General features: G+C 42.5%; 20 protein-coding genes, 1 long non-coding RNA gene and 9 other non-coding genes across 84 annotated transcripts; 21 read left to right on the forward strand and 9 right to left on the reverse strand.

The window, feature by feature from the left end:
* Nucleotides 1-408: 408 nt before the first annotated feature.
* On the reverse strand, nucleotides 409-4,268 carry CLDN5 (claudin 5). The gene has a single exon (XM_049806373.1). It carries the CDS (start codon nucleotides 4,187-4,189, stop codon nucleotides 3,539-3,541), a length of 651 nt encoding a protein of 216 aa, XP_049662330.1. The 5' UTR covers nucleotides 4,190-4,268; the 3' UTR covers nucleotides 409-3,538.
* Nucleotides 4,269-14,121: 9,853 nt separating this feature from the next.
* On the forward strand, nucleotides 14,122-54,642 carry LOC126041377 (septin-2). Of its 3 annotated transcripts, none has more exons than XM_049806947.1 (13): nucleotides 14,122-14,215; nucleotides 19,905-19,957; nucleotides 21,087-21,186; nucleotides 22,708-22,794; nucleotides 23,448-23,571; nucleotides 28,364-28,498; nucleotides 28,973-29,090; nucleotides 35,241-35,342; nucleotides 36,181-36,326; nucleotides 37,364-37,447; nucleotides 38,459-38,516; nucleotides 45,626-45,719; nucleotides 53,847-54,642. In XM_049806947.1, the coding sequence occupies exons 2-12, from the start codon at nucleotides 19,931-19,933 to the stop codon at nucleotides 45,692-45,694; spliced, it is 1,050 nt and encodes a 349-aa protein (XP_049662904.1). In that variant the 5' UTR covers nucleotides 14,122-14,215; nucleotides 19,905-19,930; the 3' UTR covers nucleotides 45,695-45,719; nucleotides 53,847-54,642. The 3 variants fall into 3 exon arrangements, with proteins under 3 accessions (XP_049662904.1, XP_049662903.1, XP_049662905.1); XM_049806946.1 differs by lacking the exon at nucleotides 14,122-14,215 and adding an exon at nucleotides 14,253-14,327; XM_049806948.1 differs by lacking the exon at nucleotides 14,122-14,215 and adding an exon at nucleotides 14,253-14,327 and having other exon boundaries at nucleotides 53,850-54,642.
* A 2,926-nt stretch (nucleotides 54,643-57,568) lies between these two features.
* On the forward strand, nucleotides 57,569-106,141 carry SEPTIN5 (septin 5). 4 transcript variants are annotated; one of them, XM_049806945.1, is made up of 11 exons: nucleotides 57,569-57,693; nucleotides 94,086-94,182; nucleotides 94,715-94,801; nucleotides 95,372-95,495; nucleotides 95,668-95,802; nucleotides 96,471-96,588; nucleotides 96,916-97,017; nucleotides 97,936-98,032; nucleotides 99,401-99,536; nucleotides 102,047-102,149; nucleotides 102,488-106,141. In XM_049806945.1, the coding sequence occupies exons 2-11, from the start codon at nucleotides 94,173-94,175 to the stop codon at nucleotides 102,542-102,544; spliced, it is 969 nt and encodes a 322-aa protein (XP_049662902.1). In that variant the 5' UTR covers nucleotides 57,569-57,693; nucleotides 94,086-94,172; the 3' UTR covers nucleotides 102,545-106,141. The 4 variants fall into 4 exon arrangements, with proteins under 4 accessions (XP_049662902.1, XP_049662900.1, XP_049662899.1 ...); XM_049806943.1 differs by lacking the exon at nucleotides 57,569-57,693 and adding an exon at nucleotides 74,888-74,995; XM_049806942.1 differs by lacking the exon at nucleotides 57,569-57,693 and adding an exon at nucleotides 88,560-88,862.
* Nucleotides 106,142-106,445: 304 nt separating this feature from the next.
* GP1BB (glycoprotein Ib platelet subunit beta) lies at nucleotides 106,446-110,313 on the forward strand. Of its 2 annotated transcripts, XM_049806952.1 has the most exons (3): nucleotides 106,446-107,915; nucleotides 108,302-108,346; nucleotides 108,625-110,313. In XM_049806952.1, the coding sequence occupies exon 3, from the start codon at nucleotides 108,795-108,797 to the stop codon at nucleotides 109,407-109,409; it is 615 nt and encodes a 204-aa protein (XP_049662909.1). In that variant the 5' UTR covers nucleotides 106,446-107,915; nucleotides 108,302-108,346; nucleotides 108,625-108,794; the 3' UTR covers nucleotides 109,410-110,313. The 2 variants fall into 2 exon arrangements, with proteins under 2 accessions (XP_049662909.1, XP_049662906.1); XM_049806949.1 differs by lacking the exon at nucleotides 108,302-108,346.
* A 451-nt stretch (nucleotides 110,314-110,764) lies between these two features.
* Nucleotides 110,765-117,700, forward strand: LOC126041379 (uncharacterized). Its single transcript, XR_007506814.1, has 3 exons — nucleotides 110,765-111,217; nucleotides 113,848-114,005; nucleotides 114,144-117,700. It is a non-coding gene; the product is annotated as an uncharacterized LOC126041379 (long non-coding RNA).
* Nucleotides 117,701-261,714: 144,014 nt separating this feature from the next.
* LOC126041234 (TRAF3-interacting protein 1-like) lies at nucleotides 261,715-273,117 on the reverse strand. Its single transcript, XM_049806633.1, has 4 exons — nucleotides 272,743-273,117; nucleotides 270,905-271,500; nucleotides 270,640-270,799; nucleotides 261,715-261,796 (listed from the first exon to the last, which is right to left on the reverse strand). The coding sequence occupies exons 2-4, from the start codon at nucleotides 271,434-271,436 to the stop codon at nucleotides 261,715-261,717; spliced, it is 774 nt and encodes a 257-aa protein (XP_049662590.1). The 5' UTR covers nucleotides 271,437-271,500; nucleotides 272,743-273,117.
* On the forward strand, nucleotides 270,707-289,769 carry TBX1 (T-box transcription factor 1). Of its 6 annotated transcripts, none has more exons than XM_049805996.1 (9): nucleotides 270,707-270,725; nucleotides 276,028-276,156; nucleotides 277,362-277,824; nucleotides 281,279-281,380; nucleotides 282,806-282,977; nucleotides 283,218-283,373; nucleotides 284,786-284,853; nucleotides 285,055-285,155; nucleotides 285,966-289,769. In XM_049805996.1, the coding sequence occupies exons 2-9, from the start codon at nucleotides 276,123-276,125 to the stop codon at nucleotides 286,415-286,417; spliced, it is 1,548 nt and encodes a 515-aa protein (XP_049661953.1). In that variant the 5' UTR covers nucleotides 270,707-270,725; nucleotides 276,028-276,122; the 3' UTR covers nucleotides 286,418-289,769. The 6 variants fall into 6 exon arrangements, with proteins under 6 accessions (XP_049661953.1, XP_049661951.1, XP_049661952.1 ...); XM_049805994.1 differs by lacking the exon at nucleotides 270,707-270,725 and adding an exon at nucleotides 272,272-272,362; XM_049805995.1 differs by lacking the exon at nucleotides 270,707-270,725 and adding an exon at nucleotides 272,668-272,686.
* An 8,514-nt stretch (nucleotides 289,770-298,283) lies between these two features.
* Nucleotides 298,284-343,671, reverse strand: GNB1L (G protein subunit beta 1 like). 6 transcript variants are annotated; one of them, XM_049805682.1, is made up of 7 exons: nucleotides 317,947-319,784; nucleotides 316,995-317,122; nucleotides 316,623-316,748; nucleotides 314,435-314,597; nucleotides 310,546-310,644; nucleotides 305,562-305,777; nucleotides 298,284-300,766 (listed from the first exon to the last, which is right to left on the reverse strand). In XM_049805682.1, exons 1-7 carry the CDS (start codon nucleotides 318,214-318,216, stop codon nucleotides 300,500-300,502), a joined length of 1,269 nt encoding a protein of 422 aa, XP_049661639.1. In that variant the 5' UTR covers nucleotides 318,217-319,784; the 3' UTR covers nucleotides 298,284-300,499. The 6 variants fall into 6 exon arrangements, 5 of the variants coding, with proteins under 5 accessions (XP_049661639.1, XP_049661641.1, XP_049661642.1 ...); XM_049805684.1 differs by lacking the exon at nucleotides 317,947-319,784 and adding an exon at nucleotides 343,547-343,671 and having other exon boundaries at nucleotides 298,285-300,766; XM_049805685.1 differs by lacking the exon at nucleotides 317,947-319,784 and adding an exon at nucleotides 342,987-343,050 and having other exon boundaries at nucleotides 298,285-300,766.
* Nucleotides 343,672-365,685: 22,014 nt separating this feature from the next.
* TXNRD2 (thioredoxin reductase 2) lies at nucleotides 365,686-402,228 on the reverse strand. 4 transcript variants are annotated; one of them, XM_049805431.1, is made up of 17 exons: nucleotides 402,083-402,227; nucleotides 400,860-400,925; nucleotides 400,094-400,150; nucleotides 399,305-399,449; nucleotides 398,919-398,993; nucleotides 397,979-398,057; nucleotides 396,907-396,969; nucleotides 396,310-396,380; nucleotides 391,524-391,543; nucleotides 391,050-391,141; nucleotides 389,106-389,280; nucleotides 380,375-380,511; nucleotides 374,867-374,962; nucleotides 374,523-374,615; nucleotides 373,120-373,191; nucleotides 371,204-371,301; nucleotides 365,686-368,919 (listed from the first exon to the last, which is right to left on the reverse strand). In XM_049805431.1, the coding sequence occupies exons 1-17, from the start codon at nucleotides 402,150-402,152 to the stop codon at nucleotides 368,796-368,798; spliced, it is 1,533 nt and encodes a 510-aa protein (XP_049661388.1). In that variant the 5' UTR covers nucleotides 402,153-402,227; the 3' UTR covers nucleotides 365,686-368,795. The 4 variants fall into 4 exon arrangements, 3 of the variants coding, with proteins under 3 accessions (XP_049661388.1, XP_049661389.1, XP_049661390.1); XM_049805432.1 differs by lacking the exon at nucleotides 373,120-373,191; XM_049805433.1 differs by lacking the exons at nucleotides 399,305-399,449; nucleotides 402,083-402,227 and having other exon boundaries at nucleotides 400,860-400,872.
* On the forward strand, nucleotides 402,149-429,100 carry COMT (catechol-O-methyltransferase). 6 transcript variants are annotated; one of them, XM_049805436.1, is made up of 6 exons: nucleotides 408,450-408,645; nucleotides 409,974-410,058; nucleotides 420,455-420,737; nucleotides 422,505-422,698; nucleotides 424,679-424,810; nucleotides 427,388-429,099. In XM_049805436.1, exons 3-6 carry the CDS (start codon nucleotides 420,455-420,457, stop codon nucleotides 427,565-427,567), a joined length of 789 nt encoding a protein of 262 aa, XP_049661393.1. In that variant the 5' UTR covers nucleotides 408,450-408,645; nucleotides 409,974-410,058; the 3' UTR covers nucleotides 427,568-429,099. The 6 variants fall into 6 exon arrangements, with proteins under 6 accessions (XP_049661397.1, XP_049661396.1, XP_049661391.1 ...); XM_049805440.1 differs by lacking the exons at nucleotides 408,450-408,645; nucleotides 409,974-410,058 and adding an exon at nucleotides 402,149-402,240 and having other exon boundaries at nucleotides 427,388-429,100; XM_049805439.1 differs by lacking the exons at nucleotides 408,450-408,645; nucleotides 409,974-410,058 and adding an exon at nucleotides 402,293-402,923 and having other exon boundaries at nucleotides 427,388-429,100.
* Nucleotides 429,101-436,128: 7,028 nt separating this feature from the next.
* On the reverse strand, nucleotides 436,129-733,914 carry ARVCF (ARVCF delta catenin family member). Of its 12 annotated transcripts, none has more exons than XM_049806998.1 (23): nucleotides 730,965-730,982; nucleotides 730,431-730,485; nucleotides 703,938-704,006; nucleotides 617,635-617,700; nucleotides 608,814-608,914; nucleotides 604,020-604,257; nucleotides 529,046-529,204; nucleotides 520,228-520,835; nucleotides 510,998-511,497; nucleotides 502,075-502,258; nucleotides 487,487-487,604; nucleotides 486,043-486,214; nucleotides 483,734-483,751; nucleotides 479,185-479,256; nucleotides 452,854-452,981; nucleotides 451,749-451,899; nucleotides 450,193-450,385; nucleotides 448,883-448,994; nucleotides 448,195-448,285; nucleotides 446,947-447,000; nucleotides 441,498-441,589; nucleotides 439,256-439,369; nucleotides 436,129-437,825 (listed from the first exon to the last, which is right to left on the reverse strand). In XM_049806998.1, the coding sequence occupies exons 6-22, from the start codon at nucleotides 604,233-604,235 to the stop codon at nucleotides 439,268-439,270; spliced, it is 2,970 nt and encodes a 989-aa protein (XP_049662955.1). In that variant the 5' UTR covers nucleotides 604,236-604,257; nucleotides 608,814-608,914; nucleotides 617,635-617,700; nucleotides 703,938-704,006; nucleotides 730,431-730,485; nucleotides 730,965-730,982; the 3' UTR covers nucleotides 436,129-437,825; nucleotides 439,256-439,267. The 12 variants fall into 12 exon arrangements, with proteins under 12 accessions (XP_049662955.1, XP_049662952.1, XP_049662954.1 ...); XM_049806995.1 differs by having other exon boundaries at nucleotides 604,020-604,264; XM_049806997.1 differs by lacking the exons at nucleotides 730,431-730,485; nucleotides 730,965-730,982 and adding an exon at nucleotides 733,820-733,914 and having other exon boundaries at nucleotides 604,020-604,264.
* TANGO2 (transport and golgi organization 2 homolog) lies at nucleotides 731,923-777,274 on the forward strand. Of its 6 annotated transcripts, none has more exons than XR_007506828.1 (12): nucleotides 731,925-732,122; nucleotides 734,406-734,542; nucleotides 744,282-744,403; nucleotides 750,496-750,584; nucleotides 752,521-752,640; nucleotides 753,626-753,740; nucleotides 763,491-763,561; nucleotides 765,765-765,918; nucleotides 769,170-769,274; nucleotides 771,040-772,868; nucleotides 773,426-773,518; nucleotides 774,279-777,274. XR_007506828.1 is itself a non-coding variant. In XM_049807010.1 (10 exons), the coding sequence occupies exons 3-9, from the start codon at nucleotides 744,348-744,350 to the stop codon at nucleotides 768,114-768,116; spliced, it is 639 nt and encodes a 212-aa protein (XP_049662967.1). In that variant the 5' UTR covers nucleotides 731,923-732,122; nucleotides 734,406-734,542; nucleotides 744,282-744,347; the 3' UTR covers nucleotides 768,117-768,134; nucleotides 769,170-769,275. The 6 variants fall into 6 exon arrangements, 2 of the variants coding, with proteins under 2 accessions (XP_049662967.1, XP_049662966.1); XR_007506829.1 differs by having other exon boundaries at nucleotides 771,040-771,178; nucleotides 771,957-773,518; XR_007506826.1 differs by having other exon boundaries at nucleotides 771,040-773,518.
* Nucleotides 777,275-783,191: 5,917 nt separating this feature from the next.
* Nucleotides 783,192-806,985, forward strand: DGCR8 (DGCR8 microprocessor complex subunit). The gene is made up of 14 exons (XM_049807008.1): nucleotides 783,192-783,335; nucleotides 789,051-790,048; nucleotides 790,481-790,643; nucleotides 792,108-792,250; nucleotides 792,986-793,268; nucleotides 794,936-795,133; nucleotides 796,572-796,673; nucleotides 798,633-798,731; nucleotides 799,956-800,038; nucleotides 801,205-801,305; nucleotides 801,753-801,859; nucleotides 802,079-802,206; nucleotides 802,618-802,731; nucleotides 803,085-806,985. The coding sequence occupies exons 2-14, from the start codon at nucleotides 789,326-789,328 to the stop codon at nucleotides 803,166-803,168; spliced, it is 2,328 nt and encodes a 775-aa protein (XP_049662965.1). The 5' UTR covers nucleotides 783,192-783,335; nucleotides 789,051-789,325; the 3' UTR covers nucleotides 803,169-806,985.
* Nucleotides 806,986-808,146: 1,161 nt separating this feature from the next.
* On the reverse strand, nucleotides 808,147-816,575 carry TRMT2A (tRNA methyltransferase 2 homolog A). 2 transcript variants are annotated; one of them, XM_049804960.1, is made up of 11 exons: nucleotides 815,845-816,575; nucleotides 815,007-815,115; nucleotides 814,335-814,516; nucleotides 813,366-813,480; nucleotides 812,990-813,105; nucleotides 812,224-812,335; nucleotides 811,069-811,191; nucleotides 810,346-810,421; nucleotides 809,729-809,845; nucleotides 809,410-809,506; nucleotides 808,147-809,080 (listed from the first exon to the last, which is right to left on the reverse strand). In XM_049804960.1, exons 1-11 carry the CDS (start codon nucleotides 816,453-816,455, stop codon nucleotides 808,792-808,794), a joined length of 1,947 nt encoding a protein of 648 aa, XP_049660917.1. In that variant the 5' UTR covers nucleotides 816,456-816,575; the 3' UTR covers nucleotides 808,147-808,791. The 2 variants fall into 2 exon arrangements, with proteins under 2 accessions (XP_049660917.1, XP_049660918.1); XM_049804961.1 differs by lacking the exon at nucleotides 809,729-809,845.
* Nucleotides 816,576-817,141: 566 nt separating this feature from the next.
* RANBP1 (RAN binding protein 1) lies at nucleotides 817,142-828,629 on the forward strand. Its single transcript, XM_049804963.1, has 6 exons — nucleotides 817,142-817,279; nucleotides 819,354-819,490; nucleotides 821,384-821,541; nucleotides 823,546-823,674; nucleotides 825,627-825,692; nucleotides 826,658-828,629. Exons 1-6 carry the CDS (start codon nucleotides 817,265-817,267, stop codon nucleotides 826,780-826,782), a joined length of 630 nt encoding a protein of 209 aa, XP_049660920.1. The 5' UTR covers nucleotides 817,142-817,264; the 3' UTR covers nucleotides 826,783-828,629.
* Nucleotides 825,777-825,909, forward strand: LOC126041414 (small nucleolar RNA SNORA77). The gene has a single exon (XR_007506854.1). It is a non-coding gene; the product is annotated as a small nucleolar RNA SNORA77 (small nucleolar RNA).
* An 8,599-nt stretch (nucleotides 828,630-837,228) lies between the features above and the next one.
* Nucleotides 837,229-960,402, forward strand: ZDHHC8 (zinc finger DHHC-type palmitoyltransferase 8). Of its 4 annotated transcripts, XR_007506726.1 has the most exons (14): nucleotides 837,329-837,444; nucleotides 902,430-902,486; nucleotides 902,576-902,603; nucleotides 931,355-931,476; nucleotides 935,758-935,915; nucleotides 939,105-939,277; nucleotides 939,982-940,084; nucleotides 943,411-943,502; nucleotides 945,196-945,328; nucleotides 946,236-946,353; nucleotides 947,089-947,198; nucleotides 950,171-951,207; nucleotides 954,189-955,118; nucleotides 957,534-960,402. XR_007506726.1 is itself a non-coding variant. In XM_049805796.1 (11 exons), exons 1-11 carry the CDS (start codon nucleotides 837,341-837,343, stop codon nucleotides 954,358-954,360), a joined length of 2,322 nt encoding a protein of 773 aa, XP_049661753.1. In that variant the 5' UTR covers nucleotides 837,229-837,340; the 3' UTR covers nucleotides 954,361-957,518. The 4 variants fall into 4 exon arrangements, 1 of the variants encoding a protein (XP_049661753.1); XR_007506725.1 differs by lacking the exons at nucleotides 902,430-902,486; nucleotides 902,576-902,603 and having other exon boundaries at nucleotides 837,229-837,444; nucleotides 957,534-957,687; nucleotides 958,355-960,402; XR_007506724.1 differs by lacking the exons at nucleotides 902,430-902,486; nucleotides 902,576-902,603 and having other exon boundaries at nucleotides 837,229-837,444.
* An 11,997-nt stretch (nucleotides 960,403-972,399) lies between these two features.
* On the reverse strand, nucleotides 972,400-988,242 carry COG4 (component of oligomeric golgi complex 4). 4 transcript variants are annotated; one of them, XM_049804288.1, is made up of 19 exons: nucleotides 988,061-988,241; nucleotides 987,406-987,488; nucleotides 986,575-986,689; nucleotides 985,665-985,839; nucleotides 984,865-985,058; nucleotides 984,294-984,399; nucleotides 982,845-983,002; nucleotides 982,224-982,282; nucleotides 980,709-980,842; nucleotides 980,062-980,180; nucleotides 979,499-979,665; nucleotides 978,671-978,836; nucleotides 977,104-977,166; nucleotides 976,513-976,629; nucleotides 974,757-974,849; nucleotides 974,378-974,461; nucleotides 973,952-974,053; nucleotides 973,428-973,556; nucleotides 972,400-973,173 (listed from the first exon to the last, which is right to left on the reverse strand). In XM_049804288.1, exons 1-19 carry the CDS (start codon nucleotides 988,238-988,240, stop codon nucleotides 973,039-973,041), a joined length of 2,379 nt encoding a protein of 792 aa, XP_049660245.1. In that variant the 5' UTR covers nucleotide 988,241; the 3' UTR covers nucleotides 972,400-973,038. The 4 variants fall into 4 exon arrangements, 3 of the variants coding, with proteins under 3 accessions (XP_049660245.1, XP_049660246.1, XP_049660247.1); XM_049804289.1 differs by lacking the exons at nucleotides 978,671-978,836; nucleotides 979,499-979,665 and having other exon boundaries at nucleotides 988,061-988,242; XM_049804290.1 differs by lacking the exons at nucleotides 986,575-986,689; nucleotides 988,061-988,241 and having other exon boundaries at nucleotides 987,406-987,480.
* A 105-nt stretch (nucleotides 988,243-988,347) lies between these two features.
* Nucleotides 988,348-1,018,620, forward strand: SF3B3 (splicing factor 3b subunit 3). Its single transcript, XM_049804286.1, has 26 exons — nucleotides 988,348-988,593; nucleotides 989,365-989,477; nucleotides 989,910-990,236; nucleotides 991,412-991,584; nucleotides 991,964-992,105; nucleotides 993,187-993,299; nucleotides 994,083-994,220; nucleotides 995,240-995,343; nucleotides 996,575-996,740; nucleotides 997,256-997,351; nucleotides 997,871-997,943; nucleotides 1,003,325-1,003,476; nucleotides 1,003,898-1,004,053; nucleotides 1,004,465-1,004,620; nucleotides 1,005,313-1,005,456; nucleotides 1,006,405-1,006,527; nucleotides 1,008,013-1,008,167; nucleotides 1,009,277-1,009,451; nucleotides 1,010,073-1,010,278; nucleotides 1,011,212-1,011,368; nucleotides 1,012,754-1,012,879; nucleotides 1,014,029-1,014,241; nucleotides 1,015,196-1,015,294; nucleotides 1,015,746-1,015,889; nucleotides 1,016,607-1,016,711; nucleotides 1,017,704-1,018,620. The coding sequence occupies exons 2-26, from the start codon at nucleotides 989,408-989,410 to the stop codon at nucleotides 1,017,842-1,017,844; spliced, it is 3,654 nt and encodes a 1,217-aa protein (XP_049660243.1). The 5' UTR covers nucleotides 988,348-988,593; nucleotides 989,365-989,407; the 3' UTR covers nucleotides 1,017,845-1,018,620.
* LOC126041415 (small nucleolar RNA SNORD111) lies at nucleotides 990,564-990,645 on the forward strand. The gene has a single exon (XR_007506855.1). It is a non-coding gene; the product is annotated as a small nucleolar RNA SNORD111 (small nucleolar RNA).
* On the forward strand, nucleotides 993,495-993,574 carry LOC126041416 (small nucleolar RNA SNORD111). Its single transcript, XR_007506856.1, has one exon. It is a non-coding gene; the product is annotated as a small nucleolar RNA SNORD111 (small nucleolar RNA).
* Nucleotides 1,018,621-1,021,444: 2,824 nt separating the features above from the next.
* Nucleotides 1,021,445-1,030,615, forward strand: IL34 (interleukin 34). Of its 2 annotated transcripts, none has more exons than XM_049806563.1 (7): nucleotides 1,021,445-1,021,545; nucleotides 1,022,449-1,022,696; nucleotides 1,022,805-1,022,908; nucleotides 1,023,211-1,023,288; nucleotides 1,023,388-1,023,561; nucleotides 1,028,215-1,028,353; nucleotides 1,028,464-1,030,615. In XM_049806563.1, exons 2-7 carry the CDS (start codon nucleotides 1,022,669-1,022,671, stop codon nucleotides 1,028,481-1,028,483), a joined length of 543 nt encoding a protein of 180 aa, XP_049662520.1. In that variant the 5' UTR covers nucleotides 1,021,445-1,021,545; nucleotides 1,022,449-1,022,668; the 3' UTR covers nucleotides 1,028,484-1,030,615. The 2 variants fall into 2 exon arrangements, with proteins under 2 accessions (XP_049662520.1, XP_049662521.1); XM_049806564.1 differs by having other exon boundaries at nucleotides 1,021,509-1,021,545; nucleotides 1,022,514-1,022,696.
* On the forward strand, nucleotides 1,023,948-1,024,018 carry TRNAG-GCC (transfer RNA glycine (anticodon GCC)). The gene has a single exon. It is a non-coding gene; the product is annotated as a tRNA-Gly (tRNA).
* Nucleotides 1,024,454-1,024,524, forward strand: TRNAG-GCC (transfer RNA glycine (anticodon GCC)). The gene has a single exon. It is a non-coding gene; the product is annotated as a tRNA-Gly (tRNA).
* Nucleotides 1,025,290-1,025,360, forward strand: TRNAG-GCC (transfer RNA glycine (anticodon GCC)). Its single transcript has one exon. It is a non-coding gene; the product is annotated as a tRNA-Gly (tRNA).
* On the forward strand, nucleotides 1,026,365-1,026,435 carry TRNAG-GCC (transfer RNA glycine (anticodon GCC)). The gene has a single exon. It is a non-coding gene; the product is annotated as a tRNA-Gly (tRNA).
* On the forward strand, nucleotides 1,027,170-1,027,240 carry TRNAG-GCC (transfer RNA glycine (anticodon GCC)). Its single transcript has one exon. It is a non-coding gene; the product is annotated as a tRNA-Gly (tRNA).
* Nucleotides 1,028,074-1,028,144, forward strand: TRNAG-GCC (transfer RNA glycine (anticodon GCC)). The gene has a single exon. It is a non-coding gene; the product is annotated as a tRNA-Gly (tRNA).
* On the reverse strand, nucleotides 1,030,472-1,032,886 carry LOC126041194 (C-factor-like). The gene is made up of 6 exons (XM_049806562.1): nucleotides 1,032,749-1,032,886; nucleotides 1,032,254-1,032,305; nucleotides 1,031,827-1,032,014; nucleotides 1,031,584-1,031,742; nucleotides 1,031,366-1,031,476; nucleotides 1,030,472-1,030,585 (listed from the first exon to the last, which is right to left on the reverse strand). Exons 1-6 carry the CDS (start codon nucleotides 1,032,884-1,032,886, stop codon nucleotides 1,030,472-1,030,474), a joined length of 762 nt encoding a protein of 253 aa, XP_049662519.1.
* Nucleotides 1,032,887-1,033,254: 368 nt separating this feature from the next.
* On the reverse strand, nucleotides 1,033,255-1,047,078 carry MTSS2 (MTSS I-BAR domain containing 2). Of its 7 annotated transcripts, none has more exons than XM_049806329.1 (15): nucleotides 1,046,932-1,047,078; nucleotides 1,043,060-1,043,121; nucleotides 1,042,879-1,042,952; nucleotides 1,040,862-1,040,946; nucleotides 1,040,600-1,040,691; nucleotides 1,040,436-1,040,510; nucleotides 1,039,517-1,039,674; nucleotides 1,039,316-1,039,423; nucleotides 1,039,134-1,039,231; nucleotides 1,038,399-1,038,525; nucleotides 1,037,375-1,037,494; nucleotides 1,036,909-1,037,085; nucleotides 1,036,646-1,036,811; nucleotides 1,034,942-1,035,692; nucleotides 1,033,255-1,033,387 (listed from the first exon to the last, which is right to left on the reverse strand). In XM_049806329.1, exons 1-15 carry the CDS (start codon nucleotides 1,046,998-1,047,000, stop codon nucleotides 1,033,330-1,033,332), a joined length of 2,220 nt encoding a protein of 739 aa, XP_049662286.1. In that variant the 5' UTR covers nucleotides 1,047,001-1,047,078; the 3' UTR covers nucleotides 1,033,255-1,033,329. The 7 variants fall into 7 exon arrangements, with proteins under 7 accessions (XP_049662286.1, XP_049662282.1, XP_049662284.1 ...); XM_049806325.1 differs by having other exon boundaries at nucleotides 1,038,399-1,038,606; XM_049806327.1 differs by having other exon boundaries at nucleotides 1,037,420-1,037,494; nucleotides 1,038,399-1,038,609.
* Between the last annotated feature and the right edge of the window lie 760 nt (nucleotides 1,047,079-1,047,838).

Below are 1,047,838 nucleotides of genomic sequence, written 5' to 3' on the forward strand. Positions count from 1 at the left end.
ACTTTTTAAAAAAAAAAGGGTGGCAGAAAGGATTAGGGTATCAGGTCAGATTGGGACTGATCCAAGGTGCAGCGGGGTTTTTTTTCTTTTAGTTTAAATGTGTAGGAATTGAAAGCTTAAAAAGCTTCCCAAAATAGTTGGGACTCACACTCCATTTCCTAATGTGCTCACATCACAAGACCAACCGCCAGTGCTTGTTCTTTTGTCTGAGGCTTCAGTGGAGGGCTGAGATGCTGACTGCTCTGCAAAGGAGCAGTCCTTCCTTCTTCCCCAGAGGTGACCCAGCTCTCCCCTGCCCAAAGGTAGCCCAGGTAAGGTTGCCCTTTGGGCACCAATGACACACCCTGTCTTCCTGAGCCCAAACAATCCCGTGCCTTTCACAAAAAACAGTAACCCTGTTCAGGGATTGGTTTAGATGTTTTTATTTTTATGTGAAATCATAAATACAAAATAAAAATAGTAAACAAGTGCTATAGATTTCTTTTTTTTGTTGGGATGAGGTTCAGGCCTGATCCTGAGTACTTTCAAGTCTTAAAGTTCAGGACTAGGTCTTTGCTCTTGGAAAACAAAACATAGCAAAAACCAAGTAAGACTTTTACCCTGAAGCCAGTGACGTCAATAACAGCATTCTCTCGGGTTATTTTTTAAAGCACAGCAACAAGTAAGTATACCGAAGGATGAGATAAAATATAAAAATATTTTTAAAAATGGGCCCTACTTCCTGCTAGTATTGTTGGGCGCTGCCCCACTGACCTCAGCAAAACCTTGTTACATTAGCAGTGAGTTATCTTTTCAGTAGGATGATGCTGTGTTTACTAGTACATACACAGTTAGTACTGGCTTCTTCCAAGAGGTCTTGTTGTGTAATTTTTTCAGATTTTGGTTATAAGAGCATCCAGCCCTGCCATGACACAAAGCTATATATCAAGAAATTTGGCTTGTTAAAAAATTTCCCTTCTCAGATGTGCGTTTCCCTCCCTTTCCCCAAGACACCAGTTTTGGTTTGATTTTAAATGCTAGTGATGCACTGCCCAGAAAGATTTCATCTTTTGGTCAGAGCCCAAATCCTGCAGCACTTCTGAAGGCTCTACACTATAGATACACATGCAGGTATGTCTGTCGGTGGGGTTTGTTTTTTAGTTCTTGAATTTGAGACAAGAGAGACTGAGGTCCAGGATTTGGGCCAATATTTGTTGACTCGTTTGCTAGACACAAGAGAGCTGAGTGAGGGTGTAGTGTGTCTATGGGCTGGGTGACAAACAGTTGGACGTTATCATTTAAAATAAAGTAACCATGAAACAAATAAAGGCACCAAACCACATAACAAGCCAACTTTGGTAGATTTCTTGCAAAATATATGCATTTAAATACATTTACAGTTTACAAGGTTACATTGTTTAAAAAAAAAAGTTGCAATGATGAAATACGGAATATTTCATTCTTGTACCAAAACTACATATCACATCATAACAACAATATTATAGCTTTTATTTAAATGCAGACAGTATAAGAACTGCACCTCTTTATAGAACACCACTAGTTTTAGACACATTGCTCTGCTTTTGTATTCTCTGATGGGCTCAGACCCTGCAATTTATATGTTTAAAAATAAAAGCAGTTATCTTTAAAAGGGTGAATCGTGCTCAATATTCAACATCAAAATTTGCAGGGGCAAGGCTTTAGTCTCTTATTCAGGTCTGTGTACATATTGATACCACCGGGGTTTTAAGTTTGCTAAGCAAGGCAAGAACACAGTTGATGTAAATCTGTCACAAACCCACAGTTATGGTTAGTCCATAAGTCTCGGCGTTATCAGAAAGTTGTAGGAGTTAATGCTCAGGTTAGGTGTGCACTGTATGGCTACGTGGTTGTGAGGCATCCACGAGGTTGTAGCGTTGTGCTTTGAGGAATATAAACAGCACATTTCCTCGCTAACTCTTGGCAGAAATCTTATGGCGATACAGATGCTGCCACGGTCTGTAGCAGAATTCTGCGTTGATTTAGAAGTACAAGCAATTCTCATGGAAAACTATCGCACCACCCCTTAACCCCTCCTTTTAAAAAAAGTTTGTCTCTGCAGTGTAGAATGGAAAGGTGTGTGCTAATGTTCCAGGTTGTGGCAAAGTTTATTTAGCAGGTGTCAAGCTCAGAAAATGAGAGTTATGTTACCCAGAGCATCTTCCTTCCAGTCTGCACAGTGTTACCAGCGCAATATGGAGGAGCCGAGAGCTGTGAGAGCCATGACTTCAGATCTCCTGATTAGCCTGCATAAAGTCTCAGTCAAGATATTTGGTAAAACTCTTCTAGCGATTTCTTTGACCAATTTGGTAAATGAAGGAAAGCACATGTTACAAAATTATGGGGAGGAGCCAACCCAGTGCACATCCAACTGAACACACAATTCAAAATTGGCAGCAAGCAGGGCTTGGCAAGAAGGCCATGAAAGCCATCTATAATGCCAGCCATCAACATCTGAGGCAATTTTTATGTTTCCAGTCTCCTGTAGTGCAGATAAGAGGATGCAGAGGGATGCCCCGCTGGAGCCAGACATATAAAGATGGCAATCTCTGAATCTAGTCCTCCAGTAATTCTGGCAACGCGTTCATATTCAAGTAAAAACAGAATAGAAGCTGATGAAGGAGAAGGGATGAAGAACCTCGAGGGGCCACCTAGTGTAATCTGGTTTGTACTCCACTGAACGACTGCAACTACCCGAAATGCCTTTCAGAGGTCTCAGACACACAGATGAATGCGCTTATCAAGACAATCAAATACCCTTTTCCAAACAGTTACTTGCCTGTGGGATTAAGGACCAAGGTTAGTATCATGCTTTAGACAGAATCCCTAGTTTAGTTGCCCAAATAGAAGAATAAAAAAAACCCTAACCAGCGAAAGTCCCAGCGGGAACAGCCAGACGCACGTTCTCAGGAGAGAAAGGGAAGAAGGGAAGCTTCTCCTCGGCGACAGTGCACACCCGACGGCCCGGTCCCACCAGCCAGGCGAGGCACCAGCAGCAAGAGCGGGCGCGAAAGTACTCACAAGTCTCTCGGGGTAACACCGGGGAAGGGCCGGGAGCCGGGCGGGCAGGCGGCGGCGGAGCCCGGACGGGGCGTCCCGGCAGACGCCGCCGCGGCTCGCCCGGGCTCCTCGGTTCTCCCCACCGCCCCCCTCCCCGCGCTGCCCGGGGCCGGAGAGACGCTGGTTCGGCTGCGCTGTGCGGCCGTGGAGGGTTTTGCTCGCCCCGGCACCGCGGGCGGCGAGTACCGGGTCTCCGGCGGCGCCGAGCGCGGCGCTGCCCGCAGCGGAGCGGCCAGACCCGCCGGTGGAGCCGGGCTGGCGGGCGGCGGGGCGCTGCCCTGCCTAGGGCTGCCGCTTTACGGGGGTCCCCGTTAAGAAGAGACTCTAGGCAGGGGAGCGCCGGAGCTCACCGCAGACGCTCCCGGCGCGGTGCCGAGTGCCGGGCGGCGGAGCGCGGCAGCGCCGGCTCGCAGCCGTCTGTCCGTGTCCCCGCAGGGCCGGGGGAGCGGGGCGGCCCCGCTCAGACGTAGTTCTTCTTGTCGTACTCGCCGTTGGAGGTGGGCCGCCGCGGCGCCGAGTACTTGACGGGGAAGGAGGTCTCGTCGCGCTGGGAGCAGGAGCAGCAGCAGATGAGGCAGCCCCCGAAGAGCAGCAGGGCCGTGGCCGCCCAGCCGATGTAGAGCGCGGCCCCCATCTCCCGCTTCTGGGAGGGCGGCACGGTGGGGTCGTAGAAGTCGCTGATGACGATGTTGGCGAACCAGCAGAGCGGGACGAGGACCAGGACCCCGCAGAGGATGTAGATGGCCCCGCCGGCGATCACGATGCGGGACTTCATCTTGCCGGGCCGGATGCAGTTGGTGCACTGCGCGCCCACCACGGTCACCATCAGGGCCACCAGCCCCAGCAGCGCCACGATGACGGTGAGCGCCCGGCCCGCCTGCACCTCGGGCGGCAGCGCCAGGATGGAGTCGTACACCTTGCACTGCATCTGCCCCGTGCTCTGCACCACGCAGTTCATCCACAGCCCTTCCCAGATGGTCTGCGCCACCACGATGTTCACGTCGATGAAGGCCGACACCTGCCACATGGGCAGCCCGCAGGCCAGGATCACTCCCACCCAGCCCAGGATGCCCAGCCCCAGTCCCAAAATCTCCAGCGCCGCCGAAGTCATGCTGCCGCCGCTGCCCCACCAAAGCCTCCGGAGAAAGGACGGCGCGCCGGCTCTGCACCGCTCGCCCCCGGGCAGCTGCCGATCCGGCTCTGAGCGCCGCCGGCCCCGGGCAGGGCTATATGAGGAGCCGCAGGGCGCCCTCCCACCGCCCGCCCTCCCGCCCGGCCCGGCCCGGCCCGGCCCTGCCCTGCCCTTCCCTTCCCCGCCGACGGGGGGGCTCGCACGGCCAGCGGTGGGCGGGCGGGGGGCGGCAGCAAGGGCCGCGGCCGGGGCTGCGCCCCGGGGCCGGGGGCGCGGAGCTCCCCCCGCTGCTTGCGGCTGCCGGGGGCGCTCCCGGCGGAGCCGGGGAAACGTCCGTCTGCTCGCCACGGCCCCCGGCCGCCGGAGGAGCCCGCAGGGACGCTGCCCGCTCCCAGTTAAGCGTGGGGCTGGAGGAACCTCGTCCCACATTTCGGCCGCTCAGACTTCTTCCTCCTAGCGCCGTTGCCTGGGTGTTTCCGACTTACTGATATCGTCCACAGCCAGACCTTCGGAGAGGTCCTGCCAATGCAGGCACCCGGCGGTATGGACGTGCCGATTATCAAGGCTAACTGATCATCTCCCAGAAGACTGAGCATCCTGACTGACCTGCGTCTCTCTCTCTTGCACACTGTGACAAGCAAAAGTGTAAGCAAGCACCACCAAACGCCTCAGGAATCACCTTGAAAATGAAAGAGCTTTGAATACAGGATCTGCACATCATCTGTCAGTACCAGTAGCCAGATTCTTAATTCGGTCCAGGAAAAATACTCGCTCTTAGCTTACACCAGGCATGTAACTCCATTCCTTTTGATACGGGAGCCAAGAGCAAGGCATACTATTTAAATATGTAGCCACAAAGATTTCCAACTTCTCGTTACTGTTTTAACGGCTCAGGTACATTTCAAATCTTTATGGTGTGTCCATGAGTTAAGTTCCTGTATCAAAAAGAGTGTATTTGCAAGAGGTTTCCGTCATCAGGCCACGCAGACATTGTAATTACTACAGTCTCTTCAGGGAGCACTGGCGTTTTGGATTGTTCTTGCAAAGAAACCTTGGTTCAACCCTTGCAGGCCAACAGCAGCTTACAGCCCCCCCCCAGGCTAGCAGATGGCAGCAAGAGTTTGTGATATGAATGCTGCTGTTACAGCTGCAGTAGAAAGAGAACAGACCTCACTGCCTCAGCACTCACAAGGAGCTGTGGTCCAGTGGCTTTCAACTGGGTGCCCTGAGAAGCCTTCTTTTGATTTAAACCAGGATTGTTTTGGTTTATCTTAAATAAGTTTAAATGTTTTAGATAAAATTGAAAGTTATGTTCACACTGACTTTTGAACTGGTTTGGCTAGATTTGGTTTCAGTTAGCCCAAAGTATCCTTCTAGTGTCAAGGAGATCAGAGTTTAAAATAACACATTTCCTGTCCCTATGTAAGCAGTTTTCTCTGTTGTACTGTAATTTACAGCTTGTATTACGGCATGCAGAGATTTGTGATGGAAATATTAAGACTGATAAGAATGCAGCATGAATGGAAAAGTCCCTGTGTGAAGCAGAAGCAGCAGAAGAAATGATAAGCAAAGGTTAAAGGAATCACATGCATCAACAGCTGAGGAAATGACTGATGGGTTAACGCTGAACAATGCCCTGCTTACATCCTGACGGTGGCACTGATGACTCTTCTGCAGAGGACCCCAGCGCTGGTAACAGGAGGATGGCCTCAAGGTCACAGTGCACTGGATGTGGCCCTTCACTACTTCTGTTTTTCCAACCAGAAGACAAACTATAGCCACAAGACACCCAAAAAAAGAAACAGAAGAACATCAGCAGTTTGTGAATCGTCATGGTGTGGACATGCTGACACATGACGACTGCAGCCTTCCATTGATTATCTCTGCCTAAGGAGCTGTAAACATTTCTAGCATGGAAAATGTCTTCCTAACAGAGGCTGCCTGGTAAATGGAGTTAAGAGGAGTTATCTCCTCTTCCAGCTGTATATGAAATACATACAGTTTACTTCAATTATTTAAAACTGTAAATTCCAGTGTGCAAGTCCAGAAGGAATGTGTGACTGGGGCTGTGCAGTCTGTCAAACTGAGGCTGCTTGCAATCACTCAGAAAAGTCCTTGGTGTCAGGGAGAGGAGAATGTGCAAAAGCACCAGCCACAGAGACAGAGATATCTCAGAGGTGAACAGGAAGAAACCCAGAACACAGGCTGAAACTGCCTAACATCTGTATTTATGATGATAATAATGATTATATAGAAAACAGCACAGAAGAACAATTAAAAAAAGGGGGGAGAAATGCCAGTTATCTTAGCCCATAAGCACAGGAAAGCCCCACCCTTGCCACTTGCCCGGGAGCACGGAACTCTGAATTTCCTCCGATAAATGGCCTGTGTGTGCTCCTGTGCCGACTGGGAGGCACTCATGGGGCCTGAGCAGCTGCCTGGGTCTTTGGGCTGAGGAGGGAAACCCGCACATGGCTTGTTTTAGCTCTGCAGCCCTCATGCCACCTTCCCTTGCTACCTGTTACCGAGCAACTGATTCCTACAAATCACTTAATCCAAGGCAATTATTTCTCTGGGGAAATACATGCTTAATAATAACAGGGTGGATGAAACTTTCTGCTTAGAGGCATTTCCATTCCTGGTATTTCACCTTCATCTGTTTGTTTCTTTTCCTTACCCCAGATACTAGCTTTTATCCTGGCTACTGGCAACAACCTCCATCTTTAGTTACTCTGTTCCCTGATCCTGAAAGTGAGTCTGTTGCACAAACTACCTTTAATGAGCCCATCGGTGCAAGATGCTCACTGGTCTGCTTGCTTGACTTACTGGTAATTTGACTGATACAGCTTCTGGGGGGCCTGAGGACCCCATCAGCTTTAGCACATTGTGGCTTCTGATGGTGTTAATGTCACAACACCGGGAAGTAATTTAAACTCCCAGAAAGGAAAAGGTTCTAATTTCTTAAAAGGAAACAAAAATCAGCACGATGTTTTACTTGGGATGTTAAGTAAAGAAATCTCTACTTATCAATTAAATACTTGCTGGTAAAGTCTGGATTCCTTTAAATTCAAAGATGTGGTGTTCTTGCAGCAAAGTAACTCATTAGCAAATGACTGATAATGTCGTTACATCTATTACTGCTCCAGCTATGTATTTATTAAATTATTCTAGGGGGGATTCATAGGGGGGCTTTGCAGCCTGTGAAAATGGGCGGAAGTGGTATTCAAGCTGAGAACAATTGCACAGAAGCCATACTATGGCAAGAGGGGCTTTGGGATTAGAGGTGATTGTGTTTTCACTCTTTTCCTGACATAATCAGGACAAATACCAGGCGCAGAGTTGCTGGGAGGGCTGCTAAGGGAGGTCCAGGCTCTTACCAGCATTGCTTGTTGTGGCGCATGAGCCCTGTGCCACGGCACAGAAGAACTGCTGTGCCCAGCCCTCCGGTCTTGCTAGGGCTTTGCTCAGCCCTGAAGCATCCCACCAGCAATGTTTAGATAGATTTGCCTTTTGGGACCTGAAATGTAGTCTGCAGAGCATGCTTGGTTTATAACTTGTGGAGTGTCCCTTACCTATGTGCTTCTGCTCCTTCTCATCCCTAAAATGTTAACCATCTGGAAGACAGAGAGGAAAATTACGTTTGGCATCAAGCTTATGCACAAACCTAGTATTGTTTGTGTGAATAAAACAGAGTACGAGTCAAAAGATGAATTAAAAGCCCAGCGATCTCAAGACAGCTCACCATAACTTTTGGATGAGACAGAAGCAAAGGTGAAGAATCAGGAATCCTATTAGAGACAGATTTTGTGCCATATTTTGTCTTCTAATTAGTGCTGAAATAAAGGCAAGGAGATTTCCAAATACAGAGGTGTTAGGCAGGGGCTGTTCTTTATTTAGAAAGCTTGAGCTTTCTCAGTGAAAATTAATCCTTTCTGAATCATCCTTTAAAATGCAACTGGTTTTCCCAAGAGAAGAGATTTAGTTGGAGCTTGAGTGCACATACCATCTTCCACAGTATGATAGGCCTCCATGAAGTTCCTGCATGTCAGCAGAGCCAACATGTCTTCAGATCAGTGTGACACATCAGAAGACTGGCACGTAGGAATGATTCCTTGTCAAATGAGCAGGTTATTACAAAATGAAAGTGCACAATTTCACCACAGGTTTCATCTCAAGATCATTTCTTTTGAAAACAAGCTGAAGTGCTTAACATGAAATTGTCACTTCCTCTCTTAGTTCATCTTTTGAACAAAGAGAAGCAGTGAGTTAAAAGCCACACCAGAATTTTGCAAGAGGGACCAGTAAAGCTCTATGACTGGTGCTAATGACGTAGGATCCAACACCCTTTTTTAGTACAAGTGTTGCTGCTGCCCTTCAGGATTGAGAAATGGATGCCCACACTACTCTTCCCTCTCAGTGGTGATGCGACAAGACTCATGTAAAAGAAAGGAAGTAAACAGATACACGTAGTTGGAAAAACAGTGAAAGAGGTTACGAATCTGCTTCCAGCCTTCATATATTTTCTGGTGTATATCCCTTTCCAAACAAAGTTGCATAGCCCTCTATTAGTCTTTGCACTTGACACAGACCCTCTGCCTGGGCTTTTTTTTGTGAACTGCCCACTGGCACTGCCAGGGAGCCAGGAGCAGGGGGTTCTGGCTGGGCTATACATGGTGGGAATACTGAGACAGTGTTACAAGTGCTTTCCTCACACAATGAAGAAATTAATTGTGCTAAACCATCATTAGAACTGAGTTCCTCCCTGCTTGAATTCCACTACACACAAACCTCTGGATCAGCATTTGAAACTTCCCCTTGGTTGGAATTGATCTTTGTGTCTCAATGTCTTACTAAAGCACCTCCCTGACAGGAACTTTTCCAGTCACCACTGTCAGGACCAGCTGGGCTGCACTGGTGAGCTGCTGTGCACCTAACCCTTCAGCACCTTGTTTTCTGAATTTGGCTTTTGAGTGGATACTGAGGTCTCACTGGACAGCCATAACCAAGGCATTTCAGGGCAGCGGCTATGGTGAACTGTGGCCCTTTCTCAAAGCTTAGAATGTCCCAGCTGTAGATGAGCATCTAAACAGCCTGATCATCCCACTCGCCAAGAGATCACACTGAACATATGCTTAGGCCGTGTCACTTCAAATACTTCTCTTTAATGCTACGGGCAGCTCTTGAGGATGTATTGAAATTTGGACAGGCGGGGGGGGAAAGCTATAGGAAATATACATTGTTTCATGCCTAAGGGTCCATTCTATATCATGTTTCCTATCAGGAGAGCTGTAGTTTAATTTTGTCCTCTTTCAAAGTTAGCCTCCTTCCACAGATTGTGGTGTACCAGGATCCTGGTAGATCTCTTTCCCATGTAATTGTTGGGAAATCACATCAGATGTCATTTTCTAAAGAACAGCGTCAGCAAGGACAAATGCCATTGTTTTAAATATACCTCGCAGATGTTGAAAGTAATTAGTGAAGACATGACCATGAAGTTATTGAAAATTGTTCAGGGCTAGCGATAGGAAACATACTACATTTGTCTAGTTCCACATAAAATTTACGTTCCTGATGACATGTGAGAGGTTTGGGACACCCGAGTATGAGAATGATTAATTCTCAGCAGAGCTGTCCCTTCTTAATGAGATATATCTGAGAGAAGCCCCGTCTTTGGGGGAATAGTATGCATCGGTTTTGTCAATCCTGGTTCCCTTCATAAAAGTGAAGTTGATTTCCAGTAAGAGGAAAGGATGGCTTATTCCAGAGAAAATTTTGCTTTGTTGCCATAATTAGCATCTTGAAAAGGGGGGCTTGTGTGTGCTTGCAAATGCAAAAGAAACACTTCTATTCCTCTGAGACTGCTATAATTCAAATATAATGTTCAGTTCCTGTAGTGCATCACAAAAAATGCGTTTGTTTTTTTTTTTCAGCAAGGGAAAATACTTATCTGTTGCAGATTTTCTTATCAATTACTAAATAGCTTGCAAGGTAGCTTCTGTCAATAAATCCTGGTGCATCCACAGATACTGGTTTCCTGTTTGTACGCTACCAGAGCTCCGGCTCTGAGCTGCACACTTCAAAAAGGCTCAGCAGTGAGACCAGCTTTCAGTGGACCTGACATTTCCGATTCCCAATGCAGCATGTCTGCAAAACTACAGAAAATTTGAGATGTTAGAATAGTTTACCCCATTAGTGATTCCATAGATAAAGCACTACACAGAAGAGTATTTTGATCAAATCACCAGTTTACCAAATACGAACAAAGAATGGGAAGTTCACTCTTAAATTTCTGTCTATCACCACACCCAAATACTAAAATTAGCCCAGGGAATATCTAAATGACGGTATCCGACATTCACACTAGTTATGTTCAAAGTACTTTTTCTCTGGCAATCCTTTAGAAGAGAATGTCGCCCACAGTGTGTAGCTCATATATATTTATTTCTAAAAGGTTTGGTCCTGGAGCCATGTACTGTAAATTAGCACAGCATACACAAATATTCTGAATCAAACACAAATCTTATGGAAATGAAAAGGATTTATGCATATGCTTAAGAATAACTTGTTTAATCAGGACTTGAGTAATTTTATCTCCAGGGAAGATTGGGAGATCTTCAAGATGCTTAGTGTCTTACAGTAGTGGGCCAGTATCTCCACGAATTGCTCTTATAGTACAGCTATTACAGCAATCACACATCATTTTGGGCTCAAATTCCAAATATTTAGCTATGTGAGCAACAGACTTGATTGAAAGAAAATCAAATTAAAAGAGATCTCATAACTGAAAAGAGACAGATTTATTTTGTCTAAGCAGCATATCTTTTTTTATTTTATTTTTTATTTAATAGGAATAATGCCAAGGAACATGGGGTTGGTTTATGTATCAAAACTCAGTTTAGTTTTCAGTTAAATGGTGATATTTATTTTATTATAATCAGTATCATACCATTTTCTGTGTTAAGGAGCAGAACAAAAGATACATAATGCCTTTTGCTGAATGGATGAGGTATTTCTAACTTGCTAAGACGTGACTCCACACAAAGTTAAGATTTGAATTCAAGGAAGGACTCTTATTATACTTTTGATAATGTAAACGTAGATGTATCAGGAACTTTTGTAAAAGGCATTTGAGCTTCCAAGGGAAGAATAAAACAAAATTCTTTCAGAAATAATAATTATGGGAATGAGTGATTCACAGTCAGACTGCTGTTCACTGCATTAACGTTTCTAGACTACTTAACCATTTAGGAGTGTTCTTCAATACGATTTCTCCTGTTTGCACCTCTGCTAATACCAGTGTGAAAAACAACAAATATGCGGTACATCTTTTGTGGGCATGCATTCTCTGTAGGTTTCTGCAATGCAGCATTTCTCAGTTGCATGCACCAAATAGTTCCAGTTCTGCTGCTCGGTGATCCTGCGTACTGCGGTTTCATAACAAGTCTCATAACAGGTTTCAGAAGTAACAAAAGTACATTTTTACCAAGTGCGTAATGCACTGTAAAACTCATTGTCACAGGATGCTCTTTAATGCCAAAAGTTGAGATGGGTTCAAAAACCAACAGGAAAAATTCATGGAAGAGAAAACTATCAAGATAAAACTTCTGGCTCAGGAAGCTGCTGAGCTCCAGATTGCCGGAAGCTGGGAGGATACACAGACACGGTGCTACTTTTATCTTTTTCTAAGCATCTGCTACTGGGCACTGCAGAGGTAGGGCACTGGCTGGAATTGTCCTTTGCTCTTACCCGAAGTGCCCTTCCTTATATTACTTTCTGGCATAATGGGACTGCTTTGGGAGGATTGTGACTTCCCTGAACATTTTGTGTGACAGTTGGTCAGCCATGACTTGGGAAAATTATTGGTATGCCTCAATAATGAGGCATTTGAAATTTCTGGAGAATATTTCACCCACAGCACTAAAACCTGCCAAAGGAAAGGAGTGATAATCGTGGGAAAGCACTGACTTCCAGTAGACTCTGCATTGATGCCAGTCTGTAGTTTGGTATCGTCCATGCTAATGTCTTACAATTTCTTCAAGTGCTAAATAGTTATTTGTAATAGCAGTTTATGTGTGTAAAATATTGTGTGCATCACAATGTTCTAATTTAGTGAAAGAAAAACTGCCACTGTTGTTCCTTTGGTGATAGTGCAAAACACCTATATGGATATCCATGGAATAATTTAAAATAAGACCTTAATTTCTAAAGAAGACTGAAATGCCACCTTTTAACTCCTCCAAAAAGGTGGTGTATAACAGTACTTTGTGTTATAACATTACACTTTGTCCTAGGAAACGGAACTTGGTTGCACTTTCATTGGCTTTTATCTTGTTCTTACTCAGATCACATCAATGCTCGGTTGATAATACAAGCACAATGTGAATTAGCAAATAATGCCAGTCTGCCTTCAGTAGCATTTGTTTCACTTCCACATTTTCCTGTTGTGAGCTGCAACCATTTGCTTAATGGATGGAAATACAGACAAAACAGAAATGTGCTTCTTGGTATTCAAAATTGTAATTCAAAAGATTTGCTGCTGGGTCACATATACAAACTGCCCTCTGCAAAATGTTCAGATGGATTACTAGGAACTTTCCTGAACCTAGTTCTTGCAGCTGGAAGGTTGGAAAAAGCCTTCCCTGAACTTCTGCTGATACTCAGTTTTAATCTTGTCAGTGTTGTATTGAGTGTTTGAGCTATGTAACACTGTTTCACCATGACAAAGTGGTCTGGTTCTGTGACCTGGCTGCAGGTATGAGTTACTCTCTAGGTTTATGTCCGCTGGAGTCCCTGATACCTCAGAGAACTTGCTGACGAAAATCCCACTCCCCGCTTCAGTGATGAATCCTTCCAAGGCAGAAAGGCTCTCACTTAACCAGAGGGAATGCTGTCATGAACGAGAAGATAGCAATAGTGTAGGTAAAACAAGTACATTGGTTTTTTTGCATTTTGGGAGGGAAATTTGCTTCATATGTGGACAAGCAGCTGAAAACCAAACGGGCTTATATTACATACTGCATCACAGTCAAACAGCACGAAGTTTAAACTAGATTTCCCCCTGGCTATCACACCTACTGTACCAAAAGATTTTCCACTGTGAGGAGTATCCCTAAAACCTGCTGCAGGTGGAGGCAATCTCAAAGGTCAATGGTACTTGGGTAGGAAATAGGAATCAAACAATTTGAGAAGGGATATTTTAAGCAGAACGGGCTCTGACTGTGTTCATTCTTGAAGGTTAACTTGTGTGCGTAGCTCCAGACGAAGACAGTGTACAAGAAGGATGCCCAAGTGTACTGCTGGCAGGATGTGAAGTCCGAGTACAGATACAGACTTGTATCCTTTCAAAGTCGTTACCACTGTAGCACTGGCTACCATGTTGCGTGGTCGGGGTGCAGGGACCTCCGTGAGGGGTGGCTCTGTCAGGCGAGCCCTTCTCCCACGTCTTCTGTTGTGGGAAGTCAGCAGGATCAGGAGATGCTCCGTATTTTGGAGCAGGGCCCTCAGGGCCAAAGCCGGTGGAGACCAGCTCCGGCTGTTGGCTGCAGAACCCCCGGGGACATCCGCAGGCCGCAGCGGGCTGGCATCGCTCCCCCCTGGGGGAACGAGGGGCCAGCCGGTGGGAACCGTTTTAGGAAACGGCGGAGCGGCTGCTTGGGACCCGGCATCCCCGGGGAGGGGAGGCCGTTAGTAACCGGCGACGGGAAGGCCCGGGAGAAAAGCACCCGCCGCTGAGCCGCTCCCCCTCCCGACGGCCCAGGGCCGGACCCACGCCTGCGGTCACGGCTCCCACACCGAGTCCCCGCCATCCCCACCGGGACGGCGGCCCCTCCGGGGGTTGAGGGGAGGTCGCCATGGCGACGCCCCGCCCGCGCCATCTCCCTCCCCGCCGCCACTCAGGCAAGCGGGTGGGGCGGGGGAGACGCTCTATCCCTCCTCTCGCTCGTCTAAGAGCCGCGCCTCGTTGCTCTCCTGGGAAGCGGCCTAGACCATAGAGTCGTGCGGAAGGTAGGGAGGCGCTCGGCCGCGGTGGCGTGTGGGATGCGGGAGGGCTCCGCGGGGGGAGGTGGCGGATCGCGGCCTGGCAGCCGGGCACCGGCGGAAGCGGCCGCAGGCTCAGGTAAGCGCCGGGGGGGCCAGGCCGCGACCTCCGGCCGGCGCCTCCGCCCGGCCAGTGTCCGCGCCCCGCGGCCGGGCTCGGCTTGGCCCGGCCCTGCCCGGCTTGGCCCTGCCGGGCCGCAGCTGCCAGCGGGGCAGCGGTACGGGCTCGGCCCCGGCCCCGGCCCGGTCCCCGGAACTCGTCCGCGGCGGGGTGTGCTCCGTGCGTGGGCCCGGCGGCCTGGCTCCGGCCTCCCTCCGCTGCCCGGGGCGAGTTTTTTGAAGCTGAAGTATGAGGAGGGGAGAAGAGTGTGGGGGCAGACCCCACGACACCCCGCAGTCGGGTCGCGGGCCCTTCTACCCGCACGTTTATTTGCGTGTAACGCAAGGCACGCGTGACTTTTGAGGTGTGGACAAAGCCTCCGTGCTGCTGGGGTCTGCCCGGCGTAATGGAGCCGGAGATGGGGGGCGCGGTTGGAAGAGGAAGTTCTGTCTCCATGGGGCATTCCTCAGATGTTTTTAAAATTGTAACACCAAGCCTGGCCAGCTGCTGGGAACCAGGGGTGCTGCAGGAGAAACGCAGAGGCCACTGCTACGCGCAACGACATATACGTGATTTGGCAACAGGCTGAGCAAGTGCTGGTTTTATTTTTTATTTTTTTTTAGGTCTTAAATTAGTGGTCACGCGCAGGTTAGAGACTCTGTGGTGTCATGAGACTTAAGCCTGATGTGGAAGTGATTTAAAGTACTAACTTATCACTGTTTGCTGTGCATTGACAGTATGTACACAATTATAGTTAAGCTTTGTGGGTGTGAGGCAGAGCTGCCTATTTCCTGATGAGTTATCATGGCTAATATGTTTAGCTTTTTAATAATAATAATAAAAAAAGCCGCTGCTTTTCACGTTTACAGGTTTGTTTTACAGTATTTTTCTCTGACACGGTAACTCTGGGAAAATATCGTCAAAAGCTGCTTGCGTAGGAAGCACATAATCACTAAAACTGATCATTAATGTGAATGGTATCATTGCCTCCTTTGTGCATTTATGTGACTGTAGTCATTGAAACAACAGTAAGAAAGGAAGCTGTCTAGAGTAATATTTTAACATTGAAATAGAACTTTAAATAAAATATTTAGGATTAGAGCTCTAGATTCGTGTATTGTTTTTTCTAGACCTTTTTCTTTTAAGAACAGTTTTCATACATGGTTCTTCGCTCTTAACTTGCTTAGTGCTTGCCTTTTTGTCCCTTTAGACCCTTTGCTATGCATATGTGTGCTGTTAAGTCACAGAAACGTTACAAGTTTTCATGAACAGCAGTTCATTCCCAGTAGTAATCTATATGGTGTGTCACTGGTTCAAATGCATTATCAAAATGAAGTCATGGCATACACTTAGCTTGGTCTACCTGCAAGTGCCATAGCTGGGTTGTATTTGCTGTTAAATTCTGTATTTGCTGGAAGTGACATAGTCATTTTCCTGAATAAGAGTAATGCAGAAATGTATTCAATTGTTAATGTGTAAAAGACGATTCCTTCAATTGGTAACATCTGTTTCTAATGAGGAAAATGGAATCATCTGGGATTGTTGATGTAGAGGGAGTGACACTTCTCCCTGGGACCTTTTGGGAGGGGGTTTCCAACTGCAGAGATGAGGATGTGCTACGAACAAAGCATGACACAGAGAACAGGCTCTGCTGGACCAGCTGTTGTTTGACAGAATTGGGTGATTCATACAACTATGATAGTGTAAGCTTCCAAAAATAAAAGTTAACTGCTTTGTATTTGAATATGCCTATATCCAGTTTGGAATACAATGAGGACATTTTTAATTATCACGTAACTTCCTTGTTTCTCTGTATGCAAGACACTTGGAGAAGTTACATTTTTTAAAAAATTATGTGCCTCAGTACTTGTCTCTGACATTTCTTTGTAGGTTTTTGTAGCTCTTTTTGTGAGAAAGCACAAATTTTACTGGTATTTTACTGACATGTTCTTGGTGTTTCTCTGTCTGCTTTAAGTCTGAAAATGTGGCTTCAGAGTGCTAATGTTGTTGAGACCATTTCCAGCACTTGGAAACCTACTTAAGTCTGCTGTTTTCTGTGGTTCCTTATTAGGTTATTAATTACTTTTTTAAAAGTATCAGAGTTATATAATCTCCAATGGAAAGAAGGAGACCTCATTTGATAAATCAAGAGGGCTATTCTGCTTGTAGAGGTGGTTGTTAAGGTCACTTTAAAGCAATTATTTTAAAATGTTGTTTAATATCCTTATATGGTAACACTCTTTGAACGTTTTTCATAGCGTTTTCTTTGTGCTGGTTCCTATTAAGAAGCTCCCAGTCTGCCTGTTCCTAACAGTTTACTTCTTGCATCCTGACAGGAACAAAGGAAATGACCCATTTTCCTTCCCCTCTATTTCTCTCTCACTGGAATACTGTTCTTAACAGAAGACGGTAGGATGGCACGTTCCAGGCCTCTGTATTTGTAGTGGAGGCAACTGTAGTGGAATTTAGTGGTAATCTGCTCCCTTTGATTGCTGGACAGCACATTGTTTAAGATAGGAATTTGTTGGGATCCAAAATGAAACTTTGTGACATTATCCACTGTTCAAAAACAGACTCGGACACCCCTATACTGTAGCATAGCGTCCCTTTTTTCTGCTAGACTTGCTAAATCGGGCCAACAATTGTTTACAAATAAAGTTTTGCTGCTTTTTGCAAGTTAATGCAATTGTATCCTGTCTATTCCTTTCTCTTTGAAATATTTTGCATGTGCTGCTTTGCTTATCTCATAATGATTCAGATAGTCCTTTGAAAATCTAAAGAAAACAGAACAGCTATGGCTTGCTCCTTTTTGCCATAGTTGTTTGTTTTTTTTTTAATTTTTATTATGGAAAATTGATGAAAAATGAAATGTTACAATTTCCAGATGTGGGACTATCCAGAGTGTTGTCAGACACTGAACTTCACATTGGTTTAATGTTTGAATCGGTTGTATGCAGTTGGACATCAGGATTTCAGCAGCCGTTGATGCATAGTGTAGTCTGGTCCATTGACAAGTTGATAACTTGTCAGCAATGTTGTAAGTGCTGCAGTTATTTGATGCTGTAAGAAGGTGTAACGTACACTATTTTGCTAATTCTAAGGTTTTGATTTGTAATGATATGGTAAAGCTTCAGGAAGACAGCTCATGGTCATTGGGGGAAATTTGGTTGGTTGAATAATTTTCTAGGAAGCCTCATGAGGGCAGTATTATGAATTGCAAAATGTGTTGAGGCTGAATAACTGAGGCTTCATTTGAACCTCAGTGCCTTATTTAGGTGTTGTGGAACAGCAGGGGGTTTTTTTGTTTGTTTGGGGTTTTTTTTTTTTTGTTCAGCAAACTTCTCGTTAGAATATTTCTGTTCTAAGAAAATACAGTGGGGAATAACTAACTGGATGCTTGTACACAGACAATTAAGCATGCGCTGCAGTCGTGATGTGATCAGAGCAGCTGTCCTGCAGCTTTGGCTACAGCAGCTTTTTGGTCAGAGTAAGACACAAGGTGAATGTAGTTTGCCCGGTTGGAAACAGGCTTTGTCAGTTATATTCATGGAATGATTTATTATAAATTTAGCTTTTTATGAGATGACAGACTAATTTTGAAGCCAGATGTGTCATAATCAGTTGACAACAATTTTGACTCTTCTGCTTTTTAATCAGTAGTTTGGGTAATGCTACAACGGATGTGACTATACTGTCAGTTTAAAGCAGAAGTAATTGGAGAATTTGCCATACGTATTTAAATCTGAATTGTTCCCCCTTCTCACCTTTAACTATAGGCAGCTGCTCTGGGTGGCTTCTTATCTGGCATTACTGTGAGAAATGGGCCAGAAAGTCTATCTACATTAGCACTCAGTGACTATTTATGAACTTTTCTAAACTCTTGAATTATGTTACTGATTTTATAGACAAGGTGATGACAGAGGTTTCCAAATGTAGAATCAAGATGTGGACAGAGCAATGATTTACATCTGTCAGTGAGGCTGTGGCTGTCTTTAAGGATCTCTAACACTGGTTGGCTGGAAGCTGGAATGAACCCTTGCATATTGGTCAAAGACAAATAAGTCCTGTTTTTTTCAAAACCATTCTTAAGGGATGTTTCCCAGGCTGTTTTAAGGAATACCCAATTAGAGGCTTTCAGAAGATGATTAGGATCAGGACCTCCCTATTTGCCGGTCAATGGCTGTATTAGGCTTTCATTAGCAAGCAAATGAACTGGGTATGGGCGGAAAAGTAGTTGTAGGGGGAAAAAAAAACCCAAAACCTTTCCTTGCTCACAGGGTGGCTGGTGTCTGCACAGCTGCCAGGATTTGAAATGCCTGCTTCAGGGCAAATGAAATGCCATGTGAGCTGAAGACATGTTTTCTTTAAAACTCCGAGTTGCAATTATGCCAACTTTGACTTTTCCTTTAGTCCAAAGGTTCATATATTTCTGCTAGGATTTGACTGTCAAACTGCGGGTGTCAGAAACTGGACTGTATCCTGGTAGAACGACTCCTGCTACCCAACAGGAAAGCATTTCTATCTGAACACACAGGTGCCTGCATAGGTCACTTCCCTGCTTTCCCAGGCCAAGAGCTGCGTTGTCAACAAACTAAGCTGTGAAGTGCTCCTGCCACTTCTGTGTTTCCTGGCAGCTCTGCGGCTGTTCTGAATAAAAGGGCCTCGCTGTTGCTGTGATAACTAATCTATAGCACAACTAACATCCTTGAGTAAAAAGATAAGGGCTTGCCAAAACCCAGCTGTTCTGGGTGTCTGAAACTAAAGAACAAATCTTTTTGATAGGCCTTCAGATCAGGGTGAATTTTCATGTCCAGCATGGGTTAGCCAAGTGCCAAGGTTCTGCGATGTTTGGTATAGTGTTCACATTCAGCGATAGTGCTTTGAAGTGACTGAAAATGATGTTATAACCTTTACCTGGAAATCCTATAGCTGTCCTGTTCTCAGGAGAATTTTTGTATGTGATCATAATTGTCAAATATAATTTTTTGGACAACAGTTAGATTACATTCACCTATTTGTAAACCATCTTTAAGAAACGTCTAATTTGTAAGTGGAAAGGGTAAAACTTGAAGGAAGAAGGACCTCCTTGTCTGTTCTGTGTAGGGGGGTTTGGAACCAAGAGTATGAATTTCAGGTTTTGTTAGCTAATTACAGAATCGGAGAACTTAAAAGAAAAATTACGTCAGGAGTACCATGTATACCTAGCATTAGCTTTCAGTTGATACTTTTCCTTCTTTAAAGACAGGATAGATGAAAGATGTTTAAAGATACTGAATTTCAGTATTTTGAGTTTTAAAGGAATCTTTCTGTTTTAAAACTTTTAAGTATTTAAATGAGGTATGCTGGTTTGATAATTCTGTGTAATTTCTTTCCTGTGAATAGCTTCACAGAAGCAGCCATTTTGATTGTGGCTTGTTTATTCTGGTAATCTTTGAGTATGTGACATTTCATTCTACTAGAATAAAATGTGTTTATTATATGCAATTGACCAGTCTGAAGTTAAAATGAATGTAATCTTCAAGTCAGCTAACATGCACTATGGATTTTGTTTTCCAGTGTCTGAAACTTGGAGTGACGAAAACATGTCTCAGTCGGGTGAAAAAGTAAAGGTAAAGAGACGGCTGCATAGCCAAAATTTTGTTTAGAACCTATTCATCTTCTTAAAATACTTGTGGTTTTACTGAAGTGGTAAAATAGTGAATAAATGATACCTTATTGCTTCAGATGTGTTTTTTAAAAGGCACTGTTCAGTAGAAACAGAGCTTGCATGTGATTTTAGTAATAGGCTTTCAGATGTTTGCCAGCCGTTCAGTGTTTGCTTACACATTTAGAATGGTGCCTTCACCTAAGGAAATTTCATTTGAAAAACCTTCATTTCTAATGTTTTTGCCCATCTGGGTGAGTTTTAAAGGGATTGTTAGCAAATAACTAATTGCCTTGTAAGTGATTTCCCCTGTATCCCCCCCCCCCCGCCCCACTGGAAGTGTGGTATTGTATAAAAACTGTTCTCATCACAAACTCCTCTGTGCAGCAAACATTTGGTTCCAGCTAGTTCATAGGTCCCTAAATCAAGTGGCTGCAGCTCTTGTTTAGACTCCTATTAGGTTTTCAGTCAATTGGTAACAGATGTTGAAGCAGACTGCCCTTTTTATAGCCCAAATCTCTTTAATAAATTTGTCAGGCAGATTTCTTTTTCCTGCTTTTGTGTTACAACTTAAGACATTGTGAAGATAGGTGAACAGTTTAACGAATAGATGATAGATCTCTACGTGATTGTATTTTGGTAATCTCTGCATTACTATACAACGTTCTTGTTTTTCTGCATGTGAGTGTATGCATTATTGATTTTTATAGAAGCAGATACCAAATTTGAGCAGGCATTTTGGACCCCTAGCTTAAAATCTTCAGTATTTTTAGCTATGTTTACGGTTTAAGGTTAATAATAGTGTGTTCTTGCAAGCTTGCAGATTTTTATTTTTTTTTAATCCAAGAGGAGGCTTTTGTTTATGTGTATGTAGCTCAAGGTACTTAGCAGATTTCTATTGATATCAGACTGCTTGGTAAACGGACCTGTTTCAAGGTCTGCCTTGCTATAACAGCAAAAAATTGATTCATTCTCTATTTTTCCATGTGCTTTATATACCTCTGCACTTTATTGTATAGAATCAACTGAACTCTGTTTCAACTTTTTAGAGGGAAGGGGATCTCATTTATACTCAACTTCTGTTTTCTTGTCAGTTTTCTGACTCAGCAGGCTATGTGGGATTCGCTAATTTGCCCAACCAGGTTCACAGGAAATCTGTGAAGAAGGGCTTTGAATTCACACTGATGGTAGTTGGTAAGTGACTTGTTTAAGTATTTTTGACTGTTAAACAACAACAACAATAATTTCTTTTGCATAGACATATATGTCTTCCTACTTAGCAATTGCCTGTTACACAGAAGAAAAAGTTTTCAACCTCTATACGCTCTCTAATTAAATATCTTACTATTTTGTCATGTTTGGTAGGAGGGAGTATTTGTAGTGATTAAAGATGATGATTTTGAGCCAACAGGACATTCTTGTATTCCTGACTCATTGTCAGATGGTAGGGATAGTTGCTTTATCTTTGACTCCCATTTCCACAACTGAAGGCATGAATGCACATGGTGAATATCTTGCTGTTGAAATGGTGATGCTATTCTGTTTTCTGCTGTTCTATACTGACTCACTCTGGTATTATAACTGAACTTTTAATTTGCCTGTTCTGTGAATGAGCACCTGTAGGAGTTTTTGATGAGAAGGCCTTTAGGCACAAAGCTGTTGTAAGTGACATGTTGAATTATACTTGCATTGAATCAGTTTAATGTTATACAAGTGCAAGCAGAGTCCACAGTACTATCACCTTTTCGTAGTAGTTAACCATGGAATTGCATGTTATTGAAAAATGGAAATAAGAAGAGATGCATAACGCTTCCTTCTTATTCTCTGTGCTCTGTAGTACCGTTTGGGATTATTTGGTGACAGCATTCAGCAATGTCTGTAAAATAAATAGGCAATTTGTGATAAGCGTAGAGTTTTTTATTTGATGTAGTTTGTGATGATAAATACAGATACCTTCACCATCTCTAAGATTAGGTTAGTAGCATCTAAAATAACATGGCCAGTTGTTCTAAATGCTGACTCCTTTGATTCGTTGGGTTAGGAAAAAAGTGACTTTTTGAAATTCAGATTTAGTAATTGCATTTGTAGGTTTAACTTTATTATTTTGATGTAGGACAAAATTCATATGATCTGAAGTTCTAGAACTATGCAACTTCTTAGGTGAATTTTGAATAATTTTCTCATGATTTTCTGTTTCATGTTTCATAGGACATATGTATCCTAACCATAAGGGTGCAAAGCTGAACTATTTGGGATTGCTTTATTCATTCTTCCTCCTAACAGTGTTCCATGTTCAATTTCTAGCTTAGGAAAACCTTAAAGCTGTCAGAAATTTTCAACAGGAGAGTTACAGCTCCTGATTTTGTAAGTTTAAATGGGGGGGGCGGGAAAAAGGCACTTTTATTTCCCTGAAGTAATCTAACTATCTCTAGATCTATAGTCAGTGCTGTATGACCTTTCAGCTTTTATTATGAAATCTGTTACAGTAAACTTAGCATTTTCATGTAACATTTATAAAAACACTGGAGGCTTGTTTTTCCTGTGTTTTTGAAAGCGCTTAGCTGAACCTTTGATGTTTTTATCTCAAAAAGTAAGGTGTGATCCTGATGAACAAATTATTTTTCCTCCATAATGTGGGCTTGGGGAAAGAGGAGGTGTTTTAAAAAGCCTGGAGTAAAAGTTGTACATACTTAACCTGAATTATTTTGTTTGTAGGTGAGTCTGGCTTGGGAAAATCCACTTTAATTAACAGTCTGTTCCTGACTGATCTTTATCCAGAACGTTATATTCCTGGAGCTGCAGGTAAATGTGGTTTTGCAGTTCCTCCAGCACATGCCCTATGAAATTTCATGTTCTTTCAGTTCATGTTGCTTCATTCTGATGATAACTTCACATGAGACCCTTTCTTCATGCTGCCTAGATGTATTTTAACCCTCCAAATTATATTTTTTTGAGCTGTCACTTTCTCATTTATATTTCCTTTCAGAAACTCAGCTTTTGTTGTTTCTTCATCAATTGTTATTAAAAAAAACCCCAACCAACAACCCCCCCAAACCTTTTAGGTGTCAATATACCTAAATATGGTTTTGCTCTAATCCCCATTTGCTCTTATGGTTTTTTTGCCTGTTATGCCTTAAATAGTGGTTAGAGGCCTAAACACCTTTTGACAAAGAATCTAACATGCTTCTGAGTATTATAATTTTATTTTTGCATATTGTCATGAGTAAATCCCCTTTTTTTTTTAGTTCATTGCTTCTTGTTTATTTACAAAAATATGGTGGTAAACTTTGACTAGCTAGCTTGGCTTTTTCTTTAAAGTATTCTATGTCATGTAGGTTACAATATACTTCAGCTTGCATTTTCTCTTCTGGTGCCGTCTCCTGCAGGGGTTTCTGCAACAACTGATAGGCATAATAACAATCAAAATGTTTGTTTTGTTTTGTTTTTTATTTTAGAGAAAATAGAGAGAACAGTTCAAATCGAAGCTTCTACAGTAGAGATAGAGGAGCGAGGGGTGAAACTGCGTTTAACGGTGGTTGACACACCAGGATATGGAGATGCCATTAACAGCCAGGACTGGTATGTGTGTAGATACTACTTTGCTTGATAGAGTTTGTATCTTATGCAAACACTACTCTAGTGTATCTGTCTCTCTGAACTTAAGTGATTCAGTTGGTGATCTTTAGATAACTTTGATGTACTAAAAGGAAGCAACAGGTTTTTTATTCTTAACATTAATTGAACGTTATCTTGAATTCATGTTAGAGGGTCTTTTTCTGAGTCCTTGCAGTTAAACACAATTTTTAAGTACTTCAGCATTCTGGGTGCTCATCTTCATATCATCAGTGGCATGATCATTTAGTTTGTGTGAGTTTTCAAATCAAGTTTCTCTTATAATTTTTGTTGCCTAAAATACACATATCTAGTAAAACTGTATTACTTTGTACAACTTCCTGTTTCAATTTTCTAACCACCCTTTTATGTTTCCAAAAGGTTTGGCTAGCGTTCTCTAGGTTGTCTGTGATTCTCCCTCAAAATTAATGGCCTTTCCTCCAGTAAGGTTCTCTGTGACAACTGTAGTCAACTTTTTGTCTCCATAGCTGCTCTCATAGGCCAGAATTCTGGTGGAGGGCATTTTTTTGTTTGTCTTTTACTTTCTGTGTCTCTGCCCCATCCAGTTTCCGTATTTTAAGACTGTACTTTTCATTCCCTGTCCTTTATATGTACTACTAGCAATTTGGGTATAACTGCATTTTTTTCATGATCAGTTACTACTTAGCTCTCTCTGACCTAAATATCACTGATAATCTTTAATGGCTGAAATAATTGTCTGCAAATATACTGGACAACAAACGTAATTGCTTTAGCATAAAGATCATGAGAAAGAAAATGGTAAAATAGCTATGAAGGAACTGGGCAATTTGTAACAAAATTAGAATTAATAAGTTTGTTCATAAATGTAATTTCTAAATCATTGTCCTCATGCACTTTTAACTGTGGAAAACTGATCTTGTGATAACCTTTTTCAAATAAAGATAAGATATATTAATGTGCTTGCTAGGATGCCTGAATTATTCCAGTGCAACTAGAAGCTAAACTTTGAATTTCCATTTGGTTGTCTTTTAAGAAGTGCTAATAATATTTATTTTGCTTAGCCATTGATTTTTATTGACACTTTTTTGTGTTGGTGGTAGCAGTCCTAAGGCAAACAAAGAGTCCCTGTGCAGAGAAAGGGAGCATAAAGCTAATACTGGTTGATTTGAGTTCTTCACTGTAAGTTGAAGATCAGGAAGGAGGCAAATAGCTGATAAAATAAACATCTGTAATGCTAATAGAATGTTTTGTAATTTTTTTCTTGATAGAATGCTGTGTTATATGGCACATTCTGAAGAATTATCAGATGTGTTTTTTCTTTTCTTTCTATGGTGTACTGTAGCAACAGCAAAAGTAAAGGCAGTGAAGTTATATAATATACTAAATGAGCGTTTGAAAGTGAAGCTGTAGTGGGATTTTTATTTTCCTCCCACTTTTCCTACTTTATTTAAGTTAAAAATAATTGAACTTTTAGAATAACACTAAGGCATCTTTCTGGACTGCAGCATGGTCTTGCTTATTTTGTGCACTGTTGACTAGAGCTTCCTTCCGCTGGAGCTAAGAGCTCTGCAGCCCATGTATTGTGTTACGTAGAGCTCTTCCTGTTGATTGTGTTCTAATGCCCTTTGTTTATTCTGTTAAGATGTTTCTTAGAGACCTACGTGTTCAGATTTTTCCCCTTTCTTTTTAGAGGCTTGCTAAATAGAGTCATTCCATGATGATTCAGACCAGTAGAACAATTTACTGGTTTATACTTCGTTTTCTGTGACAAATATTAATCATCAAAATACAGTACGGGAACAAATAGTACTTACATACTACAAAATAAAAAGATGCAATTAATTTTAGTTGTCTGTCTGTAGTCTAATTTTCTTATGTCACATAAAAGACTTTGAGCCATGAGGAGTGTCACTGTGACGCAGTCTGTTAGTCTTTACAGGATGTCATAGGGACTTCGGTGGATAGATTCTTTGTTTAAAACTGTAGTCAAGACTAACCCACTTCAACTACCTTCCTTCCTTCTTAGTTCAGAGGAAGCAGCAAGTTCGTGTTCTTGAATTTATGTTTGTGTTCAGGAGCATTTACTGCAATTATGGTTAACAAGTAGATGGTGCTGCTCTTGATCCAAGTTTTATAAAGTGCTTTTTTTGGGGGAAAGCTGCAATTTGTGCAGAGACTGTTTTCCAGAGTGATGAATTTTACTGAGGTTAGTTTTGAACAGAGGTAAATCGAACTGACACGATGTCTCTAGGAAGCAGCAATCACTGGTCCTGTTTCAAGTATCTTCATCCTGAGCAGGCTTCCTAATGGCTTTTGATGTCTGTCTTTGTGTTGACGAAGGGGCTTAATTTTAGAGTTTGACTTTCAAGGATGGGAGCTGGGGGTCAATTCTATGTATTTTCTATCACAGAAGTGCTAGTAAGGATTATGTGTTGTCAGGAGTTTGGCCAGTGGGTCTCCTGGCTTGGAAGAATAACAATGTTGGACTGGTAAATGAATTATTAGAGAATGTGTTGTACTAAATCTGTAAAGTTGATTATTTTTTGTTTTCCAAATGCTATTGTACTTAAAATAGCCTGTAAGAAGAGGTAGATGGTAACTGCAGTTAACCATAGTGATAATTGTTTAGACTCTGTGTGAAGCTTTAGTGCTAGCTGGAGTTCTGTATTCTAGACTCAAACTACACCTAGGATTGCTCTTGGCATCAGCTTAGGCATGTGTTTGGAGAACAGCAAAATTCTTTGTGGTGGGAAGTTTGAAGCATAGAATGGCTCTTCCGTGCATAAGGACATTGCGATCATGAGAAAAGCATGTCCTTAAAGTAACATCTTTCATCAGACAGAAGAGAAGGGATCTAAGGAGGGGATGAAAAAAAAAATTGCTTCATTTTGGGATCAAATCTGGCATCAAAAGGATGGTTGACAAAAACAGTCTACAGATTAACTTGTTAGATGTTGCTGATCATATACCTCATTTCATCTTGGTTGCAGTGTCACAGGTCATTCTTTGATAACTGCTTTCTGGCTGCTGCTAACTTTCTTTTTTTACTGGTTTATGTTAAGTTGTATTTTGTGGTTTCTGGCAGCTTGGTAATATCGTTCATTTTCCCCCAATGGGCTTAAAGGCAACCGTTGTGTTGTTTGCTGTTACAATACAGGATGTGCTATCTCCAATGTAATGATAGCACAGTGGTGTGAGCCAGGTGTTTCCCGGAAGTCAGGAGGTACAGGACACTAACGCCATATTTATAGGGAAAATTATAGCTGTTAGAGCTAGAAAACTGCACGTAAACTAATTACATTGCCAGGGAAGTGTGTGATAGTTGTTTTCCCATTGTTTGTGCTTGGTTTCTGTCCTAATATTTGTAGGTCTTCAGTCTTGTTACCTTTCACCAGCTAAGATCAACAGGAACATAAACCATGTTGTCCTTTTTCAACATATTTAGGTATTAAGGACCTTAAGAATTGAGCAGCGCTAAGGTCAAAACTGAATAAATTCCATGTTTCGCTGTGTTGTCTTCTGTAGTGTGGCTTATAACGGTGCAAATCTTGCAAAGGTGTAAATGTGTGTGTATATATTCTACTATGGATTTATTCTTCCTAAATTCAAAAGCTCACTCAACTTTGGAAAATCAAATTCCCTCCAGGATCTCTTCCATCATTCTGGTTACTTTCTTTCATGATCTTCATTACAGCCACGCAGCCCAGGGTTGAATTTCACTGCCTGTCACAGTATTTGCCATCAGTCTATGTGTTCGTTTTCCAGATTACTAATTCTTTTTTTATGATCTTTTGTCTGTTTCCTCCTTAAATTTCTCTAGTCAAGTTTGCACTTTCTCATCAACAGAAATACTATTTTTCAAGTTAAGCTTTCTGTTCAGTTTTTCCCCAAGTAGTTTAAGATATGTTCATGACACAGTCATCTGCCTAATCTTATCTTCATCAGTGTGTTCATTTCCCTTCCCCTGCAGTACTTAATATAAAGTGTCCTTTTACATTAATGTTGTTTGCAGGTGTCTACATGCTCTGGAATATCTTGAAACAATCTTCTTGGTGTAATGCATTGTGTTTTCTTTTCTCTCTCTAGTCACTGCTCTTTGTATCTGATTAATCTATGTGTATAAATTTTGTGTTCCTTCACTTCTTTGTAGCGCATGTTTTAAATTGCCTTGAACTGAGTAGGAATTATGTTTCTTTGCCACCAGAAAAAGATTCTGTAATGTAACCAAAATAGCTTAAAAAATCGTGATGCTGTAGTGCATGACTTGCAAATGTATTTGTAGTTAATTCAAACAGACTAGACTACCAGAATTTTCATAGGTAACTATAGAAACCTAGCTCTAGGGTCAGGGTTGTAAATCAAGAGGATATCCGGGATATGTCATTTGTCAGCTGGTTTAAAAACAAATCCTCACCCCCTACCCCCAGAAAAAAAAGCAGAAAAATCCTCAATCTTCTGTTCCTGTCTGTGTTGTCTCAGCACTGAGTGCTTTTTTTACTGAGCTTGCACTTGACCTTATTATCCAGTGGACAGAGTAACACTTGAAAGTAGCTCTAGGCATAAATAGATACTTGGTGGTTGCTATGAAAATATCTTTTTGCATTATCAAAATACTTTTCCTCAGTAGTAGATACAGTGCTAAGAAGTTGAATTTGGTAACAGAAACGTTCTTAGAAGTGTGATTCTCCTCCTGTTCTTATATTTTCATAATTCTTTTCTTTATTATTTTAAAGCCGATCTAAGATGCCTCTCTTTCTTCCCCCACCTCATACCACAGCTTCAAAACAATTATCCAGTACATTGACAACCAGTTTGAAAGATACCTTCATGATGAGAGCGGTCTAAACAGGCGCCACATTATAGACAACAGAGTCCATTGCTGTTTTTACTTCATCTCTCCCTTTGGGCATGGGTAAGAAAAAGCTCTTGAGCTCTTGTATTTTAGGGCGTTATATCTTGTTCGTAAGTCTGTTCATTAATTTAACTGGAAACTTAAATTTAATGTTAACTGAGTTACTTCCCCCACTGTCAGTTAGCCAATGCAATTAAGATGGTCTTTGGGGATTAATGCTCTCCTCTGCTTTGTCCCCTTTTTGGCATTTAATATTGTTTTGAAGCAGTCAGTATTACGTTGTTTATCACCCAGAAACATAAGAGCTTATAATACCCAATTTATCTTATAGTGACAATTTTAATTACACTTCAACCTTTACACAACCATGCTGATAAGCAAGTGCTCTGACTTAATTTATTCTGGAAACACTATTTATGTAAATACTTGAAATAAATAATTTTTAATACATTTGGTCTCTTAAAAAAACTAAACAAACAAAAAAACCACACACCCCTTTTTTTTTTTTCCATTTTTTTTTCTACTTGTTGGCAGGCTGAAACCATTAGATGTAGAATTCATGAAGGCTCTTCATGGAAAAGTCAACATTGTCCCTGTGATTGCCAAGGCTGACACACTGACGCTCAAGGAGAGAGAAAGGCTGAAGAGAAGAGTAGGTCTAACACTTGATCATGAGTTTGATCATGAGTTCAATGCAACCCGTACAGTATTAAAGCCAAATATAAAGTAAATTCAAACTGAAGAGGGCTGAATGATATTGGCCAAGGACCTAATCTTCAGGAAGTGTGAGGTGGGAAATCTTCACTGGAGTCTGATGTGCTTTACCAGTTACGTTTGCTAAGTGTCTGGCCATTCTTGGCTCATCTATCTTAGCAAGCAGTGCACCCCAATAGAACACGTTTTGAGCTAAATGATTGTAATGAGGGCTCAAATCATCCTGAAGTGCATGTAGTGTGTAGAAGTTTCAGACTAGCTCTCATTTAGTCCAGTGGACTGGATGCCCATTAGTGGTGGCAGTGCATTAGATACGGTCTGAGAGTGTATCTTTAGTTTCATCAAAAAGAAACTTGGTTTGCCTACTCTAACTGTGCTGCATGGTTTGTAGCAAAATGCTGTTAAGTTGGGGTGATTGGAAACTTGCTTAATAAGTGCCCCCGTGATAACAAACTAAACCACTAATATAGAGGCAGGACAGTTAGGCTAATATATTAGCATGATGCTTTTTGTAGCTCCGTTGTTACAGAAACATGTATGTCATCTTGTATATGTTTTTTTCCAACTAGGTTATCTGTTCATGTGAACTACCAGGACATAGTCAGCATTGCATTGGAAAAGGGCTTTCCAGAGAGTGGTACTAAAGTAAATCTTTTTGCATTGGAAGGTTTACTTGCAGTCTCGAATTTTTTTTTGCCAAACCTTTCCAAGACAGGCCAGCCGCTGCCAAATATGGCATTGTAGTGAATTCTACAGGAATAAAGTACATATTTGTGGTTGTACAAGCCTTTCACCTTAAATTTAATTTCATTTAATATCATAGAATAATCTGGCCAATGAATGCAAATGTTCAGTCTTTCCTGGTTTATTCTCTTGATTCAGAATGACTTCATGCACCTTCCTTGTTAAAGAAAGGAATAGGTAGGTTGTGAGATTGTATTATGCTGAGAGGTGGTTCAGTAAAACTTATTGAGATCAGAAGCTTTTTTCAGGTTCTATTGACTCAAACCCAGTACATTCAGTTGTAAAGTCTAACAGATTTGAACTCTACAAAGCCTGTGAATTTTTACAAGTTTAATAACTTATGCCTTGAGGAGTATAGAGATAATTAGTACTTCTAAAACGCAGTCTATACTTTGCACCAGAGTATGCAAACTTTTTTCATGGTAAGTTTATATCTTAATCTTTTATATCTTAATATCATTTTATACTACCACTTTTTGATTTTCATGGAGGGCATGAAGGATTTTTTTGATTGTGATCCTCTGGCTTCCAGTAGTCCTTTAGCACGGCTATTGGATCTTTATTCCAATGGCTTTTCTGTGTGGGTATTTTTCTGTTTTCTTGAAGAGGAGGGAGTACAGCTTTATTAAACTGGGGAAATACTGGGGAAAATCATGCTTACAAAATAGTACGTTAGCTGAACTCAACCTAAATTCAGAAGATTTGTTTGGGGTTTTTTTGAGGTGGACCAGTGTCACAATCAAAGGTATGACTGTGGTTTGTGTAGGCATGTAAGCAACTACAGTTTGGCAAGGTAAGGTACTGCTGGTGTTGCTGTTTTGTTTGTATAAAGCTCAGTGATATAAGAAAACTTGCCCAAGAAATGGAATAAATCCTCTGTATCTGAAGAAGTATAAAGTGAGGACAGTTGTGATTGTAGGAACCTTGTACACAATGTAGGCAAACGTTCACTGAAGGGGGGAGAGGTGTTTATACAAAAGTGACCAGATTTATGGTGAACTAGGTGAAAGGAGGAAGGAAAAAAAAAAAAGTCATTCATATTCATTGAGTTAAAAAGGACCTCTAGTTCTTGCTGGGAGAAATTCTGGCCAGGCTCTTGAGCTTTTATTTTGTTCCTCCACAAATGCTATGAGGAGATAACAGGTACTGTGGGCTAATTGAAAGAACTCAAAGGGAAATAACAAAGCAGAGATGTGGCTGCTTATGCTGGTTTTATTGCTTCTCTTTTTCTGTGTCTGTACTAATTGGGTGAAAGATTTTTATCTGATAGTAATATTGTTTGTGGAACTGCTACTTTTTATAAAGAAACTGTATTTGATCTTTCAGCAGTGTCCTTCAGGCTCAGTTTTCATAGGTACTTATTTTTTAGTTCAGCATTTGATAGCAGAATGATGTTGAAAGATTTGAAGTAGTCATTTAAATGGAGCGTTAATTATTTGACAATATAATTCAGTGGGAATCTGAATGTTCTGCTTTGTCAGTTCAAAAACATAAAATAAACTGATATAAAATAGGTTCTAGCTACAGTCATCTTTCACAAAAGCAGTTCTTAAGTGAAATGAAGAGGAATGTACTCTTACCAGATTTCAATATTTGCTGTAGTTGTTTTGGGCTCCTTCTTCTGTGCTGTTTTTATCTGCTGCTTGGTGGTGTCTCTTAGGGTCAAGAACAGTATAGCGCAAATGCTGTTTGACTTTTGCTTCTGTGTGTTGTTAAAACTGAATTTTAGCTGAAATATGGCAGTAGCACAAGCAAATATGTTTCCCAGTGTGAATTTAGAATTGCTTGTTTTTCAGTACAATTCTGTAAGTGATATTAGATTGAGGGTTTATGATGCACAGTTATTGTGGAAGATGGAGATGAATCCCAGTTTACACATCCTGTGATAAACAGATTAATTTAAAGGCAAACTCTGTTCACCATATTCAGTGCCAATCCATGTCTAGTTCTTTCTAGTTTGAGCAAAGTTACTTTTAACTGACTAGTCTTTAAAACAGTCTTGACTTACATACATGGACACCACATTTATGCATTGGCTAAATATAACGAGATGAATGACACTTATACCGTAGTCTGAGGGAGTGGTTAGGAAACAGGTAAACAAGCCTTCATTATTTTTGTACTGCTGGCAAAGGTCACTTTACAAACTGAGTTTATACTAAGTCAAATGTATAATGTGGTTCCAAAGCTTTGAAAGTCTAGCTACTGTATATTGTTCTAACTCAAAGCCTCTTGGCTAACAGAATCTCTAATCAAGAATAGGAATCAAAATCCTGCTTTGCTGACGCAGCTTGAAGTCTTTTTCTTTTTTTTTTTTTTTTTTTTTTAGATGTTTCTGCCATTTGGCCATCAATCTAAAGTAAAATGTTTTTGTTTTGCCACTTTGGACTAAGCAGCAAGATCAGTTTGGGGTGCTTGCAAAGGAAACCCAGCTTGCAGTAATTCCTGTTTGGTCTTTCTGGAATTCAAAGTTATTTTTTAAAACTCTTAAGTGGGAAGAAATGCAAGGCAGTTTCACAAGCTGTGCCATGCAAGGCTGCTAAGGAAACCTGCTCAAAAGAATGACTTCATGAGAGGGGAACTAATATTTTGACTTTTTTTTTTATTTCCCATGGGAAGGCTAATCTTTAGGAACACAGAATCCTCTGAGGCCAATAAAATTGAGATTTGAAGAAGCAAAATGCTGTTTCATTGTTAGGACCATAAAATACAGTTTGTTTTTATTGCAATTCTTTTTCCTTTCAGGAAAGCACTAGGTTTAACAGCTGTAATATATTATTCTAGCACCCCTTGTTGTCGGCTTTCCCGTTATTGTTTCACTTGCATTTTATCTTTAAGATCTCACACAGGTTAAATGTGCTTTCTTGTTTTATGCAGCTACTTAAAGGCATCGCACTGCAGCACTGCCCCACCTATCCCAGCTGTGCATCTTTTATTATCATTTGGTGACAATTTAGTTAACTTCCATTTTGCAAAACAGTAATAACATGCATTGATTTAAATGTAATTGTGTGTATGCAACTGTTAATTGCTTATTGGCAACACATATTCCCAAATTTCTTTTTTCTTTTAAAAATATTGCTCTCTGTGTAGGTGTAGGCTCATAATATTTTATTCAGTGTGCGCATGTGTATGAGTGCGGGGGATGTTTATATACCTGGCAGGAAAACATTGTCATGGGAATAGCTGTGGTTCATACATGGTCATTCCTCTTCTAATAGTCGGAAGGGTTGTTTTATTTTAAACAGCAGTTTAATAATCAAGCTGTGGTTGGACAAGTTTTATTTATACCATAGCTATTGGTTGCCATCATGACAGAGGATCGAGGAACCCAACAGTATTATGAGAAGGCTTATTAAGACCTCTCATCTATTTGAAGTCTGGCTGTAATTGTGTTACCAAGTTAATGTCCAGTTATATAAGTAGTAATGACAGCACAGGTCCATACATAGGATTTTCTGAATGTTTTTATGATTACCTCAACTTCCCCCAACCTTGATTTTGCCCAAACTTTGTCTACTGTAAGAGTTCCTTACTGCAGTAATAATGCTGCTGCTTGATTCAGGTGCCGGTTGTGGGGATACAGTTGTAATTCATTAGGGAATGCTAATCGAGGAAGTTTGCAGAGTTAACCTTTTTCTGCTGAGACATCTAAGATCCCTTTGAAGAGAGTTGTTGTGGAATCTCAGCATTCTTCATGCTCTCCTCATACCACCGTACTTTCTTCAGTGAAAGAAAATAGTGCATTTGATGGGTTTTCTGACTTAAATATTTTTCATAGTATGGCAGTAGAAGCATTCTCTTCAGTTTTGAAGAAAGGATTGACTTTGTACCACCTTTTGAAACTGCCAAAGGACTGGAATTATGCTAGCTGCTTACCCCTGCGGTGGTTTCATTAGGAAAAGGATGTATACAGGAATACAGATAGTCTATTTATTATGTTAATCTTGGACATTAGTGACAATAAAGAAAAATGTTCATGCATGGTTTTTCTCTTAGTGGATTTTGAATAACATTCTCCAGTTTAAGTGGATAATAAGCTTTTGTCTTTCTGATTCAAGAGACAATAGGCACTGTCTCTTAAATTTTTGCACTTATCAAATACATGAAAATACACTTTGGCTGCATGGTTTTGATGCTGTAACTAATGAATCCCTTCTCCAAATTCATTGCTTTTACTTATTTTTTCATATTAACTTCACTTTAGTTTTGTCTGCATCTGTATTATCCTCCATGTAAATCTTCTGGGTTTTTTTTAATTATTTACTTGATATGTTTCCTAAAAATGCATTTCTCTTTTGTGCCTTTTTAAAAATCTTTAAGCCTGTGTTATTTGGCACTTTGGACACTGAGTCAGGTGTATATTTGTTAATCTTCAAAAAGTGCTGTGCAAGAGTACATTGTATTACAAATATTTTATTAGTTTTGCAGCTAACATTCATAGCAAATAGTGTTCTAATTCTGATGTTTATTCCCCAAGTATAGCTACAGATTGTTGTCTGAAGGCCTTGGTTGCATCTTGATATGCTTATTTTAAACCTGTTATTTCTGTATCACTGCACAAAAATATGCTAGTTAAGGTCATATGCAAAGAAGCATTCATTAGGAACATCACAAAATGCATTTAGTCAGTGAGTCTGTTTCTCTTTGAGTGGACAGACAGGTGAGCTGCTGTTCACGTTTAGCCATTTCTGATTTTTCAGATTGTATCATAGATTACAAACATTTACCTTTAATTCAGAGGTAATCTCAGCAAATGTTTTGGCTTTTTAAAATGCCTGTTAGTAAGCTCTTCAAAAGAGAACCTCTGTAGTTAGCAAATCTCAGCAATGTTTTTAAGATACTTTTTTTGCAATAATAAAATAAAACCTTAAAAATCCAGCCAGGTCTAGCATACGCTTTCTTTCTTCGTTTTAAGGATGTGATTGATTTCCCACTTAGTATTCCTTTCTTACATCTCAAAACATGTAGGTTGCTTGTGGAGTGCTTGTATACCTTGTACTGTTCTTTCCAGGATATTTAAAGACTTGAGGTTCAAGTCTCTGTTGAATGAAGAAAAAATGAAAAATGCTGGGGTTTTTTCTTCGTTGGTAGAATGGAATTAATCCATGTAAGATAGTCTTCTAGGACATAAACTAATTTGGTAGTACATAAACTCAAAGCGTAAGTAATAGCAATTTCTGCTAATGATTTTTTTTCTAAGCACTGTTAAACTAATTAAAGCAGAAAAATGTTCTGAGTTTTCTAGATGTGACAGTCTAGTAAATCAATTGTATATGTTTTCAACTTAATACCTCTTCAATGAAATAAGAATTTATTATTCTTCCTTTTTTGTAAACTTCAGGTTCTGGATGAGATTTCTGAACATGGCATTAGGATTTATCAGCTCCCTGATGCAGATTCTGACGAAGATGAGGAGTTTAAAGAACAAACCAGAGTTTTAAAGGCAAGTTTCGCTCCTAATTTATTATTTTGCTGCAGTATTTCTTCAAGCCTACAGTATGTTTAAAGGTACTTTATTCCTTTATAAAGTGTTGAAAGTTCAAGTTTTCTTTGGATGTTGACTCTGAATTATAATACTTTTTATTCCAGTCTCTGCTTCATCAGAATTCCAAATGTAGAGTCATGACTATCTTTTCTTTTCTCTTTTAAATGTAAGCAACTGTTCACCAAGAACTGTGATTTGCAGTCTGTTTTCTGACTCAGACCTTTTAACATGCAAGCAAAGAGAGAGAGTGTGTGTGTGTGTTATGGTTACTATACTAATTAACAACTTTCCTCTTGTTAGAGCAGATAATAAAGGTTTTACCAAAGTCATTTCCTCTTTGTGCTGTGTAACTTGCAAAGGTGCTTGAAGAATGTATCTGAAATTCTCTCAGTAGCTACTTTAATCTGTATCTAAAGTATGTTTCTGTTGGCTGTTCTCCATGCATGATGTTATGTCAGATGACACATTATGCCCAAACTATACTTCAACAACAGTCAAGTGTTCCTAAAGCAAAGTGTAATTTCCTTTTGTGCCTCTGTTAAGACAAACCGATCCTAACAAAACTACAGGTGTTGTTAATGAGAGGTTGCATTGCCTAGAATAGGATTTGTTGGTTTTCTGATGTGGAAGGATTTTAGCAGGGTGCATTTGTCAGCATTTCTTTTCCCTCTCTTCTGTCTGTTACTTAAAAGTCTTTGTGCTTTCTTTTAAAAAGAAAAAACAAACAAAAAAACACAGAAAAAGTGTAACTAGTCCAAAATCAAAACAGTAACTTTTTTTGCTCTATCTCAATTAGGCTAGCATTCCCTTTGCTGTTATTGGATCCAATCAACTTATTGAGGTGAAAGGGAAAAAAATCAGAGGCCGTCTGTATCCCTGGGGAGTTGTTGAAGTTGAAAATCCAGAGCACAATGATTTCCTTAAACTGCGCACAATGCTGGTGTAAGTAATGGTAAAATTATCCCATCTCCTGTGGTGACATAACTGTTACAATGACTAGAGTTCTAAGAACATGAACTCCTTAATTCAAAACTAGCTCTGATGACAGTGTAGAGTGACTATTTAGGCCCCCTGCAGCTTGTTTTGCTGCTGTAATCATCTGATCTCTGACTTCAGAAAGTATTTTCTATATTTTACATTGCCAGATATACGTGACAGTTTTTATGCCTTATGTGAACTGATTTGATGGCTTTACATGTAAATTGAAGTTTTGTTATAGTGCAGTGGGTGGGGCAGAGAGGCTTTTAAAATACTACTCAAAGTGATTGATTGAACTGTGAAGACTATTCTAAAGGCAAAGCTCAGTTTTCTTGGCAGTATAGGAAATCCTATGTTAAATATGATACCCCGCCCCTTATGATTTTGGCTGATACGGGTATTCTGCCTGTGTGGATGAAGTGGTTTTTTTAATGATGTCTCACTATTGTTGGAAATTGAATTCTGTTGTGCATTTCTGATTTCAGTCTCTACTGGGCAGGGATTGCCCTCTGCTGGTCATTGGTAGCAAGCATTCTTCTTTTTTTTTTTTTTTTGACAATTGGAAATTGTTAAGCAATATCGGCTGTTATGTGAGCTAAGGGAGCTCCACCTAATTCTCAGTTACAAACTATACTTAATAGCACTTAAGAGTCATAAAATGCTTTAGGAATTAAAGTATCTTTCTGAATAACTGTCTTTGCAAGGTTTTTAATACTGCGAAGACTGGCATAAACAACCCCTATAAAGTAATTAGTTAACAAGAAGAGGACAGCATACTTTGGGTCTTTGAAGAATATTGGTGGGAGGGCACTTAAGTATGAATTGAAGACCAATAAAAATGAAAGCAGTGTTCTGGCTAGGTTTATGGCAAGCTTGGTCTGTAAGGATTATCTTTCCGGTAAAAGCATCCATTGTATACAACAAAAATAGAAGATAAAAGGGTGTTTTTCTTCCCTTTGACAAGAAGGAGAAAGTGTTCAATAGCCCTTTACATGTTCTAGAACACACATGCAGGATCTGCAGGAGGTAACCCAAGATTTGCACTACGAGAACTTCCGTTCAGAGAGGCTAAAACGAACTGGCAAGTAAGTATGTGTGCACCTTTGGGCTCTGCTCCTTGTGAGTCTCTCCATCCACTGTGATGTTCGACTTGCTTGTCCTCTTAACTGATCCCACCTGTAACTAATTATTTCTCATGAGATTTCAATCTATGGAGTTACTGAAATTTGTATGAAATGCTCTTCTTGAAGAGGAGTAATATGTAGCAAAGTGCCATGCTTACAAACAGCGGTTCTTGTTTTGTATCCATTCCCTTTTCTCTATGCTTTTAATGTGCATAAAGAAGTAGTGGGCTGCAAGCAAGATAGGTTTTTATTTAATGATGACTACTTGTTAAAAATAAACTCTAGTGGGCACATTTAAATAGGCCCCAGCCTATCTGATTGGGTAGGATGTTGCTTCTCCAGTTATTGCAGCACTGCAATGGTGGCTGTTCTCTTGCCCCTTCATATAGGGCTAGAGAGAGAAGTTTAGACCAAACAATCTTTTTTTGGTAATGTGTGTGGGTTTGGGGTTTTTTGGGGTTTTTTTTGCTTTTTGATTTGGGTTTTTTTTTTCTTGGAAAGGCTTCTGTCCTTCGCAGCTTAATGCAAAAAATCTGCATCGATCTGTGCTGTATCTTTTTTGATAGCAACTTATTCTTGTCCCCACTTTACTTGTTCTGTAAGTATTCAGCCAAGCATTTTGATCTTAAAGAAGAAAAAAAAATAGCCTACACAGCTTTTTAATGGTTGATTTCTGTACCGTGTATAGATAGTTGAGGGAATCTCTTGATTAGAGTAAATGGTAAAAAAATCCACATAGCAGCGAAGAAATCGAATTTTAAGAAATGGAGAGTGAATAACAGGAGTCTGTGAGGTAAAGATGGCATTTTACAAAAGGGAAGCATGGGTTTAAGAATGTCCTAATTTCCCCTGTGCGGAAGCATGTAGACTTTTTTGTTGTCGTTATATTAACTGAAATAGGAGCCTTGAATCTGTTCTTGGAGATTTTCACTTCTGTATCTTATACCATCAATGTGTTCTTTTGTTTAATAGGCCTGTTGAAGAAGAAGTGGTAGACAAGGATAGAATCCTCCAGCAGAAAGAGGCTGAGGTAAGAAGGAGCTTCTAAAACTGTTGTTCTTTAATATAACACACTATGTTCCAATTTCAGTATTCTATGTCAACTACTGGCTACAGAGTGTAAGATTGGAGTAATGAAAAATGACAGACCTAATTTGAACATACAAGATGGCCATACAAAGTGTTTTGTTTATAGTCACTTGTGGATTGTGGATGGTAGCATGTGGACTCCTGGTTGTAGGCAGGGTATTTATTATTTCCAGTTTGTATGCTAATTTTCTGTAAGGATAGTTGCTATTTTTTTATGTATTGAAATCAATTTACGTTTGTCAGCTACATGTGCTGTTTTAAACTTAGTATGTTGGGGTAGACTGATAGTCTAATGTAATTTCAGATGTGCATGGCTTACTATGAGCGTGTTACCAGTAAATTTCTTCTTATGCCTTGTGGCTATGGAGTAGAAAAAGGTTGTTGAGTGTTAAAAATCCCATGATATAATTAATGTGCATGTTTTTGCATCTTAATCTTTGACTTGCAGCAAAATTCATAGTGTTTCTGTTGTACCAGCCAACTTATGGATTTGATGTTTTCAACCTCTGATTTCTTACTCTAGTTTCAAGTTATTATTAGGCCTTTCAACTTAATATTTTTATGCTAAAGTTCTAAAGATTCAGAGAATTTTAGCCTACTATTTAAATTCAGGTATTACACTGCCAGTGCTTATGACTGCTTGCACTGTGAAACTTAAGACTTGCTGCCAACTGAAAGATAGTGTTTTTTCTGTTTATCCTTCTTTTATCCAATTCAGCTTGGATCCAAGTCCATAAATGGAAGAAGGTAGGATTTAAAAGATCAATGCATACATGCAGTGATTTGGAGTAAGAAATAAAAACCTACAGTTTTGTGTGTTTCTGAGGTGAAAGATTGACTCCCATATGTGGAAATTTTTGGAATATAGTTACTTTTCTCTGTGCATTTCCTTTTTCCTTTATAGCATCCATATTTAAAAATAGCTAACCCTGGTTAGCTATTGGCTAACCCTGGCATATTGACATAAATAGCAAAAAATCTTCCTAAAAGGAAACGCAGAAGCAGCTGATTATCACCATAACTAGTAGCTAATAATATGAGTTACTGGAGACTAAATGAGCTGCATCTTTATCACTGTGTAACTTCATTTCAGCAACATAAGCATGCTTGATGGCCATGCACTTAGAGTGGAACTTCTGCTAGTATTCTGTACCCGGATTAACTGCCTCCCATTTACTGATGTATTTGCAAAACAACAGTAGACCAGCTGATAGCTAGGCATACTAGATGTTTTGAAAATGTCAAGAGTATCATTTGGAAATGTTTTGTGTGTTTTCCTTTTTTTCTTAATGCTTCCAAGATTCATGCAGTAGACTTTGAGAACTTAGGTCATAACTTCTTCTCCTGTTATTTGAACTATATAAATTGTACATGCCTAGTAGTTAAATAGAAACTTGGGTATTAGTGTAGAACTATTTGTCTTAAGGCTTACATGTGAAAAAATTCCCCTATAACTGTTTCGCCTGGAAACTGTTGATATGGCAGGGAAGTTATTATATACTAGTCTCTTCTAACCGCTCTTGTGTTGAATGTATTTATAGTATTTTTATATCTATATATGTATGTAATATATTATTTTTTGTATAATATGGCGAAAGGGATGAAGTCTTGAATTTCTTGGAGGACAGTCTCTGAAAGTTTCCTCTGGGAGTAATCATCTCTGAATAACTGCTGCTGAAGTTGCAGAGGATTAGGTTAGAACTTGAAAAAACAAATAAATTTTTAACTTCTGCGTTCTATTGTCCCAAAGAGATCAAGAGGCTTTGCTGAATCTTCTGTAGATAAGCCGGTATGAAATCCCTTCATCTCCATATCATCCCTAAGGTTCAGACTGGGAAAAGTCTGCGGAGGAAAGAGGCACAGAGGAAATGGGCTTGCATTCCATGGCCTTTGCAGAGAAAACAAATACCATTTCCCCTCCTGTTTTGCATTCCCATCAGTAACGGTGCTTGAAGTTCTATTTACAGTTTTGTGAGGTTTATATAACCTTGGAAGGAATGAATGCTTGGGCTAGCGCCAGGATCATCTTTATCAAGGCATCACTTTTGCTAAATGATCTTTTATTATGTTAAAGGATGTGGTCCCCAGTTCAGCAATTTGGAATTGCTATCTGTCATTTTGGATTTATTGCTCAGTCTGGTTGTGCTTTTTGCTCATTTGCAAGTGATGACCTGTTTTTCTGAGCTGGGAAGTGAAAATAAGAATAAAGACATCCATGTTCCTTACTGTAAATATGCTGCAGTTCACCTTATTTTGACGTTGTGGGCACAAACTTAAAAGTTTGTAGTCTTGTGCCATAATCTTCCTACTCCAAAAATGTCTCATAATAAAAACCTTTCGAAGTTTTGAGAGGCAATACTTCCAGAAAAACGTTAAGGCCATGATTACATGAAATGGCGAGGAAAGAACTTCCTCTGATTTTTCCACTGAGCTACCCTGAGGCTTTGGGCAAATCCCTTTGCTCCACTGTCTTCAGTGGAATTGGTCAGCAGCAGCCTGAATATAGTAGAATTAACTGCAACATTGAAATTGTTTTCTCTCTGTCCTTCAACTTTCTGAATGTGCTTAATCCTTTATCAGATGACATGAAGAACCCTGGTTTACTGTGTGAGTCAGTGGGGGAACAGCCTGCAGTGGCTGGGGTGTATCAGCAGCTCTGTGAGTAGATGAGGATATGATGAACTCTTACGTGTGCGGGTAACTGCCTGGTATTGCAGGTATTTGTGTAAGTGTTTTCTTGAAAGTTAAGGTGAAAACTTCTATGTGGAGAGGCAGCATGACTGCTGATGAAGGCCTGCAGCCCTGAGGGGAAATAAAAACAGCTCTAAGGTTTAATTTGTATTGTGGAATGTTATTGCCCTAGTGCAGGGGGAAGGAGGCATGCTTTATGCAGAATGCTTCAGCCTTCCTCTGTGAAGTGATGTAGTCTCAGTCCTGGGAGAATATCATGAGAAGAAAACCCTTAGTAAGCAATTAGCAATGGGAATCCCTCAGGAGCTGGAATGAGGAACACCTTTTTTTTTTGTCCTTTTGAGTTGTTCTTTGAAGGAACAATGCTTGCTGCCCATGTAGTGCGATGGCTGTGGCCATAGTGACTTCTGCTATTTATAATGTCAATGTGTCCTATGAAAGACATTTATCTAGTTGGTAGCCCCTTTTCCAATATAGTACCCTTGTCAGGAGTATTTTTATTGTCTTAGGTTAACAAGATTAGTTGTACTCTTTGGTATTGGGAGTATCTTTAACCAACAACAACTGTCATGGGAATGTCCTGGTATGCTAGAAAATCCACTGTCTACAGCTTTCTATCTTGCCCTATTCTTGCAACCTCTTCCCTTATGAACTTTCTTAGGTAGAGGCATGGGCAGAAATAATCATGCTTGGTGTGGGGAGGGGAAGCGGATTAGTGGGAAGTAGATATTGTTCATTTTTTAACATTTATTTTCCTGTGATATCTGTAGGGTTGTCGCTGAAAAGCCACTCTCCTTGTTCAGACAGGAGTAGTACTTGTTGGTATTCTGGGCAAAACATACCATAGATGAAATCTTGTAGGTAAAGCAAAGCTGTGTATCTGCGGTTTCTGTTAATGGTGTGGAAGCCATTAGGAAGCTGTATGGTTCACTTTTAACTCTGTAACCTTAAGTCTCATTTTCAATGTTTGTTTCCTTTCTGTGTTGCTACAGTAGTTTTGTGTGGTCACTACCCAGTAGTTACATGGTAGTTTGAAGTAAATTTTAGTCCTGACATGGTAAGTAAACTAAGTTGAGTTTATACCAAGGTTAAGTTTACTCTTTTGATTTTTGTTATCTGGGAATTCACAGGAATTGTTTGTTTTAACAGATTTCCAAACACTGTTTCCTAGCTTCCTTTTCACCATGTGCATTGACCCTGCGCTATCATGTTGCAGCATCCTTTCTTTAGGGGATGAATGCAAGTTCCCTGCAGAATATGTTAATGCTGCTCTTACAAGTGAGAGGGCTTACTGCTGAGCAAGATCAAAGTCATGGTATGCCCTTGATGCTTGCAATCCCCAACAGCGAAGGGAACACAGGTGTTGATATGACATCAGTTTCAGTCTTTTGTGTGGTCTTTTACAATCACCTTTATTAAGAGGAAAGACTGTTTATGTCTATCCAGTAGGTCTAATAAGGTGAAGACACACAAGTTGTTTTTGGCTTGTATTGTAATGTGTAGGAATGGTTCTTATGACCTGTCCTCTACTTGAAGAGTAATTGTGGAAGAGACTGACATGGTTACCACTTTGAGTACAATACAGCTTGATTCTTTTTTTGGGTTTAATTTTAATTTTACACTTGAGCTGATAGGATTCTTACTGCGCACATTACTTTCTCCGAGATATTTGTGTGCATTCTCCCCAAGTTCACTTATTACATCTAACTTTAGCCCTGTAGTTATGCAGCCAGGTTTTAGTGTGTGGTATCTATCATTAGTCATAGTTTGTCTGCTAAGAATACTGTTACGAAACTGATATTTGTGAGTTTGCTTAGAGCTCTTGAGAAGCCACAGTTTTACAGCAGAAAGCAAGCAATCTGGATTGCTTGCATATCAAGTGCTCAACAAAAAAACGAAACAAAATGCTGATGCAGCTGGGGATGCAGTGAGAAAGATAGGTGTGTACCTGTTTATTTTTTACTTGCCAACTTTCCTTATGAAAAGGAAACTTCAGTGTTGACTTACCTACTAATGGCCATAGGAGACAACAATGTGCCTAGTTTCTTTAGCAGGCTTTGTGCCTGAGTTTTTCTACTGAATTATGCTAAAATAGATTCAGAAACTTGCCATTATTTAGCTAATGGATGAGACTAACACTCCACCAGTAGATCTCAAAAACACCACATGAAAATAGAAAAGGAAAATCTTCTTACAATCTTAATGTTAGAGCAGAGTAGGTCTCCTAGTGCTTTTGTCCTACCTTACATTTGAGTCATATGCAGCATCCAATTTCTTTCATGGTGTGGGCACATTTTACCAATTAAGGTTAAGAAAGTGTGAGACTCGACATTGTATTTAAGTCTTAAAATGTGATGTTGGCTGTTAACAGAATGCTGTGTTTGAGCAATCACCATAATACATGTGCAGCAGTATCTTCCCCTGTGATTACTGAATGGTTTCTATTTTGGGAATGTTTCATGGCTCAGCTTGGAGTGCTCTTGGGAAAGCTCAAGTAGGCGAGCTTCCAAAAAGCTAGTTCTATTCTGATAGTAAATCGGCAGAGAGGCAGTTCAAAAGACCAGGTGTCTTACGTTTTTACAAGTTGATCTTTGAAACTTTTCTCTTTTCTTGGACCATGGAATCAATGCAACTCTCATTTCTGAGACTTCCTGCTTTTTTTTTCCTCCTTCATGCAGCATTATGCCATCTTTTTGATCAGAAGCTTTTAAGTCTTTCGCAGAAAGATGTAGATGGCTATACAATAATCATTACAGACAGCTGTATCTCGCTCCATTCCTGTGTGAATCGCCTTTTGTCAGAGTGTATTTATGCTGCAGTCACAGGAACCTGAATTAGCCTTTACTGAACCCTGTGCTGCCGCAGCAAGAGGATAAGTATCAGTATATAAGCCAGCTAGTTTTAGGCAACCTCTGTTATCTCTGGCTATGCTGCAAGCTTTGCACTTCAGTTTCTTACGCTTTCCCGAATCAGTATCTGAGGCCAGGCAAGAAAAAGTGATATAGGCATCTGCAGGTAATTTTTCCCTGTTCTCTGATGCTTCTTTCAGCTTTAAAAAACAACAACAAACAAACAAAAAAAACCAAAACCCAAGAACCACACCCCCCCCCAAAAACCAAAAAACCTCCCCCCAAATCCAGCTCGATGCCACATACATATAGTCAAACATTTATCACAGATTTTTTTTGTATTGAATCTGATGGAGTAACTGGTATCACAATAGCTGATGTGGTTGACTGGATGAAAATACAGTATACTTGTTTAAACATAGCAGTGTTTTTTGAGTTGAAGAGTTTCTTTCATACGTGCACACACCTCTGGAAAACAAATGAAAGCAGTTCTCCAACTACTTTTTTCCTAAAGGGGGAAAAAAGCTGGATATATTAAAAGCTACGCAGTTATTCTTAGAATAATGAAAATTTGCTATAAAAGCCTCACATTATTACATTATGACATGATCTCCAGTTTGAGACGGACTCATATTTTATACAATGCGTACAGAAATTGCAGCCTATTTCTTTTCCAGTTTGTAAGATAGGGCACTTGCAATTGTGTATGTGGAACTTCCCCACCTGCATTTGGAAGGAAATATTTAGTCATTTTTAAACCAAATTAGAGGTATTTGCATATACATTTTGAAAATCTGTATTGGTGTTTCTTATTCTTTCTTAGGAACATTTATTTAAATTAATGGGGGGGAAGCATTATATATAACTAGCATTTTATGAGATGGAAATTAACTTAGAAGTGTCATAAGAAAATGCCTTTAAGAAAACAGTTATTTCCAGGAAAGGTCATTGTTTAGATGTAAAAATATTGGTGCTTAATATGTTTAGTCTGTGTTTCCAAATTTTGTAAACATCTTTCTGTTTTGCTTTTGAAGTAGTTTTTAAATTCTGTCTGCACCTTGGGCTGTTAACTCTGCAATTTTTTAGCAACAGTATCTGGCTAGCCACAAGATGAGTATTAATACATGATTTTATGCTTTGAGCACTTGTATCAGAACAAAGCTGCTTCAGCTCACTCAAGCAGTGTATCTCTTCCACACAGAAAGGCCATGTCTTCTTTATTGTAGATTAAATTCACAGGTCTGCAAGCTTCAAAAGATTTGGATTTTATTGCTTAATTTTCACTATAAGTATTCTTACAAATTTTTTGTGAAAGTTAGGTGTAATGCATTAAAGGATCTGTGATGGGAAAAACAAAGTATTCAATCATGTGAATTAATCTAACATTTCCAGTTTATAAAGAGGCAAATTGGATCTGCGTTCTACCATGGAAGAAAAAGATTTAAAGTTTCCTGGATTTTGGATTCCTCATGAAATTGTTTTAAACATGTGGGGTTTTTTTCTCTTACAGCTGCGCCGCATGCAGGAGATGATTGCACAGATGCAGGCCCAAATGAGGATGAAGCCTGGAGATGATTAAGATGCTTAACATCTGGATGTATCAGGTATGACTTTTCTTACTAGTTTACTCTTTATATAAGATTTTCACAATTATTGTCAATTTTGCACTTTGGACTTGCTTTTACAGTACTTAGAAAAAATTGAATGATGTTCTGGGTAGACTAGAAATAAAGACCTATGCAGATGTTACCTTTCCAGCTGTTTTTAAGACCTGTAAATACTTATCTTCAGTGCCTCATTTTTGGATCATGCAGCTTTGTTTCTGTTAGCAAAAGCTGCTCAGAAAATTAATTTGACTATACATAAACAAAAGTTAGGGTGTTTTGGGGTATGTAGGCTGCTGAATTTATAGCAATTTTTTCAAAGAACCAAACAAAATTTTAGACAAACTGGTTACATGTACTCAATACAGAACTCCCTTGATGCATATATGATATATTAGGTGGGATCTGAATGAGTGGAAAAAAAAAAAAATTCATGCTTTCTTCTGAATGGAGCTCTTCTGGCATAATTCTTATTTTAAATGCAAGAATAAAAAAATAGAAGGATATGAGGAGTCTTATTGCTTAATACTTAAGTTTAATACTCTAGTTGTGATTGCTGGTCTTCTGGAATGTAAAGCTTGAATAAAATGGATTGTATTATCCCTTATGACCTTGTGGCAGCTGCCAACATTCCAAGCCTAAAATAAGGAGATTTTTTGTTGCCTTTATTTGAACCTTCAGTCTTCCTGTTTATATTAAAAAAAAAAAAAAAAAAATCTCCAAAGGAATAAATTTATTCACTGGATTCCTATTTAAGCAGATGTTGATGATTTTACTGGTATGCACACTGTGATCTTTGAGTGAAGTAGTTAAGGGGAAAAAACTAGTTCAAACTCAGGTTTCTTGCTGTCATAATTCCAAGTCTTGCAGATAGAAGAGTCTTCACATCATGTCTTCCAACTTCCATACTAAGATATATTTTCCCAGAGTTGGAAATCTAAACACTGAGGATAATTTTGTGGCTGACCATGCAGTGTATGCGATAGTGTCTGAGATAAAGCTCTTGCTTCCCCAGACAGTAGCTGGTAATTATGTAGCTTGTTAAATATTTTAGACTGAACTGAAGGTCCCAAGTTTTCATGGTGACTTTGTTATCATATGGCCAAACTCTGACCGCTTGTGAAAATGGCTGTTTGATGCAGGAAACCTTATGTAGTCTAAATTATTATTATGTTTTTTGCGAAGGAGCTCAATTCTTTCTGCGACTTGCAAATCACATTTAATTAACATGGCATCCTTTAAACTGATAATTGGTAAGAAAAAAACCCACCCTAAACCTAACAGGCTTGTCCATAGTTGTTGCTTGTAGAGCATAGGATGGCAAATGATACAAATATATTCAGAGCTTTTTCTTCAGTTCCTAGATACTGGATTTGCTGTGAAATCAGTATCTGAGGGCTAATAGGATGCAGTATTCCCACTAATGGTTAGCCAGTAATGGCACCAGAATTCTCTGTGTTTCACAGCTTCTGGCAATACTGGATATGATATTTATAAAAACAAATTGGAGCAAGGTTTGTCCCAGGCTGAATTTGCAGCCATGGATACATAAGTAAACAGAGTTCCGAGCATGCTCACGTGCATCCAAGTGAAATGTTATTGTGTAGATGCTTTACATTGCTAATTTGGAATACATCTTGGACTACTAAATGTGTTAAGCAGGAGAGCTTTGCAGACTTAACTAAGCATCCACATGATGTTGTGATTTCGTTTGAACTAAATCTTAAGAAAGTTAGTTGGTCTGAAATATTGAATGTGAACAAATTTGAGAAGGATTTGAATGAGATCGTCATATGTGGAGGTCCTGCTGTTTCTCTGGAATCTGCTAAACTGTGTTTCTGCAGCTGCTTTGGAAATCATGTCATTTGTCAGATTGCTTTCAGGAAAGAATTTTAAACTCCTGTTTTTCTTACCCTTGAGATATTGATTGATAGGCTTTTACCATAATTTGTTGGCTAATATGCACAGTCAGAACTGCAGTTGCAGTCCTGCTAAACCGGAGTGTTGCTGTGTGATCCTGTCAACACGCTGAAGTGAATCCTCACCTAGAACTTAGCCTTAGGGAAGTTTCTTTTATGCTTGCTAACTGATTTTGCAGTTTAGGAGGAACGATAATTTTAACCTGCATCATTCCCATCAGATTTATTTGCTGTATTTTACTGAACTCACTATTTCCAGAGATACCAGGAAACTTGTAATTAACACAGTGGTTAACAAAACCAAACTGTCAACAAATTTAAATATACTCGAGATCAATCTTCTTGTTCTACCACAGCTTATCTTGAACATCTCTCGGGTTCTAGTTTTACAAGAAATTTAAATTATCAGCTCTGCTACTGAAAGCAGTCTCTCCTCCAGTTGCTTTTTTGCACCCTTACTTATCCTTGTGCTAAGAAAAATATGTAACTTTATAACTTATGTAAAAATTAATGTTTTCGCTCTTTATTTTTGATAAATACTTATTCATTAATTTTCTTCAAAAGTCCCTTAAAAATATTTTTCCCTTCATAAAGTACAGGTATAAAGATGTTTTCAGATATTTTGGGAAAAGAGAAGTATGGTGTAAATACCTTCATAGATACAAGCTGGAGACTAAACAGTAGGATAATGAAATGTGGTAATATCCATTTATGTGAAATATGCACTTCCAGTTTCAGTTGTATTTTGGGGTGGGGAGAAGATAGCTGAATGCTTTGGGGTTTTCTGGAAAGAGTCTGGCATTGTATAATGATTAAGAAGTGCTAAATTCAAATCCTTGCCAAAAAGACTTAACGAGTCTGTATTACCATAAAGTGCTACACAGATGGGATGACTGGAAGGTCTGGTTTTCTTGATCCCTTTTGAATAGGGGCATCTTTAAAGGGTTTATGGAAAGAGCAAAGGGAGAATTTACTTCAAGCAGTTTCCTTTACTTCCAAGACTGGAGTAAGAGAAGCATAAGGGGAGTGACAAAGGCAAAGATTATATGCAGGGAATATACTCAGAGTTTCCAAAGAGGATGGACAGATTTCTTGCTGTGGAGAAGTAGAAGCCTGAAGGAGAATGAATAGCAGCGCTGGTGGAGACTGGATTAGAGGTAGGAAGGGAAGATGATTTTGGAAACAGTAGTGACCAGTGTGCCAACCGCAGTTTTTGACAAAAGCCTGCCAGTACAGACTTACTTTACAGGATGGTGCTGATAAGAGCTTTTCAGAGCATCCCTAACAAAGGTGTGTTGACCTACACTTTTGGCCATTTCCTCTAAACATTTCATAGCTTCTGTGTACAAACAGTGCATGTGGAGGTGTTTACAGCAGGCAGTGAGGGCGCTGCTAGACAGCAGAATACTCTTGGAATAAGCAGGAACAATTTTTTTACCCTAACTTTCGTTATACTAATCTTACAAGTCCATGTGAAGCATGGTAAAGACTTCCAAGACAAGCTTGATTTTTCAGATTTCTAAAATGCAAGACACTGCTGTAAAGTGTAGGAGCTTATTGCTTCTTGTATTTGACAGTTCAAATGAAGGATTGGACAGGAAGGAGATGGCCGGGTGGAATAAGTTACTAAAAACTGAAACAGATTTAGTTTTATTTGGATACGCCAGTACAAAATGCTTTTGAAATAAGCCTGCAGTAATTCCAACAGCATATTTACTGGTTTCTGAACTTGTCCATCTCAGATGAGCAATTATTACGAAAAGCTGGAATTATTTTTTTAAATGAAATGGTTATTGATGGGTGTTTCGTCCCTTTTTCTTCTCTGTTTCTGAAAGTGTATCTCTTTGCAATCTGTTTTCCTCTTTTTTATACTTACAAATCTGGATTGTCTTGTCTTCTGCTCAGCTTCAAGATCATACTGGGACAAACCAGTAACAGAAGCCAGGCTATGGAAAACAAATATAGCCAGCTGGAAATGTAGTTATGGTTAGGGAAATGTGTTCAGAAAAAAAACCAAGCATCTTGCACTTAAAATATCTGTAGGATGTTGAAAATTCTTCTAGTATAGCTCATGATTTCCACAAGTATTTTAAAACCTCCTGAGCTCACTAACACTGTTCTGATTCTTGATAAGAATAGTACTAAAGGCACCAAACAGCTAGTTCTTTCTACCAAGGTACTGACATAATTTAACAGAACAACACAAAGCATTGTCATAGCAACCAGCCTTCTAAAACGATGCTGCTGAATGCTGAATTGATCTGATGAGAAATGTCATTTGAGGAAGTAAAGATCATGTTGTAGTTTTTGGCAGCTGAAATTGAGAGCCTAGAGAATGTGAAGCTTGGGCAAATTTGTAGTATTTGGAACAACTGCCTGGCGCTGCTAGTGGATGTTTCTCTGGCTAGAAACTAGACTCAAAGAGCGCCATCGTTCTCCAACATTTTTCAGCTCTTCTAACCATGGACTTGTTCAGCAAACCCTGCCTTGATGGGCTAGCACAAGTTTTCATTTCCCCTAGAAAGTAGACTTCTGATAGAAATTGTCATTTTTCCTCTGCTACTGTATAACTGAAGTGCTGAACTTGTGTAGCTCCATAGGACCTTGAAGTTGACTTGTGTAGAAAGACCTTAGCAGGGTCCTCAAGAGCTACCCTGTAGCTGGTGCCCATCTGCCCTTGTGTATAATGTGCAAAGAGCTAGGCAGACTTCAGGTCTGAGTCATGTTATGGCTTTAATCCTTGATGTATAGAACAATAACGCTTTCATTTGAGTGTGTTCATCTAAGAATAATATCTTACATTTCCCTGTTAGTCCATACTGCTTTCAGTTGGTGAAACAGTCATGTTCCTGGATTGCAAGTAGAACATAATAAAAGACCATGTTGTACTTGGATTGTGACCTTGGCTGTTCCGCAGCATCTCTGTTTGTGGCCTTTGACAAAAATAAATTGCGCAACTCTTCCCAATAGGAAAAAGGTAGTACTTTGTTAAAATTGTAGTCTTCAAAGTATTGTACAGAAAAAAATATGTATCATTAATATGATATGTAAGTCTGAAGTATTAGTCAGGTCTGGAAAACCTCCTGTACCTAAATATTGTCTGTCTTTTGGCTCTTAAAGAATCTGGCTTGGATTTCTCTCAGTCTGCATTTTTTGTATGCAAAACTTCCAGGAGTTTGTCTGAACTTATTTCTATAAGGAAAATTTTCCCTTAGAAATAGTGGTGTATCATTCTAACACTGTAGGATTTATGCATCTTGAAAAGCCCATTCCCATTAAGACCAATTTCCAGAACTGCTATGCTTATAGAAGAGAGGAGAGCAAAATGGCCCCCCCCACCACCCCAAAACCAAAACACTCTTTACTTTGCAGACTTAAAAGCTTTTGAAGGAATGATGCAATGTTTGCAAAACATAAAATGAAGAAAATTGAAACACACAATAACAAGTTTTTCTGATACCTTCACCATAATTGCCGAAACTGTATCTCGATAAATTTTACAAATAAATGGATTAATGCAAATTGGTTCAATTTTTGCCAAGTGATCCCAGAGAATATAAAATAGAGAGAATATAAAATTCCTAATGGGTCACTGCAGCAGTCCTGTTTTGTGGGGAAACGTCAGGGGTGAGTGGAAATGTATTTATTTTCTTTTCACTGATGTGTCGATGCCTTGGGAAAGATGGAGTCCACAGTGCAGTGGCTACAGTGGCATTCTCAATTCTTGTGAGTATGTGCAGTGGCACCTTGCATTCTGCCTCCGAGAGGCTTGATTACCAAGGAATGTTAAAATTGACATATTCCACCTCTTCCTGTGTCTCAGTGACAGCTGTTGGATGCATGGGATGCAGGGGGTGAGGGGAGGTGTTTGCTGCCAGAATTTCTTGGGCATTAGTGGGCCTGAGGAGTGGAGGACGTAGACCTACCAGGTCTGTGCCAAAGCCTGATGTGGTATCGCAGGGGACCTGTAAATGCTTCAGGCCACCTGTTGCTAAATAAATATTTTCAGAGGAACATTTCTTATAGTTCTGGAGCTTGGAGCCTGGTATGTGTATGTGACTCAGTGGATATTAACTGTATTAGCATATTAAATTAACTGATAAACATTGGAAAGCAGTTCAAAGGCCAGTTTAACTTTGTATATACTTGGCTGATGACATTTGCTATGAGGAAGTATAAGGTATTGCTACAGAGTAGCAAAAGGAAAGGGAACAAACTTGAAGCAGCAAAATCAACAGAGGATGACTGAAATATCAGAAGCCCCAAATTTTAGGGGTGTGAGTGACAAAATGAGTCAAAACTAGCTAACAATGGGATATTGGTGTCATTCGATACTCCTTTTGGAGACACCATTTTTCAAAGTTCTTGCTAATGGTTGGACACTCAAAGAGCTGTAGCTACAACATAAAATGGATGCTATTTGATGAAAAAGAATTTAGGTCCGTGAGAAAATGTAACTGCTAATAAAGCAAATTTCTCTCACTGGGAATTCAGAAGTGTACATGGAGAGATGTCAAGTTGCCTGGCATTGTAGCGGTGTTCTTGGAAGCAGCTGAGGGGAAGGCAAATCCATTCCTTCCCAGGGCATTCAAAACCTTTACAAATACAGGATTCTGAGCTGTCTGACCATGTGCGTCAGGTTGCAGGCATATGTAATGTTAGTTACGCTATGTACTGAGAAATTTTTGTTTTAATGGCATACTGGAGAAATGTATTGTCTTTCTTAAATGATGGTATGAATTCACATTGCAAATGGAGGCATTTATTAAAGCTCTGTATTGGTAAAAGGAATATGGGGGACTGTAAGGTTAGTCTAATAAAACTGGAGATCAAATTTGTAAAGAACAGTATCATAAAATATTGTCTCATAAGGAGATTTGGAAGAAGGAGCGGTGAAATGAATCCACACTGAAAATGCACAAACATACTTTGCCCAAGTATGTTCTACGAGCATATAAAATGTGGATATCGTGTTGCTAATGCTGGTAACATCACTGCACAGCTGTGCTTATAACCTGAGCCTTCATGTTTATTGGAAATTCCAGTCTTTTTGTGAGTCTGAAACATCAATTATGGTTTCCTCTTGAGGTATCTTCTGTAACAGATTAGAGTTAGGCAGGCAACGGCAGAAATTCAGTTCCCGTTTCATAGTCGAAGGAGCAGTGTAGCACAACAGGGTAATTTTGAATTTGAATATTGGCTTTGGTTAGCAACGTATGGACTCTGGCTTTAAAGCCTTAATGCTGGCTTGCTTGTTCTGGTTGTTATGGAAATTGATGGCCTCCTTAAAATGTTAAGTAATTGCGTATTGAACACAATTCCCACTGTGAGAATGACAAAGAGCAGAGGACCCTGTTGTCAGCTTTCCTTGCTCCTTATCCTAACTGGAGTCAGCAACTGTAGTCTGGATGCGTGTTGCACTGTACTTTACAAGTGAGTTGACACAACAATGTTTTGTAGGATATTTCTTTTTTTCATCCAGATGAACGTTGAGATAAAGCTATTTTTTCCTGTTGGATATGAGTATTTTTGGAACTGGAGAATTTGAGGTGTCTCCTGAGTTCCAAATCTGACACAGCTTTTTAAGTAGGGCCCAATTTTCAGGGAAAGCTGGGATTCTGCTTTCTGTGTAGCAGCCATTTCAGTTGGCAAGTAGCTATAGAGACATCCAAAACTGGTAGTTGTTTTTGAAATTACAGACTGGTATCCCTTCTTTCAGCTGTATGAATGCTTGGGGAAAATCTGCTTGCTTTCCTGTTTTACCTAAGCAGTGTCACAAGCGTCCATGGCATCAAACTTGCTGCTTACCTTTAGCCCCATTTTAGATAAGTGGTTTTCCTTTTCCTCAGCAGAAGTAATGCTTCACGTAACAGGTGGAGGTTGGTGTATTGTATGCGTTACTGTTGAGATGAGCTGTAACACAGTTCTTGTATTCTTGCAGATGGAGTGGCGTGTGGGTGCTTAGGAAAGTGTGTAACTAAAAATAAAATCTCATTTATGTGCTCTTATTAGACATTCGTGATAAATATTTGCAGCCAAACTGCATCTGACTCAGTTGATCTAGTCCTAATGCAGGTCTGTGTGATGCAGTATCTGAAATGCCCTGTTTCTTCGATTACCCTGCTTTGCTCAGAGGGGCTCAGACTGCTCCAAACACCGTGACAGTTTGTCCTTTCTAATGCTCTTTGTTTTCCACTTTTGTTCACAGCAGTATACAGTTCTCTAAGTGGATGGGTGCTCTGTTTTCTTTGACCGAATGGTAACATTCAAATGCAAAAGCTGGATGCCGCAGATCAAGACCCACGTTAAAACCAAGTCTGAAGATCATGTTGTGAAATGGCTTGTTTTATATATTCAATGTTAATCAAGTTATATTGTATCTTTTTTTATTCTTTTGGTAACACTGTCTTCATACTTATAAATGTGGTTTTATTATCCTTCCTATACCTTTTTATACAAAAACTGATAGAGTACTCTGCTTGGACTAGTCATTGTGATGGGTTTAAGGAGTTAATCGTGTACCTGCTAGGTTATTCTGAACAGTTTCGTGATTAATCCTAAAAGACTTTGTCGCCTGTTTACAGTAAATGTATGTGTGTTTGCACAGTATCATAGCTTTCACTTGCCATTTTAAGTCATTGTGTATCATATCAGTTTTTCATAACTCTCTCTGTGCTTTGGTTACTTTTGAAGCTTCATCTCTGGTGATTTATGTTTGTGTGATGTATGAGAAAAGGTACAAAAACACTGATGACTCACCAGTGATGCAAAGAAGCTGACTTTTCTAAATCATCGTGCCTTAACATACCATAAACACTACACATGCCAACAACTTCTGTGGATGCCTCTGAAGATTTGTCTTCAGGTCTCAAGTATTGATTGCAAGAATTTCTGTCACAGGCATTTTTATCTGTCAGCTGAGCGATGGCATGTACGGAATTTTTTATATACCATAACACTAATTTTCATTGAAGTTTTGTAATAAATTGTATGAATGTGGAAAACGTTGACTTTTGGGGAGGTTTTTGTTGTTTTTTGGATTTTGGCTTTTTCAGGCTAATCTATGAAATATTGTAATGGCATCATGCACAGTGCATATTCAAAGGAATCATGATGTTTACCCTGGGGAATGAAGGCGTTTTCTAGAATTCATCTACAACTGCTTTGATTTCATTTCAAAACAACTTTAAAAATGTTTTAACTGGAAGTTAGGTAGCAAGACTTTGCATCCACTTTTTTTCCCCTCCAAAGTTCATTAGACACCTACTGACGTCTTTTAGGTTGGTAAATACCTTGGAAAATCTGATCGCACACCTTAGTTTATAAATTCATAAATGTTGCTGTTTATGTCATTACTGAGTGTATAGCTCTCTTCTGCATGCTTTTTTAGTCTTGCATGTATTATATATGCTTATGCATATATTATTTTGTAACTATGGGATTGAGACACTTTGTCTTCTGTACTACAGTGGGGTGTCTTTCATGTAATGATTAGCCCTAATTTTGCTGTCTAGCAATGAGCGTTTAATCAGGATAGGTTTAACAAATTATTTGCGTCACAGGAATGCATATTTGGTTTGTGTTTGGAGTTGGACTGCACAAAATGGACATTACATCGTTATCTCAGTGGCTGCTATAATGAAGTTGAAAGAAGAAATGGAGTGACAGATTTGTGTTCATACAAAGTCTCTTCAGGTTTTATGAAGATTTGAACTGTAAGCATGTCTGTCAAGAGGGGCCAAGGTGAGAGACTTAATGGCCAACACTTTCTCATTAATTGTGTGCCATTTTGTACAGCTTTCTTGTTTTTTCTTCCAGAATCTTGCATCATATTTTGCAACCTTCTTAAAATTATGTGCTGTCCATTTGTGCTTGTGAAAGTCAGGACAGCCACGCCCCTCCTGAGAAACCAAGACTTTAGTTAGATTAGTTACATACTGGATTAGCTCTCTGAATAAAGGTAACATGAAAGGTTCATCTTTCAAAGCAAATTAGGACAATGGGGAAGTAGGCTTTCAGAAGCACCTAGTCTTTAATTTTATTAAAAACAGAGGGGTTTTTTCCTCCCCTCTTTTCAAAGCCAGGCACCTAAAGTTACTGTCACAATTCTTGTGTGGGAGCCTCAGTGAATGGATTTTTTACTAGCAGATATTGATTATTGATTGATAGTCTCTGCCTTCTTTGGGCTTGTGAATTCCAGCTGGAGCATTTTGGCTCAAAACCTGAGATCTATTTTAATAATTGTCCAAGAAGGGCTTGCAGTACTGCTGATGCCACACGTGAGTGCTTTTCCTTTCAATGTAGGCTTAATCTTTATGCCTTTTACCATTTCTTTGATGTTGTCTGATGTTAATCTTCAGTTACATTTGAGCTTGGTTTTGTTAAAATACTTCACAGCTTAACAAGGGAAGGTGTAGTTTTTAAGCCAAGTCTTTGCTACTGTGAAGATCTCTGGATAGAGGACCCTGGCTAGAACCTAATTTCAGACCTTGCATTTCTACTCCCGTTAGTGTTGGCAGTGCCAGGGCCATGGAAGACAAGTCCCTTTCTCTGATTTCCACCCTGGCCTTCTCCAGGCTGACATTTTCCAGCACTGTGACAAAGTGCCCACATGTAACTATTTTAATGACTGTTCAGCAGGATCAAGGAGTGGTTGATTGCCATCCTTTCAGTCTTCATTAGATTTAAAACACTGTGGCAGACTATAAAACAACTCATGAAAGGCTGATTGGCTTGTTGGTGCCTTTAATTGTGCTGTAGAGTCTGTAATGGTCTGTGGCTCTCTAGCATTTAAAAGCAAGCAAATATGCTGACAATTACCTGATTTATTTATTTTTTTTTTTTCCTGATGCTTTGAATCAATGGCTAAAAGTGAACTGGGCATGAGCTAATGGGGTTTTAAAATGTACGTGCCTAGGATTGCCAGTCTCTGGTCTTGGCAGTGTCTCCTTGTTTTGATACGAGGGACGTTTTGAATGAGAAGGTGGAAGAAATGGCAAGATAAACACTGTGATGACTACAGGGGTTTGAGAAGTTAGTGTGACACTGTGGCATCCGTGTCAGTTTTGTTCCGAGGGAGGGGAGTGTCCTTGCACTTGTGCAGCCATCACCCTGCCAAGCCTGTCCTGTATTCAGAAGAGTTTCAAGTCTGATTATTTACCTGTCCTTGAAATGTGGAAGATGCGGTCCCTCCCTGCAGCTGTGGAAGTTGTGGAAAGGATCCGGGTATCCTGAGGCTTCGCATCCCACTCTTCTTGCTCCTTTACTCTTGAGGTTCCTATGAGCTGTTCTTAAATCATGTGCTGCTGCTGCTGCTTGTGGAGCGTTTAAAATTTGAGTTCTCTCCTGCCTTTTCTGAAAAAGTTATACTGACAGCTTTTACCTGAAATGACTTTCCCTATCGCCTCTTTCAGACGTCTTAATGGAAACAGAGCACGCATTCCTACTTCGCACAGTACGGTTGCAGTATGATTCAGGCCTTCCCACTGTATTTTGAGATGCTAAATCTGGAACCACATTTCCTATTTATTCCATTTGTGTGTGTTGTGTGGTGGGGTTTTTTTGGTTTTGTGTTGGGTTTGGGGTTGTTTAGTGTTGATTTTTTTTTTTTTTTTTTTTATATGACTTATTCCTCCTCCTGGCTGTTGTGTTTCTGTCCCAAAGGACCGCTTCCTCCTCCAGCCTTCTTCCACCCCTGAGCGAGGAAGCCGTGCTGGGGGCTGGCGGGGGCCCTTGCGTGCCCTGGGCCGCTGCGCTAACGCGGGGGTCGCCCACCCTTCCACGCCCCCCCCCCCCCCCCCCGGGGGCGGAGGAGGGCGGTGCGGGGCCGGCACCGGCACCGGGGCGGGCGCGGGGCGGGGCGGGCTCCCGGGATTGGCCGCCCCGGGCCGGCCCCGGCCCCGCGGCGGCGGCGGTAGCGGTAGCGCTGGGGCGGCCCTCGCCGCGCACTCCACGCTCGCCCGGGCGCGGCGTTCTTGTCGGCTCCCGGGAAGGCCCGGCCGCCGGCGGCACCATGAGCACCGGCATGCGGTACAAGAGCAAGCTGGTCAACCCAGGTGAGGCGGCGGGGGGCACCCGCGGCCGCTCCTCCCCCGCGGCCCGCCGCATCCCTCACGCCTCACTCTTCTCTTCTCTTCTTTTCTCTCCCCCGCTGCCGGCTCCCGCCGCGGGCATCCCGCCCTCGTCGATCCGCCCTTGCAGAGGAGAAGCAGGTAGGTGGGCTCGCTATGGCCGGCCCCGGCCCCGGCCCTGCCCGGTCGGAGCTTCTCCCCGCCGTGATGCGGCAGCCGTGGGGTGGTGTCCAGCTACCTGGGCTTTCAGCCTTGGGGCTTGGCACGCTGGCCCTTTTTTAGCTGGCTACGTCCGAGAAATAGGCGGTTTGGCTCCCGCGGCTCCCTGGGTTCGGGGTTGGGTTTCTCTTTTTTTCGGTGCCTTTGGGTGTGTCGAGTAGGTTCGGATGGAGAAAGGCAGCGCCAGGGGCTGGCGAAGGCATTTCAGTATTAGGAGCACGTCTCCCCGTCGCTGTCTCTTCCCTCCGCAGCACAGATGCGCAGGCACGGACCCAGTCCTGCCGCTCGCCGCTCCTTGGTGGTGTAGCAGATCACCGCCACCTCGCAGGCGGCCGGAATTTGGGCGTTAGGGAACATCTGTTTTGCTTTGCGAGGCATATAGCTATTTGGAGACATGTCTTTGAGTCCTGGAGAGAGAGGGGGGGTGATGCAATCGGATGGCATCGACAGGGTTTTTTTGTTTTGTTCACTGTTTGGTATTTGGAGGGATTTAGGGTGTTTGACGGGAAGAGGAATTCTCCTCTGCTGAGCTTGAATGTCTAGGTAAGGGTATCGGCAGACTCCCATGCGTTCCTCGGCACCCATCATCACGGCGTAGGCAGCGTCTGCTGTCTATGGAAGAGCTTTTCTGCCTCACAAAGGTGGGGATGGAGGTGATGGTTAACGCAGCAGGGCAGCGCGATGGGTCCCTGCGGCGGGAAGAAGTCCACCCATTCCTAGCCTGGCTTGCGCTTGCCTTTCGGTCCAGTCTTTCTCTAAGGCTCGAATTCCATATGCAGCAAACGCCTTACCTGCTGAGACAGTGCTACTGCACAGCCTTTGTGGACCACAGAAAAACAAACTAGTGTTGCAGCAGCTTGGGCATTCACCCGGCCACTGCAGGAGATGGTGTTTCCCTATATAATGCAGACTTGGGCACTGTGAAGAGACACCTGTGCATTTTTGTGAGCTGCTGATTGCAGTGATGAGAGGAACAAAGTAAATCCAGGGGTAATAGGATAATGGGGTCATCAGGTAGATTTTTCCCAAGCTACTTAGAGTTTTGCTAGTATTTTGTAGTTTATTTGTGAGTATTGCTGTTCATTTCTTGTTTTATTTCTAGAGGAAAACAACCCAGAATGTGTTCTGAGATTGTAGAAGATTCGGTGCAAGCTGTGAATTGGAGAGGAGCTTTGTGACACCACCCCCCCCCCCCCAAACCATGCTGTTCTTTAGTTCATTTGTTTTTAAATAAAAAGGGAAGCAGATTATGTATAAGGCTCCTTTCTGCTCGTTCCCCAGGGGAAGAAATGAGGTAGAGATCAGAGTAGTCTGTTGTAGATATTATCATAATTCCTGAATGCCCTTGTCACACTGCATAGGCAAGAGTGGGCTGGAGCCTGTACCCCAAAGAGGTTCTGTCTGCAGGACAGTGTAGTGTTCTGCTGGGGCCAAGGAGGTCTTCCCTCAAATGCGGTGGGTGGTGTATCTGCCGATCTTATGCCGAGGGCGTAGAGTGGGTCTTGCGTGACAGAGCGCAGTTCATTATGAGTTTGTGCCAGCCATGTTACTTGTGGACGGTGGAGGGAAACCAAGCTATGAATACAAACTAATCTGTTAAAATTAAAGTGAACATACAAAATCACAAGTGATCTTTATTTAGCATCCTTTGACAGCAGGAATTTTCTTCCCGTGCTGCCTTGTTCCAATCCACTCGCATCTGGCAGCAGGTAACGATTTAGAAGGTTTACTGAAACTGTGATTCTTGCCTGAACCAATTTTTCGAAATTTATTATAAAAGTTATTTTTAATAAATAGTTGGGGAATGAAGTGGGCTTCTGAGGGCAGTACAATAGATTGCATGTAAGTAGGGTATCCTTCTGTAAAATCTTAATAATACTGATGACTTACTGAGGCCAAAAAATGGAACAATGTAGTGCCAAAGAATGGGTCTTCATCTTCCCTCATAGTGTAGTCAGGGCTGATGCGTTGTCTGGGTCCAGGGGACTCCGATTTGCAGGTTGGACTCCTAATTGCTACCATTTATGAAGAAAAAATAATGGTAAATTCTCCATCTCTCTGATTTCCAAGGAATGACCTCTTAATTGGTGTATTTAGCGCCAAACTCACGTGCTATTGAAGTCAGTGGAGGTTTGATCCTCGTTTCTGTGTTCAGAGCATCCAGCTTTCCAAGGGGGAGGGTTGTGGTTTAAGGCCCTGGACTGGGGGGAACCAGTTTCTGGTCTGAAGCTCCACAGCAGGTTGCCTGGTGAGACCAAGCTCCTCAGTCTCATTATACCTCGGTTCAGCACCTCTCAAAGAGGGATGGTTTCTCTCCTAGCAATTCATACACAGCTGGAGTGCTAAGAGGGATTCTCGTGGTGAAACTGGGTAGGCAAATGAAGCAATGAGTAACATCCCATGTGCAAAAGAGTAGGCCCTCTGTAAGGGAAAACTAGCAATTTGTCAAAAACCTATTGACTTGAGAACCAAACAGGGCAAGTGCAGCAGATGGATGTTCTGCCAAAGCCCGAGGTGTTGCAGTGGGAGGAGTACAGGTGAAACTTCCCAAATACCTAGTTAAACTGGAGTCTCCTGGCACACTCCTGCAGAACATGCCTCTTAGCTCCTGGTGTTGGCGTGTGTTTGTTTGGGGTGGTACCTTGTCCTGTCTCTGAAGCTGGTTCCTGCTCATTCAGGCCCGTGTCTCTAATGTTCTTTGAAGTCATTGTTTCTTTTTAAATCAGGAGGATGGGAACCTCTCCTTCCCAAGTTGATCTCTCCCCGCCCCACCAACTTGCAAAGTTGCTTGGGTGTGGGAGCAGAGACTATCTGGTGGATCCAGTTCTTTCAGTGGGTTTGAAATTAAAGGGCTGTGCCTTTTGCATTCAGCGTGGTCCTTTTTTCAACTTCAGTGTATTTTGAAGTGGCCTGCTTGTCAGTAAAAGTATGTATGGGGGGTACTGCGTATAGGGAAGATGCTGTGCAAAAGGTAGTTTGACTGGAGGAATGGTTTCAACGCAGGTCATTGCGAGGCATTGAGAACTCTTGAATTCATTGCCTTTGTGTTTCAGTTTTTGAGAATCTGGGCTTGATATCTTAAAAATTTATATTCAAACTCCTTTGCTTTTTTTCTTAGGAAAAAAAGAGAGAAGCAGAGATTTCCATCATTCTTGGAACAGTAGATATTACAACAGTAGGGATGTCTTCCATCTAAAATAGCAACTGTGCTAACATAGAGCATCATTTTAAGGTCAACCTTCAGCCCCAGCCTTGCCTACCAGAGGACACTGGCTGATGGGAATCCCCCTGTTCCCTGTTAATGTGTACTGAACCGCCTTCTCCTTTTCTCTGCTGTGCTTATGGAGAGATAAGCCCACATGGGCTTACAAGAAAGCGTACCCCCTGAAAAAGTTATGCTGTGCATAGTGCAGAGGTACCCAAGATACTTGTAGATACTGCCCTTGATGCACTGAGGACAACGCCGGTGCAGGCAGTTGCTGATGACAAAGAGCAGATGAAGAGGAGGGAGGAGTGGTGATTCCTGTGTCTTGAGCTGGTTGGGGATGACCTTAATGTGACCCTTAATTTCTGCGTAGATACCTATGTGGTGAAAACTGATGAGCTGAGTTTTGTGAAATATGTGATGAAAAGTATCACGTGAGTGGTAGGTTCCTTTGTACAGCAATTGTACAACAAAAATGAGAAGCAGATCTTGGTCTATATAGAATCCCCTCAAAGTCGGTACTGGAGCACCTTGGAGGATTCGTACCTGCATTATATGTTTGCGGCATTGCTATCTTTCACCTAAGTGTTTTCCTTACAGTAACGGTTCTGTAATCTTGTGACTAGAGGAAAGTTCTTGCTTCTGCAGAAAAGCATGGAACCTGGAAGGCAAACAGAGTACCACTGACTTTTTTTAATTTTCTCAGAGTTAAACCAATTATTTTATGGTTCTGATTCTGAGTCATTGGGAGTGGCAATATGGATCTGTGTTCCTGTGCTGTCTGTCATGCTCTGTATCAATTCAGACAGGGTGGTTGTGGTGAGGGTTTTTTTGCTCAGAGAAAGCAAGATTATGTTTGCAGCTGGCAAATGGGATATTTCACCACAGCTGGATAGTCTCTCACTGTGTCATAGATCGCCCTGGGTGAGGCTGTTTCTCTTTGACTCCCCATTTTAATGTCTCTTCCAACCTCTGTGTTTTCCAACCCTGGTCTTGCATCCTGGCTACCGAGATGTGCCTGCCAGAAAGGGAGTAGCAAATTAGTCACAGAATCTGGAGGTAAATACTGGAAACACTCTTAAAGCAGCACATCTCTGCTTGTTTTTCTGATGTCCCAGTGTATCTTGGCCAGACGTAGCATAGGAGTGGAAGCTTCTACTTCTCTGTAAAAAGCCTTGTGTGGTTCGTTAATTTTTTTTGGCCCATTTCAAAAGACAGCGTTGGTCCCTTGCCCTCCAAACTGGGCAACGGCTCGGTGCTCAGAACAGTTTGTGAGGAGCTGAGTGGGACTGCAGCAGGTCAAGAGGTTCAGCCCTGCCTGTCCTTCTGCCGCGCATCTGTCTAAACAGTCCTACTGGAGCAGGCCCCTGTGTCACACATGGGCTATTTTGGGCTGGGGAGGGAAGTCCATCCTGGGCACTTTGACTTTTTTTTTTTCTTTTCCCCTACTTTGTCTGCTTGCTTCTTGGAAAAGGGCTGTGAAAAGAGGTCAGCACAGGGACTGCATGGTGAAACAGAACTGCTGGAGAGCTGGGCACAGAATCTGCCTCCTGCTGCTGCTGATGTCTCTCTTCAATTATTTATGCTCCAAATGGATAAAATGGTTGTTAGTACAGGGTAGGGGAGAGGTTCAGCCCTCTCAGTGCAAGTAGCAATCTGCAGTTTATGAAAAGGAGAAGTAAGTGTTTCCTGCACAGGGATTTTTGTCCCTTGAATTTCCACGAACTGCTCAGCTACTTGTGCGCGAGTCCAAAATTCTGCTGCTCTTGTGTGAATTGTGTAGGGCTGTTTTGGGCATGTTAGCCAAATGTCTAAGTGTGACAGATGTTGTGGCCTGATCTTTGCTGATGCTAACGAAGTAAGAGCAACCTTCATTTAACCCCAAGATATGCTTGTGACGCTTGCTTAGCTGCTATGTTGCAGCCTGCTGGGGCATTACAAAAGGCAGCTCCCAATTGCAGAGGTGCAAATGTTGCTGCCATCCGAATGAAGGGGAAACCCAGTCCCTGGATGCTTTTAGTCTCCAAAGTCAAGGAGTCTTACAACCGCTTAACACTCTCAAAAATGATACTGGCTTCACGCTGATGCCATTCTTCATTTGATTGTTCAAGCAATAAATGTATGGAGGCTGACAGTTCCTTGCAAAAGTTGAGGAAAGGTAAGTCTAGAAAGAGAAACAGCTGGTGGAGTTCAGTGTCTTGTAAAGCCCATATTACGCACCCTCAGTTTCAGTCTAAGTTGCTGTTCATTAAAAACCAATAAAATGGACATCTGGGAAATCCAGGGGAGATTCCACCTACAGCCAGCTGGTTGCTTGCTGTGCCAGGCCAGATTGGGTCTCTGCTCTGTATCTTCAGAGCTTTGCCAAATTCATTTTAAATGTTCAGCCCAAGGGGTTTCCCTAGCAGTTTTGGGACACCACACTGCCCACAGCGGTGGCTCCTACAACCATGCTGCAGCTGCTCCTCGTATATGCTGAGACCAAGCCTGGAGAGTTCTGCTCCATCTTTAACACTTAAATCTTGGCTAAGCCAGGAGGGTTCCTCTCCTGTTGTTTCTCCTGCAGTTCAAGTGGCTTCTGTGTTACTTTTTTCCTGGATAGCAGAGCATGAACTGGAGGGCACCTTCTGTGCTTACCTGCAGACCAACACTTTCTTGCCTGACCAACACTAAGACTTAGTCCCCTTCTTGCCCAAGGCGGAGATTTCCCTGAGACAGTGAAACCACACAGAATAATTCTCCAAAGCTCATGAAAGAAACGTGTGTCATCTCTAATACATTGTGCGACTTCAGATTTTTGTGAAGCGTATGCAAGTTGTTTCATAGCATACTGGAATAATTCCCATACGGGCTGGAGTTTGTCTGTGTGCGCGCGCGTGTGTGTATGTCTACAGTGTGGTTAGCCTCGAAGCGCAAGAAAAAATGTCTGCTGTTACACATTCCTTTTCTCCCAGAGAATTGTCCCTGGAGCTGTGAAGAGGTTTGAAGTCATCTTGTTCCCACAAGTGTGCGCAGGAGCCGGATTTGTGTGTGGTGCATCAGAAAAGCTGGGATCAGATCCCAGGACACGTGCTCCTCATGAGTATGTGTTCATCCACTACTTGGTATCCCAGAAACATTGTTTAAAATGAACAGTGGAAGGTGGCCCTCAGCGTGGGGAGAGGAAGGGTTTGCACGTGCAATGTTACCCATAGGGGCTGGGCTGCAGAAAGTGAAAGATCTTCTGTTGCTCCAGACTCACGTAAGCTTCCTTTCTGTTTTGAGGGCTGAATGGGTTAATATTCTTAATTCCTTCTCTCTTGTGTGAGTGTATTTCCAGTGTATTAATTGAAATCTATTATGGCCTGCTAACATTCAGCTCTAGACCGCTGTGCCTTCCCTCGGTCTGTCACTCCTAGCCCCTTCCCGTGTGGCTGTTACCCCCAGCGGTGTCACAGCAGCCACATGCTGGAGGTGGCTGGGAGAAGAGTGCGCTGGAGGGCTGCAGGGACTAGCTTGCTGATGAGCAAAGCTTGGCTAAATGTTGGCCAAGACCTGAAGAGGAAGTGAAACCCAGCACAAGCATCTGCAAGGCTGTAATGCCAAGAAGGGGAGGAGAATTGTTTAGTTTCTGGCTTTAGTACAACTGTCCACTCCTGAAGTCAAAAGAAAAAAAAAAAAAAAAAAGGATAAGTTGAGGCTGAAGTTCAGCTCTAGAAGAGGGATATAGCTATGCTGTGCAGGGCAGCACAGCGCAGGGATGCTTGAGGCAACACAAACCTCTCTGGGTGCAGCTGTGCAGCCTTCAGACTGCACCAGCCTGGTGCCGTGCCGTGGCAGCGAGGGCTACAGGAGGCTCAGGGCTGACACCCAGAAGTGCAGCATGCTGGTGGAGGGTCTCGGGCTGTGGTTCATGCTAGCTCAGGACTCTGTGGGATTGTCAGTCAGAGGCGGAAAACCCTTAATAGAAAAACTCCAGTTTTTCACTCACCTCTTAAATTTGGGCTGGTTGCCTGCACAGTGGCACTAGCTGACAGCAGTAGCGGCCGGTGCCAGGACTGAAGTGCTCGCCCTGAAGTTAGCTGATGGGGAGAGAGGAGCAGCGCAGTGGCTGACCGGTCCCTGTGTGCCACCGCGGTGGCTGTACGGCGCCACTGCTCAAGAGCCGAGGAGCAGGAGAGCTGAGGTCCTTCACTTGCCAGCTTTGTTCAGCTCAGCTCTTTGCTCTTCCTGGGAACTTTGGGAGTGCCCTGTTTGTTTTGAAGCTCGTTATCAAGTGTGTCCAGGGTGTGTGTATGGAGCTGGGATGGCCTGTCTCTGCCTGACCCCACCTCTGGGGCAGCTGGTGCCGTTCTCCCAGAATGACTCCTGGCAGGGGGAACCGGGAGCTGGGAGCGCAGGCTGAGCAAATAAACCACAGGATCATGAGTGCTAGCTCCTGGAGACTGGCCATGGGGAGCGAGCCCATCCCACTGACCTCTGGACATTCTCAGTGCAGAAGCAAGGGAGGGGAAAAGAGATCCACTCGGTTAGCTTGTGGGAAAAGAGGCTCCAAGGGCTTAACGTCTTCCTTCTGCTTTCTGTGAGGCAAAGCCCATGGCGGTACAGATGTGGTCTGGGCTCCAGTGACTATGCTTCGTTTTTCCTTGCAGACCCCTGGCGCTTGGAGCTGTGTGAACACACATGAGAGTGCAGGCCAGGCCTTTTACTGCTTTAGTTTGTATTGCAATTATTTTTAAGATCACTTCCCAGGCAAGTCGCTTTGCTTTCAGCCTTTTGTAATGTCTCCTGGCTATTTCCTCAGTGTGGGAACTATTCTAATCCTGCCTGCCGCACTGAGCTCATTCTTGCTGTGATACGTATACACATGAAGTCTCTTTAGATCCTGCAGTCTTACGTCCACTTTTATTTTCAAGTAAATTACATACTACATTAATTATATATTCAGGTGAAATATGAGTCACAAAGACATCTGCTATCTGCCTGCCCTACATACGTGGTCCCCTTGGCTGTGCTTCTTTCTTTTTAGTTTAAAGCTCTCCTGAGTCTCTGCATGGGGTATTAAGTGATGTGAAGTCCTGGAAATGCCGATAAGCACTATGGAAAGGCCCATCTGGACCAATAGTAATTTCCCTCTGCCCAAGGCCTGCCATAAAAAATGTCAGGGAGGTTTATGGCTTTTAGGATCCTATAGATTCTCAGAGGCTCCTGCTGCTTAGAGGAGCTGGTGCCAGCTGGATCAGACAGTAATGGAAGAAGCATCACAGCCTTCGGGAGCTGGTATTTGCCCTGCTTTATAGGCAGTGGGCTGAATCAAGGCAGTGGGGGTTAAACTTCAAGTGATGCAGCTGGCCTGCAGCAAAGCCTTGCTGCTGTGATTGCACAGTGCCGAGATGAGCAAGAGTGTGTCATCAGGACAGCAAGAGAGATGCTGGCTGAGATGATCTCTCGTCTCCCGGCAGTTGCGCTTACAGTCTTGACTCTCTGTAGATGGTTTCTGCGACACAGCCAGAGCAGTGCTCAGGAGCCCTTAGCTGGAGCACGCAGAAGGGAAACTGCTCGTGTCTTGCTCCTGAGATTAGTACCTTTGCTGTTCATCTGCTTACTTTAAAGAGCTCTTCTCCCCTTGAAAGGAGCCTTGGCAAAGCGGGTATTTATGAGGGAAGTGGATATCAGAGAGGACAGTTATTTAACAGGACTTGGTGCTTTTACCGGGCAATTAATCCAGGCATGTGCTTGGGAAGGAATCCAGGTCTACTGAGCAGCCGAATGCTCTGGATCTGCTCTAGTCTGCCAGCAGCCCTTGGGTGGCACTTCAGAAGCTCAGACCAGGCCCGCAGAAGCGAACAAGTTAGCAGCATGTTTTCTGCTCCAGCACTGTCACATTGATCTGCTTAGGGATCCTCCTAACCATCCCTGTGCAGCAGGAGTATGTCCTCTTGTCACTTGGATAAGCCTCATCGGCCCTGCCCCACCACACTCAGCTCACACCAGGTTCACGGCATTTGACTTAACAGCAATTTAAATAAACCAGAAGCGACTGGATGGAGCCCAGCATTCCTCTTCCTCAGTGCCTGCTCTGTTTGGCTTGCCGGTCTTCCAACAGAAAGGCTGCATGCCATCTCATAGCTGTGTGATGGCATTATTTTCAGCAGCTCTCATTAATGTCAGTGAAAGCCTTTCTGTTTGAGGTGGTAGGGCTGGTCCTCAGCAGCTGCTCAGAGGTTCCAGCCAGTGCCAGGCGTTTTGCTGCCTAGTTTGAATAGCCAATGTAATCTGAACATCTCCCTGCTCCTCCCGTGGTCGCACTGTCATGGGCAGGTGTCAGTCAATAGCAGAATTGTTCTCTTGGTAAACAAGGAATGGTGTTATTGGAGCTGCACTTCATGTAGCAGCAGCGCAGAGTGTGCATGGGGTTGCTAACGAAGGATATCGTGGGGCTTGTTAGTCTGAAAGCTTAATGAGCCCTCTTATGTTTCTTTGCAAAGTGTGCGGATGCTTCTTCAAGTGTGCTGTTCCTGTGTTGCGTCTTGCACTCGGGCATGTTTAGTACTGAAGTGTGTCCCTGCGAGGTAGAGCTCACAGTCCAGATGTGGGCTTTTATCGTGGCATTAATCAACAGTGGATGTCCAGGAAACGTCTGGATGAGACCCCTCCTCTTGCTTCCTCAGATACCCTGTGTACTCCCGAGGGCTGAGCTAATTTGTGGCTCCAATGAATCTGTGTGTATTAGGCACCTATAGCTTGTCCCTTAGCGGTTTATGGCTTTTTCTTCATGACAAATAACTATTTTCCTTTCTTATTTAAAAAAAAAAAATTAAAAAAAATTAGGGCATCCACCCACCTTTTGGCTGGCATCCTGCAGTAATAGGCCAGCATGTGTTTCCTCTAGCAGAGGAGAGCAGGTCTTGCTTGGTATTTGTAAGGCAATGGTTTATAAATGAGCCTGGAAAGAAAAACTGATTTCCCCACTTACGGCAAAATTACATCAGCAAGAAGTCCCATCAAAATTTCTTAAAGCTGGGCCATGAATTTGGCCTGACGCTGTTGATTTGATGACGTACAGTGGGAATAGTCTGTTCCAGAGGTGTGCAGGTGAGGGAGCGTGTTCCCTTTGTGCACATAAATCCAGACCTCCTCCATCCTTGCCCTGTCCCTCGGCGCTGGAGGTTAGAAATCCTCCTGTTACAGATTTTTCTTTCCCTTCTTATCCCCTTGAGGCTGGAGATAAGAACGGAAAGAACTTGACTTTGTGTAGTCCGAGGGCATGCAAGGCTACTGCGAGCCGTGGGGACAGCCACGTTGGGCAGAACCGTGTCTCTGGGTTAAGCTGGTTTTGTCTGGGCTGGGGACTCAGAGGAGGGCTGCCGAGTCTGGCCAGTACGGTGTGACATTTAGCGTGTCTGTGAGGGGATGGTATGTTTCTGACAGGCCTGTGAGGGGCAGCGGGTGAGATCCCACAGCAAAACACAACTAGAGAATAACTCCCAGAAAATAAATCCCAAGAGATTGCTGTTTGGCCTGGCAAGTCAGAGCCCAGGCTGGGAGCCCAAGAAAATTCCTCCCTGTTCTGCATGTGACATTGGTTCTGGGATTTGCTTGAAGATGGTTAGCCTTGGATTCTTAAAAGATATAAAGGTTTGGCTTCATGCTGTGCTGCAGGTCCCAAGAGCTATTCGTGGGTGTCTAATCTGATTTTGTACCCTGTTCTTGTTAAAGGGCTGTGAGTGACAAGTTACTCCTGGCCTCCTGTGGCTGTCACTTGAGCTGACATTGCATGGGGGTGCTGGCAGTCCGTTAACCTACTGTCTGAACTGAGCATTCCTCTTCCTGCCCTACTCTTCCTTCTTACCTGGCAAATGCAATTTTTCCACTCTGTTGCTTCCAAGTTCTTTCTAACATTTGGTATTGCTGCGCCTTGTGTGTCCAACCACCACAGCGTTTACAGTCAAATGACTTTGTCTTGTCTAATATCTTCTTTAGTCCAGTTTCATTGCTCTGACTTCCAGAAATTGGTTATAATCGTTAGAAAAGTGACATTTTCATGAACTCTGCTTTTCCAGTGCCTACTGTGTTACTGTCTCTCATCTTACATCTTGTGCGCTTTACCATTCTTGTTATTTTCAGGTGGAGCCCAGAAAGAAATTTATGAAATCAGCAACACCACTAAAATAGCCACAAGAGCGAGGAGTTTACAATTATCTGTTCCTTCAGATCAGGACTGTATTAATGAGTCTCAGTTAACAGTTTTGCTAGAGGGCAAGTAGAGATTGTATTGATGACTCTGACTGCATAAACTTTGAAGTAGAAATTAAAACTGAAATAGCAGCAAGACCAGTGTCACAGCTATGTTATTTGCAAAGAACAGATGTTATCAAGAACCCAGTTTGTTCTGTGTGATTGGGCTGTGTCCCTGATGCAGTGGCATTAGTTATTCAACTTGGGGCAGTAACCTTTTGTGATTGCTTTCTCACTCAATTTTTGAGGGGAGAGAAATTGTTACCTTAAGGTGGAAAGGATTTTAGGAGGATTAGGACAATATGATTCAGAATGTGTGCCCTTTAATGACCCTCTACAAGATTTAGGGCTTTGTTCTCTTGTCTCCTGCAATCCAGTTGGATGCTAAGGTTTGTTCTTAAGGCTGTGAATTTTGACAAGGAGACCGGAAAAATGCCTTTCTCAAATCTGGTAGAAAATACCATCCCTGAGACTTCGTCAGGACAATACCAGTATTCCAGGTCTGTCCTGGTCAAACTGAGTTGCCTGGTCTGACTGCAGTATTTTACGTTGAATTATCGCTGGTGAAATTTGCCAAAATGGTGAGTTGGGTTACAAACCTGTGTACCTTCTTTGGAAGATCCTAATGGCAGTTCTGACGTTCTCATTCCTAAGCTCAATGGGGCCTCGTGGCGAGGTGTCGGGGTTATTGGGTGTTTGCATGGTGATGGTACCTGTGAAGCCCTCTCCTGGGCCGAAGCCCTCTCCTGGGCCACAGCCCTGCAGTTTCACGTTGTGCCAGCCCAGAACTGTGGGCTGTGCCAGCCCAAAATTAAGCGATCCCACTTGCAGTGCCTCTGAGATTGTTGGCATATTCTGGATTAACCGAGGAGCTGACGCGTTCCTCTGGTCTGGGTTGGTGGTGTGGAGATCAAAGATGATAGGATGAAACATCAGCTCTTCCACAAAGGCCTTTGTACAATGTAGATAATTTAAAGGCAAATTTTTTAGGCAGTTTGCGATAATACAAACCAAGGGCCAGCTTTCTTTAAATAAATACGGATTAAAGTGCCCAAGTCCTTTGAAACCGAGAGGAGCTAGGCACCTCCTATGTCTTTAATAAATTTGGCTTCGGTGAGCAGCCTTGCCACTGTTCTTCCCCCATCATCACTCTAACTGATTTCAGTTGCTGTGTAGCAAGAGCTCTCACCATCTCCCATGAGCAGGCTGCTGCAGAGGAATTTACGCACCTGGTGCCAAGCTTAGAGTTGCCTTTCATGTGCTGTGGTCCATGGATTAGGTCCAGGAAAGGGGCTGGTGAAGGAAAATAACTGGGAAAATACTGCAGGAGGTGGGTTCTGGGCTGCTCTGAATGGGCCTTTCATCTTTGTCTCAAAAAAATCAGTAAGAGCCATCGCTCTGTGAAAATGGCCTTGAAAGGATTATGGCTATGCTCATGAGTGATAGAGCCATCTAAGATTTTTGTTTCTATATTGGAACTGAAACTTTTACAATGCTGCTTCTTTTTTAGGGACTTTGGCAGAGAGATGCTCTGTTGTGGATTAGTGTTCTTAACATCTTATCCTGCCTTGTTTCTTCTGAAAATTGTCCTCTTTATCCTCCTCCAAACTCTTCCTTAAACCCCCCCTGTGCGTACTTGGCAGCAGCTAGCTAGTGGATAGTCACTGTTTATCATACTAGCTGTGCTGCTTTTTGACTGATCCGTGCGCCTGTTAGTTTTCTTATATGCTTCTGATTGCAACCCCTTTGGGCTGGGATTGCCTTTGTGCTCCGGTTCAGCACCCTGCACATGGGGATGCGCTCTTTGGGAGCACGTAGCTGATTGCAATCCCCTTCCTGGGTGACAAATCCGGGGCTGAAGAGCTAGGCAGTGCTTTGCCCTGAGGCTGGATGCTTCTGTATCCCATGTGCCTGTCTCCGCTTCACCTAGACTCTTCCCAGCGTGAAAAACTCATGCAGGCTTTGCTGTTGCAGATCTCTTCTTACCTTTTGCAGTGTTGATAATTGAGGCCATTCTTGCCTGGTTGAACTCCTGTGCCCTGATCTTTCTGGATGTGCCAGTGACAGCAAGGGTGGCAGGGCAAAGAATTAGAGAAGTGCGACGGAGCAGCTGTTTGCTATAGCAAGAACATCTGTATTGACTGGGCTCCCTGCAGTTTGGGAGTGGGTGCTTTCACCTTTAAAATCCAACTCTTAAGGCTCTTGCGTAAACAGTGAAATAGGATCTGCTCCCAGAGGAACAGTTTATATAGTTAAATCTAAGTATTACTGGAAAAGGAAAATACAACCTTCGTCATCTCTAACTGTGCCAGGGCACTGATGTCCTTACGTCTGTGGAATTCCTTTGCATAGAGGAAGCCTGGTTTGCCTGGGAAGAGAGTTTTTTCTTGAATTAGGTTATTTTCTGTTGCTCTTAATACACTAATGATTTCACAGCATCTCCTCCATATCCTCAGATCCTGCTGTCCAGAATATTCAACAGTCCCTCAGCGAATCTTTCCTGCCTATAGTTTTGGAAAATATAGGGTGTGGTTTTGTATGTTTACCTGTATCTTATCTGTGGGTTCCTCAAATATAGTACAGTCCGATTCTTACTAAGCTGCCCTGTGTGAAGCCTTTTCTTTCAGTCTGAATGGCTTTTACAGGCTTTTTTGCCTGTATGTTAAGCAATTTAAAAATAAATAAAAAAACCCCAGAAGAACAACAACACGCAGGAAAACTCTGTGGGAGCATTAGTGCATGCCTGCTGTCACTTGCAGGAGTATTCATGTACAGTTATTTGCAAACAAAATGGCTGTCCATTCCTGCACGCAAGGAGCAGTTGAGTACTGGAAAAGCGTGAAGCCTATAGCAAGCAGAAGTCTCCTACAAACAGTGTTGGTGGGTTTTTTTGGGGAGACAGCTCTCCAGGGTGTCTGGGTGCAGGGTGAGGAGCACAACCCTTCCTGAATGCCTTCCAGCCCAGGATCCTGGAGGGCTCGGCAGGCATTGCTGGCCCACCCAGGGCAGGTGTGGGTGGTCATAGTGAAGTTCTCCCCACTGCTGTTTTAGAGGTGGCAGAACTGAAGCCTGGGACATAACACCTCTGTCTAGAGGCATTTCTGTCTGGAGGCTGTGATTTTTAGGGATGTGCAGCAGCTACTTTGATGGTGTGGCTCCATTCCTCTCTGAGTCAGTCACACCACAACTGAAACTTCCCAGAGGCATTTGAGCCTCAGGAATCCCCTTAGCCGAAATGTTCAACTTCAGACCTGTTCCTTCCACGTAGTGGTTGCTGTTTCTCAGGGCAGTGGGGTGTGAAGCATGCCCTGCTCAGCTCACTGCTGTTGGAGCTCTCCTGTTGGGAGCTAGCAGGCACTGCCCAGGAGGAGGTTTGTGGCTCCTCATCTCCCCAACAAGGCAACCTGTCTGTTGGATATTTGTTTCCCCACTGGGTCCTCACTATGTTGCTGACTTCTGCTGGCATCTTACCAAGTTACAGGTGTGAAGCCAGAACTGGCAGAAAGAAGCTGGTGGGAATGCAGCCAGGTGGGAACAGCCGGCTGCTTCCTCTACTGAAATATGTCTGTCCCGCAGAGTATTTATTCCTAGTCCGTGCTGAAGAGGAACCACCTGTACAGCCCAGGTCTGTGCCTGGTGCCAGGATTTAAGAGGGGTTCCCTTCTCTGGTGCCCACTGCTTCTAGAAGGGCTGAGGCCCACAGAGAAGAAAGCTTTTGCTTTCATTGTGTTTTCGGCTGGTTGGTATCCAGGGCTGGCCTCTGGAAAGAGGCTGGGGAGCAAAGTGCTCTCTGGGAGAAGCCGTTGTGCTGTACTTTTCCTACTGTTCAGCCCCAGGGGTGTTGCGTGATCCAGAGAAACTAGCACAGGATTGGCAGTGCGCATGGTCATGAGCTCCAGTCTTCCATCTGCTTGAAGGAAGTCCTAGAAATATGCAGCATGTGATCCATAGCTGCGCACTCAAGCATACCCTGCCCCTTGCTTCTCTATCCACCGCATTTGCAATAGCTCCCATTACCCCACGGTACTGAGACGTTTTCATGCCCAGCATTGCTTTGGCCAGTCACCGCTGTGACGCGCGTGAGGCCAAGGCCATCTGCATGGGCTGCACTTGGATTGGGTCCAAACAGCGTATGGATCGCAGCAGCTGTATTTGCTGACAAAATGGCCCCATCCAATGGCTGCCATTGCAATGAGACTGGGAATTCTGGAGGAGACCCGCAAAACCTCAGTGCCTTCCTGTGTAGAGCAAAATCTGGGATGAGGGGAAAAAACCACGACCGTGTAGGAGGGAACTGTGTGACAGTGATGTGTCTTGGCCGTTACTGCTTGAGGCACTGTTGGATACTGCAGTCAGTTTAGTGCTTCCAAGAATGAAGCACTGATTCATCTGTGGTCGATGTCTTTTTCAAAGAATGCCACTAAACTGTCAGTCTGGTTTCTCCTGGCCATGTGTGACCACTGCAAGGCTCTTTTCCTTAGGAATCCCCTGTGCTGGTGACCTGAATTTCCATCCTTCTTGCCCAGCCTGGTTTCTCAGGCGTTGGGTTAAGTGCTGCCTGATCCAGGTGTGAGAATCCTGCTGCCACCTTGGCCAGTGTGGCCACCTGGACAGTGGAGAATGGGGCTGTGCTGCAGAGGCCACAGGGTTGTGCTGTTGGTGCTCAGTGCAGCGTGGATAGGATCAGTTGCCAGTACAAACCATTTCCAACGCTATGTGCATGGGGAGAGAGTTCGGCTGTTGCAGTGCAGGCGTTTGGAGGCCAGCAGTTGGAGCTGGGCACAAGGTGGAGCGGTGTGGCTGAGCTAGTCTGACTGCACCAACCTGCGATTTCTCCCCACTGCTCTGCTTGGCTTGGATTTGGGGAGTCAGGGGTCGAGCATAGTCCTATGCAGCTTATGCCATACCCTGCTATTAACCCTAAGCAGTTCCTGCCAGGTTTGTTCTTGCAGGCGAAGGAGGGAGGGTGGAGGTTTCAGATGGCAGTCTGCTGGGAGGCAGAGATTAATGAAGTGTTGAGCTCCTAATAGGGAACATGCTCCATTGATTTGGGTTTCCCTCCCCACCCATCCCGCTCTTCTTAATCTGTGGCACAGCCTTGAGAGCAGCTCGAGAACGGAAGTGATTTCAGACTGGAGGTGACCTCATCCATCTCCAGCTCTGAGGTGGAGCAGCATTTGGAACCACGGCTTATGCTGCTCTTTGAACGATGCAGGCGAGGGGCTGAGGCTCCAGGGAGAGCCCTGTGCTTCCTACTCAGCAGAGTGCTCTTGGCATGTACGGCGTAGGATCTCGCCCGGAGGCCTCCCGCAGTCTGCCAGCTCCCTGAGTGTGGCTGTCGGTAAGATGCAGCTCCAGCCCTGTAAGGTCCTGGCATCTCGCCCCAATTACCAGGATTTAAGGCTGCTTGGTGATGTCTGAGCTGTTGTGCTGCTGTCTGCAAGGGTTGCGACTTCTGCAGGGAGGGGGCAGGGGGTGTGACGTGGCCCCTTTTGTGCTGGCGGAGGGAACAGCCCCGCGGAGGAGCAGCACCAATGTTGGGGATCAGCCCTGTGCATCTGCTTGATGAAAGGGGGTGTACCTGGGTGCTCCCCAGCCCCACGACAGAGGGGCAGTGCCCTGCTGCCAGGCGGTACGGTTGTGCAAGTAAGGTGGGAAGTGGGGGTGGGAAGTGGGTTTTTTTATCTTTTTGTTCTCATCTTTCGACATGCTAGAATTGGGGGGAAGTAGGAAGGAGAAGATGACAGAGCGGAGTCCAAAAACCACAGATGGACAAGAGGCCTTTCTGGAAATTGCACATATCAGAGCACTTCCCTGAAAAGTTCAGGCTTGTCCTGCAGGATGCTGAGCCGTGCCTGGCTGGAAGACATGCTCAGTGCAATAGTGTGTTGGTGCAGGAATGTGCTGAAGGTATGTGCATGGATGGAAGAGTCCCTGCCGGGATCTTTGTATCCGAGGGCCCTGTGGATCAGTGGGAAAGGGGATCAGAGCCCTCCCGGAGGCTTTGCTTTCTAGGAGCAGAGATGTCAGTGGGTGCACAGAGGATTTGGAGCGTGGGGTGGGAGCCAGCTGGGGTGTCAGCTCCAGGTCCCAGGCAGTGGCAGAGAGCTCAGGAGACCACAGGCAGATGCTGCTTGCAGAAACTACCAGAGAATTCTCCTTCCTGACATGGCAAAGGGCCCTTCTTCCTCCTGTCTTGATGTCTGCTACTCTGAGACGGCCAAGATTTTCTCTTGCACAGTTGGAGCCTGGAGTCCTTGGACTCTGCTGGCGTCCAGCAAGCCCAGCTCTACCCTGGCTGCTGGAGCTGGTCTGCCAGGCGCAGCTCTGGACTTCAGTAAATGACCACATGCTCCAGTAAGGACAGCTTCCAAGTGCTGTCTCGCAAGCTGTGGGGGGGAGTCCAGCCACTTCCCCTTAAGCCTGGTTGTCTTCTGGCTCGAGCTCAAGCTGGAGAGATGCTAGGCTGTGGCAGGCTATGGGTGGGAAAATAAAAGCAATCTTTTCTCATGTCCCTGTGGCTGTGTGGCTGCGGAGGAAACTCCCTGTAGCTGGGTAGGCAGTATGGGAGGGGGATAAGTTCACTGGAGGAATTTGCTTTTCTCTTGGCCTCATCCCAGGTGGTATCAAGACTCTTGCTTGGAGATAAATCCCCTCCCACCACTGCTAAATAGGGAGAGTTTAACCGTTCATGGGATCTAGCAAGAGACTTCTCCCAGCCCTCCTACCCCTCTTCCCTCTTGCACTGGAAGCAGGGACTGGAAACAGATCCCATCATGACTGTGCAATGGTGAGGACAAGAGTTTAAAGTCCCATTTTCCTTCTTCCTGCCTCAGAGTTGTCTCCGTGCCTGTACAGGATGGAACAATCTGAAAGTGCATGGACAGGCAGGGATTTTGCACAAAAACGTCCCTTTTGTCCCCTCTGCTCAGCAGCCCACAGCTGTGCCGGTGACATTGGAGTGCAGTGGCAGGTGACTGTGGCCGGCTGGGTGACAGAGGAGCTCTGCCATGTCTGTGAGAAGGGCTTTGGGACAGCAGAGGCCCAAAGAAGGCTCGTGCTGCTGTCAGTGGTGAAGGACACACGGTACCAGTGCTCGCTGCTTGGCAGGGCTCAGGACCTTGGCAGTTCCCTGCCATCTGCGACCTCGTGTGTAAGCCCCAGCAGCATCCCAGAAAGGGGCCATTGAGCCCCGAGCCCTGCCTGTTGCCGGAGTCAGGAGGGCACAATAAAGAAGATGTGTCCGGGCGGCAGCCTGGAATGGGCTCATGTGTTGGGAACAAATGAGCCTTTGTACCAGGCGCTGCCTTCGGCGGGAGGTTTGTCAGCTTTGGAGCTGGGATGCTAATGCGGGGCTCCGTGCCCAGCCCCGCTGTGCTGCTCGGGGCCTCCCCCTGATTCAGGGCTAATAGGCAGCCTGGTGGCAGGGTTGGTGGTTCTTCCTTCGCTGTGGGAGGTCTTTGCAGCAGGTCCTGCTTGCCCGAGCATGGCTTTGCTCGGTGGGCTGAGTAGCTGCAGGAGGCAGGAGTCTTCTGGCCTCTCAAGTCCCAGCGTAGAGCAGCCTGGCTGCTCTGTGCCGTGTGTGTGGCCTGAAGCTGTGCGTGTACAGGCTGTGTGTGTTCCCTGCAATGCATAAAGTCCCCAGGAGCGGTCTCAGGGTGACTGGGACAGGGCTGTAATGGACCAGGATGGCAATGTCACTGTATCTGGGGCTTTGAGGAGAACTATCTCTTGGGAGGAGTTCAGCAGAGCAGGGCTGAGTGGGACAGCTTGACAATATGTGACAGCAAAGCAGCCAGATTGGAGTAGTGGCAAGGGAAGCTCCTATGCTTGGGCTGTTACACTAGATGCACTCATTACAGGAGGATACGCTTTAGAGAAAGCTGTCTTTTCCAGCTATTGAGAACGGACTTGAGGTCTGGCCACTCTCCCGTCTCTGGTTGCAGCATCGGTGCTGCACTGGTGCGGAGCTGAGCGTGGCTGTGCCTGCCGGGTGATTCAGAGCCGCCCTCCCCAGAGCGGTGTGGTTAGTGGTAGGGTATGCGAAACCACAGATGGGCTGAGAAGCTGGTGATGGGATTGGGGTAGTAGGACAGGACCATGTCGGGAAGGTTCCCCTCCGTGAAGCTGTGCAGGATGCTCCAGGCTTTTGATTTTGTGGAATTTTTGTCCAGCTGATTGCTGCTGCTGCAGTATCACAGTGTGCTACTGGCTGCTGCATTTTGTTCATGGTACGTCCTGATATTTCATCCTGTCTCTCCTAAGAGCACTGTTCTGCAGGAAAAGTCGGTTCAGCTCTCTCCAAGCAAGACTATAAAGATTTTTGGGGGAAGGAAAACTTAGTGCATGTTCTGCCACGGTTGTGAACCGCAGGCACCAGCTCTTCCAAAGGGAGGAATTGCTGAGGGGAATTGCAGGGCCTGGGGGGCAGACTGAGAGGAGCGTAATGTCTCTTCTGGCTCTGAAAAACACTGTGTGTGCTCAGAGAGGAAGCAGCAACCACAGAAAAAGCGTAGTTGCTGAACTCAAATTGCCAAGAATTAAGCAATCTGTTTCAAAGCATGAAAACTCCTGTTGAGCAAGAGGACTATTTATTTTCCCTCCTGAGGCAGGTGTGACTGGTAAAACAAGGTGGCAGAGTCCTCCTGCAGTTCAGCTGCCAGACAGGGCCAATTCTTTTTAGCCCTCCCCACGCAGGGTGTCCCCCATTTTTATCCCTTTCCTTATGCTACCGTTTTTGGAAGCAGCCTAGACACTCCCATGCTACATGCTGCTGTTTTTATCTGCACTGTCTGCTCTGTGCTTTTGTGCTGGCTAGGGCTGCGTGGGCACCGCTGGCACCGCTGGCATGTGTTGCCCCTTTTTGATGCAGGTGGGTGTGTGGTTGCCGCAAGCAGCTCATACGTAAAAATGAATAGATGAAAAAAGTGTCTAGGTAAAGATTTCTCTGCACAGTGTGATCTCTGCAGGACCCTGATATAGAAAGAAAGAAGGCCTGGTAGCTGTTGATTTGGGGATCCTGGCTTATCAGTGGCAGATTCCTTTTGGCTTTGTAGAGGGCATACCAAGAGATGTGGGAACACCTTAGTCAACCCCTTCTCTGCTGCGGTGCCATGCAGAGCAGTAAGTCAGTGCAGCTGTGCTGTCTGCTGGGAGCAAGTTCTCTGTGCCTGCAGGGAAGCGGCCTGTGGGTAGGTGTATGACTGAGCTTGATAGCAAAACCAAAGTGCGAGGGCCGCTGTGCCTCCCAGGTGTGTAGTTTGCACAGAGGGGAGGTGCTGGGTTGCTCTGAGAAGGGCAAATTCAGACTGTCTGTCCCAACCAGCTAGCTGTTCAGTCCCTGTGCGCCTAGGAGAGGAAAGTCTCTCTGCAGTCCTTTACTCTGTAGCTGCTCCTGCAAGCCAGGACGTAAGTGGAAACAGATGGTACCATCTCAGTGGTTAGTAGGAATCTCTCACTGCTGCAAAACTGCTAATGAAGTTTGGGGCTGGACTGAAGCACACCGAGGCTGCTGTGCTGACGGGACATGCTGTGCTGGGGTGCCTGTTACGGCCTTTCTGTTGCAAGAGCACTGTGATTGCTGAGCTGGCCTTGTAGCCTGGCAAGTTGCAGTGTTCCCTGTAGCAGCCTCAGACGGGGTGTTCATCTGGGTACCACAGAGCCATCAGGACCTGTCAGTGTCCTTCAGTCTTGGTAAATGATCCGTATGGTCATCCTCACTGTGACTTCCAGACCTTGCATATCACACCTGCGTTATGGAAGGGCATGGGTAGCTCTCTGTTATCCAGCCCAATCTCTGCTAGGACTCTGAGCCAGATACTTCTCCATCCAAGAAGGTCTTTTGCTCTGTTTCACTTCAAATTCAGACTAACTATTCTAATTTTTTCCCCTACTGGTCAGCATCTCTGATAAGGAAAAGCAACACTCAGCAGTTACTGACTATTACTCTTAAGCTTGGAAGAAACTTTGTTTAATTAGCTTTGACAGCACAATTTGATTTAGATATTCAGTGACTTGAAATTTTCTCCCATCATCACAGCATTTAACAGAATGTGAATCTCCAGTCACACTGCAGGGCACAGAGAAGTGATGACTTGTGCAGCAGAGGTGTAACGAGGCTTGGTGTTCACTGGAGCAAGTAGATGGGGGAGAAGGGGAGAGAAAGGTGTTGGAGAGCATCTCTGATTCCCATTTTGATTATTCTGACGGCATCCTCCCCAGCCACAGCCTCGGTGTCTGCTCTGGCAGGGTGCAAGGAGCCAGTGTGAACTCTGGATGGCTGCACAGCCACAGGGAACTGGGGAACAATCCTGGTCCCCAGCCTCTCTCCAGTGGCCTGAGCTCCACAAGCCGTAAGCTGTAAAAAAATTGTACAGTCTTTGAAGTCTGGGAGGAGCACAACCATTTGCTGCCTTGCAGCCCTTACCTTTTCTTCTTCTTTCATGCAGCAAACTGCCAGACTTCGTGTCTGCCTGGCCAGTCCCACAGCTGTGTTGGTGGCCCACAACACAGCTGTGGTGGGGACCTCTTCGGGTCAGCTGGGACTGTGACGCCCTTCGGGAACACCACCAGGCCATGCTACCGCCGTGCAGCAGCAGCGCTGATCCGCTGCGGTCGCTGGTGTGCGAGGTGTGCCAGGCCCTGGGAAGCCCGGCCAGGCCACAAATGGTGGAAGAGGCACCGACTGCTCAATGGCTGCAGTGTGTCAGGCCTTGTGGTCTGCGAGCCGGCCAGTGGCACAGCTGAGTGAGACTCTATCCAGCGCTTGGTGGGCAGCCAGTAACAGGCTGGCATGGATCTGGGGGAGAGAGTCAGCAGCAAGCTCCTGAAATCTTCCGAAAGTCTTTTCAAAGCCCTCACCATGGGGCAGGCGGCAGTTTGGGTTTTGCAGCCAGGTGGAGAGTAGAAACTACCCAGCCCAGGCAGCGATGCGGAGCTGCTGGAAGTCTCAATGGTTTGTATCGGAGGGCTGTGAGACTGGCAGTGCTCTGCATGGGCTCAGGACATTGCCTGCGGAGATCACAGTATGCTACAGGGTACAAGAGGTCAGAATTGACAGATCAACTCTGAAAACCTCAGTTTGTACATTTCCTGGAGGGGGGGATCTGTGGAGGAGCCCTAAATCCCAGCAGGATAACTCCTCTGCTGTCCTCTGTCAGGTGGAGATGATGTGTCTGTGTGTCTCTGCAGGTCCTGGGGATGCTTTTGCAAGCATCAGGGCTTCAGGTACCAGTACTGCTTCCTAGAAAGCCACTGCTTAGTGGCAGGGGAGGACAGACATCTTGTATGTTCAGTGAGGATCTCTGTTGATACTTCATCTGGGCACACACTCCTTCCCTTCTCTGGGAGCTCTGAGAGACAGCTCTGTGTTGATTTACCCCAATTTCATCGTGGCTCCATCTCTTTGCTCAGGTTTCCTGCAGGAGAGTGTTATGATCTTTTTCTGAGAACATCTCACACCACTGCTGATAATCAGGTGTGCTTTTTTAGGCCCTACCTGAAAGGAGCTTTTAGCACCACTGCTCATAAATTGAGGTCTGCTGCAACCCCAGTGCAGCTGATTGCTTATTGCTGCTGATTAGCTAATTGCTTCCATTTGCCAACAACATCACACTCATTTTAACCAGGCGGGGAGAAGGGGCAGGGTGCAGGTGTGGGAGGGAAAGCCGTGTTTGCCAGACTGAAAAGGACAAATGCTTCTGCAAGGAAGTACTCAAATTGTTGCGCAGTTCACTCTGCTGTTTATATTGAACCAAGAGAAGCATCCAGGGGAGGAAGGGAACAGAATTTCCCTCTGACTAATGCTGCTGGATTGTGCAGGGCTGCGGGGGAACTGCCAGCCAGAGAAACCATCAGGAGGAAAAAGGAAATGGAAAGGGAATCTAATTACCCATCTGCAAAGACAGATACTAGTCGCGATGCAGGGCTTAACCCTGATGTGGGCAGCGAGGTTTGCGTAGACTGGTCATATGGTGGGGCTGGGAAACGGGCTCCCGGGGGTCCCCTCTGGGATGGCAGATGGTTTAGTGCATATCACGGGGAGCCGGGTAAGACTAGAAGCCACATAGCTGTGTTCGCTGGGGACGCTGCCCCATGCTTGGCTCCCAGGGGAAGCACTTTGCAGCTGGGTACAGCTGTGTCGTTTCTCGGTGGAGGAGGACTGTGGGCAGAGTTGTGCAGGTGCAAAGGGAGGAGGGTAAATGCCTGGCACCCTCTCAGCAGGCTCGTCTCAGTGAAGTGGGCTGGTGGTGCAAGCCCGGGGATGAGGGAAGGAATTGTGGAGGTCCCTGCGTGCCTCTGCCATCTCAAGGAGCGTGCACAAGGACCGTGCTTCATGTTACTGCAGCGTGACTGCGCGGGGGCAGCTGACAACAGGGAGAGAGGGTGGGAGACTGGAGCCTGGGGGTCTGAGCGCTGGATGGAGACCTGCAGGAGACCCCCAAGGAAGGAGGAGGTGCCTCTACCTCCTGGTCATGGAAAGCAGCAGTCTGTCTGGCCTTGAAGGGTGCAGTCTGCAGAGGTTTTGGGGGGGTTATTCCTCACACAGGCTGAGGCTGGCTTTTCTCTGTTTGGGTGCCTCCCAGGACTGAAGGTTGCTTTAGACATCTGCCTTTTTCCCCTTAACTAATGGAATTAAAAATAACCTGGTGAGCTAAGAGTGGGTTTATTCTCCTCTCCTGTGGGCATCAGCTACTCCTAAAGTTATGTTAATTGTAGCTGGGAGACCCAGACAGAGGTTGGGAGCTGTCCCAAGACAGCTGGCTTTCGTTCTCCCAATATTGTTTTCAGGAGCCTGCTGGGAGGACAGCAGGGTTAAGAAAGACCTCCTTCCAGAGTTGGGAGTATCTGTGAGACAGGCGTACTGGGGATGAACCAGGAGCATTCCTGCTTGGGTGGAGCATCCCTTTTCCAGCCTTATTTGTCCGCTGCCTTGCTCTCCACGGTCCGTGCTCGGTGTGCTGTTTGCAGGTGTGGTGCCCCAGCCTGGACTGTCTTCCCTGGTGATGCCCTTGGACTAGGCCCTGCTGGACTAGGTGTGAGTGTCTCACAATGCTCAGAGGCCGTGACGCCCTCTCCGGTTCAGGATTCAGCCTCTTTGGTAGACAGGCCTGATCCTGCATCCCTTACTCACGTGAGCAGTCGTCTCTATTTCAAAGGGACTACTCGGTGAGTAAGGATCGCAGGATTGGGACCACTACCTATAACTTTAAAGTTGGACCTTCTGTAAGATCCTGTCCCCAGCCTTTTTCTGTTCACATATGTTAATATGCATCAAGAGCTTCCAAAACGGCTGATGTTTTTGTCATTTGGATGGAGAACCTGAGAGCTGGAGCAGCAGTGCCCTTCCATTTCGGAGGATAAATCACCATTATTTTCCACCCTCTCCCACCAAACGGCTCCCAGCCCAGCCAGCTTCCATGCCATGGAGCAATGTGTACCTGTTTGTCTCCGAAGCATTCCTGTTCCCAGCTTCTCGGGGCTGGCAGGGCTCTGCTTTGCCTCTCTCTGGTTTCCCTAGCTGTAGCTTTGAGATGACGGGCAGGGAATCTATTTAAGCCTGATTTGTGCTGCAGAGCTGGAGGATGAAGCAGAGGGAAAGATGAGCAGTGGTAGTGCTGAGAGACTGCTGCAGCCCCTCTTGTGCCACCTGGTTTCTCCTCCTGTCTGAACAGCCTAAATTTGGAAACCTCTGTCCTTCGCTAAGGTTTTGAACGCGTTCGCAATTGGAGCCGCCGGTGCCTGCGACCTTGGGTGAGGTGGAAGCAACGAGGGTTGCGGGTTTGATCTGCAAATTGATTTCTGTCTGGCCCTGGTCCCGGGAAGCCACCGTGGGAGCTCCCTCTTCCCTGCGGGAGCCGTTCTGCTGCGGGCCGGCTTCTCCCTCGCGTGGAACATGTCGGTATGGCAGCGGGGAAGGTCTGGCTGGCAGGTCTCCTCTGGAGAGGAGAGCAACCCAGCGTTTTGTGGAAGAGTTCCAGCCAGCTCCGCATCTGCCCGGTTTGTTACATTTTGCAGATTATCCCTAAATGATGAGCAGAGGAGCTGGGTGTGACAAGAGCTGTGAATTTGCTCCAGAGGGAGTCACGAGTTTAAACGAGCGGGAGGCAATTTGTGGTCGTCGGTTCTTCGGCTGAGCTGGAAGTGGAGGCATCGCTTGAGTCACACGGTGCCTCTTGGGAAGCGTGAGGTGCTTCGAGTAGAAGCAGGGAGCACAAATACCTTTAAAATGGAATTTGATAAATTTCCGCAGGGATTATGTGACAAAGCAGCGGTGATCCTTGAGCGGAAATTAAAGCTTGACCTGTGGTGTAGGTAAAAGAAAAGACAGGCGATCTTGTTGCTGTGTTGATTGTGCTTGTGGCACTGTATGTACAGGAGGTTAATCCTGTGCTTTGGGATTTCTGCGGTTCTGGTCTGGTATCTTGCTTTTCCCTGAGTATCAAAGGAGGAAGCCTGGCTAAAGTGTAAGGGCTCTGATGCTCCCAGTAACCATTTACATCGAGCCTTGCTTGCAAGTTCAAGGTTAAATTAATCACCAGAGTTTAGAGCAGCAAGGCATTTTCTCTTGGGTCAGGAACCTCAGGGTGAGCGTGCAGCTCTGCAGGTGATGGAGCAGCAGAGTCCAAACCTTGTGATACCCATGAGATTCATCTGTCTGAAGTCAGCACTGACTTTCCACATAGTGGGCGAGGAGGCAGCGGGAGGAGAAGGTGGAAACTGAGCCATGGAAGTTCCCAGCTGTGCACCCCAGGGAAGACACCTGCAGCTCCTCAGCCTCCATTGCCCTGGTCCAAGCTGGGAATGGGTTTACTGCCTGCTGCTGCTCCCATTCAACTTGAGCAAATGGCTCCTCTGGAACTGCCCTTCCCATCCTGGTAGAAAAAAGCCAGACACCAAATTTCCCTTCTGAGGGGAATTCTGAAAATAGCTTTATCTGCTTCAGAGGAAAAAACATAAATGCTGTTATGAGGTGACTGTGCTGACCCTGCAGAGCCATGGATATGCAGAGCTTCACCAGTCCTATGCACAGGCCAGGCTGGCTGGGTGCATCCCTCATGGGACTCTATTGCCTGGCTCTGTGCTGCTCAAGAGTGCCTGTCTGGACCAGGCTGAAGATTTTCCTTCCATGACACGGTCCTGGTTGTTCACCAAGGATGGAGCCTGAGCACTGAAGTCCTTAGGCTGTAGCATCTCTGCCAGAAACCAGCTCCCCTGCGGGTGGGGGACCTCTCCTGCGAGCTGGCTGAAGCCCTGTCTTCTTGCACTGTGCTGCCGTCTCTCAGTCTCCTTCCCCTAGGTGCTCTGGTTGATGTGGGGGGAGAGCTCTTCACACCTGGACCTCTGGATCTAGCTCCCCTTCATGTTATCTTCGCTGCTCATAGTTGAGCTTCTTGGCTAAGCCCACGCAAAAGGCTGAGCATGGAGGCTGTCAAGGAGAAAGCCCCTCTTTGATGGGAGCTGGGGGCTGCTGGGAGGAAGGTGTGTGGGGCTCTGGTTGTTGTGGCTGGAGACTGGCCAGGACGGTGTACATTTAGCCGAGGACAGAATTTCCTCTCCTTGCCCCCATCCCCATCTCTGATCTGTGCTGGTCTCTTCTCGCTCATCCTTGCGTCGTTTCTGCTCCTTGCTTTTTGCATTCGCAGCCACCTCTACCAACTGCACTGATGTTCGTGTGGCAGATCTCTGTCCATCACTGCTGCCAGGTCCCAAGCACTGGGTGTTTTTCTTAATGGGGTTTATCGCTTCTAGCTCCAATGACTGTGTAATGGCACAGCACTGTGTCTGTGTTTAATTAGCGCTGTTGGTGAAGTGTGGCTCTTTGTTCCCTGGGTCAGCGGTGTGGACTGCAGCACGGGCATTCGCTGATGTGCTGCTCTCGGAGAACATTTCTATGTGCTGGCCAGCTGCCCGGTGGTGAATTTTGCCTTAGTTTACATCTAAAAACATTAAATAATGCGTTTTCTCTCCTCTTCTCAGAGCCTATCTTCAGCACCACAGGCTAGAAATCCCCTCTAACAAAGGGAAAAGTAGGACATTGCTCTATCACTGCAGCTCTACCCACGTGTACTGCGTCCCCTGCCCAGAGCAGCTCTTGAGGCTGCGCTTGCCCTGAGCTGGCTTCAACGAGCCAAAGGAGAGGGATGTTGCAGAAGGGTAGGTGTGTGGTTTGGCTCTGTCCTGGCCCTGTTGTTAGCGAGCAAGTGTTCAACATGGCAGCAACGCAGAGGGGCTAGGCTGTGCCAGACGGCGCTCATTGATTATTTCTTGTCTTTCTCTTTTGCTGTCATACTTTGACAAAGAAGGGCTGGTCCGTGAGGTTGAATGGGCTTGGTGTACCCCAAGCCTGCATTTCCCTTGCTGAGTGCTCGGCAGGTTTGGGCCGGGCAGAGCTCTGCTCTGGCAGTCAGAAACCTGGGTTCAGCTTCACCCCTGAGCTGCTGCTGCTAGCACCTGCCCGGAGAGGAGGTTAGAGGTGCATGTGGCCCGCAAGCCAGTGGAAGAAAACATTTTGGCTTTGCTCTAGATCTTGAAAGGGCAAAGATGTGCATTTCCCTGCTGAGTTCTGCTGCACACCACGTGTGAGATGTCCTGTGTGCTATTTTTCATGTTGTACATCAGATTTCTTGTTGGAGGAGCAGGCCAGGGTTTACACTGGGCATTTCCAGGGGCTGCATGGAAAGGGAGAGGGGCAATCAGAAAGGACAGGGGCAAAATAAGGTTTAGCTTGGCTGTCTTTGGGAAGTTTTCACATGGACCAACGTGAGCCAACGGCTCTGGGTGTGTCATGTGGCACATCTGAGGGACACAAACCCTTCTTCGGTCTTCTCCGTGGCCCGTCATTTCTGGTTTGGTGACTCTTGGTAGGAGAGGAGCCAAGATGAGTGTCTCTAGGAGAGGCAGAGGAGGCAGAGTGTGGGACCAATTGACCCTCCTTCAGCATTTTGAAAGCCATAACATTGGCCATGCGGTCTTAAGATGCTCTCTATAGCCAAGACCTACCCTTCTGGGTTTCTTTTCCTAATGTGCTCTCTGCGTTCCCAGGCGTGGCCTCCTGGCTGGAGTTCCTCCCTGGCTGCCAGTCCTGAGAGTGAGTGTGATGTGTGAGAGCTCAAGGTGCTCAGGAGACAGTAGCTCCTTGTTCTTCTCTGCACTGTCAGCATGGCTCCTGGGGCCATGAACAACACTGTGGTTTCGTTGCAACCAAATAATTGTTGACTTCATCCGTGATCCCAGCTCAGAAGAATGCTCTGATTTGGTGCAGTGGGCTTGTGGGGACACAACATGTCTCCATGTGCCCTTGGAAGATGCTTGTGGTTGGTGGCCATGTGGCCTGTGTCCTCAGACAAGGGTTTACCAAGCCATGAGAATTCATGGGGCTTGGAGAGGGTTTGCTTGCAGCTACTGTGGTTTATGGTATGGAAGGACTGGTGAAACCTCTGTGTTATCTCAAGTAAGTTTGGATGCATTTTTGGTGTGCTACAAGCCATTGCTCTTGCTGCCCAGTGCAGACAGCATGGTACCTTCATTGCTTCTTAGTCATGCACAAGGTGCAGACCCCAGTGGTGGAGTCCTCTAGTCAGGAAAGCAAGGATTAGGTATTGTGAACGTAGGAGGAAAAAAACGAGCATCATGAACGTGGCCTGACCTACCACTGGGCTGGGAAGCTGTTGTAGGGTTATTGGCTTCCTGAGGAATGGAGAAAAGCTGCAAAGCAGGGACAGAGCCACTGAACGGGGACATGTTCTGAGAGGTGGCAATTCTTGCCACACCTAGATCTTAGTCCAGGCCTTCTGTTACATGCAGAAACACTTGGGAACAAAACCCCGTGGGCGTAATTTAAAGGTGCTGCTGGCAGAGCAGGGTGGCTTGGAAAAGGGCTTCCTGCGTGCGATATGACAGCTGCTGTATGGCGGGAGTTTTCCTGCTCTGGGAGTGTTTCCTGGTTCTTCTCCATTTATTTTTCTTAGCCTTTAGGACCTCATGCCTGCAGCTTCTGGGGTTGCCTTCCTCAGCTTGCAGGATGGCAGCATAGGTAAACCACTGTTCTTTTTCTTTCTTCTTTCCTTTTTTTCCCAGCATGTGGTGTGTTTCTAAGACCTTTCCACTCTCACAGCTGCCCCCAGACTTCAGGCCACTGGAGACCTTGCGGTAACTTAGTACCTTATGGCAGAACCTGGTGTCAGCCACGCTTGGGGTGCTCGGTGGAGGCCCTGGGTTGTGGCCCAAGGGTGACCAGCACAGACCCTGCTGGTCAGGTGTTCTGTGGAGCCGCTGATGGAAACCCGCAGTTCCCAGAGAAGCAGCAGGAGCTCTGGCTGGGAGCAAGGCAGGAGTGTGGCAGCAGCCTGCATCCCTCCCCATTTGAAAGCAGAAAGCTGCTCAGGAACCCGTGTGGCAAGTGACAGGTTCCTCCAGCACCACCAGTGTTACCATCTCATGTGACTTTATTATATGTGCTGTTATATTAATCCCCCAGTTTCTGGAGTCATGTAATTGTATGAAATCGTCAGCTTTTGTCTGTTTCAGATAAATTCCTGTTCAGTTTCTATGGCTGCATAGAAAAGCTGGAAAGCAGGTCTTATGCATATGTTCAGAACCCAAACTTGAGGTTTGAATGACTTTTCTGTGCATGCTGGGCTGTTGCTGGGCTGGGTTCTTACGCTTAACAAATACACGTACTTCTTTATTTTGAAAAGCCTTCAAAGCTTAAATGGTTGCTATAAGGTCCAGAATACGTCAGCTGCTATTCCAACTGAATTCAGAGATGAGGCTGCAATAGAGCCTGGACTAGACAACAGATGGACCTGCACCATGTGGAGGCAGATCCACGTCAACCAGGACTAGGATCTGGGGGCTAGATTTGGACTCTGCTTTTTGGGAGCTTTCTGGACCCTTTAGACCTTCACACGCACAGCCAGAAGCAGCACACTTTTGCCGAGAGCAGGTTTCCTTGCAGCGAACCTTTGTCTCGGCTGCGTCAGTCAGGATATCTAAGAAATCCTCCGGCTGAGTAAGCCCATCTGACAAAAGGAGTCAGACTCATGGCTGAGACGGCATCCGGTACGTGCACAACCTCTCCGCGGGACACTGGCAGAGCGAGAGACATCGCCTCTGGCCTGTGGCCATGGTGGCTTTTGTCCTGTCCTTGCTGGCAGGCTCCTCCTGCAGCACAGGCGGAGGCAGGAAATCCCGGGCAGCTGCCGTGGGAGCCCGCTCGCCTCTCCTGGCTTCTCCTCTCCTCTCCTCCTCGCCTCGCCTCACCGGGCCACAGCGCCGAGGCGAGCTGAGCCAGCCCTGCGTGTGTGTGCATGCGTAGGCGGGGGGGCTGCCGCATGGATTTAGCGAAGGCTGGGAGGGAACACATGGGTTGGGTTTTTTTTTTCTTGGCCCGCGGTGGCTGTCCATCCTGCCGGCCGCGGTTATGGATTCGATCATTATTCAGGAGCGGTTAGTGGAGCGGCTGCTTTCTCCCCGGACGCAGGCACAGCGAAGCCACCCAGCCAAGCTGAAGGTACGGGGATGTATTTATAGCCCTGTGCAAACCAGGGAGCAGCAGGGACAGGAGGGGGGGAGGATGGTGCCCGAGAAGACGTGTGCAGCAGGAGACGAGACCTCTGAGGAGCAGAGGAGCGGAAAGACGCTGGTAAGGGAGAGATGGCGGGGACAGAAAAGAGGGGAGCAGCCCCGGTGGGAGCGGGTCCGAGAGGCGCGTTGGACAGCTGGGAGACGTGCGACATATTTTTGTGCGGTTCTTTGATGCAGTGATTCCCTGCCTGGATGGTGTGTGTATGCTTGGGGGGGGGGGGGGTTGCTCAGGGCAGGAGTTAGCACTGTGTGTGTGCCCAAACGCAGTCTGGTTTGCGTTATCATGTTAATGCTGTGCTTTGCTAGCTGGTTTTCCTTCTGCTGCAGCAAATGCTGGCGGGCGAGTAGTTTTGCTGATACTCCTGTGTTCAGCCCCAGGCCTGAGGCAGCAGATGTACACGGGAGATGCCCAGGGGATTGTTTGCGTGATGAATTTATGCAGCTTTTTGGCAATGAAAGGAAGCGAAGGGTCTGCCTCTCCTCTGGGACTGGGCTGTGCTGGTTCGTGCAGACGCAGATGTGGCGGCCGTGCCTGGCCAGAGGGAAACGGCTGGAGGAAGGGCTGCCTGGGAGGGAGCTGGATGGTTTGCACTGGAGGCTGCAACACTGAGAGGGTGTCCCCCCCAAAGAAGTGGAGGCAGGGGCACCAGGATCCCAGCACAAGCTCCATCGTTTCTGGTGTTTGCTCCGGACCTGGAGTAGGGGCTATTCTTCAAATGTTCTGTGGTCCCGTGGTGTTTAAATTTTTGCCCTTTTGAATATACCCAGCAAGACCCCATTTATCCCCAGGCTGAACGGTGCAGTGACACGAGATCAGGATTGGTTTAAACAGCACATCCACCAGAGAGGCGAGGAGGGAATGGGGAAGGACAGGAGCGATGGAGGCCATGCTGTGCACCCTGCCTTGGAGGTGTAGACAGCCCTGCGGACACCTTGGTACTGGGGATGACTTCTCCTCTGTGCAACAGATCCCAGATTTTTCTACCCCTGATGGGAACAGGACTTGAACCCACCAGTGCTTTGTTCTGTGGCTTGAACTCCTAGGGAGATTACTGCCTTCCAGGGAGCCTTGGCTGCCTCAGCTGGGTAGTGGAGGATGTGAGGACGCAGCGTGTTGCTGTGATGTCCGGTGAAACAGCGAGTGTGTGCCGAGGAGAGTACAGACATGTTTTGCTTAGCCTGGGGTGCTTTGGTTTGTAACAGGGCCCCAAATGTCGGCCACATCTCTTGGTGGCCTCCACTGCGGTGCATGGGGCACATTCCCAGGCACGTGGGAGTGGGTCATCAGCGGGAACAAAGGCAGCATGTGGAGGAGGTGGTGGGGAGAGGGGCTTTTCGTGCCGGAGTGCCTCTGGCATGGCCTGCCGGGGCCCTTTCCCGACAGCTGGGGCTGGTAAGGGAAGCACGGTGCAGCAACTGGCTGTCCTGTGTCAGCTTGATGGGAGCTGGCTCACGAGGGTCAGGAGCGCGCGGAGGGGGCTGTGATATCTCCAGGAGCTCCGTCAGTCCAAGTCTCTCATCTAATTAATGGATTTTAGCTTTTCACAATCCTAAAAGCCACCTTCCTCCTTCAGTAGCCCTCCCAGCCCTCTACATCCCCTTCAGCGCTCTCTGTCCTGTGCATAGTTGCTCAGCAGATAGCGTCCCTGTTGGGTCCTAATGAAGATGGTGAGTGGTATAGAGCTTTGAGCAAGGCAGACACCAGGATCTGGAGGCTACTTGGGCTCCTTAAATGTGATGTTGATGTTGGCACACTAGCAGAGATGGTAGCACATGCCTGTCACAGTGACTGGGATGGGAGCACACGTTGGGTAGTCTCAAAGCCAGGATGAGGAGCCATGTGTCTATGCTGGCCATGGTGCAGGGACCACACTGTTGTTCCTGAGAGAAAGCTGTTAGAAGAAGGGGATTTTCCCCGCCCCGTCCCGTCCTCCCCAATTTCCCCTGCATCTCTTGACTTCACCCTTGACAGATACGCTGGCTACCAAATTCCACCAGGGCTCTTCAGTGCATCCATGGCTGGTCAGAGGAAGGCATGACTGGGGACAGGGCTTTTCCCGTTGCAACTCTGGCTGCCTCCCACTGCAAGAGAAGCTCTTTTGGTATTGCGCTCACCACCGACCTTCCTTACTGCGAGGGAAGTGACTGCATGAGTCATGGGCAAAGGGCAGTGACCTGTGCCAGCTGGGATTTGCTCATTTCAAATGTCGTGATTCCACCGAGCTATGCGGAGGTAACCAGAGGTACAGTAAATCCAGGCTTTCTTGGTTGGGCTGAACAGAAACGAGAGATCAGGTTCAGCCAGTTACATTTGGCTGAAGTAAGTGGAGTTGCACTAGAGCTCAGCTCCCCAGTGTCTCTGTTGTCAGCCCTTAGTAATCTATGTTAAAAACAAAGAAAATAAGAGAAACACACCCCACGCCTCAGCTATGGTTTTATTAGCACATCACTAGTACCACTTCACATGTCACTGGAGAGAGCAGGTGATTGTTGTCGTTGTCTTTCCAAAGTCTGGTAAAGATTGGGGCAGGTCTCTTCCTGCTCCGACCCAAAGGTTGGCCGTATGAGAAGCACAAGGGGAAGGATGTTGGATATTTGTGCAGCTCGCTGAGCAACGCTTGTCCTTGCACTGTGAGCCACAGGCTGTTGTGTGCGCACTTTGGTTGTGTTCATGGATATGTTTCACCAGGAAGCAAAGCAGCTGGGAGGCAGCCCTGGCACCGAGGGGCATGGGCTGGAAGCAGCCTTTTTCTTCTTGTTTTCTTGATCTTGATTATCCCATTTCTTACCCTGCTTTGCACACCTTGTGTTTACCCTTTACTGAGCCTTTTGGGTGGCGGTTCGCAGTGTGCCCCAGGCAGGCATTGCTTTGCAGTGTACAGCTCATGAGAGCTGCCATCACTTTTCACCCTGGGGTCTCGCCGCTGCTCGGTGCACTGCTGCTCTGGGATGCCACTGCCTTTTAGCTCAGCCATTAGAGCTGCCAGTGGAGCGCTTTGGGCACTCTCTGATTTTCCTTACTTCTCCAATTTCATTTGCCCTGTCCCTTCCTGCCATTCTGGGCTGTGGGGTGGTGAAACAGCATTGCTTCAGCCATGTTAGCAAGCGGGGGAGTTGAGGGACACCAGAGCCCACGGTCACTCTGTTAGGGCTAAAGTGACCAAGTCTGAGACCCAATCCAAACCTAAATTTCTAGAAGGCAGTGACCATGCTAAAGACCAGAGTCCTTGGGCCACAATGACCGTCAGCCATGTCTGTCCTGCTTGAGTAGGCAGCTCCAGAGCAGGCATAAATTGGGAGGAGGAGACTCTGTGTCCTCCCTGCTGTGTGTCCCCACCAGGACTTTGTAGTCTGCCTGGCTGAGGATGTCCGAGGATGTTCATGCATGTGGGACGTGCAGTCAGAGGCTGTAGAGGTCTGCTTGGGAGCTGCATTGCCCACTTGCAGTATGGAAATAGATGTGAGTCAGCATTGCCCTAAGCTCCACACACTGGATTGTAATTTCTGTTTCTTTGAGTGTGTGCTCCAGGAACGGGGATAGTTAAACTTAGGAAGAGAGTTCTTCCTTGCTGTGCCTGGAGAACCAGTGCCAGAGAGCTGTGGGGTGAGGACAGCCGTACGCTTGACAGCATCCGTGGCCCGGTGGGAGCTGGGACTGGTTTTGAGGAACTCCTGGCTCCGTGGATTTGCTTGTGGTGTGAATCGCAGGGGTCTGTTTATTTTAAGTGATGTTGAAAAGCAGAGTCTATGATGCCTGTAGCTCAGGCATTTGTGAATGGCTGCTTCCCCTTGGGCCTAGCTTGGAAAGTATGTGAGAAGGGAGGCGTTTGCCAGGGTCCGTGCCCACCCTCCCTCTGTGATGGGGCCTGGGGAGGGGTATGCACTGCCGTGGGGGTGCGGGCTGTGAAAGACCAAGGGTGCTCAGGTGGAGGCTGGATGGATGGAGCAGCCGGGCTGTGTGGCCCACAGTTACCTGCAACCGTGCGAGCTGTGAGCACTGGACCACGTGGTGACCCCAGTCTGAGGGCAGTACCTGGAGCAGGTCTGTGAAGCCCATAGATGAGCTGTGTTTGCCTTTCGGGGACGTACCCTGCACAAGCAGGGTGTGTGCCCCTGGGACGCAGCGCAGGCTGCGTGTTTGCTGCTGGCTGCAGGATGCATGCTGTGTGCTTGAGAAACACACCATTGGTCATGCGGCTCCTTGCGTGCACTTAGTGCGCTTCTACAGAGTATGAGCAATGCTTGTGGGATGGCTGCAGCTTTTATGCTGTAAGAGAGCACTCAGTGACGGGGCTGCATCTGGGGGGTGGTTAGGCAGTAGGTAACATTCCAGTAGTACTATATGTAATACCCTCACCAAAAGCATCTCACCTGTGTTATCAATACTTTACATCTTCCCACTTCTCATGCTCCTTGAACTTCTGTCTCTTCAGAAATAACACTAGAGATTATTCAGGATTTCCTCTTACTCAGCCAGGAGTGGCTGTGACACAGCAAGAAATAATCCTGTCTCAGGTCAAGCAGAAGCCAAGCCACTGCACCTTCCTCTAGACACAGCTCAGGACACCACAAGCCCTGGGGTTCTAATTACAGAGAGCTCTTCATCGTGTACCGCACGCGGAGGGAGAGGGAGATGTAGAGAAGGAGGGAGAGATGTAGTACCGCACGCACCTCTGGAGGGAGAGATGTAGAAATGACTCTAAAAGACCTGGGGAGAGGTGACATTTGGTGACCCTGCTGTGAAGGGAGCCTGCAACTGTGCAGGAGAAGCAAAGAGTTAGGAAGGTTGTGTGTCAGTAGCAGCCCCAGACGTGCTCTCTGGTGGGAACGGCAGGACGTGCCTTTTCCCTTGTGCCTTCTGTACTGGGAGGCTGCCGTAAACTGCTGTGTCGGCTGGTGAGAGCAGCCGAGCAGGGCTGCGGCTGGAAAGGAGGTGGCCCTCTGTGCCCACCTGTGGGAAGGGCAGAAGTCCCTGAGCCTGGAGGAGGAGCGTGCCCTGCCCCGCACCACTGCCAGGGCAGGGACCGACCTCTCCTCCAACCCTTGGGTCTGCCTCGGGCTTTTTGAGTCCAACTCCCTGTCGCTGTGTGAGGCTTGAGCAGGAGGGGTGGCACACCCTGACCTGCTCCCATCCACCTCTGCCCTGCAGGACCATGAGAAGCAGTACGTGGGCTTTGCCACTCTACCGAACCAGGTCCACCGGAAATCCGTGAAGAAGGGTTTCGACTTCACCCTGATGGTCGCAGGTGAGACTGCCCGTGATGGAGGTGACTGGGTCACATGGTGGGTGCGTGGAGGGGACCAGCTCTCCTCGCTTCCCTTAGGTACTCCCTTAGCACCTGGATCCTCCCCTCGCTCTGTTCTGGTCCTTGTCTCAGACCTTGCTTTGCTCTCCAGCCTCTGTTGCAGTCAGACAGTTCTCCCAGCAGGAACGGGCCCCTCCTGACCACTCATAAACCACTCGAGCAAGCTTCTCCTCCAACAGAGTGGCTGGTCTGGATGGTGAAGGCAGGGCTAACCAGGGGCCGAGGGAAAGGAAGGGGTAGGAGGAGGATGGAGGCGCTGGGAGATCACATTTGTACAAGGATTGAGACATCTTGCAGCAGAAGTCCTCCCACTGCTGGAAAAATGTAATGCCAATAAACAGTTTCTGACAGCTCATTTCTCTCACTTCCTCTGGCTCAGGATTCAAAGCCTTGTTCAGAGTTTCATTTGTAAGTCAATTAGTGGGTCATGTTGCTTGCTTTTCCCTCCTCCCCTTTGCACTCTGTCCATTAGGAGAGTCGGGTCTGGGCAAATCCACGCTGGTGAATAGCCTGTTCCTGACAGACCTCTACAAAGACAGAAAGCTCCTCAACGCAGAGGGTAAGTTGGGGACAAAGCGGGGTGAACAGTTCTTGTGCCCGCAGATCTAGACTGTCCTAAGGACTAGTACTTTGGTTCCTTATTTCAGTAGCAGCTACAGGCTTGGCTGGATCCGAGGCCTGTTGTTTGTTGCTCTGCCCTCCTTTGCTGGCTGCAGAGGCACTAGCATTCAAGCAAAAAGGGTTTGGCTGTAGGGCTCTTCTGTCCTATGAAGGGAAGATGAGGCTGCAGAGCAGCACTAGCCCTTTGGGTTGAGATGTTGAGATTTGTCTTTTGTTCTTGGGTGCTGGAAGGTGGTAGGGATTCCCCTTCCCAAGTGACTGGACAAAATGTTCAGAACAGCTGGGCTACAAGCACTTCAGAGGTTTGCGTATCTTCTCAGAGTCTATCTGCCTGCTGCTGGCTTCCTGCAGTACCACTCCCTTGAGGCTCCTTAGCGTTGGATCAGGGTTTTTTGAAACCCATGTTACTTCCTGTGCTCAGTGATAAGGAGGGAGCCGGCTTGTCACGGGTGTGAGTGGGCATCCCAGCGTTACTGCCTGGCTTTAACTCACGTATTCCTGTTCAAAGAGAGAATCAACCAGACAGTGGAGATTGTCAAGCACACGGTGGACATTGAGGAGAAAGGTGTCAAGCTGAAGCTAACCATAGTGGACACACCAGGCTTTGGAGATGCTGTTAACAACACTGAGTGGTGAGCAGGCCACCGCTGCCTTCCTCCTAGTCCTTGGCCATGTCTGTTTTCTGTGGGTGCTTCACAGGAAGGGGGTCGGGAAGTGGGAAGGGGATGCTGCTGCCTCATAGTCCTTAGGAGACTCTGTCCTGTTAAACACATGATTTTGTTTTGATTGAATTTACCTTCCCAGCTGGAAGCCCATCACTGACTACATCGATCAGCAGTTTGAACAGTATTTCCGTGATGAGAGTGGCCTGAACCGGAAAAACATCCAGGACAACCGAGTGCATTGCTGCCTCTACTTCATCTCACCCTTTGGGCATGGGTGAGAGCCCCTACACCAGGGCTGGGGTGTGACTCAGTCCAGAGGGAAGACCCTTGTCCCCCAGGATTGCCCTGTAGCGGCTTGTACCTTGGCAGAGCTGTTGGCACAGGAGAAGAGCCGTCCAGATGCTCTCCCTCAGCTGAGCATCACGCCATCTCCCTCCCCCTCACTGGCATGACAGACTGCCTGTGATCAGGCAGAGTGGATCTCCCTCAGGCCTTACAGCCTGTTTTGGAAATCAGAAGAAATAATGCCACACAGACTTGTATCTTCCCATCTAGCTAAGCCTGACCGATAGGTAGGAAAGGGAGTTTTTAGCTGCCTTCAGTCCCTGTGCCTTGCTGGCTTGCATGCCAGCCTAGACTGGAGCAGCTGGAGAGGCTGTGTTGGCTGCCTGTGGTGGAGGGCAGCTGGAGTGGGGCCCTGGGCTATGGCCTGAGCTGTATTTGGCCTGAAGAGAGCAAATACCCAGCCTGTGTGAGACCTTCAACAGCCAAAATCTGAGGCAGCTTTCCCAAAGATACAGCCTTAGCTGAGGGCTGTCCCAGTGCTGCCGCAGGCTTTTGTGACAGTGCTGTCCTTTTGCCTTCGTGCTGGGTGGGAGAGGCTGGAGGGGGAGCTGCCCAGTGTGTCCTTGCTAACAGTGTTCCTCCTTGTCCCTGCTGCAGGCTGAGGCCTGTGGATGTTGAGTTCATGAAGGCTCTGCATGAGAAGGTCAACATTGTGCCCCTGATTGCCAAAGCCGACTGCCTGATCCCCTCCGAGATCCGGAAGCTAAAAGAGAGGGTTAGATGCTCTGTCTCTACAGGGGTATACTTGATGTGGTAGCAGCGATGGGCTGAGGAGGGAGGGGAGATTATATATATATGTATATAGCATATGTGTATGTATATTTATATATACACACACAGTATCTGCAAATCTAATTGCAGCAGTGCTCTGCTGTGAGAAGGGAAGTGGTGTCTGCAGAGAGGCCAGTTCTAGAAGAAACATCAAATCCTTTTGCCATCTGTAGGCTACGGTAAACCCATGGTAGCGCAAACAGGGAATATACCCAGCGTTTCTGTATTGTTCAGTGTTGTGTCCTTTTGTTTTTGTCTTGTGTGGACACAGATCCGGGAAGAGATTGATAAATTTGGCATTAAAGTGTACCAGTTTCCCGAGTGTGACTCTGATGAAGATGAGGAGTTCAAGCAGCAAGACAGAGAGCTGAAGGTAAGGAACCAGCTCAGCAGGGGACTGGGAAGTCAGGCTCACGGGTATGTCGGTTGCTCCAGAAGGAGCCAGAGCTGCCCTGTGTGTGCCAAAGGCCTGTGCTACTGATACCCAGGGGACAGCCTATACATCACATGGTAGATGGCCTGGAGAAGGTGCTGAAGTCCTTGCTGGTGCCATGAATTCAAGTGTGGCACGAAGACATGGCACTTCTGCTCTCCCACCAGGCAGTGTCAGTCTTTCCTCAGTCTACCCCAGCCTGTATGTTTAAGATGAAGGCTGGGTTGTAAGTAGAAAGAAAATCACCAATTTCTGAGTGATGCCATCAGCAAGGAGGAGTGATTTGTGAGTGATGAGGCACCACTGTGACACATTAGTTGCCTGGGGGGAAACAATATGATCATACAGGCCTGTCTGGAAGCCCCAGCAGCCCAGGCCTGACCCTCTCCCAAGCTGAGCCAGTCCTGTGTGTGCGTGCAGTATGGCCTTGTTTCTCCTGTCAGAAAGGTGGAACGGGCTTTGACTCCCTTCTGAGCAGAGGAGCACAGCCTGTACATCCCTGCCTGGACAAGCTCTTGGCCTATATCGTCCCACTTGCTTGGTGTACCAGCCTCTCTGCTCTGGCTTTCTTGTAGAGCTTCCCCTCAAAGAAGGGATGCAGGCACCTGCAGAAACACAGCTTCCCTCAGGACAGCTGAGAAGGTCAGGCTGGGAATTAGGCTGCCTGCAGATCCCAGTGCCTTAAGCTTTTCTCTGCAACTGGGTTGTGCTGTCCTGTGCTGTGGCACCTGTGGATGTCCCTGTGCCTTTCCTACCAGCACCTTCCTCCTGTACCGCTCCACCTGAGCTTGGTCCTTGTGGGAGGGATCCGTGGGCAGCCCTGGGCTGCGCTGGGCTCAGTGACGCCTCTCATTCCAGGAGAGCGCTCCCTTTGCCGTCATCGGCAGTAACACTGTGGTGGAGGCGAAAGGCCAGCGAGTCCGTGGTCGGCTCTACCCCTGGGGCATTGTGGAAGGTAAGCGTGGTGCCTGGGAGGCAGCACTGTGAACGAGGGGCAGGCAGGGACAGGGGAAGGACAGGCAGGTACTTGCAACAGGGGCGGCAGGGGAGAGCTCACCTCTGCACAGCCGTGACTGTCTGTGCCACCTTTGGCACATGGCAGGGAACAAGGTAGGGTAGAGACAGAGGTACTGGGACCGGCTCAGGAGGTCTGTAACTGGGGGTGTAGCAATGACTCTGCCTCTGAAGCCATGACAGACTGAAGAAGAGAGGCTCCAGTGTGAATGGAAGAATGCCTGGGCTGTAATGCACTAGGATATGGCTTCTTATTAAGGGGGGAGGCTGGGCATTGCCAGTTTAGTTTCTCAGGAGAAGCCGTTGCCCTCAGCCAAACTGAATTATAAACCCTTCTGCACTCCCTCCTCTGCTGCCACTCCTGTATGTGCTGGAGTTGCTGGGCTGGAGGGTGTGCTGATGCACAATGTGTTTGTCTCTAACTTTCTTCATTTCTAAAGGGAGACATTTCATAAAGCCCGTAAGCAGAATAACCCTGCAATGGCTTTTGCTGCTGTTGCTGACTCCCCCACGCTGGCCCATTGCTTTAAGGTCTTGCAACTTTAGCTCCCAAAAGCTTTTGTGTGCACTCGTGGGCTGGTGTCGCCTGCTTGGGCTGCCCAGCTGCTGGCTCTGCTCTCTTGCTGGCTCCGGAGGGGGCTGTGCCTGTCAGGGTGCTGGCATTTGGCAGCGGGATCAACTTTGTGAAACCCTGGGCCTGACACAGCCGGCTTCCCTCAGCCTTGCAGAGAGCTAAATGGAGATCACTACGGCAGGCACCCAGCTACCCAGCACAACACTTCCCTGAAGTCTCACAGCACTGCCTGGAGCCTAGCTCCCTGTGGTAACAGCAGCCCTTTCAGCTCTCCATACCGTTGCCTCCTCATGGCTTTGCCTCTCAGGGGCTGATTTTGCCTACAGAGGCCTTTCGGTCAGTCCTAAGTTCTGAGGAGATGAGCAGTTTGCCTCCAGCACTGGCTGTGCTCACTGTGGTTATAACAATGACATCCCGTGTACCTGAGAGCAGCATCCTCTTTCAGGGCTCTGCTGTACATGCTTAATTAATCCTCTTACCCAGAAAAAGTCCTGGGAACACAGTGACTTTAGCAGCCTGGCTTCAGCATCAAGAAGCGCAGAGCATCATTGAGGCCTGGGCCAGGGCCAGGGGGAGAGCCCCAGGCAGTAGCAGGGGAGAGCTGGGGGGAGGATGAGGGAGGAGTCCCAGGGGGGAGTTTTAGTCCAGCCTGGGTGGTGGGAGGTGAGAAGGAGCTCTCTGGAGAGGGCTGGTGAGGTGTGAGATCCAAGCTCTCTCCTGTTGTTGCTTCTGCAGTGGAAAACCAGGCACACTGCGACTTTGTGAAGCTGCGGAACATGCTGATCCGGACGCATATGCATGACCTAAAGGATGTCACTTGCGATGTCCACTATGAGAACTACCGAGCTCAGTGCATCCAGCAAATGACCAGGTGGGTCCCCACCGCTTCAACCGGAGCTGGCAGGGGTGTCTCGCTCTCTGCGGAGTTGGGGTTGCTCTCAGAACAGCTTGTCGGTCAGGAGACTGTGAGTCTGCTGGGGACATGCTGGGCTGCAGCTTGGGGTATGGCACCGGGAGGTAAAATAGCAAATCCAAGCATGTCTCCCACAGTCTGAACCCATGGTGGGGATGCTTTTGAGAATCCATGTTCCTGTCTGAGGATTCCCCATGCAGATCTTGGAAAACAGGCCTGGAGATTCTTTTGAAGATCTGTTCCTAGCACTGGGTGAAATACATCCAGCCTAATGAAACAGAGGATAAAACCATCTCTCTCGTGGGTGATAGCTGTGTGCATTGCCAAAAAGGAAGGCATTCTGCAGTCTGCAGTTCTGTCCAAATGACAGCATGACCCTTGGGATGTTTCTCAGACAACAGAGCCCAGGCAATTAGTAAGACTCTTAACAGGTCTCCAAAGATTTCTCTGCATTGTCTTCCCATTGCATTTGATTCTCTGTGGTTTTAGTCACAATGATCAGAAAATAGAAGAGAGAACGCTTGCGGGCTTCTCATTTGAAACATCTTCTTTTCCTTCTCCCTTCTGTGACTGAAATACTGGTGACAAGTTCTAGATGTAAGTCTCGGCTCATCTGTTGTAAACCGTCCCCTTCGCTTCCTGTCTGTACTGGCTGGGTAGCTCTGTGCTGCCACGTTGCAGAGCAGAAATGGCTGCGTTTCACTGAGGAACAGTCCTGCATGTGTGCAAACGTGCAGGTTGGCACATTCTGTTCACACACAGTGTATCTCAGTACTTTTGCATAGCAGACGAGCCTGTCTTTTTCAACAGTGAGAATACGGAGTCCCAAAATAACTATGTTAAATGCTAGAGATCTGTGAGAAGTGTCACAGCTGCTATTTAGGTAGGCTATGTATCTATTAAAAGAAAAGCACGATGAAAAAGCAGTTGCTCAGCTTAAGAAAAGCTTAAGTTCAGTACTGTTTCTCACGCCTTGGCTAGTTCCTTGCCAGTGAACAAATCTTGTAAAACAAGAGCGTGGCCATTTCTAGCAGTGGGATAAAGGGTCATTCCCTAGAGAGACGTCTTGAGAGGAGATCCCAAGCTCCAGGGTTGGAATTGACTCAATAATGAGCCAACGGTGACTCCAAGTGGTGAACGCCTGCAAGTGGCATCTTGAATTCCCAGTTTCAGCCCAGGAGTCTTTGGCCACTACCACCCCCTCTTCACCTACTGAGAGCTCCTCTGACTTTTGGAGGAAAATCACCTCCTTTCTCTGTCCCCTGCCTGCGCTCCTGTGCACCCCCAGCCCTCATAGCAATGCTGCTGTGCCGTGCCTGTTGTGTCTCATGTCTCCCACCTGAATGTGAGGGCAGACTTTTTTATCAGACTTGCAGTGATAGAACTGCTCCCATGTTTTTATCTTCCTGGAAAAAAAAGGACCGTGGTAAGCATGTGGTGCCTTAGGGATGCTGATAGTTTGTGTTGATGCTGTATATATGTGTAGGCACATGCACAGAAGAGCCAAAGGAGACCAGATAAATGTGTGTAAATGTCTCTGCTAAGCTTGCTAACGCAGTTACAAAAGGTGGTCAGAAACATCAGCCCTTTCTGTGTTTGCTCTCAGTGTAAGCCTGGTTTGGATTTTCTCTGTTAGCTACCCACAAGCTCCTGTTTTGAAAACTTTTGTCACCTTTGGTCTCATTCTGCATCTGAGTGCATCCCACACCTCTGGGCTAGATTGCCGCACAGCCCCTTGTGTGGTTTCACCCCAGCTGGCAACTAAGTACCGCAGAGCCGTTTGCTCACTCTCCCCTCGGTGAGATGGGGGAGACAATCAGAAGTGTAAAAGAGAGAAAACTCAAGGGTTGAGATAAAGGCAGTTTAATAAGTGAAATAAAACTGTGCATGCAAGCAAAACAAAAACAGGGATTAGTTCACCACTTCCCATGGGCAGGCAGGTGTTCAGCCATCTCCAGGAAAGCAGGGCTCCATCATGCATAACGGTTACTTGGGAAGACAAGTACCATAACTCCAAACGTACCTCCCTTCCTTCTTCTTCCCCCAGCTTTATATGCTGAGCATGACGTCGTATGGTCTGGAATATCCCTTGGGTCAGTTGGGGTCAGCTGTCCCAGCTGTGTCCCCTCTCAACTTCTTGTGCCCCCCCCCACCTACTTGCTGGTGAGGTGGGGTGAGAAGCAGAAGAGGCCTTGACTCTGTGTAAGCACTGCTCAGCAATAATGAAAACATCCCTGTATTATCAACGCTTTTCAGCACAAATCTAAAACATAGTCCCATACTGGCTACAATGAAGAAAATTAACTCTGTCCCAGTCAAAACTAGCACACCCTCTACCTGGCTGGGTGCATGCTGCTGCATTGCTGGCAGGTCTGCCATCGTGAGTGACAGCCATCACATGGTGACACGAAAGCTAGCAAGCCTGAACCACAACTGACTGCATTTTTCCCCTTTCTCCATCTCTTTAGCAAGCTGACTCAGGACAACAGGATAGAAAGCCCGATTCCTATCCTGCCTCTCCCAACACCAGACACTGAGACAGAGAAGCTGATCAAAATGAAGGATGAGGAGGTGAGACCCATTTCTGCCTGGATGTCCTTGGTGTTGGAGCTGGAATCTGAGAAATTTCTCCAGGATTGCCCCATAGAGGCTGTCCTGGGGCTTCCCACTCCTGCCTCCAGCCATCATGAGCTCCTGGTGTGGAGGACAGGGTGTGAAAGCTGTGGCTTCCTCTGTCAGGGAAATGTGGCTCCATACCACCACAGATACAGAAGCTTCTGTGCTCAGGCATGAGTTAATACTCTCTGAGGGATCCCTTTGTCAGCTCCACGGGACTGCCCCCAGTGCAGATCACCAGCTCCCAGCCACAACAGATCCTTTTTTGACTCTCTCTTCTCTGTCTCATGCAGTTACGGCGGATGCAAGAGATGCTGCAGAAGATGCAGCAGCAGATGCAGGATCAGTGAGAGGCAGGTACTCGGAGGGCAGAGGGAATCCCCCAGTGACCATCTGAGGCCTGGCAAGAGCTGTGGACGTTTAGAAAAGGTTTCCTGTTGTATAGAGACTTGTGGGCAAGAGCTGCACCCGCACCCTCTAATTTATTAGCAGCAATGCTGGCTTTGCGGTCAGCTGGATTGTGGAGGAGGCTGTTCACTTAACAGTTTACTGATGTGTATTTCTTTTTTAATAATTATTCTTTCTTTTCTTTTTTCTTTTTTCTTTTTTTTTTTTTTTTTTAAAAAAAAGAAAATAGCCTGGAAAGTCTCTAAGGCATCCTAAAAAAGAAAAAAAGAAAAGAAAAAGATCTCCCTTTCCCATGTACTAATTTCTTGTTTGGGAATGCTCTGGTATTTAAAGTCCTGGTTTCTCTGGTGTACGAACTTGAAGACTATCTGTGTCAATGCACGTAAATGTTTACTCCCAACTGAGGTGCTGTGCCCCCCTCCCCATTCCCCTTGTCTGGGGCCAGCAAAAGCATTGTAAAGGCAGCCGTACCCTCCCGTGAGTTTGACCTGTGCTGCTCGGGCTCCTCAGCCTGGGGCCAGCTCTGGCCCAAAGAGCTGGAGCTGGGGGTTTCTCTGTGCACTGACTTGTTCAGGGGTCCTGATGGTTGCCTGGTTTCCCGCCTGGGTTTTTCTGGGTTTTTTGTTTAGTTGGTTGGGTTTGGTTTTCCTATCAAGAAACTCCAGGATCTTTGCACTGAGCAGCAAGGGACTGAGCTTCTCGAGGTTGGTTAGAAGAAAACGTCTTCTACTGGCCTCAGTTATGTCTTTCTGGCAGAGAGGATGAGTTGTTGACTATTGCCTGCAAGGAGGAGACGATGGGAGCAAGCACCTTCCCAGCCATGGTTTTGTCCTACAGCAGGCTGGAGGTGTTGGTAGAGGTACCCCAGGGCCCTGCAGTAGCTGGGTTGAGGGTATCTCATGGTTTAGCTCCGGTCATCCAGCTGCAGTGTGTCTCCAGTGTCTGCTCTGAAAAGCACCGTGGCAGCCAGTGCTTGGCCGGGACTGCTTTGGAGGGGGTAGAAACCCTAGGGCTAAAATCCAAGCTCAAATGAAGAGCTGTGCCCTACCCCTAGGCTTTGCAGTCCCACAAGTGCATTGCTGGCTCTGAGCTTCTCCTGGGGAAAGGGGCAGTTTTTGTAGGCTTGTACCAGAGATCTGCAAGCCGCCTGTCCAGGCAGGTGTTGGGTCAGCATGGCAGGTGCAGGAGTGTCACTGCATGGGGCTGAGCGCAGCCCAGCAGACTTGGCACTTGCTTCCCTGCCCTTCCCCTGGGACTCAGCCCTTCTCCCCCTCCCCAGACCAAGGCTCTTCCTGCCTCAGTGCTGGGAAGGCTGGTGGATCTGCTGGGCAGAGATAAGAGCACTCTTTGGGCAGCAGCTTCTGTCCTGTTCTTGCTTCCTGCAGTATTTTTAACTTTAGTCCAGCCAGAGCAGAGCCTTGGAGTGTGATGTGCCTGACAGGGCAGGCCTCACCAGCGACACTGCCGCGCTCGGAGGGAATCATGGCTGTTGGAGGGAGAGACACTTGGCTCTTCCCTCCGACTCCAGGGAGTGCTGCCATGGGCTGGGCCCTTCAGCTCCTCTGGCTCCCGGTCCCATTTCTCTGTCCCCTTACCCCTTTTGTATCTGCTCCTCCATCTCTGTCTCTCCCCAGAAGATCTCCCTGGATAGGAAGCACAGTGCTGGCCAGGAATAGTCAGGCCCTAAGTTCTGTTATTATGTGCTGCATTTGTCTGATTCCCCCATGGGGCTTTAGAGTCCTGATCAGGGCTTGTCCAGGTGGTGAGTAGGTTGGCTGGTTCCAGTTACTCACTGTACAGAGCCTCTGCTTAGCCAGAACATGGGCTGTACGGGCAGGGGAGAGACTCTGGCACAGTGTGGAAGGACAAAGCGAGGGTGGAAGCCCCTTGGCAGAAATGTGCCAGCTGGGCAGGAGCAGTGTCCAACAATGTTTTTTTTTTTTTTCTTTCATTCTCCTCTATGTTGGGCTCATGAGTGACAGTGGCAGTGCCAGCCTAGGAGAGGGGAACAGTTCAGCTTGTCTTCAGTAACATGCAGGACCAAGGTGCTTAAGGAGGAAATAGAACCTTTCTTTGTGCGGTGTGCTTACTTGAGCATTGGAGTAGCCTGAAACAGAGCTTCCTCCAGGTTTTCTGGAGCTGGTTTGCTGCTGTCCAAACAGAAGGACTGCTGAGTTCTCAGTTTTATCCACACTAGCATAACGGGAAACACCTTGCAGTACTTGTCCCCTCTTTTCTTACACTAGTCTTGTCTGTGAGGAGGATGTTCTGTTGCAAATGAGCCCTGTCCAGCTGGAGATGTTCCTCTTTCAAACAGATTTATTCCTAGAAGATAAAAGAGACCTTTACTCTTTAGCGTGGACATAGAGGAGGTGACAGCTTTTATCCTGGGCTGTGTGTGGACATGCTGTGTGCTGGTGAGAGCACAGGGTACACTGGTCACAGGCAGGCATGATTGCTGAGGGTGAATCTGCCCCTGTCCCTCTGGGTGAGGAAGTCTTCATCAGCTCCGTGCACATGGCTCCTCCGTCAAGTCGATAGTCACAAGTCTGTCCTCTACAGAGAGCTGAAGCCTTTGGCTACCAGCTGGCAAAGATTGTTCAAGTTGCACTTAGAAAAAAATGCACAGGAGTGAGGCACCAGAGATGTCTTCTACAGAGGGGCAGTGGTGCCACTGAAATCATATCTCCATGTAGGAGGTTCCCTGCCCAGAGCACCAGAGTTTGGGGGCTGCCTGGAAAGGGATTAGAGACTGACTGTGGGGGACACCAGGGATTCTGACTCTGGCCTGGAAGTTGGCATCTGTTTATTAAAGGAGGAATGTTTTGTACTGTTGCACTGAGCTACGCAGTAAGCAGAGAAGAGACTCCTGAACAAATGTAGCTTGGCCATTTGGCTCTGGCAGTGAGAAGTGTGAATAGGAAAGTAATGTAACACCTCCCCTCACGCAACCCTCCACAGCCTTATATGCAACCCCAGCACCCCCAGGCACATTCCCATGCCTCTGCCAAGATTTGCCCTGCTGAGTGAGTTGCTGCAGGGGTGGTGTCCCACTCTGCAGAGCTGTCCCAGGCTGCAGCTGGGGCTGTCGGTACAATGTCTTGGACCTTGTGCTTGACTGGGGAAGGAGCCGTGGCTTGAACTCCTTATGTGCCGCTGCTGTGCTGGTCCTGCCTGTGCAGTCCTTGCTGCCTCCCCGCATGCCTCCCCCCCCAGAGAAGGAGGGGTCCCATACTTCACGCTCTACGATGGCATTCCCTGCTCTTCCTCACAAACCTTGCTGTGCTTTAATGCTGGCTTGCTCCTGCCATGCGACTTCCTCACCCCTTGCTCCATTCCTAGGCTCTTTGTTTCTTCTCCATCTGTTGGTTTATTATAATATATTTTTTTTGTAAATTTCTGTTTGAACATTTTGTCATTGTGAACAAAGAAAAATGAAACCTTTTAAAACATACCCATTTTATTAAATGATTATTGTTATTATTAATAATGTTTACTACCTGAATTGATCAGTGAAATAAATACATTCAAAAAACCAACCTCTTTCTGTTCAATTTTCAGTCCCCTTGAGCAGCATTGGTGATATATTGTGGGCAGGAGAGAGCAAAACTGTCACTGTTTCTCCTTTTATCTAATTCTTTCAGAGCAGTCTCCAGGCAGGGCTTCCTGCATGGGATTTCTGGCCTGTTTATGTCAGAAGCTAGACAAGATGATCTTCAAGTTCTTCTATCTTTAAACTTCCCCTAGGAGCTGTGTCTAAATCAGCAATGGGCAGCTGGGCAGGATCCAGTCTCGGGAAACCCATTTTGTAAGTAGCCAACGGAGCATTGCTGAGTCCATGCTGCATGCAGAGCCAGAATGGGTCTGGCTGTAGATCAGTTCCATGCCACACCTGGCCTGAACCACCTGCCTGTGAATAAATGTAGCACCAAATGAGACAAAGTAAGTTTGCTGAGCAAACTTACCCTGCAGTAGTCAAGCTGCTCCCAAGTGGAAAGCAGGCCCTGCAGGAAAAACTGGGATCGTTTGTTAGCCTAAGATCTCTTTCCCACTCTGCCTGCCTGCCACAGTGAAACAACTGGAATGATCTGCTCCAACTTACTAGAAATTTAAAGCTTAATTGTTTTGTTTAGAGCATCAGAGATTTTCCCTTGGTTAGGGCCAAATGCTGCTGTTACACCCTAAATTCTCTTAACATCAGCACATTCAGGATGTTCATAATTTCTGCTCTGTATGATGTGCACAGTACAAGGTAATGGAGAGTGGGGCCCAATGGGGCAACAGTTTCGCAATGTAATTCTGATGGCCTTATCCTAAGGAGCATAGTCAATGCCTAGAGTCAAGCTGATGGCAGAAAAATGTCTGTGAAGGTGTGATGGCCTGGAGAAGGCAAGATTCTATCTAAATGTAGTTTTGACCTTGGACTTATCTGTTCAAGTATTTGTGTAATGCAACTTCTGAATAAAGGATGTGGCCAATCTTTCTCAATAACTGCAAGCTGCGCTTGTCTAGACCTCCAACTCACTTGGCTATCAAAAGAACAGTCCCTCAGAGCACTGTCTTTCCTGGTCTGTCATCTTCCCCATGAATCTAAACTAGTTTATTTTGATGTAGACAGTGAAATGCCAAGAGTTATAGTTTACCCCTATAACAATCATGAGAGGATGCAAATGCCTGGAGGATCTTTCTCCTTGGCTCAACGGTTGATACCAGTGTGGTCATTGGAAGTCCATTTCTTTCAGCAGATCTTCCACTGCTAATTAGGAGTACATTTGTGTCACTGCTTCAAGGGAAACCTCAGGGTCAGCACACTGCAAATTGCTAGGTCTCACCACTCTGCAAAATACAGTCTTCCTGATAAGATGGGAAACCAAAGGCCATAGTGCTCAGGGAGTGTGGTACAAACCAGTAACATCACCTTCCAGATTGAAAGGCATTTTGAGTTAATACTTTGCAATTGAGACTTTGTGATGTTTCTGTTGGACTGAACATGTGGGCCCAGAATCACAGTTATCAGTACTGCCAGCATCGCTCCCAGCAAACATGTTCTTGTGAGCAGTGGCAGCTCCCATTTCTTGGAAGACTTGCTCAATGAAGCCTCAGCTTCTGGTGACATGCAGCAAACTTGCAGGAAGGCCTTGTGTGGGAGGTGTCCCTAGGATGAGTCTGACCCTTATCTTGCCAGCCAGCTGCAAGGGTATTATCCGGGAGCTCAGCTATGCAGCTGCAAACACTCTTGCACTGGCTGGACTGCCTTTAGACCTTCCTCTTGTGTTGTAAAGCCAGCAAGGAAGCAAGGATTGAACTACTCTGGTAAGTCAACAAAACTACCTTGTGGTTTTTTTTTTTTTTTTCCTTTTCATTTGGTTGACAGATTGCACAGAAAAGCGCTGCCTTGTTGCAGGTATGTGTAGTTGTTCTCCTAAAGAAGTTATAGCAGCTCATGTGTTCAGCAGTGGCATGAGACTGCAGTACAAAGACAGCTCATTGATCCATGTCTCCCAGCATGGTCACAGCTCCAGAAGGAGATTATTCACCTGCTGATTATTCACCTGCTGGAGCAATGTCTGGCGTGGAAAACTCCACTGACCACCACCCTCGGTGCTGGCCAAGGACTGTTTATCACTTCTTTTCAAAACTGGAAAGGCTATTTTTTACTTGTGGTAACAGTAAATTTATTTCTGAATCTTGTCTTGCAGTTTGCATGAACAAAGCTTTGCTTACAGATGTAATTCAGAGCTATGGTAAGGCATGAGCAGTTTTGTATTCTAATTTTTGATTCCTTGACAAAAATTTTCTTGATTGCCCTAGTAATGCACCTCCAGTAATGCTGAAAATATAAGCAGCTCTTTTACACTTCTAAGGACTAGTGAAAATAAATTTGATGGCTGCATCTAAGCCTCCCAGTAGCCATCTGTTCATATCCCACCTCAAATCCAGGGTTGGAAGACCAGGAATCTTCCCTCTCCTGTAGTGAGAGGCCAAAAATTTGCACAACACCTCTTTTAACTGTTCTTTTCAGAGCTCTCGCATCTCCTGTGAAGGACACCAAATTCACCCAACTTTAGAAACTCATCCTCAGAACAAACCAACGAAAGACCTGGGCTGTGGTGTCAGTCCTAGAGTGTGTGGTGTCTACTTGCCTGGTCTCCACCTCATCCAGTCTCACCAGGGGAGTGTTTGCAGGTGAAGATGAATGGTGGAATTCTCTTCTTGTCCGTTCTTGGCTTCCTTCCACTTGTGATACCCACATGCCCTGTGCCATGCAAGTGTGCCACCAGCATTATCGACTGCACATCAAAAGGCCTAACTGTAGCAAAACTACCAGTTGCTTTCCGCCCTTCGGCTGAAATTATCCACCTTGGTTACAACAAGCTCACCTCTATTCCCAATGGGCTCTTTGACAACCTGAAGAGCCTCCAGATAGTCTACCTGCAAGGCAACCCTTGGGACTGCAACTGTGACATCCTCTACTTGCGCTCCTGGCTCCAGTGGCAGCAAAACCGGACCTTATACAGGGATGTGAGATGTACCTCCCCAGCTCACCTGCAGGACCGAATCATTGCCTATCTGACAGAAGACGAGATCATCTCCACATGCCAGTACTGGTACTGCAGCCTGGCTCTCCTCTCTCAGCTCTCTCTCTTCATCCTCCTTTTCCTCCAGGGTATCTTGGTTATCTTCATCATTGTCTACTTGCAGAAATTTCGGAGAATGACTGCTGAAGCCCAAAGCACCACCCAAGACCTATACCAGCATGTAGACACCTGGGCATCTTCTTCAAGAAGCCCTTACAATAGTGATTAACATCACAAGACTGAAGACCCTGGTCCGCCTTGGGTGATGCTGTGCCAAGGTGATGTGTTTTGTGATATCCAGAGGGGACAATTCAGTGCAGTATCCGATCCTGACTGCAGTCCAAAGCAGGGCTTGAAATGATCAGACACTTGCTGTATTTTCTAAGACCTGATCTTGTGTTTTTTAATGCTTTAAACTCTTTAGCATGATCTTGATTGCTTTGCTGAGATGGGAGGGGTTCTGGTTTGGTAGACCAAGGAAATAATAAACTACAGCAATCAGAACTGACTCAAAGTGCTCATAAGCTCATAGGGGCGATGGTGCTCGATCCCTCCTGTGCTAGAGAATTTCAGCCATACTTTCAATGATGCTTCTGGCTGCATTGGGTCAGGTGAGGACAGAGGTGGACAGTGAATAGTTAAAGTACAGATGGACTAGGACAATGGAGAAATACAGCTTCCTTGGTGCTACCACTGATTGCCTTAGTAACTTTGAACAAGTGACTTAGTCTTCTGCCTCAGTTTCCCATGAGTACAAGGCAAAGGTTGTTTCTTCGTGCCTGATGCATCTTTTCTAATGTTATGCCGGGGGAAGGAGAGGGAAATGTTTAGAAGCCTACCCATTTTACCTGTCTTCATTCCTTTTAATCTGCTTGTAGTTCTAATACTGACTTCAACATGTACTGAGTCAGACTGGGGCCCTGAATGTTTATGAGAAATTCGCCCTGAAGCCAAGAGTTGTTGAGACCAGAGGCTCTTTCTGACTGTGCTTGTATGGCACCTGGCACAAGAGATCTGGTCATCTTTGGAGCCTCAAACTGCAAAACCCACTAACCTGCCTACTGCTGATTATGATGTCCCTTAATTATTTTTGGAACGAAGCAAAACTGAAATAAAATAACGATGCATGATGATGTAAATGGCTTATTTTTCCATTCTACACTGGGTATCTTGCGTTCTCTCACGCTCCCTGGCAGTTTCTCACACTCCCTTACGCTCAAAAGTTTGTGCCAAGCCAAACAAATACCAAAGGCAGGTGGTGATGTTACCCGAAGCGCTCCATAGGGTTAAACTCCGACAGCTACTGGCTTCCAGAATGGGCCAGTCCAAATGTGGAGTTTCTTCTAGTTCCACTAAGTTGCTGCTTATTTTGTCTTGATGAGGGCTGGGCAGGGCGGGGTGTTTCTTGGTGCAAGCGCACCTGCAGGGCGGCGGCCCTGCCCCCTCAGTCCCCAACCCCAGTCCAAGGGGGGTTCCCGTTCTCCTCCGAGACCCTCAGATCACGTAAAAACGGAGCTCAACCGCGAGGGGAGCCCCTCGCCTGCTGACAGCCGGCGGTGGCGAGTGGCAGAGGGCAGCCGGGAGGCGGCGGTGCCTCGCGCCGACTCCAACGGTCGCTAACGGCCGCCAACGGCCGCCAGAACGCCTCCTAACGGTCCTGATTGGCCCCGACCGCACCTTCAGGCACGAGGCTGCTGAGGGAAACCTGTGAGGAGGAGGAAGAAGGAGCCGGTCTGGGCGCTCAGGGGGGTTTGCCAGAGGAGAAAAGGAGGGTCCTGGGGCTTCTCTGCCTCAGGTTGCTTCACCTCGGCTCAGCTTATCTCAGGGGTCCGTGCTAGCCCCAGAAGTATGAAGTATTGCATTGGAATAAACCTCTGGTGCTTGGGTGGTGGCTGAGGCGGGAAGATGGGGTCCTGCGTGCAATGTGAGTCCTCCTCGCCGTGCTGACGGAGGGCTGGAGTGCAGCGGGGTGGATGGTGTCAACAGCTGAGAAGGACGTTTGTCATGCTGTGTGCGCCTGGGCCAGCCTGACGTGAGGTAAGTGATACACGGCTCTGCCTCGGGGGGCCTCTTTCCTCTTCTTCCTCTCTCTCCGTGTCCCTTCAACACTAACCCTCTGTGGCATTAGCCTGACTGGATGTTGCAGTGTAGCACCCAAGGCAATGGAGTTCCAGCTCAGATTTGTTTTTTCTTCTGGGGATTGGACTTTGTAGCCAATGCACCTCTTGCTAGGGGTTGCAACATCCCCTGCAATATCACCGGTGACTGTGGCCTCCAAGGGGGGACACAGCTCAACTGAGGAGCCTACTCTCTGGAGGTGCCCAAATTGATGGTCCATGAGGCCCCCTGACACTCATATCTCTGACTTTTAAATACTGTTGTATTACTATCCTCCCCCACCCCCCGGCTCCAAGGAACAAACTTTCCATAGGAATAGAAAGCCTGTTTTCTGGCTTGTTCTTCCCCAGTGTCCTTTTCCTGGAATCATAATGCAGATGTGTAAAAAAGTAGCACAACCCACTGTCTTCCCTTCACTCCTTCCTTCTTGTTTCTTTAGGTCATTTATACCGTTATTTTAGCTGTTTCATGCCTGTTGTCGAAGTCCCTTTCCTTTACTGATACATGCAAGGGATGTAAAAGGCCCTTTGCTTTCCCAATACTATTGCAAAGTGTGCTAGTGTGGCAGAACGAATCCCTGGTTTTGCCTACAGATTTTTAGCTGAATTTACCTGGGTTAGAGGATGTTGCTAGTGCATGTGGGCAGGTACTGACAGTGCTACAGGCGCAGGCTCAGTTGCTGGGAGAGGCTGGACTGGGAGCAGGCATGGTCCCAGCCCTGTGACTGCTCAGCTGCCTGCCTGTCAGCACTGCCGCGAGGTGCTGGAAAACCTTCAGGAGTTGGTGTGCCTACAAAGACAGAACAACTGCTGACTTTGGTTTCACGTCCCTGGGGAGGCAGGAGGGGTCCTGACTCTGCATCATTAAGTCTTGGCACATGAAAGGTAAAAGTCTTTTTGGCATCATTTGCACCTGTGAAGAATGTGACCAGCCATAGCAATGTGATAATGAATTGCACTGAGCGTAGAGTGATTTGTGTGCCATGGCAGCATGTCTAATCCATAAATCTAGAGCCTGGCTCGGAAAGCTGCACGTCACAGATGCTTTCTTACTCTGCTGGCCTGTGGAGGATCTGCTGTGCTGCTGCTGCTGCTGAAGGGAGAATGGGCTTTTTTTCTGAAGGGAAGGCCTGTCCAAGGCTGCACAGTGGCTTCAAAGGGGAAGCAATGGTGAAATATGGCAAATATAAATGCAAGTTATTAAGCTGCTTTGTAAATCACTTCCTAGTATCAAGGCTGACCCAACACCTGGCCGTGCAGCATTGGGCTACCAGGCCTGCTGCACAGGCAACTACCCTGCCAAAGGTTCAGGGTGCTTCCAAACAGCTCCTTTCTCTGAAAGATACCAGGTTAAAAAACCCTGGGAAACCAAACCAAAGTGCGTTTACATCCTCTGTAATGCAGAGCTCCAAACCTGTTTTTCATGTATGTGCATGGTGACTCTTGTATGCTTTGCAGAGTAAAAAAGTCTTGAAAGCAAAGCAAGCTGATTTTGGAGCCTAGAGAATTTTAGCCAAAAATCCCGCAGAGAACCAATTTTTTCAGTCCCTGTACCTTATGGTGATAGTGGTTATGTTTTGCTCCAAGATTGCTGCAGTTGCTTGATAACAGATTGTCTGGGTTCGTGTGACACCTGGGAACCTACCCCAGTTGTTTTAAATACACTTTTGTAGTTTCTTCATCCTTGTATGTGGGATGAAAATATCACATTTGTACACATAAAGAACAACTTGTTATCATCCACGGCAGGGCTTGATTACTAAGACAGACCAATTCTATGCAACAGATTAAGCAGTGTTTGGAGGTCATACGGAGGAAAGTCCTGAAGAAGCATGGCATATCCTAGTCTCATGTAGTCACTGCTCTATGCTGTGCATCTGCCCAAGTGAGAACATTCAATAGATGCCTCGGTGGCAGCCTGATCTGGGATTTGTTGCATTGCTTACAAATCAAAAAAGACATTTTTCATGGTTGTTAATATGAGGCTACCTGGTCTTCTTCAAATCCCTCATTTCCCTTCAGGATTGAAGTATGCAGGGCATCCCAGAGAGAGTGCCAAGAAAAGCAGTGTTGATTTCACATCATGGTACATCTTGTCTGTCCTAGGGTACATGGAAGAAGAACTATTTTAGAAATGGCTTTTACTTTTTTTGTATATTTGCCTATGAAAACTGAGGCTCACAAGCCTGATTTTAGAGGGCTTTAATGGAGAGCACATGGTCTAATTTAACAGGTTTCCACAAATGACTGGATAAATGCCTTGAAAGCAGCAGGTTGCAGTGCTAAGGCTTGTTCTGAAGATAGTATGTGCGTACATACTGTATGCCTTGATAAAGGTATATGTTCCCTGGAAGGACAGGATAGAGCACTGCTGGGGGACATAAAAGATTTAAGTGGTTTTAGTCCACACACACCCCATCTCCCTCTTCAATCTACAAGTGATTTTTTTACTATTTCTTTACATGTCTCGTGGTCTACTTCTGCTCTGAAATGTTTGTGACTATTGAGAACAGAATGTGCTGAGAGGTATTTCTTTATATTTCTACACAGGAGGATTCATGGGAGAGTTATGAAACCAAAATGCCAAGAATGCCCTCTATGGATACCTAATGGCCTAGGCTGCATAGCACTGATCTGCCGTCCTCGTCTGTAATAGCTGATGATCACTTCTAACCTACCCTGTCACAGCTGTTTGATGCCACATCAATGTAATTAATTTTGCATGGAAACAGAGCTCTACTTTTTGAATGACAGTCTCCAGACCCGTTTCCCATATTGACGTGTAATTCGGATTTGCTCGGAAGAGGGCAGCAAATAGCTTTTAATCTCTTGTTTGCTTTTACTAGTAAAACCGAAGTGAGACGTGGGCCTGGGAGAGGATGAAGGCAAGCGTGATGTGTGTCTACCCAAAAAGACTGACAATGATGCTCCAAACTTAGTTGCCCAAGCAGCAGACATTGCTTTTTGAACGTGTAACTACTAGTTTAAACAGTCCTTTTGTTGGTGTTCCAAATCATCGGACTGAAACCAAGAGGAGGGGAAGGTGGGCATCCTGTTGCGATGGCCATGGTGGAAATAGTATTGGTTCTCTGCGGGGTGTTTAGTCTGATGAGCTTCGGAGGGCTGAAATCCACCACTTAGAAGATGGCGGGGGGTGGGAACTTGCCCATCATCGCTGAGTGGTGAGCAGTAGGTTTCTGCTGGTGTACCTGTTAGAGATGGGAAGGTGTCTGGAAGATGGGTGGGAGGTAGCTGCTCTGAGAATACCCCAGGGATAGGTAGGATGGAGGTGCCGAACAGCTCAAAGTTATTGGGTTGGTTCTGTGCATCTGTGGGACAGAAAACGCAAAGGCTGAACAGGCAAACGTGTAAGCACCCAGGGAACATAAATGCCCCTGCACTGGGCAGGAGCTGTGGGGAGCTGAAGTCTGGATTGAAGTATTGTGAAACACCGACATCACCTGTTACAAATCATAGTCCTTAGCTTGGTTGTCTCTCATGGAATATGATAAGGGCTGTGCCTGGGGAGCTTTTTCTACCAGGTGCTTTTACCTCTGGTATTCTCAAGCTCACCAAGAGATGGTGTGGGTGCACACGCTTGCTCTGCATCTCCATTACCTGATCTTTCAACACAGTGTTAGCAAGCTAATTTTTTTCCCAGGATGAGACTTTAATTCCCTCCCATTGATCGTGGCCAAAGAAGAGAGCTCAAATGGAGATTTTATTCCAGAAACAATGGCCCCCTTATGTGCTGTGTCGTGCTCTCTGTGAATGAACATGCTAGTGAAATGAAGGCTTTTCCCCAGGCTGTTTTGTACCTTTCTCAGGTGAATCTTCATATTAGATCAGGTGCTTGGATTCCTGCAGGGACAGAGAAGGGAGGGAAAGCATGAAATCTTTGTTCCATGGGGACATGAGACAAAGTGACAATCAGTGGGACTTGGTCTTCGTATTTAGTTTCCATAAATCCTCATGTGCTGCAGTGAAATTGTCCATGTTAAAACTTACGAAGCGGAGGGCAGTTTCCCTGTGCAGCTGTACATGTTTTTCTGCCTTGTAATGCTTCTCTCCAGGTCCAGTCCAAAGCCTCCACCCTGGGCTGGCTGTTCGCTTCAAACCAAAGCTGGCGTCATCCTTCTTGCCTCATCCTCAGCTCTGCTGTGAGCTGCTGCCTATTCTGTTGGTACCTGCTCTTCCCCACCCTTCCCAGTGCTGTCAGCATTTCTCAAGTTGTACATAAAATATAGGTTGCTACTTTCCCATGTTTGGTCCTTTGCTGGCTGAGCTGCACCAAAACCATCAAACTGATTAATTTGATGATCCAATGCAGACGGCTTTGAGAGCAAGGCATTGGTGTTCTTGATCACTTCCTCTCCTCTTGTCCCCTCTGCCACTATCCGTCAAGAATGGCATTTTAATGATCCTTTTACTGCTTTTCCTCTTTGCCTGAGACTTGCAGAAGTGCAAGAAGCAATGTTGTAATTTCTGTGCTGCCTACCCCTAAATGAAGGGAAACTCCCTCCAAATGCTGTGCCTGAATTTCAGTGTGAAAACTTCCCTGCAGTTTCCTACAGTGCTTCAGGTGGAGTGGTTTATATCTGTCTATTGCTGGTTCTTGGTCTGAGCAAAAAAAGGACTGTAATGTTTCTATTTCTGTGTTGAGTGAGTGAGGCACATGGAGAGGAGGAAAAGAGATATGCTTACATAAGTTAAGGGTGGAGAGAGAAGGAATTGCATTGTCTGTAATTTGAAAATATATCATGAGAGATATTTTCATGTGTGGATCTGAGACAAGGCTCCACATTAAGTGTAGTGTGGTTTGATCTATGTGGTGGTGTTCACACTTCGGGAGAAGTCATGCTTTGGGTAAGTCACTGTGTGTTGCAATAAACCAGTGCCCTAGTTTATGTTCTAGATGTGCAGGGGAAAAGAACGATGTGGAGCTGCAATTGCTGAAAATGTGTGTAACTTGAAGGCAGTGGAAACAGGGATTGAAATCCTACCCCTGTTCTGTTCTGCCATTGACTTCAGTAAAGCCAGGGTTCACTGAAGGAACCTTTGGAGTGTGTGCTAGGCCATGCACACAAACTGCCAAGATGAATCTCTTATTTAAAGAGATCCAATGGAGGAAGGCAGGGCTGTGGAGCAAGGGCACTTGATTATGCATGTCTTGGTAGTGTAATATTAGTTATGTACGGTAAGGCAAGTATTTTTAAAACCACCGAAAGCATCTGAGTCCTGTCAAAATGAGAGGAAATTGGGATGAAAATTGGGCACTGTGTCCCCTAAACTTGTTCCAGTAGTTAATTAGTTGTGGGGAAATTAGCATGTAATTTCAATCTCCATTTGTCTGTTTCCAGCATTCCTACCTTGCATGTCTTTATCTGTAGATGTCTGTGGGGCCCCATGTGCTAGGTACTCCATGGTGCCAGGGATGGGAAATTGTGAAATCCATGTGGGATGGGAAATTATCTTAGATGTTTCCCATCCTAGATAGGGGAAAAAGAGTCTATCTTGGAAACAATTCAGCTGAAACCCAGGGCATACAACTGGTGCATTGATCTCCATGCTCACCCTCCTGCGTACTAGCAACCCACTTGAATTTCTAAATGAAAAATTACTCTAATCCAAAAATTGAAGCTTCAATATTTGTGAACTGGAAAACAGACATCTAAACAAGTCCACTGATTTATATATATTTTTTTTAATCCATGTTTTAAAAATAGACAGTTATACCAACTGTTCTTGGTCTTGACAAGTTGGGGGTTTCATATTAAAATAATAATTCACTGAATGGTTTCCACCAGCTTTCTATCTTGCACAGTGAAGAAGGTCTGTCTGCTCAAGTGTCTTTCATTGCATGTGGTGAGACAGCAGAGGAACAGAAAGAGGAGGAGGAGGTAAATGATCTTTTTTACTAGGACTACCAGTGACCTCAGTGCCTAGTGGGCTGCTGCTGTTGAAGAGAGGTGGTTTATGGTTCCACCTGGAGCCAAGACTCTGTGGCATAAATCTTCCTGCAAGAGACTGGATCCTGCCTAAGTTACAGCTTTATTTTTGCTTTGCTGTGCAAGTGGATCCACCTGATGGAAGCAGTGCAGGACTGACATTTGGGCGTTCTCCCCTGGAAAGCAGAAGACTTTTGTTGCTCAGAGGCTGAGAGTTTACTAACCATAGTGATCCAGCAGGTCTTGGAAGGACTCCCAGGACCCCTGGAGGTGCTGAGCTGCATGCGTTGACACACTGGGAATCAAGCGCCTGCTGTGTTTCTCTTATTTCAAAGGAAATGTCAGTCAGAGAGGGAACATCTCCTCTGTTGGGAAGCAGCTGGAGTGCATATCAAACAGGAGCTTTCGCTGAGGTAGGAGGGCAGGGCAGGAGGCAGCTTCTTGCATGGAAAGGAAGGGAGCGGAGCAGGCAGGGATCCCGATGGCTGATCCAGCACAGGGATGGCCTGGAATTAGTGCAGTCAAGGGCCTTAGGCTCCCTGCCCACTGTGATAAGGCTGCATCCCCAGAGATGCTGGGGTGACATCTCCTTGGGCTGTGCTGTGGCGGCTGGTGGGGGAAGCAGGTGGGACACGATGCCGAGCTTGGGTGCTGGACAGTTAACAGCTGTGCCCTGTCAAGTCCCTGCATCCCTCTGCATTGGCATCAGCAGGGTGTAAAGTAACTCAATGCTGAAGTAGGGTGGTATGGAGATGGACATCTGTGCCCAGGACAAGAAGCATATAAAGCTGAGAGGTTGTATAGAACTGCTCTCTTTCCTGCTGTTAGAGCCAGCAGGACCCTTGTATAAACTGTGCTGTGGTTTTAATCACTACCCGTTAGAAGAGATAACTTACTACAGTATGGGGCACTATCTTGTACCCTTCTCTGGAGCACTTCTAAATCCTTGAGCCATGAGTGGATTCACCAGTGTTCCCCGTATTGAATGAGATGGGCTATTCTCCACCTGGCAGTTGCAGGATTGGACTGATGCCACAGGGAGTTCACCAGGGTTGCTGGAGAGCATTGTGGCTGGGGCATCCTCACTAGCTGCCCAGGGTGGCTAACACTAACCCATCCTCAGAGGTCTTTCCCCTCGGCTTCCCTGAGCAAGGAAGGTCTGAACTGAGCTCTGCAAAAACAAAGAGGGCCCTGGCAGGCACGTGGGAGCATTCCCTGCTGGCAGTTTGTTTGCTCTTGTGAGCTGCCTGGAAAAGGTTTCCTGGCTCGGCTAGGTAGGAAGAACCTCACTGCAGAGTTTAGCATCAGTGCTACTGATGCTCAAAGCAAGCTGACAGCAAACAGCCCTCAGGATGATGTCTGTGCACACAGAAAACAACCAGGAGTAAGCATAAAAAAGGGCTAGACCTGATGGGCAGTTTCCTGGCAACAAGGAGTTTGATCTGGGCCGATTACTGAGTATTTACAAATGCTGAAGCAGTTGTTGCCTACTGAGCTGGCCTAGTTGTATCCTCAGCTATTCCTACAGATGGAGAATGAGTGGCAAGAATAACAGAGGAGGGGAGGATCTGGTTACAGGCTCAGAGAGGAATGCCAGGATTTCCTTGCCTGTCTTGGCGCTGGCATTCTGTTCCTCTTGCCCTCCTACCTTTCTGGCTAATCCAACCCTAGTTCAGAGTCCAGCACGGCAGGAAAGGGAGGCTCTTCTGCTCGAGTTCTGCACCCAAGTCAGTGTATGCCAAGCTGTACATAAAATATAAAATATATTGGAACTGCTGGACTTAAGCTTGCAATGGAGAGAAAAACAGTAGAACTTGCAGGCTGCTATAAGGCACCCTGTAGCTTCATAGCAAAGCAGCTTTTGCAGTGACTTTGTGAGCAGAAGGCAAAAGCTGAAGTCTTTTATCGAGTAGAGTTATCAAGAAACCTAATCTAGAAAGTTAATCTTGGAAGTATGCTAAGTTTGAACATCTGTAAGTGCTTTGAGATTTGTGAGTGAAAAATGCTGGGCAAAAGGAGAGGATGTATCTGTGGTTCAAAGCAGGGGCAAGGATATACCTCCTGCCTACAGCCTGACTATGCAATAACTTCTGAAAAACTATTTCTTTGCTTTTGAAATACATTTGACAACACTAAGTAGCATGGTGTTCTCAAAATGTTTTCCTTGGCTTGTCCAGTGCCTCCTGGCCCCTATTCCTTCTCTTTTCCTTCCCTATTCTTTGCAAACAATTCGGTTTGAACCTTACTTTACTTTGTTTAGGTTTAGTATTTCCCTCAAATATTTAAGGCTATGATACTTACGTTGAGTAGCAAGCCAAGCAATCACAGAAAATTCTGTGTTAATGTCTCACTTCTGCTACACAGAGGCTTCCCTGAGCAGACTTGTAAGCTCCCCAGCTGCTGCTTATTCCATCCTCAGGCAGTGTAGAGGATTTGGTCTGTTACCTTTTGGATGGTGGGGCACTTTAAAATTGCTCCAGGCACTGTTCATCCTTTTATCTCACTTGTGATGAACCTGCTGTTTTAGGAAGTGTGGAGAACATACGTAGTAAAATAAAGTATCTGTCTCATAGATACTTCTCATCAACAGATCTCAGAAGGCTTTGCCAAGCTGGACAGCAGTTGCTACACCTATTGCAAAGATGGAGAAACTGAAGCAGGGGAAGTTTTGGGACATGCCTGCTCTCACAGAGCACATCAATGGCAAATCTGGGATTGAACAACCCAGCATCTTGCACCAGCTTCCTGGGAAGTGGGAGGAAAGGATGCACAGCCCAAGTAGCTGTCTTGTATGTAGCTCTTTTTTGCTTTCTCTTCGATAATTTGCACACTGCAGAAGAGGGACCGTGTTCCCCTGTTCTTCATGGTTAAGTTAATCATCAGGTTCTCTCTAGGTTTCAGTGGGTCTGAGGCTGTAAGAGTTGGTGTTACAGGCTGATACCAGGGTCCTGAGGGCAGTGTCTGTCTCCAGGCCCTGTGCTTAAATGGGCAGCTGCTGCCACCTCACAGCAGTCTTGTAAAATGATGCCAACAGTCTTCTTAAAATATTCAGATTCTGGGTGTTAGAGAAATGACAGGGAACAAGGGCATTTTTTGATGTGTGGTGCAGTTGGGAGCTGCTGCACTGGGAAGACTTCTCTCTAACTTTGGTCTTGTTGAGCATGAAATGTATCCTGCAGTCTGGCAAGGTGCAGAACTAGCAGAGGGAACAGAGGTCTCCAGTCCCAAACACATTTCACTCAAGTGTGCATGGAGATATGGGACAGTGTCCTCTTTCAGTGTGCAAGGGAAGCCAAATCCTGCTTTCATCAGTGGCCTTGGAGTAACTTCATTTCTCTTTGCTATGCCACAGTGATGCACTCAACTCCCCTACTTGTGAACCACAACACCCACTGAGGGATGTATCTTCAAGCCCTCAGCCATTTTTCCTGGAGGCTGAGATACAAAGGCACTTGTGATGCTTAGAGAAAGGAGGGCAGAGTGCATGCCTGCCCCATAAGATAATGTGTCTCCACCTACGCCTGGCATGGCTGTGTTTTTCTAGCTCTTTTGTGGTTTTGTTGTTCTCCTCCTGCACCCACAAGACCTTGCTCTGGCTATAGTAATTGGCTAAATCTTTCTTGTGTTCCTCCCACAGGACTCAGGCACAAGCCCAGCCAAGCTTTTCATGCATGTCTACAGATAGACCTTTGCCCCTATGGTTTGCCTGGCCCCCTCTTCACCCGTGGACAGGCACTCCAGTGCATGAAGTGGACATTTTCCAGCCCTGAGCTGCCAGAGTTAATTAACCTTCTGCTAAGGCCAGACCAGTCTTTCTGGGAAACTAGATCCATTGGGCTGTGCATTTCACAAGCCTCTCTTTGCCTGGCGTCTCGTGTATCTGTATAGGAAAAATCCATTTCTTCTTTTATATACTTGTGTTTTGGGATTGGAGGGGGCAGAAGCCTGGGGAAGAGAGAAGGGATCAAGTTCCCCAAGTTTCCCTGATGTCAGCAGCTGCCAGGAACTCACCATGGGAGAAAAACAACCCAAAGCTGCTGGAGATGCCTTGGCTCTTCCTGGGCAGAGGATGCACACATGCAGTTTTCCCCATCTCCTCTGAGAAAGAGCCAAGTCTCTCCTTCCTTGCAGCAGAACTGTCTTTATATAAGGCAGCTGCCATAGTTTCCTAGGAACTACTTGGCATGACTGGTCATAATGTTGCTCTCCAGTTTAGTCCTCGTCCTCTCTCTTCCAGCAGTCTTGCCCCACTTTCAGAGGAAAACACTAGGTTTTCCTTTGGGTTCTATTTAATTTATGTTGTACTACTGGTCAAATGCCTGCAGAATAATGTTCCTAATGCTATTACCCTTTCGGGCTGTAGGGCCCAATTCCCTTCTGTGCCTTGAGGTTTCAGAGGTCCTTGAGATACTGTTCTCCAAACAGCCTGTGGAGACAGAGGTCAAAGATTGACTGGAGTCTCACTGAAACATGCTGGGCTCCAGTGGCTGAGTTCTTGGGGCAAACTGTAGAGATGAGTGTTGAATTCTTCCCTGGCTGACCTTTATCTTAAAACAAAATACCCATTTTGCACTGTGCCTGGTGCATCTGTGTGTTTTCAGGTTCGTACCACCTGTGTCACTGTGCTTCATCTTGTGATGGGTTAGTGCTGGTGCCAGAGGGAATAAATGCTGGGTTGTTCGGTCTCCCAATACATATGTGCCTGACTCCCCTTGGTATCGTGCTGTATGAGGCTATTTATCTCCTCCTCTGTGGGGCAAAATGCTCCCCTCCAAAAGGCCCTAATCAAGCAGAACGCGGGCCAGACCTGTTCCCGTTAACTGAGCCTGTCTTTCCTTGTAAGAAAAAGAAGTCTGATCGTGCTGTCTTCCAAAAATAATAATTAAAAAGTATAAGCTTGCATGAAAGCATGTTATGCTCTGGAGAAAGAAAGATAGTGACCTTTTTGACTGGTGCTGGATACAGAGAGTTGTTTGCTTAATGTGAAAAAAGCCAGAATTTACCTGTATGGTCCACTCCTGTTTGGATAGAGGTTGCAAATCCCTCTCTCCCATCCAGTACTGAGCTGCAGTAAATCAGGACAAGCTGAGAGGGGGTTTTTTGGGGGGTGTGGGTTGGTGGTTTTTTTTGGTGCGGTTTTTTTTTTTTTTTTTTTTTTTTTGAAAGGGCCTTGATTGTCCAGCTATTTTTCTCCCTTGGTGCCATTTCACGCCACTTCTGACTTTGATTAATAGGTCTCTGAATAAAATGTTAATCTAACTAGGGGTCCTTGGCCCAGGCCCCCCGCTCTCCATGCTGTGCTCCAGAAATATCAGAGAAAACACACAGAGGTTTTGTCTCCCTGCAGAGCACTTGTAGCTTTTGATTAATGGGTGGAAGGGCCCAGCTCCAGGTTTGTGGCATCTCTCCCGACTGCAGAAAAATAAGCAAAAAGTCACCAAACATGACACAGAGTAGGAAAGTCCCAGGAGCTGCAATGAGAAGAAAGAAAGGAGAGAGAGCAGCTTATAATTCAAGATGTACCTCACTGTAAGCCTTGGTATTTGTGAGTCTGAGTTCAGACCCTCATCTCCACTTTAACCTTTCTTTATAATGAGCTCAGACCATGTTGCTGGATTCAGCAGTTTCCAAGCTCTGGGATGTCTTAAGTTCTAATATCTGCATCATGAACTACTCTGCACATTGCCCTGGGCTGACACTTCATGTGCATGTGTTAAGAGTGGCTAAGATGGCTTAATAAAAAAATGAGACCTTACACTTCAAACAGGACATGTGTTTCCCCTCTTCCCCTTCAAACTCTTGCCCATTCTCTGAACCAAACTTCTTTTGGAGCTTCTGAAATTATCAGAAACATGTGTTTCATTCCTGTTTTCTGGCCAGTACTGAACTCAGAAAGGCTGTTCTTGTATTACTTTCATGTGGAAGCCAGACCTGCTGGAAATTTGCTTGCTCCCTCAAGGTGGATGATCTGGTGGAACTACATATATAAGAAGCTACTTGTGCAAGGGCTTGTCTACATGGGGCAGTTAGGCTCAAGTGGGTTGGGAAGTCAAACTGAGCTACTGTGTTGGTCTGAAATAAGAGTATCCACTGAAGGAGCTCATCAGAAAAGCTATTCCCAAGGCAAGCCTTAAGTAATGGTGTGGGATGTGCATAAAGTCTGAAGGAGCGTGAAGACTGACACGTGTACCACCTTACAGATCCGTTCCCTTGCAACCCTTCTGTTGAGCAGTTAGTGCCCTGCTGCATTCCTCCATTTTGTAATGGAGTAACTGGAGCAAAGCTTGAATCACTTAGCTGCCGGACACAGAGCTGGAAGGTACAGGCTGGGCTGTAAGGCAAGTGGGGTTTCTTGTACGTGTGCTCAGTATTATAACACTCTAACTAGGGAAAGGCTCATACCATTGAGAAAAGAGGGAAAAAAAATATCCCTGAATATTTTGAGCCTGGATTTTCTGGTCAGAATATGTAAAGGACTTTAATTTGTGAAGTTGCAATACACCCTTGTGCTAAGGAACTCAGCTACTGGAGAAATCTTTCAAATAAGAAAAATCAACCCTAATATCAAGAGATTTATGCTTTTTTCACCTGGAAGAAATCTGTGAAGCAGCACGGCCTTTCCTGGCACCAGTGTACGATGGAGACAGTCGCTGTATGGCCTTTCTTCTCCTCTTGGCACGTCCCTGGAGGCTTCATCCGTCCCTGAGGGGCCTGTCATCCAGCTCACTCGACAACTGACATGCCTGGAGGATGCGGCCATCCCTGCTGACAACAACTTTGTTTCCCACGTGATGAATGGCTTTGTGGCCCAAGCCTCATCATTGTCCCCTCGCCTGTGGCCTTGCTTCAGTGATTCTTATCTCTGTCCTGGGCATCCACTCCCTGCAGAGGAGGTGAGCAGTTGCCAGTGCTGCACCTTCTCCCTAGGTGCCTCTCCAGGACTGGCGTGGGAGGAAGGGCAACGGGCATCCCCTCCAGATTGAGTGAAGCCAAACTGTGCTGTTTACTCGGGCCTGTGTGGCATTTGGCTCTTATCGACTAGGGGAAGGCAGATATGAGGGATTCTTTTCGTTAGTCAAACAGTCAGTTGTATAGGCAGTGTGGAAGCGCTCGTGTAATTACCATTCTTTGGCTCTCACACACCTATCTTGTACATCACCAATCCATCACAGCCCCCCTCCTCGTATTGTTCTATAATTAACTGGACAAACTACAGGAGCATTGTTGTAGCTCCCCATTTACAGAGGAAGGACAAAGACTTGAAGGAAGATTTCAGTCCCCTTCAGCTTTTTTTCCTCCTCTCTTGAACTCTTTTTTTCTATATCTTCTGATCCATCTCATGACTAAAGATGTCTCACCTGCTTCTCTGAATGAGCACTTATTTGCGAACCTACAATCAACACAGAAGGAGTGGCCACAAAAGGACAGACCCAAGGATTTTAACCCTTCTTGTTCTGCTACAGATGTGTGCACACGTGCTCATTCGTTCCCTAGTGCAAGGAGCAGCTCAGTTCTGAACAGGCTTTGGACCCTCTGCTAATGAAAATGGGCTGCAGTTGCCTCATCCATTCCTTCCTGAAAATATGCTGACGATTTAGCTCCTAGCAAACAGTCTGCTTATGAGTTAGACACTCCCTGGGGCGGGCTGGATTATGAGCTACAAGGGAGATGGAAGACTTCCAAAGGGTGTGGTAGTGCAAAGATTTGGGGAGTCACTGATACTTTGGTGTTATTGACCCAGGAAGGTAGATAATAGATTTCAAAGTTCCATATGGCTCTGAAGGCTATACAAAAGTTTGATGTGGGCTCTGGAGCATAGAGAGAACTGGCAGTGATTTGGGGTAGTAAAGCTGGTTTCTGTAGGCCAGGGGAGTGAAGCTACTGTGCTGCTGGGTAGCATGGAGGGTTGGTTGAACTCTGCAGGAGGTGGAGGCAGAACTTTCCCTAAACTGGGTCATCTTACTTTGAAAGACTGCTCCCCACAGGCTTTGGAGTGGGTATCCTGCTCCATAGCCCAGTGAGAGAATACAGGGCCATGGGTGGATCAGGACAACTGGGCCAATGTTCTGCTCTTCTTGCTTTATCTTCTTTCCCCCTCTTGCCTACAGGGATTTCACTACTTCAGAGCAGGGTGTTTCTCTCACTTCAGCTTACAACACCTGGCATGCTCTGGCCCTGTTTTCAGCTGGAAGCTTTAGACACTGGAGCACTACAAATAACAATGGTTTATAGACCCTCTGTTCTCTTCCTCTGCAAATTTTTAGAAAAGGTCACAGTTCTCACAGCTGCTGCTTTGACAGCAGAATTTAGTCCTTTGTGTTGATTATGTCACGCAGCCAACTTTGCTGACCCTATGGGCATCCCTTGGAGCAGACTTTGGCTCAGAGTCTGAAGATCTACTTTTCTTCCTTATTTGAGGTGTTGGGTAGGTCTGCTGGATTAAATATATGCCTTTATGTTCTGTTAGGCCAGGCCTTATAATAAAAAACAACATTGCTTATTTAACCTCCATCTCTAAAATCTTCTTTTACAGCTCACAAGAGCTGTAAATTAGACCTGTCCACTCCATGGAAACTCTGGAGAAGCGACCTGAGGCTGACCTCCAAGCCATGGGGCACTTCTTAGTGCTACCTGCACCCCAGTGACCAGGACACCTGTATTAATATCTGAGCACATTGGATTCCCTCTTGTGAGGCCAGTGAAGCACAGGGTGTCTAAGCTCCACTTGGAAAACGGCTTTGCCACTTCAGTACATTTGAATGGAAAGGGAAGACCTGTTCGTGTTTATTTTACAGCCCCTTTTATTGTCTTGATTTATAGCCTGAGGCTGTGAGTTAATTGAGGTCTAGTCCAGGAGAGGGCACCTGGGAAGGGGAGGTGCTGCAGTGGCACTAAAGGGAAAACACACGGAAAGTGCTTTTATAAAGCACCATTTGTTGCAAGCTCTGGCTGCTCTTGCTCTGTGACAGCAAGCCAAGCTCTTGCCACCAGAACTGGTTGTCCTAGCTCAGGGAATATCCTTAGCTCACTGTGGGTGGCAAGGACCAGGGGGGCAGAGGTTAACCAAGAGAAGGTGCTTTTTCTTGGTGTGCCCTTCATTAAAGCATGCTTCTGCCTGTTTCTTATGGGTGAAACCTAGTCACCTGTACAAGTGCGACTGTCATCGCCTTCTCTAACGGAGACCTGATAGGGTTGTTCCCATAGCCCGAAAGCAGTTGCCTTTCAGTGCACACCTACTGGGCCTGCAGAGCAGATGCCAAGGCCAGCTCTCTTCTTCAGCACCTAAAGTGTGGGATGCAGTGAATGATGCACATTCACATGCAGAGTGCGTGCACTGAAGCAGGCAAGGAAGCAGGGCTCTTACCCAGGTTAGCTGGCTCCAGGACAGGTCTGGGAAACGGCTTCTTCAACCCAGTGCCACCCTAACAAACAAAAAAGGAAGTAATATTGCTGTGGGTGGCCAAGGGCTAAGCCTGTTGTAAGCTGGAGGGTGGCAGATTGATCTGGAGGGTCTGGTTCACCCTTTTCTGTGTGGGAAACTGTTGTGGCTGTGGGGTTTTGCACAACCCCTTAGTGCAGGTGCTCTGAGCTTCTCTGACTGCTCCTGAGCTGCTTGGTATGGGGACAGGCTAGAGCTGAAGGGAAGCCGGCATCTCTGCTTGTTCTTCTGAGCTCAGGGGGCATGAAATCTGTGTGCTGTCCCCACTGAAGCTGTGCCAAGAAAGCAATGTTTCTATCCTGGAAAAACCCCTGACAGGTCAGGGGCAAAGTTACAGCAACTTCTCTTGCTAGGCTGGCTCTGCCACAAACACATATGCCACTCTTTCCTTTCAGCTATTTGCAGTGTGCATGTATCATAAATAGTCCCTTCACATCCCTTTCCTGCTCTGGGAAGGCCTTTTTAGTCTGGTTTGTGCCAGGGAGGGCAAAGGGAGTAGATGCTGTCAGATGAACTGCAAGGCTTTCTTCCCTTCCCAGGCTTGCATGGAGCAAGCACCATGTCTTCATTCCTAGCACCCAGTCACTCCTTGGATGGCTGGTTCAGTAAATTCCAACTGAATGGGATGGAGCAGCCATGTGCTGCAGGTATGGAAATCAAAAGAAGGTGAGCTTATTGAATGATGAATATTGCCATGTCCTTGCACCCTAATGTTACTAAAAGGGATCACCTAGCCCACCTCTCTCCTTCCACATAATGCTATCCTAAAGCCTGGCAAGGAATGTTGGGTTTCTACGGAGAGACAGTATCCTTTTTCAGATAAAGTGATACAGCCAGGAAAAGCAGAAAAGCTTTGGATGCATTAACCCTTCTTAAAATCTGAGCACATTCTCAGTAAGCTTTTCCATCTGTAGGATGTGTGATCTCATTTCCAGGCCTCAGTGGTATAGTTTGGGGATTACTTTCTTTGTCTTGCACAAGCGTGGTACTGAGCACTGTAGATCGAATCCCCTTTGCTTCAGGAAGCCCTGTCCTGATGGAAGGAACATCTAGCAAATGCCCAATGTCCTTTGGGCCCTAGTTGTATTTGCACTACAGCCCTGTGACAAAGTTGTTCTTTGTCTGTTTTAAACTACGCTGCTTTTTGGAGGAGCCCCTTTGGAAAGAGGCCTTGCTGGAAATGAGAACCAATTTTGTAACTTCGATTTTGTCTGAAAAGAAATGTTGACCTCAGCCAGGCCAGAGCGAGCAGTGCATATTGATCTTGGATTATTGCTGCACTGGCCCTTTCCCTACCCCAGAAGAAAGGTCCAGGGTTCAAAGGCTGGCACACCTTTAGCAAAGAGCCCCTCTTCCTCTCTCCTCATGCACTTCATCAGCCTCTGGGGGGAAGCTGCCCTGCCAGTCATAGCAGCAGTCCCCACACAGCTCCTGCTTCTTTACCCAACCTGCGGTGAAAACCTGAGCCCACAGGGAGCTGCAGCAGGGTGCTGCTGGACAAGGCAGCCCAATGTGTCCCTGAGGAGATGAACCTCCGAAAATCTCAGCCTGTTGGTCAGCTCACGGGAGCTCTTTGGCAGGGATTCATGTTCCTTATTCACCAGCAGGAAATGAAAAGAGCAATTTACCCTTCATTTCTCCTGTGCCATAAGCCCTTTTCTTTAAGCCATGAGCCCCTTTATCTTATGCCATCAGAGTAGCCGCAGTATACCTTGTTTTAATCTGTCTCTGGACATCGCTTGAACTTTCAGGGCACTTGTTTAGCCCCAGTCAGACAATTCCCTCTTTCACTCTGAACAAACAGAGTGCTCCTGGGCTGTGCTGCTTTTCCCCTGCTCCATTGTAGTTCAGGAATATAGGGGCTGATACACTTCAGTATGTGCTGAGGGGCCTGCTTATTGAAGACAAACCCACAGATGCTGGTGATTTTTTTAAATACCTTTGGCTCAACCCTGCCCTTGCTGACTGGAGAGTGGCTAGGAGCGACAAGGACGCTGAGGTTCAGAATGGCACTCGCAGTCATCCCATGTGCATAATTTTACGGCGGCCACATCATCCCTTTGCACGTGTGTGGCTGCGTCACGTACCCGGTCAGACTGGGGAGAGGGAAGGAGTTTCCAACGCCGGGGAAGAGTCTGTATATTGTGTTTGAGGCCTTCTGACACAGGCTGGCAGAGGCCTGGGGTTTTTCTTCCCCTTGCTGCTCCCACCAGGCGAATCCTCCTCCCGCTGGTCGGCAGGGGGCACCAGTAACCCGGAGAGAGTCCTTGGGATGCACTTGCTCCGCTACTTCCACTGGCGAGCAGGCAGGAAAACTCTGTGGCAGATTTCTTTGCCATTTGGATAGAAATGTCTCCCAGCTGGATCTTCCCTCCGGTTGCTCGCTCCAGCCAGCCAGTCTGGGGGAATGGCTCCAGGGAATGTTGCCACAAAAGGACTCTTTGAATCTATCGCTGGCCCACGGGGCTTGTACACACAGACACGACTGTGCCCTGATCATCTCTGCTGCCAGTGGCTGAAGCAAATGTTGACAGGTCAGTGGCTGGATAAGACCCTTCTGCCTTTCCTTTGCTTCATGCTTCAGGTGGTCTGGAGACGTTTTACAGTGAACATATCCCCAGATCAGGGTGCAGCTCTTCTGCATTTCCCCATGTGAATTGCCATTAGATCAAGAGAAAGGCAATTTAAGAGTTAGCACTGACTATATGAGCGCTTCCTACTTAACCTTCACTTGGTTTTTTGAAACTCCATCCTAAATCTGACCATCACAGCTCTGCTAGAACTGTTTACTGCTCTTTTCTACAGACACAGATGAAAAAACACATGCAGTGCTGCAAGGGCAGCTTTGAAGCCATACATGCTGCGCTGACTGGTGCTAACAGCATTCCTTATAGCTGCCTTGCCTTGGTTTTAAAAGCATGTGGTATCTAAAAAGACATTCCTTTTTCCTTGTTTTTGTTACATCTCAAACTCTTACTTCCCTCATGGCCTGCTGAACTCCTTGTTGTATGGCCCTTTTAATGTAGGATCTGGCTCCACGTTACACATAATTAAGCTGCCTCTGCAAAGAAAACCCTATTTCCCTTTTCCCTGGTCCCTCCTTTGCACTAGATCGAAAACATGTAATTTCAGGGAAAGTTGATAGAAAACTAAAAAGACATAAATTTTATTTTTTTCTGCAAATTGTTTTCCCAACAAATGAACAGTGGAGAGTGAAGCCAGGTTCCCTTCTCATTTCACACTGCTTGGCAGGCGGTGTGTACACAACCTTGGCATCCCTCAGTGTGCGATCCAAATGAAGCAGTCCAACCTTCAGAGTCCAAACCCGTTCTGACTCTCAGGCTTCAGTTTTTTATAGCATCTCCCTGTCAGAGAGGCATGTGTTTCAGTACACCAGCTGCAGTGAAACTAGTGATGATATTGCATGCCTTCTGATTTATTGACAGAACTACCTTCTAATCTCTGTTTCATGTATGTAAGTTTGGAAGAATGGCACTGATTTTAGCAGACTTATTCCAGGTTCACGTGCTGTAACTGAGGTTGGGGTCAAGCTGACTGATGTCTCAGCTTTTGTTCCTTCGTGGTTTTCTGTCCCATTTTAATTCCATCTGTTGTTTTCCTAATTGCAGTTGATTAAGGATGAGCAATGAGTCATACAGGAAGGTCTCACGCATCTGCTCATATATGTCACCTAAATCCCAAACCAAATCTGTCAGGTGCTTGATTTCTTTTTCATTCATTTCTATGTACTGTGGCATTTTCTAGCTTGAACTAGAAAAGCAAGAGAGCCTGGAAGGCTATGACAGCCATTCCCTGGAGGTTTCTTTTTCCACACGGAAATATGGGAAAGGATCTCTATTAGAGGCTATTTCTTTCCAGCCTTCTGGCGTGTTCTTCCTCAAACTACAAGCGTAATGTAACTGACTTTGAATTATGTTGGCTGACTAAAACAAGGAAGATTTGGCTCAGTGTTGGAAATGACAGACAAATTTGTAACTGTATGTAATCTCTATTGATACCGGCATGCTATTTAATTTGTGTAAGGAATCTTTGTACCAGCCAGTACAGAAGTGTTTATCTCAAATTCGTTGATTATACATAAATGCTAGGCATCTCTAGATGTGCTTTTCCAGAATTCAATTAAGGATGCTTCTGTAAACTCCAGAAGACAACAGTACTTCTGGAAATATATAGAGCTGGTGGGTTGGGAGTAGTAAGCTCTGTAATGTGGTCTGCATAAATCTACTGGATGTGGATCAAACCAGGAATGTGTTTGTGGGTGGAGGGACTGGGCACAGAGAACCAATCACAGATGATTTAGGTTAAGGTAAGTTTCTCTGGCCATGATTTAATGTCATATAAGTTCCTCAGAACAGCTTTGTTTGATCAAGAGAGCAGGTCTTACATATTCCTATCTTCAGTACGTCACCAGCGAAGTCTGTCTATGTGTCTCTTCAACTCTTATCTTCAACTCTTAGCTTGCTGTTTTTGTTTCTGGAGTCGATTGTCCCAGAATAGTATAGTTCTTCATTACTTCCCTGATTTCTTTCATCTCCTCACAGTTGTCGCTGACTAGATCGCCTGTACTGTGGAAAGTTAAATAATAACCTAGCTTTATGCTTTGGATTTGGCCGGTGAAGACCATGTGAGCTCAGAGCTGATGTTTTCTGTTGGCATCTGCTGTTCATCCACATCTGGCTATTGCTAAAACTCTGACACTGGAAAGTGGTTTCAGTCTTCTGGGCTGGAGTCAATGTTTAGATTGTACTGTTTCTTCTTCATGGAAAATCTTGGTGCTGGAAAATATTTCCAGGAAACTGTATTACTTCTAGTGCAACCTGGAAAGAAACACTAGTATATTACCTTTGTGAAAATTGTGCTTCAGTCCTAAGTGAGAGTTGGATTCTGCTATAGAAAGTGCCTTTTACAAGGTAAATACTTCCTGGGACATCATGCTGTCAAAGCAGATTGTCCTTTGGACACCTGCTGTGGAAGAGACTTCATGGATTCACTAATACTTGGTTTAACACCCTACATCAGGATCTTGTGAATGAATTTTTTTAATCACAGTTTAACGCAAGACTACATAGAAAAGTCAAAGGATGCTTTTGTTTAACCATCATCTTTTTAAATGCTGAAGGTTGTCTTGATTTTATTACAGTTGTGAAAGCTTTTTGGTTTAGATGTTCTAATTTGGTGTGCTCAAGTTAATGCCAAGGGGAGGTAGTGAAAATGCTCTTTTCATATTCTCATGCCATCCTGTTTGCAGAAGTGACTGTGCCAGGTGTTGGATTTGTTACACAGGAATGAGAAAGAGAGCTAAGATACTACACGTTCTGCAGAAACAAGAAACCAAAAAGGATGAATTTTCACCTCCTTTGCACTTGGTAGTGTTTCTTAGGAGTAACCCCAGTTGTGTGTTTAGTCCAGTCTTAGAGTGGTTATTGCAAAACAGGAGTCAAAACGATGTAAGGATTATGGTTTTTCGCCTGGTTCTGTGATCTGCCAGGTACCACAGTCCCTGGATTTTAGAGAGGTTTTGAATAGAATGCTGTGAATCCTGTGGCTTTCTTGGGTGGCCAAGGGTTGATGGGTTTTGAGGTTGTTCTATGCCCAAGACAGAGAGTTCCATATTCTGCTTTGCCCCATTTAAAATAAGCCATGTTTGTTTAAAATGGTGCTGCTGATATAAGAGAGGTTAGGGAATACAGAACGCTGGTACAAAGATAAACCCTGCAATGAGGGCACTGCTCCAGAGGGACTGTGGGGAGCGAGGGCAGAGAGAGGGAAACAGCCCACACAGCTAATTGAAAGCGCATCTTCCCGTCAGTCATGGGGCTTGCCCATCAATCATTCTGGCACCAACAGGATCTGACATCAGTAGGGAACTGAATAAACTCCTCTCTCTTTAGGGACCTGCTGATGGAAACCCGTAGGGGGGAAGTGAGCAGAGAAGAGCAGGAAGCGTGTGCATGGGGGAGGAACAGCCTCAGCAGTCCCCTGGGATGGTACAAGTCTGTGTCCTTCCTCTTTCTCACACCAGCATGTACAGCTGAAGGCGTTTTTCAGTGAGTCCCCAAAAGGGTGAATTTAAATCAGGTAACAGACCAAGCTCACCTCAGCTTAAATAAACAAACTGCAATAACAGTATCCTATGGTGAGTGCCCTGAAAGCCGAGTGATGCTCTGTGCAGCTGAAAAGTAGTTTTCACCCTTGGGTGAAATTAGTGTTACTGGACTACAGTAACTGAGAGGTGAATCTGGACCAAAGTGTCAGAGCAAAACACTGGGGAGAGAAAGTGGACTAGAGCAGAGGTTTAGAAGCTGAGACCCTGTTTGCTATCCTGCTGTGAATCCATCTCTATGGTGAATTAGGATGTGATGTGAATTAGGGTATTACAGATTGGACCTGGCTGAAATCAGGGGTTCAGTGCAGATAAAGTGACTTGTATCTCCATTTGCAGCACTATCACCAGTCAGTTGGCTGAAGTGGGTAAGTGTCAGGGTGCGTGCACGTGTGCTTGTGTGGAGGGCCATGGAGCAGCTGGAAACCATTCGGGCACTGACAAGTCCCCTGATGGACCTCTACTGACATGGAGCGGCTTTGGTTTCAGGAAAGCTAAAGGGAACCTGTCACTAATTAGACACACAGCTAATTAACGAGAAGCAAACAAAGAGCAGCAGCTTGTGTTTTGGGAAAGCTCAGCTTTAGTAGCCAAGGACGTCTGCTCCTCCCTTTCAAACCATTTCAAAAACAAACAAAGCGGGGGAGACTTGCATTTCAAAGCAGTGCAAACACTGCCAACCTCAGAAAGCCTTCCAGAAGGGACGCCCAAGAGTGGGATTTAGCAGTGAAAGGAAAAAGGGCTTTCCAGGTGTAATGAGACCTTCCCTGTCCCTAGACCAAGGCCCTCTGAATCCCCAGTGTGCATCTCTTATCCATTAGCTTTTAATTTTTCTTTCTCCAAATAAACACTCCTGTTAGAATTTTGGGTGGGTGGATGAGGAAGAAAGGCAGGTGTGGAAACATGAGCTGCCATTTTGTGCTTTGTTACTTCCCAGGTCTTACAGAGATGTGTGGTATTTCAATTTAAAAACCTTTTTTGTGCTTTGTTTTTACTGATGTTGTATGCTGCTTTATTATTGCAGGGTTGGCTAGAAGGGTAGGTCAGTAACATAAATAAGTAAAAATCACCTAGACTGTGTAAACAGATGCTCTAGAGTGGATGAGGCTCTGTTTGAGCGCTAATAACTTTCATAAGAGAAGTGTGCTTTCAGGACAGGAGGAATCCAAAGCTGTAATCCCAGTTATGAGTCCTCCAGTGACCCTGAGACAGCTTGCTTAGGGCCTGATCCTCCAATGAGCCTTGTCAGGGTCCCAAGTCCTGTTCAGAGCAATAATTTTTGACTGCCTCCAAATACAGAAGTGCTTGCAGGATTCATTAACTGAGGTTTGCAAAGTCCTTTGAACATGAAACACAGTAAGAATGCCAAGTTATGTGATATTTGGTGTATTTCCTAGAGCCATGCACGTAATTAAGGGAGAATGTCAGCTTTCAAAAAACCAAGGCAGTTTCTAACCCTTCTTGTCATAGGAAAAAAAAATCTGGAAAACAGGACTCAAGGCTCAGAAATTAGGAGGCAAATTTAAAATAAAACAACAATCTACCAAGTTATGCTATCTTAACACTAATGTCATGATTTTGGGGACTGAATCATAAAATTGAGTGCTTGGGTTTGATACTATGTGACTATGCTTTAAATATTTATTAAAAGAAAAAGCATTATTAATCTTCTTGTGCATTCAATATAGAAATCATTAAGTCTTTGTTATCACTGTCTAATATGGAAATTTAGTGCAGCATTTGTCCTCAGATTAGCCTGTCAGCATACCTTTGTCTATTCTCCTCCTTCATCTTGGAGGAAAGACTGTATTCCCAGTTAGGGAAAAGGGTGGGAGTTGCAGGTTCAGTCCCAGTGCTGTCAATGGCTTCCTGGATGAGCATCCTGTGGTCCTGCTGGGATCAGAGTCCCCAACACCACAGCGGTGGGAACAGGCATCGGCTCTCTACCAAACTGCAGAGTAGAGTGAAGGATACCTCCCTGCTTCCATGGGATGCTGCAGTGTTTAGCTCATGCATGTTTTTAAATCACTCTAACCTCCTTGACCAGAAGGAGTTATCAGAGCACCTAGCGTTACACCGCAGTAGAGATCACCACATGCACTTACACTAGGTATGTTTTTTTCAGCACTCATCTGGTTTTGCTGCTTTATGGCCTGATTTGAAATTGCCTTATACTCTGCTATCAGCATGGGTGTTTATTGCTGTCAAAGGACCCGTTCAAAGAATCAACAAAGCCACAGCAGGATTCCTTCTAATATCATTTTGGCTCAGGTCTCAAATATGTACCAGTAATTAAAAAAAAAGGGGGGGGGGGAGGGGGGAGAAGGCAATGGCTTCAGGTTACAACAAGTAAGGAGCATATCAACTTTTCCAGACACAGATTGATTTCGCTGTGTTTCTCCCCATGAATATCCTTAGCTTCTACGAAAAAGCCACTGGAGGTAAATACATGAAGGACTTCATAAAGAAAACATTGTGTGGCACTTGAGTTTCTCTTTCTGGGATTCTACTTAGCTGTTTTATTATTGAGACACTGCAAAAACCCAGCAGGGTACAAAGCAAGATAAGAAGATAATGAGAATTTTCTGTGCAGCCAGCACACACTGACTGAGGGCTGTTTCAGATGGCATCAGGTTTCTTTAGCCTACTCAGAGCTTGAAAATGTGCCCTTGATTTCAGCCCACAGGAACGTGGGCTTGGGCTGCTTTATTGTCTAATGGATCTTTCACTTGATCTACTCATACAAACACGTTGAGCATGTGCTTGGGTCACTTAGAGAAAACTGAACCCCACTCATGTTCTTAGAGTGTAATCCCTTAATATTGATTACTGTGTTGCACAGGGGCAACAGGTAACAAAATCCATGCGGATTCAGACTGGCAGCTGATCGTCCCACACACGCACAGTTCAGCTGGTGAGCTCTTTGCAGTGTTGGGACTGCTTTGCCTAATCGCTTACCACTGATGTATGAAACACATAAATATGTTGGAACAGGAATACCGGATTGCAGCAGTTGTTCATATGAAGTGAACAGATGCAATGGAGGATTTTACTATGGAGTGTGCTCCTCTAGATTTATCTTGTAGGCAGCTCATGTTTATCTTTTGCCAGCTCACGTTAGACCAGAGTAGGGTAACCTTTAAGCCAGCGCGTGAGAAAAGTATTTTGTGAAATAAAGGCAAGCAACTAATTATAAAATATATAGGGGGCGATCTAATTATTTGTAAAAACAGCTTTCCAATGACCAGAACAACTCTTTGATTGGATTTTACATGCAGTTAAGGCCATGTCTTCCATTTCCTGATTTTTTTCTTTTCTTTTTTTTTGGCTCAATGGAAGCTTCATTCGTCTCTGTGGCTTTTGGGGACCATGCAGTATGAATTTGTAATTGAAGTGATTTGTGAGGGATACATTATATACTTGGGTCTGAAGGGAGTCAGGAATCTCAAGAACTGTTGTAGCCTGAGGCTGATTTCTAAATATAAAGTATCCTGAGATGATCTGTAATGTTTGAATGTCTCCTTGGTAAAGTTTAATGGGAGCTCAAATGCTGAAGGTGTGAAACACAGGAAAATGGACTAATGGGAACACTTACAAACACTTGAGTCAAGATGAGTGACTGGTTAAAGGTATGGTCTAGTACTTGGTGACTGCTGGGCTATAAAGGGGCATCTTGTGGGGGGAAGGAGGGGTGATGCCAACTGGCTTTCTCCTCTACTTCCGAATATAGCAAGTGCAGATTTTGCACCCAGATGGGTAGAGCTGCACATACAATACTGCTCATGCAATAACCATGCACTAGAGTATGAAGGTGCAATCCAGCATACTTATGGGAAATGTGTCCCTTAAGACCACTGTATCATGTTACTCCCAACAAAAAAAAAAAAAAAGGAGATATGCTCTTAGGTTCATCTTACATGAAGCATTTGCCAGTTCTCTAGTGTTTGATAATTAAGAGTGTTTCTGTTAAGTCCCACATGCACCCCTTAAATGAGCCTGTGATTTCTAAAAGCTGTGTTCCCAGCAAAATAACTCAAATTATTCTGGCACTCTCATTTCCTAACTAGACACCCTGAGACTGGATTTTTTTCACAGCATTTTTATTTGGGGTTGTTTTGGCATGAATTTCAAACCTGAATGCATCAGTATCCCCAGGCTATCTTGAGGATCTGATCTAAGAGGCATCTTTACACTTACCCTAAAAAGGTTGGAGACGGTATGTGCTCTTAGCTCATTTAAGACCTACAGGTTTGTAATAGACTTGCGCTTGCAGGTCACTAAGGATCCCTTACTAGCTAGTGAAAAAATGACCTTGGCTTTAATGCCAAACACTGCTGAGAATCATTATATCCACCACGATATTCATGACTTGCACTTTAAAATTGTGTTTTCCTTTGGGTGACAGTAGTCTCAGGGACAACTGTGTTTGAACATGATGATAAGTGAAGAAATCAAAATGTAACACACTGAAGGGGTTTGTGTATATGGCATTTAAGACTGATATTGCTGGCAGATGATATGCTGTTGCTTAGGGTATAACAGATTTGTTATTAATTATTAGTTCATTGTTAGCTTTATCTAGTTCTTCACTCAGTTCTGTTGTATTACAGTCAGTATGTAATATTTGGATCTCTATCCAGACTTAAACTTCCCCCCTCTTCTCACTCCCCAATTTGGAGAGATTATGAATTGAGACAAGATTTTGTTAATTTATTAATCTAGAGCTGTTTAAAAACCCATTCATCGAGATGCTTATGGAGTGGAGAGGTAAGTCACCAGTCAGTCGGCCATCTCAGCTGCCCCCAACATAAAAAAAGGCATCAGATTTCATCAAATGATTCTTGCATCAGCCCCCCATCTTTTAGTCAACCAATTACTATTAGAAACCAGCATTTACAGAATAGGGAATGCTCCATTTTCTTAGGGCAAAAACCTTGTTAGTCTGGATTTATAGAGAGAAATTGTGCCACTTTTTGCCATTTCCTGAGCAAAGCAAACACAGGAGAGCATTCCATTAGATTTTCTCCGGCTTGAGACATATTCAAGATAAATGTACACTGGCAGTGTTGCAAAATGGAGGCTTTGCATAGCTCTATGTGTTCACCTTCTCCCTACTTCTTTCAAGCTTCAACAGATGTGATCAGATCAGGAGATTCGGTGTCTAAGTGACATGGTTTACATGAGAGCAGCCCAATCTCGACATTTGCAAACTCTCATTGCTGAAGCTACAGTCATATTTAGAGCCTGCTTTTTCAAAGTTTGGCTCCCCTGTCCCCAAATATTGTTTTTCATACTGTATTCTAATATCCATAGTTGGGGCCACAGATTACAGGAATTTAAGCTGCCACCTTATAAAATGTTAGAAGAATCCAGTGGGACATTCAGAACGTGAGTGAATTGGAGCCAGCTGGAAACAGAATACAGGAGGTGGATTTTCTCCTGGAGGGGTGCTAATAATTCCTGGTAAAGATCAAAATGAAGGGCAGTTGGGTTGGTTTTGGATGGCACGTGGCTTCGCATGAAGAGAATCCCTCTTCAGTCACAGCTTAACATCAGGAGGTTTTTTGCTTTCTAGTGGAGGTCCACTTTCCTGTTCTTTTTGCCACCTGGGGGAGTGTATTTGCAGGTGTGTGCTCTTCCTAGGGCATGCCACCCAGACACAGAGAATTGCATGTGATGCCCAAAGACATCAGTTCAAATGCCAGACTCGCTTAGTCTGGGTGAGTCTTAGGGCAAGCAGAGCTCTTGGGGGGATCCCAGGAGTGGTTGGCAGCACAGTGCATGAGTGACCCTCTTTTGTGCTGGGGTAGCCACTCCCCCCAAGGAGTCCAACACTGCCTCTGAATTGCACTCCACTGCACCTTTGTGCCACATCAGCTTCCCTATGTGGCAGCAGGACAACCTGGATGCCCTGGATGTGAGGGTTGGAAGAGCCCTGGCATGGTTGTTCCCTGCTCCACTTCCAGTCTTGCTTCTGAGCTCAGGGATCACAGCCCTGCTCCCAGGTCAGTAGGCCACTGGGACTTTCTTTCCTCACTCTCTTGATAATTAGGAGCCTTTAAAACATCTGTTAGCTGTGATGTCTCTTGCCACCGACTTTTCATCCTGTGACTTGAATCTTTACGAGTTTTGTCCCTAGCTGCTCACACTACTCTTTTATGCTCATTAGCACTGCTCTGCCCTAGTGCCTACTTTCTGTTTGCTGCCCATGCTTTGAGACAGGGATGCACCAGCCCTAGGAGTTACCAATGGATTAAAGCTGCAGCAGTCACCAAACTCTGAGGCAGAAGACTTTGCCCACTGGTGCAGGGGGTCAAGATCCTCATTCAAAGAGTGACAGCTAAAATCCTTGATTCACTCACGCAGCCATCTCAGCAGTGTGCTTGGGCATGTGCTTAGCTTTGGCATTGTCCTCAGAGGGCCTTAATCATATGCTGAAACACTTTTCTGAATTGATGCTGAAAGATGGCACAAATGGTTGTACCACGTGCACCAGTGCATTAGATGAATGGTTTTATTAGATAAGGAGGGATGGGAAGTCTGTGCATCTTGTGATAATCTTTAATCAGTAGCAGGGTGGGGAAAGGAAGAACACTTGGATAATTTTTATATTAGCTTAAGTAAAACCTGTGAATTGATTAGATTCCTTATAACAGAATGATAGCAGAGTTTGCTGCTGTGTCTCTGATGTTTGCCAAGCAATCTCTACGGCAGCAAATACAGCAGAACTGCTGTCAGGTGTGAGCATGCACACAGCCTGGGTAAGGAAATTTCAGGTATGCAGGATTTGCTACGCAAATATTCACCATGAACAATGTCAGGGAGACCAGAACACTGAGGATTCTTCTGCTTTTCTTAAAAAGTTGTAAAAGCCCTTTTCTTACAGGGATGAGAAAGACCAAGTACTTAGGTGTCTACTGCTGCCCACTGTGCTTTAAACATGCAAAAGACCTCAGCTGTAGCTCATTTATCTTCCTGGCCCAGGTTGTGCCTTTTCTGATGAAATAAGTAACTGAAGCTCACTAAGTAACTTATGAATAAAGGGAGGAAGAGACTTTTTTTGTCCTCACATGGGGTGCAAAGGCAAGGAAGCAATTCCCCAGTGACTGCATTGCTTTGGGTTCAATCATTTTTCTTCCCTATTACCCCAATCCCAATTGTACATGTTTACAGAACAGATTAACTACGTCCTCTTTGCATGCAGGGTGCCTCCAAGAGGCTGCAAACCATACAGGTACTTTTGCTGTGGTTTATGTGTAGATCTCAAGTATATGATGCAAAAGGAGTCACTTCACTCTGCTTCTTGTTCTTTTCCTGCAGTGAGCCCACTCTGTACCAGTGATGCCTCAGGCTGGTAAAAACTTCAGGGTCTTTGTCTGATACACTGAAATCCACTTTCCTCTTCCTCCCACTGCCAGTTGGCTCTGAGCTAGCTGTGGCAGACACTACCAAAGAGATCCATTGCAAGTTCTTTTATCCTATGCTATTCCATAATGCCCCTCTATATTGCTAAACAGCCATTATGGTCTTCTCCACAGCAAACCAGTCATTTAAAAAAGAACTTGCCAGAACTCACATTTTTCCTTCTGAAGCATGATGAATGTCAGGCTACCACCTAGTGTTTCCATCCAGAATATCAGGGCACATGGGATGCTAGGGATGTGTTTCTTCTCCCTCAGTATCTTCTGTATGGCAGATACTGTTCTAAAGAGGATCACAGAAGTAAGCCTCTTTTCTTCAGCCTGTTTCCTTTGAAGAATTTAAAGCTGCAGCCAGACATGATTCAAAGAAGCTCCTCATTTTGATCAGCTCACTTGAGTTTTATGTACATTCAGGTATATTTAGATGACCTGTTAGGTTGGTTAATGTTAACGCAAATGCCAAACACTTGTGTGTTTAATTGTGATGTCCTGGTAATTTCTAAACCTTCAAAATACCCGATGATCCTTTGGGTGGGTTGTATTAGCACCTAGAAGCCCCAGAATCTCATTGTCCCGCAGCTAAACAAACATACCACAACGTACCTGTCAAGTACAGGACATGCTTCATCAGTGTATAGTATCCAAGTACTTACAGAAATCATCTGTCTGCTCATTACTCTGAGAAGTTTTGCTTGCTGTTGTCCCTTTCTAAAGCTCCAGATCCAGAAAAGGATCTAATTTTAAACATGTAAGTTTTTCTAAGTTATCAATATCCGTATGAACTTTTGAGGCAGTGTGATGTTTATGCGACAAGGAGGATTTCCATTTTTGTTGCAGAAGGCTTTTTGCCAATTTTTTAAAGCCTTAAGAGAAAATTTTTTGCAGGGGCTTGGTGAGAAAATGTTCTTTATTGTTTCAACATGTCTTGGGACAAATAGAAACTGGTCCTGAGGCAAGACACTATTCAGAATTAAATTCATTCTCTTAAATATGTTATTCCAAGATACTGTTGATGTTGATGTGTCTCCCAAAGTGTGCATGGTACTGTTGGCTATGTGTCCCCTCCTTTAATTGGTATTGCCTTATTCAGTTGATTAGAAATGAGAGTAGATGAATTTTACCTTAATTTTATTCCCTTCAGACAGTAGCTCAGAGATAGCGTACCCTATATACTTGGTACTTATTCTGCTAAGTATGTTTTGCAAGCTTGGGTTCACTCTGGCCCATACACCAATACATTATTATTTATTGAGTGCAGTGCATTAATGCAAAGTGACATGGCATGGTGGGTGCTTGGTGTTACCAACATGTGCAATGAGGCAGACCTTGCCCTCTGTAGCTTGTAGGCTGAGGATGGGCATCTTTGAAAAAATTTTGGGGCTGCCTCTTCCTGCTCCCACTGTGGTGTGACGACACTACATGCTTTTCCGTGCAGAAGGCGGAATTGCCATGTCCAGGTTGGGACACAGATTCACAAAGTCTGTGACTTGGCCATAACCTCAAAGGAAATCTGAAAAGCAGAGCTGAGATATAAGCTTGGAGCTTGTTGCCTTAACCATGATGTTTCAGACAGTTTAATAGCTAAGGTGCAGGACAGGATCCTGAGAGATGAGTGACTTGCCAAGAGGTCAGGGGCAGGAGGAGATTACAAGGCTCCCCAGTTGGTTCAGAGTGCCCTGTTCTCTGTGCTACACATCCTCCTGGGAAGACACATTTTTGGTACCTGGAAGCAGCACCTGGGGCTTAGCAACACTTGCCAGTTAATCTCTGCCCTGTGTGTGTGCAGCTGGGATTCCTCAAAAGCACAAAGCACTGAGAAACCCAGGGCTCTGCCAGTGTATGGGAGACAAAAACACACAGATACCTGGGAAGGGAGAAGAGGTGTCTGTCTGGAGAAGCAAGAAGAGAGGCTGGGAAGTTTCCAGGAGGCAGTTCCAGGCTTGCTAACACATATTCTCCAGTGTGCCAAATAGCTCCGTAGAAGCCTATGGTGCTGCTAACAGATGTGGCTTATGGCTCTATTCACCTGCAATGTATAAATGTGGTACGAGGTGCTGCTTTGTAAATTGGATTACAGGATTGGGAAGATTTGTTTGTTGTGTATTGCCAAGTCCCAGCTGTTCCCTCTTATTGCCTACAGCAGGGAAACTGCTCTGTGGGGACACTGCAAGTCAACTACGGGGGTGCTCGCCACCATGAAGTGCCAAATCCCAACCCAGCTGGGGGTGACAGTCTGGCAGGATGAAGTGATCGGGAGGAGACAGTTAGCTGCATGAGCTTGATAAACTGTCCAGAGGGACGCAGCTCTCTGGATGGGCATTTGCAGATTTATGGAGCTAGATAAGCATCGGTGAAGATGAGTAACGATGCCACACAAGGTGATGGAAAACTGCTTCCAGGAATATGAATTGTAAGAAGAACACTGAAAATAATGTCAGAAATAGTGTCTCTTCCAGCCCTGTAGGTATTTGGCAATAAAAATGTATTGATTAGCTGACATTCTTGCTAACAGATGCTAACAAAGAGAGCCTGTACTAGGCTGATTTTTATACTGAATCATGGCTTGTGCATTGGAAACTACTGGAAAGAAATTCCTAGTGTCTTATATTCATGTGGGCCCTGCTCCTGGTTCTGCAGCTGAGCCTCTTACCTGGAAGGGCAAATGGATGTGGTACTTCCCTCTTCTGCCACTTGGAAATAGTGATCTACTTTGTTCTAGGCAAATCTCTGACTCTGCACTTCCCATTCTTGCTCTTCTATCTTTTGTAGCCTTTGTGGGTTACAAGTCCCTTGCCTCCTAAAGCCTGTGTGTTAAAGTAGAGCCTTTTCCTGGCACTTCTTCTGTTTGATGTGTTAATGCTCACTTGCACTCAGGGATAATAAACCACAGTGACCTAACGCATGGTCACAACATGCAGCAGAACAAAGAGCAAACAGCTCAGGCAGTGAAGGCTGGAGTGAGCACATAATTTCAGGAGCTGATGGAGCAACTGTAAGATCTGTGCAATCATGGTGGGTGAGATGTATGCCTGAGTGCTGCAACTTTTTCTTATCTGTACCCAGTAGCTTAAGTATGACTGAGGTTTTGGTTCACGACTTTTTATCAAAGTATATCTGTATCTCAGAACACCCAAATTATCAGCCCAGAGAGACAGCACAGCAATTGCAGGTGGCTGCCAGCCTGCCAAAGCCCCGTGTGTTGTGCTTTGGCTTAAGCTCACTGCAGACAAGAACCGTATAGCTTCCCTTTGCTGTGTGCCTCACTCATCTCCATGCATCAGGAGGAGCAGGCCTGCTTCTCTGGGCATAGCTGGGGTTTTAGGGAGAGATTAGAGAGGAAAAGTGAAGACAAGAGGATTGCAGCTTTCCTTCTGCCCTGTGGCTCACTGCAGCATATTAGCTCTGTGTCATGCAGATTTTGGCTGTATTAATTTCTGGTTGAATACAGATAAAAAACTCCAGTACAGATGTCCTCTCTTTAGAGGTTCTGGGTCTTCTTTCATAGAAAATGAGAAACTTGCTATTGAGACACAGTTCCTTGTCCAAATTCTAAATTTTGCAGTCAAATTCTGCAGCAGTTCTTCAAATTAAATCCCCACTGAAGTAAATTTTTATTCAATCAAGGGGTGGAGAAATGGTTCACTCTGATTCATGGCAGCAGAACTCCCTAATCCTGGCTGCTCAGCTGATATTAATGTCAGTCTTTCAGTTGCATTCAATAACATTTTGACTTTAATTCCTCTGAGGGATCTGTCTCTTAGATGCCTAAAGTAAAAGCCCAATCCCTGTGTCAGCTGGGCTTCTGCTGTTTTGTGGGCTTGATGAGAAAAGGAGTTCTTTATAGGGAGACAAATCAAAGCTGCTTTCTTGCCAGGTGTAGATGAATTGGATGGCTAAAGAAAAGTGGCTTTTTAATGCAGAGGCGTGTGTTAGCTTAAACAAACAAACAAGAAAAAGAACAACTAAATCTGGGCATGAATTATAGCCTGCTTCAGATTTCAGTGTGTCACGTTTTGAATTGAGCTGGAGTACCTATGGGTTTTTTTAAATTGCATTTGAACAAAAGTAAATACAAAGAGAAAGAAACCAGGACAGCAAAAGCCTGCAGGAAATTCCTCTACTGTAAACAAAGTCACCTTATGATTGATGTGAATGTACAGCCCCTTGTAAACATGTCTGTTTACTTGCAGGAAACCAGAAAGAGCCCACATTGGGCACTGCTGATTTTATCTAGCTTTGCTTAAATGCTTTTGGCTTCCAGTAGTCACTGCAGAGGGAGCACAGGAGTGATGGCTGCTCCCTGCTAAAGTCGAGTCTACTGTACTTTAATATCTGTGCCAAATACTGCAGATGGGCAAAGCTGCACAGGAAAGATTGATAATAACATTTTGTGGCTATCCTGAACCTCAGCAGTGAAAGCTTATTAATAGTGGATGTGAAGCATTAATCCTTTGAGAAGGAGCTCTAGTTTTCAGTGCGTCTAATGAGGGAATTTTATTATTAGCACCTCTAAAAAGGTGGTAATAACCCTGATCCTACACCCTGAGGTTCCTGTAGGCTCCCACTAAAAATTCATTGTTCTAACAAAGATTGTCAGTGCAGCTGAAGTTAATGAATTTTGTGTTGATGGAAAATGCTGTAATTGTTTGTCGGACACATTGTTTTTGTTTAAAGGTTTGGTCATATCTGAGAGTGAAATCCTGGCCATGTTGAAGTCCTTGGGAAACTGGTCATAGCCTTCAGGGGGCTGCAAGTCATGGCAAGCATATCTGGGTTTTTTTGTAATGGATATATCAGAGAAATGATGGGGAGCTATGAATTGTCTCCTGCTGAAGATGTGACATGTGGCTACTACAGAAAAGCTTTGCATTATAGAGACAAAGCTAATTACTTGGGTGATGATTTGGTTTTGATCTAGAAATCCCCACTGCCAGTTGGTTGTGATCTGTCTCCCAGGAATGAGTGCATTTCTGGGTTCTTCCCAAAGACCTTGTTCTGTCTTCGCATGGGCAGAGGTCTCACTGTTTTGCAAAGGTGTTTTTTTTCCTCAAATAAGAATTGCAGTTTTGAGATGCTCTGAATGCTGCAAACAATTACCACGAGTAAAATACATCAAAAGCTGCAGATCTATTCCCATGGGAAAATGTTACACCTGGGATTGTTCACAAAAATGTGCCTCTGGTTTGTAAATTGCCTTGCCATAGACCGTTATATAGAGGGAAAATAGGGAGGGAAATATTTTTTGCCCTTTGTGCACGTGGATTTGGAATTTGAAAGAAGCTTTTCAAATATTTTAGGCCAACAATCATTTTGTACCACAAAGGATATAACAGCATATTTGCATCTGTGCCTTTGCATACATAATTTTTCAATGAAAAGTATTTATGTGCGTAGGAGAGTTCACAGGCAGTGTTAGTCACTGAGACATTACTGCATCGTGCTACCACACAAGAACCAGTGCATGCCAAGGGGGCTCCTGTGTTATCATTTTGTGAGCTGAGTAAAACCCAAAAGATGAAGGTAGCAAAGGGGGATTGAGATAACAACAGGGAGAGCCTGAGCCTTGCCTGAGCCACATACTTAAGCACACATTTAATTTAAGCTTAAAAATGGTCCCCCAACTTTGCCTAGTCAACTAGTAAATCACATTTGCCAATTCATTACAGACCTCTACTATATCCTCCCATACTTGTCTGCTTTCCAGCTGAAAAGTCCTATCTCTTTAGTCTTGCCTTACATGGAAGCTATTTTCTGTTCATCCTTATTGCCATTTGCTGTATGCTTCCTCTTGTATCCTTTTAGAGGGAATGAACAGCACAGCGGGCAGTGGTCAAGGCTCAAATCCAGGCATAAGGAAGTTTTCTATTCTGTTCTCTGTTCATTTCCTAACAATTTTTAACATTATAGGAGTTTTTTTTGGACAAGTACTGAGCTGATGTCTTCAGTGGACTATCTCCAGGGATTTCTAAATCTCTTTTTGTCAGTGGTAATACCTAACCCAGACATGTCAAAGGTTTTACAGAGTTTGGGTTTCTCCACATGTGCATTACTTTGTAGTTATTGAAATGTAATTCAATCTGGCGCTTCCATACCCTGTCAGTCAGTTTGTTGAGATCTCGCTACACCTCATCACCCTCAGTTTCAGATTTGACAATCTTGAATGATTTGGGAATCAATTGCAAATGTCATTTTCCTAATCACTCCTTTCCTGCATTTTTATGGATGAGTTGCACAGGAGAGATGCCAGGACAGGCCTTTGGAACAATGTCTTAGCAATCCTGTTCTGCTGTATAAAATGAGTTTCCTTCCTTTTAACCAGTTACTAATCTACAAGAGGTTGTTCCTTCTCATACCATGACAACATTAAGAATCTTTGGTAAGGGACCTTCTTGAAAGTTTTTCTTTTAAAAAATCCCAACATTTGAACAGTATCAGCTAGGTCATCCTTACCCATACACACAGTGAATCCTTCAGAGAGCTCTAAGGGATCAGTGGTACCATTATCACATATTTACCCATGCAATTAAGTCTGTTACTTAGCATAGTTTCTACTAATTTCCTCAGTACAAATACCAAGTCTAAGTACTCAGATTCCAGGATCACCCATAACTATGTGTTTTGGTGAAGAGACATTTATGATGCCCGGAAATTTAGTTCTACATCTTGATTAAATATGACATTTACCCATGCTTTGTGAACACAATCAGTCTGCCCCTTCAATTATGTTTTCTGGTTTTGCATTTTTTTTTAAGTCTCTGAACATGTTATAATCAGGGTTGTCATCTTGATGGGACAGTTGAGAAAACAGTCCTAATGGTTCATATGTAGAATTAGTAATGTTTATAGATTGAGTTTAGAGAAGAACAAAATTAGCTTCAAAGTTGCAGCTTTATAAGGAAAGTCCAAAGCCTGAATATTGGTTCTGAGACATCTGCCAGGCACGGGAGCCGCAACAGCCATCTCTGGTTCCCTTCAGGGTAATGCCAGGCATGAAATCCTTGCACTGCTGAAGTCAATGATGGCACTAAGAGTAATGAGCTGAAAGTAAAAGGGGAATTTGGGCTAATTACAGGGAATATTATGCATGTCACAATTAATATAGACAGATAGATGTATTAGCCAAATAAATAGTTGTCTAGAGGCTGATAGAGATTTCCCTACTTAGAAGAGAACTGAAGTCAAGGTCTGTAGGTGCAGGGTAAGTTTGCTTTTTGTGCTGAGAGAGAGCCAGGTCCTCTGAGCAGGAGCACTTTGGTTCTGTGCCAGTGCTGTTTCAGAGGCAGCATTCTCACTTAGTCAGAAGTATGCCATTTTCTGACTACCAGCATTGCTGACCAACCTTTTGCTTCTTTACTCATGTGCTCTTTTGGTTTGTTAAGATGGTGAGGACTGAACAAGAGGAGAATTTATGCCAGACTGAGAACAAACATTGCCTCATGTGGGTGGTTTTATACCTTGGAGGCCAATCCCTCAACTTTCTGACTTGTTTGCCCGCTTCTTTATTTCTGATGGGAAAACAACCCAGAAGGATGTAAATCATGATGCAAGTCTCTCCACACCATGTAGAAGTGAGAAACTGGAGCAAGAGGGGCTGCCACATGCATGCAAAGAGAGAGAAAGGGAGAGACAGCAGAATTAATTTCTTCTTAATAAATTTGACACAGAGACTGGGAGCGTGTTTATAAAACCCTAACTGAGAGTAGAGGAGGGTTTGTATCTTTGTTTTTTTAAAGTGCAAAATCAGGGCTGGTTTATTGGACCCATGGGATTGGACAGTGTGTAGAAGGCCACCCATATGGAAACCAGCTGATCACTGTTGAAACTTTCTTCCCAGGCTCTGTCCCTTCTCTGACAGGGTGCTGGGGTTTTATGAGAGGCCGACAGCAAGCCTTTTACAGACCGTAACTCCTTGTCTCAACAAGAATTGCTATAAATTAGCTGGAGAAAGGACCTGAGGGGATTGTCCCAAGGCTTGGGGTCCCAAGTCCAAAGTCAGCAATTTTAACAGAATAATCTGAGTTTTCAAATCAATTGTGTCTGAAAACAACCTTTATGGGAAATGGGTGAGTGGGAGGTAGAAGGAGACAGTGAAAGGGAAGCAGGGAATGAGAGGAGGTTATTTCTGGGTGGTGAAAGTGTAGATTATGTAAGTCTTTTTCCCCCAAAGACTTTTCAGGGTTTATAAAGGAAATCAGCTAGTCTTTGGTTCCCCAGGAGTCCTTATTTCCTTCAAGCTGAGGCAGCTTCTACATAGAACTTGTACTCATGCTCTGAGCCTGAGTATCTGAAATTTTATAAGCATTCATTGCATATGAGATTCACAGTGGATCCCATTTTCACAATAACCTAAATCTAATACATCTTGGAACACTCCATTCCCATCTGAAAGATGTGGCAAAACCCCCACCTTTTCTTATCCAGATAACCAATCTGATACGAGGCTTGTATCCCAGAGTGGTACCACAGTAAACAGATAGTTTCAGGATGGAAAGAGATTATCTTGAATTGTACATTGAACACAGCTGAGCATTGTGTCTGGTCCTGTCAGCTCTGCATGGAGTGTGAAATCAATGGGGTGATGCTACAGGAGAGAAAGCAAGGAAGTTTCTGCCTTTCAAAACAAGGAAGTTAAGTACAAGCTAAAACTTTAATGAGTACTAACTTTGTTCAGGAAATTAAGTATTTTGATACACTGTAGACAAGTAGTTGCTCTATTCAATGCCCAAGCAGTGTTTCCAGGTAAGCAGACTGGATACTTTCTAATGAAAGCTATTTATGCCACAGTTTATTCTGGAACTTTTGAAAATATCAATGAAATAGAAGGAAAAAAAATTGCCATTAAAAAGCATCAGAGAGCAGTTTGATTGGGTTGAACATAAAAATTGCCATAGCAAACTTTTGCAGTGTACTTTCACATTTTATGGTAAACTGGTTGGCTGTTCTTTTGCACAGAAGTCTGATGATCTTGATTTTTGCTTTCCAGAGTGGCTGAGTGACTGAGCCAAGCAGTTGAGGAAGAGGATGGAAGCCGCTTGGACTTCTCGTCTTGGAGGCAGGAGGACATCTCTAAGCAAATTGGGAAACTACTACTTGTGACCAGGGATAACTGCAAGAAGCACTTCTAAGCTGGAAGACAGAAGGAGAGGAACACCTAGCATCTTGCCTGGATGTTAATGGCAGTTAACGGCCATGTCCTGTCTGGAAGAGAGCAGATCAGCAAAATGTAATAAGCAAGAAAGCCCTTTTGGATCCTTCTCTACGTGAAGACAGCACCAGGTAGGCTGGAGAGGGGTTTGGCTGGGGACACTGCTGGCATGTGACTTCAAAGATGCTCTGTGAACTGTGGAGTTTTCTCAGACATTTCACATTGTCTTTGTCTGAACTTAGTCTGGTTTATGGAGTGATGAGGTCAGTCTGTTGTAAGCTGTGGCATTTGGATATGCTGATGCTGGGCTTCGGCATGGTATGAATCAGTAGTAACTAGGGCATGTTGTGGTTTTAAGATTCTTCTTTCCCCAGTCATAGCAGTAATGTCCATTCTGCTTTTAGCTGGAACATGTTTCATTTGTGGATCCAAACACTGCTTGAACTGCAATAATTATTACCAGGTTTAAAATCAAGTCTGGCTTGCATAGGAATGTTGACAAAGACCCATGCCCCAGCTAGAGCATAAACCAGAAGGGCAATATCTCCAGATGTTACTATCCTGGTATGACCTTTTGGGTGTTAGTAGGTGTATGTGCCTTTTGTGTGTGTTAGTGCATAGGACTGTGTGACTGTGCTCTCTCTTCCACAAGATACAGCTGGGGAAAAGTCACAGATAGCAACTCAGTGCAGAATTTTGGATATGCAGAAATTGCGGCAGTTTGAATTTGCAATAAATTTCTTAAGCTATTTGCAGGAACACTTGGAGGGTCTCAAAATGTCAGAGAAAATACACACTTCCAGTGCGTGAAATGTCCTGGCAGAAAGCTTAGCATAAAATTACAGAAAACAAAGCAAAACTTTCACCAACTTCCACCAGCTGGAGCTGTTACTGTAGCTGGCAGTCTGCATTGGTTCAGAAATTGCCTACTGCTGGTTGATCTGTAGCACCGCTGTGGTTGAAAGATACAGTGAAAGGGAGCTCTTTAAGTTCTCAAAATGTATTATGTGTGAAAACATTCAAATATACACATAATTTAAAACAAAACTATTGAGAATCAGGTTTTTTGCTGTGTGTAGGCATGCCAAGAACTCTTTCTCTTGCAATAGCTAATTCTATAACTTAGTCTGACTGGGGCTGGTCCAACTCCTATTAAAAGCAGTGGAAAACTGCTGGTGGAAGCTGGATTGGGCTCATCTGGTGCTCTGTTGAAATTTGTGGTGATATACCAAAGCAGAAAAAAGATAGAAGCCTCAGACTGTAAATTCGTTGGGGCAGGGACTCTCTGTTTGTATGCATTGTATAGTGTTGAAGACATTTGTCGACACTTGAGAAATAATGAATAATGCCAGTGTGAGGAGGAAATCTCTCCACTCAACCCTAGGTGTTTCTGCTGCTAAGTGTTGAAAGAGAAACACAGAGCCCTGAACTTTGAAGACTTGGCAGGTGAGGAGAAGGAAAAATCTTTTAACTTCCCATTTAAATTTAAGCTTAATCTGCATTTGTTGGATCTGGTAGAAATATTTGAGCTTTTAATTTAATGTGTTGGTTTTGGGGAAACTCCTTGGGATGCATGGCATGAAAACACCTTAGATATGTGACAAGGTTTTGATTTAATTTCTGCTTTCATCTGTTTTCCATTACAAACCAGACAAATTGCAGTAAGATTCTCTGTGGCAAAAAATACTAAGGGAAGTGTGAATTTGGAAGTTTTCTCACTTCACAGTAACTGTAAAACCAGTCACCAAACAGGCTTTAAAATGATTTAGTATGGGAGAGAGCAAAGCCTGGTTGTCTTCATAGTAGCAGGATTTCACTGGCACTATCAAGTTTTCAAAGCTCTCAAACTCAGTCTATTCATATTTATAGAAATTCTACTTTGCACTTGAATTGCATCTACTCCTATTTTAGAGACTTTTAAAATTCTAGCACAAGCTGACATGCCCCTGGTGTTTGGAGTGCCCACATTAACTGTCCATATTTTGCTGTTAAACAGCTGACTGATGGATATGCTCGTGAAAGAAAACTGCTTGTTTAAAAAAAATAATGAAAAAAGAAGCGGGGGAGGCTTTAAGCCGTGCTTATGGAGGAGGACTGAAGAGTCCCTTGGCGTGGTTTTTCTGCATGCTGTGTCCAATAGGGTTTCCCCAGGGTGGTGTTGGCTGGGTTCCCTTGCCTGGGCGCTGGTGTGGTGGCTCAGTGTTAGGCAGTGAACATATTTCCTCCTGTTCCCCTCTCTCAAACTACTTGTGCTATAAACACGGGCACTGAATGATCCTGGTTTTAAAACAATGCTCCTATAATAGCACTATGGGAACAGGATGAAGCAGTGAAAGGCAAGGGTATCTCCACTGCCAGAGACAGTGTGCCATGAGTTTATTGCCTCAGTGATACTTTTCTTTGGATACAGACTTGTCACAATTTTAATTTTATTTCAGATGATGTCCTAATGGGCAGTCCCAGGATTTTGAGCTGCCATAAAATGAAACTGGCATTAAATGTCTCCACTACAAAATAATAACATTGGGTTTGTATTTGTGCTTTATTTTGCTATTCAGGTTGGTTTTTTTTTAGAGAAATGTTTGAATTGACTTTTGCATTGAGGAAGATAAAGAAACTGAAAAACAAGACACCTCTTAAGAACATGACATTTTGCTGTGATTTATCCTATGATAGATTGGTAAGGGAAGTCTTACAGGACTGAGATAAACTATCATTACCCACAGATTTGGTAGTGTATGTGCATACAAAATTCTCGCTTGGAGTGTAAATGTCACATAATGTGTATGTGTGTTCAGTATGGTGAGCTGGGCTGTGGTCCTGTTCCTTCCTTCAGGCATAGCAGAAGGTAAGACTCCTGGTGACTGTGACGACTGAGACACAGCTGTGGGACAGCTCAGTTTTCTCTTTGAGAAAGCCCGGGTCTACCTAGTTCAGCTTTCTGTTTTGCAAGATCCCTCTACATCGTTTCTAACCATTGATCCCAGCAACATCTGGGACCTACAACACAACAGAGCAATAAATTCTGGCTCCATTGTTTCTGTGAGAATTACTGATTCTATACATTTTTTTAATGCATGCAAGTCTCTTTTTGGGAATCGCCCTGTGGACACAGGCTCCTGTGCACTTTGTGCTTACCAGCTCATGATAGGTTATTGTTCTGTATGTGTTGACATCATTTGTGTAGCTGTTGAGAGACGCAGGAAGGAAACTGAAATACCAAGTGAATTTCAAAGTTGTTATCACCATGTGGAAGAGGGACAGTTGTCATTTGAAAAGTGACAGAATTGGCAGGACTGGATCTTGTGGCTTGGTACTTCTGAAACACCAAGTAAAAAGCAAACAAGCAGTTAAACAGAGATGTGGAGAAATGGGGTGTCAAATTTGCTGTGTTCAGGCTGATTTGGGAATCCAGGCTTCCAGGCTCACAATGGATGCAGCTGATTCTTTTAAAAAATCTTTTATGCATTGTATGTATAGAAACATGCTGCTCTTTCTGCAGTGTCTGTGTTGGTGTGGTTGGTTGAGCTTAGTATTTGCATGTTAAAAAAACAATTACAGATCCTTATGTAGTGGAAAGCTGGGTTAGAACTGTGAAGTGTGAATACATCTGTGGAGATTTCCAAGATTTGGGATTCTGTAATTATGAGGTTTTGGTCTGGGTCTAACTGTAGCTGAACAAAAACCTCCGCACTGTAAACTTCCTTTCACAATAGAATACAAACCTCCAAAAGCATATAAGCCACAAATAACCTCCCTGGGTGACCTAGTGAGTTGTCATTAGGAGGTGATTCTGCACCCTTGGCCCTGGTTCTTGTATGGCTTGGACTTAAGCTCTGCCAGAAAAAAGTATTCTTTCTGGTAGTATTTCCTATATCCTGAAAGATAGAGTCTCTCCTTTTGCTGGATGTTACACCCCTTCTTTCCCCAAAGAGTTCATCCTCATACAATAGAGAATAATTCTAGTTTGGCAGTGAACTACATCAGCTGATCGAGTAAGTCCTTTCTGTAGTGAATCTGTGATGCTGCTGTACTAGAATGTATAAAAGGAGCCAAGAAACAGTTATGGGAGAGTAAAATTGCAGTATTTGTTCTGGAGACGGGTAGAAGTAAAAAAACACATACAAAGCAATCTATGTATACATGTATATGATAAAAGCAGAATACTTTTTAGGCACATGACACTTATGATTACATTAAAAATCCTTGTGTTCCCTTTTCTTCCCTTGCTTTTTATGTTGGGTGTTGTTCTTGCTCATGGGATGAAGGATGTAGATGGGGTGTTGGACCTTCAAGCCTTCTCCATTGCTGAGCAGGCTGATCAGCTGCTTTTTCATTTACTTCTAGGACAGCAGATTTTTATTTATTTATTTATTTATTTTCAGTATGATGTATAGGAATATCTTTGGGATAGGGAGCTCCTGCGACCTGACTGAGCCAGGTTCTCTGAGAAAGAGATAAAGACTAGAAATGTATAGGAGATAAATGGGGAAGGAAAGGATATTGCCACCTTTGCTTTTTTGTTCTTTGGGGTCCTTTTGTCCTGGTTATAAGGGGTGACTTGTACATATCAAATAATTATTGGCAGATCTTCATCCTCTCCCCTTCTTTGCCTATGCAGAGCAGGGAAATACCTGGTCCCACCCCAATGCTCTTTGGGCCTGCCTTGTTACTAGTTTTGAAATCCCCTGCTGATTGCGGGACCTGCAGAGATGGGAGCTCTGCTCAATAACATGCTGTCCCGGCTCTGTGCCCTCTTCTGGGGCTCTACTTGTCAGCACAGAGGATGTGGCAAATTTTCTTGTTTCCACCCTCATGGGGAGAACTGCTTGTGGTTAAGATGATTTGCAAGTGTGGTGTTTTGTGGTTATGTTATTGCTTCCTCATATAATCCCACAGGTTCTGGCGCACAGGGTGTTTAATAGCATCCTCAGGTTGACTCCATGATGACTAATTTGCTCAGACCGCACAGACTGTTTATATCCTCTGGTAAGAAGCTGAGTGGTAAGGATTGATTATAAACCTTAGTGCAGGCTCATGAAATACAGCCTTCACTTTATGATAGAGTTGGTGTGTGAGACCAGATATCCTTCAGATGAAAGCAGTAAAAGAGTTTGTCTGTGCCAAGCAGTGGCCTGCATAGACATCTCCAGAGGGGGCTAGCAGCTGACCCAACCTGGCTTATGAGATGTGCAGATTGTCAGTTCTCCACTCCTTGATTCTCCAAAGGGACCTTCTATCTAGAATAGTCATCACATTGGCCATTCTCACCATCACCAAGACTGCTCCTCAGATGGCATCCTAGAAACCACTTGCAAGAGCAGCCTGAACAAAGCCTCAGACCTTGTCATCCATGCTGCGAGTCCCACAGCTTCTGCAACTCTCTTCAGACTGGTGCAGTGGGGCTGGCACTAGTGAAATTTAAAGGAAAAGCAGAGGAACACATGCTGGTACCAGTTGAGCTGTATCTGATGTAGCCCATGTTTGCACTGGTTGACTAGAGAAGTCAACCTGTGTGCACAGGACCTGCCTTGTGAAGTGAGTAGGAGTGATTTCCCCTGCTGGCCTAGGCTGAAAGAGAAATGCAGCCAGGCTTATGGCCCTCTGGCTTCACTCTAACAACCCTTGGTGGCAAAGTGCAGATACAAAGGCCACTTCTGTCTGCAGAGTTTTCTGAGCAGCCAAGAGCACATTACCCTTCAGCAGCCCAGCCAGAGTCCTTCCTCTCCCGCTGGCAGATTGATAAGGAGGGACTTTCTTCCTCCACAACTAAGTGCTGCTCTGATTTACTGCAGCTCTTCCTTGAGCACTTCCGGAGGTCAGAGGGCTGCAGACATTAGCCCATAATGGAAGACCCGAGGTCATTTGCAACCAATACCAATGAACCTGGGTGCTGTGCTGGAGTGCTGCTGGGGGTAAATAAACCTGTCCCCTGACTTGCTTTGTAAAACCTCTCACTAATGTGACATAGAGAGGAGGATGGAAGAATAATGGATGGTTCTCATCAGAAGAAATATAGTGCCCAGTGGCTTGTGAAGCGTGCATGTTTATCTGTTATTCTTGCAGGACATTGATCTGCAATGCAGCTGTGTTTCTTGAGGAGGCTCTGGTGGCCGCAGTGGAGACTTGGAGGGCTGCACTGCTTGTGCCCAGGCAGCCTTCCCTCAGCCTACCTTGCTTCAGCCTTGATATTTACCATCTACAATGGAAACTTAGAACATTTCTAATGAAAAGATTACTTTTTAGTTCAAAGAGGACTAAAAAAATCGTGTACTGCAGTAACACTAGTCTGTATCAGAAGACCTGGGATCATTCATAATCAGTACAAACTAACCTGAGTTAGGTTGTGTGTGATAAAATTGCTGCTGGTCTTTGCTCCACTAGCATTTGGAAACTGCCCAGCTGCAGTGACTTTTGATAGAAGGAATTAACATTGTGGGTGTCTTGCAGGCAGAAGTTTTGGTGGAGGTAACTGAAGGACTGAGCACCACGTGCAGGGCAGTGGACACAGACAGCGTGCACTGCTGTATGTGCAAATGAAGGGACTAATCCTAAAGGCAATGAAATTTTCTGCATTTCAGTGCAGTAAATCCCACTAAAATCCATGGCAGGGCTCTCAGAGGCTGGCTCTGGGGGTCAGCAGCTGCACACTGCTATCCCTGAGCAGCACAGCTGAGCAGCTGTGGTCTAGGCTGGCCGCAGGGTTGTGCATCTGAACAGGAGGCCTGAGAGCCAGCCACTCTTGTGCTGCATCCAAGAGCAGAAAGGGGAAAGTGCCTAAGGCAGGGGAGAAGAGCTCAAATGGTGATGGAGGTATGTTTAAGAATATTGGCTAGGGCTGGAGCGCTGAAAGCCTGTACTTGGTGGTGCAGCTGTCTCTCTTTGTTGATTATGAGATGACCTCTCTTGGTATGACCCATGCTGTCCATGCAATGGTCTCCTGAGCTGAGCTCCTGCAGTGGTCACAAAGCCTGGAGCAGTCTGAGTCACTCATAGTGTGAAAACCTCTAGTGCAGTGTCACCATGAGATGGGCAACTGTTATTCCTGGGTGCATCTGGGAAGCAATTCCCAGCAGAGCTACGGAAGTGTCAATGCCATCGGGAGACCTGGGAAATCCCATCTTTGTTACTGTGTTCAGTACTGGTTGACCCACACCCAGAAGAGGTAGATTTAGACTGCAGGAGGTACAGAGAAGGCCTTCTAAAATGATCAGGAAAATGTGCTTTTTGTCCTATATACAAAATTTGGCTTACTTTGTCTAGCAGAATAAATAAGAGGGGGCTGTGGCTGTGCTCTGCCAGCACACTAGGGAAGCAGATGATGTATTCACACTAAAAGATGATGCTTTGTATTTTAGTTAAAACCTTCTCAAAGACACATAAGTGAGCGGTAGACATTCCCTTCTGTGTTTTGTTTTCACCTTCCTGGGCACTTCTGTAAAAATCTGGCACATCCACGCCCCCCCATTCTGCAGAAAATTTACAAAATGGAGTTAGGCAGAATGCCTTCCCTTGTGCATCAAGCCTCTGTGTTATGTCATTGGGACAGCGGTACAAAAATCCCATGAAAATGCATTTGGCTCAATTGGGCAGGATTTTTACATCTGAAAATAGGAGCTCAAAAGATCAGAAACAGTCTTTTTGAAACTTACCTTGAAAACAATGGCCGTGCTTAACACCTCCATCCATCCAATAATCCCACAACAGGACCTGTCATCAAGTGGTACTCAGACCTGCTCGTGTCTACTCCAGCTACATTACTGGAAATTAGGTCTATTTATACTGCTTTGAATGCTCCACACAATTCAAGTCCAGAGGAGAAAGACAAGCTCAATAGCTTGAGCAGTGTTTGTTTGCCTGGTCTTATCACAGTCAGCAAAGGAAGCAATTTTCATAAACAGCGGGGAGCAGGAAGCCCCTCCCCAGCGTGGCTGTTGATCGCTGCAGTGGCTGTACCTTGAGCGCCCCGTGGACCGCTCTGCACCTGAAGCCTGCCCTGGCGGCACAGAGGTGATGACAATGGGCCTCTAAGATAAACAAAATAACTGAATAAAAAGTGCTGAAAGCCAGCAGCAGGTGAACTGCTAAGAACAAACCTTGCATGCCCATCACCCCGCCTGCGAGGCAGGCTGAGCTGTGGCAGGGCAAAGCTTATCATTTAGGTTAACACATGGTCCTTTTCCCCCCTCCTGCCCCCAGACCTCCCTTCCCAACTTTCAACAATCATTTGATTACTTGTGTGATACAGCTTGAGAGAGAAAATGATTAGCTGCCCCCCTTCCTCTTTCACAACAAAACAGAGAGGAAGCGGTTTGACCAGGGCTTTGTACAGCAGCCAGGTGCTGTTGGGTGGCTGGTCACGGCTCTCTTCAGGAAGGCAAATATTGGGCTAGAGACAATTACAGCTGTGTTCAGAGGAGACCCACATGGGCGGCAACCTTCACGCCATCACGGGAACCCCGTGCTCCAGCATGCATTTGCATGTCTTGCACTGAACCAGCTCTTGTTGCTGTGTCTTCAGCAGTAATTGGCTCAAGCCTCAAGTAAACATTTGGCTCTGTTAGTTGGAGAGATGGTGCACATATGGAGGTACTCTTTGCAGGGTTTGAAGTGGTGTTTATCTTTTGCTCCAGCCTGGTTAAAGGCAGCTGTGTTAGGAAGCGAGTAGACAATCCAGCTGAGATGGCCTGTGTTCCAAAGACAACTGGTCTCACCAGGACTCTGCACTCCAGCAGTCTCTGAAGCATATTCCTCTCGTGCCACACATTGACAGTTACTTGCTTTACTTCACTTACAATTTCTAGGAAGATAAATAGAATGAGAAAAACTCTGGAAGTTTTCTCTGTGGTAACACACTTCCTAAAGCACCTCTTGTCTAAGAAGCCAACAGCACCTGGCTGCAGAGGCACTGGGCTCCAGGAGAAGGCCTTCCCTGAGGTGGAAGCAGTGACTCTTAGAGATAAGATGACAACAGTTGGAAGGATTTTTGTGTCATGCAGTCTGTGTTCATGGGTGATGGCAGTGTCTGTACTTGCTCTTACCAGGTTTCACTGTCTGCTGTGGAAAGACAATCTCTTGCTCCATTGTGAAGAGTTGTGCAAAAACTGGCTAGCAAATGTTAAAATTATGACAAGTATCAGCCCCTGCCTGTGTCATCTGTAACAGGTACTAGCAGACATACCCAGCACAAAATGCTGACAGGGTAAACAGGCAGGCCAGATAAAGTAGTGCAAAGGGAGCAAAGGCACAAAGAGGTGAAGTAACGTGGTCAAGGTCACACAGCAGGTCAGAGTGGGGCCAACCTCTGGGTCTTGTGGGTCCCAGGCCAATGCACTGCCCAGTGCAGCAGGCAGCCTTGCACACTCTGTTCTACATCAAATACAGGCACCCTCTGGGAAATAGTTTGCTGTTTTAACAGCTGCAAACTTTGCGCAGGATAGATTCAGGTTATGTGACGCTTTCTTCCAGCTCTTTAGTAGGAAAATCAAAGTAGCACAATGGAAACTCAGGATCTTTTTGGAACAGCTTAGCATGGTGTTAAATCAGTTTTCTCCTTGAGCAGCACTCTTCACGCAGTCTAGAATATCATGAAAGCCCAGCAGGGCCACTTCATTGCAACCCTTGTAGCTGCAGGAAGAGGAGAGTAAATCTGGGATACACACAGATTTTTAGAACTTCTGTCAATCCAAATGGAGCTTGGGGCTGGCAAGGCAGGGAAACCTTTTTATATTTTGTCCCTGCCAGATACCTGGGTGGTATTGCCCAATGATGAAGGGAATAGAAAGGGATCCATTTATCAAGTCTTCTATTTTCTCTTTTTATTTATTTTTCTTTTAAAAACACATTAAAAAAATTAATTCAGTGCTGGGGAAAGGTGACAGATTAACAACCCCAGAGATTTCAGCCCTCTGTTTATCCTCTGAACTGAGAGCTTATAAGCACATTCCCGGAGCTGCTCCGGCACTGTGCCCCAGTCCTGACCTCAGGGACCAGCTCCCAAGAGAGCAGCTACCCCATCCCTCCAGCCCTCTGACCCACTGAAGCTGCATCCCCTCAGATGGAGCAAGGAGTACTGCACAGGGTATGAGTCTGTGCTGGGGACTCCAGCAAGTGAGGAAATGAATGACAATCCACCCTGTAACCCTGTGTTGAGTTGCATGGTCTCACAGCCGTGGTGAGACTGCTCAGCAATATGCTGTGTTTGTGCAGGACAGCTGTACAGCTGCACAGGGATGTTGCTCCAAGTCCTCCAGGCCAGGCAACACACTTTGAGGTCTCGCTCCATTTTTCATTCCAATTTTCAGTCCTCCACCTCCAATGAAGGCAAAAAAGCTAATTCTGTGAGAGCACAGTAGAAAAGGCCTTTGGCATGCCCAGGTGTCTGTGGATGGTGCTTTTCACCTCACTGAAATGCAAAGGAGACAGTGTTTTCATATCAGCAGGTAGAGTAAGACAACCTTGAAGCTATGGTGTGATTTTGAAAGAGTCTGTGCATTTGCAGCTTCTGATGGCCTCTGGAGAATTTTCAGATGCTCTATAATCAGACGGTTTTATTTAGGGAATAAACATGCTGCATGGATCCTAGCATTAGGTCACCAATTTTGAAAAGGTAAAATTTATCCCCCATCCCTCTAGCGTTTCTCATTGACATACTTGGTTGGATTTTGTTTAATAATTGTCACTATGGGTCATTTCAGATTCCCACCATAAAGGCCTTGTGTAGTTTCCTTTTAATCAGCTCTGGTGTTTGGAATAACCCTTTGCAAACTAGGTATTTCCCTCTGCCATAAAGCAGGAGTGTTTGGGAGAAGAGAGGAGATCATCCTTCACAAACTAGTCAGTGTGGGTGAGTATGGGGGTGGCACTGTGGGGGGTAAGGATTCCTGATGCACACGAGCGATACGTCCTTGCAATTAGTAATGCTGCCACTGCCCTCTCCCCTCACGCAAGAAGTGACATTCCAAGACATGTATTTGGCATTTGAACTACCCTGTCTCCTGGACCCAAGGGACAGGGGCTAGGACAGCTCTGTGGGAGGCCCTGGTGTTGAATCCATTTGGCTGGTGTGCCCAAGGGGCCTTCCATCATCACCTGCCTCTGTCGGAGGAAGGCATCCGTTGCACCAGGTGGTACTCAGGAATTTTATCCAGTGTGAGTTACTTAGGGAAGAAACCCTTGCTTTGCTGTTTCTGCCTGTGATATTGGACGATTGACCCCATCCCTCCTTTTTGCTGAAGGGGCAGAAATCTGATAATGGCCATAATTATGTCTGAACATTAAACAAATGCTCTGGATCATCACTGCTGTATCCACTTGTCCATAATTACCAGCAATGGACATGGTGGCTTCAAAGGCCACCCAGTTATCATTTATGTTTACTATAAACACAGCAGCTGTTTTGGGTTACGAGGGTGGTCATTTTGCTGGAATTTGATGAGCCAGAGCCTGAAATCCTCACCTGACACCAGCTTCCTGCCTCCTTTGGGAAGAATATTCAGTATAGGAGTGCTCTGTACCTCATAAAGTGGGAGGATGGATGGGCTGTACCTCACACACCCCTGGGATTTGCAGTTTCCTCAAGCTCCCTCTGAATCCCAGGGAGCTGGTCCGTGTTTATGGGGCTGTTCCATGTTTGCTGATGCTGTCTCCCCCCAACACCACTGCCATCAGCTTGAGGATGCCAGGAGTGCAAAATTGTAATGCCAGAGACAGCAAGAACGCTTAACGTTAACCAGGGGTTCTGCCTGGCAAAGCCACAAGCAGGCATAGCTCTGATGGGGACGATGTAACAAGCTACACAGAGTTTTAACTTTATACACTGCACTGCAGAATGGAGAGGTATATGGGGGCAAAGGGGTGATGGGACTGCTGGTTTTGGTTATGGCTATCTGCTCCTATGGGACAGTACAACACCTCCCTGCATGGAGGGACAGCAGCCGCAGGACAGAGGTGGGGGGTTCTGGACCATCAGCAGTGGTAACTGAAGGATAAGCCCAGCAGCTGTTGTACTGTCTGAGGTGAGAGGATTCATTTCTCCTTCCATGGGCTCCACAGACTCTATCAGTGCACAGCCTATTTATCATGCTATGCACTGGGCCACGATTCGGGACTCTGCCAAAGTCATCAGAAAGCAAATCCCTCCCTTACAGAGCTGTATGGACACATAGAAGTGTGACACCACAGGGCAGAGAAGGCTGTAGCCTCCAAGATAGAGAAACCTTGTGAAACCTTGGCCTGCCAGATTCAGGGGGAGCACGGACACTTGTTTCTGTGGAAGCAGAATCCCTTGGGAGGGATCCAGACAAGACCAGGGTGTGTGTAGAAAAGCCAGAAAGGGAAACTACAGAGGCAAATCATATGGGGACAAGCAACAGGGAAGCACCGGAAAAAGATAATTTAATTGCATTAAAGTCAAACCATTGCATCAGTTGGTGAACATCTGCACAAACTATAATCGCCTATGAAAGCAGGTTGGACCAGAACAGTTGCCTAAATTCCTACATCGAGGACTAGGTCTTTAAACAAGTGGCTAGTCACCAAATGCTCAAAAAAAGAAGGTTTTGGATTTGGCCAAACTTCAGTAAAGTGTTAAGAACTTCTGATAGCTTTTTTGATTCACTTTGCAAAATAGGTGAAAATCCATCTTGCAATCATACAAACTGACGTGTCTTATGATGTGTAGCTCACAAACCTCGTGCTGCTGTGTGCAAAGTGGAGCTCTGGATTTCAGAGTGTGCCTGGTGTTGCTCTGGGCTATGCTTCCTTAAAAGGGGGCATGCGTTATAGCTTATCCATGCCACTAGCAATGACACTGTCCTGTCATAACTTAATGCACAGGCCATTCAAAAATATGTTCTGTGTGGCTAGCACAATCTGAAGCAAAAGTCAAACCCTGCCACAAGGTGAGGAAGAGACAAGAAAGCTCAGACAAGTAAAAAGCTTTGGAGATCTTGAGAGCTCATGACAGGCTGATGTTGCCCATGGCTTTGGCATAATCTCTACCAAATCACAGGTTGGCAACTCACGCCTGATGGTAGCAGCAGTGTGTAATTTATGAACCACCTCTAACTGCCTTTTGTGTCAGTAGGATGGAACTTACAGTTGCTCACAGTCATTCAGCCAAGAGATGGGAGTTTTCCAAGTTTTTCTCTTAGCTTAAAGTCTTCCATTGGGCACAGCATTTAAGAAATACCATCAGAGTGGATTTTTAAACTAGTTTTTTGCTGGTGTGCAATCCTTCCTGATTTTTGTTCTTGCTGGTTTTTTACCAGAGGAAACTACAGTTCAGTGATTATAGTATGGACTGTAAACACTGATGGACTGAAAGAGAATGAACTGAAGGCAACATACTTTGTTGCTATGTCAGCACCACTTATGAGAACTGAGTTATAACATGGGGAAATATCATACTACTGCTGGGGAATAAAACTGTGCCCATGCATAAGCTTTGAGGCCAAACACAGACTCCTCCCTTGGGAAGAGAGGCACAAAGGAGCCACTGCTGTGCAAGGCTTATGCTTTCAGTGAGTGGAAATACTGCATTCAGCCTCACCTTACAGCTTTCTTTGAAGTACCTGGGAGCAGTTCAGTGGAAAGGCTAACCACAGCAGCAGGGGGGAAGTGGGCTAGAGACGTACAGCAAGTAGGCACCTGCAACTTGACTCCAGGTAATATGGTCTGACTCAGTTATTCATCTTCACTGGAAAAAGATGATTCATCTTATCTCTAGAGGAAAGAGAAAATTGGCTGGTGTTTGCAGCAGATAACACATATGGGGGTGACATATTTATAGGGGGAGGAAAGAACAACACAGTCAGTGCCTGTTTATTTATTGTTTCATGAATTACAAAGGCTAAATAGACTAAACACTCCTTCACTCCAGAAAGAAAAGCAGTGCCAGTATGTGTGATTGAGAAATTAGCCCTCCAATAAGGTTCAGACCATTATAATGCTCTCCTCTGAGTCAATAACTAAGATACATCATAGCTTCAAACAATAATATTCACGGAAAAGCCCTGGAGACGGAGACCTACAAAGCCAGCCTTGTGATAGAAAACCCTTCTCTGTCTACTAATAGATACATTAGCTGATGTTGTCATGCTATGGCACGTGTATATGTTCTGTAATGTGTGGCATGTAGATTATCAGCAGTTTGTGGGTTGTCAATATTTGTAAGTGAATGTTTCTTGTAAATTGAGAAAGATGTGTTACACAGCCAGAGCGCTGCGTCGGGTCTTCTGCACTCTCCAAGGCTTTTTGGCTGTGCACTAAAGCCAGTGACAGTTAATATTTTCATGTTCTCAAGGTGAAGATTTCAGCAAAGTCCCCAGAGGACTAGAGAGGGATGAACAATGCCATGCTCTCCTGCACAGATACAAGTTCAAGGAGTATAAGGAATAGGGAGCTGAAAGGACTGAGTTGTAAGATAAAATGTTAAAAAAGCAAAAGAAAAAAGTGTCTAGCGATACTGTACTGAGAAATGAACTTACAGTAGGAGGGAAACATCAGACAGAGGAGAACACACTGCATAGCGTGACACAGGAGGATACATGGGGGGAATTCTCAAGGAGGAAATTTTAGCCCACATAGCAGGACATGTTCAATAAAGCAAGGTACATCAGACTGGAAGGGAGAAAAGCAAAAACTAGCTTGAGTGATATGCTAGAAAATGTATCAGAGGCATATTCTGCCTTGGCAGCATGAAAGAATGGTTGCCCGAATATTTGTTTTTTTTCATTTTCAGCCTTTGCAACAGCAAAGAGCCAGATCAGACACACGAAATGTTATGCTTGTTCTCAGGACCTGGCCCACCTCCTCTTTAGCTGTCAGCCCTCCAGCCCTGTCAAATTGCAAAGGACCAGCTGGAGCAGGTGTCAGCAGAGATGTATCAGCACAGAGTTTTGCTGGGGTTTCTCAGAGCAAGTGGCAGGATCTCTTTTATCACGCTGAACCTTCTCCTGTCAGCAAAGCAGCCAGATGAAATTTCCTTCTCTGGAGACACCCTCTCTGTTGCTGTGTAGCCAAAGGATTTCATAGGCTCCTTTACTGTCTTAATTCTTATCAGATTTGCATCATTATTCAGACCTGGAAAAAAACCCATAAAGCTGACTAGAACAAAAATCTCTCCACAAAGACCTCACTAAGGACTTCTGACTTTGACGTGTTTGAAAATATTTTGGGATGTTTTGCTTCTGAGCATTTGGAAAGTCTGGACTGAGCTGTTTTGTAGGAACTTTTACAAATCAAATATCTGGCTCTTCTGACATTACTTCAGGTATTAATTCTGAGTCATTTAGTCTAGAGTGTGGTTGAACTTATAAAGAGCAAAGGTGTTTTCTGTATTTCAGTAGATGTGCTTAAAATGCAGAATGGTGCCATGGGTCAAGATTTGGGATGCTGTAGGGAAAACCTGGAACTAGAATTTCATTTCAGCCCTCTATAAAAAACAAGCTACTTGGCAATTTTGAACAATGTTTGAGTTTGATTTTTTGAGTGCTTTAATTTTGGGGCATTTTAGTCTGGATTGTCTTAATTTCCAACCTTTTGAGACTAGGTCAAAGACTGCCCAAGTGCCAAAATGCATTGAACATGAGATTTAAATCCTCGCCCATAAACTTAGTTCTTTCTCTCAGGTGATTTGTAGTTTCAGTATTTACATGGCAACAAAAGTTCACATATGGGAGGCACAACGAATTACAAAAAAGGATTTGGCAATCAGCTTTAGAAAGGGAATGAAGAAGACACAAAAGGTGCAGCAATGGTACTTCCTAGGTGCTGGTGTTTCCTAGGGGTGGTCTTCTGTGGTTCTTGTCATCATAAAGCAAAGTAGATGGTTTGGGTTTACGCTTCTTTATAGGCTTAGTTAAACACTAATGAAAGTCAAGAAAAAGATCACGTAAATTGGAAAGTAAAGCATCCCTGATGCCCTGCGGTGGTTAGCTAGCAGGACCGCTCTGTTTCAAGGCTATAAAAATAATTATGAGAGCAGGAGAACTGAGCTAGTGTTTCACGGATTCAACCCTGTCATACTCTGGGATGCTGAATTGCACACTTGTGTTACAATCATTGCTAAAATGTGCAACAAAACATATCAGCTCCTTGACAGGACATTAGGTCTGAATGAAGAGAGTCTTGAAATGAGGAGCTCCTGTTACAAGACTGGCCAGGCCTCGCATCCATGGAGGAATATACAATGCAAGTCCAGCTGTACATTGCTTGTTGCTGCCCACACAGTTTTGCTCTAGCACCAAAAAAAGTGTTTGTCTTGTTGGAGAGCCATTGCAGGGCAGGAACCCCAGAGCTATTTTACCTGTAATGTATCTGGGATACAGCCATTCAATAGCCTTTAGTTCATGGACACCCAATGGATTCTGCAAGGACAGGGAGAACTAGGAGGAAGGTTGGGAGCTCCAGTTGACAGCTGCTGCCAGGAGGCAGGAATTGGCTTGTATTCATTTGATTTATTGTCTTCTCTTCCCTAAATGTAAGTTAGGAAATTCTTGCATTGATTTAAAACAAATAAACTTTCCCTACTGAGTAGGAAATCAGACTAGCTGAATCTCTGTCCAAAGCTGTTATTCCAGGCAAAGGAATTGGTATTTGATATACGGAGGTGTTTATTAAACACTTCTGATTGTAAGAAGGAAATTATCAACAATCTCTATCTGTAAAAAAGATACGTTGCACCATGGAAGTTGTGAAACATCACATAAAGGAACAGTCCCACAGTCCAGCTACAAACACCTTTGCAACCAAATGCCAGTGCAGTCTTTTGAAATGCCAGGGTTAATAATACATGGATTTAATTTAACTTTTTTATTATAACTTTGAAAAAAATCTTAAGTTACAGTAGAAACAATAAGGGTGGGGGAAAGAAAGCAGTTGGGAAAAAAAAAAAGTTTAACTGAAGCATAGGATTGAGGTATGTTTATTGGGCTGTATGAGACCTGTCCAGCTGGAATCGGCATCAGCAGTCACATTGACGGGTGCTGTTCAAGTGATGTCTCTATTCATATGGGATTAGACGGCTGTCTGGCTGCTGGCTGAAAAATCATTCTTTTTAGTGCTGTGTCCCTCTAGTCGGTCTTCATTCTCGTCCTGACAACATGCAGTTGGGATACATTTTATCTTCCCTCTCCCCTTGTACCAGGTTTTGAACAAATAGAATTCTCTCTGGTTGTTAAGCAGTTTTCTCTGGCCCTTTTTTCTTGTTTCCTACCAGAGGATGATGGATTTGGTCATTTCTAAGGACCTTCCCAGCTGTTTTGGACATGAAGACAAAAACAAGCTTGGAGAGATTAATCGATATTATGGAAGATTAGCTTGGGGGTTTAAGGATTTCTTTCAAAAAGAAAACCTTTTTTCCAGTTTGACTCTTCCCTGGTGTGCCTGATAAAAACACCCATGATATGGAATCAGTGCAAGGACCAAGGGAGCTAATACTCAGCTTCTGTAAACCAGCATTGCCCAGTAAAGTTCAGTGCAAGCTACTCAGGTTTACACCTGCTGGCAAACCACCCCCAGCAAAGGCTGTGTATCTGTCTGGGGCATGGTAACGTGTACAACATGGCATTCCCTCTCTGATTTTTTTATCAAGAGCCAACAACCATAGCAGCGGCAGTCTCTTTTCTTTGAGTCAGGGGTCCAAGTGTGGCAGTTAATTGGTGGCATTTGTTTTTTCTCTGTCCTCCCCCTCCCATGCTCCTTGCAGAGCCAGGCAAACTCTCCCAGCAGCACTCGGTCTATGGTTGGAGGGCATAGCTGTCATTCCATTAGGCTTGGCTAGGCCTGCGTTAAAGCGTGTCATACAAATTGAGGGGATCCAGCATATTGACAGACAGATATTTAGCATGTAATTGCACTGAAAGTGCAGCACAAAAGCTCTGGGAGGTAGGAGAGTGGAGGATTTGGATTGCATGAGATCTAGTTGGAGTGAGTTTTGGACTTTTTTTCCAAAGCACATTTGAGCTCCATAACAACAGGTGTGATGGTAAGGCAGAAATACATCATCCCACAGCCACTGGGGCACTGTGTTAGTCCTCCTTCAGCCTGCCTCGTCGCCCTGAAGAAATCCTGTTTGAGGCAGTATCTGTTACAGGGCAAGCAAAACCATCCCATGGGCTGGTGCACAGCTCCTGCACGCTTATACACAGATTCATTTCTCAAAGGAAGCTGAGGTACACGTTTCTGGCTCTGTCAAAACACGGCCTCCTGCCCCTTAGCCTCACCCATGCAGCAATGAATCCCAGATGGTTCACGCACCACAGGTTTGATATCATGAAGATGGAACATAAATTTAACATATATTTGGCAGTATATAGAGAGGATCATTTTAATTGCTGGGCTTTAACATTGGTCATTAAGGACCAATTCCATTTCTGCTGAAACTCCAGCTCCTTCCTCCAGATGCAATCAGGTTGTTCATGGCTTCATGCTCTTGGGGCCAGTCTGCACTCATCTGCCCTAATATGGCTTCTAGGAGCCAAGGCCTCAGGGAAAGTCATTGGGTCTTAGAGTCCAAAATTAATCAGTGACTTTTACAAAGACAGCTCATGCTCCCAAGTCATGTTATTTCTAAAAATTTTGCACTGAGTGGCTGTCAGCCAGTAGCATAGCTGGGACATGGGTCCCAGGTCTTCTGCTGGCCCAGGTGCTGCTGTCACCTGCACCTGCCATTCCCCTCCTACAGGTGTTCTGAAGGATGGAGCATAGGTGTCTGCAGACACTATGAATTATCTCAGGCTATAGCAAAGCTATAGTCACAGAGTAAAAGTCACAAAGTGACTTCAGAAAAAGCATCTGAACTGGAACATACTGAAATAATCCCTCAAACACCCAGGGGTCTGAGAGGGGGAGAGCTGTTCAAACTTATTTGTTGGGCATGGTCATATGGTGTGATTGAAAAGAGAAGGAATCACTGGCCGTTAAGTCTTTGTAGTAGGACAGATTGCAGATTAAACACCTTATGTCAACTACTGGAGAGGTAACTGGTTGCTGGCTCTGCACTGGAGTCAGGACCAGTGGTGGGAAAACTTACAGTCTTTTGGGGCTGCTTCTTTGCACTGTACCTCTGCTTATATGTTTAGGTGAACTTTATCCAACTATCCCTCAGCTGGAGTTTGTTAAAGGTAAACTTACAAGAGGAAGCTTTTAAAACAGGCTACTGAAATCTGATTCTATTTTGAGCATTCCTGATGTTTAAGAGTTTAAAATCCATGGGTTTGAACCTGGTCAGAAGGCAGAAGGAGAGAGGTGCAAAAGTGGTGGAAAGACATTAGTTAACATTTAAATTAACATTTAGTAAATTAACACTGTAAATGGGCATTTAACAGAGCCCTCAGCTGACACTCAGAAGATCCAGGTTCTGTGGTTTCCAAGTTCTGCTACAGATCTTGTAGGGTGTTTGACTGCTCTTCTTTCCTTTGTCTTTTGCTGAAGATAAAGTATCCCTTATTTCAGTTACATGGTGTTCACTAATGCTTTGGAGACTTCAGGGACAATGACCAGGCCATGGAAATCCTAATTGAGTTTATTAATTTGCATGAAGAGGTTCCTTTCCTTAACTCCTGCCAGCAGCTGAGCAGAGGCTGCATTCCCCAGTGGTCAGACCCCAGGACTGGGTCTGGAGGTGTGTGTTAGGTGTTGTACACACATGTAAGAGGGGAGTGTTCCTGTCACTGTGCAGCCTACGTGGATGATATAATATTGTAAGGAGCTGGGTGGAATGTAGCAACAAGCAGTGTGATTGATCATTGATGATAAGCTCTTGTCATGTTCACTTGATTTAGATTGTTTTAAGTGTATCATTTACCGATGTACCATTTACTGTCTCTGTGAGAGAGAATAGATTCCACAACCAAGGTTTTTTGTAAAAAATGATGTTGTTTAGCACCTCCATTTTTTAATTCCCAAATGGAGAAAGTTTAAAGGGATCTAATTTCTACAGGTACCAAGTTGTCCAAAACAGGAAGACATATTTGAGGGTCTGGGTCCACAGATCTCTTCCTTGTTGAAGCATAGCTTTTCTAAAACTTGTGGAAGAACGGCAAGTGAATCAAGAAGTGCAGATAGTGCATGTCCATATGGGCACATCCCAGGGAATATGGAAGGTGTAAGCAATGATGGGATGCACCTCGGTCTCACCTTATTCCAGGCGAGTTTGCAGCAACACCATTGACTGGGATGGCAGGACTCAGTTTATTCCAGTTTAACTGAGGTCAGAGGGGGACTGGAGAATTTCTGTGATGCTCCGAGACCATCCAGAAGAAAAAAGTGCCAAGCAAGTGTAACATGTACATTACTAATCAGGGGCTGTTGCTCTGCTGTTCGCAGCCACACCTTCTCTATGCTTCCTCTTTGCACAGCCCAGGTCATGGTTGCTGTCAGGGAACATGATAAAGGAATAAAGCTGCAAGTGGGATCACGTTTCCCTTTGCTCCTTGTGTGTATGTGTGTGTGTCTTTGTTTTTTCTGCACTGTAGCTCAGGGGGGCTCGTAAATCTTGGAGACGACTGCGGTTTTTTTCTCTCCCCCTGTATGACTGATGGTGCGAATTTATGTGTGGTATTTCTCTCCCCCAACCTTGCTCTGTTAAAACGAGACAGGATGCCAGTAAATTTGCAGTGGGAGCTGTGCAGGGTTGTGGGTCCCTCACCCCCTCCTCTTTGCAGCCTCAGGGCTGGCTGTTCCTAAAAGATAATGATTTTGGGGTTTCAGCTGGGGGTGGGATGCTGTTTGCATCATTTTATTTTGCTGGATGAGCATGCATTGACCCTCTGCTTCAGCACCAGGTGGTGTTGAAGAGGAAGGTGCTGTCAGGGAAAAGATACTCTCCTAGGTTAGTATCCAGCATGGGGAAGGGGAAAATCTTGAGGTATGAGTTAGAACAAGGTATCCCATACAAGAGACCCTGCTGGAGTGCTCTTCCTGCTGGATTTCACCTTCACTCTAATGATGAGCTAAGACATGTCAAAGGACAGAGTCCACCACCTCTTGTCTCTTCTAACTGCAGCAACTGAGCTAAGAAAAAGAGTTTCAGTGTTTCAAAAGCCTATTGTGTTACAGGAGGGAGCAGGAGGTTTACAAGCTCTTCTAAAGTTATGTCATAAAAGTATTTGTGTCTGCTTCTAATTCCTGAAATATTCCTGAGAGGGGCCCTGCCGGTGCCCCTTTCCCCAATGTGGAGGGATGCCCTGCACCCAGGCAGTGTTTCCTGCCTTTCCTCTAGCTGACTTCAGCTCAATCAAGCCCACAGAGCTCAAGCTGTGACTGGGAAATCCAGCCTGAAGTCTGAATGCCACCTTGAATTTGAACTCTGATAGGAGTATTTCTTTTGAAAAATAAGTTGTTGTTTTCAAAGCATATTCCAGGTTCATTCCAGTGCTAATTGCTTTAGCAGCAGGAGCGAGACCCGTTTTCACTCCTGGATAGATTTGGACAGGAATTTTAAATGAAGATGAGATTTTTTTAGAAAAGTATCTTTTTTTCCTGAAACAGAAGGATGCCCAGGTTCAGAGTGGAGTTTCCCGTCAAGACAGGTAGGTCTGAGCTGCACTGAACAGCTCAGCGGTTACAGGCCTTGTACAGAAATGGGAGGAACAGATTCAAATCTCTGCTCTCCATCAGGGACTTGAACCTCTGCTACCCTACCCTCCACAGCATGCCCAGATGACTGGTCTGTGGCAGTTTTGCTGTCTGTCTTTTTATAAGCTCCCTGTGTGACTGGTGAATCTCAGGACATGGAAGGGCCTGGCTATTCCCAGCTTGCAGTTTCCTCTATACTTTACCTACCCATGAAACATTTCTGCCTACTTCTTCCCAGAGGATACCTCCTGTAGTTTGTAAGCGCTCCAAGGCCCCCTGACAAAAGGAGTCAGGTGAAATTAATAGTTTTCTGTGGGGGTTGCTGCATAGCCCAAACCCTGTGAGGTTGTAGCTCACACAGGTGGTGGAATTTGTGTCCTCCTGTTGCTAAAGCAAATGCCCAGCTCCTGCTGTGGGAGGAGAGTTAGAGGGGTCAGTCCTGTGAGGAGCCAGTAGGGCCACATCCAGCAAAGGGAATGTAGCTGACATGCAACAAACGGTGGTATTGGAAAATTCTGAAGATCTGTCAGACCATCACTTACTCAAGTTTTAACTGAAAGGGCATTAAAAGTTCCCCTTACAATGGTGACTGGAGCTTGCTGCACTCTCTGTTGTAGTATCTGAGCAAATAATATCAGATACTTATTCTTCCCATGAACCATTTAATGCCAGTAATGCAATACTTTTTTCCATACGTGGCCTGGCTGGTTTATGCCTCTTCAGCTGCCCGGCATTAGTCTCCTCCCATGCAAAGAGAGTAATCTGCACTCTCCCCCATACAGAGGAGCTCCTGCTCCAACCTGAGCTTTAGGGAACCATCAGTATTAAGATTCACAGACATGCCTCTGATTTGTATTTAATAACAAGAAAATTAAATACATTCCATTAGACTATTTAAACAGTGTTTAGATTAAAAGATTTGGATGGTCATGGGAATTATTTATAACTCTCATACATCTGCACCTATCTGTGGCCTAGCCACTAAACCTGGAAATGTGTTTTTAACAATCAATTTGTCTTTTGTTAATATGCAATAAATATTCTATTAAAACTAAGCTAGGCATTGTAGAGCCTTAGCTTACAGGTTACTCAGTTTCATGCTTAGTGCTTTCCTATCTATAAAGATGCATTGCTAAGGACAAAAGAATTCAGGGACCAGACTCACAGATGAGGTTTAACTGTTATTGTGTAGTTTTCCCCACAGACCATGGTTTTTCACATCTTTATCAGCTTGCGTTGGCTTTCCCCTGCTCTCTGAGTGCAAGAAACAATACAAAATGAGGAGGGTTAGAAATGTTTACTATAAGGCTTTTGGCACTGTAGAGATGTAGGGACAGAATGGCCTAACACACCACCTCCCAAAAGCTCTTTCAGTGATATAGAAGAATGATCCCTCAGCCACCAGAAATTTGTGTCCCCATGACTGCAAGGTGTCACCTAAACCCTGTGGTAGTTGTTCCTGGGATTATAACGACAGGGGCTGGTGGCAGAGACCCCGGAGGAAACGGTTAACCCCGCCACAAGGTTGTGTCGTGGTGCCAACCAGGGTTTATCAAGCCGGGAAGTCTTAGTCTGCCCTTTCTGTAGGCTCACATGTCTGCTGTCATTAAAAACTCTTCAGGGTCCCTTCACAGTCTTGTTCCTCACTTTCTGTTTTTTACTGAGGAAGCTATATATGTTTATAAACCCCGCATATCCCTGCTCCTACTTTGAACCAGAGAAGACTGTCGTAGAATCATAGAATCAGCCTGTGGCATGTGCCTGCTTCTGTACATCAGAGCAGCTAAGGTTCAGGTACTTGACTCTGTCCTGCTGATGGACTGCCTGCTACTGACTTCCCTGGCATCCCGAAAGCCTGGCATCAGAGCCAGGTGGTTTCCCAAAGCACCATACAGTTGCTGAAAAGCAACGGTGCCACCAGGCATCCCAGTGTCAGGCTCTGCATTGGTCCCCGTCCATGGCCCTGCTCTCTGAAGGGAGATGCCTGGCCAGAGGAGCAAAGCACTTCTCTGGGAGACCAGCCTCCTGCCTGTCCTCTGCCCCAGGTGCCCCAGATGGTGTATCTAGGCCTGGAGTGCAGGCTGAACCTAAGTGTTCAGCACAGTCCTCCAGCCCTGTGTAGTGCATAAAGCATTTTCACATCAGTGCTTTCTAGGTTCCTGGAGGAGTTTGGCCATCACAGCTTGGCAACTTAGCCTTTCCCTCCTGGGGGGCTCTCAGTTAAGAGGCAGAATGATCATTTAAGGTCTCATCTCCACCTGAAGGCACAACCATGTCACATGGCCCAGTTTAATCAGTTTAAAATGTCTTAAAACCAATCTGGTTTTAGCTAAGCTTATTAAATGCACTCAGTGAACTTCATCTGCAGCACAGCAGAGTTGTTCTGAGTTCTGCAGCATTGAAGAGAGCATGTACAGTGTCCCCCTGGGTGATAACACACCTGACGCACACAAACTTTGAGCTGTTTGTATAATCTGAGTTGGTTCCAGCCTGAGCAGGAACACAACCAAACTTTTGTGCTGCTGCCCAAAGCTCCAGGTAGACTGTCAGGGCTGGGCTTCACCTGGGACAGTGAGGAGCTGGGCATACTGGATAGGACAGGGGAAACAAGTGAGTGCCTGTGAAGTTTGGGCTGGGGCACTGGTAGCCGTCACAATTTATAAGAAGGTCAGATAACACTGCGCTGGTATGTTTGTTTCATTTTTGTCTTTCTGATTTGGAAATAACAGGGGTTCAGGGCCAAAATCTAGGACTTCTGTCCTGCAGGGTGGTGCCTTGTTCCTTCCATTAGGATACACATCAAAACTGATTAAACAAACATTATGTTTTATATTAAAACACTAGTGTGAATCAGAAATATGGGCAATAGCATCCCACAGCTGTGTCTCTGTGTGAGCCCAGTGTGTTGTGTCTGTAAAGTCCACAGGTCAGATTCTTGTCTTGGCTCTGCCCTGGGTCTGTTATCAGACTGTGGTCTGTCCCTTAACCCTCTGGCTGCCATTTTAAAAGGCACTTAATGGCCAACTGCAACTAAACATCCAGAGAGAAGTGACTCCCCAGGGCAGCTTTCAGCCTTAGCTGCTGCCTTGAAAGTGTGCGGATAACAGTGCTCTCCAGCCGGGCCAGACTGAGTGAATGCATCTGAGCTCTGTTATCCTTCCAGAGCGTGAGGCTCACCTACCCTGAGCAGTATTTTGTTGCTGGAAGGACTATCCAGACACTCATAAATCTTTGGCGTAACTCTGAAGCGGCTTTGCTGACAAATTGGCACCCACGTCCCCCCCTTTCCCCGCAATGTGACTCTCACACTCAGGGCTGCTAAGAGCTATTTCAGGCCCCGGAACAAATGAAATATTTGTCTCCCCTTTGCCCTGGCAGTTGCCTCCATACCACCCCTTCCCCCTGAGCCGAGTGCTTTAGCACAGAAACCCTAAGCCAGCGGTGGCAGCTGCAAAGGACGGGAGCAGGCTGGATGAATGCCACTCTCCAGCCCCTTAACGTTGCTGAGCCCTGGCCAGGCACCCTTCCTCTCCACATCCCCCCGCTGCTTCTCAGACCACCTACTGCTGCTTCAACCCTGGCTAAGAAGCTGGTCCCAGATTTCCTCTCTCCTTGCCATCACTCCCCCATTAACAAACCATTCCTTTTTTATGGCACATGATCCAGAAATGTCTTGACTGTTCTTTTGGTCTCTTCCCATCCATGTTCACCAAGAGCTGGGGCACCCAAGGACTATCCTGTGACAGAAGAGGGGGTACATTGGTAAAGGGGACTTAAAGAGCTATTAAGTGTGAGGTGTATGTGTAATAGATGCACAGAGAAAGAAGACATTGTATATGGTCATTGTGCTCCATGCCATTGCGAAACACCAACTGCTGTGTAGCACACAGAGTAAAGACAGCAGAGACTGACCTTCTTTGAAGCCTTTGCGTTGGCTATTTTTTTTTCCTTCTGCTGTGCCAAAATGCTCTTAGACACACATCTGCCTCAAAAACAACAATCTCCCCTTCCATTAGCTCAGTTAAATCTTTTCTGCAAGCTTTTCATTTTGAAAAGACAAGGAAAACCAGAGAAAGAGCCCAGGACAATCAGACATGTGGTTCTTGTGACAAAAAAGTAAATTGAATTTTAGTCAAGAAATGTGAGAGATTTAGAACAATACAGTTAGTACTTAATGGAATAGCTGCCTGACAAGCAGGTAAGACTAGGGTAATCCTCCATCAGTATGTAAAGCAGACACAGAACAAGAGCAAAGAAAATAGAGTAGGCTCTTTGCTTGACAATTTAAATCCTAAGGGTAAAATAGCTATATAGAGCAGAATCAAACACACAGCAGTAGCCATGAATGAGTGTACAATAACTTTTGCCATGGGACGTAGGTATAACCTATCTAACGCCAGTCAGTGCCAATGTGGATGTGGCCATAAAATAGACTTCTCTTGCCAGTGCACCTGTGTATGTCTTCTTACTGTGTGGCACCAGCAAAAGCTTTGGCAGACCTGGGGCAAATGAAGTTTGCAGAAAAGAGCAGGGGGGCAGGCAGCCTTGCAAGAAGCTAGTAGCGTTAGTTACTGTATTCACAATTTCTTCCTTTCTTCCGGAAGCAAGTGATGATTTGGAAAAACTGAGGAGGATGCAGCCCTCCATACTGCTCCATGTGCTGGAAACCTCTGGTACAAAAAGCCTCTGAAGTTTCATTTTCAGAAGTCACATGGGAAGAACATATTTGTTCTTGCAAGAAGCTGTGTTTCAGGTGAGACAGCAGTATTACTACAGTCCTGTGCAAAAAACACTAGCTCCTGTAAAGCCAAAGAGTATTAAAGAATTTCTTGCTCAAAGAATTCATGATACGGCTAGGCCAGCACAAGTTTATTTAGCAAAGTATATTTGCTTCTGCAAAAGAAACACTACATGTCTGCAATGCTTCTGAAGGCCAGGTTCTCAAAAGGGGAACCTCAGGCTAACTCACAGACTATCACGTAATTGTCTCAGGTAGGATGCTTTTCTGTACTGGCTAGTCATTTTAAGCCTCAGATACAGCTGGCTGCCTTTGTCTTCCAAGCGCCTGTGTGTACAATAAGAATTACCTGTTATGTTATGACAGACAAGTGATTAACATGAGAAAGACAAGTTGGATCTGGTGCTGAGCTTCCTGCATATCTCCCTTGCATGCCCTCCCAGACATTTCCTCTGAAGCAAAAGGAACTGTCTGTGCTCTTGGTTGCTCAGAGGAAAACATTCGTGATGGAGCTGGACTCTTCCTGTGTTGCTACAACTCTCTTGCTGAAGGACTGAGATGTCCATGAGGGCCACTGTAATGCAAACAGGGATGGTCCATTGATCAGCTGCCGCCTCCACTCTGTGTGGAGCGTTTGCAGCTAGAAAAAAAGAGCTTGGATTTGTGCATCATGCAAATTCTGTGCTTTGGTACTGTACCTTCTTCCATTCCTGAAGACCTTGCAGTATACCATCTGGCAGTAGTTCTCAGTTCAGGCCGAAATGAAAACCCAAGATGGCTTCAATCCTATGAGTGAAGGTGCTCTCTGTCTCTAGCCCTGCAATGAAATGTAATTGAAAATACTTTTTTCCTATGAATGAAATATAATTTGTGAGTAATAAGATCATTTAAGTACATGCTTATTTTTTTTATACAAGCAGTTAGGCTTCTTTATTGGGTAAAGATGCTTTCCTGAACCGGGCATTAAATTGGCTTTTTTGTGGCCTTTTCAATGATTTTTCCATTCAGACTATTTCTACAAAGACATCTGCTTTGATAATTTTCAAATTATTCCTGTAGATCCACTGGTACATGCTATCTTTTATGACTTATTCAATTTTTTTTCTTTTTGTAATGATGGCACTTTATACCTTTTGTCCAAGAATGTCCAGTAGTTTTCAATTAATTATTTAACAAGCCAAAAATCAGCCCAAATGTACCTGATATCATGTGTCATCTCTTTTTTAAGAGGCTAGGAAGCAAAGGAAAATAAATTAAAAAATCAGGTACCAAGCAAAACAGTCTTGAGGGTAAGACCAGAGGGCTAACATCCCACACCTTCCAGGCACTCGCTGCCCATTGCAGCATTGTCCAAACCCCTGCAGAGTCACAGCTGTGGTGGCACCTGCGCAGCTTGCCAGCCCACAGTCCCTGCGCAGCTTGCATCTCTCCTCCCTGCGACCTGTGGGATGCAGTGATGGAGTTGCCATTTACCATTAAAAACAAACAACAGGCTGTGGGAATAGGAGCAGCTTCCTTTTCCCTCCAGCCTTGTCAGGCCATTTTGGTGCCGGCTGCACTGAGTGGTTGCACTGCGAGGAAGCCTGGAGCGGCCCAGGGCTCCCAGGCGCAGCGCTGGCAGCCGGGGAGGATCAGGAAGTCAGGCAGGGGCAAGGTCACCTCTTGACCTCCCATTCGGCAAAGAATGCAACTTGCTGTCAGGCACTAGGGAAGACTTTTTTTTCTTTCTTCAGCTTAAGATCCCCATGGTTTCTGATGGGAAGAAGCATAATTTTTATTTTTTCTCAAGTGTTTTTTAAAAGGGTAGATGCCAATGAAATTGTGTAATCACCAGAGAGATTTGGAGAGCGGCTGTTCGCTCAATGGGTATGCAAGGGCAAAATGCTATGATTAGTATTCATTATGCCATATGAAGCACTGAAGCTCATTACTGATCTCAGCATAACATGACCGTAATCTTTCAAAATAAAATGTTGCAACGAAGAGGGAAATCTCTAAACCATTTGTAAGTACCACTAATCTCTCAAAAAGAAAAATTGTGCTCCAGTTCTTCCTTGAAATGACATGATTCTATTGCCATGTGGGTTTTGTATCCATATAAGCCAGAGCAAAATCGGGTCCCAGTGGATGAGTCTTGGTTCAACTCCTACAGTTGGCTTGTGTCACCTTGTCTCGCCCTTTGGGTTGTCAAACTTGGCTGGTGTAAGGCGAAAGGAGGGAGCATCTCAGCTCTCTCAGATCATATTTCTAATATTATTGCAAATCTGTCCATTGCAAATCTATCTTAATAGGGATGCTAAACTACCACCACACTTTTTTCAGAGATGGGGAAACTGGGGCTGAGATGTTTGCCATGACCTATCTGGGATCACACAACTACTCAGGGATATAGTCCAGGTCCTCATCATTCTCCTCCTGTCTTCCCAGCTGGAGCCAGTTTTGCTGCTATTGTAGGACAAAAACAGGGCTGTGTGCTTTAGAAATTGCTGTTTGCTTTCCTTAGTGAACCCATTGCCAGTCTTGGCTGGAGGAAAGCTCTGCAGTGAAGCCATTCTTCCCTGGTGTCCCTCTATATCCCACTTCATTGTTACTGTCAAGAAGCTGTGACATAAGTAAAAGGATCTATTTCTAACTCCTTTTTCAGCAGAAAAACCTTCCCTCCGGGTCAGTATCTGATACTGTGTCACAGCTACAGAAGAGCATGGTCAGGCTTGTCCCTCCAAGCACTTTGGAAATGTCAGCCCATCCGAAAGTTGTTCTTTTGCAGAATTATATATGGCCAAGAAGCAAACAACCTGATTTGAATGGAAACCTGCTAAAGAGCAAAGAGAAAGACAGAATGAAAGTCACAGTTTGTGAGCTGGATGCATAGCAGAGCTAACCTGGAAAGTATCTTACTAATAGTCATCAGCTCCCTGAAAAGAAAGCTGTCTGACTGTTTTGGTATTGTCTATTTTCCTATGAGAAAGTAAAAACCTAAATATGAGGGCTCAAAAGTATATTATTCCTAATGCTGGTGTAAACCTAGCGCATATTGAACAGGTTCATAGATTTGCTCTGGACTAAATCCAGTGTAACTTTGAACAAGCATTGGCCCTGGTCTAATTTAATTAGAATTTAGAGGCAGAAGAGACCTGCTTTGTAACTGCAGACCAAGGTCTTCAGCTCTGGCAAGAAATCCAACAATAGCTATGGACATGTAACAGCTCCCCTGCTCTAGTGCAGAAAGATCTCCATTTCTATGTTTTAACAGTGTGAGTGATGACAAAGTCACCTCTGCTACAGTTGTGAATACCACTCACAATTAAAAAAGTGTCCTATTTCTCATATTAATTAATCTAACTTGGGGCTTAAATATCATGAATTTCAGGATGCCTTCTCCTGCAAGAGTGAAAAGCTAATCCAACTTGCTGCCAGTGTTTTCTGGAAATTTTTCCAATGCTGGTATTATATTTTCTTCCAGGCTATTAAAAAAGAATAGTGAAAAAAACAAAAGCACAAGAATACGTCCAGGATAGTTCCAAAAACTCCCCAAATCCCTCCCTCTTAAAAATTTTTCTTGAATCCTGTCTTTGAAGTGGTTTCAGGCTATTTAATGCATCCTGCACAGATTTTTGTTAGCATTATTTTCACTCACAATATGATGAAGAACTCACTGACATGCTTCGTAGAAACAGAGGTGCCAATAAGGGGTACATTGCTAGAGCAATCTGCTGCCCTGCTATTGTCGGCTCCATGCCAGAAAGTGTTGTGTGACATCTGCTTAGGGGTGTGAGTCTCCCTTTACCTGGCACTGCCTTATACCAGTGCTCATGCCATTCCTAGTTCAGCTGCAGAAGCTTAAAGGGGCATTGTCAGCAATTGTGATTGATTTAGATTTGCTACCTCCAGGAAAGGGGAGTGGTTCCACATTAAATATTGAGGTAGCCTAAAATTAGAATATATTTAATTTGCATCAAAAAAGGTCAGCTGCTTGATCACAAAGTTGGAAGCACAGTTACAAAAGAAAAGCTTAACTAAGAAAATTAATTCTTAAAACATACCTGAACCCTAGCAGTGGCACAGTGAGTCTGTGTAGCTATCGCAGGTGAAGAGCCAAAATCAGTGAAGCTCCACCTCAAGGGTACTGCACCCTAGAGCAGACCAAGGTTTCGGACTCTCCCATGCTCTTCTCATACCAAAGGATTATGAGTAGTGTTGTGTCTAAATGACCCTTCATAGCAGCCATCCCCACCCACAGCCATTCCTTTTTACTGGTCAATTTAATGACAAATTGCTAAACTAGCAGCTTTGGTGAGTGCTGCTTATTTGTGAGAATGTACAGGAAACTTTGCTCACATTTGTTTGGCATTCAGAAATAACTTTGCTCAGTCTAAAGTTGTCCTTGTTTTGGTATCTAGGAGATTAATTCTGTATTCTCCCAAGACAGCATGATGGAATATGAACCATCTGACAATATTGTTCACTTTATTTTTATTAAAGCTTTAAAGCAGGTAGGAGCAGCTGCAGACATCTCTTTGGTAAAGTTTTGGGAGAAGGCTGAGAGGAGGTTTTCCAGGGTGACCAGTGTTGGTGGGAGACCTGCTGGCTGTAAGGATATCTATAATGCTGTGGGGATTGCGTTGTGCAAGTTAAAGATAATGTAGGACACTTAGGCGCAAATCTTCAAATACATGTAGGAATTCACACCTCCACTCAGCTGGTACATGAACATCTACATCTGCTCTGAAACAATATATTGTACAAAGCAGAGCAGCTCCCACAAAAGATATGATGTCCCCATGTCTGATGAGAATCATGGGTCTTTCAAGAGGTAGGATGGGGAGGGAAAGAGGTCTCACACTCACATTCAGCTTTTACTGCCTGCACTACTAACAGCTGGGGAGAGCTCAGGGTCCCAAGCAGGAGAAGGGACCTGAATCTTTCTCTCTGATGACTAAGCCCTGTCTATTACCTCTTCATTTCATGGGTGCTTACCCAGGCTGTAAGTGCACTGGGGCTTTATGGCTGGTGGAAGTGTCTGGGGACCAGCTCAATGTCCCAGTGCTGCTGTAGCACGTCCCCACTGGCTTCTCACATGTCCAGGCTCTGTCCTCTCTTTTGCCTGCAGCAGACATGGCTATGTTTTTATGCTATTTTGTGATATCCTAAATGTCAAATTGCTTTTAATGAAGATAGATCTGAAACCAGACAGCCTACCAGCACCCTTCACCTTGCTCTGGGCATTCACTAAGAACAGGACAGTCCTTGCACCCAGGGAGACAAGCCTAGAAGATCTGCCCATCTTTAAACAAGATTTTACAACAGAGATGGCTGAGTCAGGAATTCTGTCCCTCATGGAAAGAGAGAGCTCCTTTATATGCAACCTCTTGAAGTCCTCAGTTACCCTTTGAATATCTTAATTTCTGTCTCTGGACTAGTGAGTATGATGGGAACAGTTGGGCTGGGTGGATCTGCAGCTTTGATCCTCTGCTGGAGATTAGGAAGCGTTGTCCCTCCACCAGGCTGGGTGAGACATGCAGGTAGGCACAGCCCTGAACTTTGGGAAAGTTCATACCTGAACTTTGCATCCATAGCCAAACTGTCCTGTCCAGACATGCTCTGGGAGAGAGTTTGGTCAGCGCCTGTAGGGCTTGGGTGGTGGTGGGGGTGAGGAGCTCTTGAATAAAATTATGATGATTAATTATTATTTCATAATGAGGGATTATCACAGGCTTTGCAGCTAAATAACACAGCACTTAGCATTTCTGTGCTGTGGCACTGTGCACGTTCAAAGCGCTGTACAAACACAACTAAATTACTAAAATGAAGAGATTATTTAATAGCCCGTGTCTTTGCATTTCTCAAGGAAGGGTGGGGAGTGTTTAGAAACTTGCTCTCGACATTACCATGCAGTTACATTCCAAGATTGTGGCTCATGTTGCCAGGCCTGCGATGTGCTTGTTTGGCTTTTATATTTGGGAGACTGTAGTTACGAAAATAAAACTAATAGGCTTACCATGTACAAGTGCTTCACAGTCTTTCCCCTAATGCCCTGCCATGGATGACTGGGTGGAGAACTCACAGGATGAGCTCTTTGGCCCAAGCAACATAAGATGTCAACCTGGCTTTAAAGTCCCTCCAAATGTATTTTGAACCAGCACACCCCGCTCACTCTGTCCTGCAGAAACGCCCTGTGCTGCCAAGTGGTATCAGATTATCTCCAGTGACAATGTCTGGATCCCAACTCAGTGTCCCACTGTTTCTTCTGCAGCAGAGCTCTCCACAACTCACAGGGTGTTCATTTTTACAGACTACACTATTCATTATTCCTGGGTTTGTCCCATATTGCATTGTATTCCTGGTCGTCTCAGAGGGAAGAGTATCATGGCTTTTTTTGTTGTTGTTTTTTAACCACAACCCTGCTTGTTATAGCAGCAGCATCTTCCTTTTTAAAATATGAAAACCTTAATGAGGAAGAAGAGATTTAGGATATTCCATGAAATAGCTATATGGACTATCAGTAGGCCCCATGCTAGCAATGTACATTTGTTCAGACACCCTTTTTCTCAGCCATGCTGGTCTACAAAGCTATTAATGGAAAAGAGAGTTCCAAATCTGCAGCTCATTTGTTTCTAAGACTATGAGCAGCCAAGAAAGTTTATTCCATCTCAGTGTTTGTTTTTCCTATCTTTGAAGTGTTTGGGTCAATTCATACAACCAGTATTTATCCCCCAACTTATGCAGAAAACTTATGGAGTCAGAGCATATTGAAATTTCATTTATGAAGTTTCTTCCACATCAACTGATTGGGGATGAGTTAATGCCAGCAGAGAGAGCAGGAAGGCAGACAACAAGCTCTCCAAAGACATTTGCAAGGCCAGGTACATGTTCAGGAAGAGACAAGGCACAAGTGTCCTGGGCTTACTCAGAACAGAGTTTTGTAAGAGAAAGCTATTCATGGATAAAGAGTCCATTACTAACATGTCACCCCTTTGCTCCCTTCCTCCCAAACATCACGTCATCAAAAATCTAGCAGACGCTAAAAGCTTCAGGCCATCACAGAGCTAACATTACCTTCTTCAGCTCCTTCTCTTGTAACAATTCACCCTGTTACATGATGAGCCATCCTCCATGGATGCTTTCAGAGGTCTTGGTTTACTCCTCAGTACTTCTTTTCATTAGACACTGAGCATAAATAAGATTTTAGGGTCTGCCAGAGGGACCAAACTGTGATAGCTGCAGACCAGATGAGTAGGAGAACATACTGCAGGGATACTTAAAGTGGTTAGATGTAAACCAGCTTGGATTTGAATGTGATATAGTTGCATTAGCCCGATACATCTCGGGGTTTACTAGCTTGTGTGCAGTGCTTAGCCCACCCAAACAGCATATCATGGCATTGGAGGTGCTGGTCTGTGCTGAACCTGAACTTACAGCTTGTGTCTCTGTGGTCTCCAGTGTCTGTACCACACTCCATTTCACAGGGTAAACGCACCAGAGGATCCCAGCCACAGCTTAGATGTGTGGTATTTCTCTGTAAATCTCCAATGCCTTGAATTATCTTTTGTTAACTGTATTGCTACATTAATTACTTTGGCTTGTGTGGGGAGTGAAGTTCATCTTTATGCAGCCCCTGCAGTAACTGCTCACGCCATGATGCATATGGCTGAGCTTCCACCTTTTCTATGTAACATCAGTTTGTAATCAGATTTTGTTTGACACTAGCATAGCTAATGTATTGACACAACAGTTGAGGTATTAACATAAAAGCATTGCCGTCATTTCCTATTTAATCCTGACAGTAAGAGCTCATAAAAAAATGATTATTTCAATGCCACTTTTCAGGGGATTTGGTTAGCAATTACAAGTGTTTCTTTTCAGCAAAAGGTGCAGTTAAGTTCCAGAAATGCTGCAATCCAGCAGAAGTGTAGAATCATGGTATTTTTTCCTATGGGGGAATGTATTTTCAAACTAATTTTAAAAGATCTTCTGAACTTGGCTGATAAGTAAAATTATTAATTGCTCTCTCGTGAGCCTAATTGCTGTTGTAAGAGTGCACTGGGGCACAATTCCTGTTGCCTGTTGGAGCAGGAATAAGCTGATAGGTGCTGACACAAAGGCTGGATGGTTGTCTGAGTTCCTGTGAGGTGTTAGAAGTCCCATACGTGCTTAATTTGATGGGGTTTCATACATTAATTCCATCTGCTCTTGGGCTTTTTGGAGGATTTGGCTCTGTTCAAGCTCCAAGGCTGCTGGGGAAAGAAAGGTAAGGTTACACCTTAGCTCTGGGTGCTGATTGCCACAGCCCCAAATTGTTTCAGCTACTGTGAGCCATTAGTACTTTGCAAAGCTGGGAAAAACAGTAGAGTATTGAGTTTCCTTCTCTTTTCTAGACTGAACCATGCTGACTCCTTCAACATTTTAGTGAATGTTTCCTTCTAAACCTCTCCACTCTGTGCAGTTGGTCCATGTCACACTCAAGCCCAGCATCCAAAAACTGGGCATGCCTGGCAGGCAGGGAGGAAATGTGGTCTCACTGACCCTTCCCCCCTTCATACAGCCCAACCCTCTCTGCAGTAGCAGGAAACTCCTGTCTAAGACCCACTTGTGTTCCCCAACCCCAGCATGGCTAGAGAACACCTCTGTGCCGGACACTGTTCCTGCAAGGGTGGATGGTCCCTGTTCCTGGTGGTCCCAGGGGAAGATGTCCCTAAGCCTGATCTGGATTTGCTCCGGCAGCACTGCTCCATGGAGGGCCATATACCTGCTGGGTGAGATCAGGTGTCAGGCTGATGCCTCCACCAATCCATACTGTGAATTTGGGCAAGTCCCTTGTGCCTCAGTTTCCCCACCTACAAAATCTGTGTGTATGTGTTAATGCCTTTGAGAGTCTAAGGAGAAAAATCACGTTAAAACTACTCATTATTTATTAAATGCAAGTCAGAAGGCACTGTGTAAGATTTATGTAGCCATAGGAAAAAACAAGGCATCTTGTTTCCAAGACAGAAATGTACCATTCCTAATTCTAAGAGAAAATTTTAACCCTCTCTGTAAATAGCATAGAGAATTCTCTTATAGACAAGGTGAGCTTCGGTTTCAGAGTTGGAGATTACCGGTGTATCAATATCTTTAGGAAAATCTGGTTCTCGCTCTTGTGTAGACTTGATAATCTACAAAAAGTAAGAGGAAAATATGAGAAACATAAATGTGGTCCTGTGGCTGGTGATAATTATTATTTTGTTTTGATTTATCGTTCACAGGAATTTTTTTATGAGAGCCTCACAGGCATAATTCTTTCTCGTGCATAGTTTATTTTTTGCCAAAACGACAAGAGGACAGGATATTTAGCAGAATATGTCTGATGGGTGGGTGGAGAACAGTGAGGATTTGGACTTGTGCCAAACATTGGGAAGGCAAAAGAATGAGAAGAACCCAGCTTACTGCAATAGTGTATTGCTCTTTATCTTGGAAAGGGGTATTTGCCTGAAGTGGCACTCCTAAGTCATCATGGGATGTTATTACAGGTATCGGTCTGTACTCCAGCTCAGCCGCAGCTTCAGAGGGCTCTTCAGCCATTTGCATAATTGCAAAACCCCCAGTGATTAAAATGTATGTAGCAGGCCAAAAAATCAAGAGTTTAAAAATATAATGTTCCTTTTGGCATCTGAGCCTTTAGGATATGTTTGGTTTCCATTTTTAGGTGTTTCCCAGTAACCATGAAGAGAAGCAAGGTGCTCTGCTGTTCACGGTCTTTGATCCAGCAGCTGAGCCTTGGGATAGTAATGAGTAAATAATGTGATAGCTGCAAAAAAGTCACAAGGGTTGCTACCCAGCAGTTGGGCATAACAGAAAGTTGCCAGATGTTATAAAAAAAGCACAGAAGTCACTATGGAGATTTTCAAAGGAGCACTGCTAGCTGCCCAAGTGTTTTGGAAGGGCTGTTTATTATTTTGGATATTAAAATAGAAGTTTTAAATTTTGGGAGTGCTTTTGAAAATTCTCCACTTGCATTTTAGCAGAGTGCAGTGCCAGTTGTCAAGAGCAGAAACTCATCAATAAGTTGTCCCAAAGCCAGGTGAAGACTCAGCTTTCCAACCACAGCATTGTGGCTACAACTTCTCACCTTGAAAAGGTTTTAATCCTGTGTAAGAGGTGCATAGGCAGTTATGGGATTTATGTATGCAAGAGAATTGTGAGGCCTGCCCGTACTTGCAAAATTAGAAGAAAAAACGTATGTTCAGCTCACCTGCTCCCTGATACCACAGTGACCTCAAATCACTGGAGAATGAACATGTTCATTAGAACTGATCCACCCATTCTCCTAAAGTGAAATCAGTTTGTGAGAGGGTTTAGGGAAAAATCAAGCAAATTAGAAAAAAAAACAAGGGAAAAAAGCATTGACTAAGTGTTTTTATTCCCTTTCTGGTTATGTTATTATCTTTATAGTTTTAGTATAAAGAATTTTTACACCTGATTTCTATATGTAGTCCTGAAAATGAAGCTGAAAGAGAGCAAAGAAAGCATAGCTCATATTTTGTGACATTTTATCAGCAATTGCCATAGTAAGCTCCTGTCATGTGTATGCCAGCAAATCCTTCCCAGGGTTTCCATCTCAAAGCCTGAAGTTGCTGCATTTAGGGAGGCTGCAAGATGGGTTTCCCTCCCAGAGAGCCACCAGGAGCATCACAGAGAGTGTGCATTGCCCAGAAACATTAGAAGTGTGATCAGCTTGCTGCTAGGAGCAGGCATGCTGAACGCATCACCTCTGCACGCAAATGCCGCCTCCAGGCATGGCCCGTTGCATGTTTAACTTCTGGAGGGATTTTTGCTCCGACTGACAGCTAAGGGCCACAGCCTCAGAGGTGCTGAGCACCTCAGCGCCTGATGCCTCAACGAGACGTGAAGGAGTTCAGCATCCTCCAGACTGAGCCCTGGGGCCAGCTTTTCAGAGGTTTGTAATGCTGAGCACCTGGGGGTACTGCACATTTCTGAGAATGTGGCTGTTCAAGGGATATTAATAAAATACTCTGCAGGAAATTAATTTCAAGGCTGTTAGTAGCTTCTGTAGAATTTCCTCTATTGCTCCCATTGGAGACCAAGGCCAGAGTCTCCAGAGCTCTTGTATACTTGACCCCAAAGTGAGTTTTTGCCTTCACAAGAATAGTTTTGGAGTGGTAACTGTATCCTGGGATGGCCTTAGGGTTACCCTCGGGCTCTGAAAAGGGATCAGCATGGAACAGCAAGGAGGGGATTCTGGCACTGTGTTACACTGGTGAGACTGATGCTAGGACCTGCTGGTTGGCCCATATTTGGGTCACCTTTAAAGGGTCCACACCTTTAAAAATGGTGGTGGGGTGAACGGCAGGGTACAAGGAAGATTAAAAAAATTTTTCCAAGCTGAGTGGTGTGAAGTATTCAAACAGCTCACTCCATCTGGCTTACCAAAATGAAGTCTGAGAGGTGACTTGGTTACAGGCAATGAACAATTTTTCAGAAGGAAAATACCAGGTACTAAAGGCTGTTTAATCTAGAGTGGAAAGGCAGAACAAGAATTAATGGCTGAAAGCTGAAGCCAAACAAATATAAAATTAGGCACATTTTTTTTCTTTTCAGCAGTGAGAATAATTAATCATCAGAACAAGGTTACGTGTACATTTTTGTGTTTCTTGGTTTTTCAAATCAAGAGGAGGTGCTTTTCTGGAATACAAGCAGTGAGTGGCCAAACGGTATTAAACACTGTATAGAGATACCTAGGTGAAATACTGGGGTAGGGAAAGGTTCTGATTGGAGCCTCTGATTCTCTCAGCTGGTTCTCTCTGACTCTATAAAATTGCCATCTTCTGAAATATCTCAGTGCTCCACAGCTGTTATTTCAAACACGGTGCATGGATTTAAGGTGGAAAGAAATGCTGCTCAGCACCACGTAAGAGCTCAGAGCACTGAAATGAAAGTGGGCATGGCTCTGCCTCACAGAGATGGGAAGGTACTTGCACAGCTGTACAGCCTCAGAAATTCCTGGTGATTCTGCAGAGGTCAGTCCTTCACTCAAAAATGTGTTTCTGATTACATTCTGCCCCCTTGCAGATAACAATGCAGTCAGTGACAAATCTAGGGGAAGAGAGGCTTTCGGAGCAGCTACCATGCATTTGGCTTCCACTGGGCTAACACAGCTCATCTGGTTTAACTTCGGCATGGCAGCTGGGTGCCAATCAAGCCTGTTGCAACTTCCCTTAGTGCAGTTTTCCTCAAAAACAGTATGGCTGCTCCACCGGTGAAAGGATCTGCTCTTCTCTCAGTAATATGACAATTACTTACAGTGACTGATGTCTAAGTCAGACAGATAGGAGAACTCTTTTGCAAATAAGCAATGCTTTTGCTCTGCAGCCAAATCACGTACTGTACTGAGCAGTACAAAACAAAATGGCTCTATCTCAGAGCTCTCCATCTGATATTTTATAAAGCACTCCTGGGCCCTCTTAAATGGGGCAGAAAAGCTTGGCAAAGACATTTATGAAATGCAGCTGGACCCGGTGAGTCTTTTACCCTCTTTTCTGGGAGAAAACTCCTGTCCTGGACAGCTGTGGATGGAGGAATGGATGATCCAGCAACTAAGACCCTGGTTGAGGAACTGTGTGACCTGGATTCAATAGGTCAGATCTTCTGTCTGGCCCTGGGCCGGCTGCTGTGATTTGTTATGCCCCTGTTTTCCTGTTGAAAAATGGGGATGGCAGGATTAATTTGTCTGGCAGAGGTACAGAGGGATAGGTGATCCAGGGTGCTGGGCTATAAAATAGAAAAACTGAAGAGTTCTCAGAAAAACAAAGCTGCAGCCTCTGCTCCAGAAGCCTTTTGAGAGTCCAAAATCCAGCTGACACAGGGAAACAGCCCCGTGACAAGGGAGGCTGGAAGGTCCCAGGTGGGGATCTCTGCAGAGCCCTGCCAGCGAGCCCACTCGCTACTCACCAGTGTGCTTGGGTGATGATACCAACACGACAGGTGGGCAAGGCTCAGATGCCAGGTTTGTACCTTAGCCACTGGCCTCACAGAGTCAGTAGGTCTAAGACAGACGCAGCGCCCTAGGGTTTCTCCGTGGCTTGTGGCTGCAGGACAGTTTGGCAAGCAGAGTGGCTGCCAAGATCCAGAGCTGCACTCCCTTCCTGCCTATGTTTCAAAATGTTTTGGTTTTGCACTCAGTCCAAAACTTAATATCCAAATCCTCCATGGAGGAGCATTAGCATTCCTGCACCGCTCTTCTAGATCCTGATCAGCTCTCAGATATATCATTTCCACTTTATAGCATTCATTCTCTTTGTTTTTTCATTCACAACCAATTTTATCTGGAGTTTAACTCAGAAAGTTGCCAGTTAGTTCTAATTACAGGTGACTCTGAGCCAAAGCCTCAGATATTATCATGTGTGAGCGGGTGGGAAAGTCAGCAGGGAGAGCAGCACGCAGGCTTCCTGGCCTCAGCATCTCACTCAGGGCAGGCACAGGGCTGGGAGTCAGGGGCTGGAGTCTAACCCTTGCTCCCCACTGCCCTGAAAAAGATGCTCCAGAGCCAATCTCCCCACTTGATTTTGGGCCATGATATGATCACTACATTTTCATGCCTGTAGCTTGCACCCCAAGAAGAAAGTTTTCTGAAAGCAAGCCCAGAGATAACCCAATATCAGGTGCAGAGAGAAATTAAAGGCAGGAAGGTAAGGGAGAGGCTGCTGAGGGAGAGGCAGAGGGTTTCTTACAGGAAGAGTAAACTGGGTCTGCAGGCCACATGGGATCAGGTCACACAAGTTTCCACATCGATCAGCCTGAATTCCCGATGGGTATTCTCTGTCCATTCCCAGCTGCCTCATTTCCTGGTGGATTTTAGTTGGAGTTTTTAAATCTTTTTTTTTATCTGCAGTACTCTGCTTGAAGATCCTTCCCCACCTTTGGTCAGGGATGCTGACAAATTTCACTGAGCCATCAGTTCCCCAGTCTTTTCCCTGCAAGAAGACAAAAGGTGGTTGAAAGCACCAGGGTGGCTGATGCTGTTTTATTTTCAGCCTTCTTTAGGGGAAAAAAAAAGAGCATGGAGAAATGCATGGAGCGTGTCTGCGGTGGTGACTAATGACTATTAGACCCTTATTGCTGTCAGGTGAACTAGTAGCCGAGCCTCAGACATGTGGTCATTGTCAAGAGGAATTTTTGACTCCTCTCTTAGGAGCACCTCCTCCTCCCCTCCCCAGCCATTAATTACTTCCACCATCCTTCCAAACTGCCAAGGAGTGAGGAGCAGCAGAGCTGGAGATGAAAGGAAGCAGCGGCTGCCCTGGTTTCCAGGTCTTTCAAATAACCAGTCCGTAATAACTTCCACAGCCGAGGGAAATGGGCGAGCTGTGGGAGGAAGGTCAGCGCTGAAGGGAGGAAGGCTCTCGCGTAGCAGTGATGTAGTGGCTCCTAATGGAAGAAACCTGTGGAATTAATCAAGCATTGTGCCTCATTTGTTAATGACAGCACGCCTGAAACGTGCACCAACCTCTCTTGGTGGGTAGCTGGGACCCTGGAAGAGCAGCCGGGCTGTTAGCATGGGGACTGGGGTCTCAGCATGATGGACAAGCCCAGTGGCAGTGGACGCTGAGAGTGACAGGGTGCTGAGACAGGACATGGCTGTCTGTGTGCCTCATCTCTCCAAGGCGGCTGCGAGGGAGCTCGGAGTGAGGCTGGTGCTGACCTCCCATGCTTGGCTTCCAGGCTGTCATGCATGAAGTCGGTCACGCTCAGTTTCCCCCAGATTAGCACAGGGTATTGAGATGACATTGTTCTGGCTTGCTCACTGCGGAAAGCAGCAGCTCTGTGGAACCAGTTAAGGCAGTTTGGGCCCAGCTTCCATCTCCTCACCCCACACACATGCTCCAGAGTTTGGCCTTGATTTCATGGGCCAGAGATGAGCAAGAATCAAAGTGGAATAATTATTGCTAGTGCACGGGACAAGTCCCCAGGCTGCATCCACAGGCTGAGCACGCAGACTCAGCAAGCGAGGTGGGCTAGGAGAGCGGTTCTCCTCGCATCCTGGCAAGGGGTGCTGGCAGGTAGAACCCACCACAGCTTCTTGATTTATGGGAGAAATTGCTAACATGATTTTGGGGAGCACTTGATGTTTGCACACACCCCCAAACACTGTTTCTACTTTGCACATGGGTATGCACATCTTGGGAGTAGCAAAGTCACCCACAGCTCCTGAAGGCTCCTGACCGTTGGTGTCCCGGTAGCAAACCAGCACAGGGGATGTGTCCGGGCTACCTGCACCCTCACGCCCTGCCTTGCTGCTCCCAGCTGTACTCTCACCTCTGTCAGTGAATAACTGCCAGAAGTGTCACTGAGGTTGCTGGGGGCCTGCTCTGCTCCTGAGGAAGGCGGGCAGAGAAACAGACTGGACTTGGCATCCTGACCTGCCAGGCCTGCTGTGCTGCGCTGCACTCTGTGCTCCCTGGACAGAGGTGAAGCTTTGGCCCTCTGTGTGTCTGATGTAGTTAACATATTAGGCCTATGGGAATCCATAGAGAATTGCAGATATGAATGGATAGCAAGTAATGAGTCTTCTCAGATATTATAGTCTTCCAATGTATATAAAAAATAGCGTACAGTCTTATTATAGGAAACACATGTGTCCTCTCTCCATAGGCTGGGCAGATTTCTGTTTGAAGAAATGACAGTCTGACCAAAATGCCAAGCCCCATATAGTATCACATTACACCCAGGAGAGGGGCTGCATTTTCTGAACCTAAGGCTCTTTTTAAGCTCCAGTCCCCTTCAAAGCAGTGCAGCTGCACACTGCCTGATGGGGAAGGGCCTTCAAAATATCTGTGAGGTCACTGTCTGAGCTTGTATTAGTCATTTACTGCCCCATCAATACCTCGACTTCTCCGCTGGTAAAATTACAATAATACCTATTGACCTTTCAGAAGATTTTCAAGATCGACTGCAGAAAATAGTACAGGGTAAAACCACAATGTAAGGAAATGTAAAAAGGTAGATTTTCCTGTGCTTGTCAATAGTTCTGATTCCTTTTTAGGTAACTACATTAATTGTTGCAGTAGATTAGGAGCTTTGAAAAGTCAAGTGATTGGAAATGATTCCTCTGAAAGATTGGTGCATGTGGGGACTCTTTCAGAAGCTGTAGTCAGAAGTGCCTTAAAACTCACTTATCTGTGGCACAAACATTGCTATGTAGTGCTAGCACACTTGAAAAGCTGAAAATGAGATTCAGTGGCTTGGGTTCGTATTTCCCAGCCCCAAGAAATACCAAGAAGTAGAGAAACATCCCGTCTGAGGAAGATGGGAGGTGCTGAGCTCTGAGCCCCATGAAAACTTGGCCATTAAAAGCCAGCTAAATGCCTTGCAGTGTTCCTGTCACTGCAATAATGCTGGGCAGGGCTGGCTGGTCATGGCTGTGGGCCATGTGCCAGTGATGGGGCATCTTCAGTCACACACTGCCCCGAAATGGCAGCTTGCAGGCTCAGAGCTTGTGCATTTGCAGGTGCACCAGGATACCTCCAGACTCATCCCTGGGCTGATGCTGCAGCGTGAGTTGGACAGCCCAGAAATATGGCTTCATCAACTCAGAAAAACTTCTTTGGGAAGAGGTGAAGGTACCACATACCTTTTAGTGGGATGATCTCAAGCTATGCTTACGCTTTAGGCAGGTAACATGGAAATGTGAACAACTGCAGATTCCCCTTTGTGCACAGTGTGCTCTGACTGACAAACTTGACACCCTGGGATTCTTTCATAATTGGCTCGTGTGCATATGTGCATCTCAGAGTCAGCCCTCATGCTTTTTTTCATTTTCAGCCCAGTGATAAATTAAAGTCTTTAGTCCCATTAAAGTATTAAATTTTAGCTAAGTCCTTAATTAAGCCCTCCTTGCTTTAATTAAGGCATTAAGATTTAATTAAAAGTTAACACATTGGCAAAATCTCCCTTGTCTTCTGCCTTAACTCCACTGGAGCAGGTTGTGGCCCCAAATGTCAACTGATGCTATAAAATTAGGGGAACCTTTCTGAATGTTTTCCCTGGTGTGCGTGAGCAGGCTGAAGTGCACGCCAGCACTTGTCAACAGAGCCCTGCGACTGACTGGTGCATCCAGCATAGCTTTTCACAGCACATGGGGATGAGTGCAGTGCATTCAGCCTCTCCTCCCAGCTCCTTTCCTCTGGTCAGTGAGGCAGAGCCCATCCAAGCCCCCACTCTGGGCAGCATTCCCCAAGACACCACAGGGAAAATCTCCGTGTGCAGCTTTGCCCACAGCTCATCCAGGGCAGTCATTAAGCGCCCATTCACATTGCTCAGTCTTGTCTGTAGGTGCAGATTCTGGTCCCTAGACTGGTCAGGCAGATGAGAAAAAGGTTTTCAAACAAAAAACCTTGTCCCCTTCAAAACCAGATTGTTGCTATTTACCTGGGCACATCCAAGATCTTGGCTTTACTTCAAGCCCCAGAATTATTGGGCACCGTTTTTTATTTTAAATGGCATGTTGTAAACCAGACTTTCGGCTGTGACAAAGACCTACACTTGGAGCAAGGAAGGATGGTCTTTCAGCTGGCCCTGGGTGGCTTGGTGCCGCTCCTATGGAGGTGCATGAAGGGGAGTCAAACTTGGAGGAAAATCCTACCCTTGGTGTAAAATTAAAATAAAAGCAGCAGAATTTTTAGCAGCAAAAATATCAATTCTAGAAAGTGTCAAGTAGGTGTGAAAATCTGCCTTGTAATAAATCCACTACCTGAAAACTATAGTGAGTTGTAAGAGCTGAGATTATCAGCCAGGACATAGTTGGCTCAGTTCCAGGCTGGTCCAGCAAAAAGCCCAGTGGGAGAATATGCTGGAGAATTTATCTGAGCAAACGTATTCCACGTGTTCTCCTGGACTTGCTGGTGCCTTGCTGAAATCCAGCATGGGTTTCTTGACACTTCAGTGCACCCTGCCTTCGTTGTTTCAAGGGGAGGTGAAGCACCTGGGCATGGAAGGCAAAAGCACTGTACTTTATCTTAGTCTTTTAGTCATGTTTCACTTAAATCTTCCATCAAAATCTGCATAGTCTGACTTGTCAAAACCAGCTCATCCCAGCTGTCATTGCAAAAGCCCCTTTCCTTGAAGCAGAATAGAGTTGGCAAGGAGAAAACTGCATTTTTAATAGGTTGCATTTCTCCAGTTCTTCTTTTCCAGGGACCTCAAAGATCTCTGCAATGCTAATGACACCCTTGCAGGTCATATATTACTACCTTTTTTTCAACTTGAGGAAACTGAAGGCGTCGGGTAGAGCAACTCCCAGCAGCTCCTCAGCATCACAAGTCTCAGCTCCCAGCATCTCATTTTCACAAGGACCCTGGCTGCTCTGCTGCAGAGGTGTACATACGGCCAGCATCAGCAGCAAGCATGCTCTCTCCCCGGCCACATAGTGGGTGATCACCTTGCCCCTTTTGGGAGAGAAATTGCAGGTTCCAGAGGGTTCTGGCCAGATCCATACTGACAAAGTACAAAGCTGTGTGGCCTCTTCTCCACAGGAGAACTAACTCCTCAGCTGTGATGCAGTGTTTTGCATCATCTCTTTTCTCAACATTAAGAAGAACAACTTTTATACCCTATCTGTGTAGAACAGAAGGCTGTCCCAGGGTCCTCTGTGTTTTGGGCTGCTACAGCAATGACAGCTTCTTGAATACTGATTCTGCAGCATCTGCTTTGGCCAGCAGACTTGAACATCTTCCTGCCCTTGGCCTTCTGCCTGGCTAGCTGTGCTGCTGCTGGGCTTTGAGTGCTCCTGTGGGCAAAACACATGCTCACTTACCCACTGCATTGCAGAGATTAACAGCTTTGGCCCTTTGAACTTTAAGATGCTGGGTCCAGCACTGCTTGCATTTATGCTTGGACAGTGACTCTTGGGGCCAGTGGGGCTGGACAGGGAGAGGGAATCTGGCACACTGTGTAGTCACAGCTGCCAAGTTTTTCCTCAGCAGAGATACTGTGAAAATTGTAATGCTTTTTACGTTATCTTCCTATGTAATTGCTTTAAAATTCTGACAGAAGTAATTAAAGGTTGTGTTTGAACCAGTACTAGATGGCAAGGGACCTGAAACCAGATCTGCAATGGAGATTTTTCAGTGAAAATGGGGAAAACCCCATCATTGGCAGCAGCTCTGCAAAAACAACCCTCCTGGCCTCCCAGCACTCAGAAGGGCAGAGGCAGAGGTCAGCCCGTGTGCTCTGTGAGCCGGGCACTGTGCTGTTACCTGGTCTGTGTGTGCCCACGACAGAGCCCTCGACACGGAGGGCAGCAAGGGGACCCCCGTGGCGACGTGGCACGGAGCGCCGTGCCGTGCTGCGGGCTTTCCCCACTAGATGTCTCCGTGTGCTGCGCAACAGCGACCGCCGTCATGCCTGGTAAACGGTGGGGACAAAGCTGGAGCTGGAGCGGTGCAGGAGGCTGCTGGGCGGTACCTGCGGCTCTTCTGGTTTTAATGCACACAGTAACTTCGTGTAGAACAGGTAGTACGAGGCAGCGTCGTCTGAAATATTTCCTGTAGATTTAGGTTGGTAGGAGTTAAGCAGAGCCCACCTTCCCTCTTAACACCAGGGGCCTTAACAGGCCTCTCAGCAATGGGAAGTGAGTTTCTTTCTTAAATAAACTGGAATTCATACAGAAATATATTTAAGTGCTGTCAGCACCCCTGGGAGCCCAGCAATGGAAAGCAAATGAGAAAACAAGTAGCTAACAGCATTTGGAGACATAAATTAAACTATGCAGCCTATTGGCTGATAACCTGTAATAACCAGCCCAGCAGCTTGTTTAGCTTGTATCCACCTCTGTGCATTGCCCATTGGTTAAAATGCCTGAAAAAAACTCCTGTTCTTTGCAGGCTGTCTCTGACTCATGAAGACAATGGTGGCTAGAGCCACAATGGGAGGGAATTTCACGGGTCTCAGCTCTCTGAGGAGAGGAGAGGAGAGGAGAGGAGAGGAGAGGAGAGGAGAGGAGAGGAGAGGAGAGGAGAGGAGAGGAGAGGGGCTGTGTGAGTGAGAAGGCTGACAGCATGATCCTGGGCAGTTGGGGAGAGCCAGTCAGTCTGCATTGGAGGCCCTGCACTGGTTCCCACTGTGGAAGCCCAGCAGGGCCAGGGGAGATGATGAGATGCAAAGTGCTGCTGTTCTGGACTATGCATACACGCACCAAGGTAGAAGGCAACACAACACATCAGGGAGGTGAATTCAGCCCCGATACATCTTGGCAACTGTTCCTGGAGAAAAGCTTAATGTTCAGACACTCTCACCTGAGCCTGATCTAGAAAGATGCTTAGAAACTGTAATATCCTTGTGTAGCAGCAGAGCTCATGTGTGTGAGGCCACCTTAGACTGCACCGGCTTTCTCAGTGCTGGTAACTACTGGGAATCGGGTCTCTGCCATAAACCTGGGAGCACGTCTCTGGAGTCCATTGAGTTTAGTGTGTCATTTCTGAAAGGCTCTTCCCTATATTTTGTCATGCCTCATGCAGTGTTTGCCCCAAGGGCCCTAGTAACCCTCCAGCAGTGTCCCAGGTCAGATAAGGGACTGCACACTCTGCAAGCACCTGCTTGTCATCCTGAGGTGTCTGGGCACTCAAAGCAACCAAAAAGAAACCTGCACTTCTCTGCTCCATCTTTGCATGGGATACATGTGATGATAGGAAGTGGGAAAACTGCCAGGGTATGAAAACATCTCATCCTTAAGGAAATAAGTCCCTGCGGGGAGCCATTCCTGAGGAGTGGGCAAGACAGCTTGGGAAGCGAGTCCAGGAATGTGGGACGCCTGCTTGCCAAGGAAGCGCCGCGTCTGCTGGCTCAAAAGGGAGGAATTACTGGAATGTTTGGGGGATCCAAGCTATGTCATTGTGAGATAGGAACCGACAGGATTAGGAATAAACCCTTAATGGAGAAAGGTTACAAACTACCCCGCGTTCAGTGATCATGGGAACTTGGCAGGCTCTGGAGGAGAAGAGCCAAGATTTACAAGTGATCTAGGGCGGTTCACTAAGTTGGGCACTCAGCAGAAAGACTGTTTTAAAGGCCTGTGTTGTGTGATGGCACTCAGGAAATGACACATTTTTATAGTGTCTGATGTTAGCCCCTCTGCCCTGGCTCACTGGAGCAGCTCTCCCAGGTAGAGGGGCTGTCATGCCTCGGCTGAGGTGCTGGATGATGGACAGCACAGAGACAAAAGAGCCTTTTTCAGATGGTTTAGCTACACTGAAACGAAGTCTTTTGCCAGCATGTCTATGTGACCTGAAATTTTTTTCAGATCCAAAACCAGTTCCTTGGTGCTAGTGTGATGTCCCAGGGAAGGCAAAGTCTGGGATACCACATCACATCAGCTTTGAGGAAACATTTCGAGCTCCATAGTAAAAAGAAAGACCACAGTGTCTGTGTTAATATTCCCACTGTGTGACAGTGTTTAAACACTGGCTGTTCAGCAATTCCTGGCCTTGAGACAATACTGGTGCCAAAGGATTCAGAAAAGGATCAAATATATATGTCACTCCTGAAAATACCCAGAACCCTAGTATTAACTTTAAGAAAAAAAAGTTTTAAAACCCTCCTACTCCAGATCATACATGCAGCTTTCAGGGAACAGGGAAAGAGGCTTGTGTGCATTTTAGCCCCCAGCTGTCTGCTGCAGAGCGTGTGGGTAGGTTGTTGGGCTGTAACAGCTGAATTTCCATATGCCGTTTCCTGATTCCAGTTATCCAGAACTTCAAATGCTGTAAGGTGTCCTGTAGCTGGACACTGAACAGAGCAACCTGAGACCCACTCAGCTTTGCAGCCTTGTCCTAATAGCCCCTGAGACCACCAGGAAGATATGATACAAAAACCACATATGCAGCATCATGCCACTTCTGGGGAGATTCCCGTGAGTTCTGCAAATGTCTTTGGCTGGCTGGGAGAGGCACAAATGTGGCTATGCTGCTGGGTACACAGGACTGTGCTCTCATGGAGCACTTGTGTAGCAGAACTGGTATTTTGCTTTGAAAGTACACCTTGCACCTTGGTTTGAAGAGTGTGAAAAGGAAGGAGAAGGATTAACAGGATGAGGGGGAAGAGCTTTTCAATTAGTAGGAGTGGGAGTTGCATGCCAGTTCTGAGACAGCAGCAGAGAGCAGGTCCCACCTACTTACTAGATAGGTGTTTAGCAAAGGTGGTTTGTGCCTTTTTTCCTGTAGAATTAGGTGGGTTTTCTAGGAGGCTGAGCTCTGTTTTCCCACCAGGGTAAGATCTGTTTCAGGCAATACTCTTGAGTATATCTCAAGAGAGAGCCTGGGCAGCACAGTGGTGGGAGTGGCTAAGGAAGAGGCTGTGTTGCTTGCATTAGGATACCTTCACAAATGATAGCTCAGCTGTGGAGCAATGGGGATTTCCTTTGTTATGAATTAATATATCTGTCCTGTCTTCTTCTACCCAGACACCTTAGATGTACTCATTGACTCAGAGAACAAATTCCAAAGGTCTATGCGGATTAGCATGATGCTAACAACCTAAAACTAATATTGAGGTGAAGGGTTGGTTTCAAAGAACCAAAAAACCAAATATTTTGGAGTGTTTAATATATGATTAAATACTAGGTCAGCTGGATGGTGAATTTCTTGTGTTTGGGGTTCAGTTCCTAGAACCTGTTTTTCATAGACCTGTGGTGTCTGCCTAATGAGCAACTTGTTGCACAGGTGGAATTTGAGCCAGAAGGCTTTATAAGATTACAGGGCACCAGATGTTAGGCAACCACAGATACCAGCTTATAATACACTCACATGTCCGTAGAAATTCTTGCTCTTTGGCTTTTGAACTTATTTGTACTCAGTTCAAAGACTGCCTATGGAAATTGAGAGGGACAGTGCCCTGGGAGCAGAAGGGAGAGAGGGGTTACGAAGGATGGGCTCTGGGAACAGAGGCGAGAGACAAAGACTCTCTTCTCCCCTGAGAGCTATGAGCAGGAGAGAGTCTGGGAGACATTTGGAGCACAAGGAGGCAGCCGGGTTCCAGGAGTGCAGGACGATGCTGGGTAGAGGCAAAGGGAAAGCTGGGCAAAGAAGAGTTGGAGGGAAAAATGGATGGGTTTCAGTGGGCTGTGAGTGCCAGGCTGCAAATATCTATGGGGGAAAACAATCATAGGAAATTTACTTTCAATGGCCAGCTTTATACTGTAAATCCTTTGCTACAAGGTCTGTAATTGCCTCGGTTTCCATAATACACCTAACTTCTCCACTACTTGACGTCATCCTAGAGCACTTTACCAAGGAGATAGCAAAATTCCCAGACCTAAAGCAAACAGAGAAATAAAGTGACTCATTTATGTTTCAACAGTGATTCTCCAGCAGGTGATGTGGGATGTGAATTCAGATTCACAAATACAGAAATTTTATTACATATACTGATTCTGTGAATTAGCATAATTCTACACAATGATTCTATGCACTAATGACTATAAAGATATACCCCCAAATTTTTTATTTTCTTGAGCTTTTTGGAGAAGACTCTCTAACAAAACTGAAGTCTAGGCAGAAGGATGTGACCCCTACTTGGGAAAGGTTCACCCAAAGACTAAAATTCATCAAGTCATGGCCATCTTGAAGCTTGTAGGGAAAGGATAAGAGAATGGAGTTTGAAAGAAAAAAAAACCCTGTTTGTTGGTTTTATTAGGAAGGCATTTTAATGATAATTTTCCCCTCTGTTCTTTCACAGAGTGATAAGAATCTCTTTTCTTCTTGTTTCTTGGAGGGCACTGGAAGGCATCATGGGTCAGCTAGAGTGCCCTTTATCCTCTCTCATCCATCACGGTTCTGGCTGGTGATGGGTTCAAGGTGTTGCAGGTTTGAGATCCTAAGCAGTTCCTAATGCCTCCTCCACACTCTGAAGCCTGCCTTGTTTTTTCAGTAATCCAACCTTTCCCCTTCACCCACGAGAGAGTTTAAAGCATCTGCTACCACAGCTTTCTGAAGAAAACAGGGAAACTGATAAAGAGTTTTTGTTGTGCTTTGATTTCCAGGGGAAAATTTCATCCTAGTAATAGTGGCACACTGATACATTGTTCTTAAAGGGTAAAAAGGAAGCATGAAAAATCCCAAGAAAATAACTTATAGCTGGCTTCAGTGCTGTTATACTGTTATAAAGGACAAATAGGGCACAATCATAAATATGCCCAAAGATTTTATTTTTCAGGGTCATAGATGAGACACAGAAGCTAAATCCTACCTTGTGCAGCCCAACAACTTTAATGACTTCTGAATTGTCATGTCTTGATATAAACCAGGACTGCCTATAGAGAGAGAGCTCAGGGTGTTTAGCTCAGTCCAAAGGGACTGAGAAGCAACTGAGAATGACAGTGTCAGCATGTTAGCACTGAGTTTGTGAAGCAAACCCCAAGGTTTCCAAATGCTATGTCAAGACAATTTTTTACTTGGCAACCATACATTGCTGTAACAGCTCATGCAGTCTGATGTAGTACAAGGTGAGGGAGAGCTACCACAGGGGCACCTGGGAACGTTAGAGAGAGAATATCATCCCTAATTTGTTCAATGTTAAGCATCACACCCTTGCCATTATTTAACTTTACCTGATCTTTAGTGGGATAATTGGTGTTTAACATCTGTATTATACATCCTTCTTGAGAATGGTGTTGACAGTGCAGCCTCTGACACAGCCTGACTGGTAAATACGCTGTGGGGTGCCCTGCCCAAGATAGAAATCTCTGATCTTTCCTCCAGCCAGACTTGCTTGTTTCCTCTGAGGTGTAACTTGTGAGTGAGCTGTGAAACTATGGGGTTGCTGCTGTAAATGTGAACAGACAGAAATATGTAGATGTTAAGCAGGGAGAAGTTGCCAAATAGATCCTTATGCCACTGCCTTGAACTTAATGACAGTGAGATTATAAACCTCAGTACCCAAGACTGCAGGGTAATTCTTTTGGGACCAAGCATGCTATGTCTGGATCAATCTGGTCCCAGGTCTCAGTGGATTTTTGTGAAAGTATGGTTGAAGATTTTAAATACAAAACATTGTGGGGACAATGATGTCAAAACTCCTCCCTGTTCCTTAAAACAATCCCTAGACACCAGGCTGCCGATGGCCGGATCTAGCAGGGTGTAAGCCATGTGTTTGGAAAGGCTCCATAAATCTTGCTCGCACCTTTGGGGCACTCCTCCTGGTCTCAGACTGCAAAGGGAGCTTTCTGCAGGATCCCTTTGTACAGGGTGCGCAGACAATGACATTTTTGTCTTGGTTTTCATTTCATGTTATTGCACCAGTTGTCCTGGATAAGATCATAAACTTGTCCTCACTGGTAATGTGCTTTCACAATGTCTGGAGGAGGCGGGAGGAGTTTAAAATTAATGCACCTCCTAGCATGAAATTATTCATGGCTCAACACTTGTAATTACCAGGGCCAGTTTTAGGAAGCGCATAGTTATGAGGAATTTGATATTTTAAGACTTAAAACAAATGTTTTACAAGCTTTATCCTTTGCCCACTGCAGAATACATTATGGTCTGGTAAAACTGCAGTGTATGTGTACCATCCCCAGCCATTCCCATCAGCTGATCACACCTGTCAGTCATTCATCATGGAACCATTGCCCGTTAGATAATAAAATTCAACTGGGGGGGGAGGGGGGGGGAGAGGTCAGCCCAGCCATTGTGCTAATTCTCCACCAGAGCAGCGGCCCCTGCAGGCCCAAGGCATCCTGTGCAAAGTTCAAAGCTTTTGGAAAAAGTAATCAGATCAGACCAATTAGGGCCTGTCTGCCTACACTGACAACTGTGTCAGGAGACCTGTTCACCCCATTCCCTCCTGGGCATGCCCTGACCGCATTGCTGCCCTGGCTTCAGGCTCCTCTCGCCATCCCAGGCTTGTTCTGACATAACTCTGTTGCAATTCCTCCTCATTCCCATTAATGCCGGAGCAGAATTTGGCCCCCAGTGCCATTTTATAGCAAAGAAGGGACTGGCTGTAGGCTGAATGGGGAGTAGGGCTTAATTCAATATTTAATCCATGTTCTTAAATCGTGTATCATATTACCACCTTTTAATTCCCTTTGTTACTCCATGATTTGTTATGTGTTCTGGGGGACTCCCACACAACTCCTAAGTGCTTCTGCAGCTGAGTCAAAGTGTTTTTGCTTTCACTGGAGATCGAAATACCATGGACCCACAGCGTTTGTGTGGGTACATTTTCACACCAAGACTTGCAGCTTCTTTGCCCCATAGAGCAGGCAGCTGGCCTGGCCGGTGCCCCAGCGCCCATTACTGCTAGGTTCTTCTTCCACCAAGCAGTGCCACTCTTCCCTCTCCCACCATTTTGTTCAGTGAAAAAGGATTTGGAGTTCAATTTGTATTAAGAAATTGTGGTGTTGCATCACTATCAGGTAAATAAATACTTTTGACTTTATTTAACAGCTAAAGGACATGCATTTCACTTCACATGTCCCTTTCACATTCTTCTTACACTTTCAAACCAGGAAATCTATGAATGTCTCAGACCTGTCTGTAAATGTTAGTAAGTTAATTTTGAACTACATGTTCCAGCTTACCTGGACTTTTAGCAGTAGCTGAACAAGGCCCCCAAACTGCTTGGTGTGTCGGAGTTTGTTTGCTTCATGGTTGTGATTTGGGCTGTGAAAGGGAAACAGGTCAGAGTTACTGTTCCTACTTGTGTGGCGTCTTGTGGTCTTTGAGGAGATCCAGTGAGTTAGAATAGAGGATTCCTCAGACTGCAATATTATCACTGAAAAGAGAATCTGGTTGTATTTTGTATTTTCCACTTATACATACAATGTAAGTTGTCACTAAATGACAAATAGGGCAGATAGTGATTGCTATAATGTCCAAGAGGTACTCCAAAACATTCTGTGATATCTTCCTCTCATCTGGTTCTAACCATTCATAACATACTCTATTTATATGTATAAAATGCATGGGTTTAAGCATTTACACTCTTTAGAAGTCATTTATAAATGGGACCTTCATATGAAACAGCCAAAATGATCCAGTATTACAGCATCAGAAACCAAGCCAGTATTTATGGAGAAACCACATCCACTGACAAAGTCAAGCTTTTGAGGGCTGCATGGTTTTTCTGGAATGAAGAAGGAAGCAGGCTGGATTGCAGACTGCAGTGTTCGGGCACTGCCAGCCTTTGCAACAGAATAGCCCAGCTCTGCTCCTGGGGAAGATCTGTCCCTTTCTTGATTTATAAATGAGAAACTCAGTTGATCAGGAAAAAATATCTTGCTCTGCCTCTTTCAGTTAATGCTGAGTTTGCCACAAGTATAGGACTCACACATGCTCTATAATGTGTCTGGATATCGCAGGAAAAAAATCGTTAAAGCATATACTGATGAAAATGCAGGAAAATACAACAATGTACCAAGCTGTTAGTTCCCTAATGAGCACAATAACGCAGCCCCTCACCAGGCTCTAAGTCCAGAGGCTAGTCTGCCAGAGCAGTGTACACAAGGCATTATACACCACGGAAGGGAAGGAATTAAAAATGATTTAAGACAACATGTCCTACTTGGGCTGAGGTACTCTGAGGGCAGCCAAACAGCATCACTCAAGAGATTTGTGTTATTCTAGGAAGGACAACTCCTGGAAACGGTGCATATGAGAACCACACGGGCAGACAAACACAGTCCCATCCAGACATTTTGAATTAATGCCATGGCCAAGTGTTTGGATTTTAAAATGCCTGTCCCAGTTTCAGGCTACCAGATGCCAACTCCCATCTTTCCAGGAGCAGGACTTGACCCTTCATAGGAGGACCTGTCAAGATCGCTGCTTTAATCATCCCAAATGGCCAAAAGAAAAATCAATCTATCATACTGAGAAAAAACTTTTGAGATCACCCCTCAAGGAGGATTGCAAGTAATCCCTGTGCAAAGGCCCTGTAAAGTGATCTCTTTCAAAATCATATGTATGAAATTAGTTATAATCTGCATGGTAACGACCCAAATTTTCAGCTTGACGTGCATGGCACGATAAGGAGAATACAGATGGTTCTAAACAGGGGGGTTCTACATACCGTTTAATTTGGCCATATTGAGATCTTCACTGCATCTTAAAGGCTGTCCCATGAAAACATGCACGATAAATTGAGGGTGACTGTGTTTTTCTGGTAGAGCCTGACCCTATGCCCTTTGAAACTGGTGACTAATCTCTCACTAATTTTAGTGGTACAGGATCAGCACTTCATAATTTAGGGCCTAATTTTTGTTTGCATGAAGGTGCTTTTATGTTCTCAGAGTCATGAACTCTAATGTAAAAAAAAATTGAGCCTACAGCAGGGACTGTTCAAAGAGCTTGCCTTTGCAAGCAGGTCACCAGAGAGCTCTCTGATGCTTGCTGATTCTTTTAATTTTATGTAATTTAATAAAAGCAATTTTTAATTAACATTCAGACTACTGCAAAGGGACAAAGTGCAGTGAGATGGGAGGCCTGGCTTAAATAGGGCACCTTGCATGGAGGAATCATATTCCAGTGCCACAGGGAGCAAGCAGCACAGCTCTGAGCTGGGACTGGGGATATTCACAGAAGAAAATATGAGGGCATTCAAAAACAGGGATGCTGATGAGAAAGAAAGAATTTGGGGGACTATTCCACATGCACAAGGCATGTGGATCTCTGGACACAGAGGAGATCATAGACAGGCTGCCTAGTGGCTGGATTTGCACAGTCCTGGACTCCAGGCCCAGTTCTCTACCAGTTCATGTCTCACTGCATACAGAAATGACAAGGAAAGGAGAGCTCTAACTGTGTACCTGCAGAGCGGGAACACACCCTCCTCTTCTTGGGGAATCATCTGATGGAAATGCACAGAACATAAATCATGAAGTTGCTCTTTCCCAAGTACACAAGAGGACTATAGGATCCACATTAAATAATGCTTATCAGATAAAGAATAGAGTTTTGGATGAAGTGCAAATTGTCCTATTTGCTGCTGTCACTGTCGAAAACCTACCCCCTAGACCAGCATCTCTGTTGAAAGAGAGACAACAGAAGGCAAAAGACTGTAAAAAAATATGCAATCAAAACAACCTGACACTGGCATGAAATGGATCTCAAAGAGAGAAAAACGATGCAGCCAAACTGAGGACTTCAGAGGGAAAATCCACTTACTGGAAGAGGAAAAAGGTCAACTTGTTAAGAAAAGGGCAAGTGAAAAGAACCTGTCCAGGAAAAATAAAATGCTATCAATTCTGTATATAATATTATCAGAAAATTATAGTAACAGCAAGGGACCCTTCATAAAAGAGCTGATAAGTGTTCTATCTCCTCTGCTATCTGACTGGAGGACCAGCGTTATGTTTTTGCTAATAACCTTATCTCTTGTGGTCTAACGTCTCTGATAAGAGGCAAAGCAAATGCCGTGTTTTCTTCTGTTATGTTTGCAGTAGGCAAGCAGCTTGCTAAGCTAGTTCCCTGTTCTGCCACAGACTTCAGAAATGGGCATCTCCCCAAGACGAATGGGGAGAAGCGGACAGCCAGCTGAGGATGGTTAGGTCACGTGAGTAGGTCTTTGGACACCTGAAAGCCAGTCTCTGGTTCTCTCCCAGACCTGCTGGGTGCCTTCAGCAAACTCTGTCCATCTCCTTGCACCTGTATTTACCTTTAGTCCATAGCAGAGACAGTTTCTGCAGTACCTGACAGAATAGGACTGGGGTCTTGCAAATAATACATCAGAGGAACACTTGGATATCAGAGGAGATCTTGTCTCACTAACTTGAGGGCCATGGGATACTTAGACAAGAGTACAACAGTCCTGTCTACCATGACCTGTTCAGCAACTGGAAAGAGAACCCAGGAGTCCTGCTCCCAAGTTCCTCACTCTTACAACACGGGAAATATTTTGTGTATATAAACCCGTTAATTAAAACTTTGCTAGTAGACACTTGAAGTAATGAAAACCAATACACACCTGCCAGGTCTAAAGACATTTTCTTCAGAGAAACTATTAGATCAACATACACTAAAACCTGGCCTGTAAATGTTTTGGCCCCAGGGCTTTTCTCATAGTACATTAAAAAAAATGTCAACCCAAGTTAATCCTCCTTCTAACAGTTGGTAGATATGGTTTATCTGATCAGAACGACGGGACAAAGGGATTTGACTGACTTTATTTTCATTATCATTAAAGTAAATGTTTTCGCATCTCTGAAAAAAAAAGTTATTGGAAAGTTATCTTGTGCTGTGGAATAGAAATTGTCCCATGCAAATCTTGATTCAATATTATTATACACTACTGTAAATAGCATGGTGTTGATTCAGAGAGATCAGGAGGAAGGTATATTTCAGTTAGTCTGTTCATTTGTTTCCAGTTCCTGCTGGGGCAGTTGAATTCCAGCTGCTGGGTCTGATGGTTACGCTCCCCTTTCCCTAAGCCTGCAGGCTCTAAGGTCAAACAGCAACTGTTAAGGACATTCCATGTTCTGTGGCTGTATTCTCCTGCCCTGTGGTTTGTAATCCCACCTCCTCCCACAGGAAATTACAGATAATGAGACAGTGAAACTCATCTACCTTATTTGTAGTGGACTGATCATTGAATTGGTCCTAAGCATAAATTTAAATAGGTACATTCAGCCCTGGGCAGGAAGGAGAATATTGCAGGTAGGTGAAGTAAACCGCTCAAGTAAACCTGTTCTCAAGAGCTCTTTTAGGTAAGGAAAGTCCTGCACAGCACTGAACTTGCTAAACAGTTAACCCTCCACACTTTGCCCTCATTACAATTAAAGTATGTTACTCATGAATGAGAGGCAAAGTCCCATTCATTCCCAAAATGGGAAGACAAGGCAACGGGCAGCTCTCTCAGGAGGAGCCTGTTCAAACTGACTTTGTATTTGACTCCATCTTGAGGTAGGTGCCCACTGCCTTGTCTTTGCTAGGATGTCACTGCTGGCACAGCTACACCAAGGGATTAAGATGTTAATCCTCTCTTCCCATTAGCACTGGCCAGTGTTGAACATAACTTCCAAGACCCGACACATAGCTGTGCAATACATCCCAGGGCAAGAGCCTAGCATGCTTTCCTAGTGAACACAGCACAGCGAGGTAAAACATGAAAAATGTTTGCACAGATCTCTGCAAAGCACAGGCACGGAGGGGAGAAATGGCCCCAGACCTCCTTTTCATAGCACTGCTGCTTGGCCCCATAAAAAGGGATCATTAACTAAAATCCTTTGGCCTCCCAGGCTTATCTCTCTCTATAAGGCTGTATTTAGGAATAGAAATGGGATCTGACAATTTTTAAAGATTCAGATTCCTTAATCATTCATGGTGGGAGAATGTCACTGAATGGGGATCCGCACATAAGCCCTCAAGATGGGAAAATACAGGGAGCTTTCAGTTGCTAAGGAATAAATGAGGTTAAACAGTGCACATATCCTTTCCTCATGCAGTGCCTGTCTGGTGGGAATGAGAAGCCCTGAGTTTGGTATGCACTGGTTTGGTGTCTCTAGAAACATCTGGATGGCAAGACAGGACTGTGACTTTGAATATTGTTCTGCACATTTCTTGCTGCAAAGCCCTGTTTCCTCTCATCCTCTCATTCCTCTCCCCATGGCATGATGGGGGAATCCACCTTCCAGTGGGTTAAGAGATTTATTTCACAGCAGCTGTGACAGGGGTGTAGGTAGAATGTACACGTGCCATTACGGGGCAACAGAGCCCAAAGAGCAGCTGCTCTGTACACACCTGCCGTGGGGACATGAGGGAAAGCAGTGATTTATCTGCCATCATCAATGGAAAAAAACACGTACCAACCAGGCACAGTCTGCCTCTCTTATTTTCCAGCTCTTCTGTGAAGGCTATTCCCTTCTCCCAGCCTTCCCCTTGCTTTTAGCCCATTACAGTTGGGTTGCACAGGATGTGAAGCCACAGTCAGGTGTCCATAGCAAAGGCCAAGATGTTTAAATCCACTAGAGATATTCATATCCCCTGCTGTAGAAGGCAGCTTCCTTCCCATGCAGATCTGGATACCAAACATATGCAGTGCTATAGCAGGAACTTAGCCTGTTTTGAACCTAAATGTGCAGATCACATTTCTGCTTAGAAATACTTAGACGCGGAGGAGCAAGCCAAAAATGGTAGTGTGGAAACAGGAGAAGCAATGCTACAACACAGCCATCCTTGGGGCCTTCTCTTCAGTTTTCTCTAGTAGGTTTGTCTCTCCTGTTGTTCTCTGTGTAATCTACAGCTGTCTGAGTCTAATGAGCTAAATGAGTGTATGAGCCTCAGTTGGGTGCCCGTTGGCTTAGCAGCTACAGCTGCACACAGGGGAGCAGCAACGCATCCTGGGATGGCTGGGCTGTGTATAAAGGGTGGCACCAGCTGCAGCTCTCTAACTGTGGGAAAGATGTGTGGGGAGGGTGAGGCTGCTTAGGCTTGTGGCAGTGCAGAGAGGGACTCTTAGGACTAGCACCTGTGTATTGTTAGTTTTCTCCCCTATGCACAATTAAATGAGGTTTAGATTTTCTTTGATATAGCATTAGTTGATATCAAAATGTTGAGGGAATTTTAGCTGTTTGCCAGGCTAAGGAAGAGGCCGGGCGAAGCGAATGTGGAATCCAAATGCAGGGCGAAATGACAGGCAGTTTCTGGGAAATGGCTTGAGGCTACAGCAAATACTCATCCGGACTTTCACAAATTGGGATTTACCCTTCAACAGGGAAATGTGGTTTGCAGCCTTGCATATATCTCTCTGAATACAGAATATTCTGTACACAGACTGATGACAAAGCAGCAGCTTTAGTCGGCACAATCTAGTACACGCAGAGGGCTTACCCAATAGAAGGAGTCAGATGGGAAAATGGAAAGTAAGTTTTATTATAGATCCAATGAAATGAGCTAAAACTAAGCTTTCCAGGGAGAGCAGGCTCTGATCTCCTCTCTTACAAGGCATAGATACACCCAAGAACAAGATGAAAAAACAGAATGGCACATGCTTGTAGATAGATAGCAACATTAGATGTAAAATACATCAGCAATGTTCAAAAGATATGAAACAAAAAAAAAATCAAATAGCAATAGTCTTTTAGTGCTTGTAGAAGGGCTACATCAGGAACCCTGTCATTTAAAATGCTACAAAAAGAAATTAGAAGCGGGCAAAAAGGCTCATTAAAAAACTGATTCTGTTTCCACATGCTTTAAAGGTCTGTTCTTATTTGGAAAACTGGAATAATAGCATTTTCAAATGTTTATGAGAATGGGATTTATTTTAAGAGCAAAAGGATTTTTCCATGTGCCAACCATTTACAGGATCTTGAAAATAACCAGAACTGAAGAGATCCTAATATTTCAGATAAGTTTTCATATCAATGATCACTTTGCCTTAGTGAGGCCACATTTATAAGAACATGGAGGATTATCTTGTAACCTAAGAATATAGTGTATGTGAAAAGGTTATGGTTGGAGGTTTTTATTCCCGTCACCCCCCTGCTGCAGTTCAGCTGACAAACACTCTGGCAGCTAATAGAGGAGAACAGTGCTGGCTGTTCACAGTGTGTTCAAGACTATGAATTGCAACAAAAGACAAAAGGCTGGATGTTGAAATATTTATTTTAGTGACTTTAAGGCTTTAGAAATTATGTATAACCATTGGTACACATGTAGTGGTGCATATGGGTGAGGTTCTACATCCTCTGATAAAGTTTTCTCCCCAGTTATGATTTTCAGGAAAGGTAGCTAGAAAAATCTGATGACAAACTCATTGGCTTCAGTTCACTGTCCTATTGGGTGTACGATACCACAGAGAGAACTGGGGGGGCTGCCAAGCAAAAATGGGTGAAAAGCACTGGGTGGGATTGATAGGTATAAATACACTGCATCAGCCACATGATCAAAACTTGAACCTCTTGGGGTAGTGTGTGTTCAGCAGCATCAATAAGAGCAATTCAAGAATAGATACAGGGAAACAAATTATCCACTGTAAACTCCAGTGGAAGGCAGAGTTACACTAGGTTTGAGCAGATGGATGAAGCTGGTGTTTCACCAGGGAGGAAGGAACCATGGTAAATGACCCAAAGGGCAGTGCTAGTTTAAGGTTAGAACAAGCAGGTGGATGTCTATCCTAAGAAAAGTTATAAGGAGCACAAAAGTCAGCTAATTGTCACAAAATCTTTACTATTCAACTGTAACTCAGTTTAAAATTAACTGCCTGCCAAATGAGAACTAGAGATTCCTCGATATGCTTAGTAAAGAGCAGTTAAGATGGGAGAGTGGCAGAAACTCTCCCCATCTGTCCTTGAAAACAGGCTAAAGTCAATTCAGAAGTCCACCCAGAGACAGCCCTTCCACAAGTGCCATTACCCAAGCTCCAGAAAGGCTGGCTCCAGAGTTATTTCATGGGAAGTCTTTTGGATGCTGAGTCAGCACCGCCACTTCTGGTATCCCTGGGTTTTCTGTGGATGGTTCCTGTGGGCTGAACAGGACTTGTTTATCTGCTATAGCCCAGCCCAGCACGGCAGGATTGCAGGCAACATGAAAAATAAACAGGGGATTCTAACAGCATTATGTCACTCAGGCCAGCCCAAACGCTATAGAGTAGCTGCCAAGTTAGGTCACTTAAGCAAATACTTTGAATGGGTTTAAGAGACAGCTAGACATTTTTACGAGGAGAAAGGAGATTTGCAGATGCAAAGACAAAGCAAGGAGGTGCGTTTGAGATAAACTTAAAGGGCCAGGCTCATTGGGCCAAGTGGCCATTTCCTGCTTTGCAATTCTTTGCTTCCTCACATCTTACAGATGAGAGTATGCTGTGGTCCAGTGCATAGCCAGTGCCTGTTGCAGAGCACAGAGGGATCATTATCAAAAAGAACACTTTTCATGGAGGAGATGGCTGAAAATGGTCAGTAGGACAGTCCAGATTCAGTCAAGGTTGCTCCTCAGATTAGATTTTACTATCCCATGAGTCATTTAAAAATTCCTCACTTTCTGCACTAGTGCAAATAAGGATAAGATGGCGGGTAGGAACAAGTCACCAAACTAGTGAGCCCCTGGAAGAATTGTTCCTCCTGGGATGTGTCCAGCTGGCACTAGAGAGACAGCATTTTTTGGCATGGTGGAGGAAGAAATGATGGCACTAGCTGCCTGGGACTGTGTGGCTCCGTAAGGGCCACCACAGAGTATCTGGTAATGGTATTTTCTTTACTTTATTCCTAAAGTATTCTTAACTTTATGAAATGAAATGGGTAATCGACCATCAAGTGTAGAAGACCTTCCAAAGACCTCCTCTGTGAAATCTGGTAGAAAACTAGGTCACAGTAGGAAGGAAGTGACATTCTTGCTATATACATTTGATGAAAGGAAGGAAATTACTTGCAGAATTCAATTTCTTGGGACAGATTCTGGATCTCCACTGTATCATCTCACTAGAAGTCTGAAATATAAGATTGTCAGGCCTCTGAGACCTGTCTCCTTCTCATTCCTCTTCACTTTTTGGATCCTCTCAGAAGCACCTACTGGCCTGAGGCAATGAACTCTCACAAATCATACCTTTTTCGTAAGATTCATAGCCCACTTTCTAGACAAATGTGGTTCTCCTCCAAGCCTAATTTCTTAAACAACCCTTTCCCCAGCCATAATAATCAGAGCACTTTGCATCAAAGAAATGCCACTCACAACATCAATTGAGCCTTACACCCCCCTACCGTGACTGCTTACCTGATTACATCAATGTCATTTTTAAAGCTGGCAGTGGAAAGAAGGCATACCATAGGGATCTCTCAATTTGTTTTTCATTGCTGCTGCCTTTATGTCTGGCAGAGGCATCCAGGCCCAGCCCAGAGTGAAGCCTCCCAGGCCTTCAGCTCCTTCCTCTTTTTGCCTGGTAGGAGTGATTTTGTTCTTGTTCCTGACCAACAGGTCTTCCACAGTGAAAAGTGAGGAGAAAGAAATGATGTAGTTTGATGCCACAGAAAATAAGGGATAAACTAATTTTTTGTTTCTGTCCCATGTTCATGTCATTGTCTACTGACTTCATAACATATGTCTCCATGGCTTTGGAACAAGGACCTATGACCTTGTCTTTTCATAGAATCATAGAATGGCTTAGGTTGGAAAAGACCTTTAAGATCATCGAGTCCAACCATAACCCAACACCACCGTGCCCACTAAACCATGTCCTGAAGTGCCTTGTCTACATGTTTTTTGAATACCTTCAGGGATGGTGACACCACCACCTCCCTGGGCAGCCTGTTCCAATGCCTGACAACACATTCAGTAAATTTTTTCTAATATCCAGTCTAAACCTCCCCTGGCGCAACTTAAGGCCATTTCCTCTCGTCCCAAATTTTTTTTTGACAGAGGACCATCTATACATTGATGACACTCTTAAATAATAATTTTCTTTTAGTAAAGCCAGAGCTTTTCCTCTTCACTTGAGCTACAGGGACATAACAATATCAGTCATGTTGCTCTCCCTTGGCCAGGACACATGCAATATCTTCTGCAGGAACAACCGTGACAGACCGGGTATTTGTGCCAGCCTCCTTGCTGGCCCAAACCAAAGGAGAAAGAACCAAACCTGTCTTCAAGTTTGGAAAAAAAATGTTTACTTCCCATCTTCTTCCAACCCTTGTTCACTGTGGTAGCACTTGAAGAAGAAGTCTCAAGAAGTTCTTTCATGTCCTGAACAGAGAAGCAACATGAAAATACTGGAGACTCCTGGCAGAATCTCTTTCCAAATCGATTTCTGGCCCAACCTTGCAGGCATAGGCAGCTCAGATACTCAGGTACTTGTCTTGGGTCTGGCTGAGATGGAGTTAATTCTCCCCATAGCAGCCCTCGTGGCGCTGTGCTCTGCATCAGTAGCTAGAAGGGTGTTGATAGCACACCAGTGTTTTGGCTACTGCTGAGCAGTACTGGCACAGCATCAAGGCTGTCTCTCCAGCATGTGCCCCCCTCCCCCCCCCCAACAGCAGGCTGGGGCAGGGCAAGATCTTGGGAGGGTACATAACCAGGACAGCTGACCTAAACTAACCAAACAGATATTCCATACCATATGACACCAGCTCAGATATAAAAGCTAAGTAAAGGGGGACGGAAAGGGGGCGGTTTTGACTTCCGGAGGAACCACTATGCGTACTGAAGCCCTGCTTCCCAGGAAGTGGCTAGACATCGCCTGCTGATGGGAAGTAGAGAGTAACATCATTTGTTTCTCTTTGCTTTCGCGCACAACCTTTGCGTTCACTTTATTAAACTGTCCTTATCTTGACCCATGAGCCTTTTGTTATATTCCGCGCCCCCCCCCCCCCCCCCCCGCCCCGTCCAGCTGAGGAGGGGAGTGATAGAGCAGCTTTGGTGGGCACCTGGCACCCAGCCAGGGTCAACCCACCACAGAAAAATTCAAAGCCATTTTCCCCAGTGAGCTGACCGAGCTAGGTGGTCAGTCTGTACTGACACTGTTACAGGTTCTGTTGTCCATTTTTAAGAAAAATTGTTTCTTTTGCTCTTCGAAAATAATGACAAATTTGTCTCATGTCAGAGTGGAGGTCACATCTTGGAACAGTTCCTCCAGCTCCACAAGGAAAGGACACACGTACACACACAGGCAAAAGACTCAGATGAAAACAATTCATTACACAGCTTCCAGGAACTTCTAACTTTAAGCTCCTTTATCTTCTGAGCATGAGTCTCCAAGGCAACCCCTTAACAACCACAGGTTTTCCAACATGCTACACTTCATATAATCTATCTCTTTCTCCAAAGTTTGAGTTTAGATCCTTGCCTAAATACCTCAGAAATATTTAAAGAAAAGAGAGTAAAGAAAAAAGAAAATAACTGTGCTGTATTTTTAGCAAACAAGCAGTACTGACTTACATGACAGTGCTGAGATAGAGGTAAATTATTATTGATACAGAGCAAAAGACTGGAAATAATTGGTATAAATGCTAAACTTATCTGACCCATCCCCTTTCTCTGTGTCTCCTGGGTCTTCAAACTGAGTTAGAAGTCCCAGGAGGACTGCAGATTTTTGTTACCCCTTACTTCTGATTAAGCTCAAATACCTCAAGATGAAGTGTGTTGCTCTGTTAATTTTTGTTCATGTTCTGTTGAAAACAGAAATGGGCTTAGAAATAAAAAGTGGAAGGAGAGAGCTGCCTGGCCTTTTCCGGGTAACAGCAGAGTTCATTTCATGTTGATTGGAGCTCAGAGCATGGATGAGTTTGGCTGCAATCATTAATATGTTAGAAACTTTTACAGATCTAATATTGCAGAAGTTAGAAAGTATGGCAGCCCTGCTACCCTTTTCTGTTGTCAGCTATCAGGTTTATTACCCTTATCTCAACCCAGAGCTGATCTTTATCCCCTCTTCCTAATTGATGCTGTAGATAAAGCATCATATATTTACTCTTGTATATATTTACTCTATTCCTTTCAGGCAAAAGTTCAGAGGTCTGGTAGCTTAAAAAGGGAATTCAGTGCTGAAGGGTGCTTGGAAGATCTATGTGCTTTCTTGGCTAATGAAGGCCGTGACAGCATATTCAGTCCTCTGTTGAGAACAATAGAGGAAGTAGAGTTTTCTAGGATGAAAGTTGTTTGTGCTACTTATGTTCTGTTGTCCAGTGTTGTACCAATCCATGAAATGAACCTTAATGCGCCTTGCATTCTGCAGCACTGTGCCTTGCGGCAGAAAATCCCAGGATACATGACCTTAGATTTTGAGAGTGACATGTTAATTATTCCAAATGTACAAAGACAAGATCAGTTTTGAAATGCAGTTCACTTCGTATGAGACATTCACTCCTTTCCAAGATACAGTTCTACAGGTTCTTTCCATTAGGGATAAAATATGAAAAAAAATGCAGTGGGAATTTTCAAACAGTGAATAAAGGGAAGAAAATCGTGATCTAGTTCTGATATTCCATAACAACAACAAAAAAACCCACTAGCAGATTATTCTATGAGTAGCAGGACTAAGGAACCAGACTTGCTTCAGATTTGTGGTTTTGTCCTCTAACTCTTGCACAAATACGCAGAAATAACTGCAGCTCTCCCCATGTCCTCCATGAGCCTCAATGGGGCAAGCAGCAACATGTGCTGCGGTCAGCCTGGGAGACTGTGCACGTGGCTGCCAGGCACTGTACAACAGCGGAGTACTGCCTGCCTTTCCCTTGTGGGGCAGTGATTGAGTCTCTTACCCCAAATCCCTACTTTCACAGAAGTCATGGAAGCTCTGTTATCTTTGTGTCATTGTAGTGGCTTAATCCCAGCCAGCAAGTAAGCACCACACAGCCACTCACTCACTCTTCCCCCGTCCCAGTGGGATGGGGAGAAGAATAAAAAAAAAAATAAAAAATTAAAACTCATGGGCTAAGATAAGAATTATTTAATCAATAAAGTAAAATAAAATATAATATGAACAATAATAATAACAAAATAAAATACTACTAATAATAATTGTAATGAAACGGAATATAACCAAAAAAAGGGGGGAAAAAGGAGGAAAAAAAAACAAAAGAAGACAAGTGATGCACAATGCAATTGCTCACGACCCACTGACTGATGCCCAGGCAGCGATCTGCCCCTCCCATCCAACTCCTGCCAGTTTATATACTGAGCATGACATTCTATGGTATGGAATATCCCTTTGGCTAGTTTGGGTCAGCTGTCCTGGCCATGCTCCCTCCCAGCTTCTTGTACACCTGCTTGCTGGCAGAGCATGGGAAACTGAAAAATCCTTAACTTAGGATAAGCGCTACTTAGCAACAACTAAAACATCAGTGTGTTATCAACATTATTCTCACACTAAATCCAAAACACACTGTACCATCTACTAAGAAGAAAATTAACTCTATCCCAGCCAAAACCAGGACAGTCGTTCACCATGTTTTTAGAATTTTGCACCTGATGAACCAGAAAATAAAATCATACTCTAATACCAGCTAATAATAATTTTAATCAGATGTTCCAAGTCCATAATGTAATGAATATTATCAATTAGAGAAGCTGCATTTAAGAAAACCCTAATTTGGAATCAGTGTATAAGAAGAGTAGTTAGGGAAGTGGCAGTGTGTTAGGCCAAACAGATTGTCAACACACAGGTGCTGAGTCTCCCTTGCATGCTGAGTAGCATCTCTCTCTGCTACAGAAGTGAAGTGCAGGTGTTTGTAAAGTAGGAAGGATTTTGTATGTTATTACCATTAAACTAGGATTGTATTATAAAGCTGGGATGTTACTGCAGTCATCTTTCTCTTCTTAGAAGAGAAAAAAGGCACTTAAAACAAGGGAAAAGCTTCATCTGGGCACAGTGGATATAAACTTTATGTACTATAACTAGCTATTTAACCTCTGCAACCTTATCTATATGGAGACCAGTTCACATAGTATCCATGAAATGAAGGCCTGAGGCAAATGGTTTGTTGAGTGTCTGTGCAGACTCTCAGATGTACACAAAACATCATGAGATACAAAGGCATAGAAAGCAGAAATTGATTTGTAGAGAAGGACAGATCTGCCAAGCCCCCACCCTGGGACTGTAGGACCTCTTGTAAGCATCATTTCCCTTTGTAAGAATATAGTACCCTTTTTATTACACTTACCCACAAATGTTCCATAATGAGCGAGTCCAGAGGAGTTTGACAGGGAGGTAAAGGCAGACATTTGAATTTTCACCATTTTTCATTCTCCCTTATGTTCTTACTTGGGCTTTTCCAACTGTCACAAATCCTCCTTTGTGGATCTGATGAAGCCAGGGCACCCATTAGCTGAAATCCCAAGAGGATTTTTTATCACAGTGTCTGGGTTTCGTTCCTTGCAGAAGAAAAGCAATGCCTGATTATCTGCATCTCTTGTTCAAATTTCAGTAATGTGAACAATGGAAACAAAATGCCCTCTTTCGCCTGACTTTGCAAGCCACTGTGTGCTGCTGGTGATGCTTTCACAGGGTAACAGTCCCCAGGGAAGGAGGAAGTTACTGAGGTTGGGAAAGATGTCAAAAGGGGAATCCACTGCAAACTGTGATCAGGTTTAGTGGTGGTGTACAACTGCTTCTTCTGCAAAGCTAGGTGCAGAGGCACCCTTACAGAAAGCGACTGCAGTAACAGAGCCCTTTGCTGCCGTTTGAAGCCACATAGTCTCCACAGTTGGTCGTGTCTGTAAAGGAGAAGCTGTAGCCAGATGTAGCCGGAGGAAGTGCATCTCTCAGTAGTCACTGTTGTTTGTGCTCTTGGGGAGACTGTTTGGGGCTCAGCCTTTGGGGTTTTATTTTAGAGCCAGGAGCAGAGCTGCTGGCTTGGCCACCCTAGCTGCCCTCTGGGTTGCAGAAGGACATTTGCTCAGAGACATCTCTTCATTTCTCCCGGGCTGCACTGCTGGGAACACTGCAGTGGTTGCAGGTGACACACCAACAGGCTGGTGGGATTTTTGGCACACGCTGGCAGTGTGCTCATCTCTGCTCTTTGGTTTCATTCAGACTGATTTTTGCTACATGTGGGGCAGGTGTTTTTGTAGTCTGGAAAGATCTGTATTCAGCCTAGATTTGTCCTACAGACACTGAGTTAGCTGGAATGCATGAGGCAGATTCCCTCCAGTTGCCAACAGGCCTCTTTCAGGGAATAACATTTAATGGGCTGCCATTACTAGTGGCCACTTCCCTGATCGGTGACTGAGAGCCACCAGCAGCAGCTTTTGCAGCAGTGAGAACATCAGCACTGTGTGCAGAGAAGCATGGCAGAAACCCCAGCCAGCTGAGCCTGATGAGCATTTAAACCAGATCCCTTTACAAATGGGAAGAAGTCATAAAATCTGCTGTGAAACCTTAGTCCTAGCTTCAGCTGTTAGTGACTTTAATAGCAAAAGTGCCCTGTCTTCATTTTGGAGCCCTTTATTCCATTGTCTAATTCCCCAGGGGACTGGGAGCAGATTGATCCCACAGTAGCACTTCAACTAGTAGCAGAGCAATAAAAAAGGGGGAAGGAATAAGAAAAAAACCCTGTGTGCTAACCAGCAGCCATTCTGCTTCTGGCTTTCGGCACAGGCAGGTGCTTATGGGGTTTTCAAATCGCCTTTATGGGAGCACTGCAGTAATGCTCCTCTCGGGATGTGCAGAACCTTCAGCCAAAGGAGGACCTGCCTCTACCTGTAGAAAATAATTCCTACTCCTCAGTGACAAGCCAAAATTCTTCACAAGTATGCACTAGGAATTAAAAGGCCCAGCCCTATTAAGAGCAATAAATTTGTACCAGGGATGTTCTTGGCCCAATAGCGAGAGTAAATTGACACTTTCTGGCGCTGTAGACTCCTGCCAAAGGGTGGGAAGAAGTAACCCAGGTAATAGTAAAGTGATCTCAAAGGGGTTTTTTCTGCAGCCTGGCTTTCAGAATGAAAGCCAAATTCTAGCCTTGCGTGAGTCTCTCCAAAGTTTCTTGGAGCTAAAATACTGTGCTTCATTTATTGCAAGCTGATCAGAAGTGTTTCTTGATCCAACATCAACACCCTCAGAAAGGAAAAGACAGAAGGTGGGAGCAAAGAGCTGGAAGGGAGACAGAGCAGCCACAGACAGGCGTGCACACAGCACACAACGCTCTGCATGGGCCATGGTGGGGATTGCACGGGTGGAAAGAGCCCTTCCGTCACTTACTGGGGACTGATCCCATCTGAACTTATAAAGACAGAGTGTCAAGCTCACAGGCTGGGGCACAGGTCCAATCCAGCTGATGTATTTATGCAACATAAAGATGTCCCGAGTGGCAGCTGGGAGATACGTCCTGATCATAGCTGCTTGGAAAAATAAAGAGGCACCTACCAGTAGTGTGGGACTCGCTGCACCTTCTTCATCTCCTTGTGCTAGGAGAGATGTCTCCACAGCGCTGCACGTGCCTTATATTAATCTCCTGGTGTTTTGAGAAGTAGCTGTTCAAATATTTTGCTGGGAGCGGTTTTGCGGATGTGAAAACTTGCAGCTTGAGGAAGGTGGCAGGGCGCTGAAGGCTGAGTAATGGACCAACCTGCTGACAAGGGACTGGAGGAGGACTGACAGGACCTGCAGCCTGCACAGGGCTGGCAGACAGCACAGGGGAGCAAGCATCGGAATCCTCCTTTTGAGTAGGGGTTAGGGAAGAGGTGCTCCTCTAGCCTGTGCCTTCTCCAAATGAGCAATATTTAGACTCCTTTTTCCAGAGGGCTGAAGACTCCTGGAGCCCCAGCAGCTGAAAAGCAGGCCCTGGCTCTGCCCCAAGGGCTTTGCAGTACCAGGGTACTGCAAAGGGGCCTTTGACTCTGCAAAGGAGATGGGTGGAAGGGATGGAGTCTGGGGCAGCTCCCTCTGCCCCAGGCTGTGTCCAACACTGCCAGTCCCCAGCCCAAGGGGATGTGCAGGGGGCTCAGAGTCAGCTGCTAGGTGCACCCCAAGGAGGAGACGGGCTCTCACCCTGCTGAGAGGTACAGCTGGGTGTGCTCCCTCCTTGGGGGGCTCACCCAAAAATACTGGTGAAGGGCGAGGCAAGTAAGTGGCTCCAGTTGTGGGAAACAAGCTGCTGCTGCTTCTCAGACTCATTGTCATCCAGAGCTGGGAGCTATAAGTGATGCCTGCCTGGTGATCCCAAATCCTGCCATTGAGATTGGTGTTTCTAGCATCTCCTCTGAGGGTACCGCAGAGTTGGTGGCTTTGTTCTCGTTTCCTTTTTTCTCTCTGGGGCCAGGTGTATTGTCAACTTCTCCCAGCCACCATCACTGGGTTCCTTCACTCAGAGCTGAGAGCACTATGAACCCTTTCCATGCATGGAAAATCATTTCATGGCTCATGAAAAAACAGAATTTTAATGAGATAAAAGTGCTCTCTGAAAATCCCATGGACAGGAGCCAGCAGTTCCTGAGGGACAGAGATGCCTCTTCTACTTCTCTGCCTGCCCATGTGCTTGCTTTTAAAATTATTTATAAACAAGTTCCTGAATTGATGGAACCACTTTTTGTGTGTAGCACATAACACTACGGATAGTTACCGAGACCCTAATAGATTCAATTTCCTGTGCAGGTGGAGATGGAAGGCGAGGTTCATTTCAAAGGGAGCTGTTTATGTAGGCTCAAGCAGTTCAGACCTCATGTACAGAGCTGGGACAAATGGGGCATGAGGAATTTAGTGCTCTGGGCAAAGGAGGACGGTTAAAACACAGCAGCCTTGCTGTGCTTGAGCATGGTTTACTCTGTGCCTGTAAGCAGTGCCGTGTGTCTGTGATGACATTGCCTGACCCAAATGCATCAGATTTGAGACCCATATTTAGTTTTCCCCCGCTCCCAGTGACATGGGCGCTGCTGTACAAGCTTCAAAGTGGTGTAAATGAGAAAAGTTCCCCGCGCAGCTTTCGTATACATCTGTGTCATCTTCATGCTGAATTCAGTTCAGTGGATTTGCTTTTGCTCTGGGAGAACAGGCTCTTTATGATCTGCCCAGTGGCCTGCTACACACTGGAGTCTGAAACAAATCAGTTTGATAGCCAAGGGTCTGGCTCTTCACCTGCAGATCTCAGAGCAAACCTACCTGGGAAACATGGTGATATTCCAAGTTACAGGGCTGATTCCCTCAATCTCCCCACACCTTAATCCTCGTCCCTTTGTGTAGAAGGCAAAACCGTGGTATCAGTTGCACCCTGGGATAAGTTAGTCAGGAAACCGCTGTTGTGAGGGTATCTCACTGGGGTTTGGCATTCAGTGGGTGTGTGAAGCTCTCCCACACCTGCAGAGATGCTGTGTACTACAGGAAGAGCGCTAGACCAGAGTATATGATGTGTGGCATCACCCCACAGCCCTCCACCTCCACGTGCGGTCATCTCTGTGCCCTCCCAGGGCTCTTGCAGAATCCCAGCTGGGGTCAGTTACACACTGCATATCTGCCACATGCCAAATCAGTGCTTTGCCACTTACACCCCTTTTCTGACCAACATGCACCCAATGTGTAACCTACACTGGCATTTACATCACCTCTGAATTTTCTCTATGGTGTCAAATGTATTCAATTTATCATCTACTGTCGGTGGAGCAGACAGGAGCAAATGGGGGAATCCACAACTCACTTCCCAGTGGCAGAAGAGTCTCCATCACAGGAGCAGCAGGAATGAAAAGCGTTCCTGATCCTGCCTTAGTGCTTTGCGGAGCCTCACCAGCCTTTGGTCAGCTCCCCCTTGCAGGTGCAGAAGCTGACACCTTTCCTAGGAGATCAGCACCATCCATCTCCCCCCAAAGGCCATGCAGCGCCCTGGAGGGATTCCGAGGTCTTGGTGTGCTGTACATAGATTTGCACTCATCTTCCAGGGTGGACAATACACACCCTGTCCTCCTGGCTCCACAAGAGGAACCTGTATGACCAAGAGATCACGCCTCACACTGTGGGCTGAGACCAGGCTTCCCTGGGAGGCTCTCTTTGTTAAAACAGTCACTTTCCTCGGCCACAAATAACTTGATGCATGAGAGAGAGGGAGGGAGGTGGCGTGACCGTATCTGACAGCTTCCATTCTCCTGTGCTGATTGGGACCTTAATCTTCACTGTTTCGTGTAACTTCCTTCTCCTTTCTTGTTTGCTTCGCTGGTGTGACTTTACCTTCTGTCTGAGCAAATATCAGAGAGAAATCTCTTGTAAACAGGGGGACATGACATTTTTACAAGCTGAGTTCAAGATGCATGCTCAGTTATTTGCTCTGGAGTCCATAGACAGACTAGACAAGATAGACAAATGGTGTATTACCCCAGTCTTTGCCCCTGGAGGGAGCCATGCTCTGTACAGCCTGGCCCAGGGTGTGCGGGTTCACCACTGGTGTTGCATTGGACCAGACCCTTCAGTTTTTCAGTAAGGGCAGCACAGAGTAAATCACCCTGAGCTCCCCATGCTTTGTTCCTAGAAGCCACGCAGCTCTATGTCTGTGTCCAGGCAAACCAGCTTGTATACCTTTGCTTCCTGCTGCAGTTTTTCACCCAGATGGATTCCTCATTCTGGTTACAGACCCCTTGTGTGGATGAGTCTCTGATGCCATGTAGCACTACAGGGGCATATTGTTACTTGATTGGGGTAGGAGTGTAATTTATCAAGTAGAAAATATGCCTGGCAACCTGGACTCCTAGTTCCTTTCCCTGGCCAGTCAATGGGTGACAAGTTACTGCTGTCACAACTCTTCCCTCTTCGAAGTACTGTGGGGCTGTAGTGAAAAATTGTGCTTGTTAGATGTGGCTGCTCAAAATGTGCTCGGAGCTCAGATAATATTGCCCAGCCAAGCACCAGCCTTGTGGCTCCTCTGGGAATACATTTGCAAGAGGGGCTGTTTCTACCAGCCATAGCTTTTCAGGACACTGGTCCTGGCTTCCCTGTGTCTCACTCTTCCTGTCTCTGCTCCGTCATGGGATTTAATGGTCAAATAATATTTAAGAGGCTTCAAAACCAGATACTTTCATAGTGTGAATAATGACAGAGGGCTTAGCGAGGAGCAGTGAGTAACAAGCTGAACCAGGACTGCTGAACCAACAAGCTGCTTTGTGACTTTGAACATCTTTCCACTGCTCTCTGCCCTGGCTGCCTCCCTTGCTCTTCATCCATCTTCTCTGTTTAGGGGTGAACCAGTTCCTATTAGGAGGCTGTATAACCCTAGTGTAGTAACAAACAGACTTTAAGTGGGACCTCAAAGTGTCACCAAAGTAATGAATTTTTCAGTGTTATTGATGCTATTTATTAGGCTTGTATGTAAACCATCAACAGCAGCTCTGGTTGTTTCTAGAGTGCATCCAGGACAAATAAACACCCTTTGCTCTGCTGCAGGGCCTGCCAGCCCAGCCCCTACAGTGCCTTCAAAGACCAAGTCCTTCAGCAGGACTTGCTAGAGAAGAAACCATTCCTTTGTCACCAATGTCATAACTCAGCACAGTTGATTTATTGCTTCCTGAGTCCCTCCCTCCAGTTCCACAGTGTTATCGTAGGCTGGTTGTAGTGTGCGCTCTCCGGCAGGGTGACTTAAACCAGGACCAGTTCTGTCATCTGCGTCAAAAGGAACAAGATCGTGTTTTATTAGAAACAGCATGTGGACAGTCTGAGCAAAAACAGCATTATGGGCATGTCTCTGCCACTGCTGGCAGGGAGGACGAGGCATGCAGCAATGCCTGGCACACTCTCACAGGCTCTGGCTGAGCTGGGCAGGACACAGCTTCAGAGCCAGGCCAGTTTGGGGCACAAACTGGGATTATGTGATGCTCAGCATAGTGAGTGAGTGGAAGGGGAGAGACAACCAAACACTGAATGGATCAAAAAGTTTACCTTCATGTTCCTTTAGTGGAAAATAGACTTTTTTCCCCTCTACCTGGAAATCCCCAGAGGCAATTTTTTTTTTTTACCATCAAAATTTCCCTTTAAAAGTATTTGCCCCTCTCCTATCACTAAAAAGAAATTAATTTTAAAAAAAAAAAAAATCAAAGCAAGCTTTTAAAGAAAACAGAAAAGTATTTTTTCTTGGGCAGCAAATCAACCTCCTAAAAACTTCTAAAACAGATACTTTATAAAGCCACATTTTTCCTCACAGTGCATAATACATACCTGTGCAACAGCACCAGTGCCTTTTTATGTGTGTGGGTGACATTCAGTGCAAATGGAAGTAGAAAGCTCATCTCCAGCAGAAGAGCTGACAGCTTACTGATACATATTGATCTCTCACTCTCACTAGGGTTTGTCTTTATATTTCTTTTCTCAGAGCAGACGGGTTTTCCTGATTGGGTGTGGAATGTGTATTTACTGGTCCCACTGCCCTGGGGACTTTCATTTTGGCAAGGAAAGTAAAGAAGACGCCAGCAGACAAGAAAGGGTCTAAAACCACTCCTGGTAGGTTTGAAGGCATGAGCAGCATAGTTAGCAAAACTAAATGGTTTTATATGACATGGTTGTCTGTGATTGCAGAGGACTAGACTCAGCATGCAAACGATCTTTCCAGGCCTGGTTGCCAACTTGGGCATGTCATTCAGGTTCGGCTGTAAATGCAGCCAGGAGAGCCCCTCTCCACACTAGTGTCTGCCACCAACCTGCTTGGGCAAGTCACTTCCCTGCTCAGAGATGCTCAAAGAGGAAGTTATATTGGCTTCAGTTGAACTTTCTTTTTATAAACTAGTGTGAGCTGCCGTGTTGACAGCTCTGTTTCAGTGTATTTCAGTGTGACCTGTCTCCCAGGGACATCCACACAAGGGACTGAGCCGCTTTGACCTCAAGTGTAAAGTGGTACCTTAGGTTAAAGTGATGATGGTGAAGACAATCTCTTCAAAGCCAAATCTTCCCCACCTAGATGCCATCTGCTGAGCTGCACCGTTGTGCATGGGACAACTCCCGGTGAGGCTTTGCCAGGCTTAGGCTTTCTCTAAACAGCTATTTTTAGGGTTGATACTATAAATCCCAGTCTCTCCCTCTTGCTGCTGCTGCTTATCTCCTTAAATCAAGCATAGTAGCAGCTGCTTGGCTCTACCTCTGACTTCTCCCTCCAAAGGGAAGGGAAACTATTTTGAAATGTAATCCTTTTCCTCTTTTTTTGGCTGGGAAAGACCTGACCTGCAAAATGTGGACCACTGAGTAACACCACCTTTCTGGTACCTCAAAACTCCAGCCCTGCCATGGGATCAGGGGGAGATGGTGAGTTGTGCCACTCCTGGTAGGTCCCTGCAGAGTGCCGTCGAGGCAGCGCTCATCTGGGCACTCAGCTGCATGGGCTGCCTGCCCTGCACAGCCCTGAGCATGCAGTGCCAGGAGCAATGGCAGTAGGCAGCTATTCACCAGCTCTTCCTATTTGCTGAATGCAAGCAGGGTCCTTAGCTGGGACTTGCTGTCCCACACCTTGCAGGCTAACTACCTGGCTGCACCACAAGCGTGCACAGAGGATGCTCACTATGCTGCCCAGCCTTGATTTCCTCACCTCTGCCCTGGTCCCTTCCGGAGGCCCAGGGACAGTGCAAGCTCTCAGCACAGGGACTCTCAGGCCAGGCTGGAAAGGTCTGGTTTTGGTTGTTGAGGTCTGGAGGAGTTCTGGGATTTGGGAGGATTTACAACACACGTCAGAGCTTGGCCTGCTGCGTCAAGCCCACTGCGTCACTCCGGATGTCAAGGCAGGTGCTTAGGTGTTGGGCCACCATGGCTTGTTCCTTTTGGTGTCAAATTATTATGATTCATGTGTTGCCATGACATCACCTCCCATTAAAAACCTGGGCTAGTGACCCAGCTCATCTTCTGCCAAAGCATCTGGCAAAACGCCCAGCTGCCTGTCTCCTTTCACCAGCGACCTGTGTGCTGGCAGTGCAACATGCCGTCAGCCCCTACCTCACGGTCCAGGGCCCTGACTCAGGGGCTAGTGGCTTGTGAGGGTGGCTCATGTGGCTTACAGTGCCTGGTAGACTAGGAGAAGAGACCATGGCTGGGTGGCTCTCGCAGCGTGCTTGGGAAGGGGTTTGTGTGCCGCATGTGAACCTGTGTACAGTGGTGGCGTACAAACTAGCCAAGGTACGGCTGTGGGTGGGAGTATAGGTGCATTTTTGCAGCTCCCTCTGCTACTGTTTGTTCGGCTAACACAGTTGCTTTCATTCAAGAGCTAAATCACAAGGGGATAATTTGCAAATAGTAACTGTATGTTAAATACTAATTTGTATGTACATGTTTGGGTTGCTTTCCAAAGTCCATTTATCATCTCAGTCCCCCTGCATCTGTTGCTACGAGGCTTTCTGCCAACTCAGCAGAATGGGAACTCCAGCTAACCCTGCTCGCACTTGTCTTGCTCCCAGCACCTCCGGATGAGAATTGAACATGGCTGGGTCTGCCATGTGGTGAGCCGTACCAGTGCTCGGAGCACGTTAGGGTTTCTATCCAAGAGAAAATGCTAAACATGTAAAGTTTATCCGGGCTTGCTGGAGTCTGTACCCATCTCCTGTTGTCACTATTCTAAACTTGGAAAAACAGCCCAGACAGTTTAGCTGGTAGAAACCACTAATTTCTCAGGACCCCTAAACTCAGTACAAATTCTGGATGTACAGAGAAGGCTGATGTTAGACCCTCAGCCTGTGCCAGTGTGTCAGCTTGTGGATTTGCAGTTCTGCTTCTTTCCACGGGACCTCCCACCAAAAAGCACGACTCCATGTCACGTGCAGCACAAGCCCAGAGCCAGCTACTTGCCCAGAGAGCTTCGGTGCTAAGTTATATCTGGACCAATATCTAATCTGGGCAGGTCTAAAACTAACCATGAGAAACAGCAGCCCTGCTATAAAACAGATGGAGGCAAATTTACTACTATTTCCTACAAACCATTTAGGATCAAATCAAAACAGTCCCTGCTGCCTGTGGGCGTGCAGGTGGTGAAATCACCAGCACCACCAGTTGCACAAAGCAGATCGACACAGCTGAGCCCAGAGCCCATTTTCTGGGGAGACTGGCATTGTATGTGAACTGGAATTTCCTGTAAACCAAGTGCCCCTGCAATAGAAAGAAATGTCCAGGAAACAGCTGCGCACATGCAAAGCACTTTTACTACTTGCCTGATGTTTTCCTCAGCATCACGTTTTCATAATTTTTTTTAAATGCTTAAATCCTGTGCAAACAACCTTTTTCTCACCAGCTTCCTGTGTGACAGTAGCCAAGAGAAACAGCTTCATTTGGGGTGATCCGTTTAAGCCACACACCATATTGTCTGGGAATATGGGGACCAGGGATTATTCAGTGGAGGTTGAAAAATGTTAATATTTTATCAGCCACAGAGTAAACAGATAAAGCGGAAACCACTTTATATTTTTCTGAAATGTTAATAATGGGCTGATAATCTCCAAAGCCTACATACTTCCTGTGATTCAAAAGGGACTGCATGTACTCAACATTCACAGTGCGGACCTGGCACAAGTTACACACCCTCTACAAGAAAGGATATCACTGGTCTGGATGGGAACATGGCACAGAAATCAAAAAGTTGCTTTCTATAGTTTCTTAATGGAAACTGGAGAGCCACAGGGGAGAGCAGACAAGGTGACTGGCAACCCTAGATACCTGCCTGGAGCCTGACCCACACATCTCCTTAGACCTGTGATCCAGCAGCACTAGTTTGAATCCTAGAAAGACCTGTAAGTGGCTTGGCAGCTGTGTGCAGATTATCTTTAATTATCTTTAATTGTTAAATTGTGGAGGGACTTGAAGATTTGGGTCAATCCTGAGTTATTAGAATGAGATTCACAATGAGGCCCATGTAAACGGCATCCCACCACACATCTGCTGCAGGACAGTTTTGTATCTTCCTCCTTGGCACTAGGCCACTCCAGGACCTTGTATCAAAGGCCCTGTGCACTGCTGGGCTGGAGCCAACAGGCCAGCTTTGATGATGACTGGAGTTTGCATCCTACATTTAGCCCAAACAGAGAGGCTAGTCCCTGCTTACATGAGAAGGCAGAAAATGCACAAATACCATCATATGAATCTGGAGAGCACATGCATGGGGAGGACAAAACTGCAGGTCACCTTTGCCTTGGTGTTTAATGGTGCTTGGTCTCCAGTTCCAACATTGTAGCTCCTGAGAGGTCAAATTAGACTTTTCCAAAACATCAATGATTATAAGTAGCTTTTAGATATATCTCCTGAAGAGGCTTATGTTGGTGTTTATGCGCTAACAGGCTGGTCTGAGTGCAGAAATGTAAGATGTAACTCTCCATACCAAGAATTATTTCCATTTGAGATTATATCAAGTCTCTGCAAACTTATTCAGCTCTTACATTCAAAGTGCCTGTACTGAAATCAAAATCAAATTCTTGTATTTGGTCTAGATGTATCATTTCTCTGGCTTTGTATCTGGGAATGCTGATGCTTTTCTGGCAGAAGTTGAAAGTTTCTGCCATTTACAGACCTGTGCAAAAACTGACAGGTATAAAATTCCTTTCTTGTGCCAACTTAATGCCATTTTTCTTTTGCAATCAAGGATCTAAATACACACACACACACACACACACACATATTTTCTATAACTATTGCCAAAGCCTGGAGGGGGTGTTGCAGTCTCCCCTTTCTCCAGGGCTTCACTGAGACTTGGCATTTTTTGACAAAGGGTAGTGTCATACTGAAAGACTAGAGCCTGAGCAGAACAAACCCTGCAGCCCTAACTGGCAGCACAAGCTGACCTCTCTTTCAGGTTAGACTTCCTCAGGTCTCTGCATGCACATCCCTGTATCTTTATTCAGGATGTACCCATTGCCAAGTGCAACAGATAATAACTACTCTTCACTGTATTGATGGTTCTTCCTCCAAATCACAGCTAGATCCCTCTTCCACTTTCAACAACAGAAACAAAGGAAACTTCCCCTAATTTGTTGGTATATATGAAGCAAATAATATTCCTTGGAGATCACAGTCACCGCATTTTCTTTTTTTTTTTTCAAATTTAATATAACTCAAATAGAAAACTGATGGAGTTTTCCCATGTCCTTTCTTGTAATTAAAATCCAGTATTTTCCCAAAATCATTTAGGTTTTCTTATGCAGCAGGTACATATTATCAGCAGCAATTTAAATGAAGTTTAAAAAATGCTGGGCAATTTTTTGTATTACTCACTGAAACTTCATTTGTAACCAGCGTTTTGTAGGTCTTACCAGCAAAAGTCTTTTGAGTATTATCTTTTTGTTGTCGCAGCTTTTTCAATGCAAGTTGCATATGAACGGGAAGGTCAGGAGCCCTAGAATTCCATTGCCTCTTTGCTGCTGATGGATGGAGAGATCCCTCCAGCACTGCTCAGTTACATAGCTTTGATCAGAAACTCTCTCAGGAGATGCACAGCCCACAAGCATCATGTGCTTTGAAGCAGGGCAGGGCAGACACATAAGCTGATGTTAATGGTCACAGCTCCTCTGTATTGGCCTCCAGCATCTAACGTAGGAAGCCTTAGCATTTCACCAGTTTGCCCCTGCAGATATCACCCACCCAAAAGCAGAGGAGCTGTGGAGAGGAGCTGTTATCTGTGAGTGAGAGGTGCTATATTCTTCCACATCCAACCCAGTGAGCCTCAGATTCCTGTATGTGTCTCTGGTCCTTGCTGCCCACCCTTAGCTCCGTTCCAGCCTGCCCAAGGCCCTAGCATCAGGAAAGGAACTCCTCCAAGAGAAGGTCAGGCTACCCCAGAAACCCTGGAGAGAAGGGGAGGTGGTTGAAAAGACAACAATTCTGTTGCAGCATTGGTCCTAGGCAGCTCTTCCAGGGAGCTGTGCATGCACAGAGGATGCCTGATGGGATTCCCAGACGTTCTGGCTCCCACTCTTGCCCACAGTTTCAAGTAAACAATTTGGTACCACTTCCCTTTTTAATTCCTGTTTCCTTTTGCAGGCACATGGGCAAAACGAACTCACATTCCTGAGTCAAATGGGCAAACACAGCCAAAGTGGTTGTGCCTTAAAATACTGTTTTCTGTTCTTTCCCTCCTCTTTTATTTTCCCTTTCCCTTTGCATGTGTGTTGCTGTTTCCACAGCAATGACTAAATATTGACATGCAACATTCACCAAACAAGAAAAACGAGCACATGAATAAATATGAACTGAAACGGAGGGCTTTCCAGTGGCAGGGTTTGCTGCTCTGCTCCAAACCAGAGGGTAGCAAGAAAGTGCCTACCACCCGTCAACCTTACTTGGGGCAGTGGGACTGCCCAGGCTGTCAATCCACAGAATTCAAATCTGGCTGCTGGCAGCACTGTATGTGCTATCACCGTGAATTTGATGCTAGCGATGCTACTGGAATAAACTGATCGTCAGGGAAAAGCCTCTCCCCCTTTATCCCTAAGAATCCATGTGAATAGTGTGAATTTACAGTATTTGCAACAATTTCCATCCATCCGCTTGCCTGCATTCCCCAGCAGGTCTTTTCACTGAGTTACTTTTTAGAAATGTAAATCTCAGCCAAGATGCAACATCTGTTTTTCAGCAAGATCTTGATTTTTGCACAGTTCTACAGCTGGACTGGAGGCTGAGGGGGTTAAGTGACTTGCTCAGGTTCAAAATATTGGGCAGGGGCTTAGGTGGGATTAGAGCCCAGGATGCTCACAGCTTAGTCCTCGCCTTCTCTAACCACTTCTCAGCCACATGGCCTTTTTGGGTGCAAGGAGAAATTGTTCATGACATCAGGGTGTGTAATTCTGTAGCTGCATGCACCAGCAAATGATTTGCCTAGAAAGAAATGTAATCAATCTCCAGTTAAAATTCAGCTTCATGTTACCCTTGGCATAGGATTCATTAGAGTTTAGGATCACTGTGATGAGAACAGCTCAGAGAGCAGAAGATCTATTTCATGAAAGATGTCAGGTTTTAAAATTTGGGTTCACTCCAAGCAAAAACGAATACAGAAAAAGTTGCAGCTTTCCTCTAAGTCTGTTCTCAGCTTCTCCTCAATGAACTACATAGATTATGTTCCATAAGCCTTTTATTATCTGGTGTAGTTTCCAAACCTTGTCTCCTTTAGATATACATTTTTGAGTGCATCCCAATTTTTTCCACATCCTTTTGAAGGGTAGGTCCAGGAGCAGGACAGAATATTCTTGCAGTGGATTTCTTGCAGGAGTTCACTAATTCCTCAGGCAAAGATAATATCATTTTCATCTCCCCTGATAGTCGCTTCTTTTTGAGTTCAAATGCTCTTAGCCATAGTTTTGTGATGATGTTTTTGTGCTCCACAGGTCCCTTCTAATGTTTTTAGGGTTTCACATCTTAGAAATGGGACCTCCAGTATTCACACTGGCTGTTTCTTTTTTTCATTTGGTCAAATTCAAGTGCGTATTGATCAAATGAGCCAGAGCTCCACAGCAGTCTATGGAGCTGCTCTTCATCCTTGTTACCAGCTACCACATTCACTTGCTAATCCAGTTCTAGGTGTTATCCCTACTTAAATTTGCATTTGATTCAATATACTTAAGAAAGAAATTGGCTAGTATTTGGTCAAGAGCAGTGCCTGTTAGGAAGCCACCAGAAACAGCCCCATTTCATCACAGTTCCTCATTTACATATATTCTGTGTTCTATCAGTTCCCTAATTGTAATCAACTTAAGAAATGCTGCACTGCTTTGTAGAGTGCTTACTATTTTTATCAAAATGCCTTGCAGACAAACCTTATGCCTTACAGGAAATTCTCTGTATTATATCAAAACAAGAATTTTTATTAATGAAGCTTGTAATTCCATCAAAAAACAATATAATGTTAGTTTGGCAAGACCTATTTTCCACAGAACTATGCTGATTGGCATGAAATATGCTACCTTTAACTTTTTCAATGCTTGTATCCAGTATCAGTCTTTCCACAACTGAACCCAGAATCAAGATCAGATTAACTGACTTAATACCATGTGGGGTTTCCTGTCTACCCCTGTTCAAATGTTGGCACAATTTGCAGTTCTTTTCAGTCTTGTGAAATTTCCCTGATGTTTCAAAATTTCCTTGAAACCAACAGTAGCAAGTCACACAGCTCCCAATTCTACTGATCTTAAAGCACTTGACTGCTTCCTGTTGAAAGTTCCCCCTGGTTTCTGATGGACCAGAGAGTCTGTCATTATCATTGAAAGATATAAATATGCCACTTTTCTTTCTTTTCAAATTCAGAACAGAAGTAGGTATTTACGAGTGCTTCCTGACTGAGGGACTGGTCATAATTGGCTATAATGGGGTTCATTACTTATGGATATGTTTCTTAGTTTTGCATTACTATTCTTACTTTGAAAGGCAGTTTTTAGTTTCCTCTCAACCAGGGTAAAATTGGTTATGTTAATAACCCCAGTTAATTGCACTCCTAAACGCCATTAAACTGGAGGGGCTTGGTTTCCATTGCAGTTTGTCCTTGAATAGCTTTGATTAAGCATATGTTTAAGTACTTAATTAAGATCTGAACAATTTCTTAACTCCCAGGTGGGACACCAGCAAGTGTTGAACTCTCATGCAAAACAAGTTGGTCCTTTCTGCAGAACTTAATATCCACTGTCTGTGGACAGCGTGACATTGTGTTATCTGATCTCTACTGTGTAAACTCCATTCATGGGCTTTGGGAGAGCCAGGACTCTATGCTTCAATTGTCTTTATTGAAATAGATCTTACTTTATATAGTAAATACTTACTTTAAATATGCCATTTTGAACTCTTCATTTCAGGTACAGATGCTTGTGAGTAAACATTTTGTCTCACTGCCAGATCTGTGCGTGTAGACAAGTATAGAGGGCTTTAAGTAGGATCTGGCTGACTCACAGAAACATGTATTTTCATCCAATAACCAACATGGAAGCCCAGTATTCAAAATTGGGTTCTACTGAGTGCGGAGAGTAGTTTTCTGTAACAGGAAGTTTCAGGTTTGCCAAGCCAAGGAAGCTATCTCAAGCTTATCTCATCTGTCTGATCATATTTGTCATGAAAAAGGCATGATTCTCCTTTGTCAGGTCGTGCCATGGCATAGACATGAACAGAGACTCCACGTGTTGCTCATCAAAGTGAATGGAGAGAGTTATAGCCTGATGCAGGTTTGCATTTGTGTTGAACACTGCTATAGTGTTGCCTGTTGAAAACTTAGCTAGCCTTTGCAGAAGTGTAAGCCCTTTTCTTAATCTGTTCCTAAGTAGAACCTTTGCCTCTCGCTGATGTTACCCAGACAAATCTCTGACTATGGGTTATTTGCAAATGATAGCGTGTGATTTGCCACCTTAGGCCCACATAGGTGTTTTGCTCTGCTTGGCCAGTGGCATTGTTCAAAAGGGAGGATATACAGAATTGTTTGCGAATAAAAGTCATCGATAATCATGTGTGTAAAGTTCATGAATTTCCTGACACTTGCCAGTGTTTTCACATTAAGCCAGGGGCTGTCCAAATTCTTGTAAGTAATAAATCACATGCCTCACCCTCCACACAACAGCAGAGCCAAGTTTATTGAATAAAATATTCACACAGTGCCTATTCATCTCCTTGTGGTTAGGACCCATTCAGGTGAGCACAGGCATCCAGTTAGTAGCTGGCGTGCTGTTTGCTGGCTCAGGTGAAGGCAGCCTGGGGTTCCCACTTACCATACCCTCTGATGCCCAAGTGGCAATGGTTTCCTTGATGCCTTTGAGAGTGGATTATGCACAGGGCAGAAAGAAGCCAACAGCCAACCTAAACTGCTTTCTGTACCTGCTAGGGGTGGATTTAGTCCATTCCTCTGCTTGCAAAGATGCTATCACCAGACCGTTCATCTCAGGCTGTAAGTCCTCTAGTCCTTTGTGCAACTCTGTATTCAAACAAAGCAAACTACCTGCTGCATCCAGTAAAGCAGACTGTCACAGTAAAGATTTAACAAGAATATTATTGTCATTGGCTAGAAAGAAAGATGCTGTCTAAATGATTGTTTTCCTTGAGTATTTTAACAGAAGTTTTAGTTCAGCGTGAAGAGCAGCTTTGCCTTCTTTTATAAGAATTGGCAGGAAGAGGTAATATTTTAGCTGACGCGTAATCTATCTTGACTCTATTGCTTTTTTATTGTTTGTCAGAAAGGCCCTGGGGGTAAACATTATTTCTTTGTCTGTTTGGGCCCTGGCTTTGTGCCAAGGACACATTTCTCACACCAAGCATGTTTCTGCATACCGGTGGGGGATAGACTGGGTGAGGACAAATTACCAGCTCTGCACACAGGCCTCTCAGGTGCCATTTACACATCTGCAGAGAGGTCACGGGAGTCAGAGAGTGTGAGAGGGAACAGACTGCAGGGAGCTTCCCAAGCTCCACTGGAAGTTGTCAGCTGACAATTTCAGTACAGCATCTCACACCTTGCTCCCAACACTTGTAGCTGAAGAGCTGCAAACCACTCAGCCAGCACTTAGGGAAGCCAGCGAGCCAGACAGATACTCTTGCTGTGAGTATGGATAAGCCCAGGCAGTGACTTAGCAATGATTTGCTGATTCAGGTGAAACAAATTCTCTCACTTGGTCTCCTGCAGCATTTGATAAAGAAAGAGCTGACTTACATTCTCAGCAAAACTCTTGAGCTTTACAGTTTGGAGAGCTCATTTCACTAGGCGCCAGCTCTGGAGTCAGTTTTCCTGGGACGCCAAACACACAGCAATTGCCTAGCGCGTTTGTTATCATCCACACCTAATAAAAGCTTACAATTTTATGCCCTCTGTCCCACCACCTCTCTATCACCTTCTCGGTGAGTTGTTGAGATGTTAAGTCTGTGCTTTTCTGGCCTCTTCAGTCCTTGAGGCTTGTATGGGCAGTCCTCTCTTAAACTGAATGTGAACATTCCCAAGGCACAAGGTTTCCTATTCAGGAGGTACCATTGCTCTACTGCTGAAATCCAGCCCAGTTCTCATCTTTCGCTGCTCCTACCACTGAGGTGGAGACTGTTTGGCCTGATTTGACCAATGAAAATACTTCCTCTCTACATGGCAAAACCAGTTGTTCTCACTCTTGCCTCTTGACTTTAAGATGGTTTCTAGACCAGGTTTGGTTTATACCTGTTGCCAAAACCAGGTTAATTCCTGATAATCATCCACTGGACTCATTGGTATTAAATGCACTCTTATGCTTGGTCTCAGCATCTGCTGTGCACAGCACAGTATCATGCAGATGTGGACAGAAATCCCTGAGAACAAGTCCCCAAGAAGGTGTCAACTACCCACCCTTCTCTGTAGACATTGGATCTCTCTGCAACAGAAGATGTAGAACAGAGGTCTGATCTTACTGAAATGTGGGATGTTAACTGTTGATAGTTGTAGCCATGGACTCTGCTTTTCAAGAGAATGGAGCATAAAGGAAGCAATGAACAGCTAGGTGTTGTCAGTGAAATCCTGGGTTTTCAGCAGGGTCAAGGTCTTTCAACCAGATCAGAGGCCCCAGGTATCCATAGCCTCTCTAGGTTTCTTTGCCAAGCAGTGAGAGCCTTTTTGTCCAATGAACTCAACAGAATTCAAAGCAGAGCTAGCCAAGCTATAGGAAAAACTGGCTAGCAACACCTTCTGAAAAGGTAAAGGAAAGGAAAGGAAAAGGAAAAGGAAAAGGAAAAGGAAAAGGAAAAGGAAAAGGAGGATTAAGAAGGAGAAAGAAGGAGAAGGAAAGGAACACAGGAGAAAATGGAAACACTTCCAGGTGCTGAGGTGCTTACCCAGCAGGGAGTTGTTAGGGTCTGAACCACCTATCTCCATGGGATGGTTTTTTGGATGGTTTTGTCTCCCATCACTTAGAGTCACAGCAGCCCACCCAGCTTCCCTCTCCCTCTCTGCTGCTTTAGAAAGGTTTTTTTCTCTTGTCTGGCACCTTTCTGCCTTTCCTCTCACCAAAAGGACTGGAGGTCTCATCTGGGTGTATCAAACTTTCCAATTTGGCTCTCTAAGATTGTCTAAGACTGACAATATGGAGAGATCCTAGAATCCTCCTTCTGCTCAGCAAAGGGATCCAACAGCCCCAGCTGGGTCCTGCCGGGTGGGTAGGAAAGAGAAGGATGCTCTCTACCCCTGCTGACTTTCCTCTGAGATGAGCAAGATCTGTGTGTTCGAACAGCTGAAAGAGTATTCCCTAAGAAAACCAGAGGAGGAAAGAGTCCATCTGTCTGTGTATGATTGGTATTTCTTCACCAAACAAACCCCTGTTTCAAAACTGGCTGCTGACTGTGGATTGCTAGAAGCACTGGACACCTAACCTGGGACACTCTGCTAGCAGCTACTATGAAACTTGTTGGTCCTAAGGGTGGGATAGCGTTAGTTGGCTTGCTTGGATGTAGAATTAAATTGCTTTTTCACATCAAATATCTTCTCAAATCCCACTACTTAATATTGCTGAGCAGCAAAGTATGGAAGAGAATACCAAGTTGCTTTGGAAATGGCTCAATCTTTTTTCAGTGTAAGAATTGATGGCTCCTGTGGATGGCATGTAAGCTGAACCTTCTCTCCAAACACAAGGACAGAAGACTCTGGGGTATATTCCATAAAACATCATAATCTGAAAACCCTACATAAACTCACAAGAGTCTCAGTCAATAAGACATTTCCAGCATCCTTCTGAGTATCTATTTAGTACCAAAAAGTGTTAGGGGATAAAAAATTTCTTCAGTTATAATGAAGCTCACACCCCAACCATGAATATTCCTCATGATTTCTGTTCACTCAGGTTTTTTTCAAACAAAGTCATTTAGGGAAGTCCCTCTCTTTTCACAATACAGACAGCAACAGGCATTTTATTAGAATGAAGGTGAAGAAAGTCATGTCTACTGTGCAGAACATAAACAGTCATCCTCCAGACATGGGTTCAGTTCCTGGCTCTCCCACAGACCTCCTGGGTGAGTCACAAACTAACCCTGCCCTGTCCTTGTGTGTGTATGTGGTGGCTATTGAGTCCTACAGATCACTGAGGAAGGGAGCTTACATAGCCAGCATATATGTAAAATCTGCTTAGATCCATCTATAATCTGGTTAGAGGTCTCTGTCTCATGGGCACCCTGTGCTTTACTCTACTACACCTTGTAGTAGTAAGCTAGCCTCAGAGCAGTCCCATTTTACAAGCTAGCAGTGCTCTGTTGAACAAGAGATTATGAATTTCTCATTGAAAGCAGGCAGTGATGAGAGTTAGCAGGAAATGGGCCTTTAGATCAAGGGGTTTCCTTACATTTCTTTTACTACATCCATTAAGCTTGCTTCCTCCACATCTGGCATGTTGGGGCCTTCTAAATCTTAAATCAGCTGTAATAGAAAGAATGGAAAAGAAATTGAAATTACAAAGAAGAACATGCTCAGAGCTGCTCCTTTTGTAGGGGTAAAAGCAAGGAGAGTGAAGCAGGAGCAGATTTTAATATATTTGCTCTTTCAGGGATGGGTGCAAGTACTGGGCTGTTGTTTTTATTGAAAGCTCTGAGGGCAAAGGGGTTCATGTCAATGTTTTACAAGTCTCTGGATGACGGTTTGAAACTGCAGCAAGAAATGTGATTCCTGGCTTAGCAGACAGGTTCTGCAAGTCAAGCTTTCTGTTTATTTTAATATTTCAGGGATCCTTCAGTGTGTGTCACATGGACAAAAAGGGGGAAACTCCTCCTCCTCCACGAACATGGCCACAGAATTGTCTTAAATGTGCTGAGTTCCTGCAAGCCACATGCCAACACACATTGTCCACTCCCCAGACAGGGAATTCCTGCTGGGCCAGCTCAGATGTATGGATACACCTCGCTGTGGACTTGTACTAACACCATGAGTATGCTTAAGCTAGATAATAAGTTAAAACAAAAGGACATCCAGCTGATATATTCTAATCATCTTCCAAGACAAGCAAGAGAAACCCCTTGTCCAAGACTTTTAAAACTCTGCCAGCACCAGTTGCACATAGGACTGTAAGGAAGGGTTCTGTACCAGGCAACTCGGCAGTACACACAGGGAGTCTTCTCCATCTCTAATGTAGGTGATCTCCCAAATCAACTACATAAAGACTGCAGAGCCAACTGTAAGAATGTAAAAATATAACTTCTAGCTCTAAGTGCCTCTTTCTGTTTTTAATGGCTATAACTTGCAGTTGCTATGAGGACCACAGAGGGTTTGCTCCAGTAACTGAGGCTGCAGTATAGATAAGTGTATTACCCTAGGGATGTGGTATATGTCTGTGGTCAGCCCATCTTTGCAGTTAATGTTCTCACATGTTTTCTAGAGATGCTCATGAAGACTGTGACCAGTCAACTGCTACATGGTGGGCTGCATAAGCTAAATTGGCCAAGCTTTTGCTGTCCAGATCTTTGGACTGTTTTAACAACTGGGAAGGCTTTTGCTAGGGATTCTACCATTTTGGTTGTGATTTCTCCATATTTATGGTTAAGTGATTAAATTAATTGACTGATGAGCTGCTTTGAAATTCCTCTGACATTAAAATGGCTCTCAGAAGTACAAATGACAACTGGGCAGTCAGCTGTTGAGTCTGTATTGCTATCAGAAATAGGAGAGTATATTTTCTGAGCAACTAGTTGATTTTTGTAAAGATTTCCCCAGCTCTAAACTGAAGTGGCTTCTTGAGTTTATGCAGTTTCCTGCACACCTCCATGTTTCTTTTGCATCCTCTCTTTCCTTCCACATCATGATATCCAGTACACTTTATGCTTCATCACTGAATTTTGAACATATTCCTGCCAAAGTGGAGCTGTCTGCTGGGATAGGTTATGGACTCTTTTCAAATAAAAGGAAAAGATGTGATGGAAGCCTGTGTGCTGTAGATGATGCCACCTGAAATATAAAAATGAAGAAAGGATAGGAAAGTCATGCATCATTCTCAGAGAAGGACAAAAATGAGGCACAGACCTCCTAGATAGGAAAGATTAGCCAGTGAAATTATAATCTAGATTCCTTCACCTTGGCAAGCACCTTTGCCAGCTCTGACCACCTTGTTGCATCCCTGAGGAGGTTTTACTTTTGAGCTCCAAGCAATGAAAGGTGCTACAGTGACTCTAAAGAGAAGGAAGGTAGATCTGAGACAAAGGAAGCACGTGCATTGTCCCCGTCCCCCAGCCAAGCCCATTCCTCTATGGCAGTGAATGACTGAACAGCATGGTGATAAAGGACAAAGGGGAGTTACAATGTTTTGAATAGCAAGCAGAAATGTCTTTAGCCTTGATTAATCTGATTGAGTTCCCAGTTTCGAAGGGAACTGGAGGGCAGACCTGGCAATTTTAGTCAAATGAGGGAAAAAGGAATCCTTGATCCCAACAGGTAATTTATTTAATTTTACAAGAATGTTGATACTTTACACCTACAAGTGCTCCTTCATAACCCATAAAAACTTCCCCGGTGCACAGATGGTTTGCTCTCAGAAAAACAAGTAAAAATGTGGTCCATTTGATTAAAATAAGCCTCCCTACTGAGGGGAATTATAAGACAATAGAGTAGAAATCTGCTAAACACATAATCCATAACAATAATGAAAAGCAAGAAGCTAACAGAGCTCTTTGTCCAGTAATCTCTTTTCGTTGTGTGTCACACTTTCATGTATGAACATCCTTCCTAGAGGAGCCAATGCCTTCACTGGGTTTCCAGGTTTGGGAACAGTTTTGACTTGAAGTCATTGGACATATCAATGTTTCTTGTCGGGGCTTCACAGGGAATTTGGATGGATTGACACAATACTGAACAGATGGGATTTAGCCCTAATTTTTGAACATAGACCCAGGTAGGTCCTGGGTTTCCTGCAACTGAGGAGCGTGCAGCTTAACTAAAGCCTGGTGCAAGCAGTTAAAGACTGTTCTTTGCTGACTATGCCTCCTGGCTGATTTATGGAAGGACAAAGAGAAGTTAACAGAAATTACTGCTGCAAGCTCCCCTCCAGAGATAAAATGGTACAGTGGCGGCCAGCAAGATCACTCGGAGAGCTTGCACAAAACAGTCACCCCATGCCCAGACCATTAAGACAACAGATGCAAAGGAAGTCCTGAGAGAGGCTTGAGGTGTTTTCTAGCTTAAACCACAGTCTTCCTCAGTCATAAATGGACTGAAAATTTGAGAAAAGTCCCAGTAGATACAGCACTTTGTGAAAATGAAATTATGAGCCTCCTACATAGGAGGGATGTATTTAGGAAGTGGCTGGGGTGCTCAGAGCATTGGTGTGTGAGCCAGAGAGAGATAGGCCTGACAGAACAAACACCTGACATTCCAAAGAACAGCTGGGTGGAAAAAGGACAAATTAGATGATCCTCTCTCACACCAGCTGGACAACAATTCAAGTTCCCCAGCATGACCTCAACCCAAGCACCCACCAGAGCAGAGTCAGGTGCAGGTCTCCAGCAATAACCAGTATGCAGCATCCCTTCTCCTCTACATGTGAAAACAAGCCTGATCAGCAGCCCATGCTCATGGGGTCTGGAAATTTAAAGGTCTTTTCAAGGCAAGGAGCAAATCCTCAAATACTCAATGATGTCACCTCAGGATGTGGACACTCAGCCAACAAAAACCCAGGCACCTGCAGATGGGTCACAAATCAGGGAATGTTTTTATGAGAAAAATAGGGTCCAGGCTGGAAACAAGAGTGTGTTTTAAGCATTGGAGCAAATGCCAAGTAAATATTCAAATGGCTCTTTGGACCTTTCTACCTGCAGTAAGGAGCACTCCCTCCCCTTCCTCTTTTCTGCACCAGAAAAATATCCAGCAGTGCCAAGTCAGTAGCTAGGCAATTGCAAGAATAATTCCCAAGCCAATGGGAGTTACCAAAGGGCCTACATGAGACCTTTTAAGTATGTGAGAGGTTAGTTCTTTCCATTGGCAAAAGGAAGGAGGACATGATACGAAGAAATCTTTTTCTGTTGTGGCAGTTAGATCATGGAAATAATTCCTGAAAGATCCACTGGAGACCAGAGTACCATAGGATAATAAATGGTCATTTCATATCAAGAACACAAACGTTTTCATCTTTGAGAAGGATAGTTACATTTATTGAGTTAGGGCAGAGATAAGTAGACAGGATAGATGGATTGATCCTAGAAACACTTATGCCTCAAAGCAAAAAGTTAACTAATTGCCAGTGTTAGGAAAAACATCTTCCTTTCTGTATGAACCATTCAGTTCTTTATTTTTTTAATCCCAGAAAAGGATTCTTGCTTCTCCTTTGATGTACAGGTCCTAGTCTGCATCAGAAATAAAATACTCAATTAAACAATAAATGGTCTAATTCATACTGTCTAAATAAGTGCTGACTTGGTTGAAATATCCAGGTTTTGGCTTTTTTTTCTTGCTAATGCTTTGGGCATTAGTAACCTAAATGTAAATTACTTCTGTTTGCAAGCTTTCAGTTAAAGTGGAAAAGCAGAGGAAAATCCAAATGTATCAAAGAGTCTAGAGCTTAAGGCCATATTCTTTTTCCTCAAAGCTATATATCCCTTCTCTCACTTTGCTTGTCTAAGCAAGTGCAATCAGAAGACAAATGCAAAACAAAATGAGGGAATAATAGAAAAATCATGGTGAGAACTCCTCAAAAGAGCAAGACAATTAAGTCGCTGGAGTCTTATCTGCAGCTGTTTTGGGAACTTGGGGGCAACTGGGTAAGCCAGAAAACTGCATTCATCTGGAACAACAGAGGAGAGAGATCTGACAGCTCCCCAAAATAAGGGGCAGGTTAGTCTGGTGTTGCCCATGTCTCTCACACTGAGTCTCCACGAGTTCATATGGAAGGTGCTGAGATCCAGCAAATTGTTTGCAGACTTCAAAGAAAAGAGTTTTGCACATCAGCTCGTGGAAGAGGCTGCCAAGAACAACACTCTAGCTCTGGGATTTACATACATATCAGACCATTTATAACACACCCCTGCACAGATTAATAGTCTGTGTATGAGTGAATGGGTGACAGGAGAGCAGGTACCACATCTGGTTCTCATGCTGAGGTTCTTCTGATGGCACTATGAAGAATGGGAGGTGTTTTGAGCAAAACTTGGATATCCAAATAAGATCAAGAGAGGATATTTAAGGTCAGGAGAGAGCATGGGCCCACCTATAGTACTAGATCAAGCTTAGGGGCTTGGCAGCTGGCACGGGTTAGATCAGCCCACAGGTGGCTCCAGTCTGTGTCAGAACCTGAGCAGTCTCTGCATCCTTCGAGGGCCAGGAGTACGCAAAAACAATCCGGCCACTTTGTGCTCCAGCTGCTCCGGCTTTGCTGAGCCAGGGGCTCTGAGCTGCAGGACCGAGACACAGGCTGTCTAGACTGCACGTGCAGGATCACAGGCTCTGATCTGGGAGTTGGATGACAACATAGAGGCAATATTATATTTTCTGTGTTGCCCAATAGCAACAGCTCCATGTCGGGAGGACCCTTGTGGGGGCAGCTGAATTCCTGCGGGGAAAGCTGCTGAGCTGCTTCAGGGGATTTCCCGCGGCGTGTGGGAGCTCAGCAGGCTGCCCAGAGCCCGGGATCCTGCAACCACAGCCGTCCGTCAGCACATTGCCCCATGTGTGATTACAATGGTTTTCACCACCCTCACCCCTCTCCGTCATGTGTTTATAATCACTCCCATTATTCTAGAGTTACAGAGCAGAAGCATCTTATGCAAATCAGGGATGCCAGGGTCAGCTAATGAATTGGTTACACACTTTCCTTCCAAAAAAACCTGAGCCCTTGGAGGGATACTCACCGTGTGCCATAGGAAACACAAATGCAGTGGAACCCGTAAAGAGCTGAGTCACTATTTTTTTCATAGCACAGCTTTGCCCTAAACAGCTGAGTTTCAGATATAGGAGCATGCTGTGTTGCAGTGAAATAATTTCAGAAGTTTTCCTTGGTCTCACAGTTATGTCCCTCAAGTCTCACTCGAGAGACAGGCTGAGCTTCTGGTTCTACACATGCTGGCATCACACCCACTGTATCATCTTGTTTTGCCTTTGTTTCCCCCATGCATAATCTCTAGTAATAGTAAAAAAAACACTTTCTCAGGGATAGGCAGGCCACCCTAAATGCAAATATAGCATCTAGTGCAAGTATAGTCCCAGCAATGCTATTGCAATTAAAATGGAGGAAATTTTTGTTTCTTGAAGTTTTAAGAAAGTCAGTGCTTAAGTAACACAATAGCAGGATATCATTCCCATCTGCCTCCCCTCTTACTTATATAGGAGAAAGATAACTAAACATGACACACGGCCCCTGGGATGGCATCAAGACATATTACCCATGCCAACCTCATCACATGTGGCCACCACACAGTCCCCAGCTGAGAAGAAGAGGGTGCTGAGCCTCAGAAGTTTCCTGGCTTCCCCTTAGGGCTGGGGTTTGCAAGATTGTCCCCACTGGCAGAAGTTGCTGCCAAGGTCATGCATGTTACTTCTATTTAGCTTTGCCATTACACTCTTGTTCCTGCAGCCCTGGATAAGTGAGCTCATGTACCAGCTAGCTGCGTGGTGGGGACTGGTTCATCCACACAGAGGCTGGTGAGAGCTAGGAGGAAGGAGAGCCCCACACCAAACAGAGCCTGGCTACCAATAGTGACATGCAAGCCCCTTGCTAAAGTGACACACAAATATCACCCCAGTATCTGAAGCCTTTCTGTGGCATCTGCCCCTTGCCATGGACCTCAAATACATTGCTCTGGGGTTCCAGCAGTGATGGGGCCCTAGCCCCACCAGTGCATGTCCCAGTGTGGAGAGTAACTCAGCAGTGCCCTTCCCTGTGGCTTGGTCCTGTCTCACAGCACCTGGACATCTCTGCGTTCAGGTTGCCTGTCTTACTGCCCAGCCAAACCCCAGTGTGATAGTGTAGGCAAAAGTCACACCGAGAGTAGCACGAGAGAGTCTGTGGTCCTGCTACCAATGCAAGTTTCTGTATGACATGTTGTCATACCAGAAAAGGTAGGAGACACTGCTCAGGACACATTAAACACATGCTCCAGTTAATTTATGTGACCTGGCACTCTGAAAACTAATAAAACCAGTTTATACTTTCACTTGCACATGATTAATGGGAAAGCTCTCCATCATATATCACAGACCATGCCCTAGCTGGGACAAAAATATACAGATTATGGGAGAAATTAGGAATTAACAAAACAGCTGTTAACTGAGCTAGAAATAGTCTGCCACAGTTCCATTGTAAATCACAAAATCACCCTGTGACAGTTCTCCCTGGCTCTTTATGCATTGGGCTGTTCAGAGCATGACAAGCAGACAAGAGCAAGAGGATTCCTCTCTGGTAGGTCTCAGGCTGGTGCCTGCTCAGTGCAAGATGCTGGCTGGACCCATGGTATCCATATTGCTGTCCTCAAAGAGTTTGTGACCACAGCAGGGAAAGACAATGGCACCAAGCTGGTGAATGTCTTTCCTGTATTCACTGGGCAGGCTGGTTCTCCCCTAGCTAGCAGTTTGGTGTATAACTCTCAGAAGGCAATTAACTTGCAGTAATATTTAATGTATTTCCAAAGATGCAAAGAAAGGGAGCTTCCCCTCTCAGCATAGACAGCATGCAAAGTGCAAGAGCTAAATTAAAAATGTTGCAGTAAAGATCACTCCAGGAAGATGCAGGTTTCTAAGAGGGAAGGGGTCAGCTGCTAGGATTCAGCAAGCTGGAGTCACTCTCGATCACAACAGCCATACTCGTGTGAACTCATATTCTCACAGCGCTTGTCCCGGCTGACACACAGTGCCCATCTTGCTGTGGACATTTTGCACAGGCAGCTTAATAAAAGTCTGCCTTCCTGCCACTTTCCCAATAGGTTTATTTCCTGACCCAGCCAATATCACTGGGGCGGCAACAAAAAACACTGGCAAACAGGCATATCCTTTGCCTGATTCTCAGAGGGACAGAGGCAGACCTTGCCCAGCAGGATGTGGGGAGCCAGGGCACTGCGATTGGTCACCTACCGCCTGCAGAAACAAAACAAAAAAGATGCTTCACAATGGTGAAAAATAAAATAGAGAGTAACAAGGGTATTTATGTCATTTCCTGATGGGCCATCGTAGAGCATGATAACAGGATGGGGTCCCACTGTCAGTTCCTGGATAGCTCAGGCTATTTCCCATAACCCCAGTGACTAAACAGTGCCATGAGGGGAGCCTGAAGCCATGATGCATCCTGCTTCCCCATGCAGATTTCCCCAGGCACCGCAGCAGACACCTGGTTCATGCAGGAAGTGAGGAACCATCCCAGAGGTGTCGGATGCACCCTGGGAACCAAAAGCCTTTCATTGGCTTTGAAAGAGAGTCAAGAGCAAGTAAAAACATCCAGCTTTGGAAGTATTTGCCCTGCAAAGTGGCCTGGAGACACTGTTTCCTACCGAGTGCCCTTGCTAGTCAGGGCCTTGGCAAGGTGCAGGGAGATAGCACTGGGTCCAACCACAGCTCCACCAAAGCCCATCTCTTGCCTCTAACAGTGGCCAATGCCTGAGGAAGAGCAAGGCAAGCTTGCACCAGAAACGCTCCTATGGCTCAGCAATCTGTGGCTCAGATCACTCTAAATTCCTGACCCAGAGGTTATCTTTGTGTAAACTGCAGGTTTTCCACTTGAATTATCTGAAGGGCTGCTTAGACTTTGGGGATTGCTCTGCTCCGAGTAAGGCTTGCAGAACGGAGCCCCACTTGCTGATCGTGGGCAAAGGCAACATTCTTTTGTCTGTGGACTATGAAGATGGCCACAGAAAAGCTGGTCCTTCATATCCACATCATTTTAGGAGCAAATGACAGGATTGTTGTCACAGGCCTGGCCAGAGATGGTCCAAGCAACATCATTCAGGTGACAGGCAAGGCTTTAAATACCTGCCTGTATCCAGCAGGGAATTTACAAGCTCTTATTTTCCAGTCCTATTACCCTACTTGTTTTTTTCCAGTAGTTTGACGGCAAGGAATTGCAGCTCTGTTCTCTTCAGCTACATTCTGCTGTATCACAGCAGCAGGAGCCCTGGGCAGGGCAAGAACGCATAGAGCAGTTGAAGGGCTGCACTGGGGCCAGCTGCCTGTGGCAGAGTCCTTGCTCTCACAGCAGGGTTTCTTGATGGATCGTCTTGAAAGACAAACCCCCATAAAGCTTTCTAAGGGTTCAGATAAACCTCTTCTGGCCCATCAGGGCATCTCCACTTGACATGTTCCTCTGGATCATGTGTTTAAGTCATCATTTTCTATCCCCATTTTCCAATTCCGTGATTTGCTGGTGGTGCACCGTCCATCCTTAGAAAAAAACTGCCTATTTGCTCCACTGACACCCCACAGTTTCCTTTCCCAAGTGCCCATGATGAGCCCTTCCCCTGCTCCTGGAGAGCCTTAGCCTGCTTAGGGAGCTGTTGCTAAAGTTGTCCTGAGACCTGGTCACTGCCCAAGACATGTTTGTGGCCAGTTCCCAGCAGAGTTACTAAAAAAACCACCCTAATTTCAGGTGAAGGTAGCAGACATTGACAGCATTTTTGCAGGGACTTTTTGGTGTCCAAAATTGGAACTTCATTTTGTTAAGACATGTCAGCCAAGGTTTTAAAAGGTCTGAAGATATAATCTGGAGATTTAATCATATGATAATGGGGTTTTTTCAGTTTTGAGATGGATGTTGTTTTGTGGTATTAACTGAAGGGGAATTAGGCATGATTTCAGTCACACGAAAATGATCTGCTTCAGAAATAAGTACATATCCCTTTTGCTCCTCAATCACATAGTTCAATATACTCATAAAAAATTCACAACCAGCTGTACAGGCTCTTACCAGTAACAGAAGCACTTTACTAGCACCTCTGACATTTTAATAGCTGCAGAGATACTAGTAAAAAAGTTAGAGAGTATTTTTTAAAAGTTGGATTTTGTTACTCTCTTAAACGCTGTTCTCCTGAGGGGCAGGTACTAGGGGACTAATGACCTGGTACTAGTTACGCCATTAATAATATTCAGCACTGTAAGATTGATCTCTTTATGAATTAACACATCTGTATGGCATAAGGAATTGCTGACCACAGACCAAACCTCCTCGCTTGTGGAGGAGTGACAGAAAGGGCCCTAGGCTGGGCTGCCCTGGAGATCTCATCACTTCGGCCTCCCCTCTGCTCTGAGGCCATTTCTTTCCAAACCTGCTTAAAGCAGAGAGCCTTAGTACAGACAGGCAGGTCCTGCCAGCAGCCCAGAGCCTTATCATTAGAGCCCCATCCTAGAAATGCAGCAAACACAATGTGATCATCCCTGATGGGAAAGTTGTCCCTTGCTGGTGATGATGAAGAGAGAAAAGTCCTTCCTTCCTAGCTTGTCCCCTACTTTTGCCACTACAGACAAAAACAGCTGGACCAAAGCAGCCTGGTTCTTGGTCAAAAATAGCAAAGAAATTTGAAAACTTCTTTTATGAAACTAAAGCCAGGCTATCGGACACAGATTTTTTTTCTGTGCCATACGCTGCAGGCCAGCCACTGTGCAAAGATGCTCCACTAGCCTGACCCCTGCCAGGAGCCCTGAGCTTGGCTCTGTTGGCGGCTCTGGTCCTGCAAAAGGATTTCCATCCCTTTGAGAGACAGGCATTTTTTGCCTTGTATATGATGTAAAATCAGTTTCATAATACAAGCAAAATCTATCATAATCTCTTCATGCTCGGTGCTTATTTCAGAGCCAGCTGCAGCTGTCACAGCCTAATACTCTCTGCTTAGGGTCCGTGTGTGCACAGCTGGCTCCGGCCCGAGCACCTGCCCTCAGCCCTCAGAAGCGAGCTGGGATCCCCCAGTTGGGTCTGGGCTCTGGTACTTGACTGCTGGTTTTATTTTGAAACTCCCCATTAAAAACGTGCTGAGGGGAGGGTGCCCTATTCAGAGACAGCCTGGTTGGATTATTTGAGCTTAGAGAGCAAAGTGTCAGGTTTGTGTTTAATGAATATCTCCATCAATCATCCCAGCTGCCCTTGGAATAATTACCTTGCAGAGCCCACAGTGGCAGGTAAAGCACTTGGCTCAGGACACAGAGCAGGCTTTATTAGAAGCCCCGCTGTAATACTCACCGTTATTATCATTTGCCTTCAATTACGTTCATGGTTGGTGCTTTGCAATAGATGGCTATTTATTCCTTCTTGGGGGCTGCTTCAGCAGGTACCTTACATTCCTGTGGTGTCGCAGTCCAGGGGCACTCACCCCAGCCTTTGAGGCATATAAACAAAACTTGCCAGAGGTGTAAGTTGTCTCCTCAGATGCCTTCATATTTGGTGAAGTGCAAACCAAAAGCACTTCATTTGCGTCCTTCCAGTCTCTCAGCTGTGCTGTCTTGGAGTCTTTTGTGCTCACATATCCACGCGAGGATATAACTAGCTCTGAGAGGCTCTCAAGAGCTGCAAGGGATACCAGCTAGGCTGATTTTGTAAAGCTAGTGGTTGAACAAAAAACAAACTAATTCCCTGTGTAAGCTCCAGTGTCTGCAGTCATCTGAGCAATGAATTTGGCCCCTTTCACCTCTGCCCTTGCTGGCCTTTATCCCTAAGCATGAGTAGGATGAAATGCCCAAGCTATGGGCTTTAAAGGACTTTACAAGTTCAGTTTACAAGCTCCATAAAATTACAAATTCTCCCTCCCCACCGCAGAAGTACCTTGTAAAACATGTCCTGTATTGTTTCAGTCTGACGGGTCAGGCAGCAAAAGCAAGGCAGCATCTGAGTGGCAGCAAGCAGTGGAGGGAGCGCATCTAGTACCAAGTGGAGTCTCTGGCTGGGAGAGAAGCAAGCAAGAGGTGGACATGGTTGGCAGCAAGTAGAAATAATTCTCTGCCTTGTGCTATGGGAAAGCCCAAGGGCTAGTTCCACCTTGTTTCTCCTCTCTTATTGAGCAATTATTTGCAATGTACATTTTGGTCTGTTTGCTTCAGGGTGTGACATCCATAAGCATCTCTGCACATGCTTACATCCTAACCTAGCCTCAGCATCTGGGGCTGTACCAGGACCGTACCTGGGACAGTGTGGCTCAATCCTTAGCTAAGCATCTGGCACTCTGGAGAAAACTGCAGTGACCCTCCACGGCAAATGCCTGGCACTAACCTGGCACCAGGGCAGTAATCCACAAAGCCCATTGCCCTATCTCAGGTAGTTCCTGCTGCTAATCGTATGCCACAGGTCTGCAGAGGTCATGTACTTCAGCTTTCTGTGTTTCGGTTTGGGCTGCCTTGAATAGCATCAGAAAACAAGCAGCAGCCCCAGCAGATGCACGCAAAACACTTTCACATCTTAACATACGTCTACACCCAGAATTATTTGGTCTCAGGCTGAGCACAATGAGTCATAACTCACCTTTTCACTGGAGCTGGAAAAAATACTCTGGAGTTGTTGCCAGTATCAGCACCATTGCCGATATTTTTAACGCCAAGGGAAAGTGTCAGTTGAAGAAGAAATCAAATAAGGTCCTCCCAACATCAGCTGAAAAGACTGCCAGCAAAAGATGGAAAGAAAAATTCTGGGTTCTGCTGATGGCCTATGCCAATCCATCACATCCAGAAAAACACTCAAGGACCTGTTAGGATGGCTGGGCTCTGCCAGCACACAGTGCCTGTCAGTCAGGACTGGCAGGGAGGAGCGTGGAGGCATTGTGCCACATGTGACAGCAGGGGAACTCGGGCAGCCGAGGCATCTCCAGAGGGAAAAGCCTGAGGGAGCAAACACTGCCCGTAGAGAAATCTGTGGTTCGGTTTACTCAAATGCATTCTGGGCAATGTACGAATGGGAGCCTGTCGCTGGACACAGTTTTAAAGATGTCTCTTACAATACACTTGTTCCCAGAAATGATGACAGGTAACACAGTCCTGGAGCACCCTGAGAAGAAAAAGAGATAGAAAAAGCTTTGCCAATACAGATGGCCAGCAGATGCCCCCCAGCCCTGTTGCGCCCAGTGCTGTGGCCCCTGCTGCTCTTCCTAAGGGTCACAAGCTCTGGCTGCCCTAGATTTGAGGTCTCGTGTCAGGGCTACACAGTCTTGCAAAGCCTCTCTTTTACACCAGCTCAGGTGTCTCCAGGGATCACTGTCACAACAGCTTCATGCAAGGGGACTGAGCTCTTACAGGGGCCAGACCATTTCAGGCTGTATAGGAAAATCCTATTTCTAAAATCCAGAAATCGTTTATGCAGTAATGACAAGATTTTATTCTTCCCCCCATTATGGTGCAGGATGTTTATGGGCATTTTTTTGCAAGCTTTCTCTTTCCAATACAAAACTCAGCTGGCTCTGAGCAGGGACTTGTGGTGGAAAGGAGGACAGGGAGGGACCCAGGGTCTGTATCTTCTTTTCAAGGCTGGATACTGCAAGAGGCTCAGGACCATGGGGAGGGGAGTCAACACTAGGGTTCAAGCCCAGCTTTATGCCACTCCATGGCCACTCAAGCCCTTTGCAGGGGGACACCAGGTTTTCCAAAGTGCTTCTTACTCTCAGCCTCCTCAGCACTTACCCGCCCTGCAGCTTCTCAGCTCTGACTGCTCCTATCAGCCTCTGCCTCCTTCCTTCCCCAGAAAACCTCCTCCTACTGGTCTCTACCTGGCCGAAGGCTCTGCAATTAATTTCAACCTGAGCAGAGGCAGCACGTGTCTCCAGCAGGCCGGCATCTTGCAGGGCTGCATCCCACAGCCCTGCTCCAGCGTGGTTGTGTGTCCGCAGGCAGAGGCAGGCATGGGCAGCTGCCTGATGGCTACTGGCCTTTTCGGCTGACTTCTTAAATCTGCAATGGCAATGCCAATGTAGCTGCAACATTTTTTAGATGTTCAAGAGGGCAAAGTTGATACGTGATTCCCCTGCTCAGCCCTCTGCTAACTTTGGATGCAAACTGTTTACAAACAGCTGTTGTAACATCCCTGAGGTCCAAAGGAAAATACTCTGCTAGAGGGAAAAAGATCTTAGCATGGACTATGTCCAGGAATTTCACAAACAGAGCCAGGAGCTTGTTCAGATGTTTCCCTTCTAGGCTCTGTGTTAACAGGGTCTGTGGAGTTGAGAGGGTTTATCATTCGTAACAGCTGTGACTGGAGAAGGGCTGCAATATGGCCTGGCATGGAGGACAGCCTTGAGCAAGGGTGGCCATCAGGGAGGACAGCCATCAGAGGTCCAGCCTGGCTGCAGAGACTCCCATGACAGCAGCAGCCACGACTGTCCAGGTGATTGCTACTTGGCCAGGACCCCATAGGCTGCAGTGGCATCTCTGCTCCTTCCATCAAACGCTGAGGCAGGGGCAAGTGTGGTCCATGGTCCCCAGGGTGCCACCAGGAGTTCTGTAACCAGCTCTGCTGACAGCAAAATCTGGCTGGCCATGCTGTGCTACACCAGCGTGCAGACCCTTGGCCATCATCTGTGGTGTACAGCCGTTGACTGTGCCTGTAGCAGCCCTGTCAAAGGATAGGGTGCTGCCCCCATGCTCCCAACACCAAGACCCCTGGGGAAGGGAAAACACAGGTTTTCTCTCCCCATAGAGCATAGAGCAGAGCAAAGACAATGTAAACTAGGACCATCAACACTACCTCTGCCCACCTGAGCTGTCACTGCCTCCATGGCCAGGGCTGAAGGGGCCATGCACCAATCTCACTCACAGCTGGTGGCTGGGGTGCTGTGCAGAGGGTCAGCATGGGTGCTGGGACCCAGCCCACTGCCTCCCTCCTCCCAGCACGCAGCACACTTGCTCCTCCGGCTGCCACACCATATGGGTGTCATTCCCACTGTATTTAAGAGAGAAACCCTCCTGTCTTCTCAGCCCTTGATTCCATGAATCCATGAATCTCCCCTCTCTCTCTGCCCCACGGCATTCACTTTCCATCAGCACGATCGGCATGAGGAGCTGCTTTCTCACCCTGGAGAAAACCGTTGCTCAGCCACACAACAGGGGGAAAAAATAGCTTGTGAAAAAGAAGCAACCAGATCCCTCGAGCTAAAGTTAAATTTTCTTTTAGAGTCCCCCTTTCTGGAAGCAGTTTCCTGCTTTTCTAATTGGTGTTTCTGAAGGGAGAGAAAGAGGTCCCTGTTCCAGGGGTATTAAGCCCTTTAAAGATGCTTTAACTAACAAAGCAAAGATTAGAGAACACGGATCAGATGTTTTTTCTATCAAAGCCTTTTCTTTTCTTTCTTTCCTTTTTTTTTCCCCCACTGTGGATGTTTTGAATCTCCTCTGGGCCGGGCTTCATTAAGGCTGTTAACTTCGTAGTGCTGATGTCTCTTTGCCCAGCTCACAGTTTGGGTGGCCTGAACTAAAATCTCCCACAGGGCTCATTACAGGTGGTAGGCAGACAGAGCTGGAGCCTGGGCCACACCACATATCCCTGAGAGAAATGTGTTTCCCTGACCAAAAAAGCACAATATTATATTCTTAAAACATTCCAGCCCCGTCTGGGTGTTCTCTGCATGCATTCCTGTACGTGGGATTATTATTGTAGAGAATTTATAAAGTCATTCATTTCTCTGGAAGTGTATGACATGGGTTTTGGTTGAATGGGCCCAGTGCAAACTTAGAGCCATGTGGTGCTATAAAAACACAACAGTAAATAAATCAGCAGGGAGAATTTACACTTCAGCCTTCTGATTGTTTTTACATTCGGAGGCTCAGACTCAGAGCCAGAGTGTAAAATAAATACCTGTAGCACTGAAAATGCAGCGTCACACTCTTGCCTGCCAGCAATCAAACTGGTGAAGCTGAGATAGGTGCAAAGCAAGGGTGTTTACAGCGAGCTTGTGGTGACCTTTTTTTCCTTTGGCTGCTTCCTATTTTTCTTGGTGATACCTCAGATCTTTATTATGGTATTGTCGGTCCTAGTGCTCCTGTGAGTTGTGTCAGACCTTCAAGGGTTTGAGTGCTTGATTCTTTATTTTCCCGGGGGTTATTTTTATCACAGCTCTTTAGAGCAAAAAAAAAAAAATCACTCCAGGCTGAAACTTGCCAGCTCCTGGGTGTTACCAGGAGGAAATCATGCTTTTCATCTGTGAAAAACAGAAATGAAAGGAGCCAGGAGATGGACATCCGGGCTCTGCACGTTCATGGTCCTGCCATTGCACAGGGAGCTCAAGGTGGGAGACCTGAGTCCTGGGAAGCAGCCACATGGGTCAAGGCCTCTCTCAAACCTGCCTTCAGTAGGAGCCAAATGGGGATCTCCTCGCCACACTGACAAGGTGACCCTGCAATTTAGCACTCAGTCAGAGGCATTTCTGCTGCGCTCATCCCTGCATAACATGAGAATGTCACTCAGCTGCAACTTCACCCATGAAGAGGCAAAGGGTGAAATCATCTTTGATGACATCAAATTGTTTTCGGAAAACCAAAGCTATTCTGAGACGGGTGGAACTTTCCTATAGTGAAGTAAACCTTTTCCGGGCACAAAAATGGATCACAAATCCTGCGAAGCAGTAAAACAGCCCCTGGATTAAGCCTCCCTGGGAGCCCCCATGCATACCCCAGGTTGCTCCGGTTGAGTTCTCCTCTGCTGACCATTGCACAAAACCAGATTTTTGCTTTACTGCCAAAAAAGCACTAGGGTTATTTACCACCTCAGAGCTGGGGCCATTGCCAGTTCCGATGGACCATTTCTCATTAGCAATTAGCATCTATCTCACCACCAATGTCTCCTCCAGGACCGATCTGTAAGAACGCCTGATTTTACCTGTCAGGCTGAAATCACCTCTTCCCACACAAAACAGATGTGGGGGATATATGCCAGCGTTGAGGTGACTCTAGGTGACCTGTGGCAGTGCAGTGCTTTTGTAACCCTCTGGCTGCCTCTGTCTCATAGCAAGGGACTCTGGGGCAGCTGTCCTCAGGGATGGTAGCAGTGGCTCTGCAGAGCTTTCTTGCTTTAAGAGCCTGCTGTGCTTTTTGCACACTAGACAAAATAATGCTGCTGGTGAAGGTATCTGAGAGCGTAAGAGAATGTGGAATTTGGCTCAGTTAAAGGAACATATTACTGCCATTTGCATTTTCCATATTTTCTTAGTAAAACAAATCTCTGATCTAATGAAAGGATGAGAATTAAGATAGTGTGGCTCCATGCCTTTGGTAAAAAGAGGTTGTTACAAACACACCTCCCTCGACTCCCCAGCACATGCAAGGGTGAATGAGCCACCTCTTTAGGCAGGTTAAGACCTTGACAACTCTATTTTGGTGGCTAAGATCAGATTTAAGCCTGCAATTCAAATGCACACACAAAAACATGAACACAAACTGTGTCCGCAAGAAAGCTCATCCCCACAATCATGCTGATATTGTGCCTTTTAGTCTCTCTGAAGGTATAGAAACTCTAAAAGCTGGAAGTACATGAATCACTATGAATGCATTATACAAGCCAGATTCCTGTTATCTTTAATAAGGGATTATTTTTGTTAGCCAGGCAGTAGAGTTATCGGATACAAAAACTGAAGTATTTTCCTCTGGTCGGTCCCAGAACGCCACCCTCCAGGAACAGCTCCCCCCTTCTCCAAGCCCCATCCCCAAGATCGTCCTCCGCTGTGCATACACTTTTCATGGGTGAGGAAGATTTTGTTGAGTTTTTGGGTAATGGATCCTCTATGCTCACTTGCTCTCTGTTTGGATTGTGAAGGAGCCTTTCTAGCAAAGCAGTATTCGGTGGTGGTCTCCAGGAAAAGGCATTTCTTGCATTAAAAACAATAAAAGGCCCAATGTTTTACAGACAGATGTCCATCAACAGCTGGCGCTGGAGGGGGAAGAGAACACCGGATCTTCTCCATCGTCACAGTGCTGGGGCTCTGCATAGCCACTTGTTTATTTAACAAGCTACATTATTAAACTGGACCTTGGGTTGTGAGTGGAAGCTCAACCCCCTGAAAAGCCACACAGACGCTTTGATCATTTATAAAGACCTACTTGAGGGAACGTGCACTTCACCAGGGCTGCAGGGAAGGAAAAGAGCAAAGTCTGTATTTCACCAGCTTTCACTAAGTTGGGCCATTGATTCAGCTTGTCTTTGACTCAGATGTCTTTGGACTTGGTCTCATTTGCAAACTTAGCCATATCAAAATCATGTAGCTGGAGCAGGGTGCTCTGCAAGGAGTATGGGCACCCAGATGGGCAGAGGCCTCTGTCCCTGTCCCAGTCCAAGCTCTCTACTGCAGGAAGTGCTTCAGGTAACGATAGCCCCTCACCTGGCCTCGAAAATTCCATTTGTACTTGGCTTGAGCCCTTCTCCATCCCGCTGATCCCTCCACAGCCGGGCACTGGTTCAAGCTATACCAAAGCCCAGAAAGGCTCTTGGGTCTCCCAGCACGTGAATGAGCCTTTCGCAGCACGGCCTCCTGCCACCAGGTACCTGGCCTCGGGCAGCCATGTGCCACAAATACGGCAGTCCTCTCAGCATGGCAGCTGCCCACTAACTGCCACAGCAGCTGTTTCCCAGGACACGGCTACGCTTCCAGCCAGGAAGGGAACATTTTACCCAGCTGAGACTGGCCAGCAGTTTAAATGGGGAAATGTAATTACCCACACTTAAATTTGGCCTTGAGATGGCATCTGATGTCTTTGTTTGCGGTGAGCACCTGTCATGCTCCGTGTCAGCCCTCCCTTGCCAGGACACCTCACCTGTCCATTGGAGGCAGCGCACGCACTTGAGATTAAGAGTCCCATGTCCAAAGATGCCCTGATAATTCAAGGCAGAAGTTAAAACAAGACTTTCAGAAATAATACACTGAAAATCTGTCATTGCCAGGGGTTGTACCCAGTCTCCCATCATCTGCAGGGAGGGACTTGTGAGGGAAGCACCATGGGGGCTGCAGGGGGACCTGTCCTGGGGCAGTGCCACCCCCCACAAAACTGGCATGAGGCCCTTCAGTTTGGGCCCCAAATTACTCCCACAAAGTCTTGTTCTCTTCAGTCACAGTCACCATTGCTTTTGCTTAGGCATTTGTCCCCTGGATTTCCCTTGATTAAAAAAGTCTCTAGGTAAAGCTGGGATCAGCTGAGCCACTCTTTGCTGTGCCCTCCCTACCAGACCCCTGCTTGCAGAGGCACAGCACATTGCTCTGGGGGCAAGGCAGGGTCTGCCCCCCAAAACTACTAAGCTTTTCCTACTGGATATGGCAGTAAAAGCAGAGCCCTTCCCTGGTGCTGTCTACAGGCTGGAGGTCAAATTTGTCTGGATCAGCCCCCCACAGACACTGTGAATACCTGCCAGATGCCTGCCGAACTCGCTAAGCCAAAAACCCGCTTTCAGCGACAGCAGCACCCGGCCCCTCCCTCACCAGGGAAGGCTGTTCCCCCAGGAATTTGACACTTTGACTTGATAGCATTGGTTCGGCCACCTGCTAAAGCCCCATTTACGCCACAAATTGGGCAAGGCAGGCTGATGCCCAGGCTGCCGCAGGGACCTGGAGGAGCTTTGTGGTGACCACGTACCTTGGACAAAAGATTTTGCAAGGAGGCAGATTTTCCATAAAGGACCCCAAAGCTGACTTAGTTGCCAGGCCAAAGGGGAGGTTTGTACAAGCCTTTGAGCACGGAGTAACCATACAGAAAAGCTGTCCTGCACCAAGATCTCCCTCTGTGCACAATGAGAGCGAGCACTGCACTAAAAGCTGAGCATGTTTTCCTGCCTCCACTCGCCTTCAGAGCTGCTTGCCTCTTCTGGCACAGCACAACGCTTTACCTCGGACCAGACAAAACTCTTGCAGGTTTGTCAGAGCATGAAACAAGGTGGAAATCATGAAAACCTGGCATTGAACTAGAAATGCTCTCAGCACAGCAGCACCAAGAGAAGCACAGTTTCTGCAGATTATTTTGCAACGGCTGCATACTTTGATTGTTTCAAAGAGATTTTACATTTAATTTTTTTCTACTTAGCAAATTTATCCTTTGTCTGTGTTTTCAAGAAGTGTAAAATCACTACAGCACAACCCAGCCACTGGGCTGAAAATGTGATATTCCCAAAGCTGTTATATAGTCCTAGGTATTTTGGACTCTACTCCTGACACAAGTAACAAAAACAAACACTTGGAACAGATGCGTAATTTTAACTAGAAGACAATCTAAGTTTTAGGATCATAAACAGCATAATCATTATTTATACTTGACTAACTTGTGTTTCAGTGAAACCTAAAAGTTTCTGTTGTGTGTTCACCAAGGTTGTCAATTCAGGTTGGCCACAATATGCTTCTGCTAAAGCAAGCAAATGGAAAGTAAGAAAATCACACTCCAATGGTGCACCAAGGCAGAATAATTCAGCATTGGATACAAAGGTTGTGTTTACTCACTCTGAGCCCGAAGTTAATCCTATTCTATATATCGGCTGCTGTACTGGAAAGATTGCAATGGACAATTCACTTTATTGGATTAACTTCATGCGTGCAGAGCCACCAGTGAGCCCCATTCTTGGGGATTTCCATTATTCAGCACCAGACCTGTGCTGCACTTTCTTACAGTCCCATATTTCTGTTTCTGTAGTTTCATTCTTGATGAACAACCCTCAGAATATATTTAGTCTGTTGAGCAGCAGGCATTCAGCACTGTTTCACCCCCATAGGGTCTTTCTGCTGGCAGCAGGGACTTGGAGAGCTGCTCAGAAATGATGGGACTGTTAACAAGATGTGCTGCAGCACCAAGCAGGACAGCCTCATGGGGAAAGGAGCTTCCCAGTAGCAAAAGGCTGAGAATAGATATGGGATCTGGCACCATCAACATACAAGTTACATCCCATCAGCTGAGCTACTGGAGCTGCTTTTCACACTTCTACCTGCACCTGCAGGCAATGCACTTCAGCTGGACCCTGAAGAAATGCACACTTCTTGGCTGGTGTTTCCAGAACTGACTTAACAGCATAAATCCCACTGAGAGTCAGTGAGACTCAGGATGGTATTTTCAAGGGATTGTGAGCATTTTGACAGCCTGCATCACATCTGCAGAAGTGTATAAAGGGTTCTTATTCATGCACATAGTGCTTAGTGAAACTAATAAACCAGTCAAGAGATCATGAGCAGTATTGCTCTGATTTATTCATCTTTACTGGCCTTTGTTCTCTCTCTCCATCACTGACCAGTGTCTGGATACCTTCAGATGGCAAACCTGTGGGTACTCAGCAAACATGCACTTAAGTACTTTCTCACCTTTGAAAACGGGGCTCCACCTCCTAAATCACCATGGTCTTGTTAGGAAGTAACCCATCATGTATAACAAGCAGATCCCTTGCATCTGCATGGAAATCAATGCAGCCTCACTGACTCTTGACAGCTTCAGCAACCTCCATCAGCTGTCCCACATCATAAGCAATTTAATTATCACTGTTTCTGCTGTAAAGCATTCAATGTCACAGCCAGACACATGGATCTATGTGAGTTTATCGCTGCATGCTCTCTACACACTGTTTTCTCTCCTGTTTCAAGAGACCTTGCTGTACCTCTAAGAAACTCCACCTCAGAGAGCCCTGCAGTGTCTGTCCCTGCCCTGAGGTGGGTTTGCGGCTTTCCCTGGAGGCTGAGCTGTTAATGGGGAAATCGCTTGGGCTTGGCCTCCTGGCAGACTCACGTTTCCATCAGCAGACACAGTCTGGTGCAGACTCCCTGAAGCTTCAGGCAGATTTTCCGTGCACTGCTCAGCTCTCACATAGCAGACTGATGCCACACAGGGGTGCTAAAACTTCTTCTATAAAACATCTTCTTGCAAACCCCATTGTTCAGCTATGGGAACCTGCCCCTCTGGAAGGCAGATCCAGCAAAGCCACTGCGGGGAGACTGCCCCTGACCACCCAGGGGCTTGCCTTAGCCCCCGTTCTGCAAAATTAACTGATACCTCTTAGACCACAAAAGTAGAAATAAGATGATTAGTGGGGAGGAGTGGGATGAAGCGGGCTTGAAAGGAGGGATAAAAGGGAATTTTGTGTTTATAGAGAGATACAATATTTTTTTAGAAGAAATGCACACTGTCTCCAACTTGCTTTTCTCAAGAAGCTGTAGTTACCTGATGGGTTAGAGATCTCTTACATAAAAGAAAACTTAAGTCAGTCAAACCACTTGCTGAATAAATGCAGGTCTTCTGCAGTTATTTTGGAGGACAAACTCAAGCCAGACAGAGGATTTTCCTATCTTAGAGCATTAACAATCCAACAATCCAACAGCAAGTGCTGTCTCGTTGTGAATAAGCAAGTATATAATAATGCAAATACAATATGTAGAATTAATTTCACTATAATATGGCTCAGGGATATTTTACCTGGATCCCTTACTGTGTAGGGCTATATACTTCATTACCTTAAAGCGTGAATTCATATCCTCACGGCTGTCACCAGCTTGGGGACCATGTCACCCACCATGATGCTCCTGCTTGCTGCCAGGGAAGGACCAATGTATTTTCCCAGCAGCAAGGAGGAACACGGCAGCCACCCCAGCCCCAGGATCCCAGCCTCCAGCCTTGCTGGGAGAAAGGCTGGTCCCAGAGGCCACTCAGCAGCTGACCACTTCCCGAGCAGTAATGCAAGCCCTGGCAATGGCTACAATTGTAGACAAATAGTAATAAATAAGCAGCAAAGCACTGTGACTTGACAAGCCTTGGGCATCCCCAGGGATTTGTAATGGGATATGGAGGTTTTCACCTCCTGGTCTCTGGTTCACATTTCAAATCCAGCCCGGCTCCGAAGTGACCAAAGGTCATTACCAGGCTCAGTCGCCCGTGTGAAGACATAAATGGCCTCATTTCTCTAATTCCTCAAGTAAAGCTGGGGGGAGGACTGGATTTGTTTGGTTTTCATGATCCTGATGGAACAGCCTGACAGCAAGGCTATCTGTGCACCTCCCTGTCCAGTCCCCATCCTGGCTGTGCCTGGTGTCTGGACACATACCTGGCAGATCCCATGCACTGCGCCTGGCCCCAGCCCATAAAGCACAGAGGAGCTGGCTTTGCTCTGACTGAATCCTGCACCTCATTTTACTTTTTCCATCTATAAAGCTAAGCAAGATGCATTTTTGGTGCATCTTCTGTACAGCGCCTGGGAGATTTGCAGAGCTTGCTGCAAGTGTGAAACTCTGCTATTTAATCACAGATCCTCAGCCTGTCCCCAGAGCTTGGTCCTGGTCCCTATGGCCCAGATGTCATGGGAGGGCAGCAAATGGGTCCTTCTAACCAAACCCTGCATAAAAGGCGATGGCATTGGTATAGCCTCCCTTGCCAGCTGCACCCTGGCCCCATGGGCAGTCCTGGGGAGCCTGGGCATGGTCACGCTGCCACGGATCATGCCAGCTTTGATTTCTTCAGTGGCATCTCTCTTTCCCCCAAACACCAAGCTGCAGCTCTTCCCCTGTTTTGCTCTGCTAACAGGGAGATGGCCAGGCCTGGGGTACCTTCCTCCATGCCCTTGCAGGACCACAGTGCTAGTACTCATATCTTGCACTGGACCTTTGCAGCGGCCCCTCCAGCCTGCGCATTTCTCATACCATTCAATGGAGCATAGGGTTCATTTTCCCTTTGTGGTGATCACCAGAGTGGTTCGGGCTGATGGACAAACCTGCATAGGTTTGCAGATTGCTCTGGATTCCCAGGCACAGAGGTGTTTTATAAATATCCCATATTATTTCAGTGCTCTATTAATAACCGCCTTGGGGAACAATGGGAGCACGCAACAGCTTTGGTCATCTGATGCCAACCAGCCGAGCCTCCGCGGGGCCATGGGACATTCCCAGAAAAGCATCTATTTGGGGAAGCATAGCATTTACACACAAGCCCAGGGGATGCGTGAAGCCCTGGAGGAAGCCAGGCCGTGGTGCCTGCTCCTTGGCAATGCACTGCCTGGGAGCATGGATGCTCCTCACCATCCTGGGCCCTCACCACACACAACATGGGGATGTGGTGGGGCCCAGCCTGTCCACAGACCTCCCCTCATCCCACTGTGAGCGATGCACCAGGGCTACAACCCTGGGAATCAGGTCTTGCCTTTCCTCTTCCCCCAGCTGTGCCAGACGGACAGGCAGGCAGGGAAGGAGCATGGCTTGTGGTAAATTCAGTTCTGCCCAGACAGTCCTGTGATTGCAGCTCTTGTAAAATTTGTTGAACAGTCCCAGAGACATGTCCTGCATGTTGTCACTGCCACAACGTCTGCATTGACATGAGTGGTTCAGGATGAGACAGCTTTGGGGCAGCCTTGATGCTCAATCAAAAGGCATTTTGGGGGTGAGTCGGGAAGTTAAAGAGGCTGATGGAGTGACGCAGCATGTGTCCTTCTGCAAGCCACTGCTTCCCACTCGGGCCAGAGACAGGGAGCTCATTGGGGACCCCCTGTCAGCATGCCCAGGCAGGGTGAGACATCCCTCCTCATCATGCTGGGGACATGGCAGCAGGGTTCAACAAAGGAAGAGCAGAAAATGAAAGGAGGGAGCCCAGCCCTCATTTCCGCATGAGGGGCATGAGGGAGCCCCGCTCCTGCCGGGTGTTACAGTCCCTGCTTGGGATCCCGCCAGGTTCACCAGGGAAAATGGTACCAGGCTTTTTTCACATTGTTCCTGATGGCTGGGCACTTCCTGAGCCTTTCCAGCCTCGTGGGGAAGGGGAACGAGAGGAAAACGGAACCTTTTTTTATTTTCCTTCCTTTCGCAATTTCTCTGCGATCACAAAAAGCCATATTGCAGCTAATTTTCCTGCCTCCGTTCACACGGGCATTTTGCAAGGGCACAGGAATTCCTCTATGAGGGACGTGGGCTCTTCTGATGCCCCGCAGCCGGCACCGTGCCTCCCTGCACTCCCTGAGCCACTGATTTATCAGATTCCTACACTCAGGAGCTTGGGATGCAGCATCGGGTCCCACATCCCACCCACTGCCCTGGCCTGTGGTGGCAGAGGCAGGGAGCAGAAGCAGAGGCAAGTGCAGAGCCCGCAGCCCTAGGACCTTCACCGGGCAGAGGTGGGAATGCAGAGAGGCAGCGGAGAGGCTGCACGATAGCACAGTGACTCACCAGCCCCGGGGCATCAGGAAGGGCTGCCATCCCTGCAGGGTCAGGGAATGGGATGGTGCTGAGAACTGACATAACTCACCAGACATCACTTGTAGCTGCTGTAACTGCAGATCTACTGTTCTCACTGACTCTGCACTGCTTTACCCAGCTAAGGAGAGAGGTCTAAAAATATGAAGGGAAATAAAAGTTGCAGAGGTTTGTGCTCTCTTTTCATGACCCAGTCACTCAGCAGCCATATAAAGAAGTTGCAGAGGTCAGCAGGTACCCAAGGGGACTTTCTGTGTGATAAGATGAAAAATCTTTCAGTTCATCACTTCTGGAAAAACAGAGGTTTTGCCTAACATTCAGGTTTCCAAGGCCCCAACAGGAGTGCAGCCCTACCCTTGGTGCAGGTGGGATGCAGCACAGATGCTCTTGCTCTCGGGAGAATGTGTGTGGCCGCGTTGGTTCTCCCTCGCCATGTTGCAGTTTGCCAGTGAAGGAAAGCCAGTGACCCCTAGGGTGTTTCAGCAGGGTCTGGGCTGGGAACAGGCCTTCTTCTTGCCCCGAGCGTTATCAGAGCCCTTAGCCAAGCAAGGGGACACGGCTCCGAGCATCCACCACCCCCTAATTCCTCCCCGGTTCAGCTTTCACTTGCTTTCCCTTAGTAAGGACATTCTTTTTCTCTTTACCAACTGCAAAGCTGGGGAAACCTAATGCCAGTATTAAGAAAAATACTTTTCAAATTATCCTTTAGTTCCAACAGCTTAATGTCCTTACACATGCTTAGTGTGGAGTTTCAGCCTCATCCGTCTGCAGCGGGACAGCCCGCCCCAGTTGGGAGCAGCAGGACCCCTTTCATGTCGATGTGCCGGTCCCCCGGCCAGCTGCGGGGAGGAGAGGCTGCGTGGAGCATCAGGCCCTCCCAGGAGGAGACTCCCAGGAACGGCTGAGCACAAATAGCTGGTTAGGTTTTTAAGGTTTTATCCATCCATGCTGGAAAAGATGCAATGGGTGGAGCAGTCCTTTCACCGTGTGTGTTGTTGAGGGTTTCTACAACCCCTGTGCTCTCATGTTGGCTCTGAGAGCAGGACCTGGTGCCCCTGTCTTCAGCGTGGGCATAGCTGTGCTTCATGCTCTGTGTGTGTACAGCACTGAGCGCAGGGAAGGACTAACCCATAGCACGAGCCTGGGGATTTCATGCTTGCCTGGCTGGAGGCTTTGCCATCGTCCCCTCAAGGTGGGAATGTGAGTTATGTGCCAGATGAGCCCATGGAGAGCCAAGCGGTCGAGGCGATGACATCCAGGGGGTCTGTGCAGGCATAGATGATCCTTTTGGAGAGTAACAGGACAGGCAAGAGCAAGGCTGCAAGGTGGTCTGCTGCTGAGCCCTTCCTAGCTCCCCACAACACTGGAGCCCAGATGAAAGCAGCCGTAAGCTGGTGGGGATGGCTGGAAGCTTGTCAGGTGCTTTTCCAGTTGCAGTGGTTAGAACCTGCACCCTCGAACCCGAGCCACCCTGCCTGTGCAGCTCCTCTGCATTGCATGGCTGTACAGCCTGCCTTACCCGGCATTTTCTGGGTGAGGGAATGCATCACCCCAAAGTGGGGCTGCCCTCTGCCCCCTCTCCACTCCCCCTCCTGCCCCTTCCTGCTCCGCAAATAAACAGGGAGGTGCTGACAGCTGCCAGGTTTGGCCAGAAGACTTTTGACAGAAAATTGAAGCCCCCGCTGCGAGAAGGGAGAGCTAGGAGGGCTGCATGCTTGCAGGGCAGCCAGGAGTGCAGCCGGGCTGAGGAGGCTGCATTTTTAAAGCAAATTCAAATACCAGCCCAATGTTCACCTGAGCAGGGAGAGCTGTGAAAGCCCAGCCCAACATTTAATTTCCTTTTCTCTCCTTTTTTTTTCCGTGAAGTAACTCATACGTAACATCTGGCATTCATCTTTTCTTTCCTTCACAGGCATAGCAGAAACCCTGGTGTGAGTCATGTCCATTTAAATATGGAAGCACATCATAAAACCTAATGGAGAGTCCAAAAGGTGAGCTTTTATGTGGTTAAAACTCATAGAGAGGTCAAGATTGTTTGGTTTAAACATGGGGGGTCATTCTGCGCATGAAGGTGGTCCTCTAAACCTTTAGAAAGGCTTGTTTGCTCAGCACAAGAGCTCAGCTCAGCACCCCGCGGTTTTACTGTCTGGCTCCCGACAGTGCTGTGACTGCTGCAGGGAAAAGCTGTGTCACCGCAGCGTTCCCATCGCCAATGAAGAGGAAACATGGGGCATGGGCCACATCCCGCAGCCATGGGGAGCCCACAGCCTCATGGAGGGGTCCCCAGCCAGCAGCAGAAGTGGGAACAGCGACTGTACTGTTGATGGGGTTTTGGGGTTGTCACCTCACTCACAACAAAAGGCAGCAATGGTCACGCTGCCTGTCCCACAAGACCAGAGGAGCTTTGCTTTCGCCTGCCGCCTATAAAACCTGACATGTTTTATAGGACAGGGAAGGGGAGGAGTGTTAACAATTCATTTCTCCTTGTTAAACTCAGTTTTTGTTTTATTGACTCTGAAATAATTTTTGGTGACCATTTATTACTACTTTATTGGCTAGTTTATTGTGACTAAGCGCATGATAAAGCAAACCTTCTGGTCGGGGCTGGCGTAAAGATGCTGTTTGATCTCCAAATTCTTTTGCCTGATGTACATTAGCTTGAGCCAAAACCAGGCATCTGTAGCCCGTCTGGGGTCAGACAGTCCCTGCCTGTCCCTGGGACAGAGTCTTGTCCCAGTGACTATTCCAGCCATAGGCATGAGTGAGCCCCAGCCTGGGGAAGCAAGGGCAGGATCTGCCCCTCTGCTGCTGGAACAGACCAGCTCAAAGCTTCAGGCTCCTCCTTGCTGATTCCCTGGACAGAGATGATTTTTGGCTGTAAGCAAACAAGTCAGTCAGGGTTATTAACCCTGATTATATCAACATGGATGATCGGTGTAGCCAAGATCACATCCAACTCTCTCTTCAGCACAGTCTTGGCTGTGGCAGGCACCAGAGTCGATCCATCCCATGTCCTCAGACACCTGCTCCAACCAGAGGCTGCAGATTTAGGATGCAATTAAAATAATGACAGCCAGGGGCAAAGTCCCTGACAACTTAGAGGGATTAAGTACTTAGGGTCTGCTCTGTGGTCCTCCCTCCATCCTTGTTTCCATTACCATAACATCTCTATTTACTGCTGGTGTCCCTGGTCATCTAACACTAGCATGCTGAGTGTCTTGACTCATATAAGCCCCTTCCTCAGCTGTCTTTCGAATTTTCCACTATTTAATCGCCAGTTGTCAAGCTGGCGCTGGATTGGATGATGGTAACCTGCACAGTCACCTCTGAGAGTGAAGGAGGAGGTGATGGTCCCTGCTCGAGACTCTCCCTCTGCCCCTGGGCTCTGCCCCAGTATCATATGGCTGCGAAGGTCAGTGCAGTCAGGTTTGGGTGTGGGAGCAGCCCTTGAACAGAATCAAGGAGTAATGGCTGGTCCCCATGGTGGTGGGGAACCTCCCAGGTAACCAATTGGTATATCCTGCTCCTGACCCCAAAGTCTGGGGTCTGATCAGCAGAGGCTGGACACCTCCCCTTGCCCCAGGGATCCTGGGGATACTCTTCATACCTCCTGCTCCCTTCCTGCAAACCCAAGGGATAAATAATACGCTCATCTCGCACCAACCTGCTCTGTATCCGCTGCACTCGTGTTTATCCATCGCCTGCCAGGCTGCTCTCAAGGAGAGCAAACCAAAGCTGGGTTTCTGCACTCTGGCTAATCTGTGGTTTCTCCTCTGCTGAAGACATTTAAGTGCTTGGGAGAAGGTGCGATTTCATTTAACGTCGTTCTGTCCTGTCTCTTGCTGCTTCCTGCCAAGAAACTGTCAGTTCCAGCCAAGCTTCCCGTTTGCTTGTTCTTTGCCATACCATGAAGTCTGGGCTCAGTTTGTAGCTCCTATAACTGCAGGAAAACAAATCCATCCTGCCCTTGCAGCCCAAGGCTGTGCCTGAACTTCCCTGGCCCCTGAGTTTTCTCGTTCACTATTCCTTCTGCCAGCCTTGCCCCTGCTTGCTGCCAAAAGGCAGAGAAAATGGGATCTCATGCTAATAAGCAACCCAGCTCAAGGTCTTGTTTGAACACAGTCAAAAATGGCCCCTGTGGACAGGGGCCTGACTTGCAGCCTTTTGCCTTGCCAAAGCTGAGAGAAGTGGAGGAAAGTCTGTCAAACCAGCCTGCTTTTAGACCCAGACTTGTGCAGAAGGGAGACAGGGAGCAGGACGCTGACACCGAACCCCCATTGCCCTAGCTTCTCAGCAGGGCACGATCATGGGATTTATCTTGTTCCCTCAGCCCCATTCCCCTGTCACTGTCTCCCCTGCTCTTTTTTCATTTTCAGGTACAAGGTCTGCTAGTCCTTCCAAGGGGTTTCCATGCAGGTTTGGCGGAGACGCTGCCATATGTTTTTCATTTTGATAACTCCCCTATGGTGTCTGTTATCACCCAAGTCTCTATTAAGATTTATTCCTGTTATTGTAGCAGTCATTTTCCCCAGTACATGTGCATTGTATTTGGAGAGAGTCATAACCACTCTCCACATCCAACAGATGCTGTAGTCAGAGCGACTCCTGCTTCCATTTACCAGACCTTTCTACTAATATGGGATTTCACCAATAACCACAAGTGCTGTTCGCTCCCCAAGATTTCCGCGCTATCATTTCTTGACTGCGTTAGCAGCAAAACACCCATCAGAGCTCCAGTCCCTCACAAAGTGAAAGTTTTGCTTGGCTTTGCTTTTCAGCCACTTTCCCATTCAAAGCAGTGAGAGACTCCTGCTCCTGATGGCTGGAGGGCTGAGCAAGGACCAGGGTGTGCAGACCCAGGGTGGGCAATGGCCGGTGTGAGAAGGGCAAAAGGCTGGTTCCCCTCGCTCATAGGATTTGATGAGGATGGGTTGGGGAAGAGGATGCGATCTGCTGGACCTGGCATATGGGTTTAAGAGGAGGACAAGGTGCCTTGCACGGGGCTGAATGCAGCCAGGAGGGGTCAGTCTTTGCTGGCATCAGTTTGGTGGTGCCCCACCACAGATCTGCCTCTTTGCAGGAGGGTATGAAAGAGATGTCCCCCCTCCCTGGGGGCTGGCAGCAACCCTGGCCCCGTGTCTGCTTTGCTCTGGTCCTTATCACACGCAGCAATGCAATTTGGGCTCCCTAAGCGAGGCAGCCTACCAGCAGCATCTACAGACCCTTCCAATTTGCCCCTCTTTCATCCCATAGCAGTTTGGTCAGCTCGTACGGAAGAAAGGAGCTCCAAATGCTTTCCGGGCCTAATAATATCCATCAAAGCATTTCCACGGCTGAGGCAAGGATATACACTGCAGCACGCAGAGCAGGAAATGGGCTCGGGTTTTCCAGAGCTGCCTCTTCCAGCCAGAGCAAACCACAAGATCACGGGAGGACAAGAGCGCTGCGCTCGTGGCTTTGTTTGCCCCAGAAGGAATTGATTTGATGAGAAAGGAAATTGGCTTTCTTTAATCTGTCCTTGTGCTAATTCCGCAGAGGAAGGCGTGAGCATTGGCAGTTCCCGAAACTGAACCACCCTTCAGCACTAGTCGGTTTGTGCTATTTGCAGGGATGGTGGTGTTTCCCAGGCCATGGCCCATGGGAAGCACCCTCAGACCACAGTGAGCTGTGCGTGGCAGAGGTGGAGAGCCCTCGCCTCTAGGGCCAGGGGCAGCTGGGGCCCCCACAGAGCCAGTGGCAGCACAGCTCAGGCCCTTGGTGTGTCATGTGTCCCCTTACACGTGTGCCTTCCTCATATGACAGGGGTCCCGCTACTGTCTTCACCAGGGCCAAGTTTTCTCCAGCAAATGCCATGAGGAAGGAAACAGCTGTGCTTCTCATCTCTGGGGAGTCTGACTGTGAGCCTTCACATCTCTTTTCCAAACCCTGTCTCTGAGCCCAGTAGGACAAGAAGGAGGATGTTCCTCATGCATCAGCCACGTGTGCAAGAACAGGTTAGATTTGAACACACTTTTCCATTAAAAATATTCTTTGAGAGAATCACAAGAAACGTAAACAATCCATGGGAACGTGGATTCCTGACTGGCTCCAGGCTGGCATTTCAACTAAAAAGGGGGAAATGGAATTAATGAGTAGGAAGAACAAGAGCTAACTAAGATGTCAACAGAGAAGAACTAGAAATGGTGCAGTGTTATTTTATACAAAAAAAATCTAAAAATACAATAAATAAATTCTACAAAAACCTAAGCCAAGAATATCCTGGATCCCTTTCAATGCCAAACAGCTTTCCCAAGGTGACTAAACATCGTCACTGTTGCTTGCACAGAATGACACTGAGATGCAACAAGCAAAGGGATTTAAATGTGCCAAGGGACCCTCGGCACCCTGTGTTGAACTTGTTTGAGGCATCACAGAGGCAGGAGTGGGAGCACTGAGCCTTGCTCCACTCTGCTTTGCTTCATTATGCTAAGTTAGTTTAGTAACACACCATTGCCCTTAGCAGGGCTTGTGCAGGGATTACAAAGCCTATTGTAAGGGCTTCCCGGCACTTGGAGAAGTCCCTGCCTCTTCCTTGCCATGAGATGCCTGTTAAGGGTTGCCATGTGTCCGGCCAGGACTCTGCAGGCAGCAGCACGAAGGGTGCAGGGTGCAGGGCACGTCATGCCTGCAGGCAAGGCTGGCCACCCGGCTGGCTGGTCTCTGTGCCTGGCAGGCCCTGACCACAGTGGCTGCCTGATCCAGCAGCCTTGAGCTCCAGCAGAGACAATCTGCCCATCCCCAGCACTTGCAGCAAGGTATCTGCCTGGGTTGATGGGGTGGTGGAAGCAGGAGCCAGAGCTGAAATCCTCAAATTCCTTGTGCCCAGTGACAAGGATGTGCTGTCAGTAATATCGGAGCGGGTCTGCAGGCAGGCAGAAGGGACCACCGTTCCTACCTCTCCTGCCCCGCCACAGTGCTCTGAAAAGGGGTGAGGTGTCCCCCGGGGCACAAAGAAATAGCAAATGGAGCTGAGAACAACCCACAGATCACAAAACCCCCTGAGAACAGACACATCCACCACCGATCCAAGTGGGTAAAGTGAGAAGGAGAAGGAGAAGGAGAAGGAGAAGGGAGAAGAGAAAGGAGTGGAGCAGGCTGGCAGAAGCAACACTGCTTTTTTGCAGACAAACATGGGCTCCAAGAAGGGCCCTGGGTGCATCTTCAGTTCTGGTCTCTGCTCTCAGAGACTGCACTCTTCCATAAGGCTTTAACATGCGCGAGCTACCCTCGGTGACAGTGCAGAGCCCGCTGCCTCCCAGCTGGACGCATTCCAGAGGGTACAGCTCCAACATTAACGCAAGAAGAAAAAATCTCCAGGATGGAGTTAGTCAGTTTTTATGCTGGATTGGATTTGAAGAAGCAACTGACATCAGCTGAAGCATCTGTTCCTTACAGTGCTTGGGTTAAGTTTGCAACATGTCCGATGAAATACCCAGCAGTGCACAGAAAGGATTTATCGCAGTGAGAGCTGTGTAGATCGTGCAGCCTCCCATTAGCATGTTGAGCCCTATGGTTTATTGTGTTAATTTGTTTGTGCTAACATACTGTCTTGTCTTAGTGTTTAAAATATAACACCATCTGACACACCAAAACGCCAAGAAAACATATGAGCTCCAGAACAATTGAGGTTGGTCTGTTCTTTGCTGTGACAGGGGACAGGGTGGAATAATAAGGAATGTCAGGGGCATTTTACTGGCCTAACAAAAAACGGGAAAAGTCCTCGCAACGTAAAAATCCCCACAGGACAGTCTACAGCAACTGCAGGCAGGGAGCTTTGGGGGATACCTCATCTCCTGACAGTGACTGAGCTCCGTAATGCCCCTCTGTGCAAGGACTGTGCCTGTTTAACTGCAGCCCAATGTGGGGTGGCACCATCTGGCCCCCCCTGCATGGAAACGAACCCACACACAGCCAACCTGCATGGCATGGCCATAGTGGCTTCACCGGCACACGGTGCCCGTGTGGGTCAGGCCTCAGTGCCTGCATCCAAACGAGAACCAGGCTGCCTTTAGCCAAAATAAATGTCTGCACAGGATGCTGCTGTGGGACTGAGTGAATATAAACCTTCCGTGCAACAACCACAACCAAGTCACGGCGAAATGCCTCCCCTTCCCTCTAGTGACTTGGTTGCAAGTAGATGGCTTGAAAACGACTCTTGCTCCACAGAAAGGATCTAGCAAGAAGCAGAGAGGCGGCTACTTTCCCTTCAGATGCAGTGCAGCAGCAGTGTCCTCCTGTGCTCTGTGTGGCTCCTCGCTGTTCTTTCCTAAACTTGTGCTGAGATAAGGAAACACGCTTCAACTGAGCCATTTTTGGCACTTCAGTAGTAGGTGGGGGGATCCTTCTTTCAAACTAAAAGCACCTCATTCCCCTGTAGCTGCAGCCCCGTTTCCCTGCGCACTCAGGGATTGCAGGCAGCCGGGCAAGAGCTTCCCCCTTCTCGCCAGAGCCAGGGTGCGAGCAAGGAAGGAAAGGGCCAGACCAGAGGGGACAGGGACAAATTCACTCGCACATATTAAGCGGCAGATATGTGTGTAAGCCCCAGGCAGCAGAGCAGCATCCCCGTACAGAGATTTTTGACAGCATTAATGAACATTAATGAGGACAGGAGTGACAGAGAGTGACTGGTTTTAGGGCAGCTCCTGGTGCACTCGAAAGCAGACGAGCTGGGGTGGGCTCCTGGGGGAGCACCAGGCAATGACCCCAACTGCCAGGTTGCCTTGCCCAGGCCACCTCAGAGCTCCCAAGGGAGTTCTGCACTCCAGGGCTGGGCAGGGGTCCCAAAAACTTCACAGCCCCAAACTGTGGGCCACACAGGGCAGCTGCACTGCAGGAGAGCACTGATATCTCACTGGAGAGGCATGAGCAGTTGTCAGGGGGAAAGAAAAAAAAGAAGAAAAAAAAGGAAAAGGAAAAAAAGAGAAAAAGAGGGGGAAAGGGAGAAACCCCGCCGGCTGTGTGCTGGGGGAGAGTGGCTGACAGTTTTATTTCTGAGAATTTCCCTGTGCGTGATCTCTACATTGGGATCTGCAGGCAAGTGACCCCATAAAACCAGCCTGAAATCCCCATAGCAAATAACGCAGAGCCAAGGCTGGCAAGTGGGAGCCAGTGGGGGTCCGGGAAGTGTGGGAGGTGTGGGAGCCCAGCCCCACTCCCCTGAGCACTACGGTGCCCCACGTACAGCCACAGGCTCCCCACCGTGCCCATCTGCAGGGTCAGGCAGCCCACGGAGCCCCACAAGCCCCAGCTTTCCCAGGCATGTCACTGCCTACTAGCAAGAAAACAACTGTTGTTGATGAGCATTGTGCTGGTTATTACAATAATTATTTATTATTGGATACTTTTTTCCTCAGGGTGTTTATCTCTCTTCTTTTTCTTTCATTCGTTCATGCTTTCTTTCTTTGTCTCTCTTTTGGTCTTTTCCTTCCTCTCTCTTTCTCTCTTTCTCTTTGTTTCTTTAATTCTTTCCTTTCCTCCGTCTTCTCTTCTCTTCTCTTCTCTTCTCTTCTCTTCTCTTCTCTTCTCTTCTCTTCTCTTCTCTTCTCTTTTCTCTTCTCTCCTCTCCTCTCCTCTCCTCTCCTCTCCTCTCTTCCCTCTCCTTTCATTGCCTCCTTCCCCAGCCCAGAGTCCCAAACGCGCCCACCGGTGGAGCACAGCGCGGCTGCCGTGCGGAGCCGCGGACCCTGCCAGCGGCGGCCCGGGCAGGAGCTGCTCCCGGCGCGGCCTCAGGTGCCCGGTCCCGTCGCCGTCGCCGTCGCCGCAGGGGGACGAGCCGCGCTCCCTGGGGCCGCGCACCTGCCGCGCTGCCGCGGGATGGGACGGGACGGGACGGGGCGGTTCAAATCCCCGCTCAGCACCAGCGGCGGGGCCGGGCGGGAGCGGGCTGCCGCGCCGGGCCGGGGCAGTGCCGCCCGGTGCCGCCGCTCGGGCGTCCCGGCGGCCGGAGGGGAGCGGCTCGGGGCGGCCGCGGGGGCTCTGGAGGCCGCGCAACGGTAGCGAGCGGGGTCGGGGCGCCCCGGGGAAACCAGCGAGCTGCAGCGGGGGAGTGAGCCCCGACGAGCGCCGGGGGACCCCGCGGGGCCCCGCGCCGGGACGGGCGACTGGCACCGAGCCGTGGTGCCAGCACTCCCAGCCCAAACCGCTCCAGGTGCGGGAAAGCGGGTGGGCAAAGGGGCAGCGGCAGAGCACGGCTCGCCTTGCCTTGCGTTTCGTTCTTCTGTCGTTATCGTCTGGCCGTCTTTCCGATGTCTTTTTCTGGCTCTCTTTTTCTTTTTGCTTTCTCTTTCTGTCTTTGTCTTCTTTCTTTCTTTCTTTTTCTTTCTTTCCATCCTTTTCTTTCTTTTTCTTTCCATTTTTCCTAATCTTTCTTCTCTTTTCCTTCTTTCTTCCTTTCTTTATTTTTCTCTTTCTGTCTGTTTCTTCCTTTTTTCTTTCTTTCATTCTTCTTTCTTTCTGTGTGTCTTGTCCTACTTTCTCTCCTTCTGTCTGTCTTTCTCGGTGAGACCTGGTTAACACATTTGATTTTTTCATTTGTTAGATACATTCGTTAATTTCGGTTCCTATAGTTGAAACGTAAGTAGCAAAATAATACTAATAGTCGCCGTAGTCGGAGTAATAACGAGGATGACTGTAATGATAATAACAGTCTTCATCGATAACGGTCTCAAATCAAACGCCAGAAAATCCCCGTTTTTCCGGGGACCCGCGGGAACCGCAGGCTTTTTTCACCTGCCGAGATGTCCCCGCTTTCCTCTTTAGCTCCCCTCCTACAACGAATCTGTAAATGTCCGCTGCTCCCGTTAGCTGAACCTCTACGAATTATTATTGTTTCGCCAGCACCATCGCTACCGGCAGCGTTAGCCTTTCCCGTACCGTTCTTTTCCATCGCTCGCAGCGCACGGGCGGTGCTGCCGCGGCGGGCGGGGAAGAGCGGGGGCCGCGGGGTTCACCCTCCCCGGGCCCGGCCGCGGGAACCTGCCCGGGGCACCCCGCCGCAGGGCTGTTCATCAGGGAACTGTGCGGAGAAATAAGCGCGTGCGGACGTGTGCGCGGAGTGCGCTGCCGCCTCCCCCGGCCCTGCGTGGCCCCAGCCCCGGCTCGCTGCCGCTCTCCCCCCCGCTAGTCACTTGCTGCCCCGCGGCTCAGCGGGGAGCCGGGGCTGCTGTGCCAAGCCCGAGCCGGGCCGCTCCCAGCTCCCCTCCAGACTCTGCACCCCCCCCCCCCCCTCCGCAGCCCTGGCTCGCCGGGGGCCCATCGGGGCACAGGGGTTGGGGGGCGGGAGGGACGGCGGGGCCGGGCAAGGGCCGGGAGAACGGGCAGAAAGGAGGGATCGCGGGAGGGACGAGAGGAGACATGCGGGCGGAGGGGTGAGTGCGAAGAGCGGACGGAGGGAAGGCGGCGGGAGCTGGGGCTGTGTCCCAGCTGGGCCCCGGGGGAGGGGGGAGAGCCCGTCGGGGCCGTGGAGCATCTGCAGCACAGCCCGGGCTCAGGGTGCGCGGGGGGATCCAGTCTGGGGGACCCGGGCACCCCCGCAGCACAAGGGCCGCGGCTCGGTGTGAGCACGGCCCCGGCGCTGGAGTGGAGCGGGGGTGTCCGTGCCCGGCCCGTGGGTTACGGCGCCGGCGGGGAGACCCCTGCGAGGGAGGACGAAGGCAGCAGCCCTGGGTGTCCGCCCCCACCTCGCCTGAAAGGTCTGGGGGATTGCGGGGTGCGGGGCCCAAACGGGGAAGAGTGCGGCAGCGGATACCTGCTGCGGGGAGAAGCCTCGCCGGGGCCGGGGAAGGTGGTGGAGCGGCTGGGAGGCGGCGATGCTCGGGCTCCGGGGGCTGTGCCCCGGCTGGGGGCTGCCGTCGGGGGGATGGGGGGACGGGGAACTCGTTGCAACGCGTTGATTTCCTCGGTGCCGCCACGGGCTTTTGCACCGCCGGGGCCGGAGCGTTTCGGGGCGAAGCAGATGTGTGTCCTCGGAGGGCGGGGGGGGGGGGGGGGGGGTGTCTGCCCTTCTTCCCCGTCGAGCTCTCGGCGTTTCCGCAGCGTGGAGCCGTTCCCGGCGGAGAGGCGGAGGGACAACCCCGACCTTCCCTTCCACCTGTTCGGGCGAGGTGTGAGCCGAGAGGAGAAGCCCCCCCCTCACCCTCTCCCTGGTGCCCTTCCGACAGCCTCCGGGCTCCATCCATTTCCCCCCCGCCGGCCCAGGGACGACCACAGAGCCGGGGGCAAACTAGTATCGCTAACGGCGGGGTCAGCAACCGCTCGTCGAGGCTGGATGCGCCTTGCAGGGCTCCGGAGATGCGGAGCGGCCGGCGAACGGGACAAGCGCCCGCGGGGCTGAGCGAGACGCCTGGCAAACGCGGCCTCTGGATTTAGGCCCTTTTGGGGGTGCAGGAGAGGGGACAACCCCGTTTGCAGCACAGCGCCGTGCTATCCGCTCACTCGGGTGTGCTCTGCCGCCGCGGGGTTCCCCCGTCGCGGGGGAGCCGGGGCTGGTTTCGCCTTCCCGTCGTCTCAGCTCCGCCCGGCGCCGCTCACGCGTGTGCGAACCCCGCGCGGCCTGCGAGGCCGGGCACGGGGTGCGGGAGCGGGGCGGCGGGGTTTCCTTTCAGGGATTTGGGGTTTCGGGGCTGCAGCCCCGCGGCTCAGCGGGGATCCGCTCCGCTGCCGCCCGGGGGCCGGCTGGCAACGATCCCCGGCGGGTGCCGTATCCCCGGCAGGCACCGCTCAGCCCCGACACCGCCGGGCGGGTGGACAGGCCGGGGGGTCCGTCCGCGCCCGGGCTGTCCCCGACGTGGCACCGCTTCCAGCTGGGGCTTTACCTAAGGAGCAGGGAAGGAGAAAGGCATAAACCTAGGAAACGGTGCGGGCAAGCAAGGCACGGGCAGTAGCCCCCCGCTCCCCGACTCTGCTGGGGCGCTGGATTCGGGGCTTTTCTTACTTTCCGGAGGGGGGGGGGAATATTTTCTTTCCTCCTGGGGCAGAGGCTGCCCAGAGCCGAGCACACCTCGGGGAAGGGGCTGGCGCCCCGTGTCCCGCTCGCATCAGCCCTTGATCTTCCCGGAGGCGGCTTGCAGCTCGCACCCGCGGCTCCTCGCTTTCCTCCGGTATTGCCCCGAGGTGCCCTAACGAAATCCCTTCCCCTCCTCCTTGTATTGCCGCCAGGTAAGCAGCGCGGGTCAGCACTGGGACACTCTTCTCCGTGGCGTGTCCCTGAGCTCGGGATAGAAACTGCCCCGGCCGGGAACCGCGCTGCCAGCAGCAGCGAAGAAACAGAACACTGATCGTGTCACGCTCTGCCCTTATGCCGTTAGCTGCAGGAACATATGCTCAAATATGTAAGAGTAGTCTAGATTTTTCTCTGCAAATATTTTTACCACATCCAAAGATAATATTTCAACAGAAGAATCAAGCCCCGCAGGCTACAGACAGGGCAGCTATATATAACCCGCTTGCTCACTCCGGCTCTCCGCGCATCGCTCGGGTTATGCAACCCCCATCGCGCCAGTAGCCACCGGCGCGCCCCACGGCTCCGCCCGCCCCGTTGGGGCATTTCCCCCGGGACTTCGGTGCAGCCACCCGCCCGGAGGGACCGGCACCGGGACTGGTACCGGGGCCGGGCCGGGCCCGGCGGGGTGGGCGCACCGCGTCGCCCCGCGCCGATGCGGAGGAAGGGCCCGGGGGACGCCGCGGCGCTCCGAGGGGCCGGTGCCGGGCGGTGAGTAGCGCCTCACCCTCGCCGGGGCAGGGAGGGGAACGGGGGCGGCCCTCCCCGGCGGCGGGCCGTGCAGGTGCTGCCGACGGAGCGGGCTCTCACGCCGGGCCGGGCAAGGGCTCGCCTGCCGCCCGGCCGGTTGCTTTCCGTTTTCTCCGCTTTATTTTCGGCGAAGGAAATGCTCGAACGCCGGCGGGTGCTTTGGGGATTTGGTGGCCCGGGGCTGGGGGGGGGGGTGTCTACCCCGCACCGGCGAGGCGCCCGGCGGTACCCGCGCCCGCAGCGCACCCCGACGTGCCCGGCCCCCGCCCGTTGCGGCGGTTCGGGCTGCGAATCCCCGCGGGCGCCGACGTCCCGGCGGTCGGACCGGGGCAGCCCGCAGCCCCGCGGTGGATGCGGGCTGGAGGAAGGGAGCAATCCCCCCCTTCTCGGTGCCGGACATCCGCAGCGTGACGCCGGGCTCGGCTCGGCTGGGCTCGGCTCTCTCTTCCCTTCCCGTCGGCCGGCTCCCGGCGCCGTGATTGACACCGCCGGCCCCTCCGCCCGCCCCGCAGCACATCCCATCCCTCCCCGCCGGCCGCTCGCCGTGCCCGGGAGGCGGGGAAGGGCCTCCCCAGCCCTTTGACACCATCTCGGCAGGAGTTTCACTTCGCTTTCGCCGCCGCCGCCGCCGCTTCTGCAGGCAAACACCCCCGGCTTCCATGTGACGCCTCCCAGCCACTGAATGGGGGAAAGCGCCTATAAGGGAGCCACTTTCCCTACGTGCAGGAGAAAAGGAGGGGACGGGGGGGGCAGAAGCAGGAGGTGGTGGTTGGGGGGAAGGGAAGAGAGAAAATAAATTAATAAATCGCAGGGAACGAAGTTGGGGGGACAGAAACTGAGACCCCGGGGAAGAAATTCGTGGGGTTATTTATTCCCCCGTCCCCCCCGTCCCCCTCCCGCTGACAGGGCTCGATCCGGCCCGTTGCGGCGCTCGGCGCTGGCTGCAAAGGGCCCCGGGGAAGTTTCTTGCTCCCCAACGCCCTTCCCGGGGGGGGGACGACGACAGAGGGTTTGGGTTGTTTTCTGTTGTGGGATTTGTTTTTTGTTTTTTTTTTTTTTTAAGCTTCCCTCCCCCCCCCCCCCCCCCCGTCTGGAAGGAGGGGGGTCTCGCTCGCACCTCCCTGGATGGTGCGGTAGAAAGGAGGGGAGTGAGGGGGTGGGAGGGGGGGCTCGTGGTGGGAGGCTGCCGCGGCTGCTGCTCCTGCATTGGTGTCTCCCCTATGGACGAAAACAGCCCTCTGTCTCCCAAGGCAAATGCTTTCAGTATCGCCTCTCTGATTTCAGTCGCCGCCGCCGCCGAGCAAGCAGGGAAGGGAGCGCTGGAGGAGCGCCGCGGCGGCCGCAGCGCGCCCGCCCGCCCCGGCTGCCGCCCGCAGAAGATGCACTTCAGCACCGTCACCAGGGACATGGAAGGTGAGCGCCGCGCTCGGCCCCTCAGGGCTGCGGGGACGGGACCCCCCCGGGCCACGGCGTCTCGGAGGGTTTTCACGCGTCCCGGCCCGGCGGCAGGGCCGGAGGGAGCGCACGGAGCGCGGCCTGGCCGCGGCGCCGGTCGGAGGGGGCTATGCCGTGCCCCCCCCCCCGGCAGGCCCGGGCCCCCGCAGTCCTCCCTGGGAGAATAAGGCTCTGCCCGTGCCCCGGTGGCGGCTTCCGACGGCTCCGCCGCTTGGACCCGCGTCTCCTCGGAGGTGCTGGAGCATCCTCCGACAGCGCCGGCCGTGCCCAGGGCAGCGGCGGGCCGGGGCTCGGCTCCCGCTGGCTCTGCAGTCCCTGTCCGGCTCGGGGACCGCGGCGGAAATAACTCAAGACACCCCCAGGACCTCGAGGAGCCTTTCAGCATCGGAGGGGATCCGAGGGAGCCGTCCGTTCCCCGGGGCGGCCTGTCATGCGCCGCAGGGCCCGCTCGGGCCGGCGGCCGAGGGCTGCGCTGCCGGGGCCGTCCCGGCGCTCCTCGGCGCGGACCCGGAGCTTTGCTCTGGTCCCCGTCTGTTCCCCCTCTTTCGCCCGGGGATGGAAAGAAGGGGGGATTGCCAAACCAGATTCGCCTTCCCCTGTCAGCTACGGCCCCGCGGCCCCAGAGCGAGGGACATTACCTGCAGCACTGTAGCTACACGGAAATAAGAACCGGTTTCTTTCTTTGAGTTCCCCCCCCTCCTCTTTTTTTTTTTTTTTTTTTTTTTCGGGGGGGTGGGGGGTAGTTTGCTTTGTCCCAAATCGTGTGCGGCGAGGGAGGGCTTCTGCAGAGATAGCACGGGCTCTGCACCGCCGCGGCTCTTGGCAGATCTCTCGGGTTTGCAAAGGAAAAAAAAAAAAAAAAAAAAAAAAAGAAAAAGAAGAAGAAAAAAAAGTTAAAAAAAAAAAAAGAAGAGCCGAGGCAGGCAGGCAGCGGGAGCAGCGAGCTCCCCGCCTGCCCCGGGGGGAGCGGGGCTGGGGCCAAGCAAAGCGGAAAGGGGGAGGCGCCCCGCTGGGCTGGGCGCGGGGCAGGAGAGGAGGCGGAGGGCACCCCGCGGAGCCGGCGCGGCGCGGAGGCGGGGGCCGCGCGGAGCGGCGCGGAGCTCGGGGGGGGAAAGCGGGAGCCGGAGCGGAGCCCTGACGGCCTGTTTTTGGAATGATTTCAGCTATCTCCAGCCCCTGGCTCACCCAGCTGTCCCATTTTTGCGATGTTGCAGCTTTCACGGCCAACAGCCTGAGCAGCCTGAACGCCTCCGGGGGGTACCACCTCTCCCCCTCCCCGGGGGACCCGTACGGACAGCATGAGCCGCCGCACTACGAGCCCTGCACGGCTCAGCAGCACCCGCACCCGCCGCCCCAGCCCCAGCACGGCTACCCCTTCGGCGGGGCGGCGACGGCGGCCGGGGCCAACCCGCCGCCCCCAGGCCCCGAGCCTCCCGAGGGCGCCGGGGGAGCCGCCGCGGGGCCGGCCGCCGTCTCGGGCTGCTCCGCGGGGGCGGCCGCCGCGGCCAAGGCGCCGGTGAAGAAGAACCCGAAGGTGGCCAACGTGAGCGTCCAGCTGGAGATGAAGGCGCTGTGGGACGAGTTCAACCAGCTGGGCACCGAGATGATCGTCACCAAGGCCGGCAGGTCAGTGCGGAGCCCCCGAGCGGCCCCGGCTCTCCAGCCGCTCCCCCCGGCCGCGGGCACCCAGACTAGCCGGGGCGGGAGACCCCGGCCGCGGGCCCCGCCGGAGGCGGTTGAAGTCGCGGTGTGGGGGAGAATCGAGGCTGGCCAGGGGCGAGCTGCCGGGCGGTCCGGCCCGGCGGTTGCCGTCATTCGATCCTAGCGCCTCTCCCGGGGCGAAGTCTGCGAGTTCTTGCGGCCCGAAGGCCTCGGGTGCTGCGGGGAAGAACGCGCGGCTCCTGCGGGCTGCAGGCGGAGGCGTGCGGGGGACGGCGGGCAGGGCGGCCCGGCCCGGCCCGGCCCGGCTCGGCTCGGCCCGGGGGAGCCGCGCCGTGCGCTCCGCCGCCGGGTTGCACTCCCGCTGGAAAGGGCGCTGTGCTCCGCCGGGCGCCTTCGGCTTTCGGTTACCCCGCACGGGACTCAGATCCCTGTTTGCGGAGGACACTGTGCTCCCGGGGCGGACAGCAACGGCACGGGGGGGGGAGAGAAAAAACTAACAAACCGACCCGTGCAATACCTGTAACTAAATACATTTTTAGCACGGGCAGATCTTTTCCTGCCGGCGGGGACGCAAACAGACCCCAACTCTGCACCTTGAAACGTCCTCCAGGACTGTTGCATTTCCCGACTATCGAGTGACGAGCCCGGCTCAGCCCGGCTCTCCTCGGCCCTGCTCCGGCAGCCGAGGCGCGGTTCCGCCGGCGGCTCGGCTGGGCTCGGCGGGCCGGGACCCGGCTCCCGGCCAGGGAACAAAGGAAACGGCTGATGCGACCGCGTTAGAAACGAGCAAAACATATGGGGGGAAGAGGAGCCCCATTTACGGTTGTTAATTACTGCATTTAATTGCGATCGCCGGGAAGCGCCGTGGCGGCTCGGGCAGAGCTGCGGAGCTTTCCCCGCGCAGGCTCTGGGCAAACGCTGCCTTCGGCGGGGTGGGGGGGGGGGCGCATTGCTCGGGCTCTGGTCTCTTCCCTCGATTTAAAGCGATCCGGCGGTGAGGGAGAAAAGAAAAAGAAAAGCAAACAAATTAACAAATCCTCCAGTGCTTGCTCGCGGTTAGCCCCGGGGGTGGCTGCAGCGGCGGCAGCTGGAGCCCCGGGCACTGCCGCAGCCCCCGTCGCCGGGGGAGAAGGGCGCAGCGCGGCTCGTCGGGGTCCGCTCCGAAAGGGCCCAGCACCAGCGGTGACCGCGGCCGTGCGCTCCCGCTCTCCCTCCAGCGGTTCTGAGGGTCCCGAAGGTGCAAAAATTGAAATATTTTATACGTACACGGTTGCTTTTTTTTTTTTTTAATTAGCAATTTGCTAAAATAAAAAAAAAATCACCGCGGTGCTCGGTGGAAAAGCAGCCGGCGGAGGGGCCGGCGCTGCGCTGCGGGACCCCGGGCGTGATTTCCCGCAGACGGTGCCTGTCTCCGGCCGCGGCCCCTGAGCCCGGCGCCGGGCTCGGCGCTGCTTTCCTTAGCGGAAAAGGTCGTTCAGGCTCCAGGCGGAGGCTCTCTGCGAACAGGAGCTCTTCGATCTGGCGTTCTTCGCTCTCCCGGGACAGCGAAAGGATTGCAAATACCCCACTCCAAAAGGGCTCGGAAATGAACCAACTCGATTTGAATCAGGGGCTTTTTTCCCTCCTCTTCGTTTACTTTACGACACCGACAAATCTCCAGACATGCAGCTAAAAAGAGGACAAAACGGGGTAAAACCAGCAGGGAAAGGTTCGGGGAAGGCACTGTTCTCTCCCAGCGCCTCCGGGCTGGCCCTGCTGTTTGTCTAGGTGGGTCTTATCATCTCGGGTTGTTTGTTTTAAAACTAAGTTTTAAAACAAGAAACACCGGAACTGAAGCTAATGGGGGCTTTAACACCTTTTAAAATAATAATAACAGAGGGAGCGATTGGAAACGTCCTCCAGAGTTTGCTAAAGCGTTACAGAGAGGGAGACGCAGCCGCCCGATCCTGATGCTGCCCGGCAGTGCCGGGCCCGGACTGGAAGGAGCTGCGGGGCCAGAGCCCCGTTGCTCCACCGCCCTGGCAGGCAGACTTTCCTCGGCGGAGAGCAGCGGCGCACAACCAAAAAAGCCCCGGGAAGACGCACAGCAGCTCCGGCCGTGCCCCCCAAGAATGAGCCCGGGGGGGGCTCTCGATGTCCGCGTTTGATCGGGTTGTTTTTTCGGGGGGTGTTGGGAGTTTGGTTTTTCAACGGCTGCAAACCCCCTTCTCGGAATGCCGCCCGCTGTCGCTCGCTTGGTTTCCTACTCGGGGGGAAAAAAAATACAGGGAAAAAAAATTACATCAAACAAAACCGAAGCCGTAACGAGCCCCGGCGCGACGGCGCATCTTCGGCGTGTCCCGCCGGGGAGCCGCGGGCCGGGCCCTGTCCCCGGTGTGTGCAGAGGGAGGGAGGGAGGGAGGGACGGGGGGGGCCGCCCTAGCCCCTTCCCTTAACCCACCTCCGATCGCATTTGCCCCGCAGCCCCTCGAAGGGGTCGTGCCGTTGCTGAGCGTGGGACCCGCGCCCCTGGCTTAGACTGGGGTCCCCGGGGGCCTGCGCGGAGCAGAGCAGTGGGAACAGCCCCGGGGGCCAACCTGCGGGCTCCTTCCCGCTCTGCTTTTGCCCCGCACACTTACGGGGACCGGGAGCCTGACCGGGTTCTGGCAACGAAGCGGAGCCGGGAGCTCACTCGCTGGGAGGTCCCCGTTGCCCTCTAGTCCCTGCCCGCCGGGGGGGTGCGTTTGCCCCTCCGGGCTGCGGGAGGTCTCCCGCTGGCCCCGGGGACCACACTGCTGCTGTAACTGCTGGGCAGATTTGGGGAGGCAGAAACTGCAGAAGTGGGAACTCGGTTCCCTCGCGTTGCCCACAGGAGATTTTAGACGTGCCCTCACAGGCTGCCCGAGCCTCCCGGGGCTCTGCCCCTGGCTTGAGTGTGGGTCCGGAGACGGGGTAGTGCCTTGCATCTACCTCAAATCAGGTCAGCTGGAAGGATGGGGAAACTGCGAGGAGGAAATTCTTTTCACTTGTGTCTCCCCACGGCAAAGGCAGTTGTGTTGCTTGTTCCCCCTTTGGCCTCTGCGTCCCGCCACAGCGGGGCATTTCGTGTGTCCGACACAAGCGGCCCTGGAGCCAGCAGAAACGCAGGACTGCCCAGCTCGTCCTCCAGGGCTGAGGGACACGCAGCCCCTCTCCTAATGCTGCCCGGCTGCATCTGCCTTTTCCTCCCGTTTCAGCCGGCAGTTCCTGCGAGGGCACCTGACGTTGCAACCAGGCGTACGCCGGGGCAGCTGGAGGGAAAGGGCCGGGAAGGCTGCAGGGCTCCCTCACCCAGCCCTGAGCACCCCTGGCCCGGGGAGGGTGCGGGTACCTGCACCGGCTCCTCGGGGCTCCCTGCTGCCCCTCAGCTCAGCTCTCCTCTCTCTCCTCTCTGTGCCAGGCGCATGTTCCCCACCTTCCAGGTGAAGATATTCGGGATGGACCCTATGGCTGACTACATGCTCCTTATGGATTTCGTCCCCGTGGATGACAAGCGATACCGGCAAGTAACACCCTGCCTGCCCCGCCATGCTCGGCGCTGTAGGGACTGGCGGGTCGCTGCCCGCCCCTTGCCCCTCCCGGGGCTCGGGGATGCGCCCCTGGGCCTGAGACGTATTGGTGCGAGACGAGGGATGAGACACGGGATGTGGCTGCCCTGGGGTCTGTTTCACACTGTTGCAACGAGTTTGGGGCCAGGAGTGGTGTGAGGCGCAGACCCACGGGGTCCCCCTTGGCTTTCTCACAACACCCGCAGCGGCTGGGACCAGACTGGTGCGGGGCAGGCAGATGCACATGTTTCTGCGGGGTGGCAGGGCAGGAACCGCCTTGTCCTGCCCAGAAAAGCCCTCCCCATCCCACTGCTCCACATCTCTACCCAGCAAACGCCCATTCCCCCTAACAAAAATCCCCCCGTGCTCCTCAAGTGCCGTAGCCTCTCAGCTGGGGCAGGTGGCCCACTGGTGCTGGCCCCGTGGGCATTCCGGGGCTGTGCCATGCCCGCCAGGGAGCTGGCTGGGTGCTTGGGTGAAGAGAGCGGGTTTTGTGCTCTGGAGAGGCACCCGCCATCTGAGCCACAAAACCCTGCCCTTGTTTCCAGCGGCAGCGTAGGAAGGTCTTGGAAACTGGTGACTCGCAAGGCAGCGATGCGGTCTGGTTGGGAACCCCTTTAATTTAAAGACAATGAAAGGCGCATTATGTATTTAGCTTCAGATCAGGACGCCGAGCAGGCAGCCCGCGTAGGAATCACAGGGTCCGATATATAAATATTTAGACAGATATCCAAATTCTCAGGGCGTCCTAGAAATGTTTGCTTGTCAAGGGAAGTGGGATATATAACATCCAATTGAGTATATCTTTAAAAAGTAATGTTTCTGCTCGAGTCCAATGGTGTCTAATTCCCCCTGTGCAAACACTGGCTTTTAAAGTAAACACGCATATAGAAGATTGGATTCTCTGTTTTAAATGTTACAGTTGAATATGTACTTTGAAAGAATGAAACAAGGCTGCGAAACTCTGGACCTGCTATTAATCTACACGTAACTAACTTTCCACTCTTCACTTAAAGCCAGAACATTACTGTATAGAGGGCTCCCTTCCACCCGTTTTTTTAGAGGAGCTTTTGTGGCTTCTCTGCCAAATCTGCGCAGGTAGCTGTGCATTTTCTCCGCCCTGCAGATTTCTCTCCCACCAGTTCCATCGGGGACCTGATAAGATATTATTTTCCCCCCGCAACGCCTCTGGCTGTGGAGGAGCGCTCTCTCCTCTTGTTGCCGTAGGAAGTGGGACTGGGGGGGCAGCCGGCGCTTCCCCCTCCCCGGGCCGGGGGCATCCACCCGGGCCGGGTCCTGCGGGGCCGCGGGGAACCGCTGCGGGGGGACGGTGGCGGGAGCCCCCGGGCTGCGGCTGAGGGTGCCTTCCCCTCCCTCAGGTACGCCTTCCACAGCTCCTCCTGGCTGGTGGCCGGCAAAGCCGACCCCGCCACCCCCGGGAGGGTGCATTACCACCCGGACTCCCCGGCGAAAGGGGCGCAGTGGATGAAGCAGATCGTTTCTTTCGATAAGCTCAAACTGACCAACAATTTGCTGGATGACAACGGGCATGTAAGTGTCCCCCGGGAAAAGGTGTCGAGCACGGGGCTGCCCCGGGGGGGAACTCCCCGCGCCGTGATTCCCGTGGGGTGCCCCTGCCCGCGCTCCTCCCCAGGGGCTCCGCGGCCCCGGCCTGCCCCAGCCCCGCGGCTGCCCCCGGGCAAGGGAGCCGGCAGGGCCGGGGGCTGCGCTCTCCTCTCTCGATGCTCCGCCTGGATCAGTTATTGTCTCCTTGCTCGTTTTATCATTCAGATCATTTTGAACTCCATGCACAGATACCAGCCGCGTTTTCACGTGGTCTACGTGGACCCCCGGAAAGACAGCGAGAAATACGCGGAGGAGAACTTCAAAACCTTCGTCTTCGAGGAGACGCGCTTCACGGCCGTGACCGCCTACCAGAACCACCGGGTGAGGCGGCAGCGGGGCCCGAGACAACGAAAAAGGGGGGGGGGGTGTCGCCCCGGAGGTCCCAGGGGTGCGGGCGCGCCGGGCGCTGGCTCAGCCCCTTCTCCCGGCTCCCGGACAGAAGGCCGGGCTGCGGGTGTCCGTCGGTGGCGGGGGTGTCTGGGGGTATTCCTGCCTCCTCCTCCCCGTCTGCTAAACCCATTCCGGGGCAGCGCAAGGAACCCGATAGCCGGGGAGCTGCGCAGAGCTGCATCGCTGCGCGCCGAGGAAGCGGCGTGAGCTCCAGCCCCATCGCCCGCTTCCCCCCGCCCGGGGGGACCTCATTACCTATGTAAACCCGAGACTGGGGCTAGTTTGGAAACTACAGGCTTCCCGCTGTGAAACGTCACTCACAATTTGTTTGGCTAAACCTGCTATTTTACTTCTCTAAACTCGTAGCGGTCTGTTCCTCCCCGGAATACAATTGTATGTTAAAAAAAGAAACAAAACGAAACAAAACGACCCAGCCCCCCTAATGTGATGCGGATTTCTGGGCAGCAGTTAATCCAATTGCTGCTTTAAATCGCATCAGCGTAACGTGAAGAGCAGGAATCCCAGCCGCGAGTGCAAATACGATTTCATAGCGGGGGCTTTTCAGCGCTGCTCCAAAACCGCCTCGCTCCGCGCTGATGCCGCAGCCCCGCAGCGGGGCTGGATCGCGGGGCTGTCCCCGAGCAGCCGCTGGCGGTGCCACCCTCTGCAGTGGCTCCGAGCAAACCGACCCGGGTCCCCCCGGGATGCTGCGGTCGGACCGGCACCCCGCCCCAGAGAGGCGGCGGGGGCCGGAGCAAGGCTGTGCCTTTAAGGGGCTCCGGAGTCCCTCCCCGGCTGGCATTTGCCTGATGGCTCTGGACAGCTGCTCTTTCTCTCCTGCTTTCTATCAGTTTGACCTCTAAGGCTGGAACTGTCACTGAGGGGCTTAACGTTTGTTTTTCAACCCATTCCGGAAACTCACAATCGCATACTTTATCCGTGGATTTGCTTAAATATAGAAAATGTCCTGCCTTCTCCCTGGCGAATTAAATAAATACATAAGTATGATTTATCCAGTGATTTGTTTTAGCTGCTCCGGTGGTGACCCATATAATATGGCATTTTCTTACAAGTGCATTTACACAGCTTTTGCAGCCAACTCGGGCTGCCTCTCCCTTTGCCTTGAACTCCTATTAGATAGCGTACTAGCCGCATTTTCTAACAGAGGGAAAGCACGTTTGTGCTCTGTGGCAGAGCGTGCCCTGGCTCCACCGGCCACCTGGGCCCTCTCTGTTACACTAGGCACTGCTGACTCCCAAAGCCCACTCAGGGACACCCTCACTGTCTGACCAGGGAGCCCCGTGCAAACTGCTTTGAGACATTTACCCCGCTTTTCCTCACAGATCACGCAGCTGAAGATTGCCAGCAACCCTTTCGCCAAGGGATTCAGAGACTGTGACCCTGAGGACTGGTAAGGCTGTGTCTTTATTAAGTATTGACTGCACCCCACTTTCACATGCACCTGCCCGGCTTACACTTGCACAAGGCTTGCATGGAATTCAGGGGACACTGGGTCAGGCCCCCGTTTGCCAGCTGCGGCTCACAGCGGCAATGCTCCAAGTGCTCATTCTGTTGGACCATCAGCTCTGTATCACTTCTCTCCTTCTTCCAGGCCCAGGAATCACAGGCCAGGGGCCCTTCCTCTAATGAGCGCTTTTGCCAGATCCCGGAATCCAGTCTCTTCCCCAGCCCACCAGAACGGGACAGAGAAAGGTGAGAGCCCCCAACGGCTGGGCCAGCCTGTCACCCTGGACCTGCTGGCCTGCACGGCCGGCCTCAGCGCGTGCATGCTTGGGGCCAGAGTTGCACACCATGCTGGTGCACAGCCACCTGCAGCGGGCACGGCTCCATTGCTAATGAGCTTTGCACTACCACCTATTTTTTAAACAAAAGTAGCCACCTTCGTAGCCTAATTTGTTCTTCCTAGGTCTAAAACACTCACTGCTGTTGTGCTTAAGCAACTTTGCTGCTTTGAATGACACTGCCCTTTTCCTTTAGTGTCCCATTTTTGACTTTTCGGCAGCAGGTTCAGCTTTTCAGGCAGGGATGCTGTGAGGGCCACTGTCTCCTCCTCCCGTTGCCCTTTTAACGCTCCTCAGCAGCGCGTTCAGGGCCGACCCGCTCCCATTCAGGAGCTGCAGTCAGGTCGAACAGCACCTCTGCCCATTGACTCCTTTTCCATTACGCAGAGCAAACAACTGCAAAGACAACCGAGGGCCTTTCTTCCAACACACTCCGGGCCTGCAAAATAAAGGGAAGTCTGTATTTGTTTAGTGTTACACAATTGCAAAAATTTCAGGCGTGTACCAGCTTGTCAGTCAATTCAGCTCCATTTATCGCAGTCAGAAGGTCCTGCCCCACAAGCCCCGGTTCCTGCTGCATGCTGCTGCACACTTCGCTTGCAAGCCTTGCTTTTATCTTCGCGCGCCGCTTTTCTTTTTTTTTTTTTTTAATTGATTTAAGTTGATTACCTGCAGCCCGGCCCGTCGGGGGCGGCGGTGCTGACGCTGTGTGCCCCCGCAGATGCTGCCGAGAGCCGGCGGGAGTACGAGCGGGAGGCGGCCGGCGGGACGCCGCTGCACGCCGAGGCCGCGCACCAGCAGCTCATGTCCCGCGTCCTCAGCCCCGCGCTGCCGGGCGGCGGCGGCGGCGGCGGCCTGGTGCCGTTGGGCGGCGCGGGCGCCGGCCGGCCCAGCCCGCCCCACCACGAACTGCGCCTGGAGCCCGCCGCCTCGGAGCCCCTCCACCACCACCCCTACAAGTACCCGCCGGCGGCGGCCGCCGCCTACGACCACTACCTGGGGGCGAAGAGCCGGCCCGCCCCCTACCCCCTCCCCGGCATCCGCGGGCACAGCTACCACCACCACCATCACCACCACCACCACATGAACGCGGCGGCCGCGGCGGCGGCGGCGGCCGCCAACATGTACTCGTCGGCCGGCGCGCCCGCCAACTACGACTACGGGCCCAGATAACGGCGCCGCGCGCGCCCCGCCGAGCCGCCGACGGCGCGAGAGACTGGCGGCGGCGGCCGCGCGTGCCGCGACCGTTACCGTCCTTCCCCCCCCCCCTTCCCGCCTTTCCCTCTCTTCCCGCCTTACGAGTGAGCTGATAGGCCACCTTGACCTGATCGACAATCGGAGAGCCCAATCGCAGGAAGCCGACCCCCCCCCCCCACCGTCCCGCTCCCCACCCATCGGCGGGCCGTGAGGGCGGGCGGCGGCGGGATGCGGGTTGGGGGGTGCAGGAGGCTGGTCGGGGCGCGCCGGGCGCTTCCCATCGCGGTGTGACCCGCAGCTGCACTTTGATAAACGAAGCCATATGTGGTTATCTCCCTATCCCCGCGCCTCCGTTCTCGCGGATGCCTCGCGAGTGCGCCGGGCACCGAAGACCGTAGGGCCGCTGGGAAGCGGCGGGAGGACGGGGAAGCGGCCGCGGTGAGGTGACTTGCCCCCTTCTCACTCGCCTGCCGGGTTGTCTGAGGGAGATTCGGTGTTGCCGCCAGTTTTGGCGTTGCCGCGGCTGTTTCCCAGCCCAGCGGGATGTGTAACGTTAGCGCCGAGCGGGGAGGGCTGCGGGGCTGGCTGTGAGCACCAGCGGACACCAGCCCCCGGCAGCGGCGGGCCCCCCGGGGATGGAGCGTAATTCTGCACGTGTCGATGTCTCTCTTTTACCTCGGGCACGCATGGCCTCCCTCACAGTTGGTTCAGGTGGTTCTTTGAGGAGTCTGTCAGAGGAAGCAGGGTTTAGCTTAAGGGAACGCTTTGAATCTTCACTGTCAGAACAAATTGTCTGCTTCTCCTCCGGTCCTGACCTGCTTGTGAGTTCTGGGGTTCATTGGGGCGGCTTAACCACAACAGCATTTTCTGGAGCTGTTGAGAAGAGCCCGTGGCCAAGAGCACAGCCATGTACAGCTTCTTGTTTTCACAACGATGGATGCTAAGGTTTAAAAAACAGCCTCGGGGTGGGGGGAATACCTGCAGAATTTAGGCTGTGTATTCTCAGCAATAGTTTGTGAACTGGCTGCTTCCCAGGCAGCCTCACAGTACTGCCTTCCTACATCCTTTTCCGAGCTCTTGATGCTCTCCCGTTGAGAGGTGCCTTTTAGAGGAACTTAAGGGTTTTTTTTCCCAGAATGCCTCACCCCTTATATTTGGCTGACCCAAACTGCAGTAGTCCCAAAGCACCTATTCTGCACCTACCTGCTTGCTGCATCTTCCCTCTTAAAGCTGGTAAGTACTTTTTTCTTTTTTTCCTTTAATATCTTCCTTCAGTAGTCTTTCCTTATTGTTTAAAAGATGGGCCTGTTCATCACAGTTTCTCCAGTGATGTGTTTTGAGTAGCTGGCTTGTGGTTTTTGTCAGATGTTCACCGAACAGCCGTCCTTTTGTGTTCAGAGAAGGTATTGAACAGCTCCTCAGCTGTGTTGGTATACAGTATTATGAACACTTTTCTGATTCTTCCACATGACTCTATGAAAAGAAGGGTTTTTTTTGGTTTGGGTTTTTTTTTTTTTTGAAGCCCTCTATTCATCCATGTTTGTGCATTTTTCCCTACAAACCTTTTAAAACATAATCTTTCCCTTGTGCAGGTGGCAGTGTTAATAGCAATGTTTATACCGTCTTTGGCAGTGGGCTTTGGGCTTCGGGCTTCCAAAACTTTTTGGAAGGGTTTAAGAAGGGATACAGGCTAACATGAATATTTTATGTAATTTTTTTTCTGTTATAAAAAAATATATCTGGATCCATGAAAAAAGACTTGTGCAAGAAATATGTATTTTATTTGACATTTGCAGTGAATTGTGAGATTCTTAGTGTCTGACTAAACCATAACTAATGTTCTCAGAAAGGTTGATGTAAAATACCTTGTGTTTATTACTAGTCAGTGGGAAATGGCTCTCGGATGTGCTCTGTTGCTTTGCCGCTGTTATATCAGAGTTTTCAGTATGATTTGTTATCTGTAAACTGATTAGTGCCAAAGCTTTGGTCAAACGTTTGATGAAGTTGTTATATTTATTATTTCCTTCAAAGATTATACAAACGCTTTTTTTTTTCTTGATAGTTGCAGTGTAGGAAAAAAAGTGAAGACAACCAAAGAATCATATCTGCAAACAGTGTAGATACATGTAGATATTTGTAGATATTTGTAGATAATCTTATTTCATTTAAATTGAAAAGACATTGGACAGTGACATTTATAAATGTTTTTCCTCTTCTTTCTTTCTTTCATTTCTTGTTTGATCATTTGTTTATATTTGTCTGCTCTGAAGTCTAAACCTCCCCTACCAAATGAGGTCATTTAAATAAGGAGGGATACTAAACTGGAGTTGTTTAGTCTGAGCGAATAGTGAATCTCCATAGGTGATTGCTCCCGCCCTTCTCTCTCCGGTTGCTGGAGCTGCCTGGTTGTAGTGATCTATGGTTATGCAATAACTTGCAGGGTTGGGGTTCCGGGCTGAAAAGGATACCGTACACTTCTGTTTGTGTTGGTGAGCACCTATTTTCTTTAAATATACATAGACTGCTGCAAGAAGTGCCGCTGGCTCTCAGTGCAGACTGGCCACACACCTTTTCAAACGTACTTTACTGCACAAGAGCTGAGGGGACTGCATGACCCAAGATGCCAGGACTAAACGGTACTGTTACAGAAAGTGGATTGAGGTCCTTGCTCTGACTGTAGGAATTTTAATTTATCTCCATTAGAAGAAGAGAAAATTACAGAACTCCAACCTATGGCTGCAGGCAGCGGGCCTTCAGGATCACTAGTCTATCCTCTGTGCTAGAAGAACCACTACAGAAATCTTGTGTCTGAGTTGAAAAGAGAGACCATGCAGCTGTATCAAGACTACAGTTTTAACTATGAAAATGGTATTTCTAACCTTGCTTTTAGGCCATCAGCATGCAAGGTGCTTATATATGTTAGTATTAACCATATTAGCAGTCCATTTCATGTCATGTTTTAGTCCTTAAATCAGCCTTTCTCGGGACTTTGACTAGTGTTTCCTCCTTGTGTAGCTATGTCTGTCTCACTGGATGGGAGTGTTCCAGATACGGAAAGGAAGCAGGGGTATTTTTGTATCACAACAAAAAATCCACTTCAAACAAACAAAAAACCCCACATAACACTGCACATTGACTAGTAAAAGCCTTTTGAAAATCACAGAAAATCTGTAAGTTTAATTTCATGTTACCTGTCAGCCCCCAGTTAGTCAAAGATATGTCATGTACAGGTCATGCCTTATCTATATGTACTGCAGTTTCATTTGAAAAGTGACTTTGTATGATTTGAGTACATGTATGTTTAAACTTCACTCAGTACATGCTGTCACCAAGGTCCATGGCACATACTCAGAAAGAAGGCTGCAGCATTTCCAGACAATATTTCCACTTATGGTCGCCTCAAGTCACACATAACACTGTGTATTTAAAAGCTGCTGGTAAAACAGGCCCAAGCACAGAGGTTACAAGCACCCTTTGTCTCTTCCAAACAGGGCTAGAGAATAAATTAGCCATGTGGCTCCATTTTCCAGAGGTACAGGCTGAATTTACTGATTGCTCCAAAGGTCTGAAAACCGCATCACTTACCTCAGTGGATAAATATAGGATTAGGCACCCACAGGTGAAACAGGGAAGGTCTTTGCTTGATCACTTACCCCAAACACTGGGGATAGCTCAGGTTTTCAGGAATGGTTTTTTTGGTGGTGGTGGTTTTATTTTTTCCTTGCTAATGGATCTGACTAAATGCAATGTAGGATAGGAGCATGGGGATGAGACTTCTGTGTGCTTGCAGCATCCATGCATGCTGTTTACACACTTCATGGACGGTCTTTTTAATCTTTTCTCCTGTTCAGGGAGACCCTAGAACTGCTTTGGGTGGAACTGTGAAGGTGGTCCCCAGTAGATGCCTCTCAGCATCCTGGGGCGCTGGCATCTTCAGTCAATCTCAATCAGGCATATGCATGGCCATTGCCAGGGGAGCAAGTACTTTGGCTTCCTTCATGCTACAGTCTGTGTAACAGTGGCTTGCAGTCTGGAGAATGACTCAAGGACTGCAGTAAGCATAGAAAGGTATTTTGCAGCCACCAGGCCACTGAGGGACAGTGTGGGTCTCCCATGAGCTAGGGGCTTCCCAGTGCATCCGTGGCTAGTGGGTCTGCATGGCTCAGGGCCACCTCAGCTGGTGCGCTGTCCCCCCCAACCAAACAGACCTCATTCTCTCCAGCAAGTGGATTTCAGCTTGTGATGCCTGGATCCCTGGCCAAGGGGCGGTCGCACCTTGATCTTGTCTGAAGGGAATATGAAAAGCAGGTTCATTCGTGCTGTGCAACATTCTGCATGTGTAAAGGGATCCCTATGGCTGTTGGAAACAAGTTAGGCATCCACAGGTTAGGTTTGGGGGGCAGAAGCTGAGCCCAGCTGCCCAGAGGAGTGCTGGAAGAGCTAACACAGCAGTACTCGCAGAGCTAGTTTTAGCACCTTAATCTAAGGAGCTCAAAAAGTTGCTGTGAGCCTGTTGAACACGGCTGGGGTGGAGAGTGGGGGAAGAGTGTGTGTGTGTGCGCGCGCGCGCACATACAGGTTCTGGTTCATGTTGCGTTTCCGTATGTTGTTAAGTTCCATGATGGGTTGAAAACAAACGCATTTTTGCGGGCAGAGCGTTGAGACGGTGTGTGCGATGGTCTGACCCGCCGTTTATGTTAAGCTGCCCGTGTAGCCAGGAGACACCGTGTTGCCCCGGGGGGTGGGCTTTTGGGGGGTACATGTGTGTATCGCTGCACCGCGGCTCCGGTGGACGAGGATGCTGCACACGCGGACCCCCCCGCCCGGCCGTGCCTGAAGAGCAGGCTCCCTCCAGAGGGAAGAGCTGAGCATCGCACGAATTAGAGCATGCACACACGGAAAATGAGCCCTGAGAGAACTTTTGCCACAGCTTGCAAATACGCAATCTGAGAGAAAACTATAGATTTGTTTTATAAAGCGAAGATCTGATCTTTGAAGCACACAGGCGTAAATAAGGAAGGGCAGAAATCTGCGAGTTAGAATTTGAAGATCATCAGCTGGCAATAATTCAGCTGTTGCTGTTAGCTGGTATTATGAAGAGTCCAGTCTACTAGTGTAGAGGCTGGTATGTCTGCTTATATGTAACTTTTTTCTAAACATATGCAGGTTTTTTCTTCATTAATTATTCTAATTCAATTGATCAGTAAGGTATTTAATTTACATTAGTGTTTGACACAACTGGATGAAAGCGACCATACCTAAAGACTTGTATTACTGGCCATTATCATGAGCACAGTGTGTGCTTATAAAATATACGCTCTATTAAAGCGAGAGAGACCCATTGTCTGTGGGAACCTAGTTAGTGTATCAGAGGTTTGCTAATCTCCAAGAATAATATTTAATACTTTTTTTTTTCTGCCCAGGATATACACATGATCAATGCAAAAAGCAAGAGCTGGTTTTGAAGATATACATTTATTTTGAAAAATATGGACACATCCCATATACACTATATATGCACATGTACAAGTCTGCTTTTCAAAGGTCCACCTCCCTTCAGGAAGTCTATGTAAAGTACTGTATGTGTTGCATATGCCAGAAAAATGCACTCATTCCCCCCCATTAATAGAAATGACCTATTATAAATTTACCAAAGATACCATAGTTTTATAAATTGGCCACATATGTCTGTGTAATATATTTATTATATCACATTTCATAGCATTTCTGTTTTATGAAATTCAGCCTCGAATATGTCACATATGTTTTGCATATATGTGTGATAGTCGGCCAAGTACATCCGAGTAAAGTATGATAAATGTGTTCTTTCCATATGGGAAATTAAATGTTTTTCCAGATTTAAAAAAAAGAATTATGAAGAGCAGCCTATACGAAATAATTACAATAAATCACTCATTTCTATTTAGTTTAAAATTATAAAATTGAACTAGTAACAAAGTGATTAAGAACAAAAGCCAGAGGAGTCACATTTAGGACCTAATGTGGGAAAGAGAGCATATGCATTTTCAAGGCTAGCTGCTACACGGTGTAAAAACATGCAAACTTGTGTAGCAGTTTCCATCTTATGCTCCCAGAGTGATTCTGTAGCTGATAAAGGCTAGCCTCTCATCACCTCCGTGAGAGGACGAACATTACATACGGAGTGCCTCACTGAGAAAGCAAGTGCCCTTTAGCGTGTGTTCTAGCCTGAGTTCTAGTTACAGAATTTTGTATTGCTGTATGGACAGCTCTTAGTGGTCATTGGTAGATGGAGAAGGAAAGGATATGTTTTCCTGCAACCAAATATGCAGGAAATATTTCTCACTGAAGCTAGTTCTGGTAACTAACCCACTGCTTGTTTCCATGGGCAGGGCAGGACGCTTCTGGTGCTATTGGTATGTTCTGTACCTGCCTGTAATAGGGGTAATTGCACGAGTGCCCAGGTACTTGGACTGAAGTCTGTGGGTTGTATCTGTAAATTGCAAAAGGAAGTTAAAAACGGAATAAACAACATGTAAAACGTATTGAAGCACCTTCATGTGAGGTGTTTGTGCTATTAGTTTTTTAATGGCTTTAGCTTGGCTGATGGACAAGGGCTCTGCGTTTGTGTTTGCTTTTTTACTCTGCTTGCTTAGTGCTCCCATTGTCTCTCATTCTGGAGGGCAGACGATTCCCCTTCTCCCATGGTGCTCCAGCCTGCCTGCTTCGGCTGCCTTTTGGCTGGGGGGTGAGCTCCAACAGTGGGCAGTCAGAGCTAGCACTGAGAGTGGAGGGGTTGCAGGCAAAGCCATCCTATTCCAATCATCTTAAAAGAGCAGAGGAGGGGTGGTGAGAGGGGAGTGCAGTGGCCCTCCTTCCAGGCTGATTTTATTTGAGCACTGCCTTACACGTTTCTTTTATTTCAGCAAACATGAAGTGAGTCTTTCATTCTATTCCCTTTCCTGCTTGTCGTCAACTACTTCAAACCAGATGGGCTCAAGAGATAAAACTATAAAGACTCAATGTCTCTATTTAGTGTGATGCCAACTCTGCATGCCATCAAAATATCTGAGGCAAAAAAATCTGAAAAGACAATACTTACCATAAGTATTATGTTAAAAGCAGCCTAGATGCTTTTCTGTGAACACAGACAATACACCCATGAATCACTGAGATTTCATTTCAGCAATTTTTTTAATTACCATCAAGACAAATGCCATGTCCACATTCTCTGCCATGTTTAAAGTTATTATGTAGGTCCAACGCACCAACCTTCCTCCTATCTATGTCAGAACACGTTTATAGCAAGCAGTGCCACGGGTGCCTGGAAAATGTACCTTTGCATGCAAGAGATGCCAGAGCTATGGAGCAGAATAACGGCTCAGCATTTTAACATCCTCCCTAGGTTCCCTGATCTGGATGTAATCAGGATCAATCAACCCTGCAGCTGGTAGGAAAGACAGATCATTGGTGTCCGGAAAGTGCCAAAGGATTTCTATATTTTTTTGCTGCCCTAATTTACATATACTGTGAATAAAAACTAGGAGGAAACAACATCCAGCTGTAATCTCAATCTAATGTAACAGCTTTTTTTTTTAAATCAGAACTTCAAATTGTAATAGACAATTGTTTGAATTAATATTTTTTCACTGCTATGCCACTCGCCTGGGAGGAGATGGGCGGTACTGCTCTGGGATGGTTCTTCTGCAGTGCACATGGCTGCTTCAAGACCTCAGTCCCTCCCACTGCTATGTCCAGGGGCACTGTAACATTTGGCATTATGACTGTTCATGGTAGAGAAATAAATATATGCTCCTCTGGTTGAGCACAGGCTTATGTAGTGGTGTAGGTTGGAGTTTATAGGATTTCCTAGTGTTCCAACACCTTTAAAAAAGCATGGTGGGGAGGTAAAAGCAAGTACTTCTGAAACTGAAGTGAGCTGGTGTACAAGTTTAAAAAGACAGACCTATCACCGTATGCTTAGTCTAGGTACTTTTCCTTCCTGCCATCCTTGTCCTTTTCCCATAAGGAATCTGGCACCTTGCTGGAGGTGGTTTCCTTGAAGGTCCTTTGTGCTTTCCAGGATCTTTGTATCACCTAACTTAGGGGGCACGTTGCTTCTTCGTTTTGATTTGCACCCTCGCTCCCCTTCCCCTCCTCTTATAATACCAAACTGCAAATCAAATTCCTCTGAAATAAGTCAGAATGAAGCAGTACGCAGTAAAGCTGATAGAACATCCAGATATATTTCATACCATTAATCAGATGAGCAAAACATTCACAACTGAGAGATTATGTTGCTGTGGTCCCAACTATGGGGTTTAATAATACGTTATAGTGTCAAAGTTTTCTTGATGGATTGTATTAAAGGGGAATAAACCACTAAGAGCTAAAACAAAATTTACCTCCTCAGACATGAGCATTAAATGTATTTGGGTGTGCGCATCACTACAAAATGTATTGGGGGGGTGTCACTACTCAGGAACAAAATTCTTAATAGGCTGAGTAAATGCAGCTGATAGCTTTAAAAATGCGTAAGGGAGCAGATGGCTCAGCCCAAACAGACCTGCTATTTTGTGGTGTTTGATAAGGGGTGGTGGTAAATAAAACCATACACAAGAAAGGCTGTGTGACTAACCAGCCCAAATTTTGCTGCTGGTCATGTCTTGACCAAAACGGCTGAGAGTATGTGGTAAGGTCAGGGGACAAAGAATTTGGTATCCAGAATACAGTTACTTAGTCCACGCTTACTTGGATGTTGTTGGCAAGTGATATGCTTCAGTTGGAGTCTATTTAAAAAGTTAAATTTCTATCCACTGTATCTGATAGCGCAGACATGGATTTTTTTGTGTTTCATTTCATACTGTGAGATCTTTAAATGAACTGCCAAAAACCCCAGTATGATCTTCATTCTTGATAGTTTTCTTCACATTATAAAAGAAGCCTCCAGCATGCCCCAGAAGAGTAGGGCATGGATTAACACAGCCAAGTTTCCTTGGAAGACTTAGTCATCACCATCACTTTCTTGGTAGCACACTGGTCATGCTTAAACATCAAACCTTGTGTCTCAGCATTGCTGTAACATTGTCTAGTATTAATCCAGGCAGTCATGTGCCGTGTTTTATGTAATGATCCATACTTTCACACCACAGACACACAGCCAGAAAAGGAAACACATTGATTTAACGTTTGGTAATCCTTGTTTAATCCCCAGTCCTTTGATTTACATCACTAACATGGCTCCTGCAGTAGTCAGTGTTCTATCTTTGTTCTTGGCAAATTGAATTAAAGGAAAGATTTATTAATTTGTAATTTGGCTTTGCAGATGCATCTTAAATGTACTAAAAACCAAAGCAGTCCAGAAGCCAATATTGACTTAACTATAAAAATCTGCTCTTTAAAACTCAAACGTTTGCAACAATCCAAGTCAAGCTGGAGAGAGTAATTTATTGGCTTACTAAAGCAATTGCATTGTGTAGGGCTAAATTTAACAACTGTCTTAGTGCAGGCCCTCAGCCTACTTCCTTTTTCACTCATTGCTACAAATACAATTAATCTCTTTCCTTGCTCATCTACACCTAGGAGAGCAACAGTTTATGGCTTATGTACTGATACGAGAAAGGGGTTGGAACTAATGGATTCATTTGCAAAAAATGTTAGAGGGTCAGAGATCACCATTCATTCCAGTGGTGATAAATATTCCATGTAATTGCTGCACAAATGGTAGTGTTTGGGATTTATTTCTATTAGTTTACAAATGCTGGTTGCTTTCTTCCCTCTCACGGTGCCAAAGACGATGATTCTTGGGAGGAAGCCTTTTGTAATCATTTAGCTGTCATCACCTTCACTCCTGAATCCTTTAGGCCAGGTACAGGCTAGCCCTGTTCCTTTCTGGCAGGTGAGATTCCAGAGCTAACTCCAGCAGCTTAAGGTGGCTCTTCACTCACAACCTTCCTGCTAGCAAGTCAGCTGAAATCTTGAGTGATAACCATGCTCATGTTACAATTGTAAAGAGCTTTAATTTTGGTTTTTTTTTTTTCAGAGAAAGGAATTGTTAATTTCCTAGATGTAATCGGACAACTGTATTTTAGAGTCTATAGCAATATAGACTGTCCTTCCTGTTGGAAATAATTCTACTTTGGGAACGTCCAAGTCAGTTCCTTAAGCAAATAAACTTGTAGAAGATTAAGATGACTGTAATTCACATTCAAACTATGGCATTTAGGCTCAATTATAAAGCAAACTAATGTAGTTTGGTTGCTCATTTCAAGGAAAATACAATGTGAAAAAAAAATCCCTTCACTGAGTGTTTATATAAAATCAGTAGCCATGTAAAGTGTTAATGAATTAATTGTTGTAATGTGCAAAAGTATCACATGGATAGTGCTTTGGTAATGGGAAGTAAATAACGATAGGATGGGTCTGTTCTTGCAAGCAGATCTGCAACGTGTCCTTCCTCTTGAAGCTGATGAAACTCTTCTGTGTCTGCCTGCTAGTAAGATTACAGATGCAGTTCATGCCCTCATTTTCAATTTGTGCTTGCATGACTGAGTTTATTTTTAAATCTACCTAGTCAGACAAACGTAAATATTTAACCCCCAGCAAAGGACAGTAAGTTAGACTGAAGGCACATAGTAGTCTTTAGTGTACCCTCCAAAAGACCTATTAGTAAGTCTCCATAATTACTTTAGACACTGTCATTGACAGTAAATGGCATTTTTCAGAGAAAGGAATATACTCAAGAGTTCCTAACTTTCAGACTCTGATCTAATAGCATTCTTCCTAGGAGGCTGCCACTGTGCTAATATCATAATATTTGCATCAAAAGTTATTTCCTACAGTGGATGTAAGATGCACAGGCCTTCATTAAAGATGCATTTAGTGCGCTGCTTTGGGACCTGAGGTCTAGAACCGCATGGGGGTGGCTGTGAGGCAGCCCATCAGCCAGGAGCAGAAGCCAGGCTGCATCAATGCCTTGGAGCATCGCAATGGCCATGGATCATTAGGTGCTCACAACTAGCATTCAGAACAAGGGTGTGCTGAGCATGGAGCTGCCCTGAAATGCTGGAGAGATCTGCATCTTAGTGCCTGCTCCAGTCTTGAACCTGGCTTCTCACTGCTTACAGTACTGTCTGGTGACACAGCTGCCTTTTCCTGTCAAAAGGATGAGAGGAGAGAGAGCGATTACTTCTCTACTGGGACCAGGCTTGGCCCTTTTCATTTCCTACTGTAACCATTTGCCCAAGATGGGTGAGCCCTGGATTTCCTTTTCCACTGCATAAGCTTTAAACCCACAGCTCAGTTCTGTGAAAACTGCTGAACAGCGTAGGCTGCTGTTTGCTGCCGTGGAGAAGAGGCATGCTTGCATCCTCCAGGCCATTCCCCCCAACCCCAGGGCCGATGTAGACCAGCTTTCAAGTCCATCGGGAAGAAGGGGAAGAAAAAGGAACTTTTAACGTGGGTTCACAATGCAGGGCCTCACTATGTGTCATGATGGTTGGGGTTGTTTTGGTTTTGGTTTGGGTTTTCTTGCGTGATAAGCTGTAGAAACTTAAATTTTGCTCAGAAGCTAAGTTTTTCAGATACTCCAAAAGCATGTTGGGCTCCAGCACTGAGCAGTCTCATGCCTGTTGTACCAGGAGTCCCAAGGTGTTCCTGGCCTTGACCCATGCAAAATGATGGTAGCAGCTGTGCCTCTAACCCTGTACCTTGGGGCTGAGGGGGGGGATAAAGTGCTAATTTTTGACAGATGCCACCTACAGCCATGCATGAGGAGATGCAGAGCTGGTTTTTTTCACCGTCCAGGACAGTGCCCAAACACCAGCTTGACAGTGCTTTTTTTTTTTTTTTTTTTTTTTTTTAGGGCATGGGCCTTCGTTTCATTAGCTCTCACTTCAGGGTTGTTGATTAGAAAGGTGCGGTGATTACACAGGTTAAAGCACAGGGCAGGGCACTCTTCTGAGCAGATGGAGACTTATTTAATTTAATAGTTAACTTATTTATTTATATAATCTAAGTGGAGAGGAGACTAAAGCCCAAGCATGTATCCACTGGGTTATGTCCTTTTAAAAATTAAGTGATTGTGAAATTGTTCTCATACAGCAGAATTTCACTAGGTTCTGTTTCAAGAGCACCACTGAAATGGGAGACACCAATCTCAAGGCTGCCCGACAGGCTTCATGTCTGGTGTAGTATGAGACAGAAGAGCCAAAAGGAAATCTCTTTGCGAACTCTCTGTGATGGGTCCCTGGACCACACACAACAATATTTTCTGTATTTATTTATTTATGTTGATTCTGACCTACTTTAAGAAAGCAGAAAAAGAAAAAAAGGTTTCTTCCAGCAGCAGGTTTGTGGAGCAGAACCCTGTCTCATTCCATAAGGCTGCTGGCTGAAGCCTCTTGTATGGTGTAGGAAGCTCCTCCTCTGTGTGGGAGGTGGATGATGGGTGGAGATGGCGCACTTCCCAGCTACAGAGCTCTGTCTGGTAGATGTAATGAACACCAGCACCTCCCCTTGACTCAGGATCACTCAAAATTAGGCTTTAAGTTTCAACTGCAATGTGATCTTCCATGCAGCTACTGAACAGTAAAGAAATAATCAAAGAAATGCATTATTTAAAGTGTCATCACACTCCAAAATGTGTAAGGCCAAGTTTTATTTAGAAAAGCCTGGCAACAGCATCCTGTTTCTGTGTTTTAATGGACAGAACATCGGGCTTCATGCTTAGGACTTTTAGTCCAACAGTATCCTCTGCCTGTAAAGCACAGCTGGATAGCAGACCCAGAGCTTAATTTGCTTGTGAGTTTTCCCTGAAATAATTTCTAAAGTCTTTTGATGTTGCTGTTCAGTACAATTCTGGTGACTTTTTCATTTAATGTAAAGCTCTGTACAGCCGCAGAAACAAATATTTCCAGTAAAGTATCAACAGTGCAAAGCCTGGACACAGTTTGTAAAGCTGAGTTCTAGTTTCCAGACCACCTCCTTTTTAACAAACTGGCCCTTGCTAATTGCTTCAGTGAGACAGTTGTAACTGCAACTTTGTGACCAAATACAACAGCAAGGCGTCTATGAACACACTGTCGAATGTCTAATATGCTTTAAAAGAATGCAAATGCTGCTTCACGATTCAAACAAAAAACCCTTTATGAATGAATTTTAGCTTCCATGACCATAGAGATGACAAGTTAATGGAGCCATTTGCACTGTGTGGATAAGGATTTATCCATGCAATTCCCCTAAATGTTAATGGGAGTTGTGTAGCTGAATCCCAGACTTGCCATGCTGAAACTTACCCCTAACTCTCCAAGGAGAAGGGCGCTAATTGGATTGCTGAGTTTAAATCCTTCAGCTAGTTGGTCTGTGGAAAGGATTTAGCACTGGCTCTGTAAAAGGCTTTACATATCTTTGCAGTGCAGTGCAGGGGAAGATTTTTTTCCCCTTTCTTTCTTGTGATTAATTGTGAGGCTTGAGGTGACAGGAGACATAATGAAATTCATAAATGCCAAAGGCCGTCCCTAGTCACATTCCTGGCTGTTGGTTTAAGTTAGAAACTGACAGAAGTGTGAACAAATCAAGGTTGTTCTGATAGCCTTTCAGTTACAGGGAAGAAAAAGTAACTGACAATGAGAAACCACTGGAGGTGGTTTAATGGGTATACATTTTCAAGAAAGAGTGATATTTTACACTGATTCAGATTCTTGGATACATGACTTACAAACAGACGTAGTCTGCCCCCACTGAAGTCTGAGGGATTCCAGTCCTTTTTCACAAAAGAAGATATTGGCACAAGTTATTTGAGCAACCTGCCAAAGAAAAGCTGTTGCAAAACCTGTAGCAGAACTCAAAGTGACTTGTTCTGTGTCTTCGTTTGTGACTGGCCTTGCTCTGCTTGTTATGAATTTTAAAAATCCACTTCCCTCTCTGTAAAACAAAACTTGCAGCTTGAACAAGCAGCATAAGAATTAACCTAGGACTCTCACTTCAGCCTGAAAATACATTCTACTAATGCCCCACATTACAGTGTAAAGCATTGCTTCACCAGTGCTGGTTTCCTAGTCTGTGACAGTGCAGAACATGTCATGTCTGAGTATATATTGACCAGATACTGATGCGGTGATCTTTTGAGCCAGCTGCCAGCAGTCTCTCACTGGGGTTTTTGTGATCTGAGAAGGACACACAATGGACAGTTGCTGTGTGGTAGTCCAGCACTGCTAAAGGCTTCAGTTTTTTCCAGCCAAAGATCCTGATGCGATGATCCCACCCTGCTGTTGCTAAAATCTTCTTGTCTGGACGGATGGTGATATCAGATATGCCAGCGTTGACAAGTTTGTGTGTTTTGTAAACCTGTGTGAGAAAGTTATAGATGAGCTCTAATTGTTTGAAACAGAAGAAAAAGGAACCTTTTGGGATTTTAGAAGGTATAGTGCCCACCCACATACACTGGTATCACACAGGTAGTATGGAGCTTTTCACCCCATGGTGGATGATGCCTTAGAGAGAACAATTATAACCAGAGATGGAAAAGACTTTAACTTGAGCCTATCTATCTCCAGCACCATTCTCTAAAAAAATAAAAGCACCCCTTGTATGTTTTTAGTTTATATTACATTTAAAGCTCTTTATATTCTGTCACAAGTGAAGCTCTGAGTCAAGGTTTTGAGAACCAGACTATACAGCTTTGCTCTTCCAGCTATTCTTGCATGAGGTGCAATGTTCGGAGCTGTGGCCATATATTTTCCCTGCTTCTGCAATATTCCCATGCTGAGATTCTGAGCTGATGTTTAAACTACCTGCTACTTATTTCTACTACTGTGGCCCCTCACAAAAACTCCAATAAGCTGTGGTAGCATTTACCACAGTCTTGAGAAAGGAATGCTTCCAGGAATTAGGTTACAGTGTTAGGAAATCTATATTTCTAGTACTCCTTCCCAAGAGACTTTTATTTACATGAAATTCCAAGAAGGGGATTACAACCAAGTTATTGATTTCAATCTTGGAAGCCTTTTGTTACTGTTTGGAGACTACTGAGGCACAAGTTTCTGAGGGGCACAATTAAACTGGAAGGCATTTAACTTCCTTCACGAGGCACTGGGGCTGCACAGGACTTACCCCTTGGAAAGAAAAATTTTCACTTCACTGACATGAGTTTCCCCTGAAGCACAGAGGGAAAGCTCAATATAATACACTTTTGCTGTTCTCACCTCAGGTAACTTGTATTAGTCAGCAGTCTACCTCTGGAACACATGCAGTATACGCACCAGAGTATGTGTGCGTGCATGCATGTATGTTGAAATGCCTAGCTTTTGTCACAATGTGGAAAACACCTTTTGAGTGTATACTGACCTTGAAGTGCTGTTATTTATAAGTGCAATTGGAAATGACGCGTTAATGCCACCATCTACTTAAGACTGAATCTGGAGCTATCTTATACCAAAGCTTAATATAATTCAGTGCATGTTTTTAATACACTGTGTGTTGTTTGCTGTTCTGAGGCGGGAAGGCATTGACAGGCATACTGCATCTGAGTAGTTTTCCTCCTCACTAAAACTCCAGAAATGCCGGTCAAAGTTGGTTTCAGATGCAGTTCAGAGCAGAATACATCTTGGAATCTTAACAGGCACAAAGCTATAAGCAGTTGCTTTTCGACTATGTAACAACTGCCCAGCTACTTACTCAAAACAGCAAGAGATGTGCAATTCGATGAGAAAAAAGGCTAAATGAAACTTGACATGATTCTTGCATGCTCCGTCAGGTCACAGGACCTGATGAATGTGTCTACAACCAATTCAGAACAGAGCACAGCAAGTTTTGCCCAAGCCTCATGAACAGTAGGAGGCTGTATGTGGGCCTGCTACTGTAAAACCTGTGCTTATTGCTAGTGCATACGTTCTTCCAAACTTCCCAGTTACGCCAATGTAGCATGGCTTCAGTGGGATTTTTGTTGGCGTATGCATACTGGCAAGGGAAGGATTTATTACTTACATCACCAGCCTGGCAAATGTAAGATGGGCCCTACTCTGTACCTGAGATTATTAGCTAATGGCTATAACCAATCCTGGGCGTGGTGCTTCCCATCATTACTGTCAATTATGTGGGCAAGATCCATACAGCAAAATCAGGGCGACTGGGAGAAATTGCATGTCATCAGCAAGCTACAACTTGAAAATGAAGCCTGTAATGGTGATGCCTTTTGGCTATGGAACATGAGCGAACAGTGGGCATTTGTGCATGATCTGCAAATACAGGAGGCGAGAGAGAAAAACAAAACAAAGCAGAACAACTTGCTCAAGGTATATGCAGCCAGGTGAAATCCTAGTGCCAGGATTTGTGCCATCCAGTCACTTATGGGCAACTACTGTAGTCAAATGCATACCAACATAATTTCCTAACCAGAAAACCAGCTTGTAATTAAGAAAACAAAGAGGTAAAAATGGGTGAGCTGCTTTCAGCCAGTCATGACCAAGGACACTTGCATCTACTAGCAAATGCATTAAGAAATTTTGACATGCTGAGGCCAACAGATACCTCTCCTTCCCTCCTTAACACATGATATCTATGATTTTTTTTTTTAAAATCTCCCTCTCCTACACCAAATCATGCCTTTAAGCCCTATTCTTATTAGACAAATAGCTAAGATAGCAGCAGCCTTAGCTTCAGCATTTGAGGGAAAAGCCTCAGCAACACAACCTGTGTGTTTACTTGCTTATAGAATTTTTTTCTTGTCATATATAAAGGAGCTTCTGTGATTATCAGCTTTCTTAGTTCTGCTTTGTTTATTCACCTGCAGAAGCTGTTTACCTCCTACATTCTACCATGAACATCACCACATAATTACACTATCTCATCCAAATCAGAAGGCTCACAACCAATCCAGTCATTTGCTGACAGTGATGATTTCAGCAACTTTCTTGTAGAAGACAATACACCAAACTTTCCCCATAGCAATAAACTATGAAGTTACCTTCATCATCTATTCATTGACACACTGGAACATTGCCATTTAAAACAGAGCTGAAGTACCATCATTGCGTCATTATTTCTCCAACAGCAGATAGCTATGCACCACGTTTACTTATTAAAACCTTTTAGAATAAAAATAATGTGCCACTGAGTGGCTTTCCAACGTCTACCATTACCTCAGGTACCTGGAATGTCAGGGAAAAAAAAAATCCCCATCTGGTTTATATTATTAATGGCATAGTGGGAAAAAAAACTTAATCTATGTCCTTGACAATCTCTTGTGCTCACATGAAAGATGCATTTTATTAGGGCATTCGCACTATGTGCGAAGCACAGAAACATTGCTTATAGTTTATAATGCTTGGCATTTAAATTTCTTCTGAGAAAAGCTACTATCTCTCAGTGTGATGTGCTGAAGATGTAACTAATCCTACATCTCCTGGGAATATGAATACCCTGTGGAAAACAATACCTGGAATATTTCAGGTGAACAACTGTTTATTTTTCCCATGAGTCATACCTGTACCCCTGCATTATGGTTAACTCCTAACTGAAATCTGCTGTGGAGAACAATATTTTCTTTGAATTTAGGAAAAAGCTATGCTATAATTAATATGAAGGAACAGCTTCCTCTCCAACACCAGAGTATTTGAAGCTTTAAGAAGCCTGTCATGATGTCAGGTTTCTGACAACTTGGCCTTAAAAAACTAGTCTCAATACAAAGTTTCTTACTGGGACTTAAGCTGCTCCACTTCCTTCTGCTTCCCTGAGCTGAGGACCAGGTGCAGATGTGTGCCAATAGTGATAAAAAGGCCAGGGCAGGGGGAGGGCAAACATGACAAAAAACCCCCTAAACCATGACAGTTGTGTATCAGACGTGTTAAAACTCTTCTTTACCACATTGGCTTAGAATGCCTTTGCTACTTAGAGTCTAGAGAGCCTCTCTTACTTCATGTCGTATTGCTTATTAAAGTTTAGATGTTCTTCTCAGTGAGTGCTGTGTCCTCCAAACTTCATCTCGGTTGGATGCATTTACACTACATGCCCTACTACTCCATAAATGCTAGTTCTGTGGTGATGCCTAACAGATTATATACCTTCACAGTGTCCCCCAGCTGACGAGTTACCATTGGATGTCCAAGCACTTGCTTTTCTTCCTGTAGCACCATTCAGAAAACAGCATTAACTTGCCACACTACCTAAAAAAATATCTCCACAAAAGCTGCAAGCTGGGAGAGCAATTATTGTTATTCCATTAATTGGTGTATCCAGCAGCTCTCTTCTCGAGGATGATCTGGGGGCACACAGGCCCTGGGTCAGGTCCTCTTCATTGTGTGTTCAGGGGACAACTGCCACTTTAAAAAAGGTTTAAGCACTCAGGAGTGGAGCGGCTACGCATGGGCCATTTTAATTTTCATGAGAGCCTTTATTTATGCACTTCATTTCCACACCTATTTAAAACCTACTTAACCCCTTGGCACTGTTGGAACACTTGCTAAATTTGTCTAGATTAAGCAATATTTATTGCCATTCACTAGCATAGCCTGAACTAGTGATTAAGAGATCTCCTTCTAAACCAGCCATTCCAGGTACGCGTAGCTCAGACACAAACTGATATATCCAATTAACTTATTTTCCCTGTCTCTGGCTAGGGCTCTAAAGGTGCCAAAGAAAGCTGGCTGCCTAAAGCTCATGTCTTCTTGGTACTAGCTGGGCTGTTCCTACTCTTTCTGTTTGTGAAGTGTTTCATGGAATATTTCTGTCTTTCCCACACTAGAAAGCAAGCTCTATCCATTCAAGCAGAACCTTTGGAAAAGCAATCCTTTGTTTCTCATTTTATAACTCATTTATAATGTTTAGGACATTCCAAGAGCTGGATACTACTAACGTGATAAATGAAGATACAGAGGCAATGGCTTGAGTAATGAAATGCTAGGCTTGTGTGCCTGTTGCAACTTTGGTAAAACCAGAAACATGTGAGAGAGGTTTTTTCTTTTTTTTTTTAAATCCTCACCATCTTTTGCTAAGTCTAGTCACATAGCACAGACATTCTAACCAGTCTGTGATTAATTAGCTAGAGATCTGCAACAACTCCTCTTCATGACTAAATATTTTTTTAGTCTATCAAACTGTTAGTGCAAAGTGGGATAAATGACACTAGAGGGCCAATGATCCTGACCTGGAGGTTCTGTTGCTCATTGAGGCTCCAGATGCTAAGCACCTTTTCAGATGAGCCTGAGATCCCCTTGGCCTTCTCCGAGTCAAAGTCAAGGCTCATCACTGGCTCCTGGTGGCAAACAAGTTGGCTCAACACTTTTCCCATTGACAGATTCCAAAGGACCACTGATCCATCTTCATAGCCAGCCAGAAGCAAAGGTTGCGAACCACAGTTGAGCTGATCAAGGGAAAAGTAAAATTGTTTGAGAAGTAAACAGTCTGTTAGGAAAATTATCATCCCCAGGTAGGTTTCAGTCCAAGCAACAAGAAAATAAATGAAAATGCTGACTGGCATAGAATTGAAAAGTTTAAGCCTGAATGTCAAATTTTGATAGTCCATCCGCTTACAAAAAACATTACTGGGTAACTGCTGACATGCACTTAACATATAAAAATCTATGATGCTTTACATATATAATATGTATCCAACATACACACATCTAGAAAATTTCTCTCTGAAAATCCAAACTATTGCCCTCTACAACACCTGAAAAAAAGGCTGCCTGAAGTTTTCTGAAGCTTTACTTCATGGCCTGAACTTTGTTTGTGCTCCTTAAAAAAAATTACTAAGAGCAATGAGTTACTATCAATCCGTATGGACATTGAAAGAAGCGCCATGCTTAAAGATTCCAGTTTCACATTGCCAAGTGTAGGGTTACACATAGGGATCGTTTACCCAAGTGCACCGCAGTGCTTAAAAGTAAACACTGAACCTCTCGTCAGGAATCTCTGGGTGAGTCACCAAGGGGTTAACGGGCACCCGAGTCCCACTGTAACCAATTGAAAGCTATTTTGATTAATGATGTCACAGGCCAAAGGGCATGGCACCCTGGGCAGACACCTAATTTATTTAAGCCTCTGAAATAACTCAAGGAAGGGAACATTACTGGATTACATGTCACACTTAAGGAAAATATTCATCATTGCTCCAGCCAAAAGACTAATGACCCCATAAGCAGTAACTGGTTATATGAGTGAAGATGCAAATCCCTAATGAAAAGCAACTAAAAAATAGGCATCTGTTAATGCCAGTTATTTCTTTAATAGGAGAAGAATCACCAAAATAAACATTGGGATTATGACCATCTCATGCTGGCACATATAAGAAGTGTATCCAATAGGTTAATTCAAATCCTTCCAAACACTGTCCGAGCCTACAGGATTTGTTTGCTTGGTATTCAGTTCAAAATAAAAGGACATTTAAAAAAAAAATAATTTTTACTGGTATCACATTATTGAATGAGGTTCTTCAAAATTGCTGGCTGTCAATGTCATGATACAAACCTGCAGCAGCCAAAGGCTCAGTGCCTCTGTTAATGGTCCAGACTATTCTCCCAGTGGTTATTATTTGTTCTAGGGGGAGTTAAACTAACAAGAGATGGGTGGTCTAGGTAATAAGACTGCTCAGTAAAAGCCTCATGTTCTTTCTCAGATTTATTCAGCCTAAAGAAGTGTTTAAATGAGGAATGGATCTCACTGAGCAGGGAAGAAAATTGCCCCTTAAAAGAAGGAAACCAAGGGGAAATCCCCTACATCATCTTTCTGAACAGGTCTGTCCACACCTGGGATCCTGCAGGAGCCTCATTCCTTGCTTTAAGATCCCTTTTCTTTTGAAAAGGTAGGGAGCATGCTCTGGCTAGAGAGACCCACAAAGAAGGTCTCTCATAATGCCCAGAACTGTGCACAATTTTTCTGTTGAATTCTTGATTTGCTAAAGTAACATCAGAGCAATGAATACATGTCAAATTTATGTGAATTAATGTTAACTCATGAGGTATTTTGGGTGAAGAGTACCTGGCTTTTAATACCAGGGGAAAGTGAAAAAAAAACCTGAATGAAATGAACATTCCAGATTTTATTTGTATTTAAAGGGTAAAGCCTTCAAAGCAAAACGAAGTATTTCATAGGTACTTCAATTAAGTTTAAAGTTTAAAAAAGGTCCCAGTTTGGGCATAAACCATGCCCCCCAATTATTTGTACTGCTCTTCTATGAGCACATGACTCCTCCAGAGCCCTGGGGCTCTGCAGAAGGTATAGCTTTCATTAGCCAATGAAACGAGGTATGGATGGGCAGGGTCAGCTCCTTTGCCTTACTAAAAATGGGATGGCCAGATTTTCATAGATGCCCATAACCCTCATTAAGATAAGAGAGACAGGCGGGGGCTCAGCATTACGGGAAATGCCAAGCAAACCCTTTTTAAAAATTTTCTACCCCCCCCCTCCCCCCCCAGGTATCTTAGCTTAGATTTGAAAACACGCAATTTGCAAGTGAGATCTAAGATTAGTCTATTTTAACAACAAAGTATTGTTTTCTATGAAATGAAGTGAAGATCTCCCACACTACTTCTTCCTGACTTTCCCTAACCATATGAAGTGTAATATTTCAATGAATACATATACTTGAACTTAAACAATAAAAGCTATTGAAAGATCAGGGGAGCTCTCAGTCTGATGCCTGGACTCACCAAGCAGTGGTTCACAACGGCCCATTTATTTCAGTTCCTAATAATGGACACTTCTGGCGAAAAGTCTTCACCATTCATGTTCTGTTTCAGTGGAAAAATTAAATTGTAAATCATTGTTCTTCCTCAGCAGAACATTTTATTGTTGCATTTGGATAACTGTCAAGGAAGGAAGAAAAGGTGATCTGCTGTCAACTCAACAGGAATAATTGCTATAGTTTATATAAAGTAATAACTCTGCATTTCCAGTTTCTACATGTATTATTCCTGTTGAATTATTTTGTTTGCACCGTTACGCAACATGATGCCTTCCCCAAAGAGTGCAAAAAAATTTAAGGGAAGACTATCCTCACTCCTACAAATCCTACTCCACCCAATTAGTAATAGCAGGAAGGTGTGAAGCTGAAGGGACAACGTATTTAAGAATATGAACCTTCACAAGGAAAAAAACCCACTCAATGAACTAATATATTTAAGGACAGACCTCGTAAAATGAGGGGGAAAAAAAAGCTTCAAAACAACAAAATAAACAGCTGCAAGGTTTTTAACTGCTTAGGAGAAGCCAGTGAGGCTTCATCTACAAGCATAACCAAAGCCTCAATTTCCTTCTGCTCTATCTAGTTCACGCTGCTGCTGGTAAGGTGCATTGTTTCTCTGATACGTGGATTTTTTTTTTATTGGCATGCAGAAAAATATGATGATACATGGCTGCAGCCCCCAAACTCATGTTGGACAACAACCCTGAGCATACTTCCTTCAGACCATTATGTGGCTCTCTCCATGTCAGCTTCTGTTTCAACTTGTTAATTTACTGTGCCATAAGCAACATCAAATAGTCTCTTAGGCAACACATTGCCCATAAGCGATGGGTTGGGGAGTGCTCATCTCCTGGGTATGTCTATATTGCCCAATGCAGTAATGTACAAAGAAATCCTGGACGGCCTCTATTCAGGAAGGGGTGCAGCTGGGTTAGCTCGTGTTCCTCTCTGCTTTTATGGTTACAGGGTTACTCAGTGAGCCACTTCGAGTGAAACCACAAAACAGAATGTAGAGCATCACTTTGGTACACCACATATAATTATTTGTCCTTAAGAGTATCCTCCTCCCCCATGCTTTTAAACGGAGCTGCACACATTTGTAAAAGAACAAATACAGCTGTGAGACTGTAAGGGATTATCTATCTTTGCCTGTTGCAGTCTAGGAAGTTGTGGTGACTTCCCAAAGCCAGAATTTGCATGGCTTGCATTTACCTCTCCCTGTTCCCAGTCCTCTGCTTTATCCCCACTGGCAACAAAATTAAAAACTACATAAAATTAAGACTCTACACCTGCTCTGCTTCCTAGAGGAATAGCAATATTAATGCACGTAGAAAATATGGCAAGACAGAAGACTTTTTATACAGGCAACAAAATTTTCAACACTGAACATTTCCTCAGTTATCTTCATCTTATTAAAAAACGTCCAGGAGACAGAAAGCCCCATTCATTTCATTGAGTACTGAACACTGATTGCATTTTTAGGAGAAACTTTCTGTTTAATAAAAACCTAATCAGTCTATTTAATTTTCCTTCTCTTTTTTTTTTTTTTCTTTCTAGTTTTTAATTACAGCATGGGACTTGAACTGTGGCCTCTCCCACTTTTGTCTGAAGTCAGTAGCTGAATTCCTCTAGACTTCAGTCAGTTCAGGACCTTGAGTGAAGACACTAAGGCCTCAAATTCACAACCAATTGATAATTTTTTCAACTGAAACCAACACAAATGTTCCGATGAACCTGCAGGAATAACATACTTGAAATCAGCTCAGATAGTACTGCAAACCTGTAACAGTGTGTGGTCAGGGAATCGGCTTTGCCATCAATTCTTTGGAGATTTAGAGCCAATCACCTAAATTCCATCCTCCCTCTACTGCCACCTTTTTGTATTACTTGTCTTTCACTGTTGGCACCCCATAAACATTATCTGCTGAAGACTCTGCAAATGTGGGGTTTTTTCATTAACTGCTTTTATTTACTTTTTTTGTCCAAAGTCAATACCACCATAAATATTTTGTTCCTATTGTATGTCTGGAATAGAAATGTTCATAGAGTGCTTCCTTGTCCTGAGGGCATTGAAGTGAATGTAACCTGCCATTAAAATCACTATTTTTAAGTAACCCAGTCATTTCTCATCATTCTTAATGCAGTGAGAAACCATATCAAACAACTGGCTTTGGTAAGTCACTCATTTTCCTCTTGATTGATGCAAAAACTGTATCTATCCTAAGGATACAAAGCTTTCCCTGAGCATTTGCAAATCTTCCATTAAAGCTTGGAAAGCTCTGAAAGTTACATTAAGGATGTTCACAAATCTTTCCCCCCTTTAATAGTATAATTACTTGATTGGTTTGATAATAAATCAAAATCTAAGTGAAGAAAGATTCATGTGCTTCATATAAAATGAATCACAGGGAAAACATTTCACAATTAGCAGGCACTCTTGCCTTACCTGCCATAACTTCAGACACATGGGCATGCCCAGCTTGGCACCCACCTCTGGCTTCAAGGTACAGACTGACGTCTTGGATGGCAGCTCCAAAACCTGAACCTGACATCAGGAAAACAAGAGTATTTGGTCAGGCTCCAGGTCAAAATTCTGCTGTTAAAAACACAAGTCTTTTAAGGTGATTTAAGGCTAGTATAAGCTCTTCCAGTAAAAACTGTCTGGAGGAAACTGAGGAATGCATGTGAAGTTGGAGCTGTAGGGGAATCTACAGCTATCTAAATAAATGCATTGTTTTAGGAAAGACCAGACAAAACTGCTAGAATGAACACTTCCTCTTCTTCCACTCTTGTTTTTAATCTGTATTATAGTCTTCTTTCCATACAGTAGATGATATTGTGCATACACTAGATAATACTGCAGACTGCTTAATCTGAAAACACTTACCTATTCCTCTCCCTTTCCCCTTCTTCTATCTCTGGTGCTATTTTTTTTGTTATATTCACTTGTGGACACTTGCATTGTCTCCTCTGTTCTGTCATGTTAACAAAGAGCTTGTGTAGAAATGTAGGCAATATATCTATATATCTAAGGTGGATTTTTTTAACTTACTGGCTGACTGCACTAACAAAGAGCAAACTCAGAATTATCTGCTAATGCAGGCTGGAGCAGTGATGGCATACCAGTATTTTTAACACAATATTGTCTGACCCTATTCAAAGCAGGGTCAGACAATATTGTGTTAAACACCTGCTCTCTGTCTACATAGCAGCTTCCACTGTGCTTGCACTGGTGGTAATGAATTATGAATACGATGATTATTTATTTATCCACCTATCTATCTATTTATTTTTTTATTTTAGCACTGGGCAAGTCTTTCCCCTGCCAAGGAAGTAGTAGCTCATTTCCACCTCAGGATGATGGCAGGCAAGATCAAGAGAGTCTGCCTTTGCAATTTGGCACTGGAAGGTTTTGAGTCTCTTGATTGACATGGAAGTGCCTCACTCTGGGCTGATTCTCAAGCCTGGAACTATGGAGAAACAGAAGTTCTTAGGTATCAAAAACTTGGTGCCAGGAACAGCGCTCATTTCTCAAATGTATACTTAATCACGAAGGTGATCTTTTATTTTAATTACATAAACAATGGTCTGCATTATCTTGTAAAATTAAGGGACTTCAAACATTTGATAAATCCAGCATTACCAGCCATTCTAGGCTATGTCAGAATGTGCAAAAGCCGAGCAGTGCTGTTGGACAGCCCCAGTCATGCGAATTTCCTTAAGCATCTGAGATGAGGTATTACACAAATATGGCTCCTCTGGGAGCCATCAATCAAGACCACAGCAGCTGTGATGGCTTTCCAATCCCATACCTTTAGTTCAAAGCTTGCCAGAACATCTTCCTATTTCTAGAGGTTGTCAGCTAGCCTGCCAAAAGCCAGCTGCACTCTAGGACTGCAAGTCGACAATGTACTAAACACAACATACGGAACACTTTCTAAAGCCACTTAGCAATGCAGCAGGAAACTATTCTCCAGATTTAAGGAATGGTGACTACAGCAAAGATACATCCAATATGTAGACCAAACCTATGAACAGCCCAAAGTTTGATCATCTGGGAATTCTGGTTCTTTGGAGCTACACTCTTAACAAAAGATGCTTTTCTCTTGTCAGCGTTCTTGCTGTCAACATAATGACCAAGTTAGCTGTTGCAGGAAATGGGCTATATGAAGATGACCCGCTCTCATTCTTGTGTCTTTCATCACTGGCTCTCCAAAGGGCATTGCCTCCTAGACAAGACTGAAACTGCAACTTTTACATAATAAGTAAGGATAAGTGCACTGTGATAAATGCACTTCTGCAGGTTAAAATACAAAAAAAACCCCTCCTTTGCTTTACTTTGATTCAAAACGGATGAACTGGTACAAGGGCTACAGTTGGGCTTGCAAAGGACAAAGAACACAAAGAAGGGAAAGCTTTTTCCAGAAGGCAGGCAGGCATCAGCTGCCTATGCTAGATTGACAGTTCCAGAGACTGTCTGCATTAGAGGCAACTGAGCGTTAGAAATAAATACTATTTCATATATTTTGACAACTGTAACCTAAAACTTGAAGTTCTGTGTTTATATTGGTTTTGCTTAATAGGAGAAAGATTTGCCTTTGCCTGAGGTTAATAGTGTTCCTGGGTGGCTAAAACTGGCCACAAGGAAACACACCCTTTTTCACATTAATAAAGCTTTTAACATGTTTCTGGCAAATTGGCAAGAAAAGTGCGTGTAACTCATAATTGGTGATTTAAATGCAATCATGAACAAATAAATGCCTGTTCAGATCTCATTATTTATGGACTGAACCTGCTTTAAGACAAAATTACTCTTTTTTTGGGTACCAGCCAAGCATAAACACTTATTAAGTCTTAATTTTAATCATAAGCTGCAAATGTACTGTGTCTCACACAGTGCTGCCTATTTGGAAGCACTATATATTATGGGAGCTTACGTGAATTTATTGAAACCTGACACAGTTCTAATGTAAAGGTTCATACACAGAGTGGAACTCTTACCTCAGGAGACAGCAAATCATGATCAGTTTGCAGGGCCCAAGCAAACAAATGAAAATAAAGCAGAGAAGAGTTGCAAGAGACATTGGGGTAAATGTCTTCTCTTTAGATCAGACGATTATTTAATTCTTCATTACCAGAATGTGTGTGTGTACTCTTTGCCTGACACAAAAATTCTTCTCCGTCTGACACAAGAATGCACATGTCAATTTTGTTTAACTTAAATATTATTGAGCACTGCTGTAAAATGGAGAGAGTTCTTTACTTGATCAGAACGACGTAGGGGACTTAGAATGGTTGTATTTACTGGTACAGCGTTTGTGTTTACAGGCTTATTCAGTTCTGTAAAAGGCTGAACATTCTGGCTGTGAGCCAACAAAGTACTTAAATATGTGCTTAACTTCTGAATAATAAAAAGTTCACATTTTCTTGCAATACAGGCACCATTCCCAGTTATTACTTCGTATATAAAATATGCAACTTTCAGTTTCAAGATACGCATCCTATAGTCCAGAAAAGCATGTGACCTTTTATGCTTGTGAATAATTTGCAATTAGCTACAATGTATCTTTTCATATTTATGCCTCTTCTTTCTGTTTTCATATTTTTGGTATTTTGATGTGAAGTATTTGAAATAATTTATTTTTGTGTGATGTCCTCAAATAGTCCTTCAAAGAAAAAAAACCAAAACGATTTCTACACAGCAGAAGGTGGAAATTGCCAACAAAGCTGTCAGTCAGTGATTGCTGCGATAATGGGTATTAGATGTGGACTTATCCAGTAGGAACTGAAACGGACCCTACAATTATCTCACACTGAGCAAACCTTTGGCCGCTAATAGTAATTCAAGTATTTCCAGCCAAAGTACCAGTTAAAGAATTAGCCTCGGGTGAAAGACCACATATCACATTACAAATCACCTTCACCTCCCCTTCTCTCACCAAACACGACTTTCAGCTTCAGATGGAAGATGAGTAGTACCTCCATCTGATGACAGACCTTCTGACCATTAGTTCCCCAGAAGGACTCTTGTTCCCCTTTAACAATATTCAGCAGCACCAGAGTTTTCAAAACTCCTGCACATGAAAGACCAGCAGCAGCTGCAAATACTTCAATGTCAGAAAAATCTTGGGGTGGTATCCTAGTTATTAGAGCATAAGTTATATAATTCAGTCATCTTTCTGGCAGGTAAAATTAGTGATTGGAACCCCCAAAGGTTCCTTGTGCTGCCCTCTCTTGAGCAGAGAATTTGAGAGCAATGATATTTCCCCTTCTGAACTATCTCATTTCACAACCAAAAGCAATCTCCCAAGCACCGAAAAAGAGATACTTCCTACCTCCTCCAGGGCCTTGGCTGCCATAGCCACTAGCCAGCGTCCCTGTGCCACCTTTAACAGAGAGCATCTGCAGAATCCCACATTCTCCGTGAAGACAGAATCCGTCACCGAAGTACGTCCCTCTGCTAAATCCCACAAGCAGATCCTCTGGTCACGACCCTGACTGTTACAGTAAAACAAGTTACCCATGAGCCGCAGATCTGAGAAAGCCTGACTTCCTGCATGTTAGTATCTCAATGTTGGGTCTTTAACAGGCAGTAAAGGAGTGAGCTTAGTACAGCTTCTGTGGGGTATTAATTGGGTCTTTCATGAAGCGTGTGGGAACTCAGTATCACCAAGACCACCACCCTTCTGCTGACTGCAAAACTGGCCAATAGGTTCAAAAGTTACCAAGAGGAGGGAGGACCCGAGAGTCAGTCAGATGCACTGCAGTCACTCTTAGCCACGTTTCCTTGTGAAGAGAGGCTTGATCAAACACAGTTATGCTACTTCTATGTGCACATGTGTTTATGAAGTCTCATGAGTATTTGAACATATTCATAATAAAAATACTCGCATTTTACCATTGATTAGATCTAATTTTAAAAGGAAACAAAAGTATCCAGAGAGTAACACATTTAACACTCTTTCACCCTAGCAATGAACTAGAAATGTCAGGCGTGTTGACAGCTGGAAGACAAATAGCAAGACAACAAAGACTGCATCAAAGGTAAATAAAAAGCTACAGTTATTCAGTGGCCAACTTCCCACAGCCACAGGGGGGGCACAGAAGACTGTTACGGCTGTGTATGCATGGAGTCACAACAGGAGAGGGACTGGCAGTGCAGTGAGTAGCAGGAATTAAACAATGAAATGCTGGAGTTAAAACATCCAAAACCAGAGAACCAGCGGCTGCATCACTGATGTACTAGTGCAGCTCACGCAGATACTCCTCTGCATACCTCTCCGTCCCGCAGAAAAGCCTGTGTGTTGGTCCCAGACAGTAAGACCAAGGAGGCCAAAGGGCACACCATGCATTGCTACGTATTTACGTGATCCCACTGGCTCTGGAACAAAGTACCACTGTGGAGAAGCTTCCAATCCACAAACTACAGTAGCACAGGACATGTGTCCTCATGTTATCACCTGGGACAAGGAGTCATCAAAAATCCCTTATCCATTTCTTATTTTAATTAGCAGTATCACCTGATGGAAGTATGAAACCAAAACAGAGGCAGATGCAAATCTACAGACTGTTGGGACTTCTTCAACATCAATACAGAAACTCCCATCTGCTGTTCAGCTGAGTGACAAACTGTCAAAACATTTATAGCACTGGGCATACAAACAACGTGGTACTGCAAGAAATTGTTGTGATTTAGCTTTAGAACAGAGAAACAAAAAATACAGGTAACTGCTGTCCTAAAAATTGCACTGCTATGTGAACCATTACAAATATACAGCAAAAATAGAGGTATGAAAAAACTCTATAATTATACAAACAATGCTCATTCAATATGATTTTATGGGGGAGAGTGATGATAATTGTACTTAAGCAGATAACAAATATAAATGCTAATGAGTTCCACTGTATATTATAAGAGATGTCTTCTCTAGATAAACATGTCAGAACACCTCCTAGTCATACCGACACTTTGGCATCTACACTAGATCACCTGTCTAATCCAAAGTACACAAATCTTCCCAACCTTCCCCTGCTAAACGAGACCAGAAGATATTTTGCAACAAAGGCATGCAACTCGACATTCTTGCTCATTTTCAGTCTTCCATTCTCCATCTCCAATTCTTCACTTCATTTTCTCTCTCTTCCCTCTTTTTATAAACTCTTTCTATCAATTTTGATCTTCCCTGAGAACCAGTTGTGAAGCATCCGTCAACTTCAAATCCAAGTGTATTTCCTTTACCCAAAGGCCTCACCCGATCTCAATGCAGTAATAAAGACACTATGGACCCCAAGTTGTGATGTTGTCACACACATATCATAAAGAAACTAATAGTATCATTTTCCCCACTTTTTGTTCTACAGTTTTTCTGTATTTTTGTACTTCTGTACATTTCCGTATGTGTTGGAGAGACTTTCAGTGACTCCAGAAATAAGAGATTCCTTTTCTTTCTCTCTTTTTTTTTTTCTTCTTCAATCATCACAGAAACAAGAATAATTTCACTGTTTTTTGCCTGCTTTGCTAACCTGAGGAGCCTGTTTTTACTACCAATTGTCTCCACGTAGTAGACAGATTTTCTTCCATGGCCATCCAGTTCTGTGTCCACTCTGTGTGTTTTCAGGTTCCAGACATGGATAAACCCATTCTCAGACCTGGCAGTAAGAACAGATGCTTTTAGTGTGACCACTGCATACAGTCTGATAAGACAGTCTGATACTTTTCCTCCCCCCCCCCCCCCCCCCGACTGAAGTTGTATGTACAAAGATAACACACCCATCATTCACCAACCATGCATTTTGTTGTTTTCTCCAGATACAATTTATCTAAATAATACACTTTGTTTTGAAAGGAAATGTCCGTATAATGTTCAACTCAGCCAAAAATCCTGGTTTACTTACCCAGAGAAAAGAGTGGGGATGTCAGGTTCTTGGCCTCCACAGGAAAAATGCAGAGTGTGGACTGCAGCACTGGTACCTCTGAGAACAAACTGTGGATCCGGAGGTGGCAAAGCCATCTGAGAAATGAACTGGGGGAGTGAGAAGACAGATACCACAGAGGGTAAGGCAGCCTAAAGTGAAACTGCAACTTGAAATATATTCTGATCAGGACATTTGCTTTTCCTAGTCACTTTCCTCTTTGAAATATCATTATTGGATACTATTTCTGTTTGCCATACAGTTCAGTGTAAAGTATTTCCTCATAACATCAACTGTTCAAGCAGCTGTCAAATCTGCTTTTTTGCTGCATTCCTTTTTAAGCAAGGTAAGTGCTGAGCTGGCTGTGTGTATGCACCTCTTGTGCACTTGTAAATACAAAATTGTTCAGCTGTTCTCCCTGCTGCAAAAAGGAAGAGCTACAAAATGCAAGAAACTGGATACCCATAATTTCAGTGGGCAAGCAATTTATCATTCCACTTAGCCCCTTGGCAAGTCTTTCCCCTTCCTCCTTATAAAAATACTACTTCTGTGCTTTCCACTCACAACCATTTACAGAAAAGCATTGCAGTGAACATACCAACTGAAAAGAATTTCAGATGAGATTAGAGTTATGATCATTTTTACACAAGAATCCCATTACTCCCAAGTGTTTAAATTTTTGGTTCCAAGCACAGCTACTTGGAAAAAAAAAGAAATGCAGTATTTCACACTAACTTAGTGACTACTGTGTTAAACATTTTATTCCAAGGGGTTTGTATTCCCCGAAGGATCAGTAAAGAGAGATGGATGCTTTCAGCTTTATTTCATCGGTTCAAATGTGGTCCAAGTCAGGAAAGAAAAGGACAAGTATATGGGGAAACACGTTGCCCTGTCTCACATGGGAAACATGAAGGACAATTCATTATGAACTCACAGGGATAGTTTGTGTGATCTGATTAGGCACAGTCTTACTGGTCTGGCACATTGACCAAGTATTTCCATTCACATTAACACCTTTGCAGGCAGCTGCAGCGCAAGTGCCAAAGAAGGACAAGGATGACTTTTCTGTGTTCTGACTTGCTGCAAATGACCCTCCAGACCTGTGCTGGGACAAGGTAGCCAGCAGCTTCTTTGACTGTAAGTACAATTTGCAGTTAATTGGAAAATGTGTTATAATATGCATTACAAGAAATATTTTCACCATGAAAAGTTTTTACTGCTTTATCTGTGACATTACTAGCCAAGCTTGTATTTCTGCTTCTTCCTTTCTGACCTGACCTCATACAGAAAAGGACAGCTTTTGCCACTACAGATGTCAACTCTCACCACTCTTTCCCATTCATGCATATATTACACCGGACTAAACAAAAAGTTTTCCAAATTCAGTAAGGGAAGATCAACAGGTGTTTTTCTGCCTGCTGCTTCACAGCAGAGGAATTGCACAGCCAGAACAGAGCGCTAGAGCTACAAGTTACATGGTAAATTAAAACAGCTCAACTTTTAATTGTTCTCTCACCTCAGTATCAGCTTTTGATTGTGTTAATGGATGCACTTGCTATTGCACCTCATTTGCAGGTCTACCTTGAGTGTTTATAGATCAGTAATCACCATGATACCTGTAGGTCCTAACTAAACACAATTATCTTATAGGACTAGTGATGAAACAGGATTCTTCAGCATAATGTGCAATTCTCCCTCAATAGCACTGTGTAATTAGGTATGAAAATAATGAGCTCAGTGGATAACTTCCATGTTTTAGTGCCCTGACTCATCTGTTTTATGATGTTGTCTGATGATCTAGACTCATGACAGGCTGGAGTAAATTTTCAGATGATTACACGATGTACAGGTTTGCCCCCATGGTGAGATCCAGCTCCCAAGCGCCTGTCTGTAACGTGCTTCACCTGTGTTATAAAACTGTTAGACTGAGGATTTTGTCACAAAAGGTCACCTCTTTGGGACACTACAGCTGTATGCTGTTGTCCTCAAAATGACATTTTGTAGAACCGCGTAAATAAAATAGTAGCTAGGCGGCTTGCAGAGGAGCTGGGTTCCTCTTCACGGTGGAATGAACCTAGGTTACTGCACTAAGCAGGGAAGACAAAATAGAACTGAGTCAACCCAGAGGCTATCTGGGATTACAAGGCAGGTTTTTAATAGCATTTTTCTAATTACTGACACAGAAGTTTTTGCTGACAGACAGCAAGTGTGTGCGTGGCTGTGGGAATAGTTTTACCTGGCATGAAACAGACGCTACTAATGCATGTCTTTACAAGGACAATATTTCAGAAAAATCCTCAGACTGGCTACAGGAAAAAAAACCAACTGAAAACATACTTTCAAGCTGTAAGCAAATGAAGTGGCTTTTTTTCTCCTTGGAGCCTGGTTCTTTGCTTGCTTTTTTTGCTAATCAGATACATGAATCTGGAAATTTGGCTTAATATTAAACCTATGGCATTTTTTATTGGGCTTACGAGATGACTCCTTATTACTTCCTATCATGACTCAGCAGATGAATGGCAGTGTGACCGCATTAAGCGTCTCATCTTTCTTCCAGCAAGTGCTGAACTATAAAATTGTATCTGTGCTGTCTTCTTCATCCATGAGCTTGGATAGGTCACTGAAGACCAAGATTTAATTAAAAGTTCTTAAGTACCTAAGTCAACAGAAAGTCCCGTGAGGTTGCAAACAGATGAAAATTTGGTGCACCAGTGCCTTAAAAACTCCAAGAAAGCATCCATCTGTTCCTGTTGACACATAAGCATCCTCACAAAAATGACATTTAGCCTACTTTCAACTCACCAGGTAGCTCAATATCTCTATTTTAGTTATAGGCATAATGAAATACATTGTGGTATACTGATACTAATAGATAATGGTTATACCATGCTTTGCTAAACAGTTACAAGCATACTAAATATGATGACTGTGCGATGGTAAAAGCCCCTGGGTAAATTTTTCAAAAGTGCCCAAGTGATTTAGAAGCCTAAGACACATTTTCAAATGAATTTTCAATCCTAAATCTCTAGTACTTTTTAAAGTTTCACCCCAGGTGTCTGAAAATGAGTTCTCTAATTAGCACAACATTTATTTTCTTGTTAACTCCATCTAGCCTCAGGGAGACTAATCTGTTCTTGTTAACTGGGGATATCTGCAACAAATTTAATTAAATGAGTTTTCTTAGTATTTAGGCTGGTCTGAGAGCAAAGTCTGGCTCAAGGGCTTGAACAAGCAATGTGTGACCTACAGAAGAAAGTTAATTTAAAAGCATCTTAGGGCTAGACCATATGTTTGTCCCTGAGATATCCTCATGCTATGACTCCTGCCTCCTATGAAAGTATGTTAAAAGATAGGAATCATTTTGCTTATGGCATTATTTGTTTGCAAGAGGGTATCACCAGTAAGAGATGCAACACATCATCATGCTCTTGGTTTTTAAAAGATGGTCCACTTTTTATTTCTTCCAGCCTTCCCTGTGCTGGTAACAGCATCTTCCTGCAGGGTCTCAGCTACACTCTGATATGATACAGACAACTAGAAGTATTCTTCACAAGGTGCTCTGCAAACCCTTGGGCTCCTGCATCGATTATATTTGCTATGTGAACAAGGAGTGGAAACCCCAGCTGTTCAAATTAGTGTTTCAATAAGCAAATGGCTATGCATACCACACATTAGGTACTAAAAAGGGTTTTGTCTAAAAAATTGCTTCTACTAAATGCCAGAACAATTCAATTTCCTTCAAAATTACATTACTTTAAAGAACAATTCACTATTAATATCCCTTACAAAACTTACTTTGTTTAGGCTGCAATTAGAATCATCTTCAAACCATTTGAACGTCTATGCAGTGGTATTTCAGTATCATCACTTCAGCATTCGATATTAAAAAGTTAAGCTTTTATTTAATGAGAGTCATTTAAAATATGTAAATGTCAAAAGGATTACCTTAGAAAAATCTCTCAGAGAATTAAAAACATTAACAGATTCCCACAGGAAAAATTCCAGCAGAATTCAGCAACTCTCCTGTTCCCACTCCTGTCACTTGTATTTCTATCACACATTGAAGCAAAAACAAATTGCTATTAAAATATCATCCAAACACCCTCCTCCCCCTACAAACTCAGTTCAGTTTGAGATACCAATGGCTCAAGCAAAGACAAGAAAAAATCCTCTGCTTTTTTTTTTTAGGCTTATTTAGAGTAGTAAAAACCTCAGTGGTAAAAGCTTTTTCAGGTATAGGAGAAATAAATCTCTCTAGGCATGTCTGGCAAACTGATTTGGGACTGAAACCAGCAGGTGTGCAGACATAATTACTACTGCAAAATATTCAACACATCCAGGTGTGCTCACAAACAGATATATAAAATCCCTGTTATTTTTTGAAAATTCCTAGTCTACCAGGTGCCACCCTCCCAAAGGAAAAATCAGAGCAAAGAACAAGTTGAGAAAGATGTGAATAGATTGTTCTTCCCCCTTTCCAGGCTGTTCCTTTTTCATTCATACAAAAGCTCTTTTTTAGCCTGCACTTCTGTGCCTACCTGCACTCACTCAAAATTTTTGTGACACTCTGCCATGTTGTATAGCGTAGCTCTAGAGCACGGGTGTGTTTTCAAAGTGGGTCACTAGCTGTAACTGCAGAGGAAGTCGGAGAAATAAGAGACTCCCTCAAATTAATAGTGTAACACAAACAATTTTGTTTATTCCATTACATTTACAATCTCCAGCATTAAAATACAGCAGGCAGCCCTTGCAGTATGAGCTTTCCAAATATTCCCATGTTTCCAGCCTGTAACCCACTGCAGACAACTGGGTTTCATAGTGGTGAAACTATGAACTATCCTCTGCCCAAGAAACACCCTTACAACTCCGCTGCCTGTGAATACTGTGGCCCTTCCTCGTGCAGCCAACTGTACATGTGTTACTTGAATAGCAAAGGTAGGTGAGGAGGGTCCCAACAGTGCCCGATTCACCTCGCTGAATTATGCCAGAACACAGCAGGACCTGGAAACATCTTAGACATCCCTTGTTGACACAAAATGCTGCCTGGTTATATAGCACTTTAGGAAGCAGAGAACAAGAGTTTAGGGCTACAAGAACCCATTTAATGAGTAGCATCTCCATAGATAATTAAAAGAGATGGCAGACAAATCTGCAGAAGCTGAATGAATTAAAGTTCACCTCATCTGACTGCAAAAGTGAATTTTTATAGGTTATTGATTACAAAAGGGCTGAAAGCAGGTATATGGTTTGGTGAACAAATAATTCTTCAGATATGTTATGACAAATTTCTAAGCCCAGCTTTTCATTTTGCACCTACAAATCAAAAAAAGACAGAACACACTGAAACACAGAACTCAGCAATAGAGAGGGATGTGGCGAGATAGTCATTTGAAGAAATTTCTTTGCACCTGAGGTTAAAAGTAAGTGACTGTACAAAGAAATCCTTTTTGTGTCCCGTGACAAGCTACCATATACAAAACACTTAGCGAAGAATGAAACAGCCACTTAGGTTAAAATCCAAAATTAAAAGCCAGGCAGCCAGCTTTTCGCATTCTTGCTGCCCTCCCCCAAAACACATGATATGTCTGTTGTGTGCAGACAAACGTGCACAAGTAAAATCAGTAGAAGCTTGTATAGCAACTGCCCGCACAGATCAAGAGATGTGGGAGTGCTACACAAATCGTTGCAAAGGTCAGAATACATGAAAATTCACTCATCAGTCAACAAACACTGCAGCTTTCAGTTTAAAGCTCCCTTTGCTATCTTTGGTGCTAAATTGAGATATAAACTGCATTATACTTCCAGGATTTTTTTAAAGCTAATTTAAAAAAATAATTTATTTCAAGTGGAAATCAGAAATCAGTAGAAATATTTAAATCAAGAAATTTATTTCAAGCAGAAATTAGAATTAGTAGAAATTTCTGATTTAACCAGTAAAATGTACTAATAAATCACTCTTAATTTTCAGGCGTAAGGATAACCAAATGCTTTCTCTTAAATTGGTTATTTTTAATACTAGTACCTACCTATGACTACCAAAGTAGAGATTAAGCACAATGACGTATATTTGTATTTAATATGCGACTTCAAAACGTAAAAAAAAATAATTAAAAAAAAAAAAGAAAAAAATCACAACGGTGGACTGGGAGCATTCATTAGTGTTCTTGTACTGGAAAATACAGTATCTAGATACTGTAGATAGATTTCTAGATAGAATTCTCTTGCTTGAAAAACTTGCTAGTTAGAGACACATCAATGTCAAAGAGAATGCAATGATTTATATGACCTAGCTATACAATCCTTTATTAACTGATATCATAAACCTGTTGCCATAGAGCCAACATTACAACTGAGAAGAATCCTTCCTTTTATAGGTTGGCAACACTAAATGCTGTCAGAGCTTTCATTCTAAACAGTCACCAAATAATTTCTAATGACTAACAATGACTGCCTGCTCAGAAAAACACTTCAAAAGTCTCATTTTGAGAAGTGCTGAGAACCTCCATTTCCCATTGACTTCAAGGGAAGTTAGGAGTTCATCCTCTCTCAGGAGCTCCCCAAAATTACCTTCTCCCCTGACATTTAGATAATGAATGATGGAAGTTTCCACATTTTAATTGTAATAGTCAATGGACAGATAGCAAACAAAACTGCTTATGAGCTATTGGTGATACGCCAAGAAATCTTATGGGAGCAGAAAAGAAAATGACTAATAACCATCATGCAGTGCAACACATTTTTAATGATTTCCACTCAGATAAAGGCTCCTCACAGTGTTAGCACCTTTTTTGTCTCTAAGCATCCCCTAACTGAATGAGGCTAAACCACAATATATTACAATTTTAAGTAATGAAGTTTGCAAGAAAAATGTATATAAATGTCAGTGTGTAACCTTCAGGAATACTGAAACCCAGGCTTGTGTCTTGAGATTCACTTTCAAATACTTCCATCTGCAATTTTTAAAAAAGTGACTGTACAATAATTATTTTCTCTATGAAAACATAGATTCAGCATGGGAACAAAACTAAGAATGATTGTAATTATTTGAGAGACACTGAGTTAGCATATGGATCTCATTGCCACTTACACATTTTGGTCACTGAAACAAAAAGCTATTAATCAATATGTAAAAGCCATAAATTAACATAAACATTAATCATTCTAATACTCCCACTGTGTCGGACCAATAATTTTTTTTCAGTCTTTCATTCTGACATATTCGCCTTCAGCTATCAGCTGGTTGACCTTTTTTAACACAGTTAAACATTTTGGGCATTGCAAATCTTACTGAAGTAAACATTTTGGAGACAGCCAAATATCATGGATATGTTTATGCCAAAAATATGGGGTCTGAAAACATGAGAGCCCCTGCCTCACATGTCATTGCACTAGCTTTTAATAAGGGATTATAAAATACAGCTGAAACAGATGAAATTCCAGTATTTCATAAACAGGTTCATTTTGCAGATGAGGGAAAAGACACTCATCTGTTTTACTTTCTAATACCATTAATTGTTTGGTAAAGTGCAGTGATATAACCACAGCCAGCCTTGTTTGGAGAAAGAAAGCAGGCATAAGAGCCCACAATAGTTCAGCTCTGCAACACACTCTCCATAAAATTAATGCATACACATACACACAAAAAAAAAAGACAACAAATGCCTAATCACTTTGAAAACTTGAAGAATAAGAAAATGTACAATATAAGTGAAAAGAAGTATTGAAACAACTGTCTCTCCATGCCATACCATCAAACCTAAAATGAATTTAAGTTTGTACACTTAATAAATCATTGTAATCTAGCAGAAAATTGATAAACCAAGGACCATCAAAAGATTGTTTTGAGTAGCCTCTAGTTCAGCCATGCACAGCAATCTGTCAGCCACAGGACTCTGTCTGCCCATCCTCCTTAATTAGGGGTGCTGCGTAGTGCAGCATCAGCTACAAATCTTTTGGTTCCAAGAGCTAATAATGTCCTCAGATAGCATGGGCTTAATTAAACATCTAGCAGACATTTCCTGCAATAATCTTGTTTAGTAACAAACTATTAAAAGGAATTGACAGGGAAGAAATATATCAAGTTGTTACAGCAACTGAAGTTATTTGGGCCAGAATTATATGTCTGCAATTAAGGATTCTGTAACTCTGAGCAATTAAAATATCACTTTATTTGAAAACTAATTAATTCTAAACACATATTTTTCCCATGACAAACTTTTATGATTATTTAATTTATTCTATTCTAATTACACTTTAATTAATCTACTCTTGTATAATATTATACTGTTATTCTGGCATTTGACCAATGAAGACAATAAATTGATTGCAGTTCCGTTGCGCAAGAGCAGAAACTGTCATGCCAGTTTCAACACCACATTTATTTATTTGTCTGTTCTATTACTTTTCTTGTCCTCCCACAGGGCATAGGAACATAAAACATAGTACAAATTGGAGGACGTTTTGTCTTCTATACTTTTTTCTTCAAAGTTAAGAGTTTTTAGTATTAAGGAAATGTATATGTAGCATGATATTACATAATAAAAATATAACCTATAGGATATTAACTTATACTTCTAAAATACATCACTCAATGACTTATCAATTGATTCCTGATGTACAGGACCATGTCCAGAGCTGCTAGAAACGGACGTACCATTGACATTGAGCTCTGCTCAGGATCTGGCCTGATACAGTCAGCAATAAGGGAGAAAGGTAATAAGGGATAGAAAGGATAAGGGACCAAAACCCATTTTCATACTTACCTTAAAATTACATTCATTTCAGTATCTCAGTAAGTTTTACAAGACGCATTTTAATTTTGCATCAAGTTACCTTAGATTCAACTAAAACAAAAGTACATACATTCTTTTCTTACTCTATAAATACTATATTTGGATTAAACTCTGATAGAAGAAATATGTACATGGAATTAGTAATGTTGTATTTTATTTTGCTTTGGCTATACTTGAAGTAAAAATGATTGTCATGTACAGTCAGAAGTCCTCAAGTTTCTTTGAATATGAATGTCCCTGAAATTCACAGTTCTTGCACATTTGGTGGGAGGAGATAATGAGTAGTGACTCCTATGAAGACACAATGAAGCAATCGCCTTTTCATGCACTTTTAAAACTTATGCTCGTGTTCCTTGCTGGATGCTTTCTTCTGCTTATGAAATAACCCCCTATTGTATACGCCTTACCAAGAGTGAGACGCCTTGCAGAGGTAGGCAATTAAATTAAAATGTACTGCAAGTTGAGCTCTGGCAGTGCTTTCCAAAATGTTTCCTTTTACTTTAATCACGCAGTTTACATTTCATAGAATTAAAAAGACAAGTATAAAATACTTTCACAAAATATGTATTCATTAGAAGAGGAAAAAAAGTCTGCACTTAATTGAACAGACTAAGTACTTTACTAGCACTGCCATAGTGGGCAATACACTTATATTAGAATATTGTACCTGTTTCCTACCCGCCATGTTTATATTCTCAACATTTGTTTCATAACAGTTTAAAAATATACTTAGAAATTGCAAATAGGAAACGGGATAAGTTGATGTAAACATAGGAATATTAAATAACCAAAGGTAATTCCTATTTGTGTCCAGCTCCTGCTTCGAATTCCAAATTTTGGATCTGATCTACACCCATCCAAACTGCTAGATGATATTGGTGAGACTGCTCAAACGAGGAAGGGTTTGCAGGATTCATTAATTATACCAGTATTTCATAAAGCATTTTCTCTTTGGAAGGTTTCTGCTTCTGTGTAAACTACAGCACGTCTCTGAGACCAGCATTATTATGGGTCATTCTTTGTAGATGAAGAAACTGAGGCAGGGATTGTAAGTGATATTACACTCCCAAGGTGGCACAGTCACTAGAACTGGGGTTAGGACTCCACTCACTGACTCCAGGCACAGACAGTCCCTTCCCACAGCCAGTGAGATTCACATGCCACATAGTACGTTAAGAAACAAAGCAATGTGGACAGTACATTAACCTGCATCAATTCATTAGACTAAAACTTTAAATCCTTATTCAGGTGAACTCTCAAGGTCAGAAGCAACTGCGTTTCAGTAAAGAACATATCATTTGGTACCCAAATTTTCTCCAAGAACCCCTTCAGTATTTAGAAAAAAGGGAAGACTTAGTGTTATGTATATAACTTTTAAATATATGAGTCAAAGTTACAGATAATAAAGTATTTTTATGCTGTGAAATATCCCTCAAAATTCAAGCTTAATTACTAATAGTGTGTGTCATTTGTCTATTAGGATTCCCATCCAATACAGCATAAGTATTTGGATAAGCCAAGTTACTGGAGACCAAATTAGTCCAATAAATCTAGTAAGGATCACTATAATTCCAGTGCAAACAGGAATGACATTTACAAGGCAAATATTACCTGAATATCAAATAAATAAAAAAAAAGTTTATGTTAACAGTTTAGGCTAAGCTTACAGTTTAGATACAAGCCCACAAATGTTCTTTCATGCCAGGCTGATCACATAAGTCTATTATATCCATTTTGCATAACCATGTAGGATGCATTAATTAAATATGTTCATCTCCAAGGCTCTGAGATAAGAGTAATCATATGTTAAACAGTTAAGTTGTTAAAATGTGAGGGACAGTAATAAAAAGCTGGTCCTGCATTTAAAAGCAGTTGAATATTGATGATGCATAAGTCCCAGTTTCTAGTACTGATTGTTTCCTATGTCTGCAATGTTCTGATCAGTTAGTTGCTCCAGGTTTTAAGGAGTAACGCTAACTACTTTTTAGCAAATGGAGAGAAATAAAACCAAAGTTACAGAACAGTTACATAGTTTACACCTGTAACTTCAAGCTTCACTCCTCTCATCCACATAAACTACTAAAAATAGTGAAAAATGCAAAACTGTTTTCACTGCCTTAATTTGAAACTTCGAACAATTCTGCAGTACCTGAACTTGAACTCCCAGCCTTTGAATGTGTGCTGAACAGCCCCCTATTGTACCGCACTTTTATGCTGGCAGGAACTGAAGTGTCAATCTTTCATCAGATAATCAGATTATGTCATGTTCTGACCAAATTCATTAGGAAAACTTTTACCAACCCTATTATCTCAAACCAGAAAATCCAGATCAAAGTATAACCGATTCTACAGCACAATAAAACTGTTATAAATATTTAAACACTAATTAAAAGGCCTCTTTTGTTAAAAGTAAATAAATAATTGAAAGCTACCTCTTCTTATAAATGCTATTGAATGCAACCATATTTATCTCATGGCTCTCAGAAAAGCAGGACCTATATATGGTGGAGAGTGGGAAGAAATGCACTTAAAAGCAGTCATTTGAGAAGATGGAGGGTTGCTAGACTTTTAAATCATTTGCCTAAAGTAAGTCACACTATGTGTTCATTCTAGTGACAAAGCATTAACCCCCGAATGTCTTTGTTAACTCCATTCATATTGGACAATTGTATCTACTTTCTTCATGCAGATGTACTGGTGGATGTTATATCCAAAAGGAGAGTAGAAATACTTTTTAAGGAAATCCTACATCAATGAGGAATTTATCAGTAAATGCAGTTATATTGTAATTTGTTTACTTCCTAAAATATGCATGATCTTTTCTCCTAAAAAGGTAAATAACTAAGTTTGGCAGATATATTTTCTGCTTTTTGAGTAGATATGACATCTGCATAAAACAAACACTGAACATGAGAGTACTAAGTATGTCTCCATTTCAGGTGGATAGCAAGCATGGCATAAGAGGGAATCAAAGAATTCATATTGATATAATTAACAGCAAGGAACTGAGTTTAGATTAATCCATGAGCAGGACCAGCAACAACAAATAATGACAGGACAGCCCTCAATATTGATTTCACGTATTTTTCAGTACTACAATCAGATTCTCCATCTGTAACTCAAACTTTAAAAGTATGATAATTTACGGAAAGGAGATTAATTTAGCCATTTTGAGTCAAAGACGTATTTCATAGCTTCATCCCAAATCCTGTATATTGTTAGGATCCCTTTCCCCTTTGAAGACTTAGTGAATGATTGAAGCTTCTACTTTCTGAGAAACAGATAACACAAGACTAGTAATCTGACTCTAAGCCACTGGATAAAGGCAGTTTGTTTCCTCTTAGCCCATCTGTCAACACCTCTTCAGTAATTAGTCCTAATTATTACAAAGGGCTAGCCTCCCATTCGCATTATTAAATCAGAAATAGTATCATAGCCAGGTATCTTTCAACGCCTACCAGACTGGCGACCTTCGATTTCATTGAATCTTCTATCAGTATCCGCCTTTGGAAGAGCCTCAGCAGTAATTTTAGCATCAGCTTCAAAGATGCAGATCCCACAGTGGAATTCCAGGGATGCATTCATATACACACCCACATCATGTGACAGGAGAGCAAGCAACACAATTGACCTTTGCATTGTTCTCTAAACTCCCGTGATATAAAACACACATCTCTATTTTATACAATAGAACTGTTTTTTGTCTGCATGCTTAGAAGTGCTCCTTTGAACTAAATGCTGCTAGGAAAATTAGTGAAACTGTGTCTATAAAGATGAAGGTCAAATCTTTGTTAAGAAAACAATACATCTGAAACTTTTTTTCAGATCAAGATATATTTGCAAGAAGTAAATAGTAACTAAAAATATGCATAAATGTGTGAAGAAGATTCAAAAGGTTTCTTTTGTTTATTTTTGCCCTATAGCTGAAGTACTTCCCGAGAAAACTGGAAAACAAAAAGGACAATGACATCAAAACTCTCATGGAACCAAAGCTCAATTAGCTGAGGCTTTAGTCAGACAGTTTTAAGCTCTTCATTTGTGTTAACATTTATTTAACTGAAACAAGAGAAAAAAAGATACTCTTAAGAACCAAACACTCAATTTCTTTTGATTAAAAGCCAAACATGTTTCCCAATAGCACTTCTGAGACCACTAGTGAGGATTTGTTTACACTGGATTTCTCATCAACAGCAGAACACTACCAGCTTCCTCAGACACAATGAGCTGACCTGAGCTGCACTGGTACAGTTTATGGCTTGTGTTAAGTATCTCTACTAAAAGCTGGTGCCCAGAGCAGAGGAGCTACACAAATATTTAAAAGTCTCCATGTATACAAAGCCCACATCCTCTAATTAAAGCAGAGAATGTTTTTGTTGATATGTTTAATGTTTCAAAAAATAAAGCCTAGAAAATACTTTTTTTTTTTTTTTTTTTTTTTTACAAAAAAATTTTTTAAAGAACTTTTCTGTGTCCTATATTAAAGTGAATTAGTGACTTTCCTCCCTCCCCCCTTTGCAGGTCTCCTCTAAATGCTACTGATGCTGATAATAAACAATATCTAAATAAATTAAAAAAGATATAAATAATAAAAGAGCTAGCTACTGTATAAGAAGCAGTAGCCTAAATATTTAGGGTATGACTGAGCGATCAGGAGTTGGGCAGGCACTAAACAGGGTGCATGGGGAGGATGCCCAAACCTGCAGGGAAGTCACTGCAGATCTGTGGTGTCACTAAAGCGCAGTGCCTGGAACAGACTATGTCCCAAGTTCTGGGCCCCTGATCTGTGGATGTGGTCGGCCCAAAGTCCCTCTTTTGTCTCATTCTCTCAACTTGGCCTACTTGGAACTAGCACAAAGACATCTCAGTAGCACACAGTATTGGAGCATGAAGAAACTACTTTGATTCAGCTTCCTGCATACTTGTCCTGCATACCTTCCTGCTAGAGTACTCATGGCACCATACAGCTTCACTGCACCTGGATAGCTTTTTATTTCAGAGATAACAAAAACTCACTGCCAAGAAAAATAAACACACAAACTCAAAATTCATTTTCCAAGTTGTACATTTTCCAAATAAATGCCATGTTAGTAACATGCACAGTAACAGGCAGCCATTTCACTATCAATGGATCAGACTTTAAAATACATGAACATTTCAGGTATCAACAATGCAGTATTAACACACTTGCTACCAATTTTTCCTTGGTTATCCTTGTGAGAATTCAGTGTATTAACAATAAGAACCTTTCAAAGAAAAACATTGTATGGCTCTAGTACTGCAGAAAAAAATGCCCTGCAGGGTCAGACAACTGCACCACCTAGCCTAGTATCCTGTTTCCAACATGGCATAGTGGCATGCTCTTTAGAGATGCTACTTAGAGAAAAGACAGAAGCCTCACTGCTTTTGCAGCCCATTCCCCCCCCCCCATACTCCTCCATGAACAATTCCTGTATTAATGATATTACAGGACATGTAATTTCACTGTCCATTTGTAGTTCTGCTGTCTATGAAATTGTCTAATCCCTTTTGCACCTGCTGATACCATTGCCTTCACTACCTCCTGTGGTAAAAGATTCAGTTTCAGAAAATTAAGGAGCATTTTCTTTTATTTGTTTTAAACTGATCTCCTACTAGCTTCACTGACTGCCCTCTAGTTCTTGCATTGCAGGATTTGGAGGGCAACAGTTTCATAGTCAGCTTTTTCATCGCTTTCATGATTTTGTAAATCTCAGTGATAAATATCTAAAGAGTACCAGCCTGTTCAATCTCTCCTCATATGGACAGTTGTTCCATTTCTCCCAATCGTTTCAGTTGCCGTTTTCTGCACCATCTCTAGCTCTGCTAAATGCATCTGGAAAAGTAGAGAACTGAACATAGTACTTCAGATATGAGATGAATGAGCTTTTTCTTGGTAGCAAAATGACATCCTAGACAAGATAGATCTTCACGGACCTCAAAAATCGCATGTCACTTTCAAGAGAGAAGTTACTTCTTTCTGCAACACATACAATTCCAGCTAATACACCTGGCAAAGGAAGTTATCTTTGCTCTCAGTAGTTTAGGATTCCTGCTGCAGGGCAAGCCAACAGAGAAAAGGCTCAGTGTAAGTGTACTGTCCAAGGATCTGTATCCGGAAGAAATAGCATAATAGCACTTATTTTTTTAATAGCACTTCCCAAAACACCTAGACTTCCTGGAATTACTAGTTAAAATCCCAGAGGAACTGGGGATATGTTCTCTGTCCATCCAAGCCTAACAGACTGCCTCCTTACACCACTGTGTATCTTTCAAGGAAGAATTTTAAAGGTCCTACCCGCTCTACATCAATGCTTTGGTCCATTCTTATAGCAATAAGCCCTGTAGCTTCTCTCGCTGACTTGGGCCAAAATCCCTCTAATACATCATGCTAGCAGCTGTTTCTCTCCATTCCCAGCTACGTGCAGTTAAGTGGCATATTTTACAGTAAACCAGATCCTTACCGATTTTAAGGTTACTTTGTACTACGCGGAAATGTTGGAGTGGCAACGGGTTGCCTTTTCCCCTTGATTTTCATTTCATGTCATTAACTTTCATGGAAGTAAAAGTGTTTGGGTCAAAAAGAGGCAACAATTATAAAAGCATATGTGCACAATGTAATCTCAAAAGAAAAAAGAAATCAGACCCCAGCAGGAGGAACAAAAGGAAATATATCTTTGTTCCAGCCGCATGAGCGACCCAAGCACTGAGTAGACAGTGCTGGAATCTCCCCAAGACTGTGCACACATCGCTGCAACGTAACCACAGCCCTGCCTTGGCCTCGCCTCTGCCACCACATGCCCAAGTCTACCAGCAAGAATCTACCGGGACACAGGAGCCATATCTCCACGTGGTCACCCAGAAATGCCACTGTCTCAAAATGGCAACAAGATGGATGGATCCCATGGCCTTTATGTGGCAGTTTTGCCCAACTGCATAGAGGAAGATGAGGCCCCATGTTCCCAGTGCAGTCCTTGCTGAAGGAAATGAGATCTGGATTTCATGGCATTGCTAGCAAACGACCTCTGCAAAGCAGATACTCTTTTGATACTACACATTAGAATGTTGTATATAAATGTACTTCTGCAGTTTCTTCAGTTCCCACTAAGGTCCAAAATACTTACATATATCAATAATTACACAAAGGTAGCACCACTAAACTAATACTGATTTTAAAGAGACTACTCACATAGTGAAGATGTTCACACACATCTGCAACAGCCATGGAACATTTACTTTAACTCTCTCAAACACAAAAGTCTTCATAATAATGTGTTTTGTGTAAAACCAGACTATAGTTTAACCTGCAAGGTCTTTGGTATGTTCCTTTTTCAAGTCTGCAAGTACTAGTTTCAGGGAAGAAGTCTGTGCCAAAGTATATTATACCTACTATGGCAATAAATTCTTCATGGATGAGGTTTTACACATAAATTACCTTCATTTGCAGTCTCTGAATGCTCTTCTAAATTTTATGGGATAATATGAATTATGAGCACCCATGTATTTCTTGTAGGTATAATGTGAGACAGATTTTTTTCTACTACATGCAAAAGATTATGCAAGTGAGTTGTACTCTACACCTCTCTCCCCCGACTTGTGTTGAACAAATGTGATAACACAGACCACTCAGTTGCTTATGAGAAGTGTACAGCCTGCTATAAAGATATGTATGTATGAATTAGGTCTAACTAGGATTAAATATGAATCACATGGTTAAACAAAAGCATTAAAAATACCTGAAAGGTTTTTTCCTAAAACTTATAAACTTAGATTTCTTAATCTGTTATTTCTTGGTTTAGTTATTGGTACATTTATGGTTTGGCAAAATAACTCCTTTTAAATAAATTGTACATTTAAAGTGCACAATTTATACTTAATTGAAGCTACCACTGTAATCTTCACAAAACTTGGCTGGATTTCAGTGGCTGGGCTTTAGGTATTTTGCTGGTTCTGCTGGATTTTTAAAGCTCTAGAGATCTGGGAATGGAATGAGTCTGTTCACTGTTATTATTAGTCTGTAGTAAATACTGTTGGTGACCCACTGGAACCTCAATCCTAGCCATTCTTCATATATCTGTTGAACACTGGGTGCTTTGGACTCAGTTCATACACAACACTTGCCTCAGAAGCAAAGTTCCAGGTATCCACAGGAGCTCTGATTTCAGGAATCACCAGGAATGTGATCTGGCAAACAGTATCCAGACCTCAATTCTGCAAATTGCTCTACCACCACTATCTAAATCAGCGTAGTAGTTTCAAAGGCTTCACAAGAACAGGTCCAGGATCAGCCATTTTTCTGCAAGGACACATTCTTGGTCCGCTACATTAAACAGCAACAACACTTCAAAATGCACCTACTCACAGCCACTGAAACCAAGAGGCGAAACATAGCAAGAATGGTACAGCTGGTCTGGGAATGCTTGCCCAGCTCCCACAACAGCGGGGGAAGGATCAGGCATGAAGGCTCATCAACAAGATCAGACAAAAGAGAAAACACTGAATCATGTTAAAGTAATTACCAGAAAATAAGACTTCTGTAAAATATTGCAATCAGCTTGTTCAAGCCTTCAGGCTCAGTCTTGTATTGGGCTGCATGTAGCGGCACCACCCCAGGAGGTGCTCCAGGAAGAACGAGTGACTCAGAGTCACAGTTCCTCCCTGGCTCCCTTCCTCTCGCATGGGAGAACAAATAATTTCACCCATCCTGAATGCAGTGTACTCCCACGGTACTCCTAACTTGATAGTACAAAGCGCCATGGCCCTGCTCCCTCTCTGCTTGCCCTACTTACATGACAGTGAAGGAAGGATCAGGCACGAAGACCCCACTGTCTCTCCACCCCATTGTCTCTCCCATCTCCTCACACCCAAAACTGCTGTCTAAAGCGGCCATATGGGACACATTTACTTCCCACTTCCACCCCAAGGTGCTACTATGGACAGGAATAATCTAGCATGGAGATAGTATGAGCATGAAAGAGAAGAGAATCCTTGTTAGGAAGAACATACATTGTCACTAGATAATGATAACCACATTTAATGGGCACAAGCATGAAGGCACAAATTTCAGACATTTTCTCCTTATTTTAAAAAATAGGGGGTTGTTATAAAAATGCCCAGTTACATCATCAGGCACTGTACAATATTTATGGTATAAAATCACTATAATTAAATGCTAAGTGCTGATTTCAATTATTTAGCAGTGGAACAATAAAATAAGCAAGTGCCTTTAAAATATTATTTTCACAGAGTAATCACAGAATACAAAAGGAGCTAAACAATGATGTGTCAGGACCTTATAGACACCCCAAGGTAAGACAGGAGATTTAAGGTGCGAGGCTTCTCAGGCCCAGTGTCACAATTAAGCTCTGCCTCCCTCAGATCCACTTTTTTGCTGCAAGCTTACAGTGGAGCTAGTATTTGGGAAGAGAAAAGAGTAAATTTCTGCCCTGACTGGGTTAGAGTTACCATGTCACCTTAAAACTGGCCACTTGGGAAAAACAAAGGCTTATATAGAGACTAAAATTATTAAAAATCTGAAGCAGTGAGGTAGTTCAGTCCACAGTGGCCATGTCTGCACATGCCTCTTCACTGAAGGACCTGGGCTGTGTTAATTAGTATTGGAAAACCTTGTAAGATTATATTAAAAAAATAATTTTCATTGGAAATCTAGTTCCAAAACACAACCTTTATTGAGAAATATCATCCAAAACATAGGAAATAAAGGATATTCCCAGTAGATATTTTCAATAAGCTACCTGTCATAGAAGGGAAAAAAGACTGCAATATTAAATATTACTAATTCCATTTTGGGGCTAAATAACAGTCCTGGACAAATGGTGATAAAAACATCCAGCAAGCAGGAGTGAAGCTGTGGTAAAGCAGATGCTGTGCTAAATAACAGTCCTGGACAAATGGTGATAAAAACATCCAGCAAGCAGGAGTGAAGCTGTGGTAAAGCAGATGCTGTACTGTCCTTAAGCAGGATGCAGTGCATGCTGTCCTGAACAGGGATACCTCTGTCAGCCAATGAAGGCAAAGTGGCCGTGCCACCTCCCTTCCTTCTTGGTGTAACTGATGTTACTTAAAGGAAAGACCTCCAACACAGCTCCAAATCCGCAAGGCTCAAGTGCTGGCAGTGTGCCAGACTCACCCATACAGGGCAAAATAATGGGTGGCTGTGGAGCTCCTAGACTGCCTTCACCTCAGCTATGTTCCTTGCAGAAGTTGGGATGAATGACACTGAAAAATTCTTCACATTTGGCATTAAGAATATTTTTGTCAAAATATAGAATGCAGCTCACTTCCATTCATGTTGCTGATAAACTTTTGTTTTTTCTAGGCAGATTTTCAGCTAAACAAAAACTGAGCTGGAAATGTCCAGTTCAAACTAAATGTCCTGTAAACTAAATACAGCTGATTATTCTTTGCTTCCTTACATGCTTCTCTTTTACCAAGAACAAAACACAGCTTGTCGAAGAACACATTTTGAAGCAGGAATAATGACCATTCCCAACCCCACAGCTCCATTTTTATTATAAATAAAAAACCCCGAAGGTCTTCCATTAGATTCAGGGGTTGGGAGGGAGTGGGAAGAATGATGTGTTAAGCTGCAATGAAGGAAGTACACACGCCAACTGGAAAAACGGACTATAAAAAGCTTTTCTTACACAAACACAGGAGGAAGGAACCAACACCCTCAATTGTTGAAGTGAAAGGTGGGGGGCCTAAACACACAACTAGAAGAGAAAAAAAAAAAAAAAGGTAAAAATTTAAAAAGTCCTGAATGTTTCACATTTTCCCCAATTACTCTCAGATTTGAGAGTCTTCTTTGATAAGGTCAAACTTACCAACGGCAGACCTGGCAAATCTCATGCAAAGAGCGTAAATGCTGTATAACAGTACCAGGCTGGAAACCTTTCTGCAGTTAAGAGTGTGTATCACCTGTTTATGTGGCACAGCACTATGGACTCCCTCCCTCTCTGCAACCTATTGCAAGTGGGGTAGAGCTCTCTACACCTAGAACAAGGGATAAAACTGCAAAAGTAAGGCCAGGGTGCTGCACTGCAGGGAAAGTATGTGCCACCACGGCAAGCCAGTTCTGCTCCAGGGCCTCTACTAACCAGCAGCATCCCCAGCTGCAAGTCAGGAACACATCCCCTCCAGTCACACAGTAACACATTTTCCCAGCTGGGAACCGATGAGGCATCATCTCTTATGTCAGAGGACAAAAGTATCAAAGGGTCTAAGGCAGACAGAAGAATTCGAAGTACAGCTTCAGAAGGTCAAACAGGCCCGTCACAGAAAAGAAAATTTATTAGAGCAAATAGCTAAATACTGGCAGGCCAGAAATGCAATTTCTAACAAGGCAGATTGAGGAAAAAGGAGGCAGACAGTGAAGTTGGCTGCACTGATCAAACCTCCTCTGGAGACACTGCTGCATGGGCCTTTGCACTGGGCAACACCCAGTTGGCACCAGCCATCACTGATACAGGCTCATACACTTCCACATCACAAGCAACAGCCCCATACACAAAGTATTCTGATCCCTAGCAGACATAGTCTCTAAGAGAGATACAACCAAAAGACAGCTCCCATGATGATCTACTGCCTCCTCAGTAGTCTCATATTTTTCCATCAAGGTAATTTTCCTTATTCGTGAAAATATATTGGCTCATGGCATTTAGCAAAGTCATAACCTTCTAGTTACAGAGCTTGAACTTGTCAACAATTATTTAGTGAGTGCAATGGAGCTGGGTCAGAATGTAGATACATAGTACATAAATTCTACTAATCTTTACAAAATCATTCCTTTCCCGGCCAGCCACTGTATAAAAGGACATAAAACTGACCTCAAATTAGGTAGAGGTTTGGCTTTGTAATGAACCTGTAGCTTCAAGGTAATTTCACTTAAATTTTTTTTACATGGTTTTAAACATCTACCATTTATAAATGACTAAAAACTAAAACCAGAGAAGACATCACACAATATTCAAGTGGAAGCAGATAGCCCACATTCTCTCCTGCCCCCAGAACACATCAAGTTGTTTTAGAATTTTTGAAAATAACAATTAGAAACACACTAAACACTTGGACACAACACAGATGTACCAATCTGGGATAAAACTGCATTCTTCTTCCTCTACTGCTTACTTAGCAGAGGTGTTAGCATTGCTTTGCCCAGGACAACAAAGATAGCAAGCTTTGGTATAGCTTAGCACTTTAAACACCAGGAAAGTCAATACAGAAGAAACCAATCTATCTGCTTTGTCCCTAGTATTAATGGTCAATGCAAACTAGACCAGGATACGGGGTTCTTGAATACGTTTTCTTATTCTCCAGAAGGCACAAGAAGAAGTTTTGTGATAGGCCGTTCTCCCTCCTGACTTCAAACTGAGAATCCATGGCTTTACAGAGGTCTGCACAGACATGGCTCTGCGCAACCTCATTCCTAGATGGCTCCTGTTCTCCCACACTTATGTCTGTACTCACTTTATCACTTTGTCTCATTGTTTTGGGTGGATTTGTGTTTTGGTGTTGGGGTTTTTCACATTAAGTGTGTCCATGGGTCTTCTCCACAGCTCACCCTGTGTACGCTTAAAATCCTTGATATATCTTTTTTGCAGATCTACCTCTTCCACCTCCTAACACTAACTAGGACTTCTTTCCCTGAGTGTCACCACTTTCTCATGGCACAACTGGCACTGTAGACTACCAACTGATTGCTCACAATTTATTTATATGTGTAGAGCATCATGCAATCCTACAATGTGAATTAAAAAAAAAAATAATCCTCAAATACTTACACAATTCTCCTGTTTCTAATTCTCAAGAAGTTACTTTCTTGGTATTCAAACTCAAATCCTGATGATAGAAACTTGCATTTTAAGGAGAGGCAAGTAGAAATTCCTCATCAATTGAACAAGTTGAGCTATGCTTCTGGGTACATATTACAATACCTTTTTCGCATCACACCTACTCTACTAAATATACAAAACACTAAGCAAGTGATAGTTTTGTCAGCCACCAGCTAATCAAATGAAAAATTATTAGGCTTAGAAAAATAATAAAAGCAGAAGCCAGCTGTGCATTTGTTGGATGAAAATCCCAGTGTCTCCCATGTTAGCTCATGTGTATTTCAATTTCTGGGAAGAAAATAATGGGAGTTTCTCCACCCTTTCTCATGTGAGCCATAAAACAGATTTATTACCTAGGATATATTCTATGTTTTCTCCTGAGGAAAAAAGAAAGTGGTGGAACAAGTTCATTTTTTTCCCTTCTACAACTAGGATTTTCTTTATTATAAACACTGAGCTTAATTTTGGTATCATATGGCCCTTCTATTTAATGCTCTGGTCACACTTTTTACCTTTCTAAATCTTGAATTGTAGCATTTTCATTTCAGCGGGGAATCTACAGCTGCTCCAGCTGTCTGAGTGCAAAAAGTCTGTCCTAAGATTCCTATCTGATATGTTTTAAAGCAGAATCCTTCGCTCCCCTAAATCAAAGAAGTTTAGCTTCTACTGAAAACTCTAGAATAACAACAACAACAACAACAAAGCTAAACATTAGTGTATGTTTCTTTTGAAATAGTTCTTGCTCAGCTTTACCTTACAACCAACAGTTACCCAGCAGCTCTGGGAAACTTAGACGGCAAACTCAGGGGTTTAGAACAAGGTTGCATCTCATCTGGGAAGGTTTTCCTGTACAAATTACTATTTTTTGACTGTAACGGGCACCTTCTGACCTTTAAAAATAAATCATGAAAGAGAAAATTTGCTGACTAAAAGATTTTTTGCTACTAAGACTCCTAATTTGCTTACAGTATGATGTTACAATTCTAAAGACCTGCACCGGTAAATCCATTTATAGAAAAGGTGGTTTCCCCTATAACTTTCACTTTTGAGATGCAGAAGAGACTGATTCATATTTTAAATGCTTCTGAATCATGACATAGCCTGGATTCTCCAGTTTAGTGGTCTGGAAACTTTCAAGGCTAATATATGCCTTTTTAAAAGACATCCAGTAATACCTCTTTTTTTAAGTAAATCTGTTGACTCAAATATTTGTAGCCTAAACGTGCTCTTCAATCTACTCTTGATAACTAGCACCTATTGTTTAATGAGTCACTTTTCTCAACACAGCAAACCTGACATCTCCTAAAGTTCCAGTTCTTTCAAATAATCCTATGCCATGTGAGCATTTACACCAAGTCATAAATGCCATTGAAACAATCTTTGAAATGATGAGCTATGCCATCATTAGCTGCATATAATTAAAATGTACCATAGGAAGTGCATTCATTACAGTTGTGAAATTATTTTTATTGCTTATGAGCAGCAAAAAATTCCACTTTTTATCACACAACTGTGCCAGCACAGAGCTCAAAAGGAAGCTGGCTTGCTTGGGCAAAAATTGTGCAGGTTTTTTCATAGATTTATTTCTTTCTCATTGCTTTGTGATCACTTTTACTGCTCCACAGAGAACGATAATTTGGAAAAAAAACCCAAACAGTAGCTAAAGTAGTTTTCAAACTATTACTAATTTGAAACCCTTCATTTGTACTACCAAGTATATTCTAGTGCAGTCAAACTGCATTCTTACAAAGAAAGCCTAAATCTATCCACATAGATATTTTGGGGATCAAAACACTATTACTGCTACTAAAGTTACCTTTTTCCTTTATACAGACATACACACAAATGTCGAATACTATGCTGAGGTTTCAATTTATAGAAGAAGAGATGTCCAAAAAGAAAAGTTCAGCCTTTTTATTTAATCATTACTATGTTTGTCTTCACAAACCCAGAAATCTCACTGACCTACATCTATAATCCAACGTAGCTACAACAAAACAATTTATTACAGAAGAGTAGCGATAGTAGCTATTTTCCCCAATGAAGACAGTGCATCATAGAACATAATTTTGGAAAACCAGAATCTTCAGCATTAAATCTCCCATATAAGCTAATTAGAGATGACTGGTTTACAGCTCTACTGTTCCAATGAAACTGTACATTGTTATGACTGAGCTTGCAGAGAAATACTACTGAAATTAAAAATAGATGATATGCAAACACAAAACATAATATAGCCCGATGTACTATGTGATAGAAAGCCAAAGAAATTGTCTCTTTAGAATGTAAGAACATATACGGGTCAGTAGTTCAGCGTTTCTTTGCAAAAAGAAATTCACAGTATTCTAAAATGGTCAACAGGGTCAGAAAAGGCATAACATACCTAGACAACAGATCTGCTCCCTAATATGTTACAATTCTAAAATTGTAATTCTAATGCTTGAAAATAGCTCTCCACACCAGTTAACTAAAACCAGACTATCTATCTCATATTAGAAACTGGCATCTATTCCAGTGCATGCACCGACATAATTTCCATCTGGAGAATCTTTATAACTGATAATGACACATCCAAGCCAGATGAAACAGAGTTAGATTTGCTGATCACAGGATATTTTTGTGACAAGAAAAAACTAGTTTATCTGTAAATCAATAAAAATGTTAATAGGAATCAAAAAACAAGACGTTATTCCAGTATTTAAAATGTAATGATTTAGTTAAAAATAAATAAAATGTCCCTTATACTCCATGTAACTTATGCAGACAGGACAAGTTATCATAATTAAACGCTTCCCAGTCATGGAGCCCTCTCTAAAAGCCTCACAGAAGTGCTACTAAAATTGGGCGCTGTTGGAAGGAGTTTTGCAAGAATGACAGGTCACAAACAGACTCTTCAAAGAAGTGCTCTTCAAAACAATTCCCAGAGAAAAAGTTACAAACAAATTTCCATCTCTCACGTCTTCTATGTTTTCCAGAGCACACACCATGTCTGGTTTTTACCTTGTCCATTTCAAAATGAAGCTATTGAATCTGGACATTAGATTATTTTCTACCATAAAGTGGCATACAAAGGAGTTGTATAAGGCAGTTTCTTCGTTTCAAACAACCATTACATTGAGAAGAAAAAATATACAATAAAAGAATCCAAATGTCAGATATCAGTATGCAGATGTCATCCAAACACTGCAAGGTTACATGCAGAATGCCAGCTACATCCATAAAATGCTACATAGCAAACAAAGCGCCCGTGCTGAAAAGATCTGTAACATAGACTGTGTCTCACTTACTTGCTAACTGTGCAATACTTTGCTGCAGATCAGACTGCCAGTAGAGGGAGCAAAAACAAGTAAAGCCCGCTACAAGAAAACTGAAAACACCAATGCTGCCGCTCCGTGAACGAGGAGCGGCACACCTAGGTTATGTACTATGCAAAGACAAATGAGCGGTCTTGATCTTTTTCTTTCCCCTTCAATGGATCAACCTGTGAAAAATCTATTCAGGCAACGTTTCCTTCGTTTTCTGATATTAATCCAAGTTAAAAACCTAGGGATTCGAATCAATCTGTTGAAACGAGGCTAGTTTTCTGGATTTCTGTAGGCTATATTAATTATACAGTCACAGAATCAGCCTGGATGAAAGGAACCTGAGGAGGTCTGCAGCTCCAGCTCAAAGCAGGGTCAGCTATAAGATGAGACCAGGTTGGTCAGAGCTTTATCCAGTTGATAAATGCAATATTATTTTTTCATATTACTATATTATATGTATTATTAACAATACCATGTTTTACTTTTGTAAATGCTTTCAGCTGAAGGGTATGAAAGCGCTTAAAACATTACTCACCAACAAGTCCTCCCGAGGACTGCCATTCCAATTTTGCAGATGATGGGGGGAAGACAGAGAGCAATCACTGACCCACTTGAGGCTATGCTTTCCTGGGTACAATATTCAGTAGATGCAGTTCCCTGTCTCACCTTGACCTGCTCAAGCAGCGTTTAGGTAAGCTTGTTCACTAACGCTTACTTTTAAGTACCTTAAAAACACTAATTTCTGTTGGTCATAAAAGAAAAGCACTGGGATTATTATGGAAGAGTTGTAAAATTCAATACATTAGAAATGTAAGCTCCATTACAACAAGGTTTGGTATTTACGGCTCACTGATACTCAATATTTGATCGGGTGTACTCTGAAGTCAAAGCACAAGGCATTAGCATTACAGCTGCCAGAAGAGACCTTGCACGGAGACTCTCCAGGCAAACTGCTCCAGAGCAGCTTAACTGCAATTAAGTAGAAGCAGACTCTAATAAAAATATTACTTTTCTCTAGTAGAGGCCTCACGTCAGCCACAGACGCTACATCTCCCTCAAGCCTTCGTCCCGTCTTGGGCGCCTTCCCACCCCCGCTCGCTCCGCTGGCCGGGACAAACTCCGCGTACCCCTTCCCCGCGCCTGTGACCAGCACGGGTACCCGGGACGGGACGGGACAAGCCAAGCACGACCGCCCGCACAGGACGGCGGCGGTCGCCGTCGCCTGTGAGAGGAGGCGCGAGGCAAGCGGGCGGGCAATAACGGTCGCCCCCCGGCGCGCGCCCCGAGCCGCCGGCGCCGCACGCGGCGGCCCGAGGCGCCCCGCCGTTGCCGTGGCGACGCCCCCGCGCAGGCGCACACTCCCCCTGACTCGCCCGCCCGCCCCCCCCCCCCCCGGCCTCAGAGGCGGCGCAGCGCCGGTGACGGGCGCGTCCTCCCAGCTCCGCCGCTGCCGCCGCCTCCGGGCGTTGCTCGCGCCTCCCCAGCGGCCGAGCCGGGACTCCCCCGCGGCGGCGGGGCTGCAGGGCGGTTCCCCCCCTCCTCCCCTTCTTCCCCCCGCCGTCTCTCACCGCGCGCCGCTCCGCCCGGGGCGGGGGAGGAAGCGTGACAGCGATGACTCGGCGATCCTCCGCCTGTAACCTAAAGCTGCCTCTCGGGAGCCAGGCAGATACAGAGGAGCGCCGAACGCCAGCGTGATGCCCACGGACCGTTCATGACGTCACGGGAAAGTGGGAGGCGCGCATGCGCTGTCCGCGCCCGGCGGGCCCTTGGTCCCCCACGGCGCGTTGTGGTCGGGAAGGCCTGGCCCGGCCCGGCCGGCTGTGGGCCGTCGCCGGCCCCCGGGTAGCCACAGGGGTATCTGGCCGGTAAGGGAGGCCCGTGGTGCCGGCAGCGGCCACCCCAGGGCGGCGGGAGGCAGCGCAGCCGTCGGGAAGCAGCCCCGCTCTGCGCCAGTGCCGCCTCACCCCCACCCGGGAGGATCTTGCCTTCACCGGGAGGCAGGGCCAGGCTGGACTCGAAACGTGTCACTGCTCTGTAGAGCCAGACACGAACACCAGGAGGTGCGAAGGACAAGGTGTGAGGAGGGGTGCTTGAACCAGCTGGGAAGGCCTTGGCTGGGGTGCGGGTGTCAGGCTGTTAACTGCCGCCGAGCATGCTTCGAGTCAGTTTGTGACTTACGTGATTCACCATAGCTCGTTATTGGAGCTTGATCAGTGGGGCGCGTGCTAGGCAGTTTTTTAGGCTCTCTTCCTCTCTGCTTGCACAGCATTCGTTTGCCAGAAGCTCTGCTGAGCACGGGGTTATCGTGTTCCTGAATACATTTGTCTCTTCTGGCAACTGCTGTCAATCGGGATTTGTTCTGGGATAAAGAGACACAAGTCTTTCAGTGCAACATAGCCACACTTAGTTTTCCAGATGCCGTTCTGCAGGAGAGCTTCAAAGAAGAAAGTTGCCTCCTGAAATGGTTCCAAATGGAGGTTAATGGTTAGGTGTCATAATTGGACAAAATCAGGCAACAGTTAAATAACCCAGGATGTATTGTTGCTACTAGAACAAAAATGCTGCTATGTGGGATTGGAATTGTACCCTGGTAACATAGCCATCCACCCTCCTCAGACAGGTGATGGCAACCTCACTGCAGGCATGTACACGACAGCACTGCAGAGAGGCATAGTCTTCCCCCTTAAGAGCCCCCTGCTGCTCTCCAGCTACACCAAGACTTGCTCAAGGAAAGCAAATAAACCATCGTTTGCTTGTATCACCTGGCTAGGAGGTAAAAGCTTTGTCATTATGTAGCTTCTCAGAGGGCTGTACTTCTATAATTCCAGCTAGAAAGATTGGTACCTCATAAAACTAATGCTTTTTGGTTTTCCTGCCATTTTTGCCTATGGAGCCAGAGTCTTTCAAAGCTAAATTACACCTAGAGTGCCACAGTGCTGTTAAACAGTTAAATTCTGTTCCACTTCTATTGATGCAAAGGTGCAGAGATTTTTTGTGAGTCTGTGAAGGTAGATCTGGGGCTTGCTTTTCTACTCAAATTATATCAAACCTCTTGTCAGTAGGAACACTGATTCCTAAATCCTTGCTCTAAGGAGCTCTTAAACGCCATTCAGTGGTTATGAAAACACAGTACACTGAGGAGGCTATGCCTCTCATTATTAGGAATGTCCTAAGCACAGATAAATACCTTCAGTATTGCATAATGCACAAATATAGCCCAATATTTCCCTACATGTTTTGCTGAAATGATTTGAATTAAGAGATTTAGAGCAGCAGATCATTGCTATAAAATGCTATGCATAATGAAACCACATGTGCAGTACACTTTCAGGTCTTTAATTTGTTAGGCGCTAAATGTTTATTAGAATATGGTACAGTTAATATTCCCTACAGTTGCCTTGAAAATTAAATACCCCTTTCATAACACAAAGATAATGAGTTATATGGCAATATAAGGTGGTTACCAGAATTCAGGAATGACAGAATCCAATTAATTTAACATGAATTAATGCAAGATCAAATTTATTACAGTTGGATGCAATTTGTAAGTGAAAGTTCCGTTACAGTGCATGTTTTTACATGTTCTCTCCCATCAGTAAGACATCTCAAAAGAGCAGATCCTCCATTTTGAACAGCAGCAATGTATTTATTATATCTCAAATAAGTCTTTCCTTACATGTTTGCTGTGAGGAACTTCAGGAACCGGCAGCCCAGTTGTGCTCTAGGAGCTGTGCTCTTGCTCTTTCTCACAGTGGGCCATGACTGAGGCTAAAACAGAAACCTGGGCTTCATTTTCTTTGGCTGCTTTGCTGGGCTGCCCCTGCCTTGTTACTTGTTCATCCCTTTTCCCATTTTTCACTCTTCTAGGGGATCACCCCTCTTCTTTTTTGGGGGTGGGAGGGGTGAAATCAGCCCTCTAGTCAAATAAACCTTTCAACTTCCTGTCTTCAAAATAAACACTTTTATTGTGGACAGTCCAAGCTCCTTAGGTAAAGCTTTAGGTCTCAAATCCGAAAGATACACTGTGTCCTTTTAATAATTTCATAGTGGAAACCCTTTATTTGCCCATTCCTATGGTGGTATGGAGGTTTTCAATGATTCTGGTTTAGGTTTCGGGATTAGGTGAAACCAGAGTGCCTTAAACCTCTTTAGAGGTTTGGGATTAGGTCTGCATCAGGCCTAATATAGCCTTTCTGTGCAAGGCTAAATTAAATGGCAGGAATATTTGTTGTGCACTGATTCACAGGTGTTTGGCAAAATACCAGAAAATATAAAGGAACCACTGGAAGAATCATGAAGGCAAAGCCATCGAAACATGAGTATTAGCTAAGTACTGCAGTATCACTTGCAACTGTGGGGTCTTTCAGACTGCTTCTAAGTGATTTTAAGCATGGATATAATTTTTATGTGTCTCTTTCACATGAATGTGAGTAAATTGAAGATCTGTCGTGCAAATGGATCATGGATTTTTATTTGGGTATCACATTCTGGTAATTGCTGCCTGGTTTATAGCAAATGTATATTAAAGTTCATCAAACAGCTGATATCACTGAAGCACTATTGTTTTATTGTACACATAAATTCTGCTCCTTCTCTGGGGTATGCATTGCCCTGACAGAATATGCTAGGTCATGAGGAGAAAAGCACAATAGATTTATGCCTATTATTAAAACACCACCCTGTCTGGCCCAGGAGGCAGAGACATTTGCCTCATTGATGACCATGGACTAATTGGAGGAGATAGTTTTGTTGTGTAGGCTGTCTACCCTGAGGCTTTTCAGCACTTTTCACTAGATTTTTCTCTAGTAGGGATATTTTTCCTCTATGTGCTCAGCTCTGTAGTTTGTAATACTGGCAAGGCCTGACTAACTGGCCATACCCCTGAGGTACTGTCTGAGCTGAGCAGATTTCATCAGGCAGAATGAAGAGCAGCTCAGCACTACAGTCTCAGGATCTCTGCAAACTGTGGCAGCTGGTTTGGCTGCATTTGTAGGGAAAAGCTGAACTTCAGATGCCTGGCTCTGTGAATCCTGGCCCTGGTATCGAAAGGAGCTGGATATGTAGTTACGGGCAGTGATGTACAGAGCCCAATGGGTTAGTTCCTACGGCTGTCCAAAATTGGTTACTACCCACACGTAACTGTCTCCTCATACCAAAGCATTCCCTTCATTGACTTATGTGCCTGTCAGCCCTCTCCAGAAGTAGTATAGTTTGAATGCATTTCTATCCCCAGATAGTTTTCAGTTTCAGTTGTTGACTTGCCTGTATTTAGAAAGTCAGAATTACAGGGCTTCTCTGGAGTTTTTTTCTATGCCAACAATGAGTTCTCTTGCAGGCAAGCTTTTTTGCATTCCTACGGCAAGTCTTCCGATCAGCAATGCATACAGCCAGATCCTGTCTTCTCATGTCTGCTTGCAAAAGCAAAACAGAAATAGTTAAGACAAGTTTCAAAAGAATATGTCCCCTCTAATCAGATGAGCTGTAAAAGTAAGAGGGAGGCTAACTAAAAGGATTTAATAATCTTAGAATCTGTATAAAACATTATTTATGGCTTAAGAGCTACACAAGGCTTGAGCTTTAAATGTAAGTTCTTTCCCTCTTTAATGGTGCATGTAAGGAAGAACAAGAGAGAAATGTTCCAGTCAAGGACAAAATCATAAAATAATGAGCAGAAGAAGAATGAAATGAAAGTATTAGGGTCCAAGGGAGGCTGAGTGGGAGTTTGTCTTCATACATGATTGATCTAAACTTGAAAAAAAAAAAAGACTCCTCGTCCTTAAATGAGATGGTTATTTGAGCATAAATAACAGTCTCATGTCAAATATGCTGCCATTTCCAATGGAGTCTTTTTACTACAAAACCACAACATTCTCAGCCCTAATCTCCTCAGATAAAATAATACAGCTGGTGGCTGTGAATCAGCACTTTGAAACCAACCTTTGAAAATAGCAACACGTTCAGGGTGAAGAGAAATGGAGGAGACAAAGGGCTGCTGTTTATAGAGCTTTGCAAAGTGACGCCCCACCTTGCTTGCTTGGAAACATGCTGTAACACCTGAGAATTGTTTTTCTCTCTGGGTGGGAAGTCCAGCTCCATGCAGCTACCTCAAGGGACTGGAGCTATTGATGCATCTGTGTGTTTAGTCCCACACCAGGCCTAGCTGTCCCTGAAGTCAGGAGCAATGAAACACCAAAATCCTCCTGGATGGTTGAACCTTGCATTATTTACCTTTCAAAACAACAAAGGACTCTGACCAGAAATCTGAAGGGTACTTGCATTTTTGGAGCTCGTGGAAGGGAGCTTATGGAAGGTGGTGGGTGGTCCCCGGCAGAGAAAGAGGAAAAGGAGCATGACAAAGTCAAACAGAGACTTGCTCAGCTCCAGCCTGTGGAGGAAGGGTGCGGTGAGGATGAACAGCTGGGCTCTCTGTGCCAAAATGAGTGCTCTTCCTTTCCCAACCCATTTGCAGCCACATGGCCATGTCCCCTCCCTTGTGCTGACCCTAGCACTCATCTGAGGAGCGTCAGGACTGATGCAGGGCAGGAGCATGGCACCAGGAAAGGAGAGGGCCTGGAAGGGAGAGCGGTCACACTGGAAGAGACCTGCCCTGAGTGGTGGCACCGAAAGGAGCAGCCCAGCTGGGACACAAAGGTTTCCATCCAGCAAATGACACCTCACCTTAAGCAGGAAGCTCATTTCCCCCCACAGCCAGTGAGGAAAAACAGGCTCTTAACTACATGGGAACATCCTCTCCACCTTTTTTTCTGATTCCACTGTTTCCTAGCGTAACACACTTAAACAACAAGCTTTGAAATCCAGAGACGCCATCCCATGGGAAGTGGAAGAAGACTTCGGTCTTAGCACAGACCCCCAGTACTGCTGTGCTCTGACTGGGAAGACCTTTCACTGGTGGTGGGGGGCAGCGAGACCTGAGGCCGGACAAAATGGGGAAACGCTGTGGCATTTGCATTTCCATGTGGGTTTTAGGGGTGTTATCTATGACTCGGGGAAATTCCTGATAATATTTTTGAGCCCTTCTCAAAAAGAGAGAAATTAACTGCGCATTGTTCTCCTCACAGGGATCATTGGAAAATGTCCTTTGGACATGGTCTGGAGGCATCAGCGGCACAACCACCTCGCCAGTGCTACCCTTGCAGCAAAGCTCCTGAGGCAGAGCCCAGATGGGAGAGAGATGCTGACAGGATGCCAAATCCAAACCTTCTGGAACTATGCAGAAAAGCGGACCGAGGGGCAAACCTATATCTGGGTCCAGCTGCAAAAGGCGATGCTTTTGTTAAGTCTGAACAAAAACCTTTGATCCAAACATCCCCGCTTTTTAGGGATTCCAAACTCGAGTGAAAACACAGCGGTTTCACCCTAGCTTGAAACACAGCCTCACACCTTTGATTTCTGAGGACAGATCATTTTTCTTGGGGTGGGGCACGTGGACAGCAACAGATACCTCATGTCTGGTTCAGACAGACCAACCAAAAGGCTTAAGTGGACACACACACTACCAGCAGCATGTGATGGGATTTAGTGCAAGGAAATCAAACTCTCTGCCCCACCTCCTGAGTTTATCCTTTAAAGACCAGTCCTGTGCTCACAGCTGGAGTTTATGTGAGTCCTGCCTTATTAATTAAGTGTAGCCAGTGCCTTTTTCCCCTGAATTCCAACAGAAGCAATTAGAAAGCAGATACTTCACACATAACAGCTGGTTCATTTAACGCCCTCCCCATGCTATTTGCTCCCCTCCCCCAGCTAACTCATGTCCCCCTTTTCCATTCTTTCATGTAATGGAGAAGGAGAGTAAAATCAAGGTGGCAAAACCAGGGGCAGCAGATAACCATATTCTTATTAAAAATCATCTAGTGTAATGCTGAAAGCGGAGGAGTGTTGTTGAGAGCATGCCTCTGAGCAGGGAATCGTAACATTCACCTAACAGATGGGAAAAAGAGCCTTGGCTGTCTACTGTGTCCTCCTTAAAAGGGGATCTGTATCAAAGTAGCAGCATATTTTCTTCACCGCAGGCTGTTGATGTCATTAGAGCAAGTCTCATTTTTGTTTAACGCCAGAGTTAAGAGTCACATAAAATTGGCACAGGTGAAGGCACCAGGCCCATTAAGTTGTGCAACGTGATTCTCTGGGAATTTTTTGAATGTTCGTGCACCTCCAATTTATTTATGCTTGGGCAAGCCAGCTCCAGAGCCTCTCCTCCCTGTTTCCCAGTATGAATACAGCCTCAATCCTGCCATTAGACCTGTAAAACCCTCACTCAATCCACTAAATTTCCCCCCATTCCCAGGAAAGATCCCGTTACAGGAAGGGCAGTCCTGCCCCTCTATGTGTTACATGCATCACTGGGAGATGCTATGGACGTAAAACTCAACCCATAGCCAAAAACATCCACTGTAACACTGAAAGTGAAATCTCCCCTTGCCAAACAACATTAAGTGCATGTTCTGCTCCCAAACAGGTACTTTAGAGGCTGGCTCTTGATTTAAGGCAGGTAGACCCTTTCAGAGGGAAACCAAACAGAGAGGAATGGAGATTAATTTGCCTCTGCAAAACACTTCTGAAGCAGGGAAGTAATTCCAGTGTATTTGAGGCAAAAGGGTCCTCAAGAGTCACAACATTTCTTTTCCTAGCATGGCTGGCATTTTTCTAATGTAGAATTTATAGGTAAAATAGAGATCTTGTCCCACGTAGGGCATCTGCTCGTGACATCGATAGGAATAATAACAGAAGAGTAGACAGCCAAAGTACCCCAGTGCTCTGAGATTTTTCTAGGTGATTTGCTAGATGATTCCTCACTGATCCTGAAATCAGGAACCATCATGAGGACATTTTCAGTTATAATATGGGGAAGATTTAGGTCCAGCCATAAACTTCCCATTTCCTTCCTCAGAGAGCTAGCTGTCAGAGAGACTGCTATTGCAGTCATCCATCCAGATGTTTACCATCTTTATTACAAATTTTCAGGAATCTTACAACACTTATATACTGTACAGCCGTCTGATGAGGCAGCTATCTAATACCAGCATTACAGACAGGGAAAACAAGTTAGAAGGGATTAAATGATCTGCCCGGCTTCCCACAAGACAACACAGGTGTGGCTAGAAATCAAAACTCCCAAATTCCAATCTTTGCTGTGTTATACTTATCTGCTTATATGCTTTGCTGTAAAAAAAAATAATATTAAAAATCATTTCAGAAACACGTTTGTTGGTAACTAGGATGGGTACTCCTAATCAAACAGAAAGATCAGCATATTCTAGAAACTGTTAGCTGGTTAGTGAGCTACCCCCCCCTCCCCCCCTTTTTTTTTTCCTGGATCTTTCTAGAAGGAGAAAAATATAAGGGAAGGGCATCCCCTTATAACTGCAAAGGCTTCAGCTAATGAGAGAAGAAATCACATTTTATATTTTGGCAGTTTGTAATAAACACTATTATTAAAGCTATAATAAGATCAGCTAATGTTGTATGAAATATTAGTGATGTCTGTGCATAAAGTAGAGCCCCCATCTCTTTAGTCAAAATTACAAAATGATTAACAGCCCAATTAAAAACATTTTTATTTTTGACATGATAAATTATACTTTATCTACCTATCTGTAGATATAATTGATTATTTTATCCGTTTGCTGTTGGCTGTCATTAAAAAAGACAGATACCATGGCTTTCTGGCCTCTCTCCCGCTGAGAGAAAGAACAAATCCTGCTATTAACGACAGACAGGATCATTATGAAAAAATTCCATTTGCCACTAGGCAACATAGCCGAGTTCCAGTAATTATTGTATTAGTCAAGCCGTTGAGAAGTTCCATAAAATTGGGAGAGTTTTTAAGGAGCATTCAATGTTATTTGGCAACTTTTGTGATGTAACAATTAAAACCATGCTCCAGGCCCCAAAATGTGCAGGAGATTGCCAAAATCAGATAAAACCCTAGAGGGCCCCTGACTCGCAAAGAAAAAAAAAAATCAAACTGTTTACTTTTAGGATCAGACATTCATCAACATTTGGCTTTTGTTTCAGCCAGTGTCAGATAATAACAGCACCAGGTTTTCAGTCAGCTTCTAACAAAACTCTACACAGTTTGATGTCAGGCCTCTGAGAGTTAGCTAGGGCTGACACCAGCCTCTCCTCAGGAGAGGGAAATCTCATGGGAGTTGATGCTACCAACCTTGCTTGACAGATCAGATAGCTTGGAGCGCTCAGCAGTACCTTCTGGAGTGAATCATGTCTGTTCTCCACCAGTGAGCATCAGGAAATCACTGGGGAGAATTGCAAGTTATTCCTTCCTCTCACGTCTAGGAGCTGAGCCAGGCAACACCTTAAATTGTCAGGGCTCCAGGGTATAAAGCAGAAGTCTTCTGTCCATGTACCCCATTAACCTGTCAAGGAACTGTTAGAAAAAGTGTTTTAAAAATCATACTTTAAAACTGCTAAGGGAAATTGCTACTGACCCAACTTATGGCCAAGTTTATCATCCACCTACTTCTCTGTTGAATGGTGTTAAGGAATAATGATTGACAGTACCAGGAACGAAGATACAGTATCAGGTTTCTGCAATGGAAGGTGAAGTTGGTTACAAAACGCAGACCTGTTTTAGACTAATACGGACTATAGGAACCACTTGAAGAGCACATCTGTTTGCAAATGAGTTAAAATGGATTGATCTCCCTGCCCAGAACAACATGCCCGAGTCAGGAAGTCTCTACGTATCAAAGAACTGTGATGGGAGCAGTAGTTTCCAGGGCGGTCAAAGGGAGTTGGGATCTGAACACGGACGAGGAGGCAGGAGACTGCTGTTGTCACTAAGGAACGGCGGTAGGGCAGGGTTTAGCACTAGCGTCCTGCCAGTCTCCACCTGGAACATGCCGTACCAAGTAGGACAGATAAAAAGATACACTGGAGCCTGCCATAATATGGCCTTTCATCACAGAGCTCCCAGATTGGAGATGGCTGCCAACTGTTAGGGCCTGCTGACCTATTTAATAAAAAACCCAAACCCACAACCCTTAGCAATCGTGGCTTCGATCTGATTTAAATGGGAACAGCAGCGCAGCACTACAGGCCAAGGGCCAGGCACCTGTGGCGCAAGGGCAGCTCTTGAACCGTATGTTCCATTGCCAAGGCAAAGGCAGGAGCTCAGACTTGTGAGAGAGAGGGTGTGTGAAAGAAAAGCTGCTCCTGTCTCCCAGCTCTGAGACTTATCTTGCTGCTATGCAAGGCAGGCATGCCTGAGTCCCACTAAGCTCGGGAATCAGCAAATGTTGGAAGCTACTGCCACGTTTTCCAGCACATTTAACCTCTAGTTTGGGTCTCGCAATAGCTAGGGTGTGGTGAGATGTGTTACTATAGAAGTATAAACCCCTCAATAACTAACTAGCTGCTTTTTGGGAAACAGCATTGCCTTGCAGTTTTCTTCAGCAGAGCTAAAACATAGAGTGTGGTAGTATTCAATTTTCTTGCATTTGGAGCTGTCATCTAAAGTGAAGCATCCTAGGTCAGCTCAAGAAATTGGGTCACTATCTGTCAGCGTGGAGAATGAATAATTTCAGCTCTTATTGTTGAATTATATGAGTAAATTGTGCCAAATCTTCAACATATTAGACTAGTGCCAGATGAAGGCTTAGGAAGTTTTTTTTTAAATATATGTTCTTTATTAGCATTAAAACTTTTATTATTAAAAGAATTATGTTACAACATACATGCACAAGATCCATCTAAACTTAGAAAAAATCATCTGAAAAAACCTACATTCCTAATATTTTTTTGTTAGTCCCTTTGGCTTACAGCTCATCTGAGCCATAAGTGTGGAAAATGGAAACCCCAGCACACAGCCAGCAGAACTCAGTGACGAAAGAGGGAGAGTGGAGCTGATTGAGAGCACGTTGTTTGTGAGTATTGCTGAGAACAAAACAAACTCATTGGAAAAAATGATAACTTTATAGTGAAATTGTGGGGACTTTGGATCAAGGGCTACAAAGAAGTCTAAACTCCCTGATTCAGCAAACTCCCCTCAGACCGCTCCTGTAGTTCTCCTCTGGACTGCAGGAACAAGCCTCCACAATTCAACCAGTTTCCACCAAGCCTGCCTGTTCAGGCTCTAGTTTGTAGGTGCTTGCGTCTCCCCCAAGTTGTGTCAGCTGACTGGTGTTGCTGTTCAGAAGGATGCCAGATAGCTAGTACTTGAGCCAACCTGATTTCCAGATGACTGATTTTTGTAGCTACCACTTTAATTAAAATAAAAATTCTATGTAAAAGACACGAGTTTATCACCTGCTAACACATGCCATGGTCGTCTCTCGGTCAATCGGCATGCAGCTGCCAGAGCCGCAGACTTCTCTTCCACACCACCAGTATCCAGAAGAAGAAAAGATTAGTCGATCTGCTAAAGCTGTCGGGCCCTTTGTGCTTCGCTGTATCAATTCCTGTTTATAGGATCCAGTGCCCTCTACTGAGCAGAGCCAAAAAAAGCATTAATGTGTCCCAGGCCCCACAAAGTCACTGTTAAAGTACAGCAGTATTAGAGGCGAGCAGTTGAAAGTCTACCTCTCCCCTCCATGCCCACACATGCACCCATTGCCCCAATCTGCCACCAGTGTTTCCAGGTTATTGTAAAGCAACACATGGAAAGTATTGAGGAACTTGCAATGGCTTCAGAGCTGTCAGAAGAGTAACATGTCACTTTCTGGAAAGGGAAATCCATGTGGACATATGGTAGTCGTGAAAGGAGCTGGACTAGCAACCTTGGCAGGCTTGAGTTGAACAGAAATGTTGCTGCTTTGCCTTGATCTTTATTTACAATAAACGCCTCGGCTCCAGCTCAGCGTTTTATCTGGGAACAGCCGCCGGCATTTCTGTGACCATGTTCCGTCTCATTGGTGCACTGACATATTTACACACGGGCCAGGGCCCGGCAGCTGTGAATAAGGGGCCATATATCAAGAGAGGAAAAAGGGATGCAAAGATGAATTTTATGAAATATTTTCCATTTTTCTTTGACTTGGTTGTGCATTTTGCTACGGCCCATTGGGCACTCACTCAGCACTTGGACACTTTGCTCCATGCAGTCTCGCCTATATTTCTAATTGTGTCTACATGCCAAGCCTAGCCCAGTACCTGAGGCAGCCCACAGGGAAATGGAGATTCAAAAAAAGAAAAAGGTGGGTGGGAGGGAAATTTCCTGACCTTCAATGGCATGTACCACGGGAAAGAAAATGATGTCTTGTAAGTCACCAGTCTTTTCTGATTCCTGCAGCACACAGGCTGTGGCATTTTACATCTGAGTGCCAAAGTGAGAGGAATTATTTCCACTACTTTGTGAGAGAAAACAATCAAGCCCCTTTTGCAATTTAAGGGGTTGTATCATCTTCAATTTCTTCTCTGGGCAATGGAAAGGGTTAATTCCTTACAGTGTTGACTTAGCCCTTTCCTTTTTCCCTGTGGCTGACTAATAGGTTAGATGTATTGACTCTGTTTAAAAAGACTAGCTTTGGACATAATATGAATGATATTGTATGTGCAATAACATTAGAAAACAAACACAGAGGCACCTGGGGAGTCTGAAGGCATCTTCTGGCCTTTCTGGGCTGACAGCACAGAGTGGCCCTCCAACATTTCCATGTGGAAAACCACTATCTAGCACAAGAGAGTTTACTTTGAGTGACCCTCTTGCCTTTCAAACAATGAGAAGTCAGGACCATTGTGAAGCTGAAAACTTGTTTCATAAGAACAGGCCATTGCTCAAACAGCTGAAAAGGGGAAAAAATAGAAAAGGAACGCAGCAAAACAATTGGAAAGAAAAACTGGACATTTGAATGGAATAACTGCTGGTGTCTTTCCTCTGGCATTAACAGCCTAAGAAAGGGTGTGCGAGTTTTTTCCCTTATGTTTTTGCAAGGCGAAGTTGGGAAGAGAGCACTGTTTGTTTATTCATTTGTCTTAGAGCCCCACTAGCACAAAAAAGTCACTGCAAATACTTATCCAAGGCTCAGGTTCATCCCACTAGGATGCAAGAACCGCATGCTCCCTTGATAGCCTATGTGAGATCCAAACCAGCATGTGGAAGTGCCTATTTCCCTCTATTGTTTATTTAAGAGGTCTAGGGGAGAGAAGCACAATTCCAGTTATGTCACCTTGGCATGGTCTGAAAGCTAGGTAGGCCTAATTGATCACTTGTAGATACTACTTACCACAGATGTGTACAAGGCCTTAGTACAAGTCTCACTTCAAAGGCTTGTCAGGCTTTGTGCAGGTGTCCCATCCTAAGTGTCATACTACAGGCAAAATAAACTAGAAGCTGTACTGCTGCTGAACCATAGATTTTTCTAGTGCAGCTGTGCTTAGAGCTGAATCAAGGCAATCTCACCTTGGATAAAGGGCCAGCAATTCCCAGGAACAGATCCTCTCTCCATTGGGTAAAACATCTGTCAGGACTGTTGAAGAATCTTCTCAGATGGTTCTTTGGAACTCTCTTCTCTGGATGGTTTCACTACCTGCACTGGAGCAGCTGAAGTCACACTGGAAAGGAGCACTAGAGGTCCTCAAGTATGCCCAGAGCTCAGCAGGAGACTGGCAGGGGAAAAAGGACAGTCACCACTTTAAGCTAAGACATGCAGATCATTTAGTGTCTCACCCAAGATCACACAGATGGTGCTTACACCAAGAATTAGACCCATCAAACCATCCAACACCTCTGGCTTGTTCGTTGAGGATTAGAAGACATTTAGGAGTTCATTTTAATACATAAATGTAAGTTTTGGAGCTATGATGGAATGGTAAAATAGATACTGAGGAGTTTGTCACATCTCTGTTCAAAGCAGGCTAACATTTCATGTAAGGAATTACATGCTTCAGACAGTTGCAATCATCTTCTGCACAAATAATTTAAGCTTACTTTGTTGTATTTTGATTTAAATTTTTATTGGAAATATAAATACCTATGTCGGTCACCAAACCAAATAAAACAAACATATTGAGTAGGGTCTATTATAGACTAATATGGAAACAAATAATCTGCAAGTCTGGTTTTATTTATAAGCTTATTTGAGTTTTTACTCTAGGCTCATATTAATAGGGTTTGTGGTTTCCACATCTGTGCTGCTGATGCCCAGTGCAGACAGCATGCCAAGTCGGACCTGGGCATCCTCCAAGCTCTAAATGCAAAACATATGCTCCAACTTTAGCTACCTCAAGACAAGCAGGGCAAGTAACCTACCAAGTAACCACAGCGGGTGCAGCAGGCAGAACAAAACTCTGGGGAGCTTTCTGAGGTGCCTCTTTGCAAGCTTCTTACTTCTGACTCGCTCCAGGGGCAGCCAGGCTGCCGCCTGTATTATATTTGCTCTCTCTGATGATCAAGAGATACCAATTCCCTTCACAGCCTCCCTTTTCCTCTAGCTGTAGCTAGAAATTCGCAGACTGGACCAGTTAGTTCACAGTGTCAGCCAGTAATACATATTCTAGAGGAAGATGGAGGAACTCCTGCAGATGATGGCAATGCAATATGAATTCTTTCCAGAACCCTTGATTATTTTTAATATTTATAAAAAGCATTCTGAATGTTCACGAGAGCCATAAATATATATAAAAAAATGCCCATGCCCCTTGTCAAGCCAAAGTGGATCCAGCTGTTCTGCAGTGCTGGTCCCTGATTATGGAGAATCCCTGTATTAATGAGAGATGTATAAAGGGAATCCCAAACTAGAAATATGATCTCTCCTAAGACTGTTCAAATCAACTATTAGAGAATATTTCAGGGAAGTATGTGAATAGAAAGCTGATTCTCAATACAGCTGAGATCCAGGCCTGAGAAGCCACCTCCATGAGGACATCTGTACTGCTTGCAGACACTTTCCAAAGCAAGCTGCTTCCAGACAAACTTTGCTTTGTGCTGGTACAACTTCTCCAGTTTTGTGCCAGTATAACTGCAAAACTACAAACCCATCCCCTAGGGCCTCTCAGAACCTCAGCGCAGTATGAGTGCCAGACCTGCTTCTTCCTTGAGCACAGGAGGGAGGCCAATATGCAAGCTGTAGCAAAATGCCATATATGACAGTAGTGAGAGGAAAGGAAGCAGTATTGCTGGTGTAAACACTAGAAATTTGGCAGAGAGTCAAATTTATTCTCTACGTACCCTCTGATGGTCATCTGGCAGCCTCTGCCACCTGTAGCAATTATCTCTTTCCTGACAATTTTGACAAAAGTGATGCATAGCAGTGCCATAAAACATGCTTTTTCAAGTTACTACAGCATTGTCTGTGTGTGTTGTTCATACAGCAATGCCATGATTTGTTTTTAGAGTTCACAGCAGGGAAAGGGGGAATATGGCAGGGATAAAATATTAACACAACCTCAGTGCCCCAGCCATGTTGAAGGGAATCACTCCATCATCCATCCTCCTCGGAGAACTGCTTTGCCCAACACGGATGCTCCACTGGCTCCCAGGCAGAGGCAATTGTTATGAAACTGAGATGGCAAAAGAGCAGCGTCTGATAACAGAGGGGTAGATCTGTCATCAGCACAGAAGGCAGTCATTCGTTGTGGCAGTGGCTAGACAAAAGAAGATGCAATTAACAAGTAGCTTTGGTAAGAGAAGACAAAACCCTTAAACCAGTTTCTACTGCAGCAAATCAAGCCACAGACTTAGGAATTAATGGTTCAAAGTCTTGGTTCTTGCCTTCCTAGATACACAGTGAGATGAAAGAGAGTGTGAATTTCTTCTGCCACTTCATTCTGGCTAGCTAAGAACTGGGGCTTAGCCATGGAAAAAAGGCCAACCTTGCAATAGTTACAGGAAATGAGAATAGTTTTGCAGCATTTCCAAGTAAATCCATCACACCTTCAGCTTTGTATTTTAGGCACAAAATTCAGGCTTCTCACCCCAGAAAACAAAATGGAAGCTTTTCAGCGGGTGTTGCACTATCTTCCCTTCCCATCCTCCCCTCGCAGCTCCCCAGTTTCTGAAGTTAGAACCAAATTTACAGAGAGCTCTCGGTGTGTCAAACAGGCTTTGCTTTCATAGGTTTGACCTCTGAGTTGCATCTTCCTTCTCCCAAACTTGGTTAAAGGTTCTGGAAAAACATGGTCACGCCAGTTACACTGTTTATATACATAAACTGAAGGTTTATCTACATTGCTTTCTTCTATCAACTCTCTTAAATACGGCTGTGAGTGCAGCCGTGGCAACCACTGACCCAAAAAGCTGTGTCCCCAAGCAGTGAGTCTAAGCTATAAAAGACACGATTCAGAGTATACCATTCCTAGACATAGGTGATACATGTATCGTCAAGTGCTGCCTCAGATGGATGGACTGGATTTTTAGCTTAGAAATCTCAGCTATAATTTCAATCTGTTGGACTTCATTTCCAGCAGAGACTAGATCCATGTAATTCAGATTTTGTGATTCAGATTTTGACATCTTCCACAAGCCAGTACTTGAAAAAAAAAAAACCAAACAAAATTGTTCCCAGTTTTTTACTACACGTAAAAAAAAAAGGTGTATGATTATTTTTTTATAATTTTTATAGATAAAAGTATATCTAATTACACTATCAAGGTTGACAACTTGACAGATGCAGCTTAGGCACAGCTTGGTCTGCACCAATCGCCATAGCTGCAAATTTTCCTAGAGCACCTAACTACTACAAGCCCCATTACCATGCTTCTGGTGGGGCCACATCTAGAGATGTGCAAGAAATAGCATCAACTAACACATGCATAAAAGCACTATTTCTGGTGTAAAATCAGGTGTCTTCCTCTTCCTAAAACACCTTGGGCGTGGATTAATTAGGAATCTAAAATTACATTAAAGAACTACCTTGTTCTACAATTTCACAGTCTACCGGTGCAGGAGAACAAATCCAGCACAGCCTACAGTCCTACCTCAACATCCTGTAACAGCATTGCCAGCCATTCTCTCCTCCCTCCTTCCCAATCGCTTTGGTTCTTTGTGCGCTACAATAATTTCCCCTTCTACTCTCCAGCTTCTTTTTTTCCTTTGTCCATAGCACACTACAAGTTATTTGTGGTTGCAATGATTAATTTCACAACTCACACCTAATTTGACCCTAATAACTTTGCCTGCAAAGTGGCAAAAGGGACAACTCCTTGTTGATCCAGACAACTTATCACTCCATGAACACAATAAAAAGGCAGAGCTAGTTATCAACAGGGAGATGCCCATTAGTATTTTTACAGGCAGAATATGGGGAGGTCCCTTATCAAGCAGGGAGAGAGTTGGCATGTACTCCAGGCATGCAGGGGGGAGGCAGACTGCTTTCAGTCTGCAAGGCCACACAATATGGGAAGTGGTCACTTGAAAGAGGAGTGGGAAGAATGACAGATGGTTTGTGCCTGTGCGTTTTTTTAGAGGACACCGGGTTCCTGCCATGGGAACAGCGTGGACAGTAAAGGCAGCGACTAGACGTGAAGAGTGACAAAGCAAGTCAGCCACGGATGGCCCGTGGGAGGCCAGAGGAAATGCACCATTAGTCAAAGTTGGAGGAAAAATAAAATGCGATGACAACCAGGCCATTCATGTGCTTCCCCTTCAAGGGCTGACCAGACCCTTCGCAACTCAAAAGGCTCAAGTATTAGCTTCTTTTTCTCTTCAGCCAGGCTAATGTGCACTGGCACAGTCTGAGAAACTCCCTTGTCACTTACATTAATTCTTATCTTGTTGTTCTTGGCTACACTTCACTGAAGTACAGTGAGGGAAGAGTGCTTCAATCAATAACGTAGATCCAAGTGAGCACTCCCCTCTGCTGTTCTTAGGCATCAACTCAATAGCTTAAAGCAAATGTTCGCCCAATTAGTGAACCTGGGAAATATTAGGACTTCCAGAACTAGAACATAAGACAATGAGGTGGCCTCACAAGGATGTTTAAGCCCCACACATTGACAATCTCTAGGGTAGCTTTCTGCACTTTGAGAATTTGCTACTCGATACAAAAAAGCGCAAGACCTTATTGCTCTCAGTAACCACAGTGACAGAGAAGGCAGCCTTGTATTTCACAAGCAGATTTCACCAGATGTTCCACTTTGCCACTGTCATGGAAACCCTGAGGTGCTGTTGTCACAGCTTGTGAATCTGATGCATTTTGTCACTAAGGAAGGATGATGCCCTTCAGAAGGTCCAGCTGTTAAACACACACAAATGGTTGGTCTCTTATTCTTCAACAGGGACTATACCACAGCTAAAGACAGGACTCATTTAGAACTGCCTCCTGTGGAGCTATGGCATTTCCAGATTTGGAAAGTACGAGGGAGTTAAAGGAAGATGAAAACAGAAAATCCTGAAATGCTCTTATGAATACATTGGACTCTTAACCATCCAAAGGGAATTCACTTATTAACACTTACGTAGGGCTAGAAGTAGCTAAGTAAAACAGAATAAGCATCTTGCAAAAAAGCGGAGCAAGAAAAATTTCAGAAGCAAAGAATAATACAATTAAATCCCTAATTAAGGGAAAGAACCAACGTCCTGACCTGAAACTTCAAGGTATCCTGGACACATGTAGAATGAACAAGGCCAGAAATCAATGCAAGCAAAGTCTGAAGCGTCACGAGAATTCTCCTTAATTTTCCTGTGTTTGAAATATTGTTTAAGAAATAAACTCAATGAAAATTGCGGAGGAAAAATCAAAAGCGCTCCATGATTCAATTAGATCCCAGTCTGGTGGAATTTAAATCAGTTAAAAAAAAAAAAAAAAAAAATCCCCTGACAATCTGAGAGCCATTTCTTCTGTTTCCAAAGCAGCCTGTATTATTTAAATTGCTTCCTGTTATATGGTTAATAATCTCTGCTTTCTACATTATGGGAATAATTCATCTATGCTAGCCAAACTGAACATGGCTATCACAGTATCAACACCCTGCTGCCCAAACTACTGGGCCTAACAACAGCTTCCCAATTATTCAGGAGTCTTTTGCCAGCAGAACATTAGTTGACACTATTTCTCTAAGGAAAATGCCTGGGTTTCCTGATGTTTTCAGCTGTGTTTGTACAACTTGCCTTCGTGTGAAGTTGAAAATTAATGCACTTCCTCTTGATCCTTTGAGAGAGAGACAAAAAGGAAGATTATCAAGATTAAATAAAAATGCCAAAGCTCAATCCTTTGTCCTTGTTGAACAAAGGTGTTTAAATAAAGATTGCTGTGCATCACTAATTGCATTACAAACTAAGGCATCATGTACAACAGCTCAACCTCCTGCATAAAGCTAAAAGCTGCTACATAAACTGCTGCTCTGACACAGCGCAAAGAGAATATTGGTTGGCTGCATTACAGTTCATTCACACATTAGTAAGGGATAAAAATAAAACAAGCTTTCAATTCTGACTGTTTTGTTAGGAGTACACCATGGAATAACATATTTGCAGGCTCCCCGTGAAACGGGGCCCAAAGAAGGGACCATTTATTTATTTTCTTGATTTTTGTTAAAGCCTAAAAGCTGTCTTTTCACTGTTTTCTTTCCCTTGAGTATCTTATTTTACTGGAGTTACATAATATTCTAATAGACAAAGCCTGAGCAGGTATCTATAGTCCTTTTGTTTTATATTTGTTTGAGTTATGTTACTACCTAGCTAATTCTAACTCCTCACACAGCCTTGGGAAAAAGAAGTCTCCTCGTGAAAGATTTAAGAAAAGGCATCTTGCTGTTCGGTTTCATGCTGAAACAAGGAAGAACAAGCCTGATTCCCATGTTGCTTTAAAGTAGAGGGAAGAAGGATGGAAAAAACCCAATAGTCTTTCTGGTCTTCATATGATCTGAAGGAAAATAGGGGAGGAAGTGCAGAACAGGTGAGTATCTGTATGGTTCTTCTTTCATGGAGTATAAAGGGTTTCCTTATATTATTGTATATCAGACATACTCTACCACAAACTGCTGAGACTTTTACCTGGAAAAATTTCCCCCCACCCCCTCCTTGGAGGTGCTGGTTCTGACAGGCTGCAACTCCCAATACCTCTACCTAGCTAACAATGCAAAGCACCTTGTTCAAACAAGACTGGTCTCCATTCCACACTACCCCCCAGGGAATATCCACTTTTCTCTTCATACTCTATCTTTCTGACTGATGCAATCAGATTCTGGAAACCTGCCTTATTAGTTTATATTCCAGTTTCTTAGGGATGATGTTAATTTTCCATTGTAAGACCAGAAGACTTTGTATGTGCTAGATCTTGTCTATAAGAAACAACAAAAAAAATGGCACACACGGTACCATGCTTAGAAATGGACTTCAGTTAACAGCACTACTTGCAAAGAAAGTCTAGGGGTTACAAAAAAAGGCTCCTAACTCCAACAGTGCTTGAAATGAGGTATTTTACAATTACATGATGAATAAATAAATACGCATTTTCTTACTTCTTCACATGAGATATTCTGCTTAATTTCTGTGCCAGTTCACCATCTAATTGTTTTCTTCCTAGATCCATGGTTTAGTACTAAGCCTTTGTACTGCAACGGCTAAAGAGTTCTATTATATCCATTAAAGATTAGATGGATTTCTTTTGTTTCCCACAGCAAATAGGATCCCATTCATGTCCCAAACAGAACATCAGTAGTTGGAATGGTGTTTTCTTAAGGTGCATATAAGATTAAAGACTGAAATCAGATGCAGTGTTGCCAAAGCCTTTGTAATACGCATGTTTTTCATGGCAAGATGATTGACAAGAATTGCAGTAAGGTGCTGAAGGGGATATTTCACCTGGCCCATCAAAACTCAATGTAGAGGATTAGAACTAAGAAGAGCTGACAATATTGACTTTGAGTGCCACAACAGAAACATAATTAGCTCTTTGACATGTAGTGGACAGAAATACTCCATTTTAAAAAAATCAGTTAGAGTAATTACACCTTATCTGTTGCATGCTGTCCTGGAAAAAAAAAAGTCTGCTCTGCTGTTTCCTTTTTTCCCAGTAAAATTCAAGTTTGGCACTAGAATAAATGGATGCAAACCCAGCCTTTCTGCTGGAAGAACATCAGGAAAACTTTGTGCATAAAACTAAAAAAATCTCTCTTAAAAGAGAGCACACAGATCTGAAAGAATGAAAAAGTCAATGAATTTTATACAAGTTTACTTATTGCAAAACAAACTGTCTGCACTATGATTATTAAAGGCATATTTCATTGCCTAATCATAGATGTCTATTGTACCTTTTATGTTTTGAATCATAATTGCAGTCTGTTCCCCAACTGTAATAATGAAAGACATTTTGGCATATCCTTATATTGATTCCTATTTAACAAAGCACTTAAGACACATACTTGCATCCCACTGAAATTAATGGCTAACATTAACTTTGAGTACATTGATTTCACTGGGATTTAGACAAATGGCAATTTATATGGGCACAAAATTGCCTACTTTTTTGGATAGGCATTAGCCTCTGAAGAGAAGCCTTCAAACTGAAAAGTCTGTACAATGTGCAACTGTTTTGCTTAGAAATACATTGCCCTGTGGCATCTATGTTTTTATCAGAATAGCTGTGCTAGCAAAAAAGTATATCTGCTGTACTGAAATAGCCTTTCCAGCTCCTGGTCTGAAATGATCTAAACTGTAGAAAGATTTTCCAGTAGGTATAACGATATACAATGCATGCATAAATGGGAAAAAGGCGAAACTTAATTGTACATAATACCTTCGCATTGAGAACAAACTATCATTAGGTATAATATAAATAATGCAGTATATTCATTTCCTAATTTATAAAGATTATTGTCTATATGCTTGTCTGTTATTCTTATCTGCTTCAGGATTAAGTGGTGTATGAAAATAAGGAGAAAAAAACATCAAGAATTATGCTTACCTTATTGCCTTTTTTAGCAACTGTTCATAGCTATCCTAATTAGTTAGAACTTGCAATGAAGTATTTCAGGAGATTAATACAAATTAAAAATGCAGAAGTAAAAATACCTTTAAATACAATAAAGTCAATATTCCTTCTCAGCATCAAATCCAGGTCATATATTGAGGTAATATTAAACTAGCCTGTTTTAGAAAGTCAGCATTCCCTGACTTAATGCGAACTTCTCATCAAAATAAGTGGATTTAAAGAAATAAAAGAAAATTGAGATAAATTCAAACAATGTAGTCCCTTTCTTTTCTGACAGAGAAGTTTCTAAATATATTTTGTTAGTAATTTCCTAATTCATTTTCCAACATTTTTACCTATCAGTACCCACAGCTACTAATTGGCTTTGTGCAATGCATTTTTTCCATTACACATTCTAGTTTAAAACCCAAAATGAATAGCTAACGTAGAATAGTCTAGCCCTGTATAATACTCTCACTGCACTGTATTTCAAGGGAGTTTACTCTTGACAAGTTTTCAAGAAGCATGTCAACACATATGGACTGTGAAAATACCTGTTAGACCTCATTAGCTGGAATAAACAGGAGAGTACTTGAAACCATACTTACCAAGTCTAGAGGTTCTCTTAATTTAAATTTAAAATAAGAAGGTCATCCAGCCTGGAATAATCTCCATGGTTATTCAGTTTACTCATCAGAGACACAGAGGTATCAACATTTCCTTATTAAAAGGTCTGAGTCTGTCTAATTCTTCGTCTCCTTAACAAATACCTCAACCAAAAGAAACAGCATTAAGATCAAAAAGGAAATCTTTTGTAAGTAGTAGCCATATGTACAAAATTATGCAAACACAATCAAACATTTACTAGAAAAAAACCACTTTATTAATTCATTAATTCACAACACCATAAATATTGGGATCATACATACGAGGGACCCAGCAATGCTCAGACTTGTTTGCACCACGGTGTGGTTTGACAAACAAGCCCTCATCAGCTGGCATCCTGAGGAGAAGCCTGACTAAATTTTTTTTATTATTTTTTTTTTTACATTTTCACATATAATCAGTAATTTGCAGGGTACATCAGTCATTTCAAATGACATTAGTCAGGCTTTTAAAAATAATTCTTAAGTACCATCCCTGACAAATCCTTCAGGAAAAAAAGCACAATCACAGTAGCTGTCATTATTCTGTCTTGATGTTGATTCTGACACTAGGGTTACATAGGTGTCCATGTACTTTTAGTTTTACCTCAGGGGGCAACAACATTTTCCACTGAATAAGGAATAGAACTAGGCTGCTGTTCAAGATACAGGATCAATTTTTAATGCAGTCCACTCAGCAATTCTAAAACCAGGAGAGTTCTATTACTTCTGAGAACGATGACATGTCTTAGTTTCACACTCCATATACACTGAGGACACGGATTCCTTGAGATCTCTTTACCTGTGGTCCCAAATCATTATTTTGAACTTTATGATGAAGGAAATTAACTCATCTTTCCATTGATTTGTCTGTAGGGGCAGACAACTCAGTCTGCTGGATACATTGGTAGGACAGAGAAGAGAAGCAACTTTCACATCGCTAAGCATCAATGTTTTCAGTTATGGGTACAAAAGAACTGTAATAGGTAATCACTAGGAAAAAAAAAATCTTGCATGCATACACAGTACAGTTTATTTGGAAGCGGGGTGTTTCTAACAGTAAAATCTCTGTAGACCGAGATGCTCAGTATCTCAATGTTTTGAAATATTAAGCAAAACATTAAAAAAACCCCCTAACTTACTATGAACTTTTTTTCTGTAAACAGCTCAGAAAATCTAGTGGTGTTTTTGATTGTATCACGCTCATACTTTAATAAAGTCATAAGACCTTTAATAAGGTCGTAAGACCTTTATTAAAGGAAACAGGAACTTCTGAATGTGCAGGTATGCACACATTTATATACAGATAAAAAGTTTTCTTTCATTTCTTCTAAAGGCAGTTGCAATATTCAGGCAGTGTTTTAACTACACTTCCACTCAAAGTATTTCTTTTCAACTACAAGCTTATGGGTGACTTCACAGATGAAAAATGGCATCAGCAGATCTGATAGGGAATAATACTTGCAGTCAAACTGTATCTCTCCTTCCTCTTTTATGGACCAGAAATATGGACCAAAAGTCAGGAAACTTTGTGAAGAAAGCATTTAAGATGTCTTTTGTTGATGTTTAAGTCAGAACAAATCTTTGAAAGTGGAGTATTCTAGTATCAATGAGAGTGTGATAAATGCTATTACATCATATTTTAGAAGGAAGCTCTGATCACATTTTGTCTAAAAGTTTCTGTGACAGGTACAATTCTCATGGTAAAAAAGATTTCACACTAGAAATAAACCAACCATTTGTCTGTGTTGCATGCTGCAGCAGTGAAATAGCAATCAAATTAAAAACAGCAGATATACATGATCATCAGACTGTTCTTCTAAACTGTGCAACAAGCAGGAGAGCTATGAAAATATCAAATTCCACACACGAAAACACTGATATAAATTAACTGCAAAAAGGATACATTTTGTTTCACCTCAAGCTGATCTCTTCTTTTCCTACATGCACTATTCTACTGTAAGGGTGCAAAAAACTATGTGACTATGCGTATCAAAAATTTGGCAACTGCATCCTGGATTGAAATTCAGTGCAGTTTGTTTTGTGTTTGCCTTTGTCAGGCTACCTATTTAACAGGGTTCCGAAAAAGAAGCTTCACTATCAGATTTCTGTTTCTTTATTGCCACAAATTAGCCAGCATCTCCCCCTTCTGGATAGCAGGAATATAAGCAGAAATTTGCAATAGATTAATGCTTACAATGGCCAATACCCCCCCCCCCCCCCAAAAAAAAAAAAACAAAAAAGAAAAAGAAAAAAAAAAGTTTGCAGATAATTATTTTCTATCTTTGTTCTGAGCAGGACCATTCCTTCTCTAAATCACTGTTTAATATAGTTCCCTTCAGTAAAATAAGCCAGACCTAAATCCATTCAGATGTAGTAACCAGCTCATCAGTGAGAAAATCTTAAAAAGAAATCAACAAAATATATCACTGTGTCATCCAGACTTCCACATTCTGTAAAACAGAAAATGCTGCATGAGTTGGATTATTAGTGGGTTTGATTCTACTTGTCAGCCTCACTTAATATATGATGTTCAAGCAGTAATTTGTGAGATGTGTCAATTTAATTTGAACTGAACTGAAATTTCAAGAGTAGGCGGAGAAGTCACCATAAAATTCAACTCTTTCTTCAGCACCTCTGAGCTCATTTGTTCTCAGCCATCACCATAATGTTACAACCAGGCTGCCACTGATTAATCCATTGGGATTCATCCAGTAGCAGCATAGCTTCAGTGACAAGTGATTTTCTATTAAATTCCTGTACATATTACATTTAAAGGGAAAAACCCAAAGATGACTGCTTTATCCATTGTTACACACTCCGGGATTGTGTTTCTACTAGTGAGTACAGAGTCTCAGTATTCAAGATTAGGATCAGCAATGAGCTATTCAACTACTAAGGAGAAAGTATCATCACCAAACCTAAGGAAGGCCCTGTCCAGTTCCTAGCATCTCTATGGACATTATGTGAGACACTTCTGTTGGCAGTTAGTCATGCCAACAGAGAAACTCAAATGACAACTGTTTTATTTGTAGATGGCCTCAGATGTCACTGGCTTCAGTTATATTTACATATATAAAACTTACTATTCCCTAGCTCCCAGCTAGAGAAGAGTTATAGGCACTCTGAAAGAGAGAGATTTGTTACAGCAGGACTGCATTGGTTTTAGAACTGTGATGGTGCAAGGACAATTTCTTTATCTGGCTGTGAGAAAAAGCAGTCTACAGGGAGAACAAGGAAGATTCCTGGAACTTGAACCATTAAAGCTGATTCAACTCTAAGTGCCCCTTTTCTTTACAGAAACATTTTGTGCTTTTTTTCCTTCTTTCCAGGGATGGTATTTAACCTCAGCAGCCTGTGACTGTTGCATCCAAGCCAGAACGCTTCGTAATGTGCAACTTGGTAATTTCTTCAGCACAGGTAGGGTGAATGCCAACTGTCTTCATTAGTTGTGGATATGTAGCACCACATCTACCAAAGGAAGAAAAAAAAAAAAAGAAAAAAAAGAAAAAAAAGAAAGACCCACAAAGTCAAACACTATTCACCTGAAGCAGCTAGAATGTCCTAAAACATCAAAGTAATTCTGCTCTTGCCCATTTTATCAGGTAGAGGAGTTGCAGTTATTCTTCAAACAAAGCTATTATTTCTCAGGCACTTACACAACAACATTTAAACGCCCAGCTTCACAACACTGTTAGGTAGGGAAGAATTGTCATAAGAGTTGAGACAGAGAGAATTAAGCAATTTACCCCAAGTCACAACTAAGCCTATGGCAAAAACATATGACAAAACTGCAACCTTCAGCTTTTCTTGCACATGCATGTGTGTTTCACTAACTCTGATTCCAGATGGAAAAACACCCACATATGCACAGAGGAAGAAAAAAATCTTAATTAGGACTGCTGGAAAAAAATCTGCTGAAGGAAGTAATACCAGAATATTCTTGCATGATCTTAGAGAAAATGTGGTGCTTACACTGAAATTATCAATGTTAGAAGCAGGAGGAAAAAGTCTCTCATTTGAAAAAAAACCAAACCAAAACAAAATCACCAAAAAAACCTTGATCTAAAATCCCACTTGCCTAATTCCTTTACTTGTCCAATAACAGACTTGATGACTTTCTTTTGAGCTGCTATTTCTGGCAGGTCATGCTGTAAGAATAGCTGAAATAGCCCTAAATTTAAGAATTGTTTCAAGTTCTCTATGGAATAATGTTCTCTCCCTCTAAAAAACACAGGGAAGAAAGCCACAGATGTCTTCTGGTGTCCCCACCTACACCAAAAAAGCATCAACAAGCAAAAAATCATTGCTGAGCACAGATGTTACTGGACTGCTAAGTGGGGAAAGAAGATGGAAAAATCATCCTTTGGAGAGGCTGAAGCAAGAGCTAATACTTGACAAAGGAGAAAGCAGCTCTTGCAGCGGGTGTTCCACACTGAATGTTCTGGATTTGTGAAATACAATAGAAACCAATACAAGAATCTGACCTGCTGAAAACCTCTTACTGTGGTTAAAGTTTTAAGTTCCCTCAGGCAAGGCAGAAAAGCACTCCAGTTTCATGTGCTTCCTTTTCACTGGTTATTTTGGATAAAACTTCAAAACAATGACATCCCCCAAAAATGTAGTTCTAGAATCTATACCACTGGCAATTAATGGACTACAAACACATGTTGAAAATCTGTACCGAGGGTACACTGCAATCAGTGATTTCCAAGATATTCCTCACATGATACTTGTGGTTCTGCCTTCTTAATCCTTTCTGCTTTTCATTTATGCTAGTCACTCACAACTGTAAGACTAAAACTGCAATAAAATTGTGATGATATTTAGGAAAATGAACTAACACCACAATTGGGGGTGATTTCTTGTGTCCCAGCCGACTTTCTTCAAAGAGGAGTTAAAAACTATAATTTAGTAATGTAAATATACAAATCAACATTTCTGAAGATGTGAATCAGCAGTAAGAAGGGAAGTGAAAAAACAAGTAATAATTGTAGCACATGAGGCATAGCAGGAATTCTCCATTTAACCAGAGAGGACCCAGAGCCATTGCTTACTCCTTCAAAGGGAGGACTTCTATTTTAATATTTCAGCAAAATATTAAACAAGATCAGATCACAAAGGTTCACCTACTTGGGTAAGTTTGTTACTGCAATTATCAGATAGCTCCAGACAAAAGTACCTCCCCTCTCCCATCATCCTACAGAGGTTTCTTTCTTACTTTATCATATTATTATTAGCTTATACCCCAGAAATAAAAAAATTCATGCAAGTCCTTGCTGACCTTTTCAGGACCAATGGCTGTGCACATTTAAAGATGAGATTAGGAAAGGAAATGCTTGACAGGTGTAAAGAAAGGTTTTTATGAAAAGCACAAATATCCTTTTAAAGAAGTGACTTGCAAAACTATATGGTGATTTCCTAGCCTGTGCATAGAATGCAAAAGAAGCTACACTCTGAGAAAACTAACATTAGTCAGTTAATGCACAATTTATTTTTTGCTCTAACTATATCAAGCCAACAATATATTTTCCTCAGTTGTTCCTTAACTATATCCAGTATTACAGTAACTGAATCCAGTACATCTTAATGAAGAACTGCAATATTTTTAGTGAAAATATGTGCAATGCTACATAAAAGTAACAAAAAGCATGGATTCTTTATAGTGTTGCCAAAACTAGGCAGATATCTTTTATAATCTTACAATAACTTAAAAAGCAGTCTTTAGAAGCTAGAGACATTCTTTTGTACTTACTTGATTCCAAGAGCAAATCCTTGAATAACTTCGCCTGCATTTGGTCCAATGAAATGAAGGCCAAGTATTCGTTGCTCTCTCTCTCGTAAGCACACCATCTGAAAACAATACATTACATAGCGATCTTTTCTTAGAACATTTAAAGATAAGGCATGAAGTTGAATTAAATGAAACTGAAGTGCCTTGAGATCCTAGTTCAGCTGTTTATTCCCAGTGTGCCAAGAACTTACATACTTGCTTAAGTCTTACTGACTTCAATAGGTCTTATGCTTATCCTTAAGCACCTTCCTGAATCGAAGCTTTATTAGTGTATGTCTTTCAGACTTCAGAGAGCCACTGACAATGATAATTTGTGGTAAATTGAATACTTCGTTATTTGTCATTTGTATGAAATTGTCAAAATACCTTCTGTAGTCCAGTAACCAGAATAGTGTTAAATTGACACTGAATGGCCACCTTAGCAATTGTCCAAGCCTGTGCAGTTATTCTCAGCAGCTAATCAGCTGTATTTCCAAAGATGACCACTACCAATTGCAAGATATTTTGTGCCTTTGTGATTCAGTCAGTAAACACTTACAGCAGCATGTTTGGTGAGATATGTTTACCACATCAGCCACATAACCTAAAAAGGAGTCAAACCTTGGAAACAGCCAAAGATGAAGTTAATAAGTATCTGGGAGGGCCTGAGTCACTGCACACTTAACTTTTATTAGAGAACTTAATGAAAACTTTTTAGTTCCTTTAAGGACACCATCTTTATAGTTATGAAAAGAAAATCATTCTCTCCCTGTGTCCTCCCATCAAGCATTAAATAATCACTCATCTAATAGGTTCTGCTTTTCAGTAAAGACTTGGATTCTTTCATTAGGAATTGCAGGAACAGCAGCAATCCTGATGTGGTACTTTAAATACTGAGGAGTTTTAAAGAAAAAACTCTCTTGCAATAGAGTTTGAAACTCTCAAGTTTAATGTTTGTTCATGTGTTTTGGGAGTTTAGTAAGGACTATATTCAATATCATTCAACAACTATTCTGCTATTACTACTTCACCCTCAAATATTTACTTTCATTGACATAATTTAAAGGGAATAGCTAAAAAGAAGTAGTATCACCTTAGTTGCACCGATACTTGGGACAGTTAAGGCAAGCTACTAAGACACACAAATCAGATGTGACAAAATATAGTTAGAAAAACTGGTTGCAACTATTGACAATGGATATTCCTTACATAACACAACAATAACAACATAATAATTTGTGATGGACCTACAGAAGTTACTACATTTATTCAAAAAAGATTGTTCCCTGATATTGAAGAGAAAAGAACAAAGAAAACTATGATATATTCTACCAACACTACACTTCACCTTATCTAAGATTCTGTACTATGGCCAAGTGCATCAAAAACCTTCTCAACGCTAAAGCAACTGGCTTGCTCTAAGAGAAGATACATTTCAAGGCCAACTCTTTAGTCTAAACCAGGAGGTTTCTGTTTTCATGAGTAAGACTGAACAGTTACTCTAGTTTTGTAAGCCTTATGCTTAATATTTTGACAGTAGTGTACTTTCCCCAAGAGATGGCAACTCAAATATTACATATGACTAGTTAAGAACTTTGCTGGGGGAAGCAGAGACTAATCTCTATAGAATTTGGAATATTTCTTAGGACCTTAAGAGCAGTTCAAAGATGGTATCCATCAGCAGAATGTCAGCTCTGAAAAATGCTAATATCTGTAAAGCAATTTCAAGATGCAATAGGATATGTAATGAATATTAAACATTTGAAGTTATGCTAGAGAAACAGGCTGTCACCAAGAAAATATCTCATCCATCTTGAGAGGTTTTTTTGCCAGACAGTGCTCCTTAAACCTGGCTGTACCATATCTCTTGTTTTAAGTTAAAAGCTCACAACACTCACTTTCACATAGCATTGAGTTGCATCTCTTTCAGCCACTGTAAACTCTAAAGGTTTATAATACGCATGGTATACCTGGTAGGGAAAACAATAACATTTTGTGTTAGAGAGCACTATTATGTGAAAAACTGCTATTTAGTATTTTAATGAGTACTACAACATATTTATTATGTTATAGAAAAAATTGATTTATTTATAACTTGTTCATTATTTTAAAGAAAAACATGGAAAGCATAGTAAGTTTAACACAAAAGTTTCTTAGAGAATCATTAGATTAAAAACAAAACTGAAAAAAAAATAATCACAAATAATCACATTACTCAAACCAGTGTCCCAAATTAAAAATGTTAGGTTTGTTCCTTTAAGCTTCTCCCAAAAGTTTAATACCTTGTTTACTGAAAATAATGAAATCCCAAAAGCTTTCCATATCTATAATAATGTATACCACAAGACAACCCAAACTGTAATTTTTGCATTCTGAATAGTAAATGCTTATTTTTTCACTAATGATTTTGCCTGGGGCTCCAAGCTAAATCCATTAGCTGAACTTGCTCTCCAATACATACGTAATCAGCATCTTATCACACACACACACATCAATTGTCTGCCTTAATCAGATGAGAACAATTGTTTTACAGTAATTTATATCATTCTAGATGGCACTAGCATCCAGAAACCCAGATAAGAGTCCTAGGACAGATTTTTGAAGTATAAACTGTATTTCAGCATCACAAAAGACAAAACTAATAACTGACTGGACATGAAATAAAGCATTGCAGTTTGTATTTCCATAGCTTACCGAGTCATATGCTGACAGTCTTTTTGAGGAGTGAATAAAGGTAACACAACATATCTTTTCAAGGATTACTTGTTTGAATTTTGTCTTATTATATAGTGATTGTGAATTTCTTCACCATGAACACCTTAATCTCATTCCTCATATCAGAGGGCTGGGTGCGAATATATGCCACAACAGATTTCTTCCTCAATATGCAATGCCCAGGCTTATTGTATCAAGACATTTTAGCCAAAAAGACACTTAGCAGCTTGTGTGAATATTTCTGGGGACATCCCAAAAATTTAGACTAATGAACCTGACCAGTAATTCTGAAAATTAAAAGGAACATAACTGTTATTTAATGATGCTGCACAATATAAGTTACTAAAATGGCAACTAGTTTAAAGCTGTCATACCCTGTCAATAATTTTAAGCCCACTAGGTAACAGCTTCCATCATGACCTGCTGCAATACTTTTAAAGTCCTGAGCTTTTCTGAAGACACCAACTCCCTAACTGCAAACATAGTATTTTGGGGACCAAAAATTTTGCCTGATACAAGAGTGAAACTTCTGTCTTTTCATAGTGCAACTCTGACACCAACTATAAAATCAAAAATGTTTTCATACCTCAATATTATCTGATCCATAACATTGCACAGCCGCTTCTTCTGACAGCCCAACACAACCATATTCCAAGGGAGTGAAAACTGTAGTAGGCACCTGCTTGTGAGAAGCAGAGGAGACAGAAAGTGTTACTGTTGAACCATATGAAGCATCTGCATGGCAGATACAGGGGAGACTTTTGCATGACTGAGAAGTGTAGCTCTGTCACACATATCTACTTTGGCTACTGGATTCAAAGCTGGATTCCAGATGACAAAATGCAATTCCTTTAAAATTCTTAAGAGAAACAAAAGCGTAAGGTTTGGGTTTTGTTATTGAAAAAAAAAAAACCAAAAACAACAACTCACATTGTCATAGTCCATCAATTCTGAAGACTGGCCAAAAAGACGCTGAGCCAGCAGTTTTCCTGCAGCTATTGCTGTGGGTGTTAATTCAGGACGGCCCTAAGAAGAGAGCACAAAGCTTTGTTTTAACTAAGAAGGAAGTAGCATCCAAGGATTTCTCCTGGGACAATGGTCGGAGGACAGCCAAATCTTTGGAATTCCAGCCTACTAGCCAGGGCTCCCAATAGAGAAGGCAGTAATAATTTCTGTCCAAACACGCTTTTAAGTCTCCGAGTTTAATATCTCTCTTAATGGCGGGGAACAAACGCCATGAATATGTCAAAACCTTATATCTTATCATGTCACTTCTTGAAAAAGCAGAGAATATTCACATGCTAACCATTCACTTCCCCCTTTCTTTCTATAGTAAGTCATCAAGAAATTTTTCAGATGGTCTTTTTAAAGCAGGAAAAGCCTAGTATAAAGCAACAGTGTTTTTATAACATCAGACCTTGTAAAAAAAGTTGTCTGTCACATCTTTACAGAACACAGGCACAAAACGTAGCTATTTGTAGGCACCATTACTGACTTCCTATGTTGGTCCTGGATCAGAGAAGTGGAACACTATTGTGCTAGCACTGCAACCTATAGGTTGAGTTGGTCCTAGTCGCAGGCTCTGGTATTAGAGAGGGCCTTGAAAAGGATTGTGATTGACAAATGCTACCTTCCTGCAAGTGAGAAATGGAATGATAGCAGGATATGACCAGGACATGCTCCAGTTCAAGCCATAAGTCCTGGCTACTTTTTATATCCAAAGAGGACTATGCAGTGTGCCAGAACCCTAATTTTGAGTGCTGGCACAATACCACTGGAGCATCAGAACTCCAGTGCTAGTTTTAAGGATGTTGGAAGTTTTTGCAAATTGAAGTAAGGCATTTTCAGAGAAATTTTTTGAAGTCTGATGAAGAACAGTCCATGTAAGTTAGTAAGATCTAATAAACTTCATAAATCTAGTAAAAAACATTATTTAACAGTTCATCCAAGACATATCATCAAGATACATCTTGAGATGAGGATGTTTGTGTGAATCTCTTGTCTGAGATGAGGAAAGAGGTCACAAATCTAGAAGGAATAATGAGGAGACATAAGAAAGCCGTAACTTAAAACACCTTTGTGGGATAACATGGAATGCTTTATAAAACATGTGAAGTTTTGATTCATACAGGTCCTATCTAGATACAACGGTTGTCACACTCTTGCAATGCCCCACTTGGAGGTAGTCATACAATAAGCCCTCAAGAACAGTTTTCAGCAGAAAATAAAATACCGATTCCCCACCACACACATTCAAGTTTCTCAAACTTTTTTTTCACTACCCTGAAGTTTTTTAGCATTTACTGGAATCCGTTCCTCTTTCCCAGATTATCTTTTCTGTATGTTGCTAGATAGATTCTGTATATGGTATTAACTACCATTTACTTCAGTACACATACCATATCAATAATCTGCATATTAATAGGCATTTATGCTTTCATCTGTACTAATAACCACTTAAGTTAAAACTTCCATTGCAAAAAACAAAACTGAAACAACATTATGTCTAACCTGATAACAGAAACTACAATTCTAATTGTTAATGAAGACTAACCTATCTTTCCCCACAGCTCATGACAAATCACAAAAATTCAAGTCTCTCCCTTTTTTCCCCCGCTAAGATCCATTAAGTCATGGTTTTTCAAATCCAGCATTTTGACTTTCAAGTCTGTAAATGTCATTTACCAGATGAAATTTGCCATTTGTTTTTTCTTATACACATTTGCCTGAAACATGGCTGCCAATCATTTCTGTAGCAGGAAATACAGATGTTGTTTTGGCATTCCAGAAATGAATAGAAGATTGGAACGAGAGATAAAATTGTGAAAGCACTGCTACGCATTCCATAAAACCCAGCTAATTACTAAAACATCCATGCAGATAAAGCCCAATTTCTCATAAACAATGACTTAAAGACCTTCCTTGGTAAATATTTGAAATGAACATTCACTTTGCAGTCATGTGTAGAACTACTCTGCTGATTATTATGGATATGAATTGTTCATAAGAATCCTCCAATGTATTATACATTTAAATGAGATGGCTCCTAAGAGAGTTTAAGAAGCTTTGAAGTAACGTGTATTTGTTCTAACACAACTCTTTTTGGTCTTATTTCTATTCAAAGCAACATACTGTACATTCCACCTTCTTTACACATCTTTGTTATAACACTCTTTGAAATATGACAGATGTATAGTGGCATGACCATATGATAAACCTCCTTCTGAGAGAACTTCTTTATAGTGTGTGCCATGCTTTTCAACAAGAATACTACTGGAAGAAGAAGTTTAACACAGAGAGTTTATATCAGTACTGAAATTAAATTCAAACTAAAATTCCAGCTTGATCTTCCTCATCCTGATTACAGAAGATGAAAATGCCTAAATGCAATTTCACCTGTCAGTTGAAAATAATATTTTGCCAAAGCTTGAAAAACTTTTTTTGAGGGTAGACAAACTGACTGATGTCTGGAAGGGATTTCCCCCCCCCCCCCCCCCCTTCTCCAAATGAACAGCTTGGATAACGTTAGGATTCCATTTGCCATACAAGGGTGCAACAAGACACCCGTGCACACATAGTTTCCCATTTGTGCCAGCTGGGTATGACTCCCAAATGAAAACAGTCACTCTGAGCATACCAAGAAACTCACCTTTCCCCTCTCTCACTCCCCTTCCAGCCAGGGCACTGAATTAAAGCAAAAAAACTAGTTCTTCCTATTTGGTAGCAATTTAGTGTCTATTCAGTGTGGCATGGTAAAGGAGGGAGTAAGAGAGCTTAAGAACTACTTGCAAAGGTATGAGCAATAGCATGTTTATGGCAGCAAAGAGACTCTGGCATGGAGAGACCAAAGAGAAATCCTGAACAGGAACACTGGAGAAAAAATCTTATTCTTATAAGCAATATTAGGGATCACTGAAGCTCATACACAGGAAACAAGATTCCCCTTCCTGTGCTCTTTTGGTAGGTCTCACCCTGAAAGTATCACACAGCAAGCTCTACAGCTTTGTGGTTCTTAGCAGGATGCACTTGATTCTTCTGTGTGTATTCTTTGAGATGTGCACAACACAGAACTCTTTCACTGCTGGTTCCCATGCCAATGAAATTTATTATCTAAATTAATTCTGCTTTAAGAAAAAGACAAAATTAATTTAAGTATTCAAATAAAATAAACTTTATTGCTTAGCAAGTGGAAGTTACATGGCTCACATTGTACTGCAGTCAGTAAGATAATGCCAATAATTCCTTCTACCTTTAAATTCTATAAATTCATGAGTACTATACTGTGATTTCTTTAATTCCCTATATTAAGCCCATATGCCAATAAAAGCTTAAGAGAATATATCTACAGAGCACTGATTTACCTTTCCAGTTTTTCCCCAATTGTACTCTGGACATGGTATAAAACTGTGTTGCTGTTTTTAACACTTACATTTAGAAGTGCCTATTGAACAACTCAGGTTCAAAAATCTGCGCTAATAAGGACAAAAGCAGGAAAAGGAAATCCAAGTTTTAACAACAAAATGAAAACGACAAATAAATGAAGATCTGATTTTTTAGATCCAGAGTAGGAGAGCATCCTGCCTCCAACATTATATTTCTTACTCAACTAAATCCTCAAAGGGCAGAAGACAAAAAGCACCCAAAAGGAAATGACTTGCCCAAAATAACACTGCAGATTGGCAATAAAATGAGCAACAGAATCTAAGGCTCTGCCAGCTTTGCCTCTAACTACTGCTTCTTGGAGGAAATTAAAAAAGAAAAGACTGGAAAGCAGGAGGCCTAACCAAGGCATATATCAGGGACAAGCAGGTGTAGGAGGTCCTTGTGAGCAGAAAGAGGACTTCAGGAAACATCCCAGAGCAAGAAGTGACAAGTACAGAGGGAACCTGTATGTGAAGTGAGAAGGAAGGAGAGGAACTGTACATAATCCCAAAGCTCTGTGTGACTGGACAGGACAGAGAAGCTGTGGAGACTAAGAAAAAAAAGGAGAAATAGCTGAGCAGGAAAGAGTTTTAACACAGTTTGAAAGGAAATGGCAAGTCATTCACATGAAGATGGAGACAGACAGGAAGAAACACATGTCTACATGGAGGGGAAGAGGTCAGGAATGGTCAGCAGATTTATGAGATTTAAGTGTCTCTGGCAGTTCCAGAGTCCAGTCAGAAATTTGCAGGGCTATTCCCAAGATGTTATGTAACCTGTTACATCCCTTCAATAACTCAGAGCACCTGTAGGATTTAAAAATTTGAGACACCTTTAAAAGATTTTAAACATGGCAGAATGAAAAATCTTTTAAAGGTCTGTCAAATTATACTATATATGGTGTTTGGATATTGCTACAGTATTTATATTCACCAGACTTTTAAAACAGATGCCTTCACTATATCAAAACCAATCTTGATAGGAAGGCATGTGCTTAATTCCATTAAGTTCAACAACAGGTGACAGAATTCTGCATCTTGCAATGCCCAGCTTCTATATTCTATATATTGCCCAAATTTTTCAGGAACAGTAGGCAGCTGATGAAAACATCCTCCTGTAACTGTACAGTTCAGAATCTAGACAAACATTATTTTTTATGACAACATAATATTTGAAGATGCCCTATTTACAGTAAATACTCTGAGTTCTGTAAACTGAAAATTGAGGGATTGGAAGTATTTGAGTGCACTTTGATCAGGACAAGACATTCTTGTCATAGATAACTGTAGATTATTAATAGCACTAGATTAAGGCCACAGAATTCTGCTTTTGCCTCTACAATAAGTAAATAATTTTGCTTAAGTTATAATGTCCCCCTTTAAAAAAACACAACAAACAAAAAAACCCCACACCAACCAAAAACCACACCTTATGTTTACTTGGCATAATCATTCACAAATCATGAACAGAAGTCAAATACATTTAGTGTTTGCAGCAATTACTTTTTCTTATTCTAGAGGAGGATACTTTTGTCAGAAGCATTTTGTGTCAGGGAGCAGAAAAGCTGTCTTGTGACTAGTCTCAATTAAACCCAAAATACTAAAAATGGAATTACAGAACTTGTCACAGTCATTCCTAGTAAGTATATTCAACTCCAGAAGGTAAGAACTGCTTTCACTCAACATTCACAGGCAGTATGAAGTCATATGTCTAAAGTGATAAAAACATTATTAGAAAGATAATTGAAGTGATAAAGACATTATTATTAGCCTCTGACCAATGATGCGTTCCCTGATAAACATCAGTAATAATCTCTAACGCTGAGATACTTCACAAGATCCACATGAAGGAAATTACTGACCCAGGTGGCTGACATAAACACTACAGCTCTGCAAAATGAAAAAGCGCAAAACACTAAGATATATACTAGAGCATGACGACATCTGGGGACTAGTTACTAGTCAGGAACAAAGTTGGCTTCCTGTTATTGTAAAATAGTTTATGTAGACTCAGTACCTCTGTTATGTCTCCAACTGCATAAATGTGAGGAACAGAAGTAGCTTCACTGGCATCAACAATGATCTTTCCAGTTTCAGAATTAGTTTTCACTCCAACTGCCTCCAAATTGAGAGCTTCAGTGTCAGGGGCTCGGCCTTAAGGAAAAAAAAAAGAAATTAAAGTAAAAACTATTGGAAAACTTCAGCAGTGTTAAATCTAAAAATTTGGCATCCTCCGCTTTAGCTTTCCAAGAACTTTGTGCTATTTGATAGTCCAAGCAGAAATATGACAAAATTTACCTCGTAATGAAAAAGCTGTAAGGGTGGAAAGTATGGATATGAATTTCTTTGTGAAAGGAGCTCTATTATTATTGCCTTTGCTCAAACTATTTCAGAGAAAGTTATCCTTTAAAAACGTGCAGGACAACATCCACTCCAAAAAGTGCAAAACCCACAGGTTTTAATATTTATTGAACATTCTAAATTCAGTTTCCTAATGTAGCATGAATATACATATAATAAGCAACTTCTACACTGAAAATTTCCAATAAACATAACCAAATGACACTCATTACTAACAAACAGCCTGTTGTGCACACTTGTGGATAAAAATTATTAATAATGCTATTAAACATAGCTGAAGTCCTCTTTTCTTGTTATCTGATATGCTTATCTTAAAGATTTTTTAGTTCCCTCAGCTTGGATGAAAAAGTTTACCAGCTTTGCTCTCAAGTCCTTACTCTGTATTTCTGTAGAGTTTAGAAACACTATTCCTAGAATTTAGGAACACAATTTTAAATGGATTTAAAAACAAATTAGGTAAATTCTGCCAAGCCTAGATTTTATTACAACTTCCTCTTCTAATGATTTTAAGTTATCTCATTTTTAAAAGAAATATTTTTGTAGTGTTTTCTGCATAGAGTTACCACTTAGACCACTGAAGTCTTCATAACATTACACTGAGCTTTCTATAGAGTATCTAACAAAGCAATTCCTGACCCAGAAATTGGAATCTTAAATCCTATCCAATTTTTCAAATGTATTTGAAGGTTAATAAGCATAGTGAAATTATCAGGTACTCCCAAAATATGTAGGGACACACAGGATCACATATAAAATATTATGTGAATATATCCAAATGAAGGAATTTTATAACACTGCATCCATTTTTAGAGGTTATAAATGAATATGCATATATCTACATCTACATATATAGGTCTCCTTTGCCTGAGTCATGATTTTATGTTTGATGTTAATACAGAGCTATAGCAAAGCAAAACAAAAGGGGAAATGTGTTTTCATTATAAAAACAAGCTCTTTGATGTTAATGTAGGAAATTATTAAACAAAAGGAAAACCTGGCTTGTCAATACAGACCTAATTATATGTAAACATATGATTCACTACTTTATACATCTGCCATACAGCCAGGCCCCCCAAACAATGTCACATCTGAATGCCTCTGTAAAGACTTCTGTGTATTAATTTCATCTGGTGAAACCAACACTTCCTCTGGGAGTACTGACTGAAGCTGTCGGCACTTGGCTATCTGTCTGTCTTCCCTTCTGTTGTCCCCATGGGATGTTGATCTGCTGTTCCTTCTCTGCCCCCTGCTCCCCAGTCCTGATGCTATCAGGCAACAAAAATAATAAACCTCCAGGACCTTATCTTGGCTCGGATGTGAAACAACTTCCTACCGTTGTATTTCTTTGTGTATTGAGAGTAAAGCCTGGATATTCTGCAAATGGACAACTAATGGGGTTTTCTAGTTTCCCCTTTTTCCTGCCAGGCAGAGCCAAGAGAAAGCTTAGCACGCAATGGCAGGCACTGAAAGAGGAAAAAAAGAAAAACTGTCAATAGAGTCATTTAAAGACCTGTGACAACAACAGCTGAGTTTATCAAATCTGCAGGATAACACTTAACCTTTTGATTTCAGTCTATTTTAACATGTGTACAGCTTGGTATTAATAGCTAAGAGTTAAAAAAATGTGTTGCTACTCAGTGAAATTTCTCTCTCAACTTTTCTGCCTAACTATTATTTCTGAAAGCAAAACCAAAACTTTAAAAAACTGAACTGAAGCTTTATTGGCCTTTAGCCCCATGCTAGCTCACCTCCATAAGCCAGAATTGCAGTTACTGATCTTGCTTCACCTCAAATTAGGTAGCTTAGGTTCATGATTATCCAATGTGTCTTGGTAAGTTTTAATGTCAAATTCAGGAAATGCTGATATTTCCTAACATTCACTTACTTGTATTATAGAACTAGTTCTCACCATTTTTCAGTAGTATTGGATCAGAAGGACATTTGTTTCATACCCATAACTCCTAAGTTTTTTACATTTACAGCTTCAAGAAAGCCTAAGTTTACAGCTTATTTCTAAGATCCAGAAGGCAATATAAAATTATACCAAATCCTAGTAGGCACACAACATAGAGATAGCTCCCTCTAAAGCCAGGACACCTGCTTTTAGTTTGAAGATGTCCACTGCCCTGAAACCGCTACAGAACAACGAGTGTATGATTGTATAAGACACAAGACTAGATTTAGCTTTTATTCAAAACAGCAGATATTACACCAGACATCTAGAAGAAAGGTGCCAATTCAGATATGACCCTTAAAAAGGTTACCTGCCTCCTGCACTTTTAATACCACATCATATCTCATCTTTAATAGACCCATACAATAACTACATAGCTGTGAAAACCACACAGATCCCTGCTTTCAGGGCCCGCCCCCATTCACTTTTAACTTTAAAAGAAAAAACAGCTTTTTGATCTGTTTTTGTAAAATCCACAACCTGGCTTCCTAAGGGGGCTGCCAGGCAGCTCAGCTACAGAGAGTGACAAGAGACTGGCTAAAGCACCCATCTCGGATATTTGCTACGCTGGATATATTGTGATGTAGCATTTCTGTCCCATCATCTGCTGGGGGCTCTGGTAATCACACTTGCACACAGAATAAGGTGAAGGCAGTATCACGCTGCTGTGACCTTCAGGTGCAAGACCTTCAACAATGGAGACTGAAGCAGCTAAACTGAGAAGAAACCACAGGAATAGGCATAGTCACATAAGCAGCAGCAGTAAGTGAGTGATAGCATACTCTTGCATACAGCAAGATTTCCTAGGGTGATAAAGGTGCAGCTGACAGCAGAATTTTATAATGGGTCTTCTGCAGTTTCTTAATCACAAAAGCTGGAATGTCTATTTGCCCCCCAGCATTTGAAAAATCAAAACTAGAGCCAACCAAGCATTTTATTATCATCAGGCATGATACTGCAGATGGCCACTGTGAGGATACTGCAGGATGACAGGATGGTTCTTCTAGTATAAAACTTAAGCCCAATAGTCTTCTCCACTTCTTCCCTATACATTGGCGATTTGACACATCATAACTTTACCCAATCTGACCTTAATCAAAATCTCATCCGTGTTCCCAGTCTTGGTACTCTCTCTCATCTTGTTCTGGGTGCCTGACACGCTCCCCAGATTAGTTGCAAGACCACTACCCTTTCCTCCTTCAAATCCCTCCTCAAAACTCACATGGTGTTCACTAAAACATAGCCAGCTGATAACGACTAATAAAGACCAATTCAGTGTAACCAATGTTCAGATTACAAGAAAATATTGACTACAGTAAGGTTAGTTAAGGTTAAAAAAAGTTCAGAACCCTTACCACATTGATAGCAGCGTGCACCAATTTTACAAGGTTGTTTTTGAACATTTCATTCATTACTGATAAACTTTCAGCATGCCTGCCACGATTTGAAAAAAATCTGACCCTTAGTCAGTGCTGGGGCAGTAACTAGTTCTTTGACAAGTCTGCTAAGCTGTACTACCTCTTGTAGCGTTGACTAGTAATACTTATTACACAGAGGAGTCATCTCACCAGAAAGCTTGTTGGCAGCCATGGTGCAATCAGTAAACACTTGGCCATCACCATCCACTGCACACATGAAGTTACTTGTGTCTGGAAACATGTCACTGTGGTCCTACCCAAACAACAGCAACAGAAAAAAGCAACTCCAAGTGACATGCAACCAAGTTAAAACCTTACAGCTTGGGACAGAATTCTAACAATTTGTTTTGTTCTCAAGGTCCTGTACAAGGTAAAGTGGGCTGGAAACATTTTCTGAGAAGAAAGCTACAGTTCACCTTCACGTTAATTCTCCCACACTAAGCTTGCTTTAACCAAAGGTTTTGCACACCCTTAAAGGATGGCTCTGCAGTCTCAAAACTCAGTACCCACCCACCACCATTCCCATGTGAGGTCATTGGCTTCAATCTCCTGGACACTTAAGGGTGAACAGAACCGGTACTCTGTAGAAAATGTTGCATTAATTATGCTAGTTTAATGAAATTACTTTGGAGCATTTTCCACCATTTTTAAAATTTATTTATACCACCATTCAGGTAAAGGCTAGCCATCACCTATCAACTCAAATAGCATCCTATAGCTCCGAATCCCAAACGTTCTCTCACACACAGACTAGAGGCATCTAACTTTTCCTCAACATGAAGAAGTGATTTTTGTAGTTAGAAGCTGTTAAAATAAGTAGTATAAAGTAAGAGTTGCACTCAAAGTTTGTGGGTGGGTTAAACAAAAGAAGGAAAAAGTACCATACTACCCTCTTTCAATGTAAACAAATTACTTGCACATTAAAACCAGCCCTGGTGAATAAAGTCTGACTGAATGTCATTAAAACTAGATATTGGGAAAAAAAAAATAAAAGCACTGGCTGATGTAACAGGAATGATAATTTTCATTAGGACTGCAGAAACCACATCTTACCAAGACAGTACTGAATTAAAGTTAATGAGACACAGACATGCGAAGTTCAGAATAAAGACCCAGAGCCTCAGCAAATCACATCACATTAGCACTAACAGTTGTCTGAGATAAACCCATGTGCATTATTTTTCACTGAATAGTTCAAAGGTTAAAAACTGGATGGCAAGATTTTGTTTGCAAAGAAGAATCTAAACCCCATCTCCTTTTCTATAGGAGCTGGCAGAGATAAGCTCACAGGAGATCACAGCAATATTTTACCATATGGGACTTTTCAAAGAAAATCTCCAAACAAAATTTCTGTTTTCTTAGTTAATTCAAACTGATTTGGTTGTAAGACTTGAAGAAAACTGCTATTAAAAAAAAAAGTTATGTATTTAACCCTTTCTTGAAATTGAACAGCGAGGATCTTATTTTATCACACTACAAAATAAATCTGCCAAGCACCCAGCCTGACACAAAGGACAATATGCTTGATAGCACATGATGTGCAACACCTGATAGCTGTTCAGCTTTACACTGAGCTAAAGTTATAATTCCTTTTTATAGCAAAGATGATACTATTTCAAAGACACAGTAGCTTTCCCCTAAGCTTATGAACGCAAAGGAACTTGAGAATGGTCGTTCCACTGCTCTCATCAGGGAGAAAACTCTTTATGTAAAGCTAAACTTAAAATCTGCTCTGGTCATTGCTCTTTCTGTTAACAATTTACTAGCACACTACCTCATTTTCTCTGTCAAACTAATTCTAGGATATTTTGTAAACACCTGCATAGTTTAATCTTCAATTCAATGTTGCTCCTCTACACAGACCCCATTAGATACGCAGTAACTCTGTATCTTTTCTAAGGACTTTGTGAATAATTAAATGCCAGTTACAGCAGTGATCTTCTGGCACCTATTGCAAATTCAAATGGAAATACTACTCACCAATTCCTTGTATATATTAGCTGTGTTGTAACTGCAGCATTCACTCCACAGGTTTCAGTCCTCCAATAGCTGAAACAAACCCACTCTACAAAGCCTGACCTCCTGCAACTTTGCCTTGCAGCTCAGCAGTTACATCTGTTTATAAAGGTGTCAATCTCTACCCTTTTCTTTGCATTAAGACCCTATGTTCAATCTGTACATGCACACACTTACCATTGCTTTGTAGCTCAGGTATATTAGGCACCCAGCATAATTTTTTGTGTCCCCTTAAGGGCAGGGGAAATACTATATAATATTAAAAGTTTATTGGTTACATATTGAACGAAAAAAATATCAAAAGCTTATCATTTCAGGGAAATTCTCACAAAAACAGAAGACAGAGCACTAGTAAAAGACAGAAGGACATCACAGGACTAGACATGCAGAATCAAAAAATGGTCAAGAAAGAGCCATTTCACCGATTTGGCATATAACAGTGTAGTCACTCAACAATATAACACAGGCCCATAACAGGTACCTATAAAAGCTTTGGATTGAAACATTTAAATTACATTAAAAGTATCAAGGGAGGGGGAGGGAAGTGTGCCTGGAATATTTTGACTGGTTCAAAAAAGCTGCTAGAAAAGCAAAGAGAGCACTGTGCCTGCTTTTATTGGTTTATCCATACAAGCAGAAAATTACACATTACAAAAGATAAACAAAACTTTTCATAGAAACACAACGTGAATTTTTTCAAAGGGCCTACATTAAGAGATAATACTGTGGCTTACCAAACTCAAACTATGTCCCACTGTCAGTAAATATTTTTAACATTATTCATAAAATCCTACGAAAATTCCATGATGCCTTCACACAAATTAAGGAAATATCTATCATAATTCAGGCTACAATTAGTTAACAATAGCGACTGCTTTTTAACTAACTCTACAAGCTGACTTTCTTCAATCAGTATTGTAACTGACACATCTGCAGACAGGAAATCCTCAACACTACCAAGTTTCCCAGCCTATTATCTGAGACACCTGGTGTGGGTGTGTTGATACAGAGCAAAACAATGAATCATATCGACTGCACATCAATTAAGCAGCTTTAACTGTTAATGTGTTTAATCCTTAAGAGTGGAGTGCCAATCTGAACACTAAAAAAAAAAAGTCAACATAAAAACCCCAAACCCTCAACTATTCATTTTACGGTTTCTAAATATGGATTGTAACTCAAATCTATGACAAAAAGTATAATACATGTAGTTCCTCTCTATCAAAACAGCAAGTAGAGTCACATTACAACTGAGTTGCAATAGTAAGTATACCATGCAACCTTATTCCAGTATAATTAACACTAAACCAAGATTTTTTTCTTATTTTCAATGTAATAGCTCTTTTTTCCATCTTTGACAAAAGTAAACAAATTGACTTGACATTTCACAGGTGTGACTCCACCTCAGTGTACTTTTACCAGAAAGTTTGAGGAAAATCAAATACGGCATTTAGAAACTCACTTTTTTGAGACATTTCCATCTCACTTCATGAATATTATTCTACAGTTTTCAGGATTATCACATCTTCATATAGCATGACCTTTTTTGCTCTCGGCAAGGACTAGCATCTGTGATTGGTTCTAGCGAGCATAATCCATTATTATAGGCTGTTTCCACAATTTATAGAAGCCCACTGCACTTCTAAGAGAATAGTAATCACAATAAGTGAAAGAAAATGTTTGTCACAAACCGAAGCTGCTCTCTTTTTGGGGTATTAGGAAGATATAAAGCTGACTTACCAGGGGAAAGGAACAGGACAACATATTTAGTCCACTGGGCAAAATACAAAATGCTTTAAATTATCTGTTCCTGCTTCCTGTAATGGATCTATTCTACGACCACAAGAATTTAATTTTATCTGTTATCAACAAATGAAAGAGTAAAGCTTCCCCACTACTCTAAAACAGTAGTGTCAGATAAATAGCATAAAAATGAAGTAGTTAAAGGTATTGCTAAAACTGCTAGTAAAACTGGTTGCTCTGCATCAAAACAGATTTCTTGGGCAGTAAGTTTAAGCCTATTTACTTTGTTCACCAGATATCATCCGCTTGCCAAATATCGCTACTACCTTTAGCCATCCATTATTAATCTAGAAATCCAGATATTCACAAAGCTTTATAAGCACAGGAGACAAGAGGTCTCCTACTCTGGTGGGCTTGCAGTCCATCTGAACCAATATAAAAACGGAGGGCTGACTCCTAACAGCAACAAACGAGCAGCTTAGGGAGGCAATGCAGAAAGACTGTGGGCTGAAGCCTTGTACCATACATGATTTAGTGTGTTAATCCTTACAAGAAGTAGCATTTGACTCAAAGGAGGCAAAGGCCAGATTTAATTCCCACTTCTGGTGATTATGTTCACAGCCATTTGTCACAAAATTCTTCTAGACTGATTTACTCTGACTTAGGCATCATATGTCAGTTCCAAGGGGTCCGAGATACCTGAAAGTTCCTAACCAGATTTCAAGAAGCTCTAAAAGTTCCAAGGTTCCCTGCAACGAGCTTGGATTTTTAGGGGCAATTACTTCTCTTTCTCCAAATTGGATGATGGATGCGGTAACAACCTTAAGCAGCACAGTTTAGAAAAATTCCTAGAAGAAATGGTAGCCTCTTGGACAGGATAAATAGGAACTTGTGAATAACTTCATGAAAGTCAAGAGTATGGACTTAGAGAACACTACATGCACCACAGTGGTTGCTGGAATTCATGCTTTCACCCTCTAGTAAACATGCGGAAGACTAAATGGTCTCCCATTTATTGCAGCTTATCAAAAGTAGTTACCATAGATTTCTTCCATTTGCTGTAACTTTCATATGTTTTTAGACTGTGAGCAAGTCAGACATGCAAGAAAAGAATTAAAAAGGTATCAATGTTTAGGTCACTAAATAGTTAATAATAAAAAAAGAGGGGGAGTGTTTGGCCCCATAACACATGATGAGGGGACTTCATTTTCAGAATGGAAAGCATTGCAAATAAATGTTAAGATAATCAAGTTTACCTACTGCCCACATCACTGTGTCAAAGGAATCAGTTTCTTCTGTGTCCAAGTCGGTATTTTTCCAAGTGACTTTCAATCTGTTGCTCTCCAATTTTTCCACTTTGGTTGGGAAACATCTCTTTAAAAATTTTGTGCCATAAGATTCCATGTGCTCAGTTACTAAAGATGCCATTTGCTGTTGAGTAGGGGAAAAAAAAATTGTTCACTCTTAGATATATGACCTTTTTATTGTAATACCCTCCTTCAGCTGTCTTCATGAAAATCCAGTAAATATACCATGCATTTCAAACATTCTTTGTCACCTAGTTACTATGCATTTTCAACACATGATAATTTATTGAGCCACTATGACCTGCAACTCCATTTCAAGAGGCATCTATATCTGAATATTCAAACTATTTTTAAAAAAGTAAAATAGTATATGAATAAAAAGGTTGCTTTTAAATCATTTGTTACTTACACAAAAATAGCACCTAGAGCATATTCAATTTAACATTACCAGAATGACCATTTTCTGGCAGCTTGATGAGAATTAAATACTTTCATAAAGCTAAGGAAGAAAAATATTTCCCTCTGCCATGACACCTGTCATTTCTCTGCAAGGGCTATGAATCACTACAGTTTCCTGGAAAGTTCTACTACAAACAGGAAATAATGCTTTTGTTCTAAGAGCCTGTTTGAAATAACGCCATACCACAGTCAATTAGTAAAGCATCGCATCAACGGGTTTATCCAAAGATGTCATTGCTCTTGACTGCGATAATTCAGGTTGCACATTGTGAAAGAAAATGTTTATTACTTAAAGGATATTATCACAAAACCACTCACACAGAACAACTACATGCAAGCTCTCAGTATACAAAACTATTTTTGAAGTTGATACTAATATGAAGGCAACAGCAGGGTTATATCTCTTCAGAAACATGATAGCTCACTAACCAGTTTCCATCAGTCTCAATGTGGCTACAGACTGAACATAATTACTTTACCTCTATTAATAGTTTCTTAACTTTGAAATGTCCATTGTGCTTTTCATACCTACAAAGGATCAAGTTCTCAGAGAAAGCCCTACTGTAAGTGTTTTATGAAGTGCCACACACACACTCTTAATTCTTTTCCCTGCTTGCTCAGATCTCATGCTGTTACAGGTGTAGATTTCTTCCATGATGAGTGCAAATCCCAAGACACATTCTTATACAATGTTTTGCAATTAGTTGTTGCCCTTTCTCATTGTTATTTCTAATTGCTTTTATTCTCTTTATACAGGAACGGGTTTCTGGCCAAAACTGTTTTCTGTTTTGTCAGCACAATCACGACCACTTATACTTTTAAATAAAATCCTTCCCAATTTTGAAACATTTTTTTTTCTCCTTATACTTCCCTGCCTCAAAGTTTTTGCTTTTAATTTTCTCCAGCTTAGGGTTGAGAGTTCTACTGAAATCACTATTTTTTTTTTTTCACCTAGTTATAACCGAACTATTTTGAAAGTGGTAGGGTCAAGATTTCCAATTCCTATTGTCATTACAAACTTTCAGCTTAGTGATTTATTTATATTCATCGTAATGAACTCCACATTGAACTACTTAATGCTAAGTCCAATAATTTATTTTAAAAATCATTATCTGTAACTCCTAGAAATTCAGGATTACTTTAAAGAGATTGTCTGGTTTTAGCAGTGGCATAAATTCCTCCCCTGCTTCCCAACCTTTTCAATAGTGTTTTCAATTAAGAGGAAAAAAAAAAAAGATTTACTTTTCTGAGTACAGTATCAAGAGATATGATAAAAAAACAAGAGCTAATATTAACTAGTTTCTCTTCAGAAAGCACATACTAGGAAGTGTTTGGAAAAAGCCAATTACGCATTTTCTTTAGGAGACAAAAATAATCAAATAAACTTTAAAATATATTTTTTATATAAGAAAATGTAAAATATTCCATACTCACCTGATCAAACCCACGAAGTGGGATACTTCTCATCATGACTGTAGTGTCCAGTCCAATGCCCGTTAGAAAACCAGCACACTCAAGTGAAACATCTGGTGAAGCATCAGTTAAGGAAATATAAACAATAATTTCATATACATGCAATATAAAAGGGTAACACATAAGTAGGCTTTTTACCTAGAGATATCAAGTTCTCCTCACACAGACAACATCTTTAGCTTGCTTTTGTTGCACAGAATAAAACTCCAAAGGCTTAGATTATTTTCCTCATAGGTAACATTGTTTTGAAGATCCTGAGAATTTATCCTCAGCTGACCTTAATTCCCATGATGCAACTGCATAGAAAACCATTACTATTCTATTACCAACTCAACTACAGGGCATGAGCAAAAGAATTCCAAAAACTGAGCTTTCATAGGAAAGACAGCTATACTGCTTATAATCAGAAATCATCAGAGCTTTTTCAAAGGATACAGCTGGCTCCAACAACCAACCTGTTACAAAAAAAGAAAAAAGAATAAAGCAGTGGAATGAGCTAGTGCGTATTTCCGGAAAACCGAAAAACTATTTTCTGAAGTATCTGCAGTTAGAAAATTACAGGTTTGAAGAGTGGATCTGATGTTGTTAGATGGGAAGAAAGTGTGGCTTATCAACTCCAACAAAGACAACACTATAACATGTGGTATAACGTGTGGGCTTATTTCATTAACAGAATAAAACAAAAAGAACAGGCTTATAAGACATAAGGAATTATTTTTATATTGTAAAGAGTCATTTAAACACAAACTCTGAAAAACAAAGTGAAGAAAGCCATGAAAAACTCAGAGAAACTAGCAGGTTTAAGAGGCATCACAAATATTTCAATTGTGTTCTATGATATACCTTCCGTTGGAAACATCTGGAGTGGACACTGACAGGTTTCTCCCCCAGTGCCCGTTGCTACTGATACCTCATCTTTACAGGGTGTCTCAGCTCCATTGCCTCTGAGACAGTAGGCAACATACAAACATACTGACATGCAGCAGTCTTGTTGGAACTCAAGTATATCTCAAAATTTCTACAGGTATCTTAATTACTAAATATGTATTTTTAATTATTTTTAAGAAAACTTAACACAATCAGAAGTTAAGCACATTTGAAATTCATCATCTTCCTATCAAGTACGTTTCAGTTCCCAGTGTAAGATTTTATTCATTACTATATTTCATTTTGATTTACAACCATCTGCTTTTTAATAATCTTATTTTTCCAAATGCCAAATATACGCCCTTCCTGTCTTCAGAAGTTTGTGTATGCAGTTATAGAAAATCCGTTTAATAGATTTACCTAGACTAGTATTTACCAAATACATCCATTTTAGATCTTGAATAAAACTCTAGCTCCCATCTCTCCCCATATTTCATACCCTTTCAACCAAAAATATCACTAAAATTGTCCATCAACACTTTTAATTTATGAGGTGTATAAGCAATCCAGCACAGCAGTTTCCATGCCTGTCCCCTGATGCCCTATACACTGCAGCAGTCTTCTCTATTTTGACTATATCCTCAGTTCCCTACGGTCTGCTGGGTACACAAAAGACAGAATGCCCAGTCACTGTTCTGGTGGTAAAAGTGGGTCCAACCAGCCAGTCACTGACACTCAGCTGCTGGACAGGCTGCACCCACATTCCTTTGCTGTTCATGTGTTATGCAAACTTGTTAAAATCTCACAGTTTGGAGGTGCATTCCACATAATATTTCCACTTACAACAAATTCTTTTGTTAAGTTTTTGAATTAGGAAAAAAAGCATCATTAGGGATCAAAATTTCTAGTTACTATGAGTGTGGAATGTTAGGCGCTTTCGGACTATGATTTTCACTTATGGATATACATGCTTTATAAAAAACTTTCATCCCCATGCTTTTATAGAAAACTTTTCATCAAAAAACAGCAACGTAAGGCCACAACACTTGGAACCCACCTGAGTATTTGGCACATTTTTTCTGTTTATTTTGGGCTTTTTTTTTTAAAGCAGGTCTCTCTTACACGGCCATATTCAAAAGTTAAAAGAAAAAAAAAAACAAAACTTTGGAATTTTGGGTATGGAAGAAGTAGTTTGCTAATTGTGTTTCGGAAAGCTAGAAATTTAAAATACACCTGAATTTAGAAATTTACTTAAAAAACTTAAAATACAAACTCACATAATCACAGAGTTTAAAAATGTTATTTGAAGTTAGGAGGATAAGCAAGGAAACATAAGCGTCATAAACATAAGTCACAGAACCGTATCATATTCTTTCACCCATACCTAACCTTGTCTGACTGTTTTGAGGAAGGTAAGTTTTAGTAACACAAATGACAATGCCAGCAGAGAGAACAGTTGCATGGAAATAATCCATTAAGTAAATATCTTTTCCCTCAGCAGCTGTGCCTCCATTAATTCAAAAACTCTAAGCAACAAAACAAAACTTTTGACGAAACATGCTCCAAACGTGAAAATCCAAAGAAGTCAGATCACAAGAAGGAACACATTTGAAATACCAACCTGTGGCCTACACATCCCACACTGTTTTGTATTCTACATTTTGCTTGATTCCTGGCCGAAGTAGCATATGCTAGTATGGTGCTTCACACAATAAACATAAACCCTTAAATCCATGCAAAAAACCACACAAACTGAAGGCTAACACAAAGTGCTGCATGCACTGCAGTCTCTTTAGAAGGAGGTACCATTCATCAATTTTAACTAAAATTTACAAAGCAATGATCCTTCCTCCACCCTGTTACCAGTGTGTAGTGGTATATACACTTACAAAGATAGAAACGTGTTTCATAGAAGGACATCTAGAACCTTAGAAAATGAAAATATTTTATATGTGAACATGTATAGCAAATACAACGTTAGAGGAATGATGGAGCTCCGCAGACAGCAAATTTGGCTTCTTTTTTTGGTTCTGCCACTAACTAGCCACATATACCTAGGAAAGATATTCTTCCACAATATTGCAAGAGAGAAACAAGTACAATACTTGGAGAGCTCTTTATACACAGTCTATCCTATGCTAAGAGAGCAGAGCAAAAATAGTAGGTGAAACACTGGCTCACAAGCCTATACCTTACCCTAAACCAATCTGCACCACCTCCTAGTTCTAACAAAAATGCTTTTAAACTTCTGAAAAGGGCAAACATGGGGGCTGCTGCTCCGTAAGCCCCAGGGATTGCAGAGTCAGTACAACACGTTTTCTCACAAAAGACACTAGATAACATCTATCTATCCTATAATAAAAACATACAACTTCTGAAGGAGTACAGAGAACAGGTTGAGCTAAAGAGATTAAAATCTGCTAGTCTGGGTTTTATGTTTGGCAAACAATTTAACATATGGGGAAATAAATTCTTCCAACATTAGGGCACCTGATTCATCTGTGAATGGATTATCAGCCCCTCTTTTAGTGTCTAGCTCCTGGGAAGTGCTGCAAAGCCACACGCTGCCCATGAAGAAATACCTACTGGAGATTCACAGGGAATAGAATGAGAATATCTGTAATTTGGGCATATGATTGCTCTTCTTTTTCATTAGATGAAAAATAGATGCCAGCTGGCACTCATTCATAGTATCAGCACCACATTATTCACAATTTCTTCTACAAAGTAGAGGGTTCCTGGGCATTGTCAGTGTCTAATAGAAAAGTTAAGAAAGCAGAAGCTAACCTCGTTCACACCTGTTCAGTCTCTCACTCATTCTGAACTTACTGCAAGGCATCTTTTGCAATTTACTCTGCCAACCCCCCTCATCTCAGTAGCAAGAATTTCTTCACAATGTTTGTATATCTAAGGGACTTTTAAGATGGTTAACAGTTTGCTCTTTTTTTTTTTTTCTTTTTTTTTAAATAACTGCAGGACTGACAGTTCTATAACCCCCAGGCATGTAATTTGTAGTTGAGATATGTACACTTGGACAGGGAGAAAAGAAAGAATAAGTACAACAGTACGACACAGCTCAGACTAAAACCAAAAGGTGTTAAATTGAACCTTGGGAATATTTATAATAGAAACAAATCCGACAGAAACAAACCTTTAACAACTCCCTCCTTCATTTGCTAGGACACAGCCTGATAAAGCACAGAAATGCTACTGTAGCCCCTGCAGGCTTATTTTGACTAAATCTCAGGAATGCAACATATAAACACTAGACTCCCACATTACACTGTTACAACTTGCATTAGCAGAAACTGGACAAAAGCCACATTTTCACAGAAACATCTTACAGGGATAAATCTTATATTTAGTTTGGGGGGGGGGGGAAGGGTTAGTTTTGGGGGTTTGTTTTGTTTTGTTTTAAACAATTTCCTTGCATAAATCATGCTCTCAAAATTCAAGAGGTGACTGATATGCTACAAACAACAGCAAATTTACTTTCCTTTTAAAATGGTACCAAGGAGCCTTGTTTATGTATTTGATGTTTAGCTGAACACAGTGCATTTTTTATATTAGAAAGTCACAACCATGAATGGCAGCTCTGTTTTCTTTCAAAACACCAGTATTACAGTTTCAAGTCTCTTTTTCTTATATAGACTTTGCTTTTTCTAGAATTGCTCAATAGAAAAAGAAAAAAAGTAGTATTATCTGACTTTGCTGCTAGCAAATCTGCATTTCCTGTCACAATTATTTGCACCAGGAAATTGCTCTGTAGTGCAATGTTGACTCAGAATCTTACTGTGCTACGTGCTGCAAAAAACAAAGACTATGGCATTTTAGTATTTCCATTAAAAACAAATTTTTACTATTTTAGTTAAACAATAGCTCCCAAAGCATAAGAAAAGGTAAAAGTAACCCAATTGTCTCATCATATTTTCTGCCACCACTTAAGAGAACATAAAATTATGTTGGAGTTTCTTTCCTAATTGAAGAGCAATTTCATGTACACCCGCAGCAAAGAATAGGGACAGTACAGCCTTTATTTAAGTTTTTGCTGCCCTCTTGTGACTTCAATGTATAATTGCTACAGCAAACAAGTTGCCTTAACCCAAGATGGTGAAAGTTCGTATTTAATTCAATTTTAGAAGGGAATTTTGGGGTCCGGGCAATCTATTAGTTACTAATGAAGGTTGGTAGTATGATGTAGTAGTTGGTAGTATGACATAGCAAAACAAATTCTCAGAAGGAAAACAGGACAGAAAAACTGGTGTATAAAAGGAAATTTTGAACATTTTTCACCTTGCCACAAAGAAAAAGTACAAATGCCAGCAACTATTAAAGCCACGGTAAGGTAACTTACGTTTTTCCAGGAGATTCTTTTAACCAGAATAAATCATCACTTGTGATTCCATACTCCAATGCACCTGCAATCTATGATCACACAGGTAAGATCTTGAATCTACAATGCAAGTCCTGGCAGCAAAAAAAGCTAATAGCAACTTGGGCTCTATTAGCTAAAGTACAGCCAGTAGACCAAAGGGAATATATCTGGGGTTGCCCAGATATATTATCCAGTCTTCGCCTTTGGTGATTTTCAAAACCTGACTGCAAAAAGCCCTGAGCAACATGATCTAACCTCACAGCTGATTCAACAGCTGACCCCAACCTCCTTGAGCAGGAGGTTGAGCTAGATGACCTCTACGGATCCCTTCGAACCTGAATTATCCTACAGCTCTAAGCAACATCAATATACTGAATTAATGCAAATTGTTTTCTATGGAAATGTTTTTCTGAAAAGCCGGTGTGCTTTATATAAAAGATAATTTTTCACATGACTAATACAAAAATCTCTTGTGTGTTATTTTATATTTACATGCTTTATCCTCCAAACGTTCATTATTATCTGCAAGAAAACCAGTAAAGCCATTGGAGTTGTTAGATGGCAAGTATAACTTACGTGCATAGGATATTTCGGTCTTCCTCCAGTAGCAATGACAATGTTTTCTGCAGTAACGATAGTCTACCAACAAAAATAGAAAATCAAAATCAAGCATTTGAAATCCTTTTATCTGTCTTTAGATTTTATCTATGTACAAATGAGTGATAAATGAGAAAGCTCGCACTACCATCTCCTATTTATATGACATAATAATCAGCAATGCATTAAAAAAAGGATGGAGATAAAATAAACTAATACCTGAAGGAGTTTCTCCTACACATTCTCTATCAGTTTTTGTTTTAATATTAAGCTTGCAATTGTTCCTATACTGGACAAGATTTTGATGACGACTTGGAAGCAACAGTTGTGCACAAATAGCAGCTTTTTAAAATCAATTTTTGCTTAGTACAAAACACACAGAGATCACAGCAAGTGAATTCTGTCTCTAAGGCCTGGAGCTAAGCCACCTCACCTGGCATGTTTTTAGAAAGTGCTAGGCATTTACCCCCCCCAAAATATTGCTCTCTCAAGCTGGTATTAACTAGTAACATCATATCATTACCCTCAAAAAGTTGTTAAAAATGCATATTCAGTCTCTGTTAAATGTGCAGAAATGGCCACCATTCTGTTATGTGACCCAGTTGCTTGAAGCTGTGCATTCAGTATAATTGCCACCCACAGTTTTGTATTAGCAAGCTAATCCCCCTTACAATTCATCTGAAGGAAGAAAACATCTCAGACTGATCTAACGCTCAGAGCAATAAGATGTGGGTGCTCTTTACACCTCTGTAAGCATCTATCAAAGCAGTATGACTGACAAAAAAAAAAAAGTCTCAGCATTTCAATCTGCAGAGAAAAAGTAATGGCATCTAACTGACAGGTTAGAGGCTAGGGACTCAGTAGGCAACAGTCAAGTTCACAAACATCTTTTCTAGGTGGAAAGTGCAAATCTCCCTCATCAAAACAATACCAAATACCCAAGGCAATTTGCAAAAGTACAGTCTAGCTCCCAGTGGACCTGAAAACCAACACATGGAGACCTGAAATGTTTGAAGTGAATAATACTGCAGAAATCAACACAGCAGCTCACCTCTTTACCCGCTTTTGTTAAACCACGGACTGTATGCGGATCAGAAAAACTCCCTTTCATGTTGAAATATTTCACCTTCCTGTTTAGAAGAAAACAGCAACATAAATGCACACTTAATGAAGAACAGGAATGAAAGATAATCAGCTACTTTTTCCATATCTGAAGTGCTAAAAAGGATAGCAAACAGGCATAGAAAAGTAAGGGAAGAAAGCATCTCATTTCATAGGATTGTTTGCAGCTCTGTCACATAATTTAAGTCACTTAATTCTTGGGTCACAGTTAACTCCTCTATAGAACAGAGTACCTAACCTTGTAACATGCTTTGGGATCAGGTTATTGACCTCTTCAAATGACACATTTTCCACTAGCCATAGCATCACTATTACTGTCTATAACATTACTAATACAATGCTCATTTGAGAGCGTAAAAAAATGACTTAGCAGGATTCACAAGACCAGTACCTGTTAAATTATCTGTTAATATAATTTCTCTATAAAACAAACTGCATGCTGAAAAACTTGGAACCATTTCCGCACTGAAAGCAAAAAAATCAGCTGCTCTAGTACAGTGTTATCTGTGGGCTTGTATGGCATATAAATTTTGGTGGACAAGTTTGAAATTATTTTGAGAAACCCTGACTACTTCATACTAATGCAAAACCTCTCCAGATTAAAGAGAGCATTCCCTGATCACTACACTGTTAGAAAGCTTTCACATACAGTCACTTTCAACCACTATTTCCCAGAAAAAGAAAAGGAAGGGGAAAAGAAAAAATACCATTTAAATTGGCAAGGTCACTTACAGTCCTGAGCAGAAAGGGCTTGTAAACTCAAAATACTAGCTCTAATGAGAAACTCCAAAGGCAATTCAGCAATTCTACAAGTCAAAGAGGAGCTCCTTGACTACAGGAAGATAGATAAACTTCAAAGTCTTATTTACTTGTCTTGTAGTTGCACTCTGTGTCCCCAGTTCAAGGATTTCACATAATTCTGAACAGCTTGTGCCATCACAGACCTATCACAAAACAAGAAACTGAGCATGAAGTCATCACATTACAAATTCAGATTATGCAACTCAAAGATACAGGCAATTGCTAGAAATTAGGAATGTTCTACAGTACTTTTTATTATAAATTATCAAGTCCAAACCAACATAATATCTCCCCTGAAAAATCAGTAAATATACTTCTGTGGTTTAAAGAAGGAGCAGCCTAAAGATCTTCATGCAAAATTCACTTCCCTGACTGTCCCTAAACAAACACCAACAGGGAAAAGTTGTTAACGCATTTTCAACATGCACAAGTGGATATGGGCAATAATCTTTACCAGGAATGATGAACAGGTTGGGCTATATTCCAGCCATAATGTTGGGCATCTTTAAGGGCACTCCCTAAAAGGGCTGCTTGATGCATAAGCTTTTTAGGAATGCAGCCAACATTCACACAAGTTCCACCAAGTCCCCATTTGGTTCCTTGGAGAAAAAAAAAAAAAAGGAAAGAAAAAAAAAGTAAATGTATCAGGTTAGTGTAACAACACAGTTGGCTTACTTAGAGAATTAGGTTGTTCATGCAATTAGTTAAAAAGTTCTGAAACAACAGTTTACTATCTCCTACAGATCAGTTTCTAACTCTGCTTATGTTCCTTTTTTTGACAAAAAATATCTCCGTATATTTTTCTTCTAAAATTCAAACCATCTCAAGATGTTTCTCAGAGCTCTGAAGATCCAGGTACTACACATTCACATTTGCTTATCTGCATTTGCAGATCTTATTTTACATATTGTACATGAAGAACCTCAACATGATGAGATTCACAATTTTTAGAAATTGTAAATGACATTTTGACAGAGACAATATTCTCACGTACTTAAGTCCAAAGTCTACGACAAATAGTAGCCGCAAACACTGCTAACAACCTTAATGTGCAGGGGAAGCAGGCAGAGCTAGGACATCATTGGAGGGAATGAGCAGTACAGCAAGCTGGGCTTAAGGACTTTTACTACAAGCAAAGCAGGCAGCATGGCTTTGGTCTCTTTGCTGCCTGAAGCAATCTGCTCACCTAGGCAACCATTTTATACACATGTCCAAACATTATCCTAGTATTTCTCTTCCATACCTTGTGGAGAAGGTTCCACATAATCCAAAACGGCCACTTGCCTTCCAAACTGAGCAGCTTTAAACAAAAAGCAAGGCAAGGTATTTAGAGGAGGGAGAAACACACAAACCTAAACATTTTTAGTAGCACAGGTACAGATAAAGAGTACAGGAGATGACGGCTTGTGATTTTTACTGTCTAACTGAAGATGCCGGACTAGGGACCCAGGCTGCCTATGTAGTCAGCAGATTCTCCAGAAGGCACTTAATAACCCAGACTAGAGCCTGCAGCTTCCACTGATGCTAAAAATGCAATTTGACCCCAAATGAGACGTTTAAGAACCTTACAGGTTGTTGAGCATGTTACATTGAGTTACAAAGGGGCAAGGTTCTCTACAACAGTTAAACAGTTCTTGGAATCAGTCTGAAGAGACTGTTGTTTTAACACATAAATAAGAAACAGTGTAATTTAAAAACACAGTATCTATGGAGGCACTCAGAGTATTTTACAATAGCAGTGGAATAAAAGCTTATTAGATTTTCCCATGACAAAAGAAAAAATGTTTTTTAAAAGGTGAATAGAAAAGCCAAACAATTTCACCCTGCCTGAGGGTGTGAATTAATTTGCAGATTAACTGTATGGAGCTGAGTTAATAATTAATGTGCAGGGACTGAAGTATACTATGTTTCGTACAAAGCTTTAGCATTATCAGTCACACTTCTCTTAGTTTTCATAACCACCACTTAAGCTAAAACAAAAGTTTTGTTAGTTATTTATACATACAAACCTTCTTTTGCACAAGCAAGGCCTCCAGACCCTCCACCAATTATCAGAAGATCATACTCATTCTTTCCTGTGAAGAGGACGTGAAAAAAAGGAGGAAAAGAAACAGGCAAGGAAGATGGGAGAGGTATGTAAGAAGACAAATATCAAAAAGTACACTATTTTTTACAATTGATTATTGCTGATTTGGGTTTTCTTTACTTTATTAGGGCACTGTGTTTTTTCAGTGTCTCAAAGCATTCTCCAAAAATCATTTAACTACCTAGTCTAGTTTTGTGAATGAAATAGAGAAAATAAAGCAATCCAAAAGAAGTGAGGAAATAGATTAGATTTTTACGCAACGTCCGAAGAAGCTCTGTCTGCATGATTAGACAGTTGCAACCAGGATCCACTATAGGTCTTCTGTCTCTGCATTACAGCAGCAAGTTCTACACAAAGATTTTTCAGCGGGGTCACCTTATCAGACTCGCAAAGCTTCAGCTGCAGTGTAGGCCTTGCAGGAGTGGTGGTGGCGGCTCTCAGAGGGAAGCTGGCCCCTTCTGCCACCTCAGCATCCCCACAGATCAGCCCAGTGCCCCAGATCAGTTTTGAAGTGGCAGGAGAAGCCCACAAGTGAGCAATAACTCGTTTCTTAGCAAGGGCATCAGGAGAAGCCCTACTTTCACAGAGCTGTCAGTGGTTCAGGGAGGACAGCGGAGGCCCGCAGCCTCTGACACCAGCTGTGCCACCATAGGGCTGGGGGGCTTTTCTTGGCAGTTATGGGCGGGCAGTTGGATTGTGAAGCATGATACCCCGCAGGTCGTTGCAGTTAAGCCTGGAGGAAAGGTTTGGCTGCCTCTCGGGCTGCCCCGGTACCTCTCCAGAAAGCCCCACCTCAGGGGCGCAGGAGGCTTTTCCCACTTCACAGCCACCTGCGGCCGGGGACTCCCTCAGCAACACAGGGGCCGAGGGACGGGCTCCGAGAGAGGCACCGAGGCGGGGGTGGCTCCGAAAGCCGTTATGGATGGAGGCAGCCCGCCAACCCTCCTCGCCTCGGCCGCTGAGGGAGGAGAGCGGCGCCGCCGGGGCGGGCGGCGGTCTCCGGTCCCCACAGCGGTCGCCCAAGGAAGGCTTCGGCGGGCCTCTCCCCGCCGTGCAGGTGGTAGGATGGGCTCGGGAGATCCTCCCCAGGCGCTTTCAGCGGAGGCGCTGCCTCTGCCAGGCCCGAGCCCAGAGGGCACCCCATACCTGAGAGGGCTCGTACTGTACGGCACAGCCCCGACACTCCCAGGAGACGCCTCCGCCATAGCGCCGCCATGCTGTACGGCAAAGGGCCTCCGCGCCCGCCCAGGACCCCTGCGAGGTGGCCGAGCAGCGCCTGAGCGGAGGGCGGCAACGCCGGGCAGGTGAGGGCGGCGGAGCCCCGTGAAGGCGGTGGGATGAAGGGGCGCGCGGGCCGCCGCGTCGCGGGTGCGAGCACGACGCCCGCCCTCGGCGCAGACCTGAGGGGAGGCTGCCGCTTCCCGCCCGGAGAGAACGCACGCCCTGCGCCGGGAGCTCCCGGCTTCTGGAGCCGCTGCGAAGCCGCGAGAGGCCGATTCAGAAGGCGGGCACAGACTCTGGCGTTAGAGAGGCGCGTTTGCCTTAAAACCGGGCGCTTGGAAGGGACACCCCCCCCCCACGCGTTGCTTGACTGGCTTCTCCCCGAGGTGCTGCTGCAAAAGGGGTTCAGGAGAGGCCTTTAGGGAAAGAAGAGGATCGCCACGAGTGCCCAGAACCTTGACTGCTACTCAGAGCCCTGTTCTTTCCCCTCTAAAACTGCACGTCCCTTTGTAACAGACGCGGTGAGAGGCCGGCTGCCACAGCCCCTTCCAAAGGTGCAGTGCGCAGACTGTAAGTTAAAAACCTCTGAGAAGGTGGTTTGAATAAAACCTCTCCCTTCCATGAGGTATTACAGGCAACAGGGGATGTTGCTTCGGATTCCTGTGGCTAAGATATATTCAGCGTTGAGAGCAGGCGCTAGGGACTCGGGTCGGAGAGAAGAGGGCTTCCTCAACCAAAATGGTGGAGCGTGGCACATGCTACACAGGTCAGTGAACTAGACCAGCACAAACAGCTTTAACACATGGTTTGACTGTGGTGGTATGGATACCTGCACGGGACGACCTGTCGGAGCACCTCCGATAGCTGTTTCACAGACTTCGGTAGCGTTTCCTATCCCTGTGCCACATGCCAGTTATTGATTAAACAAGGGTGATGCTGCTGACCTACTTCGGATGGGAGTTGTGAGAGTTATTAATGCCTGTAATGTATTCTGGCAGCCTAAGGTAAAAGGCCTCAAAGTAGGCACTGATCAAAACAATACCACAGGGAACAAGTTCTTTCTCATTCAGAAGTGCTGGCTCTTGGCCTTTACTGAAGCACTGTAGTGACCCTGCAGGCTGCTGGATGTAGCGAGTCGTATGTGATAAATACCACCATAGCCAAATCAGAGTTTGGGTCAAAGAATCAGCTGCTTTTACTTGGGGAGAGGGAGCTGGCAACAGGAAAAATGTTTTGGGTAGTGGTCGTTCAGCTGGTTCCGGAGCAAGGGCCTGGCTCACAAGGGGGCAGCATCCAACAATTTTGTTTCAGAAGCCATCGATCATCTACAATTGAGGAAAAATGGCAGGAAATTAAAATACTCAGAAGAAAGTTTTGCAGAACAAACATCACCTCCTCTGTAGGTCTGATTAATTTTTTTCACTCCATTAATGTTTGAAAATACATGAAACAGGAATTACTATCACTTTAGTAAATGGACTGACAACTTGTCTAGTATCACTGCTGTTAAAAACAACAACAAAAAAGGTAAACCCCCCTCTCCGTTGCCTCCTGCAGCACTAATCCATAAATCACTAGAAAGATTCTTACCCACTGCAGCAGCAGTAGAAATACATGACTAGAGCATACTGAGAGGCCTTTGAATTAAAGAAACTGCAAGCGTGTTCAGATACTAATCTTTTATGCTTTTCAGGTGCGTGCATGCAAGGTTGTTTTAGCTGTTCATTTTAGCCACTATCCTGAATTGAATCAGGCAGTGTTGAGCATATGCTCTTCACACAGCATTTAGTTCAGATGCATAGGATGAAGGATAGAATTAAATTTCCCCAAACACAAAACAAGTTAATTTGAAGAAATGTCCCTGCCAGCATTATGGTATTTTGCTAATAAGGAAAGGCCTTAAATGTAGCAAAGCTGTTGGTAGAAAACATTACCTTTAAACAGCACCTACAGTGGCAATTTAGGAAAGAATTGATAAATTTGGAGTAATGCTTCTAAACTCTTCTTAGGATAGGATCTTGACCAAGTGCCCATTGTAACAGCCAAACTGTACATTAGCATTACTGATTGCTTTCATTATTTTAGAGCTCGGAGTCTAAGTGAACCACAGCCTACGCAGCACTGGTGAGATTGTAGCTTCTTTTAGATGTTTGTGTTTTCCTAAACACATCATCACACAACTTCTCTTTTCTAGCTTGAAAGTGAGTCAGTTGCTTTCACTTGGCATCCTTCTTAAATCATCTGGGAACCAGAACTATCCATAGCTGCTGCTGTGCCACTGGCAGCCTGTGTGAAGCTGGGGTGTCACCAGCCCTCTGACTGTATCTCACAGCTAATGATAAAGCACAGTGCAATTCCACAGGCTAAGGCTTCCCCATCAGGACTGCTATCTTCAGAAGAAAGTACAAAGCCTGTGTAATGCCACTCTGCTTGTTTTTGCACATTCTCACAAGCTTGATCGCTGAGAACGGTAGAGGCAAATATCAGCAATGAGGAGTAGGGTTTGCCCATGGTGACAATATCAATAAGAGGAGTAGCTGCTGATATTTGCTGCAGTCAGCACTGAGTAGATGTGTCTGCACTACACTTCAAAAATCTTTCTTAGGGACGAAAGACAGATTCTAGTTATCAGGTGTGGCTTCTGCTGAGTGTTTGGCTCATCTCCTATAGCTTTCTATTCTCTTACTTTAATTCTTTTGTCGTTAGCATTAAGCTGATCAGAATAATTAGTGATATAAGTTTTTTTACATATATATAAAATATATATCTTAATTTCTTTTAAGAAAGCAAGCATTAAGTCCTTTAGTGGCAAATACATTCTAGTATCGGGAATCATTTACATGAAGCATTGTGTTTCTGCAGTGAAAGCATATTTTGTCAGAACATGGGATTAAAAAAAAACTTCTTACAAGATAGCTATCAGACTTAACATATTTCTACAGAATTTTGTCAGTTGTAGCGAGTCATATTTAAAGTAATAAATTAACTTAATACATTAGATGTGGTTTGGTTTATTTCCAGGGGAAGGTGTTTATTCAATGTACTGTAAACAGTGTGGTATTAAAAGGGCAAAGGAAACACCACTGTAATACGTTTCAGAAATGTATATAAATCCATTCAACAAAAGTAGAGGTTTTGTAAGGCATGAATTGGTTCTGTTAATGGACAGGCTTTCTCTTTTTGAATTTATTGTAAGGACAGCTTGGAATTCTGTACTCTTTTTTTCTTCATATGAAATACTTTTTGTTACATTTATTAATGGCTTACGTAAATTCTTCCTCATGAAGAGAACCAGGACCAACTACCTTTTTTACCTAACATTTTAGAAATTTGACTTTTCAAACATCTTCATGTCTTTCCTGTTTTTCTGGCATGGTTTGCTTTATGTCTTATGTTCCCAGATTAGTGACCTGGCAGGGTGGGGGAAAGAAGAGATGTGTCAGATACCATCTTTGGAAGTCATAACTTGTTTCTTTTTTAGTGGGTGGGGTTGTAAATGGATTATATCAAAGGTTGCATTTTGTGGCATGACCTAACTAATAATTTACAGAAGTGTCAGTGAACTGTAGTGGATCACTGGTTGAACTATGAGGTCTCTGCATGAGGTAGGACTTTTTGGTTTCTTAACATCTCTCTTGTGATTGATTGTACTCTTTTTTCTTTTTTCTTGTTGTTCCTCTGCTACTGTGTAGCATGGTGTCCTTAGCATTAAAGAGGAAGGAGGAGGGAAAGAAAAAGCATGTTGGAAGAAAGGCATGTCAAATGGTGAATACAAAAGTGGAAATGGTGACATAGTCCTTGGCAACTGAGAGAACCATATCCCAGAGCTACTAAAAGGACGGAATAAATGGTAGCAGGGGAGGGGTGGTTACCAGTCTTTTTTCAAAGCAAGGTAAAACCTTCTCATGATTCAAATTGCTAAATATATGGATAGCATTCTAACATGGGGGTTATGCTGACAAGTGAGGACCCTTGTTTGAAGACAGATCCTGAACAAACCAGAGAAGTATTTTTACCACTTTCATTTGAGGCTTCTTAACTGGCTTGTGTAGCAAGAATTTTCTAATACTACTTTTTGCTGGCTATTGCTTCACATTGGCATGAAGGAATCTGTGGGTGTTTGCTTACAGTCAAACTGTGCTGTACTTTTCTGCATTTTTTATATCTGCTTTTAAGAGCTTTGACAAATCCATCTTTAGGAGAGTTAAAAGTCAAACTGATAAGGGAAGAAAAGGACTAATTTTGGTTTATGAGATTGAGGTGCTGATCAGATTTCCATGCAAAGTCTAGTAAGTTTACAACATCTTGTTAAGGTGGGACAAATATATCCCATTACCTAATAATTTTTTTATGTAAGGTCTGTAAATGTATCTAAACAAACTACATCATTGAAAAAGCTAAGAAAAGTACACATAGGACAAAATTACTCTAAATCAGGTCATACTTTAAATTCCATTTAAAAATGTAATTCTGAAAGAAAACCAACCATTCTAATATTTGCTAGGTGCCCCAAAAGGACATCCTGTTACAAAGAATACATCCTTTGGCTAACAATGTTTCCTCTACTGAAAATATTTGTGTGGTTCATAAACCAACAAAAATGCTTTAACATTTCAGTTTTGTTGCAATTTCTCCCTTTGTTTGCTTTTTTTTTTTTATTTTCAGAAATTCGTCTGAGTAGGACTCGTTGTTGAGAATTTAATCTATGCCATTTTATTCCTTCCTTCCTTAACATAGAATCTTCTGTTCATAGTTTGTCCTAAATAACTGGTTGATTGCAAATGAGGGGAAAAAACCAGCAGAGACAAATGAAGCTTCAAGTAACACAAGTTCTTGACTTCATTCAAATGCTTCAACATACATATATTACCAAAAAAGCGAGGGGAGAAAAGACAGATCAGACTTAACTGAGTTTCAAAGTTTTCATGAGGAGTTATAGTCTTAGAAAGCAGGAAGGTTTTTTTTGGTCTACATGATGACATTTTAAGATGCACAGTAAACACAAAATAGTCTAACTGCTTGTATAATCTGTTAAATGTTAGAGTACAACTTTGCTGGCCATCTTTCTTCTCTTTTAGCTGTTTCCTATTTTAGATATCTCCAGGCAGTTTCCTGATTCATACATGAGTGGTGCTTCCTTTTTCAAAATTCCACTGTTGCATGTTTCTCAGCAAGAGAAACTAATTTGACTGTTGAAAACAGCAAATTCACATAAAAGAAAATCCCTCCTGCTATTCTGAAAATGCAAGCTCAAAAGAATTTTCTTCCACTCCGTGTTTCACATAATCTGTGGGGTTTATGATAATGTGCTCGCTCTCCTGTCTCTCTTTGTTTAGGCTTTTAAAAACCAGTCTTTGGCCAGGATTATTAGAAGAAGGGAATGCCATTTGTTGTTATGCCAGGCATGGATTTACTTAGAAAGCTTTAGCTCCGTGCTATGCACAGCAAGTGGGAATAGCACTGCCACATTGCATCATGTGATTGCAGCTGTATAGCCTCCATTTGCAATTGGGAGCTCTGTACATGAGCAAGTCTACTCAAGTTTGTGCATACAGATCTGAGCTTAACCCTGTTAAACTGTCAGAGTGAGTCAGTCTGCACTAGCCAGTTGCTCTGACCTGTTGCTATTCATGTGATGTTGCTGCCTGGCTAAGACATCCTGGGTTTACATCTTCCCATAGGTGTGCCCTGTGAATGCAGTATCCTGACATTCTGCAATACCAAATCCATCTTTTAAGATCTTGTCTCTATGTAAAAATTGTATTACACCAATACATTTGTAGCTTTCCACAGTTCTCTAACCTGGATGTATTAATATCAGGGTAAATTTTTACTAAGACACAAGTATCATTACAAGGATAAGTCATGTGACTAGTGTATAAATGTATGCACTCTGGAGTTTGTAGCATTGTTATTATGTTAATGAAAACTTACAAAAATATCCATATCTATATAGGCCCTGTCTTGGGCAAAAAAGTAAATTAAAGAAAGGCATAAGCCAATGTCTAACAGTCTACCAAAGAAACTTCTGTTGGAGAAGAAAATATTCCATAATAACGTATTACAAGATTTCTTTTAACTTGTGAACAACTTACATTATCACACAGTTTGGGTGGTTTAACTGATTGAACCTCTGGCTTTATCTAATTTGCAGTTACTGCCATTCACCATTCTGACTTATGTAATGACATATCTAGACAACAGAAAGGGTTACTTTGCAGGCATAGCCTTTATCATACAAGTAAACAGTTGTGGGCAGGCAGAAGCAAGTTTGCTCCTCCCATGCTTCTAGACTGAAGAATATGATCCAGCTCAAAGTTAGAAGTCCTTTAGAAGTGTTGTCATGGGATGCTGCTCAATCTGTTAAGTCTTGGCACTAATTTACGCTGCTGAGCAGAAGCTGGGCTGATACCACCCACCAGTTCACAACTAGCTATAGTTAACTGCAAGGACATCTCCAAAGAATAGCTGTATGCTTACAGAACCAGGTCAGTGCATAGAAGAAGTTTTACTAGTTTAAGCTCTTTTCTCCACAGCCTAGCAGTAGAAGAAATTCTCAGTTAATTTTAACTGTGGGTGGCATCAGGGAATGTACAGATATAACCTGTCATGCTTTCACAGTCAGCTTTTTACCAGACAGGAAATTACTGTCACTGAAGCTGGAGTGCAGTATTGCTTATTTCATTCTTTGTTCTGCTTGATGTCTGGATTATAAGAAAATATTTGTTGAGTGAAAGGTCTGTTATATGTGGAAGGGATACTTCAAAGTTATTCTGTATTGACATTGGGTACTATGCTATATTGCAGGGTCTTAGTTATGTTTTGTTTAGAGTTACTAAAACCACTTTGATCTTCACCTACCTCTTTTTTCCACAATTCTTTATTCAATCCATCCACTTAAAATTTTTTATTCTTCTCTTGTCATGCTCTTAGGTAGTCTCTAATTCTTTCAAGGACTTCCCCCTCATGTGGCAAAGCCTGTTTTCAGTTCTTCACCTCCTGTTTCTGCCACATTTGATACAAACTCTTTCTTCGAATCTTTAAAAAGTTCCTAGGCTAGAGCTTCAAACACTAGACTAGGTCTGAGTTTTGTAGTGAGAATACAGCAGAGAACTACTACCACGTTATGTTTGAGTTTTGGTTTTTCTTATTATTTTCTTTTATGGTGCAATTTAATTGCAGCTTGATTATATTGTTTCTACCTCAAAGGAAACAATAACAATGCAGACAGTCAAGCCAAGAACAAGTTTTATTAGAATAAGCCTCTTCTTTTATCTTAGGGCTGTTTGTAGCAGAATATTTTTCCAACTAGAAGCTATAGAAATTCCAGTATACTATTTATAATGTATTGACTGCACCTCCTCCTACTAGTTGCTGTTAAGCAATTTGCTATACATGCCTCCCCTCCCTCCAGCAGCACTCTGTATTTAACCCACATGCCTAGTTCTTGTTTCTACGACTTCTGCACTGGCTGTAGCATGCCACGTCTGAGCTGAAAAAACAAACTAAATCCCTTGGGCCAAATTCATTCCTGGAGTTGCTTGATTGAACACAGTGCATTTACACTGAGCACAGATTTGGCTCATACCTGACTTTGTCAGCATTCACTGTGCTGTAACTAAGTAACAAGAACACTGTCATTAAGGGACAGATGAATAGCTTTCTCAAAGATTATTAGAGCACTGAGTACCTTTAAGGAGTGCAGAAATATGTGAAAGGAGGAGTTGGGGAAAAGGACACCGCTCCTTTTAGAGTCTGTGTAACAGAACTGATAAGCTATTCCTGTGATGTGATCGAATGTGACTGAATACTGCAGGCTCTTGGACTCTTATTCTATAAAATCCACATCAGAGCAGCACAGAAAAAGATCGGAGGGAACAGCTTCTGCTGTACTGAGAAAGGTACATATTTATATTTTCTTATTCCTCAGACTTGACATGATTTGTTATCTTAGATAATGTCACTATTTTAAACAGTGGTGAATACGAAAGAAACGGTGTTTTTCACATTCTGACTGGTACTCATTGTCAGGAAGCCAGTCCGTGGGCAGCAGCAGCTTTCACAGAGAGAATAGGACATATTTGTGTGTAATGTATTTGTACTGTATTGTAAACCTTGACAGTTGAGAGAAGTGAGATGAGATAACCCCGACTAAATTGAGAATGTAATTTATGGCTATAAGTATGCTGGAATTTGGTACTCATTTGTATTCAAGAAAAAGCTGAATGGAAGTCAAGCTTCAGTTCAGTCATATTTGTCTGAATAGCTGCTTTTATAAATGTGTTGCTGCAGCTGTGTTTTACAGGGATTTTCTTTCTCAAGAGGGAGTTCTGCTACAGCAAAATGTCTGTGAAGAACAGACAAAAAGCTAGTACTTTTGCTTGCTAGCCCTGTTGCTGCTTATCGAGTACCTTTTACTGGTGCCCTTTACAGATATTCTTTACCTTCTGTCCTTTAAAAACAAACTCATATTTACCAATACTGTCATCCATATGTCATACCAGTGATCTCCATAAACAACCTATACTTAATCTCTCTACTTAAGCTTACCTTTTTCTGCTTACTCAGCCATGGACTCCTCTAACAAAGCCCTCAGGTTCAGAATCTCATGCATTTGCACAGCACTGCAGTATTTAAATGCAAGAGAAAAATTTTCTGATTTACAGCTTTAGTTTCCATCAGTGGAAAAACAGTTTAAGCACATTAACACTGCAAACAATTTACTTGTCACTCAAGTTTAGCAGTATTTCTTAGCAGCCTGGAGCTGGTATCAGGTTTATCTCTGCCAGTCCCACACTGTTGTCTTTCAGCATTCCTTCAGGATCACTCGAATTAGAACTGACTGGGAATTTTCTGAAAAAACATAATTTTGGCAGCAGTTGTTGGAACAAGATCTTAATATGTGAGGCCATCCATACCAGTTTCGCTAAAACTCTCTCAGGAGAGATTTCTCAGAAGGCACTTTCTAGCTAAAGTAAGAGATACTCTATGCCCACTCCAGCTACTTTTCTGGGGAGAGGCATTTGGTCAGGATTTGAGACCAAGGTCTTGTGCCCTGCTCCGTCTCAGTTAGGCTGCCTCTTACCGCGCAGTGCTTTGGGTACCTGCTGTGCTGTGGTGGATCCCACCTTGCCTGGCCTGTTAGAGCTGTTCATTTCCATAGAAATAAGCCATCCTTTCAGCAGCGATTTCCTTCCTACTCTTTCACATTCCTCAGTAGGGGGTCCTCACTACCAAGTTTCAGTCATGCACTCCCCCTGGTCTGAGGAGCAGCTTGTGGAGAGCCGAGAGCTGTGCTGGGAGAGACAGATTTACACTAGATTAGCCGGTAGCCTTGGAAGCAGGGCAGTAGCACGCAGTGGGGATTTGGGACATTGAGGATTGAGCCCTTGATCTTTGTGATATAAAGAGAGAATGTGAAATAGGTCTGTCACAGGTGATTATACTGAGGGCAACTAGCCATTTTGGTCTTTCCTCTTCCAGCCCTTTCTCCCTACCTTCATTTGGGACAAAATCATTCAATTGGAGCTTGTTTTATCCCCCTGAGGAACGTGAAAGTCTCAGCTGAGAAAACTTTTTACAGGCCAGCTCCTAGTGTACAGGGCAGACCACTTTCTGCTTTTAGCAGTCCACTGCCTCCCAGGTGGGATTTGTACAGTTCAGCTGAGCTACGCCAACCACTGGCCTCAAGCGCTAGTATGAATAGTACAAACGCATCTGGAGTTCTGGAGTGGGAATAAGGACTGTTAGAAACAAATGCTTCCTAGAGGTACCTGAAAGGATCTTATTCCTGAAAAGCTGTGTTTGCTCAAGTAAAGTGCATTATCCTTTAAGAATTGCCTCACCTCAAACTCTGGCTTTAATTGTGCAGTGTGTTCACTAGGCCAGTCTGGACCAGAACACTACAGATCCATATGGACCTGCTTGTTGAATGGAAATGAGGCTTGTCTGTGTGGGCAGTTTATTCTGAAGTCGGCTCTTCTTTATGGGGCACATAAACCATTATATAAACCTTTTCCTTTGGGTGATAGCACTGGATATCACAGAAAATGGCTACTGTGAAGGGAGTTTTGAGTGGGTAGCAATTATCTGAATTAAAATCTATCTGGGGAGAATGGATTTAAACAACCTTATGAAGCATAGTTGGTGGGGCTCCCTAGTAGGCAATAGGCAGTTTTCTGTTCTTTTCTTTTCATTCAGTAAGAAGTATTTGTTTCCTTTCAACCTGAGAAGAGGGAAAAAGAAAAGACAAAAGGCTTAGGGGGAAAAAAAAAAGTCAGAACTTTGTATTTATAGAAGTCTGAATTTTTGTAGTCATGGTAGTGAAGCTAAACTGTAGTAATTTGGAAAAACCTAGGAAGAGGGAAATTTAGATTTCACGCAAGAAGTATGTAGTGAAAAATTATGTAAAGTCTGTTCAGCTTGTTTTCATGATGTCAGTGGAAAATCTGAATGTCAAACTCCCAGGCTAAGTTCCTGTTGAAACACAAGCTATTCACATTTGGCAATATGCTGATTATTCCTCACAGTGTTGCACTCATTTGAAAATACATAAACAATAATGAAAAAATAGGAGGTAAAAAAAATTTTTTTTGACCTTTAAAAGTACTAAAATATGAAGCTGTTGAATTGTGTTGCCTACAGCAACAGGATACAATATGTTTGGCAGAAGTTAGTTTAGACTTTCTGACCAAAAATCTCTGCCTTTTTTTGCTCTGGGAAAAGATCAGGAAAAGCAAAATGTTACAAAACAGAGACTGCCTCATTTGCGACAGCATAGGACACAGAGTCAGGAACTCCTGTCCCAGTCATGGCACAGCACAGATCTCCAGCCTAGTGCAGAGCAACAGACATTGTTAAAATATGTGTAGAAATGTGTTGACTCTTCTGCATTGTTTTCACAATGTTTCTTAAACAGCTAATATATCCTTGCTGATATGCAAATCCTCTACATACTTTAGTGCATGAGAAACTTAAAAGCATAATTTCAGCAAAAGCTTTTAAAGAGTTTGAACTTAAAACATTTTTAAACCTTTTCTAATAATAGAGGGTACACCTACCTCCTTCACACAGGTACATGTATGGGAGGGTTTAATCTCTTAATTTTTATGGCCTTTGTAAAAAAGCTCTAGAAAATTGTTTGCATTATAACATTTTTCTCTCTGCAGACTTAACAGCAGTGTCTTTGCAATGAGTTAAGCCCTGTTGTCCCCTGGCACTCTACTATTGTAGACCATTTCTATTATCCTCAATACCATCAGACCGATGGAGAGATTCTTCTGTGAAAAAAGGTTGAATGGTATAAATTTACCAAACACTCCCCATTCACCAGGTTATGTGAGCTAATAAAGTCTAAATTGGATTCTAAACCCTTTAGCATTAGAATGCTGAAGTACTGTCTGGATGCTTGGAGGGTCACAATAAACTCTTAAACAACCAACCAGTACTTGGCAGTTAGATTAAATGCAAGAAAAATTATAGCAAGATTGGATGCAACATCATCTTTCCTCAAAGGCCTGATTTGTCAGCAGGTTGAAATCATTTAAGGAAAGTGTTTGAAGCACTGTTTGTCTCCACATTTTCCCTGTTGTCCATAAACTCAAGAATAATAATGTCACATAGGCATTTGCTGTCTTGGTATCCCAAAATTGATCTCTTTAGTTAATGCAGATAAAATCACTTTGCCTTTCCTCAGGACTTTTCTGACGAAGATTAATTCAGCTTTACAACAACTTGAAAGTTACAGAGGTAGCAGTAACTTTAATTTACTCTTGTGGCAACAAAGATGTAGGTAAGGCAGCTCACCCAAGATCAGATCAGAAAAATATTGCCAAAATGAGACTCAAACCTAAGTCCCCTGACTCAGGATCACAAAGTTTACTCTCATTCCAGTCCTGGAGTATAGCAGTCTAATGTATATGCTGTCTTTATAAAAGAGATTTTTTTTTTGTGATTATATTTAGGACTTCATTTTCAGTACAAAGCAAATCATTATCAGTTTATCCAAGCTAAAATTGTAATGAGAGGTTCTGTAATTAGGCTTATAAGGATTCACCTTGAACAGAAAAGTGTTCTATCCAACAGTTTTCAACCTCCCAAGTATTTTAATACCTGTCATCTCTTATTGTTGCATCTGTAGGAAATGAGGTCTTGTTAATTACTTATATTGTGATGAACTAAGCTTCAGAATAGTTAAATAATCAACTTTGATTCTTTTTTAATCCACTGAGTGTGGAGCTCACGAAGACATAGGTTCTTATTAAAGGTGCTTACTTTCAACATGTTTATTTTTCTTCTCAGTAAATATCAGTTTTTAGCTGAGGGAGGTTGTTTTGGAATCTGAGAGAGAAACAGTAGCAATCAGTAGTTTAGATCAAATCTCCATACACCTTCCTCTAACAGTGTTTTGAAAACTTCATACAGTTTTTATGAAACACTAAGAAAAATCTCAATTTAAATTCATCTGGTTACTCAGAGTTACCTTAAAAGTTGATGTTACTAATTGTTCAAATCCTTATTTTTTCACTTCAGGGAGTTCTAAGACCAATTATTTTTTAACAGTACATGGAAAAATTTACTAGAAGGACTGATAAATAGCCTTAGTGAAAGATCCTTATTGTAACCCTTGGTGAAATATCTGGAGTCACCTGTACAAGAATAAAGAAAAGGATGTATTGCTTTGTGCTCCATCACATGGGCATTTTTATGTTTTCAGAAAAACTGGTGCTCATATAATAGTAAGGGGGTAGTGAATCCCCTAATTTAACAACTACTGCTATAATAATAGATCCCTAAGGCTGAGCCAGTCTCTTGAAGTTTCTTTTGTAGCCGTTGGAAGGACTTGGGTATTTTATCTTCAGGGGCAGATAAGTTGGGGCAGCAGATTCCCACAATTTGTGTTTGCTTCTCTTTTTGAAAGTGTCTTTTTAAATCTCTGTAAACTGAAACAGAGGTACTCCCATTCAAATGCTGATTGTTTGATTATGGTTTGCATCAGGGGAAAACTGCTGAACTGCATTGTCAAGTTATGATTTGGTCTTATGAAACCTGCCAAAATGAGTAAGATTACATGCATAAGAAAATAACCCAGTGCTTTAGAAAGACTCGTCAGTAGTTTGACAGGTTTGGGCATGAAATTTTAATATGTTTTCTTTTAAACTCTGTCTTCTCAAAAGCAGATTTAGTGATACGTGTTATTCATTCGTTTCCATAATGTTATCCCTCCAGTTTTCTGTTTATTCTGTTGCTGAATTTTTCATTTTGCCTGCTATTTTCCACTTTAAATTTTAGCTTTCAAAGAGAAGGCTTACTTTATCATGGTGTTTCTAATGCACAGAAGAAGTTGCAGTGTTAACTTGTGTATTTGGAACCTCAGTACAAGCATTAAATAGTAAGAGTGACTGCCTTGTAATAAGCGGTTATGGGAAACTTGACTATTTGCAAGTTCAGTTTTATTGCATATTTAATGAATCCCATGAATCCACATTAAAGCTAAAATTACAGTTGCATTTTCTAAAGCTGTCATAACATGACTGTCTCTTAGGTAGTGGTAGTTTTAAATTGGTTGAATTATGCACTTAATTTTCATATCAAATATTTTCCAGCTAAGAATATGAAAGCAATTACCTATTTTGGTACAGATTCCCCCCCTGCCCCCCGGGTGCATGACCATCACCAATGCATCTTGCTCTAGGCAGGCTACATTTACAGCCTACTGCTATCACTGAATTTATTTTCACATCTAAGAAGACAGAAATTAAGAGGGACAAACTTTGTAAAAGAAACTGTGTTTAAAAAAAAAGGAAAAGAAAAGAAAAACAAGATATGTCTGTTTTTCTCCTTTTAACTTATCTGGAAAGTTGTTTTAAGGATAATTGTCTCCTAAAGGAGCTCTGCCAAGAACAACCCATACTACCAGCTTATGAAGGCACTGGGGTCTTATACAGCAATAATGATGATAATAATAATAATAATAATAAAAAAAACCCAATAGTTGAAAAAAATTCCTTGCTACAGCAAAACCAGGTGCACTTGTCTAGGAATGGAAAAAAAGGAGCATGTACTATATAAGTTTTTGCTACCTGTGAGCAACCTCTAAGGATCTGTGGAGGTAGGTGGGCTCTGCTGTTACGTATGGTAGCATTCATGTGTGACTCAGAAGTGCAAAGGTCTAACTGAGGCACTGTAAGAAATGGATCCCTCCTCTGAGCACTTGATCGTAGAAATAGCCAAGCTGAATTGCTTCCTTGCTTAAGTTTTAGATCTAAGACCATCCCCAAATCACACAGACATTTGAGCTTAACTTTATAGCTTGTTTTGTCTTCTTGACACATATGTTACACAAAACATGTGAACAAACCAATGCTAACGGCCACTCATAACTCTAGATCCAAAGAGACACGAAGAGAAATGCAGGTCAGTATTTTGTCTTCAGAGGGGATTCTTGGGTAAACTTGAAGCAGGAAGATTTCATAGCTGAAGATCCAAAATTTGTTTTCCATGTGGCCCAGCAGAACTATCAGTTGTTGCCCTTCCAGACAAGCTAAAGGGCTGTCAGCCTGCTCATGCTTTTGCATAAGGAATGGCTAGAAGAGATAGAAGGCTATGGCTATCTGCGTGGTTTAGAAGCATATCCCACTTTAGACCTTTTTGTCAAGCTAGTTGCATCTTGGTATCAAATTGTCACACTGCAGTACCTGCCATGGGTGGCAGCAGCCTAAACGCAATCTATGCCTTTGAAAAGATAGGGCATGTACATCTCAAACAAGGTGTTTTTTTCTGCACAAAGTGCATTCTTAAAACAACAAAATATTTAAAAGGATATTGCTGTCCAAGTAAGGATGAGAGTAAAGTATTTATTTGTTTGAGATCAGCTGAAGTTACTAAAAATCAGCAGGTCTAATCTGAGTGCTTTTCTCTGCTTTGGCTAACAGAGATACATTAAGAAATAACATTTCACAGGCTGCAGACAATGAAGAAGCTGTATTTGTTTACTGCATGGGCTTTTGAGCATGTGATGTCTTGTAATTCTGGTGTATAAAGCCTGTAGCAGTGTGGGAAAATAAGACAATGGAAATCTGGTTTGCTGATACCTTTCCATGCCTGGGAAACAATATGAAAATGGAGGAGCAGGATTTTATTGTCAAGCAGGTCCTTTTTGTTAAGGTCCAAAAAAGAAGTCTCAGCATTCCTGGAGGACAGGGAGTAGGGCTGAGTTCGCCTACAGATGCTCTCTCTCCCTGTTTTGAGAAATCTCACCAAATGGTCTCGTATCTATGCTAAGCACTAAAGGAGGATATCTTTTCCTTAAAAAATACACCACCTAGTTTATCCGGCAGCTATCATCCATTTTTGCTGTCCCAACAGATCTTTGAAGGGCAGCCCCAAACACGCTGGCAGAATCTATTAGTGCCAAAGCAACAGCCTGTGGCAAGTTGTACTCAGAGTATGCCAAAGTATCCATTGTAACCAGAGGATTATGTCTGGCAGTAGTCTGAAATAATTCTGAATGCAAGCAGTCTTCAGTTCTAGAGGGACCTGAATATGGTTGGACTGCCACCAAGTGAGTCACTGGCACGCAGGGCTCACATGGTTTCCCTTGTCCAAAGGCAGGGAGGTTAGACACCTGCTGGCATCAGTAAATGGTTTCTGGGCTCCATCCATTCACTGCAGTTCAGAATAATTACTTCTCAACTATGTCAGTAATCCAAATCCATCAACAATGACCATAAAATCAACTAAGCCATGAAAGCCAAGTGAAGACAAGCCAAGTGAAGCCAGAGAGATATTTTTCTGATAAACCAATGATATATAGCCCAATCCAACTTCTCAGTGGACAGATGTATTGGGTTTGTGTGGCAAGGTTTGGGGGGGGAGGGGAGCGGTTATAGGGGTGGCTTCTGTGAGAAGCTGCTAGAAGCTTCCCCTAAGTCTGAGCCAATGCCAGCCAGCTCTAAGACGGACCCGCCGCAGGCCAAGGCTGAGCCAATCAGTGACAGTGGTAGTGCCTCTGTGATAACATTTAAGAATGGAAAAAAGTGGGGGGCCAGGCCTTGATGATTCTGTTGAGGTAAAGCAGCAGGTTCTTATTAGCTAGAAAACAAAATTCAGAAATCATGTGCTAATGATGCTCGTGAGTCCTGAAAGGAAGTATCTCAGGTCAGACTTTGCAAGAAGAACATTAAACGTAAGCATTGACATTGGTAAATACTTAAAAGCAGGAGAAATAGGCTTTTATCTGCTCCAAACAAATCATACTTGCTGTGCAACTAAGTGGATGGGTGAACAAACATCAGCTGTACTGTAGGTTGAGCATATCTCCATGGAAACTCAGTCATCTTCTGAACTCAAAATGTGTTCTGCATAATGACTGAAAACTTAAGGCAGTGGGATAGATTTTTTCCCATGTGTAATGTGTATGTGCCAAGTCCCACTACAGAATGGAGGTCTAACCACCCATAAAATTTAGGATTTCCCTGGGACAATTTTGGGGGAAACAAACAAAAAAGGGAAGCAAGAACAGGTAGGAAGAGATCTGGGGGAATATTTGGCTAATCATATAGACCCTTTACCTCTGGTCTTGGGCAACTAGGCAAAACTTTTGAGGATGTTGTAGTGCCTGTTGGACCAATGCTTTTGCTGAACTTCAGGTAGGTGGAACATTAATACAAGTGCAAGTGGAAACTGTTCACTGTTTTTAGCAAGCTCGGAGAGGAAGAGACTTAATAGAAAGAATCAGAGACTAGAAAGAGTTGAGCGTCATGTTCTGTAAAAATAACAGTTTAAAAACCAGTGCAACTCAAGCCAGCCTGCAGAGGTTAAGAAATTGATTCTGAATTGTTTAGACCTGTGTTCAAATGACTAATTAGACTTAAAGAACAAATGAACTTGGCATTCATTCATCCCGATACTAACTAGAGCACATTCTAACCTGTGGTCTCCTCCCAGAGTTAAGCTGTCAGCCCCTGCTTGTGGGAAGCAGAGGTGGAAAAGTGGAGGTGTTATAAGCTACATCATCAGGAATGAGGTGTGTTTTGGGTTGTACATGCAGAGAACCCTCAGGCAAATCACAACCCTTAGTTTGGCACCCTCTCAAAGGCTGAATCAATTCCTTAACTTTAAGAACTCCTTCCTTATCAGATCTTTTGTGCTGTGACTCCTGCATGGAACTAAGTGCACCTTTCTCTATACTAACTTGTCAGAAATCCATCAGAGTAAATGGCTTTGATGGGATTTATTGCTTGAGCTGTACAGGGTGACATGCATCCCATCTGTTGAGCTTTATGTTCAGATGCCCTTAACTCTCAAACAGAAACACACCACCCATGCTGCACACACATAAGCACCTCTAGCTATGACACTGAATTTCAGGGGGACAATAGGCACAATCCCATCAGATAATTTGAGCTGGCCCAGCAGATAAGTACATTGTACTTTTTTGTTACATCTGTTCAATCTTATGAGCCTGGGCTCTTCTCTGATTCAGGGATTCAGTTTTAGGTTTTTATAACCAGTGAGAAAACATCCCTACTTTATAAAAGGAAGCGTATCTCATTCTCAAAAGTATCAGATTGATGGCTCATGTCAAAGGTTTTATAAGCAGGAAAAAGGCTACTGTCTTCTGTAAACCATTCCACCTTGGTACCTGTGCTGCAGGCTCTGAAAGAAAGGAGGCAGGCTGAGTCCTACTGAAACAGCAAGCTCAGCTTCTCTGCAGACCATGCAAGAAGGGCAGGTGCTAGCAAAGAGGTCTGCGTGCAAGGTAGTAACTTAGGACCTGTAGACTGATATGAAAAAGAATGTTACCTAACAGTGCCCAGTTTCTGCTGATACCGTGCTCAAAATTGAAGGGTGACATTCCATATTTTCTTACCAAGGCCAGCTTAGAAGTTTCCGAATGCTCAAAAATTAGGAGAGTGGGTTCACATGCAGGCTCTAATTTAAGATTTTAAATCCTCTGAAAAATGGTTAGAACAGCTTTGATGCTGAGAGGCTCCTTGTGCAGTGGCATGCTTGAAGCCAGGACTGAGCAGCTGTGTGGGGGAAGGGACCAGAGCATTAAATAAAGCCACTTGTTGACTGCCTGTAAAATTGACTTCTAAAGGGTGTGCCACAGAGCACCATCCATTATCAAGTGACAGAGAGTAATTTTCAGCTACTCTGGACAATATCATAATTAAACTCTGTGTGTTCCTGTTCAGTACAGTTGGTTGTGAGTTATTCAGCTTAATATTTACAAAAAGGATAGCTCTCTCCCGTGCCACCTTAACCCTGGGCTGTTTTTCTCTTTCCTTCCAGATGCTGGAGAGCTCTTCAGTCCTTTTGTTCATTGTCTTCATCCTGCTTTTCGTTTTGCTGGTGTTTGTGGTGCTCATCAGGAAAAACGGCACTGCAGCCCTTATCTGGAATGAAATAATCCGGGAGAAAATAACCAATTTCATCATGAATCAGAGCAAAGAACAGAGGATTTTAAATTTCGTGCTGCAGAATGCAGTCCGAGGAGACCCCTGTAGTGTGCTGGACACTATAGATAAGTACTGCTCCCAGAAAGAGTGGGCCATGAATGTGGGCGATGAGAAAGGTAATTGCAGCAGGGATCAGCACTTGAAAGATCCTTCAAGACTAGCATAGTATAGGACATCTTATTGTATATCACGTGGTAACTTCCATTTGCCGTCCCCCCAAAAAAAGCGGCAACAGCCTTGTGGTCAGCAGAGTAGTTCTGTAAACAGTAATGCATGCTTGTGCAGATAGATATCTTTGAGGAGGGGTATCCAGTGAGTAATCCAGGAAGTCAGAGGACCAAATCTGGGTTTGTATGTTGTGTACATTGCAAGTATGTAAGCAGAGGGTAACAGTATATGGGAAAACTATAGGGTTGTGTTATACTGCAGTTCCTATACAGGGTGGCCTTAAGACATAATTCATTATGTTAAGTACTTTCAGATCCTTAACCAAAAGATAGTAAATTGAAAAAAGAAGTATTTTAAACTCTCTGAATTTTGTATATGCAACCATACATTACAAGTTACTGCTGGGGGGAGAAATCCTACCCATGTAGTACCCAAAAGCAGCTATCAGGCATTGTTGCTGCTTAGCAAGTAAATGTTCTTGCCTCCTAAAGGAAAATATGTGGACAAAATATTTTTTTCTTAGCTACATAAAAGTGACAATCTTCAAAATACTGTAATGGAAAAATGTTAACATGGTCCCTTATGAATTCAACACAAAAGTACCTCTTGCTGGGAAATTGCAGGGGAAGTTTGCTTCATCTGGGATTATCATGGCTAATGAAATACAACTGTAAGCATTGTAATAAAAATGCTTCCCTGTCATGGGTACATTTTGTGAAACTAGCTCTTCTGCATACCAGGCTGGGATGCTTAGGGCAACAGAACAGTAGGTGGTGGCTGAGTAGGAATTCTTAAAGCTCTAAACTTTGATCATTTGGGATTATATTCTTAAGACTTTCACTCTAGTTTTGCTCTGACAAGATGACATTTCCTCAGATGAGAGCCATCAAAGTTATTGCATCTTTAGCGCCTAAGATTTTGAGAGTGACCACATGATCTCAAGATGCAAGCATCATCATACTATTCATAAACAAGTGACACTCAGGAAAATATGTAATGAAATGCGTATATACATTGAAAAATTCCATGGCTCAGTGTAAAATCCCTTCAAATACTTTTTCAGATTAGTTATCAAGTTTCTAGCCATACAAGTAAGAAGAGACAGTTTTCTCACAAATAAACCCTTTCCTTCAGAAGGACTGAATATAGTATATTGTCATTTCTTTTGGGGAACATTTTTTTGTTGTTAACAATTGACTAATGTTTTCTATCCAAATATTTTGCAACTTTATAACTATAGACTTTTATTTTTCCCTTTAAAAATGAGTATTTAGGATAAGAAATTTTGTATCAGACTGCTGCATGTAACATTTGCAACAAATATGAGCACTCAGAATTCAGGAGTTACATGTTTCACAAATATGGCCAGTTTCTGCAATAAGTTCTTGGAAAAAACACTGCGTTTTTCCCTTGTAACACTATAAATATTTTAGTTAATTCAGGCACTTCCTTACTCAGAAGGGTTTATATTGTGAAGCTAAGTAAGATTATTTTTTTTTAGTTGAAAGTTTGCATTTTGAAACTTAGAATATCCATGATCAACTTAATCACGGATAAGCCAATTTGCAAAGGATACAGTATATATCAACCCTTAATTTTTTAATGTCCTGAGCAACTTAGTACATGGACATTGTAAGTTTCTTGTCACTAATTTGCTCTTCTGTTTGTGAACCAGTTTGATTTTGTCAAAGTTAACCTATTTCCATTTTATTCAGGTTTAATTTTAGACAAGACAGTGGAAGAGGCCAACCCATCAGTTGCACTTGAGCTGGGAACATACTGTGGCTACTCAGCAGTTAGGATTGCTCGGCTACTGAAGGCAGGAGCTTATCTTCTCACTGTGGAGTTCAACCCAGAATTTGCTGCTATAGCTAAACAGATGATTGAGTTTGCTGGAGTACAAGATAAGGTAAATACCATTTGTCTCTGATTGGTACGAGGAAGCAATACATAGAGAGTGGGACTTTATCTATAGAAACAACAATAATAGGTTTAAATTTGTCTTTTACTTGTCAAGCAAATACGGCACCCTAAGTGTTTGGGAACTTGCACAGTTTAACCATCAGGCTTGACAGCAGGGAAAAGCTACCAGTGTCCATGCAGAGGACCAAGGTTGTCTGCTCTTTTGTATATACAGTTCAAGTGAGCTAAATTTGTTAGCATCAGTCAGGTGTCCAAGTACGATGCAGACCCAGCTGGGAGTCACGGTAGAGTTTGAGGTTTATCAAGATGTGTGAATGACCAAAACAATCAGGGTTGTTCGCCAGAGTTCTTTGCTATGTGTGTCAGGATGAAGATTCAGAGGGGCAAGACCAGAAACAATCATATATATCCATATCTCCTTAACATTTTGAAAGCATTTAGACTTCATCTTCCAATTTGGTCTCTTCACTATTCACTGGTAAGTACAGTAGGCAGGCCATTTGCTGAGAGCTATTTTCAAAACACATAGTGACTCTAAGAATAATACAGACCTGGAGGGAGGCTCCGGAGTCACTTATTTCACTTATTATAGTCACAGGACATCAGCACGCACAGTTTTTCGTAAAATTAGTAACCACTATTGCAAAACTGGTTAGATTTACTGCCATTATTGAACTAAAAGACTACCCCACAGATTCCTGCTCCTGATAATCAGAAGCCTATGATTTCTGTCCAACATTTATTCATAGACATTTTGTATTTTTTTTCTTGCACTCACAGTCCTCACTAATTTAACTAGCTCCGGGCCTAGTTACAGTCCCTGACCTCTCACAGCAGTACAGCTGAGGACTTCACTATGTTACCTCCCAAAAACTAAACAAGAATATTGGTTTTCTATATATAAATTGAAAGGTTCAAATCAGTGTCAAGATTGAGTACAACAGAAAACTGAACCATAGTCTAATTTATTACAAAAGCTCACAAGAAGCAGTTGTATTATGTGCTATGGACTTCAGAGGAGACGTACTTACCCAAATCTAGTTGGTCACAATATATATACCTAAATTTTGTGCAATCTGATGTGTCTTGACTCTCTGTACAGTTGGTTGAGATGCAGGTATTTCCAGTCTATAATCCATCTCAGCCCAAGGCAGACATCTACAGCAGGCCAGGGGATTCATGCCTAAGAAGTACCTGTCTATTCAACTAGACAACTCCCTTCAACATAGATGATAAAACTAGAAGAAATCAATCCCAACATGAGATCTTCTAATGCGTTTAACTTCTTGAAGAGAACCTGAAGTACTAGTGACACCTAAAATTGCATTTTCCCCATCTGATTTAATCTCCTGATCAGCTATGAGTCATAAACCAGAGAGATTTCCTTGCCATTTTTTCCCTCTGCTCACAGTATATGGCGCTTGCTTAACAAATCAATGTGCAGCAGCTTCTTTCAGTTTAACAGTATTTATGCCAATAAACCCGTGAAGAAGATGTAATAGCGTCTGTCCTGCCTCCTCCCTCTACTGGACATACCAATTCTACATACTGTAGCCTCCAGCGTTGTTCTAAACTAACCTGTTCTCTGTATTTTTTCCTTCCCTTGTACTACAAGATTCAACTGAGATGTAACTAAAAAAGTAATTAAAAGTATTGTTTTCAACAGGAGATTCCCATGTTACCAGTAAAGAATCACATTATCCAACAGAAACAACGGGTCACTTTTTCTGCTATTATTAAAAAAACCCAAACCCACAAAACCACCCAAGCCCATATTTTGGAACGTAACTGAGTTGATTTGTCAAAAAGAAAAAATTACACTTGATCTAGCTCTATGAAGTAATTAAACTGAGGCAATATTGAGCTATAATCAGGATCGCTGATGTCGAGCCACAATTTAAAATAAGCTAGAGGCATGTGCTTTTTCTTAATGGTTCACAATTCATCAGATGGATTTGCATTTCAGGTAAAACTCCTAGAAGGCCCTTCAGAGGAAATAATCCCCCAGCTGAAGAAAAAATATGAAGTGGATACTCTGGATTTTGTCTTTCTAGACCACTGGAAAGACAGGTACACACCAGACACCATCCTACTTCAGGTCAGTTTGCACAATTCCAGTCTTAAAAGTAAAGTCGCAAATGCCTTGATGTCTATGAGGTCTATATTCTTTATGAAGGACCTCATCCTCTGTAAAATGAAGAATGGTAGCCAAAATAGCAACCTTACAAGAAAAGAGGATTTGCGGGACAGGATCCCAAACTTTTGTCAGGGACAGTTGCTAACGCTACATAGCTCAGGACTTGGCAAATACTGTTGAACCATTTTGTTTCCTGAACAAACGGGTCTGCAGTAGAAATCCCAGCTGGCGGAGTACATGGTCTGGGTCTTATACTCCCTAGAAGGAGTGTCTGCATGCATAGTCACTAACTGGAACACCTGACCCCAAAACATCCTCATCCTCAGAGCAGGTGAGACTTAGGACCTGCATATCCCAGCTCCACCTCTCTAATTTCCTCGGTACTCCTTTTTTCACATGGGTCTGTGGTGCCAGCAGAGCCTTTTGATGAAATCTTATTTGGGTAGCACAGCTGGGTATCACCTTTCTGGGACTCTTTAAACCACCTTATTAATTGACTGCAAAGCAACCTTTGGAGGAGTGTGGACTGCCCCAGTCAGGCACTTGCTAGGGAAGTGCTGTGCAACTCTACCTCCAGCCCTGAATGTGGAAAAATTATGTTCATTTCTTCCCAACCCACCTTAACCATTACTGTTAGCATTACAAAACAAGTTGGCTGTAACAGCAGCAGGCAATGATAAGTGAGGTAACTACTACAGGACTTCTCAATAGGAAGGTATTTTCAAGTGTTAAATAACTGAGATTCACAACATCTGTATCTATCAGCACAGCATATACAGATACTCTCCTAGCTTTGGAGCTGCAGGCTGATAAAATTTTCTACAACTGCCTAACTATTTGTATGGAAGTGTCATTTTTCAATTATTTTCTTCGAAAAATAAATACACTTTTTTTGAGGCTGCCTCTTACATTGAGAACCTGCCAACTTCTTCTTGACCCCTGCTTGAGGACTACGACATTATTTTCTCATCCAGGTTCCCCTGTTTTTTTTAATTTCAGCCCTGTCTTCCAGATAGCTGTTTGAAAGGAAATTTGTTTGGGGTTATGAAGAGCCAGTATTGAATTTACACAGCAGTAGCGGAAGAAAATGTTCCCTCGCTACAGTTATTTTGTACCCAGAGAATGTTTTCTTTTTAACTGGCTTTGTAAGGATGACTGAGCTCTTTCCACTGGGAAGAGCTAGCGCATCCTTATCAGAGGGAGCTTAACCTTCACAACACAGCCAAAACAAACAGGTAGTTTAGTTCCATCGTAGTGGTCAGTCTGATGCAACTGTGACATAAAGTTGCTTTGCTTAAAAAACCCCAAAAATTAAGAGGAGAAAGATGAAGAAAAGATCTCCGTGGTTTCTCAGATGTTACAAACCTTCTAACATGCAATTTTGGCACATATTGAAATATGAATCGTGAATATGAAATATGTATATAAAATATTCAGATGAAATACATATTGAAAGTGGCCCAGACAGCATTCCTTTTCATGCACTTCTAGAAAAGCCTGACACAAAGAGCATCTGAAATCCTGATGACCAGTGGAAAATACAGCGTGTTGTCACTGGTAGGCTTCTATAAGCTGTGCAACAGACCAGAGAATATTTGCCATGTCTCTGAAGTGCTTCTACTGTGCTGACTGATGTTCAGTCACCAGAGGCAAGAGCAGCAAGCTAAACAACCTCCACAGCACATTCATCAACAGGACTTCTCTAATATACTGGGAGTGACAAAACCCACCCCATGTTTTGGCTGCAACTGCTGCCTGTAAACACAGGATAACAACCAGCCTGATTAACTACAGACTGTTTTAAAACAGCTGGTAAGTTCAGATAAGCAACTTCTACTAGACAAAAATACCAGTAAAAATTAGGTTTGTAGGTTTACTGAGGATAAACATTGCACTTGAAGTGAATCTTGCAAGTTAATTATGCCTTGTGGAAATTTGTCAGTGATCTTCATTGTGCACAAACCCTGCTTCATCCCCAGCTCTTGAACAAAGTGGCAGGAAGTTGTACAAGATTAAAGGAAAAAAAAGCACAGAAAATTTCTTTTATTCATTTAGTGGTTTTGGAGTTTGACCGAGACTACCAAAGCAAACTGGTACATGCCAGTCTCTCAGATGATGTTAAGAGCTACTGCAACATTTTAATGCAACAGTAAAGCCGTTTTCAAACATTAGGCAAGAGAGCCAAACCAAAACTGTCTTACTGATCATATAGACATAGTTGGAAACAATCTGAGCAGCAAACTGCACACTTCCACTGCACTTGATTTGCTATTTCAGAACCTGAATGACCCAACATGTTATCAGCATCTCCATCATTCTACTAATTGTGTTAACAGAAAAAGTCAGCTTATTAAACATGACCACAAAGGATCAGAATGTTACTCAGCTTCTCCCATGTCTTTTCTTCCCTTCAAATCCGTAGTACAATGGATTTTTGGATGCAGGCACTTGAGTATGACTTGGTTAACATGAAAGCACATTACATTCAAGCCAATGTCTGCTTAACAGCCACCATGAAGCAATTTCTCTTCTTTCTAGGAATGCAACTTGCTGAGGAAGGGCTCGGTTCTTCTGGCTGACAATATCATCTTCCCAGGAGCTCCAGAATTCCTTAACTATATCCGCAACAACCCCCATTTCCAATGCACTAACTACCCATCTCATCTGGAATATATGAAAGTGGTGGATGCTATGGAAAAGGCTGTATTTTTGGGATAAAGACAGCTATTAATACTCAACCTTTGTTTCAAATGACATAAATGCAACTGTACGGGTTAACTTGTCCATGCTTTAAATTTGTTGGGTTTTTTTTGTTGGGTTTTTTTTTTTTTTAATTTTATTTTGGAGCCTGTAATTAAAGCAAGCACTAGTGGAGATCATTGTAGGCCAGGTGGAAACCAAGGTCAGGACTAAGTAGGGTAACTGCTCAAAGGTCTGTTCCATTGTTTCACATAATTCAGCAAACCCAAGATGATGCACATTGCCTTGCTTTGACCAACACATCATTGAACAACACACTGTCATTTTGAGCTCAGACCCAAACAACTACAGTTTGGGCTTAGGGTAGGGCGGAGAAAGTCGCTGCAGCTTCTGAAGACTTGTGTCCCCAAGCTAAACTGAATAAGCATTATCAAGAGTGGAAAAAAGCATGCATGTTGCAAGAAAAGACCATTTCAGGAGCCCTGATTTTGCAAAATTACTAGCATGCCACTTAATGCAGTGAAGGCTCCTATGGCTATATCGGACATATTTTTGCATATTTACTGCAGAAGTTAATAATCTCTGTGCTAGAGAAAAGGGCATGCACTGAAAGAAGACTGACCTGTATATGATGAGAAAATAAAACAGAATTTTGCAGAAGATGAACAAATAAAATTATTAATCTGCCCATGCAGAGGTAAGGAAAACTGAAGTAGTAAATAGATTAAAATAAACACAGTAACAGACAGAAAACAAAAGGAGCAGGCTTTTTCAAAAAAAATCCACTGAAAATACATAATACCAGAGACCTTGAGAAAATGCTGTTTATCCCCTCATATTTACTCACCTCTCATTATGTTGTATATACATAGTGTGTGCTTTTTAGGGGCAGGGCAAGCTGCTTACTCTGAAGTACTATGTATGTTTAAGATGCTGTATAAAAATAAAGACCAGAGAATGGGTTTTGCCAGGTGGGTCTTACACAACCCGGTTAACCTCAGTGGTGTTAGCACTATGTGAATACTGAGGGTTGTCACTGAGAAGATACAAAGCCAAATCTGAAGTCTCTAACTCACCTGAACAATGCAAAAATCCACTGGCATTTCCTGGCATGTCCTGCTCTGATTATATAATGAGGCAATGGTTGCGTTTATAAATAAAAACTAAAAAACAATAGAGCAGGCACGTGACTTCCTTTGTTTCCCATAAATTCTGCACTGCACATGGGATTTCCAGCCTTGGAACAGCCACAGAAAGATACAACAGCTAAAAATCAGAGTGAAAATCAGGGATAACCATTCTCATCCTTCCCATTATGGACTCTTTCAGACCTGTTAATCAGCTTCTTCATTTTATCACTTCAGTAAGGTGGGCTATATGTACCCTGGCCTGTGTGCTGCAAAAAATCCACCACTGGGACACCAACAATGAGCGTAACAGAGAATGCCGCATAGTATAAAAGAAAACTAGAAGAGGCTAAGGTGACAGAGTCAGTTTAGAAATGGACCGAGCAAACCATGGTGACCCAGCCAGCTTGTAATGTGTCCATTTCACAGGGATATGAGAAGGCAACATTATCAGAGTGACTGTTGTGCTGTCCTGCATAGGAGCAGACACTGAGTTCTAACACTTCCATCCCATACTGTGAGTCAATGATTTATTGTGTAAGCTTGCTTAGTAGCATGTCCAAGCAATTTTTGCAAAATTTGCAAAAGAAAGTGATCTTCAAGTCCATTTACTGGCATACACAAGTTTCTAGAGCACACTGGAGAATTGGGATAAAATTTATTCTATACACCTAAAGGTCAAGACTCCAAAGAATCCTCTTTTGTTTCTACCTTTAAACACCTTTGTACCTAAGCAGACACTCCTGCCATTGCAGGGCACTTAGCACATACTGATAAACAAGCCAAAATCTCAGATACATGCTGAAGGATGCATAAGGTAAACAGGTAGACTGTTTTGCACTTTACAATAGAGGATCAGAAAAATACATTCCTACTGCTAGTTAATATCCAACATTACTGTCCAAGAGACTGTCAAGAAAATTAAGGAAGGAGGGAACCTGTAGAGTTAGCGTGAATATTTCAAAAGATGCATTAGTGAATAATGCATGTATAATATATGTGCAAATATAACAGCCACCTTTTAGTATAAAAAAAAGTATTTTAGTTCATTAGAAAGGATCTCCCATATGGCAAATTGTAAAAATAAACACAGCATGCAGATCATCAGATTATTTACAGAATTCTATACGCAAGAAAATTTCTTCCACTTGACCACGCTTCTGAAATGCTCTTAATTACTGGTGGCAAGGGATGAAAAGGAAAAAGCCTGACTCAGTTTGCATGACTGACAATTAGGAAAAAAAGGCTTTTGGTCAGCTGAGCAAATATGATCTGGAGTCACTGACACGTAAATGTGAAATCTCCCAGGGAGAAGAGTTACTTTTCAAAATAAAGTCATACTTTGAATTCTGGGAAAAGCAGAAGGTTGACAACAGATCTTCTAATTCAAATATATTCTAAAACCCTACTGAGTATTACTGCAACATCAGCCTATTGCAATTAGAAAACACAACCTATTCTTGCACAAAACAGGTATGGAACTGTGCATCCAGAAGCATGTGTTTAAAGACTGCCCACTGAGAGTGTACCACTAATAGAAAGCTCCCAATGGAAAGAACTCCCATAAAACACACAGCTTTCAGCAAATTCTCACAACTGTCACAAATGGTTGATCCCGCCAAATACTGGTAATTGAGATGTATTCTCCAAATGACAGCTACTCTCTAGGTTGTCTTAGTGATTCAGGCAACATGTGAAAGTGACGTCTGGTTTCTGCCAGAGCCTCTCTGTAACCTCAAAGGGACATGATGTTGTATTTCAAAACATCAAACTGATTCTTTAAATCAGTGTACAAGAGAGAAGGAGGATTTATGAGGAAGTCAAATGCAGCACTGGTCCCTTTCGCTTCCTAATTCAATACCAAATTGAGCAGAACAGCACTCATGTAGCAATCCTTACAGCAGAAATTACTCATCAGAGCAAACAGCAGTCATCATATGTTTGTACAGGAGCTAGTGCTTCCTCCCACTGGTATGAGAAAGTGAAAAGCACCCCACTGAAGAATTTTGAGCAATGAGTCAAACATGAGATGCAGTGAAGAGAACATACAGAAACCCCTACAAGAGCAGCAAGAGAGAGACCACTGAGATCCCAACTCTCCCACCAAAGATGACATCACCACGGCAGCGATGCGTGCTTATTTGGTTGAGTAGTCAAATCAATTAGGAATCAGTTATAAGGTATCTTATGAATAACAGCTAAGTATGTTTGCTGTGCACACACGCTAAAAGTATAGTAAAAGAGTTTTAGTCTTTGCCTCTGTCTCTACAGCTGTTAATGGTCCCGCTATAAAACAACTTCCCATTGTAAAAAATCCCGTCAGCTTGTACCAGAATGAGATTCTGCCATTGCTGTGCTTCAGCACCTTCACAGTAGACACTGGGGAAGAGACCCATGAGGACACAATATTCCCCCAAGACACTTCTGAAACCTGAAACAGATGAAGGCTGTGATATTTCTTGCCTGTTGTTACCAGGTTAACCTTTCACCTGCAGGACTCGATGCTTCCATTTGCCCAACCTACGATAAGCTGGAAATGAAATCACTTTGACAGCTATGAAAGGTCAGCTGTAGAAACAACGTATTTGTTTTAGCTCAGTACCTTACCTACAGCATCTAGAAAAAAAAAAATCAGATTCCTCATTGCAGCGGAACACCGATGATACCTAGGAGCAAGACGCTAAACCCAGGAGCCCACATCTTACCACAGCACTTGTGAAACTAGATCCTCCAGCTGCAAGAACAGAATCCGATGATTTTACAAAACTCCTGGGGACATTCAGGACATAAGAAATAAGGAGGGAAGGCAAGCTGAAGATGACCTTCCAAGTGCTGTTTGCAACCATTCGCAAGTAAATGGAACCTCAGAGTGCTGCGAATTCCTGTGAATCAGGAATTAAAGTATGGCAAACTCTGTTACTGGCAATGATTCATCAACCTTTCACTCACAGAAAATTTGACCTCCACTCTATCTGTAAGACCTTGCAGAAAACTCATGTCAAGATTTACTGGTTTTTGTCACGCTTCATGAAGGCATAACAGTAAGTATGATGTGTTTAGGTGCATTAGTCTCCGTACTGATCTTATCAACACAGATGAATGTGCCAGGGAGAGGCAGTTCTCAAGAGAATTAAGATCTGTCAGTAACTAGCTGTTACTTGAAATACATGGTTGACTTTTCAAGTATTGGGATTTTTCTCCCCCACACAGCAACAATTGTAAATTATTTGGCACATCCCCAAAATAACAATTTCTCATGTCAACCAAACCTCATACATTGCTACAATAAGCATAAAGATTTTCTGTTATTCTTACACACTTAATATTTATGAGAATACTTGCACACATTTCAGAAATGTGAAATCTTTGTGAAGTTACATGGATTTTATGACTAAATTGGGAAAGGTTAATAACTTCCCAAATGGAAAAGCCATCAGCAAATTAGGCTTGTGGTCTCAAATGTGCAGGCCTTTGAACAGTGACGCAGATGTCTTTCCCACAGAAATATGCTTGTATATTAAAAGGAAAAAACCCACCCATGATCTGCAGTCCTTACAGGGCTCTGTGCTACAACTCCAGCATATGGCAATGAATCAAAATTTTTCAGCTATACTAGTTTAAAGGATAGTCCAATTGCCCTCATTACCACTGACCTTTTACTAACACCAAGTGCTGACCTGAGCTAGGGTTGAATAATCCCCTGCCACAGAAAACTGCTGTTGTAAAGCCAAAGAATATTTTGAGATAGCTGATGTAACAAAAAGATAACCAATGGCACGTGTATTCTTTCCAGGCATGGTTTATTGAAAACACACCAAATTGTTATCCTACATACCTGGTTTCTAACAAGCATTCTACTTGTCTGCATTATGGAAAGATCCTATAATAATAATACATTCTGTCACGGTAACATTTGTTCTATGAAAAGCATAATCCACCTTTTTTTTTCCTCTCCATACTTGTAAAATCAAACCATTCTAAGTGTTTCAGTTTATAGTACAGTGTAAATACAATGCAAAATCCCACCAGTCTAAACTACAGAGAGAATGTTGAGCAGTATTACAGAAAACACATTGTTGATTTTTTTTTTATTCTCCTACCATGAAAATTTTAAGGCACATGATAGTTACAAACACATTAGCTACTAATTACCAGTAAGCTTCTTAGTCTAGTTATTTTGTTTTTCTGAACAGTAAGAACCAGATTGGCAGGCCTTGTAGTATCTGCGCTATCTTCCTCCTCACCTTGGACTTCAGAACATCCTACCCTGATGTAAAACTTAAGACAGGAAAAAAAAAAGGTTCATAATACCTTCCCCTTAAATGCACTAGATTAGTTACTGTACCAATAAATCACAGAACTTCTCTGTCAAAGATAAGGAAACACCAGATTTTAGAGGGCCATCAAAACCCCCATCAAATCAGAAATTTTGCGAGAAACTATGCCTATATAAACACCTTCAAAAACTGTGAGAGCATGACTCCACCCCAACAGTACAAAAATGCTGGCTGAAGCACTGGCACACTGCAGTTTTCATGGAGTGGGCAGTTGGACAGCAGAAGAGGCTATAACCACTCTAACGTGCCCATTTGGCTTCTGAAACTTTGCTTACTTGAAGGGTTTAAGATGTGCACCTCTCACATGTAGCTGAGCCTATATGCTCAACTTTAAGGCAAGTAACAGAAGGTAACTCACCACCTTCAATTTCATGGAACTTCTCCAGGAGTGAAAACTGCTTTGCCCAGCATAAGCCTTGCATGCTAGAAAGCATTACTGTAAATTACTCCTCAGAGTTGGCAAGAACTTACTCATCTGCTGTAACAAACATGCCACCCCCTGCTTTCTTGATGTGTCACTTACAGCAAGTGAGTTCCGAGTCCTCAAGTCAGTCCGTTTTGTGGTGTCTTGGCAACAGAGACAAGATTTGCTTTCCTGATACAGATGCATTCAGAATTGGCATGTCTGAGTGCACAAGAGTCTAACTAGGATAGGCAGGTGTTTTGCCCAGAAGACACTGAAGATCAGGACCTATGGCTGCCCAAGCTGTTCCCTGGGAAGCATTTCAAGCTGGCAACACATCTTGAGTTGTCAAGTTACGCTTATGGCTAAGCTGCTACTTAACTCCAAGACAGAAACAAAATGTCCTAAAGCCTTGCCTTTCCACTCTACTCCTCAGATTCTGCAGACAGACAGATCAACCTGGGAAGCTGTAAGCACAAAAGTACAATTGTTCACGCACTCAACAGCCAAACTTGATGCTTCTCCAGGGGAGTCTTGACACAGTGTTTTTTAAACGTCCACAGCTTAGTGAAGATGCTTGGGAGACGTGCAAACCACCTCCCTGGGAAGAAAGTTCTGCAGTAATTACTTGCCATCAGAAGTCTCCCTCTCCCCCTACGTTATCTCAGCCCTCACTGGGCCAACAAATTTCCTCCTCCTCTTTAGCAGGAGTCTTGCAACACCATCGCTTCTTTCCACAACCATCTCTCCCACTAGAACTTCTGCAGGTAGAATCTCTCCTACCCCAGCCCTTTGCAGGCAGATTCCCTCCAGTTTTCACAGTGGAGCCAACAGGAAAAGAGGAGGTCACATACCTGAGCCCTAAAAACCACTGCCTGCCTTTTAGCAGGAGACTCTAGACCGTACTGCAGCTTTAGTCACGCACACTGCCGCTTGCCCTCCTTTACATACAGTCCCTGCTGCCAAAATACAACAATTACGGGTTCATCCACCCACATCCCAGAATAGCTCAAACAGCCAGTCACACTTGCGCCAACAAGGGGAGAGGTAACGGCAGGTGTGGGCACACATCCCACCAGCGCTTTCCACAAGTGAGCTTGTGGTCATAGATAAAAAGGACATTAAATCACCAGACCTGGTTCAAAGTATCTTGCTTTGGACTTCAGCTGGTGGGCTGATAATGCAAGGCGATAATCTCACATGGAAGTCACCCCCCCAATCCATTCTCCATTCTCAATATCCAAACAACAGTTTGGTGAGAAGAAAAAACCACAGTCATGTAAATGATGGGTTATTGCTACATACTTGGGAATTCATTGTTATTGTAAGGCAAGGGAAGGGCGGGGGCAAGACATGGGATCCCCAGGGGAAAGTCTTGGCTCATGGACTTGGGATTTGACTTCTTGATATACCATCCTTTGCTTTTCTGTAGTGATAAATCATGTCATCAGCTCACAGCTACGCTGGCTGCCATGAACGCTTACCACCACCATGAACACTTACCCCCAGGAAAGCAAAGAACAGTTTGGAACAATGACCCTGGGTGGCCAATGCCATCTAACCTGACAGGGAGGTTTACTTATCACAGGATGCAGTTTAAATACGAAAAGGACTTTTGGGGGCAAAGTGGGATAGGGTCTGAATTTGCTTCTCAAATACTCCTTGGTGTTGTTAGCTCACTAATGACAGAGACCAAAGTAGATTCCAATCCAGATTTTGAGTGTCCCTGTAGTGTCCCACTGAGAGCCATGGGATATCTGGGATAGGAGGTCATGGACGTGATTGGCCCCTAGACACTTCACTTCCCCTTTCCTGCAGTCTTCTCTGTTAACCTCTTGCTGGCTTTGAAATACCTGTACAATAACTAAATCACAAAGTCTTAGCAGAAACTCCTTTCAACAGTCACGTCTTTATTTTAAGTGAACTTTTGCTCAGACTCCTTTGGTAAATATATGGTTTGAAGTAGATCAGGGACAGACTGACAGCACGGCCCTTCTCTTACACTGTTCTAATCAGCTACAAAGCAGGTTCCATTGCTATTACTGAACATTTTTAAAAAAATCCTTTCATATACAAAAAGAATACACCAAGTACATAACCAAAAGTGATATAAAACTCTTCTGTGTAGCTTGGTTAAAAGGGTCTCCGCGTATTGGCAGAACAAGTATGAAAAGAGCACCATTGATATAATATACAGTCAGACTATGTATCTGGTTTCATTGCCACACTTTATGTCTACACATAGAGAGACACTGCCCCGACACAGATAATCACAGATGTATCTCTTTGCTTCCCTTGATCCACTGAGCATCTTTGGCCCAACAGGACTCTCATGCAGGTGAAAAAACAAATCTTTGCTATCTTAATTTGCTCCAAGCAACTTCACCTTCCCCAGGATCCAGAAGTGACCACTGCAACGTACGTAGAAGATGAGGGTCAAAAAGGGAGGGTGCGAAGGAGCACATGTATCATCCAAATCACTGACAGCTTCTGGCATCGGTCTTTTCCCTGAATCAACAAATGCTTCCCTCTCCTGCAAACTACTTTACATGGTTTTGTTAACCTATCCTCTGCACAACAATATATATATATATAGATATATAGATTTTTTTATTTATTTATATATATGTATTCATGTCAAATTTTTAATATACTCAAGAAGATACAAAGCTCTTGGTACTTGCCTTTTTTTTTTTTTAAGTTTTAAATTTATTTTTTTTTACAAAAATTTTAGATGTTTACTATTACAGTAATATTTTGGGGGAGGTGAGGTTGTTGGATATTTCCCCTTTTTAATTACAAAGGAAACGGCAGGCACTGAAAACTGCAAATGATGTTTGCTAGATTCAAAATGTGCTTTCCAGTCACACCGTTTTTAGGAGCTTGTTTAAAACTAAGCGTGGCAATCAAAGAACAGTGGCAACCAAATAAAATCAGCAAAAGTCCACTGATGCTACTAGTGACACATTTGCTTCCTATTCTCATCTGCTGCCCTCCCTTGACCAATGCCTGGAGAAAATCAGTGATCTGAAGTCATTTAGTTCATGGCATTACCAGATACCATATATGCAGAGTATGTTCTCGTGAGGTAAAAATTCCCCCTTACACAAAGCAGGCCTTGGCATCTTAGAGGAGAACCGTTGCACATGGGTGATTTTCACACCAAATGAAATATGTAATCTCAAAACAAAACCAAAGGAACACAGAAATCATGATGATGATTTAAAAAATGCCAAACCAGTTCCCTTTGTGGCATTTTTCATCAGGATCTATAGCCCAAAGCAAACATGGATCCAACAGTGATAAATCTACCATCAAATATAAGTGACAGACCCATCTAAAATTTATAGTGTGTTCAAAATAAGACATCCTATGAAAAAGCTCCTATTTTTTTCCAATGTGTTAACAGCTATGGCAAAAGAAATTGTTAATCATCATCAATGCAACACTGGTACATTTAAAATGTAAAAGCTCCTTATTGCAATCTTTGAGAACAAGAAAATAAAAAGCCAGCCAACTCCATTTCTCAGCATAGATTTCTGAACCAGGGACACTGAAATCTTCAATAAACTGCTTTTCAGTATCTGGAAATAAAAACAGCCATTACAGAATTCAAAAGGCAGAAGTATTGTACACCAGATTATAATGATAATATAGCACTGTGATTGATATAGCTTACTCTAAAAGCAGATTATACAGCTCGCATCAATTTTGTCATCCACTCTCCAGTTCATTTGACCAGCGTTTAATAGTTTTTGTTCTGCATTTTCTCCCTTCATTGAAATCCAAAAACCCCACTCAACATTCCTGCACTTTCTGTGAAAATAATAAAGAAAACCTAAACATTTTTCAAAAGCCTTTAAAAATGTTAGATTCACAGTTCAAAAGAAATCCCCCAAAACAAAAAACAAAACAATGAGCCCCAAACCAGAAAAGTGCTATTATCTTCATGGCTACACCTACGATATTATTTCAAATATTCTGCAGTTTCTCTTTCCCTTGTGAAGCTGTCTTCTTTGCTGCCGCATGACCTTCACTTCTTATACTTGGCACCATTCACACGTAAGAGTCACCTAAGAACGCGCGGCCAGCTAGGTAGAAGCTTGGATTCTCTTTTCTTGCTTGCTTTCTTCTTGCAGGAGTGGGAGGGAGGGGGAGGTGGTGGCTACTTCTGGTGGGAATGTAACTGAGTTAAAAAGCAAATTGTCTCGCTGTAAGGCATGGTGCTCCAGGGTTGGCAATGGCAGTTAGTTGTGTTTTCTCCCCACATCCTCCTAGAATCTGCAGCCTGGTCAATGATGCAGCGCCCTCCAAATCTGAATGGCAGTGGTGACTGATGAGATCCTCTGTGTCGATTCAATGTTTGTTTCTCCCCCTCAATTAAAAAAAAAAGTGGTTGGACTCTAGCCCTGCAAAATAAAGTCAAAACTGATTAATACCAGCAAGTAACATGACCTTGGTGATCTCCATCCCCCAGTGGTAGGACAGTGACTGGAAACGCCAACCTATCCCCAATATGTGGGTTCCTTGAAGGGTATGAATGGGAGAAGACAAGCACGGACCACATTTTTCAAAGTCTGTACCCCACCTGTAAGCCTCCACTGCTCAGAGGAAGAGTGCAGGAGTGAAGCATAAGGGCACTACGCACATATGTTTATCCCTGCCCTTTGGCTGGGCCAAGAAGGCTGACCACGCAGTGCTCACCAGCTGTGGGAAGCCAATGGTGCCAGGGTCTGCTCCATGGCTACGTAAGAGTACTTGGCAGTGCTGAAAAACTGCTCTGGGGAGGTGCTTCCAACCCAGGAACAGAAACAATCTGTAAACACTTAGCTCTTATACTAGACTCTTAAATGAAGAAGGAGGGTGGAAAAAAAACAAAAAAAACAATCCACCACCACCCCCCAAAAACGTACTGGAGTTTTCTCTCCCACTAATGCAAGTGTTTTCCATGTAAAATTATGGGAGCAAATGATGTTTCGGAACTTGGGCCTTAAAGGCCTATTGCCCACTCTGATGGGAAAGTTGCCCAGTGCCTTCACAATAGTCACTAAGGCTTTCCTTTAGTCATAGCCAGGGGCACAAAACCTGCTGTTCCAAACGTAGCGTCACATCTGATGGAGTGCCAGAAGGTACAACCGAGGTAGAGGGCTGTCTTGCAAGACAGCAGGAGACAGATTAGCAGTGGCAGGAGCAAAGAAAGGCCAGTGACATTACTGAGGAACTTGGCACATGGCAAAGGCAGAGAACTAGAGAGCAACAAAAAGGCACCTTTCTTTAACAACAGAAAGAAAAAAAAAAAAAAGGAATTGAGAAGTGAGAGTTGTGGGTCAATGTTTATTGTGTAACCAAAATCATCTCTCCTTGCAGAGTAACTTGTGTATAGCCAGCAGCTTTCCTGCAGATGGGCAGGGCTGTGTAATTCATGGGAACCTCAAGGGACATCCATAAATAGTCAAGGGTATGCTTTTCCTTAAGTCTCAGGCTAATCCTTATAATGAGCATAGAGGGGAAAAGAACAGTTGGAAGCAGGAACATACTATTCAAATTCATTCCCATGGCCTAACAGCAGAAATCTTTCACATCTCAGCTGACAACCAATCATTCATGATATTAATTTTCTGTCTGGTTATTTGACAGGTTGTTTTTTAATCAAACAATGGTGTTTGATTACATTTCATTAAAGATACACTGAATAATACAAGCACCACTTTTTTCAAATGCATTTTCATTTGTCTGAAAGGACCCTGTTAGCAGTTAGCCTTGAACAGATTCCACAGTGATACAGATCATGCAGGAGACAAGTTAATCACTAACACCAATTACCATTAAAAGGACCTACCATGCATGCAAATTAGACCCAGGAGTCAACAGGCTGGGGTTTAATGTCACGGGCATCCACCAGATTCACCGAAGCCCTGTTACTCCTGTTAATGTTTTTCCTATTTGTGTCATTCTGCAGCACAGGGTGAGGAGTTAAAGGCAAAACAGAGCGGATTAATCAAACAAAACCACCAAACAAGTCAGCTTGAAGGAGCACAAGGGAAAATTAGTGATAGAGAAAGAAACAAGATCAGCAATGGCACAATACTGACAAAAGCATCTGTAACAGCCAAAAGGCTGCACTTCCCTGCCATCATTATTCACAATTTTCAGCCTCTTTTGAGTCTCAGAGCTATGGTTATCAAACAATTCACAAGCCAGAAGACCCCACAGATATATTTGTTTCACAGCATAGTGAGAGGGATGAGTAGCAGCTACTCAGCTCTGCTCAACTGAGGGCATGGCAGCACATATGTCTGATGCGTACAGCAGGCTGAATTCAGGTTACCCTCTGTCCTGAAAACCAAGCAAGAGGCAGCACAGACCTTAGGAGACACATTGTGGAGTGAAATGGTTTTTTTTCTTTTTCTCATGAAAGCAAAGCAGCTAACTCACTGAACTCTAGGTTGTGCTTCACTTCAGACATACACTGGAGTTTGGACTGCTTGATGTGATTTTTAGGGTTGTATTGGATCACTTTAATGAATTCTGAATGGCAAAAATAACAGCTGTTTTGTTCTTTCCTGCCTTAGTCTATTTTCCTTAGAAAGACATTTTCTGTCAAGCCCCTATTGATCAACATTCTTATGTCACTTAGGGGCTCCATTCCCACTGCATCCTTGCAAAACATATTAGAACTGTGATGAGGGAACTAGAAAGTTTATTTCGTTGACTCTGTTTCAAGCAGGGCCATCTCTTGCCACATTGGAGCAGGGGATCACACTGCATGACTTCAGTAATCAGCTCAGTTTTATCAGTACCAAAAACAAATGAAGAAGCACAACCACCTCTGCCAGGAAGTCTAGCTGGGCAGCCTCCAAGAGGGTGCAGCCACACCTAGAACTGGCAAACTGAAGAGAGTGATCCGTGCTTAAAAAAAGGTCCAGCTGGATTGAAACGATTCTCCAGGGTATACCTTCAGGGAAAGGCAAAAGACGGCAAGAAATGCATGACCAGGCAAGTTAATTCAGGCAGACGGATGCAGCAGGACATCTTCCTAAGTCATGATCTATGGAAGTATTTTTCTCCAAACCACATTTTTACTTCCCTTGTTCAATAATAGTGGGTTTTCCTTTCAATTGACTGAAGTTTAATTGTTTCACTCAACATGAATCACCTGGATTTTCTGATATTATCAGGAACATGCTGAAGGTTATTAAGGACAGCCTTCTGCAGACTAACAATAGTGTTTCCTACCACTGACTTGTTTCAATGAATCCTCCTCTTCCTCCCCTTCCTCCTTGAAATTACTTCCCCAGGGAAAACACAAACTTATTTTGAGATGAGGGAGAACTGATGGCCACCACATTAATCAACTTTTTAAAAGGTCTGCTCAAAAGGTACAGCAATGCAACAGAAATTACACAGAGCCTACTAAGCCACATTTGCATACAACCCACAATACAAAGAGCTTTGTTAAGTAAGATTTTTTTTTTTAATTAGGAAGTTGTCTATATTTGTTTTTAGAAGGCACATATGTAACTACGCATGTCTCTCCCTTCCTCTCCATCTCCTTGGCCCATGCCCATAGTCCACCATCAGGACTGTGAATGAGTGTTGCAGAAACAAATACTGTTCACCATGCTGCTGTACACAGACTCACAAGATCACACCTACTTCTCATGGTGAAAACAATAAAGCAGCATGACAGTTTGAAGCGACTATTTTCAGAACAAAGGCTGAGCACAGTTATACACTTTATGGATAGGGAATACTGCCTGGACAAGGGTGACAGAACAAACACTTTCTATTTTTACAACCTCCCCATTTACAAGAATACAGTGATTGCCTGCACTTGCTCCTGCACTGGAAAACAGCATTTTGTTTTTGTTTCTAGTTAGCCAAGTGCTAAGTTACAAAATAGTGCCTTCATCGGGGCGGGCAGGGGGGGATGGACAACGGGGACGGGACGACACGACAAAAACCACCACCAAAAATCCCCAGCCCTTTACAGCCCCCTGTAACATATTTCATGCTGAGGACACCAGGCTTCCTTTCTTTTAAAGGCATTAACTAGCATTCAGCATTAAGAGGAAGCTCACTTTTAAAGGTTCTTTCTCCGAGGCATCCCCTGTGTTATCACTGGTCTTGTATTTGCGCTCCTTGTCCCGGTGATCGATGGTGGAGTACCCATCTGAGGAGAAATAACATGACAGTCAGGCATGAAGCACAAATAGGAGCAGGAACAGAGCTGATGCAAGCAGAATTCTTCAGCAAAGAAACAGGAATATAAACTATCAGAACCCAAAGATGCTGGCAGCCTGCTTTTCACATGTGCTCCAGCTCTGAAATTTAATTTTTACCAGCTTAAAACAAAACAGAAAAGCCCTCTTTTTTATATCACTGCCAGATGCTGGCACTCATTAGCAAGCAGTACTGTTTTCATCCCAGCCTGCTGCACTTTTTAGCGTGCCCAAGGAAAGCAGCAAGTTGTCATCTCACGCCCTGTGGCTAATGAGCTTCAAATTCAGCCCAAAGCTTGTGTTCCTTGCTTAGCAGCCTGATTAATTGGCTGTGTTCATTCTCTGAATGCTCTGCAGCATGTTCCCACTCTTGCTGAGCCTGACTACTAGCAGGACATGACAATAATTTGGAAGAGTCCCCTTCAGAGCACTGAGAAAAAGGGCTTGTTGAGTTGGAAGAAATCTTGATGCAAACCCTGCTGTGCTTAGACTGTCTTTCATTACAAAGTAGCACCTCTTGGTGCTTTTTCTCCTGACAACTAAGAAACAATATGAAACCAGGATGAACACAAGGAAGAAAAGTGTGAGAAGGTTTTATAAAGAAATGCCTCTAATTATTTCAGAACCTTTACTTTGAATCATTGTCAGCCAATGCAAATCTTAATTTATTTTCCTGATGCATCAGATTTCCCTCATTATCAGTGACAAATAGATCATCTCCTGCTCTGTTTTGGCAGCATTGTAATCTGGAGTAAATGACACTCAAATTTATAGCTCCCTGTAGGCTTTTGTTTTCCCCTATGTAATTGAGGGATCATTAATGTTTTCATGTCCTGTCAAACTGGGTTCTTAGAATACCACAAAAAGGTTTTACATAAACTATCAAAATGCTCCTCTCTTGGTTTATTACTTGCCTGCAACAGGTCAAGTCAGTCATATTTTTTGTGGGGTTCCCATGGCATAAAAGAGGCACTGTTTGCCCACGTGACAAAAACACACACAGCTAGAGAGACTTGTACCAAACGCAGTCGCAGGGCAGGGCCCTGGCCCTAAATGACGTTTATGCTGGCCACTGCCAGATTAGTTCTAAGAGCTGTAGTTTTCCTTTATATCACATGAATCAAAGTGCACACAGACCTGCAACAAGCACCTGAAGTAGTGTATGTTTGTGACATCATGGATAGTAACAGATTATTTAACCATGCTGCCTAAAAACACCTAAAGAATTTTGGAGTTGTACATGTAGTACACAGATCTTGAAGCATGAAAATAATCGCTACACAGAGCTTTACTTACAATTATTTGTTGACAATGAAGATGCCTAATGTTCCTGGCTATTCCTTTCAAACAAAAAAGAAAAAAACTTAAAGCCTACCAGCTGCATCCAGCTACCCAGCCAGCATTTGTGGAAGAACGCATGACCAATAATTCTCTTTCAAATGACAGGCATGAATAGTGCTAGTAAGTCATATCCTAATCTAAAGATTCATCAATTATTTAGAAGTAAATAGTTTACACAGGTATGTATTTAAACGATGGAAACATACCCACTCCCCCCTCAAAAATCAAACAACTAAGCGGTAGCTTTTTATAATCTAATATTAATTATACTCACAATGATGTAATGGATCACTTTGCATTTTTATAGTGCCATTATCATGGGTGATCCACAAATATTTTTTAAAAGAATTGCTAAGGTACAAAGGAAACCTTTAACCTACACCCAGAAAGCAACAGCTACTAAGTGAAGTATGGCAACTATAATACTTTCCAGGGAGCAAGGTCAGAAGTAAGGACTGTAATCACAAAAAATTAAAAGCACAACAGATCTCTAATACTACTAAAAAATTAAAAAACCATGCTTAGCCAGGACAGCAGCAACAGGAAGATCAAGCTTTTGCACAGTGGCAGTAATATAACAACGAAGAAAAGTCAAGAACTTTGTTCTTCATATCTAAGCTCCAACATATTTTGCAATTCATACTGTCAGCCCACTCTTGTGTGGTCTGCAGGCTAACAGTGCCACACACATCAGCTCTAATGGATTATGTGTTTCTAAAAACCACACACTGTGCTACGATCTGTCAAGATGAGCAGCAGCAGAGATAAGAAGTTCATGATTTGATCTAAAAATGAGAAATATCTTGAAGGAGGCTGCATCAGAGAAGTAATACGTCAGTGCCCCACGACCCACAGATCTCCAAAGAAATTAGAAAGTACTGCTTCTCCCACATTTCAGGTTCATTGTAAAAAGTGATCAAAATTAACTCTGTTTCTGCGGCATAAAGGAGACCTACACAGATCTTGCAGATCTTACTGCTCCAAGGTATAAATGCATTATTCTAATACAATCCAATGTAGAGACAAAAGTTACTTTGGTCAATAGAGGAGGCACATTCCATTTTTGGCTTGTTTATTCCTCCCTCTCAACTTTCTGCTTGTTGTCTTCTGTATTGCTTCACCGAGTATCTCCCATTCGCTCTGCAGGAACATTTTTATGTCCTCACACATTACAGGACCAAATGCCTACTGAGTGTCCGTCTAGTCGTGCCCTCACGCAGCTCTCATCTTATAAAGATCAAATCTCTGGACCCATCAAAAAGGAGGAGGAGGAGAAAGGAAAAGTTATGCCTGAAGATGGGCACACGGGACAGGGCCATCTGAACTATTTGTCTCTAGTCTGAACAATTCCCAGCTCACAGATGCTCTTGTCTGACTGGCTGTAGGTTAATTGAGGCACAGGTACAGTTTTAGAGAACTCACAAATTTGGCATACAGCTTTGAGGATCACAGTTCCGCTGCTTCTACAGACAGCTCAGGGTCACAGCCACCCTCAGGCAGCACCGTGACAATAAGCATTGATGATCTTCAGATTACTCGGTGCAGAGCCAGTTGTCTGGAGCTGATGAGGTCTGACAGACCTGAGCTATCTCCGCACTGGGCTGTCAAGTGCATCCCACAGTAACTCATAAAACATGTTTTCTTCTACCTCCCAGGCCATCCACGCTCTACCCAGGCCTTCCTATTGCTCCAGACAACAGGAATCTGACTGGTCTAGTACTGCCAGCTGATGGGGAACGTATCTTTCTGCCTCCCTAGCCACACTGACAGTCAATTAATTTCCTTTACAGAGAAGGATGACCCCCACAGCATTAGCAAACAAACTGAGATACCAATAGCAATTTTCTTTTAGCAATCTTGAAAAAGAGTCAACATGGGTTAACAGTAAAGGCCCAGGCACCAAGACAGCTTAACTCTGATAAAAAGAGGCAACAGATGAGCAGCAAACAGGCAGTGATGTTCTGGAACAAGCAGTCTTGTACACTGGCAGGGGAGCAGGATAAACACTCTGGGCTGGAAGGACCTGGCTGAATGGATGGGAAACTCTAACATGGGCACGGCAAGGAAATTCACCGAGTTCTGCACTGGCACACTCTAACGTGTTTGAGGCAATTACGGTTCAGTACCGAAGCAGTACAGCTGAAAGATAACTATGCAACCTGGAAGCATCTGAATTAAATGAAATGGACAACATAACGCTGGAGACAGATGAGAATTCTCTAGAAGACAGTGAATATAAAATAGGAAGATGTTAGGGCAAGTGAAATCAGAAAGAGAGAAAGGCAAGGGAAAAACACACAACTGAAACCAGGGCACAGGACTTTCTGCAGTAAAAAGAAATAAAAAGATAAGCTGGGATGCTGAATAACTCTCTCTGGTACTCTGTCATGCATTGTCTTTGCAAACGTAAGTGAGGTCAGTCTCTCCTGGAGACTCAATGTAGACTGGTGTGGATTATGTGGGGATACAGCCGAACTCCTTACTGGAGGTACAAACCCAGAGGACTGCATGTTGATGTTCTGCTCCTTGTATCTGCCAGTTCGCTCCGGAGTGGGAAAAGAACAAAAACTCCACAATACAACAGTCTACAATGAAGTTAAAATCACAAAATATAGTCTAGAACAGCTCCTCATGTAAGTAAGTAAGCCCATAAGACAAAAAACATACAGCATTTGGAAGAGCCTGAAGGAAAGAGAGTTGTTATTTCAGTTCCTTGCAATTAAGGATAGTAAACTGGATAAATTAATTTAGTCTCTTCTCAGTTGACATACGAAACAGCACATAGTTATAGTCATGTTGGAGTTAAAAAGCTTTCAAGAGCTGGGGTCAGGAAAACTTCACAGATTTCATCTTCTAATAGTGATAATAAGACTGGAGAACAGAACAGCCCAGAGAATCTGCCTGATGTTGTACACATGCTGCTAATTTGCATTTAATTTTGTACTCAGAGCTGTACTAGTAACTCCTGAAAGCATAAGGCAACAATTAATATTGAGACCATAAACAATCAGCATTGCCCATCCTGCAGCACCTGCTAGCACACAGCTATCCTGCCAGGCAATCTTCTCCGAAGTTGTTTTCTTCCATTGTGAGAACAAATGTTTTGGTGTTCCCTTAGGCAAAATACATATGGACAGTTGATTCATGGCAGGTGGCACGTCGTTTTTCTAAGAATATGAAAGCTAATATATACCTGTTATTTTAACTTCTGAACATCCTTGGCTTTCAGCTTGGTTCTAACTTGCTATTTTTTCAGCTACAATCACAAATAGCAGTATATGAAACTGATTTGGAGGCATTAATGTAGGTATTTAAATAAAAATAACATCAACTGGAAGAAGTCAAGCAATTTCCCAAGAGAACACACAGCACCTTTATCTACCTCACTAAAGAAAAAAACCCTCTAGAAGTCTTAAATTACAGATCTTATCAAATCTCAAAGCACTCCATTGACAGTAAGTGGCTATTCTCAGTCTATATGAAAAGCCAGGCCTGGAGATGCAGGTAAATGAAAGGTGGAGCCAGGAATATCATACATACTAACTTATTTTTGGTGTTACCCACAGAAAACAAAGGCAGAATGGATTTAAACACAAGTGTTACACTGAAGTAAATTTTCAACTCTTTTTTATCCTTCTGGATCCCCAGACTTCCAGATTTGTAATAGGGAATGCAGCTGCCTCAAGGGCCAGAAACTAGAATGAAAGCTAGGTCAGTGTATCTCCATTATATGCTGAAAGTAGTTGAGAAATTGGCGTGTACACTCTACAAGTATTTAAAAGAAAAAAAAGCCAGGAGAAAAGAAAAAAAAGACGATTACCAATCTTTCGTAAGGTAATGTTCTGTTTTTAAATGTCAGCTTTATCCATCTGAAAGAATATCACCTAGAGAAATAGTTGAACTTTCCTGGGAGTGACAGCGTGCTCTATTGAAACAGACAGAGGGTTTGATCTATGACTGAATTTACCTGGGCCAAGTTCATCCATAGGTATCATATCTCGACTCCCAGCCTTCTCGTTATCTATAAAACAGAAACATTGAAATTACTTCAGTTACATTTGCTTTTCTCAACACCTTTAAATTAGTCACAGGACCAGAGAGGTCTGTGAAGTACTAAACGCAGAGACTATTGTAAAAAACCCCCAAAATATTCAACTGTTACCCATTCAGAAAGGGAAGTTTGATTTCAGCTCTCCAGAGAGCATGTGTAATTCTTGCATTTTCTGCTCTGGCACTGTAATATAGAACTCCCTCTCTCCAAGTGATAACAGAAAATGCAGTTCTGCTTTGGACTACCTGCTGCTTCTCTCTGGTCTCTCCAGAACAGAGGAGAAAGAAAATAAGTGAGGATGCAGCTTCACATGGCACACAATCCAATCTAGTGGCCTGCTGAGCAGAAAGCTAACCCACAAAGAAAACAATAAACTTATTGTCAGATCAGCAAACTGGCCCGAGTCATCCTGTGTCTGCATAATCTGCCAGATTTGATCAAGGACAGGGAAGGTGGAAACAGGCAAGGCAGTGTGGGGCTCTCTTTTCTGCAGTAATCTGCAGTTAAACGAGGTAAAGTGCAACATTGCAAACTGCTGCAGGAGACTAAAGATTTCTGAAAAGAAACTTTGACATCCAAGTGTTAGAAAGTAGAACCAGATTCAGAGACAAAGCAATCATAATGAAACTAAAGCTGGAGTTACACCGGTGTCGGTATGGCTGCATCAGGCCTGATGAACAAGCACAGAAAGGTTTAGCTAGAAACCATCTCCAATGAAAAAAACTGCACAGTAGAGAAAGAAGCACTGCCAAAACAGGGACATTTATTTAGGAAGAAGAAGACTCCAGTACTAAGTAGGGGTAAGGCCAAGCCCACTGCCTGGCTGAAGGCTAGATTTATTAATATATAACATTGTCAAACAAGGCTGTTCTCCTCTTTCAAAGTTCCGACTCATGTCTATCACAAATTCACTGAGGAAGATTTAACTGATTATTTTGCATACAAGTTGAGAAAACAAAATCAGTAGTGTACATTTCACAAGGGAAGGAATACTATCCATATCCAGCTAGATCTTTTCGGAACTGTGATGTAAAAAGTACCACCTAAATAGTACATTTTTACCCACTCACTCCTGGCCCTATCACTCCCATAACACAGATGTGGCAAATCCAGAAAACAAGCAAGCAAAGCACAATAGAAAAAGTGATAAAGAGCAGAACTGACCTTGACTTTTATCCACCAGAGGCAAAGTGCTGTCGTCATAGCCAGACCTGCCAGCAATACCTTTGGAACCCTTTGGAGTTGCAGAAACAGACTACAATGCAAAAATCACACAAATACGAAATTGCTACTCAGGGAAATCGAACAAGAAAAATAAAGAAACCAACAGTATGGAGAGAGATCACAGAATACTGCTAAGCCTCCCTTCTATTGATAATATGACACTGGAGTATTTTTCATTTTCATATTTGTTGATGGAATATTTTTCCTGTTCTCTAAATGGCAGCATTGTTTGTCTGTGAAAGAAACTCAACCTTTTCACAAGGAAAGATGAGGAGGCTCCATGTCAAGAACAGGTGGCTGCCCTACACTGCTAGATGGAATGTTTCAAATGAGAGACAACTGAGAAAAAGACATGCTAATTCTTCTTCCAGTAAAGCATGGGCATTTGGCCTATACTAGGTTTTGGAAATATGCCACCTCAAGAGCTGCATTTCACAGACCACTGAAGAACATACCCAGCAAGTATATGCATGATGCTGTGACTGAATAGATTACAATACATTGTTCTATCACCTAGAAGAACAGAACCAAAGCCCACAATCTATCAGCCTGTAGTATTAGGCTAAGCACATCCTCCACTCGGGCTTTTCCATAACTACTAACTAAATCTAAGACCCGGCATCTTTACCTGGAAGTGCGATTTGTTCCACCCATCCTTCTGCAGGGCATTTCGTAGTTCTTTATAGCTCCAGATCATCTGAAGAACATGAGATGCTGCTTTTGTTTCTCTGGGAGACTGGCTGATTTGCAAGACAAAATTAGAGCTTAAGTATCAAGCAATGTAAGGCTATTCATAAGTTGATTTCTTTGCACCACAATATCCATAAGATATTTAGTACTCCATACAGCTATCCTTTGAATCTATAAGCTATAGGATATATGTGAAATCATTCAGTGACTTCTTCATATCCATAGGTATTTGCTGACCCCCCCCTCCCCCCAAAAAAAAATCCAAACGAAAAGTTTTAAGTTATGCAGATTTCTGGGTTGTCACATGTATTGCTGGGGAAGCACTAAGACCAGGGTAACTCTTCTGTCTTGTAGTTGTCATTAACATAATACAGATGGATTCCATCCTGCCTGGATTTATTTAGAAAAAAACCCCAAACCCAAACCAAGTTCTAAGCCACTTTTCAAGCCTTCACCCCAACTTACATATATTCCTCACAATTCAATGAAGTTGCTTCATGGTTTAGAATACCTTACAAAGCAATTTGGGTCAGCAAAAAATAAGCTGTTTTTAATCAGACAATAAAATTTTATCCATTCCTTACTAAGTCAGTACAAAAGCACCCTCTACAAAATAATACAGGGCTGGATTCTTGGTTGGCTCTCATATTTCATAACAATGCAACACAACAAAGTCTTCAGCTACTCTCTCAAAAGTTTGCCGAAAACACATCTATAAAGAGGCTCATGTCTAACTGGCTGAACAACATGAAACAAACTTTTCTCTAAAGCAGTCAGAACACAGTTTTCAACTGAACTGCAGAGTGAAAATTTGCCACTTCAGATTACCACCACCAGGCCTTCAGCCAGAATGATTACTGCACATCATTAACCGTTTTACTTAAACAGATTTCATCACTGACATTCCAGGAATGGAACACTGCCACAGAAAAAAGGCCTCCCACACTAAAAATAAAGATCTTGGTTTCACTGCAAATGATGTCTGCTAAATGAATACATGGTGCTAACATGTATCTGACAAGGAGAGAGCATGTCTTAACATGACTGAAGTGACTACTCAAACTTTTAATCAAGTAAACCCATTAAAGGTGCTGACTGGTTTTACTGCATATATATTAATTGCTCTAAAATTAAAGGCTCTGAAAGGTTAGGATGCTTGAGTACTTTCACAAATAAAACTGCTGTTCATAGTGACATCTTCATGTTTGCAGTGAGTTCTTACGCATTTTGCTTTCAACTGTCACTTACCTTGACTTGCTGATAGCTACCAGCTTCTGAATGCCCTGTGTCTGGATCAGAGACCTTGCATTTTCTGAGCTGTCAGTAATGATTTCATGGATGGTATTCAACACCGCAACCACTGTATCCTCTTCCAGGTTCTTTGCGGATCTCTGCTGCCTGCTGGGCAAATTTCTTACCAGTTCACCCATGGCATAACTACCTAGATAAGGGGAAGAGATACCATTAGTCAGCCCTGATAATCATTTCAGCTTCCCATCCTGAATGATAAAACTCAAGGGTGTTTGCCATGTTGAAAAACTTTATAATGCACGTTTTGAACCTCAAGACTGTAACTTAACAGTGTATTTATCATTCATTATTTCAAGGTGATTGAGAGTTGATACCCAAGACAAAGTCCTTCATCATGAACACTAAAAGATATTGAGAGGAGGGGGAAAAAAAAAAAGCAATCTTTATTGAGAATTTTACAACCAGCATCTATCATACTTTGCACTGCCTGAGGCAAAAAGCATCCAGTAGCTGCTGCTGATGCCACATATTCATGCTAATACACGCACATGGCTTACTCAGCTTTGTAATAGGTCTTCTGGGGCAAGGTGTGCAGCCATGCATTTATTAACCTTCCCCCAACAAAGGTAAGAGTATTTCCTCCTGGGTGCCATTAGCCTTCTCATTGTATAGTACTGGAGAAAAAACAAGGAGTCCAGAGTTTATCACTCCCAGGTGTCCGTCTGTACCATTTGCCTAGCTACAACTCTGAACTATTGAGAAAAGAACCTGATGTATTAAGGCAGAATTCCACCTTGTTATTTGTTAGTATCAACTTCAGTGATGGCCCTAAACGTGTGACCAGTACTTCCTGGCCTGACAAGGTTATAGCCTAAACAAATAAATCAGTTAAATACAGAAGCAAACTCAACTCACAGCTGAAACTTTCAAGATTCCTGCTTATGGGCAGGTGAATGCTAATTTACCTCCTTAGATAGGAGCTAGTGAGCACTGCTGTAGAACTAACTAGAGGAAGAGTGAGTTGTCTGGTGTCCAGCTCCTACAAGTACCTATCACACAAAAGGATGAGAAGGGAAGGAGGAAGCAAGAAAAAAGGGACAACTTTAGAGCCCACTGCGCTTCCTCAGGTTAGTTCAACATGCCAAGGGCAAGACTCCCACTTTATCTAAATAGCAGGCCTAAGGAGCAACGTCTCTGTAACCACCATGTGTGACTAGAGGCACAAGTGCCATGTCAGCCAGGGCTAAGAAAGAGATAAGAAACCTCTTAACCCACCCAATCCTCTGCACACCTACACATGCTCCCCCCTCCTGCAAAAACCTACATCAGTTTTTACTCCTGAGTTAGAGATTTCCCTCAAACCACGGCTTGACTGAATGGGCTGGAAATGCATTCTGAGATGACAGCACTCCACTTGGTGGCTACAGAGTAATCTTAGATAGTGCAGATGAAAACTGCACACAAAATTAATCCTGAGCACAAGTGACAAAAAATGTGAGGTCTCTCAAAAGGTATCCAAGATCCCAGCCTGGTTAGAAAAGTTCAGAAGATACCTATAAGATCTTTATTGCGACGATCCATGGAGAGGTTTCTCAGGGCAATTGACACAGCCCTCACAACCTTGTCGGAGTCAGACTGGAGCAGCTCCACAAGCACTGGTAAGCCTCTCTCCTTCCGCACCGTTGCACGGATGTACGTGGACCACTGATCAGAACGCACAAGGGAAAAGAAACAACAGGAAGTATTGTGAGTTCATATACCTGTCCTTTCCTTGCCCCGGCATTTCTTTCAGTGCTATAATTCATTATTTTTTTTTTAACTTGCAAAGACTAGTTAGGTTGTGTGTGGTGATGCATCTATAACTTAACCCATCATTCAAGCACATCAAGCACAAAGAAGAAAGGATATAGGAGTTCATCCTACAGCTTAGCAAGCTGCTGGGCAAAGAAGACAGAAATAGAAGGAAGGAGCATCATCTGCCAGCATCTGTTCTGTACACACCTCAGTATGAAAACACATCCCTCTGGGTCAGGAAAATAGAGGTCATTTGGAGGGAACAGTAAAGCATCCAAAGCATCTGTTATCTTCCCCCACCCTCAATTTCATGCTTTTATTCTGTTTCATGATTGATTTTAAAATAAACGGTATTCAAGACAGCTGTGAAACACCACCCTGCTGATCCTCAGGCTGCTGATCAGTCCCACTTTACCATGCGGTTCTAGAAGTGATCAGGCATACCTTTGGAGAACTGCCTGATTAGTGCTGGGGATGCTTCAGAGGGGATATCAGAGGACACTTTGGAGTGCAGTTTCCTGAGCAATCTGACAATCCAGTGAATTAAGTATTCAGGACAATCATCTAACAACAAGCTTTTCTAAATGGACAAAGCAATGGTTAAGTGGTTTAAGTAGTAAAACCTGCTCATGGTTAAATCGTCACGAGCTCAGCGACACTTCCATTAGGTAAATACCATCTGTCCAGAAGATGCAAAACATGTTAAGTGGGCAAATAAGATGGAAATTTCTTCGGAGTTCCACCTCCTTAATTTTTAAAGGAGATGTAAATGCAGAAAGTAACAGCGCACTTATAATGGGACATAGCTTTGTTCTTTACTTACACAAGGGAAACAAAAGAGACTAAAGAGGAGACTGTGCTCACCATCCAGTTGCCGGCACTGAGATTCTGCAAAGCCCCTGCTGCAGCTTCCAGAGTGTTGAAGTTCTGACTTTCAGTGAGGATGGAGAGGTACAGTCGGACAACATCTGGCTGGTACAGTAATTCAAAACCTGCAGGTGGGGGAAGGGGAAAACAGAAGCAAGAGAAGCAGAGCAGGCAATGTATGAATAGACACATAATACACCTTTATTTAATCATGTAAGAAAACAGCCAAGAGAAAGCTACGCCACAGAAAGAAGGGCTTCTGCCACGTCCAGGATATTTTATCCACAGTTGCTGAAAATGGTGCACACAGGAACTCAGGCACAGGACATTCACTTGGGCCGAAGATCCCTTTGCTTGTCTTCAGGTTGACAATTTTTTCTGAAATCTGTGCTATGCTATGTACTGCCTAGCAGGCTAAGTATATGCTTGTAATAACAAGATGACAAGAGACAATTTTTGTCTGCAACAATATTTGCATCCCTAGATTGGGTTGCAAATTCACCTTGCACTCCTGTTTTCATTCAAATCTCAGTACCTTTACAGACACAAACAACAGGGTCAAAGAGAGCAAGCTACACAATCCTATCAGCCACCCCCTTCTCACACCTAGGTGACAAAAGGAAGATGCAAAATGTCAAAGTGACTAGAATCCCCAGTTGGTAGGGGCAGGGAGAAATGCTGACGCCACTTCAAACACTAGGTAAAGAAATAAACCACCATCGTACCTCATTGGGAGACTGCGACAGACACATATGTTAACTAAATATCCCCAGAGTCGCTGTATCAGCTTTGCGGTTTAAGCACGACAGGAATGAGAACTATTCCCAGCTCTGCCACGGATTTCCTTTTGTGATGCTGAGTAACTGACAGTAGCATCCGTGTCTTGACTTCCTCATACATAGGATTAGGATTTATTCATCTACCCACATTAAAAAGCGTGTCTCAGCAAGAACTATATCATTCCAAGTTGTTGCATATTTTGAAGCATTTTTTATCTATTTTTCTTCACTAAGTGTGGCATGACACGCTGCATCGATAGGGGAAGAGCGTGCAAGCATCCAGTTAAAGGACTTGCCAGACAAACTCAATCTCAAAGATCATGGTGCTGTTCAGGTTATGTGAACAAAAAACTAAATCCCCTAAAGTGTTTTGGTGACGGCAGGAAGGCACAAGCAACCTATGGTCAACGTAGAGTCAATCTGCAGTCATTGTAGCTGGAAGACATTTCTGGATTGGTGGCTTTTGGGGTGTTTGCAGTAATTAAAGTTCAGCAGGCATTACCTATGAAAGGGTTTCCGGAAAAACGTGACATGAAAGAAAGCATAAAGGTGTGAATGAGCTTGGGCAAAGAGAAAATTTGAAGCTTCTTTTGAGCAGAATTTTTTTTATTATTTGTACACATGAAAAGAATGTTTTTCACATAACAAGATGCTGTCCTAGAAGGGTAGCATAATTCAAAGTAAGTTTTCCACTAGCAAGACAGGAAACCTACAAACATAAATCACTTAGTCTCTTCAGTATTTTCTCTTCAAAATCACCCCTCTCACACATATTTTTCAGCACATATCACAGATTATCATATTTCAGACATCTCAGACCAAACCTAGAAGCAAGAAAACTGAACAATGCTGCCCTATCCAGTGGATATCCTATCAATGTTTTCCTTTTTAAAATTCTTTGTTGCTGAAGGCTTTCTGAAATTAAAGCATTATATTTCAAATCTAACTGTTTCACCATATTTTTCATACTAGTTATTGCTGTGGGGCTGCGTGAGTAGAGATCTCAGAACTCAATACTTATACCTTGTATAACATTACCCATAAACACAGGCCATGTTAACCTCCTGGATATACAGGTCTTATTTATCCCATTGAAAGCAAGAAAACACTTCATCGGCCAAGGGTTTCTGTGCTCCATATAAAAAAAAAAAAAAAAAAAAAAAAAATCTATGCATGAGGAACCATGAGATCCCACGTGCTGGCTCATACTTTCCCTGCTCAGCTTCTCGCATGCATCCCAGCACACTTGCATTCTTTTCAAATGACTGGATAGTTAACCTGCTCCATGTCTGCGACTGGTTTTAATGCCACCACTTGCTTGCTACATGACGCCCTACAGATATGTGCAAGCTGCAACAGATGGCAATCCCCAAAGGCATCCTGCCAATCCATACCACTTACTTTCCTCTTCTCCAATGTCCTCTCCTTGCGTTGGGATCATTGCCCTCTATATTGAATGCTGAGAAAAACTGTAGTTACTTAATACATGAAGCATGAACAGTTGTGTGGCTTTTCTCCATTCCTCAAATAAGTTTGTGATTATCTGACTCCAATATGACCTTCATATCACCTTTTCCTCTGCCACTTCACGAGGTGAATTGGCAATCTAAGAACTCCTCAAGAAAAAACACCGCTGCCTGATAAGCGTGCAATATTCCTTTCCTGAACACTACTACTTAAAACATCTCTTAGGATAGCTTACTGGAATTTTGACGCTGTTATCTTTTAAGGAGGCTTTGCTGAAATGTAAATCAGATCAGCAAAAGAGATGAAAGCAGGTTCATTAGGAGATAATATTAATACAGAAAATTTACTGCTTCTGTATTCGAGCTCAGACTTGACTGTGTTGTTCAGCCAGTCTTCTCTGATGGCTTTGTTTTAAAGTGCCTAGTTATAATTTCAGCATACTTGGAAACAGCTCCACACGCTCACCCTCTTCCGCTATTTAAGTGCAGTCTACAATGTGCCCTTTCTGTCAGTCTATACGTTCTTTCTGGACTGGACACTCTTCCTTCTTTGCAGCACCTCACTGTGTATGAATACTAAGATGCAACAACCCTCTCACCTCTGCTTACCTCCTGTGGACAGGGCTGCATTCCAGTCACGCGCCTGCCACCCGCTTTCTGTCATTACTTCTCTTCATGCATGAAAGCCTCTTCTTTTTCCTACTTACTAATGTAAGAGCATCTCAAAAACGTCTTCACCTTCTCTCTTCAATAACGCACAGCATTTCCTCTACCAATTACCAGTACATTCCCACTTTGAGGCATAACCCCTTAGCCAGTCTGGTGGATGATTCCCACCTCACTCCACACACCCCCACTTTCCAACTACATTTATGCCTCTGCCCTATTAGCATCTGTTTTAAACGGAGTTAGCAAGTGCTACGCACCAGACACGAAACTCTTGTCCTCCCTCATGTCTCTCCTGCTCCCCTCAACTGATGCATGCTTCCAGTACTGCAGCACTTCTGTGCCAGCCTGGTTATGCCAGAAAAAGGCAGGCAGGAGTTGCTAAAACAAAGTATTATGAATGCCCCTCATGGATGGCTGCTCATTAGCAGAGATGAGAACCTAATAGCGAGAAAGTTACTGCTGCACCAGAGGGTTTTTCCCTCATTGACAGCAAGCTGACACTTCTCATAAGCGTTATAGTCCTTTAAAAAGAAACAAACAAGTTTTATATTTTCTCCATCTGCCTCCTGTCCTAATGAATCCAGCTCTGCTATTTATAGGATGCAATTTGTCTGAATTATTAAAAATTTCCTTCCAGTGTTGCATGGAGGCCTCGCACGTTTTTCCATGAAGCACTTCAAGCACGTTCCTGGGAAGCACAGCTGGTCTCACCTCCATTAAGCACCTGCTTCTTTTCAAGACCGATTTCCTTAATTTCAAGATCATCTTAATTATTTTTTCAGGTAATGCTACTTTTGTGCCATATATGGCTAATTGCTTATATCCATTTTTTAAATGGAAATGAGAAAAGAGGATCATTAGTGATAGGTAATACATCAAATGAGAAAAACATCCACTGTTTTTTTCTTTAAAAAGCTGTTTTAATTATAGTCCAGATTCAGCACTGCCCTTAAAAAGATAATTTCTCCTGGAATAAATGGGATTTTTCCATCAGCTACAGATTTGTGCTGAGTTGCAATCTACACTGTTTCCTCCTGGAAAAGCATGGGGATAAGTCATTTATTGCTTTTTTTCTTTGCAGAAAGCAAAAGTAAACAACTTCACTATATTAGCTTTCGCCTTTTAGAGAAACAGAAAATGCCTCAGACGCTGATGTCATTGTGAGTGTCAGATATTTTACAGCATCTAAGCATTCCCCCCCAGCTAATGGCACGAATGTGTATACAATGGAAGATCTTCCACATTAGACTCATCTTTACCAACATGCTGTAGTCTCATCTTTCTGAAAAAAAAGGAAGATGAGCTGCTTTGCAGCAGAGTTGCTCAAAATTGGCAAATGGATTAGTCCTGTGTGAAGTTCACGCTACCAGGAGGTGCCAAGTGGATTATCCTTTATTTGCCCACAGAACAGTGACAGCATAGACAGCAATTTCAATCCTCATCGGAAAACACCTGAGGAATTAACTGGGGCTGATTAGCCATCTCAATCCATTCACAACCCTCAGTCTCTGTGCTGAGAACGATGGAGCAGTTCCTGGATTATCTCTTCCACAAACCTACTTGCTTTCATCTTGGCAAAGCTGATCCTGTACCTGTACTTAGCAACATTCTGGCAATAACATAAAATACTGAACCAGGTGCCTATCTCTGATACACCAGCTTAATCCCAAATTCAGACAACTCTCTTTGGAGCAAGGTTGCCAAATCTATTCCCCTTCGCCACCCATCCCATTTAGGATGTATTCTGCCCCTACAGGCATGGGAAATTATACACATGTGGATACTGGTCAGATGAGAGTTCTACTGCTGTAGCGGAAGTGTGCTGCTTCATTTTCTACCCATACAAAAACGCTGGGTTGCTGTTTAAAGAGAGGCAAATTTCATACAAAGCTGGAAGGACACTGGCAACACTGTAGGACAAAAATGAAAAAACCCTAGCCCTAGGAAAGAAAAAAAAGATCACTAAAATGAACTCTGCTAGCTACTCATTCTTGTAGTGTCCATAGGCACGTTTACATTAGTGTTTTGGTCGGACAACTTTTGAAGCAAATTTCCCACTTACTGCGCTTTGCTTCCCAACACAGAGAAGTCGCAGCACCACCCGGATTCCTTTTAGGATGACACTAAACCAAGAGATGCACTCCAGGACCACACCGAGGGTGTGCTGACCAGGAATGGAAGTTCAAGGGCTGGTCTGCTCGCCCTGAGCCACATCGGTTGTGCTGGCCAATTCCAAGCGCAAGATGTGACAGCTACCGGCAGATGGAGTGAGAGGTGCCCAAACTGCAAATTCTCTGCAAGGTCATGTAGTAACAGACTTTGTAGAATAAGAAGGCAGCTCCCTAAGCAACTAGGAAGCTATGAGCCAAAAGAAAAAAAGAGAGAGAAAAAAAAGAAATAAGAAAAAAAGTAAAGAATCCTGTCAGTAAAAGAAATGAAGAATTTGATTCTGCAAGAAAGAAAAGCTCCACAGATCTTGGACTCCTGCCCTCTGCCAACAACAGGCTAGTAAGTAACTTCATTACAGCCTGTGTAGTTCATTGTTTGCAAGTTAAACAGTTGTAAACCAGAGTTCAGAATTATTTGCTACAGAAATGTTTTCAGAACATGTAAGCAACAAATCAGTCAAGCAGTTCAACCCTCCCATCTCAGGAATGCCCCACCCCGCAGTATGTTTTTGTAGTAGACTACATGAAAAACCCCACAGAAGGCTGGGGGGAGGCAGCTGGTTACTTTTATAAAAACAGTAATCAGATCCTTAAAAAAACCGACCCATCAGTTCCATTACATGTGTATGCTGTGCTTCAGCACCCAGTGCACAAAGCAGCTTGACTGCCAACATAAACTTGCAAGATTCTTCTAACTGAAAGGCTTAACGGTAGCGAAAATGCAGCCAGCTCCAACAGAGCCAAATGCTTGGCATAATCAACGGAGAATGCAGCTCGATGCAGATACATGTAGAATACCGAGTGTCATACAGCCCAGGAATAGCAAACTTCTGCAACAAATGAAGAAGTAGTAATAGGTGGAAAGTTGTGAATAGTCCCTATAGCTTTCACTTCAAGGTACAGTACAAGTCAGGACAGGTATTACACTTTACTGCAGAGATTCAATCATGAATGCAGCATCTACCACTGAGCAGCAAGCAGCTCTGAAGGCAGACAGAACAGCCTTTGAATAGTATTGAAAAGAATAACCAGAATAATACAGGACACATGAGACTCAAATCAGGCTTGAGGGAATGTTTAAGAGGAGTTTTTCTATTTAGAAAATGAACACCACAGTGTGTGACCTTTCCAACTAATCTACTAAGTCACACACAAGTTCTAAAATTACGTAAACTCTTCCCAGCTTACCACATACTCCCACAATGAAAAAAGCAATGGCACGCTAGTTAAAAAGGGAAGCGAGCAACCCCCCCACCCCAAAGGATGTGAACAGGAATGTTACCAGCACTACCAAGAGTGGAGGTATGCAAAAAAACAACACAAGGAGCTAGGCTGACTGCAGGGAAGACAGAAAGGCAGCAAGGGAAGGAAATGGGAGGGCAAGGCAGTGCAGGAGAAATAAGGATGCCTGGGAAAGCAAACTGTCTTTTGCTATTTCGATTATTCTTTACATTTCCCAAGCTCCACAAGCTGTCAAAGTGACTTCTTTTACAGAGAGTGCTTTGTAAGAGGTTGGTTATATTCCACTTCATATCCAAATACGCAATTCAACAAAGAGATGGCTCAATTAAACACAACCCATTTTGACCTTGCGTGAGTTCCAGCACTTCTGTTTTCTGTGAGCAGACATTTTAAAGCTAATACAGTTTTCCTTCTCCAAAGGACCTGTAAGCAGCATTTCTCCCAACAGCGTTTGACACGCTGCCCAGTAACAAAGGCTTTTTTCAAGCACATGCAGCTAAGTCTCTTGGCAACTGGAGATGTTCCGTTAACAACATTCTCTCCTCTGTTCACTAATCAGTAGCGAAGGCTCTGGAGGACTAATACTTAATAAGGATCTGAAAGTTGCTGCAGATAACTAGAGCACTACCCAAGCTACTAGTTCAAAAGGGGAATGCGCTGTCCCGGTAGGCCTGTTAATGAAGGGCAGGAAATACCTGGCAGCCAGGCTGATGCAGAGAAGGGAGAGATGCTTAGGGTCTCCACCGAAAGGGAGAGGAGGCATGTGGGTGAACTCCAGCACATTTAGGCATTTGAAGGTCACCTCTGGCAGTGTTTTTTTGTTTGTTTTTGAGAAACACCATCGATACAAGCAAAAATGCTTTAGTCCCAAAATTAACATTAAAGCCCTTTGGCTAAATGATTAAAATGGATGGTAAATAGTTTCCTCTACCCCAGTCCCAGAAGACTTGCATCTGACCTTGCAGACTTTTAAGTACAGTATATTAAATGTTAACACTTGCTCTCTCGCCAGTTTCTCTGATCCAAAGTTATTTTTATTTACTTCACAGTGATCACTGAATGCATTTTCTTTTAAAGGGAACAGGACAATCATATGATTCCAAAAGCAAGCCTCTTTTGAAACACAATTTGTAGCTAAAAATCAAATGTGAAATAACATTCGCTCCCTCTCTCACTCACAGAACACACACTGGAGTCTCTGCTTTGTGAGCTACCTATCAAACATGATCTGTTTGGAAGCATAGACTCCCCTTTCCCCATAACCAGCTTACCATGGTGTCAGCAAGCTCCCAGAATGCACTCCAGGCTCTGCCTCACCACTGCAGAATCTCAAAATGGGACTTGGTTCAAAATCCTGGCTCACATACACAAGTGAATAGGAAACTAATTGGCACCAAAGGTCTGCCAGCTCTGCAGGGTTTCGCAGCATGACATTGCTAGCGTGCAAGTGTACCGTACTCCTGGTAGCTCAGGCACACCTGAGACTCTAAGCTAGGGGTGAACACTCTCTTGCCTGGAGAAGTTCTGCCTCTGAGGTAGTCTTATGGTTTGTGCCTTACTCTCGTCTCAACCACTACACAGCATTTTAAGACAAAGAACAGATTAGGCTTATCAGGCTGGTGATCTCACCGAGAGTGGATCAATAGGCCAGGAGAACAGCAATGCAAATGCTCCTAGATGGGGGCAATCTTGCCAGCTGCCTCCAGGGAAGCTTTTTCCTGAAGCTTTCAGGTTGGACACATGCCTCTAACAGCTGATACCAAAAGGACACAGGGTACAGCGATGATGCGCATTGCACCGGGGACTTCTTAAACAGACAGCTATTTGGCCCATGCGTACAAGATCAATACCAAGCGTGTAATCGATCATGTTATGCTTCCCTGGGAAGGAAAACCTGAATTTTCAGATGCTGTCTGCTACATAACAGGAATATTAGAACAACAGCGGACAAAGTCAAATGTCCACGCTTATTCTTTTAGATCTCAGTGCTACTGCTGCTACTATTGACCATGGGTGCTTTTGACATGTCTGTTCCTGTCTTTGCAAGGGTCCAGAATTACATGACCGACTTGTTTTCTTTCTCCTCTCTGAGAGGACCCAGATGGTAGCGCTTGGTGACCACTCACATGCCCTGAGGGGTGTCTCCTTGTGTGTGGCACCAAACAGCTCTATGTTGTCACGCCTCCTTTTCAGCCACAGATAGCAATTGCAAGGACTGCACAATCCACGCCAGAAATAAGAACACTGTCCAGCCCATCTAGCTTGTCTGCCTTCCAGCGTTTGGGCCAGTTACACCAGCAGAAAATACGGAAGCTCAGGGACGTGTCAACTTACTGTCCTCATAGCAGCAAGCATAAGCCAAGAACATGTGAGGATGCCACAATAATCCAAACCCGTAGCACAGCCAAAGATTGTTCCCTGTTTGCGACTCTGGAAAGATGCAGTAACGAGGTGATGCTACAGAAAGCCTCATTTGGTACAAGCAGGTGTGAAAAATGGTCTCTCTTCTTAATGGGGAAAGCTTTTAAATGGAGGAATCTCTAGGCTGGAACTTGCTTACTCTCTGCCGTTGTAGGGCTTGAATTCACTGCTTTTTAGAGCATACTGCAAGCCTTTTCCATTTAGCTAAGCTTTCCCAAAGGAACAAAAGAAATAGAGAAATGGCTGGAAAAGCTAATGAGGATGGGGAACTTGAGGAAATGCATTTTTACAACTATACATTCATGTATACATGCCAGAACATGTGTGTTTTCAGGACTTTTCCTTAAACTGAAAAAAAAACCCCAAGCAAAAACATTTTCCTTACAAAACCCACATACAGCTCAGTAAAGCATGCTACTGCTTTTCTGATCATAGCTGCCATGTGATGCAGCTGAACAGACCTGAGGTCCGAGACAGACTCTTTTCACTGCCTTTACTAGTGCAGATGACTAATTATCCAGTCCAACGGTCAGAAGGTTTGAGCTTACTGCATAAAATGTGTTTATTAAAGACAAAGAGAGATACTGAGTGATTCCCTGAAGGAAAGCCCATGAAAAAAACCCAAACAACAAAAAACCAAAAAATCTCACCACAGCTATGTCCAGTAATAAAAGACAATGTGTTGCTGTTAGTATCTTACCAATAAGTCCAAGAGCCTCATAACACACAAATGTCTTAGAACTAGAGTCATCACTGAAAATCAACAGCACTGTTAAGGGACTCCTTCCTTCGATTTGTGGCTGCATAGACCTGCCATTTTCTTTCCTTTTGTCTTTTGTGTGTGTTTAACTAAGGATCATGTGTTCCAAATTGCCCTTTTTTGGCCTCACGCCCCTGTAAAACTCAGCTTTGCAGCTCCAGATGCCAATCAGCTGCTTTGACTCCAGGAAGCTAACGAGCTTTTAGCTTCTTCCCACCTCAGTAGCAGAAACCTGTCTGCAGAGAGAAACTTATTACAAAAGGAATCTTGCATTAAGTCCTTGGCTCCAGATGCTGCTTAAGTAAATTTATTTTATTAAAAAGATTCTGACATTATTCAGAACTGTTTAAATGTTGAACAGCTTTATAAACTTACTGTCTTAAAACCCCAGCAAGTAGGGAAGCACAGAAAAGGGGAAGAAACTCTGCAGAAGGCAGCTGCATGGCGAAATAAAAACACCTACACGGCAATACGTATTTAGTTGAAATATCCACACACCCATAGACATTAAGTACTGAGTTATGCAAGAAAGGTGGAAAAAGCACAGAAAACTTTCTTACCTCTGCAGACCTCTTAAGTATCTTCTTTCCCGTCTCCAAGAGAGACTGTATGAAATGCACTGGATCATGAGGCTGGGTATGGTCCCACCAAGTGCCCTCCCCTGCTATATGACTTACATCAGACATAGTAGGCCAGTAAATCAAAGCTCATAAGGGGCTGTGGAGTGGAAGAGAGGCGCCAGTGCTATACAGTGCAAAGCTGTAAGATCCAGCATCAGGTGGGAACCAGCTGCCAGACTGGAGAGCTCTGCACTTACCCACCCGTGAGGTGGTACTGCAGAGCTAGCAGCTGAGAAAGGGCAGCAGCCAGCGGTTCCTGCAGCCTGGCTTGTGGGTGCTTGCAAGTGGCCACTGCTTTGCCTGGTTGCAGCAGCCACACTCCTCCAGACCTCCATGGATGCTGTTTCTCTCCACCAAGTCTGTGGTGAGTTGGGGTGCGAGGGGACCCACAGCACCTTCTGGGATCATCCATTCTCTGCCTTTACGCACTGGGGTGCTGGCACTGATTCTTACTCAGCAAGGCAAAACCAAATTCTCTGTCACTTGGGAGTTTACAGAAACAGGATTGCTTTGTCAGGTATGGGACTATGGGGGTTTCCACTGACTGCGTTTCAAAACATTGTCCTGCTGCTGAGGGACTTTCTGCTCTGGTCTGAAAACCTGCATGCTCCTGACAAGCGTTTGGATGTATCAGCAATGGGTGCTGCTTAGAGCTGCGACAGACAAGGATCGACAGGCAGTATTTCCACTCGGGCTGGCACCTGTCAGGTTCTCCCCTTCGGAGCCCATCTGACTTATCTTCAGTGCCAAGGGAAAAACAACTTCAAGAAAAACCCAGATTTTTTTCAGAGCTCACACACACTAAACTACACTTGGAAGCCAATTTGAAAGCTTCTTTCTGGGTTACTCGTGCTTCACCAAGTCTACTTTTACTTCCCACTTCTCATCACAATTTTTATGTAAAGTCTCATAAATGGTCATAAGCTATTACACAGGTATTTGGTTATTTGTATCAATTCAGTTGCTTGTTAGAAGCCCGTCTGCTTAAGGCAGTGAAAGGTAGCAGAACTCCACAGCTTAAATTCCTTGAACAAGAACGAAGAATAGATCTGTCTATTCTCCAGTAGATCTATCCTCATGGAAACATCAAACACTTCAAAACACTTCCCAGTAGGAAAAATATTTGGATATAAACAACTAACCTTTTTTGGGGAAAGGTTATCAGAATCCAAGCTGAGAAGAAGCTAGCGGGTCCAGTCTCAGCACAGAGAAATGAAAGGTCAGTGATTCCCAATTACCAGAACTGATAACAGAAGCCTGTTTGGTTCATTACAAGCAGAGTCCTGCAATCTTGCCTTTATAAGCAAGTGCCATACGGCAAGGATCCCTCATGTTATTAAATAATTTATTATACGCCAACCCAAACACTTCCTCCAATCCTGTTTGTGTCCTGAAATTGCTAATTAATTCCTGCTACAGCTTCCAAAGTCAAAAGTATGTTTCAATTCCTCTCTCCATTTCCCGAAAGCTGCCACACGCACCCAAAGGCAGCCCAGTGCCTCTAATCTGTCTCAATTACAGTCACTATGCTGCTGTCAGGCAATTCAAGTATCTCCCAAGCATCCAAAAAAAGAATTTGATGTTTTCAATGTCAAATAAATGTCAGGCCAGAGCAGAAGCAGCATGAATAGAAGGTTTTCTTCAACTTCTCTAACAAAAAATGGACTTTGCAGCCCAGGTTTTCAAGGTACAGTATTTGGGTACTTAATTCTCATGGATTTCAGCATAAGCTAGAAACCTTAATGCCTTCAAGAAGAGAGATTTTTCCACCCATCCTGAAAGCACTGTATCCAGGCAGGGACTACAGATAGTGAGAGGCAAGAGAAGATGCTGCTGCTCCTCCTTCATTTGAATTGGAATGCACTGGGACTTACCGCATTGAAGGTGTGGAGCAAAGGGGTACTCTCCTCCTTTCTGCCAAACATTCTCTGCAGCTTTTCAGAAAAACAGGAAAGTTTCTATTAAATGTAAACAACTCTGCTGTTTGATACACTGACTGTATATCTGATAATCACAGGCAGAACTGACACAAAACCAGCTTTACCCATAGAATTATAGGTTTCCTGGAAACATGAATCTTTCCATACAACTTAAATTTGGACCAAAATGTGAGGTAAGACAACACGACCTGGAGAGAAGTAGCTCTCTGAAGCCTTAGCTGGCCAAACACACGCAGATTTTACAACCACAAGTAAATCTATATGCAAGTAAAGAAAAAGAAAAAAGAGAAAAAGATTGGGGCCCCAGCGTGTAGCATTGAATGAGATACTTAGTTGAAATGAATAGAGGAAGCACAGAGACATTTTTCAAGAGGTAGCAGGGGAACATTACACAGCATCCAGCTGCAGCCTGGCCCCATCTTTACCATCCTAGAGGAATGGCCCACATTCACAAACCAGCAGAAAGTCATATAAGAAATTTTACAACAAAGCCACAGCAGACACTACCTCAAAGCAACTCTGACAGCTTCTTTGAAACCACTTCATCGCCATTAAAATAGTGAAAAGATTCCTAACCCAATAGCCACTTTGTTTAGGACAGTTTTCAATTTCAATGCAGCTTTCTTATGGTAATATTATGCAATTAAAAATTGAGCTTAAAACTAACCGTGTAAAAGATTCTAATCAGAAGCTGACATTTACTGTGGAGGTTGTTCATGCCTATAGAAAACTCTGAAAAGGTCAGTGTAAGTGTAAATAAGGTGAGATACCTCCTCAAGAGTATCGGAATTTTCATCATGTTACAACCTATATACCCATTTCTAATCATTCACATATGCAAGGCAGTGTTATGAATGCCCTGACGGCTTCTCATGGGCCACCTGAGTCTGTAGCTGGATCTAGAAATAGGCCTCCAGACTGCAGTGAGAGAACTGGCACCAAATTTTAAGTGTTTCAGGGAAGCTGGGATCAAGCCATGCAGAAAACTGCCAATACAGTTTAATTTCAATGGGTTTAATCTCAACATTGCTTTCAGCAAGCAGGTATGTAGGACTTGGAAAGGACCGGCTTGTTAGGATTTAACTATTAAGCAAAACCTTGCAGAACCGCTCAAAACTAAATCATGCATGCCTTTACCAAATCGTAAGTTTTAGACACTAGCACTAACCTGAAGGTAAGTACTCTCCTGGAAGCAGTGCTCCTGCAATTGAATAAATGGGATTAGGTCTCATGCTCCTAACACCCGCATTTTCTCATTCCTTGAGAAATCCCAAACACGCTGCAATACAACTAACACCTCAGTCACCCTTGACATTTCTCATCTCTCACATCTGCAAGTTGCCTTTTGTGCTCTGCAGTGATGACTGGCACATTTTATGACTCAATGCACAAAGTTTCCCCAAAAGGGGAGTGGAAATCCTGCGTTTGCAAGGAATGCACACTTCCAATTTCCTAAGTGTTTAAAGGTCATTGGGGACATTCCAGTTAAGGCAGATCCTTTCTCTAGGTCTTATTCTTGTCCCCTCACATTCTGAATGAGTCTTTGGAGATGCTTTTCTTGCTCATCATTTTTAAGCTCTCAGCAGGACAAGATGCAATTATATGCTCAATCATGATTACAGATTTGCTGGTTGCAATTTTAGAAGTCTCAAAACAAAACTCATTAGATTAAATATTCTTCCTGGCTTTGTATGAGAGGGACAAGAAGAACTGATGTTTCCAAATGGCATGGGCTTGCTACCCGACTTGTTCGCACAAGCCAGCAAGAAAGATACTGCTTTAGGAATGAGGAAACCTCATCTCCATTCCCAGCTCTGCCACTGAAATGCTATGTAACTGCACAACCCACTTCAGTGGTCCGTGTCCCCTTTTCCCCTCCCACACTATTTTTGCCTTGCCTATCCAGACTTGGCCTGTTCCAGTAGAGTGGCACAGTGTGTCAGGTACTTACACTTTACTGAGGCTACTGGCAAAAGAGAATACGAAGTTGCTCTAAGCGTCTCCTATAAAAGCAACAATATATTCAGTAAAGTAAGGAGACTGCAAGGTGTGCAAAACATGACTGAACTGGACATGAGGTGGAAGGATTGTTCTTCCCATATCCTCCTTCCAGATAAGCCTGAATCATGGTCTATTCCTAAACAGACAAATAACGTTTCATGCTATTACAGACTTCCAGTTTTCCTTTTGACCAAGACAGAGAAAATTCAGAGCTGAAACTAATGGTCTGAGAGGCCAAAATAAAATTGCTCTCCCTTCTACCACATACTGATCAACATTCACACTGATCACATCTGAAAATGCCTGGGTCAGCAATCAAGCTCTCGGTGGTTTCAGAGCAATGAACAGTTGGATTGACATTGCCTTCTAAACTACTCAGAGGTAAGATTCCCCGCCTCCCTCCAGCTGACAGGTAAATTTAAGTGTCTGCTTTACAATGTAAAATGCCTGCCTCTCAGTTCAAGGTCATTTTTCTTCAATCCACAGTTAGAGAGGTATATGGCACATTAAGTCATATCATTCCCCTGTCACGTTGGAGAAGGGGGGAGCTTTTAAGCCTGTGCAGAGCGCTCAGGGTTATAGAAATAAATATGGCTTTATATGGCAGCTTTCACATTCAAGATATCTCAAAGTGGTTTACAAAGTAATGAGTCAGATAATAGGACTGCAGCAGCTGTGTAGGTAAATGCACTAGAAATTAATGCTGAGAAAACAGAATTAATTTTTTGATTCTCTTTATTTGCCTTTCTGCAAAACACAACTGCAGCTTTAGTCTGACTAATGAGCATCAGTGGCTTCTGCAATTTAGAATGCACAGGTTATTTGACATTCCAGTTTATTTTAATTTTCAGATTAACTCCATGATTAAAGCTCTCCATTAACTATAATAAATACTGTTCAAGCGAAGTGGAAAAAATGCTAGACACCTTACTGCGCGTAGCTCCCCTGTCTTAGCTGCATTATAAGGAAGGCCTCCTTGCCTGATCTCTAGTACCTTGATTTGCAATTAGTTCAGAATCACACAACTATTTCATTTTTATTCCTTTGTCTCTCCCCCGTCGTTAGCATTTATAAGACGACCCTCGAAGACTGATGAACGTAGTGTTCTGAGGACTCCATGGTTTACTGTGCTGGCACTAGAGAAAGTATGTATCAGAAGGAAAAGTATATTTGTCTTTTAAAAAAGCCATACCTTGGGGGAATAATAGTAATAATAAAGACAATAATATCAATCAACCTGAGATCCACCAATTAAGATATATTTTGCATATATGTTCCTTTCCCAGGTTCCATGGGCAAATGGGCTCTCTAAGTCTTCTTCCCACCGAAGTCACCTAGCTAGCTGTCATGGATTAAGTTGTTTTGGAAAAACCTTGTCTCTAAAAAAAATGTGCTGGTTTTTTTCAGACAGACTTTTATTGGCTGACTTTGTAATCAGTTAACAAGAGTCACACAGAACAACTATGTTGAAAGAGAGCGTGGGAGGTCACCTGTGCCAGCTTCCTGCTCAAAGCAGGCTCAATGCTGAATATAGACCAAGTTATTTATGCCTTTGTCCAATCAGGTCTTGAAACCCTTCAATGATAGAGAACCCTTCAAAACCTCTCCGAGGAATCTGTTCCAATTCTTAATTATAGGGCACTAGCCTGCATTTTTGTGGGCAAAAGAATAGCAGATGGGACAGCCAGAGTATTCCAGACAGATGCTTTAAGTTAGATTCGAGAGATGTCTGTCTACCATTGAGTTTCGAAAGCATCTGAGTCACGTAGGCCTCTGAGAAAGCTATCCACACTCCTATTACTCCTAAAGGCACAGCCTTCATAACACTCACCTGGAGCAATAACTGCTTCCTTTACTTATGCACACACTATTTCTGGAAATCTGGCAAGGGATTTAAATCAACATTACACCATTTTTCTGCCTCAGCTGTTCTGAAACTTTCTGCTGTTCTCTTAACTTGTCAAGTAGCTTTGTCAGCAGAACTTTGCTGCGGTACTTTTGATGGACACTAGAGACAACCGTAACTCTGTGCAACTAGGTTTTTGTAATTGATTTTGACATGAAATTTCATCTCTAAATTCCGACAGAAGCTAAGTTCCTCTTCCTTGCGCTTCATGGTAATACTGGCTAGGCAATCGGGACAACTTTCTGATTCACACACTTCTTCAAAGTATCATTTCATTTTTTATGCTTATGCTAAAAGGCGGGGAAAAGTCTCTGAACTTTCATTGTTGTTTCTTAACTGAAACTGAGTAAGTGGCACAGCAGAAATGTGACATAATGCAACAGTGATTGGATGGATGGATGGATGGAGTGAGTTTTTCATTGCAGTGACCAAGTCCTTAGACTGAAGCAGTTAGTTATGTGGGATAAGCACCTCCCTACCAACTCCTGCTTTATTCCTGGCAGACTTTCTTGGCACATTATCATTTTCCAAACAGTCCTTGAGCAGCATCTGTATAATGAGCTATGCTCCGTAATAACAGGCACTCTATTTTAAAATAACAATTAGAATTGCTTGTAGAATAGAAATGCTAAATGAGACATGCAAAAACATACACACAAACTGAAGGCTGGGGAAAGAAGAGTATTAACCATTCTTAAGTGGGGCAAACAGCACAGGGAAGTCTGTGAAAAGAAAAAAATATGACTGACAACTATCACTTTCCAACATTAACTATTTTATCATGAGATATGCTAGCCAAGTATAAAGGACATGAAAATTCCATCAGTGGTTAAAGGGTTAAGGTCCTGCATTGCCAGAGAGCACACATTGCTATAACTAAAGTAAACGTAGCTGGGCTGTAAAACTTGCCAAGGTCTCGAGTTATGTATTGGTTTTTGTATATACCTATCTATACAGAGCATCATAAATAATACAGCTGAACTTCTCCATAAAAATACACAGCAAGTGTAATATGCATAGCAAGAATACAAAGTAATTCATGGTATTACATATTTTCAAAACATTCTCTGCAACATGAACTCCTCAGTCCATTCACACAATATCCCACTGGGGCAAGCAACTATCATCCACCTTTAACACAAAGTGTGTTTTTATTTAATTTTTCTATCACTGTGGTGCTAGCAACAGTTGAGATACACAATACTTCGGCAGAATTTCACTGTTTTCGCAAACGTATCATGTACACTCCATGTGCACTGGTTATCACAGCAGCAGCGAAAAAAACCAGTAATTTTTCTAGTGAAAGCAGTGGAAGTAGCAGACACTTCATGAACAAGTTCACTATAGCCCCGGCATCTGAATGCACTTAAGTTGCCTAAGGCCGCTCAGCAAGTCGGTAGCAATGCTGGAATGTGAAAATGAGACTTTCTTACTTCCAGCTCTGTCTTTTGCTGAAGCTCCAGATCACTCCATCTCCTCAGTAGCTGCTGTAATTACCACATGCTCGAGTGGAGTTCCTGCTGTTTAGTTTTTCATAGGCTACTTTATTATGCAAGTATATATAGGCTGTTCTAGTTTAAGATGTTTTAACCACATGCATAAGTCTCATTTTCTATGCATTTATAACTTGGCCACAAATTCACATCAAGTTGGAAAGGGAATTTACCACCTGGGATTCTTGTCTTTTGAAGATACTGCTAGTTATTAGAATAGATCTATATTCTTGGGTGTCAGCCTCAGGCAAGAAGGAGCTGGAAGCTGACTACCGGAGTTATTTTATAGTCCCGTTAGAGCCACAAGTGAAAGGACCTAAAGCTGGAGAGGGAGAATCTTGTCTCCAACTGTGAGCTTTTCTCCTCCATGCACTGAGGAAGACTGAACATACAAGAATGCAAGAGAAGGATAAAAAGGAGGAATAGTTGTGAATGTTCATTCACTATTTCCAGGATAACCAGAGTACCTTAGAGGTAAGTCTGCTTCTTCTCATTCAGATGGAAGAGTTTGAAACAATTCAGAAAGCAAGCTGCCTTCCTAACTCATCTTGCATGTGACCTCTAGCTGTTAAGACAGAGATAAAAGACAAAGGGAAAAAGAAGAGCTCTACAGGCAATCAAATTGTAGCAGAGCCAAGAACTGATGGAGAAGAGTAACCATCTTACGATTTCATGAAGAGCTTCATAGTCTCAACTCAGTATAAATAGAGCTGAATGAAATTCTCGTATCACTACAATTGCTCCTCCTACGTCCCCTTCCCAGCAGTTGTTTCCCACTGCTCCCTCAGCTTAAACTTCAAAGCTACACAACCTAAAACTGAAAAAGACATTCACACTATGAAGTGTCCATACTGGGGGTGGGGAGGTGTTAGTGGCATTTAACTATCACAGTTAAAATTTATTCTCCAGTTTACATTGGTTACATATCCTCCATGTAGCAGAACTCTTCAAGTTCGTAACTCAAATATTCCTGACACAGAAGTAAATCTCTCTTAACTGGGCAATTTATAGGATAGTCTAGTCACACAAACATTCTGTTTCCCCCTACTACAGCTGCAAGAGCTCTTCTGTTCCACAGATGCCATTTCACCTCTACCAGGAATCTAGCCTGTCTCATCTGTAAATGAAATTTCTGCCTGGATGTCCCTATGGACATAGCAAGGGACTGGAAAGCACAGCTCAGAGCTGCAATGTTGAGGCATTCTCAGAAGTGAGAGCGCAACGATTTGACAAACATGGTAGCAATTACCAGAATGCAAAGCCAAAACTATTCTTCACATTCCTGAGCAGACAGATGACACCGGAGTAAGAGCTGGTCCAGTAATGGTCTCAAATTCCTCTCACATGATTTGGTGGAATAACTAAACCCCACACAGCAGAGCTGTGAGGGTCTCAGCAGCACTACTGTACACAGTTGCTGTATAGGGTTTCAGTCATATCATTAGTATTTCTCCCAGAAAAATATTTGTTTCCTCACAGTCTCCAAAGTAAGAATGTTGAAGGATAGAAGTGTATTAACAAGGGAAAAGAATTAGCGGCAGAATTTGGAAAGGTCATACACACTTGAGAAACGCAAGGTTGAACGGCAAGTCCTTACTGATACTTGAATAATCCTGCAAAAATAACTACAATGAATATACAATATTAAATGTCTACATGAATGCAAGTGACCACACCCACGAACGATGACAGTAAAACTACAGCCAAGACAGACACATGTCTTCCACCTCAAGAAAATGCATGCATACGTTGGTGGGTAACAAATATATCTAGTGGTTGACCAACAATGCCATACCTAGGTAACTACTCAACTACAACCATCACTTAAGTCACCTGTATGTTAAGAGAGCGCTAAAAGGGTATAGCACTTGAAGAAAACCATATCTGGCCTACAAATGAATAGTAATATAAGCAGACCATTAGAGAAACTTGGACACTCGGTGATGTTCAGTGACGTAAATTACCTCCCCCTACAAAGGTTTGCTGACTCCTACACAACAGAGGACTTTGTTTTATTAAATCCAAATTCTAGCAATATAATGCAATACAAAAGCGTAACTGTGCCCTTCACATGTTTGCCAAAGTCCTGTTCCACCAGCATGCACCAAGATAAAAGCCCAAAAGACTTTGTCTAGTTGCTGCTGTTTAACGCATTGCATGACAATCTCTTGCCAGGAGTACCTGTAGGTAAAACACGCTATCTGGGGAAAATCTGCTGCTTTAACTGCTCAGCTAGTTCAATACCCCTTAAAAACAGGCAGGGTTTGTTTTGGCTTTTTTAAACCTTATGCCACTGAGTTATGTAGAAGGAAACAGAGGTCGTTTCATGGACAACATCCTTCAAAGGCCAAGCTGTTCAAGGCTTACTACCTGCACAAAAGCAACAAGGAAGGAACAACCCTTAAGAATTGTGTTAATGATTTATTTTATGCAACATCTGTGCAGCAAGGTGAGCTTATCACAAGACAAGACTGTGAATCACTAACTATTTGGACTGCTTTAGCAAAGAAGTCCAGCAGTTCTCCATGGGTATGACACAAATCTACCATAAAGAACGACTGATCCTGGCAACAGGCAGCAAGAACTGAGAATAGCTAGTGACAGGGAACATAATGACAATGAAGCAGTGTAGCAGTGTTTATTCAACAGTATTCAAAGTTGGCTGTCCCTGAAAAGCAAGGCAGACCCTTCTACTCGTTCCTTTTCCTGCCTTGTTGGCCTGCATGAAACTTCTCAAGCAAGAACTGCAAAACATTTCTAATCAGGTACAATCCTACAGCAAGTTTCCTTTTAGGTACTCTGGAGTAGGTACTGGGACTTGGACTGAGACAGAAGTCAAAGAAAAACACCTTCTCTGCAGATAAGTCACCACCACCCATCACTGCTCACCTCATCTGGAGTGTACAGAGAACTTGTGTTGTCTGTAAACTGTAAAAAAAAAAAAACCAAACCCAAACAAACAAACCTCTGTTAAAAAGAACACCACTCATACGGGAAAGATTTTCTGTTTTAAGGAAGTTTCATTCAAGTTAACTATTGGTGACAGAATTTTGCACTCCATTTAAAATCCATGCTGAGTAACCATTAAACCCTCTCCATATCCTACTCATGCAAGAAATGCACACATCATTAAAACACAGAAGGTGTCACAGTGTGTCAATATCAGCTACAACTCTTACAGGCTTAGGCCAGTCTACTTGTAATGAAAATAATCACTGTTCTATAATTCACTTGGTATTCAAATTGCTTGAGTTGTCATGCTAAGAACAACAAGAAGCTATTTCAGACTCATTCTCTTCATTGGAAGGTTTGTTAGGGCAGAAACAAGACAAAAGACATAACAGTACTCCTGGACCTCCAATTCACATTCCAGCTGCATCTCCCTGTATGATTTTTCAAACCCTGCAGTTTAGCCCTAAACTTACAATTCATATTCTACATAATCAAATTTAACAGGTCCATAAAGATCGCAAATAAAAGAGTTTCCACCTGTAGAGCACAGCTCAGCAGGCCAGGAAGCAACCCACTGGCATATATCAACTCTGCTTTAAACAAAAAAGTGGCTCAACATAAGAACTGCAGAAGATTATGACAATAAAAGCAGAGTATTCCAGAACAATTAGCAGTCAGCTATGGAAAGAATGTGTGTGCTAGAAAGGAAAAATCCACAGGTGCTGCTCTGAATTCCTTGCAGATGCTGGAAGAAGAATGAGAATTTGCAGGTACCAGGCTGGAGAAAGTTTGGCAAGGGCAGGCTCCATATGGGAATTTTCCTATTCAAGGCAATAAATTTTCTCTGAGTCAAAGCATTGGAAGAAAGATGAAATATCTTTCACTGCTTTGTAAATTATGAAAAACACACGGGACCAAAATGAACACTCTGCTTAGTAAAGCAACAGAAATAAGAGATACTTCATAATTCTGATAGAATTCTGAACAACATGCATGAAATACTTAAAAGACATTAATACAAGAACACGTTACTTGCTCTCACAGAGGAGATCTTCCCAGTCCCTCAATATCCACTAGCAGGCACAGGAGGGGTGTGGATGATTCCATTGATCAATCAGTTCTACTCACTTATTCACAATACAACAATCAAAATTAATGATTGAAGGGAGTTGGAAAGGGCAGGTGAGTGCCTGAGTCAACTTGTAAAGATTTAAAGAAAGCAAATTAAACCAGCAGTGAAATGAGAACAGCAGCTAATCTTAATTACAAACCTAAAGTCAAAGTAAGGCTTCAGTGAAGTTTCTCTCTCCCCCCACTACATGTTGCCTTTAGCTGAAGACAAATTGCCAGCATTTTTGTAATCTACTAAGTTAAAGTCATTACCCTGACAGTGCCAGGAAGTCTAATTTCCTGAAGCAGTAACAAAAAGATTTATAAGTGAATTTAAACACTCACCTTCTGGAACAGAAAAATCTATCATCATCATCAGGCTACATGGAAAGCAACTGGGGATTTCAAATAATGGAGAAAGAAGAAATTCACCTGCTGACAAGTTCACCCCAAATCTCATTCCCTACCTACATAGGCTGCTGACCAGGCTAAGTGTACACACAAAGCTGAGCTTTCAAATAAATTCAGCTTGTCTGTGAGGTCCCTGCTGCAACAAAAGACACGTTCAACTACAAGCAGCTTTAGCACTAGTTCAGTATTTCTGCTCAATTCTCTCCTGAACTTATGTTCCCATTAAAATGGAAGTAAGCTTAAATAATCAAAGTGGAAAAGATAAATTAATAACCACTTTAATAACTGATTTAAGGGAGAGAATGAGTTAGCTCATCCACCAGGCTGAAATGCACCTGCACGTATTGCGGCTGAAGACTTTCAACTCCCTAATGAGATAAACTGAAATCATAGCTGAACTTCAACACCCAAAGCACCTTAGAGCACCTACTTTTATGCCATTAGATATAAGTGTGCATCAACAAGAAGCCACAAGATTTGCTTAAACCAAATAGCACAGAGGTCTGGATTTAATTAGGGATGACCCGCTGATTCTATATAAAAAGCTGTTTTGCTCTTCTGGACTTTCCCCTCCCATGTTCCAGCACTGACGAACAGAGGTGGACAATCCAACACCTTCACATCAGGAGGATTAAATGTTACAACTTTTATAACATCTTCAGAGGGCTGACACATATCAATGCTAATTCTTTTCAGAAAACCTTATTGCACGGTCTGCCATCTGAGACACTACTTTCCACTGCACAGATATGATTAATCCTATCTTCCCCCCAATGCATGAGCCTCCTGTCACTATTCCTGCTCAGAAATAAGGACTCTGTGAACAAAGCAAAGGAATTGTACTATGCTATGTATTTAACGTGTACACAGGAGAAATCAGCATTTACACTGTGGTAGTGCAGAAAAGAACATGCTGCAGAGGAGACAGCCAACACCACTACCAGTGACCTACTTTATATTGGGGAAGGGATTTCAGCAAGACTTACCCCTAGCCCCCCACCCCCGAAGCAGCAATTTTTGAAAGTACTAAATTTAGCAAGGTCCTGAGGACAGCATTCATAATTTCTTTTCAGTGCTGTCCTCTTATATAGCTCTATACAAGCTCTTATTACTTCCCCCCAAAATGTATCTTCTCTCTCCCTCTTTGACTGTCAGAAAAAAAAATATGCTCCTTTCAACAAAAAGGAAACAAGAAGCTTCTCTTCCACAATCTTTCCTCATGAGGACAGCAGTACGCTGGACACTGCCAGAGCACATACATTTATTTTTTAATATCAGATGAGACAGCTTCTGAAAGCACTGCAAGTTCTCCCATCTGACATTATCCAGTTTACCACAGATAACAACCCTGAACTGGAAGCTTTCCCCTTCCAGAATGCCTAGCACATAGAATTATTAAAGGCTTAGAAATGGTTTCGGGGTTGCTCAAATGTTGTGCTGCAGCAAAATCTGATTTCCATTAAAAAACCAAGAGCAATCAGAAGAAAAGGAGACTTTAGTTCATCACTTTGAAAAAAAGAATCGCCTTCATTCATCCATTCCTCTTCAGAACACACAAATTCCAGAATCACCACCCCCACCCCCCCCCCATTTAAACTAGGTAATAACTCACAAGACCCTTTGGACTGTTGAGAATATGAATCTGTTCCTAAGCAATCCTGAAGAAGACTGACAAAACCTCTGCTTCCCACACAGACACTAACCCACACCCTCCCCCCAACTAGAAACTACAGAAGGTTCTGGTTTTATGATGTTCAGCTACAGGATAGGCAGATTCCTGCAATTAAAGTTATTTGGAGACCAAGCGAAGTTTCCAGAGATGATAGAAAATAGGTTTGAACTAGTTCACTGCTTCTAGTTTGCAGTTTTTCAAGCGACCATAAGCATGCCATCAATTAAGCTCAGTGATCATGCCTAAGAATATTTTATAGGGCAACTGTGATGTCAGGTTCTTGAAACCTCATCTTTAGATCCACCAGGTAAGCACCATGGATGTTGCCTAGAAGATTACAGGAAACTTAACAACACTGCATCCCAGTATTTGTTAACTACTGCAATATTCGTTTGCTGCATTGCACGAACAAATCTTATTACTGCAGTTTCATTTGCCCACAAAGATTCCAGCTGAAAACTCACTTTAATATGGCTTTAATAATACATGAAAGAGATTAATCTATAATTGTTGATTTTTGAAATAGCACTTCATTGTGTCACTCAAACTGAGTGCTTTTGATCATTAAAACTTGCATGATTTTTCAATCTTAGTAACGAGGTTCTGCTTCAGCTGAGAGCTGATCTCATCAGAACCAATTATACTCTATGGCATAGATCTGACCAGAGCTTTTAAGGGCTTTAAAACCACAATTTTATTTTTCTTATCTTACCAAACATTTCAAAGTCCTAGCAATCTTGTTAGAACCTTTAATATCCAGGAACTCTCATGTAAACTAAATGCTTAGCAGGAAACTACTAGGAAAGAAGTGAAAAAAAACGCATCACTGAATTTATTTTTTACTCTTAGCGCACAAGTGAATAGTTTCTCATGCCTTTTTCCATGTCAAAGGGCTTCTTTCAAAATTCTGTGGGATTAATCTCCTGACCTAATCTAGCATGAGATATGTAGTCAGACTAAAATCTATTCTAATCTCGAAATTATCAAACAAAACCTCTTCAAGAGTGTGTGATTTCTAGCAATTGAATATAACAAAGAGCTGTGTAGGCTCAGAGAGACAGATATGTCTCCCATCAGATATGCCACAGCACTTCTACCATTAATGGAGCCACATGAAAGATTTTTAACTTATTTTTAAAGAAAGTTATGCAAGATCCATTTCTTTGCAGAAATCCTCGATTTCCATCTTTCCCTTTAGTGGCACCTACATTCCAATCCAGAAAGGAACGAAAGTGCTGAAGCCCTTAGTATATTTTGTGTTCCTTTCTTTTTCTGCATCCTTAAGACGTCTGCATGCTCTGCAATGTAATCAACGCCTAAACCTGAACTGACGGCATTAATGTAAAGGTTGGTTAGGAAAAGTTTCCTGCAGCTCTCTGAATAGGATGACATTGCACCTTCTAAGAGGTGCATTAATATCTTGTGCAATAATGCACCAAATGAAATTTTGTGTTTAGACATTAGCCTAGAAACTGTACCTATTGTAAAGGGTGTCTGTAAATAGATTAAATCCATCTATATATTAGGATTAGTTTGCATATCATCAATCCGAGCTTTACTGCCCATGAATTTAAGAGAGAGTGCAGCACTTTACATGTGTAATTGTTATACCATTACTGACTATCAGTACATCTCTAAGGATGCTAGATATGGCCTCTGTTGCTGCCCCCATTTAACAGTAAGAAAACTGAAGCACAAATTAGTTGATTTGATCACGATCACCCAAGTAGCATAATTCAGGTATCCCAAGTCCAGGGATCCCTCCATTGAGTCACACTGTTTCTTCACACTCTTCGAAACTGTACAAGTGATGCAGGAAGAGTTTAAGATTTTCCTTCTGAAGAATACTCAGGTAGTTCTGGGTATTCACAGATCATTAAGGTGAGGGTGCTATGGGAGACCTTTTCCTGCAAGGCTAGGTTGACGGGGGGGGCACCGCAGCAGTTGCCATGACAATGGCTGAATCTTTGCAATGACATTGCACGCACTTCAAGTGAAAACTTGCGTAACTCTCAGAACACCGTCCAATGCGGTAAGAAGTCTGATGAGATTCCAAATCGTCTGCTAATTTCCAATTAAAAGGAGTACCACGCATGCAGGAAGAGAATGCAGATTGTTTGTGAAAGATTTCACCTCTGCCAGAGCTGAAATACAAAAGCACAATGCAGAAGAATTTTTCTGTGAACCTCCCGATTTTGGAAAACTACAAGTACTACTCGCTACAGACAGGGAGGAATCCCATATTCAGGAGAAGACTACCAGTAAAGACAAAAAACCTGAACTCATTCCCTGCCGTCACTCTCCAATGCATCGGAACACTGAAGAACTACAGAGATGCCAGGGAAGGGAAAAGGTTAGTGATAAGAACACTCACCTAATGCATTTCATAACTCCTTACATTCACATCTGGAGCAGACGATTTGCAAATGGAGTTGTAAAGGAAGAGAGCATGCACCCACCCCTCTATGGAGTTACAATCGCCTAACACCAAATCAGATGGGCTTCTACAAGATTCCACCAATTCAGCAGCTTTATATAAAAGCTGGTTATATCCAGTATTGAATACTAGATAACAACAAGCACCGACACATCCATTATTTCAATTAACTGAATACAAAAGAAAGAGATCAGCCTGATATGCTCGCGACTCAAGCGCCTTTAAGAGCCTCCAGCTCCCAGGCTACCTGTTATTTCCAAAAGCACAAACATTAGCATTACCTTTTGCTGCTTCAGATCTCTTAGGCAAATCAAGTGTATCAAAATTCCTGTCCAAATCTCCATTCTTCTTTCCTGTGTAAAAAAATAAGACAACAGATGGAAAAGACTGTCAGCATACTGACAGGTAAGTTACTGTCATGTGGATCTACAAGATGAGAGAAGATACAGACTAAGAATATAAATCACAGACTATTACCCATATTTGTACATATCTGACTTGCAATCCAGCTGCATAGCTGTGGTTTTAGCATGAGCAATTTAGGGACAAAAATCCTTGCTACCTTCAGGTTAATCCACAAACATGCTTAGCACTAGCATTTCAGTGGGTCTTAAGAGTGCTTAAGATCTTGGAAAACTGTGCCATTTCCCTTCTTGGCAAAGCTATGCCCCTCCCTCAGAAGCCCAGTATTTACTCAGGTTTTTTCACAGAGGAATTTTGACCTGAAGCTTAGCTGAAGCAGAAACTGAGCAGCAGAGCAAAAAACAACAGGCTTGCTTTGCAGCCTCTATGTTCATTTGTGACCATCAGGCAGGAAGGCCTAGATTTAATATATTGTACAGACAGCAGGCAACAACTTAACCTTGAATTGCCCTTCAATCATAAAGGGACATTTTGACTATTTATTAGAAAGCAATGGAAATAATTCCATACTTTCACTAAGAGACAGTTCCAAACCACTGCATCAGCTTTAATTTATACAATCCGTCATAGAAAGCAGAACAAAACCTGGACTTTAGTTTTAGTTAGGTTGGGAATTCAAGGTTATATAAACAGCTGGGGAGGAAAGGGTTAATTTTCATTCCCTCTTCTCCCCCCAAAGAGACACACTGCCTTGGGAAAGCCCACTTGGATGCTGTGGGATAAGCAGGCACCTTGCCATCGGAGAGGTACTGACAGCAGAGAGAGAGATCTGGAAGGAAGGACAGCAATCTGCACGGCTTCTGAGGACAGCAGTGTACAATTTAGCTTTCCCAAATTATTTGGGGGGGGGGGCAGGGAATTAAGTTATTTAGTCCCTCTCCCTCAGGGAAGGAGGGAACGCAGGTGCAGTGGGATGAATTCAGAACAACACAATTTAAGCTGCTAGAAGTGACTTCTGAACAGGGACTTTACCAGGCTGTTAGTGGAGGTTTACAGGAAGGGCTGAAAGCGCCACCAGTCAGGACTCTTAAAAGCAAACAGGAAAATGGTCCTTGCAAATGTAACATGGAGATTAGTCTGACTCTTGACTGGGAATAGGTCACAAAATGAGAAAGGCAAATACCTGCCCTGTTATAGCAGGGAGCCAGTACAGCTTCTGCACAGTGAATTCAATGGGCTCTACCTTTCCTCTTGATAAAAGCATAAACATATGCAGTACTACATAGAGAAGAAATAGAGCTTTTAAATACCAATATGAATATTTAGAAATAACATCAAGAGGAAAAAAAAAACCCCAACAACCTTAAGGTAGTATTCCATCCCCTCCCCTTCCGTGGAAATATCACACACTTTTGTTTTGAAATGCCAACACAGAATAGCAGCCAACGTTAACTACTGTGCAAAACAAAACATGCATCTAGAAGGTCTGTTCATCTGAAATAATTTGCTTAACTAAAGCATGGAAAAGCCTAAGCTGCCAAAAGGTTATGCAGCCAGATACCATGCCACTCCTTTGAAAGGTATCTTTTCTAAAGGAAGGGACAGGAATTAGCTGCACTTTACAGCCCTCCCTCAAGTTTTTGCTCCATGAAAGAACAAGAAACATGTTGCTTGGGGAACCAAATACTAGAAAGAAAAAATGCTGCGCATCACCAAAGGACATTGCATTTCATAATGGCAGCTGAACCCAGTCACTGGCTGCAAACCCTTGTTGACCCTTAGAGCATTGACAGGAAAAAGCAGGGCAGAGGGAAGAAAAAAAAAAAAAAAAAAGGCATTGAAGGAAGTCAGTCATTGTTTAGCAAAGATTACAGACTTAAGGCAGTCCGATAAATGTGACTCTTATCTACAAGTAGGACAAACTGTTTTTTCACATGACCCCGAATTTCATGTCTCCGGTATTAGCTAGTTTAAACCTCAGAACATTTACTCCAAGAGCCAGACCTTATCCAACATGACTACTCATTTCAGAAGTTCTCTCTAGAATTTAAAGTTTGGTTTGAGATGGCACAGTAAGAGTTCCCTTCTTTCTAGTGCAATGTTTAGTAAGCAGTATGTATTTGGGCACAACTTTTTAAGGAAGAGATCGGCCAGGAGAGCAGTGTTGGCTGCTACATCTTTTGAGCTGGCAGTGGAGATGCAGCTGCCTGTTTACTAAACCATCTTTCATTAAGACAGCACACCCCACCCGTGCTCTGCGATTTTCAGTCACTGTTTCCCAATTTCTGGGCCAGACTGCAAATACTGGCCATCTTCTATGAAGCCTTTGCTAGTTTGTCTCTCAGCCCTCTGAGAAACTAACCCACCTCAGTGGCAAAACCACATCTGTTCAAACCAGAAGCTGGCAGCTGTTTACTAATGGAAGCAATTCAGAGCACAGAGCTCTGACCAAGGGGAGTTCAACTCTACAAATTAGTTGCTTAATCAAGTTGAGCAAGGGCCAGGTTCAGAAATACCTGAAGCACCTACATTTTCCAGGGCTTTCCTATAGAGAGAAGGTGACGAAGCTGTAAGGAGACTCCAAAAGAAATCCATCTAGATGGCAAAGGTTTCAATCTGCAGCCCAGCTGGTATTTTTCCCATTCTATTTTTACAGGACCCACAAATACTGGTTTGCAGTTTCTAAAAAGGTGACCAAATTTAGCAGGTTCAGAAGCCTACCAATTACAAACCTCTCAGCCATTTCCTGGGCTGATTGATATCAGAGAAAACCAGTTTCACTGCCAGCTTCTGTAGCTCTGAACACCTCCCTCTGTCACTCAAGCCTATCAGTAATGCTAGTGCACAGGGATGCTGAAATGACCACAGTAGCAGTAGAAAAGAAGTTTAATACCCTGTTTTTGTACATCTCAATTTCTGCCCTTCTGTGCATCTCCCTGCTCTCCAAGTTTTCCAGCCCGAGGTATGCCGGAGAAGAGACGATGCTGTTGGATCAGAAGCATGGCTCCAAACTTTGCCAAGAGACAGACAGCTTTGAACATGCCTGCTGAAAGGTCTATTTTATGAGACCTGGCTGTAGGAGTTGGCACAGCACTCTGGTTTGGGAAAACTGCCTGACATGAGACTTGCTTGTGCAAGATGAAATTTACAGTCTCTGAAACAGTGGGATTAAAATTCTTTCCCTCTCCCCCCAGTACTTTTCATTATGTAAGAAACAACGAAAACATGACCTTTGGCATTTTCAATCTGTCAGAAACTCAGTACGGACTTTGAAGTGTGACCCAGCATTATTAACCACTAATGTTGTTGTTGATCTTCTTCAAATGTCATTTTGCTTTACTGGATAATCAAAACAGCTATTCAGCTAGACCATTTTTGCTGAAGGATTAATTCCCAAACACTTTCCTTCTGGTTAAAATAAAAAAAGTTGAAGGGAAAGAGATTCTTCACAACAACCTCCCCTTGCCCACCCCTCCACCCTCAACAGTCAATACTGTGCTTGTTAATACACCCACTGAACCAGACTGCAGCGGAGTGACAGAAAGCAAGGGCTGAGCTCTGTCTTGCCAACATGTCCATCCTCCACAGGCTCACCAGTCATAGTCTGAAAGCAGCATCTCACAGAACACTCCTGAGCATCATTTACTGGGTGGAGCAATTAGGATCGTTGGGTTGTTTTTCTTTTTTTTTTTTTTTTTTTTTTTTTCTTCCAACATTTCTCCTTTGGCTCAACCCTCCAGAAATCACTGATCTGAAGCAAGTGTCACAAACTGAAAATGACCCTGCCTTTACCCCTGAATCAGTCTCAGTAACACAGTGGAAGTCTCCAGGGCACTCACAGCCTAACAACTTCCCAGCCTAGAAGGGAGAGTGGCAAACTTTAGTCTCACTCTTGTGTATTCCAATTGCAATTTTACTTATCGTGCTAGGATGAGAAACTAAAGGGCATATCCCCCGAGGCATTTACTGGGGGTAGCTTCATCTAGCTAGTCTGAGTGCCAGTAATAAACACGCAGCAGCCCAGGCACGCGTGCCCAAGCAGACAAAATACCAAGGATCCCTGAGAACACACATCCAAGCTCCTGAGTCTTCACGGCTACTGCTACGCAGACCAACTAGCGAAGCTGTACTTCGACATGACAGGGTTGTGAGGCAACTCGCACACAGGTGTTCCCTCCCTCTCTCAGAGGGTTATAAGGCCAGTTGCAAATCAATTCCCTTACTGCACTTACACCAGGAACTAATAAAACCTTGTCTTCTCTATTCTCAGTGTGGGAAGAGCAAACTACAAATGCTCACTCAATTAGAGGATTTCCGTGCCTACTGAAATGAACAGGAGGGATGCACTGGGGGAGCAGAGGAGAAGGTGAATGAGCAAGACCTTGATCTCAGCTCTTAGCCTTGCATGTAAAAGCTGAACAAAGCATATTATGGCGATGATGAAAAGAAAGTATTGCAAAGACTCACCTTGATTGAACCACTCCTCTAATTACCAGAAAAGCAGCAAAAGAAAAACAAAAATTTACAGGAAGGAAGAAAACACAAAGGAACAGTCACAAAGAGGCAGAATTTCACAGAATAGGTTCAAAACCTGAGTATTACAAGAATACTGCAGAACTTTCATCAATTAAAAAAACAAACCAAAACAAGATATGCCACTTTCTCCCTTTTGTTCCTGCTGAAAAAAACCAATCTTTCTCTGCACAGCTTTTTTTTTTCTTCTTCCTCTTTTTGTTAGATGAAAAGGTGCTTACAGTATTGAGGGGACAGAAGGATGACTAGCCCTTTGCAGAGGTGTTTGAAATGCTATGATCAATGACCATGAAATAAAATAAAATAAACATGGAAACACTGCAAGATTAGGTGAACAAGAGGGGGAGAGAACTGATCTATTTTGAAGTCCTAGACTGAGAACATTAAGGCAGGTTCAAACAAGGTATTCACATAAATTTAGTAGTGAGAAAAGGAAGCTTCTCTTTACTATTTTAAAAGCACATCTATTAATGGATTTTTATTTTTTTAAACACAACAGTTGCCTGTCCCCCTCTATCCTTCTGATCTACATACTACCAGCTGCGAGCTCAGCATTATTACCAGTTGATTTCCCTCTAGAGAACAGCAAACTTTAAAAAGAGCACTGAAAAAAGGGGGAAAAAGTATGTTAAAATACACTTCGGAAATTGTCCTTTCCTGCTGAACACACAGAGCCAAACCCCAGCTGTCACTGAGTGTCTGCACTGCTCACTGAAATCTGCAGGTTCGTCCTCCGTGTCAGATGATTTTGAAACCAATTTGTCCAAAAAGACACGATCAGATGCTTTGGCTGATAAACAGAAACTATCAGGGTGTACAGACACAGAAGGCATATATAGGTCAGCCCCAGAGGAAACCGGCAGACACTTGACAAAGGACAGCCACCTGAGAGCGCTCTCTTTTCACTGTCATCCAGAGGATGATGACAGTTCTCAATCAGCACGCTCCCCTCCTCCCACAGTGCACACTCATAGCTTTTATGTCTAAAAATGTTTTCACTGACTGTGTTGCTCTCAAGCAGCAAAACAACAGAGACTGCAAGTGGCAGGAAACAGGCTCGAGTCAGCACATGTTCAAGGTTTCCAAAGGATATCACACTGAAGTTTTAGTCATTCACTGTGGGAACAGGCTGGCCAAGCAGGTGAAATTCTTTAGTGAGCTTTCCCCCCAGTCATTAAAAGATTCCCATCAATTTTGTATCTTTTTTTTTTTTTTTAAACACCGTTTAAATCTAGTTGATGACAGACTAGTCTGCAAAAGCAAGTTCACACTGTGATGACTTCCCTGGCACATATGGAAATATGTAACATTTTAATAACATGTACAGGTCAGATCGAAGGAAGAGTAACATGCAGCACACAGTCCGCCAAGTTCAAACAATTCCTTATTGGCTCTTCAGGACCAAAACCTTCCTTAGACCTGGCTATAAATAGTAAGCCAGGATGTGGGTACACATGAATGAGGAGAACGGAGCCTAGACAGAAAACGGAGTTAATTATCTCAGAATTCAGTCTAGTATAGTCATTTCTCTAAAACAACAAAGAAAACGGATATAATTTGAGTGTCTCTTTCTAAAGGAAAGATGGAAGGGGGTTACTGAGACTATTAATCCTCTCTTGTAATGAAACTCATTTGCAACACTCATGCCCCAGAGGAGAGAACAGGTCTAAAAGTGACTGACAATTAAAAGCTACAAAATCATGTTTGCAATTTAAATTACTGAAAGAGTGACAGAATTGGGAGGTTGTATGTGTTGCTTGCGAGTGGGAGGGTAAGGCTTTTAGTTTGTTTTCAAATGTGAGAGACTGGAGGCATAGAAGACGTACAGACAGGACTACCATGCACTCGGATGAATGCATGCTGGCCTGGTGTCCAGAGGCCATGACACATGCTACACAGCCAAGCAAGTGGACTTAGCGTAGATTTGACAGATGCAAGAACACAGCAACGTAGAGGAGAAGCAGCAGAGCACGTCCCCCTTTGTTGAACAGCAGTGTCATCCGTCAGCATGCACCACTCCTATTTAAAGCCAAACAAAACTATAGCAATCATGGAAAAAATTCCCAAATATCTAGTAATAATGCAACAACAGAGATGAACACATGCCACGACACTACAAACACGTACCTCCACAAACTGCAACGTTCTAAACCAGCATGATGAATGTGCTTGCAAGAGCAGACCTACACAGCAAAATTTACCCCCAAATCCATGTCCAGTTCTGAGCTCTCTGCAACACATACCTTTAGCTTTTTTTCCACCAAAACAACCAGCATCGTCTTTCTTCTTCTTCTGAGAGCCTCCCATGCTTGTAGTCTGACTGGCATCTAGTTCTTGGTACTTATCAGCTCCGGGGACCTCTTTGTGGACGTGATAGGAAAGGTTCCGCATGATGCACACACAGTTCTCCACAGACTGTTACAGAGAAATTTATGTTATAACAGGTATTGCAACCTCTTATTTGCAAACCATTATGTTATACAATGGAGGGTTTGGGGGAATTTAAAAAAAGCTCACCTGTCCCAGGAAAAAAGAATGTAGCTTTCAAGGAAGATTTAGTCAAGACTCCTTAAATTAAGGTTCATTCTTGTTCTAAAATCTTCCAGAAGTGAAGTGCTTCATAAATAGTACCCATTCAAAATGAAAAATCTCTAATCGAAAATACCACCTGATCTTACATAAAGAATAAAATTCACCAAAAGATCAAACACACAGTGGAAAATGATCACAGAAGGATCTTATTTTAATACAAGCCTCTCTCTCATTCTTCCAACCTTTACAATCCCCAAGGGGCCCATTTTATTAAATTTTCTCTGGGTCAGAACCTAGGCCTTGTGAGAATTTCAAGGTGAACACACGTTATCCTCTAGTAATAGCTAATCCATAGCACATCAGGTTCTGACAAGAGCAATGCTCTGTAGGTTGCAATGGAAACCACCAGGTGGTTACAAAATCCACTTCCAAAATTATCTGATTAAGTGACAGGGCCTTGTAATTCCTTTGTACAGTCCATCACACGGTGGGACTCAAAAAGAATAAACGATGCTTTACAAGCCTTATTGGTGTCATAAAGCAATAGTATGCTCTTTCTTGTTTAAACAGGTTAAACTTATTGTCTTCCTTAGGTATATAAATATGCTTTTAAGCACTACAGGATGAGATGACAACAAAAACAGATTAATCAAGATCTGCACCTAAAAAAATAAAGACACAATCTAAGTGCTGCAGGTGCGAAGACATACCTTAATTCTAAGCAAAACAGTATTTAGAGATGGTGCTGAATAAAGTCTTTAAAACGAGAATTGATTCCTCTGCTGGTATTGTGCAAAGCACAATACAATGGGACTCAATTCTGATTTGGAGATTGCACTTTTAAGTGTCAATTAAACAATGCAGAACAATAGCAATAATGTCACTGACAATAATAATTGACTACTCTCCCCACCTATCAAAACCACTTGCCTTTGCTCACCTCATCAGCCACACAAGGTACCGTAGCAGCAACATGCTGGTACTCCATCAGTAGTACCATGGATATCATGACAGAGATGTGAGAAAGATAATTACTATGTTCTCTGAGGCAAGCATAATCCCCTTCTGATACTAGCAAATAGAAGTCAGATCCCAGTGCAACACTTCAGCCTAAATTAACAGAAACATCCATTAAGGTTTAATACTCAACCTTACCTTATTGTCTGTATCCTTCTTGCCAACCGCAGACTGTAAAGCATGAAGGAGGGCATCCACCAAGCCATCGCACTCTCTTAGTCTTCTGCGTGCTTCTGCTCCATCTGAACTTACATTCCTAACAGGAGAGATTTAGAAGAAAATTTAGCCCTCTAACCTTCACCATAAAGTTGAAGGTGTGTCGATTTATACTACAATTACTAAGAACTCGTTACCTTGGATGAACAATTTGGAGGCAAAGTAGTCTGACAAACCTATTAAAACTCAGTAAAATATGGGCAATGCACATCTGCAACTCCCTGAATCTGAACAAAAAGGGAACACAGTCACAGATGTGCCTACAAACACATTTTTCTGAGTTGCTGGTGAGTCCAGTGATATACCTTAAACTGGACAGGAGTTTTCAGAGCAAACAACACACAAAGCAAAAATTTAATTTCAAAGCCAGAACTTTTAATCTGAAAAATACTTTCATCACCATCTTAAGAAAAGCACATAAAATCACAAGACTGCTCAGCAGTATTCATGGCCACAGAAACTGAAAAATGAAAGAGATTAAAAACAGGTGTAGAATAAGCTATATTTTATTTAATCAATCTCTATGTAAAATTCTTCTTCACTTTCTTTGGCTTTTATCTGCTCCAAAGAAGTTCAGATAGGAGTCACCATATACAACTGCTGTCTCCTTGGCTGCTCAAAGATTCTCCAAATATGTTCTGTATTCCCAGCTTTCTGTCTGGAAGTCACTGCCACCCAGCTTAAATCCCACATTTTGACGTTTAAAGCCCACCTTTCACACTGTGTATAGCAAATTCACCACAAAGCCTGGATCAGTCACATTTAGAAAGTAAAAGACAACAGTCAGTATGTTTACATGGCTTTAAATTTCTCAAAACATTGAGGAAGAGAATGGCACAGGTAGAAGATGCGAGACAGAGCAGTGAAAGGCTGCTTGGAGTTCTTGAAGTTGCACATATCAATGACTTGCAGAAGTTGTTAGAGGGGAGCTACGAACGGCCTCACTTGTCCAGCAAGCATGCACACTACGTATTGAAGGCCCAGCCTTGCATAAGCATCAACCTGCTGTTACCCAATAAATAAATAAAATTCAAGTCAATTATCCAAATGCTACCTCACCCCTCCCCCCCCCCCCCCCCTTCTCTTATATTTTTCTTTTTCTTTTTTGGGGGTGCGGGAATGAAGTGACAAAATGATTCTTAATAGTGCTTGCAGGCAAAACCTATATGGAAAGTTTTCTCAACACTGAAACACACCAATTTCAACAACACCACAAACAACCTTTCAGCTTTCAGGGTCTTTGAACTCCACAAACCCGTGTAAGGTTAGCTCTCAAAAGCTCAGGACACAACCATTACCTTCTGTTATCAGGATCATGCAGCCAATTTTTCTTTTTAACTAACTAGAGGGACTGCCAATCTCCGAGTAATTAACAAATCAATCATGGTCCCCTCCCATGTCCCCCCATCACCCAGGCAGGCGGGTATGTTAATTGGATGACTAGGAAAAAACCCCACATTTTCTCAGAGACCTCTCAAAATCTGAAGACACTTAATTGTGAGCTGGTTGCTGTAACAGCACATTAACTTTCAATTAAGAACACAAATGAAATGCACAGATAAATGAATCCTTTCGCCAAATCCTAACACACAGCCTGACCTCTAGCAATAGCTGATACAAAGCAGGTAAAGTGGATATTAAAATATGATTCCACAGGATATATGGAAGAGAGAATTCTACATGCTGTTTCTCCATCTCTAGTTGCACTAATCCTTTTGTATCAAAAGCCCAAATGTGAATTTTAATGTAAAGTCTTTATGAAACTGAAATTAGAATTCAAATTCTCTGTGATGCCTTTCAGGAGTTTTAGCAATAAATGATAGCAACTCCACCTCCAAGCACATCTATTAAAGGGGAACATTACTTACTAAGCTTGAGGGTAACAGAAACACCCTAAAAAAGGTCTTATCTGGAGCTGTGCATCACATTTCTTATTCCGTCGTTAAATCTTAGAAATAGAAAGCTAAAATACATAAGGAACACTTGCAGACTTAAAAAAAATTCGATCAAATTTTGAAAAAAAAAAAAAAAAAAAAAAAAAATTCTTCACACCTTTCTTGCCCCATGGCCCAGTTGTAAAAGGTTTTTCTATGGTCCATTTGTGCTACCACACTTGTAGCACATTTGTTGTACTGCTTTGGTTATCAATAGCATCATAGGATTTTGTATCCTGCTTTCTTATTTATTGATCTGTATTAGGATTAAGGTAGACATGGATAAGGTTATAATTGAAAAAGAAACTATAAAAGTGCATCAGTAAGTGTGGCTTGCTGATAGCACTTGCTATATCTTCGACTACAGAAAAATTTACTGAAAATTAATGCCTCAAGAAAAAATTCCCACATATATCACACATAAATAAGCATGAAAACTCTCCAGGATCAAATTAATAGTTAATTAACGCTATGAATAAGTTATCCAGATATCAAACTTTTCAGTTTTAATGTTGTAACTAAAACATCAGCAAAATGCATCCTTATGAGCATCTAATGCAAAAACGCCTGCTCTATAAATACCCCAGACTTGGGATTCTGCTAGTCCTCCCTCCTTGGGTAATGAGATTCCTGCAGCCCATAGGATTTATCTAACATGGAACAACAAAACCCATTTCCTTGTTTGTAACTATAACCCAGACCTACTGGAGAGCTTAGCTCACATTCTTCTCCACAGAAGTCTAGGCAAGACAGATGTCAGGAAACTAAGCACCTGCTTCAGAGTCTGCTCTTTCTGCTGCTCCAACACTGCGAAAAGCAGTGAAGATCTCCCAGTTCCCATGGGAATATTTTCATTTGAGATACAGGCACAAGTACACCAAACATCCCTAAAGCAAAGGCGGGCATGGTGAAAATGCAGGCAGTATGCTTTGAGTAAGTTCTCATCTGGCAATCCCAGAAGTGCTGCCAGGGTTGGTTTCCATGATCCAGAGCAACCTTCAAAAGCTCCTGCAATCCAGGAAAGCACCAGATTGCATTTCTGCCTTGGGGTGTTAAGGATCTATAATATCTACCTCCTCGAAAAACATCACCTGGTAGTCATCAGTCAAATTCACATCCTGGGGCTTCAGGAGGGACTGTCCTGTGGAGACGAGAGCCATTCCATGGACAAGAGAGCTAGTGCTAGTATTGGTCATTAAAAAGGAGAGAAACTGCAACGGAATAGCCAACCTGGTATCGCAGTCCACTGACTAGAGTAATGAAAAACTTCTTCCAATTTCACATCTGCGCTGGAATTGTTCTTGAGGCATCTTACAGATCTATTACATGTTATGGAATGAAAGACATAACTAAAACATGTTCCAAAGGAAACTTCCAAAGCAAAGTTTCTAAACACCCTTCTTTCAAGAGTGATGAAAATCAACAAACAGGCGACTTGGATAAAGCAGAGAGTTTTGCTTTTCACCAAGCTTTTCTACATGAGACAAGCGTCGTTTTATATCAGAAGAAAATTAATTCTTCAGCAGATGGAGTGTTTGATACAAGACACCAAATAGAAAAGGAAGCCAAAACCCTAGCTGAGGTGCCTGTTAACTCTGTTACTTAGGAGCTAGGCTGCCATGCAACAACCGGCACTGCCCAAAGATTTTGGAATTAAACACGTTATCTCAGTGACTTGCTTGCTGGGGCAGTTTAACATCAAGAACCTCTAGAGATGAAGTCAAAAATACTTTTTAAGTTTGAACAACTTGAAACAGGAACTCTGCAGGGCTTTTGAGGCACTGATAATGGGCAAAATCCTGTTACAAGTGAGAATCAAGTTGACTGCTTGTTCAAACGGGTGGGAATGGGGAGGAGGAACTACCTGAACTACTTTTACACAAAAAAGTGACGAATGATACCTGCCATTCCTCTCTCATGTTCTCTACAGTCTGCTTCCCTTGCCTTGCCTCTTCACCCCCAGAGAGGCCTCTGATGCTTTCCCTGCTTTTCAATACTTTTCCAAGAGTCCATTAAGTGAAAAATGTGTTTTAAAAATAATAGTATCTTTCTCACATCACACTGAAAGGGTAATAGAAAGCTTCACAGCGTCCTTACTGTAAATATATACAACACTCAAAAGAGCAATTCTAGGAGCAAGATAGGGAATTACTGTCCATGTTACTCAAAGTACATAAGAAGGAAACAAACTGTATGACTGATTTTATGTAAAACAGTAAACCACAAATCTCATTCCAGAGATTTTAAATCCACAGCCTTTAGCTGGAAGAAGCAACCTGGATTCTTCCTCAAATTCTTGGAGACCAGACTGTAGACAGGACTAGTGAAAGAGGATTTGTAAGGATGTTCAAATATATGCTTTCCCTGGGAAAACAATACAGAGGAGCACTAAGTAAATGTTAAATAAAAGTAAATACCTACCAGCATAGAAACACATCAGGCTAGGAATCCAGTCTGTTGGTATTAAAGACTTGAGAAAATGGCAGGGAATGTGCTGAGAAATCTGTTCATGCTTTAGATAAGGTTATCATTATCACCAAATAGTCTTCTTAATAATATGCAAGTCTGAACGTAACATTTACATCTGCAGAACAAAGTTGGTATTCATCACCTCTAGGATAGGTGAGCTGTTCCTATTATCTGTGCCACACACCAAAATTATCCTCAAGAGAAAAGATTTAAAAGTAATTAAATGCATGGCACTTAATTTGCACTATTTCAATGCAAATCATGTAGCAATGCCCCCACTGTGCTCTCTCTAACAATCTGAAAGATAGAGACGTGGAGAGCTTTTTGGTTTTTTTTCTTAATGATAAAGAAAAACCTAGTAATACAAGCATCAGAGACACACATTTTTTCTCTGAACTTTAAAAATAGTATTTTCAAGACTATTGCTGTGTCTGCCACCTGGCTGGAAAGGCCCATCAGTTGTTATCCCACAGTGCTGCAGATAAAGCTGAAAACCAGAAGTTAGAGCATTACTGAACACTTACCATCCTGCTTCAGTTCAGCAGGTGTAAAAAGCACTTTGTTTAGAGACCCAGCTGGGAACAAAGACAACAGGTTGCAGACTTAGTTTTTTATATAAATAAGAAAGCTGAACTGGAAATTTTAAAGATATCCTCCTAGTAACATTTCCACCTCTCTCTAGAATAAGCATGGACGAGAGCCGAAGCTGAGACAGTGATGAGCTCTTTTCAACAACCTCTTTGTGCTCACTGTGGAGTCTCACATTGCCCAAATGAATCCCACTTTTTACTATTGTAAACAACCTTCTAACAGCTATTTTGGTATTGCCAGGCTAAAACGTAATGTTGTCACCTATATAGTTTATCTCAGCACTGTTGAAGAAGATAAGGATACCTGAGATCATTACAAGCCACAGAGCTACAAACGATTTGGGTTTCCTGGTGGGTTGAGTGAGTGGCACTTCACAAGTGGGCTGAGTTATGGCAATGCTGTGGCAGAGCTGGCAGGCAGTACATACACCTTGCTAGACCCCGACTAACACCATCACTGAGGCTTCATTGTCTAGGCACTGAATTTTATATACTTCAGCTGATAAAAAACCTACAAGGTTCTCACAAGTCTAATTTAAATATATTAGTTGTTCTATCCACCTACTCTGGCAGTCAGAACCCTTGCTATAAAAACGCCCTTCCACACCCACACTTTGCTTCACTATTAAGAAATATTTATTTGGATGTCAGCCAAAGGAGATTGATAAATAACAGTTGTAGTAAATGTACTCTATTTCTGAGCATATTTCTAGGTACTAAATGTCTCAAAGGAAGAATACACAGCATTTAAAAATCATTCCATCATTTCATGTAGAAATATAATGAATTCCATACTTCAGTTCACATGAAATACCAGAAAATTTAATTGGTATTAAGTTCATTATTCTGAAAATAAGAGAGAAAAAGAATCTGCCTGTAACACAAAGGTAGCCTGATCCAGGCAGCACTGGTCAAAGAGCCCTGTACAACACAATGGAGTTGGCAGCAGACAGCTGAATCAGAAATCAAGCAGCAAATATGGTAAAGAAGATAAAAAGCCGACAAAGTCCAAGTGAAATGAACAGGAAGACAGGGGAGCTCTCCTGATGGTGACATTAGGTAGGGAGCAGCTGTTCAACTGAGAAAAGGTGTATCAGATCTGGGCAGGAGATCCCACTGGAGATTTCTGCTCCACTTCAGCTTCCACTTACCAGGTAGACCCAAGAGAGAAGCAGCAGGGCAGCCCTGGTTGCCTTGCGTGTAAAACCCTTCCAAGCTATTTCAATAAACGGATTGGTTTTGTTTAGTTGACCAAATGCTCAAAAGAGGACGCACCAAAGGCCACCCCTGAAAAAGGACTTCACAAGTTTAGTCTGTACTCCAGAGACACTAGCATAGAGCAAGAGATGTACAAAGCACACTGTCACGTCTCACATTCATGTCAGCACTGTCTATAAGATCTCCCTGCAATAAAAGCAGGGGCTTAACAGCCAGCAGTACAGTTTAACAAGGTACAGATGTCAAGTCCATCCTTTGTTATCTGTGGCTTTCTATATCCAAAACACCACGTAATGCCTTTTCAGTAAAATACTGACTGGTTACCTCTTGCACAACCTACTTGGAGGGTCTTAGCTTGCTCTCCTGTAATGCAAAACGATGCAGAAACGCACTACACAAGAATTCCATGATGCCCAGCAGCTGCTTAGCTTCCAAATTATTCCAGTCTCTGCTTGGAGGAAAGGCTAAGGGGCTTTGCTTGCTTTATCGCACATGCTTGTTGCAATATGAAAAGAATCTCAAAAATACAAAAATGAGGCAGTTTTTATATAATAAAGGATCACGGCTCACATGCCTTCCAAAGCAAACTATGTCCATTACAGTAACTGCAGTGAGCTTTGTTTCAGCCTTGCTCTTCATCCCACCACAGCGACAGACATTTTTGTAGATTCCCTTCGCTGACAGCCAAGGGAGAAGGGACCTAGATTCATTCCTAAGTAATGACAGAAGGCAATAAGCAAGTGCATAACTTTAAATTTATACTTCAGATTTGATTGTAAAGCATTAAGGTTGCATGTAACTAGGTTATGTCTCTGCTGCTAAAATCTATGCATAATTTATTTATATTACAAGCTAAACATCAGGAACTGTCAGGAGGAACCCTAACAGCTCCTTACTAGCACGAATTAAACGCTCTGCTCATCATATAAGCCCCAGGACAGCCATATGCTGTGATCCTGCACAGTATCAGTAAGCTAATTAAGAAACTGCCTTCGTTCACTCCTCTCTATTGTGTGGGTTTTTAATTTGAGTTGGTTCTTTTCCAGTCTGGGTTGGGCAGATAAGCTTCTCCCTGTTCCGTGCTGCTCGCTGCCTCGAAAGTGGAGATTCACAGGCAAATTTCTGTTCAGTTTTTATCTCTTTCTAAAACAATTCCTCTACTGAAAGTCCAGTTCAAAAGTACCTGTTGCGTAACAAAACACTGACAGTATCATTAGCTCCAATTTCTGGAGCAGCAGTCTCCCAAAGGCTGTACCCAGCATGAAAACAAGATGAGGGCACCAGCCTTCAAGCATGGTGGGTGGGTGGACAGAGACATGGCAGCATCTGCCCTCATCTCCTCCAGGTGGGACAGGGAACTGCTAAGCTTTGTATGAAGTCCTGTCGAGACCTCCTTGGTTAAACAACTGCCCTACAAAAGCATACAAAAAGAGTACTTGAACTATGATAGTGGAGCACACTGATTAAGAGGAAAAGTCAACCAAATGACTTGGTCAAAGAATCCTTTTTGGAGTGGGGGAGAAACGTAGCTGCCGCAAGAAGGTCTCTGTACTAATGCTAGAGTCATGACACTCAATTACTAATTTGCTGCTGATAAAAGAGAGAAAATAAAAGCTGGCACCTGAAAACTCACATTTACATATCTTTCTCTGTCCTGCCATGCTTCACTGCGCAAAGCTCCCCTGACACCAAGGGCAGCCTGGCTGGCAGCACTGTAGCAGCATCACCTGAGCTTCACCTCCTGCGTCCTGCTCTTCACTAGACAGCACTTGCAGGTTAAAGACTTGCACTTAAGTGCCTTCTTACTTTGGTCAGTTGGAGATGAAGGCTGCCTCAAGTATATGAGAATGTAGGTAGGACAAATATTATGTGACTGTCACCACATACTATTATCATGCCTGCAGGATTTAAGGATGGATAGAGCTTGAAGGTAATTCACTTCGAAAGCTCTAATTCCCAAGCATTTTTCTCTTCAGAGAAAAGCCATACATTAATCATTAACAAGAACGGAGGGCATAAGCACCTAGCTTTGACAGCCCTTCTTCCTCTCTTTCCTCAAATTCAGCGTGCAGAGATGGGAAGAAAAAATGGACACACCAGTATCACTGAGACACTCATACAGTCACTTCCAGGGTGCAAAGAGAGAGAACTTTTCTGCCAAAACAAGACCACAGATTCTGTTTGACAAACCTTGTTTACCTCCAGGTGCCTCACGGATGCACACATGCCTGCTACAAACAGTGTGGGCTATAGGTGTTTGCATGCATACATATATTCACAAGTATATAAAGACATTAGGAACAAATGTATTACCATCAAGCAGTGTTACGTACGACTGAAGCACTGCAAGTTACATCTGCAGGACAAGATGTACATGTAACGTAACCTTAATGCTCTCTGTCCTTAGAAAAAGGTTAAAACATTTCCATACAAAAACTCTACCTGGCACATCCTAAGTATTGATGATTTACCATCAAGCTCCTGCAGTCCTCTTTCCTCTGAAGCACATAAAAGTAACAGAAGCTTGCAGATACTTATACATCATTTCTCCTCCTGGTGGAGTATGTTTTCAGCTCTGAATCTACAGAGTCCTTATCTCATGTCTTCAAACATCCTATCTCACACTTACCATAGCTCTTAGGGTTTGATTCCATGGGACCAAACTTTTAATTTATACCTACAGGAGGTGATTATTCCCAGTTGTTGTCTCTAGGATCAACCACTTCAAAATCCTTGAACTACTGGTATTTTACCAGCTTCAGGGGAAGATAAGGACAGAGGTGCCAATCCCACGTTAAGGACAGGAAAGTGAAGATCAGTGACTTAAGTCCGGATCCACTCAGGCACTTAGGAGCCTGAATCTCACCAAAACCAGAAGGAGATAGGGCTATTAAAAATTAGACCACAAAAAGGTTTAATGCCATTAATCTTGCCTGTAATTATGTCAGGATAGTAGCAGAACAGCAATTAAATCCATACTTCCCAAGTCTCTTGTTACAGCTCTAGCCACCACATTGTCCCTTCTCTTCTCAGGAGCTCATGTTGGACAAGCTGTTATGTGCAATTTTGATCTGAAGAATGCATGTTTTTAGTGGAAGTCAAGTGGGTGCAGTTTGTTTGTGTTCGTACACCCACGGCCAGGTCTCTGAACCCTGAGGCTATTTGTGAAAGCGAATTTCTGCGTACTTGGAGAATTGACAAGAAATGCTGCAACTACAGATGGTACCCTGGAAAAAGGAGCACTTTGCATCTGTTTGCTATGCAAATTAATTCATCTAACATTTGTTGACAGCAGGTCAGTTTAGCACAGGAATGAGGCTAGAAAGTTGGCAATTTAGAAACTAAGTTCTACTCTGTCCTCTCAAAAGTGAAAAAAATCCAAGGGAGAATTAAAAGTAATTAGGCAGAAAACAGCAATTAAGCCCAGAATGAATTTCATTTTTAAATCATTAAAATCCTTGCTGCTTCCAGAGAACTAGGAATCAGGGTAGATATCTACAAAGAAAACAAAAAAAATAACGGGACTGCAGCAGCACTCTCTGACCCACAGATGCGGCACTTCCCCTCTAAAGCAGAGAAGCATCTTTGGAGAAACCTGGAGACATAGCAAAGGTCTCTGGCACTGCCTGGATGCATGTAAGCTAGACTTAGCTCCATCAACCCCACCAGCAATTCAACTTGTATGCCTCTCCTAAATCACTTTAATGTCTGGGTCAAAGTTGTAGGAAGGATCATGAAATGGCCTTGTTAAGATGTACCAGATCATTACATTATTTAAACTGGAAGAGAGTACAATTTAAAAATGAATGCTTCTGGATTGCAAATCCCAGTAGGGATTTAGGGGTTTAAAGACAAAAAAAAAAAAAAAAAAAAAAGAAAAAAAAGACAGTAACTAGAAGAGACATTCTCCACATACCTAAAACAATAAAATACAATGCTAAGACATGAAACTTGTACTCCAAATGAAATAAAGGAACATCTGTGCATATTTAATGATTCTCCTAGCAAATGTCTTCCTTCTTCCCTAGTCCTATGTTTCCATAACCAAAAATCCACTTAATTTCAATAAATCATTCTTTGCTTTGTTTTTTACTGTTCTTTTGAGATTTCCACCACACCTATTTCTCTCAACAGGTTCAACAGAATATAAGAATACCTTCATTTTATAAAATTACACCCAAGGTAGCGTCTATCACGAGGCTCACGAACATTTTAAGTAGTAAAATTACTATGGATATTGCAGTTCAATTCACCATACCGGGTCTGCCCCTAGAAATGGAACACAGTAATGCAAGAGGAAAAATCTTTTTCCTGATGTCAAGACGAGAATGGAGACAAAATTATCGTCACCTGCACTAGTTTCTAAAAACTTCAGTGTATGTCTTGGTAAAGATTACAGAAAAAGCATGCAATAGATCTAATTATCAGATCATAGTTTGCAAGATGGCTGTGCTGCCAAGTCTTTATTTTGCAAAGGGGAATACGGGATTCCCAAAATATTCAAAGAGAGTTTTTGGCAAATCAAGTCGAGTGGAATGGCATAAAGAACCCACACATCATGTTCCAGATGATATCAGGACTCAAAAGATCCCTAGAACAGCCACAGTCACGGGAAAAGGCTTGACTTTAGAAGGAAACCTTAAAATAAGCACTGGTCTCCAAAGTCAATATAAACCTTAACCAGTTGCCTCTTCTTCCTTTGATTCTTACTGGCTGCATATACATTGCCTGTTAGCTATGGTAGTTTGGTATGGACATCACTAGGTATCACAGGTAATCCCAGAGTTACTTAACTCATAGCAAAGAGATAGCATTTGAACGGCTTGCTTGACGATGACATACTTCGCAGTTCCTCTGATTTCCAGCTTGTAAATGACCAGGTCCAACGTTACACAGTGTCACGCACAGGGCTTTCTCAAATAGCAGCTCAGACGGATCCATTCTCCTGAGTGCAAGTCCTTTGGTCATACAGACTAAAATCAACATCAAGCATCACAGATGGATTTTTGTTACTTCAGAAAGTGGTAGAAATCAGGGCTATATAAAGCCAGCAAACTACCTTAGCTTTGGGTAAGGGGAAAAAGAGTGCACGGATCTTGCCTCTCATCTTGCAAAGTTAATTCCCAAGTAAAGCAACTCTGGTGCAGGTTCAGATGTCGAAGCTATTAGCCCCAATTACTGACCCCTCTGCTAAAGCATCCTTCCATCCCACATATACCTGCAGCACTATACTATCTGTGTTGCTAATACTAGATGTTAATCTACTCCTAGGCACATGCAGACCAAGCTGACTACATAGAATACAATTCACCCTGCCCTACTCAGACCTGGACATACACCAGCACCTGAGCTCCCAAAGAGAGGAGGGAGAGAGACTTACAAATTACACAGGGGAAAAAAGGTATTGATAGGTCAGGACTGGAAAGGAAAATGGGACGGATCAAGATTTGAAGAAGAGGTAAAGCCAAACAAGTGCTGTGGTTTTTTTTCCCTCCCCCTAAATTACTTGTTTTCAATTATTTTGAAATAAGTGTTTCCAAGGCTCCACATTATCAAAGGAGAAACCTAGCTTAAGAACAAAGTAAAGTTGAGAAAGCAGTGTAAAAAAAGAGGGGGGGAAAAAAAGGTAAATAATTAACCAGCAGTTCACGCTGTGAATCACTGCGTTTTAAACAAACCAAACTTGCCCACGCCTGTTGATAAACCTCATTAACTGAAAAAATGATACTGAAATGAATGCTGTCCTGCATGCATAATGCCTTTCTTCTGCTTAGATACCTGAACTGCAAGGACATCTGAAACCTCAAAAGTTCAAACATTCTCTCAGTTTTTTTGGAAGACAACTCAGCACACACCTGAGGCTCACTTCCAAAGGGGACAAAGGAGGATGGCACATCATCAAGAGGACTAACCTCCCAATTAAACATCAAATTGGTAAACAGTTTGTAGTCTGCAATAACCGCCATTCATGGAAAATTGAATTTCTAGGACCAGCTACTGTCTCAACAAGAGAAGACTACGCAAAGGGTTTTTTAAACACTGACGTCTGTCAGACAGATGGCTGCAACAATTTATTCTCCGCTGGTGTTAACTATCTTATGTTGCTGGTGCTTTTAAGGATGAGCTGCAGAGGATTTCAACAAACAATGCAAAATAATTTCCAACAGTAGTAACGATAATTACTTTTGATATGTCCATTTTTATCGCTAGATCTGAGAGCGCACTACAAAAGGTACGTAATACCACCAACATTGTAACAAGAAGTACGATCTACTGTAAGACAGCTCATATCTCACCTACTCCTGCATATTTGTCTGTTGTCCTGGACTCACTTTATCTCAGTGGAAGAAGTAAGGAGGCAGCAAGAGAGTTCTCTCCCCTTCCTATGCAAGAGGTTGCTCTCTCCACAGCACAACAGAGACACATGGACAAACTACCTTTTTCAGATTACCTTTTCCTGCTAACCTGCCATCATGTCTCCATTTACCTTAACCAACTACTTTCAAGAATGAAATCACCTTGTCCCACATCTGATTGAAGCCTCAGATTTCCACAGGGAAGCACGTAGTCCCACATGACTATGACAGCAGAGACTATAGATTAAAGGACTGAAATACATTTCCCTCCTCCAACAACAGAAGCAGTCACCATTCACTGGCTGCTGTCCTGATGCATTTGAACTACATCAGGACCATTTTCAAAAACCAAAAGTTCAAATTCTCTGACTATTGTATCTCAGTACTACTATGCTCCACACCGTTCTTCATTAGCCTTAAAAATACAATGTCCAAAGTGGCACAAGCTTCTGCATGTCCTTGTAAAACCAGTACTTTACTTTAAAATTAAAAAAAACAAACCAAACAACCAACCACCAACACCCCTCCCCCCACCCCCCAAAGGTATCCTGGAATGTGGAACTTGAAGTGGATCCACATACAATTAAAAATTTATGATGTTGTCTAGGTTAGTCTACTAATGATCAATTTATTGTCTACACTTACTGGAGAATCTCATATTCATTCAGATAATCCTTTTATCCCCCACCATGACTAATTTCCTCTTGCAGAAGACCATTAGAAAATGAGACACTAGTAAGTAAAAACCTATGATGTCTGGAGCCTACTCAAAGCACCTTAGTTTCCAGTGGGACTGCAAATAATTTCAGTAATGGGCACTTTCAGAACACTTTTCATTACTTTCTTCATTTGTGAAGTCACTCAGGGGAATAGTTATTGCAATTTACAGACCGCAAGTCCAAGAAACAGAAATGAACCAACTTCTGAAGACGCATTAATCAGTAGAAATCTCACAGAAGTATACTTCAGAGCAACAGAAGGTATGATGCCAAATCTTTATTAGTTTTGTTCAAATTAATTGACTTAATCACAAAGCTAAAGAATCTAACAGGGCATCTCCACTATTTTATCTCAAAGAAAAGCAAAATGAAAGAGGCTGAGTTTAGGGAACATTGGTTCTTCAGGTTTTGCAGACTGCATTAGGACTCCTCCTGACCCCAGCTTCTAGCATCTACTGTCCTACTCTCAAGGTGCTCTCAGAAATGCAAATACAATTTCTAACCAGAAAAGGCTCCTTTGCAAGCAATATTAGAAATACATTCCTAAATGGTCAGTAGTTCAGGTTCTTAACTAATTTCCCATAGGTCATTAGCCACTTTAGCTTAAAATAGGAGTGTGTCCACAAAGTGTTTGTGGTTAAAACTGGATCCATGTTTCAGGCTCAGTGTAATTCCATGAGACCAGTTCCCCAGCATCTGCAAACAAACCCTTTTAATAGTAGGAGGCCTAAAACCAAAAAAGGGAGCTGTCTGAAAACACACTTGCAATAAATAAAAACAGCACCGCCAAGGGAAGCAGAGAAGGTACTAAAAATTTGTAGAAATAGCCCACTGATCACAGTACAATAGACAAATGGAAGTATGACTCTCAGTACTTGCGGCACAGTTTGCATTGCAAAATGCTTTTTTTGTACTTAGCTTGGCAGTTACCTGGGTCACTCTCCATTGTATTATACGCTGTCCTATATAGATCCACTCCCCTTAACCTGGATAAATGACCTATTCTTCACACAGACCCCACTGGACAGATGTACATTGACAAATCCTACAAGAAAGTCCGTGGCAGGCAAATACCTCCAAATATTGCTATTGTGGCTACTGAAATGGGGGTATCTCTGCAAAAATGAAAGATATACGATACTTTATTTCAAACTGAAATAATTTTAACAAAATCCTAAAGACAGGACGTGGTGAACAGATTAATACTCCACAGTTCTGCCTTACCTTAAGCAACCAGAAGTGTTCTTGAAGACAGTTGTCCACTCAGCATCGCGAGGCTTGGAGTCCTCATTCGGCTCACTCTCCCAACCTGAATGGGGTATAATCACCTCATTGGTAAGCGTCTGCAGACCATGGTTGATGATGACCATCTTCAGGGGCTCATAGGAGGATAAGTTCCACAGGGTGCCTGCAAGAAAAACAGTGATTATTAAATAAACAAGAGAGTAATAACTATTTAAAATCTCTAGATTAAATGGAATCACTAGATTCACAGAGAATTGCTAGAAGGTTAACTCATAAAACTAAACGAAAAGGCAAAACCACTTGATGAGACGCCAGACTAGCACATAGCTTAGGGAAGATTCCACAGTGGCCGCAACAGGAACATTTCCAAAAGCACGGAAGCACTTTTATGAAGACATGGATATTGTTGAAGTCATCAAGTTCTACAACTGAGTACATAAATGTGATGTGCTATTGGACATAAATAGGATTTTCTGCTACATACAAATTTTGTTACACTTTCAAGTCTAGCGATGCCTCAAAAAGTAAAAAATCATCCAGTGCAGCAGACAAGTATATTGAGCAAGTCTTTAAAACAGGGATGAATTTATTAAGGATCATTGATCATACGCTTATCCTCTGCACAAGACAGTATTTTATTCAAGACTCATCTCTATTATTTACTTTCACATTTTCCTGTCACGGGCAATATCTGTGTTTAAATCATCTGGTGCCACAAGCATACGATTCCTTGAAGAAGCCGAGAAACAAAACTCCTCCGTCTTTCCATTTTTACCTCAATTATGAGCCAAAGTAGACAGAGGTCAAACATCAAAACAACATAACGGAAGAACAGCCTTACAACTGTAAAATTACCCAGTCTTAGACAAACAATACAACTTCTCAGCAGACCTGTGTCAGTGCCCTGACTGTTATTGCTCATTAGGTTAGGACTACAACAGGACATTCACTTCAGAGATAATTTCTGCATACCCCCAGCCTGGTAACATATGAGAACTATCGGTAACAACACCTGGAGGGAGCCAGATGCACACTTTTGATCTCCAAGGAGAAGCGTGAAGGCTAGCAGAATTTCAGAGACCAAATGGGAAAGCTAGATTCCCTAGAACACACAAGAAATATTTACTAAGTGGATACAGTATTAACCTGAGGCTACCTGTGTTACTACAAATGTGAGTTTGTGCATATTACAGTGCAAATTGTAGATACTCACCTCTTAGTATCTGTGTCTAAAGGAAAATCCTAAAGGACAACAAAGGTGCAACCTCTTGTTTCGGTCCCTTTCGATCATTCCAAGTTTTAAACCCTACAATTTTCAAAGTTGAAAAATGACTGGAATAAAGATTTTGGATCTATTACTTTTGTCACACAGTCTAACAAACACACGGGCTTGCTGAACCCTGTCAGTCAATGGAAAGCACGTAGTAGTGAGGGAGTGGGCAGCTGTGCAATGATCCAGCATGCCGGAGAACCGCCAGAGCCACACACACCTACCTCCAAATGAGCAAAGGCAGCTATCTCGTGGGAACTCTCCTTCACACTCAGGCTTCACACTGCTACAAGTTAGAAGTGTCAAATGCCGAACGCCCTACTTTAATATCAGAGTATTGTCCATATAGGGTCTTGACAGGTACCAGGTCAGGACTGGAATTTTATCTCCATCTGAGTAGTGACTGCCACTTACACGATAATCTCAAAGGCTGACGATTAGCAGAGCCTCAGAAGTCAAATGCTATGGTGTCTCCTATTCAAAGTGATCTTTACAAGGTCCGGGCATCTGTTCAGACTTAGGAGACCATATTAATTAATAGAGAAACTCTGAGACAGACAACAGAATGAACACCATAATGTTTCTTCCAGTCTTTTTCTAAAACCATACAAAAATACTGCTTATTTTGTAGGGCCTATTGCCCTTGTCATTCATAGACAACACACTGTATGAGATATAACCTACTTATTTAGCTCTCAAATAAGGCTGTATAAGTGAAATATGAATTAATTTTCTCTTCGTACCCATTACAATAAATCACCCTTTGTCATTACAAAACACCAAACAATGAATATTAAGAAAAAAAACCCCAAAACCAAGCAGAAAATGCCAACTGGCCTCCTTTACTACTCATAACAAATTGGCTCAAAAATATATATCATACAAGAAACAAACATAAGTCAATATTTATAATGAGACTATAAAAACTGACATATAAGCTGCCCAATTAATTTTAAATACTTCACTAGACAGTATTCCTTTAGTTATTGTACATCAATTCCTTAAGCGTATCAGACTCACCGATATAAAAATAATAATTACAATTAATCCCTAAATGCGTTGCTGGCTCAGTACTTCAAAATTCAAATGCAAAATCTGAACATCCAGCACTGAACGAGATGGATAAATCTCAGGAAATTATACAGGATAATCATCTCTGAAGGAAACCTAGATTCAAACTGAGAACAATGGGTGCAAAATACCCTGGTTCTGGTGGGTTATGTGAGAGATCGCTCACAGGATCATAAATGGAGCATTTGGTATTTGCAGTGGTCAAAAAAATACTACTAGGAAAAGATAGTATCAACTGAGGAACCAAGTACAGTGTTTGTAAGGATCCTGCATTTCTTTTCTTCTGATACTGCAAAATACTGCAACTGGAAACAATGTGGAGATTTAAAATCATCTGTCTGTGGAAGAGCTGAGTTTTAAAATCTGACAGCCCATCAATTTTAAGATCTCTTTCCTTAAATGCACATACTTCTTCTGCACCTGAAATGAGATTCTGCCTTCTCCCCTTTCCTGGAGGAGTGAGATGTGTTGTCTGTATAGTGAAAATAGAAGGGCAAATTTCACTGCTTAAGACGAATCAGGCAGACGTATAATTAAAAAGTCAAAAATATCTATAAAATTTCCAAAAGCTCTAATACTACAGGACTATACAGAAGCTTTCCAGTGCTCAAATCTTTTGCTTAAGGCTTAGAGATTTGTGTCTGGATTTCAATACCTTCAACCCCAACGTGTAAAATAAAATTATCACCTCCAAACTCCTCCTCTCCTACATTCTCATGCACCAGTAGTTATTTCCAGAGACAAAATGCAACTGGGATTCAATAGTGTTCTAACTGCAACACTGTAAACAGCACTAACCTGTCAATCTACCACACACAAGTCAGCTTCACTGATGCCAGTAACCCCATCCGGACCAAGAGAACTACCTGTCCCTACAAAAGGATGTCTTATACATGCTCATCCAGAATTTTTACTAAGAGGCTGACTGCAATTTATGTAATAAAGCATTTAGGGCAAACACATTTTGACTGTCCATCTCATTTAGTGGCTACCAGATAACAGGGACTGAAGTTAAACAGAATGCCTTTCCTCCATCCTCTTTGAAGAAAAAACCCCCGACAGTTTACAAGCTTTTCAGTTTCTCATTTGCCTCCCATCTCTCAAATGTTTCATAGAAAACACCAACAAACTGTGAAGAATAAAAGACAGTCTTACTAGAGAGAGAAAAAAAAAAGTGCAAACTCTTCAAATTATTCAAAAATGTCAAAACACTTAAATTTATAATATTCTCTTTGACAGTTGCATGAGGAAAACCGCAAGAATCCTCTGTTAAACCGCATTCAGTGAAGGAAAATGCACAGCACTTAACAGAAAGGTAGCCCAAGATAAACAGGGATGAGAGAATCTTGTGGTTCCAAAGCCAGAGAAAAAAATTCAGATTGGAGTTTGACTTCATTGGGAAAGTATTCCATGAGAAAGGATACAGAAAATAAACAGTTACAATACATTTTTCCTAGGCAAAATTTTGAAACAAAGAGATCTAAATCCCAGCATCCTTTCAGCTCTTGAGAAAGGAAATTCCATGGAAAAGACACTGATAGTGATAGCCATGGAAACTTAAAAAAAAAGCAAACAAACTCAGATCAGAATGTATGTTTTACCAGTGTAAGAGAAAATATGAGCAAAAAAAAAAAAATCCCTGTAAATTTGACATCTATCTTTAAAAGTCATTCCACCTCTATTAGCATAACACACTAATGATCTAACAAGCTGGAAACACTGTTTTTAAAACTTTAAGTTTAATCAATTCATATGAATAGCACTCAAGAGAAATCAAGTCACTAACACAGCAGCATAAGGGAAATTAAGTTATCTAAATTTTCCATGTACTTTCACTATAAGTATTGGCCTTTTTGACCACTGACTAGAGAAAAAAGATGAACTACTACATTTCAGAAGATGATCACAATCATGAACAATCTTAATTTTATTCATAAATACTATTCATAATATACTTACATATTTCTAACTACAACCATTATCTCTACTCTTTCAGCATGTTAAGCAGGGACAAAAGCCACAAGTTTTTATTTCAGAAGTACTTATTACTGTAAAAATATAGTATTTTAAAATACTATAAGCTATAAACATAGCTATATTATTTATGTAATATTAAAAGTGATTAGGGCCACAGCCATATTCTCCTAAATCTCCGCTCCTTGGAGCTTTGGAAAGATTTCTAAAGAAATTGTGGCAGAATGCGTATATGCCATTATCTTCTGAAATCCAAGGAAAATCTTTTCCTACTGTGCTCACTTACTTGCAAAAATCCAATGTCACCAAGAAATCAGACGAAGCTCTTTAATTCTATATCTATGGTCCATACCAAATCATTTACCATTTGGAAAAATAAAGCGCTCTGCATTATATTCACCGAGGACTTCTTGTTGCATGTTGGTCCTGTATGCATTTGTTTGACAGACTTACTTGTATCATTCTAAGTCCTGAAGACTGAAGCTGTGCTACTTCAAGTTAAGTAGCGGTCAAGTTAAGAACCTCAGCGTGAACGTGTCACGGAACACACAATGAAAAGGAACCTTCTTCTAACAAGCCTTCTAATAGAAAATGGAAGGAGTAAGCTCATCTGTAATCAGAAAGTTCAAACCAGCATGGTACTTCAAAGAGAAGTTAGTGTCTCATCAGCTGACAGGATCTTAGCGTACATAAATGCCCAGAAGGTGTGAATTCTGAGCAAGTCAATCAATCTGCAAGTTTCTATTACAGTATTAGATCAAAATATTTCCTCTGTAGAGCATTTTGAAGGTCAATCGTTTTTCAATTAAAACCAGTTTGGCAACATACAGCATCAGGAAAATCACGTTCTGCACCACTTAAAATCAGTGCAATGTAGTTAAACTGCAAAATTACTTTCAATGTTTTCACAAAGAACAAAATTATTCATTAAAGCTACCAACTTCTGATTGCTTTTCAAAGAATGTAATAGAATTTTGGTCTTGCATATCTGATGGGAACATTTCCTCCACAAAACCCCCTTATCACTCAAGATAAAACTTTTGCAGCTTTCCCGCTCAGAACAGATTTAATTCCTTATCAGCTTAATCCTCATTTCTCTCAGTTTCTCAAGAAAATGATCCACTGAAGGTTCAGCAGTACAGTTCCAAGACTAGAAAGCGATGCAAGGAAGAATATTATGGAACATGCCTTACCACAACTCTACTCATGATTTACTTATGGACACTCTAACAGTTAAATCAAGCTTTTCTCAGTGCAGTAGATGGGAGACTTTTTGTAACTCCACACTTCAAAAAGAAAGAAAAGTGAGATTTGTGATATTTTATGAATGTATCTTGAGTTTTGAAGGTATTTTTACACGCATCACATATCTATCTGTCTTACCTTGAGGGACATCATGTTTTAGTGCAGATATATCAAGAATGTCTGGTAAAACAGAGATGGCATTAACCCCAAGAAGGTTTTCAAATTCTGCTAAAACCAGTGCTAGCTGAAAGAAAAAAGCTACAGACTTGCTTAATCTGGCAGTAATGTTGTATCAGTATACTCAGCCTGCTTTCAGAATTGCATGTCAGTGTGTTTGTCTAGGTTGTGTTCTCCAAAGCATATATTCCGAGAAGTAGTCAAGTGAACACACTTCTCGCTCATCAAGTCTCACTTGTTCAGCGCTGAGCATCACACATGTAATTCCTCCCTTGTGCTCCCTTGCCACTGCATCTACGTCTTACATGTTTTTAACATATTGGCATGGCTTTTCCCCACTCCATTAACCCACTGACCAGACCCAGCTGGCTGGTCTGATTCATACTGTTCTGGACAGCTGTGGCTGCTGCATCAGATCACCAAGTAAATGAGAGGCCATGGAGCTGTACTAAACCCAAGGACTGACTCAAAATAGATGAGAATGATGCTTTCTTTTGCCAGAAAGCACCCTCTCCAGCTGCAAATAACAAGTCTTATTGTATGCTCCCATATACCTCCTGTCCTGCAGGCAGGCAGTGTCCCACACCCAGAGAAGCAAAACTTCAAGACTGTTAGTGCTCTTCAATTCAGACATCTGAATTATTTAAATTACTTAAATCTCTGGAAAGCAGGATCATTTTATAATTTGTCCACATCTGGGATGACCAGCTGATGATTCCTATTAATCTTTCAAAAAGCAGCCAATATTGAGTTAAAGAAATATTAAACCACAGAAAAGTCAATGTGTCATACCAAACTTGAATTTGCAGCCTGTTAAAAGAAACAAACAAGCAAACCCTGTATGCTGTTGTCTTTTCTTCCTTTTTTTTTTTTGCGCGCATTGCTGCAGAAGTCCTCAGAGATTTCACTCCAGACAAAATGAAAAACTTCCATGGCAAAGGTGGACTTTGGTTTACCACCGGGGAAAAGTACTTGGATAAGAAAGATTCCCACCATGAGAACATCAGAATTGTGATCTGAAATTCTGAGGCTGCAAAACACAGTCCTTTTGTAGCAGCCCTGGCTGAATGCTCCCTTTGCACTTCAAGTTGGCTCTTTTTTCTCGGTGCTGACTTTTGAAGCTCATTTTTCGAATGGACAATTCCACATTATCAGCTGAGGCTTTGAACACTGACTGCAAGTACATCAGCATCAGTCACAGAGGCATTGCTGGAATACTATTCTCTTCTATACTGATGCTTGAATGTCTCACACCGGATCTGGTGATATCATTTTAGAAGTGGAATGAAATTATTCCTGGTTAGGTGGAGATTAAATGCACATCATCTGTTGCTGGACATCTGTTTAGGTTAAAGCCCTCAGTATCCCTCGTGTTTCTCGGTAAGGGGAAATAAAGAGCTTTAAATAGCAAAACCCGAAGTGGAATAAAAATACTACATTTAATTAGCAGGAGCTACTGTCAAGTAAAATGTATTTGAACTGTAAAACTAATTAATCAACTGGAAATCAAAGCAATCGCCATTTAGAGTGAAAAGGGAAAACATCCAGCTTGTTTTTGCCATCTCAAAAGTGACTGATTACCACTTAGCATTATAATGATATTCCTTCAGAGTAAATTATAGACTGGCTTCTCCTTTCTTGAATCTAAAGAAATAAATTTATTTCTTCACAGCACTCCAGAAATGAGCTTTGAGTAAACCAGAACAGCAGAAAATCAGATATTCTTTACTTAAAAAAAAAAAAATAAAGTCAGCCATCATACTAAATGAGTGCAAAAATAGAGTATAAATATTACCTACAGAGTTTCCATGTTAAGAGACAAAGCACAGACAGCAATCAAAGCACAACCAATACATGCTACTTCGAGGTTCTTTGACAAAACAGACAGCTCTCTTATACCAGCTCACTAGCAAAGGACTGGAAAAATATCCCTGCTACTTTCTACACCGTATATTTAGACCTAGTTTGCTAAATATCCTATAATGGCTGGGGAAGAACAGTTGGAACACCCAAGGCCACTGTTCACCTCAGAGAATTATGATTACCAGTAAGAACTTGGAGAGCTGCTATAATTTTTTTGAGGCGATTATAGAATTATGATGTTTACTTCTAATGGCTTAATCCATGTTTGCAATAGGGTCTGCCTGCAGAATCCAACACTGATAAGGCAGCTAAACAGTTTCAGCCCTGTACCCATTTTCACACTCACGAAACTTTCTGAAAAATTCTGTTCTGGCACTGAAATTCATTGCGACTGCCCTGCTCTCCATCCAAACATCCCCTGCTGCTTCTGAGAAAAGAAAGGGAAATCCACTTCACTCCTCATGAGTTATTGTAGACCAAAGAACAATATATTTCTCCTTAGCTTAAGAGCTGACATACTTCTCCACCCTCTTCCACTTAATGGTTGAACTTTGAAACTTGGCATATACTTTTTCACTCTTTTTGGACTATGTCCAAGACTAAGTTCAAATAAAAACCAGGTTGAATAATGGAGTTAAGTGATTGAAAAATCCCTGCAAAGTGCGCACAAACTTAGTAACTTCAAAATGTAATTCTCCCTTTTCCAATTATTGCAACAGGCAAACCCTGTGTCCAGAGCATCTCAACAGCAGCCTCTAAGCTCCTTAAAATCTGAGTTTTCCAGCCCAGAAGTGCTGCAGCTTTACACACGGCCTCAGAGTCCCCAGCACCAGGAGCTGGAAGTGTTCCTGAGCAGACTGACTGTTCTATCAATATGAAGTAGTGGGGACATGGCAGCAGGATTGTTTTATAAGAGATTAACAAGGAAAGTTTCAGATTAGCATATCTTACCTCATGATTATAACATGCTGAGGGCAAGCACACTACAAATTACCTGTCAATGAAGTTGCTATTACTCATTTAAGCTCCAGTAACTCAACCACATGCAGTCGCATGCTACATCCAAGAAGCATCATCCATCTCTCAGCAGCCAGGGAAACCCGAGTGTGCTACACACGCAGATGATCTCGAATTCTTCCCGAAAGGCACGTTTGCCTTAGACTTTGTCACCCCACAAACATGGTGCAGCTTAAGAATTGATCTAAACTCTCCTTCAATGCTCTGATCTCCAGGAATTCTTGTTCCTGGAGTTGAAAAGACTCGTCTAAAGAATAATTCATTAAAGAAACTACAGACACTGACCTGTAATTAGCTCTCTGACTTCCATGTCATTTGTTTTTCGCAACAGTCTGATCAATGCAGGGATCCCATCACAGTTCTTTATAGCCACCTTGTTTTCATTATCCTTCCCATAGGAGATGTTTCTGAGAGCCCCACAGGCTTTACGATGGACCTCTGGCTTTGGATGATCAAGTAGGCCCACCAAGATAGGTATCCCTTTAAGGTGCCTCACGTCCTTTTTGATTTTATCATTCTCGTAGCATAAGTGCTGCAAGTAGGCTGCGGCGTTAGACTTGACTGGATCAATAGGGTGGCTGAGCATGGCAATTACTTCAGGGAGGTCAGGGTCCCTCCACCTGGGGTCTTTACGAATGCTGTCAATAGAGGGGGAGCGCTTCCCTAGACGGTCAATACTAGCCATGCTTCCTCTCTCTGGCTGTGCCAACGGTGCTGCGTAGCCACCATGAAGGTAAGGTATCCTCTCTTCAACCATCTCTGTCTCGATGGGGTCATCGTAGCCCCTGTAAGAAGCAATAGTCCCAAGAGAAAGAAAGTGGGGGAGAGGGTAAAAAAGAAAAAAGCACATTTAAACACTCTGTACCTCTGAGTCAGTTATGGAGATTTCAGCTATGAGCAAACCTTTTAATATCACAAACATCATTAGGGGCAGCGTATTTATACTTTCAAATAATTTATTTGTAGTAACTTGAAAATTTACCATAGCTGAGTACTCAGCAGTGATGGGACTACAGCACAGTATTTGTTTGGCCAGCAATGAAACAATGACAGGAACTGCAAGTCATTAAACAGATTGCATTCATCTTGGTCACTTAGCAAGACAATTATGATAGAGCTGGATTATATTCAGTAGGAAACACTGAGCTTCATTAATGTTGCCACTTCTGCAACAAACCAAAACTCTAATTAATTAAGGCATTCAAGGCCTGAGCAGAGACCACAGACACTTTTCAGCAAGTCTGGGAAGTTCGGCTACATTTCCATGTTGATGCTCACACAAGCATACTGAACTCATCAATATACATAACAATGTCAAAGATGATGGAAAACCAACATCCTGAATCCAAGCATGTAATAGAAGTCTATCTTGTACAAAATCATTTGGAATACAGGTAAAAATGCTGATGATCAAGAGACCTGGGTCCAACTTTTAACACTAGAGTAATCTGCTTGACATCCAAAACAACTCTTGTACTCCAAGTGTCCCTCGCCAGATCAGCAACTAACCTGATGTTAGACACTCTTAAGATCATTTACAGCATTAGAATGAATGGCGTCCATTTTGTTGTGCTATAATTCACTGTAACTGAAGTAAGGTCAGTCACAACCGGCTAACACAGCTATTTAGATATTACTGTCACATAGAAGATAAAGCTACAATCAACACAGCTGAAAATATTCTAACACAGTACATGTCCGTATTCTTTAAAACCAAAACATATCAGTATTTGACAAACTTTTTAACAACCACCACTGCAACTATGATCTCTAACCTTCAGAAAAAAAATCTGCCCCCCCTCTGATGACTTCCCACAACTACCTGCTAAAGACAGAACATTTCTGCGAGAGATTTGTAAGGAAAGGCATTTATAACTTCAGAATCTGTTTTTGAGATTCGCTGATATACTTCATCCCTTATTCAGTGACACCTTTCATCCTCCCAAACATGCACAGTTTGTGCACAGGAGCTTTGGTGCATGTGCAGTGCACCCACCTGTGAGAGAAGTCCTTCGGAGTACAAAAGGAAATCTGAAGCTTGTACACAGCAACCCACTGGTCATAAAGTCTTCAATTTTATATGTGAATAAGCCCACAGGGCAATAAGGCGACTTGCACCTAACAGTTCCGAACTCCCACAAACACTTTCAACTTTGCAATCTATCCTCTTTCAGGCTTTGCCCCAAAGGCTCACACCAGCTCACTAACCTGGCTGAGAGGGATGATGAGCTGAGGTGACCCACTGGGAAGCTGAATCAAAATTCCAATGAATCCCATCGTTTTAAATCTCAGGCCTAGAAGATTTTTCGTCATCTTCCCTTCTCTCTAATACTACTCTTAATAGATGTTAACATAAACTGACTTCTTTCTATATATATCTTTTTTTTAAACAGCAGCAGCTTTTGGCCTTACTGTTTTGTCCTGGACAGATTAGCTACCATCTCAGTGTTGTAATCGTCTCAGTCAAGTTTTAATTGCTACAAAATGATTCTTAGAAACTTTCATTTTAAGCACTGACTGATGTTACTGAACTATTTCTGATGTCATGCTGAAGGAAGTACAGACCATTAGAACTCAAAGAAAATGGAGCTTGCTGTTATCCTAAAGGGGCTGCTAATTAAACGAGACTCTGGGGAGAAGAGCGACCGGAGGTGGAGACTGAACTTAGTCTTGTACAATTAACGTTTTTAATGTTAAAAGCACCTCTACTGACTTTAAGTTCCTTTAATTGCCGTTCTAAACCATAAACTGAATGAAAGGATAAAAATGGGCTAGTATCCAAAACTCAGAATGAATCTGAAGAAATCCTTTTACAGATGCAGTTATTTGTGTATGTATAATTCAGTACTTGCTCTACACAGTAATTTACAACGTCTGGACAGCTGTTACAGAACAAAGCTGTTTCCATCATTCCAAGAAGTAACAACACTGAAAAGATTTACTTCTGCGCATATACACACCACAGAAATAATAACAAAACTCCTTAACTACTCCTCAAACAAAAATCTGTTTTTACATATGCAAATTTGGGACAAGCAGCATTAAAACTACAACAAAAACTCATTTCTCAAACTCATCTTCATGTTAAATTCTTGTTGACTGCATAAAAGAAAAGAAGCAGAAGATTTATTTTAATAATTGCCCTCTGCACAGCTGTTGCTTGCTTGACTTGGTAACATGCAATTCAGCACGCCTCAGTCCTAAGAGCTGCCCACAAGATAACTGTACACCACCTCAATTACACCTGCACAATTAAGTTTCTCTCTCCTCCTTATCCATGCAAATACACAAAGAAAATTATTGTCTTGGGATGCAGTTTGTTTGCATTATTTCCATGAAGCCTTCCAAACAGAACCACACGGATGGGCCCATCTTCCTCATGCTGTGTCCTCTCCCCTGTGCCACACAGAGCAACTTGGTTTCACGTTTACCCAAAAGAAAACTTCAGCGTTAGGACTTCAGATTGCAACACTATCATGACAAGAGAGAGCACCACATAACTCTTGTACCAACAATACTTTTTTTAATTGTCAATCACTAGTTATTAAATACGAATGCGAATACCTAAAGTAAAGAATCAGTCATTAAAAAAAGATCACATGCCAACTTGCTACTTATTTTAACAAAGTTTGTTGGGTTTTTTTTAATTTTTTTTTTCTTTCTTTGTTCCAATACAAAGCTACTGATGCACTAAAGACAGGCAATAGGCTTGATGATCTTTGCCTTTGATGATCCCTCTCTGATGAAATCCCCAAAACACAGAGCTGGGGTAGAAAAGGACATGGGAAGATGCCGAGTGTTTCATGCTGCAGGGAAGAGGTTGCATTCCTGAGTGCCGTAGGTGCAGAGAGCTGCAGACGGTTTAGGATGAATCATGCAGGTGGTGGTGGGGAGGGCAGCATTGCTTAGAACCCACCAGCTGCTACTCTGTGATGAAGTGGTGACTACGGCACATACTGCTGGCCCCATCCCGGCAGCAGAAGCAAAGCGTTCTCTAGGAAACAGACCCTGAACCATAAGTGACTTTTAACAACTGTTGGCACTTTCAAACAATCCCATTCTTACACGAACCATTCACTTGTAACTGTTCCTGCCAATCTCAACCTGATTCTGCGGGACCATTTCCTTAGTGAAAAAATAGCATTGCAGGTCTAACACAACCATTTTAGTATACAAAGACAGCTACTTTGAAACAAGACACTGTCTCTCACGTACCTGTAGAGAAAGGATGAACACAAGAAACACTATTGCTGAAATAAGCCCATGCAGGTCAGATGCAACATACCTCCGTAGGATGAAACAGCGTCAAGAGCCACTAGTTAATGCATCAGTAACAAAACCCAATGACTTTACCTGGCAGCAAAGATAACACCTGGACGCTTCACCCTTCAAGACCCTAAAGAATTATCTAGAAACTCTAAGATCCTAGTGTGAACTTAAGAGCTGTACAAGAAAGCTCAGCGGAGGGAAGTATCACACCAATTCAGATTCACATGACTAAATACAGTGACCAAGTCTGGAGAAAGTAAAATACCCATTCCCCCCCCCCCCCCCCCCCAAAACAACCCACACTGCAAAGGAGCAAAATAACTGATCAGGCAGCGTAATGCAGAACTACCACAAGGCCTTTGACTGCCCTGGCAGACAGATCCCCACTCTCTGTGCGAGTGAAGATGGTCTGGCCCAGGTCAAGTTCCATCTCCCCTCCTTCAACAGGGGGCTTGGGAGCCAGAGAACTACAGAGTAGGCAAAGAGTGAAGAAGTCAAAAGCAAGTATCTATCAGGCAGTTAAACACAGCCAGTTTCTGAAGACAAATGAGTAAAATCAGCAAAACGTTTACGCAGAGAGAGAGCAAAGAAATCATCTTTCCAAGTCAGACTAGTGGGGGTCAAATGCAATTTTTCACTTTCACACCAGCAGAGCAGTTACATTGGAATGGAAAGCCACTTGACACACAAGAAGGACTTAACGAGAGCTTCAGCAGATACAGTCATCTGTGCTCAGGAAGCCAAGAGCTCTTTACTCTCGGGACTGAAGAGATCTGGTAGTACGCCAGAGTTGCCGACTATAAGCATCTTGCCTTCCATCTGTTTGTAGGAAGGCAGCTGAGTTTTCAGGAAGCCATGGGTCTCACTAATCACCTCTCTCAGGGAATTGATCAAAACACATTCTAGCATAGATTAAAACTGGGAGAGAGCTTGTGGATTTATCACCTTCCTTGTGGCTTCAACATAGGCACATTTGAGTAAACAGGTAAAGGATTTACACATTTAATCCTCAACAATTTATACAAGTGTTACATTCATCGCAGTTTGCAGCTGATCTCTGCTTAGGATAAAAGACCAGAAAGGCTTGGGATTTCAGTAGGGAGCTTTGTGCCAAACATTGAAGAGGAAATCTAAAGACTTTGCAGATGAGGTCCTACTTTTGCCAGCCTCTGTTCCCCGATAGGAGGATGTCCAAGAGGATTCCAAACTGGACTGAATCCTCTGCTGAGACAAGTCTGAGTTATGGGCCATATGGTTAAAACACCGAAATCCCCTTGACTTGAACCACCTAAAAGCTGCTAATGGATGAGCTGACCCAGGTTGCCGCCTGCCAAGCAAAACTCAAGTCATAGGTCAGCCTTCTGCTACCAGAAGATCAACAGAGATCACATTTGCTCTAAGGAGGAGCCTCAGAAAAAAACAAATCTTTTCCAAACTGACTGCATTTTTTGCTTCACCCCGTTCTGCCCAGGCGTGTCCATACACTCCTGCCCCAAACTAGAAGACATCCCAATGTTGCCTACATCCTGGTATTACACTTACGGTTGGTCATTAAACCAGAGACGCCTATCTACCAGTGATAGATACCTCCTCAGCCTTAAGTATGCCTGCATCGGTGCTGCTGTGAGACCACACTTGAAATGGGTAAAGTCAGGCCAGAAGTGCTGACTGAAAGTTTATCTACAAATGTAAGCCTTCATATTCTAGATTGAAAAATGACACCAGAAGTAGAACGTGACTAAGATGTACATAATACCAATATGCTTACACTGTCTATATGTAACAGGAGCAAGGAAGACCTAGTGTTACAGTTATTTAATCTAAAATCTGGCTCGCTTCCTGGTAGTAATAATTTGTACCATGAAGTGACCACCAAATGCTGTCTCAGTCTCTTAGGTCAGGCTTCTGCCATAGAAAATTTAACAGCAGAAAACTGTTTTGTTGTCTATTCAGTCAACATTAAAAATTCACATCCTGACTAGTCTGGAATAGTAACGCTGGCAATAGCTGCCCCAGAGTTTTTAGGTAAAAAGAAATCCCATGAATGCTAGTACAAGTGCAAACTTTAGTGATCCACTCTGGAAAGAAATTACCACAGAGGCAAGAAATGAAAAGTTGAACAGAAGATAATTTAAAAAATAAAAATTATGACTTGCCATTTTTTCCTGCTCATTTGTCTTAACTTCAATTTAATGATTAAAAATACTCAAATAATAATAATACGGAAGTTTTTTGTGAATGAAAAATATTCAGTACTTCCTGCTTCCCTTTCAAAAAGGATTGTATATAAAACACATAGCAAGATGATAAGACTACAAATTTTTAAAGACTACAACACCCCCCCCCAATTTCATAAAGGCAACCTGCCAAATAAAGAAAAAAAAGGGCATAAAACCAATTAAAAATGTGTAAATACCTTCACAAGTAAATTTGAGTAATATTATATCAGTATTATATACCCTAAATGCCTTTCTCTCCCCCCAATTTATTATGCAGTCTGACTTAAACCAAACCAGAGCACACGCTGAGGAAAAGAACATTAAGCGCAAGGTATTCTTCTTGCAGAAAATAATATATCTTACAACAGAGACTCTGTATAAAAGAAAACAAGAAACAAACCCAGCCATAAGCACTGAAGAGCCAACAGAGGGAATATTTCCCGTTGTGCACTTATCTGATTTGTAGATGTTTGTGAGGAGGCACATTTTCCCCCAATTTAAAATGAAATATAAGTAGCTTAAATTGAGGCTGGTGATGACAGTAGGAAATCACAACAGATATTTATCTCTGTGATCAAATGGAGCAGGCAAGGGATGGAAAGAACAATCTGTACTTGTAATCCCCTTGACTAGGATCCCCTCCAGACACAGCTGAGTTGCCTTCTTATCACATAGGGGGTGAGACTCGCTACCACAGATTCAGATTAGAAACCTCCATTCAGTCCTCTGAGACAGAACAGCATCAAAACCAGGAACTGGCAGTAAGGATCCTTATTCTGCCTTTGAACTGTTAACAAATGAGGGCAGTACTTACTGGGAAGAAAATGAGAGAATAACTTAAATTTCCACAGCGAGTTAACCAACAGAAGAATTCTGTTCGTGACATGATGATGATGCCCCAAGCTGAAAGTCACTGCGAAGTAGAGAAGCTTCTAACAGTGTTGTTATTCTATCTACCCTACAAACTTTTCGAAATCAAGTGTGCCATCAATTTTTTACATTCATTTAATCATTTTCATAAGGAATAATTTATTTTTAAAAAACTAGAGAGAAATAATCAAGTAGTAGTTACCCTCATCTAGTACAAAGCACTATTTGTAGTCTTTAGTTTCTTGCAGATCAGTAGCATGTCTGAAATGCAGGTTTATTGAATTGTTCAAGTATATCTTTGAAATGTCAAAAAGTAACTACTTATGAAGAGGCCCTAATACAATCATCTTATGTTCTCTCCAGCTAAAGTTTGCTGCCACAGTCAGGCTAATTACTTGTCAAAGCCTCTTGATCATATTAAATACAGAAAAAAACCCTCACAACAAAAGACACATAAAACAAAAATTGTGAATTGGTCCTATCCAAACTGCAAGGAACAATAAATCAAAAGGATGTTTAATAAAAAAAATAAGAAACAAGCCACCTTTCAAAATGCAAATGGATAGGTTCTGAGAATACATTTAATTATTCATCGTGCATACAGTTTGAAAAACGTTAATAAAAAGTTAAGAGAAGTGCTGCCTGACTGTTTTTAACGAGAACTGTAAACTTGCTTAGATGCAGGGGAGCACCAATTAAAGTTTGATAGATTGATCAGTCTTTTGGCACCCACTGGCTGCAGGTATTCCCTTTAGCCCCATAAAACGTTGATGTGGTTCCACTGGTTGGTAAGCTTGCAAGATCAAAGACATGGGACTTAAAGGGGGTTCTGGGAGATATGCCTTGATACCGTTTCTCTCTCTCTCTCTTTTTTTTAAAAATATCGATGACAATTTTCAGGTGCTTGATTCCATTTAGCTTTAAAATGAACTTACAGAAATGCAAAGGAAGACAGACCTATAAAAGCATGAACGAAACCATGAACAACCTAACATCTCCAAGTAGAAGCGCTCCAAGGCAAGAGAGCAAAAGGGCCCACCCAAACGCCACCGACAACTACTGCTGATGAAGTAAGGCCTTTGGTCAAAACTATTAAGTCTGAAGACCATCTACACACACAGAGGCAGATGGGTTCCAGACTCTCTTTACAGCTCTGGAAACTACTCTAAATTAAAAGGAAAATAATGAGAACTAAATCCATATCAAAACATGAATCATGAGGATATGACTTCACACAGGCACGCACAAAAGTTTGTATGCTGCTTGGAAAACAAAGTATACAAGTTTTTCAGGTTCATACTCAGAAGATGACTTTCAGCTGAGTGATAATACTCTCTTTCCAAGCTTGTTTTTTTTTCTCTCCAAATGCAAGAGCTGATAGCTGTGAGCCCAGCACAAACAACTAGTATCAGAAAATATAGCATATAATAGAACACCCCTTAGAAAGAGGACTGAACCAGAAGTAATTTGTGACCAGTCACTTTAGTTACATTAAGTGTAACACAGCCCTTATCTCCCCTTTATACAGGCACAGGACAAAAATAATGATCTGGTCTTAAAAAAAATATGTTGAAGTACTTCAGTGAGGTTCAGCACAACCTGGTCATGCAGCTGAGGGTGTGAGGTTAGCACAGGATTAGGAGCTGAGGCTGTTAAACACCTCACAAGACAGCTTTTATATAACAAGGCATCCCTTCACCACCAAGTATCAGCTTGTCCGCAACCCCAACCAGCTGTTCAAAATCTTTGTTTGACACACACACACACCCCCCCAGACCTGTCACAAGTCTCACAGATTACAAATCTCTCTCTTCACCTTGCTAGCATGAGATGGCTCTGGGACAACACAATGCAGTCATAACCATTTTTAGGAAGAGGAAAAAAGTAACTTAGCCCTCTTCCACAAGATGACCTCTTTCCTTCTAAATTCAACCTAAACTAAGCAGCCCAGAAACACAGTAAAGCTCTTAAGCACTACCCTCATTGCCTTCTGTATTTCATACGCGTTTTGCGTTTGTGGGCAATGAAATGACGGGATCTACCTGTTTTTCTGTCAAGTAATTCTAGAACTTACCACACCATTAGAAGTTCAAATGCACATATTCAAATAAGCAAAACAGCTGCAGATCAGCATTATAAAAAACAAATGGGTTTTACCTTCCTTTGTGAGGTCTTCCTCTCTCTGGCACACCTGCAGATGTCCTCCGGTTCACAGTGGAATAATCAGGATCCAGTTCATATCCTTCATCATCTACCCCAAGGCTGCGGTTATCATCTTCCAGTCCGTAGGGCTCCGGCTGGAAACGTTCCGGCTGGGAACGGTTCAAGTCAACGTTGCTACCCACTGGCACCTGAGGCTGGGCAACAGGACCATAGTTATCCCTTCTGCTTGGCAAAGTGAAGCTACCATCATCTGGCCTGTAGCTGTTTCCTGGCACGTAGGCATAGCGAGGACGGTAGTTGACACCACGAGACAAGCTGCCGTAGTTATCAGATAAATCTCCATAACCATCATGACCAATATAAGGGCGATACTGGCCTTCGTGGCTTTCAGGGTAAGAATCATTGTAGTTGTTGTAAGATCTGGTTAACGTGGATGATGCTTGTGGTGTGATGTACCGCTCTCCATTCTTCATGTACCTTCTGTCTATTGAATCTGTGTAGCTGCCCATGGGAGACGAGCCATCCATTGATGGCAGGCCATCAGGCCCAAGTGGCACCTGACGCACTGTTCTGGTGGTGACTGTTTTGACCATTTTAGTAACCTGTGAAGAAATAGTGAATAAATATGTTAATTTTCTCCTTGCTGCACAATGTGATGAGACATACAGGGAGCTAGAACAGTAAAATGGGGAGAGCGCATCACAAAACATACTACATGCCTGTTGCATGGAAGCACTAGTGTACTCATGAGTTCACCCATTATGTTTAGGATTTAATAGTGGGAAAATATTTCCATTGAAAGCTGAAAAGACAGGTCATAGAGCCAGAGTTAAGTGCACCCTGTAGCTCCTACTACCAAATCAAAAACACTGCAGCCATGTGACAATGCATAGAAGAAGTGTGAAGTCATCACACCAGTTCAAATTTGCCCAAAATATTTTCAGGAGGCATCTTTCCTAGAGCAGACTTTACAATGTTGAGGAGCCACAGCTTATCCTCCCACAATTAGCATAAATACCACATCACATTCTCTAGTTTGACGAAAATACAGTTATATGCTTCTGCCTGATCTGGATCAAGTTTGTACCACTGTGTAACTTGACAGAGCTCAAATTTGGCAGTAACATTTAGGGAACCACAATCTCAAACAGAAAAGTTTTGGGCTTCAAGCTTTTAGACAGCACAACTTTCTCTTTTAAGTTATGCTTAACATCTGACCATCACCATACAAGCCCAACAAGTAGTTGCTGTCATTCTATTATTTTGGTGACTAACAAATTTGCAATAACGAACACTAGCACCACACAGCTTTTGTAACTGCAACTACCCTAAACATACTGGATTAGACAAGCTTGTTTAAAACATTAAAGAAAAATCTGTACACAAATACTTCTTTATCTTTTCTTCCTATAAATCACATTTCATATCCACACAGATAGAATTAGACTATTTCACATAAGTGACAAAAACTGGAAATGGTTAAGTGTCCAGAGGGGACTTGTGTTGAGGGTTTCTCGCTAAAGGGTAAGAACAAAGACTCCTCAAGAGTTTCCAAGAACACTCTGCCTTCATGGGAAAGGTCTGGTAATGTGCATAAAACAGTACTGGACAAAAGCCACTACTATTTACAAACTAGCAAAGGACTTTCTGTTTTGGTTGGTATCTGGGGTCCATCAAGTTCTGTACTGTCGTCAGAGTGACCAGCAAAAGCTCTTTTGGGGAACATACAAAGTCCAGCAGAAGCCAATCTATCCGTGGTTACCTTAACACTAATAAAGTTACTTTAACCTATAAAAACTTACCCTAACCCTAGTAAATGCTTTCAGCCCTTTGTAAAAAAAAAAAAAAAAAAAAAAAAAGCAACCAAGCAACAAAACACCACACCCACAAACATGAGAGGGAGAATCAATCCACCAGAGAGTATTACACACAGGGAGAAGAACACAAACCAAAATTGTTAAGAGGTATTTTGGGTTTCTGAAGTATTACAGAGGTAAATAAGCATCAGTAAATGCCACTTTTCTTCATGTAATCTGCAGAATGAAATGTGTAGATCAAGAGAAACAGTAACTATAACATGTATTCCTGGATTTCTCAGTGGTTCTGAAGTCCAAATAGATATTTTGACCTATAGCCTCCGATTTCAATATTTAGATTGGCACCAGATCAGCCAAGCTGCTACTAAAACAAAATAATTAAGAGTACACCTCTCGAAGCAGCTCCAGAGATGTCCTCTAGCCAGATGTTTTCACACAAAACCCCAAATAGAAAAAATTCACCCAAACAGCATTTCTTTTCCTAAAGACATCTGTGAGCAAATGATACTTCAGCCTAATGAAGTAATGAAATCCTGCAAGACTGAAAACAGCACAAATGGCTCTCCACCAACAGCATAATTAAACAGCATCACAATGCTGAATAAAGCATAGCCAGGTACCAACATGACCTTAGTATCTAATCTGGCCAGAGCTGAAAGAATTTTCCTCTTTAACCCAAAGGGATTTCCTTAGCAATTAAGCATCAGGAACGATGCCAGCTTCCAGGTTTCCAAATGTTCTTCCCCCCCCTGTTTTTAAAGTACACATTTTAATAACTAAAAGAAAGGAAACTAGAAGCTAAACATTTATTTCATGACATAGAACGCAACAGCAGTTTTTGCTTATTACCTGCGCACAATACTTCTACTTTCCATAAGCATGACTACCATCATGGCACTTATAAAACTAGACAGCATTTAGAGAAGAGCAGCAGCTGACATAGTTTACAGTAACTCTTTGTAAAATGGTTATACACAAGGCAACACAGCTCAGTATTCTCCTACTGAAGTCTGAAACAATAGTTTTATTCAAAGAGTATGCGCGTAAGTGATCTTCTAAGAGTAGAAAAAGCAACATTTCTCAGGCCTCAAATATGTGAGTTGTGCAAAGCAATGACAAAACTGGGCTCAAAGTGCTGGGCCTTTGCATTCTTCAATTTGGGAACCAGTAACGGGAATAACAGGAAGTAAGGTAGCATTTCAACAATTTGATGAATCAGAAATTGATACTTTCACCCAGGAAGGAACAAAGAGGCAGCTTTCTAGATGCCAAGAGCAACACTCGCATAACCTCACAAAGCCCTTTCTTTCAGAACTAGTCAACGGGAACCAGATTTTTTAAATCTAACTCTGAGTTTTGCTTTTGAAGACAGATGTTGCCATGCATGCATAGTTTGTCATGTGTCATTTTTCATAAAGTTGTCAAGATCAAACAATGCAAGATACCCAATATACCACATCTGGCTGCAGCAATAGCATGAAAGAAGGAGCAAGCTTTGACCTGCAGGATCCTTGGACAAGGGCTTTGCAGAGAAGGCATCGCTGCTGTATGTCTTCATCCAGCATTCCTAATGCCAGTTCTGGACTCTTGCTCATTTTTGACTATTTAATTTGTATTGCAGAATCACTGTTACTGTCAAACAGGATGAGGTAACAACGCAGAAACGTTACAGCAAGGACAACAGTCTACCAATATTCGGTACATGTACACAAAAAAGAAAGCAGGATTTCAGAACACTAAAAATCAATTCCTAGACAATTTGTGACCTACCAGTTACACTTAATGAGTACCATGCTCTGGTACTCTACAGAGTATTTAGAGATATATTTTTTTAATACAACGAACACAGAATGTGGGTGATTAATTTGCTATTTTTTTTCCCCTATTTGCCTTATTTTCCTGTCTTCAAGACTAGCATAAACAAATTTTCAATGGCTGTGGCCAGTCAAAAAGACACACTTAGCATCAGCCAGCACATGTAAGAACAAGTTTACAATGTTAGCACAGCTTCACCTCTATTATTTTCTGAATGCTGCCCCTATTAACGAGTAGAAGGAATCAGGACAATCAAAACTCCCTTGTCAGACACATAAAAAGGAACATTTCACTCAAGCATTAAAGTAAACATTTCTCATAGCATAAAAGCATTCAATAATGCTAAAGGTGTTATGGTGTGGCAATCAAACCAAGGCTTTTTATATTTTGAGAGAGGGGGAATATTTGCACTCATGCCTCATTTGTCAGGGATAGGCACTGAGATAGAAGATTCATCATGTGATAAACAGACTTTGTTGCCTACAGGCCAATAAAGGGAAGCTTTTTGGAAGCAATTAGCCAGCACACAGAGAAAGGTCCATTTATTAGGTTTCCAAGCGAAAAAAACCCCAAAACCCAACCACCACAACACCAACAAATCAAACATCTTTATTTCAGGAAATCCAGCTCAAGGAAATGTTTCATTTATATCTCTTAAAAGAACACAGGCAGTCTTCAGCAGCTGACAGCACAGTAATCTTCTCCCCCAGCATTTTTGTGGTTTTCTTAATACTGATACATTAGCCAGAGAGAATGAAGCTATTCCAAATGGAAGTCCCAGCAGACTGTCTTATCTGAGACACACCTGATCCTCCAGATGCACCCAATCATGAGAAAGATTTATTAGCACGAACTCCTCACAACAGATATGCTCAAATGAAAAATTTGGGGATAAAAGTTACTTTGAGCAAGTGTAATTGGACTTCCTCTGTTTACTTTCCATCTCTAAAGAAAACCTGTTTAAAGGGGTTTTTAGCCAAATTACAAATCAAAGGTGCTCAATTGTTTCAATGCTACAATCTCAGAGTATCAGACAAAAGCTTCAGATTACTTCCCTATGAGGATGTTGCCTAAGTATGCCTAAAATATATTTTCAATTCTTTATTCCCTGTAAACTATATCAAGGTTTCAACCACAGTAAAAAAAGTTCCAACATACCAATTTATTCAGGCCCTCTGCAACCAAAATCCTATGAGACTGCAAGTTAGTGCTTTCACTGCTTCTTCCCCCACCCCAGAATATAAAGTTTACTGACCTTACCATTGTTCTCCCCTCCCAGATCGCAATTATTTTGTTAAATAATTCCTCTGCAGGCCCCATGATAATGTTTCACTAATTCTGTTTCTGGAAATATATTTGCCAACAGAACACAAAGGAAATAATCACACATTTGAAGCATCTTCTGTATTTTTCTGTCCCTCATCGTTCTATTTGTCTTGAAGGATAGGAGAACAAACATTAAAATATCCAATAATTGGACTTACTGGATGCATGTGCAGATGGTACAAGTAGATCCTTCAAAGTGCACAGTGCTCAGACACAAGAGGAGGAAAGACAATACTGAGATTTCAGTTGAAGTAGGCTATCATGGTCAAATGAAGTTATCTTAACCAGTACCTATAATTTTGCCTTCCATTTTGTTACTGAGGTTGGTTTTGTTTTGGCCTGTTGGTTTTTTTTGTTTTTTTTGGGAGGGGGTGTGTGTGTGTGTGTGTAAATTAAGTACATTATAAAAGCTGACAGGGCTAAAAATTTTGTTGAAACTATGTCATAAACCAAAAAACAGATGAGAGGGAATGCATGAGGATAAAAGCATTCTGAAAAAGCATTTCTGAGAGCTCATTTTTGAACTACGGACTGTAAAAATTAATCAGCCCAAGCAGGTTGAAGCTATTACCTTTCTATTAAATGCTGTGTAAGAACTTGCCCTGTAGGTTTTCAAAACAACAGCTCAAATTTCTCCCCTTCAATTTCAAGCTTAATGTTTCACATTTCGAGAAGGCCCTCAACTACGGCTGAAAGCCATGCCCGCTCTATTACCCAACTCCCTTGAATTTTCTGCAAAGTTCCAAAAAACTGCATCTTGGGGTACCTGGCACCACCACAACCAAACAGTTTCAGTCACAAGCACTTTCACATCGCTGGTGCTAGGAAGTGGGAGCAGCAGTTAATCACTGTTGGGAAAGATCTGGCCTTGCTGAGTACTAGAAAGCACAAGGCAAATGGATGGACTACAAATTAAACAACTTTGTATACAGATTGATTTCACAGTTTGTTATCATAAAACATTATTTTCAATGAATTAAAGTGACCTAAATCTCTCCAATCTTTCAGCATTTCAAAGATAAAAGGTGCCTGAAGAAAGAAAAAAGCAAACATTAACATAAGCACACACACATCTAATTTGATTTACTGAGTTCTCTTGAGCCACTTAGAAACAGGCTCCCTTTAACACATGGCAGTGTTCTAGCCAACAGGCAAGAAGTGGTAGTCTCTCCCCTAGGTGAATTTCACTGTTCTAGTGTGATAGGTATTTGGCTTCCTATAAAGTTGAAATGCAGTATTATCTGCTACATCTTTTGTGCAATGAATGTTATGTAGGGACTTTAGTATAGGACTAAGAGAATAACAGTTTGGGGAAAATTACTGAGAGGTATCTCATTTTGAAAAGGCAGATGGTGTCTATTTAAAATATGTCAAATATTAAATTCTATTTATGCCTTCTTTCTGCATCACTGCTACAGGCATCTTCAAAGATGTGGGGAAAAGCATAGCAAAACTGTCAATGCTTCTAGATTAAGGTTGTTTACTTAATACAATATTGAAGATAATAACCTCTATAAATTGTGGTTTTGAAACAACAGGGAAAGGGGGAATAAAGGCACAGTGGCATACAGGAGCATTCACATTTACAGCTTTTGCTGTAATTTTCTCTGTAAGGCTCTCACAAATATAATAGTATGACCTATGAAAGCACTATGATGATACTTATTAGAAGTGATAGTAAGTTGATGCCAATTAATTCCAGGACACTTAACTCATGCTACTAAACCCCAGTGACAACAGTTTTCATTTTCACATTCTCTACCAAAACAAAAAGCAAGTTGAAGACCAATGTGATTAAAAAAAATTATAAAATCTGACCCGAGATTCATATCTAAATCTATGCCATATTATCACAGCAAGGAAAAGTCAAAACAAAACCATTTCAGAGACGACAACCACCTCAGCAAAGTCAGAGCACCTGTTCTGACAGAGTTAGGGCTAAGCCAACCCCAACTGTGTTTTGACATTTCAGAACCACTTTTCTCAACAAATGGGGTTTTTTTTGCTAATTATTATTTTAAGAGTTGGTCTTTTTAGCTATGAAATACTAGGAAACACCCCCAGACAGTATGTAAGTTGAAGTCAATGGCATTATTTGAAACAACATAAATGCAGACCAAGACAGCTATGCACCCTCTGCCCATTATGGACACACTTCAGTGCCTGGGATGAACTACAATAACAGAAGCAAGCCTTGCTCTTTGAAATGGAACAGCAGCTCTAGGGTTGCTATTTTTTCAATTTTATTTTCCCATATGCAGATACAATGCCTGTTTTGGAGCTGCCACTGTCCTTTTTTGTGGGAAGATGGAAAAATAGCAGGAGAAAAATCACACCTTTTATGCTACGACAAACATGCAGCTTTATCAGTGGCATGACTATTTCAGACCAACTATTTCATTCCATGTGGTCCTGTTATCTAGGGACCGTTGCACAGCCTCTCCTCTATTTTTACAGTCATAGCTATTGTTTTATTCCCTTGCATAGCTGCACTTACAGTCTCCTAAAACTATGCACTACTATTAGTGCATATAAAAAGGTGTCCATCACCACTGTAATTTTATCACTTCCTTCCTGTAAATACTTGTTGTCACTGCTACTAGAAAGAAAACAGTATTTCTTTCAAGTAAGTCACAAACTAAATACATTAGATTATTTGAAGAGCTAATCAAAATGTGGAGGTTTTTGTTTGTCTTTTATTTTTAAGACCTTCCTCTCCTTCTAACAATGAGAAAATAGGCCAGTTATATTTATCTTCTAATTGCAACAAATTTTAAACCAGGTAACTCAGTTTGTAGTAATGTGTGCAGGCCCACTGACCTCAAGAAATCAACATTCATTTACTCCAACCTGAGGATCTGATGTCCTGAATAGATATCTTAGAGGACTGCAATTCTGGAACGCCAGTAAAAACATTGATTTATGTGGCGATCTCTGTTCAACTCCTTTTAACACAGGAAGAGTTGGAAAGTCTCTTTTTTTAATAAGTGCTGTTAAGAAGTTTTAAAAAACAGAGTCGCCCTTAATCTTTCACAAGACCAAAATCTAACAAAGATTTCAGCTCAACTTCCAAGACCCAAATGACAAGGCGTCTTAATGTTCCATTGGTACCAGAAAGCACGCAAGGCAGCCATGAATATACAGCACCTGCTGAACAGAGACTGCAAAATTATCTTACACAAGGGAGCAAAAAGACATCAGGAAAATTAGAACATATGCAACACCTGTAATCCAGCCGAACCTGAGGTACAGGTCACCTGAGAATACACCCAGCTTTCCTCATGCATCAGGAGTAAAATTCCATTCGCAAGATTATTGCATTACTTAAATACTATGGTGTTATTTAAATAGGATGTTCCTTGTTCTAAAGGACAAATGCATAATCACATATTGTTATTACAGATCGTAACTAATTTGAAGACATATTTCCAAGCACGTTTTCCTCAGCTGCAAAAGTAATTTACTCCAAGCCCTACCAACTCATCTAATTCTTGTATCATTGGATGTGTTTGCAGGGCAATGCTGTGAACTGTTTCAGTAAAATAAAGTGAATCTTAGAAGAATAAACAGTCTGGGAAGGGGTTCTAGTGTTTTTGTTTGGTTAACCTGGATAATTTCTACTGTTCAGTTCACAGCTCCATGAACAGCTGTATCAGCACAGCTGATAGGGAGCAAATTAGACATAGAGGCAATACTGAAAAAGCCCTGGACTCAGCTTTGCTAGGAAATAAAACATTCAAAATCACCAAGGATCACAATAGCATGACTGTCATCACTCATGCTACTCCCTGCTATTTTTATTTTGTGATTAGGTGGTATTTTGCCATTTTCCTCACTGGTTATTAACCTCTCACCTTGGTTTCAGTTCTCCTTGTGGTTCCATCTTCGGAAGTGACAATAGACACATGGGAAGTGGGAGTGCCTGGATCTTCCTCCACAGTAACTGTCTCTTCCACCATTTCTTGAGGCTCTTGCATCATTGCTATTGATGTCTGGTTACTGGGGCTTTGCTCCTAAAGAAGCAGGTAGAAAAATTTAACTTTTCACTTCTACTATCATGGCATAACTATTCTATTGATTTCAGCTTATTCAATTGAAAAACACATTTTACTCAACAACTTGCAAGTAGAGATTCAGAGAAAGAAGTATTTACTGTCTCAAAAAAGCATGCTGCAACTATGCTGGTATGACTGGGCTCAGCTCAGTAAATGGAAATCATATGAAGCATCTATCAAGGCATCTAGGCAACCTACTACAGACTAACAGACTACTACCTTATATTTACACCTACTTTAAGCTACCCCTTCAATGCCCAGCGTAGGAAAAGTGGAATTTTTGTCCGTAAAAACTTTTATTCAGTTTCGCAGTGAACAGGACCATTGGCTTTCAGAGCAGTTAATCTTGCACACCATTAAAAGTTTATTTCCATTTGATAAAATATACTCAGTTGCAGACTACAGAAGGCTATAAAACATCAAGACCTACTATTAAACTGACACCTTTCTCAAACCGTCCAAAGCAATGATAATTTTAAAAAAATGGATAGCTAGAGATTAATGGCTGAATTATGTGAAATGCTACCCTTCTGACATCTTCCCTTCACTAAGTCCCTAAGATCTAACTGGCTATAAGCTTATTTAAAATTTGTAACAGATAGACAACATAAAGAAACACTAAACAGGAAAAAAGTAGATCAATGGCTGGTTCTTGCAGGGCTACTGCCCAAATAGAACGCTTCAGCTTCTCACCAGCACTAATGTCTGAACTTTCCTTTTTCTTACACAATTGTGTGTCTCAGCACAGAAATTGGAGAAGCTCCCCTTTGGTAGATGAATAGATTTCAGAAGTTTCACAGCAAGTGACCAATAAAGAACTGGCTTACCTACTGAGAAATAAGACTTTTCCCCAGCATTTTGAAACCTCAACTAGGTAAAATGAAATGACAGACTGTTCATTTCATTATAAGCCCTGAAGGTATCAGGCTACATAGGCCTCAAAGCCAAAGCAGGGCTTCTATTTGCACATCTTGTCAAACAGGCACATAAAGAACATCCTTTATTAGGGAATATATACACACACACACACACAAATATATACACACAGACACACTTATAAAAATATTATTATTAAAAAAAGAAAAAAGGAAAGGAATGACACAGAGCCCTAAATTGCAAAGTGAACACGCTTCCCCTAAAGAAAACACTGTAGGCAAGTTCAGTATACCTTTTCACATCACAGGAAAACAAACTGATTGGGATGAAGCCGTTGCCATGCAGGAGGTGAGTGTAATTACATAAAGGTTTAAACCTTCTTTGCTTGTGAGCAGCTTCATCACCAGGGACCTACAACATTTTATTTTGTAACATTTTATTTAGAAAAATTGCATTTCATCCCAAAGATGAACTTTGGATTGCCCCTTTTGCTGTACCATGTTTTGCACAAGCCCTGAAGAACAGTATCCTTCCGAGGGACCTTATGCTGCTAAGACGGAGCAGGGTACTGAGGTCTCATTAAGCTCCACGGTGCAAAGTGTAATTTAATCCTTGCGTGATCTATCATTTCATTTGAAACACGCTGAAATGCCCCTGTTTAGTCTCCTTTACTTACAGCTGTATTCTGACATTCTGGAACTTGGACTTCAGTAAGGAAGCCGCTTTCATTTTCAGGTAAGCGCCAATATTAACCAAGACCATGACAATAAACCTCAGGCAATCATCTCAGTCAAAATGCAACATGAACAGCCTTCAAAGGTAACACATGCTGGACTACCAGAGGTGATATAAGCAGGCACTACTTCCATTTCTATTGAAACCACAGAATAACTCAGGCTACAGGCTCAGACAATGAGACAAAGGCTTCTGAAATCCTAAAGAAAATCACTCCTTCCAGTCTGCAATACATAATCATTATGGCCAATAACTTATGCACACCAAATCCTTTATGGTAAGGTTCAGGTGTCACATTGTGTCTTCTGCCCACAGCTTCAGAAGGGAAACTAGCTCCTGGGACAAATATATTGACCCCTTTGAAGATGCTATAGTCTAACTGCAGCTCCCTTTTCCCCACCCCACAGTAAAGCTCCCCTCTAAACAGAAGAATTTACACAATATTGCAATAAAGACTCAGAACTTCTATTCATCTTCATGCAACCCCAGCCTTTGCAACAGCAAAGAAAACAGTTACATGTAGAGATTTTTTCCATTACACCTTGTCCCTGTAAACTTCCCCGTCATCTCCTAGGCATTGAACGCCAAAACCACTTCTAGGTGGGACCTTCTCACTCCTCTCACACATATATGTACATGCACACATCTCATCCACCATCCTCATTTCTAGCTACATCTTGAAGTGATTGCGTGAATTTACATCTCTCTGCTCCTCTCCAGATTCATCAGAGGCAATCTCTGCTTTGTGATAATAAACCTGAGGAGATGGAAAGTGGAAAGAAATATTTTGCCCTTTGAGCTTTTGCAGAACTTTTTCTTTATGAAAAAAAATAGTGCCTCCCTTTGTATTCAGACTGCCTGTGGGCAAAGGAAACCTTTAAAGCTGGGCACTTAAACACGAGCAAATTGCAAACTAGAGCATATTGACTTTAAATGAGCACTGCGCCAGTCTTTATCCTCTGGCTGCTTCCAAAATGAAGATTCAGGGAGATATGGTACAGATCTGCATTCCTACAAGAGAAAAGTATTGTTAGCAGGAGACTCTCCTAAGCATTAAAAAGAATAAAAGCTTGCAAAGTTCAAGGTAGATATCCCAACACAGAGAGAACTAACCAGACTGCATCTTCTCGTGTCTTCCTACTTATTATGTGAGCTACTGAGGAAACACAGTGAGCAAAGAGGACAGCATACGATCCAGCTTACTTCCCGAATTCTCTAAAGGAGATGGTTCTTTGATCTCCAAAACCAGTACTTTCTCCACATTGCTAACTTGGAGGTGTCACAAGCTAACATTAATGTAGAAAAGATGCAAAGATTCTGTTATCTGTTTTTAGTTTCCATCATTAAGGATTTTAGGTCATCACAAATTGCAGAAACTGGGACACATTACCCCTTTCAACCACCTTCCTCTGTGCTCAGCTTTAAGTCAGTATTTAGGACGCTCTTTTGCTAAATACACCTCAGCATCTCAGATTCCAAACATTTGGCAGGTAAGCCTAGTTATTCAAAGTAAAACAAAAGTTGCCAGACAGAGCTGGAACACAACACCCCTAATGAATAATTCTACCAGTAGTTCAACTGCCTGCTAGAGATAGGTAATTCCAGTTTAGTACATCACACGCTCATCCCTTTACCTTGCCGGGGCTTTCAAAGCAAAAGCAACCAGACAACTCCTCTTTTCCTACCACACCGACCAAGACCCTGTGGTCGTTCCCCTACTGTCAAACAAGAGGGTGTTCACCAGCAGAAGAGGGATCTGCCATGCCACAGCAATCACTGTCATCGGCTGAGCATCTGGGAAGACCAAATCTAAAGGGAGCTTCTTTCTAGTCCTCTTCAGCGGGAGACAATCAAGATCCTTGACAGTTGCCGCAGGTTGGCTCCCTTCTCCTCCAGGGACCCTCCCTTTGGCACAACAGCAAAGCTGCAGATATTGTGTCCAAGGGAGCCTCAAGGGCCAGCAGCTCCCCGAGGGAGAGGGTGCTGAGGGGATCTTTTGGACGGCCGGGCAGGGGCCTCGCTGGCTGGGGCCCACTTCCACAGCACCTGAGCGAGGCGAGCGGGGCAGACCTGAGATGGCGGCCAGGTCCAACCAAGAGGCAGTACCGCGGGGAGGAGGGAGGCTCAAGGTCAACCTGGGAAGCAAATCTGCAGGTCAGGCTTAGGATCGAGTCCAACGATAGCCAGGCAGGTCCACAGTGTCAAGGCAGGCCTGAGGTCAGGCTGGGAAGTCAGCCTGCACGTCGGGGTCTGGATCAATGGCATCCGTGGCCAGGCACAGGCATGGCTGTAGCTCAGTGGGGGACCAGTACTCCTCCAGCACCGCCCAAGCATGGACTGAGGGCTGAGGGCTGGGCTTAAATAGAGCTCCCAGGTCTCTGGGCAGAAGCCCCACACGAAGCTGGTGAGGACCACTGAGGTCTGTCAGTGCCCTCGGGGATCCCCACAGCCCCTCTAAAACGGCAGCAGGAGTTCTCTTGTAATAAACACACACATTTCAAGGTGATATCCACCCAAAAATTGCTAAGAGTTACCCAGGAGGTCCCTTTCAAATAATCATGTTTGGCTCCTTCCAAGAAGATTATAAAACACCATCAAATTACGAGAACAGATTCCAATCCGGTTATTGCATATGGTGTCAGTAGTCATGGCTTTTCTCCCTGCTTTTTTGAGTACCAAATGAATCCTATCCTGTTGATCTGTGCTTGCATTTCCAGCGTGCTTTAGAAAAGCCAAGCTATTTAAAAAGCAAAACAACAATCAATTTATCTCCAGCCTGTAAAAGCTAAGTGCAGATGAAATAGCTAAAGACCTTGTAAAATAAGCAAGAATCATAAAATAACAGTAATTCTTGTTTTGTTAGAAAACAGAGTGATTTACCATTTAGGGCACATATCTCCTAGGGCTTATTTTGCATTAAAATGCTACAGCTTCTATAATCATCACCATTTCAATTCCTAGAGTTATATTTCCATCAAAGTAGCTATTTTATATCTTTTTTAATAAAAGAATAACCTCCCCCAGGAGGATCAGACATCCTACTTTAAGACAGTAAACAAAGTTCTTTATTCTCTGCCTATGAAACAATTTAAAACAGTCTGGAAATAATATAAAATTGCAGGAGATTATTACTTCCACTAAAACAGTCCCTCTTCAAAAACACCGAAAACACGTACATCGAATCATCATTCTCCCAGAGATACCCTTTGTTCAGTAGATTGCAGTGCATGCTATTCAGGCTACTGCTTACTCCAGGCTACTGTCAGATACCAAATCTGAAGGTTTTTGCAAAGCACAAAGGCTGGATTCTACACCAGTGGACATACTTGTCCTCAGTCGACCCCAGCACAGACAAAGCTCGTGTATCAACTCCTGTGAAACAGATTACAAGTCTGGGCATAATTAATGGCATTGGACAACAATGCTAATTGAATTAAATGTGGATTCTCCTCCTCCTCCTCTTTGTTTAAATTACTTATTAAAGCTTCAATCTCGGCAAAGCATGAGATTATAAGTGCAAAGCAGGCAAACGTTGGTTTTGTCAAAGTCAAGTCTCAGGCTGACAGTCTGCCCCACTGGTCTCCCCTTCCAACTTAGAGCTGCACTTCCAGCTCTGTCATGTCCTCAAGCTGTTATCTGCTGAAGGCATGTGGAGGAGAAAGGAAGACAAACAAAAGGCAAGTCTGCAGGAACACACCAAATGAAAACGTCTATCTTGAGATCTGCATCAGATTAGTATCCCAATGGGACATCAAAGAGGAAGAAAACCACTGCTAGAGTTTGTTGAACTTGGTGTATTTGTGGCAGATCTTTCTCCAGTAAAAGATCCAGCTCCCCAGCAGCTGAAGACTCTGAAATCTGATTTACTATCACATCCTCCTGCCTTGTCAGAGCCCCTTTTCTTTCACCACAGCCTGAAGAACCCCTGCTGTGCTCTCTGCCCTGGATTTGTCCAGAAAGCTTTCTGTGCATCTCAGTAGCACAACAGCTGGAATCCAAGCTAACCGGCACATGCACATCCCTCAGCCTGTATCATCTGAGGCGCAGCCGTACAGTAAACTGTCCTACTCTTCTTAGATCGTGCTTCAGGAACAGAGAAACAGGTAAACCCTCATGTACAGCAGAGCTTGCATACAGCACACCGCAAGGCAGGGCACCTTCTGGAAGAACCTGGAGGCCCTACATTCAAGGACTGCTGCACACCTCCAGTTCAAAAAAATGCAGCAAGGTCCAGGTCTTCAGCACCAAGCACAGGTGTTTAGTCACACCTATCCAAACTCCTCACAATCAGGAGAAACACTGCTGCACGGCTGGGATCAAACGATGACACATTCAGGCAAAATTGCTCTGGAACAATGAAAAGCACACAGACCAGCCTGTACTGAAACCTAGGCAGTATACACCGCTGGAAGGAGAGTTCGCAAGATAGACAATGATTTTAAGATGGAAATACAGAAATATCTACTTTGTTGCAGATATACCCATCTCCATTTAGTAAGCCTACTTCTCTGTTTAAATGTCACGTGAAACAAAATGTGGTTTTTATATATCTATAAATACATATATAGATCTATATACGCAATGGATTCAGCTCACTTCAGTGTGAACCCAAACACATTAACCTATGACAAGCTTCAAGCTCTCTTTTGGAGCTCTCACACAAGCTCTACCCTAAGGCTGGTCAGTTCAGAACATAAGGAAAATGTTAGCCCTAAATGAAAGAAGGCTGTCCTGGCATTGGGTACCAGAATGAACTCAGCCACACACCACAATGCGCTAACTGTTTCCTGAACACTTACACACTTCCTTTGTCCTTTAGAAACACACACGACAAGTGACTAACAAATAATGCCAAGAGCTTTTAAAGCACCAAGGTTAAAAAGGAACATTTCAGTAACTGAAAAAAACCCTCAACTACAGAAGTTTTGAAAAGCCACAAAGAGCAGCTTTTTTTGCAAGCAGGCATGGTAATTCACCATCTGAAGGCATCACACCTTTCAGGGAAAGCAAGAGGCGGAGGTGAAGGAGAAAGAATCAAAACCCAGACAAGGCCTGTAGTAGTAATATTCATCCCTCAAGTACTGCAAGACACACTGGGGTTCTGTTCAGCCACGCGGTAACTGCCCATCACAGGGAAATCTACAGTGCTTGCCCAACGGTCAACAAAGAGGGCTTTTATGCTATTTTAAACAATCTGAAGTGTCTCAGTTAATGGAAGACCGGGCAATTGGCCCTCAACTATTTCTAATTGACTGGAATGATGGATGAAGCTAAAGGGAAAGCTGACCCACTGAACTTTTCCATACAACGCTAGAAAACTGAAGGAGATTGTAAACAGTTTATAAGAATGAGAAGTGGGAGAGGCAGAATCCCAGAGGCTTTGCTCCTCTCAACCTGCTGTTAAGTTGTTTCAGACCAAGGAAAACAAAGAACTTCAACTCAGAGCAACAAACAACAAAAAATACAGGGGAAGGCCTAAACAAATAGGGTATTTTTCCCATGCTCTCCTTCCCTTTTTCCAGTAGCTACTTAGCTCTGCCATGCAAGCTAGTCCTTTGAATCAGAAAGGGCAATTTGTCACTTTGACAAGTAAGACATCTCTCAGGGCTCTGTATTGCCTTGCCCTGCTTTTCAGATTGACCGCGTGTTAACCAAAGACGTCAAGACATTACACCTCGGTCAACTTCAACAGATGTGATAATATATACTTAAAATTTACGTGTTAATCAGTCCCACTACACTAAAGGTAATGCGCAGCAAATCACGCATGCCCATTTCTTTTCAGAACAAAACAATCACTAGTAACTTTTGTACTACAAAAGGGCAATACTGCTGCAATGTGGTAGAACAGTCTGCTGACCTAAACAGCTCCTAGGAGGGAACAGTGAGGACACACATCTTCCAGGTAAGGAAATGGATGCATAAAAGGTTCAAATTCACAGCATCTATCTTCAGGCAGCTTAGTGAGGTATCTAAATGCACAATAACTTAATTCTTCCACTTTAGTCAAAAAGAAGAATAGGAGCTTCAGAGAAAAGTTCAGATCTTGCACAGACTAGATTACCTCCTTGGACACATCCAGCTCTTGACACCTATTATGCAGGGAAATGACATCAAGCTCTTCAAGAAAGCATCAAACCTGGGGGATGAATCCAGGCCTCAGAGCCCCGATATAAGAAGTCTGTGGTAGAACCCAGAACCGTGCAAGGGTATCGCAATTCATCATTCAGTCCCTTAGTCAGAAGCCCTTTTTCTCCCCCCATGGTTAAAAAAGATCAAGTAGTAAACAGAAGGATAAACCATTATTTTTAATATGAAAATGATAAAGGCAAAAAAAAAAGAACGAACACCTGGCATACATAGTGTTAGGGCTAGCCCTATTTCTTTTAGCTGTCAACAGCATGGCTAGTGTTTATCTGGAAAGTTTGCCCACTAGGAAATCACACTAAATGAGCAGGAAATTACTTTTTCACCAAGATTTGTACAGAGAGTTCACTGTGATTTGCCAAACTACCTTCCAAAGACAAACACAATGCAAATCTGCATGCCTAATCTTTGACCAAACCCAGAACAGATCTGACTTGCTTCCTCTCTGGAGTCCTTCAGATGAACTAACCAAGGCTAAATTAGGAAGGTTTTTAGTGGGATGAGGTTACATCATGGATTACAATTTTCCAGCAAGTTTTTTCCTTCACGTCCACCTGCCGCCTCTACAATGCTGGCATTAAGGGTGGTGTGGGATGACTCATTTGTACATTCCTTTCTGCAAGACAGGCATTCAGCTTTCATTTCTTCTCAGCCCCACAGAGTTTGGGTAATAAAAAGTAAACTGATCCATGTATTACTAGATATCAAGTCCACAAACTTACATGCACATAGGAGTCAGAAGTACAAGCTAGGTCCTTCATCTAAAACAAAAAAAAGAACTGTCAGTTTGGCAGAATATAGCAGCAAGTTTCTTTATGCAGTCCGTGTGTCCCAGACTCTACCCCAGTGCTGTGGTTTAACCCCAGCCAGCAACTAAGCTGAAACCAGGACACCCAGTCACTTCAACACATCACCACTGCGTTAAACCAAAAATCTGTCAGACCCAGCCTGTCAGTTCTAGGCTAACAAATGCACGCTTACTCGCACTGCTACAAAACTACCTTAGAGATTTGCTTTTTAACTTCAAGGCCCATGTAAACCGTCTCTGCATTCTTTGAATTATGACCAAGATGGGAACATTATTTGGGTGTCCTAGCAGCCATATCAGATCAGTGTTAAATTTAACTAATCTCTTCACCCACCCACAATCTTGCCTGTAGATCTGAACTACACAACAAAAACACTTTTTGCAGCAAAACACACAGCCACAACACAAAAAAGAAAAAAAAAAGCTTTTATAATCCTTAGGGAGACAGAACAAACGGATCACTGATTAATTTTTAAGCCTGTGTTCCAAGAAAGCCGTTTCTTTAATAAATTATTTCTCATTCTAAGGAATACAAAGTGATTGACAATAAATCTAATCACCCGTCTCATAAGGAATGTACTTGCCAATGTCTCCCACTATTAAGCACTAAAGCAGGTTTGCTTGGCACCAAGACAGCAGGACTGCTTCAGTCCAAACAGCTCCCCAAGAGACTACCCATGTTAAATCACATTCTACTTTTTCCCCCTGCATCTCAACCCCTTCCCTCCCAGCCAAATGCCACCGTCTAAACAAAACGTAGCAGGAAACGTGTGAACAGCCCCTAAGAGAGGCCCAACTCTCAATATTACCTAACCCCAGAGAGCAAATATCTGACAGCACGAAAGAAACTGTGCGGGAGGTCTCTGGATGACAAGTCCATTTGAACACCAAGACACAAACAAGCCAACAAAGCCAGAGGCCGGCCCGTTAGCTGTAAATCTTCCAAATGGAAGAGGTTACAGCAGAAAGACAATTTTCCCAAGTGCGATGCAGTTACTGTGCTTTTTCAACTACCCAAGAGAATTCACCAGTGGCTTTTTTTTGCAGTAACCCGTTTACTTCACACATTCTCTGTTTATTTTGTAAGACTGAGCTTACAACCCCTACTTGTACATGGACAGTCCTCACACAGACTGGAAAGACAGCAGGTAGACTTGCTAAGCCAGCATTAAACTAGCAATAAACAGTAGAAAGAGAAGGAAAAAAAAATATGAAAGAGAGCACTCGGATATTGGGCAAAATGCTGAGTAAGAACATTTAATCATCTCTACTTGGCATCTGCATGGTTACTACTGGGACAACCTGTTCAGCTCTCGTATCCACAGCTGTGGAAGGATGTGGATATGCTGCAGTGGGCTCAGGGCACAGCTAACAGAACAGCTCAAGATAAGGATCAGAAAGGTCTCTCATCCAGCCCTAAGGTCCAAGCTATTCACCTCAAAGAGAAGGTCAAGGGGCAATCTGACTACAGTTCAAGTGCCTAAAGGTGTAATGGAAAGTTGATAGAGAAGCCTTCAGCCTCACAGATAAAGGCTTAACTAGTCCCAATGTCAGGAAGCTGAGGACTGACAACACACGCAGACACATTTTGTTTTTATTTTTAGACAGCAAGTGTGAGCAGTGCAAGTAATAAAAATGCTAAAGTTTTGCTAACCACTTAACAGGTTGGACCTATTTATAAGAAACATATTCCTATTTAATCAGAAATGTGATAATGAAGAGGTGCTTATGTGCATGCACACAACTACTCCTACTTGACCACTGCCCTGAAGATTTTTCAGTCTAAGAACAAATTATTTAAAGCTTGTGAAGGACTCCCCCCAGCTTGCCCCCAGCAAATTATACTTAAATGCAACAAAGAGATTTTTGTCAAACAGAGAAGAGGCCAATGAAGGTTCCCTGTTCAGCAACGGTTTTGGCTTAAGAAGTTCCCTCTCCTCCTATCAGTGAGCAATGATGAATTCCCTTCTCAGCTGGAGCAGCAGTACTTCAACTAAGGCTAAGATGCAAACCAGAGCGTTGTCTCAGCTCAACTGAAAAACCACCACCACCAAGGAATGACTGTCTGTCCTATGCCCCAAGCTGTGCTATCTATAGCACAGCTCCCAAAACCTGTTGTACCAGCGTAACAGATGGCTGCATAATAGTAGGAACCAGTGACTGAAGGAAAGGGGAAAAAAAGAGGAGATGAGGACCATTTAGCCAGGCACTGTCACCTAGAAAATTCACAGGAAACCACTGGGTCCATTCAGTGTATAATAAGAATGCTAAATATCGACAGTCAAGCCATTTAGCAAGGACTGCTATTACTGCATGATGAGCATGAATCTCAGAAAGGAAAAGTCATTTAAGCTAAGGTGGAAGTCATTTGCCCCGAGGTAAATATCTTCACTAGTTAAGTAAAATAGCTCTCAATTTCTTAGTTAAATGTTTGGGTTTTTTTCACTTTACATCAGCTCTAGCTAAGTGTTCCACACGCTTGCTGGAAATATGCATCTTCTGTGACCACTCCTATTGGCACATCGTATACAGTCAGCACTTCTGGATTAAAGCATTTGAATTGTAAAATCCAATCACTTTTGCCAACCACCCAATTATTTACATAATATCTTTTTTATTATTATTTCTGATGTGCTTTTGTTTGGCACTTCATAATGAAATTCAAATATGATAAGGATTAAGACAAGACACAGCCCTAGAGCCAGCAATCTAAGTCACTTTCAAACAGGTTCTCAGAGGCCTTTTCAGAGAGCCATTTCTCAATTAAACACACACAGATAACAACAACAGATCACACAGGATGAAATTAAGGACTTGCTATTAACAAGCATCAGTCATAAAACTAGATTCATGTTCTAAATGCTGTACTTCCCTACAGTTGGCAAGACAAGCTGCAAGATTGCTGTTTCAACCCAGGGATAGGACAGCTGTGTTCCACTCCCACTCCTTGTTGTGGTTTTATGCCAGGAAACGGAATCTTTAATTTTTCCAGAGGAACCCTGCCAAGCTAAGGCTGCAAATAGGATACGGTGTGTTAGTAAACTTCTAGCCAGCTTGCTCATACCCTGGCCAGAACTCTTCAGAGTGCCTAATTCCCTATGTACATGCTGGCAGCACTGACTAACTCACTTTCATGCGAACCAGCCTCCTGTGTTAAGACTCCCTTTGTTATTTAGGATTGTGCAGGATATGCCATTTTCATCTGTTCTGGCAGAATATCCAGCACTCAGGTACCCAGCCTTGTCTTCTCTCCTTTAGAGAGAACAGAACTGCTTCCATAAGACCCACCTCCACTACTAAAATTTTGGCAGAAGTAAACTGTTTCTTACAGTGTAATTCTTGTAAGTGCATTAGAGGAACAAAGTTCTCCATAAAGCATTAGCAGTCCTCGTATCATCTGTACACACAGCTGTCTTTCTCAGAGTTCAGATGAAGTTGTTTTATTATTCTTCCAATTCTTTACAAAGAATCAAAGAATAAACAGCCAGTCATCCCACCCACCTTTTTTTAAACAGTTGGACAGACTTAATCAGTACAAATTTAGCAGCAGCCAGCCCACCGCCAGTAATGAACACCCTGTCATAAACATTGTTCCTGCCTCCAGGACTCACCCTGAACACAGCACTGGAAACATCCTCAGACACACACGTTAGTAGGGTTCATTCTCCTTTAGTTTTCAACTTTTGGGTTTACCCTGTTTCTAATGGGAGTACAGTGTCTTTTAATCCCTTCCCAGAGTCCTCAGCAGCACAAAAATATCTCCAAAAAGGTGCTGCTGAACCCATGAGTCAGGTTTGCTGATCTGGACTAACCCATCATTCACAATGATATTTTTAACAAACGAAGACATCTTCAAGAACAGCCTGACAGAAATCCATAGTACTCCACAGCTCAGCTTGTTAAATCAGGGAGTACCATAGTTATAAAACAGACAAAACCTAAGCATGGAAGAGAGCGAGTTTGGCAGAAAGGAGATGTAAAAGCAATGCTGGGAGCCAGAAGCACATCAGGAAAAGATAGGCAGAGGAGAAAAGCATTACAAAACGCATGAGTCTATCCAGGGAGGGCAAAACCAAAACAAAGCATGGCAGGTAAAGGGGAGGGCGAGAACAGGAAAAAGTGAGAAAAGACAGAATCCATAAGTGGGAAGAATAAGTGCCACAAGAAATAAAAATCAGTGGCTTTCACATGAAGAAAAAGTCATAGGAAAGGGGAGGAGAGAGGAAGTATAAAAAAAATAATTCAGTCTTTAATTTCATCATATTAACACTGCTTTAGTTCACCATCTAAGTCTTTTGACAAACAGTAGCTCTTGCCACACGCGGCAGTATATTAAGATTCTTTTTTAAGGCTTTCCAAACAATGCAATGTCATTCTTTGGCTTTTTATGTGGTTTGCCTAGACTATGTTTTTGTTGCTAACCTCTCATTAGATGCATATCTTGTACTGGCACTTACTGACAGAGAAGAGATTATAAAATACAAGAAACCTGAACACAAGCCCAGCATTTGATTTTACACAAGCGAACAGGCACAAGCAACAGTACAATGCCTTCCTTGTGACTTAGCGATACTTCTGCATACGTTCAGGATGAACTGATTGTGCCTGAACTGTTCCATACTGGCGTGTGAGCAATTCATTTAGGAAGGGACAGAAAGGGTCTTTTTGAGACCCTCCCGGGGACCACAACTCCAGATCTATCACGACCCACCTCCCACACCAAAAGCTCATGTGCCAGCCACACCATTTTCAGTCTCCCAGCAGGCTGGCTTGCTGCATCTGACACATGAGCTCAGGATCGGGGAGGAATACTGCCCTGAGCCACAAGTACTGGGGAAGTGCAAGAACAACACAACACAGAAACAGAGCCAAATTAATAAATCTTGCTTACAAGGGATGACAGCACATCAGGAAGAGCAAATGTAACAACCTAGCTATCTGGGTGGAAGACAAAGATATCCATCCTGAACGACAAATTCTGTCAAACACCAATGAACACTTCACACACCACAGGCAGACAACTAGCCTGATTCTACAGTTAATTCAATTATCCGTGTCAACAGTGACCAAACACATCAGTATTTACAGCTTCCCACCATTTATCAGTTCACACATGCAGAAATTAAATCAACTTCTGCATAGGGAATCATCAGCAACTCTGATCACAGAAAAAAAATGCAGAGGAATATTTTTGCCAAGTTAAACTAGTACAGCTCCATTTAGAAAATTAAAGGAAACCTAAGGATAACCGTATCATTCACTTAACAAAAGCCATCCAACATATTATGACAGGCTCTCAGTAGACATCTAAAATGTGTTTGGAAACCCAGAAAATATACCAGATAACGTGCTCTGTATACCTTCAGCAGTAGATGTTACAGCTATTCTTAATCCTAGCTTTGTAAACCTTGTAGACATAATTCATTGTGCTTTTGGATCCATAATATTTTGCAAAGCACTGCAGTTTGCTGGCTTATAAACATGCTCTGCCAGCTCACTGGGTAGAAAGATTTCTGCTGACTTCATATATCATTTCAGTTCCACTCATCAGGGATTAATGATTTTCCCTGCTAAGGATATAGGCTGCAACTACTAAGTAGAAGAGGTTATGCATGTGTCTGAAAAAGACTGGTGATATTTTGATAGGTGATATTTGACTATACCAATAAAGACATTAAATATAAATTATACTAATGAAAACCATAGTCCTTCATTAAAAAGTGAAAAGCACATAAACAACCCAGAAGTGACTGGATACTGCACAGCACTGCTTAGAGCACTGAATCAGAAATAACCAAATGATTTCTTATTCATTTACTATTCACTATTTATAGGCGTATTCAGAGGTTTTCCTTCAGAAAGGGAAACTGGGCACGTGGCAGCTGTTCTATCATACTAGTTTATACATGCCCACAGATACTCAAATATTAATAAAAGATGCTTTATTCTCAACTAATTAATTTCAAAGTTCTCAAACTTTTTGACAAGCTGCTGCAGTAAGTCCTTCCCTAACCCAGACACCTGCTGCTCTTTAGATGAGACATTTAAACTCAGAACTCTCTACTTTCTCTGACCCATCATGAGCAGCCATGATTGTATCAAAGTGGCACAACTTCAGAAGGTACGCTGGGGAAGGCACAATACAAGGCTACTACTGAGAAAAATACCGCTTCATTCAGCATTCGTGTCCAGCCCTACTGCCTCCATTCATTCTGCCCATCATTTACAATATAGGACAACAGTCAGATTCACAATTAATTTTATCTGCAAGAGAAGGTCAAGTTGTCCCGTACTAATGATGCTTTGAAAATTCCCAAAGAAATAGATACAATGAACAAGCACTGAAGAGGTACTTCACTATTTCTTCCATGAAGTTCAAATAGGATATTTAAATTTCAAATCTTTTGGAAATTGTACTGCTTTTTAAAAGACATAATTGATTAGATTGCTTTGTCATCATAAATGCATTTTATACCTGTAACTCCTCCAAGAGGAAGCAAGATCATCAGATAAGCCTCTGTATTCTTTGCAGACTTTCATGAAGAAATTTCTCCTCCTTTTCACAGTTGCACACATACCACAAGAAATAAGACCATTTTTTAATGGAGAGTATTTCATGTAATGAGAAGAACCTGAGAAACCGTAAAGGGAGACTAACTTAAGCATTTTTGGTTCAATCCTCTACTAGTAAGGTCACATCTCAGCCTACTGCAAATTCTGAAGCACTACCATATTTTGCAATGAAGGTGATTTTCCATCATAGGGTATTTGCATTCCAATAACAGGTTTCTATCTTTATACTCAGCAGGAAGTAAAGCAAATACCAATATAAAACCTTATAATTAGTCTAACGGAATTTTACACAGTTAAAAACTTCAGAACAAATCACTGAATGAATTGCTTCAAGAATATTACCTTCACACCTGCAGCAACACCACAGAAGAAGAAATTATCAGTGAAATCCATTGCTTATAGCATTAAGCAGCATTTCACAGCTTCAGCAGCCAAGCAAGTTCAAATGGTCAGCAGCAAATCACTTTTGTAAACCAGTTATATCTTGTTACTACTATTAAAAAAAAGTTTCACAAGAGAACTAATTTGTTGTCAGGACCAGGTGGAGAGATTTTAAGACCTTAACCATCAATCAACACACTACAACACAAGCATTAGTTTACTGTTCTCTCTCTCGGAGCTATATGATCGCGATAACAGACCGTTGGACTTTTTTCTAAAAGAAGATAAATTAAATGGAGGCTTGTAATTCAGCTGAATTGCCCTGCAGTGACTATTAAGTATTCAGTTCACAATGCTCAAGTCAGTGCAGTACCACGTAGAGATGCAAACAAAGCTGTTTCATATTAAGAGGAAGGCACTGACAATATACTACCCATTCATGCAGCAGCTCTTTTTTGCAAGTGTATGTATATGCTTCAATACATAAAATAGCTATATTCAGAGCTGGTAATTCCACACGCACACCACGGATGAAGTGTGCTTCTCAAAACAAAGAGACCATAGACTGCCAGGAGCTGGCCAGACTCGGCTAAGCAGTCCACAGGGCAATGGTGAAAACCAGCATGTGTTTACATCAGTTGTATGTGAGAACGCTGGTGGCTGAGAGACAGCTCAAGCATTAACTGCAGTCTGCTTTTCTACAAGCCTGGCAGCGGTAGTCTAGAAGAGGCAGTCCCCAGCCTATCAAGAGAAATAACAAGTGACAATCCAGGAAAGCATGTTCGCTATCCATTCGTGCATGCATGCAATCTTGGGCCAAACAGCGGACGTGCTAAAAGGTTTTCCCCAGAGCAGAAGTGTTTATCAATTAATATCTGCTGTATTAATTGATTCCCCCTATGCTCTGCTGTGCTGCTAAGACTGCAGCCCTGTCCATATTACTGAAAGGTGTCAGGTGTGGTGACTACCCAGAAAGTTCATCAGGACACTTCAGTCAATCCAAAAAACTAATTTACATTCTACTTTGCAGCAAATTCAAAGTGTGCCCATCTATGTAGAAGTCACGGAAAACGCATTTAAAGTCTCCAACTCATAATCGCCTTAAAAAAAAAAGCCAACACATGCTCTTAGTTCAAACGCAAGTATGGCATACAGCACAAAAATAGAAGGAAGATGCTGATCTGAAGCCATCGGCTCATCTACTGGCCCATTACCTGCAGTAACCCTAGTGTTCCTTTCACTTACCGTTACACTCTTTACACGTACCCACTCCCAGTAGCTGGTGCCACTACTACCAAGCTAAACTTAACATCCACCATATCCTCTCCTTCAACTTCCTTTCATCGGTGCAAGAGAGGTATTTTTGGGTTCTGACTACATCTGGCACAACTCTGAACAGTGACATCATTTTTCCAATGTTATCAATCTCCTTGAGAGACTTTATTCATCACACATCAGTGTCAGCTGGTAAGGCCCACAACTCCGGGCATTCCTGGTATAATAGTCATCCTTCTCCAGCCTGTCTGAGTAACCGCCGGCTGCGGCAGCAGAGGAGCGAGAGCAGTCCTACAGCCATCCTCTTGTAAACACGTGCTAGCACAGGTTGTGCATCCTCACCCGTGAGGACAAATTCCTCACCAAGACGTTCCTCCTCCGCTGCAATGCCACCTTTCCCGAACCCCTGGATGCACCTACACAGTGCACAGGCCAGCAAAACCCTTTGTCACATTAATGGAGAACAAGCAGCCATTAGGGCAGGCTCTCTAGCAGATTCAAAGGCCTTTGATGTTTATTTAGTCCAGGTCTCCAATTTCAGCATTCCCTCACGTACGCAATACCCACTTAGTCCGAATCAGAAACTTGAACACCAACAACTATAATTACCACACCCAGTGGTGAAGGACTGCAGCAACAGCATCTGTGATGCAAAGCTAGCTGTCCCAGCTCCCTTTCAGAAATATTCTAAAATCAGCATCTATAGTAGAAAAGCACTGTCCCAGCTAAATTAAAATACTGTGTTCCAAAGTTTTACTACCATACCACCAGTACACCACCACACTGTCTACTGCAAGCTGAACAGGCCCAAGTACCAGTCATTTGACCATTGTTCAGACAGAAACTGCTCTCGCAACATCAGAAAGGTCTTGGGTGCAGCCATAATACTACGCTTAAGACCTCACGAAAACGAAGCTGAAAACAGCCTACTGTAGAACTTCGACAAGACAGTTCTGCTGCAGGAAATGGTTAAAGCACACCACAAAAGGAACAGTTATCAATATACACAAGTGTGACTGTAACATGTTCAAAACTAGCTTCCCACAGAGGAAGATGCCACCAGGTTGTGCTGGTAATAAACAGAAGGGGCTGCAGAAAGGGCCTTGCTAATAATAATTTCTTTACAAGTACATAATAGCTAGAACAAAAATTAAAGCCACCTTCAGAGAGTAACATTTGCTGTGAAGAAGGCTGCAAATGAGAGTCAGCAGGATCTTCACTACCTGTCTGGCAAACATATTTTCATTTTATAGTGAGCATATGACAAGCAAGACTTTTGAAGTGATCCATATAAAACATTAGTGCACAAAGCCATGGTTAGGAATGCAGCAAATGCAAAGGTGGGAAGACTCCTCCTGTCTGGGACTTCTATTGCTTCTGAAAGATCTGCAACGTGCCACAGGGTAGGTACAGCACTTAATCTTTCTGAGAGATGGCAAATGTCTCTTAAAGCTATGAACCACTCCTCTTTAATTCAAAATATCTGCCCCATCCAATGATTAAATCCTTTGACATTTCATTTAGGAGGAGGTATTTCTCTTCCAGATGCTAGTAAAAAGCATACAACAACATAAGTGATAAATGTTCAGTTTCCAGCCACTCTGATACAGCATAAGCCTACACAAAGGATTTCAAGAAGTGGTAACCACAGTACCCACAACATCATGTCAATATAACCTCAGTAACCCCCTTGCATACAGACTGAGCTGTATCCCAGAGGCACCTATTTGTTTTTCAAGGATTCAGGCTTGAGGGGATCTTTTCCATGCACTTCATTCTGTTTTGGTTCACTACCCTGCATGCAGATATGGAGGACTTCATAACACTTTTGCTGTCCACCTGGAAGACATTAATGATTAATTTCCAAGCAAATCAAACACAGACAGCTCTTGGTTTTCCTCTGTTTCTTCATTGCTTGCTTTGAAGAAAAAAGAGCAGAAACATCATCATGTAAATTCCAGTTAGAGATATAAAAAAATTGCAGTACTTTTCAGTCTCAGCACAACAGCTGGGAAGTCAAAGGTTTTAATCAGAAACCATGGATTAGGAGAAATGATTTCAAGTACACGAAGTGCATGCCAGATCAAACCTTGTCTTCTATCATACAAGGTAACCATTATACAGTGGACTAATTTGCAAACATTATTTTAACTGGATTTTATATAAATCAGAGTAGGTGAAAAGATGTGAAGATGTGATTTGTAGCGCCAGCTTCACCCCTAGGAGCAAGCAAGGACTTATACAAGATCCATGCTGAAGGAGGCTCTGCATGCAGAGACGATTCAGTTGATGGTGAAAGATTACATCCACCACGACTCCCCGCCCAGTCCTTTGAAAAATATCATATTTTTTCTTTCCTGTCTGCAGTGCAACTTTGGGGGAATGGCTAAACATAGCCCAAAAGGCACCCGACAACAGAAGCAACACACGGTCCCTTCCTTAACCGTCAGTTCAGACCCTTACAGACAGCTCTTGCTCTGGAGGTATTTTGGAGGAGCTAACTCGAGCAGGTCATGAGAAGCTAATGCATCTCAGCTGCCAGAACATGAAAGCAGGTGACAAAGGGAGGGAGGAAATACCAATTAGGGATTGGTGAAAAGCGAAAAAGTCACAGCTATATTTTGATTTACCTATAAATCCATGGTTTGTGCAGTCAGTGGAACCAAGCCATTTGATTTAGATTTACTTCACCTATCAGTCTCTCTGCTCTTGAAAACAAAAACATTGTTCAGGTTTTTCAGGACAGAGTTAAAAGGAACTTCCTGCAAAGACTTCTCCAGACAAAAAGTGCTAGTGACTTCTTGTCAGATAAAAATATACCAAAAACTCTCAAGAAGTTTCTGACTCTCAACTTTTGCTTTCACAGTACACGTTGTCAGATGAGTTCTTGATGTCTTTTGTAGTTGTACATTACCTGGAGGCTGACTGTAGGAAAGATACAGCTACAGCTTCTCAGAGTAACTCCTGATGCAAACACTCTGTCCTGAAGGAAAAACATGCTCTTTTGAAATAAAATTAAACCACTGGTAAAGCAGAGCAATTACTCTGGAGTGAAGCCACTTTTAATAATAATAAAATCCATGCAAGGACAACTGTAATGTATAAAATTTACACTGGAATAGACTACACAGACCAGCACAACTATCCTAATGCGTCCGTCCAAATTCAGAGGAGTTTTTTTCCTTAGTATAAAGGCTTGCAAAAGGAATTCAGAAGAATACATGGGAAAATATCTGACAATTTCATACATAGAACACACAAAACATCAAAGTACAAAGAAAAAAAATAATCAAGAAGCAGCTTTATGGAGAGTGCTTAAATGCCATTTCCTGCCTGAAACTTGCCTCCTGATGCAGCAATCCACAACAACAAATAACAGAAGTGTTTTCCCCATCCAGTTACCATTCCAGATCTCTGAGAGGTTCTGGGAACAGTGGGAGGCAACAGTCATAGCAAAAAATAGCTGAATGACTAGGGAATGCAAAGTACCAAATGGCTGGACTGTTTTAGTAAGGAAAGGCCAGACTAACATGCACACAGAGCATGCAAAAGACGACAGGGAAATAAAATTGCCTTGATTGATCCGATTTAACATTGCTTAAGAACAATTCACAGCTAGGGATTTACTAATAACATTCTCCCAAGATAGGCTTTCCATGACAGCTGCATTTTGTCTCTCTGGTAACACCTTTAAAGAGAAAGCCACACCACACAGAGTACATACAGCAGCATCCACTCCCAGGACTGGCCTCTGCAGTTACAGTCAACTTCCTAAGTCTTTTTCCCTTTGTTCTTTAAAAAAAGAAAAGAAGAGAGGAAAAGATTGCATCTGTGACATACCTTAAAGTATCAGAAACTCGGTCAGCTTTTGCAGTAATCTGAATCACTCTTCTGAATCCCCTTGCATTTTCTCACAATATACATGAGTCTTGCACAGACAGGATGCTGTATTGCAACAGATAAAGAGAAAACCTGCAGAATTGAGGTCAGGGGTTTACACCACTGGTAACCGCTATTCTTTTTCATTGGGAGAAGCAGTAGGCTACACGTGGTGTTGTGTAAAAGAATGAAAGCTAAAGCAAACAGCTTGCAAGTCTTGTTAAATTATCTGTACTGAGTAAGAATCATAAAAGCCACACAACATATAAAGAGACTATTAGGTTTGGTTAAGCTGACATACACTGATCAGGAAAAGACATCAGAATACTGCCAGCAGTCACAGCATGAAAAATCTCCAGTTTAGGATCCAGTCACCAGGTGTGAAGTATTTGGAGTCCTACAGCTGACTAGGGGTAACAAGAAGAATCCACGAGCATTCTAGTGTAAGGAACTCTGCTGACTGATGGCTCAGGCTTAAAGACTAGTTGAGGGAAAAGAAACGGCAGTTCAGAGAACGGCAAAAAAGGAGATCAACTCCTGCATGTACCCTAACAGTACCTGGAATACTGTGTTACAGCCATAATCTAATTAGACAGAAAGTCATATACCAACACTTGATGAACTGATGATTGCTACTACTCTATCAAAGAGCCTGAGAATTTTTTGACATTTGGGAAAACCAAGGAAGTATTTTCAGAAATTGCATGCAAGTCACTTAAAGTCTCTGATGTTCCCTCTCTAAAGAAAGCAGACCATTGTGCTGTCTTTCCAGTAAAAGCCCCACTGCATTTTCAGTTTGTGGTGTTTATTCATTAAAAAAGAAAGGGGAAAAAAATCCTTTTTGCTAGGGCGCAGCTAATGGTAGAACGAACTACCTCATTCATCTAAATAAAATCAGCTCTAGAACCTGCAATAACCATTTAAGTACCTACTTTGTTAATTATTTCACTGTTTATCTAATTCATTATGAGCATCTAAATAATAAGCTCATTCAGCATAAGTCGAGATCAGAGACATTGAAGACACCCATTCAGACTGCCTAACCTTCTTCTTACTGTGGGTCTGTTCCCTGCAGCATCACCCAGCAGCTTTACTGGGTTTCTAACCCCCTTGAGACTGTTCAACCATTCCACAGTGCAATACAGCACAGCTTTATGAAAGCTTCCTCTGCCTCTTCTAACATCAGTTCCTTCATAGCCTTTGTCTGGACTTTTGGGATGCTTACCTCTGATTTTCCAATTTTATTTCAGGGAAAAACGTTGCCTTCCAGCATGAACACGGACAACATTCCCCAAGGGAGAGAACATGTGAATTGCTATATTATTAATCTACTTGCCTTTTCCTCACTTGTTGCTTCTGAATTCATTATTTTGCATAGAGCTGCAACAACTGTTCCTCTGAAAATCAGGATTTCTATAAATACACAGTAGAGCTCACTTGGGAAACAGGTGCAACACACCTTTGAGAAGGCATGAGTAATTGCAACTGTACCTCCCCCATGCCCTCCATTATATCCTCCATCCACTGTCTCTCAAAAAGGTGTGGCACTTGTGATTTCCTTAACAAAAAGACAAAGTGCATTTCACCTTTCTATGCCTCATTTCAGTTTAGCATTTATATAGCTCAGAAGATAACTACACCTTTTCTGGCAATTTTAACATATGATTAAGTGCACCTCAAACTGGGTTACTTTCACCTTCGTGGAGATGGTAATTGAAGTTGGCACACCTACTGGCCTGAGAGGTTGTATTAGCAGTTCAAACACTGTTCTCTTCCACTCCTGAGGAGTGATCTAATCTTCAGGTAGAGTGCAATAGCTGAAGCCTTGGAAAAAAAATGAAAATGGGAAAGTGACTGTGAGCCTTTTACTTGGTGGACAAGCCCAAGACAACTTCACTCCAAGGGGCAAAACACAACTGGAACAAATCAAAACAAAACCCAAAACACCAGCCACACTTGAGTTCCTACTAAGGGAGTGGTGTTTTCCTCAAGTATGTCCAAACAGGGGTCAGCGGGGGGGGGGGGGTGTGTGTGTGTGTGCGTCTAAGCCTTCAGTACAAACTGTTTATTTAAATAACTCCTTTTAATTGCCCTTCCTCACATAGCAGTTTTTTGCCATGGAATCACTTGTGCTCTAAGAAGGGGTGAATATGTACCATTGTGACCGCAATTATAGCACAGTTACTAACACCATTCTCTCCATTTCTGAAATAAAAGTTTCTTAAGCTAATAATGAATTAAAGCATGAAAAAGCAGTGACACTGATTTTCCATTTAGCAATAGCATAGGAACTGCCAAATGGTTTACTCTTGTTTACTGAGCACCTGAAACGATGCAGTTCATTACTTCCAGCACGCACCAGGGATGTTAACCTGAGGATTTACACAGGAGGCAAAAAACGATATTGTAATATAGCCACAAAAACACAACTGTACAAGGTATGCAAGCTTTATATAAAACAACACACTCTTCTGAGAAATTACAGTAATTTGGGTGTGAGAGAGCAAAAAGACTGAAGTCTGGCCAAATATTGTAAGGACAGCCAGGGCAAATTTACACAGCACACCAAATGCCAATTAAAAATGTTAAGCAAAAGCCAACCACATCAGTCTGTAAATTTTTGCCTCCCAACTGCTGTGTAGGCACATTATTTAGAGCACCTGTGTTATTAAAAAAACCAACCTCATGCACACACACAATTGTGCTGACCTTTGACCCTGCAGTGAAGGACTTCAGAGTATGATTAGACCAGCAGAACCTACTTGACTGGTGTCCCACATTTAGTACCGAGAGGAAAATTCATTTACAGCATAACTCTATTACATGAATGTGGCTTCATTTCAGTCGAGCCAAGCCTGGCTCATGCAACCAATGCACAATTAAGTATCAGGCGAGCAAAATATTGGAAGGAAGAGAAATTTCTCAATTGAATGTTATAAACCAGGATAAATGAACCACAGTGACAAGGGGCATCTTTGAATTACAACTCCATCACAGTTAAGCCATAGATTCTCAGCCACTTCACAAAACGGAGAAAAATGCAAGCACTTCCCATTTTGCAGATGGGCAGCTGCATGCTGAATGCTAGGTCAGTAGCAGCAGTTAGAGTCAAGCCCTTCCCTTTTGACCCACTCCTGTACCCCAGGAACCATTCTTACCTTTCAAAAAACAAATATTTCACAAACTCACGGGATTTACTTCCCGTCTATTTCTTAACACCTCATTTAAAAGATCTTTTGGCAATCTCAAACAGCCTAACTCAGGCCAATACCACAGCAGCTACCCTAAAATGAAAAGTCCAGCCTGAGCCAAAAGCTTCATGATGCAGGACATCTTTCATCAAGAAGCTATCACCTACACTGGGATGTCACAGGCACAGCTCTGTTAAATCCATGCCATTGCAACAGTACAAATGAAGGAACACATTGCTTCTGCTAGGATAAAGCCATCAGAAGAAAACAAAAGTGAGAGGGGAAAAAAAAAATCCAGCTAGAAGCTTTTACAATTTTTTCTTGACTGTTATACTACTCTCCCACACCTCTGAAATGGTTCAGGAACTCACACAAACACATTCAAAAACACATATCTGAAAAGACAGAAGCATATAACAGTTTGTCCTGGAGGCACAAAACAGAACTAGGTCAGAAAATTGGGTAACATTTGACTTGCTCAGGCCAACACAATCAGGCAAAAAATGAAGTTTTGATTGGATTACGGCCATGCGGGCTTGAAGCAGTTATCTCCTACACTGACTTCAGTACTAAATGCCTTGAGCAATGACACCATCATGTTCCACATTTTGAAGAGGATGTGCTCAGTTTCATCCCTTAGCATTTGCACATCCACAGCATCCCTTCTTCACCCACCAGCGAAGAGGAAAAAACTTTCATAACCTTTTCCTGAGCTTAGCTAAAAATCACCTGGTACTTGTCAACAGAAGAGCAGAGCAGACAAATGCCATCTTAGAGCAAGCACTTGAACCTCCTCTCTTGCAACACCTGAGTGTGCCTATGCAGGTATTGCCATTCATGTTATACCATGCAGTGAATATGAGCAGAGCCCTGAGCTTCCTGCTTGTCATTTAAATCAATCCATTTTGAACACCACAAGTATCTTAATAGGAGATGACTTCCAGAACGGTTAATCCTGCACTGTTTTACCTATTCCAAAATTTACACTGCTTCTTTTCTGCTAGAAAGGGTCCCAGGGGTAGAAATATTCAGGTCTGCTCTTATCCACTGTTCCTCTGTAATGGGCTTTCTAGTCCCTCCTTTTTTTGTTTATTTTTCTCTCCCATATGAAAAAAGGAGGCAAGATTTATTCCCCCAATATTGTTGTATCAAGACAGCTGAATAGCAAAAAAAAAAAAAAAAAAAAAAAAAGAAAAAAAAAAGAAAGCAGTGGGAGGGTAGCAAAAGTGGATAAACACGGAGGTGAAAGTACAAGGGTGGGACCCCGCTGGGAGCCAGCGTAAGAGCTATTAACACCACGCAGTGAAAACCATGTTTAGACAAACCCTGAGGATACAACATCTGGATGGCATTGACAGAAGCAACCTTGCTACAAAGTAGGGACAGCAACAGCTCTCCAATACTGCAGGAGATGTCTGAAGCAAACAAAGGCCCTGTTTTCATTCGTATTGTATAACTTGAAATAATTCAACCACCTTCCAATAATATTTTACAGTTCACAGTCACCACCTTCTCTATGACCCCATAAGCTGAAAACCAGCATTCATTTTAAAGGCTACTTGTATCATAGAAGAGGAAACTTAGGCACAGACTATCAACAGACTATCCCCCAGTGTTTCAGTGCCTCCAGTTATGCTGAGCTTATGTGACATACCAGTTGTCAGCAACAACAAGTAAGTCTCAAGTGCATCAGCATCTGACGAACAGACTCCTGTCCCTCCCATCATCCAAATAGGAGACTCCAGTTCTTTAACTTTCCAGGCCACTGAAGAGTTAGGCTGATAAAGTTTATTCTTTTTGTGCGGCAGATTTTGTGAAGTGTCCCACAAATGGAAGGTTGCCTCTGGAACTCATTTATCAGGAATTTCAGCAATGCTCTACACAGATGTTGTATATCACTTTAGGCTCCTGCTAAAATGCAAAATGTTGTTGGATTCAAATATGAAGTATTAACTCCACAGGACTTTAAACTGCAAAACTCCCATGAACGTTAACAGCAATTCCCTCTCAGGGCACTGAGAATATACCAGAGTTAAAGACTGAAACAACCAAAGCAAAACTCTAAAGTCCTCTGAAGTTCACTGGCATGTTGCACCTCGCTAGGGCCCTGAAGCCTTTCCTCATCTTGTCCTCTTCCCCTCATACTTTTTTTCCTTCCATTTAGCTACAATTCAGGTATTTTTGCTAAACTTTTCCTAAGCATTCCCTGTGCCAAAAGCACTCGCGGTCCTCAGTATTTAGCAATTTTCTTAAATTCTCAGCATTAGCTATCATTTCTGTAGCGGTTCTAATATCCTTTGATATCTTCAAACAGCATTCTGTCTCTGCTGCTTTATTGCCCGTCCTACCTTAGCGTTGATGCCCAACATCCATCTCCTTCAGTACATGCCTCAAGCACTCAGCCTCCCATTTAGTAAGTCTGAAAAGCCAGCTTGTCGACCAATACATCAGCATGAGCTATTTCTTCCTCCCCTTTCACAGCCTTTTACAACCATCAAACAGAATTCGCAGGAGCTCTGCCTCAGAGTTTTTATTAACCAGCCCCTTTCAATCAAAGGCACTGGGCCAAAATAAACCATCTCACTTACTAGTCCTACAACCTAGTGTCCATCACAGCCATTCTTAGCATACCTGGGTCTGCTTTGCACTGTGTTTTAGGGATTGCTCATTTTAAGAGACCTATTGGGAACAGGATGCTGAAGTGGGACACCTGACTCTACCAGTGGCGTAATGGAGAGCCTGAGGTACAGGGATATATAGCGACTAACCCAACAACATCCACCTATAGAGGCAAATAGGTATGTTTATCTTCTTTACAAGCAGCTTTATGACCTGTAAGTGTTTAAGTTCAGGTTGTTTGAAGAATCTCAGTTCCAATTCCACAAAGCCTAACCTCAATTTTTGCCTGAAGTTGCTCTATTAATAGCAGCTTCTTTTCTCCTGGGAAGTATCAACACAATCATCTCTCAGACTCTTTAATACAGGCTAATAACAAAGTAAGGAAAAATCAAACAACAAAGGAGACAACAATCCAGCTTAGAGAAGTTCTTAACTTTTAGTTGGCAAGTGAAAACTCCGTATCTACCAAGGTAAATCAAGTATTTCAGAAACACTCCCTGTCACACATTTCTTATTCCTACAGAGTGAAAGAAGCCTTCTCCATCGGATTAAAGTCCTGCAGTCCAATCTCAACACTAATATGAACTTTTCACGTCTTTTCTCATCTTGCAGATCAAGTGCTTTTTAAAAACCATTTTTTCAGAAAAATAAAAAAGTTCTCCTCTAGTCTCCAAACTGAAACCAGCTCCTCATACAACTATAGGTCACATCTCAAACCCTGCTATTTCTTTACATTGACATGAAGAAAAAGCATGGTTGTGGTAACAAGTACAAAACCTAAAGAATTCTCCCAGTCATGTGAACATGAGTCCTGCTCAGATGAACAGCTAGAAAACACAGCATCACTCTGTATATGGATTTTTCTAGTCTTACAGTTGACTGTCTGTCATACACGCGCTTACACGCTTCTCTTACGAAGTCTCTCATTCTTCTTGCAGCTCACCGGCTCGCTCCTGCCTTTACTTTATAGGGATCCTTCTGGGGAAAACTATTTTTTCTTCTTTGCATCCTTGCTGCTGATTTCTGTGTTAATTAATCAATAGCTGTGGTTCGCTATAAGCAATCATTCCTTGTTACTACGCAGCTCACCACGGCACTGGTCTCGCCATCTGCTGCGCTGGTGAGGCTGGCTTGTGCAACAAGATCTGCTGGCAGGCTGCAAGGCAGGCAGCCAAATAGCTGCTGGCCTAACAACATCATCATCCTTCTCCGTTAAAAATACCACATCCTTCTCCCACAAAAAACAGAGCAACTGTTCTCCAACTGAGCCATCCAAATCACTCTACTACTTTAGCATGAAGATATATCCCGAGCTTTGAAACAAAACGTTTTTGCGTTTGAAGGATGTCAGGAGTTTCATACAGAAACCTACCCGAATATTTCCCTGTGTTGTCGGAAAGCCAAGCACAGAACAGCAGTCAGTCTGACAGACTAACAGGCCAGCACCAGTCATCTACAGCAAAGATCCATTTTGTTGGTCAAAAGAATGGCTTTACAAGTAAGTTATTTACATAGCGATTGAATGATACCCATAAAACTTCTTTAATTTGATGCAGATGAAAAAAAGTTACTAGGTAGCCCTGGTTTTACTTGATTTTTTCCAAGCTTAACATTTTTCTTTCTAGTTTATTGGGCAACATTTTCAAAAGCACCTAAGTTGTGCTGACACCCAGTATTTCTCCCACCAGCACAAGCAGATGCGCACCTGGAAAGAATACCATCCTTTACAGTATAAAAGCATTATTTTGCTTGTAATAAGCAAACAAAGAAACCTTACAGTAACAAGAGATTTCATCTCCTATGCACAGGAAAGCATGAATAGGGCAACCATGGTCTAAGGAGGTGATAAAAGATGGAGCAAAACATTTTGGAAGCAGCTTCCACAACAGCAGCCTACAGCAAGTTGTATGCCCGAGCGAACGTGTGGCTGGTGCCCAGCAGTGTGCGGGTAAGAAGGGCTCGTGCTTCAGTCAGCTTCTGTATGAACACACCTAACAGCAAACCTCTTACTAAAACACATAATAATCTTTTGATGCTCTTAACCCCGTAGGGGCCAGATTCCTCAATACAGTAATGCAAAAATAATAGAGGACAATTACCTTAACATGGTCGCATCAAGATGATACAGTAAGAAAATCATATACCCGAGATGTTTTGTCCTACAGTAACACAAAGTATTTTCCATCAGGACAAGGACAGTCTTTCGGTAGTAGAGTAAGATTTCAAGGGAAGAAAATTATGTTTTTCAGTTTCTGAACAGAGGAAAAAAAGAGCATTTACAGAGATTCTTTTAAAAAAGGACAGTTGAGACCAATTCTATTGTCTGCTTCAGAGACCTTTAAAGGACATTTTGTAATTTCAAGCCAAAGCATATCAGCCTATCACAGGGAGAGAAGAGGAAGGAAAGGGGAAAACAGTTCAATTTCCCCTGCTCATCTGAACGTGCATCAAGTGAGCCTCTCAATAAGCTCATAAAATTATTTTCTGTCTGCCTTGCACGTTTTAGGATGCATTTAGAATTTATTGACTTGGCCTGGTCATACATTTGATAACATATCTTGCTGTTGGTATGGCAAGTGGGGAAAATAAAATTAAAGCCGATCTCTGGAAACTGGCAGGCTGACTTTTAAATGAAGCTCAAAACCAAATCAAAACAAAAAACCTCTGACCTCTCTTTGGAAAATACACTCTTAAAACACCTCCAAATTAGCCATATTTCCTCAAAAGTAGTTTCTTAAACAAGAAACGAGCTCCAAACCACACCTGATGGTAGACATGAGATTGCACTTCAAGGCTAGTCACTGGCCCTTTCCTCCTGCAGTTCAACACAGCCAGCGGAAGCTTCATTTACAGGAGAAGCTTAATTTCAGACTACTAACTTAAAGAAGCCTAGTATTTCATGTCCTGCCTATGTCAGTTTAACTCTGCCTTATTTATTGCCTCCCTCTTGAACAAAGTCCCAGTATTTTGTTTAGGGGTGAGGAGGGAGATATTAATTTACCGGGGGGAGGCGAGGGTGGTTTAAGCCAAGAAGAGTCTGTAGAGCATGGATGCACGATCTCTGGCTTTCTTAATGTGCAACAATTAATCCCTTCCTCAATCCTTCCCCACCACACAGCCAGGATGCTGGCAACTTTCTCACCAGGACCTCTGCAATGATGGCTTTGCACAGCAAGGGACCATGCCCCTAGCTGCCACCGAAAAAGTGATCCACACCTCTTGGGGAAGCTCAGTACTCACTTGAATTATTTGTAACTCTGGTAGTTAAACAGAAAAGCTTCAAAACCAAAAACTTAAGTTCTCGCAAGGCTCAAGTGCAGAAAGTATATTAAGAGACATGAGATGCTTTAATTTCTTTGTGCTTTTTTAACTCTCCAAACTTAGGTCAACTTCTCTTCTAGACCTGGGTAATTTCTGAAACCCCAGGTTGTCAACGTCGCACAGAAACCAGCACAGACAACCAGATCCCAACCTGGAGAGAAGATTAAGGGTACAAGAAAATACAGACATGCTGTTCAGTCTCTCTAGTTTATGTCTGGAGTAAGTAATTTGATTTTGATTGTGTTTCAACAGAAACAAAACTAGAACACCCAGTGGCTTTTTTTTTTAAATCTAGTTTTGAATACACTTGCAAGAAGGGGCTGGCAAAGAAGCCTCATACTGCAATGGGAAGCTTTTTGCCTTACAGCTAGAAAGAAAGCAATCTGACAATATACGAAAAAACAAACCCAGCAGGAAACAAAAATAGCCAAAAGCTCTTGAAAATGATCGAGCATAGTGTTGCTTCACACTTTACCTCTTGATTAAGGAAGAGGTTTGGGATGCTCCAAAGGGTACAAAATTTTATTGAAGAAGCCATGACCTCAGCATTGACAACAGAACAGCAAAGCCTGCTCTAGGCTCAGTGCTGAAAGGTACCAACCTCAACAGCCTGTCCCCAGAGGATTATCTTTGTAGCCTCGTATTCAATGCTGTTTAACACACCACAGCACACATTTTAGCTGCTAATTCAACTCTCCAGTCAAAACAGGCAATAGAAGCAAATGGATCATTTCTCCCCAGACCTTGATTTTAAACCTACAATCATTTATTTATACACAGCAGTATTCACACATTCATCCCCAGCAGCCTCTGAAACACAAAGCTCAGTAACCTAATCTGGTTAGCATGACTCTAGATAAATAGATTGAAGTAGGGACCATTTAAAAAAACCCAAACAAAACCAAACCCAAAACCCCACACAAAACCCAATAGACTACAAGGGAGATGATGATGTTTCAAGGCACATAGCAAGTCTCTCCTACTGATCACTATGCCGGTTTTTCAACTGAGCCACAACTGAAAAGCCAATTTAATAAATACCTCTCATTTCAACAGGCAGGACACCACCAGGCACCAAAAAATGTTGCAGCTCAGCAGAAAGATAATGCAGTGATCATTGGGCGGGTATAATAGAGGGATTCTTTTACAATTACAGCAACAATGAAAAAGCAATTTATATAGTAACCCACTGATGTACTGGCAAGCGCCTGTCCAAAGGGATTAAATAAAACTCTGACACAAACTATAGACAAAAGAATGTCTTTAGCAAAATGTTTATGAACTTCCCTATACAGTCATATTTCTGTGCAATGTCCCTTAAAACAGTATTTTGCATTTAGATCCATTTTAGATAACAGAGACATAATGCACAAGTAAGAAATAAAGAGCACTTGGAGAATTCTTATCTATTTAAAGAAAAGCAAAAGCATATATGAAAAGTATAGGTCACTTTTCATTGCTTCAGAAGGCATACTTCAGTAGCCCCCAAAACATCTTTATTTCCTGGGTTTAAAATGGTCAAGGAACCCCAGAGGCAACACTGGTAGTTCTTGGGAAGTTCCTAATGCAGCAATGGTTTCGATAGAGTATCTCAGCAGGGAATACAGCTAGCCAGGAACACTGTGCGGATGGAGAGAATGGTTCACGACATCCCATATTGCTGAAGCGACACCCCCAGTATTCTCTGAAAAAGATCTGCTTAACAGAAACAACTTGCAAGAATAACCTGCAGGTAAATTGGGCACCCTTCCAGAGCTAGGAAAATCTAACCGAGAAGGGGAAAAAAAAAAACCCGTCTTTCAGAAGAGAAATGCGGGTAGTTCAAAGGGAGGGCAGATGAACATTTTTACAAACCACAGAGCTTTTAGCTCTGGTTGATTTATTAAATGGGTCGTCCTCTTTTCACTATCACTTCAGGCAACAGTTGAATTATTCAATGAGCTCCAGTTGACTATGTTGTTTCTAAAACACTTGGGCCACCTCTGGGGGAGGAAGACAGAAGGCGAGGGGGAATAAAAACATGTTTAAAAGTTAAAGAATTTAACAGAAGGGGGTCCTATCCATTTATGAAAAGTCTCAGAAGCAGGGAGGGAGTAAATATTTCTGTAAGCCTTCTGCTAAGGAAGGTTGTCCCACATAGGCACTGCCATGAACTGGAGATGCACAACTCAGCTGTAAAGCTAGCAAAATGAAGACAGCCTTGTCTCTGTAATACTAGTACAAGGGTGATAACCCTTCTGCTACTCCAACAAAATAAGATACATGGCTTCAACCTTAGGGATAAGAACCATGTGTTTGCAAATAAACACATGCTTTTCCCCTGGAAGTTTCTCATCCCTAACAAAACAGTCAGAATAATTTCTCCTGCAGTCCAGTGGAGTGAAAAAGTTGGTTTTGGACAGCCCTTCAGAGCTTAGAAAATGCAGCACTTTTTTGCCAGCCAAAACCAGAGTGACTCTAACTAGACAGGGAACACAGGAATGAAACCAGTCTCTATGTGAGGCAAATACCAAACCATCAGGCTAATAAAAATAACATTCCCCCCACAATTTCTGATGGATCACCAGTTCCAGGACTCAACTTCACAGTGGCTTATAGTGGCATATAATTAATGAAAACACCGTGTGATGCTCTTATGATCAGCAGCTAGTTTCCAGATTTCAGCAGCAGCAGCAGAAATGGTTGGTCATGAAGTAGCAGAACAGGTCTTGCAAAACTCTTTCTGACCTAGCAAAGAGGCATTTGCCCCAGAAAAAACCAGCTTGCTACAAGAAAGCCTGTTGACAACAGGGAATCCTGCTATCATTTGTGCCTACTCAGCAATCAGAGCTGGTTGCAGAAAACACAGGAATCAATCAGCATGTCAAGACAAAACCGAATTAAACCATACATAAAAAAATTAATGTAACCAGAAATGTGAAGGGCCTGGCAGCAACTCAGTGAAGCCAAACACATACACAGTTCTTCACTACACTAAAAATAAATAAATAAATCAACCTAACAACAAAGAAACACAAAAACCTGTCGATAATTTAACTCCCTTATGACATATTTTACTACCGTTCCCAAAGAACAGTTCCCTTGCAAACCAGATATGTATACCCCAAATAAAACTCCAGTTATTTATGGCTTCTTTCCTCTTTAAAGATTACAAGAAATTTACAGGCACATAATCTATAAAGACACAATCAGAGCATTTTGATGTAAGTTACAGGATTCCACAATTCTCAAACATAAAGACTAAAACCAGAATGCAGCACTGACAGCTAATAAGCACTTTGGACCTTTATAAGGATTTGATGTTTTCTCCTCAGCATCTCTGAGGAACTATTATACACAAAGATCCTTCCAGACTTCCCAATTCTGAACATCACTGCCCCTGAAATAGTCATTTATATCTACTCAAAGTGATCCTAAAGAGATATAAATGCTACAGCTAACTATATAAATACTAATACCTACCTTCCTAAGATGTAAACAGATGTAAGGCAATAGCAAAGCCTGCTCAAAGACAGACAAGGTTCAGATGTTTGTCACTTACCTTCTCTGGCCTGGTTTTCTGCTCAGCAGAGTTAGTCTGCAGAGCAGCAAGGACAAGCATTGTCATGCCATCTCACAGAATGACAAAAATTCAGTCCAGAAAGTCAAAGACTACATAAGGCTACCTCTCAACTACAAGTCTGTGGTTCCCCCTTTTTTTTTTTTTTTTTTTACATATAGAAATCATATGCACATGGAAATGAAGTGACAAAAGAATGTTGAGTTTTCTAACTAGCTGATAATCTTGATGAACGAGAAAGCTTCCCAGTTTCCTTTGAAAATCACTCCGTCTTTCTGGGAATCATGACTTAAACTAAATATCCGAGTTGCTTAAAGTCTGCAAATAACTATAATGCCAGACAAAGATATGTGAAAGTCAATGAAGGAAGCAAATATTTCTCAAGAGCATGTGAAAATGGTAAAAGCCAGCAAAACTAAGAGTCAGGAACAATTAACAGGGGCCCAGACCCGGACCCTATAATCTGCTAGCCCTACCAAGTACCAGAGACTGGTCATTGAATTACCTCTCTTTGCCCTCAGGTTAGATGAAGAAGTAAGAGTTTATACTCACTGGATTTATCTCCTATGAAGAATTCCCATTTCTTTCAGTTTTTGTCTTGAACCAAAACACTCCATCCCAACTGGTGCATTCTTAGGAACCTGATTTGCTTCTTCCTGCTATATCCTACATGTTTTTGATTACAAAACAGGAAAGATCCTTTTTCAGAAATCTTTTCATCTTTTCTTCCTGTGTCTTGATCTTATTAAAAGTTCTTCCTAGCTTTTTCTTTGGTAGCCATTTATCTCTTGTACAGATGAAGTCTGTCCATTCCAACAAACCCAGGCTTTCTCATTACTGCAGAAATAGCATTGATGCAGGAATTTAAAAAATGTGGTTTTAGTTTGTGTGTGCTCATTGGGATAACTATTAATGCAGTGTAAGAATTACTCATTACAATGATTTCAAAAGGATACTTTAACAGCCTTTATGTAAAAAAGAAGTTCAAGTTTCTGAATCACCTATGTGAAACAATCAAATCTGCCTTTTTTTCTTTCTTTTTTTCAATTAAGAACATAGCGTTTTTGTTGTATTCCAGTAAAGCTGCTTCATTGTAACCACGTGTATTGCACAATGCCATTTTTCAGGCTCTAGTGTCATGGGGAAATTCTCACTCGAGTAACTTCCATTCAGTCCTAGCCAAGAGCATTAGAATATGTATTAAGCTGACATGGCATTACCCAGAGAACAGCACCCTAACCAATCAATAAAGTTTATTATACAGACACAAAATTCAATATTGAGGACCCATCTTTGAAGTAATCTAGAATACCATCACTGGGAGAAAATTATTCACTAACTTAACCTTAAAAGAAGGTGGCTTTATTTTTGCCTCCCCCTTTTTTTTTTTGAAAAATAACCAAATTAAAATTATGACAGAAATTATGCAACAGACAGAAAAGTGGCTTATATAAAGTAAATAATGCCTTCTGTTTGCAACAAGCTGAGAGCATATGGTAAGCATTTCTCCCTCCTCCCCTCCCCCTCTTAAGAGCAACCCTTCCAGTTAACAAATCAACTTTTATAAGAGTTTTGCAGGTGACTAATGACTCCTTTCTTGGTGTGGCCACTCTCATGACACCACTGAGCAGAAAAATTGATAGGACGTGGTGCAAATTTTGACAGTAAGCCCTTCAGACACTAAGTGCTGCCTAAACGTGCACACATTTATCTTCACTCTTTGGAACACCAGGTACATAGGGAAGAGCAATGCAAGCTTGAGATGCACCAATCAGTAAGTTCAATGCAACTTAAGATTTATAGAGAGTTTCTATTCAAGTAACTCTACCTTTCTCAGACTTTCAGAAACATCACTCCATCACACAACCTCGATACAGCCCCCCAGAAAGATGTCTTGCATTAATCAAACTATGCAGCACCAGCAGATAATCCTCTTTCATAAAGGGCTGCTAACAGGATTTTGGTAACAAAGAGCATAAGGGCAAGATCTGTTTTAAGATGAATAACCTCTCCATCCATACCCTCTTTACAAAGGGATTCCTTCAACAAGTCATAGGCAGTCACATTTTCTCCTGACAGCCAGCAGAGGAAGGCGGCTGAGACCCATGAAAAGACCCTCACATGGGCAGTAATTGCTCCAGGGAGAAGGTGCCTCACATGAGCCTGGGAACAGAGGAGGTCGACTGCAAAGGCTCCCTGAAAACCAAAGAGGAAGTGTCAGGATCCATTTGCAGGGTTAGCTTGTGTACCTACAATTTCTACAGCATCGATGCTTCTGCCTACTCTTTCAAACTGTATCTTTCAGGTAACCAAAGACCCCAAGCTGCCAGGGGACCTAACATGGTTACATCTGATTGCCCGAAAAAAGCTACACAGGTTAGTACTGTTATTTGGATGTATGTGTACTACCAAATAAACTAGAAAAACGGAGAGAGGACAGAGGTACCACAGTATTCAAATGACATCTTTCAAACAGTAAACCTAACCAGCAGCAGCTGGGACAGCAACCTAACACCATCTCCAACAAGCTACTTTAAAACACTGTACAGGAACCATTCATGAGAGCAATCTCCTAAGTCTTTACCAGCATTCAGGTGATAAAACAGCAGTTTGCAAAGAAATATTGCTCTCGAAGAGTTTCATACAAGATGGTGTGCCACCTGCTGCCCTGCCGGGGAGGGACAGTGAACCCTCCTTTTAAGGCCAGCCTAACTTCCAGCTTTTGAGTGTGTCCCCTTTCCCTACTTCCCGCTAAGTCTCCATCCTTTTTGATGATTACCAAGGTAATCAGTAGTGGTAAACAAGATTCACCCTCTCCTTACTCCAGTGAGGATACATGGAGCCTCGTGCCCAGGGAAGAAGATGAGGAAAGACAGGAACAGTAACCAGATGAGACCAGCCAAAGACACAGCAATGCTTACACGCAAGGCCTGAGACCCAGCTAGTACAAGGGCAACCTGGGGAAGAAGCAGAAGTTTAAGGGAAGAACAGATGAAGGAGGAGCAGAATAAGGAGTGGCTAGAAGACAGAGGAAGAATAATTCTGAAGGGAAGGAGGAAAATCTGATGGTTGGGAGAGGATGAGTTTTTTGTGTTTTATTTTTAATCTCCCAGGGAGAGATGGATTTGGAGAAAGCACGTAGGAGGCCTTGCTGCACAGAAGCATCACACATTTATTTACAAATTTCTCTCTTTTTTTTTTTTTCCTATCCAGCAGAAACAGGTTGGATATCCTATGTATGTGCAAAAACTCCTAACATATGTACTTTGTGGGCAGTGTTTTATTACATATGTTTCACTTGCCATGTCTCTTACCACCTAGTGAATACACAGGGAAAGCATCTGGAAGCATCACTGTTGCTGGCATCACAGATACAGCTGAAGGTCCAATCTTCAGCCCTAGAACCACGCATGCTTCCTGGCACATTGCCTGCTTTCATCTAAGCCCACATAGGGCAGGTATTATTTACTTTGCCAAAACGTTCAGAGACATTTAACCTGCCCAAGGACTGTCCACTTGCTTCCCTACAGGGGAGGGGACAGAAATTAATCATTATAAAGAAAGAACAAGAAACTCCTACAGCTCCTTTTCCTCTCTGCTCTGTGAGGAACGTGCCCAGCTGAAGAGATTACAGCAGAAGCAAATACTCTGAGCCTTTAGAGATAACACGAAGGGGGACATAACTGGGGGCACACCTCTCCTGTTCTAGATACCTGGATGGGGCAAGACATTACAAGATGTCCAAATACACCTTTTCTCTTTATATTGCTACTTCGTTATTTAAGATTTCTAGAATTAGGATTCAAATTGGCAGACTTAGTATTTGTATCATCTCAGATTTTGCACATAAAACTCCCGGAAATCCTGTCACTCAGAAAGAGCAATTTTTGGTTAACTTATCCCAAACTTCAGAGAGTAACTTTTTCCTGGTACTCTCTTCTCATAGAGGTAGTCAACAAACACAGAGGCTGCCAAATTAGTTTCCCACAGCTGTGCTAACAGACTTTTCTGTAACACACCAGAGCAGGATTCCCCAAGACAAGAGCCAGTACCAAGCCCTTCTTCAGCCTGGTGATGGGCTCTCAGAACTTGTACTGACTCTTGGCAGCAAGAGGAGCTCTACCCTTAAGTATATGTGGACTGTTTTACTAATTTTTTCAATTTAATAAAAACAAGGCATACAACATGGAAAGTGGAGAGAGGGAAAACAAATCAGACAGCCTAGGATCCTTTTTTCAGATTCTTTCTATAGAAAAATAAATAAAACCAGGGAGCCTTGTGGCACAGGAGGTTCTAAATGTTCTTTGTAGACCTTCCAAGCACAAGAAAGAAAAACAAAGACATTAATCCAGGCAGTAACAATGCCAACGACCACATTCCAAAAGCCACGGTGCAGTTAAGGTACCTCAATGCTACATCAACATCATGCTATATCTTCTTCATGGCAGATGTGGAGTTGGAATTATTCAAAACCACTGGAATGGAAATCTCACATCAATTCCAGGAAAAAGCACAGAAAATCTTAACATTTCTCCCCTTGACTGGCATCTGTCACATTTAAAAGGAAGACAAAAACCCCCCTTCGTTCCCTTAAAATCTGGAAATTTCACAGGGAGCATTTCCCCAGCAATGATCCTCCTACACTTGGCAAACTAATTTGCTGCCATTCCAAATGCCTCTGGAAACATCAGCAGGATCCACATACCACAATTAAAAGCTGGCATGTACTCAACCACACTGCTAACTACCAAATGTTTGTCCTCCAATTACTCTACAACTCCCTCTGCAAAAACACCCCTCCAGAACTGCATTCTCCAACTGGCAATAGTCAGTTTTGGAAGTTTGCAATAGTTGTAACTATTATGTATCACTTTCCGAACCAAAACAGTGAGGTTTTTCTCGACATAGTACAATCAATTTAGCTCTTTTACTCATAAAAGCTTTTTAAACCTCTCTTCAAGGCTCTCCTGTTAACTCCCACTATCTTCGATTAGATAAAAGTAGATCCTTCATCTCCCACACTCAGACCTGCTAGAGCAGACATTACCATTAACTGAGGCCTCACCTTCAATAAAATACACAGCATAAAAATGCAGAAATAGGTAACTCAGAAAAGGGGGGGTCACAACTACACAGAGAATTTGCATCCAACACGTAGACCACGTATCACAAAATAATGGTACGTAAATATGCCCAGCATTCTCTACAGTGCTCTACAAATCACTGCTCCAACTCATGGTTCACGAGGCTCACACAAAATGCCTATTCTGGAAAGAGCACGGAGTAGGACTTTGGAAGAGGCAAAGAAAGGAAAATAAGTCAACTACTTCTAGATACTAAGCCATGTAGCTAACATAGTGCACCCACTACAGCAGGAGAGATGTCTTCCATTATCCTGCTGTTACCAAACTTTTGTTATGTTACCATTATCACAATTCCAGGTTATTTCAAAAGATCCTGATGCTGTTCCCTTCCACAGAATCTCTAAATAAAAATAATTAAAAAAAAAAAGGTATTGATAACAAGAGAACTGCATCCTGCCTCTGTAAGCTTACAGAAATTCTGATCCAATTTCAGCTTTAGTTAATTTATTTGAGACATTTCTGAACAGAAAGGAAGACTGCTCATTCACACAGAGTTATGGGTTTCCAGCCTAAACTTGTACTGACCCCACGGCTAAAGCACCCATGCTGGCCTGGCAGGCCCAACACTTCAGTGAAAACCCATTAAAGCCTACTGAGGACACGGGCCATGGAACAGCCTGGTGAGGACAAAATTTGCTCAACATGATAGATGCCCCAAACCATTAGAGATGCAATGAAGAATGTGACTTGGGAACTTTTTGGTTAAAACAACCACCACCCTTTTCTCACTCAAAAAGTCTAACAGACATCCCACTGGATGGGGGGGAGTGAGTGAGCGGCTGCGTGGTGCTTGGTTGCTGGCTGGGGTTAAATCATGACACAGATGTCCTACCAGACAGGTACAGTGCAATGTTTTATCCTATGATGAGGATATACCATCATAGTCTGAGAAAAAAAACCCCAGCATTTGGCCTTAAATCATCACTCTCACAGATTTGAATCAAACTCCTAATATCAGTAATGCTATTTCAGAGCTGAAAACTCAATACTAAACTCCTCCTAATTCTTACTGTCAATCAAACCAAAAGTAGTACTTAGCTTGAATTTTCTGTCTTTGCTTCCAACTACATCTCACAACTCTGTTTTCCAGTCTGCTTAGGTAGAAGTGAATCCAGACTTAAAATTCTTTTTATCGTTCTCTAAAAGAGTATGTAAACCATTCAATTTTAATTTGCGAAGAAGGGAATCCTGACATGGGCACGTGCTGGTTATCCATATTCAAGGGGCGGGACGGGACCAACAAAAAACTCCATGTTAGACTAAGTGACTGATGACATGTACCTTCACAGAAGAGAAGTCACTCAATTAACCTTACCGATCAAGGGTGAAGTATGAACCTTATCAAGTATGCAGTTTTATTTTATTTGCCATCTAGATGAAAGGAAGTACAATACGAGAAGGATGTCTACATATCACACCTTTTCCCTGGAAGTCCAAAGTGTTCAAAGCATCTGTTTCTTATTCTGCTGGACTAGAAAGAAATCTCAACATCCTACAAGAAAGTATAATTACAATATATCTCCCACAGTTTTCCCAATTTCGTAATTCAGTCTTCCCTACCTCGCTGCTCTTCCACATGCCTACAGACAGTTATTGAGGTTTTACATGCCCCTGGATTAGTCACATTCTCTCCCCATTCATACCATGCAGGGAAGAAAAAACAAAGCAACACCAGGGCTATTTTGCCTCATGGGGTTCCACGAGAGGAGCAGCTCAGAAGCACAGGCAGGCATGCCCCTTCCAGCAAGGGCAAGCCTTCAGGGTGCACAGAGCTTCAGAAGAGAAGATGAATTAGTCCCTGAAGGTGCTTACTCCTTTCTGCTAAGAAGCCCCTCAAGGCTTCCCAACAGACACAAAACACCTACGTGTCATTCAGAGGTTCCGAGTTCAGTGACTCAAACCCCACCCATCCACATTTCTTTTTAGACACAGTGTTCAAAATTTTGGTCCTTTTCTCTAACTGAAGAAGTTCCAAAGCGCAGAAATGAAGGCCTTTTTATGATTCTCAAAACAGATGCACTAGAAGTAAGGTTGTTTGCAGTTTCTCTAGAAGATCCTTGTAACTGCATCAAGAGAACTACAGAACAAAAACCTAACTACATTTCACCATTGATTTATTTACACTAGATTTCTCTGAACAAACATTCAAATGGAAACCATAAGCAATCTACTTGAAAAGACAACAGGCAGCAGTGAACTGTAAGATCTCCTAAAAGCTAAAGTGGATATGCCTTGCAACCTTTCTCCTTTGAGCTGGTCACTTGAACAGATGGGTTCTGGAAACAAACAGAATACTATCAAAATCAGTATTCTGTTTGGTCCAAGCTGCGTGAAATAAACACGCATCCTTCTAAACCAACAGATTGGTTTTAACAGCATCATCTGAGCTTAAGGTGTACACACCAGATTTTGGTGTTTTTTTGTTTGTTTGGGGGTTTTTTGGTTGGTTGGTTGGTTTTGTTTTTTGTTTTTTTTTTTTTGTTTTTTTTTTTTTTTTTTTTGTTTTTTTTTTTTTTTTTTTTTTTAAATAGGCAATGCCTGGAATTTTTTTGGCATTTTGGCATGCTCAAAGCATTGTTTTCCAGTGTTTCAGACCAAAGGTTGTTTAAAAAACAGTATCTAAAGATAAGCCAAAGTGTTTTTTCTTCAACAGGTTTCACTTCGAGTTTCACTTTCAGTTCAACAAGGGGAAGCACCAAGTCCTGCACCTGGAGAAGAACAAGGAGAGGCACCGATACATGCTGGGGGCCACCCAGCTGGAAAGCAGCCTGGCAGAAAAGGATGAGGAGCCCAGGTGGACACCAAGTGGAACGTGAGTCAGCAATGTGCTCTTGCAAGGAAAGGTGGTGAATGGTATCCTGGGCTGCATTAGGTATTGTCAGCAGGTCAAAGGAGGTGATCCTTCACCTCTACTCAGCAGTGGTGAGGCCACCCCTGAAGTGCTGTGTCCAGTTCTGGGCTCCTCAGAACAAGAGAGACATGGACATATTGAAGAGAGCCCAACGAAGGGCCATGAAGATGACTAAGGGACTGGAATAGCTCTCATAGGAGGAACAAGTCTCTCATCTGAGACAGCTGGGACTGTTAAGCCTGAAGAAGAAAAGGATCGGGGGGATGTTATCAATGTAAATAAATACCTGAAGGAAGGGTGCAGAGATGATGGAGCCAGGCTCTTCCTAGTGGTGCCCAGTGACAGAACAAGAGACAATCAATGGGCACAAACTGAAACACAGGAGGTTCTGTCAGAACATCAGCAAACACTTTTTACTGCGGGGGTGATTGAACACTAGCACCCATTGCCCAGGGAGGTTGTAGATTCCCCATCCTTGGAGATACTCAAAAGCCATCTGGACACGGTCCTGGGCAACCAACTCTAGGTCGCACTGCTTGAGCAGGCGGGTTGGACCAGATGACCTCCAGAGGTCCCTTCCAACCTCAACCACTTGGTGATTCTGTTGTTCCATTTTAGCCACCAAAATACATCCTACTATTTTTTCAAATTGTAAATGGGCATTCCAGTTCCTCTCTAGACTCTCCCCACCTACAAGCCTAGAGGAAAAAAAAAAAAACCCAAACCTCAAAGCTTTTCCAAATTGCCTCCCTCACATTCAAGTCTGCAGCAGCTATAAATGCATACATAGTAATTATCATTTTTACTTGGGGCTAAATAAACAGACTACAGTCAGCATTGCTTTCTTACTGTGACACAAAAGACCATGAGTTTCCTTTTGCTCATCAGACAGGCAAATGTAGATATAAAAATAAGTCTGGAACACTTTAGAACAGTTTGTCTTCCAGATATCTACTCAATCCACAACATGTCTGTCCAAATAATTAAGTTAATATGCCATAGTCTGAAGTGATACAGATTAGAACAAGAAATTCACTTGAATACCTGTTCCACATAGTTTAAAACATATCTCTACTCTTTCTATATACTTGGAGGTATGGTCTGAAACTTTGACTTCTCAAACATCAGAAGTACTGAGGTTTTCCCTCAGACAACCCCAAAGTTACGTTCCCGTATTTCCTCATTGCAGAGCACGGCATCCAGGAACTGTTAACACGCTTAGCTTTATCTCAATAACAAAGTGTTGACAATCCCTCCAGAATTCATTACCTTGGGTGAAACAGCAAAAGGATCTTTCAAAATTATCTTTAGCAGTTCACCAGGAAAGTGGAGATGTCCTTAAAGCTGAAGTGTCCTTAAAGCCTGCCTTTCTTCTTTCTCATCTGCACTCTCCCCAGCTGTATCAGATGGCCTAGCAAAGCTTCAGACTACTGTGATCCTGCTAACATGATTGCCTGAAGAAGCCAAAGAATGCAAACATACACTCCACAATCTCTCTTAAAAAGCTCCTTGAAATCCAGCTCATCATCAATTGTCACTATAAACCCTCTCCATTCTCTGCCTATGTGACTGACCTATTTAGAGGACAGGATTCTGAGATTCCCATCCTGCAAATCAGCCCCCTTAAATCAGGCACCTTTAATCACATGGTCCCAACTGTGAGTTAAGAGGCATGTTCTCATGTATGTTCTTTACATCTGCAATATATTCTTAATACTATAACAAATACCTGCTCTCTGTCACACTTCTGTGCTTGTTTAACCTTTACATCATTGTTGTCTAGAATTAATTCCACATAATTTCTAACAGACTGTCTCCATGGTATTGACACATCGCCCCATATTATTATATGTTGACATTCACAGCCACTTTATGAGAAAAAAGATCCTCAATTAGATTCTAAATCAGTAGCCATAGTATGCTCCAATGTGCTTCTTACTAAATTGATCCTTGCTACTGTCAGACATAAAAATGCAACTGGTACATTGCACACAATCTTCATTCATCTCATTTCAATTAAATTTCTCTAACAAGGAAAGACTGAATTCAGGAGTGACACTATTATCACCAGACGGCTGGAAGTCCAAGTCAGCACCAGCAAAAATAACTTGCTGTGCCATCAACACCCTCCTTTTAATAGTCTCCTGCTCTCTTTTTGGTAGCAACTCACTGGCTCCCAAAGCAAAAAAAACCCCAAAGATAAGACAGAGCCTCAATCTAGTCTGACAGTTTGCAGCACTTAAAGTCACCTACAAAGCCTTTTGGAATGTAAGGATAATACAACATCAAGCAAAAGGAATTTCCTCAAAACATCTCATTCCTCAGAACAGCATTACCGTGTCCCTAGCATGCTTTGGATATCACCTTTTCCACTCAGCAGTGATTTCAAAGCATGCCAAATGGTGGTCTTTACCACTGGGTATCTATTGCAAAGTCCAGAAGAAAACCGAGGAAACGCTTCTTCAAATGCTTCATCATTCTATTTTACCCCTTAAGAGAGAGACCAGAGATACCTTGCCACTGCTGTTTGCTTTCCAAAGACAACTCAACAGGAGGTATAGCTGACTCTCCTGAAGGGTCGCACTGCTCCCATGGTCATTCCTCAGACATTATCCCTGAATCTGAGGAACGGCAGAGCCTCCAGGCCCCAGTGCTATGAAGTACTTAGGTACTCATGTGGATGAATTCCAGTTCTGGAAAACGAAAGCAAGCTGAAATTTTCAAAAGCTTATTACAACAAGCCAGGCATCCAATAGCTCCCAAACTTCCTTGACAGCTGACAGCTAGCCTTCTGCACTTACAAAAGTCCAATGAGTTAAAGGAAGAAATATTCAGCTGGTTGTATTGTATTGTCCCTCCAAAATAAGGGGTACCAGGCTGTAAAGGTTTATCTTCTCTACATCTAAAGTTACTTCAATAGTCAGCTAAATATAGTAAAATAGTTATTATTTAGCACATCTGTAAAGCAACAATTTCCCTCCCAATTAATTTCCAGTTCCTCAGATTAATTATCTACTCAAATCTTGATGCGCACACTGCAAGAAGTTGAATGCATTTCCTGTAAATTAAATTGCCTTCAGAGATAATGATGCTCCTAAAAGCAAAGAATCAAAAATCCATTCCACTGAATCTGCCAGGATGGGTAGAAGGCAGAAACCACTGTCTCTGGACAATGAAACTCCAGAGCTTGATCCCGAACAAGAAGCTGCTTTCACTTGTCCTCAGGGTAATGACCCTAACATAATAACAAGTAGTAGTCCTAGCCCAAGTAAGAATGAAACTCAACAACAAAAATTAAAATCAGGGATAATCACTATTGCTCACAACTTCACCCACTGTGGACCTGTACTCTGGAGTCTAATGTCTACTGATCCTGCAGATGGTCCAGGCCTATTTCTGTCACATTTAGTTACAAAACTCCTGTAATTTTCTGTAATACCTGACTGGAAATTCAGGAGAAAAGTAGCAAGCAGACCCTCTGTAGACAGACCAAAAGAGCATTGCAACTGTACGCTGTTGCACTCAGGAGCAGCAAGATGAAAGCACGTACACCTTTCTCCACCCAGAGCCAGGAAAAGATTCATTCCAACAGCTCCATTTTTTTCCTTGGCGTTTCTTTATTCTCCTACTCTGTGGCCTGATCCTAGAAGGGGCAGTGCTCTGAATTCTAGGAACAAAGCAAGAGAGTTGTCCAAGTTCAGTACCTGTCAAAACCCCTTCGCTAAGAACAGCAGTTGCATTAAAACCATTTAGTGGAATAGAAATCACTGTCTTTACAGGGAGGTGAGCAGCACCAGAGCTGCTTCTCCCTCCATGTGCAGAGCAAAAGGTACGGAGGTCCCCTGCTCGGTGGGGCACCCACCTCCGTGTGGGGTCACAAAGGTGCTGACAGCTCATTGCTGGACTCTGCCCTATTCGGGCAGCAAGCGCAATCAAAGCTCAGCTCCTCCACCTAGTTTCTTACCACGTTTCTTTCAGATTGTTTTGTTATTGGAATCTACTTCTGTGGTCATGCCTGAAACATTACTACCGTATACAGACTGCTGTGCAGAGGCTTTCCTTTCACGGGATGTACTCCTCACCCAGTTGCAACAGGACTCACTTTGAAGCAGCGTCTAAAACCTACCTTCATATTTTATCCTACTGGCATGAACCTGCATGGCTTTTGCCTCATGTTGGAGGCATGAGGGGACAGGAGACAACCCTGTTCTTTGCACATACAAGATTACTTCAGTGTTGTACAGGCAGAACCCGGGGGGGGGGGGTGGGTGGGAAGTTTCTTACTACTCAAAGCTCTGTCATATGAGCACAACAAAGGGGAGCTTCCAGAACAAAGCATGTCTGAAATCAAGTATCTGCTAAAAGCTTACACATTTCAAGCCTGTCTAGATTACTAACTAGGCATAAATGGAAACGCACAATCAGACAACAGAAAGAAGGCAGGGTTAGCATAGTATACATTGATCTTATAAAATATTTAAGCAAAGCATGCGACCATTGACAATATGCACTTTGACCGAACAATAGGCTGCACATAAACAATGGATTTTTTTTTTTTTTTCCCCAGACCTTCAGCATATGGGTATCTTGTGGGGGAGGGAGGAAAGAAAGAAAGTTTAAGAAAGAAAACCCAAACCATATACACAGGGACACATTCCAAATTTTTATGGCACTGCCCCTGTAAAGTGTATTTGTAATATTATGCACATTCTAGTCTAGAAACAGACACATGTATACATTAACAGATTCTGAAACCTTTAGGTTTCTGAGGAAACATACACAAGAGGAATAATTCTGCTGAGAACAAAGCCCTCATACTTACCTCCTGTCAACAACTTCAGCAGGCTGTCTTCTGCACTGAAGCTGGACAAAACCAAACAAGGCCATACTTTAATAATTGATAAAGCCCCCACCCCAGCTAAGGCAGTCAGTCAGCTGTACAAGAGTATAAACACACTAAACCACAGTATTTTTAATTCACCTGCTTAAAATTCAAACAAAGACACTTTTTTCAAAATGAAGCAGAATACCAAAAGATGGCCAGGTAACAGAACTAAATTTAGTTTCTCTTCTTCCGAATCACACGCTTTATCACATCACAGTAGCTATTTGTGAAGTGACCCATCGACAAAACCTAGGTAGGCTCCCTTCCTGCTCCAAACCTCAGACCAGAAGAGCTAAGCCAGGAGTGATAATTTCCACTAAGAAACACCCAGAGATGATGATTATTTGCATGCCTTGCTGTTAGGCTGAACAGACTGAAATTGGGTAAAAGCAAGTTCTACAGGACCTCATAAAGCACACCAGAAGTAAAATTCACTTGCTTACCAACCACAGAGCAGTGAAAAGCTTGCACCCAGGAAATATTGCAGGTATAGGTATGCGACAGATCAAGACTCATGGAAAGATGTGATAGAGACTATAGGGTCTAGCTGTGAGTTGATGAAATTAACACCAGCCTAGGGAAAGGCATTTCATAAGTAGGAAGCCCAAAAAGTGGCCCTGATGCATGCTCTCAGTTCCAGCCATCACTTGGTAGACTGTATTGAACTGCATCGTTTCTACATTACGGCTGACCCATCAGCTGCAAAGATAAAACAGGGAGCTTTGTCTCTTTTCATCCAGGGGCATTCAACTCCTTATCAGAAAAGAGCCATAAAACAGGCTATGGGTTTTTGGGGGCAAGTGAGGAACTCTACGAGGAGCAATGCTCAGGCTTACTAGGAAGGGTAACTCACACACAATACCTTACTTCAATAAAGTAGTAACAATACGAAACCACTTCATATGTTAAAACACACCACATCCTATTTATGCTCAGAGGGAAAAACCAAACACTTGATTAAGAACCCACCATATCATGCCCTTTTCCCTACTTAGTCTACCTGCATGATCACCGATCAATTTTTCTGAAAATGTGAACAGTGGGTATCGTCTAAAAAAGCCAAAGCCTTCAGAGGACTTCAATTATTGTCTTTAGGACTGAGAGTGATCCTTTGTAAACAGAAACATTCTTGCACAGATGCAGTAGTCTGATCATCACCATCACCATCCAAACACCACTGCATGGTTTCTGTGACGGAGCTGATGTTATGCAAAAATCCAAGAGAGAATGAAGACTCTGTTCTCCAAAATCATAGCTACTACACCTTGTATGCTAGCCAAATACTGTACCAGCTAACACAGCTATGAAGACAAAGAAGATAAAAACCAGAAAATATAAAAACATAACTAGAAACAAATTGTGCTCTGGAAATTTATATTTTCAAGGCATTTAGACCTGTAACACTAACCCTATCCATTATAAGCTGGAATGGTAGTCAAAGTCTGCACTGCAATGAAACTTTCAGTGTTCCAGATTTGCCTGCAGTTGTGCTCACCTACAGATTAAAAACAAATTAAAATGCAAGTTGATATTCTGAAGCACAAGTTTTCCACTATATTTCTGACTATTGTATGCATTTAGGCTCTTTGCCATTTGCAAAGTATTTCTTTAAACTGATGCCCATCAGATACGAAGCAGAGACAAAAGCTATAAGAAAGTTAATTAAGTTCTGGGATAATGCCAATACTGGACAATCATACAGTTTATTTGGAAAATGCAATCAATACTGGAGATATACTAAAAAATATTTTAGGCAGATAGCTCTACTCCTCACAACTACTACAGGATGGAGCTGCCAGTTCTGACACTATTGCTGCGTTTATAGATAACTGGATTTGAATTAAACCCAGAAGAGGAAAGAAAAATTGATGTTACACCAGAACAAGTTTTTGCTTGAGGTTTTACACCCTTCCCCCCCAATAAAGTTGAAACATTGATGCCATTTTTACAACAATAAGAGAATTACTTTTCTGTTTGAAGTTGCACAGGATACCCCTGTCACCAAGGCAAGGGGCTAACACTTCATGAAAGCATCACTCCTACCTGTTCAACAGGCATCCGTTGGGCAGATGGGGGAGAGAAAGAGAAAGAAAGGAAAAAAAGGAGCAGGGTCAGATCAGTAAGCTGAAATCCCAGGAGGCAACCACATCTTACTTAGAGAAAGATTCATTCAAATTTCATAAACCTATTGAGTGAATAAGGATGCTGGTATCAAAAGGGAAATTAATGATGACCTGAATTTAAAACACAGAAATCACCCTCACAGAGACACACTGACTCACAAACATCTCTGTACTGTAAGGATTCGTAAGAGAAGGTTGCATTCTGGGACATGTCAATTAAAATTAAGAATGAAATAACTCTGTGCAACGGTGCTGAATGGCATTTTCTCTCAAGAGACCACAAGTTCAAATTGAGATTTCAGCTGCGCAATCAGGTTTCCATTCTTAACTCTTTCATTTCCAATGCAATTGATCAGCTCATCAGTCTTTCCTGTCCTTCAATTCTCAACTAGATCCAAAAGACACTTTATAGAGACCTGTACCTGCCTGAAGCCCAAAGGCCAGACTGTGACAGTACTTCTACCAGAATTAATGAGACATGAGTTCTGCCAGGAAACCAGCTCTAAATTGCTATGAGTGCTATCAGAAGCAAATCTAGAATTTCAGGGACCAGTAAAAAAATTGGAAAGTGGCATTGTAATAACAGACTGAAGTGCGCTGCTCAACTAGTCAAACTGCGCAACAGTTCTGAGGAATTTGTCCTCAACAGTTGCCAGGGCCAATATTTACTTTATTTTGTCCAATGGAGAAGTTGGCCTTCGTCACCTCACATTACCTCCCACACACTAACCACGTGTGCAGTCTGATCCCAACCATGCTTCACAGATAAGTTCACAGCCTGCCTCTATTCTGGATGAAACCAGGAGCCCACACGATCCTATGGGCATTCATACTGCATTCCCGCCACCATTATGGGAAACACAATACAGCAGAACCACAAAACTGTATTCCTACTTGAGCTATACTGTGTGAAGTACCACACAAAGCCATCCTGACATTTTTCCTCAGTAGAACATGGAGCTGAATTTTAAGAGGGAGGAGAAGTACCTTTTCCCAATTCGTTAGCCACCCAAAAATACAGTCTTTGTAATCCACGCGAAACATTAAAAAACAACATAGTTTAAGTGGTGTGTTTCCATCATTACATTTTAAAGGCATCTTTAAAAAGCACTTATCTATAGTTCACACTCAGGAGAAAGCGAATTCTCCCTGTCCCTTTAAAAGGAAAGTGTGGATTTTTCTGAAGAGTAAAACAAAACACTTAAATTTTAAATACAGGAAGGAGGGATAAGAGCACGGGGGAAGAACCCAACAGTCTTCATAAATATTTTTGTGACTCCAGTTGCCAAAACAGTATCCACATAATGTACCTCAGCCAAGTTTCTTTGAACACAAAAAAATTCAAAGTGCAACAATTCATGAAGCATACCCACGCATTTGCAATGTAGTTATACAAGCATGCACAGCACTTCAGCTGCTGTGGACATGACTCTTCTTTTACTATCTTGATGTACACGGCAGATGCTGATTTTACTAATGTCTCTCTTTCTGGAAAGTCTCTGGAATCCGGCCAAGCTTGGGATGGGTGTTACACAATATTTGCTGTGCCTCTTGGTAGAGGCAGCAAAGGAAGAAAATTGCATTTTGTCTGAGTATTGAAAAGTTTGCGTTGGCACTGTTAAGCTGAAATTTTAAAGTGTCAGCTTCGTGAAAGAAAGAAAAAGAAAAAGAAACTGATCCCATGTAACTGAAACACAAAGATGATTTTGACTGGAGTCTCAAAAATCAAGAAGCAGAAAAACTTACTAGATTAACAGTGTGTCACATTAGATTTAAAGCAATTTGTAGGCAGATCTTCAGTTCCTATTTATACACCGACACCAGCAGCCAGATTTTCAAAATTGTTCAGTGGATTGACGCAGCACTCTTTAATTGATCTTTAATTGTATCTGGAGTTGGTACATACTAGCTTGAAAGATCTGCAAGTCTGTCCCTCATTTTTGGTTGCCTATATGGCAGCAGTTTTCTCTTTGAAGATTTGGCCCTTGAAGCAATGGCAGGAAAGAATACATTTTTAAATCCAACATATCAAAAGGGACCATAACATTTTCAACAATGGAACTGAACAACATTCTCCCTCTCACTTCACGTTCTCATAGAGTTGATGGAGAATACTTATTTTTGTATGTTAAAATACAGAAGCTGCAACTGCAAATACAAAGGTCTGTCTGTCACTATTACGGAAACAATGAATGAGCACTTCTTTGCACCTCCTTGTAGTTGCAGCCAGGAGAGAAGGGTGTAGTGTCACCTTCTGTTTGCTTTATAGTTACTGAATGTTATCCAAGGAAGCCTTTTTTTGCTACCTCCTACATTGAAGTTGATTGATGGCTGCCGTTTTTGATGTAATTACAAATAGCTCTTCCCTCCAGAAATAACCTGCTAAAAAGAATATTGTACGTTAGAAGCAAAATATTACCCTTAAAAATTGCCAACGGTATGCACTAATACATTGCCCTGGTATTACTATGCCACTAGCTGGTGTCATGACTGTCACTGACAGATGAAAAGCTGAATAGGAAAAAGAAAAGAAATGGGATGTGATAAGATCACAGCATAAAATACAAGATAAATGTGCCACCATGACCAAGATGCATTCTAACCTCAGGTAATAAAACAACATGTCATGGTAGAAAGAGAAAGAATGACCCAGATGAGATGAAATTGCTGAGGACAAATGCAAAATGTTTCTCATCTGGTATTTACTCACATTTACATATGCTAATGTGAGAACTACAATTTTTTAAAACTCTTGGAAACATACCATAGTCCATTCCTTTCGGACAAAGAGAAAAATGAAGAACCAGAAAGTACAATAAGCTTATTAAAAAGCATGGCGGGGGTGGCAGAAGAAAAAACACAAAGAAAAACCAAAAACAAGGGGGAAAAAAAAAAAAAGAAAAAAAAGGGGGAAAAAACCCAACAACAAAGATGGGAACCGTGGCATCAGGTTCTGACACTCTTATTGCTAGGACACAATCACCCTGCAGAAGTGAAATAATCCCATAACTAGCAGACTTAAGAAAGTTTCCATATATTTTATTAAATATCTCCTAACTTGCCTGCCAGTGCTAGAAGGCAAGGACAGGCTTTCCACATAACCGATTCACTGAAATTTCACCCAGAAAACTGCGTGCTTAACTTCCCCCAACCACCAGCGTTAGTTGGCAGCCACCCCCATCATCCCAGCTGGCTGCCTCCCTTGCTGGGGAGGAAGGCAGAACTTTGTTCCCCTCCTATTTGCAAACCAGCCACAGGGTTCTTCCGTAACAGCATATGAACTATGCAAAGCACTTCTGAAGCCCTTATCACGGCGATGAAGGTTTCAGTGCACATGTAAACCAAGGTATTATGCACGACTTGTATTCTTAAGTCTTGGGAATGTTTGAAGTACTGCCATTCTGATGCCCCAGTAAGGTGGGAAGGTTACAATCTCACACGGGTCAGGAACAGGGTACTCAAGTGCTGCTTTAGGAGGGGCTTTCACCTGTTCACTTTCTTTACCCAAATGAGCAACAAGTGAGAAAACCCAGAGGGAAATATCTCACCTATGAAGTCAAATCACCTCTTTCATAAACATTTAAGAACCACATAACTCTCATATGTTATGAAGACCACCTCTTCTCAAACAACAAGATATGACTATTTATAAGATCTAGTAGGAAAAAAAAAGGCAACTAGTCAGTAAAGAATTTATTTTGCAGCACACCAGCTAATTTCAAAGTATTACCAACTCAACAGAAAACAACTAAGGCATGATAATACACAAGCCAAGCAGCATTTAGTGGTAGCAATGAAACCATATAGCTTTTGAAGTTACCAGCATAGAAATAACCATTCCCTTTTCACTAAGGGCAACTCTTAATATCATTAGTTACTCTTAAAAAAGAAAGTCTGTTGGCAATCCCAGAGTTCAAGGGGACATCTCATGGCCGGATGCTGCAGAAGCAGCGAGTTAGATTTTACAATAGTAAGCAGCATCAACAAGTATTTTATAAATAAAATCTACAATTCACAAAGTCACTCTTTACTTTCACAGCAGCTGGCATTTAAGTTGAAATCTTTTACAACCCAGGAAAAGAGTATTTATAACTGTTCCCTCATTAGAGTATCAAAAAAATGATCTAAGAAGTTGCACTTTTAAGCTAGTAAAAACCATCTAGGATTCATCAGAGACTTAAAATGGCAGAGAGATCACCAAGACAGCCCAGCTGGGAAACACTGGTCTCTCAAAACATACTGCTGGTTGTACAGATGAGCTGATAACCAACATAATTGAGGCCAGTAACATAAAGCATCTGCTGGAATAAATTTAAATGGTAATACATTCCTCCCAATTTAATGTATATGAACAATAGGAGAATTATTCTGGTCAACACTGCTACCACTAGGAAGAAGGTTTAAGAAGGACAAAACACTAACACAAGTCAGCAAGGTGACTGGGAGTAAACGATGTACTTGGGAGAACATCAGCACGACCTGATGCAGAATCAGAGCAGTTGCTCTACAGAATTCACGCCAATATGAGACGGCGGTACCATGCAAGAGGTTCTAGCCACCATTTCAATTTAAAAAATTAGGGTCTGGTTTACCAATGATTAATAAGGATTCAGGAAGGTGTCGATGGAGAAATCCAGCCACCTGCATAACTTGCTCTACAAGTCATTTAGTCCATTCAAAACAATTTGTTCTGCATTATTGTAACGTAGTACTGTATAAAGTACAATATGTAGCCTTATATACTGGTTTCCTTACCAAACCTTTCTCCAAAGCTACTTGGAATTTAACATATTTTCAATAGCCTGTATTAAACTCCTAAACCAAGTAACTCCATCTCACTCAAATTTGGAAAGCTCTCATCTCTGCATAACATTCTGATATAAACAGTGGTTTATGTCTTTGTTAAATGCATCACAAAACCAACCAGCTAAGGCCCACATGCTGCCATGCCCAGAAGCCAAAAGAGCCTTTATTCCCATAATACTGAATTCCCCTGAGAATCATATCATCAAAAGAGAGAGATGCAAATAACTTCAGATGCAAAACTTGCTAAAATAATTTGAAAGACTTTACAAGTCAAACAGCAGAATAATCCTGATCACACACAGGAGCTGTTTACATCTCAGGGCTCTACCATCCATAAACCAATTCTGCTGTGTATCTTTATCAGCTCCTCAATGAATTACAAGTTTGGAAGTTGAAAAGTCTTCTGAACGTTCCAGGTGATTCTGATCAATGTTACACTACACACAGCTCCAAAGTAATGCTATTAAATCATCTTCTCATTTCCTCCATATATATATATATATAAACACACATAGACACACGAAAATACATTCTCTACAGTATAAAAATAAGCCCTCACATTCTGGTTTCATTTCAGGCTTTCAGGAGTACCTCTTTCTCTGAACATTACAATAGTCAGGCTGTGAAAATTTTACTAAAAATAAAAGTTCAGAGCTATGCCAAGTGATTTAGCTTGCGGAGGCAGAAATTCCCAAGCTCAAAAATTCTCCAGGTTTACTTAGAACAGTTTTCACTTTATTTTCTGAATGCCAAATAGAAGCGTTGTGATGCTAAGGATAGATGTGTGGGCTTAGCCAAAAGGGAAAACTCAGGCATTTCAATTTCCTGCTGTAAGCAGGTGTGGGCTTGACTCATCAAAGAGGCAGAGAACACCACTGAAAGTAATGAATTTTCACATTACCGCAGTATACAGGGAGCACTGAGTCTGTGGAATCGCCACCCCCTAGTAAGACAGAAGAGTTCTTGCCCACCCATTTGTAGATACAAAAGATTATGATTCCTTAGAGAAAGTGAGACTTTAGCCTCTGCATGCTCATCAAGCTTCTCTCAGGTACAGTTACAGTTGTTCACTGCTTAGGCATGCAGACAAACGAATAATAATAAAAAAAAATCCCAAAGCCTGGCTGCAACCTAATGAGATACATGAGACACAAAGGACAGTGTGAAATTTAAAACTGTCTGAGTTTCAGTTTTCCTTTTATCCAAGAATTTGAAATACACTCTCTCTAGTCTCAGGATTTATTTCAGGCACTTCATTCACTCATAAACCTCTCCTCTTGCTATTTATTCCATGGTTGGGACACAGGGAGGAATCATCAGGTCCCCCTCATCCTTAAAAGGAGAAACAAAACCAAAGAAAACCTACTAGCGAAATACAATGCTATGAAAAATACAGAGGCTAATACGAAATTATGAGGAAGTTTCCTATTAACAAAAATACCTTGGAAGGCAGAGTTAAACAGAAGAAAGTTCCCATCCACTATCAACCCTCATAGGCAACCTTAACTTTTTTTTGCCATTTTTCCGTAAAGTCATTATTGGGCATAGCTGAACTTTGCTGGACTACGTGAGTCACACAAAAGATGCTACTGAAACAACAGTAGTTTTCAAACACATGAAGAACAGTGTCTTTCTAACACTCCCTTCTGCCCTTGGGAAGATCTGACCAAACAAAATGTACACAGAGCTCCCAGGCCAAGTCACTGCAGATGTGAAACCCCTATATTGTGTTGATGTTGTTTCACCAGCAAGAGTAGTTACATGAGATCCTATGCATATGCTTCTGTTTATTCCTTGTCCTTTTCTTTCTCCCACTAACCTGCTTAATACAGAGCTGCTTCTCCTCCCTGGGGTACCTCCAGGAGGAAGGTACAGCTCTTCCAAGGGCCTCAAACATTCTGGCTCAAGCTGTCATTCCTCTTTTCCTAAAGCATGTAGGGTTTGCTTCAGTTTTTAAGCTGGATCAATTCACTGGTCTTGTCCACAGAATGGTCCTGAAAACATGTGTTTGCATGACCAAGAGGGTAACCTGTTGCATAATTTGGGAAACCAACAGCAGAAAAGGATAGATCTTCTTAGCCCAGTGAAGCTGAAGCTCCCATCTCACACAACCATACCCACAAATGCTTCCAGAAAGGTGCACAAGCAGTGGTGGAGTCTGAAATTTTAGTTTCCTTAATTAAATCCATGTTATCTCAGAAGTATTAATTCTGTGTCTCAGAGTGGTATCTTGGGGGCTGAGGGAAGGGAGTAACACCTCCTTAAATTAGCATAGGCATTTCAGCAGCTTCGGGGTGGGAAGAAGCAGTAAGTGAAATATGGTATGTTCCCTACACCTTTATGGCATGCTTCAAATGAAACGGGAGCTTTTTAGAAGTCTCCCAGCACAATATTTCCTATCACAGAGGAAATTAACTTAGAGCAACTAAGGAACAGATGCAAGAACAGGTAAAGACACACTGAGAACATGCTAATATCCTCATATGCAGATAAATGCCTCATTATGTAACACCCAAATACAGACACACAACTATTTTCACCGAGTGGTCCTGAACCTACTCTTACCGGTCAGTATGAAAACCTTACTTTAAGGCAGAAACTCCTCAGAGAAGAGTCTTTCACATGAAATGTCTGCAAGCAGCCTCATTAGAAATGTCCAGCCCATGCAGTTTCAAATGTGAGTGTTTAACATGCTTTTTTCCCCCCATGCGTTTTATCTTCTGTAATGATTATTTCTACATTATGAAAGACGTTGAGTGTACTTTTAAAAAAAAAAAAAAACCAAAAAAACAACCAGTTTTATTTTTAGTAACTGCAGTGTAACTTAAGCAAAAAATGCAGACAGCCTGATTCTCCCTGTACACCAGCTCACCTCACGACCCTTGGGACAGGTGGCTAAGCAACACGGCCTCGGGAAGCGCAATTGCTGGAATGCTTTGCTTGGTATATCTCTTGCTGTTACAAAGCCGTATACACACAGGCAGACACACAAATTGGGCATTATAAACCCTCATATCCCAACAGCACTCAACAGCACTTTTGGAAGAATACAGTTCTTGCAACAGCATTTTCAGAAACAGAACATCTCCGTTCTCACAACCTACACATTGTGTCCTGCTGCAGCTCCAGAAGGACCCCACTGTGCAAGCCCCTGTATCAAGAGGTAAAGGCACATCCCCACACCCGAGTTCTGAAGTTTCATACCCGAGTTAAGCAGTAGCTGCCTAAAGAATCACAACGTCCACCCTCCTGCAGGGAGTTACTGCCTCTGTTGCAGAGCTAGCAGAAGGCAACTTGTGCCTCCACTCAGTTGCTCCAGTACATAGTTCAAAATCTCAGTAACCAAGTCCCAAACCATATTCCTTTTGCCCAGCTCTGCTACAGAGGTCTCAACTGCTGGCAAAGGGTTTACTTTGGGAAGTAGGGAGGAGTCAACATTGTAGACTGCTGCATCACTTCAGTCCAAGGTAGTGGAGCACATTAGACCTGTTTCAAGTCTATTATATGTGAGAATCCATGGGTGAATCTGTATAATGATCCATGTTAAAAATTAAGCTCCCTTCGTACATGGTTTTTCTAGTATGACTTGCCCAACTGTTTGGAAAATGATGATGCTTTTGCATGCTGCACCTCCAATGAACATTTCTTCCACAAGATTTCCATCACCAGTACAGACTCATATCAGGTATGTCACTAATGCATTAACCACTTTTTCATCCTGCCAGATCGAAGATTTCATACTCTCTCACATCAGCATCATCGTATAGTGAAATGCTTCAGGGACAAAGTGCTGAAGAATGGCAGCATCACTGAGTTCGGTGCCTGAGTTAGGAATGTTAGCAAAGTATTTTCTGAAGCAGGAATAACACAGAACTGAAGAGTTTTTGGCAAAAGTCACTTTTAGTGACTCCTTTCCCCTTCATAACTTCATGGCCCTGAGGCAAGCCAGCACTTAAGATTTCAGATCCAGATCAAAGCCGTATGTCGTATAGTAACCAAACATATTTTAATAGTTCCAGACTTCAAGATCCTTCTGAATTCATAAGCTCTATGCTTCCTTTCAGGCCACTGCAGAATGTCAGACTGCAGATATTCGGCACAAACTTCAGCAGTCTTCATTCCTCATCAGAAGGAATGGGAACGGCCAAGGTGACACCTGCCCTGCCCACTCATGGCCACAAGAATAGTTTTTCAGTCTTCTGTTTCTTCTACCAGTGCTCCCAGGTACAGTGCTGCTTTTGTGGCCCAAAACTTCAGGAAGCGTGACTATTCCCATTAGAAGCCAAAAGCATAGTTAGAAGTTATTCTTGGTTCTTTTTAATTATGATTTCAGAACTGTCTTTAACTAAAGACCTAATGTGTTTTAGATAATGTGGCAGAAATCCGTTCTAGCATCTCTCCTATTTCTGTCTGTATGGATTGTGTAGACTTGCCATTCACCTCGAAGTCACTTATCCATTTGGCTTAGTTTTACTTAATTGTGATCATTAAAGCTAAAAAGATTACTTTCTAGAGGCCCTGTAACTGCACAATAAATTTCTCTGACAACTCACGGTTTAAAACTACAGCCTTTCATCAAGCAAAGCATTCTCTAATACACTGTTGCAGTGTCAGACTGATCAGTTACATTGCAAAAAAGACCTCAGAATGAATCAATAAACCTTGCTCCATCGGAAAAGATAAAGTAACATATCTCTGTCTGATCCTCAACTATGACAGGCAGCATGAAAATTAAAACTATGAGATTTTTTTTGTTTTGATGTGGAAGAAGAATTTACAAGTTAACTGCAATGCATGACCTAAAGTGATTAACTATAATCTTCCACTCTCACTCAAGCTTTTCCTCCTCTCAAAATAGAAAAAAACAGAAGACAAGAACACAGCTCTACTACACAAGTCAAAAGACATCAAACACACCTTTTTTTACAGTTAGCATTCTGGTCCTTACCTCCAATTATTTTCTTCATGTATTGGAAAAAAACCAACCAAAACCAAGATCCAAAGAGCTGCTACTTAGATCTATCTATCTAAAAATCAACAACCCGTTACTTGTAATTTGACAGGTACAGTAACTTCAGGTCAGGAAGTAGGACCAGGACCACGTACACAGATAAAATCCCTTCCTCCCTAAGAAGTGCACAGTTAGCGTGACACAAGCACCCAAACAAAACCAGGATTCCGTCACCTCTAGCAGGCAGGGCAGCGATTACGGGGACTGCCTACAGACAAAGAAATGATCACTCCAGGGCCCAGCTGAAAGGGCTACTCTTCCCTCAAGGGAACCAACATCCTATTTGCATCAAGAAACGATTCAGCCTTCTGTTACTGGGACGGACAAGTCGAACACAGCGCGATTACACCACACTGAAGCACCTCTGACAATTCCAGTGCACCGAACCTAAGCGAATTCATAGATGCATTATCAGTGACGTATTACCGTTGCATTTTCTTATCCTAAAATACTGTGTCTTAATAAAGAGGCAGAAAAGAGAAAGGAGGGTCAAGAAACAGGTAATACCTCATCCTAGTTTGAGGAGCAGCTCTACCCTGCCACCACCTGAATTTATAGGGTTTCCTGAGGATCACAAGGTAGATGAAGGAGGTTAATAAGGTAAGCACCTGTAAGTTACAGGAGTCTACATGATCTCTATTTCTTTAAATCTAGTCTGCAACAGCTTTAGTCTGCAATGCCCAATGACACTCCAAGGTAAAGAATAAGATTTGAGATCTTTTCACACAGAGCTGTAAGTCCATTATAATTATTAACTTGACAGCCAAGATGCCTTTTTGTTTAAGATAACGTTTAGAGTCGAAAACTGAAGTTATTTCCCTGGTACGTTCAACAACAAAATCAAAGTGAAAGCAGCGGAACACCGTATGGGAAAAGCAAACATTTAACAAAAGGCCAACAGCAAAGCTTTCTTTTTTAAAAGCAGTTATTTCTTGCTGTTCATGTCAAAGAGTTCCCTAGATTTATCGAGCAGGACAAGGAGGTCAAAGAAAACAATGGCTTGCTTTTTTGGGTGTTTCACCAGTTAACACAACAGAGACAAAAGCAAAATCTCTCTCGAATGCTCCGTTAGAAAGAGCAGCTCAGCTTTTGCTCTTAGTTCTCAGCGAAGAAATGAAAACACAAGTAAACAAACCCTTCCACCCCCCCGACAGCCTTCTCCTTTCCACACAGCCGGGACCGCTGCACATGCGGACGCCCAGAACTGCCAGAGCCCGAAGGGAAGGACGCAAGTTCAGCACTAACCTGTTTGAGTTCCGCAGGCATTTACGCAAGGTGCCGGTTTCACAGTCCCTGGCAGAGAACACCTCCAGCTCCCTGCAAACCCTCCGCGGACCCAGCCTTCTCCTCTGACAGCCTCCGGAGTCTCTTCCCCCCGCGAAGCTCCCTCCTTTCGTAACCCGACCAGCAACCTCGCCGCTCCAGAGAGCCCCTCCGCAGCCTCCCTACGGACAGAGCCCATCCAGGGAAAAAGAGACCACCGACCAACGCCGCCGCTCCGTCGGGAGGAAAGAAATTAAGAAGAAACGGCCCCAAACCACCGCCGGGGACGCGTCCCTTTCACATGGCTCTCCCCTCCGCCCGGCAGGCTCCGGCCCGGGGAGGGAGCGAGCAGGGGGGCGGCACTGCCGGGCAGGGGCAGCCGCAGCCGGAGCGGGGCCGGGGCGCGGCCACGCCCGGCGCGCCGGGGGAGCGGGGAGCGCCCGCCGGCTTCGGCTCCTCGGCGGGCTGGGGGCTCGGGGCGGCCAGCGAGCCGAGCCCCGAGGCGGGCGAGCCTCTCGCCGTGCCCGGCGCCGCCGTGCGGTCCCTCCGGCCGGGCGCGGGAGGGCGGCGGCCCGCGGGGGCACCGACCGGAGCCCCCGGGGTTCCCACGCTTCCCGGCCCGCCCCCCGGGTCTCTCCCGCTGGATTGTAAAGACAAAGAGGGAAAACGTCACGAAGCAAAAGGACCGTTCGCAGCCTCTCCTAAAAGGCTAACCTGCTGGCTACGGAGGAGAAAGCCCTTCAGATACGGTCTGCCCCAGGAAAGCGCAGCTGCCTCGCGAATGACAGGCAGGTCTAAGGAGAAGGCACACGGAAGGAAACGCTCTGGCTTGCTTACTTTTCGTACTTGGCTTCGAGACGAACGCCATCCCTAAGGCACCGACGCCGGAGAAAGATGTTCTTCCATCACAGTCTCCTCCCTTTTCCATCTTACACAGATGCAGCGAGGCTTATAGCTCAAAGTACAACTGGCCTCATTTTTTTAAAACCATTCACCTGCCCACAAACCTGTCCCACATTCATTAAAAGACTGTCTTGATAAATTACTCATTACCAAAATGAATGCCAGATGTGCTGTACCTTGCAACCACCACATTCTGCAACAAAACCTGGGACTTCACAGCATGATACGGCACGGTTTTCAGGTCCATTTATTGCGAGCCAATTCGAAGTACCCAGCTTTTAACATTCAGTCTTTGGACAGGCAGCCAGGCTGCGAACCTCCATGAAGTCCCGGGGAAGGGAGAGAGCCTCCCATACTTCTTATTCTAGGATCGGATCCTTCTTTCTGCCTTTTCCAAGAAACCGCAGGAAGGCTAGGTATTAACAGATATACTAAGACATCAAGTCTCTTAGAAGAAAGACGCCTAGGTGGGTAGGTGTAAATCAACCTTAACTAAACCTGAAGACTTTTTCACCCACCGCAGGGGCAGGAAGGCATGCTTACCCAGCGCTGGAACTAAAGCCTTGCCCTTCAGATGTAACCAGTTAACCAGGTCTGAGAGGCAACCAAGCTAAGTCCTCCCCCAGTGCTAAATAACCAGCACTGCTTGCAGTCACCAGCCAAAGGGTAATGATTGTTTTTCCTCTTCTGTACTAGGTTCCTGCAGCAAACCAAAGCAATAAATAAATCTACCACTCTAACAGCTGGTAGCTGAGCAATGGTAATTAGGGACTGAAAGCTACTGGAATCAAATTAGAGACTATCCCTGCACAACAGGCATAGTCAGAGACAGCAAGACCAGCTATAAAGCAGAAAGGTACATTACAATTTAATCTTCTTTAATTAATTATCAGAATAGGCACCTTTGCAGAAAAGTGTCTTTTCATCCCAGCTTCAGGTTCCCAGAAAATTCTAAAATATGCTTCCAGTGTCAACATAATTAACACGTTAATTACTATCAATCCTACCAGATCAACATTAAAAGGTGGCATCTCCTATACTGACGTTTAAGATCGGAAGGAATGTTTCAGACCTATTTAATCCTAATTTCAGGCCTCCTGTTACTGCCAACGTCAGCATTCCAGCTGAGTATTAGAGCCAAGGCTTTGTATTTTAGCAGCAAAGAACAGAGCAGAACCATGTTACCCAACTCTGATCCTAATTTGTTTAAAAATAAATGCCGTAAAGGTTGACAAGTGCAATGGTAGATGTTTCACAAGGTTTAGCTGAAGCAAAGTATTTGCTTCACTGGAGGGAAAAAATATGCTCTGAGTCTAGCTACAGTGGAATAATTTAGAGGCAACTGGTGGTAGCCGTTAATAAAATACCTAAAGGGCAAAGCAAAGCAAAAGGAACACATTTTGTATGAGTCTCCTGTACTTTTGTACAGCACTTTCCCCTGGCTTCTCCTTGTCCAACTTATCTTCAGTTAACAAATTAAAATAGCTCAACTTTTGTTGAGGCCATGCTGGCATAGAAAAGTACCATTCAGTTTAGGCATGCACATGGATATGTGCCAGACCTTTATACACTGTCAAAGAGAAAAAAAAACGTTATAAAGTCCGTATCCATAGGGCACTGAAGTAGCTACTCTTGCATGCAAAACGACGAAACTGAAAACCTTCCTGGATGGACTTGCCAATTCTTACTCACATAAGAAGTCTCTCATGTTGTAAACCCACAGGTATTTGTGCAAGCCATGCAAGTTTAGCGTTGCTGGATTTTGAACTCCCACCTTCTGGAGTCAGGTTGTTATTTAAAAACACAATTTTCCTTTCAAAAATATAATACATGCTTGTAGGCCTTCTGGTTGTAAAGTAGATTTTGAAAATTTGTTGACTCAAAGCCAAACATTTAAACAAAAAAAAAAGGCAAAATACATCTCAAGTCCCCGTATTTCTTAGCGGCTTACAATATTTTACCAGCTCATATAATTCTGAATGCTGGGATTTGGCAATGCTGAAGTAAAAGAACTAATTACCTAAATAAGAGCTATAGATTAGATCCCTAAGGTTATACTGAACTTCCAAATTCTGGCAACAACCACTCTATCCATTAGCATCAGACTGCTGACTACACCACAACCTCCCCCTCCTTCTTTTTAATGAACCTTAATTTCTTAATCTGTCACATTTTTCTCAGCTGCAAAAGTAGGGTGAAAACGTTCTTTCTTCTCTCTGAGAAATTAAAAATGTATAAATAGGAAGGGATTTAATTCTCTAGAAGATGGAGTAGTAGAGTATCTGGGCCAAGCTCTCTTTTTTTTATTTTCTCGCATTACCCTTAAGAAATTCCCCATCACTAGTGCTGTACTATAGATTGATCTGCTCTCAAAGGCAGTAAAAATGAAATGGTTTACAGCTCTGCCTGGAAACATAACATATGGCTTCAGTGATATGTAACTTCCATAAACCCAACAGAGCAAGAAGGCACAAGATGAATCAAGAATCCCAGCTAACCCTATAGGTAAAAACACCACAGTCACCCATGGCAACTCTCAGAATTAGATAGCCTATATTCATATAGGTGCTTCCATGCCCAGGATATTTTATTGTCGTTCTGGGAATTTCATGCAGCAAATAAACAAGGTAAGGGAGAGAACTAAAGAACAGTAAGTACACTGTGATGTGTCCCTGTGCCCTACTGTAATGATTTTAATACAGACAAATGAAAATAGAACATTGTATCTTCAAGATACATTTTGAAATCTTCTCCTGTTACCATTTCCATAATTTTAAAATATATTTGAAAAGTTACATGAGCCCTTTCAAAGCATCTGTACTTGCTCCAGAATGGTTGCATGACTCTAGTAGGACAAATCCACCAGGATATTTCTAACATTTCCATCAACATGGTTTTGACAATCTTTTTGCTTTCATACTGCAAGGTTAGAAATGGAGATGAAGCCAGACTGCCTCAACTGGAGAGCAGCTGTATATCAACGGAGGATGATTTTATGTGTCATCCTTATTTAAGAATACAGTATTCAAGAAGAGGTCTAAAGGATCACAAGGGTGAAGAACGATATGGCAAAGAGGAAGCGGACACTTTCTGTAGAGGGACACCATTAGACATTTCAGTAAGTTCAGGGGGTTTTCATATGTATACAAAACCAGCTTCCACCTTGCTACATCTAGGATCAGTCAACTCCATTTCATCCAAGTTGTCATATGACGGGATGAGAACAAGGACAGTCTGGTGACAGCACTGCTTACATTAGAAATAAAGGACAGAGGAAACTACATGTCACTGCATATAGGTCGCAGCTGAATGAATGACCTATGTTTCTTCCCAGCAGCTTCATTTAGGTAAGAATCAACTGCATTTTACAGGGATAAAAATAGAAAAATCTCCTCCAGTTTAAGAAAAAAAAAAAATTAAAATAGCTTTACATTTATAACAGAATGACAACAGCAAGGAAAACAAATCAAATTTAAGGTTGGTACTATGACCATAATTTCATGCTGTAGTTACTGGAAAGGAAAACAAAGACACTCAAATGTAGGAAAGACAGACCCAGTATTAACCATTTTTCATTTCTTAGATTTTGTTTTGGTTTTGGGATTTTCCAGATGATTTGTGCTGTATTTCAAGCTGCACATTACAATCACTTGCTCAGAAGATACCAGCTTAACATGTCATACTCTCATCCAGAGGGCAAAAATGTGGTTCGCCATTATGTACTGGATTGATACCCCTCTGTACCATCAACCGATTTTTACAGTAATTACTATCCTCCTCAAATCAAAACCTGAAGCTGTTTTGCATTTTTCTTCTGAAGAGAGAATTAAGGTCTCTGTGTATGAAATTTTATTCCAGGGCAAGTTTCTTGTATTTGAAATACTTACATATGAAAGTAAGACTGCAAAAATGGAGAAGAGCTAATTGAGATGTGTTAGAAACATAAAGACTGTAGTCCTTTTCAATCTTTAACTACAGTATTCTAAAAATGCCACTCTGCTAGCAGCTAAAGATACATTTTAGATTAAGTCCCTAAAATGAACTCTGACAGTATTCTACAGCATTTCCCAGTCACCACAACTATGGTTAAAAAAAAAAATCTTCTCTTCAGCTAGTAATTTGGTAGCTTAAAAAGGGAAGCAGTTTTGTTTTGGGGTTTTTTTAAAATACATATATATAAAAAAAGTAAATTGTGACATTTAGATCAAAGGTTTTAATTATAGTTGGCACGCAGCCTCAGGCTGCACATGGCCATCTTTGGCCATTCTGTTCTCAGTCACACCGATGACTTCAGTGAATTACTCTACATTTGTGACAAAGCAAGCGAGAGCATAATTTGACCATTAACAAGATGGCCTGAACTAGCAAAAGGCTCAGTAATTTATCAATGTCATCATAGCCCAACATTCATTTTGGGCTCTTTCAGGATTAGTTCACAAGAGCTTATAGATACTGGAGACAACCGAAATGGAATTGTAGAAAATTTTGGGGTTTAAAAGCCAGGCTGAACCCTTAAGATCCAAAGCTCAAAGGGCTCAGGGAAGAGGAAATTGCCTGTTTGCGTGCTTGTTGGTTTTAAAGTTTCTGCAAAACATTCTTGCGGCTACGTGTGGATCTGCAAGGGTAGAGGCTTATGAAGACTGACCAACTCCTGTGCAATGCCTTGTAGGGATAAAGGTCTGCCTTGCTCATACGGGTACGGATCAAGGCCTACATTAGTAACAAAATCTCTTCATAAAATTGAGAGATATCGTGCAAAAAGGTTTTGTGAAGGTTTAAAATCTTTTTTCTTGAACATCCCAGCTGAACTAGTACAGCAGTATGCTTGGGAACTAAAATGTAGGAGAATTAAAAATCTTAAAAAGCCAGTACAATTAATCATGTTCTGCTGTCTGAGCTGAGAAATAAACTAGCAGGAGAACATGAAAAATAAATCACGACTTTAAAATGTAAGGTGTTTTAATTTCATGTTAATTATCAAGAAGCAAATGTGGTAAATGTGACTAGAAAGTTGTTTTTTAAAAAAATCCTGTTAAACCTGATAATACTCTTTAAAGTTTTAATGTTTACATTTTAATGTTCCTGTTTTAAGACATTTTTAATAATTACTTGCAGGTATACTTACTGATCTTGCAACACTCAGAGACATCATGCAAAGAACAACCTGGATGCTTGTTTACATAATAAGGTACACACAGCAAACAGAATTTATTTTTGACATGTTTCTCTTATATGTACTTCTAGAAGAAAACATAGTTCTATTAGTAAAGCAATGTAAAATCATGGAAAATTATTATGAAACTGTGAATTTGTCATTCAAATGAAATAATGTTAATTTAAACCTGGCACAGTTCCAGGCCAGAAAGGTTAACAGTTGTGGAAAATTATTCATTCACAAATCTTGGCAAACAAAGTAAGAAAATCCTTGCCTTTCAGTTGCTTTCAAAACCTCATTTAATAAAAAACCACACAAAAGTTGAGATCTTTCAAGGCAAATGAAACTGCAAAAATGTTTTGGAGATGCTTAGGGTAAATGTGGTCATTGCGTTGCACTATTATAATCATTAGCATAAACCAATTGCTGTCCTGCTGGCAAACATTAGATTGCACTTTGGAATTTAGTATTTACCAGATCAAGTTGCAGAGCACATACTTAAGAGATGAAGTATGAGACATGAAAGTGAGGTACTGTTGATGCTAGAGAGAAAAGTGAGATTTCTGCAAAGGCATGCATCTTTGAGCTAAAAGACATATTTTCAACCTGCACATGTAAAACTATAAATAGTATGTAATTAAATTCTGAAAAACAAATCACTGTGTTGGAAAGAATAAAGTAATTATCTCCTTACCAGAGGGTCAGCTTCTCAGTTGCTGGGTTCCCTTTTTAAATTTTTTTAATGAATTCTTTGGGATTTTTAAACTAGATACTTTTTAAACTAGATTTGCTGACAAAGTTTTATACAAGCACTTCTCAGATAACGCAACTGATTTTGAGTCAAGTCTGCTGCATGCCAGCAGACCTCAGCCCCAAATCACTCTAATAAGTGAGGTTTAGGTGGTTTGCTTATCAACCAAATCCCTTCTGGAAAGCACTTCACAGCTTCTGATGCAGCTGGTCAAATCTTCTTAGCTGTTGCTGAAATTGACGCCAATATTCCCGTTCACTTTTGTATCCATGTTTTTACCATCTAAGGCCTTAATTGAAGACTGAAGAATAATCATAGGAGAGAAGCTAAAACAAGAAATAGAACCACCAGGAAATGTAAATTCTCATAGGAATACTACTTGAGTCCATCCTTCAGAGGCTCTCATATGATATACCATGATGCCTGTGGCACAAACTCTCGTTTTTTGTTAGCCTTGTGCTATCGCATTCCTCCTGCAATACAGGAAGCACGTTCTAGGATTTCTTTCGGAATTTGGGTAATCCCAGCAGAAGGGCAAACAGCAGGAGCTCCTTGAGCTCACAATGGCGCAACATGCCACACTGTCACTTCGGAAAGTCTCTATTTCAAACACCTGCAGTAATTCCGAGAGAGCTACTGCTCTAGCTGAATTCCTGTAAGGTGTGGGCTGGCTTAGCAACACTGTCTTAAGCCATCTGCAGTACTCTGGCCCTGAGAAACATCGGTTCCTTGCTTCCAGTTTCCACTGTTGCTGAGCTATCAGCAAAAGATCCTGGCTCTCACTGCAAACCAGGAGTTGATGCTTTCGCAGAGACGGGACACTGCCCATAAAAAAGGCGGCAAAATCTCCAACCTCCAAACGAAACTCAACTTTATCATCTCCAACACAGCCGAAGCCAGAGACAGGATCACACCTCACGTGTGGGGAACACGTCTCCCTGAAAAGTAGCTGAGTAACGGCTTCTGGTCCAGTACCTAACCGTGCTGGGGTTCATAGGTACTGCAAATATCTCTCAGCTCACACTGAATTCTGATCTAAGGACTCATTCTCCCATGGGAATCATATTCCCAAATCTCCCCCCTCCTTCCCCCCGGAACCTTTGAATAGTTGCACATATGCAGAAGCTGAAACCCGACCCAGGTCATTCCTAGAAATTCAGTAAGACTACTCATACGTACTGAATTTACAGGATCAGGCTGATGGCATAGCTAGCGCATGTGTAACTGCACAGGGATCTGTAGGCCAAAAGAACACAAGAGCTGAATTACAGAGATAGGGGAGCTGAGAGCAGGGGCACCAGCAGCTGGCTGGAGAACTGGCACGATGTGACTCTCGACGCTAAACCATACTGTACCCCTGAGTCAGAACTTAACATTTCTATGGTTTCAATTGGTTTTAGAAAGGAATTAGGGCTATCCCCACAAATTCTTTCAACATTTTGCAATCTGCTCAGTACTAGCAGAAGTAGAACATGCATGGGTTAACTACCGATGAGGTTTTTTCTGGCTATTTGGCATTGTAACAGGAAATAGTACAGTAACACCAGGGAGCTGTCATGAACAAACAGCATTGTTGTCTGTACCTGACCTTACCTGTGAGGTAAAAAAAAAAAAAAAAAAAAAAAAGTAATTTTCCATGCTGTCAGTCCCTTAATACGAGCACAAATATAACAAAGGAAGCCAGGAGGCACTACAAATGACAACTAATTACATAAAACTTTACATACAAAGATGGAACTGCATTCTGTATGAGATGGAAAGGAGAAAAAAAAAGGTAAGCTGATGACTCAGTGCAACTCGGAACCCATTTTTGCTTCTTCTCTGCAGTTGTTCAAACATAAATACAATATTAATGCACCCATGTTCTTACAATCAAAGCACTGGAAACAGTCTCTATATTCTAACAGTCTGCACTATGTCAGTGTGGAGCAGAGAATCTTAAATAAAAGTAATGAAATACAGACAGAAGAGTTATTGTTGCCCAAACTAACTCAGAAAGGTTAACCTGATGGTATTTTCTTAGAAAAGCAATTTGAGCTAATCTTCTTGTATTTTTTTAAATTCTCGCCATGTGTTCTGGTGTGCTTTAGAGTTCACCTTCTACTTGAAAGTGACCCTCAATTCACAAAATGTCATTTTTGGCAGAAGTCAGTGGTACCTCAGATTAACACAAAGACTGAAGGCTATTGGTGTTTAATTATCGCTACAAGATACCTGCCTAAAAATTTAAAAAATGAAAATGTGTGTGTTAGTTTTTAAACAGGTGTTATTTCTCTGGAACATAAGTTGAAATATAAATGATCCAAATTATAACTATGAAAATATTCTGTAGCTTTTTCCATAAGCTGATTTTCCTTGAACAGCTATAATCACGTTTGCAAAGTGAAGAAAAGATTAATTTTATTAATTTGGTTGATTACTGACATTTCAGGATGGTCTTTTGGGGTATTATTTGTTGGGAGGGGGTTTTTTGGGTGGCTGGTTTTTGGAGAGGGTGTTAATAGAAAAAACCCCAACCAAACAGTATGTGATTTCAAGTTTCTTCATTCCCACTTACTTTTCTGCCTTCCTTTCAACTCTATGTTGCTAATACCTTGGTTAAACACAAAGTTAGGGAATATCTGCACCAAAACTACGTATCAGTTTATAGAAAAGCATGGTTAAACATATGTCAGACCTAGGGAAACATATGAAAAAAGCTCTTACCAGTTACAGAGGTAGGACACTAATTAAACATGATAGACAATTTCGAGCCTGTGTTTATTACCATACCTCTCAACAAATAATCACAGTAGCAATAAAAAAAAACCTGACTCAAAAACCTCATCACTTAAGTTGCTTTTTCCTTGTTTTTTAAACAGTTCATTATTGTGTGTAGTTCCTCAGTTCAGAAGCAACAGCTTTTGCATTGCTTTAACTCCACCACTTTCAGGACAGCCGTGTATAAAAAGGGGAATAACCTACCAATAGGACTTAGACAAGATATATTTGTAACAGTGTAACTTACCATACTTGGCATCACACTAATTATATTCTTTCAGTTTAAAGAACAGAGAGAAAAAATAGTTAAGCTAGTACCAAATGACTGTAGAGCAGGCTTCACTGAATCATTAACAAGCCTTTATAAATGGCACGATCACAAGCGCTATTTCAGAGAACTCTGTCTCAGGCACGTCCAAGGGACCAAATTATTGTGCATGGTATTACAAAAGGTACAAACAAGCTCAGTTCTGCCTCCAACACCATATTCATGCCATGTTAACTGCTGCAATTGCACAATCGTGCACAGGGCTGACTTTACAAGTGACAAGTGAGAAGCTTGTAAAATAATGTATATTACTAGATGTAATACCTACACAAATGCAAGATATTAAGCTATATTCATTGGTATCACATCATGCTGATTCAGCTTGGTTTGATTATTAGAAACTTCAGCCCATACAACGCACTTGCACACTTTACTATTAAGAATCTCAGCAAGCCTCATTCTTACGTGGGGTGAAAAAGCACAACAGATTGACAGGATGAAACCTTTGAAGCTGCTGGCCTAATGCTGAGTCAAAAATTTATCAGTGGAGCTGGCTGGATTGAAGTTTAAAGTCAAAACAGGATCCAAAACTTGTATTTTGCTTTTGAAAACGAAGATATTTTATCACTCCTTTTAGGGGAAGAAAACAGTCACTGAAACTGATTTAACTTAGAGTTGCAGTCATAGGACTCTTGCCACATGTTGTTGACTGACAGACCTCTAGAAAGCATACCACAAACCCTATAGCCATTGTTCAGTCACTATTTACTCCTTGGCAGCCTTTACCAATTCTGTGGCACCAGGACTGTAATGGAGCTTCCTTCTTACGGGAACTACTGTTCGATGAGTAAAAAATATTCCATAAAGTACAGCAGATTTCTGTAAAACTCGCAACAAGACTACCAATTTAATACCATTAGGTTTTAAACTAAAATATAATTCTAAGGAAGAAAAAAAAGTACACCAGAGTGAATTTATGCTGATAGGCTTTTTTAATAACAGGCTCTGCAAAAAGCATGTGGGACTATCTATACTATACTAACATATATGCACACACACAATCTCCATTTTGGGTTTAATCTATTCCAGTACCTCCTTAGCCAAATGTACTAGATAATATATCTTAAAAACCCAAACATAAAACCACCCCAACAAACCCACCACAGGGAACCTAAAATAACAGAAATAACAGTCAAATGAAATACATTTTTAATTATGGATGATTTTGTCAATGCAAAGATTTCTCAGATCAACTTATGTTACATCTTACAGGCATAAGTGTCAATCTGATAAGTAAGACTGCACCAGCATGCAAGGGGTTGATTTCTGTTATTTATACCATGTGAAGTTGAAGTATTGTCACAGTGTGTTTGTGGCAAAACAGGTTTATTGAATGCTGTACTTTATTTTGGTTATGAAAAATTAACAGGAATGGAAATTGTCAATGTGTACCAGTGGGGAAACAATCTTTGAATGCAAACGTTGTTCAGCTCCCCAGCTGATCAGACTTGACAGAGCTTCTCTGAAACCCATGGAGCCATGCCAATTTAAACCAACTCAGGATATAGCCTTGTGTTTAACAAGTTTCACATGTCTGATGTTTTAACAAAAGTAAAAAAAGAAAAAAAAAAGAGAATATTCTATTATTAAAAAGTAATGCTCTGAATGGTTAGCTAACCAGTGATAATATTGCAGCTTTGTACATTCAGCCCCCTATAGTACATACCCTACCCATGCACTTTTCCTACCTTCTCCCTATCCGACTTTAGTTCACACTCTGAAGAGCAGCAGAAGGCTGATTTGACAAGAAGCGAACTAGAACCAGGTAGATTAAACTAAATACCTCACACATTAATAGTATTAAGATTTAACAAGCTTGTAAAAAACATTATCAACCAGATACTTTAACATGTAGAAGACAAAATAGGTGCTACTCACCGGTGATTTACAAGCTTATTGGACTATGCCTGCATTAGCAAACTGGTAAGAAGGCAAAGACTGCCAAGACTCTTACAGCTTGGGATGATAAAACAACCAAAAAATTATTTTTTTTTTACATTTTTTACTGTAAAAATTGGAGAACCAAACACAAATATACATTAACAGACAGCTCCCATCTTTTTCGTACAACCAGATTCTCACTTTCAGAAACAAAAACGATAGCCAGCCATGCGGCTGCCACCACTCAAAGCCACAGTCGGGAACAGTAGTCAAGATCATCCTTAAAAACTGGAAGGATTTTTAGGAGATTTTTATTAACCAGCTAAAAGCTCTATGATTAAAATTTCATTAAATGTCACATTTTTCAGAGTAATGCAAAGGTTTTCACTGAGTAATTAATAACCTTTTGTCCAGAGAGTTCTTAGTCTGGAAGAGCACTTTATTTGACCACTTCAAAATCTGCAGTAACGCACATATAACACTGCACACCTTCCAGAAGTTCTGGAGTTGAAACATCCTAATTCATGTCACCGACTGTACGCTCAGCCACAAACTCTAATCAAAGCCAGCCTTTAAGACTGGGGAAGCCAGACAGGGCAGAAGTTACATTTACTGACTTGTTCAACAGCATTAACCACACACGGCACTTCTGTACCTATCTGCCAGAAAGTGGGCTGGTTAAAGCTAGCTGCCGTATGGTGGCAGCTGATTATTGCCTCTTGCGGGACGGAGAGATGGGTACAAAACCTGTGCACAGCCCGAAGGTTTGGCAGGCACTGCCTTCTACAACGGGCTATGAAAACACAAATGCTTTGGCCGCTACCTCAATAAAAAGACTCTCACTGATATTAATGGGAGACCTTTTGGCAACATTTCGGACCTCTTATTTTGAGGACAGTATCTCCCAGAAACCTCTCCTCTGGGAAAAATTCCCATTAAAGAATAATCTCAGCTATTTCTAATTAATATCTGAACAAACCATTAATGATTTGTTTAGATTGTCCAAGTAATCAACTTCTCCCATTCACAGCTTGAAGATACTTCTTAGAAAAATCCCCCACACTTTCTTAATGTAGAATTAAGAAGTCCATGCACATGTTTTTTGGCAATTACAGCACATCCCTGACCTCATTTGCAGATCTGATATTTCTTGTCAGGGGCCAATAGACACAATGCCATATACACTCCCAGCAAATCTCAACAAGTGCACCACAGTTCACATGTTCCATTTGAATATTCTAAATTCACACTGAACAGGCAGAACTTACCAGTAAGTGAAGTGAAGGAAGTGGCTAAATGGGCTGCCAAGGACAAGGAGCTATTGTGATGGAATGAGTTTTAAGTTGGTATAAAAAAAAGCCCCACAACCAACAACAAAAAGAGTGGCCAGCAAAAAAATCCAGAATGAATTAAATAGAATCGGTATTTGCATAAGACCTTGACTTTGTCTTTTGAGGGCTTCGGAAAACTGTTACAGTTCTGGCACATTGCCCATATACTATTTTTTCCTTTTCTACAATAAAAAAAGCATGCTTATTTTCTTTTCTAAGAAAGGAATAAATTTTGGAGCATATATTACAAAAAAGTTCTGAGATAAACTGTTAACAAAGCCCTGACTAAACACACTTCTCTAACAAATCCCTTTGACAGATTCCACTTTGACAATCAAACAACATGGAAAACTGATGCCTGGTTGTGGAGATCATTAAAGATTATTTGGCGTTCTCGTAAAATGGAGTTAACCCTCATTTTTTGCCCAAATTCTACTCAGAATAACTAGATTACACATGATCACCTACGCAACTTCCAAATGGAATAACTACTACTTGGGTTAGTTTTTAATATTACTTACAACAAAGGTTGAATAGGGTGATAAGCAGAATTCAGTCAGTCCTCACTGAAACACAGCTTCAGAGATAGATGCATTTCAGTATAGTGCATGAGCAATCCTTACAGAGAGCACAGAGTACCTTTTGCTTTATGTACTCTTAACAATGAAATGCAATATGTTATAGTAAAGGTGAAATTATATATTCTGCGTAAGACTGAATGTATAGCTTTCATCCTTCATTTAAACACTATTTAATTCATTCTAGTAAGTCAGGGAGGAATTTGGCTGTCAGTGCATTTAATGAAAATTCACACAAATAACCCTACATTAATTCTTAACTGTGCATATTTGGCTATTCAACCACTTTATCTCATGTACAAGCTACTCTAAAAACCTCAACACTAATTATTTGTGAACGCAAGCTCCCCTCATCCAGTGGCAATGAGCTGAGCGTACACAAATTCAGTCTGGGGTCACTTACAGGGGCTGTTTCTCCCTAAGTGTCACGTAGACCCCAGTAACTTAAACTCTTTTATTAATTTTTTTTGGAAGTGGTTAGACCTTAAGCCGTAACACTGCAGAAAACTCATGCTTCATCAGTTTTGTGGATAAGGAATTTCATTCTGGAGCTATTAATCAGGCACTTTGCACAAAGTCATTCAGAAAAAGTGAAGGTGAACTTGTCCTTTTTCTATAAAAAAAATACGTAAGCACATCTCCCCTCTCCCTAGCCCAGCTGCTGATCAGACGATAACAATCTACATCTCGTACCAGCTACTGTCAGACTTTTAGCCTAACCAGTGCAGGCTGCTGCTTTCACATGAAGTCCCATATTCAAGCACCTACATGTACAGAAACATGGCAGCTCTTAATAGAAAAGCTGTGCTAACATAATACAATGTAAAGACTGCCTGAACACAGCTCAGTGCAAGTATAATTGTAAAACAGTCTGGTATAATTGGGAAACAACTTTTAGAATCCCCATAGCCTGGAGTTTCTCTCCGAATTGAACAATGTTTTCTTAGGAAACAGACCTTCACCAACAGTACTATTGCTTCTGCATGACTTACCTTGCATGTCAGAGTGATTTGCGAGCTTAAGTAATTTAGAGATGTAAGTAGTTTATCATTGTACATTTAAACAGTTAAAGAACACATATCATGCAAAACAATATTTGGAAATCTAAGGCTACCACAAAGCCAGTTTGCATCACTAAAATAAAGCCTATCAATTCAATAAACAGAAGAAACAAATTATGAAGTCCTCCCTACACAAACAATAAGACTTCGCAGGAGGGAAATCCCTGCTTTTCATGCTGTTCCCTCTATTCAAAGTCCAGCTATTTCTAATGGAAATTTTGTTTGCTATGGAGATTATGATTCAGCTTTCTTTTTCAATCACCAGCACATCACTATGCTTACAGCAAGTGCATAGATTTAGAGAAGGCTGTGAAGATCTCTCTTTAGGGTTTAATACTCAAGGATGCATACATTTTTTAAAGTATCCCATGAGCTAAGAGGAAGTAAGAGCAACTTCTAAGCCAAGGCTCTGACGTCTGAGCTACCAAATTAATCAATGAAGCATACAAACTCCGGGGTATCAGAAGACAGGCTACAGAATGAAATGCTGACAACAAACAAGATGCACCTGACCTTCTGGAATGGGAAATTCAGGTATAGGTGAACTCTAGCAACAGGTAAAATGAGCAGGCTGTTACCTGCAGTACAAGCTGCTGCCAGGCGGTTGCCAGTGGCTGACCATTGCCAATGTTGCAAATGCTCATTCGGTCTGCTGGCTGATTGGCACGCTCAAGTTGCAAGGAGACATTGCGCCGTTCTTCCTCAAGTGCACGGGTAAGCCGCTCGAAACGAGCTTCTTGCTCTTTAACAGATGCTAAAATGCTGGCAGCAGACCTGATATCATAGTCATCCATGATTGTTTTCAAATGCTGCTGCCTGTTAACTGACCAGGGCAAATGGAAAGGGTTAGGTAAAGGGGTGGGGAGGGCACAGGTCAGAGGTTAGAAATAAAAATGCACATTGTTAGTCACCCTACTAAAATACTGTTCACTCTAAGAAGCAAACTGCAGTGCTCTCTGAAAAGACTTCCTTTCCATCCACTTGACTTTAAATTAAAAGTAATTAATCCAAGGCTTCCTTGTTCAAAAAAACCCCACATGCACACCTTGGAGAGAATTTATATTTAATTCCATTGATCTTTTCTTTAAAATTGCTCTGACAAGGGTTTTCATCCCTCTTGCAAAGCTAATTTCACTGTGCAAATAATAATGTGTTTAAAAGACATATATAAAAAAAGATACAGCTTTGGAGGGAATGAGGAACACAATCCTTCTCACTATAGACACCTGGAATTTCTGTCTTTAACAGCATAAATGAGGAGTTCAACGTTTTTAAAGACAGAAACTTCACAGTACAAGAAAACAGTTCTGTCCATTTTTCCCAAGTGAATGGACCCCGCCCTCCCCAAATTTAGCAGACAGTAGCTGAAAATAGTTTTCATTTTTAAATTATAGGAGTACACTGCAATATGGAAAATATTTTTAAATACAGACAGGGCAATTGCAGTTGAAATGTGCTTGATGATTTCAGCATGGTAGCCAATGAAACAGTCCTTCATGCAGCTGTTCGTTAATAATGCAAATGAAAAAGCCAAAATCAAACATCTTTCATGGAAAACGCACAGGACTGCTTATTTCTCAACGCAGGAAAAAACTCAGAAACCAACTAGATGGGAAGTATCTTCTGCCTTATGTCTTCTCTTAGCAGAGTTATGAAGTATTCCATTTAAAACCATATCTCCATCTGTGTGATGCATGCAGCAAAACTCCCCACTGATTCCACAGATCTATAATGTGAACATAATTTAAAATGTTTTCATAAGAATATAAAATCAGCAACATAATATAAGCTTAAATGGTGCCTTCCACAGAACCTTTTCACTAAAGCTAAACAAGGAACTAGCTTACTACCATTTACTACTAAACTACTTAGAGCTCCTCTGAGATGAGCACAGAGGTAGAATTTTCTCCAGCTCCTGTAATTCAAAAACAGTGCATAAACAGTTCATATTCTGCAGTGAGAGTTAAGTCCCTAGAAATTGTCCCTTGATGTGCAAATCAGGAGTGATCCTTCCTGCTGCCAGAGATTCTTTGTTTTTGATCAATCAACAAGGATTTCTGTGAACACTGATAGCACCAAACCCTGGTTTCCTGAAGCTTTGCATTTCATCGTTCAGTGCCGTTAGATGATGCACGCTCTTGAATGATGCGCTTTCCATGACTGTTACATTTATCAGGTCTCTCTCCTGTGCTGATTCTTTGATAGCTAATGATAATGTGGTCATATACTGTTATATTCCCAGAAGAAGGGTATTAGTAGATATTAAGCTGCACGTTTTCACACAGTTTGTTGGAAACTCGTAAGTAGGCCCGAGGTCTCCCTTCTTTTGTCATACGTGGTTGAAATCATCCAACCGGCCCAAAAGACACTGGGGCAGAAGTAACAGACCCAAACCCAATGACATACGCCTTGACTTCATGGGAAATAACCTGCCAGTAGCTCTGTGGTTCATTGTTAAGTCCTAGGGAGTTGCTGTTGAAAGGAATCAGGGTGATACAAAATCACACTGAAAACAGTGTAAGGATTACCACGTATTCATCTCATAATGTTTACCTATAACCATGATCTGAGCCTTTCGTGTTTTCAGAGCAGTAAGCAAAAGTGACTTTTCTCATTTATGCATTGATTTAACTTTTATTGAGATTCTGAAAGAAAACCAAAACCGCCAAAGGGTTTTCCAGATGTTGCAAACCAGTCAAATATAGACCAAGCTGTCAACTTCAGAGACCCTCCACTCTGAACCTCGTTTTGCTAGATTATTAAAAGTCTGTAAAACCTTCAGAGAGTATGTTGGTTTCTGCAAAGGAGAATCACAACCACCTAAAAGGGTAGTGTGACTCACGGGAAGTCTGTATAACACAGGACAGGCCTGCGTGACTCACCTGCTACAGCTCAGCATGATTTAGCCCTGGCAGAGCTATACATAAACACAGCCAGACTTTCTGGACCTAAGCTGGCTCATATGCAGCCAACTTGCATGTTTCTGCTTTTGTGCTTCCCTGCTTTGCACAGATGGAGACAGCTCTGTTTGTTGCCTTTCCTCCCAGTAGTGCAGACATGATCACAGACTCCTTTCACACTCCTGTAAGAAGTGGGACTTCACAGACCCAGGCACTAGTCATATTTTTGGAAAAACATACATGGGGGGCATTTCTAACTATATATTCTTAAAGACGGCTACCTGGTTGCTAATTATCACTACTGGTATGCTACAGCAGAGGAACAGCCTGACTAACACACAGATCCAAATACACCTCAGATGAAGGGATGCTCCCAGCCCAAGGAAGAAAAAAAAAAAAAGTCTGGATGGGTCAGGGAGTAATGAATGGAGACAGGCTCCGCAGAGGTGCAGAGCAGGAACTCGGGTTTCCTCAATCACTCCCCACAGGGTCCAGCTTTCAGGCAATTCACTGTCTGCAGCTGAAACGGCTCTTTCTCACATGTGACTACGATATGACATAGCTGTTATCTTTTGGGGGGCCAAGAGGCTGGATACTTCTATGGACTAATTTCAAAAAGTGAATCAAGTAGAGATGTAGGAAGAAGATGACAAGATGTAAACTACGGTAACTAAATTTTTTAAAAATAGGTTCCCTTTAGAATATATAATGCAAGTTTCTGTTCTAAAGAAAAACATTACCAATAGCGCATGAAAAATCGAGAAGCACCTCCTCTAATACAGATTCTGAAGCAGTAAGAGCTTTAATAGTAAAAGTCACAGTTGATGACTGAGCTGGTATATAACTTTCAAGTCACATTCTGAGAATGTGACAAAGATCCCATTCAGAAAATCCTTAATGAGCTATAAGCCCTTGATGCCACACATGAGAGAACCTAGAAAATTTGGATTCTAGAAATGGTACAAATCTCTAGTGAGCTACAGAGATCTCCATGCAGAAAATATAACGTTAACTTTACAACCATAAATATTGTGCTTCTTTTTTCTGTGCAAAGATAAACACAGGCAGAAAATAAACTGTATAAATTTTCAGATGTACAATTAGTGACCATAAAAATCCTAATTGCTACGCAGAAACAACAGCAGGACCAATAAGTGCCTTTTAAGAACTGTTGGACAAAGACAGACTTCTGTATTTCAAATGTTTTATTAGCAGATAAATACTTGCTTGCTGTTGATTGCACTCCCAATTATTTACCCAGGGTTTCAACAATTTACATTATCAGCAGTCTAGACTAGAGGAGAAAAATAAAAGTACTGACTCATGAGTTAGTTACTCAGGCTGCCACTTGCAATTTGCTACCATTTGTAAATAAATTAAAGTGCACATTGAAAAGGGTATAAATAAATGAAAATATTAGACCTATAGCAGCCAGGTAAAGATTATTCCTTAGGCTGCACTTCTAAACACGGCAAACACTTGCCTACAGAGTGTCAAAGGCTACGCTGACAGCAGCAAATCTCTCTCCTGCCTACGTGACTCTAAATATATTAGTGTTGCATTAGAGTTAGAGCAAAGTAAGAGGATCTGTATTTTCCTGACTGTTCATATGAAGAACTAATGCATCAAATGGCCTCCTGTAAGTCAGTACAACTTACGTGCTCAATAGGGATGAAAATCACCCCCCAAAAAGGGGTTCCTATGCACTACTAATACCTCAGCTCATGCCCAAGTTTGAAGGCTCTTGGAAACATTAACGTGCCTAGGGTCACTTGGTACTCTGCAAAAAAAGTGAGTTAACTCTGCACACTAATGTTGCTAATTTAAGATGTAGCTAATAGTCAAGGGCTTTTAAAGAGCCCTTGAGATTAAGGGGGGGTCAAGTTCTGTGAGATTTGGGCACCTAAATCCTAACAGTCCTGGAGAACCTCAAATCCCCTGCACTTTTCAAAGTATTGTGCCTGCCTAAGGCAATCGGGTACTTGAGTGAGCTGCGTTTGAAGAGAGCAGTGTCACCCGTCAGCGACAGAACATCACAGAGACATCTCTGAGTGAGAGGGGAAGTGGCTCTCGGGCCACAGAGGAGATTTCTCCGGTCCAATAGTCTGAATACTGAGCACAGCTGTCCCACTGTTGCCCTCTCCCAGCCCAATTCAAGTCCGCTAGGTCCTGCTGACAAGAGATGGTACTATGATGAGCAACAAGAAGCTTGTACATAGAGCAACCGGCAGCTGTAGGAGCAAACATGAAGGCCTATGAGCATGCATGGGAACAGTAGCTATGTGCTTCTACAGGGAAGAAAAGCATCAGAATAAAAGCAAAAATGGGTCTTAAATAATCTATGAAACTGAAGCATAATGCATGTTAATTATATTTTCACCCTGAAGTGCCACAAGAGATGAATAGCAGAAAATGACTGTTATCCCCCAAGCAGTATCAGAAAGCATGCAGAGAAAAAGAAGTGATACACACCTAGTGGATTACTGGGGTCTGAATGTTAGAGCTGCTGTGACATCACCCACTAAGATAGGAAAGTATAGACAAAGCAGGAGAGCAGCCTCAAGCAGAACCAGCTACAAGAGAGGAAAGAGAAGACAGTTAGTTAGTAAGGTATTACAGCCACTTCTGTACACAGTTATCTCCCGGTTCTCCTCACTATGTTGTATAAATTATTTATTATACTGTTTTCCTCATAACTTGGAGGAAAAAGAACCAATATTCAGAGAAGCCAATCCTGAGACTCCTAAAGAAAAAAAAAAAACAACCTCAGTTAATCTGATATGTATCAGTGATCAATACTTGCTTGTTCCTGTAAGACTTACTGTTAATGTCCTATATCAGGGGAAACTCTGGACTGGAATGAGGATTTTGAACGTTACAAAACTGGATATTTTAGCCAAACATTTTAAAACACAGAAACCTAACACGATGCTCTCAGAAGTGAGATTAATTATTTAGGCATGCAACTTTAGGCCCCATGTCTGACATATGAGCCCCCAAATGGCTCCAGATCATTTCATAGATACCTGTTAGAGATGGTACATTAATTTCTAAAAGATGCACGCTGCACAATAGCTTACAGCCACTTTGTTTGTTCTACCTGTCTGTAATCTAATCCTATACAAAACCCAAATGAAAGTAGCTTTTGGGATATTAGGTCATCTGTGTAGCTCTGTAAATCTCTGATCTGTTCTGTCTTAAAAACATTTGGCACCAAAACTTCTCTGGGTCAGTGACTGCAAATTCAGTACCTGTTTTTGCTGGAGAATGTACAGAACAGAATCCATTTTGCAAAGGCATGGTTCTGTGAAGCAGTACATCCAGTTTTAAGCTACCACCACATCAAACCTGCTACAACCACATGGCATGAAATACAGAGCCAGTACAAACTCACTTTGCTGGTTCAAATGTTTTAGAACATTTTCAGAGAGTGGTTTTGCCCCAGCAGATTTTATGCTTGACCAGGTACTGTCTGCCTTCCTGAAGCCAGCATAAACACAATTTCTTGTGTTTCAGCCAAAGTACCAGAAATACGATCCTTTCTTTGCATGGATCCAATCTCCAAGGTCATGGAACCATCATGCCAGAATACTCATTTTTCTTAAACTAACAGAAGTAAATTCTATGCTCAAAACTTACTAGATACAACAAAACTGTGCAAAGATATGCCCAAAGATGAAAGTCAGGAGGCAGAGTGAGAGAAAGACTAACTCTCAAGTAAATGACCAGAGGAAATAAATTAAGCATAATTCAGTTTCCACAGACAAAAGAGCAACACTTCGGAAAATAAAATAAAAAAAATTTATATTACACATAACAAATTCCAAATAAACCGCTTCTCAGACCTTATGGCGAAATCTATCTTGAGCCTGGCTCCTCTCGTTGCTGCTCTGGTTGACTGAGTTCTAATTTGACCCTTACGTGACAATCTCCACCAATGAATAGCAATGAGGAATTCACAAAGAAAGCTATTTCAATATAGTTCTCTCATAGGCACAGACAGACATACTGTGTTGGTGTCAAAAGAAACAAAAAACAAGCTGGTCAGGGTTTTTTTGTTCCTTTGGACAGAAGCAGTCTGTGAAACAAGGCTTAAACTAGGGAAGGAACAAGGGCAGAGGAAATGCTTAACAGGAAAACTCCTTGAGAAGGAACTTTGGATCTTGAGGACATAGCAATGAACACTGCAGCTCACCAGTTCTATTATTGCAGAAAAAAAGTCAATATGTAATATTTGAGTTTTACATCAGTAGGAAATTTCATTTGATCATCCAGCAGGAATAGAGATAAATTCATTCTGCAAATAAATTTGCAGAATATCATACCACAATCTGGGTTTGGCAACACCAACAAAAGAACCCAGACACAAATACATCTTTGTACGTGCAATACAGTTCCAACACTTCCCTCGCTACAGAACTGGCTCTGGTCAGTAGCACCATAGCATCCCCAATCTTACCACAATGGCTCCCAATCCATTTAAAAATTAATACTTTAATTAACCTCTTAGTTAAAAAACTCTGAAATCATACTGTGTTAGCTTACAAAAGATACAGTTCTCAGCAAAAAAGAAAACAGAAATTTTTTATATCTAATAAAATCTCTCTCATGGATTAATCAGTGCATGTTTAAATGACGCCAGTCACCCTTCTACAGCTTCCCTTCAGTAACGATTCCTCACTTCAGCAGTTTGCTACTAGGAATTTTTCAGGTTCTCCTTCCAAAATTTCATGCAGTGTCTTCAGGGCTTGGTGATACAGTGTGCCTACATAGCTTTAATTATACTGTAGCTCTATTTCCCTAATAAGATACATTCCAATTGCCATACTGTACTCCCAAATGGAAAGGAAAATAAATTAGAGCAATACAGAACACCTTTCTAACAACTGCTTACATATAATAGCATAAATAATTCAGTAATACATTAAATTTCAAATTGAAATATTTTTACAAGGGCAATTTTTAAAATAAATGTTTTAGCTTATGATTACTTTTACCCAATGTAAAAAAATTTCCATTTCTCCTTGAAATTTATCATTTATAGACCAGAACAGTGTAACAGCACCTTTCTGAAGCAGAGCTCTTGCTCTCCAGGACCTAAGAACTTGTCTACACTGAGTAAGCTCAACTCTTCTGTCACAGAGCACTCATTATGCCACACTTCCTTCAAAGATCAGTGTTTGTGTTAATTAAGCATAAAACAGCACAGCAAAGTGGCATCACGTTACCTCACACCTACTAAGTGTCCACACTAAGGTTTAATGGGGTATGTGATAGTCTATAAATTCACACTGTGCACTGTAAATTCTCTGTGTAAACAAACACTCCCCATATATTTTCAAATAAGTGTCTAAGCGGAATAGTTTTTTTTAAAATCTTACAAGTATCAGAAGGCTGAACAAGGCAGAGATGGCTGAATTCTGACTTCAGTATGTGTCTGCTGAATTTGAATGTGACAGAATCCCTTGCTATTGTTCTATCTCAATAAGTGTTAATTCTGTCAACTCAGCCACAACCATGAAAATATTAGCATCATTAATACTTCATTCCCTACATAAAGACAATCACTGTTTTGCACAACTTAATTCCTATTTATGTACTTCAGCTGAGGAGCATTTGGAAGACAGCTCTTCCTCCACCTCCCCATATCAAGAAGCCAAATCTGAAGTAACCAGCTGAGCTGAATGATGCGCACAAAACTCATGGAAAAATTCAGAGTATTTTTTTTTTATTTCAGCAGTTCCATTTGCTTAATTGTGTACATCGTAATGAACAGGGCTATGTTTACATATCCCCAGAAACTTTTATATTTCCCTTTATATTTTTTTCTTTTTCTATAGAAATAAAATGCCACTGGGAAGTTAAAGCTAGAATGAACAAGATCATACTTTGCTATCTCTTTTGGAATACAAATAGTAGATTTGCTGCTTCTCAAACCTCTGACACCTTTTCTTCTGCTTTGGAACCTTCCAAACATGACTGCTACCAGCTTGATTAGTTCATAGGCCAATCACTTTAACACCCGAGAACACATGTCTTTGCATCCTAAAGCTGCTGCATGTCATTGATTTTTCAAAGGTCTCCCCCACTGAAATCAATAAGGAGTTCTACTTAAAAATGGATTGCACTTTGTGGTCCCTTTCTGATTCATGTATATTCAGGTTTCCAAGTATTCTCATAGCTGCTTTTAGCAGAAGCTATATGTACCAAGCTTCACCACTTCCTCTGACCCCAATCTGATTCCCACTGACATCAATAGATGCTTTAGTCGCTGTGCTTCTGCTGCGAGCAGAAACAGACAATCTGTGCAAACTTTCATTGAGTAGAAAATTCCACTATAACCATTTTACCAGACTACTGTCTTCGAAGCAGCTAGGAAGAAAACCTCAAGCAGCTTATATGAACACTAGATAGTATCAGGCATTAAATTAACTATCAAGGCATTGTTGTCTGCATAGGGTTGTATGGATGGACTGGGTCTAATCTCAATTTCAGCAAAAACACTTCCTTACTGTAAAGGCTACCTTGCAAGCGGAGCCACCAAAAATCAATGTATCTATTCTTAGAACAGCTGTTTCAATGAGAAAGTGAAAAAGATAAAGACCAAAAGCAGCATAGTTCACAAGTTCACTCCCTAGTTCTTCCCCTAGTATTTTAAAGCTTGGCTTCATTAATATACAATCCAATTTGGCCACAAATAAGCCAATCACATAAACAAACTGTTACAACCTTATGCAATTACTTCCACAGAATACTTACAGAAGTTCACTAAACAATATACAAGTATCCTCACTTTTCTTGGCTTCTAGATGTTTTGAGTCTTGGTAAAAGGCCTTCCATTTTAAGAGAAAAGCTACTGACAGGAATGCAGCCTGAAACTGTCTGCATGTGTGGAACTACAGCTGAGAACAGCCATATATTTACAAGCATTAAATTTCCATTTCACAAAGCACAGGAACAAGAGAGTCAGTGGGTAGGCAGCAATTTCCATAGCCAGACCAGTTTCTCCTTGGCAAAATGGAATAACTGAAATATTACAGCAAGGCTGGAAAATCCTGCAGATGGTCATAATAATTCTTTCATAAAAGACACTATCGTGTTATCTTCTAACAGATAAAATAAATAACAAAATAGTAAGCCACAACGATCAGGTCAGCTATGCAGTTAGGTAGACCAACAGCCTGCTTCATCTATTCCAAATGCTCCAGTAATGGTGTCGGCAGACAGTGTATTTAAACTAACAGCCATTAGGTAGAAAATCATCATTTCACTACACAGTTTGAGAGAAGGGGAAAAAAAATCCAACTGTGACCCCACAGAACAGTGAGTGTTTAAGCTCAGCAACAGATGTGTTGAATGACTTATCCCAACCATGAGGAGTTAATTGATGCTATAAATAGTACTCTGCAGACAAAAAAAAAATCCACTTTATTTTTGTATCCAAAGCACACAGCCCAGCTTTGCTTATCAGTAAAACTAGTTTCCTTTAAAGAAGTGGTCTTGGGTGTTTTACATGTAGATTAACACAGAGAGATAATTTGATTTCAGGCTATTGAGAGATTTCCTTCCTTTTATGTTTCACAAGGACAGGGCTGCGTGCAGCTAAATGAGGTCCATAGATTACAGTAGAATAAAGGCTAATAAAACTGCATAGCTACATTCCTGGGCAATAACGAATGTTTTTTAATCTCATGGTTTATGAGGGCATTTCCAATTACTACTTTTAAGATTAATGTAAATAAATGCATCAAAAGGAAATAGAACGTTTAACCCATCTGAATCAAATACTTAATATCTCCCATAGCATTTTACACCAATAAACAAGCTGGCATTGCTAGAAGAAAAAAAATAACAATAAATCACAGTTCTGAAGTGTTCAGAGGAAGCATCTTCCCTGTGGTTTTCTTACTGCTTTCAGGGGGGGAAAAAAAAAAAAAAATCAAAAAACCCTGTTTTTTCTAAAACGTGTGTCTTGTTTAACTCTCACAGTCATATCTAGTGGGTTGTGTGGCTGTTCTATTGCTCCACCAGGGAACTGAAGACATTAGTATAAACAGGAAAGAAAAAAGGTCAATATTCATATTTAATTCTTGAAGCTACTAAATCAAATGAATTTTATTAGCTGCTTACCAACCAATTCTACTGCATTACTCTCCCATATTTCAACCCCTCTCATTAAAAACAACCAGATTTTGCCCTTACATTGCTTTAAACCAGGAACAGTATCAATGAAGAGGAGATTAAAGCAATACAAAAAGAGGGAATAAACAGAATGAGGCCCACTAGCTCTAATTCTCCCCAGTAACATCTGTCTCATTCTAAATCAAGTATTTTTTTCACCAAGCTAAATTTGGAAGCCTGAGGCATGAAGTAAATGTACTCCATTAGACCAAAACAATAGATCTGCTTTCTGCAATCATATGTGCAGATTCAAAGATGGCAGCGATAGACCCCTCCCTGTTTCAGCATCTGAAAATTTAAAATGCAATCCAAGTTCATTTTACCCTTGTAAGTTAAGGATGCAATCCAAGTTTGTCCTGATTAACACCACAGCTTTTTAGTGTTACAAGGCAAACATGCATTTGAGAACTAATAAATAATATCTGAGCAAAATAAAAGTATTTAGCTCATCTGATGTCTTGAATAAACATCCAGTTCATGCATAAACATATAAAGGCAGAAAAAACAGATAGATTTTAATGGCAGTCTTGGAGAGACTCATCCTTCCATGTGATGGATTTTGGCATGTAAGATCTCTCAACAGAACAGTCTGATACACATTGCAAAAAACGTCCTGCTTCAGAGTGTTGCTGCCTGTTTGAGGGGCAGAAACAATGTCAGAAGAACTGCCAATTTCACTTCTCTGTTTGCAGGTGCAAGACACTGCTGAATCTTGAAAGCAGAAATCTTTATCAACCAGAAGTATTTTCTATTCTATTAGCCAAACGTACTGGCTTCTTTGGGGTTAAACTGACAGTCAAAACAGCCTTCAGAGAATAATGTTCAGGACATGTATCGTTCATATCATTGGGTAAATCAAGACGCCATAAGTAACCCCATTGATTAGTCCAGACTCAAGTGTTCTTTACTCATTTAGAACTTCACTTGCATGAAACAGAAATGCAGTGCTGTGCTTAGTCTGCGAAGTGTTACATTGATACATTAATCAAAAATTATTTTTATTACATCACTGCAAGTAGCAATTTTCACAACTAAGATTCATATCTTTATTATAACAGCTTATTATTAATTGGCTTGTAGTTCTATCAAAATTTAAACGTTTGAGCTGAAGTCTTCCCTGGTAGATCTTTCCTTTAGGCTGTATTTCTCTTTTATGAAAACTTCAGCTAGAATAATTTGACCGTTTCTCATATCAGTTAGGGAAATTTTTGTGCAAGTTTCTCCCATTAGTGGCTCCGAAGACACGGTCAAGCAGCTTGCTGTCAGTCAGCAACCCTATGGCTGCCAGCCCAGCAGAGGGATGCAGCGTCTCCCTTCTGTTCTGTATGCAGCTGAAAGGGTGGCAGAGATCACCACGACCTTGGAACTGGCAACACACCAACACCCGTACCAAACCTCCAGGGATTCCCCTTTTCCCTATCGCTCTTTTCCTGCCTGTGAAACCTGTTCTGAATTTGACCTTATCAGAAGCCTCCATCTCGACTGGCCAACTACCACATTTAAACTACCTCTTCTGTGCTGAGGTTGAGCCTGATCTGAAAATCAGTCGGAACTGGGGAAAGTATTAGATTTAGGGGGTCACTATCAATTGTCTTTTGGACAGATCATGTTCTTCCGGATAGCTATAGTTAGACACTGATCTCATCCCTTCCAAGGCTATCCTGCTTTTGTATCTTCGACTAAATCTTAACGCTTTTTGTAGCTTTTATCGCCTATCAGTATTTCTTCTTTCCAGGAATACACGTATCACTAATGCCTAATTACAGTTATTTGGAAGCAGAAATATTTCTTCCAGATCTGCCCCAAGAACCAACTTTCTATTCAAACATCCCTTTTTAATAAGCATTCTGCCGATAACTTTGCTGAGTGGGAAAAATAATAATTTTGCTTTAACTGTCTAGCCATTTCAAATGTTTCAAACAAATTCCCTCTATTATATCAAAATGAAATTCCTGTACTGTATAAATAGGAATGTATTCCAGCTATGATAAACGCTTTTAACTCATTTCATTAACACTATATAAGTAACAGAGGTAAGTAGCAAACAATTCAGACAGTAAATACAACGTAAACTCTGTTGAGAATCCTTCCTACAAACAGCTTTGAAATTTTAAATGGGCTATATACACTTTCAGTTTTGACACATATAGAAGGGACAATGTTTAATCTAAAAATAATCAAATGAAAACAGAAAAAACTTCATAAAAATCAGTAACATGATACTTGTTATTCAGAGGATTATTTTCGAAGAATGCTTGGCTAAAACTATAATCCACCTACACTGAGAAAAATAAAGCAGTACACAGAAGGGAGTAATGTTTCAGGAAAACAAACAACAGAGTACTTTAATATTTAATCCCATTATTCACCACCAAGGCCCCAGATTTAAAACAGACACGCCAAAGTATTGAGGTGAATTCACAGCAGCTGAAAATGCTTGTGGTCATCCACTAAGCAACCACAGGACTGGCCTTTTGATCTCAAGAAAGGCTAAGACATAGCTGGCAGGGAGGGAACAGAGAGAGGAAGACACATCTTAAGAGGATGACCCTTACCGCAGAAAGAGTTGGGATCCAAGGCATAACCATAGCCTTTAATCGAGCCTGTTCAGGTACAGAAAAACCTTAGGAAAGCACAAGCTGAGAACAGGATAGGAAATGAATGCTTAGAGTCCACCTGCTGTAAATGTGGGCAACAGAAGTCACACAGAAAGAGATATTCCCTGCTCTGTCAGGGGTAGAATAAAACCAAATGAGGATTTCCATGGTAGAAGGAGAAGGGAGACATGGATCAGAGACAGTGTGAAGTCACAAGAGAAAATTGTCATCCATGTTTTCCTCAGCTAGCACTTGAATTTTACCCTTGCCAGTGCCTCAGCTCTCCATGCAATACAGAATTATAGAGGTTCCTGTCCTAGTTCCACAGTTTCAAGATTTATCACGGGTATTTCCTTCTTTCTGCCCCTCAACCATCCTACCACTATTTTAAAACAAGTTTTAGTAGGCCTTCAATAGCATGCAAACTGATGGATTTCTGAGAAGTGCATAGATAATTTAAAACCATAAAAGGACAATGATTTAAGAACATACATAATGACAAAGCAGCACAATACCTTTTATAGTGTTCCTTTCTTGTAGTGGCTTTAAGATAGAAATTCTCCCTTGGTTCAATGATAACTCTGTCAGAGAAACAAAGAAACATAACAAAAAAGACATTTTTATTCCATCTAGGGGAAGTAGGAAGAGGGGATTGTTTTTTAATAATTGACAACATTTACATAATATGGTAGAAGTCTATTCGTTGTATCTCTCCTTGGTGCCCCCTCCCTTCCTGAGTCATGCTGGTGTACAAAAAAGCATTGTTTGCGATATCTATTCCACCATCACCTGAAACCCCAAGAAAATCCCACAGAACTGGAGTACAGAAAGTACATTCCATAGAAGAGCTTGTTTGGCTAACTACCTATTCCAATCCTCTTGATTTCTGTCCCAGTGCTACCTATATGTGCATATATCAAACATTTCCAAACTTAGAATTTAGTCCAATATATATTTAATTTCCCATTGATTCATAGATTTAAAAGCCAAAAATGTTTCCTTCATAAGCATACACCATAGCATTTTCAGTCATCCAGCTCTAAATACCATATAGTGACTCTCAAAATGTCAACTGTGGCTACATAAATACACCTCATCCCATTTGACATTTTTACTTCTAGCAGCAGGAAATAAGAGAAATTCAGGCAGGAAAACAGTCAGCTTTGAAATTCACCAGAAAGAACTCAACATTTTTCAACACCTCATTTTTTTGTTTGAGCTTAAGGTAATATTCCCATTACAGCATTTCTTATCTTAGAAATTCCTCATACAGATAAGAAGCAGGATCCTTTGTCTCGGATTCCCAGTCTCCTCCTCTCTTTCTGAGACCAAGAACATTTGAGTAGGTGATTCCTGCAGATCATCCTTGCTTAGATCCACTCAGGCTAAAGTCTACCCATAAAACAGACATGCCACTACCCTTCCACTTCTACACTGCAACACGGCTTCATCATTAGACCCTTCCCCTCCATTCCTCCTTTGGCTGGAAGGTACAAGCAAGGCCAAATAAATATAACGGTGGTCAATAAGGAAAAACACTTCAACGCTGCAGATGCACTGGAACCAAACAGGTGCTAAACCAAAATTATACATCTCTGATGCAAGATGAGGGATTCTTTGAAACTAATTTCTTTTAGCTTTCGTCTTGTAACAAGAATATGACTACCTCCTCTAAGTAGGCTAATTTTATGTATTTTATTAAAATATTCTCCATTTTTAAGCCAGAAATAATTCATGATTTATGTTTAGTGTCACATGGAGCAGACAAAAACTACTGAAAAAATACTTTGCTTGATTTTTTCCTTCCTCCTTTTCCACCTGTATTTTTTCTTTTAGTTGATTCAGAGTCAAGAAGACAAGCAGCCTAAGGCATTTGACTTCACTTGGGACACCCTGGGTAAGGCCCAGATCCACTGCAGCCCTCATGTATGGGTGTGGGCTATTAAACCTTTTTTTATCATATAATCTGGGAAGAAACTGCATTTTCCTACCTCACAACATCTCATTTTATATATATATATATATATATATATATATATAAAATACCATGAGGTATCAGGTACTTCAGAAAAGAACCACCCACACTACTACTGGTGGTCTTCTAGTGATAATCACATTTGTATAGTCTGAAATTTAGTGTTGATTATCAAGAAAAAACTTCTTGTCTTTCCAATACAAATCTAATTGTTTCATTTTATTCTTTAAGCAGAATTTTTTGTTAAAACATTCAATACCTTGTGCAACCAGAAAGTTTAGCAACGAGGTAAGATAAGAATAGATAATCAAGGCAAGTCTGGAAGAGGCTGCATTGCCAATACAACACATCCAGGCTGTGGATAGAACAAAGAGACGGGTCAGCAGGAGTTGTGACAGTAATTCAAAACCACATGGGCTACCTCCTCTTGCAAGACAGGCACTATTCTACCTAGTCTTGTGAGTGACAGTTCCTAATGTGTTGTCTGGATTATGGCAAACAACTGCATCAGCTAATGCTGACAGACCATGCCGTTCTCATATTCACATGGGTGCAGGCTAACTGACACTGGGAAACCAGGTGTTGGGTTATATTGGCTGATGCCAGCTGAGAGCTTGAGCCCAAAATCCTGGGAAGGCTGGAGCTTGCTGAGGCTCATGGCTATATCGCAAAGTCTCTTTTTCAGCCCTTGGTTGCTGTCCATTTGATAACATGACCTGTACTGCAGGGGAGGGGGAGAGGGGAAAAAACTCACCAGCTTGGACCACATGACATTTAATAAAACACCTGTACTTCATTATGAAAATGCTGCTTCATTCCAGTGATATACTTTTATCGCTGATTTTAATCAAGTATCTTACAGCTCTCAGATGAGAAAGGTGGAGAAAAACCTGTAATGCCTTTTCAAATTGCTTGTTATCTCTCACTTGTAACTAATTACCCCAGTCGCACTGTTAGAGATTCTGAGCAGTTTTATGTTCGCTCACCAACAAACGACTAAAAAAATGAAATCAGACAATTAGTCTCTAGCTATAGTAACTAATTAAGATAAATATTTTCAGAATAAGGAACTTAACAGAACAGCAAGACACTGACACTGCAAAATGCATGGGAAAGTAAAGCATCTATCAGCAAACAATTTCTTGCCATTCAGCGAGTTCCACAACTGCATCCCAACCACCACTTTATTCTTTTCCTACTCCAGTGAACATAATTAGTTATTAAGACTTCTTTCTAATGTGGTGAGAATGTGAGTAGCTTATTGGACTACAGGAAAGCTTACGGACAAATTTTGATGCTGCACCATCACAAGTGTACGCAGCAGTGACAGACCAGTATTTTTACACAAACAGCATGATGGAAAGTACTACAGCATCTGTCCTACCATTTGTTTTTCCTAATGTCTTATTTTGCATCGTCCACTAAGTCTGGACTGCACTGGTAATCCACTCATCATATCTTCTTGTTCCCCCACTCAAAAAGCTTCTGAACACGCACCCAGTTCTTGAAAATTATTACCGCGCAGTCAGTTGTGTGAGAAGCAGTCTTCGGATAGGTAAAGCATGGGTAAATCTACTGAATTCAGTGGACTTGCTTGGCCTTTGGTTCACACTGCTAGCCTGCTTAATTGTGACGTGGAGACAGCGTTACACAAACCCACTAATGAAATGCATTCTGTGGCACTGAGCAGATTCCTCGCCTGTGCACAGAAATAGCTGCAATTAAAACTGCCAAGCGTGAGGCAAGTAGTAAAGTCCAAAATAAGTGAGAGAGACAATAAAATGGTCTGGACAGACAAGCAGACTACTTTTCAATTCAGCTGCAACACTACTATAAGCACGTATTGCAAAATCTTGCCAAGGGCATGAATGGAAAGCCTGTATATCTTTGGCTCCTTCTGTCACTCAAATGAGCTTCTCTCTGGCATTTCTGGCACTAAAATAACTAATAAAGAATTTGGATGATGTAATTTATTTGGTAACAGAAAATTACCTGCCGATTCATAGCTACAGCCCTCACTGCACACTTAAAATCAGCCTTAAGGAGCTAATGTTTCTCTTGCTTACAGCAGTGTATTGCAGGGAGCACAACTTCAGTTAGGAACAGTTACGCCAATTGAAAAGACACCAGTGGAAAAGAGCTCACTTGGTCCCAAGTTAAATTTGTCTGTCCATGTTTTGTCCGTATTGACTGCAAGAAGCTCATACCCTCCAATTGTATGTTTTCCTCGGCAGGGAATTTGTCACAGATAAATCACCAGAAGTATAGGCAGAGCTGAATAGTATTCTTTGAGCTGTATTTTGCATCTGCTGTGATTTACTTTCCTTAGCCAAGAGACAAGGAGGTGAGGAGAAGGAATTTTTTTCCCCTAAGCTCCTTCTTCCTTCATGTTATATTTCACAGAGAAACATAGGATATTCTGACTGACAACAGAGTTCTGCTTGTATATAAGGTATCAGATGGCAAACGTGAAGTATCTACATTACACAACTCAGTATGTGGGTATATACTCTGTCACAACTCGCATCAAAACATATGAAACAGTCATGGGAAATGAGGTCTCTCCACTTAAAGATGGGATACAAACACGGCTACCACACAACACACTTAACAACAGCAACACTGTACGCTCATTATAAGGCTTTCCATCAAAGGAGGCGGACTACAAGCTGTTTGATATTCTAATATTTACACCCAATTATCTTTAGAAATTTATTTAAAACAGCATTATTTTTGTGTTACTTATGAGCTTTGAGTTCCCTTATAAACTCCTACTCATTCTTAATTATAATGTAAATCAGCATGTTAACATCAAGCAAGCAACCATTAACTAAACCAGCTGATACAAATGCAGACAAAGTTCGGACAGAAGCAGTGGCAAAATGCCCAGAAAGTTACAAAACCCCTCTGAACAGCTCAGGCAACATGGATAGATACACAGGCCTTTCAAAATAGGTGCTCTGGGTAATAGCAGTTACTGCCAATAAATATTATATAAATATTACAAAAGCAGTAAAGAGCCCATGCATCAGTACACAGACATGTCATAGATAAGAACTGCAGCTTTTTAAAATGTCAGGACTGAAAATGTACAACAGCCTATAAAATGTTGCTCAAGTCATTACATGCTAACAGTGTTGTAAATCATTTATTAAGAAAATGATGGCTGAACTAACTTTGGCAAACTAGATGCACCCATTTCCTCTACTATGTTAGTGCTGATAAAAACATGGCATGTTAAAAGAAAATTTATGAGATATAGAACTACAAAAGCCAACATATAGTGATTCACTTCAATGTGCTATGACACAAGCAAGTAAAATTAAAGCTAATCCTTTCTACTGAAGGAAATAGCACAGACTTTTGTGCGTTTGGTAAATTAATATTTAGAAGTCTCCCAGACAGTTTAGTGTTTTTAATATAGGACTAGGATTTTCTCCTAAACATCAAACAGAAAAATTGCATTAAAACTGCAGTTTCTTGATTGCCGCAAACCTAAATGACAGTATTTCCAAGATTTGTTTTCCAACATGTCATACATATTAGCAACTGTATACAACTGGGAGATTTGCAAAATCTACCAAAGAGCCATGAATTATACATTCATAACTCTTTAAAGGTCATGTGTAATAATCTTCCTATCAAGAGCCTGCTGATGGCTGCTAGTACTACTTTCCTAATATTTCTCATTACAATCATAAACATCTAGGAATGGAAAAACAACTAGGTATACACAGAATCTAATACCACACAGGTGCACATATATATTACACGTATATGTAATAAGTGAGACTTTGCCAACAATGTTTCAAGAATTTACGTAGCAATAAAATGGTAGCTGAACACCTTTTATTAAAAAGGTGATGCAGAATTTTACAGCCTAATGTGCGTAAGAATTCATCACACCCAGTTAAATTAAAATGCAGCACTTGATCACCTTTTATGTAAATTTTTAAAAGGAATTTTGTTATATTATATGCTAATATGGAGTTTCATTTAATTTAGCTGATGAATTACCTAATTTTGTTTTCCAGTGTACTAAGGATATCCCAATCAAACATGATAGCTTTTCATGGGGTAACCAAAGTCACTTCATATGTATTACAGAAACAGAATGAATTTATTAATTTTAAATGGGAGGCAAAGGTGACCTTCCAAAAATTTATAATGAAATTTAATCTTGAAAAAAAAAGAAGAAAAAAAATTAAATACTGGTTTTAGTGATAATACAACCTTAGTGCCAATAAAGTTTACAACAACTGCGGGAAACTCTGGTTGCAGCTGGTTATATTCTCCAGGGAGAGAAATTCCTCTCATAAAGCAAGCAAGCAAGCCAGACCCTGTAATCACTTCCATGACTGTTCAGCCTGCATAGAAATTGCACAGTTAGGCCTGTAACTGCTGCTTAAAAACTCCAAGACAATAGCACTGAAGTTACTGACTGAATACCAGCTGCTTCTGTTTCTTGTTCCCAGAAGTTGTGTATGCATGAGTATATGATTACCCCAAAATCAAATCTGTATCATCATCTTTGTTTCATAGCTCTGAAGGGCCACTGCATGATTCAGTGGTTTTAGCTGAATTACTGCTAGGTTCATATGCCTCGGGTCAACTCCTACTAGGCAAGAATTAGAGATACTGGCCCACAACATGCTTGTAGTATGAGTAGAGCTTTCCAAAGTGTCATGCAAACCCAAGCGATAATGGACAACATGAGAAGAACAGCAAGTGCTGGTGACAGAGGTATGTTGAAGATAAAGCTTTAGGTTCATTATTGTAAATAAAATTCCAGATTATTTTTTTAATCGAGATTAAATCACCCACCATATACAAATTTCAGTAAGTAACAACTCCCAAACCAACATTTTTACTTTGCAAGGGGTGGCAGTTAAAAATCACTCCTCTTTCAAATACATCTGCTGAAGAATGTTGTACTTAATACAGATTTTGACACAAAGAGTCAATCAGTAAGATTAATTTACCATTATGTAAGATCCGAGTACAGGTTTAATTTCTTTTCTTACAGCTTACACTTTTTTCTTCCCAACATCACATTACACGCCAACTTGTTCAACTCCAAACGTAAGCTTAGCATTAAACTAATAAACTTGAATTTGCGTAAGAATTATCTTAGATTTGAAAAATGTGCTTTGCAGAAGAGCTGTTCTTTAAATAAAACAACAGTTTCTAGTTACTATTACTAGTAATCATACTCCTGTTAATTAATAACTACATTATACAGTGAATTTACATGATGAAATTTATTTTTAATGTTTCCAAGTGATATAAATACCATTACAGTGGTTTTAAAAAGATGACTGTTCAGTGCAGCCATCCCCAGCCATAACAATCATGAAAAGCCAAATGATCTTTGCTTATTGAAGACTTTTAACTTCAGCATTACATAGCTTCCTAACCAATCAAGAAGTCCAATTAACAGTGTGGAGAGTGAGAAATGGCTTCCAAACTTGACTTCCTAATTCAAGGTTATTGCCCCTGTGCAGGGGACCAGCAGGCTCCAGTCTAAACAGAGTAGAAGGACAGAAGACACCAAAGGAGACCAGGAGAGAAAATAAGAAAGGAGGAATCTCAAAAGTAAGGGAGAGAAGAGAAAAGAAGCAAATTGTTTAATTTGTGGGTGAGTAGCCAATTTCAACACTGACTGCAAGACAGAAAATCCAGCAGATTCAGACATGAATTTAGCCAAGGGTTTGTATTTGAATTTCTTGAGGTGACCTATTCAATTCACTGTCATATTTAATTGAAATAGTAGACGGAAAAACCTGAGAAATTAAACTCTCCCACGTGGCCCCCATTTGAAAATGTTTTGATGAAGAGGAAAAAGGTCTTGCCTAGAAAAAAAGGGAAGTTTAATACATGTGTGTCATGGCTACTCCACCAGGTTTTAAACTCATTTACAGTACAGTCAAACTATAAAGTTAGGAGTGTCTTTAAATAACTCCTTCAGCAAGCTGGAATTTTTAGAAGTAAACTATAAAAAGCAAATCTTTTCTGACAATTTTAATTCAAAAAAGAAAACCGCAATTTACAATTAATATCTTACTGTACTCATACAACATAGATTAGCTGCTATAAAACAGCACAATGCTGTAACAGTTTCATTATGATTACAATAACCAGAAGCACTCTGCAGTCAACATTGTCAGATGTTTCTGTGTTGATCTGACATCATTCTAGCATGTTAATTATGCTGCGCTGACTGCCAGTGGCTAACATCTACTGGCTTGGCAATTAAGCTGGCAAGGTCTCAACTCTGAACAAAAGGCAGTTACCAGATATTTTGTCAAGCTAGGAAATTTCTTACCGAAAATATGTACTTGAAAAATGTCCAGTTCTTTCTGAGCACACTCTCTGTGCCCAAATGGAAGAAGAAAATCAGCCTGAATGAAAGCTTAACAACTAACTATATTTTGTGAATATAATTATAGGGTAGCCTAGCTTACCTTAAGAAATGTGTTTTCTCCATAAATCTGCATTTGTCTTGAACAGTCTTACTAGTTCATGCTGACAACTAGAATACTTAAAGCAGTCACTATTACAATGGTACCTAAGCCCTGTAACTGGCAAGACCTTCTACCATAAATAGACAGATTACCATTACTGGCTAACAAATACAGGCAAGATTGGAGAAATTGCACAGTCACATCTCCAAGTCTTACAGTTAATTACATGAGGCAGAACACAGAAGACTAGCCTGAAACAACTGGAAGTCACATAGCAAACCTGCAGAATCCATAGCATGCTTGTGGACCGTAGGAGATGCACTCATCTTGCAGAAAACTGATCAAGTGGATGCATATGTATGCAGATAAACCTAACGAGCATTCCCAAACTAACAAACTACACACAAATGGTTAGGAAATCAAAAGGTACAAGTAGTCAGATTATTTCAGCTGTGCTGCCATTTTTTAAATTTTATTTTATGTTCCACAGAAGCTTTGATTTTACTAATGAGGTTTTGTCTAGTAGAAATTTCAGGGATGTGAAATCTGTACCTAGGTGACAGGGAAACTGTGTAGCCCATCTGTTTGACTTACACAAAAATTATGTATATTCTATTTAGTTGCATAACAATGTTTCCATTTGCCTTTGTTGAAAAATAATTTAGTAAGTTCTATTTATTAATGATGACCCAAAGGGAGAAGTTCACACCAAAGGAAAGAGTAGGATCTTTACTCAGTCATGCACACAAAACAGTGTTACTTTAGCACAGGTTAAGATCACTAATACAAATTGCTTCAATAAAGCACAGTGAAAATTAAAGGTGAAGTACTGTAGCAACCTAAAATGAAAAACAATTGCCAGGGAAAGATATAAATAGCATCCAAACTCGTTGCTCTATGAATGTAAAAGAGATGGCTAGGAAGAATATCTAAGGATAGAAGAAATCAATCATTTGTAGTTGTTACAGATCAGAGCTTAGTAACCTTTGCTGGCAAACTGGGAATTCACACACAAAGCAGAGACGGCTTACTGAAGAATGAAATACGAAGCATATTTGTATTCTCAGTTCCAGAACTCTTACAAGCTGTATGCTTCATTTTAATACACTCAGGCTACTGGGCAGTCATATTACTTAGGCTATTTAAAGATACACCAACTTATTCAAATACTTGGCTGCAGTGTTTTCAATTCCCAGGAGAAACAAGAGCAGCTAAAATGTGCAGTATTAGCTTCCAAAAGTATGTGTTTCCACATTTGAAAAAGGTTATGTAAGTACCTATAATCTTATGCTAATTAAAGCATGGTAAATACATACATTTATTAACATAGCTTGTTTCCTAGTGCTTTCAAGTTCATTAGTTTAAGGATCCTAGAATTGTAAGTTTGTTGGGTTTAATCTGGTCTTCAAACACTGAAAAAGACTTCAGCCTCTTCTTTTAAAAGGATTAAAATGTGAAAACAGTAGGAATTTGGTTATCCAGACACTTCTGAAGCAAATTATTTGCTTTGCCATACTGTTTCCTTTTTTATGGTGACTGCTCTCATCTCTTTATCATGTATACTGCAGCTCTTCTGATACAGAAAATTTATTACAATCCTACTGTAAAGAAGTTGAAACAATTTCTTAGACCCACATGGCTTTATATTTATCTTTAAGCCAATGAAGGGAGATTAAATTAAATCATATTCCTAAAACTCTGACATCTTGCTAATTTCAAGCAACTTCTTGTTGCTTTTTCTAAGAAATATTAGGGGTGGATGTGATAAAGAAAACCTAAACAAGAAAGAGCGTTAGGATTCTGAAAGAGTAAAATAAGCCAGTACTAAAAGAAAAAAGAAAGTGCATTTATTTCAGCAGTTGCCTATTTTTTAAAACCTGCAGACTCAGATCACTAGAAATTTGGCAATTACAATAAACTGGTTGATCTAGTTCAGTGACACCTTGACCTCAGTCCCTAATACTGCATTTTGTTACTAGCAGAGACAAAAACAAGAGACTGAAGATGTCTTTGAAAGGCAAAATTAACCAACTGAATACAGCAGTGGTAGTATTGAAAAGTATAGCACATGCTAGAAAGCCTAGCAATGAAATATGCTGACACCAAATAAAGTTGTGAGTGGGAAGAACACAGAAACACTGGCAAGGAAAGGCACTCAAGAGACTCACATTTCCACTGTAAACAGAAGCAGTAGTGCCAAGTGTGAACTGGCAATGGAAGCATGTGCCAAAGTGCATTTGGAGCTAAAAACCAGAGAACTGTCAGTAGTGCCTGAATCACTGTATTTACCCCTCTCAATGTATGCATTTCATGTGGCTGCTGTGATAACTTGCCCAGACAAACATTGAAAGGTATGAAGTAGCAATGGACTAATTAATATTAACTAATATTTTTGGTACCTGATTTAGTGACTGCAGAGAACTTTCTTTGTGGCTAGGCAGACAAAAAAAAAACAAACAGAAAAAAATACACACAAGCAGGGGAACAAGGAAAATAAGGTTAAGAGTGAAGAAAGCACACACTGACTCTGTCCTAGAAAGCTACCGCTTGCTCTGGAAAGGGAATAGGTAATTAATAGAAGAGAAATAAACAGGTAAACAATTCACATACATTTGCGCCATGCTATAGTTCCTGCTAGTCATGTTGACAGTTGGATTAATACACATTCCTGGTAAGATTAGTAAGTGTGGAACCGCATCGCACTTCAATTTTATATATTTATCAATATACATTTGATATACCTGTTGCATCAGTTTTTCAGTACCATATAACCTTTCTCCTTTTGCTCCCAAAACAAAGAGAAATCAAATGAGAACAATAGAGGCCAGAGAAACTCACAGTGCCATAGCATTTGGAAGTGGGGATACACTGTGCTGCACTCTTGATTGCTCTGGTCTCAGATGTAATTGAGGTACTGTGCCTTAAAGAACCTTTTTGTTCAAAGTACACTGCTCATTACAGTTCAAGCTCACAGGAATGGAACAGGCAGAATGGGGAGTAAGATGACATGGGAAACCACAAAGCAGTAAAAAAGCTGGCAGTTCTAATTTTAGTTCTGCCAGCCTGGACAGTGTCCTCTTAACAAGCACCAAGTGTGATAAAACTGATGAACAGGCCTAACCATCAAAAACACAGAAGTAGTAACTCTACCACACAAGTCTTATTTGCATCTTAAATATTTATAATATTCAGATTTAAGAGACAGAATATGGTATGGCTGCACATCTGTTCTTTTAATCTGAACGCATGCCTTTTAATGTAAGCAGCTAAGCAACTGCGAACGCTACAGTCACGACACTTCTGTGGGACTTTGCACGCCAGCTTCCAGTCTGACTCCGTCATTAGAAGGTTGTGGCAGACCATGAATGTTCAGATGCTAGTTTTCTCCTCTCTCATTATATTATTCCTCCTGAATGATTCAGTGATGTCTCTCGTTTCTGTGGCATTGAAAATGCAGCCAAGGATTGATGAGGCCAAAAATACTAGTCTCAAAAAACCTCGTATTTCATATAAGTACCTCGGAAATCAGCAAGATATTTTGATTTCCAGTTGCAACAGTGTCACACGCTGTAGGTGCTTCTCACATGTCAAAACATACAGGAATGAAATGGATCCTATGAATATAGTATCGGATATAATGACACCATATCAGCCTTGCAAAATTGCACAAAAATATACTTGTCTGCAACTTTCTAGAATAATTGTAATGAATGAACAAATAATATTTAACTCAACATCAAAAAAAGTAATCACCCTGAGTAGGCAAAAAAAAAATAAAAAAAAATTGCAAAGCTTCTATATATTAAGCTATTCATATAATGCTAATAAATCTCCATGATAAAATAAAACAATCTACTATTCCCTCTAGGCCTCATCTAAGTCTTACTTTTTTGATCTCTTAGAAATGGAGATGGACTTTTCCGTGTGTCCAGAGGCCACCCAGACACTAAAAGAAAGCACAGAAGCAAATACACTCTCCACTGAAACCCTGCTATTAACTTACTTTGATTAATAGTACCAGAGTTTTAATAACATAAAGTGAATTTTATGTTATTAAATAAAATTTAATCATCCACAAAAATGTCCATAGATTTTTGTAAATTTTGGTAGAGCCATAGCATATATTTTCTTAGAGTTGGTATATGCATAACCTTATTATTAAAAAAACCTAACAGTCTCTCCAACTGTTAAGAACACACAGCTCTATATGAAGGCAACAGGAAATTAGAATTACATAATTTCATTCTAAATGTTAATTAAAAGAAATCACTAAACCCATGGAGGTTTAAATAAGAGAAGTCCACATTTAGGGGGGATCAAAATCTAAGGCTAAGGCCACAATAAATCTTAGTATTACTTTGCTGTGTTCACTGGTGTTGAGACCCGCAAACTGTAACACCTTTGCTGGTGAGAGTCACAATCTAACATTCTTTTCATGAAAAGTTGTTTAAGAATATGAATGAGCTTTCATTAGGTCTCTGCGATTTATACTTTTGAAGGGCAGATTCTAATTGTATGTGTGTCAGTCATAAACCCATCCAATTGTCATGGTAACACACAGTCATTCCAATGAAGAGTCAAATGATTAACTTGGCTGCTGGAACAAAAGTTTTATTGCTGCAATTTACTGAAACTGTCTGGTTTGCATATATTAAGCTGAATAGAATCACAGTAATGGCCATGCTGCTGGACACAGTGCTCTGCCAAGACTTTAAATGGATTTGATACTTAAATTTTTTGTAGAAAACGTGCATTATTCTGATTGTATTGAAGCTAGCAGGATTTTTATATGGTATACTTCAATTCTGTAAGACTCCCAGGTTTTTGTCTGCCCTCAAACACAACTAATTAGGTTAACTGGGTCAATCAAGAATTTAAGGCATAAGCAAGGCATATCATGCTTAATATACTGCTTTGACAAGTAAGCAATGTGATTGTTAAAATAGCAATTAATGTGATATCCCTGTACCTTTGACAGGTGATTTCCAAAGCAGTCACAACAGTTAGGTCAGAATAGCTTTTCCAAATCAAGAAACCCACTTACTTGGCTACCATTTCTCAAAAATCTGCCTTGTGATCTGTAATTATGGCTATGCTCACAACAGGATGCATCTGCCTCAGAGGCAGTGCAATGCTACCAGCATTGTTTTGCAGACTACAAGATGAAACACAGAGAAACTCAGACCCAAGTTCAACAAGTTCTTTAGGTACCTATATCCTCACTGACTCTTGGGGAATTAGGACTAACTCATCTAAAGTAAAACAGAAAACCAAGTAATATAGAAAACTTAAAGGAAGCCTATAAGGTTCCTTATAGGTCTTCCCACATCTTCCTATTTTCTTCTTTCTTTTTTCTAGGTCTTTCAGTTCCTAAATTACTGCCCTGAACTCCAGCCGTTCTTCCCCTTCTTACAAACCTATGCACATAGGTTATGTCTCCTGTTTTGCTCTCCATGCTTTGACTGGGTTATCCGCTTTTTCATTAATATTGTGAATAGGTTACAGAAGGAGCACAAACTGTTTAGAAACTGATGAGCACATACTAGTCAGCAACTGAAATTAAAAAAGCCACGTTCCTTATTTATACACATTCATCATGCAGCACATACAATAAAGCAGGCGTGTGCCTTGCTGCACATGGATTGCCCAGAGTATGCGTCTGCCAGCTGCAATACCACATGAACCTTCAAATCCTATGTTTTGGCCCCTGAAAGACAGATCTGTAAAAGCAGTAGTCTGCTATCAAAAGCCCACCCTTTTAATAGACTGCAGTTATTGACACTTTTCAACGTAATTCAAAGCACAAATGTCAGGAGGATGCTTGGTCTTTAATATTTGTAATGATGTAATCATGCAAAAAGAAATTACTTAGACTGACTCTTGACTGTGAGCTCAGTTTCAGGAGCTGGCTGTTGTAACTGAGGATCTATAATTAAATATATTCATTTATATGTATATTTAGTCTGGATACAATGGAGACATCACACAGAACTCTAGCGTTTCTTTTTACATCTTCATTTCTCAGCTGCACCCAAGTCCATACTTGCGAAAGACTAAGAGGAGGAATTTGAATAATGTGCAGTAACATTTATTCATACATGTCAAAAGGGTGGCATCCACCCCTCTCCCAAAATGTTACGGAAAAGAAGAAAGAAAACTGTATTCTAGAGAAGACTACATACAGTGGCAAATAGCAACTCCACATTCCAGCTTTATTGGACTGAAAGCATGAAATATATTAACCCCTTTCAACCCCTTTCTGAAACCTATCAGTCAGTTACGTCAGAAGCAAAAGACCAAATAAAGTGATCTGACATCTTGCTACATTCCAAACGGACAATCTGGAAAGTCTTCTTCACAACCTGCACAGGCTGCTTCAACTCTAAAGTTTCAAATCCCTACGAAAACTTGAAATACTGTCTGATGTCAAAAAACCAAGTATGCTGAATATAGAAAAAGCAGAAGAAATTTTTGTAATTCCATTCATCAGTAAGAACTTAAATGAAATACCACCATTAACATCATAATGCAAATATTTTACATTTATAGATTTTTTTCAACTTCAGACTTCAATGTATTTTCCAATGGAAGTAAATTTATCAGCAGTAATTGCTTTTGGAGACACATCATAATGTACCCAAGGTAAAATGCATTACAAAACCTGGGATTAGAAATATTTTTTTACTTTCATATCCATATTCCTATTCTTTGATCACCATGCTGAGTACTAAGAATTGGGTAGCTCAAAAGGGAACCAAAAAAATTCCATTAAAATTCAAACCCGTAGATAACAGTAAGTATTTCCACATGCATTTATGATTTTCTGCACACACAAATTGGTGTGTTCAAACATCTTTGAAGTCATTTTCAGGGCCTCTGTGAAAATTTAGTGACTATAGTCCTCATTAAGTGTAGTTTCAATGCATGTGAGTGCCAAGAGACTGAAGCAATAACTAGGCCTGCTGCATGCACTGGCTGAACAATGAAACTGAATCTGAAGATAGTTAACTTCTTAATTTTTAGCATAACTGTGACAGATAAACATACAGGCTTACACACATTAATAAGTATGCTTCAAATTATAGTGGTACTGCTGAAATCTTACATAATTTTAGAAGAGATTTTTTCATGCAGTTTCTACATATCTTTCAACTCAGCTATTTCACTTCAATGTATATAATATTCTTTTTAATTTATATACTAACTCCAATGATTTTTCATATTACAGAAATTAAAAAGATCACATCAGCTCATTCGCTGTAAAATAAGACAACCTTAATTGGCTATAAAAGAATTAGACTGCAGAAACTATCCAGGCTAAATCTGGCAAACTGGGAATACGAGAAAAGGATGAAGATTTTGTTTACTGGAACACTGTAACACAGCAGCATGTAACTAGATCAAATACAGATTTATCCAGAACAGAACAGGCGTGGGTTGGGTTGTGGGGGTTGGTTTGTTGGGGTTTGTTTTGGGAATGGGGATGAGGGAGGCAGTGTTCCTTCAGGTTTTTTTGGCCTGAAGTTTGACTTTTTGAAAAAAAAGTGACAATTTCATTCCTCTCTTGAAAGCCCACTGAAGCAATAATAAAATTCACCATAGAGCGAGTGTATGAAGAATGTCTGGTGTGTTGCTCTTCACAATTAAGTCAGCCGCAGTATTTCCCCTCTGTTGATATACCACCAGTACTTCATCTTATGAAACTGTTTTGCAATAAGTCTCAAAAAGAAATGACCCTTTTTTTGCGTGTCTCTGTCCAATGCACACATAAGGGTTTGATGGAAACAACAGCAGTGACAAACAGCTACCCACATACATAAACAAGACAGTTGTTACTAAAGGTAGGATCAGATACAGTCACTCTCTCAGTTACGGAAGTGGAATGCTGGCGTAAAATAAAAAGCAACTGAAACTGTGAAGCTGCATCTGAAACTGTGGGACTTTTAAAAATCACAGTTAAATGTAAATAATTAAGCTAATTTTAGGGGCTAGAGGAATACGTTTTCATGATTTAGAGAAAAATATCCCTAAGTAAATATCTGATCATTTTATGTTTCCATTTCATTAAAGAGGGTGCAGTTAAATCAAATGAGGTAAACTCAGTACAGTGTTCATCTTGAATCATATCTAGTAAGATAAGTTACCCAGTCATAACCCTGCAATTTCATTGCCCTGCCATAGCCATACTAAGTTTTACATCTACTGTAAAATTGTGTAACCTTCACATTATTCCTTCCCTATGTAAAACTGCTCTTCTGAGTCCAATTGAGAAAGAAATCAGATCATTAAAAAAATCCTCTTTATCCAGAAACACATGAACAAAGCTAAAATTGTCACTCTAAGTGCTGTGTTTTCCTTTCAGTTTACTATACCAATTTACTCAGAATCGCTCACCACCAGCAGCCCTTACTTAAGTTTCTCCACTCTTTATTAATACACGTACTGCCCAGAACAACAGGTACTAGTGAAGATTCTCATTACACAGAGAACTATTCCCCTTTGTACTTGAAATTTATAAATAACTGTATAGACCGTGTCAAAACTTACTTTGAAGACCAAAGCTATGACAGTTAACATGTTTTATTAAATAATGAGAAAAGAATGGATGCAGAATTGCACGCTGTAGTCATGCCATTAGTCCTACTGGAGCTGGGAAAACTGGCCACATGAGTGCTACTGCCCTGAAGCCACAGTTTGGGAGGTGTGAAATTTCATGCTACAATATCTAAAAATATGTAGAAGTTGGAACAAATTCAAGATTAGTGCAAGTCTACTGAAGTATAAGACTGGCCTTAGATACTTCAGCTATTCCAGGACTCTGGACTCCTACTCTCTAACAGTGGCCAATAGCTGATGCCAAGGAAAAGTACAAACAGAGACAAACTTACAGTAAGTAGCACTTTCTCAGGATAATGTTACACACAGAAGGAATGCAGGCTGCTATCCTGGATAATCAATCTAGATGCTCTACCACAGCAGAAGCAGCTATAGTACAGCCCAAATACTACAGAACTGCATAGAAGAGTTTTCTGAACTCCGTGCAACATGGTGCAATATTGTGGTTTGCAAACAGATCCCTGAACATGGAAGCTTTCAGTTAAAAGATCTCTTTTGCGAGGAAAGGCAGGGAATTATACAATCCACAATGGATTGCAAATTACAAATTTGGGGGATGCTTCTGAACACTCGAATATCGAAGATATTAGTTTCCTGCATATTTCCTCTACTGCATTACAATAGTTTTCTCATGGAGAAATTGGCAAAGTGACTTCGGATTTATCCTTCCTCCATTCCACCCCAAAAAACGTTGAGCCCAGAGCTCCCTCTTTTTTTCTTCCTAATCATCTTCTCAGTATTGTGTCATAAGCTCCCATGACAACCTAAGCAGCACAGAGTTTTCGAAGAGAAACCTGGGGCACATTTTGGAGTATACTGTATTTTTAGCAAGCTAAACAGAGCTAAGCCATACGGTCCTACATTTCAATGTGACTTAATGTAAAACTACTTTTTATTTATTTTTTTTACAAGCTAAGACTTTACAGTATAGTCTTTACAGGATTTTGCACTTCAGATGGGTCTTCTAAAGCATCTGTTTCGCCTGCAACCAACTTTTGATAATTTCTTCTGGATGCTCCCCAGGACAAGGAAGAAATCGGTGCACTGCAATCTCAGACATCACCTGGGACTTCCATAAGGCAATAGAAACAAAGTTTTAAACATAGCCCTGACTGCTGCACACTTCATCATGGATGAAACTAATATAAGGCACTCCCCTGTAATACGTCTCTATGTTGAACTAAGTGAGTCCTTCCACTTCTGTAAATATAGAAGAACCAAGTTTAATTAAGCTGACACAGAGAGATCAAGTTTGAATCTCAACTCCTAGCCTTCATGGTAACTTCAAAATATTAAACAGTTGGTCATAAATCCCTATCTCTAAGACCTAAATGCAGTGCTAGTCCATGACTAGGCATCAGAGGTGCTACCAAAAAAACCAAACAACAAAAAAACCCGTAAAATTCACCTAGCACTTTTTTGGGGCATTCAATAACAATTCAAATCCTTATATCTATTTTTAAAAACAAAATGAATGGAGATTAGAAAAAAAAAAATACATCATGATTTTTTGTGCTAAATAACATGTTTTTTCAATGTATGTAATATATGTCCATCTTAGGCAGTGTCTAAGACATAGTGGTCCAAGCAGGTAAACGTTTGAAAACTATGAACTTCTGTTCTATTTTTCCCCTGTCATTTAAAGCTTTGCTTGCTAACTGTTTATTCTGACTGTCTAAAATTGGGGTAACTCAGAAATTTAATGCAACAGTCCTTGCAAAAACTTATTTGATAGACGGTACTTTGAAGATACAAAAAAACCCAAATACTATTTAACCACCAGAATTGTCTAGCAGTGAATAAGCTACTGCTATAGAAACAGGCAGCAAATGCCTAAAGCAGAATTTCACTTGTTTGGATTGTTTACTAGAGAGATTTAATTGACAAACCAGCAGGTTATTTTGCTGATCGCACTGCCTGTACTCTGGTTCCACTCAGAGACGAATCAATGATGTTCAAATCTTGTTACCTGTCTCTGTGGCTTCAAAACATCTGACTGTGCAAATTATTATTTCATCCCTTTTCATTTGGTAGGCTAGCTGTGTTATGCACAATATTGTCATAAAGAGATATTATCTCCTCTTTTAGCAATTCAATACACCTTATAATTAAGAATTATTTATTAATATCCCTGTACCTGTCAAGCCATTAACCCCACACAACACAAATGAAATTAGATCTCTCGGGAACCCTGTTATGATAGAGTAGGATCAAGATCAAAAACTCTTGCAGCTGATCTTAAGGCTTCTCTTTTATGGTAGTCACTTAACATTTTGGGGGCAAACTGCCATGAGGAATGCCAGCCCGTAAGAGCAAGCAACCTAACTTAGAAACTGGAAAAACGTCAAGCCTTTCTTTGGGCTAGTGCCTGAAATTGCCCTGGCCCTGGAGTTACCCAGTGGTGTATGGCAGCAGGCAGGACAGCAGTGGGAGACATTGCCTGCTCTGGATAACACGTGCCCTCTTCTGGCAGATCCAAGCAATATTCTAGGATGGCTGGATGAACAAACACTACTCCCTCTGCTAGTAATATCAATTACTTACTATTATTACTTTTATTATTACTTTTCTAGCAAAGATTAATGTGCAATGAACTGTTATTATTGCTGTAGAAAATACACTGAATATGTGCACTCCAAATAACCTGGCATTTTTTGAGTAAGTCTGGCCTTGGAGTACCTATGGGAATATCATAGGACAGCTAGGAGATATTAGTCTCAGTCATCAAAATGCCTATTAGAGGACCAAGACTGAGAAAGAAAAACCCAGAATATAAAACCATGTCTTGGTTTTAATATTTTTTGTTAATGATGGGCATTACTCCATAGGATTCCTATCCCCACCCTGCTGAAGAAGCAAAGTAAGATTTTGTATTATTTAATTCAGCACCCATTTAGCTCAACCAAAGGACTGTCTCCATAAAATTCATGCTACTCTCTTTCTCTATAAAATTCTGCCACTCATGAGCAGACAGAAAAGCAAAAGCAGGTTAGGACAGAAGGGATGCTGTTTAATATTAAACAGCATAGGTTTAATCGATTAGTGCCTTGAAGTAGGTTCCATGGAGCAGCCCAGTAAATCTGGGTAGAGCTGCTTTGAAACTACCCTCCTTTGAGAAATGGACTTGCAGAGTGTCAGCAGAACTTGTATTGTGCTTTTTAACCTTATAATTACAGCAGGTTTAGAGTAATTGCCTCAAAATATTTTATGGGACTCTTCATTTATGCAATTTAATTGTTCTCAGTAGTTTTCATGCTATTTCCACTTCCTTAAGTATTCAGGCAAACAACTTTTCCAAGAGAATGTTTACAGAAACGTTAACACTGAGTAAAAATTAAAAATATATTTGGAAAGGCAAGTCTTGAATCATTAACAAATTACATATGATGCATGAATCTTATGGCTCACGTACCTCATCAAGTCCAGACCAGCTTGAATTCTGAGTATTAAAAATAGGTTGCGATTATGGAATAGAAATAGATGGATGCTAAGAAAAGAGAATTGACACAGGTAAATAAGTGCTACGTATTAAAAGTATAGATACTAAAAGTAAATGTCCTGTCACTGCTAAGAAACATCTAAGGCAAGGGGATCAAACTGGCTTGTGAAATACTGGACTTTGAGACAATAAAATGAAGACACCTCCTAGAAGAAATAAAGGAATGAAAGTCCTCAGACAAAGGACAGGTGCGTTTGTGTTTCCTTCTTATCATACTGCTGGATAAAAATGCTTTTCAGTGCCAAAAATGGTGCAAGTCCACTCTAATCTGTTAATGAAGTCTTAATACCTAGAACTGATACCTTTGCTTGAGTCGGGAAGTAAGACATTGACAGAACCACCTGTGTCTGGACTAAGCAGGAAGGAGTGGCTTTGAGGTTTCTAATATTTCTCTGAAGATTAAAGCAGAGACTTTAGCAAAGAGATCCAAGCAAAGATTTCTAAAGATCTCTACAAGTGGAAGTACAAGGGAAATGTGCAAGTATAACAGAAAAATATATCTATTTCTCTATTGGTTAAACCACTCTGCAATGTTTTATCTGTATTTTCTTCCTTCAGGTACATGAACTGTAAACAGGCATGACTTTTACCTATCACAGCTCCTTAATAGATCTTACACAATCTCAAACGTACTATAGTCCCTCTTATTTCCCCTCTCCCACATCCTTTCTGCATTTTCCCAAGGACAATGCCTGTGTTTGCACATTCCCTCCTATGGGATTATGGCAAGTAAACATAAATGGGAAATTAATCCACTCCTGCAGAGGGACATGTTGCTCCAAGATCAGTAGGACAAGAACTGGTTCCTGGCAGATGCTGAAACACTGTTTACTCAACACACAGAAAGTACCACTATTAACACACAATAATGCTTCATTATGAGTTTCTGAAGTGTTACTGCTTTTTCCAACCAGCACAATTCTTGTTCTGTGTCCCTTTTTTCCTCCCTTTACTTTCCACAGAGCACCACAACTAACTCAGTAACGTTTTGGTTAGAGATTTCTTGTTCCAGACTCTTTTCAGGTTCTGTACCACCCATCCATTTCACCAAATCACTGGAGGATTACAATCCTTTCCCCAACTTATTTTCCCCAAGGAAAAATGAAAATGACAAAATGTTTCTTGCCTCACGTGTTCCCCATTGGTGCAGAGCTCTACAGCTAAAATGCTCATCAAAGCCAAAAGCTTGGGCATGACTGAACTTTAAACAAGCTAAACATCAATTGTCTTGATTTATAGACCCAGGAGACCAAGTCAATCACAAAAGACTAAAGTAAAATTAATTTGCCATTCAGAGCTGTCTATAAGCCATGCCTAGCCTGAAAAATATAAAAAATTAGTATTAAGTAGATTGTGTAACTGCTTCCGTTGGACAAAACGGCTTAAAATTCCATCTTCATCGTGGTCATATATCCAGAACATCCCTTGCTTCACCCAGGCATTAAATCTAGGATTTTCCCCCCTCATGCCACACCATTGAGTACTACCGACTTAGACAAACACTGAATATACAGCATAGAGATTTATGATATCTCTATAACTGGACTGACTATCTCTGGCATCTGTTCGGGAGGCACACCATAAGGCAAGTTCATGGGTTCAAACCTCGCTTATAAATAGATGGTGCAGATGCACTACAGAGTAGATATTGTAGAACTCTTTATTTTCGATTTGAGAACTCTGCATCTTTTAGGTAATGCACATACATAAATACAAAACATTAACATAACAGCTTAAGAGATGCAATCTGGTGTATTTTAAGCTACAAAAGGATCTGCAGTTTTATGACAGCATCAAAATGGTTGTTAGATTCAGCTGCAGGTTAACACACAGTGCCCAATTTTCATTTCTGTGATATGCTGGATGTTAAGTTCACGTGGCATGTAGATCAAAAGGTAAACTGCTAAGAATGAGTAACCATTGTCAGAGAACACGCAGTGCAGCACAACTGGCAATCTTCCCATTAGCAAAGTCGCTTGGGAAGGCTTGTCTATCATTCACACCACAGGTATCTAGCTTTCAGCCACTCAGACAGGTCCCTATATCACAAACAACAAATTCACTTCCCAAAACTAAATTGTCTCATAAATTCCAGTTATTCAATACTGTAATTGTATTTCTGTGGCTTCGATAGTGGCAACAGGGAATGAAGAAAGCAGGAAGAGAAGGCTAATTGTAAAAGGTAAAGTTGCTTTTTATACTGAAATTTTTTTGTTATGAATAATGGACCCAGAAAGGAAGGACAACTATTAATGAATCAGTGGTAGAATAAAAACTTAATCATTTGCTGAGGTCACCTAGTCTGTCAGTACTAAAAGATTTGAAAGCTTCTAATTTCGTTCTTCACAAAAGAAGCTCCCTGCTGTTAACAACCTCATGAAGAATTTTCAGCATTTAACTTCAAATCAAAATCAGTACTGTAGCTTAATACTCCTCAAACACAAAGTCAAACACAAAGCTCAAATTCTGGACAGAAAGCATCACCAGCTATTTACAGTTTAGGCAATTTCTTTGTACAGATAATAAATCAAAGTACATATCTCATTCCAGCAACTGAAGTCTGATTACGGAAATATCTTAAATATTAGTTTATGCACTCAGTGGAGTTCTGCTCCAAGCAACATATACATCAATCTAAATCAAGTATCCAGTTTATAGATATTATTTTAGGTGGCTTTTGCTTCTGTTTTAATAGGTGCAATGAGAACAGGGGTCGCAATGATATTTAAAAAGAAAAAAAATACAGCTAGGTTTCTGCAACGACACAGAATGCAATCAATCTGCTAACACCTGACACGTGATAAGTTCACAGTGTCCATAAAACGTACTACTATGTGTATGTGTTAGAAATATCCATATTCTTGGCTCCTTACTCTCCTATAAAACAGGAGAGTGGAATCGCTCTCCTGAGATTCATAAACAGATTTTAGTTTCATCCGGGAAAACCTCCATCTTTCGTTTAGCAACAGAAAGTTCTCCCACCTCAACCTGTTCTTTGCTTCACTGTAACAGTATGATTCATGGCTTTGTGGATAGGGCAGTAAGTTTACATCACTAGACACACAAAAACACCCAAACCCACAGCAACTAAGATTTTCTGAGAGCTATTTACAGCTTCTAAGACAAAAGAAACTGAGAGGCATTTATATTAAAGAAGTGTATTTTTTCCTTCTTTCTTATGGGTTCCATAAAAGATATTTTATTTCACTCCATATATTCTATGCGTATGTATAATGCCAGTTCCATAAGCCTTGACTCAAAGAGAATAACTTCTACTAGCCAAAGAAATCAGCCCTGCCTATGCTCTGGGAGATTTGCCAAAGAAAAACAAGCTCCATGGTAAAGGTCATTGGGAATAAGAGACATTCTTTACGGTGTGCTGAGTACAGAGACTAATCCACTTCTTTTGGTAGGAAGTATGCAGGTAGGGGATGAGCAAACATTAGTTCCAGAGTCTTCCACTCCTGCTTTTCTAAGTATATTCAGGGAATCATCCATTTTGACCCGCTTTTCTTTTGTTTTTGATGTCATGCGCTACAAACCCCAGCACTATGCTTACTAGGACAAATCTATTGTACTATGCTGGAAATCCTCTCTAATAGTGTGGGGGATGCTAGCAGTAAGGGCAGTAAGTCAGTTGGCTGCTGTTATCATCAATCAAGCATGAAGGCTCTGCTATTCTGCAGCCTGAATTCTTTATCTAACTGATTAGTCATACAGGCCAACTGTATTACAGTATTGCTTCCCAACAACCATTACAGAACTCCTCCATTTGGAGTATTAAAAAACCCAGCTGATGAGCTCAATGTTGCATGAAACATGCTGTGGAGAGGAAGGAGAGGAAGCGAGGAAGCGGAGGACAGAGAGGAAGAGATACAATCCCCTTATCCCCACAGATCTTCATGTAAAAAGAAAGGGAGTGAAAGCTTGCAAATCAATTCAAAAGCAAATAAAGCAACAAGAGGCCACCAAGACAAACACCAGAAAGCTATTTTAAGGTTCAGAGTGAATTAAACATGCAAAGAAATTAAGCATAGCAACAAAACAATCTTACTGGCTGAATTAGCATTTCTTTTCCTGTTTGTTAGACAGCTGAGAAAGGCATTTCAGAAGAAGAGTGTAAGTACTGTAACCAGGTTGAATTTGCTTTTTGCTATGTTCAGGGAGGTCTTCTATTTCAATAGCCCTCCTAAGAAAAAGAAACAGACCCCTTAAAAAACATTCCCCTGTTATTTTCTCAATCGCATTCTGTACTGTTCCCCATAGAGACCTTATGTCAAAGGTGCCCTCTTTTGACTTCATAGAAAAGTTACTACTCAGCTATTTCTCCTATCCAAGTAAAAGAAAAACACCTTGCTCAAGAATCCGATTTCTGGACTGTAATCTATTTCACTCTTTTCCCATACACGCCTACACATGCACGCATGCCTGCTTGCCAGTAAAGCATTAATTCAGGGACTTGACAAGAAGCTATCCTATTTTAGCCCAGAATCACCCTTCTTTCTGCTTCCTTGACCCACACAAACCTATTTTAAATGCTTATGCAGTTTCTACTGCATTTTTCTTCTTCCGCTGAAAGTCACACTTGGTTACAGAAACCTTTGAACGTAACAAAGTCCGAGCATATCACAGCCAACAACTTCATCTAAAAGGATGAGCATTTACCATAATGATCTCCACATTGTACAGCAGACAGGCACTAAAAGAAGATGCTTTACCCATAAATGTCTGCCTTTGGATAAATGTCTCTCATCTTGCACCCTTGCCAAGCAAAATTTTTTGATTTAGAATGACATCCATCTTGTCTTAAAAGCAGAGTTACCAATCCAGACATGTCTTTCTGTTTCCTTTTTTCCAGCACCTGGCACCACTCTCCTGTTCTAGAGCTTCTGCATACCCTGGAAGTCCTAGTCACTTCTCCCTAAGCAGTTCTGCCTTAAGTTACTCACAAAGAGCTTTTCTCTCCAGTGCAATGTACAGAGCACCAGATATTATACACCACACCAAGTGTCTCTTCTGCTGTTTAAAATACTCCATTCTCACCATACCTGCTGGTTTCAATATTCAGAAGTTAAAGCACTGCTGAGCAGGCACCCAGTGGGATTTCAGAGCAGAATGTAAAGAGGAATTACTGAGAAAAAAAAGTCTGCAATGATGGAGTCCTGCAGTCAGAAAATGCTCCGGTTGCAAAGCCCTCTCCCACCAAATGCTGAGGATATGACAGAAACAAGAAAAAACACAGACGGGCTTCCCTTCCCATCCTGGTCAGATAAACCTACAAAATACACATTCACTGAATTGACTGTAGTATGTGCCGGGTAAATAAAAACAAATCCAAGTACAATCGATATGCAAGACAAATAAAACACGCATGCTCTGTATGTGGATGTTCTGTAGTAGATTGCTCTGCTGTCTTCTATCATACATTGATACAGATAAAGACAACTGCAAAACAAAAATAGGAATGTTTTGTACTTTATGTTCTTTATAACAGGAGCTAACTTTTTTCCGTTCAATATGCATCCTCAGAGACCTAACCACAACTGTCATCACAGCTAGATTTTTCTCTAGTGAGTTTCTTGGGAAAGGACTGACTTAATTTTCCTCATTTGTACTATGCCTAGCACAGTATGGTCTTAGTCCCAATTGAGGCCTCCAGGCACTGTCACAACATAGTTACCAGACAAGCAAGTTGATGTCCTCAATGCAAAATTCCTCAGTTTTAGTAGGCAGCTTGAAAGATGTGAGGATAAAGCACTGCAACAGTGGTAAACATGACTTGATTGTACTGCTAAAATAAAGCTGCTTACTCCTGCTTTTTACTGCTTACTCCTCCATTCTCTCTCCTGCTTCTGTTACTACCTCTACCTGGGGATATAGTTTACATTTATTATTTGTTCCTAAAGGTGCTTAGCTTACCTCAGGAAAAACATAAAATAAGAACTATGTACAGTGGGACAGAGGGTTAAAATGACCCTTTTTCTACTTTTTCTTTTCTTTTTTTTTTTTTTCCTGCTAGCATTGCCGAATAAAAAGGCTGAAACATTTCTTTTTCAGGCAGTAATGACAGGATAAGTGTCAGACGTAACTCAAAAAAGTTCCACTAGAGCTCTCTGCAGCTTAAATCCCTGTTAAATTTATTCACATTTGATTCCACCCTCGGAAAGCCAGTCCTCTTCTGTCTTTTATTGTTTATATTAGATATAGTGAGTCATGGAAATAAAGTGACATGAAACCACATTTACGCTAAAGAAATCATCCCACATCTTTTCAGATTCTCTTTCCTGCTATTTCCGTAGCATGCCTCCTATTGAGTCTGTGAGATTGATTACCCAAGCAAGGGCTAAGCACTTATTCTTGACTCCAGTTATTTAGCTGCTCACATTCTCATCTTAGCATGCCAATTTAAAGGAAACAGATGCATTATCCATCAGTTACAGAATCTGAATGAGTATATACAGGACTATCTATCTGACCTGTGCCTATAAACAACAAAGTGACAGTAATGCTAAGCAAAGATAATAATCTAAAAGTACCATTAGTTTCCTTTTCTATGTTTGCATAAGTTATGAATACCCTAGAAGAGATGGCTATCTCTCTGCATGTAGGAGGTCTAGGGCAATTAAATGCCTAACTTAAGCACCTGAGGCACTATGAATGCAGAGCAGAACATCTTCCAAAAACTGAAATTGGAGCATTTAAGGTATCAGGTAGGCCATAGACTCTAAGAAGGAACACATCCTGCTTTGCAGTTTTGTGATCGCTATGTTTTCCAGTCAAACACTATTTCTAGTCTAGTCTCCTTACTATGGCAAAAGAGAAAGGTGACTAGTACTTTTGGCGACTAAATGAATGAATTGGGTGACTATGCAGCTGACAGAGGAAGTTATCTTTGACAAGTAACATCCTTCTGCAATACTCCAGATGTGGAAATCAGTATTAAGTATTCTACTTGTATTCTTTTCTTCACTACAAAATGGTTCAACTACGTGTGATACAGGCCCAAATATTCTATATATTTAGAAGGATGCCAGATTTAGCATAGCAACTTGCATAAAACAGCTTACGTGCTTTCACTTGGCCACACAGTCAAAAACTCTGGCATGTGAAAACACATTAGAATCATAGAATCACAGAATTATTTAGCTTGGAAAAGACCCCTAAGGTCACCTAGTCCAACTGTAAACCTAACACTGCCAAATCCACCACTAAACCATGTCCCTAAGCACCTTGTCTACATGTCCTTTAAATAGCTCCAGGGATGGTGACTCAACCACTTCCCTGGGCAGCATGTTCCAATACCCAAAAACCCTTTTGGTGAAGAATTTTTTCCTAATATCCAATCTAAACCTCCCCTGGCACAACTTGAGGCCGTTTCCTCTCGTCCTATCACTAGTTACTTGATAGAAAAGACCAACACCCACCTCACCACAACCTCCTTTCAGGTAGTTGTAGAGAGCAATGAAGTGTCCCCTCAGCCTCCTTTTCTCAAGACTAAACAACCCCAGTTCCCTCAGCTGCTCCTCATAGGACTTGTTCTCTAGACCCTTCACCAGCTTCAGACTGACAGGCCTGTAGTTCCCCAGATCCTCCTTACAGCCCTTCTTGTAGATGGGCATCACATTTGCTACCCTCCAGTCAACTAGGACCTCCCCAGTTGGCCAGGTTAGATAAACCCTGATGAATGAGGAAAACATAAAACAGGAATTACTCAGTGGACATGTGTTTAACCTACGAAAAGCTCAAACCAAGAAAATGTCTTTGCTAGCTAACACAGTATCCTCAGCCAGTATTTGAAAGTTACACTGCAAGGCCAGTAAAAAATGCAGGCAAGTTCCCTTCAGTTGTTCATCCAGCTGCCCCAGGTGCTATCAAAAAAATCTGGACCCCACCTTTGATATGCTTCAAACTATTTATGGTATTGATATCAAGCAAATATCGAGTCACAGCTGTCCAACATTTGCCATTCTTAATTTTATATAACCATAAGGTCATCATGGATTTACTATATCTTCACCAGCAAAAGACCAGAGTTGCCTCATAATGTTCTATACACTTAAAGATTAAAATTTATATCTTTCAGAAAACTTATGCCCAGCTAGTAAACCTCAACTCTTTTTATTCTATGCACCAGAAATTATTACTGTGGATATCTCCCATCAAACATATTAACGATGTGATTAGAAATAGAGACCACTTTAATTTTTGCAGCAGCTACAACTGCAAATGCAGACAGGTGTTCTGCATAAAGTAAATCTACAGTAATCTTCCAAACTGCAAATTTCATCTTGCTTCATGCATTCTGCATGTACCAGCTTTAATAGCACCTGATCTCAAGTTTTTCTTTTAAGTTTAGCTAGCATCTCCATCATTGTTAATTTTTACTTTATTTTTTTAGAGTGATTCTACTTCTCATACTTTTGCATGTTGTTTCTAATGACCCTAACATAAAGATTTTTAAATTAAAAGTAAAAAAAAGGCCTACTCAACATTTATAATACATTTTAGCTATCATGCCATGAAAAACTACTAGTTGTTTTAGCCTACCATTTTACAATGATTTTACTTGATATTTATCTTTTTGTATGTGTGTGACCTGAAACCTTTCCACTGGAAATTCTGTTCCCGAAAGCCACAGCCCCCTACCTGGTCAATCTGCAATTGTAAGAATCACAACTTACATCCACACTAACTGTATACAGTAACTTCCACAACTACTACTGTTGTGTTTCAAGACTAAATTTATTGAAGTTAGCACTGTATGTTAGCCGTGGTGAGTGCGAGTGCTCAATATTTGAATGAAGTTTTTTTCTCACTTGTTTAGCTCAAGCTAAAAGGGTTACAGTTTATGGTTTATGACTGAGTCAAACCTAACAAAGCTCCAAACTACTCACATATGCCCAGTCTTACAAGGATGTCATAAAAGGTTTAAAGACACTGCTTTGAGCAGGGCATGGACCAGATGACCTCCAAAAGTCCCTTCCAACATACATTATTCAGTGATTCTAAGACAAAAAACACGTTCTGGTTTCCAAAGCTTTCAAAAAGGACCCACACCTTTAGGCTTTATTCCTCTGAATTTTCAGGAGGTCAAACGCTGACAGAAATCAGGCATTAGCAATTCCTTTGAAGTCAATGGAAATTATAGCCCCTCACCCCTTCAGTGGGTTTTGGCTTAAGAGATTTTAGTGTGACTACTAACACGAAGACAGACTTTGGTGTAAAAATTCTGGTGTAACTTCTTTGACTCTATCCCTCCCATCCCAGCCTGCATTCATGCATACAGTCTCCATTACTGAATCAGACATGTTTTTTCACCCTATTGATCTGCCTTACAAACAACACTTCCTTTTACTACCAACCAGTAGAATCAGAGCACAGGAACATGACAAGCACTCTCAAAGGTTGACTAGCTTACCTCGACAAAACTCCACGCTCCTATCCACCTACAAAGCCAAGATTTACTAATCATGGGATAATCTCAAAACTATATACCTTCATGGAAAAGAGCTAATACGCCCTACTAATTACAGTTTTATCAGGAGGCTGTGAACATTTTTACTCAAAACTAGCACAAATACTGATCTCTTTAAATGTAAAAGACAGAAAGAGCTCCCCCTGCTTTTCAATATACAACATCTGCTGTTGCGAAGCTTTATTTTAAAGCCAGATATGTAAAGGCAAAATGAGATAACAACCAGTTTCAGCATTGTTAATTCCAAGTCTAGGCTGCATAAAGTCCGAGCTGATCGTTCCAAATTAACTTACATTACTGCAACAGCAGCGTATGATAGTTAATACAACGCATCAAGCAGGAGGAGTCCTTCCTGATACCTTTTAACCGATACGCCAATATGTAATTAACTTAAATGAAATCTGTTTGCAAGTCTCAAAGCACAGTCTGTACTTCCAAAGTATTTTTGCAATTACAGTGCATAAATAATACATTCTAGTTCAATTTCCACTGCAATCCTTTTATCAGATTTCTGTATGGAAATTCCATCCAGAGTAAACACTGCTTCATGCTGGCCACAGCACAATACCCTCATGGTTGCAACTGCCTGTAGCTGCAAGGGATGGAGATCAAGACCAACAGAGGGATAGGAGATGTCTATTCAAAATAATTCTAGCATTAATAGAGGCAACAAAGGATCCTCTCTCTCTCTGGACTCACAAGGACCTACATCACTGAGACAAAGAGTATGTTGCTATCTTCTCAGACAAATTGCTCCCATGAAAGATGTTGCTGTTTTGGAAACTCCACAGGAGAATGTAGTTAATCTCTGGCTCTCACTTATGGGTTGTTTACTTGCTCAGAACAGGACTTAACGTGGCAAGTGTGAGCAAGCTTGTGCTTTAGGAGGAGCTGGGAATTGTTAATGGGTTCCCTCTTATTTCTTTGAACCATTTTGTTCTTAAATAAAGAACACCTAAGAGATCAACTTCCTTTATTCATTACTTATCATTGTTCCATCTATTGTGACACAAGAAATAAAATCTGAAAATAAATTGAAAAGTTCCATTCTGCTGCTGCTTCTCTAAGTATTCCAGGCTAGACAGAAAAAAAACAGTCACTTTTTGCAGCTGAACTCCTCTCAATCGCAGAATGATGGGCTTTGTATCAGATGATGCGAGTTTTTATCACTGGCACTGTTCCTGATTGCCTTTATGGCTTCATTTTTATTTCTGTACCTTAGTTCTCATATTTATAAAATGACACCACCACCCTTTGAGGTCTAGCTCAACTGTGTAAAAGTAGTTAGAAACCAAATTTGCTTTCATTTCTATTGCAGCTAATTATTTTTTTAAATGTGGTACTTTCTACTTTCCTGAAAGAATTAAGAGTAAAGAAGCTAACAAGCCATGAATGGTGCTATAGCTCTGAGTGTGCACCAGACCCCAAACATAATTTGCTCCTGAGTGTACTACAAAATTAAAGAGTCTTCTGACCATACTGTGAAATGGTGATGTTCTAACATCATTTGATTTACTTATTTAATAATAATGCAATCAATGAACAAACAAAATGTTACTGTTTGCATTGTTTCCAGGAAAGGAAGCACAGGAAGTAATTGCCAATGATCTCATTAGTCATGTTTAGTTACAGTCCTTCAGATATAGCCCTAAACAACCTTCAGGGACAGTAAATAACCATTTTTTTGGTCATTATCTGTGACTGGGGGAAAATCCTATACACCTAAAGCAAGTTCTGGAACAAGTTTTCAAACCACAGTTTTTGAATCAATAAATATAATGCAAAGAAAAAATCCAACCATGAGTAAAACAACACAATATGGATCTGGGAAAAATGTCAAGTGCTTTCTTTGTATTTTCAGTGCGTAATTAATGCTGTGCAGAACTTCCTCTGCAGCTGGGATATACTGTGACATCTCTGAAAGGGTAATCATGGGAACTGAGGTTTTTATTAAGTCTAAGAAGTTTTGTAATGAAACAAGAAAATTTAAAGGTTGAGGGATCTGAACGTTAATTAAACATTACCCTTAACTCTGATGTAAAATAAAAATGTTTGTTCTTGCTGTTGATTTCACCTACTACTGCATGAAAGGTGAAGGCTCAACATATATCGCTCTTGTTCTTATTTGGCTGTAAGTCTTGATGCGATAGACACACCTACCCACACATACAATACTCGTTTATTAAGCTCCCATATCAATTCATACTACTTTCATGGGGACAGCTTGTACTGAAGTGATGGAGGAAACTGTTCTAACAGTACCTCACTGCAGAAAGTTCCCCTGAATGCTTCAATATTTCACAGTCTTCAATTACCCTTGTAGTAACATCATGCTTTCAAATAAGCAATTCTTTCATCCTCCCAAACACAATCACTTCTATTTCCACTTGTCTATTTCAGACCTACACAAACAGGGGGAATTATAGCTTGTGACCTCCTGACCAGTAGATAATGCAACACGGTCCGTGATTAGGATTGGCGTTATACCACAATACAGATACAATTATCAGCACTAACAATGTTAGTTATTCCACAGCATTTGTGTTTGAGTGTACATTAGCTACAGATCTTTTTGTCTGATTTATTCTTTTCCAGTTATATAATTTTCTATTAAAATCAGATTTTCTTTCAGACATGAATAAAGTTATATCCTCAGGTAATTGGGCTCAACTGAGAGGACCTCAAGCTTCAGATGCTCTAGGACAGGTGAAATAGTAGTACATCAAATGGAGCTGCAATTCCTTTTTAAACTACCCCAGAAGAAACTAGTGAAGCTCAACAGAGATTCCATGAGATCTGAATGGTCAGTAGACCCAGTCAAAAAGACAAGGTCTACAACCTATGCAAGAGATAAATTCATCAAGAAAATGTGTGGCATTTCTAAGCCAAGGCATTCATGTTAGAGCCCTTTCAACCGTTTGCCTTTAGGACTGTAGAATCATGAAACTCATGAAGGAGGAAAGGCAAGGACACCTACGGAGTCAGTAAATGACAATAGGTGGAAGCAGCCAATTAGCATATTGGTACAGTGATCTAAATTACAGCTAAGCCTGCAGAGGCTATAAGGGATGCTACATTATAAGTCACTAATGACTTATGGGGATAAGAAGACGACAGCCTGGTGAACATCCTGAGACACAATAGCCAGCATGTACTGAGATGATACAAAAAACCCAAGACAAATTGCATCCACATCTTGCTTCAGTAGCCTGCTTCTCAGCAGAAGAGTCTCTCTTTGCCCTTCCTTTCTCTCTCCTCGACACTCCTAAATGTCCTACAGCTTTGTAACCCCTTGGGAGCCCTGTGTTACACAGCTCCTTCTACCATCCCTAAGGCAGATGGTATTCCCTTCATACATCCATCAAAATCATGCCTGCAGGGAAACACTTCTGAGGGACAGGCAGCACTTTCCAGCTTTTCTTGGAGATAGAAACTGGCTCTGCAGAAAGAATACATTCTTTTGATTAAGAGAAAAACTCTGGTACTGAGCTGACCAGGTTTTGATTTGTTCCTCTGGAGTATCATTATAGCTGCAGATAGGCAACTATTTCAAAGAGGCATAGAAACAATTATGTCCTTGGTATGCAAGTCCCAGAAGCACCTATTGCTGTAATTTTCTTTGTCACACATCAGCTTTTACTGTAACAAGACCTTGAGTTAGAGGGAGGGAGGGGAGGAAGGAAAAAAAATAATCAATAAGGGTCATTGAAACTGTGCTATGGCCAGATGAAGTATCAGATTTCACTGGCAGCAGGTATCATACCAATTAAACAATAAAACACTACCTACTAAACCCAATCTGTAATCAACACAATGGTCACTGTTCTGCTTATACTTAATTCTATTAAATCACTCATTTTCATATGTGACCTTCAGAATATTTATTTTACCTGAAACACAGTGAAGGTGGCTGTGCACATAGGTAGGACTCTGCAATCAGTAGCAGCGAATCAGTAGGTACTTGAAAAGAGAGAACTATGGTCAAAAGTGGAAAATAAAGACCACAGATTTGTAGGGTTTATTACATTCTTGCTAAGCCCCCTCCATTTTTTCTGTAGATTTGAATGTCCCCTGAGTTCTAGATCTTCAATCAAAAAAAACTATCACTGTGGAACCCCTACAACTCTCCAGTGGATGATCCCTTCAAAGTACGATACACTTATTGCCCAGTCACTAAATACAACCATCCTATTCATGCAAGCACTAATAGATGCAATTGTCATATGCATAAACCTCTCATCCATTATATTGTAACACTGAGGCACCAGGACAATATGAAGAATTTCAATTACTTTTCTAGGGTACATTCAGTAACAATGAAAGCACTGGCATAATATTCCAATGATCCACAAGTAGGATCTAGCATGTCTGATGGTCAAGACTGACAACTGTTGTATGTGTGCTACCAGGAGGGGTGAAGGAAGGAGTTGACTACAGGTAGATTCCAGCAATAAAAAAGGGGGACTTGTATTTCATTCCTTTTTTAAAAAGACATTAGCAGGAAATTCTGATCAAAAGCTCCAAATTTTACCTTCTTGCAAGTATTTTCTTCTCATCAAACCCATGTCTACATTTACCACTGAGAAATTAATAGAAAACAATTCGGGGGGGGGGGGTGGGGGGGTGGGGAGAGAGAGATGAAGCCTCCACATTCCCTCTGCACCCACATCAATGCTGTTTCTGCCCATGCTGAAGCCACCTGGAAGCCATGCAACCGTAAATACGAATCCATGCTAAAGCCTGGGTTCAGTGGCACTTGGGGAGTTGCATTAGCAAGGCTCAGTGCCATGCTAAACATGTCTGCAAAGATTCCAGATAGGAAGCGGTGCCACCCAGCTGGCTTTGCCATAAAAAACAACATACAGGCCTGCCTTAAGAAACCTATGCAGCAAGCAGTATGGTACTAATGTTATAGATTATGACCATGCACAAAACAAGCTACAAATAAAACCCATGTTAATTTTGAGTCCCATGCTTGTTTCAGTAGAACATCACTTTATGACTAATTTCAAGCTCTACTGGAAATGCAGGAAAATCACAAGCTCTTCTGACAGGCAGAACAAAGCAGGGCCTTGGCTCTCCAAAGGTTCTGAATATGCATGTTTCAAGCGACTCTATAAGAAAATAAGGTGACAAGCACATGGAGAATCCTTCTCAAAAATTATGTCCAAAATGGTATGGAGAAAAAGTTTGAGAGTTAAAAATGATGGGAAGTAAGATAACTTAAGTGAATGACAATGTTCTCACACTTACATTTTCATTCCAGAGGATACAAATATAAACAACTTGTGATCTACAAAAAGCAAGAATGTAAACACTGCCTTGTTAAAGTGATCACAGCAAGCTAATACTCCAGGTAGCATTACCTGATCTGGAGATGAAGTAAAGCTATAGGCTTCCACTACTGATACCAACTTCACTCTATGCAAAACTATCACCGATAGTATCAGGAAGACAACTGAATAAGAGATTTCCCATCCTTGTAAAAGAATCAGGGTTACTGACAGAGTAGGTCTGTGAGGATTCTTTGCAGAATACACATCTGTCTCTCATTTCAATACTGTAAGTTTAAAACCAGCCTAGGATTTTTATGCATTTCTGCATAAAATATAGCAAGAGGAAGAGATCAGATACTGGAAAGATAACAATGTGCCTTTTTATGGAGAAAATGACGGTTTATTTCTGTTAGTACAGTAACAGAGGTGCATTATATACCACTGTCCGTTTATCTATTTTCTAACTACAGTATGCAACCACTTGGAAAAAAAAAAAATTAAGGAGCAGGTAAGCATGGTAAGCACAATTTTTAATATTCAAATGAATATATTAAATGAGTGAAGTCATTCTTCACTCTCTGTATAAATAAGGTGAATAAGAGCCAGATATTTACCTTGTACTAGAAAAGTAACTCCTCATTCTGTGAAATGCTTCTTCTAAATGCAAGTGAAGGATAAGGCAATAACCAGCAATTCATCCAGAATGCTAGCTATCTTACAGTCAGTGATCCTACAGCAGATTTTGAAATGGAAGACATATCAAGCCTAACGTCACAAACAAATTCCAGCATTGATAATTATACAGCAACTATGCCATATACTCAATGGTAGACAACCCCCAATGACCGCCAGCAGGCACTGAACCTTAATCTTTAGCATCAAAGCACCAACGCTGGTTCACTTGAGTTAAATGAGTAATTCTTTTAGCTGAAACTCGTAGCAGTCTCTTCTTTGCTAGTCAGATCAGCCAACTGAGAAATCACAAGACAAGCGTCACCAGCACGTTACACCTCTATAGTTCTAACTGGAAAGAGCATCCTTGTTTCCTGCCCTAAGCTACAGAGCAGTCCCGCTGTTAAACAGCTTCTATGTTTCACCCAAAGCTGGCTGCACTTCAGCTGCAAATCAAGGATTGCTCTGCAAGTTTTATAATATTACAGGGATTAAAAAAAATATAAGTAAAAAAAAAATAATCACAGAAACTGACTCAGTACCCTAGTCAAATTTTGCCAATAAAAAGTTGTATTTCCCCATTTAATTCTACTTACTATGAAATTACTAGTTTCCTGCAATGCTACTGATGTAACCTACCAGCAGTACTCCAGTAAATTCTACACCAGCTCGATGGCCACAAAGCAAAAGTAAGGTTTTAAACATTTCTGTATTTTATAAGCTGATTAAGCTCTAATTACAATTATTTTTGATAGTAGTTATTAAAGGTTGGATTTTTATAAGCCAAGAATTCTCACATCATAGGCCACAGTCACTTCAGTAAATTACAGGATAAGCACCTTAGGTGATTTTGCATGCATGCAAACGTCCATATTATTTTTAAAGATATTGGTGCAATTAATCAGACTAATATAATGTGAATCCATTTAAAATTTAGTGACTGAAATACTTTAGATTTGAGACAGGAATTTGCCTGTGTAACTGCATTTAACCTGTATGCATACATTTACACACAATATAGACACTACATATTTCTCATATTCATAAACAGTCCGGTGAGACAATCTTAAATGATAGTATTTTTTACTAAATGATTTGACAATCAGGTATTTACGTGAAACCAAGATTAGGTTATAAACCTTTAAAAATTTTGCATGATTACTCATTTTAAATCAACTGCTGCACTCAGAAATCAGATGGGTAACTGTTTAACAGAAAAAAAAAATAAAAAAATTCACAATTACAATTTATCAAATATCTCTTAGGTCACTAGGATTTGCATTCATTTGTTCATTTCCCTGATTACATGCATAATCATTTCTTAGCTCCTTTCTAAAAAGATATTTTAGATCATATGAGTAGAAGAAATGAAGACTACTCTGCAACAAAGAAGGAACTGCAGGAAAGCAACAACAAAAAATTGAAGGAAATATGCTGGCAATCCAAACCCTTAAAGGGATGATCACTGCTTACCTTAAGAGCTGTCTGCCAATGATAATGTCCTAACAGGATACATCCATGTACCTGTGTATGGAATTGGTACGAGTTCCCTAAAAATGAAGTTACTATTTCAGGAACAGAAATAGAGGGCACTGAACTTAAAAGTCATACATCCAGCTCAGCACTTTGCAGGCAGATGTCCCAAGCCACCAGACCGATACCTCATCCCCTCCACAGATGACTGCTAACACCCTGGCCTTATGTAAATAAAGACTGTCTAAGAGGGAAGAGCTTTCATGATCAAAGGGTTTTCCTGAAGTAGAGATTTTTTTCTTCACAACAGTGAGTAGATTGATTATTCTAAAAATGTAACACCAGTTTGGTTATTATGAACCTGTCTTCAAGTCAATCTTTAAAGGAGTTTGCAGTATCAACCTCCAGTACTTTTATAATCTTATAAGCTCTTCAGTAGTTTATTCCTACTATTCTTGGAATACCTAGTATTCTTCAACAGGAGCAAAATGTCTGTATGTCATGGTTTAACCCCAGCCAGCAACTAAGCACCACGCAGCCGCTCACTCACCGCCCCCCGCACCCCCGGTGGGATGGGGGAGAAAATCGGGAAAAAGAAGCAAAGCCCGCAGGTTGAGATAAGAACGGTTTAATAGAACAGAAAAGAAGAAACTAATAATGATGATGGTAACACTAATAAAATGACAACAGCAATAATAAAAGGATTGGAATGTACAAATGATGCGCAGGGCAATTGCTCACCACCCGCCGACCGACACCCCGCCAGTCCCCGAGCTGCGATTCCCTCCCCCCACTTCCCAGTTCCTATACTGGATGGGACGTCACATGGTATGGAATACACTGTTGGCCAGTTTGGGTCAGGTGCCCTGGCTGTGTCCTGTGCCAACTTCTTGTGCCCTGGCTGGGCATGAGAAGCTGAAAAATCCTTGACTTTAGTCTAAACACTACTGAGCAACAACTGAAAACATCAGTGTTATCAACATTCTTCGCATACTGAACTCAAAACATAGCACTGTACCAGCTACTAGGAAGACAGTTAACTCTATCCCAGCTGAAACTAGGACACTGTATACATATCATTCTCTGAAAGTTATAAGCTCTGAAATAAATTATTCTGTGATGGAATTAGCTATTGAAGCCTGAATAGGACACTAATCTTAATTGAATAAAACCTGTGTAAAGAATACATTTACACTATCCCAAGTGGCTCAGAAGCACTGCATTCCAGACACTCAGGTTCGGCCCGTAGCCACTAAATCCACCACTGCTACGGAAGAATTTGTCAGGCATTCACAATGTACAACAGTAATAAAGCACCTGAAGTTACAAATACGCAGGTTCCGGAATTTACTAAAAGACCCAATAGAGAGCTGCCCCACATTGTCTATGTCAGTGAGAATTAGACTCCTAATTTACGCTAGTGGCTTGAAAACTCTCACTGGATACCAACCTGTATCTTTCGATTGCTAAATATCCTTGCAAATCCAGCTCATCCTTCTATATCCTTGCTTTCTAGCAATGGTGCTACTTTACAGGGTATTTTCCCTCCACTCCTTATTACTGCTGCCTGACAAAAAGCCATTAACATCTAATATCCACTACCCTGCCCTCATTGTAATAGGTTTGTACTAAGGCTTTTGCTTCTGCAGATGAACTTCACCAATGCCCATACTCCAGGATGGCTGAAAAACTACACACTGTAAGGCATCAATGCTGTCACAAGAATCATACAGGTCTTGGACAGCTAGTGGACTTTGGATGAAAAAAGAAAAAACCAAAGCCACACCCACCCATGACAAATCCAACACTACATTTTCAGTAGTGTTGCCTGATATTAGTAAAGTCAGTATAACAATTGGACCACAACTGTAGGGAACAAAGAATTCATCAAGTGCTGCAGGCAGGTTCAAGAATGGGTAGCAGCCTTTACAAATTACAGGACAAGCTAAATCCGGTTTTAAAACGGTTCTTTATGTGTTAAAAGCCTGTACCTAGTATCTGCAATATATTGTTAGCAGTAGTTCATCTAGTGCATCTGTTTTAGATGAAGTACACCAGAAGGAAAAGATCATTTTCAAGAAGGGAGTTTCAGCATATGGTTCACACAGCCGTCACGTTCAGCAGCATCTCATACTGTAGTACTATATACTGGAGACCAGAAGTCCACACCCAACCACAAGCTGAACAAGAGGAATACAGGAGCTTTCTGAAGCAAATACTGGTTTAGAAAACCTGAACATTCATTTTTTCATTTGTCGTCTCTACATATTTACATAAAAATGGTATATACATATTTCCATGTACCTGTTAGAATTAAATAAAGAAATCAAAGGGAAAAAAAAAAAAATCTTCAAGTCGAATCGACAGCAGAATGTCACAGGCCTTATACCAGCCTTATTTAACAATTACGTTTAGAAATTGATGAAAAAACCTCACCAGAGCCACAAGCTCAGTAGCTATAGCAACGTGCTTAGCTTCTCAGAAGAATCAAATAAGATAACCTGCCCTAAAATAGATGCAAAATAGCTGTCATTGCACATGTGTAGTTTCAGAGACAGAACACAACTATAAAAATGAAATTTTTTTTCGAATGCACAATGCTCCCTTTTACAGAAGTCAAAAAGCTACCCTACAGGCAGTGGGTGAAAATTGAGTTTAATTCCTTTACTCTCAGTGTTTTAAAAGCTAAATCGTTTATCTCAAAGCTTAATTGTGCCTTTTAACAAATTAGACTTCACTGGAAATCATTATCTGTTTTCCCCCCTTCTTGTTACAATTCAAAGGCAGCATCTGTTAAAGAGCAAAAATGAACCATTTTCCCCTCATCACACAAAGAGTAAAAAGTCATCCCAAGTTCACATTACTTCAGAAGGTAATTTCTGTTCATCAGAACAATTTAGTATGTGTTCACTCCTTCACATCCAGTCTTGCAGGCTAATTTCCTCAAATATTTAGACTTAATCTGGTTTGTAACCATTATCTATGATCATGTTACAGAAACTGCATATTTCTTTAAGTTAGTATTCCACGTCAGTACTGCTAAAAATATTCTCTGGGTTGTACCTTTGTTATACTGTGTGGTCATATATTCCTCATAAAGCATTACACCAAGAAAAATCAAACCCAGCAGGTCCCAGAACCCTTCCAGGCCATTGACCTGATCCATATTCTGGAGTCCAAGAGAAGCTGACTTGCTCAGACATTGCCCTTCTGCAGGAGAAAAGAAAGTAGCTTGTCTCTGCCCTCCATGGAAGGGGTGTTTCAGAGCAGCAGCTGAAGCTCTGTAAGAAGGCTACCAACAGCGGCTGCATCCTAAATCATTAGATGGACGACAACTGGCCTAAGCTGCACCGCTGGTCCTCCTTGCTGCAAATAGTCTGGCTTATATCAACCGCTTTTTTTACAATGTGAAGACCGACTACTTCAGAATTATTTAAGTACAATACATAAGGAGAAGAAAAGCTACCGGTACATCATCAGGAACCACCTGTGGAGCGCAGCTGTTCTTTATGAACCAGAACAAAAGCAATCCTGCCTCTTCCCAAGGAGCCCCCTCTCCTGCACACCTTGGTTTGCAGTATGCTTCACAGAACCCCACTCTTGAAAGACCTTCTCCAGTAGCTTTCTGGGAACAATGCTGCTCCAGTTTGTTTGTTTGGAATATTTTTTTTTTAAAACCACCCTCTGCTACAATTAAGACTGCAAAAAAAGAGAAGGCACAGACATTAATTTTGCACTGCAAGGGACCAAGTCAAGTCAATTAACAATAAAGTATTAGTACTGCAAGCCAGTGTTTAATTTGTTGCCTTATTCACAGAAGAAAAAGGAGTTATAAACAAGTCAACTAGCAACAAAAATGTCACTGCTAACAAGGAATTTGAGCTTAACAAAAAAACTCACTTAACAGCAAAAGAACAGATTTTAGGAGAACTAAAATAAACAGAAGCATTCTAGTTTTTAAACAAAGTTCTTAAAGTGTAAACAGTGGCTTCTTGTGATGGGCTCTTCCCATATTTTGCTTATTCTGCTTCTGTTCGTAGAGGAGTAGAATACTGATTCTGCAGATGTAGCTTTCTCCTGAATTATGATAATGCTTACGTACATCTACGTTTATAAAAGTTTACATATACTATGAGTATAACTTCAGAAGAAAAAGAATTAATAAAAGTGAGCACAGGTTACACAGAATGCTGTACCCATTCTGGTAAACACGGGAATAATTTTTTGTTTTCAGAGTGACGTCTGTCATTTTCTCTGACACAAAGTAGAAGTTTATCTGAAAAAGAACATTTGTTTGTATCTTTAAATCTGACTGTAGGTAAAAGCAGAGCATACATTAATTCATGCTCAAAAATTCTCTAACTGGAAATGAAGGGGAAGTAATTATTTTTTTCTGAATACCTTTTTCTTCAGCTTTAAAGTAGTACCAAAACTATTGTACAATTGCTGTAATGTAACAGATTTACACATGACAAACAATAATTTACACTGGCATTATGGAAGTCCAGAACAAGCATATCATGCAGCATGTTTACAGCACGACACCCAGAAATCTAAATCTGAAATTTCCATGCTTTTAATGAAAGCAACGTAGCTCACTCCACAAATTCAACTTATTGCTCTGAATTTCAAGATTAGCAGTATTTCATCTAAAAAAGTTTTTTTTAAAAGTTCTTAATTTATCTACATATGAACTTAGACTCACTCAATCCTTGGCACTCCAGGTACAATCCTATAACATGGAAATACAAAATAATGTAGTGAAGACTGTTTATCCCTTCGGAAACAAAAGGGCAGAGAACAGTCAAGCAAAGATGGAAGCAAATAGCATTATAATAAGCCATTCCACTCCACTGGTGGGAGTTTGGGCTTAATTACCCAGCAGTTTGGATTCCAATGTGTAGTTTTCCTTTTAGTAAAGCTGCATACATCACTATGCTTCAGTATAAGGCCTGAGAATATTGAAGGATAATCCCCAATAGCTAGAAAAGAAGGGACACTTCAGTCACTGCTGCAATATAATCCGCATATGTACTTTGCAAGTTATGTCCAAGAGTTCCTACCCATCTCAGATTTGATTAAATGCTTTTATTTGGTTCATCCAATTTAAAGAATCACATGAAAGTTTATTGCTCATTTGGACAGCTCATTTTATAGTGTTAGACATAACCACTAAGAGAGGGACGCAAATCTGTTTATCAGCAAGAAGGAAACTATGTCTAATTACTTGCAACTATTGCTCTCTACGCCCAAATTTGTTTAACCCAACTATTCCAGTTAGGTCAGCGGGTTGTTAAAAGAAACGTTTAATAGTGCGGATTGGCAGTACTGCCACAGTAAAATTGGTGGTTAATGCTAACCATAAATTAGGCAAAGGCCCTTTTAAAGTCACCATTGATTTTTAATTACAAAATTAATTTATCTGGACTGAAGGTACTAATAAAGTTCCCATTGTTGGTATTACAGTTGTGGAACTAGCAGAAGCCTTCTGAGCACCTGGTCTTAACAGACAAGTAGTCCCAACCCTTGCAGAACTCCAGTGGAAACAAACAGGTTTGATTTAATGTTGAATAACTCTCTGACAGCAAGGGTTCAGAAAACCCACTGTTTGTAATGGACCATTATCTTCTGAGGGTCTATTACTGCTATAATTTGTCTGCTAGCATCAGGCATGAACATGGTCTCTTTTTTGATAGAAATCCAGTACTCTCAAAGGAGGCCTGTTTCCTGCTTGGCTCTGTTACGTCTTTAACAGAGAAATATACTGAAACTCACAGGGAGTTGCTTGGCCCATACATAATTTGCCCAACAGAAGTAGGGGGCCATGCACTTTGAACCACACATACAGTAGATCTAACATTTCCATTAGCATCACTGTTTGCTTGTTGCTGCGCATAGACTGCTCATATCAATGCACATGTGGAAAATCCAGGGTGCTCTGACAAAGCATTGGGTTTGGGGAAAGATGATGAAGCACATATGTAAGAGCTGTGGACAGATTTAGGATTTCCAAATATCAGGAAGTCCACAAACACAGATGCAAAATCCTCTTTAAGAAAGACTTGCCATGATTTTAATTAGGTATTTGTTGAAAGTGAATAATGCTGATAACTGCAGTATTTGAGTATTTTCATGCAACAGTCAGCAAAAACTGTCCTATTTTCATAATGCACAAAGAAATAAGAGTCAATTTTATTATCAAGGTTAACAGTCACTTTCTGCTATATGCAACAGTAACATTGAGATCAAAAGATAAAATGTGGTATATGATTTAAAAGATATTTTTTTTCTCTTCTCAGGATTGGAGGTGGTACACATTATCCAAGACTTACATAAGTAGTCTCATGTGAGTCCTTGGCTGTTGCAGAAAAACCCTGCAACCAAATCCGCTTTTGGATAACTTCAAACTTTAGCACTGTATTTAAAAGTTCTTGACCACATGTCAAATAAAACAGATTTAATTTCATCAGCACTGAGCGAGCGCAGGAAGTAACTTCATTTCCCACTCAGATTCCAAACCGTATCTTTGGCAATTTTTGAAGCTCCCTTCCCTTCAAAAGAACCATTAGGATTCAGTGAACCTGCGCTTTGGGAAAACTGTGGGTGGGTTTCCAGTTAAAAACACAAATCATTTCAAAGCATTTACAAGTTTACTTTCCACTTCAGTTTTCCCAGGGCGATGAGAAAAGGGGATTTTTAAGACAAAGTTATGCATCCATAATACTAAATGGTTTCAGCATCTTAAACTGTAGTGATGTTTCAGCTGAATTAAGGACGCACACCTATAAAGATTTAAAGGTCTTCAAAGACCTTTGTGTCCAGAACTCCTATGGACTTCAGCAAGTCATGATCTGGCTTTTCAGTTTTCTGTAAGCTGCTTTAGTAGGAAACAAATTATTTATACGAGTCTCAGGAGCATTGGTGAAAAAAGTATTAAGCTTGATCAAATATGTTTTTTCCATCCCTCACTTAACACCTCTCAATCAATGTCAGCAGTATTGCAATTGATCTAATTTTGTGTCAGTCACTCCAAATATTATTCAAAGATTTTTCTCAGATGTGGTTCCTCAAGCGGGAATCTGGGCAAGGAAGTCTTTGGGATTTATTTTTTTTTTAATGTCAAAAACCAAAGAATGGCAAGAACTCACACTCATGATCAATTTTAATACCCCTAATACACAGCTGAGGGAAAAAATATATACATATATTCTCGATGCCCCTCAAATAGATATCCCTCCCCCAGTATATTTGGTACACGTAACAATTAAAAAGGAAATAGAATCAACTGTTTGAAAGAGAACAGAATCAACTCTTAAAATGAAAAGAGACTATCACACAGTCTATTAGCTCCCAGTATTTCATAAACTGCTAAGCTTGTCTCCCAGCACTGGAGAAGTTTTTATAAAAAAGGAAGGGGAAGAAGCAGCAGGTGAAAACTCTAACCACACTCTTTTTCTAGAAGTGCATTGAATTTATCAGCTATTATTATCAGGATTATTATTATTATTTATCAGAATTTATGGAGAAAATCGTTAATTATAAACAAGTAAACCAAAACAAGTCTGAAGAAAAATAACAAAGCCAGGTTTAATAACTCAGAAATTGCTCATCCTCTGTATTATTCAGTACAAGTTTAAGCAAAAGACAAAATCAAACACTGTACTGACCCCTACCACTTATTTTCTCTCTAGTGCAAGTTCCAATGAACACATCAAATGCTATCTGATCTCTAACAATAGCTAAAAAAAAAAAAAAAAAGAGACATAACAAATAAAGACAATTACATTAGCAGAACTGTAAACTGATTTTTTTAAATTAGTTATCTCATGGGGAGAGGCATGGACCATGAGGAAGGCTCTACAGAAACTTGACTAAGCAGAACCCCTCTTTCAATTAGGCTCATTTGTTTATGGTATTTGTGGGGCTGGAAAAAAACGGGAATAGGAACACAACAAACTGACATCCCACTCTAGGTGTCAAAACACTTTTATGGCCTGTGTGGGGTCAAGTTCCAAAACATCAGGGAAACTGCACTGGATCAGGTCTGTGTAAGTAGAACTTCACAGGTTAGCATGACTCCAGTTATAGCACATTGACATTGTCTCTCCTCCTGTTCTTTATTGCTCCATGAATCAGGCACAGTATGTCAACAGGACACAGGTCTGGCTCGTTATCTGCATCAGCACATAAGGAATGGTCAGCAGGCAGTTGCATCGCATCAGAGATGTGTAAGATACAGACCCAATTGCTGCACAGTCATGAGGAGGGAGGAAACAAATTAATTGATCTCTTGTGTAATACTTAACAGGCCCAACTGTAGTTACTAAATCATGCTATAGTTTAAACTGCCACCACCAAAGTGCAAACAACACGCACTTGTTATTTTAATACTCACAAGAAGGTGTGTGGCTGGAATATGGCTGCTGCAGTAGCCAATCGCAGAAGGATAAAGATGTGTATGATAGTCATTCCCTTCTGCTTGGCTAATTAACCTTTACAGATGCCTCTCAAAGTAGAACTTCCCCACAAACCTTTTCTGTGTCAAGTAAGAGTTTTTCTCTTTTTCATTTTTTTTCTAACCATAGATAGGTCTAACAATCTAGTGCAGCTCCTGTGATACAGCCACAGTCACAGTGGCATAGGAACAGAGGCCAGGAACTAGCTTCCTAAGCCAGCTTCATCATCAAAGAAAACTTGACATACACCTGGAGCACTAAAAATCTGTTAAGAGAAACATCGATATTGACTTAATTAAAGTGTCTTAACAGTTGTCTTTATGAAAGCACGAGAATCTTCAATACTGAAGAATGGCCATGAATTTCTACCTCAAAACGACTTTCGGTAAGCTCTGCATCCCACTGTTTAGCCCTTCTCTAAGCTACTGTTGGGATATCTGTCAAAAACAGTATTCTAGAAGAGCTGCCAATTTAGAGAATAGCTACATTAATCAGTTCTGGTTTGCCTAATTCAGTCTAAATGCAGTCTGAGGTTGTGACACACTTTCAGCTGGGAGAAAAAAACAAGACCAAGCTGGAATTCCTGAAAGACTGATTAACCTTCCAGAGAGTCTGGCCCCACCTAAGTACAAATCAATAGGAGGTTAAAAAAGAAATATGAACCTGTAAAATTAAATCAACAGGTCTTTGGAAGAGTACTGTTGAAAGAAAGTTTAGATTTTCTAAGTAAATGTACTGTTTCCATGGATCTGGTAATTTTGAGTTTACTGTTTCCTTTACAGTTAATGGTTTTATGAAAAAAATCTCAATTACATGAGTAAAAATGTAGCTTCTTTTGCAGATCCAACATATAAGTCCACAAAGATACTAATGACAGCCATCAAAACCAACAGGCTGTCCATACCTAGGTACATTTAGACATGATATACTTTTACAAGTTAGGAAAAATTTCAGACCACTCCTTCTAAATATAGATCACAGACAACCAAGTATAAGGACAGTTAATTTTTTTATGTATTTTTCATACAGAGTACTTGGTCTGATTGAAATCTTCACAATTTAACGAGGAGGCTATTTTCTGCAAAACTCAATCTGTTTATCAGTTAAATATGATCCCTCTTGTTAGAAACTTGACAGATAACCAGGACCTATAATATTACAATCTTTACTAACATTCTACAGCCAAAGACAGATTATCTTATGCTTCATGTTAAAAATAGATTTGTATGATATTAATCTTTCAATTGTGCTACACCGCAGATCTCGCTGCTGACCTTGCCATTATTACAATAACATGCCAGTCCTCTGACTTTCTCCCTGCTGAGAGTCCAACTGTGTAAACTGTTTTGTTCAAAACATACTGCTGAGAGGAAAAAGGCACACTTTTCCTTCCACAAGCTAACAGGCAAATTGAGTAACTCCAGAGCAGTTACTCAAACGTCTAAACAATATTTCTTCTAGGGACACATTGTGTAGAATTAAATTCTCAGCAAATTAACATCAGGTATTGGTTGTACCTTCACCAACTCCTACATGGTTTTTATCCTCACAGTATGCAAGGACCTGGCATAGTCTTCTCTTCCTGTTCAATACGGCCCTCCCTCTTAGCCGAGCAGATGCGTCTTCGTAATAAATCAGTTGATGTTGTTAAACATTTTTTTCATTTTAATCAGACTACAATTTTTCTTCCACCAAAATTAATAGTGTAATCTTAAAGTTTAGATCAAAAGACCAACTGCAAATTCTCCAATCTCTTATGAAATACTATCTTCGTAAAACTTTTCATTTAAAATGCTCTTGAAAGCATTTTAAAATGGTTTCACAGATCATTTACCTTGGTTTCACAGACAAGGAGCAATTTGCAAGATTCTGTCCAGAAACCACTGCTCTCAGATCAGTACCCATCAAAATTTGAAAGTTTAGGAAACTAGTTATTCAAGAACATGATTCCAGGGTCCAGTAAAACTCAACAGGGCCAGTTTTGGTCTAGATCTAATGTGAAATCTTCTACTGGCAGATTTTTAAAGCTTATGTGTGATCTGGCTTAATCAAGTCCTCTCCTTAACAGTACGAAAACACACAAAAAAGGTGTTTATACCTAGCATATAGTGCTTTCTCATTTGAGCTGCTTAGAGGAAGGAATTCATGCATGATTTTTGTAACTCTACAGGTTTCTTAAGAGAAGTATGAGCTTGTATTTTCAATTAATTTACTGAATATGCACTATTACTATGTAAAAGTAATTCTCCTCTCTAATGACTGACCAAATAAATCTTAACAGTTGAATTTGCAAATCAGTTTATGTCAACAGCTTTGCCATGTCAATAAATACAGCACTAAGCTAGGAGCAAGGATTATTAGCCATCTTCTGCTGTCACTTACCTGAGTATAGCTACATAACTTGCCTGAAACAATCGGGCAAGATTTACACTCAGCAGTCAAGAATAAAAAGGACCTAATGTATCATAGCTGTCATCAGGTAAATGAGAAGAATCTAACACATCTTGACAAAAAGAAAAAAAAAAAAGAAAAAAAAAAAAAGAGAATTCCCTTTTGAATCACAGGAATATAATCTGTAATCTTGAAAGTTTACGTTAAAGTAGCTAGCAAACCTTGAGAAAGTAACTTTGAATTCTGTATTAGTGAGGTGATTTCATCAAAGCTTACTATCTTTCTGCACACTGACATAGTTAAACATAATTGCTGGCTCTCAGCTGTGCTTAAATGGATGGGTAAGTGGATAGCTTCCAACAGAGTGCTGTCATCCTACCAGTGAAATTAAAGCATCTCGCCTCTAGCAATGTATACCATTGCGATATTCATGACAAGATGTGAACTCTTTCCTCAACATCATGTAAACAGGTTTTAGCAGGGATGTGTCAAAGTCTCACACCGAAACTTAGCATCAGAACAAACTTCTGTATTTTAGTCTCCTGTGGCAAATTAAGAGTTAATACATTCTGGAAAAAAGCCACAAAACTGAAAAATACTCTATTTTAAATAGGCTTAATCTGTCAGCAGTAGACAAAGTCAAAACTCATTTTCATCTAAAAATGTCTTTCAGATTCTGTAAGTACCATACTATGTACATAAGCTATCGTACCTGTCATATCAAGAGCTGGTATTTTAATATTCATGCGATTCCTTACTTTTATGTTCCAAAGGTATTGCCTTGAAGGCAGACGAAGTAACACACATAGGTATCTTGCATAAAACCCTCTCTGCAGGCAGAAGGTAGTACCATTACTTAATACATGGTGCTAAAGCAACATGCTATGCCCTACAGAGAAGATAAAGATGTTGACCCAATGCCATAGATCTCATAGTTTATGGGTACAAAGAAAATCTCAGCACAGTGCTTACTACTGTGACTAGTTCTTTTGAATTCAATGAAATCCTTTGGAAGAGTAAGCAGTGTGCTCACTGTAAGTACAGAGCATTACTTTAGACACCTGATATAATGAAACATTGAAATGGAAAGATGAAAAGAATAGAGGCATACATAGTCTGCTAGGAAACAAGTTGTCTTACCAAGCTGCATATTATATCTGTATTTCTGAAGTTATATAGTCATAGTTACAATTCTTCAATAAATGCATACTTAGTAGGACTTGCAAGAGGCATGCAAATCAAGTAAAAAAGATGGACACTCAAGATAAGTACTTAAAGGCTTTAGGCATTTGTATCTGAAACTGAAGAAAGAGTATCCCAAGCTCATTCTCTTCTTAGTACTTAAAGCAGGAAACCAACAGCTGTAATAAAGCAAATTTAACTTAATTTTTTAACCATTATAAAGCTGTACTTCAGATTGGGAAACTTCAAGCAGAGTTACACAGAAGAAAGAACAACTAGCTCTAAAGCATGTCTGCTAGGGAGTGGAAAATGCTTTTGAAAAAAACAACTAGAGTTTCTGGGTTCTGTCTCAGATAATTCACCTTCAGTTTAATGAGTGCACCAGAAAAAAATGGAGCTGCAGGAAGACACCTAAGGGACTCTTCCAGGACACAATCAAATTCAGACTGGCTTATGAATACAGAAAGTAAACTTACCATATCTATAACCCACACACATTACTGCAGAATTCTAATGATTTTATGCTTGTATAACCCTCTCCAGGATACTAGTTGTGAGTGTTAAGGAGAAAAAAAACCCTAACTTTGACTGCCAGATGGATATGACATGCCTCACTGGTACCCTGGGTGCTTCTGACAATCTGTCTGTACTGTCTACCTGCTCCTTAACAACTATTTTCTCTAAGACAAATGCAGCCAGGTACTTAAGGTCAGCTCTCTACTTCAAAAAGATAACTGTCCCATCTGCTCAAGCAGCTGAGTAACTTGACTGTGTATGACCTGCTAGGTATACTGTTTTATCATTACAATACCAAAGAGAGAGAGAGGTGTCAAAAGATCTTTGTTACTGCTATTCAAACATTTGCATCTGAGCAAATATGTTTACTTTCAGAATAATAATTTGAGACCAGAGAATCAGTGTCCCATTGACATCAGAAAAACTCAGACATAATGTTCTTCAAATAAAGAGAGGCTAAATACTTAATTTCTAGTAAAGGAGGTTAATCTTACTCACAATCTTTATTTTTGGTCAGAAGTGATCATCAATCCAGAAGATCTGAAATGTAAGTTAAGTTTATTCAACAAGCTAAAGCACTGCTGGGAAGAAAAGCAGCATTGCTATTATTACCCTGTGGCTGACTACCCACAGATCCATGCAACTTGCAGCAATACCATACTGAAATTTGCTATCAGATCATTCTGTGTGTTTTCAGGTTAGGAGTGGCCGATTTACTTTTCTAGGATCAGAAGACACAGATAAGTGGACAGTTTCTAACACAGAGCATCGGAGCTCCTTATCACACTTACACCTGCTCCCTCTATACAAATCAAAACGAAGCCATGTCAGTACAACACTGATATACATTGTTCATTGACAGCAGTGTTTAATGATTCCACTTCAATGTTGGCTGCCAGCCATCATGCCAAAATGGAAAACACACTCGACATTTTTATTCTAATAATACTGTTGTGTACTTTTCTCTTCCTGGTGCACAAACATCTAAGGAATTATGTCTATGTTACACACCAACAATGAAAGACAATTTGCAGAGTAGTTTTATTTACCCTTAAAATCCTCAGTTTATTTGGAAAGGAAACTGGAATTGATATTTTCAGTTACATTTTCCAAAAATAGTACATTGTATCAAGTGTGTTCTGTACATTAAATAAAAAAGATGTTCAATTTATTTTAAATTAATTCACTGTTCAGTAACTGAAGTTCCTCTTTCCAGAAAGTAGAATTGTATACATAAAATGCATAACAGAAAGATTATTCTATTTATTAAATTGAAGGTTGGGGTAACTTTTGAACATTTATTACAAAAAAATAGGTACCTTATAGCTATTTTCCACTATGCACTAGAAAAGTCAAGTACTTTGGTAAAAACAGAACTCTGTTTTCCTATCACCTATCCTATAAAAACATAATTTAAAATAAACTAATATTTCACATCCTGTCCTTTTTCTAGCTAAAAGGAATAGAAGTAGTGCCGATATTCTTACTTTGAATGAAAAAAGAGTTTGTTCTATGCAACATCGAAGTATTTTATGACATAATAATACATACATAAGTTACAGCAATGTGTAGTTTTAGATTGAGAAATTGGGTGATCTGGTGCATTTTCAGTGGGATACATAATTGTGTACCTAAATCCCATCTAGTGTTAGTACAAGTAGAGTACGTGCCTGAAGTTAGACACATACTTTAACTGAAAAAGTGTATTCAAACGCAAGTACAAGAATGTCAAACGTGAAATATTTACCTATACCCTATACGTACCCTCCTGTGATAGGGTCTCTTCCAATACCTGTACTGAATAAACTGGCATAGAATTATAAAATGATACCTGAAATTTTTCATACAACTTTTCATGCTTGCACAAGCACAAATCTGAAAGCAGAACTTGTTTCTCAGATCTTACCAAGACATGAAAACTATTCCCAGAAGACTTCTTGCAGCATATGGTTGGATGAATTATCTGGCAAAACACCTTTCATGCTGCTACTCTTAACTTCCAGCAGAGATTTTATTCCCTTGACTAGAACATACAACCCAGCCACTGTCCCTCTTGCTCATTCAATAAAGCAAATCCTTTGCACAGTTGACCAGTCCTTACCACATGTTAACGTGGTAACTGGTAACATAACCAGTAATCCTAGAGCTGGGGCCATAGCACTAGACTGAAGCACAACTACGCAAATACTAGGTGCAAATGTAGGTATCCGTGCACTGCACAACTGGCCCTAGCCTTAGACTAACAAGCATACCAGCCAACTTCTGTTGCCTGGTTAGGACAGAGAGAGGCACATGTCAGTTTGGAGACAGAATAATTTCCCTCTTAATTGCTACCTCCCAACACATCATTACTGAACTTTAAACTGGAAGAGAAGATAGGAGGAAAGATTGACCAGTCCCTCTGTTCTCAACTGGCAAGCACCAGCATAGCCTCCTAGCTACACCATGGCCCAGATCAGTGTTCCTTCTCAGCCCTGTTGCTCCTGGAGAATAACCTGCCTGACTTTCTGCAAGTAAGAGCAGAAACATAGTGTCACAGAGGCACCTACACAGTACCATCTCCCAGCTACTAACTAGCACACAGGGAGGACACGCTCCCTTAGAAGCCGCCTCTTGCAACATCTTGCTCCAATAGACTTTCCCAGCACAGTCAGAATGGACAGTAGAGAAGCGCTGTCAAGGTGAAATTATTTGCATGGCTTGGTTCATGTTGAGAGGGGAGAGAAGGCCTAATTGCTGGTGTAAACACACCCTAAGGCTTTGTTCCTAGCACCTTGCCGTGAGCAAGAGCAAATCCTGTCTAGCAAGTAATTAATACCCTAAGGGAAACCACAGTGGACTCCATCACAGTTCTGCACTGTATTTCCCTCATTAACACCAACTTCCACTGACTCAGGGAGCAGATAAGTAGTTTCAATATTCCCATATTTGTTTGAGACAGAGAACCAATAGAAAAAAATCTCACTTAGGACTGGCTAGACATAATTAAGAATTGCCCAGATAAACTAAGACTCAGGTCACCTAGCCAAGATAAGATGCTTTTGGATTCCAGCATTACGGAACTTTATGCCTTAAATAGTTATCAAAAAGCCAAATTGAATTTATTTTATTTCAGCTAAGTTTCACAGAAGACAACTCACACACTCATATCTGCATTAGATTACCGCTGCTTCAAAAACTGAGGAACAGTTTGACATGTGCAGTTGTATCAAATCACTAACAATCGATTTGGACACTCCAGGGTGGGAGTTTTTTTTAAAAAAAAGCCAAACCCTGATCTTTACCGGGTCAGGAATTTTTCTGAGAATCGTAAACCCCATTAAGATGACAGCAACCCAAGACCTTTTTTGTGGCTTTACATCTTCAACATAATACATAAAATAACACTAGCCCTAGACCTTAACTTGCTCCATGAGACAACAAATACAACATTGTTAATTAGACGGTTTACGTATATGTGGGTTGACACAGGCATTCTTGGGTTAGGTCTGGTCCAGTGATAGCAGACAAAGGATTAAATCATAAACCAGTAACAGACTTGTACTAAAAGCAAACCATTTCCAGTGGATTTCTGAACAACTTTCCTTATAACCTGCTCCTTTACTTTAAGCATAATATGTAGTTATAATTACAGTCTAAATTGTAAATTAGGTTTGTTTGCCATAAAATCATATATGGATATTTGTAACCAAAATAAGTTGTTGTAGTTATTGTGATAAAACTGAAATATGTGAAGTTAGTTTTTATAAGAAGTTTTACACTACTTAACTTCATTGCTAGTTAGCAATTTTGTTTGGGAAAGATCAACATACACACACAAAAGCCTGCAAAGATGTGTACAATTATGTGTCTTATTTAAAAATTTTACCTTCGCTGCAGTTGTGAGCACATCCCAAGCATTTGTTACATAACTAATCCCTGAGTTCTCTTACATAAGAAATCCCTGAATCCCAATCACATTAGATACATACTACATATTTTTTTTTCCACATAACCGCACACCTGACATTTGCAAAATCTGGCTGAACATTTTTCATCTTATATCCCTATTTATTTAAAAATGCATGCTGCTTTTCAATATTCACATTATCATGAATTTTTAAAAATACACTTCTCTCTTTCCTCACTCCCTGTTTTTTTGTTATGCCTAATTTAAATTAGTTTTTAAATCTGCAGTGTAGATTATCTCATTTATGACATTCATATATACATGTTCACACATATGTGATTAATGCATTCTAGAGAAAATAAAAAAAAATCTTGGCATAAAATTACTTCTGAATCTCCTGAAACACCATGAGCCAATTAGATTTATTTTTACATATTCTATATTTCTATGTACGTACACACACACTTTCACCATAGCAAAGATATCACGAAGAGTACAAAGAAAGTCATCCTTTTATGCTGTTCACCTAAAACACGTTGCTGTCTGCCAAATGGAACTTGGTCATTAAACACCAATTAATTTAATGTTGCTGAATTTGACTGCAGGTTGTGTACACTGCAAGTAAGCATGTTTGTAAAAATATCACATTTACAGATAAGAAAGTTCCAGGATATATATATACACACACACACATATATTTATTATACACCAGATTTGCTGAGGAAAAATGTTTGGGCTTTATATTTAAGTTGCATAGCCATAGCTTCTAGAACAGGTCAAAACTGCCAAACTGCCCTCATTCATTTCACCTCTAATTCTTCCCCATGTGTGTATCTGCCACACATTCTAAACACGGCAAGATGCAAAGTCTTTTTTGGTGACACTTTCACTACATTACATGATTACATACTATCATACATATTGCGGGTAGCAATACAATTCTCAGGTTTATAGCAAGTACGTATTCTTTAAGCTTTCACTTTTCACCACATTAAGTCTAATCTGAAAAAAAGTTGCATATAATTCTTGTGCATTTTTTCCCCCCAAAAGTGCTAAATGAGTATTAAGAGCAACTGTAATAACAGACACATCATGAACCAGTAGAGTTGTACCCTGATGCTTCACGAGAACTCTGCAGCAATGAGCCACGCAAACTAGATAGAATCACAGAACCATTTAGGTTGGAAAAGACCTTTAAGATCATTGACTCCAAGTGTAAACCTGACACTGCCAAGTCCACCACTAAACCATGTCCTTAAGTGCCACATCTACATGTCTTCTGAGTACCTCCAGGGACTTATAAACCTATTTCCTAGACAGGAAAGAGATTTGCATATCATCCAGAGCAGGACAATATGTGACCATTTTCCTCTGGCAACATCTGTTTCAGAAGGGTCCAGCTGTTTTGTCCCCTTCCCCACCCCCAGCCCCCCCTCTTTAAGGTGGGCACGTACTTTAATTCATATTACATGTAGTGGCAGACAACTACAAAACAGAAGTGGAATTGGTCTTTGGTCCAAAAGGTATACAGAGTACAGACAGACAAATGTATGATAGAGCCATACAATTCACCAAATTAAAGAATAATAATTCTTACTAATAATCTGTCATTCTTACCACAACTCTCAGCAAAGATTTAATGGTTAGGCTGTAGAAAGGTCTTGTATTATGAAGACTTCATTACTTTTATGGAATACCACAGCATAAAAGAAGAATCATAAATAATTACAATTAAATTACATATGTGAAAATAAGTAGACCATAGAATATTTTGTGATGACGTGTCCTTGATTATTTATGGTGTTAGTTCACTTACTTTCTGGGAGTCTTACTTACCAGCATGAAATATCCATGTATCAAAACCTTGCGCAATTTGTCCGACAAGGGGTTTGTACTCAACATGAGCTAGCACTATCATTTTGCATCTTATGTCTACTCTTTTCAGAATCTAGTACTCTGACCCCAAACTTTAATGTCAATTTAAGGGCACAACCAGATCCTCAATATCAGCTGGGATAAGAATATACACTGGCAATATTTTAAGAAGAAGAAAAATTGGTTTTGGAAATAATGTCATAATCATAGCACTAGCTTCAATAACATCACAGGCAGTACAAAATTGGATCTCATGAATCACACTGTAGCTTACTGCATAATCATATCGTCATGCATCAAAATAATGTAATATAAACTTAGGCCATAACTTAAGTACTGCAGCTGGTCCTCTCTACTGGCAGACAATATGACCTTCATAACAGGGTTAGAAAATGACCAGCAGACACCACAAGACGATTTTTGAAGCAGCTTACTATGAACAGAACACTGTAAATCTAGACAGTAAGTTATGCACACTTTATCTTGAAAACATCATTAGGTTGGCATTTTTTATTCAATAGGAAAAATTAATGTTTTGATTTGCTTTTCTTTCCAGTGAAATATAATAAACATACACATACATTCTTAAAGAAAACTATAAAGCAGGTAGAGGAAAAAGCAACATGTTAATTGCAGGTTGATATTATTTATACACAATTACAAAATTCCAGAAATTAAGCTGAGCATTGCCATATGGAAGAGTCAAATCTGTTCTCAAACAAAATTATGGTCCATTTATTGTTACACTAATGGCTACAGTCTCAATAGCAGAAGCTTCCATCTCTCTGTTGTTGACACTGTGATATTTATAACCATCCACCTTTTCAAAGCAGCTACCTGATATGGAGGGGTCAAATCAAGAAGCTACAGAGCACCTATTTGAAGTCACTACAAATTCTTCAGAGCAATGTTCTATAGCTTATTGTATAATGCCCAAGCATTCAGAGTCTGGTTCTTTTCTTCTCTTCCCTTATCCCCACCCCAAAAAATATAGCATGTTCAACTGAGGCATAAAATAAAGCTGAAAACTCTTCCAGTGAATTGCAGGCATAGAAATAGATATAGCACAATTTGGCTGCTGTCCAACTCGGGAACAAAAGACGTGCTTGACTTAAAATACACAATTCAAACACTGTTAAACTTCAGGAAAGTTTCAGTCCTATCCCCACAACTTTAACATAGTCAGTGGCCTTATGATTTAAACATGATTTTATTCTAAGATCTGCTTAACTGCAGACAGCTTCACACTATTGGGAAATCAGTAATTTAATACTAATTAAAAAAAAAAAGTCTGGCAAAAGACTTTTAAGACATTGTGTAATACAGTGTTCAGAAAAAGGAAGAGGAAGACCATGCTTCTATGATGTAATTAAAACAATACTATAAACAAATTTCTCTGCAATTTTAATAGGACAACAGTAAAAGACCTAAGAAGCAGTCATTCAGAAACATGACGTTCTTAGTATAGTCCTCTCTCAAGGCCTTCAGAGTTTATTTTTATGTAAATTTGCAAAGAAAACTAAGCACTAGAGTACACATGGGAAAAAAAGGCAAAGACTAAACTAAATCTGGAAAATTTAGAATGCATGTAATAGAGAATTGATTACAATTTTTAGTTGGTAGTGAGTACAACGAGCAAAATAATAAAGAAATTGGATGTTAATTTTAAATTTGCACTGCTTATAAGAGGTGTATTTTTCTAAATACCTCAGTGGCTAAATGTAAATTGTACTTATTCAAATGTTTTACATTTTAGGATGTGAGAATCCTGTCAATTGTCCTGTTCTCTCTAAAGGTAGCATTATAAACCAAGTTAAATTAGAGGAAAATTGGTACACTACAAGATAATTTTAACACCATCCTGTAGCTAAATTTGTCTCTTATACATGAGTCTAACTCACAAGTTCTTTGAAGCAAATGGACAGCATGGCACACTGAAAGAGCAGAAAAAAGTGGCCTTCCAAACAAATGCTAATAAAATGCAGTTTAAACTACCTAAGGCAAAAATACGATATACATTTATATATAATATGTTATTACCAAGAAAAAAACCCACAAATTTAAATTGGTAACACAAAGTACTAAATTTAAGAATATTCATCCACTTTTGAAAAGCAGCCTTTCAGAGCTAGTGATAAGGGGAGACAGGCATACAATTGCTGCTAAACAATAGTAAAAAGGAACTATAGCTTTAAGACAGAATACAGAGACTATATTTTGAATTCAAACTCAGAACGTGTAAGCTACAGTTTTAACCTGGTCAATCTCAACAGACTGAACACCACTGTTGTTTTATCAAGTTCCAAGAAAATTATAATAAAAATATATTTCTCTTATACCACTTTGTCACAGACAAGGATTGCCAGTATTCTACATACTTAAATACCTAAGATCTTTTAATTATTATTAAAGGAGCCATTTAGACATCACTGCTACTCCTCTTCAAATTTTTCTCCTGTTTAAAAAAAAGTATCCTTAAAGGCTCACACGGCATAAATGAAATGTGTAATGCTGCAGCAAATCAATAGAAGAGCTAGGCACAGAATGCAGACCTGGCACTAAATCATTTCTCTCACTAGTCTCTGATTTCAGCAAGTTACATTTTATACTACTAACTAGTCACTAAGCTTTAAATGAAAATCCCAAACATTTGTAAATTCCCTGGGCAGCCAGGTTCCTCCATGGCATACTCCAAGGCTGCTAGGAGCAGTCTGCCAAGCACACTCTAGGAACAGAAGTTTAACAGGGTGGACACACACTGCAGGAGTTAAAGGGCAGACTGAAGACAGGAAAATTCACAAACTCAGAATGCCTGGACACCAGTTTAATCATGGCAAGTGAATGCACATTGGTATAATGCAGCCAGACACTGCCTCTGCTCCAGAGATCCAGCCTAATATTTACAAAGATACCAAGCCAGACTTATCCAGCCCAACCCCCATGTCCTAAATACACCATCTCAAACCTTCCCAATCACCTCTCTCTGTCTCTGGAAGCTCCCCATACCAACAGCCTCAGCAGCTTCTGAGCACAAGATTCTTAGCCAGAGTCTGCAATTGTTCTCAGTCACTGCTAAATCATATGCTAGGCTCTAGCCACGAGCTACCAACCTGTCACAAAGCTAAGCAGTCTGAACAGGCTGGTTAAGAAGGTATGTTCAAAAGACTCTGGCTTGCTCCTCAATAAAAACTCCACCTTTGCAAAGTCTTTAGTTATCACCAGTTCAAAGAAAGCATTTAAATGCTCTTAAATCAGACTTCCATCAGAGGTGTTTAATGCATTAGGCGCAGTAATTCTGCCTGAGTAGCTTCTTCATTGAGAGACAAATTAAAGTTTATCTAGTTCTAAAAGTTCTTCTGATAACTTTGGTGACTTGGAAGTGCCTGAGGTTCTACATTTTAATTGGGTAACCACTGGACATCATCCAGAAGACTCAGTTTAAAACACCTTGAATACACAGCATTAAGTGGACATTACAAGGAAGCTGAACTAGCAGCTGTTCCTCTTCTCCCCACTCTACTACAGGATGGAAGTACAAGGCCTGAGTACTATTACACACTAGCATTATAAAATTTAAATGTCTGCTCCAATAAAGCCTTTTCTTTAAGAGGATTTTAGCTACCCACATAAGGTGGCAAAAATTGCAGGAGGCATAGCTTGTCCTTGCTTGAAACTACATAAAACTCTCTCATACTACAAATCATTTACACTAATGTAAGGTGGAATCTCAAGGTAGATGAGGCTTGATTGTATCTTCAAACAACTTTAATTAATAATTTCTGTAGCTTATCCCCTCTTGTGCATTTGTGATAATTTTGTAGATCCAGCTTTCCTGTTAGGTACCTTTTACACATACCAAGGGTTGTTTAGAATGACTCTCCAGTACAGAGTCTCTGCTCAATTACACCTCCCTGGCTTCTTTTTCTTTGATAATTACACCAGAGAAAGCTTAGGACCAAACTTTAGAGTTCTAATGAGTTTTTTTGTTTGTTTGTTTTGTAAGAGTAAGTCAATTTACTTTAGGAATGTGTAAAAGATTAATGGTGCATCAGTAATAATATTTTGCTTTTCCATGTGTTTAACCCTGGTTATCTTTCTTTGGACAACAGGTTGCATTACACACAAAAATCAGGACCTTGAAACTCAAGATAGACATTGTCTTATTGTCACTTCTCCAGAAAAATCTATACTAGCATCAGAAAAGGGTTATTGTCTTCTGAAATGGGGGAAGGTAAAAAAAGCAAGAAGAGGATTGATCAAATAGCAAAAAGCATTCAAGAACAAAAACATTCTCTGAGAAAAATTAAGTACACACAACCTTGGTATAGTATTGGGTTGCGGGGGAATATCATTGTGGTTGAAAACTAAAGAGTTTCCTCAAGTTTTAGAGAAAGAAAGAATGATTATTCCCTGAAATTCGAGGATTATTCTCCCTAAGAAACTGTCAATTAGCATAACTTTGAACCCAGCAAAACTCTTTCTGACTACCAGATGTAACTATGGCAACAAGATCCAGGAACCTACAATAAATATGATACAGTGTCAATAACCCAGTCTTTTTCATGTAAATAGATAAAGCACAAGGAAGACAGAAGACCATTTCCAGTGCTTTAGATTCAATTTTTAGATCTCTTCAATGCTAGGAATGTTAGCACATTCCAATGACTAGTAAAATAAAGAGTAAGAGAAAACCAAGGGGAAAGAAAACAACACATCTCTCATGGAAAAACTATTTAGAATTTAGGAAAGAATAAGACATTTGTGGACTTTTTCCATTAAGCCTGTGAAAATCTATAAATAGATATAATCTCAATTAAGTTCTGTAAATAGGTTTGAAATTGTTTCAGAACACCTACTCAGTTTACTCAGTTTAATAAGTGAGATCTTCCTAGTGAAATTTTTAAGTCAATCCTAAAAATTAAATAAACAGAACAGAAAGCTTTCTAATTCTCTTATTCAGCTACATCTCCCAGTTGCATCTGTAAAGGTATGGTATTTTCATATATGGGAATGTTAAGTCAGAGCTTTATACAAAAGCATTTACAACTGTGATTCACTGCCTGAACATAAAATTAAGTTCCCTCCCTCATTCAGCATATTATGAGAACTGCATGGAAAAGCATACCACTCTTTCTTTCTCGCAACTTAGAAATGGCTGATAGATGACACAACAAATACATCATCATCTAGAGAATATTTGGATCTTGGAAAATTTAAACAACAATGGCTTCTTATCACCTAATGCCTCCCTTCTCCGAAAACTAAAATAACACAGTAGAACAAAAAACCCCATGTCCTCTGAGTAGGAATATAATGCACATATAAGAACACAAGTCAAAAAATTAAGCCCTAGACCAGAATGATGTGGGACTGAACACAGGGATAGGCATACAGCTAAAAACTAATGAGGAAGCTGGAGTGAAACGGACGGGGAAAAGACTCTTAGAAAAAAGTAAAAATGGAACACAAAAATTCAAGAAGAAAAGGGACTGATGATGGAATGACAAATCCTAGACAAGATGCAGAAATGACACCGAGGAAATGAAGGTTCATTACAAACAAGAGATTCTGAGCTGAAAAGCTATAAAGTCACTGCCTACCATAAGGATCCTAATCCAAATGCCATTTCTGTCTCCCTGTATCTCTCTCCAATTGTGCCCAGCTACGAATAGCTTATTCCCTCCTATCCTAATATAAATAGCTGGAAGCCACATTACTAAATCCCAGCAAGAGCTTGAGACACATGCTGGCCTGGGGTAACTGAATGGAGACAATAAAGATGATTCCATCTCTATATAGATGGGTCTTCAGGAGGACAGACAGTCACTTGTCACCCTCTTGCTGACTGCAAAGATTTGCTAAAGCATCTCTGCATCCACTAACATCCTAAAAGGGACCAATAGAGTATTGCCTCCAATTAATTGCTGCACTATTTTTATCTTAGGTCAAATGTTCCTTTAGGGTATGGATTGCCTGATGCAAGTCAAAGCATGCAGAATATACTGTCTTAATATTAACCATCCATTCATGACGCATATTTTCAGAAACTGTATAATAGGATAGGAGCTAAAAAAAAATTTAAAACTTCACAGCATTACATCAAAAGAGCCTAAGATTAGATCTGAAAAAAAGCCTCATTTGCTGAAATATATATAGTTTAACATTTTTATGTTTCTTGCTATTCAGTGACCTACGTTCTTATAGTAAAACAGATTATCAATAACTGAAAGCACATTTGTACTTACATTCTGCTCATTTGTGTCAGCTCTGCAGCCACTGCACCCCGGACCATGACCTCATCAGAACTCAGTCTAAGTGGTTTCAGCTTCACACCATACTTGGACAGACACGAACTAAGTTGCCTTGAGAATTCAGGTGTCATTCTCCCCATCTAGTCAATAGCAGCTATCCATCCCAGACAGTGTATTCGCCACATATTCTAGTCAACAAAAGACCCTGCTGCAAGAGCAACAAACAAACCAACCCACCCAAAACACCACCACAAAATAAACAACAAAACAAAAACCACCACCACCACACACCTTCCCCCCTCAATGTCTAAGCTCAAATATCCTGCTTAAAACTACAGACAGAAAGGTTAACTGGACATAATATACTATTTCATTTTATGTCCAAAGTCAGGCTGTGTGAATAATTCATTTCTCGGTTCTGCACATCAAACTGAATATGAAATAGATCCTTCTCTTGCTCAAACCCTCTCAAAATTTCATTTTGACATGACACATTCCATTTCAGTCTTGTAACAAAAACTGTGAAATGAAGGCCAGATTCCCAAAATGGAGAGGAGAAAGAGGAGTTCCCTTTTATAGAAAAGCTCTATGTTCCTCTACCTTCCCTTGTCCCTGTGACCCTCAAGATAGCTAAGCCAACACAACAGCTAACTAGTGGTGAAAGGAGCCATCCTCACCTCCATTCTGGTGCTCCTACTGTGAAACACAAGTAGTAGCAAAGGAAGTGGGAGAGACCTTTTTGGTAGCACTACCTATTAGGTTAGCTTAGATCTATTACAAAACCAATCTCTCCATGATCAAGTGCTGCATTCATAGAGAACCTTCTCCAATGAAGAGACCAAAGGAGACCTACCTTAGAAGCAAGCAGTTAAAGACATCTTTCTGAACTCAAGTCTCCTGCCACACAAATCTAGTCTTCAGTTAATTCAAACAGAAGATTTGAAGCAAGCTAGGACATTTTAATTATCTTGGACCAACAGCAACAGAAGAAGCTGAGAGTGCCCAGGCCAGGAAAGCCAGGAAAGCATTTGCCCAAGATCGAAGAGGTATGATTTACAGTCACAGTGCTGAATCAGGTTTCCCAAATCCTGGGTAGTACTCTGATCAGTACACTTTTGGATAAAAGGAAAGGATGTCTCATTCTCTCTGGTTTGTAAATCTAAACTCAGTATTTTTCTTAGGTGAAACTATTCAACTTTCTTTGCAAATAGTTTCGGAACCTATGAAATTTCATTTTTTAAGAAATCTCATTTGCCAAAAACATTCTTTGAATTGTTGTGTAGTAGTAACATCCTCCATATTAAGCATCATTCCTGCCCAGCATTTTACTTGTGGATTAAACATCCATGCCTACAGGAACAAGAGAGATACAAACTGAGATCTTGTGTTTTCAGGGCATGCCGCACTTTCCAGTAATGACAAAGCAGGATAAGCCAGCAGTTCTCATATAGGGGAGGAAGAAGGAACCAGCACGAAACTGGAACACCAGAACAGTAATTGAAAACTTTCTGCTTTTGCCCAGATGCTAAGCCAGGTGTCAGCACTCAGAGCTGCCAGAGCAGCTGACAAACACCAAGTCTAGATGAACATGAGAGTTGTTTTTTTTAAAGTTGTTCATGGGGTTTTCAAATTCCCCCACAACTTCTTGGATCTATTTTTGTCATTAAATGAATAAAAACATTAAAAGAAAGAAAGAGAAAGCACGTTTCATGAAAGGATTGCCAAATACTTTGAGTGGAATACCCACCTGACTCTCTAAAAATACCTAAATCCTCATCACCTCATACTCCTGAACTGACTTGTTAAACTAAAAAGTGATCCTAACTTTCTGAGGTAATAACTTTATTACTCAAATAATATCTCTGTTCCTCATAAGACCAAGGGATTCATCCAATGTCACAAACAGTCTGTGTCTTTGACATCAGATTATACTTTAATTGTGACAGCATGCCTGAATTTAAAGGTGAACCATGTCAGTAGAAACTCAGAACTAAGAGCTGCAGCCTTACCAAGAGACAAGATACAAACTGTAGCTCACCGATGGTCTCCGGCTCTAGGAGTCAGAAGCATTTTATACACCCTTCTCTTAAGGTGCCATGAGTCCCACATCCCAGCCCTGCCACGTTTCATTAAAAATCTGCCTGCCTGTCATGAGATCTAACCTCAGTAGTACATTACATGTCCATTAAACACAATTAAGTTATGAAGAATTTGCAATTAATTCAGATCCTTTTTTCCAGTACAGCATATGGAAACAAATAGGCTATTTCTGATGAGCAATAATAACTATAAAACTAAAACCTGTTACACACTTGTTTCAGGTTTTTATTCATGATGGTCAAGCTGATTATCTACACCCTAACAGAAGTGTTCAGGACAACAAAGAATGCAGTTTTCCTTTATAAATTGCTACTTCTGCTTAATTTTTAAAGAAACTCCTTCAACAACCTACTCTGTAGCTTATGAACAGTTAATGCAAGTACTATCAGGTTTGCCAAATTAGATATTGAATTTATTAATAATTTACTGTAACTTTTAATACCATGGTTAAAAATAGCTCTCCCGTGAGCTTGTAGTCCATATCAGATACTGTGGTAATTATCCTCAGAATCTAAATCATTACAATAAAAACAAAATAACCAGACCGAGCAGAAGCAAAGCCAAATTTTCATCTTCACGAGTAACATTTCTCACTTTCATGCAAATCCCTGCATGTATATAGAAGGCCATTGAAACAGAGCTAGTTAATTAGAGGTGCTAGTAAAATTAAGAAAAGTATCCATGCAAAAACTGAGGAAAAAGGGCCATCTCTCTCTTTCCACATGAAGGATTTTAAATAACCTCCCTTGCTTTCTTTATAACCCCTCCTGTTTGTTTTTTTTCCCTCTCTACACTGCCCCCGCCTTGTGGTGGTGCATTCCCCCCACCTCCTGGGCTGCTCTGTGAATGCCTGTTAGGCCTTGGCATTTGTGCAATGAGTTGGGCACTTAAGCATCCCTTGACTGTACCAGGAACTCTTGAATGGCTAAGGCAGGGAGCAGCACTGACCGTACCAAGGACTCCTGTTGCGTGGTGGAGGCGTGGAGCGGGAACAGGAATATTAGTCATTCCCTGACAGCCTTAGAGCATCCCTTATCTGAATCTTAAGTCATTCCCTGACAGCCTTGGAACCTCCTTTATCTGAATCGTAGCTCATGTGAAAATGGTACCAGTGCTACTGGAATTCCAGTAATTTGCTGATGACTAAAGCCAATCATCGCGAGAACCTATAAACAGTGGTTCTAAGTGAGGCCCTTTGAGCCCTCCTGGACCGCAGCGTGCTATGACCAGCATCTCCCTCAGAGTGGGATGCCTCTCAGAGCTCGCAAACTCTCCAGTTTGCAAAAATCAGAGGACTGTCGCTGAAAGCTGACGACAGGACCTGGGCTGATACCCTTCACTCCTTGAGGCTCAACCCTTCGCCTGTTGAGAAAAATGGCAAAACACTTGACATGAATATTTTCACTAAACCCAAGGAGAATTTTTGACAGGTATACCTTTGCTTATATATATACATATATATATTAGTGTCTGCGTGCGTGAATTAACCTGGGTATCCTATAGCAAGTATAGTATAAATATTGCCTTTTCTAAATCCTATGCTTCACCTTAAACTGTGAATGAGCCTCAGACTGCTGCTACACACGTAATTCCTTTAGAAATAAGCCACTGACCAAGTCTGAGGCTAGGAGTGGATGCAAATGCACCTAAGCTCCAACAGGAGTTTAGAAAGCAAGGGGGTCTTCTCTGAACCTTGTGACTTGATGGGAGGGTCTCCCCTACCCTTTTACATCCCTGATCTCTGTGCAAATCATGAAAAATCAATTCTAGCTCAATTTTGTATGTTTCTCTCTTACCCTTTTGCATCTTCAGTCTCTGTACAAATCGTTCTAGTTTGATTCTAACTTGACTTTCTTTGTATGTTTCATCCATGTATTTAGTAATAGTGAACCTTGCCATCGAACTTTCTGAAGTTGCATTTGTTATAAATTCATATTAAATCATTTTTGCTAATACCCTTGACGGTGATTCTTTAAGCGGTCCAAACCACTCATTTTGCGACACACCTACATACAGTCACTATGGAAAATAAGCTCATTATAGCACAGCATGGGTAAGCAACTGCAGTCAGAAATGAATCAATTGATCCAAAGCCTCATATTAGTGGCTGCCATTTGCATCACAAGGAAAGTGTGATGGCATTCCCTATAGACAGTAACCCATACTGAGAAGAGATCCAGGTTTGGATTGATGAGTTTATGCTACCAGAACAAATGTCATTTTTCCCCTGTCTTCCAGGTCATCTTGCCAGGATTCCCTGCTACAACATATTAATCTCAACTACTATGGTTAATATTATACTAGATTCTTTTGTTTCTACATTAAAGCTGGTTACATGAGAAGTGTGGATGAGGACTTCATAATCATAAGAGAGTCAAACTTATCAATATCTATACCTCTGTCTTCTCTCCAGGAAGCATTAGCACTGTTACGCCCTATTTTAAGTCATTTGAGCTTTTTCTGTACAGACATAACTGACAAGCAGCCTCTTTGCATTTCTTCATATTTAATTTTGTCAAAGAATCTGGACATGACTCAGCTGAAGTCAATAGAAGGATACAATTAATGTGATGGTGTCTCAAGTTTGTCACATGAGATTTATGTTGCCATAACTGAGATTTATGCAGTAATAAAACTGTACTATTATTAAACTTTCTACAGCGTATCAGTAATAGGGATTACACAAATCACCTCGTACGGGGGAAAAGTAAAAACTGCTATACAAACTTGTCTAGATGGTAAGCATTTTAATACGATTTGTAGTTCTTTTAAATAAACAAAGCCCATCTCATTTGTGTTTCCATGCAGCATTCTGAGTAATAAAGAAAAATCTGAACCTTCACTTCTTAAAATATGATCAATACATTCAATTTGTTAGGTAACAAGTATCTGGAAAGAGGGAAAAATATTTACCTATGAGTGACACTGAAAATCAACATATATAATTTCTATCTATTAAAATTGTGGTTTTGTAGGCTTTAAAATGCTCTAACAGATTTTCTGTATTTATACTTATATCCCCATGAATTCCCAAGAGGTTAACAAATTATGGTTTCAGTACCTCTTTGCATATCTCCTCCCATTTAAAATAGATGCTATTTCAGACATTGGCAAAGTCCAAAGATAGAAATAAAAGGAGAGGTATCATACCATTAAAAAAAAAAAAAAAAAAAGCCTTTAAGTTAAGTGTAATAGGCATCTTTAGTGCTCTTAAAAATCACCCCTGTATATAGCCTCATCTCACAATAAATTCATGTAGTTCATTGGACTTGTGTCCAACAAAGTCCAGCCCAAATTTATTATAAAAGTTCACATTTGACCAAATCTGTTTGAGGTATACTCTATTCCAACACCATGATTACATGGAAAGTTTACTTGTTTGTCTGTCTTCCTCACTTATGCTGCTGTTACAGCAGAAAACCAGCACTCCTGCCCTGTAACTAACCTCATCAGACTGTACAAACAAAAGAGAAACACATGCTTTAGTAAAAAAACAGATCATAATATCTTTCATAAATTTATTGCAGAGATACAGGGAAAAAAAAATTAAATTATTGCCTTGAGCATCCTCTGATCCCAAGTTTAGACAGTAATTGTTGTGACAGGGTTGACCACTGATCAAAGCATATTTTGCAATCTAGCATACTTACTCTTTGGAATTAGCAATAAGGAGACTGCAATCCAAAAAGGGACAAATGTAAGGGGAAAGGGAGATCATATTTAAAATTCCTTCCATTCCACTGGAATGGTTACCCAGCCTTTAGAAATTGTTGAACCTCTGGAAGACAGTTTAAACCAAGATTCCCAAAGGGATTAAGAGAAATGGGAGGGAAGCCAGCAAAATGAAGACAAGTTTTACGTACCAAACATTCTCTTCAATAATTCACAAGGCATGAAATTGCCTCATGTATTACTTGGCTTTGGTCCAAAGCAAGTCTAATTTGCCAATTCCAGAGAAAAGCAAATCAATGTATACAAAAGTGATACATGTTATGCATGTATTTCATAGACTTCAGGATTAAAATATGTAATTGCTTTCTTAGGAAAACACATTAAACACCATGTTAGTGAGCCTTTTATTTTCAGGCAGGTATGTAATTTGCTTCCTTCCCAGAGCCCTATATAAGACATCATGTACTATCCTTCCCACTTCATGTTTCAAGTCACATGCACAATGTGCATGTCCTCTAATTTTCCTAAAAATTTCATATACAGAAAGCACAAAGTAACAGATGCTAAAGGAATAAAGTATCTTCATTCCATCATTTTGGCCGATCATAGTGCAGCACCACTACTACAGTATGTCAAACCAACTGGTATATAAACCAACACCAGTATTTACACTAAGCTTCTTTCCCGTGCATCCTTAGCTTCTCAACATGAGTACTCTACTTTTAGGGATTGATTCAACCGTCAACATATCAGGGAGGAAATAACATCAGGGAAAGCACTGAAGAGAAAATATGCTACTTCGTGAGCCAACTGTGGTATGTGGAAACAAGCAATGCCATCTTTGTAGCATTTCCAAAAGATGCTGTTATTAACTATCCTAAACACAGTCCTATTCCAAGTTAAAATGTTTTCCTACTCTGAAAAGTGTCTAAAAATTGCATGGGATTTCACATTTACTGCTTCAAATTGCCAAAGCAATATTTGCTTAATTTGGAAGCCAAAACATTGGTTCTTACAGTTAACTTAACAAATTCCATCTAGAGTTACGGCAAAGTCATTTCTGATTCAGATACTATCATAATAAATTTTTGATACATATTATCTTTATCCAGAAAATATCCATATAAAATAATTATCTAGTGAAAATGTGCTTCCTTAAAAGAAACATCATTGACTAAGTTTAGAAGACAAGTGTCAAGTTATTTCTATTGGAAAAAACCATGACAGATCTTCTCTTTCAAAGATATAATTTTAAAATAGAACAAACAGTTCCTTAACTTAAAAGTTAAGATCTTGAATCATTCACAAAACAATCATCATGCTCCCCTTGCATTTTGCTTAGCATGCAGGCTGTACTTGCAATTATTTGCAGAACAGACATTCATGTTATTCCAAGCATAAGGTATTATTATCAGTGCAAACAAACTTTAATATCCCCCTTAAAGTACATTTGCTATGGCATAAAAATCAAAATACTTACTGTACAGTGAAGGACCTTAGTTCAACCAGTGAGGACAGATACACCAAACAAGCCTGTAACATTTTGGCTCAACATGTAAGTAACATTAGCAGACTAAGATATACACTATATTACTGGATAGCTGCAAGGACAAAGGTAGGGCTGAGAAAAGCATTTCATACAGCATAACTAGTTTTCCTAGTACACCAGTCAGCATGCAAAGCAATTCTAGAGAACTGGAGTGTGTAAGTGGTCTGCTAGCAGCGTGCAGTCTATTGAATAATTGCTACAGATCCAAGGCTCTCCCACTCACCTATTCCTAACCTAACGGCTCATCAGAGACATACTGCAAGCTTGAGCAGCAATAGGCCATTCCCTGAAAAATATCATGCTACTGTAAAAGATGTTAAAGAAAAGAATGAATCCACTTTCAACCCACTTTCTTCATGTTCCGAAGAGGCCTTCAGAAACACTGGTGGCCAAAAGCAGGATGAAATCTGGCCAACAAATACTTACTGTTACTCTGCAACACACAAATTAGACCAAAAGCAATACTGCAGGCACAGTCACATATATTTAATTTATAAAGAATCGCAACCAAATATTTTCTTTTTTTTTTTTTATTTAATACTACTTGCCTTTTTTTTATATCAAATTACAGCATTACAAGGTTACAATATCATGGGTATGTCAAGACACAGGGGCTTTCAAAAGTGAATCTCTTGTGATTTCTACATGAAAGAAGAAGTGCTGCAGCTTCCTCAAACATAAAAGTCCTTTACACTACCTATTTAAGAAACTAACCCACCAAGTACTGGAAGAAAACTCAAGGCCATTGCTAATGTAAAAATAACCAGGATATATCTTCTCATTTCCTACCAGGTAAAGGAATTCTTCTCTTTGTAATGATTATCGAGTGCCTCTTAATTTCCTTTTCAATGTTTTTTGGGAGAAATCCTTACAAATGCAAGACATAGAGAACACATAAAAGATAGAAAAACCATGCGTTTTGAAGTGCAACCACGTATCTTTAAACAATCTATCTGCCAATTTTAAATTAAATACATGAAGACCTTACAAATTTATGAAAGGAATAAAAACCAAGTGGAAATCAGATTTCATTACTTGGTCTAAAACAGTTCTACTCTAGCCTTGTTTTGATTTGTTTTATTCTGTGGTATTTGAGGATATAAAATGCACCTGCATGTTGAACATATCCTGTGACAATACTACAAAGAATAATTGCAACCTAGTGACCTTAACTTGACTCATCTGTTTGCAATTAAGTTGCATTAACTGCATTCTGCTGAGGAATACCTGCATGACCAATAGCATTAAATGGCAGTTTAATGAGTTATCAGTCTCTAACAGTCTTTTGAGCAGTGACAACCAGCTGAACAGATTAATGAACTTCTAGCTAGGCCCCAGATCGAGATTACGATTTTCGGTTGCTTGATCACATACTCTCCACAGTATAATTGTGCGGAGGGTGTCAGAACAAAAGGGGGAAAACCCCAAACCTCTTCTTACCTGTTGCTTAAAATCTAAGGGAATAAATTACTGAGATTTAGGAGGATTAGGGCTGTGACACTGGAAGCAGCTGTTGACAGTGGTGCAATTATAGCTGGGAAAAAGACTAAAAATACTCATGAAAATGTAGCAAAGTAAAAATAAAAAGCTACTACCTGGAGTTGTAACTGCCAAAAAGCGTGACAATGTGCCTTGATAATTCTCAGATTACTGGATTCTTTCTCTCTTGGGTTCTGTGTCTTTCTCCTTCAAGTGCCAGCCTTTCCCAGCAGTTCTTCTTCTTGACCTCACAATCCATGAATAAAACAAAGTTTCAGTCTTGCACCCTGTCATCCATTCATCACTCTGCTAAGTCCCTTTGCTGGCTCTGTTTCCCAACTTATGCGTCGTAAAATTCTGTACACGTTTAACAGAGCAGCAATTTATAAATAGCTTTTCTTATACAAGGCAGGCTTGATGCTCAAACAGGAGGTCAGAGATACTGATACTTTAAATTCTTAAACCTTTCCATTCTGCTGTTCCTTCCGAATTCTTGCAACTAGCTATCCTCAGAGAAGAATGTTAATGTTGATTTGTAATTATCTTTTCTCTTTGATGAGCCCACTTCTTTAATAGCGGGCAATATTTCCTTTTCATATGTGAAATACTAGAAAAATGAAGAGACCAGGCAGTTATCCCCACACCAAGTCATAAATCAGCCACAGTTCTGGTAAGTCCAAGGCACAGATTCCCATAGCAACATATGGTTCCTTTGTTATAATATCATTTTGCTCAGATATATATTCTAGAGATGAGAGAACCAACTGTAAACAACAAAGCAAATATACTTCAGTGGTAGACTAAACTGAAGCAGGGCCATTGAAATAGCAGGTGAAGCAAAGGATCAGGGTATGGATTTCACATCTAGAAACCACTAGTCTGTACTAGTAGATGACAGCCTTCTTGCATCCATCTATTATGGCTTCTTGCCAAAGTCAATTTAAGCCTACCACTTTCTGCACACCTGAGAGGAATAAAGAAAATGCTTAAAGACCTATAGGACTATCATTGATGAAAACGGCAAACACTGCAGTATGGTGGAACTGGTGGCTCCAAAAGAGGTGAAGTCTACATATGTGTACAGGAAGAGAGGCTGCAGAGCTCAAGGAGCTACAGGATAGCGTCCACAAGCTAATCATTCCCTTTCTGTTGATTAGTTATGCACTGATGAAAGACCCTAAAATAGCTGAATAATGGTGGAAACAAAGAGTTCACAGGGGGAAAGAAGTTGTATGCTAATGTCTGTCCTTGAAAAGTTCTTTTTAACAGACCTTAACAATAACAACCTCTTCCTCTCCTAGCTCGGTTCATTCTCTGGCTTACCAGTTCTTTGTGCAGGTATTGTTATATTAGATACAAGTCTTCCCCACAGCACAACGACCTGTCACTATGCTTTATAAAATTAATCCAAACCTAAGGTTCTATAGTGAAATTATGATACAGGTAAATTGTAGGGAAAGCTGATGAAGAATGTAGGAACTCAAAACACTTGCTATTCAATTACCACTTTCAGTGCTACCTAAAAATATTAAAGAAAATTATTATTACTGAGCACTCTGAGACCAGTTTAAGACACCCACTGATATGAATACTTGACCCTGCACTTAAGTATTTAAATCTTGTTAAAGTTCACAGCCCACCCGTCTCCCCTTGAGTTATAATCTGACACACAGCCAAGAACAAAGCCTGTTTAGAACTCTAATAGCACAGAAACCCATTTGCAATCGCTCTTTTCATTTGTCCTCTACAAATCAGTCAAGGACCCAAGCTCTTGAAGAAATACTGCTAAATTGGACTCTGATATTACTACATTGCTCAGGAGCAAGGCTGCAGACGGAAATAATTTCCAAAGACTGAGAACCTTCAGAGTACCCCAGTGAAAAGACTGATAAAGAGGAGAAAAAATGTAGAGAGCCTCAAAGTGGTTTGTGCTCAGCATATGCTTAGCCTTTCTCTTCCCTGGGCTAACTAGTGGGTAGAGCTGGTAATGCTCCACAAAGGTCTAAGGCCCAATCCTCTGTTGCACTGCCTTTGATTTGCACATTCTTCTCTTCCGTGTGTGCAGCAAGAATGTCACTGCAGAGCAAAGCAGAGAGCACCAGAGATGGCTCACCAGCATCAAAGGAGTGTTCTCAACATTGCAGGTCATATGGGGAAGTAGCAAGAGAGAAGGTTATTATTGTAAGCAAGTTCTCCCAAAATTCAATATCTCTTCTTCAACAGAGACAAGGAAAAGAGAAGGTGACGGGGACAACAAGGTTAAGTGTCATCAGGTTCCATTAAAGTTCTCACTAATGTTCTTATTTCAGAGTCATTAGTCTACTGCTTTGAAAAGAGGAGCTATTTGTGCTATTAGTTTTGGTGGAAATCAGGATGATTCTACCCATCAGAGAAACAACATCCTGAAAGCATCTCCAAATCAAATAAAGAGGAACAAAACACAAACACTAATTATTTTTTAGGAGGAAGCTTAATACATTTAAATATATAAAGCATCATGGTTGTGACAGAAAAGGACTGGGCTTAGCAAGTCCTTTCTAATTAATTCCAAATTGAGGATATCGACTTCAGAGTGCGTATGTGCAACTCCTTCCCATCAAAAGGTCACACACTAAAAAAGCACACAGAGTAATTATTATATAGTTACATCATTACTTCAAAGTTTCATCCCAATTTCAGTGTGATTGGCAGTATACAGTGAACATGCTAATGCATCTGTAGTTTAGTGCACTTACCAGGCTTCCAAAATTGCTTCGTAAGGTCTTCATCTACCAGGAGCACAAGTCTCTCAACATTCCAATTTCTTCTTTGTGAGTTTTAATTCTTTTCAGACATGTTAAAGATGCATGCCTTTATTACTCATCTGTTCTACTCACTGATACTGCATCCAGTAGAACAAATATTTGTAACTACCCAGCAACACCTTCTGCAAAGCAGAGCACCTCAAACACTTGACAAGTATCAATTAAGTCTTGTTATGTAGAGATAGTATTTTTCTCATTTTGTAGATCACACCATTTAATTTCTTAACGAGGTAGAATAATTTAGGAAAATTTGTCTATAACAGGATTAACATGGAGCTGTTGCAGTTGCTGTATCCAGAAGTGTCTGTGCACCTGATAAGGGTAAGCCTCGCAACCATGTACATGGTATTTGTTTATTATTTTGTAAATGTCTCTTTCCATCTTAGAGTAATACTCTACACATATGAGACAGCCTCATTAGAAACATTACACTATAACTGATAAAAACCAAAGGAGATGGGGTCCAAAATGTAGGTTCCAGTAGGCAAGAAAAGCAATAGCTGAGATTAATTCCTTACTTAAATTCCATGACTTGAACAGAATGCAAAGTGCAGCAATTATATTCAAATACAGTGAATGCCATAATTATGACTTCAGAGATAAGTGGAAATATTTTGAGAAGCAGTAGTTCATCTAAAGCCATATTTAAAACAGGGAGTGCTAGACTTTACCTACTATAAAACAGTCGTAAAGGATTAACAATACTTGTATTTTTAATTGTTTATGTCTAACATATGCTGGTTTGGAATTAAAGAAATAAAACCTCCTGTCTAACACACTACCATTAATAACTGCTACTATAAAGACATGAAACTCTTCTCTCTGAATCAAGGAGGAACTAGTGCCCAAGTGTTTTAAGGGGCACTTCATTTTTCCCCAAAGATCTGTAAAGCTGAGGTCTTCAATACTTGCGCTGAATATCAGTGATTGATACTGACTTTAAAAATAACAGAACAAGCAATCCATCCTTTCCAGGTAATATAATTTCCTCTGGGGTTATTGGGAGAAGGAATGTAAACATTTACTCCGCAAGTTTAAAAACAATCAGGAAATAAAAATGCAGTTATTACAGACAAAGTTTGGTGGGAAGATTGGTCATCTATAAATGAAAGGCCTTCCTTACACAATTTTCTTTTTTAAGATACAGAAAATGATGGCAGGAGAATGATACTTTATCTTCACAAATTAAGGGGGCAGAAAGTCAGAAGATGCCAAGAGTGATTTTCAGCTAATGTGCTATTTCTGAATGTGAGATTAACAACAGGTATTTCTGATTTAATTTGCTTTGGTTTAAAATCACTTTACTGCACGCTCATACAGAACTTTCACTCAAGGCTGTTGATAAGTACTAGCAGAATTCCATGATCAATATAATCTGCCACTTTGAGCAGGGAGGACAGTATTTTTCAGTAATCTTTACCAAGTATTTCTTATTAAAAAAAAAAAAACAAAACCCAACCAAAACCCCAAAAAACAAAAAAGTCCCAAAACATCTCATTCCAAAAAGTTTAGGATCTAGTAGCCAGCTTGCAATTTCTATGTGTTTGGAACTGGCAGAGATGGTAATTCTTCTGTTTAAGCCAAAGCTAAGACTAACCACATATATCTTTCCACCAGTATGCAGACTTTGATTTCAAATTATACCCTGTAAGGACTATACTGAAATTTGTGACAAGGAACAAAGCTTAGAAAGACAGAGCAGAAGATGGAATGAATGTGAAGAGAGAAAAGGGAAACACAGATTTGTTGTGCAACTCTTTAAAGGAGAGAATAAACCAAAGCTTGAGAGAAACACTGAAGAAAGGACAGTGAGCAGTTGGACAAGAAAATCATGTAAACATTATGTTGGATAGACCAAGCGAAGAAATGTCAAGCACTTTACAAGAGATCAGAGAGAGAAAGGTATGAAGTACAGGCACAACAAATTATGCTTCTACAATTGAGAGGACAGTTTGCATTACAGAAATAAAAATGAAGCACTATCAGAAAGCAAAGAGTGCCTGGGTGTTATTAGAAAAGACAAAAGCTCAATGTTATCCAACTACAACAACAACAAAAACCCAAACATGTAAGCCCACAAAAAAACCCAAGGATCCTAATTAGAGAGAATGGGGCTGACCCTAGTCCTGTTTTCTTTCATATATTCAGCCAACAAACTGCAGAGAATTCCAGCAGCTAGAATTGACAGTGACATTTTAAGTCAATGAGAATCTATTTTACTCTTCCTCCCACAACACCAATGAATAGTAGTGCTAATGAAATCCCACTCCTATTATAAATTGACAAACACAATCCCGCATTTATCCCTTCCAGCAAAATTTGCCTTTTAACAAACTCAAACTATTCTGAAATACCCTGTGGTCATAATATGTCAAAACAAAATGCCACTCTCTCCTGCACTGCCCTTCTTCCAATTAACTTGACTTTAGTGGACCAAGACAAAAATTTTTCTACTGTATTTTACACGTATAGTTTTGGATGAATCATGTTAAAATTTACAATTTTAGTCACAGTCTTTAATGCAGTCTGGTTATTTATATCACATTTGATCAAGTGTTTCTGACTGAGGATGGGCTTCTAATTCATTACACCGAAATAACTTGCTTCAAAAAAAAAAAAGAATAAAAATCCATACATACTGGTTTCCTAGTGCTGTCTTCTCCAAAATGCCAAGGAATTACATTATTTTCAGAAATAAAAAGAACTGATTGGATTTTGGACCAAGATGCAAAATGTAATCTGTGCACATTATTATTCAGAAAAATGAGAGAAAATATTCTTATTCCTTTCTTTTTAAATGAGTTTCCTTAGAAAGGCTAGATAACCTTTTCATATTTAATTGTGGTATACTAGGAAAGAAGCCCTTTTTATCTCTTGATCAGAAGGGTACAGAGAAAAAATTCTGTGTTTCTTTCAGGAAAAAAAGAAATAGCTGTAATATTTACCAAGCAGGAAAGAAAAAAAGGGGAAAAAAAAAAAATTTAAAAAAAGTGTTATGCTGTGAGCTGTCTGTTCTCACAAGTTAAGCAGGGTGTGATCAGCTCTCCATAACACACCAAATGCACCAGGTGATGCAGTAGTGCCCTCTCCTCTAGTTGTGTTATACAGACAAAAGGAAGGCAAAAGCTTTCCTATTTAAGCTGAGCTGTAAGGTGGTCAATTAGCCATTAGCAAGTGTGAACAATTCCACTGCACATGTGTGTCTGCCTGACAAATTCCATTGTGAGTAAAGACTCCACAGTCTCTAGTTTGTATGTAACTCTTTCCTTCCACCCCTGAAAAATTATGTACCCTGTCACGTACAGTCAGTAATTTGCTCAGCCTGAAAGTTGCCTAACATGACACATATACAAGCAAGCTCTCCCAAATTTGAGAATTCACATTGGTATCTTCTGGGATTAAAGACAATAAATAAATCAGCCTGTCAGCTTCAAAATCCAGCATGTTTGCTTTATTTCTTTAATACAAACTGAATGGCATAAGTATTGCAAGCCTCACCACTCCTTATAAAAATAAACAGGTTTTCTAGCCATTTTGTGAGTAAGTCCAGACATGTACTATTCCATCCCTTGCTTCCACCATCATCCAGACACACACTTCAAAGAACAGTCTTCCAAATTCCTTTCTAAAGTTTGCCTTCATCTGAACATCAAGTATCAACGCCCCTAAGATGTCTTCTCCTGCTCTTGACTTAACTACTGTCTTCCTCAGGGACCAACCAAGCTTTTAGTACTTAAGAACTGGATCCAAGGTATCTCACCTCGTGCCTTGTCAAGCTGATTATCCCGCAACTCTGTTGGACCTGAAAACCTGACTTTCCATCATACCATAATAAATAATAGCAACTCTTTCCTATATAATATTTATATAGTAATAGAAATAGCATGGAAACGTCAACCTTAAATACAAAGCTAGGATCCAATTCCGATCTTATGTAAGCTCTAACAAGTAAAAATTGCTTCCACAAAGTTATTTTCAATTAAATGTGTCCTACTGTGCCAAGATGGCATGACTAGTTCTGAATTCCAAATAGCCAAGATCGCCATGAAAAAGCTGGATAAGCTTTGTGTTAACTACAAACTTCATTGGCAAAGATCATCCTTACATGTGACTAGTACTACAACACAAGTATATTTACCGCAATACAACAGATCCAAGGCCAAATGAACAAATGCATACCAAAGAAAACTATTTCAGAAACAATAGACAATAGATATCTTAGCCATAGTTTACAGCTTTTGATTACCTGTAGTGGGTATTATAGCACATTATTCTGATACTCCTATCTTTCAGAAAGTCTGGACTCTCCAGTTTCTGTTAAAGAGATCACATGTAATGACTGCTAGCCCATGCATTTTCTGAAAACAGTTTCTGAAGATAATAGCAAAAAGAAGAATAGCACCCATTTACTATAAGCAGTTAATTCAGGATCTATAGATCAAAACAAGTTAAGTTTTGCAGTAATGTTATTATAGATAATTTTGCCTGTAGTCATCTCTGTAAAAGCTCCTTATTTCTTCTAAATCACTGCTAAAAGAGTCAAATTTCAGTGGAGAGAATAATGATTAACAACAAGCGAGGGTAACGCCACTCTTCCCATCACATTTCTAGGACTAAAGGATTGCCAGAACATTCACTACTCTGTAAAGTGCATTTTCCTTTATCTTGACTGTATGCACTTGCATAATAGCTTCACTGAAAAGGAAGGTGTTTTGGTCAAATATTATCCAGTCCACTGCTATCACATACACCAAATAAAACAGAACCTGACAATCAGGCAGCAGTAACTCTGCTCACTTGAACCAACTGAAAAATTTAGGAATTAAACTCTTTGGCTCCTGAAAATTAAGGAAGTATTGGCATGGAAAGAGATGAAAACTTACAGAGAAAGATAATTTTATCATTTGTTAAACAGTAGCAACTTTTTGTTCCCCAAAAGTACCCATACACTTTTTCCACTATTACTGCTACAACTAACACAAATTGTGGACAATGCCTCCTCACAAAAACTCCATACAAATACCTACAACCTTCTCTACATCAGGAAGGCAGTGAGTTTTTTTTCCCTCCATGACATTCTTAACCCCCCAAAAAAGCACAAGCTGGTCTTTTCAATCTTCAAAACTGTCCTTATCTTTAACTCTCACAGAAGAATGTAAAGTCCAGTGAACAGTGAAAGAATATAAATTCACATCCTAGCTTATTTCATAGTTACTTTCCCATATATAGACAAAGTAACTTTCCCATATAGACAGCGCTATACATATTTCTTTCCCTTTAGTAAAAGATACTTTACCCTCATGCTGTTTAGAGAAGAATTATGCATGACCACAGAACTACCCAGGAACAGTTTATTAGTTTCAGGTTTTGGCACTACCTTCTTCAGGATCTATCTTCCACTCACAGGTAAGTCCTAGAATGGTAACTGCATTGACAACAGGAGGGCAAACAAGAAGGAATATATGCAGCTATGAGTCTCACCTTTGCAAAGTAAGCTCCTTTCCTAATCTGCCTCAATACATAGTTCAAATTTCCTAACATCAGACAGATCCCATGATCACCTGTTCCTCTGGTTCTAGATGGCACAATTCCCTTTTGCATTTTATTCCTTTGATTCTTCTGAGCATCATTACTGCTGGTAAGTATTTTAGACAGGAAAATATCAGCCTCTAATACTTAAAAAAATAATTACTTCTTTTCTATCCACTTTTATTTCTACAGATGATATGGCTTATGTTTATTTGAAACAATTAATGATTTTTATTTAATACATGACTATGTAAGAAGGTTCTGTGATAATGCTACAGCACAGAGATGGAACACCTGACAGGTCCAAGAGCAGTAGGCATCCATAAAAGAGCTAACTTGCAAATTTTGGCACAGCAAGATCCATTATATTCCAAACCTTAAATAGGATTTTCACAAACCTTCAGCTTCAGCAACTGGGAGAGACATCAGGCAGTGAAAGAGAGAAATAAGTCAATGGATGAGTTGTATATGTATTTCCACCTGCTGGCAGGAAGTGTTTACACAGTAGTAGTATGCTTTTGCAGTGGTTTAAGTCTGGAATATATCCAATAAATCAGTGAAGCTTTTCTTGGTTACAAAATGAACACAAAGCAGCATTTATCCTGCAATGTCACTGGCACACAAAGATTATTATACAAAGTCTGCTTTTGATAAGGCTGTATACATCCAGATCTAGGGCCCTAATATTAGTCTAACTGATGGATATTATGTAATTTTTTTAATTAACAATTGAGTGCTACCAACACACATGGCAGTTTCCCAAAACTGTAAGTAATAAGCTTAAATTACTAAACAGAGAAACATGTTCTGATGGTGTTAATCAGGTCCAATGCTCAGCAAAGTAAGTATCTTTAAGCTGATGTTTATTTGAAATTAAAAGGTGTTCCAAGCCACTCAAAGGAATGAGCTGGTATTCACCACATACTACTGAATTGCTGTAACATGAAACCAGCTGTTCTCATTTCTTCAGAGCTGATTGTAGCAAAGCATGATAAAGTCAATACTACAGTTGCAAGAGGTCCTTTCCAAAGCACTACGGCCCTGTCAAAAAAGCCTCCGTTGTCTATAAACACAGAGGGTGAATTAATCTCTGTTCTCCATTACATCAACAATTAGAGTACTTCCAAGTACAGACACCACACTCCCAACCTCACTTGGGGGTTCTTCCACGCTCCAGGCTTTCATCTGATACCACTTTTAACACTTCAGATTCATAATCCATCATCAGCGGGTTTTATGAAGTATGCAAGTTATGAACTGCAAGTTCAATGTTCAAGTCCCAAACAGCAGTGTGAGCTAAACATTTCATGCAACAGGAGAAACTGAGTCATCTCTACTGCAGGACTGTTCAAGAGGTGTGAAGAGTCTAGTTTACTAGTTAGCAAACACTAACATTCTACACTCCTTTCACAAAACCTTAGTTGAAATGTTGAAGTCTCTGCTGTCTCTCCCTTCTGACCGTGATGACATGTGTGACAAGGCTGTTTTCAAATGTATTTCCACACCAGCTCCTTAAAAATCTTCTTGAACGACAAACTATTGCATTAACACACACTGGAAAGCATCTAGCCTTTGTGCTGCCCCCTGTATCTATAAATACCCAGAAAGTGACGTGTAACTACCAAACCAAATCTAAACTTCCTCCAAGAATGCTGAAAATTTTATCTTTGTCACCAAATAAATCGTTACATCTTTGTGCCAAAAATAACATCCCATACATGTAAATAGTAAAACTTGAAAAAAAATACCAGCAGATATTTTCACAAATGCCTAGTGCCAAGGGAAGTAATTCTCAAAACAAGAAGTGCTGCAATCCATTACAGCATTATGAATTCAATCTTCTCTCATGCAGCTCATTGAGGTAACTATCTATCAATTCTGATTCTCTACAGCTATCTTAAGGAGAAAAAAACACTTCAGGAAAGCAAAAGAATTACCATACAATAGGCTACAATTTAATTAGAAGAAGGAACATGTTGAAGATAATGTCAATGGAAGAATATGCTAATGATCATTTTAATGAGACAAATATGCCTTCATATCCTCAATCAAAAATGCACGAGATCCAGCTTTGCAATGGTAGGTGGCAGTTGAAAGAAACAAAAGTCTCCCTTTCTACTGATGTGGGCGATGCTAAAGCTGCAACCACTACTGGAATTCCAGTCAGGAAGGAGAGGAGGAACAAGCAATGCTTTCAGCTTCTGAGACATATCAGGGAGTATTTTCCTTCTGTTTCTGAATGCGCTGTTTCAGGGAAACAATCTCTGCCAGAACCGTCATGGGACAAATGCATCTCCGCAGTTGTTCAAGCATAACCCTCCAGATGGAGGGAAAATTAAGCTTTAAATGTAAAAGGCAAAGGTGATTGATTTATTAGAGTTTAATGCTTTTGACATTACTATTCAGGTATTTTAAGAGCCTATTTCAAAATTTAGCAAAGTCATCAGGTTTTTAACAGGAAGACCCTTTACTTAAGTTGTACAAGGAAAAAGGGTCTAGCAAAATTCTTATTGACAATTTTCAACAAGTTTCTACTGCAAAGCTGGCAAGTCATTTTTGGAAGACTTGTTCTATGAACATCCCTATTGAAGCCAACAGCACCAATATGTATACAACATATATAGCTTTAAAGGGGAAAAAAAAAAAAAGGCAATATTTAATCAGTGCTTACCATAAAGCTTTTTCTAAAGCATAACTGGAAAGTTTCCAATGGAGAATAATACTGGAATTACAAGAAATCAAGAAAGTAGCAAAGGCCAAATAAAATTGCCTGTCCTCTTTTATAAAGTATACCTTTTAACACCTGAAGAAAGAAACAACAATTAAAAGCAGTCACCATGGCATAGTGCAGCAGTTGAAAATGGCTGCATTTCAAATGCAGCTGTATCTGTTCTGCAATTTAAAGTTAACTAAAGAGCATATGTTTCGGAGGGGGAGCATACTAAGGAACAGGTATGGTAAGGTATTTCTAAGATAATGCTTTATATTTATTGTTTAATTCTTTTCATCATCGAAGTTTCTTTTATCTGCTTGGAAGGGGCTTTAATGGATCTAAAAGGAGAAAATTTGTCTAACATTTATGCCTTGATGATTCTATTAGATGTTGCTGTAAGAAATGTAAATCAAGAGATTGGGTCTTAAAGTTTTATTCACTGTAGTTTTAATAGACCATGCCAATATTACTCCAGTATTGCCAGAGATGTCTCCAAGAACACTGAACGAATACTAAGAAGGCCTACCATGACTTTTGCTATGGAAGTACAGATTAAATCCTAAACTTTTAATCTCCCTATTGGATCCACATAGGGAAATTCAGTACGGCTTCAGGGAATATGCCAGCGAAGATATCACAGAGGAGTTAGTTACACTGTATGTTTAATCAAAGCGAAGCACTCACAGTTAGATCTTAAGGATCAGAAGTTACATGTTTGTTTTCAACACTAAGGTGTGCAAAGATGTACGACTTCTTTTGATAGGTGTACACTAGCTTGTTTCCACATGAATATACTGTCTACAGATGATCAGTCTTTGGCATCTAGAAAAGCATACAAATTTTGAATACTAATGCATTTCAGATGAAGCAAGTTTTCTCTGGGCCATGAAGTAGAAAGCAAGTAGGCACATAATGTAGTATCATACAGGCTTCAGCTACATGAAGGTCCACTTCTAAGGTCAACCTTATCCAGGCAATTCAATAAAATTCTACTTCAGACAGGTAAGTACTCTTGCAAGACATTTTGCTCATAAGCAGGTTCTATGTGCTACATCAAGAAATTGATTAACTACACCCTACAAAAAAAAAAAGCAAGCCTGCCTGTTTTCATAAATCAGTATTCCAGTAGTTCCGATGCTCCCTAGCGTGAATTATAATTTATTAAACCCTACCTGATCAAGCCATCAAATATTATGTGTAGTAATACAACCTATCTTCCGTTAGTGCATAGTTGGCTAAACGGTGAACTGGAGGAAAGAAAATAGCCTATTGCACCACTGCTGTAGAGTACCAGGTTGGCTCTTATTACCATCACCATCAGTAGGAGGAGACCTAAGCATGTAGGGCACCAGCTTCCAACATCACAGTGGCTTGCAACCTGGGCCTCACACAGGTTAACAGAAGGAGTTCAACTCTTCAGCTGCCTGGGCCACATGATCATCAATTAACCACGCCAGGTCATAAGCAGCACCAAGGTGAATTCCCCACTCTTTCAAACAAGTAACCATTCACTTTATAATTCCTAATTAAGATTCCAAAAGACACTATCAGAAATACATGAAATTAAATCCATGCATATCGTACGTAAGAATCCAACATTCCTTTTTAAATCCATTCAACACCACCAAAGGCACTAGAATTGCGTGAATAATAACAAAGGCAAAATTAGGACTCATCAGCAATTCTGGAAGGCTTACATGATCATTAACTAAAGATAATCAGGTAAAGGTAAATTCTCAGGCATACAACACTAAGTCATCAGATTTAGTTTGTAAACCATGTCATGCAGAGACAATAGTAAAAGTTCAAATTCAAGATAAATAAACTTGGCGTCAGATAAAGCAGATGGAAATAATTTCCAAGAACTACATATCAAAAATCACTAATTAACATCTACATATAATATACACTACATGGAAGGGAAATTCCTTTCTAAAATTTCTTAACTCAGGCTTGTTTATGTTGCAAATGTTTATAAACCAAAATGCTATCTTTTGGTCAGTTGAGTATTTGGGCCTTGCACCTTGCAAGCATGACAAAGAATCTGACATGGCCAAGACTTAACTTTATTATAAACTTACCTACAGACAATTTTTTTAAAAATAGCTTGCTTACAAGAAATATCAAGCATATTAAGTAGGAGTTTGATTAATCTAGAGCAATCCATCAATTAAACGAGACTAATGCATCATTCTTGATTGTTCCAGAAAAGATGACAGAAACCCAAAATAAGGAGACATTAATCTACGAGCAATGAATTAGGGGAAAAAAATTAATTACAGGGAAAAAAATGTTTATAATAGATAAAAAACGCATGTTCTGGATGGCTCAGGTCCAAAATCTAGCAGCTTGGAAGAAGTTTCAAATCAAGTCAACTCCATTTTGCACATTACAATCACAAAGGACCATTTAAATGCTACAACCACAGTTCTGGAAATATCTACTTGGTATTCATTTCTGAAAAGGCAGTTGTTTTTAATGTTTCACAAATTATTTCTGGGCAACCATTGGCTAGAAGCTTTTATACCAAATTCACTTGTAATAGCATCTTCCTAGAGGAGAAGGGGAAAAAAAAAAGAAAAAAAAAAAAAGAAATTCTTAATTAAAGTTATTGCACAGCTAATGCAGTACCTCACTTGTTGAAATGTTCACCTTTGAAAAATCTTTTTCTTAAATGACATCCATGAAAATGCCACTAATAATATTATATTAAGCTTTTATTAAGAGTTGAGAACTAATGCACAGTTGTGAAAACTTTACATCTATTCACAAAATTGCATGCTTTCACTCTAACCTAGATTCCCTGTTTAGACAATCAGTAACATTTGTAATTGTAGAATTTAGGCCATGGCTACCATTACTTCAATAAGTATTCATCCTTCTTGCCCTCTGAGAAGGCACTCTGTCTTTTTAGACCTACTCCTGCATACAATATAGTAAAACACCCTGGATGATATAAGCAAAATAATTATAGATAACCAATTTTTATGGTGCAATGATTTTCAGAGCTGTAGGTATTAAAAAATAATAAATGCTGGCATAACAGAAAGGGTTAAAACTTCTTTCTCCCACTTAGGAAATATCTTTTTTTCCATAATCTAGTAGTACAATAGGTACTTAGTTTTCATGTAACCCTAGCTATAGCAGACTATTATAAGTGGTTTTTGAAAGAAAAGGAAGTCTTCACATTCAGACAGTATAACGTTACTCCCACTGAAAGCCACAGAAATTCTACTGCTGACCTCAGTGGGAGCAAGAGCAGTTCCAAATGGCTCCAACTTCTCAGATTTTCCACCAAGACATCTATCACAAAAAAATGCAATTGTATTTTATCATTAAAAGCCACAAACCAACAACCAATCAAAATAAACCTAAAATTGTTCTATAAGTGAGCAGTCTCAGGCAATGAGTTGCACTTGTAAAGGAACTAACCAGCATTCTTCAGGGCTGACAAGCAATAAATTGAAAGCACCATCATTCTGAAAATGTATGGCACTCCCCATTAAGGGTGACATACTCTTTAAAATGTATACAGAGCATACCTCACTTTGAAACAAGCAAATCAGTCTTAGTCATGAACTCTGTAAAAAGTATCTTTGGTAATGATAGCACAATTACTACTGTTTCTTCAGTACAGAAGAAGCAGGAACATTTTCAAAGTTGTACATTCCTTTACTTCACAAATATGCTGCAGAATAGTAATAGGATGCTCATGTACCCACAAACAGCATCTCATTTGCCTGCTACTTTTTTCCTAATTTTGAACAAGTAGTGAGGCTGTTTGGTAGGAGATGACTCCTCCTAGTTCCTGTCACATTATTCCGTTTCAACCCTACAATTATTTTCCTTTGTTCTAAATGCTATAAATTTCACCTCCACATGACTGTTACAGTGAAAAATCTCCTAAGAAATCTCCCACCTCTTCTGTACTGTTTAGGATATTAGAAGCAGTAACTGTCAGTTTTGCTTGTACTGTGTAAACTGTATTCCCATCTTTCACCCGAAATTCTACTTTCCAAACAAAGTTAGAAAGAGACTATTAAAAGAAATTATATTAAAAAATCCAGGCTTTCAAAAGTTTTAATTATTCAATCCATTTTATTCATTTAGCAAGTACAGCTGTCTTCTGGTTTTAGTCATTTAAAAGACCAACTTTTAAAATTATGTTCCTTTATCCCAACATAGATAGGTTTTCCTCAGGTAAGAAAACTTCTGTCTGGTTAGTTATCTCAGGAATGACTTCCCAAGTCATTGCTTGGTCTTTTGACTGTGCTGGCTGTACTGTTTTGAATAGGGCCCTTCACTTAAAATCAGTAAGTTAGCAGAAGGGTCAAATGCTGCAGAAAGCCATACATCCCATCACACAAGTAAACAACCACTGAATTTATACCTGTGTTACATTCATGTGCCACCGATTCCTGCACAGAGAGCTCAGAGAACAACCTCAAATGAAGTCTAATGGTACAACTGAACACAAAACGGAGAGTGGCTGAGAGCAGGCAGTTAGGAGGTAAGAAGCCAGCTCACCTCTTGTCTAAAAGCAGGACAGCAGCAGAACAGAACAGTTTCAAAAGGTCTATTATAAAGTTTTGGAAGCTTTATTATTAGTTACATTACATGCAGTTAATTATTCTACATTTTGGTTATACAGACATTTGGGTTTATATGGTGGTTTGCTATTCCAAGCAGACTAATTCACACTCTTGCATATTTTAACCGTACTCAGTTCAATAGTCCAACTGTTTGAGAAAAAGGCCACTAAAGACTATTACTATAAAATGAATTTAGTCTTTCATCACTTTTTTGTTGGCTAAAGAATGACAATTGTGAGACTGTCTGGAACAGTAAATAGCAAGAAGGACTAAATTAGTAATAATTCTGCTTTTTAGATTTAATAGACATGAACACGTGTAGTTAATAAGAGAAATAAAAATATATAAAGGAAATTTTGACAAGTCTTACCACCCTTTCAGGCGAGTTGTTAGGCCCCTTTCCTTGTTCATAAAGCACAACTCAAAGTTATGGATATCCCTGAAAAACATAAGAGACAGATCAAACTCTGAATAGAAGCTCTGTAACTAATGTGACTAATGGCTTGTTGGCCTGAGTAATGGGACTACTCTATATACCACTTCACAGCCCAAACACTTGCCAGAACTGCACTATCCCAGTTCAAAACAGCTAAGTCAAGACTTTAATCTGCACCTAGAGTTCCTGCTTCCTGAAATTAAAGTTAGTGGTAGAAATTTCTTGTCTGGTTTGAATACTCTAGTATGCAGACAAGTTTCTACTGAAAACTGGATCACAAAATCCAAAATAATTTAAGTGTACAGTAAAAAGATGCAAAATAGCCAAAATGTTTGTCCTTATTATCTCTTTGCTTAAATGGATTTCTTCTCGATCATACACTTGTTACATACATACAAGAATATTTTCCACAGAAAACATACATACTTGAAGTTACAAGGAAACTGGAGAATTTTTCAAGTCAAGTTAGCAATAATACAAAGTGTTAATTCCCAGGGAACACAAACATTGTCTTAGGCTACGTTTTGCGAAGTCTTGATCAACTGTTCTTTGTGTTTATTTTAACTTCAAAAATCATAAATTTCCAACTGTTTTACTTGTATTTGTTTCCAAACTAGAAATACATCTGATTCCATACGTACACTGCAAGTTAGAAGTCGTGCCTTCACCTAATGTAGAACACTAAGAGCTAGCAGCATGGGGGTTACAAGAGAGAAGAGCAAGATACTTGAATTGTAGTACCACAGAATTCTTGATTATCACTACATATTGGGCAAGACACAGAAGAATATATATATATATATATATATACACACACCCAAGTGTAGCTATGCCACTACAGTGCCAAAGCACCACTGGCCATTGGTCCTTCTACTGCTGGCTAGACTGGATTTGTAGGACAGTCACACTGACATATTGAGTATCCTCTAACAGAAGTGATTTAAGTAATCAGTATCACAAATAACTAGGGTTTGTTTTGGTTGGGGGAGTTTTGATGTGGGTGGGGGTTTTTGGGTGGTTTTTTTTTTCTTTTTAATAGTCCTCAATGAAGAGTGCTCACACACAAGGCCCAACCTGAACCCACTAACAGCAGTAAAAAATGACTAACACTCAGACCCATAAAAGATGTATGTGCACTCAATGGGAAAAACAGCTTTTTGTATCAGAGAAACTGATTTATTTTTTTAAGAGACCTAAAAAATATTAACAAAGCTATCTGCAGACTGCTTTTATGAAGGAAGACTTTGTTTTTTAACCCCCATTCTTGTAAGCCAGTCAGCATTTGGCTGCTTTACAAAAACCATATATTCTCCATGTGTGCCTTCACCTTCCATGGTATGTTTTATGCTTCATTTAATAACTTACAAGTTATAAGGCAACACTATGTCGTAATACAATAATTCCAGTGACTTTAGGATGACACTTGATGAAAATTTATCTAATTAGTAAACAGGATGCTTTATTTATCTTAACTCTGATAAGGAACGTACACAGAAATTTAGTTTGTCACAAAATAAAATTTCATTAAAGGGGTCATGTTGTTTCAGAAGCAGCAGTGAGAGAGATGGTAGAATCATAAGAAATGTGTTGAATCAGTCCAAATCCAGCCTCAGGCAAGAATTTTCCTCAAAAGTTTCATTTTTATTAGCAATTCAGACTTAGCCAGCTGAGCAATTCAATCCGGAGTTCAGAAGCAAAACCTTGCCATTGCTTGTCCTGTTAAAATTTTTTTCCAAAGAAAAAAAAAAGATAAACACATGATTTCCCCTAACCAAAAAGAAATGCAAGCTGTGACAACAATCAGAAATAATATTAAACAGACACAGGTGGAGTAATATTACAGATTAAAAAAATGCCATTAATAGCTTGATTAAGTTTTAAAACATTGCAACAAATCCTAAACTGACCCTTGTAAATTTATTTTTTAATATGTATGGCAATTCTGTATGAGCCATTTTAAAAGCTTCTACTCTTTAAAAAATGTGGAAAATTATGGCATATTTTTAAAAAAAAATCACCATTAAGAATCTCACTGATTAAGAACATCGAAAACTGAATAGCAAGCTGTTTTAATTTATGTTTTCAATATAAATCAAGATGTCACTTGAGTTACAAATCTGGGTACTCTGCTACCTATACATGCCTGTAGCACCTAGGAAGATTTCAGGAAGAAATCATAATTATCTATAACTTGCATATATGTATGTTATGACTTTTTCTCTATTTTGAGCAACATAGCTCAACAAGTATGTTCCACATTCTCGTAATTTTCCCTTGATTAAAAACTAACCACTATGCAGCATCTGACTCATGGGAAGAAAAATTCAAGTGTATGATACATGCACTGTAAAAAGATCAGACTAGAGCAATTCTTGATGAGAACAATCACCTGTCACTAAAACATATCCCTAACTTTTTGCAATAACATACTCTTAAAATTGCAAGGGGTGTGGATGTAATATGATATTGGATATCCTTGTACAGTACAGCTGAGCAAAACACTAGGTAGAGCCAAGCAGTAAAGCCAGAGAACAAGATTTCTAGTCTTCACTTGTAACCTTGTTTAAAAAGTTTAGTCTGCCAGACTCCAGGTCCCAAAAGGTCTAAATTTCTCAGGAACCAAGCCAACATTGAAACTACAGTAGTACAAGTGGAGTTGTATTTTGAACTTGCCTAATAAGTACCATGGCTTAACACACAACACTAAGGAGAGAAAAAATGATGGAAAAAGAGCACTTAATCTAGTGCTGTATCATGAGCTTGAACTAACTTCTTTCTGCCAGACCAGTTACCAAGAACTAATGAGTATATACTCTGAATAAGTGCAGTAAGGACTACCTTAATAAGTCTCTTATAAATATTCAGAAGACCCACCATATTAGCAGTTCCAAACATAGTAAAGGGTGAAGGTCTCCTAAAGAACAGCTCTAAGCATAATGCAGCCAATTCTGACTGGAACCTTATGTTGAACCAATGCTGGCTGACAAGGGCATGACCTTCTATTGATGCTGAAAATGATGACTTGGTTCAAAAATTGTTGTTTTGCTGCCACAGATTTAACAGCTCAGGCTTTGTCCCCATGAGATGAGTAAAACATACCCATTAGGTAACCTAGTTCCACGGAGACGGGATTTTAAACAAAGGCTAAGCACCTTTATTTTGATATTACAAATATGTCCTCAAGGTACTTTAATGCAGACCAGTTGTAGAGGTGAAAACCAGGCACAGATCTCTGGTCCCATGACTGTGCCAGAGTACCACATCCTCAACAGGAGGACTGCACTGACAAAAGTTACAGGTAACATTAAATATGTCAACAAAAAGCAGTGAGCACTGAGCAGAAATACAGCTCAATACACCATCACAGCAGTTCTGAGGCTCTTCAAAAATGTGCACAAATAAAAGGAAATAATTTTCACTTTGTTTATCCAGCCTAAGAGGCGAGACAATTATGAATTATTTTAACATCTTCTTTCAGCTTGTCCAAAATATTAACTGCCCATTGTTTTCATCTCGCTAGTTAGACATGCCAATGTCAGACAATATCTGTTACAATCAACTTGGATTTACTATTCCTACCATCTGTCTTAAATCTAACCAATAAAATAATACTGAGCAAGAAAAGGGGATAGGAGGAAGAAGGGAATCGGAACACCACAAAGATAAGCAGGCAGTTATTTCTTACTCTGAATGCAATAACAAGAACTCTAGAGGCCAAAATGTTCCAGCTGAGCTAACTATGGCTTCCTGCTGCTGTTACTAACGTGGTATTGTAGAAAAGTAATTGCAAATATTACTCACAAAGTACAAAATACCAAATAGAAACAAACAAGATAATGGAAGAAACATGCATCTACTGGCAAAGCCAAAACTCATTAGAAGATTATATTCAATATGCTTTGAAGCCAGCTGTATAAAGTGACAGTAGAAGCCTTTAAACTGAAATAAGCCTTTTAAAATTCTTTATTTCATTAAAGGCAGAAGTTTGACCTTAAGTGTTAATTTAAATGGATACAATTAAGTTGGTTAAAAAACCCAAACAAACTGGAGTTTCATAAATGCAGCTGCTAATGGTACCCTCAGAACTGCAGCCACATCCCAGCCTGACCCACAGCTCTCCATTCACACACCTTGCCCATGCTGGGAGATTCACTGATGGGTTATACTCACTGGTGAGAAATGTAAAGGGAGATTGTCTTGCATCCCTTAAACTCCTTTCTGGACCTCCTGCCCTTTATACCATCAGGATCCTTGCAACATTGCTGTTTCTTGTAGAAGACATAATAATTTGAAGGATATTCAATTATTAACCATCTTATTTTTACAGAATCACAGAACAGTTGAGATTGGAAAGGACGGCTGGGGATCATCTGGTACAATTCCCCTGCTCAAAGCAGTGTCAATTATGAGCCAGTTGCTCAGGATCTTTTCCAGTCAGGTTTTGGAAATCTCCAGGAATGTAATCTCCACCACCTCTCTGGGTAACTTCCTCCAGTGTGCAGTTCACCCTAACAGCAAATTTTTTTTCTCAGTTTTTGATTGAAATAAGACTTCTCCACTTTGTACCTATCAGTGTATTAGGCTGTGCTGCCTGTTGTAGTATTTTTGATCGGTGGGAGCTGCTTAAATCAATGAGCTCTGAAAATGACAATGAGATATATAACCATGAAATTTATTGAACATGCCTGCATGCATTAGTAATGGCACAGTATGGCCTCTGGGTCCAATAATGCAGAGAGCTGAATTCCTTCATCTTCCAATGACTGCTCTAAATTCCCTAGTCACTCAAGGACATACGAAACAGGCATAAATTTTTTACTCCTGGATATTACACCTACTTTAAACCAGTTGGGTTTTGTCTTGTTATTGTACATACCCGTTAAGTTTCTTTCAATTTCATAGTGTCAAAGATACTTCAAATAATTAGTTTATTAACATTCTTTGCCTCCAAAAATACATGCAAGAAGTTATTCTGATGTGGAACTGGGAGAAACCTGTATAAACTCAATGCTCTTGAGATTTCTATCAGAAATCAGTCACTTGATTTCATGTGAAATGACAAGAATGCAAAAGCATATTTTTTTGTTCTTTATTACAAAAGTCTCGAGTGTGTCGTGGTTTCAGCCCGGCCGGTAACAAAGGACCACGCAGCCGCTCGCTCACTCCTCCGCCCCCCTCCGGTGGGATGGGGAGGAGACGGAGGAGAGAAAAGGAAAAGAAACTGGAACCTCGAGGGTTGAGATAAAGGCAGTTTACTGGGACAAACACAAAAGAGATTACAACAACAACAACGGCACTAATGAAAAAAAGGTATACAAAAAGAGTGATGCACAGTGCAACTGCTCACCACCCGGGACCCGACGCTCCGCCACTTCCCCCACCGAAAAAAAAAAACAGAGCCCACCCCCCGGCCCGCTCCCCATTTATATACTGGGCAGGATGTCACATGGTATGGAATAGCTCCTTGGCTAGTTCAGGTCAGCTGCCCCGGCTATGCCCCCACCTCCCAGGTTCCTGTAAAAATTAACTCTATCCCAGCTGAACCCAGGACATTATCCACCCCTTATTCTATACCATCTACATCATGCCCAGATCTTACTTTTTTTATTTTTTTCCAATCAACCACTACAACTTTCCTTGTCTTATATATAAGTATATGGACTCCACCCCCTGACCTCGCACACACACACACGGTGTTCCTTTAGCCTATGGGCTATCCCTCTAATGTGTCCATCAATTTTGGGGCTCTATCTGTTGTAACAGTTCTTCAGGATAAGAGAGAGATGGTGTGAGATGTTGGGTTGTTGTACGCTGCCTCTGGAACTTGTGGCTAGTACATTTGGTGCAACTCATGCCCCTGGTCTGCAGGTCGAAGATGTTGATCTTGAGGAAATTGGTGGGTGCCAGTTCAAGTTCTATCGCTGTTGTACTTGGCTCAGTTTCAAAAGTCCATCCTGTAGTCATTTGGATAATTCTCACAATAATACCCTTGATATGGCATATAGACACTATAGATACAATGACATGCATTGGCAGGTTATTTAGCAGTTAAATATCATACAGCCCAATTCACTGGCTATTCTCTCCCAAAATCAAATCTCCCTGAGGTACACATCGAACCTCCCCATCCTTCTGCATCACCCACCAGGTGTACCCAGGTCCTTGAGCAAAAACAACCCCTTGAATGGGTTTGCTTCTGCTTGAGGGAGGACTAACCCAGACTGTCTTTCCTAACATACTCCTCATGCGCACTACAGGGACTTTATCCCCTTCTACAGTATGTGGATCTCTTGGTTGGGCGGGGCCAGCCCGATTGGCGGATCCTCTAGTATTAACTAACCAGGTGGCTTTTGTTAAATGTGTATCCCAATGCTTGAAAGTTCCACCCCCCATCGCTCTCAATGTAGTTTTCAGCAGTCCATTGTACCGTTCAATTTTTCCGGAGGCTGGTGCGTGATAAGGGATGTGATACACCCACTCAATGCCATGTTCTTTGGCCCAGGTGTCTACGAGGTTGTTTCGGAAGTGAGTCCCGTTGTCCGACTCGATTCTTTCTGGGGTGCCGTGTTGCCATAAAATTTTCTCTTCAAGGCCCAGGATAGTGTTCTGGGCAGTGGCATGGGACACAGGGTATGTTTCCAGCCACCCAGTGGTTGCTTCCACCATTGTAAGCACATGGCACTTGCCTTGGCGTGTTCGTGGGAGTGTGATATAGTCAATCTGCCAGGCCTCCCACTGTTTATATTTCAGCCATCGTCCTCCATGCGACAGGGGTTTTTGCCGCTTGGCTTGCTTAATTGCAGCACATGTTTCACATTCATGGATGACCTGTGAGATAGTGTCCATGGTCAAGTCCACCCCTCGATCTCGAGCCCATCTATATGTTGCATCTCTTCCCTGATGGCCTGAGGTATCGTGGGCCCACTGAGCCATAAATAGCTCACCTCTACGTTGCCAGTCCAGGTCCACCTGAGACACTTCAATCTTGGCGGCCTGATCTGCCTGGTGGTTGTTTTGATGTTCTTCAGTGGCTCGACTCTTGGGTACATGAGCATCTACGTGACGTACTTTTACCACTAGCTTCTCTATCCGAACAGCGATATCTTGCCACAGTGCGGCAGCCCAGATGGGTTTACCTCTGCGCTGCCAGTTGCCCTTCTTCCATTGCTGTAGCCACCCCCATAGGGCATTTGCCACCATCCACGAGTCAGTATAGAGATAGAGCACTGGCCACTTTTCTCTTTCAGCAATGTCTAACGCTAGCTGGATGGCTTTCACCTCTGCAAACTGACTCGATTCACCTTCTCCTTCAGCAGTTTCTGCGACTAGTCGTGTAGGACTCCATACAGCAGCCTTCCACCTTCGATGTTTTCCCACAATGCGACAGGACCCATCAGTGAACAGGGCATATTGCCTCTCATTTTCTGGCAGTTTATTATACAGCGGGGCTTCTTCGGCCCGTGTCACCTCTTTCTCTGGCGACATTCCAAAATCTTTGCCTTCTGGCCAGTCCGTAATCACTTCTAACATTCCTGGGCGACCGGGGTTTCCTATGCGAGCTCGCTGTGTGATCAGTGCGATCCACTTACTCCACGTGGCGTCAGTCGCGTGATGCGTAGAGGAAACTTTCCCTTTGAACATCCAGCCCAGCACTGGCAGTCGAGGTGCTAAGAAGAGCTGTGTTTCAGTACCAACCACTTCTGAGGCGGCTCGAACTCCTTCATATGCTGCCAAGATCTCTTTTTCAGTTGGAGTATAGCGAGCCTCGGATCCTCGATATCCCCGACTCCAAAACCCCAGAGGTCGGCCACGGGTCTCCCCAGGTGCTTTCTGCCAAAGGCTCCAGGTAGGGCCATTCTCCCCAGCTGCAGTGTAGAGCATATTTTTAATATCTTGTCCTGTCCGGACTGGCCCAAGAGCTACTGCGTGAACAATCTCCTGCTTAATCTGTTCAAAGGCTTGTCGTTGCTCAGGCCCCCATTTAAAATCGTTCTTCTTCCGAGTAACTTGGTAGAGAGGGCTTACAATTTGACTGTAATTTGGAATATGCATTCTCCAAAAACCCACAACACCTAAGAAAGCCTGTGTTTCCTTTTTATTAGTCGGTGAGGACATAGCTGCTATTTTGTTGATGACGTCCACAGGGATCTGACGACGCCCATCTTGCCATTTTACTCCTAAGAACTGGATCTCCTGCGCAGGTCCCTTGACCTTACTTTCTTTTATGGCAAAACCAGCCTTCAAAAGGATTTGGATTATTTTCTTCCCTTTCTCAAAAACTTCTTCTGCCGTGTTGCCCCATACGATGATGTCATCAATATATTGCAGGTGCTCTGGAGCTTCACCTTTTTCTAGTGCAGCCTGGATCAGTCCATGACAAATGGTGGGGCTGTGTTTCCACCCCTGGGGCAGTCGATTCCAGGTGTACTGGACGCCCCTCCAAGTGAAAGCAAACTGAGGCCTGCACTCCGCTGCCAAGGGAATGGAGAAAAATGCATTAGCAATGTCAATTGTGGCATACCACTTAGCTGCCTTTGATTCCAGTTCATATTGAAGCTCTAACATATCTGGCACAGCAGCGCTTAGCGGTGGCGTGACTTCATTCAGCCCACGATAATCTACTGTTAGTCGCCATTCCCCATTGGATTTCTGCACGGGCCATATGGGACTATTAAAGGGTGAGTGAGTCTTGCTGATCACTCCTTGGCTCTCCAGTTGGCAAATCAGCTTATGGATTGGGATCAGGGAGTCTCGGTTGGTGCGATATTGTCGCCGGTGCACCGTCGTGGTAGCAATTGGCACCTGTTGTTCTTCAACCTTCAGCAACCCCACAACCGAAGGGTCTTGGGAGAGACCCGGCAGGGTAGACAGCTGTTCAATCTCCTCCGTCTCCAATGCAGCTATACCAAAGGCCCAACGGTACCCTTTTGGGTCCTTGAAATACCCCCTCCTGAGATAATCTATACCAAGGATGCACGGGGCCTCTGGGCCAGTCGCAATGGGGTGTTTATGCCACTCATTCCCGGTTAGACTCATTTCAGCTTCCAATACGGTTAGCTCTTGGGATCCCCCTGTCACACCAGAGATACAGATGGGTTCTGCCCCTTTATAACTAGATGGCATTAGGGTACATTGTGCACCAGTGTCCACTAGAGCCTTATATTCCTGTGGGTCTGATGTGCCAGGCCATCGAATCCACACTGTCCAGTAGACTCGGTTGTCCCTCTCCTCCACCTGGTTGGAGGCAGGGCCCCTCTAATCCTGGTTAGAACATCCGTTACTCACTTTCTGCACACGTAAATCGGAAGTCCCTTCAAGGGGATCAGAAATGAGATCAGCCCATCTACTGCGTCTGGGGGACTGCTCACGGGAAACTGGAGCAGCAGTTTTCCAAGAATTCTCTTTTCTGGTTGCTTTTTCTCGCAACTCCTGTACCCGTGCATCCAAGACTGAAGTGGGTTTTCCATCCCACTTCCTCATGTCCTCTCCATGGTCACGCAGGTAAAACCACAGGTTAGCCCGTCGAGTGTACTTTCTCTCTCCTCTCTCTTGGGCAGAGGAACGCTTACTCCCAATAACTGCGATGCGGGCCTGTACAGGTGAGGAGGAGGACAGATCCACTTTGAATTGCTGGAACTCTCGGGACAACTCCTCCACAGCTGAGACACAGGCCCGTAGGGAGGAAGAGAGACTCCCTTCGTATTGCCGGAGTTGGACAGCCAATTCATCCACCGTTTGTCCATAGCCTTCTCTCCAGGACATTACTGCCAATGAGTTGGCATAGGTTGGTGGTGCACTTCGTAGAAACTTCCGCCACATGGGTTGTGTGCATTGGACTTCATCTGGATCTGTGGGTGACTGCGCATTTTCTGGATCATTGTAAATCACCTCCAGCACGGCTAATTCTCTCAGGTACTGAATACCTCTCTCCATGGTGGTCCACTTGCCTTGGTGACATGTAACTTCATCCCTGAAGGGGTATCTTTCCTTTACACCTAACAAAAGTCGCCTCCAGAGGCTGAGGACTTGTGTTTTTCTCCCAATCGCCTTGTCGATGCCCCCTTCCCTAGACAGAGATCCCAGCTGCTTGGCTTCCTTACCCTCTAATTCCACACTACTAGCCCCGCTATCCCAGCATCGGAGCAGCCAGGTAACAATGTGCTCACCTGGGTGGCGGCTAAAATCTTTTCGCATGTCACGCAACTCACTCATGGATAGAGATCGGGTAATTATTTCAGGTTCTGCCTCTACCTCCTGTTCTCGCGATGACCCTGGTTCATCTTCATCTCTCGCTAAGCGAACTGATTTCTTTGTGTGTTTCTTTTTCTGTACAGGGGCGACTGATACTGGCACAGGCTGGTTCTCTGGTTCAGCTGCAGTGTCTGTCACCGGGGTAGGGGTAGTCATGGTACCTGTTGTCGTGGTAGGGGCAGCCACGGTGCTTGTTGTCGGGGTAGGGGCAGCCACGGTGTCTGTTGTCAGGGTTTGGGTAGCCACGGTACATGTTGTCCTGTTTTCCATCTTTTCCCCTTTTTCCCCCCGAGGGTGCTGCATAATATCAAGCAGTGTTTGGTAGATATTGGCCAGAGCCCAGCACAGTGCAGCGAGTTGTATGTCTTTGGAATAGCCACAGCATTTTTCTTTCAAATATTCTGTCACTTCATAAGGGTTCTGTAGTTGTTCGGGAGTGAACTTCCAAGTCACTGGCGGTGAGAAGTTCTCTAGATACTTGCCCATATGCTCCCACATGCCGTGCCACCCATGAGTCTCCAGCTTTGGGGGAGATCTCTGAGTGGTACTCTTAAAGAGCGTTTTTGTAGCCCTAAACAAGACCTGAAACATATTCAGGAGGCATAGCACTAACAGCACACTGGCTTGCGCATCCCAAGGATATTCAAAATTCTCAAAAGCTGTTGTAATTAGTCGGAAGGAGAAGAGGGAGGTGAACGGACGGGGGGAGGTATCCCCCCCTAATTTCCCCATGGATTGGGTGTAATTACCAATAAAATCCGACAGAAGGCGCCCAAAGTATGGAAATGATATCACTGCCTCATACAGATACCAGCTTAACCTCATGACCAGTGATGTAATCATTTCATAAGTCGACATTGCCCAGTACAGCAAAATGATAATCCCAATCACTCTCCCAGAGATGAGATACGCAACTACAGGCAATACATAGAGCATATAAGAGCTTACAAAACGCCACCATGTAAACAAATGAAACAACATTGTGACTAACATCTATATATCTAAGAAATGCGTTTGGCAAATTTGTTTCAACACGCTCTGGCCAGATCTGTCGTTATCTCAACCCTTCTGCCCCACGTTGGGCGCCAAAAAGGACTGTCGTGGTTTCAGCCCGGCCGGTAACAAAGGACCACGCAGCCGCTCGCTCACTCCTCCGCCCCCCTCCGGTGGGATGGGGAGGAGACGGAGGAGAGAAAAGGAAAAGAAACTGGAACCTCGAGGGTTGAGATAAAGGCAGTTTACTGGGACAAACACAAAAGAGATTACAACAACAACAACGGCACTAATGAAAAAAAGGTATACAAAAAGAGTGATGCACAGTGCAACTGCTCACCACCCGGGACCCGACGCTCCGCCACTTCCCCCACCGAAAAAAAAAAACAGAGCCCACCCCCCGGCCCGCTCCCCATTTATATACTGGGCAGGATGTCACATGGTATGGAATAGCTCCTTGGCTAGTTCAGGTCAGCTGCCCCGGCTATGCCCCCACCTCCCAGGTTCCTGTAAAAATTAACTCTATCCCAGCTGAACCCAGGACAGAGTGACATTTGCTGTAAAAAAGACAATATTAACAGGCAGTGAAATGTCAAAAGTTTCCCAAGGAGAAGTCAATTCTGTTCATGATTCTCCTCTTAAACCACGTAATTCAGGTGTATGCAATCAAACTACACCTGTGTGAAGAAGGGAGAAATTAATATCAGGCAGTTAGTCACTAATACTAAAACTGTGTAATTATTACATTTGTGCATAATTCCACTCTCATTTTCTATCCTCTAGAAAAAAATGCCTTAAGATATTTCTTCCCCCCCCCCCTAGAATTCTCCAACTTGCTGTAAATATTTTATATCTGTGCAGCTACTGAAGTCACTAAATTATCAATCTTGTACTCTAAAATAAGTCAGCCTATTTCAAGGTCTTCCCCCCCACCTCCTCCTTCATTACAGCTATTTCCATTCTGGACCCTGCACACACTGTGTGCACCTGTAATCTGTATCTACATTGTATTAGTAGGATGCTCCTATTTAGATTTAATTTCTTCAAGTGAGGAAAAAGCGACATGGTAAGCCTCCCAGTTCTTTGAAGAATGTCCTAGAACGTCAAATGGTTTGTATATATAAGGGCTTTGTGATCTGTTTTGACACAAGTGAGATAAGGTTGGTCAACATTTCAGATGCCTTCAGTAATGAAAAGCAAAATAACTGTTATTGATTCCATTCACATCAATCTCAAAACAGTAAACAAAATAATTATATTCTCTGTTTAGCAGTCTCATGGGTACATGCGGATATACTTAATAGATCAACAGACAGTAGAAAGCTCATTCAAATCAGACACTACATGAAATTCTAGTTTTCTTAATTGAGCTACTATGCAGACAGTAAAGCTTCTGAGATCTCTACATTACTTATCCTTTTAAATTTAACCAAAGTCAGAAACTATCCAAAGATCAGGACTTTTCCTACAGATTAGTTCCAAAGTTTGTCTACTTCCGAAACAAGAGCTCTGTTCTTTAACAGAGATACCTGGATTACTGGTTTTGAAGCTTTTACAATACCAAAACATGTTGGCTGATTGCTTTAAAAAAATATATATAAAAAAAATTAGAAAAAACAACCCACTCTTTCCTTTGTGAGACCATCTACTTTCCCCTTGACTTCAACCTCTTTTCACAGGAAATAGTTGTGTTTATTTTGTAATTCTTATTAGTTTTTCCCTTCTTTTGTAGTACCATGACAAACTACAGCCTACATGATTATTTTTTTTAGGCCTCTCAAGGGCTAAAAGGCTTCTCTTACAGGCCTTGCTTCCTGCATCGTTGGTGGAACCACACAGTACAATCACATATACACTAAATCTGTAGCCTACAGCCTCCCTCTCCCAAATGCATTCCTGCAACAGACACATCTGCATTTGGCACCTGTAAGTTCTTTCATCACAGGGATCAGTAACCAATTTGTTTATCAAAAGGAAGACAAAGCACTTTCAAAATGCAGCAGTATTTATTCATTATCGCACAGGTAGTAAACCAGTAGCACAAAAGGTAAAACCAATAAAAAGCCCATACATAGTCTTACTTATGCTTAAAATATCTATTGCCAATAATTGCATTTCTGTCAGTCCAACTAATGCCCATCTCCTGACGGGGAAAACAATCTCAGTCTCACTGTTCCCTGCCTAGTACACCAGCATCCTCTAACACTCCCTGTTTAGTTCACATAAATCTCTCCCCTCTTTTCTAGACATAGGGTCCTGAGATGGTTAGTGATACTAGAATCCTCTCTCAACCTGACCACACCAAAAGAGAAATGTCACAGTACTGAGAAAAGGAACAGAGCAGTATACTCCCTCTTAGATAAAGCTTAGTTATTTTATTTGAGTGGTACCTGGGATATTCCCTATTTATCTAAGCTATGGTTTAATCTCTAGTGGCTGGTTCTTTATACGAGCCCCTTCATCAAGTCAGATGGAAAAAGCAACAAAACACACTATATTAGACTGTATCTGAGAACTAAAAATATTTATTTTGTAAGATGCATACATCTTCAGTAAGCTTAGAAACTATAGACCTAGCCTGGATTTCTTCAGGAGAGAATGAAAAAAAGTCTTAGTCAGCTACATAATAACTGGGAGAGCTGTATGTGAGAAAGGACAACATAACACTAAGATCTAACTCAACTATTTTCAGTAGGAGGGAATTGCCAATACCAGTGTAGGTGACAACAGAAGAACTGCGTCTGGAATTCAGTATGATATTCCCAGAGATCCATATTAAAGAAAGATTGACTCAGTCTAAACATGAACTACTGAAACTATTTGGGAATGCACTGCCCATTTTATGAGCAGAGGATAAGAGTTTGGATTATTTAGCCCAGCAAAACAAAGGCTGAAAGGAGGTAGAACTGTCCTCACTATATATACTAAACATGCAATTTTCTCTGAGAGAGAGGAACCATTGAAACATAAAACCAAATCAATATGAACTGGCTAAATAAAAACCCAAATAAATAAGCTGAAGTATGGAGAAATTTTTAACCATCTGAATGATCAGTTCTCAGGAAGCTGACATTATGTAGAAGATGCTTAAAAGGCAGAAGAACAGCAGAGCTGTCTAGACTCAAAGGAAAGCCCACACAGCTGAACTTCAGTGGAAGTTCCAATGAGAAATCATTTGCTTACTCTATAGCTCAGGTTTCTGTGATGACAAAGGAATGATGTAACATGTTGGCAGTTTAGAGAATATAATTTTAAATTTAACTACTATGTATTACTTAGTTTATTCCCCTAAAATACCAAAGCCAGGCACTTGGCTGTAGGAATGCAGATGAAGGTTACAGTATCTATACAACTTCATATTCGAAAGAAAGGAAGTAGTATTTTCCTTAAGTATAAGAAAGGGAAGGAAGTGCTAAACTCAGACTACTGTCCCAGACCTATGAGGTTCAGAGGTGCAGCTGATGCAGGAAACATGACATACGCTATGGTAAGTACTATGCTACCAAAATGAGTATTATACAGTTTGTCATAATCTGAGGTCCCAGGAGCAGTATCTCTGCCATTAAACACTTAAATCTTGAGAAATACAGTACTCAGAAGTAAAAACAGCAAAGAAGCAAGACAAATAACTTATTCTAAAATTAGCAAAGGGGACCTGGAATGAAATTTGAGGTCTCCTCCTTGAATTACTATACAACATTACAGTTTGAAGCAAAGATTTTGTATGCTGTATGGAGAAGTCTTGCAAAAGATGGACCAGATGGTCGGACAGGACTCTATGATTTAATCCGCTCTGACTTGTTTTCTGTCCCTCTATTTCTTTAAGATTCATTGCAACAGTAAGTTTTTTGCATCTTATTTTGACACTGTTGAACAACGTGGTGAGTTCAACAACTAAAGATTATTCTCCATAAATTCATGTTAAACTTATTTCCTGATGAAAACACAGAAGGAAAGAAATTAACTTCATGAAAACCTGTGTCTACTCTTGTTCTGGCTTCAGGTGGATGGGAGTTTGGAATACTTGTCTTTCCCAATTAAAGAAAAGGAGCGGTGGGGTGGGGTGGCATCCACAACAATTCACACCAGTTACTTTCCAAATTTAACAGTTACAAGGTCTCCCTACTGAAACACACTTCTGTATAGCAAGAATGAGATTAAATAGTTATTCCTGTTTTCTTCAATTGAAGTTAGTCATTTATTTAGGAAAATGATACAGATTATACTGTGAATCAGACTGCATCTTTCAAGCCTGCCAGCTACAGCATCAACTTTAATATATATTTGGATAATATAGAAGTTTACGAAAGGAAAATGCAAATACCAGTTAAGAAATATCGACAAACTGAATTCAGTATTTTCTAAAAGTAATGCTACATAGAAAGCTTACTGCATTTTAACAAGATTTACTGCAGTCCTTCAAGTATTGATACATAAAATGAGGTACATAATTACAGCATCTATAGCTTTGGTTTCCACAAAAAAGAGATTTCTTCATATTGACCCTCTGCCTTGGTTATACCTTTCATAAATTGCAAAACATTTAAACTGTGAACCTTTCAAGTTCTTCCTACTCCTTCGTGGCACAGAGACCTGGCTTCTACTTATTTCTATATTCAGATGGAGAATGTGAAGCAAATTTCTCATTTAGGACATAAAACCATTTAATCCAAAAAGGAGAGAATACAAGGTCAAAATAATATGGGTAAGTGAAACATCTTGTAGGACAGGGCTTAAGACACTCACATTCTGTTGGCCAATGTTAAGGTTAGCAACATCACCACCCTCCTACAGAGAGGGAAATGAGAAGAATTTGCTAAATATAGCTAGAACTGTTTGGAAGGATGCCTATCCTTATTTGTGCATTCATCTGTTTAATTGTGGGCAATATAGTCCACTAGACAGCCTGAGGCAAGTGTGGATGTTCAATATTCTCTGAATGATACAATCTCAATTTGAGATTGAACTTAATTACACAGTTTACAATAGTATAAATAGAAACTTAGTATTCTGAAACTCTTCACAGTTGTAAGTACCTCTGAACTTTTTTTACTCAGGTTTGGGAATGTACTAAATGCCTGCTAAACTGTGGGCAGTTTTGAACAAGTATGGTGAAAAAGGCCACAGAAGTCTTTTGCTTACTGTATGACCTCCAGTATTACAAATCAAAATGTATACAAATATACATTTATATTTCAACATTAAAAAATCAAGTGTTATGCTAAAATCTCCTCTTAGTTTGGTAATCTGAGGAAATTGACTTTTGTCCTCAAATTGATCTGCAAGTGCATTTTTAAAGTAATTGCAATAATTTAATCCTTTAAACATACCTGTCAATACATCTTACCAAATTAATCCATCTTTACTCCAAAATAAAGCTGAAACAGCCACGCAAACTTAAAGAAACAAGTCAAGGGAAGTTCATACCTGCGATCCAAACCTTCAGAAGTATTCCTAAACCTAACTCCCTTGGTTTCAGTGACAATACTGTAAAGAAATATAATGGAATTTAACAGGCACTGGGTGCCTAAATCCTTTTAAGAATTTGGACCTAAATTCCTAAGGGATCACTAAAAGTCTCAGCCAAGGTATCAACTAATTTATAAATCACAAAGAGGTTGTCACATATTCCTTTTACTCAGGATTCAATCACCACTGATCTTCCTTCAAAGGAAATCTGAGCAAGCCAAGCTGCAAACCTCATCAGATCTCTGTTACTTATTAGCAGAAGGTCCAACAGCTTAAGAAATTCCTTAGTAAATTTTCCGTCCCCTCAATACAGCTTAGAAAAAGTACAATGATAACTGTCCAGAAAAATAAAAATTTTGCATTGAGAAGAGAGTGTATTCAAACAATCAGAAAGGAAAATCCCTTGGAAAGCAGAACCCTGTATTATCTCCTGATCATTTAAATGCAAATACTTGCCTAGCATTGTGAAGAGATTAACCGTTATACAATTATTAATATTTAGAGTTTATGTTAATTTTCAATTTAAAAACCACTGCTAACAGTACAAAACAAGAATTTTGTTACTGGCCTGTATATAACTAGACAAGCTACATTAGATCCTACTGGAGAGCTAATACAGTTCTGTTTAACATTAGTTCTTCAGTCCCTTAAAAACTAAAGTTCCTGAAATTCAGAGTTATCATACTGCTTCTCTGCTTCAAAACAGTGAAAAGTGGTTTGTGGAGTCATAAATGAAATGAGGTGGTTATTTCTTCGAGCAGACAGATTAGCATGGATTGGGATTCAGAAACCCCACCATCAACACAGTAAGTACTCTGTAAAAGCTGAAGACTCTGTTTGTTACCTACAGGAACATACCATCATGAAACACTGGTAAAAAAGATAACATAGCAAGTATTCTTCCAAGAAAATATCCTCATTTTGTATAGGGCAAAGTACCAGCACAAAACATGTTCTCAAGAACTAGGTACTATACATAAGTTAACCCACCAAGAAAATTGTCTGGGGAAATCCATTCTGTCTGGATTCTTATTTGCCATACTTTAGGAGTTCCATCTCAGAATTAAACAACAAAACAACACATAATATACTATTACATAAAAAGAATATAATATCCTACTTGAATTTTATTTTGTCTAAGCTTGGTATGGAAGGGTTTCACTGAACAGGCCTGATGCTGAGATTCTTAGTACTGAGTCTTTAACACTTGAAGAACAAACCAGTCCTTTTATACTGTAATTGTTCAAAGACCAGATAAGAGTTTGGTATAATACCACTAAACAGAAGACAGGCAACAAATAAGACCTAGAAGCTAACCAAGAACTAGGATTTTATTTAATAACCTGAAGCACAGTAAATTTGAAGACATCCGTATTTCTCTGGACTACACTGAGATTACTCCTGTTGACAAATTGTAGGTATATTTGGATATAAAGATGGTAACACCATCAAAAACAGAAGGCTGTATATCTAGAAAGCCAGTGCGTGCGACACTTGCAAATTTGAGTTTTCTGTTTGACATTCAAATCAAGAATTAATAAAGCATACAAGAATCTGTATGAACAACTGAATTTGAAGCTTCATACAGGCTTCACAGGCCAAGATTATTTGTGACACATTGTTTAGGTTTTCTTATCATGCATAAAACCCACCAAGAGATTTTGTTCTATGCAGTATAAATACACAGTAATTTTCCATTGGACTCATGGCTAATCATCTGATCAACAAAACAGAGTTAGCAAGTAAGGGAATATACACATATCTCCAGGAAGATAGGTACTACTTTCAAGGAACACTGGTATTTCCTAATTCTTCAACATAATCTGCACCTTCTGATCAATTTCACTGACTTTAGACTTGGAAAAGTAAATCTTTGAGAGAGAGAACACAGAAAGATTATGGAATCATAGAATATGGCAAGTTGTAAGGGACCCATAAGGAAATGTATCACTATTAAGAGAAAATTACATTCCAGTTTAAGGACAGAAGTGTAATAAGGGCTGCTGTTACTGATAAAGTCTACTAAGGTTTCAAACTTATGGATTACACAATTGAATAAGCTTCCATCACCAAATCACATTAAAAACAGTGTCTCACCCTCCACCTCTAAAATACTGCCTCAGGAGAGGGAACACAGTTTTTTTACTTCCATTATCTTTCAGACTACAGTAAGGAAGTGCCTTGGTCCTGAATTAGAACCCACAGGAATTTAGCAAGTGCCGTTTCTGCTTGTAGTAAAATCTTCAATATGTAATTTACATATTGATATGTCATAATTTCTTGGTATTTAACTTAGTAACAGCTTCTCTAAAGTAGAGATTTTATGACATAAATTATGGAAGTAGCAGACTGGGTATAGTGGAGAAAGAATAAATTTCTGATTCAATACAAAATATGTCCCTAGTAGCAGTTGTTATTCTATGCAGGTGTGTTATTGATTACAGTCATAATGGTCTCACTTTAGCTGCTGTCAATAACTCACTACTTGTATTGTCACACTGAATTAAAGAAGAACCAGTCTAAAAATATGTGGAGAAGTTATACCAGCATGGCATGACCCAGCCTGTGGTGCAAAGAAGCAGAACACTGCCAGTTTAAGTTAGGATTCATGTTTGAGACTTCACTTGACATTACATTGATAAAATAAGTCAAATGTGATATTTATTCAGGCAGAAGAGATTATGTCTTAAACATACTGGAAAACTCTTAAATTTATAGCTACTGCATACAATAAAACTATGCTTGCAGTACCTTGGGACCGTTATTAGGATACACTTACTGTTACGCGAAACTGAATCAAAGTTTTATGGATGGTTATTGTCATTTTACTGATCAACATGACTGAAGCTTCCTTGCATCAGATTAGAATTGTAGAAGGAATGTTAGATCATTTCACTTTTTTAAATAGAGTTCATTTCTAAATCAAAACTTGACAGCAATATACAACAGCAGAATACTAACCATAAGCCAAAGATTTGTGAAGTATTGAAAAGTTAAGTATAGACAATGTTATTACCACAATTGTATGAAACACTTTATTAATGTTAGCATATATAAGCATTTTTCTTTTAAATACTTCAAAGTAGATACACAGCAAAAGAAGAATACTCATTGTCACTGGCCTATCAAAATGGAGAAACAGGTCCAGACATGAGACAAAAGACTTCCTACTTCCAGCCATCTGATCTTTATGCCATTTTAACCTACTGTAGAAGATTAACAAAATGTTAGGATTATGTATCAAAGGAAAGAGCAGAATATGGTTAAAAATGTCTACACCAATAATTACAGTGTTCTGTACACATTCTAGAGAAGCACTGCTTAAAAAAAACCCAAAAAACCAAACCACACCATTTTAAAGGAACACTGTTTTCCTACATATCTCCTGTTATTACTAGAGGGATACTCCTTGACAAGCCCCAATATAACACTAAGTCATGCTCATGCCCACCTTTCTCTCCATATGCACTTGCCTAAGGCTTCTCTCTCTTTCTCAGGATTAGCAAAACAGAAACTCTTGCAGTAGCAAGCTTACGGATTCTACTACACAGCTATGAGTGATTCAACCCATCAATAAGCAATTAAAATACACAACATCTGGAAGTTCTTAAAAGTTTTGATGTATACATAACAGGAATAATATTCATGCTGTCTCACTTTCAGCACCTGACATACATGCTTAATTTAGGAAGCTAGTCTCCATATACTATCCATACTTGCTAGTCAGCAGAGAGAGAGGCTCCTTCAGAGTGCTAGTGAAAACACTTGATGCAAATTCATAATCTAAATCAACCTCCAGAGAAGTCTGTCTGTCTCTATCCACTGTTTTTATTTGCAGCCAGAAGTGGGTGCCCTTTCTAACTGAGGCATCTAATTGACATGCCTGAAGTTATTGTAACTACCCCAACTTAAGTGTCACAACTCAGATTCTCCTTCCCCAAGATAGTCCGTGCTTTATGAACAGCATTTGAAGTCATTCTGCAATTCACTTTCCTCTGGGAAATCTCTGTAACCTTTGTCACTCTGCATACTGTCAAAAAGATTATTATTTTTTTCATTTAAAACCTGCAAAAATAAGTCTACCCAATATCACTACATACATTCAGCTCTCATCAAGCTGTGAATCCAGTAGATGTGGACACTGTTGGTTAGTTAAACCTGGCAATACAGTTTCTTAGCCATAGGAATAATCCAGTAAAAGTCTATGCAATCACTTCTGTCACTATTCTGAATAGCAGTTACTTAAAATTTTATCACTACATAACCCAAATTAAATAGAGCATGTTTACCATAATGATAAGGTCCCATAGAGAAATTGTGCTGATATGTTTCCAACTCATGGGTAGAAATTAGACTGCCAGACCAGATGAAGAACAGGCAATTAAATTACTGGAAACAATAGCTCTAGTTTTACTAACTTTACATTGCAACTAATGTAGATCAACTAAGAAAAGACCTTCTTACAGCAACAAGTTAAGATAGCATTTCTTTGTACAAAACCCCCCCCATAATCATTGCTTTCGTGACAGCAGAAATAAGGGGAGGGGGACGGGGGACGGGGGGGACGGGACGGGGACCATTAAGCTTAGAAAAAAAAAAAAAAAGGCATATCTGATACAAAGCCCAGATCCTATAAAGGTATTTTTTTTCTGTCCAATACTCCAAATGAAGCTATTGCTCAGCACCTCAAAGTCAGACAATACCACTGCACCTGTAAGAATTCTTACAGGGATTACTTCATTAGATAATTCAAAGTACATCCAACTAAGAATGCAGGTCTTGATACCAATCCCCTGGAAAGTTCACCCTCAAGGATGGCTGTACAAAGGAAGCACTGATGCCTAATTCTACACTCCCAGATTTTTTAATTCTGAAAGAAATAAGGAAAAGAATAAATATTTTGAGTTTACCATAACTACACAGTGAAAGGACTGGGCCCAAACTGATTTACTCAGTTCTTCCCTCTCACTTGCTTGCAATCTTTAAGCTGTAACTCTTCAGTAATGTATTTCAGAAGACAGTAAATGCTTCACAACTCCTAAATAAACCATAAGCAGCTAAACAGTAACTGTTCTGGAGGATAAAGGCCTGTTGGCAAGGCACTAGAATTCAAGCTTCGAATGGCTTATGACAGCAATAATAAGGCAAACAAAATAAATAATAAAAATGAAATTGTGAAAGATACCTTGACAGTGTCCTTTTAATCTTCAGCCAACTTGAGATGTCATGTAAGCACTGAAGCAGCAAAGAGATGATACTGTTTAGATAGCAAAATCTCAATTTCTCCCTGACCTACAAATCATAAGCTAACGGATTAGTGGTGAACTGGCATATATCTGCACAGTAGCTCATGAAAACCTTGTTGCAGCTTCTGAAACAAAGCACATGTTCTCCAAGATGCAGGAAAACCATGATTATAAACAACATCAACTGAAGCATGCACAGAAGATTTTGACACTGCAGTCAAGGACCTTATGGAACAAAGATCCTAAACTGCCTAAGAAAGCTGTCCTATCTGTAGAGATAAAGCATACTGCATGTAGTTCAGAAACAGAAAGGTCTTCACAGTGTAATATAAACCGGAAAGTGAAGCAGAGAAGCACAATCCTGCCCAGGTGTTCTCAATAGATCTTAGTACTTGCCACCAGCAGCATCACCATTAGACAAGCGTTGGATGAAAATTACGGTCTTAGGCTGCTCAGCCCGGAATCTTTGATCTCAATATTACAATTTTGCTCTTTCTAAATATACTCCATATTCAAAATCTCTCAACTTGTCTCATGGTAATTAATATCAGCTGATTATAGAGGATTAAGACTAGCAGAATCAGACCAAGAGATCCTTCACAAGGAGGTATTTGGAGAGATGCAGAACAGACATATTCAGGCTCACAGGTTCTTTCCTCAGTGTACTATTGCTAATAAACATTTTCTATCTTGTGCAAATAGTCTACACTTGAGAAAAAACAGATTTAGATATCTACAGAAGTATCCACTGATTTTGTTTTTCTACATTAACTCCTCAGAAGGCCTGATTTTGAAACATATGATTAAGCAGATCCCTTGACTTCATTGCTGCCACCCTCTTAGAACCAACTTTAGATGGCTCTTACTTGGAACCAGTGACATTTCCTTCAATTTTATCTAGATTGGACAACAAAAACATAAATATATAGGAAAATATGAGGGTATAAACACAGTATCAACTTTTACAGAATTTGATAAAGTAATCAGTTAAAAAAATTCAATAAAGTCAGTCATTTCAGGGGCATAACGGTGCCTTACTTAGTTAAGATTCATTATTTTCAGGAAGAGGCCATTTGTTTCAACAGTGGTATGCTCCCAGTAATGACAGCTCTTTTAAGAAAATATATTCAGTTATGTTCTTTGTAGGAATGAGTAGTGACAAGATTTGAGCTTCATTAACTAAATTGAAGTGTTCTCTACAAAAGATTAAAAAAAAAATTAAAATGCCACCCATAAATGCATTCCTACTGGGTCTCTTGTACATTTTTTTTGTCCACAAGATTAACTGATGTTCCAGGAAAAGCATGTATTTTGGTGGGTCAAAATGTGAAACTATCCTGAAACACAGTGGCAATCAATGAGTCTCATCAGGACTCTAAAATGATATTTTATTTGATGTAGTGTGTATAAATTAATGATTAATAATAGATGCTGTCCACTTACTATTAAATGATTAGCCATTTACACACCACACACCAAAAATGCTACTTCCTGAAAATGGGACTGCTAGAGGGTTGACCGCCGGAGGGTTACTGCCAGCCTTTCAAAAAGATTGGGTATTACTAAATTGAGCTGCCTGTTCTTACAATGTTGCAGAAAAGCAGACACATGGAAGGAATGAGATTCACTAGAATTAGTTATTTGTCTTACATACTATTCAAAATGAATGTGACCTGTGCTAATGCAGAAGATCTAGACCTCTAGAACCTCAGCACATAGAACCAGAAGTAGCTTTACAGCTTGTTTTGCATGGCTTGTGATATGGAACGGTAGGAGCGAAAAGGACAAACAAGGAACAAAAAACTTGCACCACAGTTTTTGGGGTTTGGCTTTGTTTTACACAAGTTAGCTGAGGGAAATAAATAAACCATTTCATTACGTAAGATGGTTGCTACTTTTTTCAGACGTTGAGACAGGTGGCTAACCTTCTTGCTTCAGCACACGTGTAGACCACATCCTACCTGGAATTTAAGAGAATAATTCAAGATCTTCTTGTTCTTATTTGAATGCTTAAACCCATGATATTGCTAATGCCCTTTTCTGAAGAAAATATGTTTGCCAAGTTACATGTATAGTCTAAATGTTTTGCATTATGGAAAGAATGCTTTTTCTAAAAATACATGGATTTTAATCTTAACAGAAATCTCAATGCTAATTTCCAGGCAACTCACACGAAGTCTGAATAAGGTAACTGCACACAACACATCTGATAAATTCTTTCCCTATCCATATTGGAGTAACCCTAGAGTTGGCCTTTTTCCTCCTTCTTCTGTAGAGACAGGCAATAAAGTAAAAAATTTGACCTAACCTTTCTGGTTTGAAGATTACTGTGATGGCTGTTAGGAATAGAATGCACTCGCACTAGACAAGATACTGTCATACTCTGGTTAAACTGTAAAGACATAAGCTAAACGTAATCTCACACTTAGCTGCTACAGCATTTGTTTACAATGTCTGTGTCAATGATTTATACTCGCACAATAAAATATTAAGAGCAACAAATTATAAACCTGGTAGCACAAGAATTCTAACAGGTTTTCCTCACAGTGTATCAATTCTGACACTAACGAAGATCCACCAAAAGCACTGCAAAAATAATGTGTTGCATTACATAAAATCAAATACAGAAGCTTAGTTTTATATAACTGTAATATGCATGCAGATGGTCTTCAGGATAAGATATCTTCTCCGAACTGCAGTCTGTACAAAATCTGAAGTATAAGCAAAAGGCAGGAATTTTGCCATTTCTAGTGCAGTGTCCTAACTCAATATAATTGGAATCTCTCTCTATTTGTAACTCTCACCAGTTCTTCCAATATTAAAGAATTGCTGTCACTGAAATCCATTGCAGAGATTTTGAATGAATAGATGAAAATCAAAGAAGGGAACTATTTTTCATACATTCTAGCTTAATAGTAGGTCAAATCTATGGTTATATTAATTGAAATTCAGTTATTTATGTTGACAGCAACTATGGCATAAAAATAAAATCAGCAAAGTCAACTTTATAAAGATCACCAATGTCAAATAAAATATATTCTATGCATCTCTGAACAATACATGAGGATGAACTATGCAGTGAAACTATGCAGTCACACTGTATTGTTCTTCTAAACCTTGCCCTCTTAATACATTCCTTTAGCCAAGCAATGGGAAGATAAACCCATTTGCCTAATGGGGCATATAATTTAAATATTTCAGACAAGCATTTACAGAGTTGTTGCTTAAAATAAATTTAACAGCCATCCATCCAAGTATCTTGCATGATGAAGATCACAGCATAGTTCACAACTTATTTTTCTGTAGAAACTCCAAACTATCCAGCCTTTTCAGTTAGTCACCATGTATATCCTGTATTACTTTATTATAACAAACCTTTTTTGTCCACAGCAGATTTAATATGAAGCTGCAATTTTTCTCTTTTGCAGTGCCTTGCAACATTTCTAAAGCCACTAAATTTCAGATTTTACTACTGCACCATGCAGTCCTGCACAATTTTGTAAACAAAAAATGTTTAAATTTATGGAAGCTTAAAGAGCTGATGTGCTTAATACAGACTGCAGCACTTCATCCACAGGAAGATACAATCAGCCAATGTCAATATTCTGTCATTTAGAGTCATGATTTTTACCATAAAGCATTCCCATTAATACAAAACTGCAGGGGTTTTTCCACACAAACTTCTATCTAGTGTTTAAGATATTTTTAGTATAAAACACGTCTTCACTTGATATATATAAAAAAAAAATCTACTAAGAGATTTTTTTTAACATACGAAGAATCACATTTTGTATTGTGACCTACCTAAGGCACAACAGTACACTGTAAAAAGCAAAGTACATGTTACAAGAATTCCCCCTTCCACATACACAAACAAGTGCCTACATTTAAAAAAAAAAAAAAAAAAGAGCGAGAAAGGGAGAAAGATGATCTTTACTATTTGCATGCTAGAAGTGAACATTTTAGAGTTGGTCAAGTTTTGCAAACATTAGATTTTAATTGTCTACAGCAATACTGCAGGGGAAACGAAGAGGGAAAAAACTGCCTAACTTTGGCTTTTAGATCTGTAATAGATTTCATGTTTTTGAAGAAATAGGTTAGTTTTGTTTGGTCTTTGCTACAAAGAGACTCATCTATGCATGCCACAAATAACCTGAGCAATGACTTCCCTCCATGACAAGAGCTGCCCATCATATTGCAGGATTAATACAATGTTGGTTTGTTTAGGGGTTGCTTGTGCGTGTGGCTTGCGTATGTAATTTTAGCCATTGGTACATATCAAGTCCTCGTCGCGTATCTCACAATAAACTGATGAACGCTGTTAAACAGCAATTTTTAGCAAACAAAGAAGGCTAGTCTGCAGTCGTAATGCAAAATTATCCCAAACGTACTACACCCTGCAAGAACATCTCAACAGAAAATAGCCCGGCAACCTCATTCATTCCCCCCAGCCCAATGATCTGCTCACCATCTCCTCCGTCTTCTCTTATTTCTCTGTTCTCAGCTTATTTTCCTTGCTTCTGCTGGCTTCAAGGAGGCGGGTGTACCAAAAAAAAAAAAAAAAAAAAAACAAACCAGAAGAAGGGGGGGACGACCCCCACCAACTCTTCAATAAAATACTCGGCAACCGCTGGGCAGCATATCAACCCAAGCCCCTCGTCTTCCTCTCTCGCCTGCCGTTCCCCGGGCGCAGGAGCCCCCTCCGCGGTGCTCCCCGCCCGCCGCTCACGCCCTCCCCACCCCGGCGCAGCCCCGCGGGTTCCCGGCGCCCGCGGAAGGCGCGTCCGTCCCCCCGCGCATTCTCCCGGGAGAGCACCCGGGCTGCGCCAGCCTCTCTATCGCCTTCTCACCCCCCGAGACGAACACGGCGGACGGAGTCGGGCTGATTTCCCCCTCCCACCTCCACATTCCTATTTACAAAGGGTATCCAAGACCATCTTTATCCAGCCGGCGGAGAGGAGGGGGAGGTGGCAGCGACCGTTAACCCTTTTCTTGCATTTACCTTTTCTAACGAGATTTTTGGCTGCGTCTCTAAAGCACGCGGGGGATTCCTCCTCTCTACAAAGCACGTCCACCCGCTGCCCTCAGGCCCTCCGGGTCCCCGCTCCCTCAGCCCAGCTCGGCCGCCCGCCGCCTCCGGAGGAGCGCGGTCCTCCCGACGGCCCCCGAGGCCGCTCCAAAAAAAGGTCCAAGGGCAACGCAGAAAAATGCGTGCCCTTTCCGAAACGTAGTTTCGGAAAATAACCGCCCGCCAAACCGCGCCGGTCGAGCGTCCCTCAGGAGAGGCCCGCCGGGGGGGGGGGGGGGGGGGGGGGGCACGCATTTCCCAGTCAGCCCCTGTGAGTACCCTCTTTCCAACTCTTTTTTTTTTTTTTTTTTTTTTTTAGAGCGGGGCGTTATCGTTCCTCCGCATTCACACCTGGGGGGGGGAGGAGAAGTACTAGCGAAAGGGAAGAGGCATCCTCCTCTGCCCCCACGCCATCGCCACAGCGGCCAGCGGGCCGGGGAGGGCAGCGAGGCCGCGACCCACACCCGCCGGGCGGTCCCACCGCGACCCCTGCCTCGCGCTGCCTGCCTGCCTGCCTGCCGCGGGCACGCAAACCACCGCGCCGCGAATTTTCCTATTGGGTACTTCCTCTGCCGATCGAGCCCAGCAACCAAAACCTCATTGGCGCGTTTCCGCCCCGCGCCGCTCACGGGCTAGCCGCTCCGCTCGCCATTGGCCGGCGGGACCGTCCGTCCGAGCGGGGCGGGCCGGTCCCTCGGCGGGAGCGCGGGGCAGCAGCGCGGCCGGCGGGAGGAGCCGCCGCGGCTCGGCGAGAGGCGCCGCCGCGGCTCGGCGAGAGGCGGCTCCCGCTGCGAGAGCGGGGACGGGGCTGCCCGCACGGCGGAGAGCGGGGCGGGAGGGGAGCGCTGACGATGTGCTTTCGGCAGGAGCAGCAGCAGCGACCCATTATGTCACCTCACTGGATGGGTACGGCGAAACCGCGCTACGCGGCCTGCAGCGCTGAGCCCACCGACCTGCAGTACGGCTAAAGGCTTTCTGCTTCTGGGGAGGCTCAGTGGTACTTTTCACAGCTGTAGACGGGGAGATTCCGGGCCCAACTAATGTCTGAAACGCGTGCTGTGACAGAGGGCTCGTCAGGTGCAATGCAGCCAGGTAATGCTGGCACGTGTTCCCTGTGGATTTGTCTAACTTGACCTTTTTGCCGTTTGCAGTGGTCTTATGTGCTGCCATCGAGTCGCTTCTCAGCCTTCTCTTTGACTAGCTGAATAGGTTGAGCTTCCTACAGCCCTATTTATATCTTGTTATCTATCCCCTTCATCATTTTTACGTTCCTCTGCATTATTCCTAGTGGTTTTCCCCTCCTCCCTTACCGTGGGTGCCAGAAATGGTGCAGTGTTCCAGTGTAAGTAGTGCTCTGGACAAAGGCAGTATCGCTCCCCTGTCTCCCCTATGTATTCTGTATTTTATACATTACAGGATTACATTAGTCCAGTTTACCACCATATTACCCTGAGAGGTCATGTTGAAACCTTTATAGATAGTAACAGCTAAATTATTTTCTGAAGTACTTTTTGCCAAGCTAGCCTCCATCCCTGCATTCTTTATTTCCAGATGTGTTTGCTCACATTTTCTGACATTAAAAAATGCATTTTATTGGACTGGGATTATTTAATTGGGCACATCAGATGATTCTGTAACTAATCAGTCATGCGAATTATCCACTGATAGTCTACTAAGCTACAGATTTTACTAGTAAAGATCTTACATCATCTAGACAATTGATAGAGATATCAAATAGGATCAGAGCAAGAACCAATCTCTCGAAAACTCTGCATCACTGATGTCTCCTCTTTAGCAACTACTTTTTGAGAGCTCTTAGGGAAAAGATATTTAATCCGTTCAAGGTGTACTTTATGCATTCCAAACAACACGCATTCCAGCACTTAGAAGATAGAACAAAGTTTTTAAATAAATGTCAGGACTATTTCTCTTTTAGCTTTTCAGACTGACTCAGGAGAATAATTCTACAAGTTTTTCACTAAGCTGCTTGGGTTTTAGCTTTCTCCAATAGAGGTTCTGCCCTGACAGCCAGTACCACTCTCTTCATTAAAGATACTTAAAGTGGATACAGAATCACTGCCTACTTGGGATCAGACTATTCGAGTTTGAAAAACAATGGACACTATGCACAGATCCCCTAGGGCAGGGTCTAAAAGGGACAACAATAACTGAGCTGGTATAGGCAGAACAAAAGGTAGACACAAGAAATACAAGGAAGAGTCTGAATGGCCACCAAATCCGGTATTCACGAATCCTTGGAGCGGATGTTTTTGTGAAGCCTCCTAAAAAATATTTTTTTAATTACTCTGAAGTTATTCTAACTTCCCATATGTATTAAAAAGATGAAAAAATTAAAAATTAGTAAAAACTAACACCATTAAGTTTTAGGCCTATGGACGGTTTTCCTTTTCTTCTTCCCACAGACGTTAGCTCCTACTGAAGGTATGCAGACCTATCATCTGAAGATTTTTAATGGGCATCAAGCATAGAAGCTGAATAATCTTTGGTCACAGTGATGAGTCTATACTTTGAGAAACAGAGTGACAGCAAAGAACAAATTATATTTAATGTGCTTGCATTTTACCAATTTTAATGTAATGGAGATTAAGAGATTTGTATAATTTGTCTACTTATTAATCAGATAACTGTTTTAAATAACAACTCTATACCTGAAAACATAAATATATTTTAGGTTTATATGTATCAAGGTTGATATATGTAGGTATTAACTACAATCTATTATTGTGTTTCAAAAGCAATAGTACAAATAACGGTGATAATATACTCACCCAGCAGTTTTCATCAGTAGATCTCAAAAGACCTTGCAAAGGTCAATGCTATCACCCCGTTGTTGTTGATGGAGAAAGAAAATATTGAGATGAACTTGCTCAATGTCATATGCCAGACCAGTGGTAAAGCTAACAATTGACTTCAGGTTTTCTGCATCCAGGATGAAAGGTTTTGCCTTGCAAGCCACATTACACCCTCATATACGCCTGGGAGTTCTTTTCATTAGTGTTCCGTATCTTATGTGTACTGTGTTTATCAGTGTTAGAACCTAGAAGAGCAGTCAAAGCTTTTGTGGTCTCTCCTTACGGGCTTCACCATAAAACATTTTTAATTTACAGGCTCCACCAAAACCCTCTATTGCCACCTGTGAAAAAAATCAGAAATAAAGTTTTAAATCTTATTTGAAAAACCCACAAGTTAGTATTTCGGTATGAAAGGACAAAAAGGTGGCACAGATCCAATCCCAGCCTAAATCTGCAGATCTAAGTAAAATTACTAAAGGTTTAATTATCAGTTCTGATCATGCTGTGCTTAATAGCTGAAAGCAAATTTGACTTTGTCACTTGTGTTTTCCTCAATCCTCAGGAAAGCTGTCCTGGCCTGAATTTATACCATTGCAAGCTCAGGGCTCAATGACTTTGGGGCCTTTCTGTCAGCAGAGTCTCCCCTGAAGGTAGTCACGTTAACACGTGTCCCACGCAGTGGCCTCATTCTAGAAGTGGGTAAGTAGCTACATCCAAACTCACTGAGACTGTCAGCAACCCGGTCCTGGGGGTATCAGTCCTCAGAGTTATGAGCCCTTTGAAGTTCACATCAAGCCTTTGACGTTATTATTTCATACCTTGAAACAAAATATACTGGAAACAGGCTGAGGCGGCCAAGAAGCAGCCCATGTACCACTCAGTACCACAGATGACTTCTTCAATCCGCTGTGGCGGACGTGGGTACCGGGCTGTGTTGAAGGTGACTTGCCTCGAGCACCCTGTACCGCCTCCTCTCGAAACACCCCAAGGCCAGAGTCCTCCTCAGGCCGCAGGGCCGGGCAAGGAGCAGGAGGCCACGGCTCCTCTCAGGACGCCCGGGGCGGGGGAGGGGGGGGGACGGGGACGACGGGACTGGGAGGGGGCGGTGCCCACCGGGCACCTGTGTGCGAGCCAGCCAATGACAGCTTGAGGAGGAGAGGCGGGGGAATCCGTTTCCCAATAGCGCGCGGGAGGCCGGGGCGCTCGCAGCCAATAAGGGCGGGCGTTGTTTTGAACTGGCTGCTCTCGCGGAAGCGGTGCGGTGGGGATGGGCTGGTGCCAGTGCTGGGTGAGTGCGGAGCGCGCGCGGGGCTCTTGTCTCTGAGGGGGCTGGGGGGAGGGGCGGACGCCCCGGACCCCTTTTCCCGTTCGGGCCGGACCCCTTCTCCCGCTCGGTCCTGGCGGACTCAGCTCGGGCGGGCGCCCCTCCCGGTTCGTGCTTGGGTGGGAAGGGCGGGGGCCAGCCTCAGAAATAGCTTTGAGTCGCTTCACCTGTCAGGATTGGGGAGCCCGAGCCCCCGGCGCAGCCTGGCTGGGAGCTAAGGGGCTCCTGGTTTGAGGGGTGGGGGGCTGTGTGCGCTTCAGGGGGCGGCGGGCCCCTCCCGGCCGAGCGCCAGGGCCCCGGCGCTCCGCGGCAGCGGTGACCGCCTCCCCTCACAGCGAGTGGCGGGAAGGAAGGCGCCGCTCCTGAGCGCCTCTCGCTGAAGAAACTCCTTGTCCTAAATTTATCCGACGGCAGCTACGGGGCTGCTTTATAGTGTCAACCCACGCGTGTCTTCTTTGGTTGTGTGATGGCGTATCGTTCTTGCGCTGGTGGTGGCGGGTTGGTACTTGTGTCGCATGCAACAGTTTGATAAAGTAATTGTTTTAACGTATGGTGACCCTTTGATGGCGGTTTGTCAAGAAATAGTCACAGAAAGGCACTGAAAACTACTGATGTTTCAGTTTGTAGGTATTGAAAACACTGGGGGGGGTTTGAGAGATTTCTTTTGTGATTACATGAGATCAACAGGGCACATGCTGCTCTGAAGTGCACTTGATTACTAGCTCACTCTCCGCTGTGTGTTGTGCTGGTTTTAAAAGTCAAAACATACAGAAACTTGATATTTTTTTTTTTTAAGTTAAATTTGATAATTTTTTTAGTTGAGTTGTTTTCAGACTTCCCATAGTTCTTAGGAGCAGTTTGACTGAATTGATCCAGGCTATACAGAGATTCAAGTATCTCAGCTCTAACTGAAGCCAACTTGCTATCTATTTTCATTGTAATTAGTTAATATTTTAAATGAAGTGGCTAAAGGGTGGGCTAGTATTTTTCGCTGTAATTGTTTTGGTATGTTTGGCAATGCTTCAGTGCAGTTATGCACCTCTCTTGTTAACTACTTACACTTGTTCCAGACTACGTAATAGGATGTTTACCATCATAGCAACTGTATTCTTGAAAGTGGACACAACCAGACATATAACATACCTGCAGTAAAGTAGGTAGGCCTAGACAGTGGTGTTGCTCTTGTGAGAGCCATTCTAAGTGAACCTGCTGAATGCTGATAGTGATCAGCCAAATTACTTTTATGGGGATGCTTTTTTTAAAGAGCATATTAAAATTACAATTAAATAAATAACTTTGGTAACAGCAGAACTAACAAAATTCTGTTGTCCTTGCCTTATGTCTCCTAGAAGGATTATTTGAACTCAAAGCGAAAAGCTTTGAAGCTCTTCTTGTGTTGCAGTGTTCGTTTTGTATCTGCTATCTTGAAAGAAATGAATGTGGTTTTTTCTTACATAAGGATAACTTGCAGGACTTCTTTCGTCTGCTTAACTGCTGTGGGTTTGTGTTTTTCTCTTGGTCCCTTCCTTGCAAGTTTGTAGGCTGCCTATCACCCCATGGCCCCTCTAAGTTTTGTTCAGGGTAGATAGTAAGCGCAGAGTTATTGTAGCTGAGGTGGGAAGAGTGGGAGTGAAAACACACATAAGTGTTGATTGCAGCCCTTCTGTCACAGGAAGTTAAGCGTAGGAATATAAGACCAGCCATACTGGGTCAGGTCAAAGGTCCATATAGACTGGTATTACTCTGGGAGCATCTAGAGGAACATCTCTAGGGAAGCGTGTAAGAACACAGCAAGTATATATGAATCTTCCACTAAGTGTTTCTTCCAGTTACTTGTAACATATACTTCCTATGAATAAGAAGTGGAAAACAGATTTTCTTTCCCCAAAACAGGATTCCTAACTGGTTCCTCACTGAAGAAAACCTAAGAATTGTGAAAGCTAAAAATAACAGTCTTTGTCTAAAAGGAGGAAGAAGTCTAGCAAAAGGCTCTGGGTCTGCAGATCTGTGGCAGAGGAGAAGCTAGCACTCTTGAGAAACTAGGGTAAAGGCTGTCTTATTCCATGCCTTGCAAATGTTTTTTAAAATACGGTGTGGTGAAATGTGATGTTTACTGGCCTTTTTTTTTCTCTTGGGAGCTGTACAGTGGACGTAATCTAGTAAGATGCCAGAGAGAGAAATTGAGGAGCTGAAAATAAAATTAACTCATTAAACTTGGGAACAGCATGCACCTTATGTTACTTTCTGTGTTTTCATAAGTGTTCTATCTTGCATTGCTGTCTCTTGCAGTGAAGACTGACTCTTTGCCTTGGTAGGGTTACAAACCCTAGGTTAGTTACTAATTGTCTATACAGAGCAGCCTGAAAGGCATCAGGTTGTGGATCCATCTATTCCACCTCATCTTTATCTTTAATGATTAGTATTACTCCGCAGGAGCACGTGCTAAACGAGGGAAGTGCACAAGCAAGCCACTAAAAGGCTCTAAGAAATACAACTGTGAGATGCTTTTAAGTGGAGGGAAAAAAAAAGGTAGATTACTTTTAAAAACAAATCAAGCATCTCTTATTTTCCATGATTTTCAAGTTCAGTTTATATATTAAAAAAAAAAATCATTCCACTACTGAAAGAAAATGCATCCAATTTTATTCTTTTATGGGCATTTGAGGAGTGTAGTGCTCGGTTTCCTTTGGACAAATTAAAAAGAAGCAGTAAAATAGTTTTAGACTCTGCTGACCACGAGCTATTGTTGTGGTACATAAAACTATCAGAATCTAGTGACTGATGATCTTTAGCTGTCTCCTAGATGGCACCTAAACAACAGTTTTGGATCATTTGAGAAGCAATTGAGATCACTGTGGGAACTGACAGATGTTATTTATGATGCTTCATTTGTGAAAACAAAATACATAACAAATGGCTTCATTTTTCAAAGGCTGCTACTGGGAGTTCTTAAGGGTAAAATGGTTTTATGCCAAATTGTGAACTGATTGCTTCTAATCAACCAAATGATGGTAGAACCCTATGAAAAGAACATACACAATCTATCATGCTTTGGTCTCTTGATAGTCCCTCTAAATGCTACCTTATGCTGGCATGTATCCACTCAGGCTTTTAACAGATCGTTAAAATGAGCAAAACAACACACTGTACTGTCTAGCAGAGTACAGTAGCACAGAATAAGAGTGTTAGTTACTTTAATGTCATTTCCGAATCAGCGGTGCTGTTTGGAGCAGAACGCTTAATTACATGATGTTTGTAATTCTTGTCAAGCTGGTTTGTGCGTATTTGGTGTAAATTAGCAAACTAGAAACATATTACAGAAATAGAAGATTGCTGCTGTCATTTAATCCTTGATAACTGTTGTCTTGATGACTGGGAATAATCCAACTAGATTTTATAAAAGCTCATTATCCAGAGAGCAGTAAGTCTTCACTGTCCCACCTTAGAGTGGAGGTTTTTTCCCCCCATTCTGCAGACCTTGTCAGGTTGCACAGTATGTATATTCTGGCTTGTATTGTCTTCAAAAAAGAAAACCAGAAGGCATGTGTTGTGCCACAACTTACTGTTTTTTATTTGAATTATTATTTTTTTAACTAAGCTGCCTCCTGCACCTCTAAGAATAGTTCTGAAGACACATTTTCTGCTAAAATGGAGCTAGAAAGTCAGCTTTTTATCACGCTTTGGACTTTCTATAGGATCAAGTTGCAAGTGTGGAAGCCAGCGCTGACCTAATCTTCTTCATCTTCTCCCCTTGATCTGTGGAAAACTATCACTGAATGACGAGAAGGCTGAGTTGAGTGCATCTGCTTTGTAATGGCAGCTCTGTGCACTATGCTCTTCTCATACCCATAGTTGCAGCACCCTCTTTTACGTGAATATGAGCTTGAAAGAATGACACCTGTATAAAGACTTTTTGATTAAACGTTTATGTGCCTATCATGTCTATGACAGCCCCTTTTCAGTTTTTTTTCTCCTCTTAATGTTTGTTAATTGTCTCAAATTTCAGAATATCCAAATTTGAGTCTGACTTACAATATGTTTTTATTTAAGAATTTTAAGGCTAACATCCAGCCGGGGTATAAAACCACAACAGGTGTTACAAATGCAATGTCAGCTTTGATAGAAGAACATACCAAAAGACATTGATTGCCTCCTTTGCCAATTAAGTATTGCTGCTATTTTAAGAGGTAGCTCTGGTTTAGTTGGCTTAAACACTTCTGTCTGAATTTAAAAAAAAAAAAGATGGGACTGTTTATATAGGACCTATAAACACTTATGCTTTTTTTGAGGCCGGCAGGTGGAGCCCAAGATAAATAATACTGTTTTGATAGTTGGAGTTACTAAAAGCACAAATGTAACTTGAACTATAATAACATCGAGTAGGGTTGATGGGGTGACAAAAAGATACTTCTGTCAAAGCAGTAGTACCCAGTAATAATGAATAATGGACTCTGGAAAGCCATTGAAGTGTTGAAAATACTTGTCCCTGTAGATAATTGTGGCGAGCATTACAAACTTATTCTCCTGCTGACTGGCAGTTTTTGTGTAAGCTTTATGTTGACCAGTAACTTTGCACAAACAGCTGGACTGAATTGATTATTTGAAAGGAACTCAATAAATCAGCTAATGGAGCCAGAAACCTGTTTATTAAAATAGTAGTCTTATGAGTGATTGTCAACAGTTCTTTTTGAGTAATCCGTTTAATTATCTGGCAGGACACTAATGAGTACTGGGAGCCATATCTCCATAGTCAGCAAGAGTAGTCAGTGACAGTTGCCCATTAAAATTGTATTTTGTATCCCTGCTTTCAGCAAGTGTGCTTCTTTGCACTTTGTTAAAAAAAAAATATTTTTAAGGATTACCCACCATAAATATGCTGATGCTGTAAATGGGTACCTCTCAACTGTAGATTTGAAGGGGGTATCTTCTGAGCTATGGGTGTTGTTTCTGAAACAGTCTAGCATGGCTTGATATTTATAAAAGTCAATCTTGATGCTCACACTGAGGAAAAGGCGAAAAGAATGAAGCTGCCATATTTCTGTCTTTGTGAAGTAGGGACCAGTGAACAATAGTATACAGTACTATTCTAGTGTATTGCTTGCTCCATGAACCACGTTGTTAATGCATTTTATTTAATGTGGTTTATGGACATAAGTTCATTTCTGATGGGCAGACAGTAATATATCCTTGATGGCAGAAGCTGTAGCCCTTTACCTTCCGAAGGATATGCAAAGTTGTAACTACAGTGAAGCTGCTTATTAAACTGAATTGCAAGTCACTATCTTATTTTTATAACAAGTTGCTCAACAAACAGGCAAGAAATCACTTAGTCTAGACTTATTTTTTTACATTGCTTTTTGGTACATGTCTTAAAGACAAACTAAAGCTCTTGATGTTTGCTAAAATAAAGGACAAATGGACAAATTAAGATTTGCTAATCTTAATCTGTCCATTTTTTTGTGGGCTTCCAAGGAAGATTTTGCAATCTGAATTCTCAGAGCCATGGTTAGGATCAGTCTTGTGCTGCTGCTTCCTTTGCAAAGACTTTTCCAATACTAATTCAGATCCTTTTGGCATCAAGTCACTGGCTAATGCTTGGCTCTGGTGGCTTTCTGGTTCAGAGACAAAAAGTTTACTTCCCCTATAGGCTGCAGATTTGGGAGAAAAGGAAAAGATAAGATAAACCAGAGATTTGAACTGTAAAATTGAAATCTGCATAATTGAAATCACCAGCATGTGATAAACTTGCTTTTTTTTTTGTGGAAGCGCAACTAGCAGTAGCAGATCCAATAATGTATGTTAGACTTTGCATGTTCAAAAACGTGACTAACATGAAAGTGCCTCTTTAAATGCTATTACCAGGTTTAGCTTTCCTAACTGCTAATGTTAAATATGTCTCTTAACGGAAAACTCGTTGCTTTTCCTTTTTGTTGCAGCAACTTATTTGCATCTTTACAGTGTGGATTATAAACACAGCCTGCAACTCCTGTTGAAATATTGGGGGCTGGGGAGAGGGGGAGCAGTTGTCTGCACAACTCCCAATGTACAGAACTTGGAACAGGAAGGAGGATGTCTTGCACAGCACTGAGCCTAGTGCAGCACAGGTGTTTGTTGACATTCCTCCTCCCAATTTTATGTTCGGTCAAGTTGTCAAGGTCAGAGCGCCGTTTCCATTTACTTGTGGATCTGTCTGAGGAGATTGCTTGAGGAATAGAACAGCAGCAGTCAGTCAGCTAAAATAAACCCTTGTTCTTAGTTTGACATTTATTGCAATGTTCTAACTGTAATGTTAGGTGTGGGAGTTGAAAGGTCTCATCTGTCCTAATTAGAGGACAGTAATGACTTCAGCAAAGAGAGTCACTTTTTGAAGGGGAAAAAAAAAGTATCCTATTTGATTTCTGTGTAGCATATGCACTAAGTTACATAAACAATAGCTACTGTGAGATTTGCATCATTTGGGAAAGAGGGGTGACTGTTAATTGTCCCAGCCTTGCTGTAGGCATGTGTTATATAGGATTGTGCATCCCTGAGAAGGTTATTTGGGAGCCCAGTCTTCTAATGGGGAAAATCTGCCAGACTTGACAATACACCAGGTTCCTACAGTTAGCCAATGTGTAGTTCATCCAGGAGGCTGGTTGGATTGACATCTGTATGGTAAGGTGCTGCAGAAGTGAATAACCTTCATGATTATGTTCTGGCTGCACAATAAGCATGCTGGAGAACCTGAGTCATGAAGAAACCCATCTTCCATGTTCTTCTGGGGACAGAAAAATTACCAAACAAAAATAAATGTCCAATGACAAAGCAAGTATCTAGAGGCAAAGTACGTTTGAAGGTGAGGGAAGGACATAAAGCAAGACAAGAAGATTCTGGACTGAGAGAAGATAAGTTTAAAAGAAGGGTAGCTGGTGCAGAATAAAGAACAATGTAAGGTTCCAGAGAAGAAATCATGAATAGGAAGATCTGGATCTGCAATTTAAATCCCTTGTGGTAGAAGAAATGGTATTCTGAATAAAGAAACTGGGGTAGGGTATGGCATATAGATATGCAATGGATATCTGGACAGCATCAGAAATTTTAAAGTAAATAAGTATAAAAGGCTTCAGAAATACCTAGAATTGTGTTATGTTTTAATTGTATTCTCTGGAAGTGGCACTGTGCGCTAGTTCATAAGCTGTCTGTTGCTCTAGGAAACCTGTGCTCTGTGATTTGAACTGTGACTGTAATTTTGTTTTGCTTCAGTTTCTTTTTAAGAGTGGGAGTGGAAGGCGTGAACAGGTCAGTGTTATTTATGCTTAGTGACAGAAAGCAGCTGGGGTACAAGATCCCGAGTTTTGTGAAAAGCTAACAAGATCTGTATGTAGAAAATCCAAGTCTTCCAGAACTGGTAGTTTGGTTGTACGAGTCCAGTATGATTGCAGTCTATTGAAAATTCAGTGATAGGAGTCTGAGAAGGGTGATAACACCTGAGAACTGATTAGGTTTTCTAAATAAAGCTGGCTACGGATCTTTTTAAATAACTGACTAATAAATCAGTTATCCAAAATTCCAAGTCTGCTTCTTCAATTTATGATTACTTTCTAAACCAGTTATTTTGGGATTGATTTGGTAGAGGTGAAGAAAGCCTATGGTGTGATTTAATTCCATTTTCTCTAATGCTTTATTCTGTAACCTGTTAAACAGAAAATAGTTGGGATAGCTAGGCTATTGCTGCTCGTGGCTAGTGGACTATGAAGTTATCTTGGGAGGGAAATTCTTTCTGTCACAGAACAGAATTTAAAATACTTTGAGAGAGATATGTACAGCACACACACACTACTTTGCACTGATTTTCTTGTGTGTCTTGGCAAGCGTGTTGGGAGTGTTGCACCTCTTTTTGAGTTACTTCATTTCCTGCAGCAGAAGAGTCTCTTTGCAGAACATTAGATTGCAAGACTGAACTTGCCGTGCCATGACAGCAACAGCAGGCTGGCCGTGGTGCTGAACTGTGACTTAACAGGAGCCAAGCAGCTACTGGCAAGCTGTTAATTAAAAAAATATGTATAAATGCTGCACTTGTAGCTCTGCTTCTGGTAATATGAAATGTAGTCAAGATCATCCATTTCCTGATACCTCTTAAAGTAAATTATGTGAAAATTAAAGAGCAAGAGAGACACTTTTTGCATATCTGGAAGAATGGTTAAAAATCCTACTTTTTGTGCAGAAGTTGCTTTAGTTGCTGGGTTGCTCACATGGCCTTAGAGTTGTGGTGTTGAATTATGCCTGACCCCCTCTCTTCTTTGCTCACCTTGAAAACTCTTGCATGGGAAATGCTCTCAGTAGCAGTAAAACAGCTATGTGTGGTTGGTTAGTAACATTCTGATAATTGTTTTAGCAGCCACAAAAAGTAAAGATCAGGCTGCAGTTTTATTACCAGAAACATTTTCATTGGGGCAACACAAAGTATTTGAAAGCTGTTATGTGGTTTTGAAATGGAAAGCACATTTGTCATGCCATCTGAACATGGCCAGAATTTTAAACATACCACAAGTGCTGGAAATTATTCATCAAAAGGTACACTCTGATCCAGTATATTTTTGTTTGTACCTGATGTTTTTCTCAATGGTAAATAATAATACTTTTTTTTGGACTTTAATAATAGCTTGGCCTAAAGTATACTTTATTTACAGCTTTGGGAGTGTCTTTGATCAGGCTTTTTCCAGCTTCTGCAACAGTTTGAGTCTTATTTTCTCCTTTTATTCTAACAGAAGCATTTTGCCTTACTTAAGGCAGTGGAAAAAAAGGTAGTGGTAGTTTATTGGTAATGAGCAGAAAATTACATAATAGTCTTTCTTTCATGTATTGCTAGCACTCTAGACTTCGTCAGTATTTTCCTGATGCTTGTTTCTTTCCTAAAAATCTAAATTAGCCAAGCATAACTTTGAAACAACTTCCATAAGAATTTTGGTAGCAAACCATTCACTGAAACAAATCTATTTAGGAAGTCCTATTTTATTTGTTTATTTTTACTGTGAGCTATTAGTGAGAACATTGCAATCTTTAAGCTTCAGTGTAGAAGCAAGGTTATCTTTTTATAATTTCCAGTATAATAGATAATCTTTATTTACTTTGTAGGCTATTACAGAATGACCTTGCACTGAGCCTTTGTGGAAGAAGCAAGATTTAAACATCAATTCTTCAATGTGCATCCTTCTATTCAAATTTGACCCCCGACCAGTTTCAAAGAATGCATACAGGTAAAGATGGTTCTAGTTAAAACAGACTTATTTCTATCATTTTTTTTTTTACACAATTTCTTTTTGTAGCCAATGTTTGAATTACAAACGCAAGTCAGTATTACGTGTTCAATTATGCTTTTGTAATGTTTAACTTCATGACTTTCCCTATTGGAGGACTTCCTGTAACCTTTTGAGAACCCTTTGTTTTTAGACTGTCAAAAGACTTGGGCTTTGTGATCATGGACCTTTTGCTGGTGACCTATCATGTGGTATAGGATAAATCCTTCAAATACTGTAATCCAGAGTTTGAAAGTCCTGTCTTCTACTTTATCGTTTAAACTAAGGGGAACTGTGTTAGAGCATCACAGCTGTAGCTGTACCTTTCTTTCAGTAGGGCTTTCAGTTTTAAACTAACAATTTGAATTTAGCCTGGAAAGTAATGGGCAGACAATTGAGCAGAAGTATTGCAGTTATTAACCACTCTGTGTATTAATTTCTCCTCTGTTAATATGTGCTGGTCCAGTCTTGCAAGCCAAGGGAGCAGCACACTATAAATCCGGAAGGTACTACTACTGAAATTTAACTGCTTACGTAGCTTCTGGTTAACTTTGAATTACCACTTTGTCATGTTTCCTCCCAAGGACAGTACCTTCTTGTTCACTGTGTAGTTCACTGCTCTGTTCCATGTTACATCATGACTACCACTACTTGCTCTTCCACTGTGATTTTGATAGAACTAGCTAGCTTATGAATAGGTGCAGTTGCTTTTTAAAATATGGATAGATGAGGTCAAGATATCCTCACAGTTATTTATGCCTAGTAGTTTACTTTTGGGACAAGGTGTACTTAAAGATCCTCAGTTGCTGTTTGTCCTAAAATTAAGTACTTACAATTTCAGAAAATGCTGGAAATCAAATCTCACTGCTTTCAAACTGATTATACTATATCAATGTAAAACAAGTAGTGCTGTGAACTGCAGAAGAGAACTTCTAGGAAGTGTCCTAGCCTTCCCCCTCCCAAAAATCTGCTTGCAAATAAAATTTTAGGTAATAAACTAATAATCATATGTATGGAATATTTATCCAAAAGTTTAAGACAAAATAAGCACCCATGCTTTTAGGTAAGTTTTACTGGACATGTTGATGTCATACAGTGAGTTTCCCAAACGTTAAACTTCCTGTAATAATATTCTCTCCCATTACAGCCCTTAATTTTAAAAGTTCATATTCAACAGCAGTATCTTTAAGTACGTTCAGTAGGTAATAGAAAGATAGCACTTCAGGCCAGTAAGATGACTGTGGAGTTCTATTGCTTTCTGTATTTCTACATACTGTTTAGGTTTCATATTACTTTGTGGGGTACAAGTATTGGTATTCATCCAGAAAGCGTCAGAGTCGGTATGCTCAGTAAATCATTGTACCTTTCATTGACTTGTTTTCTGCCCTTTTGTATTGAGAAGCAGATGCCATTCTACAGAAAAAAAAGGAAGAGAGAACCGGAACTTCAATTGTTCATAGAGTGCATTCCTTCCTGTATCTTGAATCTGCCTAAAAAGGTGTTTTGTTCATGATGTGACTGGAGCTGAATTAATATATCCATTTATTTGGTCTGACTTTATTTGTATGGCTAGTTGGCAAAAGACAAATTCATCAGTTTGATGCCTCTTGGGAAAATCCTTTGGATGTAAACTGTAGTTGCTTGCCAAGGGAACTTTCTGGCATGATCAATACTTAAAAGTAAAACTTAGGGTAGTTTGCTTGCTATAAAAAAAATGCATCAAGATTGAAATTATTGATTAATAGCAGAAGACAACTTGCTATCAGTGTCAAAATAGGAAAATGCTTTTGAGATGTTTTGGCCCAGATTCAGGAATATTTAATTGTATTTAAGTTAGTACCTTTTGTTAAGGGACATCTTGCTCTCTTCCTCTGAGATAAATTACTCTGAGCCATCTGTTTCAGTGGCAAGTGCCAGGCCATACTGTTCTTGGTGTCAGATTTTAACATCAGATGCATAACTTTAGTCCCCTTTTTTTCCTTAATACACCAGAATTAAATCTTTGTGCTTTTCTTTATTTGGAAAAATGTTGAATTTCATTCTTCTTAAATTGTTCTTGACATTTTTTTCACTTTAGCCTCAGCTTTCTGAAGGATGTAGGTCTGAGTATCAGTTGGGAATGGTACCCAGCCCTCCTAAGTCTCTGAACAGTACTAGAGCCATTAGACCAAGTTAGACCTCTCTATACTGGTCCCTTGCTAAACATAATTTTTCCTGACAACTCATGTGTGTTACACTGTGGTATAGCTGTTTATTTCCTGGTGAGGTCTTAGAACAGTTTTCCCATCCAAAAGGGGATTCCTGTACCTGCAGACATACTAATTTGTCTGTCCATGTTAAGAGACATCTACAATTACTCTTCTTACTGTCATCTACTTTGCATCTCTAACTAAAGTGTCTAGAAAAGGCATAACAACTTGAAAAGACAAATTGCATGTCATTGGCCATTTTCTTGTAGCCAATAAACTTTTTCAAATTAAAACATATTTTCCATAACACTTAAGAGAATTTTCCATCCAGGTAGACTTTGGTTTCTAGAGCAGTACATTGGCCAATTTTCATGAGCACCTAATTAAGCAAAAAGCTTACAGTTCACTTTTGTGATACACTAATGGATCTATCTTCCTGTACCCTTGCAACTTGCTGTTCTACCCTTTTTCCTCGGTGTCCTCTCTACAGGCCTATTTGTAGTAAAGTTTAGTGCAGTGTAACAAAAGCTTTACTGTAGTCCATTATTATTGTCAAAGGTAACATGCTGCCTTTACATCTTTCTGAACTATACTGTGTGCGTCTTACAAATAAATACATGTTTCAAGCTTCAGAGCTATAATCACACAGTCTTTTTTTTATGGAAGTGAATTACATTGTAGGAAATTGCTTTAATGGAATGATTTCTCATGTTTTCATCTCTGCCTCAACATTAAAATAAATCTTAATAGGTAAATCCTAATACAGTTGAAATATTTCAGCTATAAAAATAGCTGAATAGGCTTTTTGCAATTTATTAGAAGATGAGGGTCACTTAATATTGCTCCTTTTCAGTATGATTGTTTCATAAAAGACAAAATGAAGATGTTTTGTAGTGATCCTGAATACTAGCCTTATGCTAAATTTAGGAGTCTGTGGATTAAACTTGAGATGGAGAATATTTAATCACACCAGAAAGACTTGGCTTATTTTTAGTATTTAGATATTATAAACAAACCATGGTTTCGTGTCAAGAATTATTGAAGGCAAAATGTAATTGGAGCTTCAGGAAATGAGAAATGCACTTCAGCCAAATTATTTTTTAACAGTAGAGATGTTAATTTAAATAACAATCTGTAAAAGGAGGATGCATGCTGTAACTGGAGGATACTCAAGAAAGATGACAGAAATTGGGTAAAACAGCTGAAAGCCTATAGGTCAAAGACTAGAATCAGCTAGAAGAAGAGAAATAATGCAAGTCAGAAAGGAATGATATTATGATTATTTGGCATTGAAAAGATAAAAACATATATATGCTGTGCTTTCCAACAAATGCTATCTTTGTTGGGCAAAATACTAAGCACCTTCCTTACAGAAAGGATGCCATTGAAGTGTTTAGCCTTTTTTTTATTTTCTCCATAGCTGATTATAATTCTTTTATCTGTAGTATTTCTAATGTGCAACTGGTACCTCATGATCATGTTTTAACGAAGAGGTGAATTTGCAGGGAAGTCCAGAAGCCTGCAGAAAATGTCAGTACATTTGAATGCTGAGTAAAGTAATGAGATTTCGTTGGAACCAATTCTTGCATTTTGTGGCTTAAAATTTAGAAAGAAAATTGTATTGTCTAACTTCAGTTTACAGTAGCAAACTTGGCTTCTGCTGTGTAAATGTAATTAACATGCAGCTGGGCTGGTAGGAGGAATTGACAGTGAAGAAGGTACTGAGGTTGTAGGAAACTGGTTAAGAAAATCCGCAGGTTTCTGAAAGATGGCATTTCATTAAAATTATATATTAAGCAACATAGCTGGAGAGAACGGCAAACACTTGTAATCTTGCAATTGAAATAAAGGCAAGTCACGTTATGGGTAATAATGAGCAGGACTTTGGAAGTTCTAGCTGTTGGATCACAGCATGGTGTGGTGGAGTTGTATGCAAGTGTGTCTGCAGTCACCTGTTGCCCTGAGTCTCCAGCATATGGCCTGCCTAAGGTTGCAGTTGTCTTTTGCCCTTTATTTGGATCATCCAAATCCATTACATGGTTTTCAAGTGAGGATGTGCTACCAATGAAAAACACTTTTTTTTTTTTTTTTTTTAATTCTAAAAATGATTGATAAAAGACTGGAAGAGCAGCATCAAATGAAAGCTCATCTACAGGTTTGAAAATGGCAGTGTCTGAATGCTGATTCTCAGCATAGAAACCCAGTAACACTTCTAACTCAAGCTTTTATTGATAGATACCTTGTGCCTATTTGATGTTGCAATAAGTCATTACATATAGTTGCTGATGCTGTCTTCCATTGCTTTTGAGTAACAGAAAATGTTAATTTTCTCACTTTCAAAAGATGGATGTGCACAGTCAGATTAGCCTAGACTTTTCTTTCTAGTGTTCCAGTACCAACACTGCTAATGAAATGACTGTAGCATACATTCAGTAAGGTATCTGTGTGATCTGTAAGGGAGTACACCAAATAAGTTGCTTTGTTTTAATAACTTCTGTTGGATGAAATGGACAGAGAAATAGTTTTTGCTTTTCAAAGAGCTGAGACTGTTCTAAATTCCTCTGAAGCTGTCTGGCTGTACTGACTCTTTAAATCTTACCTGCTTTACATTCACGGCCTGACTGGCTTGAACTGGTGTTATCATTGAATTTGACTGATCTGCATTTCTGGCATGCCTGGAACTTTTGAGGAAGACCTGTCCTATCTTGTATGTCCGCTGCTTCTTAAATATCATGTTGAACTTGGTCTTTCAAGTCTGCAGGTGCCATTTATGATAATTATCAAAGTACAGAGCAGAAGGAACCAGGCATAGCTAGCAGAATTTTCTGTCACTGCTGTTTCCTAATAATGTCTGGCATTTTTTAATACCTGTTTGTTTTCTAAAATTATCAAATCTTAAATGGCATGTGAAGAGCTGCAGCATGCTTTTTGTCAGGACAGCACTTGGTCTTGTGGAGTGATGTGTTTAAATAACAGATTTCATCCGGCAGTGTTTTTCAATTGCATATTACTTTCATAATTTTTTCTTACCTCCTGATTGTGTAGCCTCCAGGGCTTCTTATAGTTTCTCTGCTGTAAGGGCTGACTCACATTAACGATTCAATTATTTTGTCCTACTGTTCTGGTAGAATTCAGATTATGCAAGCAACTACACATGCAAAAAAAAAAAATCCCACAAACAACAAAAAACGGGGAAAAGCCCCACCAAAATACCTCTTGATTGTTACAAAAACCCATGCCTCTTCCCTTTACTTCTCTGCATCCTTGAGCATGCTGTGCTTTCTTCAAATGAATTTCAGTGGGACTGGACCTTTGAGACTATCACAAATTTATCTCTGTTCTGGGTACTTATAGACAAAAGCATGTGACTTGTATCTTTGAACCACATAAACAGAGCTTTAGGTGTTGAAGTTAGATTAAAAAAAATACTGTGACTACATGATCCTAAGTAATGATCCAGTAAAAACATACTCTCCTGCTTCAGATATTTTTGGTAAGTTACCTATAAATCTGTGGGTTACCTTTAATTTTCTTTAAGCTGTAACTTCAGATGCTGAGGAATCTTAAGATTGCTTATGCAATCTTAATTCAGTCTCTTGCATTGCAAGTATTATTCCTTGAAAATAATAGCTGCTTGATTTACACAACAAGATAGACTTGCTGAATGTCTCAAGACAATGAGAGAGAAGGCTTGCTGTCAGATGTCATTTGACTTTTACGCTGAGTGATAAAGGTGAGATGGGAGGATAAAGAATGGTTTCATACTTAAAACGAGATAATGCTGTGGCAAGATTGGATTCTGTTCCTGTCTGTACTGTGAAGTTCCTGTTTGTAAGAGTATCTTTTTGCTCTTGTGTTCTGCAGGCTTATTCTAGCAGCTAATAGGGATGAATTTTACCACAGACCATCTAAATCAGCAGATTTTTGGGACAGCAGCAATGAGATCCTTAGTGGTATGTATGTCTTGTTGTTTTGAGTGGGTTTCATACAATTTATAAGGGAATTACAGCCTTGATTTTTTTTTTTTGTTACTGGGAGGGTGGTGGTGCATTTCTCATAAGAAATATGCTTCTTCCCAATGATGCTGGGGAAAACATGTCACAAGTTTGAAAGATGAGTTGTGCTATTATTATCTTATTTGTGTTTTAATATCTTGTGGGCTTTTTCCCAGTTTTACGTTCTTTAACTGATTTCAGTCGGAGCAGTGCAGTGGAAATATATCAGATTAATTTGTCCATCACAGACGATTACTTTAGTTTTGTCAGATACATTGAAACGCTTCTTAAAATATGTGGAATTAGTTATTCCACAGACTCATTGTCTGTAATACTGACTTGAAATCATTAAACTAAGCCTCAAGGAAGTAAAAACTTTCTCATTTCTTGTCAGTTAATTTATAGGCTACAGAATAATTTTAGTTATTGATCCATCAGTTTATTAGCTTTCGTGCCTACATTTTTCTAAACTGATAGTACAGTCACTCAGCTGTCTCGTTCTCCTATGGAGGGAATCTATATCTGTAGTCATTTTTAAGTATAATCAATACTTCTGCCTTTTTTCAGAAACATAAATGCTACTCTGGAAGACAAAGCATTGTTTAAATGCAAGATTTTGACTTTGCAAATACTCTTTGTTGATGCTGTGTGTTACTGTCATTGGCAAGGGGGCCTGTGAGGATAAATTACTCCCACTGCACTACAACTCCCTTGCTTCTGAAGTTCTGGCTGACATTTCTGTGTTGTGCCAGACATGCTGGATGCTGCTGCTCCTGCTATATAGCAATTTAAAACAAACAAACAAAAAGCTATGCTGAAAACTGAAGGGCCCTGAATTTTGATCTTTTATACTCATCAGCTCTGTCCATATTTGTCATATGAAACTGGTATATTCTCTATCCTGGGGGTGTATCTGTGGAGATCCCATGAATATATGGCTTTGAGTTACTAATGTTCTCTCAAATGAAAGCAGTGAGTTTAACCAAAATAAATTAAATTTATTTTTTGTATGACTTGAAAGTGAAAAATATTTTGCACTTAGAGCAATTTCAGGAAAACAGTAATTGCTATATGTTAATCACTGGGCATTGGTCAACAAAGCAGTATGTTTTCTTTTGTGGGCCTTTCAGTTAAAGTAGAGCACAGTAGTAAAAGTATTGTGTAAAGATGTGATACGGCTAAATTCAATATTGAAATTCTGGATACTGAAGAAAGAAAGGAGTTTCTGAATAATGATCTAAAATTCTTTTGATCTTCTAATGAAAGTTATCTTATGACATAATGATTCAGAATTAAAAGGTTTCTAACAATATACGTGTTATATTGAACTAGTTCTTGGTTTTGCATTAAATGCTTGCTGGTTAACATGAGCTCATTACAAATGGTGGGGGTGGTTTATGCTCTCTTTCAAGGGGTTTGGTTGTGGGCTTCACTTTTGTGGGTCCTCCTCCTCAATGTAAATTACTGTTACCAGCATCCAAGATTATTATCAGTTACCTAGCTTGCTCTAAATTTTTCTGGTTACTTGTGGATTTAAACTTGCAAATAACATTAATCTTCTGATATATGCTTTTGAGCTAACAAGCATTCTGAGCCTACTTAGTTTTATATGTATTTTAGCATATAGGCAAAGCTTATAATTTTGCTTTTACATTTAAATTTCTCATTATCTCTCATCTATTATTGCAGTAGCTTGGAAAATATTTGATAGTGCAGAATTGGAGGACAGGTAATTTAAGTGGGCTTACCTCACTTATCCAGAAAGACAGTCTCGTACCTACTGCATTTTATCCAGCCTGATCAAGACTCGGGATTTGCATTAAGAAATTCTGATTTAAGCTTGACATTTTTTTTTTAATGAATGTAATAGCCTAACTCTTACTGATTCCATTAGGTCTGGATATGGAGGAAGGAAAAGAAGGCGGGACATGGCTGGGAATCAGTAAGAAAGGCAAGATGGCAGCCCTGACAAACTATATGCAGCCACAGATTGATAAAAATGCAAAAGGAAGAGGTATGAAGGAGTAGAAATGGAGGAGGAAGAAAGTGAACAAACAAGCCCTGGTGTCCTAGTAAAATAGTGATGATTACAATATTAATTTTTTTAACATAACTATTTTATTTGTCCATAAAGTCATGTGCTGTAAACAGAACTTGTGAACTGATGACTTAGACTTTGAGTACCTGTGTGGGGAATGTGACTTGGATAATGATATTCTAATCAAGCAGGCAAAACCAAAACAAGATGTAGTGCCTAGAGCCTGAAGTTACATTCAGACAAGAAATGCAGTTCCAACTGTCTTCTCTTGAAAGTAATTCTAATTAACAGAACAACTAGACAAGCACTGAACTAGATTTAGATTACAGTAGACTTTTTAAAGTCCTTGTTCAAATACCTAAGTCAGGGAAACAATGCAGCTTGGATTATGCTGGAGGTTAGCCTGAAAGATTATTGTAGTCCCTTCTGCTCTACACACTGATAAATCAGATGAGTAGATATAATAGGAAAGAAAGGTCTTCCGAAACCTGTGGATTTTTTTTTAAAGTAAAATAGGTCTGTTTGTAACTGTCATGTGGTACTGCGTTGGGAATATATTGCAATGGCAAAACATGTTATACAGAGGAACAAATGAACCATGTCATTTGTATTTCATTTTAGGGTCGTATATCGGGGAAATGAAGCAAGACAAAGAGTTTGGCAAGGTGGGAGGAGAGGAAAGGCACATCCAGTATAGAATAGTTAGTAAATATGGGTTCTGTAGAAATATTGACCAAGAGCTTTTGACTGAGCTCTTAAGAGTAAAAAGTGAAGCTCTTAACGTGAACATGATATAATGCTGTAAGACTTTTAAAGGCTGGTTGGTCAGTTGATTTTGCTGGGTTCTTTTTTCACTCTTATACCCTATTGGTAACAAGAATCCTTTGTATACTGTTTGTTTTACCAAGCCTGTCAGAATAGTGAGCTCACACAAATTACTCTATGTACTTCTCTTTCTTAGGTGCTCTTGTAACAAACTTCTTGACTGCAGATCTGGACAGCTACTCTTACTTGAAGAAAGTTTCAGTAGAAGGACATCTTTACAATGGATTTAATTTATTAGCAGCTGACTTGAAGTAAGTCTACAAAACATCACAGTTCAAATGTCAAAGGGAGATAGATAGTAGCACTGATGTACATATACTTCTTGGCACAGAAGCACAACAATACAGAAGCCTGTCACAAACTAAAGCGAGAGCTCTTATCTTTTGCTAATTGGCATGTAAGGTCCTAATGGTACTCTAGTCATAATTTCCTTTATTATTTTTTCATCTTTCAGATACTGAAGGGCTATCTTGTATTCTAATCATTGCTTCCCACAAAACTTCTTGCAACTCTTTCCCTAATAGGCCATACTCAGTCTTTACCTTGACAGTTATGTGGCTTGTGTTTTGGAGAAAACAAAACCTTGGCTCTGTAATTTCTCAGAATTTATTTTTTTTCTGAGAGGTGGCATGCGGTGGCAGCATCAGAACAGCTGAAAGCTTTCAAGCTATTACTCCTGTCAGAGTGGCTGTATCATTAATCTTTGCTGAAATGTTTAAAAAAAAAAAAATCAGCACACAACAAATACATTAACTTCTTCAGGTTTCTGTAGCTGAAGAAAGGACCTTGGATACTTGATTATAATCAGTGTGGCTGGCACAATCCTTTCCCATGCACATGCGTGTGTGCATGCACAAGTATATATGCTGATTTTTCTTTGCATTATGCCTGATTCAGAAGAATGGACATCCAGGGCTAAATCTTCTCCAGGCTATGGATCAATTCTCAGTTAAATGCGTACTTCATGACCATAAGCAGGTATAAATTGCCAAGAGTACACTACTGCTTTGGCACACTTTCTTCAGAAGCATTAATCATACTGGACAACCTGATGGTGCAAGGCTTTTTCCCACTCAGCTTTTCTGCATGCTTTTGGGAAACTACATACTCTTAAAGCAGAGGGTCATAGTGTTTACTGTTTTCAGTGAAAATAATTTCTAGCACCCTATCGCTAACTGATCTTGTTTAGATTTTTTTACTTTCTGTTTTAGACCACCTTCAGCTGGTACTTCAGACTTGCCTCCTACTCTCCCACTTCCCTGCAAGTGTTTTGTCACTTTTTTTTTTTTTTAAGAAAGGCCTTTATTTCATGTTCTGCCAGGCTATTAGTTTTCATTTTTTAATTTGCTATGATATGATGGGTAAGTGAAATGAAACTCATATAGGTGACTGAAGTCTGAAAGGATGAATACAGAAAGACAGACACGTGCCACCTGTGAAGATACCAGGAGTGTGTTTCTGCTTGGTGTGCCCGCTTAGAAATAAGCGTATAGGTTATGTTTCCAGAAGTTTAATCCAGAAGCAGGATAGGCAATTACAGGGTTTGCTGCTTCTCTGTTATTGTTACCCTCTACTTTACAAAGTTCATTATCCCACTAGAGACTTCCAAAATTTTTCTGTTGCTTAAATTAATTTTTACCATGGTCAAAGGATTTGACTTTTTGTGCTCTCTGCTGCATGTTGCTGCCCGGCTAGCTTTCGTAAATTGGAAGGCTATCTGTAACTGAAAAGATAAGTCTTACTCTGTTTTGAAGCAAAAAGTAAGTTTGTGTGACGTAGCAAGCAGTAAGTTTGAGTTTCTTTTGAGCTAATTTAGGTAAATAGAATAGTCGTAATGGCTACTAGTATAATGATATTAAAGTAGATTTGATTGATGTTACTTGATAAGGCAGTCATTCATGTGTTGTTTTTGTTTGTTTATTCTTCTATGCTAGGCTGATAGGGAATTGTATGCTCAATTGAATAGTCTTTCTGTAGTGATGCAGGTCATAATTCCTTGCTGAGCATCAGTCTGAAAGCTGTATGTGTTGATTAACTTCTCCATTTTGATATGTCCTTAGCCTTGGATACTCTGATGAAATTAAATTCTTGGCAAACTAATGATGCAGAGCAATTTCTATAAGACATGTAAACTTGTCATTTTAGGAAATTAGAAGTACTCATGAGAGAAATGTAGTATATAAACGGAAGCTACTTTTCTATGTAACTAGAAAATGTTACCGGAGTTGATGCTATTTTGTTGGGCCATGTTACTATTCAACATAAAGATTGAAGACTATTCTTAACATGTTCTGCTGTGTAACAAATAGTGATTGGCTCTGTTAGAGTGGTGTGAAATGGGGAGGAAACTCAAATAGAAAGTGTAAATGAAGCACTGTTGGGGAGGGGTATATCTGAGCACATCATACTGCTGACTGTAAGCAGCACACTTAGAGACATTTACAGTGTTTGAGTTTTCAGGTACACATTTCAGGAAAAGAAATTTTTATCTTCTCTATTATTATGATGACACTATGCTAGATGATACAGGTGTCATGATGTGAGAAGGGAGAGCTGGAAACCACCATATGGGTTGTAAAATCTCATTTATTTCCACAGCTTTGTGTGACTTGTTTTAAACATGCATGGGTTTTGACACTTTTAGTGTATCTATTTCCTCTGTGGCATTTCATACTGTCAATTTAAATGCTGTTCTTTTTTTAAATAAGAATATTGTATTGGAAAAAATACTTAATACTTCGTTTTCTAATATTTTCAATCTATCATCTTGCTGTATCTGCTGAGTATGAGTCATGAATACTTACCCCATTATGTGAAATGTACTTTTATGTTGAATGTATGGCATATGGCAAACAGTTTCTATTTGGAGTCTTGTGGGGCTGTAAAACCAGCTTCTAAGAAGGCAGTATTGCTACTCCAATTTTGACTAGCAGTAGGTCTGATCAGATCAGAGCAAGGTTATCAGAGGCTGGACTGGTCTTAAGAAAATAGCCACTTAAGATTCAGAGTAGTTTTCCTTCTTTCTCTCTTTGTGATAATATCTGAAGTAATAGTGAGCTGCTTTTGCTCATGATCAGGACAGCATTTCTGTGTTGGGGAAACTTGTGTTTATGTCCAACAAATCTAGCTGCTACAGTTGCTCAAACTTTCATGGGTATCTCAGACTTGTGTTAGGGCTGTTGTGGTAGCATCTCACTTGTGTTCCATACTGCCAAGTGGTTAATACAGACTGCCCTGAAGGACAAACTGAAGTGGCGGCTTCTTGTCACTCTCCCAGGAAGTTTAGAGTCTCTGACAGCTTGTCAGTTAGAACCCATATTGTTCAAGTGCAATAAGATCCCTGTGTAATAGGAGTGAATCGCTTTCTCCATGAGGAATAGATGAATTGTCCCTTACAAAACAAGTCAGCTGGAGGGAGCTGCAGAAGAAGTCCTTTTGTGTGAGCTTTTCTACTCTCCCCTGTGACAGGCAGTTTTCAGTCCCTCCAGGGGAAATGTAGTAAAGTATACCATCACCTGCATTAACTAATTTGGTAATGTATTGAAAACGGAGATTATGTACTAGAACGTATTCTTCACATTCTGATCTGAAGAGTGAAGTTTGGCTAATAATAGGTTTTATCCTTGATATAGGACGGAGTTCCATTTGAAACTGCAGATCCCCAAAATGGTAGGGTTGGAATGTGTGTGAGGGGAGGGGAATAGATACACAAATATATAAAATAAAATACATGTTTAAAAGTGTTTATATATATAAATATATACTGTTTGTATATATATGTATTTTAATATGGAAATCTACAGCTTGTTATGTAGCAACATCATTGATGAGGTAAAAAAAAGCAAACTGAAGAAAAGATGTTTGGGAGAAGACTTGGCTGAACTGTTGATAGTGTAGGGCCTCAAGATTGAAACGTCTGCACAGTGTGACCAGGTTTTAGAAACATGGGCTGTCTCATTCAGTATGGTTATCAAGATAAGGCTAGGTGGGAAGGATTTGATTGCTCTCCAGAGATTAGACTTAGGTGCCTTTCCAATGAAAAGTGAGATAGGGTCAGACTGCTGGTGTGGAAAGAATGTAGATGGGCAAGTTGTCATGATTGCTCTGTAAGCTCAGTTACATTTCTTCTCATGCAATGTCTGTCCTAATACCACCTTCGGCAGAGTACATCTGTCTTGCTCCTTGTGACTTCCTTATGAAAATGAGGTGTCCAGGTACTTCTCTAATATGTTCTGTACTACCACCTTTGAAATATTTCTGCGTAGATCCTCAGTCATTTGCAAGTTTAATGAGATGGACAGTCCAATGTCAAGAGAAGGAAATAAGTTTCTGAAAAACTTTTTTATTTTATCTCTTCCCTCTGGTGTCAGCTTCTGCCTGACTCAAAAAAAAAATAGGACAACACCAAAGAAATGTTTAGACACTGACAACAAAATCAGAGCAGTGCTTTAAAGCAGACTTTGTATGCTGTGAGTGTCCAGCAGTATTCTTTTCACCATTTTATCTGATGGTAGGTGGCATATGTACAAAAATGTTTGGGCTTTATAGTTGGTGGTTTTGTGTTTTCTTGTTTGTTTTTAGCTTCAGAACAGAAAGAGTTTTCTGATTAGCTCGTGAAAATTGAACAAAAGGAAATTAAACTGTGAACTGTACTACTCAGTTGAAACTACTTTTCAGCATTTCAAGCTGCCGGTTTCATCTTTTTCCCCTTGACAAAAAATACATGCACGTGTTATTCATAAAACAATCCAATGTCCTTGTTGGTAAAATATTGACCCTGTTAGAAGATGAGAGCTCAGTGCCCAGGGGAATGATCACTTGGTGATAACCACACCCTCTGGAGCTTTATGGCCTCATTACTTTTTCTCTCTTCTGTCTGTATTTTTTGTTGAACGTGACTTGGAGCCACCTTGAAGTTGAAGGAGGGCAGGGGTGCAGAAGGATATTGCTTGTATTTCATCAGCATTAAGAAGTAATTGTGGAAAACTCTGCATGGCTGTGAAGCACCTATTACTACTGAGATTATGCTGCCTAGAATATTTCCTAGAACATTTATTATTGCTTACGGTTTTTGACGGAATGATGTATCTAAGAGCATAATTTTTATGTAGTTATAGTTTCTTATCTTTCTGCTGTCATCTATGACTGGGATTTAAAAAAAAATATATGTCTACTGGGTCCTATTGTCATCATTTATAATTATGTCTTTATTACTTCTCCAGTGAAATTGTTATCTATACTTGTAAAGCTGGGAGGGAAGAGAATCTGAGTCCAGGCCAGGATTTTGAGGCTATTGCTGTGATCAAGCTTATAGTGATTTGGTTTTTTGGTTTGTGGTTTTTGGTTTGGTTCTTTTTTTGCCGTATTGGCTTCTGCCTGGATGTTCATCAGTACTGAGTATCTGTAAAGAGTAGGAAGACAGTAGGCAGAGCCAAATGCTAAGAGTAGCTGACTGGCCCAGTGAACTAAATTTTGGAAGTATCCCCATTTCCAAAGTCTTTTGGAAGGCTTTAGTCTTGTTTTGACAGAAAGGAGCAGCAGTGTTGCAGTGGAGGTAAGGGTAATAGAAAATGCACATCCAGGGGAGTGTGGCCATAAAAACAATACAACACAGATGTCCTGAATTAGTGACCTTGCAGTTTGTATGTATTCCCCATCTTTTTGTTGAACTTCAGGGGATCTTGTTACTGAATTTGTCAGTCATGAGAATCTCAGAACACATGCTAGATGATAATATTCTTTCCTATAAAAAGCCATTGCTAAAGGAGGTCAGCAGTGCCTACTTATTCAGCATGCAGTCTTGTTTATGACAGGACTTGTCTTACAGCTGTGTTCAAGGGCTTGCTTGGGCCATTTGTCTACCTTTCCATCTAAAACTCTGTCTTTTGAGACCTCAGGTGATAACAATTGCTCTGATCTTTTCTCTTCATAGACCTTCTAAAGCAGATACAGGTTTGACAATTTGGAAAGAGTATTTAATGCACCAGTAAAATAGTTTGTGTAATTGCTGGTGTCTTAACTGGGGAAAAAAACAACCCCTATAATGACCTTAATGATGTTGCTTTATTTGCTTAAATACATTACAAGTATGTTGTGTATTATAATTGCCACTGCTGTTTTTTTAAATGACTCGAGTGCTAATGTTAAAATAGGCCATTAGCAGACAATGTTTTTTTCCTGTTTTTTTAACTGTGGTTTATTTGTTCTTCCTGTGCTTAGCTGTTGTCTGTATTGTATTAATTCCAGCTGGATTTTATTTGTAAATAGTTTGTTCCATGAAACACACCAGTAACTTTAGGTGACCTAAAATACTTTACTTGTGTGTTGCTTTTTCCATGCCCCTCTTCATGGAAAATGCAGTGTGCCAGGGTACTCTTACAAGTATATGACTTCTTGTATCTTAGCGTGTGACTGGGACCAAGAAGTCAGACTGGTCTATTAATGAGAGCTCAGCTCAATGCTCTCCTTTTTTAGCTGCCAAGGGATTCTTTCTAGTATTAGTACCAACCATGTGCCAACTCTAAATGTACTGTTTGGAACCAGGCTTGTAGGAAGGTGTCTAACCCCTGCTGGGTTAGACACGCATCATACACATTAACATCACTTTATGTGAACCATTTACTAGCTTAAAGAAAATATAAGGAATGCTGAGAAGAGGAAAAACCTGACATTTCTAAAATGGCCAGTTGGTCCTAACCAAACATTAATAAACAAGGACTTGAGAACTTCAAGTATAACTCCTGTTCAGTTTTCAGCCTGGGTCTAGACTTTATTTATGTAAGGCTTTGCAAGGGCCATAACATGCTTTGAGGAAGTTGACTATCATCCTGTTTTTCAGAGGCTTTGGTTTTTGAATAAGTGAACTCATACACCCAGATCTCCTCATAGAATGTCTGTTGACCCTTTGCACTCCATTCTTTTTTCACTCCTGGAAGGTCCCAGGCATCTCAGATGTATAGCTTAGTATTTGCAGCCAAATAAAGTATGGCTAAACTTTTCTGGCTATCTAAAGTTTTTCCTGTCTCCTTGAAGAACTGGCAGAATCCAGGTAAGGGAAGAATGTATGGGAGTTTTATATATGAAATTTTAGAAAACTTTAATAGTGCCCATCTAGCTTAAAAGCAAAATATCTTGGTAATTTAACTGAGGGAGCTAGTAATAGGAAAAAGAGTCAGACTTCTCACTGTATATGGCATGACTACAAAAATTGTTTCAGGAAATACCCCTTTTGCTCATTTTTTCTCATCCAAATATTTCTGCAGACAAGTATACTGGCAAAAAAGTTTGCTGAACCAGCATAATAGGTGAATATTTCATTAGAGGTTTTCTTCCCTCTTCCAATAATTTATTTCTAATACTTAACATTTTCTTTATTGAATAAGCTTATGTGTCTGGTGAAAACAGTTGTTGTTGTGATTGCTGTGTTTACCTGCTCATGAAAAAACTATACTTTTTTTTTCTTGTGTAACTTTTAATTCAGAACTTGTTTGTACCTGAAGGAGTCTCAAGAAATAGAAGGGAAGTTCAGGCTGTTGCTAATAGAATTTATTTTTCTTCTTCCACCCGTGCTTTGCAGTAGCACTTTCTCATATTCATTGAAGATGCTGTATTTCTCTGCCTTAGTGTGTTTAAAAATAATAATTTTAAAACCCCTTTTGTCTCTGATTAAGAAAGTACAACTGTTTTAACAGATTCCATAAATGGGTCACATACACAGTTTAATCTGTGGTAATGGAACAGAAATTTGCATCTCCAGAAATTAAGGAAAGAAAATTCTGGTTGCGTCTTGTATTTTCCTTCTACTTTGTTTCAGCTGCTTTTGGTATGGACTAGCTAGGTATTCCCAATGCAAATACTCCAAACAGACTAAAGAAACAAATGGCCTTTTCACTAACATACTTTTTTTTTTCTTCCCTGTTGATGGATAAGAATATTTTTGCTGAATCACAAGTAATACATTAGCATGAGAACTCTAGCAGAGACTAGTAAAAATCTTCAGTGTATAAGAATTAGGGCCAGAACAGGAACAGAATGATCAATATTCAGTGCCCTGCTGAAACTGAAGTATGCTAGTTGTCACAATTCTGATGTGGGCAGTTGTCTGTGGAGAGTTGGGGTGTTCAGTGAGGAGTCTTGAGTTGAGCATAAGGTAAATTTGAACAAGGATTTTAATGTTGAAAAGAAAAACAAGCATAAGGAAAATAAATGTCTTTTAAGCCACTAGAGGAAAGTTCAAAAAATGCCATTTCTTTTAACACTAGATAAATTGTAAATTGAATAACTGAGAGCTTATTTAACAACAAAAGCAACAATACACAAACACTATCTGCTATAATTACTCTCTTCTAACTATGCCGAAAAACTTGGACATCTTTTCTGTAAGGTACTAGGAAAGTCTCATGGGTTTGGGAGGAGGAAGGGTAGTGCACAGAGGAGGAATGGCAGTTTTATTTTTGCTTTGTGTTTTTTATATTCTTCCTCTTGTCTCTTCTGACATATATAATTAATAAGTTACTATTTCCCTCTTCATTTGGCTGTTTTGCAAAGGATGCTATAGAGTGTCTTTCAGAATGGCCTTTTAAGAAGAATATAAACAGCTAAATCAAGACTGCTTTGCTTGTTACTAAGATTTGAGTAGCAGGTGCTAATTTCTGCAGAGCAATTTAACTTCCAGTACATCATTAATGAGACTGCATTCTCTATACTGTTATTTGCATCAAGGCACAGATATGTCTTTTTATCTTAGGAAAGAATTAGGAGCTGGAAATGGCTTCTCTACTGTATTATGTTTTATGCTACTCAATCCAAAATCAATCTTAACTGCAAGCTTTGTGTGTGTTTGGGTTTTTTTTTTAAATTCAAAAAGTCTTACCTGCTGTCTAAGGAGCTAGAGCTTGAGGGACAAATTAAAAGCTGAACTACAGTCAGAATGTATTTGTTGGTAACTGCAATAATACTCTCTTCCACTGTGAAAAAGGAAATCACTACTGGGAAGTACAGAATTATATGACCTCATGGCTGTGTCCTGGCAAATTTAAAAAAAAAACAAAACAAAAAAACACCACCACCTCAAACAAAAACAAACAAAAAAAACACCACCAAAAGCCACCAACTGGTAGCAGTCTGAGGAATCACTATTTCGTGTCAGCTGATGGGATTGAGGGTTGCTGAGAGTGAGCCATGTAATGGCAATCCATCCCCCACCCTCTATTTCCCACAAGACACACAAGGCTTACTGATGACCTTAGTTGTTTGTTTTTCCTTATGACTTGATTTGGTTTTTGTGTTGTCAATATCAGAACAACTACTTAAAAATCTATGCTGTTTGGATATGCTGATATTGCCTTTGCCAAGTGAAAGTTACTTGCAAAGTTGGAAGCTGTCGTTGAACATTATATGAGATCCCTCCTGCTAAACTGTGCGCAAGAGAGAACTTAGAAACAGTAACTACAACTCTCTGAAAACAGCCTGAAAATGCGTATCTGTCACTTAAAGGATCCAACTATGCCCTACAACATCGTTGTAAGTGGGCCTAAAAAATTTACTTCTGCCAGATAAAATGTCCCACAGTAGTCAGCCTCTTAGAATGCAGTAGTGGTTCAAAAGAAATGATGGGGAAATGTTACTTGCTGTGATGGACTGTGCTTTTGTTTTGACATGCTCCTTTCCCCCAGGTAACTAAATCTTCAGTTATTCAAAACTGCACAGATTTTTGTCATTAAGCCTGGCTACTTTCATGCAGCAGTTCTGGGTTTTTACTAAATTTTATTACAGTTATGTTTAAAAATTATAATGGTACTATGTGATAGTGGTACAGCTAATATGATATTTTGAGAGGAAGAGAGTAATGTAACTCATCAATTAATCTCTGCGCTCTGGTATCGTAGTAGTAACAGTGGGAGAAACATCTTGATGTGTTTGAAGATTGCATGAAATTAGAGCATAATCAAATATAGAAGTTGATGGTTTTTCAAGGAGAAATTCTTGTTTATATTTTTCAGTACCACCAAAGGAGATGTAATTTGCTACTATGGAAACAAAGGAGAACCAGAACCTGTTTTCCTAAATCCTGGTAGGTTTTCTTTAGAAAGGTCTGAATATTAACTTTTTGTTATTTTAAAGGAGTCAGAATGTAGCTGTATTGCTTTAGTAATTTAGCTATTTAAGCATTGTCTTCACTAACTTTTTCTTTGCATTCTTTAAAAAACCAAAAAATATTAAATGTCCTCAAGTGCATTTAAGGATTTACTAATAAATTTCAGTGAAGAATCAATAGTTCATTAAAAGCTTCTATCCATGTCAGTATACCCGCCTGCACGGCAATTAGTGGGATGCCCCTTAGCTAACTACGACTGAAGGACAGAAGTCTGTCTTGAGGAATGGAATTTTCAAAAGGTCGTGGATTTGACCCTAACTCTCCCTACCCAGCAGTGTTAAGGGCATAGTGTGACTGTGCCCACCTAGGGACAGAGCTGGCTTTAAAAAAAATAATAAAAATTATGTCTTATCAGGTGGATTGATTTAAAATATTTAAAATCTAGTCCTTTGCTAGCCAACTACACAGAACAATACTCCAGAATTCATCACCAAAAAGCCAATTTAAATGGACAAGGACACATAGAAGGCTCTGAGCAGTGTAGCTGGTTGATAACAGTTAATGACAGTGGCTTGTTTTGCCTGCTCAGGTTAATGCTGCCAGTCAGCAAATAGTCACTGTAGCAATTACAGCATAAATCCTTAGAAAACAGCTGTTAGATTTTGTACAGCAACAAACACAAAATGTTTTAATATAAACATTAAAAAAAAAAAAATCTGGCCACTTGTCATGAGAAACTGAATCACAAATTTTAGGTATCTTCAGACTGTAGCAAAGAGTTCTAGTCTCCATGCTTCAACAGTAAATTCCTTTTCTGTGTGTGTGGCTGCCTTTAGGCAGAGACAAGCTTTGGAAATCTTTGTGCTTACTTGCTTGGACTGTGGTGAGAAATATAGGGTACCTCTAAAGAGAAAGCTCCTTGTCATCAAAGGTTGCTTTGCAGTGTTTTTCAAGAGTAAAATCAGAGGCAAACATAAATTATGATTAATATAGCTAAACTGGAAAAGACTAGACTGCAAAAATGATGTTATTTTGTGGTACTATTTTCATAGTTAAGCAAACCAGATGTTAAAAGTAACTGCTGCAAATATGGATTAGAGTGAAACTGTGAAACAAAGTACTGAATATTAGCACAGAACAGTGCTTATGCACAGCCCAGTGTAAGCTGCATGCCTGCTCTAGTCTCCTGTTTAGGAATGGGCCGTGTGTTTTATAGCTTACCTGCAGATAAAGATTAGCTGGGGAATCACTTAAATTTTATTAAACTTTGTGAAATCTGTAATGACAATTGCAAATCAGAATACTCTTTCCACTTAAACTGATTCCGCCACCCCTTCGTCCCCCCAACATTATTTAGTAAGTATGTAGATACTATGCAGCTAGAAGTGGTCCACGGGGACTGGTCTGTAAACAGTTGATTGTTATTACTTTTCAATCTAAAACTTATCACGTAATCTCCTTATTACAGACCTCATTAATGTTATGACATGTAAAGCTTGAAGGGTTAAAGTTGCTTTACAGAAGTAAACTCAATGTTATGATTAGGAGCTATTTTATGCTTAGGTTATGTAATACCCTAATGTTTCTATTAGTGTTGTGTTCTGGAGGAAAAAAAAGGCTTTGATATTTCACCTGATTTCACACCACAGTGTACATTGTGTTAATGACAGTGCTGAAAATCTCAAATTTAGCTAACTTTAGTAAACTTAAAGCAATGATGCTCTGCAGTGGGTGTTTTGGGGTTTGTTTTTTTTTTTGTGGTTGTGTGCTGATTTTGTAGGCTTCCCCCCCCCCCCATAAAACAGTCAAAAGTACTGGTCTAGAAGAGTTGGTTGTTGAAAAATTGTTACATTATTTTATTATGAGTTACACACCTAGGAGACTGAAGGGGTGTTGTATTTATTTTGTCACATGATATACATCTTTGATACATAATTTAACGATCTCACTTACTTTTGAAGCAAAATGAAAGCTAGCACTAGGATGAATAAGCAAATTGTAAGATAATCATGAACTTGCTGATAACGTTTGGTTTTGTCCCTCAGACTATGTGGGATAAGGTAATTATGAAGTTATTTTTTGCATAGTACATAAATTAACTTTCTTTGCTCCAGAGCTTAATAAGTTGTTTGGGCTGTCTGGTTGTTTTTTGGTGGGTTTTTTTTGTGTGTGTGTCTAGGAATATATGGATTGAGTAATTCTTTGTTGGATACACCGTGGAAGAAACTTCAGTATGGGAAGCAGCTTTTCACAGAAGTGGTCAAGAGAAGTCAAGACCTTACCAAAGAAGACTTGGTGCAGGAGCTTCTTACAGTGATGAATAATCAAGAGCCGTAAGAACATGATAGCCAGAGTTTACTTAGAATTTGATATGACAGTTTGAAAATTGCATACAGAAACTATTTTGACACAAAAGAAACTTTAGCCTTACATTAATTGACTAAAGCTGGGTAATGAAGGGCAAAAGGAGTGTTCTTTCTCGCCACAGAGGCTGACTTTCAACAATATTGATTTTTAAGCAAAACACAGTAAACACTATTACTGTAGTCTTAGTACTTATAGACTGTACGCTGATTTCTCTGTGCCCTTTTTGTTTAAAGATTGCACTTCTCTTAGTAAGGGTAATGAGTGCAAGACAAGGGATGTGTAAGTTGCTTGCTGTAAGCTTTGTGGATGCTCACTGTAAGGTAAGGTTCAGTTTCTTACTGCACACAGAGTGAGCGCTTGTTTACATAGAATCATAGAATAGGATCATTTAGGTTGGAAAAAACCTTTAAGATCATTGAATCCAACCATCAACCATGCCCACTAAACCATGTCCTGAAGTACCCCGTCCACTTGCTTTTTTAATATCTCCAGGGATGGCGACTCAACCACTTCCCTGGGCAGCCTATTCCAATGGCTGAAAACCCTCTCAGTAAAAAAAATTTTCCTAAATTTTGCCGTAACTTGAGGTCATTTCCTCTCATCCTATCTCCAGCCACCTGACAGAAGAGACCAGCACCCACCTCACTGCAACCTCCTTTCAGGTAGTTGCAGAGAGCAACTCAGCCCTCAGCCTCCTTTTCTCCAGACTAAACAACCCCAGTTCCCTCAGCTGCTCCTCATAAGACTTATGCTCCAGCCCCCTCACCAACTTGGTTGCCCTTCTCTGCTGATGCTCCAGCACCTCCATGTCTTTCCTGTAGTGAGGGGCCCAAAACTGAACACAGGACTCGGTGCGGCCTCACCAGTGTCAAGTACAGGGGAACAACCCCTCCCTGCTCCTGCTGGCCACACTATTTCTGATACAGGCCAGGATGCCTTTGGCCGCCTTGGCCTCCTGGGCACACTGCGGGCTCATATTCAGCTGGCTGTGAACCAGCACCCCCGGGTCTCCTGTGGGGCAGCTTTCCAGCCGTTCTTCCCCAAGCCTGTAGCACTGCATGGGGTTGCTGCAGGACCTGGCACTTGGCCTTGTTGAACCTCATACAGTTGGGCTTGGCCCCTTGATCCAGCCTGTCCAGATCCCTCTGTCCAGATCCCCCATGAGCAGGTTTGTGTTAGTAGCTGCTAGCTATTCTGTGTTCCTACCCAGAGTGTAGGCAGAGGGTGGAGAAGCAAGCTATTTTCGGAGTTGAACCAGCTGCCTTCCTCAAAAGTGCAATTGGTTTAGGCTAAATGGGGGAAGGAGAAAAGGGGAGTATTTGCACAGTTCAGCTGTAGGCCTCTGGTCAAGGAAGTTCCCAAGAGATGAGTTTGAGTATCTAAATAAGGTTCGTGCACTCACTCACTACTGGCTACACAGTGAACCTCAGCCCATAACCTAGATCTTTAGAAGTAAAGGAAATTTTAATGTGAACATTCATGCTTGTGGCATTTTTCAGTGGTTCAAAATAAATGTTTACACAAGAACTTGGACATGTGAGCAATGAGTAGTAATTGGGAAGTCTGCTAACCTGTCTTAATTACTTTTTCATCTGAAAGAAGATCAAGTGATTTTGTAAAAAAATTGTTATACCTTTGTCTTTTTACTAGCAAAAGGTAAAGTATAAGATACAATACAGTCCAAATGATCTTCCCTTAATGTTCAGTAATTCAGTATGATCTCATCTGAAGTCATCTGACTATAAAATGGAAATATTTACTTACAAAAAGCAATATTGAAAACTAAGTCTGTAATCTTTCCAAAGCACACTTCAAGATTAAATGATCTTTTCATAATAAATATCAACACATGGATCTCAGGGATGTACTGCAATTCCTTCCAGGCTCCTTAAAACTGCTTGGGGTTATTAAGCTGGATAGCAGCCAGTTGTGCAGAGCGTACAAGAATTGCCAGTGGTGGAGTGTGAGATAGAAGCTGATGGCTCTCACGGGCTGAAGTGCCCTGCTATGTGCCTTCTGTGTTATATTGTGATATGCTCCAGCCATATGCCCAATACAAGAGTCAGAGCTCAGTTGCTCTGTTTACGCTACAATTGCACCTAATCTTGCTTCTCCCTGAAACACCTACAGGTTCTCTTCTCCACCACAACAACAAAGAAAATGATCCCACTTAGATGTAAAGGTCAGTTACAGTATAATAAATTGCACAGTCTCATCTACAGATCAGGATGAGCTCTGAAAATGGGGTTGAATTCATCAGTCTGTTTTGTTCTGTCCTCTTCCCCAACATTCACTGTACAGCTGATAAACTGCTGAATTATTATTATTTAATAGGTACAACTGTGTCTGTGCTAGGAGGCAGAAATGGGATTATTTCTTGAAGATGGAAGAAGCTTAAAAATCAAACACAGAAACCTGCTATAATAATAGTTACAATTGGATTTTGATAAATAAAATTGGAATCTTTAAATACTGAAATAGGAAGCTGTACTTGCAGCTAGCATTTGAGAATATGTTCTGGTGACGTGAATGGAAAGCCAGGGATGTAGGGTTGCTGCAGTAACCTTTGTCACCTTAGCATCTCTTCTGTGGGATGCAGGTTCTTGTTTAATTACAATAAATGAAGCTTGATATGCTTTCTAATAAAATGAAGTTTCTAAATATCTTTCAAGCTGTGATAGGAAAATTTACTGAGAAATTCGTGTGTAAGCATACCTTGTCTTCTGCTGCATCTTCATAAATTTTATTTGGAGGATTGTCCCAGGTATTTTCCAGGTATTCCAAATAAGATTGAAGGAAGCAGAGAGGTCTTTCTTTAACACAAAAAGAACTCCTAAAGTCTAACTGGAAAAATGCTGGTTTATGTGATGTGTCTCAAATTCCTTGATCATTAATGTTTTAATTGAAACTAAAATATAGAAAGATAGACAAAGAATAATAAGGAAAGTGAAATACTTGTCAAGATGTGAAAAATATTTCTTAAAATGAGACAAAAGTTCAAGAGCTTGAAAGAATCTCTTTGCAAAATAGCTTACAAGCTGTTTTATCTTTGGTTTTCCTCATACTTTAGGTCTGAACACAACTCACACTCTTGTACTTTTTTGAAAAATGATTGTTATTTATCAACCACTTGGTCAACACAGCTTCGTTCAAGAGGGATGAATGTGTTAATACTGGAGAATTCTATCACTTTTTTTATGTTACTACTTTTTTTCAGTCAATTGCCAGACCCTGCAATTGAAGACCAAGGGAAGGATTATATACGTCCTATATTGAACAAGTATGCAGCTGTATGTGTTCGTTGCCCAGGTTATGGAACAAGGTAAAAAATTCATAGTCAGAAATAGATGTGTACCGGATCAAAGCAGATCTCAAATCAAAATTATGCTGCTATAATTTTTAATTCTATAGTGACTGCTTTAAATTTGTTCAGATATTAATCAAGTGTAATTCAGTGAAGTATTTCCTTGCTCAGTATTCTGGTGTCTTAGATTTGCTACTGATGAGCATTTTAAGCACACATTATAATTTGTATTTGGTGGGCAATGTGACATATTTTCAGTTTGTCCAAGACAGAGGTAATACAGTTCTGGTTCTCCAGTGTAGCAGCAGATCTGACCACCTCTAATTTTGATCTTATCAAAACATGAAAAGCTTTGAAAGCATGTTTTTAGCAGAAAAACACAATTATCTTCTATATCTGCAAAACTGCAGAACACATTTCTCTTCCAATAGCAAGAATGTCATCTGCATAGCTAATACGTAGCTGCCATTTTCATACATTAAAAACCTATTACTCTTGTCCAAAAGAACATGTATTTCTACTTTCCCCTACTGATGCTGCTGTTTTTACTGAGATATTCTCACTTTCTGCTCAGACTGTTCTACCAAAGCTGTAAGAAAAATAGAATAATGCAATGCATCTTGCATTTAATCCTCGATGGGACAAAATTGTAGGTGAACCCTGTTGCTGCTGGTAGGGAATTCCTACTCTAAAAGTGTGCTAATGATTTTGTCAGATTGGTCTCTGGCATGGTCAGCCATAGCATTTACACTGTAGAGATGCAAATTGATAAGCAGAGAGCACTCACTTCTAAGTACTTTAAGTTGGTATTCTGAGAAAGAAACCACTACAAAAGCTGAGTATCTCTATAAAATGTATTCAAAGAACATTTTAAATATGGGATAATGAAGACTTAAAATGGTAAAGAAGCATCTTCCTCCCCTTGCTTGACAGGTTGCAGGCCAGCTATTTCAAAGGAAACAGGGATAACTCAGTAGAAATACTGACCTCTTACTGGTGAATTAACACTGTATTTCAAGTCTTCCCTGCTACTAGAATTGTACACTCCTGCTTATCTTTCCCTTAGCAACATGGCTTAGTGAATAGAGATTGTTAATTATGCCTCATGATATTCTTCTGAGGAAATTAAGCACTTTTTTTATGAGCGAACAACTGTGAAGTGACTTGGGGAAGCCCACCATGTCAGTCATCTTTCTCTGGCAGGCTACTGCAGTGTCCATAGAGAAATGACAGCTTACACATGACAAAGTGGCATAGATGTATGAGTGGAATCTGGTTTTCATTAAAACAAATTTCCTCTTTGGAAGGTTTCTGGAGAGAGAGAAGTTTTTCTGTGGTTGTGTATCAGTGTCCTATGATAATAATTGACTATGTTTGAATCTTAATGGACAATTGATTTGAAAGGAAAGCATGAAAGACTACTATTGATATGAATAACCCATCAGGGTAAGTGTAGGCTGTGCAGAAAAACTTGGTTTTATGCTACTTCTGAATGGAACACTTGGCACTAAAAAAAGTATAACCTTTATCATACTCTCTGTAAATGAGCAGCTTTGTGTGTCAGCTGCTGCAAGTGCAACAGGGAATCAGAGCAGTGGAGTGACAGAAGAAGGGACTGAAAATGCCTAGTTGAACTTGCCAGGATGATCTCTGCCCTGCTAGTGTGGTGATGATGTGGTCAAGAAAAAACAAAAGAGCTAAAATCTTTGGGGGTGAGGGATGGGACCCTGCAAATTTATATAACAGACAAAAGGCTTAACCTTCTACCCTTATGTTGTTTCAGGACTAACACGGTCATTCTCATTGATTCAGAAGGACGGGTTACTTTCACAGAGCGCAACATGATCAATGCAGATGTCAACCAGTGGAAAACAAGCACCTATGAATTCAAACTGCACGCCTAACAACTTTCTATTCGAATGGTTTGTAATAATAGCAATGAGAGAACAAGCCATTAAGCTCTAGTAAATGTTTTGTGCCAGCCTCCACAAGCTAAAAATAGCAAGGAAAGTAAAAGTTTAAATAAACCGGTAGCATACCCTATGAGGCTCTCAAATCCTTTGGATAAAACCAAAAGAAGAAAACTGTTTTTACATTAAGTAGAAACTTATAATCAGAAATAATTTTTTAAATATCACCCTGCCTCCAGGACAAGGTCATCTTTGCCCAAAACAGTCATTGCTTTTTTTGTGGGTGGTGGGTTTTTTTTTTCTTCTTAAAGATGTTTTAGTAGACTCTTAAAACGTATTTTCAGTTCCGAGGAGGGGAAACATTTGCTGCTTTTATTGTTCTATCTGAAGGTTTTACCACACTTCGCTTTCCCTTCAACATATGCTTTTAAGATTGTATAGCTGATGCTAATGTGTGTCAAATGAATGTATGTTATCTTTGTAGCATTAAGTGCTTTAATAACATTTAAACTTTTTAGCAGTGCCATGGTACAATGTTCTGCCTGGGGAGGGCAAAGCAGGGGGCATTCTTTACATTTGTTTTCCTACAGATAGTACAGCAATACGTCTTATTTTTAAAACTTGATCTGAGATGAGATAGGAAATGTAGTTTAGTGTCTGTTTGGTTTTACTGAAAAAATCATGGGAGCAGATTTGCTTATCTTTGACCGGAATAAAATTATTTATATTGTGACATCCTGTTTCCTTATAGTCTAATTAGCAATATTGGTTTTCTTCTTTTCTTCCCCAGCAGGCAGGTAAGGTACAGGTATCTGTTTGCAAAGAGAAGCTGAATATGAAGTTTACATATATCAGCTGGTTTCTACATGTCCAATTTTGGCTTCATTTCTTCATTGGTATAATATATTAAAGCCTGGAGTGACTGCTCGTAGATTTTTTCTTTTCTTTTTTTTTTTTTTTGTAAAAATAGCTATTTGTTGCAAGGTGACATTATTGTGGTCTTATTGCTGAAAAAGTTGGGTATTAAGATGCACTTTGAATGTTCTAACATCTGTGAATTAAAAAGCTATTTAAATGCATGCTTTTTTCAATTATTCAGTGCCAGTATAGGTGATAAAGGATCTTGATATTAGCTAGAATCTCCTAAAACCCTAAGTTATTTTGCTGCTATTGGTGTTCTGTTTTCACTTATTTTGAATGCTGAATATGATGTTAGTAATGGATCACTGCTATTTTTCTCTATATATGCTGAATGTTATTCTTTTTACAAGCCTCTGATTATTTATTAATTAATTATTACAAAGTAGCAAGATTTCTGATATTCTTTACAAAGATGTGCAACTATTCTTCTGTACTCAAGCTTGTGTGTTTGAGCATTCTCACTAGTGTGTGTCTGTAATGGAGGCAGCAGTAAATTAGACTTGCCATTGAGGTGAAGTATTGTGAAAGGCTATTCCCAGATTTGTAATTGCCAGGAGATGCTGAAGCAGCATTTAGTCAATTACTTCCTTTGTATTTGCATATTCAAATAGCTTCTAGATACCAGGACTGCTTGCATGACTAGTCACAGGTTGTTGATTCAGTACTATATAAATGACTGTTTGACCACTTTGATTGCAAGAAGATCAATACAGTCTTGTTGGGTTGTACATGGTTTCAAGCTTGGAACCTTCCAGACCGTCTTTCTGAGCTGTAGGAAACGGTTAGTCCTTTTTTGATGACTGTTTAAATCATGTATTTGTATGAGTAAAAAATGTTATTGTTATTTTTAGATGCAAAGAAATACCCATAGCTGTCTTAAATTTTAATTTGACAAATGCATATTTTAAAACAAAACTCTGCTTTGATGGCTTGCTTTTACTGAGAGTTTGCATAGCAGACTTTTTTTATATCTTAAGAAAAAAAATCATCAGTGTGTATTTGAACAAGACATTCTCTTTGAAGACATTACCTAATTGGCAATCAAAATGGTTGCATGCTGTTTCATGCTAAAAGGATTTATAATCCTTAGTTTTTATAGTAGTCCTGTAACAATGAAAACTTATTTTTTTATATCTAGGCAAAAGAAAAGCAAGTCAGAGGTTAGATGTAAAAACAGATGATAATGATGTATTTTGCTTTGTTTGAATCAAAATTCCAGATCTGGGACTTGCTTTTTCTGACAATTAAAGTAAACAGTAAATAACTAAAACCTCTGATGTTATTTTTTTATTATGTCAGAATAGTTAATAAAGTGAGCTTTTTTAACTTGTTTTGAAGCTTATGAGTCTTTTGTCACTGGCTTCAGTGGAAACAGGATCAGGACTGCAGTGCAGATATCAGCAAATGGTGCTTGTCCATAGAAATGATCAGGTATTTATGAAGTGCCTAATTTACTGTATGCAAATTATAGTTGTAATGAATCCACTGGAAAAACTAAACTGTAGCTAAAGTTCAAGTATTTTATTTTTACAAAAGTATTTTTAAGAATAAAAGGGGATTTTAAATATCAGTTTTAAAGGATATAAAGGGAAAAAGTATATGGAAAACTATTGCACAGCATTTTACTAAATTTGCTTATGTATAACATCTTTTCGAAGTCATAAATTTGCAAGAAATTTCTGGTTCCTGTCTTTTCTATCAAAATGGTAGCAGAAGAAATTTTAAAATATCTGTAAAAACTCAGTTATATTTTTTTGCTTAAAATTGTTTCATAATTGTTGTTTACATGTGTATTCAAAACCTAGAATCAGAATAAAGTCAATCTGGTGACCAGTCTTTGTCAACATTAATAGATTGTGCATTTTTGCACATATGTTTATGTTAATTTGCCTGTAACTTTGTGTGGTAAGATGAAGTAAAATCTTTCATGAGGTATTAGCAATGAAAGAGCTTTAAGTCAAGTTTATTTCTGGTGCTTAATTCCTTTTTAAGAGTGCTGTATTTTTCTGGGGTTTTGTTTTTGTTTTGGGGTTTTTTGGTGTTGTGGTTTATTTAGGTTTTGGTTTGTTGTTTGTTGTTTTTTTAATTCTATGCTGTTGCATGGTTATACTTGTCTTATCTAGGTAAGAAATTGGAAAATATTTCTTTAAAGCTAATAATCAGGTTTGGGGCGTTTTGCTTTGTTTTCCAGGTTAGTAAACAATGTATTGACTGGAATGTTCCCAGACCAAGTGTCACAGTAATCAATTCTGTGAAATACTCTCCAACTTCTGACAACTACTATGTGCCCACCACCTCCCCTCCCAAAAGCAAATATCCTCTTGTTACTACCCTGCCTGGACTCTACTCCAAGCACAGGAAGATCACGTAGAAAACACAAAGGTTCTCAAACACTGAATGTCTGAAACAGTGTCTGGAGCATCATTCTTCCTGCATGACCTCATGGTACTTGGAATCTGCCTTCTCCCTTGCAGACTGGAGTGGATCCTTCAAATCTTAATACCTGGATGTGCCAAGCAAGCCCTTAGAGGAAGAGGGACTGGCATATTCTTGCCTATAAAGTGGTGGAGCAGTCTCAGAGCTAGTTTTAGCTTTACAAGCAGTGACCTTTTCAGACTGACAGTCACTTAGACAAGACAAGCAACTGGTATTGTCATTGTTAAGGTGGCAACCTAAGTGGAATCTAGGGCAATTCCCAAAATCTGCAAAAAGAAAATCTTTATTAACTCACAAGCCTCTAAAGTTGTCACTGCCAATTCTTCCCTATGCAACAAGATAAATTTGGTCTGGATTACTGGTCTTGAAACCAGGTGGTTGCTTCAAATGTTTGTGGCAAGAGAAGTTATTAATTATCAGGGACCTTGAAAATTATTGTAGTGATAAATATGTTAAAAGTACTTTGAGGGGCTCAGGTTCCCTCCCCTGCACTCCCTCCCCCTCAAAAAAAAAAAAATTAGATAAATCGCAGCAGAGATACAGTACAGATAATAGGAAGGAAAGAGCAAACCCAGTGTTTCCTTAGTGAAAAGCCAGAGCCTCACAAAATGCTACTGAAGGGCAAGAATCCAGGTTCACTGTGGAAAAAGTCTGGATCCTGGGCAGACCTGAGACTCTCTTGTTGCACTGAGTTGGGACTACCTTAATGTTCTGCCATACCTGGACATTATGGTCGAGAAGTAATTGTCTTGTCTCCCTGTTACCTGGTAGCTTTAATAAATACACTCTTAACAGACAAGAGAACGAGTTGGTCCTTAGGAGGTCCTCAGTATGTTCAAAGCTTAACTGATTTTATTGTTACAAATGAAATATACCAAACTAAATATTAAGACAAAATATTTATAAGATTTGGAACACTGTTTTCGTAATATCATAAGGAAATAAGTAATTCCAAAATGAGTCGATGAAATACTAAGCAGTAATAAGGCAATAATTAAAGCATCTTACATTTCAAATTTACCTTCAAGAACTTAAATCATGCACATTGGTGGCTTAGCAAGCTTCCCTATTTATATGGAATATTAGCCACTAGGAATTAGTTTTATATCATTCAGATTCATGTAATAGAACATTGCTAATGTTCTTCATCTGATTAATTTTCTGCAGAGAAATCTTGTTGATAGCCTCTGAGGATTTAGGAAATAGTCTTGACTTGGTGAAAATAGAATCTGTATTTGTAATCAACTGGAAAGGCAATAGAATAAACTGTGAGAATTACATAACCCATCAGTATGACTCATGCTGTGAAATGTAAGTTAAGGTGAACAGAGTGAAGAAAATGTTGAATATCTAAAATGAATATATAAAGTAACTATATATCTCTGGAACAGCCTGTATCAAGAACTTAGAAACTAAACGAAAAAGCACTATCAGATTAAAGTACTTAAATTTACTGTATCTCTTAAAACCGAAGACATAAGGACTGAACTTAGGATCATACATGATGGAGAAAAATAATAATTAATGTAAACTTTTAAGTAGTACGGGCAAGGATTACTATCTGCCATATACAACATGAATAAGAAAAAACAATTTCTCTGCTGATTCACATTAAATTTTTGTCTCTTTGTACTAGAAAGATAAACAGAGAAAAAAAAATGCAAACTAAAAACAGATCAGAAATTGGAGAAACAAAGTAGAGGAGAAGGCCATACTTAATTTAGTAGAGAACAAATATAATGAAGAAAATCTGTTACCTTGAAAGATGCTCTGAAGATTATCTGCAAAAGCTCAAATGGAAAAGGAGTCGCTATTTTACAAGTAGGCAAAGATGGACAGTATAGCTTTAAGATATGTAGGCTACATCAGGAATATTTACTAGCACTCTGAGACCTTTATTCTAAACATGAAGTTTTGTGTGGCCTGACTAAGCTACTGTTTTTTATATATATAAATATATTATAGATTTATACATTATATCTAAAATATATATTTACATATATAAAAATATATTTACAAAGGATTTGGTAGAGAATTAAGAATCATAATCAGAATGGAGTACCTGTTCTAACATAACTTGCATTCAACCATGCCAAAAAGGTCACTCTACATAGAGAGTTCTGTAATGTATTGCTAGAGAGTGTATGTTTTTAGAAGTGGTTGTAACACAAAGGTAAAATAAACAGCAAGCAGGACTGCAGAATTGAAGAATACTTGATAGTGACTTCAGTGGAGGCATTAGGTTTAACAGGCAAGTAAAACAAAATAACCTCCATATTCTGAATATCTTTGCTAAAATGGTACATTTTTCAGTATGCATTTCATCTCAATGTGTGATTTATCGTTTTCTTTCTTTGTGTCTTTACTAAATATAGCTTGAATTATCACATTGCTCATTAAAACTGTAGTATTTGCATTATTAAGTATGTGTCAACAGGCAAAACCTTGATTTTTCTTAAAACATTATAAAAATGCACATGAAGTCCTGATCTCTCTCTTCAAGCGTGTGAGCTGGAAATGGCATTCAGTGATGTATTCTTTTGACTTAAAACAAAACAAAAACCCCACACCAAACCTAAAACCCCTAACCAGAACAACCCTGCATACAGATAATAAAGCTTCCACTGAAGCTGTGATTGTTGCATAGGTATGGGATTTGATCTTCTTTAAATTATTTTGAATAGCATAGAAATAACTGTTAAGAAAATGTATGCAGAATACATTTTTATCTATTAAAATTAATATGTTATGATGCTACTGTGTGTTTGGACTCTGCAATTATTATTTAAACAAGTGTATAAGCTGGCCTTTATGTGAGCACTGAGAAGCCTATTTAGTCCTCATTTAACTTGCTCTGAATTAATAGGACTTTAGTAGGTTCTTGATAATCATTACATGCTTAAATATTCTCAGTAAAATGTTCTGGAACTGAGTTGGTTTTATGAAACTATTTTATGAGTTTGTTTTGTAGCCTCTGAGAACGACAGCGCCTACTGATGCAGTGAGGTGCTTTACAAGCTTGCCTCTGGTGACAGAAGTGTTTTCAATGGATATCTCGTCTGACATGCCAGCCCTTATGGGCACAGAGCCAACTTTGGTCAGTAACTTACCAGATTGTGTAAACACATTGATTGCTTCTGTTCAGTGGAGGAAACCACATCACTCCTCAGACATTAATTAAGATAGATTAAATAATAAACTGGAGAATATGGGGAGCCAGTAGTGTGTCTTCTTGTGGTACAACATTATAATTAGTATTCAATAATTGAGGCTTTTGCTTCTCATTGAAAGAATGTGCTCTTCCAAGACAAAGGTGAATGAGAAAGCTAGGGTGGTGTTGGATTTTTCTCTCCATGTACTAGCTCTGCTGTGAATAGCTACTGGAAATAACTATAGAGCCAAGGTCTTAGTCAAATGCTTTTATACAGCTCCTGTTTGTCATGTCTTACTTGAATGGCTGGCATTTAGTGAGGAATTAACTGCCCTGTCAATGACAGGTAGGTCTATATTAGTACCTTAGTTTGATTAGTAGTGGCCTTACGTGATTTTTCTGATGGTCCCTATTTACTGTGCTTTGCCTCACATTTCAGGGCAACCTCAGATCACAGGGACTATTTTCAGACGGAATGGAACTGGTAGATGTGCTTCAGGAATGCACTAAGTGTACTCCAACAGGTAATAGATTTAGCCTGAAGCAAAACTGTCTGAAATGCACATAGCATGGAGATTAAGTACTCGGCTCCAATTGTTTAGCTGTATAAATCTCCTTATGTTGGTCTGTTTTACTTATAGATGTAGTATGTGATAGATGTGTGTTGTATTGGTATCCTCACAGTATGGCAGTTGCAAATTTTTCTGTTTTCTTTAGCAATATATTGTGCCAGTCAAGTCTGAGTACTCTCTTGGTATAATACGCATGTGTTTAGACTGGCAAAGCAGTCCCAGAATAGCAGTTATATAAAAAACAGCCATACCAGCAGAGTTGTGCTTTCAGAAGCATAACTTACTCTGCCTCTGTTGGGGAAAACCAAGGTACTGACATTTACGGTTTTGCTCATGTAAGTGCAACTACACCTGGATTCTTGGCAGCCAAAGACTGTGCTCCGGATTAATGTCTGTGTGCCACTAGCAGTATATATAGTAGACCAGGCTAAGGAACTGGAGCAACAGTTGCTTAACTAGTTCACAGCAGTCCTATGGAACAACAAAGTACGCTTTGTTATCACAAGTTTGAATTTAAAACATTTAAAACTGCCACTCAACAGAAATCACTGGCTGGAGAAGTTTGGGAGAAGCCAGACTGTTTAAAGTACTAGTTGTCAATGGAGTACTACTACTGCTCTTGAAAAGAAACAAAGATTGACTTGCAGGGTTAGTTTAACAACTGAACAGTAGCATATGGTAGAGACGCATGATGTGAAAGCAGCCACAAGGCTGGCTCGGAGGATTTTGTTTTGTGCATAAGATTATCTTTACAAATAGCAGATAAATATCATCTATTCTAGAAGAGTGCTCTGAGCTATTTGGATGAAAGGGCCTATAGAAAGCAAAGTATGAAGACTGCTATTCTGTCCCACATGGATGTTGTTTAATTTTTTCTCTAATATTTCCATAGATAAATGGAGTGTATTTAAGAATGCAGGATTTTCAGTCATAGGAACAAGTTTGTTCTATGTATCAAGAACAAGCAAGGGCAGCCTTGGTCACTATACAATAGCACCAACCCAGGTCCAACCGGCAATTGCAGAGAATGTTACAAGTGACTTGTGCAGTCCAGATGCTAATGTGAAGGTCACCTAGTTACTTTAAAATTGGCATTTTTTTCATCCAAATTTGGAATATCTTTTTAAAAAACAAAACAGAAAACATTAAACCAAATTGGTCAAAGGCAGGTTATTGAATGTGGAGTTAATTGCTCAACTCCTGCTGGTTAGAATTGCGTGGAACAGTATACATGTTCCAGGATAGATGAGAGGGAAAGAGCCTTGCCATTGCACGTCCTGTATTTAAACCGCAGCTGCGTCTACCTTGTAAATTTTCCACCAAAGTGGTAGGAGATTTCATTGTTAGAGTGACTTGGCAAGGTCACTCACAGTGTATAGCAGGCAGGAATTCAGATCTCCTCTGTTGCATCCAGATGCATTTATCATAAGAACACTCTATATATAAAATACTTTAATATGATAGAGGTAGTTCAGGTGGGAGGAAAACCTGGAACAGAAACTGACTTGTGGGCTATAACAGGGAGGAGTTGTTACTTTTTATTTGACCTCTTAGTCACCATATCCTGCTTCAAGTAATAATGTCTTTAGAAAAGTGCCTGCCTTATTGGAAAAAATGCTAACAGCAATCTGAAGCTTTGGAGAAGTAACCCATTGGCTGAAGTTTCTTCAGCAGAAAAAAACATGTTAGAAGTGCTTCTGTGGACAATACAGTTCAGTTTGCCTTAAATCTGCATGGATGCCAAGAGCAAGATTAGTTAATTCCCTGGTACCACTGAGCCAAAGGATGCGTCTACTTTATCTTCCACAGCAATCAGCCACCTCTCTTGACATGAGAGGGCTGATCTGAGCTTGCTCATGTGGTCCTTTTGACATCTTTCCATGGCTGTCAGGTGATGACTGACAGAGGTTAGGTTGAGGAGAGCAGGTTTCAGCAAAAAGTGAGACACAAAAATATATAATGCAAGCAAATACCAGTTTACCAGTAACAAAAGAAAAAAGTTGCTGAAATAAAAGTAATGTGGGCTGTGCAAAATTTGTCTTCCAGTAGCTTTTACTGTTGGAACAGTGCAGTATGGGCTGCAGTTCCTGACATTGTAACTAAGAATATGAAAAAGACGCTGGCTCCACCTAATTTTCATTCCGATGAATGCAGCCTGTTAGCTTTATTAGGAAGCTTGTAGTTGTTTTCCTTACAGGCTTGTTTTCTGTATTTTGTGTTCACAGCAATTGTTTCTGTCCAGCCTTCCTGTATCTTGTATATGAAAATCTCTTTGTCATTAGGAACTGATTTTTTATTGATGACAATGATAGTTCATCATACTCTTGTAAATCCTTACTGCACTATGCTGGTGGACCTGCACACTTTTAAATTAGAAGTCTGGGTGGAAGATCAGATTTTTGTGCATGTTTGACAAGTCTTTCATCAGAAGTCCAGGTCATCAAAATTTTCAGGTGAATTTGCAACTTGTCAGACATAGCAGATCAGATTTAATTCTCCAGAGGTCCCATAGGCCTTCTGGGTTAAAAATTTAACAGTAATTTTAACATTGTTTTGATCAAACTACTGTTTTGCTACTGGATTGTTATGATTTTATTTATAAAAAATTAGTAATATATTTCCCTGCAGTGTCAGTGTTTCAAAGAATCAGCTGTTGCATCCTTGCTTTAAGTCATAGTATTATGATTCTGAAAACAGATATAGAATGGGAAAACTAACATACTGGTTATTTTTTCACTTTCACAGCACTGCAGGCATTTTAATTCTTCAAATTTTACACACAAATCTGTTTGTGCTTCTGATCCTAACTGATATGTTGCTGTTTATGTAGACACAAAAAATTTAATACGTGTTCTAAAGAGTGCAATACTCTGTGTGATACTTCAGTTATACAGTCACATAAATTGGATACAAATGAGTCGTGATACTTCCATTTTCATATACCATTTGAAAGGGACAATTTTCTGTCACAATGTTAGCAATCTATGAGGTGATGTGACATAGCTACTTTACAGCAAATGGCAACATCAACTCAAATTCTGTACTTAATCATGAGATTTCTTCCTCAGCTTTGAAGGTTGAAGTGTGATGTAAGTGGCAGTTTTGCAAACCATGGATATTTATTAAATGTGCATTCTGAAGTGGTTTAACATTAATAAAAGCAGTCATAATTTAAAAACCACTCTAAAGTAATGGCTTGAATGCAGAAGCGTGTTATGAGGAATTAAAAATTAGAAACTGCTTTCAGTTTTTGAGGGCAGCTCGCAAAGATTTAAACCAATTTCAGTAATATTATGTATTGATACAGTACCATGATGTTATGTCCATATGAATGGCCACCATATTATTAGATACGTTGGTCCAGTCAGACAAACACAAATATGAAAGGCCTAACAGCGGTCTTCAAAATATTTTAAGATATTATTAAAATATTAGTTATCTTTCATAACAGTATTTGGGGATCTCAAAGACACGAGATGAGTGAAATACTAGAAAAATATCCTGAAACTGTATATGGAAGCAAACAAAAACATTTATCAGTTAAATGTTGTTATACTGATATGATAATTTGATGTTGATTTCATTCAGTATGATAGTGAAGGACAAAAGGGGCAACTCTGTAATTTAAGTGTATCAATAAAAGGTACTATAGTTCTGTTTCAGGGGAGGAAGCAAATTATAAAGTATCAGGACAAATTAGAACAGCAAATGTTCATTAACCCTTTAGAAGTAATTTTACCTGAATTGTGTAAGATGTTTTCTACAATTATTTAGGAATCGTGTGTAAACAATCAGATTTCAGGCTTATTCTGTGAACTGCTTGAAAGATGGTCCTAGTTTGATTTGCCCTTTTGAAGTAAATCGGTTTTAAAGGGGTAATGCTGTAGTTATGCTAATTAAAGATACAAGGCAGTGTTTTGGGGTTTTTGTTGTTGTTGTTGTTTTGGGGGGAGGGGGGGAGGTTGTTGGTTTTTTGGGGTTTTGTTTTTTTTTTAGCTAGCTAGTGTAGGGAGGAAAAGCGTTCAGCAGTCCATCAGCTCTGCTAAAAGGCAATTAACTTCTACACCCCTTGCTTCTGCTGTATTTTTTTTCCAATTTAAAGTAAGAGCAGCTGAGGTGGAAGGACAAAAAGAGTCAGCTGGCCTATAGCTCATCCGACGACTGAAGTAAGAATCCTGCCGTGGACGATTCTCCATTGCCCTGTAAGCGCAAGGAAGCCACGCCGGTACGTGCTGCACCGCATGTATGCCACCCGCAGCTGGGTTTCATCACGCAGCACCCCCCGTGGGGGTGGGTCCCCGAGCCTGCCCGAGGCAGGGTCTACTTCAGACCTTGGGCACCGTCTCGGAGAGCAGCGGCCCTGCGTTAGCCTCTCGCAACACAGCCCGGGGAAAGGCGCCTCCGTGGATCTAGGTGGGACGCGACGAAACCAAAGGCCGGGCGGGTCCCGGGCCGGTGGGCGCCGGGGAAAAGGCGCTGCCCTGCCCGTTCGCCTCGGCTTCTCCGCCCGCCCGTCTCCCCTCAGCGGCCGCCTTGAACGACTTCCTTCGGCGCCGCTCCCTGCTGCCGAGGATTCCTCCCTCGGCTGGGCTTCCCCTGGAGACACCGGCTCGGGGCCTCCCCCGTGGCCGGGCGCCCGCGGCGACGGCTTCCCCGGCCCCCAGACAAAGGAGCCCGCCCTCCGCCGGGCGCAGCTCCCCCCCGTCATGGCCGGCCGCGCCCTCCCGCCGCCTCGGTCCCGCCTCCGCCTCCCTCTCATTGGCCTGGTACCGTGAGGGCGTATGCCTTTCGCGTCTCTATTGGCAGCGCGGGTTAACATGCCGGGGAATGTACCAATGGCTACCCAGAGTTCAAATTCGTGACAGAAGAGGCTGGGAACGCAATTGGCTCGGCGAGCGCGGAGTCCCGCCTGCGGGGACTGGAGTGGCTCGGAGCAGGCGTTTAAAGATGGCGGCAGCAGCGCGGAGTGGGGGACGGTTTTCGTGAGGCGGCCGAGCTCGCCCCCCCCCACCCCCACCCTCCACACCCCCATCCCCCCCCACCCCGCCCCACTCGCGGAGGAGCGGCAGGGACACCGGGGATGGCTCAGGTGCGTGCTGACTCTGTGGGGCGGCGGGGAGGGCGTGCACGAGCGGACCTGTGCGGCCCAATCGCCGCCGCGCGGGCAGTAACCCCTCCGTCCCCACAGGCCGCGGCGCCTGCGGGGGCCGCCCGGCCCGCCGCGCTCCTCGCCGCCTGTATCGGGCGGGTCCCCCCTCCCGCCTCCGGGCCGGCACCGCGGGTAGGGAACCGTGAGGAGCCTTTCCCCGAGCGGGGGAGGCGAGTGCGCTGACCTCCTGTCGCTCGAGGGGGCAGGGGGCTGCCCTACCCGGCGGGTGTTGCCGTGCGGCGCTTCCTCCCCCCCCCCCCCCCGCCCCCGGCTGGAGCTTCCTTCCCTCAGAGCTGGTGTTTTGTTTTGTTTAGGTTTGGGGTTGTTTGGGGTTTTTTTTGGGGGGGGGAGGGGGTGGTGATGTTTCCCGCCCGCCCCCAGCCGCATCCCTGCCAGCTCCCGCCGTAGAATTGCATTCAGGGTAGTAGAAGGAAAGGAAAGGCCATGTCTTTCTACACTCCGCACGTCTACTTGTCAGTGGGGTGACGGGGAGTATCGGCTCTGGCGGGAGCTTGCACGCTGCATCGTGTCTCACGGTACGTGTGTGTGTCTTCGGGTAAGGGAAGGTGAGAGGAAGGATTTCCGCTGGGAGCATCCGTTTATACAGGCGAGAAGAGCGTCTCGCCTCTTGTACAAAGTTAGGAAGAAGAGGCAGCCCTTTACCAACCTGTGTGCGGACACCCGTTCACTTTTTTTAGTTCTGGTACGTTGGAACGGTAAAGATAAGGTGGTGTGTCTGTCTTTAACTCTCAGGATTCTTTTTCACGTGTTCCTTCTATTAATAGTGAAATAGTTACATCTTCCTCTAAACTATCTCGTTCAGTCTCTAAAAGGTTTATTCTTCTAAGTTTCTTCACCTTTTTTTGGCTGGAAAAATAGAGTTCTCCCTTTTGCACCTATTTCTTAGGCTTCAGGTTTATCTGCATATTAAGTCTGTCTGCCCGCCCGCTGAGAGGGTGGGCCCCCTAACATCCAGGCATCACTCCCTCATAAACGGATTGAGGGCTTGCTGGGTGAACCCATTCAGTTTCTTTACTATCTTAGGTTGCGAGTTAGAGATGTTGGAATTAGATCTTTGATTTTTCTGTTGTGAGTGTACCTCTTCTCCCTTCTGTTTAGGTAGTTAAACTTAACTGTTCTTCTTTTTAATTCTGGATAAGGAGTTAGGTCTCTAGTTCTTTTGGACAGTTCCTTTTGATTATCAGGATTATTTTGCTTTTTTAGAATATGAGAAGGGAGTTTGGTTCCTGATGTCTGTTGCTTTCCTTTACAAGTAAGAAACTATTTGAGATGTAAAAGGAAGAATATTTTTTTCTGCTTCCAAGGCTCTGTTTTACAGATTTTTTAAAAAATGGTTTTCTGTTTGACACGATTAATTGAAACCATCTAAACCCTGCCAGAAAACTGGTCAAGCTATAAAAGCAGCAGTTGCTTTGCCATTTCTGAGGATGCCTTTCCAAAACTATGAACTCTTTGTTCTGAAGTGGGATTAAGTCTTATGAACTAGAGAAGTTCTTTAGCCTTGTCTGTATTTGCCACTGATAATGTTATGGTTGGGCCCTGACTGTGTTTTCTTAAACTGCATTGGTGACTTACACAAGCTGGTTGTTTCCTTCAGAATCTTTTTATTCTAAAGGTGATAATGGGGAGAAAGGAGTTCCTGTATGTAGTAGTTAACTTGCCGAATATTTTTCTTTTAAGACCTCCTGTTCTGATGTGAAGAAAACAAATTCTTGTTTTAGGGGTTTTTTAGCAGTTGATAATAAATAGGATTAACTTATTTTTAGGACTATATGTATCAAAAAGATGCAATGGGTATAACAAAAAGAAAGTAGATGATTGTGAGTGAGGAATTACTTTGATAAGGGTTAAAGTGGAGTGGATCTTCAAGTATGATCCATGTCATAAATTCTGCTCTGCAGAGTTGCCATTTGGAATGAGGAGGAGGACTGTATTTGGATAGCGAATAAGGAGAATTTGCTCTGAGCCACTCTTCCTTTTGGGGTCCACTGAATGTGAAGCAAGCAGTTTCTGACAAGGAATCCAGTTTCTTTCTAAAAGTGATTTTTTTGAAGAGAGAATCTGTGGTATGCTGTTCCTTGTTCCTGATTGCAGACACAGGTATTCATGAAGCAAACACATTCTTTATTGAACTCACTTGTAAGAATGCTGACATGCTATACAGGGAGGGGAGTTCCTTTTTGAGTTTGGGCAGTGCTGGTTACAAACTTTAAGATTCTGGTTTTTTCCTGTCTTGAAAAGAGATACCCTTTTCTCTGTGTACTTTTTCCCACCCCTGTTCTAATTGTGGGAATAGCTAGTGGTACTTATTAAACAGAGTAGTAGGTGGGTTTTTTACTTTCTGCCTTCAGAGAACATATGTAAGACAACCAAGCCAAGACACTGCTTTTGTTGGGACCTGTGCAGTTTACTACATTACATTTAGATGTCTACCATGTATCTGTTTCTCTGAGTTTACTTTGTGACATGAAACTTCTTCAAATGATCTGCTAAAATAAGAGCAAGCAATTAAAAATGTGAAATTTCCGTGTATTGGTGATCTGCAGAACACAAACCGTGCATTCATATTTTCAGGAGTTCATCCAGAGTTCCTTCAGTATTTTATACTGGCTGTTGCAGTTGTCAACGGTTTTCCATATATTTTTAAGGAGTCCTTATGGAAACCGTTGACGGAACTTGGTGGAGCCTTGGAGAATAAAGTCTGTTGTTTCAGGGCAAGTTAGTTAAGGATGACAATAGGCAGACTAATTTATATTGTATTCTAATATTTTATAATCTGGTATGCTAAGTCTGGTTTTATATGTGGTGGTTGGGTTCCCTTGATCTAAGCTCCCTTTGGCTGTTTTTGCTCTACAGGCTCATCTAACTCATCCTTTTAGGTTTCATCTCTTCTGTCTTTCTTTTAAAATACCTGCTATCTAAGGGAAAATCCTTACTGGTTTTGTTGTGTGGTTTTGATTCCCGCCCCCCCCCCCCCCCCAGCCCTTGATATAAAAAGCATATTGTAACATCAGTTGGCAAGAAAGTAGATGGGAATTGGACCTGTGTTACTGTGCTGCTCCCTGGCTTTTTGTAGCTTATAGGAAGGTATTGTAGCCCACTGTAACTGTAGAGCTGCCAGACTCTTGTTACCTTACCCTCAGGATGTGGCAGGTTTATGGCTAGAAATGCAAAAGCTAGTTTAAACTCATCTTGGTCTAGTAGTTTTTCTGGTCACAGTATGTGTACTGAGTAGTAGACAACACCTGGCAGTGATTTGGTATGCTGTTCAGTATTTTAAGGCCAACAAAAAGGGGAAGACAACAAGAATTTCATTGTTAATAGTGCTCGAATAGAATAACAAGACACCTTTTCTGCAAAGAGTAGAGGTGTAGTTATCAGTGAACTACCAAACCTAGGCAGGTGAAGATTAACTTCTTGTGTTTGACATTGGTGGTGTTAAAATACTTTTTAGCGTAGGAGCAGGACATGTATCAGGCATGTGGAAACTGCATTCACGATCATGTCTTATGATTTGTCAAAAATAGTCTTTTTAGTTGCACCAGGTAGCTCTTGGATCATATGGGACGGTAGTGCTCTTTCAGATTCTAGACCACCAATTCCAGTATTTCATTTCTGTGTAAATTACTTATGTTTGCTCTTTTCAAGAGTCTTCTAAAGACTGTAAGCTGGAAAAATTAGATTACTTGGGCATTTAGTTTCCAGGAGTTACCAAACTTGTACTGTGACTTTTGATTCTTTTGTTCAGAATTAACAATGAAGACACTGATGATTTGTTCTGAAGAACTTAATAATTTGTCGTTCACCATTATTTTTTTTCTGTTATAATCTGAAGAAGAGGAAGGGGGAAGGTTATTAGACAAATATATTTCTAGGGGTGTTCTGTATAACAGTAGGTGTTTTCAGAACCTGTTGAAAGAAGAAGGAATTGATCACTGCTTGGGTGATTGTATGACCATCTTGTAGAACGAAATGGATTTAAATATATAGAACTTCTTGTCTTACTGATGAATGAGCTGGTTTTTGTTCTGGAAGGTAATATGTTTGTATCAGAGAAGATGGGATTATTTTAAAGCTTTTATCAAAATGGAGTCTTTTTCCTAAGTAATTCTACAATGCATGTCAAGTTCAGTGTCTTGAATATGTCACAGTTTTGAGTATATTTAAAAAAAAAAAAAAAAAAAAAACAAAAACACAACAAAACCACCAAAATCCAAACCACCACAAAGTATGAACTATTCTGCTGCCCCAGCAAAACTTACTTTATTGCCAAATCACTAAAGAGTTTGCTCTGTTGTGTACTTTGCTTTCTTCCAGCTTCCAGGTAGGTAGCTTCTGTATGCTGTTGAATTTTAATTGATCCCATTATAACTCCCGATTCCCAGCTTCCTGCCTTGCCCCAGTTGGTGTTTGGATATTGCTGTTGGTTTGTTATGTCCAGGCTTGCATGGAGATATGTTAGAGAATTATGTTTGGCTTCTCTTAAGTCCCTCATGACAACCCAGACATTCTGCCCTGTTGCCTTCAAATGTTATAGAGTGACACTAAGGACTCAGAGCTTATCTTTCTAGAATACTTGGGTAGACTTTCTCTACTACCTGGAAATACTTTGAAAAGAGCAGATTCAGCCAGCTTGCTGTCTTGGGCAGAGTAACGCTGCTTTATTTCTAGCTGGTAGTAAGATTTAAGCCTGGTTTGGGGGTGGCATGGAGGGACTTGGAGAAACCAAATAGCAGGTAAGAAATTAAGCTTCCTTTCCCCAGGTGCTTATAGCCCTGCACAGATGACAAAAGTATAATTGAAGAAGCCATCATAGACATGGTAGAAAGAACCCACTTAATGTAAAAACCAAACTCAAACACACATGCCCCACCCCCTGTAAAAGTTCCTAGAGCAATTGAATATTTTTGCCAGGTTAAATTACCTAAAACATTGGCTTCTAAATGCCTTCCAGAATTCATTTGAACTTTAACGCTATGTATCTGTACCTGATTTCCTCATATATAACAAATATATAGTCCCATGGTAGTATGGAATATAAGATCAAATGTCTAATATCTGGTTATCTAGAGAGTCATTTTGTGTGAGTTTTTAGTAAATTATGAGATTTCCTGTTAAAGCTTCCAGTGAGATTTCAAAAATATCTAATAACTTAAACTCAAAAAGCCATGTGTCTTGTAAGACCATAGTTGTTAAAATCTTGTTGGTTTTGCAGATTGTCTTAAACTGTAAGCTCATTATCCTTTCTGCTCTGTGGGTAAGTATGGCTCGAATACCAGGTTATTTTCAATAATGGGAGAATCCCCCCAAAATGCACAGTTTTTAGTCTGGTCCCTACAAATGCCATGCTTAATGCCCTGCCTGCTAACCAAGCAGAGATAGTCAACGCATTATACAGGCAGCTATGTGTTAGCAAATTCTTGTGCTGGTATACAGATCAAGGAGTAAAAACAATCTAATTTTAGTCTCATTCAAGATGGTATCAAGACCCACTGTAAAAATGTCACTCTTACTTCTACTTGAAATTTATGCTGGAAGGAGTGACATTTTTTCTTTTTGCCTGGGGTGCTATTTCCATTTTTTTCTGTGACAAATATCTTTTTTTTTTTTTTTTTTTTCTTCTTCTTCTTGTAGGTTGAAGGAAGAAAGGGAGACCTGCTTGTCCAATGAAGATGCAGTCTTAGTCTTCAGCTATTTAAGCTGAATGCATTGTGATTTCCAATAATTGAGACAGTGATTCTGAAAGCTGTCTACATTAATGAAAAGAACAATGTAGTCAGCTTAACTGAATCATCAGTGTTGCATATTGAATAGAACATGATAAACCAATCTTGATGGACTCATGCATGTTAGGAATATAGATCTAAACATTTATTAAAGCTTTTTTTTTTTAAACAGTAGTTTTAAAAATGGAGAGATACGAAAACGTACCACCCCTCCCTAAAGAACCTGCAAGAGAAATGAATGTGGAGAATCATACTTGTCCCCCACCTCTGCCGCCTAATGAACAGCCTCCACCACCTCCCCTGCAAACGTCCAGTGACGCAGAGGTAATGGACGTTGGCTCTGGTGGTGATGGACAGTCAGATACCCCTGCTGGGGACACGCACAGTATCTGCAGAACACAGCTTCTCACAAAGGGATCTGCCTGCTACAAAAGTCGTCTTATAATAGACCCTAACAATAGTGACCAAAGCCCAAGAACTGCTCGTCATGCACCTTCAGTTCGAAAGTTCACCCCAGATCTTAAGTTACTTAAAGATGTAAAGATTAGTGTTAGCTTTACAGAAAGCTGCAAAAGCAAAGATAGGAAAGTTCTGTACACTGGAGTTGAGCAGGATTATAAGGCAGATACAGATTTTGGTATTAATAATGTCAATGGGGATTTGCATGTTTGTCCTTTCGGTGGTAGTAATGGTAAAGCTGTAGGAATAGGGGGTGAAAATGATGACAAGAAGGATGATGAAAATGATATTGATCAGGAAAAGAGAGTGGAATATGCAGTTCTGGATGAGCTAGAAGATTTTACCGACAATTTGATGGAAATAGATGAAGAAGGAGGAGGGTTCACATCTAAAGCAATCGTTCAAAGAGATAAAGTGGATGAAGAAACCTTGAATTACTCATATGAGGTAAGTAAATCCACACGTTTTTGGTGTGTAAGAGGTTTCCAAGTGGCTAGAAAAAAATATGCAAAGATGTTCACTGAAACAGTCTTTATCTAGCTAGAAATGTGCAGTACTTGAGTCAAAAATGCAGAATTTTCAGAGACAGAACATTGGCTGAGAACTTTTGTAAATTATCTTGGTCAAACTTGTAAGTTGTGTGGCAGCTTCTATGGTCTTGTTTAAAAATAACATTTAAAAGGCTTCTTGCACAATTGCAGCTCATTTTATCATGAAAAATACCAGTTCTGACTTAAAAAAACTTATTTTCTTATTTTTCAGTCTTTTTACTGGAATCATTGGAAATTTCTAGTTTCTCTCTGTGTATACTTTTTCTTTGCAAGGGGAAGGGGAAGTTAGTAGACCCAGAAGGATAGTGTCTGATGAAGTCTCTTTCAGGATGACTTTGATAATGATGTGGATGCTCTGCTGGAAGAGGGTCTTCGAGCACCCAAAACAAGGAGACTAGAAAATGAGAAATATGGTGGTGAAAGTGATCACCAGTCTGATGGAGAAACAAGTGTGCAACCAATGATGACCAAAATTAAAACTGTACTTAAAAGTAAGTTAATGTTCATTAAATATCTATAACTTTTTTTTGTGCGGCTTATGTCTGTAGAACAAAAGTATATCAGCAAGCAAAGTTTAGGATAGCAATTCTTGTGAAATAGTTAGTATGTTACAGAATTTTATTGTTTGAAGGCTTCTTACTATAGGATATGATTTTTCGCATTCCTGAATAGTGAAGTTGATTTTGGGGAGTGCTTTTGGTCTTCCTCTGTTGTACGTAATGTGACTGTATTTTAGTGTGTGGATTTGTGAAAAATTATGAAGAACGTTACCGCAGTGATGGGGAGGTGAACAAGGATGGTCTTTTTTTTTTTTTGTCTCCAGTACAGTGAAACAGCTGAAGACTGTAGTCATTGTGGATTTTTTCTTACTTTAGTTATATAACTTCTGTTGTTGAAATTGCTCTATGTGAAGCCTTTATGCATGCAATACTAGGTTAAAAAAAATCATTAGGAAAGTCAGTGGCTTACATTTATCCAGTTTCATTGTGTAAATGTTACAAACTGCTAATAAAGAAGAGCTGAGAATGTGAACCAATCCAGAAGAATGTAACTGAAAATAGTCTGAAGTAGAACTGAAATTTGAACCTGCTGTAGAGGAGTATTTTTCAGCTTCACTATATTCTGAAATAAGAAACCAAACAGTTTTTCCCTGAAAAATTTTATACTAACACAGGATTGCCAGGAAGTTCACAGCTAAGATGAGTCTGGTCTCTGATTTCTGAAAGGAGTGAGAGCATTCTCTGATTTCTGGAATAGAAAGGAGTGAGGCTGTGTATTATTAACTTGAATGCGAGCATAAGCATTTTACTGCAATATTGTTTCTTTTGCTCTGTGATTCCTCATATTGGCTTATTGTACTCTAATTTCAGTCTTGTTTTCTGGAAGAAGTAGTATTCTTGATGGCTAAGATATTTAAGTATAAAGGTTTGTAGACTTGATCCTGGTTTGTATTGTGCTTATGCTGAAAAATATAATAGGAGAGTCTTAGCTTACAACCTAACTCATTGCTGGCTGTTTGGTTCTGTGGGTATAGTGGTGTCTCAGTGCAAATTTGTCCCCGAGTGTCAAGTGCAAAAACTTTTAATGGAAAACTCAGTTGTTTCAAAAGCAAGTACGATTTTTCCATTAAATATTGTGGTGCTTGTGAGGATATAAATACATAAAGACTAAAGAGAAGAGAAGATTCACTGGTGAAATGAACAAATCAGTCTGCATAAAATTAGTGCTACTGTTGCTTTTCAGTTGAAGACATAATGGAATCTATAATTTTGCAGGATTTAATGTGGGTTAGAAGCATATGCCTTTTTATTAAAACAAAATCTTTCTACAAAAGTCTTGTTTCAGTGTCATTTTATCCTTTGAGACAGAAAAAGCAATAAAAATAAAAAACCTTGATTCTTTTTCTGTTCTTCTAAGCAGTCTATCCAAGTTTAAAGTGACTCTTTGCTTTAAAGGTCGTGGCCGCCCTCCTACAGAACCTTTGCCAGATGGATGGATCATGACATTCCATAACTCGGGCATTCCTGTATATCTGCACAGAGAATCTAGAGTTGTTACCTGGTCTAGACCTTATTTCTTGGGAACAGGAAGCATAAGGGTGAGAGCTGTCAATTACTTAAATACTTACTGAGATTTAAAAATTAGATATGTTCTTGCAAACAGTTGACTATTTTTCTACTTTATCAGGCTTCTTTCCAGTGTTAGAATTAAGGTACTTGAAAAATAAACTCCTCTGTTTCTGAATATATGATACAATTTTTCTTGCGGTGTTTTGTTTTTCTATTTTTGCAATGAATTTGGGCAGTTAAAATTAATGAGATGGTCTTATTTGGTGCTTTTATTGTTCTAGCATATGGCTGCAAAATGCTGGTTTTATTCCACCATGAAATATATTTAGAGCATTTATTTGTAGCTATAAACTAGCCTGAGCTGCGGCTTATGGTCCACGTTTGCAGAAGTAAGCATGTGACGTTCATGAACCCAAGGAATCTGAAGAAATTGGATTTAATGTCATGGGCTTAAACCCCAAGAGAGCTCAATGGATTTTATGAAAGCATGTAGTATTTGCATGTAACTGAACAGAATATAGTTTGGATCTAAAACAGCAAATGCAATTGAAGGTTAGTATCACTGTTACACAGTGCCAAGATATACTGTAGGATTAGATGTACTCAGATCTTGAGAAGAATAAGATTGCTGACCAAAGAGAAGCTTGAGCCTAGACTAAATAAAAGTAACTTCTACCTTGATTACATCTTTTATTTTTGAGTTTTGCTCTTGCTTTTGGTGACCTTGAGGTACTGAAACCTTCTACATTATTCTGTATTTGCAGAAACATGATCCTCCCCTTAGTAGCATTCCCTGCTTGCATTACAAAAAAATGAAGGAAAATGAGGAAAGGGAACAAAACAATGACATAACCCCAAATGGGGAAGTATCACCTGTAAAGCACCTAGATAAATCTTCAGAACTGGACTGCCAAACAGAAGAACCAGATTCTACTGCTGCTGATTCTGGGCCTTTAGATGATAAAGACCCCTCAGGGGGAGATGCAGCACAAGGAGCCTTAGGACAAGTTAAGGCCAAAGTTGAAGTATGTAAAGATGAATCTGTAGGTATGTATGGCAAGTGGAGTCTTTTCTTGGCTGGGGTTGGGGTAACGTCATTTGGGATACATATGCTTTATTCCAGAGTTGGCAATTGAATAGTATCTTGCCTGAGATCAAGTGGTTAGTTGTCTTTCTGCATGGTTTTTTGTATGCAGAGATCTGAAGAAATAGATCCAGTGTTAGAAATAAATCTTTATTTTAACAGGAAGAGAAACATACAGTGGAGAATTTTTCTGAAGGCTTGAGAGACGATGTGCAAAGGTTTTGCACACAAAAATGTGAAAATTTTGGAAATTTAGTCCTGTAGGCTTTACCTCAGTTTAAGAATCAATTAAGTCAATGGGTACATATGAATTGCTGTTGTCAAGTGTGTTTGTGTGACTTCTTTAAATGAGCTTTTCTATGCAGTCTCTATATTTGCTGAATTATATCTATTTTCAGTATGATCTCTTAAGATAAATGGTGCAGTTAAACTAAATTTGCTTATTTGCACAAGTTTAGCAGAGTAAGTCAAGCAAATATAATTTCACTCATGCAAAGAGGTGTGATGCTTCATTATTTTATTTATGCAAGTGTGATAGCTTTCACGCAAAAAGCTGCCTGAAGAAGTCACGCCAAAATCACTGCCAAACTTAGAGGAACTTGGACAGAAAGGTCATGTGCCACTTACCACAACTACATACCTGAGAGTACCATCCATGTAAATTACTGCTGCTTAGAATACTGATATGGATTGTAGGCTACCACTTAACTTTGTAGTGTTCAAACGCAAAACTTGGCCTTGTCATTACACGTCCTGTTCAGTCCCAAAACCATGCCAAAAGATTTTATAAAAAAAAAAGAAGAAAAAATCATCAATATTTAGCAGCAAAACTAAAACCAGTAAGCACTTATTTTCTACGTGAAGTTTACCTGTCTATCTCTCTCTTTAAATAGGATCTGTTCTGTATTACTGAAAAAAATACTGAGTGATCAAGTATAAGCATGACTTGCATTTGGAATTCCTTGTGGAAGGAAACAATACCAGCAGCTTGCTTTTGTTTGTTTACATCTTCATATGCTATTCTTTATTTTTGCTGATTGTATCTGCAGAAATATCCTATAAAGGAGAAGCAGCTGTACTTCAAGGGGGGCAATCTTTTAGTACTCTGTATGTGAAAATGAACGTGTTAAATTCTGTTTAGAGGCCAGCAGATACTTACGGAGCATCATTATATAGTGTTTCATGGTACACTGTTTAATAAATAGGCAGCAATCGTCAGTTTAGGCTTCAGGAAACTGAGGCTAATAGCGTTAACTACTGTTACTGGTAGGTAATGAGGTAATGCTTCAGGTAATGAGAAGGTGAATAGGTGATGAAGTAGAACACTTACTAGCTTTTGTTACAAATTGTGTTGGGTGTTATGCTGGTTAGGGCTTAGTAAAATATTTGAGTGACAGAATAAAATGCTCTTGTTTTGTTTTCCAGTTTGCACAAATGTTTTGCATTTGACCCAGTAACAGGAAAACTTGTAATTAGTTTTGTTAGTATAAAATAGTGTCTTAACCTTTATTATGTTACTTTTGCTCCTAGTCTAAAAAAAAAAAAAAAACATGTTTAAAACGGTGGAAATAGTGAACTTAATGCTTGCTCAGTGGCAAAGTAGAGAGAGTAACTTGCTTGTGTTTCTTAGATCTGGAAGATTTTAGACGCTATCTTGAAAAGCGTTTTGATTTTGAACAAGTTACCGTAAAAAAATTCAGAACCTGGGCTGAGAGACGGCAATTCAATCGTGAAATGAAGCGGAAGCAAGCAGAATCTGAGCGGCCTATTCTGCCTGCCAATCAGAAACTCATTACCTTGTCTGTGCAAGATGCACCTACGAAGAAAGGTTAGTTTGTCTACCTGTAGTTCAATTATTCTATATCAAAGACTAATTACAGTTCTAAGCTTGACTGAAAAAAATCGTGTAATAAGTCTACTTTCTTCTTGTTCTAGAATTCGTCATTCTTGGATCCATCATATTTAATAGTAAAGGAAAAATACTGTCAAAATGTTCTTCCTATTAGAAAAAATAATTCCTAAATGAAAGGATTTTTATTCCAGGTTGCAGTCCTGTTAACTGGTTACTACCTTCAGCTACTTGTTACTGTTGGTTGTTGCTGAAAACAGTCATGCCTAGTCACTCAATGCTACTGCCTTCTCAGTTTTGTACCATTTCTAATTGGTCCCAAATTAGGGACTGGTTACAAATGCCAGATTGATGCAGATTAAAACCTACAATTAAAAATAAAAATTTTAAGCAGTTTGACGGATACAGTTAAGAAGGAATTGTGTGTGCAGTTGTGTCCTGTGGTGTGAGGAATGGATATCGTGTCTGATGAGAAGCTGGGGGAATTAGCTCTCATCTGTGTTGGCTGTGTAGCCATAATAGTTTGTTCAACTGCAGCCTGATATTTAAAATGTCTATAGACCTGTGGTTTGGGTTTTGTTCTTGTTTTTTGTTCTTGTTTTGTACATTGTCGTGTTTCTGGGTTTCTTCTCTTTAACAGAATTAAAGCTGATGAGTTGCATATTGACCATTCCCTGTTACAGGGAAGTGCAGCTGAATTTTTAGTTAATACACTATCTTAAATTCTAAGTTTAGAGCCACAGTGAAGCTATCTAAATCAAGGACTTAACTTGCACTTTATCTATCTAAGACTTAACTTTCTCTCCCATACTGCCGTAGTGCCCACCGAGGCGGGGTTTGTGCTCTTCACTAACAATATTGTTGCAGGGGAAAAAAAAAAGAAAGGACCTTTCAGATAAAACCAGCACGTTCAGGGCAAGGGGACAGTGACCTGATCTGTGGCTTGCTAAAGGGGGGGGGGGGGGGGGGGGGGGGGGGGGCAGAAATGGAGTGAATCTGATTTGTGGATTTGAAGTCTATGTGCCTGTTGTTAGAAGGAAGATACAACATGTGTTTAGGAGCAAATTAGAGGATTTCTAATTGATGTTATCTGCCAAAAATGCTGTGTGTAGAGGTCCAGAGGCCATGGGACTGCAAACATTGAATGTAGAATATTTGCTTAACTTGTAATTAGTGCAATTCCAGTTGTTGACAGGAATTTCTCAGACCTATTTCTCAATATCTTTTCAGAGAAAATGGAATTTGAGGTCATAATTATCCATGTCTGATTCAACAGCATTGCATTTAATTTGAGTGGGCACTTATCCCGTGGATAAGTAATTTGTCATTTATTTATTTATTTCTTTGTAGTAGAAATTGTCTTTTAAAGACTGGCACTACTTAGCTGTCTTCCCCTCCACCCATCTTTTTTTTGCAGAATTTGTCATTAATCCCAATGGGAAGTCTGAAGTTTGCATACTGCATGAATATATGCAACGAGTCCTAAAGGTTCGCCCCGTTTACAATTTCTTCGAATGTGGTAAGTCTGTTAAGTTTTTTAATCGACCACATGCTGTTTTGAAGGGCTTATGTTATGCTTGGATATCTTAAAAAAAAATAATAATCAAATGATGGACATTTTTCCTAGGGAATGTCTTGAAAGTCTGTTTTGAGTCAAATTTTAGCTAGGAGACGTTTTCTGTATCTTAAACATGGCTTTTGAGGATAAGAGCAGTCTTACATTTAAAATAACAGTATAGGTTTTCACTTTGAAAACTATGCGTAAGTGAAAATGGATTTGAGCAACTCAAGCAACTCATTTGCATCTGAAAGAATGCATCAGTGAAATATGGGCAATTACAGTTTTGCTCACTGTGCACAATTAATATTTGCTCAGTTTTCTTGTCATTGATGTCCATAAAATCCAACTGTAAGGCACGCATTGATTTAGTGAATCATTGGAATCCTGAAAAAAAAAAGTTAAATACTGAACCCAAATAGTTTCTGAAGAGAAATGTGTAGGTCTTCAATTATGAAGCTGTTTGAAGAATTTTAAAGATTTCTGCAGACACATATGTACCCTCTGTAAAGCTGCAATAATTTGAGATATTTTTGTGGATTTGTTCTGTTCTGGTATTCTTCCAGTTGACAGAAAATAGGGTATTTTTTTGAGATATGTGGAGTTTCAAAATCCTTTAACTGTTCAAGTTACTGTATGTTATGATTGTTATGTCATGAAGGCTCATATTTATATCCAGTCATCCTCAGAGAATTTTGTATGTATAAATTGATGCTAAAAATTTAAATGGAAACCAGAATTGGCTATGTAGACTATTTGTCCTATGTGACTATTCTCTAAGGTCCTTAATAAATTATAGTTAACATTAGTGGAGAAATTACTAGTTAGGTGCGGATTGCAAAAGGTTCATGCAGTTGGTAGGAATTGATTTGTCATGAATGTTGACTAGTTTTCCTCGTAGGATTAGAATAGAAATAGAAGCGTCACTCTGCTGAACTAAAAGTAACGTAAAGAGTTACTGAGACTATGTTGTTCCATGATTAGTGTGGGATTTATGTGGATATCTGTTTGTGTTTTTAAACAGCTTTTAATTTTATTCTGTGTCAGTGGTATAAGAGGTAGTTTGGTAGTTCCTAACTTAGGCTGTACTGCGACTGTGTAAATGATGCTAGCTCTTAAAAAAAAAAAAAACAACAACAAAAAAAAAAAAAAAACAACAAACTTGGGGAGAATTTTATTTTAGATAAATATTGTGGGGGAATGCACTTGAAGCTTAATCAGGAGTCTAAAAATGTTGCATATATGGCAACTATAATTGGAATCAAATTAATGTTGGATTTTTTTCCCCTGTAAATTCCAGTCAAATTGATTTATCTAGCTGCATTTGAGATTGCTTTATGAAGTGGTATACCATACGTTCCTTGCGTTTTTCCTTTTGCTGGGTTTTTTGGGGGTACCTTATACAGAAGGAAGAAATTACACCTTTTTCAACAGCAGGCTTGAAAGGATTAAGTCCTGCAGTACCATCCAAGGAATTACAAGTTGGGCATCTTAGTTCAGTGTGGAATCTATAATTATTCAGAATTACATTATTCCTATATATGCATTACATACTGTAACTGAATTTTCAATATCCGAATGTATAGCTCTTGTATTTACACTGTGTTAGTGATGCAAAAGCTTCAGAATTAACATTTGAACTCTGGCAGATCACAAATGATCTTTTAAAATGTAAAAGTCCTTACTTTGGAAAAATGAAGTACATGGTGGTAAGTCTAGTGGTAATGGAAAATTCTTTGGTTTTCATATATTGGAGTAAGCAATTTTCAGTCTTCTGAAGAGTAAACAATTTCCATCCTTCTTGAAGTTGAAATGAAGAAGAAAACAAATCTTTATAGTGGTAGTATTCCATGTTCATAATGAGTATTTTACACTGGGAGTTCTGAAAAGCTTTCTTTTTCTTTCCTGCTCCATTTCTAGAGAACCCAAGTGAACCTTTTGGAGCCTCAGTGATTATTGATGGAGTAACTTATGGGGCAGGAACTGCCAGCAGCAAAAAACTTGCCAAGAATAAAGCTGGTAACATTTTTTCTTTTTTAATACCAACTGCTGAATTGTTTATCTGTTTTCATTTCTGCTTTCAAGATGACATATTTGCAATAGTAAGTAGGAATCATTTTGTTAATAGTCAAAGAAGGTACACTTGTGTCTTTTTGGTAAAAGTGATAAATACTGTTGCATAGGGTTTTCTGACAACCCAAGGTTCAACAATGTACTGGGATAGAAAGCAATGAAGAAATTTCAGATGTTAACTTAAATGTAAACTATTGATGTATACTGAGTAGCTGTAAGAGCGTCTGTCTCTAATGATCAAACCAATAAGAACATGTTGGGGGTTTTAGATTTATGCTGTCACCTGCTATGTAAACACCTGGTGTGTGGATTTTAGCAAAAGGTAAATCTTTGCCCTTCTTTAAAAACAAAAAAAATCCCTCAAGCTTTTTATTGTTTTGGTTCTTTTTCTGGTAATAAAACAATTGCACTGAACTACATGATTATTGATTTCCAAGTACTTGTCTTCATTAATTAGTTCTAATTGTGTAAGTCTGCAATAAATATGTAAATGATGAAGATCTAAATGAGAATGTCCCCGATACATGAGAACTTCTTACTGATGTCCAGGTTTAAATGTCTGATCAAGAAAAAATAACTTATCAAAATTTAAAGATGTATAATGTACCTGTGGTACTTTCTGCACTTGTGAAATAAGTCAGTGTAGCTAAATCACCAAAAGCCAGCCCAGAATTATTTGTGCATGAAAAAAAGGTATTTTGCTTTGAAAATTTAGGCAAATTCTGGGTGTGCTTTTCGTGCAATACTAGGGTTCTGAGTCCCCTAGTGATACAGTACTAGGGTTCAGCTGTAATAACTAAGGGCTGATGATAACTCTTTAATTTTGGGTCCTAAGAATTCTACGTCACTTTTAAAATGAGGCTTGATGATAAATTTTTTTTCCTTTCATAGGCATTTGCAAAAAAGCAGTTTCTTCTTAATTTAAGTAGTTGTGAGACGTTCATCATCAACTTGAACAAGTAGAATTTTTTTTTTCTTTAAAAATTGCAAGTGAATATGCTTCTTACAAAAAGATGATGCCTGTTTTGACTGTGAAGTTGTGTTCTTATATGAGTGGATGTTTCAAGGGGACATGTGAGGCTTGCTTAAAGAGTGCTTCATTCTGTTTTTTTTTCTTTACAATCACTGTTTAAAGTAAATGTTACCGAGATGTTTAATCATTTTCTGCAGCTCGAGCTACACTGGAAATCCTTATTCCTGACTTTGTTAAACAGACCTCTGAGGAGAAGCCCAAAGACAGTGAAGAACTTGAGGTACTGAACTCTTCCTTGCCAACTGTCATTGGAGTCTGTTTTTAAAAATATTACACCTTCAATGTCAGAAATATTAATGAAAATTCATAACATTGTTTTCTCAGTCAGATGGAAATGTGAAATTGTTCATTTATAGCAAGATCTATGGCAATGAAAACCCTTTTTTTTGTTCTGTTGGAACTGATCAGAAAATGTACTGTGAGGCAAAGAACTAGCCCCTTGTTGAAATAGCAGGTCACTTACTGAAGACTTGAAATGTTCCAAGACATTGTACTGCCTGTACTGTCCTGGCTTCCAGAATCCTCTGGTTGATGCCTTGGAAAGTTCAGAGCTAGATGCTGTCTGGTTTTGTGTGATCGTCTTGGAAGACCAAGTGAGAACTAAAAGTGCCTATGCTTCTGAGACATTTTTACTTAGCTATGAAAGTTACTTATTGCCAGATCAGACAGCTAAAATTTCAGACTTTAAGCAGCAACATTTGAGAAAATCAAAGGAAAAGTTTTAAGTGGAGAGAGTGTGCTATATTTTCACATATTAAATAGCTAGTTCATCAGTGATATGTTCACTTTCAATTCAGCATGTAACAGACCGTCAGTAAAGGAAAAATCAGTGATTGGCCTGAAAGGAATGGTTTCATTTTAGAAAGTGTAATATATAGAATGAGTTGTTTGTACACTTGCTTTAACTTAAAATTGTATTGTATGTCCTACACTATTGAAATGGTCATTAAGAAAATGCAGGCAATTTTTTCCATTGTTTTAAAATAAAATACAAAACGTTCCAATAGCTGTTACATTTTCTTTTATTAAACCACAGCATTTTGGTAAGTAGGATTTCCTAGTGAAGTTAAAACAAATAAAATAATCTTGTCCTGAGGGAGAAGGGATGATAAAGAATTTATAAGATTGCCATTTTTATGTCCCTCTTGTATAATGTAAAGTTGGAGTTAACAGAATTACTTAAATTTCTGTCTGTAAATATATGATTAGGTGTGGCAGTTTTAATGATGTTGGTAAATACCTCCATTATGGATTTAAAAATACTTTAAGTATTAAGCACAGAGTAACAGAATTTGTTTAATGTTGCAGAGGAGAAATGAGGGTTAAGGACAGTGTTAAGGTCTTACTTGCACAAAAGCACAATAACTCTTTTCAATTCCTTCGTAGTATTTTAACCATATCAGTATTGAGGACTCACGGGTATATGAACTCACCAGTAAAGCTGGACTCTTGTCTCCATATCAGATTCTCCATGAGTGCCTTAAAAGGTAAGGCTGCAGAATAAGGAGCAAATTCTGTTGCGTACAGGTGTTTGGGTTGGGTCACGTTGTTTGCTTGGTTGCTGGTACCCACAGTGTTTGTCAATAACTTGGACGTTTGAGGGCTGGCCAAGCTTACTGCACCCACTGTGGCTATAAGAGATGTGGTGTGGACTGAACTGTTTAATGCTGTATCTTCCCTTAATTTATATTTGCTGTTTATGACTCTTGTCTTCTGAGATAAGGTTTTAGTTGTGGGACATACAAATATATTTGTTTTTCATTTATACAGGGTTGCCTTTGCATTCAAGTCAAGTTGCTGATTTAAAAAACAACTCTTAAAATTTATTATTAAAGTATCTAATGCCATTGCAATGACTGTCAAAGATAACGGCAACTGCTTCAGATGTTTGTAATTTTACTTAGTATATGATATTGATTTTGTTTGTGCTTAAGAAACCATGGAATGGGTGATACATCCATAAAGTTTGAAGTGATTCCTGGTAAAAATCAGAAGAGTGAATATGTCATGACTTGTGGCAAGCACACGGTGCGAGGCTGGTGTAAGTACAGTACTTAGTGTGACCTCTGATAATACTTTCCTTTTTTTCCTGTTCTCATTTGTTGTCCATTTTGTAGGTGCTTGTTCAGCTATCTAGCTTGTTAAGTGCTTATTCTACTCTTCTCTGGCATCTCAGTTTTGAATGACACAAGTAAACATTGGTGTTCATCTAATTACGTAACGTGCCAGTATTGACGCATTTTCATGATTATTTTTACAGGCAAAAATAAGAGAGTGGGGAAACAATTAGCTTCTCAGAAAATCCTACAGCTACTGCATCCACATGTGAAAAATTGGGGCTCTCTTTTGCGTATGTATGGTAGAGAGAGTAGCAAGATGGTTAAACAGGTGAACATGATTTTGTTTGATTGTAACCTACCTTGTGATTGTATTTTGCTTTTGTATTTTTCTGGGTTTTTAAATGTATTTACAACAAAGCTTTAATGATAAACTGTTTTGGCATAACAGTATTGTTCCCTATCATGGTAAAGGCAGTATGCATTTCATGAGCAGTTCTCAATTCTTCTGAATTGATTCTCATACCTTGCTATTGCCAAAACATGAGATGAGTGCTTCCATTGACAATAATGCATTAATCTTGCATCTTTCAGGTCAAAATTATATAGTCTATTCAATATTTAACTCATGGAAATATATGTTATTACTTAAGGAAATACAACTATCACAGATTAAATTTCTGCTCCACTTTTTTTCCATCAAAAAAGCTCACCTGTTCTTGCTTATGGTTCTGTTGAATAGGAAACCTCTGATAAAAGTGTGATAGAACTTCAGCAGTATGCCAAAAAGAACAAGCCAAATCTGCACATCCTGAACAAGTTACAGGAAGAAATGAAAAAACTGGCACAAGAAAGAGTGAGTATATGCTCTTTTGTATTTACAAACAGGAAGAATGCCATGGGTCAGACTTAGCAATGATCAGAATTTTTGCTTGTTTTTATACAGTATCTTACACAGAGAGCTGTTCAAAACTTGATTTTTGGCGGGGGGGGGGCTACTTTTAGAGAGATCTTCATCCTCTGTTTTAAATTGGCTTTTTAACTTAATTTTACCCACTTCAGTAAATTTATTTTTAACATTAGAGCATGTTAGCCTTTCACAATGATTGACACCAGTTTGGCTAAAATTGTTCAAAATTTTAAAACAAGTGTTTTATTATTATATTCTCTTTATGACTGTGTGGTGGGGTTTGTTTCATATTCTTTTAGGAGGAAACACGAAAGAAACCCAAGATGACAATAGTGGAATCGGCTCAGCCTGGTAGTGAACCTCTCTGTACTGTTGATGTGTAATGAGAAAATTTACAAGTGGGGAGCAATAACACAAATGGAGGAACTAGATTTTCAACAATTATTTAAAAATTGTTTGCTGCAGAATGCACGATAACTTTTAAAATCCAAGCTGCTTCAGTTATGCATTGTTCTTTTTGCATCATCAGGGCAATATTACTTTTTCCTATTCTCTTTTTTTCTTTTCTTTTTTTTTTTTTTTTTTCTAATACCTCTGAGAGATGTACGTTTAAAGGATTGATCATAAAGATCTCTACTTGGGCAAATGCACAGAGGACAGGCATGTTCACACAGGATAAAATCAATCAAGCACTTTTTTCTAGAAAGCCATCCATGTTGTTTGAAATGGATGTGTTTTAAGGATGAAATTCAGAATATCTATGTACAGGTTGAAGCGGATATTATATATATATACACATTCATATATATGTATATATAAAAGAAATATATGTACATCTTCTTGTATGAACATGCCTAAAACTATTTTTGTGAAAAGTTTTGTTGCATTTCAGCACATAATAATATGCACTGATAAGACACTTTGGTGACAAGTACATGAAACTGATGAGCAATGTTCCTAATGCCATAGGATTAGGCCAGTAATGCTGTTTCTTTATGTTCTGTTTTTTGTCTCCTGCCAGGCTTAGTTATTCAAGATCACAGTATGCAGATATTTTTTATTACTTGAAAAGAACAAGTATACCTGGTAGTGTTAAGAGCAACAGGCTGGATATCGAAAATTATTGGATTTTATTTTAACTGAAAAGAGCCTATGTTAGTTTACAGATCAGTTGAAAGGGGAAAATACGGCCCTATTTATTTGCTTAAAATAAAAACTGTAATTTGAAAGGCTGTTTTCAAAGCTTGGAGCCAAAACGCAGCTGATGGTGGTTGACAGTCTAAAAATATTTTGCCAATGATGTGTCTAAAGACCTTCCACTCCCTTCTCCCAGCAATAAAACAATTTCTCATTTTTGTGGAGTCAGAATACATCTGACTTGATCAATTAAGTCTTAATTAACTTGCAGGATAAAAGCAAAGAATTTAAAAAAAAAAAAAAGAAAAAAAGAAAAAAAAACCACAACACAACCCTTAGAAATCTGAAATAACTGCAGCAATTTAGTTTTTTTAAGAAGTTTTTGTTTTTACTCTTTTAATTACTTTTTTAGTTTTTAAAGAAAAAGTGTAACTTCTGCAATGAAAATTAGAATGTAGATTTGGAATATGAGATAGAGTAATGAGTAGAATGAGACCATAACAGGTTATACTGATAAAGAAGAAAATCACAAATATGCAACTATTATAAAATACAATCTTAGAAAACAGGCAGTACTCATTATGTCATCTGAGGCTTTATTAAGCACAGAAGGAATAGTTTTGGCTGTAGTGAAAGCACTGCTTTGTGGGTTTTGTTCTTCATATGGGGTTCTTTACTGGGTGTTTGCAGTAAGTCTTCTCATAGAACCATTTTTGTGGGTTCTTTTGTTTGTTCTTGAGGAAGAGAGTCAAAACCAAGCTGGTGGCAGGGCTTCAATGATTTATCCAAGAGTTGTACTGCTACATTTTACACTCCTACTCCTGTAGGAGCAAAAGAGGTCAGTTCTTTGTAATTGCTGCAGGTCCTCGTACTTACCTGGACAGTGGTCTGGGGACTCGAGGAGGAGGGGGTCCTGTTTGTTTGTTTGGGTTTTTGGTTGGGTTTTTTTACCATGTTATGTATAGAGTGCTGCAGTATAATGAATTTAGTGCCTACTGGATTTTAACAATATTGGCATCAGTATTGTAAGACCTCCTTTTAATATCACCCATTATTTTGGAAATATGTGGATTTTAATTTATATCTCAAACTACTGTTCTCTAATATGTTGCATAAAATGTTTGAGGTTAAACAGGAGGAGTCTTGGAGTCTTACCTGTTTCTGTGTTTGAGTGATATGCTCAGAGGTCTCTGCAAATACGAATTCACCCATTTTTTTATTATTATATTTAGCTTTTCAGTTCCACGAGTTGTAATCCTGTTACAACAGGATACGGGTAGTTGGAAGACTATACATAAACTATAATTTAAAGAAGTGGCCTATCTAAAAAAAAAAAAAAAAAACAAAAAACAAAAAACACTGCCTCTGCTTTTTTTTGTATAGCTTTAATAAATCTCCATCTTTTGAAGGGTATATAATATTGGTGCAGTAGTGACAAGCAGTGATTACTGTTTGTCTCTCTTTTTGTTGTTTTTCTGATTTTTTTTTTTGTTTTGTTTTCATAAAGACAGGGCTTTTATCTTCTATGCCTAAATGTATTAACTCCTTTAGGTAGGTTTTACTTCAGCTTATGTGTTTTCAGCAGAAAAATCTGTACTTGGATGGCACTGTAAAAGACAAATCACCCTTGTAGATCTTATTTTTCTGAAATCAGAATGTCAATGCATTTGCAGGTCACCTGCAGAATATCCAGAGATGCCTCACTTACAAATTTGTTTTCATTATTTTTAAGAGGATTGCTGTATTACCTCAGTCTGCCACTATCAGAATCACAAGGTGACCATTGCCCTTAATTAAAACATCCAGAGATTTCATTGTGAACCAAAGCCTAGAACGTATATTATGCATTCTAAACAAAAACAAACAAAAAAAGATGGTATTAGACCTTGCTGCAGCCTTTAACTGGAGAGATGTCCAGAAAATAGCGCAATAACTGCTGGAACAAACAACTTAACTGCTGTTTATGTCATTGTGAAGTATTCTTGTGTTTTAATGTTTACTATTGTTTGGAGTGTAACAGTCTTGCATTTGCACATAAGCACGAGCTGCTGTGATAGAGGATAGATCATTGCATTAACTTCAGCTTCTGCATGAACACTTACAGTGTGATTCAAGATGTATCCTAAACTTGTCTTGTAACTCTTGTGTGTTTTCTAGGTAATCGGCTGTAAAGGTTTAGATCTTGATTGTATGAATGCATAAAACAACTGCTGCTTTTGTCACTGATATTTGTTATTTATCCCTTCTATATCCAGAGGAGGATGGGTATTTTTATAGGGATGGAGTGTATTTTTAAGAACCGTTCCATCCTTTGGGAATTAGACGGTTTTTGCTTTGCATATTATGTGCTTCTCGACAAAAGTGTGGTATATTGACTTTAAGGATTAAATTAGTGTGCATTCAAATCTTTATGGTACTGATGGAAAACTTACTGTGACTTCCAGTGAATAGTCAGATGCTACCTATTTAAACACCAGTCATCCAGCTTTTCCTTACGTATTTATTAAACAAAACTGATGAAGTAGTTGGGTACTCAGAAGTTTGGAAAGACTATTATGCATAAACTTAACTGTTGTATGTAAACTTCCACTTTCCTGTGATGCTGTTAGGCTTTATACAAATATTTGTAACATCCAAGTATTTAAAAGCATCATGATTATCTTATTAATTCTCTAGACTGTACTTTGGTTCTGGAGCAAAATTCAGGAAGTGATAGCCTCCTAACTTTCCATGGGAAGAAATGTGAAGTGCAAGAAGCCATGCTGTTGTTAACCAAATAAAATGATCAGTTACAGTATTCTGATGTGTATCTGAGAAAGTGAAAAAACAAAATTCATTCTTATTGCCCAAGTAGGTAACAATGGTTGCTGTATGGATCGTGTTGGGTGCAGTTGCTTGATGCCAGTGCTAAATTGGTACAACTATAAAGCCTCATTTTCACTGAGCCTCTGCTTGCTTTTTTTCTGCACAATCATATAATCCTATGTGTTTGGTCTTTTGAGTACTACATGTGTATTTTTCAGACAATTAGTTTTGAGCAATAAACTTTGATATTATAAAGTGCTCCAGTGTGATCAGTATTATGATAGCTTAAGCATACTTAGAAAAAGGAACTTTTTTATTCCTTAATTGCCATAGGTATTTTTAAACAGAAATCAGTACAGGCTCATTGGTCATGGAAGTACTTAAACTTTTTTGGTAAGGAATTGAATGTTTACGTGGTTAGACATCCCTTGGAATGAAATTAAATTCAAACTTTTTCTTGAATTGGAATTTGTATTTTTACTTAAGCGATGTCAGGGTTGGAAATGACACAACCCAAAGTTGCTGGGTTTGGTACCTGTTGCCACACACCTGGCTGGCAGGAAAGGAAGGGGTATCAGCAAGTCTGCGTGCTGTAGTAGCAGAGGGTTTTGTTCAGTCTGTATTAAATGTGGACTAGAAGTATGTTCAGTAACTTGAGATTTAAAACGGTTAATCCTTCTAACAATCAACCGGTATTACTGTCTGTAGTGTGGGTCACAATTCATTAAATTAATGCTAGGTGCTGAGCACCTATGGCAGTACAGATCCTGAGCGGAGTGCAACTTGTGCAAGGGTAGGAGGCTCAGCCAGGTTTGTCTTCCCACCCACTAGGCACGTTGGACGTGCATCTTAAGGTGCTGGGCCTCAGTTACGTAGTGTTCACTGTCATGGCCCAGGTGTCTGCAAGTAAGGTTTTGCATTAAACGCAGCTGCCTCTTTCTCTTGCTGCCCAGGGCTCTGAGTAAAACACTTGCCAAGATACCCGAGATACCATCCTTGTGTAGTAACCACCACATTAGACATGGCTCTTCCATGGAAGTGTTTTCCAGGAGGCTGAGGTTAGCCTTTGTAAAGCTACTGCAGGGTCCAAAAGCCTCAGTGAGGCTGTGGAACTCCCTAGAGCTCATCGTGACATAGGAGGTACTTGACTGAAGGTATCCACTAAGCAGGCTTACTAAGAGTCTGAGAGGAAAATGAGCCTCTTTATCAAAAATGAAAAATTTCTTACTTCTTCCTGTCACGAAGGGTAGCCCTGACTGGTGTCTGTACAGTTAATTCCTGGCTGTAAGTTTGCACTGGTGAGGGCATGCCTACAGTGAAGTCATCTCAGCTTTACTCGTACATTGTAGGAAATGATCTAAGCAAGCCTTTATTGTATCATCAATGACAGTACATTCTCAGAATAAAACTGATTTCAACTGCGGAAAGCGTAGCATTTTTATTAGAATACGAGTTTATTGCTTTCTAGTGAAGATTTAGCAAGTGAATGATTTATGGAAGGTTTAAGATTGCCAGATCTTTCCTAGCTTATTCAAAAGACACGGCACTGTTTTGACAGGCTAGCAGAGCTGAAAAAAGCTAGTACTGACAGTTATAGGTCCCTGTAACAAGATTACCTGCTTTGGGAATTAGATACTGCAGTCAGTCAGGCTGCAGGGCCCTCCATGCTTAGTTGTTGATAAATAGTAGCAATTCACTAGCGCTTAAAGTGTGGCTTATTACACTTGCACTGGAAGGGATGGTGCTGCATTACAAACGAGCCCAGGTTTTAAATAGTTGTATCTGAAGATTGCTGTGGGATACTTTATTTAAAGCTGTTTCAACTGTTTAAAGGGTGAGACCACCATATACATTACTTCACTCACCTGAATTTCCCCCCGAGGGCAGGAGAAGAGCAAGACTAATAGTACATAATGAAATGTAATTCAAGTTAGTATGATGAAATAACTTAGAAGCCTTGCAACTACTCTGTTGTACAGAGATTTATTACCTGGATGTTACAGAAACAACGTTATTGAAGCAGCTAACGAGTAAAAGTAGTCTCTGGAAGGTGTCTCTGAAGAGTTACGTTGATTCCCTCTCTTCAAGTGCAGTATCTAGATGTACAGAAGTTGCCTGGCTCGCATCAATGCCGGATGGGTTGGTGCCATCCAAGCACTCCGAGTCGTATCCTGCTGTTGTGACTGGAGTAGCATTAGGCGGTGCTTCAGCAGAGCTCCCGTTGGCATATTCAACCCTTTCAAAGAATATCAGTAACTCACAATGCCGGGTCTGAGGGAAGAGATCCACAGCCATTGCTTTAACGGGACGGAAAGAGGCTCCTTTGACTCTGTTGGAAGGGGCCCGGCAAAGGCTTGATGGGAAAGGGAGAGAAAGGGGAGGAAGAACTCTATTAACGTATTAGTATACTGTGCATCACTGCTACTCTTCTGAGAGAGGATTTCTTCCCCAAGTCTCAGTTCCATGATAGGGTTATGCACCACCCCTAATATTTCCATTACTGCTCGTATATTGGGCAATACAGTTCCAAGCTTGCTGTGCAGCAGCTGTCAACCGTTTCTCATGAAAGGTGAGCCTCAATGAATACGGCTTAAAAATAAAATTCCAACGAGAGCCCTCCCTCCCCAAGAAGTGTGTTTTTCTTCTTGCCACATATACTTAGTCAATGCAAGAAATACTCACTCCACAAAGTTATTCATTGCAGCTCTGGGATTGCAGGATACATAGATAAGCTTCTTCAGATGTTCAGCTCTTCTAATGGCAAGAATTACCTTGGAATCTAGAGGATCAAAACCCAAGGCAGCTGTTTACCAGTTCTGCGTGCATCAAGAGACTCACACAAAAACTCCAGGTTACGCTCCAGCATAAACAAAACTGTTGCAATACCTAGGTGCTTTAAGCTATACCTGAAGCCTCCCATTTAATTTATTCCATGGGTGTTTTCTTGGGTTCACCACCAAACACCAATTAGCAGAATAGACTTAAGAAAAGGTAAACTTACGCAGCCCTGCTCGTGGCGGATCTACAATAGTAATCAGGTTCTGAGGAGCTAATATGTTAATTAGGGAAGGAACAATATCTTCAGCCTTCCCACAATGAAATTCAATATTATTCAATTCTATAAAAAAATGAAAAAATGTTATCAGAGTACTTATCTAGTCAAAGCATCTTTCAATACACTCAAATTGGATATTAAGTTTGGATGCCTTAGAAGCTACAAATTGTTCAGTCTACCCTAAAATCAGTGTAATTTAAACAATCACCGGTACTTCACATCATTTAAACAACAGTAACTTGAGCATCTTCCATTATCTGGACTAAAGCAGAACCCCACAAAAAATAGCTACTGTTAATGTAGGGGTAACTGACTTCATCTCGCTTTTACATTGAAATGTTTTATTTTTGGAGGAAAAAAAAGCTAGCTGTTAGTCAACAGGAAAACTGATCTCACAGACTAACATGGTATTTGTTTTCAAGAAAGATTAAATGTTTAAAGTGGACAAGATTACTATCAACAACATGTAATTCCAAGCTGCTTAGATAACGTAAAGAGAAACTAGTTCTATAACTACTATACTTCTTAACAAGCAAAGATCTTAGCATTTTGGCTTAACTAACCGTTAATCTGGGCATTCACTTTGGCATCTTGCACAGCTTCTTGGCAGAGTTCAATTCCAATCACTTTCTTTACTTTCTGTAGAAACAAGGGAAAAAGATCCAGCTGTGGTACGTAAATGTAAGTTTAACCGCTATTCATAGCATCAGCAATTAACTACTATATGTGAATGTTGACTAGTACCTGGTCAGAGCATTATTGCCTTGCAGCCAGAAAAAAGGCTGAGAATGGACCTGTGCAAATAAATACGGACTTCTTAGACTCAAATTGTGGGATGAACACCATTTATCCCAACCTGTATGTGACAGACTCTAGTTATGCTGGCATCTTTCTTTTTTGGGGGCCAACTTCCTTATGTGGTCTAGCAAGCTCCACTCTAAAAATGATGTAAGAAATGCTGGTTATTCACAGCCAAAGCTTTCTGAGAAAGCCCAAACTAGTTAAGTGGCTAGATCCTAGTAAATTTTGGCTAGCCTACAGAACTACTGCCTCTTTTGACTGAATTAGTTTCAAAATAATTTAGGCTGCTCAACACATGGGTGAGATTTCATAATGATTTGGTAAAACAGCTTCAGGCAGTTTAATTGGAAATTAATTGAAAAAATTAAGACATAATGTGTTACATTTCAAGGACATCAAGTATTTTCTTTCACTGTAAGCACAACTAACTATCTACGTCTGTTAACGAAGTAGCTTATAGCCAGGAAGAGAAATCACTCACTCACCTTTGCCAAAGAAATCCCAATAGTTCCTGTACCACAGCAAATGTCAAGTACGGTGCTCTCTTGGCTCAGTTGCGCCCACTCCCTAATGGCGGTATACAAAACTTCTGCGGCTTGTGTGTTTACCTGTGAAATTACATTTCAAATAGGTCTACTTGTCCATAAATAGTAACTGTGTTTTAATGAGTCTTAGGAAAGCATGTTCTCTTTTTCTTGCTTCTAAGAAACAAATTACATATAACTGACCCAGACCAGCACATACTAACAGATCACCATTCCATTGTTGAAGTCCCACTCAATTTCTCTCTAAAAACTAATGTTTTGTTGTCTATGTTCTAGTAAAAAACATGACTTGTTCTATAGTACCCAAAAAGCAAGTCTGGAAGCTAGAGGAGACAGCAAACAAAATAATTAAGCAAAATGCTAAGCAGTAAAGTGAAGTTCAGACTATAAAAATACTTCCTCCCCTTGAATAGGAAGTAGAAAAGATTCAAAACCAGGAGAATATAACCATGACAATACATTCAGCAAGCTCTATTTGCTTGTAATACTGCTTTAAAGTAAATGCTGTAATTACACATAATGGTTAAGGAAGTAGTGTATAATAAGCTTTCTAAACCAGTGCCTCTAGAGCAAGCATATTTGTCTTAAAGAGCAAGCAAAGCATGCTACATGGGGGAAGAAAAAGTAGCCTATAATCTATGGCAAATAACAGAAAATACAGTTTAGCTTCAACATATTTACAATACCAAATGATAACATACTTCCTTCCTATTTTGATACGTTCCATTTCAACAATATAGGCTACCTGCTAAGGCTTTAAAGTGTTGGAAGGGCAGAAATAAATTTTGGAAAAACAAACAAAAATTAGTATTACAAAGATTCCTGAACTACATACTGCATGTTCTGTATACACAAAGGCTACCGTTTAACAGGAGGCCAATGATGCTGAACTAGTAAAAACAAAAAACCAGTTGTCTTCAACATGTCTCCATCAACTGTTTTTGCAACCAAACATAATACTCAAAGGTATTTAATCACACCAAATAAATGAAAGATTAAATCTCTAGGTATATGATATCTTGTTACACAGCATTAGCCAGGCGTAAGGGCACTAATGCAAATCCAGTGAAATTAGCAACTTCATATCATCCTTACTTGAAAAAATGCATGAGGAGAAATCCTAAATTTTAGGCCAAGAAGTTCTTCATAGATGTACTTATCACCAGCCACATGCTCCAAAGGCAAGTCTTCTAGGTTGGGAGATTTCCTGGGCAGGGTGGGAAAGGGGGGGGCAAGGCACGGGGAGACAAAATAAGTAAAAAAAAAAATAGAAGGAAGACAAACATGGTTGTTACAATTTTTACCAAAGCTTTAGTCATCTTAAAAACTATAGTACTACATACTAAGCAGTAATTTACAGTGGGCCAATATTTATCATATCCTTTTAGAGACTCTCAGCCATTTTTTCTTTACGGTATGCAATTGTTCCATTGATGTCAACAGTAGGACCTACATTGTCTCTAGATAAATATAGCGTGAGCCTTGTGCTCTGTGGAAAAGGATGGGGAGGTTAAAAAATCACATAAAATAGGGAAGAAAGGCAGAAGTTACTTGTTGATAATAATAAATATCCATCTACTGCAGTAAACACTTCTACAGCTTGACAGCCAGCAACTAGTAACTGGCTTTACCCACTGAAACTCCACCTGCCTTTATCCAGTGAACACTACAGGACAACACAAAACTTCAGGAGTCTCCCGTGGAAAAGTTAAGTAACTGTTCAACAAATTAGTAACACTGCTGCTACTTTCATGATATAGACAAAGTAATGGTGCGGGAGTGCTACCTACTTTTCTGTTGCAAACACCAAAAATCCAGCCGCCACCACCAAAATCCCCCAAAGTGAAGTCAACTCCCTCACCTCTGTCCTTCCTCCACAAAGTACAGAGAAGTAACGCCACTGCTCTTTCCCATCCCTTCTGTGAAGTATTTTGCCAGAGAGATTTTCAGGTCAGCTAGCTCTTCTTTACTTAATTTCTAAAGGTTTCATTTCAAAGAAGGGAGAATAATCATCTTAGTGACTTAATGATATGATTTAGTGTATGCCTTCTATACACATATTAATTACTTGTTCATTTCCATGTATCAGATTGGTCTAAATAGAAGACTAGGAACGCAAGATAAACTACGCCAAGTAATTATTCTATTCCTCTTTTGCATGCACAATTCATAAAATCAAATTTATGTAATTGTAAAGCTGTGTGTCTGGGCTGCACATTACACATCAACTTAAATACCTGAGGATTAAAATACACAATTGCCATGATGTGGCCATTCCTGGTGGTACGGACTGTGAGCTGTTTCCAGTGACCTTCATAGGTTTCTGGGCTGTAAACTGAGTAAGGAGTTGACCTGCAATTTTCAGAAGCTCAGTTACTTAATGGAGAACTATTTTTTTGCGTAACGTTCAACAGTTTCTTGAAACAAAAGCAATTCCCCATGCAAAGCAATGAAAAATGTTAAGTACAGGCTACATTGATTTGACAAGGAAAGAACAACTTCCACATCTTAATTAAGAAGAAAGGAAAAAAAGAGACTGATGAATAGATAATATCTCCTAATGCAAAATAGTCTGTCCCACTGTCTCACAATCCTCTTATTCGTTTTAACCCACCCAAAATTACAGACAGGCTATAGGCAGTTTCTCACCGCATTCAGAGAATGACACAACTTTTTATAATGCCTTCATCGGCTTCTGTCCTTCATACCAACTTCAAACTTTCCACCTGCATGATTCTTCTGAACCACTCCTTTTTCTAAAAAGTGTTGTTGCTTAAATTTACAACTTTTGTTTCACTCCTTGTTGTAGGATGATTCTTCTCTTCATCCAAGGAAGCAACTCACCTTTGTTATTCAAATTCGTCTTTAAAAAAACTTTTTCTGAGTATTTCTTTAGAGTCAGTGGAAGAAGCTCTCAAATAACAGGCACTTTTTATTGTAGACTTAAAAAATCTCCTTGCTTGCAATAAAGCTGTGTTCGGCTGGAATCTGTCCCTCCATCTCAGAACAGCTGAGCAAGAGCAAGGGAAAAATACCCAGTGATCTAGGCACAAGAAGTAAACCTCAAAGAATTGCTAAAAATTGAGACTGGTATATCTTAGGTCTTAAAGCTCAGAACAAACACTAAGCTTTTCATAATATTTAATTTTATAAGTATGTTTAAGACATCAAAACCTTTAGGGATAACTCATTTTACTTATGCTCACCTTATGTAGTCTTGGAAAGCTTTTACTACTTTTTTGGCAATAGCAGGAATGTGAATAGTATCAAATGGCTCCACTACAGCACATGTACCACCCTTATATTTGCCAAGACGACAACCCACAGTTTTGTCTTCTTGATTTACACCAATCCCAATCAAGAACTCACATTTGTTGCGATATTCAGTCTAGATTCAAAATAAAGTTATGTAAGATATTTACATAGCACTTATTTGTACATGTCAAGCTTCTCCTGAAACAACCGTCATATAGTTAAATGTATTTGCAAATGGACACAGGACATTTAGTTCATATGGAAGATATTAATGGATTTTGATGTATGAGAACTAACAGCAATAATGAAAAAAGTTTTAGTAAGTCTTGTTATTTAGAGAGCAATATATTGCCTCTGTTGAAGAATGTTTGTATTAGCCTACAACACAAGCTTGTAGGGACAGCATATTCATTTTAAAGTTAGAATATCCAGTTAATTGTAACTGTTCTTCGGCTTCCTGTAAATATTTGCACACAGTATTTACATGAAAGGCAACAATGTCTAAAATTCATCATTCATTACAAGTCAAATACTCAGTTTGTCCACTGTCTCTTAAAACCAAGTGATTAATTTAACCCTAAACTCATTGACCCCATTCCATACTTTACCTAGGATTACATTACCTGTAACGGTGATGCTTTCACTCCCTCTACTGGGCAACACAATTTATTATACTTCTGCTTCTGCAGGAACAACCAAGGTAACAGAGCTCTGTTGTTATTTCCGATTTCCCTGCCCAAAGCAGAAACAAAAATTGTGAAGTACGCATTTAGAAAAACTGAGGTTATTAACAGTTGCACTAGACTTTTTTTTTTTTTTGCATAGGGCATAAAAACGTATCAGATTATCAGACGAAGAATATTTTTTCTAGAATTTTTTAACAGGCAAACCCCCTTTAACTTTATAAGAACTGTGACTCGAAAAATAAGAGTTAAATGTAGTTATAAAGGTATGTACTAGATTTATCAATGTACCCATGCATGAAAGGAATGCCAATTTTACCCACATAATTGAGTAAGGCAAGAAACAGAAGTTGTACTTTGATCTAGAAAGACCAGGCATAAAAATCTGAGGGGATTTTTTAAAGAGAAAGTCCTAAGAGTAATTTATTATCTCTACAGACTGACTACCTCTTATACCATTTGACAGTGCCAAATTTCTTTAAGGGCACAAACATCCTTCCGCTTATGCCTATGGAACAAGAGACACTAAAACGATGCCCCTTCATTTAGCAATCTTTTGAGGCTGATGAAGAACAGCTATAGCAAGATCTGTCAGCTGGAGCAGTTCTTAAGTCCTAGCACTGCAGATTATCTTTTATTTACTTTGTCAGGGGACTTGGTTTTTGACCTACCTCTAACCTACTTTATTTTAGAGATGGGAATTTGTGCCAATTTAGCTACATCCCAACATAAGGTCAAGTCTTGTAAACATTACAGTAGCTTTACAAACAGGAATTACTTTGTCAGCTTCTGCAGCACTTGTTCGCACTCCTGCTTCTTTTTGGCCAGCTGCTCTTCGTAGGGCATCTTCCACAGCGGGGTCACGACATCTGCTATTTGCTTGCTCAGAGGCTCCTCTCCGCTGGCCTTGGAGGGAGCCGGCCGCTTCGCCTCTCCCTGCTCCGTCTCCTCTTCCTTCTTCCTTTTCTTTGCAATCGGGTCAGCTTTTGGCTTGGCGAGCCTCACGCTCAGGTGCCGGCTCTTCCACAAAACCCCATGGAGGACTTTCATGGCCTTGTCCCTCTCCTCCTCGCTCTTAAACGTCACGAACGCGAATGTCTGCTTCCCGAAGAGTTTTATCTTGTGCGGACTGAGCCCGTATTTGGCAAGAAACTTTTTCACATCGTTAAACCCGATGTACTTGGGAAGGTTTTGTATTTCAACTTTATAGATCTCGGAGGTAAACAGGTCTCCCTTAATGTATCTGTACACGTCGGGGCAGGCTGCGGGGCTCTCCGCGGGGTCACCCCCGCCTCCATCGGCCTTGCTTTCCACTTCAGCCCCGTCTTTAGCCTCCGGCACAGGAACCGCGACGCGGTCGGGGTCGCACCGGTCGCTTTCCTCCGCCATGCTCCCGCCAGCCCTGCGGGTAACGGCGGCAGGCCGCGCCGCCCGCCTCCCCTCAGCCCGGACACCAGGTCAACCCCGGCCTCGCGTGCGTGTGTGTCCCCCAACCCCAACCCCAACCCCCTCCTCCCGCCCGGGCGGCCCCGCGTGCTCCGCGCACACCTCGCGCTTCCTCGTGCCGGGCTCCTGGGGGCGGGGCCGTGGCGTCACCGACAGACCGCTGCAAACGGAACGGGGGGGGGGGGGGGGGGGGAGGAGAGAAACGATTTTTTTTTTTTTTTTTTTTAAACGTCTGCGCCTCGCCGCTACCGTTCCTCGCGTGCGGGGTCAGCCGCATCGGTTAAAAAAAAAAAAATAACAAAGGCGACTACAATATTGCCCCTCTCCGTCACGCACGTGGGCGCCATCTTGGGTCGGGGCGCGGGGAGGCCGCCGCCATGCCGCGAGGGCTGATGGGAAGCGCCTCGGGAACGGGACGACAAAAAAAAAAAGCCTCGCCGGGGGCAGGACGGGGACGGAGACCGGCGCCGCAGAGCCGAGGCCGGCGGGTGCTCTCTCCTGCTCCGGGTCCGCCCGTGTCGTGTCCTCCCCCCCCCGCCGCCAGTCCCATCGTGTGGCGCCGGGGGCGGGGCGGGAGAGCCGGGCTAAGGGGAAGGGGGGGGGCGGGGGAAAGTGGGTGTTTCCCATCGTGCCTTGCGGCAGCAGCGGCGCGGGCTGCGGGAATGAGGTAAAGGCGGGAGGGGCGGGGGCGCGCGGCAGGAAGCTCGGCGGCCAGGCGGCAACGGCGAGCGGAGCGGAGCGAGCCCGGCCCCATGGCGGACACTAAGGTGAGGGGGGGCGGGCGCGCTCCTGCGGGCCGAGGAGCCGGGCGGCGAGGCGGGAAGGGCTGGCGCTGAGGAGGGGAGGGGAGGGGAGGGGGGAGAGGAGGCAGCGCGGGCCGGGGTGGCGGATGGGGGCGGGAGAGTAACGGAAACAGGTTGGGGCCCGGCCGGGGGCAGCGGGCCGGGCCGGGGGAGGCCTGAGGGCCCGCCGGGGTGCGGGGCGTGGGGCGGCCCGGGGGAGCCGGAGGGCTGAGGCGGGCGGGGGGACCCGAGGTCAAGCAAGGCCCGGGAAGGACGAGCTCGGGGCCTTGTCGGAGGGCAGGGAGCGGCCGCGCCGCCTCGTCCCCCGCCTGGCGCGGCGCGGCGGGGCTGGGGGGTTGCCCGGCCGTTTCGGGCGGCCGGGGCGCGTCTGTTTCTTTGGGGCGGGCGGTCCCGCTCCGGCCGGCCTGCGCCGGCGGCGTCCCTTCCCGAGCGCGGGGAAGCCGGGGCCTCTCGCGGGCGCCGCGGCTTCGCCTGCGACTCGGGCGCTTCGGAGGGATCCCTCTCCCCGTTTCCCTCCTTTCTTCTCCTCCTCCTCCTCCTCCCGCTTCTCCGCCCCTCCCCCCAGCCCGCCTGACTGAGCCCTTCGTGCCGCGGCCCGGCGAGAGCAGTAGCCCCCCACGTGCTTGCTATCGCGGCAGGGCGGGATCTTATCGTGATAACGGGATCTGCTTTCTCTCACATGTGGCCGTTGTGGATTGTGCATGTCTCATGGCTTCTGTAATTAATTGGCCAGGTGCAGAACGCGTGATGTATTACCATGTGCCGCTTCCTGCTGGAGGAGACAATATATAAAAGTTTGGCCAACGTTTCTTTTCCTGTTTCTTGAAAGCAGATCCGATTTAATGTCTTTCTTGCTCCTTTCTTACGCACTGGAACACTGGGGACATAGAACTAGCAATAGCTGGTGTGATGTTGTTGATGTAAACAGAATTTATTTTGCAACATTTCTTACCTAATTCCCCCCCCCCCCCCCCCCCGCCCCTTTTCTTTTTTGGTTTGTCGTTGGGTTGGGGTTTTTACTAGACTGCTTCATTTCAGTTGCTCTATGCATGTGCGGTGTGTACCTGCTCTGTAAAGCATATTCTCAACAGAGCCTATAAGAGTGGACTCTTTAACCCATAAAGTGAAAATAGGATTTAAGTGTCTCTAATGCGTAGACTGTTTTTCCTGTCTCTGTTATTCAAACAACAAGAAAACCCAAATTGGTTCCCTTGACCCGAGATAGCTGTTTGTGCCTTCATTAAACTTGCAGATTAATCTCCCTTCTAGGCTTCTCTACTGAATGCTTCTTAGCAGTGCATATGTACAAAGTATTAGAGATGTTTATCGTTTACTTACTAGTCGCATACTAAAAACAGTTCTTAAGCTTAATGAATGCTATGACAGATTCCTAAATAACTAAATAGAAAGTCGTATTTTGGCTATTTACCTGTAACCTAAAGCTCCCCAAAGAGTCTTAAAGAAAAAAAAAACACCTTAAATTATTTCATGAGCATTGCAACTGTGCTTCAAAACTATCTTTATGGGTGATTCTAATACCTAAAACTAGAATAATGAATTTCTGGATATAAAGTGTTCCTTAAGATGGCTTAGGTGGTTGCTTTAGTGTTGGGGGGGGACGGACGACACCATTAATGATAGGTCATGAGTCACTAAGAAATAGTGGTGCTTTAGTAGCATAAAACACATATAGGAAAAATAGTTGAAGAAATTTTTTTCCATAACTAAGAGCTATTGCTCCAAGGTCAAGCCTCTGTACAGTTAATAAGAGTGGTAGGACTAAAACATCTAGCATGGCAAGAGCATCTTTGGGGGTTTTTTGGTTTTGTTTTTTTTTATTTTCTTAGTATTACTATGTTGACTTTAAAGCCATTTGTTTTCAGCTGTAATAATTTTTCCTTATTGTTACAGGGTATTTCAGTTACTAAGATCCAATTGCTGAATAGTCATAAATGTTTTCATTTTAAGCACAGATATAAGTACTTCAGATTTTAGGTACATAGCAAGTTTTGTGTTTGGGTTTTTTTTCTTTCTCCAGGAAACACATGAGGAGCATGATACTTCTACTGAAAATGCAGATGATTCTAACCATGATCCTCAGTTTGAGCCCATAGTTTCTCTTCCTGAGCAAGAAATAAAAACTCTGGAAGAGGATGAGGAAGAACTCTTTAAGATGCAAGTAGAATATTTCTGTGTACTATCTAAATGTTCATTAGACTTGAACTTGAATGTGTTTATAAAAAGCTAGATAACTTGTTAGGAGTCTCTGTGTATGAAGTGGCAACCTAAGTTGATTGGTATTTACTGTGGTGGCAGAGATTGAATGGGACGATGACTGATAATAATGCCAAAAGAAACTCTGAAGTCTGGAACAATAGAAGGGAGCTGATATTACCAATCTGGCTTCAGTATTGTTTAGCCTAAAAGAAAACATTAACTTGGATAATAATTAGAGGTTTGAAATTGTGTGATCACAGTATAAAACAAGTATCTGGGGCAGCAGGGGTGGGGGGTGGGGGGGAATAAGAAGTATATAACATTGCTGCCATGCATCCCCAGTCGTAAAGGGTGGTGTATGATATACTGAAACAAAGCAACCGATGCAGTACAATGTTGGGGCGTTTGTGGCCGTATCTTTCTGTTGTCCTAAACATAGTTTTATCCTTAGATTGGGCTTATTGTTGAATCAGGATAGCTTGCTTAAGATGCATGATCTGCCTGAAGAACAGGTGATCAATCTGTGTAGGCTAAAGGCTTAAGAAGTGTTTTGAATTTGATCCATGACGTGTTTCCTTTGAAATAGGTTTAAAAAATACTGCTTTTACTTAATCACAGAAGGGTATTGTTCATATGGAAGAGAGATTTGAGTTTTCCTTGAGCAGATTCTGGTAAAAACCAAAGCAATGGTCAGTTTCTGACAAGTAGCATGGTGAGATCTCTGACCACTAGGCCTTTCTGCACATGGGATGTGCAGTATCAGATAGAAAGTAGAAATTTTTTTATTTAAAAAGGGGGGATGGGTGGGGAATAACAGTTTTATGTTCCAGTGCTCTGTAGGTTCATTTTTATGTCTACAAAGGGGTGAAGGAGGAAAGGAATCCTTTTTTTGAATGCTGGTTGTTCCGATAGCTAAGCTTAGGGGAATCGCCTACTGAAGGCCAGGTGGACTTGGAAGGATGGACTTGCTTTGGAACAAAGTGTTCATCTGCATCAGAGCATCTATTAGAGTAGCTTGCTCCAACATCTGACACCTTCTCTTGAAGGACCTGGCTTAGTATGAGTCCCTCTCCCTTGCTCTTTTCTAGAAAAGTATGTCTTTATATATATCCTGTAGCGTGAGCAGGTGCTTCCTTTCCTATAGCAGTGTCTTAAATTCCTCACTAGCAGAGCTCAGACTGTCTCTTGGGTCAGTTTTGACTAATGTCCCAAACTACTCCTGTTTTTCTTTTGGCACACTGGCATCTTGGAAGATTAAACAGTGATGTTCTGAAGCAGGTATGTTGCACTGCAGTGCAGCAGTAAGATTTCTTTATTCCTGGTTTAAGATTAGCAACAATTAGGTTTTTGGAGTTAAAAGGAAATGAGTGGCTCTAGAGGGTGAGGGATTTTGTTGACAGTTGATCAAACATTGGTCTTGGAATTACACAAGAGTCTTTACTTAGCCTCAAGCTGCTCAATTTCTTGAATTAATAAATACTGCTGGTTAGATGGAGCAGTTGTATTCATAACATATAGAAAGAACTCTAGCTGTAGCAAAAGCTGTTAATTAGCTACCTTAATTTAAAAGGTTGCCTACACCAAATATGCTAATCATCCCCCAAAAGAGTGTCCAGAACCTGTTGAATTTTAGTATAGCTATTACATCATTCCTAATAGTTTGTTATTAAATTTGAATTTATCATATCAGTTTCTAAATTTGTATGTAGAAATAGAACAGGGAACCTTAGAAAAGGAAATCTTTGTTGTGTGTGGCTTTTAAAAAAACCAACTGTACTGTTTAGTTGAGTATGCTGTTTTGATAAATGTTTCTACATGCAGGCTAACTTCTTAAATTCTCTCTTCTTCAAGGCGAGCAAAGCTATTCCGGTTTGCATCTGAGAATGACCTTCCAGAATGGAAAGAACGAGGAACTGGTGATGTGAAACTCCTGAAACACAAGGAGAAGGGAACAATTCGCCTCCTCATGAGGAGGGATAAAACCCTAAAAATCTGTGCAAACCATTATAGTATGTTATACATTGCTATACTTCTTTTGTTTTAAAAAATAAGCTTATAGAATTGTATGTTGTAGATTAAGAGCTCAGTGACTTTTTAGTGGCAGCTAGAGAATTGCTCTATGTCTTTAAACAGCAAATTTATATTAGACTGTAAAAGATTTGTCTCTTACTCTGCACACAAGGCTACAGGCATCAAAACCAATGAGTGCTTATTTTTAATTAACAGAAAGAAGCTGTGGTTGGTTTTGATGATTGCCTGCAAAACTGCATCTTAAAGTTGTTTGGTTTTGTGGGGTTTCTTTTCCTTCAGACTCTGCTAGTGTTCAAAAGACACTTTAAAATTTAGCTGGGATAGATAGACTTTATGTGATTGCTCCCAGTGTGTGTGTGTGTTTTGATGATTAATACTATGTAGAAAATGTAGGCCTTAATAATGTTTAGAATAAGAAATTAGTGTATACAGTCTTTTTTTCATAAAAGAATGAGAAATAAGCAATCACAATAATTACTACTTTGAGCTAAATGTTTGAATTAGTAGAAGCAATTGCTTAACCATCAGAAAACATACTGAGGTGCTAAACTAATCTGTGGCTGCCTTTCTCTGCTTGTGAAATTAACTGAAATGAACATCGTATATTCTGCTAACTCATTCAGAAAGAATGTGTATTGAGAGCTGATGGAGCAGGAGAGTTTGTTCCTTTGATCCTCTTAGAATAAAAATAAACATGAAAGGGTAAGACAGACTTGAAAGTCAATATAGCTAGCAACAAGTACATTAATTTGGTAATACTTTGTCACTTGCTTGCTTTGGTAACACTCAAGTTCTTATATGAAGAGTATATAGTATTCTGTGGATTTAAACTACTTTTAGATAACTGGAAATAAATTTGTTTGAAGTACCTTAATACAAATCTGCAGTCAGAAGCTCTAATGCTTATTTTCTTGGGGTAGATCTCTTCAGAAAGACTAATCAGGACACAAGCATTCCTGTTTAGTAAATGAAATGGCAAATATGAAAGCAGTGTAGTCACCAACCAATAAGAATAAACTTTTTGTTTAGGAAAATAAATGTTGCACATACGCAAAACAGAATTTATAAATTTATGGTGTTCTTGTCAAGAGGGTTTTTTTCCTGGAAAAAGTGCCTGCTTTATTGAATTTATGCTAACTTATGGGCAGACAAAAGGATTCTTCATTTTTGCAAAACATTAAATGAAACAAAATTGTAATTTGATCTCTAAATTTAAAAAATGCAAAAAAGTGAGTAGACTCTTCAGATTTCTCTTGAACTAAACAAAGGACCCAGGGGTCGGGGAGAAAAAAAACAAACCTGCTTACACTTTGCATGTGTGTAATGTAAAAAAATCTTAGAGTAGTGTGAGAAGTAGCATTCCAACTTCTCCAATCAGTCAGGTTAAGTAATTATAGTGTCTTGGAGGGAAAGGGCTCTGTTTACTGAGAAGGAATAAATGGATTGAAAAATATGCTGTGCACATTTTGCAGCACTGCAGAATTCTGTAATACCTTATAGTAGAGCTTTAAACTGAGGGGAGAGAAATAAACCTGATTTGATGACTAATTGTAGGAATAATACTTTTTTCAATTTTTTTTTTGTAGTACCTAGTACTTTCAGTGTGCGAAAGAATGAATGCTGTTTGTCTGTCTGGATGCCTTTTATTTCTAAACCATTTGACTGTTCTTCAGAGTTGTGCTTAGTGACTGCATCTCTCTTAGTATCACAGTCATCTGTTTCAAACAAGAATTGAATCAAACTCTCAGTTTCTTAACAATAGGGAATCTAGCATTCTTTTATACAGTAATCTTGCATCATTTTATTTGACGATGTAAGGAAAAATATATGTGGGCACTATTGTCTTCTATTTATTCAACAGTAATTCTGTGAAAAGTGCTTTACATAACCATCACAGTCAGCTGTCAGTAAGATTCATGGAGGCTGGTGTGGAAAACATCTACTATTGTGCTGTCTACATCTTCTAATGCTTTCTTTTTCAGTCACACCCTTAATGGAGCTGAAGCCTAATGCTGGGAGCGACAGGGCATGGGTCTGGAACACACATGCTGACTTTGCAGATGAAAGCCCCAAGCCTGAACTTCTGGCAATCCGATTTTTAAATGCAGAGAGTGAGTGGACTGACCCTGAACTTACATTGATTGTATACTGTCAGGTTACACTACATGTCTAAACACTGCTGTAAAACTACTGTTGTAGATACACTGTGACTTACCACTGCATGGTAGTGTTAGCTAATTACTGCTTTAACTGAGAGAAGTCAGTTAATCACTTAACCATACATGTTGACAAACAGTGTAATAATTAGGTCTCCAGTAATATTTATAGAGCTTTCTGCCCTAGGCACTTTTTTTAACCTAAGCCATTTCATACAAGTGTAATGCCAATTAGAATAAAACTAAAAGCAGTAATACTATGGGGTAGAGTTTAATACATGCAGCTTGCTTTCATTTATCTCAGGTGCTCAATTGTGGTTAAGATTACATTTTTGCATTAGAAGCAAATTGAGATTTCTGGTCCATCTGTATTAGCAGAACATTGGGGTGGGGGGTGTTTGCTGTTTGGTTTTTTTTTAAATGAAGTATGTAGTATCTTCTTTGTTTTGATTAAAAGGAACACTTGGTGAAAAGTGCTAGTCAAGCCCAAGAATCATACTAGTTGGGTTTTTTTGGAGTGACTACATTGACTACCAGAACAGAAAGGAAGTCTGTAATTACATATGGATCTGCTGGTAGGGCTGAATGACAGTGGTAGCTTTCCCAACTCCTTGAGACTGAATCAAAGAACTGGCTTTTTTTCTTGGGGGGGGGGGGGGGGGGGAAGGGCAAAATGAAAGTGGAAAAATGTTGTTCTGTTTCCTGCTTTACGATTTGCCACACAAGTTTAGTGTTAGCTGCCTCTTCTCCCTACATGCTAGGTGGCTGTTTATTTTAAAACTAGGTGGATTTGCCTACATCTAGGAAGAGCTTAGTATATCTCGTTTGCTTCCTTTTCCTCAAGTCTCCAACATCATATTGTTTAGCCAAATAAATCTTTCTGATCCACCTGCTTAGAGCTTGCTTCTTTCTTAATCAAATGTGAAATTAAAGGGTTTTGCCTCTTTCTGGTAGAGGTTGTTCAGCTTACTGAGTGTTTTGTCTCAAGGGAGTAGTCCTCTTTTGCCTGTTTACCCTTTGTAGTACTAAGCAGATGACAGGTGAACACACATAAGTATGCCCTTCAAGTAGCTTTCCTTTTTGAGATGCTTGGAAAGGAATCAATACAAATACTTCCTGGACTAGTTTGACAGTGGCTTCTGAATTCCTGTGAGGCAACAGTGACCTCATGTGGTCAATCAGACCAAGTTGGTGTACCGAATTGCCATCTTTACAGTTCTGGTGTTAGAAAGTGCCTTGCCTAATGCACTTTTGTGTCTTGTTGCTTGTATTGCTTATGTAAAAACATTATTGTAACTTGATCAACTGCTTGGAATGACTGTTGGTGGCTTAGACCAAAACATAATGAAGGTTATACTTCCTTAGCTATTGTATTTGGGCATAGGTTGAGTCCAGGCCTTTGGGTATTGAGTCTGAATATGCTGTATTAATGAAACAGGCTTTATCTTCCATTCTTGATGTTAAGAACCCTATGTTATGGTAAGGATGTGGAGGTCTTTTTAGGGTGTAATGTAGTTGACAAGGATAGTAGTTCAAAGCTAATCTTGAGTCTTTTGCCCACAGATAGTCATATGAGCAGCCTCTGATATCATATTCTTATTCCTGTAGGCTAGGGACAGCTGGGAGTTACAATAACTACAAAACAGCTCCTTCTGGCATTACGTTTTAAATATTTTGCAAAATAAGCTGCTTTAATAGACTTGCTAAAGAAAACAAACTGCTTCTGCATAAAGATGTGATTCAAGAATTTTGCATAGCCTCTTGGATGATTTTAAACTAGTTTACTTCATAAGTGCCTACAAGTTCTATTTATACAAAATTCTGGTATATTTCTTCAAGATTGGAAGTATTCAATGTTGCAAGGAGGTAAAACTAATGAAAAAAATATTCTATCTTTACTGAAACAGATGCACAGAAATTCAAGGCAAAATTTGAAGAATGCAGGAATGAAGTAGACAAGAGGGCAAAGAAAGGTAAGGTTAAAAGTCTAAGTGTACCACTCCGCTTTTTCTAGCTGTTTGAATGGTTATAGTCCCCTGGAGTTTCATTGTGTTTTAGCAGACTCACTCTGTACTGAACTGCAGTCTTCAGTTCAGGTGCTTTTTCTGTCTGCGAGAGTAATAGTTCACAGGAGTGACAACTGCCTTCTTTTTCATAGAAGGCTGTTACAGTTGCTGTTGGGACATTGCTTTTTTGGAAAGGCTACTAAGGAAGCATATCTGGTGTATAGTATGCAAGTGAACTGTGAACACTGCAACCAGAGTGATATTTCCTCCTTCCAGTTCCCCTTCTTGAATTCCACAAATATATAATCATGCAAGCAGAATACTTAATTTTTATAGTTGTTAACGTGTGTGAAGTTGTAGCTTTTCTTCCCAGGTCTGTCTAATAGATGAATGCACTGCCTTGTAGAAATGCCTGTGTGACGAGATACATAAAATAAACACTTCCATCTTTCTAAAGTACAGATTACTAGTGGTCTGCAGTCAACAAATTTAGATTGGAATTTTTCAGTCGTAAGAAATTCCTATTCCCCAGTCCCAAACTAGGGAACTTGACTTTTGTTTTTTTGGTTAAGATGGGCAAGAAGCTAAGGACTTGAGACATCTACTTGACTGGACAGTGTATGGAGTCTGTACTGGTAGCAGCAAAGCTGACCAAACGTTACATGTTTCTCAGTCACTATGATTAGGCCCTCATTTAGTGATTAAAATATGCAAGTGGTATTTCTTGAATTCTGACATCTGAAGTAATTACCAAAGGAAAAGAAATGGAATTAATCACTCCACTGCTCAGTGGAGAATTTCTTTACTTTTGTTCTTATTTTAAATATCAACTGTCTCTCCCCACCCTCACCTTCTATGTCTCTACTCTTTCCCCTGAAACAGGAAAATCCGTTACTGCCTGTATGTAACTTTTTTCCTAATCAATCTCTTAGCAGGCACAGACAAAAATGATAGTGCTGATAAAGTTGCTGAAAAACTAGAAGAGCTTTCTGTAAAGGAAGAGAGCAAAGAATCTGAGAAGAAAGAGACCAAGGAAAAAACTGAAGAAAAGCAATAAATCATCCTGGGCCTTGCAGTTTTTCCTTTACTTTTTTCTTTCTTTCTTTTTCTTTTTTGTTTGGTTGGTGGGTTTTTTGTTTGGTTTTTTGGGTGGTTTTTTTTGGTTTTTGTTTTTTTGTTTTTTTTTACAAGGGACTTTATAAGGAACTGAATTCACCGTTCAGGTTGTTTTTTCTAAGCTTTTGCCCTTTTGAAGATGTCTTCAGAAAATCCATTCCCCAGTCATGAAAATGTACTGTGCTAACTTTCTTTTCCATAGTGGAAACACTTATTTATAGTCATCCAAAAGAGTGAATAAAACAAACTTGAAAACAGCATCAGAGGACAGAACTGAGTTTTCTATATACTTTAAAGGCTTATGAATACACTTATTTCATTGAGTGTTGAGATACATATCATCATACCTGTGGATTAATTAGGTTAACAGACTTTACCAACAGGGAAGATTAAGATTACATACATGTTTCTTACGTGGCTTCTAAAACTGTAATATAACAGACCTTTCACACTTTTTCTGCTGTGTGTTCCTGAGCAGGGAATGTGCCTGTGATTCTTGAAATGCAGCAGACTTCTGGAATCAGGTGATAGAGCATTCCTGGCACACTATTAATGATGTTCCATCAGACAGTGAAAATAAAGGTGGGGGAGAAAATGTATTACATGAGACTTGAAGTGTTTTCCTCTTACAAAATAAAATCTCAGCTCCCTCCCTGCCCCCCCCCCAATTTGTTAATATTACAAATGCCTGACTTAAGCACAAAGTTGTTGCTCTGGTCCCAGATCTTCCATGATGTGCTACTTGCTGACTGAAGGCAGCAGCAGCCTGTTATACTAAGGTGTATACAAAGGAATCTTAACTGAGTACCTTACTAGGAGATTCCCCATGTAAGCTTATCATAAAGGTTGTACTCTGAAATTTCTTTTAAATTTAAAAAAAGCTTTTAAAAGCTTTTTTTCCCAGGGCTTTGGAGCTTGCATTGTTTTTACAAACTGGAGGGGTTCTGAACTTTTAAGATGCATGGTGGGAGGCTGTCCCTCTTGGAGGGTGGCAGTCTGACATTTGCTTTGGAAGAGTTAACTGTTGTACATGCTTGAGGGGCCCCCCTCCTTGCCGGAATGGGAAAATTGATCAAATCTTTCCTACAAATGTTTTCTGTTTATCTGGTTTCAAGTTAGTGCTAGAGAGTAGGAAAATAAACTATAGTAAGCAATAAAATCAACACAATTTTTAAATCTGATAGATTAAATTAATTTCCTTGTTAACCACTAATACAAGGGTAGTATTAGGATGGCGATGGAATTCTGTAATACTGTTTCCAAAATAATTATGAAAACTGGACAGAACTTGCTAAACTTTTAAGACTGTATGATGTTAACATTGGATAGCAAGACCTTTTTATCTTCATAAAGAGGCTTTCCAAGTAGGTCAGGTTCTGCAGTCTACCTGAGGAAAATATATTTTTTAGAAAATCTTGTCTGTTTTCTTAGCACTGCCTTTTGATGCTACAATGAACTAGTCTTAAATCTGGAACTGTAATTAAGGTACTCACTTCATTCAAAGTAATTCCTTTGGTATTGTGCATGTTCCCCTTCAAGTACAGCAGATATCAAAAGTCTGTTAATTAACAAAGATGGTTGAAAGGCAAAATAAAATGCTCTTTAGTGTTTCTGGTTTGGAAATAACAAGACAAAGCTATTCTGAAGTACTTAACATTTGAATGTAAAAGCCAAATCTTTATCTGTGAGTCACTGTAAATTCTCTGATCTGATAATGTCAAACAGTGTGTCTAAATTGATAGAAATGACATTTAAAAATTACAAAATAAATTTAAATTTTCATTTAAAGCGATTTGCTTTTTATTTAAAGAACTCTTACTGGGAATGCATTTTTAGCCTGCAGGGACAAAGTGATGAAGGCAGCAAAATGAGTGAGTTTGATTTCATTGTCAAACGTTGTACAGAAGAGGGGAGGAAACACTTGAATGACTTGATTTGTCTTAATCTTGGATATTGACAACTCCTGCTTAATTTTATTACCCTCTCTTCTCTTCTTTACTTATGCATGCTTAAATGATTTCAAGAAATTTCCATTCCTGTTTAGGTTAACCGATCCATGTTTACAGTTCATGGATTAGAACCATCCTTAATTCAAGTCTGCAATCTCAGAGCCAAGTTATGAGGGACCACTAAGTAAAATAACTTCTCTGGATGGCATTTGGCTGAAGAATGCCGTAGCCTTCTTAACTAAGGGATGGTTAGTCAACTTCAGGAGCCATAGGTGTGCTGTTCTACAAATTAAAAAGCAGTAAGTATTTTTAAAATTGATCTTGGTGAAATGAGGCTTTTTAACGTGTAAGTGATTCTAATGATAAACTTTCCTATATGTAATATAGACTACCAAGAGATGTCCTTGAAATGTTTTTGTAGCGCTCTCTGTAGTGAGTATTCTAGAGTTCTAGCTGATGTAGTGTCTTGTCCCCTGCCCAGGTCACCAGGTGTTCATGCTTTCCCACCATCTTCACTGTTAACAGGGTTATTGAGATGATAGAAGCTGACCTGTCTTGTCAGGCAATAGAGAGTCTTAAAATAATAACTTGGCTCAAAAAATAGTCCTTTGACAAAAAGGTAAGCTTATAGTGCAAAAGTTCCTTCCTGAATCTGTGGGCAACTATTAAAATGTGTCAGTTGCCTTATACTTGTTTCTGAAATGGCAATAACTTCAGTGTGATTTAAATGTCTGAACCTGTTTGAAGGTCTTGTGCCATAGTAAAAATGGCTCGTGTAGAAACCTCTAATTCATGGTTTAGACACAGTACAGAAACTTGCTGAATCTTTAATTTCTGCACTTTATAGGGCTGTGTTGAGACTAAATTTCTCTCAAGGATTCTAGAGACAAAATGGATTCTAGGCTATTTTAACACCTGCAATTGAATAGTGGCTACTTTCCCTCTTACTTCCAGTGAGGCAAGGTAACTCCTAGCATCTTTAAATGCAGATGAAAATAATGGGGAATGGAGTTTTGTTAATGCAGCTGACTAAAGAATAAAGTCTTTTTAAGCACTTCTACCTTAAATAACAGCGTTACTGAGAATATGGCTGAATCTTAAAGTACAAGTGAAGATTTTTAAGAGGTTTTAATCCATTTTTGGTAAAAATGGAAACTGCAGTAGGATTAGTAGAGCATTGTCAGGTGCTAAAGTCTGCAATTTGTACAAATTCTGCTTGCTTCAAGTGCAGAAAGTGCTATATAAGCCAGGCTTAATAACCCAGCCTTTGTTGGTACTGATGGTTTTGTGTGTATAAAACTGGATGGATGAGTGTTTGAGGTCACTTGAATAATGAATTTAACTTAGAAATAGGTAAATTTTGATGAGCATCAAAATAGTATCTTCTTAATAGGTAATTACGGTCTTAAAAAATTAGACTTAAGTTTTTTTTTAATACAAAAATGAATTCAAAATAGTTCTTTCTAAATCCCATGTTAATTATTTTGAAGACTACGCTAACAGGGTTTTTTTCTCCAGGAATAAGCTTGTATTAGCGATACTAAATGTCTCATTCAAAATTGCAAACACGCCAATTTGCTGTATTTTAACACTGTAAATGATATTTTTTTTCCTGTGTAATAAGGTAGCTTGTATCAAACACAAGTTCTCTGTGATACCAAAAACTCAGAAAATTAAAGTTCTTCTCAACACTATGCAGACATGAGAATGTTGTGAATCTTTATTATTTTTGATGCAACATGCTCAGGAAATACCTGTATGTAAAGGGCAAAAATACAAGTCTGAATGGTTCTTTCAATTTTGTTACTAAATGTCTTGGAAAGTTTAATTTAAAAATATGAAGGATTTAACTGAAAAACAAGGGATCAGTTTGTACATATACCTTCATAACGGCAAGAAGTGCGATAGGGCTGTGCAGAAGAGGAGGAGGACGAAGTGTGCAGGTACACCATCTCTTTTCTCACTTGGTATTCTGTAGATGTGTAGGGAGGCATTTGGTTCAGAAAGCATCCGCAGTGTGAGCAGTAATTCCTTGCCTGTGAAGGAGCCACCTGCAGCCCAGACCAACTGTACCAGTTAGGAGTATGGATTTCCCAATTTGAGAATCTGTCAGGTCCAGAAGGTGGATGGTGTGCTTTATGGCTATGGCGAGTCATGCTGAACTCTGACTTCCCACAACAGAAATGCTGTGCTTTATGCTGCTTCATCTCAATGCATTCCTTTGAATAACTTAAGAAGTTTAATGGTACTAGAAACTTTTCTCTAAAGACGAGGCTGATTCAGAGTTCAGAAAACTTAGCTTGATACCTTACTAATACTGAATTGTAACTATTTGTGTAGAAATGGAGATTGTGGGGGAGATAACATTATAAACTGCCTTATTGTTTTTTGATCTCCTGTACAGATTGCCATCAGCTTTCAATGCTGAGTACTTAAAACAGTGGTGTGGTTATTTAAAACAAACCCAGACCTCTCTCCATTTAAGTCTCTGTAGTTGTCTGCATTTATGTTCTTCTGTTCCCAGTACACCTATCTGTTCTGCCTGGTCCAGCTTGTTTCTAGCAAGCTGTATTTTCTAAGGTGTCTATGGCAAGCTGCTGTCTTAATTTTGATTAGCCAAACTAATTTCAAAGTGTTCTTAAATTCCTGAGGTCTTGTCTGTGTGTAAACCTGCACTAGTTTAGTGAAGTGAGGGGTGTGTACAACGGATTTCATTTTTTTAAATTTTTGCTTTTATGATGGCTTATTTAGGAGTTACTTTAAAAGTCTTCCTAATTAGATTTAGCTAGAATTGCCTTTAAAATAGAAGTAAAAGAAATTACCAGTCTTTCACTAACAATCTTTGATAATGTATCATTTTCAGAGTCAGGAGATGACAAAAACCAACTGCAACAGACCAGAATTATTTTGCTTGGTGAAGAAAAGGTTGAAGTAATCAGCTGTAGAGTAGATTGTGCATGTAAGTGATTTCTCAGACTGTAGTTCATGTGAAAACAAGGTGTTCTCTCAAGTAAGCAACTTGTGCAATTATATAATAAGGAAATAATTCTTGAAGCTGTGAAAACTGACAAGCACAGGAGCAAAAAAATCTCCTCATATTTGAGCATTGAATAGTTACTAGTATCTACAGCTATGCATCAGATTTATAACCACTGCTGTGTTTTTCCAATATGCAGATTTAAGTATGGAAAACTTTTGTCTGCTTCTATCACATTAGACATTAACCACTGACTTAAGACCTGTTCATATTTGAAAGACTTGCTTGTGTAACTAGTTTGGTATAGTCTCCTAGTGAAACTGTTGCCTACATTAGATCCATAAATAAATTACATTTGTAGAAATACTTTTTTAAGTATTAATGGTGAAGCTAGGGCTTGTGGGGTATAGATTATCTGTTATGCTTTTAACCAATATAATGACAAATGTTTTAAGTACAAGGTGCTAGCATAATTCTGGATTAGATGTTATGTACAGCAAACTTATTTTGTGGAAGGTCTCTGACTACTGCAAGTATTTCCTGAACTTTATAGTCTTAAACTTATTTTCAACTTTCAAGTTGGAGAAGTCCAGGTCTTTGTTGTTTATCAGTCTTAGTACAAATTTGCATCAGCTGATTCACTGTATTGTAGATATTAACTGTTCTATCAAGATGTGCAATTTACTTAACAGAGAAGTAATGGTGTCACAAGTTCTTGCCTATTCATGTTGTGTTGGCTGTCCTCATTTCAAGTAGCTAAAAGTATATAGTTTTCTAATGCTGTTTTTCCATAAAAGCAATTATAGCTATGTAAACATCAACAAAGATGGATTGGACATTAAAGTGACTGAATATTTTGCATTCTTTGGAGGATATTTCTCAAGTCTATTCTACTAGGTGTATAATTAAAGTTACATTGCTTCTTGTAAATAGTGCTTATCAGTTTTAGTATCTTAATTTATTTGCTGGTACATGAACCACTGTTGGCTTTCTCAGTTTCAGCAGCATCATTTAGAGTGATATTCCATCCTAGTAGAGGAGAATTACACCTTGTTAATGGTTTTAAACAGGATGGTTGGTGAATCTTCAAAACTGTTCAGAGGCCTACATTATTCTAATGTAAGTAGTTTCTTGTGGGGATGGTTTAGGAATCAGTCTGTAAATAAAGTAATCAAAGTCTCATCATAAATGCAACTTGACATGCCCCATCGCTGCAGTTCGGAAATACATGTTACGTGGGTTCTGTTCTAAGCAAATGCTATTCCCTGGAAGAATCTAGAAAGTTATGTGGGATATCTGTTTAGGCTACTGAAAAGCCATTATTAGGCAATAATTTCTTGATATATCTAGTAAGAAATAAACTTGACCAACTAAATGAAAATTGTCATATTAAAGTTCCAATAGGTAACTTAGTAGGCCTGGCTTGTACCCAGAACTGTCTAGCCTGCTTGGACTTTTTGCCAGCACCACGCTGCTCATGGTGATCCAGATGTCCTATGTACTGAGCAGTGCAAGTTTGAGGGAAAAACAGCTTTTATGAAACACCTAGTTGCTGATCTTCCAGGGTCTTGCCAGTCACCCTGAACAGTTCGCAGGTCACCCATATTACGTGGGCTGGCAATGCATTTGTTGTGGTAAGCAAATACGGTAAGAAAAGTAGAATTATTTATTCTGGTCATCGTCTAATGACAACAGTTAATACAAGCTAGGAGCTATATTGCCTTGTGACCACTAAAAGATTCCAGGGATTTTCAGTACTTCCAAGTGTGCAAAATAAAAGAATTATCTTAACCATGTAGCTGATTTCCAGCTAACGTTAGTGCCATGATTTGATATGAAAATTGCATGGCAATTGAGGTTTCTTGATGCTTGCTCTGTCATGAGTTTCCTTTCATCTTACCAGCTTGGAGAATGGTACCCTGGCATGTGGCTCAGACACAGCTTCTGTGGTTGGCCCTTTCTCTTTTGGGCTAAAACCTCAGAGTACAATCTTGCAAAAAGATATGCAATTAGTAGCCATACTCTGCCAGATTATTTTTAGATTGTTCTTTGTAGCTGTATTAGTTCTTTGGGTAGCCACTAAATCTTTTCCTAACTCATGCTGCTGTTGCTGTTTACCTCAATGCTGCCAAAATGTTCTGGCATGCTAATAAGGTAGTGTGAATCCAGAAACTACAGTCCTTGAAATAAAGGTGTTCCAGGAGAGCAGTTCTGGGATGTGCCTGTTCTGCTTTAGTCAAGTCCTCTTCAGACATCCTTACTGTTTGAATGGTAGAGTCATCTCATGGCTTTAGAGTACTTGCCTTTTAATAGCGAGATTGAATGTTGCTCAGCAGTGCTTTATGCTGTCTTGAAAATAGAACATTCTCAGGAACAGGAATGTTAGTGGGAAGGAAATAAGGTGAACTGTGAGAATTGTTGGACACCAAATTACCGAAATTTATTGCGTTCTGATAGGTAATCTACAACGTGCAGCAAAAACCATAAATCTCAAAACACAATTCAGCGTAACACCGTAGCCTTGTAACATGGAATGTCTCAGCCCTCTTTCGGAAATGCTGGTTCTGCATGACTGCACTGCTGCACAGCAAAAGTATCTTGATCCACAGGATGACTGTGCAGCCCAGACCAGCTTGCGCAGTGATCTTTCAAGATCTGTTGAGGTTTGGAGATGCGCTTTTTTTATTGCTATGAAAGCTACAATTCTTTGTGCCCTGATACCATGTACTCACGCTGTTATCTTTAGTGTCCCTCACTAAAGTGTTGCATGGCTAGGAGACTTTAAAAACAAAAAAAACCCGAAACCCCAAAGTTGCTTGCTGCTGAGTACCTCCCTTCAGAACAGGAGTGGTTTGAAAGATTGGTGCTCTAAGTTAGGGCTGTTAGTAAGACTGTGGAGAAGCATTGGCATGTTGGAGCGATAAAGAGAAAACCATTCCGAAGGGTGGAAGGAGCAGGAGCACTGAATCCTCCCCACGTGCAAAGCTGCCTTTGAGAAGCAGACTTCTAGAGAGGTGAGAATCCATATAGGAATATAGGAAAAATACAATTGAAAGCAATGCAGGGCAGAGAACAGAGTAGGAATAGTCTCCTTGAGAATAACTCCTGTATTCTCATCAAGGAATGTTACTGTTCCAGAAGGGCTTTGTCCTTAAAAAGAATGAAATTTCAGTAAATCGCCAAGCTCCAAATATGTATCTTAATGAACTTGTGTGTATTGCTCCCTAACTCCTGCTAGAAACTTGTCAGGATGCTTCTGTTGCTCACCTAGAAAGGAAACTTGCATGTCCATGCTAAAAAATGCAGATCTGACTGTCACTTGGGAGATAACTTCTTTATTACTTTTCAAGCCCTAATAAATGTGTTTGAGTAAGTCGTATCATCCATTACAGGATGCTAACCAAACTTCATGAACGGTCTATAATGCTCCTTATGATAACATTTTGCAGTTTAAAATAAAAATAACAGTGGAAAAATAATCAGGGTTCTGTTTGCAACTGAAATTCTTCACAAAAAATGTTGCTTGAGTGGGGGGGGGGGAGGAAAGGGCTTGAAATTATGAAAATGATGAAGTCTCTGCTTATGTCATGTATGTGGTGCTAAACTAACTTATGACTGGAGTGTATTAGGTGTGCTCCTGAAATGTGTCTTTTGGCTTAGTTTTGTTGGAAAGGAATCCAGTTACCTGCTTTGAGACCACTCAGCAATATGCATCAAACTGCAGTGACGGTGATCAAGAGATTTGCTTTCAAAGTACACTTCTGATCCAACTTAATATGCCAGTGTAGGTGCACCTGAAGGCTTTCAGATTAGTATGCAGAGTTTGGTTCTGTGTAAAGTTGTTGACCTTTTGGTTATTTACAAAGATTTTAAGAATCATTTATTTCAATAAGCTGGCATGACAAGGAGTAGTGAAGCATAGGAAACATTCAAGGTCCCCCAAGCATTCAAAAATAACTTAAGTAGGTGTCCCTCCCTTTCCTCAAAAACTTAAGTCTGGAGTTCATTTTAAGTTGTCTTCTGGCTTTAGTCCCTTTTGGACAAAACTTAACATTTTTAAAGTTGTTCTTAGAGGGCTAGAGAATACTTTTTTTTTGAGGGTGGCAGTTGTTAGCAAAAGCTGAGATTTCACATAACCATATGCCTTCAGGCTGGAACTTGCTGGATTTGCTTATATTAAAGCTGATGCTCACAATTTTTTTTTTTTTTTTTCCTGTGAAGTTGAGGACCATTACTTGCTTTTTTGTTGTGTTTTACTTTTCTGTTCTTAATACCTCTAGGACTGTGGAGCTCACCTAGTCTCTTAAAATGGGAAATTATAATGTCCTTTCAGACCAGGACTGGAGTATATACCTTCTAGGGCAAGCTGACTTTTAAGAACATCCAACAGAAGCTGCAGGTGTGGCTTTTGTTGTCTATGCAGTGGTTATCTGCGTGGTGGCAGCTGCAAATGGGGGATTAGCTGAGGAAGAAAGCAGGAGGGAGGGAGCAAGCTGCAGCTCCTGGTCTTGATTTCTAAACTTCCAAGTGGCCTTGAACCCTTCCTCCCTCTTCTGAGTAAGGAGAGCTCCTGGGTGGTGCCTCCTGAATGTGAACAGAGTAGCTATTCACACAGAGCTCTTTAGAAAGCTGGTTTGGTGAACTTTCTGATGTTACCTTAAATTACCTCTGATGTCTGCCTCCTGATGCTAATAGAGAAGAGATTTAAAAAGAACAGAGTATAGTGTAATTTCAGTTACGTTTGCAGTCAGTTACTTATCTTAGAATTTGCCAAATTTGGCAGAGCGCAGCAGTTCTCTCAACACTGTGCATCTGGGTTTAGCCGAATAAAACGTAGGGGTTTGTTGACCGAGCTAGCACCGCACAATTTGTGTCCAACTTGACCGGTTCTGAATTTACTGCAGGCCCTGGTCCTGCAATACGCTTCTCCTGAGGGGACCCTCTCCTTGGCGCAGAGCCCTGCCGAGTTCAGCGGGGTGCTGCAGCAGCGCGGCAGCTCGCACAGCCGCGGTATTTTGGCATTTCGCACCCAAGCTCTAGAGCAGCGTTGTAGAGCGAACTGTTAAAGCAGGCTTAATGTCCCACAAAGAGCCTTGCAGAGCTCAATAAATTCCCCCCCCCCCCCCTTTTTTTTTCCTCTCTCTTTTTTTTTTTTTTTTTTTCCCCCTTTTCTCCTCGTAAGAGGGAGAGGACGAGATCCACCCTGCTGCGGCGGATCCGTCCCTGCTGCGGGAGGGACACTCCCCGCTGCGCCCCGGCCGGCGGTGGCTCGGGCTGCCCCGGGGAGCCGGCGCTCCCGGCCCCGGCCCCGTCGCCGTCCCCGGGCGCCGCGGGGCCGCGCTGGCTGCGCGCCCCTCTCTCCCCGCAGCGCTACCTTAAGGGGCCGGTTGACATCAGCCGAGTGGGCCGGGCGGTGTGGGTGGGATTTCCTGTGCTGGAGGTCAGCTGCTCGCCGTCCCTCTCCCGTCCCTCCCAGCCGCCCGGGTCCCGCTCTCCCCGCGCCGGAGGGTCCCCGCATCCTCCCGGCTCCCTCCTCTCGGGTTGGATTTACCTAGTGATGTGTAAACTACAGGATGCCCAGCAGCACTGGAAAGAGGTTTAAACCTACCAAATACATCCCTGTCTCCACAGCAGCTGCCTTATTAGTGGGTTCGACTACTTTATTTTTTGTTTTCACGTAAGTACCGCTCTGGCGGAGGGGGGGACCCGGGCTGGGGCCGCCCGGCCCGGCGGGGGGAGGCGGCTGGGCTTGACAGCTCCTCCAGGCCCTGCCGCTGCCGGTCCCGCTCCCTGCCTGCCTCCTGCTATCCCTTCCCGGCTTTGGTTTGCAGAGGCTTCTTGGTAAAACGTGCCTGACGGTCAGATCCACCATTTCACGGCACGTAAGCCCCGTCGGACTCCTGCAGCTGCCGGCTGGGTCCGTCGAAGACGCCAGTTAACCGCGGCCCCCCTCTCCCCGGGCTGTGCGAGCGGGGCTGGTGTGCGGGAGAGAAACGCATCTCCGGGCACAGCCGCCCCGGTGCCGGGAGGCGTGAATCCAGCCTGCGTTTTATCTGGCCGGAGTCTCTCCTGCTTCGGGAGGGAGAGCTGGCCTTTTCCGTGGATCTCGGGTGTTTCGGGGTTTATCCGGCAGAGCCTTCTGAAGTGGTGGACGGAGTCCTAGTCTAAGCGTTACGGATTCTACATAATTTTTTTAATGTAACTGGTCCTAAAAGCCTGAGGATCTAATGAGCGCATTTAGATTTGCTGGCAGGAGGGAGGGGGAAACTTTTTTTCCCCTCCCTGTTTCCTCTTCTCTCGTTCCCTTCTCCCTTAAATGCAAAATTGAGCTCTGGCGGTCGGCTTGCAGATCTCCTGTAGTTACATTAATATGTGAGTGGTGTAGTGCTTTAGCTTTCTGTTTCCCCTCCCTTTATATAAACTTGAGTTATGTCGATCGCTAACCCTTCCCATGCTGGGGTAACGGCAGCTTCCCTGCAGAGGCGTTGTCGGTGTTTCGGGAGAGATGCTACAAAACTGGGCTCTGAAATGAGCTTGTGACTAAGCTGCTTTTTGGGAAGGTGAAAAGGTTGCTCTTGGATATTAAGATTTATTGTTTCACTTATTTTGAAACTGGTTTCCTTGGTTTGCCATTGCTAATTTTTTAACTGAGCTCAGTGAAGCTGTTAGAAGCAGCAGGCTACGTAACAGTGGGAATGTGTGTCTCTGTCTATCTTTCTTGGTTTGGCTGTGATATGATTCTCGATGTTTCAAAACGCTCATTACTGGTATGGTAATCTTAATGCAGGATTTCGGAATAAAATGCAAATATTGTTTTGTCTAACAGTTTCTTTAATCGGAACAGGTTTTGACACTGTGAGTTATGCTCTTGACAATGTGACGTGATTTCTCGTTGCTTGTTTTTCATGCATTTGATATGAAGTGCTGGTAAATCCTTTCAGGATATTATACTCTTTCAAGAACTGGTACAAGCCCCAAGAACTGGTACAGGTATAAGCCTATCATTCATCATATGGGCATCTAATTATAGTTTGGCGCTCGCGGGCAAACGCAAGACAGAAGTTGGCTTCTGTAATGAACTTGGTTGACACTGGTGTTGTGAATATTTTTTAAGTGGTTTCATAGTCAAAAAAAAGGGGTCTTAATGCCAGTGTTTATTTTTCCTGCATCTTGAGAAATGGATGTATGCAAAGGTTGTTTTGGAAGCTGTATGTTTGTTTTCACATGATACTTCCAACGCAGAGCTACAAATTGCTTAGTGATCGAAGACTTTCCTGGTAACACAGTTGTTGTTGAAACATCCTTTTGGCAGCAGGACATCGACTGAGATGTTCGTTTTAGAATTTGTTACTGTACAGAAGCAGCAATTGGCTTTAGTCTATTACCGAATCTCAGACTTAACTCTGCTCCCTCTGTTATCAGTGAATAATTACACGCAAAATGAAGTATTTTTAGGATCTCTCCATATTGTAACTTGGCCTGTGCATCTTGAAGTGTTAGTAAATTTTTTGAGGACTGTCTCAGACATACGTTCTCTGCTGCTGCCAAGTCTTGTGCGTAATAAAAGTAACACATAATTGAGCAACTGTTGTCAGGCAGTATCTGAAGTCCTGTCCATTCAAAAATACTCAGATAAATTTGTATGGAATTGCTGTTGGTTTTGATCCAGAGCAGTTTTAGTAAAATCTATCTTTGTCTTGGAATCAAAGCAAGTAGTATGCATGAGATTAGTGTCTTGGGGGGGGGGGGGGGGGGGGGGGCTGGCCTTTCCTGAGCCTCTCCAGTTTTTATCTTTTTCCACAGACAGTGTTTTGTGTCCTGAAGATCTTTTTGTTGTGATATATTATTCAAGGCTGAGAGAGACCTGAATTTTCAGGGGTGTTGATTTGCACAACTCTTTTGATGTTAGGTAGATGTCTCATATGCAGCAGTTGAGACATTGGCCTGAAATTGCTTTCAGGAGTGTTATTGATACACTCCATGCTTGCTTGTCATAGCACAAGAACTTTATCAGATGAAGATTTATATTTGTGTTTATTAATTCCTTATTTGCGTCATTAAGCTCTGTGCTATGTCTGTTAATGAACTAACCTGTAGATAAATACATGAAACTGATGGTGGATGGGACTCGGATATCAAATTTTGGGTGCAGATTAGCTCACTGGGTTATCAGGGACTTGAGCAACTTCAGTGCAGTGGAACTGAATAATGGAGGTTAATATATGTGGAAAAATTTAATAATAACTCTTTTTTAATCCACTTACTGAATAGAAAAATTAATCCTTCTAGGGTACTGGAAACATTTCTGACTAACATGTATGCAAAACAGAAGCTCTGACTCGGCTTTCTCCCTAGACGTGTTTGTGGGCTCAAGCCACATGTTATGAGTGTCTTCTGCTAGATGAAAAGCTCTTTGAACTTTAAGGCCAGGGTTAGCTTTTTAGCAGTGTAGTCTTTATTTTTTAGCTTTTGTCCAAACACCTTTGCTGAACAGCAGCATATAAAGAGTGTTTGAAATACACAGTATCTGCTAGTAGTTCATGGTGGTATTGATCAGTGGTACCCTTAATTTGGGAAAATTCTATTATAGATTCTCCTTTATTCTTTTTCCTCAGCTAACTATTTAGGTTTCACTGTGTCGCTGTTATATTCCTTCTGGTTTTATGAGGAGGAACTAAACTATTTAGCTGTCAAAATTACTGCCTAGAAAGGCAACTAAATATTGCAGTTGTATTATCGCAGGCTTTTAGCACTCCATGTGTGTTCCTTTAATAATAAATACAAGCATGTGAGTAGGTGGTCTAATTTGTCACAGTAGGAGAGTAAACAAGCATTAACTCCACGCATTATGAAGGAATGTATCAATAATGTTATATATAATGATTAGGTTAATCTACTTATATGAACAAATTGGATAGCATAATGAAGGAAGATGTAATTCTTCTTAACATTGCAAGAATCCAGAGTGATTCAGTTGTAGCAGACCTGAAATTACTTCTAGCAAACCTTTTTTCTTCATATTTCTCATAAGGCCTTTTGTTAGAGATAGCAATTTAACTTATTTCAGTGAAATATGGGCTCTTATGCCTTTGACTACTGACTGCTATGATGCAAAGCTTAGTGTGTTTATTCAAAGAACCTGAGTTTTGAGAACTTCCCACCTTATTTTAGGTTGTGTAACTTCAGTATTAGTAGAGAATGCAGCTTGTCAGTAAGCATAATGCTGTAAAGCATAACGTCACCCAATGAACTATTACAGTTGGACTTGATGATCATAAAGGTCTTTTCCAGGTCAACCTAACATGACTTTATGATTATTCTGGAGCTAATAGTTCTCTTCACGTGTTTAAATTGTGCTACTTAATTTAGTTTTTAGTGCTGAGAACCTCTGAGTTCGTTTAGCAGCTGCAATTCCTGTATCTATAGATTACATAGCAAGCTAAAAGCATAAGGCTTTAAGGAAAAACGGTGGCTCATTTTAGTAAGGAGAAAAAAAGCTCTTCATTCCTTCACTGAATATTGTAGACTAGAAATTTCTGATAAAATACCCATTTTCAGACTACGTTTTCTGTAGGGTGCAGTCACTTGAGTATCTTTGAAATATAGCAGAAACACGTAATTCATAACAAAGGTCCAGCTGCCACTACTTCTTTGATATAATGGTAGTAACACTGCTGTATATTACTTGCTTAAATGGGATAATAAAATGGGTAATTTTCTAGGTGAAGTGAAAGCACAAGTAAGGTGAAAATTCATTCAGTCATTACTGAAAATGAGACTTCAACTTTGTTCTTAGAAGTCATAATGGGTGGTAATCATAGGTATATGCCACAGACATATGCAATTGGCACTTTTAATGCAGTCTGTGACACAGGGGAATTTAATATCAATAACCTTCAGGAAACAACTGAGGAGTGATAAATTGGTGTAGAAGAGCAAATGAAGTTGAAGTCACGGCAGGGATGGAAAGAAAATAGCGAAGTAGCTTATACTCTTGCTATTCAGATGGTAGAAGGAGAAAGAATGGAAGGTAGACTGTACTCAGTAGCAGGGCTGGTGGATTTACCTTAGCAAGAAGGAAAACTCGGCTTCATTCATGAATGTTTAAAAACATTTTTGGTATTCCCCCCACATTTGTATATCATGTTACTGTTTTTCATGAACTGGAAAGACTCAGCATTTCTGCAATGGCTTAAACATACAGGTTAGCTGTGTATGATTTCAGATACACTTATATTATGAAAAATGCACTTCTTAAATCATCAGCACTTCCCCTGTCGTCCGTGTCGTGTGTCCCCCCTACCCCCCAGTTATCTGATACTGCATTGGAATAGCCCTAAAATATGTATAGCATTTTAAAGTTCAAAACTATAGTAACCATTCTGGATGATAGTTAATGGAAATGTAATTATATGTGTACCTAAATTCTTGAACTATCTGTAATATCTCATCCTCCCACGACTTGTATATGTTCATAGATCTAAAAAGGGGAAAGCATCGTCTGCTTTTTTGACTTGGGTTTGTTTAGTCACTAGCAAAGGTCAAGTTAGAAGATCATCTTTGCTTTAGTGAATTTGATTTGTATCCAAAGATGTTTTTCTTACCTAAAGTATTTTAAGGTGAACTCCAGTTCCAGATGTTCAGATGTTCACTTCTGCCAGTTCAGTGTTCTGATTTCAGTTAGAACAAATGATAAAATGTGATTTAGAGTGTATATTACAGATGTTATAGAGCTTCATCTGTAACGCAGGTGCATTTTATACCAGCCTAGAGGAAACAGAACTGGATGCTAATAAGTAGATGCACAAAAAAAAGGAAATAAAGATAAAATCATAGCTCAGATTGTTTAATCTTAATATGCTGCTGGACGGCATGAATTCTGCCTTGGAGTGTGAACTTGCATCCCTCTTATGGTTTGGCCTCTGTCTAATAACTTGCTGAAGGCTGCTTGTGGATTTGGGTGTAGCTCTGGTGGCCGTTGCTTGCGATGTATAATGCCAGAAGTTCAAGGTTTACTGTGGTGTGTATGCAAGCACGTGGAAACATTGCCACTCTGCTTATCCACTTCTCCTGGTACTAGCTGAACAGTCATACCAGACATCCTTGTAATCCCGAAACCTTTGCAACATAAAGCTCATCTTCCTTGTCTGTTTCTAGCCATTCTAGGGGTTCATTTGATAATGGTAATGCTAATTGTGAAAAAGAACAAATTCCCCCTTCTTGAACTTTCTTTCCAAACCATACTTCGTTACTTGGAGTATTAACGTATTGCTGATTTTTTTTTTTTTATTTTTTTTTTCCCCCCTTCCTTCCCACATGCCAAATCAAGAAATTGCTGGAACTGGTAGGGAGCAGCTTCACAAAGTATACATTCACTGACAGCCATGCAGATCACACTATATAGAGGAAAAAGGGTGTGCAAAAAAGTGTGCATCAGTTTAATCAGGTGAATTTCAAAACTGACTTCACAAATACTGATTTCAAGCAGTGCAGTTTAAGCCTCCTGAGATACCTTAACATTTTCCATCTTAATGTATCTTTAATGGCAGGTTTTCCCTGTCCACTTTACTTGTGATCCAGAAAAGGTAAGGTGTGCCAGGCTGACCTGAGTCATCTCAGTTGTCATGTCTGTCAGCTTCTGAAAAATATTTATTCTTGTTATGACAAAGAAATGTCCTTTTAAGCTGTGGCAATTTCATCTCAGTATATAATTTTTGTAAAGAGAATCTAGACAAACTTGTCATGCAAGATAAAAAGGCAATCTCAACAGGAAAATCCATTTAACTGAAGTGTGAAATTTTTATTTTATTTTTTTTTTAATGCTGGAAGAGAGTTCAGTTTTATTGCTTTTAACTAGTTGATTCTATCATCTTTGCTTCCAAGGGGATCAGCAAAGTTGGCAATACAGAACACTTCTGAAAGCTATTAAAATTCATTCCTTTAGAAAAAAACCCCAATGTTTATTATCAACAGGAATATTTTTTCTTCCTGTAGTTTGGGAGACAGAAAAGGAAAATCATCTTTGTTGATGGTAGTAAATAGCGAGACATCTTCAGCTGTAGGATGCTGTGCTGGTTTTGGTTGGGACAGAGTTAATTTTCTTCATAGTAGCTAGTATGGGCTATGTTTTGGATTTGTGCTGAAAACAGTGTTGATAATTCAGGGATGTTTTCGCTATTGCTGAGCAGTGCTCACACAGAGCCAAAGCCTCTTCTACTTCTCACCCCACCCCACCAGTGAGTAGGCTGGGGGGGGCACAAAAAGTTGGGAGGGGACACAGCTGGGACAGCTGACCCCAACTGACCCAAGGGATATTCCAGACCATAAGACGTCATGCTCAGCATATAAGGCTGGGGGAAGAAGAAGGAAGGGGGGACGTTCGGAGTGATGGCGTTTGTCTCTTCCCAAGTCACCGTTACGCGTGATGGAGCCCTGCTTTCCTGGAGATGGCTGAACACCTGCCTGCCCGTGGGAAGTGAGGGATGAATTCCTTGTTTTGCTTTGCTTGCTTGCATGGCTTTTGCTTTACCTATTAAACTGTCTTTGTCTCAGCCCATGAGTTTTCTCACTTTTAGCCTCCTGATTCTCTCCCCCATCCCACTGTGAGGGAGGTGAGTGAGCGGCTGTGTGGGGCTTTGTTGCTGGCTGGGGTTAAACCACAACAGATGCACAGCTATCTGCATGTAGCCATCACAGTGGCCTTTCAATGCTCACTGTAGATCTAGTTTTAAAGGCAGAAGAGCTAATGCAATGAAAGTTATTCCTGTACTTGGGCCATCCACAGCTGTCGTCAGTGTGTGATTTATATCGGTAGCAACCTCCTTTCTATTTTTCTTAATGAGCAGAGATTAAGGATGTATGGAAATAGGAATGAGAGAGTGTCTCAATTAGATCAGGGTGGGCCTCTCAGCCTTTTGTGCATGAATATAAAAGCAATTTTTCTATTTTTGTATAAAGTCCTTTTCAAGATGCTCATTTAAATACTGTCCATGTTTGTCCGAGAATGCCACACGTGTCTCCTTTTATAAATAGAAGCAATCTATGCAAAATTGTTCAAATGACATGGGAACTCAATTGGTTTGTTAGTCATGTAAATTAAGGGATGCTACTGTTCAAAGCACAAATAAAACTTAAATTGAGAGACAGATACATGTGGTGACCTTGGAGGTCTGATTTTTTAGGTTCATTACCTGGGACAGTTGTTAATTAATTATACACTTAACATTTTCGTGTAAACAACTTACTCTGTTACTAGGTGCTTCTTAACTGAAATCAACTGTCGCACCCTGTGGCATAGGGATCTATGTGGGACCTGTGAAAGATGACCTGAGACAGGTTTTCTGTTCTTAATTTTCTTAGTGTATAAGCTACAAGGAAACTTTTCAAGGCTTACAAGGGGAAACCATAAGTTTTGTTTAGCTTGCATTGGAAGATGTCTGGAATACAGCAATAAGATGGTATAAGCCAATTTAGAGCATGAAATAGATGCATACTGGAGTGGGGAGACGTATCTTAAAAGCTGAATCAGTGCTACACTTGTGTAACCAGCGCAAAAGTGGAACACTGATTTACTGTCTTTGATTTGAGCCAGTAGATACAAGACTTCTTTCTTACTAATCCAAGAGTAATGTTAAATTTGGCTGCACTGTTACAGAGCTACTATTAGTTGATCATTTGTCAGTGGGAGCTGCTAATGAAATTGAAAGGAAGAGGCATGGGGGTTGAAACAGTAATGCTGCAGTTTTTAATGGAAATTCTGTATTATCCCTTTGCAATGAATGCCATAGATTGGAAAAACGTAGTCAACCTAGATCTTACTTTACTGTAACAGAGGTGGTTTTGGGGATCCTTGCTTGGTGATTGCAATAATTAATTCAAATGAGTACACCACAGCATAGTGTATACTACATAAATCTTCAGCCAGTAATCTGTATCCAGAAAGAGGATTTAATTAGTCACTGATTGTTCTTATGCAATTACTAATGCAATTTAGCTAGACTTGCTTCAAAGCTGTCCAAAATGCCTAAAATTCTGAGCTTTAAACCTATTATGCAGACAGTAGTGGGTACTTGCCTCTTTGTTTTTCTCAGGATTAATATTATGGAATAAACTGTACAGTAACCCATACTTAGATATTGCAGTGGTTACCATGGTTTTCTGTTCGTGAAAGTGTAAACGCAGAATTTGTGGACTTCAAATGTGAAATCCCTACGAAATATCTGTACTCTACTGCTGTGTGTTAAGAACATCCAGTAACAAAGGACAGTGGAGCCAGGTGCAGAAAAAAGACCTCTTGAATTTTAGATCTAAACACCAAAGCGGCTGTTTCCAGCATGCATGTGCACCGTTTTGTTATGTACTTTAACACTGTGTGAAGTCACATAATTAGGAAATGCTGCCCTTTGTGCAAGAGGACAACAAGCTCTGTGGAGCAAGGCAGGCAATATGCAGATGGCAATACATGAAATACAGATTGTTGTCAAGCCACATATAAAATGATGTCATTATTTTTTGATGAAGGGAAGTGTTCATAGAGGCTGACTACTCAGTAATTCCAACGGAAATAAGGTTTGTATGTGCTGCTTTGAAATTACTACTCTCCAGAAGACCCCTATACGCACTCAGACCAAACTAATCACAGAATATTCTTAAATGAACAAATTACTTTTTAAGTTGGAGCCTAACAAAGCAAACTTGAAACTGCTTAAATATATAAGGGCTTTCATAAGTAAAGTCAGAGAAAGCCTTACTCTCCCAGGATTCTTAAAACTAAATTGGCATTTACATTAGCTCTCTTTCATGTCTTCAGGGAAATAATCCAATGTAATATCTGTATCAACACAATTTAAGTACAGTGCTGGGAATAAGGAAAGCTTGGACATTTCTATAAACAAGCATCACTAATTTAAACTTGGGTCAATCACAGAAATGCTTCAAAATGGAAAGGTTCACCCTAAAACTTTTCTGCTTATTCTGATCCCAGTCAGCTGGGAGAGGCAGGTATTTTCTTATGGAAAAACACTTCCTTTCCCCCATTTCAGCCAGTTCAGTTTCCAAAGTTATTTGGGATTATTTTCATTGTGTATAACCTCCCTTTCAATTTTTTTCTCATGAGTTAGATCTCATTTTGCATGTTTAGCTTTCTCTGAAGATTAATGTTTGCCCTAGCAATAAGACTCTCCAGATGTGTTATAATCGAATAACACTGAGCACCAGTGGTTAACCCTTGTCTGCTGTCAGCCGCTTGCTGAACCACCTCCCAGCATTTGATTGCATAGTTTCTTGGCTCCAAGTGGCAGGAGTCATAGTTGTGTAAGTGGGCACGCTCTCCCTCTGTGGCGTTTGTGTCCAGCATTGGGCTCAGGAACCGTTGCCCAGAGACTTCGCCCTGGAACCACACTGTTAACTTGGCTTCTCCTCCAACATCCCAAGGCACAACGGTGGAACAGGGACTTGGGGATGGATGTCTGTATTATCATCCTCATGTGGTCAAACCTGTGACTTTGACCAGTAACTCTAGGTTCCCCTCTCCCTCCATTTTAAATTATCTTCTCATTTCTCCCTTGTATGGTGCATAAGTCTCACATCTATCTTTTCTGTTTGAAGATCTTGCTGCAACCCTTGCCTCAATCGCCTGGCCACATGGAAGCAAATTACTTTTCTAACGAGTCACTCCTTGAATGTACATTGAGGTTTGTGGTTCGAGTTGGCAATCTAGGTTCATTTTCAGGGGTTGTACAGACATTAGCTCTGTCCTTGCACTTTACATCTGTGGCTCACGAAGGTCACTAGGATGGTGTTGGGATTTAGCCTGGCAGGACTCATTTCTGTTGGGCATTATGTGGCATTTACCCCTGATGTCGCCTCAGTTAAAAATTATTAGCAAGACCCCAAAAGCATGAACTCTTTCCTGTGTATGTGCATTTCTGGTTAAAGAATCTTGTCTCCTTTCTTAACTGCTGTCTAGGTGACAACTGGCATTCCCCATTCTCACAGATTTATTGGATGAGAAATGTTATTCTGGTCCCTACCTCCAAATCAATTCTGTGTTGCATGTCTTCAGTTATAACTTCTGCAGCTGGCCTTGATCCACATTAAATGCTTAAAACTGTTTGAGGAGTGTGCAGAAGCTAGTGAAAACTGCTACAGGTAGAGCCGTAACAGTGAACAGGACATGCATGCTAACCCTGTTATAGTTATATATCAGTTTTATAATGGAGTTATATATCAGTTTTATAATGGAGTTATAATTTAGTATCCTAATTCACAGGTTCATTACTTCTCATCATATACTTTAACTCTTTTTACACTGTGTGCTAATTACTCTGCAAAGAACCAAGTACAAGCTTGTGTAGTAATGTAGCTCTAAGGAAAGATTTCATACTATGTGCGTTTTAAAATAACATTGTACAAAGCAACAGCCTCTCTATATAGTTTTTAACTTGGTCAGTGCACAAGTAGGCTGTCTTTGGACATACCGCACTCTGTGTAAATGGCTAACAAACCTTTGTGGCAAAAACAATAAAAGCATGAACAGGCACTGGAATTTTTTTTTCAAATGACGAAGTTTGATAATTCTGTAGGAAGAGGTATATAAAATGTCTGTTTCCTGATACATAGTGCGAGTCAAACTGAAGGAGGTACGAAACCACTGAATCTGATAAGGTAACTTCCAATTCATGTACGGAAGTTGTGGCATCTGCAGCAGCAAAGGGGATTAATATTTGCCACAGAAATTTCAAAGTCTAAAGACAATACAAGGTTAACATAACAGAACTTCCTGGGTGTGGCCATTAAATCAATGTGTTGGGTTTTTTTTAAATTGCTGAACAAAACTTCTAGTCCATGTCCAGATGCAGAACTGTATCAACAAATAAACTGGAAGGACCACCTCAGCTCCTCCCAGTAGAGCTCTGCTGAGAACATACCCTCATCTTACATAATATATCCATTTTGAAAGTTAAATTTTTAAATAAAAGCCTGCTTATATGAGCAATGCTCTCGCTCTCAAGAAGCTGGGGGATAGTGGAGGAGGACAAGCTGACACAGTTTTGTTTATAATAGTAAAAGGGTTGGTTCCTTGAAATGGGATGGTTCTGGTCGTGTTATCTTTGTGTATTTTCAGAAGATGGCATTTGACAGATAGATTCCAATGATAATAAGATACAAAGTCTTACATGTGACATTGAATTTGCCCCTGCTGCTGCTGATAAACAGTGTTTTCAACAGGTTGGGAAACATCTGCTTTCATTCTCTAATGCTTGAGCTGAAGAAGTCTAGATAGAACACAGCATAGTGATCTTTTGTTTCACATTTGGGCCCTTTCTGGTAGGAAGCTTTGAGCGTGGTCATAAGCCTTCATGGGACCCTTCCTGACTTATGTAGGATGATGTGTGATTCCCATTTGGGAGTTACCCAGGAGACGCCATTACTCAGTCAGAGGGCAAGGCTGTGAAAGACACAGACCTGTGAAAATGCTCAGCTGTGTATATGTAGGTACAGGTGTTTAAAAATTATTTTTGGTTAGTACTATTATTAGGGCCACCTAGTACCTGGGCTCAGGTCTTGATCCTGCAAAAAGCTTTCTGTACTCTCTCTGGCAAGTCACTTAATCCATTTTCTGTATTAAGTGCAAGATTTTATCTGTGGCTGTTTCTTACACTCGTAGTTAGCTGGGGCAAAACTGCTACTCCCTATGTTGAAGTCTCTGTCCCATCTGGTCTCCAGCAGCATTAGCTGTGAATTAGGTTGTCAGTGCTATCATCCCTGTTCCTCAGAGAGGGGAACTGAGGCAGAGAGGCACAGTACAACTGGAGTATTAGTGTTTAGGAAGTTTCGCACATATGTGTTAACTCCAGGCTAATGTCCTGTGAGGCCAAAACTCAATGGAGATCATTCTTTCAGAGGAGGCTTCTGAAGATATGGTTTATTCTAGAGTTTCTTCTCCATCTAATGTCAGTTTGGGCCATCTTCAAATGCAAGGGAATGTCATGCAGCAAGACTGTTTTGGGTTTTTTAACACTTAAATCTGCATGACTTCATGAATATGGAGATACATGTACTAAAGCTTCATTGTCTGTCTTTAAAAGTTTACCAGTAACATTGTAGTCTTTAAACTTTTATTTGTATGTCATTCCACAACGGCTAACTACTTTTGCCAAATAATTTTTCTTGCATTGTGTTACAATGGCTAGTGAAATAGAGCTAAACATGATATCTGTGGTTCAAGAACTGAAAAATTAATGATTCGTTCTCTAGCCTGCTGTGTTTGATTTGTAATTCATATCTGATAAAATAGAAATGCACTTCTGAGCCAGTTATCTTCTCTCCCTTTACCAGCTAGGTGGGTTTTTTTAATTCTTCCCTTGGTGGATGTTGGGGGGTTGTGAATTTTGGGCCTTAGAGTGCTCCTGAAGAAGGTGGTTGCCAGAGCCACATTTTCTTAACCTATCATTTCTTTCAGACTTTTTATCCTTTGTAGTATCTGGTCTCAGGACTTGCACTGACCCTGAACTGCAGAGCTGCTGTAGCAGACCGCTGCCATGGCTCTTGGCTTTTAGCATAACCTGAGTGTGTGATTCACCCTTTCAGAGGCACTTGACAGCAGAAGGAAATGGAGAAGTACAGGATTTTTGAAGTGTCATAAGCAACTACTTATAGCCACTGCCCATCTCAGAGAGAGACACAGGTCTGGACTAAGCACTAACGCCTTTACACAGTACATCCCTCACTTCCTTTGTAACTTCTGAGTGGTCTTTACAGTCACTCTGGGTCTGTCTGGGCTATCTGGCTCCCTCTTGTCTTGACTCTTATGCTGGGTCTTTTCTTCTGCAGTTCTTAGTCTCTCACTTGACAGGTGACCTCCAGATCAGTCTGTTCAGGTGGATAAGGCTTTTCGCCCAATACACGTACATAGGGTGATCCACTGCTTGTTTACCTTCTTCTGAAATGCCAGAGTAGAGAAAAGGGATTCAGGGTTATGAGGTGCAATTAAAAATCTAATCCCATCTGTTGAGTTGACATGGCTTTTATGGATTGATGCAATGATTTTTCTGTATGGAAACTGTAAGTGCTCTCAGTTGGTCACTGTCTTTATTGTGACTTACTCACATTTGGTATCCTCTCCAAAGAGGCTGACCAACATTTCTATCTCCTTCCCCACTAAGAAGTTCTGTATTCTTAGTCTGTGAATTTATTTGATGCAGAAAAGTAAGTAGAGTTGGATCTGGTCAACAGGGAAAGAGATGTCTAGGAATTTGCCAGTTATGTTGTCCTTTTCTGAACACAAGAGAGCCCTGTTTAGTGGAGTGATGCATTGGATCCTGCTATTTTGTGATGAATATGCTTTATGCTGTTGTTTTCACCTTTCAGACGGAGTTCTTTATTTGTGTTGCTTCAACTGCTTTGGAAATGAGGAAAAGCTATTTCGAGTGTAATATCCACTTGCCATTAAAAAAGTGTCTATTCTTGCCAGGTTTCTTCATGGTTTCCCTAGAAATACTTTTCTGTTGGGCTGAGTCTGCCATTGTGTATGTTGTGATGTGTCTCCAAAACAGAGTACTATGCATGCATGATGGGCGGATGCCTGCATGTCTGATGAAGGATTGATTCCCCTGGGCATGCAAGTCCTGCTAACTCTTCAGTCAGAAAACTTAAGGTTTTAATATACATTCTGTCTTAGTCTCAGTTTGGCCTCTTCTTTTGGCAGATGTTTCTTTGGAGCAAGGAGCAATGTACTGTGTTGGGGTTTTTTGTTTTGTTTTGTTTTTTAATAAAAAAGAGTTTACACTTATATTGAGATAGTTAAACAGTCTGCATCTAATTCAGACTTGTCCCCTTAGTTCCCTTCTCACTCTTTCTTACCAAGCCTGCTTAAATAACTTGATGGAGCTGTATAAGAATTACACAGATGGGATGAAGCCCATCTAAAGCTAGAACCTGATTCTGATCTCCTGACATGCCAATTAAAATCTCACTGCAAAGTGATTATTCCTAGGTATTCAAGTGACTGCGTGCTTGATTTAAATCCCTTGGAGGGCTGTTGGTCCTCCTGGCTGGTTGTGTTATTTCAGCTGCCTCTATCATCCTGCATGTCCTGGTCCGTATCCTTCTGAAAGAGGACTGTCTGCTGCCCAAGGACAAGATCCTGTTCCATAACTTAGAAGTGATGAGCTTTTCAACAGAAAAAAACATAACATTCTTCAACTTCCTCTTGGAAATGATGGAATCATTTTGGTTAAAGCCTTAAAGTGGGACAAATATTTTCCCTGAGGGGGAGAGCTATCAGAAAGACTGCAGTCCACCAGTTAATTTGGCAAAGTGATTCAGGATGGAAAATATCGTGCAACATTGCTATATACCTGTGTACTCTCAATGCCATCAACAGATATCTGAACATGCTCCCACCATCTTTTCCAGTGGCTGCTAGTCTTTACATGCTTCTCTTCCCTCCTTGGTTTTCACATTGGACTTCCTAATTTTCAGGAAGTACTGAGCCTACCTTCTAAAAGTCAGTCCTCTTAAATCTGCGTCTTCTGTAGAGGAACAGTCTTAAAAAGGTCTTGTTTGCTCTTTGTTTTTCTGAGTTCAGAAAACAGTGATTCAAACTAAATTATCTCTTTTACAAGACACTTCAGACAATTTACCAGTCTGTCCTCCAGGATGGAAAGACAGGAGAGTATAAGATACTACTATTGTGAATTAATCTTGCAATAAGCAGAGATTTCTTTCATTTTTCTCCCATCTTAATGTTTAGACAAAGGAAGTGTATCTAAGGAAGAAGTTGCAGAGTGGTAAGCGATGTTCTGATTTCCCATGGCAGTAACACATAAGGAGTTTTGTTGTCTCCAGGAATATAAAAACATTTAACTATCACTTCACTGACTTTACCTGTGATATTTTGAAGGCTGTTGGAGGGAAGGTACATCATGGGAGGCGTTGACTAACTCACTGCTGATTTTTACTCTGTGCTGTAGTAGCCTTGTCTGGGTCCAGATTCAGAAAGCAGAAACCTGTCAAAAGTCAATAGTTTTACACTGAATTTCCAACTTATTATTAGTGGGTTTCTACATGCGGATTAGCTTTCTTTTTGTGCTTATTTAACTGTACCTTGGAAATAGCCTCCTAAAAATATAATCAATAAATGAGCATAGGATGGCTGCTGCACTAAGCACACTTAAAATGCAGTCACGTATTTGAAATCTTAAAATTCTTTATTCAAACTAAAGAAAATAGAAAGGAAAAAAAATCAGAATCCCTAAGGGGAAAGTACTCCACATTCAGGTCTCTTGTCATGGCCTATTTTATTTATAAATATAAAAAACGTTAAAACTATGTGTTCTAGAGCTACAGCTAGTCCAGTGTTCTTTGTCATTCTCCCACAATGTGACAATAATCCAAAAAGCACGCTTTCATGCAGATACTACGAGGTTTTAGGTGCATTATATTATAAATGTGTATTTGGAAATAACGTGCTAATCTCCATTTTTGGATGAGCCTTAAAAGAAGATTCAAGCACAATAAAACAGACTTGTGTAGTGACAGTTCAACATCACTTCACTTGCCATGTATGATCACCCTATCAAGAACTGCATCCTGCTGCGATGACAGTTTGCTGGAAACTCTCCACAGATTCATTGGAAGTTGGCTGAGCCCCAGCTCCACAAATTAGTGGTCAGAAGAGACTGTAGGGCACGAGTCTATCCAATTTGTAGTGTTGATTTGATTCTTTTTTTAATTAACACTTTAAAAAGTGTGTCAGCAGAGTGCCAAAAAGACAAGAAATGATCAGCTAAAACATTTTATTGCAGCATATGATGCTGTTCCATATTATCATGGGAATGTGGCACTTAGATATGGCAATATTTATTTTTTTTTACTTTTGTTCATTTTATGCTCAACAGCAATTTTAAATATTCTAAATAGTCTTTAACAAATTCTGGGGGGTTGCCCTTGTTTCTTTTGTTTGTTTGTTTTGTTTTTCCTCAAATCCTTATCTCTTTTCCCTGAATTCCCTTCAAGTCTAGTATCTTAATGAATTTAAAGCCAACAAGTTGAAATTTTTTTCCCCTTTAAATTTTTTTTTGTAAGACTGCTGTCTGTGCAATGTCTCTGGCTTAAAGAGGTGATTGGCAACAATTATGTAAGGAAGTACAACAGTCTGTAGTCCTTTGCAGATCCTGCAAGTACAGTCAGGATTAATAAAATCTGGCTGGCTGATTTTTGATGAAATCATCTTTCTCCTTTTTTTGTTTTTAAGCATAATTTTTTCTCTTTTTTTTTTTTTAAACTGCGGCTTCCTCAGTGCTTTGTGTGAGACTCGTCACTACATCTATTCCTTCAGTATTGCATTGCTAGGGTAGTGAATCTCAGGATGAGAGTTTGAAAGATCAGAGCTAGGGATGACAGCAGCTTTAAACACACCGTTGCTTATGTTTCATGTTGTAATGTTTCCTATAGAGTTGCCAGTTTATGGCTTCAGATTTTGGAAATACTCTGGGCAGGTAGATTCTGCCAGGTGCTGGAGTCATCAATATAAAGCACGCTTGCTGTGTTAGGACTTCATACTGCTTACAGCCCTGCATAGAGCAGGTTGGGCGAATTCCCATTCAAGACTCTCCCTTTACCCTACCTTACCAGGTTGACCTTGGTTGGCTACCAGACGCCCACCCAGCCGCTCTCACGCTCTTCCCCTTCAACGGCACAGGGGAGAAAATAAGATGAAAAAGCTGGTGACTTGAGATAAAGACAGGGAGATCACATATCAGTTACCATCATGGACAAAGCAGACTCAACCTGGGGAAAATTAATTTAATTTGTTGCTAATTGAAATAGATTTGGATGGTGAGAAAGACAAAAACTGAACACCTTCCCCCCAATACCCTGGATTTTTGCAAGCTCATCTTCATGCCTTCATTCTCAAGTTCTTTACCTCTTCCTGCCCCCTGAGCAGCGCAGAGGGGATGGGGAATGGGGGGTTGTGGTCAGTCCATGACGGTCCCTCTCTGTCACTCCTTCTTCCTCACACGTTTGCTCCAGCGTGGGCTCTCCATGGGCTACAGTTCTGTCAGGAGACCTGCTCCACACGGGCTCAGTGGTGGGGCTGTTGGAACCGGCTGGAGCCGGCTGTGTCTGGTGTGGGGCAGCCCCAGCCTCGCTCTCCTCACAGAGTCAGCCCCTGCAAGCCCCACTGCCAGAACCTTGGCACGTAAACCCAAACCCCCAAAAAATAAAAATTTCTGCGTAGATGTTCTAGCAGTTCTACATTTATGTGAATCTTTACACACAGGAGAAGGAGTCTGTGACAAAGCAATGATAGTGACAACAACAAAAAAAAGCCCTTTTGACCTTCATCATCCCCAGCGGCAGCACCAAGGTCAGTCAGACAAGTTGGGAGGAAAATGAATTTTGTTAATTTTTTCTGCATATGAACTACTTGGTTTTTAGTAGCTCTTAACAAACACTCTTCAGGAAAATTATCTAGTGTGAGAGTGCAGCGACGGCTCACTGTGATTTACGAAATTCCTCAGAATTTCCATTGTGATTCTGTGAATCATGTTAATATGGCTTCTTCAGATGTGACTCAAGTATCTTCCATTTGCATGGCTTCCTTAATAGCTTCTCTGTCATGGTCTGGGGGGTTGTTGGAGTCCAAGCTGGGAGTTTATTCGGGCACAAGAGTCAAACGTACATCAGTTCTTGTGTGTCTGCAAGCTGCTGGTGAAGACGAGCTTACTGGTAGAAAGGCTGCCACTGCACCGGCTGTGAACTGCCCACCCCCATAAGGGCTGGCTGCAGGTATTACTACTTAACCTCAAAAGTCAACTGCATTAATTCTGACTGGCTGTTTAAAAGCATTGTCACTCATTAACCTCATAGAAAACTCGATGTTTTCTTTTGCTTTTAATGCCTGTTGAATGCTGGTTTTTGGTTACAGGGCTGAGATGTTCAGAACAAACTTTGCAGAGAATATCTGCCTATCCTCGGGGGGCGAGGAAAGGTTTAAAGGTGTGGAGCCTGCATACACTATCATCCATGTAGTAGAGGAACAAAATATATTTACCATAGTTTTCCAGGGATATGTTTGGGAACTTTGGCAGCTGTACCCTATTATTGGAGAGGAGAGTACACGGGAAGGTATAAGCAGGAGTAATCTTCTGTCAATGTCAGTAAAACTGACTATGTTGAAAGCTCTGTGAAAAATGGAGTTTCCAGAGCAGAAATACTAAAGCTTCAGCCTAGTTCACATTTTTTTCTTTTCCTACCCTGAAGCACTCCATCATAATTACCTTTACTCTTTGTGGTGGGTTGACCCTGGCTGGACACCAGGTGCCCACAAAAGCTGTTCTATCACTCCTCTTCCTCAGCTGGACGGGGGAGAGAAAATACAACAAAAGGCTCGTGGGTCGAGATAAGGAGAGGGAGAGATCAGTCACCAATTACTGTCATGGGCAAAACAGACTCAACTTAGGGAAATTAGTTTAAATTATTACCAATCAAATCAGAGTAGGATAATGAAAAAATAAAACTAAACCTTGAACACCTTCCCCCCACCCCTCTCTTCTTCCTCAGCTTAACTTTACTCCTGATATTCCCCACCACCTCCTCCCCCCAAGCGGCACAGGGGGATGGGGAGTGGGAGTTGTGGTCAGTTCATCACGTGTTGTTTCTCCCGCTCCTTCCTCCTCAGGGGCAGGACTCCTCACACTCTTCCCCTGCTCCAGCGTGGGGTCCTTCCCCCTCTATGAACTTCTCCAACGTGGGTCCTTCCCAAGGGTTGCAGTCCTTCAGGCACAGACTGCTCCAGTGTGGGTCCCCCATGGGGTCACAAGTCCTGCCAGAAAACCTGCTCCAGTGTGAGCTTCCCACGGGGTCACAGCCTCCTTCAGGCATCCCCCTGCTCCGGCATGGGGTTCTCCCCAGGCTGCAGGTGGAGATCTGCTCCACCGTTAACCTTCCTGGACTGCAGGGGGACAGCCTGCCTCACCATGGCCTTCCCCATGGGCTGCAGGGGAATCTCTGCTCTGGCACCTGGAGCACCTCCTCCCCCTTCTTCTTCACTGACCTTGACATCTGCAGAGTTGTTCCTCTCACATATTCTCACTCCTCTTCCTGGCTGCTGTTCCGCCACAGGTATTTTTTCCCCTTCTAAGTATGTTATCCCAGAGGCGCTACCACTGTCGCTGATGGGCTTGGCCTTGGCCAGCAGCAGGTCCATCTTGGAGCTGGCTAGCATTGGCTCTACTGGACATAGGGGAAGCTTCTAGCATCTTCTTACAGAAGCCACCCCTGTAGCCCCCCCACTACAAAACGCTTGCCATGCAAACCCTATCTACTCATACTACACCTGTCAAGAGATGATACTGTTATGCACTAAACTCGGTAGGTGTGACAGCAGTGTGTTTCGCCCTGCCAGAATGGAGGTGGCATCTTACAGTACTTGCCCTGGTCTGCTAGCATATTTTTTTTCCTAATCTAGAGCTAATGCCAAACAGTAATATTTGCCAATAAATGCCAAACTGTTTCCCTTTGGCTAATCTTCCCGGTAATGTACATATAAATTATTTCTGTGTTCCTAGTACAGATGTATGAGCATGTCTTCTTGGCACTGTTTTTGCCTGATGCCAAGAGATCTGGTGAGACTGCCCAGAGCCATCTGATCTGAATGGCCTGGGCAGGGTTAGGTATCAGTAGAGAAACTTGGCTGTAAAACCGATGGTATGCATGTAGGCACCGGCTGAACATTCACTGTGAATAGCTGATCCTTGCTTGTGGTGAGCTCACTGTGATATCGAGAAAGACCAAGCATTGGACAGAGGAAGAAATTGCCAGGCTTTTTCTGAACATATGTTTAGTGATCATTATTCAGCTGTTTTTCAGTGTCAAGGGTGTGCAGAGGTAAGTAGATACTACCTATTGGTCTTAAGCCCTGCAGGGTTTACCTTTACTCACTAGTACGTTTTTAAACCTGACAAGTGCCTATAGCCAGGTTCACCTTATGTGCATAAATACCTGCTGAAAGTACCTACTTCTTCACAAACATTATATCATTCAGGAAACTAGACAAAGTCTGTTATGGCATTTTGGAACATTTTTACTGTTTTTAGCTTGGCTTCCTAAAGAAATGAGACTTAACTATGGTCATTCATCTGTCCATTGCTTCCATTCTGAACTTTTAAATCCATTGCCCATTTCTATCAAGTTCAATAAGGGCACTGAAATCTTTAAGATGATAAAAGGAATTTGGTGCCTGAGCATGGGAAAGAAACCATGAATTATTAACCTGTTGAGGGAATAGCTTTCATGTGAACTCAACAGTTACATCTGGACAGAGCTCGAAGTTTGCCATCCTCATTGGAAACGTGTTCAGCCAGGTCTCAGGAGTGATTTCCCTTGTTTGCCTACTAGGGGAACATGAAGGGAAACTGGAGGAAGAGTTTCTTCATGGTTATAAGATAATATTTTGAAAGAGGATGTACAGGAGACTTTGATATATATGTATACAGAAGCAATATATAAAGGAAAAAGTCATAAAGAGCATGAGCAACGATTGCTAGGATGGGGTTGATGTTACACAAGGACGCAGGATGCATATCCATGGGAGGTATTTGTTCATCTGCTCATGAAATCTGTTGTTTCATCTTAATATAGAGGAGTTCTCAGATCACTTGTATAATTAGAAAAAACATATTTGGTGTAAACCCAATTGACTGTCCTTCCTGGGCCCCTTTAAAAATACTAGAGAACTGCATTTAATGCCTCTGTTTATTTTGGTACAGTATCCAGACTGCTAGAAATATGTTTTTAGCACGGTCTAATGAGCTGAGGCTCCTCTCTAAGATTCCAGTGCCTCATGGCTGGATAGAAAAAGCTGGTGCTCTCTAAGTATGTATTTATGTCTGACTCTGGCTTGCACTAACAGTAAATGCCATGAGAAACTGCCTATGTAATGCCACCTAAGCTAAGCTTGAGCAGCAGTTGTTCCTCAGCATATGATACAGAGTGATCCTAGTTACTGCAGCGTTCATTTACTTCTGCGGTAGTCAGATGTATTAACACCTGGTCTGTGTTGTGAACATCACCAATTATATTAGGTCATCTGTATTTAAACTTGATGACTTCATGGGAAACCATTTTAATTTGCTGTCTACCTGTGAAGCACTAATTCCAGGTCAACTTTGAAATCTGCTTAATGTTTTAGATGCAAGAAACCCAAGTATATGAAAATAGTGTTATTTACATTGGACTGGAGCTATAAGTCTGCTGTAAGTGCCTAGAGCAAATTTAAGTGAGGTGTCAGCTGCTCTTTAGCATGCTGACAGCCTTTCTACCCAGTTTAATGCAGTGGGTTTAATCTCTTTATTCTTCACACTTCTCCTTTTCCAAAAGGAAGTGCATTTTGCCTGATGCATAGTGACTTACTTTATTACTGGAAGACAGTTTTAGAAACTGTGCTTTTTGATAGAAATATCTTCCAAAGCAGGGAGAAAGATATGGAAGCCTAAAATTAAATAGAAATTTATTTTGAAACACAGAAATTATGCCAAACATTGAACAGAAAATCTTGATAGTGCAAGATTGGAGTTGTTTGGGTCAAACTTGGTCTTTGAAGTTACAGTCAGTTCCCAAATGCTTTAAAATGCCAGTTTGCCGCATCTGCTCTCCCTGCCCATGTGAATATCTCCCCGCCCCAGTTATTCACGGCTTGCAACGGGGTCGGTGCTCACTCTCCCTTTTCTCTCCAGGCTCAGACCATTGGCTCTTTCTCCCTGAAATTGGATGATACTGAAAAGTTGGCATTCTCTTCCCTTGCTCTCCCAAATCTAAAAACCCACTGCTAGTATTAGTAATGAACTCTTAAGGCTGGCTGGAGAAAAGAATTGATTTGGGGTATAGAATAACTTTTCTGTCAGTGTTTTGGCCAGCCCTGCTTGATATGAGTAATAGTTAAATCCTTCTGAATTTCAGCAGAATGTAGGCATTTTAAATGATATACAGGTTTTTGAAAACACTATTATCATACCATGACAGCATTTTAATGAACTACTTTTTTGAATTACAACTGGAACTAATACCTGCTGGAGTAGTAGCTCTTTCAGTACGTAGGAGAGTTGTTGCCAGGAGTATATTGAATATTTGAAGCTCAGATTGGATGTAGTGAGTCTAGTTGGCTCATTCAATAACTTGTTAGCAAAGCATAAAAATCCTACTGGAACAAACCCATCCTTTGCTTTCGAAGAACATTCCTGTTGTTTATTAATAGGTTGAAGATTGTTTAAGCAATTTTGGTTTGGGGGGAGAGAATGTCCTTGCGTGTGCATGCTAGCTGCCTCTAATAGACCACTATCTGGTTGGGACTTTACAGTGGTAAGCTGTATGGTGCAAAGGGCTTGTCTTCCTTGTTGTATTCCTTACTTGCCTTTTTACATGCTGAAATTACTTAGAGAGCAGCAGCTTCTCTGAGGCACAGCCAGATGGCTGGGCATCCTGCATCACCTGCTGAAAGGGAGGGTAGTATTGCATAGAGATGACTCATAGGCACCTTAAACTTACTGTATTATAAGCAGAAATTGCAGCCTTCTGAAGCAGCCAAACATGACCCTTGTGTACCAAGTTCCACTTCAGGCTTCTGGCCTTTTCTGAGCTCCTGGCAATGCACAAGGCTGTTGTCTTATTCTGGGGTGCACTGGGCTATCCCTGCTGTTCACTTAAGTGTTTTTTGCTTAAGCAGGTGAGGCCCAAATGAACACTTTTTGGGGAAAAGTGACTGGGAACCACTGAGTATTTAATCTGTGCTCTTTTAATGAGCTAACAAGCAGTGCTATTGCTCACACCGGTTGTTTTTGCTGGCTTATAGGACAAACCTGCATAGGAGAGAGGAGGAGTGAGAGGTAAGGTGAGTCTGAGTGCTTTGGTCACTGTTCTAGGTCTTCATTTGGCATTGGCAATTATAGAAAGGTGCTCGGGCGCTGGCAGAGAGATTTTGTTCCCCAGGAATGATGCCTGAGAGACCTTTCTTTGAAGTCCTTGGGCAGCAAGAGAGAGAGCCTATCCTGTTGGATCCTGTTTTGTTTCTGGGGGGAAATATGATCCAGAGTGACCAGAGACAGGTGGACTGTGTCAGAGGTCCAAAAGAAGAGGCTAATCAAAATTCAGATCCTAAGGCTTAAATATTTTTTACGCATGTGCCAAGCTATATAAAAAGCCTGTCCTGTATTAGCTATTTTAAAACACATTAGAAAAATTAAGTGACTCTCATGCATCTGTTGCTGACTTCAGTTCTTTCTCTATACAAGCAATTTTATTGATTTAAGGTAGTGCAAAGGAGTATTTGGAATTTTAGTGGAACTAACACGTTTCTTTGTGTTGTCCTGAAAGAACTATATAGTCTTGAATAAGCAAATAATGCAAAGGACTGAAGTTGTCATGATGCTTAATACAAAGAAGAGATCTAGTTACAATATGTTTTTTTTCCATACCTGGCCTGTCACTGAACAGCAAATGTGTACAGAACAAATTAAATATTTTTTTTAATATTTGACCCATTTTCTTGCATCTGTAGTACAACAAAGAAAACATAAATGATAAGCTGCACTACAATGATTACCAGTCTCGTTCCTCTGGTTGTGTGAACCACTAATCTTCTTGCGTGGGTGCTAGTATGGATGGAGACAAGGACTGGGGATTTCTGTGTTGTAATTTGCAGCTTCTTCAATCACTAGTGTGTACTGCATCATTTTTATATCCTAGTTACAAAATTTGAAAACGCACATACTCAAAAAGTTATGTTCTTAATGAAAAATGCAGTTTACTTGGCTGGAAGTTTGTCTGTTCTTTTATCTGCTTTGTGGTGAAAGGGAGTAAGTACTTGGTTTTGATAAGGTCTTGTGCCAAGCGTTCTTTTGACAACAAACAAAAAAAATATTATGGCTCATAGTTATTTTCAGCAGGGCCTTGTTTGGAAAGCAAATAGGACTTCAGATTAAATAATTGGTCTCCATGGATGGAAAACATGTGGGTTTTCTTCTCCCATATATACTGCCTTGCTTGCTCAGTGCTTCAGTGTTAAACTAAAATCTTAAGAGCCACGATGCTGTTGGGTTAATCAATGAAAATGGTTTTCATTGATTGCTGTGGAAAGAAAAGAACCAACTGGTTTAATTAAGCCAATGCCATGTATATCTAGAAGAGTGACTATTGATCTGCATGTTTTTAATTAAAATAAAGAGCTTGCAATTTTTGTAAAACCTTGGCTCCTCGCTGGTTTGGGTAGGACTTCACCAGTTGCCAGCATGCCTTACAAAGCAGCTTCGTTTGGCAGGCCCTCAAACTGCGACGCCTGGAACTGGCACGCAGGCACAGGGGAGCAGAATACAGAGCTCCAGCTGGGGCTCAGAGAAGAACAATGGCATGAAGTGACACTTTAATTTTCTGCTGTTCATTCCTCCATTTGAGTAGCAAGCTGGTCTGGAAATCGGATGACTAAAGCCGTAGGAAGCCACTATTTGTTCTACATACCACTTTTTAAATAGATACTTTCAGAGGGGGAGCCCTTCGCTCTGACATTCATAACTCATGAGAAGCCTGGGAGACAGGAGCTCCAAGGTATGATTTAACATCTCTTTTTACTGTTCTTAGCTTCCCTGTTTATTTTGCTCTGTCAAAGTAGAGCAGATCACCTGTCCAAATTAGAGCTTTCTATGCTGACATCAAGACTTGCATTACAAGTAGAAAGCTGTCCAGCTTTGGACTGCTGGAATAAAAAAACAGTTGTAATGTAGTCCTGTTTAAAAGCAAGTACTTTCAGATGCTTCTCAAGCCCTCAGTCAGTCTTTCCTGTCTCTTAAACTTGCCTTCCTTGCTTCTGTGTGAAAAGCTTCCAAAAGTAGGGAAACCGAACAAATAAAATAGACACTATTCTTCTAATCTTTTCTGGCCACTTTGGATACTATGTGAATAGGTGGAAAACATGGCAAAGCAAGACTTCAAACAGTAAAATGAGCACAACCTGAGCGTGTTGAAGACAGAAGCAAGGGCTGAAATTACTAAAAACTGTAACTGTTGTGGGACATTGTTTAATGATTGGCAGAAGCTGGCTTACCATGTGCTGCTTCTGAAAAAGGTACCATACCTTCTCCCCTGTTGTGGCCCTTTACTCCTTTTGTGTGTCAGCACTAGTCTTTCTGTGGCAGTGGTGCTGGTTTTCATCCAGATGTGTTTTCCTGATTCAGTTTGCGATGTAACCACTAGCAGTAGTAGAGGCCCAACTCCCACTCCCTCTCTCTCTCTCTCCAGTTGCTGCTGGTGTTGGCGTAACGTTTTTTGTGACACTGTGCCCTGAGCCTCCCTTGTGCATGAAATCGCTGTTTTGTCATTTAAATAACAGGTTACAGCGACAAGCTACCTTAATTGTAATTACCCCCAATGCTTCCATTGTGAGACTTTAATTTTTAATTCTGTGAACCTAGCCATTTGGGTCAAGAAGTATGCTTCATGCTGAGGGATTTTGTGTGTGCCTAGGCTAAACTAGAATGATGTTAAGAAAAAATGTTTTGCCTATTGGAAACGTCAAGTTCAGGGAAAGTAAACATTAGGGACTTGAAGTGGGACAACAGGTTGTCTTTTCTGCTAGGCTTTTTTCTATCCTCATGAAGATCTTCCTAAACTTGGCCAAGTTTTTAAATCTCTACAAAGAGCAGTGGGGTTTGTATTCAGTGGCTGACAGCTATATCTCTTAGTGCTTCACCCTCAAGGAGTATGGGCTGCTGCCTGGGGAGCTCTGCTACATGCAGCAGGACTGCCCTGTCCCAAGGAGGAGCTCTGCACACTGTGGAGGAGACATGAGGCTGGGAGTCCTCTGCTCATATGTGGCTTTTCACCCAGGCTTTGGATCTTGCTACCATCAGGAATGAGAGCAGAAATAGTTCCTCGCATGTTTTCTCAGCGCTTCTGTGGTGGGCAATCAGGGAGCAAGGCAGGGCAGGGTGGAAGGCGAAGAGCCTGAAAGTAGCTGGTTAAGCTGTTTTCAGATCAACTTGTAGTGATTGCAGTCTTCTTTTATTGAAGGGCAATGTAATATACTGGCGACTTCTAGCTCTGACTGCTATCAGCTTCATGTTACGTTTGCATTCTAGTTTTCACTGACTGCAAAATGCCAAGGTCCCTAAAAAGTCACGTTCTGGGGAACATGCAACATTTTGGGTTCCTAACTGCAAAATCAGACTAAGATGGAGAGATTCTAACAACTCCTAGGGTGTTATAATGATAAATGCTAATGTTAGCAAAACGTTCATATGAAGTTAATTATAACAGAACATCCCAGAAGGAGAACAATTCTATATTGAGTACAGAATGTGCATAGCATGCAGCAAATATGGCCTGAGGCCACACATTGACTGGGTACAGTGAAAAGAAATACTTAACAGCTACCTGCTCAGAGAGAATGCTTGAAGTAGCAGCAGCCCTTTAGGGAATACAGGCAACAAAGAGATTAAATTTGGCCCTCTTGTTACATGCAAGTGACTTTAAAGATTCATGGACAGTTTTATTCCAGCAGTCCAATTTTCTGAGCACTTGTCTTTATGCCAGGGTTGTCACTTTAATATATTTAAAAAATATGATGATGAATATGAACTTTCAGTGTCAAGTTGCAAAAACAAGAGCTGGGCTTGGGGCTGGTTTTTTCTCAGTCAATTATTAGTTTGAGGAAGGTGAGAAATCCAATATTGTATCTGTAAAGTGGAAAACCTTAAAGGTTATTAAGCAGTTTGGGTTGCCTCAGATTGATCTGGGTTGTTTCAGTGCATTTTTCCCCTTTATTGTTGAAATCATCACAGCTGATCTCAGAGCGAGTAAGAGATGTTACTGCATGCAGAAATATTAGGAAAAATGCTTGCTTCCCCAGGAATTACAGTAAAGTCTATTAATCTTAGCACACAGCCTATTTTTACAAATAGAATTATGGGTTTCAGTTTGTTGTGGTCACATTTCTGCAAGACTAACTTGGATGGTTCCATCTCTCACTTCTAAAAAAGGGAATTGTATGATGTATTAAGCAGTAAGCAGTATCATAAATTTAAGTATTATATTTTAAGAACAAAACCTTAAGCCTGCATTCTCCATGAATGTTTAATATTGCACAAGTTTGACTCTTTTGCAGTCCTTTATGACTTTATAAGTTGTGGGTTTATGGATTTGAGTTCAAGAATCGATTTTTTTTTTTAATAACTTCAAATAGATTGGATGAAAGTAATTATTATTCTTTGAAATAATTACAAGCATAGCAACTATTTGAGACATAAATAACTGGGACTTCAAATTCTTGCATGCAAAGCTATTCATCAACTAAATAAATCAGTCCCTGATGGAAGGGGGGGAAGGAGCAATCACCATGCTTTTGCGGCACAGTAAAACAAGGAGGATATTGTATCCTAAAAGTCCTACTGCACAGATTTAAGATATCTTTTTTTCCTCTAGTATCTTTAACTAAGGATTAGCAAAAAAAAAAAAAAAAAAAGGGAAAAAAAAAAGCGCCGAACTGTATGTTTCTCAAGCTGTGAGACAAGGATAAATAATTTCTTGCCTAAATGTAATTCCCCACATTTTATGAAGAACTTCAAAAAGATTTTTAGAATAAAAAATATAGTGTGTGTAAGAAGTTAAAAATTTGGTAAAATTTTGGTTTTGATGAAATTCTGATTTTTAAAAATTACGGAGAAAGGTCCTTTCTTCCTGCAGGAATCAAATGGGGATTGGCGACAGCAGTGGGAAGGGTGGACAGGAGCAGAATGGGAGGACATTCTGCTGGGAAAGTGGTTACTGTTCCAGTCTGGAATAGTATAATCAAAATTTCTTTATTCTAGCACAAGAAAGAGCTTGGGAAGACAATAAATTACATTGTTTGATATTTAGATTTCTGTATATCCTAACGTTTGTTGGTTTTTATTACGAGAATTGTGTGTTTCTGTCTGTATTGATGGCTGTCGCCTCTATGTCTCCTAGTTATATGAGCAACAAACGATGTGCTTAAAGCTTGTTAATTCCCCAAAGGACAGAAGGAAATGTTTGGACCACTTATTTTGAAAGCTAATTATTGCTCTAAGCAACCCCTCAAAAGTTGACACTTAAAATTGACACTATTACTTTGATTTGAGTGTAAACATATGAAAAATGTTATGATATTGAAAAAAAACATTTAGACTAAGAATGTCTTTTGTGAAAGTCACGAGTTTTAAATCATGCTTGCTCTTGTAGGACTCCTGTTTCTTTTCTCTGTATAAACATGGGTAAAGACTTCAAATTTTGATTGTTTGAACTCTAGCTAGATGGACAGTCAGAGAAGGATAGTTCTACCATGGGACAACTTTGAAGGTTTCAAAATTTGCTTTTGTTTTCTTAGACAGAAAACTTTCAGAATGAAGCACAATATTCTGTGAGATGCCAAGCCACACTTTCGATAGCAGTGAGTTTTTTCAGTTAGACTCCTGCATGTCTGGAGCTTGGTATTAATATAAATTTCACACAAACTTGAAACTTGTTTTTGCTTCAGCAATAAAAGTAGAACTAGATTTGGTCAATGTCATGATGATCTCCAATACCAAACTGAACTAAACGAAGAATTGGCTTGACCTCAGGAGGGTTTATAATAGTTTCTCATGTTTATTGCTTGCTCTCCTCCCTCTAATGTAATTTTTTGCTGAAATGTAAAAACCCAGTAAGTGTTGAATCATCTCATCAAAGAAAAGTTATTCTAATCTCTTTTGACAGGGGAATAGGAGGAAAAGGGAAGAAAAAGTCTGCATATTCTACACTTAGGAAAGGATTTTTTGAGAAACTTTTTACATTCTCAAGCAAATGCAAGCATGCAGATGGATCATTCTGTCTGCTTCCTTGTCGTTCCATGTTGTGTACTGTACATTTAGAGTTGTTTTAAAGTTCAGCACTGCTTAACCCTCCCTGCCCCCTTTTATGCCTTTTTTTATTGAGTAATAATTCACAACAGGATACGATGATGTTGTCCAATCTGGCCACACCTAATCTGTGCTGGGACACACTGACTTCATTCATTTGTAGGTGTGGTGATTATTAGACAGTTTGTCACCGCACCCTGGAGTGTTTTATTGCAATCATAAAGTGGTTCAGCTAAAGGAAACATCACTTTTCTAGAGGAAGAAATGGTAACTTTCTACTTCTAAAAGAACTCGTTCCAGGAATGCGTAGTATAAAAATTTCACAGCCTGGAATAAGCATTGAGCTTGTACCAAATATACGAAGAATTGCATGGTTTTTTCCATTGAATAACAGTGTACCTCAATATTTTAAAATAATTATCTTAGTTATCTGAATTTTCATCAAATATTGTGTAGAATGGCTGAAGGGAGGACTCACACTTCTTCCTCTGGCATACAGAAAAGCTCATTTTATTGTGTGAACTTCTTTGTGGGCAATCCAGAAGGGAGACTGCTGAGCTTTGGAAGTGGAAATATTTTACTTTTTGGCTGGGAGGTTGTTCATGGCACAGAGCAACATTGGAGGGTAAGAAGAAATAGAGCTCATGTGTATTTCTGCTGAATATTGATGTTAATTGGGTCTTGAACATCAGTTCAATTTCCAAAACTTTTTTGCCTGCTGTTAAAAGAAGCCTCTAACTTAATCAGAAATGATAAAAAAAGCTGTTGTGCCTTGCAGAGAACCAGAAATACAGCTGATGAATGATCAGACTGAGGTATTTTTAAATTCAGACTTGCTGCAGGGATCTGGACTTAGAGTCACTTCCAAGTAATTAAGTTAGGAGGAAAGACCTTTTTAGATAAAGGGATGAACCCTATTAAGACATGCTAGTTTCTTATTGTGAATGCAGCTATGCTACTGAAATTATTTCCCTTGGTTATAACTAGGGAAATTGGTTAATACTAACCAGCTGGAGGTGTGTATTTCCTGTATAAGTAGGAACGGACATAAAATTCAGTTTAAAGCTGGCTTGTGAACTTGAGAAAAACAAGACAAGACAAATCATAGAATTTCAAGAAGTGCAGAGATGCTCATGTCAATTATGTGGCTACCCACAAAGGATATTTACCTATATCTTTTACTCTGGGTTTCATCCCATCTTGCTGATAAGCCAACACTGAGATTCCAGAAGAGTGCAGGGCAGCAAGAGGCTGAATCTCCCTAAAGAAAAAATACTAGATCTCTACCTTAACTCAGTTTAAAGCATGGTAGTCAGGTGGATGGGGATAGAGGCACATCTAATAGAATTCAATCAACTTGATCGTCCTGTGTTTGTAGAAGAGGAGTGAAGAGGGAATTATACTGTCTCACAAAGCTGAGCTGTGATGCTGGTCTTCCTGTGAACTCTTCTGTATCTTTGTAGTAATTGTCTTTTTCAGAAGGGGCGGACAGCTTTGGTGATGGGGAGATCTTTCATTTCATTTATTGCTGTTGTCAAAAATCTGCTTCTGTTGACACTGTGCTGAATATCCCTTACCAAGTCCTTACATCTATAGTGCCCTTTCCTGAAAAAATTTACACAGGAGGGAGAGCATGTAACATGGACTGTCTTGCCATTTGTTGCAGATCAGTCCCATTTCCTCATTTTTTGCTTATAAAATGAAATGTAGAAGCCAAATATGTTTGCCATGCACATTTGGCAGATTTAAAAGGCTATTTTTGTTAGGAGTGGAAGAACGTTAAGAAATCATGTTTGAAAACGTAGAGAGGCAGCAACAGTGGAACTGCTTTGAGGCTAAGTAGTAGCATTTATATGGTGCTGATTTCTCTGTATTTAAAGTATATCTACATCATAATCGAGGGAGTGGTCTCCACCACTGTAAAGTCTCCCTTTTCCTTGCAGTCAGTTGTTCCCAGCTGCCAAACTGTTTCATGCGTCTCTATCCATGGGAAATCCCTTTTCCTATGAAGAGAATGTAGAAGAAGCCAAGGTCTCCTCCCCTTTCTTCCAGCTGTTAAGGCAATGTCCAGCTCCTCTGCTGCACTTCTTCCATCACAAGAAGGAAGGCTCTTTCTCTGCCTGTGACTCTGCCAGGCGGACTCTGCGGTGGAGCACAGCGGACAATCCCGACTGGCGTCCCCCTGGCCAGTTTTCTTTTCAGGAATCTTGAGTGGCTGGAGGAATTAAGCAAAAGATGCTTGCATACATCTGGAAGATAAGATCTGTTGGGTGCTGTGTAGTATTTTGGATGACTGCCACTTTTTTAATGCTGCAGGTCCTGTAATGCCTAGGCTTCAGGCAGTTTGATTATAAAATTAACTCTTGGCAAAGATGGCTCTCTTCACATTAGGTGTTTGTGCTACCTAAATGTAAATCATAGACATTTCCTGAACTACCAGCATTTAGGATAATTTATAAGTTTCAGTTCTCTTTTTTTCTTTTCTTTTTTTTTTTTATTCTCTTTTATTTTATTTTATTTATTGTTTTGTACACCTTATTTCTCCATCAGTGTAAAAATATTGTCTGGAGAGCAATAAAAAAATCAGGAGCCTCATTGTGCTTGTATACAGTAACGCAGGAAATGGACCTCCTAAATGTGTGTGCAGGTGTGACCATAAAAATGCTAGAATGCTATTCTTCATTCGAAATGAGTTATTCTTGTGAAAACCCTGGAGTACTGGAATATTTTGGAACAAAGAAAAAGCTAAACTTGGCAGGGTTATGCTTTACAGACCCTACAGTGCCCTGCATCTTCTCGAGCTTGTTTCTGCTCTGTAGATTAACTCACGCAACTTTTTTTCCTGTTAAGTTACTGAAAGCGTTGTGGATGAGAGTTCATCTTTTCTCTCCACTTGTGAATTTGCCTTATTAGGAGGCAATCGGACAATATTATACAAGTGTGTTACTAATTTTGGATGCTTTTTTGTAACCCTTTTGTCTAGAGAAACAACAAAAGAATTCCTTTGTCCCAGAAAAAAGCAATGTTGTGCTGTTTTCTTTACTTCTTTCCAGTGTATCCCTAATAAAGGGCTTGACCAAAGGCCAGGGAATGATCTGTCTTATTCTGTGTTGCTATTCAACAGCATAAGTGTGATAAGGGTTTGATTCTAGTTTTAGTGAAATGATCCCCCTCAAAAGTTGGCGAAAGTAGGCTGGCACAAGGTCCCATTTGGGCTTGAGGATCCTTTTTGAAGACACTTTCTTCTACTGGACATGCTTCACATAGAAGATTGTGCTGGTTTTGGCTGGGACAGAGTTAATTTTCTTCATAGTAGCTAGTATGGGCTATGTTTTGGATTTGTGCTGAAAACAGTGTTGATAATTCAGGGATGTTTTCGCTATTGCTGAGCAGTGCTCACACAGAGCCAAAGCCTCTTCTACTTCTCACCCCACCCCACCAGTGAGTAGGCTGGGGGGGGCACAAAAAGTTGGGAGGGGACACAGCTGGGACAGCTGACCCCAACTGACCCAAGGGATATTCCAGACCATAAGACGTCATGCTCAGCATATAAGGCTGGGGGAAGAAGAAGGAAGGGGGGACGTTCGGAGTGATGGCGTTTGTCTCTTCCCAAGTCACTGTTACGCGTGATGGAGCCCTGCTTTCCTGGAGATGGCTGAACACCTGCCTGCCCGTGGGAAGTGGGGGATGAATTCCTTGTTTTGCTTTGCTTGCTTGCATGGCTTTTGCTTTACCTATTAAACTGTCTTTGTCTCAGCCCATGAGTTTTCTCACTTTTAGCCTCCTGATTCTCTCCCCCATCCCACTGTGAGGGAGGTGAGTGAGCGGCTGTGTGGGGCTTTGTTGCTGGCTGGGGTTAAACCACAATGCAAATCAAGTTGCCAGTCTGTTTCACCTTGGATCTGTCTATGGGAGAGCTTCGAACAGGTTTTAGCAGCTGCACAAATTGTGCAGGTAAGAAGCTGTCCCTCATTTGAGGCTAAGTCTGAATATTTTGTCCGTGGGAACAAGGGCTTTAGAGCAAGAGCTATTTCTCTTGCAGAGCTGTGGAAATAAGACAGCTTAACAGCACGTTTTAAAAAAAGTATGCTTTAAAAAAACATTTTCTGGAGGGAAACTTCACATCAACATTTATTTATCTTCCTCTAGGGGAAGGACTAGAGGTGGTGCAATACTTTGCTGTTTAATATCCAGTGGAAGAAATAGCTTCACTTTCGTACTAAAGATGTTGTGTTAGTATCACTGAGACCATACACCTCTGTGCGAGCCCGTCCAGTGTGCACAGTTCACTGTGTGTTGTTATGGAAGCTAAACAGTATTTTCTTTTTTGTGACGATATTTTGTCTCATTTTTGGCACTTCACTTTGCGTTGGAAATGTAACAGTTTCCTCCTAGGGCATGCATGATTTACAGTAATACCCTATTATTTAGATATGGGAGCACAAAGAATGTGTTTGCGGAAAAGGGCGCTGCTTTAGTAGGACTGTAAATTGAGTCAATAGGTGCATTATGGGGAGGCTGTTTTTTCAAGATCTCCAACAGACCATAGTTGTAAAGCTTTCTGAAGAAATAAAAAGAAAACCACTATATATGAAGTGGAGCCTTTTGTCTAAGTTACTACATGGAGAAATGTTTCATTGGGATAATTCAAATATGTTACTAATTAAAAAGGATTTTTGCAATTTTAGGTATTCAGAAATTTAATTTGTATTAATAAGGTCTTATTTATTTGTTCAATTTAATGACAGTGGTACAATAAATACCCTTGAATAAAACATACACAAAGAATTTTTTATAGCTTGAGTGTGTTCTCCAGCTATAGTTAGGGCACACCAGTGAATCAGCCAACAATATGCTTTGGTTGTTGCTTTTTCAGTAGGAACTCCAAAGAGATTTAGAAATTGCCTGTCCATACCAAAAGTATGTATTTCGAAAGCTCCTGTTGTTTTGATCAACAAATGGTAAGTTTGCTTTTGGCCCAATTAAAGATCTGATCCAAAGCCTATTGAATTTAATTAGGCTGATTCTAGTATTTTTAAGAGTTTTGGATCTGGCCCATATTTTTAGCAAATAGATGATGAAGGGCGGTAGTTAAGCATCTGTCAGTTCTTTCTAGCAAGGCCACATCTGGATTCCCTTGTAGCTTGCTTCTCCTATATTTTAGACTTCAGTCCCACTCCTTGTGGGCCAGGCTTCTATTGTTTTTCATACTCCCATCCTTCCCTTCTTGAACAACCATCATTAAGCAAGCATGACAAGTACCGGTGGATAAAACATAAGATCTGCCAGAGTTTGCATGTTTTGGATTTCTTTGTGTGTTTTTCTTCAATTTGTTTTTGCCAACATCTGTCTTCTGTGTCTCTCATATATTTGCTGTTTTTCTGAGATACTGGAGGAGTGTTTCTAACAAAGAACACCACAGATGCAGCCACAAAACTGGCAATTTAGTCCCTTGCTGGAAAAAAGCTATGAAACAGTCTGCCCAGTTAGGATGTTAAGGGAATGTTTTATTCTTTTCTTTCAGATCAGATTGTTTTACATGCTGTAAATGGGAGTATGTTTTTAGGACATGTGTTTTAGGGAAATGTTTTCTTATCTGCGTAGACCTGATAAACCAGGCCAATTTCATACTCCTAATAGTTCTAATAATTTCTTTGCAATCAAGTAGGTTTTGGTCTGAATTATTGCATGTCTTCAAAGTTCATCTGAAAATCAGGATTCCGTAAGGTTTGAGTTGATCAGAGGAGGTGCTGGAACACTAGTGTATGTTGTCACACGTGTCATAACTCTTGATTCAAACAGTCTGCGGTGTAAAATTAGCTTATAGATGTGTTGAATTGGAGAGTCAAGAGCCGCTGATGCCTCACTCTTCTGACAGGCACTGAATGCAGAGGGCTTGTGAACACTGTGTTTATATAATGTTCTTAGAGGGGGAAACTGTTGCATAAACACCACTACTTTACATTGCTGAAGGTTATTGCTTTTGAGCCACTCATTGTTCTTAGTAACTTGCTTGAGAGTCTATTAGGTAGGTTTAAGATGAATGTGGCTTTGTGATACTCTTGCTGTTCAGCTGCTGGGATGTTTGGAGGAGGCTGGTGGGAAGGAAGGGGAAGGAATGCAGAAAATATCAGAAAATACTGCAGGGAAAATTACTGCAAAATTCGTAACTGTCAAAACCTTTAAATAGCTTGCCGTGCCAATAAAGCATCAGTTGAAATACACTGCTGCAGAGCTCAATTCCAGGCAGACTCAATATTACTAAGAAATGAGGAGTGATCCTGTCTCTCATTATGGCACTTGTCACTTTAAAAAGATTGCTAGATCTATTGGTTGAGGTTTAAATGGGCTATGAGTAGGACCCAGTTTCTAACATACATATATACACACATACACCACAAACATACATACGTGTGTGTGTGTGTATGCATGTATATAAACAGACACCCAGGAAACCCATAATGGAAGTAGGACAATTACACTTTGTTTAGAAGACTCAACAGTTTAATTTTTTCCTCATCTCATGCGCAGTTTTTAAACCCATCAAGCAGGGACCTGCATTTCTCTCTACTTTCTGTTTCTGTGTTACTGTAGTTGACCCAGCACAGCTTTTTTTCCCCAGCACAGCTTATTGTTCCCTCCTCCTGCACCTAAATAGTGTTTTAAATAATTTGGGTATGAGGGATTTGTGAGTGAAAGCTATGTCCAAACAGGAGATAGTGGTTTTAACTTTTCAAGTGTTTGACTAGAATATTGAAACTGCTCCAGAATTTTGTTTGATTTGGAAAAGGAAGGTCTTTTTTTTTTTCTCTTAGTAATAAAATCTCTAGGGTGAATTTTGATGGCTGAGGTCTGTTTTTCTGAATTTAAGCATCAAGTATGCATACCTGAGATTTATGCCAAGGCAGCTGGAACTACTGTGATTGATCCTATGGAAAATCTTCAAGTGAGGCCATGCCAGAGTGTTACAGGTGTGTTCAGGGGCTCATGCTTTGTATTGTACCATTTGACTTTGGTCCGAAGAATTATGGATGTCTGAACAATATGCAGGATAGGAAACTCAACTAAGACAGCTGAAACAAGGTGATGATGTTACTGGACATAGCTAGTAATTGGTTTTAATGTTTTTATTTTGGATCATGCTACAAATTACTCAAATTAGCTGAGCTAATTTGATCATGGAATGAGAAGGCTATAGAGAGGAAGGAGGAATAATTAACAATACACAAGTTGGCATGTGCTGTGAACTTGCTGTCTGGCTGAGGAAAGGATCAAGGGATGTATGTGCACTAAGCTGTCTACCAGTGGCTGGGAGCTGGTTAACTGCTAATCCAGGAGCTGCGTGCTGCTGGCTCTGAAGCTGCAGGCTTTACTTGGCAACAGGATTTTGAAGCATTCAGAAAAGAATGGGACTTGCTCTTCTTGTGTCCTTGAGGAGTGACACATGCTGTTTATCATGGCTGTGCTGTACAAAGACTGAGAAATCACTTGTGAAGGAGGAGAAAGAAATTTTAGCAGACATGAACATGTAGCGCAAGTGTAGGAAATCTCTACATATGTAAAAGAAAGAGTAGAGGAACGTGTGCACCTGGAACACATCTTAGTGGTATTCTTTGTCAGGTAACTCTTAATACTCTCTGATCTATCAGCATGTGCAATGGCCTTATGCTTTAATTGTGCGGTACTTTGTGAAAAGACAGGCTTTGGCCAAACATTTAGCAGAAGCACAGGAAGAGGCAATGGTCCTGGCTGTGCTGCTAGGGGAAATCCTTTCCTGCTGCAATGAAGAATTTGCCGAGCTCCATTCTGAAACGGGAGGGCATGTTTTTGGGCTGCTAGTAGGTGTGGAAGGAATATTTCATAGTGGGATGGGGGTCTGGGAACAAGACAGTTTAAACTCCTAAGCAATTCTTGCCCTATCCGTGAGAAAGTGATATTCAAGCTTCTGCAAGAATTGAAATTACTTATAAATAATGGGATAGGGTGGCTTAAATCAGAACGTGTATTTCTGTGCTGACAATGTACAGCATCTGCTTCTGCTTTAAGCAGGGACTGAAGAGACTTGGCAAAAAAACAGCCTTTGGCATCACATGCACGGGGAGCTAATAAAAGGCTATAAATCGAGCAAATATAAGGGCCTCTTCACATTGACATTTCCCTTTGAGAAAGTAGTTAGGGATGGGGATGAAATTTTAAAGCGAACACATGCATTGGGAGACTTTGAGTGGATCTCAAACAGCAGAAGAGCAGAGAATGTATTGGTACTTTCTTGCGGACTATAAAATATCTAGTCTTTAGAGATTGAGCACTAAGAAATTTTGCCCCAGACTCTGCTGCCTACTTGACAAATGGCTTAGCCTATGGTTTGTCTTCCATTTCTGATGAATCTTTGAAGTGTACTGTGTTGCTGGATGAAACACATGGTATTTATGTTTTGACAGCAAAACAAATACCATGTATTCATATGCTTGGACACTAATCTTTTGAAGAGAAAAACAAAACCCAAACTCAGCCATGATAAAATCTTGGCAGCATAATAGACCCAGATGAACTGCATTTTGTATGCAGCACAAAAAAGCTTCAGTTTCTTCTTCCCCTTCTCTGGCTAACTAGCCTAAACACTTTCCAGTGGATAGTTTGCTGTTGCTTTCAGGCTATTTCACAGGCTGTAGTTAGCTTCGTGATTACATTCAATGTTCTATTGGTGGTAAAATTCCCCCGATGGTTTTAAGGAGAGTCCATGCATGCGAGATGCTACAGGACAAGTAAGCAATGGAATTTCTAAAAGAATCACTCTTGGCTACAATTCCAATTGTTTGTAGTGAGTCCTAAACCACTTAAAGACTGTATATGCTTGTACAATGCCTTTCTCTAAAGGGTATTGCTTCACAAGTGGTAATTTTAGGTGGGACTGCGATGAAAATGGTTATACTAGGCAAAGTTATAGCTAGAGAAAAATCTTCTGCAAGACTGATTTATCTTTTCTGCTTTGGCAAGAGTGCTTTTATTCAAGCAATATCTGAAACAGTACTGAGCAAATTTGAACTTCTCAGGATCTATTGGGAGAAAAGGCAGATAGAGTGGGAAATGGCTCAAAAACTCCATGTATTCTTTCCTGTGTTATCACTGATATAGTCAAGGCTTTGAGCTGAAGTCTTGATTTCTAGAGGTGGGAGTTGTTCTAGAGGTCTCATTCTGTAGTCAGCTTTTTAGATTGCCATGGAAGGGTGATAACATCATGAGAAAAAACTGCATTAAAGGAAGGCTTCTGCAATACTTGTACTTCTTGTAAACTCTGGCTTCAGTTTGCTTAACTCTTTGGCGTGCATTAGACCCATTAATTTTACTGGGATTTAAGCAGGCTCTTTACTCTTAACAGTGCAGGCTTTCTGGCCTTTGGTTAGCAAAAAAGCAGGAGTTGAATTACTACTACCTTTTCTGACAGCGTGCAAACTACCCAGAGAGTTTGTATAGGCATTAGCAGTAAATGACTGGTAATTACTTTAGCTTCCTAACCTAGCAGAGACCCTGCATGCTATATTAATCTTCTGATTGTGGAATGAAACAGAGGAAGGTGTTAGGCTGTGGAGGCTGCAGCGTGTGAAGCTTGAAACAAATCTCAGTCAATTGATCATCACAACCAGCTGCTGCCTTTTGATCAGGAGAAACACAAGACTTAATTGACTTAATAGCAGGAAATACATCTTCTGATTAGGTACCAAGTAATGTTATTTCTTCAACGGATTTCTGTAGAAGTTTGCAGTTTACACTGCATAGTACTGAAGGACTAGCTCAAGGGAGAGAGAGGACTCCTGTATTTTCAGACAGATCTATCCTGGGGGCAAGCACTCCACATGATACGTTTAAAAAGGAGCTGTTTTGAAAGTGTGTCTTCATTCTGGTGACAAAGTTCTGCAGAGGAGCACAGGAAGGTGTATTTGTGGGAAGTGTTTGGTTTAGAACTGCTGACCAACTTTCCAGTGTTTCAGACCTTAGTGTTCAGGAAATCAAATCTATGCTTTATGATTTAGCACAATAGAAGTTGTAAATTCATTTTATAATATACCATGTAATAGAGGAATGGGAGGTTTTATCTACAGGGAGTGCTATACTTAAAATAAGGGCTTTTAGTGAAATTTAGTACTTTGAAACATACCTGTGGATACTTTTTAAATCTGTAAGTTTCATGCTAACATCCAGTTTTACTATGTAGATTACTTGCTGGCCAGGGGTTTTTTAGCTAACACATTCAAGATGGTTATTTGGCAATGTTTAGTTTTAACTGCCTGGATGGCTGAAAAGCCGAGTGCTTTATTATACATCTCATACTAGGACTGGTCTCAATGCTACCAGAGGCGTGTCAGTTTTTCTGCTGTTAAAGTTGCTAGTAAAAAGTCTTGGAGCATGTTTTGGCCAGCTAGAAAGCATTTGAAAATCTCATCCAAGAAACAGAATAGTGCAATCTGTTATTTTTGTAGGATGGTGGGTGGATTTACAATGCAGTTGAACAAAATAAGATCTTGCATAGGCTTCTGAGTCTCTGTAGTAATTCTGCTTCCTTGAGAGCTAAGCTATTACTTTGGTTTTTTTGTAAACCATCTCAAACAGTAAAGATTTAAGCCTGTTCCTTGAATGGAAATTATCAATTTAGATCTGGGAGAAGCTGATCAGACAGTAAATTGCTATCAGCCACAGCCAGTGTGTTCAGACCAAAGGCTCTGATGCTGTTTGACTGCAGAGATACAGACCATACGATAAGAGATCCCACACGTTGCAGAGCTGAATGGGTGATAACATTTGGAGTCATAACTCCAAAATTATCGCTTATTTAGCTAGCTGTATATGTAAATAAAGAGATTTAAATTTGAAAGCACATCGGAGTGAGTTTTTAGGCCATTTTCCAGTAATACTTACCAGGATGGCTGGGGCAGGATTCTACAGAATATTGTATGTGCGTTTGGGTGAAGATGACAAATGAAAAATCTGTGTTTTCTTACTTTCTCCCCCTCTCTCCCCACTCACTGGACTTGAAATCTGGAAAAGGGCTAAATAAATCTCTTTAACATCTCAGATATTCTGAAATGTAGTCCCAAATGCCATGCCTCAGTCTTGCGGAGTACTCAGAGCATTCAGCAGTTTCTCCAGAGAGGATCTGTATCTCCGTACTTCATTCCTAAAAGACTGTAAATCAGTTTCAGAAACCCACAAATACCCAATGGGCTTTCTTTGACACTAAATATCGATCATACACGTAATTGAATATTCTACTTTTGGAGTTTATACCTGAACCAATATAGAACAGAGTGCCTTAATTTAGCATTCAAGTACTGAAAACTTGGCCTACATTTTGAAACTGCAGGCCTTATTTCCCGAGTCACAAAATAATGCAATAATTTGGTTTTTTAAAGAACATCCACTTTAAGCTGTGATCAGATGCAGTCTGCCTAGCTTCTGCTTACCCCAGCTGTTTCCTTTCAGGGACAGCATGGTGAGGACAATGGTGGACCTAATTCCTCATTCCCAAGAAGTATGCCTGCAAAGTACAAAACTTTCAGGCGTAGATGATCTGTACCAAGTCTCTTCCCATAACAGCAATGTCTAAATGTAAAGGTAAAAATTGGAAATTTAGTGAGTCTTTAGAAACCAAGATTCTTAAAATAATAATTCCTTTGCTTACTAGCTGAAAGCTAAAGTTTGTAGTTCTATTAATAAAGTAGGTTATGCTCAACATTAAAATTAGCTGTTAGCAAGCATGCCACTTTTGAAGGAAATGCTTCTGGTAATTCACTGTTGATGTTCTGAACATTCTTCTGCTTTTACCCCTCTTTAAAATACAGGAGTGAAAGGTCTGGAAAGGGAGGCAGTATTCAGCCAGGTGGACAGAATTTACAGGATAGATACTGTAAATTGAGGTAAACATAGGAGGCAAACACCTGAAAGCTCTTCAGATTATTTACTTGTGTCCAGTAGGTGCTAGGAAATTGTGTTACTAAACACAGATAAGTAGTAAGAACAGTTCTTGCCACCTGTATTTTGTGGTTTTTTTTCTTCCCTTCCTCCCTCCACTACAGGGAAAAAACCCAACCCCTTATTGGTGGAAGTATAGCAAATGGGAAGCACTATTACCCCAGTTTTCCAGGAGGTGCTTTACTCATGAGCTGTCCCAAAACTGTCTGGACAGAAGATTTACTCAGATCCCAGGGTTCAGTTCAGTCCTCGCCTTGTGGAAAGGTTTGGGAGACATCCTGCCTTGCATGTCTTTCATAAGAATTGAGATGCATTTGAAATACAAAACATTATCTCTTCAAAGTATCTTTTCAACTATAGATAAAAGTCAGACCTGCCGGGATGGATTAGCTTTATCTAGGGTGAGATTCACTCTTCAGCTTAAATACTACTGTTCCTCTCCTGTGGATTTTCTGGGCTTCAAACTGAACTCAGATGCAGGAAGATTCGGTATAGGGGGCTGGTGATTTATTTTACCTCCTCTTTAGAGCAAAGTGGTGCCCTGCAAATTTAAATGGATAGGAAGTGCATGGTGAATTGATTGTAATATGGGGTGGTTTTCTGCTCTCTCATCTTTCCTTTATGCCCATGCAATGCAACCAGCCATGTGAGTGGTTCATAGCATGTTAACTTCCTAGATTCCATAGGGCATAGGGCAGCCAAGTAAATAGTGCTTAAACCTACCAGTGATTTGTGTCCCTACTTAAACTGAAATTCTCAGTGTCAAGCCTTTTAGCTGGAGGGTGATCAGAAACACCTTTATTTTAGTGTCAAGTTACAGTTTCAGTCTCATAGAACTAAGCATTTTCCCCCCTAAAATGCAGGTGCTATATATATTGACTTATATTTGAATAAATGACTTCTATTTGTCATATATTGGCTATATAAGTCGACCAAAAAAGCTAAAAGGACCTGTCCAAAGTCTTTAGGGAGCTTGTTTAATGTCTCACATAAATACTGACTTACAGAAAGGCTTGTCTTCTACATTAAAGGATGACTGTAAAATAACTAATAAACAGATTTCTAGATTTGTGATCCAGTGGCCAGCTAAAAGAATGTAAGATTTTCATAGAGCTTGACTTGATGTGTCACAGGAGCTAGAGATCCCAGTGGATGGTTTACAGGAGAGAGTCTTTAATGTGTGAGTGTATGCTTGGTGCAGTTGGATATCGAGAGGGTAAAACAGTGAAAGAATGCAAAAGAAATATCAGTAGGCCATGAAAATTTAAAAATGGACTAAACTTTTGGGGGCCTGAATTTGACAATGTCCCTTTTTAAATATAAGCATTATTTATCCTGTGCTTTACAAGAGGTAAAATATGCTAAGCAATACATAATCCTTGCCCTGAAGAATTTTCCAGTGCTCAATGGATGTAAAGCACCAAAGAGAGCCATACATGGAATAGGTGGCTTTTGAAGATGTTCAAAGCATTGTAGATGATACCATAAAAAATCCATCTGCATAAGAAGAAATGCAATGAAAGCAGTTTGCACCATAACATACTGATGGTCAGAATCTGCCTCTCCCTGAACATGCTAGTTTAGAGGCTCCAGGGTAGTGGTGACACTGACACAGAGGCTACCGGTATTTCAAGGTTCAGGATACAAGAAGAACGGAAGAAACCCCTTCTTTGTAGAGTAAAAGTAGCTTAATAAGCAGAACAGCTGCCAAAACAAGATTTGTGATCGTCACCTGCATGCTTGACTGCAGGTAAAAGGCAGCTCTGAGATTGTTTCAGAGAACAGTAAGATCTTTGTATATTTTTAGCTGCCATAAATGGTTTTCAAGTGTGGTAGAACTGAAGGGGAAGAAGCTGAAATGAAGGGATGTTACAGATGATTTTGAGCAATATGTAGATGGTTAAAACTGTGGGAAAGACACTTAGAGAGGCTGTAAGGAACGAAGACTTTGTAGTAGCTTGAGTGCTTTAAAACTGGGGCGGGGGAGGGCAGAAACAGCTGTGTATATCTGTTGTAATTGTTTAAGTAGAAACTGGCTGTTTGTAATTAGTAGTGTGCCTCAATTGTACTCTGCTTCCCAAAAAAGCACGTACCTTGGAGCGCATGTCCTTCTGGGAGTTGGGAGCATCAGAGAGCAGTTGGAAGAGAGTTTTGTCTGGGAGCCTGGGCAGGAGAGGGAGGTCAGACTTCTCTTAGTCCCTCTCAATGTGCTACAGATGCAATCGCTGTCGCTGCTGGACTTTTCGAATGGATCCCATCCCTGGGCTCTGCGGCCCAGGGTTGTGCACACAGTGCTTCTCCATTTGTGATTCCAGGAACAGCACTCTTTTCAAAGCTGAAGGCAGAGATGAGTGAATGCTGCTCCAGATGGGAACTGACAAGTTTGAAAACATGTCAGCATGTGTGTATTTTTAATTTCAAAGGCATCACGCTAGTGTTAGAGAGTTGCTTTAATTCTAGAAGCAGCTGTGTAGAACTAGACAATCCCTGAACATCTCTACTCTAACACAAGCACATTGGCAAAAACACAAAGCCCCCAAAAGGGGCTCCTTTTGGCCGCTTAATTTGTAATCAAGGTAAAATATTCCCATCTTTTGGACTGATCAACTGCATAATGAGGATGTTGTTCTTTGGACTCATTCTGATGTTACGTATACCAACCACAGAACACTAAGGAGGAAATATCTATTATGGATAGCTATATAATACTGGCTTTTGAAGTTCAGTCCACAGAGTTTGGTGAGGTTCAAACTGAAGATTATTCTAAATGGATTCTATTAATAGTGATGCTGCTAGGAGACTGAGCCTGCTTTCTCTGTACAACAGCTGATGTGTGTTCTGAAATATGTTTGGTGTTGGTGCTTGAGATGTAGATTTGGAGGTGGGAAAGATTCTTAATGCAAAGTTTCATCACATGGTGATTATTTTATTTCCTAGTTGACTCTAAAAAATAACATTGTTCTCCAAGGCCATTGTTTGTCCATAGGGATGCTCAAAGGGGATGGCGGGTGTGTCTCCAGTTTTGATAATGGGAGTCAAAATACAGAACTATTTACAGCTGCTTCTCACTTCCACTACGCAAAACTGATAGGATCAACAGCAGCTCTGGAGGTCACATCTGGTGTGCCTTATCAATTGGCAGGAAGACAGTGAAAGGCAAGATTGAGTGCTCAGTGTCTGTGGGTATCGGAGACCTCTCAGAATTCCTTAAGAATGCCAAAATTTAGTTTACAGTGAGGTATCTAAACAAATAAATGTCTGGGTTCAAACTTCCCTCCATACCTATACTCAACTTGCTGAGCTGTACGCTAAAGTAGGATCTAAGTACCTGATACCTTCCTACATTACTTCTCTCCTGAGCATGCACCTTTTTGTTTCACAAGGGTGGAAATATTTGGTATTGTTAAACAATATCCTAATTCATGGCAAAAAACAAGCTTTATTTTTTTAATTGACATTCCTAGACAAGTGATTGGTGCTGCTTCATCACGGCCTTTACTAAGAATGATTTTTGTTTCTTTGATGTAGCTTGTCAATATATCTGTATTATTGCTTATATGCCATAAATCATAGAATGACGACCTGTGATAGTAGCTGTGCAGTACAAAATGTTTCTAGGCTTAATCAGTGACTCCATCAATCGCTTTCATCTCAGTGAAGACTAGAAATAGCATCTGCTGAAGTGATAAACCGAGGTCCTGCAGCAGCCAGCAGTTTGCCAAGTCCTTGCACAGTTTCCTTCACCAGGAGAGCCGTTTCCAGAGAATGCTGTGCATTCTTTCAGGTGCGTGGAGAGCAGCAGAGGTGCTTGGCTAGTGGCCTCTAGCAGTTGACACTGGAGGGCTTTGCCTTGTCTGCTGCGATCTTTTTATTGCCTTCCTGCCTGAGAATAATGAGCTTTAGTTGTGACGCTTAGTGAGATTAGACCTTACATAAATGGCCCTTACATAAAATGCAATAGAATGATGAAGTTACCTAATTAGTAACATACAAAGCAGACTATGTAACTGCGCAGGATGTGAAAACTACAGATGTGAATACCTGGGCATGCTGTGTGATGTTATTTTAGAAAGCCTAGTTTTGGTTTATATTTTTTCATGTGCTTTATATATAATGTCAATAAGCCTAAGAAACCTGAAAAATATTACTTGAGCAAGTTCTAATCATCTGGCTCTGCACAAGAGATTGAACCAAAGTTCATCTTAAAAGAAGAACGAAACTAGGATTATATTAGACTGGGTTTGAAATAGCTTACTAAGTTAGGGAAGCTGTGTCCAGTTAGATACCATTTGATGATAAGAACTAGCCTGCCAGAGGTCTAACAGTGAAAAACATTAAATGTTATGGTTAGAGCTTGGATGCTGCTTGAATGATTCAGATGTTAGTATTTCCCAACTTCCCAGATAATCTGCAAATGTTAAACTCCTAGTTGTTGCTTTTTAAAAGACATTTATATTGGGCAACTTCTTATCTGTCTTTACTATTTTCGGTATTCAAACCAAAGATGCCCAGATTGAATCTGAATACTATATAAGGCTATTTACTCTTTTTAGACTGCTTCCTAAGGAAATGCCAGGCTTCTGCGATTGCCCTGTCAGCTGAATAACTTCTGAATTCATTGCTCAGCTTTAACCACATTTGAAAAGAGAGCTAGAAGCCTGGAAAAGCATTGCTCTCTCTGCAATAGAAGGGATGACACAAATTAATGTTTCAGCTCAGGAGAAAGCAGCATGCAGGCAGCATTCAGCTGTTGCACATCATTTGACAGCAGCTGACCACTGAACTGGCCGGTGTGGACTGGGGGTCAGTCCGCATCCGCAGAGCTCCTGACTGCTTGTGGCATAGACTTTCTTCTGACTGCTAGAATTACTGGAGAGATGTGGGGGATTATTGGAAGGAAGGGGTGAATTGGTGAGAGGATAAAGGATGCAAATAGGAAATGAGGCTTCTTCACTTCTGTGCCTGTGAAGTAATTTGTGGGTTTTGTTTTGTTTTCCCTATTACCTGAGTAAATAATTCAGCTTTGTTCTGTGTGATCTAATAGACTGTGATTAAGAAATGAAGTTGCTGACAGAATCCACTTATTTTCCCTTCTCATGCATGTGGAAAGATTTTTCATCTACATGTAATTTTTGAGTCAGAAGTTTCATGCTTCTTTCAACACCAGCTTTTAGGAAACTTGCTTCTCTCTACCCATGAGTAGACTAATCACTACAAGCATGATTATTGGTTCATTACCAGTATCTGTTTCTAGTTCATACAGCCCTAGCACACTATAGGACATACCGTATCTTTTCCCTTTAATGCTTGGCCTTTACTTATATCCTCTATTTATGTATGAACTATATACACATATATTTCTAAAACAATATATGGGAAGAGATGTAGGAAATACCTGAGAATGTCAAATGGGACTAAATGACAGGGAGAAGATGCTACCTCAAACCTGAAACAAATTTCCTCTGAAATATAGCTATGATGCTTGGGTTGTTTTTCTTTGGGGCTCATCTGAGTGCTTGAAGTCAAAGAAAATGAAGTGCTGTATGATTTGATATTATTGCAGGGAGAAACTTCATGGGTCATCAAATTCAGCCCTGTGAAAAAAGTGCATTCAACCACAAGCACAGTTGATAGATGTACCTGCCCTTCATCTTGTGTCTTGAACTGCTTCAAATTTCTGATAGTTTAGATGTCTTGCTTTGAATGTGAATGGAAGATTTTATTGTTGGTGCTAAATTATGATCTTGCTAGCCCTGTCTGCCCTGAGCTTTACCAACAGTGATGCAAGAATGCTAGAATAGATAAGAAGTGATGAATGAGTAGTTCTTATGGGTTTTTTTCCTAAGCATCTGCTGTTGGCCACTGTCAGAGGCAGGAGGCTGAGCCTGTTGAACTTGTGCTCTGATATGATACAAATGTTATTTTCTCAAGAATTTTGAAAATCCTTTCCCTTTGAAGCAGAGGAGAGGAAGAAGGAGAGTCCTGCATGACTGGACTGCTGTAATGCCTCCTGCATGGGCCAAGGAGGAGGACTGCAATTTCTGAGCAAAGTATTCATGTTGCCTCCCTTTACCAAAGGACTGATGGTTGCACATCATTCTTGTCTGCCACACACCACTTACCCTTGTACTTGTTCAGGCAAGCGGCTTTGGCAAATGTTTTCTTCCTCTATCATGCTCATGTATCAAAGAATATCTGTGGAAATGAGGGCTAATCAATCACACTCGTATTTTGAATGAGAACTGGAAACTGTGCAGAGAAATGTATTGGAGGTTCATTAACACACCACCTTTGAAACAAAATGTTTGTTCTTCTCTTTAACTTCGCAAAACAATCTGTGTCTTAGCCAGAGATTCTGGTTTTTATTTGAAAGGCATGACTGGATGTGAAAGAGGCTGGATCGGGACTTAATGTATACAAAGTTTAGGACTGTAAACGATTAAATCTACCATCTATCTAAGTTTCTAAGGGGGTCTCTAGATGTCACTGGTGCAAATGTGACCATTTTTAATATCTGAAATTGGAAATAAAGTTAAGCTTGGTGTTATGAATAACAATGTTTTCACCAGTAAATTCTTTCTGAGTTTGCTGTTTTATTGCTTTTCACTGCTCCTCCTCCCTCCTTGAATAATTTGAATTTCTAAAGTTTCCTGTCTTTAACATCTATGAATTTAAAAAGCTTGATCCTAAAAATGGTTGCACAGACATACATACAGGGTCATTCAGCTTTTGACATTAAAGCTTCGCTAGCAGTAAAAAAAATGGAAATAATCTTAGTGCATCTGTTTTTAACTGGATGATGAGTCCACTTCTGATTTAATAAGGAAATGCAGGGAAGCAGTGTTTTGCATCTGAATATCCAGGGCAGATAGGAGTGGAATAATCTCTCAATTAAACTTTTAATTTTTTTTTCCTTTCTAAATGTTCCAATTTAGGAGGCTTAGGCCTTAAACTTTTCCATTACTTCTTAAGGGACCATATTGAATGGGCCTTGTACAAGGAACGTACGATGATCTCTGCTAGTGACAGGTCTTGAAAGCTCCTGAATAGGATAAATATCCTTTTGCCCTTCTTAGAGATGGCCTTTTTGCCCTTTTTAGAGTTTGGATGTAATCCAAGAAAAAGCTAGGAATTAGCTCATAGGCAAACAAAACCTGACTACTTACGTTGGCTCCTGAATTATGAATTGAAACTTCATAATGGAAATCTGAGGCCAAGTAGTCTAAACATAAACGTTGCCTTGTTTTGTTTTTTGAATGACTGCAGGTAGTTCTGCTGGTTTTCTTCTGTGTGGCTTTTGCTTCCCTTCCTGTTTCATTCTTACTTGTTTCAGTACCTAATTGTAGGCATACAATGAATAGAGCAAAGTCATAATTAAGAGGTACAGGAAGCTTTCCAAATGCATGTAAAATTTGGAAAACATGTAGCTATTTAACTTCATGTTTAAATGTTTAGTGTGATAAGCATTTAAGGGAATGACTGCACGATTATGTAAATATGTACATAGTACCAAAATAGCTTTTATCCCTTTTTTTCCCTGTAATGTTCAGGGGAGATTGTAATATTGATTCAGTGATTCCCATGTGCTAATTTTGGCTAGAAAATGTCAATATTAATTTACTTAATGTTTCTTCTGTCCATCGCATCGTCTTAGCCTTGATTGACTTTCTTTTTTCTCTCCACTCTCAACTTTAATATTAAAATAACTCAATTTAGTGTTTACATCATCTCCATACCCTTAGTATAATGATAGAGGCCTGCATGCCTGTAAGTATACCTGAAAGTATTTGTAGGATCAGGCTCAGATGCAAAAAAGTTACAGCTAGAAGGAACCAGTAGTCATCTTGTTTCACCACCTGTAACCCATGGGCATTACCTTTTATCATTGCAAGGAACTCAGTATCTTATTGATTAAAGTACATTTTTCTGAAAAGCTTAGAGCCTTGATCTAATGACACCAAGTGAAGGATTTTCTGTCTTGCTTCTTCAGTTTTGTTCCAGTAACTAGTGGTTCTCACCGCTAAACTTCTACCATATTTGTAATTTGTCTTGCTTGAACTGTGCAACCACTTGTGGTATTGAGACCTACTGTGCCTTCCCTACTAGGTAAAGAGTCTTTTAGGATATATGTAGGGATTACTTTTTGGTGTTTATAATTGTCTTTTCCCAACAGATGGAGTGTTTAAAATCTCTTACAGAAACTTTTTTTTTTAACCCTCAAATTCTTTTCATGATGGCTTCTTTTCTGCCATCTTCAATTTTCCAATACAAATGCAAAAATTTGAATACCCAAAATTGAATTTAATACAGCAGTGGTGCCACAGAATCACTTGCTGACTTCCTGCTCCCTTGTTTCAGATAGCTGCAGGCTGTGTTAGCCATTTATTCATTTTGTTGTGGCAGTGACAATTACCTGCCAGGATGCTGAAGTTCATCAAGAGTCATCCTCTATTCTGTAGCTATTGCCTGTGCTCTGTGTTATCAGAGGTGTAGCTCTGCCTCTGGCTTCACTTACTTTAACTGATGCCAACTGAATGTATGCACGCTTTTGGTTGTCTTTGTCTTTTTGGTTTGTATATCATTCTGCCAATCTATGTGTTAGCAGAACATTGTTTCCAAAGAATTTGTTATATCTAGATTTCAGCATTTTTATGGATCTGGATGAGCATCTGGCTAGCTCTGATTAATGCAAAACCAAACTAAAGCAATTCCATTCCCCAGTGACTTTATGCTGTCAGCTACTTTGAGATCTGTCAGTTGGCCAACCCTTAATTCGTTTAACATGTGCTTTATTGACACGAGCCAAATTTGTAGTCAGAATATCTTGTGGTATAAGTCATATGCCTTGAAAATCTTAACTACTCAACTAGCTCTACCACCCAAACCAGCGATTTCAAATTCTGAAATAAGGTTTGTTTGAATATGTCATGGTTTAACCCCAGCCAGCAACTAAGCACCATGCAGCCACTCGCTCCCTCCGCAGCACCCAGTGGGATGGGGGAGAGAATCAGGAAAAAAAGTAAAACTAGTGGGTTGAGATAAAGACAGTTTAATAGGACAGAAAGGAAGAAAATAATAATGATGATGATGATAATAATAATAAAAAAATGACAACAATAATAATAAAAGAGTTGGAATATACAAAACAAGTGATGCACACAGTCGCCAACCGATACCCAGTTAGTTCCCAAGCAGCGATCCCCCTCAGGCCAACTCCCCAGAGTTTATATACTGGGCATGACTTCACATGGTCTGGAATACCCCTTTGGCCAGTTGGGGTCAGGTGTCCTGGCTGTGTCCTCTCCCAACTTCTTGTGCCCCTCCAGCCTTCTTGCTGGCTGGGCATGAGAAGCTGAAAAATCCTTGACTTAGTGTAAACACTACTTAGCAGTAACTGAAAACATCAGTGTGTTATCAGCATTATTCTCCTGCTGAATCCAAAACATAGCAATATACCAGCTACTAGAAAGAAAATTAACGCTATCCCAGCCAAAACCAGGACAGAATATCAGTATCATAAACCCCTTGAGATTGCCATTAGTTGCATTCCTGTCCTTTAATAGAAACCTATGCAAATTTTTCAGTTTCAGTCTGACATTGACTGTGGACAAACAAGGCTACAGTTGCCAAGGCTGTTCTACTTTAAGTGTTAGTGTGAGGTTAGCAGTCATTTCTTCTGGGTGCCATGGAGAATTGCATCCCATTTATCCTGCACTGTGAGATTTACCTTTAAAAATGAACTGATTACAGGCTGAGTATCTGTTGATGCTGGTAAAAACTGTAAACAGACTGGAAAATAGGGAGACAATACAGTATGTGTTGTGTGAGGAAGGTGTTTCAAATAGATCACAGACTGCTGGCTTCCATCAAGACATCAGTGACTCTTGTAATGTGCTTCTGTCTTCCAAGTGCTGGTCAGAGGTCAGAAACTCTGGTAAAGACGGTGTTTGTCCTTGATGACATTGTTTATACTTTGATTCACAAGTCTAGTTTCTTCTTATGTTCAGTGAAAAGAGATGTTAATAAATGTTTCCAAATAGGAATGCTCATCACAGCTTAGCTAAAGTTAACATGCATTTCTTAAATCTTGGAACTCCTTGACAAGTGGAGAAACTGGCCTGGCCTCCTGGTCAAAAATTAAACTGGGGCTACTGCAGATTTCAGCTTGATCTCTTGCTTTAGATTCTCAAGTTTAGCAACGGTTGCAGTAGCTTCCCAGGACCCAGTGTCTTGGGAAGGGGACCTCACTGTTAACATCACACACACGCACTTTGAGGGTTTGGGAGGAGAAGCAGAATTGATTAGATGAGATGGCTTTTTTCCGCTTGGAAGATAATACTGAAGAGGCTCCAAAATATTCAAGGGCTTGCCTCTTTGCAAATTTATATCACTAAATTGTAATTTTAAAAGAAGAATCTGTTACACTGAGGGAAGATCTGTATGGAGTTTAAAATCAGGTCTATTTTAGTTTTGCATAAATCCATCTTTACTAATCTTAATCTGTCTTTACTAATCTTGCTAGCCTTCAGCAGAATTGGAAAAGGCTGTTCTGAAATCAAAATAGTGCAAACTCACGTCGAAAATCACTTCCTGAAGCCAGCTGGTATGCAGTCGACACCGTTTACATGCTTCTGATGGAGCTTCTGATAACTTAAAATATCCATTATGATGTCTTTATTGAAGTAGCCGTGCTGTAAGGGTGAGGAAGAGCCATCTGCTCACAGCGGGATTAATCCAACTGATGGCCCATGAGCATGCTGCTTCTTCACGTATCTGCCTCTGTGAGTGATGGGAGAGGCAGTTGCTGTCATATCACCGTAGAGATAGGCATGTGGCCCACTGCACTTGAAAAAATTCTCCCAAGATGCCCAAGCTTTTATTTGCTACACCAGCAACAAAAGAAATACTTGTTCAGCGTGTTTCCACCTACAGCTTGTACTGCTATAAAAGAAGGATGGAACTAAAATCCATAGTGTGCTCAATATTACTTCAAAATTGAACCATGGATTAAATCTCCTTTTGCTTAAGGAGTGTAATAAATATTTATTTTGGGGAAATGGGAATGTCAGCAGAACAGATAAATACAAAAAAACAGTTCGAGATTTCTTTTTCTTCCTTTTAGTTCCTTTGAGGTTTTTCTTTAGGGTTTCATTATTAACAATGAAATAGCAAACTTGCTCAAGGGCAGAATTGTGCTCTGAGAATCATAAGTGTGGTTATAAAAACAATTTTTTCCTCCATAGTACGCCAGATAGCTTAAATTTTAACCCTGTAAAGCAGGATCCATGAATTGGGCCATATGAATTTTTGCTGATAAGGTTTCGAATTAATCCCATTTTGTACAGACCTGTGCTTGCAGAAGCTTAAGGAAATTCATCACAGTTGCAGATTGTTTTCCAAGTAATATCCTCATGGACTACGAAGCCTATCCTTTTATGATAAATGCATAAAGGTTTTGCTTAACTTCATTTTTGAGCCACTCCATCTCTAATCTCTGTTGCTCAGTTTTTAAGTAGGCTTTGGCAGTCTGGCTGAACTACAATAGTGCTGACATTGAAATCACACAGCACGACGTGGGGGGAGGGATGTTAGAGGAGCTGTAATGTATGTTCACTGTAGACACCGCTTGGATTTTTCCGCCCCTTTGATAGGGCTGAAACTCTTACTTCCTGCACAGACAAGCAGTCAGTGTGATTTTTGAATATTTGGGTGGAGGAGAATATGCAGCAAAGTAATTCAGCTGTAATCCCTAAGGATGGGATAACAAATAACATCCCTGCTGTACAGGCAGCTGCAATTATTTAGAAGGTGTAAAGGGGCTTAATGTTCTGAGGAGCTGCCTTTATAGCATGCTTTTGAGTAGGCACATCTGTAACTTTGCAAATGAAATCACTTGCAGGCATAGACGTGGCTGATGGTTTGTTTGCTCTGTTGAGGAGGTGACTAAGCATCTGCAACCCACTGGCAGGTGTGCTGAGAGCTGCAGGTGTGGTTTCCAAGGCCGTCTTTGGAAAACAGTCATTTGCTCGCAGTGATCAATGCATTGTCGTTACTTGTCTTTCCAGAACAATCTTTTTTGAGAAGATTACAGCATTAAGTAAATATTTTTAATCTGACCGGGTAAGTGGGAACAACAGGAGCTCTAGGAGGAGCTTTAGTAGATAACTTTCTCTTGTGTATTCAGTACACAGCCATTCTGCTCCAGGTGGGTGTACCAGGGCTTACGCTCCGGGGCTGAAACCGGGGCAGCAGGGGGACATTTGGGCCAGCATTTATACTGCCACTTCCAAAATCTTGGCCAAAGTATGAATGGCTTTGAAAATCAACATCTCCATTTCAGACATGGTTCCCTCTTACTTATAGCAGCAGACACTAAAATTTGAATTTCTCCAGATTCAGTAACTATCTTGAGATAACTGCAAAGGGGAAGGATTGTGTGAAGAGATACTGATACGCTATTGTTGTTTGTGAGTACGCCTGAATAAAGAATTATCCAAACATTTTTTGTGTTACAAAGCTGTCTCTAAGGCTGTTGTATCCAGATGACAAGCTTTTACTTAAAAACAAACTTAAAACTCACCTATGTAGCTGCATCCAAACTAACGTTTGTTAAAAGCAGCTATTTGTTGTAAAGCAGTGTGTTGGCCTGTTCCTTGTTTCATAGTTTGGATTTTACAACCTGTGATGTGGTGTTAACCCATGGCAGAAGGGGAGCTGTGGGAGCGTGGGAAGCGTGCACACAGGCAGTGTGTTGGCAGGTAGCGGCTGCAGGCGTGAGCTCAGTTTCCAATCCATTCAGAATCAGATGGCCCAAACCCACCCCAGGTTTAGTCATATTTCTTGAGGTTTCTGTTTAATTCCTTACTTTTTGCTGTCTTCTAAGTTAACGTGATCACAGAGTGGAGGTTTATATGCCAAATAGCAATGAAATGAAGTCATATGCAAGTGGGTGCTGTTAATTTCAGTTATAGTCATTGAAAGGCTTTGGAGAAATTAAAAGGTTTGGGGTTTGTTTGGGCTTTGTTTTGGGTTTTTTTCCCCTAAGAAGGTATAAATGAAAAGTGCACCTTTTAAACAGATGGATATGTGAATGGTGAGGAGGTAATCTGATCTATAAATATAAATGGAACTTTGTCTACTTACGGCTTCAAGCCAAAAAGCATTAGGTTTAAAAATAAATTTCAATTAAAAACCCCTGCTTTAACTTGAAAACAGTTTTACTTCTGAATAGGCTATTTCATACTGAATGACCAGAGAGAAACCCATAGCCTCATGAGGCTCTTCATGAGAATTGCTTTTCAGCTGAGCAGCTGTCAGGCATGCAGATCTGAAAGTCGCAGCATGCTCAGCCTCTACCCTTGTTGCCAAAGTTCTGCAGGCCAAATTATTCCCAGTATGACACCTAAAAAAATTAATCTGTGTTGATTTGTACTTCCTCTTACAGCGCTTTTCTTGCAACTATTACTTCAGCTGTACTGTGTCCATCTAGCCCTATATCCTGTCTTTGACTGTAGCCAGTAGCAGTTGCCTGAAGAGGAGTGTTGGAACAAGCCAGATGAGATGCTTGGCCAAAATATTCTCCCTGCTTCCTACTGCTGCAGTCTAGAGTGCTCTTAAATCAGCAGTAGTGTCTTTTTTTTGCAGTGTCAAGCAAGGATCGTAGAGCATGTTGCAGAGATAGCCCCAGCAGTATGGCTGGTGCCGCGGCTGGGTCTGCCAGTGTTTGGCTTCTTGTGTGGTGGAGCCAGAAGATCCAGCCCCCGATGTCTCCATGGAGAAGCTGTGCTGGTTACCAGGTTGGGAGGGATAGTCTGCTCAAACGAGCATGTGGCTCCTTTGTCACCAGCAGGTCCTGGCCAGCAGTCCCGTACCAGAGCCAGCTACTCAGCGTAGGTCTGGGAAGAGAATTTGCTTTTCTGAGATAAAGCAGTAATATATATTGGGCATAACTGAAGGAGAATGGACTCTAATGTAAATAATTATTGGAATAAGGCTAAGTAAGTTGACAACACCTTTTGTAGCCAAAAACTATTCAGCTAAAGTGGAGAGCTGAAATATGCAAAGGAGAAGCCTCCTCCAGAAAAGCAAAGGGGCACCAGATGTTATTAGGAACTGTTTTGCTATCACGGGAGTGCTGATCCCCACCCTCCATTGCATTTTTAGGCTGTTGCTTTTCTTCCTGAAGACATTGTTCCTGAGGAGGGTGCGGGGGGTCATATGAACTGTGCTTCCCGCTAACAGCCCCACTGCTGGAAACTTATAGAGAGAGCTTTTCAGTTTGCCAGACTTCTGGTGAAAGCCTCTGATCTGCATTACACAATTGAGCCTCAGTTCACTCTTGTTGTGGAGGCCAGTAGCTGGTAACGTGTGGGCAGGCTTCAGTCTGCCTCTGAAAAGGTTTTTTTCAGTGTGTGCCTCTGCTCGCCTCGTCGGGCCCTTGCATTTTTCAAAATGTTAAGTATTCAGGTCGGCTCCACTACATTATCTCACAAATCTTCTATTGTTTGGCCCTTTTCTGAAGAGCACGTTATGTGCAGTGGCGTGAACAGTGGCCAAGCCGCATTTGCAGTGCACGCAAAGGTGTTCTGGTCTTGAGCTGGTGCCACCCACCGTTGGGTGGTGTAGGACTGCTTGAGTCGGGGGTGCTTTGGACTTGTTCTTCTTGGCTTAAACTTGTGAATGAAAGCATAAAAGTACTGCGGCTTTTGTTCAGTGCGGATAGGCTGTGGTAGGTACATAATGCTCCTATTCTTGGAGTCATCAGATGGAAGGGAGTTAATATGATAACCCATAATACTTTGTCTTCTGTGATCTTGGGAGATAGCTGTGCTTGAGCATCTAATTTCCAATGGAGAGGGTTGGAGGGGGAAAAAAAAAAAAAAAAAAAAGCCTGTTAAGACTCAAATCCACTCTAGCCAAGCTGCTGAGTTTTCACCAAAAGCAGGAAACAGATGGACGGGCACAGCTGCAGAAGGTGCTGCGACTTCTATGGAAAACTACGCAGGCGTGTGCTGCAAGCAGGGATGTCAGCACAGTGCTGCTGTTCTGCATGGGGCCACTGCTCAGTGCCAGTGGATGGATGGTCTCACAGCTCATGCTGCTCATGGAGATGCCATTTTGGAGAGGAACTTGCCTGGCGTTACTCCCAGCTCCCAGTGATGCACGCTTCCCTGTTCCCAAGATCTGTTCACTGTAGTAGAAGAGGAGGAATGCATCAAAGACTCGTTATGTTCCTAAGTCTTACGTTTCTAAAGTATGCTGTGGGTCCTATTGTGGTGAGCTTACCCTTATATCCTTTCTAGAAGCACCTAATTGCTCTGTCTCCCTGCCGAGTTCTCCATTTCAGGCTGGACAGTTGCTTGATGAAGAGGTCTTGTAACTTGGTGGGGTCTCAGAGGCAGCCAGAGAAACCTCTGGGGTGCCCTGGGGTGGTGTTTCTTATGTTCTTCTTGAGATAGAAAAGAAAAGAGGGTCCAGTAGCCAAGCAGTGTCCCAGGTCTCTGCCCAACCACTCATGCAGAGCTAGTCTGATGTTCGGTCATTGCTCAAGTGCCACACTTTAAAAATTAATCAGTGCATACTGTTTATCTGGCACCTACAGTCCCTGAGTCCTCCTGTTTGCTTGAAAGGTGCAAATATTTAGATGTCTTTCCAGAACAGATCTGTGTTATTGTTATTTAGAAGGTTTCTTTTCTCAAGCAGTTTAGTAATTTTTCTTCTTTTGTGTTGTTTTTGCAGAAATTAAAGATTTTCCAAGCAAGGAGCCTATGTAAGCACAACTGTGTAGCGTGCTTTCCCTTTTCTAAAGACAAAAGAGCCTTATTGAAATGTGCTTCCTTTCTGACTACTAATGGATTTTCCTTCCTTCCTCCTTGCAATGAGCTTAACATTCTCCCATCCTGTTGGGTATAAATTTCAGCCTGGACTGTTTTCCCTGTTGAGGTGTTGAGTCACTGGCCTTGAATGGGAACCTGTGATGAGACACGGAGAAGTCGGGGCATGGGAAGGAAGAGGTTTTCCAGTAGTTTGGCGGTACATGGGATGAATTTTAAAAAACAAGGATAAGGTGCTATTCATTTTCGCCTGGGGCTGCTCATATTCTCTTTTCCTAGTTTTATTTCTGGATGCTTTCTTATGTTGGATCTGGATAAATTCCAAGACGTTATAGACAAAATACCTAGAGGAAGAGCTGGTTCCTGCTCAAGAACAATGTTCCATTTTAAGCTATCTCAGGTTAAAGGGAAAAAAAGTACGATGCCGTGTCACTGGAATTGGTTTGTCTCCTGGAGGAAAGATGCTGAAAGTCTTGCTTCAAAGGCTCTGCGTAGAGATTATGTCCTGAAGTCTGGATATTCTCCAAGGCTTAATTGCACTTATTCATAGAAACACTAAACTTTATGAACGGGACAGCAGACCTCTAAATTTGGCTCTAAGTATGGAGAGGGTATTGTTTCTTGCATACTCTGATTAGCAACACTGAGCACAGACGTACACTGGAATAATTAGTAAAATGGACAGGAATTAAAGCAAGTTTTGCTCTGAACACAAACCAGATGAGCTAAACCAGTCTTTCTATCTGAATTTCCTACTTAAGTAAGGTTTCATTTTGTGTGGTGGTGGGTTGTGTTGTATGGGGTATATCTGGTCTCTCTCTTCGCTGTAGAACTTCTTTCTGGTCTAAAGTTTACGGTAGCAGACTGGGATAAAAATCTGCATCTCCTCCCATATCATCTTGCTCTGCAAGATGAAGAAAACAAGACTGAGCAATGTAGTTAAACCAGCAAGAGTGAGATTAGGTTACTGCCTCACGTACATTTTTGCCAATCTCAGAGAAACCAGAATCCAAATATCTTTGTTACTAATATTATCTATGTTTTGGAGGTTTCTTTTGCCCCCCGCCCCCAATAGGGACGAGAAATTAACTTTTAAAAATAAAACTCAAATTAACATTATTGTAAGCTATCTGAGCTTGTGTGAAAAAAACCTGCTGTTTAGTTGGCTTAAGCAAAAAAGGGTGCTTTTTTGTTTGCTAGAAAAGCAGTTAAGCCTTCAAAACCAACTGAAACCCATGTGTACTGCTGCCTTCATGGACTTCCTTAGTTTGCAGTCCTACCTGTGCAGAACTAGCAGTGCAAGAGGGTCACGAAAGTGTTTTAGAGGGCTTTTTTGTTTGGTTGGGGTTTTTTATTGTTCTGCTTTAATTGCAGAAAAATTTATAAGGGATAAGGTTCTTTAGTAATATTTCTTTTTTAGAAAGCTCCTGTATGAGTGAAACTAAAAGGGTTTGTTGGGTGGGGTTTTTTAAGAGCTCTACCTTGAAGGAATATTTTCTTGTTTCTGGTATTACTTAGGATTTATGTATTAGATTTTCTTTTTTCTATGCAGGTTTCCTCACGGCATCTTAAATAAGTGTGCAAAAAAGCTGAAAAGAAGGATCATTTGGACAAAGCAAGTAGCATGCTTTGCTGTTGTCACAGTTTTGTCAGTGTTGGGGCAAATTGCAAAATGTCTTCTGTTCAGAATTTTATCTACCCAGAATTGAACTGCAAATTAATTTTGAAACTTGCTGCTGAAGGAAAATTAATAAAAAATATCCGATGTGAAAATTAGATTATTTTTTTTATAGTGTTAACAGTTAAAAATGTTGAGTGACTTTTTTTTTTAATGGAAGTCATAACATTTAGACCTGTAATAATACAACTGCCTTTTAAAATGTAAAATAGCTCCATGAGACTACTTACCTATTGTACATGACATCCTCTAGGCTCCTTAACTAACACTTGCTTTGTTAGTGAGATGAAACAAGGATCTGAAAATGAAAGATAGTCGTGTTTTGGAAGAGCAATTGTTATCAGTGACCTTTGTTTCTTGGAAAACTAAGACCATAGAGCTGGTAACTTTTGCTCTGAAGTACTGAAGCCTATGTTTCAGGCAGATGTGCAGGCCCTATTTTGAAGGATTTTGATGATCAAGGATCACTATGTATTTCAGTGAGCTATTTCGTTTTCCATCTTACTTGAAAGTGTGCACTTTCCTCCTGTCTGTGCTTGAAAAATCATGAAAGAACCGTAGGCTGGAAAGCAGCTAAACTAATCCAGATTTAAGATGCTGCAGTTTGGGGTAGCTGAGGATCTCCTTCCTATGGCAATTGTCTTCTCAAGTGTAGAGGCTGAATAAAGTGTCATTACAGAATTCACAAGTCTTGTGGTTGCTGACCTGATATTGGAAGATTTTAATCTAACATAGAACAAATATCATCATCATTTTTCATATCTCTGAAAGCAGGAATGTGCTCGGTATCTTTTACATTTGATTCTTGCAGGCACTTTGAATGCGTATCTTATAAACCTGTATCCTGCTTTTGAATTTGCAGTGCAATATCATAACACTTCATCTTTCAGTGGAAAAGCCAACTTTAGGATGAAGCCTAGTAAAAGCCTCAGGGTTACACTCTGTATCTGAACTGCTTTAGAGATCAGCCTAGCTGAACTCTAATTTATAGAAGAAGGCTTCCCATGCTGCATTTGCATTGTACACATTTAGGGAGATTGGGAAGAGTTGATCTTGAAGTGTCATTTAGGCTGATTGTTCTGTTTTCGTGAAAATTTTGCCTGTAAGAGCTCTTGAACACACACTAATGAGGAAAGAGGTGAATAGAAGTAGACCACAGAATTCTGAATCCTCATTGTACCATATATCAAGAGACTAAACTTTATAATTAAATATACTGAACAACTCTATCCAAGCCTCTTTACAGTTCAAATCTGAAGTTCAATGTTGTGGTGCTAGCCCATCTTGAATCATGAGGGCCCAAAACTACCAATCGCTTACTTTTCTGTTGGGAATGCATGTAAGAAGGCTCTTATTTTTAGTATCTGCCATTGGAGATGGGAACTGGACTGGGTGGAGGGATGGAGGTCCTTGCAAAAAATATCAGACCAAGTGACAGTGTTGTTCCACCCCTGAATCAGGACATAATGTTATATAGCTGCCACAGAGTCCTGTACAGCTGCTAGATGAGCAATGTCTGAGTCAAGATCAGTGCTGTGGTATTCCCCTTCTGTACCTTTTTATTAAGCCCAATTCTTTAGACAGAAGTCATTTTAGCAAATCTAGGAGGATTTGGGAACTTTCCCCTTCCCTGCCCCTTGGCTTAAGGCTGTAGTTCATCTGAAAACTGAAAATGCCATTTAAAAAAAAGGAAATCACAGGCATCTGTGACAGGTCACTAATCTGTCCGTAAGGAAATGGCAGTGAGTGAGAGGGGCAAGTCTGTCATCTGGGCGGGCAGTGGGGAGAGGACTGTGAAGTCTCATTGACTGCTTGGTTAGTGGCAACATACTGAACTGTCAGGCAGGCTCATTAGGGACACGCTGTTAATTTGGTCAGGCAAGCGCTGCCAGGCAGCATTGTGTAGAGTTAAGCAGTGTGAATAGAGCCCATAAGCAAGCTGCTGGAATCTGCTTTTGTGGTCCCTTTGGACGGCTGTCCTCAGTTTTTGGCTTCTTTTCCAGTTTAAAGTGGCCACGTGGAGTTTTGGCACTGTTAGTGTTGCCCAAAGATTAGTTATAGATTGCAGAAGTAATCTAACTTGTGCTGAGATGAGTTACCCTGCTTCTCTTCTCAGCTGTTTTTGCATACATACATTTAGCCCAAGTGTCAATTCACTGCTTCTGGTGACTTAATTAGAAATGGATTAAGCCCTTCCTCTTTAAAACCCAATTTGAAATGCTATAGGTATTTTCCTTATCTTCACTGCTCACATGTGCTAGGCACCAGCTATATGGCAATTAAAGTTTGCATTTCTTTTCTACTGTCAGAAGATAACCTTTCTCCTCTCCACTTCCCTCAAGTCACAGAGTCCTGCAGGTGGTTTTGGAGGTACGACAGTATGTGCCTTATAAATCCATTGCACTCCCTAGAAGAGCTCGATAGTGAACTGTAATGTTATGGACTGACCCTTTGGTCTGCCTCTTCTCTGCCCAAGTGGTGGGGAAGACCTGCCACATGCAGCCTAGCTGGGTGGGTGTCCTGACTCCTTGTATGATGGACTGGAGTGATTCCTCATGTGATTATTGTAAAAGGTTGAGCAAGGGTAAGAGATTTTTTCCATCTCATAAAGGGAACAACCGGATTGTCTCAATGTTGTCTCCCCCCATTGTGCGTCAGAATATACTGTTAATTCAGGAGTTGGAACCCAACAGAGGATTTTCTGATTCTCTACCATGTGTTTGCCTTTATGACTCCAGTTCCTCTCTCATCCTTTGGGGGTGTTTTTCCCTGACATTGTCAGTCTTATAAAAACTTATTTTTGTGTCTGCCCAGTCTTCTGCCAGAGAAAAGGCTGAAATTAATAATTTGCTGGTAACCATTTTCTACATTTTTACCCGATTTATCTGATTATGTTAAAGCTGGGTCAAATACTCCATTAGGATTTTCAAATGCTAGCAGAATCGAGGCAGAAAAAGGTTTCCCAGGAGATCGACTGTGTACGCTTGCATGGAACAGACTTAGCAGGGAATTGGGCCTGCACAATTGCCTTGCAGAGTGCTGCACAGCTCCAGCACTTCTGTCACGAAATACCTGGGGTAATCATTAGTTGTGAATAGAGGATGTTCTCCACCTGCTGTGTCAGGCTCTGTTATTGCACTAGGAGGCTGCCCTTCTCCCCTGAAACAAGAGGAATTCATACCTCTGCCTATTCAGAAAGAGGGATATCTATTTAATGCAGTTCCCCGTTTAGGGAAGCAAAGTAGTGTTTTTTCCAACAGTGGAAAAGCACTTGCTGTGTGGGAGGGAATACTTCTTACAAACAAGCACTGAGTTTCCTCATTTTACTTTACCAGGGATTTCTATTAGAATAAGGCTGGAGGGTGGGAAATTTGGAATGATTCTGGGAAGCTTGACTCAGGGAGGGGAGAATGATTCACAGATTTTTATTATTGTTGTTTATTAAGGAGAACAGACCATTGAACCTAATCTTTTACTTATCTTTCCTTGCGAAAACTTAAAGCACTTTTGCAGTGACCCCAGAAGAGTTTGTGGGTTTGAACCAAGATCTTTCAGCATAAAAGCATAAATCCCAGCTGTGGGAGCTAGCCTACAACCATTTTAAGGTAGATTTATTCCTATTACCTTCATACTTGATAAGTATTTTAATAGTGAATCCTCAGTGCATCCCTTTTCTGTTTGTGAAGCGGGGTGGTAAATAAGTTGTTCATGGGAAATGGGGACAGCAGAGGCATTTTGCAAAACAGATCTGACAAGTCTTGAGACGTGCCACTTTCTGTGTTGTGGCAATGGTCAGTTTACCTCTGGTTATTGCTGGAGTCTCGATGGAAGAGGTCATTCATTCAAGGGTCATTCTTTAGTTTTGATGGGGAAAATTTGATTACTGAGAAGAGCAGCTTGTTTAGTAGCAACCTTTTCTTCTCCTTAATTTGGAAATGAACATTTACTTCTCCAAAAATAACTTTGCCTTTAATTAAATCAAAATATAAGATCAGTCACAAGGTATACATGAGAAGTTTTTAAGCTCCAGCTTAATATCATTTTAAGAACTATGAGGTGATTTACATTTATTTTTGTATTCTGCTACTATGAAAAAATTAGTGCAACGTAAACTATGTTTTAATTAAAATTTGGCAAGAGAATTTGAATGAAGGAAAAAATCAAAACTTGACACAGTCTGTGTCACAACTGTAATTTCATTCTTGTACTTCAGAAGATAATATAACTTAGTCATTTAGCTAATTCCTTAGGTCAATTCTTTAAAGAATCAAACAAACTAGATTCTGCCCAGTTTATGGCAATGGCAAGGCACTCTACTGTGGCCACATGGTCTTACTTTTCCACTTACAGTATCATGTTGTAAAGGCCCATACACCCCTAATACTTTTGGGTGTGCTGTCAGTGCCTGAGCATCACAGAAGCTTCCAAGCTTTTAACTTACTCTTAACTGGTGGAGACTGGAACAAACATCTTCATTATCCTCCCAAAAAATCCTGTCAGCAAAGCAGTCTCATCATATCTAAACTACTGGCTTGAATTTTGCTCATATTGTTGTCTGTAAAGCTAGGTAGCAGCTTAATAATCCCAGCAGAGAGAGAGAATGCATGCAAAGACTCTTATAGCAAGAAAAATTATACAGAAAGGACAAATGTCCATTGTCACAGCAAGTATAGAAACTTGAACTTAGATCTGTATTTTACTGCACTGGGGAAGGCAGAAGTCCTCAGCTTCCAGAACTGTGAAGCAAACACTTCCGACCAACTCAACACCTATCCTAGAAGGATTTCCTTATAGGCTCAAGAAAACTGATATATGTCAGTAGCTGTAATAAACACATTGTGCAACATTAAGTAGTCTCCAAGGCTTTGGATAATCAACAGAAATCTTAATTAAGTTCAACCTCTGATAAGAACTTATCAGTGATTATAGACATTTAGTTGACATGTAAGCAATCCTCTAAGGTCACCAAAAATAATTTCTTCGTTCATACTTTCTAATGAAGTTGAAACTTTTTTTTGCTTAAAGGTCCAAAGTAACATCAGCCACATGGCAGTGAAAGAGATGTGATAAGGCATCAGAAATTCATCAATAGCTTCTTAGTAAAGCTGCAAAATAAACTCTTCAAACTTTCCTGTAGTCAGTTTATGCCTGGAATGAACTTGTCCTGTGTCCTGTCAGAGAATCTGGATAAGTGTTTTGACAGAAATCAGATATCCTCCGTCAGGATTGTTAGTACCTTCCAAAACTGAACTCTGAAAGTGAGCCATGCAAACACTGGAGTGTATGGGTAAAATTACTCAGAGAGGCTGTATAAGAACAAACATATGTCAAGGATAGGGTATAGGCTTCCTCCTAATGGCCTCGGACTTTGTAGCCCACTTAGGTTGCCAGAATTGAACATGATACACAGTTTGTGGCTTTTGTGTCTTATTTCTTAAGGCAATGCATGGTGTACAAATCATATACTGCAGCAAAATACGGGGATCTGTAGTTACCCTACCAAGTGGCCTGTCTCCTGTCCTTGATTTGACCCCTGGTGTTCCCCTTGGCTGTCCTGATGTCCCTCTCCAAATTAGCAATCTCTGCATAAAGAAAATGAGCATCAAGATCAATCCCAGCAAGAAGGATCCTCATAATGAGACTAAAGGCTCCATTCCACAGAAAGATTTTGTCAGTCAGCAACATGCTAAAATCCACAGTGCAGGCAGTACATCCCAGAGATCATTATTAAGGAATTTGGTTAAAAACTATTTCCCTGGGAGTGATTTTGCTGCTTGGGCAAATCTCTCACAGGTGCAATCTATTAGGAAGGCCAGACCACTTCTTATAAACAAGGAAGCAAGAATGATCCAAAGAATAGGCAATGATGTGTTGCCTTGCCAGCAAGGAAAGTCCAAGAGAAGACTGCAAATTTTAGTGGAAGTCGAATTTTTGGGGAAGAATCCATAGTCTATAATGGGACTTTTGAAGGGAACTATTTATTCTGTACAAAATTGTCCAGAACTGGTAGTTTAAGAAACAAACAGAAATACCCAAAGAAAAACTCAAGCAACCTAACCTGGTTATTGAATGAATGTTGCCCTCTTTTTGTGTAGTACAGGTGGAACTGACAATAGATTTAAGTCATCTGCTATGCAACGTGATTTGCTTTGCCATAGCCAATTTCAACTGCAGCAGCCAACACTGATTGTTCAAGTTGGGTGACACCAGCATTTGTGATCAGAGATGCAGCCCCCTTTTTTCGTTATTCTTTTTTTTTTTTTTTTTTTTGTTGAAGATGATCAAAAGAATGAAAATTATAGGGACCTTCCTCACCTGAGAGGCACAGAGTTGGGTGAGTAGATATTCTTGCAAATTCTCTTAACAGCAACTCCCAGCTTCAGCCTGACAATACAACACTGATATGTTCCTCTTTTCTCCTAGGAATGAGAATTCAAGATCAAGCAAGAAGGTAAGCTACATAGTTATTTATAACAAATTCCACATCCATTCAAAAAACATTTTTCCTAGAAATCCTTTCAATCTGAAATTCAAATATTCTTTGAAGCCAGTTCTCTTGCAAAATTTGTGGTCCTTTTTTTTTTCTGTATTACCTTAAAGTACATGTAGAAGGTTATAATTTATTCCTTTGTTTCCTTGGCTAAGGAGAATTCAGTGTGTATTTTTGCTTTACCCCATTAGTTTGAGTGATTCATCTTGCCTTCCAAAATGATTACATGTCTATCAATCCAACTGCAAACCCTTTTTGAAAACTCCTTGCCACTGTTGTATATACTGAATAAATCAAAGCCAAACTATCTCAAATACATGTTTCTGTGACACAATAAAATGATTGCTAGGATTATAACTGTCTGTAGCTGGAACTGAGAGCTATTTAGCATTGAACAATCAACCATTCCCCACCCCTCCTCGCTAAAACCACTGGAAAGTGTGTATAACCAGTATTTGATCTTTTTCTGCAGCATCCAGAGGAGCCTGCGGAAGCAACCACCTGAAACAGTCCTCTCAGTACTTTCCACCTGTAGCCCCATGTGCCTTATTTGCAAATCATTGCATTTGGGCTTTCTCTGGGCACCGAGTCAGTCTGCTTGTTGTTAAACATTTTTCCATCTGTTTTTGTCTCCACACTGGATTTCTGCTGGACCCTGAAAGCGGTGAATAGTTTTGAAGGAAAATGACCTGACTGAAGCAGAATACAATTTGAAGAGCCCTCCACATGTTATTGCTAAATCCTGGAAGCCTCCCTTCAGGATTAGTGGTTATTTAGTTGTTTCAATGGCCAGGGCTAACAGCGCTCTGGTAGGCAGAGCCGGTCTCAGGTGGCCTCATTGGCTCTGGTTTTGCATCAGGTTGTTTTCACTCCTTTTTCCTCAGAGCTGTCTTTCCTCCTCAGCTACTCTTCTTCCTCTCTTACTCACGTGGTGTTGCTCTACTGTGCAAATACACGTAACTTAAATCATGGTTGCTCTGGTTCCACCTTCCGTTTTTTGTATTTGAGTATTAAATTTCACTTTTTTTTTAAATCAAACAACAACACGTTTCTTTTTGGGGTCACAGAAGCATGTTTGGCATGTTTAAGTTGCCACTGTGAGGTTCTTCTCCAAATAGAATTCAAACCATTATGTTACAGTCTGTACCAGACCCTTCCTAGCAGCTGTGTTTATACAGCTCCTAGTAAAATGGGTCCCTGATTAGGATTTTTGAATAGCTCATTCACTGAAAAAATGGTGTTTTGAACCAGCTAAAGCTATTTAAAAAATTGGGATAATATATGATTAAAAGTTTTGGTTTGAAAAAATGTCAGTGGCAACACCCTGCCAAATTTTAGGCCCAAAACATCATCGCCATTAGTATCACAAAGATTAAGTTACCAGAATTTAATTGGGCAATAAGTGTTTTTCTTTTGCTTGTTTAAAAAAATAGGTGAAAAATTAATTTGACAGAGATTGAAAATTATACGTTCAGAGTAGTCACCCAAAATGGTTAAACCTTGGTAAATTATATGAAGCTGAGGACAGGTTCTGTATGTTGGAATTGTCAAACAACAGTAATTTGGGGGCAACTTGATCCAGAATAAGAAACTGAACATTAGAGCAGTTGTGGGGTTGCTTCACAACTATCAAGACAAGCTGTTTGAAAAACCAAAACCCATCCTCTATTCTGAGTGGCACTGGTACACGCTACAGACCCTGTGTGTTGGACAGGTGGGTTGTAAATAGCTATTCTGTTCCTGCCAGACAATGTCTTTATGAGGTTGGAGAAGCAATACTTGGTGTGCCAGCAGCAATGCCTTCTGGTGTGCAGGGAACCCTACAGGCTTGAAAAGTGTTAAGGCTGGGAGGAGAAGGTACCTCAGCTGGCCTATTCCCCGCCGTGGAGTTAGCTGCATTTCCAGTATTCTGCAAGTTTGGTTACATGCTTTCTTGCTGCGGATACTGGCATTAAACAAAAACAGTAAGTGTACATTAAGGCAGGGAAACACAAGTGCTGCTTCTGCTCCATTAAGCTGGAACACATGATTAAAGGACCAAAAGCTACTTTGGTTGACAAACTCCATACTTAAATGTTTTTTAAATCATAAACTAAGAGCAAAGATTTATAAGTTTGTGTCGTGATCCATAAATCTAGATCTCCTCTTGTCCTTCTACTTGAGACAAATGGCTTGTAGAGGAAATTGTAGTGGTTTGGATAAGTCTAGGTTTCAGCAGTCAGCCTTCTTAGGTCGACATGTAAGAAACATCTGTAATTGTTTGAGGAATTTGGCAGACGATCTTCTGCTTAAATCACATTTTCCCCTTTGAAAGTTGGAAATGTCCATGTATAGATTAAAACACACAAGCCACATACCTCTGCTCTTGTGGAATTAAATATGGTATCCACTTGCTGTTACCTTGCAAATCCTACTGCAACATAAGAGCAAGTTGATACCTTGCTATAGTAGAAGAGACCAACTTAAGGTTATTTAAAACTGTGTACCGTTTTTGTGCCCCAGAATAAAATCTAATAGTTTTAAGTGGAGTTGCCATTAAGTAGTGGGCTACTTCAGTGTTCAGTTTGCCACTTGCTTTGGGTTTTGACTAAGACTAAAATCAAAAGGTTCTTTGAGTAAAATTATACAAACCCTCCTTTCCAGGCAGAATTGCTAAGTTATGTGCAGAGTTGTCACACACTGGGCCTCTGAGTACATTTAGCATACAGTTGTGCATAGTCTGTTTAGAATCATCTCATCCTGCAATGAGATCATGTGAACTCAAAGCATATTCAATTTAATCCTTGTTTTCAGGATTATACCTTGGAAATTTAAAATTGCAGAGTATAAGAAAGGCATAACATTCCTGACTGCTCATTATAAAAAATGAGGCCCAGCTCGTTGTGAAGTAAGTCTTTGGTTCTGCCACCGAAAGCAGAATTTGGTGAACGGACTTCAGTGGGAGATTCAAGCTGATGTCTGGTGACCTTTGTCAAGCAGAACAAATGATTGCTATGTTTGCTAGAGTTGTATTAGTGCTGGATGCTTCTGGTGCAGCATGAGCAAATGAAGTTTAAAAGTCTGGCTGTCTCTCAGCAAACTTTGCCTTTTGATTGAGTCTACAAATGCTGTAGCATAGACCCTCCAGGCAGGAATTTCAGGCTCTGCTTTATTTGATGCCAGGTCCTTTAATAGTTTCAGAAAGTGATTTTGCTTGTAATACAAAAGCATGATGAAAACAGGCAAGATCCTGAATAATGTGTTAAAATCAATTCCTTTCTGTCAGATTCCTGCATAGCATGTCCTTTGGTAGACACAGTAGTTCTCCGAACAACCTGAGGAAGAGACTGTCACACAGATGCTGCATACAGGCTGCATCTCTGTGTGTTCCAGCTCCGGAATGACAAAGCATAGCTATCAACTATTTAAGCTTAGCCCAGCTCATAGTGGACAAAGACACAAAACCAGGCAAGAAACACTCCCCCCCAACAAAAAAAAAAAAAAAAAAAGCCAAACTTTGCAACTACTCGTTACCCTTTTTTGCACGAGTAACCTATAGGAGCTGAAGACTATATTGATGATTCAGAGACTCATCTGTGATCCTGACCTTGACCACTGAAATGGTGGTAAGTTTACTGTGGAAGTGCCCTTGGTAGCTTTGAGCTCGAGGATGTACTAGATTTCATCCTAGCAGCATTCAGTGACCAATCTTGTGTGATGCCAAGACTTTCTATGTTCAGCACCCTGCTTTATTCTAGAGACAAGCTTAGTTGGTTGTCAGTAGTCCTTCTGAGGCAGGGATTTTTACTGTGGACTGATTGAGTGAGAATCGCACTAGAGGGAATGAAGGTGGAGGAATTGTCTCTCTTAAAGAGACTGCTGGAATAAAAAAATACCGCTACTCTCTTCAGTATGTCACTACTGTAGCGCCATGGAAAACGGACTTACTGTTTTCTTGCAACACTTTCTGCTACCTCCTTTACTCTTGTTTTCCTTTCTGTCATCTGTACTTTTTCCGTGCTGGTCTCTCTCCTACATTCAGTATCTCCCTCTGTTTTCACTTATTATCTTTACGTACTTAATCCAAGGCAGTCAGTTCAAGCTGCTTTTTTTTGCCTTTACTCCCTGGGAAACATCTACATCCTTTCTGTTCCCTTCCCAGGGCCTTTCAGTATGCCAGCACTGGCATGTCTTAGCCAGCTGCAAGCCTCCCTGCTCCTCCAGCCAAGCAAGTAGTTGATAGCAACAGACTGGGTGCCTGACTGGACTCCGCCGAGTGTTTCCCCTTCGGGATATTCTTAGCGGCTGCTGCTGTGCTCGATGCAGCATGGCTTAGTTTCTCTGTATGCGGTGGGGGTGGCAGGACGGGTTCATACAGAAAGTGCAAAGCAGTCTGGCATCTTCCACAACTGCAGGTTTTTTCCTCACGAAGAATATAGGTTTCCTTTTCAGGAAGATTGTCCTATTTGGAGGTTGCTTTTCACATTTGCAGGGGAATACAGTGTAGTATTTCTCTTGCAAGCCTATCTGAACCACTTCAAGAAGTTGCAGGGAGTATTTTACAGCTGATTGGCAGTTGTCAGTCACTGGTTATACATCTTCAATGTTTTTCTTAGGCAGGCTGAATTGCCTGATAACGGCTTTCTGGAATGTAGCAGGAGGCAGTGCAGCATTTTCATTTAATTGCTTGTGGAGATAGCTGCAGGATTGTGGTGTCTGAAAATATTGCTAAATCTCGGGGGATTTCTTGGCATTTTGTTGCCACAATAAAGTCATAGTTGTCACAGTGGCTTAGTGCTGCCACAGAATATATGTACAATTATTTATGCAGCCTGAAAATGTAGTGCAATAATAAAATACTGTATTTACGTATCTGCGACTTGCTTTCATTTGAGTCTTCTAATACTACTTTTGTCCTTTGCTGTATTATTTAAATGCATATTTTTCATATTTGACATTTATAAAGATGTTAAGAAGAGTTGTATGCTGTCAGTCTGGTCACATTTTGCAGCCAGTCTTAAATATGATCCTACTTGTGGGTTTGTGTCTCTCAACTGTATTTATTACCTAGGCATTTCAGCTTTGTAAATCCATATTTATAAGGAATTTGTTCCACAGTAGAACTGCCATTGCATTATTAATACCAAGATGACAAGTGTCCTGAAAGTGAGGTGTCAAGCAAACATAGGAGGTTTCCACTTGAGTTTTTTCGACTGTCCTGAAGCCCAGAAAGTCCATGTTGTGGAGCATTTGCAAAGTAAGATTAATGCAGTGCAGAGCTGCTGATGAATTACAGGAGAGCTGTCCCTTGAGACAAAAATGAGGTTGCTATGTCTCCACCCCTCCCCTAGCAGGTCAAAAGTTAGCTTTGTTTGAGAACGTAAAGGTATCTGCTTTTCTGTGTGTCATAGTTGAGATCTCCTTGTTCACGGTTATGTTCACTGTATGCAAAATATTAGCCTACAGCAGGAGTGGATTTTTCCAGTAGAAGTTATCTTAGTTGCACAAGTGTGAAAAATACTTTCTCTGCATTGTGTTTTTGAAGATCCTTTTCTCACACTGTAATTTTTCTGTCTATTCCTCTTGTTCCCTGTGAGATGTTTCAGTTCAAGCATTATGATTTAGTCAGGAGAGCATTTACGCTGTGAACATGAAGAATGCTCCACTTACCTTCTTACCTGTATCTGTGGGATTAGACCATGAACTCTTTAGCTGAAAACATCCCTGGCAGGTTGCTCATATGCACAGTCATTCTGGCCCAAGCAGAATTGCTTACATAAGTAAAAAACCTCGATGTGACCTTGCAGTGCTACTTAGCAAAGTCATAGGCACATTGGTCACGGTAGAGTATTACAGGAGGAGCTTTCCTGATGCTTCTTTGTACTTTTACTATTTCCATTTGTCATGGCCTTGGTGCATCTCACTTCTGGGTTTTTTTTTAGTAGGAACATTGTTTCTCTGTTATGATACATTTGAGAATTCACTGCTTTTTCTCTCAGAACTTAAACTGGAGAGAGACGTTTAGTATGTCTTACAGAACAGATCTGAAATATGAGCTAATCAGACTAATCTGATAAAATAGGTTTTAGAATTAATCTAACACCAATCTGCTGCTCTGTAAAAAGCATACATAAGCAGTATTTATTGTATGTAGCCACAAGAGGGGGGGGGGGAAAAAGCCCACATGTAGCATGGCTGCATTCAGCTACTGCAGCAGCAAGGGTTTCCTAAGAACACTGAACGTCATAATCACAGTCCTGTGTGTTAGCCTAAACTTGCTAATAAATGTTTGTGCACAAACCCAGCCTCTCTGAGAAAGGAGAGATTGAGCTGAAAATCATCCCTGGAAACCTGGAGGATTTTTAAGGTGAATAGGGAGAAGGGAAGGAAAAAGATGATTTTCAGGCGGTAATGAAAGATGGCTTTGGAGGACGCGTGCACGTACAAGGAGCCTGAGGGAGGAGGTGGAAGATAGAAAATTCAGCGTCTTTGAACACTGACAAATCACCTGGCTATGCTTAATGATCTGACAGTATCTTCTCACCGGCTGCATCAACATTAGGGCTATTCATCACTTTTATAGTTTCATAGCATTAGGTAACACAACTTTTCTATCAACACATGGTTTTTCCTGCCTGGTAAGCTGAAGAACAGCTTCTTAATGGCTACTTCTGCAGGGGAAGCACGCAAACAAGCAGGTTGTACTTCAGTTCAGATTATGTGATTTATGTCTCAGAAACATTTTTGTCTGCCACAGCCACTTGAAGCTTGAGACATTGATTCTAGAAACTGTTATTTTGCTATTCATCATCAAAGGTTTGGTCAAAGGTTTCTTATGATCAAAGTATTTGTGTCTTCACAACCCTCTTTGTGAGACTTCCCAGTGTCCCCTTTGATGCAGTTTAGGAATGGCTGAAAGTAATAAAACATACAAACGGAGAGGTTTTCATAAAGATAGCATTTATTTTGGGAAGCAGTGGTATCTTTACCATTTATTACTGGGAAGCAGCTATGTCATCAGGCTTCTTGGGAGACAGCTGTATACAGCTGCTGAATGGAACTAATTTTTAGACAGCTATTTTATAAGAAGCATCATTCATCACACTGATCCACTGAGAAGCCTTGATGCTGTCAAAACTAATGGGCGTACTGTAACATCAGCAACCATGTTGAAATAAGAAATTAGAGGCATGAGAGTCTTTGGGGTTTCGATTTCTTTGTGTTTCAGATGTTTTTGTTTGAAGGTCTTGTTGATGGTTTTGGTGGTGATGGTAGTAATATTGGTCATTCACATGATTTGCCATAGGTGATAGCTTTTTGGACCAGGAAGGACTGTCCAGTCAGTGCTTATGCTGTTAAACTTCAAGAAAATACTCCATGTATAAAGTGATGAGATTTTTGCGGTCGACTAAAGAATGTGTGGAAAGAGAGAGAGCGGGACTGGAAGAGGGGGAATTCCACTTACAAATAACATAGAGGCAAGACCCTGCTGTTTACCGTACGGAGTTGCTGTCATATTCCTCTAACACAATAGTGGTGAGAAGTCATTCAGAAGCGCATTCTGATTTGACCATGCTTATGAGCTTTCTTGTTTTCACTAAGTATATTTGCATATCTGACTTTCCCTAAGGGAGACCTTCTAAGCAGAGTTTAAATTAAACTTTAACATTTGCCAGAATAAAAATGAACATGGTATAACTGATCACAAAAACTACAGTTCATGCTTGAGTGCAAGTATCAAAGAGGACTTTGGCATAACTAACATAGTATCCTATGCAAATATTCATAGTTGAAAAGGATTTAATCCCTTTCCAAAGGACCAGCACAATCTTTCAATGGCACATAAGCCTGCTTTTGAGGGAGCAGGTGCTTAGCAAGCCCCGAGGATTCAGATTTCAAAACAATCTGTACTCTGCATTGACGCGTGCAAATATCTCAAAAACAAATTTTCAAACTCTTATTCTCTTATAAATTTGCTATAAATTCTACATATTGTGAATTTAGCTGTAACTTACCTGACATGCAGAAATTCTTTAAGAGCAGGACTTTGATCTTCTCAGTCTGGAACTGGACAATATCAGCTTGAAGTTGGGATAGAACAAAGCTGTAATTGATGATTGGCCAGGTCTCTTTGCCAAGCTGCTCATTTTGATCATTCATAGCAAGAGACCCTTATTTTGTAAAAATCCTTTTGTTGGTGAAGACAGCAGACAGGTTCTGTTCTGTCCTCAGAGAGAGTGGCACAGTGCCAGCATCAGCAGCCAGCAATCCAAAGTGTTGTGTTTAATCACAAGATTAATTTTTCCTTTTATTGGCTTTTCCTTTCAGTATCACCAAGCATGTCATGTTGTAAAACAGTAACACTAGTTGAACAAGGGTTGGCTAGCATCTCTAAGCCCCCTGGCTATGTTGATAGCAAAATGAACATTTGGCTTGATGTTCAGCCAGTGGAGACTCCCAGGAAACCAAACTGGGAAAACACACTTGTCAATGAATCGGCCATGTGCCTGGTGAAGAATTAGGGAAGAAGAAGCAAGATGCACCTGGGTGTAAGAGCTATACTGGGGGTCACATTCTTTTTTTCCTTGCACATTTCAAGCATCTGCAGTTTCAATAGCATGTCAAATACCTGAGTTTTCAAGCTATAGATCCAATCCATTAATGGTCTGTGGTTACATTAGGATGTATTTATTTTAGCCTTAGACTGGCGATATGCAAGTTAGCTTCTAGATCACATTAAAGATTTGTACTCATCCTACTGAACATAATGACTGCAAGAGGTCGTGCCTTACATTGAATCATATAGGAAAAAATGACTTTTTTTTTTTTCAGAGGGATGATGCTAGATTCAAAACTTTTTTATCCTCGGAGTCTTCAGCAGTGACTGGGTGAGCATCCCTAGTGTGCTATGCCATCATGCAGAAATCTGGTCATAGCTAGGAATGCTTGTGGTGGAGAAAAAGGCAGGTGTAGTTTGTCTGCTCCTATATCTGCAACCAACCATGTTCATTCATCTTCATTCAAGGGTCTTGGAGTGGAAAGTTTAGCAGAGTTTGGTGTGAATGCAAGAATGGGTAACTCTCTGCTTGGCAAAGCAGGATATGTGAGCTTCCAGAACCCTGCATTTTGAGGGTTATTAATTATTTTAAAATTTAAATTAATATACTCCTGTCTTTCTACAGTCTATATTGTAACCTGTGAGTATTATGCTCCTAATGGTCTGTGCTGCCAAGGACAGATGATAGAACTTTACTGTATATACAGGAAGATAAGTATACCTTCAAGATAATGTCCCTTTAAATTAAGATTTCTGTTTGTGGATTTGACTCGTTTTACTGATACCTTCAGCATAAAGGCACTGATTTGCATGTACCATTTTCAGCCAAAGTTGCATTTTATTAGCTTTTCACAATCAATAGGTAGGGCAAACAGTAATCAGTTAATCTACTGTATGAATAATATAACTGTTAAAAGATCAGGGACCATTGCATGGTACAGTCAGAAGCTGGTGTTAGTTTGTCAAGGCTGGGTTCCCTTGAAATCAAAGGTTTCAGGTTGCTGCCTTGACTTGCGGTTGTTCTTAATGCCCATTTTACAGGAGCTGCTTCTGTCAATTCTTTCTTCTGCTAGGGATCCTTCTGCAATAAAACTGTTCTATGATTGATAATCTTGTGAAAAGATTTCAGTAACTCAAAGTAAAAATCCACAGATGGATCTCATGTGCTGTGGTGCCCCTAATGAATGCCACTTTTTCAAATAGACACCATGTGGCAGCTCTCAAGGAAGTGGCTAATTTTTTGTTTCAAGGATTAAACTTTTAAGCCCCCATTTCCAACCTCATGCTTGCTCTCTCAAGGAGCTAAGGCTTGAGGGTGGGGGGATTAGGTATGGTTATGTATTTATGTAGATATGAAGTATTGACTGGAAATTGCAGGAGGAGACTGCAACCAAACAGCTGTCTTTGCAAATTTAGTATTTATTGCAGAGTTAAACAAAATGCCTTATTGTTTAGAGCATTATTTGCCTTGGGCATTGGCTTAGACAGTCGCGTTGGCTGAAAAGAATTTCCTAACTCCATTTTCCACACAACAGAAGATTAAGTAGATAACAGCAACAATTGGCTGTTTTGATCTGGCCTTGACATATGTTCCAAGCATCTACTTCACAATCCAACTAAATTATTTTTCTCTTTCATGGCTGCAGCGCTTTACTCCTACTTTACCATTGCTGCCACTTATGCTCCATCAGGGGCTTCTTTCTGAGCTTCCTTTCTGGTCAAAAGTGAGAAATTTTAAAAGATTCCTGCTGCATAGTGTGCAAATTCTTTATGCACAGGGAGTGTTCCTGAACGTTAATAGTATGCAAAGTCTTCTGGAGTTACAAAAAAGCTCCAATGAAGGAAACAAGCTCAAAGCAAAAGTTAGAGAAATTGCAAGAGGAAGCTTTAGTATTCTTGGTAGACAAGAGCCCCCAAAAGTTGTGATGCTACATGGTGATGGTAATGAAAGTTGGAGACAATGAACTACAGAATATTCTGTGGAGAGCTTTCCCCTGAAATTTCACTGGCTGTTCTCATGCACCATCCCACCATCTGCTGGAAAAAGCCTTCTGATCAGCCATATAAGTGGGTCACATAAGTTTCGTGCATCTTGCCAGGCCCCCAGGCAGCTCTAATCAAACCTTTTTCAAAATGCTTGCTTGGTTTCTGAACAGAATTTATCAGCTGGCATGGAGCAGGGATTTAACTAGTTCAGTCCTTGATGCAATTGGATGTTGTAGGAAAAGCTGTCAAAGTCCTGCTTTGCTTTCCATGTGCTGCTCTGTAGAAGGGGCCATTTGGTACAGCAAGATGTTGGTGATAGTGTTGCTGGCCATCTTCTCTAGAAAGCAAAGATGTGAGGCTGCTCTCTTCCCTTTTGACCAGGGTGGAGCCTGGCTCCAGCTGGTGCTCAATTCCAGCTGTGCTGGCAAGTAGTTTTTTGATTCCCTGCACTTAGTACTACAATCCTGTTCATGTCAGATCTTTGTTCAGAAGGAAGGAATGCACTAATACACAGGAAACACTGTCCTCCTGTGTGCTTAGGTAGAAGTGTTGGTCTATTAGGCTGTTTTATATCATCAATGAATTTCAAAGTCCACACTGTAAGTGTTGTGTTTTGGCTTAAATGTAAATATGGAACGGACCTGGAGCCTGATACAGTGGAGTTGCCGCTATTGGTTACAAAAGCTTTGAAGGGCCAGAGTTCGCAGCCACATTAAGACAGAGCATAACTGGGAGTATCTGGAGGCTGAGCACAAATCTTCGCTTGAAGCATTTTCTTCTCACACAGCTGTGATGGTAGGAGATGAGGTCACACTAAATGATTATAACACCGACAGCACTGTGTTTCTTTATGCTTATTTAGTTCCTGTGTAGTGAGTATCTCGGTGGTCTGCAAACACTGCAGGCACAACCGCTTTTATTGTTTCAAACAACAGTGTTTCAACACACAGACCACATGGTGACCAAGAATTATGGTAGATTATGAAGAATCTTCCACAGTGTGGAAGGTGCTGAGCAGCTAACTGCTAGAGTTGCTTCAGTTATTGAACTTAAAATACTTAAGTGAACTGGCTAAATAGGCTTCTGCATCTGCATTGCAGATTTGCACTGATCTAGTAGATCAATGTTGGGCTTGGCTATGCTAATGCAATTTTTCTACCGGACTGCAGTTAATTACCCACTACTGGCTGGCAGCATCCACCTGTAAGGTTGTATCCACTCTGCAGAAAGGGCATGCTTAAGGAGCAAAACATTTCAAGGTGACTCTCACAGTCTAGCCTCCACTCGTGAGTGGTATGATAGAGGTAGTTCCTGTAGCACTGGAGACAACAACTGACTGACTAAGGCGTGACAGTATGGAAACTGAAAATTGAGGGGAAGGTAAAATAACACATTATTATGGTGCTGTATGGTTGCCTTTCACTGAATATACAGAAAATGCCATCATAAAAGACAAATGTAAAACATGCCTTTCCTATTTACTAGAAAAAGAACTTTGTGCCTACTGAAAAATCTAGAAATTTCCAAAATTCAGAAGTTGCCGTAGAAATAATGAGAAAATGAATGTGTCCTTTTTGCAAACTCTTTTTGATCCAGAGGATGCAGTTCTTATTTTGCTTGTTTGCCTTTGCTAATTTCTGTGGAGTCATGCAGCAGTTAGACTAGTTGTCAAGCCAAACACAACCATTTGTAATATTGTTTGCACGCAAAGCAAGGTGTGGTGTTAGAAGTAACTTTCAACACAAAAGCACATGACAAACAATGGATTTCATTCATAGAAAAAAATGTTGTGTTGGTTTGTTCAGCCAACAACTTTACTAGTTAAAAAAACCCAATGCCTGAACAAACCATGTCCTTTTCAATAGAGGTTATCCAACAAATCTTTCACATTTTTATCAGTCTGCAAATCAACTTGACATAGTTATTGATTCCTAAAATTTTTAGATCGGGTGGTAACTGCTGGACTCAAACTCATTTAGGACCCACTAGCACAGCCCCATGGGATTGGCACTTTCACCATTTGACATGGCTCTATGAGGCAGCTGCGGATCATTTACTCTGTCTCCTGAGTCACAGTTTAGGAACCCTTAATCCAAAACAAATGCTGTGAAGCGTCCCCTGTGGACCTGGCGAAGTCATCCAAGCTGAAGATGGATGGGAAATTACAACAATTTGCAAGAGAGATGTTCCAGAGAGGTTGTGCTTTTTGTGATTTGTACTCCTAACTCGGGGAGAGGGAGCTAGAGATTTAACTCTCCTGCAAACAGCTCAGAGCCTGTGCCCAGAGTTTTGCTGGAGTTTCCCGAACTCGGTGTGGTATCTGTGCATCATGGGGTGGTGGAAAAACAAGTCACGCATTCTCTAGCCTGTCACCACGGGTTTTCTTCCTGTTTGAAGGGAGCTGAGCACTTTTAAGTTCTTTTCTTTGTTGCTGGCTGTGCTGTCGTAAATGAGCAACACAAGATTATACATAATTTGAACAGTTCAAAGCGTGTTTGTGAAGGCGAGCGTTTGGAGTCCAGTTGAACATGTAGGAAACAAAATCCTGGTAGAAAGTGAATCTGTTTCTCCTTGCCTGCTCCTCCCCTCTGCTGCCCAGGCAGCCTTTCTGCCAGAAGCGCACACCCAGATTGAGTTTTAAGAAGGGCGCAGCTTTGTTGAAATGGTTTAACTACACAGATACCGTGCTGTCCCTCACCCCATAGGGAGGGCTGGTACCGAGGCTCTGGTGGGAGCACACTCTCAGGACAGACTCTTTGCTTTTTCTAGGTCTGTTAAGACGTTCTGGATTCACTTTAACCCCTTCCTTGCTTACTGGCACAAATTGTGAATAATTTAAAACACTTCCAGTTCAAGGCTGGGTTCTGCTGCCTTGGCATCTGTTACTATTCGGAATGAGGATACTTGCATTTTCTTGCTGGCTGTGTTCACTGTATCTTTAGCGTAACCATATCATCCTCTCTAGCCTTTTTTTCCCCCAACATTCACAAAAAGTCCCTGGGAAACTAAAGCCATGGTTATGTGAATTCAAGATAAGCAAGGAATACAAAAGGAGCTGCTGCATATCAATTACCAAAGACACAAGGCAGATGCATTTTCTCATCTCACACAGTTAAGACAACTAACATGGAGCTTTTGCTTCTCTTTTTAATAATCGTTTGAAGGAAGGCTATTTTTCTGTATAGCTTGTGCAAGCACAGAGTTTTGCAATTAATAAATACTAACAAGTCTTAAGTATTTATTAATTCAGCAAAGATGTTTGCTTTTGTTTGTGGCTGGAAGGGATTCATTCAAACCACAACCTCCAGATGTCCCAGGGACTGTGGTTTGTGTTGAGCTGTCATGGGGTGGGATAAGAGAGAATATGAAGCTTTAGAAAGTCAATACAGAGTTAAAGTGCCTGTATGGGCAGCGCTCTGTTTTGAGGGAAAAGGCAGGATCCAGTCTTTTGTTTAATTAGAAAAAATCAAAGCAAAGCACCATGAAAAGCAAACAGGTTTGTTAACTTGTCAATTACTTGATTGATCTGGTATTGTAAAAAAAAAAACCCCTGCTGATACCTATGTTTAATGTTGAACAGCAAATGTTGAAGAGCTGAAAAAATGAGTGTGTCACTCATGCCTGAGGAACAAACCATGTAAAAAGCTGTTTTCCTAATTGTAGTGTATGGAAACAGGCCTGCAAGCATGTCAGAAAATTGGGTATAAACAACTCAGGTGAGAAGCTTTGGGGACGCTGCTGTGATAGAAGATGAGGAAGAGGATGGGCCCTGCTCCACATCTGCATCTCCATGCCTGACCTGCAGCAGTGTAAATCTCTTGATTTAAGGGCTTAAGGACTGTTGCTGATAATCACTGATTTCAGCCATTCTTTCAGTAAATCTCTGTCTATCCCTAGTTGGTGAACTTCTCTTGAGACTGGCTATAACACTTTCCAATTAATTTTTATTGACATATATTAGTATTCTTTTAAAAGGAAACCTTCCCAACACTGCTGAGGGAGGGCAGTTAATGTTAAAGGTGAGGTGCTCCCAGTGTAAAAAAATTTCTGAATTGTGGAATATATAGGCAAACTGGTGAAAAAAATAACCCTTGACCAGGTCACTTACCCTAACTTCTTGACTATTCTTCTTCACATAAATAAAGAAGAGCCTTTTTTTAGTCCAGTGGGTGAGTGAAAAAATGTTTTTTGTAGGATTCAGATGTGCATCCTGGAATCAAGATGTGAAAAAGGGACTTTTTTGGCTCTGGGAAAAAAAAAAAGTTGCTTTTCATATTCACCAAAGGGTACTTCAGGGATTTAACTTGGTTCATTTCTACCATGTTGTTGCCCTTTGGAGTCAGGTACAATGTACTACATTTTGAGAAGTTATGAGTTTCTTTCGAAGTTTTCTTCAGAATATGAATTGTAGCTCTGTGCTTGGATTTTCCAGTAGTCATGTTAAAAAAAAAAAAAAAATCCCAACCAAAAATTTTGATAGTGACATATGAGACCAGGAAGATTGGAGCTGTTGGTATTATGTAACAAATTTATAAAACAGCTTCAGAAAAGGACTGTAGTGACTGGGATACTCTGGTTTTTTAGATTTATCCCCCCCCCCCCCATCAAAGGAGTTGAAAGTGCAGTTATAACTTTGCAAGATTTGCTTATGTCTCTGTGGCTGTTTTCCTGTGATGTGCAGCTCCACACTTGCATTCCACACTACCATTACGGTAGACTCTGCTGTTGAGGTGGAGCATAAAGGAAAGTAAGGTATCCCAGAGTCTGAGACGTTTTCTAGTATAAGCCAAAACTCGTTTGCTTGTGGCATATGATTTTCAGGAAATATTTGAGGGAGAAAGGATAGGAGGGTTAAGGTGTTTATTCAGAAAAACTGAACAGCAAATTGTTTTCATTACACTGTGAAAACTGTCCAGCAAGAAGTAAACATTCATATTTTTCATGATGGTCCCTACTCTTTAAATTAAATCAAGGGGAAAAAAAGCATGAATTATGAACTTCAGCAAAGTTCAGGAGCGACTGGGTATTTAAAAAGTATGCATACTAATGCTAACTATTTCTATTGGAAGCAATGGTCGAACTCCACAGACAAAACATCCCATAGTTCAGATCTGTATCCAAACCCCTTGCTTGAAAGTTTGGCCTGGAAATTTCTCAACAGTTAAATCATAAGATTCTTGATGCTTCTCATTTTGGTCCCAGCTGGGAATCTGGAAAGTGTAATGCTTAAGCTGAATATTCGCTTTGATTCTTGGAAATGGGAACAAGTTTCATCAGGAAACTGTTTCTTTTTTATTTTTATTTTTTTTTCCCCTGAATTGGTTTGCCTATTGCATAGCGTTAGCAGATGGTGACACATATGCCATTTCCATAGTCTTCTATTTTGGTACAGGAGCTGCTAATTGTCCCATTTTGACTCTGGAGTGTATTAAGATTTGTTAATGCATCTCAGGTAGTTGTAATCCTGGCTTATGTTCCTGAATTATGTTAACAGAGTTGGAAGATTTTTAGTTCATCAGGCCCAGGGTATAATCGTACCTCTTCTGATAACTTTGTGGTTCTTCCAAAAAAACATCCCCCAAAATCACGAAACCCACAGGCTTTTAGAGAATACTGAGGTATTAGTAGGGAAAACAGCTACCCTATGTCCACTGCAGTATGTGAGCAAGCTACTCTTCTGTCTTTAAAAATGATGGGGTTTGGGGTAGAGCAAATAATACACAAGTAAAGCAACGACACTTCCCCTGCCATCGTGGCTGCTGGTGAGATCCCTGCTTTGTTGCACTTCAGAGTGGAATTGGCAAGAAACAAATCTATATACCAGGCTGAATCCCATTTCCCTGTCTCTGTAATTAAGATGCTATCATCTCTTAGGATGTTTTCTAAGCAAAGTAATTTTGTTTTCTGTCAACCTGAATTGAGTACCTGTGCACCAAAACAAATATTGGAAGACTCCCTTTATATTTTGTCCAAGCTGACAGAAACATTTAGACCTAAGATGGCCATGCTATGTTTCATCATTTAAATTAAAAAAATGACTGTTAATGTGACAGTCACTGCAGATCGTTTTAGGTTTTTATTGCTCCCCCAAAGCATTTTTGGTTTTGATAGGTCCTGTAATAAGATTTTACCTGCAGGAAAAGCTGGCTCCAGAAGCCTGCCCTAATCCTGTTAGATGGCAAGCAGAGATGTTGCAGTCGTTGATGTGCAGGCAGGGGAGTTTTGGGACTTGGGCTTGGTTTGTGCTGTTAAAATTGGAAATGCTTAATCTAAGCCAGGAGGTCACAGTCATTTAATAGTTTGAGAAGACTGTGGCTGTGCTTCTACCTTAGTGGCTCTTTTTGTTATTTGTTGAGAGAGTGCGTGGGAACAGCTGTGAATTTCCTGCATGTGTCACCTTTGCCTCTGAGCGTGGGACATCTACCTGCAGATCTGCCCATGGGCTGCAAAACCTGTGGAGGCACTTCACTTGAGAATGCCTTTGCATTGCCACGCACCCAAATTAAACCAGCAATAGCACCATGTTCCTCTGCTGCATGAGGACATGTATGTTGCTGCTCAGTCACCTAATTTAGCAACAGAGCGATGGGAGGGAGAAAAGAGGAAAAAGAGCCTGAAAGTTATTCAGTGATTTCTCTGGGAGACTCAAGGGAAGGAGAATAGCTCCATAGAGGGAAAAAGAAGACAGATTTCTAGTAGAGATGTTCAGAAGAAGGCTGTTCTGACCCTGCTGCTGCCTGGGGGTGTCACTTCCCAAAACTAGAAAGGGGAATTAAGATGATGATGTTACTGGGGAAGGGTGGGGATAATGAGAACAAGCTGAGGTTTGATATGTTTCTTCATTTGATGAATGCAAATGGAGGAATACATTTAGTTTGATAACATTTCCACCGGGCTAAGCAGTGCAATTTTGTTTTATTATTGTTATTGCACCCTTGGTTTTGTTTTGAACTGCATACATTTCTTGTTTGCAATATAATCTTACACGTTTGCTTGCTGGCTTGTGTGTCCCACTACCCTCTGCTGGAAGAAATGAGGATTTTTCAGCTGTGTCCTTGTGCCCTGAAAGACTCCCAGTCCTCCAGCAGAAACGGGCTGTGAACTGGTTCGGGAGGACCCCAATTCTGCCCTGCTGTTGCTGGCATCCATCCTGCAGAGAAAAGACCTGGTGTATAAACTGTTGCTTGGTTTCAGAACAGTGCATGGCCGGGTGAGGTGGTATGCATGGGGTCTGTGATAGCAGGGTGCTGAATTGGATGACCTGTCCTATTCTGTTTTGTTACCTTGGCCGTAGTTGTTAGCTCTGTTCCAGTTTATGATTAAAGGTGTTGCCAAAACAGTCTGACTCGCTGATGTCCTGTCTCGAGAGGTGGCTGGTACCAGCTGGTGGCTTGAGAAGGGGTAGAACATCCCAAGGCAGGTGGCCACAGGTGCATGTTCTTCCCAAATGCGGTTTGTTTTATAGGTTGAAACATGAAAGTCTCTTGCATTTTTCTTTTCTTAAATATCAGCTAAAGTAATTTTGACACCCCACCCCACCCCCCCCACTTAAAATCTTAATATATTAGGGCCCCCTTATACCAGCTATGCAAATGTTCTTCTTCAGTGCAGTGAGAATAAGGTATATAAATGTCATGCTCCCAGTTCACATTTCCATAAAACCCTTTCGGGAGGATATTCCAGAGGGAAATTAAAGATGGGCTTCTAAGAGAGGCTTTTGTTTTATTATTATATAGTTGCTCCAGTACTTGATATATGAGAATGTTTACACTTTCTGCCCTATCTTTTGCATCTATTTGCAATAGAGGTTCCTCTATCTCTTTGTTTTGTTCATCTCTTCTGTAAAATATAGAGTCCCTAATCTTTCTGGTTCACACAGGGAAACCTTGCAATAACTGCAGTAATTTTGCTGCATATGTGTCTAGAAATCTTCAAACAAGAGCGTTCCAATTAGAACTGGCTTCCTTTCCCTGCATAAGCAAGCTATTGCATAGATAAAAGAACTTGCGTAGCAGCTCTGAAGCGTGTTATTCAGGCCACGGACAGGTATTGTTTCCAGATTTCAAAGGCAAATACATGATCCAGACAAGTCTGCAAGAACCTCTGGTCTTAATTAGCTGTAAATTTCCTGAACAGCTCTCTCAAGTCATGGAAGAAATTTAACTGCTATTACCAGCCTCACCGGATTTTCCTTCCCCTCCTTTGTACAATTCTCTCTAGCTGCCCCAGCACTGCAAAGAGCAGCTGGCAGATTTGTCAGAGCCGGCTGGATATCAGGGTGCATGCCCTCCCCAAACACCTGAATTTTGGCAGCAATGTCAGACCTTGCCTGCAGCTGGGTGGTCCTTTATGTCCTTCCAGCTCAGGCCATGCAAAATCCCTGACAAGGGCTGGCTGGCATCTCACTGACGGTTCATGAAGCAAGTGGCATGCATGGTAGAGCGAGAAGGTCCTCCAGTAAGATATTCCCTACTAGTATCCACTACCCCAAGCAGCCCCGGCAGCTTTTTTCAATGCGGAGTTTTAACAAGGCGGTTTGTGCTCTGTTGCAGACCTGTGACAGGCACCCTGACACCCAGGCTGTCCAGGATTAAGCTCAGACATGGGCCGTCTCTGCTGGTGTCCTCTGCTTTTCTTCTTTTTCCCTGCATCTTGGAAAGCACATTAAGTCGCCCCATTGTCTGCTAATCCAGTGAGGGCATAATCGCAGAGTTCAGAGCTCATATTGAATGTTTCTTATGCATATTGGCTCATTGTTAATTTAAGTGGCACATACCTTAATCTAATAGATGCTGTCTTTTAGTTAAGTAATTTCTCCAGTAGCTGTAAAGGGATGGTATCTTGTGAAATTTCATTTCTTTCTACTAAGCTCATGTGGAAAAAGAGTATCTAAAAAGTCAAATTAACACATGTTAATACAGACTGTATCTTTTCACTGATGTTACCATCCCCCTCCTTATCTCATAACATTTCTTTACCTGTTTCTCTCATCACAGCATACTTGTAATGACCTACCTTGCTTCCACTACACCACTATCCCATGAATTCCAACACTGAACGTGCACTAGATGTGTTCTGCCGGTATGTGGCTGGGGAATACAGTGAGCAAAGTCTGTACAAATCCTTCTGTTCCCATAGCTGGGATCACCTCAAGCGTGTCTGAGTTAGGCTGCTGATAATTTGAGCTTATTTTAGAACGCAACTCTGTAGGAACAGTCCACCTCACCTTTCTGCATTGCTGGTGGATTCATGCATGTATTGACAAGGATGAGCACAATCGGGAAACCACTGGAGAAGAGCCTTCAGTCAGGGAGGAGCTATCCTGTGCGTTTTTTCCATCAGAGAGGCATGGGATGTGGCAAGTGCAATTCGATCTATCCAACAAAAACTTGGGTTACGGATTGCTGAGAGGTCTGGAAGATCATGAGGGTCACTAGTGGTATAAAACTCAAATAACTGTGTTCTTCATTACTCAAGGAAATAGGACTCTGGTGGACTCAAGATGAGGGGCTGTCTCTTTTTAGCAGTGCTATAGCAGATGTGGAATTCATTTAATAATTCTGATGTTTACAAATTAGAAGCACAAGTTTCCGTTCTACATGGCATCTTTGAAAATGCTCAGAAAAACTCAGCTTGTGTAGCATGTGCATCCCTTTCAGACACTGCGAAGTATCTTTTGACCTCCCTGGACGCTGTGCTGGGCAGCTGGACTATGATTGTTGCTGGAAGTGGTGCACATAGGAGCATAGACTGAGGGCAGTGCAGCCACATGCATTGGTAACTTGGTTGTGTTATGAGTTACTGGTTCATACAGCATCTTTTGGAGGTAAGTCTCCGATTTCCCATTTAGCAAGGTTTCTGCAGCTTGATAATTCCCTTATGTGAATTTTGGAATGGGCTGGAAGTCATTCAGCTGTTGCAGTACAGAGATGCTGGTGGCCAGCCATATCCAGACAGAACTGCAAAGGAATGTTACTGGGCAGCAGTTCCTTCTTTTTCTAACCAAATGGATTTAAAACTTTTAGTGTGACAGGGCAACTAGTGTCTCTCCTGCTGTGGTTATTTTGCAGTGACTTCTTACTGTCCTCCTCTTCTGTTGTGAACCAAAGACCACCCATACACTCAGGTCTCTTATTAGCTGCTGGAAAAAGCGGGGTTCGATTCCAGCTGGTCAGCATGGTACGGATACAAGGTTGGTGCATGTTTTAGAAGCCCTGGATCACACTTGTCCTTGCCACTTCCAGCTTGTGTGACATTTTAGGCTTTGCAAAGTCCAGGTCTGAGAAAGCAAACCCGGGAGCTTCACATAAGGGGGTTTGTCTCTTGATCTGTGGGATCGCTCTGTAACTTGCACTCAGAGTCTGCTCTGATTTGCCCATGCACTGACAATTGGCTCCTTTTCATGAGGCACCAAAGGGTTTACTGCTGCTCGGGGTGACTCTGCTTACAGCCCATTAGATGCTTGAAGTGCTGTGAAGACCTACTGTCTCACTTTGATGTGAGCATTATCCTTCTCCTGATATAAAAATGTTATTGTGTACTCTGAAATCCAGCCTATGTATACCATAGAATCAATGTGCAATGAATGCCTTCAATTTGAGGTGCAAATAAAAAGCTGGGCATTTCAAGTGATGCTACATTATTATAGCATATTCCTTTACAAGTATATCTAAACAAGAACTCTGTCTTGGGCTTTCATATATATCAGTAAGTGCTAACTGACACTGTGTAGGTCCTTAATTCACTGCAGGACAAAGCAAATTTCAAAGCACTGTGTAGAGAAGGAGTTTGCTGGTTTGATCTGTATTTGCAAATGACCCCAGCCCCTGCCTGCCCAAGCCCTGCTGCTGTGAGCAACTGAATGCAGCTCCCAGCAGTAAGTGACGTCTTTCCTACTTTTATGGGTGCTCTACCAGGTTTCTGGGCTCCCAGCAGCTACTGAGCATGCAGAGAACATCTCTGCAAAGCATATGTGTTGAGCCCAGCACAATCCAGTCCTGTCTGCTCACCACGCACACAATGTAAAGTCACATTGTGTGTGTAGCTCATAAAAGTATGTCCTGCCCACTGGCTGCAGGGTCAATCTGTGCCTGTGAAATAAGTCTGGGATGGCTGGATGGCTTCTGAACTTGAGGATGATAATGGATATGTTTACCCCTGTGGTTGTCTCGCTCAGAATTAGTTATTGGTAATCTTGTTTCTTCTCTATATTTCTCCCACATCAATTCACATGACAATAGTGTCTTTTCTCAGATACTTGGAGACTATTTAGAAAGGGAGAAGGGGAACGTGCTCCAGAGCTTTCAAGCAGCTTGTGAAAAGCGTAGAGTGTATTTTACTTTGGGGGTGATGTATAGCCCAGATAATACTTTTCACCAAGGACCATTATATCTCAAGTTGACTTTTTAATTGATTTAGCTCCTCTGATCTATACATTGCCAGACATGAACTACTAGCCTTTGGACAGAGTCCAGGGTGTAATGGAAGGTTCACTGAAACCCCATCAGCTCTTGTTAAACCTGAGTGAATTTCAGCCCAGAACATTTCTTGTGAATCATTAAGCACAGTTAAGCAGGTGATGGATTTGAACCTCTGTATCTAGTGTTCAGCTATATTTCAATTAGGAAGGAGCTCATGAAATTCATGAGGGTTTTGGTGGTGGGGTTTGGGGGGATTTTTTGCCTCTTGTGATGGATAACTGCACCTGGAAACCCAGGGCAGATGTTTTGATATCTCCCACTTATCACCAGCATGAGCTGTTCCATGTGGCACTCAGTTTCTGTTTTTCAGTAGTAAGTTCTGCAGCATTTACTTCTCCTTTTCCCATTTTAATGTAACATTCAGATTTGTTATTCTTTACTTTGATATCACTTTCTATCAGTAGAACTGCTGTACTCACAGGGAGGATGTAGTGCTATGGCAACAATATATTATCTGCAATCTTGCCAATGAGTAAGATATGGTGCAGAAATTAGTTCATTTATCCAAATCTGATGTGACAGAGCTGAACAAAGGACCTGGCTGTCCTGAACCTCCAGCTATTTTCACAAGACCTTCCGTTCTGTTTCATGTTGGTTATGACACTCAGATACATTCTCTTCTGACTGTTTCCAGTGATGCCTTGTTAAACCTACAGATGTCTTAGCACCTTGGAAAATATTTTTAGACGTACAATAATCTGCAAGCTATCTTTGGTAGTGACAAAAAAATGGAAAATGAGCTTTTTTTTTTTTTTTTTCTGTTCTGTTACTATTCCAGAAAGGTACTTTTCTGTAATTTCAGGGTAGGAAAGAGCATATAAATGGAAAAAATCTCACCCAGGCTGGGATATGTGAGAAACGTGTTAGATTTTTCACTGCTGAAGACTGAGAGAGCTCTGCCCTCCTCTGCTGTGTGGTGCAGACTGGACAATGTACAGCCTTCAGGGTGCTGTCTTGCACCTTCTCTGTCCTACATACACACTGGTGGAATGGGCTTTAGGGTACAATGATTACATCTAATTCTAAATTCTTCTAAAATGTGGGTGTTCAGAATCAGTCAGTTGATAACCCTTTCATTTATGGTCCAGCTGGTACAGTGCTGGATTTGCAAGATTTTAACCTCTGTGTACCTGTCCTTCCTCTGACGTATCATCTCAGCCATCCAGACTGTTGTGCCTTTCAGGGTAGGGCAGCTTTCAGGCAGCCCAGTACACTGGGTCCAGCTCCCAGGGTTGCTGGATATTGGGGTAATGTTAGAAATGGTAGATCTTTGGTCAGATCTGGTGACGATTAGAAATTGTTTACATGGATTTTACAGTACACAAACTGGTACATGTTCTTAACAATCAGCGTTTGGCTAGAAACTCTTGGAGATGAATCAAACCAGGACAGGCTGCTACAGACTTATGGACACAGTTTGAGAGTTTTCAGTGAAATTAGTACCAGTGCTTAGTCAATTGATGTTTGCTTGTTGACCCCTCTTAACTAATTAGTCCCTACTTCACTGAGCTGCTTCTACCTGCATGCACTGAATTGGCTATTTCATATTACTGTTTTACCACTCTAATGGTGGGAGAAGTTGATTCAAGTTAAGAGATGCTTCCTTTTCCGCATTATAAACCCATGCCTTGTGATTTGTGGAGAAATAAATTGTTTTGTTGCATATCAGCCATCTGTTTGAGGGGAGGGATGTGTGGTAGCCTCAGATCAAACATTAGGTGCATCTGAGCAGCCAAATAGACAATCCTTGGGGCCTTCTTATTAGGTGTGGGTAAGTATCCAAAGTTTGGGTGCCTCTCTGTACTCTTGAGGTTCCCACATCTTCCCTGTGCACTACACAAGCAGATTTCACTGTCCTTCTGTTAGCAAGAGAAGGGTTGTAGCCTCCTGGACCATGTTCTGCTCCTCATCTCCAGCCTCCAGGCATCCAGCAACCCAAGGGGGCCTGTGTGCACACATGCTTGTTGTGCTCCAAGCAGAGTGTAAAACGAACCACTGGCCTTGTTTACTACGTAAATCACAGACACATCCTCACACAACAGCCCGGCAACAGGAGCGGTGTGCCTCAACCCTGCCCAGTTCAGGAGAGGGTCGTGGGTGCCCAGAGCTGGGCTCCAGGGAAGCGAACACCAGGGCCCTAACAGAGACGCTTTGAGATCTGCAAAATCAAAGGTGATTCTTTCTCTGTCCTGCAGTGGGGAAGATGGTCTGTCAGTAGTTCATGTCTCATTTGCAAAAAGCCTAACTGGGGCGGAGAGGGGAAGCAGATGGCTTTCAGTCACTCTGCAAGCCAATGTCAGAGCTAAGACTAAAACCCAGTTCTTGAAATCCCAGGCTCCATCCTCTATGGCCTACTGCCTCTCTAAGCATGTGTAAGGGCTTAATGAAAAACACCAAATCTTAATTTAGAGCAGGATTCAAGAAAAATGTCCTATTCAATTACTTAATTATAGGTGAACCATAATTATAAGACACAAACATGTCTTGCTACAAAGCATCAAGCAAAAGAGCAAAAAGGATTATTTGTTGTTTAATTTAGCAGAGGAAGGCAGCTGATGATGCGTAAGTCTATCTGACACCTAGCAACTTGTGTTATCCTATTTGTTAATCTTTTTAACTTTCCATTTTATTAGGATAGGGTTTCAAGAGCAAATAGGATAAATGAGATTAAATCTGTCACCCTGAATTACTCTTCTTTGAGTTATGAGCAGAATCACTCTATGTCGGAGAAGTATAATTATGAGGAAAATGCTGCCTGTGTAATTGTGTGCTTCATTCAGAAGAATTTGAGATCCATAATTATCTCTAGTATGCCACGGTGGCGTGTGCTGGCTCTTAATTTCTACAGTAAACAAAACCGTTGAAGGTTTCTCTCCTGCGCAGTTCTTGATACAGCATGGCTGGTACCTGCAACAGTAGTAATGTTATCCATCAGGTCTCCTGGTTCAAGTGAGGGATCCAAACTAACTTGGATTAGAGCACCCATCGTACATTCATTTTCACGTCTACCTTGAACTTAAATGTTCATTGTGCAGTGAGGAATAATGGCCATGGGGAACAAAGAGTCTTCTGAGCTGTAGATATGCCAGGTGAGGCATGTCACTGCTTATGCAAAAAGCAAGTCATAGCACATCTAGTGCTGTGTTCCATCACTTAACTTTTCAGTGGTCCAAGGATATTGCCTTTGACCTCTGCAATGACCATGATTCTGCAGGTGCTCCAGCAAACACAAAGGGTATAGCTTTCTTTGGCAATAATTAAGCTGTAATAGAAAAGCTCTGGGTTAGGACTTGGTGGTTTTGCTCCTAGATGCCAGTGCACATCAGAAATCTTGGGGTTTAGTTTTTCTGTCAGAAAAATCTGGTGGTGGTGCTCCATTAGACGACTATACACTGCTCTTGGCTCTACTTAATTTATATGGCCCTATAAAATCTGTGGTACCCTTCATGCTATATATTCCACTGTGAGATGACTTGAAGACACAACACTGTAGCCTCTTGAAATTTTGAGTTCAACAACCAAAGAAAGCTTTGAATCCATGTGTTGTTTATCTAGATTCATAACAACTTCTGTTAGAAAAAGCAACTGAAAAGTTCAGCTAGATTGTCCCATAGATCAGTGTTATTGCTGCTGGAAGCAGATCTCCTGGAGAGAGGATATGCACAAAGTATAAAGAAACTCACTACAGGTCCTGCTCAAACATTTCTGCAGCTTCCTTCTTGAGGCAGAGAGCACAGAGGGTCAGCAGCCAGACTTTTGCATGATGGATTAGTGATAAAACAGTCTGCCGGACTTGGATTAGAATTTCTGTTACGTTGCCTAAAATTATGTGTGCATTAGGGGAGAGAGGTAAGGAGGGTGCATCATTTTGTGGGAATCCTAGTAGCAATTTTATTTTCTTTTTCAGACCTTTTTACAGTTAGAAGCCAGGACTTGATCTCCACATCAGTTTTTATCAGTCAGTCTAGTTTACAAATGAGGCCCCTTTTGTCCCATCTAATCTTATGTGATCTGTGATGCTGCATAAAGATTTTGTGAAGAAAAAGTTGAAGGACTGTGAAGAGACCTTCTGGCTAATATGTACAATGACTCACTCTATCCTTTATTTCAACTTCTGTGAAGTATTTTCAGATACACTATTTACCCATTAAATTAGCTGTTCAGTTTAGCTTATGGCTAAAGTTTTTCCTAGTATTTTGATGTATTTGTTGGGAACATGACAAAGTAAATTACAAATAAGAACATTAACAAATCCTTACATTAATCATCTTAGACAGTCTCTCTCATTATAATCTTGTTCTGAGTAACTAGTTATCTGTAAGAAAGAGTTTCCTGTCCCTTGATTTGCCAACTTACTTGACTTTACTGCCAAGGAAATCTCTCCTCTGTGGTTGACAAGCAATGGGTAACTTCATAATCTTTCTCTGTGTAGGCAATTTCTTCATGGGAAGAAATGAAGTCAGTCATGCCCATTACTGAATCTAATTTTACTGTAATTTAGAGGGAAGAACCCTTCCCTGGGTAGAATTCATTCTATAACTGCTTATTTCAGGATTTCTTTTGCTTTCCTCCAAAGGATCTGGCAGAAACTGTTGTTAGCGACAGGCCTGCAGCTTGCTTGGCAAAGTCACTGCAGCACATTTCGTGGCAATTGAGAAACTTCTGCCTTGCCTTGGTTTTCAGTCATCGGCAGCTGCTTTGAGGAAAACTGAGCATGGCAGCAAGTCAGTATGACCTCGCTGCATGTTGAAATTCCACCTCCTGGTAAACGTACGGCTATTAGTGTACCTCATGGAGTCAAGCTGTCTTCAGCTGGGTCTGCCTGAGCTAGTTCATCTCCATCAGCTTTCTCTTCTACAAGACGTACTCTTTTACCCAAGCTCCACGACCACCTGGATGAGATCCCAAATGCAAGAGAAACAGAGAGGAATTCAGCTTTCCTCCACTGAGCTCTCAGCCCTTTCCTATTCTCTTAGTAGGTGTTAATTTCCTGGGCCTTTCCCTGCTAAGACCAGTCCCAGGAGAAACCCATGCTTCTGTTCCCCCTGCTGTGGGCTATAGTAAAGCATCCTTACGCAAGTGAGAAGATTTATTTTTTCTTTCTCACCTAGTCAGCCTGGAGGTTTCGCCACAGACAGATCTTGCTCTCGGCTTTACAGTTCATTCACCCTGGGTGGGATTTGTCCATCTTTTACTTGCTCCAGACCAGACTGATTGAAGCACGCGCAAGGAAAGGTCTTTTTAAAAGCAGTTTGCAGCAGTGCAATGTTAAAAGCCTGGCTGTGAAGAGGAGGGTAGCACAAAACAATCTCTTCCTGTCTGCTCACAAAGAAATGGGAGGAGAAAATGTGGTACCCTTCTAATGCTGGCCACAAGAGTGTATTTAACAGTGTCCCTTCAAGGTCAGTAACACCATTCTCAGCTGTTCAAAACAGGATATCGGTAGCAAAACCAGTGTGAATTAGATTTGGGAGAAGGCTAGTTGTTGTTTTTTCTTTCTCTTTGCAGGCTTCAGCCTGGCAGATAACCAGATTCAACTGTAGATGTAATTCTGGCACAATACAATCCAGAATATGTGGGCTGATGTATGATTTATGCTAATGGCAGCAAGGTATTGCTGTTGAATGGCTGTCTGCTTAGCAGCTTTGGAGGTGTCCCTGGCTGTCAAGGCAGGTAGAAATCTAAGGAGCCACTCAGCAGGGGCCTTACTTTTTTCAAAGACATTCTTTCTCCCACATTTTTCCTTGTTTATATTTGCAAGATTCATGAGATTGATCAGATTTTTCCCCTCAGCAACCCTATAACACCAAACCTCTTTATGCAGAACAGAGAAGTAGATTTGGTCTATAAAAGTCTGAGTGAATAAACACTGCTTTTTATTGGGTAAAGTTGCCTGTCAGACAGTCTGTTTTCTGCCTTGGTCCTGCCCTTCTCTGCTGGTGAGAAGTGCTCTTTGCAGCTAGAACAGGTTTCCTATAACTAACAGGCATTTCTCCATCCTCTTTCCAAAGTCTCCTACTTTTTCTCCTTTACCCTTTATCTTCAGTTCCTCTCAGTTACGTTTGCCAGGTGGGCAGCAAGCCTTTCCAGTGTTTCTGAAAAGTGTTCACATGGCAGATGACATCCACTTTATTTTTGATACTGCATTCTTATATTCTGCTGACACCTGCAGAGCCCGTGCTTGGTCTGACTAAAATTTCCCCCAAGGAGAGGTTTTGTAGTGTTGGTTCTGGGTGTTACTTGGAGTTGAAAACCACTCAGGGAAGCGTAGTGAGAAGTAGTGTGCTTCTCTTTCTACCTGCTATGGAGATCAGTGGTTTAAGAATCCTATTTTGCTTTACACCAGTGAAAATTGAAAGTAACACCAGCTGCAACAAGGCTATACAGAAGGTTAACAGAAATGCAACAATGGGATGAAGCTTTTACACAGAGAAGCAAAATGTCAGGTTGCAAATAATGCAATAGGGTTGCAAAGCCCAATGAGCCATGTGAACAATTGGTGCTTTCTGTGCTATGGAACAAAGCAGCTTTACAGAGATGTACTTTAGATCACTGAAACTGGCTGTATAGAAATTTCTGTTGTTAAACTGCATATCCAGCCTTGCTGCACGGAGGGGACAAGACTACTTCTCTATGTGAAGGTGGTGAATGGGATGAAACTATGTGTTACAGCCAAAAGAGCCCTTACCTATAACTTTTCTTCTCCATAGGTGCCCCTGGTTGACAAAAGCCATCTCCCCAGCCATCCCAGTGTACAATGGGCTCGTGTTCTTGTTTGTACTGGCAAACTTCAGCATGGCAACTTTCATGGACCCTGGAGTTTTCCCACGAGGTAACAGAGAATGGGACTGTTGGGGGGCGGGATTTGAAAACCCAAGCCAAAGGAGGTGTCAGGTATCCAAATATGCTGTTTGCTGACTAATCCCCTTTTTTCTGCTATTCTTTCTTGTAGAATTTATTTATTTATTTATTATACTCAGCTGGCAGTAGAGGTGGGATGGTAGTGAAATGCTGGATACCCTCCACCTCTCGTCTGAGCTAGGAGGAGTCAGTTGTCCTTGCACTTGCTCAGACTGGCAGTCGAGGGCACAGGGTTGCGTAGAATGGTTCTCCTTGAGTAGCTCTCCTGACTGATGTGATTGCAATTGCCATCCCCTGTGTCATGCTGGCACATTGGATTTAAGTCCCTGTCTTCACAATAGGTAGCAGAGCATGGTGGAGGGGAGAGGCTGAACTTTCTGAAGCAGCTTAATCAAACCAGACCTTCCAGAAAGCCTTAAAACAAATGCAAAAGCATTCAATGCTAAACAAACATAATGATCAAGGCTTGCCTTAGAGTATCTAAAAATGTATACATTTAGAAAGATATGCCTGCTTAAATTAGTACTGATTCACAGCTGATTAAATAGGATAAAGATTGCTCAGCTTTTGTAATGGAAACCACAGTGCAGCTATCTCTTTTAACACATCCTAATGAGAGAATTATCACCTAATTTTATCTGTCTTCTAATAATTATTCACATGCAGTTTGCAGCAGAGACTGCTCTAGGCAGTCTTGCTAAACCAATGGATCTGTGCTTTCTGCAAGCTGTGCTTTCTCACCTCTATCCACTGAATTCAATATCTATTTTGAATTGCTACCTGACAAGAACAAGGTACCTGTCCTGCTGGCTTCCCTGAATAGCAAGTGCCAGGTTTCTCCAGGTAGCAGGGTCTAATGATGAGCATGTGTCTGTCATTCCTTTCAACTAAGGCTTTTGAACCCCTGATTAAGTGTTCCAGTTAAGGAAATAATTGTGTGTAAAGGCAAACTAAGGCAAAGTCAAGATTCATTCATTTGTGCAAGATTAAGTGATGCACTGTTTAGGTGCTTAAAGGTACAAATAGATGCTAGTGAGATTTTCAAAAGAGCTTAAGCACTTAGAGCTTTTAACAAGTTTCCTGGACTTTAAAGTTCCTCCATCTCAGCAGAGATAGCAGTGGTTAAGCTAAAATGCTTTGGGTGTGAGGTTATTGAAAGCATACATGCTCTTTGCCTTTGGTAGGAGGAGAGCTGGAATAAAATTGTTCAGTTTTGAAAATCTCAGTCTGGGAATCTAATGTCTTTGTGCAATGTAGTTCCTCAGACCGGAGCCTGCAGCTGGGCACTCACCATGCCCTATGAGTGATCAGTTCCGAAGGTATTGTAAATTCATACCTTCCTTTGCACTTGTCTAACTTCCTTTGCAAACAAGTTCTTCATTTTGGACTTTGCATTTAAAGGAGAAACACGCAGGGAAATCAAATAGAAACTTTGAAACTTTCTCATCACCTTCCCACTCTTCCCATCTCCCTTAACAGAAGGGAGTCAGGAGCAAAGCGGGAAGAGGAGGAGTTCCTACAGCTCACCTTTCTTCTGCCTCTTTCTCTTCATTTGTGGCCTTGGCCTTATATCTGTATGCTGTGCATGGGCTTGGTCTGGAAGAGGCTGGGAGCAAGGAGAGTGGGGAAAGCATGAGAAAAGGGATGGAAGTCATCCTGGAGGAAAGCGATGGAGTAGGAGTTTAGATGTGTGAAGGAAGCAAACTGATAAGGAAAAGAAAAGGTGGAAAAGACTATAAATACCAGTGCTGGGAGGAAAGAGGAGCAGATGTTACTTCAGATCACAAGTGTGCATGTGAAAAAAGCTATCACCACCCCACGCGGCCCGCAGAACTGCCAGCGCAAGGAGTTCACAAATTGTAGGAATTATTTTAAAATGAATATACAATAGATCTATGTGCTTTCTGTTATTGAAATTAGGTTTAGTCTTCTTGGTTTTCAAGCTTCTTAGCCCATTTCTGATAGTTACAAATTTACTCCAAAACCAAAACAACAAATAAGCACTACAAAAGCTGAGATTCTAATGAAATCACATGATTCTTTTAAGGAAGCCCCCAAAAATCGTAAGATATGTTATAAAAACATGAGACTTGACCGCCCTGTGTCAGTGGATCAGAGTATGAGAATCTATGTATTAAGAAACAGTCCTCTGCCAATGTATTCTTCTGCTGTGATGACAGAAAGCTGGAAGCAAACATATTTTTAGCTATACTGTATGAGCTTACAGGTTCTCTGGCAGATAGAACTTGGCCTATGGGGGAAGTAAACCCAGCACACTCTTGTATTGTTGAAGAGGGCCTGGATCAAAGTCACAGATCCATTACTTGGTTTTTAATCATTTTTTGATTTGTTGGCTCTCTGAATGTTTCTGGTATGAATCAGGATTGGGTCTGTGCGAGTGAGTTGCCAGTAATACACCAAAATGAATGAGAACGAAAGGAAGTATTAAGTCGCTGAAATTGGGGCTACCGTGACCAATCTGATTTACAGCCTGGGTTGAGACTGGCAATGTTCGTTGCTGGCCAATTATAGATACCAACTACAAAGTGGCTTCCAGTATTTTTGACGTGAATCTGTTTCATACAAACTCTTCAAGTGTGTGTCAGTTCTGCAAGACTAATGTGTTTATGTGCATGTAGGTATATACAATGTACAGGCTTTTTGTCTGCATAGGCAGTTTTTTCACAAGAGCTTAAATGGTTTGACTGTTCTAGTGTCTTGTTTTCATATGCCCACATGTATTATAGAGCACGGGCTAGTTTATAATAGTATTGGAGAACTTACAGATTATATTTATAGAAGTGCCTAAGGGATTTAGAGTCTAGCTCCCACTAAGAGTCCCACTGACTAGTTATGAAGGAAAATTATAGAGAATGGTGCCAGTACAGCACTCTGCTTCTATGCACAAACATTAATCCAGAGAATACTCTTGCAGGGTAAATACTGTAGCTGAGCCAGATCCCAAGATAAGTGAAGGGAGAAACTCCCTCTGAAGTCAATGGAAATTGGATCATGATAACACATCTAGAGAAGATTTAATATAGAACTAAATGACAGTGACTGATGCCCTGCTGGGACAATATTATCAAATTCCACCTAATTTGGAGCCAGTCAACCAATGCCAGCTGCACTACAATGTTTAACCAGGTGTTAAATAGATGTGAACTTCTTAGATTTTCTCTGTCAAAAGGAAACAAAGATCACAGGAATCTAGAATAAAAGATGAACTTTCATGAACATCATTCTTGGTTTTTTTCCTTTTCTTCCCAATATATATTTGTCTATTATAGACTGGCTTTTATTTTGTGCATTTATTTTTAAATGGCCTCTTTTCTTAAACAGGGAAGTGCTTAGCTGAGATGATAAACCATCTGCCCTCCGTGTTATCCCTAATAAGATAACTGTGGTATTGTCAACCTCATCTTACTAATGGCAAAGAGAGGCTAAATGACTAGCTCAAGGCCATAGAGTGAGAAAATTAGAATACAGGACTTCCTGACTCCCAGTCCTGTGCTCATATCAGTAGACCATGCTGCCTTTGAGAGAGACGAGATCTTCCCAGTTATGTAGAGCAACAGCATTCTGGGTATGCTATGAAGAGGTGATCATAGGATATACTATAAAGAAGTAAGCACTGGTGCAAGGGCTTGTCGCGGGCACACAAATTGCTTCAGAACGGTATATCTCACTGTGGCATCAGAATCCCTGGAGCAACAGGTCTTTGGGATGATTATGCATTGACACTAGAGTGCTGAACAAATCATCGCTCAGGGTCACCTGGGTTGATTTTGGGGTTTGAGCTAGCACAACCTTCTTCTAATATCTGTTGATGTAATTTCTTTCACTTTATGTGCTGGTAGGCTAGCATTGAATTAATCCCAAATGCATGCAGCAGAAGTTCTTACAACAAGGGCTTGGGTGATTTCTATCCCCTCTTTGACTCTAGGTTGCAGCTCATCTTATTCATCCTGGCTGTAAATGCTGGCTAAGACTCAAACACCTCTCTTTGTCCAGGGGCTGGTGCGTGAGGCAGCACAGCACTCCTCTGGGAGGTGCTAAAATGAGTCCTGATCACTGAAGTGTTCTGCAGCCTGGACAACATGTTCTGACAGTCCATCACTTCTACCACTGTGTTGTTTCTCTGACAAGCCCAAGAGCACGTGCAGTGCCACTGTATCCAAGACACTGACTGGATTAGCTCTTTTATCTTTACCCTCTTCTTTCCACTAACTTTTAGTTTTGCATTGAGCAGCAGATGAAGATGAAGATAAAGATGACGACTTCCGAGCTCCACTGTACAAGAATGTGGAGATTAAAGGAATCCAAGTACGGATGAAATGGTGTGCCACCTGCCATTTCTACCGTCCTCCACGCTGCTCTCACTGCAGCGTCTGTGACAACTGTGTTGAGGTAACAGTTCTGTTGATTATGTGATCTGTTGGCTTTGCCTCAGTGATGGGGTTGCACATACTACTGGAAACATGCAGTTGGGTGCTTCCCCCAGTATTTCAGTTCTTGGAAGTTCCCAGCTGTAGCCTTGTTGATGGACTCCTACTAATTAGTACCGTTTGAAAGATAGCCCTCAGTTATGATGTATGTTACATATGCAGTAATGTTTGATGTCAGCTTTGTTGCCAGTGATAATTAGAATAAAAATTTATAGTGCTCGCTATGTCTTCCTTGGAGTAGCTAAGAAGTTGTGAATCTAAAAAAGGGGTGAATGAAAGAGTTGATGCAGAGGCAGAGTTCAGGAGAGCAGAAAATTCAGGGTGAACCATTGGCATGTGTGACCTTAGGGCTCATCATTTAATTTGGAACAAACTGGTGCGTACATTAGTGGACAAGCAGAGAAGCTAGAATGGTGTGTGAGCTTTCGGAAAACCAAACTCAGAATTCAGCAAGTGGTTCTCTAGTCAATGGAAGGACCCCATGTTTGTTTCAACACCCCAGCTCAGAGCATGAACTTATTCACATTTCTAACGTTGGTCTCTCTGAATTATGGGACTTTCATGTTTCTTGATAGCCGTAGGGTCTTGCTGAGGCACACAGGATTTAAAAAAAAATAACCCCCAAACAGTAAGATGTGCTTTTAGGCTATAAACATCTCCCAGACTTTTAAGTATAGAGTGCTGTATCCACAGCAGTGTATTGCCAGGGGGAATTTTTTATTGTGGAGCTAAAAATTCCACTTTTTAAGGATCATTTCTGCTACGAGGTCTATTTTTTTCCAATAGAAAGGTGAAATCTTTAATATGTCTAAAATATATTCAGCTGTGCCATTAAAATGAAAGGAATTACTAATCAGAAAGGGAAAAAATACCAGAGTCAGCTGGAATGCTGTATAGACCATCTTTGTCCTAATCCTCTTTGCCATAAGCAAGGGAATAGTCCCAAAGAAAGCAGCACAGTTACGTGTGAGAGAAAGGCTGTCTGAGTTTATCTTGTGTCAGTCATTTTCTCCTTCAGGGCAATATATATCTAAGTTATGATTATCTGGAAGCAGTGCTGTGCCTAGTAACCATTGATAAATAAGACAAGGCTATCCTGTTGTGGAAGGCCTTAGAAAGATGTGGGATTTGAGAAGATGGGGAGTAAGGAGCTGCCGAGGTCCCTGAGTAGAGGGTAATAGCCACAGCTATTCGTAAGTTGTGTGACACAATTTCTTTAGACTGCTGTGAACTGTTGAATAGAGCTGGATTTTTTTTAGAAAATCTGAGTTGTATATTCCTAGTCTTAAAACATAAATGTTTTCACTGATTCTAGATCCTGAGGATTGTTTAGATAATGGTAAATTCTCAGTTGTCCCATGGAATTTCTTTCTTCTGCCCTCCCCAGTGGCTCAGCATGAAAGTTCATTTTCAACAAATGAAGTTTTCTCACAGAAAGATTGCTCAAAACTCACTGGTATAAACACTTGCAATTTCGTGCTGCCATAAGGCCTTCATGGGATTCAGTTCTGCAGCAGAAATCAAAATGGGAGAGAATCCAAAAGTAACCTAAATAAAATAACAGAACACAAGGTGACTCTGCCTAGCTCTCCAGAAGTTTTATTGATGGTCAGATTGGTTAAATGTTCCTTACTATTCTGGTGGGCAAGTAAGAAGCTCTGCTTGTATAATTAAATTATGACTGCTGTGGAGGTATATAGGCAAAAAGCGTTAATGACTTCTGAATCAATAAATCGTGGTCTTAAACAGCGTGCTTTATTGATTCTTGTGATGCTTGTTTCCCACTCACCTGTCTATTCTAGAAGAGCTTGGAGACAGTGATAGGAGTGACTCTACTGGCTTTTCCGTGTGGAACCCATTCAGGGTTGTAATTCACATCTTTTCACTTTCTGTCTAGAATGTGCAAGAAAAATTCTTATTGCAAATATAAAACTTCTGAGCTAATTTGATAAAAATGAACAAATAACAAAAGCTGACAACACTTGCAGAAATCAAGGCAGTTAAAACTTAAAGCCTGCTGTGACCAGAGGGACCCAAAAATGAATCTGTGACAAAAGTAGTCAGATTTTTGTTTTCTTTACTGAAGTGTTTGCAATGGGTATTTATATACTTTCATAATGGATAGGTATTTTGGGCTGCATACAACCAGATTTGCATAATAGACATATGCTATGTCAGTATTTCAGATATAGCCTGAAATTATCTTTATTAAATTGCTCCTGTCATTTTCAAATGTGCTTTGAGAAAGCTCTGATCCATTTTCTTGCATTTTGTAAATTTTTGATAAATACATTGTGCAAAATTTAAAAATACAAAACCCCTTTTGTCATCATTGAGGAATATTTAAAAATAGCATTACCACAAAACAAAGAATAAACAATTCATTTGTTGATGTAATGAGTGTGTAGTATCTGTTCTGAAGAATGCAGAAATAAGAAGGGTTAATTTCTTGCACCTGATTTTGTCTTCACGTCAAGAATAATCCCACTGAAGGCAGTGGATTTACATGCTTATGAAACTGTAAAGACGTTTGAAAGGTGTCTGTGGCTTGCCCTCATTATTAAATCTCCTGTTAAAAGGGATCTGACTGTATGAGGGACTTTGAACTTTTGACTGAGACAAATAGTTAGGTTTGGGTTCATAACTATTGATGAAGTTGTGCAGAACTTTGCCTGTGTCTCATCCAGATGTTGCTTTTCTTTGGGGACCTGCTTGGTAAAAAAGTATCTTTTGTGATGTCTGTTGTTTAAATTGGATTAATTCAGCTTTGTATAAATACAGAAACTTGGGGTGAGAATTCTGCAGCAGCATTACATCTTCAAAACATTCTAGGTTATGAGAACTTCATTGTAATTGACTCCTCATGCTAAGGAAGATAAAAAAATTAGTGTTTCTGCTGCTAGGAGATAAATAGCCTGTCTTTTATTTTTTTATATCCTCTCTTCAAACCCCATAAACACTCAAGTACCTCTCCATCCATAGATACAGACACCACTTGGTCCTAAGAAGAGAGCGCAGCATGTTGTAAAACTGCAGAACAGCTGACAGCCTGATATAATATTACATGATGGTGGTTCAGATTTATCTCTAAGACAATGTATTTCCTTTCACCATTTGGATATTGTTCCCTGTCTCTCCCTTTCTTTACAAGGATTTTGACCATCACTGCCCATGGGTCAACAATTGCATAGGACGGAGGAACTACCGCTATTTTTTTCTCTTCTTGCTGTCCTTAAGTACACACATGGTTGGAGTATTCACCTTTGGGCTCATCTTTGTATTAAACCATATGGAAAAGCTGGGAGCAGCTCATACTGCCATTACGTATCCTTCTTTTTGGTCTTTCAAGGCTTAAGGTGGCCTTGGGGAAAATGTGAAAGAATGAATCTCAAGATTTGTCTTCCTGGAACTGGTGGACATCTACTCCTCTCCTGATCCCGCATTGCTCTTCCCCTGTAAATGCTTAGTGCAGGTTTCCCTCTGTACCTGTCTGACCTGTGTAACCATCAGTTACCCCCAAAACTATAGCTGACCTTTTGTCCATCTGAATCTTTGCCATGACAACCCAGCAGAAGGATATGCTGCCTCCCCAAATTTTACTTCCAATTGGGTGTGACTCTAAACTGCTGGGTACTATTTACTGTATTTAAAACAGGGTTTTAAATACAGTTACTGTATTTTAAATTAGAGTTTGCCCTGGAAGCAGCCCTGCTGCATGCTGGTGTAATACATGAACCCCGGGCTCTGAGGGGTGCTACTCCTGTTGATAGATTAGTGCAGAATGGTCTTTACAAGGTCGTTAGAGCTAGAATCAATGAGTTCATGTTATTTTTTAACCATCTCAAGGATAAGGACCCAGGCTAGGAGGAGATGGACTTGACTTTGAGATAAAATTTAGTTAGCCTAATTAAAGGTGAGGGACACCCTGCCTATTTTCAAGGTAGTTTTTTTTCTCCTTTTCCTCTCCCTCTCCTTCATAGCCTCTTTTCCCCTTCGTTCATCCCGGTTTCCTTAACTCCTGGATACAGAATGGCTGTCATGTGCGTAGCTGGGTTATTCTTTATTCCAGTCATTGGTCTCACTGGCTTCCATATTGTTCTAGTGGCCCGAGGGCGCACAACAAATGAACAGGTAAGAAGCAATCCTTTCTCTGTGTTTGTGGCTAAGATGTTGAGTTGGGAAGGAAAGTCAGCAAGTCAGCTTGGGTAAAGCAAAAAATGGTCCAAATCTTAGCAGTAACACTCGTTCCGGGAGGTTTTGTGAAGATCTAGGAAGATTGCCTAGTTTTTTATTTTCAGATTTTTTTCTTGAATGCATTACAAGCAAAGATTTCCCCCTTCTAACCACAAAGGAGCATCCCAGGCTTATTTACCATTTAAAATCTGCTCATGGCCTTGAAATAGGTTTTATGTGGTGAGTACCGTCAACCCCAGTTCAGATTTTATGAGTCAGACTGAACAAATCATGAGATTGAATGAAAGGAAGAAAGGAAAAGATTAAATCATGCTTTTGCCCTGTCTGCTGATATTTTGAACTCCCCCAGCTAACCCACACTGCACATAATAAGATCTGAGCTAGCTCTTTGTCTCGCTCTCTGTCTCTCTCTTGTTCTCATTCTTGTGTGCACACACACACAGAGGCTATTGGACCTAATTTGTTTTGCTTCTCCAAACCAAGTGCCAACATGACATCTTGTGCCAAAAAAACTGTAAAACTTTAGTTCCCCTACAGTTACTGGAATGTATATAATCCAGAGCCCCTATGTGAGCGTTTCAGACCTATATGCATGTGCATATCAATAGCATGATATGGGCGATAGAGATTTAGTCATGGGATCGATAGCATGCCTCTGCCATTTGTAAGGCATGGCTTAGTTAGAAAGCTTGACACAGGGTCACACAGTTTGCCAGTCAGCTGCACACAGCATTTTCAGCTTTCTTCCCAAGGCTAATTAATTGTGTGCTTTCACAGCTCCAGCTCCAAAGCGCCCCTCACACATCTGGGTTTTTTTCGCTTTTTTTTTCCATATCACACTTCTTTTTCACTTTTTTTTTTTTCAAATGCTTTTTTACTGCTCTTGCATCTATGGGTGCTCTCTAGCTCATGCTGAGCTGTGTGCTGTTCTGGCTGTCCTGCAGGCTGATGGCTTCATGCTTATGTAGCTTGTATGACTGCTGTGCAGACTGTAAGAGTTGAAGACATCTGTCTGAGGCCAGGCCTTCATAAACTAGGATGAGATTGTTTCCTATCCCACAAAAGACAATCAAAACTTTTATCCAGAATAGTGTGGGAGGTTTACCTAAGCAAAGAATTTGAAGTCATCCTGAATTGTTGCCTAACATGGCCTTTGAACAAAGCAGGCTTACCGTAGCCGTAGATCTTTAAATGCTTTTCTCTGTCCTTGGAATCAACTGCTCTTCATTTTAAAATTGATTTTGGCCAAGTATTAGGTTTGATAGTGCTAACAACAGTAGCATGAAACCCAGGACATTTCAGTCTCATAGGCCAAATCATGGTCTGCCTTAGGGTTGTCTTTGTGCAGTGATGAAAACTGTCCATGAAAATGTTAGGCTGAGGAGGAAGGAAAGATTTAAATAAAAAAAAAAAGTAAAATTTATCTCCTTGTGTTTGTGGCTACACTAACATTTAGGAAGGCTGAGAATTTTGCATGTAACTTGATTGAAATAACTATTGGAAAATGCATCCTAGCTTGGTTTGTTTTCTTGAGCTACCAAACCACTTGAGATTAATCCATCTTCCCATGCCATTTTCTGAAAATTAAATATAATCTGGTCTTAATTGCTGTTTAGTCATATGTACTGCCTGTCTGTAACTGGAGGATGGATGTTCCCAGCCTTCAGGTCCTTTTCAAAAGAAGCATATCTAAGTAATTAGAGCACCAGACCAGGAGTGATAGATATGAGATCTGCTCCTGGCTCTGCCACTGTTTTAAAATGTTCACTTTTCTCCCTCAGTCTCAGTATTGATTCTCTTTTCTCACACTGTTATCTGCTGTCAGCTTTCCAGTTACAATATGCTCAGCTACACTTGTCCTCTTTTCCCAGTACATTTTATAGGCCAGTGGTACAGACATTTTTGGTGTTTTACTGTATATTTTTAGTATTTGTTCATTCTGGAGTTCATAAGTTTTGAGCATTCATAGTAGGCAGACTGTGATTTAGGAGTGCATAGTGGCTGAGTTTAGATGTTTGTGAGCTTTCTGAATGCCTCTGAAAGTCTTTTATGGAATCAAAATAACCCATAACCCAACATCTGCTCATATCCTGGTATTTTTAGTTTCTGAATAGAGTAAATAAATATCCTTCCTTCTGAGACTGCTTTCTATCAGTGGATTTTAAACTACTTTAGAAACCAAATTGGTGTAATTAGTAATGTAATCTGTGAGTTAGAGAAATTTTATTTTCATATTGTTTTTGAGAAAATGGGCACAGAGTATGAAGTGCTTTGCCAGCATCTGGCACAAGTCAGCTTAAGCCCAGGATTGAATGCAGATGTGCCAAATGTCCCAGGCCCATGTTTTAGTCATCAGGTTACTCTTCCAACACTCAGAACTTCCAACATTCTCTCTTGGCCTTTTAAAGAGTTTTATGTTATATCAGAGGCCGGCATAATATATTGCAAAATCATTTAATTGTCATTATTTTATGTGCAAGTAATTAAAGTATTTCTGGTACTCCGTAAACTTGTTGCTAGATCAGAACTATGAGTTGATTAAAATACATTACTTGCAAACAGCAACAGTAATGCTTTTAATGGCAACCACTATTAATCTCTCTGGCTTTATCTGAATTTATCCCCATATGGATACTTTCAAGTATCTGCCGGTAGAATACAAACCCTTTATAATGCTTATGAAGCTGTGAATGGATCCCACCAGTCTAATGAGGCTTGGCTTTTATTAAACTAGCTCATTTCCAAGCAAACATCATAATCACCAGGGAGTTCCTGGCACCCTCCCACATAAGGCAGTGGTTTGTACTGATTGCTGCTAGGGATGGGATGCTGATAGAGAGGAAACCTTGCTCTCATCCAACATTACAAATGTTGAATTGACATTCCTGTTTGTTTGGAGGGGACTTGCCAAGGCAGAGGAGTGGAAGTGACGGGGAATGAAAGGACTAAACCAGGATGTCTGGCTGACAGTGGGCACGAATCTAATGCAGGAGCAGCATGGAGAGGTGAACCTGGCCACTTGAAACCTAGCCACATTTTGCTCACTGCCCTTTTGGGAAGGGATCTTCAGTTGGTGTGCTTCCTAGCTAGAAGTAGCTGATGGAGGTGTTGTGTTAGAGCAGGAGAGAGGAAGTGCAGCATTCAAAGAAAAATGATCTGTTTGGGAAGGACAGCAGGGTCATACTTGTTCTTGGCTTTCTGAGGGTTGGATGATGACTTTTATGTAACCAGAGGTTTGAGCACTGTCCTGAATATGTTTCCAGGTAACAGGTAAATTCCGTGGGGGAGTGAATCCTTTTACCCGAGGATGCTGCGGAAACGTGGAGCATGTGCTCTGCAGCCCCTTGGCTCCCAGGTAAGAGAAATGCTGTCAGCTGGGAATGAGGGAGGTAGAGTAGTTGTTGGGACAGAGGAAGAAAATTTACTTGATTGGGCTCACAAGTGTAAGACCATTGATGAAGTAATAGGGAAGTAAAGCAAAACATTCCTGAAGGCAGAGCTCTGTAATAGCTGCTTCACTGTTGCATGGATGTAACCTGTCCGACCTGTCCTGCTTTCTTCATGTAATTCATAACCCTCATCCCAGAAATGTTTATTTGAAATGAGCATGCCAAATTATTTCAAGAGCTGATACCCTTGTCTTCACCAACTTCTTTATCCAGTGGATTTCAGTAACAAGGTCAGTTTCTGTATGTTACCATATTCCCAACATGACTTTTTGCACTGTACAGTCAATGTCCAGGTATTCTAGTCTGCTGGAGAAAAGGAAGGAATCTAAAATCAGCCTTTCTCCTTAAGACTTAAATCTAATTTAAGGCTGCTGTGGTTTTCAATCTCACTGGCACTTCCATTATCATAAAACAGATTTTCAATGAGGTCTACATCATGGAACTTGGGATTTTATTTATGGCTTTCTATTTTGGGGGAAATGGATTTATCGTTTCACATTTTGAAATCAGGATTATAATGCAGTAGATCAGATGGGAGTATAAATATCCTAGGTGCTGAGCTGTCCAACCTGCAAATATGTTAATAATCATACTACAAGAAGACTTATTTGAGCATTTTCAGGCTGTTGAGCAATTCCAGACCCTGACACCATTATCTGTCTTTTTTCCCTCCCCCACTTTGCTATGCAACAAATAAGTCCTAAAAGACTGTTACATGTGTTAAGGTGAAGACACTGGAATAGCTGCTTCTCAAACTTACCAAAACATGAAAATTAGGCCAAGACAATTTAAGAGAGCCAGATATTAGAAGTTGGAAGACACTCCTATTGAGAGGGGTGTGATTACTATCATCATGGCTATTCTCAGACTTTCAGCAAGCAGAATGTTTGTGTTCTGTGAAGGCCTGTTCAAATTGTCCTGTATATTGAAAGTCACTGAGGCATCACCACTAGAATGTCCTATTCACTAGATAAAACAGGGAAAGCTTGTGCATGTATTGACATTTATGCATTGTACAGCCACTGCTCAATTGCACTTACAGAATTGTAGTCCACTGGAAAGAAATTAGATATCTAAAGTCAGCCATTTCCCTTTAGATTTGTTGCTTCCTGTAGACCTATCTGTTTCTTTTACCTGCATTTATTTGAACACCTAAACATGCTACAGAAACAAGTAAGCTACAACTGACAGCACATCATCTTCTCCATGTTAACTCCCCATGTGCTGCGTCTTATTCCCCCAGTCACCGTCTTCCACTGCAGGGAAGCTGTTTCATGTTAACTAGGTAAGATCTAGTAAGTCGCTTCCATTGGTGGTAGGCCTCTCTCTCTTCATGTGAACTGTGCTCTTGTCCATCAGTGCTTCAAAAATTGCTTTGGTTTTTTAATGCATCCTCTCCTTTTGCTCACTAAAAAAACAATTGATCTTTTTATTTTATTGCTTTGTAATTATTACAGCCATTGAAATAAATGGAGTTTGCTTACCTAAATTCTGACACATTCTTAAATCATACTGTGGAAGCAGGAAGATTTTCTTGTCTCTATGCCTTGTTCTTAGGTTGTTGTTTATTTTCATGATGACTGTTGAACAATTAATTAGGTACATAGTTGAGCCCAAGAAAAAGCAAGCTGTGAGTGTGAAGCCTCCTTTCCTCAGACCTGATTTATCTGAGCGACAGATCACAGTGAAGATCAGTGACAATGGGATCCAAGCCAACCTCAACCGGAGCAAGGTAAGGCAGCCTTCAAGCGCTGCTTTTGAAGAGCATTGATTGAGCATTATCTGGGAATGCCTGGGAATGAGTTTGTCATTGAGAATCTCTTTGAGATGATGCATTTTTTGGAGAAAATTATAGAGGTTGAGTCCTTGTCATATACTTCATCCTCTGAAAGTAACCCAGGTTCAGTAACAGCAGCTCTTGATCCAGTAACAGCCTTTTTTGCAGCTCCATAATAGAATGCCTCTGGGCATCTTTTGGAAGAGGTAGCTGTTCTTTGCAATAGCTACTTTCTGTCCCAAGAGTTACCACCTCTTGGTGTTCAAATTAATTTTAATGACCATAACACTGTGCGGGAACCCTTGTACCATGAGGTCAGCTGTTCTACTTCAAAGGAGGTTTTGAGCTTCCAGACTGCAGGAAGGCTTGTAGTCCAGTGAAAGGAATATTGGCTCAGAAGTTGAGTTCTCTTCTCTCCTCTTCTTTTTTCAGTTTCTCCTGGCATGAAAGGAGAGAAGGATTTGTTTAATCATATAAAAAGCAGTGGATTCAAAAGAAGCCACCTTGCAAGATTTTTGTGGATAGTTACTTGTTACATTCTTTGCATAGTTACTTGCTGAGAGATGCCTGAAAAGTTGCTGAAAAGTTCTAGAAAACACCATTGTCTTCTACCACATATTAACTAGCGTGATGGTAATGTTATTTAGCATGCCAAGTAGGCTAGGATAGTGGATTTAAAATTATACTGGCTTGTTATGACAATGCTAATTTTACACATGACATCCTTGTCTGCAGTGGATGCTAAATCATGTTTGTCATTAAAGGTATAGGTATTTCTTGTTCTGTGGTACATCCAGCACTTTGACATGTGCTGTTATTTAACCAAGTTGTGGGTAATGATTGATTCTTTGGTCATTTTCAGTCCAAAATTAGCCTGGAAGGTCTGGAGGATAAAAGTATGGATGTGCAACCACCTCTCCCACCCAAAGGAGATCCAAGCAAGTACTCCGAGATAAAAGGGCAGCTGGGCACCAGTGAAGGTATAGTTGCATGATCAGTGATTTATTTTTATTAATAAGAAAATATTTCAGTGTCTTTAAAAGGCTTCTGGTATTCTTTCAAAACAGTAATAGGATCTGGGTGAAGGGTTTTTTTTCTATTTATAGGAGTTCTGAACTAGGGGAATAAACAGCAGTAAAGGGAGAGAAAAGTCAGCTTGAAGTGCTCCATTCAGGCCTAGGTTGGATATTTCGTATCAGTTTCACAGAGTTTTTAAACCCTTTTAAGCCCCTTCTTAAATTTTCGATGAATTTTAAAATGAAAAATGTCATTTTGAACTAAGGAATCAGAAATACTAGCATGAAAGGCTTGCGCATTACAAACTGAATTATTTCATTTATGAAAATGTGAAATTAAAGCTTTGATGCTATTAAAACCCCTCTTTTTTTCAGACAAAATTAGTAGCTGAATTCAACCCAAATATCTAGTACTTCAAATTATGGCAAAATTACTACTCACCAAAATATGTCACCCCACTTTAACGTATTATACCTTGTTTCTTCTTCTCTTTAGGTTGCTGATCTGGCAGCAATGTACTGTTATTTCCACAAGGGTCCCATTGATTTTGGTGGAATTCTGCACAAAAAGTACTGCAAGTTTTATTCTTTCCAGAACAGATCTCTTTGCAGAGGACCATGGATAGCAAGGAATTAGGGATGATAGCTTTCTGTCCACACATTTTAATAAAAAGTCCTTTCTTTTTTTTTCTTTTACAGAAGGTGGCCTTTCACCCAAACTTATCAGCCCTCCTACACCTGCCATGTACAAGTATCGACCGGCTTTCAGCAACAATCCCAAAGTCCACTACCATGCTACAGCTGAGCAGGTGAGTGAGCCTGGGAGAATCTGCTCCCAGCTAATACTGGGCAACATGGAGCTGAGGATAAATTCACCGCAGGGCTCTGGTGAATGTCAGAGTGTAAAAGTAAATAACAGCACTTGGCACTGTTGTGTAATAGTGTATATTTTCGCTATGCTTCTTATGAAAACATGTCTACTTTCACAGCTTTCCTCTGTTGAGCTTGACACGTCTGTCCTGCTGACAGGCATGCACTGCTGCTTTCCTAGTGTCTCGGCCTGATCCTGAGATGCTGAGAAGTGTCACCTCCCATTGGCTTCTCCTGACATAGGTGCCAACTCAGGTTCACTTCAGAGGGAGCTGGGCATGCTTAGCACTTTTCTGGATCAGACCCTTTAGCCAACAGACAACCTCTTCAGTGATTCCTTAAGATGTCAGCTTGCAGAACAGAAAGAACTTTTAAAGCATCCCAAGAGATATTTTAGTTAAAATTAAGGGAAGATTCCTCATGTTTGACCTTCCTTAGCACCTTCTCAGCGCATTTGGGTTATATGGGGAAAAAAATGTTCCTAACACTTGGCATCATTTCCTCCTGTCAAGAAAACTGAGGTCCAAACAATTAGAGAGACTCGCTCCAGAATTTTGACTGTTTTATCTTTTGCTTAGGAGTTTTGAAGCAGTTTACACTGTTTCCTTTGGAAGCAGAGTGCAAAACTAAGCCCACTGTAATAGGCTTGTTTTTCTCATTTATTTCTCATGGATTTGTCGCAAGTCTTCCTTAGCCCCCCAGGACCTGAGAACAGCAGTTTGAAAATCACTGGTCTAACTTGTATATTTGCAATATGTATCAAAGTCTTCGCTCACCAGTGGAGATACCCTTAAAACACACATACCACACACAATGCACTTTTCTTACAATTAATTTCATCAGGTCCTCCAGTGTCACCCCTGCAATAACAAGAAGGGGGTGATATAAGTAAGGAAAGGAAAATATGGTAGAAATATATAATTGACTGCAGCAACACTGGAATAAGACAGAATGTTCCTTAAATGGTGAAGAAAACTTTTCTAGTATCCTTCTCATTTTGAAAAGGAAGTTGGTGATAGATGGTAGAATTCCAGCTACCACCAAGTTCGGGTTTTAGTCTTAAAGAATAATTGTAAATCTTATTCTCTGGATTTGTCCGCTTAATGAAGAAAAGACTGGCATATGAAAGGGAACATAAGAACAACAGTGTGTTCACTGTATCAGGAAAGTTTAATATCCTATCATCTTCACTTTATTACATGAAAAATGGCTTGACATCCAATTCAAAATATTCTATTTACAGACATCAGCTAGCAATTTTGAGCTGTGTAAGCAGCAGTATTTTGGGTCGTGATGCCAAAAGTCAGAGAGCTGTGGAAGGCAAGCTTGTTTTATTCATTCAGTACATAGCCATAGATGCAATATAGATATGGGATAGTTTCTGATTAGGCCAGGAGACTGGGCAGTGCTGTGAAATGATAACAGGGTATGGCGTCTTCACTGTGAGGGTTGCTGTTTCAATCCTAAGCTAAAAAGATGATGTTACTATAGGCTGACTGGTGTGCATACAATCAGCTTTGTGGACTTGTTCAATGTTATAGTAGTCACAACTCTCTAGTAGTCAAGTGGGAATATTATAAAAATTAGTTCACTTGGCAAGCTGATAGGATAGCTTGTATTTGTCTGCCAAGCCATATATAAGTATAAGGTACAGAGGGAAAGTGACTAGCTGGTGTGAGGAATATCATGTTGTCTGTTCTCTATCAGCCTGTTAATGTAATTCTGCTTTTGAGCAGTGAAAGCTGTTAGGAAAGAGGGATTGGGGCACAAGGGTAAGTAGCACAAATATACTTATAAGCTACATCATTGCTCTCTCCTCCTCCTTCACAGGCTGTCACTTGGTCTCCTTTTTCCAGAGAAGGCCAAATTTAGCACCATGCTCTAGAAGTTAGTGAGCTGTTTTGCACGTTTCCCTATCTTGTAGCTCAAAGAAAAAAAACTTGAAGAAAAATTCGGAATAAAACAGATTTTTGCCAGTCAGGCCTTTTTGGATAATTTTCCTTTAAAAGAAATTTGATAAAGAACAAACTGCATTGACTGCATTTCTGATTAAATATGTGACTGATAATAATTCTTTGTTTGCAGAGCCAATGTAGCCAATTTGCTGTACGTTATGGCAAACTCTTCCTTAAAAATAACAGCAAAAATTATTTGCTTAGCACAGAATGGCATTTTAAGCGAACAGAACTGTAAGCAATCTTTCACAGAGTAAAACAAAGTGAAGTGCTATCTGTTTTCAATGCACATAAATAAATTATGGCCTATGTTTCCTTCTCTGTCGTGGCCACTCTCTCCTACACGGGCAATAAAAAAGAGAAAATGGATTCATTTTGTAGTCTAAAGGTGGGAATGAGCCTCTCTTCTTTAATTAAGCTTAGATGCTTAATTTTTAAGACCTATGACCAGAAACTCAGAATTACTGAATATGCATAGCTCTGAGTAAAATTGATAAGAGTGTGCTGGTCCCCAGTGTGTTGAAATGAAGCCTGAAGTATTTCTGACTCAGCACGCAAAACCAGACATCCCTCAACTCAGGATCTATTTGTAGAAAACTTGAAGTGATTTTTCCAAGGGCAGTATTATCAGATTACAACCTGATTTACCTTGGCTAAGACTTGAGTCTCAGTTTAGAAGGTCTCGCATTCTGTGTTTTCAGTGTCCATGTATTGACGTATCTATTACTGTCAATTTTATTTAGCACTTACTATGAATAACTCCTGCTTGCTTCTAAGGTGCTTATCCATATGCTGAACAGGAGTTAGGAGATTCCTTATAACGAACCTGTGTCATAGCTGGGCTGAGAGTCTGAGAGAAGACCTCCAGCTCTTTTTTTCCCATGCACTCGCCATGGAGAGCAAACTTGTACTTACATATCATTGGCTTCCGTTTCTCATATTCACCTCTGTTTTAGATCACCATGCAGGAGGGACACAGTCAAGGGGCTCTGATAGAAGAGGATGGCAGGAGCCTTGATTACCAGTCTGAACCCAGCTTGGACATCCCCAGCTACCGGAAGAGCTCGCTCCACAAGACCTATCAGTCTTCCCCGCTTCAGATAGATTCCTTTGCCATCAATTCGCGATCCCTGAGCCTGAAATCTGCTGGCAGGAGAGGGACAGACAAAGTGCCCCTTCATCCAATAAAGTCTGAAGGGGCGGCTTCCACCCCTTACAAAAGCATCTTTTCTCCCAATTCCCTGTCAAACAGAAATGGGAGTCTTTCATATGACAGTTTGCTAAATCCCATGTCGCCCTCGGGGAGGAAGTGCATCGCCCATTCTGCAGTCAGCTCTGTTGGGTACCACTCCCCATATTTATCAGCCAAAATGTGCCATCTACGGGGGAGTGAGCTGCAACGCCAACCACCACAGAGCTTTAGCCCAGTGCTGGGGGGTCCAGCTCCACACCAGCGAGACCCCTCCCCAGTCCGCTATGATAACCTTTCCAAGACCATTATGGCATCCATCCAGGAGAGGAAAGAGATGGAAGAGAGGGAGAAGCTCCTTCACTCGCACCCTGATTCAGTGTTTGCAGACTCAGGTGTCTATGACACCCCTAGCTCTTACAGCCTTCAGCAAGTCAGCACACTCTCTGAAGACCCACGCAGCATGGCAATGAGATATGGATCTAGAGACAATCTGATGGCTGCTACCAGTTTTAGCACAAGGAACCCTATACTGCAGTCCTCAGTGTCTTCACTCTCAAGTGCAATGACAAGAGCACCAAGGACTTCCACAACCTCTCTGCAAGCTGATTTAGCTAATAATAATGTCCAGTCCCATCAAGCACTACAGGGCAGGGTGAGCAATGGCTCCTACAAATCCCCAGGCCACCAGGTCCCATCATCCCCCACAGGGATGCCTAGGTCACCCTCTTATGGAGGCCCGAAGGCTGTCTCATTTGTAAACACTGTGGAAATTACAGAGGTGCAATCAGTGGGAGCACAAAGGTATGTACTGCTTTAGGTGCTGCTTAGCAATGTGAATCTGTGACTTGTGAAGCAAGCAAGTGCAGAGTGCTTCACTAGAGGCACGACCCAGCTTACGTTTGCTGTAGGCCAGCAAGGGTGAGAGGTTTGTGGGTGCTCTTCAGTTCTGCGACACCCTCATAGCAACCTCATCATGATAAAATGTTTGTGCATTTGCTGTAACTTGAACTGCAAGTGCTCAATTAAGTTGTAAAAGCCATAGTGATTTAGTGTCTTAGCTCAATTGAATAATTGTTTGCTAGATATGAGGCAAATTATCCCTCCTGTTATGCACAAAAGGGTGGAGCTGTTGTTTTAGTTTGCAGCCTAAAGGAAGGCTGGACCCAGCCATTGCTTGGACACAGAGACAAAGCTGGGATCACAGCACATGCAAGCGTAGCCTGCACTAAGGGAAACAGGGGCTGAGACCAGTCGTGGAAATTGTGCTTGGTGTAGAGACCTGTGTATTTAGCTGCGTTGAGTGTTCCATTATACAGAACTGGTGATAAAAGCACAGACAATCTTGGCATTACCTTAGGGCCTCGCTGCCCCCTTCCTTTCTGGGAGAAAGCATGGGTAGAAAGGATTTGCTGTGCTGAGAGCCTGAGTAAGTGATCTGAGCAAGATCCTCAGCTGCAGCTTCTGCATGTGTTTATCTTTCTTTCTCTTCCTTCTGGAGACTGTAGGGCTTGGAAAGTCTGAAAAGAGCTACATGATCCCACTGAGGATGCAGTATTTCAGCTGACTTGGGGCCTGGAGGGGTCCACAGAAATATCTAGGTTTTCTTTTTATCTGGCACTTACTGCAATATGCTGTCCTCTGGTCAAGGTTCCAGGCTTCTCGCTCCAGTATTGTCCAACATTTTGGGGAAAGTTCTTGAAATGTGGGAGAACTGTTATTGTAGGTCTCCTGAAGTTTAAAGCCAATGAGCCTGAAGTTTTTGCTCAATGTTTTCAAATGAATTGTAGTTGTTAAGATGATTTTGTCTAGTGGTGGAAGATCTAACTTTCAGGAGGTAGACAACCATTTTTTTCCTCTTCACATGTATTAAAGAATTGAGTCTGTTTCAGTGAAAGACCTGTGGGCTTTCTTTTGCCTCTCTGCCCTCTGTTTGACACCTGGATGCGTCAACTGCTGCTGTAGGAAAGATGCTAATATGAAAAGTTTTTGCCTTTTCTTAGTCTCTGGTTCTTGGTTATGCTGTTAGCCTGGTAGTCCCACTGCTTTTACATTGTGCTTGTTTAAAATGTAGAGCCTGTAAATTCACTTCAGTTCAGCTCTTTAAAGTAATGACAAATACAGTGTCTGGCAAAAGTGGTCTAGCTATTAAAATAGCTACAGATCCCATCAGATGTTAAAGAAAGTTGCAGACATATGACACCATTCCAGAGGATCTTTTTTACTCCAGTTCCTAAAGTCAAGTACTGAGATTAATAAATGAATAGCTTAATAAACTTAAAGTTTTTTTATCTAGTGAAGTACACCTCCCAAAGGCACTCTGTGCTTTGTAAACCTAGTGTGTTTTCTCTGTCAGTAACACTACAAATTACTTTCCCTTCTCCCCTTTCCCCTAACACTCCCCAGCTCCTTTCTGCCTTGTTTCAGGAGGCAGACTGTATTCTTCGGGAGAATTTCAGCACTGAATTAGGGCTTTGATAATACTTCACTGAGGCACACGTAGAATTTGGTCCCCATGTATTTCAGCTGTTTGGGGATCCAGCAGTGTTTTACAAAACCACACAATATTCTTTTTTTTTATATTTATGTATGTGCATTTTGCTGGTTCAGATACCCACGACTCCATTCTCTAGCACAAGCACAGCTTAAACATGTAGCAGAAGCCAGGCTGGTGTGAGCTGCTGGACCTGCTGCTCTAGCTCCAGGGTACAGCTGTCAGACCAGGTTGCCACATAAAAAGTGCTTTTAGTTTTGGAGCTAATCTGAGCCTATCAAGAGCTGTGTAGAAGTCCGGGGTAGTTTGTTTTGTTTTGCAGACACTTGTGAAGAAAGAAATTGCCTTTTGAATACAGTTAATCCATCAAACCCTCTGGCCTCCAGAATAAGTCAGGGTGGTCTAAAATAGCTCAGGCTGCCTCAGTTTGCAGGCAGACAAAAAGTGTTCCCTCCTGGAAGGTATTTCAGCCCCTGGTCACCGCTGCTGTCATGAGCCAGTCTAAAACTTCAGACTGAGGCAAACGCAAGCAGACATCCACTGTGCAGGAGTAAGATGTGAGAATACAGCAGATGCCGGTTGTGGTGGCACTTGCAGAACAGACACAAGTTCTCTGGTAGGCTTTTTTCTAAGTACTTTGTGAGTCTTGGGGACAAGACACATTAAGCTTTATTGTGTGGTGGCCTAGATTTAAAAGATCTTTTGAGGAAAGCCTGTTGTCCATGCTCCCTGGCAGTAGGTCATAAGAAAGGAAATTATTTTAAAGAGTCCATCGGGAACATGGTCTTTAATTACAGGCATCCTAGAGTGCTTCCTGACTTGATTCAGTTTGTATCTTCTGTCATAAAGAAGTCTTATGCTTCACTTCTCTTATGTCTTTCAGAGATGAGCAACATAATTTCATTTAACGGGATATTTAAGTGGGAAGTGATTTTTCTGAGTATTTTATTTCTGATTGAAAGACACAGCTTGGCTTAAGGTCAACAGTGTTGACAGTTAAACCTTCCTGCGTCCTACAAGTGCTTATGCAATCAGTTTCGTTCAACAAAGGATTAAGCAAGTAATTAAATGTACAAATATTACTGGGGTCTGATCCACTAACCTAATGGCCGAATGAATTCTCTCATTTCAGTGGCTTTTCATCAAGTATATGGGTTTCAACAAGGTTGCTCCCATGCTTGAATATTTTGCAACACTGGGACTTCAGGGTAACAGGGTAGCAGGATGAAGTCATTCTGCTATCACACTTTCGTCAGTAACATTGCATCTTTTGATATTTCTTTTGATGCAGGGATGACATGCAGTTGAAGACACCTCACAGTAAAATAAATGGACAGCCAAAAGGAATATCCAGGTTGGGTTCAACATCAAGTTCCCAGGGGACGCCTGTCAGCCCTGCTAGACACTCAAACGTTAAGAAGGTGTCTGGAGTTGGTGGAACAACCTATGAAATTTCAGTGTAAAATAAAATTAATTAAAAATAAAGAGCCATCCACTCAGCCAGCCATGAAGCTAGGAGCACTGTGAAGACTCAAATAACAACAAAGAAGGAGCAGCAGCAGCCGGCCACTCTCCTTTTCTTGTTTTGGGTTTGTTCTGTTTTCGTCTTTCTCTTTTGGCCAAAAACCAGCTGCAGCCTTATTCTTGAGGGAATCAAATTGTACAGTCCATCAGACTCTTCCTGAACCGACAGGCGGGAACTGGCTACGACCTAACACCACAACCACAGAGCGGATTTCTTTCATGCAAGAGAGCGCTAAAGCCATTGTGCGTGTGTCTGTCCAACAAACCTGTTGTGTGCCAGTTGTACTGTGAAAAAGTATGGTCAGTCCAGGATCATTCAGTTTTCCCCCTGCCCCTTCCCAGTTCTTCTGGCCAGCGATGTGTCCGGCAGGAGTCAGAGGCCCAACTGCTGTTTTCCTACCGACATGGAAAGCAGGCTTCCTGTGCTGGGCAGTCTGCGTGTGCAAGAACTGCTCTGTGTCCCCCAGGCGTTGCAGGTCAGGTTCCTCCTCCTGGGAAGGAGCAAGGCAAGGGCACTTGGGCTGTGAACGCCGTGTCGTCTTTAAAAGCCTCCCTGCTCCCTGGTCCTGGATGGGAGCAGGAGAAAGGATAGCAACAGCTTCTCACTGTCTGCCATTTGCCTTCTTGTGTGTGAAATTGTGTGTGTGTGTGTGCGCGCGCGCGTGTTCGTCTCTCGTGGAAAAGGACCGCAACAACAGTAAGGATCTTCCACTCTGACCTCTTGCTCCCTCTGGTTTTTAAAGGCTTCTCTGACTTGGAAACAAAACCAAGCAGATAAGAAAGGCAATGTTTGGATGGGAACATATTTTAAACAGCCGTCAGCTGCTTTCCCTGCACCCTCCTTATTACCTGTTGGATTTAGGCAATAACATGGTTTACTGCCTTGCCCTGGTGCCGTCTGTGTAATCCTGCAGCAAGGTTATCATGATCTGTTGAATTTACAGTGTGTGTAACTGAGCCAAGCGTACATCTACAGGATATAAATTTTCTACCTGCCTAATTACTAGCACATTCCCTCTGGTCTTCAATACTGTTAGACAAAGGATTTTCCATTTGGGTTTTTTTCCCCTGGGGAACAACTTTTTAAAATTATATCAATCAAATCTATTTAACATTCTGAGGTTTACTTTTCCTGTCTCCAGAAAACTACATTTGCTTTCTTGGATTTAAGGACAACTTCACCATAAAAAAACAAGAAAGGGGTGCATTACTTTTGTCACAAATATGAGGACTCTAGCAAAGCTAATTTGGGGACAAATGGAAATTTTGTTTCTTTTCTCCATTTCTTATCTCCTTTTCCTTCTTATTCAGTTACCACCTCAGAAGTCAAAAGGACTGAGATCTGGACCAATGTTAACTAGCCAGATCATGTGTGCAATTAAGAATATCCTGAGCGACTGTTGCCAAAGTCACTAAAAATGATTATTTATCACTGAGCCAGTCAGCATATGAAACCTCGACTTCCCACCTGGTTCTCCTGGTGAATAGTTTTGACTAGAGAGCTAAAGTCATAATTTTTCAGGATATTTGTTTCAAGGAGTTGAATCCTTTTCAGTCCTTGACTGTAATGGAGAGCTCTCCAGATATTTGGTAGCAATTCAGAATGTGTTGATAACATCTTACTTGTTTTTGTGTACGTTGAGATTAATTATTCCAGAAGGCAAATATTGACCTCAGTTTTGCCTGGTTAAAATTTATCTTTTGATTTGATAAATCTTGACATCTGCAATACATGTTTACTATGTCCCTTGTATATCACACCATTTTTTGGAGAGGAAGGTTGAAGAGAACATAAGAAAGTTAATCATCTCTCTTTGTAATGCTCTGTGTTGCCTGAAGGGGGAAACCTGGAAAGCAATGCAGCTACAATAGGCCAAAGTGATGAGAGAATGAACTAGAAAACAGTGTGCATTTTATTGCCTTGGTGATATTTTAAATGGCTACTGTAGGGACATTGCAGAGCAGAGAAGCAATAGTCTTTCTATGCAGATTTGCTCACTGGCATCTAGAATATTGTCTTTAGTCGGAGGCACCATGTTACCAGAAAGATGCTGGCAAACTGGATCAGGTACAGGTGGAGCAATGTATATTAAAAGACTGGACAGGCTGGCTGATGAGAAGATTTAAAGGGCTAAAAACATGTCATGGGCTAAGCAATGAAGTAGAAATTGAGTATCGTAATTTTACAAATACGTTACTTAAAAGATTTAAAACCAAAGGTAAATCAAAGGGTTGTCACTGGTAACCAATGGTCTACATTTAGAAGGGGGCAGAAAAGATGGAGGGGAAGGGGCAGTGGGATAGTCTTCCAAGGCAGAGTATTGGAGACTAACTATGTAGGAGAGTCAAACCGTATTTGGGCAAGTCATTAAAAAAACTTCTGTAAGAGGTGAGCCTGCAGGGGCAAGGGGCTAGACCAGATGGCCTTATAGATTTCTTCCATCTTTAACTGTTATTAATCTGCACCTCTACCCTGATGTTAACTCCTCAGGAAGATGCAGTACTTCCTCAAGGACTGGAATTCACTCTGGTGCATAGAGTATCACACAACTTACTTGTTTTTAAAGTATCATGTATGCCATATGCAAGCCCTGAAAAAGAGGGAATATGTGACACACTGAATTTGGGCTAGGGAGCTAGACAAGGGCACATTTTATCATGTATCTTTGAATACGTACATGAAATTCATGCAAGCAAGGCTGAATATTTGCACCAGTGTAATATTTGAGATTTGCATCCCAGTGATGCTCCACTTTGATCGTTCTTTCTCCTGCATTTATAAACGAAAAAGCTACTGAGGAACTTGAAGGGCCAAAGAGCCTTTGAAGTTAACTACATTAGTTCATGAGAGAATTTCTCAGTAAGACTAAACACAGTATTGTGTGTATAAAGCACTAATATCCAGGGTTATTTTGACCATATGAACCATAGTTCACAAGGGGTAAGGGAGGAAAGAATGAATGCACTATGTCATTACAGGTTCAGATGTAAGGATTATATATTTTGTGAGTAGTTTTGCCCACACTTGAGAGACATTCGACTTGTTAATAGGTTTACAATGGTACCAAAGTCTTTTTTTTTTTTTTTTTTTTTTTTTTTTTTTCCTTTTGAGGTTTGCATATAATTCAGTGCACACAGCCTGGAGTAAATTATTCAAATCTTCTGAAAGAATAATCTAAGCAGAACTGTTAACAGGAGATTGCATGCAGCAAATCCAGCCTCATTTCCATCCAAGGCACTGAACCTGCAGCTATTTTCTCATAAATGTAAGTGTCTGTTTCCATAGCTCCTGTTGCGGGACTGGGGACCTATTTATTAAATCTAATTTTGGAGCTGAAACCAGCCCATGTTAAAGTATAGTTCTTCAAGCAGTTTACAGGTTAGCAGTAAGGTTCTTTTGCCCAAATAGTCTCAGTTTTTACAGACACTGCAGGCCAAATCTTCAGCTGGTGTAAATTGGTGTGGCTCCATCAAAGTTCTTTAAGTGATGTTAATTTACAGTAGGTGGGGATCAGCCATGAAAATCCAGCACAAGTTAACACATCTTGTAAAGTAGCTTCTTTATTTTTGTCATGCTTATTTCATGTTTCAGAAGTCTTAAATCTTTGCAACGTGTTTTTATTTTTAGCTGTGGATTGTATTACTTATTTAAAAAACAGCAATAGTTTTTGTTTAGTTTATGCATCACTTTTCATTGCATATTGCATTTTATTAGCCATTTGTTCCCTGTTCATACACTCCCATTTAGCCTCCAGGTTTTCATTGTAGTACAATCTGCCTTGAAAAGTTGGATCTCTTTATCTTTAATTGTATAATATATGGAGTATTATGAAATTAAATGTATGTTACTACATGGGTGGGAGAGAGAGGAAATATTTTTACTTGAAGCCTTAATATTTTCTTTTTTTACTACTTTGTTTGTTGACCTCATAGGAAAGTCTGAATAGCAAAGACTTTGAAACTCCGGGCCAAATACTGCACTGATATACAACCAGCATTTGGCCCCCTATGTCAAAACTGGATGCAGACATAACCTGGAAGGAACAAGGGAAAAAGCCTCAGGGTGGCATATTTTCCTGAAGATCATTAATACAGTCTCAAAATGTGTCTGTAAGCAAGTACATTAAGAAGTCTTCAAGTCTTGAATTTTTAAGAAAGGCGATAGCAGGAACTGCCCTAATATCTTACATTTGCATTTTTTTTTAATTAAACAAAACAAAATAAATGTAATTACTTAGTTTGGTTAAAGTCAGCTCTAAGGGTTGCACAGAGCTATGTTAGTAGCCATGTGCAGCAAATGAACCGTGTTGTGTTGCTGGTCTAAAATTGCTAACCAAGCATAATGTTGTGTCAACTTGGCCTAAGATAATCACCTCATGGGCGTTATAATGGATGTTCCACAGATGATGCCTATTCTCCTATAAGCCTAATGTGGAAATTGCAATGTGGTTTTCTTTGGACTATACCTGTGGTCCAGACTAGAGATATAGATATATATATTCAATATTTTTTTTTTTGTGTGTGGGAAAGATGAGGTCAAGGTTGCTGTCTCTGACAGTCTGGAAAGTTAATGTCAAACCGTTTTTATGGTCTGTATTTCACCTGTTCTGCCACCTTGAATTGTTGGAATGTATCTGTGCAGGCTTTGTGGAGCTCTGTCTGTAACCTTTTTTGTGGCTCTCGTAATACATATATATTTTTTAAACCTTTGAGTCACTTCGGTATTTTCGAGTGTCCGGTTTTCCCTAGTGAGTTACGCCTCAGATGCATTTGTCTGCTGAGATGGTTCATGGTATGCTGCCCTTTTTCACTTCCACTTGTGCAAAACGTGAACTGAAACAGTAGAACTGGAAAGGCCAGTTCCAGTGCAAAATCTGCAGGTGACAAAATATTAAAAAAGTGATTGCAGGTTAAGTCTCATTTTCAAGGTGCTTATGGTAGAGTAGAAAATATGCTGAGTCTTTAAAAGAGTGTCTCTTAGTTGTGACCAATGGATCGTGCTTTTGAGGCCACAGTAAGTGGTCCATGAAACAACACTACATGAAGTTTTCTATACTGTTTTTTGTTAAAGTTAGGGTTAAAGTAAGGTTAATAGGGATCCTGCGGTCTGGCATAGCTGCAAATCATTGCTACAAAGTAACTGTGGGAAAATGTTATATTGGTATTTGTTGAAATGTTCTGTCCAGGGTATCTGGACTTATACATCCCAAAGATGTACAATTTTTAATCTATCTTCGTCTATCTATCTGTTTCTAGGCTTTGAAAATATGTCCGTTTGATGTGTAAGACTGGCTTATAACACACACAATTGCCAAGCCCTCCTAGCAGCAGCTGCTGTAGGATTTCTAATGCCATAATTTGCATATATAGGCTAATTACATTAAGCAAGGGTCCATTCAAGCATGTTCATTGTAAATGCCAGTCATAGTTGTGTGCTGTCATGTCTTCACATGGCAGAGATTACCTTATATATGAATTGGCCAAGACGTAATCACCAGGCTCCATTGATGTTGGCTACATCAAACGGAATTATATAAGCTCATGATCTGGTTTAGTACATTTTATTTAAAGACATTTTGTCTTACGGTGATCTTGACTTTCCTCTCTCTAAGTAATGGATAAATTATCCAAGTTTGTATTCATTTCTCCATTATTGTTATTTTTTATTCTGCAGGACAAGTTTCAGTTCACATTTTGGAACATAATAAGGAGAGACAAAGGAAACTATTTATACAGGTGAATATATCTTTTAAGAGAGGAGCAGTTACATAATAAATAGATTAGAATTACTGTCAAAATAGGTTTTGTTCACCTTGTCACAATAACTCAAATTTTAAAGTAAGGCTTATTTCACAGCTGATATCTCTGTAACCCTGAAATGTTTTTAAAATGTCTTGGTTAGACATTTCAAATTATATGAAGAAATATGATCTACTTTTATGGATTAAAAACAGTCCTAGAGAAGCGATGGTACATTTTACAGTGCCTTATATATATGTGTATATATATATATGTATATATATAATGCCTATATGTATATAAAGTATACATAACTGTGTACATATATTCAAGTAAAACTAGTTACAGGTGTCCCTATCTGATGTATTTGAAATGGAACTGATCTGTGTTGATAGAAGAAAAAATGGTTGTATCAGCAGCAAAATACAAAACCAAAAATGCTCACTAAAATATAAGCAAATAAAATAGACTGGAAACAGTGTTTCTGCCAGTGGTTATCTTCAGACCGTAGAAGACTATGGTAGACCCACCATTTTAAGGGGTATTCAGAGAGAAGGGAGAGCAGCGATGGAAGCTTGGAGAAAGTGGAGAATATATACGAGCATGAGGGATGCCTGAGAGCACCCCAGTGCTCAGACCTGTAAAGGAGAGGTGCAGGAGGAAGGGACGGGCTGTCTTTCAGGGGAAGCTGAGACCTTAGACGAACCATCAGAAGTCTCCTCAAACAAGTGGCCTTGAGAAAACTGGCTCTTGGCTGTGACAACAAGAATCCTTCAGCCCCTGGCATTGACGGTATTTCACCAAGTCTTTCAAATGGGCAAACTGATTCCTTCCCACCAAGTATTTTGTTTTCTGCCAACAGCAATGCGATACTCATGACTGTAGCTAGATATGGAACAGGAACTCTCACAAAGCTTCAGACAGTGGATCTTATCTAGAGAGAGAGGAGAGGCTTCTGTGGAAGAGACTCCGATCTCCTGACTGTACGGAAGATTATTCATGTTTCCTTTCCCTTACAAATTATTTCATGCTGTGTTGCCGTCCTATTCACCTTTTACACATGCATGCCTTGTGTGGACTCTTCAGATAGTAATTTTGCCATTTATTTGCAAGGAATATAAAGCACTGACAGCCTATTTGTATGGTATTAGATCTAGAATATATCTGGTCTGAGATGGACAGCATACGAGGCTATGTGAGTACTGTGGGCAATGCTGAGGTTTATCAATATTTCTAGACTGTGTTAAGATATTCCATCTATCCGGTCCTCATTAATCAAAGTAATTTCTGCATTTGTGGGCATAGGCCAGTTTGATCAGACTGTATGGCAGAAGTGCACAACATAACTTATGCAGCAGATTCTGCCAGTTCATGAGCTTTTCTTAGCGTTTAGTTGCATTTTAGAATAATACAGGTACCACAGGTAAGTCTTGTATTTTTAAAAAATATTCCATTTCTGAAATAAAGCAATTATACAAATATAAGTAATTAAAACCCCTTCCTTTCAGCAGACTTTGTGGCGTGTCTGCCATGTAAAAACCATGAGGGCCATATACTACTCCTAAAGTTTATTTCACACCTTCAAACTCCTAGCCTCCACGTGGGGCTTGTACTATCTATCTATTTCTTCAATATGGGGTGAGAACAGGATTTTCAAGGATGTATTTCATCATTGTCTGTGTGTGTGAAAACCTCTCACTGAACTCAGTGGTAACTGAAAGAAATGATGGAGAGGATATGTCCAATTAGCTGGAGAAAGGGCAATGCCCGGAACACTTTAAGGGAAAAAGTAGCCTTCCATACGAATGAAGAACAGTCATTTAGTTAGCACTGTTGGTTTGGAACCAAAGCATGCCCATGAGTTTGGGTTCAATAAACCCAAACAGAGTCAGCAATGAGGGCTCAATGTAGAGCTTTCCACACCAAAATCACAAGCCATGAATATTTGAGATGGGCACCTAAAATGAGAATTCCTGTTTTCAGAGTGGCACAATAACATATTAAGCTCATGAATGCCATGCCTAGCTCACACTGAAACCTTAGCTCCCTGAAATCAATGGTAGTTTCGCTTTTAATATTAATGGAGCCTCTTTATACTTGACATGCCATTAGGAGTGGCACCGACAGGAATTTGCTTACTGCTATAGTTTTTTGACATTAGGACTTCTTCAAGCCTCTAACTTGAAGCAAATCAAATACTTGTCATCCTTTTTCCCACAACAGGGGACAAAGGGGAAAGTGGAATTTCATAAACACGTCCCATTTTTGGGCCAACTCTATTTTTAATGGAGCTTCTGTCCCTACTACAGAGAACTTAGATAAATAGTCTTCATGTAGGTGTTTTCGAGTGGCAGGCATCAAGGGGGAATTTGCAGCAACATGGTCCTCTTCTGCCTTCTGGCTTGTCCTTTCATGCGATATGCAGGTAAGTGGCTCCTGGGCAATGTTTTCTTCCTGCCTTCACTGCTTCAGTGGATAAGAGGTGGACAGCTCCTGGGTGTGCCAATTGCAAAGCACACCTCCCTGCCATGGAGCAGACGTGTTGAAAGCCTCTTTCAGTTGTGTAGGTGCGGAGCACATGGGAATCTTTGGATCAAAGATGACTGTGGAAGCTCATAAAAAGGCATTATAATCTGGTTCTAGTCTTGGGCCCAGGTGGTTTAGCAGAATACAGCTTTACTGTCAGCTTTTTCTCTTGTACAGTCATTTGAACAGATGGTGAAAGGGGTTTTGTTGTTGGGGTTTTTTATAACTACAAACCAATGCTACTTTTTCTTAGGAAAAACTCACCTTGTAGAAACTGCAGTGTCTGAGTAAATTCGGTGAGTAACAGCATGATTCTATTTTTGCAGCCTGAATATTATGAATCCATCTGGCCTTGGGATCAGCCCTGACTGTCTCATTGACAGATACCTAAAATAACAGACTTGAAAACAGAGAAGTAAGTAGTTATAAATAGGTGGTACTTGGTTATGACTGATTTTTCAGACACACTATGACACAATGCAGACAAACTGCTCTGTTGTTGGCCACAATCTTCTATATCAAAACGCACGTGTTTTGCACTGCTCTCTTGTTGGCAGTTTCCCAATGTTAAGCTATGATTCGCAGTAAGAGATGTACCAGTTAGATGTTCGCCTGGAAACATGGTCTGCATTTAAGGTGCAGGAATGGGCTTCAAGCATCCTGGCATCAGTTCCTGGCTCCACTAGAGATTCCTGCTGACTCGTATGTCTTTCCATGCCTCTGCTCCATGTCAGATGGGGATGCAACTTCCTGACCTCACAAAGGTGCTGTGTTTGTGAAAGGCTCAAGCCCTATCATTCTGCAATCAACTGTGTAGCTAGAGCCAAGGAGATGCATCCCATAGGTATCCGGGAGCCATAGGGCAGATTTGGGGTATATTTAACCTCAAATGAAAGCATCACTCCAGGTCATGTTCTTGGGGAGGCAGTTTTTGGGTGTTTGTGTGATGGGTCTTGCTGACGGTAGTCTTGGTCTTTCACAATGACTTTGGAAAGCTGTTTTAGTAAATATATGAAAGGCATTTCTGCATTGATCCTTCCCTTGACCTCCTGCATATTTTCTTATAATTCAGACCCTCTACATAATACCCACACAGCACAATCCTCATTCCAAGAGACCGTATGCTTCATTGCCTTAAGCAATTCCGCTCTTCCCTGCCTGCTTATTGGAATAGTTGTACATACATATAATAATAACTAAAATTACTGAGCAGAAATACAGTAAAAGAAATAGCTGTAGGTTGGGAGTGACCTCAAAAAGGGGGGACGCTGCAGTGTGCTCTTGCAGCACAGGACACGGTGAGAACTGAGTTTTGCAGCCGTTGACATGTTGTGGGCTGCTGAGGAAATAACAGCCTTTTACATTTCTTCTTGAGAGCAAGGACTAAGCTGCTATGTTGCCATGAGAAAAATGTATTAATTCCTGTCTTTTTCGTGTCTGTTTTAATGTTGTACATATCTATTTATCTACAATACTGTATTCATGGCACATGAAGATTATCAAAGAAGCAAAAACGTCTATTAGTGCACAAAATAATTCCTTTGCTAGTATGGTCTTTTACTCAATACTCCCTTTCTAATAAAGGGGCAGGAAAGAGTTAGAAATTATTAATCACTGGGATTTTTAACACAGGAAAGCACATCCTGCTTTAAGGGACAGGAAGATTAGGCGTGTACATGTGTAAAGTTGCACGAGTTTGTTTAACTGTAAAGGCAAAATAAATATATTTGTTTCCGCTTATATTGAAGCACAGAATAGCTACATTTTTCAAAACCTGGAAAACCTTAATAAGAAAATATACCATAGTAATTTAGTGTATTTCTCCCTCATTTTTAACAGAATTTATAATATCATTCTTTATAAGTATTTTAATTTTTTTTTTAAATAAATTTTTCCTTGAATTATATCTACACAAATTCTAGAGATATCTATGCAGACTGTATCCATACATATCTAAAGCCCAGGATGCTGCAGAACTGCATTTCAGCACTGTGTCACAAATGATGGAGAGATTTCTTTCTGGGTACAAGAGAGTTGAGGTGTGCTATCCTTCGTTTTAGTTTATTTATATATATACCCACAGAGACTGATGACCAGAAGGAATCTGAGCATCCTGCTTTTGGATGGAGTCATTATACAATCCATGCACCCAGAAATGCTTTGCCTGCGTGAGGCAGAGACCCGTGAAGTGCGTTTCAAGGTATAGTGTGTCTGTGCTCACTCCTAGCTCAAACACTGGGCAGTTCTAAGCAGTGAGGTCTTCCGTGGTCTTTCTCTTCGTTACCTGCCACCCAGTGGGGGTGAGGCACAGACCTGGGAAATGGTGACACCATTTGTGTTTGCAGCTGTGTCACTGACTTACCCTGTGACCTTGGGAAAGTCACGTCACTCTTGGCAGCTGTTATTCCAGTGTGACACAAAAGTTGAGATCCTCTGGATTTAAATTGCTAAGTGACTTGCAGCGTTGGGTCATGTGGCCATTCCTTGAGGACAGATCTGAAATCTGCTGGCAATAGGGCACGGCTTGGTAGAGGTTATATGGTGACCATATGGACACTATGCCTTGTGGCAGAGGTGTGGGACTTCAGAGGGCATTCTTACAATACCTAGCTCAGGTCAAAGAGAAAACAGAGGTAATGAAAAAAGAGGAAGAAGGGTCTGCAGCTGACGTGAAAGGAAATAGGCAGTGTCAAAAGAGAGCAAAGGGCAGTTGGGTTTATTGCTGGCAAGAAAAATTTCCTCTGGTTTCTAGCAGCATGAAGGATTGATTGGCTGGGTCAGGCAGCACACATAGAAGATCTCTTCTTCCTGCTCCAGATGGATTTCCATCATTATTTTGCAAAAAGACAGAAGGCTATATTGTAGGCAGGGCCTTGGCAAGGGCAGGGGTATAAGGTAGAGCAGTAACATAAATCTTCAGAGCCTTATGACAGGTTTGGCTGGAGACTGAAAGCACGCTGACAGGGAAAAGTTCAAATGGATCTCTGTCCTCACGGAATAGCCATTAGTTTTTGGCAATTCCACGTCCCCCTGCACTTATCCTGGAGGGACAAGTTTAGTATAAAATGTATTTTTTCATTTTAAGTGGCAACCAGTCTTTCAGTGCCATGTGTCTGTCAAATGCACTGTAAAAAAGCCAGAGTGAAGCATTGTAAAAGTAATTCCCCCCCCCCAAATTGTTGGAGTTGGCAAGAAGAAAACATTTGTAATTTTATTTCCAGGCCAGTTTACAGTTCAAAGTTATGTTTTATATGACATATTAAACTAATTACAAAACATAAATTCAATCTGGAGCAATAGTAAATTGCTTATTACTCTTCTTTGCGCAGATATAAAATGTTATAGAAGATCTGAAACACAGATTCAGAAAACTTGAATAAAATGTATAGTGTGTATTTCAGCTATTGCTACAGCAATGGCTGCTGAATGTGGGTTTTGCTAATATTTTAAAAAGAATTCTGCATAAATTCCTACTAATAGCAACAATTATTTTAGCTAATGAACCCGTAGTTCGTTTCAGCTAAGTAATTTTCATACATGCCTTCTTTTTGAAGCAAAGTCACTGGTAAGTCACACCAGGTTATAAGAATAAAGTGCTAGTGGCAAATCAGTTAGCATAGAAAAACAATTCTCTTCAAAGAGTTTCTCTCTGGAGCACCTCCCATCAAGAACTCTCTCTTGAACTCTCTCGAACTCTCTCTTGGTTTAAAGCTGATAAATGAAATAATTAATGCCATGGAGGAAGCAAACAAGGAATGAGTATACCTGTTGCCCACAGTACAAGAAACAGTGAGCATTAAACAAAATTACCAAAAAGCAGAATGAAAACACAAGGCAGAATTTTTCAAGAAAGCAGATTAAATTGCCACAAATATTGTGAAAACCGTATCACTGGACCAAGAGAAAAGCAACAAAGGTATCTCTTAGCACAGCATTAAATCTGCTACTGTTACTATCAATTCCCTACATGGGGATGGGAAAGCAATGCTCTCTTTAGTCTGGGTTGACATTAGTTGATTTTTGAAGCCTAGTTCCTTGGGTGCTCCATGACTGTCTAATTCTATGCTCAAGAATAAATTCAGCACTTGAGTCCTACAACAGGTGACTTTCTGATAACTTAAACTAATGTGGGAGTCAGCCTAGCTCAATGCAGAGGGCTGATTTTCACTGGAGGGTCCTTAAAATTTCCCTAGGAAATGCATGAATACATTAGCAGAAGTTTTATTGAATGAGCTCAGTAACGTCATTTGGAAGACAGAAGAAGCCACCATGCCATTTTGCCTGATCTATAGGTATAGCAATTTCCAAGTTGCTATACACATACATATACATACATTTACATGTATATGTATGTGCACAGATATTTATAAAAGCAACCACAGCCTTTCAATTGTGTGTGCTGTGATTCATCATCAGCAATAGTTTTTGGCAGGGACATAATTTCAAATCTTCTGCTGAGGAGGCCTGCCAAAATGTTGTTGGACAGAGATAGGATGAAGAAAGTTAGTTATAAATGGGGATAATTAGGTCCTGTGCTTATTAGTGCTGGGAATGAGACAGAAAGACGACATGTTTAGTAATGAGTGTTGTAATATGAGAAGATGCTCTCCATGATTTTCTGCTTGTTGATCAAAAAAAAAAAAAAAAAAAATCTTGGGTAAAATAACATCATTATGTGCCGCTCCCAGCTAGGAGATTCAGACAGTGGGAGTGTGTGTGTTACACTGTAGGACAGATCTCAGTTATACTAATGGAAGTTTGGAATACTTCCACAGGATCCAGGTGCTGATTGTTGTAACTGAGAATAGACTCTGTTTCCTCAGTCCTGAACTTTGCATTTTGTGTTCAGGCAAAAAAACCCAACCCTGAAGCGACATAGGAACCGTACCAACTCCTCTTACTTGGAAGCAATGGCTCTTGACTACGCTGTCAGGAGACAGCGCTGCTCAGTCTGATGCTCTGCTCATCATCTCTGTCAGCAGAGGGAAGGCTATTTCTGTGTCTCATCAGTCATGTAAATGTACGTTACGTCCCTTTTTTTCTTGAGAAATACTGTCACTGGGACAAATTCATCTTTCCACTAGAGGTATAAACCCAACGAACGCTGTGTGAAATTCATCCACGCAGGGTTTGAAAGGAGCCTGCGCTCACACAGTCTCTGTAGAGTACTCAGGACAATGGTCTCAGGCCGTTTCTTACTGAAGTGTTTGTCACACAATAAGTCAAGAGAATAGCAATTAATATTAAAGAATTCTTAGCTCCTGGCTTTACACCAAGCTTACTAGATAGTGTGACTAATGTGTAATAAGAGACTTAACCACACATCTGTGTTTAAACAGTTGAATACCCATTAACTTTTCTTACTTCTCAAGCTATTTGGACTGATCTCACAATGCTTGGGACTTTTAAGGCCCCAAGCTTCCTGAAGTCTCAAGTAAACACTTATGGGGGTTTCTGAGTTTTTCACTAGAGGTGGGGAAACAAAATGTCTTCAGCATTGCAGGGGAGAAGAATAAGTGTCAAGCTCATTATTTCTCCCGAAAAGTGTGCGGCTTTAAACACTGGCACAATGCTGACAAGGTCCACTGACTTCAGGAAGATTATTCATGTATTTAAAGGTAAGTGCAGTCTAAGCAAGTGCTTTGCTTGGTCTGGGCCTTAGTCTCTCTGAAACGGGGGTGGTGTTCAGAAAGCTCATCTAGCTAAATCTGAGCTGCAGCTGCTATTTCTGCTGTGTCGCCAGCAGAGAATGTCACGTATGTGGCTGACTATCTTGCATGTTCTCCAGACCTGTAGTTAGCATCACTTCCCCAAAAACTGTTTCATCCCAGGGTTTTGCCTACACAGCCTCAATGCAGCTTGTATGTGAAATCACTGCATTTAAAACCTTGTTTCCGAAAAAAGGAACGGCAGGGTTTAGACAGCCTGTGCCAAGCTCATCCCTAGGGTGATTTTTCTGAAGTAAAGCAGGGAATATCTGAAACAGCTCCTGCCAGAGAGATAGGAAAGGGTATCCATTTTGGGGGAGCTAGAATTTTGCCTTTATATTTCTTACACAGAAATCTCCTAAACTGTGTAATTATGTATGTCACAGTACCTCAAATGATTTTGCAAGCAGAGTGCTCTTCTGCTGAGTGAATTTTGCAGATCAGGTCTTTTAATGGTTTGCCAGTACACCTAAAAGCGGAGCTGGGTTTAGGGCATAGACTGCGGTGCCTGAATATTAAGCGCTTAGTAGTGACTGTTACTATCAAATGCAACAGAAGCCAACACTGTCAAGTCTGTAACAGCTACAAATTTATTTGCCTTTCTAAACCAGAAAAAAAGTAAAGAAAACGATGTAAAGAGACATCAGTTGAACTTTGCAAAAGCAGCAAACACTTTTACAAAAGCAAATTCCCACTTGCTAATCAGGATTAGGAAAAATGCCTGAGTTCTGTTTCATTGTCATGAGCTATCAGCAGCACCTGTGCTTCATTAGCAAAATAAGAGTTTACTGTTATCTAAGACAAAAACGTTGAGGGGAGGGAGTGAGGTCCTTAAGGCAATAATATCAAATCCCCTTTTGTTTCCTGGATAGTGATTACAGTAAAATACTTTGCTTATGTTTCCATTCCTTAGACCATCTGTTTCAAATTAAACCCTTCTGGCATGATACATCATTATTTATTGGAGCATTACATTAGAAAATGTAGTGTTAGTATTGCTGTTATAAACCCTTAGTTTCATGAATATGACTTCAGGGGCAGAACTGGATGTGTTTCCTAAATGAAAGGGCTAGAGACTGTATTAATAAAATTAGTTTACCAGTTCAGAAATTACTTTTATTTTTTAGGACTTTCCTTTCACAAATATATTTTTGATGTGTCTTTTGATCTATAACCTTGAATGTTTGTGTTTGGTAGAGTGAAACCTTCTGGTTTTAAATGACTGAAAGCTAACGTACTGAGAAGGACTCATTGATAATAAACTGTTAGACACCTAAAGCTAAAACCACAATACCCTATACATAATGGGGTGACATCCATTTTCATAAATCTGCAATGCCCTGTATCATTCAAGGCACACACCTGTGTGATTCTAGAGCAACTGCAGATCTGGCAGGTAACACCTGCTGAAGGTCCCCTGAAGGAGTTTTCTAGAAGTTTTTATTCTTCCCCTCTGTGGCAATTCTTTCCTCATGCTTTCCATCAGAGGCAAAGCTTCCTAACACCAATACACAGAAGACAGACTTTTATCCCAGAGCTATCCTGTTATTGCAGCCTCAACCATCATGGGAAAATTTAAGAAGTACATAGACCTTGCAAGGTGATTTTTTTTAAATTCTTAGTGTTAATGAGACTTTAATCACAGTGTACTAAAGACGCTTACTCTTTACTTAAAGGAGTAAGGAAAGAGATTCAGTCACAGGAAAGAAGAGCAGTTCCTTACAGCTGTATTTGAGGTACTTCAGTTTACCAGCGATACCCAGCGTTACTAAAGAAATTTCTTTCAATCTACTTCAGTTAGAAAGATGGTGACTGTGAGTGTAAAATTAAGAAATGGATTAATCTTTCGTGATATAAAGACTTTCTATGCTCTAGATAAGGTGAAGCCTAGTTTTAAACATGCTTATAGAGAGCGTATCCGGGGAAGAGGACAAGTCTGTCATCCTAAATGAGCTTCTCTCTCATTTTTTTCTGGTCAAACAAGATCTGAAGGATCCTCTGGTGGGTGATTCACAACACCTAGATTAAATGAGATATCTGAATCGCTGCTCACATATATATATGTAGGTTTTCTTTCATGCCAAAATCTCCCTAAATTTTGTGCTGTATTTAACCAATACAGTACTTGCGTGGTTGTGCTTACCCTTCAGTGATGCAGTCAGATATGATCAGGAAGCCAGTATCTGCTTCAAAATCTTTTATTTTTTTTAACTGGTCAAGTTATACAAACCAAAGTTGCTTAAAGGCAGTATTCTCTCTTGCTCTATAAAAAAAAGTATTAAGTGAACTTAAGTAGCATAATTTTATAACCCAAAAGTTTAAACTAGTGTATAATTTAAATCTTGCTGTGTCTGAAGCAGGCCAGGATCACATCAGTATTTCCTTTAAGAAGGCCAGCAGTAAGTCCACAGTATATGTCTGAATACATTTGGATCAAATGACATAATGTTTCCTTTTTCTTTCTCTCTGTCTCTTTTGAGAAATTTACAGATTTTTTTTTTTACATTGGGAAGGTGATACATGGTGAGTAAATGCACTTGGGGTCATGGAAAAGGCTTTTCAAAACCACATTTTCCTCATTTCAAATGTCTTTTTATTACTCTTATTGTTTTGTTTAAAAAAAATGCCTGAAAGTTCATAATTTTTGCTTGCCAATTGTAGGCTAGAGGCCTGCCCTTGCTCTCCCTGTAGCTAATGGTAAAACATCCAAACACTGACTCATCCCTGTAGTGATCCAGGTCCCATACAGAAAACAGAAGTTCTTCGTATTCTGTATTCCTTGCGTAGTGAAGTTAACCCCAAATTCTGCTGTTGCTCCTGCTGTTGCTACAAGGTTTTTCTGCCCGCCAGGGGAAAGCAACACCATTTGTCGGGCCACATCTGTACTGACTTTTCTGCCAACCCTGCTGGCTTTCTGACTTCTGTTTTGCTTTGTTCTGGTCACAACATAGTTAAGAGGCCACCCGAACCTTGGGCACCCTGCTGGAAGGTGTCTCTGTACCTAGCCAGAGAAATGGGATAACCCCTGTGGGATCATCCAAGTATTGGACCTATGGCATCATAGCACAAGCATTTACTGTTGTTAGCTAACAGAATAATTCCATTAGTGAGTATCATCAGTAGGTTGTTATCCTCTTAGATGGATTTTCTGTTCACAGATGAAATACAATAAAACTGGATTAGAATAGTAGCAATATGAATATAAATAAAAAAAAATAAAAAGCAAGAAGTTAGGTAGTTATTAATGCAATGCAAGACTGTATGTTCAAGCTAGTAGTACCAGTGGAGAAGTTGTGATGAGCTGAGCAGGCAAAACCATCCCTGGAGGGTAGTCCTGCTGGAAGCACAGTTTGCTAGGGTCTCCAGGCTGATTTTGGGGGTTCACTCTGGTTTTCATGGTTCTCCAAAGGGAAAAGTATAGCATTTGTGATGCTGCCTCTAGCAGGAATCTTCATGCTCTTCCAGCAGCACGAGCCCGTGCTTTCTGTTTGGCGTGCAATGCTCCTGCACCAAGGATGCACCCAGATGTGGAATCAAGTCCCTCTCCCATGCTAAGAGACTATTTCTGCAGCAAGTTACTAGTCCCTGCAGCCTTGTGGAATAAAAAGGCTTGTTCCCAGTATGTGTTTATGCCCCTCTGTCCCTAGCAGGGCTCCTCCCTCCCCGCAGGATAGCAAGGGCCTAGCCATTTGAGGGGCAAAGCTCTTCTAGGGGTGGGTATGGCAGAACTTGAGTGCAGGGACTGGTTGGTCATCACCCTCCACAGCCCTGGCTGACAGGGGACAGCATGGGAGTGCTGCTGCAAGAAGCAGCCAAGCGGCAGGTTGGCACCAGGTTCCATCTCAGAAGTGTTTGTACTCATGATACACTGGAGCCAGCTGGGGCAGGAAGATTCTCTTGATGCTGTGGCACAGGGTAGAAGAGGAGAAACTGTGGACAGCTCTTGTCCCGCATCTCTCCAGCTCCCTCCAGGCCCACAGACATCACCAGGCCCACACCCGAGGCTGCTGTTTAGCCAGGTGAGGTTTATTTACAGAGTAGTTGTACAGGGCACAGCAAACTGGCAGGGACACAGCCCCACTTCTTACAGCGGCTTTCTAGGGATTTTTCCAAGCACCTTCCCCACAAGGAAATACTCCTTTTCCCTTCAACAGAATGGTCCCCATTGCCACCAGGAGAGCCAGGGCTCAGGATTTGTAAGACTCCAGTAGCTGAGCCTTGAACTGGTGGTACAGAAGGAACTCTGCAGCCAACAGCGTGGGCAGAGCACTCTCTGCAGACCCATATTTGAACCACACCACAACAGCCCCCAAATTTCCTGACCTGTGGCCTCTCACAGGGCAGCGGAATGAAGGGATTCAGGAGGTAGCACAAGCTTGTCCCTCAGACTAGCATGTGTTTTCAGAAACTGTCACGCTGCTCTCAATGTGAGAGATGCCTCTGCTGCCTTGTTTCTGCTCCCACAAAAGGACGGCAGCTCTTCTTTCTGGGCCCACAAAAACCCCTTGCTCTGAGGAACACGAGCAGAAGGGCAGACATCACCCCATCCCCACACCATCTAACAGGCCAGGACCTGGGCAGGCTCCAGGGCTGCAGCCCTCCTGCTGTTGCCTCCAGCGCGGTGCTGACCCAAGCACCAACCAACTACAGGCGCAGCCGCTTGATATCCTCGCTGCGGAAGTCAATTCGGAGAGCCAGCACCTGCCGGACTTCGGCTGGAGTAAGGCGCCAGGTGAGCGGGCCTGAGTTTGGGCCCCAGTAATCCAGGATCTCCGTCACCTGGAGAAAGAGGAGAGCTGCAGGAGACAACTCGCACACCCTGCCCTCACAGGTGAGTTCAAACTCTGGCTACTGTCACGGTATTTCCTGCCACTAACCCCTGCAGGCAAACACCCATCAGGCACAGGGCAACATTTCCAGCTTCTCCATAGCCCATAGATGTGACAACATCTGGATGAGCCCAGTAAATCCATGTAGAGTCCAGCTGGGGCTCCTGCAGTCCCCCAATAAAAGGAGACAAAAGCGCAGCTCACCCTTTCCAGATTGAGGATCGTGGCCATCTGAGAAAGACGGGCAAACTTGTCGCGGATAGTCCAAGTGGTGACTGTGGTGAGATAGGCTATGAGAGACCTCAGCTCCTTGTCAAACTGCAGACCACCAAGCTGTGGGGACCAAGGGAGCTCTGTTAACTCTCTGAGCAGGCCTAAGGGTTGTGCCAAACACACAATTAACAAAAGTTACAGGGGCGCAGGGGGAGGTCTCTGAGCAGGAGGGTTCCAGTTAGACCATTTATTGCAGGTTAAACGGGCTTATGTTTAGACCCACCTTAAAAGCCAGCTCCCTTATTGATGCACGGTCTTCCCAGCCCCATCACAAAATACACTTTCTCCCTGTGTGTGCTAATGCAAGGTCTCCCTGAGCTGGCCACCAGCAGTGGCAGAGCTTCTCTGAGACTAACATTTGCCTCTGCCCTGCCCCATCCCTCTACTGAGGGTTTTCCTGATGGAGGGTTTGCAGTCAAGCCAGAATGAAAGGTAGAGGACAGTGTTTTGCTTACCCTGCTGAAGGTGGATTTGAGCAGCACTTTCTCCAGTTCAATGGCTATGAGACTGGTCATAAGACCAGTGAGGGTGTCATAAATCACTGGAGACAGTCCAGCCTGGAAGCAGAAACCCACGTCAATCTTGTCAGGAGCAACTGAGTGGAGCTCGGCAAAACCCAAGCCCTGTGAGAGCTTTCAAATAAAGACCTGTCGCTTGCAGGCTCAGCAAGCGGAGACCACCACAGAAGTGATCCAGGTATGTGGGACTTGCAAGCAGGCTTTCAGAATTGCTGAAGGGGGTGACTGGGTCTCCAAGAGCCCTGCAAAGCACTAGAGGACATCTCTGTCTGCCATTCCCCTGAGCAGGGGAAGAGTTGGGAGATGCCATGTGGAGGTCTGGCCAAAGCCTGGCAGGCTGCCACATCCCTCTCTCTCTCTTACCTTGAACTCCGTCATCTGCTGTTCCAGATTGACGATGAATTGCTGGACCCAGGGGTCATTAGCTTCATAGTCGCTGAACTCCTCCTGACATTGAAATACAAAAGCTGTTGTTTACGCAGCAGCAAATGGCCCAGAGGGCAGGAATGGAGGTCCCTCCTGGAGCAGCACTGCACCCCTTCCATTTTCTCAAGCTCTTCTCTAGCCAAATGTCCCTTTCCAGGCTTGGATACAGAGCAAGTTCTGGTTATTTCACTGGTGTTCTGTGCTGAGGAAACAGCAGAGAACTGAGGGGAATGAGACAGTGCTTGCTGATTGTGCTGCTGAGTGGACCATGGAGGGTGCAGAAGTATGGCTGGAAGCAGAGAATGCTGAGCCTTACCTCCTCGATGTTGTGGGAGACGGAGAGGAATAGGTTGATCCAGGGCTTCACCTGGGGCTTGATAGCTGTGCTGTTTAGCTCATTGAGACCTTCCTGATGGGGACAGGCAGAAGAGAGGAGAGTGACTGACCACAGCTATCGTCCGACAGCACACAGTATTTACACCCAGGGTGTCTTGATGCTGCCTTCCATCATCACTGCAAGCTGGGGAAACAGACCCACAGCCTTGCACAGGAAACTGAACCCAGAAGTCTCAGATCCTACACTCTTCTTGTGCTGGAGGGCTCTGAGGACACCACGATGACAGGAAGAGGAAGGACGTTGGCCCAGAAGCTGCTGTTGTGCTGACTTGCACAGGCTTGAGGGGCTCGTGCTTCCCCCACCCCTGCCCACACAGCTACCGATGTTTCCTGGCAGAAGAGAGGCATTCTTTTCACATCCCACCAGGGTAGGAAAGGACACAAGCACCAGCCTCTCCACTCAGCACCAGGCAGGAGGACACCATGATTGAACTCAACTGATGTCTCCCACCTCTGGTGCAGCTTAGCTCAGTAGGAGAAGCTAAAAGGAGGATAAAAGCTGTAACTGCAGTTAGTTTCCTGAATTAATCATAACCCCAGCACACGGCATCTCCCCTGAGCAGCAGGTTGTCAGCAAAGGCTGTTCTGCCTGCTTCAATGCTCGAGAGCTCTCCGAAAGCCCTCTCCTGCCAACTACCCCCATTTGGCCCAGCAAGATGTCAAGAAAGCTCACCCGGCATTAAAGTATTCAGGTACTGATACTGCCTGGCATTTGATGGAAGTTTTTAACTAAAATTGGCATTTCTAAGGAGGCCCTGCTGGCAGTTGTTCTTTTCCAAGGCAAATTCAATGTGTGTGTGACTCGGGCAGCGCAGGAGCTTGCTGCTCAGCCTCGATTGCTTTGCAGCCAGTTTTAATACTGCACTAGATCTAGACTGGAGAGTTTTACTCCTTACTAATGAGCTCTTTGGTTTCGATACTGACCACAAGCCTCAAGAGGGTTCGCTGGCAATACCGGCCTGAAGGCATCTGGCTGCAGTGAACTGCAAAGCCAAACAAAAAATAGTCTGGCCCCTCTATAAAGTACAAGGCTGATAGCAAATGTGGTTCAAAATGCTCTCTTTTGCTTGGTTTCTTTCCACAGGAGGTATTAGGTCTCCCTGTTCCTCTCCCTGCCAAAGACCACTGTGAAATTTTAGGGCAACAGGCCCCAGCGTGCCACACAAGACAGTGGATTTAGCCAGAGAGCCTTCTGCCCTGTGCTGGGCAGTATTTCCATTTGGGAATGGAGGAGAAACCCGAGAGAAGAGCAGCTCTTCTCTACCAACAGCCCGTCTTCAGTGTTACCTAGTGAGGCTCTGGACAACTTGACAACATGCTGCGCCATGAGGGAGAATGGAAGAGATGGAAATGCTATTAATATTTCTTCTCCTGAAAATGCTGAATCAACTACAACTCTGTGCTTAGTGAAGACAAATGGAGCAACATTCCTCCTGGCTCTGCAGCTGCTTCCAGTGTTTTTTACACAGCCACCAGCTGGTGCAGCTGTGCAAATGAGCTGGATCTGTTTCCATGCCTCAAAGCTGACTGATTTACTCCCTCCTGCACCCCTGCCCAGCACTCCTGGAGTCAGACATGGCCCAGACCTTGGGGAGGTCAGATTCCTGCCTGAGCTCTCCCTGAAGACACTGGCCAGCTTGTGTTGGAGGCCAGCAGTAACTCAGCAAGGCACTCACCTGCAGCAGGTCACGAAATTTGTTGGAGACGGCAGCCATGTCAGAGAGACAGCTGTCAATCTTGGCCTGCGCTTGCTCACCCCCAAAGCCTTGGCTAAGCAGTTTGCTGCAGTCACTCTGCAGGGAAGAGATCCACAAGCAAGTTGCAAATAAATTACCTGGGCAGTTTCTGTCCCTTCATGTTGCTGAGCTCTGGCTGCCCACCATCACACTTGCAAGCTAGGATAGGCACCAGACTCCTGCCCCTGTGAAGGCAGAGGCTGCTGGCTCCAGCTCAGGAGAGGACAGCAAGAAAGGAAGCTGGGGGCTATCTAGCCCAGCACCAGAGAACCACAACCTCTCAATGATGCACATGTTATTCCACTGGCTCCCAGCCTGTGCCAGGTTGATCAAGCTGGAGGAACTGGTATTTCCAGCTGCTACTATCAGCTGGAGATTGCTCTGCCAGCTCAAAATTGCTTTCCTAAGACTGGAGGAAAGACCTCAGGAATTTGGGCATAGTGAAGTCCAGATAGTTTACTTGATCCCCCCCAAAGGGAGGATATTAGAAATCTGATTAAGAAAAAAACCAGTAAAGAATCCAGACTGCACCTCCAAAGTCTTCTTTAGGGTCATGATGTTTTCGCTGCAGACTTCCACATTGTTTAAGGTCACCTGGAAAAAACAACAAAACAAACCCAAGTAGAATTCACTGGAACTTCCCAGCGTCTCAGCCCCAAGTCCGTACATTTACTCCATGCCCTGCTCACAGTACAGGCTGAAATGCAAATACTTGAGGGACAGAGGTGCTACCCTGTGATCAAAGCATTGCAGATTCACAGAGCTGCATGAAGCTGAACTTCAGTAACTGAGCATGTGTGCTGAACCTGCAGCTAGTACAAAGTTTGAGATAATTTACTGCTTTTCCTCATCATTCTGTCCACTATGTTGCAGCAAAGCCCCACTCATGGGTTACTGGTGGAAGACAGGATGTACCCCTAACTTTCTGTGACAGTGTCATGAAGAAAAACAGACCAGGAATGGCTGGAAGTGACGGTTTATACACCATGTCCAGAGAAGCAGGGGAGGCAGGAGGGTATTTGTATCTAGGCAGGGGAGTCAGCACCTGTCCTGCCAGATGAGTATCTGTTCTTCACTGAACAGACTGTTCCCTACCTGCTGAAGCTGAACTAAACGTCACTATAAGGCTGGGGTTTGTGCAGACAAGGAAATGAGGCAAGCTGACAGGTGAATGAGGAATTCCAGTGGGAGAACTGACATTTTAAGCACTTTGCTTCAAGAAATGCAGAAACCTGTAACGAAGAATTTAATGAAATGGAAGAGTTCAGTCCTTCCTGTTCGCTTTGTTGCCTTCTCTCCTTGTACAGTGAAAGTCCCAAGGAGCCTCTTCAGCACCGGGTGTTCACAGCAACTCACAGAGAGGGAGACAAGTCAAGGTGAGCCAGCCCCTCTCGAGTGCTCTGAGTCTCTGCCCACAGGTCTGCTCAGATCCAGAGCTGCTCTCCCAGTGAGGTCTTTTCCACAATGCAAGGTCTATACAGCATTCCACCTTGGGAAGTATGTGTTATGCTGCAAAAGACAGGAGCGATGGCCCTTCAAATGCTCTCCAAGGGGTCTCTAATGGTCACTGCCATGTTCTGGCCTGCTCAAGCATGCAGAGATTTGCAGCGCTGCTGTTAGAAGGCAACAGGAGGATCTTGCAGGCCAAGCAGAGAGACAACCCTGCTCTAATGGAAACTCTTCGATCCGATAAGCAAGAATGAAGGAGCCCTGAGCGTGGGCCAGAAAACTTTTTCATCTAGAGGAAGGTGTGGATGAGATGCTTTCCCACCTTTGTGCAGAGCCTGTGAAAAACAGGATTGATGGACACCTCAGAAAAGCACAAACTCTTTCCCAGCCTGGAGGGAACCATCATTGCAGCAGCCTAAGAAGGCAGTCACAGGATCGTACTTGCACAGGTCTGGTGTGGAAACCCTGCAAACGTGAGGTGAGGTAGAAGCACCTACCAGACATCCAAAGTTAGGCCACTCGCCATGCCTGAACAGGTTTTCAGGTTCTCTGAACATGTGACAGTCACACCAACCCTGTTCCCAAGAGCTCTCCATTGTCTTTCCCCTCACCTCAACTCATTCTACACCAGAACAGCCACCAAACCCACCAGAAAGGACTGCTTGGCCTCATCGGTGCTTTCAATGCCTTTGGTATCGAACTTGCCCTGCTGCAGGCTGCTGTGCATGATGTTCACGGCACTGGTCACCCCTCTCTGGAAGTCCTGGAAGGTCGTGGCTGGAAAGCCCTGCTTCAGCTTGTTGTACAGAACCTCCCTATGGGGCAAGCAGAACATATCAGGGGTTAGAGCAAATACTGCAAGCCACAGCAGAGTTGTGCTCTGTGATGAGAGACAGCACTCTGTCTGAGCTGTGACCTGAACAAGGTAAGTGGAACTTAACAGGGACAAAAGAGGGCTGGCAAATATCTCCTGAGAGCATCTAAAGGACACAAGGCTGAAAAAACCCTACAGCCACCCAGTTTCTGAGTTTTCCCCAAAATGCTGCCTGCAGCTGTCTGCTGTCTTCAGTCACAGTTCCCCACTCCCATGTTGTGATGAAAAACAGGAGCAGGACAATTTCTGCAGGTTCACCCCAAGTTCAAGTTGCAAAGCAATCTCACAGGCAACCCAGAGAACAATTAGGGCTGACCGTGTACCACCAAGCAGGATAGCACTCCAACGCTACATGGTGACCGAGTTGCATAAGGATTTGGGGCCACGAGGTTCCTTTTTCTGTTTGTTCTACAGGTGACCACCACTACTGTGAGAAAAGTATGCCCAGCTCCAGCTTCCCATGCCACACCTGACGCTGCTTCCTACGAGTATCTTCCATGGACATGACAAAGCAGAGGTTCAAAGGTGAAGAACACAAGCAAACACTGTTCGCAGACCATGAGGTGGAGGCAAGTTACAATGAACCTGGTGTATTTTCATTACCTGAAGTCAGACTCCAGCTCGGTGGTGGAGTGGTTGATCATGGCACAGAGACAGTCTATGCTGGAGCTGGACAGAGCACGCCCAATGCACTTCTTCACTATATAAAACACGTCATCCACCATGCTGGAGGTGAGCTGGCCCTTCTCATAGCTGTCCATGGCAACAGCCTGCAAAGAAAGCTGCCTCAGTGCCCTGAGCTCAGCAAGCAAAGGTGCCCTTTCAGAGCAGTGCTCTTAAGACCAAACTGCCAGCCTGCCCATTTCACCCTGAGCTGAACTGTACCATGTGTGGCCTGGCATCACTCATCCTAGTTTTCAGTAGCCCATAGACCTGGAAGACCTGTCTCTGGAAGATACTCAGGAGTATGTTTGGAGTCAAAGTTCAGAAACAACTACTTGCTTTTCAAGGCCAAAGGAAACAGAAGACCTTCCCAACAACTGCAGACCTGCCATGTACTCATCTCCCTCCCTAGGGATGCTCAGTAGAGGACTGTAGAGCACATGTAGAGGTCTCAGGCGCTAGCAGAGAATGCAGGCTATTGCAAGCAGCAGTCTGAGCCCTACCTTGTTGACAGTCTCCCTCATGAAGTATTCCTCCATGGTGATGTAGTAGCCAATGAGCTCTTGCATCGTGCGGCTCAGCAGACAGTTGTTGAGGAGCTTGTCCAGGTATTTTTGATGCTCTACAGAATGCAAAAGAGAACCATCAGCAGGCACCAAGGGCCAGACAGGAGTTCCAGCTAATCCCCTTGCTGCCTGTCCTATGGGCACCCAATGGACACACACCAGCAAAGACCAACCTGGAAGAAATCACAGGCCTCGACTGTGGAGCTGAAATTGCTGAGCTGAATTTTGCAGGTGACAAAAGTGATTTCCAGAGCTCCATGGAATACCATAAACCCTGAGCCTGTTTACCCTGTGGCCTCCACCTTTAGGATCTGTGCCTGCAGCATCCAAAGGGCCCTCCCTCTCTTTGGGGACCTTGTTTATTGTGCTCTGCAGTCATTCCTAATGTTGGTTTCCCTATTAGAGGGAACAACCAGTGCTGAAAACAGATTTGGGGAGGCCAGGCTACAGAATCCTCCTCCACAGAGTGCTCTCAAAGCATATTTGCAGATCCTGTGTCACTGCTCTGCCACTAACTCAGATATATCTCTACTTCTGGCTGTAAGGAGCAGAGAGCCTGTAAGTATTGGTATTCAAGGTGTTACCTTGCTTTACCTCCTCCGAGGCCATGGAGTCTCCCACCTCAAAATCGGCTATTATTCGTCTCTTGATGAACCTCAAGTAGAGCTCACTGCGGGCGTTCATCAAAGTGACTTCTGTTAAAATAGGGTCAAGTTCCCTGGAAGGAACATAGCAAGAATCAAGGTAGCAAGACTACAAAAGGAGAGGCACTAATTTCATTGAGTTACGTAGTGTGTTTTCTGTTCTCTTGCTATGAGATCAATACTGTCCCTTTCCATCTGTGCTGTTGAGTGGCAAAGCTCAGCAGAATAACTGTTATGTGCAAAGAATGCACATAAAAGCAAAACGTCCTGAAAAAAATCATTACAGAGAAACTTCTTTTTTCCTCGTTGATGTGAGAACAACCACGTTAAAATCACAACAGCAAGGACTGCAAGACTTTAAGCAACCTGATATAACTTCAGAATTAGCCCTGTTTTGCATGGGAGGTTGGACTAGAGACCTTCAGCAGTCCTTTCCTACCACAGTTTTGCTATGACTCTATGAGCCCTACGTGGCCAGTGTTAGAAATATCCTGCCATCTCCATGTATCTGCTTCTGTGCACAGATTCATGTTTCTCTGAAAATGATGAAGAATCTGTTTAAGCTCAACAGCTCAGGAAATGTGAGACCAGAAAAGCACGTGACAATGCAGAACACAGTGTTCAGATCACAGATGACTGAAAAAAAAGACTGTCACATCAGCAGCTTTTTTGCCAGTGTGCAAAAAAGAACTTTACAAATCCTGCTCAAAGCCTCACAACACATGAGTGGGATAAGGAACCATTATCTTTATTTTACAGGTTAAAAAGCAAAAGCTCAGAAAACCTGGGATGCTTGCACAATTACTCAGAGCAAATGGTAAGTGGATCTCTGTATTACCACTGAAGTCATGCAGGCTCACAGACAGATCTCGCTTGAGGAACTTAAGTTTTTTTTCAAGGCATGTTGAGAAGTCATGCAATGCCAGAAGGGCTGGGTGCACTTTCAAATGGCCTTACTTAAGGGCTATGCAAAAACTTAAGAAAAGGAGAGAGATGGAAAGCGCTTCAGTTCATTAGCAGGAAACTGATGTTACAGTGTTGCTGCAGCAGCAGTACAGATTAAATAAGACCCAAAGATTTATTCCTGATTCTGTCATAAATTATCTGTCCAGGGAGCTGCTCCATTTTGTGGGCTCCGAGGACCGTAATCTGACCACCAAAAGGTAGTGGGCACACGCAATTATAAAGTCTCAGTCCTTCATGTGCAGTGATATTGCCAGCCCTCCAGCAATGTTTAGGGCCAATCAAGGCTCAAAAGTAATGAGTAAGCAAAATAAAGCACCAGCACAGAAGCTGTCTTTATAAAAGGGCAGTGAAGGGCACCTAACAATTGGATTTTACACTTTAGTAGCCACAAAGCCTCTGGAAGACTGGGGGGGTTATCTAAATGCTAAGTAGTGTTAATAACAGCTCAAGAGTGGAAGGTTAGAGAGCAAGAAGAGGTTTTGTTTGTACCTTGGTTCAATCTTCTCTGCAGAAGAACTTCTCATCATGCTATTCTGAACTTGCTGGAACTGCAATCACAAAAAAAGGGAGAGTCATCAAAGTCTTTGCTGACGACTTGGAGTTAACAGCTGCTTCTCATGCTATAGCTTAAGGAGGTGCTTACTCAGGGAGGGTGATAGGAATGCTTTGCAGAAAGCACTGCCAGAGAAGGGAAACACATCTGTTCACCTCCTCCAAGACAGAGCTCAGCCTGCCAGGAAGGGCAGTGGCATGGGAACTCCAACAGAGGCACCAAGGTATGTGACCATGAGACAGTTATAGCAGCCCTGCATCTAACACAGAAGCAGGAACAAGACCATGGGTACGGTGTACTGAAAGTGCCCTACAGACCCGCAGAGCAAGGAATCCTGTACCCAGGGTCCACTTACCATGCTCCCAATGAATCCTTCTTTGCAACAGAAAGGATAGCTACAGGCTGGACTCCTTCAGCCATCAGTGCAAATATGGAAGAAAGCAAGGTTTCTCTTGATACACAAGGTCAAACTTTGCCACCTCTATGGCAGTCAGAGCCCCATGGAGTTGGATGGAGGCCGCAGTTGGCTGTGTCAGGCAGCATTACACGACCCTTACCTGCCTGTGATAGTCCCTCTCTTTGATGAACTTGTCCACCACCTTCTCCACCTGCCGGTCGCACTCCACTTGCAGGTGCTTGATGAGGGTGTACAGCCTCCCTGGCCCGTAGTAGGTCTCCACAATGGGCTGGTGGGTCTCCACAATGCGAGCAATCCCTGCAGGGAGAGGGGAAGCACAAGAGAGAGACTCAAGCAGGAGTTCCCATCCAGTCTGGACCCAGAGCAGAGCTACACAGGTCCACAGACAGGACCTAACAAGGGATCATTCACTCCCCAGATAAACAGTTTAGACTGTCCAAGCCACTCTCTAGTGCCTCACTGAAGGCCTGTCATTACCACCCTTCGTTCCATGGCATCTTCTCTCTGCATATGATGCCTTCCATCCTCTCTGCTGTTTATTGGAAGGCTGCAGTGGAAATCTCCTGGAGTAGAAGCCATCTCTCTTCGTAAAGAGAGCTCCTGGCATGTGATGCGTGTCAGTTGCCCTCCTACCCAGCAACACACAAGGTAGAAAGTTTCCACAGGAAAAAGCTGCATAAGCTAAACCTGACAGGGGACATAACTGCCACCCAAGCCCAGTCTCAGCTTTCAGCACCTGCCAGGTTACAGTAGAAGAGCAATGCTAGGAAAATCAGCCTAGGGAAAGCTCTGCTCTTATCTGTCACACAGATGCCCAAGAGAGCAAGCATTAGTAAAGGCAAGACCTCCTTGGTGAAAAAGCTCACCTCCAAGGAGGTATCTCTACAATATTGCGCTTTCTTCTCACAAACTCTCTACTCCAAGAGTTAGCAACGCTCCCCCTCTTTTGGCACTACTGCCAAGAAAGCCTCGGCGGCTCTAAGGACCTTCAGTAGTAACAAGGGTGCCAGGCTGGGAGAGTGACTTGGCAGTCGTGCAGCCTGGAATTATAGCAGACTTAATAGAGAAGATGGTTAATCACCATGGGGTCTCAATTACTGTCTTTGGCAGCACTCCCACAGAGCTTTCATATTGTCTTCTCTCCCCTCCCTCTCTGCTTTCAAGCTCCTGAGGTCCTCCTTGAAGAGCCAGGCCTGGAGGCATCAACAGCTGCTCAGTCTTAAGGGATCCAATTTGTTTGTGTGGAGAGCTGCATGTCTGAAGAAACCTTCAGGGAATACCCATTTGTTTTGAGGATGCAGAGAACAGGAAGAGCTGATTCCTGGAGGAAGCCAACAAATCCTTTGCAAATCCACTTTGTGCCTGCACAAGCTGTATGTAGGAAAGCTTGCATATTGTAATGCCCTCTCCTGGCTGGGAAAAAGTCTATTAGTTGTGTCCCCGTCCCTCTAGCGTGACACTCCCATAGCTCAAAGGGGAAGGAGGCATTTTGTGATCTCCCGGTGCCAAAATTAAATGCATTTAAATTGATGGGCAGTCTCATCATGGACTATTTTCAATCGATCAGCAAAGAGGAAAGGAAGATTACCTTCGAAGAGGAGTGTCAGGGTGTCCGCAAAGATGACAGCAGCTCGACGGTCACTCATGTCTGTCCCCATCACCAACTGCAGGTTCTCTTCTGCTTTGTTGGCCACCTGCATGACAACAGGACCAGTCAGCTGGTAATACTCAAAGATATTCTTCATCCCATAAGGCAGTCCTCTGTCTCTTGCCCTACAGAGCTTTTGCTGGCCTTCCCATTGCAAGAGCTATTGCTGTTGTTCCTGCTTTGAACAGGGATCCTCTCCTCTCTTGTGGAAAAGTCAAGGATCAAGGAGAGGCAGAAACTTGCTTCTCTTTCCAGGCTCCCTTGTCTGAGCTTTAAGCAAGCACAAAGAGGAAGACAGAGGAGAAGCCAGCCAACCAGCAGGATCTGTATGCATACACTACAAAGCCCATCCCAGGATGCAAAATGCAGGGAGAGAGATGAACTAGTGCTGGTTTCTAAGATTAACAGGCCAGAGCCAAGATCTCTTCCACAACATCTGCTGATGGAGATTGGGTTTTGCTTTCCCCTAGGAGACCAGACAGGTCACAGTATGTTTCACAGAACCTGTTACCTGCTTGCAGAGGTACTCCGAGAACTTGCTCAGCCCCTCTTCATGTAAGCCTAGCAGAGGAAAGATCTTGAAGAACCGTTCCACCTGGGGCAAGTCTCCCTGCTTCATAGCTGTGTCGAATTTCTCTGTGACAATTGTCTTCAGGCGCTGCTCTGCTTCCTGCAGGAGCTTCAGGTTGGCATCAATTATGCCCCCTGGTCAAAAGGACAGAAAAGAAAGGGAAAAGTGACAGCACAATGTTAGTACTGTATCAAGGGCTACCTTTTTTCCCAGGACACTGTGCAGCCCTAAGGTGGTAAGGCAGAAGACACACTGGAATTCCCCTACAAGCAAAGAAAGATAGGTACATGTGTGATGTACACACAGCTGATGTCGTGGTCTTGCACGGAGGATGCGAACACATCAACCTGGACATTTCTTTTACAGATCAGGCAATTTACTCCTTCACTTCCAGTTGCTCTGCTTGGTAGCACACTGTAACACTGCAACATTTCCCCCTGACAGAGCCTTCTCCCTCACTTCTTTTGTCCTGAACTTTTTGTCCTTCAACTAGTTAGCACACAAAATATTATTAAAGCTGTGTGTCAGGAACTCTCCTTTCAAATAATGATAATTCAAGCCTAGTAACACTTCAAAAACATTCATTTCTGTGTTACTCTATAACATACTAAGATCTTTGGCTAGCATGAGATCTTCTGCTTTGTCTACTGGGCTGAGGCTATCTGCCATGGAAATCATGCAGCCTCTAGTTATCTACTAGAAAGGTGACTTATCAGCTTCTCCTCACAAACAGTACTTACCTTCCTTGCCCTGACGACTGAGCTCAATCACCGACTTGTCCAGAGACAGATAGCGATGGATATGAGCTGCTGCTTGTTCATAATCTTCATTTCTCAGGGCTGTTTGAACTCCATCCATGCAGAACTTCAGGTCAAGGATGTCATCAGCTCTCTGAATGGCCTGATAGAGTCGATTCTGCAAGAAAGGCAACCAGTAAGGCTTCCTGCTGCGTGCTGGACCAGGGAAAGATAATTACAGAGGAGCAGACAGTGGGGGGTGGAAGGAAAGGATGAAACAGACTGAAGCAATACTTCTCTACACAATAAACAACTATGTAAGCAGAAACCCCAAACTGCTTAAAAAGTCATAAGACCAATGGCTCCAAAAGAGGAACAGCATTTGTCAAAACTCAGGTTGAACTCAGAGGCCATACTCCACTTAAACAAACAGGCAGAGACCAGAGATACAACTGCACATTATCTGTTTTGATTTGAGCAGTTGTCCTTAGCGCTGGGACTTGATGCCTCTTAGCCTATCTCTGTACAAAGAATATAACAGCCCGGATTCCTGACTGGTCTTGGATGACAATGACCACCTCCACTGCGCTCTGTGCTGCTGTAGTTGACGAAAGAGTGCTAACGAAGACTAACCTCAGCTTATTCACCATATTCAGAAGGGCATACTGGAGAACCAGCCGCTACATGGAATAGCATATGCATTATTTACTCTTGTACCCTGCAATATCCAGGAGCCCAGCAAGATACCATTACCTAGCAACACTAGATACTGCTAAAATAAAGAACAAAGCAGTTTCCAGCCTACCTGCACACTAAAGAAAAGAACAGATTTCTCTATTGTCCTGTGAGCATATGAGCAGATGGAATATGGCTTGTTGGTGACAAGTCCCAAACACCCCCTCAGTCCAGTTACCTTGGCAAGGTCAAGCTGGCGGACTTTACTGCTGACATTCTCAGCCAGGTTACAGGTGAATGTGATCATCCCTGCCAACTGCTGGGCATCCCCCTCGATAAGCTGCAAATTAGGGCTGGAAACACAAGCAAATTGAACATGAGATGCAAATATTAAGTAGTTAGATGGTCTGCAACAGCAGGATGGTTCTTCCTCCAAACCCAACTGCTCCTGTCAGCTACGGTATCTCTCATTTCATGACCCTCCTACAGGAGCAAAGCATCAAAATCAAACAGACTGCTTTGGAAGAAGCTGCACAGGCAGACTAACAACTGTCTCGCTACCAGACAGGGTACTGAGGCTTTATGATACTCTCCACTTCTGAAGTGGAAGGTGAAGTCTGTCAACTTGTGCTCCAAGCTTCTACTAGACATAAGGCCACTTCGGATGAATTTCCAGGCTGCCTGCACAAGCTCACCACAAAGAAGCAGCAATATCTGTCCACACCTGTAAACAGCCTGACACAAGACATCTGATCCAAGCATTCATGCTGAAACCTGACAATCTCTGGGGTGAGACCTTCAAAGAACTGCCCAGCCTACACCGAAACGGGTCAGTCCATGCGAGGGCGCAGCAGTTCCCTCTGTCAGTGCTGCTTAAAAGAACTGGGCACCTGGGGCTGAGGATCCAACTACTGTTCCGTACCACAAACTGATTTAAAGTCTGACATTTTCTCAGAATGATGTGCTTCCCTCACAACACTCAAGGGAATTTTCAAGTCATGCAGTAAGCAGGGAGGTACTGAACAGTGCGCAGAAGCCCAAAGAAGGGGAGAGGGTGGGGATCACTAACCCCATGCGATGAAGTGCAACCATCTTGTTCTCTATAGTGCTTTGCTGTTCCAGGAGGGCATCCAGCTCTTCCTGCACGACTTTCTGAAAGAAAAGGACGAAGGAAGTCTTGTGTGACTTCAGCTCTCCTCCAGGCCAGCAACTTACGGCAGACCCTACACCCAAGTCAAGGACACGCAGCTAGTAAGGCGTTAGCACTTCCGAGAGCTTATATGACAAATAAATCCTTCCTAAACTCTCATTTTAATCCTGTAAATTTTTATATTTTTTGCCATTTGAAAGCATCAGTTATGCAAACCTCATCACACAACTTTTAAGTCAGGTAACCCACAAACTCCTCCCCTGGCCGAGCTCTCAACGCAGGAGGACTCTGAATCTGCAGGCTGCTCACGGTTCGGGGACACCGGCTCCGCGGAGGCGGCACCATCCCCCCCACGTCAGGCCCGTATTTAATCCCTCTGCAAGGGATCCGGACGACTAGGAAAGCCGTTGGCAGCGAGGTACCCGCTCTCCTTGTCACCACAGCAGCGGGCCGGAGGGGGCTAGAGCAGCCAACACCTCCAGGGTGCCGCGTTCCGGAGCGCCCCAGCCCGCCCCGCCGCAGCCGACGGCCGCCGGGAGCCCCGCGGCCTCACGGGGCCCGCCCCCACACACACCTCCTCCTCACACAGCCGGCTGTAGGCGGCCTCCAGGTCCGACAAGTCGGTGAGCGACTCAATCCGCTCCATGGAGAGGGCTGAGGCGGCCGAACCACCGCCCTCTCCCCCCGGCCCCCTCAGGCCCGGCGCCGTGGCCGCCGCCATCTTGGGGTGCAGTGACGCGGCCGATACTGCCATGAAGGCCCGTCGGGCCTGCCGTGGGCGGTGCCTGAACGTTTGCGGCCGCTCGGTTCCGCCTGGCGGCGCGGGAGGCTCACGCTTCCCCGGCGCTTTACGCTAGAAGGCGTTTGAGGGGGTGGCGTTCGGAGGTTCTTGGTACGGGAAGCGGCTGCCGTCGCCCCGCGATCATTCAGGCGCCGCTTCGGGCAGCCTCTGCCGCCACAGGGCGCGCGCGCGTCGGGCCTCGCGGAAAGCCCCTCGAGGAGGCGCGGGAGGGCAGCGCACAGGCGCAGGGCTGATGGCGGAGGGGGCCGCAGGGGCGCCCGCCTAGACAGGACCAGCATCCGCCGCCATCCGCTTCCATCAGTACGGTAAGGGCGGCCCGGCCGCGCCGCGCCCGCCTAGTGGCGGCCCCTCGGCTGGGGAGCCGCGGTACGGGTCGCCATTTTGGTGGGGAAAGCGGCCACAGGCTCTCGGGGCCTGGCCTCTGGGGCGCGGCCGGGCCGGACGTTGATCGGTGGCCGGTTCCCGAGGGTTGCGGCCTTGTTCCCTGCAGGGCGTGGGGAGTCCGCCCGGGGTGCGGGGCGGTGCTGGGCGACGGGCCTTGGCGGGGGGGGGGGTGCTGGGCAAGGCTCGGGGCGGCTGAGGGCCGGTTCCCCTGGCCTGCGGCCTGCAGGACCCGGCGGAACGAGTGCGGCGGCTTGTGTGGAGCTGGGATTCCCTCCCGCCTCTGCCCCGGGGAAAGGAATCGACTCCGGTGCTCGGTCTGAACTGTTGTGGGTTGCTCGGCTGTAAACGAAACGGCGAGATCAGTGAGGTGTAACGGCGTAGGATACCTCTAGAGGGATTCCCTAACTTTGGTTTCTGAACAGCTAAAACCGGGAGAGGAGTAATTAGCTGGAAGTCCTGATCAGTTATGCGGCAGTTAAGGAGCTCAGCTGTTGCTCGGCACTCTGGTTGCCTTTGGGAGAGCCTTTTGCCTCATAGTATTAATAAATGCCAAATAACTTCAGCTGGGCGACAGTCAGTCTTCTAATGTAAAGTGATACATGCGGACAAACAGGAGGGCAGCAGTTCTCTCTCTGTGCTGTATGGAAGGTTTTGCTTTTGAAAATTATCTATTTTTGCTCTACTTGTTGCAGACCTAGTGGAGCTACGATAAGGGGAAGTGAGCCCACTGCCAACATGTTTCTCTACAACCTGACGTTGCAGCGTGCCACTGGCATTAGCTATGCTATCCATGGAAATTTTTCAGGTAATTTTTCCTTGCTTCGTGCTTCTTGGCTTGAGCTCTTTCAGATAGTAGAGGAAAAAATGCATTTTTCCTTTAGTTGGTTTCGTTGTCAAAGCTCATGTGCTTTAGCATAGCATTAGTGTTTTGCTTGTTATGTTATTGTTTGCTCTTGAGCATGTTGCTTGAGTTGTTGTAACTTGTGGAAAGATCAAGAGAAATTTGGCTTGATTAGCTATAGATTTAATTTATTATTTTGTTCACTTTCCTGATCTGTTAAAAGATGCTTGAGCAAAGGTGGCACCTACTGTGGTGAATAAGTTGCTCTGAAGTTCTTCACAGTAATCATAAAACTCTTCGGCGTTTAGTAGTCATGAAGTTTTATCATCTTATAGTGCTTCTTGAAGTTGCATGTTCTGCTGTGTTGTTGCTAACTTCGTGCTTTGGCTTGTTTAGGAACCAAACAACAAGAAATCGTCGTTTCCCGGGGCAAGATCTTGGAGTTACTCCGCCCTGATCCCAACACAGGGAAGGTTCACACCCTGCTGACCGTGGAAGTGTTCGGAGTCATTCGCTCCCTCATGGCCTTTAGGCTGACAGGTGGGACCAAAGACTATATCGTCGTGGGCAGCGACTCGGGACGCATTGTTATTCTGGAGTACCAGCCCTCAAAGAACGTGTTTGAGAAGATTCATCAGGAAACCTTTGGCAAGAGTGGATGTCGCAGAATCGTTCCAGGCCAGTACTTGGCTGTAGACCCAAAGGGCCGTGCTGTCATGATCAGTAAGTCAGTCTGTCAGCTTGTTTTCTTCTTATTTTTTTTTTTCCTCCTGTCTTGTGGATATTTATTTTGGAGCAAGTTTCTGCCAGGTGTAATTGGAAGCGTGTCTCAGGCAGTTTGTTAGGCTATGAGACGTGTAAGGAGAATGCAGGCATTCAGAATAGTTCCTTGACGTGGATGGAATCGCACAAATTAATTCTAACGCTGGGCCAAAACAATTTGGAAAGAGGCCAGCTTGCTTAGCGGTGCACAGAGCCCTGAAGTGTGATGTCTGGGAGAGAAGTTAGAATTGCAGGCATTGGTGCTACAGCGTAGTCAGTCAGCTCCCATAGCCTGAAATGATGTTATGAATTCATGTCTCTTCTCTGATATGTATCATGGAGACAATTAGATGCATTTCTGATCAGGCTTTACAGGTAGAAGGACACTTGGGTGATTTTTATTTTTATTTTTTAAATCAGATTTACCATGAAGTGTCTTAGTTGGTACATGAACTTTCTCAGTTTGCTGAAGTCAGCTTTGGGTGGTGCTGCTTTCCTGCATGATGAGAGCAGGGACTTGCAGTGATAGGTAGTTTAACAGTGCCCCTTTATGTCAGGAATAACAATAAATAATAATACTTCCTTCCTGGCATGTCTTGTTTTCGTGGGTGAGAAGGTAGCACAGTCATAATTGTGCTGTTCATATTGATAGTTAAGAGTGATAAGTGTTTGTTGTGTTGTGGATGCTGTGTATCAGGCATGAATACCTTTTTTTAGTTAAAATATTTCTAAAGAAAAGTGGTCTTGCCAAATGGCTTTAAATGGTGGAACATCTGGCTGCTTTTTTTGATTTGTTTTTGCTTCCCTGGAGTCTGTCATCTCTTGTGTGATGGAATGAGTGAGTAAATCTGCCTGTAGCCATTGTAGATTGAACATTGGGCTAGATGGCCGTAGCCTGAAGGGTCAGTCTTTGGCTTTGAGGAGCTGGAGTTGTCATTTGTGCTTGTGGCCTGACATTAAAAATGAGACATTTGAAGTTAATTGGGGGCACAGAGATAAATACCAACGGTGAACTTCAGCAGCAGTAGTAACACTAAAGTTCTCTTACAGAGTTTTATACTGATCTTCGAATGCAGGGATGATCAGACTTGATCACCGGGTAATGTGCTTCAGGTGCTGTTGTCCTTTCCTTGCAGGTGCTATTGAAAAGCAGAAGCTGGTGTATATCTTGAACAGAGATGCTGCTGCTCGTCTCACCATTTCCTCCCCGCTGGAAGCCCACAAGGCCAATACCTTGGTCTACCATGTGGTAGGAGTCGATGTGGGATTTGAAAACCCGATGTTTGCTTGTCTGGAAATGGATTATGAGGTGAGAAGAACTTGATCTCCCTTTGCTGTCTTTTGAGCTTTGTTGTTCCTCTTCTGTTCTTAATCTGTCTGTGGAGGTGGGGAACGCTGGCTGCTTTTGCTGACTGAGACCATTCTCATTTGTTGCGAGCTTACTTGCTTTTTGTTTTGCCTTCAGTCAGAATAGGCAAGTCTCTTCTGTCTTGGTGATTCTTCTTAAATTCTTGCTGTTCATCTGCAAGTGTGCGTATTTTCTTCCTGTCAAGCTTTTCTTGTGCATCTTCCAGCATGTTGTCTTTTGGACTTCATTCTAATGTTACTCAAAACTGTTTCCCCATACGTCAGCTTTGCTTTTCCTTTAATACCTTTTTTGAAAGACACCTTCATGTGTTGTGTTTTAGGAAGCAGACAATGATCCAACAGGAGAAGCAGCAGCCAACACACAGCAGACGTTGACATTTTATGAACTGGACTTGGGTTTGAACCACGTTGTTAGGAAATACAGTGAGCCCTTGGAAGAGCATGGCAACTTCCTTATAACAGGTACTTGCCACCTGGCCGCTAAGTCATTTTCCTATGCATCTACTTGGTTCCCGTTCCCCAGGGAAACAGAATAAATACACTTTACATCTTAATTGTTTTGATGGTAGTCTGAGCCATTAGTATAAATTAATTGATCTTGGAGTCAGGTAATGAGTGTGGTTTGCACATGGAAACGTGCAAGAATTCATAGATACAGCTGCAGTTTGAAAGCGCTCCTCATCTCTTCCTTTAGGTGCATTCTGGATATTCTCTGGATTCCAAAGCTAAGAAATATTAACTGAAATAAGCTGGTAGCAGATGCAAAAGCATGTATTTTTAGGTAGTGCATAGGTGCTGTTGTACTCTGTTGCATGGGATTCCGTCAGCTAATATGCATTCAAAAGGCAGTAGATGAATCCATGGACTAAAAAGCCCACTTACAGGGATTGGGTGCAAAGCCAACCTAACGCCTTTGACCTTGGAAACCTCTGAACTGCTGCAGATTCCTCTCAGAGCACAAAGGAAGCTAAGCTAGGAGAGCATCTTTGTGTGCTTGCGCTGTTGTTGCATCTTCCATAGTCAGCCATCAGACACCAAATATTGGGTGGATCTGACTGCTACTACTATTTTAATGATCTTTCGTTACACTGGGATCTCAATAGAAGCATTTTAAAAAACATACTTAAAAAAGGAAAGGTACCTACCAGATGGTTTTCTGACATTTTTTTGACAGCAAGCGTACATGCCAGTAACCCAAGGGTTGTGTTTATCTGACAAGTTGCTAATGTAGTATTTTGGGTGTTGTGGCTTTCTAGACAAGAATAAGCCAGGAGGGCTAAAACATAAGCAATTTGTCTGGAGCTGCGTCCTTCCTTTTTCTCCTTCCTGGTCCCCTAGCTCCATCTGTCCTGTTCTCATGCTGACACAGGCAGCTGTACTTGGGTCTTTTGTCTTCCTCTTCAGTAAGAGTAGATTTGTATATGTAGGGTAATAAAGAACACTGGAAACTATGTTGCTTTAAAGAAAACCAGAAGAAATGTTCTGCAGGCAGTAAGTCAGATCTCTGATAAGGGCTTTTTTCATAATATTTTTTGTGTTTCAGTTCCTGGTGGTTCCGATGGACCCAGTGGGGTGCTGATCTGTTCTGAAAACTATATTACTTATAAAAACTTCGGTGACCAGCCTGATATCAGATGCCCAATCCCCAGGAGACGGGTGAGAGCTTTGAGATTCCTACCCTTTTTTTTCAAGGTTGTCTTTGTCAGTGCTAAATGAATGCTTGGTATTTGCCTTTCATGGTTAAAGGCATCAGGGAGATTTTAAATTAAGAATAAAGGAGTTAAAAGTGTGTTGGCCTATAATCTACCTTACTGGCTGCATGTTACCTGTGAGGGAAGATGGAGGTGGGTATAGCCTGAAGTGATGAGCTTGGTTCATGTCTCTTCTCTGAGAATTATGCTGGAGATACTTCATAGACTCTGATCAGGCACCACGGCAGCAGTGCTCTTGGTGTAAGATAGGATTACTTGAGATGGTGAGTCATGGTTGCCATCGTGCATGCAGGTGAATTTGACAGCTGCTGTGTAGCATCTAAGGCTGCTTCCTCCTCCTTAGGTATTGCAAGTTGTTGTGTGTTTTGACAGGGCTTTGAATGCCTGCCAAGGTTCAGGTGCTCAAAAACAGTTGTGTGTGTATTGCAGCACTTTCATCTGGGTTTGGCTTTGATATGTGAGAGAGTTGTCTGGGGAGGAGGGCAAAAAAGCTAAGAGGGGTGATGCTTAGGCACAGTGTCTTAGAACTGTATTTTCTTCTGGGGCAGAGATGTAGCAAGGGTAACTATGGGTGTAATAGGGGGGATGTACTTTGTGTTAAAAACCTCCTTGCATACCATCAGCTCTTAAGACAGACACCTGTGAAATGGAAATACTTCAGTCAGTGAAATCACATGCACACTTGCTGGGTAATTCCACCAATGACCTCCACTTTCTTTCTTGACAGAATGACTTGGATGACCCAGAAAGAGGTATGATTTTTGTCTGCTCTGCTACACATAAGACCAAGTCCATGTTCTTCTTCCTGGCCCAGACAGAGCAGGGAGACATCTTCAAGATTACGCTGGAGACAGATGAAGACATGGTAAGCATCACATGAAGAACAACAGAAGCATTAATTGAGAAGAGTCCTTAGTCAATTATTTTGATTCTCTAAAGTATTTGATATTGTGGTTTTAGATGTGTAATGGCCTGTGTTCTGTATAACTTGTAGTACCGTTATACCCACAGTTGTAACTGCTGTTTACTCATATAGAGACACAGCTCAATGTTTGCAAGATCCTGCAATTATGCTGCAGAGTCACTTGGGCATATTTTAGATGTTCTACAGGCGGTCCTTTCTTCAAAAGATGTATTGTAAAGTGTGGTCATTGAACCTGCTAGAGGGTATGCCAGAAACTAATTCTGGGGAATTTAGTTTCTCTTGATCACAGTAGGTGCTCTCAATTTCATCTCTTAATTGAATATTTACATGCTATAACCAATCTTTTTGCAAATTGATGTAGACAGCTTGGTACAGCTGATCCATGAGTTGAAATAACGAGCTTGAAGTGGCTTGCTGCTTCTTGTCCTAGTATTTTGCAATAAAAAGATCTCTGCTGCAGAGAATCAGTGGGGTTTTTAGAGTAAATGTTGAATGTCATTTTCTCTTTCATCTACACATGTCAAATTTAGTACAAGAGATGATTGTGTAGAGTCTTTAAGTGTCTTGGAAGTTTTCACCAGCAGCTATTGCGACCATATCAAATGTTGAAATTTGCTCAGGACAGTTAATTTTTCACGTTTTGGGGAATGGCTGGTGTTCAGTGAAGCAAATTTCTTCTTTTAAACAGCTTGCTATTTTTGCAGCTGTTTTTTTCCAAACTGACTCAGTGTTACTAAAGCCAGAAAGTCTTGGAATAAAACAGGCAGCCCGACTTGTGTGTTCAAAATAGTCTGTTGTGATCTGTAACCTGCTGCCCCAAACTACTGATGTGGTTAAGCCTGGCCCGCTCGCTTGCTCCCTTTCTTTGGAGAGGATGGCTAGGCAGCTTTTTTTTATTAAATCACACATGTACAGTTCTAGTACTTTGCTAGCACAGTCACATCTTCCTTTGCTTTCAGGTAACAGAGATTCGACTGAAGTACTTTGACACTGTTCCTGTCGCCGCTGCCATGTGTGTGCTGAAAACGGGGTTTCTCTTTGTGGCATCTGAATTTGGAAACCAGTGAGTAAACAATTTTAGGTCAGCATTTTTCCCCTGAAACAGACTGTTTCTGTTCAGGACTGCAAACTGACCCTTGAACTTACTGAACATACAAAGACAAAACCTCTGTTTTAATGGGTAAATTAATGCTTTGTTCACATGGCTTGAGCAGAACAATTGGTTTAGGCTATGACTGAGTAGGGGAATTTTCTTCTTGTTTGAACTCAGATTAGATATTATAGTGCAGAGAACAAAAGATTACATGCTGTTGCAGTAGGTTTTGGAAGACTTGAGCACTTGCAGTTCATAAAGGGTCCATTATGTATCCGGATGAATTATCTTTAACTAGTTTGATCAGTTTTCATTGAACCTTTGTGTGTTATGGCCCACTCAGAAGTAGATAGGGTTTGTTACGAGTAACTGTGGTCCTTTCCATAATAGATGTATACTTGAGGGCTTTCCCAATTCATGTTTGGGGTTCTAGAATATTCTAAAGTCTCAAAGAACACTTTGCACACCTTTGAAGATGGCTAAACAGTATCTAAGGGATTCACAGGAATAGAGATTAATACTTTTTTCTGACTACATCTGCAGTCAGCCACCTGGGGGAGCTCCAGCCAGTTTACTAGAGTGAATCTGAACTCAGTTGTATAAACTAAGCTCTTGAGGAAGCCATATTCATTTGAGCTTTATTAAAACCAGGAAGAAATCAGTCTATCTTTCTGGTTTTATTTTTTTCCTCTGAAGTTTAACTTGATTGTTGTGATATTTAGGCTCATAAAATGAAATAGGGAATGCGGTTAAAAATAGCAAAGTGAGAGTATTCCAATAAAACAGATAACTGTGGAGCTGCAGTTTTAGCCATTGGCCTTGCTCTTGGCCTCAGCTGTCAGTTGGTGCTTGGGCTCTGACACAAGAAATATCTGAAAGGCTCAAGGGTAAACAGAGAAAACACTGAAACTCTGGGATGCCTTGCTAGTGACAGCTATGAATGAGAAGGTTTGGAGGGGGGAGGTTGTGGTGGGTTTTTTGTTTCTGTGGTTTTTGTTCAGGTTTTTTTGCAGGCCTCTGATTTCCTTTAAACATCTTGTCACCAAGAAGACAATCCCTAAGGCTAAATTTTAATAGCTGTACAATGTAGGGAAGGATTTCTGTCCTCCCTGCTTCCTAGTGAATATTTGGCTACGCCTTTTTTAGAGAAGGCTACATGAGCTTTGCACTGAAAGCTGTTGCTCTTGCTTTCTGTCTCAAGTTACCTGTACCAGATAGCTCACCTGGGTGATGATGATGAGGAGCCAGAGTTCTCTTCTGCCATGCCTCTTGAGGAAGGAGATACGTTCTTTTTTCAGCCGCGACCTCTCAAGAACCTGGTGCTGGTGGATGAGCTGGACAGTTTGTCTCCTATTCTGTGTTGTCAGGTACGTTGCCATCAGCAAGCTCTCATTCGCCACATAAGTCTTTCTCATTTACAGAGGAATTGATCATAGATGCGTGATTTTTTTTCTTTGCTTTTCTGCAGAGTATTTGTGTCTAAGCGGAGCCACCAAAGCTATATTATCCTAGGTTTCCAGAAATACTGCTCTATACTAAATGCTGATAGAAGAGCAAGTCTGCTAAATTCTCGGACAGCTGCCTAAGCCTGGTACCTGGCCTGACAGCCTTTGATTCCTGTGGTGATAAATAGATATGTGGAGACAGAGTGTCAGCCAGCAGACATGTACTGCTCCTCTGACCATCAGACCAGCTCTCTGCTCTGCAGAGAGTTTGGTTAAAACTTGACATTATTTCTGGGCAGTAGATGGTACACCCTATGGCATCTTCACTGTTTACAGTGTCTGAAAAGAAACCATTCGTAAAGCAGTAGTGTGTCATATATAGTTTACTTTAATTTTCTCTTCCTGTGGGTAGTGTTTGACACTATGTCTCCATGCAGATAGCAGATTTGGCCAATGAAGACACACCCCAGTTGTATGTGGCTTGTGGTCGGGGGCCCCGGTCGTCTCTGAGGGTTCTAAGACATGGACTTGAGGTAAGACTTCCAGCACTTTAGAAGTGAGAGCTGAGGGCAGTGGGAGAAAATCCTTGAAATAAGGGTGCTGAAATGAAGGGATTCTCCTTTTGCTGTCGTCTGGAGAGCAACTTTCTCTAGGCTTGCTTCTTGGAAATAGAAGGATTGTCCTCTTTACTCTGACAGTTTTAAAGGCTTTTTGTTCATTTGACTCTTGACCACCTGCATTTTGTCCCTTCTAATACTTGAGTGTATTGAGCTGGAACATTCCCATTGTCTCTGCCAGCTGCTGCTAGTGATCTCTTTGCTGGGGCAGGTGTCCTTGTTTTAAAGCTGATCATCCAGAGCTCTAATGTTGCTGTATCATTGCTGAATGTATTCTACCCTGTAGCACATCTGGCATGGGGGAGAAAGCATCAGAATTGGGAATTATTAGCTTTCCTGCCCAGTTGTGGGAAAGCCTAAAAACTGCTGGTGGTTTGGTGACGTACTGTAGTAAACATCTGTTTGCAAAAGAACCTTCTTCCTGTTTACTCTTAGGTATCTGAAATGGCCGTCTCAGAGCTGCCTGGTAACCCCAATGCTGTATGGACTGTGAGGAGACATGTTGAAGGTATGCAGTATTTTCCTAAAGCACAGGGAGGTGATAATGTTTTTTGATGTGTTTTGTTGGGGTTTTTTTGGGTTTGTGTCCAAAGAGATAGGAGAGGTGCTCCATTATGGTTGTATGCCATCCCCAAAAGTTACATTTTGGATCAGCAGCCACCTGTTTGTACACCCTCTGGTTCCCTAGAATTGTCATGCTTCCCTTTGACAAAGAAGCACCTGCCTGCAGCTGCATCCATCACCCAATATGCTGCATCAGCTGTATGTTTGCAGCCTGAAGCTGCTGAACTTCTCATCCTTTCCCACTTCCCATAAGTTCTTGCTCTGACATCAGCAGGCAATGATTATGCTTTTTGTTGGAGCATACTCGCTATTTTTTATGTGCGTGTTGACAACTACAGTAATCAGCTCTTTGTGAGAGAGTGGGATACAAATTATGGAACAAAGAAGATAAATTGGCAACAGTGTCTCTATTTTATTACTTCCCACTATGCATATCTGCAAAGAAAACAGTCTGTTTGGGCTAGGACATGGTCCCTATTCAAACACTCAGCAGTGTATAGAATGCTGCTGATTCCAGGAAGGTCAAGATCTGAAATTGGCAGAATATACAGGATTGTGGGTTTAGTTTGGTTTTGTTTTGTTTATTGGGGGTTTTTTCCCTGATTTGAAATAACGGGTTTGCCATACTAAAGTACAAGAGGAAATGTAATCCCTTGTCCTGCCTTTCCCTTGAGGGCAAGAACAGAGTTCCTCAGAAAAACCCAAAAAGCTTGAAATGACACTATTCTGAGTGCTGATGGTCTCAGTGATTATTGCCAAAGCAGTGCTTCGTATAAATCTTGGAAAGGCTTGCTGTAGGTTTATGCACTGGATATAGGAATGCCAGATTGTTGCGGTGGAGACCTTAGCCTGCTGTGGTGACATGGTATCTTGTTTTTAAGGAATCACGGAGTAGTGTGTCTTCCAGGGAGCCAGTAACCCTGTGGGAATTTCAAACATTGCTGTGGGATTTACCTTGCCATCCGAGACCTGCCATCCATTCCTGTGCTCGTGTTCTGAGACTCATGTACTGCCTAAGCAGCATGGAAGGAGCTTTGAGCACAAAGTGCCTTCATGTTCCCTAGAAACAAAAAGGGTCAGAAGGAAAGTATTTCCACAGTTCATACCAAAAATATTTGCTTTTCTTAAAAGGCATTCCAGTTTGTTAGAGACAAACCTTTGCTCTTGCCTTCTGGAAGAGGAGTTGGTAACATTTGCTCCCTCTGAGAGATGAAGGCTTCTGACATCACCTTACAGTTTTAAAACCTTTTCTCTTGGGGTTCCAGAGGATGACTTTGACTACTCAGGAGATGGAGGACCATTGCTAACCTACATGAAACAGACCAGTCTCGATGCCTCCTCTTTTTTCCTCCTTCCAAATTCTCCAGGTTCCAGCATGAAGATCTTCTCCATGATTTCAGAAAGGCTGGAATTTGTAGCTGTTGTGAACCATGCTACTTTTTGAATATGGTTAAAAGTTACATGAAACCGATCCCCATGTTAGAACTTCCTGAATTCAGAAACAGTTTTAGTGGGTTTTAATCAGAAAGACTGCAGAACCTTTTCAAATATGTATCTAATCTTGAAACTGCCCAAGTGCTGGTTTTTGAGTGTTCAGTTTGCAGTGTCGGGCTGCCTGGCTCTGCCTTGATGCCACAGTGTGCGCGTGCTGCAAGGCCTCTGTAAGACACATACAGGTTTGCAGCCTTCAAAGCAAATACTAACCTTGGCTGGTACGTGGTGATACACACTACCAATACCAAGCCTTTTTTTTTCTTCCACAGGTGGCTGGTGGTGGAGGTGCTGATCACCACAGGTGTGTACCTACTGCTAGGGGCTACTGTACTGTCCCACAGGTTAACCACAGAGAATCCCCAAATCATGCTACTTTTGTGCTAAGCTTTTCAGTAAACAAATTCTAGAAGCTGTTGTGTAGCTGGAGATTGTTGCCTTTGTAGTTCTGTAGCTGAGGAGTAGAAAGCAACTCCCATTCCATCGTACAGTCTTTAGGGAACAAAATAATCAACCATGTCTCTGCAGAATGGTCAGTTCTTGCTAAAATCAAAGGTGTGCGTTTCTGGGGTGTTTTCAGCTCCTTTCTAGACTGAGGATTGGTTCCCAGCTGCTTTGTACAGACCTCCAAGAGAAAATAGTCAAGTGTGCTTGAAGCACGTGTAGGTATTGCTGGCATGGCAATGCCCTGTGGTTATGGGATGCATCTGCCCGTCAGACAGAAGTGGATGGGATTTGGACGAAACCCTCTCTTGCAGTTGAATATCAAGGTCTGGGGAGCTAGGTGGCTGTGTGCTTTGCTGTGGAGATAGATGTGAGCTGAGACCTACAGTCTGCATTCCCTACCTGGCACTCTTGCATGAAAAGCAATGTGCAGTGAGTCACAGCTGTGAAGTCTCCATGCAGTAGTAAACAGAAGCCCAGGAAAATGTGCTGTCATTCTGTCAGTATCTTTTAAGTGAGAATAATCCTGAACTTTGTCACTGCTCATGTGTTTGTTCACTGAACTCTGAGACAGTGGTGACTGCATTTGTATTGGTGCAAATTCAGATGCTGCAGAGTGTGAAAAAACTGTATCGGGCCTGGGCTGGCATATAGGAATGGAATTCTCACGAGCTAACTCAGACTGAATCCATGACATGTAACAAAAAGGACAGTAGTGTAGAATTCATGGTCTGAAATTTGATGTTTTCATAACTGGTTGTGATGTGTGCATGAGGCTGCAGAAAACTTGTAATGAATGCATAGGAGAATGAGTCCAGCTGTGGTTCTTCAGTCATTAAAATGTCTCTGTTACTCACTGAAAGGAGCTAACTGGAGCAGTTAGTAACAAGCATCTCTGAAGTCTTGTGTCTGTGTAAAAATAATGTCTATCTGTTCAAAACTCTGAGCAGCCTGATGTTATGCTTGGAGTTGTGCAGAGCTAAGTAGATATCTTTTCATATGAAAAATCTGTAGATCTCTTTTTTTTTTTTTTTTTTTTTTTTTTTTTTTTTTGAACTGAGAATACTTCTCAGTGTGCCCCAGGGATTTAGTCCTCTTAATTTCAACTAGGCTGCTATATTTTCTAAACCAGAATTGTATTGTTTGAATCTAGATGAATGCATCTTATTCACTGACTTAATTCTGGTAAATCAAACCCTTTATTTCAAAAGCTCCAGCAGAGACTCATTAAGCAACACTACTGGACTTCAAGCAAAAATGCACTTGTCACTATTACTGACACAAACTTAAAGGCACGCTCTAATATAACTGTAAGCCAGTGAAAAGAAAGAGCTAAAAAACTATTAAGAGGTAGGAATGAGTTTTCATTTAGAGTAGGACTAAGGGAATCTGTTTTGCTTTCAAATGGGAGTTCTTTGTCCTGCTCCAAATCACATGGTTAAGTCTCCAGCTGGGACATGGTGGTTTATCATGAGAATGACAGCCCCCAGGGAGGAAGGCAGCAGCTCTCAAGAAGTTTGGAAAGCAACGATGGTCTTTGAAATGGAATTTTTAGAACATCCTGTCTACAGGATATTTATGAATTAAATGCTTAGCCTGTGAACTGCTAGAATCTCTGTTTAAAGAGATCGAGGAATTCTTGTAGACTTCTGGTGTTGAAAAATTCATATAAGTTTGTAGGAGAAGCTTCTATTTAGCATAGAAAATAACCAGTATGTAATGGTGTACATCTTGCTGAACTCTTACATCTGCTGTTAACATTAGAGAAATTCTGTTAAGCCAAGTGTTAAAATAGTTGGCATTACTAATCAGTTTCTGTGTGCAGGTTCAGTTTTTTTCATTTCCCAAGTGGACCTGCTCCTGTTCGTGGGGTTCAGGAGCTTGTTGGAGGTTATAGGCTGTGACCACTTAATAGAGTAGTAATGGAGTTTATGCCACAGACCACTGTTGGAATTGCTTTAATTATACAAAGCTCTTCAGTTTGATCAGAGTTGTGGTCTGTATACCAGATGTTGGAGGGAAGAATGATGGTTTTTCTCACTTGCATATTTTCAGCTGTATGTAAGAACTTTGTTAGAAACGTGACACAGCAGGTTTGGCAACGTCTCCTTCTAAACAGGGCGGATAAGAAAAGGATCAGTTCCTGAAGTATTTGTTTCAGTTAACCCAGTTCAGTTTCTTTAAGCTGCTGCATAGTATTTGCTGGCATCCTGTATTCATCCCAGTGAGAGTTCTCTGTTTTCTTTCTCTGCTTACAGAGTCATTAGCCATTTCTCCATGTCTTCCACATTTGCAAATTATGGAGAAAGTCTGCTCAAGGGCAAAAACTGTGACAGCTCTCTTACACCATTACCTTTGTTAATAGTCTTGTGCTGTGGTACATAAGTCTGAGCTTTGGGTTGAGTTGGGTTAAAATGGGGAATTTTTTCCTTTTAAGAAATAGCACTTGCATGACAACAACAGCAGAAGTGGAATTGCTTCTCTGAGGCAATGTTACTTCACCGGGGCTCCTGGCTCCGTTTCCCAACAGACTTAATTGTTTCTGTTGCTTTTGTTACTCTGTTTTAATGAGACTTTCTTCCCCACCTCTTTAATGCCTATCACTTCTGGAGAACGAAAATGGACAGCAATAAACAGTGGCATTCCCTTTACCCCGTGCTACTACTTGTTTCCCACAAAGTTTCCCTATTTCTAAATGAGCTCTTAAGACTATTTTGATTAGCATAGCTCCTGTCCAAGCTACTGGACTCTCCCAAGCTGTCCCCTTTGGAAGAAGCCAGTACTGGAGGTAATAGTTGTAATACTGTCACTTACTCCAGTAGAAGTAAAGGTCAGTGTTTACTCTGTCTTAAAAACATAATTGTTTCTCATCCCAGGAGACTGTACGGGTGGGTCTATGAATGTAAGCTAGTTGAGCTTCTGGATGAGGGTAGAGCAGGCTAATCCTGACGTCCTCTGCTGTTTGCAGAGTCCGTGGTGTGATTTCTGCAGATGGGTTCCATGTGTTCACATTATTGGAGTAGAGTATTTCATTTGACTTCATTGGGTGTTAAATCTGGATTCAGCTCCTCATGTGAGGTGGGGCAAGGGTCTTAAGTCTTCTAGACATTGTGCTGTCTTTGAAAAAAGTAGGCAGGAGTCTTGCTTGCCAGAATCCAGAGTATCATCATTTGGATCCCTGGCTCAGTCTTGCATTGTTTGGAGTCTAGCAGTGGCTGGCTTTTGGACAGTGTGTCCTAGAATGAACTTACACAATACTGTCAGCAGATGTAATTATCACAGGAATTCTGCTGAAGAGTAACTGCTAGACATCTGTCAGACTGCTAATTTTGTTGTGAAGCCTTGCATTTGTTTAATCAGCACCCTTTTTTCCCTGTCTCCCTTGACCAGATGAATTTGATGCCTATATCATTGTGTCCTTCGTAAATGCCACGCTGGTGCTGTCTATTGGAGAAACTGTAGAAGAAGTGACTGACTCTGGATTCCTGGGTACTACACCCACCTTGTCCTGCTCTCTTCTTGGTGATGATGCTTTGGTACAGGTAATGGAAAGCTGCTTCTGACGTGTCTGCTTATGTCTGTCACTCTCTTGCTTATGTCTGCTTGCTGCCTGGCCATGGTTTCTACAGTAGTGCAACGTATGTCATGTCTAAAGGTGTGGATTGGCAGAGAATGACACTTGGCCTTTCCCGTTTTATATCCTGCTAAGATCAACTGGACCAGCTGAAGATGGTCCTAATCTCCTTCAGTGCATGCTCAGTAGTCCTTTGCTGCAGTTCAAAGATGCAATGCTTCCAGCTGGCAATTGGCTTCATGCTAGTTCAGCCTGTTGCATAGCTAATGGATCACCACTGCCAGGAGCAGTGCTTGCCTTTGGCTTTTTCTGTGTCAGAACCACTAGTGAGATGGGACTTGTGAAAGGATGGTAAATGCAGAATTGATGTCATCTTTTTTTTCCTTCAGGTTTATCCAGATGGGATCCGGCACATCCGAGCAGATAAGAGAGTAAATGAATGGAAGACACCGGGGAAGAAAACCATTGTAAAATGTGCTGTGAACCAGAGACAAGTAGTGATAGCACTGACTGGAGGAGAACTGGTTTACTTTGAGATGGACCCGGTATGTGTGTTAATGTTGTGAATGCGTTTGGAAGAGCAAGGCAGAGTATGGGGCATGCCAGAGGTTGATCAGACCTGCAGAAAAGGATTCTGTAGTGAAGCATTCTTCTAGATTGTATAGATCAAAGCCTTGCATATCTGGACTATGTCTGTCTGAGATGATTTAATGGCTAATTGAAGTCTCTGAAGTTCATAACTGAGGCTGAAAATTGTCTACCTATCCTATTGCTATTCTGGTTCTTCCAGTTGTAGCTGAAATAAGGCTGTAAAGAAATGGTTTAAAAAAAATACAAAAAATCTAAAGCACGTTTTAAAAAAAAAAAAAAAGGCGGGGGGAAGGTGGGGAGAGACAGTTTGGTGCTGGTTTGCTGCGTTGACTAGTTAATAAGTCTCTTGTGGTTTTGTTTCTCAGTCAGGACAGCTGAATGAGTACACAGAGAGAAAGGAGATGTCGGCTGATGTAGTTTGCATGAGCCTGGCCAATGTTCCTCCTGGGGAGCAGCGCTCCCGGTTCCTTGCTGTTGGGCTGGTGGACAACACTGTCAGAATTATTTCCCTTGACCCTTCGGTGAGTAGCTGTGTTGTTTCTGCCTCTTCCATTGGCTTGAGATGTTCAGAAGGGTACTGCAGAGGTGGGCTGTGTCTGTCCAAGCTGTCTTTTTGTATTCAGGTGTATGACTATCAATGAATAGCTTCCATGGCTTTTCTCTGCTGGTTGGGAGGAAGCATGGTCCTTGATCCTAACCTGTAAGATTCCCTTGTTTTATCTAGTCTTGGCCATACCTGGAAGTTCAGCTAATGAGATATGAAAGTGTTTTCATTTTTGTTTTGTTTGTTTGGGTTTTTTTTCTTTCTCCTGTCTCACTGTTTATGCCTGTACTATAGGTATGAGCAGACTCATTCTGCAAGCAGGTTAGCAACAAACCAGCATTATCATTCCTCTGCCTGCAACAGATGCGTGTTCAAAGGATGACTGAAGTAACATAAACTTTGCTCAAATCTCTCCATGGTAAATAGCTGCAAACTGTGCTAGAACAGTTTGGAAGGATCCAGTTTATCTTCTCCAAACCCCAGGGCTGCAACCACGCCTGCTTGCCAAAATCCACAGAGCCAGTGTCTATTGTGACTTTTTTCTGTGCTGAATACTTCTTTATGGAGATTTAAAAGGGCATCTTTAAGCTCCTTAGATGGAGCTTGAATCCTGTCTTGCCATGCCAAGCCTTGCTAACTGGTTTGGTACCTTTTTTCTGTCTCTGACAGGATTGCTTACAGCCGCTGAGTATGCAGGCCCTTCCTGCACAGCCAGAGTCTCTGTGCATTGTGGAGATGGGTGGCACAGAGAAGCAGGATGAGCTGGGGGAGAGGGGCTCCATTGGCTTTCTGTACCTGAACATTGGACTGCAGGTGAGAGGTGCCTGCCTGGTTCTGACAGGTGTTTCTTGGTGAGCATTCGCTTGAAAGATGGATTGCTGCCATAGCCTTGTCATCATGCAGCGCAACACAAAGCCTGACTGTTCCCTCCTTGTTACAACGTGCTTAACAACTGTGACTGGGGAATTCACTGTGTGACTTAGTAGAGGTGCAAGTTTCCCCATACGTTCCTAGACTTAAGACTAGTCAAAAGACAGCATGTTGTCCTAGACTTCATGTAGGACAAATTGTGCTTTTCCCCTTCCAGAAGGAGGGCATGTTCTAAAAAAAATTTCTGGGTGAAATGTTGGGCAGTTCTTTAGAAACTGCCTGTAGGGCAGAGTATCAAAGAAGTAACTACCCACAACCACAGGCTCTGCTCTAATAACTGCTGTTACACAGCTTTTTGTTGCATCCAGTACTGACTCTCTGATCTTTGACCAAAAAAATGTTGTTTTGACAATTCAACATGTGGTAAAAATAATCAGAGCAGTCTAGGTTCTTTCACATGCCTCAAGTTTGATGTCAGAATGCAAGCTCTTTTTAAGCAGCATGAGTTTTTGGGTAAATGCTTTGTATTGAGAGGGATTAGGGTCTGGAATCGTCCCTCCAGGTTTTTCGTGGCTTATGTGATGCACCAAACTTCTTGGTCTGTTTTTTGGCTCTTGGTTGGTTGGTTGGTTGTGGGGGGCAGTGGTGGTGTGTGTTTGTTTTACAGTAATTCCTTTCTGCCCTACAGGGGTGTGCAGGAGGCAGGAGCTATGCTTTTTAATATTAAGAGCCAATTTAGATACAGCATGGTTGTAGAAGAGAGTTGTACCGTAAGCTAGGAAAACAAACACCTAATTCTTCAGAAATTGCCTCTCTGTTTTGAATAATGGCTGTAGCTAGTTATTTCTTATCTGTAATCTTGATCTAACTCTTTGGTTTGCTAATGTCAAGAACGGTGTGCTGCTGCGAACTGTCCTGGATCCTGTTACTGGCGATCTTTCCGATACCAGGACCAGATACCTTGGCTCACGGCCTGTGAAACTCTTCCGAGTCCGAATGCAAGGCCAAGAGGCGGTAAGTGAGGCGAGCTCTCAGAATGGTGCAGATCGAGTCCCCAGGTGCAGCATCCTGGTTTTCCTTTATTGGTGGGCAGGGTGGGGAAGCATCCTTGCAGCACAGCAGGACGCTCTGGGTAAGGGTGGGAAGTAGAATAACTTCATTATGGAGCTGCCTGGCTTGCAGCTTGCTCTTTCACAAACAGCCTTGCTCTTGTTGGTATTCTCCTTACTTCTTAGGAAGTAATGTGTTGTGCTTCCCTGCCTTCTTTGAACTAGGACTCGTCTGACCCATAGGCTGTGTTTGCAGCATGTCTGGAGAGCTCTGAGCAGAATCTTGGGCTTAAAGACACTGGAAAGTCTTCCCTGCCTTGGTGCACAAGGACAGGAAGAGCCCCATGCAGAAATCTTACTCCTTGACTGCTTGATGCAGTTGATGGTTGTTTCCTGTGCATGTTGAGAATGGCTCAGCCAGGGGCTGGACGGTTGCCATGCATGGTTCAAGGAAAATATTTGCAGGATTTGGCATAGAGGGAAGGATGTGTTTCATCAGAAGTGCCATTTCCAGCCCTTCTGATGTGGCACTGGGGAGATTAACCACCCCCTGCTTGACTCATTTTTGGATGACACCTTCAGAGTTGAGAAATACTGCCCGTCAGCATAGGGGGCTGGATTTGGGAATGTGAGCTCTGCTTTAATGTTATGGTACACTGGGTGAATGTCTTCAACTTGCTCCTGCCAGTCTGCCAGCTGTAACTTGGAGATGAGGTGCTTTGCAGCTCCAGCAGAGAATACTATAGAATAGCTGAGTGCTTTTCTACTTTGAGACCAGTCTTGGTTCCTTGTCTTACAATATGGGGAGAAAAAACATACTGCTTATGGCCAGTCAGCGATGGGCTTGGAGTGGCCTGTGAGTGTAAATCCAGTTTTTGTTGCTCAGGCAGAAAGTAAGGTTGAACTGAAGTTGATTTAGCCAAACGCGTAAAGCTGAAGAGTTTAGAAGTCCATCTGCTTCCTTTGTTTCCCTTAACTTGATTGATTGAAAATAGGTTACTGAATATTTTTTTTTAAAGGAAATTTCACTTAGATGCTGAATCAGAGTGTTATAGCATTTGGATTGTGACAAAGCAGTAAATATTTATTTTAAGTGACCTGTTCCCATTAGAACAGGCTATTGTTCAAAAAAAAAAAAAAAAAAGTAAGTATTTGTTGATCTTGGCTTTTACAGATAGAATAGTTTTTATTGCACCTCAGTTTGAATATCTGCTGTCTTGATAGTACTTTGAAGTTCCTCTTTGTGCCGTATGCAATTTACAGATAAAACTGTCCCTTGCAAGCAAGCAGCATCTCTGAAGGTATGCTCTGAGCTGGGTGGAGTCCACCCACAAGAATTCAGTTGTTCTAGTGGGTAAGAGTCCAGCACTGTACATTCATTCATATTGCAGGGACTGAACTTGCCTCCATCCCCAGACCTGATAAATTTGCTGTGTTGTCTGTTTCCCAGGTGCTGGCCATGTCAAGCCGTTCCTGGCTCAGTTATTCCTATCAGTCACGCTTCCACCTGACTCCGCTGTCCTACGAGACACTGGAGTTTGCATCTGGTTTTGCTTCTGAGCAGTGCCCAGAGGGCATTGTAGCCATCTCCACAAACACATTGAGGTGAGAACTGATGGGGGGACACAACTGGGCTGGGGTGCTAGGCAGATAGAGGGGTGATGAATTCTCTCTAGACATTCAAAAGGAAAGAGTTAAAGTGACTTAACTTAAGTATTAAGGTCTTTTTGATGTTATATGATTATGCATAATGATTTGATAAAAACACTTGGATTGGTTCCAGAAAACAGACAGAATACAAGGATAGTTATGATGTCAAAAAGAAATAGGGTGTGCTTCTCTGATTTGTATTTTCTAGCTTTTTAAAATAACAAGTGTAATTCAAGTTATCCTTAAATTCTCTGATCCTTAGAGAGGGAAGCTTTTAATAAATGTGAACCTATCGTATATTAGAATCTTGTGGTTTGTGATCTGAATTGGCTGCTTTGCAGAAAATAAGCCATGTGATTAAGAAATCAGAGGCATGACAGGGGTGTATTTGTTGCCTTTTTAAAGTTCAGCTTAGATATTAAAAAGATTAATGAAAATAATGGACCACAAATTCAGGAGCTCTGCTGTATGCACTTGAACAGGCACTTTTTTCGTATCTGTCCTCACTGAAATATTGCAGCATTCATTGCTTTTAAAGGAGTCATTCTTTCTGGAGAGACTTGCGGTTTTTAGTCACCAAATGCCAGAAGAACTGGCATTTCAGCTGGCAAGTCACAGGAAGAAAGAATTGGCATTGCATTTTTCATACTGTTTTAACTAAAGTGCCTCTGAGGAGCATTTGATTATGTGTCAGAGTCTGTGTCACATTTAGATTCAGATGATGTGTTCCCCAAATGTGTACTTTCCTTCTTCCATGGGCTCTCTGTTCCTCTCGGGATAGACTTACTTCAGCACCACTCAGAACACACCCTGGGACAGTGAGACCCCTCAAGTCAAGGACCTCACACTGCAGAGCACACCTGTCCCACAGCATAGGCTCCCATTGAGGATGCTAGTTTTGCTCCGCTCTCTGGAGCGGTTTGCTAGTTGCTGTCTGGCCCAAGAAAGGTGCTGCTTGTCTCCAGCACTAGCCAGTTGCACGGACGTAAAGCTCAACTCGTTTTGTTCTCTTGGACAGTTGCTTTCAGACCTTGTTCAACACGTGTCACATCTTTGTCCCCCAGGATTTTGGCACTGGAGAAGCTGGGGGCAGTCTTCAACCAGGTTGCCTTCCCGTTGCAGTACACACCCCGAAAATTTGTCATTCACCCAGAGAGCAACAACCTGATCATCATTGAGACGGACCACAACGCTTACACTGAGGCCACCAAGGCACAGAGGAAGCAGCAAATGGCTGAGGTAATTGGGGTGGGGGACAGGTACATGCATCTGTTCCCAGGAGGGGACTTCTGCAGCTGGAAATTCCTCCTGCTCACTAGCTCCCAGCTGCCATTGCCTGCAAGTTTTTGTGCCCTGTGTGAAGGCAGGGGCTGAAAGGAGTGAAGATCTGCCTCAAAACACAAATTTCAGCCAAATACACTACTTCTCAATGCTCCTTTCTTTGCATGTTATTACGGCAGGCTTTAAGAACCACGTATTGAAGGACAGTCATGCTTGTGTAACACTGTTCTCTGGGTTTTCTGTGACGGTTTGAGGATGTTTGGATTTCAGTAGGTTATTTTATTCATGTTGTTTCCAGAGTTGTTGATTTGGAGAAATAGCTTCCCAGACAACTGCTCCTTGGGCAGGACAGAGCTGACACTGCTGTGCTTTGAGCTGCAGAGGCTGCCTTGGGAATAAGCTCAGGATGGGTGGAAGCTTTGGGATTTGGTGGCTTTTATGTCTTCGCAGGCAGTACCTTGCCCTGAAGTACCTGGGCTTAGGGGAAGCAGGGAGGCTAGATTCTACACAGAGCATCAGCATGTCTGGAAAGGAAGTCCACTGAGCTGTTCTTTTCTCCTGTCCTTTAATGTGCTGCAGGAAATGGTAGAGGCTGCAGGTGAAGATGAGAGGGAGTTGGCTGCAGAGATGGCTGCAGCCTTTCTGAATGAGAATCTTCCTGAGTCCATCTTTGGTGCTCCCAAGGCAGGGAATGGACAGTGGGCCTCTGTCATCAGGGTGATGAACCCGATCCAGGGAAATACATTAGATCTGGTCCAGCTAGAGCAGAATGAAGCTGCCTTCAGGTAAGAAGCAGTGCCAGATGCAGCAGGAGTCTCTGCTTGTGATGGGTCTTGCATGGTTTTATCCTTCTTTTGCTCAGCTGTTACTGAATTGTAATCCAAACGCAGCATGTTATCAAGAGACTGGCTTGAAAATCCAGAAATGATTGCCACATGCTTAAAGCTTTGTCTGACCTTTCCTTCCCTTCCCACCCTGATCTGTCTCATGTGACACTAAAAGCTGGGGCTTCACATGTGTTTGTTGGACCCCAGTGCTTAAAGAACAACATGGGGATATAAATGACAGATAAGAGAGCCGGGAACAAGAGAGTGTGCTGTTATCTTTCACTTCCCCTTCTCATCCAGATAAAATGAGCATAGATTAAGTGGAAAGGAAGTGTTAGAGGGACTGGAGGGGAAGACCAATGCAAGAATAGTGAGTGTCTCAGCAGGTGAAGTGGAGTTAGGTCATGCTGGTCCAAAAGGCTGACTCTGTCCTGTTTTGTCCAGGATTCCCAACCTGGATGAGCTAGGCACTGGACAGGAAATAACACTGGAAGATGAGGAAAGTTACATGTACATGTCCAAATTGAAACAGCCTTTGGAAAAAGAGCTTCCAGTGGAGCTTAGTGCATGGCTAAGCAGTGTCCAGCCTGTGAAAGCATAAAACCAGTGCTTTGGGAATGTGGCAGCTAGAGCATATTGGGCTTTTTCTTTTTTTTTTCTTTTTTTTCTTTTTTTTTTTTTTTTTTATGGGGAGTGTGGGGAAATCTGTGTTAAACATTTCTGCGGGGAGGAAAAATGACCTCTGAAAATGAAATGTCAGTGCTGGAAGGTTGGGCTTCTGAATCTCTGCCTGGTTTGGTGCAAGTTATGCTGTCAGGGAATCCAGTCAGTGTGCGGCGTTCGTTTGTGTCATGATCACACTGATCTCCTGGCATGTCTTGTCATCCCCAGTGTGGCTGTGTGCCGGTTCTCCAATACTGGTGATGAGTGGTATGTGCTGGTGGGTGTCGCCAAGGACCTGATTCTGAACCCACGCTCAGTTGCTGGGGGATTTGTCTACACGTACAAGCTGGTTAATAGTGGTGAGAAGCTGGAGTTTCTGCACAAGGTGAGAGGGATGACTGTGTCATTTACAGGCAGTCTTGGAATAGCTGTTACTTCACCCTGAAGGCTATAGTGATACTGCAGTACTTAGTGAATCCCAGGCAAGGTCATCATGCTGATGCTACACACTGGAGGTAGCCTTGGGAAAAGTAAGTTGCCTCCTACAAAATCATTTGGGACACCTTTCGCAGAGTTGAGGATTGAACAGAGATCTCCTGAGAGTCCCTGTCCTTTTTCCTATCCATCTAATAGGGTAAATGGAAAGGAGCAGTGTTTTTCACGCCCCTGTTGGAGGGGGAGAGAAACAGCTCTGTTTCCTTTTTGGAATATGAGCTCAGAGAGCTGCTCTGAGCACTTGTTCACAAAGCGAATTCGTACTTGGGTCACTTGAGCCCTGGTGCTAAGGCTCTCAGTCCTTGGCTTGCCACATGAAGCTGAGCTGTCATTTTTCCTCTGCTGCTGTTTTGGTTGTGTGTAGAAATGATTAGTCACCTAGTGACCGACAGGTCTCTGGGGCTTTAGCAAGGGTTTCAGCAGAACTCTGCTAAAACAAAATTCTGTTCTTCTTCCCACGTGCTTCCAGCATGGCCGAGATTTGAGCAGATGAGCACGTGGAAAGGAATCTTGTGGCTTATTCACTTCCTACGGTCCTGATGCAGTGAGTGGGTTCTGTCCTGGACCGGGGCCTTTTCTGGTGCCACTGAACACCCACTTGGAAGTTGACAGAGCTGATGATGTGAAATAACTTCTCTTAGCCAGTGCAACCAAGCTGGGAACGCTGTAACTGGAAGCTCTCTATGTGTTCCCATTCTCTGCTGTGGCTGGTCCTTTTGGATTGATTAGTGGTGGGAGATATTTCAGCCCTGTCTGAGTTAAACTGGAATTGTGGGCACGCTGTAATTGTTCAGATGTAACGTTTCTTCAGTGGCAGCTTCAGAGCATCTATGGCAGATGGCTGAATTAGATTCATGCCTTTTTTTAAAAAACAGAGAATCTGGATGGATTTAGGCAAAGCATAAAATCTTTCTGTTGGGGATAAAGCAAAACTACGAACCAAGGCAACAAGATCCTTGCCTGCTTTTGCTGCCTGCCTAGCGTGGGTTCTTAACAGCAATCCTACACACTTCAGTTAAGGTGCACTGCCCACGGTGTCTGTGTAGTACCCAGAGCTCTGTTGGTACCATGTATGCTATGTGCTGCTGTTGAAAGGCCTACAGAGGACTGACCTGTTGCCCCTCATGTAGAAGATTGTGATTAGCCTTTTACATTGAAAGCCTTGGCACAGGCCAAGGAGCTTCAAACGAACCACTAGCTGAATCCATTCCGAAGCTTGGTGTAAGGTTAGCTCTGTTTAATGGGAGTCTCACAGTCTTCCTCTTCCCTCTCTAGACCCCTGTGGAGGAGGTTCCTGCAGCCATTGCTCCATTCCAAGGTAGAGTCTTAATTGGAGTTGGAAAGCTCTTGCGTGTATATGACCTGGGCAAGAAGAAACTGCTTCGAAAGTGTGAAAATAAGGTACTGGCTTTTGTTCTTGACCAGAGCTGTTAATATGGAGCTAGTGATGCTTTGTGGCAGGATTGAAACAAGGGTTTAGCTGCTACTCCAGCCCAATGTGTCTGTGCACTTGGACCTCGGAGCTGTATCTGTGCCTTGCCAGTGTGCGCTGGGTGCATGCATCCAGAGAAGTGTTGGCAGCTCTGGCTGGACTGGGCTGTTGTGCTGCCCCTCTGCACCCTAAGCATGCATCACTTTCCCATTGCCATTCAGATGTAGTGTTGCAGGTTCCTTTTAGTACCAGCTCAATGCAGGCTGTTAATGGACCCGTGCAGAAGTTTCACAAGCCTGTACAGACCTTGCCTTTGGCCTCTGCTGCAAATGTGAGAGGTCTTATCCAGATACAAAATGACAACTGCAGGAAATGTTTCCTTAAGGTGATCAGGAGGCTGGGGACAGAAGTTGGAGGGTGCATATGAGCACTTCTTCAGATCCTCAGAATTTTGAAAAGGGGATTTTCTCCTTGAATTAGATGGTCCTTCTTGCAGAGCACCTGTGGTACTTTAGGAAAAGAAATTGCAGGGCATGGTTTTCTAAGTCTTAATTGCCTGCTCCTCCCTCTCTCGTGCAAGCTGCAGAACCTGTGGCAGTTGCTCACTACTGCACAAAGGAACTCCAGCAAGCTCACAGGCAGACTGGCAACTTGTAGGAACATGGGGTTTTTGTGTGTTGGGTGTTTTCAGTTTTGTTTTGGGTTGGGTTCTTTTCCTAAAATACGACTCATGAAAAATTGAAGCTTTCCTTCTTGGGTTGTTGAATGACCACAGTAGTTGAGGGGATGCTGAAGCAATGCCTGCTTTTGCAGGACTGACCCTGGCATCTCAGTTCATAGGCTCACCAGCAGTGCTTGTTCTCTGGACATTACTTGTATTCAGCAGGCTGAGAATGATGCGTGGTGGATGTTAGGTTGCAACGTCCTGTATTGACAGCATGTTTAGATTGGGGATGTATTATGCCAGAAATGAGAGGTAGTTTTGGAAGAAATGGTGGGAAATGGGAAATGAGCCATAGTTTACAGGGGGAAATAGTGTTTCAGTTGGAGTAAGGTAAATTAATGGGTTATAATTCCCTGTTTGAAGCACTCAGGTTTTGTTCTTTCTCTCTCAAAAGCACATTGCTAACTACATCTGTGGGATCCAAACCATTGGGCACAGAGTTATTGTTTCAGACGTTCAGGAGAGTTTCATCTGGGTGCGCTACAAAAGGAATGAGAACCAGCTCATCATCTTTGCTGATGACACTTATCCCCGGTGGGTTACTACAGCAACTCTCCTGGATTATGACACTGTGGCTGGAGCAGACAAGTTTGGCAACATCTGCGTGGTGAGTGTGCCTCAGAGAAGTGGGGCTTTTTGGACAGGACATATTTTTCCTTAAAACATCCGTGATTTGTCTTAAGAGAGCAAGAATCTGTGCTTAGCTGGAGACAACGCCCTGTACCATTCACTTATTTTTACGGCATGACTAGCTGTTGTCATAGTGGACGGCTGCAGTTTATTGGTTTGTTAATTGAAGCAAACAAGTTAAAGCAACAGCAGGTCAAAAAACATATTTCTGAAGAATTCAATAACTTGTGTTGAAATTGCCCCCAAACCTGCCGTGCATAAGCCTTCAAATGAAGCTTGTGACTGTGAAAGGGCACATGAGAACTTGCATCAGGGTTATCACTCTTACTTTCCCTGGCTAAACCTCATCGCTGGCATTTAGCTTTCTCTGTCACTTCCCCTCGAAAGTTGGCTTTGTCAGTGCTGACACTTGCCCACTTGGCTGGATTTCAGCAGGGGAGGAGGAGAGAATAGATGGTCTTTCTGCCAGAGCTTTGATCTCTTTCTGAAGCGTGCTTAGGTGCTTTGGAGTGGAGTTCAGCAAGTGTCAGACAGTGTGCCTGCAGGATTTGGCTGATGCACACAAAACAATCCTCTTTGGTTTTTCTGCCCCACATCCATCAAACTTTCTTTAGTGGAACCACCTTTGAACCACCTTCAGACCATTTTGACAGTACCTCCCAGGGTGATCTGCAAGTGCCAGGCCATGCAGAGGCGGGTCATGAGGTGTCCTGCCCGTGTTTTTGAGTGATGGGCCATCAGTCTTGACAACATGGTTGTCGCTTAACTCTAAAAACCTTGATTGGAGGGGCGAATGGATGATTTTGCTGTAAGTGTAAAGTGATTCTTGTGGAGTCCATAAAAGCAGCCTTTCAAAGACCACAAGGATTCTCCAGAGATAATGTGCTGCTCCTCTGCAGCTTGTTGACTCTTTCTTCCGCTTTCAACACAGGTGAGATTGCCTCCCAACACCAATGATGAGGTAGATGAGGATCCCACAGGCAACAAGGCTCTCTGGGACAGGGGCCTTCTTAATGGAGCATCGCAGAAGGTAATGCTTCATGGAAAGCATGTGGTTATTGTGGGAAAAGAGCATGCGGCTTTTCTGTTAAGTCCTCTGCAGTGTTGTCCAGGAGATGCATTGGCAGTTCTGCTCCTACATGTCTACCATGCTGTGGGTGATCGGTTTTCCCTGTCACTGGGAGCCAAATTCAGTTTCTGAAATAACAGCCGATGCCTATTCAGTGATGTTTTTTTGAAGCAGCATGCTCATTTTCTTTTCCTGCTTTCCCTCATTACTTGCATCTGTTTGTCCAGCTCAAGAGGGTAACTCAGTGGCATGCTGAGTTTTGCCATCTGGTCACAGGTGGAAGGCACTTCCTCTTCAGAAAGGTGTTTCAGAACTAGCAGGTGGCTGAATTCATTCTGCTTTCCTGTCTTAAGCCTTTTGATGCTTTTATATAAGCTAAAGAAAAAAATGTGCTTCTGTGTTTGACTTTCAGGCTGAAGTGATTATGAATTATCACGTGGGAGAGACTGTGCTTTCCTTACAGAAGACCACGCTGATCCCAGGAGGCTCTGAATCTCTTGTCTATACCACTTTATCGGGGGGGATAGGAATCTTGGTCCCTTTTACTTCCCATGAGGTAAGCAAGCCCCATCATTATGCTGCAGAGTTGTTGCTTTTCTGTGCGCTCCTCCCCAGCCAGTATATTAGTGTGCTGCGTCCCTTGAGGGTAACCCTAGGGCTCTGCAGTGTGTGAAAACCTGGGCTGCAGGAAAGCCTGTGGCTGTGGGATGGGCTCCAATGCAAAGGGGAAGAGAAGGAGCTTGTTAACTCCTCTTCCTGCATTGGCTCTATGAAGAGTTGAGAGCTTTTGTTGCACTGCTGTTCTAAATCTGTTCGTGCTCCAGAGGAGCTCTTGGGTGATTTAGTGTCTCTGAGGAGGGATCCTTTGGCATGCTTTGTGTAGCCTGTAAACTATTGATCAGGCACTGACACTTCAAGTCCTGAAGATGGTATTCTCGTCTCTGTTTGCTGTGGCCTCCTGGAGCAGCGGATGCCAAGACATTTACTCCTTGAGCTGCACCTCTGTGCTGCACAGCTGCTACATGCTCCAATTCCTGGGAGGCTGATCCTGGCCAAGGTGGCACAGTTGGCTGCTTAGCTCTGCCGTGGGTGCTCCCAGGGTGCAATTGGTGAGGGGGTGACCGTGGCTGCCATGTGCAGGGCTGCTCTAGCAGGACCTGGTAATGGCAGTGTTTGCAGGCAGCACAGGAGCACCTGGCTGATGGGTGCTTTACCTTGCCAGTGGCATTGACGTGTAGCCATCGGTTCTCTTAGCGATTCTTAATCTCCCCAGGATCACGACTTCTTCCAGCATGTGGAAATGCACTTAAGGTCTGAGCATCCTCCTCTCTGTGGACGTGACCATCTCAGTTTCCGTTCCTACTACTTCCCAGTGAAGGTAGGTCTGAGTATTTAGGATCAGCTGGTCGTGGGGGTGCGGAGACTTGCTCTGGGACATGGAACTGCTTTGAGGCCTGGCAGAACCAGGTCACGGTTGCTGTTCAGTGGGGAAGATTGAGGCAATGTAAACCATAGCTTGTGTAGTGACTGTGGCAGGAACTGAAGCTAGTGCTTGAATAGCACTCTGTAAGGAGAGCAGCGCTTAGCACTTAATACTGTGTCTGTTTTGGTTTCTAAACCCTTGTAATGAGCCTTCTGAGGGCTGGTCTTGAGACCCAAGCCCAGCGGTGGTGTTGCTGTGCTTCTCTACTTGCCACAGCATCTCCTTTTTCCATCAGGAGAAGAAACATGACATAGCTGTTTGCATAGCGAGGTCAAACTGGGTATTGCCTTGGGGATGTGTTTTTTCTGCCACCACTGAAAAGGCAAATCTGATAAGAAACGGCTGTTCCTGCCTATTTCTGCTTTTGAGGAGCCGTGTGTGAAGCTGTTGACTGCTAAATGCTGTGACTGGAAGTGTCCAGAGTAAATATGTGGTAGCTACTACCAGAGTAACGTATGTACTGTCAGTTGGAAAACCGTTCCAGCAGTGGGTGTTCTTATTCTTGATGAGCTTGATGCAGCATGCACAATTAAAAGATGTCTCGCATCTGGCTGAAGATGCCCTTCAGTCTATCTTTTGCAGCCTCCCCTCAGCTTTCACAGCACAGTGTTTGGACCAGAGTTGGGTCTGATGTCTTTTCCCTTGTGTGATTCTTCAGCTGCACCCAGGTTTTTTGGGTTTCTCCTTCATTAATCAAGCTGACCAGTAATTAATTTGATGCTAACTGCTACTATTCAGCAGATGAGGTCACCAAGCATGGTCTTGTTTCCAGGACAGGATTAAGAAGCTCCTGGGAACAAACTGTTTGTTGCCATTTTTGCCTGTTTAGGCAGGGTTCAGTGCCTCTGTGTTTTGTGGATTCAATGCTCTCCTCCTTGCCCCTCCAGAATGTGATCGATGGGGACCTGTGCGAGCAGTTCAACTCCATGGAGCCTAACAAACAGAAGAATGTGGCTGAAGAGCTGGACCGGACCCCACCTGAGGTGTCCAAGAAGCTGGAAGACATCCGCACGCGCTATGCTTTCTGAGCGGCAGCTGGCAGGAGCAGAGCCGCTTGCTGGGCGCCTATGGATGCTCTTCCAAGCACGGTTGGGAGGAGGAATGTGTGCTTTTTTTCCCTTTTTAAATATTGGTTTGCTCCTCTTGGTTTATGTTTCAAAGTAACGTGACTCCAGTAAATACAGTATCAGGTATTAGGTCTCCCAATACATCCCGCTGCTTATATGAAGGCTCCTGATGTTCTGGCTTTCAGCCACAGATTCGCTCTTGGGAAGTGCCTGAGGAAGGACGCAGACTGACCCTCAGCCCCATCTCCTTGGCCCCCCTTTAGGATGGGGGAGCCTGAGGGTGTCTCGTGCTGGCCTTGCAGAAGGCCCTGTAGGGCAGATACAGCTGAGCCTTTGTAGGATCAAGTGGGTTTTGCAATTTCCTGGCTTTTTGGTCAAGGAGAGAGCTGTGGCGTGACTCAGGATTGCCAGGCTCCTTTTAGTAGTCGGTGGCGAGAAGCTCTGGGCTTCCACCAGTCCTGGGAGCAGCCAGTGGGAAGCCTGGCTGTGTGGAGGGCATAACTGTCACACTTGTCTTGAACGTTTTCTTCTGAATTGCAAGGGGTTTTTGGACTCACCGTTTCTGACTGTTTTCCCTGTAAATAGAGTTTTGTACAATGTTGACTCTCTTGGGGGTGGGGAAGAGCGAGGCCTGAGTCTGGGACTTGATTTGTTTCATAATAACTTTGGCAAGAGCAGTGTCTCCAAGCTGTGACTGTGAGCAGCACATGAAGAATAAAAGCCTGTTTTTTAACTAGCCTGACTCTGGGGCTCCTCTCCTTTGCAGCAGCTGTTGTTGACCTGTCGGGAGCAGAAGGGGTGGAGGACAGAAACGCGCACACCCTGAACTCCATGCCCTGTGTGGATGCGGAGCCGTGCTGCGGCCCTGCAGGTGTTGGCTTGTAAGCCCCTCTCCGCCCCCGCTTCCCTGCCTGCTCTGCCTGGAGCTGGCCCCAAGCCCAGCAGTGTGTCCCACAGCTGGAGCTGCCAGTCTGCCCTGGGACACACACAAAGCAGGGGTATGTGGAAAAAAAGGGTGGGAGGGAAGGGTCTTTCCCCCAGCTACTGTTTCTCTATCCCTTCCAGGGCATGGCTGCGCTTCAGGGCTCCTTCTCTTGCCCTGCGAAGCAGCTGCAGTTCTGGGAGGAGCAGCTGGCTGCCAGGAGGCTGGGGGAAGGTGTTCCTCCCCACTGCCCGCTAGCTGGCTGTGAAGGCTCACAGCCGGAGGTCGCCCACGCAGCAGGTGCTTCCCGCTCTTGCCTCCATCCTCAGCTTTGGTCCCTGGCTTAAATCCTGCCACTGGGTCCGTCTCTGCTGAGCTGGAGACTTCAATGTCTGGCATCCCATGAAGGGGCCCTGGACTCCTCCCTGCCCTGGGCTCAGAAAGGCAGGTTGCCCCTGGCCCAGCGTGACGCACTCGCATGGAACAGGTTCTGGGTTCCTCCTCTGGCACGTGTGCTGTGCTGTGCGAGGGTGAACATGCGCCCTTCTGGCCTGTCCTTTGCACCCCTCTCCTGCTTCTGCTTGTTGCTATAGGTCTGTGTTGGCCGGGACTTAACCCAGGGCTGCACCCTTTGGTTGCCATGTGGCATCCAGCCACCGCTGCGTGCCCCACCCATCTGCCTGGGGGTGAAGGGCTTTGTGCTCTGGCTGCCTCAGGGGAGCGGCAAATAGGTTGAGCTGAATTTGGTGGAGTCCAGCAAATGGCTTGTCAGGGACGTGGGGTGCCCACCCAGTGCTCCCTGCGTTCACCATTCCCTTGTCCTCCCCCGTGGTGTGATGCCTGCTCTGGTTCAGGGAGTGCTTCCAGGAGAGCTCCACCAGCACTTCGCCTTCGGTGTCTCAGTAGTCCTAAGGGTGAAATCGCGGCTGGGGGTCGTGGTGTGTTCCCAAACCGGTTCCAAGCACAAGGTTTTGCTTCCTTGGCCGGCCCTGCCTAAATAACCTGTCTCTAGCACAAGGCAAAGCCAGGGAGGGACGGAGCCCTAACCTGGAGGAGCAGGTGGGCTGCCCTGGTTGCTGGCAGAGCCCCCAGAACCCCTTTGCCTGGGGGACTCCAAGCTGGGGCTGCACCTGGCTCCCAGCAAGGGCTTGCCCCTGCCCCTGGGCCCCTGCAGCAGCAGGGTGTTGCGCTCCAGCTGACGTGTGGGAGCAAAGCTCACGGGGCCAGTGCCGTGTGCCGGCGGCTGTTTGCCTTGGGCTCACACCAGCGGTGATTTCCAGCCTGGCGAAGCCAAGGAGGGCAAACCGCCTCCAGCACCGTGCTGTGCAGCTCCACGCTTTCCCTTCTCTTCCTCACCCCATCCCGGCTGCCAAGCTGATGACTACGTGGGCAGGGAATGCTATTAAATGGCTTCCTCCTAAGGCCCGCAGCAGATGAGGGCAAAATCCCTGCGGCCACCTAGGTGAGGAGCTGGACCAACTCCTTCCCCTGCCCAGAGCCGAGTGTCTTGCCCCCAGCCTGGAGCTGGGAAGGGGGCAAGGGCTATGCCCAGGAGCTGGCCAGGGCTGGGTGGAAGCTTGGCAGGAGAGCGGCTGTAGCCCTGACTCCATGCCAGGGGAATCCCAGTGCGCTCTCCTTGCATGCAGAAGTGCATTCCTTCCCACGCGTTTCCCTGGGAGCGCTGACCCCGCTCTTTGATAGCTGGTTTCTCTCGCCGACCCCTTGGACGCTTGCACCCCCCAGCACTGAGGCGGCCAGCTCTCCCAAGGGGCTCTTTGGGCCTGTGGCGGCGGGGAGGGAGGATGGTGTCCCGTGTCCCCCATCCCCTGCTCCTGGCAGGGGTTCAGCCCCAAAGCATCCTGAGAAGACAGCATGGGCTTGGGCCAACGGGAGTGGGAGTCCTGCTGGCCTGGAGACAGCCAGGGATCCCCCCGGCCCCTCCGAGATGGGGGTCTGGGCAGCCTCCCCTGCCCGCAGCGCGGCCCTTGCACGGGCGTGTGCCAGGAAGCGCTGACCGACGCCCGCTTCCAGTGCCCCGAAACGTGCCTGTGGGTGCCTGAGCCCAGTGAGCACCCTGGGCCACCCGGCTGGGGGAGCCCAGCGCCCTGGGAGTGCCGGTGCTGGGGGACCAGAGCACCCTGGGGAGCTGGAGGGTGTGCACTGTGGTTAGCCGAGCACCCCCGGGGAGCATGTGGGCACCCAGCTGGGTTGCGTGAGCACCCTGGGGGGGCACGCTGCAGGGCTGGCCCAGCACCCTGAGGGGCAGGGGGCCACGTAGCATAGTTAGCCAAGCACCCCGGCGGCACCCAGCTGGGGCAGCCAAGCGCCTGGGGAGCACCTAACCCGTAGCCAAGCACCCCACGGAGCAGGGGAGGACCGAGGAGGACTAGCCGAGCACCCTGGGGACAGCCGGCTGGCTGGGTTAGCCGAGCACCACGGGGACACCCACCTGGGCTATCTGCGTACCATGCGGACGCCCACCCCGGGGACACCGGGCCGGGGCAGCCGAGCACCCGCGGCAGGGCAGGGAGGGACGAGCCCCGGGCCGGGCCCGGCCGGGCTTTGCGGGGCGGGCGCTCGGTCCCCGCTCCCCGCCCGGCCCCCGGCAGCCACCGCCCCGCCCGCTCCCCGCCGCCGCCCCCCGCCCGCCTCCCGGGAAGCGCGGGCCCGGCCCCGCCGCCGCCGCCGCCGCCCGCGGGGAGACGCGTCCCGCGCCCGGCGGCCCCGCGCGCCGCGCCAGGTGGGTCCGCGGGCGCCTCGCGCGTGGGGGGGGGGGTGTGTGGGGTGTGGTGTCGACGCGCGCAGGGGGGGCGGCGGCGGGGTGGGCCGCGCTGCGGCGGGGGCCGCGGCTGGTCACGCGCGGCCCCCCGCGTGTGGGGGAGACGGCAGGCGGGTCCCTTCACGTGGGGACGTGGGGCGGGGGCACGGCGTGGGGACGCGGGGAGGGGGGGGGGGGGTGCCCTTTTTGTGCTGGGACATGACACGGACCCTTCCGCGTGGGCCGCTCCACGCGGGGACGCAACACCCACCTACCCGTTTCGCGTGGGGATGTGCTGTGCGGGACAGGGCACGAGGACACGGTGTGGTCTCCTTCCCCTTGGGGTGACAGCATGGGGACACGACACAGACACCCACCCCCCCCCCCTTGGGGACCTGCCTCACCAGCCCCATCCCCCGGCACTCCGTGGCTGAGCTCCTGCTAAGGCTGGACAAACTCATTGCAGGGATAACGGTGCTGGGCTGGGTGCCCCCACCCCGCCCCGCCCCGCCCCGCCCCGCCCTGCCCCGCCCCGCCCTGGAAGTCCCCTGGGAGCGGTGTCAGGGGGTGACAGCCCGGCAGACCGGGAGGTGGCACCCCGGCAGCCCACACCCAGGCCACCCACAGGCCTCCAGGGCCAGCCGGGACCCTCGCCGGGACCTCCCTTCCCCGCAGCCCCCCGGGCTGGGAGAGGGTGCCCTCCCTGGGGGCTGCAGCCTGGGCGCTCTGCCTGCTCTGGGGCTGCATCCGGGGCTCTCTCCCCCCCCAGATCCCCTCTTGCAGCGCGGGGGGGGGGGGTGGTCCCACACCCCACCCCACCCCCGCCCCGGAGCGCATCCCTGCCGGCACCCTGTGATGGCCCCGGGACCTGCTGCCTCCCTGCAGCCAGCCAGAGAGGAGAAGCCAGCGGGGACGGCCGGGAAGGGGGACTAACCCCCCATCCATGGCAGGGGGCAACCGCCCGGGGCTACCGGAGAGCAGCCCAGTGCCCGGGGTCCGCGCCCGTCGCTCGTCCCCCCGCCGCGCCCACCGCCGCCCGCGAGGCTGCCGGTGAACCCCGGCCATGTAGGCGCAGCCCGGGGCTTCACCGACGGCCACCGGCAACATGCAGCAGGGCTACGCGGCCGTCCTGTGTGAGTGCAGCCTGGGGGTGGGGGGTAGGGGGTGGGTGACCTCGGGGGTCACCCCAGGGGGTGTCCCCGGGGTGGGGAGGCTGATGCCGCTCGCTTTTGGCTGCCCAGGTGTCCTGGCCGTGCTGGGGCTGGAGGCTGCTGCACCGGGCGAATGCGAGCTCACACGCCTGCTCCAGGACAAGCTGCAGTACGAGATGCGCCTGCAGTACATGGTAACCCCCCGCCTCGAGGGGGGGCGGGAGGGGGACGTGTGGCATTGCAGAGCCCAGGTTTGCTCCCGAGGCACCTGCCGCCTCTACAGTGAGCGGGTGCTGGGGGGGGGGGGTGGGTTGTTCTTTCTACCGGGAGGGGCAACTTGTGCCCAACGGTGTCCAGAGCTGCTTCTGCTGGTGCATCTTCGGGGCTTGACCACGTCAAAGGGCTTTTCTGCCGCTTCCCCAGTGTCACGCCGTGGCTGGCAGGGGTGTCCCTGTCCCCTTGCTGCCAGCCCCTGCGCTCTTCTCTGCCTTTCCAGAAACACTACTTCCCCATCAACTACACGGTCCAGGTCCAGTACGAAGAGGTGCTGAGGCCGTCCAACATTACCCGCCTGGTAAGATGACGGCAGGGGACGGCCCCATGACGAGGAGGATGCTCCGGGGACCCGCGGGGGACTGCGTGGGTCTCACCTGGGGCACGCTCTCGCCTGCAGCGCAATGGGACGGTGTCGGAGGCAGCACTGCGGTACCTCTGGTTCCACGTCAGCTCCCAGGCGGTGCTGCGGATCCGTGAGGTGCTGCCAGAGAGGCACCCATCCTGGAAGTACACCCAGGAGTTGTGCCAGCTCTTCGACGCCCTGGGCAAGGAGTACAGCAAGTACCGGCAGGTGGGGAGACCCCAGGGACCCCCCCCCCCCCCCCCCCCCGGCATGCCAGCCCGGCCGCAAGCTGGCACGCAGCCTTGCCCAGTCCTCGCAGGGGTGCTGCGTGCGCGCGCAGTGTGCAAGCACCCGGTGCCCGTGCACGCAGACATGCGTGTTGCGTGCTCACGTGGCCCATGCACACGCATGGCACGCAGATGCGCTGCGAGGACATGCACCCACGGGCATGAACACCGAGGCGGGGGGTGCAGCGCGGGCGTGCACAGCCCCCCCCCCCCCCCCGCATATGGGTCTTGCGGGTGGGCTGGCATGGGCCAAGCTGCTGGGGGGGGTAGAGGTTGGCACCCGGGGTGCGGGGCCGTGGGGCAGCGCCGGGGCATGCTCCACATCTGGCATTGGTGGTTCAGTGGTAGAATTCTCGCCTGCCACGCGGGAGGCCCGGGTTCGATTCCCGGCCAATGCAGCACGACTTTTTCTTGCCTGCAAAACCCCCTTGGTGGGCCGGTAGGGCTGGAGGGGGGAACGGGACCATCGCCACCACCGTCATGGGGTGGCACCGCCACAGCCGGAGCAGGGATCCTGCAGAAGATGACCCCCAAATTAGACCCCGTTTTCCCAGTGGCGATACCTTGCCGCAGCAGCAGCGGAGGTCCTGCTTCTCCTCCCAAGCCTCTGCTGCCTTGATGGAGCTGCCGCACCCCGGGGGGAGCTGCATTTGGGTGCTGGATGGAGGTGGCCTGTCACAGCTGGGTCTCCAGGGTGAACCCAAAGCATGAGAGCTGTCTGTTGGGGTCCCCTCAGTGCGGGGGTGTTCACAGCCGGCAGTGCCTGTCACTTCTGCTACTGTCCCTGCTGTGTTTGGGTCCGTGGGTGAGTGCTGTGGGATGCCCCACATCTGGCATTGGTGGTTCAGTGGTAGAATTCTCGCCTGCCACGCGGGAGGCCCGGGTTCGATTCCCGGCCAATGCAGCAGCTGTAGCTTTTGCACCCTGGGTGTCCCTCTGGGGTTGCTGAGGGGACCCCAGAACCTCTCCCTTTGGCACCCCCCGGCACCTGCACGGCCACGCCGCGGTGGCATCACTGGCTGGGCAGAGCAGAGCCATGGGCCTTTGGTGACTTGAGGGGCTGCGGCCAAGAGCTGCCTCGGGGCTTGGTGGCCATGAGTGTCCCTGCCTCAGGGACGGTGGAGGACACTGGTTTAGTGGCAGTGAGTGTTCCTGTCTCAGGGCCAGTGATTGTCCATGGCTTGGTGGCCATGAGGATCCCTGGCTTGGTGGCAGTAAGTCACCCTGGCTTTCAGTGGCAGTGAATGTCCCCAGGTCGGTGGCAGTGAGGGTCCCTGGCCCAGGGCAGTGGGGGGTGCTTAGGGCTGGGAGGTGCCGCTGCCCCCTGGGGGGAGCTGCATTTAAGTGCTGATGGGGGTGGCCTGTCACAGCTGGGTCTCCAGGGTCAACCCAAAGTGGTTGTTCTTTGCCGCGTGGCACGTTCTGCAGCCCCTCCGAGGAGAGCGAGCTTTGCTCATTGTCTCATCAGAGTGTTAACTCTGAAGGCTAATAACAACGCCCCCTTGTTGGAGGTGATGTCTGAGGCAGCAGGAAGAGGCGCTGCCATGAGAGCTGCCTGTCGGGGTCCCCTCAGTGGGGAGGATTCGCAGCCGGCAGTGCCTATCGCTGCTGCCCCTGCCCCTGCTGTGTTTGGGTCCGTGGGTGAGTGCTGTGGGATGCCCCACATCTGGCATTGGTGGTTCAGTGGTAGAATTCTCGCCTGCCACGCGGGAGGCCCGGGTTCGATTCCCGGCCAATGCAGCATCTGTAGCTTTTGCACCCTGGTGTCCCTGGGGGGTGACCTCGTGGGCTGCCGTAGTGCCCGTGGGGAGAGGCCTGAGGTTTTCCCTTGGGTCCACTTGGCCCCATCCCTGTGGCCACTGTGTGGGTTCTCAGGCTCCGAGGGTGGCAGCACCAGCTCAGCAGTGCATGTTCTTGCCTTGGTGGGACTGTGGGGTCGGTGGGAGAAGCTGTTTTGGTACCAGGGAGCATCTCTGCTGGGTGGCAGGTAGCGACTCTGGCTCAGTGGCAGCGTGGGGTGCTAGGTCAGTGGCAGCGAGGGTCCCTGGCTCGGTGGAGGTGAGGAGCTGTGGCCTGCTCACTGTGAGGGTCCCTTGCTCTCTGGCAGGGAGGGACACTGGCTCAGGAGCAGTTGGGCTGCTGGCCCCTGTCAGGGTTGCCCAGGCCACAGAGCCATGGGGCAGCTGTGAGCAGCCCCACATCTGCCATGGGTGGCTCAGTGGGATGGTCTTTGTCTCCACCACCCCGAGAACCAAGGGTTGGTTCCTGGCCAATGCAGCTCTGATGTCCTGCCCTTTGACTCTGCAGTCCCCGGCCCTCTGCCCGACTTGGGCTTTATGCAGCCACAGGGTGCTCAGGGCTGGGAGGCACCGCTGCACCCCGGGGGGAGCTGCATGTAGGTGCTGGATGGGGGTGGCCTGTCACAGCTGGGTCTCCAGGGTGAACCCAAAGTATGGCTGGCTTGTCCTGTGCCGTGAGCCACGTTCTGCAGCCCCTCCGAAGAGAGAGCGAACTTTGCTTGGTCGCCTCATCAGAGTGTTGACTGAAGGAGTCAACCCCTTGCTGGAGGTGATGTCTGAGGCAGCAGGAAGAGGCGCTGCCATGGTTTTACCCAAAGCATGAGAGCTGTCTGTTGGGGTCCCCTCAGTGCGGGGGTGTTCACAGCCGGCAGTGCCTGTCACTTCTGCCCCTGCCCGTGCTGTGTTTGGGTCCGTGGGTGAGTGCTGTGGGATGCCCCACATCTGGCATTGGTGGTTCAGTGGTAGAATTCTCGCCTGCCACGCGGGAGGCCCGGGTTCGATTCCCGGCCAATGCAGCAGCTGTAGCTTTTGCACCCCACTGCTGGCTGGGCAGAGCAGAGCCGAGCCATGGGCCTTTGGTGACTTCCCAGGGGCTGTGGCCAAGAGCTGCCTCGGGGCTTGGTGGCCGTGAGTGTCTCTGGCTCAGGGCCAATGATTGTCCATGGTTTGGTGGCCATGAGGATCCCTGGCTTGGTGGCAGTAAGTCACCCTGGCTTTCCATGGCAATGAGAGTCCCTGGCCCAGAGACGGTGGAGGACACCAGCTTAGTGGCAGTGATTGTCACAGGCTAGGAGCAGTGTTCATGGCTTGGTGGGGGTCAGGGTCCTTGGCCTAGGGCAATGGGGGCTGTTTGGGAATGGGAGGTGCTGCTGCACCCTGGAGGCAGCTGTGGTTGGATGCTGGATGGGGGTGGCCTGTCACAGCTGGGCGTCCAGGGTGAACCCAAAACATGGCTGGCTTGTCCTGTGCCGTGGGGCAGGTTCCACAGCCTCTCCAAAGAGATTGTGAGCTTTGCTCGTCATCTTATCAGAGTGTTAACTCTGAAGGCTAATGACAACGCCCCCTTGTTGGAGGTGATGTCTGAGGCAGCAGGAAGAGGCACTGCCATGGCTGTACCCCCCAGCATGAGAGCTGTCTGTCGGGGTCTCCTCAGTGGGGGGGATTCACTGCCGACAGTGCCTATCGCTGCTGCCCCTGTCCCTGCTGTGTTTGGGTCCGTGGGTGAGTGCTGTGGGATGCCCCACATCTGGCATTGGTGGTTCAGTGGTAGAATTCTCGCCTGCCACGCGGGAGGCCCGGGTTCGATTCCCGGCCAATGCAGCATCTGTAGCTTTTGCACCCTGGGTGTCGCTGGGGGCGACCTCGTGGGCTGCCGTGGTGCCCGGGAGGGATTTGGCACCCCCCGGTACCACTGTCTGCTGTGGTCCCTGTGTGGGTGTACAGCCCCCCCGGGGTGGCATCATTGGTGGGGCAGACCCAGTGTACTTGACTCCTGAGGGGCTATGGCAGGGAGTTGTGGGGAGGGGGGCACTGGCTTGGAGCATTGGAAGATAAGACACTGGGTTGGCGGCACTAAGCATCCCTGGATCAAAGGCCAGTGAGTGTCCATGGCTTGATGACAGTGAGGGTCCCTGGTTTGGTGGCAATGACAGCACATGGCTCAGCAGCAGGAAGTCACCTTTGCTCAGGGGTAGTCAGTGTGTCCCTGGTTTAGTGGCAATGAGGGTCCCTGGCCGAGGGCAATGGGGGATGCTTGGGGCTGGGAGGCACCGCTGCACCCCGGGGGGAGCTGCATTTAGGTGCTGGATGGGGGTGGCCTGTCATAGCTGGGTCTCCAGGGTGAACCCAAAGTATGGCTGGCTTGTCCTGTGCCGTGAGCCACGTTCTGGAGCCCCTCCAAGGAGAGAGCGAACTTTGCTTGGTCGTCTCATCAGAGTGTTGACTCTGAAGGCTAATGACAACGCCCCCTTGCTGGAGGTGATGTCTGAGGCAGCAGGAAGGGGCGCTGCCATGGTTTTACCCAAAGCATGAGAGCTGTCTGTTGGGGTCCCCTCAGTGCGAGGGTGTTCACAGCCGGCAGTGCCTGTCACTTCTGCCCCTGCCCGTGCTGTGTTTGGGTCCGTGGGTGAGTGCTGTGGGATGCCCCACATCTGGCATTGGTGGTTCAGTGGTAGAATTCTCGCCTGCCACGCGGGAGACCCGGGTTCGATTCCCGGCCAATGCAGCAGCTGTAGCTTTTGCACCCTGGTGTCGAGCCTTGGTGACACCCCGGTGACCTGTCCCTGTCCTTGCAGACAGATGTGGAGGTGGTGGTGGCCGACCTGGTGAAGCTGGTCCACAGTGGGGGTGCTGAGAGCAGGAGGAAGGCCGTGCGCCCCAAGGCGCTGTTGGACAACTGCCTCAAGGTCATGCGGATGCTCTACGGGGTGCCCTGTGAGTGGGGACCAGGCCGGGGAGGGGGCGCAGTACGACGACCTTCGGGACGGGGGTGCCACGTGTGGGGGTCCTGTCCCACGTAGTGACGCCTGTCCCCCTCTGCCCAGGTCGGTGGGAGTCCACCTAACACCGCAGAAGACCCCTTGCTTGATGCCTTCTCCTTACCCTGGAGCCTGGGATGCTGCCTCTGCTCTGCTCCCCCCCGCCAGCAGAGGCCCTTGGGGGGGTCCCCAAGGAAGGTGCAACAGGGGAACAAATGCCACCCTCTCTGGGACCAAACACCCTCCCCCTCCAGGACCCTGGGACTTTCCACAGCCATGGGGTCAGCCCCATCCGAAATGCCAGGCACCTTCTACATGGGTGCGGGCTGGGGGGGGGGGCTCGGACACAGCCCCCACCACGGGCAAGCCACTGCCAGCTGCGGGGAGGGGGAGACATGCTGCCCTGCCTGCAGCAGGGGTGAGGGCATGGCTTGGTTCCTCTCGGTTTGTAATTTTTCCTCAGCTTTCATTAAACACCAGTTAATTCTCTAGCGTTGCAGCTCAGCTTCCAACCGGGTCGCAGGAACCTCCAACCTTACCCGAAATAAAGGGCCAGCAGAGAGAACCCCAGCTGCCTCCGCTGCCTCCTCTTTTGGGGTGTCAGTCCCCTCCTTCGCCTTTGCAGGGGAGATAATCACTCCGATACAGCGACCCCCAGAACTACTGTCTGGCGAGCCACCTCCGTCAGCCCTGGCTGCTTCCCCGGCAAGAAAACATCTGGATTTGTTTGTTGTGCTTGGCAGTGAGGTGCGGGCAGTGCGCCGGAGGGGCTGGGGGCTGGCTGGCTGCCTCCCCCCTTCCCAGCTTAGTTAATTACCTTAATCAGTTATTAGAGCCCTTAATTGGTGTATTCCTGGCTGCAGGCTGCTTAGGCTTACAAGTCTATGAGAGCGTGCAGGTGAGGCTGTGGGCACTGCAGCACAAGCGGATCAAATGTCTTCTTCTTCCTCCTCCTCCTCCTCCCCCTTCATGCCTAGCGATGGTTCATGTTTATATAAAGCCCATGCAGAGCTCATATAAAGCCCACCAACTATGATCTGTCGCTTGATAAAGGGCTTTAATTCGAGGGACCCCCTTGCCCATCCCTGCTGCCTTTAACAAATATCCCCCAGCTGCTCCGGGCACCCACCTGGGGCTGCCCGAGCCCCCAGGGCTGAGCTCCCACCTCCTGCTCCCTCACGTCAAGTGTGGGAATGGTCCCCCCTGCTCCTCCACTGTGGGAAAAACCAAAGCTGCCCCAGCAAAAAATGACCCCGACCGGGCTTCCCAGAGCATCCCGGCAGCAAACAGCTGGACTCGAGGCTTGCCAAAGCCCTGCGTTTCCGGCCCAAGTGCCCACTTGAGATGTGATGGGTTTTTTTTTCCAGTCCCTCTTTCAAGGGATGGCTTCAAAAATGTCAACTGAAAGCCACGACAGAAATGCCCTCATGTGATGGGGAATCGAAGCCTGTCTGCAATACCTCGTGCTGTACTGTGAGATGGGATGGATGCAGGGAGGGTCAGCCCAGGAGGGGTGCCGAGATCCCAGAAGACATCCCTAGGGATGTGCTAGGGCTTGGGAGAGGCTCCTGCTGTGAAACCACCAGCTGCTGAAAGAGGAAGAGCCTTTGCTGGCCTTGAACCAGCAGAAAGAAAAGCCCATCAGCATCCTTGGGGTGGGCACAGAAAGGCCGACTGGTCTGGGGGGAGCCAGGCTCAGCAGGGCGAGACCTGGGCTCCAGTAAGGATGCCCCATGCCTGCAGTTTCGGGGCTGTCTGGGATGCCCCCAGGCCACCAGCGAGGGTAGCTTATGGCCATAGCGCGGGGCTGTATCCAGACCTGCCCCTCGGGGAGTGTGAGGATGCCCAAGGGGGATCCCTCAGCTCCAGAGAATGCCCCAGTGGAGCCTGGCACCAAGATGCAGGACCATGCTTGGAGCATCCTTCCCTATGCTGCCCCAGCCCAACTCAGCATCCTGGGGCGGTGGGCAGCGACCCCAGCTCTCACCCCACAAACAGGGGCTCCCTGCCCTCACCCCACAGATCCATCCAAAAACAAGCCTGGAAATGATAATTAATTAACTTTACTGAGGTCTTACCAGGGCAGGCTCTGCCCTCTCCAGTCCCAGAAGGTGCCATTGCTGGCGGCTGAGAGCCGAGCCAGCAGCCTCAAGACGCCCTGCACACTCTCCTCCTCTGTCACCGGGCCCTGCTGGACTCAAGGGCGCGGGGAAAAGAAAAATAAGCCCACTGCCCCCCCTGCTCCCAGCACCCCCAGCCTGTGGCGCGGTGGGATGCCAGGTCCGGCTGGGGTAGGTCGGGAGAGGCTGGAGATGCTCTAGCAGCCAAGGGATGTGGCTTTGCACAAATTAATCGTCCCTAGTTTGGGTGCTATAAGGATGGAGGTTAATTTTGTGGTTCCTAATAAAAAAAGTGACTCATTTGTTCCCTCCGCAAGCCAGCGTGGGGGTAAGACCTGCCCAGCTATGCTGCAAGAGGCTGCTTGTCTCCAACCTTGCCTGCCTGCTCTTGGCAAGGTCAGAGAAGCTGAATTTGGGTTGATGAAGGCCCTGGGGTGCTGAGGAGGCAGCAGCCTGGGTGCAGCTCTCCTGCTGGAGCCGAGCACAGGGCCAGGGTGCCCTCTGCTGACACGCAATTGGGATGGGAAATGAAATAAATAGGGAGGAAACTGGATCGTTTTGGGGCGGAGAGCCTGGAATTGGCCCTTTGCTGTGCTGGCGCAGCTCTCCTGGGACCCTGGGGCTGCACAGGAGTGGGTGCACCTGGGCAGGGATGCCCCTGGGAAGGGAAGTCTCTGGGATGGGATGCTCACGGGAAGAGATGCTGGTGGGAAGGGATGTCTCTGGGATGGGATGACCATGGGAAAGGATGTGCCCAAGAAGGGACGTCCCAGGGAAGGGACACCCCAGGAGGGGATGCCCATGGGTCTCTGCCAAGCCAGGGTGGCTCTGCGCCTCCTGTCACTCACCGTCCCCTGTCCCAAGGGAGGCGTCACACAGCCAGGGTCCACGGACACGCAGAGGATCCCACTGCTCCCATACTCCAGGGCCAGGCACTTGGTGAGCATGTTCAGCGCAGCCTGGGAGCACAACCACCTCCATCACGGGGTGGCACTGCCACGGGGGGGAGGCAGAATGCCACAGGAGGTGACCCCCAAATTCCTCCTCATTGTCTTGGCAGCGGTACCTTGCTGCAGCGGTAGCAGACGTCCTGCCTTTCCTCCCAAGCCTTCGCCGCCTCGATGGAGCCCAGGATGCTGGAGATGTTGATGATGGCAGCTCTGCTGCAGCTCATCCCCTGCTGCCTTTTGGCCTCGGCAGCCTCCTTCAGCAGGGGCAGGAACGCCTGTGGCGAACAGGCACTCAGGCATCACCATCGTCTTCCTCCCTGCTGCCAGCATTTGGGGCAGGGGGGTGCCTGTGACCTCACCTGGCTTGTCTGCAGGGGCCCGATGGTGTTGGTGGTGTAGACGAGGGTCATGTTCTCCGCCGTCTCAGTGGCCAGCGTGCTGCGGCGCGTGGTGCCGACATTGTTGATCAGGAGGTTGAGGCCGGCGCTTCCCACCTCCTCCCGCACCTTCCTGACCGCTGCCTTGATGCTGTTGGGATCTGTCACGTCTGCAAGGGGACAGGGCAGCTTGGGGACAGGCTGGAGGGGGGCCCTGTCCCAGGCAAGATGCTGTAGGACATGGTGGGAGGCAGCTCCTGGCCACCGAGCAGCCTCCTGGTCCCGGCAGTGACCCGGTTGGGCTGAGCCAAACCGAGGGACCCGCCGGCTTGGGTGGCATTTCCTGGAACCACCCACGGGTGCCATTAAATCCCAAGAGGCTTCATCCCCTTTCCACCCCAGCACCTACCTAGCGGCAGGACCACGATGTTGGGACAGCCCAAAGCCACCTCGTTGATCGCCTACACAGAGAAAGGGGGGGGAGGAGGGGTGTCAGGCGGAGGGTGGCCCTGTGCCATGCCCGGGTGGGAACCGGGTGGCCCTGCATGACACAGCTGACAGGTTTCGACAAGCCCCAGTGGGAGAGATTCGGGGTGAGCTGCTGCTTCTCTGCACCCGGCTGAGCCCAGCAGCTTCAAAGCCCCTGGCAGTGGTGTCCCTGGTGTGGGGGCTGCCAGCAACCCCCCCGGCACCCCCCCGCTATGCACTTATCTATGCCAAGAGGAGAAAAAAAATTAAATACGTAAATATTTTTTTTTTTTTTTTCCATGGCAATCACAGTGTGGGATACTGAAGCTCAGCTCCCTCCCCCCAAGCCAGGTGGGGACGGCGGCAGCCCCAGCCGCTGCATTTCGCAGCCTGTCCCCGAGCTGCAACCCCCCCCCCCCCCCAGCACCCTCCCTACCTTGCCCTGGGGGTCCAGGCAAGCAGCAAAGAGGTGCCGAGGGGGGCTGGGTTGCTCCAGCAAACCCTTGAGCAGCCCCAGGCCCAGTCCTCCATCGCAGCCGGTCAGCAGGACGCTGCCCACGCTGAGCCCCTCCATCCTCACCGCAGCTGGTTGTGCTGCCCCAGTGAGGTTTGGCAATCAGTACTTTGGGAGGTGGCGGCGCGGGTGCTGCCGGGATGGATGGGAGGAGGGGGGGACACCGCTTGCACCTCCTCTCCTGGAGGTGATGGGGCAGGGGGATGCTCTTCTGCATCCCAGGGGGTCACCCATCACCTTGACCATGGGGATGTCTCACCACCCCTGTACCCCACAGCATCCACCCTCCCCAGTCATGGGCACCCCAAGGGGGTGACAGGACCTTCCCACTTGTCCCGCATTATTGTGGTGACCCCAGGGTACAGGACATCCATAGGACCGCAGGCGAGGTTATTAATTACAGTACAACCTTTATTAATACTGGAATCTTCACAGTGCATTCGTTACTTGTAGCAGTGACTATGGAAATCAGGGGGGCGGGGGGTGCGTGGGAAAGAGGGGAATTACCACCAAAAAAAAAAAATTAAAAGAAAAGAGGGAATAAAAGAAAGAGAAAGAAACCTGGTGGAGGGACGGGGAGGGAGGGAAGCGGCGGCAGAGGCAGGAGCACGGAGGGGAAATAAATTAAAAAAAAAAAAAAAAAAAAAAAAAAAAAAAAGGACCAAGTTAACAACAGCACCAGAAAAGTTACTTCAGTCGAAAGACAGGTCGTTTTTTTTTTTTTTTTTCCCAAGGAATTTTCGTTTTCTGTACAAAATAAGAGACATCCCCCCCCTCCCCCAAACCCAAACATTTGTCACTTGGCATCAGCGGTTCTGGGCAGGAGAAGGGTTGGGGGGGGAAACTAAATCATTATTTCTAAGGTGGAGGGAAAGGGGGGGGGGGGGCTGCGATGCGACAGACAGCGGGGCGGCGGGGGGGGGGTCTATGTACAGCGGGGAGGGCCGAGGGGGTTGTGCTTTCCTCCAGCCGCCGGCAGAAATCAGCTGCTTCGCTTTGGGTGGGGGGGGGTCTGGGTGAAACCCCCCCATCCCCCGGCCCCCCTCCTCCCAGCAGGACCCTGTGCAGGGTCTGTGGGTGTTGAGGGGGAGGGAAGGGGTTTGGGGGAGGTTGGGGGGGGGGGTCCCCAGTGATCCCCAGGGGTGGGGGGGGGGACACAAAGCAGAGGTTCAGCATCCTCAGTCCCAGTGTCCCCCCAAGTTGGAGGGGGCTGTAGTGCCTGTCCCCCCACCGTACCCCCGCCCTCTCACACACGCCAACCCCCCCCCCCCCCCCGCCTCCTCCCTGCTGCTTCTGACCCCCAAAATGGGGCTGAGCCATGCTGACCCCAAGCAGGCACCCGGGGCGGGGGATGGGGACAGGGCCCCCCACTCCTAGTGCTGCTCCTGCTGTGATCCCCGCTGGCACCGTCCCCTTCTGCTGGGGCTGGGGACAGCCGCCTTTGCCTGGAGGGGGAGAGGGGGAGGGAAAAGAGAAACCAGAGAAAAGAGAAAAAGGCAGAGGGAAAAAGGAAAAGAGAAAGAAAGGAGAAAAGAGAAAAAAGGGAAAAAAGGAAAGGAGAAAAAGAGGAAAAAAGAAAGGAGAAAAAAGAGGAAAGGAAGAGGAAAAAGAAGAGAGGGAAAAGAGAAGGAAAAGACTAGAAAAAAGAAGAAACAGAGAAGAAAGAGGAAAAGAATAGAAGAAAACAGAAGAGGAAAAGGAAGAGGAAAAGAAGAGAAGAAAAAGAAGAAGAAGGAGAAAAAATGAGGAAAAGGAGAAGAAAAAGAGACAAATAAGAAAAGAATAAGAAAAATAAGAGAAGAATAAGAGAAAAGGAGAAAAAGAGAAAAGGAGAAAAAAGGAAAGAGAAAAGAAAAAGAAAAGAGAAAACAAAAAAAGAGGAGAAAAAGACAGAACAAGTGAAGGAAAAGCGTAAAGGAAAGGAAAGGGCCGGGACGGGAGGGGGAGACAGAGGAGCAGAAAGCGGGGGGCAGCGAGGGAGGGGCAGGGGCAGCAGGTGCCGGCGGGTGGGGGGGCTCCCGGGGAGGCGCAGTGGGTGCCCCCGTGGGGGTCCGTCAGCTACGGCGGGCGTGTCCCCGCTGGCCAGGACGTCATCACGATATCCGCGGGGCCGACCTGTCATTGGTGACGGTCCTGCGCAGGCGCACCCCGCGCCGGATGGCCACCAGCATGTCTTCAGCTGGGGGGTCCATGGAGGCTGCCGGAGGGGGTGCAGGGGTCTCCTCACTGGGGCCGGACCCCACGAGGGCAGTGGGGAAGGGGAACTGGCCTTCCCCCAGGGCGTGGGCACCAGCCACCAGCTCACCGATCTTCTCTACCAAGCTGTGCCGGTTCGCTGCCAACTGTTGGTCCTCCTCTTCCTCAGCGGAGAGGTGCTGGCCGGCCCCAGGGTAGACGGAGATCTCCATGGCACCGCCGCCCCAGGCGGTGTTGGGAAGGCTCAGCCGCTTGGGCGAAGCTTTGGCAAAATCCAGAGGGTTTGGCGAGGCGTCGTCGGCGTAGAAGACGCACTCTTCGCTGCCCACCCGTGTGGGGCCAGCGTAGCCGGGGGAGTCGGGCACTGTGGGGGTCTTCACGGGGACGATGGGGGGTCGGATGGGGATGGGGCCAGCGTTGGAGAGAGTACGGCGGACCGAGGGCTTGGTGGAGGGTGTGCGGCGGATGGTGGCCACCCCTGGGGTGGTGCCAGCTGGTAGATTGGTGCCGGTGGGCAGCCCGGCAGTGGAGGCAGGACGCTTGGTCTGGATCATCCGCCGGTAGTTCTGGGCAATGTTGCTGTTGCGTGGGATGGTGGAGGACTTGTCGAAGTCGCTCTGGGGGTCACACTCCACGTCGCCATTCACCGAGTAGCAGTCGTAGTCAGAGCCTGGGGAGGGGGCGGCAGTCAGCGTGGCTGGGTGGGTGGTAGGCGGCCCAGCTGGCACTGCCAAGCCCAGCCACTGCCTTCACAATGCAACCCCAGCCAGCCCGAACCAACGCCGTTGCAGCACGACCACAAGCAAACTCAATCGCCACCATTGCAACATAATCCCAACTGGCCCCAACCACTGCTGGCACACCATGCTCACCGTCAAGCCCAACCATCACCATCAGAAAGCAGCCACAAGCAAACCCAACCATCACCATCGGAAGGCAACCACAATCACCCCAACCATCACATTAAGATCACAGCCAAACCCAATTGTCACCATCACAACACGATCACAACCAGCCCCAGCCACGACTATCACAACTGGTCTCAACCATCACTACCACATGGTCATAGTCCAACCCAACCATTGCCATCGCAACGACCCCAACCACCACCATCGCAATGCGATCACAGCCAAAATCCACCATCATGTGCTCACAACCAGCTCAGCCAACACGATCGCAGCAAAACACGACTGTACCCCTGGTTACTTGATCTCCAGTCGCCGCGTCTGCTGCCATCACCCACTGTTTCCACCTGTACCCAACCGCTGTGCACAAACATGTCACCACAAACCATCACCAACCACAGTTCACGTGGTGCTACCCGTTATTGCACTGCCCGGCACAACTGTAGCCATCAAGACCCAGCTAACACCCAACTAACCAGGAAACCTCATGGTCGCCACGTGGCATGATGCTTGTGCCGCGCGCCAAACCCCCAACGCACGCAATCATTAAATCTTCACCCCACCAGTCCCCATGTGACGCGACCACAACCCGATGCTACCGACACCCGGTGCAACACAGATGTGTCCTGGGACCGCCAAAGCCTCTGTTGTCCCCTTCCCCTCTCCAGGTGCCATTTTGGGTGGGCCCAGGTGCCCCTCGCCACCATGGGGCAGGTACCTTGGGAAGGGATGGTGTCCTCGGAGCAGGAGGGGGTGGTGGTCTGTGTGCTGTAGCCGCTGGAGTACTGCAGTGAGTCCCGGCTGCTCTTCTGGTGCTCCAGGCTGAGCCCCCGGGTCAAGACCATGGCCAGGTCACTGGCAGCGGGGGACACCTCCTCCCCGTGCTGCGGGGGAAAGGGGGTACTGTCAGCACCCTGGTTCCTCTCTTGGGAGCCTCCCAAAAGCCCACCACCTCTGTGGTTGCCCCGTCGGAGCCAGTACCTTGGCGGCAATCGTAGCCGGTGACATTCGGGGCCTGGGAGCATCCTCGCCGCCGATGCCCGAGTACCCACTGGCAGGTGAACCCATCTCGGCTTCCCGCAGGTGCTCCACACGGTCCTTGCGCCGCTGCAAGGTGGGGACCACCGGCTGGTCGTAGGGGCTGGCCTTGGACCAGTCCTGCAACGGGCAAGGCATGGGGTGACATGGGGGACATTGGGACCAGGAGCTGAAAGCAGGGCAGGGCGGGAGGGGGCACGCGCCAACGTCCCCCCACCCCGAGCCGCGGGTGCTGTCTGGGATGCTCTGCCCCATGGGAGGGGCGGGATGGGGGGATCGGGGGGGGGGCTGAACCCCCCGAGGTGTGTGGGGACCCACGTGTGAAATGCAGCCCTGGTGGGATGGGGGACAGCACCAAGGAGGGGAGGGGAGGAGAGGAAGAGGAGGGTGCTGCTGCTGAAGGCTTCACCTTTCCGCCACCTGCCCGTGCCCTGGCGGCGGAGCAAGAACTAACCGAGGTGGGGGAGCTGCACTCGCTAACCGACTGGCAGGTTTCGGAGGCCTCCGAGGATGCCGAGCTGGAGGACTTCTGCTGCGCCAGGAGGCCAAGCCGTGAGCCGGAGGGGGAGAGAAGAGGCGGTTAGCAAGCACAGCCATGACCCCGGGGTAGAGCGGCATCCCCAGCTGCCCCAGCCCACCCGGGTCCCCAGCCCACGGCAGCAGATGTGAGAAGGCAAGCAGGATCTGAGCCCGCAGCAGGGAACACAGAGCTGGGGAGGTGCCGGCTGGGTGAAGCTGGGATGCTCAGCCCCAACCCTTCCCCCTGCTCAGCCCAAGCTCCGCAGAGCCAACAGTCATTTTGGGGAGCGGGGGACGGTCCCTGCAGCCATGGCGTTGGGATGCCTGGCGCTCTCATCACCGTGAGCAGCGCCGGGTTGGCAATGCCAGGTTAGCATGGTCACGCCAAGCCGGTGCTGGCAGTGCCAGGCAGCCTGGGGGCGCAGCCAGCACAAGGGATCGGCAGCTCTGGGAGGGTGCCGGGGTGGGGGGGGGCCCTAGAGCATCCCTGACACCAGGGAGGATGCAGGGAGAAGGGGAAGCTTTGCTCTGTGCTGCCTGCCCGGGGGACTGGTACAAACTGGGTGTTACAGGGCTGGGTTGATTGGGAAATACCCTGTTCCCCTGGCACAGGGAAGGGATACCTGTGCCTCATCCCTGGGGGGGAAGAGTGTGTGTGTGTGTGTGTGTGTGTGTCACAAATGAGGTTTCTCTGCACCATGGCCCATGGTGGCCCCCAGCAGGGCTGGCATCCCCCAATATTTCCAATATTTATCTCCTATGATGCCAATGCAGCTGGAAACAACGCCTGGGGGTGGGTCCCATCACATCCGCACTGGACCCTTGTGTTGCGCCCAGCAGCACCCACCCATTCTACAGAAGGGAAAACTGAGGCACGGGGGGGGGGGCAGCGGCAGCACTGACCCCCTCCGTACCTGGCTGGTGATGTCCGAGGGCATGGGGGAAGGCGGTTTGGAGTAAGTAGCATCCTGAGAGATGAAGCCGGAGTCGTGGGAGGAGACGCTGGAGAGGCGGGTGGCGGCGGCGGGGGGCTGCGCCAGGCTGCGGTAGCGATAGGTGGAACTGGGTGAGCAGGTCTGAGCCCCGCCGGGCCACGCCATGCCACCCTTGGCACTGCTAACGCTGCTGGGGGGGTGCCGGGGGGGGGGGAGGGGGATGGGGACACGCCGGAGGGGAGGACAAAGGAAGGAAAAGAGAGTTTAAGATGGAGGTTCGGAGGTGGCGGGGTCCCCAGGCAGCAAGCCCAGCACCCTACCCCACACCCTAACCTGGGGAAACTGAGGCACACTGTCCATTTCCCTTCTGGGTTCCCCCAGTGGCAGGGGACAGGCTGAGCAACACAGCAAAGGTGACATGTTTGCCCCCTAGAGCCCTCTCTGCACAGCTCACATTGTCCCCAAAACCCAGAGGATGTGCCAGGCACCCGTCCTGCCCCACAGGTCTACCAGCCCCGACCCTGCACCCATCCCAGTGCACCAAGACCAGTTCCTCCACGTTACTGGGGACCAGCTGGCCTTGATCTGCACCTTGTGAGCATCCCCAAGGGCTGTGAGCATCCCCAAGGGCTGTAAGCATCATTAGTCCCCTGGGGTTAATGAAAGGGTCTGGATTTCCAGGCAGCATTAGGCAGGGAGCCCACCTCACCATACCTGCACATGCTGGACTTGCGGGAGCTGGAGCTGCTGGGCGAGGATGGGGGGGTCTGGTAGGACCAGCTGTAGTCAGAACCCTTCAGGTCCTTGATCACCTGCAGGAAGGATGGGGTTTAGGCCCCCCAAAGAGGCTCCCCCACTCCCCTGTCCCCACCTTTTATCCCCCCCCCCCCGCTGACCTGCTCGCTGGCGGGGGGCAATTTGTGGGGCTCAGCGGTGAGCACCACCAGGTCCTCGATGATGCCCTGCAGGTGGGTGATCTCTCCCAGCATGGTGAGCTCCCCGTTCTGCGGCCAAGAAAAGGGGGAGCATCAGCACCCATCGGGCGGCAGCAACCTCCCCCGCTGCCGCAACCCCCTCCCAGCCCCCCCGGCGCTCACCACCACGGGCTGCAGGAAGGTGATGAAGGTGCAGAAACGTCCCCGCTCCTCGATGAGGGCTTTGCGGACCGCCTGCTTCTCTGTCTCCTCCAGCAGCAGGTACATGTCGTTGACATCCTGCAGCGCGTTGTCCAGCTGGGGCTGCAGGTCCCCCTTCCCTGCAAGACGGGGGGCACCATCAGCACCGGGTTCCTCCGACACCCCTCCCTGCCTCCCGCAATATGCTGGGGGTCCCGTGGCCAAACCAAGGCCACCCCCTGGCTCCGCTTGGGAGACATCACCCCATCCTCACGTCCCAGAGGGTACTACGGGTTCCCCCCCTCTCTGTGCTGGTATCCCAGGAGTGTCCAGGAGCACCCTCACCCCACGGCAGCCCCGGGGAGGGGGGGGGGCTTCTTTGCCACCCTGTCCTCAGCCCTGGTACTTGGGACCAGAGGACCCACTGGGGTGCCACTGCTAAACTAAGCTAAAAGCAGGGGCGGGGGCGAGGGGGGCACAGGGACCGGACAGATGGACGGACTGAGGCAGCCCCAGGGAGACCAGGCAGGAGCGGAGCAGACGAGGAAGCAGAGAGGGGGCCGGGAGGGGTGTGGAGGGGGGGCAGCGGTTCACTTACCAAGCAGCTCTACAGGAAGGATGTGGAGGGGAGGGAAGAGAGAAGGAGACAGAGAAAACGTGTGAAAAGAGGCCAAGGGCCGGGACGCGCGCCCCTGCCTCCCCGCCACCCCCCCAGGCCATGCTGGCACTCCCCTTTCTGGGGGGGGGGGGGGGGGGGGGGGGGACGGACAGTGGGACCCCCTTGGTGCCCACCCCCACCTTGGTTGGCAGCCAGGGTGTCACATCTGGGATGCCCGCCCTGGCCGGGGGTGCCATGGAGGGACTGGTGGGGGTACCCTCCCCCAGGAGACCCCCCCCTCACCTTTTCGAGCCTTTTTCTGGAGCTTGAGGGTGTCGGAGGATTTTTTCTTGATCTCGTGGCGGGCTCGCTTGTACTCTGGGGGCACAGAAGTGCTGTCAGAGGGGACCCCCCCCAGCTGACGGGTGCAGCTCCCCCAGGACAGATCCAGCTCGGCCCAGCCGTACCTTTCGCGTGGTCCTTGTCCAGCTGGTTGGCAGTTTTCTTCCAGTCCTCAATCCTGTCCTGCAAAGGGTTTATCAGGCTCTCCATGAGGGCGCTGGAGCAGGGAGAGAGAGGCGGAGAGTGTGGGAGAGCGCTGGAGATGGGGTGAGGAGGACCTGTGCCCTCCACCCTGGGCCCAGCCAACATCCAGCATCTCCTTCTTCAGAGAGAGAGGGAGGGCTGAGCCCAGCCAACTCATGTCACCGATGCCCTGGGGACGCTTACTTGGTGAACTGCCGGAGCTTGGCCTCGATGCTGCGGTGCCGCATGCACATGCGGGTCAGCGCAGAGCCGATGTCCCTCGTGGCACCTGTGGGGGGGAGCGAAACACTGCTAATGAGGGGCAGGGGACACCCCCACACTAGTCCTAGCCCAGTTTGTATACTGAAACCAGGTTGGCTCACAGTGGGGACAACCAGTGCTGGGACGCCTTGGGCTTTGGGAACACTTTGGGTCAGAGGTAGCTCACTTTTTCCCCCGATAAATCCACTTAATAAATAAATCAACATCCGCTAACTAATAAATAAAGCACTAAATATCCCTTCCCATGGCTTCGAAATGAAAACCTGCTCCCGCTTTTTTCCCAGTTTGTCTCAAATCCAGCACTGGAGTGGGGCCAGGGAAGCGGGGGGCAAGGTATTGTGCAGCCAGTCAGGCACGCACAGAGGAACCAGCCGGCCGGGAGCAAACAGCTCCAGGACCTGCTTCCCTCCCCGGCTCCATGCCAGGCAGCCGGCTGCGTCCCTCACCTCCAAGCATGATCCCGAGTGTATAAAAAAGGAGTGAGAGCTCCCTGGGGAGATAGTTGCCAGCAATGGAAAGCTGGAGGGTCCCTTTCTGGTGAACCCGCTGTTAACTCTGAAGCCTAAGGATGACCACATGGTGGCAGTGCTGCTGGCAAATCTCAGGAAAAGCAGCAATCCAAAATCCCTGAGTGCAGGCTAGGGAGTGATATTCTGCCTTTCTCTCCCAAAAAAGCTTCCAGAGACACCTCCTACCCTTTGCAGGAGTTTTGGGCACCCCCCCCAGCACCCCAGTGCTGCAGAAACAAGGGAGCCCATGTGTGGAGGGCCTTCTCCTCCTGTGCTGGGGTATTCTCCTAATCCCGCTCCTAATGCTCTTATCCTGGCTCCTGCTGTTCCTAATCCGATTCCCCTGCGGGCTCACATGCCTCGTGTGAGGCCGCCAGCCGGTCCCCACCCAGTGCCTTGCCTCAGTTTCCCCATGCCACTGCTCTGCCTTCCCCTGCTCCCCCCCAAAAAAGCAGGGATGTCCCGTGGCATCCCTGAGATGCCACCACCTGGCACAGCACTACAGGGTGGCCCCCCCATGATGCCATCTCCCGTGGTGCTGGTCACCAGCTGTCCCCAGCACCCCCCACTGTGTCCCCCCCCTCCTCGCTTTTGGTGCCTGGGCTGGAGGGTTGCTGGAGGAGCCCCTAATCTCCCTAGTGCAGTGGGCCAGCGGGTTTGGAGGCAAAGCTGATCCCAGCTCAAGCTGCTGCCTCCTTCTCCTCCTCCTTCTCCTCCTCCTCCTCCTCCTCCCCGTGCAGCTCCAGATGGCCTGGATGCCGCCAGTCTGCAAACCAGCCTGGGACCATCTGCTTGGCAGAAACCGAGCGGTGGGAAGTGGCTCCTTGCCACCACTGGGCACCCGGAGAGGGTTCGGGGGGTCTGGCCCCCCCACCCCATAGCAGCACAGTGGGGTGCCCCACCTGCAGCCTCAGCTCTTCACGTCACCTCCACGGTGGGTTAGGGTTTGTCCCCAAAGCAGTTGAGCGTGGGCTCCTGCATCTCCCTCCATCTAATCCCCCTTCCCCAGAACCCCCTGGCGCAGCCAAGACCCCCCCTGGGCACCTCCCAGGTGGGTGCAGGGGACAAGGGGCACCAGGAGAGCGGCACAGCCCCATATCTGGGAGCATCCTGGGGGGGGCAGAGATGGGTGTGGGGGACCATGGTGCGAGGCTGCGCCACCCTGAATCTCCCCGCAAGCAAACCAGCCCCACCAGAAGATGCTGGCGAGGTGCCCACCACACCCGCTCCCCAGCCTCAGCTGCACCCCATCTTTCCAACCCTGCTTCCCAGGGGATGCTCCATCTCAGGGTGCGGACAGGTTGAACATGTCTCCATGGATGGTGGTGCTGCTGCTCGAAGCCCACCCAGCCCACAGGGGGACACTCGCCACCCATTCCCCTGCCTGGCCAAACCTGGGGAGACCCATCCCTGGGTGGGGAGGACCCTACCTCGGGTGTTGGTAGCCATGTCGGCCACTTTCTGGAAGGCATCCAGGAAGGCGACTGCGGCCAGCACCGTGGTCCTGGGGCGGAGAGAGCGAGGGGGGAGCTTCAGCGGGTGCTGGGCACCCCGAGATTTGCCCGTGGTGGGGGAGGGGGTGTCCCCTGTGTCCCTCCCCCGGCCACTCACCTGAGCTGGGAGTGCAGCTTGGTGGCCTTCGAGTTGAAATCCTCCCAGATGGGGTAGGAGCTCTGCAAGGAGGGAAGGGGACAGTGAGAGCCGGAGCCCCTCGCCCCCCCTGCACCCCCTCCCCAGGCAGGGCAAATCCCCCCTTCACCACTGTGGAGAGATGGGGCAGCTCGGTGGCTGTGCCTGGCTGGTTGTGGCTTCTCTGGTGGCTAATAAAGGCTGAGCACAACCCTTTTGCCCTCCTGGGCTTTTCCCTTTCCAGTCTGGCCACGCAACCTCACAGACCAGGGAGACCTTGGGATTTTGGGTGATCTCTTCCTCAAAGGGTTCAAGGCAGCTTATGGCTTTGGAAATTTGAGGGGAGGAAAGGAGCTGGTGCACAGCCAGACTTTGAGAGCCCGGCCAGCAGCAGAGCAGAGCACCCCAGTGCCTGTGGCCTCCCCCAAAGCAGCAATGGCCAAAACCACCATCATGGAGGGCTCCAGCCCCACAGTGGGTAGCCCCAGTTCCTGGCTCCCCTGAGCCCACGAGGACTGACGGGGCAGGAGGGAAGGTCTGGGGTCCCCCCAGCCCTGAATGGAGCAGTTGTGTGGGGACAAGGACAGGTCGCAGGTGCTGGGGGTGCACCCCAGTGCCATCCTGGTGAGGCCACCCCAGTGCTATCCTGGCCAGGCCATCCTGATGCCATCCCATTGAGGCTATCCCAGCAAGACCAGTCCCAGTGCCCTGGTGGTGAGGCCATCCCAGGGCTGTCCCGGTGCCACCGTCCCAGTGAGGCCAGTCCTGGCAAGACCAGTCCCAGCGGCGTCTTGGAGATGCCAGTCCCAGTAAGACCATCCTGGTGCCATCCCAGCGAGGCTAGTCCCAGTAATGCTGGCTGCAGTGTCATCCCACCAAGGCCAGTCCCGGTGCCATCCCAGCAAATCCATATGACGAGGCCATCCCAGTGCCACCATCCAAGCAAGGCCAGTCAGTGTTGTCCTGGTGAGGTTAATCCTGGTGCCATCTTGGTGAGGCCATCCCAGTGCCAGACTGGCACAGCCAGTCCCAGTGCCACCATGCCGGTGAGGCTATCCGGGTGCCACGATCCCGGTGAGGCCATCCTGGTGCCATCCCAGCAAGGCTGCTCCCAGTGCCACCATCTCAGCAAAGCCATACCAGTGAGGCCAGTCCTAGTGCCACCATCCTGGTGATGCCATGCTGGTGCTGCCATCCCGGCGAGGCCAGTCCCGGTTCTGTCATCCTGGTGAGGCCATCCTGGTGCCACCATCTGATGGCAGCGCCAGGGGCTTGCAAATTCCCCTAGGGTGGCCACCAGGCTGGGACATGGGCACCGGAGCCGGCTTTGCAGGACGTGGGTCACTGCACATCCCTGTGAGCCCAGCTTGGTGGCACCTCTGGGGACAGAGTTTGCACTGAGGGGGCACGGGACCAGCCCAGGGTTCTTTTTTGGACCATGAAAGCCCCAAGTTCCCCACAAGCCAGCAAGGAAGGGGTTTGAGGATGCCACTTCATGTGCCACTTGTGGCAGTGCCCTGGCTCAGGGCCACGAGTGCCCAGGGACTGCCATCGCTGGAGGGCAGGGCCACCATCCCAGAGCCACCTTCACCCGGCCACCCCAGCTAGGGCGAGTGGAGGATCCCCCCAAACGAGGGGGCAGGTCATGATGCCCCCAGCCCCCCGTGGTACTGGGTGGGAAGAAGATGGGGAAGAGGAGAACGGGGACAAGGACATGCCAAGGTCACCCAGGGACGCCAAGCATGCTGGAAGAGAGGCAACAGGAATGAAGCTGGCTTGGGGATGTCGCTGGCTCGGGGACTGCCACCAGGCTTTGCTGCCCAAGTCCTCCCCAACACAGGCCGAGGGGTGCCGAAAAGCCACCCGCCACCGAAATAAGGTCCCTTTGCTCCGGCATCCTGGCTGCTGGACCCTAAGCACATAGCTGTCGTCGAATGCCATCAGCTCTTTGGGCAGGGGGTTATTTTTCCTGGTCCCCCAGCACCCACGCCAGGACACCCACATGGATGGGAGATGGGGATAGGGACGAGGACGACGCATCCTTAGGGGCCACCAGCGCTGGGCCGGGGCTGTGGAGGGTACAAGCCAAGCGTGGTGGGGCTTTTTTCTTCTTCTTTATTTTATTTTCCTCATCTTTCCTATCTATGAATGCCATGAAAATGAATCCAGCCCAGCTTCCTGGGGCACACAGGCACGGGACACCACGGTGAGGGGCTCCCAGCCCAACCACGTCCCGATGGGGCTGGGCACGTTGCTGTGTGGCCGTGCTGGCACCAGCCGGGGTGGTGGTGGTGGCTCTGGACCGCCTCATCCCTTCTGCAGCCCCAGTGGGGGGAATGGGGAAACTGAGGCACGGGCTGCCCCCACCTCCACCCTGAGGGCATGGGGCTCAGCAGGGTTGCCAGGAGGGGGTGGCTGGGGTGAAGGTATCTGGGTGGGCTGATCACCCTGGCACCCTTCCCCACCAGTCCTGGCCCCCACCGCCCTGGGGCTGGCGCCTGGAGAGAGCAGGGATTTTTTTTCCCTGAAGGGCTTTTCTCCCAGCCCCGAGCCAGAGTCCAGCCCCGCGGAGCCACCACCACCCCTCGAAGGGGTTAATCTCCTTCTCAGCAAGGCTTTTATTTTTTTTTTTATCCCCCCCTCCCCTGCTTTGGCAATGACAGCATTGTCTGGACTGGGCTGCCGCAAGAAGAGAGGAAGAGGAGGAGGAGGAGAAGGAGGAGGAGGAGGAGGAGGAGGAGGAGGAGGAGGAGGAAGAGAGCTTTTGCTTTCCAAAAACGACTGGGGCTAAACCCCAACACCGGCACTGGCAGTGGGAATTTCGGCCCCCCAGGATGAAGAAACCCGGCTGGTCCCCTCCTCCCCGCTCAGCCCCCAGATAAAAATTCCCCCCAGCATTTTTTATTTATTTTTTTTTTTTAAATGAAAACAAACAAAAAAGGCTTTTTTTTTTTTTTTTTTTTTTTTTTTAAACACGACCCCATCCTGCTCCCAGGGAGGGTGGAGGCGATGTCCCCTCCCTGGGTTGGGAAATGGGATCGAGGAGCCGGGGGACCTTTTTGTTCCATTGGTGCAAACCCCAGCAGGTCCGGCAGAAATCCAAGCTGGGGAGTGGAGGGTGGTGGGGGCAACGCTATGCCCAAACCAGGCGGCAATGCCTGATGTGGGGCCAGTGGTACCTGACGTGGGGCAGCAATGCCTGGTCTGTGATACCCAACGTGGGGGGCTCCAGTACCCGACCTGGGGCTCCGGTACCCAGGGATGGATACGGGGCTGATACGGGGTTGCAATCCCCAGCATGGGGAGTCCGATGCCCAACGCAGGGCCCTGATGCCCAATAGAGGGGTTGATGTGGGGTTCCGGCACCCAGTGCCAGGCTCTGACTCCCGAAGCGGGGCCCCGATGCCCGATGTGGGGCTCTGACAAGCCGATGATGGACACGGGCTTGATATGGGGCTGTGAGCCCCAGCATGGGGCTCTGATACCTGGCGACGGATATAGGGCTGATGCGGGGCTGCGATCCCCAGCACCGGGGGGGGGGTCCGATGCCCAACGCAGGACCCCGATATGGGATTTTGGGGGGGAGGGGGGAGGTCCGGCACCCAGTGCCAGGCTCCGACACCCGATGTGGGACCCCGCCACCGGACGCGGGGCTCGATGTGGGGCTCCGATACCCGACACGGGGCCGCGATACCCATCTCCAAGCCGGACAGCAGAGCCCCGGTAACCCGCGGCGGGGTCCGGAACGGCGAAGCGGGGGCTGCCCGGGATGGGGTGGGGGTGGGGGAGCGGGGGGAGCGCTGTCACGACAGCGGAACAGGGGGGCGGCGGGGGGCGAGGGGTGGAATCCCTACCTTCATATCGTTGATGATGGCTTGGAAGAGGCCGCCGAGGGCTCCGCACTCCTTCTCCGCCGTCTCCATCGCGGTGCTGCGGCAGCCCGGGGCGGGCGGCGCCGCCGGGGGAGGCCGCGGCGGCGGGCCAGGCTCAGCGGCGGCGGGGGGCGGGCGGCGCCCGGGCGGCGGCGGCGGCGGCGGCGGCGGGGCGGCGGAGCGGCGGGGGGGGGGCCGGGCGGGGCACGGCGAGGTGCATCGCCCCCCCCCTTTCCCCGGGGGTTTAGCGGACCCGCCGCCCCCCTTCAAAGTAGAAAGCCGCCCCCCCCCCCCCCAAACCTCCAACTCCCGCCCTCCCCGGCAGCCGAGCGGAGAACGGAGCGCGGAGCGGAGAGGAGCGGGGCGCGGAAAACGGCACCCCGGGGCGGCGGCGGCGGCGGCGGCGGCGGCGGGGGCGGAGCGGGGCGGGATCGGTGCGGCACATGCGCCGCCCGCCGCGGGGCCGGGCCGGGGCGGGGGGGGCTGGGGTGAAGCGAGGGGGGGGCGCTGCGAGGGGGAAGCCCGAGGGGATGCTCGGGGGGCGGCAGCGGGCACCCGGGGCCAGGCCCGGTGGCGCTCGGGGATGCGCTGGGAGCTGCTCGGGGCGGGGGGGAGGAGCAGGTCCGGGAGCCCCGGGGCTGCAGTGAAGGGAGCCCCGAGGGATGGTCGGGAATGCTGGGACTGGGGGGCGGCCCCCGGGTTTGCTCACAGGGCAGGAGATGTTCTTGGGGTGTTGGGTGGGGATGGGGAGAGCCTCGGGTTGTGCTCGGGGATGCTGGGCCTGGGGCTGAGCATCGGGACCGCTACGGGATGCTCGGGGGCAGCCCCAGACCCCTGGAGATGCGTGTGGGGGATGCTGGCTCCAGGCCAGGGCTCCCTTTAGCCTCTC

Source organism: Accipiter gentilis, chromosome 7, assembly GCF_929443795.1.
Source record: "Accipiter gentilis chromosome 7, bAccGen1.1, whole genome shotgun sequence".
Classification (NCBI taxonomy): Eukaryota; Metazoa; Chordata; class Aves; order Accipitriformes; family Accipitridae; genus Astur; species Astur gentilis.

Excerpts from the sequence above, each read along its gene's own strand:
- ARVCF (XM_049806997.1), bottom strand. The coding sequence starts at position 604,235 with ATGGATGACTATGATATCAGGTCTGCTGCCAGCATTTTAGCATCTGTT. Across the intron at positions 529,205-604,019 it reads GGCAGCAGCTTGTACTGCAG|GAGCAAAGCCCCAGTAACCA; the intron begins GTAACAGCCTGC and ends CTGCTTCTTTAG. Across the intron at positions 502,259-510,997 it reads AGTCAGAGAGCTAATTACAG|GCACCCTGTGGAACTTATCC; the intron begins GTCAGTGTCTGT and ends TTTTTCTTGCAG.
- SEPTIN5 (XM_049806942.1), top strand. The coding sequence starts at position 88,773 with ATGGATTCGATCATTATTCAGGAGCGGTTAGTGGAGCGGCTGCTTTCT. Across the intron at positions 94,183-94,714 it reads CTTCACCCTGATGGTCGCAG|GAGAGTCGGGTCTGGGCAAA; the intron begins GTGAGACTGCCC and ends TCTGTCCATTAG. Across the intron at positions 97,018-97,935 it reads AGCAAGACAGAGAGCTGAAG|GAGAGCGCTCCCTTTGCCGT; the intron begins GTAAGGAACCAG and ends CTCTCATTCCAG.
- TRMT2A (XM_049804960.1), bottom strand. The coding sequence starts at position 816,455 with ATGGCGGAGGAAAGCGACCGGTGCGACCCCGACCGCGTCGCGGTTCCT. Across the intron at positions 809,507-809,728 it reads TCCGCCACGAGCAGGGCTGC|ATTCCAAGGTAATTCTTGCC; the intron begins GTAAGTTTACCT and ends TTGATCCTCTAG. Across the intron at positions 809,081-809,409 it reads GCAATGAATAACTTTGTGGA|CCTTTGCCGGGCCCCTTCCA; the intron begins GTGAGTATTTCT and ends TTTCCCATCAAG.
- COMT (XM_049805434.1), top strand. Across the intron at positions 420,738-422,504 it reads GAATGTGGGCGATGAGAAAG|GTTTAATTTTAGACAAGACA; the intron begins GTAATTGCAGCA and ends CATTTTATTCAG. Across the intron at positions 424,811-427,387 it reads CAGACACCATCCTACTTCAG|GAATGCAACTTGCTGAGGAA; the intron begins GTCAGTTTGCAC and ends TCTTCTTTCTAG.
- TXNRD2 (XM_049805431.1), bottom strand. The coding sequence starts at position 402,152 with ATGGCGGCGCTATGGCGGAGGCGTCTCCTGGGAGTGTCGGGGCTGTGC. Across the intron at positions 400,926-402,082 it reads TACAGTACGAGCCCTCTCAG|GAAAGAATGAGTATGATCTT; the intron begins GTATGGGGTGCC and ends TCCTCTTCACAG. Across the intron at positions 391,544-396,309 it reads AAAGAATCTCCTGGAAAAAC|GTTGGTTGTTGGAGCCAGCT; the intron begins GTAAGTTACCTT and ends TTTTTGTAACAG.
- ZDHHC8 (XM_049805796.1), top strand. The coding sequence starts at position 837,341 with ATGCCCAGCAGCACTGGAAAGAGGTTTAAACCTACCAAATACATCCCT. Across the intron at positions 939,278-939,981 it reads GCAGCTCATACTGCCATTAC|AATGGCTGTCATGTGCGTAG; the intron begins GTATCCTTCTTT and ends TCCTGGATACAG. Across the intron at positions 945,329-946,235 it reads CCAACCTCAACCGGAGCAAG|TCCAAAATTAGCCTGGAAGG; the intron begins GTAAGGCAGCCT and ends GGTCATTTTCAG.
- DGCR8 (XM_049807008.1), top strand. The coding sequence starts at position 789,326 with ATGGAGAGATACGAAAACGTACCACCCCTCCCTAAAGAACCTGCAAGA. Across the intron at positions 798,732-799,955 it reads ACTTGCCAAGAATAAAGCTG|CTCGAGCTACACTGGAAATC; the intron begins GTAACATTTTTT and ends CATTTTCTGCAG. Across the intron at positions 801,860-802,078 it reads GCACACGGTGCGAGGCTGGT|GCAAAAATAAGAGAGTGGGG; the intron begins GTAAGTACAGTA and ends TTATTTTTACAG.
- RANBP1 (XM_049804963.1), top strand. Across the intron at positions 819,491-821,383 it reads GAGGAAGAACTCTTTAAGAT|GCGAGCAAAGCTATTCCGGT; the intron begins GCAAGTAGAATA and ends CTCTTCTTCAAG. Across the intron at positions 821,542-823,545 it reads AATCTGTGCAAACCATTATA|TCACACCCTTAATGGAGCTG; the intron begins GTATGTTATACA and ends TTTCTTTTTCAG.
- GNB1L (XM_049805682.1), bottom strand. The coding sequence starts at position 318,216 with ATGGTGAAAATATTTCTTGTAATGCATATTATAACACATTTTCCAATT. Across the intron at positions 310,645-314,434 it reads CAGCCAAGGCCCTGGAGGAG|GTTCAGGTTTTGGAGCTGCC; the intron begins GTAGGAAGTATC and ends TCCTGATGTCAG. Across the intron at positions 300,767-305,561 it reads ATGAGCAACAGAACCTCCAG|GTTTACAAAACACACAAACT; the intron begins GTCAGGATCATT and ends TTTCTCACACAG.
- LOC126041234 (XM_049806633.1), bottom strand. The coding sequence starts at position 271,436 with ATGAAAGAAAGAAAAAAGGAAGAAACAGACAGAAAGAGAAAAATAAAG. Across the intron at positions 270,800-270,904 it reads CCGAGCGGCGGCACCGGGCG|CGCGGCAGGTGCGCGGCCCC; the intron begins GCACTGCCCCGG and ends ATCCCGCGGCAG. Across the intron at positions 261,797-270,639 it reads AGCCGCGCTGTGCTCCACCG|CTGGCCGGGGGACCGGCACA; the intron begins GTGGGCGCGTTT and ends TCCTCCCCGCAG.
- CLDN5 (XM_049806373.1), bottom strand. The coding sequence starts at position 4,189 with ATGACTTCGGCGGCGCTGGAGATTTTGGGACTGGGGCTGGGCATCCTG.
- IL34 (XM_049806563.1), top strand. The coding sequence starts at position 1,022,669 with ATGCAGCAGGGCTACGCGGCCGTCCTGT. Across the intron at positions 1,023,289-1,023,387 it reads CGTCCAACATTACCCGCCTG|CGCAATGGGACGGTGTCGGA; the intron begins GTAAGATGACGG and ends TCTCGCCTGCAG. Across the intron at positions 1,023,562-1,028,214 it reads AGTACAGCAAGTACCGGCAG|ACAGATGTGGAGGTGGTGGT; the intron begins GTGGGGAGACCC and ends CTGTCCTTGCAG.
- GP1BB (XM_049806952.1), top strand. The coding sequence starts at position 108,795 with ATGAATGGTGGAATTCTCTTCTTGTCCGTTCTTGGCTTCCTTCCACTT.
- LOC126041377 (XM_049806947.1), top strand. The coding sequence starts at position 19,931 with ATGTCTCAGTCGGGTGAAAAAGTAAAG. Across the intron at positions 29,091-35,240 it reads GAGAAAGGCTGAAGAGAAGA|GTTCTGGATGAGATTTCTGA; the intron begins GTAGGTCTAACA and ends TGTAAACTTCAG. Across the intron at positions 36,327-37,363 it reads AAACTGCGCACAATGCTGGT|AACACACATGCAGGATCTGC; the intron begins GTAAGTAATGGT and ends TACATGTTCTAG.
- SF3B3 (XM_049804286.1), top strand. The coding sequence starts at position 989,408 with ATGTTTCTCTACAACCTGACGTTGCAGCGTGCCACTGGCATTAGCTAT. Across the intron at positions 996,741-997,255 it reads CTCCTATTCTGTGTTGTCAG|ATAGCAGATTTGGCCAATGA; the intron begins GTACGTTGCCAT and ends GTCTCCATGCAG. Across the intron at positions 1,014,242-1,015,195 it reads AGTTTGGCAACATCTGCGTG|GTGAGATTGCCTCCCAACAC; the intron begins GTGAGTGTGCCT and ends CTTTCAACACAG.
- LOC126041194 (XM_049806562.1), bottom strand. The coding sequence starts at position 1,032,886 with ATGGAGGGGCTCAGCGTGGGCAGCGTCCTGCTGACCGGCTGCGATGGA. Across the intron at positions 1,032,015-1,032,253 it reads CATCGTGGTCCTGCCGCTAG|ACGTGACAGATCCCAACAGC; the intron begins GTAGGTGCTGGG and ends GTCCCCTTGCAG. Across the intron at positions 1,030,586-1,031,365 it reads CTCCCTTGGGACAGGGGACG|GGCCCGGTGACAGAGGAGGA; the intron begins GTGAGTGACAGG and ends TGAGTCCAGCAG.
- MTSS2 (XM_049806324.1), bottom strand. The coding sequence starts at position 1,047,000 with ATGGAGACGGCGGAGAAGGAGTGCGGAGCCCTCGGCGGCCTCTTCCAA. Across the intron at positions 1,040,692-1,040,861 it reads AAGCTCCGGCAGTTCACCAA|CGCCCTCATGGAGAGCCTGA; the intron begins GTAAGCGTCCCC and ends TCCCTGCTCCAG. Across the intron at positions 1,039,675-1,040,435 it reads CCAGAAAAAGGCTCGAAAAG|GGAAGGGGGACCTGCAGCCC; the intron begins GTGAGGGGGGGG and ends CCCGTCTTGCAG.
- COG4 (XM_049804288.1), bottom strand. The coding sequence starts at position 988,240 with ATGGCAGTATCGGCCGCGTCACTGCACCCCAAGATGGCGGCGGCCACG. Across the intron at positions 976,630-977,103 it reads CCCTAAAGAAGACTTTGGAG|AGTGACTGCAGCAAACTGCT; the intron begins GTGCAGTCTGGA and ends TCTTCCCTGCAG. Across the intron at positions 973,174-973,427 it reads CGATCCTCAATCTGGAAAGG|GTGACGGAGATCCTGGATTA; the intron begins GTGAGCTGCGCT and ends CTCTTTCTCCAG.
- TBX1 (XM_049805990.1), top strand. The coding sequence starts at position 275,964 with ATGGACGAAAACAGCCCTCTGTCTCCCAAGGCAAATGCTTTCAGTATC. Across the intron at positions 283,374-284,785 it reads CCGCCTACCAGAACCACCGG|ATCACGCAGCTGAAGATTGC; the intron begins GTGAGGCGGCAG and ends TTTTCCTCACAG. Across the intron at positions 285,156-285,965 it reads CCAGAACGGGACAGAGAAAG|ATGCTGCCGAGAGCCGGCGG; the intron begins GTGAGAGCCCCC and ends GTGCCCCCGCAG.
- TANGO2 (XM_049807009.1), top strand. The coding sequence starts at position 744,348 with ATGTGCATCCTTCTATTCAAATTTGACCCCCGACCAGTTTCAAAGAAT. Across the intron at positions 744,404-750,495 it reads GTTTCAAAGAATGCATACAG|GCTTATTCTAGCAGCTAATA; the intron begins GTAAAGATGGTT and ends TGTGTTCTGCAG. Across the intron at positions 752,641-753,625 it reads TAAAAATGCAAAAGGAAGAG|GTGCTCTTGTAACAAACTTC; the intron begins GTATGAAGGAGT and ends TCTCTTTCTTAG.